Raw genomic sequence first — 909,397 nt, 5'->3', positions numbered from 1 at the left:
TGTTCCTTCACATTCTCCTCAAAATGTTCCTCAATATAACAACTGAGTTTGAACAAACACCCTATAGCAGAATTAACTGTACAAGCATGCATACACACACACACACACACACACACACACACACACACACACAGCCATATCAAATTCTACACATCCTAACCTATGTTTGCATCAATTTAGCGAACTTCCAATATGGAAACTCTACCACGGTAGAGTCAACAAGGTAAAATATTCCCACATTATAGTGTCAGATAACTGTCTAGAGTACTAAGAAATGCAGGATTTAAATTAATATCCAACACTCACAAAGTTTATTCATAATCACTTGAAGTATAAGGAATAAAAAAGGAAATAGAAGTTTTAAAAAAAAACATTATTTAACAAAATTAAGACCACGTGACTAAGCTCTCCTTGTGATCCAGGAGAAGACAGCGAGAGGTGGGGCTTCATGAAACTTATATCCTTCCTACATCAGCATGCAACGTGAGCAATAAAGTGGGGTGCTGGGAATCATAGTTCAAGGGTACAGAAATGAATTACACGGAGGTTAGGTCACATCACATGTGTGTCAAAGGCAAGATTTGAACCCGAGTAACCCTGGTTTCAAAGGCTCTCTCTAAGCACTAAGCCATCTTGCTTTTCCTCATATTATATATAATAAAAATTATCAGTTGTATATAGAGATTTATCCAGAAATCCATGAACTATGGAGTCAGAACACTCCAAAGGGCATCAGCAAAATCATAATTAGCCATTTTGGTGCCTTCCCAAAATACTCCTGAAAGAAAATGGACTTTTCAACTCAATTCTTTTGTTGTTTGCTTGTTTCTTTTTAAGTGATAAATTCAGTTGCGGAATAGACTCTGTGTGTCAAACAGCAGGAGAGAAGGACCAAACTAGGTTGAGTTCATGCATTGGTCCTATTTCTAGGGGAGCACCATCAGATAATATCCTATTTCAATTAATCAGAACAGAGAGATGGTGCAATGGATAGAGCTCTGGATCTGGAGTCAGGAAGACATCTTCAGGGGAGGGGGAGAGAGGAAGAGGGAGAGACAGACAAACACAGAGAGAAAGAAGAAGGAAAGGTGAAAGAAAAAGAAAAAGAAAAAAGAAGAGAGCAAATACATAGGGAGAGGGAAAGGGACTGGACTTCATTAGTGTCTGGGAACTCAAGTAATGAATATTAGCCAAGGAACATTTCTTCATCTAAGGCATCCTCTCTCTATAACCCCCATAATATCACTCATAACTATTCCTGTTAAATGTCTATTGTTCCTTTGGCTTCCTGTTAAATGTCACCAGCTTACAGCCAATTCATAAGATGTCATAAATTTTTAAAATGAACTCTCAGCTGACCTAGTTGATTGAACCACCACCAAGGAAGATGCATGTGTTTGAACTGTTCTAGATCAATCCTAGCTCTGAAGAACTTCAAGAAAGAGAAAGTCCACCATCATCCTCACTAACCTATGTTAGTGGTTAGCCATTCTCCTAGCTAGGATGAATGTCTCCCTTCCCATGACATATAAGCCCTTTTCTTCTTTTTATTGATAGTGAGAAAAATCACAGCTGGCGGTCCCTTGAATACTTAAAGACAAATATTAAGTCACTGTTGGGTCTTCTTTTGTCTATACTGAATAATAATAGTTCCCCTCACTTTTTCTCAGAGGTCCTATTTCTGTTCCTGAATAATTCTTTATGTTCTCTGAACTCTTTCCAATTTCTATACACTGCCCTTAAGAACTGAAGCCCCAAACTTAGACAAATACTCCAATGAACATAGGCAAAATATTTAGCTCTCATTCTGGTGTAACAGGCTCATTTGAGTAACAACTATATTTCCCAGGATACTCCTGATTTCCATAAGGGCCATTTGCTTGAAGCTGAAGGAAAAAAAAGAGAAAATGGAGACTCCTCCTCCCCTGGTTTCCTACAATGAATATTGGCAATAGCAATTTCATTGGTTATTGGATTATTCCATGTGGACCACAGGAATGAGAGACACTTTGACCTTTGGAATTTTGGTCAATGATTCTAGGGATAATAAAAAGTAAATAATCAGCTACACCCAAATTTCTTTGTTGGGAATAGAAGGAAAGGAAAGAGTGAGTGCCCCTTCAAATTTCCTCTAGTGTAATAATGCCAGTGGTACATAGGAGCATAGATTGGTAGCTGGAAAAGATCTTAAGAGGCCAGCAAATCCAGCATATGAGAAAACTGAGACCCATAGAGAGAAGGTGACTTACCCATGGTCATATAGATAGTAAGTAGCAAGGGCAAATGACTGGTGAAGTGGATAGAGTACTGGGCCCAGAGTTAGGAAGACTCATCTTCTTGAGTTCAAATCTTGCCTCAGACTCGCTGGGCAAGTCATTTATCCCTGCTTACCTCAGATTCCTCATCTGTAAAGTGAATTGGGGAGGAAATGGTCAACCACTCCAGTATCTTTGCCAAGAAAACCCCAAATGACTGAAAAAGACAACTGAAAAGCAAAGTTGGATTCCAAAGACCAGGACCAAAAGCAACAGAAGCAGGTGCTATTTGGACAAAGCTGGCTGGGCCAGGTATTTTCAATTATCTTTTGACCAGCTGGGCAGAGTAAGTGTTTACATAAGCTTTTCTTATAGTAAATGGAGGGCAGTATTGTTTTAGAGGCAGCTAGATGGTCCAGTGGAGAGAATACTGAACTTGGGAGTCAGAAAGTCCAGGGATCAAATCCAACTCTACACACTTAGTAACTCTGAGACCCCAACCAAGTCATTTCAACTTTGCTTCAGTTTCCTGATCTGTAAAGTAGGGATTATAATAGCTCCGACTTTCCAGGATTATTATGAGAATCAAATGAGTTTATATTTATACAATGCAACTATAGAGAACTTTAAAGATGATAGTTAAATTTTTTTATTGTATGTCTTTGCTATCTTATTAAATAGTTGAACCAGTCCAATGTACATTCATTGCCTAATCTGTTGATTGCTTATTTTATTATTATAACCATTGTTGTTGTCATCGTTATTATTATTTTGGAATGGGACCATGATTTAATCATGATTCATCATGACCAAAAAAGTTACATTTATTATTCCAGGGAGCTGACCCTCCGATGGGATGTGTTATTAGGCTGACCCTCAAAGTCTGTCCAGATGGATAAATCTCCTTACAGTTGACCCTCCACTGGCATAAACTTTGAGATCTCAGACTTACCTCTATTCCACACTGAGGTACCAAAGCAGGAACTTCTTGGAAGAGTATTTCTCCCATTTTTGGTCAAAACAGGGTGAGGTTTTTCAATATCTGGTCCACAAGAAAAAGAGAGCCTGAATTAAGAGAATATGCCCATTGTAGTGATTTTTGGCCCACCTACTCTGGGGACCCCTGAAGCATAGTAAAACCCTACAGCCCTATTACTATCAGGATCCTTCCCTACTATCTTAGGGTTGCATAATTAGGATATTAAGACCTGATCTTGTCTCCCTATCAGCAACCAATTTTACCTCCTCTAATGGGGAACCATCCCTGCCTTGGAGAGTTTAATCTGGAATCAGTGAGGCATAATTCTGTAAGGCTCAGAAGATCAGAGAATGCCCTAACACCATTTTTGGTCCCTATATAAGGTCCCCACCTAGCCAAATCTCTGATGTCACTCTCCACCTGAGGACACCCATTCCTGGTCACTTCATAGTTTTCCTTCTCCTAGCCAAGCTGTATCAGGTTGTCTGTGCTGAAATAACCTTCTTACCCTTTACCTATTTCCCACCTCCAGACAGTTTTTGTAGCACAGTCTTTGAGCCACTTAGATTTCTTGGCAAGGCCTGACCTCTGGCAGTTCCCTAAATTTACAAACAGGTAAAAATGGGTGTTTTAAACTCCCAGCTGGGAGAGCATTATCCTGAGATTCATCTCAGGGAATACAAGGGCGTAGAATACGAACTCCATGTCACCTTGAGCAAGTCTGTCTGCTTCAGTTTTCTCATCTGCAAAATGGGGGTGATAATAGTGCCTACCTCCCAAGGTTGTCATAGGGATAAAATGAGATATTTGCAGAGATCTTTGCAAAGTTTAAAGCACTATATAAATGCTAGCTATTATTACCACATAGTAAGTTCTTAATAAATGCTTGATTTTTTTGCCATTTATTCAAGAACGTCTTTCCTCTTTCCAGTTGGAATGCATCCTTGCCTTCTGGATAGTGCCAGGCTCTTCTAAAGATTAGCAAAATTGAAAATTGGTATCTGACCCATCCCCTCCAGTTTGACCCCTACCCTCTAGCCTCCTATTCATTCTTCGATCTACCTAAGAATATATATCAATCATCATTACCAAAAGACTTAAGATTACTGTTTTCAGCAACAGATTGTAGTGATGTATAGAGCTAGTCAAACCAAAAACTCTATTTTCTCATAGTTTTTCTGACTCTTTTTACTTTTGACTATGTGACATGAATTTATACAAAGTTCCTTGTTACAAATAAGCTCATGATAAAAGACCATAAAACAATTCCTCTTGGTGAATTTTAAGGCCTCTCTCACACTTTTTAATATGTGTATAATATCAGGATTCTAGGTCAGGATATCCTCCTTCCATGGCCACAGAATGTGGTCCCAAGGGAAACTCAAGTACTAGAAATACCAAACTGACCACACGGTGAGTTCACAGAAGTATTTACAATTGTTTTAGCACGGATCCCCTTTCCTAGGTTGATATTTGACAAAATCACCTAACAATTTCCTTTCAAATGGTGCGCTATATACTCAGTTGCTTTTAAGTAACAACTAACTTTCTATAGCTATTCAAAGAAAATGGCGCACTCACTCAGCTGCCTGCAAGAAAGCTCTGTAAACACTGCAAATTGGATAAATAACTATAAAAGAGGGAGCCTCTGCATTTCCTTTTAGGCTATTTTTCTCTGGCATGGTTTGATTCAGAAACTGAGGGATGTTCAAGTGATGCTACCTGTTGATCTCTAAGAGATGGTAAACACCTGATGCCTTTTCCAGATGCAGACAAAGACAGTGAAGGGTGACATCAACTACACACCACTTAGTTCTTCCCAATCTCCTGACATCCTTAGTTGATTAATAGCCCTGATCATCTTCTACATTTTGAGAAAAGAAAACATAGCTTGAAAACATCCATTTGAATGTAGCCTCACCCAATGGAATTGATTCTCCATTTTGAGTCAACATGTTATTTTAGAGGCAAGGATATGAGTCAAGTAAGAGGTCTATGTTGGATTTTTGCTGACACTCTGGAATTTACTAGGCATAACTGGAAATGTCAGAAAATGTTATTTGCTGTCTCTTAATACTGAATCAGATGCATGGAGCAAAAAAAATGTTTAATTGTATCATTTCCCTCGGCTTTCAGACTGGGTCTCAAAGTAAACTCTTCCCTAAGTACTTGTGTAGTTATTTCATTTTCAATATCCAGTCTGTCAAAAGGAAAACAAAATCTAAGCTCAAAGATCAGAGAATTCAGTTCATCTCTCTGAACTTCTCAAATGCCTCCAATGCGATTCTCTCTCTGAAATTTCACTCTGTTTCTCTATCAGTTTCTAAAGAATCCTTAATGCTAAAGACAAAAACTATTATGGTACATTTCATTAAAATGATGTCTTTTCTCCAAACACAAAATTATACCACTGAACTCAAGAATCTCTTAACTACAAAGGCTAAGGATTAGCTGGGGAAATATGTATTATGTGTGAAATTATATCAAAGCCAAAACGTAAAACTGAATGGAAAGTTTAGGAGAAGTTAGATGAAAGTGATGAAAAACGGATTGAAAGAGGCCTATCACAGGCAATAATATGCAAACTATTGAGCAAAATAGAGAGGAATGGAAATTTTTTTAAATGTAGAGAGGAAATGTGCATTTGTAATTGCTCATCTTCTCTCCATATTTATCAAGATCATATATTATATAATTGATGTTGCCTCCAAGAAGTCATCTAAACTTAAATGATCCCTCTAAACTTGCCTTTGGGAAGTGTTTTTGTTTTTAGCAGGATAACTCATTTAAGACTAAAAGGGTTCTTAAGAAGTCAAGGGTCCCCTTTCTTCCTGGGATCATTCCTAGTCTCTCAAGCAGATAGTCCCCAGAGAAGTTTGTCCAAGTTGTGTCCAGTTAGAATGCAGAATACAATCTCTTAAAGCAGAGATGGTTTTATTCTTGGAATCTGTGTACCCTTCTCAACATGGGTCAGACACTTAACAAGTATTTGTAACTTGGCTGATTGAAGTTCTCTAAGAGGAGGGAATGTTTCAATTGTATTTCTATCCCTAGTTCGAGTATAGTCAGCACAAAAGGTGTGCCATGAGCTCCATTGTTTTACAAAGAAAAAGTCATGGTACAATTTCATTAAACTGATGTCTTTTCTCCAAATAAAAAATTATGCAACTGAACTCAAAAACCTCCTAACTGCAGGATAACAAACTGAAGGGGTAAGTGGTAAAGCCTATATTTAAATCCAGGTTTTCTGACGCCAAATCAAGTGCTTTTTTTCTAATGCATCTTACTTGGCACAGTATTCTGCATACAGTAGATACTTAATAAATGTATGTTTAATGAATCAAAATGTGTGGCAGGACTATCTATGGCATATTAAAATATAAATAACTGGTTTCACTACTCTGAGCACTGAGTCTATTCAAGACTGTCTAAAAATCTCTCAACACTCTCCATTCTTTATCTAATTGATTCTCTATTGATTATTCCAATATATTTTGTTTATATATAGTTGGGGTCTCTTTAGCATGTTGCATGCTGTCTCTCCCATTAGACTACAAGCTCCTTGAAAGCAAGGACAATCTTTTAGCTTTGTTTATATCCCCAGCCCTTAGCAAAGCACCTGACATATGTTGTTGTTCAGTTGTTTTTCAGTCATGCCTGGCTCTTTGTGACCCTTTTAGGAGTTTTCTTGGCAAAAATATTGGAATTATTTGCCATTTCCTTCTACAGTGGATTAAGGCAAACATAAATTTAGTGACTTTGCCAGGATGACATAGCTAGTGAGTGTCTGAGGCCAGATTTGAACTCAGTCCTCTTGACTCCAGGCAAGTCCTCCATCCACTGAGCCACATGTCTGACATAGAGTAAGGGCTTAATAAATGTGCTTAACTAACTAACTAATTAACTACGATCTCCTATAACAATCCAATGGCATTCTTTCCTCAGATGTAATATAAAGCATTGTAGAAGAAATGGTTACATTATTGGTGAAGTTATTGAATATATATTGTTCAGAACCTAGGGATTACAGAATTTCAGAGTTGGAAGAAACATTAGAGCATCTTGGTGTGATTTGTAACTGAAAAAATAATACTCATTATCCCACTCCCAACAAATAGATCTTCATCCATTCCTTGGAGTCTTTCATTGAGGGGAAAGCCATTAGGCATCCCAAGCCATTTGGGGGAGAACTTAACTGTTAGTAACTCTTTTTTTTATAAGCCTAAATGGATTCTTTGCAACTTCCACAGAATTCTTTAGATGGATGGCCATTTGGTGAGTGTATTGTCGTGAGATTTGCTTGGTTTTTTAATTCCTCTCCTAAATACTAGTCTTTGAAATACTTCTTTCCATCTTAAACCTCTTCCCAATCCTTTTAAGCAGTCTTCATGTGGTATGGATTCAAGGATCTTTACCATCATGGTGTTTTAAATTCTCACAATGAGCAAATGTTTTATGTTTCCCCCCAATGCTTTAAATATAAAACATGCCAATAGGTTTTTTTAATGGTTAATAATGGAAATAATTAAGCAGAATAATGGAAAAAGTGCTTTATTTGAATTGGGAAACTTTAGCTTATAGCCTGCCTCTATGTGACATTGAACATTAGACATGTAACTATATCTTTCCTTCTTCCTGGACTTTCATTTCTTCATTTGTAAAAGGAATGAGTTGGACTAGATTTCCAATTATATCAATTCCTTTCCCCAATTGATGAATCAGTGATCTATGGATGTTGCTATATTTTGAACTGAAGCAACCCATTCAAGATACACTTAAAATGCCTTTAAGTAAATGAAATTTTTAAAGTTGGTCTTAATTTTTAGGTCATTAACATTATGGGGAGCAAAATAATTTTAAAACATATTTTCCTGACCCAAATATTCGTAGATATCCATATTACTGTATGGACTCACACATTGACCCTGTACAAGACCATGACTTCAAACACATAAATAATTGATATAATCATCACATGTAGAAAGATCACTAGTAGCTTTGACATGAAGGGCAAGGATCAAAGATGAGGAGCTCTGTTCAAAAATAAAGAATCATTTGATAGGAGCAAAGTCAACACTTTAAAAACCCTGAAATTTTACTTGCAATACTATGTAGATTGGTAGAATGCTGAGATGCAGGTGATGAATTAAAAATGAACTTTATGATATTATACTTAAATCTGGAGAAACATCATGAATTTTATCTGACTCCTTAAATATAGTTCCATGAATCCAAAGCACATTTGTGAGATCACAGTATCTTAAAAGTTGGAAGGAATTTGGAAACAGTTTAATCCAATACATATTCTAAAAAGAACTATCTCCAGAACATAACTAACAAGTGGTTATTTGGCCTTTTCTTGAAGTCCTACAATATCTGAAGAAGTGACTCATGTTTTCCCTTCATTAGCTCTTCTTGTTTCTAAACATGTAACTCTACTGCATTTCTCAGGATTCAGTGGATTCTTTACTACCATGCCTTGCATCCAAGGTGTCTCATCTTTGGTCCAGTGTCTTAATATCACCAGTCTGATCTACATCAATGAACGGGTACATGGAATGTTTAAAATCACCTATGGATGAAAGCTAAAAGAGAGATCCAGGAAAGAAAATATTATGTCTACTAACGAGGAAGCTGGAGATGGGGGCACAGGGAAAACTTAACAGTGTCTACTTTCAGAACATATTAATAAGTAAAACTTCTTTAACTACTAGACCAAAATTGTGTTTAAGAAAGGGTAAGATATAAAGAAAGGGGTTAAAACACCTTAATAAAGGGAAAGAAGTGAAGAAAAATAAAAAAACACTTTTTTCTCAATGTGAGAACTCCTGGATACAGCAGAAATGTTAAAGCACCAAGTATGTAAAATCAGGAAAGACTTGAGTAGATATTAATAGTATAAAATAGAAAAGAGAAGGAAAAAAGAAAATACAGAAAAGAGAAAATGTGCTTTGATTATATCTATGAAAAACTGAAATGTCATTGTTCCTGGACCTCTAAAGTCCTCTTAAAAGTCTAATATGTCAATATTCTAATGGATATGTGATCTCATTAATGTGGCTATTCACTGAGATTATACCAATTGCTAGCATTCCATGCCTGCCCAGCCTGTGTGACATCCTTACTTATCCTTCCATATCTTCTCAAAAATGAATCACTCAATATTCTTTTGGGCATATACTCTTGATACTGCAAATATTAAGGAAGCCTGAAAGATGTACATCTCATCCCTTACACCTATGTAACTAGCTCATGTTCTTTTGACTCTCCCTCTCTGTCTCTGTCCCTCTGTTTCTATCTCTCTGTCTCTCTCTGTGTCTCTGTGTCTCTGTGTCTGTTTCTCTCTCTCTCTCTCTCTCTCTCTCTCTCTCTCTCTCTCTCTCTCTCTCTCTCTCTCTCTCTCTCTCTCTAAAACACACACTCACATATACACACACAAACTAATTTCTTCCTTATTTTATAGTTTCTTCTCTTTTCCAGATACAATAATGTTACAATTCTAAGATTCTATAATAATTTATAATCCGAAAAAACATTCAGTATGAATGTTAGTGAGGAACATTAGGAATAGGCCTTTGAGAAGTAATTCATTTGACTATGATGATCAGAAAAGGAAGAAGGAAAGAGAAAAAAGATGAATAACTAGAAATAGAAAAGAGAGGAACAGGAAGAAAAGAGAGTGAAAGGGAGCAAGATAATGGGAAAATTTAACAAGAATAAATAGTAACAAAAGATTATGAAAAAGAATTAGAAATTAAAAAGGAGGTGAGACATAGGAGATGAGAAAGAATGAGAAAACATTTATGATGCTGTACTGCATCATTTGTTTGCGGTAATTGACAACTATGCAACTCATGTTGACAGGTCACTCATCCCTAGAATTAGCCACAGATGTGATGAATTTTCTTGACACCAACTCACAAAGATCAACAAATAGGAAGACTTGGGTTATATATAGCTATTTGAGGATACCAACCAGTGGAAGTAGTAAGCAAAGTAAAAGACGATGAATCCTTGAATTAAAGACTATCAGTGGGTAACTAACTCCCTAGCCATGCTGCACTTTATACTGTCATCTTTTTTACCTCAGGTACCCCCTTTTCCAGCTCTACCACCATCTAGCTGTGGAAGCAAGTGAAATTACTCCTTCAATTCATACCCAAAAGAGTGTATACTTCCCTCTGGCCCAAATCCCTATCTTTATGACTTCCCAAACTAAAACAACCCTCATTGGGTAATATTTCCCTATATGTGCTGCCTTTTTTATTAGAATATAAGCTCCATGAGGCAGAAACTATGATAGTTTGGAGGGTTTCTTTTGTATCACAAGAGCTTGTCACAATGTTTGGAATAATTTAGCAAATGCTTTTGTATTCATCTAGCCATTAATTTATTCATTCACAAAAGTCTTATCTTGACACTAAGGTGGAAATGTATGCCTATTTAAATGGAAGAAAAAAGGCATCAGGGGATGCCTTCTGCTCTTCTTTGCTGAAAGGCACAGAATTTTACCTCTGCTACTGGATTAACGCTGTTATTGAAGGGATATCTGTGCTCAAGTACTTTATAATAAATTAATAAATCTTTTGGATAGCAAAGTTGTTTGACAATGTTTGAGAAAATGTTGAAATGGAGAATAAAGAGAAATGTCATATGCCATTATAATCTTTTTTCTTCCACTCTTTTTTAACTTTAATATGATAGAAATTAGAATGGGAAGGAACCATAGAATATTAATTTAGCTTCCTCATTTGACAATGGAGGAGTTAAGACCCTGGGGTAAGTGACTTAATCAAGGTCACTCAGGTAATTAGGTTTAAATGAAATTTAAAACCAAGGTTCTCCTATTTCAAATACAGTTCACTTTCCATCCTACTACATTGTTTCTTCCCTTGACTCAAATAATGAAACTAAGGTTCATAGAAGTTAATTGCTGCATTCAAGTATATGTAGATTAGAATCAAATGAACCAAAGTTTGAACTTGTGTCTTTTCCAAATCTAGATTTGAAAAACCTTGTGTTTTTTGATGGTGACACAAAATGTTGACATTTTCCTCTAGTTTGAGAGTAATTTACAGTTCTTTCCCTAACTGGGCTGTTTGTGAGTTAGGAATGGAGGCAAGCAAATATATTTGAGGGGTTAATACTGCTTCATGACAGAGCAGGACCCATGAAAGTTTCCCTTGAAGCCCATTTCAACTTTTTTCCAACCATGCCTTTGCTTTTTGGCCTCAGAACTCAACTCTAGGCCAAATAGCACAAAAGCAGGAATTTTCCAATAAGAGTACAAAATAAATAGGAGCCAAATCAAGCATCTATTATATAGAATTTTTCACAGTAGTCATAACAACAATAACAAAAAAGTTTTCATGATCCCATTAGCAGGAAATAGTAACTACCTGTATCTATGAAAAACTTCCCTAACATGGAATTTATCTGAAATAACCAACATTGAAGATCCCATAATCAAAAGAATAAAACCTTACCCTCACTCCCTCTAACTTCAGAGCATATCATTGGAAATTTGTTGCTTCATGATGTTTTCATTATGCTATGGAAATCACATATAAGACAGACCAGGAATCAAGTGGAAACCTCTTCTGGAGTAAATTAATCAATAATATAAATTTTGAAGATGTTTAGAAGTTGAATCTAACCTTCATTCTACAGTTGAAGAAACTGAGGTTCAGAAAATTTTATTGATTTGTCTAGAGCAACCAAGTATCTCAGGATAAAAACCAAGAACAATATGAGTCTAGGCAACCAGTCTATTGGGTTCCAAACTAATATTCTTGATAACTTTTTGAGTGCTTGAAACTATAGAGGGCAAAAAGGGAGAGGACTACAGCTGTCATGGTTTACAAGGAAGGGAGAGTCCCTTCAATACTTCAGGAGCCAGTGAAGGGGACAGAAATGGAATAAAATCACATGGAGAGGAGATAGCATTTGCTAGAATGTGGTGAAGTGTGATGAAAGAATGATTCTAGTCTTGGTGAAGAGAAAGTAAAGGGCATCTTTCCAAGGGATTGTGACACTGGTCAGTGTTCATTTAGGGTTATTAGCAGATCCTGGACTTTCAGGTGTGAATTTCAATAGTATTACCTTTGTTATCACTAAATTTAGGGAGGGAATTTTGCCTTATGTCAAAACAATAACACTTCTCTCCCCTTCCAACCCCAATGAGTATCAAACTAACAATGTATTGTTATCAATAGAGCGTCATTTTGGCATGAGTACCAAAGTACATGGGCCCAATACAAGTAGATAGCCCATATCCTTGAAGGTAGAAAATTTTCAGGTTGCTAAGTAGCTAGTGTAAAATTTAAAATTAAATTTCAAATAATAAAAATATTATATTTTAGGAGGTTAATTAAATGATCATTAGAAATCAAGGAATAAAGAAGATACAAATAAAGGCCACCTGCCCATGGCTGGTTAGCCATTTTCAAATTCCCCACTAACCACCATTACTGCTGGTTGCATGCCCAAGAAAGAGGCAGAGTCTCAACCCCCACTGACTTTATCCTTGGTCCACAAGAAGTACAGAATGACAGGAAGTCAGTGGGCTCTCAGGGATATATAGTTCTTTTTTAGGGTAACAGATTTCCAATTATATACTAGGTAGCAAAATGGATAGAGTGCCAGTCTTGAAGTTAGGAAGAAATTTCCCAAGTTCAAGTCTAGCTTCAGAAATTAGCCCCATGATTTTGGAAAAAATCACTTAACCCTGTTTGTCTCCATTTCCATCTATAAATGAACTCGTAAAGTAATGGAAAACCATTTCATAGATTTGCCAAGAAAACCCCAAATGGGGTCACAAAAAGTCAGACACAACTGAAAAGTGACTGAACAACAACAACAAAGGCAAATAGATTTGAGTTGAAAGTAGGATGATCTCCCTCTCCCATTCCTCTTACAACCCAGAGAAAAATACCAGATCCCTAGTGCATTAGATGTCTGACACTAGAGTTACACAGAGTCCTTGGCTATCTTCTCTTGGCAGGCATCCTGATTTTTACCAGAAGATACCAGATGGTGATGATTTATGAAAAATGAGTTATGCTATTTTACTGAGGTTATATCACTTCAAGAGAGCTTTCTTTTCTCCCTTTTGTAATAGGGAATGCACACATCCCAGTGATACAAGGGAATATGCAACTATACTAACATCATTCCCAGAAGATAACATCATAGAGGGAAAGGCTTCTATCTCTACACAGTCAAACATGAATGAATATGAACAAAAACTTCAGGCTGATGATAGGGTAGAAACTATGAATTTTAGTAACATTTTCTCTCTTCTACAACATTACACTTTGTATTCTAAATAAGAAAATGTCATGTAAATGAAAATAGGTATGCTCAGGGGGTGGTATATATTTAGGTAACAAATAGGGTGAGAACTTTGGCTCTTTGAGTACTTTGGACTGACACATCCCCTAAACCATATTTATTCAATACTGCAAAGTTCACAAAGCACTTTTTTTCCATAAAAAACTCTTTGATATTATTATGCCAAATTATACATAACAACTAATGGTATTATCACTTAATTTTCTTTTTTTTGGGGGGGGGGCTTAATTACTATTGTCTAAATAACTACTCTAAGAAAGAAGAACAAAGGCTGGACAAACAGAATTGAGTGACTTCCCCAGGGTCACCCTGCTAAGAAGTAGATAAGACAGATTTAAACTCAGATCTTCCTGATTCTAGGCCTGGAAATCTATCCATTAAGCCACCTAGCTGCCCTTTCCCATTTTCCAAATGAGGAAAATGAGGCTAAGAGACTAAATAATTGGTTCAAGATAATATAGCTAGCAGGAGACAGAATTCTCTATATAATAAGAATCTGAGAATCTACTACTAAATTTTCCATGCACAGTCCTTTATGCCTACCTCCTTACTGAACTACAAGAAGACTTAGAAAGGAACCTCATCTAAAAAATCCTCTCTTGCCTATTTTGGGGGCCACATGATAGGTGTGTCACTCCAGTGCTTAATTCCAATTCAACAAGCACCAATTAAGATCCTACCATGTGCCAGCTACTCTGCAAGAAACAGATGCTCTCCAACAGCTTACAGCATCTGGGCATTCTTACAGTGGTCCTGGGCTGCTCATGACAGAATAAAATGCTGATGAGGGAGGGTGCCTTTATTTACAGAGGGACTTTCCCCTGAATGAGAACAAGTAATTTCCGATATATTCATTATCTCCTTTATCATTCACATGCCTGCACAGTGTAAATAAATGGTATGTGGCACTCTGGAGATGAAACTAAAAGCTACAACTCATCAGTCAAAGTCCAATTCCAATTCAACAAGCTTTTATTAAGTGGTGATTATGTGCTGGGCATTATTCAGGGCATTGGAGAGAAAAAGACATACGTAGAAGGAACTTGTGCCTTCTTTGAGATTATATTTACCTGTGGGACACAGGCATAAAGAGAAACGTTAACTACAAAATAGCCTGAAAGGAAAAAAAATACTTTATAAATAAAAGAATGGAGAAAGATTTCCCATAGGAAGAAGTTCCCAAGATGATTCTAGAAGGGTAGAAATGTGAAGAAGCAGAGATGAGGAGGAAATGTCTTCCAGGCATGAGCGACAAGCGAGGTAAAGTCTTAGAAATAAGAAATGGAACTCCGATTTCTGAGAACCAAGAGTAGTATAGCTTGATGGGCATATAGTGGGGGTAGATAAAAGAGGCAGGAAAGAATTAGTATAAAATAAATCTAGAAATGGATGTAGCAGACTGTGCACACCCCTAAATGGTAAGCTGAATGCTTTGTAATTTTTTTTCCTAGAAAAAGAAGTAGGAAACCATTGGAGATTTTTCAGTAGGGAGATCAAATGATCAGATTTGGGTCACAGGAAGATATTGAAGAGGAGAGTAAGAGAGACAGAGAGATAAAGAGACAAATAGAGAGAGAGAAACTGGAGACCAGGAGACAAAGAAGAAGGGCTATAAGTAAAATTAATATATCTTTTTACCAGTTATTATTTTTCATAAAGTTTATTAATAGGAAAGGGAGATCATCACAGATTTAAATCTCTTTCTTTACTCTTAAGTTCTCAAACCACATGTGCCTAGCCTCCAAGTATCTTCCTCTCTCTCACCTGTCTCTTCTCTCTCCCAGAGTCCAAGCCACAAGCCCCCAGTCAGTTCCTGCCCCCTTTCTTTTATTGATGTACCAGGAAGTAACTGTGATATTTTAAAAATGTGGATCAACCAGTTGGCCCTCCCAGAGGGGGAGGGAATGAACTTCCATAGACACAGGAAATGAAGGCTCTAGCAATGGTGGTAGCAGTATGAGAAAGACAGATTATGTTGCAGAAGTAGAATTAACAAAACTTGACAACTGACTAGATAGAAGGGGTGAAGGACATCTAAATGCCTTGGAAAGATGGTGTTACCATCAAGAACATAATTATGCAAGTTTAGATTTCTTTTTTTTACTTAGATGTTTGGTTTTAGAGATATTGAGTTTGAGATTCCTGTGGGACATTCAAACAGTGATATCTAGTATGGAGTTGGGGATGTGGGCCTGGAGCTCAGAGTCTTAATATATAATGTGTTTAATTTTGCAAAGTAAACATCAGTTATAAAATAAGTTTGGGCAAAAAATGAAACCTACCTCACCATTGACCTCATTTAGATAATTAGAAATAGATTTTCACAGGCAAAATTCCTCAGGATAACAAGTTCAATTTTTTTTTATGGGGATAATCTATGTAAACCCTATTACAAATTCTATGACTTCATTTCCACAGCAATCAAGTCCATGCTTTCTTGGGCATAATACTTGTAGTACTTCTGAAACATTCCCAGCACTTTATCATTCTGTTCCTATACTGGGATTTCTTCTTGGCTGTTTTCTTGTCTCTTCTCTCCTTTCCATTGATACACTCCTTGATAGCTTCATTGAGTCAACATTTACAATTCTCTGTAACTTAGTTCCCATACTCTTTTTTTTTCCATCATCAGTCTTTGAAATGTCTACTATCCCTTGATTATCATAAATGATACATTCTGCTAGTCTATTTAGCTAAGATGTGGTAGCCCTAAGCAGGAAAAGTCCTAAGTATGTGTTCTCACATTTTTAAAAAAGAATGGATTCTTTCAATAAATAATATTAATTTGAAATTCCATAAATGAATTTACTTCCTTCCAGGGAAAATATATTTTAAAACTACATGGGCATCCTTTTTGGATGACAATGAAATCTTGGAAAACTTGGTTCCATCATGGACTCATCAGGTGTTTGAGAAGGCTTCAATTATAGAATCAGAGGATTTGGAGATGGAAGAGTCATCTCCTTCCCATAAGTCCTCAGATGAGGAAATTGAGACTCCTTTAGGTTGTTTCTGATGCCAGAGGCAGAGGTCTCCCGACCACACCATGCAAAGCTATAGTGCCAAAAAGAAAAAAAGAGAGAGAAATGTATGGATCCTGGAGGCGATAAGGAGAAGTAGATGGATGCAAGTCTTTAAAGTGTTTTAAATGTTAGGATGTTGATCTGGAGACAGAGGGACAGGTTTGGGGTTATAGAGTCATAAACTTGGAGCTAGAAGGGATCTTTGAGGCCAGTAAGCGCAGCTCCCACATTTTGCAGATGAGTAAACTGAGCCTGAGAGAGGTTAAGTAATATACTCAGGGTCTTACAGCTAAGAGAGACCAATGGCAAGATTGGAACCTAGCCATTTCTGACTCAAAGTCTATCATTCTGTCCCTCGTGGAGCTGGTGATTGTGGTCAAAGTAGCCTTCATCATAAGCTGAACTGGAGAATGACAGATGGGGTGTAGGAAATGAGTTATGAGTAAAGGGGCTTCAGTGGTTATTTTTTTAAACCCTTACCTTCCATCTCAGCAGTAAAGACTCGGCAATGGGGTTACCCAGATATCCAACTAGGAAGTGTCTGAGGCCAGTTTTGAACTCAAGACCTCCCATCTCTAGGCCTGACTTTCAATCCACTGAGCCATACAGCTATCCCCAGCTTCAGTGGTTACTGAGAATGAGTGCACTGGAGAGAGAATGGGTCAAAATATGTTAGGTTGGGTGGCATGGGATCTCTAGCTGTGTACTGGGGCTTGATGTTATAAAGACTGTATAGAGAAAGAACTTCTGTAGGTTCAAATCTGGCCTCAGACACTTCCCAGCTGTGTGACCCTGGGCAAGTCACTTGACCTCCATTGCCTAGCCCTTACCACTCTTCTACCTTAGAGCCAATACACAGTATTGACTCCAAGATGGAAGGTAGGGGTTAAAAAAAAAGAAAAGAAAAAGAGCTTCTGGTGGCTTCCAACGCACACATATACATATACACAGACAGAAACACACATGCACACACAAATTGATATTAGTGCAGCTGTGATAAAAAATGTAAGATCAGATCTTTTCCCATATGATAGTCCTGACACCAGGCCTTTTGAGTTCCTTGTAGTTTCTTTTTAATTTTCTAGGGAAGCACACATAAATTAGGGCACAAAATATGATGATAACATTATGAAGTTGACTTGGAAATTGGCTTTTTTGAGAGGAGGTACAAAGAGTTTGAGCCTTATATAGTCCATCTTTCCCTTGTAGAGCCCAACTTTTCCTTAAGTTCATCACAATTACATTAAGACTGGAAGGAAAGCTTCTTGGTTTTAGAAATCTCTCCCTTAGTGTTGTCAGCAAACATTTATGCTCATTTTCTATTCAAGTCATTTACAAAAATATTAAGTATGCTTGACCCTCATGAAACATCATTTGGTCTGTCCTTCCTCCATCCACCTGACACTGAGTCATTCCTAACCATGTCAATGTTTACTCATTTCTGGTTGTCCTTGAAAGGTACTTGCAAATTTGTTTCTTGGTTATTTGTTCCTGTAATTTTCCCATTTGTAAAAATTAAGGTGAGAGACATTTAGTCTCTTGGTTCAACTCTTCTTTACCTCTATGCACTTTGAAAGATAGACAAACACTAGCTCTACTTGTTTCTTATTAGAATTTTAGCCATCCATCACAGGTCCTTCTGGGTAATTATTAGCAGATCCATAATCGCATTAGTCAGTTCCCCAATTATTCCAAGACTTAAATGATTGGGATCTAATTATATATTTTAAAATATATTAATACTATACTTATATTTAAAATGGCTTTTTGGAACACATAAAAGAATATAAGCTGATATGTATTCATCAAGACTAAAGAATTTGGGATTTGGAAGGACCTTGGAGGCCACCTGCTCCAGTCCTTACATAAAAGGACTCCCCTTCATGACATAATAGACAAGTGATTATACAGCCTCCTAGTACCTCCTGAGGTGTCCTATTCTTCTTTTGGACAGCTCTCATTGTTCAGAAGTTTTAATTATATCAAACCTAAATTTGCTTCTTTGCAACTTGTACCCATTGCTCCTGGCTCTGCCCTCCAGGCCAAACAGAACAAGTTTAATTGTTCCTCAATTTGACAGGCTTTCAAATGCTTGAAGACAGCTCTCACATCCCCCATTAATTTATGGGTTTTTTTTTTAAAGATTCTTAAAGCAGGCTCTCTTGAAGAGGCTGCATGCTTATGCTAGTACAAGCATTACTTCTCACAGTTTCTAATATGGTTCTCCCTAAGAAAGTACTTTGAGAGCAGGGATTTTATTTTTGCCTTTGTATCTTGGTGCCTAGTACAATTCCTGGAATGGAACAACAAAAGCTTAAAAAACCACTCCCTTCAGCTTCTAACGTCTTCCCCCTTTGGAAAAAAAACAATCAATAAAAAACTTTCCATTTATGTTTTATATCTACCTAATAAATGTTTTTATACATATATAATAGCTTATAATTGTCTATTTATTATCAAACACCCCCCATTAAAATGTATGCTCCTTGAGGAAAGGAACTTTTTTTTTTCTTTCTCTGTGTTATTGCCAGGGTTTAGCATAGAGCCTGGCACATGGTGAGTAATTTTTTTTAATCCTTACCTTCCACTTTAGAGCCAATACCATGTATTCTTTTCAAGGCAGAAGAGTGGTAAGGGCTTGACAATGGGAGTTAAGTGACTTGCCCAGGATCACACAGCTGGGAAGTATCTGAGACTAGATTTAAACCCAGGATCCCCCATCTCTAGACCTGGCTCTCAATCCATTGAGCTACCCAGCTGCCTCCATACTGAATACTTACTAATAAGTGCTGACTCTTAAGGGATCATGTTCCAAGCCTCCATATGGCCAGAATTGGCACTTATTTTAAGTGCCACTCTCTCTTGCTTTTCATGCTTAAGAAAGAAGCATAAAAAAGAGAAAGAAACTCAACATTTTTAAGCTTATTGTCTTATAAATGGTAAAGGCAGTGTGGTATAGAGGAAAGATTACTAGATTTTGAAGTCAGTGATCCGCTGTATAACCCTGGGCACATTACTTAACCTGGCTAAAGGTCAATTTGTTTATGCACAAAATATAATGATAGAACCAGATAAGGTGTACAGCCTCTCCCAAATCTAAATCCTGGGACCCTATGAGCTTTGGTGCCCATCTTGCCTCATATTAGGCTGATTAGATTAGCCACATGCCAAGTTACTAGGTCAATCCTATCTTACTCATCAAGTTCTATCCTACATATAAACTCCCCAGTCCTCAGTTTTCATTTATAAACAAGGAGAGGAGAGGGAGAAAAGGAAGGATGGAAGCCATGACCTGGGGGAAGCTAAAGGTGAAGGATGCCATCACTGATCATGATGACAACTCATGGGACTAGGCAACTATTCCACTGATGAGGAGAGGGCATCTCCCAACCAGAGAGGACCATGATCCATCTAAGTATGTATGATAGTGATCACCTTGATGACTGAAACCTCAGCAGTCCTATAATCAACAAAACCTGGGAATTTTAGAAGGGTAGTTCAAATGAAAGATTCCACAAGTGCCTGGTCAGAACACAGATTTCTCCCCAGGGCTATTATTCTCTCCCTTTGCCAAAGGAATTGCATCTTCCAAAACATGTGTTATGAAATCAAATGCACAGCATCTCCTATACCCCTAGTCTGAATTTTAATGCATTATCACTCCGCACACTGAGAAAACAAGTGACCATATGTACTGTACACCCAAGGAGTTGTAACTGTGAAGAACAATGGCTGTGAGTCAACAACAGAATTAAACTACTCCCTCTTGTGAGGCTCTTCTGAATATTTTAAGTGTTGCCCTGGAAGTGTGGGATTATGTGAAAGCATAAACATTAGCTTAATGTATTTTTTTTTTGCACAGAGCATGCTAGAATCTAAAAATCAGAATTGAAATGCAGAAAATAACTTTGGGATAAATTTGATTTTTTTTTCCATGTGTGATTAAAACATGATTGAAGAGGCACACTTTATGTATAATTAAAGTTGCTTTGTAATTAAGAGATTTAAGCATGTATAGAAAATGATACAGCTTACTTGGGAGACTTGACAAAGGCAGCTATTAACCACTCACTCTTCCAGTAAGCCTGTGACTCAAATGTTTTCCTATTCTAATGCTGATACAGGCCTTGGATTTTTTTAAAGCTGCCAATTTCCCCATTTTCAAAATGCTTATCCTTCCTTCCATGCAAAAGTAATAGAAAGGCAATCCTGGCATTCTGTGAACTACCCAAGGCAATAATGTAGAACACTGAAAACTGGCTTCAAAAAGCTCCAGGGAAAAGAAGACATTAGCCATTTATTGAGTAGAGAGACAGATTTCCGGATGGGAGTGGTGATACAGTAAAATACTGGTTACTCTTTGAGTCTAGAATGTGAATATTGGAATTAGATGTAGCTAAATCTTAAGAGGTCTCTGCCCACCCTTGCCCCCAACTGCTAGTGCCCTCCTTCCCTCCCCACATTACCTCGAATTCATTTTGTATATTAGACATATACATAACCACATGATTTCTCCCATTAGAATATAAACCCTAAAAAAGGAGAGACCATTAGTTTTATCTTTGCACCTCCAATGTTTAGTAAAGTGCCAAAGGCTTGTTCATGGATTATGGATTAATGGAGTACAATACAGCATTTGTCTTCCTTCATCTTTCATCCTTCTTCCCTTGGTGCTGCTTTCTCTCTCTCTCTCTTTTATCTAATATATCATATCTCTGTATCCTGATATTCTACAGCTTCCTCTTGAACCATCACCAAATCATTTTGCAAAAAGGATCCAATTAATCTAAAGAATATATCAGAGAATGTCAGCCTCTCTCTGTTGACCTGACCTTTCTTGCCTGATTTTTGGTTCAATTTGAGAGTTGTCTTTTAACAGCATCATATCTGCTGGTTCCTTTGAAGCTTATATTGGAATTGTATGTGCTCCATCTTGGTTCTTGCCAAGAATTCTAGTGCTGAGTTCCTTTCCTGAACACCTTGCCCTTGTATATTGATAGAGGAGATACTTCTCAGTGATCTACAGTAAGATGTACTCAAGAAGTCAGCAAAAGTAGGGGAATCAACTTATATCACCCTTTGCCCAATATGATATTCAACTTCTTTGGACAAAACTGGGTTGGCCCCTAAGCCCAATAACAGGCAAACAACTACTTGTCCAGGCCATACTTGAAGATTTCCAGCTTGGTAGAATCTATCAGAACTTTACTCAGACTCTCCATAACCCAGAGTCAGCTGCTTGCCAGAATACCCAATTATAAATATTGAGAGAAAAGAGTTGAAAGAATCCCCTATTCAAAAGCTATCAGTGGCTATCTATTTACTCTGAGATAAAATAAAAATTCATTATCATGTTACATAAATATTTCTACAAATGTGATTCCAATTGGTTTTTTCCAGTCTAAATTTCTAATTACTTTCTTTTTTAATCCATTAGACAATTTAACCAAATTAGACTTTTTGTGTCTACCCCTTGGTTGGTAGACATACCATATATTCTCTTGCTAGATGCAAACTAAGTTATTACCTCACTTCCTTGCATGGGATTCATTCCCTCTTCATTCTTTCATATATGTTTCAGAGTTCTTATGTTCCTTTTAAGTTTCAATCCACCTGCCACTCTCTCTGTGAAGCCTTCCCTGCTTATCTCATCTAAAAATATTCTCCTGTTCCTCAACTTTTTTGAAAAGAACTTTTTCTAAGTCTTTCCTTGGCCCATCATTGCTCTCCCTTGTTATTTACTTGACTGGTTCTGTATTATACTCTCTCATTGAGGAGAACAGAAACTTCATGAAAGGAGTAGCTGCACCATTTTTTTCTTTTTAATTCCAGCATTGAACACAGAACCTCACATACAGTACCACTTCATAAATATTTGTTGGATCAAATCTCATCAAAGCAGATGATAGAGGAGCGTGAATGGTCAATAATTGAACCTTCTCAGTAGCTACTCCAATGGGTCTCTACTTGGTGAAATTTTTAGGTGAGCAGTTTTTGAATGTAGGGTTTTCTGGTCTTTCTTAACTCTTCTAAGTGGCCAATGACTTACACATCTTCCCCCCCACACACACACCCCATCAAAAATTATCCATCAGGGAGTAAAAGACAGAGTCAGCATTGTTTCATACACAGCTGCACATTGTCCCCTCCCCCTCCCCACCTTCTTCACTTTTGTAATCATCTCTGCACCCACAGGGCCTATTAAAAACAAAAGAATGTTCTCTGGGGAAGAGAGTGTGGGTTGATACAGTGAATATTCAAAACCCTAGTGGGGAACCTGGAAATGCAGAGGTCCCCAGTCCTAGTTCTAGAGGCTTGGTTCCTGTCCAAGGTGCTGCTTTCTATTCTTGAGTCTCCATTCTGATCCCAGACAGATCTTTGTGTGAGAACCAAGTGTAGAACACTTTGATAAGATATAAGAATACCTGGTCATTATTCATGAATGTTTATTTCCAGTTCTTATTTCTCCAGTTACACACTCGCCCTCCTCCAATCCTTTTTTCTTCCTCTATGGTCTCTGCACTCATAAAGGGAAGAATAATTTCAGCACCTCTAGAGCTACTTAAGATTAAAGGAATCTATAACATGCCACACCACTGCTGCTAGTACGGAGTTATAATACTAGCAATAAACTCCCATAGAAGCTGATTCAAGCTTTAATAGAGAACCAATGTCAAAAAAGGCTGGAAGTGTTGCTGTGTTATTATCCATTTCATGGATACCAGCAGCAGTATCTGAGCTGCTATTAAAATTTAATTAACGATTTAGAAAACAAATTTACTTTTGATTATTTCAATCAACCTCCATGTTTTGAATAAGAGATGAAATACTTAAAATCCATATATGAGTGCATTTCGGATCTCTTGCCAAAAACAACAATAGGTATTTCCTCTGTCCAGAATGTTTAAAGAACTTTTTTTTAATTTTCACTACCATATTATGCTTTTAAAAGACTTACCACCAAAGGATTGAGCTTAAGAAGCAATTCAAATTCAAAATAATTTTATAGCCATCAGTCCTGAATTTGTTCAAATAAACCATCCCCCTCAAAAAAAAATTGGACTTGAAGTTGGATACTAAACACATATAGCTGGAACCCGAAGTAGCCAGGATCACGACAGTCACTAAAGAAGGATCAATGTTTAAAAAATCCAAAAGGCTTATTTTGTCTCTCAGAAGTTATTTCCTTTAATTAGTTATTTTCTCTTTGTGAGCAGTGATATCATGTACAATACAATAAGAATATAAAAAAGTTTACAGATATTTTTCAAGTTTATTTGAATCCAACAAAAATTCACATATAAATTTTAAGGATAACATTATGTAATAGTCATTTCATCTCTGCTCTCTAAGACAGAAGACCTGGAATCATATTTTTAGAACTAGAATGGATTTTATAGGTTATATAATTCAACATGTTTATTTGACAGATAGGGAAAATGAGGTAGAGAGAGGTTAAATGATTTATATAATATTACAAAAACACTAAAAATTAGAATCAAGATTAGAATACAACACGTCCTTTGTACCCAAACCCAGAACTCTTTCCTATATTCCACTTTTTTTCTAATACTGAATTCATTTTCTGGCTCCAGCACACACTTTCATTATATGTATATATACACACACACACATATATATAATATATATGTATATACGTATTTATATATGTGTGTGTTATATAAAACATATACATATATAAAGGTATGGGGTAAACAAGAAAGGCAGAGACATAGTGCCATGTGAATTGAAACTTAAAAAGTCATATATATGGAAGGATTGAAATTATATATATATATATATAAAATGGAAGTACATTTGTATGCATGTATATGCATATATGTTCATCTACACATGTATGATGTACCACATATACATGTGTCAACAAGATATAATAAATATATATGTCCAGATATATATCTACATAAAACTATGTAACAACAATATTTAACAGCTCTATAATATAATTGTACATGTCAACTGCATAATAACTGTATATGTAGTTGTTTAACCTCAGTTCTCTTATCTGTAAAAGCAGGATGATGACATTGATTGATGACATGATTGAACTATAAAGTTACAACATGGTTGTAAAGAGTTTTGGAAAACTTAAAGTGCTTCATGTACATGAGGGATAAACACTAAATCTTTCAAATCAAATAAATTCTGATTTAATGAGCATCAGATTCTACTAAATACAAGGCATTGCACTAGGTGCTAAGGGGGATGTAAACTCTTTTCATGTATTGATTTCTTCCACCCTCTCCAATAGAATGCAATCTTCTTGAGGATGAAGAATTCTTTTTGGTTCTTTCTATATATCTTCAAGACCCTACTCAGTGCCTTGCACATAGTAGATATTGAATAGAAGATGTGTTGGATTAAATTAATTTATCATGTTGTATGGGGAATATAATGTGTCAAATATAAGAACTCATTTCAAAGAATTTATCATCCAATTTGAGAAAAAAGAGAGAAAATAGAAATAACAAAAGATAGACAAATCAGTAAAATAACCAAATAAATTGTTCCAGAGTATTACAAGGTTAATAGTAATTACATATGTGTATATGAATATATATAAATGGATAATAGATATACATACATAACCACACACATACATGTAATATATATGTATACATATATATGCTATAAATTTTTGTATGCTATATGCATTGTGGACTGGCATACATTATATGTGCATATATACATCACATGTTTATACACACATATGTACCCATTGGCAAGTCCATATGGCCCACACAAGAGGTAAAAGAATTAAAAGGAGGGATAGGGAGGACATAGTGTTAGAATGATATAGCAAGTTTTCACAGAGGGGGATCTGAGTTGGGTCTCAAAGGTGAGATTGAGATAAGTAGAAGAATAAGCAAGGGATATTAAAGGAAGGGAGGAACTGCATAGCCAAAGCCTGGAGTCTGGAAAGCATAAATCATGATTATAGAATCAAAGAATTCAGAGTGTCAGTAAATAGATCAGAAAATAACTAGTTGGAAATGACTAGAAAAGTCGTAGGAGATTGATTGTAAAGGAACTTGAATGTCAACAAAGGAGTTAAGATTTTATACTTCAGGCAAGGGAACTTCAGAAGGATTTTGATCAGGGAAGTAGCATGATGAAACCAATGATTTAGGATGATTAGTCTGGTTGCAGTGCATAGGATAGATGACAGTTGGGAGAGAAGAGGCTTGGAAAAGAGGCTGTTGAAGAAATCCAAGTGAGGTGATAAGGACCTGAATTAGGGAGATTGCAAGAGAAATGAGGAGAAAGTGAATTTTAACAAATGATGTGAAGGAAGAATTCACATTACTTGATGACTGATTGGATATGATGCTCTAGTAAGAAGCCAAAGGTGATGATATTGTTAACAGAAATTGGAGTCATCAGTGAGGGTTGATTTGGGTGAAAAGAAGGAATAATAATAGTAAAAAATGGAAGTTGCTACATCCATTTTCTCCTGACTGTCTAGAAACATAATCATCAATATCCTTACCACTAATTCATCCCAAAAGATGCAAAATTAAAATAGCCCTTCCAAAATAAATACCTATTTTTGTGTATATTATAATCATTTTACTATGTAATTTTAGTTTAATTTTGTCTTTTTAGCAAACCATAATCATACTTCATATATATGAATATGTCATATATATGATTATATGTATAGCATGTTTCATTTTTAAGTATATTTTCAATGCCAAAGGAGATTCAAAATTTCTATCAGATAAAGGAGTCCTAATTGTATCTTCTCTGGAACCCTTTTTTAATAAGTTCCCTGTGATATTTCCCTTCTTAGATTCTAACACCATGCTACTCTTTTCATCTGCAAAAAAAAAAAAATTGAAATAGAAGATTCTCCAAAGGGCCAAGGAGAAATTGGGGATCACCCAATTGTCAACAAAGAGTCACCCTGCAGGTGTCAATGTGCTGTAATACATTAAAAAGAAATAGTTCTGCAGATGTGCTTTCCAGGATGTCATAAGAGAGATGCATGTATATTCCCAACTTGTAGCACATTGCTGGTCTCAAATAGATGCCTTTTTAATTCATTCATTCATGGATGTTTAAAAAAGGGGCAAGTTTATTACATCACGAGTGAAGATAATCAATATACAGACTATGTGTTTCACTGGTATTGTCATGATATCAAAAGAATGTGAAGACTTGTTGGAAGGACCTCCTGTGACAAACATGTGGGAGGACATAGATGAAAGTTGTAAGTGAAGAATAAGCATTGGTAAGCTATGGATCTGCACCAGAGGTGGGAATACATAGCTTGATGAGATAATAAAAGTAATGATAAAAGCAACAATTAGAATAAATAACAATGATAGAATACCTCAACATTTGCAAAGAACTTTTCATATGTTCTTTTTAAAGCTTGACTTTCCATCTTAAAAAATACTGTGCATTAATTCCAAGGTGAAGAGCAGTAAGGGCTAGGCAATGGAGGTTAAGTGACTTTTCCAGGGTCACATAGCTAGGAAGTGTCTGAGAACAGATTTGAACCCAGGACCTTCAGCCTGACTTTCAATCTACTGAGCCACCTAGCTACCCCCTCATATGTTCTTTCAACTGATCTTCACAACTGTCTTAGAAAGTAGCTATCCCTATTGTTTTCATTTTCAAGATAGGAAGACTGAGCAAAGTTCACAGAGTAGGTGAATTACTTAGAAATTATCTAAGGTATGATTTGAATTCAAAGTCAAGCAATCTATCTACTATCTGGTGCTCTATGTGCATGCTCCATAAGCAGAAAATCATTGGAGTTCTGGAGATATACATTAACAGTTGTTATTAATATGGTTGACCAAGCTAAGGACAATCATACAGATTTTCCAGGACAAAGTATTTTGAGAAAACAAAATATACTTTTTAGTGAGGCTTTACCCTACTCTACCCCCAAAATATCCCTTCAAAGACCATGTGTCCCATTTTCTGGTTTGGAGAATACAGTAATTGCTTAAAGAATCATAAGAGATTGGCCAACAAAGGGCATAAGTGACTCCTTTTTTTTTTAAATTACAGGCCTGAAGGGATCATAGGGCATTGGAGTTGGGTTTAAGAGTCATCCAGTCACTCCCCAAGTCCATTTCATAGATGATAAAAATGAAACCCACACAGGAGCAAAGATTTAAGTTGATGAAACTGTGCCAAGAGCAAATTAAACTGGGCAAAGGTAAAAGAACTTCCCCATTGTGTATATGTTGGAGGACAAAGTACAAGGGATAGTCTGACATGAATGAAAGAAAACATGGTGGCAAGATGTGAAGAGGACGTCCAGGAAATGGGGAAGAGGGTAATTATACTATATACTACATAATGAGAAAAATGGAATTGCCAATTAATTAATAAGCATTTATCAAGAGACTACTTTGGGCCAGGCATAAGCACTGAGGATACAAAGACAATATTCATGTGGTTGTTGCCCTCACGGAGATTATATTCTTTTGTAGGAAACAATACATACATGAAGAAGCACACAAAATATACCCAAAATAAATGCAAAGCAACAGAGACTTCTCTAACAGCTTGAACGAAATGAAAAGTCCTCATATTGTGGTGCTTAAACTGAATCTATAAGGACTCTAAGAGGCTAAGTGAAGGGGGGTGAATTTTAACAATATGAGGTACAAAGGAAAGAAGATGGGAGATAAAATGTCTTCTGTGAGGAATAGAAAGATCAGTTTAGCTGAATCAGCCTTAATGGAGGGGAATGATGTGTTGGAGAGGAAGAATATGCTGCACACTCCAGAAACAATCTATATAAGACCCCTCTCTACCTTGAAAGAATTTTGGGGTAAGAACACCTCTTTGATTTCCAGATTCAAAGGGAGAAAATAAAAATGAACACTATCTGGATACCTCTATTGAATCAACCAATGAAAGGCATACACTATGCATGAACAACATAACTGAGCAAGTTGGGAAGGAATAAAGTGTTTTGAGGCTTTGGATGAAGGCACTCAACAAAAATGGATTAATATTGGTTAAAAGACTATGATCCCAGGTATATCAGAGTAGGACATTCCACTGGAATATTTCAGCACCTGCTGTAGGAGTATTTGGAAAAAGCATATTCCTGGAAACTTTATCAGAAATATGGTGGGGTAGGGGTGGGAGGAGGGAGCCTGGGATAGGATAGAAATGTCACATTCTTCTTCCCAGTCCCATGGATTGTGTCATCAAAAAGATGGAGAGAGGACAAAGTAGATGTGTTGAGAGGAGTACTCTCCTCAGGACTCTACTAGGATCTTGACCTTTTGAGTCCGGCATGGAACTACTCATATCTCTGTGTAAGAGAGATGGAAAGGAATTCTAAGATCCAACCAAGACTGGAGTTTTCCCTTTGCCACATTCTCTCTAAACTTAAGTTCACTTTTCCTGGAGTCTTTATGGATTCATGGGACACTATATGCACAAACATCTCTAATGAAAAGCTAATTATCTAGGACTGACTATTCAATAGCAACTGGATAATCAATGGGGAGAACACCAGTGGGGGCTCATGAGTGACAGTAATTTTTTAAAAAATAACTTTAGAATTACACCTAAATTCTAAGGAAAGGAATAGCCTGCTATCCTCTGGGAGTTTAGACTGGTAATAGAAATAGGGTTTGGGAGAATGACCTAGAGCCTCTGCTACTCTATAATAAACCTGGAATGAGCTATGAAGGGCTTTAAACACCAACATGTAATTCAGTGCTTTCAAGCAAATATAAGAGAAAGAAAAATCAATGTCACTTTAAATGTTTCCTTTTCCCACTTCCTTGATTGCAGACAATCAGAAACAACTGGGTGCGAGAAGAGAGATTAGTCCCTGCAGGAAGCTGTTCCTCTGAATCATGAGAGATTTTATGATATCAATATATCTAGGAGTACTGAAAAGGTAGGTTGAGGTTTTATATTGAAGATACATAGCAGAAAGTTTCTGGAAATGGTTACTCACTCACTTTTTATTTATTTGTTTATTTGTTAAAGTAGAAGAGACCTATGATATTTACAAGTCTTTTGAAAGAAGCTCTTTCTGCTGGAGAGGAGACTGGGGGCCACAGAAATTAGATGATCTTATGAATTGGGCAGCAGAGTTGCACTGGTTCTGGAATCGAAAGATGTTGAATTTTCCATCCCATCTCTGCTCACCCTTCTTGAATGACACTGAGCAATTCACTGGGACACAGGTAAATCATTGCTAAATTGATGGGGTTGGATTAGATGCCCTAGAGCTATGATACTCAATATAAAACCCAATATATTTACTAAATCTATAATATTTACTAAACCCAATATACTTTATCTTTGAATGAATTAAAAAAGATTCCTTTTAAGCTTAATAATAGGATGATATAATTTTATAGGTGGAAGACACTTTTAAGGAATCTAGGGGAATTCACTTTAAAAAGGAGATTTTTATTGTTATTTTATGGGAACTTTTGTTTGCTCATGAAGTGAATTCATTTGTTAAAATAATAACCTGAAATATACTATTTGGGGGTCTCTTCATGGGGGACCACAAACAGTTGAAAAACATAATGTCACATGTCTAGAGAGTTCATTATTCATCAAAAATAATATTTCTGTTTTCTAACTGTTCAATAGCAGACACAATTATCAGATACAACACAGGAAGAAACCCTTTTGTCTATGGAATTTCACTACAAAAATTGTCAACTTATTACCACAAGGATTGATGACAGACTGGCCCAACCACAGAATTGCTCTCAATTTTATTTTGTAAGGAACAGTCTAAGGATGTCACTTAAAAAGAACAACTGCATTTTCCTTCCCTAACAGATATGTAACTAGGACAGGTGACTGGGGTTTTGGCCCCATGTGCCAAATTTAGAGGTCCCTACCAGCACTTGAAATTGAATTCAATTTAATAAACATTTATTAAGTGTCTACTATGTGCCACACATTGTGCTAAGCAATCCTTTAGCTGATTTAAAAAATAGAGGTCAGTCCCTTAGAAGTTTCCAAATTCACAACTAGATTAAGCTCTTCCTTCACCAGATCATCCACCACTCCCACTCCACTCCCTTAACACACACACACACAATTTGTCAGAAAGATATTAATTTAAATTCTTCCTCAGATATCTATTAGCTCTATGTCCCTGGACAATAAACCAACAAGTATTTATCAAATGCCAATTGTGTTAGGTACCATGCTAAGGTTAACCTCAGTCAGTCTCAGTTTCCTCATTTGCGCAAGGAGGAAGTTAGACTCCATGGCCTCCAAAGTCCCTATTCAGTAATTCTAAATCTTTATTCTTGTGATTTCTCTCCCACCCTTTCAAATGAACACAAAATTTGTACTGTTTGCCCCTATACAGTTTGTGACAAGATTCCTAAAGTCTTGAGACTTTACACCCAGTTCTATCTCTTTCTTTCTTAAATACTCAGCCTTTCTGTGTTAAAGATATATTCTACTCTAGTAATAAAGAGCAGACAAGAAAAGAAAATTTATTAAGCATTTACTACAAATAAGGCAAGATGCTAAGGACTAAGGATATGAATATGGGAGAGAGGGGGAAGCGAGGAAGGGAGAGAGAGAGTCTTTGTCTTCAAGGAGATTATATCCTTTTTTGTGAATTTCCCATTTAATTTTAATTTTAAAATATTTTTTCCATATTTACATGATTATTTTCTTCCCCTTCTTTCTTCCCTTCCCACTCCCAGAACCAACAAGCAATTTCACTGGTTGTACAAATGTTCTCACTTGATACTTATTTCCATATTATTCATTTTTGCTATAGACCAATTTTTTAAAGTCTAAACTCCAAATCACATCCCCATATATACATGTGATAAGTGATCTCCTGTTTTCCTTTTGCCTTTCCATTCCTATAGCTCTTTCTTGAAATCTGGTTAACATTCCATAAGTCCTTCAGGAATGTCCTGGATTGTTGCACTGCTACTAGTAGCAAAGTCCATTACATTAGATTGTTCCACAATGTTTTACTTTCTGTGTACAATGCTCTTCTGGTTCTGCTCATTTCACTTTGCATCAGTTCATTGAGGTTTTCCCAGTTCATATAAAAAGCCACCAGATCATTACTCCTTACAGCACACTAGCATTACATCACCATCAGATACCACAGTGTGTTCAGCCATTCCCCAATTGAAGGGCATCCCCTCCCTCATTTTCCAATGTTTTGCCACCACAAAGAGTGCAGCTATGAATATTCTTCTATAAGAATTTTTCCTTATTATCAAGGATATTATATTCTAATGGAGAAAGACAACACACAAAAGGAAGCTAACATGGGGGCAAGAAGGCACCTTAGTGGGTTCATGTGGGCAAAGTCTAGAGAGTTAGTTAGAAGCAAAGGTGGGAGAAAAATGAAACCTGGCAGACCTAGGATCTCCAATATGGAAAGCAAAAGCAAAATGTAAACATTTTAATCATGTTTTATCCCAGAGCTCTGTGTGTGTGTGTGTGTGTGTATGTGTGTGTCTGTTGGTTTGAAGAATGGTTTATGAATATAGGGGCTGAGGAGGGAGATAAGTCTGAGATGTGGCATTAAAAGGGAATAAGAGTTGAGTGGCAAATACAATCCTTTAAGGCCAATGAGCATTTTCATTACAGAGAATGACACCTACCCACTCCCAAGGTCTTTGATCTCCCCATTCTCACTCAAGATGGCAACAAGAAATTTAATAGTAACTTAATCTACCATTACACTTGGAAAAGATTTAGAGATAATCTCATTTGGCTCCCTTGTTTTATTGATGAGAAAATGAAGGCCCAAAGGCTTTCCAAAGAGAATTGTCCAGGCTCAGGGCACTAATAAAAGGTAGTTATATATGGCTCAAACCCAGGTTTTGTGACTAGAAGTAGAGAGTTTCAAGATTCCACTCAGTTCTATGTGTTATCTTGAAGTGTCCATCGCTAGCTTTTTCTCCACATCTTAATCACAGAATAAATGCTGGAAGAAACCTCAGATGTCATCCTGGAGCCAGCTCATACCAGCTTAAGAGAGATAAATTAGTAAAATTTTATTGTGAGTATTTATAATTTAGGAATAAGCAACACTCCAAATCTGGGTTTGATTAATTAATGTGTTGATTGTCTAAAGAAATTAATAGAGAAAATATTAGTAATGCAAATTAAACTTAAAAATGTGTTCTACATGCACTTTTTACAAATGTTGTCAGTATATGGGAAATATCATCTCCCTAGCCTGTGATATTTCAGATCACATTAGGTTTTATATTGCTTTGCTTTCATATGGCTCTGCTGATGAAGCTCATAGTATTCAAGTGCCCATACCTGTTGCAGATGAATTGCTCTCTGTTCACACCTCATTTTCTATGAGGGAAGCTGGATTTTGGAACTCACGTGTAGGACCTTGTTTTTTATCCCCATTAAGTTTTATCTTATTTGCTTTTGTCCACTATTCATACCTTTCACATTCCTCCAGGTCCTCTCTCTGTTATCCAGTGTGTTCAATATGCCTCTGAGATTTGTGGTGCCTTTATATTCTTCAAGGGTATAATTAATGCCTTTATGCAAATTATCAATAAAGATGTGGACCCCTAACCCGTTTGATGTAATCATATCTTCAATATATACTTTGCAGGGCACTGATGAAGCTAAAATAAGATGAATGTATGTGAAATGCTTTGTAAACTTTAAATCATTCTCTAAATGGTAGATACCTTGAGAAAAGGACAAAAAACTTCCAAGGTTTGTTACACCAATGATCCGATCTTGTGTCTTTCATATCCCCAACAGAACCAGGCATTCAGTGAATCCAAATTGATTGATTCACAGGAACTATAAAGATCATTTCTCTAATTATAGAGAAATTCTTATCACCAGGTTAAAAAAAGCTCATGTTACCATGGACCATCAAGATGATCTTCCAATTGTTATGCCATGTGGAATTATGAAATGTCATTTTCCTTGGCAATGAAGCTTCATTTATAGTCATACTGGTGCCAATACTGGGATCCCTCCTTGGTGATGATAACCAGTGTAACAAATAAGCACACAGGTTTCATTACTGTAGCCTAAATGAAGCAACATGGGGCAAAGGAAACGATGTTGCATTTGAAGAGTTCAAATCTCTCTACTCTCCATTTCTAACTCTGTGGCGTAAGGCAAGTCATTTTTCTACTTCTGATCCTCAGTGGCCCCTTCTATATAGCAAAATTAGATAAAATCATCTCAACATCCTTTAAAATACTCTGCATCCCCAGTCATTCCATTTAACAGCTTAAGAAACTGAGGCCCAAGGAGATAAATGACTAGCACAAAGTTATACAGCTAGCATGTGGCAAAACCAGGAGATAAAGCTGGATCCTATAGTTCTAAATATATTATGCTACCCTTCCCAAATCCTCATGGGAATGATCAAATATAAAGTTCACTATTTGGTGTCCAAGGCCCTTTCTTTATGATTTACCTCGTTTCTTTCTTTCCGATTATCTGCACCTTACCTGCTCCCACTTACTCTGAGATTTCATGACACTGGCCTCTTTTCTGGTCCTCAAAGAATGCAGTCCTTCTCCTGAGATGAAGCGTTTTCAATGGCTGTCTTCCATTCCTGAAATACTCTCCCTCTTCATCTCTATCTCTTGGCTTCCATGGTTTCCTTCACCATAACCGCTAAAATCCTACATTCTACAGGAAGCCTTTCCCAGTCCTCTTCTTCTCATACCTTCTCTGTGTTGATTATTTATTTATTCTGTGTTTAGCTTATTTACATTTTATTGTTTTTCTCAGTAAACTGTAAGCTCTTTGAGGGCAGGGATTGCCTTTTTTTCCCTTTTTCTATATCCCTACAGTTTACCTGGCACATAGTAGAGGTTTAACAAATCTTTATTGACTGGCCAAAATAACCACCAAGAAAAGCAAAAATGAGAGAAAATATAAGACAGGATCTTGATAAGATCATGTAGATTTTCAGGAGCAAAAATAGGCTTCAACTCAGCATCATTTGACTCTAAATCTACTCTTCCTTCTACTATATTATGACAGGTCATACATATCAAACCAATGCTATGGCTTCTTAAATAGAAACTACTTTAATGGAATGATAATAGTTTTTGCATCAGCAATTTTTATTCCTTCTATTAATAAGATTTCTCAAATGAATATATGTAAGCTTTTGAGAACATAATAAAACAGTATCATAGGCATAAAGAAGGGATTTTAGAGATCAAAAGATTTCAACATTCTCAGTTTATAGCTGAAGAAAGCTGAAACCCAAAGTCTAGAACTTGCCCAGAGTCACAATAGTAATAGTAGCAAGACCAAGATCTGAACCCCAAGTCCTTTGACTCAAAATCCAATGCTGTTTCTGGTATATGATGCTGTCTCTGATCCAAAGTACAGAGAAGGTAAGGGTGGGTGTCATGTAAGAGGAGATGGCTAAGACCTGAATTATGTTTCAAATAGCAAAGTTCCAATTTTACATAATCACTTATAATAACAGCAATAATAATAGTAATAATAAGCATGATGGTGGGGACTTAACATTTGCTCTCACCCTGCCAAATTTTTCCTTGATGGGTTCCTAAATGAAGGGTGGTCCTGATTAGAATTGAAAAGGGAATGAGTCTATTGGAATTCTCTGGAATTCTCCCCCTTCTTGTAGTCACCTCTTAGCTTCTTTCAAGCCTCAATTAAAATCTCAACTTTTATAAGAAGCCTTTCCTGATCTTTCTTAATGCTAATGATTTCAATTTGGGTTTATCTCCAATTTATTCTCTATATGTCTTTATAAAGATTTGTTTGCCTCTTGTCTCCCCTATTAGATTGTAAACTACTTGAGTGCATGAACTGTTTTTGCTTTGTTGTCTCCTAATACTTAGAACAATCAATATCACAAGCAAATGCTTAACAAATCCTTGAATTCTTGACTTAACCAAATGTTCAAGTGAACAAAGAGTTATGCAAAGAAAGTAATATGGACCTGATTTGAGGTCATCAGATGAAAAGGACAATAAAATTTGGGTGTGATGAATAGTGATAAAAATAAATTAGCATGGAAACAGCCTACTTTTTTATTCCCCCTCCCATTTTCTTATGATAAAGACATTAATAGAAAGGCAAAAGATTCTTTGAGCATAAGCTAGACCTTGAGGCAAACAGCGAATTAATATAATTTACAAATTCCATAGATAATAAAGGTTGACTTAGAAGATGGAGCTCTGAGACCAACTGAAAGGACCTTGAGATCTCAAGTCATCTTCCTCTCTGAGATATCAACCCTTGAGGAAATTTTTCATAAGTGAAAAAGTCCCAAGGGTAGTTAGCTGCTAGCTCCCTATAGTAATAGATTGGGAGGAAAAACAGTTTTCAATTTTTGGTTTACTTACCACCAAGAGAAGTGAGTGCCAGATGAGGAAAAGATTTATAGACTGGTAGGACATATCTCTTCAGGTTATTTTGATGGATTGGATTTTTATTCCTTTCAAATGTGATTAAAGAGAGGTATACATTATGTTTTTGTGAATAACACAAATTGAAATACAATTGGCACTAAATGAGGAACAGAATCCTTTAGGATGATTGTGTATGATCTCTTTGGATAAGTTCATAACCCAGAAAAGGGCCAGACTAAGAAGAAAGTGGTATCAAGCTTTCTGAGAGCCAGAGAGTTTGGTAATTAGCCTAGAATATTCTGTGAAATTGGGTGGCAAACAATGCCATGAGACCGAAGGCTTGACCAATAATAACTGCCCCAACTACTTAGAATAGTGTATCATTGGCCAGTCGTACTCCCCTTTGAAGATATATAAGGAAAAGGAATAATGGCCTTTTTAATAGTCATTTAAAATTGATTATGGACTTTGCAAACATTATCTAATTTGAGTCCCACAATAAGGCTAGGAAGTTTTATGGATGAAATAATTGAGGCTCATCAAAATTAAATGATGCCCCATGGCTACTCCACAAGTAAGTGACAGAGGCATAACTCTGAACTGGGGTCTTCTTGGAGTCCTGGACTAGAATTATATCTATTACGATGCCATAGTGTCTTCCATAGTGGAAGTTGACAAAAGAATTTTACTTATTTTTGATCAAGAAAACAGCCAGAGTGGCACCACTGAGTGGTGGTCCCTTTTGAAGTCAGTAACCCCTGGGTTCAAATCACACTTTAGACATACTCATTCTGAAACCATGGGCAAGACACTTAACCTTTTTTTTTTTTTTATTAAGGCACCAAGCAGAATCGAAGCAAAATTGCACTGAACTTAGAAATTGTTCAACTTGAGTACAACAGAATGGAAGCTTCTTAAGGCTAAAGACCATTTCCTTTTCCAAGGTAGAGCACATAAGAGTCATTTAAAATTCGTGTTGAATTGAACAGAAAAATTGTAACTCCGAATGACATCTCTTGGGTTAATTCCAAGTGTCCTAAAATATTGTCAAAATGGTAGCAACATGAAAACTCCCAAAGTAATGGCTACATTTCATGATTCATCATCACTCAAGGAATAAATATTCAGAGAGAACAAACTCCTCATTGAGTCAGCATGGTTTGGTTTTGTTGAAAATTTATTTTCTCTTCATCATTATATTTTGTTCAACACAGATAACCCACAGAGACACATGAAAAATTGTGCTGCTATTTGTAATGATACTTCCCTACAATAAATAATAGTCAATAATATTAAGTGGAACAACAATAGCACACAGTGTGAGGGACATTTTAAACAAAACACTAAAGTCTACTGATGGCCAACAATATCCTTTGGCTCCTGTTCCTGATTACTTTTAAAACTAATAAAAGTCAAGTTAAGGAGAATCTGGGCAAATACAGCTCTTCCTTGCCCAAAACCTGTCCAGATGAATTATTTTTGCAACCACTCTCAGGTGTTAGAAAAGGATTTTTAGAAGTTTTTTTTTTCTTTTAAAGGTGCTACACCTAAATAAAAATACTCTCCTTAATACCCTTACACTTATGCCTTCCCCCATGTACCTGATACTTTTTGATAGCTTTTTTTTTTTCCAACACACAACTGAATTTCTTCGGCAGGGTTGGAGTGAAGAATAACCATTTCCCAAAGGAAATTCAGCTGCTTGGAATAGAAGGTGGCGAGGTGGGAAGAAGCTATCAGAAAGTATCAAGTACATGTAATGTGGGGGGTGGGGAGGGAAGTGTATGGGGCAAGGGAGAGAGGTCACAGAGAGCATGAATGTTGTCAGCTTTTTCTACAGCCCAACTACCGATGAAAGATGGACTGCAGTTCCTGCTTAGGTTTAAGAGGATTGAACAGGCTAACAACAGATAGCTGGCTTAGAGAAAACATTGACTTCCTTTAATCAAAGCATGTAATCAGAAGGCTGGAGTGATGATTACCTTCTACTTTCCCCATGAATCACAGAACCAATCATCTGGATAGGTGCACTTGCATTTGGTCTCTGCCAAGGGCTTTGTAAACTTAACACTGATATACTTAAACATTTAATATTTTAAATACCTGGATGACCCTTACTCCTGAGCACTTTTTGAATAGTCTCTCTGTTCACTGGGTTACAATGCCTGCCTGAAATCCAGAGGCATTTTATAGGTTTTACACTCAAACACATGTACCTACACCTTTCATCGATGACATTTTTATGTCTAAGAAGCTTTTAATAATTGAGTGCAATTAATTTTTTGGAGAAATAGAGTAAGAGGCTATAATTTAGTTTCCCAGTATGACAACTCATTTCATTTTTGTGAGATTCAGTCTGCTATATTTTTAGTATACAAAAGAAGAAAAAATGAGTATTAGAAATCCATAACATGCAGTGCAATCTACAGACAGCTAAATGGATGCTTATTTCCCAAAAGTCCTGGGGATCATTAATGACAGGAAAGTACAAAGGGAGGATGGGGGCCCTCTAAAAGGCCAAGTAAGTGTTGATTATGTTTGGAGAACATCAAGGCCTTAAGAATAAGAGTCCTACACCGTGGAGCACGTCTCTAGTCTCTACCTTTAAAACACTGAAGACGTCACCCTATCCCGAATGAATGATTTCCAATTCAAAATCACAGCCTAAATGATTTTGAATTCACTGCAGGTGCCTTTTCATCATCACCCACAAGACCACAAGGCGTTCTGCTGAGGCAGGCAGGAGCCAGGACAGAATATTTTAAATGTTTGGATTACCTTCTAGTGCCGAAGGAGGCTCATTCATTGCTTAATAATACCTCCATTGCTCATAACAACGCTTCTAGGGAGTGTAATCTTTCCTTGGGCAGGGGAGGAAATGGGAATCCTTCCCACAGCAAATGTTCAGGGTTGTAGACTAACTTTCTTCTGCCTGTCAGATTGAGGGGAGATGGAGCAAGAGAGCAGAAGGGAAACAAGAATTGACCAGAATGCCAAGCCCTGGCTGCATGCAGCTTATTACAAGGCAAGAAGTAGGCTGTGGTGCAGAGGAAAATTTTATTCTGGAAGCTGCATTGTTTCCCCAGTCCGGCTCAGCCTAAACATCTCTCCAGTTTATTTTCCCTGCTCTCACAATACACATTGCTCTATTTTGTGACTCTCTTGTCTGGTTTTCCTGAGCAATGCTTGGCTATATCCCCCCCTTCCCCCGAAAGAACTCAAAATCTGCAATAGATAACTGGCTCTCCTCACATAGGAGATGGTGGGTGCTCCAGCAAGCTCATGGGCACTGACTCTTCCCCCCTACTCTCTCTCTCCCTCCCCTCTATTCTAACCCACTTAATCACCTCTTCTCCCACATAAACACAGTGCCCCTCTCTGCTCAATCAGACAAATACCAGCTCTTGGTTCCTTGTCAGGGAAGGATGCTAAAACATACTCCTCTTCTTCCACCTTTTCCTCCTCTTCCTCCTCCTCAGCAGCTTGTTCTCTTTCACACTGACATACAATGCTCTTTTCTTCCCTTGCACTAAGGAAAGGGTCAATTCACAGAAGGTGTGTATTGGGGAAAGAGGCAGAGATGAGTAGAGGAGAATCATTTGAGGATAGGGAGGGAGTCAGGAAGGTTAAGGTATTGAACTGAGATATGGAAAGAATTTAATAGATTCAGAGAAACAGCTGGGGGGCAGAGAGACAGAGACACAGAAATAGACATAGAGATAGAAAGGGATAGATAAAAAAGACAGAGACAAAGGCAGACTGAGAGAGAGAGAGAGAGAGAGAGAGAGAGAGAGAGAGAGAGAGAGAGAGAGAGAGAGAGAGAGAGAGAGAACAAGGCTGGATCAAGGCAAACCAATGAGGGACCACCAAGAACATGTAATTTGCAAACTGCCAAGGCAAAGATGATGGAGCAGCACCAAAGGCAGTGGGGGGTGGGAAGATGGGCTGGTAGAGGTGTGAGTCAGTGGATAAGAAGGTGAAGTCCCTAACCTCTTGGAATGACTTCAGGGACAGAAAACATGCCACTAGAAACTGCTTTTCAAAAAACAATTTTATTTGCAAAATAATAATAGACTTAAAAAAAAGAAAAGAGAGGTCCTATTTACTTTTCTAAGCCTTCCATTCAACTCCATTACTGAGAACTCTTTCTTAAATAACTTTCCAAAGAAATTAATTTGCTGTATTTACAGTAAATTTTATTTACTACCACCTAGCCATACCCTATTGCCTTAAAAAAATAAAAAAGGAAAAGGAAAGCTTCTATGTTTAATTAGCTACCGTTTTAAAGAAACTGTCCTATTCATTAAACTTGAATGCAGTTGTGTGTGTGTGTGTGTGTGTGTGTTTGTGTTGTGTGTGTGTGTAGGTGGGAGAGAGAGGTACAGAAAAGTGCTTAAAACATAAAGTTACCCAGAAAGCAAAGAAAAAAATATTTTCCCCAAACATTTCCGAAACCCCCTAAATAAGGAAACGCAACGGAGGGGAAAAATCTTTCTGGGCTGCAAGTAACGGGAAGCATCTTTAACTCCAAAGGATTCTATTTTGTTCCCCACTTCCATAATGTCCCCCACTAATAACCTCAGGAAAGAGGGAGAGAAGAAAGAGGAGTGAGCTAGGTTAGTGCTGACGGGAAAAGACAAGGAAGGCAAAGAGCAAGAGGGAAAGAAGTTCTAGGCAGCTGAAGGAGACCATCGGTGCCTAGGAGAGGGAGGAAAGGGGTGCCTTACCTTGCCACTCCACCAGCCCCGTGCGCCCCTGCTCTGCAGCCTCCCAGCACCTCGTACTTGGTGCTGCTTAACGGGGAGCTGAAAAAGGGCCGCCTCTTAGACCATTCTTCGGGCCCCTTCCCCTTGACAACGAATGCCAAAGCCTGATATTAACACTGTTCTCCTCGTTCTCCATTAGCTCCGAGCCATTCTGGATCCCAAGAAAACCAGGCGAAAAAGCTGCCCGTAGGCATGCCGAGGGGTACGGGGACGTTGGTGCTGTCGCTCAATAAATATCGAGGCAGATAGGCATACACAGATAGACAGAGAGCTGAGGAAGGAGAGAGCTGGGGCTGGGGAGCCACGATCTGGATAGAAATCCGGAGCCGGGAAGGACCCCAGATTGTCCCTGGCGACTGGAAACCGAAGGGGAGGAGTGGAAAACTTGGCAAGCACCAGGGATCCGAAAAGAGACCTGGTGCCAGAGACAGGATTCCCCCAGCAGATCGGGGGTTGGGGCGGAGGGGGTGCGAAACCAAGGCAAGCCAAACTCGCAATCCACCTAGCTCTCCCCCTCACTTGAGCCTGGCCACCGCTTTCCACACGCAAGAGGAGGCGGTGGGCGAGTTGAGAGCGCTGGCTGCCGGGCTGAAGCTCTCACTCGGGCTCTAGCAGGCAGCTTCGGCAAAGTGAGCAGTCGTCGGCTCAAAGGCAGCGGTAGCAAGGAGGCAAGAGCCAGGCTGCTGCTGCTGCTGCTGCTGGTAGTGGTGTTAGTGGTGGTGATGGTGATGGTGCTGGTGCCGCTGCTTCTGCTGCTGCTGCCGCTGCCACTGCTGCTGCTGCAGTTAGCGGACTTCTTCCACTGGCTTTCAGCTCCCTGCCTCCGCCGCTGCTGCTACCTGTAGACCGACACACTCACACACATACACACACACACACACACACACACACACGCACACACACACTCACACACTCACCCATAAGGGAGCACACTTACACGCGCGCGCGTGCGCGTAAACACGCACACGCATACATACACACAGGGGCTCACACACTCCAGGAGTAAGGCATAGCACAGAGCCTGGACTGGGCAAAAGCCTAGCGTAACCCCCTCCACCCCTGACCCCCCCCCCCCCCCAGGGATTGATCAACAACCCCCAGCCCTAGCCCAGAGCCGCAGCCCACACCCACACAGTGCTCCACCCCCCACACCCCGATGTCTGCCTAAACCCAGCTCTCCTTGGAGGGAAGAGGGTTGTGGAAGGCTGGAAAGCAAATCCAGGGACTGACTATACATTATACTCTGGTTGATGCTGCCGCCGCTTGCGGAGTTGGAGAAATAGTGGCTAAACTGGGAGAGGCCGGGCCTCCCTGGGAGTTCACGATTGATCCTCACTCCCTATCAAATCCCCCCGCTGCCTCGACTGGCCAGCAGCAGCAGCAGCAGCAGCAGCAGCAGCAGCCAGGAAGGCAGCGAGCCAGCACGGAGGGGTTAAGGGCCCTGAGCGTCACAGGTGACGTGTACCTAAAGACTGGGGGAAATCAATGCGTGGAAGGGCACAGACTCGGGTCCAGATCCTCCGAAAGGCCTTCTGTGCTGAAAGTTTCCTTTTCATGTTGTGTCCCTCTCTGCGTAGACCGTGCAGACCTAGGCAGAGTAACAACCACTTCCTGCTGAGACCCTGTAAAAAAATGCTCGAATACGGCCCTCCCACCACCAAACTCCCTCGTTTCGTTCCCCGTCTTCTAATTGGAGGTAGACTCAGCCCCTCACTCGATCATCCGTAGGGTGGATTCTGTGGGGGTAGGGGGGAAATACCATCCCTCTCCCTGGTCCCTCCCCCTCTTCTGCTCCTGGCTGGGGAGACCTGTGTCATCCCAGTTCCACCCCGCAGGATACTCGGAGCATTTGGGTGTACCCGCCCCTTTTACACCTGTCTGACTCTCCCCATCCAGCTTCAAGTCCAAGAGAGTTTCTGAGAGCAACTCTGAGGCAGCCCAAAAGAACTGAGTACAAGTAATTCGGTAAAGGCATGAGCAAGAAATAACTGACCTACATGTAGATAAATTTTCCTTTTTTTAAAAATTGCCTTAACATCATAAAAAAGAAAAAAAAAACACCTTCCTCAGCTCACCTGGACAGAGAATTCCCCCAGTGTTAGAACCCAGGATATCCCAATTCAGTCCAATTCAATCCAGCATCCATTTTTTAGATCTCTGTTCATTGCAGTACATGCCAGTCATGGGGGGAAGGGGGTAGTTTAGAAAGAAAGAAGGAAAGGGAAAAAAAAAAGGGAAAAGCTCTTGCCCTCAAAAAGGTGACATACTATTGCTATGGTGTATGAATATTAAAAGTGTAACCCTTATCAGCAGATAAATGTTCATTTCATTAAAAAAAAAAGAATTCTTACTAGCTCCAAGAAAGATATCTGGTAACATCTGTTACTTTTTAATAAATAGACATTTTAAAATAAATACATTTTTATAAACTTTAGCATGAAGACTCCCTTTCATTTTCCTTTAACTGATCAAATAATTAGAAATAGTTGTGGTACCATAGTTTTGCAAAACACTTCATTTATATAATCTCACCATATCCTACAACAACTTTGAAGAGATAGGTATCCAGTTATCATTATTGGTATTATTATTTTTTTAAACCCTTACCTTCCAACTTGGAATTAATACTGTGTATGGGCTCCAAGGCAGAAGAGTGGTAAGGGCTAGGCAATAGGGGTTAAGTGACTTGCCCAGGGTCACCCAGCTGGGAAGTGTCTGAAGCCAAATTTGAACCTAGGACCTCCCATCTCTAGTCCTGGCTCTCAATCCACTGACCTACTGAGCTGCCCCCCATTATTGATATTATTATGTATATTGTATTATGTATATTATTTCTCCAATTATTGATGAGGAAACCAAAACTTAGAGAAGTTAATGACTCCCCTAAGGGTCATACACAATGTCAGAGACTAACACTATCTCCCTAACTACAAGATCAAAAGACTATCCACTACACTAAGCATATTTCAGCTTTATTCTCAAGTAAAATATAATTGAATTCTACTAAAAATAAGTGGAATCCAGTGTATGATCTTCTTTAGTCAAAGAGGATTTGTCAGATTCCTGGGTATAATTTACAAAGAATATTGGGGGGGGGGATACAAAAATCTCCAAACAGGATTCTCTACTCTTTGTTAGAAGGAAATACTTGCAAATATCTTAAAAAAAAAAAAAGTAACATCAAGACCAACTTTTTGAAAGAGGAAAAATAATTAACATATTTTAAGAAGGGCATAAAATATGTGAAAGTTGGAGAGGTTTTTTTTTTCTCAATTTTAAGCTATAAAAACTTCCTTTCTTGATGTGATCATTTAAATTTATGTAGAGAAATGACACTGGAAACCTAAATTTTCAATTTTTCATTTTCAATCTGGTACTTATAGTATGTGAGATACTGTTTCAAATGAACTCTAGATTTCTAGCAAGATGACTAAATGAGAAGTTGCATATAAAGCCAAATCCCCCTCATTACCTCCAAACAAGTAGAAATGCATCAATAAATAAAAAAATATTTTTTTTAATGCAAGGAAGGGAGAAAAGACATCCCTGCAAGGAAATTCCCACAGAAAAAGCCAGTAGACTGTGATAGAAAATTAGAAAGCAAATAAAATCTCATTATACAATGAAGAAACACTTTGGGCTAACAGATTGCCAGGAGGAAACTCTATAAAAAGAGAATAATTCTTAAAAGATGACAACTTGGAAAAAAAAACCTGAAAGGCCACAAGTGCCCTGTGGGTGGTTAAAAGGCCTAGTAAAAGAAATTAAGAAAAAGATCAGGGAAGAAATTAGAGATCTTAATGATAAACATCTTGGAACTGAAATTGGAAATCCTTTGCAACATATTGGACACCCTGGGTGGGAAGGGGAGAAATAGAGGAAATGCAATAGAGGAAATGCAACAGGAGAATCCAATGATATAACAAGAATATTAGAATAAAGTTAGGAAATAGCAAAGTCAAAAGATCACATGAAACTTTTGTGATCAAATACAAGTGATCTGGAAATTTTGGATTTAGAGAATCCTATGAGTTCGAAGGATATGTAAAAACTCGGAATTTTTTTAGTTTGCATTTCTAATGTTATTAATGAGGTGGAACATTTTTTCAAGGTTTTTGGTCATTTGAATTTCTTATTTTGCAAACTATTTTTTTTTAAAGAATCACTGGACTCCCTGAAAACCATGAATTAAAACAAAGTCTATATTTCTAGTAAATCCTAAATGAAAACTGCCCAGATGTATTAGACCAAGTAGACAACTTGAATCTCACAATTGCCTCATAAAAGGAGCTCTTGAAAGGAAAAACATAGAGATTACAAAATCCAGAGTTTATATCTCAAAGAAAAATATAGCAGTCATCCTGAAAGAAGCAGTGCAAGTACCAAAGAACTGCAGTCAGGATGACATAAGATTTGGCAGCTTCTCCCATAAACAAGAGTAGATCCTGGAATATAATATTTCAAAAGGCAAAAAATAGAGTCCTGTCATGAAGAATAGCAACCTGAAAAACTGAATATAATCCCAAAGAGGAAAGAAATGGAATTTTAACAAACAAGAGTCACAGGCTTCTTATTAATATTTTAGGAATATATGTAGGAACTTTGAAGTACATACACATACACATTTGAGTTAAAATAACTCTATAAAGATTAAACTTCTATTATTTGAGCAACTGGAAAGAGTTATACAATGATTCTACAGCATAGATAATGTTCAAATTGGGAGAGAAGAAATGAATGTCTTCAAAACCTTAATATTTATTAAAGGTACTGAAACAAGTTGGATAAGGAAAACAGAGACACTAACTAAGACTGATTCCATTTAGAGGGTTTTAAGAAAGGAAAAGAAGGAAAAATAAAAGATAAAAATAAAAAACTATAAGAAAGAGGGAGTATATGAAAACATGAAGGAAGAGAAGTGGGCACAAAATAAGTAATACTTATTTGAAACGGGTAAAAAATGATTGAACATGCACAGTTTTGAATTAAAACTATCAGACTTCACAGTGAAACAAGCAAGGATAGTGAGGAGGGAAGTGAAAAGGAAGGATAATAACATGGAATGAACACCTTTAGGACACATAAATTTATTGATCAAGAAAGAAATTAAAGTGGGAAAAGGAGGGGGGAAAACTACAATGAAGAATAACTGAATAAGTTGTGGTAAATGAATGTAATAGAATATTATTGTACTATAAGAAAGATGGTAGAGTTGATTTCAGAGAATCATACATAGTACGAATGGATGCAGAGTAAAGTGAATTTTATCAGGACAATTACTTAAATGAGGATAACAACTTTGAAAAACTTAACAATTCTGACCAATGCATTTACCAATTATGTTTCAATATGACCTATGATAGCACATGCCTCTTAACACAAAGGTGATGAACTCAAGGTGCAGAAAAAGTCATACTTTTTGATAGATCCATTGCATGGTTTTATTTTATTTGATTATTTTTATTTTTTTTGTCTGTTTTTAATTTGGAGAAGTTCAGGGGAAGCAATAAAAATGGTAATGATAAGAAAGAGAACCACTGTAATTTTTTTAATGTACAGAATAAAGCAGAAGGAAGTTCAGAAGGAAGCACACATAAATAGGACAATTTTGAAAATAATATGTAGAATTTATTGTATAATTTTTAAAAGAGGAAGCAGTATGAAATGAATATTCATGGCTTAATAATGAATCTGTTTGTGCTCTTCTATGTGTATGAAAATGCTCTTTTTCAAAATTTAAAAGGGAAAAATTACTATTTGTTCTTAGCCTTTGACTAATTATGTATTGGGAGATAAGTCCGAAGGGTAATATATTTGAATCAGTTTGCTGTGCATCTTTAATATCAATTAGAGATGTATAATATAAAGAAAAACAATTTTCTTAATTTATTTCTTATATTTTGCACAATTAAAATTGGGTTTTGGTTATATATTATTTCTTTTGACCCTTTTCCAAATGAATGGCTCTGTAACAACAGATTTGAAAGGCATTTTCTTAAAATATCCTTTGAATTTTAAATAACATCAATTTAATATTTATTTTGCTTATCCTCTCAGGACTATGATGGCAGTCTTCAAAAATTATATTTCCACAACACATTTTAAAGTTTAATTTGCATTGTTAACATTTTTTCCATTGCTTTCTTAAGTCTAGAAATCAACACAACAATAAATCAGGTCCTTATTAATAGCATTTGCTGATTTCTGAAGCATAAATGCTTACACTTGAAATTTAATAATCAGGTTTCCTGATCTGGTTCAAGTTGGTTTCAACACATTCCTGATTATGATGCTGGTCTTAACCTATTTTTTCCCTAAAATATTCTTGAATCTGTTGAATAGTTCTTATAGAGAGCTGGTTCTTCCCTTTTACCTTGTGTTCTTTTATTAAACACTGACCTACTTTATTCAGTTTTTGGTATTGCTTATCTAGTTTGTTCCATTGCTTTACTGTTCAATGCCTTAACCATTACCATATAGTTTGAGAAGTTATTGCTTTATTTTTTAAATTAAAAGAAATTCAATCTCTATCTACACCCATTCATTCTTATTTGTAAAACATTTCTTGAAGTCCTGGACCTTTTGTTTCATAAAAACATTTGGTTATTATTTTGTTTTAGGATTTTCATATTATGAATTGAAAACTAAAAGGGAAACTATATGTTATTTAGTCTAAGACTTTAATTTTATAAATGAGAAAATATTCCCAGAGAAATTCAATGATTTGCCCATGATCACACAGGTAGTTGTGGCAAAGATGCTAACAGGTCTTTGATCTCAGGTCTTCTCACTTCAAATCAAGCACTGTTCTTACTATATGATGTTGTCTGAAAAACTCCTTGATAGTCTAATAGTATTAGTTTAAAACTGATTTAAGACTTTTTGAGCCAGCCTGTATTGGCTTAGCCTAAATAAGAATAAGAGATCTCTAATAATTTAGGTCTTTCTTCTTTAATTTATATGACAGTTTCATAGTTGGTATTATATAAGTTCTAACAGTATCATAATAAATTAATGTGTTGATATTATGTATATTTTGTAGTGAATTTAGTAGATTTTCCTAATATTTCCTCTTTATTTTTATTAATGTGAAATATAAATGTTAATCATTTGGGGGGGGCTAAAGTTTTACCATGAATGTTTTATAATTAAACCAATTAATTTCCTTGCTAATTCCTTATATTATTCTAAGTAAATAATATCATTTGGTAATTGGATAATTTTATTATAATCTCTCTGCTATTTCTATAATGACCCCTTCTCCTTGGCCTTTCACAGTGATTGTGTGAATTAAAAAGAAGTAATATAAAAGTTGTATCAAAGTAATCAGAGAAGTAGTACAGTATAGTATAAAGAGTACTGTTTTTGAAGTCAGAGAACTATGATTCAAATTCCAACTATTCCATTCATAATCACAGCATTAGATAAGCCATTTAAAATAATTAGAACCCAATTTCCTCATTTATTCAATGAGAAAGGGTAGACTGGAAGATTTCTGAGGTTCCATCCCATTCTCCCTGTGACTATGGATCCTATACATGATTGTGACAAACACTGACTAATTTCACAAGATAAATATTGCACCAAGTTCAGGTTATCATTGTTATCCTGGAATGTAAAAAAAAAAGGGGGGGAAATTAACAACACAGAAAGTGACACAAAATTATAAAACATCTAATAGAGTCACAGTAAATAGGTAAGGATGGATGGGTTGATATCTCCATTGCTGGAGAGAATACTCAGTGATAGGATCAGAGATCCATTGCATATGAGAATTTTGGATAATTCTTTTTATTTCCTCTCTGTTCATTGTGAGTCAGTCTTAAGACTGTTTTCATTTTTTCATTTAATCAATTTCTTCTCTAATTTCTCTAAAGATTGTATTTTTTTGCTTGTTTAGGGCTGTTGTTTTGTTGATTTTCTAATTATTAATCACAAGATCAGATTATTATTCTCATTTTTATATTCCATTAATATATGCCTTCAGAGACATAAATTTTCCTCGCTAGACTATTTTAGCCGCATCTCATAAATTACACTGTCTCATTGTTCTCACTCTCTTAAGAAAAATTAATTATTGCTTCTGTGATTTCTCCTTTGATCTAATCATTATTTAGAATGCCATTATTTAGATTCCATTTAGATCTATACATTTTACTCATGTTACTTTTATTGATTACTGTTCTTATATTCCCGAGGAATGTATTATTTCTCTTATAATTATTTAAAAATGCTCATAAAATGTTTAAAAGAAATTTACTCCATGTATCCTTTTAAAGAAAAATAAAGTATATTTGGAAAGTATATAAAATAGGAATACTATACTAAAATATAAACACATTTGAATAGATTTAAAGATAAAGGTGATTATCCAGTACTGATATCTGACCCTGTTGGAATGATGGTCCAAATATAGTATTCTTGGTTATATATACAAAAATAAATTCACTGGAGAATGAAATCAGAGGGTAAGAGGGGGGAATGTATTACTTCTTATAATTGGAATACCATCGGCAAGCATGTGAAACTCACTTTTAACTTTGGAAAAGAAATACTTCATTTTAAAAAAATAATTCAAATACAACTTTAATAAATTAGAAAGGAGATTTGAATAAGATAAGAAAGGGAAAGAGGGATGACTAATCAGGAGAGGGTTAGGCAGAATGAAATTGTTTCAAGTAAATCAAACTACATTAATTTTACCAATGATTCTAAAATGAAATAAGATGGGGACAGGCCAAGATTTGGGTTTTCATTTGAAGAAGGAGGAAGAAAAACAAGAAACATATTATTTACACTAGAGATGGAGGAAATACAGTGAAGAATGGCATTTCAGTCTGCACTCAGCCTCTGTGTGTTCCTTCTATGCTGAATATACTTTTTCAACATGAGTCCCTTGGAGTTGTACTTGATCCTTTGCCCTCTTAACAATACTTAAGTCATTTACAATTGATCATCATACATTATTTTTGTTCCTGTGTATAACCTTCTCCTGGTCCTGTTCACTTCATTTTGCTTTATTTCATATAATTGTTTTGTTATCATCTTGTTTTTCATATCTTATGACACAACATTACAATCATATACCACAACTTGTTCAGCCACTCCCCAACTGATGGACATCCTTTTAATTTCTAATTCTTTGCCACTATGAAAAAAAAAAAGCTGCTATTAGTTTCTTTTCCTTTTTCTCTGATCATCTTTGGATACAAACCTCATGATATTACTGGGCCAAAAGGAATATACAGTTTTTATAACTTTGAGTATAATTCCAAATTGCTCTCCAAAATGGCTAGATCAATTCACAGCTCCATCAAAAATATGTTGGTGTCTATTATTCACATCCCCTCAAATGTTTGTTAATTTGCCCTTTAATCATCTTAACAAATCTGATAGGTGTGAGATATCTCAGAGCTGTCTTGCTTTGCATTTCTCTAATCGACATGATTTTGTACAGTATAATTTTGATTTCTTCATCCACAAACTGTTCATATTTTTAGCCATTTATCAATTGGGTAATGGCTCATATTCTTATATATTTGGCAAAGTTCTCTATATATTTTAGATCTGGCCAAGAAATTATAAAACATTTGCCCCAATTATTGTTTTGCTCCTAATCTTGACTACATGAGATTTATTTATAGAAAAAACTGATTTTTAAAAAAGAAACTGAATTGAATGAAATCAACTCAGTATAGCATTAAAATATCAAAAATATCCAAAAAATCACTAGTTCTTGTGTATATCACTAACAAATCCCAGGAAGAATAGATAGGACTAGAAATTACATTTGAAATAATAACAAAAATGTGTTAAATGCCTGGGAACTAATTTCTAAATACATGCACAGGAGTTATTTCCATTCAACTAAAACTATTTTTTATAGAAATAAGAAGAAATCTACATAGTTAGGAGGATATTCATTATTCTTGTCAAGTCTTTGTCATTAAGGTAAAAAAATGAGGATAACACTGAAATTTCTATACAGATTTTATGCAGAACCATTCAAATGATCAAATATATACTTTACAGAATGAGAAAAATAATATTCATATGCAAGAATATGAGAAACATCATGGCATGATAAATTGAGTCAGTCTTGGATTGAGGATTTCCTAGGTTCAAGACCTGTCTCTGACACATGCTGGCTCTCTCAACCTGGGAAAGCACTATACCTTTAGGGGCTCCCAGGATATTGTGAAGGACCTTTAGTTGAAGATCTGTGTGAGGAGATGTTTTCTTGCCAAGATTGCCTTATATTGACTGTCACAATTTTGGATTAAAAAAAAATTCAGGAATAAAATCTCAAAGACAGCTAGGAGACATTAAAAAAAAGAGTGTAAAGGAGCTTATCTTATGCCTTGCCATGCTCAAATCATTGACGTGGGAAGTACCCTGCTTCCCAGTGTTCCCTCTAACATATGGGTGGGAGATAAACTCCTTTTTGGGGGGCTGCATAGTCAGAAGAGACTTTTTATTTAAAATTGGTCAGAATGAGATAATTGCTCTTTTTATCTTGTACACAGTTCATTTAGAGCATGGCTACTGTGAACTGAAGCAAGAAGGAGGACTTTTTTCCTCATCTTTCTTCTTCTCACCTGGTATCAAGAAATAGGCCTAGGAGTGTTTGTGTCTGTTTTAGAAATTTTGAGTATAAAAATTAAAATGTTTTGTGCAAATAAAATCAATGCAACTAGATTTTTTTTATTAAAGACTCTGATATATTCAAGCTTTGTTTAAACTGTGTTTTCTTCCATTAAATTTTTGTGTATGTGTATTGTGCACATATGCACGTGTGTGTTCTTCTGTTATCTATTTATGATGTGTAGCATTTAACTCTGGGGCAACTAAGTGGTGCAGTGGTTAAAGTGATGGGCCTGGAGTCAGGAAGACTGAGTTGAAATCCTGAATTCAAATCTGGCTTGAGACACTTACTGGCTGCATTACCCTGAGAAAGTCATTTAACCTTATTTGCTTCAGTTTCTCATACATCAAACTAACTAAAAAAGGAAATGGCAAACCATTCCAGTGTCTCTGCCCAAAAAATCTTAAATGAGATCACAGTGGACATAACTGAAAAAATAACAGCACCTAATCCTCTTTTTACCTTCTGAGAGTTTCTTAAAATGTATTACATGCTTTTTTTTAAAGGAAAATAAAAAACACAATGTTTGCATTCATGACTTTTTCTATCCCTTATAACAGGAAAACAAAATTTAATTTCTTCGTCTTTTCTTAATAACTGAGAGTACTTAACCTTATCTGTTTAGTCAATTTAAAATACCCTGGTCATCTCTAGATTCTTTTGCAAAAAATTAGTTGAATTCTGTCATTTTATTGAATGTCCAATTATTTGCTCTGGGCTTTGGCTCAGCATTGCAGCTGGGTATATGTTTAAGAGATAGCATCTACTCTCCTTCACTGTTTGGAATATCATATTCAAATCTTTAATTTCCTGTAAACAGAGTCATCATATGCTAATTTCATTATCTTTCCTTAGAATATAGAAGGATTGTTTCATTTTTTGTCTGAAAAATTTGGTCTTTGATTTTGTAATTCTGTAGTTTGACAATGACACTTATTAGTAAGTAAAACTTTGAGCTTCTTCCTTTTGGTGTTCTCTGACTACTAATTAAATGTGATTTATTATGTACTTATAATATTTCTGGATAATTTTTGGAATAAATTTTTTAAATGATTCATATTTTCCATTTATTCCATTTTATGAAAAATCTACAATATTGAGATTATCTCTTTACAATCCAATTTCAGGTTCATGATATTTATTTGGTAGAGTTAGAAAAAGTAATTCCAGAAGCAGGAGACTGGTGAAATATTATTTATTTCTGTTTTCTTCACTATAAGTATCCCCTTCTGGTGAATTATCTCAAATTTTCTCTTCTGGTCCTTGTTGTACTCCACCATTTTGAATCATTTAATGTTACATTGTAGGATGGTGAATAGAAAGTTATACTCTAAGTGACCTATCCCTTTTTTTCTTCTCAGAATGACTCCAGTATATAACTATAATGGAATATTATTGTGCTCTAAGAAACAATAACTATGAAAAATCCAGATAAATAAGAGAAGTCATATGAGCTTATGAAAAGTAAATACTTTTTCTTGGTGTAGGAAAGTAATTTAAATAATGACTACAACAATATAAATAATAAAGGCATAAAAACTCTGAATACTATGTAATTATATTTACAACATTCAAATACAAATGGGATTACCATGTCAGATAATATAGAACAGGGATTATTAACTTGATTCTATGATCTTTTTTAAAGATATTTTGATAATTATATATCCATATGTTAATTAATTTATTTTTAGTTACATATGTAAACCATTTTGGACAATTGTTTTCTGCCATTTTAGAATTCAGATTTTCTCCCCCCCACCTTCCCTCTGTCTTTGAGGTGCTTTTATTCAATACGCATTTCCATATTATTCATGCCATGACAGGAGACACTTCTCACACATATAATAAAACACTCATAAAGAAATAAATGGAAGATGAGACACTTTACTCTCCAATCAGACTCCAACAGTTCCTTCTTTGGCTGTGGATAGCATTTTCATCATGCATCCCTTGTGGATATCTTGGAAGCTTGCTTTGTTGATAATAGTTTAGTCTTTCCTAGTTAATCATTGTATAATATTTATGACCACATACATTGTTTCACCAATATATTTTCTATTATAATTCTGTATGTTGTATTTTATTTATTAAAAAAGTAGTCTGAAAACAGATTCATGACCTTGACCAAACTGCTAACGGGTTCCATGACAAACACACAAAAAATTAAAAACCTCTGGTATCAACTGAGAAGAGAAAAGAACCCAGGGTATTTAATTGTTGCTGTTCAATTGTTTAAGTTGTGTTTGACTCTTCTTGATCCTGTTAGGGGTTTTCTTGGCAAAGATACTGAAGTATTTTAACATTTCTTTTTCCAACTAATTTTAAAGATGAAAAACTGAGGCAAACTGTGTTAAATGATTTGTCCAGGTTCACATAGCTATGTGTTTGAAGCTGGGTTTAAATCAGGAAGACTAATCTTCCTGACTTTTGGCTTGGCACTGTACCACCAGCTACCTGGCCATATGAAGAGGAAGTATCAATTGTTAATGGGAATGATCTGGAAAAAGAGCCAACAAAGGAGATTTGGAAGACATTGTCACACAGGTAAGAAGAGAAATGGAAAAGATCAGTGTCACAAAATCCTAAACAGAGAATATTTAGATAAGAAATTGTTTGACAGTGTGAAAACCTTCTCTGCACAAACCTCCTTCTCCCCATCTCCAAGTCCTCTTAACTTGGGCTTTCTCTTCATTCTTTTCTTTAAAAAATTCATTTGCCATGAGCTCTCTTTTCCTCTTTTCTTTACCTCATAACCTCTTGACTTTATCCTCATAGTCTCTTCCTCTACTACAATTAGGATAAGGGTGTAATCCTTATTACCATAGTAACCTCCCTCAACAATGTCATTTGCCCTTGATTCCAAGGCTTCACATTTTCTTCAGCATGTATACCTCTCAAGTATTTCCTTTTCTCTAATTTTTCATTTCTTCCTAATGTCCATAACCTTTTCCAAGTCACTAACATTTTGAAAATAATTTCACTATACTATCCCCTCTAATTATCCCCACTTTAAAGCTCTTCTCTCTTTCTTAAACTCCTAGAAATCACCTCCACATACCTTTCTCTTATTCTCTTTTAGACCCTTTGTAATCTGATTTCTAATCTCATCATTAATCTGAGATTACTTTCTTCAAGATAAATGACTCCTTTATCAAATCCAGTGGTCTTTTCTTGGTAATTACTCTTCCCAAACACCACAGCAACTGGCATTGTTAACTGTATAAGTCCTTTGAAAGCATACACTTTTATCTTCATGTCTGTATTCCAAGTACCTCATAAAATAATTGACACACTGTAAATATTTGTGGATTATTTGAAAAATCACCATATTATAACTAAGAAGAAACGACCCTAGATTATCAGAACTACAGTAGCTGTCTCTAGTGCAAGCAATATGAAAAGCATGTGAGTACATCTATCACTTAAGCACCAAACTACCCAATTGTAGTAGTAAGACTCCAAAGATTAAAAGCTGGATGGTGAAATAAAGCATTATGGGATGCAAAGAAAATAACACTTTGATTCGATAGACCTAGGCTTTCAGGACTTATGGACTTATTTGACCATGGACCAGTCAATTTGCTTCTCTGAAACTCAGTGTCCTCATCTGTAAAATGATGACAATAATCATTGACCTACTCCCCCTGATTCCCAGGATGGTTCTTGAGTTAAGTGAGTTGAAACCCACAAGGTGCTATTGTAGAGAGAGAGATATTGGAAAGGCATGCAGCAAGACAGGAAACGGCTGAGTGAAGACCTGTCAGTCAAATGAGTGCATTCTGACTTGGACTGTTACCAGGAAAGGCAGTTGGGAGCCAGACCAACTATGGGGTTACCCGGTGGATACTGGTTGCCTTGTATCAGAGAAGGAAGAAGCTGGTTTTTTCTCTCTTGGACTTTGGAAAATCAAGCTAGAAGTGGCCTGGTGACTTTGATGGCAGAAGAAAGAAGGACAATAGTCCAGATATCTCTCTGACTTGCTTTGTTGATGATAGTGACTGAAATCCAGACTTATCAGACATTTCTATCAACATTCTCCAACCTGTAGTGTTAGGGAAATCCCCAACCCTCTTACCTCCATTCTCTATCTTTTCTTGTCTTCCTCAAATAAACCCCTTACTTAAGATAAAACAGAGAAAGACTATTTCATTTGAAACATTATAGCTCACCCTGAGTGATTTAGAAGAAGAAAAAGAAAAGGGGGGAGGGGAAGCTGAAGAGTCTGAAGTAGAGGGAGGCTGAGAAAGGGAGGAAACAGGAGGAAGGGAGGGTAAGCAAAAGAAGACAACTTTCTGATCTGTTAGCTATCAATTAACAATCAAATATAGTCCCTTATTATTATCTATTACACCATATAAATATGGGATAGCATAATGCCATTTCTAATGTCATTAATCCATGATGTATACAAGAATATAAACTATTATTTAAAAGATATATCCTCAGGAAAAGAATATACTATTTTAGTTCATGAATATGAATTACCATATTTTTTCATTTACCAAAACTTTAAATTATTAAAAATAACTTTAATGCTATATTTTGGTAGCATTTAATTTTTATTAATTTCTAATCTTCCTTTAAAGACTACTTAAAATTTTTGAGTAACTTTAATTATAGTCAGCTTTACCAAATAGAGTATATCATATTATTCAAAGGGAATATAGCATTGTGGATTGGCCTCAGAGACAGAAAGATGGATTCCAGTCCTTCCTTTCACAAATACAGGTTATATGATCATGAATGTCATTTTAAACCAACCCTTGGATCCCCTCTTAAGAGCTATGTAGCCCTAGACAGTCATTTAACCAGTCTTAAAACCAAAGGAATAGGAAGAGCTCAAAGATTATAAATTGTGGACAAATTAATGAGCTGCTCTGATAAATAAATATTTTTAAGGGAAAAAAATGTAGCATATTTCTCCAAAGTCAGATCAGTTATAGTTGTTTCCAATCAATGGACCAATCTATAAGTAATTGAAAGTTTACTAAACTGTTCTGTTTTATAAAAAATTTTTTTATTTATAAAAATATTTTGAATCATGACTTTGAGGAGCTTACAGTTGGTCCAGAAAAAGGAAACTTAAAATACATAAAAAGAAAATCATTAAGGGTAAAACTGATGGCACTAAATATAGTGGTAGAAGGAGATAGTATGTTGGCAGCCACAGCACAGAAGACAATCCACTTACAAGTGCAATTGAACTAGGCAAGCCATTTAAAGTCTTGACTTATGGTCAAGAGAAATGTACTTGTGCCCTTTTTGGGGCTGGGATCAATAACAGAGGCCCTTAGAAGAAGGATGCCATGACAACAGGTTCTGATGTTTGTAATAATTAAAATGAATTTGACAAAATATAAGAATTTAAAAATTGTGGTCACCATTTATAATAATTAAATATTGTCATGAGACTGTAATAGCTTTATTACAGCAAAATAGAAATAGTAAGAGAGGAAAATGTAGGAAGGAGGTAGAAAATATTGTCTAGCTAAAAATACCCTAAGTCTGGGTCTGAGTGCCTCCTGACCACAAATGTGAATCTGAATGCAAAACTCACTAGCCCACCAGAGTGTCTCCAGCCAGGCATTTCAAACCAAAGACCAATGCTGAAGAGGCTGAGTCACAAAGGGCAGTCTCTCATACCAAGGAGGCAAGGGTCTCAACTGATTAAGCATCCTTCTTCAACCCTAGTCTCCAACACAGGAAAACCAAATCTTCACCAGGATCCAAAGTCCAAATTAGGAAGCAGAAATCCAAAGTAGCAAAAGAACCTCACCAGAGCTCATGCCCCTGAGTCAAAAGACCTCACAGGAAGCCCAGGTCCCAGAGGCTCCTGCTTATATGCAGTTTTCTCCACCTATCAGCTCTCCTATTCACATCTCAGGAATCAATCATAGTCTCCCAATTTGCCTAGCATTGCCTGGGGGTAGAGGGGGAAGTGAATATGATCTTTTAGGGTATGAACTTCCTTTTCTAGTAAAAGGTTTTAACTAATAAAGGCAAGGGACTCCAGGTTCTTGACTGATTAACTTAAAATAGACAAAGAGAGTTTAAATTCTCTTTCACAAATTGGAACTGGAACAAGAAATGGGGTTGAGCCACACAATACAGATTGGGGGAGGACAAGGAAATACAATGGTCTTGGAAGAATCTAGAGTACAAGAGTCAGGAAAGATGCACCCTTGAGGATGGAGCACATCTCTTCTGAGATTTTGTGCTATAGGACAAAGTTTCACTATCTCCACTCCAATTATTATTCTGGCAGGCACCTTTGTTTCTCCCTTGCCTGTTGAAGAATGAAATATTTACTATAAATCAAGAATAATGTTAACCTCTAGGAATTGATTCAGAGTGAGAGGAGCAGAACCAGGAAAAACACTGTACACAGAGACTGATACACTGTGGTACAATCAAATGTAATGGACTTCTCCATTAGTGGCAATGCAGTGACCCTGAACAACTTGGAAGAACCTACAAGGAAAACCACTATCCACATCCAGAGGAAACATTGGGAGTAAAAACACAGAAGAAAAACAACTGCTTGAATACAGGGATCGAAGGGATGTGGTTGGGGATATAGACTCTAAATGAACATCCTAGTGCAAACAACAACATGGAAATAGGCTCTGATCAAGGACACATGTAATACCCAATGAAATTGTGTGTTGGCTGTCAGAAGGGTGGGTGGAGGAGAGGGAGGGAAATAAAGTGATTATTGTAACCAAAAAAATTAATTAATTAATTAAATTTACAAAAAAAAATAAATCTGTTAACAGAAATTATTATTCATTGTGCCATTTAGCTACTTATACCTATAATGCCTAATACATGTACATGCAATACATATATGAATATATAATTCCAATATGTAGGTACATAATATATGTAGTATAGATAGTACCAATTTTGAGAAATATATGGACCTTCCCACCTCCATTTTTATTTTAAATGTTTCTTACTCTGTTAAGAAATAGGGCTAGAGCCTTATTTAACAGCTTGTCATTCATTTATGTGCTTTTAACTGTGTCAGAAATTTAATTTTATTCTCAAGTATCATCTTCTTATCTTGCTATCCAGGTCCCAAATTCACCTTTCTTTTCTAGAATCCCTTCCTTTAATTATCATCAGTTAAAAAAAAATACTTGTCTCCCTAAGGTTTTCCATTTCCCCCCCCCCTTCCTTCAAGAACTTGATAATCTCTGGAAATATTCCCTGAGTTCCTTCTAGTAGTATCATTTGATTTCAGGAGTCACCAAGTGTGGGTAGTGGTCTTCAGTTTTAAGAGGTTTAAACTTAGTTTGGTTTTTAAGATGGTGAGAACAGAGTATGCTTGAGAAAAGGATGAGTTGGAGATACCAGAGAGAAGTGGGATAATTTAAAGTGTCAAATCCAAAGTAGATGGGAAGAGATGGGGTCTCAAGCTCAAGTAGAGTTTTATAGTCCAATTGTTGCTGCTATTGATTTGGTTTCTTTGTTAACCCCAAAAGTTACTGGAATAAGTTAAAGGAATCCAGGAAAAATGCCTCAGGAAAAATTCAATGCTTCTAGTAAATAGCTAATTAGTGACCTGGTCAGATTAAGAGGGGACCAAGCTTTAGTTCTGAACAGTTTCCCTCCCTGTGATGTATCACCATATCTGCTCAAAATGCCTTGTAGTAAATATATGTAAATATGATTTATGAGCTACATTAAAGTAACAAAATGCTTCCATATACAATATCAAGTGACTATTTTTTAATCATCTTCAGTTGAAAGAGAAAAACAGTTTTGTTTTTTTTTTACAATTGAAATAATAGTAGTACTATATCCTTTACAGTATGAGCAAATCAATATAAATATTTAACACAAAAGGAAACAAGTGTTAATTTAAGTATGCTCATATTCTGGGTAAAGATAATTTACTTTTTTATTTTTCTTTAAGTTCTCTCAATTTCATAAGGAAAAATGTTATTTTTGATATATAAAATAATTATTATCATCTTTAAATTAAGGCACCAGATTGCAATCTAAAGAAGGAGGTTGGTATTTAGTATCTTACAACAGGAAATCTGGTGGAAATATTATGTTGAAGAACTAATTGTTGAGAGTTATGGTATATTTCATTATTTAGTAATACAATATTTTTATTTGTGGAAGTTCCCCACCTCAATATAACTACCCAGCAAGGAGGTAAATGACCCTTTATTAATTTTTGCACACCAAGTGACTTTCAGGTACAAGGAGCAGGGTATCATCTTGAATAAGCCCTTTAATATTCTCTGCTTCAGCTGGGACTATGATTGGATTGAAAAAAGTCTCTCTATAGAAGTACCAAAAGCCAAGGAAATAAATACTACTTGCTTAATTTATCTAATATTTTAATCACAACAGTTTCAGGAGATCCACTGGGTTTAAGTACAGTCATTATCATTTTACGGATAAGGAAACTGAAACCAGTGAAATGAAATGTGTAGGCATGATAACCTAACTAATTTGGGTCCAAGCCAGAACTAAAACCCAGAACATCCACATTTCCCTAGAGTATCTCCTTGGAAACATATCTTCTGGAATCATACACTTTATTTACATTAAATCAGAGTAGAACCCATTAACTGGCAATTCTGCTACACCATTCTACTGAGCCATTAGATTTGTTAGTCTATTATGGTAGAAAATATCACCTCCATAAAGAGCCACAATGATTCTCTCCTATGATTATTTAAATTAATTATTGAAACAAAGAATTATGAAGGACAGTAAAGGATATTCTGAAAGCAATGTAAGCATGGAAACCAGAATATGTTAGTCATCTATCAAGAATGAAGGATGCTAGGTAGCACAGTGCACAGAGAGCCAGACCTGGAGTTGGGACAATTAAGTTCAAATCTGGCCTCAGAGACTATGTGACCCTGGCCAAATCACTCAACTTCCTTTGCTTAGCCCTTGATGCTCTTCGGTCTTAGAACTGATACTAAGACAGAAGGTAAGGATTTTTAAAAAATACAGGTTCATAATGGGCAATCTATGTGCCACTGGTATATCCTCATGATTTTCCGAGTATATGAAGAAGCTTCCAGAATTTTGAATGAATTTCTCCATGGATAACTTGTGGGAGAACGTGGGCTAGTCACCCAAGATGGGAAAGCATGGATAACTTGTGCTTTGAGGTTTTGAACTGTTAAAATTAAAATTAAATTAGTTTCTCTACTAAAGAAGTATATTTTTAGAGGTTTATTAAAGATTATTGGAATTAAGAAATAAAGAAAATACAAAATAAGAAATCACGTGCCTAGGCACAGAGTCCATTCACAGCCTTTCATCTTGCCTGCATGTGCTTAGAAGCGGAAGCTGAGAGAGAGCATGTAGGCGGTACAGTCAATTTAAATACCCATTTTGTTCTCAGCCCAGGTGAGGACCTCAGCTGAGATTTTAGGGAATTCTGGGAACTACCAAGGATTTATGGGAATTGAAGTCTGGGGTTCAAATCTCTATTTTTACAGAAGGGAATGCCAATAGCAATAGAATCGTAGACCCACTAGGATATTTGAGGAATGGAAAAGGTCACATTGATGGAACATTATATTAAATGATGTGAGTATGAATTCTAACTAATGCTCACTGTGTGACCATGAAGCAGTCATTTCTCCACTTACAACTTCATTTTCTTTCTACGTAAAAAGATGATAATGGTCTTAGCTTATCTCAGAAGGTTCTAACATTGTAACTAGTGATAGATAATACATACATATTTGGGGTGTATTCTTATTGCTACTGATGTCACTCTCAGCCTTCCATAACTGTTATCATATCAAATAATTTTAGAATTACCTACAACACAACATGGAGTTTTGAAGACTACCATTGTTAGTTACCTATGGCAGACATGTCATTATTGCAGAGTGGTTCCTATTGATAGTCATATCAGCTTCTAAAAAGAGAGTCAAAATGGTCCTTTGGAGGATACCCTTTCTTTCATTCCTATCCCCAGGGATTGCTCTCAATACAATAAAAGTTCTCAGTAAAAGGTTCAGTCTATCCTCCAGAAACTATCATTACATCAAACATCTACTTGATATTGGGGAGTGTAACACCTTCTGAGACATATTCATGAATATCCTTAAAATAAGTACACCTTAGGATATGTACAATTGAACTTTCTAATGTTATCTAAGCAATTGTTTCTTCTTTAACCCCAATGGGCTTTAAGAATTTAAAAAGAAAAATCTTTTGGTTTCAAGGTGCCTATTGAGATTATTTAGTGATTTCAATATTTAGTCTAAGCTTATCTAGTTGACTATTTAATGCAGTCACAATTTAAATAAATGTGTTACATAATAAATTCTAATATAGATATTAAGGATCTAAACTAAGGAAAATGCTATAAGAAAAATGAGCATATTCATTAATTAGGAGTTCATAATTGTTCAGTGAAAGCTGGATATTTGATACCATGTAATGGTTTGGGGTTTCTGGATAGCATACTTTCAATTCCAACCATTCTGGAGAGCAATTTGGAACTATGCCCAAACGGCGATAAAAGACTGTCTGCCCTTTCATCCAGCCATCGCACTACTGGGCTTGTACCCCAAAGAGATAATAAGGAAAAAGACTTGTACAAGAATATTCATAGCTGCGCTCTTTGTGGTGGCCAAAAATTGGAAAATTAGGGGATGCCCTTCAATTGGGGAATGAATGAACAAATTGTGGTATATGTTGGTGATGGAGTACTATTGTGCTCAAAGGAATAATAAAGTGGAGGAATTCCACGGAGACTGGAACAACCTCCAGGAAGTGATGCAGAGTGAGAGGAGCAGAACCAGGAGAACATTGTACACAGAGACTTATATACACTGTGGTACAATCAAAGGTGATGGACTTCTCCATTAGGGTCAATGCAATGTCCCTGAACAATCTGCAGGGATCTAAAAAACACTATACACAGCAGAGGATAAACTGTGGGAGTAAAAACACCAATGAAAAGCAATTACTTGACTACAGGGGGGAAGGGGATACAACTGAGGAGAGACTCTAAATGAACACTCTAGTGCAAATACCAACAACATGGAAATGGGTTCGAACCAAGAACACATGTGAAACCCAATGGAATTGTGCGCCGGCTATGGGAGAAGTGGTGGGAGGGGGGCAGGGGGAGGAAAAGATAATGATCATTGTTTCCAATGAATAATGTTTGTAAATGACCAAATAAAATAATGTTTAAAAAGTCAAAAAAAAAAAAGGAAGAAATCCAATCTCTACACATGGCCAACTTTCAAATATTTGAAGACAGCTATCATCCTCAGAGCAAAACCTCCCCCTTCTCTCCTCAGACCCCGCTATCTTTAAGGAAACCATCTAAGTCCCCTCCCCTCAGTTCTCACATCTACCAATCACTGTCAATGTCTCCCCTGTGCCAATGGTGGCTCTAGCTTAACCCAGGACCGCCCAGAGGTCTGTTTCCTTTGCACATGTCTGTTGTAGGTCATATTCTCAAATAATTAAATCTTGATCTATGTTGCAGCCCTTCCTAAATCCTGTTAGACTGAGTAGGGTGGAGATTGTAAGTTCCAAGACCTGGTTCTGTCATTCCAAGTATCTCTATTGTATCAATTCTAAAATCAATCATGACTCAAAGAACTTCCTGTTCTATGCTTAAGCATAGGTCAAAGCCCTTTCCATTGTTTAGCAAAAGGTTTCTGTCCTAAAGTAGTCTTAAGTAGGGAGGAGAAGGACCCTCCCATGCCAAGGGTTTTCACATTCCAATAGAGTTCTTACTATCAGTAGGAAATTTTTCAAGTATGAAATTTCCCAATGGGGAAATTTCCAACATTCATAAGTCTAAGAAATTTTAAGGTTTACACTTCCCAAAGTTATGACATGTTTACTATTCTGTGTTTGCCTAATTTTCTTACAGTTTCCTTCTTTATGTTCAAGTCATTCACCCATTTTGAATTTATCTTGGAGTAGGGTGTGAGGTGTTGATCTAAACCTAATCTTTCCCACACTGTCCTCCAATTTTCCCAGCAGTTTTTATGAAATAGTGGATTTTTGCCCCCAAAGCTGGGATCTTTAGGTTTGTCATATACTGTCTTGCTGAGGTCACTTATCCCGAGTCTGTTCCACTGATCCTCCTTTCTGTCTCTTAGCCAGTACCAAATTGTTTTGATGACCGCTGCTTTATAATATAGTCTGAGATCTGGGACTGCAAGGCACTCTTCCATTGTATTTTTTTTTCATTATTTCCCTGGATATCCTTGATCCTTTGTTCTTCCAAATGAACTTTGTTATGATTTTTTCTAGATAAGTAAAAAATTTTTTTGGAAGTTCCCTGGGTATGGCACTAAATAGATAGATGAGTTTGGGTAGGATGGTCATTTTTATCATATTGGCTCATCCTACCCATGAGCAGTTCATGCTTTTCCAATTGTTCAAGTCTAGTTTTAGTTGTGTGGAGAGTGTTTTGTAGTTGTGTTCATAAAGTTCCTGTGTTTGTCTCTGGAGATAGATTCCTAAGTATTTTATGTTGTCTAAGGTAATTTTGAATGGGAATTCTCTTTCTAGTTCTTGCTGCTGAGCTGTGTTGGAAATATATAGAAATGCTGATAACTTATGTGGGTTTATTTTGTATCTTGCAACTTTGCTAAAGTTGTTGATTATTTCAATTAGCTTTTTGGTTGAATCTCTAGGATTCTTTAAGTAGACCATCATGTAATCTGCAAAGAGTGATAACTTGGTCTCCTCATTGCCAATTTTAATGCCTTCAATTTCTTTTTCTTCTCTAATTGCTACTGCTAGTGTTTCTAGTACAATGTCAAATAATAGAGGTGATAATGGGCATCCTTGTTTCACTCCTGATCTTATTGGGAATGCATCTAGTTTATCCCCATTGCAGATGATATTAGCTGATGGTTTTAGATCTATACTGTTTATTATTTTTAGGAACGACCCTTCTATTCCTATGCTTTCTAGTGTTTTTAATAGGAATGGGTGTTGTATTTTATCAAAGGCTTTTTCTGCGTCTATTGAAATAATCATGTGATTTTTGTTGGTTTGCTTGTTGATGTGGTCAATTATGTGGATGGTTTTCCTAATATTGAACCAGCCCTGCATCCCTGGTATAAATCCTACTTGATCATGGTGGATGACTCTTCTGATCACTTGCTGGAGTCTTTTTGCTAGTATCCTATTTAAGATTTTTGCATCTATATTCATTAGGGAGATTGGTCTATAGTTTTCTTTCTCTGTTTTTGACCTGCCTGGTTTTGGAATCAGTACCATGTTTGTGTCATAAAAGGAATTTGGTAGAACTCCCTCTTTGCTTATTATGTCAAATAGTTTGTATAGTATTGGGATTAACTGTTCTCTGAATGTTTGATAGAATTCACTGGTGAATCCATCAGGCCCTGGGGATTTTTTCTTAGGAAGTTCTTTGATGGCCTATTGGATTTCTGTTTCTGGTATGGGATTATTTAAGAAATCTATTTCTTCTTCTGTTAGTCTAGGCAATTTGTATTTTTGTAGATATTCATCCATATCACCTAGGTTGGTAGATTTATTGCCATATAGTTGGGCAAAGTAATTTTTAATGATTGCCTTAATTTCCTCTTCATTGGAGGTGAGGTCCCCTTTTCATCCTTGATGCTGTTAATTTGCCTTTCTTCTTTCCTTTTTTTAATTAGATTGACAAGTACTTTGTCTATTTTGTCTGTTTTTTCCAAGTACCAGCTTCTAGTCTTGTTTATTAGCTCAATAGTTCTATCACTTTCGATTTTATTAATTTCTCCCTTAATTTTTAAGATCTCTAGTTTGGTTTTCTTCTGGGGGTTTTTAATTTGTTCTTTCTCAAGTTTTTTGATTTGCATTTCCAATTCATTGATCTCGGCCCTCCCTAATTTGTTAATATATGCACTCATGGATATGAATTTTCCTCTAAGTACTGCTTTGGCTGCATCCCGTAAGGTTTGAAAGGATGTCTCACCATTGTCATTTTCCTCAATAAAATTATTAATTGTTTCTTTGATTTCTTCTCTAACTAACCGATTTTGGAGTATCATATTATTTAATTTCCAATTAATTTTTGATTTGGCTCTCCATGTACCCTTTCCGATCAATATTTTTATTGCTTTATGATCTGAAAAGGTTGCATTTATTTTTTCTGCATTTGAGTGCCATGTTTCTGTGACCTAGTGTATGATCTATCTTTGTGCATGTGCCATGTGGTGCTGAGAAGAAGGTATATTCCTTTTTGTCCCTATTTATTTTTCTCCATATGTCTATTAACTCTAATTTTTCTAAGATTTCATTCACCTCTTTTACCTCTTTCTTGTTTATTTTTTGGTTTGATTTATCTAAATTTGATAGTGGTTGGTTTAAGTCTCCCACTACTATGGTTTTACTGTCTATTTCCTCCTTCAATTCTCCTAGTTTCTCCATTAAAAATTTGGATGCTATACCATTTGGTGCATACATGTTGATTAGTGATATTTCCTCATTGTCTATACTCCCTTTTAACAGAATATATTTACCTTCCCTATCCCTTTTGATCAAGTCTATTTTTGCTTTGGCTTTGTCCAATATCATGATTGCAACTCCTGCCTTCTTTCTATCAGTTGAGGCCCAAAAGGTCTTATTCCATCCTTTAATTCTAACCTTGTGAGTATCAACCTGCTTATATGTGTTTCTTGAAGACAACAAATGGTAAGGGTTTGAATTCTAATCCAATCTGCTATTTGTCTACGTTTTATGGGTGAGTTCATCCCATTCACGTTCAAAGTTATGATTGTCACTTGTGGATTCCCTGGCATTTTGATAACTTCCCCTAGTTCTGACCTTTCTTCTTTAGCTATATCCTTTTGAACCAGTGATTTACTTTAGGTCAGTCCCCCTAGTCCCCTCCCTTGATATGCTTCCCTTTCTAGCCCTTCCCTTTTTATGCTCCCTCTCCTCCCCCCTCCTCTTCCCTCCCTTTTTATACTCCCTCCCTCATCCCCCTCCTTGATTTTTATTTCTTTCTTACCCTGTTGGATAAGATAGAATTCAGGATCCCACTGGATCTAGATGTTCTTCCCTCTCAGATTTGATTTCACTGAGAGTAAGGTTTAAGTAATACCACTTCACGCTCTTCCTCTCCTTCTCATAAAGGAGTTCTTTCCCTCCCCTTCCCATGTGTTTCTTTGTATGGGAAAGATTATTCTATTTAGTGCCCCCCATTTCTTGAAGTAAATGTTAGTATTATCAACGATTCCCCCCTCCCTTTTTCTTTCTTTACCCCTCCTTTCACCAAATCTTCTTAATGCCCCAATATTTCCCTATGCATGATTCTTCTAACTACTCTTATGATGCATACAATTTTTGAGAGTTAAGCAATACATTTCCCCACATATTAATATATATATAATTTGATATAAATGTAGTCCTTATAGAAGAAAGTTTGACTTAAAGAAAAAGATAAGATTTATCTCCTTTTCCCTTTCTTTCATATTTACCTTTTCATGTTTTTCTTGCTTTCTGAGATTGGATGTCAAATTTTCCACTAAGTTCTGGTCTTTTCTTAGCAAATGCTTGAAAATCTTCTATTTTGTTGAATGCCCATACTTTCCCCTGGAAGTATATAGTCAGTTTTGCTGGGTAGTTGATTCTTGGTTGGAGACCCAGCTCTCTTGCCTTTCTAAATATTGTGTTCCATGCTTTGTGGTCTCTTAGTGTGTTAGCCGCTAAGTCCTGTGTGATCCTTATGGGAGCCCCCCTACATCTGAAGCTCCTCTTCTTGGCTTCTTGTAGGATTTTCTCCTTTTCTTGGAAGCTCTTGAATTTGGCGATTACATTCCTGGGGGTTGTCTTTTGCGGATTTAGTATAGAGGGTGTTCTATGAACCCTTTCTATTTCTATTTTGCCCCCTTGCTCCGGAACATGTGGGCAATTTTCTTCTATAATCTATAATATGTATTCCAGTGTTTTTCAAAGGAAAAGGGTTGTATTTTTTCAAAATATTTTTTCTGTATCTATTGAGCTGATCATCTTATTTTTCTTATTTTTGTTTTTTATATGGTTAATTATGTTGATAGCTTTCCTAATGATTCTTCTTTCATGTTTACCTTTTTAGGTTTCTCATGAGTCTTGTATTTGAAAATCAAATTTTCTAAACAGCTCTTGTATTTTAATCAAGTGTGCTTGAAAGAACTCTCTTTTATTGAATATCAATCTCCCCCCAAAATTTTTGCTGAATAGTTTATTCTTGGTTGGAACCCTAGCTTTATTGCCTTCTGGAACACATTCCAAGCTGTCATCCTTTAATGTAGAAGATGCTAAATCTTGTGTTATCCTGACTAAGGTTTCATGACATTTGAATTGTTTCTTTTTGGCTATTTCAATATTTTCAACTTGACCAGGGATCTCTAGAATTTGACTACAATACTCCTGAGAGTTTTCATTTTGAGATTGATTTTAGGAGGTGATTAGTGAATTCTTTTGATTTCTATTTTACCTCTACTTCCAGGATGCAAGGGCAGTTTCTTTTTTGATCATGCCTTTAAGGTATTCAATAATTCTTAAATTATCTCTCTTTCATCTATTTTCCAGATCAATTTTTTTCCAATGAGATATTTGACATTTTCCACTATTTCTCATTCTTTTTATTTTGTTTTTGTTTCTTTTTGTCTCATAATTATTAGATTCCACTTGCCTCATTCTAATTTTTAAAGAAATCTATTCTTCAGGGAATTGTTGTATTTCTTTTCCATTTGGTCAATTCTACGTTTTAGGAAGTTCTTCTCTTCAGTGGATGTTTGTGCTCTTGGAGAGTTATTAATCAAGGTATTATTTTCTGTGCTTCCTTTACCAAGTGGGTGAGTTTCTTCATATTTTTCTTGCATCAAACCCATTTTCCTTATTTTTCTTGTCTTTAATTTGATTTTTAATTTTTTATTATTAATAGCATTTATCCACAAGTGTCCCAACCCCTCTCCACCTCTCTATACACAGGAGACATTCTTCAGGAGACAAGCAGGTTCATACAAACTGTATTTTATGTTTCCACCTCTCAGTTCACTCTCTGGAGGTAACATTCAAAATTTATTCTTCAAGAATTAAATCTGTAGCTCTGCATGATATTCTCTTGGTTTTACTCATTTCACTGTTCATTATTCTATATTATTCTCTTTGAGTTTTATTAAAATTATATGGTTGTTATGATTTAAAAAATTTTTATGAGCTTCTCCTAGAATTCTTCTAGGGCCTATGACCAAGTCAAATATTTCTTCAAGTCTTTGCATATATGCATTTTTTTATTTTGTTTCATCTTCTGGGCTTTTATCTTAATCTTCCCTTTCACTATAATTACTTTCATGTAAACTACTGTCATGTTATTTTTTTGAGGCTTGTTCATTTTTTCACCATATTTCTTGACTTTAAACTTTATGTTAAAGTTTGACTCTACTCCTTGGGTTGAGGGGACACTCTCTCAAGATTCTGACCTTTCTTGTTGCTATTTTCAGAGCTAGTTATGTAATTATGACTGTAACTATGACTCCTATTCCCCTGTGTCTAGCCTCAAATACTGTCTTTGACCTTAAGACTGACACAAAACTGCATATGGGCAATGCAACAGGATCAGAACAGAGCACTAACAAAGGATCCCCCATTATTTGTTGACCAGTTGTCCAATGCTTTCCCTCACCATCTATGAGCTTAGAGCTCTGAAACAAATGACTGTTCCCTCTAATTATGTAACCTCCAAGTCCTGTTTCTGGCCCGGTGGTATGGCCTGCACTTTGCAGTATGCTCTGTGCTCCAGATCTACCTCACCATAATTCCAGTGGGACAGTCCTTTCTTATCATCCTCCTAAGTTGTATCAGGCAGGAAAATTATCCCATGAAACCATTTTTTTTCTTTTGGTTCTTGTACTCCAGATTACATTTTGAGATGTTATTTTAGAGTTATTTGAGGAAAATTTGAGAAAGTTCAACTGATTCTTCTCTACTCTGCCATCTTGGTTCTGCTTCCTCAATGTCTTCCTTAAACTATAGTACCTATAAATGGATCCAGCACTCGAGTTATATTCAAATAAGAGCAGAGTATAGAGAGTCTAATACCTGGAAGTTATGATGCTCCTAATGCATTCCATGTGTGCCTATTAGATTAGACTAACATACCATACATGGAGTTACATGATGTGTTTCATCAGATGATAAAAACTCTTTATCAAGTAGACCCATCTATCTAGATAAGCATGTGACTAATGTACAGGTCACTTCAATGACAGAGTGGCTGGATTAGATGTGAAATTTACAAATCCAGAGTATTCATATCTTAATATATATCCTCATATCAGAATAGATTTAGGCAGGATTCAAAATCAAGTCTAAAAACAACAATAATGATGGCAATAATAGAAAATATTTATATAATGCTTTAAAGTTTTTAAAGTACTTGAAATATATTATTTTGTTTGATGTTCACAATGACTCCAAAACACGTGCCATTATTCCCTCTATCTTATGAATGAGAAAGCTGAAGTTGACAGACAATAAATGATGTGGTCATATCCATACAGTGAGTGTCTGAGTCAGGATCCAAACTCAGTTCATCCCAATTCCAAGACCAACTGTGTCTCTGCTGTACCAAATTGTGCAAACCAGCATTCCAATTTGCAAGGAAGTCTCAGGTCAGCGGGTGTCATCATCAAGGAGAACATCAAGTCATCTCATGTTTCAATAGAGTTCTCTTACTGACTGAGATCTTTTCACAGAATCATAGCATCTTACATTTAGAAAGCACTTGAAAGGTCATCTAGTCCAGTCACTGCCTCTGGCTCATACTGAAAAGGGATCACTAACCCTCTGCTTAAACTCTCTATGAAGTCAGAACCCACTATCCTAACCCTATCACAAAAACCCAGTATGTTTTAGAATAGCTGTAATTGTTTGTTTCCCCTTTAATGTAGCTAGAACCTGTCAACACACATTTCATAAACCAAAGATTTAGTCCTGTAAGTGACTTCATAGCTCATTTACTTCTATTTCTGCTTCTGATATTAGGGAAAATTGATATACAGAAAGGTTGAGACTTGTTCAAGGGGTCACAAAGTTAGCAAATGGCAGAGATATGATTTGAATTCATGATATGATTCTATGGTTACATGGCTCCAAATTCAGAATATTTCTAATTCTTGTTCCCTTCAATCATGCTTCCTTCCATTTGTTTCTTCTGGATCTTCCCTATGCAACTAAGCAGAACTAAAACAAAGAAAGCCATTGTCCATCCAACAGCTCTTAAAATATTTGAGTGATGCTATTGAATTTTTCTCTCAGTGCCTTCCCTTTTAAAATTTAAGTAACTGCAGACAGCTAGACTGAGAGCCAAATCTGACCTCAGACACTTCCTAGCTATGTTACCCTGAGCAAGTCACTTAACCCCCATTGCCTAGGCCTTCCCATTCCTCTGCCTTGGAACCAATAAACAGTATTGATTCTAAGATGGAAGGTAAAAGTTATTTTAAATAAATAAAAATAAAATTTAAGTACCTAATGTCTCTTAAACTGAGCTTTGAATAATAGCACAGGCTCTAATCTCTTCAGGAACCTGGATTCTCAACTTGGAGTATTCTCTATTTTGTTTTGCCTAGTGTCCTTTCTAAAAATATGTCACCAAGAATTAAAGAAAAGTATTTCCAGATGGGTTCTGATCAGAATAGAGTGAGTCCATCACTACCCTCATGTTAGACACTCTCTTAATCTAATATTACATTAATCTTCTTTGGCTGATTTATTTGGATTTATCTTGATCAGTTTAGCATATCTGGTTTGTCCTGGTCTTGAGAAGTAATTGTTATACTTCTTGATGTCCAGAAAGAGAAATTTCAGCCCTCTTAGAAAGCAAGAGATCTATCTAATCCATCTATAAACCTTTAGAATGAACTATTTGAGTGTTCCTTCCAATAATTTGGATCACAACCCATTCATATCCACTTATCTTGTGTTCCACTTGTCCATGTTCTCTGAGTTTTCCATGGGGCATCCACCCAATGTTTGAGAGACTTTTCTTCCTTTGTTTTCATAATGAGAGCATCAGTGGCATTTATGCCCAAAATTTACCCCTTTTTATCAGCATATAACCACTTTGCCTTTTTTAATCTTCTATTTCCATGAGGACATCTTTCATTCTATGAAAAATCTCTCTGAAGTTTATTGTCTAGTATGTATTTCAACCTCACATCTACTCTATAAGCCCTCTGTTATAATGGTTTTCAATTCTTAAGAAATTGTACCAAAAAGTCAAACAAAATGCCAGTTGATTAAATTATTAAAAATATGGGTATAGGTTTCTGAAAAAGTCCGGAGTCATTAAAATAACTTTTTAACTTACTGAAGGTAATCCAGCCTTGTCTATTCCTCCTTTTTTGATTCTATGCTCAAATAATTGTTCATTTACCTTAATTGGCTCAGACACATATCTTGATGGAAAAGCTCTATAAATTGCTCATCTAAATATATGTCATAAAAGGTGGAATAGGTATCTTTAATTCTTATATCTGTCTAACAACCCTGTCACAAATCAAATAAGGTTAGTTAGGCATGACTTGTTGACAAGTCCATAAGGAGATTCTGGACCCATTGAGTCAAAAGCAGACAGAAAGGAAATATTTGCCAATCTGCCCCAAGACCCTGGCAAGGACCAATGTGACCTTGCAGGTCTACAAATCACTGTCTAATAACATCTGGCTTCTTAATTGGCTTAGATCCTTCTAACTAGCTAACTGAGAGCCAGGCATAGAAATGAGAGGTTCTAGATTTAAATCTGGCCTCAGACACTTCCTAGCTGTGTGACCTGGGACAAGTCATTTATCCCCCATTGTATACCCTTTACCATTCTTCTGCTTTGGAACCAATACACAGCATTGATTCTAATATGGAAGTTAAGGTTTTTTTTTTTTTAAAGATTGTCCTTGTATTGATAGCAGCACAAAATAAACACAAGTTGGCTATAGTGACAGGAAGAAAACTGTAGTATCAGAAAAAGCTTCATGTGAGAGGTGATTCAGCTTTAAGGGAAACAAGGAGTTCTGGGGTTTCCACAAGAACTAAAGTGCCTTTCATATATGAGGGAAAGACTGCAAAAGCCTGGAGAGATGAGATGAAATAGCAGGGTGACAGGATAAGGTGAACAGCTTAACTGGACCATAGAGTGGTGAAAAAGAGTAAATACCCTTGAATAAAAAACAAAGCAAAACAAAAATATATTTAGATATACTCTTGTTACAAGGTGCTTTCTTTCCAAGATGCAACCATTCTATAGGATAGGTGTGCACTCTAGATCATTCTCCTGCATTGGAAAATTGTATAACCTGTGGCTTTTTGCCCTTCAGAGATTTTGTGCTTTCTCTTTAAAATGTACCTTTGTGCCAAAGATGTACCATGAAGATTTTTAGCATTAAAATTTGTTGTTCAAAGTAAATGAACAATGTAAATTGATTTAACTTGCTTTGCATTGTGGTGACTGTTCTGTATGATACCATAAAACTTTAAATAACAAAAAAATCAATTTTCTCTATTTCAGTGAATCAGGGGTCAGAGAGTCCAAATCAATACTTAATACATCCATTGAAATATTCTGTTTATTGTATATGAATTGTATGTTATTTTAAATACCCTTTTGTTCTACCTTCTTAGGCCCAACAAAGGTCTCACATTGTGGTAAAAGTACTGATTTAGTTTCAGAATATCTGAATTTGGGCAAGTTGTTTTACCATTAGGACCAGTTTTCTCTAATGTAAAATTGGGGTCAAAAATGAACAAGTTGTTTTTATAGGTCAGATCCAGTTGGAAATCCATAGACAATGAGTGACTACATTTGGCCACAGATCAGGCTCTGGTAAACTTAGAGCATCCCATGTCATATGTTTCCATTGTCTTTCTCACATTAGAGATGAATGAAATTGAAGAATGACATGAACAAAGCCAGAAAGGTAGTGATGAGACTTGACTCTGGCTCCTCTAACTCCAGGGCCCAAGTTCTTTTCACTATATCATGAATTGTCATAAGAGCTCTAGAGGATATAAAAATTACTAAAGTAAGGACCCTGGCTCTAAGAACTGACAATTTATTAGGGAGGAGATATACAAACCAGAAAATAGCTGAAGACCATATATGGAGTACTACATAGAACAATGTAGATTCTAAAAAGAATTAAAGTTTAGAGAAGGCAAAAGTAAATGGAAGTTTGAATAATTTTGGTGAAAGACATTGGCTAGATAAAGAAGGATGAATAGGACTGACTGAGGAGACAGGAGGACATTATAGGATTTGTGAGAGACAGTAAGGAATCTGAGCAGATTAGAGTAAATGGAGAATAAATTTAGCAAATACTTCTACTAATAATAACAATATTGATAAAGCACTTGAAAGTTGGCTAAGTACTTCACAAAAATGATCTTATTTTATCCTCACAACAATCCTGGGAAGTAAGTGCTATCATTATAGCATTTTACAAATGAGGAAAAGGAGGCAGATAATGGTTAAGTGATTGCCGAGGGTCCCATAGCTAGCAAGCATATGAGGCTAAATTTGAATTCAGGCTTTCCCATCTTGACTAAATACTATATGCTTTATATCACATAGCTTTGAATTGTGGAATAAAGTTTAGATCTGATAGCAATAGGAACTTGTTATAGTTTTGTTTTGCTTTTTTCAGAAGAGTAATGTTTTAGTAAGAAAATTTAGTTTTAGTTAGAAGATGTTTTAGTAAGTTAAACTAGCTGCAAATATATATGATGTATTGGAAAAGAAAGAATAGGGAAAAAATGAGATGTATATATGGTTGGTACATGAGATGATGAATATCTTGATTAGGATGATGGCAATGAGATTGATGATTATCACAGAAGTACCATGGTTACAACCTATATGTCATCCCCATCTTCTTTTTCTGACTAATCCTTCCCCCAATATTTTGCCAAGGTGTGTTGATTTCACTTTTGGAATATGTCTTATACATACCCTCTTCTTTCTTCTTTTTTTCTTATTTATACCTGGTTTATTCTTTGATTTAATTGATTAACTTAATGTAGAATCCAGGTAAGCTTCACTCATACATAAATGAGGAAACTGAATCCAGGAAAAAGAAGGATTTCTTTTCACACACACCCCCCACCCCCAAAAGGACATATAGTGGCACTCAAACCTAGAGTTTAGGTCTTTTGGCTCTCATTCACTACTCTGCATAGTATGCTATTAGGTAAGCCACCCTGCAAAAATCTTTCCTGGGCCAGGAAAAGATAGATAGGTAGATGTTGATGATGATGATGATGTCAATGACAATGATGTCTTTGATGATGGTGGTGTGTTGATGATGAGGATGATGGTGTTGTTGTTGATGAGGATGATGGTATTGTTGTTGATGAAAATGATGGTGCTGTTGATGAGGATGAGGATGAGGATGTTGATGTTGATATTAATGATGATGACAATGGTGATCATGTTGATGATAATGATGTTATTCTTGATGATGATGTTGTTGATGATGTTGATGTTGTTGATGATGTTGATGATGATGATAATGATTGAATTTGGAGATAGAGGTTTTCCTTCCATTTGAACTTTTCTGACTCTTCCCACTGTATTGATTAAAATTTTCTTAGAGACTGTCTCCAACTTCTTTCACTATTCCATTTTACTGGTCTTCTCCCACCTTCCCCCATGCACTTCTTTATGAAATACAAAATTACCTCATTTGATTTCTTTTCCCATTTCTCTTTGTATATCCTCTTTTTTTTAAAACTTAGTTTTCATTTTTTGACATTTCATCCTATATAGTTTGTCATTGTTCCCTCTAAGTATACTTCTTCTAGCTACCCTGATGATAATAACAATTTTTAAACCCTTAACTTCCATCTTAGAATCAATGCTGGGTATTGGTTCTCAGGCAGAAGAGTGGTAAGGGCTAGGCAATGGGGGTTAAATGACTTGTCCAGGGTCACACAGCTAAGAAGTGTCTGAGGCCAGATTTGAACATAAGACCTCCTGTCTTTGGGCCAGACTCTCAATCCACTGAGCAACCCAGCTGCCCCTGATAATAAAAGTTTTTAATAATTACCAATATCATCTTTTCCTATAGGAATACAAATCATTTGAACTTGTTGGGTCCCTTAAAATGTTGTTTTTTATTTGTTTATTTGTTTTTTTCCCTTTTTTAATTACCTTTGGGTGATTCTCTTGAGTTCTATGTTTGGGTATCAAATTTTCTCTTTTAAGTCCAGTCTTTTCTTTATGAATGCTTGGAAATCTTCTATTTTATTAAATGACCATACCCTCCTCTGTAAGAATATAGTCAGTTTTGCTGGGTAGTTGATTTTTGATTGTCGACCCATTTCCTTTGCTTTCTGGAATACCATATTCTATGCCTTCAGGTCCTTCAGTGTGGATGCAGCCAGGTCCTGTGTTATCCTAACCTAACTGTGGTTCCATGATAACTGAGTGGTTTATTCTAAGCAGCTTGTAGTATCTTTTCCTTGATCTGGTAGTTCTTGAATTTAGCTATAACATTCCTGAGTATTGTCATTTGGGGATTAAATGCAGGAGGTGATCTGTGGGTTCTTTCAATGTTCACTTTTCTCTCTTGTTCAAGAATATCTGGGCACTTTTCTTGGATAATTTACTGTAGAATGATACCCAGGCTTTTTGTTTTGTCATGATTTCCAGCAGTCCAATAATTCTTAAATTGTCTCTTCTGGATCTATTTTCTAGGTCTGTAGTTTTATCAATGAGATATTTCCTATTTTCCTCAATTTTTTCATTCTTTTGATTTTGTTTTATAGACTCTTGCTTCCTTGGGAAGTCATTTGCTTCCAGTTGTTGGATTCTAATTTTTAAAAAAGTAAATTGTATCTCTGGCTTTTTGGTCATCCTTCTCCTTCTGGTCTGTTTTGCTTTGTAGGTCATCTTTCACTTTCTTTGTCTTGTTTTCAAGCTGATCAATTCTGACTTTCAAGACACAATTTTCATGTTTTAGTTCATGTGCCTCTGTTTCAGATGATTTATTTTGCTTTTCAAGTTCTTTCCCCAATTGTCTTCAGCTTCTCTTAATTGTCTTTTGAATTGGGTTTTGAGTTCTTCCAAAGCCTGAGTCCAATATGCTGGGGTTTCTGTGTTTTTGTTTGGTGTTCCTTGGTCCTCCTCTGTTCCATTTGCTCTTTGTTCATTACCTGGATAGAAGCTGTCAATTGTAATTTCTTATTTTTTTTCTGTTGTTTACTCATATTTTTTTCCTCTTTCTGCCATGTCATTGGCTTTATTATTGCTCCTCTGATTATTTGCTGGATCTGTGGTTTGGGGCTATTCTGTCCTGGATGGGCTTTTTCTCTGCCGTGATGATTGATTCGATTAGGCTAATAGAGTATTAATGAGTCCTGAGTTCAGTTCTTTCCCAGCTGGCAGCAGAAGCTCAAAGTCTAGGTAAACCCGTGAAGGCTGAAGGGAGCTGTGCTTCCCTCTCTGTTATCAAGGTATTCTGTCACCACTGTAGCCTTTGCCCTGTGATCTCAGTCAGCAGGATTCTTATGGAAGTGCTCAGTGCAGTGGGTATGGGAGGGGCGATGGAGATTGAGCTTTCCTACTCTCTGAAGGCTTCTTATCTGCCCTTTTGATAAACTAGATTAAGCTGAGGCAGAGCTGATCTGCAGAGCTGGATGTGCTCTGAGGCCAAAACCCTGGGAAGAGGAGGCCCAAGATGGAGAGTAGTGACTGTGACTAGGCTGTCCTCCCCTCTGGGCCTCTGCTCCAGTTATCTCCCAGCCAGCTATGGTTAGAGTACTGAGCTTGGCACAGCTGTGGCAGTAAGGCACTCCCCCCAGGCTTGAGCCTTCTTCCAAGATTCTGGTGACCACAAGAGACTCAACACAGTAGGTGGGGAAGGGGTCCTGGGACCTTCCTTCTTCCTTTTCTTTAAGTCTGAGAATTCAGCATTCTCTGTATACCTTTTAAGTAGAATTGAACAGGAGGGTCCCCCAGCTCTGTCCTGTTAATAGATTTGGTTTTCTGTCTTCTCAAAGCACTTTGTTTTTGATTGGTATGGAAGGGTTTTCACAGAGGTTTGGACTTTTGCTGCTTCTAAATGGCCATCTTGACTCCCCAGCAACTTCTTTTTGATGGAGCCATATTAGCCCTTTGGGACCATTTCTCTTTCTTTGTATCTACTAAATATCTCTTTAATAATATATTATTGAATTTTGCCAGGAAACTATTTCAAGTTCATTGGCTACTCTCTTCCATTTGGAAACTGAGACATTTGCCTTTTCTTTATTCTTAAGCACCTCTCTTATTCTCCATAATATTTTAAAAGTAATAATGACAGCAATTATATCTTCCCATTCTTTCAGGACACAAGGAAATAGTTAATTTAAATCTAATGATAAACTCAAGAATGATATTGAGAATTTCTCTTATTTTTTCTTAACTAATCTTGGGTTTTAATTCCTTATCAGTCATTTTTTTAAAATTTAAGCCCAAGGATTATTCTCCTGAACTAAGAAAATAATAAGAAGATAGTTGATAAAAATACTAGTCTCTTTATTACAAGAGAAAAATGGCTAAGATTTACTTTATTTCCATTGTCCATCATGATGCAGTCACCCCCACTTAGTGGCCTGCCCCCTAGGATTCACTAGATGGTGTTCTGGATCCAGAGTCAAGAAAACTTGAGTTCATATCAGGCCTCAAATACCAAGTGTTGACTATGTCAAGTGTATTACTAAGTATTAACACTAACACACTAACAAAACATGAAATAGCATTTGTAAAGCACTTAACACTGTGACTTGCGCATAGTAGGTGCTATATAAATGCTTATTCCATTCCCTTCATTGAGCTCCTTTCATCAATTTACCCCCCCCAAATCCTACATTTTAATTACTTTAAGTCTTACTCATGAGCTTTTAATTCACATTAAACATTAGCACCCTTGAAATTATTTTGACAAAAACCATGCCACATAGTTTTCTTTCATTTCTATCCTTGATTCTTTCTAATGCCATTTTAAAATTCTCTGTCCCTCCATACTATTTTCTTGAAACAACTCCCTCTTTTCCTTCTCATTTAGGATTTCTGCTTCTGTCTTTAGAATTTCATTCCCCTGTAGAAATTGAGGCCATTGCTGAGACAAGTTGTTCTGAGTTGAATGGTGCAGTGGTCCAGTTAGGTGGTACAGTGAATAGAGAATCAGGACTGGAGTCGGGGAGACCTGAATTCAAATTCAGCCTCAGATACTCACTAGCTGTGTGGCCCAAGACAAGTCATTTAATCTTTGTTTGACTCGGTTTCTTTGTCTGTACGTGGGTGATAATAGCATCTACCTTTCAGAGTTATAAGGATAAAATAATTGTAAAGCAATTAGCCCACATAATAAGCACTACATAAATGTTAGCTATTATTACTGTTGAGTCATCGAATTCAACAAGTAATATGCTATTGAGTAGAGTTCATGAGAAAGGCGAGTATCAATGACTTTCTTTTTAAACCCTTACCTTCCATCTTGGAATCAATACTGTGTTGGTTCCAAGGCAGAAGAGCCGTAAGGGCTAGTCAATGGGGATTAAGAGACTTGCCCAGGGTCACACAGATGGGAAGTGTCTGAGGCCAGATTTGAACCCAGGATCTCCTGTCTCTAGGCCTGGCTCTCAATCCACTGAAATACCCAGCTGCCCCCTCATCAATGACTTTCTAATTATTCCTTTGTGGTACAGATCTTTGACCAAATCATTCATTAGTTAGAGCCAAATCATGGCTAATAGACAAAGCAGAGAAATGCAGTTTGATGGACTACGTATATATATTATATATATATATATATATATATATATATATATATATATATATGTATATATATCCATTTCCAAGGCCAAATATTACCTTCTCCTTGTTTCAAATTCTTTTTGCCAGCAAATAAGGGAACACAATAATACTACTGGCTTTCTAAAGTCCTGCTTTTAGCTTCAATAGGAGATATTTTCACCATAAATGAAATGTAGGGCTTAAAATGCAGATATATTCATGAAATGCAAATATAATTGTTTATTCACTAATGATCTGTAATCAGGTCTCATAGGTTAGGTAAACAATTAGTTTGTTTATTTGAAGTAAAAAAAATGAGCATCATTCATTAATTTTCTAATTATTCTCTACTGCCATGTAGATTAGTCATGTTCTGTGGTTAGCTATTACCTATATCATTCAAATGTTAGCTATTTTTCTCACCAACTGCCTCCTCTGAATTTATAAGAGCATATTTTAAACACCCTCATATATGTCTGTGCATTTAAATGTGTGAAAAGCAATGTAAAAGAGTGGGAGAAGGAAAGTTTTCTGGACCATCAACAGTTAGAAATATAACAAAAAACAGGAGAATACTCATAATTATTTTATATAGAACTAAAGAAAGTTACTGGAAATCTTGTCCTGACCAACTACTTTAGAAAGGTGAACTATGATTTTAGAATAAAAGCAGTGGACAAATGTTTCTTTTAAAAGTCGAGTTAGCCCTTTGGGGGCTTGTATGTTTTTAGTTGAGTTCAGCCTAGATGGAAATCTTTCTGAAACATAGTTTTCTGCCTTCTAAAATATAGCACATACTATAACTGAATCTTTCTTTGAAAAATCAGAACTGTTACTATGGGCACAACTAATAGCCTGTTGAAGATGGTGATGATATGAAACACAGACCTGAAAAAGTCTTTATTACTAAATTTTGGGACATTTGCATTTAAAAAAATTTAACGAGTAAATGTTCGCAGCAGTCTGGACCTTTTTAGTAGCACATTCTGGTTGTCTTTTTGCAAAATTTATTCCTGACTCAAAAGCTAAAGTAACCATCTCCCAAGTGGTTTTCTTCCCCTCCAGAAATACATACTCTCCTTTGCTGTTGCTATCAGTATCCCTTGCCTTGTCAGTACCATTCAAAGCAGATGAATCCTGCATCACTAATACCAAGCACCCATGGCACCTCCCCAGCAGCTAATGTACACTCTTCTATCTCACTTAGAAAAAGTTTTTTGAAGAAGAGTGAAGGAGCAGAAGCTCTCCCAATTCCAAGTATTTTTGCAAGACTGTGAGGTAGGGTCTGCTCCAAAGTCTGAAATGTATAATTGTCATTAAAAATGATATCTTTGACATATCAAAGAATATTTATCACTAAACTCCTCTTTAATATTCTACTTTGTACTGAATTATAAGCATGCCCAGTGTTTAAAGAAAAATACCCTTAATAATAAGATGAAAGAAAAAATGTAGTGTTCAGCTTTCTCATGAAATCCATTTTGATGTAATATTTCTTATTCTGAATAGCACCTTGATTAATAGGTTTACTCAGTGTGACAATATCGAGAAACAGACAGATGATAGAAAAGATTTCCAGATAGACATAAACCCTGCATACTTGGGGTAAATGCTACAATTGTCTAGCAATGGAATAACATTGCTATCCTTGGGTGAACCTGTGTTTCAGAATATTTTCTCCCCTGAGGGTATAAAATGATGATAAAAATCAGTCAGGGGAAAAAAATGTATTTGTCCATCTGTGCCTTAGCCCAGTAACAGGTGTGAAGTGTCTGAAAGATGGAGGACAAGAGATTTTTCAATCAAGGAAGGCTTTATTTCATGGAAACCTAAATAACTGCCACATGCAAAAATAATCAACCCGTCTTTATTCTGCATAAAATTTAAGGAATTCAATTCACTGGTAACTGATAGACTATTGATGAACATTAACAAAATATACTCTAATTTCAGTAATGATTAGGCTATGCTAAGAAATTAGATTTTGGTGGGGGAAGAGTCCTAAAAATTCTTCTTTGTTATGACGATCTTCCCAGTTTCTTTATCCAATTAAATTAATTCTGCCACTACTCAATTTAAAATGCGGACAGAATCCACATTTATTTATTTAAAAGTATACCTTTTCAAAAACTATTTTAGAGAAGTTCTGGGTCATATGACCAACAAGATGATGAACCAGAGTTTTTCACTAATTCCAACAATTTCTCAAATCTTCCCCAAAAAGAAACTGTCCACCAAAGATAAAACAACTCAAACCATTTCCATGGTCTAGGGCACCAAGAATCTAAAAGAAAGTTTAAAAAATCCAACCCCCAGAATTGATGTCCACTGATGTTTTTGCTCAGAATCCCTCCTTAACTTCTCACGCACACTCCAGGGAGATTGCACTAACAAACCTAAGGACCTGATACATAAAAATCCACCTCTAAACCTCAGTTTCCCCTCTCTCTTTCCATTGATATAGAGATCCCATAGAGATCTGGACTCCAGACTATATAACTTTCCTCAAGCCCTGAAACCTGACTTGGTCACAACCCTTCATGGGGGCTTCAATCTGGAAGCACAATGCTGCAAAGCTCTGAACTGCCAGTAATCCTAAAATTTAGTACCAGAGAATCAGTCTCTGTCAATATCAGGGAAACAGATTCTGAACCTCAGGTGCTGGCAGGCTCTGAACTGCTAGGGTGGAGACAGAAAACTAAAAAAAAAAGAGGTAATGAGACAGGAGATTGTGTGTGGGAGGAGCTGTGCTGCACTCCATAAAGGCTGAAGGAAGAACACAGCATCTATCTGGGGCCAAGTTTTGACCACCTAAAAGTCAGCTAGGGAAGAGATCTAGGTTCCTGAACCATGAATGACACCATGAAGGAAAAGGCTAAGATTCTTTGAAATTCAGTCCCCAAACAATACACAATCAGAGGGGAGAGAGTCAGAACTGAACAATAAGGAAAATGACCAGGGGAAAAAAATGGAAGTACCAAAGATTCTAGGAAGAAGAAATCTCAAAGACCTTGAAGAAAAACATAAATCAAAAGGAAAAGAAGTAACTTCTGAAGGAAATATGACCTCTAGACATAGTAAATAAGTTGAGGCATTTATGAATAAATATTGCTGAAAATTTCAAGACAATTAGCGGTTACATTTAACAATTCAATTAAAAAACAAGTTCTGTGAGTCCTCAGGAAAAAGACCTTCAAATGCAAATGTAAAACACATTCAAATAATTCAAGACCATTCTATACTCACTTAAGTGAAAAAGGAGAAAACAAAATAGTGTGTTTTGAAGAGCATTGGAGCTCAGGGTGACCTATTCTACAAATCTGAATCTAATAGCACAGAAAAAAAAGATGGACCTTCAATAATAATGAATTTGAAACATTTACAGAAAGAACATCAGAACCAAAGAGATAATTTGCATCTCAAATACCCCAAACAACAGAAATGCAGTGAATAAATGCAGACATGAAAAGCAACAGAGAGATAACAGTAAGAGGCTTCTTTCTAAATGTATGCAAGGAGCCAAAGGTGAATACAGAAATCTAGGAGAGATAACAGTACATAAATGTTCACCCAATAAAAAAATTAGTTCTTTGGGTTACATTTTTGTCTTCCTATCCTCAACACCTAGCCCTGTCTGGTACACAGCTTGTGCTAAATAAATCTGTAAAGTCATTTCATGTTCTGGGAGTAATATTAGTTGGTCCCAACTACATCAAAAGCCTGACAATTCTTTTCTTGAAAAAATTACAGCTTTCCAAGTACTGTAATATAATAGCACCTTTTATTTCTTAATCCTAGATCCTATTTTTCAGCACACTTTTTTGCCATCTTTCCATAGCCTTATCCTTGTATTAAGATAATTGAGTATCAAAATATGGACAGCTGAGTGGTAGAGTGGGCCCCAAATCAGAAAAATAAGTTTTCCTGAATTCAAATCTGGCCTCAGACACTCACTAGCTATGTTACCTTGAGCAAGTCAGGTCACTTAACTATGTTTGCCTCAATTTACTCAGTATAATGAGCTGAAGAATGCAATGACAAACCACTTCAGTATCTAACAAGAAAAACCCAAATCGGGTCTCAAAGAGTCAGACAGGACTGAAACAACTGAACAACAATAACAATATTTGGAGGGTTTTATCAGATCCTTAATGGACTTCCTCTTCTTCCAAAGCAAACATTGTTGTATAAGCTGTAGCTATCTTCTTAGTAAGCCTTTCTTTTTATGTTCATTATAAGCCAAGCAAAATGAGATTGCCTTTAGGCACACAATGAAAATAAAGCTGCATAGATGGATCTTTGTTTTTCTCTCCAAGGAGAATCAGTCTCCCTCTTCCACTTAACTATAACATCAGTGTGTTTCCTATATGTCTTCTTCAAGAGAATGACAATACAGATACATTTAAGTTCTAATATTATGTCGATTTACTTGCCATTTTATAAAGATCTCAAATTTAAAGGACTGGCAGCTAATATTTATAGAGGCTGAATATCTGTCTGATTCTTAGCACATTTTTGCCCCGTTTCATCACTATTCCAATAGATTTGGAGGGGATCTAACTTAACTAAGAGCCATGTTTTTCTTGGTTCCATTGATTGCCATCACTAAAGACTACATCACCCAGTGGCCAACCTGATGGAGATGAGCCTTCCAACCTTAATTCTATTGTTCTTGGATAATGAGATAAATATATACTCTGAGGAGAAAAAATACATTCTTATTTTGTATATTTACTGGGTTCATTATTTGGAAATGCTATTTATAAATATATATACATATTGTGAGACATATAATGTATTATACAGACTTATACTTGTGACATGTACACATGTGTATATATACCATGTGCATATGTGTACATATCCACACTTGCATATATACATATATAATACAGATAGATATCACAAACCCTTCATGTCTTCCTATCCTCTCCTATCCTTTCCATGAGGCTTCAGCAATCTAGTAAAGGTAATAGAGGCTTTTGATAATCTAGGAAATATTGTTTACATTTTATATAACCAAGAAAAATGAATTATCCTTAATGTAAAGTTTTTAAAGACAAATGTGTTATATATAAGCGATATCATATTGCTTGACTTCTCGTTGGGGAGAGAAGGAGTAGGAGAGATAGAGAAAATTTTGGACTCAATTTTTAAAAACCAATGTTGATGATTTTTTAAAAAAATTAAATGTGTTCTTGGATCAATCATACTTCTAGACCCATTTAGGTTCATGGGATATAGAGATCTTGAAAATGACCTTACAGATCACCTAGTACAATGATCCCATCTTACAACAAACCAAACAAACAAACAAACAAAACTGAGGTCCAGAATAGTAACATGAGTTACTCAAAGTTTTCACATATCTGGTAAATAGGACAGCTGGAATCCAAATAAATGTCTCCCTAGTAGACCCTTAAGACATGGCAGAATTTAATTGAACCACTACAAAGTTTATAGTTAAACACTCCACTGCCAAAGACTACAATGAGCATTGAGTATATAAAATAAAGGCAAAAATTCAATCACATTCTAATGGTGAAATATAAAGATGTTATGAAGTGTGTGCAGCATGGGGGGGCCAATGGCAGAAACCAAGCCTGAGTTGTGGAGAGTTTGGGGCTAAATGAGTTTGGAAAGATAAATTTGAGATGATCATATCTCAAAGAAGGTGCCTTGCCTTTACAGGAACAAGAGGGATAAATTTGGCCAAAAAATGTAGAGACACTGAAAAGGAAAGGGAGAGCCAAAAATTAGGAGATAGGAAGAGAAATAAACTTTTTAATTGTACCTCCTATTAGATGTTCTGCTTTTGACAACTGGGACAAGGTGTAAAACTTAAAATTTCTTAGACTTATGAATGTTGGAAATTTCCCCATTTGGAAATTTCATACTGGAAAAAATTTCCTACTGATAGTAAGAACTCTATTGGAATGTGAAACCCCTTGGCATGGGAGGATCCTTCTCCTCCCTACTTAAGACTACTTTAGGACAGAAACCTTTTGCTAAACAATGGAAAGGGCTTTGACCTATGCTTAAGCATAGAACAGGAAGTTCTTTGAGTCATGATTGATTTTAGAATTGATACAATAGAGATACTTGGAATGACAGAACCAGGTCTTGGAACTTACAATCTCCACCCTACTTAGAGTAATAGGAGGAAGGGCTGCAGCATAGATCAAGATTTAATTATTTGAGAATATGACCTACAACAGACATGTGCAAAGGAAACAGACCTCTGGGCGGTCCTGGGTTAAGCTAGAGCCACCATTGGCACAGGGGAGACATCGACAGTGATTGGTAGATGTGAGAACTGAGGGGAGGGGACTTAGATGGTTTCCTTAAGATAGCGGGGTCTGAGGAGGTTTTGCTCTGAGCGAGGTGGCTCTGAAGGAGGCCTGAGGAGGTTGCTCTGTGGGAGGACCAGGAGAGAAGGCTGGCTCTGAAGGAGAATTCTCTGGAAACATTTCTTGAAAGGAGGCTCTCTTGAAGGTGGATCCTGAGGTTGGCATGAGAAGCCTTACTTAGAGAGATCTTGGGTGAGTGATAAAACCAACTGACTGATTTATTCATTCTTATTCCTTTCTTACTTTCTCTATTTTTCTATTGATTAATCAGTGTATTATAAATTAACTTTCTCTATAAAACCCAGTTGGCTTGGGTATATTCATAAATTGGGAATATATTCCCTGGCGACCATCTTATATTTATATAAAACCAAGACACAGTAGAAAACATATTTCAGTGGTCATAATTGATATATATATATATTTTGATTGATATATATTTCCCTTATATATATATATGTATATATATATATCTGATAAATATTTCCCTTGCTCCCAAACATTTTAATTATCACAAAGGAAAAAGGAGTAGATACAACAGTATAATAATCACTGCACAAACTTCTACTCTAAATCTTATTGAGAAATTGAAAAAATTAAATAATTATTTCAGCATTAGTGATCATTTTTCTAAAATATCTATTTCATGGCTCATAGAAAATAACTCTTACTATTAGAGGAAATAATTTAATTTTTGTATTTCTTATTAGGATTTAGATCAATAGTTATTAGATAAATTGAAAATATAATTTTAGATTATTTGCCTTGTAATATAACCAACAGAAAATCCTCTATCTAATTTTACAATTGTAATTTCATTGCGGTCATTAAAATTCCAAGCTACATAGCATCTTTGACCAATGTTTCTACTTCAGCCTTATTCATTCATGGCAGTCCCAGTAAAGTGAGCCCTATGACTTTGGCAATGACCAATTAATTCAATGAAATTAATTAAAAGAAATTAACAAATTATTTACAGAAAAATTAAAATAGCTCTTTGATGTAATTTCATTTCTATCAGACTGGCTAACATGGCAAAAAGGAAAATTATAAATGCTGGAAGGATGCATAAAAACTAGAACACCAATACATTTTTGGTGAATCTCTGAACTGATACAACCATTATGCCTCAAAGGTAATAAAATCATGCCTACCCTTTCATCCACCATACTAGGTCTGCATTCCAAAAAGATTAAAATGGGGGGAGGGGAGGATCTACTCATACAAAAATATTCATAACAGCCCTTTTTGTTGTGGCAAAGAATTGGAAACTGAAGGGATGTCCATCATTTGGGGCATAGCTAAACAAGTTGTGGTATATAATTATAATGGAATACTATTGTACCATGAGAAATGATGAGCAAGATTATCACAAGATCACCAGGAAAGATTTCTAAAAAGTAATGCAAAGTAAAGTGAGCAGAACTAGGAGAACTTTGTACACTGTAAAGACAATTGTATGTACTACTGTACAATGTACAATCAACAACAGTGAATGATTTAACTTTTATCAACCAGGCAAGGATCTAGGCCAACTTCAAGGGAGTCTTGATGAAAAAGGTTATGCACTAGCATAGAAGGAACTGCTGAAGTCCAAATGCAGCCCAGAATATAACATTCTTCACTTTGTTTCCTCTACATTTTTCTCTGATATAAGTAATATGTCTTATTTCACAATATGATGAGCACGGGAATATGTATTATACGATAACATATGTACAGTCCACGTCATATTACCTGTCTTCTTGGGAAGTGAGAGTGGGAGGGAGGGAAGGAACATCGGTTGCAAAATGTCAGAAAATGGTTATTAAAAATTTCATTGACATGTTTTTTGTTTCACAGCTTAGTAAATACATATACAATACATGTACATAATACATATATAATACACAAATTACAGATGAATAAAAAGATTTCTTTTTAAATATGACTCTTTGATAAATTGAATATTCATAAATGTTACAGGATGCCGCTAGGAAGAAGTCTGAGGGGTTTTTTTTCCTCTGCTCCCTAATCAATTGAATGTAATTTACTAAAAAACCATGAAGCAAATATTGCCCATATAAGTTATGAGTATCCTTATCCCAAGTCCCACCCTCACTGAAGAATCTCAAATCCCAGAAAAAGACTCCATCTTCTTTAGGTTCCAAGGGTAACTGATCACACACACACACACACACACACACACACACACACACAAAAATTATCAGCTGAGAATCACTTTGGTCATTTAGCCAATCAGCTAAGCTTAAACTCCTCTCCTGGCTCTGTTTCTGACTTCCCAGATTTTATCACCATGTTCAATTGCTACTAGTCCTGGAATATCCATTTTCCCCTTCAGCCTTTACACCCTTTATTGTGTCTCCACCATAATGGTCTACTTCATCCATTAATGAGTTCCTTGAGGAGAAATTTCTGTGCCATTGCTGAGAGGCATCCAAGATCACCAAACTTCATTCCATTCCTAGCTTCTTGAACCTTGATACCATGGCCCTTTCTTAGGTACCACCTACTTTCAGCTCCCTTTTGTCTTCCATCATTAAATTGCAAATTCCTTGAGGTTAGAGACTATCTTTCTTTTAGCTTATGTTTGTACTCTCAGAGCTTAGCACAGTGTCAGCTACATATTAAGTACTTAATAAACGTGTATTGCTTATCTTTCTTAAGATTTTAAAAAACATATTCCCTTAAGTGGTATTGCCTGAAGATATAGTACAGAATATCTCTTCGCCTCAAAGTGTGTGACCTACTTTCTCACCAGTATATAAAGAGTTTAAAGGAAAGTGGGCTCAAACTTGAAGAATGCATGTGCAATGGAGTGCCTTAGCTTCCAGTTGCTTTAAGTCCTTTTCCATTCACAGCAGGCTCAGTAAGTTCCCCTTAAGTATGGTGAATCAGAATCTAGTTTGTTCTTGGCTCTGACTATATATACTTCCATTGACCAAGTCTATAACCCATTTAATGTTCAATGATAGTCAGGTACATTCAATATCCAAGAGCACTCTGGGTTAAAACCAAGCTCTCCAAGTCTCTAAAGCTCTTTCTCTCCCTTTGCCTTAAAAAGACACAGACCTTATTCAAGTGGCACTAATAGTCTCATTGATTTGATCATTTGGGGTCAGTTTATTTTTCCAGAGCCTGGCTCAGTTCCACCTTCAGAGGAAAAAAAAATCTCTTCTTTCTTCCCACACCTGCTGCCTTTCAAAGAAGTTTGTCCATACACTGGTATAATTGTATTAAAAATATCCTCTTTGATTATAACAATAGATGATAGCCGTAGGGACTGGATCACTGATTTCATTGGGACAGTTAACTATTAGATGAGGAAAAACCCACTACTTGCCATTTCTGTAACTTGGCAAGGCGACAAGAGTATTGAAAGGTCAGGGGATTTGCTCGGGGTTCACATGGCCCAAATGTGTCAGAGGAAGAACTTGAAACCAGGTCTTCTTGGTTCCATGATTGGCTTACTGACCATCATAAAAGAGTTCCTCTTTAGAAAAGCAGAAATAAAAACAAACACAGTAAACACTTTATTTGTTCTGGGGACCTGTGGCTCCCTCTCAGAATAGGACTCAGAAAGATTTTGTCTGTAGGCAAGCCAAAGAGGGAGCTCAAAAAATCACAGCCAGTTCAGGCTATCCCTCTTGTCATTCTTAACCCAAACCATGTACATGTAACCAGCCCTCATTCTCTCTCTCTCTCTCTCTGCCTCTCTGTGTGTTTCTGTTTCTCTGTCTGTCTCTGTCTCTATGTATCTCTGTCTGTCTCGTTGTCTGTCCCTGTTGGTCTCTGTCTCTGTCTTTCTCTGTCTGTCTCCCTCTCTCTTTTCTCTCTCCCTCTCCCTCTCTCTCTGTCTCTTTCTCTGTCTCTGTCTGTCTGTTTCTATCTGTCTGTCTCTGTCTCTGTCTGTCTCTGTCTCTGTCTGTCTGTCTGTCTCTCTCTCTTTCTTTCTCCCCCTTTCCCTCCCCATCTGTCTGTCTCTCCTAGGGTGGGAGGAACACAGACTCTATTAAAGCATTATCACTGGATAGCAGCTGCTGGGCCAGAAGCCGGCTGCCTCCAGTGAAGAAATGGTCATTTCTTCTTCCACTTATTTCTCTGCTTCCCTGAAAATTGTGTATGGCAGCCCAGCTAGATTATTTTCCCTATCCAGATGCCAATCCCATCTGCTCTTTGACTCTTTTTTGAAGAAAAACTCAAAGTCTGCTGTCAACAGCGACACCTGCTGGTTACGTTTATATCATTTAGGGTAACTGAAGCAGGCAGGACTGTCCAATGTCAGCAGGGTGGATCCAATAGGATGGTGAGATGGTGCAGAGGTTTAGCTCTCTTCTTCTCCACCAACCCCATCCCTGCCTCCTCTTCTATAAGGAAAAAGTGAAGAATTCTCCAGGATCTATAATTACTCATCTTATGCGATATTACAATATAAATTCAGATGCACACTATGAGATATAACCCTGATTGTGATTCCTATTGTCGTTAAGTCCCTTTCTCAGATCAAGAAAAAGTTTACATTTATGTAGCACATCAAAGTTTAAAAAACACTTTCTTCACCGCATAAAACACAATAGGTAGTACAAGCATTATTATTCCAATTCTTCAAGTTAAAAAAGGTTCTAAAAGAAAAAGTGACCTTTACAAGTCAATAAATCTATCATCAAGCCGAGGCAGGATTTGAATTTAGATCTCTTAAATCATATCCAGAATTTTTAAATTTTATAGCATGTTGTTGCTATTCTTTGCAAAAGACATTATTGTGCCAGACTTTTTGCTTCAGTCTTTAGATCCTCAGTGAGCACTTCTTCCAGACCACAGACATATCTCACACAATGTATGTAGGCTGAGTTTTGGTTTGTTGTTGTTGGGGGGTTTTTTTGTTTTTGTTTTTGTTTTTTGCTAAAAGACCATTGGAAGCTTAAGAAAGAAGATGCATCAAATATGCCATTTTGTCTGATCCAACCAGATGTCTGGAGTTCGACCCAAGACTCTACCCAGATCCTAAAAATGATGCCAACATATTGAATGTAAAATCCCAGGTTCACCAAGCTTCAGTCATGGTGAAATGGAATGACTGAGGCTTGTACACAAAAACACCTCAGTTAAAATCACACCTCTGGGGGGCAGCTGGGTAGCTCAGTGTATTGAGAGTCATGCCTAGAGACTGGTGGTTTTGGCTTCAAATTTGACCTCAGACACTTCCTAGCTGTGTGACCCTGGGCAAGTCACTTAACCCCCATTGCCCTTACCACTCTTCTGCCTTGGAACCAATACACAGTATTAATTCCAAGTCGGAAGGTGAGGGTTTAAAAAAAAATCTCACTTCTGAAGCTTACTAACACTATGACCACCTCAAGTCACATGTTTTTTTTTTTCCTTCCCAGAAAAGGTAACTCCAAATTATTGATCTATTCAATCTATCTCAAGGGAAGGAGTTTCCACACTGAGAAAACAACAGCTCCTTGACATAGCTTGAAGTAACATGGCATAGTGGAGAGAGGGCTTTAAGAGACTCGGTCCAAGTCCCACTTTGATACTTCCTAGTTGTTTGACCAGGCACATATCATTTAACCTGAGCCTCAGGTTATAGACAGATTGTGGTCCTTGATAAACTGACTCTGACCTACACTAGTGACAGGTCTTACTTTGCCATTCGTTTGTTTTCTTTTTCTGGAAAGCAGTCTTGTAGACTGTCAGAGAAACTTAGAAATACACCAAGTTCACCTTGCTTTATGCTAGGAAAACCCAGATATAAAGTAAGTAATAATAAAGCAAACTGAGAAAGTCAGATAGTACGGTATAGCGGCACAACTTGAATGTACAGCCAGAGATACTGTATTCAGTTACTGCCTCTGTGAATTATTTTCTTTTATGCTCTTGGGCTAATCACTTCGCCTTGGGCTGGTCACTTCATTGGAGAGGTTATTCACCTCTCCAAATGTCAATTTTCCCCTCTGTAGAAGAAGAGAATTGAATCAAATGACACCTGAATTCTTTCCAACTCTAAATCTATAGCCCTTTGAATCAGTAACTTAATTCAATATGCCAGGAAGCCCAGTTTTCTTTTCTATATTTGCTGACCATATAGTGCTGGACCACAAGTCGCTTTCTTTTGTTTTTCAAGCAGTCATTGAGTAAATAGCAATAGAGCAGACTCTTTGGAAAATAGAGGAAAAAAATATGTATTATCTCATTCTAACAACTTTGATGTGGTGACACATGGAATAAAGGATGAGCAACAAGATGAAGATGTTGGCACACAGTGGAGGAAATCATCTTCAAAAGGAAAACCAAAGCCTATGAAAAATAACATGTGCAAATCCTCTCAATTCCCCATCCATTGCTGCAGCTCCCATCATTATTATTCACAATCACTATTCTCTCACAATTTGGAGACTAATCTTGCCAGTTGAATGTAATGTTTAATTTCTATGTCTATATCAGCCCTTTGTGAGACACATTATCTTCCTCCATACAAAAAAGCAACCTTATTTTTGTATAAAGTGTTGCCAAATGTCCTCAGTTATCTTTGAGATTCCCTTTCCCACAAATATTCTGGATTCTGCTGAACTCAGAGACATTTCTGAAAGAAAATCTCTGGTTAAAGAAAAAATGTAAATTAAAGAAAAATAATTTGGCTCTCTTTAAGCCATCTCAAGAAAGGGCACCATATTTTAAGATAGTAGTAGTAGTAGTAGTAGTAGTAGTAGTAGTAGTAGTAGTAGTAGTAGTAGTAGTAGCAGCAGCAGCAGTAGCAGCAACAGCAGCAGCAGCAGCAGCTAGCATTTATAGAATGTTTTAAAGTTTGTAAAACACTTTACAAATAATATCACATTTTATCCTCACAACAACATGGGGAGGTAGATGCTATCGTTATCCTCACTTTGGCTGGCAGAGGTTAAGTGAATTGCTCAGGATAATACAACCAGTAAATGTATGAAGGATTTGAATTCATATCTTCTTGACTCTACATCCAGCATTTTATTCACTGTACCTCTTGGCTGCCTTACGAAAAATAAATAAATTTCATGGTTATCTTATGATTTCTCAATGTTACACTATAGGGCTAGAAAGCAAAGACTCTCATTATCTATGAAAATAAACTAAGGGTCACTGAAAGGGAAAGAAAAAGGTGTATGATGGGCAAGAAACAGCTTCCACACATTAGCAGTGAACAACTGTATAAGAGCTACATTGTCCATAATAACACCAGAGAGCAAAGAACGCAGTCTAGTCACAGAAAAACCATGAGGTACCACCAACATACTATTTCTACTCTTATTTTAGATTGTTAAGAAATATCCAGAAGACCCCAGGTGTATTGGGTAGATCCCATCCTACCCACTGACCACCACTCCTGACAATAATAGATTTGTAGGAGTATGTGGAAAGGATTTGTCCAACATAAGAAAGCACAAATGGGTTATGATCTCTACCAGTGAAAGGAGTACCCATATCAAAGAGATCCCAGATTCTCCAGGTATCACAGGATTCCCTGGAGTCCCTTTCATTGGGACATGGTTACTGTGGGCACAGACATGTAGTGTCCATGTGCTTCATTCCTAGGGCAATTATTATTACTAGTTTCCAGATTGGGTATGATTGAGGAAAGGAAAAGAAGGAGAAGCTCACTCCCTTCAGAACTGTTGAGTTACCAAAGAATATAGCAGGTGAAAAGACAAAAAGAAATAACATTTGAAAAAGGAAAAAGTAAATTTGATTGCCAGCTCTAGTTTGGCACTGCATTCTTGTTCCTTGAAAATCCTGGGTTCAGTTGAGTGGACCAAGGATAGAAAATGGGGACATGATGTAAGGTGAAAGTGGTCTGGTTCCTCCAACTTGAGTCATCCTCTCCAGTTACATATAACCAAATGATCAAGAGTACAGTGCCAGTCACTGAATTCATCTCTTAGTGGGTGCCAAAAAGAAGCTTCAAACCACCCAGGTCACCTGGGAATGGATTTTAATCTCTGAAACCTAATTAGGAGTTGTCTTCTGTCATCCAAACAAAGGCTGACGGGCAGTTCTAGGCTCCATTTATGGAAATATTTGCCAAATTTCCCAACCCCAGGTCCACTGACTTGCAAGCACATTAAGTTGAACTCATCAAGGGAACTACTTTTAGCAACCTCTTACAAACAAATAAATGCAATTATTGAAAAGAAATCTAATTATTTATTTCAATTGAGCTGATTTATGGGATTGAATGAAATATCTTGATAAAACACCATTACTTAAAGGCCATAGAAACCTAATCATTAAATTTTATTCTTTCTTTCTTTCTTTAATTATATTATATATTATAATACAATTAATAAATAATTATTTAATTAAAATTAAATTCTAGACACTTTGGCAAGAGAGCTAATTTTTTTATTCTACATATTCTCCTAGTGAATAAATAGGTAATTCACCAGATCTATTTTAAGAAGCAGTTTGACATAATGGATAAAGAACTGGTGTTAGAGTTGGAAAGTCCTGGCTTCAAGTCTTGCCTTTGACACCTATTAGCTATGTGGCCCAGGACAAGTCATTAACCTTCTCAGTGCTTCATGGCATTTCTCTTTGAATATAAGTTGCAAAGTAGGTGCAATGGTACAGAGACTTTCCTTATCATAGGTTTCTTATAGCAATGAAATAGAATCACAAATTTGGTACAAAAACAATTCATATTATTTGATTTCTATTTCTTTGCATGGATGTTATAGGGTAAGAGTCAGTGAGCGGTAAACATGCTAGAGAGAAAAATTAGAAAGTGGAGGCCTTTCAGGGGAATATCATCTTTTTTGATGCACACAGGAAAGAAAATGTGATTGCTAAGGGCAAAATATTTCAATATTACTCATGGATGAATGGATAGCAGATTTCAACAATAACAATTATTTAAATAATTACCTTGAAAATATATTTTAAAGGAACAGAAATAAAGACTGCATGTTTAATGATTTTGGATAAAGAAAAGCCTGAGCCAGACCACATTCTTCTTGCAAAATCAAATAAAGAGATGTGTCACCACCACCAACAACAACAAAAAGAACTTTTGTTCTCACTGTTTAACAGAGGGGAACTCCATTGATGTATAAAATATTTAGGGAAACACAGCACAAGCATGAATCAAAATTACCAGGCTGATCATATTCTAAAAATCAACAGTTTTATTCAACTTTTCTTATATATTTGCCAGGCTGCTTATTTGATTTTTGGCAGTCATAAATCCTTTTTTTTTTTTTGCCACAGCTATATGTTGTTGGATAAAGTCTCCATCACACTGTTACCTGGCAATTCTCTTTTCAGTGCCGCCAAATGCATCAGCATATTGCTATCAAGAACTGGCATTTTAAAGGTCTGTATATTGCAAGTTGGCTTCCCCTTTTTAGTTCCTTAATCAGGAGAGGATTTGTCAGATGTGTTAGAATTACTCCAACACCCTGCCTGTTTTCTGATGGATTCTGGGGGTACTCGGTTTGGTCCAAAAGCCATCCTCAGTCTGAAAGAAATCAGTTTGAAGGATTCTTCATTGTGGGTCTAAGAATTTGATTTAGCTTAGGAGGTTCACATCACAAGAAACATGGCAGGTAACTTTGCTTATTTTCTGATGGATTCAGGGATGCTTGTTTTGACCTCTTTTAATGGTCAAAAGCCCTCCACAATCTGAAGTGTATTCATTTGAAAGATTCAAATTAGGTCTAGGAGTTTGGTTTATATTGGACCTCCCGGGCTCCTCTCAAGCCATTCAGTGAGATGATGAGAAATAACTAGTAAGAAGAATATAATGTGTGAAATCTGAAATAACTGAGGAAACAAAGGTTCAGGATTCTGAGCATATCAATTTATTAAGCAATGAATGCCAGTTCCATGCCAAATTGATATCAGGCATCCTCAGCTTGTCACTGGAGTCTAAGTACAGGGGGAGACAGATTTTTATGTGTCAAAAGAAAACAACTAACAGGATATAAACTAGGCTGTGAGATAAAGTAATCTGATTTCTAATTGAAGGGAAGATCAGGATCTTTCCCAATTGGAAGGTAGTGAATGAACAGGTTCAATTTCCTGAAATCAGAAAAAGGGGTGTCCCACTCTCCCCCAACCAAGTGTCTTTATTCAATCAAAGGAACAAGGAAATAATAATTGATTGATGAGCATGGATACCAGTCCTCAAATAAGGCATATGGGTTTGTTTGAGATGTAAAATTGTGAGAAAATTCCTTGCATCAATCTTCAGATCTGACTAGGTTTCTGGTCAGCATAACGTAGGTCCTTTTAAGGGTCTCTAAGCAAAAGGTAGAAGTGGTCCAGTTTCCCAGCCATACAGGGCCAGGTTCAAATAATAAACAATGGAAGATATCCCAATTCCCATAAATTAATAAAGGCTTCTTACAAGACAGAAATGGACTAAACCCATTATTGAATAGAAAGAGAAGTGAGCTATATTCAGAATTGAGTCACAAGATGGAATCAGTGGTGTTCATTCAATTCTCACAAGTCCCACATATACAAACAAAAAACTATTTGAATTCTTTATTTGATGCCTAGGTTCTGGAGATGAAGGCACTAGTTACTAGGACACCACCATGCTTTCTTGTCTTCCTTAATCTGTGGAGTCTGTACCAAAATGGAAATGACAAAGCAAACACATTACCTTGCTAAATTAATTTTTTCTTGGTGCTCCTTCAAATCAAGATCATGGATTTCTCCACATTAAATAGTCCTACCTGAATTGCTAACATTGAGACCTAAAATTTGTTGGAAAAATTTATTTTTCTATAAACTACAGAAGGATATGAAGGGCTACAAGAAAGAATATGCCATGGGGAAAGTAAGATACTCTGAATCAGTGCCCCAAATATTGGGGGGGTGTACTTTTTAAACCATGTAGCTTTCCTCCATTTTCTCTATTTCTGCTATATCCTTATCATCTAAGCAGTTGGGTGGTACAGTGTGTATGACATCAAGAAGACCTGATTGTAGATGCTTCCTAATTGTGTAATCTTAGGGAAGACATATAACTTATTGGGACCTCATTTTCTTCATTTGTCAAATGAGGGATTTAGACTCAATGACCTCCAAGGGCCCTTCCAGTTCTATTCTATTATGCTTTGAATTTCCATTCTGTCCTATTCCTTTATAATGTTTATAAATTTTTAAAAATACTATAGCATCTGGACAGGAAATACTGTACAACTTGGAACAGGCAATCAGGTTGCTAATGCTAATATGACTGGAGCTGGCCTTTGACCATCTGTGTATAACAATGCTATAACCACCAATGATTGATTCCTTCTTTTCTACTTGTCATGTGTTACACAGTCCCAGATGAAATGTGAGAGGCACACCAGGTACAAGATACAGAAAGTCCTTGAAAGATCATATATGTTTGTCTGGAGAAAGATTTGTACATGACATGCCCTTATCTGCAAACACAAGATGCCACTCAGAAATGCCAAGCCACTCTTTCTGCTACACGCTTTTGGAGTCTTGATTGCTAAAGAATTTCAGTAGCTGTAACTAAATGAGAATCTGGAAACTCAATAATCTCATTCTCCTACACTGAGAGAGAAATGTAGAAATTGGCCTCATCTTTCAATCGGTACAAGGTGCCAAATGGCTGCAAGAACCAGTTGTGGGGGAGAAAACAGTAGATTCCGGGCATTTTGCCTGAAGGGACACTTGGGTTAACCTTCATGGAGCTATTGCAAATGTGAATGTTTTTTCTTTCTTGTTATCTGGTTTCCAACCACGAAAGCTGTCCTTGAACTCTGGTCACATCTGTCTCATTCTTTCCCTTAATTCATGGTTATGGAGCCCTCGTGCTGTGCCCATCATTGCACCTTTGAACTGGCTGTTCCCACACCTGGAAAGTACATTCCCCTCATCTCTGCCTCTTCATTTCTCTGCCTTCTTTCAGTACTACCTTTGGCAGGAAGTCTTTGCTGTTCCCCCTTGCTGCTCATTTCCTCCTTTTTCATTTTACTTTCATATACTCTGTATCTAACTTTTTATGAATCCAGATAGTTCAGTGTTCTATCCCCCAATAAAATGAACAGTCTTTGAGAACAGAGAGTGGTCTGTGGATTGTGTCTGTCTGTATTTTGTCTTTGTTTGTACTCTCCTTCCCCAAATATGGTATGCCACTTGGTACTTGTTAAATACGAGTATTTAATGAATACTTAATATTTAATAAATACATGTTGGATGGATGGATGGAAGAGCCACAGAAGGTAAGTGGCTTTCACTGGTTAATCAGATAATCTATAATAAAAAAGAAAAGAAATGATGGGTCATAACTAAGTTCTTGAATGTTTATGCTTTTGTTTGGGTTTGTACTAGGGGAAAAATACAGAGTACAAGACAGTAAAAAAGCTTTCTCTAAAACCATTAACCAGAAAATGTTTGAAGGAACAAATGATGACTGAGTTCATTATAAATAATGGAGAGACTTGGGGAGACTATGGTATCTAAGAAAGCCCTTTAAGGTTTTTTAGTAATCCACCAAACCACTTTGGTGTTTTGGACCTGGCTGTTCAAAGAGTATATATAGCTCATTTATGATTTGCTCAACAGTCTTTTTAAGAGTTGCTGTGGCCAAAAATTTCATCCCACTGAGACCTAAAATTATCTGGACTATTATGTCCATCAGAAAACCCAAGACTGTCTAACCTGGTAGCATCTGACATAGATTTTGAACACCATGAAACAACCTCATATGTGATGAGGTATCAGAATTGATCTTTAGAGAAAAGATGAAATTCATAACATGATGTAAATTGCAAAAAACTTCCAATAGACATCTTGGTACAGTGAAAAGTGCCCTAATCTTGGACTCATGGAACCTGAGTTTGAATCCTATCTCTACTACTAGATGACATTGAAGAAGTTATTTAACATTTCTTTTGACATCTATAAAATGAGACGGTTAAGAATCAAAGTGCTTATCATCTCAGAAAGGGGTGAGGGGAGGAAGACAATTTGGATCATATAATTTCAGAAAATTATTAATATGTGTAATTGGGAAGATAAAATATATTTGAATTAAAAGGAGAGAGGTTTATAGTAGATGGCCTCTAAAGTGTCTTCTAGTTCACTTTCTCTGTCCCCTACCATTTTAAAAATATAATTTTATAGGTACATGTAACACTCTCTCTCTCTCTCTCTCAATAAAATGCAAGATCCTTGAGGATAGATTAGTTCATTTTTGTATTGTATCCCCAGCACATATAGTGTCTGGCACATACTAAGCTTTTAATAAGTGCTTGTTGAATGTTTGATTTGCAAAAGACCTATATTCAAATCCCCATTCTACCAAGATCTGAGCAAATAACTTAGCTTTTCTAGTCTCAGTTTCTTAATTTGTAAAAAAGGATGAGGAGGACTAGATTACCTCCACAGCATCTTTTTAAAAAAGTTTATTTAATTAATTAATTTAAAATATTTTTCATATTACATGATTCATACAACATACATGATTCATGTTCTTTCCCTCTCCTTCTCCCACCCCCCTTCTGTAGCCAATGAGCAATTCCACTGGGTTTTATATGTGGCATCTTAAATCTCTTAATTTCTGATCCTAAAGTCCACTACCACACATTGAAATCTCCATGTCAGAGTAGATACTCCCTTAAGTTCCTCTGACAAAAAGTAAAATCATAAAAATCATTTAAAAAATAATTCCCTGATAATCAATCCTCTGGTCCAATCAATGTACATTTCAGGATTTAGTTGGGTGGAATGTTTAACAATTAATTGATAAGTATTTATAAAATATCTGACATGTGCCAGGCACCATACTAGGTGCTCAGAACATAACAAAATAAAATAATCCCTAGCTTTAAGAAGCTCATGATGTGTCTCACAATTGAGACAATAAATACAATCTTTACTAGGCCAATACTCAAAATCCTTCCAACATGCCAGAGTTTGTACTTCGGTGGCATTGCCTTCAAAACCCATAATAGTTCCAACACCCTGCTTAAACATTAGACAAGGAGTTTAGGAAAAGTTCATTATTTCTTCTTGAAGAGGGGGAAGGGTGGGAAGGACACACATAACATATACCACAACAAAAACTGGAGCTCTTTTAACTGAACTGCAAATATAAGATCTGATAGCAACATATATGAGTAATTTGAATCTTTTGACCAATCCATAAAACACACTATGTTACTTGACTGAGACAGATTTCTTATATTGGTCAGCCAATCCAGTTGATAAGGTCTATTTGTATGGGTAGATGTATTTATATGTTGTTTTCCCCATCAGAAACCCTGTGAACCACTGGCTTTTCTCATATCTACACCCCTCTATGCACACACACACACACATCGCCACCACCAATAACAACAACAACAAAAACAACATCAACACAATCAACAACTCTTACATAAATCTGTAGTTTGTAAATATGCCATTAAAAAGAATAAAAATATGTTCTTGGTACAGTTTCTGATGATCTTTTACAGAACAGGTTTGTAAAAGTTTTAGTTGCTAGGGAAATATTGAAGTCATTCCTGCCCACTGCTAAACATTTCTTAAGTGTCAGCTGTGTGCCAGGCACTGTACTAAGCCCTAGAGATACACAAAGAGCCAAAAGATAGTCCTTGCCCTCAAGGAGCTTATAATATAATGGAAGAGATGACAGATGTGTACAGATAAACTATATGCAGGATAAATAAGACATAATTCAAAAAGAGAAGGTTCTAGAATTAAGTAGGGTTGGGCAAGACTTCCTTTAAGAAGATGGGGTTTTAGTTCAGACCTAATAGAAGCCAGGATGGTCAGTAGGCAGAGCTGAAAAAGAAGAGCATTCCAGACATGGGGGCACAGCCAGAGAAAATGCATAGAGTTGAGAGATAGAGTGTTTTGTTTGTGGAACAGTCAGTAGACCAATGTTCCTAGATTGAAGAATACATGGCAGGGAGTAAGGAGAAAGAAGGGTAGGAAGGGATTAGTGGGTTAAGTTATGAACGTCTTTGAATGCCAAACAGGATTTTGTATTTGAGCTTGGAAGTGATAGAGAGCCACTGGAATTTATTGAACATGGGGAGTGGAGAAATGAACATGATCAGACCTGCATTTAAAAAAAAGCACTGATGATAGAATGAAGAATAGAACTGGGAGAAATTTGAGGCAGGCAGACCTATCAGCAGGCTATTGCAATGGTCCAGGCTTGAGGAAAGAAGAGCTTGCACTAGCCAGGTAACACTGTCAGAGGAAAGAAGGAACCATATTTGAGAGATACTTAAAAGGTGACATCAAAGGAATAAAAAACAAGAAAGCATTCAACATGGTACCTGACAAATGATAAATGATTAATAAAATACTGGTTAATTATTTCAACCAATATTTAATTCAGAAAGCATTTGTTCATCTACTATGTGCAAGTCGCTGTCTCAGGTGCTGGAGACATAAAGCCAACATGAAAAATAATCCCTTTCCTCAAAGAATTTCCATTCTCCTTTACAACCATATTCTATATCGGTTTAAAATTATCATTCATTCACATTGATCTCATACCTTAACATATATGAAGTACCTTCCTCATAATAGCACTTAAAGGTATGTATAGCAATTATAATTATCCTATTTTTCAGATGATAAATCAAATTCAGAAAAGTTCAGGGACTTTTCCATGAACACCCTGCCTGCCAGTATCAAACATAGAGGCAAATCCATTTCCTCTTATTCCAATATCAATGTTTTTTTTTTCTAATAAGTAATACTCCCCTAATAATGAAGAATAATTTTTCTCTGCTTGAAAGTAAAATGCACTATTATATTCTGATTAGGGGAAAAAATTATGGTTTACTTTTGTTTTGCTCCCAGAGTCTATCTCTCTTTCTTTCTGTCTCATCCTCCTCCCCACTTGTATTGTAGGAGGGAGCTAAGCCAGATGAGTCCTGTGAGTAATAACTCTGGCTGGAGGCTGTGAAGGAGAGCAGTCACTGGAAAGATTTCTTTAGCTAAAGTCCCTAAAGGTGGTAGAAGCTGAGTGAGAGAGCCCAGGGGCATTTTGACAGCAAGAGCAAGAAACCACAAGGAAGGATTTTTGACTCTAAGCTAAGAATATAGGGTATGTAAGGAAGGAATTCTAATCAAAGGTTATATAGGAGACAAGAGAGAGACTAATCTGAGATTGATTAAAGTTTGGAGAGCAAATCTGTTATCAGAGGTAGTTCCAAAAGATTTGATCCCTGTGGACTTAATTCTAAGTGGAAGTCATCCATCATTTTCTTGGTGTCTGTTGTCAAAGATAATGAAATTATGTGATGGGGGAGATGTTGTCTCCCTAAATTCCTAGGTTTCATTAATTCATAGAGTCATGGGATAATAATGATAACATTTGTGCAATACTTAATGTTTGCAAAGTTTTTATGCATATTATTTAATTTTATGTAATCCTGGCAAGAATCTTATATGGAGGAACCTATTAATACCCTCATTCCTCTGAAGGAAAGTGAGGCTGAGATGGTTTGCCTGTGGTCAAACAGCTACTTTGTCTGAGGCAGGACATGAACTCAGGTCTTCCAGACACTATACCAATGCTTTCTTCAAAACACTTCCTAGTTAACTGGATCATAGATTTAGCACTGGTAGGGGTCTTAGAAATCAAGTGAAAAGTTAATTCATCCATTCAAAACATGTTTAGTTATTTGATATGTATAAAGGAGTGTTAAATGCTGGAAGAAATGAAAAATTTAGAGCAAATAAGGTTTTCCCTGCCTTCTTGGACCTTACAGCCCAATAAAGAAAAGAAACCAAAATAAAATTCTCTGCTTTCAAAGACAGATGTGAGACTCCTGCAACATTCAGTCTTGAGTGCTGTCATACAGTAAGAATCGACAAGGCAATAAATCACTAGGTCTGAAATTATATCCCCTATCATCATTTGTGGAAAACAGTGTGATATGATGGAAAGAACATGTTTGTAATATTTGGAGCTACAAAGCTCTTTAAAGATCATGTCTCCCAATCTCTTCATTTTGTTTTTAAGAAAATTTCTAAAATTAGAAAATATCTATTTTCTATCTTCATTCCAAACTGATAAAGGAAAAAGTCCTTATAATAAATATACATTGCCAAGTTAAACCAATATTGGCCATGTCTAAAAAATATATATCAGTCTGCACTTTGAGGCCATCCCCTCTCTGACAGGGGTGGGATATAATGTTTTATAATCAGCCCCCTAGAATTGTGGTTGGTCAACACCTTCACTTTTCAAAGTGGGATACTGAAGACCAGAGGGATTGATCTTACCTTACAGAGCTTGTGCTTTATTAACACAAAAACTGGAAGTTGAACCCTAATAATAAGATAATAGACAAAGTTGACAGAGACCTTCACAGTCACCTAGTTCAAGTTCTTGCTTTAAGTAAGGAAGACCTTCCTCAGAGCCTTATTCTAAAGAATCTTGGGAAAGAGCTATGTTACACAATTCATAACTAAACCAATAATCAAAAATTTCCCAAATTTTCTAGCAAATTATGATGTAATTTAACAAACATATATCATTTTTAAAAATCCTCTTCCAGACTTCCAGTCAAGATGGCATCTTAGAGAAAGCTAAAGTTCAGAGCTCCAGAAACCCTTCCTTACTGATCTCAAACTGAATGCTCCTAGGGCACCGAAATTCAAAAGAAACAACAGAATAGACCCCGGGGAACACTCCTCCTGGACCTGGATCAAAAGGTATGGTCCCCCAAAGGTCAGAACCTGAGATGGCTCTGATCTAAGGGGTAGGCAGAAGGAAGGTCCCAGGACCCATACCCCCCAACCCAGAGTGCTGAATCCGAGGCAGCAGCAGGAACCTCAGGGCAGGCAAAAGGGCCTCAGAAGCCTGCTATTCTGAATGCCACACCCTGGGAGCAGCCTGAGCCAGTCATGGGGGCACCCAGACAGCAGGGAAACAGAGAGAGACAGGAGGAGCCTGTAGCCCCCTGACCGGATCTTTCCATCTGAGTCTCACCAAAGGTCCCTGCCTCAGGACATACTCAGTCTGAGGTTAATCCTATCACCAGCCCTTGGAGCTCCAGGAAGCCACGGCCCCTCCCCCTCAGAATGCAGGCTCCTCTGGCCAGCAAAGGCATTGAAATACATCTGAGAGTGTCGAGCCAGGTACAGAGCATAGAAGTAAGGCAACAGAGAAGCATTGGGAGGGAACTGAGGAGGGTAGTAACACCAAAACACCAGCAATTCCTGGCTTCCTGGGGAAGACAGACAATTTGCCTGGGGCTAAAGCCACTGAACACCAGACAGATAACAGAAGAGCCAGCCCCCCTCACTCAGATAGAGATGGCAAAGAGCACAGAAGCAAAAAAGCCTCAAAAAAACAAGAAGGGGGCAACTTTGGACACATTTTATGGAGCAAAAATACAAAATACAGAGGAGATAGAAGAGGAAACACAAGCAAATGCTCCGAAACCTTCCAAAGGAAATGGAAACTCTCCACAAACTTTTGAAGAATTTGAATCAAAAATGATAAAAAAGATGGAAGCCTTCTGGCAGAAAAAGTGGGAATTAATGCAAAAGAATTTCATGCAACTACAAAACTGGTTTGACCAAACTGAAAAGGAAAACCAGGCTTTAAAGGTCAGAATTAGGCAACTGGAAGACAACGAGCAGGTAAAAGTGCAAGAATCAATAAAGCAAAGCCAAAAGATCAAGAAAATAGAAGAGAACATAAAATATCTCACTGACAAGGTGACAGACTTGGAAAACAGAGGAAGAAGAGATAATTTAAGAATAATTGGACTACCAGAAAATCCAGAAATAAACAGAAAACTCGACATCGTAATACAAGATATAATCAAAGAAAATTGCCCAGAGATTCTAGAACAAGGGGGCAATACAGCCACTGAAAGAGTTCACAGAACACCCTCTACACTAAATCCCCAAAAGACAACTTCCAGGAATGTAAATGCCAAATCCCAAAGCTTTCAAGCAAAAGAAAAAATCATACAAGAAGCCAGAAAAAGACAATTTAGATATGAAGGAATGCCAATCAGGGTCACACAAGACCTTGCAAGTTCCACTCTGAATGATCGTAAGGCATGGAACATGATTTTCAGAAAGGCAAGAGAGCTGGGTCTTCAACCAAGAATCAGCTATCCAGCAAAACTGACTATATACTTCCAAGGGAAAGTATGGGCATTCAACAAAGTAGAAGATTTGCAACTTTTTGCAAAGAAAAGACCAGAGCTCTGTGGAAAGTTCAATATCGAAAAACAAAGAGCATGGAATACCTGAAAAGGTAAATATGATGAAAAGGGAAAAGGAGAAAATTGTTATCTTTTCATTTATTCAAACTCTCTTCTATAAGGACTACATTTATATCAATCTCTATATATTAATATATGGGAAATGTAATGTGTAAATAGAGGGAAAAGAAAAATCAAATAGAATAATTTTTCTCACACAAAGATTTACATGGGAAGGGGAGGGGAAGAAAACTCCTATAAGAAGGAGAGGAAGAGAGTTTTTACTTAAACCTTACTCTCAGGGAAATCAACTCTGAGAGGGAAGAACATCCAGATCCATTGGGATCTTGAATTCTATCTTACCCAACAAGGGTAGGGTGAAGGGAAAACCAAGGGGGAGGGAAAACAAAAGGGGAGGGAAGGAGAAGGGGGAGGGGGAGGGAATAAAAAAGAGGGGCAAGAAAGGGGAACATATCATGGGAGGAGACAAGGGGGACTGATTTAAAGTAAATCACTGGATTAAAAGGTTAGAGCTAAAGAAGAAAGGTTAGAATTAGGGAAGGATATCAAAATGCCAGAGAATTCACAAGTCACAATCATAACTTTGAATGTGAATGCGATGAGTTCACCCATAAAATGTAGACGAATCACAGAATGGGTGAGAATCCAAAACCCTACCATATGTTGTCTTCAAGAAACACACATGAGGCGGTTAGACACCCACAAGGTCAGAATTAAAGGATGGAGTAAGACCTTCAGGGCCTCAACTGATAGAAAGAAGGCAGGAGTTGCATCATGTTATCTGATAAAGCCAAAGCAAAAACAGACCTGATTAAAAGGGATAGGGAAGGTAATTATATTTTGTTAAAAGAGACTTTAGATAATGAGGAAATATCACTAATCAACATGTATGCACCAAATAATATAGCACCCAAATTTCTAATGGAGAAACTAGGAGAATTGAAGGAAGAAATAGACAGTAAAACAATATTAGTGGGAGATTTGAACCAACCATTATCAAATTTAGATAAATCAAATCAAAAAATAAATAAGAAAGAGGTAAAAGAAGTGAGTAAAATCTTAGAAAAATTAGAGTTAATAGACATATGGAGAAAAATAAATAGGGACACAAAGGAATACACCTTCTCAGCACCACATGGCACATTAACAAAGATTGACCATACACTAGGTCACAGAAACATGGCATACAAATGTAGAAAAGCAGAAATAATAAATGCAGCCTTTTCAGATCACAAGGCAATAAAAATAATGATCAGTAATGGTATGTGGAAAACCAAATTAAAAATTAATTGGAAATTAAACAATATGATACTCCAAAATCGTTTAGTTAGAGAAGAAATCACAGAAACAATTAATAATTTCATCAAGGAAAATGACAATGGCGAGACATCCTTTCAAACCTTTTGGGATGCAGCCAAAGCAATAATCAGAGGTAAATTCATATCCCTGAGTGTATATATTAACAAACTAGGGAGAGCAGAAATCAACCAATTGGAAATGCAAATAAGAAACTCAAAAGTGATCAAATTAACCCCCCCAGCAGAAAACCAAACTAGAAATCCTAAAAATCAAGGGAGAAATTAATAAGATAGAAAGTGATAGAACTATTGATTTAATAAATAAGACAAGAAACTGGTATTTTGAAAAAACAAACAAAATAGACAAAGTACTGGTCAATCTAATTAAAAAAAAGGAAAGAAGAAACACAAATTAACAGCATCAAAGATGAAAAGGGGGACATTACCTCCAATGAAGAGGAAATCAAGGCAATCATTAAAAATTACTTTGCCCAATTATATGGCAATAAATACAGCAATCTAGGCAATATGGATGAATATATACAAAAATACAAACTGCCTAGACTAACAGAAGAAGAAATAGAATTTTTAAATAATCCCATATCAGAAAATGAAATCCAATAGGCCATCAAAGAACTCCCTAAGAAAAAATCCCCAGGGCCCGACAGATTCACACCTGAATTCTATCTATCTAAACATTCAGAGAATAGTTAATCCCAATACTATACAAACTATTTGACATAATAAGCAAAGAGGGAATTCTACCAAACTCCTTTTATGACACAAACATGGTACTGATTCCAAAGCCAGGCAGGTCAAAAATGGAGAAAGAAAATATAGACCAATCTCCTTAATGAATATAGATACAAAAATCTTAAATAGGATACTAGCAAAAAGACTCCAGCAAGTGATCAGAAGGGTCATCCACCATGATCAAGAAGGATTTATACCAGGGATGCAGGGCTGGTTCAATATTAGGAAATCCATCCACATAATAGACCATATCAATAAGCAAACCAACAAAAATCACATGATTATTTCAATAGATTCAGAAAAAGCCTTTGATAAAATACAACATCAATTCCTATTGAAAACACAAGAAAGCATAGGAATAGGAGGGTTGTTCCTAAAATTATAAACAATATATATCTAAAATCATCAGCTAATATCATCTGCAATGGGGATAAAGTAGATGCATTCCCAATAAGATCAGGAGTGAAACAAGGATGCCCATTATCACCTCTATTATTGGACATTGTACTAGAAACACTAGCAGTAGCAATTAGAGAAGAAAAAGAAATTGAAGGCATCAAAATGGGCAAGGGGGAGACTAAGCTATCGCTCTTTGCAGATGACATGATGGTCTACTTAAAGAATCCTAGAGATTCAACCAAAAAGCTAATTGAAATAATCAACAACTTTAGCAAAGTTGAAAGATACAAAATAAACCCGCATAAGTCATCAGCATTTCTATACATCTCCAACATATTTGAGCAGCAAAAACTAGAATGAGAAACCCCATTCAAAATCACCTTAGTCAAAATAAAATACCTAGGAATCTATCTCCCGAGGTAAACACAGGAACCATATGAACACAACTACAAAAGACACTCACACAACTAAAACTAGATTTGAGCAATTGGAAAAACATTAACTGCTCATGGGTAGGATGAGCCAATATAGTAAAAATGACCACCCTACTCAAATTTATCTATCTCTTTAGTTTCATACCCATAGAACTTACAAAAAATTTCTTTACTGATTTAGAAAAAACCATAACAAAGTTCATTTGGAATAACAAAGGATCAAGGATATCCAGGGAAATAATGAAAAAAAAAATACAAAGGAAGGGGGCATTGCAGTCCCAGGTCTCAAACTATATTACAAAGTAGCAGTCATCAAAACAATTTGGTACTGGCTAAGAGACAGAAAGGAGGATCAGTGGAATAGACTTGGGGCAAGTGACCTCAGCAAGACAATATATCATAAACCCAAAGATCCCAGCTTTTGGGTCAAAAATCCACTATTCGATAAAAACTGCTGGGAAAACCGGAAGACAGTGTGGGAGAGATTAGGATTAGATCAACACCTCACACCCTACTCCAAGATAAATTCAAAATGGGTGACTGACATGAACATAAAGAAGGGAACTAAGTAAATTAGGTAAACACAGAATAGTATACATGCCAAACCTTTGGGAAGGGAAAGACTTTAAAACCAAGCAAGACATAAAAAGAGTTACAAAATGTAAAATAAATAATTTTGACTACATCAAATTAAAAAGCTTTTGTACAAACAAAACCAATATATCTAAAATCAGAAGGAAAGCAACAAATTGGGAAGCAATCTTCATAAAAACCTCTGACAAAGGTTTAATTACTCAAATTTACAAAGAGCTAAATCAATTGTACAAAAAATCAAGCCATTCTCCAATTGATAAATGGGCAAGGGACATGAACCTGCAGTTTTCAGCCAAAGAAATCAAAACTATTAATAAGCACATGAAAAAGTGTTCTACATCTCTTATAATAATCAGAGAGATGCAAATCAAAACAACTCTGAGGTATCACCTCACACCTAGCAGATTGGCTAATATGACAGCAACGGAAAGTAATGAATGCTGGAGGGGATGTGGCAAAGTAGGGACATTAATTCATTGCTGGTGGAGTTGTGAACTGATCCAACCATTCTGGAGGGCAATTTGGAACTATGCCCAAAGGGCATAAAAAGACTGTCTGCCCTTTGATCCAGCCATAGCACTGCTAGGTTTGTACCCCAAAGAGATAACAAGTAAAAAGACTTGTACAAGAATATTCATAGCTGTGCTCTTTGTGGTGGCCAAAAACTGGAAAATGAGGGAATGCCCTTCAATTGGGGAATGGCTGAGCAAATTGTGGTATATGTTGGTGATGGAATACTATTGTGCTAAAATGAATAATAAAGTGGAGGAATTCCATGGATGCTATCTAGAAGCCTAAACATCTAGCGGTAATCCATTGTAGAAGACATACTAATAAAAGATTCAGTTGCTAAAGGAAATTATAGAGCTGATATAACTGCGAATTTTGCTGCCAGAAATGCCCCTGTATATATTATGAACTTATAAAATATAGAATCTGATGATCAAGAAAAAGTTTATGTAGACTCAGAAATACAAAAATGGAAAGAGAAGTCTGGAGCAAGAAAAGAACATGGTATATGGTTAACAGATACAGGAAAGCCACTGTTACCAAAAGACCTATTTGTGTCAAACCTTTCACACAAAAAGTCATTTTGGTACTCAAGTTGTAATTGACACTGTAAAGAGACAATGGGTTGCTCCTGGAATAAGTACTGTAGGAAATAAGATCTGCTCAAACTGTTCTGTTTGCCAAAAATTAAATCAAGGAGCATTCAGACATAAAGGTTTAGGTGGTTGACCTTTAGCATATTGTCCATTTGAAAGTCTGCAGATTGAGTACATCAGCATGCCAAAAGCTGGAAGGTACAAGTTTTGCTTGGTAATTGTTGATGGATTAACCAAATGGACTAAAGCTTTTCAGTCAAATAGAAATACAGCTAGCTTTGTGTATAAAGTGTTGATTAAGGAAATTATGCCTAGATTTGGAGTACCATTAACAATAGACTCTGATAAAGGATCCTATTTCACTCCAGACATCCAGAAAAGTCTATGAAAATCTAGGAATAACACCAAAATATCATGTGCCTTACCATGCACAAAGTTCATAGCAAGTGGAGCATGTAAATAAGGAAATAAAGACTACAGTGGGGAAGCTCTGTGCTGAAACTCATCTCAAATGGCCAGAGATTGTTTGCATAGCTTTGTTTTACTTACGTATGAAGCCAAGAGCAGATTTATATATATCATCCTATGAAATGCTCTTTGGACATGCTTTACTGCAAGCAAAAATTTATAAGACAGTCTATACATCTCTCTTGGGAGGAGACTGTCAACTTGCTTCTTACTTAAGAGCCTTTACAACAAAGACTAAAAGAATTACATGATATGGGAGTATTAATTCAAACTGGTCCTTTGGAGTATTCTCTTCATAATTATGAACCAGGAGATACGGTATATGTAAAAAATTTTGCTAAAACATCAGCAAAACAGGAAAGTTGGTTAGGTCCTTACACTATTACACTATTGTGTTAGTTTCTCCATCTTCAGTAAAAGTTTTGGGTCGAGATTCCTGGTATCATTGTTCACATATAAAATGAGCACATGGTATAAATAATGAAAATGTACAAATCATTGAAGAAGAAAATGAAGAAGAGATTGCAGAAAGATAAAATCATCAGTCAAATTGAGTCTGCAGTCAAAAAGATCAGTAAGGAGATGACCATTTCTGAAGAAGAGCATAGAAGAGGGCAATGCAGATGAAGAGGAGAATTCAGGAATTAATGGACATTGTTAAAAGACTGAAAACTTATAAATTTAAAAGATTGAAATTTACAATGAAGAGGAATATGGGATAAATGGACTAATAAATTGATACTTTGGGGTAATGTATTATAGTAAATAATAACATAGCATTTATTCTCATACAAACACAAATATATTTACTACTATGGAATTGCAAAAGGATATTCAAAGAGGAGGTGAGAAGAGAATGAAAGATCCAAAGTAGGGGTAAGTATGTTGCATACAACAGTAACATAACTCTTACATAACAGTAACACTTACATTAAAATAGCAAAACAACATGACATAACAAAAGTAACAATCTAATAAAACATAAACACAAAACATAAACATGGTTAGGATACATTGAATCACTACTTAAATGAGTGAAATGATGTATAGTTATGATACTAACAGTGTTATGATTAGCTATAGATATGTTATTTACTAACAAAATGTAGTTACATACTTAGATTTAATTTAGGTATAGAAATTTAGTTAGGAGAAGTATTTTAAAGATAGATTAGTTAGGTAAATTAAGTAAGATAAGATAAGAAAATTAGATGCTGACTTGTACTACATCATATATTACACAACACAAGCAACATATGACATCACATATCAAGCAAAATTGTAAATAAATATGTAAATATATATAAATAGGGTGTATAATAGGATTGTAAATTAATTGTATTATAGTGTATGTCTATATGTAAATAATGTGTAAATATGAAGTGTACATAAGTGTATATGTGCATATGTATAGCATACATGTATATATTGTATGTATGTATTATATATGTAAATTATGTACATAGCTTGCTAATATTTATTGTTACATGTATTTGCATAAGTGAGTTTAATGTTTGGTTTGATTTTCATTGTAAAACTTAGGCAATGTTGTGTTTATTGTGATTTTCAAAATTTTTTCTCTAAGTTTAATGTTAATGTACTTCAATAGTAATACAATGTTCTGTATTAGCTGATAAGAGTATTTTAAGTTTGATGTTTGCATGGAAGTTATGTTCATCTTTTGTTTGATGTTATTTGCTATTTTGATTTTGCTTCTGTTTGACTTTTGTACTTGTTCATTATTTATTTTCCTTTCCTTTTCCTTTTTTCCTTGTTAAAATCCCTAGAATACTTTAGTGTTAAACAGTTAGAGTAAGATAGTTGAGTGTAGATTGTTTGCTATTTTTGGTATATTTCTTAGTTTAGGTAACTGGTAAGCATTTTAGATTGTGCACAAATTCAAAAATAGTGTATCCAACATGATTTTTGGTTCATGCAAAAGGAGGGAATGTGACAAAGGATGAAAGGTTTGGAAAAACTGTTGCAAAAACTGAGAGATACAAACCTTAGAGAATGATTGACAGAAGCATATGATCAAGGGTCACATGGGAGCCTGAGGGATCTGAGAGAAGGTTCTATCTGCCCAACTGTCTTCTCTCCTGAAGAATTTGAGATTAAGGTTGGAAGAGGATTTTCTCCTGTGACCAACAGAGGAAAGAGGTTTTCTGGACCTGTTCTGCTGGCAGCATCAGTGAGAAGATCTCTAGACCTACTTGGACATCTACCAACTTGAGATCCTGGCCCTATTTGATTAGACTTCTGGTGTGAGACTTGGATATTGGGAAGTCAATGTTTAGCTTAGTAATATAGTTTAGTTAGTTATAGATATTAGCTTTTAAATTAAGTATAAGTTTATTCCTAACCCTTATTCCTTCCTACCCTTCCCAAACAATAAATAAGAATTTATTTATATATTTCCCTCTTGTTCTTTCCTCACCCCAAATCCTACCATAACAACCTTAGGATATTGCCCTCATCATCCCAGGAGCAATGCCCAACAATCAATAAATAGGCTGGGAAAATGAGCAAAAACAAAAGTAAATCTAATCATAGAAAGTTACTAGATGACAAGAAAGATCTAGTCACAAATTCAGAATATGAAAAAGTCATGAAAGCTAAATATTCAAAGAAGAATGGGAATTAGACCTAGATCCAAAAGAAATTCCAAGAAGAGCTAAAAAAGGATTTTAGAAATCAAATAATATAGGTAGAGGAAAATTGAGAAAAGAAATTAGAGTGCTATAAGAGAATCATGAAAAAAAATCAACAGCTTGATGAAAGGAGGCATAAAAATACTGAAGAAATTAATGCTTTAAAATAAAGAATAGGCCAAATGGTAAAAGAGGCACAAAAATTCACTGAAGAAAAGAATTATTTACATTCCTTCATAGGAAGATGCTATTTGTAATTCTTAAGAATGTTATCATTATTAGGGAACTTATAAGGAGCATATATAGACATAGGGCATGGGTGTGAGTTGACTATGATAAGATAAACTCCAAAAACTAAAGCTAAGGGGAGAAAAAGTAGGATACACAGGAAGTAAGGGTAAGGGTAAGGGTAAGGTAAAGTAAGGGTAATTTATCTTACTTAGAAGTGGTATGAAAGGAAGAGGTTTTATAGTAGAGGAGAAGATAATAAAAGGTAACAAAGACAATGAATAATATCAATACTAAACATATATGTCCCAAATGGCATAGCACACAAATTCTTTTTTTTTAATATTTTATTTGATCATTTCCAAGAATTATTCATTAAAGACAAAGATCATTTTCTTTTCCTCCCCCTACCCCCCATAGCCGACGCATGATTCCACTGGGTGTCACATGTGTTCTTGATTCGAACCCATTTCTATGTTGTCAATATTTACATTAGAGTTTCGTTTAGAGTCTCTCCTCTGTCATGTCCCCTCAACCACTGTAGTCAGGCAGTTGCTTTTCCTCGGTGTTTCTATTCCCACAGTTTGTCCTCTGCTTATGGATAGTGTTTGTTCTCCTATATCCCTGCAGATTGTTCAGGGACATTACACCGCCACCAATGGAGAAGTCCATTACATTTGATTATACCACAGTGTATTAGTCTCTGTGTACAATGTTCTCCTTGTTCTGCTCCTCTCGCTCTGCATCACTTCCTGGAGGTTGTTCCATTCTCCATGGAATTCCTCCACTTTATTATTCCTTTTAGCACAATAATATTCCATCACCAACATATACCACAATTTACTCAGCCATTCCCCAATTAATGGGCATCCCCTCGTTTTCCAGTTTTTGGCCACCACAAAAAGCACAGCTATGAATATTTTTGTACAAGTCTTTTTGTCCATTATCTCTTTGGGGTACAGACCCAGCAGTGCTATGGCTGGATCAAAGGGTAGATATTCTTTTGTCGCCCTTTGGGCATAGTTCCAAATTGCCCTCCAGAATGGTGGGATCAATTCACAACTCCACCAGCAATGAATTAATGTCCCTACTTTGCCACATCCCCTCCAGCATTCATTATTTTCCTTTGCTATCATGCTAGCCAGTCTGCTTGGTGTGAGGTGATGCCTCAGAGTTGTTTTGATTTGCATCTCTCTGATTATAAGAGATTTAGAACACTTCTTCATGTGCTTATTAAGTTTTGATTTCTTTATCTGAGAACTGCCTATCCATGTCCCTTGCCCATTTATCAATTGGAGAATGGCTTGATTTTTTGTACAATTGATTTAGCTCTTTATAAATCTGAGTAATTAAACCTTTGTCAGAGGTTTCTATGAAGATTTTTTCCCAATTTGTTGTTTCCCTTCTGATTTTAGTTACATTGGTTTTGTTTGTACAAAAGCTTTTTAATTGGATGTAGTCAAAATTATTTGTTTTACATTTTGTGATTTTTTTTATGTCTTGCTTGGTTTTAAAGCCTTTCCCCTCCCAAAAGTCTGACATGTATACTATTCTGTGTTTACCCAATTTACTTATGGTTTCCTTCTTTATGTTTAAGTCATTCACCCATTCTGAATTTATCTTGGTGTAGGGTGTGAGGTGTTGATCCAAACCTAGTCTCTCCCACACTGTCTTCTAATTTTCCCAGCAGTTTTTATCGAATAGTGGATTTTTGTCCCAAAAGCTGGGATCTTTGGGTTTATCGTATACTGTCTTGCTGAGGTCTCTTTCCCCCAGTCACACAAATTCTTAAAAGTCAGATGAGTTATAGAAGGAAATAATCAATAAAACTGTACTGATCAGGGAACTCAACTTTCCTTTCTCAAAATTAGATAAATTTAGCCAAAAAGATAAATGAAGAAGTTAAGAAAATGAATAAAATTTTTAAAAAGTTAGATATGATAGACCTCTGCAGAAAACTGAATGAGAATATAATGGAATATAACTTTTTCTCAGTGATTATGGTAACTATACAAAATTGGTCATGTACTAAATGATAAGAATTTCAAAACCAAATGCAGAAAAGCATAAATATTAAATGCATACTTTTGAGACTATAATGCAATAAAGATTATATTCAATAAAGGGCCATGGTCATGATTATATTCAATAAAGGGCCAAGTTTTTGCAAACCTTTCATCCTTTGTCACATTCCCTCCTTTTGCATGAAACAAAAATCATGTTGGAAACACTGTTTTTGAATTTGTGCACAATCTAAATTGCTTACCAGTTACCTAAACTAAGAAATATACCAAAAATAGCAAACAATCTACACTCAACTATCTTACTCTAACTGTTTAACACTAAAGTATTCTAGGGATTTTAACAAGGAAAAAAAGGAAAAGGAAAGGAAAATAAATAATGAACAAGTACAAAAGTCAAACAGAAGCAAAATCAAAATAACAAATAACATCAAACAAAAGATGAACATAACTTCCATGCAAACATCAAACTTAAAATACTCTTATCAGCTAATACAGAACATTGTATTACTATTGAAGTACATTAACATTAAACTTAGAGAAAAAATTTTGAAAATCACAATAAACACAACATTGCCTAAGTTTTACAATGAAAATCAAACCAAACATTAAACTCACTTATGCAAATACATGTAACAATAAATATTAGCGAGCTATGTACATAATTTACATATATATAGTACATACATATAATATATACATGTATGCTATACATATGCACATATATATACACTTATTCATGAGCATTTTTATTCAGACATTCTTTAAATAAGGATTAAGTGAAGGAAAGGTGATTCTCAGTGGTACAATCCCTTTCCAAACCTGAGATTCCCCAAGTTTGTGATGTTTTATGAAAAAAAAATTCATGATGGTTTCAAGAGCTCTGTAGTCTATCAATCTATGGCCTCAATATTCTCCAAATAGTAGTTGAATGTCAATAGCATATTTTGTATCATTCATATATATAAATTGGCTGACTCCTCACAGATGTAAAAAGAGAAAAGCTATACCACACTTAATGGAAAAGTTGCAGTTGAAAACACAGTAAGCTGTTCTTTTATATTTTTTTCATTCATAGGTATTGTCATAGCTGATATGAGCAATGAAAGCCTCCATAATTTAGGAACTAACTTTGCTTGTGTTGGTCACACCCATTTATATCTCAATAAGTGAATGGAGCTGTCTAAGAAACATAAAAGTCAAGTGACTTGCCTTAGATCACACAATTTGACAGTATCAAAGGCAAGATTTGAATTCATATCTGAATTCTGAAACCCTGAAAGACCAGCACTTTATTCATTATGTCATAATGCTCCTCAAATTTATTGTAAAACTTTACTCAAATACTCAAAACTGGCGTTGTTTACCATGGAGAAAATCCTCCCTTACTCATTACCACTGCTTTCTTACTAATCCAATGAGTCACCTTTCCTATGGATTTTTTTACTGGATTTCAAAAAATTCTAGATAAAGGGTAACAGTATCAGAGAATTTTAGAGTTAGAGATGATATCACAGATTTGTTATTTAGTCATTTCAGTCATGCCTAACTCTTCATAAACCCATTTGGAATTTATTTGTCAAGGAAACCACTAGAGTGGTTTGCCATTTTCTTCTCCAGCTTTTTTTAGTAGATGAGGAACTGAGGCAAACATGGTTAAATGACTTGCCCAGGGTCATGTAGCCAGTGTCTGAGGCCAGATTTGAACTCATAAAGATGAATCTTCCTTATTTCAAGCCCAGTGCTCTATACATTGCAGATATCACAAATCATCCAGTGCAAAAATCATTATTTGCCGATGTAGAAACTGAAGCCATGAGGTTGTGACTTGCTCAGTTATGTAGTAATTACAAGAGTCAAAATTTGAAGCCACATTTCCTAATTTCAAGCCATTTGCCCTTTCAACAATATTACATTGGACTGCAGACATAATGCTCAGAAACCATGGGAATAGAGTCTACTCATTTACAGCTGAATGAGGCAATTCCAATTTCTTTAAAGCAGCCCTTCACAACTTTGTTGGGTGAGGCTTTGTTGGCTCATCCTGAGATGAGCCTTAGAGAATGGTGCTTTTTCTGGTGTGTTCTCCTCTATCACTGAGACAACTGCCTATGGAGGGCATACCATTCTAAGGGTTATACTTCAAATCAAGGGACTTCTTTCCTTTTCACATTTTCATTATTTTCATTTGTTTGGTCTTTTATCTTTTCTTCAAAGTATCTACCAAATTAGCTTGCCCTTAAAGCACCTAACACTTTTTCTTCATGGCAAAACTTGATGCTTCTACAGAATAATGACTAAGAAATAATAATCTCTCTTTATTCCATTTTTGCTATTGTTTGTTTGTCATAAATATATGCCTGAATTCTGGAAAGTACTTCTCCTTAATTCAGGGGACAGCAGCTGGATCATATTTTCCTGGAATTTATTTTTATGGAATCCATTTGATTAAAATTTTGTAAAGAGATTCTGAGTATTCAAATTGAATCAGAAAATGTGTTAATAGATCATGTTTGGAATTACATATTGTTTTTCAGTATTCCAGTAGGTTCTACTTTCTTTTCAAATCTCTTCCTCTCTCTGAACATCACGCACGGAGAGACTGTAAAATGCTTAGTAAATGTTGAGGGGCAGACTGGTAAGACATAAAATCCGGATTCAAATATTAGTTTTGTTACTTATCTTTCTAGTCATGGACAATCAGCAAAGTGACCAAGAATGTACGAAGCTCTAACTATATACCAGGAGCTATGCTAAGAGCTGGAAATGCAAAGAAATAGCATTCTTTGTCATCAAGGAGCTTAGACTCCCATAGGAGAATTAGCATGCATACAAATTGATATGTACAAATTAATTAGAGGAGATGGAAAATGCCTCAGAGAGGAAGGCATTAACAGCTGGATGGGGAAGAGGAGACTGGAAAAGGACAAGTCAATGCACATATATGGGCTTTAATTACATCATCCATAAGATGAAAGAGTTGGATTAGATGACTTCTAAGCTCATTTCTAGCTCTCAATCTATGAAACTATGAAATAAATCCTTGTATTTCCAGTTACTGAGTCAAAATTAGGGCCATAGGAAGTGATTTCATAATCATTCTTCAACTACAGATAAAAAATTTTCACTGTTATTCAGTAGTTTCAACCATCTCCAATTCTCCATGATACCATTTAGAGTTTTCTTGAAAAAATACTGAAGTGATTTTTCCATTTTCTTCTCCAGCTCAGTCTTACAAGTGAGAAAACTGAGACAACAAGGTTAAATAACTTCCCCAGGGTCACATAGCTAGTAAAGGTTTGAGGCCAGATTTGAACTCATGTAGATGAGTTTTCTAACTCCAGACCTGATATTTTATCCACTGTCTCACCTAGGTGCCCATAGACAAATATACTCATCAAATTTATTGGAATCAATATAATACTTGGTAACATTTACATATCCATTAATTATTGCCAGATCCAAAAGTCTTTTTACATCACCTCATTCTTCTTGACATCTTTGTGGCATTTGATATTATGGACTACCGTCTCTTCTTTATACCCTGTGTTTATACACATTTTGATGGTCTTCTATTTCAGACTATTCTTTGAATCTTGTGATTTCTTTTTTCTCACTTTCCACTTAGATGTAGATATTGCTTAAGATTCTTCCCTGCACTTTTTCTTCTCACTCTACATCCCCTCCATTGATGATTTTATCCATTCCCATAGTTCCAATTATCACCTCATTACCAAGGACTCCTAATTTTCCTATGCTATCACTAAACCCTAGCCAGTGCTGTAATCTCATATCGCTAATGTAATATCTTTTGAAGATATCTGAATATCCTGATAAGATTTCAAATTCAGTGTGTACCTAAAAGTACATTAATTTCTCCATCTCTTGAAACTTGCCTATTATCCTAATTTCTTTGTTTCTGATAATATCACCACCATTAACCCAATATCCTTCAAGTCACCTTTGGCCCTCCCCTAACACATTCTTGTATTTTCTATGTTTCTGCTCATCTAATTTTCCAGTTTCATTCCCCATAGTTTAGTTTCATTTACCATCTTCTCTTCTGGAGTAGACTATTGCAATGGTTTCATAAATGATCTTCCTTTCTTCAGTCCCTCCTGTCTTTAATCTTATCCCCATTGCTACCTGAAAATTTTTCCTAAAATGCCACTGTGCTTACTACATTCCTCAATTCAATAATTTACAATGGTTTTCCATTGCTTATTTTTCATTTAAATTTATTTCATTACTTGTTTATTTTCTACATTAAAGTATTTATTATTTAACTTCCTATCCATGCCCCCCTCCCATTAAAATAAGCATCTCTTGACAAAAAGATATACTGAATAAATTATCAACTTTGGGCATTAAAGCCACACCCTCCACCCAACCATATGGATCCAAACTAAAACACTAGGTTCATCTCATACCACTCACGTTCATGAACTGTATGCTTCAGTCAAACTAGACTAGTACCTCTTCTCCATTATCAACTTGTCCTTTTGCATCTCTGTACCTTTGTGTGTGTTGAATATTCCTTTCTTGCACAGAATATACTTATTATGCACATTGGTCAGTATCCCTTCCTTTCTTCTAGGCCTTTCCTAGTCATCAGGTTCTCTATAGAGGGATTCCTGAGTTTTCCCAAAGGAAAAGGATTTCCCCTGTTCAAATATCTCATAGTCTTCTGGTATAGTAGAAAAGACATAGAATCCAGTTGGAAAACTTAGATTCAAAGCAAATCCCTGACACTTATTGTATGACCTTAGATTAGTCCCTTTAGTTTCCTCATCTGTAAAATGAAGTAGTTGGACTTAATGTATACTATATCCCTTTTTAGCTTGCCCTTTCCCTACCACGCCCCACAATTAGATCATAAGATTCTTGTGAGTTGGGAATTTATTTTCTATCTTGGGAATCACCACACTTAAGGAGAGAGGAATAGGAAGAATATTTATTGAACATTTAAGATAGGGTGCAGCGAGGTGGCTCAGTGGATTGAGAGTCAGGCCTAGAGACAGGAGGTCTTGGGTTCAAATATATCCGTAGATACTTCCTAACTTTTTGACCCTGGGCAAGTCACTTAATAACCAGTGCCTTGCTCTTACTTTTCTTCTGTCTTGGAATCAATACCCAGTATTGTGCATATTGGCAATTGGAAATACACCGTTCTAAGCACTTTTAAAATATCTCATTCCTTCCATATAGTAGGCCTCAATAAAATTCTTGAATTAGGAGTCATTACAATTTATCCCAACCATTAACTGCTCTAACAAAAGTAGCACATAGTATTCATTTTGAGAAAAATGTTCTTTTGTCCACTATCAAACATTTTTCATTGATCAACTGAACTATCTTCCTGATAACTTTTTTCAAAAGAATGTTTTATTATAAGCCTAGTAACTGTCAACTAAAACAAAGATTCAAATTAACAAGGTGAAAAATTATCTTCATATATATTCCATAAACTTCAAACTACTTGCAATTTATTTTTTGTAAATGTGTAAATTGACTTTTAACAAAATCTTTTTCAAACATTATCTATCCTTTCCCCTTCCAAACTCTTCTGTGTACATTATTGAATTTTCTGCTATTATTTTTATATATAGTCATAGTCAGTGTATATAATTTTCTGATACTTTCTTTACTCTGCATAACTTAATGTCATTTCATATTTCTTGGTATTTTTCCTATTTATCATTTTTATGGCACAATAATATGTCATTATATTGATATACAGTAATTTATTCAGCTATTCCCCTATCATTATATGTATGAGTTGTTTATAGGGATTTTTTTTGCTGTTATAAATAAAGGCAGCATAAATATTTTTGTACAGATAGGTCACAGGTTCCTAGGATATAGGGAGATAAGAGAACATCAAAATTAATCCAGATTCCTCATTTTGTAGTACAAGAAACTGAGGCTCAAGGCAATTAAATTAATTGCAAAACAATTAGCAAGTTGGTGTTGAATTTCAAACAGTTCTATTAAATCCAAATCCATTATACCTATCTCTTTCTTACTACAACCCCCTTTTAGTGCCATCTTTCATGTATAAACTTTAGAAGCCCTCAGTCAAAGGGTGAAAATTAATTTTGTTATTTCTCTTGTTTTTTGTCAATTTTCCAAAATAACTGAACTATTTCCTGGCTCACTAATAGTCTAATAGTAAACCTATGTTCCCTCAGCTCTACCAACATTGAATTTTTTGTTTTTAAATTTCAGTGCCAATTTGATGGTTGTAATATATCACTTCAGAACTATTTTAATGTGTATTTCTCTGATTATTAGAATTTTAAAGTGATTTTTCAGGTGGCCATTACCAAGCTTTATTCTTTCCTTCAGTAACTAATCATTATGAATTCAGCAGATCTGTGGCCACATATTACAGATTTCAGAGGTTAGTTTTTATTAAATGTATTTACAATATTTTCCCTTAATCTGTTTCTTTCCATTTGGGAGATTTTTAAAATCATTTTTGTGAGTTTATAAGCAGGTAAACCCTTGTTTGGGGACTTTAATACTATGCCTTATAGAGGATATAGCATCCATCAATACTTCATTTAGAAAACTAAGGGTATATTGAGTCTATGTATCTGTCAATGAAGTTACATTTCTTTGAGGATAAATAACTATTATTGTGAGATCATGGATCTAGAGCTAGTAGAGACCTGACAGATGATCTAGTCCAAATCTTTCTTCTTATGGTTGAGGAAACTGAGTCCCACAGAGGTTAGAGTATTTGCCCAAGAAAACACAGATGGGAAGCATCAGAGGTAGAATTTTAACCCAAGTCTCAGAATAAATTTTCTTTACCCTCTGGCACAATGACTCCTTAGATAAATTTCTTATGGTTTAAGGGATGAGTTGAGAAAGTTGGTTATAAACCAGAGCCACATATTTGTGTTGGGTATAGAAAATGTTATCTCTAACGCAGAGATCATCCCCTTTAACCATTTTTCAGAGACCCAGATAGAAGTGAGCTTAGAGACCACAAAGTAGGCTTTGGTACCTGGAGCATTGTACCTATACATCACCTAATACTGCCTTATATCATCAACAACAGCCAAGCAGAAATAGTGGTCAAGCCTTTCAAGTTCAAAGATGGCAGAAGCAATGGTAGTATATTAAGACTGCTAGATGAAGTCACAGAAAGAGAGTTGTACAGAGCCTATTGCAAATGCGCATGCACTCAAGCCCTTTGCTGCCAGAAAGGATGGAACCAAATGTGTAGACTCTAAGGAGGAAGCATTTCCTAGACAATGTTCAATTTCAGTGGTTTAGAGAAAATATAATTGAATTTGGAGTAGGGTCCTCCTCTGCCATTTTCTAGAAATAGGGCTTTGGGAAATTCACAACCTCTCTGCGCAGTTTCCTCCTCTATCAAGTGGAGAAAGAGGTTGGACAAGAAGAGGAAAAAATAGGTGTTAATTTCCCTTAAAATCTATGATTCATTAGAAAACAAGTCCCTTCACTAAGGTTCTGCTAGTGGAGTTGTGAACTAGTCCAACTGTACTCCACGAATCTAGCAATACCATTACTAGGTCTATATTTTTAAAAAGGAGAAGAGCTTATTTGTAAAAAAAAAATGTTTATAGCAGCAATTTTTTGTAGTGGCAAATAATTGAAAATTAAAGGGCTGTCAGTTGGAGAATGGTTGACCAAGTTGTGCTATATGTCTGTTATTATGCTATAAGAAATGATGAACACGGATCAACATCTCACACTCTACACCAAGATAAATTCAGAATCAGTGAATGACTTGAACATAAAGAAGGAAACTATAAGTAAATTATATGAGCACAGAATAGTATACATGTCAGACCGTTGGGAAGGGAAAGATTTTAAAATCAAGCAAGACTTAGAAAGAGTCACAAAATATAAAATAAATAATTTTGACTACATCAAATTAAAAAGGTTTTGTACAAACAAAACCAATGTAACTAAAATCAGAAGGGAAGCAACAAATTGGGAAACAATCTTCATAAAAACCTCTGACAAAGGTTTAGTTACTCAAGTTTACAAAGAGCTAAATTGATTGTACAAAAAATCAAGCTATTCTTCAATTGATAAATGGGCAAGGGACATGAATAGGCATTTTCAGATATAGAAATCAAAACTATTAATAAGCACATGAAGAAGTGCTCTAAATCTCTTATAATCAGAGAGATGCAAATCAACACAACTCTGAGGTATCACCTCACACCTAGCAGATTGGCTAACATGACAGCAAAGGAAAGTAATGAATGCTGGAGGGGATGTGGCAAAGTGGGGACACTAATTCATTGCTGGTGGAGTTGTGAATTGATCCCACCATTCTGGAGGGCAATTTGGAACTATGCCCAAAGGACGATAAAAGACTGTCTACCCTTTGATCCAGCCATAGCACTGCTGGGTTTGTACCCCAAAGAGATAACAAGTAAAAAGACTTGTACAAGAATATTCATAGCTGCGCTCTTTGTGGTGGCCAAAAATTGGAAAATGAGGGGATGCCCATCAATTGGAGAATGGCTGAACAAATTGTGGTATATGTTGGTGATGGAATACTATTGTGCTAAAATGAATAATAAAGTGGAGGAATTACATGGAGACTGGAACAACCTCCAGGAAGTGATGCAGAACAAAAGGAGGAGAACCAAGAAAACATTGTACACAGAGACTGATACACTGTGGTACCATCGAACGTAATGGACTTCTCCGTTAGTGTCAATGCAGTGATCCTGAACAATCTGCAGGGATCTAGGAGGAAAAACACTATCCAGAAGCAGAGGACAAACTGTGGGAGTAAAACCACCGAGGAAAAGCAACTGCATGACTACAGGGGTTGAGGGGACATGTCTGAGGAGAGACTCTAAATGAACATTCTAATGCAAATACCAACAACATGGAAATAGGTTCGAATCAAGGACACGTGATACCCAGTGGAATCGCGCATCAACTATGGGAGAGGTGGGGGGGGGGGAGGAAAAGAAAATGATCTTTGTTTCCAATGAATAATGTTTGGAAATGACCAAATAAAATAATGTTCAAAAAAAAGAAAGAAATGATGAGCAGCATGGTGGAACAAAAAAAAACCTTACACAAACTGATGCAAAATGAAGTAAGCAGAACTACAAGAACGTTGTACACAGAAACAGCAATATTATAAAGTGATCAATTATGAATTATTTAGTTGTTCTCAGCAACACAATGGTCCAAGACAATTCCAAAGATGGAATCTGAGTGATGGAGTCTGAATGCAAATTCAAATGTACTATTTTCCCATTTATTTTCTACATATATTTATATGAATCTTCTACAACATGGCAATTTGGAAATATATTTTGCATGCTTGCACATGTATAACCTAGATTAAATTGCTTAACATCTCAGCAAGGGGTAAGGGGAGGAGGGAAGGAGAGAATTTGGAATTAAACATTTTAGAAAATGAATGTTAAAATTTTATAATTGGGAAAAAATAAAATATAACAAAAAGGAAAATAGTCTCTCAAGGGAAGGAACTATTTCACATTTGTGCTTGTTTTCCTAGTACCCAACACATCACAGGTGCTTAATAAAACACCTTGATTGAATGATCTTGTGATCCTAGAAATCTGAAAGATGAATTCATTTATAAAAAAAAAAAAGATGGACTTCTGACAAAGAACCAGTTTCTTGTTAAGATGATAGGCCATGTGGCCTTAGAGCTGAAGAAACAGGTAAGAGTTGATTAAAAATGTAGATTTCTCCCTCTGCCACACTTCTTAAAATACAGATCTGGCCATGTGGTTCCCCTACTCAATCAGTCCTAGCAACCCTACACAACTTGTCTTTTAGCCCCATTGCACATGACTCCTCCCTTAAACACTCCTGACTCCATGACTGCACTGACTGTCCAACATGCCTGGTGTGTAATCTCATTAAGTCTCTTCATTTTAGGAGCAATTTGAGCCCTTTTTTTCTGAATGAAGTCTTTCCTGAACCCCTCCACCACCATCCTCAAGTGTTAGTGTCCTTCCACCCAAAATACCTTGTATTTAACTATTCTGTGCATATTTGCATTTATTCACCTCATTCTTGTACTATCTATATTTATATATAAACTTCTTGTCTCCATCATTGTAATGTAAGACTTTTGTGAGTAGGGATTGTTTTATTCTTTGTACTTCTATCACCTGTACTCAGCATAATGCCTTGTACTATGCTAAATAACTATTTGTTGATTCATTGATTTATTGATTGAAGGGAAAGTGGGACTCAGATAGTGAAGAGAATTTTATGAAATATTTATTTGCTCCTAGGAGTCCTTTGTATCATTTTGCATTTTCTATGGAATCCAATAATGGCTGTGCTATTTATAATACTCATTATTGCCTTTGGTTCTTACATTGGAACTACATACTCTTTTACCCACATTTTTGAAGAGATACACGTAAACTATATTCTGAGATTCCAAAAGGAAATTTTGGGGAGGGTCAAAATAAGCCTGTGGATTCTACTCCAAAGTTTGAAACCACTCCAAGTAAACCTAGGGTTTGGGTTTCTGGACTATGGATTAAAGATAAAATCCATTTTATTTCTGTCATTTCCTCCATTTATTCAATAGATCAGAATCTTGCTCTTCCCCATAAATGTTCCTTTTTTCTTCTTTTTTTTCCTTTTAACTATGTGATCATTAATGCTCTTAGAATTTATTGTTGTATATATTCTGTTGTGGATCAAGTCCCATTTTCTCTACAATGCTATCCAATTTTCCCAATGGCTGTTATTGAGTAATGATTCCTTACACCTAGTGTTCTGTAATCATAGAGAAGACTCCTCTATAGACTAATCTGTATGCCTTTGTTCTGAATTCTGGATTATCTATTATATTCTGTTGATGCCTTTTTATCCATTTTCACATAGGACCAGATAGCTTTGATAATGACTATTTTATAGTATAATTTTAGCTCTTGCAGTACAAGTCCCCTTCCCTCATTTTTTTCATAATTTCCCTTGATAGTCTTGCTTGCATTCTCCCACATAAAGGTATATTACACTGCTTTAATCTTTCGATGAATATGTGATCTCGAGAGTATTCACTTCTTCTACCTTTCCAAAACACAGCCAAATCATTCCTTCTCATCCAGTGTCGTCCTTGCCCTAGTCCTTTTTATTTTCACCAATTTTTATTTGAACTGATATATTTTGTTTCCTGAAATCTTTTTTTTCAATTTTCCCATGCTCTACCAACAGAGTTTTCTATATAACAGGGAACAAAAACACTAGGAAAAAGTTAAAACTAATCACCTCATCGGGTTAGTCTAACAGTAATATTGTTATTTATCCTTCATCTTTGAAGAGGCCCAATGGCATCATAAAAGGGATGTCTTCACTTGAGCATGAGCTGAATTACACTGCATATGTGTTGGCAGATAGGCTTTATCAGTTTAAGGGTAACTAACAGGACTTGGAACTGATTGGTGAATTAGAGGAATGTCTACCTTAGGCATGTGAAAATTCCTCTTGGTGGAAAGAGTAGATGGGAGCAATTTGTTCTAATGGCCATGGAGGCAGATGAAGCAAATGATGTGGAACACTTAGAGCTTGGTCAGACATCAAAGACACCAAAGTTATTCACTGTATCCTTGGCCATTGCCAGTCATCTTGACTTTTGTCACTAGATTTCAATGATTCTGGAAAAGAGTGTGAGGCAGATGCCTTGCCTCACTTAAATTCAGCTCATTCATGCACATACAAGGGCATTTTCATATGTGGCCATGACAGATGAGCAAAAAAAAAAGTCATTCATTATACCTAATACTGAACCATAGACATGATTTTCTAAGGTAGGAAGTGTTAAAAGGATTTTCTTAATCTCTAGCCCCTTAAGGAAACAGAGAGAAAGATTTTAAAAATTCCCTTAATTTAATTCTTACAGAAGCAACAGGTGATATAAACACAAGATAAAAGTATTTCTGAATGCTGATGAAGGTGAAAATATATTTCCTTACTAAAAAATCCTGGAGAACTTAAAACTGAAGTTTATTCAAGATATCAAGAACCCAAACACACACTGATAACACTGATGAACCAGTTTGTCTTGTATATATGTTATTCTACCAAGAGGCTCTCTGGGCATCAGACTCACTTTACTTTTGCCTTTTGAGAGTTTAGAGATAGTACTCACCTCATTTATCAAAGAGTTCGGTGTAAATTTATCTAATCAGTCTTAATATTCTAGTCTCAACACTCTTAGGAAAATGCCAACCCTTGTCTCTTCTCTGTTGTGTTTCAATTGAGGTTGTTTACAAAAGGAAGATGTGAAGTAGTCATCTTTCATTAATCATAATATTAGAAAAGAATAAAAAACAAAAATCCATCAAAGCAGTCAAGGCAGACCTACAAGTTCTCATCGAACAGGCAACTCAGTCCTTCTTGTCTGCAGGCAAACAGAAACCCAAGAGCTCAAAGAAACACAGCATAAGGCCTCAGATTCAAACTTCTCTCTCATGGTAATATTGGGAGGGAAAGGGATTAGTTACCCACAGAGTCCCTTGTCTATCCTAGGTACTAGAAAACCTGTGTAGAGCCCAACCAATTGCTTCTCCTCATATTCTTCAATTCTAGTCATTATTCTGTCTTCCTCTAGGGACCAATTATCTGTCCACTCTTGCCATGATTCTATTTTTAATATACTCTGTATACATTCCTCGCTAACCTCAAAGCCTGGTTTATGCCATTTAACTATATAAGTCCTATTTCATTTAAGTCTTATTTCAGGTGGACAAATAAGAGGCTTGATGGCTCCATACCAATACACCATTCTTGCTACCATCACTTCATTTGTGATGAGTTTGCTACTCTGTTACCAGAGAGCATCTTTGATCCTACCTTCAAACTGCTTCCTAGCATGACTTTCTCATTGGTTGCATAGTTGCAGGAGAGTGCTGCAGCTAGCAAAAGTTGACTTGGGAAAGCCAATTATTAGATTTTCAGTATGAGTATTTATTTATACCTTGGAAATCAGCAACTGCTATAAATTTATTTTTTAATTTATTTGTTTTATTGATTGTTTAGACATAAGAACGTGATGGAGAAAATGTTATTAATAAAAGCTAAACTTTAAAAATGTCTTGCATGTACATCCAATCATTTGTTTACCAGAAAATTCCTGGATGTATGGGTTCCCTAGTCATTTTTATGACTTGCTTAATGCTACTAGCATGACTCAAAGAGAACCAAACATAGAAAGAAACTAATCTTGTCTTTCTCCTTCTTTTATTTCTTCTCTTGAAAAAGCCTGAATGACAGAGATATGCATTGTTTATCACTACACTCCTACAGTATCTCTTTTAAGTCACTCCCATCCTTAATTTTTTCACCATAGTGTATACCGAAAGAAGAGTTTTTCTGTTGTTTATTATTAAGTGAAGAATAAGAAGGGAATAGGCAGTAAATACCCATTTCTTAATTTTAGAAAGGAGAGCATTTAAATGTCTAGAGTTGGAACAATTATAATGAACATAACTATCTTCTTATGTTTGTCTTTCCTTATAATTTGATGTTAATTATAACCTTTGTTCTAACAAGTTATTGATGTCCTAGCAGAAATAGAATGTAGAGATCATCAGATCCAACCTCTTAAATGAGAAAGTTCAAGTTAAGTAACTTTACACAGAAGTTATGGCTTTTCTAAAATCATGCAATGGCACATATACATGGCATAGACAGAATTCAAACTCTGTTTTTAAGACTTCAGATCCATTGGCACTGTATGACATTGCCTCCCATGAACTGTCACTCCTTCATGTAGTTCAGTACATTACTGTTCACAGTTAATATATTTATTAGCAATTATATTTTTAGGTAGGACATAATTTGCTTATTTCCTTTCCTTAAAGTTTTCTAATGCACTTCTGAATTGTTAAATAGAATTGTTTGACTTCTAGATCTCCCTAAACTAGCTTCAGCATAATCAATTTTCATTCATACTATATGTATATATATATATATGTTTTATCATTAGAATTTTCCTTTCAAGTAATATATAATTGGTTTGTATTTTAAAATCTATGATATGGTATTTGATTATTTTTATAGTGAAGTTAAATCCATTCACACTCAGTGTTATACTTCAAAATTTGTGAGCTCCTCAGTTTGTGTGCCACCTCTTTTTTTGAAACACAGTCCTTTTTTTCATGTATTTTTTTCCAGATTAAGTATGGATATGGTTTTGGTAATCATTTTCTGACATTTTTCAATCCATGTTCTCTCCCTTCTTCCTACATTTATTGCCTCCCTGAGACAACAGGTGATAGGATCTAGGTTGTAGATGTTCATCTCCACAGCTCAGGTCCTAGGGGTTGAGGTTAAATAGTCAATGAGATTGTATTTGTGAAGCTTTTGGCACAGTGCCTGACATATAGTAGTTACTCCTTAAATGTGTATCCCTTCTTTCCCCTATGGCTTAACTTTCTGGGCTTGCTTCAATGTTTCCTCTGGGGTTAGCAGTTCTGCTACATGATTCCAGAGCTAATAGAGGGAGAGAGAAATCTCCTGCCAATAAAAGAAGAGCAATTGCATCTTAAAAACTGGGCACTTCCATAGCTGGCTCTTTTTTCTGCTGCCAAAGGTCATACTTCTCTAAGTCATTTCTAGCCTCAAATTACTTATGGATGCATCTTATTTTCCTCAAAAATGCTACCAAAGGGGGCAACTGGGTAGCTCAGTGGATTGAGAGCCAGGCCTAGAGACGGGAGGTCCTAGTTCAAATCTGGCCTCAGCCTTCTTTCCCAGCTGCGTGATCCTGGGCAAGTCACTTGACCCCCATTGCCTAGCCCTTACCACTCTTCTGCCTTGGAGCCAATACACAGTATTGACTCCAAGATGGAAGGTAAGAGTAAAAAAAAAAATGCTACCAAGATCAGCCAATCACTAGCTACTTCTAAGTTCATCAAATGTAACTAAAGATAACCTTCACTCCTTATAAAGGGGTAATAATGTAAATCTTTTTTTGCCTTTTGTTTATATAGCACTAATATCTTGTTATCTCTATTATATCTCTCTCTTGCCTTCTCTAATTTCTTCAACCAGGTTGGAGAGAAATCAATTTATCAGGGGTGTCCTAATCCACTATTCCTCTAATGCATACACCATGTCCTAGCTTCTCTTTATATTCTAGTAATAGCAACCTTAATAATAACATTTGTATAGTGCTTTAAGTTTCTATATCTATAATTTTGAGAAATTCATTTGATGCTCATTATAATCCTGTGATGTAGGAGTTATATGACAAATGAGGAAAGTCAAGTTGAGAGAGATTAAATTACTTCCCCAAAGTCATAAGCTAGTAGGGGTTAAAGAATTGGAATGCAGATACCCCTGTTTTTAAGTTTAGCACTCCATACACTGTACCACCTAGAAGCCTCTATTATTATAGGAAAATCTCATAAATTATAATTTGTGCTTTTTGTATATAACATTTCCCCCTTTTGAAGGCTTGTAAAATTCTTTCTTTGGCATAATAGATTTGGAACTTTCCAATAATGTATCTGGGGGAGTTGAATTCATTTATTTTCTTGACAAAGAAGGCAGAGAATTTAGTTTTCTGGAAATTTTGCAATTTGGGGGGGAAATTTCATGGACATATTATTGTCTTCCCCGTTTCTGAGGCTTCAATTTTTTTCAAATCTCTTCTCCTTGAGCTCTTTTAGAGATACACATATTTTATTTCTGTTTCATCAAGTAGTATTGTTTTCAGGATTTATTTTACTATTTTACTCTAAAAATTGTTTTACCTTCTCTCTTAAAATCAATAATATGCATTGGTTCCAAAGCAGAAAAGCAGTAAGGGCAAGGCAAAGGGAGCTAAGTGACTTGCCCATGTTCACAAAGCTAGGTAGTATAAGAGGGCAGATTTGAATCCAGGACCTCACATCTCTAGGCCTGACTCTCAATCCACTGAGCACCTCTACTTTTAGTTTTCCTGTCATGATTCTAAATGATAACAATAACAATAATAATAATAATTATAATTTATGCAATATTTTAAAGTTTAAGGAACTTATAGAGTCCCCAAATTCCATAGCTAGAGCCAGCTACTTCTTTCTTTTTCTCTTTTTTTTAAACTCTTACCTTCCGTCTTGGAATCAATATTGTGTATTGGTCCCAAAGCAGAAGAGTGTTAAGGACTAGGCAATGGGGGTCAAGTGACTTGCCCAGGGTCACAAAGATGGGAAGTGTCTGAGTCCAGATTTTGAACCTAGGACCTCCCATGTCTAAGCCTGGCTCTCAATCCACTGAGCTACCCAGCTGCCCCCACTTCTTTATTTTTTCATTGTCTTTTTTTTTAATTCCATACTTTAAATTCTTCCAGTGTTATTTATTATCCATTTCAGTGTGGCCTTTATAATTTCTTGCTTTGTTTTTCATGCTTCTGTGAATATTATTTCTACACATTTTTCCTCTGGCTTTTTTGTCCCTGCTTCTTTTAATCCATGATATTTTCATAATTAATGCTATGGTTCTTTTTTGTCTCACTAATTTTAAGTCTTAATGTTTTTTCAAAGATTTCTGATAGCTTTCCTCTTTTGGGGTACCTTTATTTTCTTTGGGGAGGATATGGAGATGAACAAGGCAGGCTCTCACACATCTTCTCTTTCTTCCATACAACTAGAAGTGGACCTTCCCAGTTTCTTTGCATGCGGTCCTGAAATTTCTACAAAGTATGTCCAATTTTAACCAGAGTATATAATCCTTTTAGCATAGAGATTTTCAGAAACAATTGACCAAGTTGCTGTCATCCACATTAAAATCTCTGCTTTAGACAGAACAGTGCTAATACTTGGGAGTTTTTGAAAACTACATTGAAGTCTTTACTTCTTTAAATAACTTGTTCTTCAGTTTTTTGCCTACTTTTAAATTTAATATTTATATTTAACTATTTACAGAGCTTGTTATGATCAGCTCACATGCATATGTACTTTGTAGCTCAGTCAAGGTCAAATCAGAATCCTTCACCAACTGGCAACTGCAATTCTAATTTAAGAATCAAGTTTGAGGTGTGAATAAACCTTTTGAAAGTTGAATTTGCAAATCTAATATAATGCAGGGATAGATAAGTCATTGGTACATTCAATGTGAATTTATGCTTGCAGTGTCTTGTTTTAATATATATATATTTATGTGTGAATGTATATGTTTAAATATATGTATTTTTCCTACATGAAATGTCAATTTCATCAACTATAATTTTCTGTACTCTTCCCAAACTTCCTAACTGTAACCTGGGTTGTTCTCTCTCTCCTCTATATCCATTCGAATGACTACTGTCTCCCACCACCCATTGCCCACTTGTTAATTCATTAAAAATGAGAGTTTCCTGCTCCAATGTAGACCTCATTTCTTAGGTTTAATTACAATTTAGAAATGCCTTTAAAAAGAAAAAAAAAAGAATGCATGAGAATAGGAAGAGAGAGGGAGAGAAAAGAAATTAACAGTGAAGGTTGGAGGTCAAGAGATGGTTTTAGCTTAGAGCTTTTCTGGTTCAATGGAATATTAAAAGAGTAATTTTGGTATCTGGCATTTAGAGAAAGACTTTAGCTGACCCCTAGTGTCCCATGCAGTTCCAGCATCCTTAGGACTGAGGGAAGTTTCACAAATATGAATCAGATTTACCAATAATGGGGAGCAATAGGACTCTTATAATTTATACCTTTTGATCATACAAAGGAAATTATAAAGCACATCTAAAGACGTCAATGGATGGAATATGGGGAAATAGAAGGAAGGGAAAAGGGATTTGGAGGAAGAGATATGTCAACATGGAATCTAAAAACCCCAAACTTGTAGCCTAGTAAGATCGACTAGCTTGTAAATTGGAGACCCCAAAGCTTGTCCTTGTTCCTTGTTCCCATGAGAATCCACCCTGAAGGGTATCTCAGGTTAGCAGTTTCCTAAGGTAAAAACCAATCCATTTGAGGTGGAGGCTAAAAGTCCAAGCCCAGTGACTTCTTGCCTCCAGAAGCCACACTCCCAGTATATCGCACCCTCCTTTTGAGGATTAAACTCAGGGTCTTCAGCTTCGGAGACTGACACCCTGCCTACTGCACTAAAGAGTCACTCATCTTGGGCTTAACCTCCACCTCAAGTGCTTATTCTTTATTTTGGCCTATTCCAATATATCTATTTTTCTAAGATTCTAGGATTCTTCAAGACAGAATTCAAGGTGGAAGAGGATCAACTCTACCAGAGGCTGCCATTGGACCTGACATACCCAAGTACACAAGCTTGTGTGACTGCTCCTATTCATGATATGAGAAGGTTGAATCCTTCGTTATCTACACCAATTCAATTCATCTTTCCAGAGTGACCCTGGCTTTTAAGGAGATGGGTATCCAACTTTTTTTTCTTTCCTTGGTTCATGTAACACATGAATAATAAGTTTCCAATAATGAATCTATGTGGAATTCCTACCTTAAACCTATATAGATGAAAAAGAGTTTTTTTCAAATCATTCAAACACCTAAAATTCTTACTATCCCTGATATATGGTAAACCATATCTCCACATCCATGTTTTTGTATGAGTCATCTTCCATGGCTGAAATTCATTCCCTCCTCATTTCCATACCACAGGATCCTTAGTTTCCTTCAAGGCTAAGCTCAAGTGCCACATAAGACCTTTCCTGATCCATAGGGCCTGCCTAAAAAAAAAGACTTTGTATTTATTGGAAGTTAGTGCCCAACTACCATAAAAAAGACTTTCCTTTTGTATGTCATTAGTTTTTAATATCGTTTTCTTTTTAAATTTTGAGTTCCAGATTCTTGCCTTCCTTCCCACCCAATGAGCATGCAAACAATATGATATCAATTATATATGTGAAATAATACAAAACATCGTTCCGTACTAACCATATCACAAAAAGAAAAGAAAGTGAGAAATTATACATCATGGCACTCAGAATTTATCAGTTCTCTCTGAAGGTAGATAGTATTTTTTCATCACGAGTCCCTCAGAACTGTAAAGATTCATGTTAAAATTGCTATTTGCCACCAAAGAATGAACCAATAGAGTCTCAATGCAAATTGAGCATATTTTTCCTTTCTTTATTATTCTTAGGTTTCGTGGAGTTTTTTTAGTCTGTGTTTTCTTTTGTAACATGGCTAATATGAAAATGTTTTGCATGACTGCACATATATAATTTATATCAAATTGTTTGCCTTCTCAAGGAGGCAGGGAAGAAAGAAGGGAAAGCATTTAGAACTCTAAAATTTCAGAAAAAAAGGTAAAATTTCTTGTTTACATGTTATTTTAAAAGTAAAATTAAAATTAAATGATAAAAAAGAATTATCTTAGATCATTATTTTGATGAGCAGTCAAGTCTTTCATAGTTGATCATCATTACAACTCTACTGTTACTGTGCACAATGATGTACTGATTCATCTCGCTTCACTTTGCAATTAGTTCATACAAGTCATGCCTTGTTTTTTCTGAAACCATAACCTTTGTCATTTCTTACAAAATAATAGTATTCCATCACAATCGTATACCACAGTTTGTTCAGCTATTCCTCAATTGGTAAGCATTCCTTCAATGTCCCATTCTTTGCTTAAACAAAAAGAATATTTTTGCCCCTTCCATTGTCCTTTGATTTCTTTGGGACACAGGCCTAGTAGTGGTATAGTTCTTTGGGCATAACTCCAAATTGTTCTCCAGAATGTTTGGAATAGTTCACATCTCCATAAACATCCTATCCAGAATCTGTCATTTTCCTTTTCTGTCATATTAGCTAATCTGATATGTGTAATGTGGTACCTTAGAGTTGTTTTAATTTGTCTTTCTCTAATCAATAGTGATGAGGACATTTTTTTCATGCAACTATAGATAGTTTTGATTTCTTCCTATTTAAACTTCCTATTCACATCCTTTGACCATTTATCAATTGGGGAAGAACTCTTATTTTTATAAATTTGACTCAGTTCTCTATATATTTGAGAAATGATAGAGAAGCTTGCTGTAAATGTTTTTGGTATCATTTCATTGTCTCTGGTACCTTTTAGAAAAATGTCACTTCTATGATTATCTCTTTTAATTAGGACTATTTTGAATTTTGCTTTGTCTCAGATCATGTTTGCTACATATGCTATTCTTTTCACTTTATCTGAAGCATAATAGATTCTGCTCCAGCCCTTTACTTTAATGCCGTGTGTGTTTCTGTTTCAAGTATGTCTCTTATATGCAGTCTATTGTTGGATTCCGGTTTTTAATTCATTCTTTGATCAAATTCCATTTTATGGGCTATATCATTCCATTTATATTTACAGTTAATCCTAACTGTGTCTATTTCTCTCTGTTCTATTTTCTTCTTTCTCTTTCTTTTTATCCTGTCCTTCCTCAAATGACTATTTTACTTCTGACAACTGCGTGTCTTAATCCACCCTCCCTTTTATTACTCTCCCCCCTTATTTCTTATGTAGTCTTCCCTCTTTGAACCAATTCTAATGGTTCTTGGTCTTGGTCCCATGTCTTCTCCCCATTTTCCTTTCCACTGTAAAAGATCTTCCATTCATGCCTCTTTTATGTGAGGAAATTGTACCCATTCTACCTCTGCCTTCCCATTTCTCTCAGTGAATCTCTTCCCTTGTATCTATTTTGCATAGACCTCCATAACACTACTATAAGATACTCCTCCAACTTATAGTTGTCCTCAAGGATTCATTCCCTAAAGACGACTGATACTTCAAGTATAACTCCATGGTCTGAAGTGACAGCACCACAGTTCACATGTCCCCACCATTGCTCTTCCCCTTAACAATTAACCAATAAGTTTAACTATCTTATACCAGGCATTTACTAAGATGACAGTAAGAAAAGTTGCTACAAATTATTAGTCCCATAAACCTGTACAGTCTTCTACAAATATGCAATGTCCATGAGAAGTTACGAGCTCAAACTTAAAGAAAACTGATAATGAAGTGCATATGTTGGATATATATGAAGTAAAGGCAATTCACAACTCCTAATACTCCTATCTTTGGAGAGACCTCATGTTGAGCTCGCAGGGTCTTCTCCTCATGGACTAACTTGCAGTTACTAGTTTTTAAATTCCTTGAAACTGTACTCTCCCTCAGGTGACCATTTCTCCAGAGTTTATTTCTCATCCTACATTTATTAAAGCCTCCTGCAACATGACTAATCTGTTGCTCAGCCAATCAATCTCTTTCTTTCTTTAACAAATTGAAGAAGAGTTCACACCGCATTAAGGGAATGGACATGGACCTAATTTGTTTTCTATGAAAGCCTCATTTTATATGATATCAACTAAGGAGACTCTATCAACCTTCTACTTTATACACCACACACAGAAACACACACATCCACATCTATCCATCTTCCTATAGATCCACCTATAGAGAGACACAGTCTGATAGAGAGAGCTATATGTATGTATGTATGTATGTATGTATTGAAACTCATTTCATCTCCCTACTCTAACTCATAACTCAGACAGACCAAGAACTCTTGTCTGTTTATTTTGTTTTTTGTCTCTGAAATTTCTCCACCTCATACCGTGCCTGGTACATAGTAGATGTTTAATAAATGTTTGTGGAATGATTAATAGGACTGTTTATACAAAAGTGTGGTTTGCCAGGTATTATTACAAAGTCATGAAGAGGGTGAGTTTCTGTCACCAAACAACAGAGGGCTGCCTCTCTTTGGAATTACTGTTTGATGGTTTGCTATAGGCTAATATAGGTCACTTCCTTCTCACTTTTTCTATATGTTCTTTCCATTATAAAATACATACATACATATATATATGTATATATATACATATATATATATGTTTGTTTTTTTAAATGAGGGGGCAGCTAGATGGCTCAGTGGTTTGAGAGCCAGACCCAAAGACAGGAGGTCCTGGGTTCAAATTTGGCTTGAAACAATTCCTAGCTGTATGACTCTAGGAAAGTCACTTAACTGCTAACCTTTACCATTCCTCTGCCTTGGAATCAATACAAGATGGAAGGTGAAGCTTTAAAAAAACATAGAAAAAGAGTGATCAACAGAGAGTCCTTTTTATATTTCAAATGCAGAAATGCCAAGGGAAAAATTACAGCTGTCTAAAAGGGATGATTTTTTTTATAAACTTCTGTTACATGGCATACTAATAAACATTGGGGACAACAATGAGTTTGAAAATTACATAGATCCTGCCTTCATGAAGATGACAGTTTACTAAAAGGGCAGATACAAGGAGGAAGCAGAGATGTGGACAAGTGTGGGAAAGTCCTTTATATATAAACCCCTTACCTTCCACCTTAGAATCAATACTAAATATTGGTTCCAGTGCAGAAGAGTGGTAAGGGCTAGGCAATGGGGGTCAAGTGACTCACCCAGGGTCACACAGCCTGGAAATATTTGAGACCACATTTGAAACCAGCACTTCCCATCTCTAAGCCTGGCTCTCCATGCACTAAGCATCCAGCTGCCTCTCAAAGGTCAGGATGTATATCATGTGTGTGTATGTGTGTGTGTAGAAATATATATGTGTGTGTGTGTGTAGAAATATATATATATGTGTGTGTAGAAATATACATATATATTTCTACACACACACACACACATATCCCATTTCTCTCTACAACAAAAGAAAAAGAGCAGACCACAGGGGTAACTTTGAGCTTTGATTCCTCCTTCAGGTCTCCCCCTCAAAATAAATGATAGACAGGCAGATAGGTAGATAGGTAGATGAATAAATAGATAGGTAAATAGATAGATAGATGGATGGATGGATGGATGGATGGATGAATGGATGGATGGATGGATGGATGGATGGATGGATGGATGGATGGACGGATGGATGGATAGATAGATGGATAGATAGAGAGATGATAGAGAGACAGATAGATAGATAGATAGATAGATAGATAGATAGATAGATAGATAGATATTAGACTAGTAGAAAATGGCAGAAAGGAAGAGAAAGATATATAAACAGGTAGAGATGGAAAAATAGAGACAGATGATGAATATAGATATAGATAGAAATATAGAAATGCATAAAGAAAGATAGAGAAAGATAGATAGACAGACAGACAGATACACAGATAGATGGTTTTATATCCTGCACCTATTTTTTCTGTCATTTCTCTAATGAAGAATAATAAAGTAGAGCTCACATTGCCAAGTTGTATTTATCTTTCATCACTCCTCCATTTAAAAAATAATAAAGTAAAAATAAAAGTCTATGCCACCTGTTCAATTTGATTCAGAATGCTAGTCTATCTCTTATGGTACAACTCTTGCTTTTTTCTCTTTCTTTTTTTTATTATTTGATCTAAAAATCGTCTTTCTCCCAGCTGATTTATGTCAAATCCACTCCTGAGCAAAAGGCAATTTCTCCCACACTTGATAAGAATTCCAGCATAAACTAAAGTCCTATGAGGGAGAAGAATCTTTATTTAGATGCTGATATGGTAGGAGGCTATTTTTTAAATGGTTTTTAGGCAAGACCCAAGGACACAAAAAATATGAAAATTAGCTGCAAAACAAACAGACACCTCAAAAAACAAAAATAGTATTAAGCAAATCATAAGTCATCGGATCATAGATTGAAAGCAGGAAGAGACCTCAGAGACTATCTGATCCAGTCTCCACAGCTCACAAACAGAGAAAGCCCAGCAACATAGTGAATTGCCTAAGGTCACACAGAGAGTAAAAATCATTGGCAGAATGTGAACTGGGCTTCTGAAAGCAAAACCACTGCTTTTTCCACAGTGTCTGATTGAGGCAGGCAGCTATGAAACTAGAATAATGCTGAATGAAAGACTTTTCTTTTTAATTTCTAAACGTTAATAGTCAGGCTTACTATAATGGGCCAATAAATGATAGGGCTACAGCCTCAGGTTAGCAGTTTGGTAAAAAAATAAAGAAGTAAGTTTGGTGTGTTTGAATGTGTATATCTGTTTAAGGAAATATATAGCTATAGAAATACATGTATTATATCTATTGATCTAAAAGGTATAGACATTATATAATGTATAATATATAAATTACACATATATCTATTGATATTTTATACATCTAATATATCAATATATATTTTGATATATTAGATGGACATACACACAATGCTATAGATCACAGTTCATCCACATCTGCCAATCTTGCGAAATTCCTGTCCAGCATATTCTATAAATTGATCAGAGGTTCCATCCAACATGCTACCCACCCGTACATTTTGTTTTCTACTTTATGGATGCCACTTGAGTATTCAGTCTCTCTATTAATTCTCACTTTCTCCTAGTGACTAGCCTATTGTCTTTTTCCTGCCTTCTCTGATAAACACCTTTGGACCTCCCCCTACCCCGTAACAATCCTACATAAAATGCACCACTCCATAACCCTTTGAAACTCAATTTAATTTCTTAGAAAATTTTGAGGCACTGTGACTTGTATCATGTAGAATTTTGTCTGTTTTTAAAGATGGACATTTGCTTTAGGAAGAAGTTTGGGATCATTAATAGACCAGTACAATTTCCCCATAATCTGTTCTCCTGCTATTTTCTTCTAAGCCCAACTCATCATATATCTACAGTGTCTCTCCGATATCATTCTGGTGGAGGCATCTTGTGTACAAGCTAGTAGGGGCACAGTGGATAGAATACTATGGAGAGAGAGGAAAGAAGACCCAAGTTCAAACTCAACTTCAGACACCTACTAGCTCTGTGATCCTGGGCAAGTCACTTAACCTTTGTTTGCCTCATTCAATGGGAAAGGAAGTGATAAACCACTCTGATATCTTTAGAAAAAAAATCCCATGTAGGATCATAAAGAGTTAGACGTGACTGAGTGATTCAACAACCACCACAACAATGATCAATTTTTCTTAGGTTGTATTAGAGCAAAATTTTCATTCAAAATATTTGAAGATTGTTCACTTAACAAATGATCAAGGAATAGAATGTTTTTTTTTAAATGGAGACTTGCAAACCATCAACAATGTTATAAATCACTAGCAATAAAAGAAATGAAAAGTTAAAAGAATAACTCTGAGATCTCATCTCATCTCAAAGAATTATAGGTGAAAAAAATAGAACCAGTCTATTTTGGAAGGATTATAGAGAGGCACATTCACATGCTAATGCTGGAATCACTAGAGAAAACAATATGGAAGTAAGTTAGAAAAGTACTAAATTCCATACCATATGATCCAACCACTCCACTATTGGGCATATCCATCAGGTGAGTTCCAGACAGTGAAAAAACAATCCAAATGTGCTAATATAGTCATAGTAGTATTTTCTGTCATATCAAAAACAAAAAAAATCCTTCATATAGTGTTTATGCAAACTGACAGGGGAATGACTGAACAAATTGAGGTAAATAAACATTCTATTTTTTCCCATTAAATTATTAGGAATCTTACTTTGCCATTGGAAAATAGTATGAAGAATTCAGAGAAACATTAGACAATCCCCATGTACTGATTTTGAATAAATAATGTATGTAAATGAGCATGATACTAAAAGGCAGACAATTTTTTATTAGTAGTAATGACCAATCCTGGTTCTAAAGACCTGAAAAGGTAGCATATCTCTTGAAAGATGGTAAGGGATTATAGGTGGATTATGCTTCATATATTTGTTATGATTTAAATTATCTTAGACTGATTTTCACATGAGAATATAATTTTACTGATTATATCATTTTATTGGTTAGACCAGCATCATAACCAATAAACTAATATAGGTCTCCATGGCTCTGTCACAAACCAGGGACCACTTGAGCTGGGTTAGACAGCCTAATAAATAGATTTTTTAAAAGCTCATTATTCAGCTCCACCCTTGACCTTCCCAAGATATTTTTAATTGATGATAGCTGAATAAAAGGTAGTCAGTCAATCTATCTACCCTTTCCCATCCCAAAAGGTAGACAGGTCACATCCCACAGGAAAAGAATCCTTGTCTCTAAATTCCGCTAAAATGGAAGATACTCTTTGGGATTCCCAAGGACAAAGAAAAATGTAAAAAGTAGCAGACTGGATGTTATCTCTCACCCAGAACACTTACACAGAGATTAAATCTCCTTAAAATGTAGGAATAAATATGGTATATGAAAAATAAATTCTCATATACATTACCAGATGTTCCCTTTGTTTTGTCTTTGGTTAATTGCTTTTGCTTTATTATGAGCAAGGGTTTGGAATATGATATGTTGGAAAATGATAATGGAATAAAAAGAGTATTAATTATTGTGCTGTAAGAAATCATGAAAAGAATGATTTCAGAAAGACCTGGAAAGATCTACATGAAGTGATGCAGCGTGAAATAAACAGAACTATAAGAACATTATACACAGTAATAGCAATATTGTAGAATGATCAACTATGATAGACTTAGCAACTCTCAGCAATACAATCATGCAGGACAATTTGAGGGACTTATGGCAAAGGATGCTAGGCACCTCAAGAGAAAGAACTACTGGAGTCAGAATGCAGTTTTTTCACTTAAGTTTATTTGGGTTTTGGTTTGGGGGTTTAGGCTTTATATGATTATTCTCTTTCAAAAATGAACAATATTGGGGGCAGCTGAGTAGCTCAGTGGATTGTGAGCAAGGCCTAGAGACGGGAGGTCCTAGGTTCAAATCTGGCCTCAGATACTTCTCAGCTGTGTGACCCTGGGCAAGTCACTTAACCTCCATTGCCTAGTCCTTACCACTCTTCTGCCTTGGAACCAATACACAACACTGATTCCAAGACAGAAGGCAAGGGTTTAAAAAAAATGAACAATATGGAGACATGTTTTGCATGATAATACATGCATAACCCAGATTGAATTGGGAGGGGAAAAAAGAGAGGGAAACAATTTGAATCACATAACTTCAGAAAACTTATGTGGAAATTTGCTATTACATGTAATTAGGGAAATAAAATATCTTTATAAAATATAAAAAAGAAAACATTAAAAAGTATCAATAAAGCTTAAAAAAAAGGAAGGTTGTGAAAATATCATGGTCATACAGCTATAGATTTGAACTCAGGAACATGAGTCTTCCTGACTCTGGGACCAGCCCTCTATCCAATATGCCACCAGCTGCCCTGAATAAAAAGGAACAGGTAGACTTAAAATGTGCTGTTGAGGAAAAGGAACTCCTTGAGACAAGGACTATCTCATTTTTGTCTCTGAATCTACAACTTGTGTCTGGCACATGGTCAGCACTTTTAATAAAGGCTTAGTTAAATGAATTTAACTTATTAGATAAATGGAGAAGGGAAATGTCAATGATGATGCTATTTAAGATTGTGAACCTGGGTGACTTCAAGGATGCCAGTGCTCTCAAAAGAAATAAGGAAATTTCAAGGTTAGGTAGGTTTTAAAAGAAAGATAATGAATTTCATTTTAAACATGTTGATTTGGGGAAATCTATGCATTGGAGATATCAAACAAGTAGTTGGCAATGTTGGATTAGAGCTTTAGAGAGAGGGAAGTCATTTAACTGTCAGACTCAGTTTCCTCATCTGTAAAATGCAAATCATAAAACTCACTAATTTTCAAAGGGTTGTTATGATGAAAGAGATTTATTTACCCTAAAGCTTTATGGGAAAGGGTTAAAAAGAGGAATTGGACCCACTTACTCACTGACATAGGCAACTTATGGATGAAGAAACTCCTCCTAATGCTGGCTAACAACTTCTCTGCAATTTATAATATTAGAGATTTCACTAAGAGTTTAGAGGATTTGCCCAGGTCATAATTTGTATATGTTCCCAGGAAAGACTTGAAATCAGGTCTTTTTGGACCTAAAGCTGATCATTCACTGTCCCATTGTCTCTCTATAAAACATCATATAAATGTACAGTTTTAGTATTCTTAACAGAAATTGGCTTCTTGCAGTCTTCATGCAAAAACTAAATACCCAATATCTACCTGATATTAGTAGTATTGTGGCATAATTGAAATGGGCATGGTGAGTTTCATGGTGACCCCTAGTGAGGGTTGAACCATCCCAACTAAGAAACAGAGAGGGTCAAAGCTTCTGTGCTGATAAATGGTGGGGTTAGACCCATGAGAAGCTACTTTACTTCTAGCTTGGGTTACAGGAGACCCAGTCTTTAAAAAAATTATTATGCTGTAACAGACAGAATGCTTTATTTGGAGGTAGGATGACCTGGGTTCAATTCCCATCTTCTACACTTTCTGGTTGTGTGACCCTAAGCAAATGGTTTTATTTCTATAATCCTCAGAAAACTCATCTGTAAAATGAAAGGATTGGCTTAATGACCTCTGAGGTTCCTTACAGCTCTAAACCGTGAAATCCTATGATCTAAGAGAATAGCATGTATGCTTAGTGTCCTCTTAAGAAAGTACTTTACTTTCTACTTATGAACAAATTATACAATTTTCCATATCTACTGCTAGTATTATTTTATTGAATTTGTTCATAGCTTTAGAAAGAATCTCATAAATTGCTATTTAGGGTTTTAGATCACTCTTAACATATTTGCCATTGGAGGTTATCCAGGACTTTAAAAATGGATTTTAAATGTCTCTATTATAATCTTTATTATAAGCCAAGTATAAAATTAAAGCATAAAATTCAGAAAAGAATAGTATCAAAAATATCTTTCATTGTAGCCCTTTAGAAAAGAACTTCAGAACATACTCTTTAGGCTTCTTAGGAGAAGGAAATCTTTCTATAATACTTAATATTCATTGGTATCATATGATATTAGAGATCAAAAGAAATTGAACAATCTAATCAAATCACTTCACTTTTCAGATGAGGCAATATATCTAGAGAAGTCACATGGATTGTCTAAGGTCATATAGCTAATGCAAAATAAATTATTTAGTTATTTAAGGCATTGTGTAATTGAGTTTGATGGGCTTTGCAAAAATGAATGAATTAATGAATGAAAAAATTATTTGAGTGCTTTCTTTTTATTAAAAAACTATACAAGGTGCCAGAGGTACAAAAATAAAAGCAAAATGGCCCCCACTCCCAAACAGATTGCATTCTAACAGGAAGACAATATATATAGTAGTTCCATAATGAGGGTCTGGCAAATGTTCAGAGTGCCTCAGAAGGCATTTTTCCATATGGAAAAGGCTAGAGAACATGCCACTTGGGGAGTCACAGTGATGTGGAATACAAGCAGGGCTGTGCTGGAGCCAGGTCATACCAGCTTGCAAGTTTGGATAAGTCCATGGAGGTATTCACAAAGGCTTTAGCCATTTTTCTTTTGCCTCCTTCAGTGACTTCCTCACTCATAGTGCCAGCTGAAAGATATAGGTGTTAGAGGAAAATCCATGGATCCTCAATCCACGGCCTCTCTCTGTGTTTGTTTTTATCATACTAAGAAGAAGGGAGTTGACCAACTGTGACATTATGAGTTATAAAACATGTGTAAGGCACCTTGGCATCCTGGCATAGAGAGCCCGGAGGGTGCCTTAGTGACCTGAGGTTCTAGATTTCAAAGTCAGAGTAATATTGTTGTCCTAGAGAACAAAGAATCATTTTAGGAGGGTCCCTCAGGACCCCAACCCAGTAGTAACCCAGAAGAGATTCATTTTACAGAAATAATGCCTTTGGACTTGGTAAACTTGAAAAGATTATTATTTAGCAAGTGATTTAAGTTGTGCCTACTCTCTCCAGAGACTAAAGTGGTATTGGAGAGAGCTGTCAATGAGGTATTGGGGAAAATATTTATACTTTCCTCTTGCTATTATATCTTCAAAGTAAATATCCTTTTTAAAGCTGTGACATACTACTTTAGGGTGTAGTCATTAAAAATGAACAATGAGGAAAGCCCAAACCAATGATAAGGGTGAAAAAGAGAACCCTCTTTTGCCTCAATTGCCCTATTGACTCCAGGACAAAACAGAAAATCCAGATTTGAAGCCCTTCATATCCTGGCCCCTTCTTGCCTTCCCAGGCTTCTCACACCTTACTCCTCTTTGATCCAGTGACACTGGCCTCCTGGCTGTCCCACAGACAAAATCCTCCAACCTCAACTTGCTCTTGGCAAGTTCTCCAGCAGTCCTCCATGCCTAGAACACTCTCCCTCCTCTGTCCTGACTACAGACCTTTCTGTTTCTTTAATTCGCAAAAAAAAATCTTACCTTTTACTGGCAGCCTTCCCCAACCCCTCATAATTCTAGTGCCTTCCCTCTATTATCTCCTATTCATTCTGTAGTTAGCTTGTTTGTACATATTTGCTTTCTTGTTGTCTCCTCTATTAGATTAATTCCTTGGGAATTGTCTCTGCCCTCTTTTTGTGTTTCTTGCACTCAGCACAGTGCCAGGCACAGGAGAGGTTCCTAATACATGCTTATTGATGGATTAATTATTGGCAAATAAGCATTGTCTGTAAAGAAGCCATCCTTTTTTTTCATGATCTATAGAAAGGGAACAAATGAATTCTCTCTCCCTGTCAGTCTTTTTGTCTCTGTCTCTCTTCTTATTCTTCCCCACACCCTCTCTCTCTTACTCTCTCCCTATCTCTTTATCTCACTATCTCTATCTCTGTATGTCTGTCTCTATATTTGTCTGTCTGTCTCTTTTTCTCTACCTATCTCTGTCTCTCTCTCCCTCCTTTTTTTCTTTCTTGCTTTCTCTCCTCCCACTCTGTTCTATCCCTCTCTTCCTATTTTCCCTCCTTCTCTCTTCCCTCCTTCAGTCTTCTTCATCTTTTTACTTGATCCTTTTTCAAAAGTGCATCCTGGTAGTGGATGGGAAGCTATTTCTAATCTCCCTCATTCCCCAAGAATAGACTATAATGAATTTCATAAGCATGTGGCAGCTTGTATGTGTTGCTTTTGTGGCCTGAAAGAAGACATCTTGAGACCCTGGGGATCAGAAATAGTCCAGGTGAACCCAGAATTGGGAGGGGTCCCCAGAGCAGAGGTTACATTAAAATAAGAACAGGTAAAATGAAAAGAGACTGTGCTGAGGGGTATTTGGTAAGCTGCTGGTTTTGAAAAAAAGACAAAACAAAATGAAGAAAGCAGAAGAGAAATTAAATAAATACACATTTTAAAAGGAGGTTAATTTACTTGGAGAGTCTGTGAGTTAATTTCACTGATGTTAAAAATAACCATGCATAGTTCTTTATTAATTGTGTGCCAATTAATGGCAGATGTGGAGGTGGGTTTGGTAAAACTACAATTAATATTATTAGAATTTTTACTGTATTACATTGCTTCAGTGTTTGGGACACTGTAAAAGGGAAATGGATATCTTCTCTTGCTATTTCCCTGGTGTAAGGATATAATTTATATCTGTAGAGAGTCTCCTAGAGCACTGAAAAGTTAAATGATTTGCCCAGAGTCACTTTTATGTTAAAGGGGGCCCTAGAACTCAGGCTTAAGTTTAAGGCCAGTTTTCTCTCCCTCCTCTACCAGGCTACCTCTTAGAGAGCACTATAAACAAGTGATGAGGGACTGAAATGGAAATCAACTTCCCTCCCTCTTTTTTATAGAAGATTTCATCAATTCTCTGGGACTTAGTTTTCTCATCTGTAAATTGGAGGGATTTTTAAGATGCTTACCAATATCTCTTCCACTTCTAAATCTTATGATCCTATACCTTTATCTACAATAAAATCCCTGGGTCATCATTATCATCAGTATACTAGACATACCTGGGACATTATGATGAGAGGGGGAAAAAATCCAACTCTGGGCAGATTCATTTGTCAAGCTACCATGGGAGATCTCAGTGAATGTAAAGCAGGGATGACCAAATCTGGCTGCAGCTAGGAATGCCCATCATTTGGGAACTGGTTAAACATATTATAGTTTGTGAATGTGATGGAATACTCTTGTCCTATAAGAAATGATGAAGGGGGTAGTTTCAGAGAAACCTAGGAAGACTTGTATGGGCTCATAGGGAGTGAAGTGAGCAGAACCAGGAAGATATTATACAATAACAGTTATATTGTAAAGAAAATTACTTGGAAAGACTTTAGAATTCTGATTGTTGCAATGACTAGCTACAATTCTAAGGGCCTGGGGATGAAGCAAGATGATACTCACTCCATGACATAGGGTGATTCAAATTGCAGGTTGAGACATAAATTTTTGGACAGGAACAAATATCAGAATGTATTTTCCTTAAATATGCAAAGATTGTTTTGTTTGGGATCTAAGTATGTTAGATTTTCTTTTTACTTTTAAAGGACAGGAGCAGAGAGAAAATAAATAATTGAAAATAAGATAAAGTTGGAGAGCATAAAAAATTGTCTAGAACACTAATAAGTTGTTAAGGCCACAAATCACTTAACCTCAAAATTTTCTGCCTCTGAGGACAACTTTCTATCCACTATTCTACGGCGTCCTTCTAAGTAAAGCATATTTCCTCCATATTCAACCATTCCTCCAATAAGATCAGGTCCTGGTACAACAGATGGGAAACCACAGAGAAATCCACATATTCAAAAGATTATAGAGCAGAGCTAAAAGGTTCCTTTGAGACCATCTAGTCCAACTTCTCATCTTAAGATGAAGAAATTGTGAATTGCCCAAAGTCACACAGGTGGGGCTTGAAGCCAAGACCAATGGCTCCTAGTGTGGATTCCACTACATCAAACTGACTTATAGGATCACAGAAGTTCAGAATTGGAAGGGATCATAGAAGTCATTTTTCTTATGAGGAAATTGAGATTCAGGGAAGTTGAGTTACAACCCCAAAGTCACACAGGTGGTAAGTGGCAGAACCAGAACTCCAAATTTCAAACCCATCACTCTTTTCTGAAGCACCACACTGTTGCCTCTTCTCTAGGCCACATTTATGATTTCATCCATAGGGATATCCCCTCTAAAGTTTTTCCAGCTAGTTAGTTGGAAAAGCTAAGGCTTGGGTGTGAGGTTTACCACCATATCAAAAATTCATACTCCAAGATATCAACTTGTATCTCTAGAGAATAAGGTCAGTTACTGCTCCAATGTGACCACATTTAATAAAAAATCTGCTTCTACTGTTCTTCTTGATTAGCCAAGGCAATTATGTACTTTCTTCCTATCTAAAGAAAATTCTGCAATTGTCTCTGAACTCAGTATGGAATAATGGAACTCAATTTTCTTCATGGAAAGATAAAGGCCTGAACCTGTCTTTCTTAATCCTCAATGAATGTTCAAAACTTAAAACTATTTGTACTTAATGCAAAATGATTTTATTAGAAATAATTGAAGTAATTACTCCAAATGGATCTATCCTTCTCACAGCTTCAGATTTTTAACTTTATTGGTGAGGGTATTGTGTGTGTGTGTGTGTTTTCCTACTCTGCTTCCAATTCAAAATGCCATGAGACTTTTGGAAAAGGATACTATAAAAACTCATGTTGTCAAGGGCAGCCAGGTAACCCAGTGTATACACAACCAGGCCTAGAGATGGGAATTTCTGGGTTCAAATCTGACCTCAGACACTTCCTAGTTGTGTGATCCTGGGTAAGTCATTTAACAACACTGCCTAGACCTTATTACTCTTCTGCCTTGGAACCAATATGTAGTATTGCCTCTAAGACAGAAGGTAAGGGTTTAAAATAAATCTCAAGTTGTCCAAGTGTTCCTGAATGCTAAAAAACTAATGTGTATTTATATTAGTGATTCTGCTTTCTAAGATGATGAAAAGACTCATTTTCTGGGACCCTTAATCTTATAGTATCAACTTTCAATAGAGAGAATAGCATAAATAGCACTGAATTTGATGGTGGGCTCTTTCTCTCTGCTATCTCTACTTGATACCTGGGATCTTGAAGGAATCAGTAATTTAATTTCACTGGCTTTGTTTTCCTTTATTTGAGTTAGGAATAATATGATAGCCTTGAAGCCAATAACATCAAGGATTCTCTGTTTGGTTGCTTCTGTACAGGTAAACAGAAGAAGAAAAGTCACATCAACTGCCCAGCAGATATACCCATAACATTTTTAAAAGCAAAACTGAATTTTGACAGTAAATTTGCGAATCAAGACAACTATGACCTAATAAGACTGCAGGGCAGTTAGGTGACTCAGTGGACAGAGAGCTAGGCCCAGAGACAGGAGGTCCTGGGGTCCAATGTGACCCCTGAAACTTCCTAGCTTTGATCCTGTACAAGTCAACCCTAATTACCTATCAATTAGCACTTTTCTGCTTTGGAATTGATGTGTAGTTTGTAATAGATGTGGAATTAATATGACAGAAATACAGGATTAAAAAAAAAAGACTGAATCAGTCTCAGAGTTGGAAAAGACAAAAACAAACAAACAAACCAAAAAAAAAAAAAACAACCATTGAGTCTAATCTATGCTTTGCCCGAAGTCCCTCATGGCTGCTTAAAAAGCCTTCACATAACCATCTCTAGTAAATTATTTCCCAAAGCAACTTTTACCATTTGGGATCTCTCCATTTATTCAGAAGGTTTTACTGACATTGAGCCTAAATTTGCCTCTTTCAACTTCCTCTCATTGATGCTAATTCCATTATTGGACCAAGCAAAATAATGTTCATCCCTCTTCTACATGACAGCCCTGTGGATACTTGAAAACTGCTCTCAAAGTTCTCCTTCTTTTGGTCAAGCCACACATTCCATCTTCCTTCAAATGATCCTCATGTGGCATGATCTTAGAGTCCTTCATCACGCTTGTCATCCTCCCAAGGTGCTCTCCAACTGAGCAATATTGTTCCTAAGATGTGGTGCCCAGATCTGAAAACAAGACTCCAAGAATGGTCTGACCAGGCACAAGACATCCCATTTCTGGACACTAAACCAATCCATCCACCACTGCTTTAATACACCATAGCATTTTGGAATGCAAATGTGTGCTCAGACATATTACATTAGTTGGTTGGTTGATTAGTTGGCTGTTGTCTCATCACTGCTGATGTCTTTTGACTCAATTGAATGAGGAAGTTACCCAAAGTTGTCAGCCTCACTCTCTTCCAGTCATCCAAGTCCAGGGGCAAAACCAAAGTCGGAATGCCTGGAAATGGGCCAGGATGCAGTATGATAGGAAGCATAGTGTGGTAGAGAGAGATAGTCTTGCAGTGAGAAAGTCCTGCTTCTCACACAAACTTACTGTGGACCTTGGTTAAGTCCCTTAAGCTTTCAGTGCTCTAGGCCAGCGGTTCTCAACCTCTCCACGTGTAGCAATGAGACTACATAATGGATATCAGGCATTTACATTCCGAATCAGAACTGTAGCAAAATGACAGTTTGGAAGTAGCCACCATAATCATTTTTTGGTTTGGGGTCACCGCAACATGAGGAACTGTATTGCGGGGTCCCGGAATTAGAAAGGTTGAGAACCACTGCTCTAGGCAAACTCCAAGACTTCAGATTACAGAGGAGATGCCAATGTCATACCAATGTAAATTGCAAGTGTGCATCCAAAAAAAAGTGATGTATCCAGATAGAAGTAAGAACAGAGAATGAACCTGTTATTTATCCAGAATATGGAAGTCGTGATTCAGGAAATTCCCTCTATAAACACAAGTTAATTAGTTAACAATTCCCTGGAACTGATAGAGTTGCCTAGATCACTGGGAGGTTAACAGGCTTGCCAATTGTCAAACAGCAAATGGGTGTCAGAAACAGAACTTGAACCTAGCTTTTTGTAACTTTGAGGATAGCTTTTCCCACACTAGGAGGGCCTGCTTTTCATGAACTGGGCTAACACATATTGTTGGTGGTAAAATTATTCAGGAAAAGTGATATAAAGGACAACTTCCTCGAAATGTATTTTCCACACACATACACACATACAGAGGAGGTAAGCTGATCTTGCAATGAGAGTGAGATATGATTGATTGACAGACTATACACTCCATTGATATTTATACAATATAAAAAAGATCTAGAGCATCATTGGTGAACATTTTCAATATCACATGCCCAAAGTGGAGGAAATAGGCACTTCTAGAAGACTAAGTTAAAAATTATTGAACTAATGAAAAAATATCAAATATTTCCTATGTTAGTACATTGGGAATACAGATAGAACAAGAAGGCAGATTTTGATCTCAAAGATTTCTCATTATAATAGAGTGGGAAAATACACATAGGAAATTTAGCTGCAAGTCATATGGAAAGACCTAGGGGTCCTTTGAGTACAAAAGGAGCCACTGAAGCACACTTCCACTAGAGTGGCTTCCTTGGGTTACGACTGCAGGTGTGGTCTGGTAGAGAACCACTATACTAAGGGAGTTTGAGACTTATCAGTCCAGCACTAACAACTGGTCAATAGGTGTTGGTAATGGAAAAAATGACCTACCATTTCTCTATAAGAATTCCAACCCTAGGTAATGGTTTGGGGGGATTAGTTTTGAAGTAGAAGCAGTGATCTGAGGGAAGATGCTATTTCAGCGACTCTAGAACTTGACTGTCCATTGTTGGCAGTTTTTTGGCAGTTACAGACCCATCTTTCTTTTTAAACCCTTACCTTCTTTCTTAAAAATTAATACTAAGTGTTGATTCTAAGGCAGAACAGTGGTAAGGACTAGGCAATGGGGGTAAAGTGACTTGCCCAGGCCCATGTAACTAGAAAGTGTCTGAATCCAGACTTGAAGCCAGGTCCTCCTGGCTCTCTATCTAAGTGAAGATGTGTTGGTCTGAGCTCAGATATTTAGTAGCAGTATAACTTTGGCAAGCCACTTCCGCTCTCTAAGCCTTAGTTTCTTTGTCTGCAAAATGAAGGAGTTTGACTGTATGACATCTCAAGTTCCTTCTAGCTCTAGATCTTGAATCCTATGATACCATCACTTTGTAACCTCCAAACTGGAATCCAATTCTAAAGTTTGTGACTGAAACAGCATAAGGTATTTCGAGCAAATTATGGGAGGAGAATCTGTTGCTTGTTAAATTAAGAAGTGGGAAACTGAACTCACCAATAGGCTTAAGGACCAGTGCTGAAGTGGTGGGAATGACTAACTCCCCTTCTCTGAGATGTAAAGCAGCTAAGGTCAATGTTGGCCTACCTATAGGATAAGTCTAAGGGTACTTCACTGTTTACATACCTTTATTGTTCATTTCCATCCTTGAGATGGATATTCTAGGTAATATGGAAAATCATTATATCCACTTAAATTGACCAACCCTTAAGTCAGTGGTCCTTGAGTTGGACCATACACATGACTAAATCATGGGGACAAGTGGGTCCAATCCTGTGTAATCTACATATAAATAGGCTGTAAAAAAAACAACTAAAACCAGTTTTGACTCCTTACATCCTGATAGAACTCCTCAGGGGTAGGGGACTTTTAAATTTTGTCTTTGTATCCCTGGCATCTAGGATGGTACCTATAACCTAATAGGCATTCAGTCAATTCTTGTTGCATTGAATAAATGGACTGAATTGGCTCTGTGCAGAGCCATGAGAGCATTGGAAATCCAATATCTTGATTTGATAAAGATATCCATAGGGATACCTTCCCCCAACAAATCCTGGCAAAATTATCAAGACATCTCAAATGGAATTCAGCTGATGCCACCCAAATACTTATTAAATTCTCATCTTTTTTACAAACAACATACCCTCTCAAAAATGTGAATTATAATTGGTCCTAATCAGAAGCTTTGGGCTCTGATCAAGGACAATAATGAATGCTGATTTGGAAAAGCTATTGCCTTGGGTATTGCTTTGAAAAACGAAACCTAGAAATAGAAATCTGTATAAAGGCGATGGCACATTTCTGCCCAAATTCTGTTTTTTTTTTTGTTTTTTTTTTTTAATCCAGGATATTTCAGAAGTTCACCAAGAATCAGAATGTCAGAGATTTTCCTTTGCATCATGTCCCATTTCCAATCAGTGGCTGTGGCTTATTGATTTTATATCCACAACATCACTTAACCTATGTTTGCTCCTATCTACTCATGGACTGTCGACAAGCTAGTCCACATTGTCTTAAATTATTACCCAGACCACTTCAGTATCTTTCTGATGGTTCTCCTTGCTTCAAGACTTTCCCAGTGCCAATCCATATTCCATACATCTAAGCACTGATATGACCAGGCCACTTTCATGCTTAAAAAATTGCAGTGGCTCCCAATTTGCCTCTAGGAGTAAATACAAATCCCTGTGTGTGGTATTTTTAGTCTTTTACAATTTATCTCCAGCCTGTCTCTTTCTGTTTTTTGCACAGTAATCTAAAAATATTAGATCCTGGTCAAACCAACTTTCCTACTTTTTGTCATATGTAACATTCCATTTCCCATCTCCATGCATTTGTATTACTATTCTCCATGCCTGAAATGTATTGACTCCTTAATCTCTGCACCTCAAAATCTCTATTTCTTTTAAAGTTCAGCTTAAGTGCCACCTCCTACACAAAGCATCTTCTAATCTTCCTAGTTACCAATGCCTTCAGAACTGCTTTGTATTTGCCATAGGTTTATTTTGTTTTTGTTTCCCCTTATTATAGATTTGTTTCCTGAAGTATTATGTGAGTTCTTTGAAGAGCAACTTTAAGAGCTCTAAGCACCAAAATGAGAAAAAGGTTAGACAAGTGGTCAGAAAGAGATTATAGGGTACCCTTTGTGGGCATTGGGCACAGTTGGTACTAATTGGCAACTTTCTTGCTGATAAGCAGTTCTGAATCACAATTCTGAAATGGATAGGAGCACTTGGGAAATGTCATAAAGGAGCTGGAATCAGATCTAGTTCCTGGGCCAAAATGAGTGCTAGCACTTGAAGCTTTGCTTGCAACTATTTTCACTTTGTTGTCCTTTGAGTTTGTGCATTGGTCTTCCCCACCACTGTAATAGCTTTTTATGGTCATACTATTTTTTTAGTTGTTTGCTCATTTTTCTAGTCTATTTCTTTACTTTGTAGGTGAGGAGGCACTATGCTAAGCGTTAGGGATTTTGCTTCTGTTTTCAAAGCTAATTCTTAGGTTCTGTCAGTTTGGGGTGTTTCCAACGTAGTTGTCCTGGGAAAAGTGTGCTCACTGCTCTCTTTGTCTGTGCTCTGGTCTTTACCCAGGAATTTACTGGGCTTCCCTACAACAACAAATCCTTGTGTTCCTCTTGTCTCTGGAACTTCAAATTTCCCCCCTTTTATCCTATAATCAAAGCCTCAAATAAAAATGGTAGTTAGAACCAAGGGCAACAAGAATTCCCAGAAGAGGTACAGAAAGAGATAAGAGTGGTAGAGGGAAAATTGGAAAGAGAAATGAGAGTAATGTAATAAACCTTTAAGAAGGGAATTAACAGCTTGATTTTTTATAGCATAAAAACCCTGAAAAAAAACAAAACTCCTTTTAAAACATAATTGCCTAATGGTAAAAGAGACATAAAAATTCACTGAACAAAATAATTCTTATAAAAGGAGAATTGACAAGTGGAAAAAGAGATACAAAAGCTCACTAGAGAAAAAAAATTCTTTTAAGAATTGGGCAAATAGAAGCTAATGACTTCATGAGACTTAAAAAAACAATTAAAGTTAAAAGAATGAAAAAATAGAAGAAAATATGAAGTATATCATTCAAAAAAAATAACTGACTTGGAATAATAAAATCAGAGATTATTTAAGAATTATTAGAGTACCTAAAAGCCATGAACAAACAAACAAACAAAAAAGCTTATAGCATATATTTCAAGAAATTAACAGGGAAAACTGCCTTATATCTTAGATTCAGAGTTTAAAATAGAAATAAAAGAATCTGCCAATGATCTCCTGAAAGATATCCCAAAATGAAAACTCCCAAGGATTTTATAATTAAATTATAGTCCCCATGTCAAAAAGAATGTATTGTGAGCAGATAAAAACAATTCTCATGGAGCCTATCAGGATCACAAAAATGTTAAGGGAGCAGGAGCATTCACATATGATATTCTGGAAGGCAAAGGAGCTAGGATTGCAATCAAGAATAAATTACCCAGAAAAGCTGAGTATAATCCTTTCAGGGAGAAATGGATATTTAATGAAATAGAGAACTTCCAAGAATTCCTAATGAAAAGGCCAGAACTTAATAGAAAATCTGACATTCAAACACAATACTCAAGAGAATATTAAGAAAGATTAGGAAAGACTTCATGTAAATAAATCATCTAAGAGGGGAAATCTCCAGGAAGACTTTTTTTACCCTAAATTGCTTCTCTCCTGCCTTGAGTAATGGGTTCTAATTCTTGCAAATTTTAAAAAATTAGACCTGTTAACAGGGAGTATCTCATGAGTTAGTCAGGCAGTCAACAAGCAATTAATTTTAATTGCTTACACTATGCTATAAAGAAAGGGAAAAGCACAAAGAATACCCTCAAGAAGTTCACATTCTAATGACATAATGTAAAGATCCTGTGTGATGGGAGAAATACCCACTCTCTTCCCCTCCCCATGCATCACCTCCAACAAGGGAACATAAGGATTTAGATTATTTCTAGGTTTCATCAATGTAAGCAAAAGAACTCCTATACAAGCACTCAAATTATACACACACACACACACACACACACACACACACACACACACACACACACACATATATATATATATATATATATATATATATATATATATATATATATCTCAGATAAAGGACAGTCTTCATTTCCTCACTCATATAGGATGAGGAAAAAGCTACAAAGAACTCAGAAGAGCCCATTAAGTATGCAACACATTCAAATTTCCTCAAATATGCTTCCTATGGCAGCCCTAGGTAGAAATAACTATCTAGTCAGCCAGTATCATCTCAGCTGTTCTCAGAAGTAGCTAGCAGCTTCCTAGGGAAGTCTCTAAATCACTGGCATCACATCATCAGCACTTTCCTATGAACCTCATTGGGCTTCTTCCCCACCCCTCAAATCAATGTTATATGTCAAAGAACATAAGCTGCTTGTAAGCAGGGACTATTTCACATTGGCCTTTGAATCCACTGCACTTGGTTCATTTTTCTAGCACATTCTAGAATCTTAAACCTGTGAGTTGAGCTGAGATATAATCCACATCCATAATAAGCAAGATCTCTTCTGCTGAGGGAAAAAAATGATCATAGCATAAGGTTGCTACTCTTCACTCTCTGTCACAGTATGTCAAGCTCTGATATTTTTCCCATAGGATGACATCTCCTCCTCCCAAAAGCTTGCTACAGCAAAAGCACAATCACCCTTTAATCAACAACAAAGAATACAACCACTTCAGGTGCTTATCCAAGAATTCAATCATGAGTTGATGATCCAGCATTTAACCAAGGCTTACTTAAAATATTGTTTTTAAAGAGAGACACTAATGGATGTTAGCTATTCCTTCCTCTAGATTTTCTAGGTTCCAGACTCATATTACAGACACATATTAAGATGCACCATTAACCAACCATAATTCCAAAAGATTGAAAATAAGGATGCTACCTACCTCCTGCCAGAGAGGGGATGGACTTAGGATACAAAATGACTTTCTCAAAACAGGATATTCCCGAGTGCTCCAATCCAGCCACATTGAAGAGAGGGAACTTGCTCTCATATACTAGCTGACTCACCTTTTTCTGCCAAGCTGATTTGTTTTTCATTTCATTCCTGGAAACAACAAAATATGATCAAAGGACTACACTCTGCAGTACTTTTTGTTACTAAAAGTCCTACCATTTATTATACAATATAAGAGGGTAAAATAAGCCAACTTCTCTCCACTGAGAATCAAGACACTCAGATTTCCCAGTTGACTTCCGGTCAAGATGGCGGCTTAGAGAAAGCTAAAGTTCAGATCTCCGGAAACCCTTCCCTACCGAACTCAAACTATATGCTCTGAAGGCACCAAAATTCAAAACAAACAACAGCAAAGACCTCCGAAATCCTCCTCCTGGACCTGGACCTGGATCAAAAGGTACGGCCCCCCCAAAAGCCAGAACATGAGATCACTTGGACCTAAGGGGTAGGCAGAAGGAAGGTCCCAAGACCCATCCCCCCAAACCAGAGCTCTGAGTCCAAGGCAGCAGAGGGAACCTCAGAGCCTCAGGGCCAGCTATCCTGAAGGCCACTTCCTGAAAACAACCTGACCCAGTCGAGGGGGCACCCAGACAGCAGGGAAACAGAGAGAGATGGGGGAGTCTGTAACCCCCTGACCAGATCCTTCCATCAGAGTTTCACCAAAGGTCCCTGCCTCAGGGCATACTCAGTCCGAGGTTAATCCTATCAGGAGCCCTCAGGGCTCCAGGAAGCCACGCCCCAACTCAGAGAGCAGGGTCTCTGAAACAACAGTAACCCTCAGGGCTGGCAAAAGGGCCTAGGGAGCCGGCTATTCTGAAGGCCACATCCTGAAAACAACCTGACCCAGTCTTGGGGGCACCCAGACAGCAGGGAAACAGAAAGAGATGGGGGAAGCCTGCAGCCCCCTGGCTAGATCCTTCCATCCCAGTCTCAAGGTCCCTGCCTCAAAGCATACTCAGTTCCACCCAGAGAAAGTTAATCTTATCAGGAGCCCTCGGAGCTCCTGGAAGCCACGGCCCCTCCCTCCTCAGAGTGCTGGCTCTCCTGGGCTTATAAGGTACAGAAACAAACACTCTGAGGAAAGGGCCAAGCCAGGCTCAGAGCGTGGAAGTAAGGCAACAGAGAAGCAGCTGGAGGGAACTGAGGAGGGCAGTAACAGGGAAGCACCAACAATTCCTGGCTTCCCCAGGAAGACAGAACAACAACTGCATAGAATGGACAATCTGCCTAGGGCTAAAACCTCTGAACACCAGACAGAGATAAGAAAAGCTAGTCCTACCCGCTCAGATAGAGATGGCAAACTCCACAGGAGCACAAAAGCCCCCAAATTCCAAGAAAAACAAGAAGAAGGGGGTGACTTTGGAGACATTTTATGGAGCAAAAATACAAAATACAGAGGAGATGGAAGAGGAAACACAAGCAAATGCTCCGAAACCTTCCAAAGGAAATGGAAACTCTCCACAAACCCATGAAGAATTTGAATTGGAAAAGATCAAAAAGATGGAAGCCTTCTGGCAGGAAAAGTGGGAAATAATGCAAAAGAAATTCACACATCTACAAACCCACTTTGACCAAACTGAAAAGGAAAACCAGGCTTTAAAGGTCAGAATTAGGCAACTCAAAGAAAACGAGCAGGTAAAAGAGCAAGAATCAATAAAGCAAAGCCAAAATATCAAGAAATAAGAAGAGAACATAAAATATTTCACTGACAAGGTGACAGACTTGGAAAACAGAGGAAGAAGAGATAATTCAAGAATAATTGGACTTCCAGAAAAGACAGAAATAAACAGCAAACTCGACATCGTAATACAAGATATAATCAAAGAAAATTGCCCAGAGATTCTAGAACAAGGGGGCAATACAGCCACTGACAGAGCTCACAGAACACCCTCTACACTAAATCCCCAAAAGACAACTCCCAGGAATGTAATTGCCAAATTCCAAAGCTTTCAAACAAAAGAAAAATTCCTACAAGAAGCCAGAAAAAGACAATTTAGATATAAAGGAATGCCAATAAGGGTCAAACACAAGACCTTGCAAGTTCCACTCTGAATGATCGTAAGGCATGGAACATGATTTTCAGAAAGGCAAGAGAGCTGGGTCTTCAACCAAGAATCAGCTATCCAGCAAAACTGATTATACACTTCCAAGGGAAAGTATGGGTATTCAACAAAATAGAAGATTTCCAAGTTTTTGCAAAGAAAAGACCAGAGCTCTGTGGAAAGTTTGATATAAAAAAACAAAGAGCATGGAATACCTGAAAAGCTAAATATGATGGAAAGGGAAAAGGAGAAAAATGTTATCTTTTTCTTTTATTCAAACTCTCTCCTATAAGTGCTACATTTATATCAATCTATGTATACTAACATGTGGGGAAAATATAATGTGTAAATAGGGGGAAAAGAAAGACCAAATAGAATAATCTTTCTCACACAAAGATTCACATGGGAAGGGGAGGGGAAGAAAACTCCAATAAGAAGGAGAGGAAGAGAGTTTTTACTTAAACCTTACTCTCAGGGAAATCAACTCTGAGAGGGAAGAACATCCAGATCCATTGGGATCGTGAATTCTATCTTACCCAACAAGGGAAGGGAGAAGGGAAAACCAAGGGGGGAGGGGGGAGGGAACACAAAAAAATGGAGGGAAGAAGAGGGGGGAGGGGGAAACAAAAAGGGAGGGACTAGAAAGGGAAACATATCAAAGGAGTGGACAAGGGGGACTGATTTAAAGTAAATCACTGGATTAAAAGGTAGAGCTGAAGAAGAAAGGTTAGAATTAGGGAAGGATATCAAAATGGCAGGGAGTCCACCAGTGACAGTCATAACTTTGAATGTGAATGTGATGAACTCACCCATAAAACATAGACAAATAGCAGAATGGGTTAGAATCCAAAACCTTACCATATGTTGTCTTCAAGAAACACACATGAGGCAGGTAGACAACCACAAGGTCAGAATTAAAGGATGGAGTAAGACCTTCTGGGCCTCAACTGACAGAAAGAAGACAGGAGTTGCAATCATGACATTTGATAAAGCCAAAGCAAAAATAGACCTGATCAAAAGGGATAGGGAAGGTAATCATATTTTGTTAAAAGGGTCTTTAGATAATGAGGAAATATCACTAATCAACATATATGCACCAAATAATATAGCACCCAAATTTTTAATGGAGAAACTAGGAGAATTGAAGGAAGAAATAGACAGTAAAACCATATTAGTGGGAGACTTAAACCAACCATTATCAAATTTAGATAAATCAAATCAAAAAATAAATAAGAAAGAGGTAAAAGAAGTAAATGAAATCTTAGAAAAATTAGAATTAATAGACATATGGAGAAAAATAAATAGGGATAAAAAGGAATACACCTTCTTCTCAGTACCACATGGCACATTCACAAAGATTGACCATACATTAGGTCACAGAAACATGGCACACAAATGCAGAAAAGCAGAAATAATAAATGCAGCCTTTTCAGATCACAAGGCAATAAAAATAATGATCAGTAATGGTACATGGAAAACCAAATAAAAAACTAATTGGAAATTAAACAATATGATACTCCAAAATTGTTTAGTTAGAGAAGAAATCATAGAAATAATCAATAATTTCACCGAGGAAAATGACAATGGCGAGACATCCTTTCAAACATTTTGGGATGCAGCCAAAGCAGTAATCAGAGGTAAATTCATATCCCTGAGTGCATATATTAACAAACTAGGGAGAGCAGAGATCAATCAAATGGAAATGCAAATAAAAAAACTCAAAAGCAATCAAATTAAAAACCCCCAGCAGAAAACCAAACTAGAAATCCTAAAAATTAAGGGAGAAATTAATAAAATCAAAAGTGATAGAACTATTGATTTAATAAATAAGACAAGAAGCTGGTACTGTGAAAAAACAAACAAAATAGACAAAGTACTGGTCAATCTAATTTAAAAAAGGAAAGAAGAAAAGCAAATTAACAGCATCAAAGACAAAAAGGGGGACATTACCTCCAATGAAGAGGAAATTAAGGCAATCATTAAAATTTACTTTGCCCAATTATATGGCAATAAATACACCAATTTAGGTGATATGGATGAATATATACAAAAATACAAACTGCCTAGATTAAGAGAAGAAAAAATAGAATTCTTAAATAATCCCATATCAGAAAATGAAATCCAATAGGCCATCAAAGAACTCCCTAAGAAAAAATCCCCAGGGCCCGACGGATTCACAATTGAATTCTATCTATCTAAACATTCAGAGAACAGTTAATCCCAATACTATATAAACTATTTGACATAATAAGCAAAGAGGGAGTTCTACCAAATTCCTTTTATGACACAAACATGGTACTGATTCCAAAACCAGGCAGGTCAAAAACGGAGAAAGAAAATTATAGACCAATCTCCCTAATGAATATAGATGCAAAAATCTTAAATAGGATACTAGCAAAAATACTCCAGCAAGTGATCAGAAGAGTCAGCCACCATGATCAAGTAGGATTTATACCAGGGATGCAGGGCTGGTTCAATATTTGGAAAACCATCCACATAATTGACCACATCAACAAACAAACCAACAAGAATCACATGATTATCTCAATAGACGCAGAAAAAGCCTTTGATAAAATACAACACCCATTCCTATTAAAAACACTAGAAAGCATAGGAATAGAAGGGTCGTTCCTAAAAATAATAAACAGTATATATCTAAAACCATCAGCTAATATCATTTGCAATGGGGATAAACTAGATGCATTCCCAATAAGATCAGGAGTGAAACAAGGATGCCCATTATCACCTCTACTATTTGACATTGTACTAGAAACACTAGCAGTAGCAATTAGAGAAGGAAAAGAAATTGAAGGCATCAGAATAGGCAAGGAGGAGACCAAGTTATCACTCTTTGCGGATGACATGATGGTCTACTTAAAGCATCCTAGAAATTCAACCGAAAAGCTAATTGAAATAATCAACAACTTTAGCAAAGTTGCAGGATACAAAATAAACCCACATAAGTCATCAGCTTTTCTATATATCTCCAACACAGCTTAGCAGCAAAAACTAGAAAGAAAAATCCCATTCAAAACCACCTTAGACAAAATAAAATACCTAGGAATCTACCTCCTGAGACAAACACAGGAACTATATGAACACAACTACAAAACACTTTCCACACAACTAAAACTAGACTTGAGCAATTGGAAAAACATTAACTGCTCATGGATAGGATGAGCCAATATAATAAAAATGACCATCCTCCCCAAACTTATTTATCTATTTAGTGCCATACCCATGGAACTCCCAAAAAATGTCTTTATTGATTTAGAAAAAAAAACATAAAAAAGTTCATTTGGAATAACAAAAGATCAAGGATATCCAGGGAAATAATGAAAAAAAAATGCAAAAGAAGGTGACCTTGCAGTCCCAGACCTTAAACTATATTACAAAGCAGCAGTCATCAAAACAATTTGGTACTAGATAAGAGACAGAAAGGAGGATCAGTGGAATAGACTAGGGGCAAGAGACCTCAGCAAGACAGTATACGATAAACCCAAAGATCCCAGGTTTTGGGACAAAAATCCACTATTCGATAAAAACTGCTAGGAAAATTGGAAGACAGTGTGGGAGAGATTAGGAATTGATCAACACCTCACACCCTACACCAAGATAAATTCAAAATGGGTGAATGACTTAAACATAAAGAAGGAAACCATAAGTAAATTGGGTAAACACTGAATAGTATACATGTCAGGCCTTTGGGAAGGGAAAGACTTTAAAACCAAGAAAGACATAGAAAGAGCCACAAAATGTAAAATAAATAACTTTGACTACATCAAACTAAAAAGCTTTTGTACAAACAAAGCCAATGTAACTAAAATCAGAAGGGAAACAACAAATTGGGAAAAAATCTTCATAAAAACCTCTGACAAAGGTTTAATTACTCATATTTATAAAGAGCTAAATCAATTGTACAAAAATCCAAGCCATTCTCCAATTTACAAATGGGCAAGGGACATGGATAGGCAGTTTTCAGATAAAGAAATCAAAACTATTAATAAGCACATGAAGAAGTGTTCTAAATCTCTTATAATCAGAGAGATGCAAATCAAAACAACTCTGAGGTATCACCTCACACCTAGCAGATTGGCTAACATTATAGCAAAGGAAAGTAATGAATGCTGGAGGGGATGTGGCAAAGTAGGGACATTAATTCATTGCTGGTGGAGTTGTGAATTGATCCAACCATTCTGGAGGGCAATTTGGAACTATGCCCAAAGGACGATAAAAGAATATCTACCCTTTGATCCAGCCATAGCACTGCTGGGTCTGTACCCCAAAGAGATAATGGACAAAAAGACTTGTACAAAAATATTCATAGCTGCGCTCTTTGTGGTGGCCAAAAACTGGAAAACGACGGGATGCCCATCAATTGGGGAATGGCTGAATAAATTGTGGTATATGTTGGTGATGGAATACTATTGTGCTAAAAGGAATAATAAAGTGGAGGAGTTCCATAGAGCCTGGAACAACCTCCAGGAAGTGATGCAGAGCGAGAGGAGCAGAGCCAGGAGAACATTGTACACAGAGACTAATACACTGTGGTATAATCGAACGTAATGGACTTCTCCATTAGTGGCGGTGTAATGTCCCTGAACAATCTGCAGGGATCTAGGAGAAAAAACACTATTCATAAGCAGAGGACAAACTGTGGGAGTAGAAACACAGAGGAGAAGCAACTGCCCAACTACAGCGGTTGAGGGGACATGACAGAGGAGAGACTCTAAATGAACATTCTAATTCAATTACTAACAACATGACAATGGCTTCGAATCAAGAACACATGTGATACCCAATGGAATCACGTGTCAGCTATGGGGGGGGTGGGGGGGAGGAAAAGAAAATGATCTTTGTCTTTAATGAATAATGCTTGGAAATGATCAAATAAAATATTATTAAAAAAAAAACAGGATATTCCCAAGTATAAAACCTAATGTCTTTGCCTTAGGTACTGTTATTTGAGAAAACTCCTAGACTTTGATGACAGGTAAAAGATCTTATCCCCAGATGGACTTTTCTGTTGTCTTTTCTTACACAATGAGAACTATATAATCCAATGCATTTCCCCTTTTCTGATTTACTTCCAAGAAATGTAGAGCTCAATTCAGTGTTCTATTGCAGGAATAAGCTTATCCCAGATACATGGTAAAAACTCTCTTTTTGGTCTCTTTAGTTTTGTGTGTATGTGTGTGTGTGTATCTATGTGTGTGTATAATGTCCAGTTTTATACTGTGTTTAATTTTTTTAAGCTGTCAAATCTTTTCTCAATGTAACGGGGTAGAAATATGAAATTCATTAATTACCAAGTTCATCCCAGAATGGAATTGTGGATTTTATTGGACGTTATCTGAAAGTACTTTGAAACATTCCATTTGCTCCTGTAACCTATTTGTTGTTGTTCTTGGAGCAGAAAAAGGGAGGAATGGGATATGTGTAATGAAAAATACTAAGTTCTACCATCAATTTTTGCTGATTTGTAATTGTGAATTGCAAGAAAGAGACAGAGACTTGAAGAGTTGCATGGTAGATTAGATTTCGAGTCAAGAAGACCTAGGTTGAAATTTGGCCTCAGGCATATACCAGCTATGTAATCTTAGTAATGCCACTTAAAATTTGTTTGCCTTCATTTTCTCATCTGTAAAATGGGGATGGTATTACCTACCTCCCAGTGTTGTTGTGAGGATGAAATGAGATAATAATTATAAAGTACTTAACACAGTACTGGGCACATAGTAAGCACTATGTGTTATCTTTATCATCATTATCATTATCATTTTGTTTCTGACATTCACCAGTTGTGTGACCATGAGAAAGTCATTTAACTTACCAGTCTCAATATCCTCATCTGTATAATGAAGGGCTTAGGCTCTAAGTTCCTTTCTAGATAGACATTTAGAATCCCATGAACTAGAAAAGCTTCCTGTAGGAGGTGACCCCCTGAGAAGAACCAAGGAAAACAGGTAAGGATTTGGGAAGGGTAAATGAGGGGATTAAGTTCACTCCAGAGATTTGTTGTGTGCAGAAGTCAGAGGTTGAATGTTGTGCAACAGGTAACTGCAAAGATGCCACTTCGGAAACAACTTAAAAGATGGGAAGAGAAATATAGTTCGAAGTGAATCTGGAAATGTTGATAGGAACTATGTTTTGTTAGACTTTAAATGCCCAAATGGAGAGGTAGACATTGTCAAGAAGACAAGAGGGAGCCACCAAAAATTCTTGAGGAATGGAGTGACATGGTCAGATCATGAATGGTTATTTTGGCATCAGAATGCAGCAGGGACTAGGGACAGGAGAGACTAGAAACCATGATTTAAACTACTTATGGACATGTCTGCTACCTCAGATCCTAGAATATCATCACCTAAAAGTTATCAAGGACAAAACAAAGGAAAGAGATTTCTCTTTTTGACATTTCAAGATGATAAAAAAGGAAGATATGTTTGCAGTTTAGCTCCATGTTATTCAGAGCCTATTAAGAAAGATTAATAATGGCACTTGGTTTAATGCAATTTAGTTGATATTTTCAGGAATCCTTTGGTTAAGCTCCAAAAGATAATTTATTTTAAAGGGGAAAAAACATACAACAACAATAAAGAAAAATAACCCTCACCTCAAAGACACAGAGAATGACAAAAAGATAGTGGCAAAAATCATGTTTAAAACCTATGGAAACACATTTTATTCTCTAACAAAGGAAAAAATATAATTATACTCCATTTGCTAAAGCACTTTACAGATTATCATGTTCCTCCCCTACAACCACCCAGGCAGGTAAGAAATGAAGATTATGATTCCAGGACTCACAACAATGGAATCCCTTCCTCATTTGGGTTGTTACTTCAGGGGTCATAAATTTAGAGCTGGACCAGACCTGAGAGACCATCTATTCCAGTCCCCTCCACCACCTGTCCCCTCAAATAACAGAGGGAGCTAACAGGGGTTCAATGAGTTATCCAATATCACACAAGTAGAAAACTGCAGAGATAAAATTTGAACTCGGGCTGTGTGGCATTTCTGCCACTATTACCAGCAGGGTCAGTTGAGATAATATGCCACACTAGTCAGTGTCATGGAAATAACCATTGATATTATCTCTTTTTTATTTTTTTCATGCTTAATTTTGTATATTTTTCCAGTTTACATGTAGATAAAATTTCAATAATCAACTTAAGACATTTTGTGTTCCATGTTCTCTCCCTCCCTTTCTGAGATGGCAGAAAAATATAGGTTATACAGGTGGTATCATGTCATGCAGAATTCCATGTTGTGAAAGAAGACACATATCATTTATACTAGAGAAAAATTCCTAGAGGAAATAAAGTGAAGAATGTCATGCCTCAATCTGCAATAAGACTGTCACTTCCTTCTATGATGATAGATAGCTATTAATTATCCCTATTTTACCAAGAGGAAAATAAAGGTTCAGAAGAGTTATACAGATTGCCAGAAGTTCCCATAGCTGTGAAATTTAAGAACCGAGACTTACTTTCAAGAAACTTACAGTCCATGTCCAGTGTTGTTACTATAAAAATCTGTATAATTAGATAGAGTTGGAATGTGCATATTTTACATATTCTAAATGTCACATGATATGGTATATGGTATATCACATACAATATAGGGCATAGATTGAGACCCTCTGCCTAGGTTAGCCCACCAGGATGTGGCCACTACATATGCTACATCTTCTTGGAGCCTCAAGCAACAGTGGAGTGTCATGTGGACACCAAAGGTGGATTCGGAGCCCTGTAAAGGGCTCAACAAGCCCTCCTGCTAGCGATGCTAGTCCTCCTTGAACACTTCAAACACCTCAAAGCTACCAGTGAGTTAGGAGGATGCTTACCCCAAGCATGTGAAGATTTCCCTAGCAGAGTGGAAGGATGAGAAGAATTTGTTCCAAAGTCCATGAAGGTGGCTGAAGCTGGTGCTGGGAAGGAGTGAGAGTTCAGAAATCCAAGATTCCACGATCACTCGCTACACCCAGGGGCATCGCCAGTTATCCTGACTCTTTTCTTGCCATTGGACTTCAGTGCCTTTGGAAGAGAGAGGGAGCCTGGGAAACTGCCTTACTTCAACAGGATTCACATACAAGGCAAATTAACACCCCTGATGCCATTGGTCCTCTCCAAAAATGACAACAGCATATATACACCTATATATGGAAATACATATATATGCAAATTCAAATCTCTATATGTATATTTCCATATGGGTCTATCTACATATTTGCATATATACATCTGATTATATGCATATATACACGAGTGCTTCTATATGTAACTATAGATGTGTATGATTGAAAATCTGTTACCCTAAAAAAATAACTACATATCCCAAGAGCCCACTGACTTCCTGTCATTACATACTTCCTGTAGACAGAGGATAAAGGGTGTGGGTTTTGGAGGCTCCCTCTCTCTGATGTAGAATCAGCAGTGATGGTGGTGAGTGGGGATGGCTAAAAATGGCTAACCAGCCATGGAAATGTGGTCTTTATTTTGTATCTTATTTATTCCTTGATTTGTAATGATCATTAATAAATCTCTTAAAATATAATCTCCTTCATGCACAAGTGTTTTTGTGCACACTCATCTATATCACAGATGAAAGCGCACAAAGACAATCGTCATCCTCGGTTACCGAGAGACTACTACTATATTTATATATATATATATATATATATATACATATATATATGTGTGTGTGTGTGTGTGTATATAATATTATTATTGAGATTTAATTTTAACTTCTATAGATGTGAACATATGTGGTGATTTTATTGATCTAGGGAACCTTCAGTAATAAAAATACCTCTACCAATGCAAAGCAGCCCCTGCCATTATTAGAGAAAGATCTATATGAATCTCCTACATACAAGTGAGAAAATTGGGAAGACCATATGTTTCAGTGAGGTATCAAATTATGACCCTGGACATCCCTTCCAGCTTTAAATCGGAGGCAGTGCTGTATGCTTATTCCTTAGTTCTGTCCTTAAGCAGGCTAGATGATGACTGACTGAGACTATTGTGATGGTAGCTCAAGCAGATACTGTGTTAAAGCACATAAAACTCTGTTGTCAGATTTTTAGAGATGTCTTTCAGAGGTATTTACCCACCCACTCCCAATCTGTACTCTGCTGATTTCTCATATTTGTTTCTCTGGGTTGATGTTAATTTTCTAGTGGAGGGAAGGAATAAGAAGGGAATAAATCATATGTGTGAATGAAATAGCCTCAGTTATCTATACTTTTTCATGGGTCCAGATAGCAAACTCTTAGCCAACACTTAAAATATTCATAGGTTGGGACAGGTATGGTTTGAGCTAGGGAGCAAGAAAAGGTAACCAGTACTGTAGAATGGAAAGAACATTGGATTTGGAGACAGAAAATGTAGGTTCAAATAACTCCTCTATCCTTTATGACTTAAATTCACTGGTCCTCAGGTTCTTCACCTGGAAAATGAGAGTGTAGGACTTGACAGTCTCTAAAATCCTTTTTAGCTCTCAAACTATGAACCCATGACCTCAAGATCTGAAATTACTAAAGTACTCATGGCAGGTATGGGGCTCTGCAGATAGGAATATTTTGCAAGTGGGACATTTAAAAACTAACAAAGTTGATGCACAGAAGTCTTGGGTCAGTAATGCCAAGGAATTCCCAAAACTCTGATTCAGATTTTCTTCATGCTCTTGGCAAATTCACAATGGTTAGCATACTGGATTGTGAATAGAAAGATATAGGTTTAAATTCCATTATAGTCTCAGTTGATTTGTATAAAATGGGATAATGATACCTTGAGTTTCTGACTTCCCAGAGTTGTATGGATTATGTGAGTTCAGTCACATTACCATGTTTAAAGTGCTATGTAAATAATATTCATTTTGAGGATGACTGGAGAGCTCCCAACATAGGTGCATAAACCATCTATCAAGAAAGATTCATTTGACAGTACTTAATTTTAAGTTATCTGAAAATAATTCCAACTTAACACATTGTCAAAGAACCCAATAATAACATTAATAATAATACTATAATAGCAATAAGTCAGTATTTTGTTTACTAGAAGATTTCAAAAATAATTCACATGTAAGAGATCATTTGCTGTTCATAAGAACCCTGTGAGGTATTATTATGGCCAAGTTATTGTGGAGGAAGCTTAGTTCTCATAGAGGTTAAGTAACTTATCCATAGGCATGCTTCTAATAAGCATTAGAGTTAGATTTTAATCCAGGTCTTCCTGACTTTGGGATCCTACACAAGGCAACTCTATATAGCATCTTCTAAAATCTACCAACTTAACAAATTACCTAGTTGGTAAAAACTCACAAAAATAGAATCTTATTTTATGATCAAGTTTTTTAATAGATATTCTTTTTTTAAACCTTACCTTCCATTTTAGAATGATTACAGTGCAATGGTTCCAAGGTTGAAGGGTTAGGCAATGGGTGTTAAGTGACTTGCCCAAGGTCACACAGGTAGAAAGTGTTGGAATCCAAATTTGAACCCAGGACCTCCCATCTCTAGCTCTCAATCCCATGAGCCACCAAGCTGCAACCTGACAGAAAGAGAGAGAGGGGGGGGGGGGAGGGAGGGAGGGAAGGTGGGAGGGAGGAAAGAAGGAAGGAAGGAAGGAAGAAAGGAAGGAAGGAAGGAAGAGATTCTCCAGAACTAATAGAACAAGGCGGAAAGCATCAGTGTTCACAGATTTTCACTGACTTTCCACCATGCTCAGAATTCTTTTGTTTCTCATCATTGCCTCCTTACTTTCCTGGCTTCCTTAAGGTCTAGCTGAAGTTCCACCTTCTGTGGGAAGCCTTTTCTGATCCCCATTAATGCTAGGGCCTTCCCTCCAAGATGACCTCCAATTTATCTTATATGCATCTTGTTTATACATAGTTGTTTGCACATTGTCTCTCCAATTAGACTTCAAGTCAGAAAAAATTCTGCTCTTCTTGAGAGCAAAGATTGTTTTTTGCCATTTGTTGAATCCCTAGCTTAACACGGTGCCTGACATATAGTGGATCTTATTAAACACAATGATTTGACTTAGATTGCTGAACATGAAAATAAGCCATAAAAATGGTTCATCTGCACTAAAATGGAACTGTTACAGGTGTGGCCAGGGGACAGTGATAGATGTAGAAATTAAAACAAAGATGGAAGTTCTAAATCACCTTTAAAGTATGACAAAGAAGAAACAAGAAAATAATGTATATGTGAGGCAAGAACAATAGATAATGGAATCATTAACATTTTTAGCAAAAGAAGAAAATTTAGAGATTGTCAAGTTCAACCTTCATTTAACTTATTTCTTAAATAATTGAATCCTGATTTCCTCTCATAGAAAGCCTTCCTCCATTCCCACAATTATCACAGCCCTGGTCTTCTAATTATATTATTCTTATTTATCTGTTTACAAGTTGAGGACACCAGTAGAATATAAGCTCCTTGAGGGCAGAGACTGGTTTTGTTTTTGTTTGCTTTGTCTTGGTATTCCCAAAGCCTAGCACACACAGTCAGCACTTAATAAATGCTTCTTGGATAGAATTGGATCCAACTGAATTCTAAGCTCAATAACAACTCTGATAAAAAAGAAACAAACTAAAAATGAAATTGTCATGAATAAAGATATAAATTCTAATTGATTTTCTCCTCAGTTGTTAATGCTTCCCCTTTACAACTGCCTATCCTGCAACAATCTTATGTGTAACAGTTATCTACATGCTTTCTCCACCATTGGAGTAGATGTTCCCTGAGGGAGCACCTGTTTGGGTTTTGCTTTTGCTTTTGTCTTTCTTTGTATCAAAAATGCTTAGTGCATGCCTGGCATGTAATAAGTACTTAATCAATGATTATGTTACCTGCCTGGTTCTAATGAAAGTTTTTTTTTTAATTCCAAGAAAATAATAATTATAGTATTTTCTATATGTTAGCAACCCTGTCTGATCTCCCTCTGTACTTGCATGATGCTGTTGCTATTATTTGTACATAAAATCATTGTCAGTGTTTATGCTGTTTTTATTCTGCTTGCTTTTCTCTGAATCACTTCTTGTAAGTCTGGCCATATTTCTTGGTATTCTTCATATCTGTCATTTTTATGGTGCCATAATATTCCATTATATTGATACGCCACAATTTATTTAGCCTTTGCCCAATGATTAGACATATGGGCTGCTTCCAGTTTTTTGCTGTAACAAATGAGGCTGCAATGGCTATTTTTGTACAAATTGGCCCATTTTCCCATCCCACAACACTGTAGGGCTATAAGTCCTACTAGTGGGGTTACTGAATCAAAAGACAAGATCAGTCTTAAGCTCTAATTGACTATCATTTTTGATGCCATCAACTGTATTGACTTAGGATTCCACCAACACCACAATAGAATACATTTCCCCCCTCCATGCTACCGACAAGAGTTTCTTTCATTTTGAACTATTTTTGCCATTACACTGGTGTTACATCCCAAAGTCATTTCCATTTGTATTTGTCAGCTAGATAGTTGGAATAATGTTAAGGAATTACTGTTACTATAATAATAATAATAATAGCAACAATAATAATGGCTAACATTTATATAAAGCTTTAATATTTTCCCAGCACTTTACAAATACTATCTCATTTGATCTTCACAACAAGCCTGTGAGACAAGTGCTAGAATTGTCCCCATTTTACGGTTAATGTGTTAAGTGACTTGCCTGAGGCCAAAGGAGGTTAAATGACTTACCCAGGGTCACAGAGCTAATAATTATCTGAGACAGTGTTTGAGTTCAGGTATTCAAGACTGCAAGACCAGAACTCCATATATCCTTCATAGATAAGGAAAGTGAAATCCAGGGATTTGATTGAGATGGTGGAGACAGTTAGTAGCAGACCTCAGGAAAGTCACTTTCTAGAGAGAAAACAAATAACAAAATACCCTTTTATACTGGATACTTTATTATAAACAAATTAATAAAGGGATGAATCAAAATCATTGACTTGAGAATCACAGAGTAATAGAATTTGAGAACTTTGACAGACTCAGTCCACCTCATCCATGGAAGAAATCCCCATTATAACACCCCCTATTACTAGCCATCTAGATGCTGGCTGAAGATATCCAAAGGGAAACATTATCCAATCTCCAGATAGCCCATTCCACTTTAGCCAGTTCCAACCAGTACAAGATTTTTGCTGACACTGAATTAAAATTTATCTCTATCACTTTCCCCCCATTGCTCCTGATTCTTCCTCCAGAGTCATAAATACCTCTTTTGTCTCTCCTTGTCATGACAGCCTTTCATATACTTAAAGATGGCCATCATGCCCCCAACATCCAAGTCTTCTCTTCTCCATAAATATTCCCATTTATTTCACCTGATCCTCAAACTACTTGAACATTCTAGATATGTTCAACAATTGTGTACTATTTGAACTAACTACCCTTCCCCACTGTCACTGTTCAGAAATAGAGTTTAGTGCAAAGATGGAAGAGGCAAGAAATATAGCTTTCTGTGAAGAGTATTTGATTTCAGCGTTTTAATTATTACAAACCAAGGAGCTAATAGACATCATCATCAATTCTGCAAATTCGAACATACCTGGTCCATAATTAACAAAGACAACTAAAAACAAATTCAGTGAGACCATCGTCTAATATACACACACAAAATCAGCTAAAATTAGCTCATGTTTTCAACATCATTCCCTGATGAACTAAAAATACCATTTACCTTCGGTGTCCTTCACAGCCTGGGGAAATGAAAGAAAGCATTATTTAGAGAAATTGTAGAGGGAAGGATATCAAAAAGGAATGTCTAAATAAGTTTGGGCTACCTTGAAAAAGTAATGAAACTCTGGCATTTCCTCTTTGTATATGGTCAAAAAATAAAAATACCCAACCACCCCATCAAAACGGTTTAGAGAAATAATGTCTACAGACTGATGCCAGAACCCAATTCATTTCTCATCAACATTTTATCAGTGTAGATGATCAGCTTAAGAAAATTTTATTTCAATTGGTAAAATAGAGTTGAAAAGTGTTCCCAAATAATGTTAGAACACTGCAACACTCATTTCACTGGAGAGGCGTTGGGCATTGTTCACATTGATTTAGCATTCAAAGATTCTGATTCCAGGACTGATGAGTTGGAAAATAACTGTATTGATGAGATGATACTTCATCTTCAATGGATCTTTATTTCATTGGCTTGGTTACTGGCTTTACCCTGTCTTGATTGCAATATCCCTAATTATGTTGTCCTAAATGATGACCAGAAATCTTCACCAGTTAGTGACCATCTTTTAGAGAATTAAGAGAGTCTCACTACTCCAAGCTGGGTTAGTCATGCAATGTCAGACTCCTGGCCCATCACTGGGTCACACTCAAAGCCTCTCCAGCTTGTTAGAACCTTCCAGAGTTCATAATCCACTGACTTGAGTTACAAGCAACAAATTATTTCTATGTCAGAGGGAAGCACCAGAGTAGCACTTTAGAGGAGGAAGAAGGAGGAGAAAGAGGAAGAGTAGAAGAAGGAGGCAATACATGTATACATGTTAAGACCATAAGTTTAGAGCTCAATGCTACTTATATGCCAACCCTCCTATAGAGGAGAAAACTGAGGCACAAAGTAATAAGGTGATTTACCCAGCATCAGTAAGTGGTAGAATTGGAATTTGATTTTAAATTCAGTGTTTTTCCACTCTACTTTGTTCAAAAGACAATTGTAATTAATTTGGATATGGGGAAACCAAGTGTATATTTTCATTTGTTCCTCAGCACCAGCAAATTGTAAAGACAGAAGTTATGCTATTGTTTTGTGCTCATTCATTCCCCTTTATATAATAGTAGTATTTGTATAGCTCTTTCAGACTTGCAAAGTACTTTATGTGTGTTAAGCTATCGATCTTTACAACATCTCTGTGAAGTAAATAGTGTTATTACTCTCATTTTGCAAATGAGGAAACTAAGGCTGAGAGATCAGGTGACTTGACCATCTAGTTATATTAATATTAAGTGTCTGAGGGAGGATTTAAATTCGGATCTTTGTGACTCCAAGTTCAGTGATCTATCCATTGTGTCACCACCTGTATATCAAGGTGAAAGTATGAATTAATGTCATCCATCAACCAGCCCATCATTTAGTTGGTTCTTGCCTCAGGATCTTGCTTATTCAGGATGATATCCTTAAATGCTGTTAGTATATCAAAGTCATACTTTAATTGACTTAAAAGTTGGTATATGATACTTCTATTTATTCTTCTATTTCCATTTCTAATTTTCATATTTTGTTTTTTATTTCTGAGAGTTCCTGATGAGTGTCAAAACATCAAGATACTGAAGAACTGGGCAGTAAATTGGTACCCGGGATGTAATGGCATGCCTGATTCCCCATTGACCCACCAGGACTGCCATTTGTACCAGAAGAGAACCTTCCCAAGATTCTTCTCTGTAGGTGCAATTGAAGAAGAGAGGAATTGATTAAAAGTTCTCAAGGGGACTAAGGTTCCAGGAAGGAAATAGATTATTGGCACATGGCAAAAGATCGTAACAAGGTCATCCTTTTAGAGCTAATAGGATTCTTCAAAAATGCTTAGTCCACTTTTGGACTAAATGGCCCTTTTACCAGGATGAAATCTGGTATGTATTCCAGCTGTCTCAACCAAAGCTCACACAGTCATAACCTAGTGTGATACTTCTTCACTTAAGATTATAGATACAATGGAGATAGAGACAAAAGCAGCTGGGCAGCAGGCCATTTAAAAAGTGAAGAAAATGAAGCCTAGATGAGTAAAGAATGTGATAATCAGAGTGAAAACTAACTCCTCTGACTCCTAATCCGGAAGTATATCTATTGTCCAAGTGACAGAAGTAAAATTTGAACCCAGATCTTCTCTGCAAACCAAGTGGTACTCTATGGAGTCCTCCACATAAGAACTGAAAAAGGCAGTGGAGGAAGGGTGAGGGCTTGTGGTGAACTGAGTTACTTTGCCAGAGAAAATGAAGTATGGAAAGCAATAGGGGATTCTGGCAGCAGGTGGTGGCATTTGCCTGACACCTTTCCCCCTGTCTTATCATTTGAACGTGTGGGTGGGTGTTCACAGGTGTTTGTCTCACTCAGAGTTTGTGACTTGATTGCTCCCACACAACATCTCCCAGAGCCCAGCAAGAACAAGCAATGCAGGAAAGCTCCGAGATCAGTTGTAGTTTGGGCCTTTTTCCCTAAATCATCTCTAAATGAAAGATTTTTATGGCATCCTGAGCCCAAGGAAATGAAGCTGGAGGGAAGGATTGGATCATCAGCCAATAAGGACATTAGCCATTCTGATCAACTAAAAGGCAAATCACTCTGGGAAAATGTGTATCAATGGGGGTACCATCTACTCCTCTGTGCATTTACATATTTAGATAATAACTTACCTCTCCACAGAACGTAACAATTTACAAAATACTTAAACTTATACACATGTGCATATGTGCATATATGTATATGTGTTTGCCTATGCACATGCATCCTGGTATTGTCCTACATATACACTTGGTACCGACTTGTAAGGAACCAGATTGACCCAGAAGAGAAGCAGACAGAAAGGCAACCAAAAGGAAGGACAGAAATAGATCTATAAATTACATCAGCACAGGAAGGGGAACTTTGTGGGGTGAATGCTTTGTAGAAACAGCTTTAATAAGAGCCCATTTTCCCCAGGGACCAAGGTGGTACAACAAAGATCCTTCTTTTCAAACTTGGTTGCCCTCTTTAGGTTCTTCATGTCCAGACATGCCCTTTTGGGTACTGTCTTCCCTGCTTAGATTAGAAGCTCCTTGGGGGCAGCTACTTTATTTCTTTTTCATATTTGTATACCCAAAGCTTCTGTTACCCCTTAACAAATGTTTACTGATTGATCCTAGGTATTGGGGAGAAGTGTTTGTTCTTTTATAGAAGAAGAAGGAAGAGGAAGAGGAAGAGGTAGATAAGGAAGAAGAGGCAGAAGAAGAAGAGGAAGAAGGAAGAAGGGGAAGAGAAAGAAGAAGAAGAAAAGGAAGAAGGAAGAAGGGGAAGAGGAAGAGGAAGAAGAAGAACAACAACAACAAGAAAAGAATCATCCCACATCTAGTTAGTGTTTAAGATCAGTTTTAAATTTAGACCTTTCCAACTCCAGGTCCAGTGCTCTCTCCAGTGAACTACTTAAATGTCTCTAAGTGATAATGGAGTATTTATCACTACCAAGTTTAATCTAGAGTTACAAAGAAGTAAAGAAGCCCAACTCTCCTCTCCGTTTTATAGATTTAGATTTGGCCCAACCCTACTCCCCATTTTATAGATAGATAAACCGAGATCCAAAGGGGTTAAGTGAGTTGTCCAAGGTCATATAGGTAATAAAAAAGCAGAGGGACTCTAACTCAGGTCCCATGGCTCCCAGTTCAATGCCCTACCCACTGTGACATGAATTCAGTCCTAGCAATATGAGCAAGCATAGAAATATATCTAGAGATTCTGGTGTTTAAGGCAAATTTGATGGAATGAAGAATTATGGTTGGGAAGAAAATGTCTTATTAAAAATAAATGAACTAGATAAAGCAGGGCAGAGTGACATTTTCTCATAAGAAACTAAACTTCCATGAGGAAATCCAGAAACCAAGGTAGAGGGCATTTGCAATGAAGATAACAGAGTCAGAAAGGAAACTGATATTGTTATCACAATATACAACAAACTGCCTGAAAAAAAAAACAACTAAATGAAAGATTTGGGAAATATAACAAGCATGCCACAGGGGAATGATAGAGTAGTGCTTGAGAACTTCAATTAACCAAACCTCTCCCTCTCTCTGTCTCTCTCTCTGTCTCTCTGTCTCTCTCTGTCTGTCTGTCTCTCTCTCTGTCTCTCTCTCTCGCTCTTGCTCTCGCTCTCGCTCTCAATCTCTCTCAACTAATATGTCAATTTATTTTAATAATAAATTCATCCTTCAAAAGATAAAATCAATGAAGGAAATTTTCACTCTATAATTAATTATCAACAATAACAAGAAGTGATTCCTTGGTAGAAATAATAGTAAACTCAGAGAAAAAAGTAACTATATTAACTTAATGTTTGTGATAGAGAGGAGGAAAATGAGGCATAAAATGGCATATCATGTATTTGGATTTAGATGTCTATAGACCAGAATTCAAAGATTTTAGGCAAAAAGTAGACTGGATTTCCTTGGGTCTTAATTCCATCAAGGAAGTTATAAGGGAGGGATGGAAATCTCTCAAGAATGGAATTCTGCAAACAGAGAGAAACACAATGAGGAAAATGGAGAGTCATTTAAGGAAATGAATAAGAATATGCAGCAAATAAATCAACCAAAACAAAATTTTTAAGAGACATTTACACAAGATGAAAGCAATGTCAGATAACAGAAAATTGTAATAGAAAATTACAGCACAGTCCTGTAAGAATAATATGAAAAGTGCAAAGTTCAGATTTCCAGGAAAACTGAAGCAAACAAAAATTGTATTTTTTTCAACCTATCTTAAAGTAGAAAAGAAGGGTTGGGACCAAAGAAAGGACCAGATGCTCAAGATGAATTGAATATGATAATGAATGATAGAATGGCTCTATCTTTACTTTTGAGGAAGTTAGATTTCAAGGTGTATAAAAATTATATGTGGAATCAGGAAACACTGAGTCTCAGTATTGTCTCAGATATTCATTAGCTATGTATCCCTAGCTATGTCAATTAAAACTCTTCAGCCTTAGTTTCCTCATTTGTAAAAAAGTGATAATAATAGCATGAACATCACAAAGTTGTTTTGAGGATCCAAGAAGAAAATACATGCAAAAACTATTCAGATTTTAAGGTACTAAATAAATATGATGATGATGATGATGATGATGAAGATGATAGTTCAGTATTCTTGGCCAAAGAGAGAGAACTTTGGGAAGGAAATAACAAAATGAAAACTCCCTACCAAGGAATTGATAGTCTCTTCCTAGGACCTGATCAGTGAACATTCACTACATCTCACTGGGCTTAGTTGTGGAAACATGCCACCCTCTTGCCATATCACATTAGCCTTCCCTCCCACTGTCCAGGTCCTGCTCTAGGACTGCTCTAGGACAATCCATTTCTTCTCTGAAGGATGTGTCATTCGATTAGCCTATGACTTTACTTACCATTGTCTGGGACTACCCTCTCCATATTTCCTTCCCAGGCCAACCCTGTTCTATATTGTTGCCCTACCCATTGGAATGTAAATTCTTTGAGTTCAGGAACCTTATCTCTTTTTTATTTGTATAAGCTTAATAGATACTTGGATCTTTTTTCATTCATTCATTCACTTTCCAACATGGCTCAACCTGGCAGAATTTCTTCTATAGGGAACCCAGTCACTGACACCCAAAGTAAGTCTTAGATGGTGTGTGTGTGTGTGTGTTTATATGTGTATGTAGAATAGGATTTGACCCAAACCTGGAATTCAATTTGTTCAATGAAATCCTTGGTGTCAAACTCCCTCCAGTAAAGATCAGTACCTTATCTGTAATGTGTAGCTTTAGAGAGATAGATTGAGTGATTTGCCTATAGTTTCACAGCTTATATGTATTGAAAAAGGGAATTGAACTCCTTTCTGCCTGCCTCCAAGGCAATCTCTCTCTCTATTTTTTGCCATTCTTCTTCTGTGTACATATATGTAGAAGTGACTGTGTACAAAACTATAGTGCTTGTGTAGATACATATCAGTTTTTAATGATGAGACTGATGATCTTCCTTGTTTATGAGTGACTAAACAGACTCTATAGCCAAATTTTATATTTTATACAAGTCCTTTGGTTTGTAGGCAGCCTTCATGGAACTCAGTGCTGTTTGTAACTCTGGCTCCATGACTCATGGTCTCTTTGAAGCTGCTGCTCCAGAAGGGCCACTTCATTTATTAAGGATGAGGATTACCTCAAGTTATCTCCCACTCTTATTTCCCAGTAGTCCAAGGTCATTCTGCATCATTCTGAGTTGTGCTTTCAAGTTTCATTTCACTCAGTGCTTCTTTCAGTTAATGTCTTGTTAGACACGTGATATACTCACTGCCCAAACTGAGTTTGCTTTCAAACCATAGCCTAAAGATCCAGATCCATAACCTGACTTGTGTTTGACAAAAGTGTTTCTTTCCTCATTTCTCTTCAAATTGTTTTGGTAAAGCTTAGTTTGTTGGTCACAGTAGGCAGAAATGAATTTGTTAGTGGTACTATGAAGTCCTGCAAAGTTCCCACGACCCGTGACACAGGGTCATGACAACAAAGAATCCTCAGAAGGGTTCAGATGGCCATCACTGACTTTATTATATTATCATCCTTGTCCAAGCCCACTGGTATATGCTACAGCTTTAGACCACCAATTTCAGTATGCCTCACTTCCAAGGAATCTTCCCCGGGAAAAACAAAACATAAGAGAATATGCTATAAATGCCAAGATTATCCATCCACTGCATCCTAGGCCATGACCAGTCATCCTGACTTTTGTCCTGCCACTGGACTTTGATGACTTTGGAAGCGTGAATGAGAATAATTACTTTGTGAAATTCTGCCTCACTTAAATCCAATTTATTCAAAAGTCAAAACATTGCCATCTGATGTCATTGGTCCTCTTTGGAAATGATGGGCACACAACAACAACAGTTTATACTAGCAATGTCTCAGTATTGTTGTAAGCAATTATGTTGTAACAGCAAAAGAGGGATGTCCTAAAGATGTGAATTGTGACCTTTTTTTGCATATGCATGTCAAAAGAAAGAGGAAGAAAGCATCAAAGAATGTGAAAATCTTTATTGAGAAGTTGGGTTCATAAAACGTTATTTCTAATCTTATCCACTCTAAAAGATTATGTTTTTTAGAGCATCTGAATTGTTCTTCAAACTTTGACAGACCCTGAACTCAAAACCAGGTCAAACTGAACATGTTCTTGTTCACTAGATGCATGGGAAAACTTGCCTCACTTGAATGAAAATCTAATAAGACTAAGAAATTCCCATTGTCCTTAATCTTTTCTTAAATAATAAATTCAAGGAAGACAATCATTGTCTTCTTTACCACTATCTGCCAAAACCACTGAATCAGTATCTAAGCTGAGGTTATACTTAGAGAGAGACAGTGTGATGTTAGTAGTCTCTCGGTAACCAAGTATGACTATTGTCTTTGTGTGTTTTGTGCACAAAGATACTTGTGCGTGAAGGAGATTTAAGTGGAAAAGCCGATGCACAGAGACAGTCCCACTCTCTCGGCGTTGGAAGCCTGGGTCCAGTGGCACGAAAGGTCATTACATCTGGAGACTTCCTCAGCTGCATTGGATGGCCGTGTTGCCTTTTGTGCTCCAACACACCCTGAGCACTCCACAGTGCTTTGCTGCGTCGCCCTCTCAGCCGTTGAACCTTCTTATTGGTTTCTTCCACCTGTTCAGCCAAAGCAGTCTTCACATGCTGGGTGAGCAAAGCCCTGGTTCACCAGGGGTCCACGACGACCCGATGGCTACCCTCACAAGGTTTGGCCAGCCTGTCGAAGCCATTGCCCAGGGTGTGGCCGCTGCTGCATGCTAGCAGCTACTGGGAGCCACAGGTGAAAGCTGGGTGTCAAGTGGGGGTCAGAGGCTGGAGAGCTGCCCTAGGAGGTCATGACAAGCCCTCCATACCAAAGATATTACTCCTCCCTGAGCACCCCATACACCTATATATATATATACACCCTATATAGGGAAGTAGAAGGGGAACAGACTGTAGGGAGGGAAGCAGCACAAGGGAGGGAGAGGGTGGGGGTAGTTTTACAAAGACTGCCAAGAAAATAAGGGGGGAATAAGAAAGGAGGGACTAGAAAGGGAAGTAAAATAAGGGTGGGAACTAGGGGGACTGATTAAAAACAATGAATGAAAGACTCAGGTGTCCTGTAAGAGTAAGAACAGGAGTGAATGCTGAAAGCCAGGCCCCCTTCAGCCCCAGGTTCTGTCCCACTTGGATCCAGCAGAAACCCATCCATCTTCCCAGCTGCTCATTTACCAAACCAGCAATCTTGCAGCAGGCACTCCTGCCTGGTTCTCAGGGTCCCTCCTTGGGGACAAGTCTGCCCTCACCATCACGGGGCCCAGTCCAAGGACAAGGCTGACTCTTACTGCGCCCTGTGGTACAACAGTGCAGCTCAGGTTCATGGTGACAGCCTCAGATGGGAACAAAGACAAGGGAGGATCTGGGTTCCCATCTGGCCTCTGACATCTGCTAACTGTGTGACCCTGGATAAGTCACTTAACCCTGTTTGGCTCCATTTCTCCATCTGTCAAATGAGCTGGAGAAGGAAATGGCATACTAGCTGTGTGGATATAAAGGTGGCCTCAAAGTTAGGGAAACTTAGGTTCAAGTCAACCTCTCATGTGTTGTGACTCTGGGAAAGTCCTAACCTCTCAGTGTTCTAAGAAACCCTATAAGACAATAAGTTGCAGAGGAAGTGCTGGCCCAAGTCTAGGAGTTCTAGGAGTTCCCTATACCAAAAAAAAAAAAAAAAGCTTAAGTACAGCCTCTGGCCCCCATTCAAGTATATGTACCTATGTTACACACATATAACTCATGTATACTAGAGCCAATTTGGATGAGCAAGTGTTAAAATTCTGTGTAAAAATTTATACCTCAGAAATCAGCCAATGCTTCAAGCCAGAGCTCGATTTTGGTTTTGATTTTCTAGATTTAAGAAAATGATGGGGGAGATGTTAATAATGCTGATCATATTTAAAAGTATGATCTGCTGTGTTTTTCCCCAGAAATCTGATTATTAAATATTTACTAGTATACTGCTGCATATAGATGTACATGCTTGTGTGTATATACATGTATGTACATCAACATATTTATACATATATATATATATCCTTGCTCAATACCAATAAATATAGATATGAATGGTATCCATATTTTCCATAGAATATTATTACTCATACTCTAATAGGAAAAAGTTATGCATGTTGCAGAAAATACATGGAGAAATCACCAATCAAAAATTCATTTTTGATCATTTATTTTAAATTGCTTTAGGGACTGGTAAAGACCATTTGGAAAAAATAACTCCTAATAATTGCTTTAATTTCATCTTCATTTGGTGGTGAATTCACACTTTTCATTTTTCAAATGGGTAATTTGGTTTTCTTCTTTTCTTAATCAAATTAACCAATGGTTTATCTATTTTATAGGATTTCTTATAAAATCAGCTCCTAGTTTTATTCATTAGTTCAATGGTTTCTTTACTTTTGTTCATCTCTCCTTTGATTTTCATGATTTCCAACTTAGTGATTAATTGGGAATTTTTAATTTTTATAGTTTTTTTTTAGTTATATGTCCAATTCATTATTTAGTAATTTTTGACCATTCAGTAAAGAGACACCAACTACCCCTTAAATGTAAAATACCCAGCACTGTCACATCACTATTACCTGACCTACCCAGGAACAAAACTAAGGACTGAGGATGATGGGAGAAGGTGAATTATTAGGAACGTTAATAGTTGCCTGGGTGACCTTTTTCATATGTAACTAGGGCTAACAGATCTAACAAGAGAGCTGAAAATGTGTTGATTAGCCCTCAAATTATATTGGACTAATACTATCTCAAAAAAAAAAAAAGCAATGGCATTACCCGCTCCCTCATCAAGAAGAAACCAAAGTAACAAATGACATTGGTGGAAACAAGATAGAAAAGCAGAAGCCCTAGAAAAAGCCTAGGACCACTCCCAGGGATCTCTCAGAGTGGGAGTTGAATAGACAAAAATAAAGCACAATTGATTATTAGGAGATGAAATGGCGCATAGTCACCTTTCTCCTTTCAGAGTGCAAGTTGTCTAGGGAGTGCTACCATTCCCATTATCATTACAATCTGAAGGACATTAGAACCAATTAGGAAATGGACTTTCAGAGTGAATCTGTTCCTTAATTTCTTCCATTTTTTTACTTACGTCTTTAAGCATTATATATTTAATCATAAATATTTCCTTATGTCAGTAAGCTACTATGTTTAAATTAAATGATTGGGTCATGGTTGATACTTGATCTTTTGGTAATGCCCTGGATTGGCACTTAATCTGAATTTATAATCATGAATACCCAAAATACCCAAAACTGGAGCCAGTTTAGCAAAGACTTTCAAAATTGAAGGAATCTTGTGCTATCTTCCACAGCATATAGTGGCATTATTCTATGCTGTGATTGTGACTAGATTACTTATATTAATACAGTTAATTAGTAGCTACATCATACTAATGGGTGATATTAAATTTGTTTTAAAATAAAGCCCTTAGATATTTTTCACTTGGATTTTTGTCAATCTGGAGGACAGAATAGTTACTTAAGTTGTTGTTTAGTTTTTTTTTGTTTTTGTTTTTGTTTTGCCATGGAAAGAACAGTGAACCTGTCTCCATCATTTATTAGCCTCCTATGACTACATATATTCAGAGTAGATAGAAGGTAATCTCAGGGAAGGCATTCACATCTGGTAGAACTGGGAAAAGCTTCTTGTAGAAGGTATGTTGTTTTTTAAAAAAAATCTCTCACCTTTCATATTGGAATCAATAGTAAGCATTGAATCTTTTTTTCTTTAAATAATATTTTATTTGAACATTTCCAAGAATTATTCATTAGAGACAAAGATCATTTTCTTTTCCTCCCCACCCCCCCCCCATAGCCGGCTCGTGATTCCACTGGGTATCACATGTATTCTTGATTCGAACCCATTGCCATGTTGTTAATATTTGCATTAGAGTGTTTGTTTAGAGTCTCTCCTCTGTCATGTCCCCTCAACCTCTGTAGTCAGGCACTTGCTTTTCCTCGGTGTTTCTACTCCCACAGTTTGTCCTCTGCTTATGGATAGTGTTTTTCTCCTAGATCCCTGCAGATTGTTCAGGGACATTACACTGCCACTAATGGAGAAGTCCATTACATTCGATTATACCACAGTGTATCAGTCTCTGTGTACAATGTTCTCCTGGTTCTGCTCCTCTCGCTCTGCATCACTTCCTGGAGGTCGTTCCAGTCTCCACAGAATTCCTCCACTTTATTATTGCTTTTAGCACAGTAGTATTCTGTCACCAACATATACCACAATTTGCTCAGCCATTCCCCAATTGAATGGCATCCCCTCGATTTCCAATTTTTGGCCACCACAAAGAGTGCAGTTATGAATATTTTTGTACAAGACTTTTTCCTTATTATCTCTTTGGGATATAAACCCAGCAGTGCTATGGCTTGATCAAAGGGCAGACAGTCTTTTAGTGCCCTTTGGGCATAGTTCCAAAATACCCTCCAGAATCGTTGGATCAATTCACAACTCCACCAGCAATGAATTAATGTCCCTACTTTGCCACATCCCCTCCAGCATTCATTACTTTCCTTTGCTGTTATGTTAGCCAATCTGCTAGGTGTGAGGTGATACCTCAGAGTTGTTTTGATTTGCATCTCTCTGATTATAAGAGATTTAGAACACTTCTTCCTGTGCTTATTAATAGTTTTGATTTCTTTATCTGAGAACTGCCTATTCATGTCCCTTGCCCATTTATCAATTGGAGAATGGCTTGATTTTTTGTACAATTGATTTAGCTCTTTATAAATTTGGGTAATTAAACCTTTGTCAGAGGTTTCTATGAAGATTTTTCCCCAATTTGTTGTTTCCCTTCTGATTTTAGTTACATTGGTTTTGTTTGTACAAAAGCTTTTTAATTTGATGTAGTAGAAATTATTTATTTTACATTTTGTGATTCTTTCTATGTCTTGCTTGGTTTTAAAGTCTTTCCCCTCCCAAAGGTCTGATATGTATACTATTCTGTGTTTACCCAATTTACTTATGTTTTCCTTCTTTATGTTTAAGTAATTCACCCATTTTGAATGTATCTTGGTGTAGGGTGTGAGGTGTTGATCAATTCCTAATCTCTCCCACACTGTCTTCCAATTTTGATTTTTGACCCAAAAGCTGGAATCTTTGGGTTTATCATATACTGTCTTGCTGAGGTAACTTATCCCGAGTCTGTTCCATTGATCTTCCTTTCTTTCTCTTAGCCAGTACCAAATTGTTTTGATGACTGCTGCTTTGTAAATATAGTTTGAGGTCTGAGACTGCAAGGCCTCCATCATTTGTGTTTTTCTTCATTATTTCCCTGGATATCCTTGATCTTTTGTTATTCCAAATGAACTTTGTTATGGTTTTTTCTAAATCAGTAAAGAAATTTTTGGGGAGTTCAATGGGTATGGCACTAAATAGATAAATAAGTTTGGGTAGGATGGTCATTTTTATTATATTGGCTCGTCCTATCCATGAGCAATTAATGTTTTTCCAATTGCTCAAGTCTAGTTTTAGTTGTGTGGAAAGTGTTTTGTAGTTGTGTTCATATAGTTCCTGTGTTTGTCTCAGGAGATAGATTCCTAGGTATTTTATTTTGCCTAAGGTGATTTTGAATGGGATTTCTCTTTCTAGTTTTTGCTGCTGAGCTGTGTTGGAGATATAGAAAAATGCTGATGACTGATGCGGGTTTATTTTGTATCCTGCAACTTTGCTAAAGTTGTTGATTATTTCAATTAGCTTTTTGGTTGAATTTCTAGGATTCTTTAAGTAGACCATCATGTCATCTGCAAAGAGCGATAATTTGGTCTCCTCCTTGCCTATTCTGATGCCTTCAATTTCTTTTTCTTCTCTAATTGCTACTGCTAGTGTTTCTAGTACAATGTCAAATAGTAGAGGTGATAATGGGCATCCTTGTTTCACTCCTGATCTTATTGGGAATGCATCTAGTTTATCCCCATTGCAGATTATATTAGCTGTTGGTTTAAGATATATACTGTTTATTATTTTTAGGAACGACCCTTCTATTCCTATGCTTTCTAGTTTTTTTAATAGGAATGGGTGTTGTATTTTATCAAAGGCTTTTTCTGCATCTATTGAGATAATCATGTGGTTCTTGTTGGTTTGTTTGTTGATGTGGTCAATTATGTGGATGGTTTTCCTAATATTGAACCAGCCCTGCATCCCTGGGATAAATCCTACTTGATCATGGTGGATGACCCTTCTGATCACTTGCTGGAGTCTTTTTTGCTAGTATCCTATTTAAGATTTTTGCATCTATATTCATTAGGGAGATTGGCCTATAGTTTTCTTTCTCTGTTTTTGACCTGCCTGATTTTGGAATCAGTACAATGTTTGTATCATGAAAGGAGTTTGGTAGAACTCCCTCTTTGCTTATTATGTCAAATAGTTTGTATAGTATTGGGATTAACTGTTCTCTGAATGTTTACATAGATAGAATTCAATTGTGAATCCTTCGGGCCCTGGGGATTTTTTCTTAGGGAGTTCTTTGATGGCCTATTGGATTTCATTTTCTGATATGGGATTATTTAGGAATTCTATTTCTTCTTCTCTTAGTCTAGGCAGTTTGTATTTTTGTATATATTCATCCATATCACCTAAATTGGTGTATTTATTGCCATATAATTGGGCAAAGTAATTTTTAATGATTGCCTTAATATCCTCTTCATCGGAGGTGATGTCCCCCTTTTCATCTTTGATGCGGTTAATTTGCTTTTCTTCCTTCCTTTTTTAAATTAGATTGACCAGTACATTGTCTATTTTGTTTGTTTTTTCAAAATACCAGTTTCTTGTCTTATTTATTAAATCAATAGTTCTATCACTTTCTATTTTATTAATTTCTCCCTTAATTTTTAGGACTTCTAGTTTGGTTTATGTTCCCTCCCCTTCTATCCCCCTTGGTTTTCCCTTCTCCCAATCCTTGTTGGGTAAGATAGAATTCAAGATCCCAGTGGATCTGGATGTTCTTCCCTCTCAGAGTTGATTTCCCTGAGAGTAAGGTTTAAGTAAAAACTCTCTTCCTCTCCTTCTTATAGGAGTTTTCTTCCCTTCCCCTTCCCATGTGAATCTTTGTGTAAGAAAGATTATTCTATTTGTTCTTTCTTTTCCCCCTATTTACACATTATTCCCCACATATTAATATATATAGATTGATATAAATATAGTCCTTTTAGAAGAGAGTTTGAATAAAAGAAAAAGGTAACATTTTTCTCCTTTTCCCTTTCCATCATATTTACCTTTTCAGGTATTCCATTCTCTTTGTTTTTCGATATCGAACTTTCCACAGAGCTCTGGTCTTTTCTTTGCAAAAACTTGGAAATCTTCTATTTTGTTGAATGCCCATACTTTCCTTAGAAGTATATAATCAGTTTTGATGGGTAGGTGATTCTTGGTTGAGGGCCCAGCTCTCTTGCCTTTCTGAAAATCATGTTCTATGCCTTATGGTCATTAAGAATGGAACTTGCAAGGTCTTGTGTGACCCTGATTGGCATTCCTTTATATCTAAATTGTCTTTTTCTGGCTTCTTGTATGATTTTTTCTTTTGCTTGAAAGCTTTGGAATTTGGCAATGACATTCCTGGGAGTTGTCTTTTGGGGATTTAGTGTAGAGGGTGTTCTGTGAACTCTTTCAGTGCCTGTATTGCCCCCTTATTCTAGAATCTCTGGGCAATTTTCTTTGATTATCTCTTGTATTATGATGTCGAGTTTGCTGTTCATTTATGGCTTTTCTGGTAGTCCAATTATTCTTAAATTGTCTCTTTTCCCTCTATTTTCCAAGTCTATGACCTTGTCGGTGAGTTATTTTATGTTCTCTTCTAATTTTTTGGTCTTTTGGCTTTGCTTTATTAATTCTTGCTCTTTTACATGCACGTTGTCTTCCAGTTGGCTGATTCTGACCTTTAAAGCCTGGTTTTCCTTTTCAGTTCGGTCAAACTGGTTTTGTAGATGTGTGAATTTCTTTTGCATTGTTTCCCACTTTTCCTCCCAGAAGGTTTCCATCTTTTTGATCATTTCTGATTCAAATTTTTCATGGGTTTGTGGAGAGTTTCCGTTTCCTTTGGAAGGTTTCGGAGCATTTGCTTGCGTTTCCTCTTCTATCTCCTCTGTATTTTGTATTTTTGCTCCATAAAATGTGTCCAAAGTCGCCCCCTTCTTCTTGTTTTTCTTGGAGTTTTGGAGCTGTGCTGTTTTCCATCTCTATCTGAGTGGGGAGGTCTAGCTTTTCTTATCTCTGTCTGGTGTTCAGAGGCTTTAGCCCCAGGCGAATTGTCCATTCGCGGGTGTTACTGCTCTCAGTTCCCTCCCGATGCTTCTTAATTGCCTTACTTCAATTCCCTGAGCCCGGCTTGGCACTGTCCGCGAGGTATCTCAGAGCCTTTGTGGGCCAGAAGGGCCTGCACTCTGAGGGGAGAGAGGCCATGGCTTCCCAGTGCTCTGAGGGCTCCTGATAGGATTAGCTTCAGCTGAGTTGGACTGAGTGTGTCTTAAAGTGGGGACCTTCCCTGAGACTCAGACAGAAGGATCCAGCCAGGGGGCTACAGGCTCCCCTCTGTCTCTCTCTGTTTCCCTGCTGTCTGGGTCTCCCTACAACTGGCTCAGGTTGTTTTCAGGATGTGGCCTTCTGAATAGCCGGCCCTGAGGTCCTTTTCCCCGCCCTGAGGGTTACTGTTCTTTTAGAAGACCCTCCACTCTGAGGAGGGAGTGGCCGTGGCTTCCTGGAGCTCCAAGGGATCCTGATAGGATTAACTTCAGCTGGGTTGGACTGAGTGTGTCTTAATGCAGGGACCTTCCCTGAGACTCAGACAGAAGGATCCAGTCAGGGGGCTATAGGCTCCCCTCTGTCTCTCTCTGTTTCCCTGCTGTCTGGGTGACCCTGAGACTGGCTCAGGTTGTTTTCAGGATGTGGCTTTCTGAATAGCCGGCCCTGAGGTCAGTTTGCTGGCTCTTAGGTTCCCGCTGCTGCCTCGGACTCAGCGCTCTGGGTTGGGGCTATGGGTCCTGGTACCTTCCTTCTGCCTACCCCTTATACCCGAGTGACCTCGGGTTCTGGCTTTTGAGGGACCATACCTTTTGATCCAGGTCCAGGAGGAGGGTTCCCTGGATCTATCCTGTTGTTTGTTTTGAATTTCAGTGTCCTAGGAGCATACAGTTTGAGATCGGTTAGGAAGGGTTTCCAGAGATCTGAACTTTAGCTCTCTCTAAGCCACCATCTTGACCGGAAGTCTTTTAGTTATTTTTTTTTCAGTTTTGTCTGATTCTTTGTGGCCCCATTTTGGGTTTTGGGGGCCAAGATACTAGTTTGCCACTTCCTTCTCTAGTTCCTCAAGAGATAGGGAAACTGAGGCAAATAAGGTTAAGTGACTTGCCCAGGATCATACAGCTAAAACTGTCTGAGGCCTGATTTAAACTTAGGAAGATGAATCTTCCTAACTCTAGGTCCAGCATTCTGTCCACTATACCACCTACATATTTTTTATCCTAAATACTGAATTGTTTATTTTGCTATGATCCTGGTGGGATAAGAAAGGTGGAGTAGCTCTGAAATGGGAATAATGGGATGTTACCTTCTATCCCTGGGGCAGCAAAGGAGCAAGCAGAGATTCTAAGTGCCAAATGTAGGCTTTTGAAAGATGCCCAGATCTTCTGAAGGCTCTCTATTGTTTATTGGTTTTTCACTGAAACTCAATTTTCAGTTACTTCAGGATTCTTCTTGATATTAGATCATCATTTTGTCATTGTTCTCTCTTCACACTCCAGATTACTAAGAAGTAGTCATTTTTTTCTCCTTTCTTCCTCAGCTCTTCTCTGATGTCTTTGTGGAAGGACTGGCTGGTCTCAAGAAAGGTGCTGGTTGGAATCAAATGAGCTATACATGTATCAAGTGCTTTGCTCTAAGTATGAATCTTAAAATCCTTTTAATCTACAAATGATGATGATGATTTTTTCGGAAGGACAGAATATGTATTTTTAGCTTTAGGGATAGAGATGACAATTACAAAATCAATATATAAAAGTTATTTTATGTGTTTACATTTTACTGAGATGGAAATTTCCCCAAAAAATATATGCTTGCTAGTCTTCATTAAAGGTCTCACCCATTCTCTTTTCTCTTCAAGAAAGAAAAATTCCAAGAAAATAATGGCATTTTACATATCAAGACAGTCATTGGTAACATTGTCTTAAATGCTAAGGAGGACAGTCAGGGAGATGAAAAAGCAGATATGTAGAAGGACATATCTCAAGATTAAGAAAAGAAGAAAGCCAAAGAAGAGTAAACACCTCAAGAGGTATATGATGAATTACCAGGAATAATCTCTTCAAGAAGAGCATTAGAAGGCACTGAAAACTGTGAGAATTGAACAGCACAAACTATGAAATTGACTATATCTTAAAAGAGAGGAAATGACTAATTACCAGTGTGTCAGCCACTTCTGAATCAGCTATCTTTGTGTAGTTAGTTTATTGATTTTTAAAAATAAAAGCAAAAATCGATGTGAAACTGCTATACAAGATGAAGAAGATGGAATGTGCATGGAAGCACAATAGTTCTGACCTGGCTTTATTCAAATATGCTATTGACATAGGAAAATGGAAAATGGAAAAAATAAGAGAAATTAGCTCTGATTGTCATCATTTCCTTCTGAAGCTTAATTGTTATATAAGGGCAGACTCAGAAACCACCCTAACTGAGAAATGGTTCATCTACTTATAAAACAATAAAATAAAATGGTCTAGAGTATGACCAGTACTACTTCATAAAACACTGGAAAAACAATGGAAAGAAAACATAGTCTGAAACAACTTTAGTTTGAAAACCACCCAATTGAAACCATTCCAAGAAAACATAGGTAAAACTGAAATGACAACAATTAGATGAAAAAGGAAACAGATTTCTCTTCATTTCTTTAGTGATCTGTTTTCATCACAGATGACAATGGAATTACTACATATGGTTTCTGATATTTCCATCTCCAATATGGAATTTCCTCATAGATAGAATTTAAGAAAGTTATTAGCAAGAATAAAGTCAAGGATGTGATTTTAAATATTTAATAACCAAGTCATGGGGAGATAGTATTTGTTGGGGGCCGTCAAATTAATGCTGTCTGACATGGTTACAGGTGGAAACTGAGGACTGCAAAGTGACCTCCAGAAAAGATGAGACACCCACTCAACTCCTCGCCTTTATGTGACTTCTCCCACTAACATCCCTTACTATTGAAATTGCTATGATTATTGTTCTCTCCCTAGCTTCAGGAAAACAATATGAGAGCACAATATTTGCAGGATTAATACATATGTCCCACCTTAATCCCCCCAGGATATCATTAAAAGATCATATTTACAGAATTAAACCCCAAGATTCTCATGTATTCACTTAGGTGAAATACCCCCTGCCCCTTCTTCTTCCTAGACTTAAGCTTCTCCACCCCCACTGCTAGCCAGGGATGACAGGCATATTAATCATTCTTCAGGCACAGGCTGATATGACACTTCTCTGGTTTATTGTGTTTACTGAAGCCAAAGCAACATTACTAAGATACCTTAGTGAAACTTAGAAAAATGAAAGCTGGAAATTGGAAAACACCTAAATCTGGATTGTGTTAAATTTACCCTTTAACCCTGCACCTAGTAGCATTGTTTTGGTTAGATATCTCCTAAGTAATTCTGATTGATTATGTAAGTTGATTAAAAGCAACATTGATTTTCTTAGCTGGTCATTCCACAGGTCAGTGGGAACTGACCCCTAGTTACCATGCCTGTGACATTTATCTCTAGCAAGATTTGCTTTGTTGTAGCAACTTGGTATACAAGATGGTTATAGAATGTTAATTAAACAATTTGTTAAAAGTTAATGTGTGACATATCCAATTATCTGTAAGAGATCATGTATGTTGAAAAATAAGACCATGTGCCAGAAAAAATATGTAACCACTGACATATAAAATAAAGACAAACTGTGCCTAGTGAAATAGCTCCTTGTCACGCTTGTGCAACAGGTCTGAAACATGCAGCTGTCTCCCATTCCTTATTTGCCTTTGTCACCACACCTAATCAGAAGGAACCTCCAACTTTGTAGACTGCTGGATAGCCTTCAAAAAGTGTGCATACTGAATTTTCAAGTTTGATCTGCATTGTTAACATTTTCAACATCAATTGTTAAATCTATACAATCAATGGCACATCAAGCCATGCCATACATACTCATACTGAAAATTTAACAATAGGCTATTTTGCAGCAGCTATAGCTGGCTCCAGCACTCTCCTGCCTAAACAAGACCAATGACACACAAAAAAGAAAGAAATCTGGCCTTTACAGATCACATGTAGATCCAATTTTAATAATCATTTTCTGACATTTTTGATCCATGTTCTCTCTCTCCTTCCCTCTTCTCCAAGACAGTAGGTGTGATCCTGGTTATATACATACTATCATGTGACACATAACCCTATATTCACCATGTTATAAAAGAAAATACAAATTACTTATAGAAGAAAAAAATTAAAGACTAGTATGTTTCAGTCTGTACTCAGTGTTCATTGGTTCCTTCCATAGCAGTGGATAGCCATTTTTGTCATGAGTCCCTTGGAGTTGTTCAGAATCCTGGCATTGCTGGTAATAATTGTTCATAGTTGGTAATTGTATATTATTGCTGTTACTGTGTTCAGTATTCCCATGGTTCTAGTCAATTCATTTTGTATGACTTCAAGTAAGTCTTTCTAGGGTTGTGTGTGTGTGTATGTGACTGTCACTTCCTATGACTTGATAAGCTTCCATTACAATCATAAATCTCAACTAGTTCAACCATTCCCCAGTTGATGGACATACCTTCAGTATCTGGTTCTTTGCCACTAAAAAGAACTATTACAAATATTTTTTAAACCCTCACCTTCTGTCTTAGAGTCAATACAGTGTATTGGCTCCAAGGCATAAGAGTGGTAAGGACTAGGCAATGGAAGTTAAGTGACTTGCCCAGGGTAACGCAGCTGGGAAGTATCTGAGCTCAGATTTGAATCCAGGACCTCCCATATCTGGGTCTGGTTCTCAATCCACTGAGCCACCCAGCTGCCCCCTATTATAAATATTTTTGCACAGGTCCTTTTCCCTATTTGGATCTCTTTGGGATACAGACACAGTAGTAATAGTGCTAGATCAAAGAACACGCAGTTTTATGGCCCATGAGACATGGTTCCAAATTGCTTTCCACAATGGTTATATCAGTTTACATTTCCACTGATGATGTACTAGTGTTCCAATTCTCCCACATTCCTTTCAACATTTATCATTTTCCCTTTTTGTCATATTAGTCAATCTGATAGGTGGTATCTCAGAATTATTTTAATTTGCATTTCTCTAATTAATAGTAATTTAGGACATTTTTTCAGAAGACTAAATATAGTTTTAAGTACTTCATCTGAGACTTGGCTGTTCATAGCCTTTGACAATTTATTGATTGGGGGATGCTTTATCTTATTATAAATTTGACATTCTCTATATATTGGAGAAATTTGGCCTTTGTCATAGCACTTGGTATAAGGTTTTTTTTTCCAGTTTGTTGTTTCTTTTCTAATCTTCACTGCATTGGTTATGTTTGTGAAAAAAAAAAACCTTTCATTTAATGTAGTCACATTTAAATATTGTAATATCCTCTGTGTCATGCTTGCTCATAAATTCTTTGATTATCCATTGGACAGACATGTAAACTATTTTGTGTTCCTTTAATTTATTTATGGTTTCATCATTTATTTCTAAATCATGTATGCATTTTGACTTTACCTTGGTATATGGCATGAGGTGACAGTCTCTGTCTCATTTCTGCCATACTGTTTTCCATTTTCAGAGAACTAATTTTCAAGATATCTGAAGAAGAGAAAGATAGGAAATGATTAGAAAATTCATGGACGGTATTTTTTAATTTTATGTTTTTCCCAAGTGCATATGAAAATAATTTTGACATTCATTTTTTAGAGTTTTGTGATCCAAATTATCTCTCCTTCTTTCCTCAACTCCTTCTCTGAGAAGGAAAGCAATTTGATATATATTATACAGAGGCAGTCACACAAAACATATTTCTATATTAGCTATGCTGTGAAAGTGAATGGCAACAAAAAAAGCAAAGTTTTTAAAAGTATTCTTGATTTGCATTCAAATACCACCAGTTCTTTCAATAGAGATGGATAGCATTTTTCATCATAAGTCCTTCAGAATTGTTTTAGATCACATTCATTCACAGATGATCACCTTATAAGATTGCTGTAATGTGAACCATGTTCTACTGGTTCTGCTCACTTCATTTTGCATCAGTTAATATGTCTTTTTTTCCTGTTTTTTTTTTTTCTGAAGCCATCCTGCTCATCATTTTGAACAGCACAATAGTGTTCAATATAACTTGTTCAGCCATTCCTCAACTGATGAGCATCCCCTCAATTTCCAATTCTTTCCTACCACAAATAGATCTGCTATAAATGTTTTGTACGTATAGGTCCTTTTCCTTTTATTTCTTCAGGGCAAAGACCCAGAAAAGGTATTACTGAGACAAGATATGCTCAGTTTGATGGTCCTTTGAACATAGTTCATGGATGGTATTGTTATTCAAAAGGAGTGAATCATGACAAAATCAATAACTAATAGCCTAATCTGTCTGTTTTCTCATCTCTATAAATTCTATATGCATTGAAGACATCCTTAATTTTAAAAAATGAAATAAGAGAAAGGGCAAGCAAAAAGAGCAAATGATTTACAGAGTAGACTATTTTTAATAACATTGTTGATGAAAAGGTATAAAGAATTCAGGATCCTGATGTGTTTATTGTTGAGTTTTTTTAAGTGTTTTATTTGGTAGATCACAATATTAGCCTTAGAACCCATCCTCTAATGTGTTATTTATTAGATATTAAATAAATATTAAATATGTGACAATAAATACATTACAGAATTAATACATACAAATGAAGAGATAAATGGCATTTTCTTTTATTTCTCCAATTAAATTAACACTAATTCATTTATAATATACTTTAAAGTTTATAAAATGCTTTCCTACATCATTTAGCATGCTCCTAAAAACCCTGTGAGGTAGTTTCTGCAGGCTTTATTTTTCCCCCTTACAGGTGACAAAACTCAGGCTGGTTAGATTAAGTGACTGCTCATAAACGCCTAATGATCAAATGTTACATGATAAAGTCTATGTCAGTGCACTCCTGAATCCAGGACCAAAGCTTTTTTCCATTCTACAATACTATCTCAGAGATGATGGCCTCTGTATACTTCCCATAGCTCTCACTTTGGACTTCTCCCTTCCATTTTTCAAATTCAGCCTTGTTTTAAAATAATTAGTATAAATACTCAAACCCCCTATTAAACTGTAAACTCCTTGAAGGCAAGAGATATTGATTTGTGTCTTGGTATCTCCAGCTATTAGTGACTTGTGAATAGTAGGTTCTTAAAACTATCGTTGAATTGCGCATAGCTTTAAGTGCAAAACAAATCAAAAGTCCTCTCTATTGACAACATTAGCCTCCATTTTTATAAGCTCAAATATGTATTTCTGAACCAAGTTAATTCAATTTCCTGAATGATATGTGCATACTAGACAACACAATTTCACCTAAAACTACTTGTCTTTTCTAACCACTTCATTTGGGATTTCAACCATCATTTTGAAAAGAGCCTACAATCATTGCTATTATAATAGATAAATTTCTCTGAATAAGAGACTTGGATCAAATGTTCTTTTAGCTGATCACTTCCTCAAGGGACACAGAGAAGTACTCTAAATTTCTCTAATGAAGGGCTAAAATCCAAAGAACATAAAGAATTGGTTTAAATATGGAAGAATAAAAGCCATTTCCTAATAACACTATCTCAGGTGGATGGTAACTAATAGGCTTCAAATCCATTAGTGAGTTAGGGGGGAAGTCTACCCCAAAATGTATAAAGTTTTCCCCCAACAGAATGGATAGATCAGAACAAAAATTTGTTCCAAAGACCATGAAGGCAGCTGAAGCAGGCACTGTGGAGTGCTTAGAGCTTGATCAGATATGGAAGACATCAAGGTCATCCACTGCATCCTGGACCATCACCAGTAGAGTCTTGACTTCTGTCCTGCCACTGAACTTTGATAACTCTGGAAGAGAGTGAGGCTCAGATCTCTGAGCACCTGGGCTTCACTTAAATCCAACTTACTTGCCGGTAAAAATATCACCCTCATCATATTACTGGTCCTCTTCAAAAACAAGAGAGGAACAGCCACTACTAGGCACCCCCAAAGAGGAAAAATGTCTTCAGCTACAATTGTAGCAGAGAATTAGGAACAAAAGAGGTATCCAGCAATGAGCAATCCATCCTACACACTGTCACATGTCAATGCATGGAATCTTACTATGCCACAAGAAATGAGGTACATGATGAGAATCAGAGAAACTGAAAAAGATGTTTAAAAATAGATGTGGAGTTAAGTTAAATGGACAGCACAGCACATACAATAACAATAAATTATGTGGGAGAAAAACAACTTTAGGAGACCACAGAAGTCTGATTAAAAACAATACATAATAGTTACTTCAAAAGACTGACAATGAGACCTGTTTCCCAATTCTTATCAGGGAAGTGATTACCTAGAGAGATTCTGAATGAAATAGGCATTATCATTAGTATACCCACATTTATTTTTTTAAAAAGAAGCAATACATGACAGAAGTATACAGTTTCTTATATAATCCTGGGCAATTCACTTTAACCTCTAAGCCTCAGTTTCCTCATCTGTGAAAGGGGAATAATACTAGCACCTAATTCACAGGGTTTTTATCATTATAAAAATGAGATAACATACAAAGTGCTTTGCAAGCCTTAAGGTGCCATATAAATGCTAGTTATTATTACTATTATTATTATTATGTGGGAATATTTATGCTTTTTGATGATCATTAAGTTCACAATTATTTTTGGAAGGAATTTAGAATGGAGTTCTGGCCCTAGATTTAGATGATATAATTTCAGATCTTGACTCTGATACTCTCTTCCTGTGTGACGTTGGACAAGTCATCTAACTCTCTGAGCCTCATCTATAAAATGAGTTCTATTCCAGCTCTATATCTATGTTTCAATTGCCCTTAAATCCCAAGATCCAAAGTGATATCATACCATTCTTTAAAAAATCAACAAACACCTCCATTAATGTAGCCCTGGAAAGTAGCTTCTCTATTTTGCCTAAACACCCTAGCTGGAAGAGCCCTTTCTGTAAGGAGGATGTCTTAGGGCTAAACTCCCCATCAGCTCCATCCCCTCCTATTTCAAATCCCTAAAAGGTGTCACTTTATCCTGTAATGGTGCCTGCCCTACAGGGGGGAAAAGAGAGAAACCTAGAATTCAGAGATAGATTGTAGCCTAGAATTCCAACTTAACCCCTTTCATGGAAAAAACAGCATCTCAAAGTTGGAAGGGAACTTGGAAGCCATCAGGTCCAACCTCTATCCCCCCCCCCAAATCCCTTCTATAACATTTCCTAATAGGGGGTCATCCAGACTTCTTACTAATTGGGGAGCTGAGATTGGAGGCATGAAATGAGTTGGTCATTCAGGTGGCATCAGAATTTGAATTTGAATTGATTTGTCTTACTGCAAGTCCGGTACCTTTTTTACACTTATCATGCTGCTTAATAAATACAGTCTATCCTCTATATACAAAGAATTCCCTTCCTCTCTTTCACCCTCTTTTCTTCCTCAGGTTCTTTTTCTCCTTCAGAAGATCAGTGTCCTGGGGCAGCTGGGTAGCTCAATGGATTGAGAGCCAGACCCAGAGATGGGAGGTCCTGGGTTCAAATCTGACCTCAGATACTTCCCAGCTGTGTGACCCTGGGCAAGTCACTTAACCCCCATTGCCTAGCCCTTATCACTCTTCTGCCTTAGAACCAATACCCAGTATTGATTCTAAGATGGAAGGTAAGTGTTAAAAAAAAGATCAGTGTCCTATTGCTCTCTCACTTCATCTTTCTCCTATTACAATTTGCTCTAAAGAAAGGATATGATACTTGGGCAAGTAGGTGATGTAGTGAATTAAGAGCCAGCCCCAGAGAATAGAGGTCCTGGGTTCAACTATGACCTCAGACACTTCTTAGTTGTGTTACTCTGGGCAAGTCACTTAACCCTTGTTGCCCTGGCCCTTACTACTCTTCTGCCTTGGAGCAATATAGTATTGATTCTAAAATGAAAGGTAAGTGTTTAAAAAAGAAAGGATATGATGCAAGTTATTTACACTCTAGTGTGAATTGAAGTTTTAAAAAAAAGTTACCCCTTTCAAGACTGTTTGCATCGTGAACTTTGATTTTAGTGGCAAAAGCTTTTGTTCCTGTTAAACAAATTTCAGGTATCTCTGATAAGAGAGGAAAAGCACTGGAGGGTGGAGAAAAGAACCATCTCCCAGCATTACTAAAATTTTACTCTTAGTTATCTACTCCATTTCTGTCGATCAAAGATATTAACCTGAGTATATAACAAGGACTAATACTTGCAGCCAAAAATGAAGATTCTATTAGGATCTCCTTTCCTATAAACCCAAAATACATATGTAGAAAGACTATTAACTTAACTGAAAATTAATTTATGGTGAAAGTGGTACATAATGTTAAATACTTTCACTGAAGACAAATGATTCCCCCCCTATTCTCAGAGGGAGTATTTTACATCTGTTGTTGAGTTGTTGCCGAGATACCATGGCATCCTGGTGTTCGCTGTGATTTATAAAAGAAGAAAGAGGAAAAAAAATACATTGGTAAGCATCAGTCTGAATTGTCTCCTTGCAGTCTTGTGTTACTGGCATTTATTATTCATATATGTATTCCTTTAAGATACAAAATAAAAGGCTAACCTTTCTAGATGAATCTTTGATTTATGCCCATTTATACAACAATAATAGTTATAATAAATGGCTTGCTATGTGAAACCAAGGAACTTCTCTAAGGTGAGAACCTGGGAGTCCTTCCAAGTCTATGGATAGCAAAGCTTCCCTGAGGTATGGAAATGCCATATATTTGCACAAATTCATATATGGATCTAGAAACATTATCCATGCTAAAAACATTCCTCTACAACTGATGTATCCTTTATAACAAGAGCATGAGTCTTCCCTGGCAAGAAATACCAGGGAAACAATGAAAGAAAATCAAAGAAGAGTTTAATATCTGGGAAGGTCTCAGGAAGGAAGATATGCTGCGTGTTTCAGGAAGTTGAGGCTGGGGGAAGGAGCCTGGTCACCATTGGAATCACCTGTGTAAATGTTGGTGCATTGCTAATGAGCTCTTTGACATTTCTGGTGGTGCTTCCTGTTCTCCTTTCTTTTACCTATGGTGATGGAATGAAATAAACTCAAATACTACACTGAAATTCTTTCAACTACCAGCAGGTGCTAAGAAAAAAAAATAACATTTTCTTCCTAGTGGAAATTGCCTCTTGTAAAGGCTGAAATTGGCTGTTTTGTTCTCTAGATGCAACAGGCTGAGGGATTATCTGATATTCCTTTCTAAAGCCTTGCTCATTTTCAAGTCCCATTGTAAATTAGCAGCACATCTACCATCCTAGTTTGTTTATAGGACCCCAACGATGAAGTTGGGGTTGAAATTCCATTAATAAAGAAATCATATAGACTATGGTAGCTTTGTCACAAGGAATTTGTTTTTTGGATTTTTAAAAATCCAAAATTTGCTTGTGGTGGATAGTGGAAGTGATGGATTAAAACAAATACTTGTTACTTAAAAGTGAAATATCAAAATGGGATTGGGAAACATAGCTGGTGAGGAATTGAGGCATTAGAGAAGAAAGACCCTAGAACCCTGGGGGGGGGGCTCTGCCTGAGAGGGTAGAATCTGAATGTATATGCTACAAGTTCATATAAATCTTCATCTATTTTTCTGAATTCTTTACTTTTCACTGTTTCTCACATTATGGTAAAATTTCATTACATTTTTGTACCATAAAATAAAAGAAGGAAAAAGTGTGATTTGGCACTATGGGAGTGACTTTTCAGATCTATTTTCTTGTGACTGTAAGGAGTTAATCATGGGAGTTCCTTGACTAGCTACAAGATCATATTTGGTCTATGGGAGTGACTTTTCAGATCTATTTTCTTATGGCTCTATAAGGAGTTCATCCTTGACTAGCTACAAGATCTTAGATTTAGAGCTAGAAGGGACCTCAGAGATCATCCCTTCCAACTTTCTTCATTTTACAGATGAGGAAACTGGGTCTTAGAGAAATTCGTGTTGAACTTTTCCTCGGGACTTGGAGATTATTTTCTTATGGAGGTTAAAGACACATTATGGAGATGTCTAAAACCATCTTCTAGAATCTGATGAAGCAAAGTTTCCTGCTCAATTAGATGAGCTTCCATCATGGTCTGCTTCAGACTTTTTCTCATATCTTTCTAGCGTAAGGATAGTAAGATCAATAGCCTAACTTCTACCTCTCTGCATATTAGGATAGTTTTTCCTTAAAAGCTACTTTGAGCATCCTCAGCACTTGACTAGCATAGATGACTAAGGGCGTAGACTTACTGTCATTACTTCCTCGTTGCTAGAACACAAAACAACCACAGCAAGTTGTACTCTATCAATCTATTGCTAAGCTGGTGAAGAAAGGACAGCTCAGGTAAGTAACCTTCACTCAACTAAACCAATTCTAGGCTTGTTTAATGCCTTCCTCTTTGGCTAAGCAAATATTTTGTTAACTCTTGCATGACACATGAAAACCTAATTTTGTTCTAATATCAAACCTAAACAACCATAAAATTGGTCTAAGTCCCATTCCAACTCTAACAGAAGGAATGCATAGCCCTTGGTCCTTCCCAAAGGGTGACTCTCATAATTTCTTATAAATCAGTTGGCTCAGACTCCTGTAACATCAATTTTACCCTTCTACCCTTCCCTATTAGGTTTTTGTAATTTTTTAAACCCTTACCTTCCATCTTAGAATGAATACTGTGTATTGGTTCCAAGGCAGATGAGTGATAAGGGCTACACCATGGCGGTTAAGTGACTTGCTCAGGGTCTCATGGCTAGGAAGTGTCTGAGGTTAGATTTTAACCAAAGACCTTCCATTTCCAAGTCTAGCTCTCTATCCACTGTGCTACCTAGCTGCCTCCCTATTAACTTTTCTCTCCCCACCACCATTCACATTCTTCAAAGAATAAATAAGAACACAGAAGAGCTAAGAATGGGCCTGGATCCTGGGCAAGTTGGCTTTTGAGGGTAGAGTATAGGCAGAACAGCCTAGGAACCATTAATGGCTATCTTGCAGAGGCACGACCAAATGAACCCTTACCTAAATGATCTAAGAGCTCTGGATTCCAAGTTCTTGGCCTCAGCTTTTGACAGAGAAATGCAACCAATCCACCCAAGAGATGCCAACCATAGAGAGGTGAATTACTGGGCAAAATAGTGAGACTTTCTGAAGTCAAAACTTCAAATGGTGAAGAGGAAAATTATGGGCAACATAATCCTGAAATTCAGACATGTAGTACTACAAGGTGATTTCCTTGAGTTGATCTCTAGAAAGTCTCCTTTCAAAGGTGCTCTAAAGACAAGCCATGATAATATATTCTACGAAGCTGATCCTAACCATGAATAAAAAATAACATCTTCAAGAAAATAGACATTTAAATCATTCATGTAAAAACACAGAAACAAAGTATAGGTGAATAGAATATTATCAAAAAAAACAAGAGCAACACAAGAAATGAAAATAAGTACAATTAAAGAGAGAGCACTAAGGGATGGGGTTGATTTTCCAGTGTTTCTAGGGTATTCTTGAAAAGAAACAAATTGTATCCAAGGATAAAAGGGAGAACAATGAAGGTGCATCAAGCAACTAAAGAATTTAAAGAGCTAAAGATTTAAAGGGAGCTTAAAGAGTCAAGAAATAAGAAGGAATTGAATGACGCAGACTAAATCCTCAGTTCCTATATAAGAAAATTAATATATTGGAGGGGAACATGGTGTGGGAATATACTGGGAACTTACTAGATTGTGGTCAAGACACTTAGAGGAGCTGAATATGTATCCTCAGACAGCCTGGAGGTGAACAGAGAGGAGAGTATATTTTTCCCAGAATTTCAATTTTGTAGACGACAATGGGACAATAAGATAAGAGAATGGGGAAAGAAGACAACAGTTCTGGGTTGAATGGGAATTGGAGGTGTCAACTGGAATTTTTGGGAGCCCTGAATTTACCCAGGTCCATGAGAACTCACCCATTTGGGACTGAACAATGGACCTTAAAGTACTTAATTGTCCCAAGTCGGGTGGGGCTATTAGATCTAATCAAATGTTAAGTACCTTTTTGTCCAAGTAGTTTTGACATCGACATGGACAACAAGCTGTCTACCAAGGGACCACTCACTGGAAGCCCAACCGAGAAATGGAACCAACTCAGAGATGCGGTGATGGAAACATCAAAGGCAGTCCTAGGCCCCAAACAACACAACCACCAAGACTGGTTCGATGAGAACAACATTGCTATTGAAGACCTATTGAACAAAAAAGAACAAAGCCTTTATGGAGTGGCAAAATAACCCAAACTCTGCTCCTAAAAAGGACAGATTCAAGTCCCTCCAAGCCACGGCACAGTGTGAGATCAGGAAAATGCAAGACCGATGGTAGGGAAAAAAGGCAGAATAAATCCAGAGCTTTGCTGACACGAAAAACTATAAACAATTTTTCAGTGCCCTCAAGACTGTCTAAGGGCCATTAAAATCCTCCACTGCCCCCTTGCTATCCTCTGACAGTGACACTCTCATAAAAGACAAAAAAAGCATCAGCAACAGGTGGAAAGAACACTTCAGCCAGCTCTTCAACCTACCCTCCTCAGTGGACCAAAGGGCCCTTGACCAGATCCCCCAAAACCGCATCATCAAGCAACTTGACATCCCTCCTTCATTAGAAGAAGTCCAAAAAGCCATTAAACAAATGAGTGCAGGCAAGGCACCCGGTAAAGATGGGATCCCAACCGAAGTGTACAAGGCCTTAAAAGGAAAGGCACTTCAAGCATTCCATATAGTGCTGACCAGCATATGGGAAGAGGAAGATATGCCCCCAGAACTCAGAGATGCCTCTATCGTAGTCCTACACAAGAACAAAGGCGCACGAGCAGCCTGTGACAACTACAGAGGCATCTCACTACTCTCCACTGCTGGAAAGATCCTCGCCTGTGTTATACTCAACAGACTCCTGTCATCTGTTTCAGAGCATCTGCCTGAATCACAATGTGGCTTCTGACCAGATCACAGTACCATCAACATGGTCTTCACGGTGAGGCAAATGCAGGAAAAATGCCTTGAGCAGAACCTGAGTCTCTACATTATCTTCATAGACCTGACAAAGGTGTTCGACACAGTGAACAGGGACACATTGTGAGTGATCCTCAGCAAGCTCAGTTGCCCAGCAAAATTCGTCAAACTGATCCAGCTCTTTCATATCGACATGACAGGGGAAGTCCTATCTGGTGGGGAGACTTCCGATCTCTTCAACATCTCCAATGGTATGAAACAAGGCTGTGTCCTCGCTCTGGTACTATTCAACCTATTTTTCACCCAAGTATTACGACATGCTGTGATGGATCTAGACCTGGGCGTCTACATCAAATACCGACTGGATGGCTCACTACTCGACCTTCGCAGCCTGACTGCAAAAACAAAGACAACAGAGAGACTCATCCTGGAAGCTCTCTTTGCAGATGACTGTGCTCTCATGGCCCACCAAGAAAATCATCTTCAAACCATTGTGGACAGATTCTCCACCGCAACAAAACTGTTTGGCCTGACTATCAGCCTCAGCAAAACAGAGGTGCTGTTCCAACCCACACCAGGGAGGCCAACGAACCAGCCGTGCATTACAATCGACGGCACGCAGCTTTCTAATGTCAACACTTTCAAGTACATGGGCAGCACCATCGCCAACAATGGGTTCCTAGACCATGAGATCAATGCCAGGATCCAAAAGGCCAGCCAGGCACTTGGGTGGCTGCACTGCAAAGTCCTCCAACACAGCGGTGTAAGCACTGTGAAGAAGCTCAAAGTGTACAACGCAGTGGTCCTCAGCTCGCTCCTGTACAGTTGGGAGACATGGACACTGTACTGGAGGCACATGAAACAGCTGGAGCAATTCCACCAACTCTCTCCGGTCAATCATGAGGATCTGATGGCAGGACCGAATCACCAATCAGGAAATCCTCGACAGAGCCAACTCCACCAGCATCGAAGTCATGTTCCTTAAAACCCAGCTACGATGGTCTGGACACGTCATCCGCATGGACCCACCGTGAATACCAAGACAGGTATTCTATGGTGAACTGTCACCTGGACTCAGGAAACAAGGCCGACCAAAGAGAAGATTCAAGGATCAGCTAAAGTCCAACTTGAAGTGGGCTGGCATGACACCAAAGCAACTAGAACTTGCTGCCTCTGACAGAAGCAGCTGGTGAACCCACATTCACCATGGTGCCACCACCTTTGAAGATGAGCGACGTCGACGTCTTGCCACTGCGCGTGAATGCCGACACCAGGCCACAACCGCAACTCCCGTAACAACTGTCGTCCAATGCCCCATGTGCCACAAACTCTGCGCCTCAGCCTTTGGACTCCAAAGCCACATGAGGGTACATCAATAGATGATAATACACAAAGACAATTATCATTTTCGGCTTCGGAGAGACTACTACTAGTTTCTCCCTTTTATATCAAAGCCTGATTGCCCAGCCCCTGGACCTTTCCCTTTTGTATCCATTGTGATATATGCCTCTCCCTAATGATCCCATCTTGGTCTTGGACTTCTCATTTCCTTGTAGCCATGGTAATGCTAATCAATCATACATCCCTATCCTTAGTTCCCTAAATGGTATATTAAGTTCCCTAAATTCTATTATTCTTCAGAGAATCTTCTAGTTCATTGATCCTCCCAGAGATACTGACTCCAGAGCCCCAGGATTTTGACTCTGTGTAGTACTGAGTGCTTGGTTCTGTGTAGCAGCAGATTATTATGGACCTATCTCTTTCCTGATTAAAGACGGTTTTTATGACTACATTGGTGGTTCTACATTTTTTCAATATAACAAAGGAAATAAAAAATATTCCCAAGGGAGGGGAGAATATGTATCTGGCAAAAGGCTAGGGAGGTATATTAGATTTTATATAGGAGGAAATGAGCACAGTAGGAGACTACCTCCACTGAGAAACCTTTTTGTCCTTCTTAAGACATCTATAAACTCCAGAAGAGAAGATATATGGGTACTTGGGTGGCCAGCAATCAGACTATAGAAGGAACTTAAATCTATAATTAGGATATCCTAATCATAGAAACTTTTGATGATTATGACAAGAGCAAAAAGTAGTCCTAGACTTCATGATATGGCATGACAAAGTGACTCCCTTTATTACCACCGCCTTACTTAATTGATATTGTTTAGAGAGAGGTCCAACAGAAGGCACCACTTTAAAAAGCAAATTAATAAGTAAAATAATAACCATAGAATAGAAATGATAGATAGCATGAAATGAATGCATTAATAGGAATAAAGGAAGATTAAATTCAGTACAACAGAAGTTTTACCTCCTATTAAGGACATAAAATAAAAAAATGAACAAGAAAGAATATTGCACATAAATGAGATGATCAAATTTAAAGTAAACTAGAAAAGATAGAAATGAAGAGGAGATCAAAGTAAATGAAAATTTCTTGGATGGGAAAACATAAAATTAATTGAAGGAACAAAATGCTGACTTCAGAAGAAGGAAATAAAAATCAGTTCAAAAGAAAAAAATACAAGCTTAACAATCTTAACTTTAAATGTAAATGGAATAAATATTCCAATAAGGTGAAAGAGTGACAAAATGGATCATAAAATCCAACAATTAACTGCACACCAACCATTCATCTAAAAATAAAGACACATAATGAATAAAATAAGATTGGCTTAAGAAAATGTATCATTCCAATAAAGGAAGTTATAGCCATTTTTTTCACAAAAATAAAAACAGTTCTTCATTTCAAGAAAAAAAAGAAGGAAACTGCAAAAATCTTGAAGATACCACAGGCAACAATACCATTAAACATATATGCACCCAATGGCATAGTATCTAAATTCACACAAGTGACTGCTCTGAAGGCACAAACATTCTAAAAGAAAAGAAAGTGATTCATTAATTGATATATTAAACATACAAACAGAATAGATGGAAGGAAATCTTAATGTGGAAAATATAAGTAATTAAGGAGACTGGGGAAGGTCTTTTTGAGAATATAGCATTTTTGCTGAATTTTGAAAGAAGCTAGAAATTGAGAGGCAGAACTGAAGGAGAGCATTTAATGGTTGGGAAATAGCCAGTGTAAAGGCATGGAACTGAGATGCAGTAAGTCAATATATCTGGACAATAGAATACATAGAAGTAAGAAAAATGCATGAAAACTGGAAAAATAAGAGGATCATCCAAGTGAAGAAAAGCTTTACATGCCAAAGGGGATTGTATGTAATCCTAGAGGTAATAGAGTTCCACTGAAGTTTATTCAGAAGGGAGAATGATAGGGTCAGACCTGAACTTTAGGTTTTTGGACAAAGTTCTCGAGAACTAGATTGTTCTTTTTTTCCCTTTATATTCTCAGTGCCTGGTAAAGTGCCTTATTCATAAAAAGTGCTTTAAAATATTTGTTGAAATGTTAAGACTAAATATGGATTGTGATCTTAACCAATCACTGTCAAGGGAAATTTGTGGTGCAGGATGGACAAGCACTGAAAGGGATTATGATCTGTATCGTGAGTAGGAGTGCCCAAATCACTGAGACCACAGTTGTATCTAAGAAATAAAATATCCTATCACCAAGAAAAATGCTAAAGTGAATGAGAAAATTGGGTAAGTTTAGGAGAGAGAGAAAGAACGAACGAACTGAGGGTCTCATTCCCTCTCCTCAGAAAAAATAATCATCAGGGAACAAACAAGAGTGATAATTATTATTCATCTGAATGTGACACCTGCCTCAGTTATTTCTGTGGAGAATTGAAGAGGAGCCATTCAGGAAAGCAAACCATTTTTTTTGGTTAATTTTATTGGAGATGGAGAAAGTATAAGATGGGGGGAAATGGAATTTGATCATGAAGCCTGAAACTCCCAAGGCACTTATCTTAAAGAACACAGCTAGATTCAGAGCTATGACTAAGTCTTAAAAAGAAGGCAGTAAAATTTAGAGTGCACAACAAATGCAAATAATGATTTTAGGAAAGTTTCCAAAAATAATTCATTTTACTTTTTCTCAACTCTCTGGAGTCTCTCTACTTCTTCTAATTTGTCACATTACCCCTAGAAGACAATCTATCTTCACCCTGATCACTGTCCTTCCCCATTCTAATGTAAGTTCCCTTGGGATAAGGACTGTGTTGTTTGCCTCTGTTTGTAATCTTAGCCCTTTGCATAATTTCTGGTCCCTTTTTTAAATCCTGTCACATATACATTTTTCTTTTGAATTTTAATTATTTTCAATTAACAAATATTTCTCTTCTCTCATCACAAATATACCTCCATTCAAAAAGCAAAACATAAAAACAAAACACTCATTATAAATGTGTATTCAAGTAAGAAAAGTACCCACATCGGTCACATTGAAAAATAAATATTTCATTTTGTATATTGAGCTCATCACCTCCTGTTAGGACATGGGTAATATGCTTTATCATTATTCTTCTGCAATTGTAATTAGTCATTACTTTGATCAGAGTTCTTAAACTTTTCAGTTGCTTTTCTTTATAATATTATTATTACTATATAGCATGTTCTCTTGGTTTTGTTCCCTTCATCCTATATCACTTCCTACATCTCTTGAGGTTTGAATGCATCCCTTTCATTATTTCTTCTGGCACAAAAGTATTTCATTTCATTCATATATAATAATTTGCCCGGGCATCCTGACAATCTTACTGCAACAAAAAACTAATTAGTAAGAATAATTAGTAAAACTAGGAAGATACCATATGGTGAGCTTCCTCATGCATTGGCTCTTACCCTTAGTAAACTTTCTACTTCTTCTATGAGTGGCCTCTAAGCAGCAGGCTCTTGGTATTTTGAAGACCCTGCCACCCAAAAGCAGGGTCATTTCTGAGGTTTCTTCAAATGGGGTTTAGAGTCTTCCCACTCTGTGGCTGATCTGAGGGCACCACTTCAATACTCTATTCATCCTGTACATCTATGGACACCATTGTTTATAATGGGACCCTCTCTAGGAAAATTCTACCACCCCTATTCAGAGAAGGTAGCCTTACTTGGATATAGCTGTAACTCCATTATTTAGCAAGGTACTTGGAATATAGTAGGCATTTAATAAATCCTATCTCTCACTACATAGCTATCTAGAAATAGTCCATGTGTCTTAAGACCCATGCCTTACAAAATTCTAACCATAAACATTGGCATAAGAATGGATGGTTAAAAATGCAATCTTAGCCTTTAAATTTATTATGTGAAGACATTTAATCTCTATAGGTTTATAGTTCATCATCTGTAAAATGTGCTGTTTGATCAATTAGCTAAAAAAAGTTCAGATCTCTAATTCAAAGAGAAATGCACATTAAACAACTTATGAGTATTCACTTCCCACCCAGTAAACTGGCAAATATCTCCCTCCATAAAAAAAAAAACCCAACATGTTAAACTCTCCCAAAAAGAATGTGTTTGAGGAGCTGTAGTAAGTCAAGTACACTAATGCATTGTTGGTGGAGTGGTGAATTAGTCTAAATATTCTAGAAAAGAACTTGGAGTTAGGTGGGAAAAATAATTAAAATTTGTACTTTTTGGGTGGTACCATAACAGCTCATTATAAGATAGGAAAAGAGAGAGAAGTGTAATACATACTTTTTGTGGTAGCATAAATTTAGAAATGAAGCAGGTATCTATTGATTAGGGAATGGTAGAATCAACCATGTTATATAAATAAGGAGTCATGAAATCCCTTACCTTGGTGACTTCCATATGAAATTTTATAGAATTTATTCTGAATATATTTTATATGTACCTAGTTATCTCTCCATTAAATGGTGAGCTCCTTAAGAACAGGGACTGAGTTTTCTTTTGCTTTTTTTTTTGTTGTTTGTTTGTTTTTTGCTTTGTATCTCCAGAACTCGGGACAGTTCCTGACACATAATAGGCACTTAATAACTGTTGGCTGAATGTGAATGTAAGAGAATATTATTAAATAGTAAGAAATAAAGAATCTGAACATTTCAGATAAATATCACTTGACATGAATGAACTAAATCCAACCAGGAGATGGTACCCAATGACAGTAAAGAAAAAGAAAACAATTCAGAAAGGCAGACAAACTGAGTAATGACTAATCTTAGTCCTAGAGAGCAGATAACAAAACCTACTGCTCTTTCAGCAGAGAAGTAGGGATCTAAGAGCCAAAGTGCTCCATACAAGGTCTAACCTGGTCTCTGGTTGATTTGTTTTTCTTTGATTATCTTTTTTATTGCAATAGAGAGTTCAATGTGTGTATATGAGGTGAAGGCTGGCAAGGGTAGGAGGGGATTTAATATCTAGAAATGGCTGTCATATTGAAACAAAAGGCATAAAAAAAGTCAAATAATGGGTTGGATTTAGATGCCCTCTAATATTCCTTCCAGTTTAGAATCCTGTATTTATGATAATTTCTGATGATTACTACACTAAATCTTTGTGGGAACTATTTTTTAAGTTTTATTTCACACTATTTATAGCACAAAGGTGTGGAGGAGGAGAAGCACTCCAGCCATCTACAAAATAAATTAATTTTGTGCGAAGGTTTTTTCATTGAAACACTTCACTATGTAATTACCTCTATCTATGCTAGAAAAAGCTGCTCTCTGATTCTGATGGGCACTGATCTTATTGGAAATGTTAGCCTCTGTGATCAAGATATTTGCAACATGAAGGAAAAGCCACCATTTCCCACAGAGCATTTTCACACCTGAAAATTAGCCCAATTTGTTTTGCAAATCTGTGGTATGCAAATTGCAAAATCAATCACTAAGTAGAGACTTCTCAACAAAGAATTTTCCCTCTAATGAATCACAAGTTCCCTATGAAGGTCAGTCCCACAGATGCTCGTCAGCAAAAATACCAGGCTGTATAACAGTTTACATTGGGACTAGCTACTTGTCAAAATCAGAACAGTAAAAATTTTATTCAGTTCCAGCCATCAGTACTATGAGAACAATAGGGCTTTGCTCTGAAGGGCTGAGGCACAGAGGAGGAAACTGAGGCAGGGTGATCTGCCTAGGATTGTACAAGCAACACAGGTCAGAGATGATGTTTGAACCTAAGTCTTTCTGATTTGAGGTATTCTATCTATGCTATGAAAAAATATAATAAAATGAAAAATTTAACTTTTTGTTATATAACAATATGCATATTATTATATGTATATATAATGTATATAACAATAATATAATAATAAAGCACTTCGAGGTTACAAAACACTTTATGTATGTTATCTCTTTTGATCCAAGCTATAACCCTAGAAAGCAAGAGCTAACATCATTACTATTTTACAGAAGAGGAAACACATTCTGGGAAGACCAAGACCTAAGCTAGGATTTGAACTCAGTTATTCCCAAATCTGAATCCAATATGGCTTCCACTTAACCACCTTGGTGCTTATTGATCACATATTTTATTTTTTTAAACTCTTGCCTTCCGTATTGGAATCAATCCTGTGTATTGGCTCCAAGGCAGAATAGTGGTAAGGGCTAGGCAATGGGGGTCAAGTGACTTGCCCAGGGTCACACAGCTGGGAAGTGTCTGAGGCCAGATTTGTATCACATATTTTATTATGAGATGTTCTACTGGTGAGGAACAACTTGTTCAACTCCCATCTCTTATATCCTGGCTTAGTGATCCTCTTACTGCCCTCTTCACTCTCTCCCCTCAAATCTATAAATTGCAGAATTTGTTTCAATCTGCTTTATTAGAGGGAGTTCCCTCACTCAATTCCCTACACAAATGAGATACCTACAACTTGAATGATATTGGTCAATCATTTAAGAGCTCTATGCCTCAGTTTCCTCATCTGCAAAATGAGGGAGAAGTTCCTTTTCCATGTTAAGTCCTTTGATCTACGTTATCCTGTACGGTGTTCTGGAAAAAGTACAGGCGTATCTTGTCACTATCCCATTATATTAACATATTACAAAGGCCTGGCCCTGGAAAGACCTAGACAGAAGAACCTTTGTCTTTGTTGCCTCTCTACCTCCCCTTTCCACACCCAATCATTCCTATGATTCTCCATCCCATCTCTCCCAATGGCAGGTCTAGAATCTCTGCTGGTGCTTCCTCCTTAAGGGTTTTTATAATCGGCTTGCTAACATTTTCCTTACCCTCACTTCCAACTCTACTAAGGTATTACCTAATAATGATTTGGCAGTCACCCTGACCCATGGACATTTTCATTTTAATAGGGTACTCCTAGAGTCATAACCCAAAGGAATAAATCTCTAACCATTGAAGTCAGATCGATAGGTGGGGAGGGAAGGCACACAACAATATGAGGACAGAGAGAAGCCCGTGGGACCCCTTGTCAATTTTCCCTTGCCCACATGTCCTTCCAGGACAAATCATCTCACATGAGAGTGAGTTAAATAGTAAAAGAAGGAAAAAATCAAGACCAGGTACCATATTACAGAAGTTATTTCTTCATACCCTTCATAAATTTTATTACTCAAGTAATTTTGCTTCTCTATAAATGGGGAAAAGGTGAGACAATTTACATTTTATTTTTATTACTTCATTAAATATAACTGTGACTGTGTGAATTGTAAACTAAATGTGACATTCAGAAAGAGAGTATTTAGTGGAGCAAATGCACTGGTATTTCTCTCTTTACATTCATTATCACAGTACTAATATAACAAGCTATTTTGCTTTAATTTTAATATATTGTATTCATTTCCTTACAAAATGAGTGACAAGTTGGGGTCATATATTGTTCCTTTACCATAAAATTGCTTTATTCTTGAATACATAGGGCTCAGACAAAATATAGAGGTCTGTTATCAGGAATAAATCCATATTTCACACATTCACAATGACTACCCAAGCCCTAAGTTGAGGTTGTATGGAAACCTAGGGGTGAAAGGTTTATAACTTGGCTTTATAAATAGTCTGATACAAAGAGGCTAAGTGAAATAAATAGAAAGCTGGCCTTAAAACCAGGAAGACCTGGATTCAAGTTGAGCTTCTGAAACATAATGACTGTATTGCCTGGAGAAAAGAGAGTGATCCAAACTTTGACCCATGGGGATCAGAAATGGAAGATAGCTAGTGAAATGAGAAGACTCTAGAGAATGGCAGCTATGATGATCCCACCCACTTCCCTGGGGTATTCTAAATAGCTCTAGTCCTATAAATTTGATAGGAGATGCTGATCTACATTGGCAGAGGGAATTCCCACACCTGAAAGTCTTCTGTAACTAAAGAAATCATATCTCCATAGATATTCACTAAAAGTCGCAAATATAAATATCATAGACTATTCAACCTATCTGCAATAGAGAGAGTTAATGAAATCAAATTAGATGAAAAGAATTGAGTAACAAACCTTCCTACGTTATCATTTCAATTCAACAATGATCTTACCTTTCCTCCTGCTAACATAGGGGAATGATACAGGTGGTTGTTTGGAAACTGGAGTGGAGAAGGGATGGGAACAAAGAGGAAGATAGAAAGTTTAAAGAGATGAAAAGGAGGAATAATGACTTTCCTGTGAGGAGAATTCTTGAGCACAACCATAACCAGGGGTACAGTCATGCTGAGAGGGCATAGAAGAAACTATCTGCATGCTTGCCCAGGTTTACTTTATCTGACACAGTTAGGACCGCTGGGTCCTAACTGTATGTATTGCATGCCACTGATGGACCTCCCTGCCATGGGTCACCAATTCCAAGGTCTTTCCCCAAAATTTGTTCCCTACCCCAAATCCAAAAGAACTACATTTATTCTAGGTGCTGGAATTCCTGGTTTTAACTCTGCTCTTGATTTTGCATGAAAGAGAAAGAACAGAGAGACAGGGAATCCTAGAAGTTTTTCTTCACCTTGCCTGTTAACAGAGTTGAAGAAATGGCTATGCTACAGAACTGAGAAGTGCACTAACAGAGAAATAGCAAGAAGGTAGGAAGAAAAAGTTCACCTTCCTTCCCTATTTCTCAACTCTTAGCCCCTACAACTAGCAAGAATCAGGTTGGGTAAGAAGATAGAATTTGTTGGGGATCTCTTGTTTGGAATATGAGATTGTTGGGACTAATGTTGGCACATCCCCAGAGATCCTACTTAATGTACCTTCATTTTCAGAAAGAAAAATCTCTTCTGTGATTTTGTAAACTCGAGGTTGCTGATGGGAGTTGGTCTTGACTTATTGGGAAGAAAGAATAAGCCTAAGTTTTCTCATGTTTCCTAAGTCAGGACACACAATCCAAGAGAAGAGAGAACTTCCTTACCAATGGGTCAGGGTCTTTTGTTGGTCTCAAGGACTCAGGATGCCATACTAGGACTAGGGGAAAAAGAAGAATGTCAGAGTAAAAAAAAAACCAGTAAATTTAGTTAGGAAAGGAGAGATTCCTGTATATCTACAATCTAGGAGGAAGGAATCAGAGAGAAATTAAATATGTGCCAAAGAAAAGATGACCCGTGGAATCAAATCACTCCCAGCTCTGGGGTAGCCAGGATTGTAATATCTGATGCAAAACAAAAACACTCTTATAGGACTGACTGATGACCACCTTATCCTCTCTGAAATGGACAGCCTTCACTTCACTGAGCTGGGGATCAAAAGATACCGGTCCATGTATGTCAAGAAAACATATATCACTCCTGGTCTTCATTCTGGTTCTATTCTGACCTCAGGAAAGCCATTTCAAGTCAGGGCTGCAAGCACTAACTAAGCTCTTATGTGTTCCAGACACCATAGAAATCCACATCAACCCTTTCTGTCAACAAGCTTACAATCTAATGGGAGGAGAAAATGTGAAAACAGCTATATACATACATGATCTAAAAGGTTAAACCGGAAATAATTTCAGAAGGCATACATGTTAACATTAAAGGGAAGTCTCATTTGAGTCTATTTTTTCATCTGTGAAATGTGAGTTTGGACTAGATAAAAGATTCTTAACCTGGTCTCCATGAATTTGATTTTTAATATTTTGAAACATTTCAAATGTATTTATCTTATTTTAAGCATTTAAAAAAGTATCTTAAGAAGAGGTCTATGGGCTTCACCAGACTGTCCTGAGTCCCTAGCACAACACACATCAAGAACCCCTGGACTAACTGATGATCACTAAGGTCCCCTACAGATCTGAACATCTAGAATTCTAAGAGTTATTGTTCTACTTTGGGATATTACCAAAATTCTTAAGGAAGCTTCCCAACAATTCTTGGTCTTTTGAGGATTCTGGGTAGTGTTGAATTTCAAGCACCATTCCTTGCTTGGTCCTACCTTCTTGATTTCCATGATTAGTAAGTAGTTGTAATCAAAAAATTACTTTTGGAAGAGAACTTAAGAAGCCATCTAGAGCCACAGGGAAATTATCCACAGCCATCTGCCCTCTTTCAAAATTCTCTAAAGTGATGCTTCTCAGGGAGATTTTTGTGAGGCTATTCCAGGGAGGGGATTGACGACTCTTTAATAATTGGTCAAAATCTTCACATTCAGAATCTTTTTCTGGAGGTCGGGGCCCCTCTCTTCCTACTCATTGGCATCCCCCAGAATGCTCAGAGCAATGCTATGCCTGATGAATGTTCACTGAATTAATTAGTTATTGAAATCTGTTTAGAGGAACCTAGGGGTCAATAGAGGGCAGTTAAGTTCAGCACTGATTGATGACCAATTCCTAAGCTCTCTCTGCTAGATTTCTCTCTGACCAATTTAATAAGCATATATTAAATGATTACTAGGCACCAGACACTACTGCTAGATAGTAGGGATTTGTGGGGGAAGCCCGTCTTCTAGGAGCTCATATTTTACAGAGGGTGGGCATGTGGCATAATATATATACAAAGAAATAAATATATAAAGTGTTTTCTTTTTTTTAAATAATTGAGGGGACATTAACAACTGATTTGCTAAATTGAGTGCCATGAAAGCAAAATTAAGATCCCTATGAGACAGGGTTTCATCAAATAGTCTGCCAAGATTAAATGATACACTGAAATAGAGATTTAGTAGAGGGAACTTCCAATGTAAAAAGCTTCCTTTACCAATGTAGGTCAACACTTGCTCTGCAATTTACCATCTTGGAGAGGTATGGAGGTATGGTTATTTTGCAGGGTTCCACAGGCAGAACCTAAACCCAGATGTAAGAACATCTGTGTACCTACCATGTGCTTCTTCTAAGACATGAATTTGTATGTTTGTGTGTGTGTGTGTGTTTGTTCAAGTATATTCACTGAACATGAATTAAAAGGGGAAGTAAGGCAGCTAGGTGACTCAGTGGAGAGAGAGCCCTGCCTGGAGATGGGAGGTCCTGGGTTCAAATCTGGCCTCAGACATTTCCTAGCTATCTGACCCTCTGCAAATCACTTAAGCCCAGTTGTCTAGCCCATACCACTCTTCTGCCTTGGAATAAATACTTAGTATCAATAAGGGTTTAAAAAAGAAAAGAACAAATTTTTAAAAGAGAACCAATCACATACTAGAATTTAAATTTGGTAGATAGCTAGAATTTCAATTTTTATTCATATTATTTTAGACAAAAAATAAAAGGGTTTTTTTTTGAGTTGTATCAATGTTCAGGAATAATAAAGACAAGAGAAAACCTGGGGATGAGAAAGAACCAGACAGACATGAAGCAAGACCCAACAGACTTGCTCTGTTTTAGTTACCTGGAAGAGAGATTAGAATAGTTCTCTTTGACCCCAGAGAGCAGAAGTAGAAATAATTGGGCAAGGGTAGGGAGAGAGAAGTTTTAAAGAAGCAAATTTAAAACATATGTCAGGAAAAATCTGCTAACAAGGAGAGCTGGGCAGTCTCAAGGAAGTGGGTTGGTTTCTCCCCCACTGGAGGTCTTGAAAGAATTTGTGATGACCTCATATCAGAAATGCTATAGAGTGAGTTATTTTTCTGGTGTGGATTATTGTTAGATGAACATTTCTAACTTCCACACTCCTGTGATTAACCATTTCTTTTCCCAATTTTCTTATACATATATTGCTGGAATATGGGGTGTATTTGATTTGTTAGCAAACATTTTTTGTTAAAATAGTCCAGTAAACTGTGAAATTGTTATTGCTTATAAGTGCTCTTTGCCTAGATGCCTTGAGGTTCTATGTGCAACACAAGCTCATACCACCAAATCCCATTATAATTAGCAAGGCTGAATTTGACTATTCAACTGATGAGGTGGTTCCAAGAGAGGAAATTTTGGGAAACCACAAAAATGCTTCAGAAAGGCATGCCTACTTAGTATAAAAGAATTGTAATTAAGCTTCAGTCATCCTCTCCTACGGAGAAGAGAGAATTGTAGTCAAAATTGGTTGCTATTATGCTTACGTCTGTCAGAGGCACTTTGGGAATGATCATGGAGACACTATTTAGAGAAATGAAATCTGTGAGCAAACATTCCCTTGTGTTGAAAAGAGGGTCTCGTGAAGAAAGGCCAGTAACCTTACTGTTAATGGTTTGGCATTGATTCTGTGAGGCAAGTCTTTAGGGACAAGGAGGCAATTCCATTTGGATGACTTGAAGAAGACCCAAGGTTCATATGCATACAATCGCCCCAGGGCACTTCTTCACCAACACCACAAGGGATGAAGCCATTGGTTTTTAGTCTGTCAGTAGAATCAACCAATAAGGTTGACAAAAATTTTCAGCACTTACAGTGTTCCAGGCACTAAGTGCTAGGGATATAAAGAGAAGCAAAAAATAATGGCCCTTGACCTCAAGGAGTTCCCATGCTAATGGGAAAATGACATACAAGCAACTATGGATATATAAGATATACACAAGATAAATTGGGAAGGCACTAATATGGAGGACTGGAAATGGCTTCTTTCAAAAGGGAGGGTTTTAATGGAGACTTAAGGAAGGCAGAGAAGTTGTGAGGTGAAGACAAGGAGAGAAAGCATCACAGACATGGGGAACAAGCATTGTAAAGGCAAATGGCATATCATGTGTAAGGAAAAGTAGAAAGGACAATGTTTCTGGAAAATGGAATACACTGAGGAAAGTAAAGTATAAGAAGTCTAGAAAGCTAGGAATGATTCAGACTGTAAATAACCTTAAAAACAACAAAAAAGATATATTCTATTTGATACCAGGGGCAGAAAGAAGCCAATAGTGTTTATTGAGTTTGGGAAGGGGTGTGATAGAGTCCTACCTGCTCATTAGGAAAATCACTTTAGTAGATAAATGGAAGATGGATTGGAGTAGGGAGAGATTTGAGGCAGGCTGGCCCATCCCATTAATCTATTGCAGTAATCCAAGAGTAGGACGATGAAAGACCAAGATGGTGACAATAACAGAGAAGAGAAGGAGGCATATCTGAGAGATGTCCCAAAAGTGAAATTGACAGGTCTTAGTAACGAGTTAGATATGATGGGTGAGAGAGTGAAGAATTGAGAACGATACCTAGGTTACAAGCCTAGGAGACTGGGATGGTAGTGCTGTCCCCAAAGGTAATAGGGAAGTTGGAAAGAAGCAAGGTTTTGAAGGGCAAAGATAATGAGATCACATTCTTGTCTGAACATTTGTGTTGAATTTGTCATGTCTGAAAATCAGTGCTTTTCTAAAGTTCATACTCAAACTTCTCTACATCATGAGGGATCATACTCCTCAAAGCTATACTTCAAAACTGATTTTCTGTAACTGTCTACAACTACTTCTATTTTCAGTGGTCTTTGCCACTGAAGTTGTCTAGCTCCAATTCTTAATCTCCTAAATTAATAAAGTCACCTAAACATTTTTGTTTCAGAACACCCCTTCACCTAAGAGGAGAAATGAACAAACACAAATGGTGAAGCAACCAGAGCTACTATATCAAGGTGAGAGAGTCATCTCCATCCAGCTCTGAGGACCATTTCAAAAAACTCCTGCTTCAATTATAATCTTGAAGAGGAAAGTGTTGATAAAGAGATAGGCCTTTTCATTTGTATAGCTACTCAATTTAAGTCATTAGTCTTTCTTCTCCATAATTCTCCACAAGCCTTTTTGTCATTTTACAATACATATTCCTCAATCATCATCACTGAAAGCTGAATCATTCTCAAGTTTCCAAATGGTTGTTTGGACTAAATCAAAGCAGAAAATATTTGTGCATGTTACAAGGACTGTTATAAGGTGCCCCATAGCCCAATAACCCTTATTATATTAGCACAGTACCTGAATCATACAAGGTGCTTACCAAATCCTGTTAAATTGAATGGAATTGTCAAATCTCCATTTTTCATATGAGAAAACTGAGGTGAAAGTGTTTGAAGTTATTTCCTAAGGTCCTTCAACTACTGTCAGAGGAAAGATTTGAAGTTAATTTTTTTGATGCAAGAGCACAGAATTTTTAGAAGTTAAATAGACTTCTATTAAAATCTAATTCAAGAGTTTTTAACCAGGGCTCCACTCTCCCCACAAAGGTCTTTGGATAAATTTCCAAGGGTCTATTAATTTGGATGGCAAAATTACATCTTTATTTTCAATAATCTTTAGTTTTGTATGCTTATGGATTTTAAAAATATTATTGAGAAAAGGTCCATGGGCTACAACTGGCTATCACCATGTCCATGATTCCAAAATAAAAGCTAATAACCTTAGTCTAATCCAACCCACATCCTCAAACTGATCCCTTTATCACAAACAGATCCTACATATATATAATATATATTATGCATAATATATATATTATATATATATATAATACCAATAAATTTCATCGAATCTTTGAAAGACAGAGGGACTTGCCCAAATGAGAGTCAAAGGATATGAATAGTCAATTTTAAGAAGAAATCCAAGTAATCACCTGCCAAAAAATAATGTTCTATATCACTAATAATTAAAGAAATGTAAATTAAAGAAATCTGGAGTTCCACCTCATACCCCTCAGATCAGCAAGGTTAACAGAAGATGAAAAAATCCTGGAGAAGCTTTGAGAAGAGATGTAAATTAATGCAGTTTAGAACTGTGCTCTGAAAGCTTTTGAACTATGTATACTTTTTGACTCAGGCATATTACTACTATGCCTATACCTCAAAGAAGTCATTTGGGTAAAAGACTCAAATGTACAAAGATATTTATAGCAACTTTTGTGTGCTATCAAAGAAACTGAAGGCAAGCCAATCAATTAGGAAAGTGATGGAATACTTTTTTGTGCTGAAAGAAAATATTAAGGAGATGGTTTCAAAGAAACCTGGGAAGACTTGTATGAACTGAGGGAAAGCAAAGTGAAAAGAACCAGATAACAGTTTATTCAGTAGCAACAATATGAATGCAAACATCTTTGGAAGACTTGGGAATTCTGATCGGCATAATGAGCATCTGTGACTTCAGAGGACTCATAATGAAACAGAGACATTTTGGTATCATCCCAGCATTTGTACTTACTAGCTATAAAACCCTGAACAGATCATCTGCCTTCTTTTAGTCTCAATTTTACTATTGTAAAAATTGGAATAATAATGCATTCCCTATAGCTCATAAGATTTATTTGTGTTTTTCCAGTAAGATAAAATTTAAAAGAACTTTAAATTATAAATTGTTAAAAAAAAAACAAAGTAAAATGGCATCTTCATTGCCACCATTATTGTTATCATCCATCAGAGTTTTCTTGGTTGCTAAGAGAAAATCTTGGTTGTGAATTAGGGAAGCAAAGGGAAAATATGTTAAAGACTCCACACCCCCTCTATAACTGTCACCCCAAACCTACCTGATGCCTTCTCATTGAGAGAATAAATGAAGTCTGGCTTACTTCAAGGATTTCCTCCAGCAATATTCACATACTCAGGAACAGGAATGAAGAACACAGATGTTAGGAGCTTTTCAGGTTTGAGGGTTATCCATGCAAGAACAGTGGAATTTCAAAGGACAGATGATTCAATAGTAAAGGAGTGAGAATTTTTTAGATAGACGATCATAATATCAAAACTGATCAAGTTGAGAAGGGAGGTAAGAACACAACTGATAGGCTGAAAATAAGGAAGAATTGTCTAAAGTTGTAAGTATGGAAAGCAGGTATGGAAGGAATGGAGGAATTTGAAGAGAAAGGAAGGAAAGAAGGAAGGAAGGAAGGAAGGAAGGAAGGAAGGAAGGAAGGAAGGAAGGAAGGAAGGAAGGAAGGAAGGAAGGAAGGAAGGAAGGAAGGAAGGAAGGAAGGAAACATTTATTAAGTACTTAATATATGCCAAACACTGTGCAAAGCACTTTACAATGCCATTTGATTCTCTTAGAAATCCTGGGAGACAGGTGCTATTATTATTATCATCTTTTCACAGTTGAGCAAACTGAAGCAGACAGAGATTAAGTAGTCAGAGAACTAATAAGTAAGTATCTGAGATTAGATATGAATTCAGTTCTTCCTGATTCAAGGTTTAGCATTTCAGATTCTTTAAGAAAGAACTTTAACAAATAGTGACAATATAGTGGGAGTGAAGATCATACAAGTTGCGAAATTCATGGACCTATGAGTATAGAGCATCAGATCATTAATGTGGACACTGAGGTTTTCAAGAAAGATGTCAGGGAAAGGAAGAAAGACTTGGATAAAAAGTTTCCTAAAAATCATCAAGGTCAGGGGAAGATGTTAGGGAGATGTTATTAATTTCAAACAGTATCATAGATTTAAAGCTGAAAGGAAGCTTAGAGGTTATTCCACACTTCCTCCCTCATTTTTTATACAAGAGAAAACTGAAGCCCTGGGATGTTGGGTGACTTATCCAAGGTCACCAAGTAGTTGCAGAGCCAAGATGTGAACAAGTCCTCACAGTCTAAATTCAGTCATCATTTCACTATACCAATTGGCTCTCTACCCAATATTGGGAGTTTGAAGACTATGATACACACTGAGGAAAAAGGATACTGAGCAGGGAGGACATTTAGATGGAGCAGCTTGCAGATGCATGTAAAATATTAGTATAAAGGCATCTCAATAGCTTTACACCTCTCCAAAGAGTAAACTCCCCTCAATTTCCTTCATCATCCCAGGAAGTGGTGATGGGTGTGGTGGGGAGGGAGATTGTGTGGAGACTGTCAGATGCTTCAATGTATTCAGAAAGGATGAATTCTAATACCAATATTGGATTTAGAGAATAGCAGTTATTGTTTAACCTTTAAAAGAACAGTTTTAGTAGAGTGGTGGAGGTGGAAGCATATTGCAAAGGACATGAAATAATTAGGTGGCAAAAAGTTGTGACAGAAAGTGGGAACCACTCCCTACTGTAGTTTGGCAATGGGAGAGAGGGTAGACAATGGGAGGGTAGAATAAAGGGGTGGAATAATTGAGAGAAGATTTGCCTAGGACAAAAGAAACCTGGGAAATACAGAAGCAAAGAGGCACAGACTGAAGATGTTTGAAATATATGGAGAAGATTGAATTGAAATCCTTGGAATGGTGGGAAAGGATGGAATCAAAAGGTTCACCATGTACATGAATGAACAAGAACTATTGGAAGATACACCACCATGTTATTGCAAACAGGCAAAATCAATAATATAGACCAAGGAAGGCAAGTCTTGTTTTCTTTTCCAGATCTCTAGTCTGACTTTCTCTCCTAGAACCAGTAAAGGGACAGTACAGTTTTCATACCAAGGAGATTTTAATATCATAGATTTAGAGCTGGAAAGTCCAATCCTCATTTTTTTTAATGGAGGAAACTTGGGTATCAGAGAGGATAAGGGATTAGCCCAAAGCCATATACAAGTAATAGGCAATCAAGTCTTCTAATTAAAATTCTACCATATGGTATTACCTTACCAGTGATCACTGTATGTCCTGACATATTATATAACTCTTATTCCAATAAACTAATGACTAAAATAATAGATATCAAGTGATTATAATACAGATCAGTTCTTTGCTTATAAAAATATAAGTCAGTTAAATTCATCAAACATTTGTTAAGTATCTACTAATATGCCAGCACTGGGATCCGTGCTGGAGAAGAAAGAGGAATGAAAAAACTGTCCTTGCCCTCAAGAAACTTAATTCTACCTTTTCCAGTCATCTTGAATATTATAACCCTCCTCCACAGTTTAACCTTGTCATGTTAGCCTATTTACCCTTCAGAAAACACCATAAAGATCTCCATCTCCCATTTCCATGCTGTCTCCCATGCCTACAACACTCTCTCTCCTCCCTTTGTCAAAATGCTTGATTTCTTTGAAAACTCAACTCAAACTTTATCTTCTACATGAAGCTACATAGTATAGTGTCTGCACATAGTTATTCTTCATCCTTTGTTTTTGAAGAGAATCAGTGACATCATAGGGTGGTGTCTTGATTTGCATGTGAATTGCATTGAAGTGAGGTAGAGTTGTACAAAGTTATAAACCTCACTCAATCTTTCAGAGTCATCAAAGTCCAAAAATCAGAATGAATGGCAATGGCCCAAATGCAATGGATGGCCTTGGCAACTTTAACTTGTTCAAAGTAATCATTTGATGAATGTGTTGCTGGATAAATGTTCCCAGCCATTCATGCCCTTCCATACTTAAAATATCTTGTATTCATTGTGTATATATTAAGTAGATACATGTATAGACATGTGTTGCTTCTATATTTAGAATGTAAGCTCCTTGAGGACAGGGACTGTTTCCATTTGTGTCTTCATAACCCTTACATTTAGCACTTTGCCGTGCATATAATTGTGCTTAATGAAGGAGTATTGTCTGAGTTATAAATAAGGTTATTGATAAGTATATTTGAAATATAGATCTATATATGTATATATTTATAATTATGAAATTATTCAGGAGTGTGAGCTTGAAAGGATGCACTAACAAACTATAAGAGTCCCAGAGATCATCATTTGAAAGAGAAACTTTAATCTTCTCTAGAGCATATTCTACTCAAGGGCCAAGCAAGGACCACTATCTTCCAAGGAAATATACCAGAAAACTTGACTGAATTCTCATTAAAGCAGCTCCCAAAGAGCCCTTTGTTTCAAACTCATATCCTAGGGGCTCATTATGAACAGAATTACTTCTTGGAGAAGGGCAAGGCAAGAGAGGGAAAGGATTTATTCCTAAACTTTTTTGCCTAAATACATCACCCTCTATTTCACCTATTTCAATCTGGCCTGTCTTTATTTTAGCTACAGCAAAGCAGAATTATTAAAGATTTAAAAGTTTTTTTAAACTAACTACACAAAACAAAACCCCAAAAGACATTACCTATGGTGATTTACACAAAATAGCCCCCAAATCTTAAATTTCTAGGATGATGGCAGAGAAGTGCTTAATATGCTAAAGGAGTTTATGGGAGCAGATGCAATCTACTGATAAATGGGGATTATTGAGACAGAAACAAAAACTCTGACAGCAAAAAGGTGAATTTAGCCCAATCCTTCACTGGGAAACCAAAACATTAAAATACATATTCAGAGACACCATTAGAAAGCACACTCTCAATAGGCAAAATCACTGGTTGGACTGTCTATTATAGGGTTTTTCAAAAGAGCAAACGAGACAAATTTTAGAACCTATGAAAATGAATGTACTATCCCCAATTATAAATAAGGGGGCAAGAGTGCTGAACTGTGGTCATCAAGGTACTTGGTGTTGATATCCTCAGAAAGTTATTCCTCAGCACTCTTGCCACAAAGATTTTGAGCTAGTCTGGTTAACTTATATTTGGAGCATTATGTTCTATTCTGGTCACTATCATTTAAAAAAGAATGGAGGTTATTCAAAGGAATATAAAATGTAAGGTGCATTCAATCCAAACCAACATGGGAGAGATAATTGATAAATGGATATATGATATGAACAGGCAGTTTTCAGAAGGAAAAATCAAAGCTATCTAAAGTTGTAGTAATAAAAGTCCTAATCATTATTGATTAGAGAAAGATATATTAAAATAATGCTAAGGTACTACTTCACAGATATTAGATTGTGTGAATCTCAAAAATTCTCAGACCCTATTTCATAAGATTTGGTTAAGACCATTCCCCATTTTAAACAATGAAGGTACTTGATCAGGAATGTGGGAAATCTACTTCACCCATACTTAAGCATGCCTTAGGGGAAGATAAAGTTGTAAACTCCTTATTGAACAATGAAAAATACTTAACCCTTACTTATAATAAGGCTCTTAAGCTGTGCCTATTTTTAGATCTAATACAAAAGGGTGCTTTACCTATAAAGGTCAGGCAACTTGTAAACATGCAAGTGGCAAAGAGGTGAGAACTTACTCAGAGGTTTTAGTGTTCTCATATGTGAATTACTCAAAAGACTAGTCTATTCTGGTGTGAAATAAGAATGGTCAGTTCTTTGGAAAATGTATACTGTGATTGGTAGATGTGAGAACTTAGGGGAGGTGACATAGGAGAAAATTCTCTTTAAAAGGAGATGAGAAGCTGAGAGCAGGGGATTCTCTCTCATAGAACTCTCTCTGGAGATGGGGCTGGCCAAAGCTGAACTGGTGGGTCTCTGAACCCTAGAGTCTTGCTTGGACAAATCTTGTGGTGAGTTGATAAAAGACTGACTGATCTCTCTCTTAAAGCTTAAGCCTTAAGGCTGGCCTAAGCTGGTCTAGCCCTTTTCCTACTATTCCCTCTTACTCTTATTCTCTCCTTTTCATTAATTCCTTATTTGTATTAATTAAAATCTCCATAAAAACAGCTGACTTGGGTATATTTCATATTTGGGAATTTTTCCCTGGTGACCACTTTATTTTTAATATAAAAAACATATCTTTGCGGTCACAGTTTAAGGCAAACCCTCTTTTATCTGTTAGAGTTTATACCAACCACTACTTTAATTGTCACAATTGGCTAATATGACAAAAAAGGAAAATAACAAATGCTAGTGTGAATCTTAAAACTGCTCAAACTCTACCTTAAAACATTTGGTTAAGGTTATCCCCCATTTAAACAATGCAGGTACTTGGTCAGGAATGTATTGAGAACTTAACCTTACTCCACCCATATTTAACCATACCTTAAGGGGAAGATAAAGTTGCAAAACTCCTTACTGAACAATGAAAAAGTACTTAACCCATACTTATAGTGAGGCGAAAGCCCTTAAGCTAGGTATATTTTTAGATCTAATACAAAAGGGTGCTAAGTACCTATGAAGGTCAAATTAATCACTAAAAGGTCAGGCAACTTGCAAGGGGCAACCTTAGCAAAGAGATATGAAATACTCAAAAGTTTTAGTCTACCCAGAGAAGGTGATAACAAGATGTGAATTAAGAATGGTCAATCCTTTGGAAAACGTCTACTGTGATTGGTAGACTGTGAAAATTTAGGGGAGGTGTCATAAGAGAAAATCCTCTTTAAAAGGAGGTCAGAGGCCTCTGGACTTAGGTCAGCTTAGGAAGCTGAATTGGAGGTCTCTCAGTGGCTGAACTTAGTTGAGCTCAGGAACTGAACTGGAGCGTCTCTCTGAACACTAGAGTTTTGCTTGGAAAGATCTTGTGGTGAGTGATTAAAAGACTGACTTAGTTTCTCTCTTAAAGAAAAAGGCCTAGGCCATTGGCCTAGGCCCTAGCCTTTTCCTATTATTTCTTCTTACTCTGTCTCTCTCCCTTTCCTTAATTCCTTCATTTGTATTCATTAAAATCTCCATAAAACCCAGCTGACTTGGGTATTTCATATTTTGGGAATTTTTTCCCATGGCGACCACTTATTTGTGATATAAAATCAAGACACTAAAAATTATCTTTACAGTTTGGGTAATTCACAGTCTTGAAACCCACACTTTCATGGTCACAGTTTATGGCAACCACACTTCTGTCTGTAACACTAGATAGGATGGAGTTGTGAAACACTCCAACTATTCTGGAGAACCATTTGGAGCTAAAAAATTGTGCATACCCTATGAACCAGCAATACCACTCACAGGTCTGCATCCCAAATAAATAAAAAGGAAAGGGAAAAGACCCATATGTATGAAAATATTCTTTTTGTGGCCTCAAAGAATTGGAAATTAAAAAGATGTCTTTCAATTAAGGAATAGTTGAACAAGATTTAGCATATGATTGTGATGGAATGCTATTGTGTTATAAGAAATGATGAGCAGGACTTCCAGGTAAACATAGTGGAAGTCTAGACACAAGACTCATCCTTGCCTCAGTACCCATCAATATAGACTACCTCAAAAGACCAAAAAAAATTCATAACAACGAAGGGACTCTACAGTAGGGTGCAGCATTGAAGATACATGGGATTTGGGCATTTCCAGACTATAAGGGAGTGAAAAAGCTCCCACCAAAATCATCAGCTGATCTACCCCCCCCATCTATGGAGCCAAAGTTAAAGCCAGAATGTGCTAGAACCAGTGATTGAGAGAAGGGCACCTCTAGAGTGAGTGAGGGGCACTTCTAGGTCCTTGGCACCTGACTAAGACCACCAAAGACCTACCCCTGAGAGTAGCTACACCTGAAACCCCAGCAGGCCGAAGAGCCCAGACCATGGGCCCTCACGGGAACATAGCACAAAGAAGGGCAGCAAACAGCAGAAGCTGTGGAGATTTGAGAGCTTGCCTTAGGCAAAATCCTTGCTCCTTAGCTCCATACACAGAAAGCCTGCCCATCTCACTCAGATGTCTGACTAAAAAGGGAAGAAATAACCTCCACAGTGATGGCAAATTGTGCCCAGTAGAGACAACCTCCCTCCGAGAAAAACAGGAAGAATGGGTTGACCCTGGAAAATTTTTACAGAGAAAAAACCCAGGCTACAGTGGAAATACAGGAGGAAATTCAAATAAACCCAAAACCTTCCCCCCAAATGGAAATTGTCCACAAACTCTTAAAGAATTTAAATTGGAGCTTAGCAAAAAGATGGAAGCCTTCTGGCAAGAAAAGTGGGAAATAATTCAAAGAGAAAATAATAGTTTAAAGGAGAAGAACTCCCAATTGGAGAAATAGATGGAAGCCATGAAAAGAAGGTTAGACCAAACTGAAAAGGAAAACCAGTCTTTAAAGACCAGAGTTATGCAACTGGAAGACAATGATCTTGCAAAACAGCAAGAATTAATAAAGCAAAGTCAAAAGACTGACAAAACAGAAGAAAACATATAATATCTCACTGAGAAGATGACAGATCAGAAAAACAGAGCAAGGAGAGACAATTTGAGAATCACTGGTATCCCTGAAAATCCAGAAACAAGCAGAAATCTTGATATCATACAACAAGAAATCATCCAAGAAAACTGCCCTGATGTTCTTGAACAAGGGGGCAAAATAGACATTGAAAGAGTTCATAGAATAACCTCTACACTAAAGCCTCAAAAGACAACTCCCAGGAATGTAATTGCCAAAGTGAAGAGTGTTCAAGCTAAGGAGAAAATTCTACAAGAAGCCAAAAAGAAACAATTCAGATACCAAGGAGCAACAATCAGGATCACTAAAGACCTGGAAGCTTCCACACTAAAGGACCTCAAGGCTTGGAACATGATATTTAGAAAGGCAAGAAAATTGGGTCTTCAACCAAGGATCACCTATCCATCAAAACTTACTATATACTTCCAGGTGAAAATATGAGCATTCAACAAAACAGAAGATTTCCAAGTATTTGTAAAGAAAAGACCAGAACTAAGTGGAAATTTTGATATCCAAACACACAAAGATCAAGAGAAACATGAAAAAGTAAATAAGAAAGAGAGGGAAAAGGGGGTAACTTTTTTTATTCAAACTTTCTTCTTTAAGGGCCTCAATAAGATCAATATTAATATATGGGGAAATGTTATCTGTAACTCTCAAAAATTATATTCACTATTATAGTAATTAGAAGAATCATTCACAGTAAGAGATTTGGGTAATAAGTGCTATAAGATGATATACAAAAAAAGAAAAAGGGAGGGGGGAATCGAAGATGGCACATGAAGAAATAAAATAAATAGGATAATCTTTATCACACAAAGATATGCATGGGAAGGGGAGGGGAAGAATACTCTTATAAGAAGAAGAGGAAGAGAGTGCTAATAGGTAATACTTAAACCTTACTCTCAGTGAAATCAATTCTGAGAGGAAAGAGCGTCTAGATCCACTGGGATCTTGAATTCTATCTTAGCCTACAGAGAAAGTGAGAAGGGAAAACTAAGGGGGGAGAGGGAGGGAGTAAAAAAAGGGACAGAAAGAGGGGGGAGGGAACATAGACCCTAAAAAAACAAGAAGGGAACAAAAAGGGAGGTGTTAGAAAGGAAAGCATATCAAGGAAGGGGATTAGGGGGATTAATTAGATGTAAACCACTGTTTTAAAAGGATTTAGCAAAAGAAGAAAAGACATAACTAGGAGAAGATATCAAAATGCTGGGGAATACACAACTGAGGATCATAACTTTGAATGTGAATGGGATGAACTGATCCATAAAACAAAAAAAAAATAGGAGAGAGGATTAGAATCCAAAATCCTACCATATGTTGTCTACAAGAAACACACCTGAGGCAGGTAGATACACACAAGGTTAAAATCAAAGGTTGGAGCAAAACCTATTGAGCCTTAACTAATTAAAAGAAGCCAGGAGTTGCAATCATGATATCTGACAAAGTAAAAATCGATCTGATTAAAAGGGATAGGGAAGGTAAATACATCCTGATAAAAGGGAGTATAGACAATGAGGAAATATCAGTAATCAACATGTATGCACCAAATGGTATAACATGAAAATTTCTAAAGGAGAAACTAGTGGAATTTAAGGAGGAAATATATAGTAAAACTATACTAGTGGGAGACCTGAACCTACCACTATCAAATTTATATGAATCAAATCAAAAAATAAATAAGAAAGAGGTAAAAATGTGAATGCTATCTTAGAAAAATTAGAGTTAATAGATATATGGAGAAAACTATATAGAGACAAAAAGGAATATACCTTATTTTCAGCAGCACATGGTACATTCACAAAGATTCACCATGTACTAGGTCATAAAAACATGGCAAACAAATGCAGAAAAGCAGAAATAACAAATGCAACCTTTTCAGATCATAACACAACAAAAATAATGATCAGTAAGGGTACATGGAGAGCCAAATCAAAAATTAATTGGAAATTAAATATTATGATTTTCCAAAACCAGTTAGAGAACAAATCATAGAAACAATTAATAATTTCATTGAAGAAAATGACAATGATGAGACAGCCTTTCAAAATCTATGAGATGCAGCCAAAGCAATACTCAGGGGAAATTTTATATTCTTGAGTTCATATATTAACAAATTAGGGAGGACAGAGGTCCATGAATTGGACATGCAAATCAAAAAACTTGAAAGTGAACAAATTAAAAATTCCCAGAAGAAAACTAAATTAGAAATCCTAAAAATTTAGGGAAAAATTAATAAAATTGAAAGTGAAAGAACTATTGAACTAATCAATAAGACTAGAGGCTGGTAATTTGAAAAAACAAACAAAATAGACAAAGTACTAATCAATCTAATAAGAAAAAAAGAAGAAAACCAAATTAACAGTATCATAGATGAAAAGAGAGACCTCACCTCCAATAAAGAGGAAATTAAGACAATCATTAAAAACTATTTTGCCCCAATTATATGGCAATAAATATGCCAATCTAGGTGATATGGATGAATATTTACAAAAATATAAATAGCCTAGATTAACAGAAGAAGAAATAGAATTCTTAAATAATCCCATACCAGAAAAAGAAATTGAACAAGTCATCAAAGAACTCCCTAGGAAAAAAATCCCCAAGACCTAATGGATTCACAAGTGAATTCTATCAAACATTCAAAGAACAGTTAATCCCAATACTATACAAACTATATGACATAATAAGCAAAGAGGGAGTTCTACCAAATTCCTTTTATGACACAAATATGGTACTGATTCCAAAGCCAGGCAGGTCAAAAAGAGAAAGAAAACTATAGACCAATATCCTTAATGAACATAGATGCAAAAATCTTAAAGAAGTTACTAGCAAAAAGAATCCAGGAAGTCATCATGAGGGTTATTCACTATGATCAGGTGGGATTTATACCAGGAAAGCAATGATGGTTCAATAGTGGGAAAACCATCCACATAATTGACCATATCAACAAGCAAATCAACAAAAATCACATGATTATCTCAATAGATGAAGAAAAGCCTTTGATAAAATACAACACTCATCCCTATTGAAAACACTAGAAAGCATAGGAATAGAAGGGTCTTTCTTAAGAGTAACAAATACTATTTATCTAAAACCATCCGCCAACATCATCTGTAATGGGGATAAACTAGATGCATTCCCAATAAGATCAGGAGTTAAATAAGGAAGCCCGTTATCACCGCTATTATTTAATATTGTACTAGAAACACTAGCTGTAGCAATTAGAGAAGAAAAAGAAATTGAAGGTATTAAAATTGGCAATGAGGAGACTATAAAGAGTAGGCTATCACTCTTTGCAGATGATATGATGGTCTACTTAAAGAATCCTAGAGAATCAACCAAAAAGCTAGTGGAAATAATCAACAACTTTAGCAAAGTTGCAGGATACAAAATAAACCCATATAAGTCATCAGCATTTCTATATATCTCCAACACATCTCAGCAGCAAGAATTAGAAAAAGAAATTCCATTTAAAATCACCCTAGACAATATAAAATACTTAGGAATCTATATGCCAAGACAAACACAGGAACTATATGAATACATCTACAAAACACTTTCCACACAATTAAAACTAGATCTAAACAATTGGAAAAACATTAATTGCTCATGGGTAGGATGAGAAAACATAATAAAAATGACCATCCTACCCAAACTTATTTACCTATTTAGTGCCATACCAATCGAACTACCAAAAAACTTTTTACTGAATTAGAAAAAACCATAACAAAGTTCATTTGGAAGAACAAAAGATCAAAGATATCCAGAGAAATCATGAAAAAAAATGTGAAGGAAGGGGGCCTTGCAGTACCAGATCTCAAACTATATTATAAAGCAGTGGTCATCAAAACAATATGATACAGGCTAAGAGACAGAAGGGAGGATCAGTGGAATAGACTTGGAGTAAATGACCTCAGCAAGACAATCTATGATAAGCCCAAAGATCCCAGCTTTGGGGTCAAAAAGCCATGATTTGATAAAAACTGCTGAGAAAATTGAGAGACAGTATGGGAGAGATTAGGTTTGGATCAATACCTCACATCCTACACCAAGAAAAACTAAGAATGGGTAAATCATGAGTTGAACATCAAGAAGGAAACTATAACTAAATTATGTGAACACAGAATAGCATACATGTCAGACCTTTGGGTAAGAAAAGATTTTAAAACCAAGCAAGACTTAGAAAAAGTCACAAAATGTAAAATAAACAATTTTGATTACATCAAATTAAAAAGGTTTTGTACAAACAAAACCAATGTAACAAAAATTAGAAGGGAAATAACAAATTGGGAAACAATCTTCATAAGAAAAATCTCTGACAAAGGTTTAATTACCCAAATTTATAAAGAGCTAAATCAATTGTACAAAAAATCAAGCCATTCTCCAATTGATAAATGGGCAAGGGACATGAATAGGCAGTTCTCAGATAAAGAAATAAAAACTATTAATAAGCACATGAAGAAGTGTTCTAAATCTCTTATAATCAGAGAGATGCAAATCAAAACAACTCTGAGGTATCACCTCACACCTAGCAGATTGGCTAACATAACAGCAAAGGAAAGTAATGAATGCTGGAGGGGATGTAGCAAAGTGGGGACATTAATTCATTGCTGGTGGAGTTGTGAATTGATCCAACGATTCTGGAGGGCAATTTGGAACTGTGCCCAAAGGGCACTAAAAGACTGTCTGCCCTTTGATCAAGCCATAGCACTGCTGGGTTTATATCCCAAAGAGATAATAAGGAAAAAGTCTTGTACAAAAATATTCATAGCTGCGCTCTTTGTGGTGACAAAAAATTGGAAAATGAGGGGATGTCCTTCCATTGGGGAATGGCTGAACAAATTGTGGTATATGTTGGTGATGGAATACTATTGTGCTCAAAGGAATAATAAAGTGGAGGAATTCCATGGGAACTGGAACAACCTTTAGGAAGTGATGCAGAGCAAAAGGAGCAGAACTAGGAAAACATTGTACACAGAGACTGATACAATCAAATGTAATGGACTTCTCCATTAGTGGCAATGCAGTGATCACGAACAACCCAGAGGGATCTACGAGAAAACCCATTATCCACATTCAGAGGAAAAACTGTGGGAGTAAAAACATAGAAGAAAAACAACTGCTTGATTACATGAGTTGAGGGGATATGATTGGGGATATAGACCCTAAAGGAACATCCTAGTGCAAAGATCAACAGCATGGAAATAGGTTCTGATCAAGGACACATGTAATACCCAGTGGAATTGTGCATCGGCTATGGGAAGGTTTGGGGAAGGGGAGGGAGGAATAGAATATGATTTTGTAACCAAGGAATAATGTTTGAAATTGACCAAATAAAATAAAAAAATAAAAAGAAATGATGAACAGGATGCTTTCAGAAAATCCTGGAAGACCCACATGAATCAATGCAAAGTGAAATGAGAAGAACCAGGAGGGCACTGCACACAGTAATAGTAATAGTATAATGGGAATCAACTTTGAAAAAGAGCTACTGTGATCCTTAAAATGATCTGAAATATTTCCAAAGGAGTTATGATGAAAAATTCTATCCACCTCCAGAGAGAGAAGTGATAAACTGTAAGTGCAAATTGAAGTATACTTTTTCACTTTATTTTTCTCACACTTTTGTAATCCAGGTAATATAAAAATATGTTTTGCATGAATTCACATATATAATTTATGCCATATTGCTTACCTCCTCATTGGATAGAGAAGAGTCTAGAAGTAGGAAGAGAATTTGGACCTGAAAACTTTTTTAAAGTAATTTTTTTAAGACATGGGGGAGAGGAGGCACAAGGATAAAATTTTTTTAAAAGCCTCTGCTCTCAAAGAGCTTACATTCTCCTGGGGTGATACAACATGTAGTATAAAGATCCATGTGTATGTTTGTATAATCAGTTAAGGACAGTGAGAATACTAATTACAGAAAGAGGCAATTCATGAGATGATCTACAGATTTTAAGAGATGACTTCAAGGAGGGAGTGTATTCCAAGCATAATGATACCCTGTAGAAAAACATGGAGGTGGAAAATGTCATGTTGAATTGGAGCAGCAGCAAGTAGGGCATTTTGACTAGAGGGTAAAATAAGTGAGGGGGAATAATGTGAAAAAAGACTTGAAAGCCTAGCTGAAACCAGCCATGAAGGGCTTGAAATGCCAAACAGAGAGGAACAGTGGTACAATGCAAGAAGCGATGAACTTGAAGTCAAAGGACCTTGCTACAACCCACAACTTCTAGTTATTACTTATTTAACAAATCACTTAAGAGAGGTTAACTGAGTCTCAGTTTCTGCACCTATTAAATGAAGATTTTAGACTACTTGACCCTCAAGGTCATATTCTACTCTAGATTTATTCCTCCTAAGTTACCATTTTATCCTAGAGGCAATCGTGACCACTGAAGATTCTTCTCCAAAGGAAAACAAGATCAGACATGCTCTAAGATGATAATTTGGCAAGTGTGTAGAAAGTGCAGTGAAGAAGGAAATACAATAAGCTAGAAATCCTATTAAGTAGCCCAATACTGTTACAGCTGTCCAGTTTAGAGGAAATGAGAGATTAAATCACAATGATGGTCCTATGAGTGGAAAAGAAATAGATGAAAGGGATGCTGAGAAGATTAGATCAACAAGATCTGTCAAATAGTGAGCTGGAGGCACATGACATGAAAGAGTCAAAGATGACAATGATATTGTAAATCTCCTTGATTGGGAAGAGCATAGATCTTTAAACCAGACCAGAGAAGCTTAAATAATAGGTGAATTTGGATAAAAGATCTTAAATTTATACCATATGATTATTGATCAAAGATTCTGAATGCATATTTTAGAAAGACTGGGGAAGGTAATAACTGTCATTAAATTAAAATGTGTTCTACTTGACCCCAGAGAACTGAATTAGGAAGAATAAGGTCAATCAAAAAGAGAAACAATGTCATTTGGATGTAAGGGAAAACTTCCCAAGAATTAAAGTGGTCTAAAAAGGTCAATTGGCTACCTAGAGGGGCTAGAGCTACCACCTCAATGTAGTACTTCAAGCAATGACTGTATAACTACTTTTCAAGTATGATGTATAGATAATAAATTGTTAAAATCAACAATATGGTCACTGTTGTCCCTTTCCTCTCTTCACTGGAAAGATCTCTCTCTCTCTCTCTCTCTCTCTCTCTCTCTCTCTCTCTCTCTCTCTCTCTCTCTCTCTCTCTCTCTCTCTCTCTCTCTCTCTCTCTCTCTCTCTCTCTCTCTCCCCCCAAACATTTCCCTGATATTTATTTCTGGCCCATATTGTTACCCATGTGGTTCCTGTCTCTGTATCAATATACTAATCCAACTCTCTTACCCTACAACTGTATTTCACAGAGTAGAAAATAGAAATGTTTCATCCATTTAGTTTTCCCTATAGAGATTGTTAGGCTGATTTATTTTTAGTAATCTCAAAATGATAATTCTGAGAAATCAAAAATTGTGGGGGGGGGGCCAAAGGACAGTAGAAGGTACTCTAATTGGATGAAGGGGCTACAGAATATTTTTATTGAGGGCCTAGATATAATAAGGGGAAACTTGGTGACACATTGGGTAGAATACCAGGTCTGAAGTGAGGAAGACTCATCTTTCTGAGACTAAATCTGGCCTCAGACATTTACTAATTATATGACCCTGAAAAAGTCACTTAACCTTGCTCACTTCAGTTTCTTCATTTGTAAAATGAGCTGAAGAAGGAAATGGCAAACTACTCTAGTATTTTGCCAAGAAAATCCCAAATGGGGTCATGAAAAGTCAGACATTTTTGAAAAATAATTCAACAAAACATATTAAGGCACAAAAGGGAGACATTCAGGAAATACATGATCAGGAAAAATATGAAATGTGGATCACAAGGTTCAAAAAAATTTAAAAACCCTAAAGTATCTAAAACACATTAAGAGGTTCTTCTATGAAAAATCTATTGAGGATCATGGACATCATAACAAAAAAGGATGGGTAGGCATAGGTTGCAATCTGCCACAGTGGCAGGCATTTGCATGTGATTGAGATCTAGAATCCATTGAAATAATAAAATGTAAAAGATAGAATTTAATCTTCTTCTATCTGTTTGGACAGGTTATTGATATTTCTGTCAAGAAATTGTCAAATGGACCAGCCTTTGAGTTGTAATTTGTCTTTAAGTGCCAATAGTAATGTATTACTGTTCAGATAGTAAAGTAAGCTGGACAAACAAGCAATAAATCTAAATAGGGAAAATTTTCATTTCAGTGATGTGCCATCTGTGGAAACTACTCAAGTTTAAACTAGATGCTCTTCACCTTTTTTTATGTCATTGACCCTTTTGGCAGACTGATGGAGCCTATAAACTCTTTCTCAAAATACTGTTTTTAAAAGCATAAAACAAAACACATGAGTTTACAGAGAAAACTGATATTAAAATTTGGTCATCTAAATTTTTAAAAAATCTCCCAAGTGGATATGATTGGGATATAGACTCTAAATGATCACCCTAGTGAAATTATTACCAATAATATGGAAATGGGTCTTGAGATAACTAAAAACATAAAATCCAGTGAAATTAAGCATCAGTTCCAGGAGGAACTTGGAGGGAGAAGAGGGAAAGAACATGAATCTTGTAACCATAGAAAAATATTCTAAACTAATTAATTAAATTAAATTAAATATTTTTAAAATCCCCCAAGTTAAGAATTCCTACCTGAAAAGTAAAAAGTTAAGAACCCTTTTTGAAAGTAAAAATACATATAAAAATATATTGCCTTAATAGCTTTCTGCAGATCACTCTAATATTGTAGTGGATCTGGGATCTCTCCAGTGGAAGTCCCCCTTCCAATGAGAAAATAACACTGCCTACTCACACAATTATATGTTCCTCCAGTCCATGTAAAACTGCCATAAGGCAATCATGTTTTCTTTAGGTTACAGACGCAAAGACTTTAGATGAGGCAAATGAGACCAAGTCTCTCCAAAGACATAAGGGGGAACTAGGAGACAAGAACAGTCTAGATTGACTCAACAATCTGGAAGGCAAGCCTCTGACACAAAAGAAAATCTACCAACTCCTGTGTTTATGCTTATCTTCCTCATTCAGGACTGGACTGTTAAGCCCAATTGTTACATTTTTAAAAGCTACCACTACCTTGGCCTAATGAAATGTAATACTCTCTAAACCCTTTCTGCCTCATTCTTCTCTTAGTCTTACAGTCCCAGTTTGTAGTTATACAAATGACTTCATTTCTAAGAACCAGAGCAAGGGTAGGGTCCAAGGAGTGATCAGTCAGGAGTCTATGTCTTCTTCTATTCTTTATTGGAAGTTAATTCAGGCCAGAGTTTCATGAGTAATTTAGATGCCATTAATAAACCTTGCAGCTAGATTAGAGGTGGATTTGGTTGTATTTCTGTTCCCCGAAGGCCAAAAATGGACATCATGTTTTTAAAAATGGATTTCAAAAACTGGGTGATTTATTATTACATTAATGCCTCACTAAAGCACTAACTTCATGCCACAATGTTACTTTCTCAATGAACTTTCCTTTCCCAGCAGATCCTTTTTGGTACATTAATACTTAAATTCCTTTAGAGAAAATGGACAACCTTTGAGAGCAAAAATTGTTTCTTTCTTTTTTGTCTATAACATCAAAGTCTAACACAATGCCTGGCATATTAGGTGCTTAATAAATACATGTTGGTGAAGACACAAGACTGGCCAGTCTTATGTTGCATCCCACTTTATGTCAAATATGGATATTACTAAATTTCCAGCCTATGGAATTTCCCAGATGCTCAAACTTTCCCATTTGTTCACAATCATGCTGTGAACATGTCTATGTAGCATTCTAAAATATGACATTTGTTAAATGTTTTAAAAAATCCTATAGCAAATAGTTAAAAGGAGTAATCTTTCCCCAATAATCTTATAAGGTAAATACTAAAGGCATCATTATCTCTATTTTACTTATGAGTCTCCCCAAAGTCACAAAGAGAATGAGAACAGAGTTGAAAGGAACATTAAAAGTCATCTAGTTTTTCCCCTCTCACTTTCTAGTTGAGGAAACTGAGGGCCAGAGAAGAAACACATATTGAGCAAGATCATAGAAGTAGTTAATGGCAGAACCAGAATCCAAATGGAGTTCACATGACTATATATATATATATATATATATATATATATAAGCTCCATGTTCAATGTTTTAACCACTGCACTATACTATGGTATATACTGCACAATGAAAACTAAATTATATGTCAAGGTAATGATTGAGGTGAGATTCAAGCTCAAAACCCAAAGTTGTGAATCCTACTTTTAATTTTTACTGTGAAAAACAAGTTACTTCTCAAGGTCAATATAATTCCTGATAAACAGGAAATCTCCCCAATCTGGAGTTGAGCCAAAGAAAAAGCACTATGTAACCCCCAAAAAGGAATACAGGTAGAATTTCTTTTCAGGGACTCATTCTTACCAGGAAATCATTAGAGACAAATTGAAAAGGCTGTTTTTACCTTTGATGCTTCACAAACAAGTTCCTTTGATGCCAAGGCTGCATTTCATACCAAACAACTGCAATTAGCTTTGAGCACTGTTACAAACCAAGGAAAGCTGTTTACTGTATTGTTTACTCTATTCCTTTTAAATGCCTGAAAAACTGAGTCTATTCCCTTTCTAGAAGTGTTTATTAAATAAAGGGCTCATCATTGCAGCAGTCTGTCCAATATCTTAAACAGTCCTTTGAAGGGAATTCAAAAGTAACCTTTAATTCTGTCCTTTCTCTTGAAAGTAAACACAACTTCATTGCTCATGATACAGTGCTGGACAGCTCCTGATGACAACCGATAGACCAAGGAGATTAATCTTGCAGAATTGTAGGAAATTGAAAAAGGTTAAGGGGGGAAAAATTACTTCAAAGAGGATATGAATTGGATATACTTTAGGAGACTCCTGGAGAAATGACTGATGGGTCTTTAGAACAAAGTTTGTTGTAAAGACAAAGAATAACTCAAGGAGTCATATGAATCGCAAGAATGATCTATGGTACACTGACAGGACAAAGAACCCATCTGGCTTACTAGTCAGCTTTGCAGTGTTTTGCAAGCCCTTGAGTGTCCTCAATCAAAACAGCAATTGCCAAAGGCCACTGAAACCAAAGGCCAGACTCACTTACTTGACATAGCTATTAAGTGCACCAAATGACAACACTCTTATTTAATTTGGAATGATTTGTGGAAAAAACAAGGGGGAAAAAAAAGAAAATTTTAAAATACTATAGAACGCATTTTTAGTGAGAAAACTTGGGTTAAAATCCTGCTATTGTCATTTACTACTGTGTGATCTTGAGAAAGTTTCTTACCCTCTCTAGGCTTCAGTTTCTTCACCTATCAAATTAAATAGTTAGACTTAATGGCTACAAAGGTATCTTCCAGTTTTAATCTTATGATTCTAAGACCATGATGAGAAGACAAGATCCCAAAATATCAGCTATATCCAATAATTCTATAAGGTGAAGTAGTAGACAGAGTGACTTTGAATCAAGAAGATATGGGTGTAAATTCCACTTATGAGAACTACTGTATCAGCAAAAGTAAGTCACTTAACCTCAATGAGCCTCAGTTTCCTCATTCATAAAAAGGATATAGGAATAACTTTACTATTTTGCCTCACAGGGTTGTTATAAGACTCAAATTAAATAACTTGTAAAACCTTTTGCAGATTTTAAATGTTATATAGAGTATATTTGATATTCATAAAATTTCCCTTCAAAAGAAAAATCTGTAGGACTATTCTTTCAATAATTTGGCTCCCTCAAATCTGGACAAACATATTTCACTTCTTTCCCCTAAATGCCCTCTGGTATTACTTACTATTCCCTAAATTTGGCATTCCATCACTAACCTTTAGTTGTTTGAATAGGTTGAATCCTCTTTCTGGAATGTACTCCTTCCTCATTTCTACCTCAAAAATGTCTAGTCCCTTTTCAGGCTTAATTCAGGGTGCCATTTTTAATATATAAGATTTTTCTTGATCCCAGAAGTTATTAATGTCATTAGTGCTCTCCTTAAGTTTATATATGTGTGTGTATCTGTATACAGGCATATGAACACACAAAAACAGATTTCTACATATGGATAGAAAGATAATTTCTGTTGACATGTTCTATCCCCTCCAGGAGCATGTAAGCTTCTTGAGAACAAGAAGCTTTTTTTTGAGAGGGTAGTATCTTCAACACCTAACACAATATCCTACACATAGTTATTATAAATATCCATGAATATTTATTGGTGATTTGTTCTTTTCAAAATCTCCTATTGCATAGCTAAATGTAGTTTGTAGTACACTGTATGAAAGATCTGTTTATTACATCAAACAGCCTTTGAAGAAATTTCCATTTTTGCTTCTTTATTATATTAATATTACCCACAGTTTTGCCCAAGATTTGTTTTAATCATTATTTTTGCTTTCTGAATTCCTCATTATCTCATTATTCAGAAGAAAGATAGCTAGAGGAACACCTTGGGGAGGAACAGAAAATGTTGGCAGATAAAGTGAAAGTAGCATCTTTTGAAGGTTTCATCATTCCTAAAGATTTGATCATTATGGGAACAGGGGATCAGTAGTCAGAAAATTTGGAAGACTGAGTCCAGAAACTAAAAACAGGAATGGAAGCCATGGAATCCTAATATGGAAGTCAAACAAGTAAAAAAAATATTTATTAAACACTTATCATGTAGCAGGTCCTGTGCTAAGCACTGGGAATAGAAATATAAGCAGAAAAAAAATTCTTGCCCTTAAGGGGCTTGCATTCTAATGAAGGAGAGACAACACATAAAAGGGAGCTGAAAAGGCAGGGAATAGTAGGAAAGTGAGAGGAGAATCACCAAGGATTGGGGTCTAGAAGTAACTGATGTGATTTCAACTGTCCAAAGGCCATTTTTACCCTTTACCCTCTCATCTGCACCTCTTTTGACCCTCCAAATCTGGAACAACCATAGTTTCAAATTCAATTCAAACCCAAGATTCTTAAACACTACAATTCTTGGTGGATTAATCTTCACTGTAACTAGATCCCCACTTTGAAAAAGGTGAATGACATTCATCCAACCTTGCGCAATTAAGTTTTGTAAAGAAAGCAATTGGGACTCCTTTGACCAATGAATTGAAACCACCCAAGCAGCTGGACAGGCCTATGCCTCTTGACTTAAGAAGATGATGCACTTAGATTACCAGATCTGTCACTGCCTATCCTAGGACAAGATGTTTACCCTTCTTGAACCTCTTTTTCCCTCCTCATATGAAAAATGAGTGGGAATGGATACTAAGCTACCCTCTGGTTCTAGACTCATGATCCTGTAAATTTTTGGTTCTTAAATCTATTTTACTGAAGACTTTTAAATTTTGTGTTTGGTCATAGAGACTAAAGATTAGTGTCTTAGAATCAAATGCAGATTTAAATTTTTTTAATAGAGTAGTTAAGATTTACTATTGCTAACCTTCCTTTCCCTAAAAAAATAGCAACAATAAAACCAAAACAAGCAAATAAAAGTTTTATTTTCTTCCATAGAGGAAACATAACATGATTTATAAAGTTTAGTCTATCCCCTTATCCCCAAACATTCATCACTTCTCTGTATCGCTGATGGTGTGGTCAAGAAGTCAGGTCAACAAGCATTTATTAAATGCCTACAATGGGCCAGGCACCAGACTAAGCACTGGGGAAAACACTGTGTGGTGCAAAGAATACTAGATTTGGAGTAAAAGGTTTATAGATTCATAGAATCATTGGTCTCTTGGAGCTAGAAGGGACTTCTGAGGTCATCTAGTCCAAGCCTCTTATTTTACAAATGAGGAGTCAGGTGTAAATGATCCTGTGTTTGATTTCTTGAGCTACATCTTATTTGCTATGTGATCTTAGACAAAATTTCACAGAATCACAGAATTTGAGAGTTAGAGGGGACCTCAGTAGGCATAGGGACTCATCTAATTAGTCTTGGATTCTAACTTTGTAAAATAAAAGTTTTAAAGCCTGAATTACCACTTAATGGTCTTCAAACAGAAGCTAGATAACCATTGGTTGTATGTTAGAACAGCTGGATCCTTAACTCCCTTCCAACTCTAAGAGTTTGTGATGTTCTGAATATCCATTAAATATATTAGTATTGTCATTATAATTATAATTACTTGAATCAAGGTCCTCTGTCCCTAGAGGAAAAAGTAAAATATGAACCAATCTCAAGAAAACAAATTTTAACTGATGCATGGTGACACTGGTGTTTTGTTTTAGAGATCAAAACAACTACCCCACACCCACCATCTTGGTTGAAGCAGCCCCTTCCAACTTCTACTCAAGAGTCACTTAATTTCCTTCTCCTTTCTATATCTGAACTAGTAAAAATCTTTCATCTATCCCATTCTAAGCATTTTAAAGCCCCTTGGCATCTCTATCAAGAACTTTTTAATTTACTCTAAGTCATCCTTGGCTCTATTGACACAACACTGTTGCCAGCTCCTAACCTTTCAGCCTACTCAACCTCCTTCTGTACCACAAGAGACAGTATAGAACAGTGGAAAGAGACCGTGGACTTTGGAGTCAAAGAATCTCATTTTAAATCCCATCACTGCTATTGGCTGTTTGTGTGTAACAAGTCACCATGCTGCCCTAGGACTTAGTTTCCTCTTCTATAAAATGTGGAGATTTAATTAAAATGGTTTCTGAGATTATTTTCAGCTCTAGAGCAGTGATCCTCGGAATATCATGCCAGGAACCTACCTCTGACGATTTGTCACATCTATGATTCTCTATTTTTTTTTAATGAAAGGGAGTTGCTTTTCAAGAGCTGTAGCTTATGGCCAGAATGCTCTAGAGATGAGTGTTCATGAGCAAAATGAAGGACAGAAAATAAGAATAAGACATTTAATTTTATAAAGTGCGTGAATGAGAGACATAAATTCCTCGTGTAGCATCAGGTATGAGAATTATGAGATCTATGAGCCAAAATGTAAAAAATGAAATTTGACCTATGCATTCTCATCTTCTCCACTGCCAAGGCATACTAACTTCCATCCCATCCCTAGCCTGGTCCCCAAACAAATATATTTCAATAGTCTAGGCAAGAATTAATGGATTAAATTAGTGGTAAAGTGAATAGAGAGGGGATTATACAATGAGAAATGTTGTAGAGATAGAAACAAGATTGACAGCTAAGTATGTGGGGTGAGAGTTAGGAAGTAATAACACTAAAATTAAGATCATGGATGACTGGAAGGATGGTATTGCCCTCAACAGTAATTGGAATGTTAGAAGGAAAGATAGAATTTGAGGTGAAAGACAGAAAATTCTGTTTTAGATTTCTCGGTTTTGAGATGCTTATGAGAGATCTAGTTTAAAATGTACAATAAGTAGTTTATGATGTGAAACTAAAACTCATGTGGGAGATTAGGGCTGGATAATAGAACTGGAGGTCATATTCTTGAAGATGATAATTGAACCCAGGAGAGCTGATGAAGTTACCAAATGAAAGTATAGAGAGAAAAGAGAAGAGGGTCGTAGATAAAGAAATGAAGCACATAAATAAATATTCTCATTTGGCTTTCTGGATAATGGTAAAAACATGGGCATCACCAGAGTATTGCCATGTAGTGCTCATAAGAAGAACTAATGAGAATGTATTGGTTTTACATCTAACAAATATATTCAAAATGGCTTTAAGATCAAAAGAAAGAATAAGTAGAAAAATGACTATGACTACACTAAGCAGCTACCAACTAGGAAGAATAGCATTTGAGTTATTCCTGAGTTCATAGAAGATACAATTCAAGAAGTGGCAAACAGTAAAATATGTGGTCTCAAATGTCTGTACACAGATGACTAAAACTATAGCAAAAAAAAAAACAAAGACAAAAACAACCAAGAGATCCTGAAAAATGCAAATTTGGCTTTAGTTATGGAAAATTATTAGGATGAGAACAATAACTCGATATATGTTTCTGTCACTATGTGTATGTGTATGTGTGTGTGTGGTATTTTCTCATTCAAGAGAAATCTGAGAGATTAAAAATAAAGTAGGATAGTATTATATATTAAAAATATTTATATATATTTATATGCACCTGGATATTTCTAACTAGAGACAGCATTAAGCAGGGAAGCTCTGTCTGTCTTTGCCAAGGCCAATCAGAACCCATCCTCAAATGTCCCGACAACGTATCCTTTCTCTATTCCCATCTGGCCAGATATTGCTAGCCATCTCTACCACTGATAGAGGAAACTCAGAATCCTTCCTCTACTCTCTCTCTCTTAAGCTTATCTCCCCACTCCAATGGATATAGCCAGTCTGATATAGGGCATTTATGCCTTAGGAAAATATCACAATGACTCTCTAGATTCATGAGTCCTGCCACAGACCATAATGTTACATCCTTGGCATCTGAGTCTTTACATCCCCTTACAGTTGAATACTTCTATATTCAATGACTGCCCCAAACATAAAGTTCTTTGAGGGTATTGTTCATCTTCTTTTTCCATTCATGTCCCCGGTACTTAGCACCACATTTGGCATTAAAAAGCTTGATACATGCTCTTTAATTCATTCATTCATTTATGGGAATAAATATAGGACCCAGAAAAGCAAAGCATGCTAAATAGCAATGCATGAGAATTTATTTTTCACATACTGTATTAATTTCTATATATTAGGGGAAATTAGTATGTATTCCTCTGTCTGGGAGCTGGGTCAGAGACACCATTTTAGTCTGCTGCTTTTTGCATTTTCTTTATCCTTGGGAATGCCAAGTAATATCTTCCTTTTTAACAGAATTTGGTTAATAATAAATGAAGGGTGGGAGAATTTTTCCAGTGTACTTGCAAAACTTCACCTGTCAATTTGGGGTAGGACTGAGGTTCTGATGAACTACCTCTTAATTAGCTATCACAAGTTAAAGATGCCTTGGGATGATCAAGAGAGGGGCTGAATAATGAGCTCTTAAAAAAAAACCTATTTCTTGGGTTACCTGATGCAGCTCAGGTGGTCTCTGGTCCCCAAGAGAACCATGAAAACATATTTCACTTTATCAGTTATGATAATGACCTAACTAATAAACCTGATATAATCAACAAAGATACCCCAAAATCAGTCTCTCGAGATAATTTTAATCATAACAAAGGGAAGCAAAAGCAGAAGTAATCTTGTCTTCAGAGTACATAATTGAAAAAGTAAATGAAAAGTGCAGAAAAAATTGTCCCAAGATTGGCAGAGGAGTCAGAGGGTCTTTGATTATCTAGAGGTCTCTTTCTCTACTCAAAGGAGGATAGTAAATCCCTAACTTAATGATAATTTAATCCTTCAATGATGAAGAAACACCAACATGGATGAATTATTTTCCAGATCAAATTCTTACTACAGGAAAAAACTGATTTGAATGGTAGAAATAGTGGGTATTTTGAGGGATATGACCTCCAATTTAAAGTTTGTGGTATAAAAGGACAGAAAAACCAGGGTATAATCCAACATGAGCAGATTTTAATCATTCGAAAAAGGTAAGTTGGGTCATATAGACAAAAATCCTATAAAGGAATTCAGGGCAAAAAGGACAGAAAATTCTCAAGAATGAAATTCTGAAAACACAAAAGGAAATAATTTTTAATGAGAAAGGGGATTCCAAGGGGATAGGTGTGTTTGCACAGGGAGTTCACCAATCATCTTATAATAATTAAAAAAAAACTTTTGGAGAATACAGAGGCAAGGACAGGCAATACAGGACAAATTCAGACGTGCAATATGGTCTTGGAGAAATAGCATCACAAAAGTGAAAAAGGCTGGTGAGGAAAGGTTAGGACAATAAAAAGGATGGCTTGTTAAGCAACATCAGGGAAAAGGAGACCTGATATGGGATGGGGATTTTTCTAAGGAGGACCAGAATAACAATAACCACAGTAGAAGGAAAGGAGAACTGTTTAATTCTTAATTGCTTCTCTGGTCACTACAAAAGAAATGAACAAAAAGGAGAAAACAAAAAAAAATTATTGATGGGATATTGATATCTAAGAAAAGAAAAGAGATACTAAAAGAGCACTGAGCTGTCTGTGATGCAGTCAAGTCATCTACCTGGTTCAGACAGACAACATCCTTAGGTATCAGCAGGAAAATTGGTGAGTCAGAGAAATAAGAAAGATTATGGAAAACAATAGAGATATCATGAGATTAGAGAAGGACCATGCTATTTCCAAATTTTTTATAAAGTCTGCCTACAAAAAGCAATGAGTTTGACTTAGGTCAAGAAAAGCAACTAAGGTGGCAGAGTGAGTAAGGTAATCAAGAATTAATAAACTGTGTGTCTCTGGACAAGTCATTTATCCTCTGCCTTGGATTACTCTACCTGTAAATGGAGGGAGGGGAATTAATATCTACCTTCTTTTACAATACTATTTAAATGCTAGTTATTATTACTATTCTTATTCTATAAACATTCTAAAACTTATGTTTAACATAAAACTAGTGAATATTCAGAAAAATAAATGATGATTTCAAAGAACCAACATGGTTTCTGAATTATTCTCTAATTAGAGTCTGTAATCCAAGATATTTAAGGATTAAGACACATTCATATGACTAGACACCCTTTCTAATGGAGAAATGGGGGAAAGATATGAACAAATTCTTCTCAAAATAAGAATTGCAAACTATTAATAGTTACATATAAGAAATGAAAATCAAATCAACTTTGAGGTTTTCATCTTTTACCCAGGAAAGTGTGAAAGATGACCAAAAAAAAGAAAAATAGTTAATTTTGGAGCTGTCAGGGGAAATGGGTATAATGATACAGTGGAAATGAACCTATGACTTAGTTCAACTATACAGGTAAATAAATATTTTGGAATTGTATTTAAAGACTAAAATGAAAGATCAAGGATATCCAGGGAAATAATGAAAAAAAATACAAAGGAAGGGGGTCTTGCAGTCCCAGATCTCAGACTATATTACAAAGCAGCGGTCATCAAAACAATTTGGTACTGGCTAAGAGACAGAAAGGAGGATCAGTGGAATAGACTGGGGGCAAGCAACCTCAGCAAGACAGTATATGACAAACCCAAAGATCCCAGCTTTTGGGACAAAAATCCACTATTTCATAAAAACTGCTGGGAAAATTGGAGGACAGTGTGGGAAAGAGTAGGCTTAGATCAACACCTCACACCCTACACCAAGATAAATTCAAAATGGATGAATGACTTGAACATAAAGAAGGAAACTAGAAGAAAATTAGGCGAACACAGAATAGCATACATGTCAGACCTTTGGGAAGGGAAATACTTCAAAACCAAGCAAGAATTAGAAAGAGTTATAAAATGCAAAATAAATAATCTGGATTACATCAAATTAAAAAGGTTTTGCACAAACAAAACCAATGTAACAAAAATTAGAAGGGAAATAACAAATTGGGAAACAATCTTCATAAGAAAAACCTCTGACAAAGGTTTAATTACTCAAATTTATAAAGAACTAAATCAATTGTACAAAAAATCAAGCCATTCTCCAATTGACAAATGGGCAAGGGACATGAACAGGCAATTCTCAGCCAAAGAAATCAAAACTATTAATAAGCACATGAAAAAGTGTTCTAAATCTCTTATAATCAGAGAGATGCAAATCAAAACAACTCTGAGGTATCACCTCACACCTAGCAGATTGGCTAACATGACAGCTATGCAAAGTAATGAATGCTGGAGGGGACGTGGCAAAGTGGGGACATTAATTCATTGCTGGTGGAGTTGTGAACTGATCCAACCATTCTGGAGGGCAATTTGGAACTATGTCCAAAGGGCGATAAAAGACTGTCTGCCCTTTGATCCAGCCATAGCACTGCTGGGCTTGTACCCCAAAGAGATAATGGACAAAAAGACTTGTACAAGAATATTCATAGCTGCGCTCTTTGTGGTGGCCAAAAATTGGAAAATGAGGGGATGCCCTTCAATTGGGGAATGGCTGAACAAATTGTGGTATATGTTGGTGATGGAATACTATTGTGCTAAAAGGAATAATAAAGTGGAGGATTTCCATGGAGACTGGAACGACCTCCAGGAAGTGATGCAGAGTGAAAGGAGCAGAACCAGGAAAACATTGTACACAGAGACTGATACATTGTGGTACAATCGAAGGTGATGGACTTCTCCATTAGTATCAATGCAATTTCCCTGAACAATCTGCAGGGATCTAAAAAAAAAATACTACCCACAAGCAGAGGATAAACTGTGGGAGTAAAAACACCGATGAAAAGCAACTGCTTGACTACAGGGTTGGAGGAGATAAGACTGAGGAGAGACTCTAAATGAACACTATAATGCAAATTCCAACAACAGGGAAATGGGTTCGAGTCAAGAACACATGTGATAACCAGTGGAATCATGCGTCGGCTATGGGAGAGGGAAAGGCGGGGTGGGGGGGAAGGGGAGGGGAGGAAAAGAAAACGATCTTTGTTTCCAGTGAATAATGTATGAAAACGACCAAATAAAATAATGTTTAAGAAAAAGAAAAAAAAGACTAAAATGTCTATATCCTTGATCCAGAGATCACAACATTAGGTATATACCTCAAAGAGGTTAGGAATAAAAAGAAAGATCTCACAGATGTGAAAATATTTTAGCAATACTTTTTTTAGTAGTAATGAACAAGAAACAAAGTAGATATCCATTGATAGAGGAATGGCTGGATAAATTGAGGCAAATGAATACAATTAAATATTACTGCATGAAGAAATATTTATGAAAAATAAAAATATAGGAAAACATATGAAGAATATGAAGTAAACACACTAGAAAATCATTATACCCAATGATAACATTATAAATGTTAAACAATTTTAAAAAGGAAACTGATTGATCGAAAATTATTGACCAAGTGGCAAAAAAAGAAATGAAATTGCGTCTTTCTCTAAAGAAATAAAGAATTATGAATGTTGGCCAATGGCTATGATTTCAAACTTGACTGATATGTTGGATAGGTTTTCTGGACAGTTTTTTTCTGTCTTTTTAATCTTTTTAATGTAATGGATACATGAGACAGCCACTCACATGAGTATAAGGACACCTACTTATAGTCTAAGCTAGTTTACTCTAAGCTGTTCTTCCATTTTCAGTTATAGAATCCCAAAGAAAGACTTCCATGATATAGCTCACATAAATTTTCATCAGATTCTACAACTCTTCACTTTAGCTCCTAAGCCCCCACAAATGCAGTTCCATTTATACAAATCAGATACAATGAAGACACTTTTAAATCTTAAACATACCCATTTACCTAGTAAGGCAAAAGAACTAATAACGATTTCACAAGCACTGCTATATTAAAGCAAATGCTGAAATAATAAATATAACACAATTCACACATCTGAGTCACATTTTCCAAACAATGCACTCAATATAAAAGGAGAAGAGTGAGCACCAAAAAACAAACAAGCAAACAAACAAAAAAAAAAACCTAGCAAGGAAGCAAACAAAACTTGCAAATCCATTTGCTTGTGATAATTTACAATTATGGACTGCAGGCTTGAGATGTCAGTGGTCAGTTGAGAAATGTCTACATCATATGAGTTGACTTTTCTGCCAACTGCTTCTCTACTGGTTCTCACTACTTTCCATGCAGACAAATATACTTCTGTGCCTGAGTTGCATCACATTTACAAGCTCTTTCAACCTCTAATCACCTTTCAAGGGGCATTGGAAGAGGATTATGCTATTGAATTTCAGAACCATTCTCTTTAAGCCAGAGCATTGCTCAGCTCTTCAGAATGGTTATCTCTTACCACTACTGACCGGATTGGCAAGCAAGCTATTTCATTAACCAAGATTCTGTGTCATCCTATCAGAACAAAATTTACAGCAAACCAGCTCACCAAAGTGAGTCTCTTGACAACCCCAGGGAGCTCTTTTCATAGAACAAAGAAACTTCTAAATCTCTTTTCCCTTTTGACTTATCCCTCTCACACCTGAGAGGGAAGCAAAGAGCAACAGGTACCTCTAAATATTTCCAGCCCTGTTCCATGGCAATAAGAGCAAGCATGAGCTACAACTCCATTCTTTATTCAGACAATCAGGAAAGCATAGCCAAAGCCTTCTTATCAGCAGATCGCCTCCAAACTGGGTTCTTCAACCAGCTCCAAGATAAACGTTTTCCTTCAAAGTTCCCCAATCTATTGACCACAATAGCTTCTAATCTCCTATATCTCCAATGGCTTTAACCAGAGCATCCTAGTACATAGTAACTCGACTTTCAGTTATGAGGTTCAACTCACCACTTTTCCTCCACAAAACTGACAGTCCTAGTTTAATCATCCTGCAAACTCCAAAATGTATAAGATTTTTTTTCATTCCATGAATTTTACTCTCTTACAATATTAAAACAAATAAATGTAACTAAGCTAAGGGACCAAATAATGCTTTGCAGCTTTCTATTCTCACCCTGGTCCAACATCACATTTTATATCCATGAAAATGTTTCTTCATACTCAAAATTTAACAGTTTTTAATAAGTAGAAATTCTTTCTTTGCCTACCACCCTCTTAAGTTATCATATACAAATGTGGTATCACTCAATTTCTTTTACCAGGTGGTTTGAGTGTGTGTATAACATTTTTATATATAATGTATGTTGCATATATATGCATTTAAAAACATACTTTAGTTCATATCCTAAAACCTATTTCTTTATGTACATGTTTTAACACTTTTTATTGAACCAAAGTTCTTTTCTGTTCCTTTCAGGCATCAAAATCCTCATTTCTTTTTTTGTTTTAATCCTTACCTTCCTTCTTAGAATCAATAATGTGTATTGGTTCCAAGGCAGAAGAGAGGTAAGGGCTAGGCAATGGGGGTTAAATGGCTTGCCCAAGGTCACACAGCTGAGAATTGTCTGAGGCCAGATTTGACCCTAGGACCTCCTGTCTCTAGGCCTGGCTCTCCATCCACTGAGCTATCCAGCTGCCCCCCAAAATCCTAATTTCTGATATCTGACATCCTTTGCTAGTTGATTTATCTTTTCTTTGTAGAAAAAAAACTTTTTCTGTCCCTTTCATCAGAAATTTTTCCCTATGAAAGGGTAATATCATAAAGCTATTGTATCTTACAATCATGAGGAGTAGCTTGTCTTAAAGAAGTAAGGGAAGGAGATTTTAAATGAAGGTCATTTAAAAGATAAAAGATGTCAATAAAAATTTAGAATGAAAGTACCAGAATGGCTTCAGTAATAGATTTCAGACTAACCTTGTTTCAACTTTTGACAAGATTATTAAACTGGTAATTTGGAGGAATTCCTTTAAAAAATTTTTATTTGGATTTTTGACAAAGAATTTGGTAAAGTCTCTCATACCATTCTCATGGGTGGGGGAATGAGATATGGGCTATATATTATTCAATCTAGACACATGCAGGACTGGTTAAATGGTCAAGCCCAATAATTAGTCATTAATAACTAACTCTGTGTCAACAGGAGCTTTCCTGTAGCCTGCCCCAAAGAAATCTACTTGGTCCTAGCTGTTTAACACTTTCATCAATAATTTGAAAACAGTGTAGATGCCATGCTTATCCCAATCACAGATGACCCAAAGAAAGGAGGAATAACTAGAACAATGAATGATATCTAGGGTTCAAAAAAGGTTTCGCAGGATATAAGTTTAGACCAAATCAAACGAATTGAAATTCAAAGGTATAAAAATTAAATTTTATATTTGGGTTGCAAAAATATCCCTTATATGTGTTAGATGAGATGGAAAGAGAAAGAAGACATACCTAGAAAGCAATTTCTCTGGAAAAAATATGGATTCTAGTATAAGAAAACTTAATTTGAAATGTCAACCAAGAATGTTCTAGAAGAGGCCAGTTCCAGAGGGATGGAAAACTCAAGTGTGAAATTCTGAAGAAATAAAGGAAAGCAACTCCACTGAGGAGGCAAAATGGGAGTTGTCTGATAGAATCAATGTGAAGGCAACTCAACAAAAAACTTAGATTTGATTTTTTAAAGTATGTAAAGAATATGGAAATAAAAGCAGGTTATAGAGGATGAATATAAAAACAAAGCATGGTCTATTGTGAAAGGAATGTTGGGTCTGGAGTTAAGAAGACCTGAGTTTAAATTTGGCCTCAGATGTTTACTGGCTGTGTGTGCCCAAGCAAGTCACTTAACCTCTGTTTGCTAAGTTTCTTCACCTGTACCTATCTTCTAAGATTTCTGAGGATACAATATACTATTTGTAAAGTGCTTATCACAGTAATTTACATATATATACATGTTATTATTCTTATTATTATCAAAATACTATCAGAAATGCTAATGTTCAAAATGAACTGAAGCTTATAATGAAAAGCACACACACAAAAGAGTAATTTGGGCTATATTGGGGAAGAGGAAAACATTCAAAGTTAAGATAAGACCACTGTTTGGAATAGACAAGATGATAATAATGAATAATAGAGAGAAGGGAAAGCTACTCAATTCTTTTGCTCCCTACTTTCCTTGCCAAAGAAAATTATTTTAGAAATATAAATTACAGAATAAAAATGGCTAACATGGAGCCAATACCCCCCAATACTAAGAGAAATAAGAAAAAAAGCATCTAGTTGCTCTCAATAAATTCAAGTCAGTTGGCCAAGATGGATTTCTTCAATATTAAAAGAATAGGAAACTGCGGTTACCTAATATGTCCAATGATATCTGAAAGATGATAAAGCATCAGAAAGATACCACAGGAATGAGAAGGCAGAGCATCATCACATTCCTCAGTGCATTCTATGAAAAAATAATTAAATAGGTGATTACTAAATTTCTAGAAAAAGAGCTGGCATGAGAGTATCAAGAATAGTAATCCAGGGGCACATAGGTGACTCAGTAGATAAGGAGTCAGGACTGGAGATGGAAGGTCCTTGTTTCAAATTTTGCCATAGACATTTCCTAACTGTGTGATCCTAGGCAAGTTCCTTAACTGCAGTTGCTTAGCCCTTACTACTCTTGCCTTGGAGCCAATACTTGGTATTGATTCTAAGACAGAAAGTAAGGGTTTAAAAAAAAGAGAACATGTCATATAAGCTGACCTTTCTTTTTCGTTTTTGGCAGAATTTCTACACTAGTTGGGCATGGTAATGAAGTAAAAATAGTTTTCCTAGATTTTACTAAAGTATATGCTATCAAATTCAATACCTATATATCTCATACTTTCCTTGGAGAGACTAGAATGTAACACAATTTGATGGATTTGAAATCGATTGAAAGGATGGACTTAGGGGTATGCTGGAGAAAAACTTATACTGGTTAACTAGAACTAATTTAATTTGTTGTTAAATTTTGTTTAAAAATTGTTTGTTTTCAAATATAAATATATTAAAAAGTTGTTTAAATTTTCAGTGTGAGCGTTTACATCCTTGAATTCAGCAAATAACATAGTTCATGGCTCAATTTATTGTTTTGCTTACTTCTAAACAAGAAAGTGATAAATAGTAATAATGCAGATTATACTTAAAAATGTGTCATCCATACATTATTTTCAGGGAGCCCTTTGTTGAACATTTCTAGCATATCTATGGATGGATATAAGTTAACCACTTATTAATGGTTTGATTGCAACATGGTAGAACTTCCTGTGGAATTCTTCAAGTATCTATGCATGGCTCTATACAGTTTAACATTGTTATCAGTGACTAGATATGGAAGAAAGAAATGTTAAATCTACTAGTACATGGATGAAGGCTTAGATAATATTCTCATCAAAGGTAAATATGGCACAAAGCTGGGAGATATAGCTAACACAGTAATATAGATATAGCTAACAATTTATAAAACAAAATCAAGTTCCAAAAAGGTCTTGACAGACTAGAGCATTGGATGAAAGATGAACCTCAACACAGATCAGTGTGAAGTCTTATACGTGGGTTCAAAACACCAACTTTACAAGAATAGGATGTGAGGATTTACATAGCAGTTCAATTTTTGCAAAGTGATTTTCTTATGTTATCCTAGAGTAAATCTGAGGATTGTGGGGTATCATAATCTCAATATGAGTCCACCGTGTGTCATGACATCACAAAGGAAAGAATCATAACTGCTATGTCACATTGAGAATCCCTATTCCTTCTTCCTGGGACTACTTAAAATATACTTAATCTGAAAAGTATACATAATAGAAGCATATCATCCTGGCTCCTGAGTACATCATTTAATTTGGGTTTTGTTTACAACCAGAAAATATTTATTACTATTATGTTGAAAAATATATCATGTGGGTGATGATGATGAAAATCATCTTTTATTTGTCCCTTTCAATTTGTTCCTGGCTTTGAATTTTTGTTTTAATATCACTAACTTTCTCTCTAGAAGCTGTTTCTTTTTGAGGTCCTTCAGTTATAGAGAACCTTGTATTTGAAAAGCCACCTGTGTGTGTGTGTGTGTGTGTTAACCAATTAAAATATATTCAAATAGAGATTGGCAGTCTGTGTCAATTACTTGACTCTATATGGGTGTCTCTTTCAACTAAAATGGAAATATTTGACTCAAATTATTTTTCCCCTAAAATCATGATTTAATCTCACTGTAATATTTTAGGTAATTTTCATAATGCTTGAATGCTTGTCACAGTTTGTCGAGATACATATAGGAACCTTACAGCATATACAGAGGCAAAACTGAAGGGATACATTGAATTATGTATCATACAAGAGCAAGTGACAGATGGTATTATAAAGTTTGCTGAAACACTGGTATTTATACAATAAGAATTAGATAGATTTCTCTAGATAAATGAGGTTATTTGCAGGTATGACGCACCTAGCCCTCAAATAAGGGTTTATTTTCAGTTTGTGTGCCTCACACAGCTTATTTTAGAGGCTGCATCTGTCAGAAAGAAAATGACGTGATACAAAACTTCAAACACCATCCAAGGGAGCTGTGTGTGCATTGAAAAATGGGGAGATGCAAAGGGAGCAGAGCAGAAAGGCCTAGGACTCCTTTAGAATCAAAAAATAGAATAAAATAAAGATGAAGATAGCAAGGTTAACCAAACTCAGCAGAGTCTAGAGATGATGAGAGATGGAAGACTCTCAAAGGGGAAGAATGAGAAGTGATGGCTGTGGGTCAGTGAATAAAAGATCTTTGGGGCACAAAATATTCTTGCGTATTGAGAAAGTAGACTCTTCAAAGGAAAGAACATCAGGGAGAGAACAAGTCATCCAGAGAATTACAGCTGGACAGCCAGTGACATTGGTTGATCCCAGAACAATAAGAAGTCCATTGGATAATGTTGATGCTTGCTCCCAACCACAAAGCTCAAGTTAACTCATTGATTTTACAACGCGACTTTATTTTATTCTTCCCTCTTCTACTTTCATCTTTTAATGCCTTAATTATCTGTGACTGTTGCCAAACTTTCTTCATATTGACTTCACTGTCCACTTTCATAAGATTTTACAAATCAATTTAGATTTTAAAACAATGTCTTGGCCATCCTTTTCACCATTGGTCAATTAAGTCAAGCGATTATTAAGATACTTTTTAAGTTCATGACCAGTAGGTTGGCCCCTTGGTGATGAATTCTTTGGCCACTATAACTCATGAAACAATGATCAATTGAGTCCTTTAAAAAGTCAGGGAAAAGTCTAAAATTAATCCCCTAATACAGAAAGACACAATCTTTGAAGTTCAGTTCTATAAGCAACTTTATATGATGCAAATGTTTCTTTAAAGGTTACAGACCTGAGTTTTTTCTAGGTTTTCTCTTTAGAAATTATTTTATCTTGCTAAATATTGTGCATGTATATAGTCTTTCAAGATGTCATTTCAGTTTACTAGGTCTCCTTTTATCTGTATCTAAAGCATTTTACAAAACATAAATGGCATTTATACAAAACAAACTCCCCATCAATAATAATACTAATGAATCCCAAAGAAAAATTAAAGGAGTTTGCATTTTCTAGACTGCTTTTGGTTTTGCTTCTTGTTTTCAATATCTGCTACTTAAAATGTCTCTATTGTCTCTGCTCATACAAGTTTTAACTGCCATGGTAGGTTTTCTTTTCAAATGGTAATGGGATTATGTATCACAAGAAAAGGAAATTATTTTGCTTTTAAAAAAAACAATTAAAAGTGACAATTAAATTTAAAAATAATTGTTGAAAATCTGAAACAATTATCTATAACCATTCTGAAGTTATTTCCATTTTCTAAAAGTTTCAGGAGATGAGCTCATTAAGTTCTTGCACAATGAATGATGCTGAGAAAAATTACAGATATTATGGTACTTTTAACTTTCATACAAAGATTATTTAATTCCTGCTTTATTTGCAATGTTCCAATGCAGCTAACAGCAAGATGGTCTAACTCATCCCTCTTTTAGGCTTTGGCAACTGAAGATGATAAGACAGGCCTCAATAACTCAAATTTGATCTCATTTGTGCATATTATATTAAATAATTACTCTAATGGATGCACTGTCATTTGGAATGAATTTACCATATTGGTCTCTCTTTAGTGGACTTTGGCTCAAACTTTTTTTATTGGAAAGACCATAATTTGTATTGCATTTGTATAGTCCTTGTAACACCCTGTAGCAATTTTAAATGGAATTTCTCTTCTTCCCTTTTCCTATTGGGTTTTATTGCTGATGATTTGTGTGGATTCATTTCATATCCTGCAAGTTTACTAAAATAAGTGCTTGAATTGATTTTTGGTTTACTCTTTGGAATTCTTTAAATTTACCATTGTACCATCTCTAAAAAGTAATGATTTTTTTTCTGATTCTCTCAATTTCTTTTTCTTGTTCTATTGCTAGTCAGAATTAGTCAGTACTCTCAGCCCTGTCAAAAAGAAAAGGCGATAAAAATCATCCTGAATTTATTGAAAAGGATGCAAGTTTATCTAGGTTATCTATAAAAGCAGATATGATTTTAGACATATAGTACTTAGAACTTTAAATATAGGTCTGTTTAATCCTGTGTTTTCTAATGTTTCATTTTGTTGTTACTGTTACAAAAATGATTGTCATATGTTGTCAAAAGCTTTTTCCACATCACTTGATATAATTATATGACTGTTGATTTTGTTAATAATATGGTAAATTAAGTTTTCTTAAAGTTGAACCAATCCTAAAATTCTCAATATAAATTCAATCTAATCATAGCATGTAATCTTTGCTCTATATTGCTTTAGCCTTTGTGTTAATATTTTATTTAAAAATTTTATATTTATACTCATTTTACATTATGATGAATAAAATGAGTAAAAGGAGAATAATTCATACAATAGCAACCATGTTATAAAGGCAAATCATTTTCACAAGTATAAGAACTCTGACCAATACAATGGCTATTCATGATTACAGAGGAATGATGTCCAAAAATGTGATCCATTGCCTGACAGAGAAGTTGTGGATTCAGGGAACAGAATGAGACATACACATATATACATACGTATATAACAAAAATATAAGGTATATAACCAATAAGGAAATTTGTTTTTCTTTTTTTCATATTACATGTCAATATAATGTTCAACAATTGTTTTCTGCTATTTTGTTATCTATGTCCTCTCCCTTCCTTTCACCCCTACAACTTTCCCAAGATAGCAGATTATATGGTATATGTTGTACATGTGTTATTATACAATACATATTTCCATGTTCATCATGTCGTGAAAGAAGACACACATGATTTTCACTAGAGAAAAATTTGTGGAGGAAATAAATTTTGTTTTTCTTGACTATGCATGTTTTTTCAAAGACTCAGTTTCTCTTTATTTTCTGCAGTGGAATGAGGGGTGAGAGGGAAAGTGGATTTCAAGTAATTAAAAAATAGAGAGCTAGGTTCTAGAGATGTGGAAGTTCTAAATTAGATGACTGTACTTATTTTATTTAATTGTTTACTTTGTTACGAGAGACCTTTCAAGGAGTAATCTGTAGCTATTTGTATTATGAAAACAAAACACATTAATAAAACTTTTTAAAGAAAGGAAAAAGTAAATATGTTTATGTGGAAGTTGTACTCAAAAATACCTAATCATTTTGGTCATTGTTTTGTGTGGAAAGGGAGAAGGTAGAAAAGGGAAGTAGAGAGATGAGTTGTCACATTTGGTTGCAGAATAGGGGGGACACACATTCTACATTTTGGAAAATTCTCCAAGAGGTTTCCAAGAGAATTGAAAAGACTTGTCATGCCCAAAGTGTATCTCATCCCTCTTTCCTATATTTTCTGCACAGACAATAAATATGAGATTTTTCAAAGGTATGCCTTTTCTTTATTTTCAAATGGAAGAAGGTAACAAAGAGTCCATAGCCTTTTTCTCTTACCCAGTCATGGTTTTAGAAGACTAATTCCCCTTTCTTCTTTTCTTTTTTTTAAGTAATCATTTTTAAATGTATTTATTTTTCAGATCATGATGCAATAAAAGTAATAATAAGTAAGGGTATATGGAGAGCCAAATCAAAAATTAATTGGAAATTAAATAATATGATTCTCCATTAGTAGCAATGCAGTGATCCTGAACAACTTGGAGGGATCTATGAGAAAAAACACTATCCACATTCAGAGGAAAAACTGTGGGAGTAAAAACACCGAAGAAAAACAAATGCTTGATCACATGAGTGGATGGGGATATGATTGGGGATATAGACTCTAAATGAACATCCTAATGCAAACATCAACAACATGGAAATAGGTTCTGATCAAAGACACATGTAAAACCCAGTGGAATTGCGTGTCAGCTAAGGGAAGGTGTGGGGGAGTGGAGGGAAAGAATATGATTCTTCTAACCAAGGAATAATGTTCTAAATTGACTAATTAAATAAGATTTTCAAAAAAAGCAATTTCCTTATTTATTCCTTCTAACAGGATAATTGTTGGATTACAAAAAAATACACCATAATTTTCTGAAATCTACCTCATTGGAACAAGGGATAAATGGCCCAGGTAGTCAAACAGCCCTCACTCACAGCAAGACTTTATACTTTAGAACTTAGCCTGAGCAAATCTTCTCAGATAAGTTTTCCACAGAGGAGCCATTTGGAACAGGTAAGGACCTTCCTTTATTGGGGAAGGTTTGTAACATCCTGTGTACCCTACCAGAATCCATGGAAGTAGATAGAGTAGAAATCCATTTGGTCGTTTCATGGCAGGGAACTTTGTTGGCTCACAATTGTAATCTGAAAAGAAGTGATGAGCTGGAGGAAAGTCCTTTCAATTCAATGTGCCAGACTCTGTGCTAGGCTGAGATCTGAGGTGGGGAATGAAGTCAACTCGGCACTCAAAGATCTTACATTTTGTTAAGGCATTCTTTGAATATGCAAAAAAGTTGGAATAATTCAATGAAAATTTATTAAGCATCTACCAAGTACTTGGTGGGTTTGGGAAATACAGAAACAAAAATGAAGCAGATATGGCCATCAAGAAACTTAAATTCTATTGGGTGAACTCACTGGATTCAGAAGAATTTTTATTATTTGGCCTATTCAATTACATTCAAACAAAGATGTATTAAGCACCTACTGTATACAGGGAACAGTGCTCATCATTGGGAATACAAAGGCAAAAATAAAGCCATCCCTGACCTCAAGGACCTTTTTACAATTAACAATGGCCCCTGGTAACATTTTTTTTAATTAGTGCCACTATTTTAATTTTTTTTGTTCTTTTAATACTTCATTATGTTTTAAAATATATTATTAATCACAAATGTTTTCAACTCCAAAATAATCAGTCGTTAAATCTAGTGTTTACCTTCATCCCTCTTATTTTATTTTTATTCACATAGTCTATAATATAGCCAATGTTGATCTTGAATACTACTCCTGGATAGCAGTGATAGGTCAAAAATATGAACAACAACAATAATGAAAATTTGTATGGAACTTTAAGATTTATGAGGCACTTTACATATAGCTTATTCTTGTCATTTAAGGTAGTTATATTCTATAAGATCACTGTGAACACTGAATTAATGAACAATGAATGAATATTCCTAGGGGAAATAAAGCATTCAGTTCCTATGAGCCTTGGTGATTTACTTTAAACTGTTTATTTTAGCACTTCCCAAATCACCTGATAGGTGAATTTTCTGTTCCTTTTTCTGGATGGACTATTGGAAAATCAGCAATGAATAACAATAATTGTATATGGAACTTTCCATAACCCTAAGGTTTTGAAGGTTGGCCATATTCCAAGATGAAGTAACTCACAGGGTATGGATCTGTTTTAGATTCTTTCTTCTTTTATTTCAATCCCAAAAGGAGAACAGGAATAATGACATAACTGAGAGCCATGATAAATGTTGAGTAAGAGTACACTCTAGCACCCTGTTGGACTACAATCACCCAGCCATGTATCAAGGAGGGAAGGTCATGTTGGTGTCCTTAACACCTGCCTCTTCCTGTAATGAAGCAATGCAGTAGGAGTTGGGGTCTCTAAATCCACCTCCTTGGAGGCGGAATAGTGAAGTCAGAGGGGGCCTATATTAGACTGCACAAGAGGTTCCCCATTTCTTTGCCACATTCTTTGGCTCAGTTCCTTTGCCCTGCTCACTCTTTTGAGCATCTGTTTAGATTGCAGAGGGATTTTAGATTGTCTTGAGAGATTGATTAATAAATTAATTTAAAATTAAGAAAATTTGCCTCTTGAGAATTTCAAACATTACAAACTATGTTGGTAATTAATTTACATTGAACTCATGGCCAACAGTACTGTGACTTATGGCTAAATAAAACTTATCTACCAGACATTTTTCCCCATAAGGTCTCCTTGCACTTAGAAACACTACAGAGTACTTTAGCACTAAACTTTGGGGGTCATTTTGAAAGCAAAATCACCAACAAAAATCACAAAGACAGAAAAAATATGTCACTAAATAGATCACAAAAAGGACCCTTTTTTATTGTATGAGAGCTGAAATAAGAAGTCAGGGTATTGCCTTATTCAACCTTAGCTGGGATTATGGGTTTCCAAAACTCAAATTTTCATGATTCCGCATATGTCTCAAAAATGATTGTATTAATTTTGAGGTTATGAATACATTTTAATTGGGGCTTGGGATCATAAAGAAATTTTAGCGAGTAGGTAATTTTGTAAAGACAGAATCCACAATGAGGGTTAACTATATATTTATCTCATTAATCCTTCCAATAATGTTATGATATAGGTGTTGTTGTTATCCCCTTTTTACAGATAAGGAATTTTAAGAAAAATAACTGCAGAGGCATTTAAAAAGATCTATCATCTTTGGTTACTGTCTCTTTGCCTCTGCCCTGTTGGAGGATATCAATGACTGTTGATAGGAGTAGAGGCTGTTGCTATTACCTTGTGAGTTTAAAAGATCCAGAGCACTCATCAATATTACCAGAGCAAAGACATTGGTGTCTCCATTGTAAGAAGGAAGTGGAACTTCATTTCACATTCTAGCATTCCAGAGCAAGATGTATAATCAATATAGCCTCAATTCTTCAAGGAAGAAAAAGTGACCTTTGGGAGATCGTTTTGGGAGGACTTGCAGGTCCCTACTTGAATGAAGAATTTACCATCTAGTGATGCTACCTTTAAGACAAGAATTCAGTGAGACCAGTATCATGAAGGACCTGGAATAAACTGAATCCATTCTCCTAAGTGATGAAGATAATATAGGGGAGAATATGACAAAGTGTTGCCAGAAGGAGAGATGGCAATGTTTGCATTTTATTCTTTCAATATTTATCCATTACATATCCTTTTCTAAAAGCTACCTGATGTCAAGGGATTAAATGGAGCTAGGGGGATAGTCACTGGACCCCTAATAAATGAGGGAAACACAGCAAGTGGGAATTCAAATTAATGGCAATAAAGAAGGAAAACTACCCAGTTACTTAGTTACCCCCTTCCCAAGAATGCTAAGGGACAGTTTTAATACTGTGACTCTAGGAGAGGAAGATAAAGCATACATGCTACACAAACAAACAGAAAACAAAAACAGAGAGATATTACCTTTCTGACTCATAGTTTTGGTATGATTCCAGTGGTGAAAGAACCAACCTATCCATGGAGCCTTTTTCCTTGAAAGTGGACAAAGTGAACAGGTTTCCACATGAATGAAACAGCCCCTTATGGCAAGGTGATCCTGAAATTACATTGTTATCTCTTTCTTGGACACAAACAAATCTGACTATGTGAATAGGCTCTCCTTTTCCATTTTAGAGAGGGGGAAAAAACAGGTTTTTCATCCTTTAACAAGGCACAGATTCAGTGGAATCAACATCACAATCATCTGGCAAACAGCATTTTTCATCCTAGCTTCCTCTTAAATAAAAAAGATATAGTTGACTCTTTCCTGAATGATCTGGAGAGGGAAATGGCATTCTTGCTGTCAGTTACAGTTTCTCTAATTATTTAAAGAGTCAAACAAAATATCTACATTGATAAAAATGAACCAGGGGTCCCTTTTTGATCTCATGTTGACTTTAGAAATTGCTCCTATTTTGAAGGATTATTTCAGAGATTATTTTGATTAACCTGATCACATAAAAGCCATAAAACTATAACATGATTTCAAATAATTTGGAGGGAGTCTATTTGCTAAGATTATTGTGTCAAATTCAATGAAAATGTTGCTTCAGTTTTTGCTTTAAAATATTCATCATTTTCCCCATCTGTGAAAAACTTTTCACCTATTGGAATGAAAAGATGATCTGACAGTAGCATCTCCTTGCATTACTAGAGAAGATAATGATTTTCTTTTCAAATAGAATGAAATTTCTTATAGATTTAACATTGGGGTTCACACTGTGGGGGAGAAATTGCTTAACACTGGACTTCCCCAGGCCTTGTTAGTTTCTTTAACATCCTTTCCAGCCAGCTCTAAGTGAATGACAATGATGATAGTTGACTGAAGTCAGTTAATATTTAAAATATATCACCTAATTTTATCCTCAAAAAAACCTCATACTTTTATTATTCCCAGTTTGCAGATGGTGAAACTGAGGCTTGGTATTTAAATATTTGTCCAAAGGAACACTGTTGCTAATTTTCTAAATTAGGATTTAAACCACATCTTCTTGAGTCCATTTCAACCACTCTGTGTGTCTATCACCACTCCACACCTTAACAATTCCATGATGCCATGACCTTTTTGAAAATGTAGTTTTGTAAAGTGGCCAAATGAAGCCAAATGGAATATTTCACACACACACACACACACACACACACACACACACACACCTCCAGACTTCTTCTAATAGTCCTAAAATATTGTTTATGGTAATGATATCAGAGATGGAGTGGTTTAATCTTCTTGCTTTAAAGACCAATGAATGGAAGATTAAAGAGATGGAATGGTTTGCCCAATGTCAAAAACACTTGTTAACAGAAGCTCAAGTCTAGGCTACTTCTGGATATTTTCTGGGAAGTTCCCAAGTTGCCTTCCAACATAGTTGAATGTGAATGCATGTGTGTGTGTGAGAGAGAGAGAGAGAGACAGAGAGAGAGAGACAGACAGACAGACAGACAGACAGACCTTTCAGATTCTAGGTGGTACAGCAGATATACCTCTGGGTCTGGAATCATGAAGGCAGTAGTTCAAATCTGAATTCAAAAATTGATCAACTGTGTGATCATGGACAAATCACTTCACCTCTGCCTCAATTTCTTCATTCATCAAATAGGAATAATTATAGCACCTCCTTCTCAGGATTACAAGGATCAAATGAGATAATAATCATTAAGCATTTAAAATAGCATGGCCAGAACAGTGTAGGTAGTACATAAATGTCAATTTCTTTCCCCCAACCTTCCCTCTTCACATAGGCAGATCATTCTTCATATCTATCTCTAGAAAATCTCTAGGAATCCAAGGCACAGTCTATAAGAATGATGGGCTTGATTTGTTGAACATTTAACAATTTGCTTTCAAATAATATTGATAAAACTATCAATAAATGATGAATCATGCTATTGTTCCATAAAAATGACAAATAAGAAAATCATGAAAAACCTAGAAAGACTTATATAAAGTGATGCAAAGTGAAGTGAGCAGAACCAGGAGAATGTTGTACACAGTAACATGATTGATCAGTTTTGAACAACTTAACTATTAGCAGCAATTCAAGTATCTACGACAATTCCAAGGAAATGGTGGCAAAAAAATAGGCTATCCATCACTACAGGAAGAATTGACAAAGTCTGAATGCAGATGGAATCATACTATTCTTCACTTTCTTTCCTCTATGGATTTTTCTCTAGTATAAATGATGTTATATAATATAATGTTCTTTCACAACATAATGAATATTAAAATATATATTGCATGATAGTGCATGTACAACCTATATCATATTACCTAGTATTGGGGGAAGAGAGGAAGAGAGAGGAAAAGAAGAGAACATGGGTTGCAGAATGTCAGAAAAAAAATTATTTTAAATTCTATCAGCATGTACTCCGGAAAAATAAAAATTTAATTTTAAAAAATGATATAACATAGCCTAGAGGATTTTTTAGTTGGAAGGACTCTGGAGGACTTCTAGTAGTACAACAATATCCTCCCTCAAATTCCATTACAACATCCCAATGAAATCAAGAGGGTATCTCCAGCCTTCCAGTGACAGGGAATTCACTTTCTGTCAAGGTAGCCCAATACCTTTTTGGGATGGCTATCTTTGATTGTTAAGAAGTTGTGCTTCTCCCTCTGCCTTTGATCCTGATTTAGCCTCTTTGTAACTCTTTAAATCTCTAATTAGGTATTAGCTATCAATCACCTATGGCCACTGTTGAACATCAAGAAGCATTTATGAAATGCTTACTATGTACAATAGTCCACATTCTTCTATCATAGTAAATCTTCTTTCTTGTCACAGGATCAACAAAAATGACTCCCATTCTTCCTAGTGCTCACTATAATCTCTCACTATAGCCATGTTTTATCCTCTCCTTCACTCTCTTAAGCAAAATCTGGACAGCTAAGACAATGGAAAGTCACCATCTGCAGTCAGTTGTACACCACCTTCCTGTGATTTCCTCTTTATAAGGCATCTCCTTCTCCCTAGACAGATGGGCCATTATCTCCCTTCTCTCCAATGCTATTGCCTCCCCATAAATCAGCAGGCAGCAGAAACTCATGTGACAAATGGTTATTGCCATCCCCAAAGCCCAACTGTATCAAGTCATTGTTGCATCTAATTGTCACCATATTAAAAAAAAATCTAGAATCTCTGGTCTGTATCCCTCAGCTCTGCTGTCAACCAATTCAACATTCTATTTTCAGGGAGGATTTTTACAGTATTTCTGGTGAAAAAATTTTAATATAAATATTTTCTGTCTTCTTAATTTTGTACCACTTCTCCCCATCCTCATCCCCACCCCCATCTCTCTTTTTCAAACTCTGCTTTTCACACTGAAAAGCGTGTTTCAGCCTGGCACATAAAAACAATTCAACAGATGTTGTGCCCATCACTCTATGTTTTCTGTTTCTACACAAGAATAGAAAATTGGCTCAGCAAGAGAGTCCCTGTTGATCTCCACTTAACGCTGGTATCATCAATGCTTTCCTCAGAGTTTGCCTTGACATTCGTCAGCCCTGCTACAAGCCAGATGTCATAAAGACACTAAATTGTTTCATTCCATCTCACTTTTAAACATGTTCCATATCTGGTCAGGCCTTACAATAGCGATTTTTTTTCTTTTTCAGTGGAACTCTCTAAAAGCATTGCCACTCGATTATTTAATGGTATGTTTTTCTGTTTGTCCCCAATAACTGTCAGGTTTTTGTTTTCCTTTTTTGTGCCTGTACTGGGCATTCTAGTGTTCCAAAAGAAAACTCATGTTCCCTCAGAGAAAATACTTCTAGACTCATGGATTTCCCATATCAAGTATTTTGATATCAAAATATCAAAAATATTGAGCATTTTTAAAATTTAGAAATAGTAATATTTATTTAAAATGTATAAGTAATTTTTGTACATGTTTTGTATGTGTCAGTTCCCCCAGTAGAATGCAAACAGCTTGTGGGCAGGAGCTATTTGATTTTTATTGCTGTATCCTCAGAATCTCTCATAATTCCTGCACATAATAAGCACTTAATAAATATTTGGGGGATAATTGATCATAAAATGGCAGCAAGTCTTTTTCTTTTTTTTAATTTAGCTTAAGGTTGCTATAGGGTGCCAAGATATTTGTACTAAAATGGATGTCACCCAGATGTTTCACTTTATTTAAATAAATTATAGACTTTACAGATGTTTAAGTAAATTTTAATATTAATTGATAATTATTTATTAAGCACCTACCTGGTACCCTATGCCATGCTGAGCATTAATGAGAAAAGAAGCAGGATTCAAAAAAGGCTGAGAGATTGTCCTAGTCTTCAGAAAGCAAGCAATTTAGCTGGAGAGAGGAAAGGTATCATATAAAAAAAACTAGAGAATAGGGTACTTTGTGAAAAGACACAATATCTTATAGGCTCCACTTAAATAACAAGGGAGTCAGCACATTGTGATCCAATATCATATCCAAAGGATAATCTCCATTTAGAGATAAAACCAGCTTTCAGACTAAAGTGTTCTCAACAAGAACACAGCAGATTTAGGAGAAAAGATCCAACAATCTTAGTCTTTTCATGAGTTACATAGCCTGACTTTCTGATGTGAAACAAAAGAAACTTTCACAATGGGCATTTTCTTCTTCAACTTGAATTCCAAGGATTCCATGATGTCACTGATATAAATTCTCCTCCCAATGGGCAGCTCTCAACCCAGCCAGACCTTCTTTCTCAATTCCTTCAGAATCAACAGATTATAAACTCTTAGGGTAAGGACTGTCTTTTGCCTCTTTTGATTCTCCCCTTCAGTATAGTACCTGGCCCATAGTAGGTGCGTAATAAATGTTTATTGACTGACTGGAAGAGAATTTTAGAGTTAGAGTTATTTAATTTAGTATAGCAAATTTAGAATTTGGAGTCTGGAGTTAAAAGGGCTTGGGTTCAAATTTGGACACTTTCTAGCAAGTCATTTAACCCCATTTGCCTAGCCCTTGCCCTTCTGTCTTAGAGTTGTTACTAAGACAGAAAGTAAGGAGTGGGGGGGGGGGGGGAGAGAAGTCACCAAGAGCAGAATTAGGAATACATTGTGCATAATAACAGCAATACTGTACAAAGATCAACTGTGAATGACTTAGCTATTCTTAGCAATACAATGATCCAAGACAATCCCAAAGGACTCATCATAAAAAAATGTCATGTCATCAGAAAAAGAACTGATAGATTCTGTGTGTAGATTGAAGCACACCATTTTTCACTTTCTTTGCCTCATGAGTTTTTTAAGTGATATGTTTCTTCTTCCAAAATATGATGACTATGAAAATATGTAATTACAGGATAGCAGAAGTATGACCTATATCAAACTGATTTCCTTCTCAGAAAGGGAGGAAGAATGAGAGGGAAAGAGGGAAATCTGTGAGAAAACAAGAATTATTTTCTACATAGAATTGGGGAAAAATAGAACATTATTAATAAAAAAGATGTCACCAGGTTTAGTACCATCATTTGAAAGATAAAGAAACAAAGTCTTAGGTGAAGTATTTTTCCAAAGCCACCCATGTGACAAGTGGAAGAGACAAATTCTTCTGATTCTAAACTCAAAGAGGGGGAGCCAAAATGGCCAATCGGAGGTACCAACTCAGGGAAGAAATGGGCTCAAAGTTGATATGTATCAATTGGGGAATGGATGAATGTGGAACATGAATATAATGAAATATTATCGTGCCATCACAGAAATGATAATTATGATGAATACTGAGAAGTATGAACGGACTTGCATGAAATCAGGAGCATTTATGTCAGTTTTAAAGTTTGCATACCACTTCCTATATTATCTCACTGATGCAGAATGAAGTAAGCAAAGCCAATTCACAGTAGCTTACTGCTGTTGTTGTTCAGTTGTGTCTGACTCTTCATGAGCCCATTTGGGGTTTTCTTTCAGAAATATCGGATGATTCCTCCTTTCCTTCTCCAGCTCTTTTTGTAGATAAGAAAGCAGGCAAACAGCATTAAGTGATTTGTTAAGGATCACCCAGCTTGTAAATGTTCACAGACAGATTTGAACTCAGGAAGATGACTCTCCCTCTGACACCTGGAACTTTATCCATTGCACCATCTACCTAGATCCATGCACAATGACTATAATAATATAAACAAAAAAAAACTACAAAATGATAAAAAAAAGTGAATGTCTTCACTGATATAACATATCAGATTATTTGCCACCTCAGGTAGGTACGGGAGGAAAAGAGGGAGAGAATTTGAATCTTTAGAGTCAGAAAACAATTGTCAAGAATATCTTCCATATGTAATCAAAAGATGAAATGTAGAAAAAATATTTTTAAAGTGAATGGTACAAAATTATGAAGAACAAACATGGTACCAATGAAGAGACATGAGAAGTCACCTCATCCCAATACTTTGTGGAAGTGAGAGGGCCATGGACATAAAAAAATACATATGCCTTCACATCCTTTTGATGTATTCTATAATTTTATTCATTTTTCCTCCTCAGCTTTATAAATAATATTATCTGTTATGTGGTATGGTTCTCTGGATGGGAAAGGAAGAATTCAGGAGATAATTTAGTTGAAGCAAAAGCAAAAGATAGCAACAAAAATTTTATTTTAAAAATATTCTTTAGCCCACTTGGGTCCACAAAGGATCATACATACCATTGACCCTTGTTCCATCTACAACTTTAATTACTTGGTGTAAAAAAAGACTCGAATACAGGACTACAATCCCCACAAGCCTTTGCTCCACTTCTCCAAAAATGCTTTGTAATCTCACAGGAGTTCTGAGGTGGGCCAAGATAGAGGAAGGATTTAAGCTGGTGGCAAAGGGTTTTGGGCGCTCTTTTGGACTTCCATTTTGGAGCAGGCGCGTCTCTTGCGTGATGTGAGGTTATTTTGTCTAGGCCTCTGGCCTAGGCACATGTTTCTTACTTGTATATTCTTTAATCTTTAACCTTTAATAAACCTCTAAAAAATATCATACTCCTTGCAGAGAGAAACTAATTTCTACCTGCCTCAGTATCCCCATATTCCCTAAATTTTAATCTTTACAGATGGCAACCACTAGATTGAATGAGAACTTCTCAAATTTTTTAGCCTAGAGAATTTTTTTTAAGCCATGTATCTCCAAGATGCCTTTTAGAAAACCAGCTTGATCAGCTCCTGCCTGCGGCCCTCTCCTGCTCCTGCTTCTGCAGCCTCTCACCTGGTGCCCAAACTCCTGGCCCTGCTTATCTTTTTTTTACCCTCCTAAAGCTGTTGATCAGCTCCTGCCTGCCTGCCGCTGCCATCCTCTTCGGACAGCCACTTCTCCCGGCCCCACCCTGGCTGCCTGCTCCGCTCGGCCCTGCTTCTCTGCACTCTGGCTCTGGCCCCGGCCCAGCGGACTTTCTCTCGCTCACCTGGCCCACCTGATTCAACCAAGATTGTAATCACCTGATGACCTGCCTGCCCAACAAACCCAGATCCTTGGTGGGTAACAAAACGGGGGTGAGGGTGGGGGGTGTATTGGCTCCACGTGGGTGGCCTGGGCTCCACGTGGACTGGGGCAGGAGGAGGTATCAGAGCAGGGGAGAGAGAAAAGAGTGAGGAGAAGAAACAGATTTTTCAAACAGAAACTTAATAGCAATGGGCTGTTTAAAAGGATACCTTTTGACTCTTCTGGTAATTTCATTGATTTCACCTGCGTGTCAGAAGAAAGATTCAGCCCAAAGATTCAACTCTGGGGAGGCAAAAGGGTGACTCAACGGAATAATGGCCAGGCCTAAAGACATTTGGTCCTGGGTTAAAATCTGGCCTCAGATACTTCCCAGCTGTGGGGCTCTGAACAGGTCCTTTGAACCCCATTGCCTAGCCCTTACCACTCTGCCTTCTGACAATAGACATTTAAATGGATAAGAACACAAGGAACTTTGAAGAGACTAAAGGCTATATTCTAAGGCATTTCAGACTCCAATGGTTTATAAAAAATCTCTGTATTCTATGCATTTTTTGTTATGGTTTCACTTTGTGATTTTAAGTTCATATATTACTGGATTCAATATTATTCTGCTTGAACTGAAGGTTGATTGAATTTATTTTGAATGTACTTAGTTTTAAAAATTCTGTTGTTTTTCCCCTATAACTATTGAACAAATATTATTGTGAATAAGCCCGTATATGAAAAAACAGCCTTTTTCTATTTTGCTGAGGATAGATGGACTTCAGAACTGGTTATAATTATATTAACAACCTTGGAAATTTTAATGTTCTAAATACCTCAAATGATTTGATTTTAAGGGTTTTTTTAAATATGATTTTTGTAATTTTTTAAACAATCTCCAAGTAGCTGAAGTGAAATACGTTTTATAACCCCCAACCTTCCCGCATTTCTAAATATGTGAATGGAAGTTGGGCAGTTAATCTCAGGGCATTTGTATCCCTAAAAGCCTCCAAAAAAGGAACACTTCTTTATTTATGCTCTTCAGCTCACTATTTAACTTCCACCAGAATGATATATAGATTTCTTGATTATGTTCTTAGCCCAAGATGAGTTTTACTTTGTTTAAAAATATGTTTATTACAAAGGTTGAAAGATTGCTATGTTTGTAAAAATTGTGACAAATATCCATCAATTCATAAGCTTTTAAATGTCATACAACTTATGTGAAATATGAAAGTGTGTTTGTTTGCTATTGTAATTAATTGGGCTATTGAGAATTTTGGGGATTTTGGTAACTACATATTTGTACTACTGTATTTAAAAAAAAATGAAAAATTGTTAACCTTGTTCAATTCATTTGCCTTCTACACACAGTGGAGCATGGCCAGATATTAAGAGGAAATGGATCTCATTTTTTGTGAGAAAGCCTTGCATTTTATATTTTCTTAGCTGACAGAGTGTCAATGATTATAAGCTATATTTTTAAATTTTTAAAGCTCTTTTATTATTATATTTTTCTTGCATGTGCAATATATTTTTTCAGGTTTTTTATTATTTTTCTCTCCTTTTTATATTTGAAGCACATGTCACCAGCATTAAGATTTTCTTTAACTTTTTGACTTTTCAGTGCTACAAGTTTGAAATATATTTGCTAATTCATGCCCCAAAAGGCTTGTGACTATAAAAACGATGCCACTAATTATTTAAATAAATTATGGGACTTTGCTTAATGATTCTGTCTGATTCCAGGACAAGATACACACAAAAGAGCCATTGCACAGGGCCAAAGAAAAGCCAATCCAGGATGGATTGATGCACTTCTAGGCCAATACAAAGGTCTTGAACCTAGTGTGAAGACTCGAGGTTACTATGTTTAACATGTGTTAAGACATAGGCTTTCCTTGTGTCCACACTCACTCTGAAGATACTCACAGACGAGTATCCCCAAACTTGGCTCCTACTTGGCTTCTATGATCTGGTCCCTTTCTTTTCTGCCTTTCATAGTGTGGTACCTTTCTGTAGTCCTGGCTACTGACTGGATAAATGCATCATTGCTTAGATCATTTTAATTGGGCCCTGATTCAAGGACCTGTTATAGATTTATTTTTCTTTTACTTGGAATTTTTACACATAAGATTTTGATAGCCTATATTTTCATCCAGAAATTTTTCTTTTCTTTTTTATTTTTCTGATGTCTTTTTAATATCTCTTGCCAATTGATTCATATACCTCATACCTCAGCCATGCATCCCTAAGTGATCCTTTTTTTTTTAATCATCCTCTTAACGGGGGGAATGTAAAAAAATATCATTATTTAAATTGCAAAGTTTAAATTCCTTTTGAGAAGAATTTTAGGTAAAGAAGATGCTACCTCTCTGAATCCAGAACTGAATTGTTGGAGAAGCCACCATAAAGAAGCCTCCAGACCACAAGTTGCACAAAATTGAACTTTGGGTGTGGTTGATTGAACATTTATTTGTATCTGTACTTTCATGCCAAAGGGGACTGCCCCCTAACTGGCTTTTTGTCAATGCGTTCAGCAATTATTGGGTTTGTTTTTTTTCTATTATCATCAAATTATTGTAATCTTTAAATTTATTATGTTTTCATGATCCTTTGGAAAAAAAATTAATTTTTTTGCAAACAATCAAATGGAGAAATGTAAAAACTAGACTCGAATACAGGACTACAATCCCCACAAGCCTTTGCTCCACTTCCCCAAAAATGCTTTGTAATCTCACAGTAATTCTGAGGTGGGCCAAGATTGAGGAAGGATTTAAGCTGGTGGCAAAGGGTTTTGGGTGCTCTTTTGGACTTCCGTTTTGGAGCAGGAGCATCTCTTGTGTGATGTGAGGTTATTTTGTCTAGGCACATGTTTCTTACTTGTATATTCTTTAATCTTTAACCTTTAATAAACCTCTAAAAAAATCATACTCCTTGCAGAGAGAAACTAATTTCTACCTGCCTCAGTCTCCCCATATTCCCCTAATTTTAATCTTTATATTGGAGATGGTGGTGCTGGAAGACTGGTGATGATATAGCATTGCAGGAAGAAGGTTTATTCTTATAAAATGAACTTTTGTACCAAGTAGCAATATCAGATTATCTGAGGCACTATAGAGATTGCCATGAAAGCAATCTGGCCCACTTATTTCCTTATTTGATTCTGAACTAGATTCACTGTCTACCCACTGAGATATTATCTGTAAAAGCATTTAGCACACAGTATCTGGCATATAGTAGGTGTTTAATGAATGCCTCTTCCCTTGCCTTAATCTCATTTCATAGAGTCTATCCCAAATACATGCACAGCTGTAGTCATTCAATGGATTCCGGACCTCTACAACAACTCATAGTCTGGAAAATAATTTTAAGTCAGTGATTTTTCTTGTATGAATTATTAGATCAATTTTTTATTAATCATGTAGACATTGAGGAGACCCTCTAATGTCCTGGGATTTGAAGCAGTCAATACAAAGCCACATGAGAATAAAAGGATCAGAAGTTCTCAACTGTGGGAAATTGTTTAAGATTTCCTCCAGGAGAGGGGTAGTCTCTTTGTTGAGGATCTGCCTCCTTGCTTTATACTGTACTTTAGGTTATTATAAAAAGGAACTTTTGGGGTTGAGAAAGTAGAAGACCAGAGTTGACACTTTTTGTCCAACATCTTACATGGAGTAAATAGACAAGCCTGGATATAAATCCAATCCTTTTGACTCCAAATCCAGTGCTTGTCTCACTACATGGATGAGCATCACTCACAATGAAAAGGCATGAGGAGCTGGTGGAGTTAGAGCCAAAAGTCATCATGAAGTCGCAGGTTTACAAAGTATCACCATCTACCCAAGGGACAAAATAACACTTGGAACGATCTAAGTTATTATATGTAAAGGTAATAGAATAGTTCAAGAAAAGAGAAACTGTGAAATGTAATCAGTTCCATTCATTCACTCATTCAACAAAGATGTATTTATATTCTTATATTCTGACACTATGGTAGAAAATGGGGCCATGAAGGGGAAAAAAGAAACAACTTCAAGAAACATGCTCTAGGGGAGGAAGGGCAATATATACAAAGATAAACTCCATGTATGTACAAAGTGATTGCAAAGCACTTTCTGGGTAAAGAAAGACTCTAACTGAAGGAATCATTAAAGCCTTATTTCTCTGCTTTAAATCAATGAGAAATTGATGGTTAACAGCAAGAGAAATTAGAAACTCTCCTGAAAGAGGTAAAAACTTTCTAGAGAGGAAGTAAGCATTAAAACATTAGAGAAAGGCCTACAGACAGACATGGATGGGAGCTAGATAGGGATTTTTATTCTTCAGGAGAAATGATATTGAATCTATGGAGCTCTCCAGAAGCAAGGATTCAGACATAGCAAGCATTTCTGCATTTAAAAGCAGTAAAGAGTGCGACCCTACTTCTGAGGCTGCACAGCCCAAATGGAGCACTTGAGTGAAGTGAACTACGTGTGGATTTAGGCTTAGAAGTAGAATTGAGCCACTAACAACTTCAAATGCAATTAAGTGTCTCCCAGGTATAAGGGAGTGTTCTAGGCAGTGAGGATACAGAGAGAGATGAAGTGTTTCCCAGCCTCATGGAACTTATATTCTGCTGATATATATTCATGAACAGATGAATAAATACTAAATATATACAAATTTATTTCAAGTGGCACCCAAAGCACTAACAACTGAGGAGATCAGGAAAGGAAGTCCAAGTGTACAATGTAATAGTACTTCAGCTGAGTCTTGGGCAAATCTGAGATTCTACAACCAAAGGAACAATCCAGACACAGGGATCCACTTGGACAGTGATACAAAAGAGGGAAATTATATGTCTTATATTGGAGAAAAGAAGCAGGACATTTTGGCTCTCCTGTTCATAGTTTCAATTTCATTAGGTTTTTAATCAGAGGCCATCCTAGAATGTATTTGGAATTGGATAATAAAGGGAATGACAAGAAAGTTGAATATGGGAGAAAAAACAATGGGTAATTCATGATTCAGGCAAGTAGAATGAGCTCGATCTGACTCCCTCCTCTAAATCCAAGCAGCTACATCTTCCCATCAGGATTCTAAGGTACCCTGAAATGGTTGGGGTGATCTTCTTTGTTCCCACTGGCTTTGTACAAGGTGCCCAAGACTAGTGCCCTAGTTCCATTGAACTCATTAGCATCAATTTTATAGAGACTTCTACAAAGATATTTACCTTGATGACAGAGCCAGAATAAACCTACGAATACCATTATCCTTCCCTCTAAACATCTCAAGGATACAATTTCAACTCAGTCCTGGATAAATCTGGCCTGAGCAAGTTCAAATCCAGAGGTGACCTTCTCTCAAAATGTGTCCTCAACCCAATTTCCAAAATTCCTTCAAGAACATATCGATATTACAGACTACAAAGACCTAGCTAGTATGAGAGAAAGTCCTTTCAATCTTTTGAAACTCAGTATTAGAGGCTTTTAGCTCTTCTCCTGAAATGGAAAAAATAATCAAAGTCAAAGCCAAGGGTCAGGGCCCTTTAACAAGACCACATAGCCTGAGAGGAGAGAAAGTCCCAAGCCCTCTTCCCTTGTAAGTACTCTCACCAGACACCATGGGCAAAAGAGACACTGAGATCCCTAAGCGTGCTGAGATGAAGAGACTCAGCCAAGGCTTCTTCAGACCATTATGAAGATACTTCCATTCCAGCTGCCCACAGAAAACTGAAAGAGCCTCTTCCTAACCATGTGGTTAGCAGATGAGCACCATTTTCAGAATTCCTACTCTTGCATCACATTAACTCCAAGGAACTGCCATTATAGGGTATCATGATTCCCCTAGAAGCAGGAGTCTCAGCTTCTCCAAGCAGGAAATTTGCATCAGCCTAGCACAGTGAATGAAATGCCTCACACATGTGCTAGTCCCCAATACACAGACAAGTAGGAAATTAAAAAGCATATTCCCAAGGCTGGGGAAGTAACTAATGTGGTAGATTGTTAAAGACTGCTGGGAGGAAGGAATGGCAGGGGAATGGATCCCTAGACTCTAATTAAATCATATCTGAACACACCAAGAAGCTCAGAGTTAGGATGAAGTGCCAGCTACAAAAAGTTTGACCTCATTTTAAGCTCAATGTGATTGATTTTTAAAGATTTAATCACTTAGGTTTTAGGGTTTATACAGTCTGTCCCAGTGGGTTCCTTGGGTTAGATCATGGTGCTTTTGAGCCAAGGTTAGTTTTCTGGACCCCCAATAATTGTACAGGTACAAATTTGTCCCCAGCTAGTAACCCTTACAAATCATAAATAGATGGATCACATGGTATCACTACCACTAGAAAAGCAACTCCAAGATGTCCTAGACAGAACGTCTCTAATTGCATTGTTGTGCATAAAAGAAGGCACAATTCTCATTTGCGAATTACTTTTTAAAATTTCTTAACTAAGTTGCGTTTAATTAAATTTACATATATCATACTTATCAACTTGTTATTGTTTGAATATATTTGAGGCTGTAACATAAACTCTGAAATATTTTAAGAACTGTATTTTATTTGGGGAGAGAGTGGAGTCAAATGATGCAATAGACAGAAAACTGGTCCTGGAGTCAGGAAGACCTGAATTCAGATCCAGCCTTAGACACTTAATAACTGTGTGATACAACAAAGTTATATAATCCTGTTTGCCTTAGTTTCCTCATCTATAAAATGAGCTGAAGGAGGAAATAGCAAGCCACTCTAATATCTCTGCCAATAAAACCCCAAATGATTCAGATATAACTGAAATGACTGAATAACAAACAATATTTATATTTTATTTATAGCAATATTTTATTTGGAAAAATGTTGTCATGTGGAAAGAAAGACTGAAAATTTAAACCACAGAATTTATTCATATGTAACCTGGAAAAATCCATTTTGAATGATAAATGCTTTACTGTATTAATATCACAAGTAAAGTCAAATACAAGCTCTTTGAGAACAGGGACCGAGTTTGGGTTTTTTATTGTTTTTTGGTATCTTTAGCACTTGGGACAATGCCTGGCACATAGTAGGTACTTCATACATGTTATTATCAAGTTGTTTTTGTCAAGTTGCTAACTTGACAGCTTAAAATTCAAAATAAAACAGATGGTACATCAATATATAGATATATACAGAAACATGGATAGATATAGATATAGATATATATAAACATTATCTTTAATTGATCCCATTCATATTCTTAAGGAGACAGCATGTAGTAAATCTATGACTTGCCTGATGAATAAGTCTTCTTTCTTGTTTGACAGGTAATAAAAAGGGGCAGCTTCTTATATATTCTCAAAAAAGGGAAGGGAGCTTGTAACTAAAATTCACTGCTTCTCTCTTTTTCTTGCTTCAATAAACACATGTTACCATTTTAGCAAGACACATTTCTCTCTAACAAACTATATCATAAGCCAAATGAAACTGATGAACTCTGAAATATATTTCACTCTAAAAGTCAATCTCCTCAAACACCATTGCAGCTATTGCTTTGGTTTCTGGAAATAGGAGTTAACAAAACAGTATTTTGAAAATTAATTACTTTGTTCTTCATTTCTGATAAAAGCAAACAAGCATCTGGTTCTGGAAAATAAAAGTAAAAATCTTCCCTTAACCCTCCTGACTTCTTACATCCTGTCTTCAATTTTCTTGTCATTCACTGCCATACTTATCAAGTGAATGTTCTATATGTTTTTCTCTATTTCCCTACATAGTCCCTCCCTAGATCTGTCTTCCATCAGTGCTACTCTACTGACTCCTCCCATTCTCTCCTCATCCCAATTCATTCTCTATCCTGCCAAATAATTAATCTTCTCTAAACTCAACATTTGTCATATAACTCCTTTGCTCAAAAACCTTCAATGACTTTGTCTCCAAGACAAAGTTCAAATTCCTTAAATCTTACACTGAAGGTCTTCTACCATCTGGCTACAAGCTTGATTTCCAGCCTTTTCCCAGAATATCCCAATATTAATGTTCAGCATCAGTTTAATTTATTTTTAAACACTTACCTACCATCTTTGAATCAATACTGTGTACTGGTTCCAGGGAAGAAGAGTGGTAACAGCTAGGCAATGGCGATGAAGTGACTTGTCCAGGGTCACACAGCTAGGAAGTGACTAAGGCCATTTGAACCCAGGACCTCCCATCTCTAGGTCTGGCTCTCAATTCACTGAGCTACCCAGCTGCCCCTTGGTATCAGTTTAAATCAGTTTCCTCATGGCCCTTGGACAACACGATTTACCCTTTGCCTCCTCCATGCTGATGAAAATAATATTCTTCTTATATCCAAAGGATACCTAAATTAAGGTTTATCTCATCCAGGAAGCCTCTTTACACCAATATGACCTACCCACGGTAAATGATTAATTATAAAATGAGTTATATAAACATTTAGCTGTATGAATCTAGGTAGAAGGGCTTTTGTACATAACACATTTTGTAATTAGATAGATAATTTATTAAACAATTACTATCTGTCAGGTTAAGGATACAAGCAAAAAATAAAATTCTTACTCTCAAAGAGTTTATAACCTAACAAAGGGAGATAACATACAAAGAGAGTGCCAGGCACTGGAATAAGTCCTGAAGATGAAAAGACAAAAAAGAAAACTATCCTCATCCTAAACAAGATTAAATCCCACTAAGGTATTATAATATTCAATAGAAAGCATTTTTAAGTGCCTACCATGTGACAGTCACCTAAAACATACTAGATTTTAAAGATAAAGAATACCTGTGTTCAAATCTGGTCGCAGCCACTTAGAGCTGTGTGACCCTGAGCAATTCACTTAACCCTGATGGCCTCAGTTGCTTCAGCTATAAAATGAGTTGGAAAAGAAAATGGCAAACCACTCCATTATCTTTGCCAAGAAAACCCCAAATGGAGACATGAAAATCAGACACAACTGAAAAATAAAAGAACAAGGGATAAAAAGACAAAAATGCCATGATCCCTTCCCAGATTCCATTAAAGGAAGCAACATATGCATATATAAGTATATATGCCATCTGTATAAAATAAGGTAACTAAACCTGATAAGATGATGATGATGATGATGATGACATTTTCATAGTACTTCAATATTTACAATAGATTAAATCATTTTACTCCCAAACAATCTTTGCATTTAGGTGATTATATTCCCCTTATTTTACATGTGGAGAAACTGAGTCACAGAGAAGTTAGGCATCTTGGCATACATACAACTAGGGTGTGCCTAAGGCAGAATTCCAAACTCATATCTTCCAGACCCCAAGTCCTGTGTTCTAGTCACTGTGTCACCTGGCTGCCAGATTGTGGAGAAATTTAAATGTCAAACAGGGAGTTTACATTTGGTTTTCAGGGCAATGAGGAGCCACAAGAATTGCTTGAGAAGAACTTAGTAGTCAAATGTGTGCTTTAGGAATATTTCTTTACCAGCCAAGTGGAAGACAATTTAAAGAGACAAAGACAAATTAGGAGACTATATCAGTAGTCCAGTTGAGAGGCAATGAAGGTCTGCACTAAGATAATGGTGCTATTAGTACAAAGAAGAGATTGATCCAAGAAACGTTTTAATCATGGAATCAACAAGACTCGTAAATTGATCAGATAAGTGGGCTGAATGACATTGATAGTTAAGGAGAAAGCAAGGTTATAATTGAGTCACTAGAATCATCCTGGCACCTTTGAGAAAAGTATGAACCCAAGGAATACAGTGAATCATGAGAAGGGACAGAGGTGACACGAGCTGGGCTATGGAAGATTCTGATAGACAAGGATAAAGAAGGAACATTTTTCATCTATGATGGAAGCTTTGACTTTGGGGAATACACAAAATCACAAAATATTGAAGAAAATTGAAGAGTTAACACCAGGGAAAGAGTCAGAAGACCCATTTGGCTGGAACATAGAATTGGTTAAGAAGAATAGTATGAAATAATCATAGGAAAACAGAAAAGAGTCAAGTTGTAGAGGACCTTAAATGTCACACCATTAAGTTTTTGTTTTATTCTAAAGAAAATTGGGAACCACTGTTTAGTGTTATACAGGGAAGTGACACAATCAGCCTTGACCTTTAGGAAGATTACTTTGGCAGGATGTTTTGTAGAAAGTAAAAACTGTACAGAAAGGATAACAGAATTTGATTCATCTAGAGGTAATGAGGAACTGGACTAGAGACACTGCCATGAGAGTATAGAGAGAGATAAAGTCCTAATGAGGGTAGAATCAGTATGACTTGGCAATTGATTGGATATTGGGGACAAAAGAAAGGAAGAAATAAAAGGTAATTGAAGATTATGAACCTGGATGAATGGAAACATAGAGTCATTCCCAAAAGAAATAAGGAAATTTGGAAAGGGTACAAGTTTAAAGGGGAGGAAAATTAATTCAGTTTGAGATGCCTATCGAACAGCCAAGAGGTGATGTCTGATACATAACTGATACTGAGTGGAGAGAGATTATAATTTCTTTAAACTTTTATCTTCAGTCTTAAAATTAATACTAAGTATTGGTTCCAAGGCTGAGGTTTGTAAGGGCTAGACAATGGGGGTTAAGTGACTTGCCAGAGTAACATAGCCAGGAAGTATCTGAGACCAGATTTGAGCCCAGGACCTTTAATTTCTAGGCCTTCCTCTCAATCCATTTGAGCCACCTGGCTTCCCCTGGATTAAATTTATACTATTCATTAAAGTAAATATAATTGAATCTTTGGAAGCTAATGAGACCTCCAAGGCTAGGAATCGACTATAATAGGAATCATTCAGATTTGGGAGCAATAGGAGGGCAGTGGTCCAGCAAAAGAAAACGAGATGGTATAGTCAAAAATGTAGACATTATACTAGGAAAGAGCAATATCACTAGAGGAGAAATAGTTCAGGAGAAGAGAATAGTCAACAGTACCAAAAGCTTCAGGGAGTCCTAGAAGTATGAGGACTAAGAAAAGATTTTCTCCTTTAGCATTAAGAAACCATTGGTAATCTTTGACAAAGCTGATTAAATTTTATGATTACATCAGAAGCCAGGATGCCAGGGGATGAATTTTTGGTCCTCTATGTTTACATAGTATTTAATGCTTTTATGTGTGCCCTGACTAGCAAATAAGTTGCTAGAGGGCTAAAAGAGAACTTTATAAAACTTTCTTGTTTCCCACAGTTGATACAGGGTTTTCTTGGAGTTAGAAAGGCAGCTGTGATATAATTCAGAGAATAATATAATTGGATATTTTTGCCCTATTCTTACTCTGTTCAAATATTTTAACATAATTAATATATCTAATTTAAAATAGGTAGTACATTTTTCCTGGTCTACACTCACAATTTCTTCAGTATAAAGGAACTCTGACACAGAAATAAGGTTGTATTTGCATATTTCTTCTTTCAAGCCATATCTGTTCTCTGTAGCTTTGTAAAATTCATGTTTGTGTGTGGCTGTTCTTTTTGTTTAGATTGTTGTAGTCACCATACATGTTATTCCCTTGGCTCCATTTACTTCACTCTGCATCAGTTTATATCAATGTCTCTATGCTTCTCCTGTATTCAATGCATTTATCATTTCTTGAAGCATGGTAATACTCCATTACATTTATGTACCACAGTTTTGTTTCGCTGTTCTCCAATTGATGGGTAGGTACTTTGTTTCCAATTCTTTGCTATCACAAAAAAAGTGTTACAATCAATACAAGATATCCCAAAAGTCATAGTAAAGTTTAAGCCTCATAAAAAACTTTCTTCCCTTTCTCTTTCCTGGACTTTTATCCTGTGATTCTTAGCCCTTGCACTTATTTATTTAGTCCTCCTTTGGTCTCTGTATTTCTCAAGGAATCAATTTCTCAGGTATCTTTTTGGAATTCTCTTCTAAATAGTTTCTATGTTATTGTCTTGTAGATATAGTCCTCTGTCCTTTTTTCTATTGTGTCTCGCTCTTAGAAATATAAATCCTTGCAGGTTATAGAAAGGATAAAAATGCTACTCCATAGTAGGAATTTTCCCATGTTCCCAATTTGCAGTTCATTACTATCTTTCACTTTCACCATGATCGTTTTTGCTTGTATGAAATGAAATCTAAGTTCATGGCTTCTCATTCTTCAGGGGATCAATTGATCCTCCGGATATCTGGTTCACTCTCTCCTGAGACAGGATAACTGGATGAATGATCCAGATTTCTACAGATTATTCACATTGTAAGATCACTATTTCCATTTATAGAATGTATCTTACTCTATGGGAAGCTTCTTCAATGGAACTTATACACAACTGAAACGAGACTTTTTACTTTCCCCTATTTCCTCTATTTCAATTTTATGCTTTATCTTTTCACCATTCTCCTATAGGCACCCCTTTCCCTGAGAGACAACAAAAGTTATATTCCCTTCAATGTTAATTTTGACTCAATTAAGATAGTACACATATTCTCTATCTTCCTTCCTTCTACCTTTTATGAGTTTTCCCATTCTGAAATTTAGTCACTCACACAGACACATGGAGCAAAAAAAAATCAATTCCCCTCTAGGCAATGTTGTAGGTTTAGTCCATGACATTTTAAAACTGTTCATCCACCTTCATTTCTTCTATTTCAACTCTGATTTCATCCTAATCTCCTTTCATACTTTTAGACAAAAATCTATTAATAGCATCTTAATTGTTCTTTTTGTTATTGTTATCTGTGATTGTCATACACTTGTCTTGTATTGTTTGTGGTGTTTGATAAGCAAATTATTTGTTTAGTTCTGGTTTCATTTTTAGGAATGATTAAAACAACTCTTTTAATTGAATTCATATGATTTTTCATTAATTGTTAGGCTCAGATATTCCAGATATATTGTCTTTGGGTTGCACCTTCAATTCTTTTACTCTCTGATACATATTTTTCATTCCTTCTTATTTTATGGGGGAGTACAAAATAAATTCTATATTATTTAAATTTCTTTCCCTTTATATCTAGAAGTCCTTCTTCTGGTCACTTGGAATTTTTAAATTTAGCCACTATGGGTCTTGCAACTTATAGTATAAGATTCTTTCAATTGGCCCTTTGTTTTCTGTACATAGAAATTCTGGGCAGTTTTCTTGTATTATTTATTCATGGTTTTTGGCATGTCATTTTCTTACAGGAGAATGCTTAAGGTGTCTATAGATATCCTTTTAAATCAACAACTTTGTTAAATATAGAAATCATGTTTTCTTTTCATGTTATTAGTCTTTGCTTCTCTTCTTCTGGATTGTCCTTTTCCTTCAGTATAATTTCATTCCCAATCATAGCTCCTTTAACACACTGAAAGCTTTCCTTGTGTTCCTTGGATAACTCAGGGGCACCAAGTTTTTTGGACCATCCATCTCATCTCAAATTCTTGCTATATGAAATTCCCACTTCCTTATGGAATCAAATAGATCTTCAATAATATCATATATGCAACTTCTTGAATGCAAGTTACCATAAGGAACATGCTACAGCCTACTTATATCAACCATTGTGCTTTGGATCTTTTCTAGCTTTAATCCTTCGAAGATCTTAAAGTTTCATGGTTTTTAATCACAACAGCCCTAGAAATATCTTGGTGTTAAAGAGATGTACTCTTGTAACATCGAGCAGCTTGGGAACCACTGAAAGCACTATACACCTTGCTAGATGCAAATAATCAGTGACTGTGGAATAAAGAAATCTCTGAAGTTTCATTTCTCAAAGAGTATTGTGATTTTAATGTTCATTTGGGAAATATCTTTTCTGAGGATAGCCTTACAGACAGCACTTTGTTCTCCTGAGGCAAATGTTTTCTCCAAATCAATAAGCAATGAGCACAAAAGAATCTAAAGCAGATAATTGCTTTGCCATATCTGATATGGACTGTTAAAGAATATTATCTTAGAAAGCCTGCTTATTCCCAAATCATATTCATATAAAGGATACACTAGATATATGCCTAGACCATTCTCCCGAGGATTTTCTCAAGATGAGAAAGTAGATATTTGGTTGGCTGTATGCAAATAACTAATCAAGATGACTGCCATCTGACCAGTCATTTCCTATATTTCCATTTCATTTTTATGGTGTCATAAAATATTCAATAGTCTTCCTGAAGAAATTCCCAAAAGAGATTCTGGCATGAGAATGCTCAATAGCCTACAAGCCTTTTTTACTTCTGAAAGTTCCTGATCCCAAACTGTGGTTTTAGCATAGTTTAGGCTATAACTCCCTTGAACCTATTTTTTCATCGAAGTTACCAAGTGTCTTCCAAGTTCTCCACAGAATTTCTCTACTTCTTCATTCCCTGCAACAGATGCTTACACATCACCTCTAATTATCTTCCCATTCATGTTTGCTTATACTCATTGTAAAAAATGCAAAGTGCCAGAGACAAACAAGTATTAGGATATGAAATTTCTGAGTTTCTTTGAGGAATTTAATTTATGCTGAAAGCTTTCCTTCCATTTAATCTCTCTTTAATATTTCACAATCAATTAGAAAACAAGTATTTATTAAATACCTATAATGTGCCAAATACTGATCTAAGAACTAGAAAAATAGAGAGGTATCAACAGTTCCTGTCCTCACAGAGGGCACATTCCAATGGGGAAAACTACATGTAAAAACTAGAAACATAGAAGATGCCTAGTATACCTCCCTACAAGGCAGATGAAAAATAATCTTGGTGCAAAAGTACTAGCACTTGGAGGGGATTGAGAAAGAGTGCCTATAAAAGTGAGGATCTGAGCTGTCTTGAAAGAAGCCAGAAGGTAGAGGTGAGCAGAGGAAGCATTCCAGGTTTAGGGGATAGCCACTGCAAAGGTTTGTGGTGTTATGGTTGAGAAACTATAAGCCTTCCAGTGTAGCTGGATTGTGGAGGGTGCAAAAGAGAGAAGAATAAAAATAGAAGAAAACTAGAAAGGTAGAAAGAGGCTTAAAGGTTATAAAACACTTTGAAAACCAAACAGAGAGTGTTATATTTGATCCTGGATGTATTAGGAAGCCAATGAAGTTTATTACATATAGGGTGACATGGTCAGATTTGCCCCCCAGGAGTATCATTTTGATACCTGAGTGAAGGATAGACTAGAGTGGGAAGAGACTTAACGACAAGGAGACTAACCAATAGACTAATGCTGTAGATTAGCATGAGATGAGATGATAAGGGTCTGAATCAGATCAGCAATAGTGACATCAGAGAGAAAGGAGAGTAGGGAAGATACGCCATGAAAGGTAAATTGGCAAGCTTTGGCAATGGAGGGGATGCAGTGAGGAGCAAAGGGAGATGAGACAGTGAAGAGTCAAGGGGGAAACTAGGATGATGGGGGGACCAGAAAGGTGGTAGTGCTCCCAACAATAATAGGGAAATGGGAAAGAGAGGAGAGTTTATAAATGAGTTCACATTCATGTCCAAACATGTTGAATTTGTGATGTCTGATGCTGTTTTTCTGAAGTTCCTATTCAAACTTCACTCTACCATAAAGAATCACATTCTCTGTATCTGTGCTCCAATGACTGATTTCCTGCATATTCCTGAAGACATGTCCATTGTCTTGGGTCACTCCTTTTCTTTCTGGTATATATTATTCCATTATCTTCTGCAGTTTGGGATATGAATTGAATGGTCTTGTGTCATTTGAATTTATATTTGAAGTTTTTCTCCTGGTTACTGGAAGAATTTGTTGTTTGTGATCATAATTGTTTAACTACTTTGTATCTTGGAGTTTGCAGCAAGGTTGTATGTGTGTGCCTGTAAGTGTGTGTGTATGTATATGTCTGTGTTTCAGAGTCAAAGAGCATCTGGATTTTTTCAACTAGTACTTTGTTTTGAATATTCCCATGTTTTCTGCTATTATGTCTTATAGTATGGTATTCAGGATTTTGAACTTATCATGGTCTTCTGGGAAGCCTATAAAACTTATAAGTTTTAATAAGGTCTTTGAGATAATTAATATGTTTTCCTCAATAAATACTAATGTAAGATTAAAAATTAACATCCACATGCTCCCAAGAATTAATTTTCATAAAATTTATTAATAATATCTTGAAGTAAAGGAAGTGATAGCCTTAGTAAAGATGAGGATCCAAGACTGGGGGGGGGGAGACAGAGAGAGAGAGAGAAAGAAAGAGAGAGGGGGGGAAGAGCGCAGTGGAAAGAAGATTACAAAAAAGTGGGGTTGCAGCAAACTTATTTACAAAATGTGAGGATGCCATGTGGGGACAAAAGGAAAGGGATTCTGGGAGATGAAGTTCAAGAGTTTAAGATTTCTAATTACACACTAATTGACTAGCTGACTGTGCAGACATCATGGATTCTCTTTAACATTGTTGCTTTTTTGATTCACTTTTACCAAATAGTCATTCATATCAGTCTATTTCTATTTCCAGGCAATAGTTCCTTCTTTGCTTCTTTGGAGAGACTTGTCATACTTGTCAAGTTTTCATATTTTTCTAATTCATTCTGCTATGCAGACCATAAATTCTGACATTTGTTCTTCTTAGAATTATTTCAAGAATCTAATTTTTCTCTTGAATCATTAGAGACAATTCTTTAATGGTTCTGTTATCTTGAGGTGCCATAGATTTCTGTTTCATCATGTGCTAGTTCTATTTCCTTTGCCTTGCAAAATTTCTTTAAAGATATTTGTAGTTCCATAAATACCTTAGTAGCCAACTTCCCTTCTATTTAAATATCTTCCTTGTTGATTTATTTGCTTGTCCTCTAGATTTTTCACTGCTATCTTCCTCCTTTTTTTGTTGGTTTTAGTCTTTTTCCTTATATCCCCCCTATTGTTCATTTTCTGAATTCTTCCCTTTTGTCAATGGGTCTCTTGGGGCCTGGGTCTAAAAAGCTGACTCAGCTTCCTCCCTAGTTGGATTTTCATTGGCATAAATCCCTGCTTCAGGTAACTACTGGGGAAACAGAACTGGCTTCAGTTAGATGCCAATCCCTTTCCTTCAAGTTCCAAAGCAGCTCAGTACCCTCCTCTATTTCCCTCCATTTTTCAGTTCTCTGCTTAAAATGATGCTACCCTAGGTGAAAGAGTTGAGATTTGTTTATAGATACTGGAAATGTGGGCAGGGAGTAAGACTGACTGGCAAAGAATACAGCAGAAAAGAAATTCCTGTGTGTATTAAAAAGCACATGCTGGTGGGTTAGACTGTGTACCCTGACAAGCCACTAAGTGAAGAGAGAGAGGGGTGCTAAGAGATTTACATTCTCTGTTCAAAAATAATAGGATTATTGCTTCGTTAGACTTCTTTATGACTTGGCCCATGGAGGTAACTACATTTGGGAGTCAATAAAAACTGAAAACTATGTCTAGTCCTCCATCTTCTTGGTTATGTTATCTATTTGTCACTGTACTTCTTAAAAGGCTGATTACTACTGAGTCTGAATACAGAGATAGCTAGGACTATACACTTTGTTTTGAGGCTCAGATATTAAAACATATAAGCCATCCCATCATCACCACCAATAATAATAGTTGACATTTATGTATCAACTGTAAGAAGACTAACAAGACTCTAATTTTTGCAAAATGATATGCCTATATTATTTCATTCAGTCCTCAAAACAATTCCATGAAGTAGATATTAAGGTGTATTAATCCCTACCTTTCATATGAAGAAACTGAGACTCAAAAAGGGGACCTTTTCATAGTTACAGAGCTAGTAAATGTTCATGGTGGGATTCAAACCTGACATCTCCAGTAAAAAGTGATGCCAATCTTTATGAATTCTCCCATTTTGTCTCCATCTTTAATTGAAGTCCTTTCAGAACCCTCATCCATAATTCATTTTCATCTACTTTTTCTAGACAATTGTATGCAATCCCTCAAACCCTATATGTAATTCCACTCACTCTTAATAATAAATCATCAATGGACCAGATTCTCTACTGGGTCCTATCCAACCCTGGTCCATCAGCTTATACTGGACCCATGATAAATGAGAAAATATTCAGTCACTGTTTCTATATACTTTTCCCCTCATCATTCTTGTGAAAATCATCAATACAGAGACCAAGAGAATGGATTCCAAGATTAAGAATCTCCATGATTATTTGGCAAATAGAGGTTTATAGAAGTGGGAGACCAATTCTCTGTTTCAAGGAGAAGAGATTTACATGCACCAAAGGAAAACAAATGTAGCTCAAGTAGCCACTTAATCCTTATTCAAGCAGGATCTAATCAGGGTGAGGTGCCTGATCAAATTGCTACTATGATCTATCGAAGTTATGAATCTGACAATTCCCACAAGAGGAAGAAAAATAGACTATCAAAAGATATACAGGTACATGGATGCAGCACTGAAGCACTAGAAATATAGAACTGTCCATTCTATTTCAAGGTCTAGATCATATTAATATACTACTTGAGGCTTTATGATGTCAGTAGAAACCCCTGATGTAAAATAAATACGTATATACATGTACACATATATGCATATATTTATTCATTTATGTGTGAAGGCTTTGGTCTGAGGGTATCCCATTACAAGAAATCACACACAGAGCAAAGAGAAAAGAGTTCATAGCATAGTGCCAGAAATAATTAAGCAGTCAATGTTGATTTATAAGGAAGAAAAAAAAGTAACTACACACCTACGGTTTAAGGGAGAAAGGCAGAATAATAAGGAGTTTAACCATCTACGATATCTAAAAAGGTCACAATCATTAATATAGGAGAAGATGCATTTAGCTGAGTAAAAACAAGAGTAATAGATAAAATTAGAGGCCTTAAATTATAAAGTACCAGGAAATATTTTTTGGAATTGAGAAAAATAAGTGTACAGAATATTTGTGGATTGAAAGTCAATTACTTTTCCCATCTTCAGATATGCCAAATAAGTTAATTCTGACCAACAAACAAGAGGATTCTGACCAGAAAGTTTTTAGTATCAATTTCATGAAGCTAAAAGTAATACCTGGGTCCTCAAAGAAGTTCACATGCAAAATTCCCCTGTGCTATTAAGCCAACAAAATCCAGTTCAATGAACTCCAGGGCACAGCCAAAAAAAAATCTAATTTTCTGGTTTGCATTCTCTGTTATGAATAAGGAAGTTTAGCTTCTTGATTTGTCTTTGTTATATATGTATTTCATATGTATGCTCAGGGGTTCTAGGGTAATGAATACATTTAAAATTATTGAAGAGTAGAAACATAAATAAGTACAATTTTCCCCCCAAGGAAATTAGAGGTTGGGAACACTACCTCTTAACAAAGAAGAAAAAGTAAACTTGAGCAAAAATCTTCAAAACCTAAAGAACCATGAATTGAAACCTTACAGACTAGTTTTCTTCCAGTATTATTTCTATTTTTTTTAATCTTTTAATTCCTGGGGATGTTTATTGCAAAAGCAAGGAAAGCACCAATAATGAAAGCATGGCTATGGTTGACATGTTGACTTTTCTACTGCTGCAAAATCTCCAAGGTCAATTCTGACTCTGCCAAAAGGGGGAAGAATTCTTTTGCTATTGAACAACAATGGACTCTTTATTTTTGGCAAGTGCTTCTAGAGGAATTGGATTGAAGCTTGCCAGAATTCACGTTTAGTATAGCATCTTAAACCACGTACCACAATAAGCCTCAAATGGATGTATAGTATGAATTTAAAAGGTCATTTTTTAACAAATAGATAATGGAAAGAGCTTCCTTCCATAGTTATGTATGGCTAGAGAGAAAAATTTATAAACAAGACCTAGATGTGATCATTAAAGAAAAATGAGTAATTTGTATTACAAAAAAAATTTTAAGCCTTTGCAAGGGCTGGTGCATACCTATGATACCTGCAATTAGAAAGGCTGCATATCTCTTGAGCCTAGAAGTTCCAGTTAGAGTGGAAGAAACTTATTGGGTGTCCAAACTAAGTTTAGTATTAATATGGTGAACTCTAGGAGTAGAGAGGGTTATGAGGTTTCCTAGGAAACAGAGCAGGTAAAAACCTTCATACCATTCAGTAATGGGATCAGAGTCCAAGAAGTATGGGACACAGGAAAGTTGTGTGCAGGACCCAGCTATAGTCACCTTTCGAAGTTTCCCTTCAGCAATAATCAACTGGTTATTCCCTACCTTGGGGACCACAAATCTCACTCAATTCTATTTCTCTGGAGGTAAAAGAGAATATGCAGTATGCTCTAGTGAAGGGATATATCAGTGTCAGGCCTATAGCAATGCTAGCTAGTAAATAAAGGAAGGAATTACTAAAAAGAAGAAATGAATAGAAAAATTCCATAGAAAAACTAAGAGACTGTTAAAAACCAATAAAGAGAAATGAGCAAATCACTTCAAAACAGACAATGAACAATTACATCTCAGTAGAGGAAAAAAAGGCAAAATCCTCTGAAGAAGATAAATTCATTACAACAAATTTCATGAGGCCCACAGAAATTACAACCCTGCAATTCAAAATCTCCAGAATATTTCAGAAAAGCAATAAACAAATTAAAAGAGGAATCAAAGAAGCAAAGATAAATTACAGAAAGAAAGAAAGAAAGAAAGAAAGAAAGAAAGAAAGAAAGAAAGAAAGAAAGAAAGAAAGAAAGAAAGAAAGAAAGAAAGAAAGAAAGAAAGAAAGAAAGAAAAGAAAGAAAGAAAGAAAGAAAGAAAGAAAGAAAGAAAGAAAGAAGAAGAAAGGAGGGAGGGAGGGAGGGAGGGAGGGAAGGAGGGAAGGAAGGAAGGAGGGAAGGAAGGAAGGAAGGAAGGAAGGAAGGAAGGAAGGAAGGAAGGAAGGAAGGAAGGAAGGAAGGAAGGAAGGAAGGAAGGAAGGAAGGAAGGAAGGAAGGGAGAAAGAGAGAAAGAGAAAGGGAGAAAGGGAGGAAGGGAGGAAGGGAGGAAGGAAGGAAGGAAGGAAGGAAGGAAGGAAGGAAGGAAGGAAGGAAGGAAGGAAGGAAGGAAGGAAGGAAGTCAGAGTATATAAATTAGAACAAATGACAGAAATGGAAGGTTAGACTTCCCTGGTTTTGACTTTTTTCCTGTTGGTCTTTTGTAAAAGAGTGTCTAGGACTTCTGGTATTAGGTACTGAGACAAGTCAGTTACTGTTTTTGCAAATCTGCAATTCTGAGGCTGATTTTTGTCTCTGTCCATGGTCCTAATCACCTATAACCTTGCCCAAGTCTGAGAGGGGCACACTCTTCTTTTCATAAGTGTACATGGTATCTCCCAAGATAGAAAGTAAATTGCTTGAGAATAAGAATTACTTTATTTTTGTTGTTGTACATACAGCATCTAGCAGAGTGCCTGACACATAGGCAAATAATAAATGCCTATATTCTTTTTATAGTGTTTTTTTTTAATTTCCTAAGCACCCTAAAGAGAGAAATGCTACATCAGAAAATCACTTAACTTCTCCTGGGTGGTCTTCTCGACCAAGAAGATGGATGATGATATTATGAATATACCTTCAGGTTTTGTCAAGTGTGTCTGTCTTGTCTAGAAAGAAGATTGTCTTGCCTTGGAGAGAAAATTATAGGTGACTTGAAAATAGATACTTTTTTGTCCATACAAGAGACAAAGACAGAAAGTTTAAAGGCTACTCATAGCAATTACTTGATAAAAGCTGACTTTAATTAAATCAAGAATACTATTAGTTGTGCCAGGCAACATGCTAGGTGCTTGATATATAAAGGCAAAAATGAAACAGTTCTTGTCTTCAAGAAACTTAGATTCTAGGAGAGAAAATAACATATGTGTAAAATATATACAAAATACATACAAAAAATACAGTGTAATGTTGAGGGTAGTGGTGGAGAATTATAGGTATCAGGGCAGCCCCATATAGAAAATAGAATTTAATTGAATGAGCAAAGACGGGAAAATTGGTCATTTTAGCAAATATTTCTACTTTTAATTTCACTAGCAGTTGCCATAAAATGTAAGCTTCCTAAGGGTAGGTACTATTATCTTTGTAATGCCAATTGTATAATAAGCCTCCAGATTAACTTTATTTATAACATAATGCCTAATACAATGCCTGATACACAACTGACACTTAATAAAGGCCGGTGGATTGACTGGAAAAGAATAAGTAAGTGCTCTTATTCTCTTTTTAATACTGGTTTATCCCAAGAAATAGTGCAAAGATAATAAGATCCTAGTTTTAAAGCTGGAAGAAACCTTAGAGATCATCTGGCCCAATCCAATCATTTTACAAATGAGAAAACTGAGATCCAGAAATGAAAGAAGTTAACACATATGGACTAAGTGCCTGCTATATTCCAGGCACTATACTAAGTACTTTCCAAATATTATCTCATTGGATTTTCACCATAATTCTGGAAGGTAAATGTCATTATTATCCCCATTTTATAGTTTAGGAAACTAAGGCTAATGGAGGTTAAGTGAATTACCAGAATCACATAACCAGTGAGTATCTGACACTAGATTTTAATTCAGATCATCCTAATTCCAAATTCAGCACTGTGCCACCTATTTGCCTCTAAGAAAAATAATTTGCCTATGGTCAGTGTAAGGGAGGAGAAACCCAATTTGTGCAAAGAGCAATTTCTGACAGAAATCAGATGCAGAGAGAGAGCAGGGGAGGTGCAAGAAGAAAAAAACCTGAAAGTTCCAGGAGGGAATCTGAAGGAGAGAGCTCCAACTGATCACAACTCACTTTCAGCTGGGGGCCAGAAAGAGAAGAGGCAGGTCTCTCAGGCTAGGAAGAAGCTTGGGTCTCTCTGGAGATCAATTGTTTCCCTGTGAACCTCTGGATATCTCTCATTCAGCTCTCAACAACAAGTCATCAGTGACTAGTGTGGACAGGAACTTGACAAAAGTCATCCACTGAGATCCTCTTTTCAAGGATCGCATTCTCCATTACTCTCCCTAAATTGTTCCTGGATTCCAGTACTCAAGCTGGTTAGCTCAGGAGTAGGGACCAAGCCAGAAGCTGACCAGAAGAGGGGTCAAGGCCAAGAGCCTTGAACCTTGAGACTTGGGGGGAAAGCCAGTCTGCTAGAGGGGACAAGTCAATAGGACTTCCTGCTCACCCATTTCCCTTACCTGACCCCTTACATCTCCTTCCCTATGTGAAAACCCAAATAAATTGTTTACTACTTAGAATTAGGTCTGGCTAGTTTCTGATACTAGGAAAGGGGGCTGAAGATTTGAGGAGAACCATACCTCTCCCCAAAAAGAAGGGTTAGTCCAGGACCCCAGTGATCCAAACAACCAGACCCAAGGAGCAACCATCTCTCCTGGGCTGTGGAGTAATCCAAGGTTTGGGGGGGGGGATGGAAGTTGGTGTACCTGAAGGATCCAGAGGCAAAAGGGTCCATCCTGCCTCTCAAGAATAGCTGGGACTAAAAGGGTAGTGTGTCATCTTACCAAAGCTTTCCCCTCTAATTCTTATCTCCCATGTCCCAGAACCATTCTCTGAGGAGACATACTCCCTTCCTTCAGGTAGACAAGACATGTTTATCTTCCCCCAAAGGAAGAAAGGGGGAGGAAGATCCATATCTTCCCCCTCCCCATTCTCTCAACTCTCTCTGTCTCTCTGTCTCTGTCTCTCTCTCTGTCTCTGTCTCTCTTTGTCTCTGTCTCTCTGTTCTCTCTATCTCTCTGTCTGTGTGTGTGTGTGTGACCCCCCTTCTCTCTCTCCATTTCCCCTGTGTGTTCCCTTTCAGGCCATACATTACATCAGACAAGTGGCATAGCTAGGGTTTATACCCAAGTCCTCTGACTTCATGACCAGCATTACTTCTACACGGGGAGCTCCTTTCTTCCCTCATTACTCCTATAGCTCCCAATCCCTAGGACAACCATGTGGTGATTTTCCTCTTTTTTTATACCAAGATCATTTTCATGACTTCGGAGTAGTATTTCTTCACATTTAATTGGAAATTTTATCTCAGGCAGCTATACAGCAGAGCCCATTCTGAGAAAAATTGAGATGTCGGTCAAAATTGGCCATGGCGCTCTCCTATCTCTCTTCAGCACCTTTTTCTAACCCCTTAGAGGTAACACTCCACTCCCAAGTACCATCTTGTGTATACCCTGTTCTCCAAGGGCCAAGCTCCCATCCAGGTGTCATATAGGGAAAGCAATCAGATACACTACTCCCCAGGGACAACAATTTAATGTATCACATTAAATGATACACTGGAACCCCAAAGGAATGGCTCTGTAATGGTGCAAACACTAAAGAATGAAAATAAATCAAGACCGTATGAGCAAAACTCACACAAAATAAAAGAGGCTTCTGGAGGATAGCCTCTAACATGAATTCTTTAATACTGGGTTCTTGACAATTAATTAGTGCTCAACGATACAAATGTAGATGGATCAGTTAAGTAAAGAGACCACTGAGTCCCAGGCAGGAAAGGTGGACAACTGATGAATGAACTATTCATACTTGAGCTTGGGCAAATAGCTGGAATTTAATCTATTGAATGTCCCTAAGAATGAAGAAACAAAATTTAAGTTCCTTCTGTGCACACGCCAGGCAAGGCTCAGGTCTGAATTTATGTAATCAGCTTTCCTTGATGGCGCCCAGTACTGTGTTACAGCCTCATAAGCGAAATGGAGTGGAGAGGAGGCTCAGTGCCCATTACAGCCCGTAGTATGACCCTCCACAAGGCAAAAGAAAAGAAAATGATATGTTAGCCATCCTTCAGCTCTGAAAATGCCGCATCTAGAGGTTCTTGAGCTCAATCTGGGCATCTATGAAACAGCGCAATATTATTTCACTTACAAACTCTACTTCAAGCAGTTACTCACTATGGGATGTTCAGAATTCCAAATACAGAGGGAAAGGCAGGAACACTGAAGAAAGCAGCTTTCTTTTGTTTTCTTTTTCCAAACATCATCTAGCTCATCATTGTGGTTTGTTTTTTTTTTTAAGAAACTCTTTGAGGTTACAATGTGTTAAGTGGGGTGTCCAAGTGACAAAGCAAAAATAAACCAGATGCTTGACTTCCAGACTTCAGCTTTACACCCTCGAAACCATCTGGTTAAGAGGGAAGGAAGGGCAGGTTAATTGCGACAAAAAATTCTATCTCAGACGCTTTCTGGCTGTGACCCTAGTTGTTGTTCAGTTGTTTCTGTCATATGCAACTCTGTGACCCCATTTGGGGTTTTCTTGGCAAAGATACTGAAGTGATTTGCCCTTTTCTTCTACAGCTCATTTTATATAAGGAAACAGAAAAATACAGCTAAATTATTTGCTTAAGGTCACACAGCTGGAAGAGGCTGGTTTTGAACTCAGTTCTTCCTAATCCTGGGCTTTGAGCTCTACCCTCTATACTACCTAGCTAACCAAGTTAACGTGAACAAGTCAGTTAAGCTCTCAGCCTCAGTTTCTTTTCTGGTAAATTTGGAATAATAATATCTACCTCAAAATGGTTTTTGTAAGGATTGCATGAGATAACATGCAATATACTGTGCAAGCATTATATCAATGATGATTAGTGTTATTATTGATAATAATAAAATATTTTACTGGAATTTTTTCAAATACACTTACCATTGTTATAATTCTGTTAACACAAAATTGCAAATACCATTAGAGACCTCTAAGTGCAGTGTGTTAAACAAGAATATGTCTCCATAGAGAGGGAAAATAAAAGACAAAAATTAAATGTAAAAATTGAATAGACATGGAAATTGCAATCTTCCACTGGGAATCCAACAGGGCAGTGACCTGCCCTAGGGTACAAAGCATATGAGCAACAGAGCCAAAAAACGATGCAACTTTTTTTTTTCTTTCAGTCTTTTGGACATAAGAAAATGAGCCCATGGTGCAAATTGGTTGAATAAGTTAAATGAACACCAGCATGGGATAAAGGATAGAACTCTGGCATTGAAGTCAAGAAAGCCTGGTTTCAAATCTCACCTGTGACTAGAAGAGATGTAGCATGTCATATTGTATGTGAGTTAGGCAGAACTGGGTTCAAATCCTGACACTTATAAGTAGTATGATCCAGAACAGATAACAATCTTTTGTGCCTCAGTTTCCTCATTTGTAAAATGGGATAATTGATGGATTTGACAATCTCTAAAGATGGTGCCAGCTCTTAATCTATAATCTTTTCATTTTATAGCCCTGAGCCAGTCATCATTTATTAGTAGCTCTGGGAAATTTTCTAAGTGTATATTGCAAAGGAGTTGTGCACCTCTGTTGGAAGAGGGAGTCTCCCTTTCTTAGGCCCTCCATAACAATGGTGTCAAACTCAAAGAGAAAATGGGGGCCCCTAACTGTACATAAAACCCCCATGAGTTTCATATTGAGTGAGAAAACCATATAGCATCATTTATATTCTATTATATTTTTATTTCATTAAATATTTCCCAATTATATTTTAATCTGGGTTCAGCCACACTTGGGAGCACTGAAGACCCAATGAGCTGAGCTGAAGAAACCACTAGTCTAGTCCAAAAATATAATGAATAACCTAAACAACATATGTAAGTTTCTACTACAGCCATCATAGACACTGTCTTCTGGCTTCCCATCTTGGCTCAGTCTGCCTTATATAGTAATAGAGAAGATAAATAAGCCTTGTATTTTAGTTTTCTCATTAAGGACAGAGGAACATTTCTTAGGTCTGAGGCCAAAGGCCCAGAAAGGACATTAACCATGGATGACAAATGAGCAAAAAAGGAACATAATTTAGACTTTAAATAACATATCAGATGAAGAGTTTGATCAGAAGAGCCTGGTCAACGTAAAATCTGATAAGAAAATGATTATGGATCTGAGCTCTGGATGAAAGACTCTGGTCCAGCTATAGAAGAGTGAAAATCCCCAGAGAGGGAGTGATTACATTCCCAGATTAGGAAGGTTGGATTGATCCATGCTAACATAGCCCAGGCTCATTCTCTTTGCACTGAGAATCTATGGAAGATGACCAACCTCTAGGCAGCATGAAATAGCCAAAAAGGATCAAAGTTCAACACCGTTTGCTACTAATGTGACCTTGAAATAACTTCTCACTGCTTAGCACAAAGTATTTCATACAGCAGACACTTCTTAGATGTATGTTGAAGGGAAGAATGAATTAATATCTGCTGATATTCTTAAGAGAGAGGACTAGAACAACACTCTAGTCCCTTTCACTCCTCCAAAGCATCATGATACAGAACAGCGATTCTTAGGCTTCTTTTGTCAGTGTTCTAGAATCTTCTATCATCTCAAAAAGTGCATGCACCCCTTCTCAAAACCATGTTTCATTTTGGTTTTCCCTGAATTAATAATTGAAGAAAATGCCAAATTTTAGTTACAGTTGAGTAAAAATAAAGGTGTATTTTTCCCCAAACATGTTCATGAAGTTCCTGTAATCTATACAGGAAACCCTTGTTAAGAATCCTAGTCCTTCTCAATGTTGCTTAACTCTACCCTTTTTTCCTGGCGTCTATGAAGAATATTAAGTATGGTACAGCTCTGTACTATTCTGTTAGGGATGGGGATGGAAACTTACCCTCTAAGGAACTCCTAGGAAGGAAAACTCCCTCAGATAATGCAAGATGGCACCTTCTCTGAGATTTATAGTCTTAGAGAGATGGGAAAGGATGCTGGATGTAAGTTGGAGGACTTGGATTCAACCTTCCCAGTCTACCACTTAATAACTGTATGAATGGTCTTAAGGAAAATTACTTCCCACCTGGGTTTCCTTATCAGTAAAATGAAGGGAAAGAACTAGATGGCACAATGTCCAACACACAGAACATGCTTAATAAATGTTTAAAATGCTTATTGACTGACTGGTTGAGGTCCTTCTTTGTTCTAAATTTATTGTTATTAATTTTAAAATAAGTATTCTAGAGACAATACTCATTGTCTAAACCAATTGGACTCCAAGGATGATAAGGTACTAATGCAGAAGTAGTCTGACAAGATCAAACAGTAGTCCTCAGTCCTAGGGACTAGTGAATCAGTCAATACAACTTTATTAGGCACCTACTGGGTGCCAGGCACTGTGCTTGGGAATACACAGTAAAGCAAAAGACAGTCTCTGCCCTTGGGGAGCTCACAATCCATGAGTAACATTGTTAAGCCTACAAGCAGCCAATAGGGTGAAATACCTGGAATCCACATTATATGAAGATCATTTTAACAATAATAATATTCTAGAGCACTTCAAGGATTATAAAGCACTTTATAAATATTATCTCATTTTTAGTCTCACATCAACGCTGTGTGATAAGTACTCTTATTATCCCTATTTTACAGTTGAAGAAGGAAGACAAAGATTAAGTAACTTGCCTAGAGTCCCACAGATGGTTAGTGTCAGAGACCAGATTTTAACTCAGGTCTTCTCTACTCATGGTCCAGCTCTCTATACACTGATTGAAGAAAAAAGACTGAAGGGAGGCATGACAGCTGCCTTCAAATATTTGAAGATTTATACAAATGGAGGTAGGATTAGACTTGTTCCATCTTGATGATGGTTGTCCAGTAGGAATTTCAGACTGTCATTTTAACATTTAACATTTTAACATGGAGATATTTGGGGTCAGGGGAATGTTAATAGAAACCTGCCACATGGCATTCCACATGAACTTCCTATTTCCTCCATGCCATACATCTTAAACAGAAGCATGGGAGAAGTAGGAGAAACAAGTAGAAAGTGTGCTAAATTTGAAGACAGAAGAAAAAGGTTCATAGTCCCAATTCTGCCTATTATTACCATCTGGGTGACCCTGCATAAGCCACTTGAGTTTTAGGGTCCTCAATGTCATCATCTATAAAATGAAGGGGGTGGAACTCAAAGGTCCCTTAATTCCAGGTCCAAATTTTTGTTCCACTGAAGTACTTCAAGAAGACAGAGCTTCAGCAAAATGTCTTTTGTGGCATTCTCTCATTGACCTTGAGAGAGTTCAGAAGTGGAACCCAACATTTACAAAAAGCAATGTCCCAGAAGGACATCAGACTTTTTTTAAAGCATGAAACTGTAAGCAGTCTCAGAAGTAAAGGAAGGAAGACTAAAGAAGGAACTTGGTTGTGCTATAATTTGAATGATTTCCAAGTTATATTTTCATTAATTTCATTAATCTTTTAAAAGAGATGTTCTCACAGCATGAAGACAATTTTTTCTTTCTGTAATAAGCAGAAAATTTAAATGAAAGGGTAAAATGTAGCTCCCTATAATCCAAAAAGCATATCAATGATGGTTGGGGATTTCAATAGGCTATGGCCCATAATATTTTTCTGTTTACTATTTTAAATACATTTTAATAAGAACAATTAGACACTCCAACTAATAGTCTTTGGCTCTTTCTGCATAGAAGGGTTGAGGGGACAATATTTATACAAATTTATAAAGAGAAGTATCAAAATATAGTGTAGAAAAATCTGTCCTTAAATAAGCCAGGCAGACCTGAATTCAACACCTGTCTGACAAATACCAACTCTGTAGACTTGAGCAAGTAGCTTAATCTTTCAGAATTCTGGGCACCTAAGAGCCTCTGTTGCAGAGAAGAATTCCAATCTGCATTGGCAGAGTAGGTGTCCTAAAGCAGTGGAATAAAAGACATAGTCCTCATCCTCAACTCTGGAGAACATCAGACACGTATAACATAATTAATGTTCTTCATGGGCTCCATGAAAACAAAACATTACAAGAGACAATTAAGCTTATGACAACAATATGATGATATGGGCAAATAAAATTTGAGTTAAAATGGATTAAAAACAGATTTTAGCAATGTTGACTTGGGTGAGATTGATTAGATACCTAAAAATCCTGAGATTTTAAGACCTGACACTACAAGACATTGGAGGAACTCCAAAGCAGCAGAATGGGACTAAGAAGAGACTAGCTAGATAGTAAATGCAACAAGCCGGCCAGAAGCCGCTACAAATAAGGAATATCTACCAGATTTTGACTTTGAGGACAAGAACAGAAGCTGGAAGGATGTTTAGAGAAACTGAGGCAGACACATACAGATCAGACTGCAGGGAGGAACCGCACAGAAGAGCACCTGTTATCTCTTTGTAGGGATACAATGCAGAAAGATAAAAATAACCAGCAATACATGAATCAGGTATGAGGATAGAGATCAATTGAGAAATAACCTCTGACAGATTGAGAGCCTACACTCTGAGTGCAGTTTGCACTGGCCTGAGGACAGGTGAGAAGGAAGGAAAGATTAAAGAAAGAAGATCTTTAGAGAAAACAATGGGGCTCCATAGAGGGAGCGATTCTTTGGCATGAGGCCAAGTTCCAAGTAAGAGAAAGGAAAGGTATGAGAGGGCATTTCTGGAGGTTCCTCCTTTTTCATTAGGATAATGAGGTAAGAGGTATGTAATGCATATGCAACAGCACACAGTGGATTGCCATTGGTTCAAATATAAATTACGACAAGTTCCAGGCATGGAGTATTCTAACCAGGTGAAGACAAAAAATCCTGGATTCGAGCCAGAATGTTAAGAATGCTGAGATCAAAGGCCAAGACCTTTACTGCCCTGCGCAGGTCTGACCATGTGTTTCTTAATATAATTCCACAGATCAAACATCTACCTTATACATACACATGTGTGGACTGTTACAGTAAGTGTCCAATTGAAATAGAAACAGATCCCTGCTGGAGACACATTGACTTAGGAAACCATAGATTAATATTATCTGTGTTGCACTGTATTTTTATTTATTTTGTTAGATATTTCTATTTTACATTTTGATATGGTTCCTGCTATAGTTGAGAGTGGCCTACTATTCTTGACTCTTTGGGCCAGAGAACAAGAAATAAAGAATGACAACCTAGACAGAAGATGGAAAAAGGCTAACTCCCTTGAAATCCCTTCATTTCCAACTTAAGATGTAGCTGTAAATAAGAACTTTCAGATCAGTAGAAAAATTTCTAGTTACTAATCTCTTTTTTTTCCCTAGTTCTATCCATGTAGCCTACAGATATGCATAAATCTTTCCATCCTTAAAAGATACTCACTTTTCACCCTATGATCCTCTTAGGGCTATCAATAACTATCTCTCCTCCATTTCTTATTCCTGTGTAATCAGATTTCTGACCTCATCCATCTATTGAAATTGCTTTCTCCTAAACTACCAATGATTCCTTATTGTCATTTTCTCAACCCTCAGTTTCTTTGAACTCTGCAACATATAAAACTAGTGATTACCTTCTTTCCTGGATAGCCTTTCCTCTGAATTTTTGTGACACCAATTGTCTCTCTCTCTCTCTCTCTCTCTCTTCCTCTCTCTCTCTCTCTCTCTCTCTCTCTCTCTCTCTCTCTCTCTCTCTCTCTCTCTCTCTCTCTCTCTCTCTCATTGGGGGCCATCAAGCCACAATGTTTTGACATGGTCACTCGTAGAAAGTGACCACTTCACTGACTTGTTGTGTTTACTGAAGTCCAAGCAACGTATCTTAGATACCTTAGTGAAACATTAAAAAAATGAAAGCTGGATATTGGAAAATACTTAAATCTGGATTATGTTGATTTTACCCTTTGACCCCACACTTAGTAGCAGTGTTTTTGTTGGTTATCTCCTAAGTAATTCTGATTGATTATGTAAGTTGATTAAAAGCAACTATGATTTTCTTAGCAAGTCTGGTCATCTCACAGGTTAATGGGGGCTGACCCCTGGTTACCTTGCCTGTGACGAGAAAATATTTATCTTTAGCAAGCTTTGTTTTGTTGTAGGAATCTATAGCAACATGGTATGCAGGATGGTCAAAGAATGTTAATTAAATGATTTGTTAAAAGTTAATGTATGACATATCCAATTATCTGTAAGAAATCATGTATGTTAAAAAATGAGACTGTGTGCCAAGGAGATATGTCACCACTGAGGTATAAAAATAAAAACAACCATGTGCCATGCAGAACAGCTCCTTGTGACGTCTGTGCCATTCATTATTGGCCTTTGACATCACACCTAGTCAGAAGAACCCCCAACTTCGCAGACTGCTGGCCAGCTTGCAATACTCTTTCTCTCTCTCTCTCCCTCCCCCAATTTTATATCTGGAAATTCCTTCCTTGCTTTTCTCCTTTGCTAGATTATTATTCATGCTTTATCCCTAACTATATCTTTCCTCTCTGTGCTCTATTGTGATCTCCTCATTTCTCAAAGATTCAGCTAACATATCTATATTCTGTATATCCTGCCATACCTTTTCTCCTGAACATTAGGTCTATATTTTAAAGGGCCTATTGTACATTTAGGGGCAGCTAGCTGGACCAGTGGAGAGAGTTCCAGGCCTGGAGAAGATTCATCTTCTCAAGTTCAAATCTAGCCCACAGACATTAACTATGTGACTTTGGGCAAGTCACTTCACCATATTTAATTCAATTTCCTCATCTGTAAAAGGAGCTAAAGAAATAAATGGCATACAACTCCAGTATCTTTGCCAAAAATACCAAAATGGGGTGATAAAGGGCTAGAAATTATTGAAAAATGATTGAACTAATTATACATTTTGTACTGGAACTCTCTTAGGCAACTCAAACTCAACTAAATTAATTTTCTCCCCCCCTGAAACCAACCCCATTTCTGAACTTCCCTAACTTTTCCATATTTCATATTTTAAAACTTAGAATTATCCATGACTAGGCATATTTATTACAAGGGTTTGGTTTTTCTTTTTTTTTTAAGAAAGTCTGGGAAGGTAGAAAAGAGAAAATCTGTGCTTGTTAACAGAAAAAAATAAATTCAAAAATAGGAAAGTCCATACACAAAATGTAAGTTGGCCTAGAGAAGAAGCTAAATAAATAAAATAACATTCTTTCAGTAGTTCATAAGAACAATGAGTTAATAATATTCATGAGATGTGCATTTACTGGCCAAATTTCAGCCAAAACTTTTACTTATTTAGTGGGTGCAACTGAAAAAATATAAATCCTTTTTTTTTTAGTGAATACAGCCATTGGGGTACTTCTTTGATTTGTATCTTTGCGAGTTATTTTACTGAGTTAAAGTAGCCATTAGAACCAAGTCTCAAATATAAATAACCTAGAACTAGACTTTAAAATAATTTTGTCATTAAGTGCTAAACCAAGATTTTCAAAAATAGTTAAGCATATTCCATCCCATTGCTCTCATAAAACAGTATTAATGATAAAATTTAGTGAAAGTACAAAGATTTTATATACTATGGATAAAATGAAATTTTAAAATATTATTATTTCTATTTATATCATTCTTCATTCTTATTTTTGTGTGGGTTCCACAAATTACTTTCTATGATAGTATATGCATATAATTCATATATTAATAAACAAATTTAAAGTGTGCTTTATAAGTTTTTCCCAGGAGTGTTTGATTAAAAATAATTTAGAGGAAAAGCTCTAAAATTGTCCATACCCTTTGCCCCAGCAAATCTTCATCAGTAATGCAAAGAAATCAAAGAAAAGGGAAAAGGACCCATATCACAAAAATATTCACATGAGCTCTTTTTGTGGTGGCAAAGAATTGAAAACTGCGTCAATGCCCACCCACTGGGGGATGAATAAGTTGTATATGATTGTGATGGAATACTATTGGGCTATTATAAATAATGAGCAGAATGGATGCTTTCTGGAAAACCTAGGAAAACTCATACAAAGTATATCTAGCAGAACCAGGAGAACATTGTACACAGTGACAGCAATACTATAAGTATGATCGACTGTGAAAGACTTAGATCCTCAATACAATGATTCCAAATAATTCCAAAAGACCCATCATGAAAAATGTTATCCACCTCCAGAGACAGAACTGATCTATGAATGCAGATTGAAGTTAACTTTTTAAACTTTAGTTTTCGGGGTTGTTTAGTTATTTTTTTATTTTGCAATATTTATAATATGGGAAAATGTTCTGCATGACTTCTCATGCATAATCAATAAGAAATTGCCTGCTTTCTTAAAGAGGAGGGAAGGGATGAAATGAGGAAAAGAATCTGGAACTAATAAACATCTTTAAATGAATGCTGAATTTTTCTACATGTAATATGAAAATATTTAATGAAATAAAAATTTTAAGGGGAAATGGAAGGGAAAAATTTTGAAGGTCATTAGGTAAAAGGATAAAACTTAAGTACTCAACTTCAGCATTTCTGTAGTACCTACTATGTAGCAGGCATTGTGCTAAACATTTTAATTTTTAACAGATCTCATTTGATCTTCACAACAACTTTGGGAAATGTGTGCTATTATTCTGCCCATTTTACAGATGAGGAAACTAAGGAAGACAGAGGTTAAGTGTCTTGTCCAGGATCTCATAGCTAGTTAATATGTAAGGCAAATTTTGAATTAAGATCTTCTTAATTCCAGGTCTACTCTTCTGTCCACAGCATCACCTTGCTCTTTTTATATATTAATATTAGTATGTGTCATAATATTAATATTATATCATATATATTATGTATGTGTAGCACTCTTGTGTATTAATAATAATTTTCAGAAATAATATGCATCACTGAAACTTTGCAGATAGAGTCCTATATTTATGTTTAACATTCATTTTTATTCTTTTTTAAAATATTCTAAGTGATTTTTCAAAAATTCTAATTTTAAATTACATTTAAATTTTTAATTATTTTAGAGGAAAGAGGGCTTTATTGCCTGAGTAATTAAACCTCCAAATAAAAATTTTGAACAAATTTTGAATTTCCCAAATTTACATTAATTTAAAAATCATCTAAGTGGTAGTCAGAAAAACAAACTTTCCTCTCAAAGATGTCTGACATTGCAAATAGTATGAGCATCTCCTGATCTTACATCATGAGTTCTGGGCTCAGAATATATTCGATTTGGCATCAGAAGAAGGTTTCAGTGACAAGGTGTGCTAACAGAGTCACAGCTGGGAAGAACCTTCAAAGTTATTGAGCCCAATTCCCTGATTTTACAAATGAAGACACTGATGGGCAGAGAAGCTGGGGGTTTGCCTGGAATTTCAAAGCTCAGAAGCACTGAAGAGGGGTTTGAACACTGACTTGTGACTCTATGCCCTATCTACGTGGCCACACTGCTTTTGAGAGCATTTCCCTAGAACCCCACATAGATAGGAATAAGTCAGAGTCCCAAGTTACCAAGTCAAGTTTTAATGGGAAAGGAGCCTCTTGAGGCATCAAACCCTGATGAACCAGGATGCTTGCTTCTTGTCTCACTGGATGATGCTCTTGCCTTGATCTTCTTCCTATGGAATATTTCCTTGGTATAAAACCTTTCTCACCAATTAAAAGACCCCTCATCCTGTTCTCCTATCTGTCTCCTGATTTTCACAGTCTCAGCACCAATTTTTTTTTATAGCAACAAACACAAAGAATGGCCTTTAGTTTTAGATGGTCACATTCAGGGCACACATCTATCTAGATTATTGTCCATTTTCAATTGCTTGTGGGGATTTCTCTCCAAATTCTCTCCCCACCTCCATCTCTTCCCTCCTCCTTAAGAAGGCAAGCAATTTGATATCAATTGATATCTGAACTGAAATCATGCAAAACATCCGCTTCCATATTAGCTTTATTGCAATAGGGGTAATCGGGAGGCTTAGAAGTATAGTAGTTAAGGCAAAATGGTCTTAGTAATCAGAAAGTTCCAGACTTGAATTCTCACTCACTCTAGCTGTGTGACTCTAGGCAGCTCACTTAACCCTGTCTGCCTCAGTGCCTCATCTATAAAATGGGTTGGAGAAGGAAAAGGCAAGTCATTCCATTATCTTTGCAAGGAAAATGCTAAATGGGGTAAAGACTAATTGATTAAAATGTCCAGGTAACCAAACTTCAGGTAGGAAGACCTGAGTTCAAATACAGTCTCAGACACTTACTCATTGTGGACCCTGGTCAAGTCACTTAACCCTGTTGCCTCAGTTTCCTCATCTTTAAATGGGCTGGAGAAGGAAATGGCAAACCACTCCAGTATCTCTGCCATGAAAACCCCAAATTGAGTCAGGAAGAGTCAGACACAACTGTTTTGCCTCAGTTTCCTCATCTTTAAAATGAGCTGGAGAAGTAAAAGGCAAATCATTCCAATAACTTTGCCAAGAAAACCCCAAATGGGATCATGAAGAGTGAGACACGACTGAAACTACATCACATACTCCTATTTATTTGACTGTGCCGAATCACTAACATGCCTATCTGGGTAGGACAACCCTCAGGTTATGCTTTGTCTTGCATTTTTGACACTAAGTATTTGTTACCACAAGTAGCATTTATAAATAATACAAGACCTCCCAAGCTTTATCCCTGAGTTTTGGGCATTCCTCACTGATTAATGAATCTCCTTTCTCCCCCCTAAGCAGTTGTAATTATTTGGACTATTTGTCCCTTTTTTCCAAAGTAATACTTTAATCTCTTCAGAAAAATAGTGGCTGCTTACTCGACAGATCTACCCACCCAGCATTTCTTGAAAAGTGAGCACAAATGGCAGGAAAGCGAATTCAGAGCACAAGGTCAGCACATTCCCAACATGGGGGATCCAAAGGGTTCTAAAATAAAACATAAAATTGTAAGAAAATGGGTTTTTGATACATCTCTTTTTTTCCCATGGGTTCCTTAAATTGACTTTGTTGAGAATATACCAACCCTGTGATCTACCTGCTACTTTCTTAAGATGCAATGAGTAAATATTCCTAGTTTTGGCTATGGCATTAGCGCTAAAGAACTAGCAGAAGTTCCTATGGAGCAAAGGAAGCCATTGCCCTTTCTTTAGGAAAAGTATAGCTCTGGAAGTCAGTCGCCCAGAGAGAAGCCACACATAAGTCCTCTCCCCAGGCTGTGTGTGTATATGTGTCCTCTATATTCTACATTCTTAATGAATAATAATAATAGCTAACATGTCAGTAGCACTTTAAGTTTTTTAAAGTACTTTGCAGATATGATCTCATTTGATCTTCACAGTGATCCAATGAGATGAATGCTATCAATTGTTATTCCCATTTTCCAGATGAGGAAACAGTTGAGAAAAGTTAAATTATTTGCCCAAGTTCACACAGTGAGGACGTATCTCAGGCTGGATTTAAATTCAGGTCTTCCTGGCTCCACCCGGATCCAGTGGCCCATCTTCTATCCCAAGAAGCCAGCAACAATAAAACTTTCCATAGAATCTCTGATTTAGAGGTGGAAGAAAAGTTCAGCATTATAAAGTTAAAATTTTCTATTTAAAGATGAGAAAACTGAGACCCAGAGAAATTAATTCTTTAGAGGTGCAAGAAATGTTAAATATATAGTTCAAAAAGTTCAATTCCCCCATTTTACAGATGAGAAAAAATAAGAACCATAGAAGCTAACTCTTTAGAGGTGGAAGGAACTGTAAACATCTTATAGTTCAGTCTCCCCATATCACAGATGAGAAAACTGAGACCCAGAGAAGCTAACTCTTTAGAGATGGAGGGAACCTTAAGCATCTTATAGTTCAGTCTCCCCATATCACAGATGAGAAAACTGAGTCCTGAAAAGTTAGCTCACTTCCCCCCAAGGTCATGTGGGTAAAAATTCAAAATCAAGCCATTTTATATGATAATTTTTCTGACTTTATTTTTAGCATATGCCAAACATACTTTTCATTTCAAAGCCCTCCATCACATTTAAGGAAGAGACATATTTTGGGGCAGCCTAATTCTGACTGCAATCGTAAGTGCTTAATTCCATTAATATCTTGTGGGCTGACTCCCAAGTTAACACCAGGGAAGAAAACTCATTGAGACTGAACAGGAAGTGATACTTAGGGGAATAGGAGAAATAAGCATTTATATAGCCAATTACTGTGCTAAGCCAAGCTATCCCTTTTGGTGACTGGTAGGAGAAAAGTTCATACTGATCCCTAATTCAGAGCATTAAACCTGATTTATCATTGCTTATGTAACTTAAATATATATGGCAAACGACTGTCTAGAATCTAGACTCTAGATTATTAATGTGCCTCAGTTTACCCATCTACATCATTTCTCTCCATGACCTGAAAAAATATGGAAGGATTTTTTCCTAATTTTTCTCCATTCTCCTCAAGGTCAAGGATCACATTTTTGCCTCTCCTCATACCCTCATAGCTTAGCATATGGGAAACATTTAACAGATGTCTATTGACTCCTATATTAGAGCCTTTCTCTACAAGCTTGTCTTCCATCTACTCTGTATGCATGTTTCTATTTATATTATCTCCCCTTATAAAGTAAGCTTCTTGAAAGCAAGGGCCAACTATGATTTCTCTTTCTTAGTATCTCTAGATTTTAACAGAGCACCTAGCACATGGGTTTTGCTATTGTTGTTTCAATCATGTCTGATCCTCCATGACTCCATTTTGGAGTTTTCTTGGCAGAGATACTGGAGTGATTTGCCATTTCCTTCTCCAGCTCATTTTACAGATGAGGAAACTGAGGCAAGCAGGGTTCAGTGACTTGCTCAGGATCACACAGCCAGTTAAGTGTCTGAGGTCAGATTTAAACTCAGGTAGATGAATCTTCCTGACCTCAGACCTGACACTCTCTCATTCCCTGTGCCACCTAGTCACACCAGAACATGGTATAAATGCTTAATACAAGCTTTTTGATTAATTAGTGTAAATAAAATTCCAAGTCTACTCCTGCTGACCCTGGTTTAGAGCTAGTCCTAAAAGGAAAAAAAAATAGTGTCCTTACCTGCTTTCTATGGGATTCCTAAATCCTTGGGTGCCTCAAAATAACACCTCCTAGGATGGAAAAGCAAGTTCTATAGAAAAGAAAATTAGTATGGGCACCAAAAGACAAGCTTGAAGTGAATCATGCAAGCCCAAGTGAGAGATTTCTGCTGCGCAATTTGTAGAGGCAGAAAAAGATTGCTAAAACTCCTACATCTGCACTGGTGTTATGCCTTCTGCAGGTAGCACCACTCTTCTTCCTCTGGCCCTTCCCACTTGCAATGACCCTCATGACCATCTCCATTGAGGACAGACAGCTGCTTCCTCCTTCTAGTTTCCAGCTCCATCATATCTTGAGCTCCAAGTGATTAATCACAGGAGTTACTTTCCTTTTTCTTCTGAGTGGCATCTAAGTAAGGATTCCCCTGTGCCTCTTCAAATTTTCCTTCTTCGTTTTCATACTGAAGGCACTCATCACTGAGCACCTAGAGAGAAGAGACACATTCCTTAAGCCCCTCTGCCCTCTCTTCTAGGAAGAACACATCAGCCTCTGAGGACAGATAAGCCATTGCTTTGCTGTGGAGGAATACAAATCTTACACTCTCTAAGCAAGTCACTAGAAACAATTTTCTCTGCCTTCTTTACTTGCTAAAAGTGAGATCATTGGTCCTTTTGTTCCTTTTAAAAAAATCCTTACCTTCTGTCTTGGAATCAATACTGTGTATTGGTTCCAAGGCAGAAGAGTGGTAAGGGCTAGGCAATGGGGGTCAAGTGACTTGACCAGGGTCACATACCTGGGAAGAGTCTGAGGCCAGATTTGAACCTAGGACCTCCCCTCTCTAGGCAGGGCTCTCAATCCACTGAGCTACCCAACTGCCTCCCCCCTTTTGTTCCTTCTTAACAAATAATAACAATAGAAAGAGTGCTGAACTACTCTTAGGTGTCTTCATCCTCCATGGTTTGACTTTCCTTGGCAATAAGCCAGTGCCTTCTGACTTCCTGATCATCCTGTCAATGGTATCCAAGTTCCTTTTCTTCATCCTACTTCTTATGAACTTCTCATATTTATATTATCTAGAGAACTTCCCTTTCTGTTTCCTTCTTGAATTCTCTTCATTCTGCTCCTTCAGTTCAAGGATCATTGGTTCCCCTCTGCTTCCCACTGGATCTTGAGCTTCTAAAAGGCAGACAAAGAGTTTTGTCTATGTTTCTGCCTTCCTTCATATCTCCATCACTAAGCACAATGCCTGCCATATGGTAAGTGGTCAATAAATGATTGTTAACTTGGAATGGTCATCAAATCCATCTCCCTCATTTTAAAGTTAAGGAAACTGAGGCTGAGAGAAATTAATTGACTTGCCAAAGGTCACCCACTTAGAAAACGTCTGACATGGAATTTGAATTCAGGTCTTTCTGATGCCATGCTACTTTAGCTTTACTTCTTTTATCCCTATAGGAACATCCTTTCTACAGATGCTAGGTGGCTCAGTGGATAGAAAGCCAGACTTGGAGTGGGGAAGATTCATCATGATGAGTTTCAATCTGGCCTCAGACACTTAGTAGCAGTTGTGATCCTTGGAAAGTCATTTAATCCCATTTGGCTCAGTTTCCTTCTCTGTAAAGTGAGCTGGAAAGGGAAATCACAAACCACTCCAGTATCTTTGCCAAGAAAACCCCAAATGGTGTCAAGAAGAGTTGGACACAATCCAACAAAACGTTTTCTCCTCCTTCAACTTCTCAAGTACTCCCAAATTTTCCCTTCCCAAATTCAATATCTTACTTTCTCCACCAAAACTCTCCAATTATCATTCATTATAATACCTTCTCCTTCTTTTCTAGTCCATCTCATACATAATCATCTCTCACCAAAACTGGGCACAAAATGCAAAATATCACCCAATTTAAATCTTATGCACTTGGTACTTTTCATAAAATGTGTGAGCAAAGTTGGAAATTTTTAATTTATCTATTTTACAATAAGAACAAATCTGATCATAGATTTAGAACTGGACAGGGCATTTAAAGTCACTTAGTCTACCACCACCACCCCCACCCCACTAAGTCATTTTACAGGTAAGAAAACTATTGTCCAAAGAGGTTAAGAGACTTGCCTGGCCTTTCCCCTGCTTCTCTATCATCTACATGCCAGGTCATCATCTAAGTCCCTTTTATATGGTGCCTTCCTTCTCCTACCAAAACATAAGCTTCTTGAGATCAGGAACAGGTTTGGTTTTTGCTTATTTTTAGCTCCTCAATCCTCAGCAGAGTGCTAGACACCTAGTACACACTTAATAAACGTTTGATCTCCCTCTCTCCATTTTGCCAAAATGCCAGTAAGGAAGGCACAGTTCCAAGTTTCAAATCCTGATAATTACTGCAAATTCCAAATTGTTTCCAATATACTACACTGTCTCCTTCTTTACCAACAGCCACTAACAAGCACAATAGCCATCAATTAAAGACAAAGTGTACAAGAGGTCAAAAATATAAGCATCAACACGCCCAGAACATAACCTAAATTACAGATTATTAGCTAGTTTGTGTATTTCCAGTAATGCACCAGAAATCTATCACAGCTTAAAGATCAAGAAAAGAACTTCAAGTATTACCCAATTTGAACCTTTCTCAGTGATCCAAATTTCTACTTTTAGAAACCTCACTCTGTGAAAGCTTACTAAAAAACTAGCTCCATGTCCAAACCAAAGACATATTCAAGCTGTCTTTGCTTTAGTTATATGACTCACTAAACTGTTTTTTTTTCCATTTGTAACTGACCTTTCATATCCAAAACACCAAGCCCAAAGTCTGCAGGACTATTCAGGGATTAACCAGGTGACTTCTTGTGCCACTCCTAAAATGTCACAGGATTTATTTTTTTAATCATAGAAGTGTCATTACAACCTAGACCAAAAAAGAAAAAAGAAAGAAACCGTTTTCCCACCCCAATCTACATAGGTACACACCAACAACCCAAATTCTCTATTTATAAACTAGCATTTTAATGTCTGCTAAAGCTCTGCTAAAGGGTTTTTGAAATGAGGTTAGGAAAACTTTTTAAACCAAGGTAAGAAGCAGAGAAAGAACTAGATAGAGACCAAGTCTTTTTACTTCATTCTAGAGCTTTTCCAGTGCAAGGATAGCTTTAAATAATATTAATACAAATAATATTTGTAAAATATATTAATGTAATAAATAATATTGGTATCAAATATTTACATAGTATTTATATATTTATGTTATATATGTATATAAAATATTTCCATGTTGTTTTATAATATATTCAATGCACATAAGCATACAATTTATAAATAGATATAAAAATGTTGTTTAGATAATAGATTAAAATTATTATATAACACATAAACACTATATGCCCTTATATAAATAATATTTAAATATTTAATGATTGCAAAGCACTTTTCAAATATGAAATCATTTTGCCCTTAAAACAATCCTGGGAGGTAGGAGCTATTATTATCTCTCTTTTACAAAGTAGGTGACTGAGCCAGACAGAAGTCAAGTGGCTCAATCGGGGTCACACAGCTAGTAAGTGTTTGAGGCAAGATTAGAACTGACTCCATGTCCAGTGCTCTATCTGCTCTCCCATCTAGCAGCATGTTATAGAAGATATTATCTAGTCTGCACAATGAAAGGTGACATGTCCTTGTGAGGGATACTAACAACCAATGTATTTATAAGAAGACTGCAAGAGAAGGCTGGACCAAATCTCTGATCCATCAATCAATCATGAAATATTTATTAAGCATCTAGTATGTACCAGGGACTATGTAAACCACTGGAGATACAAAGACTGAAATTGGTCAATCCTTGGCTTCCAGTTCATATTCTATCATGGAAGACAATGTGTGCTTATACTATATAAGTATATATGTATGAAAAGTGTTATGATGATGATAGCTAACATTTATAAGGCTAGTTAGATAGCTCAGTTGATAGAATACTGGACCTAGAATAAGGAAACCTGAGTTAAAATCCTGCCTCAAACATTAATTAGCTGTATTACCCTGGGTAAGTCACTTAATCCTGTTTCCCTCAGTTCCCTCATCTGTAAAATGAGAATAATAAGAGCACCTATCTCCCAGGATTGTTCCAAGAATCAAATGGGATAATAATTGCCTGGAACATCCTAAGCACTATATAAATGTTAGATCTTAGATATTAATATCATTATTATTAAAAGAGCAAGGAAAATTTCTTGGAGATGAATTTTAGGTACTTTATGAGGAAATGTTGCAGTCATTTGAAAAAATATAACCACATTTTAAACTTGAAATAATGTGCTTCATCCTGTACCCCAAAAAGATACCAAACACATCTGTGATCCATTTCTTTCAATGATGCACACCATAGCCCCTCTGTCCTCGTCCATCCATCAAAGAAAATTACCTCCTTCTCAATCAAGGGTAAGCCCTTGGTGCTAGTCCTTTTTTGTGTGTGTGAAAACAGTAAAATGGGTCATCACAATGTAAGCTTCTCTCACCAAGTGGCCATCAGGCTGCTGCTAAACCTCTCTAGACAGAACAAAACAGGAACAAAACCTCTTGGAGTTGACAATGCCTCTTGCTAGGACTGCCCTGCGAGCATTTCCAGATCAGTAAAATATGGCAGAGCTTGTACTCCACTGGCATAGCCACTGAGAACCCAGGCTTACCTATGCACCCAAAGGAGGTATCCTGAGATAGAGATGTAAAAAAAGGTTAGAGGTTTTTAATAACAAACTCTTTTCACTCATCAAAAACAGTGGAGTATCATGCTCAACCCCTCACTTATCTCATGTGTCTAATTTATTGCCATCATAAGACCTCTTATAAATGTCCCCTTCCATCCATTCACACAGTTGCCCATCTATTCCAGGCCTTCATCATTTCTTAGAATATTACAAGAGCCTTCTAACTGTTCTCTCTGCCTCAAGTCTCTAGACTTCAAGCCATCCTCTACTCCACTGCTAAATGATTTCCCTAGAGCACATGTAGGTCTGACAATGTCACCCTTGCTGCTCAGGAGTCCTTATTACATCTAGGATTAAATAAAAAGTCCTCCCTTCTGCTTATTATAATCCCTGGCTGACTTCAAAATGCTATGACTATGGCCTTTGCAGAGAACAGCTGGATGGACAGCCCATGAAGGTTATCTTATCATAGGTGTGCGTGTGTATGTATGTGTATATATGTTAAATATATATATATGTATATATATATATACATATAGTGGAAACTTCAAAGAGATTACAACTTAGGATCAAAATTGAATAAGAGTAGAATAGAGGACTTGGGAAATTGTATGATTATCTTGATGATCCAAACTTCTTTTTATAGCAACAACCTATCTTTTCAATACTAAGAGTCTTCTGATGATGATTGGCAAAGGACCAAAGTTTAAAATGATCCAAAAGAACAATGGAGAGATACATAATGGACATAACCAGGTGCCACCCTATTACAATAGACAAATCAGGCATTAGAAGCAGTACAAAGAGTATTAGCAGAAAAATATATGACTGGGGAAAGAGATGGCAGGGAGAGTAAATAATAGCTGATGGATAGTGAATGTGCTCTATTGATATTCATGCAGTGTCAGGAAATATAAAGGAGAGATCCCTACCTCTCTGCTTTCCTCCTTTCCTCTTTCCTTCTCTCCTTCCTCCCTTCCAGCACCCCCATATTCCCATCACAGCACATTGGACGGAACCAATAGGGTGGAATTGCAAGAGGACATAGATGAGTCCCTCTTGATAAACAGGCATGGATGGGTAGAGACCTGCATCAATGAGAGAGAATGTAGATCCAGTGAACCACTACAGTGTCAAAGCAGTATAGTGTCAATATTCTCCATTTTGTTTTCTTGTAACCTCGAGGGGAGAATAAAATTTAAACAACTAAAGAGCCCTTTCTATGCTCTTAAGGATTACTGTTGCATATAATTAGCCTAAATCATGCCTCCTTTTCTCCAAAAGGAAGGAAGAAAATATTTCTAACCTTTCCTTTGTAGATTTTTTTTCTAATTCTGATACACTATAAATTGCTACATGACTTTGGAGGGGAAAACACTAAGAATTTTGATGAATAGCTAGTCACATAGAATGAGAAGGAGAAAGAATTCACTTTGGTCTCCATGAAAAACTATTCCATTAACTATGAAAAACACAAAACCATCTAGAGTAAATAAATACAAGGTAATTTTCTTTTAAAATACCTTATTTTTACCTTTTGCTTTTATTCCATTTCCAAATATGTCCTTCCTTCTTCTGCTGTCCAGGGAAACCCCTTTTTATAAAAAAAAAAGAAATGAAGATAAAATTTATCAAAACTAAACAACATAACAGCTTAGCAGTGTATGCAATATTCCACATTCATAATCCCCCCCCAAAAAAGGAGCAAGATGAATTTTCTCATCTTTTCTTCAAGAAAAAGATTGGCCACTATCATTAGAAAGCATTTCCATTTATATTGTTGCTGATTCCATGTCATCATTATGCATACCTTTTTCTGGTTTCTGAGAATTTAATTTTGAATCAGTTCATATTATTTCCCCTGCCTCTCTATATTCTTCACATTCATCGTTTCTATATGATGTAAGGTAAACCTATCCCTTCCATATTTCCAGAGGATTGTAAGCTCCTTGAGGCCAAGTTCTATTTTTCCTTTTTTCTTTATAGTTCTAATTCTTAGTACAACATCTCACATATAATTTGTGCCTACTAAAAGTTTATTGGATTTAGTTTTCACTGAGAAAACTTAAGGAGAGTGATACAGCTAACATGACCTCCATCTCATCTGAAAACCTGAAGAATCTTGTCACTGATGAGGCATCTCTCTGGTCTAGCTTGATCATGTCTCTTCCTTTTCACAAAGCTTACATAACTCACTGCAAATGACCTTACCCAAGAAAGTCTTCCTTGATGTCCTCCCTAATTAGTGTTTCCTATATTCCTAATGTCTTTGATTTTTGCTTTGGCCCATTCCCTTTTTTTCCTCATAAGAAAGAAGCTGTAGCACTTCTAGAGGCCACATCCTGCTGAAATTCAACCAGGCTGAGGGTAATCTATGAGTGAGTTAAGCAAGTGTCTACCACTCACATGTGAAGACTTCCCCCAAAGAATGGGAGAATGAGAACAATGTGTTCCATGAAGGCAGCCAAAGTAGGCTCTGTGGGATGCTTAGAACTTGGACAGATATTGAACATGGCAAGATCATCCTTCACTTCCTACTCCTCCTCTGACTCCTTCTTTTGCTCTCTTTAAACTTTTTTTATTTGTTGTAAGTATTTTTATAATAGGGCTTTATCTCCCAAAAAACATGAAATAAGTTTTGCAACATTCTGAACAAGTGTTTACTATAAAGAAGTGGGAAAAGGAAATCTATCATCCTACATCCTGGGCTATCATCAGTTGTCCCAACTTCCATCTTGTATTGGACTAACATGGCTCTGAAAGAGAGACTGAAGCTGAAAATAATTTAAAACTCTGCCTCACTTAAATCTACTTCACAATGGAGTCAAGACATCATCTCATAATGTCACTGGTCGTCTAAAAACGGATGAACAATTTATTTGCTGCTATTACATAGTAGCTCTTATACCGGTGCTGTCAAACAAATAGAAATGAGTTTTAAAAACTTACATATGAATCACTAAGGGCCACATATGAACTCTGAAAAACACAATTCACATTTTCTATGCTTTACAATATTTTTATTTATTTTGTTAATATTTCCCAACTACATTTTAATCTGCATAGTATTTGGGGAGGATATTATGAGCCATGTGTGACCCCCTAGTTAGGTACTCTAGTCACCTCCACTTTAACAATAGTAGAAAGGATCCTTGAGGAAAGAACTTTTCTATTTCTGTCTCTTCATCACAGTAACATATATAGTGGGTGTTTAACAAAGATTTATTTATTTTTCTTTTTGCTTCTTGCTAGCACTTCCATGTTTTTCATTCTCTACTCCAGAAAATCTTTTTACAGTTAAAAAGTTCCTATCCCATGATGTAATCCAAAATAAAGACCCTTTAGACTTCCTCTGATGAAGTCCTACCCAGATGTCTTATTTTCAGCACAAGGTCTAACAGACAGGTCCTTCCAGGTAGTGAAGACTGAGGATAACAGGGCCAGATTTTAGGACTGTGTTTTCTTGTTATTTAGTTGTTTTTCATTTGTATATGATCCTTCCTAATCCTATTTGGGATTTTCTTGGCAGATATACTTAAGTGATTTGCCATTTGTTTCTCCATCTCATTTTGTAGATGAGGAAACTGAGGCAAACAGTTAAGTAAATTGTCCAATGTCACACAGCTAGTGTCTGAGGCTGGATTTGAACTCAGGAAAATGTCTTCCTAAGATTTGCCATTTCCTTCTTCAGCTCATTTTACCAATGAAGAAACTAAAGCAAACAGAGTTAAGTGACTTGTCCAGGGTAACTGTCTTGAGCATTTCTGTTTCCTTAGCCTTTCGGGTGGATGGATGCCTTTTTTATAAGTAAAACTAATTTTGAAAATGAAAAAAAAATCTCAAAAGTCATTCTTGCCCTTGATACACCTATATGATATATGCAGATACCCATATAGTTATAATACATCATATCTTTACATATGTACTCTACAATACAGAGTCAGAGTTAAAGTGCCAGGAGCTACAGATTCATAGAATCCCTTTTGTGACTCCTTTATAGCAAACATTTGCTCAGAATGTAACAAAACTCAGTTCTTGTTTTTTAGAAGACAGAACCCCATTATAAAAATGCATATAGAAAAATAAAAGAAAATTAAAGGCAATAAAAGAACTTAAGGGAGGAGGAAGTGGAGAGGAGATAAATTCACCAGGATCTAGTAGCAACAGGCAGATCATAGCTTAAGTGGGCCAATGAGCTGACAAAGGCTCATAGTGCTCACAGCAGCCTTCCTTTGCAAGTGGCCTGACACTGGGTTCCCTACTCTCCAAGAAGTTAAAAAATTTCCACCTTCTTCTGAGTCTCTACCAAACTCCCCTTCCCATGATTCTTCATTTCTCCTTCCACATGAGAAAACTAAATTTCTCAGCAACTTCCATGTGAATAAAGGCTATAATCACATACCTACCTATACACATACAATATAACTTTGTCACTCACAAATATATGTCTCCATCATATACATACCTATATCATATGCACAGGTAAAAATATACAAGCAAATATAACACCTTTACTATGGCTTTTTCCCTGAAGAATTTTTTTTAACCCTTACCTTCTGTCTTAGAATTGATGCTGTGTATTGGTTCCAAGGCAAAAGAGTGGTAAAGCCTACACACTTGGGGTGGTGTCTTGCCCAAGATCACACCCTAGAAAGAGTCTGAGGCCAGATTTGAACCCAGGATCTTCGCTCTCTCCCTAGGTCTGGCTCTCTCCATCCACTGAGCCATCTCACTGCCCCTGCCCTGAAGAATTTTTAATGTCATTTTCCCCCTCCAAAAATCCCATAGGGAAAGCTGTATCTATGAATGAAAGAGTATGGATTGCATGTCAGTTGAGGACCACTCAGACAGCCCCATCAAGTCAAGACCCTTTCGCTGCACACACACACAGGTGAAGGGTTCAACACCTGTGCTCAATAATGATGCGGGGTGGGGGTCATCCGAATTGGCCTGCTAGAAAAGGGGGTCTCCTGTGTGTGCCTCATGTTTCACAGCGTTCTTAGATGAATTCTCAACCCACATTCTTGGCAGGGTCGTAAGGAGGTGAGCTTTTAGAGCTGCGGGGCACCCCCTCCCGCATCTCATAATCCTATTCGGCTTTCTTCATTGGTTTTCGGGGGTGGACTTCCGTTTGGATAACTTTCCCTTAAACCATGAACGCGGAACCCCGCAGCTAGACTATTCGAGGGCTACATCTTGGGCTGGAGGGCTTGAGGCGTCTAAGGGGGAAAACTTAATTCAGGGCTTAAACCTTGTGACCATTCCTATGCCTCAGCGGCCCAGTATGCCTCCGGTTCGGGAGCGCAGTCTCATCCCCTTCCCCAAAGCCAGAAGGGAGCAGGTGTACGCTACCACACTCAAGACTAGTTGGGACAGGAGCAGGAAGAGCCGGAAGTACAACCATATGGGGGGAGGGGAAAGGGAGGCGGGGCAAGGGACCGGGAGGCGCGAGGGGCCAATGGAATGTGATGTTTCAAAAAAGAAGCCGGCTCGTGGGAAGAACCCCAGGGCGAGGGCGTTTGCGCTGCGCTAGCGCTGGCGCGGCCCTAACTAAGGTGAAGGCCACGCAGAGCTACTGTGGAAGGGACACGGTACCCCCACCTTCTCCTGACCCCGCTCGGGAGAATCTGGACTACTTTGCTGGTAGGATACGAAAATGAACCTGGGCTGCTCAGCTTCAAAAATTGCCCCCTTCTGGGGGGAAGATGGGAAATAGCTGAGAAAGGAGAGGACTTTTGTCACATCCCCTCTTCCTTTCCCGTGACCATTCTGATCTCTCCCCTCCCCTTCATCCCCATCCTCACCTCTACTCTTGTTCCTATCCCCATCTCTCTCCTCATTTCTCCATGCCCATTTCCATCGCCATCCCCATGCCTAGCCTCCTCCCCATCCTCATCTCTGCTCTTGTTCCTATCCCCATCTCTCTCCTCATTTCTCCATGCCCATTTCCATGCCTAGCCACCTCCCTACCCTCATCCCTTGCCTCATTGCTCTCTCCATCATCAACCTCCCTACCTAGGAATGTTTCCCTAGCCTGGAGGGGGATGATTTAGATGTCTTCCTTAACTCCTCCCAATAGTTCACCCAATATATCTAATCTATTTCCAAGTCCTGTTGCTTTCACCTTTGCAACCTCATCCCCTGGTACACATTTATCACCCCATGTCCATACTACTTCAGTAACCTTCTGATTGGTCTCCTTGCCTCCAATTTCTCCCCATCCACTCAACTGCCAAACTGATCTTCCTAAAGTATGGACCTGACCTTGCCACCCTCCCACACTTAATAAACTCCAATGGCTCCCTGTTACTCCAGGATCAAATAAACTATCCTCTGTTTTCACTTTGAAAGTCCTTCCCAACATGACCTCTTCTACCTTCATAGATTTTTTTCTTAAATCTCATCTATATTCCCTGTGATGCAATGACTGGCTTCCTTGACTGCTAAAAATAATAATAGCTAGCAATTTTCATAGTGCTTTAAGTTTTGCAAAGCACTTTAAAATATTATTTCATTTTCTTCTCACATCATTCCTGGAAAAACAGGACTATTATTGTTCCCACTTACAGATAAGGAAATGGTGCTAAACAGATTAAATTAGTTTTCCAGGGTGAGATATCTCATTAACATCAGAGTCCTGAAGATTTGAACTCAGGTCTTTGTGTTCTAACTACCTTCCCACCTTGCTTTCTAACTATTCCTTGTGCATATCCCTATTCTCTGGCCTTTTCCAGGGCTAATCCCTATATGTGAAATGCTTTCTACCTTGTCTCCATTTCCCTGGCTTCTTTCAAGTCTTCTGATCCACATCCCACCTTCTGTAAGAGACCTTTTCCAGGTGCTTTCTTTTACTAACAACACCTCTTTGAGATCACCTTTAGTTAAAGCTCTATCTTGTGTGTACATCCTTGTTTGATGCCTCTCCTTTAAAAGTGAGCTTCATGAGAACAGGGATGATTTTTTTGCCCTCATTTGTGCCCCCAATACTTAAGATGGCACCTGGCACATAGTAGGTACTTAACAAATGCATTTCAACTTGATTTGACTCCAGAAAAAGCTAAAAACTCCTCTGTTTGGCTCAACTCCTGTTTGGCTTTTTTTTTCATAATCTGGCTATATCCTGCCTTTCCATATATATTCTTCCACAAATTCTACCTTCTAGACAAACTCTTCCTACATATGCAACAATCTATCTCTCATCTCTGTGCACAGGCTGCCTCTACTACCTGGAATGTGATATTCCCTTTTGCTACTCCTCTCCGTATCCCTAGTTTCCTTCAGAGCTCAGCTTTCCTTCAAAGAACCACCAACTCCAGAAAGCATAATCTGGTCCCTACTTATCTCCGTAATTACCTTCCTCCAGAAATTACTTTGTATGTATTTTGCATATATTTTGCATTTTATTTACTTATCTGTATGCACTCCTCCTTCCCTTAATAGAATGTCATCCCCTTGAAGGCAGGGATTATTTGTCTTTGCATTAAAACACTAGGGCACCTAAGTGGGGCACTTCATAAAATGTTGAACTTGGGGCCAAGAATTTACTAGCTTTGTGTGACCAAAAGCAAGTCACTTAATCTTTCTTTGTCTGTTTCCTCATCTGTAAAAAACAGGATGATAATGACCCCTATCACCCAGGGTGGTTGTAGAGATAAAATGACAGAATATTTGTAAAGCACACTAAAAACCTTAAAAGCATCCTATAAATGCTGGCTGTTATTATTTAGCACAGTGCCCAACACACAGTAGGACTTTAAATGCTTCTTAAATCGAATCAAGTTAATTAAGCTTTGACTTAGGATAGAAGACATTTAAGTAGTTACAAGATGTTTTATGTGATTACACATGTAAAATCTACATCAAATTGCTGACCAAGAGAGGGAGGGAGAGAATTCAAGACTCATAATTCTTTTTAAAATGTTCAAAACTGTTTTTACATGTAATCAGGGAAAAAATAAAATTTTAAAAAATAAGTAGATAGAAGGGAGACAAAGACAAGGAGATAAACGGAGAATGGAAAAGACTTGGCTTCTAATTAAAGTTGGAGCCATAGGATTGGAAAAGGTTAAGCAAGGAGTAAATAATGACTCCAGAATGACAAACCTGGGTTACTATCAGGTTAGTGGTGCCTTGATCAGACCAAGGAAAATTTGGAGGAGCGGGGAAGATTCATTTAGGAAATATTAGGAATTTCTTTGGTCTCGTGTATTAAATAAGAAAGCTATGGGCAGAGTGATTCAAAGCAGGGGAGTAGGGGAGGAGCCTGGGGCCATTTTGTAATCTGTATGATCTCAACCTCATTTTCCTCATGTGTAAGAAGAGAGGCTTAGCCTCAATGCCCTCCATAGTCTCTAACTCTCTAGACCTTAGAACATCTGTATAGTAGTGGTAGTCTTTCGGTGATCGAGAATGACTATTGTCTTTGTGCAGTTTCATCTACGGTGTACCCTCATGTGGCTTTGGAGTCCAAAGGCTGAGACGCAGAGTTTGTGGCACATGGGGCATGGGACGCCCATTGTTACAGAGGTGCGGTTGTGGCCTGGTGTCAGCGTTCACGCACAGCGGCAAGACATCGATGTCGCTCATCTTCAAAGGTGGTGGCGGCATGGTGAATGTGGGTTCGCCAGCTGCTTCTGTCAGAGGCAGCTTTCTAGTTGCTTTGGTGTAATGCCAGCCCACTTCAAGTTTGACTTTAGCTGATCCTTGAATCTTTTCTTTGGTCGGCCTTGTTTCCTGAGTCCAGCTGACAGTTCACCATAGAATACCTGTCTTGGTATTCGCTGTGGGTCCATGCGGATGACGTGTCCAGACCATCGTAGCTGGGTTTTAAGGACCAGGACTTCGATGCTGGTGGAGTTGGCTCCGTCAAGGACTTCTTGATTGGTGATTCGGTCCTGCCATCGGATCCTCATGATTGACCGGAGGGAGCGTTGGTGGAATTGCTCCAGCTGTTTCATGTGCTTCTGGTACAGTGTCCATGTCTCGCAGCCATACAGGAGCGAGCTGAGGACCACTGCGTTGTACACTTTGAGCTTCGTCACAGTGCTTACACCGCTGTGTTGGAGGACTTTGCAGCGCAGCCGCCCGAGTGCCTGGCTGGCCTTTTGGATCCTGGCATTGATCTCATGGTCTAGGAACCCATTGTTGGCGATGGTGCTGCCCATGTACTTGAAAGTGTTGACGTTAGAAAGCTGCGTGCTGTCGATTGTAATGCACGGCTGGTTCGTTGGCCTCCCTGGTGCAGGTTGGAACAGCACCTCTGTTTTGCTGAGGCTGATAGTCAGGCCAAACAGTTTTGTTGCGGTGGAGAACCTGTCCACAATAGTTTGGAGATGATTTTCTTGGTGGGCCATGAGAGCACAGTCATCTGCAAAGAGAGCTTCCAGGATGAGTCTCTTTTGTTGTCTTTGTTTTTGCAGTCAGGTGGCGAAGGTCGAGTAGTGAGCCATCCAGTCGGTATTTGATGTAGACGCCCAGGTCTAGATCCATCGCAGCATGTCATAATACCTGGGTGAAAAATAGGTTTAATAGTACTGGAGCGAGGACACAGCCTTGTTTCACGCCATTGGAGATGTTAAAGCGATCAGAAGTCTCTCCACCAGATAGGACTTCCCCTGTCATGTCGACATGAAAGAGCTGGATCAGTTTGACGAATTTTGCTGGGCAACCGAGCTTGCTGAGGATCACTCACAATGCATCCCTGTTCACTGTGTCGAACGCCTTTGTCAGGTCTATGAAGACAATGTAGAGACTCAGGTTCTGCTCAGGGCATTTTTCCTGCATTTGCCTCACCATGAAGACCATGTCGATGGTGCTGCGATCTGGTCGGAAGCCACATTGTGATTCAGGCAGGTTCTGCTCTGAAACAGATGACAGGAGTCTGTTGAGTATAACACGGGCGAGGATCTTTCCAGCAGTGGAGAGTAGTGAGATGCCTCTGTAGTTGTCACAGGCTGCTCGTGTGTGTTTGTTCTTGTATAGGACTACGATAGAGGCATCTCTGAGTTCTGGGGGCATGTCTTCCTCTTCCCTTATGCTGGTCAGCACTATGTGGAATGCCTGGAGCGCCTTTCCATTTAAGGCCTTGTACACCTCAGTTGGGATCCCGTCTTTACCGGGTGCCTTGCCTGATCTCATTTGTTTAATGGCTTTTTGGACTTCCTCTATTGAAGGAGGGACATCAAGTTGTTCAATGGAGTGGTTTTGGGGGATCTGATCAAGGGCGCTTTGGTCGACTGAAGAGGGTCGGTTGAGAAGCTGACTGAAGTGTTCTTTCCACCTGTTGCTGATGCCTTTTTTATCTTTTATGAGAGTGTCACTGTCAGAGGATAGCAAAGGAGTGGTGGTGGGTTTTAATGGCCCATAGACAGTCTTGAGGGCACTGAAAAATTGTTTGTAGTTTTTCATATCAGCAAAATGCTGGATTTCTTCTGCCTTTTTTTCCCACCATCAGTCTTGCATCTTCCTGATCTCACGCTGCGCCATGGCTTGGAGAGACTTGAATCTGTCCTTTTTAGGAGCAGAGTTTGGGTTATTTTGCCACTCCATAAAGGCTTTGTTCTTGCTCAATAGGGCTTCAATAGCAGTGTTGTTCTCGTCAAACCAGTCCTGGTGGTTGCGTTGTTTTGGGCCTAGGACTGCCTTTGATGTTTCCTTCACTGCATCTCTGAACTGGTTCCATTTCTCGGTTGAGATTCCAGTGAGTGGTCCCTTGGCAGACAGCTTATTTTCCAGGCAGGACTGGAATTTTGCAAATAATATGGATCTCTAAGATGACTCACGTTGTAAAATGCGCAAACTATCTGGGCCTGTTTTGGATGGCAAGGCGCAATGCACATTTGAAGAGTTACTCTAACCAATCTCTGGTCTGTCCAGCATTCAGCTCCTCTCATGGCTCTGGTGATCTTTACATCCTGGATGTCTCGCCGGCGTACAGTGATGTACTCAATGAGATGCCACTGTTTTGATCTTGGGTGCATCCACGTTGTTTTATATTTGTTCGCCATTCTGAACACAGTGTTCGTGATGGTGAGTTCGAACTCTGAGCATTTGCTGAGTACCAGTAGGCCATTGTTCATTTTGCCCACGCCGTGTTTGCCGAGCACTCCTTTCCATCTTTCATGGTCCTGGCCAACACGGGCGTTGAAGTCTCCCAATAGTATCAGCTTGTCATTTGTGGGCACTGAGTGCAGGAAGGCACTCAGGTCAGAGTAGAACTGCTCGATGGTCTCCTCTGTGCTGGTCAGTGTTGGGGCATATGCGCTGATGATTGTGGCATACCGGTCTTTGCTGAGAGGCAAACGGATCTTCATGAGCCTCTCACTGATGCCCACAGGCAAGTCTGGCAGCTGTTTGAGCAAACTGGTCTTGATGGCCAGGCCAACACCGTGAATTCTGTCTTCATTTGAGGCTCTGCCTTTCCAAAAGAAGGTGTATCCAGTGGTGGATTCGCTGAGTAGATCCCTCTTCTGGTAAGCGTATTTCGCTTAAGGCTGCGATGTCGATGTTATATCGCACCAGTTCTTTACCGATTAGAGCTGTTCTTCTCTCAGGTCTTGGGGTATTCTCACTATCAAGTAATGTCCTGATGTTCCATGCTCCTAGTAGGAGTTTCTTTGTATTTTTTCTTTGATTTCGACCGCTTAAAGGGGATGACCTGCCAGCCGCGGTGTGCTGACCGGGTGTTTGTAGGGCAGGCAATGTTTGGGACACCTTTTCTAGTCCCCTCCCTTGATTAGGGTGAGCAGTGCTGTCCTAGAGAGGGCTGCTCTGTCGCCCAGGATGCTGCCGAACGTCCCTGCTGCCCACAGGGCCGAACGACCACTGGTCCGTGGGCCGCCTACGTGCAGGATCGTGACTACAACTGCCAGTGGTCACCTACACCTGTTGCGTCGCCACTCCCCCATCACCACAGGTCTTGAAGAGGGTGGACGGGGTTAGGATAGATGAGTGTGCACAAAGATACTTGTGCATGAAAGAGATTTAAGTGGAAAAGCCAATGCACAGACACAGTCCCACTCTCTCAGTGTTGGAAGCCTGGGTCCAATGGCATGAAAAATTGTTACGTCTGGAGACTTCCTCAGCTGCATTGGATGGCCGTGTTGTCCTTTGTGCTCCAACACGCCCTAAACACTCCACAGTGCTTTGCTGCGTTGCCCTCTCAGCCGTTGAACCTTCTTATTGGTTTCTTCCATCTGTTCAGCCAAAGCAGTCTTCACATGCTGGGTGAGCAAAGCCCTGGTTCACCAGGGGTCAACGACCCGATGGCTACCCTTGCAAGGTTTGGCCAGCCTATCGAAGCCGTTGCCCAGGGTGTGGCTGCTGCCGCATGATAGCAGCTACTGGGAGCCACAAGTGAGAGCTGGGTGTCAGGTGGGGGTCAGAGGCTGGAGAACTGCCCTAGGAGGGCACGACAAGCCCTCCATACCAGAGATACTACCCCTCCCTGAGCACCCCATACACCTCAACATCTGTATAGTCATTAAGTAATTGTTGTTGTAAGTATTTTACTCATGTCTAACTCTTTCTGACCCTATTTGGGGTTTTCTTGGCAGGAATGCCAGAATGGTTTGCCATTTCTTTCTCAGGTTCATTTTACAGAGAAGGAAATGGAAGCAGACAGGTTTTAGTGACTTGTCCAAGGTCCTAGAGCTAGTAAATATCTGAGACCAGATTTGAACTCAGGAAGGATGAGTGTTCCTGATTCCATGCCTGGTGCTCTACCCATTATGTCATGCCTTAGAAGTATAATTTTACAGTCCCAAAATGGGTTCAGTCCCCACTCTGACACTAACCAATTACATGATAACAAGAAAAGTAAATCGACTTTTCTGTGCCCCCTTTCCTCCCCTATAAAATGAAGATGCCCATAGGTGCCCTACTCTCATCCCATGCCTTATGCCTGGCACCCAAGTAGGCAATTAATAAATGCTTCTTTACCAGACTCAACTTGAGAATGCTCTATAAATATGTGTCACTGCTACTTTCTAGGAGATGCACCTCTGGCAGAGCTTTCCTTTGTGTTGGCAAGAGGTCTAAGCCCTGAGAAACCTATCTGGAAGAGTTCTAAGTCCATTGTTTTTTTTTCCATTTCCCTATCTTAATCTGTAAAACATTTATAGGCCTTCATAATGTTCATGATAACTAGTAGTTTTGAAGCATCTCTCAAGTCAGTCAATAAACATTGAGTGCCTACCATGGGGGAATCTGGGTGGCTAAGTGGATAGAGCATCAGGCCTGGAGATGGGAGTTCCTGGGTTCAAATCTCACCTAACCCTGCACAAGTCACTTAACTCCCATTACTAGCCTTTACCAATCTTCTGCCTTGGAACCAATACATGGTAATGATTCCAAGACAAAAGGTAAGGGTTTGGAGGGTTTTTTAAGTGTCTACTATTTGCCAAGCATTGTGCTTAATGCTGGGGATACAAAAAGAAACAGACAGTTGATGCCCTGAAGGAGCTCACCATCTAATAGGGGAGACAAAAAGCAATTAATACAAATGAGCTCTAGATGGGCCAAAATAGGACATAATTAACAGAGGGGAAGCCTTAGAATTAGAGGAATTGGGGAAGACTTCTTGTAGAAGATGAGATTTTGTTTGGGACCTAAAGGAAGTTGTGGAAACAAAGAGCCGATGATAAAGGGAACATCTTTGGAATCATGGGGAACAGCCAGAGAAATAAAGATCATCACCAAATTTGCAAAAAGCCACCAAGTATTTGAAATATACACATGTGTCATAAGGGAGTTGAAATCAAGAAATATTGCCCTTATTAGTACCATAATTAATTAATAATTCTAATTGATCATTAGATTAATAATTAATACTAATAGTATCTTGGTTAATGATTCTATAATTTGTATCATTATAATTAAGTGTAGCTAATATATTTATGGTGACACATTGGAGAAGGAAAAAACTGCCCTAGTATCTTTCTCAAGAAAACCCCTACAGATGGGCAAGGGATATGGATAGGCAGTTCTCAGATAAAGAAATCAAAACTATTAATAAGCACATGAAGAAGGGTTCTAAATCTCTTATAATCAGAGAGATGCAAATCAAAACAACTCTGAGGTATCACCTCACACCTAGCAGATTGGCTAACATGACAGCAAAGAAAAGTAACGAATGCTGAAGGGGATGTGGCAAAGTAGGGACATTAATTCATTGCTGGTGGAGTTGTGAACTGATCCAACCATTCTGGAGGGCAATTTGGAACTATGCCCAAAGGGCGACAAAAGAATATCTACCCTTTGATCCAGCCATAGCACTGCTAGGTCTGTAACCCAAAGAGATAATGGACAAAAAGACTTGTACAAAAATATTCATAGCTGCGCTCTTTGTGGTGGCCAAAAACTGGAAAACGAGGGAATGGCTGAACAAACTGTGGTATATGTTGGTGATGGAATACTATTGTGCTAAAAGGAATAATAAAGTGGAGGAATTCCATGGAGACTGGAACAACCTCCAGGAAGTGATGCAGAGCGAGAGGAGCAGAACCAGGAGAACATTGTACACAGAGACTAATACACTGTGGTATAATCGAACGTAATGGACTTCTCCATTAGTGGCGGTGTAATGTCCCTGAACAACTTGCAGGGATCCAGGAGAAAATACACCATTCATAAGCAGAGGATAAACTGTGGGAGTAGAAACACCGAGGAGAAGCAACTGCCTGACTACAGCGGTTGAGGGGACATGACAGAGGAGAGACTCTAAAGGAAACCCTAATGCAAATATTAACAACCATAGCAATGGGTTCGAATCAAGAACACATGTAATACCCAGTGGAATCACCCGTCAACTACAGGGGGGGGGGCGGGGGGGAGGAAAAGAAAATGATCTTTGTCTTTAATGAATAATACTTGGAAATGATCAAATAAAATATTATAAAAAAAAGAAAAAGAAAACCCCTACAGAGTCAGGCAGAGTTGGACTATACTGATAAACAACAAAAGTAACAACATAATTGATAATAATTGACCTTTGCATAGCCTTACTTATATTATCTTATTTGATTCTCACAACAACCTCATGGGATAGCTATTATTATCATCATCATTTGAAAGTTGAGGGAACTGAGGCTCACCATATTTAAATATGCTGCCTAGAAATGGCTGGTAATTGTGCTAGATTCAAACGTGGATCTTTTAGAGTCCAAGAGCGCCATGCCATCCACTCTATTACTGCTGCTTCTCATAGATGCAAATGTGCTTTAGAATTATAAACAATCAAATTCAATTTTTAAAATGTGACTCTAGAATCACTTCAGGATTTCAGATCTCGGATATTTCAGCACTGAGCCAGTCTACAATGCCATCATTTCACCCACCATGCTCTGTCTTTGACATTAATGCAAGCTTTTCCCTGCCAGAAAGAGATTTAAAAATAAAATGGGTGGCTAAAGGCCTCCTCCACCTTCTCATGTTGGATCAATTCATGAGCAATTAAAGGAAAGGGGTGGAGGTGGAAAATATTGAAGCAAAAACCTTCTGCCCTCATAGACAGTATGTGTCCACCCAAGGCACCATGCCAGACAGACCATCGTTCTTCAGTTGGAAGGACCCTGGCCCCAGGCATAGTCCTTCCTTTTAATAACCTAAGCTGGCTTCAGTGAGGAGTGGGAGGGCCTCACGCTTCTTTAAGGAAAAAGGGATCCATTAAATGGTATTTCTGAGAATCACCAAATGACCCTCCAACCTCCTCTGAGCCCTCGGGCTGGGAATGGAATGACAACTTGCCATGGTGGGCTTCTTGTTTCATCAATTGAAATCTCAGGGTCAAGACACAACTGTCATGTCGAGGAATGTTTCCCAAGGGTACTTTTACCAACATGCCCTGGTCTGCTAAGCATCATTGCCATTTCCCCTAAGAGCCTGTGACTTTCCATCCGCTCCTCCCAAAAGGTCTTTCATAAGAGAGATAATTGTAAAAGGCACCACAAGAAAATCACTGTCTTTCCTTACTGTGATTAAGTAGGGGATAGAACAGATTGTTCTCGAAACTGCCCCAAGTTCATGGCTATTGAACTACAGGGAGGCAAAACTATTTGAAATACACTAAAAAAAAAAGAAAAGAAAAGGGAGAAAAACGAACATTGCAAACACACAGTTTCTAGCTTTAAATGTTTTAGTTTAAAAATTATTAAATTTTAGACGAAGGTTTTTTTTTGTTTTTTTTTAAACCCTTACCTTCCAACTTGGAGTCAATACTGTGTATTGGCAACTGGGAAGTGTCTGAGGTCAGATTTGAACCTAGGACCTCCCATCTCTAGGCCTAGCTATCAATCCACTGAGCTACCCAGCTGCCCCCCCCCAGAAGAGGGTTTTTTAAGGAGGTTTTTTAATTTCCAAATTCTCTGCTACCCTCAATCTTCCTCTATCTAACCCATTCTCCCTCCCTGAGATGGTAAGCAATCTGATCGTTCAATCATGTAAAACAGTTATCCATATTAGTCATTTTGTGGAAGAGATCTTAAAGTAAAGAAGAAAGTGAAATATAGTATTAAACCTCTGGTCTTAAAAGCAATTCTAATTAAAGATAAAATTCATCTCTATGTAGAAAATTTGCATGTAAATAGATGTTGTCTCAGCTCAGAATCAATTAAAAGGTCCCCACAGCAATACTGTAGTAGCAAAGTACAATGCAAATACCAAAATGACACATTTTTTAATCTTGTTATATAAATTCAGTAAAGAAGTGGAGAACAATAGAAGTAGAATGTTATATAACTTAAATGCTTGTCAGAGTTGGTCAATGCCCTCTGTTTTGGTTTTTGTTTAACTTTTTTCATTACAAGAGAGATTTTAATTTGGGGGTAGGGGTTATCAATAATAACTTTCTTGTAATCAGTGAATGAGGGAATTAAGGGTACTTCTATCAATTGTTCATTTACCTTCAATTTTATTAATTTCTTCTTTGATTTTTAGGATTTCCAATTTGGTCTTTATCTGAGGGTTATTTTAATTTGTTTCTTTTTTCTAGTTTTTTTAGTTGCATGCCCAATTCTTCAATCTCCCCTTTTTTTTTTTTTTTGGTCAATATGGACACTCAGGGATATATTTTCCCCCAGTACTGCTTTTGCAGTATCCCAAAAATTTTGACATCTTGTTTCCTCACTGTCATTCTCTTCAATGAAATTGTTAATTGTTTCTATGATTTTTTTTTGGATGCTTCTATTTGTAAAAAATAGATAAGGCTTCTTGGAAGTTCACAATCAAGTCTTATCTCTTAAAAGCCTTGCAAAATGGAGATAAGAGCAAAAGAGCAAAATAAGACCCAAGTCAAGCACCATGATTAGTAATCATTCTTAGGAGATTCATGTTGGAATGCTCCTCCTCTTGAAGTGAAAAGATGGTGGGCACATAATGGGGCATGCCCTCCCAAACATGGTTGATGTAGCAGATAATTTTACTTAATTCTATTTTGCTATTCTGTGTTATAGGAGAGGGTGCTAGAGTTGGGATAGAAGGTAAGGATATCTAATAAAGTATCTACTAGATATTGTTATAAGTACCTCAAAAATATTATCACACTTGATCTTCCCAATAACCTTAGGAAATAGAAACTATTATTAGCCCCATTTTACAGTTGAGATAACTAAGGCAAATAAAGGCCAAGTGATTTGCCCAGGGTCATATAATTAGCAAGTTTCTGAGGTTAGATTTGAATTCAAAACTTCCTCTCTCCAGATCCATTACTCTGTACATTATAATACCAGCAATCTGCTCATTAATAGGAAGTAATTATAGTATCAAAATAAAAATTAAGTAATAAAATCACTTTTTTTTTAAAAATGAAGACTTACTGAGCAGGAGATTAAAAGACGATATAGTGTGAGATGTTGGTCCAAATCCCTTTCCCACTAAATTGATAAACCATTTTCTGAAATATTCTTCTTGAACAATGAATACTTTCCTCAGTTTTTATTTTCCAAATAAAAGTCTGTCAATAAAGCTTTGTCTACATGGGGTTGGGTATCTAGCATCTATTGATCTGTTTCTCTATTTTTTCCTCAATAGAAGATAGTTTTGATGAAAATTGCTTTGTAATATATTTTGAAGTCTGGGAGCATGAGATTCTTTTTATCAGCTTTTCTATGTGCCCTTTAATATTCTGGTCTGTATTTCCATATAAAATTCATTATGACTTTGAATAGTTCTATAAAAGAAACCCCTTGGTGTTTTGATTAGTATTGCATTAAAGTAGATAAATTATTTGGAGAGTATTGTCACTTTTATTATATTAATTCAACTCGTCCATGAATATTGAGTATCCCTCCAGTCCTTTTTCTTGGTAATTATAGTTTTATGAAAGACTGAGCAGGGCATAGGGCTACTGTTAGTTTTGGAGTAAAGAAGACATGGGTTCAAAACCCATCTGTTACATATACTAGTTTTGTGACTCTGGGCAATTACCTTAACTTTCAATGGGCTTGACAATTCTTGAAGACTATAAATTACAGCGTAGTTTCTAATCAAAAGTAATAGAGTTTTTTCCACTGAGAATATACCTTATATCAAGAAACAGAAATATGTATGTATGTATGTATGTATGTATGGATGGATGGATGGATGGATGGATGAATGGATAGCTAAAGTTCTCTATCTACAAGTCCTTTGCATTCCTAAACCACCAAAATTTTATAATTTTGTTCTTATAAATTGGCTTCTTTTTTCAGTATTTATTACTAGTAAGTCTGAATGCAGATGACTTGTGTGCATTCTTTAAAACTTTGATTTTGCTGAACTTAACTATTATTTCCATTTTTTTGCTTGAGATAGTTGGATTTTATATCTAGCCGAATATGTCTTCTGTAGATAATTATATTTTAACATCTTTATTTCCCATCATAATCACACTAATATATGCTTTCTTGTCAAGTTGATATGTTTAAATGGCTAGAATCTCTCACTATTGTGTAAAATTTTAAATGTCACAAATGGGTATCCTACATTTGTTTGTGCTATTTTTCAGTTGTATTCAACTCTTTGTGACCCAATTTAGGATTTCATGGCAAAGGTGCTGGGGTAGTTTGCCATTTCCTTTTCCAGTTTATTTTACAGATGAAAAAAATAAGCAAAGAGGGTTAAGTGAGTTGCCCGGGGTCATCCAATAAGTGTCTGAGGCCAGATTTGAATTCAGGAAGATGAGTCCTTCTGACTCCAGCCCCAATTTTTTTAATGAGGTTTATTTAATATTTTCTGTATGTTTTTCCTATGTTGAAAAAAATGCTATATATGGAATACATTGTAATACCAGCTTTTGGCTTGTTAATAGGAAGTAATTATATTATGTCATTTTTAGCATTTTTAAAGTCTTTTTTAAATCAAAATATTTCTTGCACAAATTAATATATTTTTGCTTTTTGCTTCTCTTCTTCGATTTTTGAGTTGTTTTATTATATTAGTAAACTTTTTTTATATGGAACTATGCTTGCCTGCTATAAATGTCACTTAATCGTGATGAATAATTTTTATTACAACATTTTACTGGCTAACATTTTATTTCCTATTTTGCATATCCAATAGAAAAATTAGTCTGCAATTTACTTTTTGTGTTATATTTACAAGGTTTTAAAATCAATATCATATTGATTATGAAAGGTATTATGAAATCATCTTTCTCTGTATAAATAAGATATATATAGCTTTATATATTTTTATATATTTATAATTTTATATTTTAAAATGTTATATATTTATATAAACATAAGCTGTATTTATAAGGATTGTTCGGTTTTGGCTCTATTTTAAAGAATTCAATTGCAAGACAATTTGGAGGTCAGTTCTTTAGGATTTTTCAAGGAGCTGAGCTAGAACATTTCTTTTGTGATTTGTCATTTCTTTAATTTTAATTTTGTTTAAATGACTTTGTTTTCTTTTCTGCCACTTTTTGACAACTTAAATTTTATAAATAATCAGACATTTCCTTTAAATTCTCTCATTTTTGTAACACAATAGCATGTAGACTTCTCTAGTAATATTTCTCATTTATTTTATATTTGTTGTGACCTTTCCTTTTCAAGTCTGTTTCCCAATTTGTATTTTTGTATAATCTCTAAAATTAAATTTTCAAATACTATTTTTAACTAACCTGTTTTAATTGTTTTCACTCTTTTTAAACTTTCTTTTAGATTAAGGTCTTTTCTCTCCTTTTCTAGCTTGATGAAAGAGTAATTTATGTATGTTAACCTTTTCTTATAAAGATTAGCATCTAATGGTATAAATCTAAGAACTATTTAGAGTTTGAGGCATAGATTTTCATTTATGCTATTGTTGTTTTCATTAACTTTAAAGTATTCTTTTGTATTATACTTTTAATCATCACTTAAAATCTTACTTTTTTCTATTTCTATTTCATATTTTTGTTAAAGTTAGCTATTTAATTCTAATTTATTACATTCTAGAAAAATGGAATACATATAATTTCTACTTTTGATTTCTCTGGGATTCTTATATGATTTTTTTTGTTTATTCCATATGTACTTAAAAAGAGCATATATTGATTGCTATATTCCACTTACAATCAACTGATTACCATTTATTAATTGCCTACAATATCCTGGGGCTTTTGTTAAATACTGGGAATAAAAACACAAGCATGAAGTGGTCCTTGTCTTTGAGAAGTTTGCATATATTTACCAATGTTGATTAGTTTAATAAGCAGTTTAAATGGATGATTTCTTTATTATTAATCTTTTAATTTAGTTTTTCTTATTCTGATAATAGGAGTCTAAGGTCTTCTATTTTTGTCTTTTTCTGCTTGCATTTCTGATAATCGCACTTCAAAATTTTATTGTGAGTTTTTTTGCATCTAATTTACATTGACATTTATTACAAAAGTATTATGTATTTTATTTCACTATTAAGTAATATCCTGTTTCTCTTAACATGATTTTTAGTTTAAATTTATATTTCCACTGCTCCCTTTTTTGAACTAATAGTGGCATAACTATTTTAAATCAATCTGTTGATTTGTATCTAAGCATGACATTTTCCATTAAATGCCCTTACTGTTAACAACCTATTGATGGGTTTTATTTCATGATTCAATATGTAATTCATTTTTATTTTTATTTTATGGAAGAATTTATATCATTCACACTTAGAGGTTTAAGTAATTCTAAAGAAGATATAAGCTTCTTGAAAATAGAGACTATTTCATTTTTGCCTTTGTATTCCAATGGTCTAGTATCAACTGAAGTATAGAAAATATGTAATAAATAGTTGGTGATTGACTAAAAGAATAAACTTCATTTTTATTCTAACATTTTTCTCTAGTTATTCATGAAGCTATTCATGCCCAAATAGAATTAAATCTATCTTAATCTTTCTATCTACTTTAACTGTTAAATAGAAAAACTATTAAATAGAATATTAAATGAAACAAATTATATTTCTTTTATTAAAATATTAATTCTAATTCCTCAAGGTTTAATCCTTTTTAAATCATAGAAAGATGAATTTTGACTTTGAGACTACCAACTCTTTTCTCCTTTTCTCCATTCTTGTTTCCCCTTTTTATCCTTAATGCTACTCTTTCTCACCTATGTTAAATACCTTTTTATTGGTAAATTTTGATGTACTGGACCTTAATATTCTTTATCCTTTTATTTTTTAATACATTTGCACACTCAACATAATTTTTATTATATTTAGAAAATATGATATATCTTATTCTTACATTTATTTGTGCAAAGACAGAGACACAGAGAAGGAAGGAGTGTATATACAACATTGTATACCTGCTAAAGAGCTGGCCTTTAGGTTCAAGAAAACTTGTTCACAAAAGTAGTAGGAGATGATCTTATAACCTTGAAATGTACCTTGGCAATTCTTTAAAACCACGTTACTGAATAGTGACTTATATATACTTTTATTCAGGATATTTCCTCAGCAGAAGCTATATCACCACAGGTCTGGTGAAGATAAGTGATAGAGAAGAATTTCTGTGCTACAGATATACATATGTGCATATGAACACAGAGCTGCTAGATGGTGGAGTGGATAGGGTGCTGAGCTTGGAGTCAGGAAAACCTCAGTTCAAATCCTGCCTTAGACTCTTACTAGGTGGGTGACCTTGGTCAAGTCTCTTAAACTATGCTTGCCTTATTCATTTCCTCATTTGTAAAATAGAGCTAAAAAACACATCTATACAACCACACACACACACAAGAGTCACTAAGTGGCACAATGATAGAGTGCTGCACCTGGAGTCAGGAAGACTCATCTTCCTGAGTTCAAATATGGCCTCAGACATTTAGTAGACATTTAAGTCTCTTAATCCTGTTTGCCTGAGTTTCCCTATTTTTAAAATGAACTGGAGAAGGAAATGGCAAACTACTCTAGACTTTTGCCAAGAAAACCCCAAATGCAGTCAGGAAAAGTTGGATATGACTAAACAGAAACAACAAAAATGATCTAAGAATGCTATGAAGAAGTTTAGTAGAGACAGTTGCTGGGAGCTGTCAGGCCACAATGTCTTGACACAGTTACTTGTGGAAGCCAGGAGGTCACAAAGTGACTCCTTGGCAGGATGGAATTGCCCACTCAGCCCCCTTTGTATGACTTCTCTCATCAACATCCCTTACTAATGGAATTGACACGATTTTTGTCCTCTCTAGTCTCAGAAAAAGTAATATAAGAGCAAAATGCTTGCACGCTTTCCCCAAAAATAACACCAAAAGATCAGACTCAAAACCAAACCCAAAAGACCATCATGGGTTAACTTTTGCTTAGGTATATAATTCCCAGCAAGCCATGCCCAGATATCCCCTACTCCCATGATCCAAAACTTATTCTCCTAAGCCAGTACATAAATCATTAATAAGGAAAGGCCTGTACAAAATGCTTTGGTACAGCATTCTTCATCATGCCTCAGTGACTTGATTTTACCAACCAAAACCCTCCTTGAAAAACTCCCTAATAAGCCTTGAAAAATGATCAGCCTAATATTAAATCTGAATTGTGTTTTCAGTACCCCTTTGATCTCTCCATTTCATTACTATGATTGTTAATTGTCTTAAGGATTTCTGATTATCTATTTTTATTAAAAGTAACAAGTGATTTTCCTTGATTGTCTGTAAGCTCAAAGCTCCTCACAGGTTAATGAGAAGACTAAGCTACCTGGGACAAAATCATTTATCCTGTGTAAAACCTTTGTGTATCCTGTCAGAATCAGTAGTTACAATATAAAAGTATAGAATGATCTCAGAATGTTAATCAAATGATTTGTTAAAAATTGATGTATCACTTATCCAATTATCTTTAGTCGAACATGTATGTTGAATAATGTAGCTGTGTGCCAAGAAAATGGGTATAAAAATAAAGGCTAAACCTGGGCATAGTGAAGCAACCACTTCATGCAGAGCTTTGCCCCAGTCATGCGTGCATGCACGTGCACACATACACACACACACACACACACACACACACACACACACACACTCACAGCTGCCTTCCATCTCTCATTTCCACCTAACCCCTCCACCTGCTGAGGACCCCTGGAGCTGTGGGCTTGGCTGGATCCAAAGCTGTGGCAGGCAGTAGTAGGTTTTTATTGCTTTATAATCAGGTTTAAAATATAAATACCTTTGAGACATGATGCTCTGATTTGACAAAGACTAAAACATTAAAATAGAGCCCTTTTAACAATCAGTCAATCGGGTCCATCCTTTATCTGAAGCCTTTTCTAACCCCTCTTAATTCCAGTGCCTTCTCTCTATTAATTACTTCATATTTCTTGTCTATAGTTTGTTCTGTATATATTTGTTGACTTGTTGTCTCCATCATTAGACTGTAAACTCCTTGAGATCAGGGCTGTTCTTCTGTCCTTTTTTGTATTCCCAGCACTTTGCAGGCATTTTCAATAAATATTGATTGATTGATCGATGGATTGACTGTCAGAGGAAAAAGCATTAAAATTGAGTTCTTTTTAAAGAATCCTAGAGCTAGAGCTAAAAAGGACCTCAGAAGCTAACTACTCCATCCTCCTCATTTTCTACATGAAAAGACTGAGGCTCAGGAAGCTAAATAACTTTTCCCATATCATAGAGGTAGTAAGGGGCAGGAGATTTGAACCCAGGTCTTCTGACTCCATAACTAGTATGTGTATTTGTAACACATAGTTTCCTAGATATGATGTGTATGAGTTAAAACTAACCCAATGGCCTATTACAATCATAGGACTCTGAATCTGACAGGTAGAAGATTGATGTCTGGAATAAAGGTAACCCATTTAAAATTGTTTCAGGAAGACCCATAAACCGAAATTACAATTGCCAAGTAGAAATCAGAGTTCCTGATCTCAATTCCTTCTGAATATATGATTTAGTCATCCTGTCCTTCCTACTAAATCAGCCGCTTATGTCTTGCTATTTATTTTAGCTCTTCGATTAAAATTAAAGCATTCACAGTGTATTTTAACTGTAAGCAGCCCTGGGTGAAATCTAGATTGTTAAAATACAGATGGAGAAAATTCATACATCATTCTTTTTGAGGAAGCCATTTAAAAAAAAAGACCAAAAAAAACAAATCTTAGTTGATAATATCTTTCTTTCTTTTTCCCCCTAAGCTTAAGTCTCTATTGGACCCCCCCACTCCCAGACCTGAACTTAAATATTACTTTACTAGTGACAGGAGCTGTAACTTCAGGAGGTCTCTGATTCTCTTCTAAAATCTCTTTCATCAAGAAATTCCACCCTGTGGGTGTTCTTCTGATTTCACATGCACGAATGCTTCCATGCCCTCCCACCAGTTACCACTTAAATGCCTATTAGCCAGCATTACTTAAGCAAAAGAATTCAGTTTTGTCTTGAGAGATCATTGAGTTAAAGTTTGAGGATGCATTTGTATTGTAGCCTGTACCCAGAACTCTGTGAATTTTCACTGCCATCAACCTGCTCCCTCCTATTACCCTGAAATTACACTTTAGCCATCTGTAAAATAAGGGGGACCCCTTATTATGGACCCTGACCCCCCTCCCTCTTTCTCTCTCAATGTACTATAGAATCTTATGATTCCTCCAGTCCCTTGCCCCCTTGCCACCTTCAATTCCAGACTTCAGGGAATTTAGAGGAACAGAAAAGAGAGAAAGATTAGGAAATGGGCACTCTATCTGCTTAGAAGTTAGGGAGATGAATAAAAGACCATCTTCTCCACTCCAAAGAGAAGGACCCTAAAAAGCAATGGCCTGATGACTATTTTGTGCCCTTGGTTGATGGTCTGCTGATTGCAGCTGCATTTTAGCTGGGATTGGAGGTAGAAGTAAAGGAACTGTAATCATTTTTCCATCAGTATACCCCAAGGCCTAAACATGCTCTGCCAATAAGAGAGTGTAAGATGTGGACAAAGGACCCTGGGTGGAAAGCCAGAGGATCTTGGTTTGATTCCCAGCCTTGTCTCTTATCGGTGTGACTTTTGATCTCAGTTTCCTCATCTGTAAAATGCAGGAGGGTCAGATTATGTGGGCACCAAGGTCTGTTCTAACTCTGTGATCTTTTAAAGCAGGAATTCTTAGCCTTTATTTTTGTTTTTATAACACTTCGAGTGTTAAAATATTTACCAAAACTATACAGCTGTTAAGCTAAACAAATTCCATTTGCTTTTTAGAAGCCCAACACAAGGTAACTAGAGGGCAGAGTGGACAGAGCACTAGGCCTGGACCCAGGAAGATTTAATTTGAAATCCGGCCTTAGATGCCCTTAGATGCTTATTAGCTGTGTGCCCCTGGGTAACTCATTTAACCCTGTTTGCCTCAGTTTCCTCATCTGTAAAATGAACGCTAAAAGGAAGTGGCAAACCATTCCAGTATCTTTGTTAAGAAAACTCCAAATTGGGTCATAAAGAGTTGGATATGACTGAACAACAACAGCAGAACCGAATTGTCTAATAACAAGTAATAATATTCAAATAAATACTAATATAAATAATGATATATAGGGAACCCCAAGTCTTTTGTATATCATGAATACTTTCTCTGATTAATATTTTTATATGCACAAAATAACTAAGATTACCAAAGAAAGCAATTATGTTGAATTATGTTGAAGTTCAGAATTATATATTTATGGTTTTATTTTGGGGTTTCAGTTATGTGTGAGTGTGCTTTTACAACAATATGGAAGTGGGATTTACATAATAATAAACATTGTTAAATTAGACATTTAAAAAAAGAAATCTGTTTTTTAAGTTTCTGCCCCCTGAGTTTAAGAAACCCTGTTTTAAGGAGCTCTCTTCCTATACTTTAGTCATCTGTAAAATAAGGGGATGGGGGTTGGAGCAACTGAACCCCAAAGTCCCTTTTTTCTCTCGGTCTACTGTTGAATTTTATGATTCCCTCCAGATTATTATCCCTTTGCCACCTTCAGTTCCAGACTCTAGGAAATTAGAGGGTCAGAAGAGGAGGAAAGATTAGGAAGTGGGCAGTATATCTCCTTAGAAGTTCAGAAGCTAAAGAAAAGACCATCATCCAAGAGAAATCCAGAAGGCTCCTTCCCTTTACTACCCTTCCCCACAACTACTGATTTAGCATGACAGAGTTTCAGAACCGAGCTTCTCCTAGTAGTATTTCTCCCCCCAGATCAGTATAATATATTCTAAGCCCGGAGTGCCAAGTCCTCTGAGCACTTCAGCGCTAGAAGCATGGTCCTTCAGTCACCTCCATCACCTACACATCAAATGCCCAAACCAGAGCATCATCACTTCCAGCCCTGGTTCTTGCTTGTCATCTTTGTTTCCTGTTTGTTTTTTCACTTGAGGGGAGTTTCCACCCAGACACCTCCTGACTCATCTGGCTGCCAGTGAGTCAGCTTGCCTTCTTTTCACATCAGGACCTTTAGCTAATGCAGAGAGATAAACAACAGAATCCCAGAATCTCAGAGTTGGCAGGGGTCTTAAAGGTTAGTTAGTCTAACTCAGAGATGAATAGGAAAGAGAGTCAGTCCTGAAATGCAGCACCTAGTCTTTGGTGGGTGACATCTAGCAGAGGAGAACCCATCTCCTCCCATGGCAGCCCTTCTGATTTCAGAATAGCTCTAATTGTTAAGGAGTTGGGGGGTTTTTTCTTTCAATCAAGCCATCTCTATTGCTTCATCTTTTACTGGCTATTAATTCTGCCTTCTGGGGCCAAGCAGAAGATGTCAAATCCTTCTAAGGGACAGAACTTCAAATACTTGCAGACAGCTACATATCCCACAAAGTCTTTTCTTTCTAGGCTAATTATGGGAACATAAGAGTTTGGGACTAAGCAAAATTCTACACACTGTACATATTTGTTTTCTTTGGCATGTAGAAAGACTTTTTGAGGATGGGGTAATAATGGGCACATTAGTGAAGGAAGGAAGGAAGGAAGGAAGAAAGGAAGGAAGGAAGGGAGGAAGGAAGGAAGGGAGGGAGGAGAGAGGAAGAGGAGAAGGAAGGAAGGAAGGAAGGAAGGAAGGAAGGAAGGAAGGAAGGAAGGAAGGAAGGAAGGAAGGAAGATAAAGGAAGTGAAAAGGAAGGGAGGAGGGGAAAAAGGGAGACAGGACAAAGAGAGAAGGGAAGGCAGGAGGAAGGAAGAAGAGAAAAAGCATGTATTTGCCAAGCACAATGCTAAGCCCTGAGTACACAAAAGGAAATGGGAAACAGTCACTATCCTCAAGAAACCCATGTTCTATTTGGGGAGACAACACAATCAGGATGACTTCCTGGTTAGATGGCAGATGTTGAAGTTGCCTTATGAAACTGCAAGAATTCAATTCACCAGAGCATTTATTGTAGAGGCAAGAGGCAAAAAGCCAATGGACAGAAAGCTGATCTTGAATAAGGAAGAACTGTGTTCAGTCAAGTCTAAGGCCTATTAGCATTGTGACCCAGGGCAAAGTACTTAACCTTCCAATGCCCCCAATACCTAAAATTGTCCTTGCAGACAGCAAAGGGGTCATTCTGCGCTTGTAGAAGGATTCTCCTCACCAGGAGTTCCTTCTATGACTGATTTTTTTCAAGTACAGAGTACTGATGCTGAGACAAAATGAAAATACTCCCTGCTTTCAGTGTGTTCCCATCCTGACACCTGTCCATAATCTAAGTAAATAAAAGCTGTAGACCAAGTCATGTCTTGGAGGAAGGGATCAGGCAATGCTTTGTATAGGAGGCAGCCCCTGAATCCCAATCCTCAGACAGCTCTTGAATGCTCTACATACAAAGATAACACAGGGTATCCCCAAAAGTCCTGGTGCCATTTTAAGCTGGATAAGCTCCAAAAGTTTCTAATAGCTTTATTCAGCTTTAATAGCTTAAAGCTATACTAAAATCATTGGGAACACCCCATTTAGAGAGGTATAAGCTCATTTGTTTATTAGACCTGAATTTCAAACCCAAGAGTTTGCCAATTTTTCACGCCATTATTTGGCTCCACAATCTTCCAAGAACAAAGAGTAATTGGGAAATTATAAGCAAATGATTAATATTTAACCAGCTCTCAAACACTTCCAAAATCCATAAAACTTTAAATCTTCATTAAAGATAATTGAAAAATGTTTGAAAAAAAATCCAGAAAATGTTTCCAACATGTTTTGATCTTCCCCTCTCACTTTCTTACAGCGGTCCCTCCTCCCACACATAAATCCATTTGCGCCAGACAAACATTGTCACTGCTTAGCCTAGGAAAACTTTTAAAATGAAACCATAAAAAGATAGCACCCAAAAAGCATCAGTGAGGACTTTAAAAAAAATCTCTCTTTAATTGTCAATTACTCACCCAATACTTAATACTCTGCAGAGTGGCAGGATTATTAGCTCACGTCTATAAAGTCATTCACTTATAAATCATTCTCTTCACTTACCAGTGAGCAAGAGTAATACAGTAGACTTGGTGCCAGTGGGAGCTATGCAGAGCTAATGAGTATGCTGACTTACTTTCTAACCTTGAAAAGGTCAACTAGTCTGGTTAGGTTTATCTCATGCAAATTACAGGTAGCTAGGTGGCTCAGTGGATAGAATTCTGGGTCTGGAGGCAAGAAGACCAGACTTCAAATCCAATCTCAGAAGCCTAACAAGTCACTTAACCCTGGCCTGCCCCTGTATTCTCATCTGTAAAATGGTGATGTTTTACCCTCAACTGACCATGGTTATTGTGATGATGACATGAAATAATATTTTATTTACATAGTATTTACATAAGTACATATTTATTACATTACATATTGCATACATAAATTACATGATATTTACATAATTTGCAAATCTTAACACCCTCTTATAAATGCTAGCCATTATTATTATTATTATATAGATCAACTGTATGTTTACATAACTTCATTGTTCAAACAAATCGATCATTCAGTCAACAAGAATGTATTAAGCATTTACTATGTGCCAGTGTTTTAAGGTAGGGATAGAGTTGACCCCAAAACCTTGGATTCAAATTATGCTTCTGATCCATTCTGTCTGTGAGACCAGACTTTCTAGGGCTCTGTTTTAATTGCAGAAGAGGTGCTACATTGCATTGGTAAAAGGGGCTTCCTCACCTGGAGGTTCCCCCTACCAATGAAATGGCAATTCAGGCCTTATCTTTATTCCTACTTTTGATTCTAACATATGGCACAAAATGATAAAATAATTGCGCTCAAGGAGTTTACAGAGGAATATCTAATGACCAAAGGCAATACTGATTTAGAAAATAAAGTAACCCAATCCTAGCCCACAGTGGCTCATGAATCTAGTTAGAAGACACTTAAAAAAAGGTATTCAGTCCAATCCTATGAGGCCTATCTGAGACCCAGGACATAGAGGTGGTAAACTTCCCAGGTGGAGGTGAAACCAAAGCCCTTTGAATCCAAAACCAAAGTGCTTCCTCATTTGAGCAAAGATGGTGGAAGATGATGAATAGCATTGCGAAACACAACTGTGAGTAGTAGTGGAGGGAAGTGGGAAACAAGACTACAAAAGGGTGGGTAAAGTCTGGGCACCCCAAACCATCTGTAGTAAGACTAGAAAGATAATAGGTAAAAAAGGGATTGAGATTTCCAACATTCCTTCATTAATCTGGAGAATCACCACCATTGAATCCTAACACCCAAGTCCCCAAGGTGCTAAATGATAAGCAAAATGGCCTTTGAAAGTATGACAGTCTGGACCAAATACACAATGAGGAAATCTGTCCTAGAGGGGTACAATTTTGATAATATGGAAGGGTTAGTTCTTCAAGCATTTAACTCAGAGACTGAGCTGTGGTCAAGGTCTGTTTTTGGTTTGGATCTTTGTTTTGCTTAGTACAGAACACAGAAACAAATAGGTGTTTAATGGATGCTTGATGAAAGATGGTGCCTTTATTATCCTAAGAAAGTCATTTAACCTTGTGGAGCTGTCTCTCCAAAATGAGGGAGCTGAACCAACTGGCAGCTGAGATATTCTGTAGAGTATCTGGAGAATTCTGGAGGATATTAAGGCTCTAAATATCTGATTAGAAATAAATCATGGACAGTATTATTATTTCTTTTTAAAAGAGGTTACTAAAGGAGCACCAATAACTTCTAAACTACTTTTTAAACCCACCTTTCTTCCTCATGTAATTTTTACCAGAACTTCATCTATGCAGATGTTCAAGGTGACCCTGATGATACCATGAGAAGAGAACGGGCAGACTTTAACAGATATTTTTTGCTTTTGGAGATTTTTTTTCTTTTTCTTTTTCGTTTTCACAGTAGACCAGAGCTTCTTGGTAATGTAACTAAGAGGTAAGGGGAATATAAGACAAGTTCCTCTTAGTATTTGTTGACTACAAAGTCAACAAGCTACAAAGTCAACTACAAAGATGCATATGCTTAGTAAGTAAAACTGTAGCAGGATGTCCCTCATGCATACATTCAGATCATAACAAACTCCTTGACAGGAGCAATGAGAGTGTTTACTGAGCCTATGGCTCTAAATTTTAAGCAAGACATAAAAAAAATGAAACGTGTGAAGAGATACATGCTTGCCTATAATGATTGCCACCAACATGAAGGATATGGCGTCGAAAGGGAAGAGAATTCTAGGCAGTGCGGTCCATGAGATGTTCTTATTGGCCGATCATGTTAGGATGGCATTTTGTCATGTGCTTTCTCATCAGAGCCAGCAAGACTTGGATTCAAATCCTACCTCAGAAACCTAGTTTGGTGACCCTAGGCAAGTCCCTTAACTTCTCTGGGTCTCCTCTCCTCTGTAAAATGAGGAAGTTAGACTAAAGAAGGATCTCTTTGCCTTTGTTTCATCATGTACCCCTTTGACAAACTAGTGAAATAGATAAGATTCTTTTCAGAAGGGCATTTTTTAATAATTAAAAGAAATGCTAGACTATTCCGTTAAAAGTTAGTGACACTAAAGATGTAATATTTTTTCCCATACAGCTTCACAGATCTCCTGAAATCTTAACCTCAGGCTAGGAACTCTTAAACTAGATATTCTCTGACATTCCTTCCAACCTATAACCATGTGATCCAAGCTTAAATCAAACCTTAGAATATCCGAATTGCCACTGAGCCAAGAATGAGGAAATTTGTTGAGGCATGGTTAATAAAATTTCTGATCGAAGAACAGAGATATCAATAGACAAAACTGGTTTTGGAGTCAGGAAGACCTGAGTACAAATGTGATACTCAGACACTTAATAGTTATAGGACCCTGGGCAAGTCATGTAACCCTGATTGCCTCAGTTTTCTGTAAAAAGAGCTGGAGAAAGAAATGGCCAACCACTCCAGTATCTTTGCCAGGAAAACTCCATATGGGGTCACAAAGAGTGAGGCAACCGAAAAATGACTGAACAGCAATAGCAAATGAACAATTATAATATATAATATATAAAATAACAAATATCAAAAATTACATGACACTTAGTAGCTGTGTGACCCAGGGAAGCAGCTTCTGTTTCCTTATCTGTATATACTTTGGGCTACATGACCACCTCCATAGGTTCCTTTTAGCTCCAAATCTATAAGCCTCTGACTTTTCCAGGATCGGACAATTAAGGTATGTCACAGTGAAAGGGAACTTGAATCCAGGTCCTCTTGATTCTAAGACAAGTAATTGACATTTATGCTTCATTGAAATATTTCTTCAGATTATATGTATATATATATATATATATTAATTTAGCAAGTTGGAAAAAGGCCATTTGGGCAGACTCTTACAGACAATTGGCTAGGCAGTGTGCCACTCTTCCCAACTCCCAATATTTATGTATAATATTTATAGCATAAAATGAATCTCAAGAGCAATCAAAAAAAGGCAAAGGAGGGACCGCCTGACTTTCCTTTGTATTGGTGGGGAAGTCATGAATGGGAAGATTGTTTAAATGTGAAAGGGTTATCCAAAAGTCAATTCTCGAGGCCAATTTCTAGGGTCTCATATAAAGTCCATGAATTATTCATAGTCCAAGAATGTTTCTGGTAGGACCCTTTTTTTTCCCCCAGTATGTGTGGCAACAGTGTAAAAAGCAGATCAGCTGTCACTGTTTGGGAGTTGGTGTACCCTTAGTTAAAAATGGCAGCTCTCCTAGACACACAGTCCCCTGACGGTGCATGCTGTGATTTGCTTTTTAAACACATATAAATGTTTTGGCTGGAGAAACTCGTCTCCAGCTTGTGGTTCATGGAGAAAATGGCGTCAGTCAATAGTGTATCAATGTTGTGGGCAAGGTTTCAAGGCAAAATTATGGACCACCCCAGGAGAATCCTGAGGCCAGAGTTTGGTGTGTTAGACTCAACTCTTCCACATTAGTTGTTGTACCCTCCACAAGCAAAGCATTTAATTCTATTGTGGGTTTTCTTTTCCTTCTTTGAAAAATGGTGATAAAAATAACGACTCGCTCTTTATACTGAGAATTAAATAGTGTTTGTCAAGGAATGTGAAAGTCTTGGAATGAGATCCATATTGATGTAAGATGGAGAGGTGTTTCTGTTCTGGACAAATGTTGTATTCTCAGCAAGAGGAAAAAAATTAATATTTTTCTCCACACCTCTGTGTGGCAGAATGCCTTGAGTAAATCGAAGCTTGGACCAGCTTTCTGGAATTAGAGAAGAGTTTTTTGCCAGTGGTACAGAACAAGGTTTGAACTTTTCCTCAAGATAGTCATGAGTTTGGGGTTTTTTTTTTAATTTTTTAATGAAGGATATACCAAGTCAGGATCAGCCGTAACTGTTACTGACCCACTTTACAGTGTTAGCACACATGCCTAAAAAAAATCAGCATATTGCCAACAAAATTCCTGAGCTATGTAGGATGTACCAGTAGTTAACTGTGAAAACTTTTGTTGTTTTTTTTAAACTACTCTTGGATACGAGCCTCAGGTTGTTTTTAGCACTAGTTGGCAAAGCCTCCTCCTTCTTGCCTTCAGGCTGCCTCCTTGAGTCACATCATACCTCAGTGCTGAATTTCAGAGCATAGTTACCCCCAAATCATCACCTTCCTGGTCAGATATTTGATGATTAACAAAATGTGTTTTATGTGGTTTTTTTGTATGTATATATAGATATATACATAATCTATATGTATACGATCATTTTCAGTTATTTTTGACTTCATGATCCCATTTGAGATTTTCTTGGCAAAGACACAAGAATAGCTTGCCGTTTCTCTAACTCATCTTACAGATAAAGAAACTGAGGCAAACATATTCATCATATATTTGTTTTAACGTCTGAGTAGGTTAATCACACACACACACACACACACACTTGCACTCTTTTAGCTTATTCAGATCCTGAAAACATACCTCTGAGATGGGTAACGGAAGTATTTTTATACTCCCCTTTTCTAGCCGAGAAAACTGAGGATCAACGAGGTTGTGTCCAAAATGAGACCACACAGTTCAATAAGTGGCAGGACCAGGTTTCACAAATAAGTCCATTAACACTAACAGCCTTTGCTCGTTCTGTTATGTCACAGATGATTTCTTCTCTTTTTAGACCTAAATGACTGAGTGGTCCTCTATAATCTCCCTTTTAGAGGAAAAGACCCTGGAAAGAGAGAAATCTTTCTGACTCCAAAAATTTCAGCAGCTCAAAGTAAGCTTCTAGAGATCCCAAGAGGCAAATACCAACTGACTGGCTCAGTCAATTCTCACTTGTGTTGGTACTTGGAAGGAAAATGGATAGCAATGAGGTCACTTTCTGAAAGCACTCAGTTGGATAGAGCATCTCAAAGTAAGACAGTGCTGAGCTTAGGCTCAAGTAGAACAGGACTCAAATCCTGTCTCAGATAGCTTTCTCTGGTCTCAGCCTCAGTGTCCTCATCTGTAAAATAGGAATAATAATAGTGCCAACCTCAGTAAATTAGATATGTAATGTTTGCTTTACAAGCCTTAAACTTGTTTAAATGCTATCATATTATCTTCATTGTTATTTTTAAAGGGTTTTTTTTTCCATTATGGCCCCAACTAGCTAGAATTTCTCCCTGTTCCCACTTTGTTTGTCCCTCCTTTTTGGTACTTATTATACTAGAATGATTTTTGTCCTTCGTGCCTTCTAGATTTTACAGAATTAATATTGGACTACAATCTCCAGTCTACAGTCTACCATCTAGACTGATTTCATAGTCCTCCCTTTCACAGCATCCCAAGTCCAGATCAACATGCCTCCCAGCTATTTCCCAAACTTGGCATCCTTTTTCTTCATCAGTTGTCCTCCCTGCCTTACTATTTCTTCTTAGAATTACACTTAGCTTTTTATATAATCCAACACCCTCCCACCCCCACTCCCAAGGAAGGAGCAGCCCGGATGCTGCATACTGTTTGTGCAATGTGATTCAAGAGAATGATGATATGACCTTGTGATGGTGAAGGGCTGAGTTGGTGAGAGAGTTTTGAAGAGGGACACGCATGGTTCCAGACTCTCTTGGGAATAGACTTGTGATACATAGGAAAAGAAAGATAGACCTTAGAAAGCAGATATGTAGGGGAAGCCAGCATCTCAACCTAGTCTGATTTTCAGGTTGCTTCCCTAGAGAATCTGGGTTATTTCCCCTTGGGGGAGCTCAGGGTCTCTCTTGGTTGAGCAAGATCTCATCTCAGTTTAAAGAATTCACTCTCATGCATTATCTGACACTTTCTAATCTGTATAACTTCTCTGATTTCTACTCACTATGGATTTATTCATTATTCACTCTTTATAATGGTCTTTTGTGTAATTAGTGTTGGGTGGGAAGTACTAAAAAGCCTTTAGGTGTATTTCCTTCCCCCTATAAAAGATAGTGACTCAGAGTTTCCAGGCTAAAATCTGTGCCTCTAAATGAATGGGAGTTAGTGGAAGGTAGATATAATTCTAGTCTCTCAAAAGAAAACTGAGCAGCAAACCTCTGTATCCCTTCCACTTCCCTCCAAGTAGAAATCAGAGTTCGCTGGAGAGGAATAGGCAAGATTCAAGAGACATTGTTGCTTGCCAAAGTCACTTGTCTGCATATTTAAGACATCTAGTAAAGACATAGATTAACACATGGGCAACATATTCACCTCTATTTATGAATAAGTTGTCTTTTACATTAGAATATAAACTCCTAAAAGGAGGGGAACTGATTTCTCTGCTTGTATTTTTAGCACTTGGCAAATAATAATTGTCTAATATATTTATATGCATTGATTTTTTTATTAAAGAACATTTTGACTTTTTAAGAAAGTAAACAGGGATCAGGAAAAAAAGACTCACACATGAAGTTGTAGCAGTCAATCATTTTGTTACATTCGAAGTTTTATTCCTTATTAGCCAACAGGAAAGACATTTTAATGACATTAAAGGTTTAGAAATGTGAAAACACAAATAAAAACAAGGAGATCAATAATCTGGCAATTCTTTCGATTTGACTGAACAGAGATTTATCAAGCACCAATTGTATGTAGTAAAAAGAGGGGAAACTTCATTCGAATTCCAGTTCTGATACTTAGCTATCTTTATGACTGAGCACAGTAATTTATGTCTTTGGACATAATTTCTTTAGATATGAAATGAAGGAGTTAGACTAGGTGATCTTTTGGATTCTTCTAAAAAATTCACAGAACATAAAAGGACAGCCATGAAAGACCAAAGTTGGGAGATTACTGTTGGAATCCTTGAGGCACAAACTCTCAAGTAATACCAAAATACTAAGTACACTTTGCGGAATTTCTTACTTGTTGCTCTTTTAGAAAAAAAAATATTATCTGATACAACTTAATCACCTGCTTCCCATTTCAAGCAAAAATTTCACAAGGCTTAAGGAATGAACATGTTTCTTTGTGGCCAAGAAAAAATAGTGTATAGAACAGAACTTATATAAGATCACAATTACTATCTAGACGAAACATTCATCTAGAAGTATATAATGCCTCCATTCCTTTAATTCAGGTCTCCATCCCTGATACAGAGTTGGTTTGTGAAGTTTACTACTACTTTTTTCTCTTTCTTTCCCAAACACCCAAGAAAGTATAGACTTCCACACCCACCTCAATAACTCCCAAAGGTCTAGAAGTTTATCAGAATCACCTCAGTTTCCTTCTTAGCTGTCTCCTTGGGGCCAGATGGGTGCAATCACACGAATTAAATGTGGTTTTTCCTCTTGATATTAGGAGACTAGGTGATGTAGTTGATGGAACACTAGACTTAGAGTCAGGAAGTTTTGACTTCAAATCTCACCTCATGCACTTACTACCTCTGTGAATCTGGGAAAGTTACTTAACCTCTGTTTGCCTCAGTTTTCTCATCTGTAAAATGGAGATAACAGCACCTTCTAAGATTACTGTAAAGTTCGATGAACTTGTAAAGCTCTTAGCACAATGCCTGGCACATAGTAAGCACTTTAAAACATTAACTACTTTATTAATATTATAAATATCTGAACCAGAGTTCAAATCTGGCTTCAGATACTTAGTAACTGTGTAGCCCTGGGCAAATTAAACAACCTCTGTTTGCTTTAATCCATTGGAGAAGGAAATGGCAAACTATCCCAATATCTTTGTCAAGAAAACCCCATGGACGGTATTGACTTGCTATGGTCTATGAGGCATGAAGAGTCAAACATGACTGAATAACTGAATAACCCAGATTGGGAGCCTGACGAAGGGAAATGAAATTCCCCTAAAGAAAGAAAAATATTTTACAATATGCACTCCAGATGAACAAGACAAGGCTTATATCTAAAATCAAAAGCAATAACAAACACAGTATACCCTCTCTCCCTTTCCCCTCCCCAAGATATTTTAAATTCAGTGCCCCTTTTTTGCCCTGGGTTTCATCTATGAAGGGCCAGTGAACAATGTACTTAAAGATGAGTCACAAGATAGGTGCTTTAGACCTTTTTTCCCCAGATGAGTTGTGCAATTCTCAGCAAGCAAACCATTTAATCACATTATACTTGTTTTCTCTTTTGGAAAATGGGGCTAGAAATAACTACTGATCTGGTAGGTTGTGCGTTGTAAGAAAGTTGAAGCTCTTAGTATTAAGAGCCATATCAGCAGAAGATGGAATTGTATTTGTGTCCTGGACCAAAGTGGAATTCTTAGCAAGAAGAGAAATTAGTATTTTTCTCCATACCTCAGTGCATCAGAGCACCATAAGTAAATAGAAATTTGGGGCAGCTTTTAGTAGGTGGGAAAGAGCTTTCTGCAGAGATTCAGAGCAAAATTTGAACTTTTCCTCAAGATGCACAGAAATTTGGCAGGCTTGTTACCTTTATGTTAATGGAAGAAATGTGGCCAAAGGTCTTAGAAGAACACTGGCACAATACCTCTTCTAACTTCTGACACCTGCCAGAGTATATAAATGATTGTTTCAGCAATCATATTTGATGAAGGGTTTTAGAAGACACATTCATTAAGGATACCCTTGCTGTATCAGCAGAGACCACACTTGTAAAGATGTCACTTTATACCATAGTCACTATATAAAGGTTAGAAAATTTGTTATAAATTTATAAAATATTTTATAAAATTATTAAAAATTATGAAATCTTTTATTAGAAAATCTCTACTTCCTATCTACATGAATAACCTATACTTTATATCAGTTGTAAATTTGACTATTAGAATAAACTAAAACACTAAATTATTTTCCCTGTGGTTGTTAGCCCCTTCATTACCTAGCTACATATCTAGCCTGTAATTTTTACTCTACTCAAGCACCATCTCCTACTTTCTGATTCTTCTAACTGCTAGTATTTTCCCTCTCAAAATTACCTTGTAGTGATTTTTTTTTAATAGATTTCATTTCATTCAAGCATTTCAGTTGTATCTGACTCTTCCTGACCGCACCTGTGGTTTTCTTGGCAGAGATATTGGAATGATTTACCTTTACCTTCCCCGGTTATTTTTTCAGATGAGGAAATTGAGTAAAATAGGGTAAGGTGACTTGCCTAGGGTCATACAGCTGATAAGTGTCTGAGGCTGGATTTGAATTTAGGAAGATGAGTCGTCCTGACTCCAGACCTGGCACTCTATCCTCTATGCCACATCTTTGCCCCAATATATTTTATGCATAGCTACATATGTTCTATCTTCTCCCTTAATACAATGTAAACTCCTGAGGACAGGGACTGTTTCATGTTTCTATTTGTTATTCCTAGCACCTGTCACTGTCCTTGGCACATAGTCATTGCTTGATAAATACTTATTGACTAACTGAGTAATCATATCCACCCAAAAGAATGCAAATTCATTGAGGTCAGGAACTTTCTCATTTTTTGTTTCATATCCCTAAAAGCATCTATGATGAAGCAGAGCACATGGAAGGTTCTAAATGTATAGCAAATTGGGTCCAATTTGTAGTTTCTCTACCCATACTCCCATATTTTCACACCAAACCACCCCCAGCAAACTGTAAAAAAAGATATCCTGGTTCTTAATAAATCTTGCTGATTTTTATCAGATTCAGAAGAGAAAACTATTCAAATGGCAAAATGAAAGCCATGTGCTTCAGTTTTGAGGTGTTACCAGAATCATTACAAAAAGAAAAAGAAGAAAGCTGATTTTTATGGGCTGTTTGCTTTTGTTTGGGTTACTAGGAACATGCTAGCTATTGTTGGGGCATCGTCTCTGTATGGTACAGCCAACAGGATTTTAAACCCTATTTGATTTGTGGAATTGAACAGAATGTGCTTCTTGAGGGTCTGTGGGAATGATTCTACTGCCTGTCGAAAGAAAGAACAGCAGTTGGGGAACTTAGAGGAATTTTTTCTAGGTCTTCTCTGTTAATCGCAATTCTTAAGAAAAAGATGCTTTTTCCAGGTGCTGGTATCAGAACTACAACCCTATAGCCAATGCTAGTTGCCAGAACTCGCCATTGTGCCTCTGCTTGGACAGACCTGCTGCCCATCTCTGTTAAAATTTAATGACCACATCCATAGCTTCCCTGGAATTAATAGTATTTATGGTAAAATATTGTTACAATTATGCCTGAACCCTTGCTGAAAATCTTGCTGAACAGTTAAGGTCCCCTGTCTTTTCTCAACTAAGTCTGGTTAACATATTTACCATTAGTTAAAAATCTCTAGGGCAGCTAAGTGGTACAATGGGTAGAGCACAGTCTAAAGTCAGAAAGACCTGGGTCCAAACCAGACTCAGATACTTACCAGCAATATGACCCTGGGTAAGTCACTTATTTGTCTCAGTTTCCTCAACTGTGAAATGGAGATAACAGCACTTACCTCACCAGGTTTGTTGAGAGGATTAAATGAGATAGTATTTGAAAAGCACTTAAAATAGAGCCTGGCACATGGTAGGTGCTATATAAATGCTTATTCCTTTCCCTTCACTCCCACCCTCAATCTACCCAAAACACACACTGTCACCTTTCTTAAGGTAGCCTCAGATTGTGTTCCCTGCAGCTATCATGTCATTCCTCACTCCATTCTTTCCTATCCCCAGACTAAGCATCCCTGTCTCCTTCAGCTATCCTCAGAGGACAAGAACTTGAAGCCTTTCACTCTCCAGCAGCAGCTTCCGGGTGCTGTCCAAAGTACCCAAAAATGAGTGTAATACTCCAGATCTGGTCTGATCCAGGTAGAGGACAGATAAGACTCTCATTGTCCATCCTGAAACCTATGCTTCTTTCTGTCAGTCCAAGACTACAATAGCTTTCTTTTTTTTTGGGGGGGGGGGGGGGTAGAGAGGAGGAGGTGGATCACCCATAGCTGTTCAAAGGACAATGCATCCTTTAAAATAGAGATTTTTAATCTTTTTGTGTCTTGGACCCCTTGGGCAGTATGAGGAAGCCTATGGACTCCTCAGAATAATATTTTTAAATGCAGAAATCACATGCGATTCTAAAGCCAATATCTAGCATCTAGATAATGCTTTACAATTTGCAAAAGATTATAAACAAAAGCCAATTGTGTTGAAATACATTTTTCAAAAAAAATGTTTTCTTAGTTCCCAGATCCCATATTAAGAGCCCCTGAAAATGGCATATCCTCTAAAAAGGAAGCAAAGTTGGCTTCATAGTAGTTACAGATTTTTATTGGGGAGGGGAGGACCTGGTTTCATCAGAATAGGAGACTCTCTCTCCCAGTGCTGATCAGTAGCCTATCTATAACTTGGAGTCTTGGAGTATTGCCTGGTGGCAATAAGTTTAATGACTTATGGGCACATAGCTTGTAGGACTTGAATGCAGGACTGCTTGGGTCTAGGGCTAGTTGATTTTTTAAAAAAAGGAGAAAATGAATGTGGATAATTGTGATCAGCCGCCTGGGGAGGAAGCTTTTGGTAAGAACCTGCTCTATATGTCTTAGCGCTCATCCCAAGTCATGGGACTGAAGCAATTATAACACATTGCCTTTCCTGACAAGGAGGTACAAGCCCACGTGGACACATAAAAAAGACTCAAGCACACTGGGCCCTTTGCACAAAGCCAGGTGAAATGCTCAGCCCCCTAACAAGGAGGAAGTTTCTCTGAAGGAATGTCTCCCATAGCTACAGGAACTGAAAGTAGGTTAAAATTAGATTTTTCTTCTTTTTTTTAAGGAATGAAAACCATAGCAACCGTAATGTTGCATTTCTCCTATAGTACATTTAAAATGCTTCCTTTTCTCCTCTAACCGTCTATCCATGTTTGAGAAGCCTGTTTTGACAGCAAGTCCAATAAGCCAACTGGACTTCTCCATTGATCCACCATAAAACTTCTTATATCTTTCCAGTTGCAAGGCCCTGCCATCTGCCCCTCCCTCCCCCCAAACCCAGAGAGGCCCAGAGCTTGGTTGCACATGACAAACAAACCCTTCCTTGAAAACGCACTGAGTAAATTTAAAAGGATCGGAAATCACCTACTCTCTTCTTATGCCTTTCTCCATTAAAAATGTTTTGGGTTTTTAAAAAATGGTTTCTTAATAGCTGCAGGAGTATTTTTTTTCTTCTTATGGTATTGTTTCTAAGAAGAAACCAAAGTCACAATATGGCCTTCCAAACATAGAATGGTCATTTTTGCAGGCAACTATCAGCAAAAGTCCAAGATAATGATTTTCTAATAGCTTTTTCCCTAAGAGTGTTTTTTTTTTTATTGAGCTAATGATTAAAGTGGAGTTCAATGGTCAAAGTATGTCTCAGTAGCACTGACTAATGTCACATTAATCGAATTGATGGTTTACCTACCCACCCACCCCCAAAATAGCCTGAAATCGAATAGGTGCTGGATTCATTGGAAATTTTGAAGGACAAAGTGGGTCTTGCCCATGTCTAAAAAGTGAAATGCAAAAATGCTCCTGAAGATATAAACCACATTTGAACACCTCTGTTTATTTTCTGGAATTTTTTACGTCAGAATCCTTCCCTCCCTCAGTAAAAGATACAATTACATTGTGTCCAGAATTATTTAATAGTAAGCTTTAAGAGTTAAAAAAAAAGGAATAATTCTTCTACCCTGAAACTCTACTGAGGATTTTTCAGCCCCATCAGCTCTTGGCCAGTGATGTTCTTTTGGACAACAGAAGCCACTTATTTTGGTTTCATTCAGCATAACCTCTCCCTCCCTCCCTCCCTGCCTCCCTTCCTCTCTCTCCCTTTCTACTCCACTCCTTCCTTCTCTCTCTCTCTCTCTCTCTCTCTCTCTCTCTCTCTCTCTCTCTCTCTTTCTCTCTCTCTCTCTCTCTCTCTCGCTCTCTCTCACACACACACACACATATATATTCTCTTTTGCATTTTATATATTTTAAAGTATTGATATTTACTTAAAATATTTATTAAAAAGTTTAAACATCAATGTTTCTATATACAAAGAATAAAAGAAAGGATTATATATGAAACTGTCAACTTCCATTATGCAAAATTTGTTTATTGTTTTTCAAGTGTATATTAAATTTAACTCTATAGTAACAAATGGCCCTACTGATTTGGGATTCAAATTTCTTCTGCATCTATTTCTGCTGTCTCCTGTGTATTTAGTTGCTATTTCTTTCACTGATGGCCTTTTGTTTATTTGCTTTTTTCCCATCACTATGGGAGATCTACACACCTCATCCAGAAACAATGCTTGAGTTGATTTGATCATAGTCCATGGTTAAAAACCATGAGGGATGAGAGGAGGTCAGGAGAGGCTGGAGACAAGGCTGTCAGTAAGGAGATGAACTTAAAGGTATTCCTGGAGAGGTGGTCACCAGCCAGGAGATTCAGGGATCTGTTCAGTATATCTATAAATAAATGCATGCTGATACATGCAGAATGGATGGAAGGTAGCCTTAAAAGAAGGGTTCTTGAGCTTTTGTAGGTTGGGTGCCTTTGGCAGTTTCATATATCATATAATGTTATTAAATATTAAAATATTTCTCAGAAATGAATTTTTTAATAATTAAAAATATTAAATTTCAGTGAAAAGTTAGTGAAAATTAAAATACAATTTATTTCCCATCCAAGTTCACAAGCCCAGGTGAAAAACCTCCTGCCTTACATAGTGAGGCAATAACAGCTAGGGGGGATTGAGAAAGGCCTTCTGCAAAAGGTGATATTAGAGCTTTTTCCTTGAAGGAAAACAGATTCTGAGAAAGGATGCCACTCAAAACATAGCTCACGGTCGCTGGGAAGACACAGAGACAGGAGAGAGCATCATGTGTAATGAAACAAGTAGGCCACTTATGGCTAGTCCATATAGAGTGTAGGGGTGGAAGAGTAAAAGTCTAAGAAGACTAGAAAGGTAGGAAGGGGTCAGATTGAGAAGGGCTTTAAATGACAAAGGCTTTTATGTGAGATACTGGAAATAATAGGAAGCCACTATAATTTAATGGAGGAGATCTGTAACATGGTCAACTTTTGCTTTAGGAAAATTACTTTGGCAAGAAACTGTGTGGATGAATATTGAGGCTACTATAATATTTCAGGTAAGGGCTAAGCCAGAATTAGGGCCCTGGCTGTTTAAAGGGAGAGATGGGAGCATAAAGAAGAGATTTGTGAATGGAGAAATGAAAATTTTGGCAAATGGATAGGCAAATGGAGTGAAGAAGATATACTTTCTATCAGATTAAGGAGTAAAGGTTATGAGCCTGGGTGTCTAGAAGGGTCATGTTATCCTTAACAGAAATGGGGAATTTAAGAGAAGGGATAATAAGAGGAAAGAATGAATGAGTTCTATTTTGGCCATGTTGAATTTGAGCTTCCCAGGTCCCATCTGGAACAAAGTGTCCAATGGACATTTGGCAGTTCAGGACTATTGATCAGGAGAGAGACTAGAGATGAATATATAGATCTGGGAATCATAGAGCTGATTGAACCCAGGGTAGCTGATGAGATTTCCCAGAGTAGAGAGGTAAGAGAAGAGCACCAGGACACAACTTTAGAGGACTCTCACAATTAGTAGAAATGATATGCATAAAGACTCTACAAATGAGACTAAGAAAGCAAAGTCCCATAGGTAGGGAGAAAAAGATGAAGGAGCAGTGTAATAAAACCCAAAGAAGAGAGAGTACTCTGGAAGAAAGGGTGTCCAACAGAGGTCCAGAAGGATGAACACTCCAAAAAGCCATTAGATTTGGTGGTTAAGAAATCCTTGATAACTCTGGGGAAAGCATTGCCACTTGAATGATGGCATTGGACGTCAGATTACAGATTCTTTAGAAGAGAGTGACAAAGAACTCTGAAGTGCAGATTGAAGCATATTTTTTTTTACTTTTTCTTGCTTTTTCCCCCCAACATTCATGCCTATTCTGAAAATGTTTTTCATGATCATGAATATGGAGCGGAGGGAAGAATTTGGAATAGAAAAACTTTACTTACTTAGTGGCAAGATCACACCTCTTTTTAGCTTCCCAAAGGATGATGATTGAGAAGGAGGAGATGGAGGAGGAGGAAGAGGAGAGGGAGCACCCAGATTAGACGTTTTTTTCAGATACTTTACTCTGAAGGGGAAGAGATACAGAGGGAAAGAGTGATAGGACCTATTGAAGGCTTTTTTCAGATGTAAAAATGTTAGCAAGGCAACAGAGGATCCCATCAATAGCTAGAGGGGAAATTAGGGAGTGGAAATAATAGTGGAGGCAATCTACTGAGGAAGAGATGAAGGCAAGGGACCAAGGATTTACATTTAGGCCTTAGAAAGAAGAAGCACTACCTATTCTCTGTGGGTGTACATGTATTGTGGGGTGAGGGACACTATGTTATATAAGCCAATTGAGAAATCCAGAACTGACCTTTCAAAAGTCTTCACTCACATTGTTTTATGTGTTTTCGTGGTGTCTTACTTAGTGGGACACCAGGAGGTCAAAAAAAAATGAAAGAAGCTCAGTTTGGGGTTTTTTGTTTTTTGTTTTTTTTTTTACTTTCAGGTAAATTTGAGAGCTACCTACTCCATACCCCAAATCATAACATAGTACCATTAAAAAAGAATTATTTTTTGGAACAAATGTCCTTTATTTGGAAGCAGAATACAAGTTCATTTCTGAGCTCAGCTACTCGCCATCCATGTGACCTTGGACAATAGCTACCATTTATATTGTAGCTAGCTTTTAAAGATTTTCAAATGACTTTATATTTCATTTGATTCTCATTATGACCCCGGAAGGTTGGTCTTATTATCATGTCCATTTTACAGATGAAAAAACCACGGCTATGTGACATGTTTAGAGTCAGAGAACTAATTAGTGTTTGAGATAGTCTTTTACCTTTTTTTCCTGACTCCCAAGCCAACATTTCATCCACCATGACACCTAGCTGCCCACAAATTACTTTATCTCTCCAGCCAAGGAATACTGGATGAGATAACGTCTAAGGCATTGCCAATTCTGTATCTCTGATCTTTTGGACCCAATACATGGATCTTTTGCTGAAATGTAATGTACAGAAGGAGCTATGTAATTTAGTAGATTGAGAGCCATGCCTAGAGATAAGGAGATCCTGGGTTCAAATCTGGGCTCCAATTCTTTCTTCCTAGCTGGGTGAGTCACTTTACCCCTATTGCCCAGCCCTTAGTGTTCTTCTACCTTGAAAAGAAAAAGAAATGTAACATACAAAGAGAATAAATGTGGTGTATGTTACCTGAAAATTCACACTTATACAAGTGTGAGGTCTCCTTGGTCTATGAGCTGTCATAGCCATCTCTGCAACTCTGCCAGCAGTGTGTCATCATCTTGGCCCATATTCTGGTCCCAAACCCACAGAAGGCAGAAGAGAGACTTCAGAAATAAGATTACCAAGGGTATTGGTTTTATTAAAAATGGACTACATGGAATATGTCAGTGAACAATAGCTGTGTGCTGTGTTGACAGCTGTAACAATTGATCCCTCACCAAGACCAGACCCAACATCAGAGGCCTTAAAGGTGAACAGAATTCAGGGAATGAAATAAGGTTTACAAGAAATACAGACACAAATAGAAAAATGGCAGTGTCCAAAGCAAGACCCTATTAGGGGTGATGTTGGGAATGCTATACCTCTTCATACTGTAAATATACTGTAATAGCATGCCCCAAAGATTATTAAAATATTTCAGGGTTTTTCCCCAAAGCAATACAATTCCAATTTTTCTGAAACCACTAGTTAATGGGGAAATTTTTTTCTACAAATGATTTATCAGAATTATAGCAAGATGAAAGGGAGTTAATGGGTGATTATAGAAATACAAACAAAAAGAAAGATCATCAGGAAACCATTAAAGAACTATTCAAAAATAGTAATACTTAGTAGGGGCCACAAATTAGGTTATCTTTTTACTACCTTAGTAATTTTAGCATGTTTTTGAAGATAAACTAAGGAACTGCATTTCATGGTTTCATATAAGATTATAATTTTTTATTCTTTGTGCCTTAGAAGTTTTGTGATGGTGATGAATTACAAAATACATTTTCCACATTGCAATATGGAATGTTACACTTTATATAATCATGTGGTATTATATCCTATAACAATAATATAATATAACATCACAAAAATGAAATAAAATTGTGATAAAGACATGTTTTTTTTTAAAAATCAGAGCAAAACTAGCCATTAGAATTTCTGGGATACTTCTGTTTTAGTTATGCTCAGAGAACTTCCCTAGCCAGGTCACACATTTGCCCTACCACTCTTCTAGTGAGAGTGGGTAAAGTTAAAGGGGAAGGAAGATACTTATAGATATATTGTTCTTTGCTTTCCCTCATGTGCTCCAAGTTCTAGCAAGGCTGCATTCTTACTGTTCCCATGCACAATATTTCATTTCTTCTTTCTAATGTCTTTGCACAGGCTATCCCTCCTGCCAGACATGCACTCCCTACTCACCTCTGCCTCTCAGTATCCTTAATTTCCTTCAAAGTTCAGCCCATATGCCATTTCCTATACTCTTAAGACCATTTCTCTGACTCAGTTGTTCTACTCTATTTTACCCTGTGCTCACTGTGTAGCTCTCACATTTCAATAAATGTATATATCTGTGTAAAAGTCTCTTGTCAGTAGGATGTAAACACCTTGAGGCCAAAGACTTTCTTTTTGTCTTTTTGTCTTCATTTCCCTAGAATCTCATGTAATGCCCAGTGCACATCGGGCACTTAACAGATTGTGACGATTAAATGAAAGCAGACATTGATTGAAATGGTTAAACTATGCTAGTGTCTATAAAGTCTTGAAGGGTAGGAATGGTTTCTCCTTTTGGTGCATAGTAGGTGCTTAGCAAATGTTGGTTGAATTGGATTGAAAGAAGCTCTCCCACATCCAAGTTTTGGCTTTTTTGAAGGTTCATCATAAACTGACTTCAGGTTTCAGTGCCTCAAGCATTCAAAGACTACTCAAGAGTTCAGATTGGGTCAAGTGACTCACCCATTGCCACCTCAATCTCTCAGCTTTCTAAGTTGTGACATTTTTTTTCTAAAGGGCAGCAGCTCTTGTTTGGAACAGAGAAGAAACCAATGCACAAAGAAAGACAGAGACCTTTCATCTGACGTGGATGCGTCACTCATCTATTCTTTTCCTTTCTTTCTATTTTGGTCTGCCTTAACAAAAAGAATGTTGTGCAAGGAATCTAAAGACCTTTGTCCTAGAACTGGTTCTGTGATGCCTCTCTAACAGTGTGGTTCAATAATTTGACCTCTCTGGGCCAGTTTTCTGATCTGTCAAGTGAGGATTGGATAGTAGCAAGAACCAAATGAGATAAGGTCTCTGGTAGGGTTTCAAAAAAACTGTCAAAATAGTATTATGATTAATTGAACAGGGCCATTGTGTATCCCTAGCACCTGGCACATTACCTGGTACATAGTACATGTTGATTGATTGATCATTTGGCCCCAGAATACACTCATATTCTGAAATAAATATGGTGGCAGAGAAAATACATCAAAACTTCCATGTAAACAGTAGAAAGAACATGACTGTGGAGTCAGATGAACTCAAATCCCACCTCTGACACCACCTGGGTTAGGGTTAGGGCAGGTAAGTTAATTTGCCTGCACCTTAGTTTCTTCATCTATAAAATATTGTGTGCTTTATTTGAATTTGAATTTGAATTTGAATTTGAACATTGTGTGCTTTAAAAATGTGTACCATGGGGACTTCTTTGCTCTTCCCAGGCTTCCTTTGTCCTGCATCCAGGTGTTGCCCCCTGGTGTGGGTTTGTTTATAAATTTGCTGAAACCCACGTTGGGAGGTCTTTTGGGGGCTTTGGCTTTGGCCTGAACATGGTAGACTGCTGGGTCTCAAGATCTTTGCTCTGCTCACTCTGCTGAAGAAACCCCTTTCTCTCTCACTTCGTTGTTACGAAATCTTATAAAAATATAATAACAGGAACATCATACATTCATTTTTAGTCTTACAACATGAGTTCAAATCCTATCCTTAATACTTACTACCTGGATGACCTTGGGCAAGTCAACCTCCTCCATCTATAACATGAAGGGACTGTGTCAGATGGCCTCCTGATATATTTTCCATCTCTGGATCTCTGATCCTATGTCCTCAGGAATGAACTTTACCATTTTTTAAACCTTTGCTTTCTGCCTTAGAATTGATACTAAGTATTGGTACCAAGGCAGAAGAGAAGAATGGTAAGGGCTAGGCAATGGGGATTAAGTGACTTGCCCATGGTTACACAGCTAGGAAGTATATGAGACCAGATTTGAACTCAGGACCTCCGATCTCTAGGTCTGGCTCTCTATCCACTGATCCACTTGCCTGCCCCTGAACTTTCCCATTTTAAAAACAATTGTGATTATTTACAGAAGTGTTTTCTATCTAACAGTAACAACATTACTGTTTTAGTGTATGTATAGCCTACCAGATAACACAGCATTTCTACATATGCTCTGGTGCCCTGCACACTAATGTAAAGTTGAAGGTCAAGTTCCTTCCCTGTAGAGATAAATAAATAATAAATAAATAAGACAAAAAAGGGAGCCTGTTCTGAAAAAAAATGGTGTTTAAAGCTGTGTAAAATTAACATTTTCATTATTAATGGAAAAATGAGGGAGGAAAATCTGCTCCCCACATTTCTGGAAGCCTTTCATTGGCACCAGCTGTGGCTGAGAGAATTCTTTCTCCTCCAAAGCCTATTATGCAGGTGAGTGGTATACTTTATAATGAGTTCTAGGCCACCTGCCTTTTTGAGGAAATTAATATCAAGATGGATAGTTTGTCTTTTTTGTCCTCCCCGGATGTGCCTAAGACCGTCCCATTTGGTGCCTCTCTGTGCCCCATAAAAAGGAGCAGAGGATGATGTCGTTTGGCTCTGATTATTCTTTAAGATATTTTCTAAAATGTGTTTCTGAAAACAGCTTCTTGACTTTTTTTATTGAAACATATAAGTGCCCCAGGTAAAAGAATAAGTCGGCAAACGCTATACCCAGAGCTTTGCATCAAATGTGATTACCTATGATGAATAAAACAGTGGGCTTAAGTGGATGGTGGCAGTGGCTCAGATTCCTGAACAGTTTTAACCTCTCTTTAACAATTCTTCCTCCCCACCCCGCCAATTCCCCATAGGACCATTCGGGCCATCCGATGGATTCGGGGATCAACAGGAGTCTGGAGAATGCGGGGAACAGAACCTGCCATGATCAACTGGTTTCAAAGATGAACATGAGCAAGAAAATGGTGACTCTGACCAGCCCCCTCCACGCTCTGGAGGTGCCCCTGGAATTGAAGAAAAGCTGCCCCGAGAAGCTGGGGGAGATGGGGAGCGAGAGGGTCAAGTTGACAAAGACCCTGAAAGAGAAGCAGAGCGGCGAGCTGGACAGAGCCGGGCTCAAGAGGAGGACTGAGAGCGAGGAAAAACTAGCGCCCCCCAAGAAGGAGGTCCGGGTCACCGAGCTGGAGAGCCAGCTGATTGCCCTGCCTCTGCCTCACATCCCTTTGAAGAACATCATGGACGTGGAAATGAAGCTGGTCTACATCGACGAGGAAGACGTCACCTATGAGTTTGTGGAGTCGCTGGTTTCCACCAGCTCTCCGGCCACCTGTCGAGCGGCTGAAATGGTGGACTCTCTGAATGCGCCTCATTTCAGCTTCCTGCCGCAGATTGACAAGTGGCTCCAGGTCGCCCTCAAAGACGCCAGCACCTGCTACAGACAGAAGAAATACGCGGTCGCGGCGGGCCAGTTCAGAACAGCCCTGGAGGTAGGAAGCGGAAGGAACTTCCGGTTGCTGGTGGAGGGTGGGCTAGGGGAGGAGGAGGAGTTTGTGATGGCGCCCAAAGGTTCCGAGGTGGTGGAAAGGGACCGTGACGGAAGGTTGGGGTTGCCGGGACTGGCCAGATACAGCCTGCACGTGGACAAAACGTCATCATTCCGGAGAGGTACAAAGACCCAGGTTGATGTGCTCCCTCTGATGCGTGCTGACAACGGGGACACCCTAACTATGTGCCTCCAGACTTGGAGCTCAGAAGCCCTGAGTTTGACTTTGTTTCAAATAGTCCCGGAAATCACTAAACCTCTCCCAGCCTCAGTTTATGAATCTGTAAAATGAAAAGGTTGGACTTGTTGATTTCAGCGGTTCCTTCCAGCTCTACATCATTGGGCCACTGGATGGCATTCCCATACTTGGAGTTCCTGGAACCAGTGAAATCACAGGCCAGGCTAATTAAACAGCAGCCACCCCAATACCAGCTGCTGTTTATAACAGCTGCTGTGAGAGGCATGCAGATATAGACAGTTCGCCTCCCAGGCAGGAAGATGTGGCTTCAGTCTCCCCCTCATACCATCTGCCTTGGTGACCCTGGGCAAGTCACTTCCCTCTCAGTGTCCCAAGCAACTCTTAGAGATTATCAATGACATAGAAAGTGCCGATCTGTATTGATGAGGGATAGTTTCCTCACCCGGAGTTCCCTATATCAATGAAATCACAGATTTATCTACACACACCCAGAGTATACATGTTGTGTGTATATACAAGTGTGTGCATATCAATCGTATGTGTCTATTTCTATGCATGTACATGTGTATACATGTGTATATATACACAGTATAATTTTCCAGGGTCCCTTCTTTGCTTTGAAGTTTGCAAATATATATATATATGAATATATTCATGTGAACTATATGAGTATATATTTATTTATAAGTACATGTATGTACTATTTGTGTACATATCTACCCCTGTGTGTATGTACATGTGTATGTGTGTTCACATATGATAAAAGTCAGGAAAGCACTTTGGAAACCTTGAATCACTATATTTATTTGTTTGCAGTACAAACAACATCTATTTTTGAAGCAACATAAATATTGCTTATGTATATGAAGCAATATATAGAAATATACACACAATTATTCATATACATGAGAAAATGTATATTAAGTACTTTGCAAACATTAAAGCAAAGAACTTTTGAATGTTATACTGTATACATGTGTATATTTTATATATATGTACATACACATAAGTATACACATATACATCTGTGTGTATAGAAATGTCTGTATGTATAGGTATTCTAACTTTAAATCCAACCTCAGACACATATTAGCTGAATGGCCCTGGGAAAGTAACATCACCCCCTTTTGCCTCAGTTTCCTCATCTGTAAAATAAGCTGGAGAAGGAAATAGCCAATTTCTCCAATATTTTTACCAAGAAAACCCCAAATAGGGTCATGAAGAGTCAGACACTACTGAAGCTTCGGAACAACAAAATATGTATTCTAGTTGATCTCTAAAGCCCCTCCTCTTTGTAAAAAAAAGATTTTGTCTAGAGGGCACTGGATAATTCAAAAAATAGAGTCAGGCCTAGAACCAGGAGGACTTGGGTTCAAATCTGACTTCAAAACCTTCGTAGCTGTATAACCCTGGACAAGTCACTTAACTCCCATTACCTAGCTCTAACTGCTCTTCTGCCTTGGAACCAATACTTAGAATTAGTCCTAAGATAGAAGGTAAGGGTTTCAAAAAATAAAATAAAATAAAAAAGATTGTGTCTTCTCATCTTACCCAGGTTGGAATGCACAGGCTTGATCTCCCTACTGGAGCTTTATCCTGCTCCATTCCAAACCTAGGCTGCTTTGCTCCTCCCTAGTCCACCTGGTGATCCCATATTCCCACAGACTCCCTGCAATGATGCCAAATTTAGTATGGAGGCATCATCAGCTTATCCTACTGCATCTCAAAACTCTTAGTTTCAGCAGTTCCATGAGCTGGGACTACAACTGTGTACCACCATGACTAGCCCATGGTCCCCTCCATACCCTGAGATGTCCATGAAAATAATGCCAAATGTTTGAACCCCTCTTTTGTGACTTCCTCTGGCTCCATTCAGCAGAACATGAGTGGGAAAGGAGTCGAGTGATGGAAATTATCTGGGGTGCCATTTTGGCAAGATATGATTAGTAGTAGAGTGTTGAACTGGTTAAATTATCTGGGGTGCCATTTTGGCAAGATATGATTAGTAGTAGAGTGTTGAACTGGTTAAATGATCTGGGGTGCCATTTTGGCAAGATATGATTAGTAGTAGAGTGTTGAACTGGTTAAATTATCTGGGGTGCCATTTTGGCAAGATATGATTAGTAGTAGAGTGTTGAACTGGTTAAATTATCTGGGGTGCCATTTTGGCAAGATATGATTAGTAGTAGAGTGTTGAACTGGTTCGGTCAAGATCAGGAAAGCATGAGGCTGGGAAATCCCAAAGGGATGGAGGGATAGAATGGGAGTTCATAGTGAAGATAGAGAATAAGATTGGGGCAATGAGGCATAATAAGAGGTCAGATGATAAAGTGCAGTGACAAGATCAAAGAATTTCAGAGTTCTTAAATGTGGAAATAGAAAACTTTATGGGTAATAAGGAATAGAAAGATCTAGGCTATGCCATGTCTGTGGGCAGCAGACATGGAATGAAGGGATCAGCACTGCAGCATTCGTAAGCAGAATTTTGTACACACAATCTCACCTGCTCTACACAATGAGCTTTTGAGGTAGGTGTTACAGGCATCAGGCTATGGCTCATTGACTTACCTAGGGTCTCACACTCTGAGTGTTATAGGTCAAATTCAAATACAGGTCTTGCTGCCATCTCTATCCAAGTTCAGATCTCTAATCGCTCCATCAATCTCTTACTTCAAAAAGGCAAAAAGACATCCCTGTTGAGTAAGAGAAAATGTTTGTGACAATTCAAGCAAGGATTTCATGAGGATTTAAGCTTCTACTGTGTTATTCCAAGATCAGGAAAAGCAGCAAAAGACCCAAGTTCTTTAAGCTTTTTATCAGATTTATGCTTGGTTTTAGTTCACCAAGTGTGTAAATTAGAATTCTGATTAGAATCCTAGAAATATGCTAAATTACTTTCATGAATGCAGAATGAACCTGCTGAAACCTACAATCCTTAGAATGCCAGGGAAAGAGCTGGGCCCCAGAGACATGACAAAAACTGTACAGCTTGTGAATGGAAGCACCAGAACTTAAGTTTCCCACCTCCCAGCTGGGGCTCTTTCTATTGCCTCTCTACAATTACATCTAAAACTTGGAAAACGAATCTCATCCCCAGATTGTCATTGCCCAGGCACCTGACAATGAAAACATCTGCCCTGCCAGTGATGGTTCACCCAAAAACAGTAAACACAGAGTAAGTACATCAGAGGTTCATGTAGCCTGGACCCCTTTCACAGTCATTCCACTGATGCCTATAGACACCGTCTCAGACTCACGTTTTACAATGCATAAAATAAAATACCTAGGACCACAAAGGAAACCAGTTATACTGCAATACAATGATCAAAAACAATATTTTCAACAAAACAAGGTCATAGGCATCAGGTGCAGAACCCCTGGACAAGATACTTCTCTGTAGGTCTATCATTTCATCAGTTTGGATGTTCTCTAAAATGAGGCTCATCTCCATCCACCCATGCCTGTCCAGCCTCTTTTTCTCTAAGCTTATCTTTTTTCAATGGATAAAAAACAGTGCTATGACAAGTCACTATGTTTGTTTCTATTATTCTTTAATATTCCATGTTTTGTCAACTGTTAACAAGTGAGTTAAATAGCTGCTTTTATAATGGAATCAAAGTATTAGGATATAAGCTTGTCCTTTGTGGTCTCATGGAAGCATCCTTGGTATATCACTTTAGTACCAGATCAGACAAGAAGACTAAGCATGGACATATGATTCCTCTAGGTCACTATATTGCCAAAGCTTCACATTCGGTGTAGCTTGGACATTAGGATAATTTGACACAGTGGTAGCTATTTAAAGTCTTGTTTTTAATAGATGGATCTTTTGTCTAGACCATTTTAGACAGCAGCTCAGTCTGTGACCATGGTCTGATTTCAGTATGGTTCATTACCCCCTAGGGGTCTGTATTTGAAGTATGGTGACTTCTATTGTTTTGGTCTTGAAAGACAGTAAGCTTCTGACATTTTATTCTAACCACCATACCTTGCTAGGTATTCAGTAGGGGTGAGATTTTTGCAGGCTGCATTTATGTGCTACGTTGTTCCAACTGTTTCATCAGGTGAGCTACTTTATTTTTTATTTGTTTTAATTTATTACAAAGTGCAGGCTTCTTAAGAATAATCCATTTGTAATTACTAGTGACAATAGTCTGGCTTTGAAATGGCATCATAAAGTCCTGCATTTTCACAAGTTAATTGACACATCTGGGCAATTTGTGTTATGCTTCTTTGTCAGTGTGTTGGTGGACTCCACATGGATGATGCCCATGAAAGACCTTTTGAGTCCATTCTTAAATCCATTTCACAGGCTCCATCTGTAAGTAGTCCAATTTCAGTTATCTTAGACCAACTCAATGATGTGTGCCTTTACAGCTATTTGGTAAAATGATGTCTGTTGGCTCCAGAAATTTTTCTGGAAAGTTTCGATCTGTTGATTGTGTGCTCCAAAATTTTTAACCAATAATACTTTACCTCTTTTTTTGGAAATGTGGTGTCCACCTTTGTACAGCTGCCATAGGGTGATTACTCCTGTTTTTCATTGATATTGTCCTAGTTTTTGTAAGGATTCCTTCTAAATCTATTGAGCCCACATCACAATTTCAAGCACGTGCATTGACTGCTACTGCATAGGTATTAATTGCTTTAAATGTGTTCTTCAAACTTAGCTTTCATTTCAAGATGCCAGTGAGTCTCTCCATGCTAACATGTCTTACCTAGAAGACACCGAGGTGTTTTTAAGTAGCGCTGCTGTTGCCGCAATAGGACCTTCAGATTCAAGATTGAAGCCTTTAGTCTTTTACCTTTCCTTGAGGAACATGAAGAAGATTACACATATTGGATGAAAGTGATATTTTGATGTCATAAAAGAAAGACTATGAGATGAAGAATTTTTTTATATTTTTCAGTGGAATGATATAGCTTGTAGTCTTTCACTACATGATCATGATCATTAAGGTATTCTAGCTTGACTCCCTCTTTTTTGGAAGCCATATGTAATTTTATTAAGACAACATAATAATGGACTTATTTTTAGGTAAATCACACTGGAACTAGCCCCACTCCCTGAAAAAAATGCTACCCATTATATCATCTGTTGTTGATTGTACTGATGACATTTTAAAATAGAAAACAGTTTTCCATATGAACATGAACTACCCTAATGTTCTCCCTTTTGCATCTTTTAAATATATTTTATATAGGAAAATATATAAGCCATGTGAGGAATTGAGACAAAGGCATTGTGAGAATCCATATGGACAGTATAGGTGTTATAATGCTTTTGGGTAGATGGTTCAATGATTATTAAATTGACAAGTTGATTTTTACAGCATAGACACTTTTTGAAACAGTCTTAGCTTCCTAGGGTTTATTGGATTTTTTTAAACCCTTACCTTCCGTCTTGGAATCAATACAGTACATTGGTTCCAAGGCAGAAGAGTGGTAAAGGCTAGGCAATGGGGGTTAAGTGACTTGCCCAAGGTCACCCAGCTGGGAAGTGTCTGAGTCCAGATTTGAACTCAGGACCTCCCATCTCTAGGCTTGGCTCTCAATCCACTGAGCTACCCAGCTGCCCCCTTGGATTTTTTAAGTGGCACAACTATGCATTTTTTATTTTGTTTTTTAATAAAGAATAGAAGCTCCTAATCTGCCCATATTTGTAGGGTTTGTTGGTGTTCTCATCTTTTAGTAGTACTCAGATGATATTAAGAAAGGTGAGGTCAATTTTACATCTGCAAGGAAGCTGCTGAACCAAACATGAAACATTTTGAGTCAATAATTATGGATCTTATAAAGCCCCACTGTTTTCCAGTTTTGAAGAAAAGCTATTTTCAGTAACCTTCCTTGACATAACTATTCGACCATTCATGATATTAAGCTAACAACATGTAAGCTTTCTCTTTCTCATTTGATCTGACTTGTGTTCTTATTACATTGGGCTCTTACAACTTTGTAAATAGCCAGAAATTTTCAACATTCTCCATTCTTTGGGGGTTTTCCTATGCCTCCAATTTATTTCCTTCACAAGTCTCTGTTTTTGATGTTGAATCATTTGTTTTGTTCTTTTGCAGGTTTGACTTCACATAACCTTTTGACTTTGATCATTACTGTTATTATAAAGGTTTTTGTTATTTTATTATTTAACACTAAAAGGGAGAATATGAAGGTCATTCATTGTTGAGGTTAGTGCTCCAATTACTGAAATAAATTGGCCAGTTGAGGTGGCAACCATATTAGGCTAAGATTAGAAGAAGGATGCTTGCAAACTTTTAGAGCAAAACCAAGATTCCTGAAGGAAGAAACCAAAGATCATCAGCTCCCATGGATTTCAATTATCATCTCTATGCTGACGATTCTCAAGTCTTCTTATCTAGCTACACCCTCTCTGCTGGCCTCCAGCCCTGCATTTCCAACTGCCTTTTGGAGATCTCAAACTAAACGTCCCATAGACATCTTCAACGGAATAGGTCCAAAACTGAACTTACTATCTTCTCCCCTCTATTATGGTCTAGGGCACCACCACCTTTCAGTCACATAAATTCACAAACTAGGTATCATCTTTGATTTCTCCCTCTCTCTCTCACACACCCCCAATCCAATCTGTTGATTTCACCCCTGCAACATCTCTCACATAGACCTCCTTCTGTCCTATGACAGAGCTACTATCCTGGTACAGGCTCTCACCCCATCACCTCACATCTGGGCTATTGAAATGACCAGATGACAAGTCCTTCTTCCCTCCAGTCCATCTTCCACTTAGCTTGCAAAATAATCTTCCTAAAGTACAGATCTTGCTTTGTCATCTCTCTATTTCATAACCTCCAGTGGCTCCCTAACATCTGAGATCAATCATAAAACCTTCTCTTTTGTATTCAAAGTCCTTCCATAAGAACCCGCTATTCATACCTTACCACTTCCTCCCTGCATTCTGACCTCTCACATATTCTTCAGTCCAGTGACACTGGCCTCCCTGCTCTTTCCTCCCATAAAATACTCCATCTCCCATCGTTCAAAGATTTCATTTCTTCTAATAAGGGGCCAAGTAGCATAGTGGCTAGAATACTGGATTTGAAGTCAGGAAATCCTGAATTCTCATCCTATATCAGACAAAAAGGAGTTTTATGGCCCCAGAAGAGTTGGTGAATCTGTCATCTTCAGAATCATCATCTATAAAATGGGGAGAATAATAGCTTCTCTCCCACGGGGTTGTTATGTGATTTAAATACAATGAGATAATATACGTAAAGCTCATTTTAAACCTCAAAATGCCATATAACTGATGATGATGATATTAATGATAAAGAGGGGCTGCAAAGCTCTAAAAGCCTTCATCTTAATCCCAAATATTTTTCTTCAACTCCAAATTTTGATAGCTTTTGAGAGTTAGAAATAGAATAATTCACCTTTCCTACTACTTTCCATCCATTTAGAAATATTCTAAAACATCTCATACAAAAATAACTCCCCCACACCATCACACACATATATACATGAAAACACACACACACACACACACACGCACACACACACACACACACACACACACACAAACACACTCCCCTAATCTCAAAGCTCTGCTGCAGCTGCTGGTAAAGCTTTGGACACTAACACTAATTACTAGTAATTAACAAAGGTCATTATTTTAGGACCAAAACTTAGCTTAGACATCTGGCTTGTCTTTCCTCTGAACATTTGGGAGTCAAACCTTCCGACCTCACCTTGAATGTGTCTAATAAATCAAGGGTATGTACACCTGGGGCTCTTTTCAACATCACTCAACCTTCTTTTTCTCATATTTCCTCCAGTACCTTGACGATGCTGGGATTGCATCAATGTGGGCAGTTCCTCCAGTAATAATCTATCCATGCTTTCTCATCCATCCTTTAATGACTTTTGTCCACAGCCTCCTACAAATCCTCCACAGGTGGATGTCATTGGAGAATAAAATTGACTATCAAATATCTCTCTCCATGCCCACTTCAATAAGCATGTGCTGCCAACTTTGTCTGCTGACTATGCATCTTCTCCAGGGCCCTTTAGATAGCACTCAACATTCATTCTTCCTACATTTCTAGATTCTTTCTCTATCATTCTCTAGCAGGGAGATGTTGGAGGACCCTGGAAAATGCCTCCACCTCTACAGCCCCTTCCTCTGATTTGTCAGTGCCTTCTGAAATCTCCATTTTATGGAAGTGCCCATGCCAGCCACTTTTATCCTTTCATTCTCTCTAGGTATTACTCCTATTGTCCAGACTTCATTCTCTACCTTGCCCCTTCTCCTGTCCCCTACCTCCCAGATTTTCAACATCCTTTTATGTATTGTCTTCCAGGGATTGTCTTTCTTTTTCCATACAAATAGATTTATATTCTTAGAATTTAGCACCATGCCTGGCACATCATAAGTGGTTAATAAGTGTTTATTGACTGGACTGGGACATTTTGTGCCTTGAAGCCCTACAGAATTACTAGAAATTTATTATTAAAAAGATCAATCTTTATTTTGGGAATAAGCCTAGTGTCATTAGTAGTGCTAGTTTTCCCAAAAGTAAATCAGCCAACTCTTTCTGTCCTTCTACACCGAGAATTCCTGAGGCAGTATGCTATATCCTTGCCATCCTTAAGGTATTTTATTCCTCTTAACAAGGCCCAAAGTAGAACACTGAATCAAATGCCTTGATCTAAGATAGACCTACTGAGTCCAACCTCCTCATTTTACAGTTGACAAAACTGAGATTAAGTAATTTATCCAGTATCAATCAACTAGCATCTGAGGCTGGATTTGAACCTACATCTTCACTCCAAATCCAATACTTATCCATGATAAAGTAGGATTTATAAAGGGACTAAGGCAGAATCACATAATTGGAGCATTAGAAGCCATCTTACCCAACTCATATGTTATAAGAATATAATATCCCCAATAAATAGTTAATGAGCCATTCCCTTTTTAGGTAGTTTTAATAATAAACCACTAAACACTAATAGAATACTGATCATGAACTATCCTGCTCAATTTCACTTTCCTCGGTGCTGAGGGAGAGATGACCCTTGGTTCTCAAGGCCACCCCAAAGGAGCACATGCTCACTTGGTACTGGCTCACCTGGGGAGGCTTTAATGATGAACTTCTCTTGGTTGTCAGAAGAGAGCTAAGTTTGGAAAGGCTCATCAAAGAGTTGGTGCGGGGTGATAAAAGATACTCGCTGTAGCAGCTCATTCTGCTAAGTTGTGGAAGAGACTGCAATCTGCATCCAAAGGCATGCTTGAGCGATAACCATCCAAAGATGAGTTGGTGGGTGTTGCCAGCTCAGACAGGTGAGATCCCAGGAGATCCTACCACCTCACCTCCTCATATGTAAAATGAAGGGTTGGACCAATGACCTCTTGGGTCCTTTCTGGGTCTAGATCTATGATCTTATGAACCCAAGTGCTGAATTATTCTTCTGTGAAAGGCACTAAAGAAGAGACTGCCAAAGCCAGCATAGAGAGGATCAAGGGAGGGATACAAACTTTAAGAAGTTAAGAAAAGCGAAAGAAAAATGGGAGAGCCATGTTATAGGGGCTAGTGTAACAGAGGCAAGACAGTAAAAATAGGAAGAGGGGAGCAAGGCTTACACTAAAAGGGAGTCCCTATCCATTGCCCCTAAATTAAGCAAATGCTCATTCCTATTCAATGCAGGATCAGGAGGGAGAGTAAGAACAGATGGAGAGACAGAGACAGACAGACAGAGAGAACTATCTGTCATTTATTAAATGCTTACAATATGTTGGGCACAGCAACTAGGTGGCACAATGGATAGAGTGCCAGACCTAGAGTCAGGAAGACTCTTCTTCTTAAGTTCAAATCTAATCTCAAATAATTACTAGCTCTGTGACCCTGGACAAGTCACTTCACCCTGTTTGCCTCAGTTTCCTCATCTGTAAAATGAGCTGGAGAAGGAAATGAGAAACCACTGCAGTATCTTTGCCAAGAAAACCCCAAACGGGGTTATAAAGAGTTGGAAGTGACTCAACAACAGCAACAACAAATATGATAGGAACTGTGCTAATTTCTGGAAATACAAATACAAACAAGTGATGCAGTTCCTGCACTCAAGTTTATAATCTAATTGGGGAACACAACACATATGGGGGTACTGAAAAGGGGGGAAACAAAATTGAGAAGAGAAGGAGGTTAAGAATGGCCAGGCTTCTTTAAGTAGACCATCATATCATCCGCAAAGAGAGATAACTTGGTCTCCTCATTGCCAATTTTAATACCTTCAATTTCTTTTTCTTCTCTAATTGCTACTGCTAGTGTTTCTAATACAATGTCAAATAATAGAGGTGATAATGGGCATCCTTGTTTCATTGCTGATCTTATTGGGAAGGCTTCTAGTTTATCCCCATTGCAGATGATATTAGCTGATGGTTTTAGATATATACTGTTTATTATTTTTAGGAACGACCCTTCTATTCCTATGCTTTCTAGTGTATTTAATAGGAATGAGTGTTGTATTTTATCAAAGGCCTTTTCTGCGTCTGTTGATATAATCATGTGATTTTTGTTGGTTTGCTTGTTGATGTGGTCAATTATGTGGATGGTTTTCCTAATATTGAACCAGCCCTGCATCCCTGGTATGAATTCTACTTGATCAAAAGCTAGTTGAAATAAGCAACAACTTTAGCAAAGTTGCAGGATACAAAATAAACCCGCATAAGTCATCAGCATTTCTATACATTTCCAACACAGCTCAGCAGCAAGAACTAGAAAGAGAATTCCCATTCAAAATCACCTTAGACAAATTAAAATACTTAGGAATCTATCTCCCGAGACAAACACAGGAACTATATGGACACAACTACAAAACACCCTCCACACAATTAAAACTAGTCTTGAGCAATTGGAAAAACATTAATTACTCATGGATGGGACGAGCCAATATAATAAAAATGAACATCCTACCCAAACTTATTTATCTATTTAGTGCCATACCCATTGAACTTCCAAAAAAATTTTTACTGATTTAGAAAAAACCATAACAAAGTTCATTTTGAAGAATAAAGGATAATGGTTATCCAGGGAAATAATGAAAAAAATGCAAAAGAAGGTGGCCTTGCAGTCCCAGATCTCAAACTCTATTATAAAGCAGCAGTCATCAAAACAATTTGGTACTGGCTAAGAGACAGAAAGGAGAATCAGTGGAATAGACTTGGGGTAAGTGAGCTCAGCAAGACAGTATATAACAAACCCAAAGAGCCCAGCTTCTGGGACAAAAACCCACTATTTGACAAAAACTGCTGGGAAAACTGGAAGACAATGTGGGAGAGATTAGGTTTGGATCAACACCTCATACGCTACACCAAGATAAACTCAGAATGAGTGAATGACTTGAACATAAAGAAGGAAAATATAAGTAAATTAGGTGAACACAGAATAGTATACATCAGACCTTTGGGAAGGGAAAGACTTTAAAACCAAGCAAGACATAGAAAGAGTCACAAAATGTAAAATAAACAATTTTGATTACATCAAATTAAAAAGGTTTTGTACAAACAAAACCAATGTAACCAAAATGAGAAGGGAAGCAACAAATTGGGAAACAATCTTCATACAAACCTCAGACAAAGGTCTAATTACTCAAATTTACAAAGAGCTAAATCAATTGTACAAAAAATCAAGCCATTCTCCAATTGATAAATGGGCAAGGGACATGAACAGGCAGTTCTCAGCCAAAGAAATCAAAACTATTAATAAGCACATGAAAAAGTGCTCTACATCTCTTATAATCAGAGAGATGCAAATCAAAACAACTCTGAGGTATCACCTCACACATAGAACATTGGCTAACATGACAACAAAGGAAAGTAATGAATGCTGGAGGGGATGTGGCAAAGTTGGGACATTAATTCATTGCTGGTGGAGTTGTGAATTGATCCAACCATTCTGGAGGGCAATTTGGAACTATGTCCAAAGGGTGCTAAAAGAATGTCTACCCTTTGATCCAGCCATAGCACTGCTGGGTCTGTACCCCAAAGAGATAATGGACAAAAAGACTTGTACAAGAATATTCATAGCTGCGCTCTTTGTGGTGGCCAAAAACTGGAAAAAGAGGGGATGCCCATCAATTGGGGAATGGCTGAACAAATTGTGGTATATGTTGGTGATGGAATACTATTCTGCTAAAAGGAATAATAAAGTGGAGGAATTCCATGGGGACTGGAACAACCTCCAGGAAGTGATGTAGAGTGAAAGGAGCAGAACCAGGAGAACATTGTACACAGAGACTGATACTGTGGTACAATGGAACGTAATGGACTTCTCCATTATTGTCAATACAACGTCCCTGAACATTCTGCAGGGATCTAGAAGAAAAAATACTAGCCACAAGTAGAGGACAAATTGTGGGAGTAGAAACACTGAGGAAAAGCAACTGCTTGACTACAGCGGTTGAGGGGACATGACTGAAGAGAGACTCTAAATGAACACCCTAATGCAAATACCAACAACATGAAAATGGGTTCGAATCAAGGACACATGTGATACCCAGAGGAATCGCGTGTGGACTATGGGGGGGGGGGAAGGGGGAAGGAAAAGAAAATGATCTTTGTTTCCAATGAATAATGTGTGAAAATGACCAAATAAAATAATGTTTAAAAAAAAGAATGTAAAAGAAAAAAAAAGAATGGCCAGGACTCTTTGTAGAAGGGTGATCCCAAGGAAGAAGTCACCCATAAGACTTTGAACCAATTTAAATTAACCAATTAGAGGGATTTATAATTTTAATTCGTTTTCTTAATAATCATAATAGCCTGGAAACCAGGTTGAGGGTAACTGACAGGTCTCAGTACTTTTGGTAAGGGAGTAGTTTGTTTTCTCTAAGCACATGAGAATGGGCAGATGGGAGCAATTCATTCCCCCATCTGCAGAGTGCTTAGAGCTTGGTCAAATGAAGCGGTCAAGGTCATCCCACTGCATCCCAGGCATCACTAGTCATCCTGACTTCTGCCTCCCCACTGGACTTTGATGAGGATGGGAGAGAGAGTGAAGCTGATGACTGCACAACTCTGTCTTACTTTGATCCAATTCAAGGCGAGTCAAAACATCACCCTGGCAATGTTGCTGACCCTCTTCAAAAATGAAATATGATCAACAGCAACAGCAATAATAATATCATTCATCAAATGCCTTAGTGTTTTCAAAGCACTTAACAAATTTCATTTTCTCCTCACAACTCAGATAATTACTATTCTTATTCCTATTACACAGATGAGGAAACTGAGGCAGACAATGCTTAAATGATGGGCCTATGGGCACACAGTTAGTAAATATCTGAGGTAGAATTTGAATTCAGGTTTTCCTGACTCTAGGTCCAACACTATACCTACTATACTTCTTATACAGTAACCAAACATTCATTCTTTTTCTCTTTATATCATGTCTAAGTAGCTAAGTAATCCAAGAAATTGCTACAAGAGGTTAAGATTTAGTAGTTCATTCTAAAATCAGGTGGAGTCAAAACCTTAGACTCTGAAATATCATACACATGTGGGTCCTCGGCTTTCTATAATCCAGGAATTTCTATAAATCAGGAATTTATTTATAGATGATGTAAGAAAAAAGATTATTTTTCATTCCTTTAGATATTACTATAGAATGTGCAGTCTACTTGTTATTTCCATATCTAGGTTCAACCACTGCTCCATGACCCATTGAGAATTGTCAAGTCATATGAAAGTCATTATTTTCCTTAGAATTTTAACATCAGAAAGACCTTTAGAGATGAGTTGGTTGTGAGTCTTCCTCAACATCCCACCTCCTCACTTAAGCCCTAGTTTCTATCAGTTTCTAATTATTGGCATGGATCATAGATTTATGGTACCTTAAGGAACATGGAATCCACACCCCCTTATTTTACAGTTGGGCAAATTAAGGCAAGTGAGATGAAGTTACTTGTTCACCTTCCCACATATAATATAAATGGAAAAATCTAGATTTTAACTCAGTTCCTGTGACTAGAAATTTGACTATCTTTTCTTTGAACCATGTGACCTCCTGCATTTTAATGACAAGGAAACAAAGACCCAAGGATGACAAGTGTTTTGTCAGAAGACAAGGCAATAGCAAAACCCAAGTCTTCTGACTGCCATTTTTGACCCTGGAACCATGATAGCATTCTTCCCCTTTTTAATGTTCAAATTCTTCTTAGAGGAAAATAGTACTCTCTGTTAAACATAGCTTGATATCTAGGCTGCTATATATGCTTTCAGTTTTTAAACTATAACATTAATTTGCTCAGAAAATCATCATGTAGAGAAACCTAGACAATTATTTCATTTAGATATCTTTGTATATTGGAAAGCACAGACTGCTGCTCAAAGAACTGCTTTGTTACCAATAAAAAGGAGAAAGTGGTTAATTACCTTCTTAACTTTACTCCAAATGAGAACAAGTGAAATAATAAGTAATAGAAATAAAACTTGGTTGGTAAAGTTAGAGACCTAGAGTAAAATAATTCTTAGAATTCAGAGATGGAAAGCTGCATTTTATATGCCTACTTTTCCATTCTTTCCATTTATAAAATAAAAAGTATGCTCCTTGAAAGCAAAGGTATCTTTTGCAGGGTTTTTTCTTTGTACTCCAAGTGCCTAGCCATGTGCCTTGTGTTCTTGCAAAGCTGCCAAATCCAAAAAAAAAAAAACACATCAGTTTTCTTGGTCTTAGACTGATAGATTCAGAGAAGGAAAGAGTATTAGGTACTGTCTACCTAAAGTGTGTTATTAACTTTTTTTAGTGTCATCAACCCCATTGGCATTTTAAAATTTTTTCCTCAATTACATGTAAAAATAATTTTTAATCTTCAGTGAGTTTTTTTTAGTTTTGAGTCAAATTCTCTCCCTCCTTCTTTCCCTTCTGACATGACATGGATTTTACATGTGCGATCATGTAAAACATGTTTCCATGTCAGTTATTTTGTGGAAAAGAACTTGAACAAAAAATAAGTGAAATATGGTATTTTTTGTCTTCATTCAGACTCCATCAGTTCTTTCTCTGGAGGCAAATAGCATTTTTCTTTTTTTCTTTTTCCATTTCATTTATTTAATTTTTATAAAGAATTTATTTCCATTTATCTCAATCCTCTCTTCCCTCACCATACCACAGATGTAACTAAAAGATATATATATATATATATCATATATAAATTATATTTTCAAGTTTCTATCAGTTCTTTCTCTGGAGGTGGACATTTACAAGTTATTCTTCAAATTCTATATCTGTATATAATGTATATAGGTTCTAATCTATTTTACTCTTCATTATTTCATGTTAAGTCTTTCCATGTTTTTTTTAATTAACTTGTTCATCATTTCTTATGGTACAGTAGTATTCCATCACAATAATATATCACAATTATTTCAGTCATTTCCATTCCCCAATTGATGGACATTTTCCCAATTGCCAGTTCTTTACCATCACAAAGAGATTAATATTTTGGAATATATAGGTTCTTTCCCTTTTTCCCTAATCTCCTTGAGAAGGTGACCCAGCTACAGTATGGCTGGGTCTAAACATATACATAGTTTTAGAACTCTCTGGGCATAATTCCAAATGATTCTACAAAATGATTGGGTCAGTGCACAGTTCCATGAACAGTGTATTAGTATCCCTATTTTTCCACATTCCTTCCAACATTTTGCATTTTGCTCTTTTATCATTTTGACTATTCTGATAAGTGTGAGATGCTGTCACAGAATTATTTTGATTTGTATTTCCCTAATTAGGAGTACTTTAGAGCATTTTTCATATATCAATACGTGGTTTTGATTTCTTTAACCAAAATTGTCTGTTCATGTCTTTTGCCCTTTTATCACTTGGGGAATAGCTCTTATTCTTAAAATTTTGACAAGGTTCTCTATATATTATAGAGGTGAGACCTCTATGCAAGAAACTATCTATAAAATTTTTCCAGTTTTCTGCTTTCCTTCTAATCTTTGTTACATTAATTTTATTTGTACAAAACCTTTTGATTTTTGCATCAGAATTATCCATTTTACATCTCACAATGATCTCCATCTCTTTTTTACTCAATATTTACCATAAATCTGATAGGTAATATGTTCCCTGCTCTGCTAATTTGCTTATGATACCTCTTTTTATGTCTAGGTCAAACATCCATTTTGATCTTATCTTAGTGATTGGTGTAAGATAGTAGTTTTAACTAATTATTTGTCAAAGTGCTTTTGAGTTATCCTAGCAATTTTTTTGAAAATTTTACTTAGTTAGATGATATAGAATATTCTTCCATGGTTAAAAAACTCATGTTCTTTCCCTTCCCTCCCTCCATTCCCCTCCCGCAGTTCCACTGGGTTTAACCTGTGTCATTGATCAAGACCTATTTCCCTATTATTAATATTTGCACCAGGGTGATTGGGGATGCAGATTGAGTCTACATCCCCAATCATATCTACATTGACCCATGTGATCCAGCAGTTTTTTTTCTTCTGTGTTTCTTTTCCCACAGTTATTCCTCTGAAGGTGGATAGTGGTTTTTCTTGTAGATCCCCTCCAAGTTGTTCAGAGTCACTGCATTGCTGATAGTAGAGAAGTCCATTACATTCGATTGTATCACAGTGGATAATGTTCTCCTTGTTCTACATCCTTTCACTCTGCATCAATTCCTGGAGGTCTTTTCAGTTCACATGGAGTTCCTCCAGTTCATTATTCCTTTGAGCACAATCATATTCCATCATCAACATATACCACAATTTGTTCATCCATTCCCCAATTGGAGGGCATCCCCTCATTTTCCAATTTTTGCCACCACAAACAGTGCAGTTATGTCCTAGCAATGTTTACTAAAAAGTACCCCCAAGATTTGAATCTATTACTTTTGTCAAATACAACATTGGTATAATCTTTACTGTTCTTGTCTACTGTGTTCCACTCATTCACCTTTCTATTTCTTACTCAGTACCAAATAATTTTTATAAGATAGCATTTCTTCATAAGTCCATGAGAATTACCTTAAGTTACTATTGCTAAGAATATATGAGTCAGTTACAATTGTTCATCATACAATAATGCTGTTACTGTGTATAATGTTCTCCTAATTCTTCTTGCTTCACTTGGCACCAGTTCATGAAGGTTTTAATCAGGTTTTTCTGAATTCATTGTTTTTATCATTTCTTATACCACAATAGGATTCTGTTACAATCATATACCACAACTTGTTCAGTCATTCCCCAATGGATAGACATCCCATCCATTTCCAATTCTTTGTCGCCACAAAAAGGGCTGCTGTAAATATTTTTGAACAAAAAGGCCCTTTTCCCCTTTTTTGATCTCTTTAGGATACAGATCTAATAGCATTATTCTATGTATGCCTTATTAAAATATTTTTAAATTCATAAAACCCAATCACTTTGAATTAATTATCAAGATACTAAAAAAAGTTTATGGACCTTGTGTTAAGAATATCTAATCTAGTCCAATCCTATCATTTTTCAGATGAGGAAACCTCTAAAGTCCAAAAACATGAAGCAATTTGCCCCTTATCATACAACCAGTAAGTTTGAAAGATAGATCTCAAACCCAGGTCTTGTGATATCAAAGCCCAGGACTTTTGACTGCTTCCATGACTCATTGGATGACCCTTACCTCTCAACTGAAAAAATAAAAGTGATTATTAAAGGGGTTTTTGCCTTGGTGACATGTAGTAGAAACTGTCCCATATTTTAGCATTAATTTTCAGCTGTCATCTTCCCAAGAGAAAAGCAAGTAGATCTGCAGGAAGTCCTAAAAATTCATGATTCTTTGCATACCCATAAGTTTGTATATTCACACTGGTTCACCCTGGGTAGCTGACACCTCGTTGTCCCTTCATTTCTGGTCGCATGAGGGAAAATGCACCAATTAAACAGGAGTAGTCTTTTGTTTGAACATGTATGAATCCCTGCTCATACTTCATTCCATCGTGAGAAATGAGCTTATAATAGGGCTACGTTCTCTCTGTGCTTTGGTCCCAGGTGGAGGAGAGTACAATTTTCCTCTGACAAGCATCTCTGGAGTCTGTCCCTCTCACATGCTGAGGGTCTCTTGTGTAGCCAAGCACAATCTCCCATTAATGGCCTCCCTGGAACCTCATTACAGAGTCTTCTTTATAATAGGATGGGCTTTGATATATGGCAGCTGCATCTGGACTTTTATTGGAAGGCTTTTGTTTAATAAATTACAGAAAAGGTCTGATTATGAAACTTTTATAGTGAAACTCAAAGGCACAAAAAAACTGGATGTTCTTGAGAGCTAATGGGATATAATATAGCCATGATATTAAGTCAACAATATCATAAGAGATTACAATAAATAATATAAACTTAAGGCAGCATTTATATGGGCTCAATGTGCAGAGCTTGGGATATGGTAGCAATAGATTGTAGAAGCATGAGCCTGTGCTGGAAGAGACCTTAGAGGTCAACCTTCTTATCTGACATGTGAGAACATTGAGGCAAAGGGAAGTCAATTGACTTGTCACAGAACAGTCAATGGAAGATCCAAAATAAATATTCACGTCTTTAGACTCCAGATTCTTTGCTCTGTGCCATTCCATGTGTTAACAAATGACCAAAGTAGTGGATTCAGATGCAGGAGATCTGGATTCAAATCCCGATTCTTGTACTGATTAGCTATATGTATCTTGTAGGTACATGGTTGTTCACATATTGTCTTCCCCTTTACAGAATGAACTACATGAGAACAGGAGCTGTTTTTTATCTTTTCTCATGTCTCCAGCTCTTAGCACAATGCCTAGTACATAGTAATTGCTTATTAACTGATCAGTGCCTGACTTGTGACCTTGGACAAAATCAATGCACCTCCCTCTTCTATAGGAGAAGGTCACAGTCATTGGTTTCCATGATCCTTTCTAGCTCTAGACTGAGGATCCATTTTGATCTACCTTGGTTAAAGTGTACCAAGAATATAATGTTCATTTCTGAGCACTCTGTAGTTTAGGAATGATTGAGGTCATCCTATCTTGTCACTTCATTTTGCAAAAGAAGAAACAGAGACTAAGAAAAGAGAAATGATATCCCAAATGATAGTGGTCAGAAGTAGAATCTGAACTCAGGTCCTCTCATGGCAAATACAATATGCTTCCCATTGAACCACTATACCTATGGCATTAAGATCCCAAAGGTTTCTGAACCAAATCACAATCTAATAAAATGGGAGTCTGGATAAATTTTCAACTCAACCAAAAAGCATTTATTTACTCTCTGTGCTAGGGATATGATGACAAAAATGAAGAAATCCCTGCCTTCAGGGAGCTCTTATCGTCTAAGAATATACTCCAATAAATGACCTTTGGAATTACTTTGAAAAATGGTGGGAGAATCACATTTCATGTGGAAAAGAGGAACACAAAATCAGAGTAATTCCACTTAAAACTCTTATTTCCATGACTTTTCCCAAATCATCCTCCATGCCAGGAATTTAGTCTCTCCTTATCTCAATAGCATAAATCATTAGTTTTCTTGGAGGCTCAGTTCAAGTTCCATCAGGAATTCCTGATGTAGATAACTCTTTCTTTGGAGATATTCTAACCTCTAATTCTTCAGTGTTGTATCACCTCCCTGAGGGCAGAGGATGGCTTTGTTTTCTTTTGGTCTTGTGTCACAGGTACTAAGCCCAAATCCTGTGATGCAGTAGCCATTAAGTGCTTATTGAATTGAATGTGAGACTTCAAGAGATTTACTCAGAGAGGTACAGTGTAAAATGCACTTGCTGTACTTCCAAAGGGCGTGGGATCAAATCTCACCTCTAACCCTATGCAATATACTTAGCCTCTCCAAGCCTCAGTTTCCTAATCTGTAAAATAAGATGGTTGGACTAAAGTATATGATCTGTAAAGCCAGTTTCAACAGTGCTTGCCTACCATTTTCTTATTTGTTTCTTTCCCTTAATGACTAGCTATAATAGTATGCCAATAATCTCCAGACCAAACTGGTTATATTCATCAATGTTCTTTCCCAAGAGATTGACCTACAAGTGAAAATATTTTTCCCAAATATCATAAAGGCTTGAAGTAATCAGACTCTGTCTCACTTAGGCAAGTGCCTTCTCTTTGAAGGAAATAATAGCATTTCGAGAGCTTTAAAGAAGTCGGATGATTTTCTTTTATTCCTTGGATTTGTGTACTTGCAGTTTTCTCATGCTCATTAAAAAAGCAAATGATTTACCTTAATAATCACTTTGCCACCAAGACCAAGAAATAGAAAAGTGCTAGACACGGCTTATGATTAGAACCAGGAGAATCCTGCCTTTTCCTTTCTCAGCAAGATTTATTCCATGAGAGAGTCATGGACCCCACAAAAAAGGGAATGATAGATTTGCCAAAGACCTATTGGATCTGTTTCATGAGCAGGATGATTTCCATATTCCACAGATGGCCATTACTATGTTTGGTGCAAACTGTAAAGTAAATGTTAGTGTCACTTTTAAATGAAGTTTAAATGAAGTTTTGGAGATTAACTCACTATACAGTCATTGGATATTAACTTACTGTTCAATGATCCATTTAACCATGGCAAATTGAAGGAACAACCCCCCAGAGAATTCGCATTGCGAATATTTACAGTTTCTTATACATCCTAAAAGCTCCTTGAGTAACTAACTGACAAAAGGTTGGCATACTGATAATAATAAGCCATAACAATGAACATCTAGAGAGTGTTATAAAGAATAGGGTATGAGACTTTGACTCATGAGACCTTGGTCTAATTTTGCCTCTCACACTTTCTGGCTATGGGACCCTGGGGAAGTCATTTAACTTTCTAGCTCCCTATGCAACTCTAAGAATGGTAGGAGTAGTAGGGTTAGATTCCTTGTCAACAGTTGCCAGGGGGACCCGGTATGAGACCATAGCTATTAATGCTATTAATTACACAGCCATGATGTCAGACATACTGGAACTGAGATATTTTGGGTTACAGGTTAAACATTGCCAAACTAGAATCCATGACAGAGTTGTATACCTATCACTCTGTACCCCACATCTCCTCCCCAGCCAAAAAATTATCTCACACTTTTACAAAGATTTTTCTTTACTCTGATTTAGCACATGAACATGTTGGCCAATATATTCTCCTTTTGAACTCCTATGGTGCTTATTTGTATCATTCAATACTGCCTTATACGTATAATAAGGATCTTGTAAGTTACGTCTTTTAAGTATAGTACTTATATAATTTAATATATGTAATTTAATATGACTTTATACGTCTTGGATAATGGAAGTACCTATGCAGACCCCTGAGAGAGCATTTCTCCATGTAGCTAAGGAGTTATTCCTCAGAGAATTGTGAGCATGTATGAGGGAAGAACTATAAAGAGAAAGAGTGTGGAACATGTCTCTAATGGCATCTCCCCAGGTGGAGATGCATTCTCAGAAAGCTGATGGGCTTTGCACATGCACCAGACCCCCATTCTTATTGTTTAATGTATATCTGTCTTGTCTCGAAAATTAGATTGACTAAGATTCATGAAGACAAGTCCCATCATTTCCTCATCTGTGTCCTTCATGGTTCATCACACAAAGGAACCACCATATATTTCTTTCTTATGAAAGCAGCATTTTAGGAAGAGGATTTGGCAGAGGTTTAAAATTTAGAATAGAGATGAGAAGCCTTTGCAATAACCTCATGTAGGTGATGAAGACCTGAGCTTAGCTTAGGACAGTAAAAGTAGAAAAGTAGACTAAAGGATGAGTCAGAAACATGATCAGAATCCATTGCCTCCTTTAGGGAGGCTCCAGATATTCACAGATGTGTTTCTAAATCCAGTCTGCCTGATGTACAACTTAGAATGATTAGAAGAATTACACTGAGATATGGATAGGAACTCATACATCAAACCTCAGATTACTAGAATGGAACTCTGGACCAAGAGATGGCACCAGCTACATGTAGAAATAGTTTGATGGGAGTTCCAATTAATTCATTCAGTATTTATTTAGTGCCAGCTTTTTGCCAAGACCCATGCTAGGTGCTAGGGTTACAGATATAAACTGAAACAGTCTTGTTCCTCAAGATGCTCACATACACTGTAGGAGATAATAAGTGTGCATAGATAGATAGATAGATAGATAGATAGATAGATAGATAGATAGATATACACATATGTGTACATATATATGGGTTTATATAGAATAAATACAGGATAGTTTGGGGAAGAAGGACACCAGCAGCCAAGAAGAAGAAGAGATCAGAGAAGGATTTATATAGAAAGTGGTGATTGAGCCTACTTTTTTTAACCCTTATCTTCTATCTTAGAATTGATACTAAGTACTGATTCCAAGGCAGAAGAGTAGTAAAGGCTAAACAATTAGGGTTAAGTGGCTTTCTCAGGGTCACACAGCTAGGAAGTGTCTGCAGACAGATTTGAACCCAGGACCTCCCATCTCCAAGCCTAGCTTTTTATCCACTGAGCTGCCTAGCTTTCCCTTGAGCCTTATCCTAAAGGAAGTAAGAGATCCCAAGAGATAGAGGTTGGAAGAGTAGCCATTCTCATCTTGCAAGGCATGGAAATGGAAGATGGAGCATTGTGCATGAAGAACAGTGGAAAACCAATTTAACCTTAGAGTACACGAAAGTGACCAGTCTTTAAAGATGACAGAAAAGTATCTGGGACCAGGGTGAGAAGGATTTTCAAAGCCAAACCGAATTTCTATTTTATGAGGGTAGTAAGGAATTATTAGAGCTTCTTCAGTAGGAAAGTAACATAGAACTATTCATAAGGGAAATAATTTTGACCAAATGCATGATGAAGCTCATTGATTAAGGGAGTAAGATATCAAATTTCTCCCAGAACCTTGAGAGGAGCTCTCAAGATATGGGACTCTGGAGTAAGACCAGCTAATACAATTGAGACTCTACCAATCTCTTCCTTGCACACACTCTACTTCACAGAATAACAATTGTGCTCCATATTCCCTAAAGTCCAATATACCGGCAGCATTTCTATACCCCAGGACTTAAATAATCTATTGGAAGTTCCCATATAATTAACTTCCATTTACTCCTTCAATTTCTTGCAACAGTGTTAAATTTTCCCAAAGGAAGATTCTCCCATATTGAGTTCTTATATGTCTCTCTTCCTATGTTTTCCCATTGCACTGACTTTATTGGCTAAGGTCACTTGGGGAATATTTGAGCTTGTCACTCTGGAAAGCAACTATTTCCTTTCTCAAAATTCCTGAATGTTCTACTGGATGGTCTAAGGATCTGGTTCAATTTGAGTAATTCTTGCATTCTAATTGGGCACTGCATGGCATAAAAGCAATTGATTCATATAGAAGTTGGTGCTGAAGAAGGACCACCTTCTCAGGCTACCATCTTAAGTCTGAACTGTATTATCTGGCTTTGTTCCAGATTCCCAGGGATTGAAAGGAAGCTATTGTTGCTATTGTTCTTTTTTGTATGGGAAAGTGGAGTTGGAGGGGTTTTGTATAACACCTTGTTTCCTTCATCACTTGTTACATCTCCATTATTGATTCTGTTGAAATGCTTTTCCTTAAGTGTGGCTCTAACTGTGCCACTCCCATTCTCAGATTCTCAGTTGGTTAAGAAATATTGGGAGCTAATTCACAAGTCATTTATGAATGAGAATTCCAAGACTTGAAGTTTGGAGTGGTTTGTTTATTGTCTGTCATAGTGAATTAAAAAATTTACTCATAAAATATGCATTATCAGGAACAGATGAGTAAATGTACACACTATAATATGGAAAGGAGTCCTTCAGAATATGATTGCTTGATTGCAAAATGAGAATGTGGAAATATTTGCACCACAGGACTTTGGCTCAGCTTTGAAAACCTATCTGACACAGCTATTCAACTGATTACTCAAGAACTGGATATCTGGCCTGTGGTTGATCCAGCCTGAGATTTTATTTCCTCTTGTTGCTTTCTCTCTCTCTTTTTCTTTTTTTGCTATTAAGAACTTGTTTCTGAGTAGGATTCAGTCAAGATGGGAAAAAGAAAAAAAGAGAGGAAAAATAAATGGATTCATTGTATAACTCACTAACCTGTCTAGGATTTTTTTTCAACAGTGAGGATGATAATCCAATAGGCTAAAATGATTATTTGAATTATCCATAGGATTAAACACAGATAAACATACATACATATATCTTTGCCAAGCAGAAAGACCTAGCAACTAAACAAAGTCAGTTTAGGATGCAATTTTGTGTAAAACCTCATGGAGACATGCATGTGTAGAAAAATATTCATAACAACATTCACTGTGACAGGGCTGGAAACAAAATATGTGCAAAACAATTGGCAATATAAATTGTGTTTTATATGAAAGTAATGGAATATCAGTGTTCTGGATGGAGTAATGAATATGAAGAATTCACAGAAACATAGGAAGACTTGTCAAGTGATAGAGCTTTAAAATAAAATAAAAATGAAAAACAAAACCAAGATAAGTCTGCATAATGGCTACAACAGTGTGGATAAAGACAATACTATGACTGTAAAACCCAAGTCAAACATAATAAGCCATGTCAATGCCATCATCTCAGAGTTAAAGCAAATACCCTTTCTTTTAACAATCTATAAAATACCAAAGTGCCAAGTGATATATATGATGGTTGCAATCATGTCAATTGATGCTTTTTCTTGCTTGTGTTTGGCAGATGTGCTTCAGAAGTAGGGACAAAGTACATAAATTGTTTGGGTATTTGTTGGATTTATTTTGTGTCAAAAACAACCTATTTTTAAGCCTTATAAAGGAAAGTAGTGGAAGATGTGAGCAGCAGCGTCTCATAAAGCAGTGAGAATTAGTGGAGGGGAAAATAAGATTTAGACCCAAATACACCAAATCCTCCCAAAGACATGTAAAGATGAAACTTCAATGAAGATTACAAACTGATGGGAAATGGAACAGAACTGCCAGAATTTCTAAAATTATTTTCTTTATAAATGTCAAAAAGAGCCACCAAGTACAGATTTCTGGCATCATCATCCCCAGTGTTCCAAATGAGATAGGGGAAATGGCACTAACATGTGGGCCAGACAAAGTATGCAAAATAGAAATCAGACTTGATTTTGAGGGCATTGTGAGATTTGTTTCTAAGATAACTTAAAGAATAAAAATGTCTGAATAACTGGAGATCATTGATGACAGAGGTAGTTAGATAATAGATAAACATTGAGAGACAGAAACAGAAAGAGATAATGAACATTAAAAAGCTTATGTGCCAGTCACTGTGCTAAGCACATCTAATACAAACAAGACAAACTCTGTCCCCAAGGAGCTTAGGAAAGAAGACAACACATGTGAATACTCAAAAATGATAGCAGAGAGATGACTTGGAAGTGACAAAACAAAGTGAAAATTCCCCTCTTAGCTTAGAGCCCCAAGGATGAGATTCAGGCCTTCTGTGGGAGGGAGATGAGTACACCCCCAAAAGAAGGGACTTGAATGACCCACATGCTTACTTTCTCTTTTTGATAAAGTTCTAGCAAAATACGTTCTAGTCATTGTCAGTCATTTTAGCCATGTCCAACTCTTTGTGACCCTGTTTGGAGTTTTCTTGGCAAAGATATTGAAATGGTTTGCCATTTCCTTCTCTAGCTCATTTTTATAGATGAGGAAACTAAGGCAAACAGAATTAAAAGATTTGGCCAGAGTTGCACAGCTATTAAGTATCTGAACCAGATTTGAACTCAAGAAGACTCCTCTTCCTAACTCTAAGCTCGGTGCTCTAACTGCTAGACGTTTTAGTCAAATACCAAGATTATCCATAATGAAGATATCAGAAGAGAATAACTGAGTCTATAAATTGTACTATTGATTGAAAGGTGCAGTAATGGAAAATCCCAATAAATTTAATGTTTGATGATTATATTCTCTAAAATGTTACAGAGCAAAGACCTTCAAAAGTTCACCTCCAACAAGGTGTCTCTCCCATGGATATGTTGCACTCATACGAGATTCCTTAATGTTAACTCTAAAGGGAACTTTTTGGCAGAACTTCTATATAAAGAAAGTCTTAATAAAGGAAGATGCAGACTAATCAAAGACTTTGCTATACTAATGGAGGATGTCAGAGTTGAATCCAAATGGAAGAAAAGTTCCTTGTAGTCTGGCAAGCCCTCCAGTTTGCAGTTTATGCTGTACCATTTTATCAAATGGGGGTGGAATACTATGGAGTTTCCTAAATAGGAGTAATAAATCCCTGAGCACTCATAAGAGATCAACCTAACAATCTGAGGAAAGACCAAGTCAGTGTAGAATGCCTATTGTCCATGTTATGGTATAAAGATAAATAGAGGCAATGCATGAAACTAGTTGGTCCCTCGGTACATGTGGCTTGGGTGGGGACTACACCTGTGCAGTAAATTGGAACCAGAATTGAAGAATAGGAAGAGAGTGAAGTGGATGGCATTTGGGAAAATGGAGAGCAATTTAAATGTTCCACTTCATTTTTTTCAAATATCAGTATTCTTCTGGTGTTGATAAGTGTATACAATGCCTCTCAAAGCTTCAAAATTATAATTGACCCAAAGAGCAGTGGAGAGACATATGGTCAGTGAAATCTGGTGAAGCATATTATGAATGATAATTTGTGTCCCAGAAGTGGCATAAAGGATGGGGGCATCCAAGGGGCATGGGATCTGAAGAGGTGTGATAGGCTGGTCACATTGTGAGTAAAAGCAAGACTAACATGTGACGAGCCCAATGGAGTATAATGTACCCACATAAAAATTATGAGACTCTAGGAATTTGGGTTGATTCAGCACAAAAGATTTAAGAAAGACCATGGATAAGAATCCCTCCAAGATAGACAGGCAGGTAGAGATGGATGACAGTCTTCATTGTTGAAAGAGTCCACATCACTGAAGACATAGATTAATTATAATATTGAAATCATTATACATTTATGTTACTGTATACTAAAAGCCAGTTCAGTGGATTGATCAGTGTTTAAGGACTGGTTGATTTGAGCAGGATTCTAACAAAAACTTCTACTGTGGAGGTGAGCAAAACACAAAGCCTAAGAAGCCTGCCAAGTTGGAATGAGGCTATAGCCTGGTAATTGACTGTATGTCTTTCAGGACCAGCCTGGAAAGAGAATAATCACCAAACTATTGGCCAGGAGGCAAAGGATTTTTTAGCTAGAGCAGCTGATGAAATAGTCCACAAAGACACAGAGGATTTGTGATCTCTATTATGATGGGAATAACCACATTGTAGAAATTAGAAATTCTTGACATATTTGAGATCTATCCAGTGTAAGAATTCAGAAAACTCACTTTTAAAACTTCAGATTCCATTTTATTTAGTCAATTTAATAATCATTCACTAATGTACTATATAATGTACTATTTAAGCATTAATTCACATTAGAATTGGTAGATAACTTCTGTTGTCCATCTCATTTCCTAGAAATCACATTATATCAATAAAGAAAAAATTTGATATTTTGTCTGTTTGAGAACTCCTGCCATTGATTCAGATCACAAATTATAACTTATGGCCTTAGACACTTATGTGAAATTCAGAGAGCTCATTGTTAGTGGACATGAAGCTAGTAAGTTCAGGGATGAAATTTGAATCAAGGTCTTCCTAACTCCCAAGTCCAACATTCTATCCACTCTATAAATCAAGTATTATTTTGTAGCCTGGCTAAGACTTAGGAAGCCTCAAGAGGATTAAGACTTGAATGTCTACAGGCATACATTCCCCAGATTTATTGGTTTCTTGGCTTTTTGAAACCTGCAGAAACTTATGCCTAACATTTGGATGCGAACAAAGGGAGGAGCAGCTATTTTAGGTCTCTTTGTTTGTCCTACCTTGTAACAAAGAGCAGGGTAAGAACACACAGCCCAAAAATAGTAAGCAAGGGAGAAACAGTGTTAAAAATACAAAAGAATGGGCATAAGATGCTCATTGGACTGAGAGGGGGCTGGAGACATCCAGGAAGAACAGTTGGGCTAGATCAACAGTTCACTCCAAATCAGAGCTGTGCTGGCAGCTTTGAATAGTGTTATCAAATGCACACTAGGCTATAGCTTCTTACTCCTTCCTTTCCTGGGTATTGATAAGTAGAAAGTCTCACCAACATTTTAAAATCTCAACCCTTTGGTGTTTTATTGCCCTCAGACCAACTGGGAGAGTGGATGTGGAGGAAAGAAATAAAAAAATCAATGCTGTCTATAATATTATTGCAGCCTGATTCTTGGAGCAATATTTGTTCTTTGTATGTTTTGTTTCAATGGACTCCCCTCACTGGAGGTCTTCAAGCAAAGACTAGATGACTAAATGTCAAGTCTAATATAGAAGTGATTCTTTGGTGAAAAAATGGATCAGATGACTAGTGAGGTCCCTTCCAGTTCAGAAATTCTCTTAGTTCTTCAAAGCATTATTAGCAAAGTAAAAAACAAAGTCATTGCAATTTGACAAATTTTAAAAAATCTGTTTTTAAAAATATGCATTCAGAGAGTGTTAGGGGTACACATGTATTTTAATTCATTGTTAAAATCTTGATACTTTAAATATGGAAAGTGAAGAAATAACTTTATTACTTTACATTTAGACTTAACTGTAATATGTTAATAATTAGTGATTCTTTTCATAATTTGTTGTTTCTGCATAAGTATAATTGTGTATAAATGCACTTGTGTGTGCAAATCTTGTACTTTGAGCTATCTATGCCCATTACTTTGGATGATACCCAAAGTGTTGGCTTTGTGATAAGGATGATAATTATTTGTTGGCACTTGAGATTTTGTACAAAACAAATAAATGTTTTTAAAAATGATTTATATGATTAGCCAAAAATTAAATTAACAAGAATTCAATATTCACACTTCCTGATGCCTCCTCAAAGTGTGAAGTTTGAAAGCTGGTAATTTCATACCAGTTGGTTCTTTTGTTTTTATTTTTAACATTTTAAGTTTCATTCAGTAGTGAACGAACAAAAAGTAATTCAAATGGAGAGAGACAGAGATAGAGAGACAGAGGGTCAGAAAGAGAGAGATAATTGTCTTCATAAGAATTCTCTTAAGGGGGCAGCTGGGTAGCTCAGTGGATTGAGAGCCAAGCCTAGAGATGGGAGGTCCTAGGTTCAAATCTAGCCTCAGACACTTCCCAGCTGGGTGACCCTGGGCAAGTCACTTGACCCCCATTGCCTAGCCCTTACCACTCTTCTGCCTTGGAGCCAATACATAGTATTGACTCCAAGACGGAAGGTAAGGGTTTTAAAAAAAAAGAAATTCTTTTAGGTTGAGAGATGCCTAGACTATTTCCAGCCTTAAGGATCCTAAGCATTTATTAAATGCCTACAATGTGCAAGGCATTATACTAAGAGTAGAGGGCACAGAGAAAAGTAAACCAGTTCCTACCCTCAAGGAACTAATATTCTATTGCAGACAATATATACAGATATCGGCAAATGTAAGCTATATACAAAATAGATTTAAGGCAATGGGGAGATATCAGTGATGAGCAGGTGGTGATCAGGAGTTGTCTTCAAGGAAACTAGGAATTTTAAGAGGTAGAGGTGAGAAAGGAGTGTATTCCAGGCTTAGGGGAAAGTCAATACAAAGGAATGAGACTGGAGTTGAAACACCATGAATGAGAAAGATGGACAAGTTAGCAAGGCATAGAATATGTGAAAGCAGTAGTGTTTAAATATGGAAAAGTGTGTTAGAGATAGCTTGTGAAGGATTTTTAATACCAAATAGAGATTTATAGTTGATTGTATAATAGGGAGCCATTAAAGTTTGAGTAAGGGAGTGATATAGTCATAGTTACTCTTTCAGAATACCACCCAGCAACTATATAAAGGATGGCAAAGAATGGAAAGAGATTTGAGGCAGGGACCACCTGGAAGGCTATTACTATAGTGTAAGTAAGAGGTAACAAGAGTCCCGACCAGAAGCAGCTCCCCCCCAAAAAAAAAATTAAATTAAATTAAATAGTTGTATAATTATCCTAACTAGAGAGTTGCCCACCACCTAGTAAGGGGCTGGCTTTCATTTTATTTTTGGTGGATTGGTTTTTTTGTCATAGTTATCCTTAAAATTGATAATATGAACAATAACACCAGATGGTCCTAAGTATCTCTTCCATTTCCACAGTATTGATGACGGAGTGGAAGAAAAGGGTTAGGGATGCTAAAAGTCATACATTTTTCAAAACTGGCTACAAAAAGTAATTGTTGCTCTTCTTAATGAGAAAGTTTTGTTCAATGGCCAGTGGTTTAGCATATGAATGGAAAAGTCTTTATTTATCATTCACTCTGTGCCAAGTACTGTGTTAAATGCCAGGGATAGAAATACAAAATCATAGTCTCTACCATCAAGGAGCTTGCATTCTAATGGAAGAGAGGACAAGACATATAAAACCTGGGGAAGCATGTAGTTACATAGATAATGAGTGCTACCATCGTCCAATCAAGACACTCTTTCTAGAAGCAACAGACTGGATTGTTTAGATAGAGGTGAAGATTGAAAGTGGGAGGGAGAAGGGTATGTATGCAATAGTATGGCATGAAGATGGATATTTGGGGCTAATGGAGCCGGTTAGGTGTAGTAAACTCTTACACATTAGAGTCCTAGATTGAGAACTAAGATTCTGGTTGGGTAGATGCAGAGGCAGGGTTCAGGAATCTGGTGCTGGTTAGTTAGACCTGTTAAGTACTCACAGTCAACCTGGTCCCTAACCTCTTTCTGGACCTCCAGTCTCACTTCTCCAAATGGCTAGATATCTAGATATCTCATACAGGAAGTCCTGTAGATATCTTAAACTCAATGTGCCCATAAGTGAACTCATTATATATGAAAGATGGAATTGATTAAAATGGGTCAATTACAGGAAGAACTGAACTATAGCTATTCTAACATGCTCACTATAAATTAAATAAGATGTTAAAAAGATATTTCAGGGGGCAGCTGGGTAGCTCAGTGGATTGAGAACCAGGCCTAGAGATGGGAGGTCTTAGGTTCAAATCTAGCCTCGGCCACTTCCTAGCTGTGTGACCCTGGGCAAGTCACTTGACCCCCATTGCCCTTACCACTCTTTTGCCTTGGAGCCAATACACAGTATTGACTCCAAAATGGAAGCTAAGGGTTTAAAAAAAAAGATATTTCAACCAAGTTTAAGAGCTTGCAAATTCTCCTCAAAGAGACAAAAAATAGAGTTGGCTTCTCAAGCTCCAAGGTAACAAGATCATAATTTCATGGATCTTTGAAATTGGCTTGCCTCCCAATATTGGTTGTGAGTATAACAAAGACACTATGACAGAGATCATTGTAGCTGATGCTACAATCTATTAGCTACTGCTAATCTAAGAGATCTGAGTAAATAAATTCTCATACTAGCTTTATTTGGAGGAAATCTGAAGATGCCTCCTGAAATACCCTCGATGACTATGGACTAATCTAGTTAAGCCTGAATCTAGGAAAGGAAGAGTCCTTTTGAATTAGAGAAACTGTAAGATACAAAGAAAAGCTATCTTAAATACTTTGTAATACAAAAGACATCACTAAGGATGTGCATGATCAGAAAAGTGGGCCAGTCTTGTTGAGAAAATGGCAGGCAATAGATGGAAACTAATGTTACTCTATTAAGTGTTAGGGACAATAGTTACTATTTACTACTATGTAAACTCATTATTTTATGTTGCTAGAAGGCAGTGAGTACAGATGAGTATGTATAGCAAAAGATAAAAGCAATGAAAAGTTTCGTGCTTATGAGCTGATTTCAACCTCTATGTCTATATAACAGTCTGATGACAGTGACATGGGAAGCCATATCTCTTCATCATGCATCATTGTACCAGCAGGAAGCAAAAGACCCACAAGGAAAGGGTTTGCGGGCTTGTTCTTTGTCTCTAAACCCCAAAAATGTTTGAGGAGTCAGTTTTCAGCAGATAATTGTTTCCTCAGGATAATTCCAGTAATTCTCCCGTCATGGAAACAAAGTATATCCACTTTTAATTTGTGTTCAGTGATAAAATTGTATTAAAACCCAATTACCATGTTCACATGCTTTAGTAGTGCCAGAACGACATGAATGCCCATTTCTTAAGATGTAAGGTAAATGTCTCTAAAATGAAGTGTACATTCATATTTTGAAGAAATGGGATGGGATCTGTTTGCTGTAGTTAAGCTGTAACATTTAGGAGAAATTACTCTTGGCCTATAAAAATCAGAAAGCTCATTATAGTTAGTAACATACTTGCATCTAAGCATTATTTCTTTTATATGGGGAGATTGTAAAGTCAACAGGGACCACTTTGGCAATTTAGGAATTGTTTATTATTCAAGAATGTAACATATTAAGTTTATGTTGTTCCTAATGCACATAGAGAAACCAGTTCTATCTTATTGTCTTCTTTTTCCTTTTATTTCTTCCTTCCCTCCTTCTTTCCTCCCTCCCTCCTTCCCTTTTTACTTTCTTCTATCCATCCTCTTCTCTCCCCCTTTCCTTCCTTCTCTCCTTTATTCCTCCTTCCCCTACCATCCCTCATTTCCTTCCTTCCTTTTCATTTCCTTCCTTTCATTTTTTCTTCTTTTCTTTCTCCCTCCTTCCTTCCTACCTTCCACTCAGCACCTCCTACCTAGTAGTAGAGAATACAGGTGTATACCACCAGGTCCAGCCTTTTTCTTTAAATATTACAAGAAGACACAAGAATTAAATACCACCAGAGGGTAATTTCAGAGGGAGTGATTTTATCTCAGGTTTTAACAGGCTGTCTAAATGGTGATACTTAGATGAATTCTTGAACAGATTTTCTCCTAAAATGCATCACTATTATTTTTTATTCATTTTGATTCATTGGTGTGATCCTTTGATATTAAAAAATTAATGTAGAGGCAGCTAGAAGGCTCAGTGGATAGAGAGCCAGACCTGGAGACAGAAGGTCTTGGGTTCAAATCTGACCTCCAACATTATCAAATCACTTAGCCTAGCCCTTACCACCCCTCTGCCTTGGAACCAAGTACTTAGTTACCAAGAACTTAGTGACAAGTCTAAGATAAAAGATAAGAGGGTTTTTTTTAATAAAACAATGATAAAAATGTAACTTTTCTGCCAACTCTATGTTTATTTTGATGGGCAGTATTGCATAGTAGCCAGAGACCTGGGTTGGCAATTAGGAAAACCTGTGTTCAAATCCTGATGCTGATACAACCTGACATTATGACTATGAACAAGTCACTTTATCTTCAGTGCCCAAGGCACTCTCTGACATGATAAATTATGAAGAAATTGCTCTGAGGCAGGAATTACCCACTTCAATTAATTCACACCTCCATATTTTTTAAAATATTTTTATTCTGTAAGGATGGCCATCCTGAATTAGACCAACACTTCATCCAGCTCAGAATACTACATGACTTTGTCATCCAGAAGTTTCTTATGTGAGAAAATCATAGCCTTCTTCAATATAAATATGTATCCAGAACCTCTCTAATCACTAATCACCCAATATGGCGATACCCTCCATTAAGATACTTAAGCTCTTCATGGCCCTATTTATATTTTTAGCCTGCAAGACCTCTTGGGGAGAAAAGAAGGGAGCAAATATAATGAGTCTTCTAAATTCCTGCCTCTGGCAAATGAAGAATGTGATAAAAGGTATCATGAGAAAACTAATCATATGACAAAAGCAAGAAATAGCCAGTGGACAACCCAGATGTAACATTGGTATCTATGCAATGACAAGAAAATTAAAATAAGTCCCCCAACACATTTGGTCAACTTTCTGTGGCTGATTTATTGGGATACATGGACAAGAGTCATAAAGGAAGGACAAATATGAATGACTTTTGATCCCTGGATGAAATATCCACACTAACAGGATCACAGATATGTCATAGAATCAAAGGAAGAGAATGTAATAATTTTTCTGAAGATTATTTATTTCAAATGTCAAGGACATTAGGAATTAAGGTTTAAGTGAGTATTGATTCACATTCACCTCATCTAAATCTTTAAATGAGCATTCATTTGTTCAAAGAATCATTCACACATTCCTTCAGATCCATCCATCCATCCATTCATTGAGGCTCCATAAACCATCAGAAGTAACTATCACTTACATGCCATTCCCAAGTCAATGTATGCAATTAGATTATTGCTTCTCCATGAGAAATATGAAGCTTCTGGTTATACGTATGTGATGATCCACTGAGACCTATTCTCATTTTAACATTCCATCTATTATCCATCCTCCTTGTGACCTGGGTTTCTTTTTTTTTTTTAACCCTTATCTTTGGTTCTAGAATCAGTTCTTGCCACAGAAGAGTGGCAAGGACCAGGCAGTTGGGCTTAAGTGACTTGCCCAGAGTCACACAGCTAGGAAGTGTATACGGTCAGATTGGGACCCAGGTCCTCCCAACTCCATGCCTGGTATTGTATCCGCTGAGCTGTCTAGCTGCCCCAGCAACTGCTGCTTTCCACCATTCATTCTGGAGCTCATTGTTGGTTTCTTGGTGAGGCAGAATTATTCTGCATATGGTCCTTTTCACAGCACAATGAGGAGACATAGGCTTCTGCCACCATGATTTCCTGGAGCTTCACTCACAGCCCTTTTTCTTCCTTTTACTTTTGCTGTCACCTCCTGTTTTCTCCCCCTTCTGTCTTCCCTTTTTGTACAGAGAAAGTTTCATCATTCAGCTTGATGTCATGGTGGATTAGAATGCTGGACTTGGAGTCAGAAGAACCTGAATTCCTGTCCTGATTGTTTTTTAAGATATCTTATCATGCATTGATAAGCATTGGCTCCTGGAACTGAAGTCATTATGGACCACTGTGCCTCTCCAGCATCACTTTGTTCCAAGGCTATTATTCTACCAGTGTTTATAGGATCAAAGATTGAGAGCAGGAAGAAATATTGAATATAATCATTGATTATAACCCCCTTTAGATAACATATTAAATATAACCATTGAAGTATAACCTCTATGTAATATGTAATGTAATATATTGAATATAATCCCCTCACCTTATAGATAAAGAACTGAAACCAAGAGAGGTTAAGTAATTTCCCCGAGAGTCACATAACTGGTAATTATCTGAGATAGGGTTTGAACTCAGGTCTCTCTGACCGGAAGACCAGTACTCTGAAACCTTTTCAGGGACCATTGTAAACATATTCCAAAACTTCTGTGTTCTCCAAGCAATCTGCATATCCCCTGCTGCTCACCCAGTTTGTTATTTGTCTTTGTTCAGTCAGTTTGCACTTCTAGGATAATCAGCCTCAGATGCTTGCATCAGCTTGGTTTGGCATTTCCAGGATAGTGTTTGCAAATAAAACACCAGTGTGTGACATGCTCACCATTCATCTTGAGCCTGATTTTCCAATCGGGATACCAGAGCACTGCCCCACGGCAATGACAAATCATTTGAGGAGATTGAATTCCTTTGCTTCATCCCTTTGTGGATATTCACATGCCCTGGTTCTGTGGACCACTTGATTTCCATTCAATATCCATTGTTCATATCTTCAAAGATGCCAACACATGTTACAGTTATTTCACTGTATACAGAGCATGCTATTGCCACTGAGTGAGTTAATTTTTTCATAATTCACCATAGGGTAAACCAGATACAAATTCATAATCATTCACCTAGTTCTTGGAGCTGTTAGCTATGTCCAATCAGTCCACACTGAGAAGATACCCTGGCAATTTGTCCACTTGGGACCAGGTGAGTTCACTGGCTCATTTTCCATTCAAGAATATAAAAATTTATATAAAAGGGGACAACTGGGTAGCACAGTGAATAGACAGGCCTGGAGATAGGAGGTCCTAGGTTCGAATCTGATCTCAGACACTTCCTAGCAGTGTGACCCTGGTAGTAGTAGTAGTCTCTCAGTAACCACCCTGGGCAAGTCATTTAACTCCCATTGCCTAGCCCTTAGTGCCTTGGAAATAATACATAGTATTGATTTTAAGATGGAGGATAAGGTGTTGTTGTTGTTTTTTAAGAGTGTATGAAGGCCACATAGGTGGTATAGTGGATAGAGTGCCGAACTGGAAATCTGAAAGTTGAGTTCAAATACTGACTCAGACTCTTGCTGAGTTAACCTGGATCTTTCAGGCACTTCACCTCTTCTGGTCTCAGTTTCTCTACCTGTTAAATGAGGACAACAAAAGCACCTATCTCACAGGCTTGTTCTGAGGAACAAATGAGATAATGGATGCAAAGTGCTTTGCAAACCTTAAAGAAACACATAAATGTTGGCTGTTAGGATTTTGCTAAAGACCAGTGAGATAGTGACTTGTAGAATTTTTTCTCATCCTCCATTTTCATGAGCAAGACACATATCAATGTCTTGTGTGCCCCAGAAACCTGAATGCTTGCAGGGTAAAACCCAAGAACCTCTTGAGTGTGTTGGGTGTCACACTTCTACCCACCTTGGCAAGGAGTAGCAGATGAACTCTGCCATTCCCGGACAATTTCTACATTGCATTTATTTAATTATCCAGACTTCATGATGTGCAATGTACCTTTATATCAATATACAGCATTTTCTGTTTTGTACAGAAACTAGTGAAGTAGCCCTTCACACAGTGCTTGGTACATGGTAAAGATTTAATCATAATTTACTGATTTGTTGACCTGATAGAGACCATTAGAAAAAATTATTGCAGTTGACATTTATTTACTAGTATCCTTGCACTTTAGCAAAATACAGTGTATGAAGTCTTGGGTTCAGATCCTGACACCAACTGTCTGACCCTTGTGAAGTTACCATTCCCATTTAGTCTCTAAAGCAACCAAGAAGGTGCTCACCTGGGAGTTCCTTGTTCACAGGTTCAACCCCCATCCCTAACCTTACAGTTCTTCTTTGTCATGATGGGGTTCTGTGCCTTACCCCCAGGCCCTGTACTTCCTTTCCTTCTGCAATTGCTTACTGTTTTGTACCCTTACTTACTTGCCTTTCTTATACAGGGAAAGTTTTTTTTTTCACTCAGCTAGGTGGCAAAGTGGATCAGGGTGCTGTACTTGGAATTAAGAAGACCTAAGTTCAAATCCTGCCTTAGATACTTAGCTGCACAACATGGGCAAGTCTCTTAATTCTCTCTCTCTCCCTCCCTCTCTCTCTCTGTCTCTCTGTCTCTCTCTCTCTCTTTCTCTTTCTCTCTATCTCTCTTTTATTCTCTGTTTCTCTCTGTATCTCTCTGCCTCTATCTGTCTCTGTCTCTATCTCTCTGACTGTCTCCATGTCTCTATATCTGTCTGTCTCCCTCCCACCCTCTGTCTGTCTCTCTGTCTGTCTCTCTGTCACACATACTTTCTCTCTCTTTCTCTCTCTCTCTCTCTCTCTCTCTCTCTCTCTCTCTCTCTCTCTCTCTCTCTCTCTCTCTCTCTCTCTCTCTCTCTCTCTCTCTCTCTCCCCCCTCTCCCTCTCTCCACTTAGTTTCCTAACCTATAAAGTGGGCATGATAATAATAATACCTCCCAGATTTATTGTGGGAATCAAATGAGATAATATGTAAAGCACTTTGTAAACCTTGAAGTGCTTTTTTGATAGCACTCTCTTGGTTTCTGCCTTCTTGGCATCATTCCTTTCTCCTCTTGAAAATTAAGACCTTCCAACTACAATGTTTTCTCTAAGCCAGTGGCATGGAGATGTTTTCTGAAAATTTCCTTTGGACTTGTGAGGCTTTCTGTGTGATGCCTAGGATTACCATCTCTATAAGAAGGCACAGAGGGGCAGCTAGGTGGCTCAGTGAACAGAGAACAAGGCCTGAAGATAGGAGATCCTCAGTTCAAATATGGCCTCGGACACTTCCTAGTTGTGTGACTCTGGGCAAGTCACTTAATCCAAATTATGTAGCCCTTATGACTCTTCTAATATTAGTTCAATGACAGAAGTGGGTAGGTAGGATCTAAGCCCATTGAACTCTCTCCTCTAAACCTTCTAATGAGATCCTCATACTCATTGATTCTCTGTCCATTAAGAACATTTAAATTGGCACAATCCACCCATGATTTGGGGTCTTTGGTATAAAGATTTCTCACTCCTTGGCTGTGGCTTCTTGAAGTCAGCCATTTTCTGTTCTTATATGTGTCCTTGAAAACTTTCCTATCATTCTCTACACATTCTAATCCATCCCTACTTGCTGCTAAATTGACCTTCCTATAGCAGAGGTCTGACCATGTCACTCCCAATTCACCCACTAAACTCCAATGGCTCCCAATTACTTCCAGGATCAATATAAATTAATAAATTAAATAAATTTGGATCAATGAAAGCTCTTCACACAGAAGACACTTAATACACGTTTATTCCTCTTTTCTATAAGTCTGTTAGAAATAAAGTATGTTAGCCTTTATTTTAGTTAAGTAGAGTTTTTATGTGAGATGGAGACATTATATCAAAGAAAGTGAGTGTTATTATATATGACAATAAAAACTTTAATCACTATGTAAGTCTTTTTTTTCTTGATGCTTCTGTGGGATACTGATTCATTGGTAAGGATGTTAGAGAAGAATCTGTTTATCTTTTTTCTCTTTATATTTGACTTTTTTTCACCATTAACCATATGTAGTTTATGGGTTTTAGAGCAAGAAGGGATTCCATCTCCTGTAAAAATCCTATTGTTTTTATAGACAAGGAGACAAAGTCTCAGAGTTTATACAGCTAGCAAATCATTTAACTGGATTAAGACACAAGAGAGCCTTACCCTTATATAATTTTTATTCTATTCCCCCTTTCAGCTTCATCTTTCTAGAATAAGTATATGTTCTTTTTAGACTTCCTTTCTATGATTACTCCTCCATTTCCTCAATCATCTGCCTGTTAAGGGGTATGATAACAGAATAAATAACCCCTTTTGAGAAATATTTGTGTCCTTTAGGATCATTTGTAGAACTGTGGTGCCTGTATTTCCCCTTTAGCTCAAAAATATTTTCATTTTTTAAATAGCACACAGAGAGCGTAAAGTCCTACAGGGGGATTTGACTTTAAAAATTAATGATTCATTTATTTAAATTGTTGCTAGGCAAAGGCCCACTGGCGTGATTATGCCAGGATGGTGTTCTTAAGGCCACAATGACTCAGGGTGCAGAGTGAATTGAATTTATGATGTTAAATCCAAACGTAGCCCAAGCTTTGCTCCTTTGGAAACCAATTGAGTCAAACCTCAGCTTGGATGCTCTGAGTTGGCGGAGGTATGAGGTAATTGGTAGCTCTTCAACTTGGGTTTTTGTTAACTTATTTTTAGTAAATTTCTAAAGAACATAGGCTACATGTCAAGCAATAGGGTGACAGCTTGCTATCTTGGATCCATGTGTGGGTTTACAGATACAGAGCAGCTATGTGGTGTAGAGGGAAGCCAGCTGGACTTGGGGGTCAGGAAATGTGGGTCCAGCTGAACAAATATTTTATATAATAGAAATACAAACATACATATATAAATTTAATATTACCATATCATATATATATATATATATATATATGTTCATATAATTCATTCAACAAATACTGATTAAGCATACATAAGATGAAAAGTAACGGATAATGCAGAGTTAAAGATGATTAAGATAAAACCTCTGCCTTAAGGAACTTAAAATTTAATTGTGTCCATCATCATCATTACCAGCCTTGCTACCATCATCATATTTGTCCTCCGCCTCCACATTTTAATTATAGTTTATAGGCAGTTGGGTAGTCCAGTGGATAGAGTGACAGAACTGGGTTCAGGAAAGTTTGAATTCAAATCCTGCCTCAGACACTTACTGGCTGATTGGCCCTACACAACTAAATTAATCTCTTTTTGCCTCAGTTTCCCCACCTGTAAAATGAGGGTAATAACAGCACCTACCTTACAAGGTTGTCCTGAGAATCAAATGAGATGATATTTGTAAAGTAGTTTGTAAACCTTTAAAATGTTTATGTAAATGGTATATAAAAGCCATTCTCATTCATTATTATAGCAATTAGACCTAGGTTTTACTGGTATAGAGAGCTCCCAAATTTAAAAAAAATTCTCTGTGCCAATGCAATCTGGCACCTTCTCTGCAATGTATATAGCCTGGAGAGTTCCTAGAACACTAGAGGCCAAATGACTTGCCCAGAGTCACACAGGATGTGTCTGAGGCAAGACATAAATTCTCCCAGATATCTCAAGCCATGAGGCCAGCTATCTATCCATTCTGTCTTTCTGACTCTCCACTGCCATTTATATAACTCTTTAAAGTAAATAAAGAATTTTGTGCATATTACTGTATTTGGCACTCACAAGAATCCTGCAAACTCAGTACTATTATCCCCATTTTACATATGAAGACACTGAGCCTAATAGAGTTGAAGTGACTTTACCATGTTCACAAATAATAATAATAGCTAGCCCTTTCTATAGTGTTTTAAGGTTCACAAAACACTTTACAAATATTGTCTTACTAGAATCCTTAGAGGTAGGTGCTATTATTATCACCCATTTTATGGGTTGAATAATTTGAAGCAGACACCAGTGTCAGTAAGCAAGTGTCTAAGGTCAGATTTGAATTCAGGTCTGTCTTTTTGACTCCTGCCACAAATAATTATAACATGGTTTTCATGTGGCTTTAAATTCCTGAGGGTTTTTTAAATTTTGATGCATATTTTCTTTTGAATGACTTAGGATCTGAGTGCCTTTTCTCTGGATCAGTGAACCAAAAAATTAGTGTGATAGTTCTTTTTTATTTAAATTTATTTTTTGTTTGTTAAAATAAAATATCCAACAAACTCCCTCCCTCCATTTCTTACACCCATTAGAAAATGCATCATTGGACAAAAAGATTTATGTACATAAATAAAACTATATCTTGTTTATTTATCAGTTCTTTCTCTGGAGGTGAACCCACACAAGTCAGTATTTCTGTTGCTATATATAATTTTTTCTTCATTCTGCTCATTTTACTCTTTATAATTTCCTGTAGGTCTTCCCATGTTTTTCCATAATTAACCTGCTCATTATTTCTTATGGTTCAATAGTATTCTATCACAATCATATATCATAACTTAGTCAACAATTCTCCAATTGGTGGACATCCCATGAATTTCTAGTTTTTTACCACCACAAAAAAAACTGCTATAAATAATTTAGAATAAAGAATTTAAAATAGGTTCTCTTTCTTTTTTCCCTGACCACCTTTCGAAATAAACCTAATAGTGGTATTTCTGGGTCAAAAGATAAACATAATTTTATGACTCTTTGAGCATAATTCTGGATTGCTCTCCAAAATGATTGAATCAGTTTGCGGATCCACCAATAGTGTCCCCATTTTTCCACATCACCTCCAACATTTGTCATTTTGCCATTTTGTCATTTTAGCCAATCTGATAAGTGCAAGATATCTCAGAGTTGTAGTTTGCATTATGATTGAGTATTTTTTCATAGTCATATATAGCTTTTTTATTTATTCATCTAAAAATAGGTTGTTCATGTCTTTTGACCATTTATCAATTGGGGAATGGCTCATCTTCTTTTAAAATTCATTTGAAAGGTCAAGAATATCAAAAGAATTCATGGAAAAATGTAAAGGAAGGAGGTCCAGATTTTAAACTGGATAATAAAGCAATAATTATATAACCATTAATATAGGCTAAGAAGTAGTAAACTACATCAGTGGAACAGAATGGGCAAAAAAGAAATCGTTGTAAAAAATTATAGTAGCCTTGGGTTTAAGAAAAATAAATATCCAGACTTTGGGGTTAAGAATTCACTATTTGGTAAAAAAAAACTGTTGAGAAAACTGGAAAGGAGTCTGACAGAAACTAGATATAGACCAATATCTTACCAAATTTACCAAGTTTAGATCAAAAGGGATGCCTGTCCTAGGCATAAACAGAGATAACATAAGCAAATTAGAAGAACAAGGAATATATTACCTGTGAGATTTGTGAATGCAAGAATCAGTGGATAAAGAAGAGAGTATTGTGAGATGTAAAATGGATAATTTTGAATATATTAAATTAAAAAGGGATTGTACAAATAAAACTAATGTAGCCAAGATTAGAAGGAAAGTAGGTTGGGAGGTGGGAATTTTATAGACAATTTCTTAGAGGTCTTACATCTAAAATATATAGAGAATTCTGTCAATTTTTTAAAAAATATAAGCCGGGGGCAGCTGGGTAGCTCAGTGGATTGAGAACCAGGCCTAGAGATGGGAGGTCCTAGGTTCAAATCTGGCCTCAGCCACTTCCTAGCAGTGTGACCCTGGGCAAGTCACTTGATCCCCATTGCCTAACCCTTACCACTCTTCTTGACTCCAAGACGGAAGGTAAGGGTTTATTAAAAAAAAATATATATATATATATATATACATATATATATAAGCCAATTCTGAGGGTTTTAATATGATTTACTATCAATTGTGCAGAAGCTGTATAACTACTATACCATATTCTCTAAATTCATTTAATTCCCTTTTCCTGACTCCACACTTCTGAGCATTGGTCTTTAGGACCTTGGACAGAGGCTGACCAAGGGAGAAAAGTCCTATGGGAACCCAATTACATACTCTTAGGTTAGAAAGAATCTCAGAAGTCCTACATATATACCTGAATATAAACAACCCTTCTGCCAATGTACCTGAGCAGTGACCAGTGATCAGACCTTACTTGAAGACCTCAATAAAAAAAAGTTTGAGACATAGCAATGGCTAATAAAGATAAGATTTGAAGTCATATAAATAGATTTTATTTATATAAGTAATGCAGTCCTCTAGATTCATTTTTAATCACCAAAATTCCTAATTCCCAGAATTCCATCTTCTTAGTTTCCAAAGGTCCAAGCCCTAGTTTCATTTGAAGATCTCTAGATACTGATGTTTGGACTAAGGAATAGGACTTGAATGTGTATTTCCCTTTCTTCCCTAGTTGAAAAATGACAATTGAACCTCCCAAGACAAACACAGGAACTATATGAACACAACTACAAAACACTCGCCACACAACTAAAACTAGACTTGAACAAATGGAAAAACATTAACTGCTCATGGATAGGACGAGCCAATATAATAAAAATGACCATCCTACCCAAACTTATTTATCTATTTAGTGTCATACCCATTGAACTACCAAAATACTTCTTCACTGATTTAGAAAAAACCATAACAAAGTTCATTTGGAAGAACAAAAGATCAAGGATATCCAGGGAAATAATGAAAAAAACACATATGATGGGGGCCTTGCAGTCCCTGACCTAAAACTATATTACAAAGCAGCAGTCATCAAAACAATTTGGTACTGGCTAAGAAACAGAAAGGAAGATCAGTGGAATAGACTGGGGGAAAGCGACCTCAGCAAGACAGTATACGATAAACCCAAAGATCCCAGCTTTTGGGACAAAAATCCACTATTCGATAAAAACTGCTGGGAAAATTGGAAGACAGTGTGGGAGAGACTAGGAATAGATCAACACCTCACACCCTACACCAAGATAAATTCAAAATGGGTGAGTGACTTAAACATAAAGAAGGAAACCATAAGTAAATTGGGTAAACACAGAATAGTATACATGTCAGACCTTTGGGAGGGGAAAGGCTTTAAAACCAAGCAAGATATAGAAAGAATCACAAAATGTAAAATAAATAATTTTGACTACATCAAACTAAAAAGCTTTTGTACAAACAAAACCAATATAACTAAAATCAGAAGGGAAACAACAAATTGGGAAAAAATCTTCATAGAAACCTCTGACAAAGGTTTAATTACTCATATTTATAAAGAACTAAATCAATTGTACAAAAAATCAAGCCATTCTCCAATTGATAAATGGGCAAGGGAAATGGATAGGCAGTTCTCAGATAAAGAAATCAAAACTATTAACAAGCACATGAAGAAGTGTTCTACATCTCTTATAATCAGAGAGATGCAAATCAAAACAACTCTGAGGTATCACCTCACACCTAGCAGATTGGCTAACATAACAGCAAAGGAAAGTAATGAATGCTGGAGGGGATGTGGCAAAATAGGGACATTAATTCATTGCTGGTGGAGCTGTGAACTGATCCAACCATTCTGGAGGGCAATTTGGAACTATGCCCAAAGGGTGCTAAAAGAATATCTACCCTTTGACCCAGCCATAGCACTGCTGGGTCTGTACCCCAAAGAGATAATGGACACAAAGACTTGTACAAAAATATTCATAGCTGCGCTCTTTGTGGTGGCCCAAAACTGGAAAATGAGGGGATGCCCATCAATTGGGGAATGGCTGAACAAACTGTGGTATATGTTGGTGATGGAGTACTATTGTGCTAAAAGGAATAATAAAGTGGAGAAGTTCCATGGAGACTGGAACAACCTCCAGGAGGTGATGCAGAGCGAGAGGAGCAGAACCAGGAGAACATTGTACACAGAGACAAACACACTGTGGTATCATCGAACGTAATGGACTTCTCCATTGGTGGTGGTGTAATGTCCCTGAACAACTTGCAGGGACCCAGGAGAAAAGAACACCATTCATAAGCAAAGGATAAACTATGGGAGTGGAAACACCGAGAAAAAGCAACTGCCTGAATGCAGAGGTTGAGGGGACATGACAGAGGAGAGACTCTAAATGAACACTCTAATGCAAGTGCTGTCAACAAAGCAATGGGTTCAAATCAAGAGAACATCTAATGCCCAGTGGACTTACGCGTCGGCTGTGGGGGGTGGGGGGGGGAGGAAAAGAAAATGATCTATGTCTTTAACGAATAATGCTTGGAAATGATCAAATAAAATATATTAAAAAAAAAAAGAAAAATGACAATTGAGCTGCAATTGCCTTCTGACCTCACTTACTGTTAACTTTGATATCTTGGTGGCTTAGGGCTTAAGGCTTCCTTTTACCATGATCCCAATCCAAATTCAGACTTTGCTTCAATCACCTGGAGCCCAGAGATTCAATGCCCCATGAAATATGAAGGGAAGAAACCTTAGTTCTGTCCCCTTATTAGCACATTCTGAGAGGTATACTTATTTTCATGGCCACTTAATGTAGACAAATGTCTGGTGTATTGGACAGAACTCAGTCTGGCATCTCTAATTACGGAATAAGAATGAGCAAACTCATTAATTAAGGTCCTGTTTATAGTTAATAGTGAAGGGTAATCAGTTGTTAGGGTTACCTTGAGGAGAAATGGCCATTCTGTGAAAATATTTACAGAGAACTGGCCAGTGTTAAGAGATGTGGAAGGGCGAGCTACTCACATCCGCTTGTGAAATCCAAGCCCATTATCTCTTACTGGCAGGAAGCAATAACTCTCATCAACTTTGATCCCATTTCAAACAAACAAACAAGTGTGGTTAACAATGGAGGCATAAATATAACTGAAATGAATTGGCTAATAGGCTCTTTCCCTCTTTATGGATATTAACCTAAGATCTAACAACAGGCATATTTATTGTTTAAGGGTGAAGAAGACCAGAGGGACAATCTTATTAAACTGACTAATGTTAATGTTAAGAATAATGCCGGGGGTAGAATGGAATGTACACTGTGTTTTGTACATCAAGATACTATTACTAAAATCCATGAGACTTTTGAATTGTTCCATCCTAAGAGTGATGATAAATTTGGGGTCTTCGACAGTTCCCTGTCTCCTACTTTTTTAAGATAGGTGAGGGGAAGGACAGATCTCTGTGTCCACTGAAGGCAACAAGCTTATAGTCATCATTATTTAATTCAACCTCGTTTGGCACCTACATAAGTTTACATGTTATCTGTAAAATGAGGGTATTGAACCAGAGGAGCTTGAAGACTGCTTCCTGCTGAATCTCATTAATACCATTTTCTTTTTATCCAGACCTATGATTTTGTTGGCATAGGAAGCTTCGTCATCATTGGTACCATGTCCTCAACATAGCCTGCCTTGAGGAGAGACAGTTTCATCTTTGTCTTTGTAGCCCAAGAGCCTACCACAGTGCCTTACTCAGAGGTGGAAACTTGATAAAACTTGATAAATGCTTACTAATTGATGGAGTGATTAATTCTACCACCTGTTAATGCTTTCTCCAAATTCAACTGTAATATAATTCTTTGTCTTCTTTCTCCAGTTTTCCCTTTCACCCCCTATCTTATACGAGGTTCATTGGTGTTCATGCAACCACTTTAGTACCTGTGCAACCTTTGGAAAGTCATTAAATTACCTTAGACTCTAATTTCTTCAATTTTATTTTTAATTTCTTACCTTCTTAGAATTAAAAAAAAAAGTGACAACTCCTCCACAACTGGGGCTAAGTGACTTGCTCAGGATCACACATCTGGGAAATGTCTGAGGTCAAACTCCAGGCCTGGCACTCTATCCAGTTGCCCCATTTCCTTAACTTTAAAATGACCTGGATGAACTTGAACAAGGTCGCTTCTGGCTCATAATTTGTGTTGTACCATCCACTCCTACTCTCCTGCCTCCACGAATCCACAGGCAGGTGATTTTGCACTTATCACAATGCCTAGCATATAACAGGTGCTAAATAATGAGGGGTCCACTCTCGAGCCAAGAAGCCAGGGAAAAGAATGAATAATTCTGGAGCTCTTCAGCCTTCCTTTCATTTCAGTCTTTTCACGGGATCAGTTAGTATCTACTTACATCTCTCCCATCGACAACATGGGAGCATTTTGATGGCTTAAGTGATCTTTACAAACAACATCCAGTCCATGAAAAAATGCCAACCAGAACTATGATTACAATCCACAATTTAAAGCAATTCCTTTCAAGTGAAGAAGCTTAAAGCAGGAAGCCAGAGCTTATTCATGCTTCATGAAAGGTTAAAAGTGACAAGCCTGCAGGTGAGAAATAGCTCCATGCATGGAAGTTTACATGTTATCTGTAAAATGAGGGGATTGAACCAGAGGAGCTTGAAGGCTGCTTCCTCCTTTTAACATTTCCCCATGAGTCATAAAGCCATGGAATATCAGAGTTTGAAAGGGAGCTTGGCTGCCATGCTGTCCAACCTAGAGTAACATAAGAATCCTCACCACAATACTCTCAACAAGTGGTCACTGAGGTTTTTTACTTGAATCCTTTTAATAAGACAGAGCTCGCCCTCTCCCAAAGCTACCCATTATTCTTCTTGAGAGCCCTGACTTTTAGATAGATTTTCCTTACAATGACCCTAAACTTTCCACTTCACCAATTTCTCCCATCTCAAACAAAGCAGAAGTTTCATCTTTCTTCTAAGTTATAGACCTTTAAATACCTTAAAATAGGCACCGTTCCTTCCTCCCCACTCCCAAATAACCATATCTTCTCTTTCGTGTTCTAAAGATTTCCAGTTTTTTAGGTGATGATTATGTGGCCTGAATTTGAAACACTTCCCCATCCTGGTTGCCTTCTGCTTTAAACTATCAATGCCCTTCCTAAAGCATAGCACCCCTAATTGAGAACAATTCATTTATTTATTCATTCAGTTAGTAGGTATTAGGAGCCAACATGATCTAGGCATTGAGGATACAAAAACAGAAAACAAATTTGGATGTCATCTAGCCAGGGCAGATTAGGGTAGAATCAGTGTTGCCTATGGCCAGAAAAGAAGGTGGGCTAGTCACAAAATGAGTCAAAGACATGTCTGGTGGTAAAAATAGTACACTTAACTACCCAAAAAGGGGGGGGATTAAATTAAAACTTAGTTCACTTCACTTAAAATTTTATGAAAAAAATGAAGATGAATCGCCCTTAACATCATTGGGTTCCTCCAATGGAATAAATATCCACTTGTAAAATATTGAGTCATTCAAGGTGTGGAAATCAGCATCCTATGGTGGAAAAATCATTGGATTTCTAAGCAAAGAACCTGATTTTTAATCCTGGTTCTGCTATTGCCTACTTGTGTAACATTGAGAAAAGTCACTTAACCCTTCTGGACTTCATCTATAAAATAAGATTGTTCAGTCACGTCCAACTATACATGACCCCATTTGGAATTTTCTTGGCAAAGATACTGGAATGGTTTGCCATTTCCTTCTCCAACTCATTTTTATTGATGAACAAACTGGGGCAAACAGAGTTAAGTAACTTACCCAGAGCCACACAGCTAATGTCTGAGGCCAGATTTGAACTCTGGAAGATGAGTCTTTCTGACACCACACAAAGTACTCTCTGTACTATTGGTGCCACCTGACTGCCCTATAAAATAAGGAGATTAGAATGGAGTTCAGATTTTTTCCTTTGAACTCTAGGTTTGTAGGGACTACAAGCATCTGCTCTCTTTTTTATGTATAATACCTAATTATAGTAATTAGCTCATTAGAAGCCGATGGGCCACATTGTAGCCCCTCAGGTTCATGTGACTCTTTCCTCTGCTGCTAAGGGAGATTATTGTAAATTAAAAATTAGGAATACTATCACAATTCCTCTGAGGCCCCATTGGGATAAATTTAGGCAGAGGAATAGTTCTCTTTAAAATTACACTTATATTTATCTTTTGTTATTCCCTGTGTGTGTACAGTTGAGGCAAAATTCTTGTTACTGGAAATGTGGGTAAAAAAAAGCAGCAAAGGATCTTATGGTATCTGAAATCTAACAGATAATAGGTCGGCTGGATTGTTATTGGGAAGTCAAGTTGGGGAAAGAGCAGATCCATTCCTGAAACTTCCCTCGCTCCTTGAGGAGGTACTAAAACCAATTTTCTTCTCAGAGAGACCTGTAAGAGTGATGATACACTTCAGTCTCTCTTTGCCACAGGTCACTCCTGTTTTCTCTTTTTTGATATGTGTCCCATTCTTTCTGGATAAGTTCTTGGAACCACTTCCTCCTTCGATGCTTTGAGAACTTTGACAGCTCTCAGGACTACCTTTCCAGAACTGTGATATCTCTCCTTGATTCTGACTAGATTCTTGCCTTAAGACTGGATCTTCAGGTTATGAACAAGTCCTTCTCCCCACTTCAGACAGACTTCCTTTGGCATCTCTCTGAAATGTTACTTATTCAGTTAGGTGTCCAGAACTTGTTCACACCTACCAAACCCTGGAGATGTGTTTTCCCCTTGATAAATGTATCAGGGCTTAGTATTTTTATACATACTTTAAATTGTATGGGGATGATTCCATTGATTTATTCACTGAATTCAGAATTGGGTATTACAATGGCCACAAACAGATAGAGTTACTGTTTAATAGTGTATATTTGTCTCACACTGGAAAAACCATCTAACTAGGCAGTGTAAACCAGATTGAAGGTAACTTACAGGCTTACAACCTGTTAGTACTCTAGAGAGATGGCTACCCTAAGCATAAGAAGACTTCCTCTGGCAGAATTGGGTGGATGAGAACAATTGGTCCCAGTGGCCATGAAGGTGACTGAAGCAGATCTAATGAGACCTTAGAGCTTGGCAAGACATTGAAGAAGCCAAGGTCATCCATTGTATCCCAGACCATCACCAGTCTTCCTGTCTTTTGCCTTGCTGCTGGGACTTCAGTGACTGTGAAAGAGAGAGTGAGGTTGGTGATTTGGAACAACTCTATCTCACTTAAATCCAGTTCATGGTCAAGTCAAGACATCATTCCTTGTGATGTTGTTGACCTTCTCTGAAAACAAAGAATGAACAACAAAACTAACAATGATGTCTTATAAATTGTGGAAACTCAATAAACTTCACCTGTTATAGGCAAAAAAAAAAGAAGAAATGCTGCATGTTTAGCTACAGCTCTTATTGAGAACCACAAAAGTCAGGAATTCTACTGCTTGGGTTCTTTGGGACTTTAAAACAGTTAGCATCCTTCTGGGGAACAGCTGGGTGTTTCTTCCTGAAACAAAGCCTCCTCATGGTTTTTTTCCTCTCTCATGCAATCTCAGAGCCAGCCTCCCCCCAGAGCTTCTCCCAGGAATCAACTTCTCCTTTTCTTCTCGGGAGTGTTCTCTCACTCTCCATCCTGGCACCATCCTGCCTGCCATTTGGCAAGCCTTAGTCCCAGCTTTTCCTCACTAGTCTTGCTGAGCTTGGCCTTTTATATAGTAAAGGCTTGGCAAGGATACTACCTCAGTGGGTTTCAACCAAGGTACTTAGCTGAAAGGATGGAATGAGTCTATTCATTGGTTTTTAAAGAGCTATGCTTTTTTTTCAAATTAAAACAAAACAATTTGGGGCATATATAAAATTATATTCAAAAATGATCATCTACAGATCATTTAACATGGGTTTCTCTCTTTCCCTCTCTAACCATCTCCTTCCTATCTCTTTTACACACACATACACCCTCACCAATATACCTAGAATTCTTCCCCTAGAAAGCTTCTCAGAATTGATTTAACATACATTTCTCTTATTATTGATTTGAATTTGGAACATTTCTCTATACAGTTGTTCACAACTAACATTTCTTCTTTTGAAAACAGCCTATTCATATTTTTGTCCTTTCTTATTGAGAAATGGTTTCTTTTCCTACATATTTGTATCAATTCCTTTCATATCTTGGATATTCTACTTTTATCATAGAAAATTGCTACAAGTATTTTCTAGTTCATTATTTCCTTTCTAATTTTAACTGCATTGACTCTATTGAAAATCATGGTTCACGTTTGGAACATTATGTAAAACCCCCCTCATTTATGAAGAGAAAAATCACTAGACATTGCATTTCTTTTTGAGGGACAGAGTTTGCTGGAGAGCTTGCTTTGAGAGAGGATATTTGTGGTCCTACACATTGTGAGAACTGACCTTAGAATTCAGACATATTTAAAAAATAGCCTCTTCATAATATCCCTGATTTCTAATTTGCCTCCCTAGAGAGTTCAGGGTATTTCCCTTTGGGCAAGATCAGATTTTTCTCGTGTCATTTTCATTCCTTTAAAGAAGGATAGCCTAGTATATTCTAATCTGTATAACCTCTCTGATTTCTGTTTGACGTGCTCAGATAAATGAATTTAGTTTCTATCCATTATTTATGATGGTCTTTTGCTTACCTAGCTTTTTGATAGGAAAGGGGTCAAACCTTGCTATATGAGGTTTATCTCTTCCTTTTTAAGGGATAGTGGCCAGGGAAGCAAGTTAAACCTAAAATCATTGTCCTTGGACTATTTGAGGGAGGATAGAAAAGATATAGTACAGTATTCTAGTTCTAAAATAGCCATCTATATAGGTCTAGGCTGATATGATATCCCCCTTTGGGGAGAGCACAGCATCCAATCAAGTGACCCTTTCTCTTAATCCCATCTGGGCAAAAATCAAAGTATTGCTTGGAGATTTCAGTAATATCTTTTTATGTCTCTCTGTGAGCACATTTAGAAACATGTAGACATTCATGTAACCTATATGAGCAATTCAGAAACACACATGTATACACTATTCTGTTTTTACACAAACTTTTAAATTTAATCAAAATCATCTATGTTTGTCTTTTATGATCATCTCTATCCCTGATTTGGTCAGAAACTGCCCCTCTAGGATGTCCTTCAATTGGGGAATGGCTAAACAAATTGTGGTATCTGTTGGTAACCAAATACTATTGTGCTATAAGGAATAATGAATTGGAGGAATTCCATGTGAACTGAAACGACCTCCATGAATTGATGCAGAGTGAAGGGGGCAAAACATTGTACACAGAGACTGATACACTGTGGCACAATCTAATGTAATGGACTTCTCTACTAGCAGCAATGCAATGATCCAGAACAATTCTGAGAGACTTATGAGAAAGAACACTATCCACACCCAGAGGAAGAACTGTGGGAGCAGAAACGCAGAAGAAAAACAACTGCTTGATCACATGGCTTGATGGGATATGATTGGGGATGTAGATTCTAGATGATCACCCTAATGCAAATATCAATACTATGGAAATAGGTCTTGATCAATGACACATGTTGAATTGCTCATTAGCTAAGGAGTGGGGTGAGAGGAGGGAAGGGAAAGAACATAAATCATGTAACCATGGAAAAAGTCTCTTAATCAATAAAATTAAATAAATAAGAACTCCCCCTCTAATGATATGTCTGAAATATATCTTCTCCTTCAACTTGCCTAGGACCTCTTTTTTATGTGTATCATATATCGATTTGAGCTTTTTGAGATATCTGCTGTAAGATGGTACTCTAATCATTATTTTTTTTCTAACCACTGTCCAACATGCCCAACAAGATTTATTGTGTTGTTGTTGTTGTTCCCCCCAAATAGTGAGTCAAATCAGTATTTGTTGTCTTTGGTTTTGTTGAATAGTATGCTACCATGTTTGGTCTTGTAACTTACCTGTTCCATCAATGATAATATGGCTACAGTTCTTAAGTCTCAGTCTTATAGAGGCAGACTAGAATAACAAATGAATGTTTCAGTTGGTAAGACCTCTTTTCACATCCTGCCTCCCCAGGCAGGGTACCTGAGAGGCTTTTTCATCTAAAAAATAGAATATAACTCTCCAGTGTACTATAAGGATTAGATGAAGTGATAAATATAAAGCATTTCATCAACCATCAAGTGCCAGAAAACTGTTGGGTATTATTATTACAATGTTGATTTCTGTACGTAATTTTGTTTGTACCAAGGGGGATCCAGACCCTATTATTTGATTCCCATTAACTTATTTGGTAAAGTTTTCCAGATCCACTTTGAAAAGGGGTCTGAAGGTCATTAGCCACCTAAGAGCTAGAACTCAAGAGTTAACACATTGACTCAGGGCTATGATCCATCAAGCTCTGGCAATGTGAACAAGAGTCATTATGGACAACATCATTACCTTATTTAACATCAACCTTAAAGTTTAGAGATGTACATTTAAAGTATCATTATTTCCATTATAGCCCAACTGTCACTGATTTATCAGAACCATTCTTGAAGCTATTATTTTCAATTTGTACCACCCCTTAGATCAATGAGCTCTCTAAGTTCACCACTTGATATATAAGGTATACAACTTTTATTCCTTTTCCTCTAAGTTCCCCTCTTTCAAGAATTAAGGCATTCAATTAAGCAAACATTTATTAAGTCAGTCAATATACATTTAAGTACCTACTGTGTGCCTGTTTCTGTGCTAAGTGCTAGAGATACGAACAAAGGTAAAAGATATTTCTATGTTCAAGTAGCTCCCAGTAATAGCTTTGACAACTTGCAAAAAAATACACAATTAATAGATACAGGATAAAATAGAGACAATCCACAAAAGAAAGGCACTAACATTTAGGAGAATTGCAAAAGACAAATTTCAGAATGTGAGATTTTATCTGGAACTTGAGGAAAATCTGATGAGGACAGAGAGAACTGAGTAAAAATGCATGGAGTAGCAAGATTGTTAAGAGCCTACTAAGTGCCCGTGCTGTTTTAGCAACTGAACTCAATGTGTTGGGTGCCAGAACACCCCCACAGTCAGCAAATTTGGTAAACAAATCTCTGTACAGCCTAACTGTATATACAGTAGACTGTTTATTAGTCTAGTCATCCAGTGCCTGGTAGAAGAAAGTATATTGCAGGAGCTAGGAGCAGCTTCCTTGAAAATTCAGCTCAATTGATGCTTTCTCTGCTCCAACCATCTGCTGTGGATTCTCCCACCATCTACCAAAATTACCTTGTTTTACTGCATATTTATATGGAGAGGGAAAGAGAGGGAGAGAAAGAGAGAGGGAGATAGGTAAAGAGAGAGAGATAAAAGAGAGAAAGAGAGAGAGAGAGAGAGGGGGGGGGAGCATTTTCTTATCTCACCTAGCCAGATTCTCACCTAGCCAAATTCCTACCTTTAATATATTTATGTTGGGCAACAGCTACCCTTAGGTGGAACTTGAATGAAATAAAGGAAATCAGGAGGGAGAGATTAGGAATTAAGAATGAGCCTAGTGGTAGAACTACTGACCTAAAGAAAGCCATTAACCCAAATGGAGAAGCTCACATTACTTTTTTCCCTCTGAGTAAGAATACAAGTTTATTTTGAAGCTCTCTTCCTGGTCACTGCCAGACATTTGTTAGCTGCAGGGTTTATAGCATCTATTTTTTAAAGGACCATATTTTTAATTTTGTTCTTCCCATATAGGTTTGGCTAGAGGAGCCCTAGGGTCTATTCTTGTACAGCTTCCCCCTGTGAAAATTCTCCATCCTTATGCTCAAGCAGACTTGGGACTATTCCTGGCAATCACTCAAATCCTACCATAAAGCAGCTGGGGGCTGCCTCCTCTCTGGGTTCACTTCCAGATAGAATATTCCATTCCAGGCACCTGCCCCATAAAGCACTTCTATACTCAACAATTTCATAGTCATATTTTTTAAACATCAAGCACTTTTCTGTAGAACTCTTGTAATAATCATCTTAATTATTTTAACTTAATATGCCTGGCAATCATGAGTTCTGTTTGGGTAGGGGATAAGCAAAAAGGAGGGAATTTCATAGGGCTTTTAAGTGGGCATGAGACCTAAATTTCAGACTGATTTTTAATGGGAAGCCATATTCCATGAAATCTGTGTTCTCATTGATAATTCCATGTTGATTTCCTAAATGTATTAAGCAAGGATCCCTTAAAACAATTGTCTGATGGAGCCCAAACTATTTAATAAATACCAGTATGAGAAGTTTCATGGAATTGATTATTCAGTTATTCTAGTAACAAGAGTTTTGCAAAGAGATACTTGTGATGATGCTGTTTCCCAAACTCAGAGACTTTCCTACTAGCAGCACCCTATGTCTCCAGGGTCTTGGTGGGTTTTCCTTAACAACTCTCTCCCCCTTTCTTCATTGCTACCCATTACATTGCTACCCCTTGCTAGCCCACCTACCCATTACTAAAGCCTAGAAGAGTACATATAGTGCTGGACCTAGAAACAAACCCCATAAAACCTATATTCAAACTCAAATCAAATTCAAAATCAGACAGTTATTAGTTGTGTGACCATGAACAAATCTCATCTGACTTCTCGCAGCCTCAGAGTCCTCAACCATAAAAGATTAATAAGAGCACTTACCTCTCAGGGTTGTTGTGAAGATTGAAGGAGAGAATACATAAACACATAAAGTATAAATGTTAGCTATTATTTTTACAAAAACCCTTCCATTCTGACTGAATTGTCTGAATTAGTCTTTACAGGAGGATCGCAGATTTAGAATGAGCAGGAAAGTCTTCATATCTGACCCCTCCTCATTTTACAGATAATTAACTGAATAGTGAAGAGGTACCCAAGGGCCACATAGCTAGAAAGGTGTCATAGAGAGGCCACTAACTCAGGTCACTCAAACTCCACATCCAACATTCTGAAAGTCCTTAAAACATGGGACCTTTCTGCAACTATCTATAGTATGTCCTGAGAGATTCCATTCAATGTTGCAAAGGAAAGTGAACTGTACATCTTTCAGCTCTTATAGATTTTTATTTTATTCTGGGGCTTATTACCACCTTGCTACCAGACTCTATTTTATTTTCTTAATATGGCTATATTCCCTGCACAGAAAAGTATTCAAGAATCTCATTGACTCTGGCATTCCCTGGAGGTTGGCTAGTTGGTGCCAGTTGACATGATTCTTGCCATGAATCTTTGAATATCTCTCATTTGTCATTTCTTATTCAAATTGATTGTTGATTTCATCAATTTGAGATTCTCCTCCATCAATACATCACAATCCATCCATAGTGGGGCCATTCTGTGTGACCCTTGTCTGTGCCCACCCCAAAGTTGACCATATCTTATCCATTGAATGTGTCAGAGGGGCTCCCTGATTTCTTTCAATGGAATACCCCAACCCTCACCTTTCATTATTTGTTTTCTCCATGAAATCAGCCCATCTTTTATTCCTCTCATACAATTCCTAGATGACACCTTTTACTTCTCTTGAAACCACCTCCTTCTTATATCATATCATGCTTGCACCCATAATAGACCTCTCCATTACCTCTGTGTGATGAAATCTTGAATTCCAGTAGAGTTCCTGACCTCCATACCATAAGGCAACATCAGTAAAAAGTTTACACTGAAAAGACGTATCTTTGCTATTATGAGAAGAATGGGGCTAGTGTACGTGCTTGATGATTTTCAAAAACTATCTAGCCTATTCTTTTCATTTTTCATTCTGGACCCAGCTCATTGTCTATCTGTCTATTTTTTGTCTTGAATATAATTACTTTTGGACAAGCTCTATACAGAGTCCATTCAGAAGCCTTGGGAAATCTGGGAAGTAGACATTTTTCATCCTATTCTTTCCTTTGTGGATGGACAGGACAAACTCCTATGTCTGATTTTGGATATCTTCTTGGAGGCTTTTCAATAACTTGGATATTTTGAAGAAACCAAACAAATCATCTGACAGACCTTACCACTATCAGCAGGATATTCCTGTTCAACTTAGACAATGCTCCAGCTACCTCCTTCACAAGGTTTAAAGCTACTGGTAACCATACATCTCTCCTGATTTTTTTAATCAGAAAACCATTGAAGAGGATTATTTCTTCCTAGAAATCCTAAGTGATCTTGACATGCAAAAAAAGAAAGACCTCCTTATTAAAAAAATAAATTAAAAAAAGAAAATACCCTGAGTAGAATTTTGTTCTACCTATTTGAATGCTTTCATAATCAACAAACTCAATAAGATTTTATATCTCTATATGTTTCAGTCAATTCTGGAAAGATAAAGCTGTGGAGTCCCTTGTTCAAGCATTATTTACAAAAGCCTGCTTGTCCCTTATGAATAATCACATTGAGGGTGCCCCAAATTTAAATATAAATGATGCTCATAAAGATTTTGCATCAATGAGGAAGTAGGCATATTGATAAATCATTGTTATTAGTTCTTTGAATCACTTTTTTAGTATCCTCAAGGTCCAAGGTTTTTTTCAATGTTTGGGGTATCTCCCCCTCAGTGCCCACAAAATTTAATTTCTTTCATCCCTGATTTCCTCTACTTGATCTAGTCCAGGCTCTTTGTCCTCCTTCGTGACATTTCTACATTTTCAAGGACTGTGATGTTGGGGTCTAAGCATGGTAGTTCTACTATCCTCAATGAATAAAACAAATTGTAATTGATTTTGCAGATCTTTTCCATTTTCTTCCATTTTAATACCTTTGCTATTTTCATCCTTTAATGCCTTTGGAATAATTTTGCTTCACTAGATATTTATTTTAATAACATTTACTCTTCAATACTTCTCTGTGCTTTATGAGAGGACAATACTCAGAGTCACCCATCACCTTTCTTTGTAAGATGGGCACAAGTATTTGTAAGATTGATCATTATCTCCTTGTTTAGCAAACAATCCAAAAGTTTGCTGACAAAGATGTTTTCTGATATCTGATGGTCTCCAAATTGTGGAAATTATAGATGAGTAATCGGTATTGATGTCATTTTAATTGTCCTTTCTCTATTTTAATAGCTTACATATTTATTTCAGAGTTAAGTCAACATTATCATTATCAGCAAACCTTTATTAAGTATTTACTGTGTGCTGAGCACTCTATTAAGTAATGAGTTAAAAATATAGTCCTTTCCTTTAAAAAATTCACATTCTATTGGGAGAAGGGGTAAAGATACATGTAAATAGCTATGAAACAACAAGTAAAATACATGATAAATGGGAAATAATTTTCAGATGGAATCCTCTTAATTGTATGGCATATCTTTTTCTCATTCTTGTTTCCTATTGTTTGTTATGAATTCTGATCCTAGCTCTGACAAGTCAGTGATCTGACTGTGAACAGACAGCTGGCTCAGACATAGATCCTTCATCCATGATGTCTTTTCCTGTCTATTAAAATTTAGCCATTTTCATAGCAAAGGGAAGTAGTGAATGCTGGAGGAGATGTGACAAAGTTGGGACATTAATGCATTGCTGGTGGAGTTGTGAATTGATCCAAGCATTCTGGAGGGCAATTTGGAACTATGCCCAAAGGGCGCTAAAAGACTTTCTACCCTTTGATCCAGCCATAGCACTGCTGGGTTTGTACCCCAAAGAGATAATAAGGAAAAAGACTTGTACAAGAATATTCATAGCTGCACTCTTTGTGGTGGCAAAAAATTGGAAAATGAGGGGATGCCCTTTGATTGGGGAATGGCTGAACAAATTGTGGTATCTGATGGTGATGGAATACCATTGTGCTAAAATGTGAAAACTTAAAAATAATCTAATCATTTTCAAACTTTATGATATTTTTGTTCTTGCTCTGTCCAATGTTTCTTTTCTGAAAAAAGTATTCCTGAAATTAGAAGGATATGGCTTCTATAGGATCTACAAATCTTTCACACACACATACACCCCATTTCTTTTTCAGAATAGAATTTTATTAAATACTTAATCTTATTTTATTAAAATATAACATATAAATTTTGAAGACCTCCAAGAAGACCTTCCAGATCTAAAGCTAATATTATATAAGCTTTGTTTTATTCATGGGATGGGGGAGCACAGCTTTCCTCTATTTGGTCAGTCCTATAAAAATAGCTATTCAAAATACATTGGAAATGATTATTCAGCCATTATTTTCAAAAAGGACTGATTACATCATAGAGTCACCTTGAGTTGAGTGTGAATTGGATTTAAGTGAGGCAGAAATGCACAAAGTCCTCAGCCTCATACCCTCTTCCAGTTATCAAAGTCCAGTGGCAAGATAGAAGTAGGAAGCCTGGTGATGGCCCAGGATGCAGTAGATTACCTTGGCATATTCAAGGTCTGGCTGAACTCTAAGCACTCCATAGCACCTGCTTCAGCTGCCTTCATGGCTATGGGAACAAATAGTTCTCATCCATCCATTCCATGGGGAACCCTTCACACATTTGTGGTATACATCCCTTCATCTCACTGACAGATTTGAAACCTGTCTGTTATTCTCAGCCTGGTTTAGTTTTACTGGGGTGTGACTACCTCAGTTTCTTCACCTATATAATTGTCAAATCAACAAGCCTTTTAGTACTTGTCCCACAAGGATATTTTAAGTATCAAAGATAATATATGTAAAGTACTTTGAAAACCTGAAAGTGTCATCTAATTGTCAATAATTATTTTTATTAAATACTACATGGAATTGGCAAAAACATATCAAACAAGGAATTTCAAGGAAAAGTGGCATTATATTAAAATGTATGATGGGGTAAGAGTGAGGAATAATCTGTGTGCTCCTTTGGAGTCTTTTCCATGTCAGGAGAACCCAAGGAAGCCTTGTTGGGCTGGACCACTTGGGTGAGTTTGTGGTAAAAGATGGCCAGGACTGATACAAGAGACATTAACATGGACCATTGTGATTTGCAGTTTTTGAAAGAGTATCTTCATCCAAGAGATAATGGGTTTCTATGACAACATTTGTGTTTCATCATTTATAGCATCACGCTTTCCATAGGGTCCCTCTTTAACCCAGAAGTGACTTTAGATCATAATGAATTTTCGAGAGGCAGTGTAGAGTGATGGATAGAGAGGTGGTCTGAACATCATTATTAGAGCTGGAAGAAAGGACCACCTGAGCACAAGTATAGCCTCTGTACACACATATTGGCTATATGACCCCAGAAAAGTCACTTAACCCATCACTCCCCCACCCCAACAGCTTTCCAAGACTCTTACATTACAGGTCAAGTTCTGAGATGTGTTGCTGAAGGGAGCTTCTTAAATGGGAGTGCCCTACACCAGAGAAATCACAAACTTGGTCAATAAAATAACAATTCTCATAATTACCCTAATACTTTGTTCTTTGTTCTAGAAGTAAGATGATAGTATAGTACATTGAAGAAGACTTAAATCCAAATCTGACCTCAGACAGTTATTAGCTCCATGAACCTAGCTAGGCAAGTCACTTTAACCTCATCTGTGAAATGGGAATTATAATAGCACCTACCTCCCAGATTTGTTGTTGTGAGGAGCAAATGAGATCATATCTGTAAAACTTAGTTCATTCCTTATACTTAGTAGGAATTTAATAAATGCCAGTTCTCACCCTTGTAACACTCAGGAGAAATACAGAGTAGACTTTCCCCCTATCTATATCCATTTGTTGTCAAAGTTTTGGCTTCTTGAGAAATTTCAAAAGGCACTGAAGCCAGTCCTGAAGATGGGTTACATCTCTGACAAAGACATCTTCATCATCTAATACTGCTGGGCGCCTTTTACACAAGAGTGAATAATGGGTCTTATATCATTCAACCTCTTCTGATGCTGCTGTAATTAATGGGGCTATGTGAGATGATGGTGATGGTATGAAGGCTTCCTCCTGGAAAGAAATGGCCCCTAAGAAGACTGTGCCAATGATGGCGGGAAGGGAAAGGATTTGCAGCTGCTCATAGATTGTTTCAATGAAACTGCCACAGTGTTCTGGGCTGACAAGGAGCCTGGATGAAAGGTCTACAATCCTAATTAGTGAAGGAAAAAGTGATCATTCATCTGGCTTGTTCTGGTATCATTTCTTGGCAGTAACAAGAGAAAATGACTGAGACAATGTGTACAGCTGACAGACTGGAGATCAATGAGTAAAAAAACGATATTTTCTTATCATTCAACCTAGCTAATCAGCAGAACTCAGTAATGATAAGAAGATACATCTGTATCTCACTTTTAAGTTTATAAAGCTCTTCAAAGTTTGCAAAATACTTTCTGTATGTTATTTCATTGGGGCCTTAAAACCCAGCAAGGGAATTACTATAGGCATCGTTATCCCCATTTTAAAGATGCAGAAACAAGCTCAGAGTGGTCCTGGGGATCATAGATCAAGAATTTCAAGGGAAGTCAAAACAAACTCTTCTGATACTAACCCCTTCATCTTACAGATAAGAAAACTAAAAATCATAGCAGTTGTTACTTGTCCATGAACACAAGTTGGTAAAGGAAAGGAGCAAGATTTGCCTTATGAAAGGCAGGCTTTTTTCAGCTTTGTTGATCCCAGATCCAAAACTCAATCCATTATCCTATGCTGTCTTGACTGTTACATATACAGGTATAATTGGAAGGTTGACAAGCTTACAATTGGGATAGCTTATAGGCTATTCATCAAGAATGGTGTCAGTACCATCAACAGTAAGATGGTTTCTTCATGACTAGGAAAGAAGAAAGGGGGGAGGGAGAAAGGAAGGACCAAACGAACGAATGAACAAAGAAAGGAGTGAAGCAATAAAGGAAGGAACAAAGGAAGAAAGGAGGGAGAGAGAGGAAAGAATGAAAGAAAAGCACCTAGTGAATAAAAGCATTTGAGAAAAGATGAACTAAGTGTTCACAGATCTTCACCCACCCTTAATGCATCTTCCTCATGGTTCCCAAAAAGTACCATCAGTTTTGACAGCCTTCCCTTAAGCTTGAAATCTGCTGTTGTCTATAGAAATTATTAAAGGAATATCACCACCTAATCTCACCTTTAACATTAAAATATCTATAATAAATGATAAAAGTAAATACTTAAAGAATCCTGAATAGCTTCCTTCTATCCTACTCTTAATAGCAAACTTTTTTAAAGTTTCAATATTGACTGATCTATTTTCCCAATCTCCATAACATGATATATTCTTCTAACTTTTTATTACCTCTGAGTGACTATAAAATCTCAGCTGTTTAAAATTATTTTTTCAGCTTTATAGCATTCCATAAAAGTTTTAGGTGTAAAAAATATTTCCTACAGATCTAAAATTGTTCCAAACTCATCAATATTTAAAAAAATGTTGATCTCCATGGCATAACTCTGTGGCATTAATTTCAGGATCCATTTGCCTCCTTGCTAATTTTTTTCACTTTTCACCTAACTTAGATTTTACATACCATATAATTGTGTAGATAAAAATGACCCTAGAGTTCCATTTCTTTTTGTCTTAGAAATTAAAACCCTGTAATATAAAATTGTAAGCATTCCCTTCTAATCTCCTTTTAAAATCTGGTTGCATAAGCATCAATAAAAATGTTAAATACTGTATTCTAAAGGACATTGTAAGAAAATTGCACTTGGATCCACATAAGATATCACTGGAAATTTTTGTTTATTGTTCTTCAGTTGTGTCCAACTCTTCATGACCCCCTGGACCATAGCATGCCAAGCCCTTCAAAGTATCCTCCACCATTTCTTAAATTCTGCCCAAGTTCATGTTTATTGTTTCCATGACACTTTAATCCATCTCATCCTCTTACATCCCCTTTTCCTTTTGACTTCAAACTCTCCCAACATCAGGGTCTTTTCTGATGAGCCTTGTCTTCTCCATGCAACTTAAAGGCAGAATTTAAGCCTGAGTCGGATTGCTCATATCTGGAATGTGATTAAGTGGCCTCAAAGTACATCAACAAATTCCCCAGTGACTCACTTCTCACTCTGTTCTGGTTCCTTCAACAACATTTCTTTTACAAGTAGCAACAAATAGAGAATCTCTTTCATAAAGTTCCATAGAAAAGTGGATTGGACTTCAGAAGTCATTTGGACTAACCTTCTTTTACAGATGAGGTAATTTATCCCAAACATACTGAGAGTAATCCCAAGGTCATCAATAACTCTTTTCTCTATATTCTTAAAGAAGCTTACTCATTGGTCTCTCTGCCTTACATGTTTCTTCTTCTCAATGACCACAGACCATCTGGAGATAAAATTCAATATTCTTTTAATCCTATTGAGTGTAAGTGGTTAGCTAGAGTGGCTAGAGGGCTGAACATGAAATCAGGAAGACCTGAGTTCAAATCCAGCTTCAGAAACTTACTAGCACTTAACCTATGTCTTCCTCCATTTTCTCATTGGTAAAAAATGAAGATAAGAATGAAATGAGGTAATACTTATAAATCACTAAAAGTGATATGTAAATGTTTTCTATTTATATTACTCTGTTATTATGAGCCTAAACACAAATGGCCACATGATTTTGGAAAACACTTGGTCATCTTACCTTTCAGGGCTCTCTCGATGACTACATATATAGAAAGACAAGCAGGAAGGTAGTTATATATAAGTAACAATATCTGTTACAAAAGACAAAAAAAGGAGAGAAATCATATGAAAAACTTGACTGGATTTACTCCGAACTAATTCAGCATACATTGAGATATTTAGTAACTTTGATTCAAAGTTGATTTAAATTAAGAAACTATTTTTAAAAATATCTTTCAAGATCAAAGCATTTGAAAGAGATTAAAAAGTTGTAGACTACTTAAAAGTTGTTTAAGAAGGAAGTTCTAGGGCCCAGGACAGGGCAGGCAAACAAGCAAGCTTTAATAATATTAAATGTATCAAGAATTTCCATAGGTGCTGGGGACAGAGAAGAAGAGAGGCACTCCCTGACCTTATCCTAACATATATGCAGGAAACAGCTAGTTACTGATGAGGAAGTACTTTGAGAACTAATTGTTTGCTTGTAATTGAATCCTTATGTTGCAAAGGCCAATACGAATGATACTGTGCAATTGCAATAGCTTTTTCAATAAGCCTTCAACTATGAAAAATGAACCAAAGCCACAACATTAACATTTTTAGGGCAGTTTAATTAAATAGAATAGAGTCCCCAGCAAACAGACCAAAAGAAGACCCCATAAAACTGCATTTACTAATAAACACTTGATTTTCTTAATATTGCAGTTAAGGGCAACACCAGTTAAAAACTTCTATTTTAATAAATTTGCAACAGTTCTCCATATATTTGAGAAATGAGAACATACAATATTCTAATATTCTTTTCCAGCTCTCTGCTTTTATTCTAATTTTGGCTGCATTGGTTTTGAATGTGTAAAAATTTTTTAACCTTATGTAATTAAAATCATCCATTTTACCACCCATGTATCTGTTTCTCTCTCTTGTTTGGTCACAAACTCTTATCCTACTCACAGATCTGACAGTTCATTTTTTCCCATGCTACCCTAATTTGCTTGTATCACTCTTTATGTCTAAATGGTGCACTTATTTTGGACCTTATCTTAGCCTATGATTTGAGCTGTTAGTCTGTCTAGTTTCTACCAGTCTGTTTTCTATTTTTCCCAGAACTTTCTGTCAAACAGTGAGCTTCTGTCCCAAAAGCTGGAACCTTTGGGTTTATCAAACACTCGGTTACTATGGGCAATTGTTTCTGTGTATTGTGTACCTGATCATTTCATTGATCAATCACTTTCTCTTATCAAATACCATATTGTTTTGAAGATGAACTCTTTTTTGTAATTTTGTAACATCCCTTAAATATTTTTAAGGAGCTTTATCTACATCATCTCACTAAATAATCCTGTAAAATAGGTGACAGTATTATACTCATTTCACAGATTAGGAAACTGAGACTCAGGGGTCTCATAGTTAAAAAGTGTAAGATGCACACCCAGGTATCTCCTGGAGACTCTAGCCTTGCTCCCTTGTCCCTATAGTATGCTGTGTTCTAGGGCTAGCTGAGAAAATGAGTGTTTATTATTCACTTTTCCATGCTGATATAATTAGAACCAATCTTTATATGGCACTTTCCAGTTTACAGAGCATTTTATATAGACTCATTCACTTGATCCTCACAGTAACCCTGGAAGGGAGGCACTATTATTATCATCCTCAACCTATATATGAGGAAACTGAGACTGCGAAAATTTAACAAACTTGTCCAGGATCACAGAGCTAGTGAGTAGCTGAGTTTGGATTTGGAGTTGGATCTTCCTTACTCCTGATCCCAGGGTGCCACCCAGCCACATGTTGGCAATGTACATATTAATTTACTCAAATTCAGTGTCTCCCCAAATAAGAACTCCCATCCCCAAGCTCCATGGCCCAAGGCAGTTCTCGAATGACCCCATCAAGGAGAAACCAGATGGATCTGCATTCTGGGCAGCTACTTATCTGTTTGAAAGATGCCTCAGAAAAGACTGAAGTGGAGATGTTTAACAAATGGGACCAGGAATGATTAATCACATTTTACTGTCATTTGATAACTTGGCGCCCAGGGAGTCACCTCATTTCTCCAATTCCCATAAATTTAATGGAGGTCACATCATGGACTATTGGACTGAAAAGCACTGCCACCAAAAGCTCTGATGGTACTTTTATGTTCGCTGATGTGTAGACATAATTCTCTGCATCTTTGAGCTCCACACAGTATGTCTTTCCCAGGGAGACACTTGAGCAGATATATACGGTACCATGTACAAAGTTACAAGAGATGAACCCTCTGATTTATTCCTCTTACCTGTAACAAGATGATAGAAAATTTAAAACCAATGGGTGCTATTATGTAGTATAACACTTCTCTCCACCCCTGTTAGAGAAGGATAGAAAAGATATTTATTGAAACTGGAAGCTATTCCAAGACCCTCGCCGTCTGGAAATTTCAGTCTGAGTTCTAAAACTGGAATTTTAAAGACTCCTTATGAAGACCTGCCAGGGTTACGTCTCATAGGTTTCATGTGGTCTCGCTTTTTCCTAGTACTTTCATCTCTGCCATTTTTTTTAATTGTAGGAATTTTTTTCTGCATTTTCTTCACTTTGGATGTTAAATAAATTGCTCAAATTCCTTAAGTATTGGGTTTTTATTTCTTCCTACTTTATCTTCTATTTGTAAAGGAAGAAAATATTGATTGGTATTCATTATATATATTCATATACATATCTCTGTATATGATATATATGCACATGTTAAAGCTATGATGTAATCACTTCATTTTTATTGTTGTTTTGTTTGAGATCTCTTCTACAAAATGACTAATATGGAAAGATGTTTAACATGATTGCACATGTAAAATCTATATCAGATTGCTTACCTTTTCAGGGAAGTGGGGAGGGATAGATAATTAGGGAGGGAGAATGAGAAGGAAGGAGAAAATTTGGAACTCAAAAAAATTTCTTTAATGTTTAAAAATTTACATGTAATTTGGAAAAAATACCATATTTTTTAAAAGAAAGCTATGGCAGTGACTGGACATATATGCCCATCAAAATAAAGATATCCAATGTGGAATAAAAATAAAAAGCTGAATTCGGAGTCAGATGTGGGTTCAAATCCTACCTCTGACACATACTGGCTGTGTAACCCTAGATAAATTATTCAATCCCTCAATGCTATTGGCATCTCTTTGAGATGCTAAGTTGTAGAGAAGGTGGCAACCTGCCCTTACACAGAGTGTTTCTGTTTCCTCAGGACGTTTTCAATATCATTGAAATCACAAGCCCAAATCCCTCATCTTCCATAGAAATATAAGGTGACGAGCTAGAAGAAAAACCTTACAGATCAGTTCTAAATCATCCTATTATCTCTGGATGCCTTAGAGCTATTGTTTCTTATAGTCAAGTGTACAAGCAATTACTGAGCCCCTTCTATGGGCCAGGCACTGTGCTAAGGGCTGGGGGGGGGGGGGGCACAAAGTCAAAAGCCAATCCTACAGTCAAGGAGCCCAAAGTTTAATGAGGGTGATGATTTGCAAACAACCACGTACAAACAAAACATGGGCATGAAATTAAAGAGAATCAACAAAAGGGAGAAACTAGCATTAAGAGGGGGTCATGAAAGGCTTCTTACAATAAGTAAGGTTTTATCTGGAACTGGAGAGAAGTCAGGAAAAGGCAATAAAGAGATGGAGGTGGAAGAGAATCACGGGAATGGGGAATTCAGTGAAAACAGTCAGGAGAATGGGATATCTTGTTTGAGCACCAGCAAAGGCCAAAAAGAGTTAGACCTGACTATTTAAAAAATCATTGATAACTTTGGATGACGTGACTCTCAATTTTGAGTTAATATAAATGAGATTCTTAGCTGAGAGTATGGGTGAAAGGGAAACTATGGGAGATTGAGAAAGGGATGAAAAGTTTTGGTTATTGTGGTGAGTGAGATGGTGAATCAATTATGGAGGTATATATAGACTTGCAGCAGTGAGGTCCCAAAATCCTAGTCTCACCTTCCTACAGTCCTTCAATCAGCATTAAACTGCTTTCAGATTTTACTGTCTTCACCATTTTGCTGAGTATATGGTAAAAACTCAGATTGGTTGTGGAAAAAAGTACCCATGGAGACTATAATAATGTAAATTAAGACAATGCTAACAGATAGGTGAACTCATAGTAACAGCAACACCTGAATCATTGGATGAACCCTCTGTGAAAAATGCCTCCCTCCTTTCACTGGAAAAATGAAGATAATAATCCAGAGAAAGAACTGTGGGAGTAGAAACAGAGAAGAAAAACAACTGCTTGATCACATAAGTGGATGGGGATATGACTAGGGATGTAGACTCTAAACCATCATCCTAGTGCAAATATCAATTCTATGGAAATAGGTCTTGATCAGTGATACGTGTAAAACCCAGTGGAATTGTGTGTAGGCAATCAGAGGGGGGTGGGAGGAGGAGAGGGAAAGAACATGAATCATGTAACCATGGGAAATTTTTCTTAATAAATCAATTAAGTAAAATATAAAATATAAATAAATCAAAGCCTTAAAAGAGTAAAAAAAATGAAGATAATATTGCATACAACATCTAACATGATTAATTAGATAATAAATTAACAATTAATTTGTTTTTCTTTTTTTGGTTTTGGATGTTGTTTTTCCCCACTGGAGAGGGTATGATTGAGTGGCTAGAGTGCCCAGAAAATATCTGTGATATAAAAAGCAAAAAATATAAATAGAACATTTTAAAAAGAAATAAGCAACAAGACTAATGAAAATGTAATATTAATCATTCTTATTTTCTTTCTACTCTTGCTATTATTTTGTGGAAATTTTTGTTCATATGGAGAGTTCTAGAATGAATTGCTTCAGTGGGTCTGACACTCTTCTTAAACCTGGGGATTACTAGAAATAGTAGGTGCAATATTTTAGGGAGAGCATCAATAACTTGGTGATACAAAGGCAAAAATGAAAGTTATGCTCTTCAAGAACTTAAATCCTTTCTGGAGAGGGTCCCTTCCATCTCTCAAATACTGTGATTCTTTAAAATAGAACTTCCTCAAAGTGGGTAGGATGGGGATTTGCAGCAATAATAATTTTACTTTATTTTACAGAGACATAATAGAAAATGGAAGTCAGATTATTTTTTAATCTCTAAATCTTTGTAAGAAAAACACTGATGTCTTCAGATCTATAGGAAACAGTGAAAATCTAAAAAGGAACCTGAAAAAAGAATAATTTTCTTGAAATATTATTCAATTACTCATCAAAAAAATTCTGGAAATCACCAAAAAAATTTGACTTGGAAACAAAATTATTTGATTGGGAAATTGAATAACATGAATAATTTCTGAATTTTTTAATGAGAAATGACAAAAGGATCATATTCCCTTTTGACTTGACTTTTGTGACCTAATCATGTTTTATATCCTTCTGTAGAAATCCATCAGATATCATCTAATTCTACTTCTCATGAAATTAAGGGACCATCTGCCTCGCAGAAGTATAACTATCCTGCCTAATTTTTATTAAATTTTCTATTTCTCTCAACACTTTTTGTCAAACAGTAAGCTTTTGACCCAAAAGCTAGGACCTTTGGGTTTACCAAACCCCAGGTTACTATGGGCAATTTTATTTTTTAATTAACTAAAAACTACTTTTTCCTCCCTTCCACTTCCCACTTTATTAGAAATATTAGAAATGACAAATATGAATAGTTGAGACAAAAATTAAAATTCCTTCATTGATTGTGTACCAAAAATATCTATATCATTCAGCACCCTGAGTATATCACTTCTCTATTAGGCAATAGAAAACTCATCAGTGTTCTGGAATCATGAAGGGTCATTGTGCTGATCAGACTTCTTACAGCTTTCAAATTTGTTTGTTTTAACAATGTTGTTATTGTATAAATTGGTCTCTCCATTTCGTTCTTCATCAGTTCATACAAGTCCTCAAAATTGTTTTTGATATTGATGTCAAAGAATACCATTCTGGTTCTGTTTGTTTCAGCCTACATCAATTCATGCAAGTCTTTTCATGTCTCATTGAAATCACCTCTTATTTCTCGGAAGAAATCTTTTGTTTCATTGCTTTTGGATGTAGACTTTTCAGTGATATCATTGCTTCAAAGGACACACGCCATTCAAAATTGCTTTGCAGAGTGGTTGGACCCATTCATACTTCTGCCAATAATGCATCCAAATGTGCCTGGTTTTCCACAGTCTTTACAATTGTCATCTAACCTGTTTGCCATCTTTGCCAATCTGATGAGTATGAATTGAAACCACAAAACTGCTTTAATTTTAATTTCTCTAATGATTAGTGATTTAAAATATTTTTCCCATAACAATAATATTCATGGGATCATAAATCTAGAAACAACTAAAGAGCCCAACTAGTTTAACCTCCCCTCCCCTACATGATTTACAATCAAGAAAACTATATACATGTATGTGTGTATATAGTACAGATATATATATATAACATATATACAAGTGTACATGCATATATAAATATATGTATACATTTTGTGTATTTATATATGCAAAAAGACTACATGTGTGTTTTATACACAAACAGATGTGTGAATTTTTTTTTCTGCTTTTAAGTGTTTGGAAGGGTCCTTGACAGAAGAATTAGTTAGGCATGAATCCTGACACAGGTTCAGGGAGCATGACTATGGACAAATTATCTTGTTACTCTCTCTCAACCTCAGTTTCCTCATCTTTGAAGTGAGGATAACACCACGCTGCCTCCCTCACAATGATGCTGGCTGGGCAAATGCTTTAGAAACCCCAAGACCATTAGAAATAGGAGCTATCACCCATTCTTTGGGGCTGCTCATTTCTGTTGTTTAGTCTGTAGCTCTCAGTAAACTATAAAACCTTTTTTTTGTTTGGCAGCTTCTCAAAAGTCGGGTGCATAAAGCTATTTCACAATCCTTTGAGTTCCTCAAGTGAAAAATCATGACAATAAATGACACTTTTGTGGCACTTTAAAGCCGGCAAAATGATATACATCCATTATCTCGTTTGAGCTTTGCAACAGCCTTGGGAAGGCAGGTGCCATAGGTATTATTACCCCCAATTTGCAGATGAGAAAACTGAGCCTCAGAGCCACTCTTTTCCCCCCAAGATCAATCTGATGGCAAATATTAGGTCCGGGATTTAAAAGAGAGTTTCCTCTGTTAAAACAAAGCCCGAGTTTGTATATACCATTGAAAATGGAAAGAATGATGGATTTAGACTCAGGAGAGCTGATTTCCAGTTCCATCTCTGCTGCTTACTACCTACAGGAACTTAGACAAGTCTTTGGGCCTCCATTTCACCATCTGTAAAATGAGAAGGTTGAATTTTGTGATCTTTAAAGTCCTTTCTAGCTTTAACCACGTGACCCTGTGGCCATGCCATAATGGCAAGGTACAAGGATTCTCCATTTTTAAGAATATTTCAATTCAATCCAATAGACACTAAGTACCGGGCACTGTCTAAGCTCTGATTCAAAGGTAAAAGTTAGTTTAATGAGGAAGACTACATGCTGGCACATATATACAAAGCAAATGATAGGTAGGATCAATAGGAGATGATTAACAGAGGGAAGGCAATGGAATTAAGCAGGGTTGGGGAAGACTTCCTGGGGAAGATGGGATTTTTGTTGGGACTTATTAAAGGGAGCCAGAGAGGTCAAAAATTGGAGTAGAGGAGGGAGAGAATTCGAGTCATGAGGAACATGAGAAAATGATGGGATCCAAGAGTCAAAGAATCTTGTTCATGATCAGCCAAGAAGCCAGTGTGACTGGATGAAAGGATATATGGTAGGGGATGTAAGTTGTCCAAAGACTGGAACCGTAGGAGGGGGTAGGCTAGGAAGAGTTTATAAAGAACACGAGATGGCAATGTAGTTTCCTGTAACACATCTCTATTTGTTTATGAAAATTCTAATTGATGAAACAAAATCATTATTGAAATTCTGTTTGCTTTATGCCAGGACAAATTATACCACCAGGAAATAGTCTTATTTGTATTTCTCATTAGGCGGTGTTCTTGAGATTGATGTACAGTTCACACAAAGAATAACTCTATCTTCTGCCTAGAATACTGAAATTAGCACCATCTTATGATATTTTTTCTTCTAAATTCAGATTCTTTTCCAGACTTTATCTGTTCCATTAGATAGTGTAAAAACATGACAAAAACCCAACTGAGCACTTGCATCCTGTCCAAAATCAGGCTGTCCTTGTGTTTTTGCTTCTGTGATTTCTCCCCCTAATGTTTCTGTATGCCCATCTAGACTCCAAAACTACAGAGGATTTGTGACCTCATCAAGGTGCTCTCTTCTCAAATGATCAAATGAGATATTTGTAAAGTACTCAGCACCATGTCTAGCACATAGTAGACAATTTTGAGTTCATTCGTTCCAACGACGCAGAACAAGATCCAACCATACCTGCCCATCCTGTGGGTTGCTCGTCCATGTTGTGGCAGGGAAGTAGGGAGTGGGATAGATGACCCAACACGCCAAGAGCTTTTCCAGAGCCCCCTTGATATCCCAAGATAGCTATAGAGCTCCATCACTGTCAAAAGCATTTCCACCAGGAAGTCTTTCCTGATCCCCCTCCTTGCTAGTCTTTTCTCTTAATTCAAATTATCTTGTGTGTCTTTTATTTGTTTATAGGTTGTACCCATTCTAAGTAGAATATAAATATCTTGAAGGCAGAATCCAATCTTTGTGTCTCTAGTCCCTAGCACAGTTCCTCATGTGTTGTACTTAATAAAGTATTTAGTAAACTTAACTAATATTAATAACTTAATAAAGTGCTCAATAAACAGAATTAACTTATTAGTAACTTAATAAGATGTATAATAAACATGATTAGCTTACTAATAACTTAAAATACTTATTGGATGTTTCTTGGATTGGATTCTACAGAATATATATTTAACAAACATTTGATGGCTTGAGTAAAGATGCCAGGTTGGAAAAGGTGCTTCCACTCTAGAAGAGAGGAATATTTTGATACCTTCTCAGATGACACTAACTTCAAATGGCAGACACTGAGACCTTATGTGTGTTTAGGAGAATTCCCATTTTTATATCATTCTGTTAATATGCCCAAATCTGCATCTCTGTCTTATCAATTTAAGAGATTGGTAAATAGCCTTTCCATTAGCTGGACATGTTGCAGGTAGCTGTGCCTGTAGTCCTGGAGGTCAAGACAGAGTCTCATTTCTATCCTTCTATCTCCATCCCCTAGAATAATAACTTAAGCCCTTGTAGGTGCTTAATAATAACTAACATAGAGTTTTAAGATGTGCTTAATAATACTTGTTGAATTTAATTGAATACTATAATAGGTTTTTCAGTGTTTGATTGGAGTCTTTTAATGTAGCAACCCACCGTTCGGATTCTTGCTGTGATCAGCATGCTGGAAAGTAGGCTCAGCTGATGTTGGCTTTATAGATGTGTACTACCTTGTAGTAGAATAGAGTCTATACCAGATGTGACCACTGCTGCTTTGTGTCTTTGTCTGAATCATAAAATCACAGAATTTCAGAGCTGGAAGGGACCTAAGCAGCCTCTTACAACACATCATTGAAAACGAGAATCCCTCCTGTGACATACCCAAGAGTGGCCAGCCATTCTGTTTAAAGACTTCCAAAGACTGGAAACCCATGACCATCCGAAGAAATACACTCACAGCACAGCTCATTTTGTTAGGGGGTTTATTGTCATGCCAAGGCTTAATTTGCCTCCCAGTTCTTATATTCCTACCACCTTCTTCACACACACACACACACACACACATGCACACACATGCACACATGCACGCACACCTCTTAGAATGTAACTTCTTAAAGAAAACTGTCTAGGTTTCCTTGTCTTTCATTTTTTATCTCGAGTGCCCTGCACACCATAAGACCTTAATCAATATTTGTTAAATTAATTTGAACCTGTCTACCATTGCTCCTAGTCCTGGCCTCTGGGACCAAGCAGAAAGAAAATGTAATCCTTCTTCCAAATGAAAATCCTTCAAATATTTGGAGACAGCCACCTTGTCCTCCTCTGTTCCATGTGCTCTTCTTCAGGCGAATATCCTCAGTTTCTTCCAGTGATACCCAATTGGCATGAATTCCTGATGGCCCCTTTGCTGTTCATTCTCTGACTTACCAGCATTGTTCCTAAAATGAGGTTCCTAGGACTTCATACAATACTGCATGTGATATGATCAGGGCACGGTTCAATGGCACTGTCACCTCCTTATTCCTGAATGCCATGCCTCTCCTAATTCAGCCTCCTAAGATTACACCAGCTTCCCTGGTGACCAGATCACACTGAGATCTGTAGTTTCTCATCTGTGTTTGCTCTACTTCAAAATCCCATTTGTTCCTGAAATACCCAGATCAAGAAACAACACAGTGGATTAGAAAATCAACCCACAACGCTCTCTCTTTCACCATGCTAGAGCAGTAAGCGAGAGACCCCACAAATATTGATTCCATCCATTCTCTAGTTTGTCTATTGACCCATTTTAACAGGATGTTGAAAAACTAGAGTTGTCTTTCACTTCTGGGCTGCAGTTCATTTCCAAGGAGTTTTTGCTTCCATGTGTTGAGATTGATCATTTATATTCCTTGCCTGCCCTTGAAACTCTCAGCCTCGCAGAAGATTGCCAATGTAGGAAGATCACCCATTTATTCTTTACTTTCTTAAGGTGTGCTCAGACAGAGCTTCTATTATTATTAAAGCTGAAGGTCTACTTACTCCTGATATGAAGGATTGGGGCTCTCTGACAAAGCACTTACTCCTTTAGAAGCCTGAGCATACATCAGAGGCATTGGTCCCTGATGGGAGCTTGTTTGCAGACACTTGAGCATCTTACAGTAAAATGAGTACTGGGCAAGGAGAGCTTATTATGATGGATTTATCTTTATGAGATGACACTGCGTTGTGTGGGAGTCAAAAGACTCAAAAGTTACTTCATTTAAGAAGATAGAATTATTTTAATTAGACTTAGAAAAATTTTTTAACTCAGTAATAGAAAAATTAAAATAAAGCAGTTTCCATTGTTATCACTCTGGATTTCTACAAAAGAAAGTTTTAAGTATAATTGCATACCCAAAGTGCCTTTGGAGAAAATGGTCAGTATTACCACAGTAACTTGTGATCAGAGTTCTTAGATGGCCCTCACAACAGAGCACGTAGCACAGTGGGGCATTGAGGTTACTCCAATCTAAACCTCAGAACTCCTAGATTGCCCTAGTGACCACACCTCCAAGAGGTGAGCTGAGATTTTGTGTTGGGATCAGCACGACTTAAGAGATTCAGTAAAAGTATTACCTACCTAGGAATTTCACCCATTTATAAGACTCTAGCAGTGTGATGCAGAGGAAAGCATGAGGAATTTGAAGTCAAAGGAACTGGGTTTGAATCCTGATTTTGCTTCTACCTTTGTTGTTGTTGAGTTATTTTCAGTCATGCCCAATGTTTCATGACCTCATTTGGAATTTTCTTGGCAAAGATGCTAGAGTCGTTTGTCATTTCCTTCCCCACCTCATTTTACAGACAAGGAAACTGAGGCCAACAGGGTAAAGTGCATTGCCTAAGTCACACAACCAGGAATCAAGGTTGGATTTGAACTCAGGAAAATGAGTCTTCTTGACTCTAGGCCTGGCATGTTATGCACTGGGATACCCAGCTGCCCTTTCCTTTGCTATGTATATTTTAAAAATCAAAACTGATTGATGAGTTCTCTCCATCAATATAATAAATCCCTTCAGGCATCGTTTCCCCTCTCCTTATAGCAGTTGCTTTCTTATTGTCTTTACAACTTCATTCCTCGTTAAAAGGTGGGATTATACATGCAATAATTTTTGTAGTAGCAATGTCCTGGGGGCAAAAGGTAGATTTCCATTGATTGTGAAATGTCTAAACAAAATGTACATGACAGTAATAAAATATTACTGTGTCATAAGAAATGAAAAATATAGAAAAGCATGGGCAGACTTCTATGGACTGATACAAAGTGAACATGATACATGAAATGACCAAAGTAAGGTGAATGGAAGGAAAAGCAGTTGAAACTGAATTCTGTGAAATTATAATAGCCAAACACAGCCCAAAGAAGATACAGGAGAAAGGATCTATATTTCCATTCTTTGTATGGGACATTGAGTGTAGAATATTGTATATAAAGTTAGACTTTTTACAAATGTTGTTTGGCTTTGCTTAAGCATTTTTTGTCATTCTTTGTTAAAAAGAACTCTTGGAGTGGGGTGGGGGTACATTGGGAAATGTATGTGATACAAGAACAAAATATATGGTTTTTTATTTATTTTGAAAGTTTCTCATCCCTCTTGAGCACACTCTCTCCTTATAAACTTGTAGAACACTGGATCCTACCTATCTATCTGTCCTCAGTTTCTCTCTTTGTAAGATGAAGGGATTTGGTTAGATCTGTGTTTCTATGACTAGATGGCTTCCACTCCCCCCTTCTCAGAAACACTCTTCTTTATCACTTTTTTCTGGCACTCATCTACGTTCTTCATTGTACAACTGTTTCCACTCGGCATCCCTGCTGTGCTCTGATTTATTTTATCCAGAAAACATCTGAGAACAATTAAGGCTGTGTGAATGTGTTGATTTGTTTTTGCTTGACTGTACTTAGGTGTCACGAGGGAGGGTTCAATGGGGGAAGAGGGAGTTATCGTGAAATGGCAGTGATGGAATAAGAGAGGAGCATCCATAAAAACATTTTTAAAGGTGAGAGAGAGGGAGATATTAGAGATAGAAAACTAGAGGGGGAAAAGAAAGGGATGAAAGGAGGAGGGGAGAGGAAAAGAGAGAGATTGAAGGGAGGAGAGGAGAAAAGAAGGGAAGGGGGAAAGGGAGAAAGAAGAGGGAGAGAGATTAGAGAAAAAGAGAAAGGAATGAAGGGAGGGAGAGAGAGGGAGGGGAGAGGAGAGAGGAAGAAAGAGAAATAAAGAGAGATGTAGGGAGGTAAAGAGAGAGCAAAAGGGATAGAGGGAGATAGAGAGGGAGAGAGAAACAGAGAGAAGAGAGAGACCTCATTGGTTTGGAGTAAACAAACATGTTCAAGTCCCAACAATGTTCCTTACTAACTGTGTGTCCTTAAGCAACTCATTTACCTCTTCAGACCTCATTTGCCTCCTTTGTAAAATAAGAAGAATAATACTTGCCCTACCTACTTGACAGAATTGTTGTGAACAAATCACTTTGTAAACTGGAAACTACAATATAAATGTGAACAATAGAAATGCATTCATTTTGCCATTTCCAGTATTGTACCAGGGATAGGGAAAAGGAGGCAAAAGAGATCATCAGTTAGGTTAAGGGGATGTTTATCAATCTTTTATCAGTTGAGTGCATAGGAAGGACCCATCCATGTCCCAAATTGTATAGCCTCACTAGAGTTCCCAGATTTTATATGACTTAAATGTTTGAAGGGATAGTCAGTGTTCATGCCAAAATAATCAAAATGATAATGCTTCCTAAATTAAGTTAAAGATTTAGTGCCTAACCAGTCAAACTTTGAAAGGGATATTTTATATCTTAGCATGTAGCACAGTTATTGGCATGCAGTAAGTGATTAACAAATACTTCTTGGCTTGTTATCCTCATAAAGTTAGACCAAAATAATTACAAATTGGAGTAAAAAGTAAATGATCAGACTGGACAGTATCTAAGATGTCACTGAACATAGTCCCTACAATTTTACAAATAAGAAACCTGAGGTTGAGAGAGGTTAACTGCCTTTGCATGGCTAGACAGAAAACAGGTGCCTAAAATAGAATTCAAACTGAGGTTTTCTTGACTCCAAACACATACGCTAACCTCTGTACCACCTAGCTCTTCTAAGATTTCAGTGGAAATAATAAAAACAAGGAAAAACAAAGCCAAAATAACAATTCCAGACCTTAAATCATATTATAAATCAGTATCTATTTGGTACTTGCTAAAATTTTGTAAAATAAATCAGTGGAAATTTTTTGAAAAAGGAGAACCAAAAACAAAGACTAAAATACCTGGAATATCCTAATTAGTGCATGATAGATTCACTCTGTGTCCAGACAAGCTCCATCCATTCCCTCTTAAGCTTGCTGACCATTTGTATCCTGAAAAAAAACCCTCTAACACACACTCCACACACCCCAGACCTGGAATGTTAAATCTATACTGCCATTGCTACTAGAAAGAATGTGTCAGTGTGTCAATCTAACCCCTATGGCTCCTTATTTTTGTATCTGTGTCTAGGTTAGCCCACTAATTGGCACATAATAAGCATTGATGATTGTTTTTCATTAATTCATCCATCCACTTATTCATTCATTCATTCATGTAAGTAGCCCTTCCAGTAAATTAGGATGAATACCCCTCCTTCATATCTTCTCACCATGCACAGTTCCTATTCATGCCCTCCCATAAATTGTCCCTAGATGATGACCCTGGAGACTTTCCTCTAGTTCAAGAGATCTTGCATCTTTATTTTCACTAATCTCTTACTGAAACCTAGTATTTCTTCCAGGTATTTAAAATATTATTCTAAGAAGAGATCCATGAGCTTCATCAGACTGCCCAAAGGGTCCATGATACAAAAACAAACAAAGTTAAGGACCCCTGACCCAGGTGTTTCTATATTGTTTGATCTATTAGCCTCCCATCTCAAAACCAGCTACTCAAAGCAAAATGGGCAGGTGTTGGAACAAATCATGTCTCAATACTAAAGAAGATAGGCTAGGTCTGCATCCTAGCCCAGGCTTCTTTTCAACTTATACTAAGATGGAACTTGAATAAGCTAAATTTATGTCTTCCTAAAAGAAGAGGCAAAAAGAAAAAATCCTTTCCCCTCTGCAGATGACCCAACTTCATCATGTCTACACTCAGAGAGAACCTAGACAGCAGCTGAACCTATTCCCCAGTTATTGTCAGAAAGAACCTCTAAGTAGAGCCTGTACTCAAACCCATGGCTGTATTTGAGAGACGTCCTCCCGCATTTCAGTGGACAGTAGTAAATTGCCTTTCCAGCTGGTAAATTCACTTACCTATGCAGGGGTGTATTTTGATGGTCATTCACCCTAGAAGCCCATCAGGTGACATTTCTACTTACAGAAATAGAGCATCTCAGATGGATATTTCTAATCTCATCCAACACCAGTCCTCTCATTTACATCTATACTGAGTAGTTTTGAGAAACCTCCAGTGAGGGGGGACCCCACTAATGTCCAAGGCAGACCAATCCATTTTTAAACAGCTTGAATTATTGGGAAGATATTTCTTAGAGCAAATCTGAACTTGCCTCAGAGCCAGTCATTCTATAATAGACCATGTGGAAATTCTATGAGACCATTTTTTGTATCATCCCAATATTGTTTTTTATCAATATCCTTTATATCATCTTCATTTCCTAATATATCCCTGCATGATTCCCAATCCCAGGGTCCATCCCTCATAACAGAAGAAAAAAGCAAAACCAACCAACCCATCAATTGCTTCTGGCAGTATGTACATATGCCTCATTATCGATTGATGCTCTGGGCTTTTTCTGCCTGTCTCCCATTCCTGACATGTTCTCCCTCCTCAGTTCTGACTCACATCTGATCTCTTTGGCTTTCTTTAAGTCCCAAATAAAATCCCACCTTCTTCAGGAAGCCTGCTCCAACCCCTCTTAATTCCATGCCTTCCCTCTGTAATTTTTTTGTATTTATACTGTATATAGCTTGCTTTGTGGTTAGATTGTAAACTCCTTGAGAGTAGGGACTGCCTTTTACCTCTTTTTGCATTCCCAACATTTAGCAAAGTGCTTAGCACATAGTAGGTGTTTCATAAATGTTTATTGATTAATTTCATATTAGATAGAACTAAACTGTTATCAAATATTTATCCACATGCTTTGACAGATTTAAATTGAGTCCTTTTGTTTTTGTTCTAAAATATTATTAAAATATTTAAAATGGGAGTGAGCTGGTCCTTTGTCTAGATCAAAGGCTCTTAGAGTTTTATAGAAGAATAAATATTATCTCTTCTATCTAATGTACAACTTGACTGTGAAGTAACAGCATGGGTCCATGCCAATCATTCACACAAAAATTAATAACAATCTAACTATTTCCACTTAAGATGATATTTCAGATACATAGTCAGTCATAAGGACACATTAACTGGCCATTTGTTTATCTTCTATAAGTTCTACTCTTGTATTAAATTAGAGCATCTGAAAGCAATGTACCATTAGCTCAGCCTTCAAACAGAAATGTTTTCACTAATTACAATTTAATACTATTCCCACAATTCATTTGATAACAGTTCTGTTGTTTGCAAAATTATAGTTAATGATTTTAACCCTTTTTCCCTTCTTCCTACCAAAAAGAAATTTATTTCTTCTTTTTGAATATGCTAACATGTGTGGGTATATATATATACATATATATATATACACATATATATGCATATATGTTGTCTCTCTTGCTAGATTGTATGCTCATTGAATACAGGAGTTGTTTTGTTCTTGTCCTTATATCATTGATGCCTAGGATAGTGTCTGGTTCCCATCCCCTTGATAAATGCTTATGAACTGATTGGTTATTTAGTGTCACCTTTTGTTTTTATAGATAATGACTTGGATATATTTCCTGGAAAGGTTTATTCTTAAAATTTTAATTCAGTTCAATTCAAAAAGTATTTATTAAGGGACAAGTAGTGGCTCAGTGGATAAAGAACTAGACCTAGACATAGGAGATTCTGGGTTCAAATCTGGCCTCAGACACTTCTTAGCTGTGTGACCCTGGGCAAGTCACTTAACCCCTATTGCCTAATTCTTACCACTTTTCTGCCTTGGAACTAATACTTAGTATGATTCCAAGACAGACAGTGAGGGTTTAAAAAAAGTTTGTATTAATCATTTTTCATGTGCTAGGAATAGTACTAGATACTGAAGATTAAAAGAAAGAATTAAAATAGGCCAACCCTTGGTGAGCTTCTGTGCTACAGATGAAATTCTTTGTTTTATGTTCTTGTTTTGGTTTGGTGTTTTAGTACGGCTACCCTAAGAAATATGAAATAAAAAAGTAAAATGTGTTTTCCTTTTTACATTAACCATTAGGAAACTCAGCTAAATTCATGACCCTGAATACAATAACAATTTCATTTTGTGTTCATCTTGTTCTCTGCTCCTATTAACTGATTTTTCTTTGATTTTTGAATTGTCCAAATTTATTGTGAGGAACTGTTTCATTTTTGTAAGCTGTTTCATATCTATTTTGGAAGTTAGAATGTGTGAGAAATACAGGGACAGAAGGGGGAGAGAGATGGAGACAGAGGCAGAGAAAGAGACAGACACACAGACAGAGGAGAGACAGAGAGAGAGCGAGAGAGAGAGAGACAGACAGACAGACAGAGAGAGACAGACAGAGACAGACAGACAGAGACAGGGACAGAGAGGGAGAGAGACAGAAAGAAAGAGAGTAAGAGAGAGACAGAGAAAAAGAGACAGACAGACATTGACAGAGAGACAGAGACATATTTACAGAGAGATAGGGAGATACAGAAATAGGGACAGGGACAAAGAGGGAGAGAGACAGACATAGAGACAGATACAGAGATAGAGAGAGGGAGAGACAAAGAGAAAGACTAAGAGAGGGAGAGAGGGAAGAAGGATGGGAGGGAGAGAGAGAAAGAGAGAGAAGGAAAGGGATAGGGAGAAAGAGAGAGGGGAGTGAGGGAAGAAAAAGGAAGCATGTACTAAGAACAGTGTGATTCTCATAAGTTACTTAGTGGTTTATTAAATAAATTCATGAAATTTAAATTCAGTTAACATTTAGAATTATTTATTATATGTGATGGTTAAAAGCTAAATCGTTATCATTCTTCTGACGAGATCCCTAACAGAAGTTTTAGGTTCTGAGCATGAGAATCTGGTATTTGTGCCCCCCTTTTCTATGGGATGCCCCATTTATACTGATTGGTAAAGTTTAGTAGCTCAGAAACCAATCAAGAAGCTGTTGTTTGGGAATACCCAGGGGCCTCCGCTTGTACTGATAGCCAGGTTCTAGATGTGGAGGGATTTGCCAGGCATCTTCTGGTTAGAGTTTAATAACTGGCTCACACTTTGCAGTTGAATCTGCATTATTAATATTTCCTCCATTACTTTTCTTAAGCCTAGAAAATTAACAAGACAATAAATAAATCCCTGATTTATATCATTTGCTGATTTCTAAGACTTAAATGCTCACACTAAAAACTTATGGGTAAAGCTCATACGAGCTCGCTCCAGCACATCCCTGGCTGCACTGGATTGGGATCAAAAGATCTTAGTTCAGATTCTCCTAAACCACATATTAATGGTCTGACTTAGACTTGGAGTAAAACATTTTTTATGTACCTTTTGGGTACCAGGCATGATGCTAAATGCTGGTGATACACAAAAAATATAAAATAACAGTCCCTGCCCTCTGGAAGACCTTCAGATACTCTCTGTGTGATGCTTCTCTATGCCATAGTTTCCTTATCTGCAAAATGGAGGGGGATAAGGCAGAGGGTAGAAATGGGGGTTTGCAATCTGACCTCAGACACTTCTAGCTGTGTGACCCTGGGCAAGTCACTTAACCTCGATTGTCTAGTACTTGCCCCTCTTCTGTCTTACAATTGATATTAAGGCAGAAATTTAGAGTTGTTTTTTATTAAATGAGAGACATGAATTCCATCCAGTTTTGAATCTATGAGCCTTTTAACCTTGACCCCATTTTCTTTATCCATAAAAAGCGGAAGATAGATAAAATGACTTTACCTGCAAGACCTATTTTTCCCCTAAATTTTCCTAAATGTGAGAAACAAATTAAGACTCTATGCCTGATCAAACAAACTAAAGTTTGTTTTACTTTTAATTATAAAAAAATGGGAGCAGGACTAGAAGGCCAAACCCATTTTTATACCACTTCATTCAAAGTACCAGGAGTTTCCATCACATACAAGAATTTGAAATGAAGCTTTATTTTCTGAATTTTGTGTAGTATAAGGACTATTCCCAAGCTTAGACTCAAATGGGTTTCCCCCAGAGAAAATGTGTGGGTCATGATGAGTTGTGATGGGCAAAAAGGTCCTAATGGAAGCAGAGTCCCAAGACTTTTCATGAAATTAATTATACTGTGAAAGGGGACTCCAGCTTATTAGAGGGCTCCCTGATCTACCTGTGATAGGCTCCCTCATTGGAAAAAAATAGCTTTTGGATTTAGAGTTTGTTGTCTTTTCTTGTTGTTGTTTTTCCCCCAGAAGATGGAATCACCTGCTTTCTCTTAAATTTACATGTCCTGTTCAGCAGCCACCGGATTTCCTGGAATTTTTGTCAATAATTCCAGATATCTCAGCAATAATTTCTGACACCACAGCCTCTGCTCACTGATTCTAATAAGATTTCACTTTTTTTCTGCCAATGTCTTCCTCATGAATATGATTCAGGCTGAAATTAATCACTTATCACCTTAATGGTTCCTATGAGTTTACTTCCAATACCCCTTCTTGTATTAAATCAAACTGGATAGCATGTTAGATCATTATCCCGCCAGGCTTCCATAAAAATGCTGGCCTTTAAAAATGATTTATCTCTGATTATTTCTGATAAGATCTTTCCTTATTATATGTTTCATTTTTTTAAACTGGCATTTTTAGTAAACGGTGATGCTTTTAAATCTGTCAGGCAACGTAAAAATATGTTATACAGGAAACATTTGACAATAAGGAGCGTCATGTGTTGTATATTATGATTATTTAAGTGAATATGAATAGTTTTATTCAATTTATACAGACAAAATATGACCATTTTACATGCCCTGTTCAGGAGGAATGGATATATTTTTGCCTATTTTAAAAATATATATTTTTTTTTAAAACCTGACAATAGAAAATTGAAGGTGCTTTGATTTGGTTCCTTTTTAGCTTTGCAGTAAAGGAGCAGCTCTGGGAAAACCCTTTGAAGCATCTGCTGAAGACATCTCAAGTGTTGCTAGTTTTATTGAAACAAAACTTGTTACCTGTTATCTACGAATGAGGAAACCTGACCTTGCTTTGAATCATGCTCACAGGTAAGAAAGGACATGGATCCAAAAGTCATTACTACAAAAATGAGAGAGAGGCAAGTGAAGCTGGCTTCTCCTTCTTCCTGGGTCAATCTCAGTGCCCCGATATTAGAACTTGGCCCCAACCAGGCTGCTTCCAGGGACTTTTTCTATTTCCTTCACTAATCGAAACTTAGCTGTGTAGTTTTCCTTTCCCTCTGAACACTGTGCTGAGGTTTCATGAGCCGTGGTGGGTGTTAGATGCTATTCCTCATTAATAATTTGCTATATTGAGTTAAATAGTATACATTTTATCCCTTAAATATCTGAACCCAATTACAAAGCAAATTACTACAAACTACCTTTAGAAAATGGTGGGGACTTCCCAGAAGTAGGAAATTAACATTGTGATGAGAGAGAAACTTTTGGAAAGGAAAATCTTTTAAAAGTCCTCACATTGTCATCTACTTTCCCAATGTCTGGGTCTATATCAATTTTTAATTTATCAACTTGATTATTTTCATTTTTTGGCCAAAAAAGATCTCCCTTTTCCCCTAAAGGTATTGCTACTTTTGCTTTGTTTATTTATCTGTTTTCCCCAAAGATTTTATTGCTGTTGTTTTTACTCATCCCCTGATATGCATTATTTTCTCCAATGAACATATCATCCTCCTCAAATAGAAAATCCTTTATATGATGATTTTATATCTTTCAATAAGTCAAGAAACACGTATTAAGCACATACTATGTGCCAAAGTGATTCAAAGAAAGGTTGACAGTAGTCTTTGCTTTCAAGGAGCTCTAAGTCTTATTTCAGGTCTCTAAAGAATTATTTACCATATTATGAACCATTAATCTTGGAAAATTGACTGAATCCACCTCCGTTTCTGTTTCTCTCTTTGTCTCTGTCTCTCTCTGTCTCTTTGTCTCTCTGTCACTGTCTGTTTTTCTCTCTGTGTCTCTGTCTCTCCTCCTTTCCAAGGCACTGATAACTCCAATAAAAGGCACATCGATTTTACTGTCCCTACTTACTCCTCATTTGAGTGAAGCACTTGCATTATTTGCCTCCCAAACTTCCATCCTTGGATATATTCTCTCCCTGAGCCAGACAATGCCTTGGAGTATCTCTTTGATGAAAATTACAACACAAGGATAACCTACTCCATTTGACAAAACCTAAAACTAATCACTCAATCAATAAGCATTTATTAAGTTCCAACTGTATGCCATGCAGCAGGGATACAATGACAAAAAGCAAACAGACTTCCTTCAAGAAGCTTGCATTTTATCCAGAGAGACAATGTATTAATATATGTGTATGTATGATATTTATTTATGTCATTATATACAAATATAAATCCATATTTACACATAAATACAGATGAATATGTATAGAAATGTAATTTGTATATTTATATCTATATTTTATATAATTATTTAGTAAATCTATATTTTGTATAAGTATAATATATAAATACAAATCACATGCATATGTTAGGAAATGAGGGTACAGGGGAGCAGTAACAGCTGTAGAAGGAAGGGGGAGGAAGAAGTGAAGGCTATTATATAGAAGGTGGCATTTGAGCTGAGCTTTGAAGAAAATTAGGGAGTTGAAGTACTAGAGGGGAGGAAGGAGTACATTCCAGGACAGGAAACTCACTGGTGCAAAGATGCAGAGAAGGGAGTGTTTTGAAGAAAAACATCACGAAGATCAATGTGGTTGGACTGTGTGAAGGGAAGAAATTTCTAAGACTGGAAAGGCAAACTGGGGCCAACTTGTAAAAGTTTTAAATGCCAAACAAATATGGCAGAGAAAGAAACACACCTCTCAAGGCAGATTTCTGTCCCTTTTTTCCATGCCCAATGGAGCTGATCAGGAAAATTACTAATTTGTTGATTATGTCCCAGGTGGCACACCATAACTCCTGTATCATTATCCTTCTTAGCCTAACGATTCTCCAGTTCCCAAGAATTTTGGCTCTCCTGCCACTGGTCCATTGTGACTCAAGAATACAACGTCCCTCCAAATCCAAGAAGATGCTCTTGAAACACTGCCTGATAAACTACTCCCTTGTCCATTCTCCTGTCTCCCTTCCTAGTTCTTTGTTGAATAACAATTGCCTACAACTTATATCAATATGAAAACCTAACACCTGCTTTGCTAATAGCCTCAGGGAAACATAATTATCTGCCACATTAAGGCCCATTATATAAGTGGGCTCTCTGCCAACCCACCATAAGTAGTTTACAACCCTGCAGCCACCTAGCTGGGCCACCAAGCTAGGGAAAACCCAAGCTGGGTGTCTTCATTGCCATAAAAAAAGAGCTTGAAGTGGCTTTACGTTGGTGCCAGTGACATCTAAGCTCTAAAGTTACTTTGACAGCAGCTGCATTATTTGCAAAAAATATGTGCAAGCCATCCTGCTCTAATGGAATTTCTTCTAGGAAGCAAACCAACATTTTGTATTGAACATCCCATTTGATGAATTGGGTAACACCAGCTCTTACTGGAGAGAGCCACAAGTTCAAATATGCTGAAGGAAGTGACCACTTTGTACCTGTGGCTGTAGATTTCCTCTTGGGTTCTGAAGAAACAGCCTGTACCTCTGATGGGAAAGTAGTCCTAAGAGTCTTGGGGTTGAGAGTCCCTCCACCATCACCACCACCACGACCACTCATGTCTGCTCCTTTGAAGCAACTCCTATTTTGGACAAGTGGCCTGACAATCTCTTCTGCACGCTGTAGCTCCTCAACCATACCGCTCCTGAAGACCCAGAGAAGAAAGTTCTCCAAATGGTTCTACATGGGAAACAGATACAATTTTATCATTGAAAATAATACTAAAGAAGACACAATACTATCTTCTTTGCTACAGCAGCCTGAAGGCAATGGAATCTTTCCAACTGACTTTTTAGCTGAAACTTCTAATTTGGGGTGTCACCTCCATTAAAATGTGAGCTCCTTTGGGTTGGGGGTTGCCTCACCTTTCTGCTTGTACCCTGGTGCTTTTCAGTGTTTCATACTTGGCAAACACCAAACAATCGGTTTTTTGGATTTTTTGGTTTTTAGTTTCTTCATTCCTCTTCCTATTCAATTCAAGGCCCAGCTCGTCATCAGTGTTCTGTGACATCACATATATACTGAGGCATTTACTCCTTTTTTATATGTTCTGCAGTTTGTTTTTTCTTGTATATTTGGCTAGGTGAAAGGCATTGTGGTATAGTGGGTGGAGAACTGATTTTGAAGACAAGAAACCCCGAATTCAAATTCCTCCTCTGACACATGCTTGCTTTGTGACCCTACAAAAGTCATTTACCTCTCCACATCCTGGTCAATTATCTTACTGAGTTGAAGAGGAGGTACTGATCTGCATTGCTAGAAGAAATTTCCTCAAGCAGGAGTTCCCTGCACCTTTGAAACCCCAGCTTCCATCCCTGTCCCAGTTTTTGGCTACTGATCCCTCCCAAACATAGAAACTCATCATTGGAAGACCATGTATTTTATTCCATGGCTGTTCTCAACAAGTGGTCAGCTGCCTCAGTTCAAAGACCTCTAGGAAAGCAACAGAGCTTGGTACTAGCTAAATTTCTCTATCTGATGAAGATGGGAAGAATCAATGTCTTTACTTTGGTCTGGCCACCATTTTTAATGATGCTTAACCAGGTCAGGTTGGAGACACTATAGTCACTCAGTCTCATCTTTATCCCTTTTTGTTGAAATTTGGAATTGCTTTTGACCTCTAACTACTGGAAAATCTGACTACACATAGAATGCTTCCTTGTAAATTACTCCCCCATGAGTAGTTCTCCCCCCCATTAAAATGGAGTTATTTCAATTTGTGTATGTATGTGTGATGTTCAGTGTGCCCCACTCCCAGAATACTCTGCCTCTGTTCTTCCTATTAGAGGCAACTGAGTGATCCAGTGCACCAAACCTGGAATCAGGAGGACCTGGGTTCAAATCTAGCCTCAGACATTTCCTAGCTGTTAGACCCTTGCCCTTCTGACTTAGATTAGCTTTTAGAACAAAAGGCAAGGAGTTTTGTTTTGGTTTGGTTTTTTAAGATAGCAACTAGGTGACTCGGTGGCTAGAGAGCCAGTTTAAGAGACAGGACATCCTAGGTTCAAATCTGGTATCCAACATCTTCCTAGCTGCATGACCCTGGATAAATAACTTATCCCCCCATAAACTCCCTGATTGACTAGCCCTTACTATTCTCAACCTAAGAACCAAAAAATTGTATTGATTATAAGAAGAAGGTAAGGGTTAAAAAAAGAACATCTTCCTATTAGACATACATGGGATTTTTTGGAGTAGCTTACAGCATTTTGATCTCTTTCATTTCCTTATCCCTAAGTATATTCTCAAATATGATTTTTGCTCCCATCCCCACTTTGATAATGACTGATCATTTATTAAATTTTATTAACCCTTTAGTACAATACAAATACAAAAATGAGACAGCCCCTGCTCTCAAAGAGCTTCCAATCAAATATGCTAATACTTCCCATAATCATGATGATGGTGGCAATGGAAGAACTAACATTAATACTGTTTTAATGTCTGCAAAGTATTTTCCAAATACTATCGCATTTTATCCTCAACAACAAAGCTGGAAATTGGTATGATTATTATCCACATTCTGCAGATGAAGAAACTAAGGGAAAGAGAGAGAGTCGTCCCGATTCACACACCAGTAAGTATCCAAGAATGGATTTGAGCTTTAGTCTTCTGACTCCCAGACCAGGATTCTCCACCCATTGTATCACATAGCTTCCTAATGTAATTTGACTAACTTAGGAAGACTCTGCCAAACTTCACAGAACTTTTTTACTCCATTATATTTTACAGCAGATTCAATAACACTTAAACTATGCTTATCTTCATGGAAAACTTGGGATTCTGGATAGCAGAGTCTAACTGCTGTTGTCGTTGTATCTCCAGAATGTAGGACAGTGCTTGGAACAAATATTGTTGTTGTTCAGTAATGTCCAACTCTCTGTGATCTCATTTGGGGTTTTCTTGGCAAGGATACTGGAGTGGTTTGCCGTTTCCCTCTCCAGCTCATTTTACAGATAGGGAAACTGACACAAATAAGGTTAAGTGACTTACCCAATGTCACAGAGCTTGGAAGTGTCTGAAGTCAGATTTGAACCCAGTACATCCTGTTTCTAGACATGTCTCTCATTCCACTGAGCCACTTAACTGTTCCCTGTCATCAAATTTCTAATGAACATTTCCTTTTGTAGCCAGGCTGTTCCTTGGACTACAGACAGTATCACCAAAACAAAAATGGGAAATTCCTAGGAGAGACTCTGAAGTTTATGTAATTGTCATACTAGGCTGTTAAGAACCCAGCCTCACCTTCATGTCATGAGACATCTGCTTGTACATTAGCAAAGTATTTTTAAAAACACAAACATATAAAGAAAGACAAAGTAGTCCTAGAACAAGTTTGTGCAATTGTGAGGAGATTTAAGAAGGAGTTTCCAGGCTTCTCATATTTGGAAATTAGAAAAGGAATATTTAAATCCAAAATGTCTCATTGAGCCCTCCTTCTAGATCTTAAGAAAACTGCTGAGCAAAAGGATGTGTACTCTTTAGGGTGTCAAACTGATCCCCCACATTATTTGGTTCACTTCTTAGATTTCCTTTTCATTGCTGCTCAGAATTCATTTGGGCCTCTCTGTTTTTAATTGAATTGCCTATTCACTAAAGTCAAATATTCAATTCTTTTCATTATTAATGCACAAGGTGAAATCTGGGCTCGTCGTGGTACAGCATGGGAGGAGTCTATACATTTCATCAAATATTATGCAGTATACATATAACATAATACTAAAATATTTTGAGAGGCAGCCTTTGTACAAACAGAATTGGAAGCCTAATCAATAACTATTTCTCCAAAAAGAAAAATAAATTATTCTGGGCACTCAGTCTATAAATAGCTTAAAACTATTAGTTACCTGATGCATGCAGAATTTTATTTCCTATTGAGCTTTTGTATTATTACCATATTGTGATGGTTGATACTAATCACAGATCAAAATTAAAATATTCTCTTTCTGCATTTATTTGCATTTGTTGGAGCATTCTTTATTTAATTTTATGCAAATATTGGCTCTCCTGCATCTCTTTAGCAGTCTTATTACCCCCAAATCAGCTTAAAAATCATCATGAGTTCTATTGTCAGAAAAAATAAATAGACATACATGTGTGTGTTCTTTTGACTCAGAAGATGACTTTTACCATATACACAACAGATAAACCTTCAGACTTATGGTTTATACATTTATTAAATCACCCATTTTTAAAAGAAATCAGATTAGTTTTTCACTATTAAGCATAGTAGCAAGAAGTTACACAAAAAAGGATACTTTGAACTGATCATAGGGCCATAACTGTGATTTAAAAAAAAATAAATCAATTTTATCATTTTATAAACCAATAATATGGTTATATGAGTAGAAAGGAGGTATATCATTTTATAAACCATTTTATATCATTTTATAAACCCGCGTTGTGGCCACATGAGTAAAAAGGAGGTAACAAATGTGAGAGATGTTGTGGAGGCAGAACTTGGCCCCAAGTTGGATATGGTAGTAAAAAAAGAAGAATGAAGAAACAATAACAAACTCCTAGATTTGTCACCTTAATGACCTGGAGGATGACTGTGCCTGCCAAAGAAATAGGGAAGTTTGAAAGAGGAGGGGGGTTTGGGGGAGCACATGGCAGAGAGGGAAGAAACAGGTACCATTTTGGCTGACTGAGTTTGATTTTCCTGGAGAATGTCCAGGAGAAGCTAGATTGGTGACATCTACCTGAAGGTCAAGAAGAGAGATGAGAGTTAGATATATAGATCTCTGAGTCTTGTGAACAGAAATGATGGGAGAACCAATGGTGAACTCACCAGTGGTGTAGAGAACGAAGATAAGAGGGCCCAAGACGTAGCAGCTCATCATCCTACAAAGAAGAGGCAGATTTGGTTTGACATAAAAAATTCCCAACATTAAAGCAATGCCAACATGGAGTGTGTGGGTATACCTATAGATAGAGACATACATATACATAGATGGATACAGAGATATGTGCAAAGATCCATACATATACATAGATCCATATTGATAAATACATAGACGCATTGATATATTCATACATATATATGTCTATAAATATGGTTTTCCCTAAGGAGAGGGGAGCTGACCACTTTTTATCAGTGTTACCAAAAGGACTCTTTTTCAACCAGGAATAGGTTGAACTGGCCAGCCTCTGGGATTCTTGGACATATCTAGAGTCCATTGAAAATGTTTACATCCAAAATAGTAATAAATAATAATAGTAAAGCAATAAGTAAATAAAATAGTTAAATAATAATAGTTCACATTTCTATATTTATATTTATATGTGCCTTCTGTATGTAATTTCACACCATTCTCATAACAATCCTATGAGGTTGGTGCTATTATTACCGTCATTCTACAAATGAGGAAACCAAGGCTCAGGGTCAATTCAGAAAGCATTTATCAAATTCTTCCCATGTGCAGGCTCTGTGCTAAGCACTATAGTTTCGATGCCTTGCCCATAAATATAGAGCTAAGTGTCTGATAGGAGATTTGGACTCAGGACATGCCCAGTACCCTATTTATCATCTATATTGTACACTGATTTCATTATATTATACTTACATATTGGCATGATCTTTTTTCCATTTCTATGACATCTCATCAAAAATAGATGCCCTCCTCAAACCATGTGCTGTACATTCTTAGAACTAGTTAGCATATATGTAATACTTTTAAGGTTTCAGAGTACATTATATTTGTCATCTCATTTGATCCCTCCAACTCTATGAAGGAGGTGCTATTATTGTCCCCATTGAACAGATAAAGTAAACAGAGACTAAAAGACTGATAATCTTACAGGTTTCCTATTGGTGGGAGATTGTGGGGTATCCCTAGAGATATAGCCAAGTTCTGGATACTCCAATTCATTAGTGAGAATGGGAGTGAGAGTTCAAATAAGGATTCTCAAAGGGCACAAGGAATACAAGTGCTCAAGTCCTTTTGTAACAGATTGATTGACATTTGACTACTAAAATACATATGAATTCCACCATTACACAAAGTCATGTTTAAATATGTCAGTCATCTATTGTTTCAAATTCATAGCTAGTCTTATTTTGCTCAAACAAAACTATCATTTCTAATGCTAATTTTTTAAGTTTTGTTTTCAGGAGTGTCACCTGTTAGAAATTTATATATTAGTTGACAAATACCTTTTTTGGGTCATAGACACAAAACCCTAACTTAAAGGATGGGGCAGGAGCAAGTCACCAGGAGCCCCGGGTTCAGTTTGTCCTGGAGTCTATGGTGAGAAGCTACAAAGAGCAAATTTGGGCTAGAAACCAATTAAAACTTAGAGCTGTCCAAAAGAAGCATTGCTGACTTTGATTGACGATTGGTGCCAGATCCCTGAAAGAATATAAGGCAAGTCCCCCCCAGGTGTTAAAGCCTTCCCTCCCCCAGCCACTATGGCTATATTTTGCCTCTATCCTGAGTGGCATCAGGACATATGGGTTAGAGAACTAACCTTGACATCAAGAAGACCTGGGTTTGAGTTCTGCTTCAGAAACACACAGCTATATGACCCTAGGGAAATCATTTACCTTTTCAATGCTATAGATGACCCTTTCATACTGTAAATTTAAGAAGAAGGTGCTGGCCTCTATTGTTGTCAGAAATGCCCTATAGACGTGAAATCATAAGCCCTGTCCCTTTTGTTCTGTATTTATTTATCTGTGAACGTTTTATTCCCCTTAGTAGAACGTAAGACTAACACGGCCTGGGTTTGTCCCACGTCTCATTGCCTAGTATCAGTACCCTGATCAAGATGACTCTCCACTCCTCCCTGTGTCTCAAGATGATTCTTAGGATGAGAGAGAGAGAGAGAGAGAGAGAGAGACAGAGGCAAAGACAGACAGAGTCCGAGATAGAGAGAGAAGAGAGAGATACATACACACAGAGATAGACAGAGAGACAGAAACAGAGAGAGGAAGAGATAGAGACAGAGAGAGAGAGAGAGAGAAGATATGAGAGAGAGAGAGAGACAGAGAGAGAGAGAGAGAGACAGGGAGAGACAGAGAGAGACAGAGAGACAGAGAGAGACAGAGAGAGACAGAGAGAGAGAGAGAGAGAGAGAGAGAGAGAGAGAGAGAGAGAGAATGCATGAGAATGAGAGAGAAGGGGGGAGGGTGCATCTGCCTTTATATTTACCAAAATGTTCTCTGGGAGACAATAAATTATTTAATTTTTGCTTCCATTTCTATTAAAACCATAATAGTTGCCTCTGAATATTCCCTTGATACTTATATCTATGTAATTGTGTGCATTGAAGATTGAAAAGGACCTTTGAAGTCCTTAAGATCCCTTGTAATGCTGAGATCCTCTGACTCTTTGGGTCTCACAGGGTGGGGGTGCAGATATATATGTATATGTACCTACACACACACACACACACACATATATATATCTTTGAGGAGAAAAGGAATGGAGGAGAGAGGGAGGAAAAACTATAGAACTACAGGGTGTCTTGCATTTATTTGAAAGAGCTCCAGATGCCTGTTTGGAGTATTAGGTAAGAACCTGTCAATTATTAGCCAAGTCTACAAAAAAAATGGGAAAATCTTGCCAATTTAATGAATTGGGTAAATCCAAAGACTGTGAAATATTCATAATGTCAGTTTCCTGTCTCCTGCTGACTCACCCCAGGTAAAGAAAGTCTATAAAAGGATACTTTTATGGAAGGTGGCATTAAACACAAAGTATTTGTTTATAGGTGGATGAGGCTTAGTGCCCAGTTGAGAAATAGAAAGGGTCACATTTAAATGGTTTGGGCACAAGAAAAAAGAACAAAAGCAAGGGGCTGAGAAGTGTGAGAAGGTATTGACAGAGCAAGAGCAGCTAATGAAAAATAATGCTAACAACTAACATTTAAATAGGGGGTTTTACATTGGCAAAGGGTTTTTTATACATAATCCCACCTGCAGCTCACAATGACCCTATAGACCATGTACTACAGGATGCTAATTGCCATATTTCAGGTTAGGTCACTGAGGCTCAGAGAGGTAAACTTGCCAGTGGTCACTCAGCTAGTAAGTGTCAGAGGCAGGACTTGAATTCATGTTTTTAACTTTTTGGTATAGGTAGAAATTCCACCAGAGCTATCAGCCAAGAAATGATGGGAAACTCTCAAGAATTAAATTCTGCAAGCACAAAGAGAAGCAGTTCTGATAAGGAGGAAAAAATAGCAGTTATCTGGAGAATCTAATGTGGGTGCACTGAGAACCGACTAATCAACTTTGGTAGTTTTTTTTTTCAATAATATTATAGAATATAGAAACAATAACAGAGAAGAGATACAAATGTATGGCACAGTCCTATATGAATAATGTCAGACTGGCCAAAGCTCAGAGTGAGTTCCCACTGAAGCTGCTCACATCTCAGGGCCAAAGCCCTATAATCTCCTCAGGTTAATTGAAGAACTTCACTGTGAACACAGGCTGGTGAGGAAAGAAAAGTATGAGGAAAAAGCTCCTCTTCCTCCAAACCAGAAAAATCAAGAAATGATAGGATTGTGCCTTTGGATGGATGGGACAAAGGTAGCTGACACCAAAGAATAGATGCAAACTGCTTAGTGCTATTTCAGTACCAAGGAGAATGGCCTTTGGGTTGGAAAGGGATAAAGTAGCTAAGAAGGAGTTCATCCTCTTCAGAAATAAGGAACTAGAAAGAGAGTACCTGTTGCTGTTGTTATTATAGCACAGATGAACTACATCTGCAGGGCATTGAAAGAACCCCCTCCCACAGATGTGATTGCTGAGTCCACTGTTAGTTATAGGAAAGACAGACAGACAGACAGGGACATAGATAAATAGGCACATAGAAAGATAGAAAGAAAAAAAGAAAGATAATAGAATAGATGGAAAATTAGGATGGGTGGATAGACAGACAGACAGACAGATATAAACAGACAGATGGACAGAAACAACGATGGACAGACAGATAGGCAGGTAGAAAGAAAAGAAAAAAGATGATAGAATAGAAAGCAAGACTTGATCTTGCTATCTGCTTGAGGCAGATAGATAGATGCATAGATAGATACAGACAGAGACAGAAAAAAAAACAAATCTGATGGAATAGGCAGAAAGTAAGGATGGATACTGTAAACCTTAAAATTTCTTAGACTTATGAATGTTGGAAATTTCACCATTGGGAAATTTCATACTTGGAAAAAATTTCCTACTGATAGTAAGAACTCTATTGGAATGTGAAACCCCTTGGCATGGGAGGATCCTTCTCCTCCCTACTTAAGACTACTTTAGGACAGAAACCTTTTTCTAAACAATGGAAAGGGCTTTGACCTATGCTTAAGCATAGAACAGGAAGTTCTTTGAGTCATGATTGATTTTAGAATTGATACAATAGAGATACTTGGAATGACAGAACCAGGTCTTGGAAAATACAATCTCCACCCTACTTAGAGTAACAGGATTTAGGAAGGGCTACAGCAAGATCAAGATTTAATTATTTGAGAATATGACCTTCAGCAGATATGTGCAAAGCCACAGACCTCTGGGCGGTCCTGGGTTAAACTAGAGCCACCATTGGCACAGGGGAGACATGGACAGTGATTGGTAGATGTGAGAACTGAGGGGAGGGAACTTAGATGGTTTCCTAAAGATAGCAGGGTCTGAGGACAGAGGAGGAGAGTTTTTTGCTCTGGGAGGTGGCTCTGAAGGAGGACTGAGGAGGTTGCTCTGTTAGAGGAGAGGAGAGTTTTTTTGCTCTGAGAGGAGGAGGTTTTGCTCTGAAGGAGGCTGAGAGGAGAGAGGTCCTGGAGGGAGAGCTCCTGGAGAGGTCTTGAAGGAGGCTGTGGAAGGAGAACTCAGGAGGAGTCTGGAGGAGAAGGCTCTGGAAACATTTCTTGAAAGGAGGCTCTCTTGAAGGTGGAGCCTGAGGTTGGCATGAGAAGCCTTACCTAGAGAGATCTTGGGTGAGTGATAAAACCAACTGACTGATTTATTCATTCTTATTCCTTTCTTATTTTCTCTCTTTTTCTATTGATTAATCAGTGTATTATAAATTAAATTTCTCTATAAAACCCAGTTGGCTTGGGCATATTCATAAATTGGGAATATATTCCCTGGCGACCATCTTATATTTATATAAACCCAAGACACAGTAGAAAACATATTTCAGCGGTCATAATTGTTATATATTTCCCTTGCTCCCAAAACATTTTAATTATCACAGTTTATGGCTCCCACTCTCTCATCTACAACTATTTAACACTCAAAACTATTTTAAATCTAACAATACATAGGCAGATAAACAAATAGATACCTACATAGTTAGAAAAAGAAGAAATATAGAATAGACAGAAAGTAAGGAGAGAGACAGAGACAGACAGAGAGAGATAGACAGAGAGACAGACAGACAGAGATAGAGAGAGAGATACACAGGTAAACAGAGAGCTAATCTGAAATATTATGGAAAATTAAGAAGTGCCACAGAAATGGAGAAAGGCAAATTCTTGATTTTCAAAAAAGGGAAGAGAGTATTCTACATGCTATAAGCCACTGACCTTGACCTCAATTTCTGGAAATTTTTAAAAATGTACTTTACTGGGGCAGTTAGATAGCTCAGTGGATTGAGAGCCAGGCCTAGAGACGAGAGGTCCTAGGTTCATATCTGGCCTCAGACACTTCCTAGCTGTGTGACCCTGGGCAAGTCACTTGACCCCCATTGCCTAGCCCTTACCACTCTTCTGCCTTGGAGCCAATACACAGTATTGACTCCAAGACGGAAGGTAAGGATTTAAAAAAAAATTTTACAAATATTATCTAATTTGACTCTGAAAACAACCCTAAGGGTAGGTGCCCATTTTACAGATAAGGAAACTGGGGCAAATAGTTTAAATGACTCCCCAACAACACAGAGATAGTTAGTCTCTGAGGCTGGATTGAACTCAGCTCCCTCGACCCTAGGTTCCACACTCTTTCTGCTGATCCACATAGCTCTTGAGATGACATTTTTAAAAAAAGAAATGAGGATCACAAAGAATCAGTATGACTTCATTAAGGACAACTTCATGCAAAAAAAAAACCTTTGTTTCCTTTTGGGGGGAGCATAACCAAGCCAGTAGTTTGGGAGAATTTTATATAAATAATTTGTTTAGACTTTAGCAAAGATTTGAAGAAAGCAGCTTATTTGGTTCTCATGGAAAGTATGGAAAGATATAGCCCAGACAGTAGTACAATTTGATGGAGGCCAGTCAGGTAGCCAGCCTTCAAGATGGGTTCAAATGTGGATTTGGACTCTTTTATTTGTGTGACCTTGAGCAAGTCACTTGACCCCCATTGCCTAGCCCTTCTCAGTCTTCTGCCTTGGAACCAATACACAGTATTCATTCTAAGATGAAAGGTAAGGGTTTGTCTTTAGTGGGGTATGGAATCCACACTTGACACAATTCTGTTTGACATTTTTAATCAGTTGTTTGGAGGAGAGGATAGATGATCTATATATCCTGTTTAGAGATGACACAAAGCTGAAAGGGGCCCCCAAAATACCTGAGTAACACATTCAGAATCCATCAAGGTTCTAACACACTAGAACATTGGTTTGAACCTACTAAGGCAAAATCAGACAGTGGTAAATTTAATTTTTTACACTTAGACTAAAATAAATTAATTTCACAATAATATTTCTCTTTTATAGCATTTAACATATAAATATATAAACTACATATATAAAACCACATGTATATAAAAACTATATAAAACAATATGATTTATATATAAAGCTATACATAGTTATATATGTGTGTAATTATATTTTATACCTTTATTCAGTATTTATATAGCATTTTACAATTATCTCCTCTTCTCACCACAATTCTGGGAGGCAGGTATTATTCTCATCATCCTCGGTTTACATACGAAGAAACCGAGGCAGACAGCCGTTAAGCAGCTTGCCCAGGATGACACAGATAGTATGACTTCAAGTCCAACCCTCTGGATCTGTCCACACTTCACAAGAGAGACACGTCCAGGCAACCTCTTAGACGAAAGAGTCCTGGATGTTTTAGAGGACAACAAAAGCAATCACACTCCACCACATGGTACAAGTTGGAAATCTTGACCAGGTTCAGAGAGTTATGGTGGCTGGAAATTAGGAGATGATGGTAAAATCTCTGCCCTGGTCAGACCACATCTGGGACAATTTGTGCCAAGCTCTGAATAAAAAAAATATTGGTTTTTCCCACAGAGATAGATGCCTGGTCCATTAAAACAACTTAGTTGGAAATGAAAGCATGGACAAAGATGCTAGGCTTGGCTCACATCCTACAAGACTCAACCACATAGTCATCTTTAGTGTGTTGTCAATAATAACAATAGTAATAGCTAACAATATCAGTACTTGCTATGTACCAGACACCATGCTAGGAATTTTACAATAATTATCTCAATTGATCTTCACACCCCTGGGAAATAAGTCCTATTATTTTTCTCATTTTACAGTTGAACAAAATGAGGCAGACTCAGGTCAAGTGATTTGCCCACGGCCACATGGCTAGTCAGTATCTGGAGGCCAAATTTGAATTCAGGTCTTTCTAACTGTGAGAAAGTTTTGGAGACAATTAGGACAGAAAGTGGTAGATGGTGAGAATTGAGTGAATCACCCTGACTTTTATCTTGTGACTCAGTTCTGGACCTAGATGACTTCCTTTCTATTCAATTATGGGCTAGTCCAAATTCTATATTATAAGAAAAGTTTATTATTTTTTTATTTTATATTATATATTATTATAAGAAAAGAATATTAGTATTATTCAATTGTGGGACATCACATCACCCATGCAGCCTTAACTAGATTAAAATTTAATTGGATGATATTTAGCAAAATAAAATACAATATAATATAGAGCATGTGAATCTGTGGTTATCTCAATCAGGATGCTGCTTGCTGGAATACATGTCTGTTTGATTTTGATACCAGCTCTCCATTCCTAGCTGTCACTTGACTTTTGTTTTCCTCAATTTCCTTAACTGTAAAGTGGAGATAATAATAGGATGTTGCAGAGATCAAATGAAATAATAATTAAAAAGTAAGGAGCACATGCTTGGCACATAGTAAATGATATGTAAATGTTAGAAACATAACTCATTTGGCAATGGAATCATAGGATCCTAAAATTAGACAGATCTAGCAAGGTATAGGAAATGATTCATACAAGATTCAGTGGTAACCAGTAGGAAGAAATCTAGACAGACAAGCAGAGAGTAGGTGATGTGTAATCTGTAAATCATTGACTTGGCACTATAAAGGACTTTTTTAAAGGCCATCTGGTACAATCTAAAGAGGAAGGAAGGAAGGAAGGAAGGAAGGAAGGAAGGAAGGAAGGAAGGAAGGAAGGAAGGAAGGAAGGAAGGAAGGAAGGAAGGAAAGGAAAGGAAAGGAAAGGAAAGGAAAGGAAAGGAAAGGAAAGGAAAGGAAAGGAAAGGAAAGGAAAGGAAAGGAGGGAGAGAGGGAAGAAGAGAAAGGAAGGAAGGAAAGGAAGGAAGGAAGGAAGGAAGGGAGGGAGGGAGGGAGGGAGGGAGGGAGGGAAGAAGAGAAAGGAAGGAAAGAAAGAAAGAAAGAAAGAAAGAAAGAAAGAAAGAAAGAAAGAAAGAAAGAAAGAAAGAAAGAAAGAAAGAAAGAAAGAAAGAAAGAAAGAAAGAAAGAAAGAAAGAAAGAAAGAAAGAAAGAAAGAAAGAAAGAAAGAGAAAGAAAGAAAGATAAAGAAAGAATGTATTATTCTACAGAGAATGGAAATTGGAAAGCAAATACCCCTTGTATTCCAAAATTGAGTCTTGAACTTTTTGTAATTTTCATTTAAATTTTGTTAAAAGGCTTGGAACTATATTAGGTAATCTATCTTCCAATACACTGTTTAATATAGCACTGAATAAATGATGCAAGTTGTCCATGGAGAAGTGATCAACTAATAGCTCTGCTAGTAACTTTTTATTTTTCTTCATTAAAGTTACATAAACCAAAAATTGAGGGAGGGGTGGAGATGAGTGGCCCTGGGGATAGAGTGCTCAACCTGGAGTCAGGAAGACACTTCTTTCTGAATTAAAATCTGGCATCAGTTACTAGCTATGTGCCCCTTGGCAAGTTGCTTAACCCAGTATGCCTCAATTTCCTCATATATAAAATGATCTAGAGAACATGCCAAATCACACCAGTATCTTTGCCAAAGAAAACCTGAAATGGGGTCAAAATCCCATAGAGATCAAAGAAAATATAAAGGAGCTATATGTACAAAAATGTAAAAGGTCCCAATTAAATAAACTAATGATAGCAAGTTTACATTTGCACTCTTTAAAGTTGGAATTGCATAAAATTGTAGTCATTAATTCCAATGCAATAAAAATATACAGTGCCAGTTCAAATAATTTGACCACTTGAAGGGAATTCTTTAATTGTACCACTCAGTACCTGACCAAGTGATTTCAGTGGAAGAGGGTGTTTATTAACTCCAGAAGTGACAAAAGGTCGTATGTAGGAGGTGGCACTCAAAATTAGCTTAGAAAGAAATATGGTACATTCTAAATATGGAAGACACAGAGGCAGAAGATGGAGCATCAAATAGGCATGGGTAGTCTGGAGGAGAGCAAGGATTCAAACTGGAGTCTTGAGATCTCAAATCTTCTCATCCCTCCACTACAATGCCCTGATCTTCTAACTCCATGTTGGTAGCAGATAACAGGGACACAGATGATACCCAGAAAAATTGGACTAGCAAAGGAAGAGGGCAAGGAGTGAGACTTGGTAACAACTTGGGCACAGGAAAAAGAGAACAGAGAAATAGCTATGGGATAATTCTCAGTCACTTGAACACATGCCCAAGCTGGGGCCAGCAGGTAGTTAGGTGGACACTGAGAAACCCTGCCTAGAGGTTGGACAGGTCCCAGTGCCAGTGGGGGTAAGTGCCTTCAGCTGTGCAGGCTGAGGAGCTACAAGGGCAGGGAGGCAGGCTGGCAATTGAGGTCTATTTACAGTGGATTCCATTTGCCAGAAACATTTGGAGGACTGGCAACCTGATTGTACTCTCTGGCTGTGACCACTAATGGAAGGCCTGCAGAAAACGGCTAGCTCTAATGGGCTTCTTCCACAGCCAATTCAAATACTGACTTTGAACTTCCGAGTGCCAGTCACAACTTTAGAGTATAACAGGAATTCTTTACCTAGAGTCTGCAAACTTGAGTTTTAAAAATACATATATTTTGATAACTCTGTTTCAATATAAGTAGTTTTCTTTATAACCCTTTGAATTGTATTTTGTGAATTTAGAAAACATGATTCCAAGAAGAGGTCTAAAGACTTCACTTGACTTCCATGGAGGGCCATGACCTAGAAAGGGTTAAGGACCCTAGTTTAGGAGGAAGGGTGTCCTATATAAAGAAACAGCTAAAAACTTAATGCATGTATTTTATACTGAATTAGAAGGGCTATCCCAAAAAGAGACAGCGTCGTGTAATGGTAGGGAGAAGTCAGTAGAGAAGGGGAAAAAAAACGATCGAAATCCAGACTTTGATATTTACGTGAATTGTTAGATAAAACATGGCCCCTCTCTGAGCTAGTCTACAAAAGGATAGAGAAGGTACCCGCTTCCAGCTTGACATCCTAGGAACCCTCTCCCTAATCGGGCTCTTGGAACCATGAACCATTGTGCAATACTTTGGTGTTTCAGATTTAGAACAAAATGAATACAGTCGTAGTAAATGCAGTGATTTTTAGAACCTTTGAAGTAGATTTAGTGTTAAGAGAGGAAGGCACCAGATACCCCAATGTAGAGCCCAAACCCCCAAATGCCTAAACAATCTCTCCAAGAAATAAACTAGAAAAGCTCCTTTCTTGCCCCAGCAAGAATGAGTAAATGCACTATGACAGTGAATGAATGAATGAAACATTGAGCACTTTTGTGCATAGCATTGTTCTTAGAACGAAAAATACAAAAAAAAAAAGACAAGGCAATGCCTGTCCCGAATGTTTGGGGCACTTACATTCTGGTGGGGGAAACAACACACATGGAAGGTTTCAATTTCAAGTCAGAAGAAAAAGAGTCATTGAGAAAGCACAAAATCATCTCTTTTGTGTCACTTACAATGGTAAGATCCCATCGAGTTTCTCATAATGGACCATTTGGCTTTACCCAGGATTTTGGTGGCACGAGCTTTCTTCTCTTCATCTTGAGTAGCTGTGGTTGAACAGTACGAGCCACATTGAGGCTGTCGATTCAAAAGAAAATAATGGTACAACATTGCCCAAGCTCCAAGTCACCCAGAGTGCTCTATTTGTGGGTAGATGAACCCTATGAGTTTTGTGATGCCAGCATCTGAGTATTATTCTATCTGCATCTTCCCAAGCCTCATGATGTTCAAAGCAGCGACTTATACTTGTAGCAATCTCAGAATGGTGTTGTTTTTCCTTTGTGGGTTCCATTCAGTGCAATTTAATTGCTGTCATAGAAAGCAGCCATAAAGCAGGACCTATTTCATTGGATGCCACCCCACTCTGAAGAGTATCCCATCCCATCTGTAACTATGTAAAACAGTGGAAGAGTTCTAGGGTTAGAGCTGGGAGCACCTGGGTTGAAATCTGGCCTCAGAAACTTGCTAACTGGGTGGCCCCGGGGGAAATCGCATTAACTCCAGTTGACTAGCCTTGTCTTAGACGTAGAAAGTAACAGTTTTATAAAAAAGAATCCCAGAAGGTTAGAGTTAGAAGGGCACTCAGGCCATTTGATCCTAACTTTGAGCAAGATCATGCTTGGCAAGATACCTCATAAGTGGTCATGCACTTGAAGACCTCCATGGATGAAGAGGCAGCTGGGTGGTTCAATGGATACACAGCTAAGCCTGGAGACAGGTCCTGGGTTCAACTCGGACCTTAGGCATTTACTAGCTGTGTGACCCTGGGCAACTTGCCTAATCCTCACCACTTTTCTGCCTTGTAACCAATACACAGTACTGATTCTAAGTTGGAAGGTAAGGACTGGAAAAAAGGACTTCCATGGAGGAGAAACTCAACAACTTAACATGAATGGAGCCCATTCTACTTTTCAGATTGCTAGGAAACTTTTTTATTATCATGGAACTGACTTCTTTGCATCTTTCAGCCACCATTCCTGCTTCTTCCCTATGTTGCTAAGAATGAATCTAATCCCTTTTCCAGTTGATAGCCTTCAAACTCAACTCATATATTCTACTAGTCAGCCTTCTTTCTCCAGGCAGAACATACCAGTTACTTCAACCCATCTCCTATGGCACCATGTTGGTTTCCTCTCAAACTTCTCCAAAAACACATTGTTGTCTATAAGATGCATTTCTCCCTATCAGAGTTATTCGATATGTTGATTTTAATCCACTTCTGATTCTCTTTTCAAGAATTTTTTTATTTCCCATACTCATCACTCCATTAGAGTCAGGATAATGAGTTTTTCATCCACAACAGCTCTTAAAAAACTGTCCACACAGTTGTTTCAGGCATGTCCAACTTTTTATGACCCCTATTTGGGGTCTCCTTAGTGAAGATCCTGGGGGAGAGGAGGCTTGCCATTTCCTTATCCAGCTTATTTTGCCAGTGAGGGACTAAGGCAAACAGAGTCACACAGCTGGTAAGTGTCTAAGGCCAGATTTGAACTCAGAAAGATGAGTCTTCCTGACTCTAGCTTGGCACTCTATGTGCTGTACCACTCTATAACCCTAAAGGACTACATTGATGAATTATGAATTCTTGAAATAGAAAAGAAAAAATTTCAATAGGTTAGAACAAAGCAGGATTTATTGATTTTTCCCTGATCATTTCAGAGCACAGCCTTGCATTGCAGGCAGTGAGATGAAGGTGGTCTCTCTATCACCATCTTTGAGGGCTCTGCTTCCAGCTTTTCTAGTGGAGGGCTTCTCTCTAATATTTGGCTCATGAGTTCTGAAGAAAAGATAATAGGGCCAACACTGTATTATTCTTAAGGGAAGATGTCAAGGACAAAAAATGAAGATGTCAAAAGCTCAGCTGATATATGGTATTACTTAAAGACTGTTTGGTTGAAGAAACTGACCGAGTGATTTACTAAAGCCTTTTACTGGACCGTCTTTGGATTACAGTGTAGATGAAAAAATAAATGAAAATCCATTTCATTTTTGCTTCATTCTGACATTTGACGGATGGGGAAAATCAGGCAAGAACACAACTTTAATCTACAAAAATAATGTTTTCACTTTCAATTTCCCTAATTTGGGGAAAGTTTGCATAGATTTATGTATTATGTGGAATGCATAAACTAGACAGCTCCCCAGGAACATGACTCTCCATCTAGGCACACTAAAGCCTGCCATAAAGGAACCTATTTAAGGGTTTTGATTGTGCATAGGGATACTTTGTTCCAAGAATCCAAACAAGGGGAGGAAGACTTTACCCCCTTTAGGGATTTCATAAAACTCATGACTAGAAACTGAGGAGAAGTGAGCTCTCTGCCCTGTTGCTAGAAAAGTCCAGTCCCTGGTCAGGTGGCCCTGACCAGCTTGAAAGACTTTGAGCTGCCCACTGGTCAGAAGCTACTCAAGAAATGTGAACAGCTTATGGAAAATATCAGAAATATCCAGCCCTCTGAGGCTTCTCATCCTCTGGGATGTGCCCTGATCTCTGCAAACATTTCTGTTTCCCCATATGAGTGACAAGTTGAAGCTGTTTTGTTAACCAGCCTCCATTGTCTTAGCCTTTTTCCCTCAAGAACCAGATACTTTTAGGCTCTGCCTTGAAGGTCTTACTCTAGGATGCATCATCCCAGCATGAAAGGTTGGGTCTTTCTTCTAAAAGGCTGGACCATTTAAACACCAACTCTGTTGTCTAAGAACTGTCTATGGATGTTTTAGCCAGAAGAATGTTGGGTGGGAGTCAAGGGAGTAATAGGTGCTAGCAGAAGGAGCTCAGACTTAGGACTTGTGTTCAAATATCAATTTTGGTTTCTATGGCACCTTGACCACTTCCCTGAGCCTCACTTTCCTCATTTGTAAATAGGCTGATCTAGACCTTTGAGGTCCTTCTTTCTTCTGAGCAAAGGTTCTCCATCATTTTTGTTTCTATCTGGTCAATCTATGAGCTCCCTCTTAGTGTCATGATTTTGTCTTTCTAAAATATAATACAAAAAATTGCAAAGTTAACAAAAATATATTGATCAAAAATAAATTTTAAATATACTCATAGACCCCAGATGAAGAACCCCTGCTCTATATCTATAATCTGATTAACACAGTTAAGGCATCAAATGGTATCACAGGTAACACATGTTAGTGTTGAATGCATCCACACTAATGAAATGACAGATTCTTGAAATATTTAGGTGAAATGGATGGATGGATGGATGGATGGATGGATGGATGGATGGATGGATGGATGGGACAGAAATGTCAGAGACAATCCCAAAAATCCTATTTTTTTCTTCCACTCAACTTCTCGGACCAATGATGAATTTGTGTTGCCTCCATTTCCTCACTCTGCAACCTCTACAATCTATATTCCCATTTGGCATGAAATTCCAAGACCCCCAATCAGTCTAGAGAAACCCCAAGGCCGCATCCAGCTTTAAATCTATATCCCTTCAGTCCTATCTCTCCTTATGTCTTGTTGCTGCTTCTTCCTTCCATTGGCTATAATATGAACTTTGTTCACTTCTCAATTTTCAGCATTTTTTCTCTTTATAGTCTTTTTTCCAGACAAATTTATCTAATTTCGCAGTTTTAGCTCCTCCCTCTGTTAATAGAAAAATAATTTGGAAATCTATAATTCTCTCTGACCTCTCTTCCACTTCTAGTCTTATGTGTACAGCTGCCTTCATAGTATTAACAGCCAATACAAGATGTCTACACAATTCTTTATTTTGTACTAGGATTGGACAAAATGTCCCTTCTAGCTCTAAATCCTTATAATCCTATAACTTTTCTCCCAAACCAGCCTCCCTTGTCTAATTTCCCTATTTCTGATACCAATACCTTGATTCTTCCTTGTTCCAGAAGGACCTCAAACAAAAGCTTTACTTTTTTTTACTTTGGAGTCAGGGGTTGTCTTTTTTTTTTTTTTTGGTATTTAAAACACTTTTTTTCTTTTTTTTTCTTTTTTTTTAAATATATTTTATTTGATCATTTCCAAGCATTATTCGTTAAAGACATAGATCATTTTCTTTTCCTCCCCCCCCACCCCCCATAGCCGACGCATAAGTCCACTGGGCATTAGATGTTTTCTTGATTTGAACCCATTGCTTTGTTGATAGTATTTGCATTAGAGTGTTCATTTAGAGTCTATCCTCTGTCATGTCCCCTCAACCTCTGTATTCAGGCAGTTGCTTTTTCTCGGTGTTTCCACTCCCATAGTTTATCCTTTGCTTATGAATGGTGTTTTTTTCTCCTGGATCCCTGTAAGTTGTTCAGGGACATTACACCGCCACTAATGGAGAAGTCCATTACGTTCGATGATACCACAGTGTATTAGTCTCTGTGTACAATGTTCTCCTGGTTCTGCTCCTCTCGCTCTGCATCACTTCCTGGAGGTTGTTCCAGTCTCCATGGAACTTCTCCACTTTATTATTCCTTTTAGCACAATAGTACTCCATCACCAACATATACCACAGTTTGTTCAGCCATTCCCCAATTGATGGGCATCCCCTCATTTTCCAGTTTTGGGCCACCACAAAGAGCGCAGCTATGAATATTCTTGTACAAGTCTTTGTGTCCATTATCTCTTTGGGGTACAGACCCAGCAGTGCTATGGCTGGGTCAAAGGGTAGATATTCTTTTAGCACCCTTTGGGCATAGTTCCAAATTGCCCTCCAGAATGGTTGGATCAGTTCACAGCTCCACCAGCAATGAATTAATGTCCCTATTTTGCCACACCCCCTCCAGCATTCATTACTTTCCTTTGCTGTTATGTTAGCCAATCTGCTAGGTGTGAGGTGATACCTCAGAGTTGTTTTGATTTGCATCTCTCTGATTATAAGAGATGTAGAACACTTCTTCATGTGCTTGTTAATAGTTTTGATTTCTTTATCTGAGAACTGCCTATCCATTTCCCTTGCCCATTTATCAATTGGAGAATGGCTTGATTTTTTGTACAATTGATTTAGCTCATTATAAATATGAGTAATTAAACCTTTGTCAGAGGTTTCTATGAAGATTTTTTCCCAATTTGTTGTTTCCCTTCTGATTTTAGTTATATTGGTTTTGTTTGTACAAAAGCTTTTTAGTTTGATGTAGTCAAAATTATTTATTTTACATTTTGTGATTCTTTCTATATCTTGCTTGGTTTTAAAGCCTTTCCCCTCCCAAAGGTCTGACATGTATACTATTCTGTGTTTACCCAATTTACTTATGGTTTCCTTCTTTATGTTTAAGTCACTCACCCATTTTGAATTTATCTTGGTGTAGGGTGTGAGGTGTTGATCTATTCCTAGTCTCTCCCACACTGTCTTCCAATTTTCCCAGCAGTTTTTATCGAATAGTGGATTTTTGTCCCAAAAGCTGGGATCTTTGGGTTTATCGTATACTGTCTTGCTGAGGTCGTTTTCCCCCAGTCTATTCCACTGATCTTCCTTTCTGTTTCTTAGCCAGTACCAAATTGTTTTGATGACTGCTGCTTTGTAATATAGTTTTAGGTCAGGGACTGCAAGGCCCCCATCATATGTGTTTTTTTTCATTATTTCCCTGGATATCCTTGATCTTTTGTTCTTCCAAATGAACTTTGTTATGGTTTTTTCTAAATCAGTGAAGAAGTATTTTGGTAGTTCAATGGGTATGGCACTAAATAGATAAATAAGTTTGGGTAGGATGGTCATTTTTATTATATTGGCTCGTCCTATCCATGAGCAGTTAATGTTTTTCCATTTGTTCAAGTCTAGTTTTAGTTGTGTGGCGAGTGGTTTGTAGTTGTGTTCATATAGTTCCTGTGTTTGTCTTGGGAGGTAGATTCCTAGGTATTTTATTTTGTCTAAGGTGATTTTGAATGGGATTTCTCTTTCTAGTTCTTGCTGCTGAGCTGTGTTGGATATATATAGAAAAGCTGATGATTTATGTGGGTTTATTTTGTATCCTGCAACTTTGCTAAAGTTGTTGATGATTTCAATTAGCTTTTTGGTTGAATCTCTAGGATTCTTTAAGTAGACCATCATGTCATCCGCAAAGAGTGATAACTTGGTCTCCTCCTTGCCTATTTTGATGCCTTCAATTCCTTTATCTTCTCTAATTGCTACTGCTAGTGTTTCTAGTACAATGTCAAATAGTAGAGGTGATAATGGGCATCCTTGTTTCACTCCTGATCTTATTGGGAATGCATCTAGTTTATCCCCATTGCAGATGATATTAGCTGTTGGTTTTAGATATATACTGTTTATCATTTTTAGGAATGACCCTTCTATTCCTATGCTTTCTAGTGTTTTTAATAGGAATGGGTGTTGTATTTTATCAAAGGCTTTTTCTGCATCTATTGAAATAATCATGTGATTCTTGCTAGTTTGCTTGTTGATGTGGTCAATTATGTGGATGGTTTTCCTAATGTTGAACCAGCCCTGCATCCCTGGTATGAATCCTACTTGATCATGGTGAATGATCCTTCTGATCATTTGCTGGAGTCTTTTTGCTAGTATCCTATTTAAGATTTTTGCATCTATATTCATTAGGGAGATTGGCCTATAGTTTTCTTTCTCTGTTTTTGACCTGCCTGGTTTTGGAATCAGTACCATGTTTGTGTCGTAAAAGGAGTTTGGTAGAACTCCCTCTTTGCTTATTATGTCAAATAGTTTGTATAGTATTGGGATTAACTGTTCTCTGAATGTTTGATAGAATTCACAGGTGAATCCATCAGGCCCTGGGGACTTTTTCTTAGGAAGTTCTTTGATGGCTTGTTGGATTTCAATTTCTGATATGGGATTATTTAGGAATTCTATTTCCTCTTCTGTTAGTCTAGGCAGTTTGTATTTTTGTATATATTCATCCATTTCTCCTAAATTGGTGTATTTATTGCCATATAATTGGGCAAAGTAATTTCTAATGATTGCCTTAATTTCCTCCTCATTGGAGGTGCTGTCCCCCTTTTCATCTTTAATGCTGTGAATTTGCTTTTCTTCCTTCCTTTTTTTAACTAGATTGACCAGTACCTTGTCTATTTTGTTTGTTTTTTCAAAGTACCAGCTTCTTGTCTCATTTATTAAATCAATAGTTCTATCACTTTCGATTTTATTAATTTCTCCCTTAATTTTTAGGATTTCTAATTTGGTTTTCTGCTGGGGGTTTTTAATTTGATCGCTTTCCAGTTTTTTCATTTGCATTTCCAATTGATTGATCTCTGCTCTCCCTTGTTTGTTAATATAAGCATTCAGGGATATGAATTTACCTCTGATTACCGCTTTGGCTGCATCCCAAAAGGTTTGAAAGGATGTTTCACCATTGTCATTTTCCTTGATGAAATTATTAATTGTTTCTATGATTTCTTCTTTAACTAAACGGTTTTGGAGTATCATATTGTTTAATTTCCAATTGGTTTTAGATTTGGTTTTCCATGTACCATTACTAATCATTATTTTTATTGCCTTGTGATCTGAGAAGGCTGCATTCATTATTTCTGCTTTTCTGTATTTGTGTGCTATGTTTCTGTGACCTAATGTATGGTCAATTTTTGTGAATGTGCCATGTGGTGCTGAGAAGAAGGTGTATTCCTTTTTATCCCTATTTATTTTTCTCCATATGTCTATTAATTCTAATTTTTCTAAGATTTCATTCACTTCTTTTACCTCTTTCTTATTTATTTTTTGATTTGATTTATCTAAATTTGATAATGATTGGTTTAAGTCTCCCACTAGTATGGTTTTATTGTCTATTTCTTCCTTCAATTCTCCTAGTTTCTCCATTAGAAATTTGGGTGCTATATTATTTGGTGCATACATATTGATTAATGATATTTCCTCATTGTCTATAGTCCCTTTTAACAAAATATAATTACCTTCCCTATCCCTTTTGATCAGGTCTATTTTTGCATTGGCTTTATCAGATATCATGATTACCACTCCTGCCTTCTTTCTATCAGTTGAAGCCCAGAAGGTCTTACTCCATCCTTTAATTCTGACCTTGTGGGTGTCAACCCGCCTCATGTGTGTTTCTTGAAGACAACATATGGTAGGGTTTTGGATTCTAATCCATTCTCCTATTCGTCTACGTTTTATGGGTGAGTTCATCCCATTCACGTTCAAAGTTATGATTGTCATTTGTGGACTCCCTGGCATTTTGATTGCCTTCCCTAATTCTAACCTTTTCTTCTTCGGCTCTACCTTTTAGTCCAGTGATTTACTTTGAAACAGTCCCCCTTGTCCCCTCCCTTGATGTTTCCCTTTTTAGTCCCTCCCTTTTTGTTCCCTCCCCCTACCCCCTCTCTTTCCCTCCCTTTTTGTTCTCCCTCTCCCCCTCCCCCCCCCTTGGTTTTCCCTTCTCCTTACCCTTGTTGGGTAAGATAGAATTCAAGATCCCAATGGATCTGGATGTTTTTCCCTCTCAGAGCTGATTTCCCTGAGATTGAGGTTTAAGTAACCCCCCCCTCTCTTCCTCTCCTTCTTATAGGAGTTTTCTTCCCCTCCCCTTCCCATGTGAATCTTTGTGTGAGAATGATTATTCTATTTGGTCTTTCTTTACCCCCTATTTATACATTACATTTTCCCCACATGTTAGTATACATAGGTTGATATAAATGTAGTCCTTATAGAAGAGAGTTTGAGTAAAAGAAGAAGATAACATTTTCCCCTTTCCTTAATATTTACCTTTTCAGGTATTCCTTGCTCTTTGATTTTCGGTATCAAACTTTCCACAGAGCTCTGGTCTTTTCTTTGCAAAAAGTTGGAAGTCTTCTATTTTGTTGAATGCCCATACTTTCCCTTGGAAGTATATAGTCAGTTTTGCTGGGTAGCTGATTCTTGGTTGGAGACCCAGCTCTCTTGCCTTTCTGAAGATCATGTTCCATGCCTTACGATCATTCAGAGTAGAACTTGCAAGGTCTTGGGTGACCCTGATTGGCATTCCTTTATATCTAAATTGTCTTTTTCTGGCTTCCTGTAGGATTTTTTCTTTTGTTTGATAGCTTTGGAATTTGGCAATTACATTCCTGGGAGTTGTCTTTTGGGGGTTTAGTGTAGAAGGTGTTCTGTGAGCTCTGTCAGTGGCTGTATTGCCCCCTTGTTCTAGAATCTCTGGGCAATTTTCTTTGATTATATCTTGTATCACCATGTCCAGTTTGGTGTTTATTTCTGGCTTTTCTGGGAGTCCAATTATTCTTAAATTATCCCTTCTCCCCCTATTTTCCAGATCTATCACCTTGTCGGTGAGATATTTTATGTTCTCTTCTAATTTCTTGGTATTTTGGCTTTGCTTTATTGATTCTTGCTCTTTTACACGATCGTTGTCTTCCAGCTGCCTGATTCTGGCCTTTAAAGCCTGGTTTTCTTTTACAGTTTGGTCAAACTGGTTTTGTAGATGCGTGAATTTCTTTTGCATTATTTCCAACTTTTCCTCCCAGAAGGCTTCCATCTTTTTGGTCATTTCTGATTCAAATTCTTCATAGGTTTGTGGAGAGTTTCCATTTCCTTTGGAAGGTTTTGGAGCATTTTCTTTTATATTATCTTCTGTCTGCTCTGTATTTTGTATTTTGGCTCCATAGAATGTGTCCAAAGTCGCCCCTTTCTTCTTATTTTTCTTGGTATTTTGGGGCTTCTGTGGTTCTGTGGAGTTTGCCATTTCTGAATGTGGAGGATTAGTTTTTCTTGTCTCTGTCTGGTGTTCAGAGGCTTTAGTCCTGGGCAGATGGTTCTATGAGCTTTCCCTGGGTTAAACTGAATATGCCTCACTGGAACTGGAATGGAAGGGTCGGACCACGAGGCCACACTCTCCCCCCGGCTCGCTTTCCAGAAGTTGCCTTCAGAATCGCTGGCCGTGAGGCTGTTTCGTCGGCCTGCAGGGGGATGGGCTGCAGCTAGCCCAAGCTCCGAGGGCGAGGACTTTCACTGAGACTTGGATAGCAGGATCCAGCCCGTGAGGCTGTCTTGCCCGCCCTGAGGGTTGCTGTTGTTTCGACCAGCTCTCTGCAGCGGAAGCCCCAGGCAGTAACTTTCACCGGGACTGTAGAAGGCCCTGAGGGTTCTGCTCTCTGAGCCCCGGCGGGCTGCGGCTTCCGGGAGCCTTGGACTCTGCGCTCCTACCCCCGAGGTCTGAGGGATCTCGGGTTCTGGCTTTTAAGGGGAGCCGTACCTTTTGATCCAGGTCCAGGTCCAGGAGGAGGGTTCCCAGGGTCTGTGCTGTTGATCGTTTTGAATTTCGGCGCCTTAGGAGCTTATCGTTTGAGATCGGTCGGGAAGGGTTTTCAGGAGATCTGAGCTTTAGCTTTCTCTAAGCCGCCATCTTAACCGGAAGTCTCAGGGGTTGTCTTAATGTTTTCAATAGTGGGTATTCCTATCTCACCCAAGCAGGAGACATTCAAAGATTATTACCTTGGGAACTTTGACCATTATCTTGGTGCTGTGATTGTAGAGATAAACCAATATACCCACCTGAACAACAATTTGTCAAGAATGCCTTGGAAAGATTTACTGCTTTGTGCTGAGATTGTCCAATTAGTCATTATCTTAGAAGGTCCCTGCCAATAATGTCATCACTCCCAATATCATGGGTTTCAAAACCTCAGAGACATTTTTTACTGTGGCTCTCCCTAGTTTGGCACATCCAATGTGTCACCAAAGTCTCCAGGTTCTTCCTTTGTAACCTCTGGTATCCATCTATACCTTCAATATCCTCTGGGCCATTCCCTCATCACCACTCCCATTGAATTATTAAAATAACCTCCTAATTTGTCTCCTTTCTTCTACTCTCTCCTGATTCTAATCCATCCTGCATACTACTGGCAGAAAAATCATTTTTAAACAGTATTTTAATGCCACTTAAGAATGAAGACATGCCAATGAAGAGACAACACATCAAAACCTATGGGATATAGCCAAAGCAGTACTTTGAAAAAAATTTTTATCTCTGAGTACCTGTAACAACAAAATCAAGAGGGAGGAGATCAATTAATTGGGCTTGCAAATTAAAAAATTAGAAAAATAACAAATTAAAAGAATGAAGGTATGCTAAGCAGAGTGGCATACACCTGGTGACTGAGGCTAGATTTGCTTTAGTTCAGGAATTCTGAGTAGTAATTAATCAATCAATAAACATGCATTAAACATCCATTATGTGCAAGGCACCATGTTTAAGCTCTGGGGATACAAAAAGAGACAAAATATAGTCCTTGCCTTCAAGGAGCTTACAACCTAATTATCATAAAGGGTTAAACTTCATCAGATGGCTGAAATAAGGCCATCCCAAATATATCTAGCCCCTAAGAATAGGGTATCATCAGGCTGCCTAGGGAAGGTCAAACCAACCCAGGATAGAGACATGCCCATCAATGGCAGGATTGGGCCCATGAGTGACAACTGCATGTCTAGGCTAGATAAGATAGAAGAATGAAAGAGAAGACAAAAGAGAAATAAGAAGGAGGATAAGAATGAGATTAAGTTAAATTAAAGTTTGTAGCTTGTGTATCAGTATACAGTGTTGACCAATGCCCTAAATATTGGCTTGATCCCATTAGTTTGTTGCCTTGATGCCTTATGATGCAGTCAGTGAAGTCATTTGGAAGGGCACATTCATGAATAATAGTCTGAAATGATGTAGCCAAACTTTCATGGAATCTAGTGTTGCCAAGTATTATAAGAACATTGAAACTAAGACATTGACAAATGATGGTTGACACTGACTGCAGAGTGGTAACTCTAGTGTTTGTGAAGGCTACAATGGTATCATGAGATTTAATATCTTAACTTATAGTTCAGTTCCAGAGACATTATCAGATTTAACTTTGAACATATGCTCCTCACACCTATCCAACCAGAACTTCTCTAGGGCAAGGTCTGTGTGAAGATATTCATACTAACAGATTAAGTCTGAAAACTTGTTAATCTAACTGTAATATGTATGACTATTATATAATGATATATATAGTAAATTATGTATAGACAAATATCCTTTGTCCATTTGTTTTTGCTCATGTGAATGGTTACTCTAAACTCTTCAAGAGATGATAGATATTGTTCTACTATGCCCCCTTGTCATTGGATTCAACCAGCTTCATGTCATCCACTAACCAAAACATCCAGAGAACCTCAGTATCTATAAGTAATCTCTCTTCGCTGTAGCTTATGAGCAGGATCTCTTGGGCCATGGCTAACACTTTTGAATGAGTATGACTCAGTCAATCAACAAACACATATTAAATGCCTACTCTCCACAAGGCACTGTGCTAAGTGCTTTGCAAACATCTCATTAGAGCTTCCATTTAAGCTTCTCCTGACATTATTAATCAGGTGGTCTTCAAATAAGTTTATCTGCAATTATATCATACAGTATAAGGAGGACTTTTTCAGTTCACCAACATTTCTTCATTCCATAACCATTTGTTGAATACCTGCTCTAAATTCAGAATTGAAAATCATGAGAACTTCTGAGCCAGTGTCACTTTTTCAGCTCAAAGGAAAGAGAAAGATCTGGGGAAATATGTCTTTCTCTGACTTACAAAACAGAAATTTATTTAACTATGAAAATCCCAAAAGGCTGAGGTCAAAAGGAATAATAATAACCTTCCTAGATGACCATCCCCCATTGAGATCACAGATACAATCTAAGGATTGCCACGCAAACCCATAACACTTAGCATATGGCTAATCACTTAGTAGATCCTTAGTGTTTGTTAAATGACATTTTTTGATGAAGAGTTATGGTTGCTTTCCCCATTTTTGCAAAAACATGTTCCCATGCCAGTTTATAAATAGCTATTTAAGCTTTCTTAATAGTTATAGTAATTTCTCGATTTTAAAATATCAAGCCTGTTAATACTAGCTACCTCCTCTAAGACTCTCTTAATCGCTCATTTTCTCCCATCCACCCCCACCATGAATAAAATTGGACTTTCTATTCTTCTGGCACACTTGTAAAGGAAAGGCAATTCCAGTGAGCACTTGGATTTCTTCTCTTTTCAGTAAGCAGGTAGTTTTCATGCCCTCATTTTCGTTTTTTAGGACTAATCCTCCTTAATTTCTTGAGATGCGACCCCAGGGACCAAAAAGGACTGATTTACTAAGATTCCATTATATCACCATGTAGCTGCCTTGCTATTACATAATTTTCATAACCTTGTATTCCTTTTGACCTCAGTCCTTTGGGATTTTCATAGTTAAATAAATCTCTGCTTTCAAAGTCAGAGAAAGGCACACTTCCCCAGACCATTTTTCCTTCCTTCCCTCTGAAAAAAAATGATGCTGGACCAGAGGTCCTGTGACTTTCAACTCTGAGCACAGAGTAAGCCCTCAATAAATAGTTAGTGGAGGAAGAAAAGGACCATAGATTAAATAGGTCCTGCTGCTCTTGGGAAAATAAAGCAAAGGGAAAAGTTTGTCAGTAAATAACAAAATAAGTCCTGAATATGGAGACTCTGGCTATATAAGAATACAATTTGGTTTTTGATTAGTTCTATCCAAATGGGAATGTCCAACACCTTTTGTTGTTGCTCAGTCATTTCAGTTGTATCTAATTCTTTGTGACCCCATTTGGGGTTTTCTTGACATGAATACTGGAATAGTTTGCCATTTCCTTCTCCAATTCATTTTATAAATGAGGACACTGAAAACAGAGTTAAGTGTTGAGTCTGGATTTGAACACAGTTCTTTCTGATTACAGACCTGGCGCTCTATCTGCTATTCTCCTTCCACTATGTATTATATGTTCCTGTAATAGATATTCCTATAATGTACTTAGAGTTCAGAAGACCCAGATTTAGGTCATGCCTCTGACACTTAATAGCTACCTGATTTTGGTCAAGTTGGTTAATTCTTAGCCTTAGTTTCTCCACTGGTAAAATTGTAATACGTATTGTACCTTCCTCAGAGTATTGTTGTGAGGGCTGAAGGAAAAAATAGTTATAAAGTGCTTTGCAGACCTTAAAGTTTTCCATAAATATCAACAATTATGATCATTATAATTTCCATCCTCATTTTGTTCTGTCCCTCATTATGACCCTTCATCTTCTAAAAATTAATCAAATAAGGAATAGTGTATATGTTTCTTTTTTCAATTCTTTTCAATTAATAGCATTTATTTTCTCTCCTTCCTATGCCTCCCCCTCTCTAAACTGAAAAAAAAATAAAAAGAAAAATCTTATTAAAAATATGCATGACTTCCTTCCTACAGCCAAATTTCCACTCACCATTAGATATGGCTTCCAGACGCCTTACCAGGCAGTGAATAGACATTTATTAAATGCCTACTATATAATATTCATCTAGGCCAAGAATAGAGCCCTGTGGAAATGGCAGTTGACCTCCAAGTTAACAGAACTATTACTGAACAACAGTTGGGCATAGTTTTTCAACCATATATGATGTTTTCTAACATGACCTTCACACAGTTCATTATTTTATCCACAAGGATATCATGGGAGACATTTTTCATCTTCAGAAGATTTAATTGGTTAGCATTTGGCATTATTTAATCTCAGATTTTCATTTTAAAGGATAATTTAATTATTTTTAAAATAGCCTTTGATATTTTTTACATTCTCCATTGTTTGTAATATCCCCTTAGAAGCTTTGAAAATAAAAACAAAGTCTTTTTTTAAAAATCAATCAATCAAGTGTTTTTTGTGAATTTAAGGCATATTACATCTATGGAATTCCCCTGCTAACCCAACCAAAACAAGACAGACCTATTATCTTTAGGCAAGGGGCTTAAAGACGGGATATAGCCTTAGAGTAAGGATATATTCACAGGATAAAAGGGAGAATGCATGCCAAAGAATATATGCATGGGAAAATCCGGGTAAAATGAATGCCTGTGTTCTTAACAACACTGGAGCTTAGACCCAAGGGAGAATCTAGAGAGAAGAACACCTATGGTACTGAGTGTTAGTTCTGGATAGCGGATCAGGTCTGGGTAATCAATCAGGGCTTAAAGAATGAGGCAGATGGCACAGTGGAGAGAACCAGGCTTGCAGTTGGGATGTCCTGGGTTCAACTCTGGCCTCAGATACTTCCTGAGCAAGTCACTTAAGCTTGATTTCCTAGCCTTTGCCCTTCTGTCTTAGAGTTGTTACCAAGTCATAAAATAAGAGTTTTAAAAAGAGAGAGAATATTTAAGGGGACAGCTAGGTGACTTAGTGAATACAGAGCCAGTCCTAGTGACAGAAGGTCCTAGATTCAAATATGTCCTCTAACACTTATAGTTCTGTGACCCTGGGCAGGTTATATTACCTTTATTTCCTAGCCCTTAACTCTTCTTCTTCCTTAAAATCAATATATAGTATAAGAAGGAAGTTAAAGGTTAAAAAAAATTTTTTTTAAATATAAATCTGGCCGGAGTCTCAGATAACAAATCTGGGAAATAGTTCAGAAACTTGGATAGCCAGTCAGGAAGGACTAAACAAGTGAACAAGGAGATGGAATCCATGAAAAGTAGCTGTGTTAAAGCCATGGAACCTTAGGGTAAAGAAAGCAGTTTGATATAACTATCAAGTGTGTTTCATCTCAAAGGCAGGAAGAGTCTCAGAGTATCAGTCGTCCCCTCTAAGATGGAAACAAAGAGAAGCACCTGGCAGGAGAGAGCAGCCAGAGACTGGAGAGCAGAGCAATTCCTCTGACAGTAAATGAGGTTGATTCAGTATCATCTTCTTTCTAGTGAACCCATCATGGCTTGAGTTGATTTCCACATTCAGTACTTCTTTGTAGGCATCATTTCCATGTCAACATTTGCCATACAAAGTATCATATAACGTTGGTGAATTGTTTGAGATTTTGCTAAAGTAATCAGATGAGAGATTCATATAGTCCCTACAAAATTTCGGCATCAGGAATTTGCTCATGGAAGGGGCAGAAGGGATAGCTAAACAAGAACATGGAGCTCAGAAAATTGCTGCCATTGCAAGAGTTGGAATCAGGAATTTTCGCAGGAAGATTGGCTGTGTTTTAGAGGGACTATACATGGCAAAGCAGTTGAATTGACATTTATATTTGTCCAAGATACTTTATCACAAGAAGTGGGGACTAAATTTATAGTTATGAAGGATAAGACATGGGAGAAACAAAGCTAATGAAGCCAACAAGTAATGTTTCCCTCATTCTAAAAGAAAAAAGAATTTGTCATTAGAAGTCCATTTTGTAAGCATCAACTCACAAAAACTTTTTTAACCATCTATTTAGAGACTCAACCCAATGATACAGAACTTCTAAACAAAGAATATGCTTTAATCTGGGAACGTTTTGTGAGAGTTACTCAATTGAACTATTTCTATTTAACTATAAAGCTACAGTTTTCATCAGAAAAAAAATACATGCATAGATACATGGATGGATGGATGGATGGATGGATAGAAGGATGGATGGATGGATACAAGATGAAAGAATTTATTGTTCTGTCTGTGCCAGGCAATGTGCTAAGCTCTGGAAATACCAATTCAAACAAGCAAGACAGTCATTGCCCTCAGAGAGCTTATATTAGGGAACTCTACATAAAAAGATGCTAGAAAATGGAAGTGTGAGCAAGAGTTCAAGTTTCTAGTGGTTGTTGTGAAAGGACTCTGGGAACTGACTATCATGCAAGAATGGATTGTCTAAACTTGGTCTTAAATGTTGCACATGGGAAAAAAGAGAAAACAACCTAAACATAAAGAGAAATCCAGTCCCACAGAGGCTCAGTGACTTTTCCAAGCACCTAGGTTCCATCCCACTGTCTATCTTAGAACTGGGACAGGGCAAAGAAAAAAGAGGTCTATTGTGGCAAAATTATGCTGGAATCCAATATGCATTTGGAAACAATCAGTATAGATCCTGTTCTACAGCTGGTAGAAGGGCATTGTTAACTACCAGGGAATTACTGATTTTTTCCAAGGTTATCACCTAGCCAAAGAAGAGTCGATAATCTGAAAGAAATCAATGTTGCCATTGTAAGCTGTAACTATAGTCTGCCTAGGCAAATTTTGTGGAAAACCCCCTGTGCCAGTGGTTGCTGACTGCTCGTTAACTGCCTTGAATATCAGCCTCAATTGATGTGATTCTCATAGTCTGTGGGATCATAGATTTAGAGCTAAATGGGATCGTTGAAATCTACCCCATTCATTTTTTTTTCAAATGAGGAAATTGAAGCACTAAGAGTTTCAATGAGGTACCCAGGGTCATACAAACTGGCTTGGACTGGGGTCAGAGGTAAGATTGAAGGTCTTGATTTTAGTGCCAGTAATCATTGTAAAGTAGTATTATGGTTTGTTTTAAAAAAAGATTGCACAATATCATGAAACAATTATGTAATAATAGGTTTTTAATATATTTTGTTTACCATGTAGGAAACTGGCAAAACTTTAGAAAAATTAAATCTTTGAGTAATTCTTTCTGGAACTGGTTACTTTTTAGGAATGATTTGAAAAATCAGGGAGTCCTAGAACCAGAAAAGACATGTCATCTGCAAACTCCTCCTGTCTTTACAAATATATATATATATATATATACATATATACATATATATATATATATTCAAAATTCATTTAAGGGATTCCACCAATTTTTCACCAAATAGAAAATTCAAGTAGCAAAACTGGAAATAATTTCTTACTAGAGCTTATCCTAGAAAATCATCTCATCTTCAGGTAAGGGAATTCAATTCACTTCATTTGGGCAAATATTAGCATTTCTTGGATTGAATTGAGAGGGAATGTCATTAATGACTGAACAATCCCCCAACCTCAGGATATCCACCATCACAGTCTAATTAACAGATATCTCAAATATTCATGATCTCATCAGTGTGGGTACTCTACCTTCACTGATGCAGACACCAACCCCTCTCTACTTGCATAATCTTTCATCTTTACTTTGGCTAAAAAGAAATGTATTATCCTTCAGCCAACCCAGCGATTGGTGACTACATAAAACACCTTTATCTAATAAAAGATCTATCCAATACTCAATAACTATTTGGTTACTTAATCCTTTCATTTTAAGGCTGTAACTTCTCCCTTCTCTCAACTTTGTCATTAAGAGCTAACCACTTGCTTTTCCTAACAAACACTCCATCGATCTTCTAATAGAATTTCTTACCATCATGTTATCTGGGCTCAGTAGTACCAACACTAGTCCTAGAAAGGATGTATCAATCTACTCCCCTTTGATTCCACTCACCATCCTTATAACTTTCCAAACCAAAATACCCTTTCTTGGCCACCATTCATAAATACGGATTGTGACTCCCTACTAGAATATAAGTTTCTTGGAAACAGGAACTGCTTTTACTTTGCATTTGTAACCCCGTAATTAGCATAGCATATGCATATTAGCATATGCAAACAACATAGCCTTGCATGTAATAAGTGCTTTAAAAATGGTTTTTTCTCATACATTTATTCACTCCTGTTAACTTTACCACTATTTTTATTTTAGCAAAAATTCAGAATGGAAAAAAATCACTTTTGGGATTTGTCACAACCTATAATACTTACCACAATAACATATACTGTCTAAGGACTCCATAAATGATAGTTAGGATAAGAGAGAAAAGTAAGTAAATGCTATTCACAAAATAGAATGCATTACCTAGAATTTTCCAGAGCATTAGGAACAGATATGTTAATCATATCTTCTCAAAAGATGTTTTAAACATTTCTAGTTATTGGAGGGTAATGTGTGTGTCTGTGTGTGTGTGTGTACAATAAAGAAAGATAGGCTTCAGATGGTTAGTAAGGTAGGCAATGAAAATGACAGAATAATCCTATTTCTTTAATTCTGTTTTTCTGTTACAGTTAATGTATGCATAGTCTTTTAAAGCCCCTTGATTTCCAGTACTCTAATGATACGTCTCTTCTATGCAGAAAATTTGCCCTTTTTTCTCCCCTAAAATTAATAGTGCTATCTGGTTCTATTAATTTTATCTTAGTATGGAATAAATCCATGCTGTGCATTTTTTATTTTCCTTTTTTTTCAATGGGAAACACCAAAAGGTAGATTTTAAAAGGAGCAGAACTCAAAGTGAAGGGAAAATGATTAATGTCCTCAAGTGAGTAATTCTTGTATCTGTATAACTCTTCACCCACAGATGCAGCAAAATCTCATTAATTCAAACGCCATTAATTCAGAGTTCATGATAAGGGAGGGAGAGCACTATGTAGCAGAAAAACCCCAGACTAGGTGTCAAGAGTCCTAAGTCCATCACTTCCTAGTTAGGTAAATTTGGACAACTTGTCTTCCATCTTAGGACCCGTTTCCTTAATCTTTAAATCTAAGGGATTGAATGAAATGATTTGTCTGGAGCTTTTACATCAGTACCTCTTATCACAGGAAGGCAGTCGAGCCTAATGGATAAAGCCCTGTTTTTGAAGGCAGAGAGAACTGGGGTGCTGTTTATAGGACATAGCCATGGTGGAGAAGGCATCAGTCCTGGAGTGAGCCCTAGGTTTGGAGGGAGGCACAGGATCAGTGTTAAGTGAAAAAGGATGCTAAAGGGCATTGAATCCAACCCCATTATTTGGCTAAAAAAGAAATTGAGGCTTTGAGATGGTAAGCAACTTGTCTAAGGTGTAGATCTGAGATGAGAATCCAGGTTCTCTGACTCCCGATTACTTCTGCCATTGTATGCTGCCTTTATTGAAGGAATGCTCCAATCTGACCCATGTTTCTATTGTTATTTCCCATGATTTCCCTACAAACAGTCCAGGTTCAGAATTGGGTTCTTCTCTATCCTCTGCAGTCTTCCTTCGGCATTCCCTTTCTCCTATACTTTCACATAGGCCATTCCTCATGTCTAAAACATATTTCCTCCCCTCACTGATTGCTAGAATTCTCCTCTTCATTCAAAACTGATGGTCTCCCTCAGACCTTCTTTAAATCTTTCCTGAAACCTTCCTTTATAGCCAAAGGAGATTTTCTCTTCTTAAATCTCACCTGTTTCTCTGTTTGTATCTGTTCTATGCACGTGTCACATTATAAGTCATTTTCCTGTTCTGTTCTTGTTGTCTGTATATAATGAGGTGATCTCTGGCATTCCTTCTAGCTCAAAGGCTCTGTGATTCTTTCTCATTCAACAGAGCAAGACTTTTTAACCTTGTTTGAGTCATGGACCCTTTGGCAGGCTGGCAAATCTTTTCTCAGAATGTTTTTAATGCAGATAGTAAGATCCATAGAATTTCAAAGGAAACCAATTATATTGAAATACAGTTACCAAAACATTAGAGATAAAAACCAAGATAACAGACTCCACATTTAAAAACTTCTGCTATATAGATATGAGATGGAATTTTTCAATTACCTTCTGGAAATAACCAGTAAACCTCTCTTGTTCTCAGATGGAGACATGGAGAGAGTGTTGGGTCTGGAGTCAGAAAGACCTAATCTAATATAGCCTTGAATCATTACAGCTCTGAGATCCTGGCTAATTCGCCTATCTTCTAATTGCCTCAGTTTTCTCAAATGTAAAGTGGACCTTCCTCACAGAGTTGCTGTTAGGAACAAATGAGATATTTGTATAGCACTTGACACAATTCCTGGCACACAGTAGGCTCTTCCCTCCTTGCCTCCATCTACCCCCAGAAGTATGATGTCCAAAGCAAAGCTGATGATTCTACTGAGTGAGCTCTGTCCTGGTCAGACCAAGTATGAGATCTCAGGATCACACTGTTAGAGGTGTTGAGAGGATGGTCCTCCTCTGGTTCAATTTGGAATAAATGACCTCTGGAGTCTCTTCCAACTCTGTCTTTCTTATTTGAGGGTTCCTTTTAAGCATAGATTGATTGCTTCCTTCATTGTACTTCTCCCCTGTACATATGGAGCTAGAGTTTTCTTTTTTGAGATTTCAAAAAGGGTTCCCTACTAATCCTCATATGTTACTGGAATGGAAAAGACTCCCCTCTGTCTGCTTTTGCTAGGGTTGGATAAAGCTGGAAAAAGAAAGGAACCCTGCTCTCCCCCAGGGATTCTGAATTCAGAAGATTTCATCATCAGTTGCAGATTCAAGGATTGCAAGAACCAAATGATTCTCAGAACCTCTAAATTTGTCATCAAATGATGATGGTGGGAAGGACTTTAGAAATCACCTTCTTCCAGAGACACAAACTGAAACCCAGAGATTTGCCAAAAGTCACAAATGAGTCAGTGACAAAAGCCAAGTCTAGAACCCAGATGTCCCCAATTTCAGCCCAAGATTTGATCCTCTCCATTTTACAGTCCATCCAAAGGGAAAATGCCTTGATGATGTTTCTTGAATGAACATTTTCACCAAAATAGCAATTACTTCCTTTTTTGCTAGAATTTTGCAGCCAGCCATCTTTTCCTTTATTGATTGTAGGTAGTTGTCCCATAAATAATAATATGAAGTTGCTGCCAGATCCAAAAATATAAATGAATAAATTAGCACTAGGGCTTATGTTATATGCTAGCTAAGTGGAATGTAACTTCAGCTCAAAGACTTTACCAGTAATTGCTCTATCTGTAAAAATACTCAATGCTATAAATAAGATTGCTTTTTATGATGCAATCTTAATTGACTTTTCAATAATGCTTGTTCATTTGTCATAGCTGTCAAGGGAAAGGAGAATAAGGGTTCATTCATTAGTATATTTTTTTAAAATATATACTGTATAAAATTGAATGCATATGTGCCCATTCCCAAATCCTTCTGGTAATTATCTTTTTAAAGCCTAACAACATGCACATTTATCTTATCTCTTCAAGGAGCATTGTTTTAAATCCAGCCTATTTCCGGAATCATCTTCGTCAGGCAACAGTGTTTAGATGTCTGGAGAGATATTCGGAAGCAGCCCGGTATGTCTGATATAACTTTTGCAGAGATTTATTCCAAATGAAATTAATTTAATCTTGGGCTTCTGGGAATAACATATTATAACTTTCCATTTCTCTCATGGAATATGATTTTACCAGAATGATTGTCTTGTAAACGTCAAGCCCACAATCATGGACTATCTATTTCTTTAATTAAAGTGTTTCCGTGTGCATAGTTATTAGCAGAGACCAGAATTTCTAGTTGTGAGGTCACTTGCTGGCAAAGGGGCATTTTGGGTGGACATTGAACTCAAGCCTAGCTGTCCCTAATGAGCTCTTGTCTCTGAATTATCAACCATCCCTTTGGTCCTAAATACAGAATTAGAAACTCAGGACCCCTACTTGAGTAAGACGATCTTGGGAACCCTGTTTGTTTTGCATTTGGAGAAAGGGAGATGTTTTCCGTTGCCCTACCTACTGTAACCTAAACTAAGCAGGTAGCCATGTAGCTGTGGCACTACAAATACCTGGAGAAATTACCGACCCCTAAAATGAAGAACTGATGGTCCTGCTGAGCTCTGCCCTGGTCAGACCTGGTCTGGAGTCATATCCTCTGCTCTCATATCCACATCTCGGGAGCAATGGTGACAAACTGGAGTCTGGAGGACACATAAAATCATGGCCTGTGAGGTCATACAGAGTTAATTCTGGATGTCTAACTGGAAGAAAGCAGCATGTAGAGAGGACATGCCATCTCTTTTTAAGACATTATTCTATTTACCTTTATACTTTTCCCCCAATTTAAAAAGTCTACTTTTATTTTATGAATGAAAAAACTACATCATCAGGGTCTATCAATGATCCTATGATCCTACTTCTTACACATTCTGGTTGTGTGACCCTGAGCAAATCACAACCTCTCATTGCTCCAGAAGACTCTTCAAGACTTTAAGTTGGGAGTTCATCTTTTTTTTGGATCTGTGTCTTGGACACAGATTCTAGTGCATCTTTAGCATTCTAGTGAAACTAGTGAACCAATATTCAGAATCATGCATTTAGATGTATGGAATAAAATTCAAAGGATTGCAAAGAAAAAGTGATTTGAAATCATTATCCAAGGAAGCAGAGCTAAGATGGTGGCATAGTAGCAGTAGCGTTCTGAATCTCCTTCCAACCAATCATGACTAAGCATCTGAAAAGGATAGAAATGAAAACTGGATGAGTAAAGGGGCACTTCCACTGGACACACATGGAAAGTAGGCAGTGAGTTGAGATTCCCACGCTATAAGGGGGAAAAACTGTACTTATCAAAGAACAAGCTGATCACTCCTCCCCACACATCACCCACTGCACCAGAGTCAGAGTAAGGGCAGGGGAAATCTCTAAATTCTCAGGGACTGGCCAGAAGCACCACAGACTTACCCCTGAGGGTAGTGCAAGGCCTTGGCAGTGAGACTTGAGACTCGAGGCTGTAATGCATGGAGCTTGGGCAGACACAAGGCTGGCCACAGCCAAGGCTGCAGTGGCTGGAAAGATAGCATCAGGGAAAAACATTTTAAAATTACACTCAGAACATCACAGATCTACTGCCCCCTCCCTCAGGCTTCTGACTGGAAAGGGAAGATACTACCAAGGTAAAGCCTTGTGAAACGGAAGCTAAGAAAGCAATGACCATCAATATGTAGGAACCCCAATCCACTAGTGGCAAAAGGAAAAAGCAACATCAAAAAAAACAACTCTTGACCCTATAATTTCTGTGGAGAAAAAGAGCAAAATACAGAAGCAACAGCAGAAAGTGACAAACAAGCAAACACATCCAAACTTTCCCAAAAAATTGGAAATTAGTCACAAGTTTTTGCAGAACTCAAAAAGGAGTTCAAGAACCAAGTAAAACAAGATAGAAGAAAATGGGAAGAAAAGTGGAAAAAGAAATAAAAGTAATACAAAAAGAAAATAACAACTTAAAAGACAAAATTGCCCATATGGAAAAAGAGGCACAGAAATCAAATGAAGAAATGAAGTCCTCTATATAGTTATACTTACAAACTGGAGACCATAACTGACCTGTTGGAAGCCATGAAAGGCAGGATAGACCAAACCAAAAAGGGAAATCAAAAGATCATAGCTGAAAATCAGTCTTTAAAGACTATAATTAGGCAAGTAGAAGTTAACGATCTCATGAGACAGCAAGAATTAATAAAGCAAAATGAAAAGAAATGTAAAAAATAGAAGTAAACATGAAATCTCTCCTTGAAAAGACAAGTGACATGGAAAACAGATTCAGGAGAGATAGTTTGAGAATTACTGGTCTACCTGAAAGCCTGGAACAAAATAAAATCATTCTCAAATATATTAAAAATGTGCACTGACCCCAGGTCAAGAATTCTTCTATGAGGTTAAAAACAGGAGCCAGTCTTCACTGATAAGTAGTAGTTCCTTTCTGAGAGTTTGATGAACTCACAGGTCTAATCCAAAATTAAAAGGTATAACATAATACATTACACAAAATTCTTCTAATACCTCTTAGTTGAAGGGAGTTGTCCCTGAGTTATCCAAGCTGATGCCTGCATGATTCACACTGAGGCAGATTCTACTATTCTAAAAAGTCTTCAAGGAGAAACCCAGCAATGAACAGCAACTTGTCATCCCAGGACCTGCCAAGCTGAGATCGAAGACTCTTTACCAGTTTATCCACAAGGCTAATGGATTATGATCAGCTACAGCCATTCACGAAGGCTGACTCTCAGGTTGTAGGGAGTTTATCATCTGCACATGAAGAAATTTGAAGTATTAAATAATAATCTTCTTGAAAGTAGAGATTGTTTTATTTTTGTCTTTGTAGCTCCATCACTTACTACAGTGTCTAGTATGTAATGGGAATTTTATAAATGCTGATTGGTTGGTTGGTTGAATGACATCCTATATAGAGAATAAATAGTTTAAATAAATAAATAAATCTTGGAATGTGGGTTTTGATTTGGAGTTTTTCACATATTTTCCTCATCAATCCTGTCCAACTGTAAATATTCTGTCCAGAACAAACAAATCATTCCTAGCCTGGGGGAGGGGGAGGGCAGGTTATGGTAACTGCTTTGAGATGTTTGAATGGCTCTAACACAGAAGAGGAACTGACCTTGTTCTATTGGGTCTGAGAAAATCAGAAACATTGGATGGAGATTATAAAAAGACCAGTCAAGGCTTCATGTCAGGAGTAGCATCCTGCTTTCCAAAAGCAAAGTGGGACTGCCTTGGGAGGTGGTATGCTCCAACCTGCCCACCAGCCCACTAGAGGTCATTTCTTCTGTATATTGACCTTCCTTATTATTTTCATACAAGTATTTTTCCTTATCTCTTTGAGGTACAAACCTAGTAGTGGTATTGCTAGATCAAAGGGTATGCTTTCTTTTAAAGCCCTTTGAACATAATTCCAAATTGCCTTCCAGAATGGCTGGATTCATTCACAACTCTACCAGCAATGCATTAGTGTCCCAATTTTGCCACAACCCCTCCAACATTTATTATTTTCCTTTACTGTCATATTGGTCAATCTGTGAGGTGTGATGTGGTACCTCAGCATTGTTTTGATTTGCATTTCTCTAATTAAGAGAGATTTAGAACACTTTTCATGTGCTTATTGATAGTTTTAATTTATTTATCTGAAAATTGCCTCTTCATGTCCCTTGACCATTTGTCAATTGGGGAATGGCTTGATTTTTGGTACAACTGACTTCAGTCCTTATAAATTTGAGAAATGAAACCTTTGTCAGAGGTTTTGGTTATAAACATTTCTTCCCAATTTGTTGCTTCCCTTCTAATTTTGTTTGCATTGGTTTTGCTTGTACAGAAACTCTTTAATTTACTATAATCAAAATTATTCATTTTATAGTGTTCTCTATCTCCTGCTTGGTCTTAAATTCCTTTCCCATAGATCTGACAGGCATGCTATTCTTTGTTTGTGATTTCCCTTTTTATATTTAAGTCCATTATTAAGTCTGAATTATTCTTGGTATAGGGTGTGAGATGTTGATCTAGACCTGACTTCTCAGATACTATTTTCCAATTTTCCCAGCATCCTCCCTTATTAGAATGTAAGCTACTGGAAGACAAGGATGATCTTTATTTCTGCTTGTATTTGTATCCCCAGAATTTAGCACAATGCCTTGAAATTAGTAAGCATTTTAAGAATAATTATCCCTGAGCATTCTTCCAGAACATCTCTGCAGTCCTCTATATAAATTATACTTGCTCATAATCATGGGGCTAAAATGGACCTCACCCTACCAGTAGACTCATTTGGGGGAAATAATTCTCCCATTTCACCTTGATTATTGGTCAGTTGCCTCTCCCAAGGCTGTATTTCCACAAAATGAGGCACTGTGCCAAAACTCAAAGCCCTCTTTTAAGAGCTTTATTCATTTCTTCTTTAGCGCTCTTCTTTCTTCCTTTCTTCCCTTGCTTAATTTCTTTATTTATGACTTTTGTTTCAGCACAACTACCAAACATAAAAACTTCAAATAAACCACAAGTTATATTTCCTTAAAAGCATTAAATAAAATAACACATCCCAGTATTTGTAGCTAATAGTTTATGTAGCTATACACATCATTTATTGAAAAATGGGTCTTCAAAGAATGTAAGTTGATGACATCCAAAGGGTAACATGGGTGTTTCCACTGGAAATAGGTACAACACAATTATAAACCAGAAATTATGAAGGACTACAAAGGACATCATCAGAGGCACTTAGGAGAGAAAAATAAAAGACAGAGTAATCATGTTACAACTTGAGAGATAAGTGGTAGACAGTCTCTGTATTATAGTGCTAGATCAAAGAGTCAGGAGATTCAAAGAAGACCCCATTCACCTTGTGTGGGACCTCTCATGGTAAATTTATGAGAGGTTGTAAACAAGGGTCCCACTGGAAGGGCTAGCATAGAGAGGCTGCAACCTGCTTCACTGGATGAACTATCATCACCAGTGAAGCATACTAAAGTGTTTTTTATGCCATGTACCAAGACCTTGAACAAGGTAGTAGCAATAGCACCCAATATATTTAACCAGAGCTATATTACTTTGGAAAGCTATATTACTTTGGAAAGACAGGATAGCATAGTTCAGTGGGATAAAATTCAAATAAAAAGGGAGTCACTAAACCATATGTAGGGATTCTTATGAATGCATATTGACTTAGAAAATCACATATTAATATTATCTTTGTTGCATTGTATTTCTACTTTTTTGTATTTCCCAATTACATTTTAATCAGATTTGATTCGTTCTTGGGACTGTTGCAGACCAGAGGACACATATTTGACACCTCTGGTTTAGTGGACAAAAAGCTGGCCTCAAAGTCTTGGATACCTGGTTCCAAGTCTTGCCTCTGACAGGTTAGGTAAACCTGGATAAGTCAATTAATGTCCCAGTGCCCTGACCTACCTGCTGAGAAAATAATTGTCTGGCAGATACTGTCCTGCATTTTTAGAAGTAATTTTCTCTCCTGGGAGAGTTTCCTACACCAATAAATTCATCAATTCTGCCCCAATCCCTTTACCACCTTCTGCCAGTAGCAATGTTTTCATATAGCTTTAATCAGTATGTATTTGGCTCTTTGGGATTAGCTTTAGCCACTGTATCCCTTTTTGTGATTTTTCTCATGTTTATTTGAATTCCTCATAGGTGTCATTACGAATAATCTCCCAAAAGTTTTCTCCCCTCCAAAACCTTCCTTTTCAAGGTTAGTGTCAGCACTTTTAAGCTGGACAGCAGCATTGAGAGCATTACCTGTGATTTCTCAAACACTAATGCAATAGACATTAAGCATCTATTTGTATCTTCAGTCTTCCTGGCATTCAGCTTATTGATGCCAAATGAAGCAAGAGCATCATTCACCATTTTGAGAATTTATGCTTTAATACTAGAGGGAGGGATTGCTTCAAAGCCTACACATTCTTTGTCACTAGTAAGATGAAAATTCTGCAAAGGCCACCATTTTCTCCAAGCTCTCCTAAACATTTGACTTTTAGTAGAATTCCAGGCACAGGAAACATTAAAAATTATATCTCCATAATTTTTTATAATGAGGTTGAAAGCCCCATAAAGTGCCTGCATGATGGAACAAGTTGTGATGAAAGCTCTTCTCTTATAATATTTCTTATTCTGAATAAACCTCCTGGCCCAGACCTGAAGGAATAAGGTAGCCATAGCAAGCAGAAAGACCACAAAGCAATCCTAAAATATAACTCAGTGACGAGATGAACATTTATCAGGTTCATTGTAGAAGATACCTATCTGGAGAGGGAAATTTGACTAGATGTCTTCTATGATCTGTCTCATTTATAAGATTCTTTGATTCCATGATGCTAACAACTTCCTGAAAGGAAGCTCTATGGTTATCTAGCAGTATCATTGCCTTTTATTCCTTGAGGTTCTAAAATGATTTTTCAGTGAAGGGACACAATGACAACTGAACAGTTGGAAATTTTTTATTCACCCATGTGTTAGCTTGTACTCTAAATAACAGGGGAAGGCATAAGTAAAATGGGGAAACCCAGACTTTCACAAAGTTTACTGAAATTTAGAGGGTGCTGACAGCACCTGTTCCTTCAACAAGTAGAAATAACTGAGCTAATTATCTGGTTACCAAGAACCACTAGTTAAAATAGGAAACTACCAGATTCTATGCTTCTTCCCTAAGATACGATTCCTTCCTGGTTCACTTTTTCCTACTCTATTCCTCTGGTGGTCCATTGCCCCAGTAGTCCTCTCCCACATGTGATCTTCTTATATTATCCCCATGGTTGAAAATCTCTTCCCAAATTGTCCCTCCACTCCCTTCACCACACCCAAAATTGCTAATTGTAAAGTTCTGGTGGCAAATAAAAACTGTTGAAATCTCTAAGAAAATGAAAATGTTCATTTCATGAAAGCCCTGTGTTTGTATATGCAAGGGTAATCAACCTTATTATTATTCCTAAACCAAAGGGCTCTTGATTCATCAGTACCTGGTAGGTACAACATTGCCGGACATACAACATTGCCTTCTACATCTCTGCCTGTCCTTCCATGAAAATCAAGTGCCATTCCCCCCTGAAGCCTTTCCTGAGCCCTGACTGTCACCAGTTTTTCTTTTATCATCTTTTGCCTCCATGCTTTTTAATTCCCTCTCTAAAAGACTGCAAGTTCCTGTGTTACTCATCTTAGTATCCCTCAGGGTGCCTTGCACACAGTAAGGAGTCTGTAAATAGGCTGCCTATTTACAGCTATATGACTCAATGGATAAGAATAAGGGACTTGGGAGTCCTGTGCTCAGCCCACTTCAGGTGCTTACTATCATCTGGATAAGTCACTTAAGCTTTCTTAGCCTCAGTGTCTTCATCTGTAAAGTAAGCATAATAATAGCACCTACCTTATAAGTTTGTTATGAAGGAATTATGAAGTAAGATGTAGTATGCTTTGCAAATCTTGTTAACATCTCTAATGGTTATATACACATATAGATTCTTAGGAGTATTTTGAATGGAATAAAGTGGAATTTGAATGGGGGGGATATATTGATTCCAAAAGTAGTTATTTGATGCACAATTCTTCAGCAATGCCATGATTTGCTCACTATTTCTAGCAGTCCAGTAGCAATACCTGTTTTAAAGGCAGAAAGTACCCTTCTAAAACTGCACAAATATCAGATAACACTGACAGCTCCTAAAAGTTCCAACTGGAATTAGGCAAAGGCAAAGGGTAGAAGTTATAAAGGGCTTGAAAGTTGAGAAAAACTACTACTTCCTATTAATTAGAGTTGTCTTGTGTGTGACTTAAATACTATTAGGATTGCAAGAATCCAAGACAACTCCAAGGAACTCAAGACAAAAATCGCTATCCAGTGATGATACATGTATAACCCAAATTGAATCACTTGTTAGCTCTGGGAGGAGGGGAGAGGGCAGGAGGGAAGGAGATAATTTGGATTGTATATCTTTGGAAATTTTATTTAGAAATTTGTTATTACATCTGATTGGTAAAAAAAATAATTAAATAGAAAATCAAAAAAGGCTATTCACTTCCATAGAAGGAACTGATGGAATCTGAATGCAGATTGAAATATACCATTTTCACTTTATTTCCTTCATGAGTTTTTTTCTTATATGATGAACACAGAAATATGTATTGCCTGATAGCACATATATAACCTATATCAAAGTACTTGACATCTTGGGAAGAGGGGAGGGGAATGAGTGAGGAAGAGAAATTGGATCATAAAATGTCAGAAAAAATTGTTTCTACACACAATTGGGGAAAATACAATAAAATATTCCCCAGGGGGAGGGGCAGGGAGAAAAGTAAGAGTTGTCCAGAAGTGAAATGAGCTTCCTTAAGACAGGGTGGATTCCTTTTCCTCAGCCATCTTCAAGCCAAAGCATATTTAATGGTGTGTGTGTGTGTGTGTGTGTGTGTGTGTGTGTGTTATAATAGGTTTTATTTTTCAGGTGTGGATTATTCTAGATCCAGAGCTTCTTCTGAACCCCTTCTTGGAATTATGCAGAAAACAGAATCCATAGGATTATAAAGGAAAACCATTTATGTTGAAATACCATTATTAGAATATTTTTAAGATAATGTCAATTATCCTGGGTTAAAAATTTTTGGACTAGATGACCATTGAGATACCTGTCTCCCACTCATCACTATTTTGCCTAAGTTGCCACATCCAGTCTGGAGGGACCCTCGGCTTCGCAGTCCGCAGGTCAGCTTGTGAAATCCTGGACATATTCCAGGTGGAACACCTCTTTCAGGAAGACAATAGTGATGTGTCTCTCCTTTCCACCTGGCTTCTCAGTCTTCTGCTCTTTGTTGCTGCATTTGATCAAAAATAGCATGTTAATGTTCATATGGTCCTTGAGAAGTCAAAGGGACTTGTGCCACTGTCCTTCCATCACCAATATAGGAAGCCTTAATTTCACTGCAGCTTAGAACACTTCTCCATCCTTGTTCTCTGGCTTTGTTTATTCACTTCATGCTTTCCTTCTCTTGTTTTTTCATATGTTCATGCTTTATGCTTTTTCACATGTCCATGTGAAACCTGTGGCACAGAGTTTCAAAGAGAAACTGCCCCTCCTTGGCTGAGGCTTAACTTTATTTTATACCCTCATGATCACACATCTACTTGGCACACAGTTTCATTCTCAATATACATGTTTCCATAGAACCTGACAACAGGCACAAAGCCTAAGGAGATAGTCAACAAAATATTGTTGCTAAGTGCAGGGTCAGAGGGTAGAATCAACATGACCCAGATATAGGTTGAGGGATTCAGAGCACAGATTTGCCATAAGTTTTTATGCCTAGAAAAGAGGGTCCTATCTAAGTGGGTATATAAAAATCCTTAGGTTTAATTGTTTTAAGTGGGATCTCCTGGTAATATTCTGGAGGGACAGAGTGGGACATCTGTATTAACCCTGCAAGCATGTTGCTCCGATTTATTTTTCCTAGGGCTAAGCAAAAATAATAATCATAGCAATTCCAATAATAAGGGGTTGTTAATAAGGAAAGTCACTTAGGAGGGTTCCAGTGGATGTTTTCATCCTTCCTGGGGCTGCTTTGCAGTCCCTGGTTTCCACATATGACCATGTCAAACTGTATGGTCTTTGATGGCTCCCAGCAAGAGAGTACAGCAAATGCTAACACCTGTCACCCACATGACACTGTGCAAATCATTGAATCTCTCTTATCTGAAAAAAAAGAGAGTGATAATAGTATCTGTATCGCTGTTGTTTGAGGATCAAATTAGACAATATAAGAAATAAGACATATAAAGCATTTTACCAGGCTTAGAGTGCTAGTGTGTTACCTGTTGTTATTCATATTAATTAATGCCTTTGATTTTGAGTTATTTGTATCAAGTGGCTAACTTAAAAATAAAAACACCAGTCGGGGCTTGTGGTGTATTGTTTTGGGACTCAGACCTACAGAGTACCTCAAAAGGGAGAAAATCTTCTATAGCATCTGAATATGAGATGTGGAGAGAGTCCAGAAGAGATACATATATAGCAAAGGTCCTGATGACGTTAGAGATAGTAAACTTGTTCCCTTCTGGCAGAGAGGTGTTGGATTATTAGGACAGAATATTGTTTGCATTGTTAGATAACTAAGTTTCTGTGTTATTTGTTTTTGCTTAGTTATTTTCCATTTCCACAGAGGAGAGATCACTTTGAAGAATGACTGTGATATAAAGACAAAATTATTAACAAAATCCTTTTTATACAGTGTGAGTAATCATATATACTGAAGAGAATGGAGTAAGTACAGGCAAATTCAAATAAGAAATACCTAACTAAATTTGGCCTGGAGAAGATGGCTATAAATCAAGCTTTTATTTTAGACACTGAATCAAAATAGCAAATTAATATTACTCTATGTTTTAGCAAGCAAGCAAGTTTTCATTCAGCCTGATGAAGACATTCATAGCCCCTCAAAATGGCTCAGCTAAATGTGATCCTTACTGACAGCCCACACAAGAGAGGTGTGTTTCTTGAGACCCGGGAAATCACTTTTTGTCCTTGGCAGAAGTTACCCCTCTTCCCTAGAAATATTATGTACCTATAAGTCACAATCTTCCAGAAAGGATGGAAAAATCCAAGAAAGAATGGAGGTGTCTGGAAATCCAGCAACATCAAAAGATGGTGCTGCTGTAGATAAGCAATCACTTAACAAAAAGAAGCATGACAGCCACAAGCAAGAAGGAACTATGTCAGCCTTTTTGTGTGTCATGCAACTGTATGATTGTGAATGAGATTATTATGTATCTTGCAAGGGAGGAGAAACCTTCTGACAGGTAGACTCAAGACTAGTGATTCGGAAGAGATGATAGTAGTGTTTGGAGTTTATTTTAACTGAGCCCTGATTCGATTAGGAGACTAGAATTCATTCATCCTGCATGTTCACTGCTAAAAATACAATCCTGGAATATTTTTTATTAAACTAAGCTGTCATTTATATTTTCAAGAAGATATAATTGAATCTCATATGCTAATATCTGATCTCAAATGGCCAGCTGCTTTCTTTTTCTGATTCTGGAGACATCAAAGGCACTGCCAAGATGATCTTTATAAAGACTGTGAATAGTTGCATTTAGGGCTTGTAATATAGCTATAATAAACATCAGAGATGGAAATGTACCAGCCAGGGAGCTCTCATTTCCCCCCAAAGTCTGCAAGAACACTGTTGGAATTTTTGTTAGGGTTTCTGTTTTCCAGGAGCCCCATTGGAGAAGCAGCCAGAGTCATTTCATGAGACTTAACCTGACTTTCTCACTGCTCCATCTGAAAACCTGATTTTGTTAGCCAGGTGACAAAGTTTCCTCCCCAAACCTCCCCACTCACAGTTAATAATAACTTGCATAAGGGCAGAGAATACTTGGCACTTTTCTTTATTGAGGAGAGGAGGGGCTGGACTTGGGATTTCATCTGCGTGGTGAACTCCTGGTGTGGAAACCCTCTTCCAATTGATGCAGATTGGTACTTTATAGTCTTAAGTTCTTTTTCTTTTAAACCCTTACTTTCCTTCTATCTTAGAATTAATATTAAGAATCATTTCTCAGGCAGAAGAGCAGTAAGGGCAAGGCAATTGGGATTAAGTGACTTGCCAAGGGTCACACACCTAGAAAGTGTCTGAGGCTAGATTTGAACCCAGATCCTCCTCACTCCAAGCCTGGATCTTGATCCACTGTGCCTGCACAGTTTGCAAATGACAGAGTCAAAATTTGAATTCAGGATTCCCAGATTCCAAGGCCATCCCTTGATCTACTGAACTACATTCCCTTTCACAGAATAGACACCTAATAAGTGTCTGTTGAATTGTTAAATTGGAGCATGAGATTTGGAGGTGAGAGGGAGGGGTCAGGTTTATATTCATCATGAGGCACCTTGAGGAGCTAGTTGTCACTTCATGAATGTCTAATGTAATTAAAATCTAAATTAACTTTAATGTAGTTATGATAGGAGCTACATTTGTACTCTTTAGTCTGAGAAAGGTTAGATCTTTGGGGTGTACTCCACATTATAAGGAAAATATCGCAAGGATACATAAACTTCAAAAAGATTATTAGAGAGAATATAATTAAGTCTATTTTTAAAAATGAGCTCTGAGCAATGATACCTAAAGGTAACCTGGAGGAAGGGAGAGACGCTGAGAGTATAGTTAAGAAGACCTGGGTTTGAACCTTTCCTCCAAAATACCTAGTAGCCGTGTGACCTAAAGAAAGTCATTTCACTTCTCTGAGCCTCAATTTGCTCATCTGTGAAATGAGATTAATAGTACTTGTCTTGTTTTCCTCATAAGGTTGTTACAAAGATCAGACAGGATCATCTGTGTAAAGCACTCTACAAGCCTTAAAACATTTCATTATTGATTGTAATAAAGCACAGTTATTATTGTAAATATTGTTATAAAATTTTCCTCAAATTATCTCTATGGCTCATCCAAACCCTGAAGATCTAGAAGTCTAGGTAATTCTATAAAGGAAATTCTTTTATGGAGAGAAAAGAAGATATAAGGAAATAAATATTGATAAGCTTTATGGATTATAAATTTAGAGCCACAAGGAGCCTCAGAGGGCATCTGATCCATCTCCTCATTTTACAGATGAGGATGAGAGGAAGAGAAAGGCAGGCAGTCTAAGTGATTTCACTACAGTCACACAGGTAGAAGATAAAGAGCCTTTGAATCCAGATCATGAAATTAGTAGATCCCAAGTTGAATGGGATGCCAAAAGCCATCTAGTCTACCTCCCCCCTCCTTTTTTAATGTAAAACTATTTTTATTTTTCTTTCTAAATCAAATCCGTTTCACAGCAATGAAGATTAGTAACCAGTAAATGTCTCTCAAGGTACATAATGTAGTAGTACCAGAAACAGGGACATTATTTAGTTACTAGCTCCCTTACGTGACTTCCCCTCAAAGTCTCTCTCTCTCTCTCTCTCTCTCTCTCTCTCTCTCTCTCTCTCTCTCTCTCTCTCTCTCTCTCGCTCTCTCTCTCTCTCTCTCTCTCTCTCTCTCTCTCTCTCTCCCTCCCTATCTGTCCGTCCATCTCTGTGTGTGTTTTCTGTCTCTCTCTGTCTCTGTGTCTATCTGTATGTTTCTCTCTCTCTCCCTTTCTCCTGGAGCCTCATATCTTCTCTCTGGAGACTCAAAGCCAAAAGATCAGTATCTCGTTTATCTCAATCTCTCATCTGTTCCCACCCCTTATGAAAACTCAGAGCAATGAAGAATAATGAGTCTCCACCAATGGAGACTTATGCAAATGGATTTTGAGCAATGGTTTACATTCATATCCTCAGTACTTACCACAGTGTCTGGCACATTTAATAAATGTCTGTGGACTGGCTGTAGAAGGTGGCACAATTTGAGCACTGAAGAAATCTTGAAATTCTAAGAGATAGAATGAAAGTGGGAGATTTCATGCATGCCAGACCACTTTAGCAAACATACACAAGCATTAGGTAAAATTCTGAGTTAGAGGAACAACAAATTGAGTGGTTTATCTAGAACAGAGAGGGCAGTAAAGGAAAATAAGGTTAAATAAGTTGGACTGGAAAGGGATTTAAATGTCAGACTGGATCATTTATAATTTTCCCTACAGGCAGTAGGGAACCAGTGCAGCTTCTTGAGGAAAGTAGTGATGGAGTCAAACCTGGCAACTGAGGAATATCATTTTGGCAGTGTGAAGGACTTATTACAAAGAGAAAAGACTGGAAGCAGGGAGGTCAACCAGGAACACCCTGAAATAGTCCAGAAAAAGAGGTGATGAAGGTCATCCTGAAGAGGTAGTTGTACAAATAGAGGGAAGGGAACAAATAAAAGAGATTTTGTGAAGGTAGGATGAATAAGGCATGGCAACTGATTAGATACAGGGAGTAAGTGAAGGGAAGAATCATGAGGGTCCAAGAATGTCCACATGAACTATTGGAAGAATGGTGGAACCCTCGATAGAAATCAGGAAGTTTGGTGGGCTTAAGGGAGAAGATAATGAATCCCTATTATCAGTTTATATAGAAGAAGAAAAAAGACACTGTGTTAGCAGCCTTTTCTAATCACATACAAATTGAAAACTAACACTCCCCTTCTGTTCCCTAATGATGTCTCCCTATTCGTCCCTGTAGATCAACAATCTCTGTCACAAAAAGATGCTAGAAATATTAATAGTGTTCTACTTTAATGGGCTGACTTCATCTTCTTGTTCTTTTAACAAAGGAAATAGACAGCCCTTTAATGATGAACATTCAAATAGTCTAAAACACATTCAAGTTTAGCATTTTGTTATTTTGATAGATCAGTGATTTCATTGATGTCAGCCCTCCCTCTATTGGGTTGGGATTAAACCCATCTGTGCCTTCTCATCCTGGGCAGTGCTCTACTACAGCTTCCATAGAGAATCACCCCAATATACCCTTTCTCTGAGCTTGGCATCCTCTGTGGATACCAGGGCTGGCTCAGAGCAGCACCTACTGTCCTTCCCTCCCTAGATAAATGGTCAACCTCCTCTTCTGGTCTCCTCTTGAGCATTTCATACTACCTGTTTTAGAAGTTATCGTCCTCTATAAACTCCCAAAAGGAGTTTATTCTCTCTGACATTTGTCAGAATTTGTCTAAAATCCTTATAGGCTAACATAAATGTAAGGTAATGTTGTTACTAGCATTTAAACATATATTCATAATCAAATAAGATTATGGATTTTGACCTAGTGGAGATCAGAGGTCAACCACTTCATCTGACAGATGAGGAAACTGACACCCACAAGCAGTATCTAGATGGGTCAGTTCATAAAGACTATTGACTCTTCTTTAATTAACAATCTTGATTTCCATTTTTGGTGGTATTCTCACAGGTGTTTTTATCTTTACCTTATGTAAATATTTGTATTAGAATTAATGTATTAGATGTATTAGATCTAAAGTATTAGAATTAATACATTATTGGGTATTGGCTTTGGAATTGGGCATTAGAATTAATACATATTGGGTATAGAAATAATACAAGTATTGGGTCGAAGGCAGAAGAGCAGTAATTAAATGATTTTCCCAGGGTCACACAACTAAGAAGTTTCTAAGGTCCAATTTGAACCCAGGTCCTCCCAACTCCAGGCCAGATTCTCAATCCACTGAGCCACCTAGCTGCCCTTCACAAACTCTTTAACTTCCTAGCTCAGGCATAAATTGGTGCACAAGGGTTTTTCTCTAGGATTCCCATGTATTTTTAAACTAATCTGTTTGTCTCTGGTGAGTTCATCTTCCTAGCTTGGGACATCAAAGCTTCAAGAAACTCAATCTGAATCCCAACTGAACAGGTCCCATCAATTCTCCAGGCCTCAATTTCCCCATTGATAAAATGAGAGACTTGTACTGGATAACATTTTAGGTCCTTTCTGGATGAAAATTTATGTATTTTTGGACTTTAAAGCTATTAAATAGCTTTTATTTATATTTATGTTGTATTTAAATACCTCTTTCTAGTCCTAGTTTTTGTGTTAACTTGCTTACTTTAAGTTCTTCCTATGAAGTGATTGTTTCTTATTTTTAAGCATCTGTGAATTCTTCTTTAAAAAATTATTTATTCCAATTTAAATTTGGAAATATGTGCCATTACTCATACCTCTGGGTGCATTTACAAAATTTTTAGAATGCAATTAAAAACAACACAAACAGTATGCTGTGATGTTTTTTTCCAAAAAGCATCAGCAGTTATAACCAACCCAGAATACATGAAGCTCCCCTCCAGCAAGCACCTAAATAAACAGATGGGCATTGCACTGTGCCCCCAGTGGAAAGTGTTCAGGCTTCATAAAATCAATACAAGGAGCCGAGGTCATGGGTGCAGAACAGTCTCATGAAAACAAACCCATGGTTCCTGTGTGTCTGCCAAACAGGGAGAGGATCTCTGGACAATTTCTAGATTCTTAGTAAGTTGCCTCCAGCCCTTCTGCTTGGAGCAAAGGAACACTTTGTAGATATTCCCATTTCCATTTGAGTATATATGCACAGGCACGTGTGTATGTGTGTGCAGGCAGGTGTGTGTTAAGTAATAGACTGTGCATTTTTAGCTTATTGTCTCTAATGCTAAAATTCTAAGTGACAAGCCATCCAGCCACCCAGAGCAAGAGCATAGAATAAATATCAAAGTTAGAAGAGGCTTCAAAACCACCTCGTTCAATATAAATCTGGGCAGGAATCCCCTCTGCAAGACTGTTCAACAGACATTTATCAAGCTCCCACTGTGTGCCAGACAAGCCCAACATGAGGTCCAACCCTTATAGGAAGCCCTTCAGTGAGGAGCACACTCCTTCCTGAGGCAGCACATTCTACTGTTGGACAGCTCTCTTTGTTAGAAAGTTCTTCTTCCCTCAAGCCTTAATTTCCTTCTCTGCAACTTCTAACCATTACCTCCTAGGGCCAAAGTTGAATAGTTTTCTCACCAGATAAACTTTCATAAAGCTATCCCATTCCAACCAGAATCTTCAGTTCTCCCGACTAAATGTCCTTCATCCCCTTAGCTGGGCATCTAGTTGTCCCATTTTGGACACTCTTCAACTATCAGACAAGCTTTGGTTGGACCTAAATATTAGCATCAGGTATGAGTTTAGGCTACCGATAGGGCCTATCAGGAGTGCCTTCCACAGTCCCCAGCTGGTTCTAAGTATAGCCCAATGGCAACCAGATATGGAGCAGTCACAACTAGAATGCTCCAAACCAAGGATTGCTCAATTGGGTCAATTTTTATTTCAGTTTAATGGGTACATTGTGTCCGCATTTATGAAGTACTCAGTGCTTTGCTAGGCATCTAATAGTTGAAAAGCACAAAAGCATAAAATACCCAGGACAGGAGACAAAATCCAGGAAAGGGGCCAGTAATATATAACTGAGAGCCTCAAAGATGGATAAATCAATTTGCAGTGTGTGAGTAATAAGCAAGATGAAGTAGGCATCTGAAGCAAGGTTGCAAGTTAGTTCTCTCAGATATCTTTGGGCCTGGCTAGAACAAAACCAAAACAGAAATGTCATTCTGGAAGACTTTTCATTATGATGGGAAAGAAACAGGAAAAGCAAAGTGTGTGACAACTGTGCAATGCAGTGGATAGAGTGCCTGACCTGGAGTGAAGAATCATATCCAGCCTCAAACTCTCACTAACTATGTGACCTTGAGCACATCACTTCACCCTGTTTGCCTCAGTTTCCTCATCTGTAAGATGAGCTGGGAAAGGACATGGCAAACCACTCCAATTTCTTTGCCAAGAAAACCCTAAATGTGGTCACAGAGTCAGACATGACTGAAATGACTGAATAACAAGAAATGAGGAATCCAGGAACTAGAATGGGGAAGCATGGCAGAGGGCATTTGGGGGAAGACTAGTGAAACCAGAAATAGTATGAATGTTGTCATTATTACCTGTATTGAAAAAAAGAAATATGTGAGGAATTCAGGAAACATCACAAGCCTGACACAGTGTCATGATACAGGAGTTATGGGAAGCTTCAATCAAACATCTGGTAAAGCTATACCTTCCCAAAAATGGAACTAATGATTTCCCCTTATCCCCCCCCCTTCTCTTGTATTTTCATCATATTAGAATACTTCCAGTGTGAAAACTCCCTTCACACATGCAAATCACCAACATATCTCTAATATATAGGCTTGAAAAATTACATGGGAGATGAATTGGCACAGCTAGCTTTGCATTAGAGGCAAGGGGAGCTTGACTTCAAGGCCCTCTATCCATTCTATGACACTATCTTTTTTTTCATCCTTGCCTTCCATCTTGGAATTAATACTATGTATTGGGCTATTAAGGGCTAGGTGAGGGGGGTTAAGCAACTTATTCAAGGTGACACAATTAGGAAAGGATACTACCTTTCTAAAACTTTCTTCCATTATCTTAATGACAGTTTTAGGATGAATAACCAACAAAGGGAAATTGTATACTGGAATATATGGAAATGATGGGAACTTTGGGAGAAAGTCATCACTACTTCTAATTTGTGATTGAGAAGAAGAAGAAGCCTTGGCAATGCCTGGCATGTCCCTCCAGCTTTAGGAGAGCAGATTTCCAAGTTTAGTTCAGGATAATGAGCATCTCATGGTCTAGAATTCTATTCCATGGGAAGGTAACACAAGAATGAATTTCTGAAGACTTTTAAATGCCTCAACCAATTGTCACTATTTCTAGGTTTTTCCCATCCTGTACCCCAACCCCAGCTGCTAGTAGATTCCTCTCAAAGGTTACCTTATATCCTCCCACTTTTCTATGACTCTCTCACTCTGAAACATCCTTATGCCCTCATGGCCCCCTTTTCTCATTCTGGGAGTTCCTTCTAGAGTCTCTATTGAAGAGGAACCCCAACGGAGCCTTATTTCATTCCTTTCCTAGATCTACTTCTAACTCTCCAGACTTCACTACCTTCCCCTTTGGCTCTCTTTTTATTGTACCATCTACTCTATTAAAAAGTAAACTGTTCAGGGGAAGGCGCTGTCTTTTGGTTTGCTTGAATCTGTATTCCCAGTGCTTAGTTTAGTACCTGGAATACAATAAGTGCATAATAAATGCTTGTTGGGGCAATAGATAGAGTGTCAGGCTTGATATCTGGAGGATCGGGGTCAAATCTGGCCTCAGACACTTCTAGCTGTTTGATCCTGGGTAAGTCATATTACCCCAATCGCCTAGCCCCTACCTCTCTTCTGTCTTAGAATGGATACTAAGACAGAAGGTAAGCATTTTAAATAATAATAACAATAAATGCTTATAGACTGACTGGATGATTGACTTCTGTCTACTCTGCATGTACCCTGTATTCATCTTTTTATGTATATATTGTTTCCTCCTTTGAATAGAAGCTCCTATTTTTCCCCTTTTACTGTATCCTCCAGTGTGTAGTCCAATGACTGACATATTGTATGTCATGTTTGATTCACAGTTCAGTCTTTGTGCCACCTATTGAAAATAGCATTAATATAGCACCTACTGTGTACCAGGCACCATGCTAAGCATTTTACAAATATTAGCTCATTTGATCCTTATTAAAACAAACCTAGGAGGCAGACGCTATTACCATCCCCATTTTACAGTAGAGGAAATGGAAGCAGGCAGAGGTTAAGTGACTTGCCCAAGGTCATACAGGTAGTGTCCGAGACTAGACTGAAACATAGATCTTCCAGAATCTGAGTCCAGTACTCTATCCATAGCAGATTTACATAGCATTTACTATGTTCCAGGCTTTACTAAGTTCTTCTACAAATATTAGCTCATATGATTCACACAACAACCCTTTGAAATAAGTGCTATAATTATTTCCATTTTGCAGATGAGAAAACTGAGGCAAACAGGGTTAAGTGATTTGCTCAGGATCACATAACTAGTCAGTGTCTGAGCTCATATTTGAATTCAGGTTTTCCTGACTCTGAGCCCATTGTTCTATCCACTGAACCATCTAGCTGCCCCTGATTTCAAGTCACCAGACTCAGATAAACTACTGAGCCACTGTCAGTGAACTACTTTATAATAGGAGAAGAGCAGATATTACAATAATTTTCAATAAAAACCAGTCAACAAACATTAAGTTCCGACTGGATACTGGACACACAGAACCAAAAGCTAGAGATACCAAAAGGTGGAGGGAAAGAAAGACAGAAAGAAAAAGAGAGTGGCATAGAGAGAGACAGAAACAGAAATTAACAGAGAGACAGAGACAGAGAAAAAGAAAGGATTAAAGAGAAATAAGGAGGGGGTGAGAGAGACAGAGAGAGAGAGAGAGAGAGAGAGAGAGAGAGAGAGAGCTCTCAAAGAGCTCACAATCTAATAGGAGAGAAAATAAATGTATACAAACAATTTATTTACAAGATGCATTGGAGGTCATCTCAGAGGAAAGGTGCTAGCATTGCGGGAGTTAGGGAAAGGCTTCTTGCAGAAGGGAAGATTTTAAATGGAACTGGAAGAAAGCCAGGAACCAGAGATGAAGAGGAAGAGCATTCCAAGAATGGGTGGCAGCCAGTGAAAATGCCAAGAGTCAAGTCAGGAGATGGAGGAAAAGAAAAAGAATAGATAGAGTCTGTAAAGTATAAACCAATGAACTTGAATTCAATTCCTGGCAAAATCCTAGAACATATTAAAAGAATGGTTGGTGAACTTTAAAAAGAAGTGGTGGTTTTAGAGAGCTAGTTATGTCAGACTTGGATTTTTCCTTTTTAAAACAGATTACTAAATCAATAAATCAAAGGAAAGCTATCAATATAGATTTTAGCAAATCTTTAATAAAAACCTCTTATAATATCCTTGTAGAAAAAGAAGAAGAGATGTTTGTGTCAAATGATAACAGAGTTGAGTGTATTTGAACCAGGTTGAATGGCCAGACCCAAAGAGTACTCATGAAGGGTTCAACATGAACTCAGATCTATGTTTGGCTTTGCACTATTTACCATTTTATACATGTCTTAGAGAAATGAATATTTGACAGACTTATCAGATTTCTGGATGACAAAACTTGGAAGAATGGCTGACATACAAAAAGATCTTGACAAGCTATCACATTAGGTCAAGTCTAATGAGATTAAATTTTAAAGGGATAAATATCAAGTCTTAACTTGGATTTAAAATAGCAATTTTACAAGTAGAGAATAGCAAAGGGAACAGGACAGGTTAGATACAGTCTGTCAAAAATGGCTTAGTTTTAGAGGAATGCTGGCAGAGTATGAATCAACAGTGTGATGTGGCTTGCTAAGAAAGTGAATGCAATCTTTGCTTCATTGAAGGTATATTACAAATCTGGCCTCAGACACTTTCTAGCTGTGTGATCCTGGACAAGCCATTTAACCCCAGTTGCCTAGCCCTACCACTCCTCTGCCTTGGAAAGTAAAGATTTTTTTTAAAAAGCAGAAGAAAGAAAAAGAAAGATATATTGTACTCTCTGGAACTATGGAAGTAATAATCCTACTGTAACCCATCTTTGCTAGATTCCAGATGGAGTTAACAGTCTCCAATCAATTGCTAAGTCCTGTCATTTTCCTGGGCTAACCTCTTTCCTCATCTCCAGTCTCCTCTCAAAAACTGCCTTTTGGACATCTTGAACTAGATATTCTATAGAGATCTCAAAACACAACATATGCAAAATTGTATTATCAAGGCCACCACCTTCCTCCCAGTTACCAAAATGTCATCCTACACTCATTTATACTCACACCTACCTTTTCTACTTTCATATCTCTCCCAAAAGACCCCTTCTCTCTCTAACATGGCTCCCACTTTGGTGCAGTCCCTCATCACCGCACACCTGGACTATTGCCATAGTTGGATGGTAGGTGAGCATGCCCTAAATCTCTCCTTGCTGAAATCCGTTCTCCACTTACTGTCAAGTTGATCTACCTAACTCTCATGTCTAATTCTATCTAGTGCATTCCAGTGGCTATCTATTGTCTCCAGGATCAAACAAAATGCTTTGATTGGATTTTAAAGTCCATCATAACCCGGTCCCTTTTCTGCCTTTTCAGTTTCTCTGTGTGCATATGTCTGCCTCCGTCTCTGTCCCTTTGTCTGTCTCTGGTTCTGTTTCTCTGTGTCTATTTCTGTCTCTGTCTCTCTTTTTCTCTCTTTCACTCTCTCTCCCTCTCTCACCCCTCCCCATCTCTTTCTCTGAGATTATCTCCCATTTATCATATATATATATACACACACGCATATATATATATATATATATATACACACACGCATAAAGGAGATGCATATCCTTTGTTTATCTGCTTGTCCTGAAGACCTTCAAACGAAGCTAGATAGCCACTTGTTAGGGATTCCTGTTCAGGTGCTGCTTGGACCGGGTAGCCTCAGAGACCCTTTTCTCCTGTTCCAATCCATCCTCCTCAGAGCTGCCAAAGTGAGTTTTCCTAACGTGTAGGTCTGACCGTTACTCAATAAGCTCTAATGGTTACTTATGACCTCTTGGTTCCAATATAAACTTCTCAGTCTGGAATTGTAAAGTCTTTACATCCCCGCCCCTTTCCAAGTCTCCAGCCTTCTTGCTCATCATTCTGTGTACTCCACAGCCCAGCTAAAAGAGCCTACTTCCTGTTCTTTATGCAAGGTGGTCCATTATCCATCTCCATCCAGGCCTTTGAACTGGCTGGACCCCAAGTCTCAAATACTTCCCCACATCTCCATCTCTTAGAGCCCCAGGCTGCCTACAGGATACAGCTCAATTATCACCTACAGAGAGCCTTTCTCAGCACTATACATATATATACACATATAACCCTATGGTTGTATTCTATTTATTATGGCTAATATACCTAATTTTAGAGAGCTTCATGTCAGACGTGTATTTATTTTTCCCTTTTAAATGAGATTACTAGCTGAATAAATCATTATACATATACACACATACTATATGCTATATATAGCTACATGCTATATATAAACATATGTATGTGTATAATATGAAATGTGTGTATATATTAAATAAACACACATATATGCAATGTCTGTCTACATATGTATACACATGCATGTTATCTCTGTGTGTATGTATCTATATTTGTATGTGCTATATGTATATTTGTGTGTGTGTGTGTGTGTGTATATATACATATTTATTTTATGGAAATGTCTTCTCCTCCTGTTAGAATATAAACTTTTTGAGGGCAGGGACTGTTTTTGCCATGATTTTTTCCTTGTATCCCTAGTCCTTAGCCCACTGCCTGGCACAGAGTAAAGGCTTACAGAATTCTGATTGATTGATTGGTTGGTTGATTGATTGATTGACTCTTCCTCTGAGATTTGAAGCTAACCTTTAAGAAAGTGTCCCTACCATCAAAGAGTTTATCATCTATTGAGAGACGAAATCCCCTTGGATTTCGTTTACTTTAACAGGATTTTGAACCCGAGAGTCTTCTGAGAAAGTCTAGCCTGGTTTGGGACCAAGAGGAGTTAATTAGGTGGAAAGGCTGATCATTCAGAGTTGACAACTCCTGGCTGATACAATTGTGAGTGTAAAAGAATACCTTGTGCTAAGCATCCCTGAGCTGACACTAGAGCAAGTGAGAAATCCAAGCCAGGAAAAAGCCAGCTGTCCTTAGGTCCCAATCATGCTCTCCTTCAGCCTATTTCTGCCATGGGGCCCTTGCTTTGAACCAGAATCAGCACATCCTTCTGTCTGTGTAGAGGCAAAGAGAAAGAAGAAATGCAAAAAATATTAGAAGACATCATGTAATGCCAAATGGGTCAAGTTATACTGGGAGAATGTGCAGGGTGGTGTCAGCTTTGTGAAAATTATACCTGCTAGAAATCAAGACTATCCTTATTGTCAGATACAATGGATTTTATCCTTCTTGGTTGCTTCTGTTGACCTTGACTAAGAGTTCTTAAACTGGTGTCCTTGAACTTGAGGTCTTTTTTATGTTTTTCAATATAACTGGTTTATTTTACATATTTAATTTCACACATTATTCTGAGCGGGGTCCAAAGTTTCAACAGGAAGACGACAGGGTTCATAACACCAAAAAAAATTAAATTACATTGAGAACTTCTGTCCTAGAATCTCTCCTCAGATTTTCATGACTTTTCTCTCTCCTGTTTAGCTTCTTCTCATCTTCACCATAGACTGGTCAGTGATGTTATTTGAAAGGCATCAAGATACTGTTCAAAATCATCTGTCCCATAGCTCACTGCTTCTATCAAATGGCCACATTTAGTCTCTCCTAAGGGTGAGGGCATCAAAAGATGCTCCTAAAATACAAATTCAGAGTCTGGGAGGTTGAGTCACTTACTCCATTTCAAGTGTTCTTTTCATTCACTCTGCTTTCCCCCCAGTGGACAGAAAGAACTCAATTTGGAGCCTGAGCATTAGGGTTTAAGCCCTGGCTCTGTGACCCATTGTTGCTTTTGAATAAGTCAAGTGACCTCCCTTGAGACCTCAGTTTCCTCATCTTTAGAATGAGAGTGTAGACAAGCCATTCCCCATTAGCGACTAATGCCCTAGTTCTATTTAACTAGTTAATATCAATTAGCTTTTATGAGGAAATGTTTACTTCAAAGACACAGCATAATTACAAATATTTTTCTCTAACTTCTCAGCAGCACAGTCTTCCCTATACCGTCTCCATCCCTGGAAAAAGTGTGTGTCATGCATTAGTCCCACTAATTTCATATGTAATTGCTGGGGGAGCTGTTTTCTCTGCTCTCTCTGGGTTGTCATCTTTGGGAACTCGAAGCTGGAACATGCCACAGACTCCCTTCATTTTGGTGGTAAGGTGGTTGTCATTCAATCATTTTCAATTGTGTCCAACTTTTCATGACCCTATTTAGGGTTTTCTTGGAAAAGACATTGGAGTGGTTTGCCATTTCCTTCTACAACTCATTTTACAGAGGAGGAAACTGAGGTGAATAGAGTTAAGTGACTTGCCCAGGGTTATAGCTAGTATCAAGCCAGAGTGGAATTCAAGTCTTCCTGAATCCAAGACCAGAACTCTATCCACTCTACCATCTGGGGATTTTACTTATCTCTAATATAGAGAAAGCTAGACCTAAAGTCAAGAAGACCTGATTTCAAATCTTGCCTCAGACACTTGCTAGCTGTCTAATTCAAGGCAAGTCACTTCACCTCTGTCTGCCTCAGTTTTCTCAACTATAAAATGGGGATATCAATAGCACCTACCTGCCAGAATTATTGTGAGGATCCAATAAGGTGATATTTATAAAACCTCTGATATACCTTAATGAATTATAGAATCGCTTAGTCTCAATACTATTATTATTATTATTATTATTATTATTATTATTATCATTAAAGAACAAAAGCCAAGACAAAGAGTTAGGGCCAGTGTTCACAATCAGATGTTGGTCTCAGATTGGGAAGACTATAAGGAACAGAAATTAATTGTCCTTCTGCAGCAGTAGAAGGAGTTCCCCACACAGGTGATAGCATAGATTCTAGCCAAAGGAGATAAATATGGTGATGGAAAAAATAGTGCTGGGTATAGTGTCACAGCACCTGAGTTCAAATGTCAATTAGTGTCTCTTGCTACCTGTGTTTCATCCTTGGACAAATCCCTAAACTTCTTTTAGGACTCCATTCCCTTATAAAATGAGAGAGCTGAACTAGATGACTTCTTAGGTCCCTTCCAGCTCAAAATTTATAATTCCCTGATGCTCCAAATCTTTTGGCTCATGCCTAGAAGTCCCCTTGAGAACCTGTTCAAAAGTCTCCACCTGCTCATCCTTTTCTTAATTAACCTCCTTTTTCTCAAGTGCTACTTTAAGATAAAGAATTATCTTGTATTCAATTGTATTGCTTTAATTACAGATGTTGTGATAATATTGATTCCACTGTTTTCCCCTGAAAATGTAAGCTATTTCAGCTGTATTACTTTTCCATTTGGGCCCTCCTTTCCACTTAAAAACTGCTTCAGTTCAGACCCTCCTTTTTTCCCCTCTCAAATGCACAGTAATCGTGGCTTCTTAATAGTTACCCCTGCCTTCTACCTCTCTTCTCCCCCATTCAGCTGTCCTTCTACTGTTACCCAATAGGCCTGACCATTACACTCCCCTGATTAAAACCTTCTGGTACCTCTATTTCAGCCTACCAAGTCCAATATAAACTGCTGTGCCGACCATTTAAGACCCTCCCCAATCTACCTCCAATTTTATCTCACTCTGCCCCTTCTCACCCTGTTTGATCCAAACATCAACTCTCTGTTGCCCTTCTCCCTTAGCCCCATGCATTCTCATAGGCTGCCCCTTCCTTCTGATGGGTTCCTCCTAATCTAATAACCCACGTTATCCACTTTTGTCCTCATGACAATACTGAGAGATAGGGTCTACAATTATTCTCATGTTACAGAAAAGGAAACTGAGGCAGGCATAGGTTAAGGCAGAGGTCCTGATCAGTTGCCTCCCTTCCATCAAACCCTCTTCAGTGCCCTCTTGTTGAAATCTCTCCATCTTCCAATTTTCTTGAGTATTTGGTCCAAATCACCTTTGCCCCATCTCATTCTACATTGCATAACATTAATCTGATAACTAACAAATCTTTACAACATACATAAATAAATATTATAAATATATATAATCTAAAAACTAATAAAGTACATAATAGTCAGTTTAAAAATATCTTTTCATTATTACACAGCAAAGAACACTCTAGGCACTGCAGACACAAAAGCAAAAGTGAAAGTCTCTACCCTGGAGAAGCTTACGTTCTATTGGAAATACCAGGTACATACAAATAGGTATATATCAACTGGGTGGCACAGTGGATAGAGTGCCATGCCTAAAGAAAGGCAGGAAGACTCTTCTTCCTGAGTTTAAGTCTGGCCTCAGATACTATCTGACCCTGGGCAAGTTCACTTCACCCTGTTTGCCTCAATTTCTTCATCTGTAAAATAAGCTGGTGAAGGAAATGGCTGACCATTCCAGTCTTTGCCAAGAAAACTCCAAATGGGGTCATGGAAAGTCAGACACAACCCAAAAATAGCTAAACAACAACAAGAAAAAGTAAATATGTTTTTAAAATAAAATGTAATTTAGGGATGGAGGGACAGAGCAATTTGGAGTATCAGAAACAGTCTGATATAAGAGGTGGCATTTGAGTGGAGTTTCAAAATAGATGAAAAAATCTTTTTTTTACCAATTACATGTCTTACCAAATTTCCACACAAGTTTTCCTAAGTTATATGACAAAACTTGTCTCCCTCCCTCCCTTCTCTTCCCTTTCCTGATGCTGGCAGGCAATTCAATCTGGGTTATACATGTATTATCATGCAAAACATATTTCCACAGTGTTCATTTTTGTGAGTAAGTAATCTTTAAAACCAAAATCCCAAAACATAAACCCAAATTAACAATCAGAAAAGCCTACCCTTTCCAGATGAGGAATTCTAAGAAGGGAAAGTGAGGAGGGAGGGAGAGCATGCCAGGAATAGGGATAAGCCTGGGAAAACAAGTGGAAGTGGGAAATAAGATGCCATGAATAAGGAATAGCAAGAAAGTCATCTTGGCTGAAAATTGATGGCCAGGACTGTTATGATAGCATTTATAGAGAGCTTTAAGATTTACAAAGTAATTGACCCATCTTATCCACTTTTGTCTTCATGACAATACTGAGAGATTGGTTCTGCTATTATTCTCATTTTTTACAGAAAAGGAAACTGAGGCAGGCAGAGGTTAAGTGACTTGCCCAAGGTCAGATAACTAATAAGAGCCTGTGGCTGGATTTGAGCCCGGCTCTTCCTGACTCTGACCCCAGGGCTCTAAACATTATTCTACCTAGCCACAGAGTTTATAAATCTGCTGTGTCGATCATTCCATCCCAGCCCTTTGTATTTTGTATTTCAGGCAGGCTCAGGATCTGCTTGTTTGAACAGCAAAAAAGCAAAATTAAATTCAGGATTGCCTATTTTCATAGGCCGGTGGTCCTGGGGCTTTTATCACTTTCCGAGCCTGGGACCCGAATGGATACTCTTCCCTTTTTCCCTCGTCTGATAGGCCCCCTGCCGCGTTCTAATTCCATCCGTGCTTAGGGAGAGCTTTACGATCAAATCCAAGGTTACAGAAACACAGACGCTTGCTTCACTCTCCGAGGAAGAGGTGACGGCGACCTCTGCTGGTAGCCGGCGCGTCCTGAGGCTGCTCTCCCGTAAGGACCGGGGGCTGGAGCGGGAGGGGCGCTGCGTGTGTCCAACCCCCACGCCCATCCCCGCTCTCCCCGGAGAACCGGCCCCACACTGGCGCCAGCAACAAGAGCTCTTTGGAGCTTTTCCCGCAGCCTCGAATCCCGGTGCTCCTTCCGCTGGGACCCGACACCGGCCAGATACCCCAAACGCAGAGCGATGCGAGTGGCGTCCAACCCTCATTCATTTCTAGTAGTTTTCATTCTTTATGTGAGCCTCAGGTACGTCCATCTGAAGCTCTATCCAGGGGAAATGTCAACTCTGTATAGATTTTGGAGAGAGAGACAGAGACACACAGAGAGAAATACAGAGAGACCCCTAGATATAGATGGTTAGCTGTAGATATCTCTGTATCTCGATAGATAAAGAGATAGAGACATAGAGATATCTATCCATAAATATAGACACAGATGAGTATGGATGGATAGACAGACAGACAGATAGATAGATAGATAGATAGATAGATAGATAGATAGATAGATAGATAGATAGACAGACAGACAGGTAGATAGATAGATAGATAGACAGACAGACAGACAGACAGACAGACAGACAGACAGACAGACAGACAGACAGATAGATAGATAGATAGATAGATAGATAGATAGATAGACAGACAGACAGACAGACAGACAGGTAGATAGATAGATAGACAGACAGACAGACAGGTAGATAGATAGATAGATAGATAGATAGATAGATAGATAGATAGATAGATAGATAGACAGACAGACAGATAGATAAATAGATGGATAGACAGACAGATAGATAATTAGATAGATAGATAGATAGATAGATGGATAGATAGATAGATGGATGGATGATGGATGGATGGATGGATGGATGGATGGATAGATGGATGGATAGATGCAAACAAGTCTGAAGCCTCCCTTACCAGCATCTAGACTTCTTTTTATAGCATCTTGGATTTGCAGCTAGAAGGGATCTTTGAACCCCTATATATCTTCCCTGGTCATCCAACTTTTTTATCTATTGAAAGGGCAGTCACTGCTTCCTGAGTACACATTTCTTTTTGCACAGATGTAATAATTGGGGAATTTTTACTTTTTCAAGACTAAATCTACATGTCTGTTCCTATCATCCATTGTTGCTTACCCCCTGAAGCCAAGTGGGAACATGTCTCTTTGATGGGCAGCCCTTCATAATTTTCAGTGCCACCAGCATGGCCCCCTTGAGCCTTGGGAATCATCTAGTTTTCTTTAATGCCTTCCCACAGGGCTTTTCCTTCCTCTTGTCTTTACTAGCAATGTGAGTGTATTAATTTCCTCCTTAGCCGTAGGAACAACATGGACTTGATAACTGAAGCTAAGTTCTTGTTCCCACCATACAGAAAAGGCTTCCCCTTCATTCCAATGTTTTCTTAACAGTGACCTTCACCAAAGGAACCATTAATTGATTCCACATACTTGTCCCAGACTCACTCTTTGGCAGGTTTTAAACTCAGAAGCAGATGACCTGTTCCATCTCTTATCTAAAGGGCATGGTCAAGTCCCTACTATAGGCTGAGCTAAGGGGCAGTCAGGTATCTTCAACATGGTCTTTTTGGTGTCTCAGATAATAATAATGTTTATATAACACTTAAAAGTTTACAAAGTAAATTATGCCCAAAGGGCGATAAAAGAATGCCAACCTTTGATCCAGCCATAGCACTGCTGGGTCTGTACCCCAAAGAGATAATGGACAAAAAGACCTGTACAAGAATATTCATAGCTGCGCTCTTTGTGGTGGCCAAAAATTGGAAAATGAGGGGATGCCCATCAATTGGGGAATGGCTGAGCAAATTGTGGTATATGTTGGTGATGGAATACTATTGTGCTAAAAGGAATAATAAAGTGGAGGAATTCCATGGAGACTGGAACAACCTCCAGGAAGTGATGCAGAGCGAGAGGAGCAGAACCAGGAAAACATTGTACACAAAGACTGATACATTGTGGTACAATCGAAGGTGATGGACTTCTCCATTAGTATCAATGCAATTTCCCTGAACAATCTGCAGGGATCTAAAAAAAAATATTACCCACAAGCAGAGGATAAACTGTGGGAGTAAAAACACCTATGAAAAGCAACTGCTTGACTACAGGGTTGGAGGAGATAAGACTGAGGAGAGACTCTAAATGAACACTATAATGCAAATTCCAACAACAGGGAAATGGGTTCGAGTCAAGAACACATGTGACAACCAGTGGAATCATGCGTCGGCTATGGGAGAGGGAAAGGCGGGGGGGAAGAAAATGATTTTTGTTTCCAGTGAATAATGTATGAAAACGACCAAATAAAATAATGTTTAAAAAAAAAAGTTTACAAAGTAATTAACAAATATCTCATTTGATCCTCACAACAACCATGGGAAGTGGGTGCTATTTTCCATTTTACAGTTGAGGTAACTGAGGCAGACAGAGATGAAGTGATGTGCCCAGAGTCATATAGCTAGTAAATGTCCGAGGTCAGATTTGAATTCAGGTCCTTGTGACTTCAGACCTTACACTCTATCTACTGAACTGTGTAACTTCAACACAACTCCCAGGACAGCAGGGTTGCTATCCAACAAACCCAGGTTCCCTAGACTTCATTCCTGAGGAATCAGAAGAAATGGAAGATTTGCTCCTCTCCTCAGATACTAATGCTGAAGGTCTCTCACTAGGTGAGGAGCCAAAGCTTTCATAGCTGACCTTAGCTAACTAAGTAGTCTTGAGATATCTGGGAGAAATAGCATGTTAGAGAAAAAGCACTGACTGTAGTCAGGGGACACAGGTTCAAATCCAAGCACCATAGCTTATTACCAACAGTGACTTGAGATCTCTGAGCCTCAGTTTCTATAAAAAGGAGGTTGAATTAGATGACTTCTAAAGATCTTTTCAGTTCTAAATCTATGATTAAGTGATAATTTTGTGCCATTGTGATGATAAATACCTGGCTCAGAAAATAAAACACCTATTTCAGAAGGGTCCTCAGAGGCCATGTACCCCATTACCCAGCCCTTACTGCTTTTCTGCCTTGGAACTAATCTGAAAGTAAAGGTTTAAAAAAATTATCTCACTTGATCTTTGCAACAACCCTGAGAGGAAGGTGCTCTTATTATCATCCCCATTTTGCAATTAAGGAAATTGAGGCAGACAGAAGCTAAGTGGTTTGTCCAGAATCATATAGCTAATCAATGCCTGGAGGCAGGATTTAAAGTTAGCTACTCCTGACTCCATCCTCACTGCTCTTTTCATAATGCCACCTAGCTTCTTCAAATAGTATATGCTTAATAAATGATTCTTGATGAATTAATAGATTGAGTGAGTCTCCCCTGGTCTTTAGTACAGTGTCTTACATGTTGATGTTCAGATGACAGTGAGGATAGCATGCCCTGGTACCCTCTCCCCCCAACGATGACACCTATTTTCCCCTTGCTGGAAAAAAGAAATCCTGACCTCCTGATCTACAAGAAGCACTGTTTAGCCCTCTTCAACTAGATTTATGTTCTTTCTGATAGAGAGGCACCAATAAAATGTTTATTCAGGATCCTGCTGTAACATCAGGCCCCCATAGGATATCATCTTTGCTTTTTCAAATGTGTTATTTGTGTTTAAGCCTCTATGAATTTGATAATTCAGTTCTTATCTCCATTCCAGTTACACAAGCCACAATCTTTCATGTTTATATCTGCCTGAGAATAGCAGGCCCATATTTACTTCCAAAAGGCAATTACTTTTCCAACAAATCATAAGTCAATTAAAACTAGGAAGATGAGCGTGTATGATGCATTCAGGATGGGAAGCAAAGAGCTCTGCAGATGGATGACAGACATAGTTTGAGTCAGCTGGCCTTAGAGATCTGGGTTCAAATCTTAGCTGACTCATACTAGCTGTGTGAATGTGGACATGTTGGTCAATTTCACTGAGCCTCAGTTTCTTCATCTTTTAAATGGAAATGAAAAATATGTATTGTTGTGAGATTCAAATGAGATGGTGAATGCAAAGCTCTTTGCAGATTTTAAATGGATGTGTGTTGTTATTTAGAGACTAGCAGTCTATAGACTGAAAGGAAGGGAGCTACTGTAGTATGCAGTAAAAATCTGCTGCATAAATAAGAACACCACAAATTGGAAAGTGTAAAGTTACTCTGAGCCTAGTAAAAGTTTTCCCCCAGTTCTGGACTCTACCACTTACAAGCAATGAAGATGACTCGGTATTGAAAAGGAAAGCCCTATGAAGAGAGTTCAAAGGAACAAGGGGTCATTTAATTAACCCAGAAGAGGAGAAATTAATATCTGACTTCAAGGAAACAAAGCATTATCAGACAACAGTTCAGAACTAGCAGTTCTCCATCAACAGGGAAAGACAGAACAAAAAGAAATGCCGAGGGAGGGATAAAAAAAAACAAAAACAAGGATAGGTAAGAAAAGCAGAGAAATGTCCTTCTCTGGAGGTTTCTGAAAAAAATCCACTCTCATCTGTCTCCTCTGAAAGGTTTAAGTGTGATTGTGCCTAAAGGCAAGGCGTTGAACTGAAAGACTTCCCAAGGTTCCCTCTGGCCCTGCAGATCTGGACAGCTCCAAATAGGTGATGATTTCCTCTTTGTCTCTTTTGTCATCCCTTATGACTTTACACCACCAAGTGGCCAGTCTGGGGAGAGAGCAAGTATATTTTGGAAATGGATGGAGCAGAGAATCTGTCAGTTACATATAATCTTACATGGTGGACTTAGCGATGTACAACCTTTTAATAAAAAAAAAATGATAGTGTGCATGTGAGCTCAATGGAATCCTTTCATCATATTAATTTAGGAGATAATCCGCTTTGGGGGCTGATATCATGAGTGATGAGGCTTTAACTGTTTATGTTCCAGGTTTATGTTCCACAGTAAATTGAGCCTGTGTTATAATGGGGTTCTATTATGTAGCCTTTTGAATACAGCAATATGAGCTTTCATGTTTAATAGACCATAAGCTCATTAATTCTGAGATTAGAGACTTTAAAAGTCACCTAATTCAATCCTATCATTTTACAGAGAAAGAAACTGAGGTCCATTCTGTTAAGTTTAACGTGTGACCAAGCACCCCAAGTTCTAGATATACATAGACCAAGTCTAAACTTGGAAATTGACCAAAAACTCATAATTATTTGGTTCATTATGCTTCCACCCAGAATTCCCTCTTGGAAATCTTGAAATATACTAAATATAACTAGTATCTATATCTCAAGATGGAAGTAAAAAAAAATTCACAGGTCTCAAATAAGTATCAAGGTAACAAATGCATAAATCAAGAACAGAGCAGTGTTTGTTCCATCCCATAAAAATGTAGAATGTTGTTGTTTAATGTCATTTTTCAGTCATGTTTGGCTCTTTCTGGCCTCTTTTGGAGTTTTGTTGGCAAAGGTACTGAAATGGTTTGCTAATTCCTTCTCCAGTTCATTTTACAGATGAGAAAAACTGAGGCAGACAGGATTCACTGGCATCCCCAGGGTTTCCGTGCTAATAAGTGTCTGAGGCCATATTCGAATTCAGGAAGATGAGTCTTTCAAACTCCAGGCTTGGCATTCTATCCACTGTGCTGCCCAAAATGTAGAATACATGTAGAGAATTCACTGTAGCTCATGAGAATCAATAAATTCTACCTCCCTGAATGTCTTTTGCATCTCCAAATCTAGCAGCTCCAGATTTGATTCTGAAAACTACTTCCAAAATTCTATAAATTATATATATATATATATATATATATACATACATATATATATATATATATATATCCACCCATAATTAAATTTAATCCTCAGGAATGAAAGACTCGTAACTTTAGAGCTAGAAAAGACCTCAAAAGTCATCTAGTTAACCTCCCATACGCTTATTTTTATAGACTAAAAGGGATGGAATTATTTGCCCCAGGTCACATAAATACTAAATGAGAGAGGTGAGATTTAAGCTTTGGTCCTCTGTGTCCTGTGCCAAGAAGGTGGTGTTTCTAGCCCAGAATCCTATTCAACAATAAGAATCCTGGTCCTGGCAAATCATGGGATCATCATTGAATCAGTGCTCCAGAAGTGCCTTGAAGAAGGTCCTACTCCGCGGTGCTGAATGCTGCCCTCACTTCTCTGGTGCTTTGTAAGAGGGGCCTTGGTAGATCAGGAGTGTGGTCCACATACCTTCATCCCATTTGTGACTCCAGCCTCTACCCAATGGTAGAATCCCAATGGGAAAATTCATGCCTTCTTCCTTTCAGGACTATAAGCTGCCATCAAAGGCAGAATTTGTACCCAGATCCTCTGAGGGCAGAAAGTCCTCTTTCTGTGGTACCTGATATAATTCTGAAAAACAAAATGTGTCTCGAGCACCAGTCTTGTATAGTAAGCAGAAAAGAAACCTCAGCCCTTGATTAATATGACTACATAGGAGCAATGCTTCTTTGAAGATACGTGACAGTCAAATTGTTTCATTTATTGTCTGTCTTTGTTGTAAAGAGGGTTCTGGTACTGGTGGGGAGGTGTGGAGGCACTCAGAGTGTGATAGTGATGTTAAAAGCAACAACAACATCAATAAAAATCTATTTTAAAAAGATATTGTCAGAGAGTACCATGTTAAAATAATTCAAAATTAATTTTATAGATACTGCACATCAAAATAATGTCTTCCCAGACCCTCTCAGCATCAGCATTAGCAGCAGATTGCATGTCCTGAGCACTCTGTCTCAGGAACAGAGTGCTGAGCTGATACTCTTATGGACAAGTAAAATAAACAAGGTTTGTGGGGTTCCTCCCTCCCGGAAGAAGCTTTTGCTAAAGTGGATAATGTTGATAGGAAAAGACACTTTGAAGCTGGGTTGGACAACATCATCAGGCACTTAGGATATTGTCTAGTGAACCCCCGGGTCAGAGAGGGAGGGAGTGGAAGAGGAGGGTCAGGGCTTCTGGATGCATTAGTTAGAGAACCGGGGCCATGTTGGTGGCTCTTGGGAATTCAGTTGATGGGCAACCCCAGCCTCTGATCTTGTCAATTCCACATGGGATGGTGCTTTTCCTGGCCTCTTCTCATCTCCTCCTGTCGTCTCTCACCAACTAATCAAACAAGGGGCTCGCTGCCAGAGAACAGAGGGCCAGGGAAAGAGAAAGAGACCAGGAGATGAAATTAGGATCAGGGAAGTGTCTGGCAGGAGTGGTGTATTCCCTCCCCTGGAAGGAGAAATCATGGGCGCTGTAACTCGGTCCATCAACAAGTCCTCGTGGAAAGAGCCCTGAGCTCGACAACAGATTTTCATGGGAATTCGAGAAGAAGTTGGCTTGAGCCCTAGACTCCACCACTGTGTGACATAAATAAAGCAAGCCCCAGGGAGCCTCAGTTTCCTCAGTTACAAAGTCAGAAGAGTGATACTAACTGAATCACTACCAATCAGCCTCTGTTAGTCAAGTATCAGTTCTGTGCCTGGCATCTGTGCTCAAGGCTGAGCACACATGCCTGCCCTCAAGCATCTTCGTTTGACCATCAAATGAGAATAAAGTGTAACATTTAATAACATTTAAGTGTTATTATAAGCTTTATAAAAGCTATAAACATATGTATGTGTTTTTAATTTTTATATATTATATACAGTACAAATAAATAAAAATAATGCAACAATATACATTATACATATCCTTTTATAAGCTATAAGCTCGAATATAGGTACAATGGGAAAATCCAGCCAATCAGCAAGCATTTATTAAGCACCTACTGTGTTCTAGGTTATTGGAAGGTCCTAGAGATAGAAAGGCACAGAAACTCTCACTTCTTGCTAGAAGCTTACATTCTAATGGGGAAATAACCAGTATATATAAAATATATATAGCATAAATATAAAGTGAATAAATATCTATATTAATCATATATTAATATTCTACAATGTATAGTTATATATTCATATATGTAAAGCATTTATATACTAGTATATTATACATACTCTAGATATATTAATGTGTATATATACTATAGTTATACTAGTGTGTTATATATATGTATAAATCTATATATTAGTTATTATGTTTTATATATTAGTTAAATATAAGGAAGAGGCAGCTAGGTAGTAAAGTGGAGAGAGTGCCAGTCCTGGAGTCAGAAAGACTCATTTTCCTGAGTTCAAATCTGACCTCAGACATTTACAAGCTATATGACCTTGGACAAGTCACTTCATTCTGTTTGCCTCAATTTCCTCATCTACAAAATGAGCTGGAGAAGAAAATGGCAAACCACCCCAGTATCTTTTCCAATAAAACCTCAAATGGGGTCATGAAGAATGGGACATAACTAAAAATTACTAAAGAACAAAAAACATTAGGAAGCTTTGAGAGGGAAGCAACTGGGAAATTAGGAAGGGCTTAATAGAGGTGATACCTGAGTCTTGAAGAGAAGGGATTCTATGAATCTAAGGTGAGGAGGGAAAGTATTTTGGGCACAAAGTACAGCCATTGCAAAGACACAGAGATGGGGGAATAGGAGTGCTGTTTGTGAGGAAAAGAAAGCAGACTAATGGGACTGGATCCCAGCGTGCAAGGTGGGGAGCAATGTCCAAAGAGGTCAGAAAAAGAGTCCGGAACCTGCTTAGACACTAAAGTAAAGGTTTGTGTTTTATCTTCAAGGAAATGGGGAGTCCATGGCATTGTAATAGGGACATGGCAGGGTTAGATCTGTGCTTAAGTTTTCCACTTTGGAAATAGTATGTAGGATGGACTGGAAAGGGGAGAGGCTTGAGTCAAGAACACAAATTAGGAGGTTATTTGAATAATCAAGCCAACAGGTGATGAGGACTTAAATGAAGATGGTAGCTAGATGAGAAAATATTGGATGTAAGAGATGTGAAGGTAAATAGGAGTCCTCAACTGATTGGTTAAGTGGGGATGAAGGAGAGAGACATCAACAAAATCATTCCCTAAGCAAAAAAAATTTTTTTAGAATTTCTTTTTTTAATTTGATTCAACAAGCATTTTTTTAAGTACCTACTATATGTAGGTGGTAGCCTGGACTAGGTAATAGAATCTTTCCATGCCCTCTATTCTACTCAGAGGTAAGACATGTCCAAAAGTAATAAATATAAAATGTATTCAAAATAATAACATTTTTATTTCTACTGTGGCAGTGATCCCTAAAACTTTATTATCCTCAATTGCCTTTTCTCCTCTTTCATCTTGACAATTATTCCCATTTGATTTTTTCGTCATTTTGTTTTTGTTTGTTTGATTGATTGTACCTTTTCAACCACTTGAATTTACTAGTCTCCCTCTATAGCTCTAATTGCTGATACCGTGCTTCACAGTGTTCTTGTATCAGATGAACTAGGAGCACATAAACTGAGAACTGAAATTGTCTTTGGCTGGGACATTTGAATTCTGGCATCCTACTCCTGTCTGACAACAAGCAGCAATGACTAATTGTGCCAAGGACCCTTGTTCTGCCCTGGGTCTAATGATTTATTTATTTAACTGATTACTGGCATCTTCATTAGTGATTGTTTGTTGAACGAAAGAGTAAGCTGGTGGTCCAGAATTCCAGCTGACTACAGTAGCTACATAGGCAAAATGGTGGATAGAAATGGTAATATGGAACACCAACAATCAGTAAATTTATGAGATACTATTCTTTTAGAACAAATTTTCAACTCAACACATGAATTCCTTAAATACTTAATTTGATTAAGAGATTATACTAGAAGAAATAGGTTAAAGGCACCTACTCTTTTTCCTGTTTTTTTAAATGATAGTTTTAGTTTTCTATCACACTTACTTCTGAATATATCACTCCATTCATCCCGCCCCAAACCATTCCTTGTGCCAAAGATTTTTAAAGTTTTAACATGGAATCCATCGTACCAGAAATTTAATTTTTTAAAGTATAACTAACTAATATACTGACCACTTTTGACAGAATATGCAACGTGCCATTCCCATGACCCTCTACTTTCCTAACAAAAAGGAAACTAAATATTTTTATCTATTCACTAGGATCAAGTTTGACTATTGTGATTTTAATTAATTAATTAATTTTAATTAAGATAAATTTATTTTGTTGTTCCCTTTAAGATGGTGGAAGTAGTTTTGAATGCTGTTCTCCTAGCTCTATGGACCTAACTCATCATCAGTTTTTGCCAGTCTCCTCTCATATTCATCATCATAATATCCTCTTATTTTTATGTATCACAATTTGTTGAACTAATGAAATGCCAACTGAATTGATAATAATAACTAGCATTTATATAGTGCTTTCAGTCAGAACAACCCTGTGAGATAAATATTACTTTACCCATTTTACAAATGAGGAAACTGAGACCAAGAGAGGATAAAAGAGCTAATAAGTGTCTGAGGCAGGATTCAAACTCAGGTCTTCCTAATTCTAAGTTAGAATCTCCCTCTACTACATCATTGAGGAAAAAGTAGGTTGAATAGCATTTGAAAAAGCAGGCAGCAATTTCAGTGACCTACTAATCTTCTTTTCTGTATACCTTGAAGAAGAATTCTTCCAAATGATTCTGAGACTCTCCTGGCTCTGAAATGGACTTAGATTTCTTCTGTTACCTGTGGGATTTGCTCCACTCTTTCAGACATGTACAATCTCCCATACGTCATATCTGTCCCTACCCTCCCTTTCAAGAGTTTTTTATTTTGAAGTTTAAATGGATAGCTTCATTACTAACTAGTTCACTAAACCATCACATGGCAAAGGGGAGGGCAAATGTTTCATTCCCTTAATTCTAGGGCCAGTTCCAAAATGATCATTTTTCTTTCCACTTACATTTTTAAGTCTTTCCATCTTGGACAATTCTAATTTGGAACAACCCAAAATTTCTAATGATTTCAGTTCGGTAGCTGAGATCATAAGATCTTAGATTAGACCTTGAACTGGACTTGCACAGTCTAGTCAAATTCCCTTTCTTTACAAATGAGGAAAATGAGGCTAAAAGGGAGGGGTATCCCACTTAGTATCAGAATCAGGACTTGAACACTGGAGTTCTGGATCCAGAGTCATCTTCCTACGCACAACACCACGCAATCTCCAGCGGAGTTGTAGAGGAGCATATGGAGTCGCACTTCTGGTGTTAGGGCTTGCCAAGCTCTTGTCCAGGGCTGTTCATCCACCTTTTGTGACTCCAAGAAGCTGTAGCATGTGCAGCAACCAGCCCTTAATAGATGAGCCAAACCAGACTGAGGGTGACCATCTGTTGGTGAATTAAGGGAATGTCTACACCAAGCATGTGAAGGCTTCTCCCAATGGAATGAGTGAAGGAGAGCAAATTGTTCCATCGGCCATGAAGGCAGTTAAAGAAGCACTTGGAGCTTGGTCAGACCCAGAAGACTCCAAGGTCAAACGCTGCATTCCGGGCCATCACCAGCCATAACTGTTGTCTTGTCATCGGACGTCAATGACTCTGGAAGACTCAGTGAAGCTGAAGACTTAATGCAGCTCCGCCTCACTGAAATCCAGTGGGTGAACGAGTCAAGACATCACCCTGTGAGGTCCCTGGTCCTCTTCTAAAGGAAGGACAAACAAGGAAAACAGAGGAGTTGTTTCTGAGACACCCCTATTGAGGGAGGGAAGTTTTCAAAATCAATTTACAAGAATGTCAAGAAGCAACACATTTCTGCAGACCAAGATAAGGAAAACATGCAGGGGTACACATTGATAGCTCTACTTCAATAAATAAACTTTTGGCGCTCATGATTAGGTACACAGGATTATTATATGTTTAATTGGCTAACGTGACAATTTGGAATTACTTCCAGTCACATTTAATTGGATTTGGAGTCTCTAGAGAAAAGAAATAGAGAGGCCTAGCAAGAGAGGCAGCCATAAAAGCAAAGCGTTCTTCGGAATTACATTCAAACAACACATTAATATCCATTGCATGATCGTTGTAAATACTCCCCCTCTTCCCCACTCCCCCCCCTAGTAAGACGAATGCAATGGTTGTCACAAACAGCTTAGATACTAAAACAGATTCAATTAGAAACAAAGATGTTGGAATGGGGGAGGAGGGTTGTGAGGTTGGGTTTTTTTTCTTGGAAATTTCTAAGGAGGCTTAATTTAATCAAAGACAAACAAGTTTCGACTTCAGCAAAAAAGGGAGATATGCCTAAAAGCCTGCCTTACAGTTAGTTAGCCGTCTATGCTATTATGACTTTGAAAGCATTTCGGGGTTTGTAAAATGGAATTCAGTCCCCAAATACTCTCAAGTTTAATAAGAAACAACCAAAGCAGAGCCTTCTAAATATTTTGTATGCTGTATAAATAGAGGGAAATAAAACATGGAAGAGAAAAATACACTGCTGCAGAAAGTTATTACCAATATCAGTCAATAAGCAGTAAGCCCCTACTATGTGCCAGGCATTCTGCTTGAGTGCTAAAGATACAAGGAGAGGCCAAAATCCCTGCCCTCAAGATGATTGCAGTCTAATGAAGGAAAAAGCGTGCAAACAGAAAACATGGAAATAGATAGAAAACAAGCTATAGGGGGCAGCTGGGTAGCTCAGTGGATTGAGAGCCAGGCCTAGAGACAGGAGATCCTGGGTTCAAATCTGGCCTCAGACACTTCCCAGCTGTGTGACCCTGGGCAAGTCACTTGACCCCCATTGCCTAGCCCTTACCACTCTTCTGCCTTGGAGTCAATATTCAGTATTGATTCCAAGATGGAAGGTAAGGGTTTTAAAAAGAAAAAAGAAAAGAAAAGAAAAAAAGAAAACAAGCTATATTGAGGATAAATGGGAAATAATGAATGAGGAAGGCATTAGAATTAAGAGGGGTGGCAGAAGGCTTTATGACTTATTTAATCTGCTGGTAACACAAATGTTTACTTTTTATAATCTCTGTATTCAGTATTGTATTTTTAGTGATGGGTTTGACAGTTTTTCATTTCTTTTCTGAATCGTTTCTTTTTCATTGTTTTTGACATTCAGGAGTGCCATGATCGCTGACTATATGTACTGGCTGTCAGGAGGAAACGAGCAGTATGTCAGCAAACTCATCAAGTTGTACTGGCAGGTAAATCTACATGTCTGACCCTCCCCTAGGGGAGGTGCCTCCTCACTTCTAGAACCCTAGGGAAAGATGGACCCAAAAAAAAGTGGGGTCACCAGAAAGGTAGCCCCAGGTATGTCCACCATGAGAACCAACCCTCCCTTTGATCAAGCTGTGATGAAGGAAATCATTTTTCTGAAACAAATTTTAAAGGAAAAATTCAAGGTCATCAGCTTCTTGGCTCTGATATTAGTAAGATGCTGATGCCTTCAGTGGGATCCCAAGAATACGTGTTCCTGGGACCAACACTCACAGGGGGGTCGCATGACCTTTGAAGATCTGAATGTCTTTTCCTGTACTCTAATCACATAATTGCTGGCTAGGGAGGGTAGAGATGGGGATTTTAAGGAAACTCATAGAAAGGATGTAAAAATAATATATTTATTCTTGGGGTATTTATTTACTCGTTTCAGTTGTATGCTATTCATCAGGGCCATATCTAGGAATTTTTGTGCCTGGGGTAAGCAGTGTGAGACCTCACTTTGGAAGGCTGCCCCATGGTGGGGAAACAAGAGACCTCAAGACATCAGCCCAAAGCCCCTACGGAGAGGGTGAGGGAAGGAGTACAATTACATGACAAGGCATTGGAAAAACTTCACATAACCACAATTTGGCAACTTTTTATTTAAACTTTATTTATACTTTAAAACTAGGTGCTAAGCTAAATTGTTTCTATTCTGCTGGAGGACAGACAGAAAGTGTCCATTAGCCTCCTCTAATTTCAGGATGCTAGGACTAACCTGGACACTCCATCCTAGGTTCAATTCTATTAGACCCAATGTCAATGGTGATTTTATAATATGAAGAGCCCTTTGAACATCGAAGCATTTCACAGACCCTCCCCATCACACAATAGTTGTTATTAGCATCTGTCCATTGAAAAAATACAAAACTACATGCTGACAAAAAGCTACTGTGAATTCAGTAACACTTTTAAATGAAATTGCATTTTAGTGATAAAAAGAGCACCTGCATACATTTGAAAATGAATAATATATATACATGAGAAAGAGAATCACAGATTGTCTCAGAAAAGAAATTTCAGAAATTATCTGAACCAAGGATTCTTGGCATTTTTTGTGTCTTGGACCTCTAAACATAGACTTCTTCTCAAAATAATAGTATTCCATGCAGAATATAAAATATGTAGAATTACAAAGGAAATCAATTATATTGAAATAGCTATTAAAATATTCTAATAAGTTCATGGATTCCAGGTTAAGAATCCCTGATCTAATCCAACCCAAACCTGAACAGACTTCTTAATAATAATAATAATAATAATAATAGATACTATAAAGTCCATTAAGTGCAAAATAAGTTCACAAAGTACTTTGTATTCATTATTTCTCTTGATGGACTAACAACTCAGTAAAGGAGGTGTTTTTATTATCCCCATTTTATATATGAGGAAATTAAGACTCAGAAAGATCAAGAGACATGCCCAGAATCATTCTCTTAGTAAGTGGCAGAAGCAAGATTCGAAACCAGCTCTTCCAATCTCCAAGTTCATCATTCTCCTTACCATACTTGACAAATGGTCATCTAACTTTTGTTTAAAGACTTACAGTGAGAGAGAATCCATGACCTCCTGAAGCAATCTGTTCCATTTTTGGATGTCTTTTTGGTGGTACCCAGTGCCAAAACCTTTCCCCCAAACCTCAACCAAGTGTCCCAACACTATTCCCTCTACCACAGAACATGTCTTCAGTTACTTGAAGACAGATGCCAAGTTCCATTGGACCTTATAAGATAGAATTCCAAGACCCTTCACCATGCTGGGTATCCTGCTCAGGGTGCTTCCAAGATCGTCAATGTCCTTCCTGAAATATGACATCCAGAACTAAACCACTTCATCATTTAGTCTACAGAACACACACACACACATATATATATATATATATATATATATATATATGCATATAACCATATGTATGTACATATACACACATATATATGAGGACCAGAGATAGAAAATCAGTGTTCTGCACTAGTAGAGCAAAAACCCTCTCTAGCTATTTCCTGGGGAATATATCATCTATCTCCAAATAAATTTAACTTTGTTTGATCATTATCTACATTTAAGCATTCAAGCCATTTTTAGCTCAGGCAAAGGGAGATATTCTTGAATACACATCTATATGTCCATAATACATATACATAAGAATAAACTAGGTTTTCCTATTAGACTGTGAGCTCCTTGAGAGCAGGAACTGGTTTTAGTTTTTCTATCTATCTCTAGTATCTCAATATATCATTTGGAAAATAGTAAGCACTCAGTCAATGTTTATTGACTAACTGGAGTCCTAGATTCTTTCCTGGTCCTTCCTCCTTTTTTCCACTATTCCACGATTATTTCCTAGGATCCTTATTGTGCTGCCCATCTAGGCACTGACCTTAGAAAAATAACATGGTCCATGGTTCAGTGAAGAGACCCAAAGAGGAAGTTCAAGCCTTAACTCGGACACATATTGGCTGTATGAACTTGGGCAAGTCCCTTAACCTCCAAGTGCTGTAGGTAATTCTCAGACCATAAATGGCAGAGAAGATGCTGAACTCTATTGATAGAGGGAATTTCCACACTCAGTTATATATACCAATGAAGTCACAAGAGTAGTTCTGATCCCTGTATAGCACCTCATATTCATCATCTCCTTGATCCTCATAACACTATGTGAAGGAGACACTAAACTTATTATTATCCCCATTTTTCAGATGAGGAAACTGAGTCTTGGAAATTTTAAGTGACTTGTTTAAGATCACTTACATAGAAGTACCAGAGACTAGATCTGACAAAGGACTTACTGACTCTAAATAAAATATTATTTCCACTGCTTTCCACTGCCCTTATTCTGGAGATTTTCTCCCCTTTTCCCAACAAGTCTGGTTTTTCCTACACCACACATACACACACACACACACACACACACACACACACATATGTATATATATACTCCTCCTGCCTATTCCTAACCCCCACATAATTAGCTTTATTAAAACATGAAACTCCAGAGCTTCTGATTTTAGTATCCTCAAGCTTGGCAAAGAAGAAGAGGGAGAGAGGAGGAGGAGGAAGAGAAGAAAGAAACAGAAGAGAAGGAAGATGATGGTGGTGATGATGATGATGATTTTATAGCACTTTAAAGTTTGCAAAGTACTTTACTAATTCTATCACATTTTATCATCACATCAGCCCTATTATTGTTATTTCCACTTTATATATGAGGAAACCAAGACAAATGAAAGTAAAGTGAATCACCCAAGATCACACAGCTAATAAGGTTTGATTGAACTCAGGTCTTCCTAACTCTAAGTCCAGTGCTCTGTTCACAGTGCCACCTAGATGCCTGTTTAACCAATGTAATTTCCATGCCAGCTGGACACTTCCTTTCCTAAATAGTTTATGTAGCCCTCTATTGAAGTACTCTAGCTTTTCATTTGCTTATAGATTTCATGCCGGTCAGTAAAATTTGGCCAAACACATCAAGACAAATAGCTCATTCTATAAAAATGTCATGGAGTTTTTATGGGCTCCATGAAGCCAAAAGCATCTTGGGTTGGAAGGTCTTAGGCAAAACATATCAGACAGTAAACTGTTTGGAGGGCAATTTATCTATCACAGAAGGATGAAGGGATAATAATCAGCTCTTCTTGAATTTAAAACCATGACTATAAGGGACTTGGATGGTTAAACAACCAAATTTTTTCCATCTAAAAAGTGGTTTTTCATTGATTTTTTTAAAAAAGGGATGCCATGTTGATTTAAGCCTTTGGCGTGGACTGTCTGTATCTTATAAAGAAGGAGATTAGTATGGTAGCTAGCCAGTCTTGGAGATAGGATAGCCTAAGTTGAAAATCTGCCTCTGGTATAGACCGATGTTGTGACACTGGACAAATAGAAAGAGCACTACTGGAGATCAAAAGTCTTAAATTCAAATCCTACCTTTGGCCATTATTATCTGTATAATCTTGTATAAGTTACCTAACCTCGATTTCCTCATCTGTTTAAAAAAATGACCTCTGAGATTCCTTCACTCCTAGGTTCATATCAAAATTCACTTAACTTTTTAGTACAACAGGCAACTCTCTAAAACCCTAAATTAACAGAAAAGTTGCTAAGCTGCATAGGCTAAAGGGGTTTTCACACTAGAAGTACCCTATAGCAGGGAAATCACTCACCTGAACCAGAAATAAAGAATTAGTGACAAAGTTCTTTTAGTCTATTATCATCATCAACATTAATATTTTATTTTATTATTATTATTATTATTATTGGAAAACCCATTGGTCCTGGGTTCAGATTTCAGTTCATTCACTTACTGTCTTCTCGTCCGGACATAACTTCTTTGAGCAGAAGTTGCCTAACTTATAAGAAGGTCTCTATGAACTGTTTAAGACTATTGACCTCCTGACAAAGTTTATTTAAATTCAAATAAGAATTATAGCTGAAATTTACATGATATTTAAAGGATTTTTTAAAACTTCAAAAAATTTATAATTTGATAAATATTTATCAAATACCTACTATGGGCCAGACACTTTGCTCAGTGCTGCCAATTTTAAGACAAAAAAGAAACTGTCCCTGCCCTTTGAGAGCTTACATTTTACTTAACAGGTATCATCTCATTTGAGCCTCTGCCATTCCTGTGAGTTCCACCAGTATCATTATCTTATAAATTGGGAAACTGAAGTTTACAGGGATTAAGCCACTTCTCTATGGCCAAATAGACAGGCAGTGTCAAAGGTGAGATTTGAACCCAGTTCTCTCTAGACTGGGAATCCAAAGCTTTCCAGTGAACCCTTTCATCTCCATTTGTTCCAGCAAATTAATGCCTTCCACCTGCTTTCTCATCAAGCAAACCTTTTAAAATTTCTAGAATAATAAACTGATTGTATCCTCTTATGGCCTTATTAGGCTGAGGTTCAATGAGAGAGTAGAAAATGTAACCCTAAGAAATGGACCTGGGTTCTAGTCAGAGCTCTATTTTGGGCAAGATGTGTGGCCTTGATAAATCATTAATCCTCTCTGAACCTCACTATCTTAGTCTATAAAATCAGCATATTTTTCTAGGATCCTCTTTAAGCTCTAAAATTCTCCAGTTGCTATTTATGCCCATAAACCATAACATGATCCAGACATGTAACGGCCAGGATGAGCTCAAAGAACCATACCCTTTATATGAAACCCCATTACTAGGAACCCCTTTTTCTCAAGTCTATTATATATCTTGCTCCTGGTCCATATTATCTCATTGCTTAATCTGGACCATATTCCAACCAAAAAGCCAGAACAGTGTGTTGGGGGGGGGGGGTAAAATACCTGGTTACCAGGCTCACTATGTTTGTCCTTCTAGGCTCTCCAAATCTCATCTCCTTTTTGTTTCTTGCTTAATTTGAATTCCATGTGTGGTTTTCTGTAATCTATGGTGTACTGATGTTAAATAGTCCACAGGCAATAAAACACTTGCCCCTGGATATCTAATTTTAAAATAAGGAAGAAGGCAGTTGGTAAGAAGAAGAAAGAAAGAAAAAGACAAAGATCTGATGTTTAACATCTTCCATAGAAGAGTCATGGTGAAATAGACCTGACCCAAGTATTGGAGAGGTGAAAATATATTGATAATTCTGTTTGCCACAGTGATTAGAATTATTCGGGCTATTAAAACAAAAATAGTCTTAAAGATCAGGCAGGAGCAGGGAAAGGCACAAAAAAAAAAAAGATCAAAGACCCCCAACTGAAATTAGGAAAGGAAAGGATTAGATCCCCAGCCAAAGACTGGAGAAAGGTACCTCACCTCTGGAGTCCCTTGGCTCTGACTATCAGTTCATATCAATAGGAGGGAGCTAAAGTATACCCCTCTAGGAGTGTAGGTTCAGAATAAATGAGCAGGTAAGTCATTCAGCCATAGGTTGGAGGGACAAGACATAGTAGGGGCTGACCTGACCAGAACACATAACCTATAGCTTGCAAATGGTGGATGTAGTGCTCTACTTGGAGTTAGGAAGACCTGGGCTCAAATCCAGCCTCAGGCACTGAATAACTGTATGGCACTGGGTAATCAATAATAAACTTTTATTAAGCTTCTATTATGTACCAGGCATTGTGCTAAGTGCTGAAGGCAAAAAAAAAAAAGGTAAAAGACATAAATGCTGCCCTCAAGGAGCTCACAATCTAATAGGATAAATAACATGCAAAAAAAAAAGAAAAAAACAAGCTAGAGAAGACACAAAAATTAAGTGAAGTTGAAAAAGGTTTCTTGTAGAAGATAGGATTTTAGTTGGAACTTAATGAAAACTAGGGAAGTTGTCTATGATTTTAAAAATCTATAAAAGGCTTCCAGTACATTCATCAAGAGCTGAACTGGTGAAAGATCCAGCCAGAGGGCAAGTTCTTACCAATGGGACACAAGCTGCCTAGAATTGAGACCTGGAGGGAAATAGCTATGGAACCTCCAGAGAGAACTATAACAGGACCTTACTACCTACCAAGACAACCCATTGCATTTTGAAATTTTAATTGCTAAAGAGTTTTGGAAGAATTTTTTCCTCTTTCATCAAGTCTAAATCTCCCCACAAATATAATCCATCATACCTGGAATGATCTCAGTGAATCATATCTGGTTCCTTCAAGCCAATTTTCCTTGATCATCCTTGTTTCTCTACTTTCGGACATGCAATTTCTCCAGACCTGGAACTTGGATGGAAACCTCAGTTGAAACTGCCTGAGTTTTGCCTCAGACATCTACTAGCCCTATGATGCCAGTCAAGTTATTTAACCTCTATCAGACTCAGTTTCTCCTTTGAAAAAAATGGAATTAACAATAACATCTACCTCACAGAGCTGTTGTGAAAACCAAATGGGGCAACATGTTTGTAAAGTACTTTTTTTCCTTACAGTAAGATATATGCATGTGTAAATGTATATATTATATATATAATTTATTTTAATTATCTGTTTACTTATTCAGTTATATGTAAAAACAATGTTTGACATTTGTTTTCTGACATTTTAGGATTCAGATTTTCTCCCTCGCTCCTTCCCTTCCCTTCTCCCCAAGATCATAAATAATCTGCTACAGGTTATACCAATGCTTTCATACAATGCACATTTCCATATTGTTCTTGTCATGATAGAAGATTCACATAATTTAATATTGAGATAGATGCATATATATAAAACACATATATGTAATTATAATAATATGTAATGTCTTGGCTGTTGTTATTATTTATAAAATACATTTTTGAAACCCATTTTTTACTTTAAATTTATCCTTGTTAAATTTAATCTTATTAGTTTGTCCCAGTGTTCTTGCCTACTACTGGCTTTTTGAAGAATGTCATTTGCCCATTATATTACCTGTCTTCTTCTGCTTTGTGTCATCTGAAAATTGGATAAGCATGCCAGCTACACCTTAACCTAACTCAGTATAAAATATTTACTAGCCCAAGACCTGACATCAAACCATTAATGACCATCCCTAGGGCTCTGACCCCACCTTATACCAGCTCTCAACCATTCTAACTATATTGTCCAGCCCACCTCTCTCTGTCTTCTCCACAAGAATTGTATAAGAGACTCTGACGCTATGTTGATATGAAGGTACAGCCAGAGGAGAATTTAGAGAGATGAAAATAAACTAGTTCTTAATAGAAGGAAGATCAGGACAGTTATAAATGCCTGGTAGCTAATTGGGAACCAAAAGTAATCTGTGAGAACCTTTGTAAGCCATGAACCTTCTCGTTACGGCATACCATCCAACCTGCTATTGGCATTGATTACATGTCATAATAAATCCCTCTTAAATTCCCTAGAGATTGGTGTGCTGCCCTACTGGAAGAAGAAAAGGTATGGAAAGGAAAAAAACCTGCAGTCTGAAGTTTAAGGACCCTTTTAAGCTGAGAGAAGTTGAAGTCTGAAAGGGACACCATTATGTGATTGAGAATCAGTTACCATATTATCCCATGGTACCCCATCAGTGCTTCTTCTTATCACTCTCAACCATAGACTCATTGATCTAAAGTTGGAAGGAACTTTGGAATTCATCAATTTCAACCTTTCATGTTATTGATGAGAACACTTCTTCATATGTTTCTCTTAAGGTCTTGGTGTCTTCTGGTCTGTCATCTACATTCCTTTCCCTAGACACCACTCCCTAATATATGTTGTGTCCCCCATTAGAATATAAGCTTCTTGAGGGCAAGGACTAGCTCACCTTTGTATTTGTGTCCCCAGCACTTTTCACTGGCTTGGCAACTTGTAAGGCCTTAATAAATATTTTTTGCCCTACCCAAGCAAGCTTATAGAGAAGAATTCAGTCATTTTCTGGGATACAGGGTCATTTCATCATGGTTTGGGAGTACCAATATAGATCTGATGAGAAGCCCCTAAATATGATTCACTCTTCCCCCCAGAAAGTTAATGGATTTCTCCCTGGAAGCTTGTAAGTGGGACTGCATTCATTTAAACTGAGATTAGAAGAATTTAATTATCTGCCCAAGGTCAAAGTGGTAGTAAATGTCATAGTTTCAAAGCCAGGTCTTTTGGCATCACATTTGGCATGGAGGGAGAGAGGAAGGGAAGGAGGGAAAGGGAAGAAAAGAAGGAAGGAAGAAAGGAAGGAAGGAAGGAAGGAAGGAAGGAAGGAAGGAAGGAAGGAAGGAAGGAAGGAAGGAAGGAAGGAAGGAAGGAAGGAAGGAAGGAAGGAAGGAAGGAAGGAAGGAAGGAATAGGGGAGGGAAGGAGATGGGAAGGAAGGGAAAAGTGGAATAAAGTATTCCCTTCCATGACACCTCATTCTGGGACATGTTACAGTATGATGAATAAAAGTATTTGCACGTGGTATTCTATATTATCACTACCTCTTCAGGGTGAGAAGGAGAGAGAGCTGAAAATAACTTGTCATGTAGGGCAGTGCTTCCTTGCACACATGTCTTTGTAACCTAAGGAACTGCTTTTGATCCCATGCTGTCATTATCAGCCACCCTCCTCCTTCAGAACACCTCAAGACCTCCTCATAATTCTGAGGTAATTAGTGAGAGGCAGAGACAGAGACAGAGACCAAGACAGAGAGGAAGGGAGGGAGAGAGAGCAGGAAAGAGAGAAGACTAGAGTGGGATGGGAGAGGAAAGAGAGACAGAGAGATAAAAACAGAGGGAGGGAGGGAGATGGGGGACAGAGGGACACAGAGACAGAGGGAGAAAAGGAGAGGGAGGAAGAGACACAGAAACAGACAGAGAGCAGGAGAGAGAAGACAGAGAGGGGGGAAGAAAAAGGGAAAGAGAGAGAGACAAAGACATGGGGAGCTGGGGAGCTAGGGAGGGAGGGAGAAAGATGGAAGAAAGAGACAGACCCAGAGAGATGAGGAGGCAAAGAAACAGAGAAAGAAATAGAGCAGGAGAAAGAGAAGACAGGGAGGGAAAGACAGACAGACAGACAGACAGAGAGAAAGACAGGGAGGGAGAAAAGCAGGGGAAGAGAGAGGCACACAGAGAAACAGAGAAGGAGAGGGAGGGAGAGACAGAGACAGAGAGCAGGAGAAAGAGAAGCTTGTTGGTGGGAAGGGAAGTAAGGAGAGAGAGAGAGAGAGAGAGAGAGAGAGAGAGAGAGAGAGAGAGAGAGAGAGAGAGAGAGAGAGAGAGAGAGAGAGAGAGAGAGCTTCCTGGGAGGGTTAGAAATTAGTAATTTTGAAGCACTCAGTTGAAGATATTTATACATGACCTCTCTCATCCTACCCAAAATAAAGAAATATACTTAACTCTGAGAAAGGCTCCTGAGGAATCTGTTCTCCCCCTGAATCCTGATCAGATTTTAGCTCTATGCTGGCTTCTGAGCCCTGAGCACTTATTCATCCAAAAAAGGCTCATTGAGTGATTACTACAGGCTATTAGGTGAAGTGTGAGGAGACTAAGATGAATAAAACCCAGTTTCCTACCCTCAGAGGGTCTGTAGTCCAGCATAGGAGATGAGCAGACATGCACAGATGATTCTATAAATGTTGTAAATGTGTGAGAGCATGGATAGTGGTCTGTGAGGATTCCTACGAATAAAAGAAGGATTCTGACCCCCATCATTGGCTAAACTAACGTGTCTCATTGACCTCTGGTCAAGGCACAAGACATATATGGTCATAAAGTCTACCAAAGTGAATTTGAGCAAGTTTCTTAATGTTTCTAAGACTCAGTTTCCTCATCTATAAAATGAGATGTCACATATACATCACCACCAGCAATATTCCCAAGTGTGGGACTTCTCTAAGTGAATAAGACATCCTCTTATGTATGGTTGAGTGACTCCCAATTTGACAACCCTGCCTTGGACCATGCTCCAAGTGGATTCCCCACCCCACCTCTCTCTCTCTCTCTCTCTCTCTCTCTCTCTCTCTCTCTCTCTCTCTCTCTCTCTCTCTCTCTCTCTCTCTCTCTCTCTCTCTGTCTCTCTCTCTCTCTGTCTCTCTCTCTCTCCTTCTCTCTCTCTCCCTCTCCCTCTCTCTCTCTGTCTCTCTCTCTTCTCTTTCTGTCTCTGTTTCTCTCTCCTCTCTCTTTTCTTTCTCTGTCTCTTTGTCTCTGTCTCTCTGTCTCTGTCTATCTGTCTGTGTGTGTCTCTCTCTCCCCCCATCTCTCTGTCTCTCTGTCTCTCTCTGTCTCTGTCTCTCTCTCTCCTTTCTCTCTCTCTCTGTCTCTCTCTGTCTCTCTGTCTCTGTCTCTCCCCCCCCCCCTTCTCTTAGTTTGCTTCCTACTCAAAAGTGTAAAAAATGGGGTTCACTGGGGATTAATAAATAGAACTTATTTCAGGCTGGGTCCTTGAAAAATCAACCAAATCACAGAAGAGATAGGAAGAGACCTGTCTCTCAGATAATCAAGTCCAAAATAAAGACAGATTTTTCTCTGCAATATGGACATCCATTCTCAGCTTGACAGCTCCCATGAAAAAGACCCACCAGCCACTAACAGTTCCCAATCCACTTTTGGACAGCTACAAATACTGGGACTTTGGGGTGGGGTTCCCCTTATATTAAGGCTGTTTGCTTCTTTGCAACTTTAATCAATCAACAGACATTCATTTACTACCTACTATGTGCCAGGCATGCAAAGACAACTTCCCCCTGGAGGAATTCAAAGACAACTTCCCCCTGGAGGAATTTCCTTCTGGATTCAAGAAAAACAAATCTATTCCTCTTCCTTACGTCTTCCCTATTCTTCTATCACCTTGTCTTTTCCTTTCAAAATTAGAAATAATGGGAAGCTGCCAGGGGGTTCAGCCAGGCTTGGAGATGGCAGGTCCTGGGTTCAAATGTGACCTCAGACATCTGTATGACTCTGGGCAAGTCACTTAACCACCATTTCTTACCACTCTTCTGCCTTAAAAATGATCATTAGTAAGGGGGGGGGGGGTAAGAAAAACTAACTACAATGTGTTTTGTTTTAGATAAACTCTAAGCTCTGTGAGAATAGGAATTGTGTCTGGCACATAGTAGATACTTAATAAATGCTTATTGATTGATGGGTTGGTTGGTTTGCACAGAAAAGCCCTGGTATTTCTAATATCTGCATAATAATAAACATCATAAATGGCATTTCTAGCCCACTCTCTAGTTTGAACGTTTGCTCACTTGAGTGTCCTGTGAAGAACCCTATGAAAAAAGTCCTGGGAGATATTCTTATCCCCATGTTCACAGAAGAGTGAATTGGGACCCAGGTGAAGTGCTTTGCCCACCATCACCTAGCTCCACACTTCAAACAGGGTAACAGGCAACAAGGAAAACCAAACTGGCCAGTGGGCAGGCTGGACAAGTGTAACAGCGGACGGCAGCTCCCGTGGCGACAGACTGTCATCGGATCACTTACACTGATCTTCAGACCTTACATTTTCCCTCCTGTTGCATTCTTTTTGCTGCTTGATCTGGCAATGAAGTCTTTGTGATGAATCTTTCATTAATCATTCACATGGGAAGGAAAAAAAACATGTCACCTTAACCTCTATGTGGAGAATTCTCCAGCACGGAGAAGCAGGCAAGGGAGGTCAAGAGCGCGAAACATTTTATTATCGGTAGCAAAAACACCTAAGAGATAAAAAATGCTTTTTCTATAAAGGTTGGCTTCCTCGTGAAAAATGGTTCTCTTGGAAGGAACAGTGTAGAAAGATAAGCATAGAGGTCTTTGAGGATTTGTCCTTATGTCCCCTTGGGGGGCATTATCAGAGAAAGTGCACCCTCTATTAAGGAAAAGTTTGAGCATGCCATCATCCTTGGCTGTAGATGTAGGTGGGATGTAAGGGACAGCCAAGGCTCCACAGAAAACCAAAATTGGAAGGGATCATAGAGACCAGGTTAAGGTTGAACCCCTCCATTTTACAAATGGGAAATCTAAGACCCAGAGCAGTTGGGATCTGCCCAATGTCACACATGTAGTAACTGACCAGGGCTGGATTCGAATCCATATCTTCTGCCTCTAAGGCCCATGCTTTTTCCAGCTTGTTCCTGGCAGCTTTCTTAATTACTGCACCTGTGAAAGGAGGGCAATACTTTTGAGTCTGCCTTGTATCATAGAGCTTCATGAAAAAAAAAAGTCCTCTGTAAACTTGAAAACACCATGAAAAATGTGAGCCACTCTTATTATTAACTCCCTAATGTGTAACTTAACAGCTTAGAGTAGTAGGAATTGTTCCTCCGATAATTATCTATCAGTCTGAAGAACAGAGAGCAGGACCTTGAAAGAATGCAACTGAGGCAGATCAGTTTTAATGGGAGAAAAGTTGTCAGGGAATTATTAAAGACTCGACCTTCTTTCCAGGTTCAGCTCATTCGCCCATCCACCCAGCCAGTTTGTTTTGTTGTTTAGTCTTTACAAGGGGATATTTACTTCTTTTGGTATTGCTCCTCGTCTCCTCAAGGCCTCCCTCTCCCATGGTCCCTGGAGAGAATGGGCTCAATGCCAGCACACTTTCTGGAAAGCACCAGTCCTACCAAATGCAGGAGAAGTCCTTGTCTCGGTTGCCTCTGGGATGGGTCCTGAAGGTCTCCCGGGCATCAGTGTTGGACTCACTACCCCACCCTTCTTCATGAATTCCACTAGAGGATCTCGGGTAATTTCTCAAACTCCCAAGTCTCCACCTAATAAATGTGGAGGCAAAGAACCAAGATCCGTATTCTCCAGCCCTCACGTTGACCTGAGAGACCCCACTGGCACCCCCCACTCCCAGCATGGCCATTGACCCAACTCCAAAGAAGAGACATAACTCTGTAGGATCACGAGCTCCATAGGCTAGAACCTGCCTTTGGGGACCCTTCCTCAGTGTCCTGTAGAACGGGAATTGGTCTTGCCTCTGGGGAGGAGTGTTTAACTACAACCGAGGAGACTTCGATCCCCAGCCTGTGTGTTGCCACTGGAACATGTCAGTGAATCCCAACTTCCCACTTGCAGGAGCCGGTTAATCACACCTGTCCCTGACTCACAATAATTTTCCAAAGAGCCCCTCCACAAAGCCAGTTCCTGGCCTCCTGGGGTTCACTTTTCTGCCTTCTCTATTAGGTGGAGAATAATGTGTCTGGAAAGGATTTTTTTTTATTCACTTGCTACATGGGGAATTGTCCTTTAATCTAGCCAGTGTTAGAAAGCCCCGTGTAACAAATGTCCATATTTCTCAATTAGACAGCAAGCTAAAAAGAAAGGGTCCAAATGGAGCTGGGCAGCCTGGGAGAGCATTTTTTTATTAAAGCTTGAAAAAAATAAATGTGTTTTTGAGAAAAAAAAAACACAGTACAAATGGAGAAATGGATTTTTTCATCTAATTATTCATTCCTGTTTATATATTCTTTAATGATGTGTTTCCATGGTTACCATAGTTGCTAAATGCTGCTGCCTCTGGTTGCCTTTGCCTTGGAGCTATTTGAGGCACCGTGCCAGGGGGCGAGGTACAGTGTGGAATATGAGATGTTGCTGGGGCATGTCTTCATTCCAAGGCTGAGGGTGACCCTGAAAGGGTCTGCGGCCATTGTGCTGGTTTCAGATCTGAAAAATTCTGGAGTACGGCAGCTGATAGCACACATCCCCAGTAAAGACTGAATTGGCAAAGTCATTGAGGAGGTGATGTTTGCCTCGGATGTGTCTCTCATCATTTTTGCTCTCCAATACAGGCTGTCTGACCAGCCACCCTGGGCTGGGGTTCTCCCCTATCTCACCTCCTATTGATAATTGCTTCTTGGTCGCAGTTATGTGGCTCAGTGGATTGAGAGCCATATCTAGAGAGAGCAAGTCTTGGGTTCAACTGTGGCCTCAGACATGTCCTAGCTGGGTGACCCTGAGCAAGTCACTTAACCCCCATTGCCTAGCCCTTACTGCTCTTCTGCCTTGGAACCAATACACAGGATTGATTCAAAGATGGAAGGCAAGGATTTTCTTTTTTATAATAGCTTCTTGATAAGGCAGTGCTATACAGACTAGTGTGATTTTGAGCTACATATAACTACCACCTCATCCAAGGGTAACATGGATAATTCACATGGTGGTGCCGACTGGCTGAATGATTTTCAACATTCATCTATTTCAGTAATTCAATCTGGAGATTCGTTGTTCAGTCATTTTTCCAGTCCTGTCTCATTCTTCATGACCCCATTTGAGGTTTTTAGGCAAAAGTAATGGGGTGGTTTGCCATCTCCTTCTCCAGCTCAGATGAGGAAACTGAGGCAAACAAGATTAAGTGACTTGCCAAAGTCACATGGGCTAGCAAATGTCTGAGACCAGGTTTGAACTCATGAAGAAGGGTCTTCCTGAATCCATTCCTGACATTCTATCCACTGTGCCACCAGCTGCCCTCAATCTAGGGCTACTAATACAAAAAAAGAATAAGTTCCTTCCCTCCCTTCCCTTATATTCCTGCTAGATTCTTTCTAGCAATAGAAAGTATAGATATAAGACTTGTTAATGGAATTTTAGGCATCAGATAAATAGTGGTGGATATCATTTTGGGGAAAATGTTCCTGAGTTCTGACAACCTGGAACATGAGGGGAAATGGCTTGAAATCCTTGCCTTACTACTTATTGCCTGCATACCCTTGAAGTCAAAAAGACCAGGTCCCTCAACCCTTCTGCGCCTTGGTTTCCCCATCTGTAAAATGGAGATGATAATACTAGCACCTACCTCAAAGGATTATTGTAAGGATCAAATGAGACAACATGGAAAGTGTTATGTAAACTGTGAAAGGCTTACATAAATGATGGTTGTGATTATTAATTGCTTCATATATAAAATAGAGGTATCAGATGAAATGATCTCTTAGTCTCCTTCTACCTCCAAACCTCTGATTGTATGAAATCAAACTTGATAGGTAGCCACCCAGGCCACCTCTATGAAAGGTCCACCTGGTATGGATTGGTTAGGACATCAAGCCTCATTGAAAGCATTGTAACAAGGAGGCCATTCTCATCTGGTCTGCTCTTCCTTTTTATTCTCTAAAGAGCCCCATCAGATTTTCTTTCTTTACTATCCCTCCTTCTAGAAAAATAAAATTGAAATTTCTTTTTGTCTTTCCTTTCTTCTTCCACTAACGTCTTCTCTCTCAAGGAGACAATACAGTGTAGTGATGAGCATATTGGACTTGAAGTCATAAAGTCCTGAGCTAAAGTCACTGACCTCTCAGTCCAATCGGCTGATCTCCAAAAGCTAATCGCTAAAAGTTGCTGATCAGGATTGATGAATGGAGTTTCTCATGGAGGGAGTTCCTCATGCCAATGAAATTGCAGGCCCCACCTCTACCCCTTACCAGGAATATATATTTATATGTGTGTTCTTGTAGCTAGACTCTAACCTTTTTGGGGGGGAGAATCTCCCTCTTTGTATCCCTAGTAAGTTGCACAGTGCATAGCACATAGTAGGACCTTAATAAATGTTTGCATGCTTAGTTATTCTATTTCTCCATATTGACACCAATGTGGACCTTGGCTTGCCCCCAAAGGCACTTCATCCCTCTCTACCTTTGCTACCACTGACCACTCATCTGGAGTAGCGACATTGGTGAAATCATAGAGGTTTCAGAGTTCAAAACACTTGAACCACCATTTTGCTTGAAGGGTTTGGGGTTTAGCCAACCAATCCCTGGGTTGACACCATGGCCATTCTAAGAGGCTCTCGTGGGACTTTCTGACATGTGTCATTACTTCATCATTCTCTTAACACAAGGATGTTTGAGATTCCTTCTTTGTTTCATGCTTGCATTCAAAACCCAGAAATGTTATGAGCAAAACCAAATTTAGGGGTTTTATGGTCATCCTGTATATTGCCCATAGATTTTTATGAGTTATTGATTTATGGGCCTGCAGAGAAATTGAGGTCATTTTTTTTTATCAGTTGAGAGATGCAGAATAACTACTCTATGAAATTTTTTAAGCTGTGTTCGCCCAGGTATATAATAATCTTAAAGGCTCAAGGCTTTCAATGTTTTTATTTATATGTGGCCAATCTCCTCATGATTGAGGCCCAGTAATTAAAAAAAAGAAACACCCTTCTTTTCTTGGCCTTGCAAGGGTTTATTTTCTTCATCTCTGGGTCTAATTTTTTAAAAATGCCAACTCTCCTTGTCGTACTGTTCCTGCTGGCTGAATCATTTTTCAGTGATATTTCTCCACACACCCCCCAACCCTTCCAAATAATGAGACCTTGGCATTTCAAATGTCAGCCAGTAATAGGTGGCATGATTTAATTTTTCTCCAGCATCATAAAGCAAGTGGCAAGCTAACCTATTTTTAGCCAAGAAAACAAAAGTAGGCTTTAATATAGTACAATTTAAACTAAAGGGTCAGTGGCCCCTCAGACCTATAAAGTGATGGCTGATATCATAGGTGGTACAGCAAGCAGAGGTCCATTTATTCACTCCCTTGGAGAGTCTGTCCTGGACAGGACCCAGACATGTAGGCAAAATGCTACTGCAACACGAGATGGCCCAGCTGAGCCCACTGGCAGAACCACCACTAGGGGAGTGTTCTGCCCCCCCCCCTTAACGGGAAAGAAAAAGTCAAGAGGATGTCAGCAGACAGGAGTCATCAAGAATGGACCCCATCACCCTTATGACAGCTGGCCTTCTGAATAAGCCCCACCTCCAAATCAACCCCCAAGCCCCACTCCAGACCCCTTTGAAAATGGTCATCTTCTAGGCACCATGTGTTAAGGCTTTATGGATTCTCTCAGTTCACCCTAATATCATGCTAGCCTTGGAACCCAGGTTCCAATTCAAGCTCAGATTTATACCAGCCTGTGACCCTGAACAAGTTACTTAACTTCTCAGCCTCAGTTTTCTCAGTTGGAAAATGGGGCCAATAATTAGAGCAACTTCACTGAATAGTGAGAATCAAAAGAAATACTATATATAAGGTGCCATATAAGCCTCAGAGCACTATAAAAATTAGGACAGTTGTTATAATCTTAGAAGAGATGAATTAACATCTAGCTGAGAGCAAGAATGGAATACAGGATAGAGATAAATGGCAGGAAGAAGGGTCAGTGTCCCCCCCAAAAAGGACAGCTCACAATTTTGTCCCTGTCCATGGTACTTAGTAGCAAGTCTCCAGTGCCAATTGGATGGATCAAGGCCCACCAACTGAATTCAGACAATGATCATTCATTTCAATCCAGGACAGTGAAAATGAATGAGGATTGTGGGGATTTTTGTGTACCTGCTATATTAAAAGCACTGTGCCAAAGGGAAGGGGAGCTGCATAAGTTCTATCCAATTTATCAAGTATTTGTTAAGCATGTTCTCTATACCAAGCAAGAAGCGGTATAGTCTAGTGAATAAAGAGATCACAGGTATATTTTTAAGTATTCCTAAAAATTGGGATTTAAAGACAAAAATCAAAGCAAATAAGTATACAAAACTATTTCAGATTAGAGGTTTACAATAAGAGATTGAAGGTCTCAGAAGGCACCAGATTGAAGGCTAGAAATTCCAAAAGGTAGAAATTAGAGACAGTAAATGTCAGAGGTGAGATTCAAATCCATGTCTTCCAACTCCTGATCAAATGCGCTTCCAGTTTTATATCAATCAATCTTCACACAAAAACTCATGAGGTGACACCAACAAGACTTTTTCATCCCATTTGTGCTGAAGCTTAGATAGGTTAAGCAGCTTGCCCAAGCTCACCCAGCAAAGAGACAGAGGTGGGAGTTTATCCTGGCTCCAACCCCAGCACACTTTTCATCACACTACAATGATGGAGGGTGAGAAATGAAAGGAGATAACATTTGTCAAGTACTTAGCACAGTTCTCTGGCACACAGTTGGTGCCTTAATAATTTTTGAGTGGGATATGCATCCTTCTGGAAATATTACTAAGGCACCTATTGTGTGCCAGAGCATTGTGCTAAGTACTTGGCAAATGCTATCTCCTTCTATCTCACCCTCTGCTAATTTGAAGAGGGAAAATCTAAAGAGAGAGCACATACTTTCAGATAGGGGAAAGACTTAGGGAAGCAGAGAAGGTTGCCCAAAGTACATAGAACCTGAATCGGGTTACACGCTTCCCAAAGGTGGTGCATTGCATTTGATGAGACTTTCTGTAGTGCTTCTGTTCCATGGATGGAGGCTGACAGGGAGGCCAGAGTGTTTTTGCAGCATAAAAGATCCACCACTCTGAAGGAAGGTCCGCTCATCCAATGCATTCCCCAACGTCCTCACCTGTCTGTCCTGGCAGGTATGTTTACACCACCTTTCCTGGTGCCAGAGGTAGGAAGGACCCTATAGGATCAGGGAAAGCAAGCCCTGTATGCAGGGAGGTGTGGAGGGTTGAAACACAGAATGATCAAAAAGGCTTCCAAACTGTGTTGATGTTTACAATTGAACACACAGGCTGAGACTCGTTAGGAATGTCTGGCACCCCTCAGTTGTGTTCATGAAGTAATGCCAGGGAGGGTGGCTATCTTTTCTTTGCTTCTTTGCCCAGAATCTTTCAGAGGGAGCCAAATAAAAGCTCTGTGGCATCTTAAAAGATCTGAAGTCCACTGAAACCTACACTTGTAACTTTGTGGCTCCTATCAGCTGGGGGCTCTGTCTCTCCTAAGGGAAAAAATTGCACACTGATTTCAGAACCAGTGGCAGTCTTCTTTCTACTCATAAATGATGTATGCCCCTCCTTCCATTGGGCCAGCCCACATCCCCGAGCCCTCCAAACAGCCTTTTGCTTCAGCCTCCCTCCAAATAGCCTTTTATTTCATTGTTTCTGATGTTTCTCTTTGAGTCTGTCATTATCCCCCAAAAATTACAAAGTGCCTATTCTGTATCAGACGGGTCTGTGCTAGCCACTGGCTATACAAAGAAGTATTCCTCCCACATTGTGACTTTCCTTGTTGTAGTTTCTATATATAGGGGAGAAGCATAAGAAACTAAATGAGAAATTGGGGGGAGTTTTGTGGAAGCTGCAAATGACACATGAAGACCAGTAGATGACACACAAAAAAAAGTTTAGAGATTTAGGAATGCGTAAAATATATGGCTAGTAGTGTATAATAGCAACGTATTTATCTTTTAATACCACAAATACACATAATTTCTTCTTTAAATTAAAATGAGCAAAAAGTTAAAGTTTGCAAAAAGAATGTAAAAGCCTCCTGGTAATACAAAGGCTAGAAATGTAGAGATCGTAAAAGTTTAGTAACTCACAAGTGTATATAAAGTATGGTAAACGCCATATAAAAGAAACATTTAAAAATCAGACTTTTCTGCTACAAAGGGAGGGCCAAAATAACTTTACGTGGCTTTTCCAGATCTCAGCATATCCCTTAGCCCCCATTTTGTGGAAGGGATGACTGTGTATGTATAGTCAGTGCATTTTTAGACTGCGTTTTTTAGGCTGAAAGGTAACTTAGACAATGATTTCAGTACTCAATACAAATGCACTGAATGCAATAGCTTCTACATATCTACATTAAAAACAATTACAAGAAGAAATGGACAGTAAATAATAGTGATTTCATTGTTTTTTGTTGCTGTTCAGTAGTCTCAGTCATATTTGACTCTGTATGACCACATGGACCATACTGTCCATGGAGTTCTCTTGGCAAAGATACCAATGTAATTTGCTATTTCTTTCTCCATTGGCAAACAGGTTAAGTGACTTGCCCAAGGTCACACAACTAGGAAGTATCTGAGTCCAGATTCAAACTCAGGTCTTCCTGACTCCAAACCCACTGTGCCAGCTAAATGGTAGAATTGTTAATGAGTTGGACCAGTACAGACTAACCCTTGTCCTAGGTTTTAGAGAGTTGCCTAGTGCATTGAGAGATGCAATGATTCACAGTGTCACGCAAGTAGTATGTGCCAGGGGCAGGACTTCCTCACTCTGAGACCTGCTCTTCATCCTTTATGCCAACAAGATGGCATAGTAGAAGGAAACCATAGAGCTCAACTCTAGTCCACCATTAAACAACTGACTTCAGTGACAAACAGAATCTAGGACCTCTAAGCAAGAAATCTTCAGGAAGAAAGCCTTTTATGATAATCCCTTGGAATACCTTCCTCTAAGAAGGAAAAAAAGGGGGGGGGAGCTGGGTAGCCCAGCGGATTGAGATGAAAGCCAGGCCTAGAGACAGAAGGTCCTAGGTTCAAATCTTGCCTCAGACACTTCCTAGCTGTGTGCTCCTGGGCAAGTCATTTAACCCCCTTTGCCTAGCCCTTATTGATCTTTTGCCTTGGAGCCCATACATGGTATTGATTCTAAGATGGAAGGTAAGGGTTTAAAAAATAATAAGGGGGGTGGATTCTCAATGTGAAGATAAGTCTCTAGACAAGCCCCCTTATTGGCTTTTAGAGGGAAAAAAGTGGAGGATGAGCCATTATGAATAAAAAGTTCTTCCTTATTCTTCCTCCTCCCCTTCTAGGTGGAGGCCCCAATTATGGATCTATTCCATCAGAGAAGGGCAACCTTGGATTTAACTTCAGAGTAAAAAAAAAAGGCCCCTCCTTCCCTTGATATGTTTGGTGAAAGGGCTGTCTAAAGAAAGACTACCATAGCAAAGGAAAAGTCTCTAAATTGTTTGGATTCTTAGAAGAGGGAAGACATAGAACTCAATTCCTGAGCCATCAATAACAAAAAATGAGTAACAAATAATAAATAAAAAGGGCTTTTATGGTGCCAGGGATAACCAAGACACAAAGCTGGAAGAAAATAACAAGAAAAAAGAAAACAACTGCTTGATCACATGGGTCGATGGGGACATGATTGGGGATATAGACTCTAAACTTCACCCTAGGGCAAATATCAATAAAATGGAAATAGGTCTTGATCAATGACACATGTAAAACCCAGTGGAATTGTGAGTAGGTTATGGGAGGAGGGGTGGGGGAAGGCAAGGGAAAGAACATGAATCATGTAACCATGGGAAAATATTCTAAAATAATTAACTAAAATTTTCCAAATTTAAAAAAAAGAAAGAACAGATCAATGTAGATTCTAACAAAAAAATTTAAGAAAATCAACAAATTAAGAAATTCCAATTAAAAACCAGAAAAGAAGTCCTGACTATCAGAAATGAGATTATTAACAAAATAAAAGAAAATAAAACACAAAAGGATACCTATAGTCCAATATCTTTAATGAATAGTGATGCATATTACAAAGATTATACACTAAGACTAGGTTATATTTATACTAGGAATATAGATTTCGTTTAATATGACAAAGACCATAAGCCATATTAATAATAAAATCCAAAAATATTATTACTTTGTCAGTATGTAGAAAAAGCTTTTAAGAAAATATAACTATTTTTGTTTAAAGCAAAACATGAGAAAACTTTGGAATTAGTGACTTTTCCTTAAAATAATCACTAGTATATATTTTAAACCAAAAGCTACTTTTGTATTGCATATACTAGATTGTATATATACTATTACATAATATATATCCATATACTATTGTATACAAAGATAAGCTAGAAATTTTTCCCAAAAAATCCTTTCCTTAACCTTTCCAATAAAATCAGGCAACACTCCAAAGACAAACATCTTTGCAAGTTTTAAGAACTATTGACCCTCCTTGATTCCGAAGAATTGATAATGAACACACACACACACACACACACACACACACACACACACACACACACGCAAAATCAAAAGCCATCAACAAAATATCATCAGAAAGATTTACAACTAACAGAAGTCACAGACCTTCATATAATCTACTAGAGTTTTCAGTTGTTCACCCGTTGGCTTCAGTTTAGATGTTTCTGATTTTCTTTTCCTATAGTATAATATTGGTTCTATAGAACCAGTGAAGTAGCAGAATGAATAGATTTCTGGGCTTTGACCTGAGTTCAACTCCAGAATCAGAGTAGTTATGTGACCCTGAGAGAAGCATTTAGCTTACTGCAGCTTCCTCAACTGTAAAATGAGGATGGGGTTGTTGCGCAGATCACAGGAGAAATTCTTTGAAAGTGTTTAACACGATGCCTGGCACATAGTAAGCATTTACTAAGAACTTAAGTGTTATTTAATAATAAGTATTTAATCATAAAACACATTAAATTTTCAATTAAATTAAATTAAATTTTCAAAGAAACTAATGATATTTTTAAAGAATGGGAGAGGGTAAGTACCTCCTTCTTATGAACCGTAGAGGCAACCTGCATGTTGGAGGGATTATTCTTATTGTGAGATGATGGGAACAGACTTTCATATTTTCTTGTGTGTCTCTTGGTAGAGTAAAATGTACTATATATTTATTTTTAATATTTTATATATATATATATGTTATATATATATGGGGGAATGGGTCAAGGTGATTACTGGAAAGAGTCTTTCAGGATAATGGTAAGAGTACTGACTCTGGACTCAAAGGACTTGAGTTCAAATTGCTCCTACCTTGGGGACCCCATTTTCCTCATTGGTAAAATAAAGAGATTGGAAAAGATTGCCTGTGAAATCCCTTCCAGCCTTACATCAGTGAGTCTGTGATCTGCTTACAATATGGTGCCCACCCTATTATAACTGAACTAAGTTCACATACCAAAGTTATCTTGACACTAAAGTAACTAAATTTTCAAGGAAGATCTATATAGCAAATACTACTCTGTGGCGAGTGATCCTATCATTATACTTCAAGACATTGCAAATCATGAAAGCATTCTGGTTCATCAAGAAGAATGCTGAACTAAGACCTGGATCCTAATCTCTACTCTTGCTGCTACCTAATTACATGACTTTCAGCAAGTTAATTGGCCTCTCTATCCTCATATTTCCAATGTGTCATTAATCTAGATGATATAAATTAAGAGCTGAAAGAGATCTCTAAATTCCTCACTGGGTTCTCCAATGGAGTCTCCAAACCATAGCTCCTAATAGGATATTCAAATGTCACCTTCAAATCACCTCCATTTTGAATCTTCATATCAGGACAGGGTATCATAGAGAAGAAAGACAATATAGTATAGTTGATAAGGCACTGGATTTGGGGTCCAAATGTCCTGGGTTCAGAACCTTCCTCATATATTTACTAGCTGTGTGAGCCTGGGTGTGAGTTATTTAATCTCTGTGTGACTTATCTGTAAAAATAAGGGGTTGAATTCAATGATTTCTAAGGTCTCTTCCAGCAATCTGTCTATGATCCTATGAGCATAGGTACCCTCTGCTCCCTCCTCATTGTGGAATCCCTCTTCTGGCACACATCGGCTGTATATATATATATATATATATATACATATATATATATATATATATTTCTCTCTCTCCTCTCTCCTGTCTCTGTCTCTGTCTCTCTCTCTCTCCCCCCCCCTCTCTTTCTCCCCACCTCTCTCTCTCCTCCAGGCAAACTCCCTTAGTTTATAAATTGCAGAGATGTTCTATACCTGTGCTGGTAGAAAGGAGCCTCTATATGGAAATTCTGTATACCAGTGAAAGCCCAAGTTATTTCCCAGCCACCATGGAGGCCCTCATCATTCAATGGCCTATTCCTCTACTCCTACACCCCATATATGTCCCCTAAATGCCCTCAGGATTTGTCAGATCCAGTTTTTCCTGGTCATGTTCAGTATACACTTAGAGTACATTTTGCCCAGGTGTCAGGTAAGGTATAAACATGAAAAGTACTGAAGAATCTACATCACTTGATCCTAGATGTAGCCTCTGCCTAACAAGCAGGACTAGGAGACAAAAGGCAGAGAACTAAACAGAAGCTTGGCCCAGGAGGTGATGATGTTTTTGAAGAAAAAAAAAAGATGAATTCAGACATTCTTTGGTCCTTTCCAGAAAAAAAAATCAAATAAAAATAACATGATTACAACTGCCTGAAGATATTTATAACTTTCGCATCATTGGGCAGACAGATTTAATGGCAAAACTGCCAGATATTCCTTTACGTTAGAAAAATGTTGGGCATGGAGTGCAGACTGTTCAGCAGGATGCCCGTATTTCTGGAAGGAAACATTTCAGCATAAAAACAGTAATGGGCAAGAGAAGGGCTAACAGTTGCCTCGTACATCTATTACTCTGACATACTATTACATTAACAAAAATCATCAATAAAAAGTCAGCCCAGCAATTGTGGAAAGGATGCAGAGTGAAAGTGTACATGCCCACCACCCGACAAAGCCCCCAGAAGACTTTTGTCTTTTGTGTTAATTTTAGATGTCAAGATAATTAGATTTTCCAAATTAACTAACTTGCAGTGACTACAATTAAAGAATATGGTAGCAAAACTTACATTCTTCATTATGAAGAAATCAGTATGAATTTTTTAAATGCCTTTAATAATGAATTCCCTTAAATAGTTTTTTCTTTGACTTAAGTATAGCACACAAATCTTAGATTCAATTATATTAGACTATCGGCAGATCAAAGGATATCTCAGCTTTTAATTTCATTCAGTTATGCATTATTCATGAGATCTTAACCTCCAGTAACAAATAACAATAACAATAATAAAAATAGCTATTAGTGTTTATGTAGCTCTTTAAGGTTTGCAAAGGATTCTACAAATATATTTCATTTAACCTTTTTTATAACCCTTACCTTGGGTCTTAGAATCTATATTTGGCATGGATTCCAGGATAGAAAAATAGTAAGGGATAGGCAATTGAGGTTTAGTGACTTGTCCAGGATCTCACAACAAGGAAGTATCCAAAGTCAGGACCTGAACCCAGGACCCCTCATCTATAGGTCTGGCTCTCTATCCACTGAACCACCTATCTTTGTTTGTTTGTTTGTTTTTATCTTTACAACAACCATTCTGAGTTGATGCTATTATTATCACTATTTTACAGATGAGGAAACAAAGGCAGAAAGTTGAAGTAATTTGTCCCTAAGTCACTCAGATAGTATAAGTGTCTGAGGTTGGATATGACTCAGGTCTTCCTAACTCTAAGTCCATTACTTTGTCCTCGGCACAAGCTGCTGCTTTAAAATATTTAACATTTATATAATTATTAGACCCGAGTTCCCTCTTGTGTAAAATGAGGGAACTGGGTTCAACAGTCTCTGAGGTCACAAGCCCCCATCTCTAAAATTCCAAGTAAAGCAATGTGGTCCAGTGATATTTAAACCTAAGAGTCAGAAATTCCAAATTTAAGAGTGGAAAGAGATCTCTGTGACCATTCAGCCTAAGAGAATCTCCTCTACAACTTCCTCAATAAGTGTTCACCAACAGCAGCTATTGTTTGAAGACCTCTGTTGTGGGAAACCCACTGGAACCCACAGCAGCCCATTCCCCTTTAGGGCAGGAATCAGAGTGGTGATTTTCATTGATAGAAGGAAGTCCCAAGTGGGAAACTCCCTCTATTAATGCAGGTCAGCATCTTCTCTGAAACTCATCATCCTAAGCAGGTATTTGGACACTAAGAGACTCAATGATTGCCCTTGGATCAACCAGCCAGGATGCACCAGAAGTGAGATTTGAACCCTGGTCTTCCTGACATCAAGGCCAGGTCTGTCTCTCTATGCCCCCCCCCAGCCTTCAGCAACAGATGCTATATCTGGAATACCCCAAAGACCAAGAGACAGCAATGATTGCACAAAGCTTGCCACCCAAGGAAGGGAAAGAGAGAGACAGGCAGAGACAGAAAGAAGGAGCTAGATGAGAGAGAAATGTAACTATTTCAACATGAATTCCTTGGTCATCTTAAAGAATATAATAAAGATAAAGAATATCTAGTATTTATAGAGTGCTTTAATGATATCACATTTGGTCCCCACAATAACTCTGAGTAGGAATTGCTGTTACTCTACTGAAAAAGTCAGAGGTTAAGTGGCTTGCCTAGGCAGGATTTGATCTCAGATCTTCCTAACACCAAATCTAGCACTCTGTGACCTGCTTGCTCATATGCCTTGTTTTATTTGATGCATTTAAAAACAGTATTCTGAGAAAACATCCATAGATTTCACCAGACTAAACAAAAAAGATCCATAACAAAACAAGTTAAGAATCTCTTATCAATAAAGGGTAATATTGGCATTCTGGATGTCCCACTCTTGACACTCCTCAACTTATTACTGGCCTCCTCAAAATGGCGGTGCAAAACTGAGAGCAGTAGTTGAGTACGATCTCACCAGGTCGGAGTACCACAGGACACCAGAAACACAGACTAGATTTCAGCAACAATCTGCTTGTGCACACAATGGTGCAAGAGAAGGCCCGCTTCGTTCTTTTCCATTTCTATGCACATTAAGCAAGCAGTGGTCAGACCCATTCACCTTGTCCCTGGCAGACACTCGGTGCTTCGGAGTACAGGGAATGGTCTCTCTGTGGACGCCATCTTCATGAGCTAAGTAGGCTCGTGCATTTAGAGTTGGAAGAGAAGTTACAGATCCAACCCACTCATTGTATCGATAAGAAGACCGAGGCTCAGATGGGGTAAGAGACCGGTAACAAGTGACAGGGCTAAGATTTGAACCGAGGTCCTCTAACTCCAAATCTAGTGCTCATTCCACTGTACCACACATACCTGTGGTAGAAGAAGCACACCTGTCTAGAAAAGGTAGATTTGTCTTACTTAGTGGCTAGAGCATTGTACTCAGAGTCCGGAAGACCTGAGTTCAAATTTATCAAAGGCATTTACTCACTGTGTGACCTTGGACAAATCACTTAATTTGTGCCTCTGTTTCCTCATTTGCAAAATGAGGGAAATAATAGCAACTTATCAACCTGGATTGTTATGAAGATTAAGTGAGATAAGATCTGTAAAACACTTCACAAACCTTAAATCTCTATATACATACTAGTGATGATTACAATTATGATTAATACTGATTCAAAGAATTCATCAAAAATGTCCACATGTATAAAGCACCTACTGAATGCCCAGTACTGTGATAGATGTTGCCAGGGAAGCAAAACTCCCTGCCCTGAAAGAGTAGTCTAGTGGGAAATCATGACATAAAAACCTCAAGAATTCACAGTGCAGGATTCTTTAGGCTAACTTTTTAAAATCTGTATTGAAAACAGATGAGAAGAGAGGCAACAAGACACAAAACAGGACAAATGATGACATAACAGTGACCGAAACAAAAACAGTCTGGGGGTCACCTCAAGTCTGATCCATCCTAGTTTCCCTAAGTTGGGTCTTGACCCCTTTCTTTGTCCTGTCTCCCAATAAGTCATTCAAACCCCTTCTTATCACTCCCTCTCTTCTCTGACCAGCTCAGAGGTGCATCAGGGACCCAACCACACTGAGGCATTGAGAGATGCCTACATGTCCCCAGCTACTTAGATTTTTAATTCTCCCTAACTAGTTCTGAGATTCCAGTAGTATGTTATTCCTATTAATGATGCTAATGGCTAATGCCAGGTCTATGCATGGACAGTGCTGTATGTAGATTAAAAATTAATATCCCAAATACTCCAAGTATTATATTTAATAAGAGTCGTTAATTATACCTTGAAGCAAAAAGGAAAATAAAAGGCTAGAAAAACAGAGAGAGCTTACCCAGCCACGCACATGGAAAAAAGAGATAGTGAGAGGGAGGAGCCACACACACATAACAAACATAAACATGAAGATGAAAAAGAAAGGAATGCTGGGAGATGAAGTCCAAGGGTACAAGATTTTCCAATTACACAGCTGGAAGCTACTCTGAATATGAGATTTGAGAAACACTGAAACACCATCCCACCGGCCTGTCATGTTGTCTAAAATATCCACAGCTAGAGAATATCCTTTGAGTTATGCATTAGGGCTTAAGACCTCTGTTAAAATTAAATTATGCTGGAGGTCAGCTAGATGACTCAGTGGACAGAGAGCCAACCCTAGAGACATGGGATGTCCTGGATTCAGACCTGACCTCAGATATTTCCTAGCTGTGTGACCCTAGGCAAGGCACTTGACATCCATTGTCTAGCCCTTACTCTTCTTCTGCCCTAGAACCAATAGCTAGTATTGATTCTAAGGCAGAAGGTAAGAGGTTTTTTTAAAAAAGAAATAAAGGAATTGAAGGGGGCACTCAGAAAGGAACCTGTGTTTCCCAAAAGAGGAGGTGAGAGACCACTGACAAACTTGGTTTATTTTGTTTTGCAGAGATTACCTTGCTAGGAAACCAGAGGGAAGCCTTAATTACAAATCAGAAATTTCAATTTAGTTCCTCCTCAGAGTCTTTTCATTGACTGTCTAAAATAACAAAATATATTGATTACATATAGAAAAAGCTGATAAGCCAGAGTCTGGACCCCAAACATGATTTGTCCAGCTGTGTGGTCTCAGCTAAGTCACAAGTGGACCTGGAAAATAAGAAGGGCTCAAGTCCCATTTTTAAAGTGTTCTGGCTAAAAGATGCTGGGCAAATAGTAGAGCCTCTCTGGTCCTCATTTATAAAATTAAAGGGTTAGACTCAGTGACCTCTGAGGTCCCTTTGAGCTCTTGATCTGTGATTCTGTAACTAGATGACCTCTTAAGGACCATCCAGTTCTAAACCTGTGATCCTTGACCCTTAGTAACGGACTAGATGAATCCCCATGTAGTTTTAGAATTCTAAGATTCTATGACTCTATGAAATATTTGAAACTCCTTTAGTCCAGACTACATTTATCTAGAATACATACTCTTTTTTCAGTTGCATTGGACTTTTTAAAAAGTCCCTTTATTTAAAAAGACCCTTTATTCATAGGTAGTAGTAGCAGCAGTAGCAGTAGGAGGAGTGGCAGTATAGGTGGCTAAGTGTCTAACCCTAGATTCAGGAAAGCCCAAGTTCAAATTCCACATCAGAAACTAGCTGTGTGACCCAGAGCTAAATCATTTAACCACTCTTAGCCTCAGTTTCCTCAACTATAAAATGGGAATAAAAACACCACCTCCTGGCCACCATTTGGCTTCCTCACTCCAGGGACTGGTCATTCCATCCGTGTACATACTGCCTGCCCCTGACCCCAATATTTGTAGATTGCAAACCCTTCCACAGCTTTAATAAGTGATTTTCAAGAGCTGCTGTAACCAATATTGCATCATTCTGTGGCTACCTTGATGATGAGCCCGCCACTCTGAACTAGATAATATTAACACACCTCCCTGCCCCCAGTAGTATTAATGAGATTACAAGAAGAATGTTTCAACTACTTATGAAAATAATCTCTTTTCAAGCCTACTTGAACACTTTTGAAGCACCCATTTAATCTGTATTTGAGGTTCAAATTGTAAAATATTCTTCTCTATTCATTGTAGCAGGTCCTCTAAGGACCTCTCTACTGAGTAATGATATTGGCCTAATTTGAGCCACTATATCCACTTGAAAACAATTAAGCTGCATTTCTATTTCTTAAAAAGACTCAGGCTGGCTCCTCTTGCCCCAATTATTCCAAAGCAAAGAGTTTATACTCTTTGAATAACCAAATGAAAAACTAGGCTTCATGGTCACTAAAGCATCCACCAAATAGTCTACAGGGTAGCAGATACAGAACTTTAAGGAAAAGGCAAGGAATCCTGGAGAGCAAAGTGTCACTGCAAAGAATGAAGTACTCTATTCATCTTTGCTGATTTTCAATGAACTTCCTGGAGAACTGAGGATTTCTTCTCAGACCCAGCCCACGGGCCCTGCCTTTGATAGATCTTGACCAGAACCAGCTACCATCAATATAATGAGTGTCACTTTTGTATTGGTATCCCCCAGTCTTAGCACAGTGAGTGCTTCATAGATATAGAAAGATAAATGGAGAAGTGGATGGATAGACAGACAGGTAGATAGATAGATAGATAGATAGATAGATAGATAGATAGATAGATAGATAGATAGATAGATAGATAGATAGATGGATGGATGGATGGATGGATGGATGGATGGATGGATGGATGGATGGATGGATGGATGGATAGATAGATAGATAGATAGATAGATAGATAGATAGATAGATAGATAGATAGATAGATAGATAGGATAGGATAGGATAGCTAGGTGGGTGGTGGATACATAGGTAGGTAGGTAATATATTTTTATTTAAATATAATCTAATAAGGCTCTTATCTTTCTCAACTTCCTATACATCTCTGATAATTAAACCCTAACACTAGCCACTCAGCCTCCTAGAAATTCTTGGAGTTAGACCAACTGCCTAAGGTCAGTGAACATGCACATACTTAAGCCCTACCATCCCTTCCTGTTGCCTCAGCTGTAGTCACTGGGTATCCTTCTCTTCAAACCTCAAATCACAGACTCTCTGAATTGAAGTTTGAAGGTATCTCAGAGGCCACATGGCCCAACTCGTAATCCCCTCTATAACACCCTCTAACAAGTAGTCATCTGGCCACTGCTAGACCTTTCCTAATGAAGAACCCACCACTAATGTCATCCCATTCCCCTTTTTTAGGATCTTTTTCTTTCCATTTCCTAAGCCTAAAGCTGCCTCTCTTCCATTTTTAACCATTACTTTAAATTCTGCCTTCCTCTACTTCTTGTTGTTATTCAGTCATTTCAGTAGTGCTGACTCTTTGTGATCCCATTGGGTTTTTCTTGGCAAAAATACTGAAGTAGTTTGCCATTTCCTTCTCCAACTTATTTTACAAATAAGGAAACTAAGGCAAAGAAAATTAAATGACTTGCCCAGAGTCACACAGCTAGTAAATATCTAAAGTCAGATTTGAATTTGGGAATATGAATCTTCCTGACTTTTGGCCCAGTGCTCTATCCCCTGTACCACCTAACTACCCTAGCTGCCCTCTCCTCAACAGCCCTCAAATACTTAGCTATCAAATCTTCTCAAAGTCTTCTCTCCATGACAGACATTCCTAGTCCTGCCAGCTGATCACCAAATGGTCTATTCTCTAGTCTACAAGAGTTCATTTTCTAGTATTTCATCATTTACAAAGGAAGAGAGAATATACAAATTCAGAAATAATGCAATAGATTAAGGAATTGGAAGGGTTGAAGAATAAATCGGCCTGTTACCATCCTGAGTGATGCCTTTCTAAAGTAATATATAATTAATGCTCCCCAGGCTCTCCACATCTCTTACAGTTGTCAAAAGAAGGGGACCCCACATATTTCTTTGTATCAAATCACAAAACATTCCTTTATCATCTTCCTCCATTTTATTGTAAGCCTTGTCTTTTGCCAGCTGCTGCTCTCCATCTGGTCTCCTTCCTCTGCTATCCATCCAAACTCAAGGGGAGTCTTCAGTAGACAATAAATAAGGAGTCATTTATCTGGAATTTATTTTCATTTCTGAGGGGTTATCAAAAACCTAATATCTGCTCTCATCAGAAAAAAATATATGTATATGCCTTTGAGTTTTATTTTTATAGTATCAGGGTTTGATCTCTTTTTTTAGCTTTCAAAAACCTGGGGCCAAGGGTTGGAGGTTAGAGAGAGGTCTGCAGGTGAGAGGTCCTGGGTTCAAATATGGTCTCAGATACTTCTTAGCAATGTGACCATGGGTGAGTTACTTAACCCCCAAATGCCTAATCCTTATTATTCTTCTACCTTGGAACCAATACTTAGCATTGATTCTATGACAGAAGGTAAAGGTTTAAGAAAAATCCAGAACCAGACTTACCAGATATTACTTTGACAAATGTAGTCTCTGGCACCTAAATATCAAAACTACAGCAGGTAGGGCAACTAGGTGACTCAGCAAATGAGAGCCAGGCCTACATATGGGAAGTCTTGGATTCAAATGTGGCCTTCGATACTGTGTGACCCTGGACAAGCCACTTAACTGCAGTTGCCTAGTCCTTACTGCTCTTTTGCCTTGGAATCAGTACTTAGTATTAACTCTAAGATGGAAGATAAGAGGTTTTTTAAAATACCATGGCCACATCCTGCTATGATTCTGATAAAACATCGTAATCACGAGTGGAGAGTTTATATAGGAAAAAAAGGCCCAGTGTTGGAAGAGTTGATCATGCCATTGCTGCTGAGGCAGCCTCGAGTGGAGAAGCTAGGCTCAGACCACCAAAGTGGGTGGCCTCTCCAAAAAGGAGATATTCCTGCATTCTTCAGAGCTGTGTCCAGTGATTTTGTATTGGAGAGCCCCAGAAATCAAAAACAATCCTCAACCTGAAATAGTCTTTAGTGGGAGAAGCCTTCCTTATGCATGTCACTGATGACTTGAACTGTCGTAGAACCACAGGTCTCGAGTCAGAAGGGACCTGAAGGTCACAAAGTTCACCCTTCTAATTTTTCTGATGAGGAAGCACATCAAGGGTTTAAGGGATTTGAGTCAACACTATGTCAAGCATGTGGCCTTGGGTAAATCATTTTAACTCACTGGGCCTCAGTTTCCTTATCTGTGAAATAGCCTCCTGAGTCCCTTCCAGATCTTCTAAATCTATGATTCTGTGACCCGAGTTCCAATTCTACTATTGCTACCTATTACTTATATGACCTTAGGCAAGACTCTGGGCGCCATTTTCCTCATGAGAAAATGAGGGAGTTGTGCAGGATGGACTATTGTGTCCCTTCTACCTCTAAATCTATGATTATATATGATATCTATGAATAAAAGAGAGACATTGTTTGATGAAGGGGAGAATAGTCACAGCTAGGAAGCTTGGGGCTTCACAGGAACTAACCTAAAGTCCTCTCCTCCTAGACATTCAGATAGGTCATGGAGGCAACCATTTGGAAGCTAAGATCAATGCATCGTTGACTCTCCTCACTGTGTCCCATCTCTACCCGCTTCACCGCAGCTAGCTCAAAGTATTCCTCTTGGTGCCCTACATCACCTAGTTTGGCTTCCTGAATTCCCATCTTCCAAATCTCTCTGCCCTCTCAAGCCAGGACTCAGCTCTTGGCTGGGTGATCCTGACCTGAGTGCCCAAACCATACCAACTGAGCCCCCCAGTTTGCCAAATCATCCACATCTTCCTCTCCTCACATAGCTGATTATTTCTTTGCTTCTTTCAATGTAGACTTCAGAGACTTAGGAGAAAGATAATCCTGTCACCGATAATGGGCAACATCATTTCATATAGTAAAAAATTTGCCCAGCCATTCATTTGCACATAATTTCCCAGCCTCTACCTTCCAAATGACTTCCTGTTCACACAGCTAACTTACCAGAAAAACAAGCATGTCTAGGGCAGGTGCCAACATCTGGGAAGTGGCAAATGGTAGGTTTCACCTAACTTTCCAGCATAAAAATAGCTCCCCATTATCGAGATTCTGCTTTTGCTTCCCACCAGAAACTTGTTTATAAAAGGATGCACTGGTAATAACATTCTGTGATGGTGGTTCTGTTGCCCGCCTTCTTTCTCACTCAAAAACACAAATCTCTCTTTTTCTTTATGGATTATTGTCAGTCACAATTGTTGGACACGGAACCAAGATGGATTTTGGTAATGTCCTTTTATACCAGTTTCCATAATGAGAAATGACTATAGTCATTGCTGCTTCCTGGCCCACTTGGAGACTTTGAATGTGGGCAGAGGATATCAATTCCCTTTTAAAACCTGGAGCCATCTTCTTTTCAATCTATTATGAGGCAGTAATAGCCTTGCTCACAATAGGAAGCCTAGAGTGATGGTGAATGGCTTTGTAAGCATTGTGGAGATTGTTGCATAGGAAAAACTGTTTTAAAGGAATTTCATTGGCATAATATGTGAAGATCTTCCAGTGTGAAGAGTCCATCCAAACAAGCAGATTGATAATTTATCTCCAAAGTATGACCATTGAGACATTGTGACTCACCCATGGCCACACAACAAGCAGGACTCAGCGGAAGGACTTTAATCCAGAGCTTCCTAATTCCAAGGCCAACTCTCTATAAATGATGCCATGCTGCCTTTCATAATAATAAAAATAAGATAATGCAATAATTTAATAACAATAATAATACCAACAGTAATAATAATGTTAAGGCTTACAGAGTAACACATAAATAGCATGTCTTGAACATCACAAGTCCATGAGGTAAATGCTCCAAGTATTATTAAGATCCCATTTTGTGGATGAGGAAATTGAGGCTCATATATGTTAAATGACCTCAAAGCTATTAAGCGTGATGGTTGTTTAATCATTTTTCAGTCATGTCAAACTCTTCAAGACTCTATTTGGGGTTTTCTTGGCAAAGACTAGAGTGGGTTGCCATTTCCTTCTCCAGCTTATTTTACAGATGAGGAAACTGAAGCAAACAGAGGGAAGTGACTTGCCCAGGGTCATATAACTAATGTGTATGAGTCCAGATTTGAACTCAGAAAACTGAGTGTTCCTTACTCCAGGTCCCATCTAGTTGTCCTATTCATGTCAGGAACAGTATCTAAACCCAGGTCTTCTTGACTTTTGCTTGAGAACAAAAACATTCACATCAATGCTTCTGATTTAGAAAGAGGGACAGAAGAAAGACATCACTTTTCCCCAGATTCACATAAAAGGGAGGTGTCATTCGTCCCAAATCATCGTCAACATGTTTGCATATAACCACCAGAATTCCTATTTGAAGGTCACTTCTCCAGTGCCTGAACAATAACAGCCTGAGTAGGCAAATTCAAAGTCAAGATTAAGAATTAGAAGAAGGGAAAAAAACTCAAGAAAAAGATGGTACCTTGGAAGATAAAGTAGAATATATTTTTATTTGTACCATAATCTGAACTCAGTTTAGAGAAAGTTGGCTTACAATTTTTATTCTCCACTTAATTGGCTGTCTGAACATGAAACTATATTTCCCGAAACTAATTAGAATTTCTTCCTAATTAATATTCAAGACCCAAATATGTTATCTTAGCAGTGCGATACATTTCTTTTTTTTAAGTCATCCATGAAGGTAATTATATTTTTGCCTTCTTAAAGTAGGTACATTTTTTATTCATTCCGTACATGTTTCTGCTTCCTTTCCAGGCAATGATCGAAGAAGCCCTCACCAGAGCAGAATCCTTCTCGGTCATGTACACGCCATTTGCAACCAAAGTAAGGGCTGACAAAATAGAGAAAGTGAAAGAGGTTTTCTCAAAAACCCACCCTGCATATATGGAGTATGTGTACACAGGTAACAACCACCCTCCTGCTATTCATTTGTAAGTTATATTTATGGTTCTATTTAACTTTTTTATAGTTATATTTAACTCAATTTCTATGTATAATTATATTTAACTGTAAAATAAGAATGAGTCCTAATGATACAGTGCCTAGAGAGCCAGGCTCATAGTCTGAGGACCTGAAGAAGATCCTACCTCTGACACCTACTGTGTGACCTTGGGCAAGTCCTTAAACCTTTCAATGCCCCAGTCAATCCTCAAAGATTACAAATTAGATTGTTGTTGTTAAACCATTGCAGACATGTTTGACTCTCTGTGACCTGATATGGAATTTTCTTGGCAAAGATACTAGAGTAGTTTGCCCTTTCCCTCTCCAACTCATTATACAAATGAGGGAACAGAAGCAAACAGTTTGAAGTAACTTGCAGAGGAAGGTGCTCATCCACATTGGTAAATGGAGTTTCCTCCCTGGGAGTTCCCAACATAAATGAAATCAAAAGTCTGGACAGAAGAAATATACTATGTCCTCAGTATTATTTTGAATTTTAAGAATAAAAGCCAGAAAAAATAAGTAGTATAAATCCATCTGGTATATTAAAAAGGTGTCTGTTTGTTTGTTTTGAGGAGAGAAAGGTGTTTGGGGAAGGCATTTCTCACCAAAGGGAAGGGAGTAGTGAAAAAAAGGAAATAAGAAAATGTTCAAAACCAACCTTGTACGGAATGTTGTGGGTGCCAAGCTAAAGGGTATCAGAACTGGCACCCAATTCTTGATATGTGTATATGGGGAAAGAAAGCATTGTGAAGTCTAGAATGGAACACAGTCAACCAAGGGACTGTCAGGTTGTGCAAAAAGTGCCCACTTTCCCATGATGCAGCATTCTAAAGTTTGATTTTACTATTGTCCTACCTTCCGGGTTCTCTCTGGGCTTTCTCTTTACTCTCTCTTGGTTTCTGCTTTCCTCTTCTCACCACATTTGCCAACACTCTCAAGAATGTTGTGTTGGATGGTTGATTCTCAAATGGCATTCCAAGAGACCCCAGGAGAACCAAGAGGGTCCTAGTGCTCAGTTCTTTCCCATCATGCCTAGGAAAGAAGACCTCATTGCTTTAGAGTCATAGGACCTGGATTTAAATCCCCGCTCAGAGATTGGCTGTCACCCCTCTGCGACTTCGGTCAAGGTGCTTTGTGTCTCAGGCCTCTATCCACTACAGCCCCTCGATGAAATCCTATAATCCTGGAAGCAACGGCAATATCGACCAGCCAGTGCCCCAAGGTCGCGGCTCTGTAAGCATCACCTCATGGCACGTCCTGCTCATTGACCTTTGCCAAGGCCCTCACCCGGACATGGACAGCTCCTGACAGATGGAAGGGAGGTCGGGGCCAGTTTGTCAAGAAACCTCTCAGATCAAACTATTGAACTATTGAGTGTTCTCTGGACAAGGTGCTTAGACGTACCTCGTAAATCCAGCCGACAATAATGAATCCTGAATCTCAAAGGAACTGGGAAGTCTGTTTGGGGAGAACAAGAGAGAACAAAACTGCCCTTCTGACAGTTGTCGCTAATCTGATTAATTGGAGCCCTAGTTGAGAATAAGTCAAAGACTAGAGGACTAGTTCAGATTTCCCAGTTGTATAAGCCATACTAAATCATTAATAGTCTGGATTTGGGCATTTTATATTTCTTCTAGACTTCCTGAGCCTACCTGCTGCTGTTGTGAGAAGAATTTGGCACTTAGAAATCCAAAAAGTTGAGGGCAACAGGGTGGCTCAATGGATTGAGACTCAGGCCTAGAGATGGGAGGTCCTAGGTTCAAATCTGACCATAGACACTTCCTAGCTGTGTGACCCTGGGCAGGTCACTTGACCCCCATTGCCTAACCCTTACTACTCTTCTGCCTTGGAACCAAAATAGAGTATTGATTCCAAGATGGAAGGTAAGGGTTTAAAAAGAAATTTTAATAAAAGCCACTAGCATGATGTCTGGCATATAGTAAGTACCATAGAAGTGTTCTTCTTCCATCCCTTTCCTTTAAATGCATAAAACTAAATACATAAGTTTAGCTAGGACCCAATTATATTGAAAGACAGTTAACTTATTGTTAAACAAGTTCATGAACCCAAGTTTAGTTTCCTTGGATGAGGTGATTCCCTAATGTCCCATCCAACATCCATGGTTGTATGTACCATGATTTAAGTGGTATGGATAATCCCTTCACCAAGGCAGACCACAATTCCTCCACACCTTTCCTCTGAGCTACTCGATGAGTTACTATGGTCAAAAAATTAATAACCTTGTGGCAAACGTTATGGTCGTGAGCCTTTCTCCAATCTAGCCACTTCTGTTCCCAGATGGCAGATATACAGTTCTTCATGGCACCTATACTCAGACATTCCTACCTTCTACCAAAGCTTGAAGATCCACATTTTTCTATTCTTATTTTGTATATTATCTGTATATGAGAGGCAATGTAGCACAGTAGACAGCTGACCTTGTAGTAAGAAAGACCCGAGTTCAGGGCCAGCCTTTTACACGGGTTAGATAATAACTTCTCAGTGGCCCTGACAACTCCCTAGAACTATGTGTCTATCATCTATCTGCCTATCTGTCTGTATCTATTTATCTGTCCATCCATCCATCCATCCATCCATCCATCTATCCATCTCTATGTGTCTATCTATCTGTCTGTATCTATTTATCTATCCATCCATCCATCCATCTCTGTCTACCTATCTATGTGTCTATCTAACTGTTTATCTCTGCCTCTATCTTTATCTATGTCTATATATCCCCAAGAGACAGGGACAGATATAGATGTAGATATCAGAGCAGAACCAATCTGCATTAGTAAATGCAAGGCATTGCCTTACTAGATGCTTTCTTTACAAATGAAATCACAGCTCAGGTCTATTAAAACAGTTTATCTCCTTCTCTGTGTATATATCTTCTCTCCTTTAAAATGTAAGCTTTGAGAGCAGGAGCTATCTCATTATCCTCTTTTTTTATCCTCCATGCCTTACGTGGTGTCTGACACAAAGTGAATGCTTAATAATGCCTCTTTGATGATGAGTTAATAATCCATTCTAGAATTTTCATAGGATAAAGGAGTTATAGGTAGATAATCATAGAGACCATCAACTCTATTTTATATAAAAGAGTGGAACTAAAAGATTATGACTTCAAAATATCTAATATGCTTAAGGTTTGCAAAGTACTTGATATATGCCATTCCATATGCTCCTCACATGGACCCTGTGAGGTAAATGCTATTATTATCCCCATTTTACAGATGAGTCTCATGGAAATTTTTCTGCGACTTAGCCATTTGTGACTATTAGGGAGTCACATGGTTGGTTGTGGTCCTTCCTACTCAAAAAGGACCAAAATGAACAATGCTGCTGATATCTTTTGAGTTGAGCATAAATTGGATTTAAGCAAGGCAGAGTTGCTGCATTCTTTTTTCCAGAATCACTGAAGTCAAATGTCAAGAAAAAAGTCAAGACGACTGGCATAGCTCGGGATGCAATGATGGCCTTGGCTTCTACAATGTTTGGCCAAGCTCTAAGTGTTCCACAGCACCTGCTTCTAAACACCTTCGTGGCCATTGGAACAAATTGTTCTTATTTGTCCACTCCACCAGGGGAAGCCACCAGGGAAATGAGAATAATGATAATGGCCTGGCCAATGGTGGGTTCTGAGGTCTAGTGGGCACTCTCAACCTGATTAGCCAGTCCCCAAGATGGCCACTGCATCTGCTACAGCTTCTTGGAGCTGAATGAAAGTTTGGTTGGGTGTTGGGTGAAAGAAAGTTGGGTAAAAGTGGGTGAAAGTTGAGTTAAAAAGAAGACTCCAAAGGTGGATGAGCAGCCCTGAAAAGGGCTTGTCAAGCCTTCATGCCAGAAATTCTAGTCCTTCCTGAACACATTGTACACCCCACAGACTCAATAAATGTCAGTGGTAGAATTTGGATTTAGGTCCTCCTGATCCCAAGTCTAGTGCCATATGTCTATGCCTGTAATTTGCAGGCTTTTCTTTTTTATTCTCTCAGACATCTTTGAAACACCTAACCTCTTAGAATTTCCATAGAAATACACAGAAATAATCTCCTTCTTCCCCCAACTGTACTCACACATAGATGCCTAAAGATAAATATATCTGCATATGAAGTCACACATGGGCGACTGCACACACACACGCACAGACATTGAAGAAAGGTTTCTTCTGGGAAAGTACTGGCCATCTCAGGAGCCGCCAGAACCAAAAGAAATGGTCTTTAATTATAGCAGGAACAATGCATAAAGACAATTATATCTTCCAGCAGGCTGAAGCTGAAGGTTATAGAATCTCCATCTGTAGGGTTCTTGGACTGGCAAGCCCATCCACACTGACTTTTTTCCTGGAGATGTCATTGCAATCATTAAAACCTGAGTCTCACTGATACCTCCTATTCTCAATGGGGAGCAGATGGGGGCTGGCACATTTGTTAACATCTTGGAAAACCCCTGCCCATACCCAGGTCACCTTCTTCAAACTGAGATAGCACTGAGTTCACTACTTACTGCTTACACAACTAAGAAACATGCCCGGCTCTCTTCTGGCAAAGGAGGCAACCAATGGCAGTAGCCAGGAACCAGGCAGAGGTACTCTTAAAGAGCCATCCCCCACCCCAGAACATCTCACGTATGCATTACCTTTTCCCAAATGAATATTCACCAAAAGCATCCATTTTCAACTATATAAAAATACATTTTATTGAACATATCGGCTAAATTTATGGTTGTGTTAGTACTAAGAATACTTTTCCCTTCAAAAACTTTGCCTGGCAAATAATATACGTCAAATTGGGCAACCCATGTAAGGAATGTTTAGCTAATTTTATTCATCTTTTTCATAATATCTCAAATTTATTACAATATACAGAAATTCAAATTTTATTCTCACATTATCCAGAGTATTTAACAACCCATAAAAGAGTCGATGGAAAGAAAGTATCAGGAAAGAGATGGAATTTCATGGAGAAAACAATGTAGTCCGTTGAATTAGGATACATGGAAAGTGTAAAATGGTAAAGTCCCATAATATTTAGTGATTTACACATTTATAAATACTTTGTAGATCTAGTCCCCCCAGGATTCACAAATTGTAAGAAAAAAAAAAAACTAGTAGCTGGCGAATTCACAAATAAAATTTGTTTAAAAACAAAGGTAATGAAATATTGAAAAGTAAATAATAAATATTATTTTATTATATCATAATAGAGCACCTCTAAAATGCCAAAAAATGTTACCTTAGGTAAATTACTTACTATCTCCAAGTCTTAATTTCCTTATTTTTAGGTTGAGGGGATTAGGCAAGATGACTTGCAACATTCCTCCTAGTCCTAGATCCATGATCCTTTGGTACATATGTAAAGTTTTAGAGACAGGCAAACAATATTTAGAAAATATATCTTTTGTATTCTGGAAAATTGTGGTCTTTCGGGGAGGGTGGGGGTCACAGATTAGACCCACAGATGTCTCAATTCATATAAGAGCTCACTGTTATCATGAGTCTAAACTATATATTGTTTGGGGAGGAAAATTACTCATTGTAAAATAGAGCAGCCACTCATTTTTCTTGTTAAAAGAAAAGCTCAGCTTGATTCATGCTGGGTAGTCTGTGTACCTCAAATAAATAATAATTTTCTATGACCAGATTTTCTTTCTTTTCATTTATAAAGTTTTTGCCTGGGATTTTATTCATTTATTCCAGCAAAAAAAAAGAATGCAATTCTGCATATTTTTATACAGGCTTGACTGTATTTTAATAATAATAAAGTAATCTAATAAGCATTTGCTGACTTTTCTTGATGGAAATATCAAGATTTATTTATGAAATAAGTAAATATTCAGTAATGGATCAAGTCCTTAGCAATGCTTAATAGAAAAGTTTTCTGGTTCAGATATCAATTACTTCAACATTTAGGTGGATGAAATAAAAGTTTATCTTATCAGTCCAATTTAACTCCCAAAAGTAAATATGTACTACTAGAGAATGAATATATTGTTTTTAAATAGACCTATAAACACTGCTTTGCAGTTAAATAGATAGCTTTCAGTCATCATTCACTGGTTAAGATCATATGTCTTTATGTTATCTAAATTAATTAGTAGTCTTCCTTCTATTTCTTCATTCTAAATGCCACCTTGAAAAGTATTCAGAATAATGTACAGCCAAAACAAGAATTTCCAAGTTCAGGCTCCTTTTTTTATTCTTTATATCCAGGTTCCATTGTGTAAACAGCCTCGAAAGCACTGATAATATCCCTCCACATTGAGGAATAAATAGATTTGAGCAAAATTGCTATAAAGTGAATTATCATAATGCAGCTTCTATTTGTTCCATTTGAACCATTTGTGTAATGTGTACTATTTATACAAAAGATGAAAAAAAAATCCCTCAGTAGAAATAGTTAGTACTTTCCTAGACATGATTTTGTAGGGATGATGAGCATTCTCTTTCCACATCCTTAAAACCTAAACCCTTCTGATTCTGGGAAGTTTACTCGCTGTCCATCTTTAGCCTCTTGTTCTCTCCACATGAATGACAAAATTTACTCAATAATATCTCCTTAGAGTAGAGCCAAGATGGCAGAGTAAAGCAAGGAACTCACCTGAACTCTCCTAAATTCCCCTCCAAGAAAATCATTAAAATAACTCCTCAAACGCAGGAAGTGAGGTAGAACAGCCTCTGAAGTTCTCATCACTTCCTGTGGAGAAGGCTAGATGCCAGTTCAATCCTGGAACGCCAGCTGGGAGGAGGCCCACAGACAGCTTTCCTTCAGATTGGTCATGTGAATAAGGACTGACTCCCTTCTCTGCCTTGGCTCTCCAAGGCCTTAAACTCCTTCTTGGCTCAGCCTGAACCAGAGCAGTTGAGTTAACCTCCTTTCCTTCTCTCCCTCTGATAATTTCTTCCTCCTGTTGTAATTAAATCACCATAAACTCCAAATAATAATAATAATAATAACTCCTCAAAACAAGAACCAGCAAAAGGATAAGGCAAAGTAATTTAACAATTTTATAGACAAAGACAAGTTGGAAAATCAACAGGAAAGGTCTGTTTCAAAGGAATGAGAAGGTAATACAGTCCAGTATAGGACACACCAGCTCAGACCATGCACCAGCAACAGGTTCTACAGGTGACTGAATAGGCAACAGTAGCAGCAGTTTCTAGCACTCTCAGTCCACAGTTTGCAAGAGGGTCAGACAACTGATCAGAAGGAGATTGCAGGGAGCCTTTTGCTGGCACTGGGAGCAGGACTCTGTTGCCTTCTCCATTCATGGCTGTAGGTTACAGTCACTGAGTGAGGAAGAGTACTAGCAGGAGTGAGGAGCCTGGTCACAGTCTCAATATGGAAAAGAGTGTGGTAACCAGGAAAGTGTTAAATTTAAAATTGTGGTTGGACTCTGAAATATATTAATTAGGTGGTCACCAGGGATTTGATTTCTAAATCCCAAAATTAATTACTAAAGTAAATGGAATTTATGGTAGTTTATTTACAATATTTACAATAGAAGGAAGATATTAAGGAATGAGAGAAAACTCTGGCTTCTTCTTACCAATTAGAATTTCTAAGTCCCAGCCAGGGAAAAAGAGTCTCAAAAGAAGATGGGCCTTACCTGGAGACTTCACACCTCCAGAAAGGTGGGGTCACTAATTCAGCTTTTCACTCACCAATGGTAACAGTCTAAAAGAAGTCTGGGTGTTGGTCTTCCAGTTTCTCCTCCATCCTTCACTCCAATCCCAGGTCACTGACTGTCCTAATGTCCGTCTAACCTTCATCTCTGAGTGACTGATCCTTCACTCCAAGCCCGTGGTGACTGACTCTCTCCTTTTTCAGTCTTCTTTTCCTCTATTTAAAGACCTTTTGCTCTTGTGTCACCTCCTCTAAATTTTCACATCTACCAATCACAGCAGATGCTTTTCTCCAGGACTGACCACTCTTTAGTTCATACCTTCTCTGATTAGATTATATCTTTTTGGGTTACTTAAATCTTCTTTTGTTAAGTTCACCTTTTGTAGTTACTTAACACCTTTTTGTAGTTAAAATCTAAAAATAGATTGTAGCTTACAATTCTAGCTTCACTATAAAGAAAGAGCTAAGTACCTTCATTGTTACAATCAGGAGATTACAATTTTATCTTCACAATACAGAAAGAGCTAAGTATCTTCATTCTTACAATCTGGAGATATCTAAATCCAATCTTCACAAAAGCAATGACCACACTTCTCCTTTGATCATACACCTTGGAAAAAATATAGACCCCTCAGTAGTAGCTCTGAAAAGAGGAAAATGAAAAACCTGTAGCTTGGATCAGTGTCCTTCACACCCTGGAGTAGAGCCCAATTTTAACATAAATTACAAATGAAGAAATAATCTGGAAAAATAAACAAACAGCAAAAAATTAATCTATGTAAAATTATTATGGTGATAGGGAAGATCAAAGCAATCTAAGAAGGCTCATCAAAAGACCTACATGCAAAACCTCAAAGAAAAATGTGAATTGGTCTCAAGATCAAAAATTGATTCCTGGAACACCTCAAAAAAGATTTTTAAAATTAAATAAAATAGGTAGAGGGAAAATTAGAGAAAGAAATGAGGATAATGCAAGAGAATAATTTTTTTTAATTGTCAACATCTTGGTAAAGGAAGCACAAAAAATACCTGAAGAAAATAGAATTTTAAAAATAGAATAAGACAAATAATAAAAGAGGCACAAAAACTCACGGATGAAAAAGAACATCTTTTAAAAAGCAGCTTTGCCCAAATGGAAAAAAGAACAACAAAAATTCACTGATGAAAACAACTTCTTAAAAAGTCTAAATGGCCAAATATAAAAGGGGGTACAAAAAGCTCAATGAAGAAAATAATTCCTTATAAATTAGGATTGACAAGTGGAGACTAATGACTCCATAAGACATCACAAAATAATAAAACAAAGTCAAAAGAATGAAAAATCAAAGAAAATGTGAATTATCTCAATGGGAAAGAGATCCAGGAGAGAACATCTGTTAATTAGTTTACATGAAAGCCATGATCAAAAAAGGAGTCTAAACATCATCTTTCAAGAAATTATGAAGGAAAGTCAGGACATTAATGCATTGCTGGTGGAGTTGTGAATTAATCCAACCATTCTGGAGGGCAATTTGAAACTATGCCCAAAGGGTGCTAAAAGACTGTCTGCCCTTTGATCCAGCCATAGCACTGCTGGGTTTGTACCCAAAGAGATAATAAGGAAATAATAAGGAAAAAGACATGTACAAGAATATTCATAGCTATGCTCTTTGGGGTAGCCAAAAAAAATGGAAAATTAGGGGATGCCCTTCAATTGGGGAATGGCTGAATAAATTGTGGTATATGTTGATGATGAAATACTATTGTGCTCAAAGTAATAATAAACTGGAGGAATTCCATGGGAACTGGAATGACCTCCAGGAATTGATGCAGAGTGAAAGGAGCAGAACCAGGAGAACATTGTACATAGAGACTGATACACTGTGGTACAATAGAATGTAATGGACTTTTCCATTAGTGTCAATGGAATCCTGAACAACTTGGAGGGATATATGAGAAAAAACACTATCCACATTCAGAGGAAAAACTGTGGGATATGGTTGGGGAATGTCGATCCTAAATGAACATCCTAATGCAAACACCAACAACATGAAAATAGATTTTGATCAAGGACACATGTAATACCCAGTGAAATTGTGCATCAGCTATGGGAAGGGTGGGGGGAGGGGAAGGAGGGAAATAATATGATTCTTGTAACCAAGGAATAATGTTCTAAATTGACTAAGTAAATTAATTTAAATTTAAAAACAAATAAAATAAAAAAAATAAAGTCTGTGCAATAAGAGGACACTGGATACTACTGCTAAAACAAAATAAAATCAGTTAATATTCAATTATAAAAGAAAAAAGAAATTATGAAGGAAAATTTCCTTCTAGAATTGGAGGCTAAAAAAGAAGTTGAAGAAGTCTAATTAAGAGATGAGAAAGAGGGATGTACTAGAAGAAGGAGGAAGGGAGTAGAATGTTGTAAATTATCTGGTATAAAAGAGGTACAGAACTTTTACAGTGGAGGGGAAGATGGGAGGGGGGACGTTGGCAGACAATGCTTATAACTTACTCTCATCAGAATTGGCTCAAAGAAGGAATAGCATACTCAGTTGTGTATAGAAATCTATCTTACCCTACAGGGAAGAAGGAGGAAGGGGAGCACTAGTAGAAAAATAGGTAGTGGTCAAAAGCAATATGTTTTTGAGGAGTAACAGGGCATAAAGAAAGAAAGAAAAAAGATAAACAAAGGGAAAAGAAGAATAGAGAAAAATACACAGTAATCATAAATATGAATGTGAATGAAATGAACTAACCCATGGAATCAGACAGCAGAGTGGATTTAGACATAAAAAGGTTAACATTAGTTAATTAAGGAAGCATAGAATGCTTCTCTAGTCAGATCCATGGATAACGGAGGAGTGTATGGACCAAACAAGATATAGAAAATATTACAGGATATAAAATAGATTCTTTTGATTACATTAAGTTTAAGTTTTTGCACAAACAAAACTAATGCAGTGAATATTTTAATGAAAAAAGAAAACTGGGGGACATATTTTTGCAGTTTGTCTGATGAATGCTTCATTTCTCAAATAAGTGGAGAACTAAGTCAAATTATAATAATGTAAGTCATTCCCCAATTGGCAAATAATCAAAGGATATGAACATGCAGTTTTTAGGAAAAAGTTGTCCACAGCTTGGTAAAGAAATCAAAGCTATTTATATTCATATGAAAAATGTTCTAAACTACTATTGATTAGAGAAATGCAAATTAAAATAACTATAAGGTACAACTTCACATCTATCAAACTGACTAATATGACAAAAAAAAAGGAAATGACAAATGGTTAAAGGGAATATGGAAAAATAGGAACACTGATACACAGTTGGTGGAGCTGTAAACTGACCTAATCATCCTGAAGAACAATGTAGTCCAAAGAGCTATAAAACTGTGCATACTCTTTGACCACCCAGAAATACCATTAGTGTTATGTATCCCAAAGAGAATGAGAGAAAGAGGAAGGAAGGAAGGAAGGAAGGAAGGAAGGAAGGAAGGAAGGAAGGAAGGAAGGAAGGAAGGAAGGAAGGAAGGAAGGAAGGAAGGAAGGAAGGGAGGAAGCAAGCAAGCATAGGAGGGAGTAGGAGAGGGCAGGACTATAAAAAATATAGTAGCTCTTTTTGTTGTGGTAAAGAATAAAATTGATGGAATTCCCATCAATTGAGAAAAGCTGAACAAATTGTAATATATGATTGGGACAGATTACTATTGTTCTATAAGAAATAATGATCAGGGTGCTTTCAGAAAAACCTGAAAAGACATATATGAACTGATGCAAGGTGAAGTGAGCAGAACCAGAAGGATATTTTACACAAAAAACATAATGATTGATGATCAACTGTAAATGATTTAGTTATTCTCAGTAATACGATAGTTCGACAATTCTGAAGGATTTATGATGAAAAATGCTATCCACCTCCAGAGAAAGAAATTATGTAGACTGAATGCACATTGAAGCATTCTTGTTTTTAACTTTATTTTTCTTGGGTTGTTTTTTGGTTGGGTCTGTTTTTCTTTCACAATATATGGAAATGTGTTCTACATGACTGTACATTTATAGCCTATATCAAATTATTTGCCTTTTCAGTGAAGGAAGAAGAAATGAAAGGAGGGAGAAAATTCAAAACTCAAAAAATTTTTAATAAATGTAGAAATTTATTTTTACATATATTTGGAAAAAAATAATTTTATGCTAAAATGTCTCATATCACTCCTGATTTAAAAATCATTATTGACAGAGTAGCTTATTAAAACCTTAGGAGATTGGAATTGTTTCTAACTTTCATTCTTCTAAAGTCAAGGTTTTTCATGACTTGTAATTATATATATAGCATCAGTATTAAGATACTGGTGTTCAAGAAATAAACTTTCATATCATTAAGGTTTTTGAAGTCATCAAAAACACTATCAGGTTTCTCAAATGGCCAGCCTGGTCACCTCTTCCTACTTAGTTCTGCCGCCAGCTCCTTAACCATCAGTAAAAACTATCCAAAGTTGGCTTAGTGGTGAACTATTTGGGCTACTCATCCAGCTGAACATGAGTTTTTCATCCACTTTGTTTAACCATTGTGGATAATGAGAATAGTAACAGAGCAAGCAAACATTTGATAAATGCCTTGTACATAGTAGGCACTATGCTAAGTCCTTTACTAATATTATCTCAGTTTATTAGTCCAAACATTTTATACTTGTAGGTACAACTCCAACCTTATGGCAAAATGTAACATTTAAGAAATGCAGATTTGACACAACTTTTGGATATAATAATTTCAACATACTTAAAGATGTTGCTGATGAAATATCAAACTATGCCTCTTCATCAACTTGCAAACATTTGATCCTATTGTGATCCCCAGATCTATTCATGTAGATATTGGCTAATTGAAAACCACTGACCAAACATCATGTCACCAGGATTAGTCAGTCATCGAATAACTTAGCATTAGATTATCACTAAGAAGAATCATGACTTAAAGTCATACAGTAAACATGATTTAAGTTCCTACTACATGCCAGGTACTGTCCTACGCACTAGGAAAGGAGGAAAAGCAAAAGAGAATCCTTGCTAAAGGAACTTAGTCTAATGGAGAAGACAACAGGCAAACAAATATGTACAATCAAGGATACATTGTAGGGATAACTAGTTAGCACAGCGGATAAAGTACTGGGTCTGGAAATGGGAGGTTCTGGGTTCAGATCTAGCCTCACACACTTCCTAGCTGTGTGACTCTGGGCAAGTCACTTAACCCCAAATGTCTAGCCCTTACTGCTCTTCTGTTGTAGAACCAATAGTATCAATTCTAAGACAGAAATTGGAGGGTTTTTTTTTTTTTTAACCCTTACCTTCCGTCTTGGAGTCAATACTGTGTATTGGCTCCAAGGCAGAAGAGTGGTAAGGGCTAGGCAATGGGGGTCAAGTGACTTGCCCAGGGTCACACAGCTAGGAAGTGGCTGAGGTCAGATTTGAACCTAGGACCTCCCGTCTCTAGGCCTGGCTCTCAATCCACTGAGCTACCCAGCTGCCCCCTAAATTGGAGGTTTTTAAAAAACAAAATAGGATAAATTAGAGGTAATCAGCCGAAGGAGGAAATTAGTTTTATGGGAAATCAGCAAAGGACACCTCTGGAAGATGGGATTTTAGTCTGAGACTTAAAAGAAACCTGCAAAATAGGGGGAGAGGCATCCCAGGCATGAGGAGCAGCCAGGTAAAATGCTCAGTCAGGAGATGGTGTGTCTTGTTTGAATAGCAATAATGAGTCTAGTGTCAAAGGTGTAAAAAGTCTGGGAAGACAGAAAGGTGCCATATAATAGAGGATTTTTTAAATATTTTATTTTTCCCCAATTACATGCAAAACCCATTTTTACATTTGTTTTTATTTTGAACTCCAAATTCTCTCCCTTTTTCCCACCCTCACTCTCTCTGCCCTGCACGGGTAAGTAATCTGATATAGATTTTGTATGTATAACCATGTAAAACATTTTTCTACATTAATCATCTTCTGGAAGAGACTTAAACCCAAAAGAAGAAAAGAAACAAAGAAGAAATAAAGTGAAATATTGTATGTTTTGGTCTGCACTCAGACTCGGTGAGTTCTTTCTCTGAAAGCAGATGGTATTTTTCATCATGAGTCTGGGGAATTGTCCTGAATCACCATAATGCTGAGAATAATTAGGTCATTCACAGTTGTTTTTCAAAAATATTGCTGTTGGGACAACTAGGTGGCTCAGTGGATAGTGCCAGGCTTCAAAATGGGAAGCCCTGGGTTCAAATCTGGACTCAGACACTTTCTAGCTATAAGACCCTGGGCAAGACACATAACCCCAGTACCACTCTTCTGCCCTGAAACTGGTAACTAGTATCAATTCTTTTTTTTATCTGTCTTCAAGAATTTATTACGTATTTTCTAGATGCTGTGCAACAAATCTCTCCCACCTTCAGTACACCTTACACTTAGTCACCAAAGTGATTTTCCTAAAGTACAAGTGCAAACAAGTATCAATTCTAAAACAGATTAAAGGTTTAAAAAATATTGCTGTTACTATGTACAATTTTCTTCTAGTTTTGCTCACTTTGCATCAGTTCACTGAGATCTTTCCAGGTTTTTCTGATGTCATCTTGCTTGTCATTTCTCATAACACAATAGTATTCCATGATGATCTTATGCCATAATTTGTTCAACTGTTCTCCAACTGGTAGACAAGCCCTCAATTTAATGGAGGACTTTATGGGCACAACAGTGGCTTAACTCCTTCCTGCTACACCAAAGGCATAGGCAGCCACTTACATAGAAAGGCTTATGGAGTCCTTAAGCATTTTAAATGAAATATGAATTTCCTGTGTGCATTAATCACATGGGTTATTTGTCCATCTGGTTGACTTCTCGCAGAGGTCAAGAGGAAAAACTAAGTTCAAGGAGACCAGGTCCTACCTCCGCATAGATGTAGAGGTAAAAAGGACCTGAAACCCCTCCATTTCACTTGGACCCAGAGATGTTAAATAGCATTGGTTTGGTCACCCAGGAAATAAGACACAGAGGTACAATTTGAACTCGAGCCCTCTGCCTCCAGACCAAGGACTCCTGGTGCACCATGCCAGAAATCATCAAAGATGCTATAAGTTATTGTGATGAATGAGCCTTACTCCTCTTGTAAGGAAGATTTGTATTCATCTGCGCTCTTATAAAAGCGTAGTTCTAAAGTGATCATGGAAATCCTGGGGAATGTTTGCTTTGTTCTTGAGCTATTCTCTTTGCATAGCTTTTTCCAGAAACACCTTGAATGTGGAATTCAAGGCCAAGTGACACGTGTATTTAAAAGTGAAGATATTTCTTATTTATTGTAACAGGAACAATAACCAGCCATAGCAAAGTCACTGCCTCTCCCTCATTTCCTGCTGCTGGGAGTTTGTGGAGAATTTCCAAGTCATGGGGCATTGGCATTAGGGGGGAAAGAAGAGGGGCAGATAAGCCCAGAAAGGGGTAGGAGAAGGAATGATGACAGGATATTAGCATTAAAATGAGTGTGCCCTGAGCCACTTTCTGTGAAGCTGACCAGAAAAGAGAAGGCTAGAAAGCCTGCAGGGTTCCATCTCCCTCCCAGCCACCCCTTTCCAAAAGAAGTTTTCCTCTATAGCAAAATGTCAGGCCATTTTGTCATGGACAAAGGGCATGGAAATGGCATCGTCTGGAGAAGATCGAGAAAGGTGCCTAAACCTGCACAACAGGGGCAAATTTCAAAAAGAACTACAGGCAATATTTCCTTTTCCTCTTTTGAATAAATTCACCATGACCAGTTCATTCCAGCCTCCTCAGGAGCTGGAAAGGATACAATGAGCCCCCCATGTTTTAAACTCCTCATCCAAGCAGTCCATGTAACTTCATTGATATTTACAAGCAGGGAGTTCTGCCCGGCACCCAAAGTGTGCTGCTTCTGCTTCCTGGTTGGATGACCTCGGACAAGTGGCATCATCTTTCTGGGCATCATTCCTAAACTGTAAAACGGGAGATGGGGGACTGAAGGATCAGCAAGGTCCGTTCGGGCTCTTCATCTATAATACACAGATCCTTTGATCTCAGAGCACCGTATAGTTAGAAATTTGTGAACCCCTAAAACTACATTAGCCAAAATTCCTTTCTGTACTACCTGGAATCCTTTGGCCTTTTCCTGCGTCCTGGCATTTTGCATGATTGTATTTAAGTGGGCAGTAACTCCTCCCACGCTCTCCGCCGCACTGAGTTCAGGTAGCTTTTTTATTTTAGTTATTATTAATAAAACTTTAAAAATATAATACTTAGTTATTGAATATTAATTTTAAAATGCACAGCACAGACATAAGAATCATCTACAAAGGGAACAGCATGGACTCTGATTTTGCTTTCCTTATGTACATGATGGTTTCATTTTCCTCATCATTTGAATTATACATTTGGACTAAATAATCCTAAATCACTTCTGGCTAGATGCCACCAGGGTTCATAGAGCACTAAGCCTGGAGTCAGGAAGACAGGAGTTCAAATGTGGTGTCAGACACTTACGAGCTATGTGAGCCAAGTCATTTAACCCTGTTTGCCTCAGTTTCCCCATTTGTAAAAATGAAAATTCTAATAGCATCTTTGGAATAATTTTGAGAATAAAATGAGATTTTCTATTTGTAAAGCATTTTGACCACCTTAAGGCTTTACAGAAACTCTGGCTATCATTATTATCATTAAAAATTATGATCACATGACCTATGAAGTTCTATATTTTAACTTTCTTTCACACTTAACTAAGAGAACATGTCCATTAGATCATAAATGTACAACTATAAGGGATCTTAGAGGCTATTAATTCCAATTCCCTTATTTTGTAGATAGGGAACTGACATTCAAAGGCATCAAGTGGCTTTCCCAGAGTCACATGGCTAGTAAGTGCCTGGGTCACAATTTGAACTCCTGTCTTCTTGACACCAAATCCAGTCCACTACCACCTATTTGCCAAAGACTTAGATCAGGTTAAGGATTTAATGAATTATGGCATCTCAAGAATCTCTAAAGTTTTCTGTTCTTATAATCAATAACAACCCTTATCAAGTGGTCATTCATAATCTCAGATTATAAAATTTAATTTAATTTGGGCAATTCTTAGTGACATGGGCCATTAAATTTATAAGCTCATTAACTCTATGTTCTAACCAACTAAATTAGGCAGCAAGGTAACACAATGGATAGAGTGTTGAACCTGGAGCAAGAAAGTTTGTTATTGTTCAGTCATTTTTCAGTCATGTCTGATTCTTCATGAATTGGTTTGCCATTTCTTCCTGGTTCCCTTTAGAGATGAGAAAACTGAAGTAAACAGGGTTAAGTGACTTGCCCTGGATCACACAGCTAGGAAGTGTCTAGGGCTGGATTTGAACTCATTAAGATGAGTATTCCTAATTCCATGACTGGCACTCTATCCACTCTGCCAGCTAGCTTCCCAAGAAGTCAGTAAATCCTGAGTTCAGAGCATACCTCAGAGGATACTAGCTATGTCAGCATGCACAAATCACTTAACCATTCTGCCTCAGTTTTCCTCATCTGCAAAATGAGGATAAAGAGCTTTGCAAACTTTAGAACACTGTATAAATACTGGCTATTATTAAGAGACAGGTAATAGAGACAAGAAAGAATTCTGGATTTGGAAGATCAAAGAATCTGAGTTAAAAGCTTAAGCCTTTATCATCTTGGGCAAGTCACCTAATCTCTATGGGCTTCTAAAATGAGAGAGACAGATTAGATCATTTTTGAGTTCCCTTCAAGCTCTAAATTCATGATCCTATGACTTAGTCAATGAATGAGCATTTTCCAGCACCCACTTTATGGCAGACACCCAAGCCAAACTCTGAGGATACAAAGACAAAAAGAAAATAATACATGCCCTCAGGGAGCTTACATTCAAAGAGGAAGAATTTCTTAACCTTAGGTCTGTGAAAAACATTTTTTATCTTGATAACTATTTTCATATAATTGTTTCACTTTTGTGTTTTATGCATCTAAAAATGTGATTCTGGAAAAGAATCTAGAGGCTTCAACGGTCTCACAAAAGGGTCTACAACATAAAAAATGTGAAAGATGCCTGCCTCACTTGTGCTCCATGGTGCCATGGAATTGAACTTGGGTTTTCAAAGGCTATTCAAGTAGAATACAAACTTTGACAAATCCCAGAGTGATTTTATATGCAAGATTTGTGATTATTATTAGTCTGTTGTCCAATGGCCAGCCTAGCTAAGTTTGCTTTTTTTCTGTTAAAAGTTTTATTGAACAAAAGATAAAAATGGAAGTCAGGGTTTATGAAGAAAAGACAGTTTCCTGATGAAGGTTGCTAAGTAACCTTATTAACAGCAATTCTGACCATTACCAACTTGGTGATGATGGTGATGAAGTTTGTTTGTTTACCACAACCTCAACAACCACAACCACAATAGACTATCAAATCATACATTGTCTATGATTTGAGTTGAGTTTTAGAGAACCAGTAATAACAAAATCTCGCAGTCTTAAAATAGTCTATAAATGCATCATTCAGACCTTATCATAAGAGTTTAAAGCCAATAGAATTCAAAATTGAGTCTGGGATAAAGTGTTGAAGAAAATTTACAAGGAGGAAGCAAGCTTTTAATTGTGTCTTCAGAGTTGTTAGATGAGGAGAATAACAAAGCTCTCTGTCATTTTTCACTTCTCTTTGATACTTAAAAATATTAAAATTCTGAAATGGCATTTGCTCTTTATTTTCCTATAAACAATGTAAACATTTCTTCTCCAGATATTCTTTTTCAATTAAACAAATAAGTGCATCTTTCCATTTCAGGATGCTACTCAGTTCTTTCCTTTTCTTCAGGAAGGCTCAGAATTCCTCTAGTCCATTAAAGATACATTTTTTTCCTTTTAGAATTATTTTTAGTTTTGTCAGAGAAGTTATCATTGGAGCTTCTAAGTCTTTACCCTTCACCTCCCCTAATGGGAACAGATGCCAAGTCTTGTATAATCCTTATAGCAGATACTTGGTCTTAAAACTTTTCTGTCTGGCTGCTTATAGAATTTTTTTCATTAATTTGGAAGCTCTCTGTTTTGACTTTAATATTCCTCAGTTATCACTTTTTAATTTCTTTATAGAAGTGGCAAACAAATTCTTTCCATTTTCACTTTGCTTACTGGTTCTAAGAGGTCCAGGCAGTTTTCATTCATAATTTCTTGGTATGTGGAATCAAGACATTTTTGTCATGATTTGATTTAATTCTTTCATTATCTCTCCTTGATCTGTTTTCCAGGTCAGTTGTTTTTATATAACAATTCATGGATTTTCTTATATTATTTTCAATCTTTTAATATTATTGTCTTATTGAACTGTTTTCTTTCTGGCCCATTCTAATTTTCAAGGCAAAAGTCCAGGTGAGACACGATGAGGTTCTGAACCAGTGTTCTCACACTCATGCTCACAGACAGTGTGAGATTAATGAAAGGTTGTGGAGAGAGAATTGACAAAACTTTGTAACTGATTAAACTAGGAAGACAAGGGAAGTGAACATGTCAAGTATAAAGAATCTGAATGTAATGTTGAGGAGAAAGATGTTGCCCTTATCAGAAATGAAGAGCAAATTCAAATGAGAACACAAGTTCATTTTGGACATACTGAGTTGAGATACCTATAATCCATGCTGCTGCATATATCTAAGATTGAAGTTCAGAAAAGGGCCTAGGGACAAATATAAGGATTTGGAAGTCAACTGCACAGAGGTCATAGTTGAGGCCAATGGGTAGACAAGCAGGTCCCGAAGAGGAAAGAATCACAAAAGCCAAAGGAAGACAAAGCTGGAAAGGTTTTATATAGCAGAAGCTACAGACTGATCAAAGCTAACGAATCCTAGGACAATGCCTTAATATTTAAAATTGAAGAGATCGTTCCCAACCTTCTGGGGAACCATTTCAAGTCAAGTCAACAGACTGTGTGTCCATCACTATGCTAAATTCCAAGCATAAAAGGAAAAGCAAAAATTGCCCCTGCCCTCAAGGAGCTCACAAAAAAAAGAAGTCTTTCAGAGATCCTCTTCCTAAGCACTTATTCCAAAGGTCGGGGATAAAAATAAAGATTTCATATTAGCCAAAATATATACAGCAACACTTTGATCAACTGGGACCAAAGAAGATATCTATATTTGGGGAATGGATAAATATATTTTGGCATTCTTTGAATCCCCAACAGTTAACACTATAATTAGAGAGACTGTAAACAAACAAGAAAGCTATATTCAGGGGAAACTGGAAATAACAAACAGAAGGAAGGCATTAGAATTAAGAGAGGTTGAGAAAGACTTTCTGAGGAAGGTGTGATTTTAGTTGTTACTTTAAAGAAGCCATTAGGTAGAGAGTAGTAAGGAAATTATTCCAAACATCAGGGTTGGGAGTGGGTGTGTGCCCAGAGATCACTTTAATGGCTGAGTGAAAGTTCTAGCAAAGTAGGAAGAAACTTCAGACAGATAGAGCAATTAACCAGAAGAATATTGCAGTTCTCCAAACATGAGGTGGTGGTAAGGGCATGCACCAGAGTGGTGACCGTGTCTGAGGAGAGAAAGGGGTATTTACTAGAGATGTAACAAAGCAAGGATAGATAGGACTTGGCAACATATTGAATATAGGTAGGATCCAACAAATTGAATAGAGTGTTGACAGAGAGTAAGGAATTAAGGATGGCATCTAGGTTGAAAACCTGGGAAGATGATGGGATTCTCAAAAGTAATAGAGAAATTAAGAAGAAGTATGGTTTTGGAGAAAAAAAAGTGAGCTGTTTTGAACATGTTGCATTTGAGATTTAAAGAATAACAATATTAGAAGCCATATTTCAGGGGATTAAAAAAAATCAGGGTTAAGAAGTTGATTAGTGATGGATTAATGGCACAAAATGAGATAATTAATTGAAACTCAATTTGAAGATGACCTGAAGCTCAGATCTGAAAGTCATTTGTCCAGAGGTGGTTATTAAATCAATGGGAATAGATGAGGATAACCAAGGATGGAAGGGAGGAGACAAAGCCTAGAGGAAGATCATATTTAGGAACTAGCTAGTGATGCAGAGAAGAAACTCTCAGTGTAATAGGGAACCCATCAGAACATGTCATTGAAGACAAAGGAGAGAGAATATCAAAAAGAAAAGATTGGTCAATAGTTTCTAGTGGTACAGAGGACTCAAGGAGGACAAGAATTTAACAAAGAAGTGACAAAAGATAAGACAATAAAAGCTTACTCTGGCCTTTTCATAATTTCTGGCATTGGAAAGAAGGTAACCTTTTATTACTGTGAGGCAGAAACCTTTCATATAGGGTAGAAAACATTTTGAATGATTATATTTCTGCAGCATTTTTAATCTGCATAATATTTCCTCATTATTATTTTAAAAGCATCAACTTCTTTAATGGCAAAAATTTGAAACCATTTTATCCCAATAGCTGCAGGATGATTTCCTTTTTTCCAAACTGGGCAAATGGACTTCTCAAAATTAATGCAGGTAGGTTCATCTAAATAACATTTCAAATTCTGATTAATTGTAAAGGAATTCCATTATTAAATTTCTCCTTCCTCCCTTTTTTCTTCCCCTCCCCCACTCCTCATTTAATTTTTAAGTAGCCAAAGAGGAAAAGGCCTTTTTAAAATCAATTCTGATTTCCAACCCAGGAGCAGTACAGTCCATTTCATTTTAAAAGTGCTTTTTGGATGCAGGTAGAAGTTTATGAGCCTAAAACTGAGAACAATTAGCACTCAAATTAATGTGACATGAGAAACTCAACAGCTGGAAAACATTTCGTCATTTCTTACAGTGGACCCCCTGCTGTACAGAATGTTCAGACAAAGGCAATTTACTATGTGGGCAAATAGTAAGAGGAATAACACTGAGAAGAAGAAAAACGTCAGCCAAGTATGCTTGTACAGCTTCTCACCTCCTTAAATTCAGCAGGAGTCCCATGATCAAATGGACCCCACTGGATGAAGTGGGAGATCTAAAAGCATGTGAAATGCTCATTACTTTTACACAAGCACCTTTCATCACAAACCAATTAGAGTGCTGATGTTCATTTAGGTGAGCCACCATGGTCAGCACCAAGGAGAGATTCCTCTCACTCCTAGTTCTCCAAGGAAACAGAGGTCTGTGGCATCCCAAAATCACAGAGCATCCGAGTGGGAAGGGAAAGATCTCCATGGCCACCCATTCCTCCTCCTGAAAATACACACACACACACACACACACACACACACACACACACACACACGCTTGTGTGTGTGTGTATATGTCATATATATGTATATATGCAATTCCCAGCAAATGGACAATCCAACCTGTTGGAAGACCTCAGCAAGAAGAAACCAACTTCATCCTTAAGTAGCCCATTTTACTCTGAGACACTTCCAATTATTAGAAAGCTATTCCTGACACCAAGATGAAATTTGACTCTGACCCATTGTTCTGATTCTGCTTTCTGGGCACCAAAAAGAACATGTTTAATTAAGCCCATTTTGACTGATGGCTCTTCAAGTAGTTGAACACAGCTACTTCAACAAGCATTAAGTGCCCTCATGTGCCAAACTTTGTGTTCAGGGTATAAAAACAAGGAATGAAACAAACCCTCCTCATCAACACCTTGAACTTGAGATCTTCATCTGCCCTGCTATCCTTTGGCTGTCCTCCATCTTAATGATGCTCTTTGTAAAACATGGAACCCGGAACTAAGCAAAATCTCCAGATATGAACATATGAGAGAGACAAGATACAGAAATAGTATCAATGGCATCACTTCCTGATTCCTAGACACTCCCCCCCCCAAACTAACAATGCATAAAATAGAAGAGATTCTAAGCTTCCTTGTCACACACCAAGGACTAAATATTGCACTTACATTCCACTAAAGCTATTCATTTTTGGTTTAGGGTTGCTGGTTTATTTAGGGCGTAGGGCTCAGATAAATTGCTCTCTATAGATGACTAATATGGAAATATGATTTTTATGACTTCATATGTGTAATTGATATCATATTGCTTGCTTTCTCAGTTGGAAGGGAAGGGAGGGAGAGAATTTGGAACTCAAAAAAATTTTAATGAATGTTAAAAACAAATAATTTTTTAAAAAATAAGTCACTCTCTAATCATATTTCCCAAAAAGGTTTCATTTTTCAGCCAGAGTATAATTCTTTAGCTTTATTCCAAATAAATTCCATTTTGTGAGACTCAATCTATCACAATAATTTTAATGCTGATTCAATCAATAATTCATCAATCAATCAATAGCCATTTTTAAGTTCCTACTATGTGTCAGGCACATTGCTAAGGGCTGGGGAGACAAAGACAAAAATTAAAAGTATGCAAGGGAGATGTCCTCAAAGGTCTACCATGCAATTGGAGGAGATAATGGATGAAAAAAGAGTCTTTACAAAATATAAACAGAGTATATACAAAGTCAAGTCAAATATATTAAGTACCTGCTATGTGCCAAGCACTAGGGATACAAAAGGAAAAAAAAGGCCTTGAGCCCTCAGTGATCTCACAATATAATGAGAGAGATTCAAAACAACAAGAGAGAGATGGCAATCGCAGATGAAGCCAAAACCCAGAAACAGGAGATTGGAGTGTTGAGTACAAGGAATCACCAGAATGCCAATTTGCTTGGATTGTATTGTGTAAGAACAGGAATTTGTCCTTATTTGGCTATTTTCCAGTCATGTTCAACTCTTTGTGAATCCATTTGAGGTATTCTTGGCAAAGATACTGGAGTGGTTTGCCATTTCCTTCTCCAGCTCTTTTTAGAAAAAAAAAAAAAGAAAGAAAGAAACCAGGTTAAGTGCCTTGCTTAGAGTCACACCACTAGTAAGTGTCTAAGGCCAGATTTGAACTTAGAAAGATGACTCTTTTGATTCCAGGCCCAGCATTCCACCCTCTGCACCACCTAGCTACTTCTGGGAAGGGGAATAATGGGCAGTTATTCTGGAAAATGGGTTGTAGCGAACGTTTTGAAGAGCTTTAAATGCCTGGTAAGTTTACATTTGATACTAGAGGAAATAAAGAATTGCTAGAGCTTTTTGAGTAGGGAGTTGACCTACACAAATCTGTGCATTGGAAAAAGGAGAGACTTAAGTCAGTGATACCCATTAAAAAAGACAAGTCACTGTAATAATTGATCCCCATTTTAAAAAAAGACACTGTAATAATTGTCCAGGCAAAAAGTAAGGAGAGCCCAAACTAGCATGGGGGGCCAGATGAGGAAAAGATATTTGGGGTTAGGTGTGATAAATATTGGAAAAATACTGGGAAAAAAAAAAGATGTCGCTAACTCCCTTCCCACTTCAGGTCTTTCAAGGGTGATGTCCTGGAGAGCGCTTGTTGCAAAGCCAGTGATGGCTGAAACACAACAGAGTGTGGATGAGTTAATGACATTAGCTCAAATAGAAAGAAAATAGGGTATTTTCTATCTTTGAGACTTTGGAATTTAAAACTCAAATGGTTGTTGGAACAAACCACTTGATTAAGGTTCATGTTGGTACAGAAGAATTTGCAAGTCTTCAGTAGTCTTCCTCTTGAAACCAAGCCATTGGATCTATCCAGTTATCAAACCAATGAAGTCAAGAATAGTGAACTGTCTTATTTTTAGTTCCCTTTCCAGAAGAGGCCCTTGGATCTTTTCTGCAGACACACTGTGTTCAGTGGGAAGAGTGCTAGGCTTGGAGTTAGGAAGACGTCTTCCTGGACTCAAATCTGACCTTACAAGCTGTATGATGACCACTAGCTAGGCGAGTCGCTTCACCCTGTTGCCCTCACTTTCCTCATCTATAAAATGAGTTGGAGGAGTAAATACCAAACCCCTCCAGTGTCTCTGCTAAGAAAGCTTCAATAGGGTCACAACTGCAAAACAAAATGAATATTTGGGACACTAAAAGAAATCTGACCTTTAATAAGTAGCTGCCTATCTTATAGCTCTGGCATACGTCCGCAGATGATTTCATCGTTCCTCACTGATCTTCACACACTGAACTTGGGCAGGAATACAGCTGGATCTAGGACCAAGGTCAGCTTGCATTCTCTGGCCTCCGTTACCTTTCCATTTTGTAAAGGATCCATAGCATTCCTTGGAAGAGCATCCTGGAGTTTGAGTATTGGCTGAGGAAGTAGCCTTCAGGCTCACGGATTTATCAGAGGTCGGGACCATAAAGGTGAGCTAGGTAACCCCTTGAACAGTTTTCAGATGAGGGCACTGAGGCCTTCTTTATATACACAGATAGAGAATGGCAGAACTAGGATTCATCTGGCTCTGGATCCCGGGCTTCAATCAGGTTCTGTACTTCCCAACAGCCTATGCATGGCAAGTAACTCTGAGCTGATGCCCTCTGCAAGGGACCTGTGTGTGTGTCTGCATTAATTACATCCACCTTTAATTGGTTTCCTCTCACACGCTTACACTGAAATTTTCATCTATAACAGAATAAGGTTTGTGGGCTATTGTATTGTGTATAAGACTTCTTCCCTCGCTTTCCTGCCTGCTGAGATGGTTTGGGATTTCCCTGACTTCACCATGGGCTCCTCTTCCTCTCCTGCCCTGCATTCTCTTTCCCTAAAAGGAGGAAAAGCTCCCCTTGGACTGGATTGGCCTGGCTTGGCTGGCACAGCTCTCTGGCCACTAAATAAAAACGGACAGCCGCTCGTCATCCGGACTCTTTGGTCTGGAAATCGGTGGATCTCTGAAGAACTCGCCAGTCGTCACATCCTCCTCCACAGTCCATCCTGAGCATCAGAGTCATTTCTACAAGGGGGAAAGGGGGGCACAGCCTTACGCACATCCTTGCCATGTTAGGACGAAGTAAACCTACATCTCTAAACTACTCAATGACTCACACGCCTCCCTTTGTCCCAGGGTGAACCCTTAACTAAGATACTGCCGGCACTGGAGGCAACTCCAGTTGGGACACTGAGGTTTGTGGTATCTCACTGGGTCCACCACTAGTGCGGTCAAGCAGACATAGTGTTGTGCTCTTTGTGGGCAGGGACCAAGACATACAATGAGACGGAAAATGTCAATATACGAGTGACTAGCAGAGGGCTCTGTATGACAGATACTAAAAGCTCTTAAAGTCCTTTCCACAGCTAAATTATAGCATGAGACCTCAGTCTGTACCTAGCAATGATGCCCTCCCTGACCAGTCATTAGATTGCCTTTATTTGAAACATTTTGAAACCATTATGAGTCTCATTGCCTCACCAGAAAGCCCACTTAGTTTTTTCTTTGTGTGAGGTAATATTTACTGTCTGTAACTTGTACTTTTTTTTACTTACTTTTTTTTTTGATAGAGTACAAGCTCTCAGAGGGCAAGGATCCTCACACCTGGGTGCAGTTGGGTGCCTCAGTGGATGGAGAGTCAGGCACATAGATGGGAGGTCCTGGGTTCAAATCTGGCCTCAGACACTTCCTAGCTGGGTGACCCTGGGCAAGTCACTTAACCCCATTACCTATCCCTTTCCACTCTTCTGCCTTGGAACCAATACACAGTATTGATTCTAAGACTGAAGGTAAGAATTAAAAAAAAAATAAAAGAATCATCTCACCTCAGTATTGTATCCCCAGTGCTTGGCACATAACAGGGGCTTAATAAATTCTTGTTGATTGATTGATCTCAGGTGTGCCATCTGGGTCCAAACAAAGTAAGACTATATTTCACATTCCAGCCCTTCAGGTATGAGAGGCACTGAGGTGGCTGAGTGGATAGAGCACAGAACTTGGAACCAAAAACACTTAAGTCCTCCCTTCGACACCTAAGAACTCTGTGATGCTGAGGAGGTCACTTACCTTACCTGCCTCACCGATAAAATGGGGAAAAAATGGCACCTAGTTCCCAGAATTGTTGTGAGGATCATATGAAAAGCATGAAAAGTGCATCTTGAACCTAATAGTAAGGAACTGTAGGTTTAGAGAAAGGAAAAGAGATTTGGCCACAGATTGGATGTGAAGGTGATAAAGAGTGAGGAGTGAAGGAGTAAAAAGACCATAAGTAGAGCAATTGGAAGAAGATTAGATTTGAGAGAAAGGATCAAAAATTCTGTCTGACTTGCAATGGCTCTTGAAAATCCAAGTGGAGATTTCCAGGAGACAGTGGGTAATGAAGGCCTGGGGCTTACGGAGAGATAAAGGTTAGAAAGACAAACAGAGAGACAGATAGATATAGACAGACAAATGGATAGACAGATGGGATGGATGGACAGATGGGATGGATGGATGGATGGATGGATGGATGGATGGATGGATGGATGGATGGACAGGTAAGCAAGTGGGCTGATAATTGATAGAGATTGACCATTTATTAAGTCCTTAGTATTACCAGGCACTGTCATCTGAATATAATTGATAATTGAAGCCATAGAAGGTGAGAAAGTCAGAGAGAAGAACAGACAGACTATATGTGTGAATGTATCAGTATGTACATATATGGTACTTACAAGTATATTGTATTATCTCCCATGATGAAATTTATGTTTCTTAAACACAGAAACTTCCATTTTTGCATCCCAGAGCCCATCAAACTGTGAAGTACATAATGGGTGTTTATTGATTTAAAAGCTTATTGATATTAATTCCCTCAAACATCTGCAGCCATTCCCAAAAGAAATCACCACGTGTCTGAATGCCCTAATTCCTATCATCACGACCACTGGTTCATACCACCCAGGTAGAACACATGCCTGAGTTACGTCTCTGCTTCCTCTGATACCCAGGAGTCCTATAAATATCAGGACTAGGAACTTGGGATTGACAAAGTGTGGTAGAATGACTGTGCCTGATTTGAGATTGCTAGGGTGCAGGAATACAGGAGAATGATTTTTTTGCAAATTTAGTTGTTATAATTATTATATCCTGTAACCTATAATTATTATATCCTGCAAATTTAGTTATTATAATTATTATATCCTATAACCTATAATTATAATAGCCTATAACCTATAGAAAGGGACCCAAGGAGTTAACGATTTATGACCCTAAAATGTGGAAACAATTAGTCATCCTCATTATCATAATAGCTAACATTTATATAGTACCTACTATGTGCCAAGCATTGAGCTAAGCACTTTTTTAACAAATGTCATCTCATTTACACCTTGTGACATAGGTACTATTATTATTCTCATTTTATAGCCAAGGAAACTGAGGCAGACAGAGGTTATGTGACTTGCCCAAAGTCACAAAGTTAGTAACTGTCTGAAATCAGATTTGAGCTCACGTCTTCTTGACTCTAAACCTTGCACTCTACTTACGATACCAACAGCTATCTCTGGATGACCAGAGCTATTTTCAACTCACCATGTCTAAAACTGAATTCATCCTTCCCCATAAACCTTCCCTTCTTCTTAACTTCACAAGTACTTCCATTCTTCTATTATCTTATGTTCATAATCTAACCATTATGCTAGATTCCTCATTATCCTTCATCCCCATGTCCAATCAGTTGCCAAATATCTCATTTCTCTCCTCAAACTCCTTCTGTCCATTCACAACTACCACCTTAGTTTTAGAGTTCATCATCCCTGCCTAGATTATTATAACAACCTCCTAATTGTCTTCTGAGCCGCAAGTTCCCCACACTCTGGTATATGCAACATTTTGCTACCAAACAAATTTTACTTCAGACAATGTCACTTCCTACTAAACCAACACCAGTGCCTTGAAAATAAAAGATTAACTTCACTGTTTAGATTTGAAATCCCTACTGCATCTGATCCCAGCCCATCTTTCCAGCTTCACTGCATTCTGGAAAAAAGTGGTCTTCCCTCTGTGTTCATCTCTGGTCATGCCAGATGTCAAGAATACTCCCAAAATGCTTCTCTTCTCTTTGAGATGCCACTCAGGTACTGTGGTCCTTCCTCATTCCCTCCAAGTGCTAGCACCCTTTTTCCCAAACTACCTTGTATTTAAGTGCTTTGATATATTTGTTTTTATTCACCTCCTATTTATAACATATATCATTTAGATGTATTCACCATCTTCTCTGCTTGAATGTAAGCTCTTTGTAAGGAGGGACTGTCTCATTCTTTTTCCTTGCATCCTCGGAACTTAGCACAGTGCCTGGGACATACTAGGCACTTAATTTGTATTTATTGTTGGACTTGTTGATTAAAGAATCAAGAAGCTCTAGCTCGCCAATTCTGCCAACAAAAAAATCTAGACCTGAGTTATCTCAAGATACAGATGAAAGCAGGATGTTTTTGGAACACTCAAAAATTTGGATTGGTAAAGCAACAACAAGAATCTTGAGGGTTGGGCTCTCATTTATATACTCTTCAAACCCATTCACTGTGTGATCTTGGGCAAAACATGTAAACTCTCTGGGCTTTGGAGTCCAGGTCAATAAAATGGTGGTATGGGGAAAGTATGGATGAAAGTATTTTTTTAGATTCTTCCTAAATTTTCTCTTTTCTATTTTTTTTACAATGTAACTGAAATAAAGCTTTGTAGGGGAGGGAATGGTTCATTAGTTTAGAGAACCTCAGGAACATACACTTCCTGGCAACCAATGAGTTTGGAATCTATCAATGGCTACAATTCTTAAGGAATCACTCTAAAAGGTGGGCAGGTGGAGTTTCACTAGGCATAAGTGGCTCAAAGATCTGATCCCTTACATGTCCCCCAAAAATCTGACAATCACTGTCTTAGAGAGTTTGTCTAGTGCAATAAAAGGTTAAAGGACTTGACCAAGATCAAGAAACTAATGTCAGAGATAGATCTGTAACTTAGACCTTCCTTACTCAAAGGCCAGTCCTCTATCCATTATGCCATGCTGAATCCCAGGTTTAAATTATGGGCAGAAAAATAAGACTTTCATTAAATAAGTCAAGCACAATATGTTAATTCTTCATAATCTTATCAATTTGCACTATGACATGGGGTTTATAGCTGAAGTTCTTAACAATAGCCTCTCATGGGCCCTTTTCTTAGAATATTTTTTAATCTATAAAATAGAATATATTGGCCTCAGACACTTCCCAGCTGTGTGACCCTGGGCAAGTCACTTGACCCCCATTGCCTAGCCCTTACCACTCTTCTGCCTTGGAGCCAATACACAGTATTGACTCCAAGACGGAAGGTAAGAGTTTAAAAAAAAAATAGAATATATAGTATTGCAAAGAAAACAATGACATTGAAATACAGTTATCAATATATTTATAAAGACAAATTCAGAGTCCCAGGTTTCTAGTATAAACTTCTAGTTTATGGCATTAAATTATAGTATTAAATTACTCTAAGTATTAGAAATTTATTGAAATTTTTTATACTAGCAAATCTCAATATACTATTGAAATATTGCTATGGACAGCTTCCATTTAACATTTTAATATTTATAAAATTTATATAGACCTTCAAGGACTTCACGTGTTGCCTCAGACAGTTGACTGGTCATCATTCCCTCCCCAACAATATTTATTAACACTTGGGTTCAAAAACAAAGAAGATGGAAAATTTTTGGAAAAAATGTCAAGTAGGAAGCTACCCACATTTACAGGTAAATCAATTAGCATTTGGATTTTCATCTAATATTGTTCTCACATATTCTTGGTTGTCTATTCTATTGATTGATATCAATGAGAGTTTAATTCCAAATCAGCTTTCTCCTGTCATCCAATATGGCCCTAGACTTCCATTCCCTCTTCTAACCCTCCACTGTGTCTCAATACATGACATTGTAGGAATTCGTGGCAATATCAATACATAGTTAAAAAGAGTATAATATACTTGGTAGAGAGCTAGACTTTTTAAGTCAAGAAAACCCAAGTTCAAATCCCAGGCCTGAGATGACCTGTAACTAAAGAGTCCTTTGGCAGGTCACAACCTCTTTGGACCTCACTTTCATCATCTGCAAGATGGAGATCAAAATAGTACTGATCTTACAGGGATTTTGTGAGTAAGTAAGAAGATGGATAAACCTGCATTTTGTACACCTTAAAGCCCTATATATGTCTGCCTTGATTATAGATTTGGAGTTAGAAGGGATTGGGACATCTCTCTCAGAACAACAATGATTAATATTCTAAGTTGATGCTTTGAAATAATTTAAAGGGAAGGATCTCATAGACCCCAGATAATAATAAATTCTTGTTGTCCAGTCATGTCCAATTCTTTATGTTCCCATAAACCAAAGCTGTCTATGGGATTTTCTTGACAAACATACTGGAGTGGTTTGATATTTCCTTCTCCACTGGCTCCATTGGATCCTTTTGTCAGACAGCCAGAGGTTAAGTGACTGCCCAGGGTCACACAGCTAGGAAGTATCTGAGGCTGGATTTGAATTTGGGTTCTTGACTTCAAGTCCAGTGCTCAATCCACTGAACTATAAGCTGTCTCATTATTAATAACTGCTACTATTATATAGCACTCTATTTTTGCCAAGCACTTCACAAATATCTCAATTTATCCTCCCAACAACCTTAGGAAGTAGGTAGTATTAACATCCTTGTTTTACAGATGAGGAAACTAAAGCATACAGAGGGTAATTCGCATGCCCAAGGTCACACACTTAACAGTGTCTGAGGCATAATTTGAATTCTGATCTTCCTAACTCCAAGTCTGAAGCTCTATCCACTGCACCACCTGGCTGCTAATGGACTCCAACATTTAGAGGAAGAATTTGGCCTTTTATCCCTCCTTTACTTTTGGAATTTGGGACTAGAAGGAGACTAAGAGACCACTGAGTTCAAATCCCTTATTTTACAGATGAGGAAACTGAGGCCAATCAGGGTGAAGTATCTTGCCCATGGTTCCACAGGTTGTAAAAGGCAAGGTCCAGGGAATCTAAACCAGGTCCCTTGGCTCCAAAGTTTTCTTGCTCTAGTAGCCCAAGTCTATGACTTACTGGTTTTTGAATCCCAAAGGGCATAAGTGAACAAGAAAATATGGATGGACCTTGGAAGTCATTGATTGGTATCTACCCATTTGAACGAAGCTTAGAAAGAACAAGACACATTTATAATAACCTTTTCCCAAAACCCATTAATTGCCAATTCCCCACTGAGATGGTACCTGCTAACTGTCTGTTAGATCTTTCAGTCATGGCGGGTATGGGGTAGGGAAGGGCCCAAATGCATAAATGGCAGTTCTCCAAAGGACAACATCTCCTTTAGCTCTCTCCTCATCACTCTCTCACTGCCACGCACAGGGGGCAGAAATGCGACTGGTTTGGCTAGTAAAGATTTCATATCTATTAATATTAAGGTATTTTTTATAGCCTGGTAAAAGGAAAGAGAGTACTTTGAAATTGAAGGAATAGAAAACAGCATAAAAGTTTATTGTTACAATTTTTAGAGCACAAAACCCCCTTCAGCCCATTGACCAGGGAAGACGCAGCGAGACACATGGAAACCATGGGCAAGAGGATCCTGCCAATACTGGATGTCATCCGAAGCACTAAATTAAATGTAGGTATATGAGTGGGTTTTCTCATAGTCCAAATGCAAAAGAATACAAAGCCCCTAGATAGAAGAAAGATGTATGGTGTGTTACGAGAGTGGATTTCAGAAGCCTTTCTCCACAAATCCCATTTATTAAACAAAGCCGGTTTTAGCTAATGATTTTATTTATTTTACATTTTAAAAGATTACAACTGCTATGCTTCAAAGTCTCTAACATTTATTACATTAGCTGAAAGCTTAGGGAGCCCTTCCTTTCGTGCTTTCCTCCAATCTAATCCCAGATTGCCATGAATTTCTCATTTCAAACCAATAACAAAATTTTAGCAAGCACAATATTTTCACTGTTTCATTTATCGGTCTATTACAACCTAACCATCTCGTTACCTGCATGGGGAATTAGATGGCTTCTCAGGCCAATGCCTCCATACTGCCCTGATGGATTGGAGGCCACTTTTAAAACCTGGCAATTTATCTTTATATATCCTGAAAGTAAATTATCTAATCCAGCTTTGTGATCAAGGGAAATAGATGCTGGGTTTCTTTTATTTTTTTAAGCAACCCTAAAACACAAAGAGAGTCAGCATACTGTAATGCATAGTGAAGAAGACCTGGGTGTGAATTCTCCCTTGGTCATTTGATAACTGTGTGACCTTTGAAAGATCACATCACTTCTCCGTAAAAGGATGAGGTCAGTCCTAATCACCTGTAAAATCCCTTTCACCTCTAAATCTATGATTTTATGAGAATAATCTGGATTATTTAGCAGTTTTCAAATCATTGCACTGAGAGGACATCAAAGAAGTATCTCATTCATACATCCTAAAACCTACCGATTTCCCCTCTTTCAAGAATCTGATGGATGAACGAGTCAGAATTTCTTTCTTGGGACTGTTGTATTTAGCCCCAAATTTGATGTTCTTGCCTTGTGAGGGAACTGTCACCTTGCTTCTTTTCTGTCTTTCAAAGTTCTCTTTACAAATTTCCTTCACCAAAAGTTCTTATCACCCAGTCACCAGTCCTGTTACTTCTCAGATGTTGAGTACCCTGTGAGTTACCAGGTCCAGATTCTGACAGCCTGCCTAATAGTGCTTAGCAGTAGAGGTCTGAGAACAGAGGACCACCTCCAAGCCACAGTGAAGCATCAGAATGGAACTTTGGGAGTCACCCAAAACTTATCTTCTGAATCAGATTTCACATTTCTTCTTCTGAATGACATCTTCATGGTTTTGAAAAGGTCCCAAGCCCTCTAGTCTTTTCATTTTAAGTTAAATAACTCAAGGACAGCATACATTAAAAACAGAGTCCTCCCACCCACTATATCTAGTTCTGCTCCATTATCTAGTCTCATGAATTTTCCAAGCCCTCAGCATTGTCTCAGAGTTACTCCTATAGAAACACTATCTTGGGCACAACCAAACTATCCTTCTTACTTTTCCTCCATTTCTCATCTCTACACCTGTGTACAGGCTGATCCTCATTCCTGAAATGGTCTTTATCTTTACCTCTGCCTTTTCAATTTCCTTTTTTCACTAAAGATTCAATCTTAGGACCACTTTCTTTCCTGATCCTGTGGCTTCCCCCTCCTTATATTAATTTTGTTCATATTACAATTATAGCTCAATGAGGGTATATTGTAGCCCATCCCACAGAATAGGAAATCGTTGTGCCTCCAGCACATTTTATAAAGTAAACTGAGGCAAATGGTGGTTAAGTAACTTACTCAGGGTCACATTACATATCTGAAGATGGATTTGAACTCAAGTCTTTCTGACTCCAGGACCAATTCTCTATCCACTGTGCTACCAGGAGCCAGAAGACCTGTGACATTTTTTAAATGGTGCTGTATGTCATTGTGCAACCAATTAAGAAGCACAGATATAATGGAACTGACATGGTCTTTAGTTTAGCCTCAATACCCAAGTCCTCGGTGGATTGATCCTCAGTCATGCTTTGCTGACCCAACGTAAAATTCCATCATCCCCTTCTGTGAAAAACTATTCCTGGAAGATTCCTCAGGATCACAAATTCAGAGGTGAAAGGAACCACAAGGGTCATGTAGTATAACTCTCTCATTTTACAAATGAGGAAATTGAGGCCAATGGAGATTGTGACTTGCCAAAGGTCACATGGCTAGGAAGATAGTTGATCCTTGAACCTTTAACTCTAGAGCCCATGCTCCTTCCATCATCTGAAGAGTTTCCCAGAGTTGTCCATCCTTTAAGCAGATCTGGGATATCTTGAATACTGATGTTTCCTCCACCAATGAATCTTAGAACCCTTACCTGGAGCCTTCTCATCCTATTGGATTCTTGGTCATGTCACCGCTACTGAATGGAGACCTTCCACCCAATGTCTTTCTAGATATCCTGGGCTCCAAGGCAGTTCATAGGCAGTACCTCTTCTTCTAATTACCTAAACTAACCTGCATCCTTTTCCAGTCAATCATTTCCATTTATATTGCTTACTTTCCTTGTTGTGGTGAGATAACTATTGGGAATGTGCTGAATCCTACTGGTGCCCACCATGAGTTAACATAAAATAAAATGCTTTGTAACATAGAGAAAGATTAATTATTAATACTGGTAGTAGTAGTAGTAGTAGTAGTAGTAGTAGTAGTAGTAGTAGTAGTAGTAGTAGTAATCTTTCTACTGCCCTCTGGTTTACTTCTCACATTGATTCTTTATCACCTTCCAGGATTCATACTCACACAGTATCACCAAGAGAATATTTCAGCTTGAAAAATTCGATTTTTCACCAGGGCATAGCTTGAAACTGTTACATAATTTACCCAATGGAGTTAAGCCATCCCTCATCTTCCCCTTGTCCATCTTCAGTACCTATCCAAGAAATATGTACTCATTGGACTAGCCATCCATCTTTGTGTCAAATTTTGAAGAATAAGCATTATTTATCTGTTCAGTTTTTCCTGTATAGAGAGTTAGACCAGTTTAGTTTGAATTATCACAGGTCTCTTTGTGGAAGCCCAGCAGTGTTCTGGGACTTGATGTCATGGGCAACCATGAATACCTGGAGAACCACAATTATTCACATACTGAATCCCTCTTCTACTAAAATGTTAGGTAGGACATATTACACGACAGTGGCAAATGCCTCTGGTGAACATACATCTTTCTTTTAAATCTTGTTTGACATGAATAATCAGAAAGTCACTGAAGAGTTGTCAACCGTGCTTACATTCATTGAGGAATTTCGTATCATCTCAATATGTGTTTGACAACATATATGTTTAGAACACATATGAGCAATATATCTTAGAGTAGACAGTATTTTTAGCCTGAGTCAAATGTTTTTTTAAATCAATAAATAATGGATGCAGTAAAATTTTGTGTCTTTCAACTAATTACATGACTATAAAATATTACTTGTAAAAGTCTATCTCTTCCTTTCATTTCACTAGCAATGTCCTTATTATGTATTTAGATCATTCCTTTTTCCCCTAAATATGGGTCTCTCCATCTCACTGAGGCTAAAAGTTCAAAGGCTACTTGTGGACTCATTTCCACTCCAATCATCATGAGAGGTTTAACTACTTCATTTCCTCCCTGGGCCAATTCACCTCTTCTTAGAAATCTGGTGGCCTCGTGTTTGTGGAGAGCTCACTGTGTTAATTAATGCTGAACCCAATCAGCTTAGCCCACTACAGCTCAGAATGCCTAAGCTCAAGAGATCCCACCAGCGTCAGCCTCTCTGGTAGCAGGAATTAGCAAGCATGCATCACCACAGTTGGCTTTTTAGATCATTCTTGGGATTTCCAGCAGAGGAAAGAATATAAATGAAGCCTGGGCTCCTTTTGGACGAACGTGACCATTTGTGTCTTCTCCCCAAAGGCTAGGACAATCTCTTGTAACTAGTCAGTGCTTAATAAATATTTATCGGATTGAAGTAAATTGTTACAAAGATGAAGGAGTAGATATTGTTAGGTGACCTATGATTTTTCAATCTTTTGATATCCTTTCCTCCCTTGGACATCACAGTCTAGGAACTGATGCTTTTAAGAATAGGTTCTTAGGGAGGGAACTATTCATGCTCTTCCATGTAGACTTTCAGCATATTCTTTGTGTCATGAAAGAGGACTGAAAAAAAAAATAGATTTCTTTGTATCTTTGTTTCATTACCAAGTGACAAGGAATGATCAATCGAGTATGACCAAACTAGGAATATCATCTCTTCCATACATTCTCTAGTCCATAAGAAGAATGGAATCAGTTGGGGGAGAAGGGGTGCCCAGTAGTATCATTTCACGCTCTCCATTTCATTTTTGGAACACTGTATATTTCTTCTTTGGAATCACAAAAAGTTATGCTCTCACAAGATGTACTTTCCTGGGAACTGGCTTGAGGAATGCATGGTTAAGGGAAAACATTTCTAAATTCTTGTTCTTAACCTGAGCAATACCTCTTAATCACATGAGTGCCTTAAAAAAATTATATAATTCTCTCCCCCTAAAGTAAGATATTTTGTCTTTTCCAGTGGTAGGAATTGATTTGCTCAGATCGGTTTACACTAATAGATATAAACTCCCCTTTTACACCAGTGTTATGTGCTTTCAACATAGTCTTTCAGGATTATGAGCCAATTTATTGCCAGAGAATAGATCTAAACCAAATGGGCCAATAAGCATTGAACCCTTAACCTCAGCCTCATTTGCAGTAGGATACAGCTGACTAAACTAACCAGTTCATACAGTTAGAGAGCCAAGTAGCTAACCAGTCAACTAAATAAATGACCAAAGCCCTCAGTTTCCTATTTATAGAGACTCTTAGACATTCTGCCATCTCGAGGGCAAGTGTTTGACTTATTTTTTCAATGTTTTTTTTCCTGAAAGATGGTTATAAATTGCTTTGAACATTTGCATTTATTTCCCAGGGCCTCTAAACCCCCCAAAATATACAGTACACTGTACACTGTACAGATTCATAAACTTTTTTTACAGAGAGCCCCATCCAGAACTTATACCTTTATTCATTTTGACGACTTCCCTTAGTGGGAATACCTAAAGAGTGTTGAAATAGAACTAATTAAAACTTGAGCATCAATCATGGGACCAGACACAAGGCAGCGCCAGGGCTCTGGTTAATACAATAACTGGCTCCAGTTATATATATTTTATAGGTATTGTTACTTTTATATTATTATGCAAATGAAGATAAACATACAACTATCTAAATGACATGACCCTCCTCATCCATGCTGTCATCACACTGAAGATCTAATCAACTTGCTAGAACTTGTCATTATAAATATTAAGTTTGTAAAATATCTCTAGCCTTTCCTTATATGAAAGAAAGTTAAGTTTGGGCTACATAAAGCCATCATCTAACAGGAAATATTTTAAATTGACTGCTCCTGCTTTCAATTTTCTTCTCTCCAATAAACCCACTCATGTCTCAGTCCTTCCTCTATCAATTATATGGGAATAGACATTATTGCAATGTGATTTCCAACAGAGGAATATAAAATATAAGTTGAGCACCGTCTTCTATCAAAGCCTGGCAAATGACTTTGGCTCCAAGAACTTTTCCAAAACAGGTCAGTCACACCCTGCCTTTCTTGGAGTCTGATGCCATCTTGGCAGAAAGGAACCATTCAAATACCACTCCAGGGTAGCAAAGGTTTAGCTGACCCTAAAAATCTGCAAGAAACAGACCTGGGCATCAACAGCACATCTACTGCCCAAAGACCAGCCCAGCGAAGTTTGGAGAGGCTCATCCTGTGTCGACTGCAGGGAGACCTTTTTTTCCCAGAAATTCTTAAAGACCTTCTACTAAGTCTTAAAGAGTCTAAGATCTTCACTGAGTTCTGTTTCTTCCACTAAAGTCTCCCTTATGACACCTCATTACAGAATAGGTGACTGAGTACCCAAAGGCTGTACCTGGCAAGTCATGCTAAGCCTCAACTATAGTTCCAGATTGACAGAGAGGTGATGAACTGAGCATATATTTTTTTGAACATGGCCTGTGAGCAAATATTTTTACTTGATTACTCATATTTGTTTTTTAAAAAAAGGAGATTTTGTTGGGGGAGTCCTTTACTAGAGGAGGGCAGGCCAGGAAAAAAATGAAGATTTTTTTTCTAATTAAAGACTAAATTTTGTGGTTTGTTATTGTTATTATTTTAATTAGAGGTCAAAAACAGTCTGTGTCTATTGTCTGTGGCCTAACCCAACAAAGTTTATCATCAGGTAACCATAAGTTAAAATTTTCAGCCAGAGTAAATCCAGATCATTTACTAAGTCAAAGAGCTGTCGTGATCTGGGACACTGAAAGGAATATCTATAGCTATGAAATAACAGTTTGTGGTACATCCATCATATCTATAATAAAGTTGTTATTCAGTCATTTCCATTGTAGCCAACTCTTTGTGATCTCATTTGGAGTTTTCTTGGCAAAGATACTAGAGTGGTTTGCTATTTACTTCTCCAGCTCATTTTACATATGAGGAAACTGAGGCAAACTGGTTTAAGTGACTTGCCCAAGGTGACATGGCTAGGAAGTGTCTGAGGCTGAATTTGAACTCATGTTTTCCTGATTCTAGACATGATACTCTGTCCACTGAGCCACCCAGCTGCCTATGATAAAGACTCCACCTGGAATAAGTTACATATTATAAAACAAGTAGGTGGAGCTCTGAAGAATACTAGACTTGGAGTACTTAAAATAGAGAATTGAGTTCAAATCTCTCAGATTTTGGGTAAGTCACTTAGCCTTTGTCTGCCTCTGTTTCCTCATCTGTAAAAATGATAACAATATCACCTGCTTCCCCCAGGTATGAGGATCAAGTGAGATAATAGCTGTAAAGTACTTTACAAATCTTAAAACACTATATAAATGCTAACTATTGTTATTATTTAAAAACATCAGTAAAATGCCATTTATGCATAGGCATTGGGGTAGGAATTGGGAATACAAAGACAAAATTGGAACAGCCCTACTCTCAAGGAGACTGCCTTCTGCTGGGTGCCCCCTACATTAGGAGCTCTGTACTCAACCTGAGGGCATTTACCATGAAAAGACAGAGAAGAAAGAGACATAAATGAAATAAAGATAGTGGTTTCTGCTCACTTGAATCCTTATAGTTTCACTGGCATAAGGCAGAGATATAAGAAGCATGGAACAGTCAAAAAGCTGCAAAATGATGCGGCACACCTCAAAGAGACGAGTCATCAGTGAAGCTGGGTTGGTTAATTATGGGAAGCTTCCTAGCAAAAGTACATTTGAGGATGCTTCTTGAAGCATGTTGAAGGATGTTTGGGGAGAGATAGGACAAAAGGCATTTTGGGTGAGGGAGCAGGATTTCATATAGTCATCTTTCTCATAACCTTTAATGCTCTTCTCTTTGGCTCAGTGGAGAGAGCTCTAACTTTGGGATCAATGGAATTGAGTTCAAATCCTCTGCCAAGACACTTACCCTCTTTGGATTCCATTTCTGCCATTTGCAAAATGAGAGTTTTGGACCAGATGGCCTCTGAGATCCCTTCCAGATGTGGATTAAGCCAATGACCTGAATCCCAGCATGCAATCAATAACCCTCCTATAGTGCCCTGCCACTCATTCTAAATCCATACTTCAAGGATCTGTGCTGGTTGGGGCATTTCTTCCATATAATATGAATCATAATCCCTGTATAATTTAGTTAATATTTCTGTGATCTAAATAACTCACAACTGGGGAAATCCAAACTTAGCTGTATGATCCTTAGGCAAGAGACACACAAAATGGACCCAGGGACTTTTCACTTGGGCATTTGTGCTCTATTGACAGTAAATCTGGGTCCTGTCTGCTCCATAGTTGAGGCATTGAGCATTAGTGGAGGGAACAAAGGTGGCCATTAGTTGGACTTGGGAGGGAACCAAGTCCAACAACAATTATCTTTTCCCTTGAAAAGTCTGTCATTCAGAGCCTTCTGTTCTTGCCTCATCTGAGCCTTCTGTTTCTACTTGCTGAGCACCAAACACCTGTCCACCAGCAGCCTCCATCGACTGTCCCTTCCTGTCTTCATTTTTGGTCCTCTTTGTTCCCTGTGCAGGCTCATGAGACGGTCTTTTCATTACTTGCATTGCTTGGAGTCCACTTCAACTTCAAATACTATATTTATTGAACCAAACATGGGAGGGTTAAAATAAAAATTTGGAAGCAAAAAAAAAAAAGATGCCATATGTGAAGCTTCCTCCACAAGCTGATGTGCCCAAAAAATGACCTAACTAACCATGGCTTTTAATACCTCGTTAATTTTACTTTTTATTTTCTCCAAGTGGAGCATGAAAACTGTTTACATGGGCACATCTAAAAGGAGCAGCAATCTGTATTTATTTTATTTTTTGGACAATTAATGTGTCGAGATGTTATATCTGCAACAAATACATTCCCAACACTTTTATTATATGATACTTTCCCAGCGCATCATCCAGTGCCACTTATTCACCAATCACTTCATTGTAACCTCTATTAAACTGCCCTGATTCTGTGCCTGAAGCCTCTGTTAAATGTGCAAATGATTTCACCTTCAGTCTCACCTGAGTGACATCTGAGCTCCCACTATGGCCCCTTTATTGCTTTCCCTCTTGCTTCTTGGTAGCCCTTTGATCTTGACTGAAGTTCAGGGACTTCTCATCAGGAGGTTCAGTCCCCTCTGGACTTATTCTTACAAGCAGTAGGGGTTTAGACTAATTCCTGTGCTCTTCATTTTTTCTTTAAATGGGCCATGTAATATTTTTTCCCCTTGACACATCATTTCATTTAGGAGAATGAAGTCAGGAGCTGTCCTCTCTCAGTAGTACCTTGGGGGCAATTTCTTTGCATGTTATACAAACCAAACTAACAAAAACTATTGCTGCTCCCTTGGCATTATTGTTATTTTCCTGGTGCTTGGGCAAGTTACGTGGAGAGATTTCATTGTAGAGAAAGCTAGAGTTCCCTCCTTCCTTTGGAAATGATGATTGCCTGAACAACTTTCTTCCCACAGACCTGGCAACATACTTTATTTTTTAAGGAATCCAAAGGAAGTCATCTTCCTTCAATGAAATGTTTCTTCTTGGTCTCAGTCATCACCGTGGACCAGAATGCCATCGAGAGAGCTTCATACTTTAGGGATAAAGGCAGGCAGGTTGCTTCAACACCTCACAGAAGAAGGCATCACAAGACTATCATTTGCAGCTCTCAGGCCCTCTGGGTTTATAAATTTCCAGAAATCAAATAAATGATGAGCTGGAAAGAAACCATTTAGGTGCTTTCTCGTTTTTCATAGATAAGACAGCATTAGTTAAGATAATCAGGGGGTCTTTTTTAGTACAATTTATCATATAGATGATAGATTAATATAAACCTAAAGGGCACAGTGGATAGAGCACTAGCCCTGGAGATATGAAGATTAAAGTTCAAATTCTGCCTCAGACACTTTTATTCTACATAACCCTGGACAAGTCACTTAATAGCTCCATGCCTCAGTTTTTTTTACCTATGAAATAGGAATGACAATAATAGCATCTACTTCCTGGACTTCTTGTTAATATAAAATGAGATATTTGTAAAATATTTTGCAAACTTTAAAATGCTACCCAATTGTGTTTCCATAGAGGGAAATTAAGGTGATATAAAAACAATAAAAATAAGTTTCTTTTAAAAAAGATAATATTAGTATTTAAAAGATTGGAGAGTTATGCCCAGAAACAGATTGGGGTCTTTGAAAGCACTAAGAGATTTCCCAAATGTTACCATCTATCTATCTATTTATCTATCCATTTATCATTCTGTGTATCTCTGTTTCTGTTTGCCCTTTTATCTGTATTCCTATCTATATATATAGTTGTGGGCAGGTGTTATAGATACAGATATACATATATCTATTTATATTTATATATATGTGTGTGTATATATATATATATATAACTATTTTCTCATCACATAGAAGAATTAAGTCTGAGGGTTCTTCCATAAGGCTTGGGGTTTGTTTTTTTTTTAAGAATTTTATGTGATTACAAAGAAAAGAAATAACATACTTGAACTTTGTCCTCCAGAGTTTTCAGTCTCTGGAATAAACTGTGATGGCTGTTGTTTACAAGAATTCTTTTGCTTTGAGCCAGAACATAAACTCAAGCATCTTATGATGTGCATTCATCACTAGGGGAAATGTTTCTTCCTCTCCTATGAAATATTAAAAACACTATTGGAGTTTTTCTTCAAGGAGGGGGATTTCTTTTCTTGTATTAGGCTAAACAAGAGTTGGGCAGATCAAGCAGAGGCATGCCCCATGTTGAAAATCTGATAAACCAAAATCTCAGCCTACACCACAGATTCATTTGACGTTTGTGAGTCCTGTTATAGGAAGTCTCGTTTCCATTCAAAGTATTCTTGATGAGTGTGAGCTCCCCAGGGCACTCTAGTGTCTGGTTTCTATTTTATTAATTATCTGACAGAAACTGGGTTGGAATTGTTTGACAGAGAGCAGAGAAACACAATATCGTGCAAACAGTTACTGCCCAAAGTTAAAGAAAAAGATAATCATTTCTGAGATGGTCCTGAAACCAAAGATTTAGAGCTAAAAGGGACCACAGGGATCATCTACTCCAATCCCAATTCTTTTGTATTTTTACATCAGAGTTCCCATCTCTCCTAGGCACCAGTGATGCCTTTCCTTTCTGAAAGAACCTTCCATTTCCACTGCATATATCTTTTATGGGCATATTTTTCTGCCTATGTCTCTTCCATTAAAATATGAGCTTTTTGAGTTAGTAACAATGGTTTTTCTTTTTTATTCCCACTGCTTAGCACAGTGCCTGGTACATAGTAAGCACTGAAAAATGCTTGTTGACTCATCAGGTTAACATTCCTAAGTTTACCCTCTTAAAGAATTCTTCCAGGGTTCAATTTGAACTTACTCTAAGCACTTGATTAATAAAGCATTAATTTTGACCTCCTTTTCCATCCCATAACTTCACAATTCTTCAACTAATTTATTTCCCTTGATCTTCTCTACCCCACCTCAACTCCATAAAGAAATGGTCATACCCTTGATCATACCATTACCCAAAAATACATCACTTCCATGTTCGTGTATTATGAAATTCCTATATCAGATCACAATCTGTTGTCATTCCACCTGTCTCTCTTCCTCGCTAACCCAAAACCTGTTCTTTGACTTTACAGGACCTCCAATCCCTCACCCCATCACGTCTTTCCTAAGCTACCCTCCTTACAGTGTCTACAACTCTCCTCCCTTCTCCATCTTGACCCTTAGGTGAACAGGTTCATTTTCATTTTCTCTAGAGTCCCTGGCCCCTTATCCTATCAAAAATCTTGCCCTGCCAAACCTTAACCTTGGATTACTCACACCATGCTCCTACTCACATCCTATTGAATGTAGACAGAGAAAAATCACCGACTTGGACCAATATAAATTTATTACATAATTTCAATTGGGCAATCATTGTGATGAGACAGTCCCTTTATATCTCTCTAACTGACTCCCTATCACATTCTCTGCAGAGATGTTTCCAGATTTTTCTTTTGCTCCTTAAACTTCTCAAGATTCCTTTCTCTCTCCACTGAGAAACTTGCTTCATATTTCATTGAAAAAATGTTGCAGCCATTTACTAAGAGCTCCCTCCGAGTCTCCCTTCCTCATGTCCTATCACTCAGATGCCTCCCACCATTTTATCCTGTTGTCCCATAAGAAGTGACCCTTCTCTTTGCCAGTGCAAACCTATGTGTACAAGTGATCCTATCCATCTCATCTCTTCCAGAAGATTGTCCCATCTGTCGTCCCCACTCTCTTTAGTCCTCAGTCTCTCCCCACCTACTAGCTGTGTCCTTCCTGCCTCTAATCCGATGTTTTGCCAACCTATCCATGTCTCCCCCAGCCTCATAAAACCCTCACTTGGTCCATAATTCTTATATCTCTTCTCTTTTTTGTAGCTTGAGAAAGCCAACTCTATTACTTCCTTTCTTCTCTCTCCTTAGCTCCTTACAGTCTAGCCTCTGCTCTCATCATTCAACTGAAATTGCTCTCTCTAAAATTACCAATGATCACTTCATTGCCAAATCTAATGGCCTTTTCTCAATCCTCTTCCTCCTTGACCACTCTGCATCCTGTGACAGCGTCAATCATCCTCTTCCCTTTTCTAGTTGTTCATGGCATTATCCTCTCGTGGTTCTCCCATTATCTGCCTGACTACTCCCTCTCCATATTCTTGGCTGGATCTTCATCCAAGTCACACTTACGAATCATTAGTGTCCCCAGGGGTTCTGTCCTGGACCCTCTTCTCTTCTCCCTATTTTACTTCATCAATTTAACTCTCATCTCTATGCAGATGATTCTCAGATCCATTTGTCCAGTTCTATCCCCCCCCTGCTAAGCTTCAGTATCACATCTCCATCTGCATATTGAACATCTTGAATTTGATTTCTCATAGACAATTTAAATTCAATGTGTCCAAAACTACTCATTCTCTTTCCCAAAACCATCCCCTCTTCCTGCGGTTGAGAGTACCACTATCTTTCCAATCACCCAGGCTTAAAACCCAGACTAAGTCTACTCAACTCCTCCCTTTCACTAACTGCTCTGCTTTCTCTCACTGACCCCAATTTCCAATCAGTTAAGCAAGTCCTATCATTACTACCTTCAAAATATCTCTTATAAGGGGTAGCTGGGTGGCTCAGTGGATGGAGAGTCAGGCCCAGAGGTGGGAGGTCCTGGGTTCAAATCTGACCTCAGACACTTCCCAGCTGTGAGACGCTGGACAAGTCACTTGACCCCCATTGCCTAGCCCTTACCACTCTTCTGCCTTGGAGCCAATACACAGTATTGATTCCAAGTCAGAAGGTAAAGGTTTTTAAACTATAGCTATCTCATAATCACCCCTTTCTCTCCTCTAACATGACCACCATATTGGTAAAAGCCCTCATCATCTCACACTAGACTAGTATAACAGCCAACTCCCTCTCTCACATCTCTCCCCATTCAAGACTATCTTTACTCAGCCATTAAAATGATCTTCCTAAAATGTAGTTCTGGCCCACGTCACCTGCTATTCTATTAACTCTAGTGGCTCCCTATTACCTCCAGGATCAAATCTAAAATCTCCTATTTGGATTTTAAAGCCTCCACAAAGTGTACCTTTCCTACATTTCCAGTCTGAATACACCTTCTTCCTCCCTTCTGCCATATGCCTTGCCGTCCAGGGCTGGTCTCCTCGCTGTTCCTTGCCCAGAGCAATCTGTCTCCAGACAGGGCATTTTCACTCTCTCTCCCACACGTCCAGAGATGCCTTCCTCCTCACCTCTGCCTCCCAGATTCCCTGGATTCCTTCTGGTCTCAGATCGAGAACCAGCTCCTACCAGAAACCTTTCCCAGTGCCCCTCCGTCTTAGTGCCTTCCCTCTAAGATTACCAGCAGTTTGTCATATATGCATCTTGTCTGTTGTCTGCATGTTGCCTCCCCCATTAGACTGTGAGCTTCTTGAGAACAGGGACTGTCTTTTGCCTTTCTTTTTATCCCCGGGGCTTACTCCAGCGCCGGACACATAGTAGGTCATTTATGGATGCTGACTAGCTAAATGAAAGTAATCCAAAGCCACCCAGGAGGCAGAGCCAGGTTTTGAACCCCTGTATTGCTGTGCTGATCCACGACGCCATGCTGCCACCAAAATAATGTCGGTCCACTGGGCCAACAAAATGAAATTCCCCAAAAGCCAGCAGATCCAGACCTTCCTGAGGAATGGGGAGTCACACCAGAGATGCAATATGCATTCCTAGAGGATTTACTTACACTGACCGGATGGCAGATTCATTTGAGTGTTTGCATGTCTATCCCATAAAACCAAGATAGAGCAGTCAGTCTATTCTCCAACTGTTCATAAACGCTTCTCCTTCCTGTGGCTCCGAAAAGACACGAAGGCAGCTTTTAAAGAGGCGATGATGAGCACCTTTCTCATCAGTGCCTTCCTCTGTGTTCCAGTAGTGTGTCAACCCATGATCAACCTTAACTCATGCCCTAGGGAGAGGTCTATTTCCATGACTTCTGTTCTAAAACCTCTGCTTTTGCCGAGAGGCTAGGGGAGCTTCCGGGCATGCTCGGGCGTGATCGAGAAGTTGCAGTACGCCAGCCTGCTCAGCCGACTACAGAGAGTCAAGGAACAATCTCAAGTGATTAACCAAGCGATGGCTGACCTGGCCACCATCCCCTATCTCCAAGACATCAGTCAGCAGGATGCTGAGTTGGTGAGGATCTCTTTCAATATTTGCTTTGGGTTTTCATGGGCCATAAGTCAAGAGAGAGTGATGGTACACTGGGAAGAAAAATGTGGTCATATATATGTAGTCCTGGAACAGTTTAGCCATTCTTGCTCAAATATTCAATAAGCCCTTTGAGAACAAGGACTATTTCACTCTTTGTCTTTATACCCCGAGTGCCTAGCACAATGAAGAGCAGCATACAGGATCATATGATCATGGATTTAGAGGTTGAAGGGATTTTCCATCCAACTTCTTAATTATTCATATGAAAGCTGAGGCTCAAAGAGGTTCATGAGATGTAGAGTGGAAAGAGACCTTAGAATCCACCACGCTAAACCCCTCATTTGACAGATGACAGAACTAAGGTCCAGACCTTCCTATGGTCACAAAGGTAGTACGTGAAAGAGACAGGATTTGAACCCAGTTCTCTCTTGACTACAAATCACTATTTCCATTTCCAAACAATGCCTCCAAAGGCAAGGAATGGCAGAGATGTTCCAGGTTAGAGAGGACTATAGTTTGCCTCAGAAGGAATAGGGAAGAATAAGATTCTAGGTCTAGAGCTGAAAAGAACATGACTGTCGAGTCTGAGCCTCTCATTTTACAGATGAAGGACTGGACCTGTGATTTCATTGGTCTGAACTCCAGAGCCATAAATCTGCCTTTAACAATTCATTTCTGCACTTTCTCTGCAGTTTATCTTCTCAAAGAATTGCCTAGAGTCCTGGGAATTAAATGCCTTGATAAGGGTCACATACCTAGTATGTGTCATGGGTGAAATTAGAATCCAGATGTCCTTGGCTTCAAGACCAATTCTTTATCCATTATACCAAATTATCCATATTCAGGGTAAATTTAATTCCAAAGATTCCAAGAGATTGTGGCATGGTAAAAATGTGAGCTGAGTATAAAGTCAAAAGAGGAGAGAAGAAACTGTGAAATGCATGAGCAAGGAAGGAAGTATGAACAAATAGGACAGCTTTGAAAGGAGCATATTTTATATACTTTTTAAAGCAAGCTAGAGTATTTCTCAAAAAAAAGTAATATATTTAGTATACAACATTTAAAGTGGACACCACTTACATTTCTTAAATCATCACATTGCTAAATTACTATGATATGTGTGTGTATAATTTACATATAGTATAATAAAATTCTTTTTAAAAGCAAACTCTATGAAATATAGATTGATTCATCATTCCATTCATAATGCTATATATGTTCTATTTTGCATGTGAAAATGCTTGACTTTTTTCATTTTTAAATTTAAAAATGTTTTAATGCATGTTTAGAAGTTCAGGAGTAAGAGATACCTTCTATAGAGGTGACTTTCATTTGGACAATACTAAATATTTATATCACATTTATCTAATAAGAGTTCTAGTAACACTCTCTGAAGACCAGGAAGACTGGATTCTAGGGTTAATTTTTTCTCTACTACCATATGCTCAAGCCCCCATGATTGTGTTCTCTACAATTTATTAGGGGATAAGTAATAGCATCCAAGCTTAATTTAACCATTTAATACCATGTGGATTTTACAAATGGATATTTGCTTCAAAGATATAGTAAGGAAAAAGTACGAATATTCACACCGAAAACAATGAGAATATAGTCCCACCAATTCTATGTCCAAAGATGACATCACTGCCAGATGAGATCTTTTCCTGAACTGCTGTTCAGCCATTTTTCAGTTGTGTCTTATTCTTTGTGATCCCATTGTGGGGGTGGAATTCTTGGCAAAAATACCAGAGTGGTTTGCCATTTCCTCCTCCTGTTCATTTTATAGATGAAAACTGAGGCAGATAGGGTAAATGACTTGCACAGGGTCTTAAGCCCCTCTTTCCCTATCAGTGTACTTTCCCTGTTGAGATTTATGCTTCTACACCAAATTCTTTGTGTTTAAATGTACATGCAGGCTTGTTTTATCCTTTTTTGTTCATTTGGATAAGAAGATCATCTGATGATTGTCCCCTCTCTTCCTTCCTCCATGTTTGTAAAACCTTCCTGCAGAGCTAAATTTTGAAAAATAGTTGTATAATTTTTTCTACATTAATATATGTCTTGTACTCTCTTTTTTTATTTCCTCCCTTAAAATTATTAGAACATCACCAATATACACCCAGATTCTCTGTTACTCTTTTATAATGACTTCAATGACCTTCAAAGACATTAAGGTCCTACAGGGACAGGGGCATAAAATTGGAAAATGATGGGGTGTCCATCAATTGGAGAATGGCTGAACAAATTGTGGTATATGATGGTGATGAAATACCATTGTGCTATAAGAATTGATGATCTGGAGGCTTTCCATATGAACTGGGAGAACCTCAGTGATGCAGAGTGAAATGAGCAGAACCAGAAGAACACTGTACACAGAAAGTAAAACATTGTAGAAAAATCCTTGCTACTAGTACCAATGCAACAAGTCAGGACATTCCTGAAGGACTTATGTAAAAGAATGCTATGCACATTGGGAGAAAGAACTATGGGAGTAGAAATTCAAAAGCAAAACATATGACATCACTTATCACAAGTATATATGGGTATATTATTAGGGGTTTTGGCTTTAAACGATCACTCTAAAGCAAAAATGAATAATATGGAAATAGGTACCAAATGACAACATTTGTACAACCCAGTAGAACTGCTTGTCAGCTCTGAGAACAGGGAGAGAAGAGGGGAGGAAAAGAAAATGAATCATGTAAACATGGGGAAATATTCTAAAAAAGATAAATTTAAAAAAATTTTAAAGAAATTCTTTCTTCCAAGATCTCCTCTCATTTAAAGTGCATGCTGCCAGGTTTTGCATAATCTTGACTATGGTTAGGTTCATTGCTACTTGAATTCTTTCCTTCTGGTTGCTAGCAATGAAATTTCATTGATGAAGAATCTCTGGATTTTGTCTCTGATGTTCCTAAAATGAATGTTTTTATGGTTTCTTTCAAAGACTTATAATTTTTGTTTTCACTTTTCCCCCTAGATCAAATGGATCTGAGTAATTTTCTTTTATGAATTCTTGAATTATAGTGTCCCAACTCTTTTTTATCATGATTTTCAAGGAATCCAATGATTTTTTAAAATTACCTTTCCTTGTCCTTTTTTATGTATTACACATTTTTGTTTTTTAATTTGTATTTTTTGTATCACATGTTTTTGAAACAGATATTTTACATTTTCCTCTATTTTTTCAACACTTTGATTTTGTTCTAATATTTCATATTATCTAGTAGAGTCATTAATTTCTGTCCTAGTTAGTCTAGTTTTTAGAAAGTTCACTTTTTTGTAAGGTTTGTCATTTTCTGCTCTAAGTTACTTGTTCTTAATGCTAATGATTATCTACAATTTACTTTGAACCATATATTACTTGTTCATAGTTGTCAATACCACTAGATTACAAGCTCCTTGAGAGCAGTAACTATGTTTTTGCCTTTCTCTGTATCCCCAGTGCTTAGTGCCTGCAACAAAGAAGGCACTTAAATGCTTATTGAAAACTTGATTTCAGAGCCTTCATTTTATTTTTTAATCACTTAATTCATTTCTCCAGAGGTAGCTGGAGTGTGCAGTGGATAGACCACTAGCCCTAGATTCAAGAAGACCTGAATTCAAATCCAGACACAGACACTTACTGCATCTCACCTGTCTTCTTATGTTTTCTCAGCTGTAAAAATGGGAATAATAATAATAGTACCTACCTTTCAGATTTATGTGAGGATCAAATGAGATAATAAACTGTTTAGTACAGCACCTGGCACATAGTAGATGCTATATAAATGTTAATTATTACTATTATTATTATTATTTCTTCCAGGTATTCATGAATGAATACCTTTCTGAAAATCCATTTTTATTTTATTCTCTGCTTAAAGTTATTGTGGGTTTACTCCCTTCTTCTAGGTTAGATCTAGGGGTATATCTGAATCTAATTCTTTACAATTGTTGATATCTTCTGTTGGTACCTTTGCCCAACCTTAGTTCCTGAATTAGGGCTTTGTGTCATGGCCAGACTCCACCCCTTACCTTCTCCTTGGGTGGAACAGGCAGCCTATCTTAGTCTCCAACTGGGTCATCTGGGTTCCTGCACTGAATTTCAGTTCTAGAATATGTACAGCTCTGGAGGGAAGAGGGCAGGGGAAGAAAATAAACCATGGAAACATGGGAAAATATTTAAAAATAAAAATTAAATAAAAAAAGAAAGAAAAAAACTCCTCATCTCCCAATGATATATAGACAGTCGCTGTCTAGTTGGCTGTCCATTTTCCCTGGTACCCAACATTCAGAAAGACCAGCCTGAGCTTCTTAATTCAAACACCATTGAGAAGGGAGCTAGCCTTACTGGGACCCTGTGTCTGTGCCTGATCATACAAAATTATTCCCTTTTTACTACATTGCTTTGCAACCACATGTGGCAGTATGTGATTAGCCTTGTTCTTGGAAAATTAGAGGAGTTTTTGTCTCCTCTGCCTTTTGGTGGAGTCTAAAAAGATGGGCATAGGGGAGAGACAGAGAGAGAGAGAGAGAGAGAGAGAGAGAGAGAGAGAGAGAGAGAGAGAGAGAGAGAGAGAGAGAGAGAGAGAGAGAGAGAGAGAGAGAGAGAGAGAGAGAGAGAGAGAGAGAGAGAGAGAGAGAGAGAGAGAGAGAGAGAGAGAGAGAGAGAGAGAGGAGGAGGAGGAGGAGGAGGAGGAGAAGGAGAAGGAGAAGGAGAAGGAGAAGGAGGAGAAGAAGGAGAAGGAGAAGGAGAAGAAGAAGAAGAAGAAGAAGAAGAAGAAGAAGAAGAAGAAGAAGAAGAAGAAGAAGAAGAAGAAGAAGAAGAAGAAGAAGAAGAAGAAGAAGAAGAAGAAGAAGAAGAAGAAGAAGAAGAAGAAGAAGAAGTTAAGAAGAAGAAGAAGAAGAGAGGGAGGAGGGAGACAGAGACAAGAGAGACAAAGGAGAGAGATAGAAAGACAGAGAGGGACATTGAGGGAAGAAAGAGACAGAAACAGAGAGAGGGACAGAGAGTAGAGACAGACAGAGACATACAGAGAGACAAAGAGACAGAGAAAATCTTGTTCTTTTGAAACAAAAAGCCAAGGAAAGAACTTAAATGAGCTCCATCCTTTGAGAGGCAATAAAAACATCTCAATTTTACTGTTTTCCTCTGGTGAGCTTTTACATGATGCCGAGAATTATGATACATTAGCCTCGGGAGAAAATACTAAAAATCATCCATGTACTGCATAGCATTCCCCGAGAGAATTTGGTACAGCCTGTCGTTCTTTACAGCCCAAATCTGTTTTTACAAAACATCCACACTTCCTGCATTAAAGCCTATATGTTGAGGACAGATATTCTGGGGGAATTTTCTCAGCGTTCAATATTTTATATCCGTAATAATAGAGCGAGGCAGCGGCTGAGGCGGAGATATAAGGTGGCTACGCTTGCCCGTCTGACGGCTGAGTAATAAAATCATCAGCGTACAAATGATTTTTTAATTAGGTTTTAATCTGTGCATTTAGAGAAGTTATTTCTGTGTGAATCCCACCCTGATCGTCTTTATCTTCCCTCCACAGCTGCAGTCGCTAATGTCAGATGCTATGGACACCCTTGAAGGAAGAAGGAACGATAAAGAACGGGTGTGGAATAAAATACAGAAGGTAAATAAAGCTTCGCAGCCGTGGGCAGCAGAAAGAATGGCCTTCCCGGAGTCAATGTCCGTTTGGGGTCCGTCACATCTGGCGAGAAGGTGGAAAGACACACCTCTGGCTGCCCTGTCCAGCCTCTGCCCATCCCGGCATGGTGCGGCTGTATTTCTTTGATGCGCTCCCCAGGTCCCTTTTCCAGCCGACTGTGGCTCTCTGCTGCGGCTGCTTCATTATCATGGTCTGTTTTCACTATCTCCTTCTTCCATCCTGGTCATTATGCTTTTTTTTTCTTCGAAGGTTTTCTTTTAATAATGGTCCAATTCTTTTCTTTGTTGCATGAAGACAATGGCCAAGTTGCAGGGAACAAAAAAAAAAGGTAGAGGGAGCTTTTTATGGCCGGACTTTAATCTATTCATACACACATTGACATGCTATTTCATAATTGCCTCCAGACCCCAACAACGTGCCTAACCTCACCGCCCCATCTCTATAGAGGAGGTTCCTCCAGACAAGGCTATCTGGAGTCCAAACCTTCTCAGCTGAGACCACCTTCCGCCCCTTGTGTTTGCCTTTTCTCATCCTCCAGAAGATGAAGCCAGTGAAACGGGCTACAAAGAAGTCACTGGGGTTCTTGGGGCCAAGCTTGTGATTTCACTGGTTTAGGAAACTCCAGGTGAGGACTGGTGAAGATCAGCACCTGCCTTGTCACTTGGCCATACAGGGAGTGACCGCCTTGGGTGGTAGAGGTGTACCTTGAGCCTAAGATCGCCTTGATGGATGCCAGCTCTCAGCCCGCTACTCCACGCTTCCTCCTGTCACGGAGCTCCTTTTGTTCCTGGCGACTGGCCCCTGCTTTGGGATGGCGGCTGAGAGACTTGCCCAGGGTCACACGGCCAATATGGGTTAGAGGAGGGACTTGATCCCAGACAAAAAGACTATGGTGGGGACGGCTTAATGGTTCAGTGGATTGACTAAGGTGGCCTCAGACACTGCCTAGCTGCGTGACCCTGGGCAAGTCACTGAACCCCAAGCTGCTCTTCTGCCTTAGAACACAGTATTGATTCTAAGACAGAAGGTAGGGGTTAAAAAAAAAAAAGGTTATGCTATAACATAGCATGGTGTGATATGGTACAGTATGGAATGGCATCAACATGTACACAAAAATGTATATTATAAATATTTATAGTTGAATATACTATATTATGATTTATATTATGTTCAACTGTATTATACTACATCATCTCTAATTCAACTTATTTGTGTAGGATGATAAATTAATATTACATATAATACATATATGTACATATATGTTGTGTGCTTCATTCTTTGAATGTTGTCTCCCCCATTAGAATGTGAGCTCCTAGAGGCAAGGACTTGTATCTCTCTCTAACTCTTGCCCCAGTGTCTGGCACATAGTAAAAGTTTGATATATAAATGCTTCCTGACTGATCAACTAACACATCTAAGTACATATGCAATCTGTGTGTGTGTGTGTGTGTGTGTGTGTTTAAAAGATAATCTGTGAGTTTTTAGTGGTAGGAGATTTGTGGTAAGAGAAGGAGCTCCTTTCATGCATGAGACTTGCCCAGGGTCTTGGCCAATTGCCCAGCCAATATGGGTCAGAGGTAGGACTTGACCCTAGGTCTTCTTGACTCCAGGTTCAGGTCTATATCCACTCCAACACACTACTTCTAAAATTAGGTTCTATTCTGCCTGCTCCCGGCTGCTCAAGTGTCCCTCGTGCTCCATTAATTCTATTGTTCTAGTAGGCCATGGTCAGTCCCAGCTCACCAGGATCCTAGCACCTGCCCTGACCCTAGCTTCTGACTTCAGCCCAAATCTTGAGGGGTCTCTTCCTCCTGGAAGACAGAGGGGACTGTACCAAAGCTCTTAAAGATCAAAACCATGGAGGGGCTTTTCTTCATACAACTCTTTAGAAAATCCAATGCTCCAATGCTGTAGGTAGTGATCTCTCTGTTTCTCAGATCCTTAGCTAGAAAGAGTTTTCATCTCCAGAAGAGTCCTTGCCCCAGATGCCATGCTCTTTAGAACACAGAACATAGCCACCCCAGCTAACCAGGGCCATCCAGCTCAGTTCTGTACTTTGAACTGCATTTCCTTTTATTTCCATTGGCCTTGTCCAAGACTCTTTATCTATCTTAGGGCCATAAAATCCTTCTATATCCTTGTCTGGTCCCAAATGAAGATTCCTCAGACTCATTTCTGGAGAAATCTGGCACAACAACTCCTCAGAGCCATGCAAGGATTTAAGTCCTTGCAGGATGTTTGGGGAGCCAGTATAGCCAACCTACGGTACCATGCAATTGACTTCAAAGGAGCTAAAATGTGAAGCCAAGGGGACAAGGTCATTCTCTATCTCTTTCCTGGTCATAGTTTGGATGCTTCATAATTCTATCTACCAACCAAGCCTTTAGAGACTTTTAAGACCCCATTTTCTTTGCAACACCACCACCACCGCCCCAGGACCTTGGTTGATTTAAAAGGCACCTAAGTCATTTGCTAGACCTCTGAAAAACTGTTCAAACAGTAAGTCCTTAAATTCAGTGTGCCTTTAGGGAAAGCCAACTGTGTATAAGAGAATTAACAACTACAAAGTCTAATATGTAATCTGTCCCTACCCTCAAGAAGCTTACATTCAACTGGAAGGACATTCTATGCACGAAGGTAAGGAAATACAAAGATACACAAAATATAAAGAAAGAGTCATTTCAGTGGATAGAGCATGGACAGGATTAGGGAAGGTCTGAGTCTTGACAAGAGTTTTGGATTCCAAGAGGGGGAGCTCTCCATCCATGCACTGGACATGGAACATCGGATACAGAGCCCACTGTGCTGAATCCTAGAGTATATAAAAAGGAACACTGTAAAATCAGTTAAAAGGACTTACCCAATTACTGTGTTTTATTCTTCTTGAGTAAGAAAGGAACATGATCAATCCCGTGTTTTAGGAATATTAATTTGGCACCTATGAAGTACAGTGGGCAGAGTGCCAAGCTTGGAATCAGGAGGACTTGAGTTCAGATCCCACAGAACTGACACGTATTAACTGTGTGGCCCCTGTTCTACCCGCTTCCAGTGCTCAGTGACCTCAACTTCTTTCTCCCTCCCTTTTATCAAAATGGACACTCAGCAAAAAATGAACTATCTTGGCATGGTGAGATTCACACTGAATGTGTAGTTACAGGACCAGGCTTTCAATTCCTGCTCTGTTATTTACTGACTCGGGTAACTTTGGGCAAGTCATCTATCCAAATCTATCTTTCTTCCTACTGTTCTTCCAACATTACTCTTCCCTAGATTAGTTGTGGGTTTTGCCAGCAATTTAAAAATGGAACCTAAATGAGTTAGGCTAAACTCCAGTGGTGGGATTTAAGCCATCAGATTCAGGGGAAGGATTTGGAAATGAAATAGGACTTTCAGAGCAAGTCTGAAATCATAGCATCTCTCTGACATCACCCAACATGTCTACATATGAGACCATCCCTTCCTAGACAGGGTCCTCTGTTAAGTCCTCCAAGGCTAGGTTCTCCTTCTTCCCATGGGGGACAGAGTAGAATTCTGAGTTCCTACTTTGGGTCACAACTGGGGGAAACTGGAATAGATGGTCCATTCCCATTCACACTTCCCACCTTGCCTTTGCCAAACTAGACTACATCCCTGAAAATCAGGGGAAGGACCAAAGCAAAACAGGTGGAGAAGTCAGAGGCTCATGTGAGTTGACGAGGCCACCCCACCCCACATCTCACAAATAGGTGACTCATAAACCCAACTGGTAAGCAGCCCACCTTCCCAAGAACCCTGGCAAAGAGTGCAGGTTTCCAGAGATTTCTTTTCATGTCTTTAGGAAGACGCTACGGTTTAGAAGGAGCAGGGAGTCCAATTTCTCCCAAGGGCTTTTAATTTGCTTAATGTGAATCTACCAAGGATTCTCATATCACTTTCAGACAATTCCAGGAGCAAGTAAGTAATTTCCTCTTAGTGCAATAGAGTTCATTTGCATGTGCAAAAAGGGGGAAAAAAATTTTAAACCGTAATTGTACGAGCTATACTATGTGCTCATTTTAAACCTTCTTGAAGTTGGTATCAGCATCACTACCTCTGAGATCTGTTATTTGTAATAGAAACAGCTGTTGTACCTAATGAAAACACTTGAAATTTTCATTTGAAGCAGCAGAATTATAGCAGCACCTCCAAGTTGTGCGTAGTTAAAGGGTCTGTCAAAATTCTCATTACCTACCACAATTTTCAGGACTCTGCTTTGTTATAGGCCTATAAAAAACCTATCAGGAGGAAACTTGATTCATGAATGCTGACCTCCTAGATTCATCTCCGTTCCTTTGATGTTTGACAAGAGAGCAAGGGAGGGTGCTTGGAATTCAGATCTTTTTTTTTTTACCTGATTTATCCAAACTCTGGACATTTCTTGACTTCTCAGGATTTTCATTTCCTGCCAATTACCTATAAGGAAAAAAATTATTGGTTACTATTTCAAGAATACATGATTTTATTTAAAAAGAAATTAACTTTTAATCAGAATATCTAGAATACACCTTCTCATCTCTACCTCTTAGAAGCCTTGGCCTCCTTCAGAGAACAGCTCATGGACCACTTCTTAGATGATGCGTTTCCTGATCAGATATTACCTGTGTGAATTTGGGCAAGTCATTTCTGCTCTCCAGGCTTCAGTTTCCACATCTATTAAATGAGAGGTTTGGATGAGATTTCCTTTCCAACTCCGAGTCCACTAATCCATCCCATGGTCCTGTGGTCCTCACCTCCCAGATCATTTGTGATTTATGACTTATCTATATTGTTGGCATGTACTATGGAAGTGTTAGTGATAGTGATAATTATAGCTAGCATTTAGGAAAGCACTTTAAGGTTTGCAAAACATTTTCCCTATTTTGTCCTCTATGCTGATGATTCTCAACTCAATTTATCTAGTCCTAACCACTTTGTGAGCCCTAGAACTCACATCTCCATCTGCCTTTCAGATATCTCAAACTAGATATCCAAAAGACATCTTAAACTCAAAATGTTCAAAATTTATCTCATTATCTTCTCTTCTAAGCCCTCCCCCCTTCCAAACATTCCTATTATTGTCAATGGTGCCCTATTCTCTATTACTGGGTAACCTACGTGTCGTCCTCAATCCCAATCTCTCATATCAAATCTGTTGCCAAGAAGAATTAGTTTTCCCCGTCTCTCCTTATCTCTTCTGATCCTGCCCCACCTCTGGTGTAGGTCCTCATCATATCATAGCCTGGACTATTGCAATAGTTGCTGGTGGGTCTGTCTGCCTCCTGTCTCTCTCTAGTCTAATCCATCCTCCATTCAGCCACCAAAGTGATTTTCCTAAATCCTAAATCACAGATCCAATCATGTCACCTCCTACATACACACACTCAATAAACTCCAGGAGTCCCTTATTGCTTCCAGAATCAAATATAAAATCCTCTGTTTGGAGTTCAAAGCTCTTCATAACCACCCCCCACTTTTCCAGTCTTCCTACACTTTACACTCTGCCCACACACACACACACACACACACACACACAATGAAATCTTTGGTCAGTGATCCTGACCTCCATATTGTTCTAGAAACAAGATACTCCCATCTCTCAGCCCCAGGCATTTTTCTGGCTGTCCTCCATATCTGGACTGCTCTCTCTCCTCGCTTCCCCATCTTGATCACTTTTTTTTTTAATAACTCTTACTTCTTGTCTTAGACTCAATACGAAGCATCCATTCCAAGACAGGAGAGCAAGACAGGCTAGGCAATTGGGCATAAGTGACTTTTCCATGGTCACACAGCTAGGAAGTATCTGAGACTACATTTGAACTCAAGACCTTTCATCTCTAGGCCTGGCTTTCTATACACTGAGCCACTAGCTTCACTGAGTGACTTTTTTCAAGTCTCAACTAAAATCCCACCTTCTACAAGAAATCTTTCCCTATCCCTATGAATTATAGTGCCTTCCCTCTCAATTTTTTCCTTTTTATCCTTTTTTTTTGTTTTTATAGATTTATTTGCATGTTATCTCTCCCATTAAATTATGAACTTTACTGCCTTTTCCCTTTCTTTGCACCCACTGTGCTTAGTGTAGAGCTTAGCACGTAATAGGTGCTTAAAGGGCTTATTGATTAATTAACTGAATGATTGGTCCTTATAACAACCCTGGAAAGTAGGTGCTTTCATTATCCCTATTTTTCAGATGAGGAAACTGAGGCAGACAGAGGTCAAGTGATTTGCCAACGTCACAGAGCTAGTAAGTGTCTAAAGCCAGATCTAAACTTTACTAACCACAAGACTAAATCTCTATCCACAGAGAAACACAGAGACCAGCTCTGAGTCAAGGGGTTGGAGGAAGGAATAATTTTTCTCCTAGACATTTTCAGACCTTAGAAGAACACTCATTTGTGAAGATTGAAAAGCCATATAGATTCATATCAACTAGAGTCCAGAGGAGTTATTCTCATTCAGTCTATCCTCTGATATATCTTCTCTGTAATATGTCATTAGCCCCCTGATGTCATGGATTGCGCCTTGTAAGTTACCAAAGATGTCACATTAACTCCCTCTGCTCATGGGGCTGAAGCTGTATGGGAAACGTTATTAAATGAACTTCATCAATAAGAAAGAAAAGGAATTAAGGAGAATAAATGGCAATCAGGTTTTGAACAGGCTTAGAATATTTAGAAAAGTTATCCTGCTGTAAAGGGACTCCTGATTGCTCTGATTTGAAGAGCAGGGAGTCCACAGTAGAGGGGAACTATCCCAGTTCCTTAAGAATTCACCCATGGGGACCTCTCCAAAAAAGTTGTAGAAGGCAAGGCTAGCAAGGATGTCTGACCAATCTGAGCTGGATTGCTGAGTTTCTCTTGTACCTGTCCTCTTCTTTTTTATACCCTTAAAAAAATTCCAGGATTTTTCCTCTCTTGCCTTTTCATTTTGCTTCCTGATGGTGCATGATGCTGGCTGAGTCTGTAAGCACAATGAAGCCAAAATAATGGAAGAATAAATTATTCCACGTCATTCCATTGAACATCAAACCTGGAGCTGAACACATCACACTTATTTAACCCCTCCATGCCATTCATAGCAATCTAGAGATCCTAGAGAAACTAGAATTTTCCTCACTCCTTGCATTGTTGATGCTTTAGTGGCCTCTCTGCCAGAAGGTAGGAATAGGGCAAAATGAGTGAAAACAGAGTGAAGTATAGGTCCAAGCTGTGCCTTTCTCTACTCATTTGGTGACCAAGCTAGTTCGGGTCCTTATCTGTACTATGATGATGGCTCCTCAAGTCTTTCTCCAGTCCAGTCCACTTATCAAACAGCTGTGAAGTTATTTTCTGAAAGCATAGGTCTAGACATGCTAGTACTCTCCTGCTTAATAAACTTAGTGATTCCCAGTTACCTCTAGGATTAAATACAGATGCCTTGCTCTTCTGTTCAGTGAATTTAATGACTCCCAATTATTTCTAAGATTAAGTACAAACCCCTCGGTTTGTCATTTAAAGTCTTTAACAACTGATTTCCAACTTACCTTTTCAGATTTATCATACATTACTGCCCACATTCTGTGGTCCAGCAAAACTACCTTTCTTCGCCAATGGCATTCCCTCTACCATTTCCTTGGCTTTGCTGCCATGCCTGGGATGCATTCTCTTCCCACCTACAACTCTAAGAACCCCTAGCTTCCTTTAAATTTATTTTGTGTACATTTATTTTACATGTTTTATATATGAATGTGTTAACTCCCCATTAGAAGGTAAGCTTCTGAAGGGCAGAAACTATTTCATTTTTGATTCTGTATACCCATCGTCTAACACAGTGACTGGCACATAGCAGGCTCCCACTAAATACTTGGTCGCTGATTAATCAATATATATATAAAGTGGGTAGATAGATGAATAGCTCGGTGGGTGGATGAATGGAGGATGTTGGGTGGATGAAGAGATGGATGAATAGAAACTGAAGACTTATAAGAAACTCAAGTGGAGCAAGAATTCATATAACATGGAGGAAATGAGTGTAAACTTAGATTTGACTTCCTTCATTTCATTAGTTCATTCATCAAATTGGCATTTATGGCATGCCTACTGTGTGCCAGGCACTGTGCTCTATGCCAGAGATACAAAGATACAAAGGGGGCTTACCACATTCTACTGAGGGGAAACAACCTGGCATGTATGTATATCAGTCAATTAACAAAATATATTCAAAATAAAATCCAACTCATTCAATTCTTTTCTCCCAATAATCTATAGGAAGGTCTTTCATTTCTTTTTTTCTGAAAATCTAAGACTGAAAGTTGTTTTGCCATGCTTATGGTACATGATGATATTTTAAGATTCCATAACAAAAGAAAGGAACACAGTAAATGCTTCAAATAATTGTGAATATAGTCTGGTTATTTTCTCTTTTCTTGAAATTCCCTGTTATCTTCTCAACTTGGGAGGCACTGGACACTGCCATCTTTTTCAGATGATCCCTAAATGCCTCCCAGTTAATGCCTTCTATTAATTTAAGCTCCATATCTCTGTCTCAAGACGTGCAAATGGCTGTGTCGGTTCACTTTGGATAAAGGGGCTTGTGCACTCCCCCCCTTCCTCCCTCTCTCCTGGATGCCAGTATTGGACAGAGAGTCTGAAACTGTGTGTTTTGGTCCAGGCTCTACCACCAGTTAGCGATGGGATGTTGGCCAGTCATTTAACCTCACTCATCTCCATTTCTGCATCTGCAAAAAGGCAAGGATGGGCTAGTGTGATCTGCAAGGTTTCTCCAAACTCCAAAATCCTATGATTGTATGAAGTCCAGCCTCCCTGAGAGTCTTCTCTGATGTTGCTACATGGCATGGAGATGGCCAGGTCCTAGCAAGGTGGAAGGCGTCAAGAACAAGCCTGGTGATAGACGGGGTTGTGTCATTCTAATCCACAGAAAGTAAGCCACCAACTGATAGATTTTTTTGCCCATAGCAGTAAGAAAGGCAGTGTGGTGCAATGGAATGGCTGCTCCTGGGTTAACATCACAACTTGCCACCTTCTGTGTGACCTCGTCAACCCCTCACTCAACCTCTGTTTCATCATCTCTCTAAGGAGGTATTTGAGTTAGATGGCCTCCAAGTTCTATTTCTAGTAAGTGGGTGACACAGTGAATAGTGCACCCCGAACCTGGAGTCTCACTGTGTGACCTGGGCAAGTCACTTAACTTCTTTCTGCCTCCATTGTCTCATCTGTAAAATGATCTAGAGAAGGAAATGACAAACCCCTCCAATATCTTTACCAAGAAAACCCCAATGGGGAGTTCGAATCCAGGCTCAGACCCTAGCTGTGTGCTTGGTCAACTTATTTCACTTTGTCTCAGTTTCCTCATCTGCAAAGTGAGCTGGAGAAGGGAATGGCAAACTACGCCAGTATCTTTGCCAAGAAAATCTGAAATGGGATCACTAAGAGTCAGACAACTGAAATGGCCGGACAGCACCTCCATTCTTGTTATTGTTTGTTTGTTTTTATCAGGAGAGAAAGTATGCTTTAATGGCTAGAGGGGCTGTGTGACCATAGGCATGCAGTCAGACTCTGTGGCCTCCATATTCTCTTCCATTTTTAAATCTGTGAAATTTGAACCCAAGACATGGAAAGGTTGAGACCTTTTAGATGGAGAGAGTGTCCACGTTGATGAAATCAGAATTCTTTTGATCGTTGTTTAGCACTGCACCACAGGAAATCTGGGAATTCAGCCTGAGTGGGGACAAGAGGATGAAGCTCTAAGGGGAGGAAAGAATATTTAGGGCATCAAGTTGGCTGGTTCCCGTGTTCTTCTGCCAAAGGACATGGTGGTCAAACCACACGCCGTGTCCAGTCCACTCCACCTAAGAAGCATGGATCACGTATCGAACAGACGAGTGCTTAATGGCAGAATTTCTGAAGGGCAGAAAACATGTGCTTCCTAATACAGCATGCCTTGGCCATTAATGAAAGGTTTAATCGGGCAAAATGAGATGTTGCCATTTTGAAAGAAGAACAGAACAGCTCTTATCTCATGAGCTCCAATGAGCAGGAATGAGTGTCTTCAAGTTTTAACCAACATTCAGCTATAGCAGAGCTCATCCTAGCAATTGCAGCCTGGCTCCATTCTGCCACTTTAAAAATGGTCTGACCATCATCCACAACGGCCCTTGATTTTCATTGGCTCTCCCTGAAATTTCATTCGCTGATGAACTAAGAGAAGGGCCAGAATTTGAATGTTGAAGGGAACAAAGCAAGCAGGTGGAGAGTATAAAGGGGAGAGAAGAGAGTGGGAAAAAGTACAGAATGGGGTGGAGAGAGACAGACAGACAGAGACACACAGAGAGACAGAGAGAGGAGGGAGAGAAAAAGAGATGGGAGAGAGAGGGAAGGGGAGAAGGAGAAAGAGAGAGGGAGAGAAGAAGTGAGAGAGGGAGAGATAAAGGCAGAGAGAGAGAGAGAGAGAGAGAGACAGACAGACAGACAGACAGACAGAGAGAGAGAGAGAGTCAGAGACAGAGAGAGAGAGAGAGAGAAAGAGAGAGAGAGAGAGAGAGAGAGAGAGAGAGAGAGATTTTGTTCATTGGTACATTAACATTCGGTCCCACACCCCTCCAGGAAGTATTACAAGATGGATTACCCAGGTTAGCCTATCATTCACAGGCAGGACTTCTGGTAGGCTAAGGTGCAGGCCAAACTCATGATGGCAGACATTTGTCCCAGGAAATAAAGGCTTTTTTTAAATTCAGCAGCCATGTCACTCATTTGCAAGGAAGCTTTGCTAACAATCCAGCAGAATAGTCCTGTGTGCTTTGTTTTTTAAGGAGTCCCCATAGATTGAGAGCAGTTTGATCATGGAAATGGGCTTTCTCATTAGCATGGCTCAGCATTCCTGTAGAGCAGGGGTTCTTAAGCTGGGGCCCATGGACAGATTTCAGGGTAACTGTCAACTTGGAAGGGGAAAAAAATGCCATCTTCATCATCATGAATCTCTAACTGAAAATGAATGTTTCCTTCAATTTTTAAAAAATGATACATTCTGGGGGCAGCTGGGTAGCTCAGTGGATGGAGAGCCAGGCCTAGAGATGGGAGGTCCTGGGTTCAAATCTGGCCTCAGCCACTTCCTAGCTGGGTGACCCTGGGCAAGTCACTTGACCCCCACTGCCTAGCCCTTACCACTCTTCTGCCTTAGAACCAATACACAGTATTTATTCCAAGACAGAAGATGAGGGTTTAAAAAAAAAGAGATACATTCTGAGGAAGGGTCCATTGGCTCCATCAGATTGCCTGGGGAGTCCACAAAATTCAAGAAGCTAAGAACTCCTGGTCCAAAAGATGGACTCGATACACCCCTGTGCTTTAGAAGCTAAACAGATCCAAGTGTAGTATGAGCCATTTTTGTCTGGGAAACTTCAGTTGATCATGTTCCTAATCAGCTAATATGAGAAGAGGAACAGCCTTGAATTTAAAAGCCAGGGGGATTGCCTATCCCCTTCCCCTAAGAGGAATGGGGGCACACCCAGGGGAGTGGGAAGGCCAGAAGGGTATAGTGGAAAGTGTGATGAACTTAGAAAGTTGCAAGACTTGAGTTCAAGTCCTAGCCCTGCTGCTTACTAGCTGAGTGACCTTGGATAAGTCACTTTGTGTCTCTGTGCCTCAGTTTCCTTATCTGTAAAATAAAGAGTTATACATCCTGACTGGTGTTGTACTCCAGGTTTACATTTTTGGATATGGTAACAGTTGGCTTCCTTTTGCTTGATTATGCATTTGATTCAAGGTTTGTTTGATTTTTTTCTTTCTCTAGATTTTTAATGGGAAGTAGGTAGAGGAAAGGGGAAGTTAGCAATAGTAATACCAAGAAAGGAGGCTACTAAAGCATTTTTCAAATGCACAGAAGGAAACGGAAGGAAGTTTAGAAGAAAGTACAAATACGAAGGATACTTTGGAAAGGAAATGTGGAATTTGTTATGTACTTTTTCCCCAAAGCAAACTCTATGAAATAGAGATTCCTGGTTTCATATGCAATCACTTTGTGTTCTGTTATATATATATGGAAGTTCCCTCTTTTCTTTGGTGTTAAAGATCAGGATAAAAATAAAAACAAAGTAGAGTGGAAGTATTGGGCAAAATGTCTTCCCGGGACCCTGCCAACCCTGATCATATTAGGATCCTTACATTTATTAGTCACCAACTATGTGCCCAGCACTGTAGTAGGACTTGAGGGCACAGAAACAAAGAAAGACACTCTCCCATTCTCCACACAGTGGTCAAAGTAAAATTCCTAAAGTTCAGGTCTGACCTCATCACTCTTCTATTCAACAAACTCTCTTGACTATGGGTAAGTCACCTAAATATAGTTCCTTCATCTATAAAATTAAAGGATGAGATCCGACAGCCCCAAAGGTCCTGTGATCCTCTACTTTCTTCCAACTCAGGAATTCTTTTTTGGTGTCATGGACCCTTTGAGCAGTTTGGTGAAGCGAAGGCGCAGTCCATAGACAACAAGAAGATACAGGAATGACTCTCAAACACCATTTTTCCACCACTGTGCTGCCATTACTTTGGAAATGGAAGCTTCCGGAGTTTATACTGCTGACGTTGTTTTGGAGGACCTACAATCACCACCACACCACGATTTAGCCTTTTGTGAAAATCACCTCAATAATGACAAGAGATGAAACTGAAAGAAAGATCATGAAGAGATGGAGAACTGAGCCTTTCCAGGGTTTCTCAAAAGAATTGCCATCATCTCTAATGGCAGCAGAGCCACCACCTTTTGACTCTTTAATGTCTTATTCCCTGTTATACCAAATAGAGAAGTGGATATTACATTCAGGACAATGGAAGTTCCTACCTGTGTCAATTTGGGCAAATGACTTTACCTGCCTTGGCCTCAGGTTCTTCATCTGAAAAATGAGGGGGCTGGACTGGTTACTTCTACCATCACTCCCAACTCTAAATCTATGAGTCTGTGAGCTCAATTAGACCGAACAGACCAAATATACACAGAATAAATCCATGCTGTAGAGAGGACAAGCGATAACTGGAAATAACCTGTTCTGGCTTGTGAGAGACGATTGTTAAATTTTCAGTATGATCATTTGCATCCTGGAAACTGGCAAATGTTATAGGCCAAATCTTGAAATCTAAAAAAAGGAGAACCCTCTCTGAAGAACTACTTTGCTCCTATAGATCCCTTTCCTCTTCCTTTGGCATCTTTATTGTATAGGAATACAGCACGTTATTCCCCCAATCCTCCGGGTGTAGCTACACCCCATTTCCTCTACAGGTATGACATTCCTTTCAAACATAGCAGCAAAAATTGCCACTCTTGCCAAACTTGCTTGCTTTGCCAATCCAGTGTTCTTTAGACTGCCTCTCATCTCAGGGGAAACTAACCCCTGCAATTGCTTTTCTCATTCATTCCCATTCCTGAAAATTTGTAGTTTGGGAACCCCCCCCCCCCGCCAGATTACTCTAGCTGCTCCAACTTGGGTATACAGATCTTCAATAATTGAAATGTGCTTCCCTTCTGGGTTTGCTTTCTTGCTTTGCTAATCTCATCACATGCATTTGAGTATACAGAATTGGCACAGAATCAAATAAATTCCCAGCTTTTAATATAGTGTCATAGGCATGTCAAGAAAACAAAACAATACCCCTTTAGGAGATAAACAGTTCATAACAGTTCTCAATACAGCCTTGCAGTCATGAGATGGAAAAGAAATTAAAACCTAGCTTACCTTTTCCTCCACCCTGCTGGAGAATGGGTAAAAGCAAGGGAATAGATAAAGCAAATAAAACATGGGATTGAGGTGGACCTCAATTCCAGCATAACAGATGTAGGGCATCCTCCATTTCTTATAAATATCTTGCACTTTTAGGGAGCCTCATTGGTCATACAGAACAATAAAACAACTGGAGTACTTACACAAGACCTATGTGAATAAGGCAAGAAAGAAAAATAATGTGTTGAAGGAGATGTGAGAAAATGTGGATGCTAATACACTTAGTGGAGCTGTGAACTGGTCTAACCATTCTGGAGAGCAATTTCAAACTAGCACAAGGGTCATAGAAGTGTGGTGACCCAGTGATGCCACTACTGGGTCAGTATCCCAAAGAGATCAAAGATAATGGAAAAGATAATGCTTGTACAAGAATGTTTATAGCAGCTCTTTTTCTAGTGGCAAAGAAATGGAAACTAAAAGGATGTCCACCAACTGGGGAGTGGCTGAACAAATTATAGTATCTGATTTAATGGAATACTGTTGTGCCATAAGAAATGAAAGGAGAGAAGAGAGGGAGGAGAGAGAGAGTGAGAGTGTGAGAGAGACAGAGAGAGAGAGAAGAGAGAGGGGGGGAGAGGAAGGAAGGAAGGAAGGAAGGAAGGAAGGAAGGAAGGAAGGAAATTATTAACATGTAATCTGGAAAAATATTAATGAAATGGTTTTGAAAAAAAGACCTTAAGTGAAGCCAAAATTTGTTTGGAGCACCCTGGAAATCCCTCTCATTTCTCTGACCAGAAACAGTTTGACAAGTCCAAAAGTTTCCTACTGATTGACATTTCAAGAGGATCTCTTTTAGTTATGCCACAAATACCTTGGCAGTGACAGACATAGCTTAAATGAAATTTAACTCAGAAGCATCCTTCCAAGCCTTGCAATTACTGTAAGAAAGTATGGGGTCTCAATGCATTCCTGTTAGCCACCTTGTAAAAAAATTTTTTTTTTATTCTATCTCCCCTGCTAGACTGTAAGCTCTTTGAAGACAGGGAGAATGTCTTCTTGACTAGTGCCAAATACAGTGATTATCAGAGAGTAGGTGTATCATACACATGAAATGAATAAAAGGAACACATAAATGAAATGAATTAATGAGTGAATAAACACCTTTCTTTGACTCTTCTGGTTTCTCTCCTTTTTATCCCTTTGGGATAGAAAAGTGAAGCTACTACAACACAAACCAGAAATTACCTAATTCTTTTCAAATTTATCAACAATTCTTACATTTATTTTGCACAAAAAATCCCTTTAAGAATATATCTTTCCAGAGGGCAGTTTTAAAAGAGAAAAAAGAAAAGATCTCTTGATGGGAGGAAGCAGTCAAAAAAAAATTTTTAATCTCATTTTTGACTGAAGAATAAGCTTGCAATTCATCCTTGAAGTTAATCTTTTTCTATTACCAAAAGAGAAGCTTGGCTTTGCAGCCTAGCATTTTATAGCATTTATTTTATATATTAAAATATTTACAGTTCTTTATAATTCGGGAGAATAACAGAAGAGCAGTGCCTACCATTTGGTAGCTAAATGAACCATAGGACATCTTCCATTCTGCATTGAAAGTGGGATTAATATATAGTTCAGAGCAATTGACTGGGAGCTCATTCAATCATTTATAGTGTACTCATTATACCTTTCATCTTTTCAAGAAATACAAGAATGAAAGTGCCTCTACGTGGCCCTACAGGAAGACAGTGGTCTTTCATCATCCCCTTTATGATTCTTTTAAAAATGGCGCATGGGGAGGGAGGGACAAAGCCCGGGTTTTTCCACCCCCACACCCCACAAAAAAAAAAATCCTTCACCTCATCAAAACTTCAGGTTTCTATGTTCTTTCAGTAGCCATCTGCTAAAAGTGGGCTTTCTATCTGAAATAAGAATGAGGAGAGGAGGGAGCAGATTTCTCTGAATTCATGATAGCTTACATAGAATAGGATGATAGAAATGCAGATCAATTCGTTTCCACATTTATTAAGTGCCTATCAGCCAAAGAGCATTTATTAAGCACCTCCTGGGTGCCAGATCATGTCCTAAGCACTGGGGCTAGGAATACAAAAAATAATGGTAATAAAACAGTACTTGCCCATAGGTAGCTAATATTCTACTGGGGTTGCAACAGGTATGCCAATAACTAAATGCAAAGTATGCACTTTGTGATTCAAATTCCCAAGGGTCTGAGCACAGTCAGTGTGGGATGGGGATGCAGGCAAGGGAAGTGGAGGTCAGAAAAACTAGAAAAGGGGCTCTGGAATGGTGCTTTTTAAGAAGCTAGGGAGACTGTGAGGCAGAAGGAAGGAAGGAGATCATTCCAGGCATGGGCAGAGGGACAGACAAGGAAGATGAAATACCATGTACTGAGAACTTTTCCTGGAAGAGAGCATGCAAGTGACAGCTGCCATTAGATGAAGTTGATGTATTGGTTAGTTTTGCTGCATATTGGGGGAGGGGGGCGGTTCTTCCCTCTCTTCCCTTCTGTCTTTTTTATTCCCTCTTGTAAGGAACGAATCTCTGGAGAAAGACAGATCTATGCAGGATATGCCAAAAGACTTACTACAATTTCAAACTTTAATAGCTTATTACACTAAGACTTAGGGGGACAACTCATACTGTAATGTAAAAAAAAAATCTATATAGCAATTAAGATAAAAACTTGTAAGAAAAAACAAGAGAGAAGGAAAAAGAGATACTTCTGGATTTGAAGAGAGAGAATGTGGCTTCTGCTACCTAGAATCCCAATGACCTTGGTTAAATCATTGTCCCCCTCTACCAGGCTCTATTGCCTCATCTGTAAAGTCGGAGAGTCAGGCTCGATGATCCGCAAGACCAGTTACAGCTCTAAAAGTCCCATAATGATCTTGGTCTCAGACACTTCCTAGCTGTGTGGCCCTGGACAAGTCCTTTAATCCCATTTGCTTAGCCCTTACCCTTCTTAGAGTTGTTATTAAGGCAGAATGTAAAGTTGCTGTTTTGTTTTTTTTAAGTCCCATGATGCCTTTGAAATCTCATTTGATCATCAGGACCATCCTGTGAAATAGGAAATACAAGTTACCATTAGCTCCATTTTACAATCGATGGAACTGAGGCTCACTGATGTAGAGAATTTCGGGGGTGGCAGCCACCACCCCACACTGCCTCTTTTTCGGTACCTGGGTGGGTGCCAGAAAGAAGCCCTTGGTAGGTAGGCAGTGAGCCACCCCACTGAACATCAGAAAGAATGTTGTTTCTCTCATTGGTGGTTAATAAAGGAATCTTAAGGCACAGGGAATACTTGGAGACGAAGCCACGAGAGTGCATCCATCCCTCTCCAAGGCAACAAAAGCTGTTTCATAAAAAAATAAATAAATGAATTTTTAAAAGCTGCTTTGGCACCAGGCTTCCAGGATGTTGTGATAGCCTAGTAAAAACGACTCCGGTTCTGGGCTCCATGTATCAAAAGGCTTTTTATCCTCCTGCTATATGTGCATGTTCAATAAAGGGCTGGTAACACAGTTTAGCACAAAGGTATCTGCAGTCCCAAGAGCTGGAATGTCAATGCTCCCAGCACTCCGAGCGCCTCTGATGTCTTCTGGGCAATGACTTCCATTTGTCCTTTTATCACTGCAGCACCGATTAGTTTCCGTCTCTGTCGGGTGAGCAAGGAGAGAGACGCCCAAATCTAAGTGGAACGTGGCTCTATGGAGAACTGCCCCACTCCCACCAAATCGAATTCAGAACCAAATTTCGTTTTCGAAACAACTCCATCCATCCGCCCGCGAGGCGCTATGACGGACTTTTGACTAAGCTGAACAGTCCCAGTCCTGCTGAGGGATGGGCAGGAGAGGCAAGGACAAAATGTGGCACACAGAGAAGACGATTCAAAGCAGTTGGGAGTGAGGGAAGGAGAACACTCTGGACCAGATCCATCAGGAAAGTCTTGTGTAGGAGGTGGCACCTGAGCAGAACCCGGAAAGGAGCAAAGGATTCCATGACTCAGAGGTGATGAGGGAGGGAATTCCAGGTATAGGCGACAGCCAGTGCAAAGGAGAAGCCAGAGAGGAAAAGTTGTTTGCTAAGACCAACCAATAGACCATTTGGACTAGAGCATAGAAAGCATGTGGTGCAGTCATTTGGAATAAGTCTGGAAAGTAGGTTAAAGCCAAAGGTATTAAATGCCAAACAGTGGAGTTTGCATTTCATCCTAAGGGCAATAGGGAGCCACAAGCTTTGAGCCAGTTTCAAAGCAATATTAGTTAGAATTACAATTTGGTCCATTTGGAATCACAAATATTTCAAAGACTTAGAACAGGAAATTAAAGGTGTACTGAAGAGAGTCCAAACCAAAAGGCTATACTGTAAGTCTCACAACAGTTTAGCTAAAAAATCTATAGGATCATAGAATCACAGAATTCAAGTTGGAAGGAATATATTTATTGTCTAATTACCTATATTGAATTTCTTCTTCTTAGATTATTTTTAAATGGCACCTTATTAGAATTTCACCTTATTAGTCCCAGTGGGAATCTTACAAATGGGTAAAGAATTGTATCAGTTCTTTGCAGGCTATTGTTGATACTTTGCAATTTTTATATTTTGTCGGTGGGGAGAAATAAAGTCTGTCCTATACTTTATTTGCATTGTTATCTTGAGTGCTTGCACAGGAACTGGAGTCATTTTTACCCACATCTGTAGAGACCTAGATACAAGCTATATTTTGTGGTTCCCAGATGGGACAAAATGAGTCAAAGATAGTGATGTGGGATTCAACCTAGTCTGAGTAAATCCTAGGATGTTTGGTGAAGAGTTACACAACCTGTGTGATCTGGGTACATCACTCAGTTTCTCTGATTCTCAACTTCCTCTGTAGAATGGGCACAATAATCCCTCCCATGTAGGATTATCTTGAGAAGAGAATTCTGTAAACCTTAAAGTATGCCAGAAAAGTGAACAGCCCTTATCAGATCATGGACATCCTTTAGAAGATGATGGGGCTTGAACGTTACCTTTGGTTATTTATTCAGAGCGTTTGATAATCTGATTTTCTCAACAGTGGCTGCCCTTTTGCCCTGGATTCTCCAGGACACAATAGTGTCCTCATTTTTCTCCTCAAATAGCATATTAGCTCCTTGAAGGATGGAACTGTTTCATATGTTTGTTCTGTATCCAGAGTACCAGCACTGCACCTGGCACATAGTAGGTGCTTAATGAATGTTTGTTGGTTGATTAGTTGATTTACTCCTTAAAAAAAAGATCCCTGAGAAGCTGTGAGTCTACTTTAAACTAACAAGTTCTGGGTCAAACCCATTCTCCAGACAGACCTCCACTCATCATGTCTTCCTGCCATTTTCAGGGCGGGGAGGGGGTTCCCCTTCATAATCACTTTATCCTCCACCCAAGTCTCAGATGCCTCCTTGAAATACAGAGGTGAGCCTGGACTGTCACAGATTAGACCAACTGAGCTCAAATTCTAGCCAGTCTTACCATGCTAGAAAGATTTCCAGACCAGGCTCAGTGCCAGTCTGGTGCCTCTCATCAAACATCCAGCTGGGGTGAGTTCAGAGGGGCTCACCCCAGGCTGGGTAGCCGGGGATTCCATTTCTTCAGCCGTGACAACTCAGGATGAGCCTTGACAAAGCGGAGGAGGGCTGGCAGCCAGTATCAGCTAGGTGTGCTTCCATCAGGGAAATCAGGGATCCATGAAGTTTCGCCATTACATGGAAATTTCCATCATTTGCAATCTGCTCTTCTTGGATAATGTATATTTATATAGTCTTCAACCAGATTCTTTTATTAAAAAAAGGAAGTCCAGACATTTTAAAAACTTCAAGCGGTTCTTCTATACCATATTATAGGGGTTAAAATTAATTCTGGACCATTATCACCCTCTCCTTCCAAGTGTGTTACAGATTCAGTGTGTTACAGAGGAGAGTTCTCGGTTAGGAAGCAGAAAGATTTGAATTTGAATCCTGCCTAGCTCGAAACATTACTCAGATGATCATGGGCAAGTCACATAGACTCTCTTGGTCTCAGTTTCCTCATCAATGAAATGGAGATGGTGATACCTGTATTAATTACTTTGGAATTTCAAACCTAAAAGAATCTCAGAAGTCATCTTCCCCCAACTCATGCCTGAACAAAAATTCTCTCTACCACAGAATAACTGGCTTTTGGATTCCCTTTTAAAGCTTTTTTTTTTTAACCCTCACCTTCCATCTTAGAATCAATACTGGGTATTGGTTCTAAGGCAGAAGAGTGATAAGGGTTAGGCAATGGGGGTCAAGTGACTTGCCCAGGGTCACACAGCTGGGAAGTGTCTAAGGTCAAATTTGAACCCAGCACCTCCCATCTCTGGACCTGACTCTCAATCCACTGAGCCACCCAGCTGCCCCCTTTAAAGCTTTTAAAATGTTTACTTGAGCCTTACAGAAGGTTCCAGGAAGAAAGAAATAAAGCAATTATCACCAGTAAATTGCAAATGACAGAAATTATTGTATCGATGGATAAATGACTAGTGATTTTCCAGTGTCCAGTAAAGTCACCAGTGCCCGAATCAGGATTTGAACCTGAGGCTCTCAAACCTCAAATCTAACATTTTGTGTCTCATCTATAAAAATGCTTTGAGCTTAAAGCACTGAAATCATCCTTGTTGTCACCATCGTCAATGTCATTACAATCACATGACATGGGGCACTTCTCTGATCTGGAAAAGCTGCCTGCAGCAGGCTTGAAGCCTCACTCTGTGATGTGATGGGAGTAGGGCTAGAATTGGGATTTGGCTGACATGGGAGTTCACAGTGAAGGTGAATGGATAGTCTTAGAGAGGACCAAGAAGCCATATGACTTGGCCAGAGAAATTCAAGCAGTCAGAGGTAGGACTGAAACTGAAGTCATGCTCCCTCTCTTCAATATCCTAAACAAAATATAGTCAGGTTCCAATTCAGGGAAATAATCCCCTGAAGGGATTGTATGTATCCAGATTCACATTATTCAGAATTGCAATTATGTAAAAAAATGGCCATCGGTTCCAAAGGAAGTGGAAATATGTGGTATGAATTTGAGAAATGTAATCAGTTTACCAGATCCATTATTTGCATTAATGGGACCTAACTTTAGTCAACAGCATAGAGAACCCCCAGTAAAAAATTCCCTCTCTTCATACAAATCAACCCCTTCCCTGTAACACAGAGTTGCCTAGAGCAGAGTTGTCAAATTATTGTTGTTCAGTTGTGTCTGATTCTCTGTGACTCTGTTTGAGGTTTTCTTGGTAGAGATACTGGGGCGGTTTGCCATTTCCTTCTCCAGCTCATTTTACAGATGGGGAAACTGAGGCAGATGCAGTTAAGTGACTTGCCCAGAGTCATACAGTAAAAATACTGGAGTTTTTTTTACCATTTCCTTCTCCAGTTCATTTTACAGATGAGGAAACTGAGGCAGATGCAGTTAAGTGACTTGCCCAGAGTCATACAGTAAAAATACTGGAGTTTTTTTTACCATTTCCTTCTCCAGTTCATTTTACAGATGGGGAAACTGAGGCAGACACAGTTAAGTGACTTGCCCAGAGTCAGAGTAAAAATACTGGGGTGGTTTGCCATTTCCTCCTCCAGCTCATTTTATAGATGAGGAAACTGAGGCAGACACAGTTAAGTGACTTGCCCAGAGTCATACAGTAAAAATACTGGAGTTTTTTTTACCATTTCCTTCTCCAGTTCATTTTACAGATGAGGAAACTGAGGCAGACACAGTTAAGTGACTTGCCCAGAGTCATACAGTAAAAATACTGGAGTTTTTTTTACCGTTTCCTTCTCCAGTTCATTTTACAGATGGGGAAACTGAGGCAGACACAGTTAAGTGACTTGCCCAGAGTCAAAGTAAAAATACTGGGGTGGTTTGCCATTTCCTTCTCCAGCTCATTTTACAGATGGGGAAACTGAGGCAGACAGAGTTAAGTGACATTCCCAGAGTCACCCAGCAAAAATACTGAGGTGGCTTGCCATTTCCTTCTCCAGCTCATTTTACAGATGGGGAAGCTGAGGTAGACAGTTAAGTAAGTTGCCCAGGGACATAAAACTAGGAAGTATCTAAAGTCGGATTTGAACATGGAAAGATGAGTGTTCCTGACTCCAGTCTAGCGCTTTATCCATTGTGCCATCTTGCTGCCAAAATTGTCAAAATCTACACCCAAAATTACCCCAAGGTAGAGAATTAGGGCCAAAGGTAGAGGCTAGAACCAAATTAAAGTGTGATTGGGAACTGTTTGACAAAACAAATAACAATGCAATATGACAGTGTTCTTGTGTGGTGTTCTCAGGGAACCATTTCTATACTGACCTAGAGACACTCCAGGCAGAACCTGAACCCATTTCTTCCTGGCTCCAAGGCCCATTCTCTAGTCCCTGTATTACATTGCCTCCTATGAATAAAATGAAAATGGCAAGTATTTCAAGGACGGAAACTATATAAAGTCTGATAATCCTATCAGGCCCGTTGCTTAAGGCACTTTAGCATTTATTAAGTGCCTCCTGAATGCAAAACACTGGGCTAAACTCTTCAGGGTATCTGCAAAGATAAAGACAAGGTTGAAATCATAGGATGGAATGCATTGTATCAGCTCTGAGAAAAGCATTCTTCTTCCCTTGGCCTCCCTGAGCCATCATTTCAGGGCTGCCGTAACCCCTCCAAAAAAGTACAAATGGGCTCCTTAACAGAAGTCATTTTCCACATTTTTTCAAATGCCCATTAGCCAGGCTCCATCATGAAATCCCCAGCCTTCCCAGGTGAGTGCCACGGGAGCCCGCAGCTCATTGGCATAAGGGGAGAAGAGGCGAGCCTTCTCTTCGCCTTAGTTAATGAAAGCAACTGAGCCCGCCAGGCCAGCTCTTAATAAATACCATTTTCAGGAAAAGGGGGGGAAATGGAAATGGGGGGAGGTAGGAGCAGCAGCCACCCATGGATGGTTTAAAACAATTATTTTCCTCTCCTTGAAGAAAACTGTTTTCATTACATTAGGATCATAAGCAATTCAAAATTGTATTTGGGGCTAATTGCAAACATTTTAATTGTAAAGAGCTCTGATTTAAATGATACATTTTCTGTGCAAATAACATGAGTGACTAATCAACTGTGTACAGTCAGAATTGTGGCCGGGATGCTTGTTTTGATTGGGCTATTTGTCTGATTCTTCTGTGGCTTGGGATTTGAGTTGGAATTGGGTAATTATAAATGGAAGGAGTCCATAGAATAATGCTTCAGCCTCAGAAGAAAGGCACTCTATCTAATTATTTTGCTGTTCTTTTCAGGACATGGCAGAAAGCATGACCTGGGTCTGAGCCTCCTCGGGCCACTGTTGGTTTTGCAAAATTCTCCTTTTTTGCTTAATTAATTTGAATAGAGCTAATGGCGTGAGTATGTGTAGAATAACAATAATCATTATTATTATTATTATTATTAGAGCAGCAGCTAGGTGATGCCATGGATTGCATGCCAAGCTTAGAGCTGGGAATACCCGGGTTCAAATCTGGACTCAGACACTTAACCAGCTGTGTGACCCTGGGCAAAGTCAGTTAAACTTTATTTGCCTCAGTTTCCTCAATTGTGAAATGGGAGGGTTGTTGTGAGGATCAAATGAGAGAGTATTTATAAAAGGCCCATGACAGGCCCTCAATAAATGCTTGCTTTCTTCAGCAGCAGCCCAGAACAGGAGGGAACTCCCTGTTGAGAAAACTCCCTCTACCAAGGCAGGTAACACGTTCTCTGAAATGTATCTTCTTATAGAATTGCCTTGAGCAGTGGAGTCAATTCAGATGGAAACACTGATAGGGATTTCCATAGTCCACAGAGGGACTTTCAAAATGGCAACACATTAAAATCAGATGAGAATTAAGTTTTCATCTGATGGGGACCACACTGGAGAGTGTTGTGGGCAGCACACGCCAGCCTCAAGAAGTTAAAACACTTGCCCAGAGTCAAACAATTGAAGTCATAGGTAGGACCTGAACCCACATCTTTGTGGTTTCCTGCTGCCCACCATACCATGCTGCCTGATGAGAATAATAATAATAGATGTCATCTGTGTCGTGATTTCATGGTTGCAAAGCCCTTTAGGCACATAGATCATTGGATGCATTGAAGTAGATACTGATGGGGGAAGGGGTTCCAGACCTTTTGATTTCACAAAGATAGGGGAACTCCAGGTGTGGAATTCCCATTCACTGGAACAGATTGGCAACAAGGTTAAGGAAGGGACTTGCCAAGGATCACAAAGTAAATGTGTGAGGCAAAATCTGGTCCTAAATCTTTCTAATTCAAAAGTCCAGCCCTCTCCTTACCCCCCCCCCCCCATGAATGAATGCCCATGTGGACATGTAAATCTAGAGAGACGGCCCCAAATTGCTGAAACTCTAAGTTGAAATCCTCTCTCTTGGACACCCAGTGTCTGTGTGCTCCTAGGTAGGTCACCTAATAGCCCAGGACCCCAGTGAGCTCTTAAAATACTAAAATCTGCAGAATAGTTGCCAAGCAGTATTGATAACAAGCCTTTTGTTCACTGAGTTCCTCTTACCAGAGGTCTGGACCAAATTGTCTGTGTGGATATCTGTGCATGTATGTGTTTTTATATATACATATATATGTTATACACATAAATATACATATAGTATAATATAAAGATAAGTAGATTAAGAGATAGGGAAAGATCAATAGAGATAAAGATACATGAGACAAATAGAGCTACATGATATAGAATGACAGAGAGAGAAAGAGATAAGAGAAAGAAAATGAGATAGACTGCTAGAGAGAGATAGACTGCTAGAGAGAAATATAGAGAGATGATAGATAGATAAATGGATAGATGGATGGATAGATAGATAGATAGATAGATAGATAGATAGATAGATAGATGGATGGATGGATGGATAGATAGATAGATAGATAGATAGATAAATGGTTAGATAGATAGATAGATAGATAGATAGATAGATAGATAGATAGATAGATAGATAGATGAACAGATGGATGGATGGATGGATGGATGGATGGATATAAAGAAAGATAGATAGATAGATAGATAGATAGATAGATAGATAGATAAGTGGATGGATAGATAGTTAAATGGTTAGATAGATGGACAAACAGATGGATGGATGGATGGATGGATGGATAGATAGATAGATAGATAGATAGATAGATAGATAGATAGACAGAGACAGACAGAGACAGACAGAGACAGAGACAGAGAGACAGAGACAGAGAGACAGAGACAGAGACAGAGACAGAGAGACAGAGACAGAGACAGAGAGAGAGAGAGAGAGAGAGAGAGAGAGAGAGAGAGAGAGAGAGAGAGAGAGAGAGAACTCTCCATAGACCAAATCTCTACCATTGGCTCATTTTGCCCCCAGACTGGGAACCTGGAAAATATTTTCCCCTGAAAGCCTCAAAAAATATTCAAGGCTCTCATAGGAAACTCTTAATTGGGGCAAAATGATCCAAAGGCAGTGAATTGAGAGTCAAGTCTTCCCCACAAGATTTAACCCAGCCACACAAGCCCAAACTAGGGATGATGAGCCATGATTTCCATTAGCACTGCAACCCTGGGCATGTCAGTTAACCTCCCTAAAACTCCAATTCCTCATAGAGCAATAGAGATAAAAACCTGCCCAGGGCTATTGTGAGCTTGTAAGTCTTCTTGTGCTAAAGAAGTGGGAGCTGTCATTATTAGCCAGCCCACCCCAGAGACCAGGGCACCTCCAGAGAAGCCACATTTATTTGTATTGATGCATATACATAAGCAGGAAATATCTATAATGCCCTCATACATATGCATACTATTCCTCCTGAAGTCATTGTCTTCACAGCATAAAACTGATTTTGTTTTCTTTGAGAAAAGCCAAGGAGATTGCAAGTACCATCCATAACATATGGAGGACTCGGATGACTGCAATGTATCCATAATCCATTGTTCTTTTCTTTTTGACAAGCTGCATAATCCACTCACTATTTCTCCAAAGGCTAAATGGAGCCTTTAAAAAGCGGAATTCACAATTGGAAGATAGGAATTGTAAGTGCTTACATCTCCAATGAGCGAGCACAGGCACCTTGTTGATGTGTCTTGAGAAGGAAATACTCAGACCTAAGCTTGCTCTGGGAGGTGGGAGATGGGCTGTGGATGGGGAGTTGTTCTTTTGTGTTGCCCGCACATTAAGCACACACCTTTGCATGTCTGCCCCTTTATGTGATCCCATTGCTGCATAGATGAGCGGCAATCTATTTTACTTCCAAGTTTTTGCTGACAAACAGAATACCTACAAAGCTGTTGCTTATTTGAATAATCATGAGTTTATTTTGGAGCAAGACCGATGAAGGTTTTTTCCCCTTCTTCTTGGAATTGTTCTGCATTCTCTCCCTAGATTGGGGGGAGAGGGGAGTGGAGGGGGGGCTGTTATTTTTTTAAAAATGTATTTATTCAGAACTTCAATTTGATTTAATAGAAAAATGTTACTTATAGCGGCCATGTGGAATACTCATTTTCCCTCATGCAAACATGTACTGCATAAATGCCACAGCCTCTGTTTCCTCCAGCATTCTTTGAAGACAAGGAGGGAAACAAAAACTTGCCTGAGATTAATTTCTGGCTCGTGCTTTTCCTTTAAAATGGCTGTTTTTCATTGCCATTTAAAGAGGGCCGTGTGATCAATTCCCATTCCCAGCATGCATGACTGAATGAAGGTGCTCTAGCATGTCGGCTCCACACATGTAAAGTAATTGAACCCCAAAGGAAATGGGACAGAAATTCTTTGTTTTCAATTGTGCCTTTCCTTCTTTTCCTCTTTTGTTCCTTTCTTCTTTTCCTCTCGCTAGAGTTTTTTCCAGGAATGTGTTTAGAAATGCAAATGATTTGGGAAACCTAAGTAAATTAATTAAACCCCAAAGGAAATAGGACAGAATTTTTTTAGATTTTCAACTATGCCTTTCCTTCCCTCCTTTTCTTAAATTTTTCTTTCTCATTCTCTCCTTTCTTTCTGCTCACCAGAGCTTTTTCAAAAAGGTCCTTAGAAATGGAAATGATTTGGGAAACCCAGGAGGCCTCTTTTTTTTCTTTTTTAACATGGAACAACAAAGACATTTGTTTGTGTCTTTCAGGTTGGGCTAATTGAAGACTTTCTATACCAATTAGAGGATAGTTTCTTAAAAACCAAAAAACTGAGAACAGCCAGGAGGCAGAAAATGAAGATGAAGCGGCTGCAGAGTGTACAGCAATGCTAGAACCTGGAATCAGGAGCCCCTTCCTCCCGGCAGGCTCCCAACCACGACATCCCCAAGGAAGAGGTGCAGACATCCAGGCAGGGAGACTTTGACAGCTGGGAAGACAGAGGTCTGCCTTCGGATGAATGAGGTGGCTCTTCCCTCTGGCTCATCTTGAGCAAGGAGATTCCACACTTCATTAGTCTCAGCTGGCAGAAATAAATGTTCTCAGAAAGTTTGACTTAGGTCTTGTTCACATCTGTCTTGTTTATTTAAGTAGCTTGGAGAATAACCATGACCAGAGCTCTCTCACCCACTGTGCCCTTTCTAAAGTGTGGCGGACCTTCCCTAGTGTGCTCACAGAGCCCTGCAAGGCCCATAGAGTTAATCATTAAAAGGCACTCACATTCACATAGAGGATCACATATTTGGAAGGGACATTAAGGCCATCAAGACCCCCTTCTCCCCTCCCCCATTTTACTGATGCGAAAACTGAGCTACACAGAGGTTAAGTAAGCTATCTAGCATTTAAATAGCATTTTTGGTTTGTAAATACCTTTTATGTGTATTTTTCTCATTTAAGTGACTTGCCAGGGGTCGCCTAGCCAGTAAGATTTGAATGCAGGTCTTTTTTAACAGGACTTCCAGTGCTGTCTCTTATTATGCCCTGCTCCCCCCTCTTCATATATGAAAAGACAGCGCAGAAGCAAATTTAAGTTAATATCAACAATTATAATAGGCTATGTCATTTAGCAGCTAGAGCAAACCTCAAAGCCAGGGAAAACCTGGATTAAAAGTTCAGCCTCTGAAACATACTGGCTGGAAGACCCTGGAGAAGTCATTTCACTTCTCCATTCTCTAGAATCCAGACCCCTAAGGGGATCCATTCGAGAAGGTGGCAAGTTACATTAGCAGAGGAAGTTTCATCACCTCAAAGTTCCTCATGCCAAGAAAATCCCAGGTCTAATCCCTACCCATCCATGCCCATGTGAAAGCAATAGGGCATCATGGAAAGAACATAGGGCTTAGAGCCAGGAAAACCCAAGTTCAAGTCCTACCTCTGACTCTTAGATGATCCTGGGTGGTTCATTTTATTGGATCAGCCTCTTAGAGCAAGGACCAAGGACCTAGATTCTAAGGTCAGCTATGCCATTGACAGGTTGTGTGATCCCAAGCAAATCACTTGACCTGAAAAAAAAACTCAGTTTCCTCATCTGTTTCTTCTCAGGTTCCTTTGAATTATAACTCTATGACCTATTAAGACATAGACTTGTGGCATCTTCATAGGCAGGGTTCCTTCTCTCATCATACCAAAATCAGAGTCTGTTGGCATACTGCTTTGTGTTATTATTGGCCAGTCATTTTCAATTGCATCTGACCAATTGAGGTTTTCTTTTTTATTATAAAGATATTTTATGATATTTTATTTTACCAATTATATGTAATGACAAATTTCCACATACGTTTTCTGATGTTTTATGATCCAAATTGTCTCCTTCCTCCCCCACTCCTGGAGCTGGCAAAAAATTTGATCTGGGTTCTGCATGTATTATCTTGCAAGACACTTCCACATTGATCATTTTTATAAGAAAATAGGCACACAAAACCAAAAACTCATATTTGGGGTTTTCTTGGCAAAAGTCTACTGAGAGGGGTTTGCCCATTGTCACACAGATAGTAAATGGCAAATCTGGGATACAAGCTCAAATCCATCTCAAAATCTAGTACTTTTACTACTATAGCACATCAGTAATAGGTAATAGAAATGATACTGGTAAAAAAAATCAAAAATAGTGGGAATAACTAAGTTATAGACCTAGATATTATTCAGGACCAGCCATCAACTATCAAAATTAGTTTGGGAAGGAATAAATGATGTCCTGGAAAGTAAAAATAGTAAAATAGAGGGGTGAGTGGTAAGTCAATGACATATGCAAAAAAAACCTTTTGGAATACAACTATGAATCAATGTGGTGTGGTAGAGATTTGAAGAGAGAGAGGTTTTTCAGTGGGGATAGGGAATCTCAGTGAGTTGAAATCCAGGCCAAGAGATAGAGGTCCTAGGTTCAAATTTGGCCTCAGACACTTCTTCCCTGCATTGCCTAGCTCTCACCCCTCTTCTGCCTTGGAAACAATGCACAGTATTGATTCTAAAAGGGAAGGGAAGGTTTGTTTTTTTATTGAAAAATAAGTAAATGAATCAATGATATTATGCATAAAAATATATATGTAGAGAATATATGTTCTATCCATGACTGATGCTAATTGTGTGATCTTGGGTAAGTCAGTTCATTTCTGTGAATCTCAGATTCCTCAAGTGTAAGGAAAGATAATTAGACTAGATGATCCCTAAAGTCCCTTCTTGCTCTAACAAATGTTCTCTAATTATCTGGCTCCTCAGGGAGTTAATGAATAGACAAAAGGAATAAAATTGCTCGATTTATTCCACCATTTATTTATTCCACTGCCCTCAAGACCCACATACCAGCAGACAATTTCCTTCAGGACAAATCCTCTGTAATCCCAGCAGAAGACTAGCTTCTGAGAGACTCAAGCTTTCTGGGGTTATCGATTCTGGAGGTGGGAAGTGGGAGGGTGATGATGGCAACTTTTGTTAAACCAGCCCAAGTTATCAGAGCACACTTGCTCACTTCAAAAATGTCTGCATGGCCAAGGGATTACCAACAGATCAGCACCATCAACAAATTCCTCTACAATAAATACCTTGGACAGCTCCTTGGGCTTTGTTTCATTGGGCTTTCTGCCCTGAATTCAGACTAGTTATACTTCCTCGGACCTGTGTTCTCTGGGTCTATAAGCTGACTTCTCATTCTTAAACTCAAATATTATATAGTCCTAAAAGAAAATGAAGGGAGGGGAAGGAGCTATGAATGTGGAATATTGCCCTAACTTTCAAACTTGTTTTTTCTGTCAGTTGATCCATTTTGTTTCTTTATTTTTAATTCTGTATTCAAGGAATGATTCTTTGGGAATGTGACTGGGACAGGAAAGGGACATACTTGGAAAATGTAATATAAAAGCAAAATGTATCAATAAAAAGCTTTTTTAATAAAATAGTAAAGAAAGGAGCAGAAATCAAAATTCTGGGAAATACACAGCTAGTAATAATAACTCCAACCATTCTAGAGGGCAATTTGGAATATGCCCAAAGGGCGATTAAAGACTGTCTGCCCTTTGATCCAGCCGTAGCACTGCTGGGCTTGTACCCCAAAGAGATAATAAGGAAAAAAGACTTGTACAAGAATATTCATAGCTGCGCTCTTTGTGGTGGCCAAAAATTGGAAACGAGGGGATGCCCAGCAATTGGGGAATGGCTGAACAAATTGTGGTATATGTTGGTGATGGAATACAATATATTGTGCTAAAAGGAATAATAAAGTGGAGGAATTCCATGGAGACTGGAACAACCTCCAGGAAGTGATGCAGAGCGAGAGGAGCAGAACCAGGAGAACATTGTACAGAGACTGATACACTGTGGTACAATCGAAGGTAATGGACTTCTCTGTTAGTGGCAATGCAGTGTCCCTGAACAATCTGCAGGGATCTAAAAAACACTATCCACAAGCAGAAGATAAACTGGGAATAAAAACACCTATGAAACGCAACTGCTCGACTACAGGGGTTGAGAGGAAATGACTGAGGAGAGACTCTAAATGAACACTCTAGTGCAAATACCAGCAACATGGAAATGGGTTTGAATCAAGCACACATGTGATACCCAGTGGAATCGAGTATGGGTTATGGGAGAGGTGGGGGGGGGGGGAAGAAAATTATCTTTGTTTCCAATGAATAATGTTTGGAAATGACCAAATAAAAATTAAAAAATGAATAAAAAATTAAAAAAAAAATAAAAGGAAAAAAATCATGTCAGTAAGAAAGAAATGTGGGAGTCAGAATGCAGATGAAAACAGGATGGATTTTTCACTTGTTTATTTGGGTTTTTGTTTTGGGGGTTTGATTTTATATGATTATTCACTTACAGGAATGAACAATATGGAAAGAAAAAATAAATAAATTATAAAAATAAGTAAGCATTCACAAAAATAAAATAAAATAAAATAGTAAAGATTAATACTTCAATAGAGGTTTCCCCCTCTAAAAATTACCTTAAATAGCTTTTGTATTATATGAATATCATTTTATTATGTGGCTTTTAAATTTTACAGATCAACCTATGGGAAGCTAAATGACCTCATTTTTATATTTTTAAAGAAAGAAAAAAAGTTCAGCTTAACCATTGTTAGTCATAGAAAAAAGGATGATTTTAATTGATTCCTTTATGTTCCCCAGAAATCAAATCTACATTATACCTCATTTTAGCAATTGTTTATGCCCAAGTGGCTTCCAGAAAACAATTTTTCCCCTTTCATTTTTTCTTGGGATGAGAATGTTAACGTTAAACTGCTCACCTCCCCCTCTGTGAGGACTGTGGGACACGTGAATAAGTCACCTACTGTTATTGCTACCTTTTGAAATATTAATGATTTCTCTTAGATCTATAAAGATGATCTCTTTCTTCCCTGCTGGAGCACCAGCTTTAGGAATCTAAAAAGATGGTACCTACTATTGGTTTTGAACTTCAGGCTTTATTTCTTTTCTCCCATGGAATTCCTAGGTGTTGGCGAAATGACTTTGGTTTTAGACATTGGTTTCAGGATCTCAGAGCTGTCTATCCATTTACAAAGACATTGCCTAAAAGGCCTGTTGACATTCAAAAGCTGTCAAATGGCCTTATCTGTTCTTTGAAAAATTAGGGCTGCCTCATCTCACAATGCCTGAAGGTGATATTTGGAAATGGCATTTTTTTTCATCGTTATGAGCAATTTTTCCAAAGTGAAATGCTGGGGATATGTTTTGCCCTGGTTTGGGGACCAGTCAGAATGATATATAATGCAAACCAACAAACAAGCCAAGAAACAAAGCAGCCCTTTAGGAAGAACATTGGTCATAATGATAGCTTACATTAATTCATTTTACATCTGGACACGTGTTATCAGATTCCCACATCAGTCAGGTGTTGCAGTTGATAAAACAGGGAACCAGAAAGACTAAATGACTTGTTAAATTCACACAGGTAGGAAGAGAGCTGACAGTAGAACAACTCTCTTTGTTCAAATATTGGCCAACGGCAGCCTGGTTGAAATCCTCCTTTTGATGCTTACTGGCTATGAAACCAAGGGCAAACCATGGACCATGCTAGGTCTTTTCTACTCAGTGATAGATGGATTATAATATGCATCACATCTGCAAAAGAGAAAAAAGAAAACATTTAAATACAAAATAAAGTAAATGTGGGGAGAAATGAAGTCCAGGAAGGGAGGAATGGAGGGCCTTGTCCTCAGAAGATTCCCTACACTGATGAAACCACAGATTCAGCCCAAGTTCCTCAAAATATCTGCCAACAGGGAGGATGGGTGGTCCAAGGATAGATATGGAGACCACTATCCTGGGTCCCATGACAAAGGGTGTTTTCTAGGAAGGTCATGACCAGTGAGGTTCATAAATCAATAATTCCTATCAGGGATGAGCACCCTTCATTGCAGTCAACATGAGGAACTCTGCTCCTCTCATCTCTATGTCTTGAGCAATTCTCTTTCCCTCTTGGGGCCTCAGTTTCCTCATCTGTGACTAATGTTTTATCAAGCTCTAATACTGTGTGACTTTGTAGTTAAGGATAACCATCTACCTGGCATTTTGATTATAAAAGTTTTCAAATGTATTGAAAGAAAAAAAAAAAGCTTCCATCAAGATGATTTTTTAAAGCGTTGGTTACTTCCTCCCCAGCAATATTTACTTTTAACTTGCTAAGTACAAGTAAAATCTCATCATGGGTCTTGCCTCTGACTTTTCCTAGACTAGCTGATGATGGAGAAGGCAAGGACTGAGCCCTTGATGGGGAGGGAAGCCTCAGACCTTTATCCCCTCAAGAAACATGACCCAGGAGTACATAACCCAGTTGTGGTTCTATCTTCATTGGAGACACGATGGAGTGTCAAAAATTGTCTTTGCTTAGAGTTGAAGGAGGTGGGAGATGGCTCTGGCCTCGTGCATCTCAAAGTCAGAAAAACAAGAGCTCAAAGAACAAGCCCTTGACTAGACTTCCAGAAACCAGGCACTGAGAAGCAAAAGACTAAGGTCCAGCCTAGCAGTGGAGACACAGATTCACTTGTCCGTTCTGCTGCTTTGAAGAAGGAACTTGGCAGGGTGGATACCATGTAGAAATTCCTTTACGTTTGAGTCTACACACTTCCCCCAGGGACCAAGCTAGTATAAGGGTACCAGCTGGTATAGTGTCCCCTTCAAGATATTGAAGGAAAATATATTTCTATGCTTACTGCATTTATTTGGTAAATTTAGCTGCTAGGTGGCATAGTAGATAGAACATTGAACCTGGAATCAGGGAGACCTGAGTTCAAATTTGACCTCAGACACTTAGTGATATGACTCTAAGAATGTCACTTATCCTCAGTCTGCCTCAGTTTTCTGATTTGTAAAATAAGGATAACAATACCACCTTCCAAGGTCATAATGATGATAAAATTAGATATTTTTAAAGTAAAACCTTATTCACTTTGCATATTCTTTTAATATCCAAATACTAGTATTTGGGTATTAAATGTTCAAAGTGACACTTAATAAAAATCTAAGGGCTAAAAAAATGCAATTAAGACAGATTCCATGGAACATCCAAATTATTTGTTGAACTAGAATAAGGGCCAGCAAACGACTGTCAGCACTGGTATCTAAGAGCTAAGAATAGTTTTTATGAGGGCAGCTGGGTGGCTCAGTGAATTGAGAGCCAGGTCTAAAGACAAGAGATCTTGGGTTCCAGTCTGGCCTCAGATACTTCCTAGCTCTGTGACCTGGCAAATCAGTTGAATCTTATTGCCTAGCCCTTACCACTCTTCTGCTGTGGAACAATACACTGTGCTGATTCTAAGATGGAAGGCGAGGGTTTGAAAAAAGAATGGTTCTTACATTTTTAAATGAAGTTTTATAATGAATATCAACAGTTCCCAGGCAATGAGGTAATTTCTGTTCAGGCTCTCATCAGTTCTCTCCTGGAATACCATAATAACTCCTGGAAGAGTCTCTCAGGTTCTCCTGTTTCTCCAATCTAGTCTCCATAGAACCTTCCAAAGTATCTTCCTACAACCTTGTTCCTGTCCTGCTCAACATTCCATGACTGAAGGATAAGCTCCAAAGTCTTCAGCTTGGCTCTTGAAGCTCCCCATGATTAGCCAGGTATTTTCCTATCGGGATAAAGAGCACCGGAATCCTTTACGTAGTCACCTCCTCTGGAAAAGTGGATGCCATTCACCTTGGAATACAACAGTCATCCATCGGTCCAAAGAAGCCAAATGGAGTGCTTGGGAGGACTCTGTGGGTACCAGAGGCTGGAGTCCCTCGAGCTCTCTCTGTCTGCCTGACACAATGCCAGCGGTGCTCCCCTGCCCCACATCAGCGAAAGAGCCTAGACTGGCTGCACTGCAACAGATACTGGAATATCTGAGGTAGAGAGAAATCCAAGGAAGGAGGGGGAGAGTGGGAGATGCCAGGCACTGTGTTAAGTACTTTACAACAAGTATCTCATTTGATCCTCCCAGAAACCCGCAGAGGGATGGGTACCATTATTATATTTCTTTTTTTTTCCATTAGTGAAACAGAGGCAAATAGAATTCAAATGATTTATCCAGGGTCTCAAAGCTAGTGTCTGAGGCTAGGTTTGAACTCAAGTCTTCCTAACTCTAAATCCAGTACTCTATCCACTGGACCACCTAGCTGCTTGAGAGGGATGGAAAATTCCAATATTTGAAGGCAGAACAAACTTAGGAGTCATGGCTAGAAGCTCTGCCCTGTAAGCAAATATACTAGAATGTAAAGCATTCCAAGAAGTCACCTTGGAAGACCATATGCTTATTCTAAAAACGATATAATCCCAGCTGTGTGACCCTGGGCAAGTCACTTGACCCCCATTGCCTAGCCCTTACCACTCTTCTGCCTTGGAGCCAATACATAGTACTGACTCCAAGATGGAAGGTGAGGATTTAAACAAATAAATAAAAATAAAAATTATGTGAGTCATTGCTCCAAACTTATTTCTATAAATATTCCCTCTGGGAATTGTCTCCAGAGCCCAAGCATCTTAGTCTCCTTAGTAATGACAATTTTGTAATCATTTGGGAGTAGGATCCATTCTGGGCCTGTCCAAAAGTAAGTCAAAGTATGTTGATGGAGGGCCATGTAAGGATAAATTTTGGGTTGTGACTTAATCTAAATTAATTTTGGTCACCAGGGAATATCCCAAATAAAATACCCAAGTCAGCTTGGAAATGTATGGTGCTTTAATTAATATAGATGAAAGGAATTAAGAATTAAGAATTAATATAGATGAAAGGAATTAAGGAGAAGAGAGAGAGGAGGGTATAGGATTTCTCCCACCTGGCCTGTGCCAGGGGGAGTTCAAAGTCCTCTGCCAAAGAGGTCCCTGAAGAAGATTAGAGGCTTTCTAAAAGATAATGTTTGGAAAGTAAAGGAGGAAAGAATCAGCCTAAACTCTGAGAGAGCTCAGTAAGATGCCTCACCTGAACTAGCCTACTCAGCTTCCTCCTGTATGGTATCAAGGAAAACTCACCACTAAACTCGGACAATAGCAGCCACCACTCCAAGATGCCAGATCGCTCAACACGCTCTGCCAGCCACCTCTCTGCCACAAAAGAGGCCGGAGAGAGGAAGTGACGTGAAATATATAGACGGTTTTTACATCACTTTCCTGCATCTCATATGTACCAAAGGTAGCTTAAGCTTGACTTAGAACAGCCCAGGGGTCTGTCAGTTGTTTCTGATTTGTCATTTGCTAGCACATGTCTGTCATAAGCCATCCTCCTAAATACTTAATCCTTAAGTATGGGTGTAGACATTCCTGATTTTGTTAGACTAAGTAGGGTGGAGTAATCTAAAGTTCACAGCTACTAGAAGGTACAGTAGATGTCAGGCCATAAGTCAGCAAGACCTGGGAGTGAATCTAGCCTCAGAGACAGTAAAGTGACCCTGTCTCTAAACCTCAGTTTCCTCATCTGTAAAATAATGGGATTGTACCCGAAGCTCCTCTATAGCTAGAGACATTCCTTAACCCTATAGATAGGGCTCCCAAGATCCCCAAGTGGAAAGGGAGTTCAGCCGCCATCTAAGCCAACCCACACCTCCCAAAGAATCCCCTCTGTAACAAAAGTGTCAGAGAAAACACTTATTATACAGAATTGCTTTTGTAGAAAATTCATTTCCACCCTATCAGCCAAGCAGCACAACAGGACCCAGAAATCGTTTCATTAGACAGGACCTTTTGATGGAAGGCTTCTTGGGATGATGAGGTTCTGCCTCTCTTTACAAATAATGCAGTGACTTGTCAAGATCCCCTGTGCTGGAGACTCCTTATCTCCTCCCCCTCAAGCCCTCCTGGCCTTCCTTCCTTATAACTTTCCCCACTAGTTATTTTGTGTTGTTCTTCTCATACCCTCCCAGGACATCGTCCTGTGAAATATGATTTTATTACAGGCCTAAAACCCTTAAATCAAAGGGCAGTGAAAGTTGAGACCACTGGCAGGGCCAAATCTGGATGAATAGCGGCACTGAAACATCAAAACTGTGCATTGGGCTAGATATATCATGGTATGCCCAGTGGCTCTCGGGGCTCTTGGGACATGGCTACAAAGGCCTATTGTCCTGTGCTGACAGGCGGTGGATTCTTAAGATAGAATGTTATTAACACCTGGAAGCACCCACCTATTTCTGACAAGCCATGAGGAGAGGGGAAAGATCTGAAACATGGGGCCAAAGGAGCAGCTCCAAAATGTTGCAAAAGCAAATGTATTCTGCATTCTCCCTAATGAAGAGAAGCCTGACATGGACATCAAGACCTCATGGGAAAATCCAAGCATCAAATCCTCCCCATGAGTACGTTATCTCATAAAGGCCATGGCGATGCGGAAATTAAATAGGAAGCAGGCGATCTGGGTATAATCAATTGATCTAGGGCTAATACAGTATTAATTAATATGCACTGAATAATTCATGCTAATCAGTGGGCTCAAAGGTTTTATTTTGTCAAAGACACTGGGAGACCTAATTCCTTTTCCTTATGAGTACATGAAGTTCCCCAGCTATTTCTCCACCCAGAGCCCCTGGTGTGCCTCCGAGTCCTGGTGATATTACTGCTGTGAGGACTAATACTGTGCCAAAAGGTCTCTTTGGGGAATATCAAGCACTAAAATATAGCTAGACTCTATTCCGAGCGGATATCAGCTACTCAATAATAATAATGGGTCTCCTGCCAATAATCATACAAAGTTGGAGTCCTGAGCTCTTCAATGTGGATACTCAAGCAAAGAATGGGAGTCTAAGACTCTGGGTTCAAATCCTTAGCTCTTAAAGCCTTGGACAAGTCCCTTGATCTCTATGAACCTTAGTTTCCTCAACTGTAAAAAGGAAGGAGATTGGACTCGGTGCTCTCCAAGGTCCATCCAAGGTCTAATCCTACATGCAGAGGACTGTGATGATTTAATTCAATTCAATAAATATGTGTCAAGTGCCTATTCTGTGCCAGGCACTGGGGCTAAGCACTGGGGAGACAAATAAAAGAAAGTCCCTGCCTGAGCTTGCAATCCAACAGAGGAAGGCAACACACCAACAGACAGGTGGAGCAAGAAGGTATCGTTCTGTGGCATGGAGACCAGCAGAACTTCAGATGGAAAATGGGTGAGCTGGAAGTCTCATTCCTGCCCTCTCGGAAGGAAGATGGGTTGGAGTTTAGTACTTCACCCTCCGGCTTTCCAATCAGATAATAGATTCTCCTGTGGAAGGGACCTCTGAGGCCATGGAGTTCAATCCTCTCATCTGACAGCTGGGAAAGCTGAGGCTTAGGTAGCTTAAGTGACTTAAGGGTGGCAGAGTCAGGATTCCACTCTGGTCTTCTGACCCCCAATCCAGCATCCTGTCCGCCGAATCATCCTCCCACCACCCCCCGAGAACTGATACCTTCATGGCTACAGACTGAAGTTCTTCCACCCTTTTCCAAAAGCTGCACAAAGGATCCATGCATTGCCCCAGATGCCTTCTTATACTTCTTTTCCTATTCTAAGAGTAACCAGGTGGCACTGAAGATGCGTATCCAACATCTCTCACGCTCGTGCCACCTTCTCTTCATCACTGCTGTTAACTGAGTCTTTCAAACGACTCCTCTATGTGAGTTGATGCTTCAATTCACCTGGGGCTTTTTCCATGTAGGTATTCTCCCTCGTCATACAGGTGGCAACCCAGAGTGACATTTGTCCATGTCTTGTAAGTCTTCCACTGGAGGTCTCCCAAGATCCCATATCAAAACTTCAACATTTTTTAATTAAGCCAAGTAATTGTTATTAAATTGTATTGCAGAGGTCCTGCCATTCTGCCAGTAGATGATGCCACAAAGAACTGATGGAAGTAGGGGAAGGCAGGGAGCCAGGTGGCTCGGTGGGTTGACAGCCAAGCCTAAAGACAAGATGTCCAGGGTTCAAATGTGAACTCAAACCCTTCCTAGCTGTATGACCCTGGGTAAGTTAATCAACCCCCATTGCCTAGCCCTTACCACATTCTGTCTTGGAACTAATATTTAGTATTGATTCTAAGATGGAAGATAAGAGGTTTTTAAAAAAAGAATTAATGGGGAGAGGGTTTAAAGAGGACAATAATTTAAGTAAGTGGAATGATTATCAGTAGGAGACATGAATTGTCCATCATCTATAAAGAGGTAGCTTGGGGTCACAGATAAGGCACTGGACTTGGACTCAGGAAGACCTGGGTTCAAATCCTGGATCAGTCACTTGTTAGCAGTGTGACTGTTGACAAATCACTGAATTGGTCTGTGCCTCAGTTTCCTCATATAAAAAATAAAAGGCTGGAATTGATGGCCTCTAAGGTTCCTTCTAGATCCATGAGCCCATGATCCTGCCCATCACTGTGACTACATGAACCACCCCACTTCTTTCTCTGCTTTTTGGGTCATGCTTGTCTCTAAGCATACCCCTCCCTCCCTTACATCATTCTTCACCAATAATATATGCAGTCTCCTTGGACAGGAAAACTAATAGCATAAAGAACGTTTATTGTACAGACCCTGATATGCAGTTGGATAGACAATCCATTGGGATGCTTCTTCAACACATTTATCTTTAACAAACATCACCCAGACCCAGAATTGGACAGGAGGAAAAGAGTGGAATGGGTTGGCTCTGGGAAATCTTTAAAAGTCCAAAGCTTCTCCCTGAGATAAAGGCACCTCTCTCTAATCTTCTAATGCTTCATGGATTAGGGGCAGGATTTTTGAATCCAAGGCAAGGGTTCTTAACATGGAGCCATGCTGCTCATCACTGTCTGCTTTCATAAAAGTTATAGGGTCATAGATTAGTGTCGGAAGAACCCTTAAAGGCGGTCTCATCCAACGCCCTCACATTTTACACGTAAGAGAGGCATCCTACACCCCAACCCCAATTCATGTCACTAACCAGACACCCAATTCCTGACAGCCTTCCCTCAGATTTAAATTCAGATGCAGTCACACAAACTTATGATGAGGTGTAAAAAAGTATCTAATCGACTGAGAAGAAGGATAGACTTTGAGTCACTAGAAGATAGCAAATGACTCTTCCCAGGAAATAGGAAGAATTAGACATACTTCAGCATCGATGAGCATCGGAGAAGAGACTCGGGCAGGGAAGCAGGCAAGGGAGGGATTGGGTCTCTCTTCGCCTTGCCCACTTGGAACAGACAGGATTTGTGAACTTTAAAAGGTGAGACTTCCCGTTATGAGCCTTAGAAGCAACATCTCCCCAACATCAATGGCTGGTGGCATCCTCTGCAATGGCAGCTTGAGAACAAGGAGCTTGCAGCTGGACCGACGCAGCAGACTTGAGGACTCAGTAGAGAGCTCTTGTCTTAAAGCCCGTCCTCCACAAGAACCTCGTGTATGGGAGAGCACATCCCATTTGGGAGAAAAGTTTTCTACGGAGTGTTCCTGCTCTTTCATCTCAATAAATACTCCTTCCTAATTCATTCTTGCTGGCTGGTGAATGGGGTGCACATTGGATGGGAAATGATGAATATCAGTACTTGGAGACACCCAACCCTTAGGACCCTGCCAGAAGAAGCAATCAGCTCCTTTTGGGAGACAATCCAGTTATGTAAGTGGGTCTCACAGAGGATGTAGAGGAGAACGATAGACAGATGAGGAAACCGAGACCCGATCAAGGTCGCAGGGATAGAAGAGCCGGCACTCTGTCCACTCTCCCTGCCACCGAATGGCAGGTCATTATCTGGTTTCTCCGCTTTGTTGGATTTCGATTTTAGCTTCATTCTGGATCATTCTCTCTTTTTTAATAGGAATCAATTCCAATGGGAAGCCGAGGCTGCTGTGTCAACAACACTGATAGCTGGGAACACAGTGGTCTGTCTCTTCACTGACCATGATGGGAATCCAGGACAAATCAAGAAGCACCGAAGAATGTCAATGACCCCATCCTTGACCCAGGAAAAGACAAGAAATCCTCATCTTACTCCTGCAGGGATCTTTTCAAAGTAAACAAATTTGGAATCACAAAAATCAGAGGCATGAGTTCAGCCAGCACTGATGGTGTGACCCTTCCCTAATCATGGAGAACAGCTAGGGGTCTCCATGGACTGAGTGGAGTTCTTAGAGTTGGGAAGACAAGTTCAAATGCTGTTTCAGATGCATACTAGCAGTGGTGACTCTGGGCAAACCATTTAACTTATCTGTTCCTCAGTTTCCTCATCTGTAAGTATGGAGATAATAATAGCATTTCTCACAGTGTTATTGTGAAGTCAAATGAAATAACATCTGTAAAGTACTTTGCAAATCATATAAATGCTAGCTGTTACTATTCTCTAGTTCAAATTATACCCCCAAATAATCCCCATCAAAACACACCCAACAAGTTATGGCCTAGCTTTTGCTTGAAAAACTACCAATAAGGGGTCAGCTGGGTAGCTTAGTGAATTGAGAGTCAGGCCTAGAGACGGGAGGTCCTAGGTTCAAATCTGGCTTCAGACACTTCCCATCTGTGTGACCCTGGGCAAGTCACTTGACCCCCATTGCCTAGCCCTTACCACTCTTCTGCCTTGGAGCCAATACACAGCATTGACTCCAAAACAGAAGGTAAAGGTTTAAAAAAAAACTACCAATAAGGGGGAGTTCATGATCTCTAAAATCCATTCAGTCCACTTTTAGAAAGCATCAAATATTGAGAAACTTCTCACAATCCAGCCTAAGTTGTCCTCTTTGTATCTTCTACCCATGATTCTTGGTTCTGTCCTCTAGGGCCAAGCAGAATAAATGTAATCCCCCTTCCTAGGGATAGCCCTTCAGGGACAAGGAGAGAGAAGTAGGACATCTGTATTTAAATCAGGACCAGAATGACTCTAGAAAAACATTCTTCAAAAAGAAAAAAATGAAAATAGGAGAATTAGGATAAGAATTTGATTGAAAAAATTACACGCTGTTTGAATAATAAGGAGAATGAAAACATGCCATTCTCCTGTTCCCCCCTTTATTAATAAATCAAAATTCACCCAGATGCAATTGTTAAAAAATATGTAAGAACCTCTTAAATACAATTCCCATTTTTACTTGTCACTCTCCTTTTTAAACATGGGCATTTACATTAAAATGGTATCATATAAAAATGAAATTTTACTATATTTGAATTCTTTAAAATCATGAGACCCTCTGGAAAAAATCAGCCATAATATGGTTTTGACTGCAGATATTTTAAATGAAAGAAAATGCAAAATGTCAATGGATAGAAGGTAAAATTTGGTCTAGGTAAGGAGATTGAGCAAGCAGCTGAAACAGAGATACATGTCACGGTAGCTAGTGGAACCCCAGAATGAAGGATCTGATGGGAAAGGACAACTCCAGAATCAAACTGGTGGGATCTGTTTGGCTCCCAGACCTCCTTGGGCCAAATTCCCCCCACCAAAGCAGATCAACTAGTGTTTGCTCATCCAACATTTAAAAAGTTAGATAGGGCACTGAGCCATAAAGGGACCTGCTTGGAGCCCTCATAAAGGTTAATAATAATATTGACAATAATAATAACAATATCTAGTATTTATATTTTATTTATTAATGATGTTGTCCCAGCCCCTTGCAAATACTTCTTCACAATAATCCTTGAGAGATAATGTTATTATAACCCACTTTACAGATAAGATAACTGAGGCAGACAAAGGTGAAAAGTGACTTGCCCAGGGTCACTCAGTCTGCCTGACTCAGGCTCCAGCCCAGCACATATCTTTTCTAATGGAGTTTCCAGGGGGAACAGAGAAGCAGGACCTCCCCTGACTCTAGGAGAAATCTTCCAAGCACTTCATCAGGAGGGATTAGTCCAGTAGGAATCATAATTTCATGCACAGAATGGCCATGAAGCCCAGAGAATGATATAGGAAAAATGGGGTAACAGAAAGGGGAGACATATCCTCTCCACAGAGCATGGGAAGTGAACCAAGCCTCGAGGGTCGGCAGAACAAAGTTGCATTTATCAGGGTGCATTAGCATCCCCTTTCTAATCCTTTTTAAGGTGGGGGAAAAAAAAGAATGGATTTAAATTTAAAAGTTTCATGAAGTTGTAAGAGTAGAATTTGATACATAATATCTTATAAATGGATCCCCCCCCAAAGTTTATGTATCTCTGGCTTAAACACACACACACACACACACACACACACACACACACACACACACACACACCCCACATCCCTACCTCTTGCCGCCATCACTTCTCATGAGAATTTTGAAAGAGGAATAAAAAGTCCCAGAAACCAAAGGCAGGAACAGCCAGGTAGCAGGGTGAATAGCTGGAGGGAGTAGCCACTGAGCTGGGCTCTCAGGCTCCCCCAACATTTCCTGGCATGGGGACATTTACTTCTTCCCTGAGGAGCCCAGGATACAGAACACTAGCCTGGCAGTGAGGACAGTCCAAGTCTGAACCCCATCTCAGACACACAGTCTGTGTGATCTCTGACCAGTCATCGAGCTGCTCCCAAGCCAATGAGAATGTGTGTTCGCCTCTCCACAGACCTCCCTGTGCCATGACAGAATGTTGGTGCATGAGCGTGGCCAGAGAGCCGAAGCTGTCATGAGGACTGCCCCTTTGGGGGAGCCTGGCGGAAGGTTCCTTCCTCCAGAGCAGACACAGATATCCCGCCATTGCACCGCTGACTCAGAACTTCCTGGAGGCGATCCCGGTCCCTCAGGACTTTTCCTCTGGCTGGTCTCAAGAAAGAAGGATGTAGGCAGCGAGGTGGGCCGATAGACTAGAAGTCCTGGGTTCCAATATGACCTCAGTCACTTCCTAACCAATACGCATAATGGATTCTAAAACGGAAGAGAGTGGGTTTTTTTGTTGTTGTTTTTTTAAAGGAAGAACAGCTGAGCTACAAGAGGTCAGTGGAGTTGGGGGAGGCAAGCTGGTGAAGGGATGGACCTCCTTCACGTTTGTATTCTCTTTGGCCCTTTGGAAGATCCAGGAAGGTGTCTAAGCTCCTCCTCATTTCTGGGGCATCTGAGCATCCGCTGAATGTGGGCTGCCATCATGACAAAGGCGGGAGAGCAGGGGCTCTTTTTAAAGCCTCTTGGACTGCATTTAATGGGAGGCTACATCATCAAAGCAGAAACAGGCTCTATTCCACTTGGCCACAGCAGGACTGGCCACCAGGTAATCCTTTGACCCCAAGTAAGCCAAAGCACCAAGGCTCTCTAACAGAGCGATGAAGAGAAGCAGCAGAGCCCAGTTTAGTCAGAAGTCGTTTCCTCCTAATTCGAACTGCCCACAGGGGAATGACCGAATCCTTCGGGGAGTTCTTCAGGCAAAGGCAGGAGGGCTCCTTGTTGTGCTTCTTCCAATGCGGATTCCATTAGGGTCCGGTTTAGATGAGATAGCCATGAAGGTCCTTCCCTACTCTCACACTCTGTGATTTTGAAAAATTAATGGGAGCGAGAGAGAGGACCTTGAGTGAGCCACCAGACTGCCCAGTGAGGTGCCCCAATCCGATTCTGACTGAAATGAGATAATGAACCTAAGACACTTTCTTTACCTGAAAGAGCAACATCAGGTTAGTTTCTATTGTTGAGGCTATACATGTCCACTTTTATGGTGTCAAATAGCCATGAAGCCAAAAAGGAATGCAATGCCTGGGATGAGGTTAGATGGCTGAAGACTGAGGAAGAAAGGCAAGTTTCCCAAAGGACTCTGAAAGAATCTCATCCATTTGTCACTCATTCAAGGAAGATGGATTAAACACCTACTAGGGGCTACAAAGACAGAAGAAACAAAGCCATCCTTGTCCTCAATGAATTTACATACTTTTGATGAGTAAAGGAAGAGAATTGAACCCTGAAGTGTGAGGAAACACAAGTTATATGAAGATACTACAAGGTCCTTTAAGGGAAGAAAACAAGAGAAGAAACCTCATATAGATGGTAGTATATGAGCTAAATCTTGCCAAAAGTTAAAGCTAATAATAAAATAATAAAAATGTAAAATAAAATATAATATATTTAAAATATATAAAATTACATGTAAATCTATAATGTATTCTACATGTAAACTATAAAATGATGATGACGACGATGATGATGATAGTAGCTAGCACTTCTATAGCACTTTGAGGTCCACAGAGTGCTTTATGGAAAGAATGCATTCAAGGCATGAGGACAGCTTATACAAAGACACTGAGGTGGAAGATGAGTGTCCTACACAAGGAAAAACAAGTAGAGTAGATTTACAGGAATTTCAAATGTCTGAGAGGGAGTAATGTGAAATGAGTTTCAAAAGATCTTTTATTTTCCCTCAAGATTTGTACATAAGTAATGAAGTATATGGAAGAGCTGGGATTCAAACCCAGATCATCCAACTCCAAATCTAACAAGTCTACTGTGTAAAAGTTAAAATTAAATCTCAATAATAAAAATATTATATTTTAAGGGATTTATTAATGATCATTAGAAATCAAGGAGTAAAGAGGATACAAAATAAAGACCACATGCCCATGACTAATCAGCCAGTTCAAACACCTACCTTACCACCACCAAGCTTGGGACAGGAAGTAAATAGGCAGGACTCTCCATGTCCCCACCTAATATCCCCTGTCTACAGGAAGTACATAATGACAGGAAGTCAGTGAGCTCCTGGGAAATGTAGTTCTTTTTTAGGGTAACAGATTTTTCAGTTATACAACTGTGAGGACCAAATCAGAATTTATTTGTCCATTGAGGGTACAGTCAATATATTGGGTATAAAGGGCTCCCATTACCAATTCTCTATTATAAATCACTTTGCAAACATGAAGGGTTTTGTGTCCACAGAGTGTTGACAACCATGATTTCTTCCAAATTCCTCAAAGTCATCAGGCACCCTTTGGGCCATATAAATGAATTCCCCAAATATACCTCACCAGAGCAAGTTCAGGAAGCAGATAGGGCTCAAAAGTGCAAGGTCTGAATTAAGGTATGGGGATTAAAAAAATTCAAAATCGGTATATAACCCAGATCAAATTGCCTACCAGTTTGAGGGAGAGAGAGGAGAGATGAGAGGGAAGGAGACAATTTGGATCTTTTAACCTCAGAAAACATATTGAGGGGGGGGGGGGGCAGCTGGGTGACTCAGTGGATTGAAAGCCAGGCCTAGAGATGGGAGGTCCTAGGTTCAAATCTGGCTTCAGACACTTCCCATCTGTTTGACCCTGGGCAAGTCACTTGACCCCCATTGCCTAGCCCTTACCACTCTTCTGCCTTGGAACCAATACACAGTATTGATTCCAAGATAGAAGGTAAGGGTTTTAAAAAAAAAGAAAGCATATGTGGACATTTGTTATTACAAGTAATTGGGAATATAAGATAAGAAAGAACAACTATAAACTCTTCTTATTTGGGTTTTTAATTCCAAGCCTGTGAAGTAGCATCCAAAGAGGTCCCTGGATCATACCAGGGGGGGGGATAATAAATAATATAAACATGATAATAAATAATAATAGAAATAATAGAAAAATAATAAATAGGGGATATAATCTTTAAGGAACAAGAATGGCCTTCATTCAGACTATTTCCTATTATGATTATCATCATTGTCCTGAGAGCAGAGCCACATCCTGCCTTTCCTTATTCTTCTCACAATCCATCACATCAGAATGGGATGCCTCAGAACATGCAAGGGAAGACAGAAAATGCCCTAGACTCTGCTGACCTTTTCTACTTTCCACATAACGTGATTGGGCAGTCATCCCCCATTGTGTCCCGTTACCACCTCATTAACCTGCATGGACAAGGTGGACCAGACAGATGATTTGCCCCCAGAATACAAGAAAAGCAAAGAATGCCAGGCTGGCCGGCTTGTCCCAGTGCTCAGAAAGCTCACTGCAGGTATAGCTCCTTCTCACACCTGAGTCTGGAATTATAAGAAATGGCAAAGGACGAGATAGATGGGCGACATTTTTACAGTTGTCTCCTGCCGACGCTAGTTTGAGAGGAAAAAATAAGTCTTGAGAAAAGTTGATTTTTCCTTCATAGTTTGATGACTTTTAGGCATTATCAGCCAACTTCTTTGAGGTACATCTGAGCTCTGGAGGGCAGTGACTTTTTTTTTCTTTATGCTTAGTGCCTGACATTTACAATGCACTTAATAAGGGACCAAATCAATCAATCAACTGATGAATAAGTGTTCAGGGAACTCCAGAGGAAGAACGAAGACACGAGACATTAGAAAAAGCTCCTGAATGTCCAGGAGACATGAGTTCTGCTCTTCATTTCCACTTCTCAGTAGCCACGTGTCCTTGGATGAATCTACTTGGCTAGATGTTGCTTCTCCCTCTGTGACATGGAGGAATTAGATCAGAGCCTTTCAACGCCTTCCAACTTTCACATTTAATTATTTGAGCCACATGGATTTATTCTGGGTGTGAGAACGCCCTTCACAGATTCATAGAATTGGAGGGTTACTCATGGCCATCTAACTCAACCAGGTGTAAAAGGCATCTGCTTGAGGACCTCCAGCGAGGAGGATCTATTACATCTCCTACACTTCTAGATACTTCTGAGGTCAGGTCCTGCCCGAACCATATTCCCATGATCTGACATAATGCGCTGCACTTTGGAGACAATGAGAGTGCTGGACGGGGGTTTTTGTTCTAGTGACCTGGGACGCCCTGATGCAATCTTTAAAAGCCCTGAATTCGAAGTCACGGGTTTGGGACTTGAATGCTACCTAGTCGGTGTGACCTTGGCCAGATCATTCGACTTGTCCGAGTCTGAGTTTCCTCATACACAAAATTAAGGGGTGGAATATTGGCTTTGGAGTCAGGAAGAATTGAGGTCAGATCCCACCTCTGACGCTGAATTAGCTGTGTGACCCTGGACGAGTAACTTAACATCCTAAAGCCTCTGTTTCCTCACCTGTAACACGAGGGTTTGGGCCAGATGGTCTTTCGGGTCCCTTCCAGACCTCAATTTATGACCCTGTTTTCCTATGACAGAAAGATCTCCAGGGTCTGCTCAAACTCCAAGATCTTTGAGAGGAGGAATCATTTCATGCATATATTCATATCCATAATGACTAGCACAGTGCCTGGTGTGTCGTTTATTATTGTTCAGTCATTTTCAGTCGTGTCTGACTCTTCAAGACCCCATTTGGGGTTTTCTTGGCAAAGATACTAGAGTGGTTGGTCATTTCCTTCTCCAGCTCAGTTTGCAGAGGAGGAACTGAGGCAAGTGGAGTTAAGTGACTTGCCCAGGGTCACACAGCTAGGAAGTGTCTAAGATCAGATTTGAAATCAGAAAGATGAGTCTTCCTAGCTTCAAACCCAGCACTCAGTAGCCACTGTGCCACCTGCTGCCCCCCCGGCACATTTAACAAATACATTTGATGACACATTACATTAAATTGAATTGAATTAAGGTCCACAATTAGGCAGGAGTTTAGAGGTTTAGGGGTTGGAGTTCAAGAGTCATCTGGGGGAATGACTTCCACCGAAAGTGCCATGAGGTGTAAAGGTGAAAGGCTGTCTTCCAATATTTGAAAGGCTGCCATGTGGAGGAGGCATTGGCCGTGGAAAGCTTGACCTCAAAGGGCAAAATCAGAGGCAGTGGGTAAAAGCTACAAAGGCAATTGGGACTTTGGGGTAAGGGAAAACATTCTAGCAATTCAAGCCATTTAGCAGTGGAATGGGGGGATAGTGGCTTCCCCCTCCCCACAGCCTTCCAGAAAATCCGGATGCCCACTTGTCAAGTAGATTGAGAAGGGAGTCTTGGGCAGGTGAGAGCTGGCCCAGGTGCCCTCTGACATCCCCTTCATGCCTATGGTTCTATGAAGACCAAATTCTTTTATTTTTCCCTGTCCTGTACAATTTCTATCCGATAGTTTCTCAAACCCTCCTGGCTTCATCTGACTAATGCACTGGATGACTTCCATTGATTCCAATAATATCTTTTGTAAAAAACCTTACCTTCTATTTTAGATCAATACTATGTATGACTCTAAGGCAGAAGAGTGGTAAGGGCTGGACAATGGGGGTTAAGTGACGTACCCAGGATCACACAGCTAGGAAGTGTCTGAGGTCAGATTTGAACCTAGGACCTCCCCTCTCTAGGCTTACTTCTCCATCCAATGAGCCATCCAGCTTCCCCGTAATATCATAAGGGAGCTTCATCTTCTGTGACACTGGAATTTCCATCTTAATTCATCTTAGGTTGGACTGGAAATGGCATCCATTGAGATCCTTTTGTTTTTCTGAACATCATCTTCTAGGACATGGACAAAAAGTTTTGGGAAATGTCTCCCTGTTGACTAGCTGAAGGGATGTGCCACAGAGGGGATACTGAGCCGCTGCCTCTCCACGGTGCATGTCATCGAATATTGTGTCATTATGACATATGAGTGAGAGATGCTCTGTCTCAGTTCAACTTTCGAGGTTTCATTTTTCTCTTCCTGCCAAATGCTTTTGAAAAATCAACAAGTAATAAAAAAAAAAAGGAATTATATTCTCACCTCTCAGTGCGACACTAACGATTAGTCTGTGATTGATCCCCCCACCATCATCATTTCTCACATTTTCACTGATTCATGCAAAGAAGATTCTCATCAAGATGCGATCACGAGGTGAAAGCAGATGGATTGGTGACTCTTCCAAACGTCCCAGCTTTTGTCATGGACGCCACATCCTTCCAGTTGTCAACTCAGTGTTATCATGCATTCCTCATTCTCTCTTCCCAACACATCTCACTGGTTTCCATACCTTGTCATGTCTGTCTCTACAACATCTCTCCCATCTCCCATCCCTTTCTCTCTACCCACACAACCATCAGAGCAGTAAATTCTCACCACTTCTGACAGGCACTAATGCCTCCTAACTAGCCTCCCTGCTCCTGGTTTCGCCCCCTCTCTAATCTATCTTACATCTGCCTGCTAAAATTATTTTCCCAAAGCGGAGTTGCTCACTATATTACTCCCCTAATCAAGTACCTCTCATCCCTCCTTACCCTCTCCAGGAAAAAATAAAAATTCTTCTATTTGGTTCTTAAAACCCTTCTCACCCTCTCCACCACCTTCTTTCCCATCTCTATAGTCCTGCCAAAAATATTCTTCCTGCTATACCTGCTTGACCTCCTTCATGTAGCTGGCTATCAGGAAATGGCATAATAGATTTAGAAATGGAAGGGATATTAGAAGCTATCAAGTCCAATCTTCCCATTTTGCCTATGAGGAAACTGAGGCACAAAAATTAAATCACTTGGCCCAGAGTCATACATCTGATAAGTGCCTAAGGTGGGACATGAACCCAGTTCTTCTTGAGTCTAAGTCCAGTGCCTTATTCACTAAGTCATGCTGCCTCTCTCCAAAATTGTTGTATTATCCTAAAGAATTCTGATTCATGGATTGACTAATGAGAATCGGTGCAATGAAGGTATTTCTCTAGTGAAATCATTTGATTTATCCTTTTTTCCAAAGTTGCACAGCAAGTAACTAAGTAATGGAATACCTCAAAGGACCAATTTTGCATCTGTTGACACACTAGGGTGTTAAATAGCCAAAAGAAAATCACACATGCACATGCATGCACAAATACATTCATATATGTTAGCATCTTCAGGGGCATGCTATTTCTTATTCTACCAGAGTTGTTATTTTCTTCTCTTTCATTCATTTCTGGAGGCTAAAACCAGAATGCCCCTAGTGATTTCTTAACAAGTTGTAAGCTGTGAGGAGTCAAAAAAGCTTTTCCCCATGGATCTCCTTTCCCAGACGGGTTTTACCATAAAGGAGGCATCTCTATAGAAAACTGACCGTGAGTAGCAGATTTATAGGAACTCAAATGTCCCTCAGCTCTCCCCAAGACCAATCAATACTCACCTAGACTGACCTTACCTGCTACAGAGATATGTAGTCCAACAAGAAAATGGCAAGACTTTGTCGGGTACTGGGGGGAGAGAAGGGGGTGCTGCCTTTTCTAAAAGCATCTCCAGAAACTATTCAGAAAGATGCATGTATGTAACACTCTGCCTTCTAGCCAAAGAATCCCTTATTTTTAAAAAATTCTGTGCCTCCAAGCCTACCTGCATAATATTGGCAAGGGAAGGAGACCCATTGTGGTTGGAAAATTATTTACAGATTCTATTGTTTATTTTCCAAAAGATACCATTTTGAAGATGTTCTTGCTGAAGGTTTCAGCAAAATCCATCTTCTTTCCATCCAGTGCTTTTATACAGAAACTCCCTTCTTTTCTTGTTTATTATGAAGAGCTGAACCAATGAGATGCTCTCTAACTGTCAGATTTCTATCTGCCCTTGCTATCAATTTGGAATGATGGGTTGTTGGGGACATGAAAGTCAGAAATCTTTCTAGCATTATGTAGCATAAGGGGAGGATCATGTAAGTTATAGCTACATGGGGTCAGTCTACCAAGATAGTAGGCATTTGTGCCCTTATTTTTTCTCTTTCAAGATAGAAAAAGAATAGCTATGACTATAAAAGAGAATACAGTGTATTAGCTCTGGATGAACGCTTATTAAAATCTTCTGCTGGAGGGAGTCATTAGAGGTTAGGAGTCAAAGTGTTGGGTCAATGAGTTTCTAAGTGAGTGCTCTCTCTCTCTCTTTCTCTCTCTCTCCCTCCCTCCCCTCTTTTTCTCTCTCTCACCTTTCTCCCTCCTTCCTCTCTTATTTCTCTCTGTGTGTCTCTCTTTCTCTCTCCCCCTTTCTCTCCCTCTCTTCTCTCTCTCTCTCTCTCTCTCTCTCTCTCTCTCTCTCTCTCTCTCTCTCTCTCTCTCTCTCTCTCTCTCTCTCTTTCTTTCTCTTTCTTTCTCTCTCTCTCCTTTCTCTCTGTCTCTCCCTATCTCTGTCTTTCTATCTGTCTCTCTCTCTATTAACACTTCACAGTTTGGGACAGTCATAAAAGGAGGCTGAATTTGGAGTCAGAAAAGCTTGCTTGAAATCCAGGTTGTGCTATTTATTTCTAGGCGACCTTGGGGCAACTCCCTGAATTCCTTTGGCCTGGTGATTCATAGGTAAAATAAGAAGGTTAGACTACCATTCTAAATTCAACAAAGACTGCTAGTTTCTTAAAGCAGCAATTGTCCCACTTTTGCCTTTGTCTCCCCAGCCCCTAGCATTATGCCTGGCAGTTTTGTTATTGATGTTCAGTTGTGTCTGACTCTTGTGACCCAATGTGCCATGCTGTCAATGGGGTTTTCTTGTCAAATATACCAGAATGATTTGCCATTTCCTTATTCAGTGGATCAAGGAAAATAGAAGTTGTGACCTGCCCAGAGACACATAGAGTATCCAAAACCAGATCTGAACTTTAGTCTTTCCAATTCTAGATCCAGCGCTCTATCCACTGAGCCATGTAGGAGTAGATAGTCAGCATTTAATAAATGCCTATTGAGTGATCAATTGATATTGCCTTCTTTCCTTATCTAGCATTCCATTCCTGTGACTTCTATCCCTAAGGTAGACCATTAGTTCCTACTCACAAACTCACAGAACTTCAGAAATGGAAAGGATTTTAGAAATATAATTTCAATAGTACTTATATAGGACTTAAAGGTTTGAAAAACATTTTACAGATATTAACTCACTGATTTTCACAACCAACCTGGGAAAGAGGTACTATTACTATCCCCATTTTGCAGACAAGAAAACTAAAGCAAATCCAATAAAATCAAGTTTAATAAGAATGAATGCAAAGTCTTAACACATGAGCTTTAAAAAATCAATTTTTTTAAAAAAATCAATTTCAAAAATAGAGAAGGAAACGAGACCTTTATCAAGAGGTGTTAAGTAACCCAAAAAGATATAAATCTAACCAAAGAAGGTGAGAACTAAAGAATGGACAGTCTTGGACAAAATCTAACCAAAGAAGGTGAGAACTAAAGAATGGGCAGTCCTGGAGAAAAGCATCTGCTATGACTGGTAGACGTGAAAATTTAAAGGAGGTGACACAAAAGAAAAAGGTCTTAAATAGAGGGGGGAAAGACTGAAGATTTCATTAGGATTCAGACATTCAAATGAGTTCTGAGAGGGGAGTCATCAGGCTTGGAGTGAAGGATGGAGGAGCGACTGGAAGACCAACACCCAGACTTCTTTTAGACTGTTACCATTGGTGAGTGAAAAGCTGACTTAGTGACCCCACCTTTCTAGAGGCGTGAAGCATCCAGGAAAGGCCCAACTTCTTGAGACTCTCTTCCCCTGGCTGGGAGTTAGAAATTCTAACTGGTATAAGAAGAAGCCAGAGTTTTCTCTCTCTCTCTCATTCCTTAATATCTTCCTTCTATTGTAAATATCGTAAATAAACTACCATAAATTCCATTTACTTTAGTAATTCATTTTGGGATTTAGAAATTAAATCCCTGGTGACCACATAATTAATATATTTCAGAGTCCAACCACAATTTAATTTTAACAATACCTAATTTTTGCCACACTGTTTTCCAATTTCCCCAGCAGTTTTTGTCAAATAGTGAGTTCTTATCCCAAACAAAGACAGCTGGCCACCTCCAAAGAAAGAATTGATGGAGTCAGAATGCAGATGAAAGCATACAGCTTTTCAATTGTTTATTTTGGGTTGACATTTGGGGATTTTGGTTCTATAAGATTACTCACTTGCAAAAATTAACAATATGGAAACGTTTTACACAATAATACATGTATAACCCAGATCAAATTGGCTGCCAGCACCAGGAGGGGAAAAGGAAGAGAGGGAAGAAGATAAGTTCAATCATATAACTTAGGAAACTTATTTAGAATTTTGTTATAGCATGTAATTGGTAAATATATATATACATATATACATATATATATATATATATAAACAAATATAGAGAAGGTAGTTTAGACCAAAGGTGACAAATACATTGGTCCACCAACACCTCTCTATAGCCCAAATAATATTAAAATATAATTGGGAGATATTTAACAAAATATATAAAAAGCAGTAAAACATAGATAATGTCAATATATGGTTTTCTACACCAACATGCTTTCTGAAGGGATCCTTGTGTACAGTTTAGTGGTCCCCATTACTATTTGAGTTTGACACCATTGGTTTAGACAACTGGTTTAGTTTAGAGAAGTTGATTTGTCTAAAAAAGATGATAGACTCACAAGTCTCATATATCCTCACACTAATCAATAGACACTTTCTGATGCATTGACCATTAAGCCTATGAAGCATTATAGTCATGTGGAACAGTGAAAAGAGGGATGGACCAGCAGTGAGGAGAACCAGACACTGTCATTGATCTTTAAACAAATCACCTAATCTTGCCCAGCTTCATATTGCATCATAGGATGTACATAAAAATGCTCAGAATACCTGAACTGCCTTCCTCAATACTGAACATTTCTCCAACCAAATAATAATAATAATAAACTTCAGAATTTGGAAATTCCAATTCCAGAAAATGGAAATAATTATTCCTGGCCTGACTGCCTCACAGAGAGGGCAGTTGGAAGGCACCAAGGAGACAAAGTATGTGAATGAGCTTCACAGACTAAGAGTCTAAGACATACAGGAGACATATAAAAGAAGAGAAAGTGGGCTACATTTTCCTTTCCAGTTCCTTAATCCACCCCCCTCAGATGGATAAGTGCCATCGCAAATATGCATGTTCTTCTCCAGCTGTATTGTAGACTTAGAGACTGATGAGTGATCAAGGGGGCTTGCATCCAATTTGACCCCAAAGGGAGCAGCCTTTGATAGTCATGAAGCATTTATTAAATACCTGCTGTGAGCCAGGGACTGGGCTAAGTGAAGGGAATATGAGGAAAGACAAAAGATGATCCTTGGGAAGACAAGTGGCAATGACTCTGTTCCAACGAGCTACAGATGGGATAAAAGGAGATGGACATCAGAGGGAAGGCTTGGGAAAGGCTTCCTATACAAGGTAAGATTTGAGCCAGGCCTTGAAAGAAGCCAAGGAAGCCAGAGGCAGGAATGAAGAAGAAGAGCATTCCAAGCACAGAGGATAGCCAGAGAAAATGTGATTTGGAAGATCAACTATCTAGTGCAAGACACAGCAAGGAAGCATCATTTGATCACAGAGTGATTTGGGGGAAGAAGGATGGAAAGGGTGAGGAGACAGGAAAAATGAGGGGGGAACAGAGGGATGAGCAGGGAGGAAATCATGTTCAGACACCCCAGAGTGGGTTTTAGACTGGATCCTGGAGTTCCTGGAGTTTATTAAGTGGAGGGATGCCCCAGTCAGAGTTGCCTGCAATCACCGACTCCCTCCAGACTCTCCAAATCTCAGGGATGGAAGGGACCTCAGCAGCCAAGACGTGGTCTGGCTGACATGTGAACAACCTAATGGACAAGGGGTCACTCAGCCTTGGAAGAGCCCCTGATGCCCATCGGGCTGCCTATTCCACCTGTGAACAGCACTATGTTGGGGAATCATGGCTTATTGCAGTCTCTGAACTGCCTCCCCCCTCATGCTGCCCTCCGGCCTCAAGAAGAATAATCAAGCAAGCCATAAGCTTTATGAAGCCTTACAAGGTGCCAAGGGGCCAAGACTTTGGAGAGACCAAGAAGGGCAAAAACACAAAAACAGTCTCTGCCCACAATGAGCTTACATACAAATGAGGAAGACAACACTTAAATAAACAGGAATGCATATGACATATTTAGAGTAGGAAAAAGGTAACCTGAGAAGGGAAGGGCCAAGGGGACTGAGGGGAATGAGGTCTCCAAAAAGTGGCATTTGAAATAAATAGCAAAGGGGTGGTTAGGTGGCTCTCTGCATAGATGGTCAAGCTGGAAAATCCTCGGTTCAAATTTGGCTTCAGACACTTCCTGTGTGACTCTGGGCAAGTCACTGCTTAGCCCTTAGCACTCTTCTGCCTTGGAACCCACACAATATCAATTCTAAGACCGAAGGTAAGAGTTTTGTTTCTTTTTAATGAATATTTTAAAAAGCCTAGGATACCAAGGAGTGTCAGTGAGGAAAAGGAATATTCTAGGCATGAGACACATCAGGGCCCAACCATGCAGATGAGAGATGGATGGTTGGGTGAGAAGAACCACAAGTAATTCAATATGTCTAGACAGTAGAGTGGCTTGAGGGGAGTCATATGCAAGAAGACCAGAAAGGAAGGAAGTAGCCAGGTGGGAAAGAGCTGGTCATGCAAAATACACAATATTTTTGATATCAGAGACACAGCGAACTATTGGGTTTGGAGAGGGAGCACGAGGGATGTGAGGATTGCATGACCAGACCTTTGGTGTCTAGATAGAGGCTGTATTGGAGTCAGGGATGACTTACAGGAGGGAACCCAAGTGGAGAGCTATTGTAATGGTCCAGGCAAGAGTTGATAGTGGCCATAACTAAGGCAAGACCAATTTGAATGGAGAAAGGGGAAGTTATGTGAGGGAGGGGGGACTTACTCATTCTAGATCTCAGTAGTCTTGTATACTAGTGGGAGATCAAAAGGAACCAAAGTTTTCACAGATATTTGAGAGAGAGGGAACAGATAACACCAATTCTCTCCCCCTCCCCCCCAGACAGAGCTGTTTGAACAATGGAGTCAGATCTGACTAGAGCTGAAGGATAAGAGAAAATCCCCTTCGGTCTCTTTCTTCTTTAGTTGATGTATTTGTAATCCCCCTTATAGTACATTGAAGATGTCTGAGTCTTCAGTAAAGTAAAAATAGCTATTTATTGGATAAGGGGTTAGGGTATAAATGAGGAGAGAGGAAACAGGAAGTCCCGGACTTATCCCCCTCCTATAGATGTCTTCAGGGGCTTGAGGCACAAGTCTGGGGACTAAGTCCCAGACTATCTTAATGTCTTTGAAGATTAGTTTTGAATGAGTCTTTTGAAGGATAGGCTATTGTCTTCCCTGAAGGAAAAAAGTCTCTATCCCATCACTGTAACACAGATGAATGGTCTGGATCTTTTCCTGCACAACAAGAGATTTAGTAGATGGTAGCTTTGTAGGCTCAGTGAAGATTTTGCTCCTTCCCTCTTCAGTTCAGAGAGAAAAGAACCAGCAGCCTCTAACTGCTCCTCCTTTTTTCAGCTGGAATGTTCCATTCCCATTCCCCAATGGCAGCAGAGTTCTATCTCATTTTTTTTTTTCATGAGGTAGCTTTGAAAAATCCAATCTTTTCATTCTTTTTAGCATTTCTCTCTTCCACTCTTGTTAGGATGGAGAGACGTACACGTCGTCTCTTCCATCACAGTGTAAGTTCCCTGAGGGCCTGCCTCAACATGGTGCCTGGGACACCGCAAGCATTTAATATAGGTTGGTTGACTGACTACAGGAATTGGGTCTTCATGGGAGTTGCCGCAGGACCTGGCTAAAACCTACTGCAAACTGCCCTCTCAGACCCATCCCTTAACAGGCAAATTAGGGAACCAAAGGCAAAACTATAACCGTCTCCACCCAGGAAGGTGCTGGGAGGGGGGTCTCGCCCGGCCTTAGGATAGTCTGAAGAACCAGGTACCAGAAGAAAGGGGCAGAGGACCCGCAGAGGAGCCTGGCACAGAGGAACCCAGAAGACCCATCTCTCCTAGCGCCCAACTCTTCAGGAACTGAACTCTCAATTCGGACCCCATAAGGCCAGCAGATCCCAAGGCATCTGGGGGGCTTCTGAAACGCAGCTTCTTTGCTGTTCTACTTCTCCAATGAAATAGGGACTCAAAGGTGTACACAATTGCTTGGCCCAAAGATCCATTTCTAACTCATTTATGGGAGTTGGCCTTGAGCCCACTGCTTATGAATGCACATAAACACACCTTTTATTACCCAATAATGCTTTCCCTTTTGCAACTTTTTATAGGCCATAAAAAATTGGGGTTTGTACTTCACTTTCTTTTTCTAGCACAAGGAAGCATAGACACGGGGCCTTCCAAATGGCGCCTTCGCTTTCTTACTCCTTCAACCAAGAGCATCTGTCAAGGGGGCGTTTGAAGCTTCACCATCAGCAACTCAAGATATTAATTTTGCTCCGCTCAAATGGGCTCGCCAGTCAGCCTGGGTGGCGGCATTCCCCTTTACGATCCCTTCTTCCCTCTCTCGTCAGCAGATGCAATGCAGCAAAAATCTATTGCAGCTCTGAGTACCTCCGGAATGGTTCCCCCCCAGAGTGTCTCCAACCCAGAGGGCCAGCACTTCCGGAGGCTGCCTTGGAAATGGGGTTTTCCAGCAAAGTATAAGTGCCTTGGCCTCTTGCCTCTGGTTCTCTGGCAGAACCTCCCCCATCAGACCTTCCCTCATCCTCCCAGTTGTTAGTGATTCCTGCCTCCCCCAAAATTCCTTTGTATTTATTTTGCATCTGTTATGAGGCTCAGGGCAGAGCTAATAAATATTTGACCCAGGTGCCATGAAAATCTGAGTTCCGATCCAATTTCCAACACATACTATGTGACCTTAAGTCACTTAACGGTGGGACAGCTGGGCAATATAATGGATTAAATGGCAAGCCTGAAGTGGGAGGACCTGGGTTCAAATCTCACCTCAGATACTTCCTAGCTGTGTGATCTTGGGCAAGTCACTTAATTCCAGTTGCCTAACACTTACCATTCTTTCATCTCAGAATCAATAGACAGAAAATAAAGGTTTCACTTTTTTTAAGGCACTTAACTAGTACCGCAGGCAAAATTTGCAGAGAAATTACTCATCTGCATCGATCAAGGGAATTTCTTCAATCAAGAATCCTCTAGAACAAAGAAATCACAGGTTGAAACCCTATAGCCCTGTATTTTCTTTCTATTTATCTAAGTATTTAAAGTATTTAAGTATATCTATTTATTTAAGTATTTTCCCCAAGTAGAATGTAAGCTCACTGAGGGTAAGGACTTACCAATTTTATAGACCATAAAAAAATTAGGGTTTGTGCTTTATTTCTTTATTTTCTTTTCCCAGCAAAAGGAAACACAGACACTCAGCCTTCCAAAGCACCTCAAAAAGCACCTGATGTGGTCTGACGATCTTTGAATACCAGACAGAGTTTATATTTGAACCTGGAGATTATAAGGAGCCATAAGAGTTTATTGAATGGGGCAGATACCAGGAAGGGGCTAGATACTTCTGGGAGGATTAGAAGTTCAATTTTCATTCTGGTCCTTTTTTTTAGGGAAGAAAGCCTACCTTATAGGGCAGTCTGGGTGTTCAGGTTATCTCCAAGTTGGAAAAAGCGGAAGGAGAAGTCAACCAAATCAGCCTTCTTCCAAATGAGGGTTCCATTATCAGCAATGCAAGGTTCCAAGACAAGCCCAAGGAATCCATGATGAAAAAGGCTCTCCACTCCCATAGTAGAAACTGACAGAGTCTGAATGCAGATTGAAGCTCGCTATTCTTCACTTTATTTCCTCCATGAATTTTTCTCTAGTATAAATGATACCTGTCTTCTTTCACAACCCAACGAACATGGAAATATTCATCCTATGATAGCACATGTGCAACATATATTACTTGCTCTCTTGGGGGAAAGGGAGAGGTAGAAAGGAAGGAGAAAACATGGGTCACAAAATGTCAGAAAATGATTATTAAAAATTCCACCAATATGTAAAAAAATAAAAATAAAAACAAAATGGAGGTCCTAGGAATAAAACAAAATGGAGGTCCTAGGAATAAAACAAAATGGAGGTCCTAGGAATAAAACAAAATGGAGGTCCTAGGAATAAAACAAAATGGAGGTTCTAGGAATAACTCACCAATAGGAAAAGGGGACTAATGGGCAGAGGAAGATGGCGAAAAACCCACAGTTCTCTAACATCATCCCAAAGGGGCACAGGAGGAAAAAGTATCAGAATTAGAGGTAGAAGACACTTCAAAGATGAGGAAAGAAGCCCAGAGGGATCTGGTTCTCTCCTTGTTCTCAGACCCAAAGATTAGTCAGCCAGTCAGCCAAAGAGCATTTATTAAATGCCTACTATGTTCCAGGAACTCTGCTAAGTGCTGGAGATACAAAGAAGGAAAAAAACGAGGTATTCCAAGAAGTCAGCCCGTAATTGTTAAATACCTTCTCTAGACCCAGCTCCAAAAATACAAATCCAATAAACAAAGCGATCTGGGTCTCTTAACTCCCAGTTCACTGCTTTTTCTCATCCTAATACATTTCCTCTTGGAAGAATTTACCCAATTAGAAGTTCAAAACTGGAAAGGATATAGTCAGTGTAAGGAAAGCATTTATTAAATGCTGCCTAAGCCTCAGTCCCTGAGAGACCAAAAAAGGGACAAAAGCAGGGGATAGCGTTTCCGAATATCCTGTGCTGATGGCAGAGAGGAGACACAGAGAAGGAGGGAAGATGGGAGCCCTGAAGGATGCCAGGAAAGCTCTTGGCACAGACAGGGTTTAAGCTTAGTCTTGAAGGAAGAAGGCAGGAGGCAGAGAAGTGGAGGGAAAATGTTGCAAGCATGGAGGACAGCCAGTGACCACCAGAGAAGGGATAAAGGAAGCACCAACTGAACTAGTTTCAATTTTAGATGGAGGCAAAGAGAGGCTTCTTGAGGAAGGTCAGAACTAAGCTGAGTCCTGAAGAGGTTAAGAATGTCCCACTGAAACCCCCTGGTTTGTCCCAATAGCCATGACTTGATCCTGTCGCTTCTTTATTGTAAAAACTGGTTCCTTAATGCCTCTGGGATAAAAAAAAAAGCAGCAAAATGGCTCAGTGGATGGACCAAAAGGCAAGAAAGCCTGATTTCAAACCCTGCCTTGACTGTGTGGCCTTGGGCAAGTCACTTTCCCAGCTCATTTTCCTCAAATAGGGATAAGAATAGCATCTATATCACAGGGTTGTTGTGAGAATCAAGCAAGATGAAATTTATAAAATGTTTTACAAGCCCTTAAGTTATATAATAATTAGCTATTATAAATAATAATATGAATACTGATCACTATCAATAATAGCTAGCATTTATGTAGTACTTTAAAGTTTGTAAAGAATTTTATGAATATCTCATTTAATCATCACAACAACCCTTTTCCTCATGTCTTCTACTAAAGTTACATACAATTAAATATTTTTTTCCTTTTCTGCAGTAATATAAGTTTAATATTATATATACAATATATATATATATACTTGCTATAATATCAATACATACCCCAAAGCTTTAAACTGTGGGAACCTGCCATTAATTGATAAAAAAATGTTATAGGACTATGACTAATGTTTGTGTCTGATTCCAGGAAATAGGATAAAAATAAGGAGCACAGACTTAACCTGAATAGTGCCAAAAGAGCACACAGGAAATACTAATGTGGACTCAATGTTGCAACGCTTGACATACATTAATTCGTAGGACTTCCTTGTATCTGCACCCTTTGTGAAGTACTCATACAAGTACCAAAATTTGACTATCATGCTGGCTCCCTATATCCTTGAGAATGAAAAAAGTCAGACCAGGGAATGACTCTTCCCTATCAAAATAGAATTCTAGTTCCTTTCCTTCTTATAGTATGGCAGCTTCCTGTAGTCTTGGCTGCAACTGGGTAAGTGAAATATTACTGCATTCTGTCCTACAGATTTGTGGGATAGAAATTACTTTAAATTGAACCTGTACAAGGTCCCATTATGAATTTATTCTTGCTTATTCAACATTTTATATACATAGATTTTGGTATTTTGATTCTGATTTTGAATTTTATTTTTTCTTTCTCCCAAAAGTTTAACTTTCTTCCATATTTTTCCCTTTACATATTTTTTGTTTTTTGTTTTGTTTTTGAAATCTTTTAATAACTGACTCATACACCCCCATAACTCAACAATGCATCCTGAGTTGAACTGGATTTTTTTTTAACATCCACTTCAAGGGGGGATTGTATTTTAATAAAAATCCAAGATTTTGAAAATTTTTCGTGTTTGAGAAAGATCTTCAAGGAAGAAGCTTGCTAATTCCCAAATCCAGAGAATGAACTGTTGCAGAAAGATGCCAGAAAACCTACATTATTACATCAAGATCAAGAATGAACCTTGGGGTGTGGTTGATTGAACTGAAGGATGCTTGAACATTTATTTTGAATGTACACTCTTATGCCAAAGGGGACTGACCCCTAATTGACTTTTGTAAATGCACCCAGCAAAACATTGGTTCTCTCTCTCTCTCTCTCTCTCTCTCACTCTCTCTCTCTCTCTCTCTCTCTCTCTCTCTCTCTCCTACTCCCCCCTTACCTTTAACTATTGTAATTTCATAGCTCCTTTGTTTACAAGACCCATCGGGGAGAGACTAGTCTTCCTTGGGCCTCAGGGGACATTGTGAATTTTAGAACTATTCCACCCTAATCAGACCATTCTTTAGAAGATCTGATTTAGCTACTTCTTGATCAATAACAGCGGAGATGCTTGGAATAACAGAATCAGGTCTTCCACATTCTCCACCCTACTCAGTTTAACAAGATTTTGAAAGGTCTGCATCTAACTCAAGATTTAATTATCTGAGGAGATGGCCTTCAACGCACATATGCAAAAAAAAAGGACAGACCTCTGGGCTGTCCTAAGTCCTCATTGGTACAGATGAGACGCAGAAAAGTGATGTAAAAACATCCATATAAGGCACGTCAGTTTCTGCCTCTTTCTCTTTCCCTGGAGAGATGACTCTGGCTGGCAGCATGCTAAGTGTTCCGACATCTTGGAGTGTTGGATGGTGAGTTTTCCCTGGAGCTGATTTCAGGTTCAGGCATCTTAGCTAAGCCTCTTTGGAGGTCAAGCTGATTCTTTCCTCCTTCACACTCAAACCCTTACTTTCTAGATCTCCTATCTTCCTGCCTGGTATTAACCTGTTCTTTCCTCCTTCTTCTTAAAATCTTCTCTGCTATATGAATTAAATCACCATAAAATTTGGCAGCTAACTTAGATATTTTATTATTTGGGATTCACCCTTTACAGCCCATTCCTTACAGGTACATTCTCCTTGAACCTTAAGGAATCTTTTCAAGCATAACTCTTCCTCTCCCATGTGCATGCGCCTTCCTCTATCCCTTCCTCTTACTACTGTAAGAAAACAAGGACTGTAGCATTTTTGTGCCTAGCACAGAGCCTTACCTTCCACAGGCTTTTTCTGAATATTTGTGGAGCTAAATTGTCATCTATTTAGCTATCTAAATCTCCTGAAGATCTATTTTTATTTTCAGCTTTTTTCCCCTTTATATTTCCAGTCTTGCTTTTAGTCACGTGAGATGAGCATGAGAATAACAAAGAAATCAATCCCTAGCAACAGAGGGAAAAAAATCTGAGCACCTCTGAGAAGACCACATTGAAATCTTACCTGTTTCTTACTGTGCAGCCTTTGGCCAGCCCCTCATACTTTCTGTCTCACCTCTGTCCTTCTGATGATGGATATAATCATCTTCAGATGGGCACATTAAAGGTTAATTAGAGTTTAAAGCTTTCCTAGTGCTTGGAATATGGAGGTGGTTATACAAATGTTAGGGCTCATTATAGATTCAGATAAGATTCCTTGATTCACCTGAATTTTTTTTCTCCCAACTCCAATCCCTTGGTATTTTGTAAGCTCTTGCAATGTGCAATATTTCAAATAAAAATGAACAGCTCCAATAACAGAGGAAAGGCTACAAGCAGCATTTAGAGAATCGTTATGGTGCCGCTGGAGACAAATCTGCCATTAGGGTGGGTAGAGTTCCAGATTTGTGTCAAACAATGACTCCCTTTACTTTGGGTGATTTGGGGTGGTCAGCTCCAGGCCATGGAATTCCCAAGACAGGTTCATTCTGGTGATGCCTCCTGCGTCCCACAGTGCCCTTCCATCAGGGATGCTGGAGTGGTTTTCAATGGGGTTCAAGCTCATGGCCCCAAAGAGCTGTCCCAGCCATAGCTCCAGGACCCAGGGTGAACACATGTCGTGCCTGCTCCATACAGTCATCAGGGCCAAATGTCTTCTCATCATCTTCTCCAGATCTTGCAGGGCAATGAGGATGAAGCAAATTTGATTCCATTTAATGAATTAAGATTCCAGTCCAGCACAAGAAGATGCACTAAATGTCACTTCTTATAGCATGTATTATTCTCTCAGGAAAAGGGGGTTGGGCTTCTTAGCATGTCCATGCTTAGGAACTACGGGACACACTCTGAACCCCCAAATGAGATCCAGGGGTCCCTGGGGAGTTTCTAACAGTAACAACTTCAAGAAGAAGTCTGCCATGTCTACAATGCACCGTCATTTAATCCCAAATTTCCCTCAAAGCACTACTCTACTACTCAGATGCTACTCCTGCTCAAGGCCATTCCAATTCCCACCCCCACCTCCCCCTCCTCTGCCCTTTTTCCTCTGTCTCTGTTTTTTTTTTCTTTTCTGTCTCTGTCTTTCTCTGACTTTGTGTCTCTGCTGTCTTTCTCTTTTTGCATTTCTTTGTCTCTTTCTCTGTTTCTTCATCTTACTGTCTCTCACGTTCTGTCTTTCTGTCTCTTTCTCCCTCTCTCCATCTCCCCCTCCTCTGCCCTTTTTCTTCTGTCTCTTGTTTTTTCTTTCTTTTCTGTCTCTCTTTCTCTGGATTTGTGTGTCTGCTGTCTTTCTCTTTTTGCATTTCTCTTTGTCTCTGTCTCTTTCTGATTCTCTCACTCTCTATCTCTGTCTCTGTCTCTCTCTCTCTCTCTGTCTCCCCCTCCTCTGCCCTTTTTCTTCTGTCTCTTGTTGTTTCTTTCTTTTCTGTCTCTGTCTTTCTCTATCTCTGCTGTCTTTCTCTTTTTGCATTTCTCTTTGTCTCTTTCTCTTTCTTTCTTCATCTTACTCTTTCTCTCACTCTGTCTCTGTTTCTCTCCCTCTCCTACCCTCTGTCTTTCTCTCTGTCTCTCTGTTTTTCTTTCTTTTCTGTCTTTCTTTTTGTGTCTTTCTTTTTGCGTTTCTCTTTATCTCTTTCTGATTCTTCATCTTACTCTGTCTCTCTGTTTCTTTGTCTCTCTCTCTGTCTCTGTCTCTCTGTCTCTGTCTCTCTCTGTGTGTTACTTTTCAATTATTTATCTGTATACAAAGTGTATTTCTATTTCCTTTCTCCAGTAGAAAACAAGGTCTTTAAGGAAAGCGATTACTTCACTTTTGTCTTCAAATTTCCAGTTGTCAAGTATAACACCTTACATTAATGTTTGTCAAGTGGAACTGAATTGAGGGAACTTTTCCAGATAATTAGAAGTCTAAAATTAGACTAGACTGGTTCTGAAGTCAGCTAGGCATCCCAGTAGGTAGACATAGGGCTTAAAGTCAGGAAGATCCAAGTTAAAACACTGACTTAGACATCTGAGAAGTGAACCTGGGCAAGTCATGTCCCCTTTCTGTGCCTTTGTTTCCTCATTTGTAAAATAAGGGCATGGGACTCAATGACTCCTACGGTCCCTCCCAATCTATAACCCTGAAGATCTTTTTTCCCACTTTTTTTATTAGTTACTTAGTAACCACTGCCACCAACCAAAAGCATTTACATAAACAAATACAATTAAGTACAAAACCACAAACTCCACATTGTTTACAATTTGTTTAAAATATGTAAATTATATGTGTGTGCTAATATAAACATCCTCTGCTTTGGAGTTCCCTTTGGATTTGTTTTACTTTGATCCTTTTTTCTCTTCATTTTGTGGCCTTTTTAAACACAATCATGGTATATATTATTCTTACTCTTTTCATCTCTTATTTTCATCCCTTATTTTCTTTATATTTCCAACTCTAATAACATAATACAATCCATTATATTCAAATATCGCAATCTATTCAGTCATTTCTCCTAATCATGGCATTTGAGCAATTTCCAGTTATTCTGTCATTACAAAGCTTCCATGAATATTTTCGCACATACAGGGCTTTTTACCCTCTCAGTAATGCCCTGAGTAATCTTAGTAATGGGATCCCTAGGTCAATGAGCATAGACAATTTTATATCTCCTACTATATATTTCAGTCTTGTTTCGTGTGTAGTTTCTCCAGCTATGTATCATTTAATTTTTCTAACTTTCTATTCATTTTCTTAACTTTTCTTATTTATTTTTTGGTTAGATTTATCTAGTTCTAAGAAAGGAAAATTAAATACCTTCACTATTATTATTTTATCTGTTTCCATCTGCATCTCACTTAGTTTTTCTTTTAATAATCTGGATACTGTAACATTTGGTGCACACAGATCCAATACTGATGATTCTTCATTATTCATGGTACTCCCTAACGTAATATAACTACCCTGTTCGCCCCTTCCAAGTATGTACATTTTGTCCTCAGTTCTTTCAGAGATCATGACTACTACCCTTGCCTGAAGAGGCAGCTCCCAAATCCCTTCTTTCCTAATCCCAGGAGTTCCTATCCCTCCCCCTCCTGACATATGCCAGGAACTGATAACATCTCAGCCCTAGGAGTTCCTGTTCACTCCCTCCACCCCAGGAATTCCTATGCACTCCCTCTACCACAAAAGTGTATAAAAAGCCTTCAAGCCTCAGACTCAGGGCCAGCCATTTTTTGTGCTATGCCCAAACTGCAGTTTGTGAATAAATCCCTCCTGTGTGTTACATTGTTGGTTATTGTTTCATCTTTGGGATCAGTAACTGGGTACTTCATGACTTCTCTGGTTCAGCTGAACCATTATATTCTATTCCAGTTACCTTCACTTCATGTGTGTCTCTCATTTTCAGTGTGTTTCTTATACATTGTCAAGTTCTGATTTTTGATCCTTTCTGCTCTCCATTTTCTTTCCATGGATAAATTTATTCTATTTATATTCACTGTTATAGTTCCAGCTGTGCATCTCTATGGACTCTGTTCCTCCTCACTGTCTCCCTCTCCCTTTCTTTCCACCCCTATCCCTCCTCCTCCCGTGTCAAATTTCCTTTGACCAATATCCTTCAAATTCACACTCCTTTCCCCAAATTGTCCCTTATCCTCTCCCCTCACCCTCCTAGCTCCAAACTGGCCCACCTTTCCAAAGGTCTCTCCCTTATCCTTTTCCCCTTGGCTTTTCATTCTTATTCTATCCATTTTCTCAAAAATCTCTTCCTTATCCCCATAACCATGGCATCCTACTTCCTGATATAAATTTTATTCTAAAAATCTCTCCCCTATATTTTCCTGAGTCCCTCCCCTATACTCTCACCTTACCCCCCCACACCCCTTATTACATACACCCCTCTGGGTATTCCTCCCTTCCTTCCCTTTACTTATCCCTTTGTCCTTCTTTCTCTTAACCCATTCTTTCTTATTTCCTCAGTCACCCAAGGGGACTCCCAATCCCTGTCTTATGCCATCTCCCTTCCCTCTTGTTTCTCTGCACATTAAGATTTTTATCTTTATACTTCCTTAAGTAGTTCTTTTTTATCCTGGGTCTGATAAAATTAAGGTTCTAGTACTCCCGTCCCTCCACCCCTTCCTCCCCTTCATTGTATTTCATTCATTCATTCTTCCTCCATATGAGATAAGCATTCTACCCTACCTTCTCCTGGTCTATTCCACTAACATTTTGGCTCATTCCATTCCATTCACCTCAACCTCAAGTCTTCCATTAATATATTCCCCTTCAGAATATCCAGGCAATGATACCATTCCTAGGGGCCATTAATGACATTTTCCCATATAAGAAAAAACAGTTTGATCTTTTGGGTTGCTTATGATTAGTCTTTCATTATTACCTTTATGTGTTTTTTATAGGTCAAATTTTCTGCTGAGTTCTGGGTTTTTCTGCAGGAATAGCTGAAACTCCTTTAGTTTATTAAATATCCATTTTTACCTTTTTATAATTAGGCTCATCTTTGCTGGGTATTATTCTTGGTTGTAAGCCTAGTTCTTTTGCTCTACAAAATGCTGTGTTCCATTTCATACATTCTTTTAATGTTGTAGCTGCAAAGACTTCTGTTATTCTGATTGTAACTCCACCATATTTTTTTTTTGCTTATAGTATTTTCTCCTTAACCTGGAAGCTAAAGAACTTAGAAATGATGTTCCAGTGCATTTTTATCTTTGGGTCTCTTTAAAGTGGTGATCAGTGGATTTTTTTTTATATTTCTATTTTATCTTCTGATTCTAAAATTTTGGCGCAGTTTTTCTTGACAATTTCTTGGGTGCCTAACTTTTTTTTTTAATCATAACTTTCCAGAAGTCTAACTATTCTTTTTTTTCTAAACCCTTACCTTCTGTCTTGGAATCAATAATGTGTATTGGCTCCATGGCAGAAAAGTGGTAAGGGCTAGGCAATGGGAGTCAAGTGACTTGCCCAGGGTCACACAGCTGGGAAGTATCTAAGGCTAGATTTGAACCTAGGCCTGGCTCTCAATCCACTGAGCTACCCAGCTGCCCCCAGTCCAACTATTCTTACATTGTCTCTCCTTGATCTATTTTCCAGGTCATTTGTTTTTATGATAAGATGTTTCATATTTTCTTGAATTCTTTCATTCTTTTGATTTTGTTTCATAATTTTTTTTCTTAAAAAAGTATTAGCTTCCCCATGTCCAAATCTAGTTCTTGATACATTATTTTCTCCTATGAGTTTCTGGATCTCTTTTTCCATTAGGTTGGTCTTCCTTTTATAATTTTCTTGCTTTTCTTGTATTACTCTTATTTTTTTCTAATTTTTCCTCAACCTCTCTCATTTGTTGTTGTTGGGTTTTTTTTTTTTTTTGAGATCTTTTTAAAGTTCTTCCAAAGGTTCTTTTTGAGTTTGTGGTCATTTATTGTATTTCTTTGTTGTTTTTAGATGTTTTTACTTCACTGTGCTCTGAGTTTAAGTCAACGTTTTCTCTGATCCCATAAAAGCTATCAATAGTTGGGTTCTTTCTCTTCTGTTAGGTCATTTTTATTTTTATTTTTTATTTTAGTGGCCAGGTCAATAAACTTAATGATTGGCTTTTTGCTAGAGCCCCAGGGTTCCTACTGTTTTGGGATCTGTTCCTCAGATTTCAGAATTTTTTTATATGTTTATTTTTTCCTGGGTCCCATTTAGTTATTACAGCTTTTATAGTCCAGGGTCAGTTGTACTTCCAGTCTTCCACTCATTCCCCAGTCCATGATTGACCTCAGATGCTCTGACCAGAGCCCATGGACAGTTCTGCCACTGCAACTTCAAGCAGCCAATCTGCCTCCCCCTGTGGCAGCAATCAGGGGCTCAACTCTCCTGGGAGTAGCCACAGTTAATGGGCCCCAAACTCTAAGCACCCATACTCACCAGTGTGTATTCCTTACTCCTCGCCTACTGTCCAAGATAGAGCAGATTTCTAGTCCATGTTCCTGGATCCCCAAAGTCCCTCCCTTGTTAGCTATGAGGTACCTGTAGACTCTGTAGTGTCCCCTCCTTCAATCCCCAGCTATGGGGCAAGAGGGGGTCTCCAGGGCTGAGGCCACAATGGACACAGCTACTCCAGGGCCCTCTGCCTTCTAATTCTAGTGGTATCTCAGTGATGAGAGCATTGGAGATCAGCATACAAAGAAACATCGCTAATCCTACCCCAAGGGCTACCATCTTGATTTCAGTGTTTGCTCTGTTCCTATCTCCAGGGCCTACAGTGTTAGGATGGAGGCCAGGGAAGTCAGAAATCTTCCTCCCTAGTTATCCCTCATTATTCAACATTACTCCTGACTCCTGTCTATTTTTGCCAATTTTAGCACTGATTCTGTGGAGTTATTTTTGGTTGTGTGTTAGGGGTATTCAGAGGACAAAGGAATCCTCAAGCCCTATTTCACCATCTTCCCACAATTGGTCCTGAAGGTCATCAAGAAAAAAGTGAATGTATTCTGCTGTAGATGGATTCTTGGTCAAGTGTAGGTTGGCAATTGGCCTACTTTCCAACTTTGAGTCTGTAAATCCCCAAATTGAAAAATCAACCAATTAATAAACATTTATTAAACACCTATTCTGTGCCAAGCACTGTGCTAAGTGCTAAGAAAGTGACTCTGCCTTTAGTTTTTTTTATTTCTACCCAAGGCCCCATGCAAACTCAGTCACATTGTGTGTGTGTGTGTGTGTGTGTGTGTGTGTGTGTGTATTCTCTCTTTAAGATGTGTATACCCATGTTAAGACATGAATATCCCATGGGATATCTAAAAATGGCTGGAAGGCAGCATAAACAAATATCTCTGGCATGTGGCCCAACTCTCTCCAAGGGAGACTGAGATTCCTGCTTTGAAGGGAACAGCAGAAAGGCTGTGACTAAGCATTCTTTTCTAGTTATAGTCTCCAACAGGGGTGCCAAACAAGAAAGTTACCTATCTTCTTTAAATATTGCTTGTCTAGGAATGCAGTATATTCAAAGCAAAAGCTGCTTCTCCAGTGGTTAGCCCTTGGCTTTAAAGGAAGAGGGTAGTCCTTAGTTTACATGTACCAACCTGACCCCTTCCCACCAAATGCCCAGATTACACAAAAGACCATCACAAAAAGTGAATAGCAAATAAGTCCATTTATCCAAGCAATCAGTAAACAGAAACTGGACAAGTTCTACAGATTAGAATATACCAGATAATGCACAAGAGTGAATAGAATTTAGATGGAAGTGTGGTTGAGATTCCCCTTTCTTTGTGCTTTCCAATGCTTGGCAGTGCCTGGTTTCCTTCAAGGGATAGCTAAAATCCCACCTCTATAAGAATCTTTTCTGATCTTCCTTCATGACAGTAACCTTTGTTGTGATTATTTCCAATTCATCCATCTTGTTTGTACAGAATTGTTTGCATATTGTCTCCTCTATTAAGATGTGGGCTCCTTAAAAGAAATGAGTAGGATTCTGGTTTTTGTTTATTTTAGTTTGGTGTTTTTCTTTCTTTTTATCACCAGTGCTTTGGATAGTACTTGACATGGGCATTGTGTCCCCAGAAACTCAGGCAAATTATTATCAGGGAAACTCTCTTGCTCCCTTACATCCTCGTGACTCTGAGCCTAAAAACATCCAATGACCCCTTTAGGGTCCTGAGATGATTGTCCTCCTTTGATCATCCTCTAGATTTGAGATGAACAGAGAGATGCATCTCCAGGCTACACCTTGATCCTATCAGGCTACATCTCAGACATCTGTTTGTTCCTTAAAACTAAGGAATCTTTATGTCCCCAAGCAGATGATCACCCCACCTCACCAAATGCCTGGGTGACTAACACTCTCTGTTGTAAAAAGTACAAAAACCCCAGAACTGATGTCATCTGGGGGAACAGCTTTTCCATTGATGCTCTCCTCCCAGGGAACTGCTCCCCATCTTGCTGTCCCACCTTTCTATCCTCCTGGCCATTCTCAATATTACTTCCTAAATTAATAAATTTCTCTTTTTGTTTTTAAGCTAAGTTTTGGAGACTTGCATTCTTGCAAAAGGTATCCTTCCTGAACCCCAGGGGTGCACCTCTTCACCCCCATAACAGTACCCAGCAAACAGTAGGTGTTTCATAAATGCTTTTTTACTTTACTTGGTACATAACAGGTATTTAATAAATGCCCATTAAACGGCTGGTGATAACAATTTTTAACCAAAAGAGGGAGAAGGAATGAAGGGAGGAATGAGCTGGACTGAGGCTGGAAGCTTAAAAACAGCCAGTGTTTACCTGAGTATCTCTTCTGTGGAGAGTAATGAAGAACTAAGGAGATCTTAGCATCTTCTACGTCATTCCTTACTGCTGCCTTCTCTAAGAGATCTCTCCTTTTCCACTCCACCCCAACAGATCATCTTCCTGAGGAATTTAAATCCAGTTAACAGGAGCCCCACATGCCAGGCTCTGGAGCTGTCCAGCCTTTCCAACTTGGTTCTCTCATACAACAGATTCTCTGAGGAAGAGGGAACACAGCCACAGAATCCTAGGATGGACCTCTCCAAGTACATTAGTTTGGCATCCAGACATTCAATGCATTGAGTAATAGAAGACTCATACTTGCCTTTGTAGATTTACTGACTAATGACAACAGTAATAATGATAGCTAATAAACATGTGAGGTGGATGAAGAACTTTACACATATTATCTCATCTTATTAGACTGTTACATAATTTCTTCACCTTGTTCAAGTACCTTTGGGAAGGGTAGGTCTTTTACTTTTTTTCCCCAATCTGCAACTTTCTCTCTTTCTATGATGGGCTGTGAAGATTGGATTTGGCTCTCCCCTGATTGTAACAATGAAGGTACTTAGCTCTTCCTTGATTGTGAAGATTAAATTGTAATCCCCTGTCTATTTTTTAGATTTAATCCCAAAAAATGTAAGCACAGTACTTAAAGTTGAGTGGGAAGATCTGCCCATGTTAGATCTAATCACCAAAGGTGTAAATATCCCACTTAATCATGAAGTGGGAGGTCTATGACCCATGTGTGCAATAGTGGGTAACAAATTAGAATTGACTAACTTCTTTCTTGGCAGTCCTAGAGCAGAGCATCAGCTGTGATTGGTAGACATGGAATTAGGGGAAGTGACGCAAGAGAAAAGGTCTTTAAAAGAGAGACAGGAACCTGAACGAGGTTGTTGGTTGTTGTTCTTCTGGGAGTTTGAAAGAGACACACTTGGAGTGGAGCCTCCTGTAAGAAGGCATAGAGGCGAAAGATAAAAAACAAAGACCAGTTCTTGCTTCCAAGAAGCTTCCAGTCTAATAGGGGGACACAATGTATATTTCCATTTTGAGACAGGGTCTGTATTGGTCTCTCTGAACTCTCTTCCTGCCCTATTCCTGACATGCATCAAAACTACATCCCCATACTGGGTACCTTCATCCTGACCTTCCCTCCCCACCTATATACTTTTCAGCTCCCTTTCATGCTGTCTTCTCCAATTAGAATGCAAATTCCTAGAGTCAGAGCTAGAGAGAGAAGATCCTGGGTTCAAATCTGGCCTCAGATACTTACCAGCTGTGTGACCTTGGGCAACTCACTTACCCTTGTTTGTCTCAGTTCCCTCATCTATAAAATGAGTTAGAGAAGGAAATGGCAAACCACTACAATAACTTTGCTAAGAAAACCCCAAATGGGGGTCATGAATTCAGGCAAGACTGAAACAATTGAACAACAACCTAATTTTACCATTTCAATGTTTAAAGGAAGAGGGTAGTCCTTTCAATGTTGCCTAATTCTCCTCTCAAGCTAGAGGCTCATTTTTCAGATGAGGAAACTGAGTTCCAGAGGAAGTTCCAGTGACTTTCCATAAAGTGCCAGAGGCAGGATTTGAACTTGGTTCTTTTGATTACAGAATCAAGCTCTTTTGTATAAATGGAGATTTTGAACCTTTGGACTTCATTCCCTAGAAGTCCCTTAGTATTTCCCAAAATTCCATTTTCCTGCATCCCCACATTTTTGCATGGTTGTATTTAAGTGGCAGTAACTCCTCCCATGTTCTCTCTTAGACCTGCAACCAGGCTGAAGTCAGGCAATTTGTTTAGTTATTATTAATAAAATTTTAATAAAATATAATAGTTATTGATTATTAATTTTAAAACCCACATTTTGGCAACCACAAAGGGATTACAAATTCTCAAAAATTTTTGAGCAGATAGCCTTACTGTAAAGATAGTAAGTTTGCCCCGTTGCTGCCCACCATAAGGGTCCAGTGGTAGGGTATGCCTGTGCTCCTGCCCTGCCCTACTGCCTGTCGATGCCTGCTCTTTCTCCTGTCCATCTGCTTGGCCAGCATTCCTCACCACTCTCTACCCAGCTTGGAGCCTCCTCCTCTTGTGGAGACCAGACCCACCACAAGAGCCTGCCAATCCCAGCCATTTTTTTCCACAGAAGGTGACATATAAAAATCTTTCCACCCCAATCCCTTTCCACACTCCACATGTGTGTTTCTTGCCTGCCATAGCCATTTTTTCAACATGGAGAAAAGAACCCCACACCTTCTAATTTTCCAGCATTTTTTTAAAGCCTATCCTGGACTCCTAGTTTAGAAGGCTGTTACTAAAGGTTTTTCACAGTGAGAGCAGTTAGTTCCAAATCAGTAGATTTAAAGACATGTTTTGGAGAATAAGCCTGTTTTTCCCCCTTCTATCTCTTGACGCAAAACATCAAGGAGAAGCATTTTTTCTCTCATATACAAATATGCTATTGTTTTCCCTCAAAGTTTTGTTTCTTTCTGTTTACTCTTTAAACAAACCCCATTCAGCCTCTTTCAGGAAAATTGCTATTACTAAGCATGCTCGAAACTCTGAAACAGCAGTTTGAGTTGGTAGAGCTAAAAAGGGCAGTTTGGGTCTGCTTAATTTTTTTCCTGAGACTTTTTATTTTCATTGGAGATTTCCCACATTATTTCCTTCTCCTCAAGAATATGCCACAAGCTAGGCTCCTTATGCTACAAACCAACCTGAAATATTTTGACAAAGTTCTAAAAGTCCTAACTGCTCTCAACATGCAGAGTGGAGATTCTGCCTGTGCTTCTATGAGGAAATTCAGAGCTCTGACAAACAAAATCTAAATGGATAATAAATATTGGAGGAGACGGAAACTTTAAAAGAGATATGAGAGCTTACTGCTAACATTTTTTGTTTATTCTCCTCCTATAATAGTGAATAAGTATATTGGGATAGGTGAAAAGGATTTTGCCTGCACTGCCTGTCTACACCTTCTCATTGGTTTATATTATTGTATTTACTAATTGCTTTAAGGTTTAAATTTTTTTAAGTTTATCTATTTTAATCTAGTCAATACCTTTCTGTAATACTGAATCATTTTAAGCTACTACGTTTTGCCATTATTGATCTTTAATTTGTACCTTTACCTCTGCTGAAGAACAAAATATCACTGTATAAGCCCATGAACATCTTGTCTAAAACCCTTGTCACTAGATCCATTGAAGATCACATGTTGCCTTTGTTAATTGTCACAAAGATGATGTCAACATGGAAATCTAGAGATCCCCAGTTTTAGTTTAAGGGTAGAAACCCCAGGTTTTGACCTCCTCACAGGAGAGGTTTCCCCCTGAGGGAAGGTCCCACTCAGGACCTTCAGCTTGCAAGACTAATGCGCTACCTACTGCACCAAAGCTGAAGTGGATGTCTATTGTCTGGTGAAGTGGGACCTTCCCTCAGGAGGAAACCTCTGCTGTGACAAGGTCAAAAGCTGGGGTTCCTACCCTTAAACTAAAACTGGGGGTTTCTATAATTCCACATTGACAGTGATGATGGATGGATTTCAACAAAACTAGTTAAATTGTGTGCAACCTTTGGAGAATTTAATGAGCTAATAATTTAAATGGTAATTCTAAGGGGTCTTCAGAAATAATTTTAGTAACTAGTAGTTTCTGAATGGATGAGATATATATTTATATATATATATATATATATACATATATATATATATAAAATAAAGAATGTTAGAATGTTGTATGAAAAGTAGAGAAACAAAGAAATGTTCCTACAGAGGTGTTTCTATGAATCAGGAAGCTGAAAAAAAAAAAAAGAGCTCCTGCAAAACTCTTCAGTTTAATTTACTTCTACCAGAACAATATACACTTCTTGGTGATGTTCTAGACCCAAATAAGTTTTACTTTTTTTTTAAACTTTTTTTAAACTTTGGTTTTTATTGCATGTGCAATAGAGTATCCGAGTTTCATTTTTTCTCTCCTTTTTGTATTTGAAACATATATCAAAGTATTGAGAAGATTTTTCTTTAATTTTTTTTATTTTGCAATAATATAATTTTAGATACATTTGTTCTCTAATATTAATGCATACCCAAAAAGCTTTAGACTATAAAAATGATGCCATTTGTTGTTTAAAAAAATTTTATGGGACTTTGCTTAATGATTTTGTCCGATTCCAGGATAAGAGAATATAAAAAGAGCCATTGCACAGTGCCAAAGAAGCACAAAGCTAAACTGCATAGTGCCAATCAAGCATAAGGTCAAAGAGACCAAACAGGCCCAATGGGATTGATGAAAATTTTGAGCCAAGACAAGAGGGCTCAAACTTGTTTGGGGTTTGAGGTTGTGGCTTTTTAACATGTTAAAACGTGTAAAAGGCAGGTCTTCCTTGGCCCACATTCTACCAAGTATCTCAAATCTGGCTCCTACCTGGCTCTTATAATCTAGTCCCTTTTCTGTCTTTCATGGTGTGGCAAATTTTCAATAGTCCTGACTACTGATTGGGTAAATGCATCATTGCTTAGATCATTTTAATTGGACCCTGATTCAAGGACCTGTTATAGATTTGTTTTTCCTTTACTTAGATTTTCTTAGACATAAGACTTACATTTTGTATTTCATCTACAAGTTATTTTCTCTTTTATTTGGATTTTTTCACGTTTTTTTTATTTTCTTTTGTAAGTTGATTCATATACCTCATAACTCAGCCATGCATCCCTGAGTGATCCCTATGTTTGTTATTATTCACCTCAGGGGGCCAAGTTATTGTTTGTGAACTTTGATTTAAATTTGAGCAATTTTAGGATAAAAAACGTGCTACCTCCCAGAATCCAGAATGCGCCATAAAGATAGATGCCTGTAGAGACCACATGCTGCACCAGAAGATCCGGAATGAACTTTGGGATGTGAATTGAACTATGGGGGGTTGAAATGCTTTTGTTTTGAATGTATACTCTTATGCTAAAGGGGACTGCCCCCAAATTGGCTTTTTGTCAATCTAGTAATCATTGGTTTTGTTCTCTTTTCCTTTTATCCACAAATTATTGCAATTTTTAAGTTGATTATGTTTCCATGATCCTTTTGGGGAAACTGGTTTCCCAACAGGATCACAGGGGAAGTATGTCTAAATGGAAATTTTGAGCCTTTGGACTTTATTCCCCAGAAGTCCCTTAGTATTTCCCAAAATTCCATTTTCCTGTGTCCCCACATTTTGCATGATGGTATTTAAGTGGTGGTAACTCCTCCTGCTTCCTCTCTTGGACCTGCGACCGGGCTGACGTCAGACAGTTTTTTTGTTTTAGTTATTATTAATAAAATGTTATACAATATAATAATTAGTTATTAATTATTGATTTTAAAACCCACACTTTCCCATATACTACTCTTGAATCCAAGTCATCTAATTTAAACTCCAGTCCTCTCTCCATATGGCTGTAATGAATTAATCACATAATACTTTGTATTCTAGATCCTTGGATCTCCCCCAGTACCTAAGAGGATGTGCTGCATGCAGTAGGTATTTAATAAGTTATTGTCTCATTGGGTTAACATATTAATTCCCTCAAGTATTCCCTGGATCATTTCACCAATACTTGTGCCACTGCCAAGCCTGCCTAACAAATGCAGCCCCTTCCAATAGTAGCACTAACGTGACAGGGGATGGAGATGATGGCAGCAAGGTCCTCCCTGGACACTGATACCTCAGCCCGGTGAGCCCTTCTCTCTTCTTCCCTCTCGGAGCAGGTACTGTGGGGATCCAGTATCTTTTTTTAAAATCAACATGGCGCCAGTATCAGATTATTTTTATCAAATTGTTTCCATCAGCTCTGTCTGGAATCTTCATTGTTCCTGTAGGGTTGGGGGAAGGGGATCGATTTCAACCAGAGGAAAAGTTCTCTTAGATTTTATCTTGGGTATCGCTTAGCCTTTGTTACCTACTAAGAAATAGTGAGGGATCAAGGACTGGAAGCCAGAAGCAACTTTAGAGGCCATCACATCCAGATCCAGCATTGGCTGTTTTTAAACTCAGTGGTAACCATGGATGGTTTGCCATCAGAAGGAAAACCTGTCGTTCTTTTGTAAGCCAAATGGCATCTCTTGATTTCTAGGGAAATTGTGAATGGCCAGATAATGCAGTTGATAGAATAAATTGACTTCTCATAGCAAGGCCTGCAGGGCTAATGCTGTGTTATTAGTCTTTGTGCTAGCTAAATCCCCGTGCATCCTAATGAAAATTCACAAACTAGCATTAACTCTAAGACCTCTGGCCTTTAAAATCCACAGAAACCCTCCTCACTGGCCCCCAGGTCCTTAAGTGCTCATGAGCCGCAGGAGCTCATGCTGTCAGCAAGCCTGACTGGAACTGCTTCCCTTGGTTCCGGACTCGTTGTCTTGTTTCCCATCATAAGCTGCTCCTGAGGCAGCAGAGCACACACTACTCAGCTGATGGTTTCTGAGATGATGGATGAGTCTGGCAAAAGATGGGAACCAAAATGGTGGCCCAAGAGGGATCTTTGAGCTTGGAATGGAAAACCTGGGTTAGAGCCCCAACCAACACATCTTCCCTATGTCATCTTGGACAAGTCATTTTCCTTTGTGGCCTCATTTTCTTCCTCTGTAAAATGAGAGGCTTGGACTGCCCTTCCAACATCAGAACTGGCACCTACGCAAAGAGCCTCACTAGTCTTGTAGCATTCTCAGTGCTGATTCTAAGACGGAAGGTGAGGGTTTAAAAAAGAGAGAAGTGATTGAAATAAAGTAGGTGAGAGGTAGCGTGGCTCGGTCAAGTCTGATTCTTCATGACTTCAGTTGGGGCTTTCTTGGCAGAGACACTGGAGGGGTTCGCCACTTCCTTCTCCAGCTCATTTTACAGATGGGGACACTGAAATAGTTCAATGACTTGGCCAGAGTCTCACAGCTAGGATCTGAGGATAGCTCAGGAAGATGAGTCTCCATGACTCCAGGTTTGGGGCTCTCTCCACTGCACCACCAAGGGATCCTGTTACTTGTGTGCCCGGCACATCCTCCCTGATAAGATGAGACCAGGGCTCTCCTTCAGCCCAAATCGTCTAACTCATTGTGTGGATACTCACTCCCATTTCACCTTCTTTGGGTCTCAACTTCCTTTTTGAATGCCAACATGGGCTCTGCCTGCTTTGTCTGCTAGAAGGAGACTTCGACGATGAATTTCCCTCTTCCAGACAACCATAAGGGGAGTGTCTCTAAGATGGAGCTAATTGGGAGAGGTCAGAGTTTTGTGTCTTTTTCCATCATCTTTCCTGAAAGTAATAGCTCAGGCTGCTAAGGCAGGGCTTCCAGTAATGTTGTGACAGTCCCAGAAATGCTTATTCATTTGTGACGTGAGGTCATTCCTGGAACTCTCGCCTGGACAGAGTAGCCTGTTGGAGTCACTGGACACGTGGAAAAGGCCTGGAGTCACCCTGGCTCTCCCTGGAAGAACAGAGATGAGCAGAACACTGTCCAGCTGCTCAAAGGCTGGGATGTTGGAGCCTCCAACACTCATGGCGCCCAATGACCAACAACCTAAAACGGGTGGGCATTTCTTCCAAGTGGCCAACTTCTTAAAGAAGTAGCCCTATTTCATCTACTGCTCTAATCCCCTGATTCGGAATCCAACCTAATTCAAGGGGATGAGCTTTAATTAGGAGAAGAAACACCTTGCTTAGGAGATGGCACCAGAGCGATGCCTTGAAAGAAGGCGGAGAGAAGGGAAGCTCTTTTGGCATGGAGCTTAGCCTGAACAAAGACATGGAAACAAAGAATGCAGAGGACACCATGACATCAAACCAGAAACCTTGATGGGAGCCATATTGTAGAGGGCTTTCAATGTCAGGCTTTTGTCCTAAAGGTGCTAGGGAGCCACAGAAGATTTCAGAGTTGTTGAGCAACCTGGTACAGTAATGGCTACTGAGGGAAACTAGTTTCCTTAAGCTATTTGGGCCTCAGTTTCTTCAATGGTAAAAGATACCATTAGACTAGATGACCTCATAAAGTTCTCTTCCATCTTGAATTCCTGCGATCCTTCTACATGTCTACTGATGAGACTATCAAAATAATTTTTTGTTGTTCACTCACGTCCAAGTGTTCATGACCCCATTTGGGGTTTTCTTGGCAAAGATACTGGAGTGGTTTGCCATTTCCTTCTCCAACTCATTTTACAGATGAATAAACTGAGGCAAAAGGGATTAAGTGACTTACCTAAGATCACATGGCTGATAAGTATCTGAGTCTGTATTTGAACCCAGGTCTTCCTGAGTTTATATAGAGTCTTCTATGCTGTGGAGCAACATTATGTTACATTGACCAGCATGCTGATTTTAGTCCCAGTTCCATATTACCTTAGACTCGTCTTCTGGTTGGGCTTAATTGTCTTCATGTGTAATGAAGGCCAAGAATGCACCTCTACAAATCTACCGCCAAATGAATAATTAAGAGAAATGACTTTAAACCACTTGACCGATACCAAATGCCATGCCAGGGGATAATAGTGCTCCTCGAGGATCTGCTCCCCTGCCAGTGTCAAGGCTGGAAATACCCACAAAGGTCTCAAGGTTGCCAACCCTTCCTGTCCCGTTATGGCTCTTAATCGTCTCATGAAAGGCTTCTGTTGACACAAAGTTGTCTTGGATCAGTTAAATCCTAAGAGCTCATTAGATGAAACCCAGATAAGTAGGATGGCAAAAGGAAATCAATCCTCCTTTCTGTGACTGCTGGGACTCACAGCTTTCCCAGGGAGACGATGAAAACGTCTCATTTTGAGCATAAAGTCTGGAAGATCGCCGCGTCTTTCAGGTCCACTAGCTGACTGCTGGGGGAAGCCAGAGGAAGATGGGAGCAGCGGGGAGCAGCCAAAGCATTACTCCGCATGGCCAAAATGCCCTCTTTATTGGGGGCGCTGCAAAAATTTGGCCATGAAATGGCCATTTCTCCATCTCTTAGGCTAAAGGTCCCTCCTGAATGTGGGCCTCTCGCAGGGACAAGAGCATCAGCACCAAGCCCGTAGATAGACAGCTTTTGCCCAGGATCAAGGGTGTCCCTTTTCAGAGGGGGCAAGGGACGAGTCAGGAGGTTCGGGGAACTGAATTCTACCATTTAATTAGCAATCAACCACGACCTGCCAGTCATAGCAACTGTACCTTGTGAACCGTTGAGTCGCAGCAAAATGGCAAATAACGAGACGGGGCCCATTCAAGCTTTGTCGGTCCTCACATTTCCAGGGTTTTGAGCCTGAGAACAAACAGGACGTGTGCAAGGCCTTTTTAATATATTCCATGTTTTAATTAGCAATCAGGGTTGATTTGTCAGCCATACCAACTATAATGTACAAAGCATTGAGACACAGAGAAAAGGCGCATTTAGGAAATCAATTATGCTTCTATTTACATTCCCTCAAGGCGGAGGCACTGCAGAAACTGCTGAAATATTATCTTTGTCACCTCAGAGGAACAGACAGCAAGGATGAGGTTGCAATCCAATCTAGTCCATAAATCACTGACTGTTTAGGTAAGGGTACAATGGCTGCATATTTATGAGAATCCTGATGGGAAGAGTCTGTCCAAGGCACCGGGAAGTGCAGCGAGGCTCTGCCATTTTGAAGGACGCCATGAAGAACGAGCCCAAGGAGGACAGAAGGTTGGGTCCTCTTTGCCAACAGTTACCAGGCAAGATCGGAGACTCGTGCGACGTTTCTAAGGGATAGAACTCTTGGTGGCAGATGATAGCAAAGGGACATTTCTTCATCTCCATCCATGGGCCCATCAGGATAACATCCTTTTCACTGGCCCTTCCCAATGCCTAGAACCTTCTTGCTCTTCATCTTTGCCTCCTGGCCTCCCTGAAGCTTTCTTTGTCTTCTGGAGCAAGTCTTTCCTAACCTCCTTCACCTCAGCGCCTTCCTCCTAAAATACCTTCCGATTTATCCTGCCTAGGTCTTGTTTGCACACGGGTGCTGGCATGCTGGTCCCTCGGTTACACGGTGAACATTTAAAGAGCGGGGATTTGTTTTTCTGCCCTTTTTTTTGGGCATTCCCAGGGCTTACCCTGTGCAGAGCACAGAGTCCATTTGTCCTCCATTTCCAAAGATGGCTTCTTGGGGTGGCATCTTGCCTCTAATGTGATCTGGATTTAGTGAGGTAGAGTTGCACAAAGCCATCAATCTCACTCCATCTTCTAGACTCATCAGAGTCCAGTGGCAGGACAAGTCAGGAGAACCATTGAGGGCACGAGACACAGTGAGGCATCCTCAACCTCTGGCCAAGCTCTAAGCACTTCACAGCTCTGGCTCCGGCAGCCTTCCTAGCCATTGGAACAAATTGTTCTCGTCTATGGCTTCCATCAGAGAATGTCTTCACCTGCTTGGGGAAGAGCTCCCCTAACTCACCAATGGGTGGGAGGCCTGCTGGATGCCTTTAATCTTAATTAATAATTAAATCATATATAATAATTAATAAAGTAGCCTCTCTACTGGGGTGTAACCTACGTGCATTCCACAACTTCTTGGAGCCCCAGGGAGAGCTGGGTGGCAGGTAGACACCAAATGTGGATGAACAGCACTGAAGAAGACTCAGAAAGCCCTGACTCCGGGGGTGCTGTCCTCCCTGGACCCCCCAGATACATCCTGGGTACTTAATAGAAGCTAGCTCACTGACAGACCGGTCCCATAATAAAGAGCTTGTTTGTTCTTGTCCACCATCCACCTCCCCGCCTTGTTGAGAACTGACTTCAAAGCCAAGGAAGACCTAGTTTCAAATCTTGCCTTTGGCCCGGACTGGCTCTGTAACCCTGGGCAAGTCACTTCATCTTGCGGGGAGCCTAGGCAACTCTGAATTCAGAAAAGGCGGTGGCCCACATTTTTAGAGGGACTTGTCTCCCCTAGAAGTTCCATATACCAAAGACATGACAAGTCCATTCTCTCCCGACTTGACCCGTATTTTATAAATATATTTTACTGAGCGGGTAGAAGTGTAAATCTAGAGTTAGGCCAAACCTGGACAACTGGTCTAAATCCCTTGTTTTACAAACAGAGAAACTGAGGTACAAAAAGATTAAACGACCTTCCCAATGTGCTTGAATAGTGAGCAGCGGAGGTGGCTCCGCCGAAGAGCCGTAATCCTGTTTTATTATTTATTACTCAGCACCGCAAGGACAGGGATAATGTCTTCTTCCATCTTTATATCTCACCCGATACCTGACACAGCGCTCTGCCCGAAGCACTTAATAAATGTTTGCTGAATGAATGCAAACCTTTTAGGGGTTTTGGAGTCCAGAGAATTGAACTTGCAAACAAGCGCACTTCCTTCTCCTGCCGTCCAGTTTCAAAGCATCTGCATCCACCGAGTCCTGCTCTATCGCTGCGATTTTTAAAAATCTTTTTCTTTTCTTTTGAAATGCCGACAGATCCCGCAGTTGCCGGGCTAAATGAGTCAGGCTGGAGAACGATTCTGCGCTTGTTCTTCTGGCCTCCTCCATTGCCACCTGAGCGTCCGACCCTGCCGCGGTAACAATGGCTGCACACGGAGGGATAACTTCAGACCTTCCGGGAACAGCGGCGGGTCCCGTCCTTGACGCCTCCGCGCTGCGGGCTCTGTTCAGCTGTGGCTCTGGGCTCTCTGCTTAATTTTACTCACCTCTTTTGTCCTTTTCTCTCATACAAATTTGAGAGATAAAACTGGAGAGAGGAGGAAGAAGAGAAAAGGAGGGGGCTCTGGGGCCGAGGGGGGCGTGGGCTCCACCAAGCCCCAGGCTTGTCAGCTCTCCCGCCTCGAGAAAACTGTAGAGAGGAATTGCCTGCTCTCGCGCCTATTGGGCGAGAGCCGAGGAGGAGCTGCTGCCCGTGCCAGCCCCGGTACTCTGTCTGCTCTCCAAGTAGGATCCGCTTCTCATGAACTGACATTTGAGGGCCCCCCCCCCCGCCCTGAGGTCTTCCTCCCTCTGAATGGAGGGGCTGGCTGAGGGCACACGGGGTAGCCACAACCCTTCTTCAGGGGGCTTCTGGGATTAGTGAGCCAGCAGGAGCCTGCAGGCGGGTGCTCAGGTGATTCTAAAAGCGCCATCCTTCCAGGGAACGCTGTCTTTACAGCCATTGGGGGGGGCGGGAGAGGGGAGGGGGCAGGAGAAAAAGTAGCGAAAATAACTCCTCTTTGAATGGGTTCCACCACTGCTTTGGTGGTGGTAGAGTGTCACTGATGGAACCGAAGAGCTCTTTCCCTGCTCCAAACTTGTATCCAAAGAAATTGGGTAAAAAATGAACTGTGTTCATTGGATTGGCTCAGGCTTGGAGGGCGGGAGGGCTGTGCTCCAGGCCATACGCTAGTGTAAACCAGGAAGAGGCTCCGGGAAGCAGTGTTGTCCGGGCACATCATCAGGCGTTCCCCTTCCTCTGGTCTCTTCTCGGGCTGTCCAAGGGCGCATCTCCGAGGTGTCTCCCCAGGACCACTCTAGGAGGTCCTCTGAGGTCCTCCCTGAGGAGGGATGAGCCACTGGATTTACTCATCCAGAAAATGAGCCAGTACTGGCCTGGTGCCCCAGAGAGGCCGAACGGAGGAACAATTAGTGAAGTTTCTCACTCCTCAGGAGAAACTTATATATACTTTATCCGCCAAGCAAATTAAGGACAGGCCCAAAGCACCAAGACCTTGAAGGAACGAGTGAGGCTGGAGAGGAAGAGAGGATTTTAGCAATAAGGAAAGTCCACAGAGCCTCCTGATACTCTTCTCCTGGGTCCGGGCCTTGTTGCTGGCCAACCCACCATGGCCTCCAGCCTTGAAAAGCAGAGCTCCCGCTGATCAATCCTTTCTAAGGCTGAAAATGATGGAGATCCGGGTCCTTTTGTCCTCGTGGCTGAGAAGGCGTGAAGCCTGTTGGATCGTTCAGTGGTCTTGCTAAAGAACCGGCAGGCCGGGTCCCGGCACTCAGCGGACCTTGCTGTGCTGTGACATCCCCTCAGACTTCTGTGGCTCAGAAGGAACGCTGGACTGGAAAGCGACAGACCCGGGTTCTGGCTCAGATTGGCACAAGTGAGCGATGGGACTGGATCCCTCCGGGCCTCGGGTCCATCCCCTAGAAAAGGAGAGGGATCCACAGTGTAAACTCTAGTGTTCTAGCCCAGGACGCTGTGAAGGTCTGCCAGCATCTCAGCGTTGTGTGGTGCCCCACAGCTAGGGTAGGAGTCAAAGGGATCCCAGTTCAAACATTGTCTCGGGCTTGTTACCAGAGGGATCTCGTGCCTTTACATTTGGGCCCTCAGTTTACCCATCTGTAATGAAGAGGACTGGACTTCGTGCCCTCTAGGAACGCCACTTCCTTTGTCCACGTGCCGCAGGCACCTCTAATAATATACGTGACTTCAGTAATAGTCTCTTTGTGACCCCAGTTTGAGGTTTTCTTGGCAAAGATACTGCAGTGGTTGGCCACGCCCTTCTCCAGCTCACTTTACAGATGAGGAAACTGAGGCTAACAGGGTGGAGTGACTTGTCCAGGGTCACACAGCTAGGAAGTATCTGAACGCAGGAGGGTGAGTGTTCCCGACTATCCACTGGGCCATCAGACGCCTCACGGAAACACTCAGCAGTCGCTATGGTTTGTGCAAGTCTCTTCCCGGAGCGGAACTCGGCACGGCACATCGCAGGCAGGTTCCGGGCAGCTCGGACAGCACCGGGTCTGCTACAGGGACCTCGATGGGTCTTGCTGACTCCGGGCCCAACGCCACCAGCGGCCCAACGTCTATGATAACCAGGACGAGGGCCTCGTCCGCATGGCCGGAGGAACGAACGGGGCAGCGGATCCGTGGCCGATGGTCGGGCTCAGCCCAGACGAGCCGCTTCCAGCCTGACCTGGAAAAGGTCCAAACCCTGAGCTGAAGCGAAAGCGGGGCGGTGCGGTCCCGATGACAAAGCCAGGGAGCCCGGCCCGGGCTGGAGCATCACCGGCCGCTCAGACCCTGCTCACAGCCATCATGTAAAGCCACCAGACGGAGGAGGCACGATTTCAAAAGGAATCATTTCTAACCAAAACTATCCTTTTTTCCCGGTTTCACAGAACCCAGATGAAAAACTGATCAAATCTCATTTTACAGAAGAAGCAAACGAGGTCTAAACAGTTAAGTGACTTGTCCAAAGTAGTTAAGTAACTCTTGCCTTCCACCTTAGAATCAATGCCGTCAATTGGTTCCAAGGCAGAAGAGTGGTCAGGATTAAGCAGAAGAGCTTAATGACTTGTGCAGGGTCACCCGGCTAGAAAGGGTCTAAGGTCATTTGAACCCAAGACCTCCCATCTCTCAGTCTGGCTTTATCCCAAGCCACCCTACAGATCCCCTTCCTCTCTCCCCCACCACTCCCCCAAGTCAGGATTTGATCCCATCCCTTAAGACTGTTCTGAATAACTTTTCCGTTGGGTTTCTCCAGCATTAAACACAGCACCATACACAACGCATGTGGGTGCTTAATGAATGTTGAATGAATGAAACCAAGGAAGATTTAGAACCATTTGTCAATGGGCCAACACACAACAGGACCAAGAACCGGACCTCAGCAGTCCACGATCTCCAAATCAAGACGTGGATCAGTTTATTGCCGCCACGAAGCTTCCTTAACAACTTTTCCGTCCTCGGCTAGGGGGGACGCTTTCCCTCTTCAAATTGCCTTTTAGTCTTTCCTTATATTCATGTACATGCTATTATTCTCTCCAGTAAATCGTATTCAGAGTCAGAGACTGTTCTGTTTGTTGCTCTATTCTCAATGCCTAAACAGTGTGCACCTGTTTGTTGAATTTACATGCAGGGCTACATCTAAGTAAAAAATAAAGACTATTTTTATTCAGTTATTTTTGTGATCCTGTTGAGGGTTTTCTTGCTAGCAACACTGGAACCATTTGCCATTTCCTTCTCCAGCTTATTTTACAAATGAGGAAACTGAGGCAAACTGGGTTAAGTGACTTGCCCAGGGTCACACAGCCAGGAAGGGTTTTCGGCCAATGTCAGTCCAACAAATATTTAGCTTACTGTCTGCCAGTCACAATTCCTGAATGGAGGAGCTCCAGTTGGGAAGTAGATCCCATAAGAAAGATATAAAAGTTTAACTGGCCACAGATGCTAAGGTGGCTTCTAAAAAGAGCTAATGAAATCTCAGGAGGCGTTAATACCACAACAGAGCGTGAGATCACTAAGAGGAAGCTGGGCTCCAAGTGACTGGAAAACCAAAAGCCAATCCTAGAGAATGGATTAAGAAATACATGGTCCTTCGTGAAAGAAAGGCGGGGAGCTACTCAGTCAGAATGGTGTAAAAATTGTGAAGATGCCGTTGTTAAATACGAGGTTTTAAAAAATTGTTTCTCCCTGTTGAAAGGGAAGATTCCTTGTCCCCACTCCCTGTCCCCAGAGATGACTGATATAACATGTTTTTAGTCATCTTAAAAATTGTGAAATAAAAATTATTGAAAATCATCATGCAGACAAAGAACTAAAAGAAAGGGAAAGAAAAAAGAAGTGTTTCCTAAAGTTTATTAGGGCAGCAAAGCAGTGCCTTGGACAGAGCACTGAGCTCGGAATCAAGAAGACATCTTCCTGAGTTCAAAGCTGGCCTCAGATACTTACTGTGTAACCCTGGACAAGCCAATTAACCCTATTTACCTCAGTTTCCTCATCTGTAAAATTAGCTGGAGAAGGAATGGCCAACTGCTCCAATGTCTTTGCCAAAAAACAAACAAACAAAACGGGGATGTGAAGAGTCAGACACAACTGATAGGACTGACCATCACATCACAGTCCTTGCCTTCAAGGAGCTTTCTGTCTAGTTGGGGGACTCCCTGCATTTACAAGTAATTATTGTACACCTTCACGCATGGGGGAACTGGGGAGCATCTGCACAAAAGATGGTTTGGGGAAAAGAGGTCACAGGCGGGAGGTTCACGAGGAATGCTGTGCCGACGTAGAGGCTTTGACTGATGGAAATAAAGATGGGAGCCAGAACAAGATGGCGGTGTCGAGCTGCAATTGAAGGCCTTGCTCCCTGCCTGATGCCCATGTCCCTTAGAAGAAGGAGGAGGGAGACAGTTGGTCACTTCAAGACTCAGCAGCAGGGATCATGGATGCCAAGGATCGACGGAGAGTAGAACCAAGGTAGGGAGGAGCAAATCTGAAGATTCTGACCTTCTCTCTTGCTGTGAGTCTTCTCGTTAGCTCTGATCTAGGTTCTAGGAGAATGCAGGACCCACCAGGAAGGAAAGGGGAGGGCAGGGGAGGGCGGAAATCAAGGACAATAGTGGCCCCAGGGCTGTCTGAGCTGGTCAGAACATACCTGCACTGTGCAGCGCTGAGGTATACTTGGAGAAGGGACTTACACCAACAGGAGGGTTTCCAGAGAGTCAATGAGAGCTCTGGTGGCCCAGAAGAAAGAGACGGGCTTGGAATCGGGAATCAGGAATCAGGAAACATCTTCCTGAGTTCAAATCCAGCTTCAGACACTTACCAGCTTCTGCACAAGTCACTTAACCCTGTTTGCCTCTGTTTTCTCATCTGTCAAATGAGTGGAAGAAGGCAATGGCAAACCACTCCCAAGAAACTCACCAAAGGGTTGGACACGATGGAAAAAACCGAACTGACAACCTTGTCACACAGTTCAAGGAACTAGAATGTGTTTATGCAGAAGAAGAAAAAAAGAAAAGGAGAAATAACTATTTTTAACTCTGAAGAGTCAGCCCATAGAAAAGGCAGCAGAGTTGCTCTGCGCCGCCCCCAAGGGCAAAACTAAGGAGACAGACTTATGACTCAACAGAAGAAAACCGTGTTCACAATTAAAGCTATCCAGCAAAGGGGCTTTTTCTCAATAGCCTCTGAGCTCTCCATCACCGCAATGTTCCAGCAGAAAGGGGAGGATCGTGTCCACAAGATAGGGGAGAAGGAACTCGATGGCCTGCAACATTCTACCTCTGAAGGCTGGGGGGGGATTGTGAGGGGGACCCAACAGAACCCAGAAACGTGAATCCACGCCATTTTTCAGTCTAGTCACCCCCTAAGCTCGACAGTTATTCCACTGATCGACGTGCTTTTTTATCCTATCTGACAAGAAACTAGAGAGTCGAATGAGCCGATGACTTCTCACATTTTGAATCTCTGTACGAGCCCTGAACTTACACCCTTCACTGGGTTTTTCAAGTGGCCGGAACATGTGAAAACAGCGAGGCTCGGGATCCAGGGGACAGGCAGAGGATGCTCAGGTCCCAAATCCGGGCTCCTAGCGCACCCTTGCATGGCTCTGGCCACCCAGAGGCTGTCACTGCCCCCTTCCTTCCTCCAGCTTCACCCATGATGCCCTAAGTCTTACACATAGCAGATGCTTAGTGCTTATTGAATGAGTGATGAAACCAGGGAAATCTGATGGAAGAAAAGCAGCCCTAAACAGCAGTGGTGGACGTGCGTGAGCCACAAATGAGTTTTCAGTAGGAAGCATCTGGCACTAGAAATGCACCAAATGGACAGGGTGTGCCGGGCTTAGAGCTGGTAAGAACTAGGTCTGAACCCCTCCTCGGACACCTAGCTATGTGGCCATGGGCAAACCACCTCATGTTTCCAAGCCTCAGTTTGCTCATCTGCATAATGGGCGAAATAACGCCTCGGGCCCCCCTCCCAGGGTGACTGTGGGGAAATGTATGTCAATTGCTTTTGTTGTAGAGTATGTATGTGTGTCATTTAACACCCAAATGCTTACACACATGCGCATGCTGCTGTGTTTCTATATTTAATTTTGTAACAGAGATTATATATCCTTTTTCTGACTCTAAAGAGAGACGTGGGGACCTGGGATTCCATCAGTGGCAGGCCCACCCATGGTGGAAAATCAGCACCTCGGACCCTAGGCAATAGTCAGCACATGGCAGAAGCAGGCCTTAGACTCGTAATTTACTTAATGCCTCCTCGGAGTGAGAATGGAGTGACGATCCCACGCCGAGAGCTCTGGGCCAGGAGGGAGTCCGCCATTTTTTTTAAGTGCCAACATGGCAGCTCTACACGGGATGTCCGAGTACTTCATGTTCAGATTTCAAGTAATGAGAAGATAATGGCGCAGACTTCAGTTCTCCAAGTACAACACATCCAAGCTTGCCGCCATAAGAGGCTAATAGGACTCCAGTACCATCATGCTTATACGAATGGATGTGAGTGCTGTGAGTTCTGTGCCGTCAGAAGATCGCAATTCAGAACTTCAGGGATCCGTGATTTGACCCAAGTGGGAATTCCCTCCACTGACAGGATCGCTATGCAGTCTAGTCCATAGATAAGACCGGCCTTGGATGAAACATCTCCCGTCACCAGACTAGGGAAGAACCTCTCCAAAACGCAGACAGCCTAAAGACACAGTCCGATACGTGGGCCCCGACACGGCACATTCCCCACTGGATAGAACCTGCCTAAGCTTGTGGTCCTTTGACGCAGGCTTCGCGATCTCGAGGTCGCCTCTACACCACAAAGACGCATCGCAAGACTTTAATGGACCCACACACAGATCTGGGGAAGTTGGCTTTGGCTACTGATTACCCAGTTTCCAATGTACGAGAGTCCAAAACAGTGTCCTGGCACCCAAACGAAACCAAACAGAAGGAATACGTGAGCTTTCATTGCTTCAAGTTCACAAATTCAATCATCGATTACTGTATTAAGGATATGCCAATGAATGAATGAATGAATGAATGAATGAATGAATGAATGAATGAATGAAAAGCGATCATTAAGTGCTTGCTATGTGCCAAGCTCCACGCACTAAGGTTACCAATGTCAGTCCCTGTTCTCAAGGAGCTTGAATTCTAACAGGAAAGACAATACGTATTGGAGAATGGTAACCAGGAAAAAAGCCAAGTCTAGGAAGAAACAAATGGGTGGCGCCATAAAGGAGTATAAAGGCCTGATTCCAAGAGCAAGCGATGAAAGGGGAGTGGCAGGGGGAGAGAGCGAGAGAGCAAAGGAGCAAGAGAGAGAGACAGAGAGAGAGAGAAGTCCTGAGTGAACATGAGGATCGCAGGGAGCACCGCGCGGGGTGGCTTAGATCCTTCCAGTCCTGGTTTCAAGCCGAAGTCAAGGAATCCCAGCATTTCAGAGCTAAACGGAACCTCAGAGATCAAGTACAGGCCAACAGAGAGCTCCAGCTGACAACATTTTGGAAAAGAATCTGTTGTACTTGCATCATTCAATTAGGAAAAACCACTGTCCTGAGTTCTTTCTCCTCTAATTTTTTGTTTCATTTTACTTATCTGTATTTCATCGAGGCTGTCTAGTTTTAAAGGAACACGTGGCATTTTCACATTTCATACTATTTGGATGGCTCTGACGTCAAAATCTCACTTCTAAAATTGCAATCATTAGGCATGAAAGAATGAAACAAAGCATGTGGACAGAGGCTCGCTGAGAAAACAAAGCTGATTGCCTTTCTGCCTAATCCTGCCCAACACAACTCTTTTTTTTTTTTTTAAATCTAACAGCCTCAGTCCTTCCCACACTTTCTAGAATGACAGCAAAGATGACTTCAGTGCCTGGGGGCAAGGAGGGTGCAGAACTAGGGTTTTGCCATTTTCCATTTTTGTGAATTTTATAAAATCCTCTAAAGCCAGTTTAGGTTACATTTGTGATGAATCTCTCAGGTCCAAGTCTAGGGCCTCACGTTCTAGAGACGGCTAGTCCAGTTTCTTTCACGGCTAAAGTGCAAGACCTCGAATCAGAAAGACCCAAGTTCAAATCCTGCTAGCCATGAGGTAGCTGCGGGACTCTGGGCAAGTCAGCTGCTTTCTTCTGTGCTTCCTTTCAGATTTCTTCTCCTGAAGCTTGTTTAAAATAGCTGCAGTAGATCCACGTTTTCCCAAAGAAGCCGGGCCCCAAAGGCTGCTTTAGAAGCACCGAGAATCGCGTTATTTCCTTCCAGTGCTAAAACATGAGTCACCCCCCACACGCCGGTTTGGTTTCCCAGTTAAGGACTCTCTGCCAGCTTCTCCGCTTTCAGAGCGCCTGCTTGCTTTGACCCACTTCTGCAGCCTGGAGACGGTAATTACGTGCTGGCTGCTTGGAACACTACTGGCTTTTCAATACCCAGGCTCCTTGTGTTAATGACTCACCTGGAGAAATAGTCATTTACTCAGTCAAACCCAATATAAACCTGCAGGTGTAGAGGGGAGGGGGGATTTGCCATGAAAAAAGAACCACCCAAGAGGCAAGTTTTTAGAGGAACTTTCAGTTCTGAATCGTAGGGCCGGGGAGAAGGTGCCTTCCGCCCTCCAGCAGCCAGCCTTCCATCACAGCTGCTGCCGCTTCCCGTCTGCACGAGCATCACTTCCGTGCCAGACTGTGAGCTTCATGGCGGCCCATCTTGGTCTTAGCCTTCCTTGTCCTATGGGCCAGGCACACGAAGGGGTCTTTGTTCTACACTTGCGGCCAATCTGAAGGCGCGGGAAGAAAGAGCGTGCAGGAGGGCGGACCCGAGCCATTCTGCTAGTGTTTACAACTAATGTCGGAGGCCAGTGATGGCAAACCTTTTGGAGTGACGCCCAAACTGGGCATGTGAGCCCCCCCCTACCCCAAACAGGGGAGGAAGCCTTCCCATTGGGCGGCTGGGCAGAGGGGCGGGTGAAGGGAAGAAGGGAGGAAGCGCTCCCATTGGACTGCTGCGCAGGGCAGGTCACGTGGCAAATGTCCTCAGGCCAGTGGAGAGGGGGAGGGAAGCAGCCCTTTGGAGCAGGCAGGCTTAGGGATTAGTCCCGAAACCCCAGGTTGGAACGCCACCCCTGACACTTTGTTCATTGGCCCCCTGACTGACTGAGGTTGGTTCCTCCTTCCCATAAACTGCAAACACTACCATTCCCCGCCCCCAAGGACTGGGCCCAATGGGGTGAGATAACGGTTTTGTAAAGCCCTCCACAAATGCCCCCCCCTTATTATTTGATTATTGTTACTCAAACCAGATCAAGTACCTTCTTTCTACAGCCTCCAACCCAAAGGAGGGGACGATGGATCATTTGGATGACATGAAACGGAAAAGCTTCCGCACAAGTAGGATAAGAAGAGAAACCGTCAACCGGGGAGGATTTCTTGTCCATGCATCTTCCAAGGGGTTGGTATAAAATACGCGTCTCCTAGGCTTCTCTTCGTTCTAGAATGCACAGAAATGTTTCTAGACCTGCGCACATATACAGATGGGGGACAGGGGAGCCAGAGACAGGCAGCTCAGTCCAAAAGCCGGATATGCACAGTTCTCAAAAGGGCTGCAAGTTATTCACGACTCTAGGAAACATCGTTCTATATCCTCAGGAAGCGACAAGGGAAACAACTCTCGACTTTCACTTCATCTTCACTGAATGGGCCAAGATGACAAAAGATTATTCCTGTCAATGGTGGAGAGGTTTGGGGAAAACTAGCAAACTAACATATGGCTGGAGCTGAGAACTGGCTCAGCCATTGGGAAAGCCATTGGGAATGATGCTAAGAAAATGGCTAAAATGTCCATCTCCTTTGACCCAGAGATTCCATCGCTAGGCCTAGACCCCAAGGAGGTCATTGATGAGAAGCAAATCCCCAGAGATCAAAATTATTTTAGTGGCTTTTTTGTAGTGCAAAAAAATGGAACTGAAGTCGATGCCTAACATTTGGAGAAGAGCTAAACAATTGGTGGTACGGGAATTCAATGGAATATTTCCTTGCTGTAAGAAAAAACAAATATAATAATTACAGAAGCATGAAAAGTCTTATGTAAACAGTCAAAATGAAATAGAATAAATATGTGAGTGTATGTACATATACACACACATCTATAACCAGGTCCGTATAAATAAAAGCCATGAAACAACTGAAAAATGAATGTTGCAGAATTACAAAGAACAGGCTTGGCCCCAAAGATTAAATATGGGAAGACATCTCCACAATTCCTTTGAAGAACTAAGGTATGTTCGTTCAGGAGAGAATGTTGCCTATATTACCAGATCTTTTCAATTAGTTGTTTTGCTTATTTAACAGGAAAACTAAGAATTCAAAGGAAATGGCTAATTATCAACAAAAGCCCAAATTAAAAAAAATATAAGAAATCTACTCAATGTCAAAAATAAATAATTTTCTCTTTACAAATTCTTTTAAAAATATTTTTCCTTTTTCTTTATATTTTTGGAAAATAATATATGGATGACTTTCTAAGAGTAGAAAAGGAAGAGAGAAGTGGGAAATTTGAGTGATGGGAAAAAACAAGATATCAATAAAACAAATTTTTTAAGGAACATGTTACAAAATTACAAAGCGTACACTTGGCCCCAAAGACGAGATATGAGAAGACACTTTCCTTGATTCCCTTAATGAGATGGGAAGGCAGAGGGGGGAAGGATCAAGGGTGTGGAATGATGCATAGGATGCCAATTTTTTTTAATGTATTAATTGGTTTTCCTGAAATTTTATCTCTTCCTGTTTTTCTTTTTTCCTTTAAAAGAAAATCCTTTGTTATAAAAGATGGCTCTCTGGGAGCCAAGAAGGGGAGGAATACTAGGGAAAATCTAGGTGATGTGAAAACAAAAGAGATAATAAAAACCCATTTCAAAACATACAGAATAAAAATGAGGAGATGGGACAAAATGTATTATGCTTCAGGCAATTTGAAAAAGTAGGAATTGCATCATAATTTCAGATATAGCAACAATAAAAATTGTCAAAAGAAACCAACAGGGAAATTATACTATAGAACTGGTCCAATTATTCTGAAAAATGCCTTGAAATTACATACAGAAAGGCGCTAAACTGTCCAAAGCCTATATCTTAGTAATATCACTACCAGCTGTCTGCCAAGGAGACCAAAGACAATCCAAAGTAATTGTAGCAACAAAGACCTAGAAACAAAATGGATGCCCATCATTTGAGCAACGGTTGAACAAATTGTGATGTATTAATTTGATAGCATGTAATTCTATCACCAGAAATAATGAATCTGGAAAATTCCAAAAGGCTTGGGCAGCCACGTGTGAGCTGAAGTGGAAGGAAATAAACGAAATCAGGAGAGGAATTTATATGATGACCACAATAATGTGAATGACATTGAAAGACTTCAAAACTCTAATTGTAAGCAACTATGATTTCGGCAAGCTGATAGGAAAGCTTGCCTTCTGCCCCTTGGCAGCAAGATGAGATAAGACTACTTTTTCAGACTTGGACAGTGAATGAATAACATTCTACTTGAGCACTTACTGTGGGCAAAGCACCTAACTAAGCTCTGGGGATACACAGAGATAAGAAACCTATGAGCAATGCATTCATTTGTTTTGCTTATAAGGGAGGATTCTAGTAAGGGGAGAAAGGAAGACAATGAGACTTGGCAATGATGTTTTACATCACGGAAAAGAATATCATTAAAACATTTAAAAACAAAAAATACAAGAAACTATACTTTGGATAAGTCATACACACTGAAAAAATGTCCCTGTTCCAAATGCTCCAATGGATCTATAATTTCATCAATGTTAATCGTTCCTCTGAATGCAGATCTCAATCCAGCCATGATTATCCTTTCTGTGAAATCCTTGTCCTTGTTTTCCCAAAGGTTATCCACAAGGTATCCACCCCACCAGCTGGGGTCCTTCCTATGCATTAAATGACAGAATCTAAGTTCCCAAATAAATTGCTAATAGACATTGAGAGTAACAGAATAATTATAGGAAATTTTAATATTCCTAACTTAGAGCTAGATAGATTCAGTAGAAAGGTAAACAAGGGGAAAAAACCAAAATTATCTAATTATCTAAATTATCTGTTGGGGGGTAGGGGAAAAAGAGGATAGATTTGAAAGATCTGTGGGGAATTTTGAATTAAATAATATAAGTATTTCTCAGCATCATAAAGAACTTTAATGAAAACTGATCATGTGCTAAAACAAAGAAATTTTAAATGAATATAAATATGGAAAAATAATAAACACCCCTTGTAATCTACAACACAATAAAAATTGGAATGGATAAAAGAAACTTGAACGAAAAATACAGAAATAAATGGAAACTACATAATGAGTGGCTTTAGGAATAAATGATGAAAATAATGATTATACTGAAGGGAATGATAAGGCAACATATCAAAATTCCAGTGATGGAGTTAAAGCAATCCTCAGAGGAAAATGTCTTTCTCAGAAGACACATTTTAACAAAATGGAAGAAATAGAAGATTGGGGAAGTACATATGAATTCTTCTTAACTAGAAAATAACAAAAAACCATCAACAAATAGAGACACAAAAAGAAATCCTGGAAGTTACGGAAATGAAGGTAAAATAAAAATTACCAGAGTAAAAAATTAATCAGTTAAATATAAAACTAAAGGGAACTAATGAGACATTACAAATGATAATACCTATATAGTAGAAAAACTTAGAATTCAAAGGAAATGATTATCAAAAAACTAAAAAGTATCCAAAATTTTAAAAATAAGAAATATGTACCCGATATCAGAAAGAGAAATCAATGAACTAAGAAAAAAGTGCATCCCAGATGGATTTACAAAAAAAAAAAAAAAGCAAATATGCTACAAATATTATTTTCACTAATTGAGAAAGAAATTTAACTGAATCTCTTTTAGGAAACAAATATGATCCTAAAGACCAAATCATGGAAGATTAAAGAGAAAGAGAACAACAGACCGAACAATTTCATTCATGATTATTGGTGCGGGGGGAAAAAAAAGTAAATCTCTTGGGGAAGACTACAACAATATATCCACTCACTATGACCAACTTGGGTTTATGTCCATAAGGAAAGGACTATGTCAAGGAGAATAGTATGAAATAAATCTGGAAAAGGAAGGTGGCAACCTACCGTGGACAGCTGGGAAAAATAAGCGAAAGGATTTAGACCATCATTGGGTGGCTAGGAGGGAGCCATTGAATACGGTGGAGCAGAGAAGTGACATTACTAGGTCTAAACAGAAGAAAGATTCATTTGGCAATGGTTTGTGGAGTAGAAGAAGGAAGGACCGGAAAACAAGCTCCGGAGGAGTAAGAATTTCATTTTTGACCCAAGCGGTGTCTTGCACCTGGCAAGAAAATGGTTGTTGAATTAAAGTAGGAAAACCCGTGGTGTTTTTCCTAAGAGTAGGCCAAAGAGGAAGGAACGAGGGAAGCAACACGGGGAAGACAAAGAGATGGAGCCCAGAAAAATTCCAGAGGCTGAATAGACGGCCTTGCCGTGGATTGGCTAAGAGAGAAAACACAAGGCGGTTAGGCCAGAAAGCTTTTACTTCATTGGAAGTCAGCCTCCCCGCATCCCGGCTCTGATACGTGCTGCCTGCGGGAAATTGGGCCACTAGTTCACTTTTCATCTGAAAAATGAGGTTGGGCTAGACAGCCCCCGAGGTCCCTTCTGACTCCCTTTTACGTGTCCTATTTAGAGTAGGGAAGAGTCACATGACAATTTCAGACAACTGGAGCTGAGATGGATGGCACCGCCCTGATGGAAATGGGCGGGGCAGGAGAGGATGATGGGAAATGATAGCGAGCGGGATTCCAGACAGGCGCAATCTGAGATGCCGGCGGGCCGCCCACATGGACGTGTCCCAGAGACAGACGCCTGCTTGGCTGAGTAGTAGTGAGGGCCGAGCCAGATGAGACCGTTGGCTTAGGAGGCAGTCAGCCGCACCAAGGGGAGGGCTGCTAGAGGTGGAACGCGGCCACAGCCAACACAGCACAGCCAGAGGCTGAACCAGCCGGAAGTGTAAGTGGGAAAGGTTGAACAAATTAAATAGGCGTCATTTCTTAAGTGAATCTGTGGCCTGCTGGGGCCCGTTTTGATGGGAGTTTGGCACCCCTGGTGGAGGGGGCGGGAACGCTCTCTTCTCCGGGCTGTGATGTCACACGTTCACTCCTGGCCAAAGGCCTCTCTTCACTCCCCCGCACCGTGTGGGCTTGGAGAAGCTTTGAAAGCATGTCTTCATTTCGTTTGACGGGACGGTAGAGGAAGTCCCGGTAATACGCGCTAAGAGGAGAGGAGAGGTGCGACAGTTTGTGCGCAGGCGTGAGAAGGGAGACTTCTCTAGAAAACGCCGCTGCTGCCTGGAGTCATCCCTCCGCAGGGGCCCCGAGCGCCCATGGAGCCGCCTGGAGGGCCAAAGGACCCCTGGGAGGAAGCTCCTGGCGGGCGGACGTTTCCGGATCCAAGGACCGCTGGGCAAAGTGACGCGGGTATGAAGGAGCCCTACGAAGAGGCGGGGTCAGAATGAATCGTGTCTTCCCTCCGGCGGAGCGCTCGGCTGAGAAGCCTTTGTTCATCCTAACCCATGCCAGGCTTGGGCCCTGCCAGCAAGGAGCTCACACCCGAACGGAAGCGGAGGGCGAAGAGAAGCCGAGGACGGCGCCTCTGGGAAGGCTGGAGACAAACGAGGACAGCTTGTCCTGGGGGGAGCCTGGAAGCAGAGCACGAATCCCACCTCTTGGCACACACAGTGTGGCCACAAGTTGTTTGACTGCATTGATAAGCCATCTCTCCCCCTTGGGAGCAATCACAGGTTCTCTCCATCCCAACCCCCCATCCAGACACAGCTGGTAGAGATCACGTTCCTTCAAGCCCAGCTAGTGGTCAGTCCCGGGACTGTTCAGTGATTTGCCCTTAAGGAGCTTCCATTTGAATGGAGAGAAAACAGGCAAATGTCAGAATTCATAAAACATGTCAACAGAAGCCCATCTCACAGACCTGGGACCAGGTCCTGGGTTTGAATTTGGACTCACACTTCCAGCTGCATGCACTTGGGCCAGTCACTTTAAGGCCCCCTGCTTCTTCTGCCTTGGAACAAATACCAAGGACAGATTCTAAGCTGGAAGATCAGGCTTTTAAAAAAGCAGCAGCTGATCTCAGAGGGAGGCACGGGAAAGGCACACAGGGTGGGGGGTTCTCAGGGCCGCCTTTAGATCATCTGCTGGTCTGGCCTGTCCCTGAGGGTTCAAGAGAACAGCTTTCTTTCAGACCACACCCAGGATGGCTTTACAGAAGCACGTTGTTTCCCAGAGGGTGTCCCCACAGCCCCCTGCTGTGCTGCAGACAATGCTAGGCTGAGCATCCCCCTCTGAGGGTGACGGATCCTGGCACATGCCTGCATCAAGTGCAGGAGGAAGCTGCTCACTCTCTGCTTAGGAGTGAGAGGAGGCGGCCCCGGAGGCATCCTGACCCCTGAAAAAGCCTTCAAGGAACCTTGAAGAGTTCCCTTGCAGAGGGCTGATGGGGCACAAGGTGGGGGTGCAGAACGGACCACGAGCAGGCCTCCCATGCAGGCCTCCCATCCATCCTCGTGGACACCTTCAGAGGCTGAGGTTTGTGACAAGGAAATCACTTTTAAAAGACTGATATATATTAATTTAAGGTCACCAAGGAATCAGCTATGTAATTCCTAAATGAAAACTTAAGTCAGCCGTCAATCTTTTATGGAGTTTAATTACAATAGGAGGAAGTAATTAGAGATAGAGAGAGAGAAAAGGGAGAGAAGGGAATAGGACTTAAATACCCCTTCTGTTTAGGCTGGGCCAAAAGGCCCAAGCCCTTAGATAGCTGGGGCAATGAAAGGAGATCAGTCCCTATTACTCATGTGACCAAAAATGGAGAAACAGTCTCAGAGGCCCCCACCTTCAGCTTTCTTCATCGCAAGCTTCTCAGAGCACACCGCAACCACTCCGACAAACTCCTCAACCCTCACACCAGTCTTCAGACCCCCCTATCCTTAAGGCAACCATCCAAGTTCCCTCCCCTCAGTCCTCACATCTACCAATCACCTGTCCATCAATCCCCTGTGCCAATGGAGGCTCTCGCTTAACCCAGGACCACCCAGAGGTCTCTGGCTTTGCACATGTCTGTTGAAGGTCATATTTTCAAATAATTAAATCTTTGATCCTTTGCTACAGCCCTTCCTAAATCCTGTTAACCTGAGTAGGGTAGAGATTGGAATCATTAAATTTTGATCTAGGCTGCAGCCCTTACTCAATCCTGTTAGGACTGAATAGGGTGGAGATTGATTCCAAGTATCTCCATTGTATCAATTCTAAAATCAATCACGACTCAAAGAAATTCCTGTTCTATGCTTAAGCATAGGTCAAAGTCCTTTCCATTGTTCAGCAAAAGGTTTCTGTCTTAAGAAGGGAGGAGAAGGAACCTCCCATGCCAATGGGGTTCACATTCCAATAGTCAAGACCCACTATCAATAGGAAATTTTTCAAGTATGAAATTTCCCAATGGTGAAATTTCCAACATTTATAAGTCTAAGAAATTTTAAGGTTTACAGGTTCCAAGAGGCCTAGTGGCCCCGCAAGCTACCTGCCCAGTGGCTACATCCGGCACCAGCTCTCTAACCTGCCTTAGAAAGTTTCACGTGATAGTCTTCTCCCCAGTACCCTGCAGTTAGCAGCCTGGAATGTCCCCCATGCCATCCACTGGTCCTACCTCGTAGGCTCTGAGCGACTACACAGAGGCAAGAAGACAAGAAGTTATACGTGTCTGTCTCTGGAGCGCTTAAGATAGCTGCACAGCACACTCTTGTCAATATCTTCGTTTTTCCTCCTTAAAAATCATCAGACGAGCAGGTGGCTGTGACATGGGCCACGCGAGGCAGTAGGCAGGAAAGCAGACTTCCAGGTGCTGACCAGGTCCAGCCCAAGAACAAACATCCCTTAGTCTTTCTTGCTAACAGGCCTTGCTATAATCAATGAGAATTCCAGGGAAAAGAAGGCACAAGAAGACTTAAACTTCTCGTTTAGCCAATTTCAGTTAGTTTTCCTAGCAACTGACTTGTCCTGTGATATGTGCTTAACTTTGCTTCCAAGTATATGTGTCCAACTATTTAAAAACAAGATCGTTCTCCTTGTACCCCCTCCCAGGTGCATTGTGGAATTCTATAAATAAAAAATGTTCACTATTAAATAAAGGAAACTTAAAATTTAAAACCTTAAAAAGATTAAAATAACCTTTTAATAAATCATTTTATCAACAGTCTTTATCATCTCATTTATCATTTGTGGAATTGAGTGGTCTTAAAACAAGTTTTCAAAGAGCAAGGGCCATCATGTTTCCTCTTCTTAGTGTCAAAACAATCTTTGAAGAGACTAACTTATTTTAAGAGTTGATTGAATCAAGCATTCCAGTGCTGGGCATGCCTTTGACACATTCCAACTATATTTTAGAATAGCCTGAATTAAAAATAAACTAAAAATATATTTAGGGATTATATTCCATCTCTTAGATCAGAAAATGATTAAAAAGTTTCAAGATAGTCAGATTAAGACCTAAAAATAAAAGCTTATTGACACTCAATAAAATACGGTCTGTTTAAATACTCTATGAATTTGGAGTTTCCCAAAAGTTTGATAATAGGATCATGACCCAAGCCACATAGCCTTAATATTGGCCACAAATTTCAGTGCAGACAGTGCTCTGTCATCACTTTCTTCTACAATAAAAAATCATTCTAAGGAAATGATGAAGACAACAAATGTATGGATTGTGGTTGTCGTGTGATCTAGAAAGCCTTTGATTTGTTCTTTAGTTATTTTTGTGAAATAGCTAAATTTATAAAATTAACTCATTCCTATAATTTAAAAATGTTTTCAGATACAAGAATGTTGAGATAAGTAAAGACCTATAGCAGATTCATTTTGAAATCTTAAAAGATTCTGAAGTTTGTCATCATTTTTTCAAGTCAGAAGAGTAAACACTGGGGTTTTTCTACATGTTTATTTACATAGTTCTTAGTTTTAAAAACACATCAGAAAAGGGCCATTTAGTATCCTCAAAAGCAGCACTCTAGTTACATATACAACATACAACAACTGTATGTAGTCAATTAAATTCTTACAACAGAAACCTGAGAATCATTAAATGGCATCAATGTGTTTATACTAGTCCCTCAACAGGTAAGAAAAGGAGACAAATATCCAGAAGGAAAACGTGATTCTTTCAAAATATTCACTATAAGGAAAAAACAAGACTATATTGTTAAAATTTAGGATAAAAAAAAATTTTACAGTAAATAAATGAATTTAATTTTACAACTGATTCAGAACCACAATTTGAGTTTCACAATGAAATGTCCAAATATATACATGCATATTTTAAAAGCAGATAAGCGAACTTAATACCAGCTTTCAAAATAATTTTGTTTAAAGGTATAAATATATTATCGGCATAATTTTTTCGTAGCCTTGTGCTTCAAAGTGAATTGTTGCAAACTATAAAACTAAATTTAAAAAGTTTTCCAGTTGCTAAATGGACGATAAAACATCTGAACTCTGAAGTAACTACGTGTACCCACTGACCTATTTTTGTGCAAATTATACAATATTTTCAAAGCCATGTCCTCACTATAATCTATAAAAGGATTTTGATCATTTCTATCTATTATACATCATATGGGGCAAATTAACTTTTTCCTCATGTGCCAGATTTGGAAATACACAATAATAATAAACTATACAACAGAGAGGTTTACTGTACTTGACGCAGTGTGGGGAAGCAAACGTAGGTGTCTGCAGAGTCAGCCGCCAGAAGTTATTTATTCAGTGAGAATCCTGACAATGTCACTTGATCTCCACACTGAACAAAGCATTTAAATACAAAGATATATTTCATAAGACCATTAATGGGCATTTTACAACAGTTTATACCAAAATTTTTTCATCCCACAATAAAATCATTTATTGTCAAAGGATCAAAATTACTGCTATTAGAAATAACTTAAACTATTGGCACGGAAAGAGAAGTTAAAAAAAATAAATTACATCTAAACCAATAAAGTTCTTCACTTAAGTTTTTACTTGTAATTTGGCAACGAACTCCTTTTAAAAATCCAAATGGTTTAATTTAGTGTTACCTAACTTCCTCCCCGTTTCTACCAAGTGCTAATGACAGTACTATTTAAGTCAGTTTCTTGTCTCAAGAATAAGCTGCTTGTCAGTCACTGTATTAAGACATCATAGAAGATGAATAACTTCATATCAAATGAGTTGTAGATCGGCTTAAAGTATGACTCCTCTTTTCAAAGAAGGCTGGAAGGCTAACAAGGGAAGGAGACGGAATACCCTGTAAAGACAAAAGAACAAGTTTGAGAATACACTCGGCATCCTCAGAAAGGCAGCCATCTGGTGCTGAACTCTCCCAGCTCATCATCAGGATTACTACTTTGTTTAAGAGGGCCTTTTCCATACCGATTGAACACTCACCACCAGAGCATCAGTAAGACAACTTAACATGAGATAAAAAAGAAAGAAAAAATTGGAATAAAAACCACTTGCAGTTTATCGGAAAGGGCTTCTCCTTTTTGGCTGTAGGGGTAAAAGGGCGGGGTGGGGGGAGGGAATAATCCATACAACCAAGGCAGGCATAGGCACCTGACATAGGTACAGGACTATGAAGATATCGGTGGGGATTATCTACCGTCCCCAGAAGTCACTGTCACAAGTTAAAGCTAAAACAAACCAACAAACAAAAACAAACCAAGGGCTAAATTAAATGGCCTTTTCTATTTGGGGGCCTTCTCTTTTGAACAAGCATTGGATGAAATGATATACTAGTAGTAGTATAAAACTCTTTTAATATTTGAAATTAATGGTGTAGCATGCCTTTGTAGAAAATTAGTTAAACACTTTGGAAATGAACTTTCACAGTAGAAAGACAATCTTGAAGTTGAAATGAGGAGCACATTCACTAGCATTTTTTAACTATACCAAGGAGGTGGCAACTGGATGGCTCAGTGGATTGAAAGCCAGGCCTACAGATGAGAGGTCCTGGGTTCAAATGTGGATTCAGACCCTTCCTAGTTGTGTGACCCTGAGCAAGTCACTTGACCCACATTGTCCAGCCCTTACTGCTCTTCTGCTTTAGAACCAGTACATAGTAGTATTGATTCTAAGATGCAAGGTAAGGGTTTAAAACACACACACACACACACACACACACACACACACACACACACACACACACACACACACACACATACACACACACACAGTTTAAGTTTAAGGCATATTTCTAAAGCAACAGATGCATGTGTATCCAGTCTCTATAAGTTCCTAAACAATCAATTTAAAAGATAACAGAGATTTGAATAGGCATCAATGGAATTCAGTAATTAAGAAGCTGAATAGAAAGAGAGGAGAGACAGCAGTGGATTGGAGAATGAGGTTTAAATAATGATTTCCTCGGTAACAACATTTGTCAAATAGTGAAGTCATCTAAATTTCCTGCTTCAAAGATCAAAATCGGGTTATAGTCAAATCTGACAACTATACTCCAACACCACACATGGCCATGAAAGAAGCTCCAGAGTAGGCAGTAATCTTAATAAAAATTAAAAAACTACCATTTAAGACAATAAAAAAGAAAATGCAAACAGCTGAATGACTCATTCATATTTAACTACATTTTTGTTTAATCCTCATCAAGTAGCAAAATAATATGATTAGTTTGAGCACCAAGTAAGGTGGGAAAGGCCATGAGTTAATCAATGGTGAAGTTAAAACTCAAGTATCTAAGAGGAGAGCTTAAATTTTCTTTAGGTAAGCCTTAAAAGTACTCCACTGAGCCAAAGCTTAATGCCACAATGGGGATGGGAATCAAATTCTACATGTAAATCTCTTCTTCATGACCCTTAATAGTCTTCCTTAAAGTTCCAATTTTCTTTAACATTAGGAAATCTCCAAAAGGCACAAACTTCACTGTGCTTTAAAGTCTATGAGAATAACGCCAAATGACACTCACAGACCTAATGTGAGTAATGACTGAGGGGTGCGAGGCACTCAGCCTCCATAAAATGTTAACTAGGAAATTCTACAAAGCCTCTCTCCCCAAAACACCACCATCATTCAAGAGAAGGAAAATAAGTGTTCTATTTTTTAAGAAGCATAAATTCCAAGCCGCCACCCCCCAATCAATACAAATTATAACTAATTTTAAGGGTTTAGAACTCACTTCTATCAGTTTTGCCCCAAGTCTTTCTAAATATTAAGAGTGACTCAGAAAGCAACTTAGGGTCAATAGGTAGTTGGAGATTTTTGCTATCAGCGATATAAGTTTGGGAATTAGAATAAAACAAAGGTTGAAGGAAAAGCTTTGAGAGTGTCCTTCAGTAGAGTCTAACATTGAATGTGGATGGGTTAATAGATCCAATTATACTATATTTGGAAATGGAACTGGTCACCTCTAAAAAGATGATGAGGAAAGCTGTTAGTACAAAAGCAAGTAATAAAGATAAGGACAGCAAAATCATAGATTCTCCTTGCATGAATGTATTGGAAAATTTTAACTATTATATTAAAATGATTTTATATTAGCCAGATGTGTCTGACAATCCTAAGACCAGGCTTTGCATCCAAGAAGCATCGGGGCAGCTCGGCAGCTCAGTGGATTGGGAGTCAGGTCCAGAAGTAAAGACCTGGGTTCAAATCTGGCTGCAGGCACTTCCCAGCTGTGTGACCTTGGGCAAGTCACTTAACCCCCATTGCCCAGCCCTTACCACTCTTCTGCCTTAGAACTGATACTCTGTAGATGGGAGCTAGAAGGTAAGAAGGTATGGGGGGGGGGGGGGGTGTAAAAGAAGGCAGACGTCCTGTCAGAAGCCCTGGTTCTCATTTTGGAATTCGAGGTCTGGGAAAAGTGAAGTTTCCAATACTCACAGGATTCACAAGAGAGTGACTGACACCCACCTGGGCCCAGCAGCTCCAGTATCCGGTCCCATGATCTGAAGCAGCTCCTCGGGGATCCCCGGTCAGGTGACTGCTCCCCCCTCCCCCCCAGCAGGCTCAGCTGTGACTTACTGCCAGTGAGGATGTGCTGCTCAGGCGGCCGCCCAGGTACGTGTCGCCCCCAGCGCAGGGGCTCCTCCCCTCCACGCTGCTCTGCGAGCTCATCAGGGCCCTCCGAAACGCCCTCCGCGGAGTCTTGGTAAAGGAGAACGCCCGGGTCACCTAGGCACACAGGAACAGTGACGGGGCCGATCCAAACCTGTTGGCACTCTAGAATGCCCCACAGAGGAAAGGCCCCAAATGCAGGCTCTTCCGGGGGTGGGGATGGGGGTGCTGAGGGAGAAGCGGCCTGTGCCGGGCCCTTCCCCAGAGTCTCCTCCCAGCTTTGCCCCGGAGGGCCCTGGGAACAAGCCCTGAGAGAGCCCGCCTCTTCCTGCCAAAGTGCCTGAAGGAGGGAACTGCAGGGGCATCTTCACACACCACGTTAAAGGGCTACACAGAATCTCGAAACGTCCTTCCAATGTACAAATGAAATTAAAGTTTTCGCTGAAGAGAAAGACCCACCGGAAGGGCCCAGGAAACAGTATCAGGAAATGGCTTATTGTAACCAGGCTCAATCCAAAGACCCTTCCTAAAGGCCATTTCTCAGAATATGGAAAAAAGACTTTGGTTACATCAAATCTGTCCTGGAAACAGTATTGCATTTCGGGCAAGACAGTGCAAGAAACGTGTTGGGAGGATAATTGTTCATTTTATTGCATACTTACCCTTTTAGAAGTCTTTTTAATTGCCCTGGAAGCCCTACTCAATGTACTGTCCATATCTTTTGTATTTACTTCAAAAGATTCTGGATCTGCAGTATAAATAAGGTTTTCCTGTTGAGAAATAATACTTGTTAATAATTTTTTAAAGCCAACAAAATTTTCTAGAACATTACTTATGTACAAAATTAGACAGAATTGGAAAATTAACAACCACCATAACAATTTCTATTTTGAAATTTATTTAACTAGATAAGAAAAGATTTAACACATTGGTAGAGTTGTGAATTAATCCCATCTCTTGCGAAAATAAATTCAGGATTGTTTGGAAAATGGCCAAACTGTCCTTGTTCCTCAAGGTCAATAGGACTAGAAAAATAGCAGAATATTATTCAATGTTAAAAACTAACAAATTTAAGGACTGCAGAGAAATTTGAGAGGAACCATCCAAACAGAGAGAGAGTAAAGTGAATGAGAATAGCATAATGGAAAATACCACTGAAAGACATCAATGCAATGAATAATTGTGACTATAAGACTGCTTTTTAAATAGCTCCTTCTTGGCAGGGAAGGATGGGCAGAATAAAGAAGGGTTCTCTCTTAGAGGGGGTACTGGTAAATGTCAACAATGGCTTTTTTCCTTTTTAAAACATCAGTGAAGGCAGCAGCTGGGTGGCTCAGTAGATTGAGAATGAAGCCTAGAGATGGGAGGTCCTAGGTTCAAATCTGGCCTCAGACACTTCCTAGCTGTGTGACCCTGGGCAAGTCACTTGACCCCTGTTGTCTAGCCCTCACCACTCTTCTGCCTTAGAACCAATACACAGTAATGGTTCCAAGCTGGAAGGGAAGGGTTTATTTTTTTTTAAATCAATGTAACATTTTTATGCAGTAGAGGAATTTGCAATAAATGGATAAAGAGTTGCAATGCCTACTTAAAGAGAGTTGATGGAATCCTAGCTTCAATTTCATTTAAAATATTTATCAAGGTACTGGACTAGATGCTAAAGATACAAAAATGAAAGATAGCCCTGGCCCTGGAGGAATTTCAAAGCTAGTAAGGAGAAATAAAATGTCACAAACAATTATAATGCAAATTAAACTATGAAATCCACTGGGGTCAGTAAGAGTGGCAGGCGATGGGAGAAGGGACCAGTTCTGTGCATGGAATGAAGGCTTCAGCAAGCTGGCCTACAGGATCTTAACAGAGAGAAATGTCCAAGTCTGTGCCAGGCCCGGGGTGTGCGATAGGTGCAAATACAGTGATGGGGAGAGATGGGGAAGAATGAAATCAAGAAACAATGTGGCACAGCAGATAGGAAGGGAAGGAGTGGGAAGAGAAGGAACTTTAAAAGGTTTTTATTTCATTTGTCAGAAATGGAGTCAGGAGGACCGGGGTTCAAATGTGCCCTCAGACACTTCCTCACTAACCCTTTCCATTCTGCATCCTTGGAAGTGATGCATCTATTGATTCTGAGGGTTACAGAGGCTGTGCTGACACTGGTATGACAGATGGAGCGTCTTCCTCCCTTGGCTGCAGTTTGTAAGAAACAAAGACCCCCCCCCCCCATCTGCTCGTTTTATGGCCGCTTCTCTGCCCCCCAGGACCAGAGCTGACCAAACGAGAGAAAAGTGACCAGAGAGGGCCTTGGCACGCTGGAAGGGCCTGGTAGGGGCCGCCAAGTCTAAATTCACAAATGCACCATTTCGGAATCTGTCTCCTGCCAGCTTCTACGAGGCTGCCCAGTCGCATCGTCAGATGTCTGGCGCCATCTTGTGGCGAATTGCCAAACTCCCCCAGACACTTCCCACGCTTTTCCTGCATTTCTTTCTTTCCTTCTTCAGCATTAAGGAGCAAAAGGAGCAGCGGAGCCCGCCCTGCCTCTAATGCTCAGAGCCCCTGGCTTGTGCCCTGTGGCTTCTCCCCGGGAGCCGGCCTGAAGGGGCAGCCGCCTGGCTCGGCTGTTTCAGAGGACACAGAAAGCCGGACACCCAACACCCCGTCTGCCGGGTCGAGGCTCTGCCTCTCTGGAATGCCGGCCTCCCCTCTCCTCTCAGGCGTGTCAGCTGAGCTCCTGGGCGGCAGGCCAGGCCCTGGGCCGGCCTCTCTCCAGGCCTGTCCTGCCCTTCAGGCCCCAGCCTCTACCAAGGCTTTCTGGGCGAGGACGCCGGAATCAAGCACACTGAGGCACAGGCGGGCTCGGTGCCGGGCCGGGTCACGTCTGAACTCTTCGGGACACCAGGCCCGGGCTTGAACCCCTGGACCACCCAGCCCCAGGGAAGCCTCCCCTATGCCAGCCGGGAGATGCTCTCTCTCTCCCAGGAATGGGACCAGCGTTCAGACAAGGGCCCTGGGAAGCCGCAGCTGTCAGGATCCACATTTCCAACCTCAAATGGGTGGAGAGTTGACGTGAGCTCACAGGGACCCTGGGCTGAGCACACAAACCAGGATTTGAATTCAGGTCTGGCCCTCGGTTTTCTATGCCCCCTGGAGGCAGGAAGAATGAATGAAGCAGAAAGGAGGGGCTGTGGGAAGGGGCCAGGAGAGGAGGGCGAGATCCGGCCACGTGACAAAGGCAGCCCAGATCGGGGTCTTCCCGGGAACTGTGGAGGCTCTTTCATGCCCGGATCAGAAATAGTCACTTTCTTCCAGAGGCCCCGAGCGGCACAAACGGGAGCTGCTGCCTGAAGGGGGGCGGGGACGGGGGGAGTGCCAGGGCCGGGGTCCTACGGGGAGGGCACTGGGAACGGGAAAGAGGGGCCGGCAGGACACCTGCAGAGAGGACGCTCAGATCGGCCATGGTGGAGGATTCTCCAAGAAGACGTGGCCATTGCCAGCAGAGGAGCTGAGAAGACACCTCCTAAGCAGCTCTGGGCGGCTGTCAGCCTACCAACTTCTCCCCAGTTCATGTTGCAGCAAACTGAGGCAGCAGAGGTGACTTATCCAGGGCCACCCAGCTAGTGAATGTCTGAGGTCGCATTCGAACGCCGGCCCAAAGGCTCCTTCACCAAGACAGCACAGGGAAAGCCACCCTAAGCCTGGCCCAGAGACATGATCCTGGTGATCTGCCCTCGTGGTCTGATAAAAGTGGAGCAGCGACAGCAAGCGACTTCTTGGCTTGTCGTAATGACAGCTTCTCCTTCAAGGAATGGAAGAACCAAAAAGAGGAAATTTGAGGCCCACTTTGACGCTTACAAACACAGAAAAACTCCATCTTACGATATGGCAGAAGATAAAAAAGTTGGGAATAGAATGCTGGGACCCCCAGAGATCGAGAGAACGGACTTCAAAGGCTTCCCAAAAAGGACAGGTGGTATCCCAGGGACTCACTCCACTGGGGAAAAGAAAGTCAGTCCAAGAGGAAAAGGCAACTCTCAATTATGAAATTCTGAGAAAACTAAGAAAAAACTCCAAGGAAGAAAAAAGGGGAATTTATCTCAAAAGGCCAATATAGATGGATAGGAAATGCATCCACTTCAAGTTTTTTTTTTTTTTAGTCACCTACAGAAGACAGAAGCAAGGTCAGGTTGCAGGATGAATACGAAAGCATGCCAAAGTTCTGTAAGAAGAGCGTCAAGAGCACTGAAGCATCAAGGAAGCCAAAGTTGCAGAAGTCCCCCGCGCCCCAAGCAATATTGTCGAAAAAGGAGATTGAAGCAAGGCTCAAAGTAGATAAGACAGCAATAAAACCAAAAACAGAAAGAAGGAAAAATTATCCAATTCTTATTTGACACAATATTCTCTGCAGAGGAGGATGTCTTGAGTAGGAATCTAAAAAAGAAATGAATACCCCAAATATGCAGTAGTAATAACCAATAGGATCCCTACTTCTGCATGATGAGCTCAAATCATCTGCTCCATACAGATTCTAAGAAATGACAGGCAGCAGAAGCACATCTGTACGAACAGAGGATCATACACTTAGAGCTTCAAGGGACAGACATTTGGTCCAGCTTTGACAGATTAGGAAACAGAGTCTCAGGAAAGCTACTGAACCTCTCCATGGTCAAATGTGTAGGAAGCAATAGAGGCCAGAGTCAAATTCAGGCTGGATTAACCTAAAGCAAATGCCATTCCACTATATCACTTGCCTGTAACATTAGGATAGTACAGATACCACAGATTTGAAGGACAAATGACACAATTTTCAAAAAAGGGAAGAGAATGGGATCCTCAAGCTCCAAATCAGTAAGTTTGACTTTGAATCAGGAAAAATCCTAGAGTGGTTCATTAAGGGATTTAGAAAATGAAGTATTTAAAATACCCGAGGATCTACTTTCCAAGACAAACACAGGAATTATATGAACACAATTACAAAACATATTTCACACCAATAAAGTCAAATCTATACAACTGGAAAAATATTAATTGCTCATGGGTAGGCTGAGCTAAAATACTAAAAATGACAATTCTAACTACCTTATTCAGTGCCATATCAATCAAACTACCAAATAATTATTTTATATAACTAGAAAAAATAATAAAATTTATCTGGAAGAATAAAAGGTCAAGAATATCAAGGGAGCTAATGAAAAAAAAAGGTGAAGGAAGATGGTTCGGCAGATCTCATACTGGACAAACAAGAGGAATCATCAAAACAATCTGGTACTGGCTAAGAAATAGAATGGTGGATTAATGGAATAGATCAGATACACAATATACAGGGGTAAATGATTGTAGCAATCTAGTGTTTGATAAACCCAAAGGATAAGAACTCACTCTTTGATAAAAACTGCTGGGAAAACTGGAAAACAGTAGACAAAGTTTGATACCATAAGTAGATTAGGCAAAGATAGAAGAGTTTACCTGTCAGATCTAGGGAAAAGGTAAGAATTTATAACCAAACAACAAATAGAGAACATTACAAGATGTAAAATACTAAGTTTTTTTTATTAAACTAAAAAATGTTTGTACAAACAAAACCAATGTAAACAAGATTAGAAGGGAAACAACTGAGGGGGAAAAATGCAGCAAATTTCTCTGATAAAGGTCTCAATTCTCAAATATAGAGAATAGTCAAATTTATAAGAATACAAGTCATTCCTCAACTGACAAATGGTCAAAGATAAACACAAGCAGATCTTTAGATGAAGAAATCAAAGAAATCAATTAGCACATGAAAAAATGTCCTAAATTGCTCTTTATTAGAGAAATGCAAATAAAAAGAACTCTGAAGGTATCACTTCACACCTATCAGACTGGCCAATATGAAAATAAAGGAAAGCAATAAATGTTGAAGGGATATAGCAAAATTGGGACACTTATGCCCCATTGTTGTGAACTACTCCAATCATTCTGGGGGGACAATTTGGAACTATGCCTAAAGGCCTATCAACCTGGGCATACTCTTTGATCCTCTAATACCCCCAAATCTATACCCCAAAGAGATCAAAAAAAGAGGGGGAAGGACCTACTTGTATAAAAATATTTATAGGTGCTCTTTTTTGTGGTGGCAAAGGATTAGAAATCGAGGGAGTTTCTATCAATTGGGGAATGGCTGAACAAATTGTGGTATATGATGGTGATATAATACTATTGTGATATAAGAAATGATGAGCATATATGAGCATAAGAAACGATAAAAGCTGGAAAGAACTACATGAACTGATGCAAAGTGAAATACACTGAACCAAGAGAATTGTACAAAGTAACAGTAATATTGTTAATCAAATGGGAAAGACTTAGCTACTCTCAGCAATACAATGATCCAGGACAATTCTGAAGGATTTAGGATAAAGAATGGAGTTGGAATGCAGATCAAAGCCTACTATTTTTCTCTTAAAATAATGACCAACATGCAAGTATGTTCTACATGATACTATGTGTATAATCCAGATCAAATTGCTAACCATCTCTCGGAGAGGAGAGGGAAAAGGAACAAGATAATTTGGATCCTATAATTTTGGAAAATGTATGCTGATAACTATTACATGTAATTGGGAAAGTAAAATGTCTTTTAAAAAAGGGGAAAAAATGAAGTATTGATCACAAAGAACCAGCAAGACTTTATGAAGAAATGGTAAAGCCAAAATAATTTTATTTTTTTGATCGTGGTAATAATGTACAGGGAGTTTATCTAGTTTTTTAACAAGTCATGCGATAGTTTCTCATGGTACATTTGTGAAAAAATGTGAAAAATGTTTGGTAGATGGTAATGTAATTAGGTGAGTTTGCAGTGGTTGAATTCTTGGCCCAAATGGTCATTAATGGTTAATAAACTTTGTAAAGCAAAAACTAAAGAAAAGAAGACTTTCTAATGAGGTAAGATTTGCCAAATGCATTTATTTGTTTTTACTGCATCAAGTCCTTGAATATTACAAAGACTCCTCAGTGAAACTCATAAACCCATGTATTTAAAAAAAAACCCAAAACGGATCTAATTAACAACCCTGGGAAAAGGATTAAAAATTCACATTGCTCAGCTTATGATACACAGATGAACAGGAAAACTGCTGAGTGTGTATAGCACTACTTATTTCTTGAATGGATGATGAATCCAAAATTGAATAGGAAGAGGTAAACCTGAATGACAGCTAGGAAATTTATCAGCGTTCTAAATGATCCTAAACAGCTCTTAGTCTCGAAAGTCTATCTCTAACGCTAGTAGTCTAATACCAATGGCAATGTGGCTGTGAATCATTCACTGAATACCATAATCTCATGGTATTATGGTATCATGGTATTATGAATAAAAATCATGAATAAAACCAAAAGAGCAATAGACAAATGCATAGTGGGTACAAGTAAATTGTGGCACATAAGCAATGATGATGAACACAAGAAGTCATATTAAAAGAAGTAACATGACCAGAAAAATGAAGGGACAATAACGTTTATGCAATGGAACAGAATTTGCAATTATACAGAAAAGGGCACTGTCTGTACCTTTTGACCTAGGCATTATTACTGGGCATAGACCCCAAGAAAGCCAATAACCAAAAAAAAGGACCATATTCATCAAAATTCTTTATATGCATGAGAAGAATGGCTAAACAAAGTGTACTCTATGAACATAAAATTATTATTCCACAATAGATAACAACTCTTGAGTTGAGTTTAGAGAAACATGGAGAAATGCATAGAAGCTCATGTAGAAAAAAATTAAGAAAAAATTACTAATACAAACAAAAAGAATAAAGATGCTACTGACCATGTTTATTCTAGTGACCAACCTTGCTTCCAAAGTAAAAAAGAAGAAATAAGTCTCTGGTAAATGCCTTCATATGTGAAATGTTGCCTATACTGTCTAATAATCATATGAATTTTACTCAAATTTCTATTTTTCACAAGGAAGACTCAGGGGGTGAAAAGAGACCTTTTTGTTAAGGCATAAAAGCTGAGCCAGAAGACTAAATGACAGATAACTAACAAACTGCAAAAATTGTACACTTATCCCTAATCTCTTAAAGACACCAAGAGGGATTCAAAGCCATGAGAGAGACAACCTAGAGAAGTACACAGTAGGAAGAGGTACGGAAGGGCCACTATTCACCTCAGCAGAAGACACCCACATACATACAGAGGCTCAAAGGAGGACAGTTCTGGTCTCACATTAGTCTGACATCAAGAATGAAATGTATGTACAGTTCTGAAGGGAAGTCTAAGGGACAACAGGTTCTGCAGAAGTGGTCGTCCTCGAGAGGGGAGAGGAAGGAGAGGTAGACAACAAGAATCATGTAACCATGGAAAAAATTAAAAAAGAAAATAAAACACGTGCAGCAGCAGCAATAACAGTCTACCAATAAATAGCAATGATCACAGAATGTTTCCATATGAAGTCATGTAGATTATACAAACATATGTATATAGATGTACCTAGGATCACATGTTGTGGATCACAGGCTCACAGGATCTAGAACTGGAAGCAATTCTAGAGACTATTTAATTTAACCCCCTAATTTTAGAGATGACAAAAATGAAGTCCATAAGGAAAGGATCAAGGTCACCAAGGTACTAAGTAGCAGATGGACTTAAAACTAAAAATATTTCATATTAACAAGTGTACTAGGGCTCTACTCTGTCTAATTAACTAATTACCCTGTTTCACATATCAATAGCTATAATTAAACAATTTCTGCCAAGTCTCAATATCTGCTCCTGATTATCAATTATTCTCTCTGCAACCTATCAGTCTCACAGAAGTGATATGAAGGGCTCTGAATTCTCTAGAAGAGCCCATCAAATGTGACTTGGTGGATGTAGTAGTCTTCATTTATGTGAGGGACTAGTGAGGGGAAAGCTACAGAGTATTCAAGGCATAAAGGATCTTGGATACTACTTCAATACAACTCATTCATTTCACAAATGACAAAACTGAGATCCACACTAGTTTTATGCAACTTCCCCCAAGGATTCATGGACAAGGAGAAAAAAGTTAGAATTCCAACCCTTTCTACTACGCTCTACTGACTTGGGAATTAGAAGCAGAAAGATGGAGTGTCCATCCCATAAGATTCTGCAGATTCAGCCACTCTTCCTGGTAAAAGAACACCCTGCACTAGTTTCCATCACAACATAAAAACACGTCTCCTGTATGCTTTAAGCTTCACAAGAAATTCCAATAATCTTGGATAGCACAACAATGGATTCGACTAAACAATTTTCACTGACACCCAAACGTAAGAACTTACAGCATCTGCTTTACAAATGGTGTTGGCCACATGTCGGCACAGCATCTTCAGCCAGGTGTCTTTGGGAAGGTCCTCTGATGTCATTTGGAAACTGAGTAACACATTGGCCTGTTCTGTTGGTGGCCGCACGAGCAGGGCAAAAGCATTATGGCAATCTAGAGTGCCCAGAAAGACCATCGACAAGAGTTAGTGTTACTCTTGAAAGCACACCAAAAACATGCAAGTTCAGAACCAGAATATTAATGTTAATTTAGAAATTAAGAAAGTTTTGACATACTAAATGGAAACACCAGAACCAAATGGATTTGAACATTTCTTAGTATTTTGTATGGTACTTTGTCAAAAAGATAAAATTATGCTTTTCTTTTACTTAAATTTCATCAATCTCTAAAATTTTACATTAGCAACTTTTCTATTATGACAAAGCTATGTTAGGCATACTCAACAGTAACATAATCTATCTGCAAAAACCCCAAGAAATAAAAAGCGTAGACACTAATATTTCTGTTCTAAAACTTAGTGAGAGATGTGAAAAGTCTACATTTCAATATCAGTGACTTTACAGTCAGTATGAACCCATAAAAGATTGATGTCATTACCTAGAACACCTATTATTTAGGAAACAATGATGCAATTTTTAATTGTTGGTCACCACCGTTTACTTGTAAACTATCTCTAGTGAGTTTCATGCAGCACTATTATCCGTCCCTATCAGTGGAACGCGTTAAATGAGGGAGTATGACGATGCCCAGATAGGTGGTGCCCTTCACCCTTGTGAAGGGGACTTCTTACACTCCTCCCTTCAGTGCCTGGACCAGATGCAGTCACTTTCCCAAGTGAACCGAAATGTCCCCAAAAGCTTGCAGGTTATTCATAGGAAGCAGAGCCAGTAACTAAACAGACTAGGGCCAAGAACACCAAGAGGGCAATAAACCAAGCATCTCATCCCTCAGATGACATGGACACTATGGGTAGAATATACATAGAGAAATCACCTGGTGATTTCTGTTGGGTCTTGATGGGATAAGAACAACATCATTAGTGCCTTGGAGGCACTGATTTGACAAGTAACTATTTTAAAAGTTCTTTGGCTGTTCAAGTATAAAGACTTCCTACATATGCTCATAGCACTGAGTGCTGATTACTTATCTCATGTAAACAGCAGTTTCATAAGCAATTTCTGTAACCTCAACTGCCAAATGTTTACAAATAGGATTTATCATCTGTTAATATTAAAATAACTGGAAGATTCTAATCTAAGTCTCTATACAAACTATTTATAAGACATAATTATTGTAGATTGCCAAATACACAAACCTTCAGTCTCTTTTATATCTAGCACCTTCTTGATTTGAGAAAGAGGCATTAGATGAATGTGTTTAAGAGCGGCTGGAGGTCTGGTATGGCCATGAGGACTCTTGAATGTACCAATAACCTTGTGCCGTTTCCTTGCTATCTGTTTAAGGAAAAAAATCACAATTCAGATAAATAAATAAAATGTTAAGATTGTTTTCTTCCACCAATGATTTAAACAAAATGATTTCTCATATAACAAGATGTGAGTAATATATCTGCAAAAGTAATATGAATTGAGAATTTGCATTACTGGAATAATCAGAGTGTAATTATGTTATAAAAACACTGATGTTTACATAAAGATAACAAGCCATAAGATGAGTAGGGGAAAGGAAATTCCCAGGACAAGTAACCACAAAACAGAAGAGAATGGACATCTGAACTGATATTAAAACTGGAAAGGAACTTAAGCTTGGCATTAAGAGAATGACAGTGAAGATGAGTGGATCTATATCAAGGCATTGTGAACCAAAAAGGGGGAGAAGTTAATTAGCTCTAGCATAAAAAACTGAAGCAAGGAAGGAAAGACTAATCATCCAAAACCAAAGCCCAGAGGACCTCTAAATAAAAGAGAAGAACCTCAGAGACCAATCACACTTTAAGCAACATCAAGCTGAGTAAAGAAAGGCCTATAATCCAAGCTATATTTTACCAAGGGATCAAGAGATTGTGGAGAGCAGATAACAAAGAAACAGTGCTGCCAACAAAAGTCCTTGTCTTCTTTCTTAACAAAATACACATCAGAGTATATACCCACGGTATATCTGTAGGCAACACCTTCCAACCTCTTACACTGCTGTTTGAAATAAGCTTTATCTGCAATGATTAATTTCAAGAAAATGAGTGAAAGAAACTGCTTAAGTTGCTCATGGAAATGCTCTTTACCAATTTCTTTAAATGTGTGCCTCTTGAGGGAAGGCATCTATCTACTCCTAAAACTGTATTCCTCCTGAGGTCAGCTCACCAGTCATAACTAAGATCTAGAGTTAAGAAAGCCAACTCTAACTTTGCAATTGAAAGCTTGTTCTCAACTATTCACTGCAGTCCCAGCCACCAGCATTATAATGATGCCCCATTTACCTCCAGGCAGTCATTGAAGAGAAAGAGAGTTACTTGTTCTCCTCTGTCACAGGGATATTCACCCAAAGATATCGTTTCAACTCTCTGCACCAAGCTTCGGTGAGAAGACAAAAGGTTAGCCTGCATGAAACAAAGAGATAAATACCCAATATTTAGAGTTGGGTCATATAAAAAGAATTTTTAAAACACTTGATAATAGTTTGTACGTGGAGAAATAAGAAGTTTCGGTCACAACTGAAAAGTAAAACATTTTAAGAAATAGGTAGTTACCAAACAAGAACACTTACTGGGCATCCATCTACTTCATAAACAACATCAAAAATCTGCTTTTGGGCTTCTGTTTTCCTTTTATCTTCATTAATGTGTCTACAAAGTACACAAAAAAATTAAAGGTGAGAAAAAAAACCTGATTCCTACAGTAGCAGCCTATGCAAGAATAAAGTGTTAAAAATGTATGTCTATTTACAATAGAGAATGTATCTGCAAAGATGTGCAAACTGAACAACTTACACCAGTTCCAGAGGTAACTTACCTTACAAAAAATCTCTTAGGTGAATCTTTCAAGGAAGTCAACTGTCACCCAATTCAAACAAACCAACACAATTCAGGGACACCACAAGTTTTGTGAGATATGTACCCAAGTATAAATTACTTCTAAAGGGCAACATATTCCAAAGACCATGAGACTACAACCTCTTCATAATTTTGAGATTTCCTAAATTTAGTTTGCTCAAAGGAACAGTCTACCTATATAAATTCCAGATGACAATGAGTAGTATTAATATTTCATTTAAGAAATTTACTAATTCACCCTCTATAAAATAAAAAATATTGTTATTAAATATATATATATATATAGCATAATCGTGCTAATTGCAGATGATCCTATTATCAGAAAAATTTATCTTTTCATCTTTATGGATCAATTGTTTAAAATGCCTAACTGGTGAATGAAGACCATCCCATCATCTCCCCACTCCAAAAAGAGGTGCCTCCTCTCAATACTTTTTATCTGCTACCAATTCAGTCACCTTCTTATGATAAACACAAATGATTAAAGAGCAATAGCCTAGGAACCACAAAATTCTAAGTTTGTTATAGATTGTCACATATTTTTTCAATCTCAGTTCACCTGTGAAAGTGAAAAATCTCTAATTATTTTGTCAGATAATGGTTCACTGATATTTCTCAGCTTCCACAAGCTCCATATCAAATAGCAAAACCTTCCTATTTCCAGATGACTCTTGAAGCTTAAGTTTCATTAAATACTAGTTGGAAAATCATAAGAAAAATATGAGTTAGGAAGGAAAAGATGTTTGTGCACATATACCTTTTTGCTTCAGGATGAATAAGTTAAGTCATTTTAGTGCACTTGATCAAAAGCAAATTCTACAAGGTAGGAGAGATAGAGAGAGAAAAGACATGTCTACAACATTTTGAAATTTCTAAAACACTTAAAATTCTTTTGCATGGAACCAAAATTTTTTTAGGACTGAGGTGATAATATGCAATTGTCTAGTAAATGTATTCTGGAATAATTTAACATTGTTTCAACATGTTAATAGTATTAGAAAATAGGTAAAATTGTGCTGTAACACAAATTAATACATTAGTTAATAATATACTACTATTAATTTACTTAGCTGTTCAATCAATGCCATTTAAACTTTAAGCAATACTCAAAAAATTAAAATGAACTTACGTCATTACTTCCTTTAATGATCCAATAGCTCTCTCTAGTGTATTCTTGTCAGGATTATCATCTGAAGTATGTTTCTTAAGATCTTTAATAAAAAAGTTGCTTTACTATAATGAAAGATCTTCATGAACATAAAGGTGAGAAAATAATATGCCTAATGACTACAACAATGTGAATGGAACAAACCACCAAAAAAAAAGTGAATGTTGAGAAATTACAAACAAGAATGGCTCCAGAGAAGTGATAAGAAGGCATTACCACTCATCTCTTCCCAAAGCTGGGAGGCCTAAAGTAGACCACTAAACTATTTAACAACCTTTTCCAATATATAATATATGTATAATGTTTATTACATTTCCCCACCTTCCTTTTTCTAAAATGAAAATGTAAAATCTGCTTATAATGCAGAAAACTATTTAAGATGGTATGACATCATAGGAAAATCTAGGTTAGGATAAAGGAAAAAGGAAGAATAGAGAAAAAAAAGGTTCCTTCAAATGCATTTATCAAACAATTATGCAACTATGACCCAAGAATATTTTTTCTTTAACGAAACACAGTATATTTATCTTTTTTGGTGACTCTAAATTTAGTATGCATATATTAAATGAATTCAGTTCTCAGTGTGCCAGTTTCTGGACTGCCTAGGTTCTTATACTTGTCACATTCCCTCTTCCAAAATACTGAAAGAAGAAACTTGTCCTGTATTTTTACTTGGGATTTGCACACATGTGTGTTAGATACATATTTGTATATGTGTATCTCATGTGATCACTTCTGTGGTTCCACCTTCAGCAGTCCTAAAAGATCTCAAAAGCAAAGTTTTTGCACTAAAAGGTCTTTACACTACAGATATTTCTCACCCGTAAACATACACAATCTCAATCTTACACTCCTCCTCTATCCTGGAACTAAAGAGAAATATAAATAACCTTACCACTTCTAGGTGAAGATACTAAAAGGGTACGACTAAATCTAAAAATGTTAGCAATTTTTCTTTTGCTTGAAAATCTAATTCTCTAAAAATAATGAAAATATATATCACAAAAGTACCATTTAGAAGTAAAGCCACACTAGGTAACCGCTGCACAGGTCGAATAAGTAGTTCAGCAAGACTCTGACGCCCACATTCTGGTTTAGCTTGGTTTATCTAGAAATACGTGACATTTTTCTATAATTATTATAAAATAGAAAATAGTGATGTCAGTCAGTTACTAAGCATTTATTAAGCCTGTGTGCCAGCAGTGAGGACACAAAGAAAGCCTTAAAAGACTAACTGCCTTAGAAAAGCTCACCATGTTTTGGCAGAGACAACAAGCCAAATATAAACCAACAAACTATCCACAGGATAAATTAAAAATAATTAACAAAGAGAAGGCACTAGAATGAAGATTGAGAAAGATGGTGGAGTTTTTTAGCTAGGGTTTAAAGAAAGTCAGGGAAGCTGGACAGCTAACAAGCAAAGAAAATGCCTGGATTTAAGAGATTAACATATCTTGGGTGGAAACTCAAGGTTTAAGTATTAGAGAGATGTTACAATGGTGAAATCAACAGACCCAGAAACAGGTTGGGCATGGGGCATGTAAAATACTAAGGCACGGGTCCCCAAACTGTGGCCCCCTGAGTCCATGTATCTGGCCCCCACCTCACTTCCGGAAGGGGCATCTCTTTCATTGGTGATCAGTGAGAGGAGCACTATATGTGGCAGCACCACAAAGCGTGGCATCGCTCACGTACAGCACTACTTCCAGTGACATAATCCTTTGTGTGGTACCTTAGAACGAGGCGCTGCACAATGGAAGACATCAGCATGATGAGCAGCAATCAGGGAGAGGGGATTCTGCACTGTGTAGACTGCTGCCCAGTTAGGGTTAGGTTTTTATAGTCTGGCCCTCCAACGGTCTGAGGGACAGTGAACTGGCCTCCTATGTAAAAAGTTTGGGGACCCCTGCACTAAGGAACTGATGAACACACTTGGTTGCAAACACAGGAAACTGAGAGGAAAATAACAGGGCAGTTTTAGGGGAAACTGAGTCCAGCTTTGGCAATTCAGTGCAAAAGTTAAATGTAATAACAACCCAGCATTACTTAAATTGGTCTGATTATACCTAAAGGAACTTTTGCCCTTTTGTAAGGCAAATCTAATATATCAAATAGATTGCCAATAGGAAAGGAGTCAATACCTCAAAGAAGAAATCACTTTAATAACCTTCTATCAGGTCGAGGTCTTGACTTCCTTCAATAGCATGGCCTACACTTTCAAAATTGTTTTTAAGGACTATGAAAAATCTTAAGTCTCCATACAATGTCACAGAATCAGTTGTGCTGATATTTCTGACCCCAGGAAGTTTGAGAATCTTTGAGTTGGGAGAAAGCACAAAGATCATCTAGCCTAATCTCTCACTGACCGACTACAGACATACCCCTTAGTACAACTGTTACGTTTCTACTTTTACTGGCACAGACAAGCCACAGAGGAGCCAGCTCCACCTGCCACAAGGAGACAGGTATCTTCATTGACTTTACAAATGACTCACTTGTGCTGGCTCAGCTTCTAGACCTTTAATTTCCTTGGAAGAATGAGCTTCCTGCACGGAAAATATATAGACCAGTACCTGGCCTGCACCAATCCCTTCTGGTCACGCTACTGGAATGTGTCTAAAGCTGCCCTTGGCCAGCACTCTGTCTCCTATACCAGGTCTGTCTACACCTCAGCTCCTCCTCTTTCCCCTACCCATCACCACTGTAAGCTATTAAAAATATGTGCAGATAGAGAGAATTCTTATTAGAGCTATGCTTCATTCTTATTAGAAATGTTTTTTAAGAAACTTGTTCAAAATAATATGCAGTATATTCATGAGATAAAAATTTTTCAAAATATCACTTACCTTTAAGAAAGCATGAAATCTTGGTTTCTGTTTTTCACACTTAACAATTGTTTCCTTACTCATTTCAAAGAAGTTTACAAAAGGGGGATAAATTTTCACCAAATCTTTTGACTGAGGAAGAGAAAACCCAAAATAATGAATGTTTTAATTTTTTCTCTATACCCTATTAAATTACTTATCAATTTCAATTAATCAAAAAAGTTCCAACTTAAGAAATAGATTCCTAAATTAATTAGTAACATCTTCATATTATCTAACTTAACATTTGAGATTTATGTATTTGTTCACTTTTCAAGAGGGTTTGCAATGTGACAGTTGGAGACACAATGAAAACACATGAAAATGCATCTTTCCCTTTAGCTATATACTAAGGCGCTAAGACTTTGACTGAACAAGGGCATAGGTTTTGTGATGCCAATACAGAATTTCTGAAAGGTTGAAAAAGTTGCAGGAAGATACACAATTGAATAAATATTTTGCTATATATGAGATCTTTGCCAAAAATGGCTGATGTGAATGAAACCCCAAGGGTTATCTTGATCCACATTTCTCTTATTATCAGTGATTTAGAACATAGTGAGAAAGAAAACCTGTAAAAAGTAGGTAACGAACTTTTTTAAAGAAAGCACTTACCCAGCTGCGTGACCCTGGGCAAGTCACTTAACCCTCATTGCCTAGCCTTACCCCTCTTCTGCCTTGGAGCCAATACACAGTGTTGACTCCAAGACGGGAGGTAAGGGTTTAAAAAATAAATAAATTTTAAAAAAATAAAGAAAGCACTTAGAAAGTGTTCAGACTGAGGATATTTATACATTTCAATGACACTGAATGGCTGTGCTTCAGTGAAGTACAATTATTGATGTTCATAATGATGGCCTTTTTTATTCATACAAGGTATCCCAAAAAGTCTTGGTGCAGCTGTAAGCTATTTAAGGCTGTAAAGCTATGAGCTTTAATAGGTTACAAACGCACTAAGACTTTAGGAACATCCAGTATAACATAGGAGTGGAGAGAGTCCCAGGCCTGAAGTCAGGAAGACCTGGTTCAAATCTCTTGTCTTTTTATTTTTTTAATCTTACCTTCCATTTTAGAATCAATACTGTGTATTGGTTCCAAGGCAGAAAAGTGGTACAAGCCAGGCAATGAGGGGATAAGTGACTTGCCCAGGGTCACACAGCTAGGAATTAGACTAGAATCTAGGACCTCCTGTCTCTAAGCCTGGCTCTCAATCTGTTGAACCACCTGGCTGCCCTTGCCTTTCTTCTGTCGTAAAGTCGTTACTAAGATAGAAAAAAAAATTTTAATTTTAATTAAAAAAAACAAAAACAAAAACAAAAACATTTTCCTCAAGTGGCATATAAATAATTTCCAATGCTTTGGGAGGCTTCTCTAATATGGAAAATTCACTATGTGCAATGTATGATCATACAGTGTCAAACAAGATTTTAGTAAAGACTCACATATTTCAGAAAGATGTCACCAATACTTTTGCTTTCATCCCAATTGATAATGAGATCTTCAAGATCCTCCTGAAATATAAATTGGAGCATAAGATTAAAGCAAACAATCTAATTTAACTTGCCTCTACATATACATTTGACAGATTCAATGATCTAGATCTGAAAGGACCTAGAGCTCATCTTTTCAAGATATTCTGAATGTTTTTTAAATTCATAAAATATATAGGATTATAAAAGAAACAAATGATATTGTAACATAGTTGTCAATAATTTAAAAGACTAATTTACAGACCCCAGGTTAAGAACCCTTGTGATTTAGTCCAGCCCCCCTCAGTTCTGGAGATAAAGAAACTGAGACCCAAGTTATTCCCATGGCCCGCCCAAAGTCACACAGACAGGGAGTGCTATTTCCACTATACCACACTGCTTTTCTCTCCCTCTCCCTCTTTCTCTCTCTCTCTCTCTCCCCATCTCTCTCCCTCTCTCCCTCCACCTCACACCTATTAGATTGGCTGATAAAAATGAAGGAAAATGATAAATGTTGGAGGGGATGTGGCAAAATCAGGACACTTATACATTGCTTGTAGAATTGTGAACTGATTCAATATTTCTGGAGGGCAATTTGGTACTATGCTCAAAGGGCTATAAAACTGCATACCCTTTGATCCTACTACATAACTAGACCTGTATACTAAAGGAATCATAAAAAAGGAGAAAGGACCTGCTTGTTCAAAAATATTTATAGCAGCTCTTTTTGCAGTGGCAAAGAATTGGAAATTGAGGCAGTGTACATCAATTGGGGAATGGCTGAAAAAGTTATGGTATGTGATGGTGATGGAATATGTTGTGCTGTAAGAAATGATGAACAGGATGATTTCAGAAAGAACTGGAAAGACCTCCATGAACTAATGCAGAGCAAAATAAACAGAACCAGGAGAACATTGTACACAGCAACAGGAATATTGTGGAATCATCAGATGTGATATATAGCAATACAATGATCTGGAACAATTCTGAAGGACTTAAGACAGAGAATGCTATCCACCTCCAAAGAAAGAACTCTTAGAGTCAGAACACAGATCAAAACATACTTATTTTTCACTTCAGTTTATTTGGTTTCTTATTTTGGGATTTGATTTTATATGAGTATTCTCTTACAACAATGAACAATGGAAATATGGTTTGCATGATAATAAATGTATAAACCAGATTAAATTGCTTACCATCTCTCAGAAGAGGTAGAGAAGGGAGATGGGGAGACACTGTGGATCTTATAACTTCAGAAAAACTTATGTGAAGATTATTACATGTAATTAGTAAAACAAAATATCTTTATAAAACAAAAAAACAAAAATCTTCCGAACTCAATACTTAAATATCTTTTCTTACTAAACCTTTTTTCTAGTTATTTTTAATTGGCTTCTGTCCCACTACAGAAACAAGAGAATTTCTCTTATGATGTGTTAGCCCCATACTAATATTTTTCAATAACTCTCAGGTCACTGAATAGCTAATGAGCACTAGAGAGAAAATGTTTCTATGCTAGAAAGTATTTTACACTTCAGTATTTCCAATTTTTACAACTTCATTCACAGGGGGATTCCTTCCATGGATACAGATCAAATCTGTTATATGGTTGTGCAGGATGGCCCAAATTACTGTGACAGGATATAGCCAAGATGGTAGAGGAAGAAGCTACAGGCTCTCATTCTCCCCACAACTTAAGACTCTAAAAGGAAGTTTGGAACAAGAAGTGAAAGAAAAAAGCAAAGGAAAACTAGTCATTCATCTTTCCAGATGGATATCACAAACTCAATCGGCAAAGTGACCAGAGCAAGGGGCAATTTTCCTGGATTCAGTACCCAGAGCACTGAGTGGGTCAGTAATATGCTGTGACTCAAGATGTGATCATAACTCTTAAAGCTGGGCCAACATTTAAGGATCAGTCATAGAAGATCACTCAGCTTCAGGCCCAAACCCAGGAAAGGAGGGAGAGATCTTCCAAAAAGGGCAAAGACCAGAAGAAGCACCCCTCTAAGCTAAGCCTATTACAAAGATTCCCAGATCTGACCACAGACTCAGTACTGGATCAGAATTTCCAGTAGACCAGCAATGATGAATGCCAAATTACTCAAAGCAAATCACTAAAAAAATGACTAATCAAAAAAAGCTCATGAGCTATGATGAGGTTAGGAACATCCAAGACACAAACTCAGAACAAATTCCTTAACACCTAAAAGCAAAGCCTCAGTGAAAAACAACTTGCCCACAAGATTAATTATAATTCCTTAAAGTGGGATGGCCAGACTGCACAGTGAATAGAGCCCTAGGCCTGGAGTCAGAAGAACCTGGGTTTAAAACTGTCCTCAGATACTTCCTAACTGTGTGGCCCTGGGCGAGTCATTTAACTGCACTTCTGTCTAAGAAGCTGTTAATAAGAGTTTTAAAAAAGGGGGGAAATGATGTCAGAATTTTTTAAATGTATTATAAGGGAGAGCTTTATAAAAAGAATTGCCAGCATTGCACAACAGGTATAAAACTTTACCAAGGTAAAATTTTGTAAAAATTAGAATGGACAAAACAGAAGAGAATTAATATCTCAGTGAGTCAACAAGAAATTTTAAAGTAAAAAAAAAAAGAAAAAGAAAAATGGAAGGAAATGTCATTTCTCTCATATCAAAACTAACTGGCCTGGAAAACACCAGAAAGATAAATTAAGAATCATAGCACTATCTGAAAATGATTTAAAAAAAAATAAAAAATAAAACCCAAGTCTGGAAATAATTTCATGAAATCATAAGAATTGCCTAGTTCTCTTAGAAACCAGAAGGTAAAGTGAAAATATAAAGAATCCTCAAGTCATCTCATAAAGAAACTTCAAAATGAAAACTCACAACACAACTAAATCCAGAGTTTTCTAAATATAAGAAAAAAAGTACTGAAGCAACCAGAAAAAAATTCAAGTACAAAGGAATCAGTCAGGATCACACAAGATTTAGTAGCTACTACTATAAAGGAACAGAGAGAGAACAAGAATAGGATGTTCCAAAAAATAAAAAGATAAAGATTTATAAGTAAAAATAACATCCAACAAAATTGAGTATAATACTCAGGAGGAAAAAATAGATCTTTAAAAAGAGGATTTCCAACATTCCTGATGAAAAGGTAGGAATTGAGTAGAAACACTGATATACAAACATGAGAATAAAGAAAAACACAAAGAGATATATAACAAGTGAGCAGTTCTTTATGTTTTGATGACTTTGAAAAGAGAAGACCTGGAAGGGAAAAAAAAGGATATACTAGGAAAGGAAAGGTAAAGAAATGGGGGAGTGGGGGGGATTATCTTACATTTTCAGAGAGCGAAGGTAAAAAGTCTAAGGAAAAGGTGGAGGGATGGGTTGTCAAATGAACATCCATTTGAATAAAAACAGAATGAGATAAACAGAAATCAGGAGAATTACTTTTACCATAAGAACAATATTGTAAAAACAATTTTGAAACATTTAAGAACTCTGATCACCTCAATAATAAGCCAAAGAATGGATGATGATGCTCACCTCATGACAGAAAGGTGATGAATTATAGAAAGAAGAGGAAGACATGCATTTTTTGATATGGGCAGTTAGGAGAGGTGGGAGAGAAAAAGTGTGGATATACGTGAATTAAAGTAATTTTTTAAAAATTGTTAGTAAAACTCCATAACTAACCTAGTTCATGGACAATGGACATAAATCTGTAATCCTCTCCACAAAAACAATATGCAATACATAACCTAACCAAGATGACATGGTAAAAGTTAGCACAAAGACATTTAGGATTATTGGACCCAGAAGTAGAAGGAGTGGTCAGCTAGTCCATCTCATTTTATGGAGACATAAACTGAGGCCCAAAGAGGTAGAACAAACTTCCCATGGTCCCTCCCATAGAGCTGGGTTCAAAGCCTTGGTTCTCTCACTCCAAATGCAATGTTTCTACCATATCACACTGTTTCCTCATCCTTGGACAAAATTCAAAGTAGAGTATTATTATAGCAAGTAAATTCAAAGGCTTTCATGCTATAAGACTAAGAAGAAGTTACTTCTAGTACAGAAGTTAATTAAAAGAAGAATATCAAATTACTAAAACATTAGGAATTGAGATTTTGAAACAACTCAAAATTGTCTCTAAAAAAAAATTGAGACATCTTTCATTTATGTACAGCCTAAGACCATTGGATATCTGAAGTATCACAGCCAAGTTAGAGAGGGGAAAAAATGATTCAATCTGTCAGATATTTTCCAATATAAACTTAAAAGCTGAGAATACAGCTTAGATATTTAGAAAAAAGTTTAAAATGTAGAAAAGGACTGCCACTTCCAGAAGTAGACATTTTTAAATACAAAATATTGATACTTCAGTTCCTTTAGAAAATACAATGAATTATTCCTGGCACAAATTAGATATTTAACAAAGAATGGTGACTGAGAGACTAAGATTTCTATTGTCCAAACATGAAACACATCCATGAAGGTTTTTGTCCTGTTCAGGTCTAACAATGTTTTGATTCTCTCTGATTCCTACTTCAATAAATTTCTGTTGCCTCCAGGCTCTTTGTTCAGTTTTTAAGGCTTTTTACAAGCCTAGCCCAGCATGCCTTTCCAACCTCAGTATAGGTTAATCTCCTTTCTGCAGTCTCATTTTCTGTCAAATTGGCCTTCTGGCTGCTTCTCACCCCAATCTCTTTCCTTTGCATGGTGGTCCTCCATGTTATCTCACCTTTGCTTCCTTGAATCTATTTCCTTCAAAATTCTGTTCCAGTGATGCCTCCCATACAGTTTTTCTTGATTTCTAGAGTTGATAATACTCACTCCCCCAATTTACCATGTATTTTCTTAAAACACTTCTGTATATACATGTTATCTCCCCTGATACTGAAGGATGAAATGATTCATTTCCATCTTTGTATCCCCAACACACAGCATAGAGGCCAGCACCTCGTTGCAGCTTTAAAAATGCCTGCTAAATAACTTCATTAGCAAAGTTCCTTCATGTGAAATAAAAGCTTTTGTGAAAGACTGTTTGAATCAAGAAAAAAGCTTAATATACCATAAAAGAAAGCAAGAGATTAAAAGCAAATAAGGAGTAGCGAGGGTAGTACAGTGGATAGGAGCACTAGGCCTAGAATTGGGAGGACCTGGCCTTGGACACTTTCTAGCTGTAGGACTCTGGGTAAGTCACTTGACCCCAATTGCTTATCCCTTTACCACTCTTCTACTTTAGAATTAATACTTAGTAGTGGTGCTAAGAGAGAAGGTAAGGCTTTTTATAAAAATCAGTCAATAAACTCCCTTGTTACTACACATATTTCATAGATATCAGGGTGGCAAAAATGTTCTATCATTGTCCTACAGAGGACTGGAACAATGAGGATAAAAAGTCCTTGAATCCTATACAAGCTAAAACATCACCTTCCCTTGAACATAAAAGACTGAGGTAGAAGAAAAGGGGAGAGCAGAGGGTGTCCAGTATTCTGGTCATTTTCCTAAATACCACCAAAAACACCCTTGCTACAGATTCCAGAAAACTGCCCAGGGCACCCAACCAGCTAATACTGCAACAACTGTATGTCTGTCACCTGAGGCATCTTCTACAGTTCGAGATGGGACACAGTCCTGCAAGCAAGTGAACAACCACACCTTGCAAAACAACAGAAGCTCTAGTGGCTATCTCCCCTTTGTTGCAAGTAAGACAAACAGCAAGTACTCAAAATATTAGGGAGCTAATCAAAGATGCAAACCTAGATAAGATGTAAAACATGGATAAACTCACTACATTTACTAAGTACCATTTTTAAAACTCTCCCAAGATAACCGAAGTCTCTGAAGTCTAGAACAGGAAAAATATAGTAATCATCTTTGATAACCCTGTTTTTTTTAAAAACTGGGCAATGTACTTCAAAAATATTAAGAGTAAAAAAAGTATCAGCACAAAAATATCATAAGGGACTAAATTTAAATTGCCTGTCTGATAAACATGATTTTAACAATGAAGTACTAAGGCAGAAAGTCAGGCTTAGAGATGGGAGGGTGCTGGGTTCAACTATGGATTCAGACACTTCCTAGCTGGCCTTTCCCATTCTTCTGCCTTGGAATCATAGATACTTTAATATCCATTCTAAGACAGAAGGTAACAGTTATAAAAGAAAATGGCCTATATTCTAAAGAAGTTTGAACTCATAGTGATAAAATATCAAGAAAAAAGAAACAAGAAGCCATTAACCTAATAGCATCTTATACAAAACGATAACGTTTGTTTTGGTATTTGGTCTAGTCTGATTATGGCATATAGCAAAGTAGTGATGAGAAACTCCTCTAAAAATAGAAATCAGTAACTATTCTGCTGTTCCTGCTCTTATCCAATTCCTTGGCTCACTGAAAAGTTCGGTGACTCGTCCAAAGTCATACAGCAAGTATGGGTCAAAGGCATGATTTGACCCAAGTCTTGTTGATCAAGGATGGCTCTCTATCCACTATACCACATGACTATAGGGAATAAAGACGGTATAATCCATCAGTTTGGAAGGGATTTCTCTTTCTCTACACCAGATTCTTGTTTTCCATAATAACAGTAACAGTGAAACAAATTCAGCTTTAACCTAAGGAACAGTTTCCTAACAATCAGAAGCAGCCAAAAATGGAAAGGGCTGCCTCAGTGAGTGATGAGTTTTCCAGTAAAATTTTGAAGACCACTTTTCAGGTCAGTCTAAGAGAGCCAGTTGTTCAGGTGTAGGTTGTCTGAGTCACTCATTCCAACTTGAGGATTGTGATTGTTTGGAAAAGTGTTCAATGGAAAAAAGCTGAAGCTTGTTCTTAGTCCCAAGGAGAAAAACCAGCAGTGAGCAGTGAGACATGCCAAAGGACAGGGAATTCAGCTGGATTTAAAGAAAAACTTGCTAAGCCTTAGAGCCATCATCCTCAAATGGAACGTGCTTCATGGGAAGGTAGATAGGTTCTTGTTCACTACAAGTCTCCAAGGCATGACTGAAGGACTCCATGGTTGAGGACATTCTGACCTCTGAGGTCCCTTCCAAATCAGATTCAGTAATTTGAAGGGGTGACCTACATTCAGACCAATTCAATAAAAAGAAATTACTATTCTCTTTTTTTGTCAAACTCCTGAAGAGTGATGCGCACACACTTCACTTCCTTAACATTTATCCCCTCCTACAGCCATAGCACTGCTGGGTCTGTACCCCAAAGAGATAATAAGGAAAAAGACTTGTACAAGAATATTCAGAGCTGCGCTCTTTGTAGTGACCAAAAATTGGAAAACGAGGGGATGCCCATCAATTGGGGAATGGCTGAACAAACTGTGGTATATGTTGGTGATGGAATACTATTGTGCTAAAAGGAATAATAAAGTGGAGGAGTTCCATGGAGACTGGAACAACCTCCAGGAAGTGATGCAGAGCAAGAGGAGCAGAACCAGGAGACACTGTACACAGAGACTGATACACTGTGGTATAATCGAATATAATGGACTTCTCCATTAGTGTCAATGCAATGTCCCTGAACAATCTGCAGGAATCTAGGAGAAAAAACACTATGCACAAGCAGAGGACAAACTGTGGGGTTAAAAAAAACAAGGAAAAGCAACTACTTGACTATAGGGGTGGAAGGGACATGTCTGAGGAGAGACTCTAAATGAACACCCTAATGCAAATACTCACAACACGGAAATGGGTTCGAATCAAGAACACATGTGATACCCAGTGGAAATAAAATAGAACTACCTATATCCTTATACATTTTACAGGATTATAATATTAAAAATATTAACAAGCAATAAGTATTTATTAAGTGCTATTACATGCCAAGTACTACTCTAGGCACTAGCGGAGGATGCAACCACAGTGGGAATAAAATATGGAAGAGGAATTACCAAATGTCAAAACTAGAGGGAACATTAAAGAATCATATAGATGGAGAACAGAAGACTACAGGCTAAATGGCCTTCCCAAGATCACACAGCTATTAAGGAATTAAAGTGAAATAAGAGACCACGGCTCCTGCCTTCTAATCCAGTGTTCTTTTTATTAAACTTTGACAAATTGCCAGGGTAGGTTCTTCCCTTTCTTGCAGGCCCAAACTTAAGCTTGGGGATCAAGAAATTAAAGATTCCTTCAATATGCCTTCAAGTTCTATAGATTGAACTCATATTTAAGAACTAGAAATTATATTATCAAGGCTCACCGTCCATGTCATTTCCATTAACTTCATTTTTACTTATTAATTTATATTATTTACATAATTTACATTATCGTTTTAAATGTACACTGATTTCATGAAGCAATTATATTTCTTTAGAAAATATTCTATACTTCATACTGTTTTCCCAGTTATATTACATTATAGTTTTGTTTTGTTTTTTAAACCCTTACCTTCCTCTTCAGAATCAAAATACTATGTAAGGATTCCAAGGCATAAAAGAACTATAAGGGTGAGGCAATAGTGGTTAAGTGACTTGCCCAGAGTCACACAGCTAGGAAACATCTGAGGTCATATTTGAACCCAGAGCCTCCAATCTCTAGGCCTGGCTCCCAATCCATTGAATCATCTAGCTGTTCCCATGAGTCTTGTGATTTTAAGGAACGTTCCTTTGAGGGAAAATGCTGGTGAACTTTTAAATCTTCACTAAAGGAAGAACTAAGAAGAAATGAGTCTAAATAACATTAAGAATTCTAGCCTAAATAAAAAGCTTTAGAAGAAAATAACAATGATGTCTATGGAGGTTATAAATATTTGATTAGAGACAATGCCATGAAAGAAAAAGAAAGGAAAATGGAGTGTGTACATATTTGTTTCCCTAAAGAGAAATTAGAAAATAGAAGGGCATCTAGGTGGCTCAGAGGATAGAGTGCTGGGCCTAGAGTCAGGAAAACGCCCAATTCAAATCTGGCAATATTTCTAGTGCAAGTCATTGAATAAATCAGCAAAACAAATGTACAAAAAAACAGCAACAACAAAGGTAAAGGAAGGAGAAACAAAACAGTAGCACAAGCACACAGCAGGAGTGTGGTTCCAGGAAACACTAAAATTTCATCAAAAGGAAAAGAAAGGAAGCAAGAGAATTTTAGGAATAAAATGTCGCTACTCAAACTAAAGCACCAAAAGGAAATATTTCCAAGTGTATACACAATTATAATCCTCCTAAAGACCTTAAAATAAAAGACTAAATATACTATCTGTTCTATAGAAGCTTACTTTTATTTTGGTATGTACATCGAAGATATCAGGAATGCTACCAAAGATGGCCTTAATCTCTTCTGGAGCAAGGATGGGTCCTCCACGCTGTCCTTCCTCTTCCAATGGAATTTGAAATAACTAAGGAGAGGAAGAAAGGAAGAAATTATAGATTTAAGAGCTTAAGAAAAATAGCATATTTATATGTATGCCAAGTAGGGGTAAGAAAATAAAAGATAACATGCCACCCTAACCTCTGCAAAATGAAAATTCAAGAATTTTTTCCCCTTTATGATATTTTCAAATATACGTACAGTCTTTATCAGAAAACATATTTTAGCCTGATAGTATATCAAATTGAGAGTTAATCACAATTCCAGCATTAAAAAGGTATCATATAATCATACATTCAAGTTGTTAGCTGAGTATGCAAACTTATCCAAAGAAAAAAGCACATCCCCAAAAAGAGAAAGGGTAAATTTAGAATCACTTCAAAAGTGTGTTTCCTGCAATGGTTAGGTTTTTGCTGACTAGGAGAGCTAAGTGGTGCAATGGATAATGTCATCAAGCCTGGGGTCAGAAAGACTTTTCTTCCCGAGTTCAAATCTGACATCACTTACTACTAGCTAGATGACTCTGTGCAAGTCACTTAATCCTGTTTGCCCCAGTTTCATCATTCATAAAGTGAGCTGGAAGACACAGGAAATCACTAGTATCTTTGCCAAGAAATCCCCAAATAGGCTTATAAAGTCATATACAACAAAAAATGGCTGAACAACCTAGTTTTGCTGAATTGTTTTTTCTCTGACTTTTTAAATTTTGTGTTTTAAGGGATGGCTTTTTGGTTGGGAAGAAAATACTGGAGAAAAAAAGATTATGTAAAGCAAAACATTATCAAGAAAAATATAAATAACTTCTGGAAATTTACTTCTAAAATATTTAATATTTATATTTGCCTGGTTTTGAACATCTTTTTGCCCTTCTGACAGCTAGCTGTTTACAGCAAACTCACTCAAAATATTAAAGGAAAGTTTTTGAGTTCAAAATTAATTAACAACCATAGCGTACTTCTCTGATGATAGACTAATTATAACAAATGTAACTACTGGTTCATGCAATAGTCTAGCTACTCAACCGGACCTTTAGGACATCTATAGTAGAACTACAACTGAAGACTCATAAAGATAGAAATTCTAAACTTCAATGTGAAGCAAAAATTACAACTCATTCAATATAGTTTAAATCTACTGTTATAGTGAAAAATCTCCTGCAAATAGGTAATTTACACTGAGGGTTTTGTGATTGCCCAGAGTCACAGAACTAGTGAATTATTGAGGCAGGATTTGAATTCAAGTCTTCTAATCTATAAGCAGTACCACACAGCATAGTAAAATTTAACTAATTCTCTTCTAGCTTTTTATCATGGTCTAACAGAATATATACATCATAAATCATTTTGCCTATAAATATAAATATTCCAATAGGTAGAACAGGAAACAAGAAAATCCTGTATAGCAAAGTATCTCTATGGCCCCTGGGTTTAACCAATTTCGTTGTCTCCAAATGGCATAAATATTCATTTTACACACACTAGAGAGCAGTGATGTTTATGGCTGAGTCACCAGATGCTTCTTCAGCTGCCTGATGAGCAAGACCTGAAGGCTGCTACAAAAGCTCTTCAGTCTCCATATTTAGGAAGCTCTAATAGAAACAGTGAGTTGGAAAAGATGTCCAAAACGGAGAATAGTATACCTGAGAACCCAATCATGCTTCTCCCGCCACCCCAGAAAACCAAGGAAACTTCTAAAAAGAGAAGTCGTTCCTCTGCCCTCCCAGAGGCCTCCTCAATCGGAGAAGAGTCTCATTAAATGCACCACAAGAACAGAAGTCCTTTCCAACCATGAGCATAATCTTTCAAGTCTACCACTGTGCTGACTGCTTTCAGAAGAAGGTTGTAGTCACTAGTTCAAAGTCTGGCCCTACGCATTTTAGTGTTGTGGGTACTGGTGCTCATTTCTGAATGAGGAATAAGTTTTTATCCCACACAAGTGTCATATTTATAAGGTTCCTTCTTCACATTTTTTCTGAATTTTGTATTAGGAACACTCAAAACAAACCAATCCCGCAAATTTGGACTTACCTGAATAATTGTTGCCAAGATATCTACATAATTACTTTCAGTCTGATATAGTTCTTTTGCCACCTGCCACCTTGCTGACTGCTTTGGAGGAACAGGAGTGGAATTTTTGGAAGGTTTAGTACAAGATTTTGGTGTTTCTAAAGAGAAGAGAATTTTAAAAATTTCTAAATACAAAATATTTCAATAAAGCAAATGAACACAATTAACATTAGTTTCAAAACAAGTTAGTCTTACAAACATAGCAAAATCATTACCTTAGGTGTGAATAGTGCTTTAAAATCCGAAATTGTCATTTTTTTGTTTGATTCTCATCACCTCATGAGGTAATAAAAATTCCCATTTTAGTAGGAAAATGAAGAAAAAGGTTAAGTAACATTAAAAAAAGAAAACCACAAAGAGGGCCATGCCTTAGAAATCAGTTGCTTTAGTGTTAATCTAGCACTATTTCCTCACCACCGAGTCCCAATACAAACTGGTTTCTGGGTCAAAAGTATCTTTTTAGAAATTTGGAAATTTCATGATCTTAAAGTTTCTTTAAAATCCATGTATCAGCACATTTGGCAAGTTTTTCCTCAATCACTATTCTTTGACTGAAATAATAGGCAGCAAGACTTTTAAAGATAAATTCTTTATTTTTAAAACTACCCTCTATGGGATCCAACTGCTAATCATAACTTTATAAAAATTTTTACCTTTTAACAGTCAATTCAAATTCTTTTGGAAGCAAAGTTTTTTTGTTTTTTTTTTAAGGAAAAACTTGCTAATTTTTTTCCATAAACAAAGATTTTTACAAGTATTTCCTGTAAAATAAACCTATTTACTGTATATATTTATTACTAACAAGTCTTGCTGGAAACCTAATCAAAACGCTTTGAAAAGAGTAAACCCCACAAAGATTGACCATGTACTAGAGCATAAAAACATGGCAAACAAATGCAGAAAAGCAGAAATAATAAATGCAAACTTTTCAGATCATAATGCAACAAAAATAATAATCAGTAAGGGTACATGGAGAGCAAAATCAAAAATTAATTGAAAATTAAATAATATGATTCTCAAAAATCAGTTAATTAGAGAATAAATCATAGAAACAATTAATGATTTCATTGAAGAAAATGACAATGATGAGACATCCTTTCAAACTCTATGGGATCCAGCCAAAGCAGTACTCAGAGGGAAATTTATATCCTTGAGTTCATATATTAAGAAATTAGGGAGGGCAGAGGTCAATAAATTGGACATGCAAATCAAAAAACTTGAAAGTGAACAAATCAAAAATCCCCAGATGAAAACGAAATTAAAGATACTAAAAATTAAGGGAGAAATTAATAAAATCAAAAGTGAAAGAACTATTGAACTAATAAATAAGACTAGAAGCTGGTATTTTGAAAAAACAGACAAAATAGACAAAGAACTGGTCAATCTAATAAAAAAAAAGTAAAGAAGAAAACCAAATTAACAGTATCATAGATGAAAAGGGAGACCTCATCTCCAATGAAGAGGAAATTAAGGCAATCATTAAAAACTATTTTGCCCAATTATATGGCAAAAATATGCTAATCTAGGTGATATGGATAAATATTTACAAAAATATAAATTGCCTAGATTAACAGAAGAAGTAGAATGAATTCTTAAATAATCCCATTTCAGAAAAAGAAATTGAACAAGCCATCAAAGAACTCCCTAAGGAAAAATCACCAGGACCTGATGGATTCACAAATGAATTCTATCAAACATTCAAAGAACTAATCCCAATATTATAAAAACTATTTGACAGAATAAGCAAAGAAGGAGTTCTACCAAATTCCTTTTATGACACAAATATAGTACTGATTCCAAAGCCAGGCAGGTCAAAAACAGAGAAAGAAAACTATAGGCCAATCTCCTTAATGAACATAGATGCAAAAACCTTAAAAAGAATACTAGCAAAAAGACTCCATCAAGTCATCACGAGGGTTATTCACTATGACCAGGAAGGATTCATACTAGGAATGCAAGGATGGTTCAATATTAGGAAAACTGTCCACATAATTGACCATATCAACAAGCAAACCAACAAAAATCACATGATTATCTCAACAGATGCAGAAAAAGCCTTTGACAAAATAGAACACTCATTCCTATTGAAAACAATAGAAAGTATAGGAATAGAAGGGTCTTTTGTAAAGATAATAAAACATTATTTATCTAAAACCATCAGCAAACTTCATCTGCAATGGGGATAAACTAGAAGCCCTTCCCAATAAGATCAGGAGTGAAATAAGGATGCCCATTATCACCTCTATTATTTAACATTGTACTAGAAACACCAGCAGTAGCAATTAGAGAAGAAAAAGAAATTGAAGGTATTAAAATAGGCAATAAGAAGACCAAACTATCATTCTTTGCAGATGATATGATGGCCTACTTAAAAAATACTAGAGAATCAACTAAAAAGCTAGTGGAAATAATCAACAACTTTAGCAAAGTTGCAGGATACAAAATAAACCCACATAAGTCATCAGCTTTTCTATATATCTCCAACACATCTCAACAGCAAGAATTAGAAAAAGAAATTCCATTTAAAATCACCCTAGACCATATAAAATACTTGGGAATCTATCTGCCAAGACAAACAGGAACTATATGAACACAACTACAAAACACTTTCAACACAATTAAAACTAGATCTAAACAATTGGAAAAACATTAACTGCTCATGGGTAGGACAAGCTAACATAATAAAAATGACCATTCTACCCAAACTTATTAACTACCAAAAAACTTTTTTACTGAATTAGAAAAAACCATAACAAAGTTCATTTGGAAGAACAAAACATCAAGGATATCCCGGGAAATAATGAAAAAAATGCAAAGGAGGGTGGTCTTGCAGTACCAGATCTCAAACTATACTATAAAGCAGCGGTCATCAAAACAATATGGTACTGGCTAAGAGACAGAAAGGAGGATCAGTGGAATAGACTTGGGGTAAGTGACCTCAGCAAGACAGTCTATGATGAGCCCAAAGATCCCAGCTTTGGGGACAAAAATCCACTATTTGATAAAAACAGCTGGGAAAATTGGAAGACAGTATAGGAGAGATTAGGTTGGGATCAACATCTCACACCCTACACCACCAAGATAAACTCAGAATGGGCGAATGACTTGAACATAAAGAAGGAAACTACAAGTAAATTAGGTGAACACAGAATAGTATATATGTCAGATCTTTGGGAAAGGAAAGATTTTAAAATCAAGCAAGAGTTAGAAAAAAAATAATAAAATGTAAAACAAATAATTTTGATAACATCAAATTTAAAAGGTTTTGTACAAACAAAACCAATGCAACCAAAATTAGAAGGGAAACAATCTTCATAACAAAAACCTCTGACAAAGATCTAATTACTCAAATTTATAAGGAGCTAAATCAATTGTACAAAAAAAAAATCAAGCCATTCTCCAATTGATAAATGGGCAAGGGACATGAATAGACAATTTTCAGTTAAAGAAATCAAAACTATAGGGGGCAGCTGAGTAGTTCAGTGGATTGAGAGCCAAGCCTAGAGAGGGGAGGTCCTAGGTTCAAATCTGGCCTCAGACACTTCCCAGCTGTGTGACCCTGGGCAAGTCACTTGACCCCCATTGCTAGCCCTTACCACTCTTCTGCCTTGGAACCAATACACAGTATTGATTCCAAGATGGAAGGTAAGGGTTTAAAAAAAAAGAAATGAAAAAAAATCAAAACTATTGAGTACATGAAAAAGTGTTCTAAATCTCTTATAATCAGAGAGATGCAAATCAAAACAACTCTGAAGTATCACCTCACACCTAGCAGATTGACTAACATGACAGCAAAGAAAAGTAATGAATGCTGGAGGGGATGTGGCAAAGTAGGGACATTAATTCATTGCTGGTGGAGTTGTGAATTGATCCAACCATTCTGGAGGGCAATTTGGAACTATGCCCAAAGGGCGACAAAAGACTGTCTGCCCTTTGATCCAGCCATAGCACTGCTGGGTCTGTACCCCAAAGAGATAATAAGGAAAAAGACTTGTACAAAAATATTCATAGCTACGCTCTTTGTGGTGGCCAAAAATTGGAACATGAGGGGATGTCCTTCCATTGGGGAATGGCTGAACAAATTGTGGTATATGTTGGTGATGGAATACTATTGTGCTCAAAGGAATAATGAACTGGAGACATTCCATGGGAACTGGAACAACCTCTAGGAAGTAATGCAGAGCGAAAGGAACAGAACCAGGAGAACATTGTACACAGAGACTAATACACTGTGGTACAATCGAATGTAATGGACTTCTCCATTAGTTGCAATGCAGTGATCCTGAACAACCCGGAAGAACACTATTCACATTCGGAAGAAAAATTGTGGGAGTAAAAAAACATCTGCTTGATTACATGGGTCGAAGGGATATGGTTGGGTACGATGTAGACTCTAAATGAACATCCTAGTGCAAACTTCAACAACATGGAAATAGGTTCTGATCAAGGACACATGTAATACCCAGTGGAATTGCACATGGGAATATGATTCTCGTAACCAAGAAATAATGTTCTAAATTGACTAAATTAAATTTAATTAAAAAAAAAGAAATGAAGAGTAAACCCTCAAGAATTATTTAATGAGACTGGGGGGGAGAGGGAGAGAGAGAGAGAGAGAGAGAGAGAGAGAGAAGAAGAGAGAAGGGAGGAAGGAAGAATCCTTCATTCCACATATCCAAAAAAGCCCCCCCCCCCCCCCAAGGTCCTATGTAGGATGCAGAGGATTGTTTAGGCATGGTCCCTTTTCCAACATAACTTACAAAATAGAGCAAAAGAGGTGGGTTGCCCGTGCCTCAGCAATCAAATTCAAACACCTCCTTTTAGAGATGGGAAATCTGAGACCTGGTGCAGCCATTCCCAGCATTGCCCAAAGCTGGAAGACCAGGTCCTCAGGATCTGAAATAGGAGGCAAGCAGTATGGTCCTCATTTTACATTCAGTTGAAGATGAGGCAATTTGGCCAAGTTCACTCTAGGAGATCTGAGACTCAGATCTCCAGTATCCAAAAGCAAATGCTCCTATGCTACCTACATAAGTACTGCTGTGGGGAAATGCCTCTAGGAGGCAGCTAGGTGGCTCAGTAGATAGGAGCCAGGCCTAAAAAACAAGAGGTCCTGAGTTCAAATCTGGCCTAAGACACTTACTAGCTGTGTGACCCTGGGCAACTCACTTAACCTTGTTTGCTTTGCCTCTGCCATTCTAAATTGTGACTAAGACAAAAAGGGTTTTAAAAAAAGGAAAAAAAGAAAAATTTCCAGCCTCAGAATCACAGCTCAGTCACTTCACCTCAGAGGGCAGATTTCCTCACACTGGCATCTTGTCCTCACCAAGGAGAAAAGTTCTTGCAAATCTCAAAAGTTGTATAGTGTATACACACAGAGAGAGGGGAGTGGGGGGATGGGGGGGGTATCAGAGAGAGAGAGACAGAGACAGAGAGAAAGGGAGGGAGAGAACTAATTTGGAGTTTTTTTTGTTTTGTTTTTTGATTTTTTTTTTGCTGTAGTGAGATTTCTACTCAAGAATAATGGTAGATAAGGTTGGAAAAGAAGCCAAGTTAAATCTGTAGACTTGATTCTCCAGGAATTCCTCATTTCCTCAAGATTTCTGGCCAGTCAAAAATTAGTATTTCATCTCAATCCTCCCTTAAAAATCAGAATTCTACCTTAAGAAGGTAAATCTAGTGGCACTAAGATGAGTTAAGTGGAGAACAGACTAGAGACAGGAAAAAACCAATCAGAAAGAGATCAAAGGGGTGAGGTGAGGAGGGTCTGCACTAAGGTGGCAGCTCTGTGAGTGAAGAGAAGGGGATGTACATAAGAGGCCTGAAGGTCAACAGACTGCATATGGGAGTTTAATACCAGAAAAAGTGGGGAATGGAAGCAGAGGATGAGGGGTTTTCTACCAGGGCAAAAGGCAGATTCAAGCACCAGGATTGGGAAAAGAAAGGGTAGCAGTGTTAGCAACAGCAAGAATTATATTTTATTGAAGGTGTATGTGTTTGTGTGTAGCAGTGATAATGAACAGTGAACTCAGTAGAATCAGGAGAACACTATACAGCAGCATTTCAAACACTTTATTTCATTGATCACCATGACTGCTACAGGTAGTAAATGGCCTCCTTTTAAAGATCAGGAAAATGAGGTTCCAAAAAGATTTGCCCAATATCACATCACTGGCACTAAATGCAGAAGTCCTATGTGCTACCTCACAAGACAGATGGGAAGGTGCTAATTGAAAGGAACAGATAAAGGTACAGAAGATAATCAGCAGAACAAAGTATAAGATGGTATTTCCCAAATAATGAGTATGAAGACTTTTCTAATACCAAAAAATTTCATAAATCCCTTTTAAAAAGACCCAAAAGTTATTAGGAATTCAGTGGTGATATGATTATTACTCTATTAAAATACAAAAGAAGTGCTAGAGTTAGCCATCCTTCTCCCTATAGGATTTGCTTAGGGTCATTAGAATCCCAAAGAATAGCTCAAAATATTCCAATTTTCTTTTGAATATTTCTGCCAAAACACCTATTAGAAATTGGTAGAGAAACATATCCTGGGTAAGTGTTGAATTTATCTAATTAGAAGTTAAAACTCTGAGCATAACAATTTTTTTTTAATATCACAAAAATTTAAGAGCCATTCCCCAATTGATAAATGGACAAAAGATAAAAACAGACAACTTTCAGATGAAGATATCAAAGCCATATATTGGTATGTGAAAAAATGTCCTAAATCACTATTGATGAAAAAAATGCAAAGCAAAACAACTCTGGGATTATCACCTCACACCCACCAGACTGGCTAAAATGACAAATGTTGGAGGGAATGTATGAAAATGAAGACATTAATACACTGAATTAATACACATACTAAGAGTGTAATGAAATTGTGTGCGTCCAATACTATTGCTAGGTCTGTTTCCCAACGAGATATGGGAAAGAGGAAAAGAACCAATATGTTCCAAAATGTTCATAGCAGCTCTCTTTGCGGTGACAAAGAACTGGAAACTATGGGGATGCCTATCAATTGGGAAATGACTAAACAAATTATGGCATATAATTGTGATGGAATGCTACACTGCCATAAGAAATGATAAGCAGACTGATTTTTAAAAACTTGTAAAGAACTACATGAGATAATGAACAGTGAACTGAGTAGAACCAGGAGATTATATGCAGCCCCAGAATTAAAGCTGGAATTATGAATGCTACCTCCAGAAAGTGAACAGAAAGGTGAGCCAATAAAGACTTAAATTACACGTATGTGTTGATCTCCCTGACTATATCTTCTGTGATTCGGATAAGGTGGAGAGGGACTGGGTCACCTGTGATTTGTTATGTAGATATGAACAAAAGTGAGCTAAATATATAGGATATTTGTGATTTAATTTGTTTGCAATCTTCTTTTTCTTATATGGAAATGCTTGTTTGGTTTGGTTTTATAAAATGGGGGGGGGGATATTTTTTAATCACTCAACTTATAAGTATTCTCAAAGATATAACAATATAGCTTATTTCTTGATATTCGAACTATTTTAAATGCATGAAAATTCAGTTTATCAGTCAAAGCCAAAGTAATTCTTCCAACAAAAACAAATTTGACACTTTACGAAAGTTGACAAACAACTCGTGTCTTCAGAGAAAAAGAAAAAGAAAATCACAAATATTTTCCCTGAAAGGGGGTAAAGAAAAATTGTTTTCCTTTCAAGCGTAAATGAGGAATCAACAATGTAAAGTCATTATTTACCAAATGTATTATTCACACTACTTATTTTGGGAAATACAAGCAAGATAAAAATGACAGTGCTTTGTACACAGAACATGTACACTCTGATGAGGAGCTCACCAAAGTTGAAGAGTAGAAATACCATCAAGAGAGCCCAGGAACAGGATTAGCCTAGGAAACAAGAATTGCTCTTCCATCAAAAGAAAAAAAAATGAAACAATGAAGACAGAAGTATTTGGTGGCAGCAGGAAAGTACACTGGTTCTATTTTGATGCTTCTGGGTTCTCTAAGGATACTCCAATGGACCACAATCTTAGTTAGGCAGATCCTATAAATCTGGCAATACTGAAAAGTATGAGTATGGGTGTCTAGGATTTGGCCTAGTTAGTTTAGAGACATTTCTCACCAACATAAAAGCTGACAGACTTCTCTGCCACAATTCTCAAAGGTATAGTGATATTATAGCCAACAGGGGTAGAAAGAATCAATAGAATTATAGGCTCTTCAAGTATTTAATAAAGAAAATAAAGATATTACACAAATGGAAGGGAGAGACAAGATGTAAATGGTGACAGCAAATAGCCTCTGTTTTTAGAAAATGGGAGGGAAAAGTTATCTAATATCTTCAACAACGTACATTTGAATTGTGCTCTGATGTTTCTAAAGGGTTATATGTAATAAGAGTAAAGGAATTAGAAGTAAAATTGTTAACCTTGATGAATGAGGGAAAGGTTTGCAAAAGAAGCTGTAGGGAAATCAATAGGAAACCAAGACACAAATAAAAAGTCTACCCAAAAGCAGCTAGGTCCTCTGTTACAATGAACTTAATATGACAACACAGTTTAACAACCTTTACAAAGAACCAAAACCCAAGCTTTGGGAGAATAAACAGCTGGGGGGGGGGGGGATATATGATTATTAGACATCTGATGTCTAATAGAAGTAAAAGCCAGAATGGAGACCATTATTTCCTCTTTTCCTGGCCCCTCTTAGATTCAGCCACTTTACTTACTTTTATTATACCACAACCTTTAATAGACATGGTTAGGTAAGACCATGTGGGTTTCTCATTCTCTCAGTTTTCTGGAATGTATTTACAAGTATGTCACTCACTTAGAGAAAGAAAATTATGCAAGCTACTGTTCTTTTTCCTTTTTTTTCTTGAGGAAGGATAGTATAGAGATGGTAGCAACAACATCTGGTTTTCAGATTAAAAATTCTAACTGCCTCACTGATTTAGTATATACTTTTTTCTAGGAGTCTATTTTGGAAAAAGAATTATCTAAAGTTTTGTTGATTGTCTTCCTTTATTTCTCCTTTTCCTTTCATATATAACTACTACCCTTAATGATCTCCTCAAAACTGGGAGGCTAACTTGTTTACATTTTTCACTGACAATCACTTTCTTAAATAATCTGAAAATAAGTTTCCTTATTTAACAAAGCAAAGTTACAGATAAAGAAACCTTTTAGTCTTTCCCTATTTAACTATGACTCCATCTAAATCACTAATGGTTCCTCCCATGTCCTTTTGTGGGCTATTCTTTCCCTTCAGGGATGTTTCTTGAAATTTCATAATTCTACCTTCTCATTATCTCTCCCTAGATATCATGTTGACTCTTTTGGTTTCATCCAAGATCTTCAAGAGAATGATTCCCAAATCTCATTTTAGTCAGTTATACCTGCCAGTCCATTTTTCAGACTGAGTACTATGTCCATTTAAACATTCTGCTATCATCACTAATTATTTCCTGCTTTCGGAACCAAACATTTCTTCTTCCCAGAACCAACCTCTATCACCCAACTTTTCCATTCACATCTGTATGTAGAGTATCATGGTTCAAGGGCTAGAAATCATTGATGCTTTCTTTTTCACTCCTTTCAACAGTCTTTTAGTACCTTCTTCTCTTCCTTCTCATTAAGATCTAACATCCATTACTTCCTTTCCAATACTACTACTTGCTCTTCTTACAATTAGCATTAATCTCCTGAATGTCTACTTTATCCTCTTTAATTATCTCACTTCACTTGCAGAAAGACCTAACTTGCAGAAAGATAAAGTAAATGAAGTCTTGTCTGGTTTTCAAGGCCTTCTGGAACATGGCTTCAACTAATCTTTCCAGTCTTTCATTTCCTACTTCTCTTAAAACCTCACAATTCTTCCAAATAAAGCTACTAATTCTCCTGATACATGTTTTATACTTTCCCCCATCTTAAATCCAATCCATCCTTGGAATTCCAGCTTAAGTTCTACCTCTTCAAAGAACAATTCATCAAAATGTCCTTCTTTGATTACATTGCATAACCACAGTCCATTTTCTATTTTGCTAATTAATCACATATTTTGCAATATCTTAATTATAAGATAATCAAAGAAAGGTTTTTTTAAAATGACTACAACAGTAATATGTAGATAGACTGACCCATAAACTAACAAGATTATAAATGATTAAATTGAATTTATGAAAATGTATTTTACCTCCATAATTACTACTGGACTCTGGTGTATTGGAGATATCCAATAGTGATCCTATTGAAAGGGAATGCTCAGCTGATGGGCGTTTACGAGGGGGGAATGGTGATATATCAGTTTCTCTTGCCAGCTGAGCAAGCGTCTCTTTTAAACGACGTCTCTTACGATTGCTGTTTGGTGTACTCAAAGAAAGGAGTGACACTGATTTTTTGAGTTCAGGAGTATTAGCCTAAAATTAAACATAAATGTTCTGTATTAACAATTAAGGCATGAAAAAAATATATATGCATATGCATACATTAACCAGACTGAGAAAAATAGCCCAATTTGTACAATTTTCAAATCCTGAACACCTTGGGAGCATTATAAATTTCAACAGTAAAAAAAGCATTGTAATTGTCTAACAGTAACCTTCTGAGTAATATTTCAAAGTGTTTTTCAATTTTATGTTAGAAACAGGAACTTAATCATAGGAAGGTTCTTCATTTAGATTTTACAATTATGAATTTATTGATGAGCATGTTTTCATTTATGCCTGAAGGAAAAATACAATATTGTGTCTAATTTAAATTTATTTTCTGTGAATGCTAAGACATTTTTTGCATATAGGTTCATATATCACAGAATACTTATCCTTGAAGTTAGAATTATAAAAAAACTCTAAGAATTAAGAAGTGCTATACTTATGCCACTTACTGCATGTTCTCTCCAAATGAAAGAAGAAATAATTTTTATACCTTTTCATATAAATACATAGATTCTCCAGCTCTGGCATCCATCTGAATACTGCCCCAGAACCACTGAAAAGAGCCAAGGACAAAAAAATCAACACAGAATATTTGAAATCTATATAATAGAATAAAATAATTTGAGTACATAAAAATATCTTATACAATAAAATATAATGCATCCAGAAATAGGTAAAAATCATTATATCCAACCCTTGTTTTTTTTTAAAAGTCTGTTATCTAAGTAAAATATATAAGACTATATATAAATTTATCAGACCATGTCATTCTTCAAAGGATATGAAAAATGGCCCACCATTAAAAAATGTGGGCCAAATGTCTAACAATTAGGAAATGGATTTTTTTTATTTTAAAGTTATAGGAACCTTGAGTCTCTACTTGATACCCAGACTGACAGACGAGAAAATCCAAACAAAATTATTGGCATAGCTGGAGTTTTAAAAGAGAGAGAGTACAATATTACATTGTTGATGAAGTTATCAACTTATGTCCAAGTTATCTGCAGAGAAATTTAGATTTTTGTATTAGAAAGTATTTTGGGCTAATAATAATTAACAGCTAGCATTTAGCTCTGACAAATTAAAAGCATTTCTACAAGTTATCTTAGTCACTACAACAAGGAGAGGTAGGTGCTACCATTATTCTTATTTTACAGATGAGCAAACCAAGGCAGATTAAGTGATTTGCCTGAGTCAGTGTCTGAGACAAGATTTTATCCCGGGTCTTCCTGAGCCCCCCCCCCCACACACACACACACACTCTATATCATCTACCTGTTTGCTAACTCTTGACCCACTTGTCCCACAGCTAGGTCTATTCCCCAAAGTTAACAATAGGAAAAGAAATATACAAAAATAATTCTTAGTCATTGAATTAATAATTGAACTATTTGTTCAAGAAAGAATGAAAAAGCATTTGAACAGCACTTTCTGTGTGCAAGGCACTATACTGCTGAGGATACAAAGAGGAAAACAGGACATTGCCTCCAACGTGGGACCAGCTTAGTGTATACACACTGAAGACCATGGCTGCTTTCAAGGAACTCACATTCACATTTTTGCTTCAGGTCGGAAGATTAAGGTTAAGGTACAGCAGTAAAGCAGATGGAAATGCATCTTTTGCATTATTTCAACTGATAAAATCATATGTGTTTCTTACACTGACTCATGTGACAGTGGCAAATACTATGGTCTTCAGTGACTGTGACTGCTGAGCACATGCACAGACAGGATGCTCCCTGGTTGCTCCTGGCCTCCCTGCCTCTTGGTGGCAGTTGGCTGGCAGTTGGTGCTGGTGGGCCCTGTTCTTCACAATGAGGACTATGGGGGTAAGGCTGGAAGAAGGGTCAGCTGCTATTCCTAAGCTGAATGGGGTTCCCTTGCCCATTAGTAGCAGCTGGTCAGCAGATGCTCCTGATAGGTCCGTCCCCTTGCCAAAAAGTTTATCCTATCACTCCCTGACGAGAATGCCAGGCATTGGCCTAAAAGCTGGACCAACCATAAAAATGGGAAACAAACTCTATATCTAATAAGAGGGGAAAGACTAAACAAGTTATGTTATGAAAAGGTCAGAAAGTTTGTATCAGATGAAACGATAGTAATACAGAATGTGAGAGGTTCAAAATAATTGAAGAGAACCAAAAGAGGATGAAACTCAAATTCAGGAAAATCTGGATTCAAGTATTTCCTACAACCCCTTAAAAGCTGTGTGACCCATGTCATTCAACTCTGCACTGTAGCAGGCTACTGCTTTGGAGTATATGGAGCCTGTCTTTTATCACTGAACTTCTGGGGGTAGGTGCCTAGCATAATAATCTTTCAATCAAAAGGTATGGACATTTTAGTCCCTTTTTTAGCATAATGTTCAAGTTGCTATCCAGAAGGATTAGACCATCGTACTGCTCCATCAGTGTGCCCCATCTTTCCACAGCTCTTTCACCACAGATTATTCCCATCTTTCATCAGGACCTTTGTCCATTTGCTGGTTATGATATAAAACCTCAGGGTGGTTCTGATTTTCATTTCATCATTAATGATTTAGGGCATTCCTTCAAATAACAACTGTGTTTTGATTCAAACTATGTATTGGGGAAAGGTTTTTTGGCCTCATCGTTTATAATATTTGGTACAAAAATTTTTTTCCCAGTCCGTTACTTCCTTTCTTGTCCTAGTTGTAGTATTTTTTTTAATAGTATAGAACTGAAAACAAACCATCAGTTAAGAAAGAATCATATGAATGTTGTGGAAAGTGAAGTAAAAAGACAAGAGAAGTATAAACAATGATCCCAACAACAGTAACAGGATGACAAAACAATCTGACACAGGTAAATTATGTTGCCAAGTTTGGTCCCAAAAGAAGAGATCTGAAAAAGTATTTCCTCCTCTGTGGAGTGTAGGGAATATAGGTATGGAACAGCGCATGAAATCATTATACAACTTTCCTCAGTATCTTGGCTAGTTAGCTATTTTTCCAAGGAAATGGGGAGAGGGGAGGGGGACAAGCACAAAGAAATGAGGACACAGTTGCTTTTTTATACTGTTTGGAATTTCATACACCTCTTGCAATAGGGTCAGACAAAGAAATTAAAATAACAAATATGGAAAAATTCAAATGTGGAAAGACTTAGGTGAAATTACAAAAAAAGAATTAAAATCACTCCAGAGGTAAAGACAACACTAAATCCATGTTATAAACATAGGCAAAGGATGATGAAAACTAGTGCAGGGTGGCTCCTACCAGGGAAAAGCTCACACGCATACCTTTTGAGCAGGGGGCCTTTCAAACATCATTAACAACTTTCAAATTTCAAAGAAGGGTACAATCACTTACAATTTTGTTTTTCATTCCTGTTTGATTTTCTCTTGCACCAATGTATCCATTTTCTAAATAACAATTTGCCCGTGGAAGTTGAAATAATCTTTTGCTACACTTCAATGAATTCTCCATCCAGGGGTCTTCTAGAGCAGTTCCCTGCAGGCTAGGTGCTCCCCTCTGGGGTAGTTCTTTAGCTGGAGTCTGTGAATTTTTTCTTGTTTGTTTGAATAATGATTTCTCTTAAATTGTCATACATGTGCTTCACATATTTAAGAACATTGTTCTGAGGAGTGTTCAGTCTTCCTCCAGGTTTAAGAACCCTTGTATCAGGGTCTGGTTTGGTCTTGTGAACAGATCTTTCTTGGGTGCCAACACAGCACTGGAACTATCTAGCTATTTATTCCTCACTCTGGGCACAATACAAACTTTACCTTACTCAGGATATAGCTAGATATTTCTTAGAAGGTTTAACAAGTACAAGATTTACATACCTCTTGTTTTACAACATAAAGTTTCTTTGAAGGTTCAAATGGAAGCTCTTTTATTGCATTTTCTTCAACTATAAGATGGGTGCACTGTTCATCTCCAACAGGCAAACAGTGACCTCCTAAAGTTAAAGGTAAGAGACAGCAATGACCAGAACATTTCTTTCCCAATCCAAACATTTTAAAATTTGAAGAATGGAAAAAAAAAAGACTGGATAAGGGGAGAAAATTAATTTCTTAGGATTCATTCCCATAATGGTATCAATACTATCACCTTGCATTTCAGTCATTTCTTCCATATTAGCCCTCTCCTCATCTGAGAATCCCAGAAAACTCAGCATGCAATCTTGAAATGGAGGAACTTTAAATTCATTTCCAAATTCATCAGCTGCAGCACAGAAATCCCTAAATTAAAAAAAAAAATCAATAAGCATTCCTTAAACATGTGCTCTCTGCCAGGCTCCATGCTAAGAACTGGGGAAACAAAAACAAAAAAGAAACCATTCATGCTCTCAGGGTACTTATATGAGGAGGAGGAGATAAAAACAAGCATGAAGACAGAAGAAACCAAGAAAGGTTTCATGTATAAGGTGGTGCTTAGCGGGGCTTTGTAGGGGAAAAAAAAAAAGCTTCAAAGCATGCAAAAGGCATAGGTAATAGAAGAAATGGGATGGCTAGAAGGAACATGATGAACATGAGGTAGGAAAGGTAGACTGGGTAGAAGCAGTCAGCACAATCGAGGCAATAGGGAGATCACGAAGTTATGAATGTGGACAATGGCTGTCTGATCAGAGCTATAGAAGATGAACCAGAGTCAGGATAAGTCCTGAGGAAGAGATCAATCAGGAAAGGACTGCAATGGTCTAAGCAAGAAGTGATGGTCTTGACCTTGAGTAGTGACTATGCAAGTAGTTAGAAAAGAATCTGTATGAGGAATCCTATAGTTAGAAATGTCAGCATTTGCCACCTAAAGGGGCATGTGGAATGGAAGGCACTAGGGAGGGCTATGGATGGCTTGACCTGGATGGTAAACCAGGGAAAATTGCAGGATGGTAGTGTTTCTGAGAAAAAAACATTTTGGAAGAGGAGTGGCTTTGGGAAGAAAGAGGAGTTAAGCCTCTGTTCACAAATATTAATTAGATCAAATGTACAAAACTAATTGCTCAGAGGTTCTGGAATATAAACACCAGTCATAGAAAATATTTCATTTCTGGGGCAGCGAAGTGGCACAGCAGACAGAGCACCAGACCTGGAGCTGGGAGGATCTGGATTCAAATCAGGCCTCAGTGACCCTAGGCAAGTCACTTAACCCCATTTGCCTAGCCTTTGCCAAGTTGTTACTAAGACAGAAAGTATGGGTTAAAAAAAAAAATACGATGTGCATCTCACTCTAAAGTAGAATTTAAATATAGTAACTTATTTTGCTATGAATGATCTCTTTAAAAATCCCTGAAGATATTGCATCTTTTGGGGAATGACTGAACAAGTTGTGTTATATAATTATAATGGAATGCTAAATAATGAGGATTTCAGGAAAACTGAGAAAGCCTTCAATGAACTGAATGAAGCCCTAGTGAAATAAGCAGAACCTGCAACACAATGCATGAATAACTGTGAATGACTTAGCTATACTCAGTCCCAAAGAGCTTAGGATGAAAAATGCCATCCATCTCCAGAAAAAAGAATTGATGGAGTCTGAATACAGATTGAAGCAGACCACTCCTCATTTTATTTTAAAACGTGTCTCTTCCACAACAAAGAATATAGAAATGTTTTGTACAATAGCACATGTATAACCCACAACAAATTGCTCACCAACTCAGGGAAAAGGGAGGAAAATAGAGAATGTGGAACTCAATGTCAGGAAAAAAAATTATTCTTACAGGTAAATAGGGAATAAAACATTTTTTAAAATCCAATCTCTGCTGTGAAATCTTTTATATGAATTCCAAAAGATGCTAAAATCTGTAAACACTTTCAAAACCAAAAACTTCATCCTTCCTTCTCTCTATTTTCTTACCACCAACCTCCATCCTACTAGAGGTTCCTATTATTATTTTTCTTTTCTTTTTTTTTAATCTTTTTTTTTAATTTGGTCATTTCCAAACACTATTCATTGGAAACAAAGATCATTTTCTTTTCTTCCCTCCCCACCCTCCCACCACCTCTCCCATAGCCCACACGCGATTCCACTGGGTATCACATGTGTTCTTGATTCAAACCCATTTCCATGTTGTTGGTATTTGCATTAGAGTGTTCATTTAGAGTCTTTCCTCAATCATGTCCCCTCAACCCCTGTAGTCAAGCAGTTGCTTTTCCTCCGTGCCTATTATTATTTTTCTGATAGTTCTTCTCACCTCTACTCCTCCTTCCTTCAATTCATCTTTCCTACTGGTGCCCAAAGAAAACTTTGTTTGCTCTAGTTTTGGTCCTATTTCCTCTATCTTCATAAAATCTTTGATATCTCCCTATGGCTACCAAAGTAAAACTGGAAATCCTTTGCCCAGCATTCAAGGTCTGCCACTATCTGACTTACTCGTCATATAACTTACTAAAACAATTTACGTAGTGAGGGTATGCCTAAAATGGAAGCAGAAATAAAAAGGGGACATATGAGAGACTACCAAGCTACAAATTATAGCACTTGGTAAATGATTCAATATGGAGATGAAAACAAGCCCCCGAAATTCATCGTATTCAAAATTCCCAAGATGACTGATGAGACAGCAGTACTATATAATGGATTCTATATAATGGATTCTCAATTGCAAGAACTTTTCTATCCAAGCCAATTCCTTGGATTGTAATCTCTTAATTTTTCCATGAAACCTTAAATTACTTTGCTTAGAGAATAAGACCTACATTTAACTTCATGTACTGAACTCCAGTTATAGTTATAGAAGAAATTTAAATAGTTAAATAAAATACCTACTGTTCATTTCTCCTTTCCCAGGCCTTAAAAATCCATTCTGGCTTCATAATAGGAGTTCCTAGACTAACAGCGACCTAAAATAAACAAATAAAATCATTACTAACAATTATGAGTCAATAATTAAAGAACATTCATCTTCTATAGCTCCAACTTTAATTGCTATAAGAAAAATCAAATCAGTTTCTACAAATTCATAATATTGTTCATATCATTTTGAGATAAGGTATATGGGGTGAAAATTACTTCAAGAAAAATATAAAGATTTATATTATAAAAGAATTTGATATTCAAAAAACTCTAAATAATTCAATTTTTTTCTTGCCGTGGAAATTAGTGAACAGAAAGGACCCCCACCAAAATGGGTATGTTGGCAAAGTTTATTGTCTAGATCTGCCTACTTCCTTCATCTCCAGTCATGTCCAGAAAAAGAAGGCCTCTTAGATCCTGTCCCACCCATAACGCCTTAGAGACTTTTTCCATTATTCTCTCCAAGGGGTCAAAATTCTACTAGAAATTCCATACATATCAAAACTACCTTTCAGGACCATCAAGTTGGCCCAGTAGATTAAGAGTCAAGCCTTGAGTCTAGAGGTCCTGGGTTCAAATGTGACCTCAGACACTTCCTAGCTATATGACCCTGGACAAGTCATTAACCTCCTTTGGCTAGCCCTTACTACCACTTTTCTGTCTTGGATTGGTTCTAAGATAGAAGGTAAGGGTTAAAAAACAACAACCACAACAACTGCCTTTCAAGGACTTGAAACAATAAGAAAAAGGAAGGGTCCTAGCAATCATATTCTATAAAACCAATATTTTACTTCCTCAGGAGACAACACTAAATTCATGTAATTATTTCTTCCTTGTAAACAGCAGAAAATATAAACAAGAAACATTTCACATTAATAGAAAACCTGATCACATATTAACCTAATTTCTCATTTGTTACCCACAACCAAAATGCCATCTCAGTCAGACAAAATTAGACTCAATTTTCTACATTCATTATATCCCTTGGCAATGGTTAAGTCTCTCAAATATAAATACGCCTTTTTCACAAATGAAGATACAATCATTTCAAGAGGTCCAAGTGTTCACCATCACACCTTGGACTGGTACAACAGTCTCACAATAAATTGTACCACCTTCACCCCCCCCACCAAAACCACAAGAACATCATTCCCAGTGCTCAGTCCTACTTGTCATGCCTTCTCAAGGACTTCCTTCTCAGCAAACACAGATACGGATACTATCTAATATTTCTTTTATATATAACATAGTTCTAGATACATGGTAGGTGTTTTAACTTTTCCAAACTGTTCTACTCTACAAGGCTTCAAGTTTTTTTATATCTTAGTGTCAAAAGCAATAAGCCGGCAAAAAGAATGCAGCCTCCCTCAAAATTCTAATTCTGCTAATGACTGCTGGGTACCTATAAACAACCTATGATCTACCCATCTTAGTAACACTCTGCTAACATTTTGCATATCAATGTAATAATTGTTCCTTATAAATCCCCACAATCCTTTTCAATCCATTAAATATTTGTTAAGCACCACCTATTTTGAAAAATGTATCATGGCTCAGCATTGGGGGTACAAAGATGAAAAAAACCCTTCCTCCAGAGGAGTTTGTAATCAAGAGGGAGGGTGAGGGTTAGGGTTACATAGCGATAAAGAAGTATAACAGGAGGTAGGATGTGATAAGAGCAGGAGAGGTCCAACCAACTGCACAAAGAAAATCTGAAGTATGAAGCTCAGGAAGTATGAAGGACTTCAGGAAACAGACAGCAACTATATATAGTAAATACTTTTCTGTTACAAATCTCCGATTCAACTGGCATGGGTACTCCCTTCCATCATTAGAAATCACAATCTTACTAACACTTTTCACTAAGCCATCTTTGGGAGTGGTTGTGGCTAAACACAAACAAGGAACTGCTTCAAACTCTACTAGGTTCCTCTTAAAATCAGTCTACCCCTGGATCAATACCTGAAGTCTGTCCATCATGGTAGGATCTTATTGGAGTTTGGGCTCCAGTGGAATTACATTCAAGAAATCAGAGTTCTCACCACCCAATAATAAGCCAGAAAAGGGTAAAGTCACTCACTCTATAACAAGTTAATGATGGTAAATTAGGCATGAAAAAAAAATCAATAAAACCATCCTGTTTCTCTGCACGGTTAAAAGTTTAGTTAGGGGCTCTCCTTTACTGGGGAAAAATTCCCCAAATAATTTGTTTTACAGTACAAGTAAGCCTACATTCAGGTAACTTAAAAAAACAAAACTCCTTTAGTCCTATAAAATACTTTGAGAAGAAGCCCACACAACTGTGTCACACAACTACAACACAGCTATCAGTTATATGAAAGTTAGACACACATGACACCAAATCATACATACCCTAAATTTTTCTCCTTGTGTACAATTTGCCACCAAATGTGTAACTTTAGAATTGAAGTCCTTACGAATAGTTCCACCCATGTGATGAGCCAAAGTCACCAATTTGACCTCAGGAGAAAAAGACGAAATTATGCATTACTATCAGAGTAAACTTGTTTTAAAATAAAATATTTTTTACAAGATTTTTCAAGATAACATAAATTTTTATTACACAGATTTTAATAACAATAAAATGTGTTTTGATTGCTTAATAAACTCAAAAGCATTACTCTTAGAAAAGAGGTTTCATTTGAGCCTAAGTTAAGCAATTGTTTTAACTGTTCTATTTATATTAAGTACTTTTTCTACAATGAACACATGTTCATTGAATACATGTTGCACCAAATTTCAGTTTTTCCCCTTCAGTGTCTACATTTTGTCAAACTGACTTCCCTTCATCCCCCTCAAAAAAAAAAAATTGAGATATTAAGTTCTTTTTTACTTATAATATTTCATAAGTAAGGTAAATCACTGAAGTCTAAGATAGCACACTATTTTAAGGCTGTCTATTCAACACTGATTAAGTAAGTATAAACTGGAAAATGTCAAACAATTTGTTTTTTAACACTCAGACATATTAAAATCTCTATATATAATTGCTGAATTTTAAATTCAGCAATTATATATATTATATATATAAAATATATATCATATATAAATTTAAAAAAAAGTTTTATCCATACTCTAATATAATCTCTTCAAAACTGCTCTAGTTAAGATTTTAAAAATTAGTTAGTCAATGCTATTTTTTCCTTCAATCATCTTTTAAATGACAATTGTATCAATAAGACTCCCAGTGCAGTTATATGCACCAGAGAGAAACCCTCTGAATGATGTCTGTTTAAAGAGACTTACAAGTTCTTCTTTCTTCCTGAATCCTGTAAAACATAACACCAGATTCAACATGCTTGCACAGTACAGCGGGCGACACGAAAACGGCAAAGGCTGAAAGATAATCAGAGATTTTGAGTTTTCAAGTCATTAAGTCCAACTCTTTCATTTTATAAATGAAACAAGTAAAACTGAATAGGTTAAGTGATTTGTCTAGCACCACAGAACCCAGTGTCTCTATTCACAGCACCACAATTTACTGTATCATAGATTCATATTTAAAGACATCACCAGATTTTTTTCTCGTGTAACACTGGTTCCTACTTGACTTAATTTTGCCTTATCTCTTAGTAAAAAAATAAATGTAATCACTCAGGAACACAAACAAATGAACAATCAAACTATTTTTAAAAGATTCCCAAATCAAGCTTTCCTGCATCTTCAAATATTGGTCTCTCTTCAGTTTTCTCTCTGGAACAAAAACCATTCACTAAGAACATGCATTCCTAAATCAACTTGGGATCAGTTTATATATAACCTAACAATATTACTCTTAAATTTCAAAGATAGATTTGTTATGTTCAGTTCAATCCAAATTGTATATTACACAAATGAAATAGTTTGCAAACGAAACTGTAGTAAACATTTCCACTCCTTGAGTTTTTGTCATTAGTTGTTAAAAATGAGCCAAAGAAACTTAATAACATTAGATAGAGATTTTAATATTCTTTTGCAATTAAAGGGGAGAAAAGCATTTTATTAAAATATATCCATTTTGAAAATGAAAAAAAAAATGAAACGAATTAAGCAATTTATCCAATACTGAGTTGGTCATAGAGGTGAAAACAGAATCCAAAACCCCTGATTCCCATTATGAAGTTTTTTTCTCCATAGAATTTATCAAAAATTCATCAGTATTGCTGACTTCATTATTTAAAAGAATTTAATTGTCCACTAAAAAAATTTACTTTGGGATCACATCAAGAGCTTTAATTAAAGGGCAACTGTCAGACAGTAAACACAGCATTGAATAAGATAATTCTAAAGGGAACAAGAAAATATAAAAAACAAAATAAGAAAATCAACTTTTTAATGCTCTACAGAACTAAGGCAAAATAAGAGGAATGTGGGGGAAAAGGCAACTTGATGGTAGAATACTGAGAATCTTCATTACAGTGTGAGGAGTTTCCTTTATTAGTGAAATCACCAGTCCAGTCATTATTTCTATAAATTTAGTTTTATAGTTACAAGACTAGCCAGTAATGAGATTTATTGGCCCCAAGGTTTTCATTATGTAAATAGAAGACACTGATCACAACATTGCAGATGCTATGACAACAACGATGACTATGATGATGATGATGATGAAATAGGTGATTTTCTGAGGGCCTCAGAATAAAAACATATTTTATCATAAGGGACACCCACAGCACAATCACTATTCTTCTAATTCCTACTACAACCATACAGTGCCAGAAAAAATGAATCAACAACCTGGTGGGTGGGTACTGAAATCACAAAATGGAAGAGCCAGAATATCCCCATACAGTCCCCTAGCCTAGACCAACAACCTTAGTGTACAAGTGATGTGGAAAATGTGGCCCCAGAACATCAAGGGACCAGCCCTAGATCACAGTTATTTAATAGAACAAGAACCCGAGTGGAATAAACTCTCAAGCAAGTACTCTTTCTTTCTCTGTATTCTTCTTTTGATCAGTCCTGTAATTTTGTTGGCATAGGAAATTCCTAAGACAAAAATTTCCTTTACTGATTAAAATAAGCAATTCCTACTTAATGTAGTGTTAGAAATTGAGTAGTATTCCCAGGGTCCCACAGCCACCTAAAGAGAGGCAGAGCCTAAGTCTTTCTCCTTCAGAAGGCTGGCCCCCCACTAGTTATGCACTCTCCTCACAACACTAGTATAATATAATACAGCAGATTTAATGCAAATTCACAAAACTTAATACTTACAGCACTCATAAACAAATAATTCCAAAACTGAAACATTAAAATTAGTTTGTACTATTTCTTACCTCTCCTTTTTGTGCACAATTCAGCACAATTGGGGGTCCAAGAACTCTACAATCAGCCTTATATAAGTTATTGAAGATAGCATCTTGAAAGTCCATGACCACAAATATATTTTCAAATTCTGCTGAATCTGAATCTTCGAATTCCTCCATTGATTCGATCATGAGATAGGGTACTTTTATTTCCTTGATTTTTTAAAGATATAATATTAGAAATATGAATCATTTTATATGTATATATATATACACACAATTAGTTAATAAAATAACTATTATACATTAAATTATCATTTATTCATCCATAAACATTTAAGATGTAAATAATCAATACTGAATTATTTAATTACTCAAAATGTTTTAAAGTGAACATGTCTGAGTCTAAATATTGTTATTACCTTACAAACCTCCAATTAGTTCTAGACTGAAATACAGAAATAGAAACTGATTAAGCACCAAATAAATTACTTAGAACATTAAGAGAAAATAGTACAAAATGAGGAACAACAAATTTAAAAGATGTTGATTATTTCCATTGCATCTATTATATTCTTTTGTGCTGACCTACAAAAAGTTTTTATATAAGCAACCTTTTGTGAAGAATAATTTCTTTTAAAAATCTTGTAGATGTCAATACTATAAGGATCTATCATTGTCAGTGGTGGCAATAGACACTCTTTTTTTTAAAACCCTGTGTATTGGCTCCAAGGCAGAAGAGTGGTAAGAGCTAAGCAATGGGGGTTAAGTGACTTGCCCAGGGTCACACAGATGGGAAGTGTCTGAGGCCAGAGTTGCAATAGCTGAAAAATCCAACACCCTACAAGCCAAGTTGGGGATGAGCATTTCTGAACTTAACTGAATTTGTCTTGGGAAAACAGGAAGTAACCAAAATTGACACCTGGGGCTCTCAAGTTGGAATATGGGTTCTATCATTTGAGCCTCACAATAGCCTGGTTAGATGGTTTATGGAAATTACACATATAGATGAAGTAATTGAGACTAATGATCTACCCAGATCACAGAACTAATAAGTATCATCAGTGGGTTTTGAATTCAGATGTTTCAAATCCCAAGTTCACTATTCAAACTCCAATGCCTTCTAGCCTAATGGGACTTTTAGAGTCCGCTTTCCATCACTCTTTGGGGACCCAGAGCCACTTTAGTGAAGCAAAGGAAGACATGCAGTATCATGAAAAGTCACAAAGTCACAAAAAAAGTCACAAAATAAAATCTAACTAAAAAAATAAACATTCTAATTAATATTATATATTAGGAACAAAGGAAATGAGAGAACTATCAGAAAAGATTGTTCTTTATCTAAAAAGAACCCCGTGTGAACTACAATAACTATACAATATGAAAGGAAAAGGGCAGAAAGAAATGAAAAGATAACCAAAAAGGATACAAAGGGAAAGTACCTGAACTGTCACGAACACATCATATGTTAGTTTTTTTCCCTAAAATCTACTTATATGTGGGTTTAGTTGATTAGTTAATGTTTAATAAATATATTATTTTAAATGAACATATAATGAATAGATATATAAAAAACAAGTAATCTAGCAAATACTCACTTGCCACTATTATAGAGTATGAACAAGTTTTCATAGACAAGTGAGAAAGGAATAGTCTTCCTTTCCCTATCCATATATTTTTAAATGAAGTTTTTTTTTTCCTTTTTTAAAAACATCTTTGGGGAGTGGGAGGTGGGGAGGCAGCTGGGTAGCTCAGTGAATTGAGAGCCAGGTCTAGATACAAGAGATCCAAAGTTCAAATTCAGCCTCAGACACTTTCCAGCTATGTGACCCTGAGCAAGTCACTTGACCCCCATTGCCTAGCCCTGACCACTCTTCTGCCTTGGAACCAATACACAGTATTGATTCCAAAATGGAAGGGTTTAAAATAAATAAATAAATTCAATTAAATTAAAACATCTTTGGGTTAGTAAATTTTGGTGACTTAGAAGCTATTACTGTATGAATGGGCTGGAAAAATATTTGAACAGCTAGTCTAGAAAATTAGATATACTTTCATTTGCTCATCTATCATACGCCCAGTATCTGGCAAAGACTTAAAAGCCGCTTTCACCAAGATTTCAAAACTTTAGAGTGAATATAAAATTAATGGAAGAAGCTAGTTCAAAGGAAATTATGAGATGTCTTCTGAAATGTACTCCAATATCCAAATTTTGCAATAGCAAATTACTTTATAAAAGATACTTCATCAAATATACCATATGCTATAGTGTGAGGCTTTATAAACTGCCAGTTACAAAATGAAGTATGAAATGAGCATCCCATATCTTCTATTCAACTAGCTTCAGGTTGTGCATCACATCTACCTCAGTGCCAAATTTAGGTCCCGTTATCCCAGATTGCAGTACAGTAACCTAATCAGAGGAAGTACAGCATGCCACATGCAATCAAGACACCTGACGTACCATGTTAATAATACTTTTTATTAACTTTTCACCCGTTTTTCCGGAGCAACTTTCTTTTATCTTTATAACTGGGACTTCCATTATTTTAATGGTCTGTGGAAGAGAGACTTGGACATGAGATGAAAGAACTACCAAACTGTGGGCACACATGCTAATTTACAGAAAAAACAAAAAACAAAAAAACATGCAACTACGACAGTACCAAGCTATAGCTCATACCTTTAAGGCCCTTATAAGTTCTTCTTGTTTTCCAGCTTCTTGAACCAATATAACTCGAGTTTCAATCTGAGGCATTTCTTCTGTTAAAGGGTAAAAAAATACATAATTACAACACATCAGATAGCAATAATGATTCTAAAGGTTTCCATCCTTACTGTGACAGTCTAATATGTCTTCAGTTCACTCAAGAAGCAGCATATAATCCTTTGAAATGTCTTCAAGCCAAATTAAGTTTTAATTAATGGGGGGGAGGGGCACAAAAACTGCCAAAAATCCCTGCAGAAGACAGAAAACATTCTCCAAGACAAAATTCACATTTATGACATTAGCAATCACAAATCCATATACAGAACAGAACCACACAGATACCAAAAGGTTATATTATCAATATACTAGAACTATTTTCAATTAAAACTAGCCTATTTAGCAAATACTGAAGTTACAGAATTTCAGAGTTGTTGTTTCTCACAGGAAGATACTTCCTATCTCCTGACTCCAGACATCTTTATTGTCTCCCATGCCTGGAATTCTTTCTGTCCTAATTTCCCTAGTTTCCTTTAAATCCCAATTAAAATCTTCCCTTTTACAAGAAGCCTATGATAATATGTTCCTTCTACTGATCATCATCAATTTATTCTGCTGTAGCTACTTGCATGCTGTCTCTCCAGGTAGCCTTGCTCCTTGAGATCAGGGATTGTTGTTCTAAGTTTGAGGGTACTTTTGTTTTTTGGTTTACTTTGTATCCCCAGTCCTTAGCACAGTACCTGGCTTCTGGAAGGCATTTAATAAATGTTTTTTAATCAATTAACTGAGCTGAAATATCATCCATCCCAACTAGTGCCTGAACAAGGAATTTCCTAATACCACCAAGAGGCATCAAGTCTTTGGAGACCTCCATGGAGGTGAATCCATTACCTAGCTCTCTAAGCAGCCCATTATTTTCTTTAGTTCTAATAAGATCAAGTCTAAATCTGTCTCTTTTCAACCTCTGATCAATTTCTTGGTTCTGTCCTCCAGAACCAAACCTAACAAACTCTCTAACCCTTTTCCACATACATTTAATACAGTATTCTGCTATGCTACTTTTTTATTCTCCAAGCTAAATATCTTCAGTTGCTTCAGTCAATCCTCATATGGTAAGATGTTGTAGGCATTCATCGCCTTTGTTGCTCCCCCCTTGATAATTCTCTAGTCTATCAATATCCTTCCCAAAAATGTGGTGCCCAGAAGTGAATACAACACTCCAGAAGTGGCCTGACCAAGGTAAGGTATAGCAATACCATCAACTTCCTAGAGCTAGACTTCATGCCACACCTCTTAAAATTGTCCAAGATGAAATTAAATTTTTGTACATCACTTAACAACATTTGGGGAATCCACTTGGGGAAAAAGTATGGGTTAAAGTGTGATGGTTGTTGTTCTTTTTATTTAAAGGACCAAAATGATTATCAATATGTCTTCTGACTCATACATAAACTGGATTTAAGTGAGACAGTTATACCAAGTCATCAGCCTCACTCCCTCCCCCAGAGTCATCAAAGTCCAGTGGCAAGACAAAAGACAGGACAACTGGAGATGGCTCAGTATGCAGTAGATGTCCATGGCATCTTCTATGTCTGACCAAGCTCTAAGCACTCTATAGCACCTACTTCTGCTGCCTTTGTGACCACTGAACAATTGTTCTAATCTGACCCTTCTACTGGGGGAAGTCTTCACGTGCCAGGGGTAGACACAGTCACTGAAAGGTCTGAGGCCTGTCTGTTACCTTCAACCTGGCTTAGCCTGCCTGACAAGATAGTTTTACCGGAGTGTAGTCACTGTGCATGCTACAGCTTCCTGAAGCCAGAAGTGATTGCCAGGTGGCAGGTGGACATCAAAAGTAGATAAGCAACCCTGAAAATGGCTCAGCAAGACCTGGCATCAGAAGTGGTAGTCTAAATACCCTATACAGCAAGATCTTCTAAACAGAAGGCCAGGTAGACCCACTTTATGCTCTACTGAATTCTCAAGTATATTGTTCCATCAAAAGCCCACGGTACTTGAACAATAACAAATTCTAAGTATGGTCTAGGTCACTGATTTTCCTAGAACTAGATCAGGGTCAATAAACATTTCCTGATAAGAGAGCATATTTGTTGGTTCTTTTAAAGAATAAAAAATGTTTCCATAGACAAGTTTTCTTATTAGCAACACAAAACATCTGTTAAGTCCTTAGAATTTTAGCAGCCAGGAATGTATATACCCTCACTTAAGGATTAAGTGTGGGGGCAGAAGGTCTATGACCCACATGTGCTAGCAAGTGACAAATCAGAAACAACTAACTGACCCCATGGGTCATCCAAAGCCAAGTTTAAGCCACCATTGGTACATGTGAGACACAGGAAGTGACGTAAAGAACTGTCTTTATATTTGACGTCACTTCCTGTAAGAGGGACTTGGCAGTGGAACTTGACTGTGGAGGAGCTTGAGTGTGAGAAGTCAGACTGCTTCCCTTAGACTTATCACATGGTAAGTGCAAGGCTTACTCCCCTCCCCTTTCCTTGGCTTTTCTGGAGGCATGAGCCTCTGGAGAGACCCATCCCTTGGGACTCCTTTTGCCTTGGCTTTCTGGAGACACCAGCCTCTGAAGAGGCCCCTCATCTTGGAGAAGGCCTCATGGCTGGAAGCCATGCTAGATTTAATCCTCTGCCCCTCCCCCCCACCCCCTATCCCCCTCCCCCAGCTAGGGCCTCTGAACTCCTGCCTGGTATCTCTCTCTTTCTTCCTTAATATCTTCACTCTACTATAAATAAACCACCATAAAATTTCATTCTGACTTGAGTATTTCATTGGGATTTAGAATTTAAAACCCTGGTGACCAACTAAAAATATTAAATTATCCACTTTTGAAAACACTTTAAAAGATGAACTTTTTTGATAATTACCTTCAGCAGATCCAATAAATTCATTTTCTTTAGAAATTTCGGAAACTTTAGAATCAAAAATGGAGGTATCTGCCAAGAGACTCTTTCCAGCAGTAGATACTAATATACTATTGTCAGCCATTATTGATTCTTCTTAACTTTTCTATCTAAAAAAGAAAAAAAAAGATTTAAGTTCAGAAGAGCAAAAATTATTTTCAACCAGTCAAATTTAGGCATTGTCTTAGGTTTAATTTGTTTCTACTTAGAACTTCTTAAAAAGAAATAATTTGATTGCATCTTTTTTTTTAACCCTAACCCTCTAGAATCGATAGTATCAGTTCAAAGACATAAAAGAGTAGTAAGGGCTAGGCAATTGGAGTTAAGTAACTTGCCTAGCTAGGGTCACACAGACATATTTGAAGCAACATTTGAACCCAGGACACCTTCTGTCTCCAGGTCTAGATGTCTTATAACTGAGCCACCTAGCTGCCCCCAATTTAATTACTTCTTAAGAATCTTCAATATCTGTTGTATACAATCTATATCCAAGGGACTGAGTTACAAGATCAATACTGAAATTTATTGTATTCCTTACTTTTAAAAATTCACTATAAAAGCATCAGAACCAAAAGTTACATAACTAAGTGCAACAAAAAGTCAAGAATCAAAGATGTTTCCTTCATAACCCAACATCAAGAAAGAAAATGCATAAATATTAAGACACTCGGACACTGCATTCTCCCCATTCTCAATAATGTATAATTTAATTCCCAATAATCAAATGTGCTGACACTGACCACTCCTCTTCCTGATGCTAATGTATAAAGCTTAATAGTTTCATTTAATCACAGAGAACAGAGAACTAGCTGGTCTTTTGAGTCTGGAATTTCAGGTTCAATTCCCTCCTCTGATACATACTAGCTGTATGTATCAACATACAACTAAGCAAGTCATTTAACTTTGTAGTACCATGACTCAGGGGTGTATGGGGTGCTCAGGGAGGGGTAGCATCTATGGTATGGAGGGCTTGTCGTGCCCTCCTAGGGCAGCTCTCCAGCCTCTGACCCTCACCTGACACCCAGCTCTCACTTGTGGCTCCCAGTAGCTGCTAGCATGAGGCAGCGGCCACACCCTGGACAATGGCTTATACAGGCCAGCCAAACCTTGTGAGGGTAGCCATAGGGTCGTCGTGGACCCCTGGTGAACCAGGGCTTTGCTCACCCAGCATGTGAAGTCTGCTTCGGCGGAACAGACGGAAGAAACCAACAAGAAGGTTCAACGGCTGAGAGGGCGACGCAGCAAAGCACTGCGGAGTGCTCAGGGCGTGTTGGAGCACAAAGGACAACACGGCCATCCAATGCAGCTGAGGAAGTCTCCAGGTGTAACGACTTTTTGTGCCACTGGACCCAGGCTTCCAACGCCGAGAGAGTGGGACTGTCTCTGTGCATCGACTTTTCCATTTAAATCTCCTTCATGCACAAGTGTCTTTGTGTACACTCATCTATACACCATAGATGAAAATGCACAAAGACAATCGTCATCCTCGGTTACCGAGAGACTACTAACACACCATGACTCAGGACATGAATTGCAGATAATTGTTGATAAAGAACGTTCCCTCAACCAGTAAAATGATTAAGTTCAGTTCCTATTCTTTGTATCCTCAGTTTTAGTTATAATATAGAAGTTATAAGGATAAATTAGACAAATCATAGACAAATCTAAATCATAGATTTAGAACTGAAAATCACTTCAAAAGTCTCACGGTCCCAGGCTCCTCACTTTAGATAAGACACTAAAGTCTAGAGAAGTGAAGGGGTAAACAGTATTAACTCTTCCCTTAGTAATAGCTAGAATAGGTAAGACTGAAACCAATCTTCTGACACCAAAGCCAGTGCTCTCTCCATTATGCCAAATTATAATCTTTCCCAAACTAAAGAGCCTATGTACTGTCCCTCAACGTTAATTATCACAGAAGACACAACCACAACCAAGAGTCCAGGAGTCATCAATGATGGGCTTAAAGAGTTTCTCGAAATCATGAGCCATCTTTCTCCCAAACTAGCACATGATGAAAAGTATGCCTTACCTTTGCATTAGGACACCAATAAAATGAGAGACAAGTATGAGAACCAATTCAAGATTGAAAAAATATCCAAACATTAATAGCCATATTGTTGGTTCATATACATGCTATGAGCAGAGTCCTGAACATTCACTCACAAATGTACTTTGATTCACAAATAACCCTCATAAGATTTCCTAGTTCGTCTCCTATTAGGGTCCAAGACCCGAATGAATGGAGGTCCACTCTACAAGGTTAAACTTCAGAGAACTCTACACTGGACATGAATAATGGTGACACTCGAGGTGGTTGAGGGACTCACAATTACACAAGTATTTTTCACTTTTAAAACAAGTATTCTCTATGCCCAAAGGGCGCTAAAAAGCTGTCTGCCCTTTGATCCAGCCATAGCACTGCTGAGTTTGTACCCCAAAGAGACAATAAGGAAAAAGACTTGTACAAGAATATTCATAGATGCGCTCTTTGTGGGGCAAAAAAGTGGAAAATGAGGGGATGCCCTTCAATTGGGGAATGGCTGAACAAATCTGTTGGTGATGTAATACTATTGTGCTAAAAGGAATAATGAACTGGAGGGATTCCATGTGAACTGGAATGACCTCCAGGAATTGAAACAGAGTGAAAGGAGCAGATCCAGGAGAACACTGTACGCAGAGACGGATACACTGTGGCACAATCAAACATAATGGACTTCTCTACTACAGCAATGCAATGATCCAGGACAATTTGGAGGGACTTATGAGAAAGAACACTATCCACATTCAGAGGAAGAACTGTGGGAGTAAAAACACAGAAGAAAAAGAACTGCTTGATGACACGGGTCAATGAGGATATGATTGGGGATGTGGACTCTACAATCACCATAGTGCAAATATTAATAATATGGAAGGGGGCAGCTGGGTAGCTCAGTGGATTGAGAGTCAGGCCTAGAGATGGGAGGTCCTAGGTTCAAATCTGACCTCAGACACTTCCCAGCTGTGTGACCCTGGGCAAGTCACTTGACCCCCATTGCCTAGCCCTTACCACACTTCTGCCTTGGAGCCAATACACAGTATTAATTCCAAAGCAGAAGGTAAGGGTTTAAAAAAAAAAAGTACTCTTTTAAATGAGTATCCCTCAGGGGTAGCTGAGTGCCTCAGTATATTGAAAGCCAGCCTAGAGACAGGAGGTCCTGGGTTCAAATCAGACCTCAGACACTTCCCACCTGTGCGACCCTAGGCAAGTCACTCTAAGAAGGAAGGTAAGAGTTTAATGTAAATATGTAGAACAGATTCTTGGTAATGGAAAGAATTAATTGAACACTTATTCGGATAACAATCTCATCCTCAGTCTAAAGTACCAAAAAGTTAAGTGACTTTCCCAAGTTTCACAAAACCAGTACATTTTAACAGAATTGGAGCTTAAAACTCCAGAGTTTTAATGGATAGAGTGCCAGGCCTGAAGTCAGGAAGACCTACCTAAGATAACTCCTCTCTGTGCGACCCTGAGCAAGTCACTTAACCCTGTATGCTTTGGTTACTTCATATGTAAGATGAGCTGGAGAAGGAAATGGTAAACCACTCCGGTACCTTTGCCAACAAAACCCCAAAAGGGATCCAGGAGAGTCAGACAAAACTGAAAAACAACTGAACAACAAACGGCATGAAGTCACATTTAAGACTGGCTGGAAATCAGTCCCTCCAAAATAAGGATAAGAACCCCCCTAAATGAAGATGGATCCCAGTGCTGTCTTGAGCCCTCTTCTCTCTATTACTCACTCTTGGTGACCTCACCTCAGGTGAGTACAATTCTCTCTATGTAGATTATACACATCCTTTGAACATGTTCCACTCTCTAATAACACAGCTACCATTCTAGTTCAAGTTCTCCTCTATTCACCACTCACCCTGAACTACAGTAATAGTTTAATCCAGCAGGTCTCAAACTTTTTAGTCTCTTTATGCTCTTAAAAATTATAAAGGGAGGGGGCAGCTGGGTAGCACAGTGGATTGAGAGTCAGGCCTAGAGATAGGAGGTCCTAGGTTCAAATCTGGCCTCAGACACTTCCCAGCTGTGAGACCCTGGGCAAGTCACTTAACCCCTATTGCCTAGCCTTTACCACTCTTCTGCCGTAGAAACAATATCCAGTATTGATTCTAAGAAGGAAGGTAAGGGCTTTAAATACATAAATAAATGAATGAATAAAATTATGAAGGATCCCAAAGAGGATTGTGGTTTAAATCTATCTGTACTGACAAAAATCTGTTGGAAATTAAAACTGATAAAATCCTAAAATATTTACTAATTCACTAATAGCAACCACTACATGCTAATATAAGTATTTTTTATGAAAAATAACTATTTCCCCCAAATTTTATTGAGAAAAGTGGGGTTGTTTTAATGATTTCTGCAAATCTCTTTAATATTGGGTTTAATAGAAGACAACTAGATTCTCATATCTTTTTCTGCATTTAGCCCATTGTGATTTTTTTTTGGTTGAAGTATATGAAGAAATTACATATTATCTATTATAACTTTGAAAACAGTTTGGACTTCTCAAAACCAGATCCATGGACCACAATAAGAACTGCTGGCCTGTCTTCCTACCAGTCAATTCTCTATATAGCAGCCAAAGTGATTTCCTAAAATCTAGTTCTAACCACATCACCCTCCTGCTCAATAAACTCCAATGTCTCCCTATTCTAGTGTCAAACACAACTTTTTTAGTTTTGGCTCCAACCAATACCTTTTCCAGGTAAACTCTTTGGTCCATCCACACTGGCTTGTTACAGTCCTTCACTGGGTATTTCCTATGTGTGTGCATTTGCACTGTCTGCCCCCATGTCTAGGACTCTTTTCTCACTTCCACCTCTGAAATTTCCTTTAAGTTTGTTAAGTTGAGTTTCCTTTAAGACTTAAAACTCAAGCAATCATGTTTACACGACAGCTTAGTGGATTCTCCTCTATCAAACTGTGTATTCCTTTCCAAAACTTTCCTTACATTCATTTTGTATATTTTATGCATGTACTAATTATGTATATATGCTTTCTCCCTTGATAGAACATAAACTTCTTGAGGGCAGAAGCTTATCTCACTTATCTTTATATTCCCAGTATCTCATCCTAGTGCCTGGTACCCGATATATGCTTCGCAAATGCTTGCTGGTTGATACTGTTCCCTCTACAGAATATGAACACCAGAAGGGCAGAGATCATTTCATTTTGTCTTTAAATTGACAGGGACAAACTTAGTAAATTCTCTGACTGATTTAAATCCAGACCTCTCCTGACAGTTAAAATTTTACCTGAAAACTTTAACACATGGGATTTTTTTTCCTTTTTAGATGAAGCAGGAAAATCATGCTGCTAAGCGAAACATTTAGCTATCTCTCCTGAAAAGGTTTGAAAAAAGGCAAGTTTGCACAGGTTGGTGCTTGGCATCAGTCTACAAACAATCTCTATTTCAATGGTAAGACTTGAAGACAGAAAGGGAGGATTTGCAACAAGATGAAAAATAGCTTCTCAAATGAGCTTCAGTCGTGTCTTCTTCATGCTTAGGTGTCTCATTTTTTTCAAAAAGTGAATTCTGTGTAAGTGCATAAAGTTCTCGTTTTTCCCAGTTTACATATTGTTGCTATGTTCATTCTTGTTACCAAATTAACATTCCTAATGACTTTTAGTAATAGTTTCTAAGTTTTTCCCAAAAAGACATCCAATAATTGACAGGATGTCAAATGTAATAAAACACTTGTTTCCTGATGGTCTTTACTTGGTCTGAGACTCATTCATACAAACATGTTATTAAGCATCTATGAACACAGCTTTATACTTATTAAACAAACTCTTAAGTTCTAATAGTAATCTTTAATCAACTGAGGATTAGGTGAGAAGTGTTTACTAATCTCAAGAAAAAACAACCTTAATGATGGAAGAAGCCAATTTATGTGAGAGGAACTATTAAGAACACCCTTTCAGGAGGCTACAACACCTAAGAAGACAATGAGCAATCAATATCTATAAGAACGACATTTATAGAGTTCTCACCTCAGAATTTTTAATGGAGCTCTAAAGAAAACAAAATGTTACTTAAGAGAAATTTTTCTAAGGAAAATTTTCTTGACCAACTTTTTAAGGCAACATAGACCATTTAAATCATCTTCTACCTTTCCCCCACCCTCCCCAGGTCTACCCCACCCTGAATGCTATTCTAAATTCTAGTAAAGAAAAAAAAATTTTTTTTAACATTTTGGACATACTGTACACTTCTTAGTCTCTTTAAACCCACTAAGAAAAATATAAACTTAAAAGAATATGAAAAAGAATTCTCTTAAAACTAATCCCCAATTGTAAAAGACTTAATCAGATCTTTCAAGCTATTCCAAAAGCATTCTGATTCATGAATTTCCATCAAATTTTGAAGAGAAGTGACAGGATTATGGATGATTTACTAAACCACAAACATGAACCAAATGTTCTTTACGGAGGAGAGGATTAAAATAAACCAAAAATATCATTTATATTCATTCAACAAAGAACTTAAGAGGCTACAATGGTTGGCACAGAACTAGGTATTTGGGATACAAAATATAAAGAACTGTTCTGGAGGAACTTCCATTCTATTTCATTGTGGTATACAGTATTCTTTTCTAACTTATATAATGTTCCCCATAAATTCTCAGTTGAATAAACCCTCACTACTAAGTCAGATTAAAGATAAAAAAGCTGAAAATCACTTTCTGGGCCAAATAAAAAGTGTTATAAAAGAAAAAGCACTCTTCTTGAGATTTCACTTAGCAATTAATTAACTTCCAAGTAAAGGACTGAAATCAGAATGCTTGAGCCAGGTAACAGTCAGGGACAGAATAATTACAATCTATCCTAGTTGTGTTGCTTCTGGTTAGACTAACTGAAATTGGCTAATAATAGTAATAACTTACATTTCTACAGTGTTCTAAAATTTATTACATACTTCAGGACCTGGAAGGAACCTCAGAAGCTGATATCCAAACTGACAAGAGCACATTGTACATACTTCACAAGCAGATCATCCAAGTCTTTGCTTGGGGTCCCTCAATCAGGCAGAATTGCCTAGGCAGTGGTCCACTTCATTTTGGCAAATATCTAATTGGTCCAAAGGTTTTACTTTTCCTTACCTGCTCCTAATCTTAGACATGCCTAAACTCTCTAATCGGTCATCAGCCTTTTGAAATGCTTATAAGCAGCCACTAAGTTCTGCCGAAGTATGATCCAAGCTAAAGATCTCTACTTCCTTCAATTCATTTTCATGTATTCCCCACTACCTAGCCCTGGGAACTCCAAAGCTCAATTTTGTGGTTCAGTGTAAACAGAAAATCTGGCCTTGCCCCCTGGGGCAAATCATGTTGTCACCACAGACCAGGACAGCTCAAGACTGGCCTCTGTGCCTAAAACCACAGCCCAAGAATGTATGAGCTTTCACAATTAATCTGACTGGGGTCCGGAAATTAGTATGTTACTATTCACTAATAATTAGTATTGCCAGTAATATTAGTACTTAATATTATTAGTGAGCAACTAGGTACAAATGACATAAAACTATATACTCCAGTACAGTTGTTATGTACATTTCATTGAGGCTCAGAGAGATCCCACAACCAATAAAGAGCTGGGAATGGAATCCAGGTAGCCCAGGTTCGATTACCTCTAGGCAGACAGCAATATACAACCCTTGGTTGGGTGGCTCAGTGGATAACAAGTCAAGCCTAAAGATGAGAGGTTCTCGCTTCAAATGTGGTCTCAGACACTTCCTAGCAGTGTGACCCTGGGCAATTCATTTAACCCCCACTGCCTAGCCCTTACCGCTCTTCAGACGCCGAGCCAATACACAGGATTGGTTCTAATACGGAAGGCATGGGTTTAAAAAAAAATCCACCCCTTATCTCCTAATGAAGATTTCATCCTAAATATGTTATGCGCTCACTAAGTGTATAGTAGGCACTTAATAAGTACTTGTTGACTTGATCCGATAGGGAAAATCTCCTTCCCAAAAAGGTGAGTGTGGGTATAAGGGTAGGGAGGGTTGTTCATAGGGGGGCGGACACCTGGAGAGGCCGTGCTGCAAGAGCCTATTGCAGGCTACACCCTGCTCGCCAAAGGTCAGCTGTGAAGGGGCTTACCTACTTAAGACCGGGTTGAGCCTCTCCACCTCCCGTGGCCTCGGTCTTACAATCTCAAAAGAGCGCCCACGCTCTGCCCCACTCCTAGCCCCGGCAGCCCCACATCCCCGCCAGCGTCTCCCAAAGGCCTGGAGCATCAAGAGAGGGAAGCGGAGAACCCAAGTCAGAGCCGAGCACCTACCCTTACCAGGAGAGGAGGGCGGCGCCCCGTGGTCCCAACTCTCCCGTGCCCCCCTCCCCAGGGTCCCTGACCCCGCGCCAGCCCGAGGCCGGGGCGCGGGACACTGAGAGGCTCGGGCCGGTTCCTCCCGCAACTCCCCGCACCACCGGCCCGGGCCCCAGGGCACCTGAGTTGCCGCAGCACCCACTTTCTCACCCGCTGTCACAGCCGCCTCCAAAAACATCCGCCATTCCCCGCCGGTCGCGGCCGCCGCCAATTCAAAAAGTGAGCGGCTCCCAGTAAGAGCCGCACCCATTGGCCCGGAAGAGGCGCACGTGTTGTCAACCTTCTTCCCATTGGCCCAGACGACCGAGACGGGCCGCTGGCCTATGATTGGTTTTCTTTGCTCCACCTGTTTCATTCCTCCCTCCTTCCTTCCTTCGTTCCGCTGCCGCGGACGCCGGCTGATTGGCTGTGCGTGCTTTTCAAATCGGCCCAACGGCTCCGCACGTCAGAACCTCGAGAGAGAAAATTGCCCGGATGTGACCACCCCCTGCCTTAGGGCAGCAGGTGCCCTGGCTGCGGAGGAGGCTGCGGCTGCCCACATCCCACTTCCGGGAGACTGGGCCGGGGGAAATCTGCGCCGGCGCAGAGAGATATGGTACCTGTAAGAGTCTGTGGCTCTTTGTGCCGGGGTCGTAGCTTCGGGCGGTGAGGGCCCCCCACTGCCAAACACTCCTGTGACATGGGAGGACTGGCCAGCGCCGAGCTGTGCCATGTCTCATAGGTTCAAGAGCCAGAGAACGCGTTTACAACCAAGCTGGAGGAAGGTGTGGGGCGAGGGGTGCCTAGAACGGCAGGGCAGCTGGAATGTGGGCCCCCGAGCGTCTGAGCACAGAAAACTTGGGGGCCTGGAACCTCAGAGCATCAAGACCTGCAGAATGTAGGGCCCAGAACTTTAGAGAGAACCGAAGGACTAAGCATCAAAGACCTGCAGAACCCAGAATGTAGGGTCCAGAACATCTAAGCAGAAATGCCCAGGATGTGAGCACAGAATGTTGGTTAGGAGGATATTGTATGGTGGACCTTTGGAGAGATTTGGAGCAGCTGAACTCAGACCCTTTCAGCTTTGTGATTCCATGATTGGAGCCTCAAAACAAAATCAATTTGATGAGTATATAGAGTGGAATGAATACTAGAGATAGGAAACTAGATTGGAAGGTTATTGCAACAGACCCAGGGAAGAAGCATAGCCGGCGTAAGTGTTCCTGTGGATGTATGGAAGGAGATCAAGATAAAAAGTTGATAAGTAGGTAAAACCCAAAAAGAACCTTGTTATTGATGGGAGGTGAGGGAGAGGGAGGAGTAGATGAAAACAGAGTTTTACAACAGAATAATTTGTGGAGAATAGTGATGCCATGAATGGAAATAGAGAAGTCAGAGGAGGAGCAGATTTGGTGAGAAAGATGAACTTAGTTTTAGACATGTTAGGTTTAGGGTACTCATTGGGAGATATCCAACAACCAATTGAAAATAGAATTAAGATGCTATCCACAGCCAAAGAAGGAACTGTTGGGATCTGAAGGCAGATCAAAGCATGCCATCTTCTACTGTATTTCCTTCATGAGACTTCTATTGTATTTGTGATACAATACATAGTCTTCTATCATGTCATGAGCCTTATGGAAGTATATATTACATGAAAGTACAAGTATAGCCTATATCAGACAATTTACCACCTCTAGGAGTGGGGAGAGGGTAGAGAGGGGAAAAAAATCTGAATTCTAAAATGTCAAAAAACAATTGTCAAAAATTATTTCTACATGTAACTGAAAAAAAATTGTTTTAATTTGAAAAAATAAGAAAATACAATTAAGGTGGTTTGTTCCCCTCCCCCCAGATGTTTACAAGGACTAGTTACAGGTGATGAGATTAAAATAAAGGGATCAACCCTAATCTTCAACACCAACACATCTGTATCTGTAATTCACTGAATCTGAGGAAATGTCAAGTTTTAGATTTATATCTTGATCTAAATACTGAGTCAACCTTCCTAAATACTCACTGACTTATTGCAGTTGGCTTCATCAATGTCATTTGTAAACTAAAGACCCTTCCTTTGCAATAAAACTTTTTGGCACCTTCTTACTAAAGAAGTCTGATTTTTTTCCATTATGGGATATTTACAGTATCTTATTGTAAAATCTGGGTTAAGTGTTTGGTCATAGGCTATATGTCAGTGTTAATATACTTCTACATTTCTAGCCTTTGTGTATCATCTGCTGGCTTTCACATTCTTTTCACAAACTAACTTTTTACTTATTTTAACTTTTTAAAAAATTGTGTTTATTTATGGTATTAAAAGATAAAATATGTTGATATTAAATAATACTATAAATATATTTTGTGCATTTCTGAGTTTCTAAGCTTTTTCTGTATTGTCTGCTGGCCTTTGTGTATACTGTGACTTTCACAAAACTCTCCCAAAATTCTCATTTAACTTCTTATATTAACTCACTGTTATATTGAAACCAAGATGAGTAAAGTCATGATGTGGAAGGGATCCTTTAAACATAACTTTTATATACCCTAGGAAACAAAAAAAAATTTATGTGACTCATTGAGATACTTACTTTACTGCAGTAGTCTGAAACCAAAACCAAAATATCTCCAAGATATACCTATACTATGCTAAACATTTTATAATTATTACCTTATATGATCTTCAGAACCATCCCCCCCCCCCAATAGGTACTGCTATTATGCCCATTTAGTTGAAAAAACTGAGGCAAACATTAAATGACTTGTCCAGGATTACACAAGTAGTATCTGAAGCAGAATTTTAACTCAATTCTTCCTGATTCCAGGTCCAGCAATTTACCTGCTGCAACACCTGACCACCCACAGACATTGCCATTATTATAATTATTTTAAAAACTCATCTTCGGTCCTGAAATCAGTTCTAAGAAGAACGGTACAGGGTAGACAACTGAGATTAAGAGACTTACCCTGGATCACACACCTAAGAAGTGTCAGGCCAAATTTGAACCCAAGTCCTCCTGACTCCAGGCCTAGCACTCTATCCCATGAAATGCCTAGCTGCCCCTTATTGTCATTATTCTAAGAGCATTCAGTTTAGAGGGGCTTTTTGGTATTGTTTAATAAGGCGAGATATGCAATTTAAGATCCTGGCACCTTTAACAATGTGTTTTTGTTTTTCACATTGTTTTTAATTTTGCCTTTGAGACCCTAGTGTTTTGCTATTATTAGGCACTTTAATAAATGCATTTTGGAATGGATGCTAGTAGAACTCCAATTCAGCTCAAAAAGATCTTAAGGTCCATCCAGACCTATAGGATAACTGATGAGGAAAAGGAAAAACCAAATACCTGGACATGGCTGCTTACACCCTTAGGATGAGCTCAGAGTAAATCTTCCAGGACTTCCAAGACCACCAGGATTTACCATGTGCCCAGCCATTGCTTCCTTAAGTTCTCTAGACTCCTATCAAGTCACCTACCCTATGCTCTCCATACCCATGGGCACTGTGAGCTAGCCTACTGATGATATCCCCTGAGAACCCTTGAGTCTTGCATCTGCCCTACAGCTGAACTCTTCTAGACATGCTATCTCTCAAGGACTCTGTCTTTTCTTTTTTTCTTTCTATTTGTATACCCAGGGCTTTGCACAAGTATTTAGCATATAGCAAATGCTTAGTAAAAAATCATTCATTAGGGGGCAGCTGGGTAGCTCAGTGTGTTGAGAGCTAGACCTAGAGACGGGAGGTCCTAGGTTCAAATCTGGCCTCAGACCCTTCCCAGCTGTGTGACCCTGGGCAAGTCACTTGACCCCCATTGCCTAGCCCTTACCACTCTTCTGCCTTGGAGCCAATACACAGTATTGACTCCAAGACGGAAGGTAAGGGTTTAAAAAAAAAAATCATTCATTCATTGGCAGAAAGGTATACCTTTACCCTCAGAATCTGTCAGGAGTATTCCCTAGAAAAGATGGCGGAAAGGGGGTGTTCCAGTTCAGAAGAGCAACCTCACCCCTGAATTCACACACCATTGCTAAATATATATTTGGTATTTACTTATCTGCTCCCAGTGGACTGGAAGTTTTTGAGGGTAGAGACTGTTAACAATGACTTACAAACAGTATATGCTGAATTAATGCAAGTTGAATTGAATTAATGTAATTTTTCAGCATATGCTTAGATATAAAATTACTGGGTTTTTTAAAAATTAAACAAGATAAACTTCAAGTGATTTCTCTCCTCTAATCACCAACATAAACCATTACTATATACTTTTTATTAAATGCCTACTCTCTGATTCCTCTGCTAAGTACTATATAGAGATTTAGCAAAACCCAATCCTACTTCCTAATGAAGGGATTCAACCAGAATCACACAGCTAATAAGTTTCTATGGTAGGATCTGAACCCAGGTCTTGATTCCAAGTCCAGTGACGGCCTTTTGGCCATAAACCCTTTCACCAGGTGTTACTGTTTAGGTTTTCATAGCTTTAAGCCCTGAAAGGGACCTCAGAAATTATTTCATCAAAGTCTCTCATTTACAGAGGAGAAAACTTGAAGCCAGAGAGATTAAGGGTCCTGCCAATGTCACATAGATAAGAAATGGCGGAACAAGGATGAAACTAGGTCTTCAGAGTCCAAATCTACTCTTCTTCAATGAGCCATGCTGATATTGTCTAACTTGGGAACAAGGTGGGTTTGTTAATTCCTTCTCCAGTAAGATTGTGGTGAAGTCTACACAGCTACAGTTAGCTGAAGCTGACTGACCCAAGCTGTTCGCTGTCTGCTTCCCTATGATGTGTTTATATGGTTATGCCATAGGACACTAGAAATTCTGCATTTTCTCAAGCTCTTAAGAATCAGTTATTAGGGGGCAGCTAGGTAGCTCAGTGAATAGAGTACCAGATCTGGAGTCAGGAGGTCCTGGGTTCAAATGTGACCTCAAACACTTCCTAGCTGTATGACCCTAGACAAGTCACTTAACCCCAAATGCCTAGCCCTTACCTCTCTTCTGCCTTGGAAGCCTAACACTTAATATTAATTTTAAGATAGATAATAAGGATTAAAAAAATTTTTTTTACATCAGACTATTAATTTCATGGCTCATGGTATGTTGACTGACCAGTGATAATGACTGATACAGTGAACTTCAGGAGAAACCAAATGTTAAAACTTTCTGCCCCATGTCCACACCAATGCCAACAGCTTGCTTATGTAAAAAATAGACTCAAATACAGTACTACAATCCCCACGAGCCTTTGCTCCACTTCCCCAGAATGCCTTGTAATCTCACCTGGGCTGAGATGGAGAAGGTATTTAAGCTGATTCAAAGGCTTTTGAGGGCTCTCTCTCCGACTCTTGGACTTGCATTTTGGGGCAGGCCTGCTTTTTTTCATAATGTAGGTGAGGTTGTGTCTAGGCCTCTCTATGGCCTGGACACGTGTTTCTTATCCTGTATTTTCTTTAATCCTTAATCTTCAATAAACCTCTAAAAAAAATATAATACTCCTTGCAGAGAGAAACTAATTTCTACCTGCCTCAGTCTCCCCATATTTCCCTAAATTTTAATCTTTACAGTTTGGCTTAACCACTTCGGGGAAACGAAATATCTCAATCTTCTGATTTCTTTTCTGATCTTTAGTTCAACTTTTAATATCTAGTACCTAGAAAAAAAATTTTTTTGAGCCATATCTCTGGCCAAGGTTTTCTACCCTCGCAAAGCTGCTACAGGCTCTGGACCTGCTGCCCACCCCACCTGGCTCGGCCCAGTCCTTCCTGCCTGCAGCCCACAGCCCCGATCGTCCTCACCTGGTACCTGGTCCTGGCCTTGCCCACCCCCGCAGCCGCTCCAGCTCCTGGCCTCTCACCGGCCGCTGCCTGCCTATTTCTGCGCCCCAGACCCTGGAGCACAACCCCAGTTGACTCATCACCCAGATCCTTGGAGCAGATCGCTCAGGACTCATTTCGACCAGCTGGTAACAGTATTGGCCACGTGGGCGGAGGGGAGAGATGAGAGGGAAAGGAGACCGGTTATTTTCCCTTAAGCTAAGCCTCCAAGCAAACGGGGTGTATTGGCTCCACGTGGGTGGACTGGGGCAGGAGGAGGGATCATATCAGGGGAGAGGGGAAAGAGAGAAAAGGGAGAGGAGAAGAAATAGATTTTTCAAACAGAAACTTAAAAAGCAATGGGCTGTTTAAAAGGAGTTTTGACTGTTCTGGTAATTTCATTGATTTTACCTGCCTGTCAGGGAGCAGACTCAGCCCAAAGATTCAACTTTAACTTTGGGGAGGAAAATGGGTGGCCCAGCGACCTGATAGCCAGACATAAAGACATTGGGTCCTGGGTTAAAATCTGGCCTCAGATACTTCCCAGCTATGGGGCCCTGGACAGGTCCCTTGAAACCCATTGCCTAGCCCTTACTGCTCTGCCTGTAAATAGACATTTAAATACATAATTAAAAACAAAAAAAAAAAACCCCAAGGAACTTTGAAGAGACTAAAGGCTCTATTCTAAAGCATTTCAGACTCCAATGGTTTATAAAAATCTCTGTATTCTATTGCATTTTTTGTTATGGTTTAACTTTGTGATTTTAAGTTCATATATTACTGGATTCAGTATTATTCTGCTTGAACTGAAGGTTGATTGAATTTATTTTGAATGTACTGAGTTTTGAAATTCTGTTGTTTTCCCCCTATAACTATTGAACAAATATTATTGTGAATAAGCCCATATATGAAAAAACAGCTTTTTTCTATTTTGCTGAGGATAGATGGACTTCAGAACTGGTTATAATTGTATTAACAACCTTTGGAATTTTAATGTGCTAAATACCTCAAATGATTTGATTTTAAGGGTTTTTTAAATATGATTTTTGGAATTTTTTTTAACAATCTGGTTATTTTTGCCTGCCCCTACCATGAGGTAAGGCCCATTAGCTGAAGTGAAATACATTTTATAAACCCCAACCTTCCCACATGTGAATGGAAGTTGGGCAGTTAATTTCAGGGCATTTGTACCCTTAAAAAGCCTCCAAAAGGAGCACCCCTTTATTTATACTCTTCAGCTCACTACTTTACTTGCACCAGAATGATATATAGATTTCTTGATTATGTTCTTAACCCTAGATGAGTTTTACTTTGTTTAAAAATATATATATATGTTTATTACCAAGGTTGAAAGATTGCTGTTTGTAAAAATTGTGACAAATGTCCATCAATTCATAGGTTTTAAAAATGTCATACAGCAACTTATGTGAAATATGAAAGTGTGTTTGTTTGCTATTGTAATTAATTGGGCTATTGAGAATTTTGGGGATTTTGGTAACTACATATTTGTACTACTGTATTTTTAAAAAATGAAAAATTGTTAACCTTGTTCAATTCATTTGTCTTCTACTCACAGTGATCATGGCCAGATATTAAGAGGAAATGGATCTCATTTTTTGGTGAAAAAGCCTTGTATTTTATATTTTCTTAGCTGACACAGAGTGTCAATGATTATAAGCTATATTTTTGAATTTTTTAAAGCTCTTTTATTATTATATTTTTCTTGCATGTGCAATATACTTTTTCAGTTTTTTTATTATTTTTTCTCTCCTTTTTATATTTGAAGCACATGTCACCAGCATTAAATTTTTCTTTAACTTTTTGACTTTTCAGTGCTACAAGTTTGAAATACATTTGCTAATGCATGCCCTAAAAGGCTTGTGACTATAAAAACGATGCCACTAATTATTTAAATAAATTATGGGACTTTGCTTAATGATTCTGTCTGATTCCAGGACAAGATATACACAAAAGAGCCATTGCACAGAGCCAAAGAAAAGCCAATCTAGGATGGATCGATGCACTTCTAGGCCAATACAAAGGTCTTGAACCTAGTGTGAAGACTCGAGGTTACTATGTTTAACATGTGTTAAGACATAGGCTTTCCTTGTATCCACACTCACTCTGAAGATACTCACAGACGAGTATCCCCAAACTTGGCCCCTACTTGGCTTCTATAATCTGGTCCTTTTCTTTTCTGCCTCTCATAGTGTGGTACCTTTCTGTAGTCCTGGCTACTGACTGGGTAAATGCATCATTGCTTAGATCATTTTGATTGGGCCCTGATTCAAGGACCTGTTATAGATTTATTTTTCTTTTACTTGGAATTTTTACACATAAGACTTTGATAGTCTATATTTTCATCCAGAAATTTTTCTTTTCTTTTGGATTTTCTGATGTCTTTTTAATATCTCTTGCCAATTGATTCATATACCTCATACCTCAGCCATGCATCCCTAACTGATTCTGTATCTTTCAATCACCCACAACACGGGGAAATGTAAAAAATATTATTGTGTAAATTGCAAAGTTTAAATTCCTTTTGAGAAGAATTTTAGGTAAAGAAGATGCTACCTCTCTGAATCCAGAACTAAACTGTTGGAGAAGCCACCATGAAGAAGCCTCCAGACCACAAGTTGCACAAAATTGAACTTTGGGTGTGGTTGATTGAACATTTATTTGTATGTATACTTTTATGCCAAAGGGGACTGCCCCCTAACGGCTTTTTGTCAATGCGTCCAGCAATTATTGTTTTTATTTTTTTCTCTTATCCTCACATTATTGTAATCTTTTAAGTTTATTATGTTTTTATGATCCTTTTGGGGAAAAATTAATTTTTCCAAAAATGATCACACAGAGAAATGTAAAAAATAGACTCGAATACAGTACTACAATCCCCACGAGCCTTTGCTCCACTTCCCCAGAATGCCTTGTAATCTCACCTGGGCCAAGATCAAGAAGGTATTTAAGCTGATTCAAAGGCTTTTGAGGGCTCTCTTGGTGCTTGGACTTCCTTTTGGGGCAGGCCTGCTTTTTTTCATAATGTAGGTGAGGTTGTGTCTAGACCTCTCTATGGCCTGGACATGTGTCTCTTATCCTGTATTTTCTTTAATCCTTAATCTTCAATAAACCTCTAAAAAAAATATAATACTCCTTGCAGAGAGAAACTAATTTCTACCTGCCTCAGTCTCCCCATACTTCCCTAAATTTTAATCTTTACACTTATCAACTCATTCTGGTGAACTATTTCTCTTCTCTAAGATGCATCTCTTCTCACAAACTATCTTACCTAGAGGTGAGTAGGTCAGGGAGAAAATAGAGTACGTGCATTGAGGCTGGTGGCAAATTATTTGAGTTTAAGAATCAATTTTCTTCTTGGTAGATTTGCTCATTTGAGGCAAATAACTAAGCCTAAAGTCAAGATCATTTCTTTTTCTTCAAAAGTTGAAAGTATGTTTCTAGCTGTGTGACCCTGGGCAAGTCACTTAACCCCAATTGCCTATGTTGAAGAAGATTGAGGGTTCGAGTCCCTTCGTGGTCACCAAACTGTTGTGGTGAAAATCACCTTTAAAGGTTGTTAAAATATTAATTTATGGTCGCCAGGGAAATCAGCTATGTAATTCCCTAAATGAAACACTCAAGTCAGAATGGAGTTTATGGTGGTTTAATCACAATGGGAGTAAGAAAAGGGAGAGGGAGAGAAGGAGAGAGGAGGAAAGGGAAAGAGGTTAACTCAACCTTCTGACAGAGTCAGAGGGAGTTTTTAGGCCTGGAAGGCCAAGGTAAAGTTCTTGACTCACATGACCGATCTGAAAGAAGCTGTCTGTGGGCTTCCTCTCTGCTCAAGCTCCTCGGAGGAACTGCCTCTCGCCCTGTCCACAGGAAGTGAGCGAATTCCAGAAGCTGTTCCCTACCTCATTTCCTGTGCCTCACAAGTGCCAATGGTGGCTCTAGCTTGACCTAGGACTGCCCAGAGGTCTGTCCTTTTTGCACATGTCTGTTGAGGGCCATATTCTCAAATAATTAAATCTTGAGCTTTTTGCTGTAGCTCTTCCTAATCTCTACCTGAGTAGGGTGGAGATTGCAGTTTCCAAGACCTGACTCTGGTACTCCAAATATCTCCATTGTCATTGATCAGGAAATAGCTAAATCCCATCCTCCAAAGAATGGTCTGAACAGGGTGGAGTAGTTTTGAAATTCACACCTAGCCCTTACCACTCCTCTGCCTTGGAACCAATACCCAATATTGATTCTAAGATGGAAGGTAAGGGTTAAAAAAAAAAAAAACTGAAGGTATGGGGGCATGCCGCTAGGTGGTTTAGTGGATTGAGAGTCAGGCCCAGAGATGGGAGGTCCTGGATTCAAATCTGACCTCAGACACTTCTCAGCTGTGTGACCCTGGGCAACTCACAACCCCCAGGGTTAAAAAAAAAAAGTTGAAGATATCTATCTCATCTATCATTTATCTATTGATAAATCAATATACAGATATAACCAAAAGATGATGCTACCTATCTAGCTATCTCATCTATCATCTATTGTTCCATTACTCAATATACAGATATAACAGACACTTGTTTCAGTGGGCTATGGATTAGTTCACTAAAGTATAATTAGATAAAAGTATAAATATAGGGGACATCTAGGAGGCTCAGTGGCTTGAGAGCCAAGCCTAAGGACAAGAGGTCCTGGATTCAAATTTGACCGCAAATACTTTTAGCTGTGTGTCCCTGGGCAAGTCATTTACCCCCCCCCCCACATTGCCTACCCCTTACTGCTCTTCTGCATTAGAACCAATACACAGTACTGATTTTAAGACAGAAGGTAAAGGTTTAAAAAATAAGATATAAATATACATGCATAATTTCTAGGAAAGCTTAACACCAGGAGCCAATTTATTCAACTCAGCTTAAAAAAAATCAACTAAGTTAAAATTTATATTAAATTGGCTATTTGGTGCCTAAAACTAACTGATTTGTTTGTTTGTTTTCACTTTATAACTGATTAATTTGAAGCTTATTATGTGTTGTTCAACCATATTGAAGCTTTTGTGAGCCTGGGGACCAGACCATGCTTGGCAAAGATACTAGAATATTTTGCCATTTTCTTCTCCAGTGACTAAAGGCAAACAAATGTGATTTCCCTTGGGTCACACAACTATGAAGTGTTTGACTTGAACCCAGTTCTTCCTGACTCTAGGCCCAGAACTCTTTCCACTGAACAAAGCTAAAGCGACCCAGAAATAACCTTGTGTAGAAAGAGAACATAGAACTCTATGCCAGAGTGTGGTAGAGATGGAATGGAGCCAAGGGATGAAGAGAGGGAATAGATTGGGTTTTCCCTCTCTCTTTCCCTGGTAAACCCCACTCGGGTTGCCTTCAGATCACAGGTTACTGTTCCCTCCGAGACTTGGATGAAATAAAGTACAGGACAGACAGGCTTTGGCTGCCTGACCCTCTGGGGTCAATTGTGAAAGCAGTCCTGACTGCTAGTTGTCCTAGCTATGATATCAAATTCAAGGCTGTCTAGAGAAATTTAGAGGCATCTCCTTGTGGTGAGTAGCTTTCTGGCAAAGTCCTAGTCACTCTGGTTTGTCTTCACTGGATCCTAAGGTCTGGCTTCACAGGAGGAGGCTCCAGGCTCAGAGGTGAGCTCAGATCTACCTCCCTGGAGGGCTTCCCAAGCAGAAGTGAGTTCAGCTGTTTGGATCTTCTCAGTTTTTCTGTTCCTTCTCCAGAATTCTCGCTCCTTCCTGCCCTTCCTCTGGTCGAGTTGGTCTTCCAGCATGATGAGTCTGCTTTCCTCTTACATTATCAAACATCTTTTAGATCTGAAAATTATTAAATCCATTAAATTCTTTATTCCACACACAAGGAAACAAGTCCAAAGCCATTGAGTGACTTACCCAAGCACCTGGCTAGTTCTTGGCAGAGCTTGGAATGCAACTGAAATCCCTTCCCTCAAGGGGAGACAAATATTTCTGACTTCATAGCACAATGACTGGCTTTAGAGTTCCTAGAAGGCAATATTATCCCACTCTTTGTGCCTCACTTAACTGTACATAAAGGAGGTCATCAACCAAAATTCAAGTTATTGGCTGATTGATGAAATAATTTAATTTATAAATATGGTAGTGTAAATCTTGAAATCTCTCAGACTTGTGAATGTTAAAAATTTCCCCATCGGGGAATTCTTAATTGGAACAAATTCCCTACTGAGAAACATTCCCCATTTTGATGTGAGAACTCGCCAGGATCAGAAATGGGAGGACCTCTACTCCACCCGTACTTAAGACTGCTTTAGGAGAGAAAACTCCTTGCTAAACAATGAAAGTACTTGGATCCATGCTTATGGTGGGGCGAGGAGTTCTTTGAGCCAGGCCTGTTTTTAGAATTGATACAATGGGATGCTAGGTACCTAAAAGGGTCGGGCAAGTTTTTCTCTTGATGAGATTAGTTGACTCAGCTGTGTTTTCTCTTGTTCAGACTTACTGAGGAGATTGGTCGACACAGCAGCATTTTTTCTGATTCAGACTTACTGAGGAGATTGGTCGACTTAGCAGGAATTTAGATGGGCAGTCCTTTGGAAAGTGTCTATAGTGATTGGTAGATGTAGGGACTTAGGGGAGGTGACATGGAAGAAAAACCCCTATATAAGAAAAAGCAGAATCTCTTGAGAGATAGATCCTTTTGGAGGATCTCTGATGAGGATCGCTTGGGAAGAATCTCTTGAGAGAGGCTCTGGAGAAGGGAAGCTCTTGGAGGACAATCTCTATGGAGGTCTTGCTGGAGCTCCTCTAAGGGGACTCTGTCCCTCTGGAGGCTCTGGAGAGAGGCCCTTTGGAACAGTCTCTGGCTGGAAGGCTCTTTGGTGAAGTCAGCTGAGATGGAGCTGGCCTGGTGTCACTAGAATATTTGTTTAGACAGACCTTGTGGTGAGTGTTAAAAAACTGACTGATTTCGCTCAAGACTCAGGTCTAGGCCATATTGGCATGAGGCCCTTCATACTTATTCCTTTCTTACTCTCTCTCTCTCTCTCTTTGATTACTCATTGTATTGTTAATTAAAATCTCTATAAAACCCAATTGACTTGGGTATTTGAATAATTGGGAATATTTCCCTGGCGACCACCTTATATTTGATTTAAAAACCAAGACACTGTAGTCAAACATATTTCTGCGGTCAAATTTACTCACCCTTTCTTATATCTATCACAATTTATATCTTCCACCATTTTTTTCTAATATTTTATTTGATCATTTCCAAGCATTATTCATTAAAGACATAGATCATTTTCTTTTCCTCCCCCCCACCCCCCATAGCCGACGCGTAAATCCACTGGGCATTACATGTTTTCTTGATTTGAACCCATTGCTATGTTGATAATATTTGCATTAGAGTGTTCATTTAGAGTCTCTCCTCTGTCATGTCCCCTCAACCTCTGTATTCAGGCAGTTGCTTTTCCTCGGTGTTTCCACTCCCATAGTTTATCCTTTGCTTATGAATAGTGTTTTTTTCTCCTAGATCCCTGCAAATTGTTCAGGGACATTACACCGCCACTAATGGAGAAGTCCATTACGTTCGATTATACCACAGTGTATTAGTCTCTGTGTACAATGTTCTCCTGGTTCTGCTCCTCTCGCTCTGCATCACTTCCTGGAGGTTGTTCCAGTCTCCATAGAATTCCTCCACTTTATTATTCCTTTTAGCACAATAGTATTCCATCACCAACATATACCACAATTTGTTCAGCCATTCCCCAATTGATGGGCATCCTGTCATTTTCCAGTTTTTGGCCACCACAAAGAGCGCAGCTATGAATATTCTTGTACAAGTCTTTTTGTCCATTATCTCTTTGGGGTACAGACCCAGCAGTGCTATGGCTGGATCAAAGGGTAGATATTCTTTTGTCGCCCTTTGGGCATAGTTCCAAATTGCCCTTCAGAATGGTTGGATCAGTTCACAACTCCACCAGCAATGAATTAATGTCCCTACTTTGCCACATCCCCTCCAGCATTCATTACTTTCCTTTGCTGTTATGTTAGCCAATCTGCTAGGTGTGAGGTGATACCTCAGAGTTATTTTTATTTGCATCTCTCTGATTATAAGAGATTTAGAACACTTCTTCATGTGCTTATTAATAGTTTTGATTTCTTTATCTGAGAACTGCCTATCCATGTCCCTTGCCCATTTATCAATTGGAGAATGGCTTGATTTTTTGTACAATTGATTTAGCTCTTTATAAATATGAGTAATTAAACCTTTGTCAGAGGTTTCTATGAAGATTTTTTCCCAATTTGTTGTTTCCCTTCTGATTTTAGTTACATTGGTTTTGTTTGTACAAAAGCTTTTTAATTTGATGTAGTCAAAATTATTTATTTTACATTTTGTGATTCTTTCTATGTCTTGCTTGGTTTTAAAGCCTTTCCCCTCCCAAAGGTCTGACATGTATACTATTCTGTGTTTACCCAATTTACTTATGGTTTCCTTCTTTATGTTTAAGTCACTCACCCATTTTGAATTTATCTTGGTGTAGGGTGTGAGATGTTGATCTATTCCTAGTCTCTCACACACTGTCTTCCAATTTTCCCAGCAGTTTTTATCGAATAGTGGATTTTGTCCCAAAAGCTGGGATCTTTGGGTTTATCGTATACTGTCTTGCTGAGGTCGCTTTCCCCCAGTCTATTCCACTGATCTTCCTTTCTGTTTCTTAGCCAGTACCAAATTGTTTTGATGACTGCTGCTTTGTAATGTAGTTTAAGGTCAGGGATTGCAAGGCCCCATCATATGTGTTTTTTTTTTTTCATTATTTCCCTGGATATCCTTGATCTTTTGTTGTTCCAAATGAATTTTGTTATGTTTTTTTCTAAATCAATGAAGAAGTATTTTGGTAGTTCAATGGGTATGGCAATAAATAGATAAGTTTGGGTAGGGTGGTCATTTTTATTATATTGGCTCGTCCTATCCATGAGCAGTTAATGTTTTTCCACTTGCTCAAGTCTAGTTTTAGTTGTGTGGAGAGTGTTTTGTAGTTGTGAATTGCCCAGAATAACACTACATCTAGCACTACCTGTTATTGGAACAGTGACATGAGTCAGAGAAGAGATATCTCAGTGGCTTTCAGGCCCTTCCTCAGTATCTCTGCATGTTTATGACATTGAAAAATCCCAGGGAAAACAATTGGATCCAAAGAAAGGACCCTCAGCGGAGGAGTTCATGGTACAATGTAATGGAATATGGTATGTCCAAGAGCCTTTAAATGGTCTGAAAGGTCTGCATGCACACCATCTCATTTAAGCTTCAATACCACCCTCTGAAGCCAGTTTTCTCCCCTAAAGCAGTCTTAAGTATGGGTGGAGTAGAGGTCCTCCCATTTCTGTTCCAATTAAGAATTCCCTGATGGGGAAATTTTTAACATTCACAAGTCTGAGAGATTTCAAGATTTACAGTCATAAACCACTGTTATTTCATATGAAACACAGTCAGATGAGTCTTTGAAATATGTCAAAGAGATAGAGGGCAATAGGGTGCTATAAGATGTCATTTCTAAGAGACTTCAGTTGAACAAAATCTGAGGTCGATGGCCATCACTGACAGCCTAACAGGCCAGTATCAGAAAGACATCTAGGGGTGCCTGGCATTTTGCTAAGCCCAGGAAAACCATTTATAACTTACCCATTAATTGTCTTTATCTGAATACTGGATGGATCCTGTCTCTTCCTATACTGAGTTTCATCACAAGGACACACCGTTGAGACCTCATGGCTAAGAAGAAAGACAACCCAGCTAGGTTCATACATCAAGTCTAACTAACAAATAGCACCAAGATAAGGGGTTTTATTTCTCATCTTACAAAATACAAAACTCAAGAGAAATATGAAAAAGTAAACAAGATTAGGAGAAGAATTTCCTTCAGACTGATCCTGGCTGATGGCCATAGCCAAGGACTCAAGATAAGTCTGAAGGGATTAGTATAGGGATATCCTTAATACCTCTTTCCTATACCTTTGCCTTACTTGTCTCAGTAATGTGAGATTTAAAATGGTTGAGGTCTTAAACTGTAGTGATTAAAATAGTGGAAGATATAAATTGTGATAGATATAAGAGAGGGTGAGTAAATTTGACCGCAGAAATATGTTTCACTACAGTGTCTTGGGTTTTAAAATCAAATATAAGGTGGTCGCCAGGGAAATATTCCCAATTATTCAAATACCCAAGTCAACTGGGTTTTATAGGGATTTTAATTAACAATACAATGAGTAATCAAAGAAAGAGAGAGAGAGAGTAAGAAAGGAATAAGTATGAAGGGCCTCAAGCCAATATGGCCTAGACCTGAGTCTTAAAAGAGAAATCAGTCAGTTTTTTAACACTCACCACAAGGTCTGACTAAACAAGGATTCTAGTAACACCAGGCCAGCTCCATCTCAGCGGTCCTCATCAGAGATCCTCCAAAAGGCTTTCTCCAAAAGGATATATCTCAAGAGATTCTGCTTTTTCTTATATAGGGGTTTTTCTCCCATGTCACCTCCCCTAAGTCCCTACATCTACCAAACACTGTAGACGCTTTCCAAAGGACTGCCCATCTAAATTCCTGCTAAGTCGATTGGCTAACATTACAGCAAAGGAAAGTAATGAATGCTGGAGGGGATGTGGCAAAGTAGGGACATTAATTCATTGCTGGTGGAGTTGTGAATTGATCCAACCATTCTGGAGGGCAATTTGGAACTATGCCCAAAGGGCGACAAAAGAATATCTACCCTTTGACCCAGCCATAGCACTGCTGGGTCTGTACCCCAAAGAGATAATGGACAAAAAGACTTGTACAAAAATATTCATAGCTGTGCTCTTTGTGGTGGCCCAAAACTGGAAAACGAGGGGATGCCCATCAATTGGGGAATGGCTGAACAAACTGTGGTATATGTTGGTGATGGAATACTATTGTGCTAAAAGGAATAATAAAGTGGAGAAGTTCCATGGAGACTGGAACAACCTCCAGGAAGTGATGCAGAGCGAGAGGAGCAGAACCAGGAGAACATTGTACACAGAGACTAATACACTGTGGTATAATCAAACGTAATGGACTTCTCCATTAGTGGCGGTGTAATGTCCCTGAACAACTTGCAGGGATCCAGGAGAAAAAAAAAACACCATTCATAAGCAAAGGATAAACTATGGGAGTGGAAACACCGAGGAAAAGCAACTGCCTGAATACAGAGGTTGAGGGGACATGACAGAGGACAGACTCTAAATGAACACTCTATTGCAAATACTATCAACAAAGCAATGGGTTCAAATCAAGAAAACATCTAATGCCCAGTGGACTTACGCGTCGGCTATGGGGGGTGGGGGGGAGGAAAAGAAAATGATCTTTAACGAATAATGCTTGGAAATGATCAAATAAAATATATTAAAAAAAATAAATAAATAAATTCCTGCTAAGTCGACCAATCTCCTCAGTAAGTTTGAACAAGAGAAAACACAGCTGAGTCAACTAATCTCATCAAGAGAAAACTTGCCCGACCCTTTTAGGTACCTAGCATCTCATTGTATCAATTCTAAAAACAGGCCTGGCTCAAAGAACATTCACAAGTCTGAGAGATTTCAAGTTTTACAGTCATAAACCACTGTTATTTCATATGAAACACAGTCAGATGAGTCTTTGAAATATGTCAAAGAGATAGAGGGAGATAGGGTGCTTTAGGATGTCATTTCTAAGAGACTTCGGTTGAAACCATTTATAACTTACCCATTAATTGTCTTTATCTGAATACTGGATGGATCCTGTCTCTCCCTGTACTGAGTTTCATCACAAGGACACACTGTTGAGACCCTATGGTTAAGAAGAAAGACAACCCAGCTAGGTTCATACATCAAGTCTAGCTAACAAATAGCACCAAGATAAGGGGTTTTATTTCTCATCTTGCAAAATACAAAATTCAAGAGAAATATGAAAAAGTAAACAAGAAAGAGGGGAAAAAAATTTTAAGGACCTCAGTAAGGTCAAATTGTTTATATTCCTATGTGGAAAAATTATATTTGTAACTCTCAAAAATTGTTTTCACTATCATAGTGGAAGAATTATTCATAGAGGTTGGGATACTAAGTGGTTTAAGATGATATGTAAAAAAGGGTGGGGAATACAAGATGGCACCAAGAGAAACTTGAAGGAAGAAGAAAAATAGGATAAACTGTATCACATTAAGAGGTTCATGGGAGGAGGAGGGGAAGAATACTATTATGAAAAGGAGAGGAAGAGAGTGGTAATAGGTTATATTTAAACCTTACTCTCAATGGAATGAATTCTGAGAGGGAAGAGCATCTGGATCCATTGGCGTATACAATTCTATCTTACCCTATGGGGAAGTAGAGAGGGAAAAACCAAGAGGGTGGGGAGTGGGGCAGGAAGTACCAAAAGGGGGGGAAAAAGGGGGAGGAAATTTGATAATGTCAATGTATGTATCTAGTATGTATCTGATCTGTGTGTGCACTGATTTATCCTAACTGAATATATAACTTAACAGTTTGGATTCGTGTCTTTGTATGTCTAAGGCCTAGCAGAGCTTTGCAAAAAAAAAAAAGCTTAAAATATGTTTGCAGAATTCTATTGAATTGCATACTGCTGTTCTGGGACACTGTCCTGGGCAAATTCTCCTCAAAAGTCTTTTGGAGCTGCCCTTTGGCACCCTAGCTCTGATGCTGGTCTCTCTCTCTCTCTCTCTCTCTCTCTCTTCTCTCTCTCTCTCTCTCTCTCTCTCTCTCTCTCTCTCTCTCTCTCTCTCTCTCTCTCTCTCTCTCTCTCTCTCTCTCTCTCTCCTTCCTTCCCTTTCTCTTTCTCTCTTTGCCTTTCTCTTCCTCCTTCCCTTCCCCCCCTCTCTCCCTGTCTGTCTTTGCCTTTCTCCTTCCTTCCCTCCTTCCTTCCCTCTCTCTTTTCCTCTCCCTCTGTCTGGCTGTCTCTTTGCCTCTCTCTCCCTCCTTCCTTCTCTCTCTTTCTCCCTCCTTCCTTCTCTCTCTCTCTCTCTCTCTCTCTCTCTCTCTCTCTCTCTCTCTCTCTCTCTCTCTCTCTCTCTCTCTCTCTCTCTCTCTCTCTCTCTCTCTCCCCTCCCTCCCTTTCTCCCTCTCTCTTCCTCTCTCTCCCCCCTCCCCGTGAAATTACTAGGGGCCTTATCTTACCCTTTTGTGTTTTTCTTCGAGCCAATTAGCTAACATGACCCCCTAATCTCAGCTATTTGCAGAGAGGGCTAGAGTGGAAACTTGATTCAGTATCTCCCTGGCTACTGGTTCATTTTAAACCGGCACTTTGGAGATAAAAACTCGGTGCTTCGACATTTCAAGCTCAGTGAGATACAGAGTGATGGAAGCTCAGACTGGGAGAGAGAAATGTCATTCTGACGCGGAGCCCTTCTCACATTACCCCAGGAAGGTGGCTAGCTCCTTCTCTAAAGAGGACAGAGGAAAAAACCAAGATCCATCTGCCAAAGAACACCTGCATCCTCTAAAGAGAGTCCGGCTCTTCTCTTATCGCCTGGTCCTAGGAAGAGATAAAGCCCCCGGTCTTTATCGCCACCTGCACTTGGAACACGGAGCAGGAAGCGGAACTGCATTTCTGGTGTCGAATTTAGGCTACAACAGGCCACTTAGCAGAAAAACTCTGCCCCGCCCCCTTGGGCAGATCCTCCGTTTGGGTTGAATAGGGAGTCTGCTTCAGCCTAAGTCACAGCAGCCGGGAGCTGGGACTGGATTTAGGCCAATGACTCAATCACGTGTTTATTAAGAATTGGACTACTAGGTGTCAGGAATTGTGCTGCGCTCTGGGGACAGAAGTAGAAAGAAGGAAGCAAGAGGCCAAAAGCTAACTTTCAGGGGAGCAGACCGCGAGCATATCTTTTTAGCCTAAAGTGAATACATGCAAATATATGCCAAAGGGTTACCAGCGGTCTGGGAGATGGAGAAAGGGAAGATGATATTTAAACTGCTTGTCAAATGAAGAGAGAGACTCTATGAGGCGGAGATGGAATAGGTACCCAGAGGCCAGCTAGGTGGCTCTGTGGATGAGAGAAGCTGGGCTCCCATTTGGCCTCAGACACTTCCTAGCTGTGTGACCCTGGGCAAGTCACTTAGCCTCCACTGACTAGTCCTTACCGCTCTCCAGCCTTAAAACCAAAACTAAGGCAGAAGATAAGGATTTTTTTTAAAAAAAAAATGTAAACAGGGGGCTTTATATTTTATTCTAGAGGCAATAGGAAGCCTTTGGAGGTGATTGAGCAGAGAAGTCCCAAATGGTCAGATCTGCAGAGAAGGCTAAAAAGGAAACTTTTTTTTTCCTTAAGGAAAGTTATTTTGGCAACAGGAAGTGTAGAGGATAAACTGGAATGTGAGACCAATCGTATTGGTAATAAACAGTAATAATCCTGTGTATTGGTTCCAAGGCAAAAGAGCAGTAAGGGCCAGGCAATGGGGGTCAAATGACTTACCCAGGGTCACACAGCTAGGAAGTATCTGAGGTCAGATTTTAACCCAAAACCTTCAGTCTCTGGGCCTGGCTTTCAAACCACTGAGCAACCCAGCTGCCTCCCCCTTCATGCTTTGAGATCAACAGGTTCTACCTAAGCCCCTGTTACTTTGGTCAAATAACAAACATCTCCCACTCCTGCCCAATCTCATTCCATTCCCTCATCCCCTTGTCTCAGAGTCCCTGTTGTCAAAAAGATATATAAAGGGGGCAGCTGGGTAGCTCAGTGGATTGAGAGCCCAGAGATGGGAGATCCTGGGTTCAAATCTGGCCTCAGACACTTCCCAGCTGGGTGACCCTAGGCAAGCCTTTACCACTCTTCTGCCTTAGAACCAATACACAGTATTGATTCTAAGATGGAAGGTGAGGGTTTAAAAAAAAAAAAAGATATATAAAGCCCAGAATCCATCTCCTTTGGGAGGCAGTACTCCACCTATGCTGTCTTCCCAGCCAAATTCAACATGAATACCAACTTTTTTCTTTTTTTCTTTGAAAAATTTTATTTAATTAATTTAGAATATTTTCCCATGGTTACAAGAATCATGTTCTTTCCCTCCCCTTCCCTCACCCCCTCCTGTAGCTAATGAGCAATTCCACTGGTTTTTATGTGTGTCTTTGATCAAGACCTATTTCCATATTTTTGACATCTGCATTAGGGTGATCATGAATACCAAGTTAATAAAGTTCTCTTTTTGTGTCTAAGCTAAGTTATAGAGTGCTGCATTCTTGCAAAGGGTGCCTGCCTCAAACACAGGGGTTCGCCTCATGTCCCCCCACAACATTAGTACTATTCTAAATTATGACTATGCAAAATTGGTTCCAGCCCAATGAAAATACGCAGTGGGAATTAGAGACTCACACACCAATTGAAATCAAGGTTTGGTCTAGAGGAGAGGCAATCAGGGCTTGTCAGAATCCAGTGGAGAAAAAGGTGGCATAAAAGAGACAGTGAAGGAAGAATCCTCAAGATATGGTGGAGTTTTTTTAGTAGTTATATTATAATAGTTTCTCATGTTTCTATTTTAATTCTCCATATTTTGCTAAAGAGATCATCATTTTTCTAATCTGTTTTATTCCATTTTTAACCAACATCAACTAAAATGAGCCCAGAAGCAGAGAGTTATATATAACATTGCCAGTCTCTATCATGTACAGCTTATTTTTCTTTTAAGCATATAATACATTCAACATATTACTGTATAGCTGTATGACCCTGGACAAGTCACTTAACAGTCCTTACTGCTCTTCTGCCTTGGAACCAATATCCAGTATTGAATCTAAAACAGAAGGTGAGGATTTAAAAAACAAAAGACAACATATTACTGTAAGGGCAGGAATCCATTGGATCTTATTACTTTACCCCTTTTAGTTTCGATTACCTTAATGGCATGCGAACAACTCCATTAATCAATCAATCAATCAATCACAGATTTTAGAGAAAATGCAAAAAATTTAATCTAGATCATTCTAGGTACTCCTGAAAGACTTGAAATGATAGTACACAATGAATGATGTATAAGGAGTCAATCCAGAACTGAGGGATCTGGCAACTGGCTTTCTAAGGATTAGTGCGCATCCTGTTGTGACGTTATTGTATACATTGCTCTCTTAATTCCTCTCACTTCACTCTGCATCCCTTTGTACATCTTAGGGCAGCTAGGTACAAAGAGCTCTGGTCCTGGACTCATTTTCCTGAATTCAAATCCATCCTCAGACACTTACTAGCTGTGTGACCCTGGGCAAGTCACTTCAACCTGTTTGTCCAAGTCACCTCATTTGTAAAAAGATCTGCAGAAAGAAATGTCAAATCACTCCAGTATCTTTGCCAAAAAACCCCCAATAAAACCCACATGGGTCATACAGAGTAGGATGTGCCTGAAATGGCTGAACAACAACAATATATCTCCCCAGAAAAAACAGCAAGATTTGGCAAATGATTGGATATGTGCGGTGAAGAAGAATGAGAAGCTGAGGATAATGAGAAGGTTCCAGACTCAGGAGACTAACAGGATGGAAATACCTTCATCATAAAAAGGGAAGGTTAGAACACTAGAGGGTTTGGGGGACGGAGGGAAGTCATGAGTTCAGTTTTAGACATGTTAAATTTGAAATACCTCTGGCTATGCAGTTTGCAATATCCAATCGGTGATTGGTGCTATAGAACTGATGCTCTGGTGAGAAAAATGGAACTGGATATATACTATGTGGATGTGTGTATGTATATGTGCATATGTATATATATAAATATGTATCTATATGTAAATATAATGAAGGTGGATTATGTGTGGTATCCTGTGTATGTATGCATATGGATAGTATATATAGGTATATATAAAATTGGAGCATGATATATATTTTATTATACATATATTATTATGTGTTATTTTATTATTTATATAATTATGTTTGTTTATATGACATAAAATTATATCATGTAATATAATATATATTACACATCCTACTCTAAATTTACACAGTCCCCAATTTACATGCATATGTGTATATAATATCCATATGTTATATATGTTTAATCTATAAATTACCTGCCTAGAGATTATAGGTCAAACCCTTGGAATCTGAGAAAGAATGAAAAGAAAAAAGAGAGAAGAGCCTAGGGTAGAACTCAGGGGAACATCCTAGTAAAGGGGTGTGATCTCAAAGGAGATAGAGAAATATCTAAAGTAGGTGTAATATAACTGTACTATATTACATAAGTTCTGTTACGAGAGAATCTCTAGAAATTGAAGAGTGGTCAAGAGTGTAAAATGAAGCAGATAGGACAAGGATGAGAAGGACAAGAATGGAAAATGGATCCGATTTGGTAATTAAGAGATTGCTAGTAACTGTAGAAATCATTTTCAATTGAATGATAAGTAGGGAGCCAGACCAGATTGCAGTGTTGAGGAGAGTGAGAGGAAGTCGAAGCAACAGATGTTGATAGCTTTTTCAAGGAGTTCAAATGAAAAGGGAAGAGATAAAGAACTATAGTTTAAACAGATGCTAGGATCTTGGGAAGGGTTTTTAGTTTAGTTTGTTTTCAAATGGGAGAGATTTGGGCAAACACAAAAGCAACCCACTATTCCTGCAGTGGCAAGAATACCAGATTTGGAATCAGAGGGCATGAGTTCAAATACTCATAAAATAGTATCAATTTGGGGAAGGGGCTAAAGTGCTGGACTCAGGATTAGAAATCTGGAAGATCTGGGTTCAAGTAATGTCTCTAGCTATGTTAGGATAGGATTTGGGGTAAGGGAAACACAAGAGGAAAACATATAAAAATAAATCTGCTTTATTGTTTGGGAAGGGAAAGGAATAAGGGCATAGGGATATACTTATTCTTAAAAACTAACTAAACTATATTAACTATGTTATTAAACTAATAAGAGCATTGGACTATACAGCTTCCAAAATGTCTTTTAACTCTAAATCTATGGTTATGACTAGATGACTTTTAAGATCTCTTCTAACTCTAATCCTGTGAAATTTCAGAGGGTGGCTGAGTTAACATTTTTTTTTTCCATCATGAGACTATCTCAGGGGCATTTTTAAAAAAACCCTTAGCTTCTTACTAAGATATTCTAAGATAGAAGAGCAGCAAGAACTAGGCAATTGAGGTTAAGTGATTTGTCCAGGGTCATTCAACTAGGAAAAAACCGGAGGCCAGATTTAGTGGCATTCTTTTTAGGTGCCTATAAGGGATCTTTCCTTATTGTGCCTGTTTGTTTTAATTGTTTTTTTTTTTACTTTTGATTATTCTGCTTAATCTTCCTTTTTTCATTAGCAAAAGTTTCAAATCATTTTGAAAGTGAGGCCAAAATAAATTCCAAGTAAATAACAAGTATCCACTGCTTCTGGTGACTCTGAAGCATCAGTACTCGAGGGCCTGGCACAAGTTCAAAAGATACCACGCCTACCTTGAGGTTGTCCGGAGAAAGTAGGGGAAAGGTAAATCAGGCGTAGGTCAAGAAGTCCCTGCCTTCCACTGAAATCCAGTGAATCAGAAACTCCCAACAGTGGCATGGTGACTTGAGAGGAAGGGAGCAGAGTGATGAGGAAGCAAGCAGAAATGATGATGCAACTGAAGCTGGGTTGGAAATGGAAACTGACTAGATGTTGAGGGTCAGCATCCCTGCCCCCACCAGCTCTTTGTAATGCAGCCTTGGAGCTAGAAGGGGCCTTTGACACAATAGTCCATCCTTCTCATTCAATTCACTGCTCCAGGCTCCTGTGCTGTAACCATTGGAAGGGAATCAGTCCCTTCTTCAACATACCTGATGGGAGTCCAAAAATTATTTATTAAATCCCACTAAATGCTAAATTGAATTGGAGTTGATTAACACATGTTTATTACACATCTTCTATAGGACAGGCATTGTGCTGAGCCCTGGGGTTAGTGACAAAGACAGAAGTCAAACAGTTCCTGCCCTTGAAGAATTTACAATCTAGCCAGGGCATAGCCTACATGCATATGTATGTATGTATACATGCATGTGTCTTTGTGTGTACACACGCACATATGTGTGTCTAGATAATTTACAAAATGAGTATAAAACCCTTTTGGAAGGGAATGCATTAGCAGATGTGGGGATCAGGAATCACTTCCTGTAGAAAAGGGCACTTGAGCAACTCTTTAAGAAAACTAGAAGTTATAAGAAGTGGAATTATGGAAGATTACATGCCCAACTGGGGAGATGGTAAATGCAAAGGCAGGAGATGGGAGAACCATGCATGAAGAATAGTAAAATAGAAGGGTGGGTGGAGCTAAGTGACTCGGGTGAATAGAGAGCCTTGCCTGGATACAGGAGGTTCTGGGTTCAAGTCTAACCTCCGATAATTTCTAGTTGTGGGTCCCTGGGCAACTCACTTTACCTCAATTAACTAGTTCTTACTGCTCTTCTGCTTTGGGATCCCAATACTTGATATAGATTCTAAAACAGAAGGGAAGGATTAAAAAAAAAAGAAACAAACATTAAGCACTTTCTCTGTGCCAGACTCTGCTGAGTGTTTTAGAAATATCTCACTTGATCCTCCTGGGCTTTGGATGTAATTAGTTTCCCCATTTAAGGAAACTAAGGCAAACAGTTAATGAATAGTTTGGGTGGGCCAGAGTTCATAAAGGGGTATAATGTATAATCAGGCTGGAAAGGAATGACCAGTTATGACCAGATTGAAGGGCTTTACCTACCCGATAAAAAGTTAATATTTCATCCTAGAAGCAATAGTGAACCATACAAAGGCTTTTAGTGAGGGAAGTGACATGGACAGGATTGCAATATGGGGAAGTCATTTTGATAGCTTTGTGGAAGATGGATTGAAGTGCCAGGTGCTAGGATTAGAAAGACAGAAATGAAAAAGTCCCTGCCTTCAAAGAGGGAACCAAATCTAAAAAAAACAAAAACAAACAAACAACAAAAATCCTTGTCTTCTGTCTTAGCAGCAATTCTTTTTTAAATTAAAATTTTTTTTAATAATTTGTTTTTCCTTTTACATGTAATGACAATTTTCAACATACATTTCCCAAAATTATAAGATCCAAATTGTCTTCTTCCTTTCCCTCCCTCTTTCAAGAGATGGTATGCAATTTGATCTGGGTTATACTGAGCAAAACTTACTTCCGTATTTTTCATTTTTTGTAAGAGAATACTCATATAAAGTCAACCCCCCAAAAAACATAAAGTGAAAAATCATTATGTTTTGATCTGCATTCCAACGGTCTTTCTTTGGAGGTGGAGACCATTCTTTGTCAAAAGTCCTTCAGAATTGTCCTGTATCATTGTATTGCTGAGAGTAGCTAGGTCTGTCACTGCTGAGCATCCCACAATGTTGCTTTTATTTTTTTACAAAGGTCTCCAGGTTCTGCTTATTTCACTCTGCATCAGTTTATCATCAAGCATCAGCTTTTTTCTGAAATCATCCTGCTTATTATTTCCTAGAGTACAATAGTATTCCATCACCATGATATACCACAATTTGTTCAGCCATTCCCTACCTGATGGGCATGCTCTCAATTTCCAGTTCTTTGCCACCACAAAAAGAGCCACTATAAATATTTTTAAACAAGTAGGTCCTTCTCCTCCCCATCCCTTTAAAAAATCTTTTTGGGATACAGATAAACTAGTGGTATTATGGACTCAAAGGGAATGCAGTTTTATAACCCTCTGGACATAGACCCCAACAGCCCTCCAAAATGGCTGGAGTAGTTCACAACTCCACTAACAATGTATTAGTGTCCCAATTTTGCTACACCCCCTCCAACATTTATCACTTTTCTTCATGTCATATTGGTCAGTCTGATAGGGGTGAGGTCCCCAGAGTTGTTTTAATTTGCATTTCTCTAATCAAAAAATGATTTAGAACATTTTTCATAACATTATTGCCTTTGATTTCTTGATCCAAAAACTCCTTGTTAATATCTTTTGACCATCTGTCAATTGGGGAATGACTTGTATCCTATAAATTTGATTTCAGTTCTCTATGTATTTGAGAAGTGAGACCTTAATCAGATATATTTCCTGTAAAAAATTTTTCCCAGTCTTATTTGAGCCCAGGTCCTCCCCTTCCATACACGGTGCTGCCTAGCTACCCCACAAATTAAACTTAAATGTCTAGATCAAAAAGGCAGTGGAAAGATCACTGGCTATGGAGACAGAGAACTTGCTTTCTGTCTCTGATGCTTCATAGCTGCACACCTTGGGCAAGCCCCATAACTAGCACCCACGCCTCTCTTTGGTCATCAGTAAACGGAGGGGACTGAACTAAATGGCCACTGACATCCCTTTCAGCTCTAAATCTATAATACTAATGTCATTTCAGTCTCAAAAGCCCATCAAATGGGCCCGAGAATCCAGTACCTTCATTATCCTAATTTAGGATTGAGCCACACAGACCGTATTCGAGAGCCAGGAACAACTCGCTATGGGGGTTGCTGTTATGGCTCATTTAAGAGCTATCCCTCGCTTATTGAATTAACCCTATAGCCAGTTTTGGAGCCTGACACTGAAGTGCGTTGTTCCTCTGATTTACCAGACCAAGGACTGGCAATCCCTGATCCCCATTCTTTCCCAGCACCAAAGCACACACTAGCCGTGGCAACAGAGGAGCCTGGGTTCTAATTCTCTTGGGCGGCCGTTGGCTAACCGTAATGAGCTTTGCGTTTTGCGTTCCTTCCATGAGGGGCCCGTCGGATTGGCGAGGCCCGGGATCTTTCTTTTCCCTGCCTTGGGGGCCAAAGTAAAGCCAGAGCCACCTGCCCCGGAGGAAGGAGGCACATCACTGCTGCCCAGCACAGAGGTGGTAGCCAGGCCTAGCCCGCACCGGGGGTGAGGAGTGTAGTACCCTGCGCTGTCCTCCAGAGTCCGCTGCGTCCAGCAGAGCGAGCCCCCCCCCCCCCCCCTCCCCCTCCGCCGCCTCTGCCAGCCGCGGCGCGCACTGACAGTTTGCAAGGACACCCCGAAGGCGGCGCATCAGCGCGCGGACTTCCTTCAGGCGCTGCCGCTGATTGGCTCCCGGAGGTTTTAAGAAACCCAGGGAAGAACGCTGTAACCTTGCAGAAACTTGCTGCTGCTGCCGCCGGGCTCTCGGCTGCGCGCTCGGGTTTCTCCCCTCCTCTCCTTTGCCCACTCACCCACCGCCTCCCTCCTCCGCCGCCGTGGCTATGGGACAGCCGACCCCGAGTAGGCTGCGGCGCTTCTGGGTGGTGTCCACCATCCTGGTCAGCCTGCTCGCCTACTACATGTACATCCCCTTGCCCGCCGACATCTCTGATCCCTGGAAGCTGATGCTCCTGGATGCCACCTTCAGGAGCGCGCAGCAGCTGGTAAGCCCGAGCCCCTCTCCCTACCGCTTGGCCTGCATAGCTCCCTTTCAGCTCCAGCTTAGAGAAGCGTCCCCAGGGCGCACTCCAGCGGGGAGCTTTGGCTAGCAGAGGTGGCTGGGGCCCCGGCCGCGTTTGCTCTCTCCTCGTAACCCAATGCGCCGCCTCCTCCAGTCGGGTGTTGTTTGTTTTTGAGCTGCTAGCTAGTTTTCTGTTTCCCGAGCAGTTTCTCTTGCCAGAAGATGGATTTCTTGAATAGAGGTTCAGCCAAGGATAGGGGTGTTTGTCTCTGAGTCCCCCTCCCAGCAGTCTAGGGGGGGCGCCCGAAATTGCTAGTCACTATCTGCTGGGGCCCTCGGGCCCTCTGTCTACCCTAAAACGGAACTGGTTCTAAATGCAACTTCTCAGCAAATGATGGCTTTGCGAGGGCTGTTGGTGACTTGAGGTACCCAAGGTCACACAGGTAGTCGCTGTCAAGATGGGAGGAAGGCCTATCTGGAGCATCAACCACACATCCCTCATTTTCTGTGTTTGGTTTGGTTCTTAGCAAAGACATTGGCTTCAGGGAGTTGGGGGTAGGGCCGGGGGTGGGGAGAGCATGTAGCCAGTATCTGCATGCATGCTCTCTCTGGGTTTGGTTTGTCCACTGATATTTCCGTGCTTGGCTGATCAGAGGGTAAAATCTGCCTCCCTTGTTCCATAGCTTGGAGTTACCCTGGAAGGGCTTATCTCACTAATGCATTCTGGGTGTGTTTCCTGTGCCCATGGGCAGGAGGATATAGCTATCCCTCCTCTTCCCTGAGACAAGAGAAGGTGCTTGCCCAGTATGCCACAGAGATTAGCAGGAGCATTACACCTGAGGCACTAATCAGGCCTTTGGAAGACTCCAATCCCCAACAGCTCCAGCAGCATCAAATAATCCTCCATCCTTTTTGCTCCCACCTGCTAGACAATGTCCTCGGGTTTTGCAGGAATTAAAATAAGAGGGAAGAAAAAAATAGTAAACATCCCTCATCTTTCTTTGAAATTCCAACTTTCAGTTGCTTATTAAGGGCCCTTCCCACTCAAATCAGAGAAACCAGTGCATGGATGAAATGCCTACTTCCCACTGAGTGTCCTTCATTCTGTATTTCTCCCTTCACTTGATTGGCCTGCATTCTATTTTTGGTTCTCTTCTCCACTCCAGAATCTTGCCATCCTTTCCATACTTACTGATCTCTGTGGCATTAGCATGGTAGCATATCGCCCTATTTGTAATACTTGAGTCCTTCTCAGGTCTGAAGCTACTAAGGAATTGGTGATGTTTAAAGAATAAAGAGGAGAGAGCATGATAACTTTCAGTTTATTTGAAAGGCTGTCCTATTATAGAAGTGGTTTTCCTGTTTGGTCCCAGAGGGCAGAATGGGTAAATGTGACCATGAGGCAAAATGAATCTTGGTGATTTGAAGAAACTTTCTAGCATGGAGGCCTGGCCAAAATGGGAATCAGGAGGTCGGGAAATGGCCCTCACTGTGGAGGTCTTCAAGTAAGGGTTGCTGGCCACTTGTCAGCTGGGTTATAGCCAAAGGCTCTTTGGGGAGGGATAATGGAAATCTGGAGATTTGGCACTGATGACAGGCCAAGTAATTATCAGGCTCGAAGTTTCAACTTGGCAAACAGGCATTTTCAGATCTTTCTTGGTCCCTCCTCTTTAAGTTAAGTGAGTCAGGAATGATGAGAGGATCATTCAGTAAAATGTTTCTGGCATTCAGTGACTACTCAGGTTCCTGTTCAGTTCTGCATGTTTTTTAAGTTCCTCTCTGCCTATGCCAGGCACTGTGCTAGACCCTGAGGAAACAGACAAAAATAAATGTCTGCCCTCCAGAAGTTACTGGGAAAACTACTGGGAGGGATACCTTGTGTGTAAGCAGATAAGTAAATACAAAGTCATTTAAGGAGGGAAGACCTTTGAACTTCTGGTCTAAACAGGGTTTCTGGTGAAACCCTGAGAAACTAATGTAAGGGGGGGCCTAACGTCAATCAGTTTGTCAGTTGCTGCCTTTTCTACTTGAAGAGGACCGGAATGACATCATTGCTGATGCTTTTGGCTCATACATAAATTGGATTTAAATGAGGCAGAGTTGTACCAAGTCATCAACCTCATTCTATTCTAGTCACCTAAGTCTAGTGGCAAACCAAAAGTCAGGATGACTGCTGATGGCTTGGGAAGCAGTGAATGACCTTTGATGTCCAACCAAGCCAAAAGAAGCTCCACAGCTTCAACCACCTTCCTGGCCATTGGAACAAATTGTTCTCATTGTCCCCTTCCATTAGGGGAAACCTTTGGATGCCTGCAGTGGATGATATCTCCCTTCCAAGTCACTGCTGGGTTTGAGGCTAGCACACCTATCTGCCCAGACAGTTTGTAGAGGGGTGGCCACTGCACATGCTACAGCTTCTTGGAGCCACAGATGAGAGCGGGGTGGTGAGTGGACACTGAAGGACGATGAGCAGCCCTGAAAATAAAGGATTTGGCAAGTTCTCAAACCAAAGATACTAGTTTGCTCTGAATTCCCTGTACAGCCCATGAGGTCAATCAGGCAATAAATGGCAGAGACAGGATCCTCTGTCCTCTGAATCCAAAGTCTGCTTTTCCCCACTAAATAGTTACAGCAACAGTGAATAAAATAAATATCAATTAGTAGTTAATTGACAAATTAACTAATAATTAAATAATAAATGAAACAATACTGAATTTAAAAAAAGCAAAGGGGAAGGAGCTATAAGCAGCCCATGAAATATTGCTATTAACGATTGTTAGCAATTCTTAGCTTTCCCTCCAAAATATTCTCCAATAGGAGAGTTCAGATATGGAGAAAAAACAAGTTCTGTTCAAGTAACCCCCCTTTTCCTTTTTAGATTATAAATCCCTCAAGGGCAAAACTTTGGTCCTTGTATGCCATGGTCAAGCCTAGTGACCTGTACCTGTTAGACGAAAGCAAATATTTGTTGATGATGAGGTTTAAGATAACTCAAGTTAACTAGTCTAAGTTCTTGACACTATGTCTCCAGAGGATTTAGATTCCTCTTCCCTTCCTCTCCCACCAGGGAAAATATGTGTCTTCCACTTGTCACCCTGCTCCAGGCTGCCTTCTAGGAAGAATGATCCTCTTTTTCTCTTACTAACCATCTGATTTCTGAAATCAATCAGAAAAGCTATTTAAACCCTGGGAAGCAGAACTCTATCCAGCACAGTAATTTTCTTTTTCTTTTTAATAATATTTTCTTTTCCTCCAGATACATGTAAAAACAATTTTTAACAATAAAATTTTTTTTTGAGTTCCAAATTCCCTCCCTCCTTCCTATCCTCTTCCCTCCCTGAGATGGTAAGCAATCTGATCCAGATTTTACATGCAGCATTTCAGTTTTCAAGAAATGATTCCACCTGTGAATCACAAATGATCTAACAGCTGTTCCTTAAAGTGCGTGCCTGACTTCAGGTGGGCTATAGATAAATGGCATTTTGTTGAAGTTTGGAAACAGAAGAATACAAAAAGTTTACAGTGTTTTATATAAATGTGAAATAATCTATGGGACTGTCAGTGTGGTGTCGAGTGGAAGGTTTATGACTCATTTAAGAATGCTGGATAGGCTCTAATTATTATTTTTAAATAAAGGGTAAATGAAGCAACTACTTGCCCTACGTCTTGGGAAGGTAGAAGGACAGCCCCTTGTCATTAAATGTGCTTGGTGATGCTCTTCCTTTTAGTGAATGTCTCACCTCTTAGGCCTTCCCTTTCTTTTTCTTTCTTTCTTTCTTTCTTTCTTTCTTTCTTTCTTTCTTTCTTTCTTTCTTTCTTTCTTTCTTTCTTTCTTTCTTTCTTTCTTTCTTTCTTTCTTCCTTTCCTTCTTTCCTTTCTTTCTTTCCTTCTTTCCTTTCCTTCTTTCCTTCTTTCCTTCTTTCTTTCTTTCTTTCTTTCCTTCTTTCTTTCTTTCTTTCTTTCTTTCTTTCTTTCTTTCCTTCTTTCCTTCTTTCCTTCTTTCCTTCTTTCCTTCTTTCCTTCTTTCCTTCTTTCCTTCTTTCCTTCTTTCCTTCTTTCCTTCTTTCTTTCTTTCTTTCTTTCTTTCTTTCTTTCTTTCTTTCTTTCTTTCTTTCTTTCTTTCTTTCTTTCTTTCTTTCTTTCTTTCTTTCTTTCTTTCTTTCTTTCTTTCTTTCTTTCTTTCTTTCTTTCTTTCTTTCTTTCTTTCTTTCTTTCTTTCTTTCTTTCCCTTCCCTCCTTTCTTCTGTCTCTTCCTGAGAGGGCTGATGCAATAGATGATGGTGCTTTTCTTGAGAAGAGTTCTAGGTGTCTCACAAATCTTGAGGTTTAATCTGCCCCCTCCCCAGAGTTGGGGGGAGATCAGAGTACCTGCAGCTGCCAGCTACCAAAATGCCCTTGATATCACAAAAGTATCCATGGAATCTTTTCTCAGGTTATTCCTTTGCAACTCTGAAAATTCTTCCCATCAAAATGTCAACAAACTGATATGATAAACTAATACATACTGATCAAGGACAAAGACCCAAAATGTGAAACTTTGGGAAGAAGCCTCTTAGAAGCCCTTTTCTATCAAACCACATTAGTTTATCAGATTACTTCATTTTTAAAAACCCTTACCAATAAAGTGGAGGAGTTCCATGGAGACTGGAACAACCTCCAGGAAGTGATGCAGAGCGAGAGGAGCAGAACCAGGAGAACATTGTACACAGAGACTAATACACTGTGGTATAATCGAACGTAATGGACTTCTCCATTAGTGGCGGTGTAATGTCCCTGAACAACTTGCAGGGATCCAGGAGAAAAAAACACCATTCATAAGCAAAGGATAAACTATGGGAGTGGAAACACCGAGAAAAAGCAACTGCCTGAATACAGAGGTTGAGGGGACATGACAGAGGATAGACTCTAAATGAACACTCTAATGCAAATACTATCAACAAAGCAATGGGTTCAAATCAAGAAAACATGTAATGCCCAGTGGATTTACGCGTCGGCTATGGGGGGTGGGGGGGAGGAAAAGAAAATGATCTATGTCTTTAACGAATAATGCTTGGAAATGATCAAATAAAATATATTAAAAAAAAAACCCTTACCTTTTCTCTTAGAATCAATACTGGGTCTTGGTTCCAAGGCAGAAGAGTGGTACAGGCTTGGCAATGGGGGTTAAGTGATTACTTCATTTTTTCTAAGATTCCAGGCTAGACAAGTAGCCCTACCCATGCTAATGTCCTGAAATCTTAAAATGGTGAAAGAAATAAGGGAAGGATGAGGGGCAGGGATAGGCTATGGGAGTAGTAGGATGGGGAATGAACTCTGGAATGGGCAGCAGAAGATAATTTAGTGTCCGAAGAGAGGCAACCCAGACTTCACAAACTCTTGCCCAGGGTTGAAAGACTTGTCTCACCTCCACTTCCTCTGGAGCAGGATGGAGTTGAGGTTAGATGATTAAACAAAATGAAAGTAAAGAACAGTCAGATTACTTTATAGAACCTCATGTCACAGCTATGATAGTATCATGGTTAGGTGACTCAATGCATATTAGAGCATTGGATTTAGAGATGAGAAGATCTGAGTTCATATCCTGCCTCTGGCATTAACTCTGTGATCCTGGGTGGGTCACTTAATCTCTATCTGCTTCCATTTCCTCATCTATAAAATGTAGTTAATAATAGTACCTACTTACCAAGATTGTTGAGAGGATAAAACGAGGTCATATTTATAAAGCAGTTTGTAAACATAAATATGTTAGATAAAAAGGTAACTGAAGCAGGCGCTGTGGAATGCCTAGAACTCTGTTGGACACTGATGGTGCCAAGGCCATCCACTACAATCCGATTCAGCAACAGTCCTCTTGACTTTTGTCTTGCCATTGGAATTCCAGTTCTCTGGAAGAGAGAGTGAGGCTGATGCCTTTGTGAAACTCTGCCTCCCTTAAATCCAGCTCACAAGCAAGCCAAAACATCACCCTGATAGGTCTTTGGTCTTCTTCAAAACTGAAGGATGAACAACAAGTTCTGTTGGATTACAGATTTAGAACTAGAAGGGACCTTAGAAGGCACCCACTCTGACAGCCCTCCTCTCTATCTTTTCTCTTAAAAAAAAATTATGACCTTGACCAACAGCAACATACATGAAAATTTCCTTTGATAAGAACAGAAAAAGAATGTTTTATAGAGTGGTGCTAATTTCTATTATAGACAACTTGATTTTTTAAAAAGATGAGATAGGGGTGGGGCAGCTGGGTAGCTCAGTGGCTTGAGTCAGGCCCAGAGACAGGAGGTCCTGGGTTCAAATATGATCTCAAACACTTCCTAGCTGTGTGACCGTGGACAAGTCATTTAACCCCCACTGCCTAGCCCTTACCATTCTTTTGCCTTGGAACCAATATACAGTATTGATTCTAAGGTGGAAGGTAAGGGTTTAATTAAAAAAAAAAAAGATAAGATGGGGAGAGGAGTAGGTACATAGCACTTTCTATCCCATTGGTACTAGAAATTCCTCTATCAGTGTTAATTGGTACTTCCTTTGCACCTTAGTCACAGACCACATGCAACCCACAACAATGGGCCCCTGAACTCAAAATGATTGAGTAATATTTAACAAGATAAATAAAAATATGATAAATATCCTTATGTTGTTTAGTGGTTCAGTCAAGTTTGACTCAATGTGACCCCAGTGATATTGTCCAAGGGGGTTAGGTTTAGGGTTAGGGTTAGCACACTGGAGTGGTTTGCCATTTCCTTCTTGAGTATGTCCCTATTTTACAAATGAGGAAGTGAGGTAAATAAAAGGTAAATGACTTGCCCCAAGACACACTATTAATAGGTTTCTGAGTCTGGATTTGAACTCATCTCTTTCTGACTTCAGGCTTTCCCAACCTAATATCATTAATGCCTTAAGAGTTTTGAACAAAAATTGGTTCAATTTCACCCCAGAAATTGCTTAAGCACTGAGTATTGCTGGTACCAGAGGTACTAAGACAAAGGGAAAACAGTTCCAGACTTTAAGGAGCTTCCACTGGAGGGGATAAAACATTTACCAGCTAAGTAAACAATATCATTTGAGAAAGAAAGAACAGGGACAAATGGTGGGGAAATGGGAATCTGGAAGCCTGCCTGGTCACATCCAGGGGAGAAGCATTTAACAAATGTTACTAAGTGCCAACTCTGTGCAAAGTGCTGGGAATGCAGATACAATCTAGAAGACAGACAGTGCCTGCCCTCAAGGAGCTTACTCTCTAACTGAGGAAGACAACCCCTAAAAAGGGGCTGGACATGTGTATGAAGCACTGGCTGAATGTGAGTCCTGACTTCAATATTTAATGTGTAGCTTTGAGAAAACCATATCATAATCTCTCTTTCCAGAGAAAGAACTGTGGGAGTAGAAACCCAGAAGAAAAACAACTGCTTGATCATATGGGTCGATGGGGATATGATTGGGGATGTAGACTCTAAAAGATCACCCTGGTGCAAATATTAATAATATGGAAATAGATCTTGATCAATGACACGTAAAAGCCTATGGAACTGCTCACTGGCTATGGGAAGGGTTTAGGGGAGGGAAAGAACATGAATCTTATAACAATGGAAAAATATTCTAAATTAATTAAATAAAAATTTTCAATTAAAAAAAGAATCTCTCTTACACCTTAAGGTGCTATGAGAGAGGGGAGCCCCTCTTAGCAAGAGAGGAGGAGGACTAGAGGTTCACAATGAAACATACTTGTTTTCAGACATGCTGACCCATGGATCTTTTTTTCCTGAATGTATTTATTTCAAGCGGGAGGAGGAAGATTTTATTATTAGAAAAGGATTGGTGCAGTGGATTGGTTTTTAATGTTTTTAAAAAAATACATATACCCTAAGAGGAAAATGTGATTTTGGATCATTTTTTAGCCTGACTTCTTTTTTTTTAAACTCTTACCTTTATACTGTGTATTGGTTCCAATTTAAAAGGCCAGTAAGGGCTAGGCAATGGGGTTTAAGTGACTTGTCCAGAGTCATACAGCTAGAAAATGTTTGATGTCAGATTTGAACCCAGGAACTCCTGCTTCTAGGCCTGGCTCTCTATACACTGAGAAAACTAGCTTCCTTCTGTCCTGACTTTAAACATGAACCTTCAAGGCTGGTCTAATGTGCTGTGTGGCTGTAATAGATTTTATGAACAGTGACAACAAGGATTCTAGGAAAAGAGTCTCAGCCTTTGATTTGGTCCATTACATTTGTTGCTCTTGTTCAGTCTTGTCCGACTCTACACAACTCCATGGAATAAGTATTGGTGGCAAAGATACTGGGGTGGTTTGCCATTCTTTCTCCAGTATACCCCCACTTTACAGATGAGGAATTGAGGCAAACAGGAGTGAAGTGACTTGCCAGGGGTCACACACACAGATTTGAACTCAGAGCTTCCCAGCTCCAGTCAGAGTGCTCTATCTATTACACCATCTAGCTGCCCAGGTCCTTTACATATAAGTGAGTAGTTAGACAATGCTTCTCTTTCTCCACTCTCTTCAGGGCCTCTCTGCCACTTGTGGCTTATTCTAGTTCACTCCTGAAAACAATCAAACTATACTAGAGTTACTACTTTTACTTATTAGGGTTTCAAGAAGTATCTGGAATATCTCTTCTCCATCTTTCTACCCATTAATGTCATTGGAACCCATGTCTAACTCATTGGGACCCCATTTAGGATTTTCTTGGCAAAGGTTCTGGGGTGGTTTGCCATTTCTTTCTCCAGATCATTTAACAGATGAGGAAACTGAGACCAGCAGGGTAAAGTGACTTGACCAGGGTCACACAGATAGTAAAGATCCAAGGCCAGATTTGAACTCTGGAAGAAAAGCTTTTCTGGCCACAGGCCTCTAGCTCTATCCACTCTACCACCTAGCTGCCTTTTCTTTCTTCCCCTTCTTGGCATTTTAGTTTCCCTTCAGGTAATCCTGTGTATATCCCTATAGATACTTAGAGCCTTGGAGTTGAAAGGGAATTTAGAGATCATTATTTGCCTCCCACCTAACACGGGAATTTCCTCTACTCATTCTTTGACATGTTCATCCAACTTTGGCTACTTCCTGAGATCACGGGAGAACCTTCTTTAAAAAAAAATGTTTATTTATTATAAAGCTCTGATAGTTACTTATGTCTTTTATACTCTTGTGCATTAAAATTTAAAATAAAACATCTCAAAAGAAAAAAATGCATCATTTTAATAAAGTTGCCTTTGTATCATTAAAAAAAAAGATATCTTTGAAGCTAGAACCTCTGGGTTCTAGAAGCTCCCAGGGTAATTCAATTTGATAATCTGTCAAATATTTGTATATTGCTATCAGATCCTTTTGGGGGATGAAATTTACATGGTTCCTTCACTCCTCTTGGTTGTCTCTCATCTCTAGGCCCTTCACCATTTTGGCCAGATCACTCTTCCCACCATGTTGTGGAGAAGGACTGTCCAAGCCTTGGGCTTTTCTGTGTTGCTGTGTGGAGCAGAATGTTGGTGTAATGAAGCATGCCTTACAGCCTTACAGTTTTTATATACTGTATTGTTTTAAGTTGGCAAAGTTTTTCTCAGGGAGCCTAGGTTTCCCCTTCTGTACAAAAGAAAGGGAACATGAGATCATAGACCTCAAGCGAAAATGGACCTGAGAGGTCACTGCATCCAACTGTCCCCATTTTATAGATGAGGAAACTGAGGCAACTGAAGCCTAGGGAAGTGATTTGTCTAAGCTCTATAAGTATCAGTACTGGAATTTGAACCATAGCCTTCTGCCTCTCTGAAATCAGTTTTCTAGGTGTTGGAATAGCCTTTTTCATGGCTAAAATCTGATTACCTAAGAACCAAATATTGCAACACAACCCCTTTGGATTGCCTGTAGACTTGAACCCAACATGGACAAGTCAACTGTAAACTCTGTCTTAATATTGCCAGAGGCAATGCCATCTTATGGGTGCCATGACAAATGATGATACATGATCCAGTAGAACATAGAAAAATCAAGGGAGAGTATAATAAGTATAATGAAATCTGCTGTTAATAAGAGCTGACATGTACATATATGGGACCTTGAGGTTTGCAAAGCAATTTCTATGTTTTATTTTATCAGATCCTCTTTTGTGGCTCCCCCATATGTAGAGGATCTGGGTTCAAATTCTTTCTCTGCTGCTTCATCTCAGTGTCACCTTCATCTCAGTGGGCATATAACTTAAACTGATATAATTCCTGGCACTTTGTAGGCTCTCATGTTCTTGTCAATTGCTTGATTTTTGATTGAAGGAAAGAATCTGGACAAGCTAGATTTAAATTCAGCCTTAAGATATTTTCTAATGGTGTGACTGTGCAAGTTACTTAATTTCCTTGCGTCTCTGTTTCTTCATAGTTCAAAAGAGGAAGATGCTCTGGGATGACCTCTAAAATTAGGTAGTTAGCTTCATTGAACACTTGAGTCTCCTTCCCATTCTTCAGTTCATGACCCTGTGCTCTCAGGAATTTCTTTTGGCTTCAGCTCTCTCGTCTGAAAAATGAGTGTTCTGTTCTTTGACTTCTGATGCCTCTTCCATCTCTAAATCGATGGTCCTGTGAGACCTTAGTTTACTCTTTTACTCAACTATTAAATCGAGAGGGTAGAACTTGATCTCCAAGATCCCTTCCAGTTCTAACTCTCTGATCCTATAATCCTCTCACTATTCAGTGAGGTCAGTACAATAGGCATTATTACCCCCATTATATGGGTAAGGAAATTGACTCTCCCAACCTGATGCAGCAGTATCCTGGGTGACTCATGACATGATTGCTCCACAGTCATCTCATTGCCCCTCAGTAAAATAACAGATAAAGTGCTCTGGAAACACACGCTCTAAAATCCAAGTCTTGTGGCCTCCACCTGAAATGATTAGCAGAATTGACCACATTTCTGTGCATTCATGCCAAGTTTTATTTTTTAAAACTCTAGGGGGCAGCTGGGTAGCTCAGTGGATTGAGAGCCAGGCCTAGAGACAGGAGGTCCTAGGTTCAAATTTGGCCTCAGACACTTCCCAGCTGTGTGACCCTGGGCAAGTCACTTGACCCCCCATTGCCTAGCCCTGACCACTCTTCTGCCTTGGAGCCAATACACAGTATTGATTCCAAGGCAGAAGGTAAGTTAAGTTTTTTTGTTTGTTTGTTTGTTTTTTTAAACCCTTACCTTCTGCCTTGGAATCAATACTGTGTATTGGCTCCAAGGCAGAAGAGTGGTCAGGGCTAGGCAATGGGGGGTCAAGTGACTTGCCCAGGGTCACACAGCTGGGAAGTGTCTGAGGCCAAATTTGAACCCAGGATCTCCCATCTCTAAGTTTGCATGCCAAGTTTTATTTATTTATTTATATTTATATATATATTTTTAAACCCTTACCTTCTGTCTTGGAGTCAATACTGTGTATTGGCTCCAAGGCAGAAGAGTGGTCAGGGCTAGGCAATGGGGGTCAAGTGACTTGCCCAGGGTCACATAGCTGGGAAGTGTCTGAGGTCAGATTTGAACCTAGGACCTCCCATCTCTAGGCCTGCATGCCAAGTTTTAGAGAAGCTATTATTGAGCCCATCCTTTAAAACCCCTTGGCTAAAAGTCAGCCCTTTGAATGGATATACACAGATGTTCCAAAAACTCAGCTTAGCAGTAATTCCAAATTCACCTTGTCTGTTGGACTTCTCAGTGCCATGTCAGGCTTCTTCTGATGTAGAATAATACCAGGTGATTTGTCATGTGTAAATTGGGTGCTATAGTTAGTAACTTGGCATATAAATAGTGTGTGTGTGTGTGTGTGTGTGTGTGTGTGCGCGCGCATGCATTCTTGGGGAAGAACTGTCTGTCCTCCCCAGAGCACACACATTGCAGCATAAATTCGGTGTGGGGCCCCTGGGCTCTCTGTGTTGAAGGACCATGTGACCTCATCTTTCCTTTAGTACCTGAAGCTACAATTGCATAATTCTGAGATTTTTATCGCTGCTTACTTAACAAGGGAGAAAAAGTTATTTCACTTTGACAGTTTGCTACCAGAGCCATCATCACAGCTTGGAAAGTGATTTTCATTTCTTTTGAAAGTGATTTTCTATCTGATTGTTGGAGTGAGTTATCTCCTTTGGAACAAGGTCATTGAACTTTCCCCCACTTCTGGCTGGGACCTCAGCCCGCAGGCTGGCACTTCAAGGTGAAATATTTCTGCTCTTAACTCCCGACCTCCTCTTCTCCCCTGCCCATTCTCCAAGGGTAGAAACCAAATGATAAATGGAATGGAATAACTCTGATGACATCCCTAAGACAAGAGATTAGTTACAGCTTATGTCCAAGGTTTCTGCGATTAACCAAATCCCTTCAAGAAAAAAGGCTTTCAAAGAGCATTATCAATAGCAGATACAAGTTAGCAAATTATTTCCTGCCTTACTGAAACTTCTTAAGACTCAAAGACTTGCTTAACAAAAAAAAATCATAAAACAATAACATCACATTTATACTCAGGGCCAATCACAGTAACCTAGCACATAGTAGGTGCTTAATAAATGCTGATTGATTGATTGAGTCTTGTCCAGACAACTTTTGGGGATGATGGAGCAGCAATTCTGGCTATTTTGTATTTGTATCTTGGATCTGTATTCTTTGATCACCCCAGGGCATGATTTAGACTTTCTTTTTGGTGTTTCTGTGGCCGAATCCTCCTGTTTTTTTTTTTTTTTAACCCTTACCTTCTGTCTTGGAGTCAATATTGTGCATTGGCTCCAAGGCAGAAGAGTGGTAAGGGCTAGGCAATGGGGGTCAAGTGACTTGCCCAGGGTCACACAGCTGAGAAGTGTCTGAGGCCAGATTTGAACCTAGGACCTCCCGTCTCTAGGCCTGGTTCTGATTCCACTGAGCTACCCAGCTGCCCCCCCCCCCAATCCTCCTGGTTTAAATGGTTTTACTGTAGAATTTTATATATATAAATACTATAGAATGTTATAAGGATTTAAAGGAGATATTGTCATTGAAATAGATGCAGTCATTAAACCTTCACCATTTCTGGTTTGCTTTCCCTGGGCACTGCCTAAGGTGAAATATTTTTATCCTTACTTGCTGGTCTCCAACCTCAACTCTCTGACTTTTGAAAAGGGTTACAGAAATACACATAAACAATGGTGGAAAACATTTAATATTTATAAACTCTTATCCTTGAAGAAATCATTTGCTAGCTCTTTAGGGCAGGGTAACCACTTTAGCTTTGCCTGTGTGCCTACCAAAACCAGTTCCACCATCATGTTCTTTAGCCAAATTTGTTAAAGCTTGTGAGTTTTTAAAGTTTTAGTTAAACTCTTATTTCTGGGGACTGAAAAATGAATAAATTGTTACCCTTTTCTCAAAAGCTCCATTCACGTTCTCTTGGTTTTTAAAAGTCTAGAGAATTAACTCATTTTCTACATAATTAAACTGTAGGAAGAAGTGGATGTGGCCATTTATTGTGAAAAAGTATTTCTTCCTTTTAAAATGTAAAGTTTGAATTTTCAGCCTTAGTTTCCTCATGGAGTAAAATGAAAGGATTACAATAGGTCATCTTTAAGGTCCCTTCCCCCCTTCAACCCCTAAATCTATGAACTATGAAGGAATAGTATAATCTGTATGGAGTTTGAACATTTCATTCAGGGAACAATGCGTGTAAGTTATGTTCTAGAAAAGAATGCATCTGGAGATAGTAATATATGAAGAATGTGTGTGTGTGTGTGTGTGTGTGTGTGTGTGTGTGTGTGTGTATAGAGAATGGGTGGAGCATGCTTTTTTAACTGGAAATTCACTCTCTGTGACTCACTATATCTGACACCCTTTCCTTAGCCTTTCTTCTTTCTTTGATAGTTCTGTTCCTTTGATTTAAATCTGAAGTTTTGCTGTATGTTGAGATTTTCAAATGAGCAACAGAGGACAGCTAGGTGACTGAGTGGAGAGAGAGCCAGGCTTGAAGACAGGGGGCCTGGGTTCAAATGTGGCCTCAGATACTCCCTCACTGTGTGACTCTGGGCAAGTCATGTAACCCCAATAGCCTAGCCTTTATCACTCTTCTGCCTTGAAACTGATGCTTAGTATCACTTCTAAGAGAGAAGGTAAGGGTTAAAAAAATAAAATTAGCAATCAGGATTCAAAATTGTCAACTAGTTTAGAAATTAATTATTTCTAATGTGACAGTAAATGTGTTTGGACCAGACCACTGATTTCATGGCTGTAGGTTGTTTCAGGTGAAAAAATATCACTTATTAATACAAGTAGTTGTTCAGTCAGTTGTGTTCATCTCTTTGTGACTCCATTTGGGGTTTTCTTGGCAATGATTTGTCATTTCTTTCTTAAACTTATTTTACAGACAAGTAAGCTGAAACAAACAAGATTAAGGGACTTATCCAGGGTCACACAGCTGGTGTCTAAAGACCAACTTTGAACTAAGACTTGACTCCAGGCCCGACACTCTATCCACTGTGCCACCTAGCAGCACTAATGCAAAAAGACACTTATTCTAACTTCTAGTCTTGGAGAATTGCCCATCACACAGCCAGTATGCTTTAGAGGCAAGGCTAGAACCCAAGTCTGGCAACTTCAAATCCAACCCTTTCTGCGTGGTACTGTGTCTGCGTCCCATTTAATGTCATCCTAGAATTTAATTTTATTTAGGCTGAAAAGAAATTCTAGTTATTTTAGGAGTTCTGTACTTTTTCATTGTGGAAAGAAGGGGTCCAGGTTCAGATATTTTGGTCAGAAAAGTGGAACGAATAGTGTAGCAGGCAATATCACGTTCTGTACATCCCATGCTTAGGGAATGAGTGATTAGGAACAAGAGGTCAAGACACTTGGCTGGTCCATAGCCAACTGAATACCTACTTGTCATTGCAGATAGAGGCCTCCTGCCTTGAACTTTTGGACAGTTTTAGATATCTCCCTTTTCCCCCAGTTTCCACTTCTGTCCTGACTTTTTCAGCAAAACCTTCACTTCTTTAATATGGAAATAGGTTTTGATCAATGACATACGTAAAACCCAGTGGAATTTCGTGTCGGCTATAGGACAGGGTGGGGGAGGAGAGGGAGGGAAAGAACATAAATCATGGAATCATGGGAAAATAATCTAAATAATTAAATAAAAATTTCTGAAAAAAATAAAACCTTCATTTCTGGATCCTAGAGTTTAGTTACCATAAAGCCGTTCTCACATATTAGCCTTGAGTTGAAGTATCATTTCAGTACAGTATTTATTTCATTGTAATGACAGCCATTAAAATATATCAGTGATGGAACAACCTCCAGGAAGTGATGCAGAGTGAAAGGAGCAGAACCAGGAGAACATCATACACAGAGACTGATACACGGTGGTACAATCGAAGGTGATGGACTTCTCCATTAGTGGCGATGCAGTGATCCTGAACAATCTGCAGGGATCTAAAAAACACTATCCACAATCAGAGGATAAACTGTGGGAGTAAAAACACCGAGGAAAAGCAACTGCTTTACTACAGGGGTTGAGGGGATATGACTGAGGAGGGACTCTAAATGAACACTCTAATGCAAATACCAACAACATGGAAATGGGTTCAAACCAAGAACACATGTGAAACCCAGTGCAATCATGCATCGGCTATGGGAGAGGTGGTGGGAGGGGGGTGGGGTGGGAGGAAAAGATAATGATCATTGTTTCCAATGAATAATGTTTGTAAATAACCAAATAAAACAATGTTTAAAAAGTCAAATATATATATATATCAGTGATGTCTCAACTTAGGAATCACACTGAGAAATGTTTGAGTGTTTTTTTTGGCAGTTGAAAGCAGGATTAGTCTTTTTTTTTCATCTTTTTTGTTTTTAATGTCATCCACATTTCCTATTGTATCCATCACGGTCATCTTTTACAACAAAGAATGAAAAAGAAGAAAAGAAAGGCCAAAAAAAAAAGGCTATCCTGCAGTATTCTATACTCATAGTCTTCTACAGAGAAGGGAAGAAGGTGCTCCCCTCCCCTAATACTTTTCTTTCTGGCCAAGTTTGATCTTTGCAATTTCAGTGCATTTGCTTTTTTGTTGTTTTTCTTTTCATTTATACTGTTGAGTTATTGTGAGTTGCTTTTCCTGGTTCTGATCATTTCACTTTGAATCAGGATATATAAATCCTTCCATGCTTCTCTTGTTATATATGTGGCAGCCTCTCTATGACTCAAAGGAAGGCCAAAACATCTAGTATCTCTCTCCCTCACTCCCTTCATGAGAAAATTTAACTCCTGTCAGGAGGGGCAGCAGTAAATTGGGACCAGAAGTTTGTCCACTCAGTTATCCTCAGAGAGGGGGAATATTAGGCTAAAGTTATATCTATCTGCTCCTTTAAATATTGCTAATCTAGGGGAAGATTATACTTTAGGACTCCTACTAAATTCTGTTTCTTCATTAATAGGGAAAGGTGGTCCCAGGCTTTTGATTCAAGATTTCCCTCCTTTCCTACCAGATACCAGTTCCAAAATGAATTCACTTAGCAATAGCGAGGAAATCCATTTATCTAAATGGGTAACAAAAATAAAATTAGAAAAGGTTGAGGAGAGTATGCATCAGACCAGACAGATTAAATGAGTGCTCTCTTTGGGAGCAAGGGAAGTCAGTTCAACTAAGAGACTGTGTGTGTCTTAGATCTCATTTAATGGGGGGAAAAAGTCCCTGAAATCTCTAACGTGGCAAGGTAGGCATTAGGGATATGATAAAGACTTCTAGTTCCTCTTCTGTTGGCTTCTTCCCAGAATCTTTCTCCTTTCAGGGGGCTGAGAAAGGTTGGCATTTTGGACTTCTCTCTCAAAGCTGGAAGCGAAAAGAACTCAAAGGGCCTGAAGAGCCTAGGCCAGTGATGCTGAACCTATGGCATGGATGCCAAAGATGGCACACAGAGCCCTCTCTGTAGGCACATGGCTGTCCTCCCCACCTCCAGAATTCATTACTAAAAAAGCAGAGGGACTTGGGTAGAGTTCCCTTTCCCCTCTCCACTGTGCCTGATGCCATTTTTTCACATCATCCAACCCTCTGTCCAGTAGCCCAATGGGAGCACTTTCTCCCTCCCTGTGTGGGGTAAAAGGAGGCGGATTGTTTCTGGCACTCAGTGTGTGTGTGGGAGGTATATGGCACTTGGTCTGGGGGGTGGAGGTGGAGCCCAGAACTCTATCTCTAAAAGGTTCACTATCATTGACCTAGACTTTCCTTCTCTTCCACTTTCACCAACTCTGCCCACACAGGGCATTCTTCTCCACCAATAAGGAGAAAGTTGCATAACAATGGACTTTAGGTTTTGGTTTATACTCTATATGGATTTTAATATTTTTTTACAGTATAATAATATTCCCTTACATATATGTGTTTATAATTTGTAGCCATTCCTTAATCAATGGGCATGTATTTCATTCCCATTTCTTTGCTTCCACAAAAAATGATTGAATCTTAATGAAGCCTTGTAGAATACAGTTAAGGTCCACCCTCACCCCTTCTATTCTTATGCAAGGGGGAAAAAAAAATCTAGCTGGGCTTTCCCATTTTCAGCCAAAAAGTATTTGGAGGTTTTTTGCCCAACTTCCTTTCTTCACTTTGGCCAAACAGTATTTTTTTTTTCAAGTGATTTTATTCACCTTCTTTACTTTGGGTCACTCCTCTTCTCTGTGAGTTTCTACTTTTGGCCCCTACTCCTTAGAATCCTCATTATCAATAAATACTGTCAAGTAAAACAAAAGAGCATATTGCTAGCTCTGTCTCTGTCTCTCTCCTGCCCCAGGCCAAAAAATCTGAGGAAACACCCCAAATCTTACAATCCAGATTTCATTAAAAATAAAACAACAGCATCAAAGTGAAATGGCAAAATTGTTTTCTGTGATCTGATCTATGGAGTTTGTGTGTGTGTGTGTGTGTGTGTGTGTGTGTGTGTGTGTGTGTGTGAGATACATCTTACCATAGATCCTATAGGACCTCCCATCTCTAGGCCTGGCTCTCAATCCATTGAGCTACCCAGCTGCCCCCAAATCTTTAATATCTTAATTAAAATCTTAATATCTAAGATCTTAAATCTTTATAACTCCAGTGAATCTGTGAATCTTTTGTGGACCTTTCCAAACATACTGGTCTTAGCTCATCTATGCCTGTCCATTCTATATAAATTACTTCCATATCCACACTGTGGAGGTCTTTCCAATGTGCTGGGAGTAATCCTTTAGATCTCTTGACACTCCAGAGATATCAAAGGGCTCTGGCCATAAGACTTATCTCTCTTTTTTCTTCTTCTCCCCTCCTCATAGAATTTCCTTGACATCCTTCATGCCACTTCTGTTGTAATTCCTCACTGGTGCACATATTGTCCAAAAAGAGACTGCTGGAATCACTGAACCACAGTAATCTTGGGAGTCTTGCTATAAATAAGTAGAAGTGAAAAGAAGCTAAGGTTGCAAACTACCAATCACTGTAGGAATGTGAGCTGTTCTTTCTGTTACACTATTGAGGAAATGAGAACATTTGACACACTATGTTGCATCCTTTGTTAATTTTTATAAGCATTTGTTAATATGTATCTGGCACTAAAGACACAAAGTATCTCAGATATTCAATTCTTTAAAAAATTGTTATCTTTTGTTTTTTTTTATATCACCTATATTTCCCAATGTAGCTACCCCCCTAGGCTCTACAAAGCCTCCCCTTGCCCCATATAACGAGGAAGGGGAAAAAAGGGGAAAAGCATTTCATCAAACTAGCCAGAACATTGAAAAGGGAGTGGACACCCTCTGCAGAGAAAGAAGGGGAGATGCTTTCTCATATCTCTCCTTTGCATCAAAGTATCCTTAAATAACATTATACTTACATAACATTAGGTTTTCATTATTTTTCTGAGTTTGTTCCATTTATACTGTTATGTTTCTGTAGGCATTGTTTTATTACTTCAGTTTACTTGTATTCTTTCATATAAATCTAGAGAGATTATCTTCTTTCTGGGATTACCAATATGAGCCAGGTAAATAAATAGAAAATATATACAGGGGCAATGTAGAATAAGAAGAGGGCTGAGAGAGAGAGAGAGAGAGAGAGAGAGAGAGAGAGAGAGAGAGAGAGAGAGAGAGAGGATAAACAGGTGGTTCAAGTAAGGGGGGAGAGCTGAGGCATGGGGGTTGGCCTTTGCAAAGGAATAGAGGTAAAAGATATAGGATATGGTGTGTAGGGAGTACCAAGTAGACCAGCCCGGTTAGAAGAGAAAGTGTGAGTACCTAATAAGAAACAAACCCCAAAAGGTAAGCTAAAAAAAAAAAAATAAGATTATACCTTATCTTTTGTCTTAGAATTGATACTAATTTTAAGACAGACATTCTACAGGGTAGAGACAATTAGGGTTAAGTGACTTGTTCATGGTCACATAGGTAGGAAGTGTGAGTTCAAATTGGAACCCAGAACCTTCCATGTCCAGGCCTGTCTATCTATCGAGCCACCTCACTGTTCCTTATCTCTTTATTTCTTAGCCAGTACCAGATTATTTTGATGAGTATTGCTAGTCTACATTCCTTCACATTATAGAAAAAAAAAATTCATTGATTCCCTTAATATTCTGGGCCTTTTGTCCTCCTTGGTGAATTTTAAAATCATTTAAAAATTATTTATTAAACCAAAAGAATGAACAAATTGGGGGTAAATCTGAAGGTTCCTGTTTGCAATGGGGAAATGCTGAAATAGAAAAAAAAGAAATACTTGAAACTCTGCTCTTGAGTGTAGTGAGTTGGAAGGCTCCCAAATTTTAAATGATTTTAAATGAATTTTTAAGTTGCTCCATAAAATAATTTTTGGTAGATTGATTGGTATGGAACCGAATAAATACATTCATTTAGGTAGAATTGTCATTTTATTATATTGGCTTGGACTATCCATGAACAATTATTATTTCTCCAATTGTTTAGATTTGCTTGTACTGGCCTTCTAATTGCTTTGCTTATATCCTCTCTCTTTACTCCACAATCCATCCAGAGATTTCCCGAAAGTACAAGTATGATCATATCATATTAACTCCCCTTTCCACCGATTCCTTAAACTCCAATGGCTCCCTACTACCTCCAAGATCAAATATACAATCCTATTTGCTTTTTTAAAGCCCTTCACGCCCTGGTCTCTTTCTGTCTTTCCGGTCTTTATATACTTAATTCCCTTTTGTGTACTTGATAATCTTTATAATCATTCCCAGTGTCTCACATCCACCTCTTAAGAGCTTTCCCTTTCTGGTTACTTTCTATCTATTCTTATGTGTACTCAGCTGTTGGGCTGTCGTCTCTTGCTTTAGAATAGACACTCCCAGTACCTTTGTGCCTTCCGGTGAACCCCAGCCACCCCCCTCCCCCCCAGACCCCCTACCCAGCTTAGTCCAGTACCTGAAACATTGTTAAGAACTTAATAAATGTTGTCTACTTAAAGCCCTTCAAAATGAGGGCGCCATATTCCAAGCTGTGAACTAAAGTTACAATAACTGAACAGCTTCTAACTGGCCAGCATTTAGTTTGCTGCCTGAGAATGCATTTTAAGCATAATTAGTTGTTTTTTGTTGTTGTTGTTTGTTTTTAAAGCTGCCTGGACTGGGAAAGCTGGAAGGGACTGCTCTCTAAATCGCCCTGGGCCAGAGAGGCTTGTGAAAGAAAGGGCTGGAGTCTGGGGAGAATCTGATCTTTTTTGCTTTGTTATTGCACCTCTTCCCTGCCCCTAAGACATCAAAGACCTGGAAGGGCCAAAGGAGGTGCTGAAAGGCGGTCTCTGAAGCTGTGCGTTGGGAGTAGGAGGGGAAGAAAGGGCAATTACTTTTCTTTGCTTGGATGAGGGGACTTGGGCCCGCTCCCAGTTATGTCTGCCTCAAGGGCTTTTGTTAACCCCAGCTGGGGGAAGGTTGCCCATTGGAATGGCTGCCCTCCTGGAGAAACCAAAGAATGAATGAACAAATTGGGGGTAAATCTGAAGGTCACTGTTTGCCTTGGGAAAATGTTGAAATAGAAAAAAGGAAAGGAAGTACTTAAGAAGAACTATGCTCTTGAGAGAATTGAATTGGAAAGCTCCCCAACCTGGGATTGCCTAGACATTCTAGGAAAGGTTGTCCTAAAGTATTAAGAAGTTGCATGGGGCCAGTGGGCAAAAAGGTTTTAGAATTGTCCCTTTGAAGGCTGATTTGTGGAAGCTGATCGTTCTTAAGACTATATGTGAACCTATTAAGGGAGGCAGCATTGTGTAGGAGAAAGAGGGCTGCTTCTAGAGCCCAAGGTTTAAATCCCCCTGTGCACTTGAGCAAGTCCCTCTACTCTGTCTGGCCTCAGTTTCTTCATTGTTAAAATAAAGCAGTTATGACAATACAACGATCCAGGACAATTCGGAGGGATTTATGACAAAGACCTCCAGAGAAAAGAACTGTTGGAGCCAGAATGGAGATGAAAGCATATGATTTTTCAATTGTTTATTTGGGTTTGTGTTTGGGGGTTGTGGTTTTATAAGAATCCTCACTTACCAAAATGAACAATGTGGAAATGTTTTACATGACACGTAAAATCCAGATCCAAATCCCTGCCAGCTCCCGGAGGACGAAGGGGAAGAAAGGGAAGGGAGATAAGTTTGACTATATATCTTAGGAAAACTTGTGTGGAAATTTGTTATAATGTGTAATTGGTAATAAACAAACAAATAAAGAATTAAACAATTGAAACAAAACAAAGCAGTTAAACTAGACAGACTCTGGAATCCTTTCTATCTCTAGCTTATTGATCCTGGAACTCTATGCTGACAACCCTCCATAAGATTATCTTGGCTCAGTTCAATGACCCTACAATCTCTTTTCTTCCCTTCTGCACTTAACACACCCCATTTCTTCTCATTTTTCTTCCTTCTCTTCCTTTTTCCCTCCCCCTTTTATACCTTTATTTTAGATCTGAGCTGTAGTTTTATTGGTATTGGAAACTCCCAAGAAGGAGGATCCCTTGTGCAAATCAGGATTTTCTTCTATAGCAGTAGGAAGAGTTGTCCAGGCCCGTGGATGTTGTTTTCCTAAAGAGATTTAAGAATGGATACCCAAGGTCTAAGTGCAAGCTTGGGGAAGAATTAGAAAGAGCAGATTTGTTTTTCTTGAACTGGGGCTACAGGTTGGGGTGGGACAAGAATGAGACTTATTCTTTTGGGTGAGGCTAATGGCTAGCTTGAAATTAATGATTAATCATAGGGAGACTAGATGATTCTTGGGGTAGGTGACATGTTTCTATGAGTGTGTGTGTGTGTGTGTGTGTTTAACCAGGTTTGGGAAAAATGAATAGGGTAGGAATAAAATTCATTGGATTTATAGCTGGCAGGGACTTCAGTCATCATCCAGTCCAACCCTCTAATTTATAGATAACTGAGAAGTAAACTGGCCTGCTTGGAGTCACATAGATAGTAAGTGGTAGAATAATGGTATTAAAGGATGATGTTTTGTTTTGAGTGGCACCCTGATATCCAGAAAGGTGCTTTGCAATTTCCTTAAGGCAAATTCCTTGGCAAAATTCTTCCCACCACAATGAGGATCTTTGAACAAGTATAGGAGTACTAGATGTCATTAGATAGGAAGAGAAGATGGGCTAGTCATGTGACTAGGACAAGGTGTCCACCAGTTACCCACTGGTCTCTTTATAATGTCAGGGAAAGGTGAAGAGACTTTCAACACATTGGGTGGACACCCTGGATGACTTATTGATCACAGATCCATTCAGAGTATGGAATAAATACTAATGGGTGTTTTTGGTCTTGTAGTTTCTTTTGGAGATAACAGCTAGATAGCTCAATGGGTAGAGCCCTTGGCCTGAAGTTGGGAAGTTCAAATCCAGCCCGATACTCATTAGCTGTATTATCCTGGGGAGGTCTCTTAACCTCTGTTTGCCTGGAAATGTCAGACCACTCCAGTATTTCTGCAAAGAAAACCCCATGGACAGACAGTATGGTCCACAGGGTCATGAAGAGTAAGACAGGACTAAACAACAACAATATTTTCTTTTTGGGTGATGTGAAAAGATTGTAACTTGAAAAGAGGATAGGGTCCCTAGCCAGTATATGAGGATGAGGGAGATCATATCTAAACAATGGCATTGTACTGAATTTGGAGTCAGAAGATTTGTATTCACATCTTGGTTTTGCCACTGACTTGCTGCTGATGTTGAATAAGTCATGTCACCTCTGTGTGCCTCAGTTTCCTCATCTACACAATGGAGAGGGAAGAATTTTCACCAGATGGTCTGGCTTAAGGTTAGATGAAGAATGGGGAGGGGGGAGGAAGAAGAAAAGAAGGGAAGAAGGGAGATAACAAGCATTTATTGACAGCTCTAGGTCAAGCACTTTACAAATATCTCATCTGGGACTCTCAGCAATCCTGGGAGGTAGATGCTATTATTATCCTCATTTTTTCAGTTGAGGAACTTGGTGCAGGTGTGAAGTGATCCAGGGTCACATAATTATTAATTTGAACTTGGAAATTCCTTACTCCAGGCCTAGCACTCAATCCACTGTGCCACCCAGCTAGCCCTGCCTGCATATTTTATTTTTTTCAATGTTTTATCTTTATGACAAATTTCCCCAGAAGTTTTCCAAAGTTACATGATCTGCCTGCATATTTTCAAGTAGCCAGCACTGATACGCAGGCTGTCTTTGCTTCTAAGTGTTCTTCTTGCCATCATGCAAAACATACATTTATAAAGCACGTACCATGGCCTCAACACTTTTACATACTGGAGAACACACGATAATAAAAGCTCTTTAGCTTAGAGTCTGAAGTAGGAAGGACTCACGGATGAATAATTATAATGCAAAAGGCATTAAGCGATGGGCATGAAGTTTCTGACAAGCTAATAAGGTCACATTCCAAGAAGTTACTTGACGTTTTGAATGTTGAGTGAGCAGATGCACAGGAATGAAATGAAAGCATCTGCATTCTGGTAGCAAGGGATCTTTCTGGGCCCAGGGCTTGCGTGCCAACCACTCCCACCATTGTGTCCCAGATCTGGAGACCAAGGGAGCTTTGTTCATGCTGTGGAATGAAAGCAGTTATCCCCCCTTTTCTTTCTCTTTGGGCGTATTTCCCATACTCCTTTATTTTGCCTGTAAAAAAAAAAAAAAGAAGAAGAGCAGTGTATGGTAGGCTCAATACCAGTATGGCAGGTCTTGCAGATTCCTGTAAGTTTAGCAGCATGACATAGAGGATAGAGACCTGGCCTGCCCACATTTACCAGACTCTGGGCAAGTCACTTAAACGCTCTTTTCCTCAGTTTGCTTACCTGTAAATAGGGCTGTTGGACTTGTTGACTCTTAAGATGCCTCCCAGGTCTGAAATCTAAGGTCCTGTGATCTGTGATCCTGGTTGCCCAGTTTTAGAAGCTGATTTCGGGAAGGGAAGTTCATTCAGGAGCCCTGGCTATTGTGGTTTGTCTTGAGAGATGGTAAATTCCTTGAGGGCAGAGACTATTTCACTTCTGGCTTTATGCCCCAAGTGTCTGACATGTAGGAGCTAAATTAATGTTGATTGGTTGACATGTATGTACATTTATCCCTTTAGAATGTAAGCTTAAGGACGACAAGTAACCCATCCACATCATGAAGTTGTTTGGGGCACTGTCCCCTCCCTGATCTGAAAGGCTATGTGGTCCTCCTTTCATACTACAGAAGTCTGATTTGTTTCTATTTCTTTTATGAGGTGTTTATAATATCTTATTGTAAAATTAGAGGCAAGTATTTGGTCATAGGTTATATGTAGGTCAGCGTTAACATTTCTAGCCTTTGTATGTTGTCTGTTGGCTTTTTAAAAAAAAATAAAAACCCTTTCCTTCCATCTTGGAATCAATACTGTGTATTGGCTCCAAGGCAGAAGAGTGGTAAGGGCTAGGCAATGGGGGTTAAGTGACCTGCCCAGGGTCACACAGCTGGGAAGTGTCTGAGGCCAGATTTGAACCTAGGACCTCCCATCTCTAGGCATGGCTCTCAATCCACTGAGCTACCCATCTGCCCCCCTCTGTTGGCTTTTGAGTTTTTTTGGTTTTGCTGGCTTTAACTTTTTATAAATTTTAACTGTTTTTAAACCAATTTTAACTTTAAAAAAGAAGTTGTGAATATTTATGGTATTAAAAGAGAAAATATGTTGATATTCTACAATGCTGCACATTTTCTGAGTTTCTAAACTTTTCTGTGTTTTCTGCTCACCCTCGATTCCTTGAACTCCCCCCCCCCATTCCCATTTAATTTTTTATGCCTATCCTTGATATATTGAAACCTTGATGGAAAGTCAAGGTGTAAAAGGGATACCTGGATTTCATTTTGTACTTTGTATTCAGAGTGCATAACACTATGCCGAGCACAGAGAAAGTGCTTAATTAATGCATTGGTTTGATGAATTGCCATTTCACTCATGGAGGAGGAATCCATACACACCTCCAGAATGATTCCCCTCCCCATCCCCAGAAGTGAAGGGTAATCTACAAGTCTCCAGGGGATTTCTAGAAGAATCTGGATAAGAATCTACAGAATGGGCATGCATGAATGAATAGCAATCTCCATACTATTTATATTGGGGAAGTTCTGGATCTGATGGAGTATTAGAGTCTCTATTTCATATAGTTCCTTCCCTGAGTAATAAAAATGAAAACAATCAATATGTAGATGTAGATAGTGCTTTTAAGGTTTTTTAACATCCTTTATAAACTTTATCTCATTTCATCTTCACAACCCTGGGAAGTAGGTGCTATTAGTATGTCTATTTTACAGATGAAGAAACTGAGGTTGAGAGAGGTTAAGTGACTTCCTAGGATCACAAAGCCAGGAAATGTCTAAGGCAGGATTTAAACTTAGATCTTTATGACTCTAGGTTGAGCATTCTATCCTCTGTGGCAGGCGAAGCCTTACCGCACTGTTTTATCACAGTATAGTTTGAGGACTTTGGGATGTTGAAGGTTATGCCAATGGTATTTAAGGCCAGGCAGGTCCAGCCAAATTGGAATGCCACAATTAAAGGCTCAATGGGTCGTGTCTGCTGCCTTGAGGACCAACCTAGGCATAGAAAGCTTCACCATCATGTTAGAGGGATTGATACTTATCTTTAAATCTTGGTAAGTCTCCAGGACCATATAATTGAGTTGTAGATGGCTTGGGATCTTCAGGCTATCCCACAATGATAAAATCAAAACAACCTGAGGGGTTGGAGAATTGAAATATGGCCCCCATGCCCATCTGACTTAACATTGCAATAATATTTAGAAAAGGCAGTGTTCAGTGTTCAGATGTGCAAGATTTATTTCGGATTTAGAAGCAGTCTTGCATAATGCATTTCAAAAGTCAGATAAAGGACAGGGAAGGGCAGCACACCCTCCCTTTCTATTTGCTGAAGTTGGGAGGAGTTTTGCTTTTTTTGAGTTTTATAATTGTATATCACCTCTGACTAGAATTCATAAAGCTAAATTCACTAAAACATTGACTAGAATTCATCAAACTGCATTTACTTAGAGCTCTAGACCCTGTCAGACAGCCCAGACTAGCCATGGGACACTGGGCAAGTCACTGAATTTCTCTCGGTTTCTTTTCCTCATCTGTAAAATGATGGGCGTGGGTTCAGTCAACTCTTAAGGTACCAACCAATGGGAAGTCAAGTGATGACACATATATAGTATCATCAAACTTTGGGATTGAGAGCTGGAAGGGACCTTAAAAGCCATCACTTCACCTCTGGTCAACAGCAGGGTGGGCTTCTCCTTTGGGAATGCAGCTAAGTACTATAACACTTAGAGCTTCTTTCCTGAGTATGTAGAGTATATAAGCAGGGAAGGGAGGATGATGGGATTTTTTTTAACCCTAAGAGTGAATCCCTATAGAACTGTAATGGCAAACCTTTTAGAGATGAAATGCCTGGCCCTGACCCCATTCCCCCCCCCCCCAAGACCTATGGCCCCCTCCCCATACCATGCCCTATCCCTCCCTCTATTGAATGTTGGGTACACCCTGCCCCCACCCTTACCTCACACAGGGGAGGGAGGAAACACTTTCATTGGGCTGCTCTGCAAAGAGGTGGGGGAAAGGAGAAATGTCCTCAGCAAGTGTAGAGTGGAGGAGGGGAGTGGCTGGAGTGCCTCTCTAACTCTGCTGCCTGTGATCCGGCCACTTTACCTACTATGCACTCCCATTGGGCTGCTGGGCAGAGGGGCAGGTGATGTGAAAAAAAAATGTCATCAGGCACAATGGAGAAAAGGAGGGGAGCAGCTCTACCCCAGTTCCTCTGCCTTTCTAGTAATGAACTCTGGCAGAGTAGGAGGAGAGGGCAGCTTGAATGCCCATAGACAGTGCTCCTGTGCCATAGGTTCACCATCACTGCTGTAAAAGAACCTAAAGATTACAAATGTAAATTCATTAAGCTGGATGTAAATGAGTGATGAGCTATATTAAGCTTGGCAATAGAGTGGAGAATTATGGGAGATGGTTAGGATTTACATAGGGGAAACATATACTTTAGGACAGTCAAGTCAAATTAACAAGTATTTATTAAGCACCTACTATGTGCCAGGCACAGTGTCAAGCTCTGGAATAAAAGGAAAGGCTAAAAGTATCCCTGACCTCAAGGAGCTCATAGTCAAATGGGAGAGACAACATACAAATGACTGCGTAAGTGAGATCTATATAGGATAAGTTAGAGATGATCAATAAAAGGAAGGCACATACATTAAGGAGGACCAGGAAAGGCTTTTTGCAGAAGGTTAGATTTTAGTTGAGAATTGAAGAAATTGAGGGAGACTATGCGGTCAGTTAGGTGGCACAGTTAATAGAGTGTCATGTCTGAAATCAGGAAGACTCATCTTCACAAATTCAAATGCAGCTTTAGACTCTTAGTACTAGTGTGAGCCTGGGAAAGTTACTTAATTCCATTGACCTTGGTTTTTTCATCTGTAAAATAGAGAAGAAAATGGCAAACCACCTCAGTATCTATGTCAAGAAAACCCTAAGAAGAAAACAACTGAACAAAAAAAAAAAGAGGAAGTTATGACATGGTGGCAAGAAGGGAAAGAATACCAGTCATTGGAGAGAGCCAGAGAGAATGTCTGATGTTAGCAGTGTGTAGTGTTTTGTGCAAGGAATAGCAAGGAAGCCACAGTCACTCTGCTGAAAGGGTGTAAGGTCATGATGGTGAACCAAAGATGTCACACAGAGACCTCTTTGTGAGCATGTACTGCCTGTCAGAGTTAGTGACTAAAAAGGCAAAGGAACTCTGAGGAGCTGATCCCTTCCCCCTCTCCACAACACCTCCCAGTCCCTCTGCCCAGCAACCCAGTTGAAGATCTTCCCTTTCTCCCTCCCCTGTGTGGGATAAGGTGGTGAGCTGGGGACAGGATGGGGGAGGAAGGGGATAGGTGTGGCACGCAGTCTCTAAAATGTTTGCCATCACTGGAAGGTGTAAGAAGGCTAGAAAGGCAGAAGGGGCTAAGCATGAAGGGAAAATCTTTCTAATAGATGCTGTTCCCAAGAGGAATGTGCCACCTTGGGAGGTCGTAGTGAGCTCTTCCTCATGAGAGGTTTTCATGCAAAGCCTGGATCACCACTTGTTAAGTATCTTGTCAAGGACATTCCTGTAGAATGAGACCAGCTGGTCTCTGAGGTCCTGTTTCACACTGAGGTTCTGCAATTTGGGGTCAATGGTGAACTGATTACACCTGGGATCTGGTTAGAATCATGGAGTCTGTCCTTTTTGCTAATAACAGTCAGACTGATGTATCCCTATTTAAACTATATTAAATAGATACAAGATGATTCTGGAAGGAGGGAATCAGGGATGTTGAGCCATGAAGGGAAACTGGGGGAAACACTACACACTGCTAACATCAGACATTCTCTCTGGCTCTCTCCAATGACTGGTATTCTTTCCCTTCTTGCCACCATGTCATAACTTCCTCTTTTTTTTTTGTTCAGTTGTTTTCTTCTTAGGGTTTTCTTGACATAGATACTGAGGTGGTTTGCCATTTTCTTCTCTATTTTACAGATGAAAAACTAGGGATTCTGAGAGATGGAGGTGAGGAGGTGAGAGCATTCTAGGTATGGGAGACCCAGTTGGTGAACACATTGTTGTATAGGAATGAAATGAAAGGTTTCTTTTTTTTTTTTAAAGAAGAAATGAATTCAGAGAGTCTTGGAATGATCTACATGAACCCATAGAGGGTAAAGTAAGCAGAGCCAAGAAAATAATTTGTAGTATGACTACCAGCAATGTAAACAGAAAGAATAGTCATCCCCAATCAAAAGCAAACACTGAAAAATTCTGATAAACAAGCATGGCTTGAAAGGAGAGGAGTGAAAAGACCCCTCCACCACAATTTTTGTAACTACATTGAACTGGAATTTTTTTGAATTACAAAATGCTGATTTCCCTTCTTCCCTCCTTTTTTTGGTCATTAAAAATATCTGTAATATGGGATCACCCTCTGGGAAGGAGGGAGAGAATGGCTGGGGGAAATTGTGATGAGAAAAAACTGATATTGAAAAAAACCAACCACTTAGTTTTAAAAATAGCATTAAAAAACTTAGTTTTTAAAAATATGAGTGATGGAATGCTTCATAGGAAAAGGCAGGCAGCCAAAAAAAAAAAAAGATTCAGTCTGGTTAGACCACAGTGTTTTTGGAGGGCAATGCCACTAGTCTGGAAAGGTGGATCAGAGTTTAAGTGGTTGTTTTATGGATTACTCCCTGGGTGACTTTGGGCAAGTTGCTTCCCCATCCCCTCTGTTTTTCCTTTATAAAATGAGGGTCTTGGCCAGAAAGACCTTTGAGTTCTGTCCAGTTCTACTCAACAGTCTTGTGATTCCTACCTTGTAGAACTGCAAAAAAAACAGTTCACTGTTGATCCCAAGTCACAGTTCTTTCCCTAAGTTTCCAAGGTTCTCTAGTGGGGAAAGGAAAGAAACAAAAACTACCTAAAGTGAGGGACGTCTGGTCCGTAGTGTTGGCCTCACTAGGAGAATTTCTGCTTGGAGGTTGTGGAGGACCAATGATTCTTGGGTCTGACCTGTACCACCTGATGGTAATGACTTCTGTAGGGCAAGGTAGAGGAAACTCTTCCTAGGACCAGTTAGAAGCAGGGGAATAAATATTACCGATGTACAGTCCCCTGAAGGAGGTTTATACTCATTTGGGCTCTGGTGGGTGGGGCTTCTTGGAAAGCAACTGATGAGGGTAATACCCTTGGCTAAAGGAAGTGAAAAGCAACTCCTGTTCAATTGCCCTCACCAGACCAAGGTATGTGTATCAGATGACCATAAAAAACATAAAGATAGACTTCATTTGAACTCAGGCCAGTTAGTAGCTTGCGATGGGTGGGTGGGAGGAGAAGGGTGTTAACTGGGTTTCTAATATCTAATTGGCTCAGGTAGGATCCTCCTTCAACTATGGGTTGTAAATGACTTTTCCAGGTTTTGATGCTTCCCTCTGGGGCATAGGGAATCTGGTGATGTAGTGACTAGTGACCAAGTTCTCTTTGGCTTCAGTGGACAGAAATAATGAGTTAAGGTTAGGGTTGGGGCCATGCCTGGGGAGATAGGGAAGAGTCAGTGTGGGGCTCATAGGGCTCAGGACAAGAGGTTTCAATGAGAAACACTGATTGAGCAGGGATAGTCTTGATTTCAGGAACTGGACAGGAAGTTGGTTTGGAGGATTCTCACAGCCATTTCAGCTTTTGCTGCTACTAAGGCGCCATCTTGGCTTTGCCTCTCTGGACAGGGAGTTGAGCTCATATAAGACTTCTCTTTCTCTCTTGACACTTGTGCGGGGGGGGGGGGGGGAGGGGGAAACCAAACCACAAATAGTAATGCTTACATTTAGGGCTCTAGAAATTTTCTCTTTCTCGAAAAGACCTGTGTTATGTACTATCTGAAATTTTGCCAATTAGTGACTACTTCAGAATTTTTTGCATCATAGTATTTTAGTAATGGCAATAAGCTTTGTAGCCATTGAACCATGATGCAATATTATGGGGAAAAACCTCTGGATTTGGAGTCTCGGGGCCCCAGGTTCAAAATTTACCTGCCATTTACTGTCATTTACCCTGCCTGGGCCTCACTTTGAGGGTTAGAATAGATGGGCTCCAAGGTCCCATCCAATTCTGAAATTCCATGATTTCATGATTCCTTCTGTACCTCTCTAAATGTATATAAGGCTACATAAGTACAGAATGTACAGTTAAGGACCTGTGATTCCATTGTTAGAGGGAACTCCCAGGTAAGGAAACATTCTCTATCAATGCAGACCAGCACCTTCCCTGAAACTTTTAATCCTGAAATGCACATGCATATCTATAAGCATCAAGATGCTGGGTCACTTGTCTAAGGGCACTGTATAATAATTCACATTATTTGTATCTGTGTCTAATTATTATACCATGTGCAATGAGGACATGCTCCTTTCCCCTATAATTATTGGATGTTGCATTAAAAACAAACAAATCAGGGGCAGCTAGGTCACTCATTTCATCATAGATGAGAGGTTCTGGCTTCGATTCTGGCCTCACACATTTCCTAGCTGTGTGACCCTGGGCAAGTCACTTAACCCTCATTGCTATCTCTTACTGTTCTCTTGCCTTGGAATCAATACTTTTTATAGATTCTAAGATGGAAAATAAGGGTTAAAAAATAAAAAAAATAGTTGCTTCCTAAAGAGAACTAAAGCTTTTTTCTTTTGAGGATTTTGGAAGCTCATGGTTCACTCATGATATTCTGGGGATATTGATTTCAAAACCAGATTTGGGAATTACTGAGGACATCTATCCTGTCCAAGTCTTGTGTTCCCCAGTGCAGAGCTCTCTCTGCACAGCATGGATTCCATCAATATCTGGTAAATGGGCAAATGAAGAGCAGGATTTGAAGGAAGATCTCCAGTTTCTCTTCAGTATGATCTCATCCAGATGTTTACTATCTCATGGTCATCTTGTCCTAAAGAGGGAGTAGTTTCATTTTTAGTTTGGGGGACTTTAGTGTAGGATTTTTTGCAACTCTCTTCCAGGGTACCCGTACAAACTCTTCTCCCCCATCAATCACTCCCAGTCCACCCTCATCGGATCGAATTCTCGGATGTATGGAGCCCCCATAGGTAAGAAGAGGATTGGTTATATGAATATATAGGATTGGCCACTTCATTGATCTTACTTCCTCTCCTCCTGGGAAGACTTGAATGCTCCTAGAGGCATATGTCTTTGTTCCCTAGTTCATTTGGTCAGTCTTTTTTTTTTCTTCCTATTTGACACTTATTTTGTAAGTGGAATGAACTACCTGATCTCAATCTGAGACACACAGAGAAGAGAGGGGAGTTGGATCTTCCTCTCAGATCTTCTCTTATTATTTCTACCTCTTCTTTCCTCTTTCTCTTCTCTTTCCCCTTCCCTCATCCATGCTAGTGCTTTTCTTATGGACTTTTATTTTTTTAATTGAGAAGAGTTCCTAGACATGTTTCTTCCTAAAACATGTCAGACCAATGACTAGAAACTGCTGTAGAGTTTCAATTCATAATCCTTTGATTTAAAAAAAAAAGTATCCTTTCCCCCCTGAAAGTTCTAGACATTGCATTTTTTAAAAGAAAAAGTCATCAAGCTAGTCATTTCATACAGGGAACTAAAGGCTTTGCTTCAGTGGAAGTTGGTGTACCCTTGGCTCACTGGAGATCCCCCAGGATGCTGATTACAAAACCAGAATTGGAAATTACCCATCTCCCATCAGCAATTTTAGTCAATAATTAAGTAGGCTTCTTCAGAGTGTTAAATTTAGCTTCAATCAACTGAATATGGGATGATAGATAGTAAATAAAGCCTTACTAAATATTTTATATGCCAGACATGGTGCCTAGCGCCGGGGATATCCATGCAAACAAACCACACAGTTCTCTGCCCGTCAGTGAGGGAAAAGCCAAAAGGTTTAAACTGGGGAAGGGATCTGAGGGATTAAATAAGGAAACGGATGATCTACCCAGGGTCACACTTAGTGGGTGAGGCAAGATTCATTTTTAGGCCCCCATCCTCCATATCTAGGACTCAGAAATCACAGACATATTCGTACATGCCACACAGACTCCCTCCTATTTCAATAATAGCCTTGCAGTATATTATCCAAAGTAGTTCTGACTTTCCTTTTGAAGTTCTGATTTTCAACTTATGACTTTTTAAAAAAATAAACCTGTGACTTCAGTGTTATGAGGAGATTCGGGGTGGGGGGACTCCTTCTGCCACTAAAGATCAGCTCTTCTCCAACTTGTGATCTCGAGTTGCTATGGACAGCTAGTGTGTATCAGAAATGGGTCTGGAACGCAGGTCTTTCTGACATCAAAGTGAGCTCTGTGTCCATTCTGTCTGACCCAGCATATGAAATGTTCATTGATTGACCTTCAAAACCAAATCTCATTAAAGTTTCTCTACTAAAAGGCAGAAAAACAGAACCACAGAAATATAGAAAAGTTTAAAATTCCTTATTTTTATTTACTGTTGGCACCACCACATCCATTCACAGGGCTCTGTGTATTATCCATTGTAAAGGACAGACAAAACTACAATAGAGATAGATCAAAGACCTTAGGCGTGTCCATCTCCATGACTTGACATTGCTGCCCTCTTTGCAAACTGTAGTTATGACAGGCATGAATGAGAATTTCCTACTAAAACTTTTTACTTACCTTTTCCTACTTAAACCTTAAAGCTTTTCTGCATTTAAATAAAGTTATTGCAGTCAAGCAATAACTTTTCTGCCATGAGATCCTTGTTCTTTCTGTGGTTGATTTTCTTTTTAGCCCCTAACTTTCCATCTTAGAATCAATACTGTATATTGGTTCTAGGACAGAAGAGTAGTGAGGACTAGACAATGGGGGTTAAGGGACTTGCTCAGAGTCATAGAACTAGGAAGTGTCTGAGGCCACATTTGAACCCAGGACCTCCCATCTCTAGGCTTGGCTCACAATGTACTGAGCCACCTAGTAGCACAACTCTGATAGGATGGCAAACAGCATTTATTATTATCCCCATTTTACAGCTGAAGAAACTGACACAAACAGAGGTTATTATCCTCATTTTACAGTTGAAGAAACTGAGGCAAACAGAGGTTATTATCCTCACTTTACAGCTGAAGAAACTGACACAAACAGAGGTTATTATCCTCATTTTACAGTTGAAGAAACTGAGGCAAACAGAGGTTATTATCCTCACTTTACAGCTGAAGAAACTGACACAAACAGAGGTTATTATCCTCATTTTACAGTTGAAGAAACTGAGGCAAACAGAGGTTATTATCCCCATTTTACAGCTGAAGAAACTGACACAAACAGAGGTTATTATCCTCATTTTACAGTTGAAGAAACTGAGGCAAACAGAGGTTATTATCCCCATTTTACTGTTGAAAAAGCTGAGGAAAATGGAGGTCATTAGTATCCTCATTTCATAATAGAAGAAACTGAGGCAAACAGAGATTAAGTGACTTGTCCAGTGTTACATAGCTAGGAAGTATCTTGACTCCATGCCCAGTGTTTGATACATTGCACCACCTCACTGCACCTGTTTTTTGTTTTTCTTTTTGTTTTCCTGCAAACCCTTTACAAATACAAAGTAGTTTCCGAGGTGGAAGAATTAGGAAGGTCTCCTGTAGGGAACTGGCACATGAGCTGAGCCTTAAGGAAAGTTAGGAGAGGTCCTTCCAGAGAGGTAAATAAGGTAGAAGTGAGTCCCAGAAAGCTCAAACCCTTTATTTCTCCTCCCTTTCCCAGCCTACATCTTTGAAAAAGTTAACACCCAATGTTTTTGCTATGATAGATTTTTTAACATTTATAATTTTAGAAATATTTTTATTTATTTATTTTTACCAATTTTATCTCCCTCCTTTCCTCCCCTTCCCTCTCCTGGTGCTGGCAGGTGATTCTATGGTAATTTTTACAGTTCTAACACATTGGAATGACTGTTTCAAAGTAACTAGTAACTTTCCTAATGACTCCTCACTCTCTCTTCTTCAAGAAACTGGAACCCTTTTCTGATGAATTTTTAGAAATTTCTGCTACTATTGACACCTTTCTTTTTTGTTTTCCCCATGCCTTTTTAAAAAATTACCTGTAGAAACTATTTTTTAATAATTGTTTTCTGACCTTTTACAATACAAATTCCCTCTCTCCCTTCCCCAGACAATAAACAAGCTGGTATAAGTTATTAGTATTTTCAGATAATACAAATTTATCTATTCCTTATGTTGCAAAATAATACATTTAACATGCAAAATACATACATTTAACATGCAAGAAAAAAAACTCAGGAAGAAATAATGTGAGAAATAGTATGGTTTGATCTGTCTTCATACTCTGACGGTTCCTTCTATGACTGTGGATAACATTTTCTATCATGAGTCTCAGGGCTTGGATCCTTGCATTGCTGATATTTTGGTCCTTTACAGTTGATCATCGTAGAATATTTCTTTCATGCCATGCAGTATTCTTATGGTTCTGCTCACTTCACTTTGCATCCGTTCATATAAGTCATTCCAAGTTTTTCTGAAATCATCCTGTTCATCATTACTTATGATGAAGTAATATTTCATCACAATCATATACCACAACTTGTTCCGCCATTCTCCAGTTGATGGACATCCCTTCAATTTCCAATTCTTTGCTGCCACAAAAAGAGCTGCTATAAATATTTTTGCACTAATAGGTCCTTTTCCCTTACTTTTGACCTCTTTGGGATTTAGACCTAGTAGTAGTATTCATAGCCACCACTTTTATCACCAGATTCATAACTATAATGATGTGGACTGTCTATTGTAATTTGATTGCTGCTATTCATTATAATCTCCAAATTGCTAATTCCCAGTGCCAATAGTTATCAAATATCCTCCTTTCTAGCCATCACATCCTCCAACACTTTCATATCTATTTCCTTGGTTTCCACATTTTTGCCTTAAGACAACCACCCTAACAACTTCTTACTATTGGAGCCTGCAAAATGTCCATAGTTACCACCTTCTCTGTTAAATCTATTAGGTCCACCATCTCCACCTCCATAACTGCCTCTGCTTTCATCACAGTAACCATTTCTTCCACCAGAGTTTCCATTCTAACCAAAATTTTCTCAGTCTTTTCTGGAGCTTCTTCTGCAACATAAAATTGCTGGATTCCCCCATCCACCACCCCTTTGTGAGTCAGTTAGTTTCCTAAATTATGTATTTTTTGTTTCTTGTTTGATTTTTTGTTTGTTGTTGTTCAATTGTTTTCTTTTGAGATTTTCCTGGCAAAGATCCTGGAGTGGTTTGCCATTTCCTTCTCCAGTTGTTTTTATAGATGTGGAAACTGACTCAAATAGGTTTAAGTGACTTGCACAGGTTTATACAGCTAGTAAGTGTCTGAGGCCAGATTTGTACTCAGGAAGAAGAGTCTTCCTGACTCCAGGCCTCTTACTCTATCCACTGTACTGACAAAAAAAGTCTGATAGGTGTGTCTGGGCAACTTCTGTTTTGAAAACTGGACTTCAGCTTGGGTCAGAGTAGACTTTCAGGGAAGAGAGTCTTAATGCCATTTTCTATATTGTTTCCTTGACTTGAAACTATCAGAGTTGGACAGTTGAATGGCTCAGTGGATAGAGTACAAGGCCTGGAGTCAGAAGGGCCTGGGTTCAAATCTGTCCTCAGATACTTCTTAGCTATGTGATCCTGGTCAAGTCCCTTAACTCTGCTTGCTTCACCCTGGTCCTTCTTTCTTAGAGTTGTTACTAAGATATAAAGCAAGAGTTTAGCAAAAAATGTCAGTGGTTCCCTTTTGCCTTCTAAATCTCCTGTCATCAGTGTCCACAGCTCTCCTCAATGTGGCAGCTTTATTTCTTTCTTCTCCATTCCTACATTCTACATCTTGACCAAGCTAGCTTACTCTTTATCCTTCATTCTTGTCCTGTCCACTTCTTGCCTGAGTAACTTTGCTTCGATTAACCCCCAGTCTTGACAACGGACTCTTTCCTCATCTCTTTCTGAAGTTGATTTCTTTCTTCAAACTTTTGATCAGAAGCTCTCTTTGATCTCTTCAAGGAAAGTGGCCTTTTCACCCCCTAATTCATCTAGGACTTGTCTCCTGGGACTTCTTTACCTTTGTCATTTTACCTTGTATCCCTCCTTCTATAGGGAGTCTTCCCCAATCCCTCCCAATTCCAGTGCCTTCCCTCTCTTAATTCCTGTTTATTGTGTATATAGCTTGTATTTGCTTGTTGTTTTCCCCATTAGATTGTAAGCTTGTTGAGGGTAAGGACTGTCTTTTGCCTTTCTTTTGACTGATAAGTTTATATAATATTTATTTGTGTATACCCCCATCTCTGCCCCTTCATTCAACTATAAAGTCTTTAAGGGCAATGATTTGTAATAAAAAAAATCTTTGTTATTCCAAGTATACATAGTTCCCAGCATATTAGGCAAATCAATAAATCTATGCCTATAAAGCTTTTGTTTATGAGAATTGCATTCTTGTGAAAGGCAAAAATTTGACATTATATAATTAGGTAATGATTAACATTTAGACTTGACATCAGATATGTATGTACTAGCTGTGTGACCCTGGGAAAGTCACTTCACTCTATTTGCCTCAGTTTCCTCATCTGTAAAGTGAATGGGATAAGAAAATGGCAAACCATTCTGGTTTTTTTGCCAAGAAATGGGGTCATGAAGAGCCAGATGTGACTGAAATGACTAAACAATAAATGATTAACATTCTGCTGTAGTGTTAATAAACAATGTCAAAATATTTTTTGTCTACCTTTGGTGCTTTAGTTGGTGGATATGTGTCATATTAGGCAGTGTGGGTCTTGTGGGTAGACCGTTGGATTTTGAAGTTAAGGAAGACCTAAATTTGAATCCTGCTTCAGACACTCACTACCAGTATGGCTCTGGACAAGCCAATTAACTTCTCTGAAGGAAGATAATTATAGCTACTATCCCAGAAGGTTGCTGCAAACCTCAGATGAGATAATGGAAGAACACATGCTACATAAATGGAAGTTATTATTATCTCTACCTTAGGCTAATGGAATCTGGGCATCAGATATTGGAAGGGTGTGTGTGTGTGTGACTTATGTATACATAGAAGTCTTGCAGATACTGCCAGCTTAAAGGCAGTGGACAGAGTATGTTACATTTAGAGTCAGGAAGAACTGAATTGAGTATGAAGTTCTGTTTCATACTCTTATTTAGCTGTGTGACCAAAGGCAAGTAAGACACATAACTCCTCAGCAGCCTTAATATCCTCCCCTGTAAAATGGGCATAATCTTAGCACCTCCTTCACAGGGTTAATGTGACAATCATCTGAAATGACATATGTAAAGTCTGTGCAGTCCTTAACGCACTATATAGATGCTAGCTCAGCCCCATTTCTCCATAGACACTCACTTAGTAAATATGGATTCAGTAAGTCCAGGTGTTGGCGAGCTTTGGATGAAATAGGCATAAGCACTTTTTAGAAATAACAATTAACTATTTAATTTTGAGTATTTTCCCATAATTTCGTGATTTTCCCCACCTCTCTTCCTTCCCCCTTCCCAGAGCTGACAAGCAGTTCCATTGGGTTATCCATGTATCATTGTTCAAAACTTATTTCCACGTTATTCATATTTGCATCAGAGTGATCTTTTAACACCAAAACCATAGTCCTATCCCCATTGAACCACGTGATCAATCATGTTTTTCTTCTGCATTTCTGCTCCCACAGTTCTTTCTCTGGATGTGGAGAACGTTCTTTCTTCTAAGTTCCTTTGCATTGGCTTGGATCATTGCATTGCTCCTAGTAAAGAAGTCCATTACATTTGATTGGGCACAAGCACTTTTCTTGAATTTTCTGCCTTGCTTTTCAGAGTCATCTGATCCAGTATGTGGGCCTCAGCCATCATCTCCTCGCCCTGAATTTCATCATCGTTTCTTTCGGCAGGAAAAGCGCCTGGTCATCTACAAATGTTCAGATCACTGATACCAATTTTGATGGTGTCGAAGTTAGAGTTTTTGAAGGCTTCCCAAAGACTAAAGACCCATTGAAGAGTGGTGTGCTTTACATTCATGGAGGAGGATGGGCCCTGGCAAGCGCAAGTATGTTTTGGAAGCCTCTAGTGGCTTTGGGTGGAGTTTGGTGTTTTGTTGGTTTGAGTGTTTTTTGTTTCTGTTTTTTAAAAGTAGAGCCTGTAGGCTATGTTGAGGTATTTCCCATTCCTTAAGCACTGTAATGGTGAACCCCTTGATAGTACCTGAAAACCATTTCCCCCCAAATAAAACAAATCACAATAAGCCAATCATTTAATAATCATCTTTACCATTATGCTTCTCACCAAATGTTTCCTTCACCCCCTTTAAAAAACCCCAACAAAACAAACTATCCTATATTTTGAGAGTATCATGATTCAGGGGAAAGACTCTTAGATTTGCACTCAGTGGGGTTTGGATCTTGACTCTACAACTAATAAATTTGTGTGACTTTGGGTAAGTCACCTGACTTCTCTGACCTCAGTTTTCTCCTCTGCAAAATGAGGGGAATGAACGCCAAATCCTCAGCCTAGGATTCATGCCTTTCCCAAAACCTTTCTTCATCTTTAAAAAAGGGGTTGGATTGGTTGACTTCTTAGGCTCCTTCCAACTTGAAATCTATATCCTTTCTATGGTTCCTTCTGCACAGCCCCATCCTGAGCCCAGTAGACTTGGAAGTAGAGAAAGGCTGCTGGACAGCCTCTTCTGGTGTGAACCCTGGGCAAGCCACTTAACTCTGTTTGCCTCAGTTTCCTTATCTGTCAAATAAACTGGAGAAGGATATGGCCAACCACTCCAGTATCTTTGCCAAGAAAACTCCAAATGAGGTCTCTAAGAATCAGACATGACTGAAAGGACCCACTAACAATGATGAATAAATATAGCATAAACGAAAAGTGACTCAATAGCAGTATGTACACAATAGTTCAATAGAAGATAGGATGGAAGGGGAAGAAACAAGCAAGGCTTCTTGCAGAGGGTGGTGCCTGAGCTGCTTCATAAAGGGAGAGAGAGTTAGTGGGCGTCAAATGAGACAGTCATTGGAAAGCACTTAGCACAGTGCCTGGCACATGGTGGGTGCCATAGACATGAGAGCAATTATGACAAAAAAGATGGATGCGTTCCAGGCATGGTGGATGGCCTGGGCAAAGGTGGCTAGTCAGAAAGTCCGGTGATGTGGGAGGTGGAACACCAAGGAAGACAGTGTATCCAAAACCTCCAACAAAAAAATGACACTGACTCGGCCCTGGCAAAGGCCACTGGGTGAAGCATGGAGCTGGGAGGCAGGGGCAGGGTTGAATGTAGGCTTCCTAGCCTCATAGAAGAAACATTAGCCAACAAACATTTATTAAATACTTATTATGCTCCATACTTAGTAGGCTAAGCTGTGGGGATACAAAGAAAAGGTAAGGCAGTCCTTGACCTTGAGGACCTCAGACTGCAATGGGGAAGACAGTCCAAATAACTAGGTACAAAGATTTGGACCAGGATTTAGGAAGACCTTAGATGCTTGGTAGCTCTGTGACACTAGACAAATCACTTAACCTCTGTCTGCCTCAGTTTCTTCATCTGTTGTTCAGTCATGTCCAACTCATCATGACCCCATTTGGAGTTTTCTTGGCAGATACTTGAGTGCTTTGCCTTTTCCTTCTCCAGCTTGTTTTACAAATGAGGAAACTGAGGCAAACAGGTAAGTGACTTATCCCAGGGTCACACAGCTAGTAAGTATCTGAGGTCAGATTTGAACTGAGGTCTTCTGATTCCAGAGCCAGCAGCATACCCATCATGCCATTTAGTTGCCTTTCATATCTATAAATTGGGAATAAAATAGCAACAAGCTTTTAGGATTGTGGGGAGGAAAAACTGTTACCTTCTATCTTAGAACTGCTATTAAGTATTGGTTCCAAGACAGAAGAGTGGCAAGGGCTAGGCAACTGGGGTTAAGCCTTGCCTAAGTCACACTGCTAGGAAGTGTCTGAGGCCACATTTAACCCCGGGACTTCCCCTCTCTAGGCTTGACTTTCTATCCACTGAGCCACCTGCTCTTTTATTATGATTGAAGAGCCGTTGATGACTTAAAATATGGTCGATCTCTCATCGCTCTTTCTGTCTTCTCCAGGAATTAGCTATTACGATGAACTCTGTTCAGCAATGGCGGAGGAGCTGAATGCCGTCATCGTCTCCGTGGAGTAAGTATTTAGCCACATGAATGGAGCCTTTGAGTTCATTACCTCCAACCCTGCTCCCTCCCAGCTTACAGGAGGAAACAAAGAGAAGTCAAGGGATGCCCTCAAGTCACAGCAAGAGCAAAAGGTTGTTTCTTTCCTTATCAGAAAAATTCTGATACTACTGTATCAGAGCTGGAAGGAACCTTAGAGGTTGTTTCATCAAGCCAGCTTATTTTACAGGGGAGTAAACTTAAAATGAAATTTAAATGGAAGAAGAAGAAGCCAAAAGCCCATTCCAAAGGAAATCCAATGTCACCTGGAAGACTTTGTATTTTAATCCAGTCCAGGGATTCGTAAGCTCTTTTGTGTCCTGGACCCCTTTAGTCAATCAGTCAGTCAATCAGTCATTCAACCAGCATTTGTTACCTACCTACTATGAGCCAGGCCCTGTCTGGGGGAAGCCCCTAGGATTCTTTTAGAATAATGTTTTTAAGGGCTTACATAAAACATATAGGATTACTAAGGAAACTGATTATATTGAAATGCTGATGTAAAAAAAAATAAAATCAGGTGCAGACCCCAGTTTAAGAATAGCTGGTCTAAAGGCGAGAGGGAATCGCTCAGCTTCCCTGTTACTTTGAAAATGGGAAAAGTCCAATATAAAATGACCGACCCGGGACTTCAGGGAGTTGCAGATTCTTTACTGCAAAATCCCTTGCAGGCTCTGCCGATTCCTTTGCTAATTCCCATCCCAGTGGCTAGGGAGGGCCCATCCAGAAGAACAAGGAGGCCTTACTCCCGATTTCTATTTCATAATTCAGACCCTGATTATGTTTGTACAAGGTTATAGATAAAATAGCTTCGAGGGAAACTTACTAGTTTGTCCTTTTTTCTTTCCTCTGAGGCTCTTTGTAACAATTTTTTTTTTTAAGAAAGGAAGGAGGCAGTGAGGCTTGGATGATCTGGGGGTGGTGCTGGCCTTTGTCGATAATGAGTCTCGACATCTAGAAAATTCCAGCTCTTCTCCTATAGCTAAGATGTGGCAAACTCTCGTTCTGCTGGGCTATTCTTATTTTCCTTATCCTAGGCACTGTTGGTTTTTCTCAAGCTTCTTGGACTCTCATTAGCCCCCCTGATTTGATGTCTAGTAGCTTTAATTGTCCATCCTCTCCCTGCCATCTGGTAAGCTGCATTTCAAATTATTCACCAACAGTCTGGGCTGCTTTTTTAAAAACATAGAATTTGTGGACAATTTCCCCCTTTTAAAAAAAGCAATATTCTTTTTGCTTCCTTTACCTAAAACTGTTACATAGCATTCTTTCTTTTTTTTTCCTTTTTAAAACCCTTATCTTCTATTTTAGAATCAATACTGGGTATTGGCTCCAAGGCAGAAGAATGGCAAGGGCTATGCAGAGGGGTCAAGTGACTTGCCCAGGGTCACACAGCTGGGAAGTGTCTGAGGCCAGATTTGAACCTAGGACTAGAACCTAGGTCTCTAGGCCTGGCTCTCAATCCACTGAGCCACCCAGCTTCCCCCCTCCCCCTTTTTTCCTTTTTAAAACCCTTACCTTCCATCTTAGATTCAATACTTATTATTGGTTCCAAGGCAGAAGAGTGGTAAGGACTAGGCATTCAGGGTAAAGTGACTTGCCCAGGGTTGCTCAACTAGGAAGGGTCTGAGGCCAGATTTGAACCCAGGACCTCCTCTTTCCAAGCCTGGCTCTATCCATTGGGCTACCTGCTACCCTGATTCCTTTATATTCTAATAAATTACTGAAGACCTCATCTCCTGCCAATGAGCTTTTGTTTATGTGGGTTTTGTGATATTAGTATCTGCCATGTTAGAAACAAAGACATCTGAGTGTTATTAAAACAGTTTTGATTCGAAGAGATCCAAGTGCCCTCAAGGAGTCTCCAGACCAGATGGGGAAAAAATAGCCATTTTATGTAACTTTTGCTGAAATAACTGAAACCACAGGCCCTGCCCTGCTCTGCTAGGTTCTAGAGACAGAAAAAAGTAAGGAAAAAAGGCTCTGCTCTGAAGGCGCTTACATTCAACCAAGTTGATACAAGTGTACTACAAACAAGTAAATATAAAATATACTCAAAATTGGGCAAAGTAAGGGCAGCTGGGTGGTTCAGTGGATAGAGAACCAGGCCCAGAGATGGGAGGTCCTGGGTTCAAATCTGGTCTCAGATACTTCCTAGCTGTGTGACCCTGGGCAAGTCACTTGACCCCCATTGCCTAGCCCTTACTTCTTTTTTGCCTTGGAACCAATACATAGATCCCAAGACAGAAGCAAGAGTCATCCTGCCCCTCCCCAAATAGTTAGAGATCACACTGTCTTGACACCTGGGAGATTCAGGATATATCTTCTGGGGGAGGTGTGCTTGGAGGAAGCTACTGGAAATCAGAAACGAGAAGGGTACATCTTAGATGTAGGGCAGCTAAGTGACCGACACAGTAGCTAGAGCTTTGAGCCTGGAGTCAGAAAAAGCTGAGTTCAAATTGAGCCTTAGCCTGGGCAAGTTACTTAAGTGCTATCTACCTCAGTTTCCTCAATTGTAAAATGGGAGTAATGGCATTTACCTCCCAGGATTTGTTGTAAGGATCCAATGAGATCATATTCATAAACTGTTTTACAAATGTTAAATACACACATGTGAAAGAAGCTTCTAGGATTTCTGTGAATCAGAATATTATGGAGATGCTGGCTATTATCATTATTGTGCCCATTGTTAGGCAAAAACAGGGAGAAAAGAAAATGGCCATATACAACCAGTGATGTAAGAATTACCTTTTAATTGTTGACTAAAATATATGAAAATTATAAATAATATGGTAGTTGCCAATTCAAAGTATTACTGCTCAAAGTCAAAATGACCTTTAATAGCTTTTATTTACAAAAGAGGTGGAAGGAGTGAAAGCAGAGAAATAAAAAAGTATAGAGAAGATATTAGCCTATCTAACTAAATATTGCTCCAGTGCTCTATTCAGCCAGGACTTTTTGACCTTCAGCCTGAATTAAACTCTCTCCAGAAGACATGAAGGGAAAGCCAACTATCCACTCATCCAAGTTCCCTCCATTTGGCAGGTCAAGACAATGACTTTTTTTTTTAAATTTTTTTTGGTTACAATAATCACATTACTTCCCTCCCTCCCCTCCCACCACCCCTCCCATAGCCGACGCGTGATTCCTCTGGGTATCACATGTGTCCTTGATCAGAACCTATTTCCATGTTGTTGATGTTTGCACTAGGATGTTCATTTAGTCTACATCCCCAACCATATCCCCTCGACCCATGTATGCAAGCAGTTGTTTTTCTTCGATGTTTTTACTCCCACAATGTTTCCTCTTGATGTGGAGAGTGATTTTTCTTGTAGATTCCTCCAATTTGTTCAGGGTCACTGCATTGCCACTAATGGAGAAGTCCATTACATTCGGTTGTACCACAGTGTATCAGTCTCTGTGTACAATGTTTTCCTGGTTCTGCTCCTCTCACTCTGCATCGATTCCTGGAGGTTGTTCCAGTTCACATGGAATTCCTCCACTTTATTATTCCTTTTAGCACAATAGTATTCCATCACCAACATATACCACAATTTGTTCAGCCATTCCCCAATTGAAGGGCATCCCCTCATTTTCCAAGTTTTTGCCACCACAAAGAGCGCAGCTATGAATATTCTTGTACAAGTCTTTTTCCTTATTCTCTCTTTGGGGTACAAACCCAGCAGTGCTATGGCTGGATCAAAGGGCAGACAGTCTTTTATCGCCCTTTGGGCATAGTTCCAAATTGGTTTCCAGAATGGTTGGATCAATTCACAACTCCACCAGCAATGCATTAATGTCCCCACTTTGCCACATCCCCTCCAGCATTCATTACTTTCCTTTGCTGTCATGTTAGCCAATCTGCTAGGTGTGAGATGATACCTCAAAGTTGTTTTGATTTGCATTTCTCTGATTATCAGAGATTTAGAACACTTTTTCATGTGCTTATTAATAGTTTTGATTTCTTTAACTGAAAATTGCCTATTCATGTCCCTTGCCCATTTATCAATTGGAGAATGTCTTGATTTTTTTGTATAATTGGTTTAGCTCTTTATAAATTTGAGTAATAAGACTTTTGTCAGAGGTTTTTGTAATGAAGATTGCTTCCCAATTTGTTACTTCCCTTCTAATTTTGGATGCATTAGTTTTGTTTGTACAAAACCTTTTTTATTTGATGTAATCAAAATTATTGATTTTACATTTTGTGATTTTTTCTAGCTCTTTCTTGGTTTTAAAGTCTTTCCCTTCCCAAAGATCTGACAAGTATACTATTCTGTGTTCACCTAATTTGATCATAATTTCCTTCTTTATATTCAGGTCAATCACCCATTCTGAGTTTATCTTGGTGTAGGGTGTGAAATGTTGCTAACATCTCATCACATCCAAACCTAATCTCTCCCATACTGTCAAGACAATGACTCTTGAGCTGAAGGTGGTGATTCCTGAGCTGACTTTCTTCCTTGAGCAAATGTTCTTCTTGAATCCAACTTCCTTCTTGGAATCTACTTTTTTAGCCCCAGAAATTCAGGGCCTTTTATAGTGGCTTCTTGTTTTTGCCCCTCTTCACAGGGGCTAATTGTAGTTTCCAAATTGTCTAGCCCTGCCCAAGGGCAGAGTCTATGGGATCCACTTCTCACCTTCTGAAGGTTAAGTTCTCACCTTCTGGAGAGATGAATACTCATCCTGGCTGATTGAGTTTCAGAGGGTATGAATTCACTAAGTGATTTTGCAGCTCCTCCACCTAGTTTGAGCTTGTGTTGATTCAATCAAAAGGTAGACCAAGGAGAGTTAATCCTGTCTTCACAATCTAGTGAGGGACTTAAGTTAGGGTTAATTCAGGATAGACAATAGAGTAAAGAATTCTCTGACAGTGGCTAGCAAGGCACTTTGACTGGGACAGAAAGAGAGGAATGTGTGAAGGAGAGGAATCTGAAATTAGAGTATGTGAGAAAGCAGGAAGCAGATTGTGGTGGGCTAGAAATGCCAACCAGAGGATTTTGCTTTCATTTTAGAAATGCTTTTTCTTGTTTGGAAGGAGTTGTGCCCAACCATTAGAGACAGACAGCCTGTCTAGAACAGCAGGATTGTTTCTTCTCAAAGTAGCTTTGTTTTCCATTTTTATCACCTTGATTTCCAAATAAGTCCTTTCCCTATCCCTTATCTAGAAAGCCATCTAATCCCTAGATTCTTGCTGCCTGGTGTGACCTTGACTATGCCATTTCCCTTTTTGGCTTCACTAGCCTCCTCTGTAAAATATGTAAAACATGAGAGCTGCTCTAGTTAGCCTGTTGGGTACCATCCAGCCCCAAAGATCTCATCTCTTGTAACACATAGTAGCTTTATTTTATTTCTTTAAAAACTCTTACCTTCTGTCTTCCAATCAATACTGTGTGTTGATTCCAAGGCAGAAGAGCAGGAAGGGCTAGGCAATGAAGGTTAAGTGACTTGCCCAGGGTCACCCAGCTAGGAAGTATCTGAGGTCATATTTGAACCCAGGACCTCCCATCTCTGGGTCTGATTTTCAATCCACTGAGCCACCCAGCTACCCCAGCAACTTTATTTTTAAAGAATGGCCCACCAGAATTCTTCTGGCTTCCTGGAAGAATGCAGCCCTCAGGGCAGATTACAGAACAACCACCTTGATCCCTTTTCTGTTTTTGTTATTGGGCATCACAGCCTTCAGATCCTTCCAGACAGCTGTTAGCTGGAAGTTCCCTCGTCTCCCTGGTCATTTCTGATGTCTTTGCTTCCTCGGTTCACTTCAGTCCCTGGGAACTGGGAAGTGTCTGGTTTCACTGGCTCCCTCCACCTACCACCTAAAGCAGGATGACAGTGAATGGATGCTCTCTGTGTTGGGAGCCTGAAAGAAGATCCGGGAGGGGAAGGACTCCGAGCCTTTACAGTGCCAGACACTTCTTACCTTTCAAACTGCTCTGCGGGGAAGCTGTTCTTCCTCAGGAAACCTGGACTGTCATGAAGAGCCTGATGGAACAGGAGAAAGCACACGAGCTTCTTTTCTTTCCTTTCTTTTATTCCTCTGCCACCCACAATTTAAACCAGTGGACGTTTTCTTTGAAGCTTTTTTTTTTAACCGTTATCTTCTGCCTAGAATCAACACTAAGCATCGTTCCAAGGCAGAAGAGGGGGAAAGGCTAGGCACTGGGGGTTAAGTGACTTACCAGGGTCACCCAGTTAGGAAATGTCTGAGGTCACATTTGAACCCAGGACTTCTGGTCTCTAGGCTTGACTTTCTATACACTGAGCCTCCTCATTGCCTCTCAGTGGACCTTTTCCCAGAAGATTTAGCCTTAGGAATGGATTTTTCTTAAAACTGGAAGAGAGAAACAGGGTTAAGTCAGGCGGCGAAAAGTCACTGATGTTTTTCATGGCCAAATAGGCATTTATTTCCCCAAAATGAGTTGGATGGTTATTAATAAGCTTGTATGTCACATGGAGAATTGAGAATTCGCCACTGAAGAGCCTCCTTGCAAAGGACGGGGGCAAATCTGATACATCATTACAATGGCGCCACCTGGTGGCTGTGATGCACCATAAAAAACCCCTTAGAATCAATAGTGGGGAATGGAATGGGGAATGGAGATTAAGTGATTTGCCCAGGGTCACGTAGCTATAGCTAAGAAGCCTCTTAGGACTCTCATCTCTGAGCCTGGCTCTCAAACCATCTAGCCACCCAGCTGCCCTCTTGTAATGACCATTTTCAGACGGCTTGCTTCTCATTTGAAGAAATGAGTGTATTTTAATGAGGGTTAATTGTTAACAAATGAAAAGGAGATGGGATCTGGTGGCCCAACACCTGGAACTCAGGTGATAATTATTGTTGGTATTGGGGGGCAGCTGGGTAGCTCAGTGGATTGAGAGCCAGGCCTAGAGACAGGAGGTCCTAGGTTCAAATCTGGCCTCAGACACTTCCCAGCTGTGTGACCCTGGACAAGTCACTTGACCCCCACTGCCTAGTCCTTACCACTCTTCTGCCTTGTAACCAATACACAGTACTGATTCCAAGACGGAAGGTAAGGGTTTAAAAAAATAATTGCTGGCATTTTTTTTCATTTTTTTATTGTCGTGCAAAGCATACTTCCTTATTGGTCATTGTTGTAAGAGCAAACACACACATAACCCAAACCCCCAAATAAAACCATAAATACACTGATGGCATTCCCCATCATAAGTCTTTCAGGATTGTCCCAGACTGCCCTGCTGAGAGTAGCCAAGTTTTCCCCGATAATCATCACCCGTATTGCTGTTAGTGAGCACAGTGTTCTCCTGGTTCTTCTTATTTCACTCTGCATCAGTTCCTGCAGTTCTTTCCAACTTTTTCTGAAATCATCCTGCTCATCACCATCATAAGCCACAATTTGTCCAGCCATTCCCCCATGGATAGACATCCCATCCATTTCCAATTTTTTGTCACCACAAAAAGGGCTGCTATAAATATTTTTGCACAGGTAGGTCCTTTCCCCTTTTTTATCATCTTTTTGGGAGACAGACCCAGGAGCAGTATTACTGGATCAAAGGGAATGCACAGTTTTATAGCCCGCTGGGTATGGTTCCAAATTGCCCTCCAGAATGGTTGGAGCAGTTCATAACTCCACCTGGCAATTATATAGTGCTTTTCACAGTCTTTTGCATGTTGTCTCCCCTTAGACTGCGAGCTCTCTGAGAGTAGAGACTGCCGCCTCCTGCCCTTTTCAGCTGTAACTCCAGAACTTTGAATAGTGCTTCATACATAGCAGATGCTTAGGAAATAGACTGACTGACTTCAAGGTTTGCCAAGTGCTTTACAGATATTATTTCATTTTATCCTCCCAATGATTCTGGGAATTAGGTGCTATATTATCTTCATTTTTTCAGAGGAAAATAGGGCCAGAGAGAGATGAAGGGAGCTGTCCAAGGTCACACAGGTAGTAATAAGTGATAAACATAGGATTAAAACCCAGGTTATACATTTATAGATCTTGAGCTGGACATTCCCTCAGAAACCATCTAGCTCAGCTTCATTTTATACAGATGAGCAAACTGAGGCCCAGAGACATCAAAAGAAGTGCTCACAGCCATCCAGGATCTCTGAGTGATATTGTTGAGATTTGAATCCAGGTCTTCTGGCTCCAAATCTAATGTTCTTTTTTTTTTAACCCACCTTCCACCTTAGAATCAATACTTTGTATTGGTTCCAAGGCAGAAGAGTGGTAAGGGCTAGCAATGGGGGTTAAGGTACTTGCCCAGGGTCACACAGCTAGGAAGTATCTGAGGCCAGATTTGATCCTAGGATCTCCTGTCACTCTATTCACTGAGCCACCCATCTGCTCCCTCTAATGTTCTTTCCACTGATTTATTTTTCAATTAAAGCACTCTGAGAATCATTTTGTTACCTGATTTTAGGAAAACCTTGTCTGCTGTTAGAGCTATCCCAAATGGAATGACTACAGCCAAAGCTAGTGGGGTCTCTCTGTCCCCTTCCCATGAGCAGTTTCCAAGCTAAGGCTGGATGATCTGTTGTTAGGGATGATGTAGGAGCCTTTCCTATTCAAGCATGATTTGGGTTATGGAGATACTGGCCTCTTTTAGCTCTGAGTGCCTAATTGTATTTTGATAAGGGTTCAGGATACTTGAAAGACCTGGACAGGAGACAGGCATTGAAGGGGTTTCCTTTTGAACTTTTTCTTTCAAAATGTCTTAATGAAAAGGAGGCCACATCCATGTTGTTTCTTTTGTTCATGCCCTTTCCCAAACAATTACTTGATTCCTTAGCTTGTGTTCTAGTAACACACCCAGAAATCTAATTTGCACTTAGGATCTGGGGATGGAGAATAACGATTTTTCATAATCATTATGGAAACAATTGGCTTGTTTTGGGGAACATGCTCCCTGGAATATGGTAACCAGAACTGTGGGGATTCAGCCCTTATAAACCATGAACGAGACCGTGTGTGTGTGGTGTGTGTATGTGTGTGTGTGTGTGTGTGAGAGAGAGAGAGAGACAGAGAGACACAGAAAGACAGACACACATACCCACAGAGAGAGCGAGAGAGAGCCTCTGTCATCTCTATTTTTTTTTTTTGTAAAATGAAGGTGTTGTGGCACTTTCCCTACAACCTAAAAATTCTTGATCCTAAGACTCATATTTCTATCATTGTTGCCTCAAAGATTGGACTTTTTCAGGTTGCTGAAAGTTCACAGAGATAGTATCGGTATCCTTGACTGTATAGGGAAGGAATCTGATGATGGTGTGTGGAATTTCTATGAGTATCTCCAAAGTAAAGTGCCACTGGTATGTTTAAACAGATCTGAATCCTGATGCCCTTGTTCCAATGACTAGTATGGCCACATATTAAAAATATGTTTAATGCTTGTTGAACTGGTCCAGTGGTGAAGTTACTGCCTTTCTGGGTTAAGGATCAGGATAGAACAGATCAACTTAGACTAAAATACAATATGTTCAGTTAGAGGAAATTACAAGAAATATTGGTAATTTTAGGTCATGAAGTTGTCTAATAAAAATATTGCTTTCAATAGATCTAAATGACTAGATCTAACACAGAGTGATTAAATTTTTGTTTTTGGCAGTTCCAGGATGTATAGTTGTCAGTATAGTTAAGAAATTACTTAGGGAGGAGCCATCTAGGTAGCTCAATGAAAGAGATGAGAAGCAGGGCTAGAGATGAGAGGTCCTGGGTTCAAATCTTGCCTCAGATACATCCTAGCTATGTGACCCTGGGCAAGTCTCTTAACCCCCATTGTCTAGCCCTTACCACTCTTCTGCCTTGGAACCAATACAAAGTATTGATTCTAAGGTGGAAGGTAAGGGTTTAAAAAAATGACATTAGATTTGGAGCTAAAAGAAGACCTGGATTCAAATCTCAACAATATCACTTAGTGATCCTGGATGGCTGTGAGCACTTCTTTTGATGTATCTGGGCCTTGGTTTCCTCATCTGTATAAAATGAAAGAACTGGGCTAGATGGCTTCTTAGGAAATGTCCAACTCAATATCTATGAATGTATGACCTGGGTTCTAATCCTATCTTTACCTGTGTGACCTTGGACAGCTCCCTTCATCTCTCTTTGGTCCTGATTTCCTCTGGAAAATGAAGATAATAATAGCACCTACTTCCCAGAGTCATTGTCAGTATGGTTAAGAAATTACCTAGGTTAAAAAATTACCTAATCCAGAAATTATCTAAGTACTGGTTTCCGGAAACGAATCCCAATAATGCATTAATACATTCCTTTTTTTTTTTTAACTCTTGTCTTATCAATTTTTTTTAAGACCTTACCTTCTGTCTTGGAATCAATCCTGTGTATTGGTTCCAAGGCAGAAGAGCGGTAAGGGTTAGGCAATGGGGGTTAAGTGACTTGCCCAGGATCACACAGCTAGGAAGTGTCTAAGGTCAGATTTGAACCTAGGACCTCCCATCTCTAGGTCTGGCTCTCAATCCAGTGAGCCACCCAGCTGCTCCCACCCCCACCCCCACCCCCCATGTCAATTTCTAAGACAGAAGAATAGCAAGGGCTGGGTAATTGGTCTTACAGTGACTTGTCTGGTATCACATAGCTAGGAAGTGTCTGAGTCCAGATTTGACCTCAAGTCCTTTCAATTTCAGGCCTAGTGTTCTATCGTCTGTGCTTTACCTTCTGTCTTACCATCAGTTCTAAGTCGGAAGAGTACCAAGGGCTAGACAATGGAGGTTAAGTGACTTTTCCAGGGTCATATAGCAAGGAAGTATCTGAGACCGGATTTGAAACTCAAGTTCTCCCAACTCCAGACTTGGAGTTCTATCCACTGTGCCAAGTAGCTGCCTCTATCAATGCATTCTTTTTATTTTTTTTATTTTTATGTATTTTCTTTAGTTAATTTAGAACATTATTCCCTGCTTACAAGAATCATGTTCTTTTCCTCCCTTCCCCTTCACCCCCCTCCTGTAGCTGATGCACAATTCCACTGGTTTTTACGTGTCCTTGATCAGAACCTATTTCCATGCTGTTGGTGTTTGCATTAGGATGATCATTTAGTCTACACCCCCAATCATATCCCCCCCGACCCATGTAATCAAGCAGTTGTTTTTCTTCTGTGTTTCTACTCCCACAGTTTTTCCTCTGAATGTGGATAGTGTTCTTTCCCTGGGTTGTTCAGGATCACTGCATTATCAATGCTTTCTTAATGAATAATTGAAATGCTAGCTGTGTGACCTTTGGGCTCCCTTTCCCTTTGTGGGTCTCAGTTTCCTTGCCTACAAAATGAGGGAGTAGACTAGATGACCTCCAAAGCCTGTCCCAGCTCTAAATCCGTGATCCCAAAGCTTGATGTACATACAGCAAGGGAAGCTGTATGAGTTTATGCTTTTTGTTATAATGATTTGTTGCTCTAGACTTAGAGGACATTCCCCAAATGAATCAGATTGGCCAGTGAATGAGTAAAGCAGGATATTTTTCCCTTTTTATTTTTTGGCATCATGGACCCCCTTGGGAGGCTGGTGAAACCTATGGACACCTCAGAACATTGTTTTTAAATTTATAAAATAAAACATACAGGATTAGCAAGGAAAGTGGTTATTCTTAAATTTATTAGAATATCTACAAGTTTATCGATTCTAGTTGAATAATCCCTAACTTAAAGGCTTAGACCTTTCTTATGATGCTTTAAGCTTACACAAGGGAAAACCTAAGAAGCAGATTTAGACATCCCTGGGGGCAGCAGCCAGCATCTTCCAATCAGGTCTGGGATGCAGCCTAAACAGGGTAGCTAGATGATACAGGCAGGATGAAGACTTCTCAATAATTTCAGTCAGAGCTGTGGGTTTTATAGAGAAAGGTAGGGATCTTGGCCAGACTCTCTGGTTTCCCATCATTGAAGATACAAGCAAGGAAATGATGGAAATTGGTCAGGGAGGCCCCAGCTAGAAGGCATGGACTATGGAAGTTTCCAGGTGGAACAAGGTTTATAGTTATTTTTAGAAAATGTTGGAGAAGTTGTGAGTATATCTAGAAGAGAAGCTGCCTACCCCATGAGAGACAAGGCCTCCTCTTCTGCCCCAATAGAACAATTTTTTTAATCCCTTACCTTCCACCTTAGAATCAGTACTATGTATGATTCTAAGGCAGAAGAGCAGTAAGAGCTAGGCAGTGGGGGTTAAGTGACTTGCCCAGGGTCACACAGTCAGGAAGCATCTGAGGTCAAATTTGAACCTAGGACTTCCTGTTTCTAGGCCTGGCTCTCAATCCACTGAGCTACCCAGCTGCCCCCTCAGACAGTTTTTTGACCTACAAACCTTCCCATCTCCAGGTAGCCATTGATGAGTTTCAAAACGAATCTTCCTGACATCTCCCTGCACATCAGTCTCTTTCAGGAACAGAAGTGATGCCATGATCTTTAAATATAGAGATTTTTTTTGTTTCCACAGATACAGACTGGTCCCAAAGGTTCATTTTCCTGAACAGCTCTATGATATAGATCGGGCAGCCAGGTACTTCCTACAGCCTGAGGTCCTGGAGAAGTATTCTGTCGACCCAGCAAGAATAGCCATTTCTGGAGACAGTGCTGGTGGGAATTTGGCTGCAGCTCTGGGTCAGGAGGTAAGGTGGCTAGGAGGGAGTAGCTGCCTTTTTTGTCTGTTTGTTTGTTTTTAATTTTTTCTCTCTTTTGGTTTGTGGCTTCCTTGGCCAAAGTCTATTCCTTGGGAGGTGGGGTTGGAAGGATCTGTCCAAGGTGCTTCCCCCATGACCTACAGAGGAACACTGAGAAGATTTTTAGGAAGTCCTGTGGACCAAGTTCAGGAACTTTGGAGTCAGGTTCCACCTTCGATTTTTATCTATGTTCCTTTAGGCAGCTTGTCTTATGGGCCTTAATTTCCTCATCTGTAAAATGAGGAGTTCAAACTAAGTGGCCTCTGAAGGCCTTTTCAGATCCAAATTTAAGATGCCATGACTGCTCCTCCTCCTCCTCCTCCTCATCCTCCTCCTCCTCCTCCTCCTTTCTGAATGAGCAGAATTTGTCACACTGGCATTGAGATAGCTATATGGTGCAGCAGACAGAGAACCAGGAAGAATTGAGTTCAAATCCCTCTGCAGATGCTTACTAGCTATATGATCTTGGCCAAGTCATTTAACCACTATCTGCTTCAGTTTCTGCAATTGTGGGCAGCTAGGTGGTACAATGGATAGTGTGCTGGGCTTGAGTCAGGAAGGCTCATCTTTTTTACTTAAAATACAGTTTAGATACTCTCTTGCTGTGTGACCCTGGGCAAGTTGCTTAACCTTGTTTGCCTCAGTTTCCACATTTGTCAAATAAGCTAGAGAAGGAAATAACAAATCACTCCAGTATCTCTGTCAAGAAAATCCCAAATGGGGTCACACAGAGTCAGACGTGACTGAAATGACTGAACAACAACAAAAACATGACTTACCACACCATTGTTGTGAGGATGAAAGGAGATAATATTTATAGTGTCTTATAATGCCTTAAAATGCCATATAAATGCTAGCAACAATAATAGTAATTATGTTGTGTTTTAAAGTTTACATAGTACTTTCCAGAGCCTCATAATAACTCTGTATTGCATCCATTTGAGTATTTTATGGATGAAGCAGGTACGAGAGGTTCCAGAGACTTGGCTATGGCCACCCAACTAGGAGGCAATGGGAATGAGATGAAACCTCACATCTTCTTGACTCCAGACTGGGTGCTCTAGCCATTAAGCCACCCAGCTGCCCAACTGGGAAGCAAAGGAGATGGAATCTAACCTCAGCTGTCTTTCACATGTTTATTAATGTGAAATTCATGGGAAGATAGATTGGAGGATTTATTTTAATGTGTCCCTTTTCCAAATGAAGATAAATAGTGTACCTGGTTGTAGTTCTTAGGAATCAAAGGTATGATGGGCTTTGACAATAGTCGAGATGAACCAGATTTTTTGCTTTTTTTTCTGTCTTATTCATAGATAGGTTCTAGTTAGGTAGCACAGTGGATAGCACTCAGGAATACCTGAATTCAAATCTAACCTTAGACACTTGATGTGTGATCTTGGACCAGGCACTTAACCTCTGTCTACCTCATTTTCCTCAACAGGAAAATGGGAATGATAATAGTATTTATAATAAGATTATAATAATAAATGTCCATACTTTTAATCTGCATTATTAATTTCACTATAATTTCTTAGATCTAGAAAATCAACAAAACAATAACTCAAACCCTGCTGATTTCTGAGGTGTAAACCCTAACACTGAAAATTGAATGATCAGCTCTCCTGAGCCAATACTGTATAAGCCAAATCTCGCACATCATCACATAAGCCATTTTATTAATTTAATTTTATTTTTTAAAAACATCCCCTGGTTACATGATTCTTATTGTCTCCCTCTCCTCTTCCCTCCCCCCTCCCAGAGTTGACAAGCAATTCCACTGGGCTATAAATATATTATCACTCAAATCCTATTTCCATATTAATCATTTTTGTAATAGAGTCATCTTTTAAAACCAAACCCCCAAATCACTAAAAGCCCTTAAAAAAACCTCTTACATTCTATATTTAGAATCAAAATTATATATTGGTTCCAAGGTAGAAGAACACTAAGGACTAGGCATAGGGGGTTAAGTGACTTGTCCAGGCTCACACAGGATGTATCTGAGGCCAAATTTGAACCCAGGATCTTCTGTCTGTAGGGCTAAATCTCAATCTGCTGAGCCCCAGCTTTTTAACCATAAGTCTTTTATTTTATTTATTATTATTATTTTTTAAAAAACCCTTACCTTCCATCTTGGAATTAATACTGTGTATTGGTTCCAAGGCAGAAGAGTGGTAAGGGCTAGGAAGTGGGGGTCAAGTGACTTGCCCAGGGTCACACAGCTAGGAAGTGTCTGAGGCCAGATTTGAACCTCAGACCTCCCATCTCTAAGCCTGGCTCTCCATCCACTGAGCCACCCAGCTTCTTCACCATAAGTCTTTTAATTGAAAATTGATAAAAAAAATCATATCTCCATAGTTAGAAGGGACTTCAGTCACTGTCTGTTCCATCCGTCAGTCTTGCCCAAGATCACTTAGGTCGTGTTTGAAGAAGTGTGTTTTGAACTAGGGTTCTCTGACTGCAGGGCCAGCGAAACGCCTTTCCTTTCCTGCCAGCTGTCTCCTTTTTCATGCTCTCTGGAAGGTAATATAGACAGGGAAGAGGGGGGGAAAGCTGTTTAGCAAAGCCAGATAATGCAGCAACCCAGAATGTTAGTACATGTAAGTTCTGTACCCATAGTCCTCCACCTCTGCAAGGAATAGTGGGAGCAGGTACCTTCCAACACTCTTCTCCACTTCCTCCTCCTCCCTCTATCCCCTCGATACATGGATGTGTTTCTCCTTTGTGTTGCAAGAGGGTGACAGGCTGCCCACATTTGCCTCTTCTTTGAGTAGACGTATTCTTCCACCTCTGGAGAAAGAGCAAAACCGATCCTTGGGTTGAAGGAGCCTGATACGTAGAGGGTTAGGAACAGGGATTGTGAGGTGTACATTTTTGATGGGTTTAAAACAAAATCCCTCTAGTACCTCATGCAATGGTATTTTATTTATTTTATTTTATTTATTTATTTTATTTTATTTATTTTAAACCTTCTTATACCTTTTTTTCTTCTATCTTAGAATCAATACTGGATATCAGTTCCAAGGCAGTAGAACAGTAAGGGCTAGGCAATTGGAGTTAAGTGACTTATCCAGGGTCACACAGTTAGGAAGTGTCTGAGGCCAAATTTTATGCTTTATTTTATTTTGAACCTTTTAAAACCTTTATCTTCTATCTTAGAATCAATAGTGAATATCAATTCCAAGGCAATAGAACAGTAGGGGCTAGGCAGTTGGTTAAGTGACTTGTCCAGGGGCACCCAGCTAGGAAATGTCTAAGGCCAAATGTAATGCCATGGTTTTAAGTGTAAAATGCTGTTGAGAAGGTACACTGGTATGGTGGATGGAGAAGCCACAAGGTGTGAGTTCTCGTCTAGCTCTACATAATCATCATCATGGCTAGTATTCATAGAGTATTTTAAGGCTTGTGAAGTGTTTCCCCTATGCTATCTCTTTTGATCATCACAATAATTTTGATTTGTTTCTGTTTTTTTTTTTTGAAAATTTTATTTAGTCAATTTAGAACATTATTCCTTGGTTACAAGAATCATATTCTTTCCCTCCCTCCCTTCCCCCTCCCCTTCCTGTAGCTGATGTGCAATTCCACTGGGTATTACATGTGTCCTTTATCAGAACCTATTTCCATACTGTTGATATTTGTACCAGTATGATCATTTAGAGTCTACATCCCCAGCCATATCCCCTCAACCCATGTATTCAAGCAGTTGTTTTCCTTCTGTGTTTCCGCTCCCACAGTTCTTCCTCCGGAGGAGGAGAGCATCTTTCTCATCAGTCCCTCAGGATTGTCCTGGGTCATTGCTTTGCTACTCCTAGAGAAGTCCATTACATTCAATTGCACCACAGTGTATCTATCTCTGCATCACAATAACGTTGTGGAGTGGGTGCTCTTATCATCACTTTACAAATAAGGAAACTGAGGCTAGGAGAGACTAAACAACCTGTCCAGGTTACACAGTTAGTAAGACCCTGAGGCAAGGTTTGAACTCAGTTCTTTCTCGCTCTCCAATTCATTGCTTATATGTCTCCTCCAAGTCATGTGCCCCTGGGCAAGCCTCTTAATTTTCCCGTGTGCTGCTCACTCTCTAGGACTGTAAGTCTACTATACTATGCTGTGAGAAGATATTAACCTGCTTTGGTGCAGGGAATTTCCTCAGCTGAGAGTTCTCCATAGCAGTGAAATACCAGTGCAGTCCCTCATTCATATTGATTGGCTTAACTCAGTCTTAGAGTAGTTCCAGTTCTCATTGGGCTATGTATGGTATATGTGAATGACAAACAGATTTCCCTTCTTTCCCTACAGTTTAGCAAAGACGCCACCTTGAGGAACAAAATCAAGCTCCAAGCTTTGATCTACCCGGTCCTCCAAGCTCTTGACTTCAACACCCCCTCCTACCAGCAGAATGCCAACTCCCCCATCCTGCCCCGCCACGTCATGGTCAGATACTGGATCGACTATTTAAAAGGGAACCAGGATTTTGTCCAGGCCATGTTGGTCAACAACCACACCTCCTCGGACATGGAGATGGCTGCCACTCTCAGGGCCCGGCTCAACTGGCTTTCCCTCTTGCCCAAATCCATCACCAAGAACTACAGACCCGTCATGAAGAAGGTGGGCAATTCTCAGATCGTCCAAGAGCTCCCCCAGCTCCTGGATGCTCGCTCAGCCCCGCTGATCGCAGACCAAGAGATCCTTCAGAACCTGCCAAAGACTTATATCTTGACCTGTGAGCACGATGTCCTCAGGGACGATGGCATCATGTATGTCAAGCGCTTGGAGAGTGCCGGTGTGGAGGTGACCCATGACCACTTTAAGGATGCCTTCCACGGCTGCATGATTTTTACTTCCTGGCCCACCAATTTCTCGGTGGGAGTTCGGACTAGGGACAGCTACATTAAGTGGCTGAAGCAAAACCTGTGAAGAGAGACGCATCCCAGAGAGGGCATGTGAACCCCTTTTGACCAATTGCAATCACTAGGGATCACTGAGCACTTTCTTACTTACCCCAGGCGACCACCAGGCCATGGTGCTTCTAGTCAGGGAGAGGCCAAGTGATAAATTTTGATGAGCTTGACTAATCTCTATCAGTATAGAAGATTTGAATCGGTTCCCAAACTGGGCTAAGCAGCCTCCTGGGCCACTCAGATGGCTGCTGAGGTCCCAAACTACCAAAGGATTCTGGGAAAGCATATTCTTCCCCTGGAAGTGACTCTTTGTACTAGAAGACCTTCTACAGAGGAAAACATGTGGGTCCTGTTTGATGAATTTTATGTAAATTTGGTTCCCTTTTGCAAATAACTTATTTATAAATCAGTCAATTACTTAAAGGTCTAAAATACACCCTTCTGTCCCGTCCCTGCCCATGGAATGCCTTTGTTCCTCTTTTGCACAGATGGTCTTTCTCCTAGGGACATGGGCTTCATTCCTCCTAAGCGTCTTTTGTAAAGGATGATAATCCACTCATCCTTTGGGATTATAGTCTTTCTTTAAAGTTCGCTTTTAACCACTGCTGTTAGAGAACAAATTACTAATGTGTTAGTATGATTTACACTGGATTTTGTACATAGTTAAGAGTTTTAGTTTTCATGTGGCATTAGAGTACATGCAATCTCTGTGGGGTAAGGGGGGTGGAGAGGGATTTGGGGGTAAATGTATTTCTTTTGAGAATGAACTTTCTATAGATAATAAATGGAAAAGACCTATCCACTGAAAGATTATATTTAATATTGAAGTATAAATAACCTTCAAGAAGACATGTGTGATGTGCCAGTAGGTAAGAGGGCACACTTACTCCCAGGCTCAAGTTATGGCATAAACCCTGAGAGCTCTTATAATCTACTTTTGAAGCTTTTCAGCTCATCCATTTATGATGTGACTGATTTTTTTGATGGGGAACATTGTGACGCGTGAGTCATTTGATTGATTTTTTTGTGTGTGTTTGCCATTCTCCAAGGTGATGTCACACTATCATTTCCATCTGGCCCCTTTTCTCAGCTTCTCGAGGGCCATGACCATGGACCATTCATGCACCCAACACGTCAGGAAATTGATCTGATCAGATCGAAGTTCCATGAGAAGTTGTCCTGGTGTTTTCGATGAATACATACATGCAAGTTTAAAAGTTCCAAACCAAAGTTCCACTTTTTGCACAACTTCGAATGTTTGTCACTTAGTAATCTGGGCTTATCTTGACTTGGGTGAATGGGAGAATACGACTGTATCTTCTCTTCTGGGCACAGAGGGTACAATCGATCTTGTTTGACTCTTCTCCCTGCAGTATTTTTCTTCTGTCCCAGGGAGCACTGCTGAGCACAAAGAAAACATTTTGGAAAACTTTTCTAAGCCCATGATGGACCATCTCAAATAGGTCATTCTCTCCAGTAGAATTATCTCCCCATCCACTATGGCAGCCATCGCTCTCTGTATCTGTGGACCATACCCATAGCCTCCTGGGGACCTACTTGAGGTGCACAAAGGCATTGTATATATAGCTGAGGAATAGAAGCTGTATTCCCCTAGAAATAAAGACTAGCTATCCTTCCCTTTTATCACTTGTGACAGCCAGCTCCCTACCATAGGTCAGAGCCACCAAAGAGGGGCTATGGGATATGAGGCTACACACACACACACACACACACACACACACACACACACACACACACAGAGTCAATATCATCCTTTTTAAAAAAAATTGTATTTGATGAGCCAGAGGCCAAAGCATTTCATGTTAGAAAAGTAACTGTAATAATAAATAAAAGATACATAAAGATATGTATCATTTATAGATACGTATCTATAAAAGAACTCCACTATCAATAAGATGGACGTTGCTTTTTTGCCCTTTCCTTCATGGTTCCTGCTCCTGCCAGCTTTATTTCACATAAATAGAGGCTGTTGTCATTGTTCTACCAAAGATTTGCTCTGTAGAAAATTGGGATTTTAATTCTGGCCATGTAATAAATAAGCCACCCCTTATAAAATCCAGTTCTTTTAAAAATGCAATTCCAAGACCAAGTTAGAGTCATACAGTAATATGTTGTAACCATTTAAAATGATTTTTGCTGCTAAGATTAGGAATATCTGAAAGATACTACATATTTCTTAAAGAGCTTCTAAAAACGACAATTTCTGGAATTATGAAGAAGATTCCCTTGGGGGAATTGAGTGATCAGATTCAGATGGTAGACCTCTCACAGAAATTCTCTCATTTCACTAAAAATAGATGATTAAAAACATATGAGTTGCCAGTCTTCTTTCTTATTTATATAGAACTATGGACTTGAACTATGCCAGGAAAGCTGGGTTTATCCTGATTTTCCCCCAACTCCTACTAGAACAAAATTCATTGACTTGTAGAATTAGAATGGAAGAGACCTTAAAGGTCTATTTCACAAATGAGAAAATTGAAGCATCAAGATTTTTTTTTTCTTAAAAGTGTTTACTTGCCTGAAGTCACAGTTTCTTGGAATGATGTTAGTGATCATGGATACAATAAAAGCTATAAGAATGATCAGCTCAAAAACTTGGAAGAATTTTTATGGGGGGGGGTTCTTCAGTGGTCATTTTAGACTTTTAAAGACGTTTTATTTGGAATTTTTAAAGTTTTGCACATTGTTTCAGTGTCAGGGCCTCTATTTGTTTTTCTGTTTTATAAAAACGTGTTTTATTAAAAAATAACTGTTCTTTCCTGATAGTGGTGTTGATGTGAAATATGAAGAAAAAGGCTTTGGGAGTTAAGTAGTACAAAAAATGATTAATTCACTTTTACATTTTAACTTTTATTTGTGAAGAATTGAAGAGTAGGCTGGATGTCCTTTGTTTGGGGGAATCTGCATGACTTTTGACTTTTTGTTCATTTGTTTAGTTCCAACCCCCAGAAAAGAGAATAAAGAAAAAAATTACAAAGCAAAAATACCCTGAGTAATGTGTGTTTATAAAATGAAAATTTAGTAAACTCAGAAGGATCTGCATCATTTGAAAACAAAAATGTTGTACTCTTTGCTAACCCCTGGCACGCAAGGTTACTGAACATTATCCATGCTTTCGTCCCTCTTCTTGGGGCCATTTCCCTAACAAAGGTAGAATTGGTCTTGTAGTGGGAAGCTGCAGAAACCAAAGCCATATCCAAATGGACATTAGGGAAGACCAGTTTCCTTTAAACTATGGGTAGGTGTGTCACCTTTTGTATCATGACCAAGATAATGAATGTGAAGTTCTTTTAAAATGCTATCTAAATATCAGTTATTATCATAGCCACCAAGAACCCAAAGTTATCTCCACACCCTAGCAGTAAGGCACTGTAGTAGAACTTCAGTGGTTTTGTTATTATCATTGTTCTGAGTGGCAGGGGAAACTTCCTCTCCTGGTACACCAGGGCGATTCCTTAGTAACACCATTGAAGGATCGATTTGGAACTAAGCATCCTTCTCATTTGATGAAAGCATTATTATTTAGAGTTGCAAAGAAAGAGCCACTAATGGATGCCATGGAGAAGAGCCCAACCAAAGCTTTTGCTCAATTGCACAAGAATGAATATTTTTATAATCTTTTTAAGGGCACAGAAAAATGATAAGTACAAGGTAAGGAGATTAATAATAAAGAATATACAAAGTTGAAAATTAATATGAAATGAAGATGCAGTGAGGGAACATTTGGAGAAAAGGATGAAATTAATAGAAAGTTGGTTACAGAAAATTAAGCAGTCATTCTCATGGTTCTTTTGAAGCCAACAAGGTTTCTCAGGGGGAAACACTTTTCTCATAGCCCTTTAGAGTCAAAATGACTGAACTACCCATCATGCTCTGCAGTAGTGTCAAGGCAGAATCATAACAAAAGATAGGATTGGAGAACTGGTTCCATGTTAAAGTTGTAGTGACTTGCCCGGCACATAGAGAAGCAACGGGACTTGTCTATGCTTACAAAGCTAGTGTAAGGGTTAAATTAGGAGTTTTGACAAAAAGAGAGCAGCTTTTAATAACTTAGATTTTAATGAGAATATAGTAGAGTTGTAAATTCATATTATCTCTAAGTCAGAGTAAAGAAAACTTCTGGCAGCTTTTAACAATTAACAATTTAGTTTTAGCAATTGATGCAGAGTGAGAGGAGCAGAACCAGGAGAACATTGTACACAGAGACTGATACACTGTGGTACAAGAGAGAGTAATTGACTTCTCCATTAGTGGCGGTGTAATGACCCTGAACAACTTGGAGGAATCTACAAGAAAAACCACTATTCACATTCAGAGGAAACCCTGCAGGAGTAGAAACACAGAAGAAAAACAACTGCTTGATTACATGGATTGAGGAAGATATGATTGGGGATGTAGACTCTAAATGAACATCCTAGTGCAAACACCAACAATATGGAAATAGGTTCTGATCAAGGACACATGTAATACCCAATGAAGGGAAGGGTGAGTGGAGGGGAGGGAGGGAAATAATGTGATTCTTGTAACCAAGGAATAATGTTCTAAATTGACTAAATAAACTAATTCAAATGGGAAAAAACAATTTTGTTTTTATTAAAATAGAGATAGTAAAAGAATATAGTAAAGGAGAGAAATATAGGAAAGAGGTAGAGAAAGAAATTGTCTAGTACCTAATTAGCTACTCTATAATTGCCTATAGAGAAAGTTCAGCTCAGTTCAGCAGGCAGTATCCCAACCACCAACTAACAACCAACCACCAACCACCAATTAATCAACCCACACCACCAACAACCAACAACCAACCAGCAACTAATCACCAACCCACACAACCAACAACCAATCCATACAACCAATTAGCAACTACCACTCACCTCCCAACCCAAAAAAAGTCCTTGAGCTGGCCTTTTATAACCCCTTCTTACCTTCCTTCCTTTCTCTCTGGTTTCTGCTTCCTTTCACTATGGGCTGGTATAGCTTTACACATCTCTGTGGTAAAAGGACCTCCAGGTCCCCAGTTAAATTAGAGAAAGGGAAAACAAATTCCCTTTTACACCAGTATATATCATAACAAGATGTGAATCAAGGTCCGTGATTCCAGGGCCATTTCACCTGGGCAGTGGCTTTATATTTTGCTTAATTATGTAGTTTGTCAGAGACAAGGAATCTCATAAAATTCTATAACTTGGCACCACATTCTACAGGCTGCTGTTACTCTGCCATCTTATAATTAACTGAAACACTGATGGGTGATCTTGATAACAATAACATTTACATGACACTTTGTATATAGGTTACCTCATTTGATCTGAGAACTTTGTGCAGGAGTTAGTAATAGTCCTATTTTACAGGTAGGGAAACTGAGACATGTGACTTGCTGAAAGTCACATAGCCAGCCTATAGATACCATACAAAGGATTTAAACCCATCTATTTGGAAAATAGCTTGGAGCAATCATGCTTTGCCACTTTTAAAGACCTTTCTTTGTGTCACTTCCTGTTCCTTTCTCCACTTTAGGGGACCAATTGTAGTCTTTAAATTTGCTTAGGACTGCTCAGGGGGCAGTCATTGCTTCTAGAGGTACGAACCCTTTTAGTAAGTAGTTTGTGGACTTCCCCTACTTTACGGTTAAGTAGGGATGTATTTACTTTTGTTGATTAAATTTAAAAGTAGGCAAGGGGAGATTGAATACCATCTTCACAATCCTTACTATCCATACAGGAAAAACCAAATGGATGAAGCATGTCCATTGTTCAGACAGTGATGTGCAGATGGATTGGACAACCTTTGGAGCTCAAGCATCAATGTCTTTGAAATACTCCCAAAATAAACATCTAGTATTTCTGTAGTGCCAAATGATGCAGTGGAGAGTGTCCTAGACCTAGTCAGGAAGACCTGAGGTGAAATCTAGCCCCAGACACTTGATATTTAACCCCAGACAAGGTGTAGCCTCCACATATCTCATGTTCTTCACCTGTAGATTGAGATAATCTTAGCATTTACTGTACATGATTGTTGTGAAGAACAGATGAGATAATATTTTTAAAGTGCTTTGCAAACCTAGAAGCACTAAATAAATGGTATAGTTAAATAGCATGAGGAAAATAGACTGAGAAACTGCAAAATTTCTTTGAGTGATTCCAAGCTTCTCTCTGAATCAAAGGCCTGTCTTTATTAAAATTTTATTAAACCAATACCAAGATTCTTAAAAAAAAATTCTTACTTTCTTTCTGAGAATCAATCCTCGGAATCCATTCCAAGGCAGAAGAATGGTAAAGGGCTAGGCAATGGGAGTTAAGTGACTTGCCCAGGGTCACACAGCTGGGAAGTGTCTGAGGCCAGATTTGAACCCAGGACCTCCTGTCTGTGGGCCTGGTTCTCAATCCACTGAGTCACCCAGCTGCCCCCCAATACAAATATTCCTAAAGATAATCAACTCTGAGAGACTTAGGAACTCTGATCAACAAAAATCCCAGAGTATTGATATTGAAGTTTTAATATGTGACAAGACTGGTGATGGATTCAGGGTGCAGAATGAGACATACATTTCTGAACATGGAAGATGTAGGAATATGTTTTGTTTGACTATAAATATTTGAGCTTTGTTTCCTTTTTCCCCTAAGAAAGGGAGGTGGGAGAGAGAGAAAACAGATTTTTGTTAACTAAATTTAAAAAATATATATTCTTCTGATGTTAATATGGTTTTAAATAATGGAATATTGTAGTCACCAAGGAATTTAAGTTGAATATCATCTGAAGGCTAAAGATAAGGAGCATGGTGGGAGAGAACAGGTTGCAAACATTATAAGCAAGGAATTATGAAGGAGACATAAAAGGTGTCCTTAAGAAAATGTGTAATCAAAAAAGGTGGTTTTGTCAAGTGGCAAGAATACCTGAGAACCTATGGACATCCATGTGCTGTATTGGAATGTCAAGAGGGAGTGAAGAATGCATTAGAGCACAGGGTGGACACTACAATGAACTTATGCAAGATCACAGACAAGAATCCCATTGGGATGTGCAAGTATCAGAAGGAAAGAAAGAAAGAAAGAAAGAAAGAAAGAAAGAAAGAAAGAAAGAAAGAAAGAAAGAAAGAAAGAAAGAAAGAAAGAAAGAAAGAGAGAGAGAGAAAGAAAAAAGAAAGGAAGGAAGGAAGGAAGGAAGGAAGGAAGGAGGGAGGGGAAAAGGAGGGAAAAATGAAGGAAGGAAGAGAGGGGGGAGGGAGGAAGCAAGCAAAGTAGGTCTGAATCATCATCTACATCAACGAAGGGGAAAAGCACAACAAAGAGATCACTAATCCACGTGAATATCTGAATATAACTGAATCAGGGCTTCCTACATGGGAAGCAAAAATTATCTCTGAATTTTTTTCCTCTGGACTACAGGTATGTCCTACTTGGGGGGGAAAACCGTCCAAAAGTATTTAATACATATGTATGGCAGCAGTGGTAGTCTACCCACTTTTCACTGATCCCAGAAACGGGAAATCAGTCTCCAAGGTAGGCAAAGACAAAGTATGGTCGTCTCCTGGCTACCAAGGCTGGAATACTACTCAGAGTGTAATATCTACGTAAGCCACCAGATGGTGTTCCAAACCCTGAGCTGTTCTCCCAAGCCCTTTGGTGAAGGTTAGGAAAGAACCTTGTGCAAGTCAAGGTCCACAGACTCTTTACACTTATTCATTGGTCTCTTGTCTGATTTCCTTGCCTTGTAGCCTCTCTCTTGTGTCAAAGCCCAGGTTCCAAGTTGTCTGGTGAAGGGTATTTTTGCATCTGCAATTTCATTAGTGTTGGAAACTTTGGGGTAGATGGTGGTAGGGAGGGACCCCTTTATCAATGCAGAATAACAACATCTCTGCAATTTACTGTCTTAGAGACTTGCTTGAGAGATTGAGGTGTCCAGGCTCACCCAGTCAGTACATATCAGAGACAATACTTGGTCTTCTCTCCTTCCCTCCTTCTCTCTCTCTCTCTCTCTCTCTCTCTCTCTCTCTCTCTCTCTCTCTCTCTCTCTCTCCTCTCTCTGTTTCTCTCCTCTTTCTTCTTCTTCTTCTTCTTCTTCTTCTTCTTCTTCTTCTTCTTCTTCTTCTTCTTCTTCTTCTTCTTCTTCTTCTTCTTCTTCTTCTTCTTCTTCTTCTTCTTCTTCTCTTCTTCTTCTTCTTCTTCTTCTTCTTCTTCTTCTTTTCTTCTTCTTCTTCTTCTTCTTCTTCTTCTTCTTCTTCTTCTTCTTCTTCTTCTTCTTCTTCTTCTTCTTCTTTTTTTCTTCTTCTTCTTCTTCCCTCAGGTACTCACTAGCTGTGTGGCCCTGGACAAGTCACTTAACCTCTGTTTGCTTTAATACACTGAGGAAGAAAATGGCAAACTACTCTAGTATCTTTGCCAAGAAAATCCCACATAGGATCAAGCAGAGTCAGGTATGACTTAATGACTGAACACATTGAATATGAAAATTTCTGATAATAAATAATAGCTTTCTTGGCACACTTCCATACCTCATTCCATGGAGATTTTCATCTCTTGTCCAGTTTTGCGAGATTCAAAAGCACTCCACATCTCATTACAGATTAGAGTATATTTACTGGCTGTGTGCTTTATTGCTGCCTAGGTGGCACAGTGAGTGTTGTTTTGGACTTGAAATCAGGAAAACTTGAGTTCAAACCTTGCCTCAGATGCTCATTAGCTGTGTGTCCCTAGGCAAATAATTTACCCCCTACTTGCCTCAGTTTCCTTATTTGTAAAATGAGGATAATAATGACACCTACATCACAGGGTGGTAATTGTGAGGTCCAAATCAGAAAATATTTGTAAAACAATTTACAAGCCTTGAAATGCTATGCTACATAAAGTCTTTTTTTTTAAACAACAACCAAATCCTTATCTTTTGTCTTAGAATTGATAAGGCAGAAGAGTGATAAGGGCTAGACAGCTGGAGTTAAGTGACTTGCCCAGGATCACACAGCTAAGAAGTATTTGAGGTCAGATTTGAACCCATGTCCTCCAGACTGATTCTAGACCTGTCACCCTATCCACTGTGCTCTCTAGTTATCCCTTGAATAAAGTCTTATTTTTGTTGTTATTATTATTAATAATTTACTGAATTTCAAAGAAGTAAAAGATATAGATTAAAGATCCTAAATGGCAGCTAATTGGCTGCCTAGTGAGATCAGCAACTCAGTGTCCCCCTTACCCATTTTTTCGTTGCGATGGATTCCCAGATGCATTGATGGGAGGTGGGAAGAACCAACCCTCAGTGTTTTCATGTTCAAAGAGGGAGGGTAGAATTCTGGACTTATCCCATGAAGCCATGTGTACTGGCAGGTGGCAATCATCTACCCAACTGCTTTGCTTTCTGACAGATCCTCAGAGAAGTCTGTGCTCTGATAAGTTGGCAGGATAGTTAATAGAGTCTCTACTCAAATCTCATCAGAACCTCTGATCTTCTGATTGCCTTTGAATGGGGGGCAGGGCCATTGGTTTCAGGGACTCTATTTAAAGGGGAGGTGCAGGCTAATTTTTCTCTCCACTAGCTACAATATTTTTGGACTTCTCTGGAACTCTCCATCCTACCCCTGCACAGGAGAAGAAGAAAGAATGGAGGTACCTTCTCCCTCCTCTCCTTTTGTGTGTTGTGTTCATTAGATTATAAACTTCTCCAGGGTAGGGATTGTCTTTGTTTTTATTTCTATTTGTATCCCCAGAAACTTATCACAGTGACTGCTTGGCACATGGTAGGTGTTTACTACCAGGTTATTGACTGACTCTTAGAAGTAGTCATCAGTATTGCCCAGGTATAAAGGCAAAGCTCTCTAAAAAAACTGGAAGTTCCCTGTCTAGTAAGCATTTTTTTAGGTTTGTTTCCTACAAAGAAGCCAAATTTCTGGAATAGGGAGATTGACCAGTGAAAGCCCAACCTTGAAGGCATTTGCAAAGCATAGGCTTTGATTGGAAGTGACCCAGATGGAGGCGGCTTGGGGAGTCTCTTTCCAGGCATGTGTAATGGAAGGAACCTTTCTCTTTTCACTTCCGAATCTGTATCCTCTGTTTCCTCTCTACTTAGTATGGGGCAATGAAAGGCTTTTAAATTAGCTGCTGAGCAGTAATGGCATGTATATCCCAAAGATGGAAACAAATGGACTCTTTACCTGGCTGGGGACCATGTGTGGACACATGGCACTTTGGTGCATTCATCTCTTCATTTATCTAAAACCAACAAAGAATAAACAAGACACGGAAGAAACAGGGATGCCACGTGTTCCTGGACACATGGCACCCAACCAGGTGGTGAGACTCAGCAGTTTTTGTTTCACGTGTTGCCAGGGAAGGGGGAGAACTGTTAGTTCTAGCCCTTGGAATGGACACAGTTCTTCACTCACCAGTTGATTAAAAGGCTTTCTATCACCAAGAAGGAAACAGTTAAAAGATAACTGCTTACCAAGGGCTTTTCTATCACACTTGCCCAGAAACCAGCTCATCAAGACTCCACATGAGTTGGTACCAGGAATATCCTCTTGTTTATGCTGTAAGGACTGAGCTCACTGGTCACTGACCAGTCTCTCTACTATATCTTCCTTCCTTCCTTCCTTCCTTCCTTCCTTCCTTCCTTCCTTCCTTCCTTCCTTCCTTCCTTCCTTCCTTCCTTCCTTCCTTCCTTCCTTCCTTCCTTCCTTGGAATCAATACCTTGGTATCAATATTGATTCCAAGGCAGAGGAGTGGTAAGGGCTAGGCAATAGGGGCTAGGCAATAGGGGTAAGTGACTTGCCTAGGGTCACACAGCTGGGAAGTGTCTGAGGTCAGATTTGAACCCAGGCCATCCTGTCTCTAGACCTGGCTCTCAATCCACTGAGCTACCCAGCTGCCCCTGACTACATCTCTTTCTAATGTCCAACTGAAGTACAATACATAGACAACTGCTTTTAATTTAAAATACCTTTTGTGATCCAATTCCTCACTGCCTATGACTTGTTCCCTCATGATGGGAATTGTGCAAGGGAACATGGCTTAAGACTTGGAATCTTGGAAGTCATCCACTGCAAACTCAGCATTTTGCATTCAAGGAAATAGAGGCCAAGAAAGAGTGAATAACTTGGGTTTTCATAGGTAATAAATTGCAAAATTGGAATTTGAATACAAATATTCTGACTCCAATTCCAATTGTCCACTTTCCTGAAAAGAAAAAAAAATCTTGGCCTTACAAAGGTTAACATGTGAAAGATTTTTTTTTTCTCTGTTTTGTTCCAAAATTTCCTCAATTCTCTTTTTATCCTAGAGAAATTCCACTGGTATTTGTCGTTTTCATTCATTGGTTTCAAACTACCAAATGCTACTGGTCACATTATATTAGAAGCCATGAACAGATGATCTCTGAGATTCATCCCTTCTTAAACAGATTCAGTTTTGATGATTTGACTTAAAAGACAATAAGACAAAAACTGAAACATCGTGGGACGATCAAATGTAATAGACTCTGCTACTAATGGCAATGCAGTGATCAAGAACAACCCCATGGAATTTATGAGAAAGAATGCTATCAACATCTAGAGGAAGAACTATGGGAGTAGAAACGCAGAAGGAAAACATGATGTCACTCGGGCATATCGGTATGTGAATTGGGATTGTGGTTTTTAAAAGATTACTGTACGACAAATGTGAATAATATGGAAATAGGTTCTGAGTATTAAGACATGTATAAATTAGTGGAATTGTTGTCAATTCTGGGAAGAGGGAGGGAAGAGGGGAGGGAGAGAACATGAATTATGTAACCATGGAAAAATATTCTAAAAAAATAAATTAAATAATGTGAACCCTCCCCCCTCCCCCAACAGTTAATAAGAATGGAGGGTTTTGTATATGATGTGAACTTGGAGCTGACCAGAAACAAAAACTCACATTTCTATGCTGTCTAAAAAATGGTAACCCTATCATCTTAGCTTAGTCTTCATCCTTCTCAGTCTCTCTTTTAACTGATTCCTCCTGGATAATTTCTCTTTTCCCTGGGTTTTCTTTATCCTCTTCTCTCTTGGCTTTCCATTTACCTATCTGGCCACTTTACTGAAACATCATCCAGGTCTTGCCTTATTCTGTCCTAGGAATGATAGTTTTCTCTTTAAACCCTCTTTTAGCCACCTCATCACTCTCATGGATTATCTCCCTTATGGAAATGCCTTCCAGACCTGAATATCCAGGCCTCACCTCTCCTGAGTTCCATTGTCCCACTGCCAACTGTCTATAGGATGTCTCTACCATACGTGCCTGTCCAACGCTCATGGCCTTTCCAGCTGCCCCTTCCTAGCTTCTGTATTTCTGTGGGGTAGTGCTCTATCTTACCCAGTTACTAGATTCACAATCTTGGAGTCATCTTCAATAATTCTCTCTTCCTCTTCCTCATCTTTAGATCCATTAAGTTTCCAAGTCTTAGGGATTGAAAGTATTTGAATCTATCTGTCTATTGTTTCTCTTCAGCAGAATATAAGCTCCTTGAGGACAGGGACTATTTTAATTTTTTTTCATTGACTCACCATTGCCCAGCACAATGACTGACACAAAGTAGGTTCTGAATAAGTACTGATTAAAAAAACAAACTCTTACCTTCTACCTTAGAATCAATACTATATATTGGCTTCAAGTCAAAAGAGTGGTAAAGGCATGACAATTGGGGTTAAGCAACTTGCCCAGGGTCATACAGCTAGGAAGTATCTGAGGCCAGATTTGAAGCCAGGGTCTTTCATCTCTAGGTCTGGCTCCAATCCACTGAGCAACTTAGCTGTCCCCATAAGTGTTGATTTTTGAGATAAATAGTATAAATATTATTATCACCACTTTACAGATGAGGAAACTGAGATTCAGAGAAATTAAGTGAAGTCCAACTGAATAAGTGTTAGACCTAGGATTTATTTCTAGTCATCTCCTGAATTCAAATTCTATCCAGCACTCTTTTCACTATACACTGCCTCAAATATTTCCTCTTTGACTCATACTATTTCTTGCAAGTCTCCCATGATCAACTTAGTCATTTCTGTTAGGCACTGCTTCTTTCTAAATGGAAATACTGGAGGGATACGTTGTTACTGACCATGCATTACAATGGATTAGAATTAAGGAACCATAGGGATGAGATTTAGAGGAGGAAGAAAACTTAAAGGTCAACTAGTCCAATCCCTCCATCTTAACAGATGTGGAAAAACAGGTCTAGGAAAGCTCTATGATTTGCTCCAGGGTATATGTTAGGGAGCAAAGCTGAGATTTGAATCTAGGTTCACTGATTATAAGTCAGGATTTTTCCACCACAAGAACTTCCTCCCAATTACTTGTTAGCAATTAATTTATTATAAAGAGAGAACCAAGGCACTGAGAGCCACAGGGAAGATGGTAATAATAGAAGGGGGAAACTGTAAAAGATAGATTTTCCTGAGGGTGTCTATTGATTCTTCTAGATGACTAATGGATCAAGGTTTTGCCTATTCTTCCTCCCTATACCTCCCTTTTCCTCCCTCTTCAATCTCTTTTCCTCCCCTTTTCCCTTTCCCTTTCTTCTATGAGCTATGAGATTTCAGAGTAAACACTCTTTTCTCTTCTCTAACTCAAGTAAGGGTTTATTTTGGGGAAGACAGGACAAGGATAGAGGATAAGGTAAGAGGGATGGGGTTTCCCTATTCTCTATACAGGGAGCCTTGGTTTGGAGGATAATGAAGAAATGGCAATCAGTCACTAGCATAGACAGTCAGAGAGATAGGAGAACGTCTTTCTATCTTCTTCTTCTCTGTCAATCAGCCAGGTAACCTCAAGTCCAGAGACACAAATAGTTTCTTCTCTACCATCAGCCACAAGTAGCCCAAAAGTTTGGTCCAAAAGCCTCCCAGCCCAGTTCAGAAAGCCTCTCAGCCCAGCTCTGAATCAGTCCAGCCTTGGCTTAACTCCAACTGCTTCTCCTGGTAACATTCCAATGGAATTGTCACTTGACTGACAGCTCTTCTGTCCTCAACTTTCTGTCTTGCATACATGCCTCCTCCACAAAACATCCTGGAGAAGCAGAACTGAAAGCAATGAGCAATTTTATTTTGATGTGATGGGAAGAAGAGGCTTCATGGATACAGTTCTGAACTTGAAGCTAGAGGAACACAGGTTTAGAATCCTCCTGCACTACTTATTAGCTTCTTGACTCTGGCAAAGCCCCCTAATCTCTTTTTAGCCTCAGTTTCCTCATCTGTAAAATAGGGATATTTATAATAGCTTCTATTTCACAAGGTTGTTTTGAGGATCAAATGAAATAATACATAGAGTGTGATTTATAAACCTTTAAGTCTTATATACATGTTAACTATTATTTATTATAATATGCTTAATGCTTATTCATGCTTATTAATTGATATATTTATATTATTTATATATTTATATAATATATAAAATATCATTACATTAATATAATATTATTATATGATACAATAACATTAATATTATATTTATATAATAGTATTTATATATACTTAACAATAAATGCTTATTTCCTTCCTGTTTTTCTCTGTCATTTAATAACTGGATGAACTTGGGCAAGGTTCTTGAAGTTTCTTTCTGTGTCTGCAAAGGGAGAGAGTTTTAATATAGGTTCAAAGTTAAATCCAAGGCTCTTGGTCCATCGATTCCTTTTTTCCTTCCCCATAGTGCTGTCTATTCCTTTATAGCAAACACTCATCCAGGATGTAATAAAAATCAGAACAATATGCCCACTGAATGCTTAAAAAGAGAGATTTGGAATTGGAAGGACTCATAGAGGAAGTCTCTTACAAGTCTTTCATTTCATAGATGAGGAAACTGAGGCAGAGAGAGAGTGAAAGTGACCTATCCGAGGCAATTACACAGTGACAGAAAGGATTTGAACTTGGATCCTCTGACTTCAGCCTAGGACTTTTCACAACACAATCCTGCCTCACAGTATTCTATTGAGAAAAGTGCTTGTGAACCAGAGAACACTTCTACTGTTCTTATTATTCCTTAGCTCTAGTAAGAATTGTCTGTGGCAAGGACTGTGGGAGTAGAAATGCAGAAGAAAACAGATGACTTATCACTTATTTATATGGTATAGGATTTGGGGTTTTAATTTTAAAAGATCACCTATTACAAAAATGAATAGTATGGAAATAGGACTTGAGGACATAATATATGTATTATCCAGTGGAATTGCTTGTCAGCTCTGGGAAGAGGGAGGAAAGAGGGGAGGGAGAGAACAAGAATCACGCCACCATGGGAAAAAAATTAAAAAATAATTATATTAAAAAACAAAAGAATTGTCTATGGCGTCCAGGATGGATCTCAGAAATTTATCTATACCAATCACCTTGGCAAAGGCATAGTCACCTGAGTTATTAATCCAACCTTTTCCCAGAGTGAGTGAGTAGAATTGTGTGTGTGTGCATGTGCAAGTATGTATGTATATATGTACAGAGATGACTCTGTGTATGTCTGTGTGTTTGAATGTCTGGATGAGAGAAAGAGAGAGTGAGAGAGAGAGAGAGAGAGAAAGGAAGAGAAAGAGGAAGAGAGAGAGAAAGAGAAAGACAGACAGACAGACAGAGAGGGAGGGAAACAGAGAGAGAGAGAGAGAGAGAGAGAGAGAGAGAGAGAGAGAGAGAGAGAGAGAGAGGAGAGACAGACAGACAGACAAACAGAGAGAGAGAGAGAGAAAGAGAATGACAGACAGACAGACAGAGAGGGAGGGAAACAGAGAGAGAGAGAGAGAGAGAGAGGGAGAGAGAGACAGACAGACAGACAAACAGAGAGAGAGAGAGAGAGAGAGAGGAAGAGAGAGAGAAAGAGAAAGACAGACAGACAGACAGACAGAGAGGGAGGGAGACAGGCAGACAGAGAGAGAGACAGAGAGAGAGACATAGAGAGAGAGAGAGGGAGAGAGAGAGAAGAGAAGAGAGACAGACACAGAGAGAGAGACACAGAGAGAGAGAGAGAGAGAGAGAGAGAGAGAGAGAGAGAGAGAGAGAGAGAGAGAGAGAGAGAAGAGAAGAGAAGAGAGACAGACAGAGAGAATAAGAGAAGGACGGGGAATGTAGTTAGTGATGCCCTGTGTGTATCTGAACTCAAACCCTGTCTCATCAGGTCTCCTGTGTGACCTTGGGCAGGCTATTTAGCCTCTCTATGTCTCATTTTCCTCACCTGTAAAATGAAGGAACTGAGCTAAGTGACTTCTAAGGGTTCCTTTCAGTCCCTGATCCCTGCTCTTAGGATTCTATATGCTTAAATGATTGGCATTAACATCACAGGGGAGGAGATATGACAGTCTTCCCTGAAATTGAGTTAGGGCTTTTTTTTTTTTTCAGAAACCCTGAATGTCTCCCCCTCCTCCTGCTTTTGACTTACAGATTATACAATTAGTCACAATCCAGAACACTTTGTTGTTTGTAAATAGAAACAAGGGATTCTTTCCTTTTCCTGTCCTTGCTAGCCATGTCTAGGGAAACGTGACTGATTTAAGGACAAGTCAGGTCAACTTGAAAATCTAAACATATAAAAAGAATTCTGTTGGAGTAAAAAGGACATAATGGTAAACACTTAATTCTGCTGTTTGGCTCAGTGGTCTGAGAGTCTGGGGTACAGTGTCAAGGAGGTCATGTGTTGGTGATCTTATTTGATTCATTTTACATTGTTATTACAGTTTTAAAAATTAAACTTATTATTTTGTTTGCTGCATTAAAATTTCCATGTATCTTGATTGTACTTGTAAAATCTATATCAGATTGTTTACTGTCTCAGGGGAGGGCAGGGAGGGTAAGAAGAAGGGAGAGAATTTAGAACTCAAAACCTAAAAAAAGAAAAAAGAGCATGTTAAAAAATGTTTTTATATGCAATAGGGGAAAAAAAATCAAATATTATTTTATTTTATCTTTTTTAAAACCCTCACCTTCCATCTTAGAATCAGTACTGTGCATTGGCTCCAAGGCAGAAGAGTGGTAAGGGCTAGGCAATGGGAGTCAAGTGACTTGCCCAGGGTCACACAGCTGGGAAGTGTCTAAGCCCAGGTTTGAACCCAGGACTTCCCATCTCTAGATCTGGCTCTATCCACTGAGCTACCCAGCTGCCCCCCCCACCCCAATATTATTTTAGGATTGTTCAAAAACCCAATCAGTTCAAAATAAGAGGCCTCCTGGAAATTTTTCAAAAATTCTACTCCCACAGTTTTTTCTCCGAATGTGTATATTTTCTTAAAAAATATTCAAAAAGAACATGTTAAAATTGTTTTTATATGTAATAGGGGGAAAATCAAATATTATTTTATTTTATCTTTTTTCCCCCATTCTCTCCTTGAATATTTTTTGAAAAAAAATTTTAAACCCTTACCTTCCATCTTGAAATCAATACTATGTATTGGTCCCAAGGCAGAAGAGTGGTAAGGACTAGGTAATGTAACCAAGGGGCTAGAAAAGATGTTTTAAAAATGATCTTTTCTCCCTTAATTGGGGAATGGCTGAGCAAATTGTGGTGTAAAAATTAAAATAAATCTCAAATAATAAAAATATTATATTTTAGGAGATTTATTAATGCTCATTAGAAATCAAGGAATGAAGAGGATACAAAATAAAGATCATGTTCCCATGGCTAATCAGCCAGTTCAATAATTGTAAAGTGCTTAGCACAATGCCTAACATCTAGTAAGTGCTATATAAATATTAGCTAAATGTTAGATCCCTTGCAGGGTTGTTGTAAGGATCATATGAGGTAATATTGGTAAAGAGCTTAGTATGGTGCCTACAGAAAGTAGATAATAAATGCTTCTTTCTCTTTCTTTCTCTTTTCCTTCTTTCCTTTGTTCCTTCCTTTGTTTTCTCTCTGTCTTCTTTCAATCCCTCTCCTTTTCACTTCACTTACTCTTTCTACTCTTTCTGTCTTTATCTTCCTTTATTTCTCTGACTCTATTCCCTCTCCTTATCTCTCATCTCCCCAATTACTCTTTCTCCTTCCCCCCATTTCTACTTCTTCTTCCCTCCTCTTTTTCCCCTCCCTCCTTTCCTTCTTTCATCTATCACTTTCATGGCGACACTTTGAGGTCAGTTGAGGAAAAGGAGCACTGCTCATAGCTCTGCCCACTGATCTGACTGATCAATAGTATAAGTGTAAACTTCACCTAGAGCAGTGATGGTGAACCTTTTAAAGGGCTGGATGATGTGAGAAGTGTCCTCAGGAATCTGTAGAGAGGGGGAGGGGAGCATCCCAGGCTCACATCTCTCTGGCTTTCTAATAATGAACTCTGGCCAACTCTGTGTTGGGGTGACAGAGAACATGCCCACAAAGGGGGTTCTGAGTGCCCCCTATGGCATGTGTGCCTTAAGTTTGCCACCACTGACCTACAGGTAACTTGATTGATGTTATGCTCCACTGGTCTTAACCTTCTTTAATGTAAGAGGTTTCATCAATAAACCAAACTTCTGTATCCTCTGGGAGGATGGATAGACAAGAGCCTCAGTATGCTAGGGACATGGATCATAGCTTAATTCTAGACATATCTTCCCCAGTAGTTTAGTTGACCATCAACTATTGAAGCTCACTCATCCCTCTAGGCTTAGGCTTTGCTTGGCTCCAAATGCACCCCTTTCATTTTACAGTACTTGTCCTGCCTTGTGGGACTCGGGTTCAGTCAGAAGTCATTAGAATATAGGGATATCAGGTCTTAATATGATGGGAATATTTCTGGTCAGTGTCTCTGTCTTGGCCATGGTCCAGGCTAAAAATGGCTTCTCAAAGGGGGTGTAATTAGCCATTGCCCCAACAAATGTGTGGGTGCAGAACCCTAAAGGGCCCTGACTGCCAGCTTCATCTTTCTGCTATTGACTCTAATAGATTGCTATCGAAACTGTTGATACCTGGAGTTCTCTAGCATGGGTGGGTGGACAGGGGTCCAAGTGAAAGGGCTTGTTGGACAACCTTTTGGTCAGCTTTCAATGCAGCTTATTGCTGTCATCCTCACCTACACTATGCAGCATAAGTAAAAAATAGAGGGGCTCTAGAGATGCAGAAAATGTTCAGTTCTTTCATTTGGCCACTTTATCTGGATTTTAGCATATGTTCCGTGATCCCCTGGGAGAAGAGTTAGCCTGAAGAACACACTTCATCACTATTCCTGTTTGCCCATATTGAAAGGGGTGAATTGAAAAAAGAGGACAGATGTCTGAGACGTGTCTTTTTTCCTTCCTGGGAGGGAGATTATGACTGGGGGTTTTGATTTGGCATAGCATAAATTCTCTGAACTTGCTCCTTTTCTTCATCCTCTGAGTTTCTTAGGGTTCCCATGTGATTATTTCTTTTTCTTTTTCTTTTTAAACCCTTACCTTCCATCTTGGAATCAATACTGTGTATTGGTTCTAAGGCAGAAGAGTGGTAATGGCTAAACAATGGGGGTTAAGTGACTTGCCCAGGGTCACACAGCTGGGAAGTACCTTGTGATCCTTTCTAAAGCTGACCTACCTCCTCTACCCTGGGTTCCTCCCCATCTCAATTATTTTGGTTTAGCTCACTTATCTTGTCTCATCAGCTGGATTACCTTCTACATGGTTTCCCAGTATCAAGACTGCCTCAGAAGTGACTCTGTCTCCCCATGGTTCTTTCATAGGATGCTACTAGGAGCCTTATGTATCTCTCCATCACCACATACCTTTTCTGGAGTGAATTTCTTGGAGAAGTTCCTCTCCTTCCCTCCAAGAGCTATCTCTTAAAGGGCTCCCATCTCTTTCTTCAAAAGGGGGCAACTGAGTTGTACAGTGGTTAGAGTACTAGGTTTGGAATCAGGAATAATCATGTTCATGAGTTCAAATCTGCCCTGAGACATTTAGTAGCTATTGTATTAGTGAGGAAATCAAGAAGGAACCAAAGTGTTGGGAAAAGGGGACTAGATATAAGGTAGCACCACTTCTTCCTCCCCTTCCCCCAATCAGAGCTGTTAAACTATGGAGTCAGGTCTGTCTAGAGCTGAAAGGGTAAGTGAAAATCCCCTCCAGTCTCCTTCTTCTTTAGATGATGTAAATTGTACTTCCCCTCCTAACACATTGAATATGATTAAGCCTTTAGGAAAAATCAAAAATCTATTTATTTGGGTAAAAGTGTTGAAGTATAATGAGGGTAGAGGAAAACAGGAAGTTCCTAGCTATTTCCCTTCTGCAGATAGTTTCAGGGGTTTGAATCAGGGAGTCTTCTTTAGAAATAGGGTCTTGGTTTCCCCTGAGGGAAAAGTCTCTATCCTAAAGACATCACTGAGGAATGGACAGGATCTTCTGTTTCTCCGGCAAAAGGATTAAGGGATGTACGTAGTCTTCACAGTAAGGGTTAGTTCTCTCTCCCTGATGGCAGCTGGGTTCTATCTCATCTCTTCCTGAGACAGTTTTTTCAAATCCAGTCTTTTCCAATCTTTTTGGCATTTACCTCTTAAACACTACGAGACCCTGCACAAGTCACTGAACTCTATTTGTCCAAGTATCCTCATCTGTAAAATGAGCTGGAGAAGGTAATGGCAAAGAGTCCCATTATCTTAGCTGCGTGACCCTATGCAAGTGACAACCCTGTTTGTCTCAATTTTCTCATCTGTAAAATGATTTGGAGAAGGTGATGAAAAATCACTCAGTTATCTTTGCCAAGAAAATTCCAGATGGGGTTAGGAAGAGTTCTGACCTGACTTAGATCACTCAATAACAACAAATGCAAGGCTGTATAGAGATAGCAGCTTTCTTTCCATTAAAGGGTTTTATATGGACATTTGACTTTTACTTATTTATTTACTCATTCACTCATTTATTTATTTATTTATTCATTCATTTATTTAATCTTTATTTTATTCTAATAACAAATTTACACATAAGTTTTCCAAAGTTACATGATTCATGTTATCTCCCTTACTCCTTCCCTTGCCACTCCCAGAGTTGGCGAACAATTCCCCTGGGTTATAAATATATTACCACTCAAAACATAGGAAATTTGACTTTTAAACTTAACTCCGAGAGGAAAATGAAATTTCTGGACTCATGACCCTTTGAACATAACTCAGAGACAAAGAAACATGGCTTAGGCAATTACAAAATAGATCCCATTTTAGAATGGAATCAAAGAGAAAATTAATATTTTATTTTCTGTTTCTTTCAGTCAAGTAATCAACAAATATTTATTAAGTTACCTATTTTGTGCCCAGATATGTCCTAGGCTCTGGGGATACAAAGATTGAAAGGGATAACAAAAGTGCTAGAAATACAAAGATAAACTGGAAATATTCCCTGCCTTCAAGCAATTGCGTTCTCTGGAGTGGGCTGCCATAATAGGTATATGAAAAATAAACACAAGGTAATTGTGTGGGTAGATGGTAGGAGTTGGGGAGCATCAGCTTCATGTTGATGGGGTCTCTGGAACTAAGACTTCAAGGAAATCAGGGGCTCTGAGACACAAAAGGAGAAGAGGGAATATCTTCTAGGCACAGCTATGGGTAAAAGTGAGAATGTTTGACTGAATGACCTTAGTCACTTATGGATTTATGACTCTATGAATTAACAAAAAGAAGGGTCACTTAGCTAAAAATCTTTGAAATTTACATCCTGAACTCAGATACTTATAAACATAGGGATTTTCCAGGCTGATTTCTCCCCTATTAATTATGGCATTGAACTATTTTGATTTCTGTTAGGGGAAGTTATATTTTGGAAAGACCAAAAAAACAGACAACAATAAAGATAGATTTAAAAAATGTGCTTACCCAATGTCATGAGGGTAGCTGGCCTCGGCTCCCAGCTTTGATCATTTTCATTTTCTCTCTGGTTTTTCTACTATTTCCCTGAAGTTTCTTTAAACTAATGGACAATTTGTGTACACTGAGCCTAATCCTGGGGTTGGGAAGGAGATGGATGAGAGTGGAGGTGACAGGAGTCACTCTTTGACCTTTGGGATTACTTATGGTTAGTCTTTCATTACCTTTGCATATTTCTTAGAGATCAAGTTTTCCCCTGAGTTCTGATTTTCCCCCCAGAAATTGTTAAAACCCCTTTAGTTCATTAAATATTCATTTTTAATCTTTTATAATTATGTTTGTCTTTGCTGTATTTAATTCTGGTCTATAAGTCTAGTTCCTTTGTCTATGAAATGCTGTATTCCATGTGTTGAGATATTTTCAATATGTGGCTGCTAAGTCTTGCTAAGACTGTGAGTTCAACATGATTTACATTTTTTTCCTTGTTGCTTTGTATTATTTTCTCCTTAACTTGGGAGTTACACAACATAGCTATGATATTCCTGTGCATTTTCATCTTTGAGTTTTTTTGCAGTGGTGATTTATGGATTTCTATTTTACCCTCTGGTTCTAAGACTTCTGGGCAATTCTTTATGATTTCTTTGAGTATGGTATCTAAAATCTCCTTTTTAAAATTGTAACTTTCCAGAAGTCCACCTATTCTTATGTTGTTTCTCCTTGATCTGTTTTCTAGGTCAATTTTTTTGGGTGTTGTTTCATATTTTTTCTTACTTGATTCTTTTGATTAAAAAAAATATTTCTTGTTGTCTTAGGAAATCATTAGTTTCCCCTTGTCCAATTCTAATTTTTAATAAATTATTTTCTTCCATGAGTCTTCCATGCATGTCTTTTTCCAGTTGGGTAATCTTTTTCAAATTGGGTGATCTTTCTTTAATGATTTTCTTGTATTGCTCTTATTTTTTTCCTAATTTTTCCTCAACCTCTCTTATTTGGTTTTTGTGGTCTTTTTAAAGCTTTTCTAAAAGTTCTTTTTGAGCTGGTGGATATTTACTTTTTTTTTTTTTTGCTGTTTTTGAAGTCGATGTTTTCACTCCACTGTCCTGAGTTTGAGCCAAGGTCTTCTATGTCCCCATAAAAGCTGTCAATAGTTGGGCTCTTTCTCCTCTGCTTGCTTAATTTTTATTATTTACTTTAATTTTAGCAGCCAGGCCAATAGACATAATTATTGGCCTTTAGCTTCAAATTCCATGCTGCCTCCATTGAATCCTCCTGGTTCCTCATCACCATACTTTATACTTCTTGAAGGTCAAGATTTGAAGGTATTTTAAAGATCATTTAGGTCAGTCCTGTAATTTTGTAGAGGGGCAAACTGAGGCCACTGGGAGGAAGACCAAGATTAGAATCCAATTCTCTTAAATTCTGATCTAGCAATCTTTCCACTACACCATATTAGCTACCCAATGATTTTAGTAAATGGTTTTATTTTGTTCCATAAAGAACAGAGTAACCAATTTCAAGGAAGAGCAGAGTGGACAAAAGTCTAGTCTGACTGCTCAATCAGTTGGCTTTTAGTGACTTTTGAGGACAATAGTTAATGGAAGGCTTTCACAAGCCCTTCCAACTTTACTCCGATCTACTCTACTCCACTCCACAAGCTTCACAATCCAGTGACAATGACCTCCTTGTCGTTCCTCACACAAGACACCCCTTCTCCTAACTCCAGACATTTCACTGGCTCTCTCTGATACCTACAATTCTCTCTCTGACTTCCTTGTGTAATAGGAGATTTTGGAAAGGCAACTGGATTACAAGGAAAGTGTGATACACGTAAAACCCAGTGGAATTGCGCATCAGCTATGGGAAGGAGAGACAGAGGGGAGGGAAATAATATGATTCTTGTAACCAAGGAATAATGTTCTAAATTGACTAATTAAATAAAATTAAAAAAAAAAACTAAACAAGGAAAGTGTGATAGAATGCTATGAAGCAAGACTGACAGGGGTTAAGCCTGTTAGAAACTTCGAAGGGAAGGGATGCTGGGATTGCCAATGGCCAGTCAGGGGAGTTGTGCCTTGACTCTGGAGAGACAACCAGCTCCAACACCCCTGCTCCAATTCTTTGGAAAGTGGAAACCATTCCTGTATGAGAATTTGACAAGAGCCTGAAACCATCTTAGACTTATAACTCTCCTGTGATTCTGTGAAGAGCCAGATCCGAGAGGGAGCTGATCGGACTCATCAATTTGCTTTTGGGGGTCATCCCCAGAGGGAGCCTGGATCGCTCCTGAGAGCCCGTCTCCCTTTCTATTAGAACTATAATTTAGAGACCCATTCCTAAGTCAATTTAGCCTAGGTTTAGTTAAGAATAGAAGGATTTTGTTAGGCAGAATGGAAAGTCAGCCTAGCCTTGGCTTCGGTCGAAGACTGAAGAGACTTGCCATCCAAGTTGGTGGGAAAACAAGCTAGATTTTATTGGCTGTAGGGAATAAACCTGAACCCACTTCCCTCATCCCATACCCAGTTGTCAATGTGATTAAACCTTCTTATCTCTGAGAACCAATCAGACTGGCTACTCACTGGTCCAAGGTCAGAGAGGGCAGCCATTTTTGCTCTCTGGACTTGAGGAGACTGCCCTGTCAGACCAGGGTATGTAGAATCCTGGTTGCCCATGTATACCAGCTCAACAGGGGCACTTGTTTCCTTTAAGTCTTAGCCAACATTCTACCTTTGGCAAGAAACCTTTCCTGATTCATCTTAAAGATAGTGCCTTCCTTCAGGTACTGTTGTTTAGTCATTTCAGTCATGTCTGACTTTTTGTGACCTTATTTAGGGTTGTTTTTTTTTTTTTTGTGAAGATACTGAAGTAGTTTGCCATTTCCTTCTCCAACTCATTTGATAGATGAGGAAACTGAGGTAAACAAGGTGAAGTGACTTGCTCAGGGTCACACAGAGAGTAAGTTCAGAGGCCAGATTTGACAAGTCTTCCTGACTTCAGGGCTAGTGCTCTGTGCACAATGGTACCACCAATTGCTCTAACATTCCGTAAATCTTCTTTGTGCCCAGTTGTTTATGTCTTGGTGACTCCTCCATTAGGCTATGAGCTCTGTAATAATTAAAATTATGAGGCTGATTATGAGCTTAATAACATTATTAAATCAAAGTAATAGTAGTAGTAAAGAGAGGGTAAAGTAGGAAAGAGGTAGAGAGATACTTAGCTTTCAATCTATTGGCTGCCATGATTAGCCTGTAGCTAAACTATGACAAGGGTTCCTTCAGCTCTCCATGCTCCAGTCAGAAGACCCAGACCCACTCCTGATCTGACCTTATAAACCCTCTTCTCCACCCACTAACTTTCACATGTCACATCTCAGGAACCAACCATAGTTTCTTAATTTGCCTGGGCCATCCAGGGGGCGGTGCCTGTGGAATCAGTTTCCCATCTTGTTGGTTTCTTGGCTCTTTAACTTCCTTTCTCTGAGGGCTTATCTATACCTGAATTTGCTCAGTGGTCTTTGACCTTCAGGTCCCTGAGAGATGACGTTAAAAAAAGCAACATGATGGAGAGAGAAATTTGCTTCAGACAGCAACTTGAGAGCAGACACTAACTTTTGAATTTCTTTGTAACCTTCACACTTAATGAAATGCCTGGAACATGGTATGCACTTAATAAACATTTGTTGACTTTATTAGATAGAGAACTGGAAGGGAATTTCATAATTTTCTGATCCAGTTATTTTATTAGACAAATGAGGAAACCAAGGCCCATTTAGATTAAATGACTTACCTACAGTCACAATGGCAGGAAGAAACAATGAAGATATCAATCTCTGACTTCCTGACTCCCCTAGTTTCTAGTAAACTTCCCCTCTTTAAATTTACTTTTTATTTTCTATGTACTTATTGTTATTACTTTTATACAAATCTATTTATATATATTCTATATACAAATGTATTTATATATCATTTATATACAAATATATAATTAGTCTTATCATATATGATATAATATAGAACATCCAATAAAATAATTATATATTATTATTTATGTATGAATATATTATATATTATACTTTATATTACATACCAAAAATTTGTCCAATCTATGAAAAAACCCCAACAAAATACAACTGAGACAGAGCTCTGAGTCTAGAACTATTTATTAAAGGAACCTAGCCTCCTTTGATGAATAGGACTTTAGCTATTCCCCACCATCTAAAAAGTTCCCTTTCCCCCCTTTTTTTCAGGGTACAAGCTTTATAGTGCTCGATACTCAGTTGATACAAAGCAAAATACAAGATACAAAATCTCAGTGGGTGACAGACTTCTAATTGGCCCCTCCAGAAAACTATCGGGAAGTCTCGAGACAGTTGCCTCCATCTGGGTGGTTATGGGCTGGGAGAGGCAAAGATCATGCTACTGACCAGGTAGTCACAGTCTGGATGCCTCCTCATGCTGGACAAAAGGGTGGACAGACACTTAAAATCCTGGGAGCTTCCCCCATTCTCTCCCATGTAGGACTTGGTGGTTAGGCTCTGGGTAGGTTATTGGGTTCTTCTTTGGCCTTCATCCTTTACTTATCAGGCCCAACGTGTGGAGTTAGCATTTTGTGGTTTATTGAGTGCACTTCTTACTGTTAGTAAATATACTTATTACTGTTATGTCAAAGTTTAACGTCTAATATAAAAAAGATTAAGAATCTCTTTGACTTGAGCTAATTCTCCCTAAATGTAATATGTATTAATATTAGTGAATTAAACCAACTGATTAAATATGTATAGATGGATAGATATAAAAGAAATAATTGCTTTCCCCAGGAAATGACACTAGACTAAATACTGATTAGAAACAAAAATAGGGGACAAATAATTTTATTTCTCAAAATATACAAATTGCACAAATATATTTCTATACAAATATGTATTCATGTATTGTATAATATATCTTACATATTTTATTTATACACAAAACACCTCAAAGCATGACTTAATGAATGGAGAGCTCCCCTTGGAGGCAGGGTGACCTTGGTTATAGTTCCACCTTTGCCATATCCTGCCCCTGGGTCCATAGGCAAGAGTTTCCTCATCTCTAGGCAGCTCTCTAAGATTATAAGGTGCAGAAAATGTGCCAGCTTGCATCGGAGGAGGGAATTTCCCCACTTGGGAATTCTCTAGACCAATGAAATCCCAGGTCTGGTTCACCCCTTTGTCTCCCTGATGGAGAAGGTGTACTTTCATCTTTGCCTCCCCAGGGCTTAGACAGCACTTGGCAACCAATAGGAGCCTATTTATTAATTGATTCTGACTACAGATCCAGCAATCTTTCCTCTGAAGTAAATTTGAATTGCTACCTCCCCATAATGCTGATGAACTTTGAATAACTTTGATTAATTAAATAGAAGAAGACAGGAGGCCTTCCTGAAGGCTCAGAAGGTGCCATTTATTTGTTCAGGAGACCGACAGTTCTGATTGGCCAAAGTATTGACCGCATAAAAGCAAACAGATAAGGCTAGATGAAGAGGGTGCTGCTGGGTTTGCTAGAGGGCTTGATAACATCAACTGGAGCAGTGGAGAGAGCATTGGGAGTCAGGAAGACCTGAGTTTAAACCAAACTCAGACACTTAGTGGTTGTGTATCTCTGAGCAAGGCTCTTAGCCTTCGTTGGCCTCAGTTTTCTTATCTGTCAGATGGGGTCCTAGTAAGAGCAGCCTCCCAGGGTTATAGTGATGATCAAATGAGTTTAAGAATATAAAGCACTTTAGAACACTATAAACACTTCAAACACCAGCTTTTCAATCATTATGCAATTTGGAGGTACTTAAGATTTTTGAATATGAAGACCAGATCTGGAGAGAAGAAAGATGATTCTGGCAGCAAATATGAAGAATGGGTTGGAAGAAGGAGAAGGGGCAGGTGGAAGCAGCAGCAAGATCTTCTGCGCTCTTATTCTAAGTATTGAAATAGCCCTTCCCTTTTAGCTTGAATCCTATGATCCCATATTCTGTCTTCTTTCACACACTCAATGTCCATTTCACTGAGGAGGGTGGAATTATTTAACTAAATGTAGTTTGGAACTGTGCTGGGTATTACATGCCAATTCCCTCCCATGTTTCATTTCCCAGAATCCACGACCACTTATTTGAATTCTAAACCTAGAGTTAAGTTTCATTTTCCTTTTACTTTGAGGCACGTCATGGAGCTGTTTACAGGATATCAGTGCCAGGAGGTGTTTTAGATTTTATCTTATTCTATCCTTCAGGTAGGGGTAGAGCTGGGCTCCTGACCGCCACGCACTCAAAACAAACTATGAAATGTCTTAGAAAGCTCAAAAAGAATGAAAAAATGTGCCTGGAAAAGGGTTTTTGTCTTCTTCCTCCAGGCACTGTGGATTTTGGATCCTGGATCTAGAATTGAAAGGGACATCAGAGGTCACTGAATCCAACCTCTTCATTAGATAGATTTCATACTCCCTTGCCCAGAGATTTTGCTGTGTCCCCAGCACTTAGCAGAGTGCCTGGCACATAGAAGGTACTTGATAAATATCTATTGACTGACAGGCATTGCCTCTCAGGGTTCTGAGGCATAGCTAATTAGGAGACAGTAACTCACCCAATTGCAGTTTCCAAAACACTAGACTCAGTCATCTGACTGAGAGCATCAGGATTTGGAAGGAGCTTCCAGATCTCCTAGTCTGATCTCCATCATTTTATAAGTAAGGAAACTGAGGCCAGTTTCAGAGATAGAGACATGTCCAAGGTCCCACAGATAGTAGTAGATCTGAAAATCAGGGCTCTTCCCAACTTCTTTTTTTCATTCTAGTGTCCAGCCTCTGGGAATTAACTTATCTGAATTAATTTGGTTTCTCAAAAGGAAAAAGTTAGGGGGCAGCTGGGTGGCTCAGTGGATTGAGACAAAACCTAGAGACAGGAGGTCCTAGGTTCAAATCTAGCCTCAGACACTTCCCAGCTGTGTACCCTGGGCAAGTCACTTGACCCCCATTGTCTAGCCCTTACCACTCTTCTGCCTTGGAGCCAATACACAGTATTGACTCCAAGATGGAAGGTAAGGGTTTAAAAAAAAAAAGGAAAAAGTTTATAGTTAATCCTTCCAGGGTTCAGTGGCATCATAAATTAAGTGAAGAATCATAGATTAAGGAAGACCTGAATTCTATTTCTGCCTTAAATATTTGCTAGGTGTGTGACCCTGGGCACATTTACCTGGGTGAGTGTGACCTAAGAGGCCAATGATGGCCTCCATGATTTCATGATAGTGTTTTAACAGTGAGAAACTGAAGAAGACCGACCCTTTCATCTCATTGATGCATGGCTGTACATATGGCGGAGGAATCTATCCCCAGGAATATCAAATAGGAAAAATTCCCAGCTGTCAATGAAGTCACTCAACCTGCTTGCTTCAGTTTCCTCATCTGTTATAAAAGTAAGGCGTCCATGAATAGATTTTTATTTTCACACCGTCTCCCGATTCCCAGTTATTATGGGAGCCATATGAGGTAATACTTGTAAAGAACCTGGCATATAGTAGGTGCTTAATAAATGCTTGTTTCCTTCCTTCTTACTTGTTCCTGTCCTGTCCTCTCCTGTCCTCTCCTGTCCTGTTCTCTCCTCTCCTATCCTGTCCTGTCCTGTCCTGTCCTGTCCTGTCCTGTCCTGTCCTGTCCTCTCCTGTCCTGTCCTGTCCTCTCCTGTCCTGTCCTGTCCTATCCTGTCCTGTCCTGTCCTGTTCTCTCCTCTCCTATCCTGTCCTGTCCTGTCCTGTCCTGTCCTGTCCTCTCCTGTCCTGTCCTCTCCTGTCCTGTCCTGTCCTATCCTGTCCTGTCCTGTCCACTCCTGTCCTGTCCTGTCCTGTCCTGTTCTCTCCTGTCCTGTCCTCTCTCCTGTCCTGTCCTGTCCTGTCCTGTCCACTCCTGTCCTGTCCTGTCCTATCCTCTCCTGTCCTGTCCACTCCTGTCCTGTCCTGTCCTGTCCTGTCCTATCCTGTCCTGTCCTGTCCACTCCTGTCCTGTCCTGTCCTGTCCTGTCCTCTCCTGTCCTGTCCTGTCCTCTCCTGTCCTGTCCTGTCCTGTCCTCTCCTGTTCTGTCCTGTCCTGTCCTATCCTGTCCTGTCCTGTCCTCTCCTGTCCTGTCCTGTCCTGTCCTGTCCTGTCCTATCCTCTCCTGTCCTGTCCACTCCTGTCCTGTCCTGTCCTGTCCTATCCTGTCCTGTCCTGTCCTGTCCTCTCCTGTCCTGTCCTGTCCTGTCCTATCCTGTCCTGTCCTGTCCACTCCTGTCCTGTCCTGTCCTGTCCACTCCTGTCCTGTCCTGTCCTGTCCACTCCTGTCCTGTCCTGTCCTCTCCTGTCCTGTCCTGTCCTGTCCTGTCCTCTCCTGTCCTGTCCTGTCCTGTCCTGTCCTCTCCTGTCCTCTCCTGTCCTGTCCTCTCCTGTCCTCTCCTGTCCTGTCCTCTCCTGTCCTCTCCTGTCCTGTCCTCTCCTGTCCTGTCCTGTCCTATCCTGTCCTGTACTGTCCTGTCCTGTCCTGTCCTCTCCTGTCCTGTCCTGTCCTCTCCTGTCCTGTCCTCTCCTGTCCTGTCCTCTCCTGTCCTGTCCTGTCCTCTCCTGTCCTGTCCTGTCCTGTCCTGTCCTGTCCTGTCCTGTCCTGTTCTCTCCTGTCCTGTCCTCTCTCCTGTCCTGTCCTGTCCTGTCCTGTCCTGTCCTCTCCTTTCCTGTCCTGTCCTATCCTGTCCTGTCCTGTCCTCTCCTGTCCTGTCCTGTCCTGTCCTGTCCTGTCCTGTTCTCTCCTGTCCTGTCCTGTCCTGTCCTGTCCTCTCCTGTCCTGTCCTGTCCTATCCTCTCCTGTTCTGTCCTGTCCTGTCCTGTCCTGTCCTGTCCTATCCTGTCCTGTCCTGTCCTGTCCTGTCCTATCCTGTCCTGTCCTGTCCTCTCCTGTCCTGTCTTGTCCTGTCCTGTCCTGTCCTGTCCTCTCCTCTCCTCTCCTGTCCTGTCCTGTCCTCTCCTGTTCTGTCCTGTCCTGTCCTGTCCTGTCCTGTCCTGTTCTCTCCTGTCCTGTTCTCTCCTGTTCTCTCCTGTCCTGTCCTGTCCTGTCCTGTCCTGTCCTGTCCTGTTTTCTCCTGTCCTGTCCTGTCCTGTCCTGTCCTGTTTTCTCCTGTCCTGTCCTGTCCTGTCCTGTCCTGTCCTGTCCTGTCCTCTCCTCTCCTGTCCTGTCCTGTCCTGTCCTCTCCTGTTCTGTCCTGTCCTGTCCTGTCCTGTCCTGTCCTGTCCTGTTCTCTCCTGTCCTGTTCTCTCCTGTTCTCTCCTGTCCTGTCCTGTCCTGTCCTGTCCTGTCCTGTCCTGTCCTGTCCTGTCCTGTTTTCTCCTGTCCTGTCCTGTCCTGTCCTGTCCTGTCCTCTCCTCTCCTCTCCTGTCCTGTCCTCTCCTGTTCTGTCCTGTCCTGTCCTGTCCTGTCCTGTTCTCTCCTGTCCTGTTCTCTCCTGTTCTCTCCTGTCCTGTCCTGTCCTGTCCTGTCCTGTCCTGTCCTGTTTTCTCCTGTCCTGTCCTGTCCTGTCCTGTCCTGTCCTGTCCTGTCCTGTTTTCTCCTGTCCTGTCCTGTCCTGTCCTGTCCTGTCCTGTCCTGTTTTCTCCTGTCCTGTCCTGTTTTCTCCTGTCCTGTCCTGTCCTGTCCTGTCCTGTCCTGTCCTGTCCTGTCCTGTCCTGTCCTCTCCTGTCCTGTCCTGTCCTGTCCTCTCCTGTTCTGTCCTGTCCTGTCCTGTCCTGTCCTGTCCTGTCCTGTCCTGTCCTCTCCTGTCTTGTCCTGTCCTGTCCTGTCCTGTCCTGTCCTCTCCTGTCTTGTCCTGTCCTCTCCTGTCCTATCCTGTCCTGTCCTGTCCTCTCCTGTCCTGTCCTGTCCTGTCCTGTCCTGTCCTGTCCTGTTCTCTCCTGTCCTGTCCTGTCCTCTCCTGTCTTGTCCTGTCCTCTCCTGTCCTGTCCTGTCCTCTCCTGTCTTGTCCTGTCCTCTCCTGTCCTGTCCTGTCCTGTCCTGTCCTCTCCTGTCCTCTCCTGTCTTGTCCTGTCCTCTCCTGTCCTCTCCTGTCCTGTCCTGTCCTCTCCTGTCCTCTCCTGTCCTGTCCTGTCCTCTCCTGTCCTCTCCTGTCCTGTCCTGTCCTCTCCTGTCCTCTCCTGTCCTGTCCTGTCCTCTCCTGTCCTCTCCTTTCCTTTCTGTCTTAGATCAGTACTATATACTGTATATATAAGTATATATACATATATATACTTATATCAATACTATATATTATTTTTAAGGTAGAAAAATGGTAAGGGTTAGACAATGGGGGTTAAGTGACTTGCCCAGGGTCACACAGCTAGGAAGTGTTTGAGGCCAGATTTGAACCTAGCACCTCCTGTCTCTAGGCCTGGCTCTCAAACCACTGCGGCACCCAGCTGCCCCCTTTTTAACTTGTTTCTACATCAATTTCGGGACCCAAGGTCACAAAACTAAAGAAATAAGATGGATTTTGTAGAACAGTTCCTTTCATTTCTTTTTTCCAACTCAAATGGAGCCAATAGAATACTTTGAAACTGAAAACTAACTTAGCTCTAGTTGAATTCTGTTAAGGTGTGGAGAAAAGACTCAGTTCACAAAAGAGTGGACTGAACGAATTTGAGGAAATGAAAGTGAACTCGAGCGAGCTGGGGTACCCAGGAACTGACTCATATCAGTCTGAGAGAGCCAGTTGGTAAAATCTTCAGCGTGAGCAAGAACACTTTGGAATTCACCGAATGCCACGAATCAAAGTGGATTTGTTGTCTTAGTCAGTGTCTAGACTTAAGTAAGGGTGGAAGTCTTCATAATGCAGATTAAGCTTCCAAGGATATCATGCGGATTGGGTTTTTTCCCCCAGAGTGAACATTTCCCAGCATTCCACTGGGTGAGTGTGTCCCAAGAGGCCAGGGATGTCCCAAGAGGCCAGATCATAACTCCAGAGTAATGGTAGAGCCATAAAAAACTGAAGATCAACCCTTTCAGCTCATTGATGCAGGGCTGTACGTATGGTGGAGGAGTTTGTCCCCAGGAACATCAGATAGGAAAAAGTCCCAGCTGTCAAAGGTAGGAATCAATGAGAGTAAGTTGTTGGAAAAGGTTTTATTGAAACCTCATTTTTTATATTTCAATTGTTTCCAGATATGCACTCCCAGCTCCATGGAATCTTCCCTTCTAATGAAGAAAAAGAGTCAAATAAAATTAAGATACCACTAAGGTCATTTTGGCTCAGAGCTGGAGTGAGGAAGATGAGTTCAAATCCTGCCTCAGATACTTCTTTTTTTCCCCCCTAAACTATTACCTTCTATTTTAGTATCAATTCTAAAACAGAAGATTAGCAAGGATGAGGTTAAGTGACTTGCCCAGGGTCACACAGTGAAGAAGTACCTGAGATTAGATTTGAACTCAGGTCTTCCTGACTCCAGGTCTGGTTCTCTACCCACTGTGCCACCTAGCTACCTAATGTATAAGTCTCTGGTGTTGATTTTGGTGGCAAGGACTAATCTTCCATTGGCAGCTATGTTGGGTGGTTCAGTGGATAGTGTGCAAGACCTGGAGATGGGAGGTCCTGGTTTTGAATCTGGCCTCAGATACTTCATAGTTGTGTGACCCTGGACAAGTCACTTAACGTCAATTACCTAACCCTTACTGCTTTTCTGCCTTGGAATTGTATTAATTCTAAAGAGAAAGGTAAGGGTCTATTTTTTTTTTTTAAGAGGGAGGTCATCTCAGGTTTTTTCTTTCACTTTTTTTTACTTTTACCATTTTACTTTCATTTCTCTACACGCACAGAATTGAAAGTTTCAGGGACCTTGAAAGACAATTGAGTGTATTTTCTGAAAGAGAACAGTCCCAAGCTGAGGTCATTTCCATAGAATGACCACCGAAAGATAAAAAGGGCAGTCAGGAAGGAAGGACGAATGCACCTGGGTCATGCAGACACCCATGTTAGGGATGAAGGGAATTGTTTATACCTTCTGCTGCGTCCATCTGTATGTAGGAGGATGTGGGGAGGAGGCCAGGGGAATTCACTGTAAATGGAGCAGCTGAACAATGTTGGTAAGGCCCAGCTCTGGCCCGAGAGATGTCGACTGGACCTCCCACTGCTGCCATCCACTGCGGCCACCCAATAGGTGCAGTTACTTGCAACCCATTAAGTTTCAAATCAGTTTCCTTTAGAGACAAACTAGTCCATCACCCTCATTTTACAGGGAAAGCCCGGCTGCTTCCCTAAAAATGACCCAACTACTAGGAACTACTCACTCACCTCTCTAGTCTCTGGTCCCAATGGATTTCTCACCATCCCATTCTCTTTGAGCCTCTGTTTTTGCATCTTTAAAGTTAGGGAGTGAATGAACCCTGTGATCTCTTAGTCCTTTCCAGCTCTCTCTGTGATGACTTCTCATTCTCATTCTTTTTAATACAAACCAACCAACCTTGCTGGTCTTAGAATTGATACTAAATATTGATTCTAAGACAGAGCAGAGATAAGAGCTAGGAAAAAGGAGTTAAGTGACTTGCCCAGGGTCATTCAGCTAGAAAGTGTCTTACTCTCATTCTTGCAAATTGGGTAAAATGGAAAGAATGAAGTTCAAGGTCCACAGTTTGAATCCTGACTTTTCTGCCTGATCCCATGTGACCCAACCTTTTTGTGCCTCAGTTTCCCCACTAGTAAAATGGGGACAATAAGAGCACCTACCTCCCCGGAGTTTTATGGAGATCCATTGAGATAATATATATGAAGCATTTAGCAAACTTTAAAAGCCTTATATGAGTATTACTTATTATTCCTCTTCCCCAATCCATGCTTCCTTGTTTTAGTGCCCGTCAGGCAAAGAAATACCACAGAGAGAGGGAAGTTGTTTTGGCCCTTTCTACGTTTCATTCGCCACCTCTATTCCAATCTGTGAGAAAGCAGAGGACAAAGTTACCCCCCCACAACATATTGGCCTCAGTTTCTTAGATGTAGATTCCTTCTGCGCCCTTTTAACCAACATGAAATCGGCTTAGGGCAAATCTATCCATGGGATGTGGTTGGTTCTGGCTTTCCTGACCCAGATCCTAGGTCATCTAGGAGCAAGAAATGTGCCACCCACACGGAATCCAGGCCTCTCAGACTGCATTTGTGGCCAAGACCACCTGAGCCACCCAACCCCAATGACATCTCGACCAGACCCATTTCCCTCGTACCCTTGTGGCATGTTCTTGCTGCGTTGGGTGAGACCATGCCTTTAAATGTTCTCTGACTTGGGAGTGCCCCACTTTATCCCAACGTGGAACCTCAGCCAAGAAGGTCCTGGCATTAGAGCTGTGCCTGCCACAGAGAGCAGAATGGTAGAGTGCGAAGAGCTCTGGTCCAGCAATTCAACAAAAAAAAACGCAGAAATGCAGAAGAAAACCAACTGCTTGCTTACATGGTTTGATGGGGACATGATTGGGGATGTAGACTCTAAACGATCACCCTGGTGCAATTATCAACAACATGGAAATCGATCTTGATAAATGACACCATTTTTCTATTCTGGCATAGCCCAGTTTCTCCTCTGGAGAAAACTAAAGCTCTGCATCCCAGCACCCAGGAGTCTTGAATTTAGATGCAGAGGATTGGAGATTTCCTGCTGAAAGAGACTCTATTATAGGCTATCTGGCCTGACCCCCTTATCTTACAGATGATGAGCCTGAGGTCTAGAGAGGTTTTACCCCAGGTCATGTAAGCGCTCGCCGAGTGATGGACACTGGATGTGAATCCTCATCCTCTGATTGCTGGACCAGAGCTCTTCGCACTCTATCATTCTGCTCTCTGTGGCAGGCACAGCTCTAATGCCAGGACCTTCTTGGCTGAGGTTCCACGTTGGGATAAAGTGGGACACTCCCAAGTCAGAGAACATTTAAAGGCATGGTCTCACCCAACGCAGCAAGAACATGCCACAAGGGTACGGGGGAAATGGGTCTGGTCGAGATGTCATTGGGGTTGGGTGGCTCAGGTGGTCTTGGCCACAAATGCAGTCTGAGAGGCCTAGATTCCGTGTGGGTGGCACATTTCTTGCTCCTAGATGACCTAGGATCTGGATCAGGAAAGCCAGAACCAACCACATCCCATGGATAGATTTGCCCTAAGCCGACTTCATGTTGGTTGAAAGGGCGCAGAAGGAATCTACATCTAAGAAACTGAGGCCAATATGTTGTGGGGGGGTAACTTTGTCCTCTGCTTTCTCACAGATTGGAATAGAGGCGGCAAATGAAACGTAGAAAGGGCCAAAAGAACTTCCCTCTCTCTGTGGTATTTCTTTGCCTGACGGGCACTAAAACAAGGAAGCATGGATTGGGGAAGAGGAATAATAAGTAATACTCATATAAGGCTTTTAAAGTTTGCTAAATGCTTCATATATATTATCTCAATGGATCTTCATAAAACTCCTGGGAGGTAGGTGCTCTTATTGTCCCCATTTTACTGGTGGGGAAACCGAGGCACCAAAAGGTTGGATAACTTGTCCATGGTACCATAGGAATCAGGCAGAAAAGTTGGGATTCAAACTCTGGACCTTGAACTTCATTCTTTCCATTTTACCCAATTCGCAAGAATTTTACATATTTTAAGGAGAGGGAAAAGAAAACTATCAAAATTACTAATAAGGGAAGAAGACGATTGCTAAAGGAATGTAACTTTCTTGAGAAAAATTATTCAGCACATTTTCTTTAATCAACCACAAATAAAAAGATGGTGAAGAAGTGGTGGGTGGATGTGAACTCTTTGACATTGGTGGGAATTAGAGATAGCCAGCTGTGTTCTCCTTTTGATTGGGAAATCTCCATCATCTGAAAAAGGAAGGTTATGGCCAAACTGCTAGCTTGGAAGATAGGGAGAGGAAGGTTTCAGGAGAGGTATTATTCAGTAAAAGATAAAATGATGAAGTTGGATCCTTACTTGGGGCAGATTTGTTTTATTTGTTAATTGTTTCAAATTCTTACCTTCCATCTTAGAATTGGTTCTAAGGCAGAAGAGTGGTAAGGGCTTAGCAATACAGGTTAAGTGACTTACCCAGGATCACACAGCCAGGAAGTGCCTGAGTCCTGATTTGAACCCAGGACCTTCTACCTCTGGCCCTATCTCTCAATCCACTGAACCATCTAGCAGCTCTCAGCTTGGGATATATTATTAAAACTCTTTGAATCTCAGTTTCCACATCAGAAAATGAGGATGATAATAGCATTTAGCTCTCTATTGAAAGGGGAGCAACATGGTGAAGTATATAGAGTGCTGGGCCTGGAGTCAGGAAAACTCATCTTCTTGAATTCAAATCTAGCCTCAGATATTTACTAGCTGTGTGACTTGGGCAAGTCACTTAACTCCTATTTGTCTCATCCCCCATCTTACAATATGCTGGAGAAGGAAATGGCAAACCAGTCCCATTTTCTTTGCCAAGAAAGCCCTAAATGGATCATAAAAGGTCAATATAACTGACTAAAGAAGATTGTCATGAATCTGAAATGAGATCACGTCTGAAAAGTCCTTAGAGTATTAGACAATCATGAACTTTGATCAAAACAACTCTGAGGTATCACCTCACACCTAGCAGATTGGCCAACATGGCAGCAAAGGAAAGTCATGAATGCTGGAGGGGATGTGGCAAAGTAGGGACATTAATTCATTGCTGGTGGAGTTGTGAATTGATCCAACCATTCTGGAGGGCAATTTGGAACTATGCCCAAAGGGTGATAAAAGACTGTCTGCCCTTTGATCCAGCCATAGCACTGCTGGGTTTGTATCCCAAAGAGATAATAAGGAAAAAGACTTGTACAAGAATATTCGTAGCTGCCCTCTTTGTGGTGACAAAAAATTGGAAAATGAGGGGATGCCCTTCAATTGGGGAATGGCTGAACAAATTGTGGTATATGTTGGTGATGGAATACTATTGTGCTCAAAGGAATAATAAAGTGGAGGAATTCCATGGGAACTGGAATGACCTTCAGGAACTGATGCAGAGTGAGAGGAACAGAACCAGGAGAACATTATATATAGACACTGATACACTGTGGTACAATCAAATGTAATGGACTTCTTTTCTATCAGCAATGCAATGATCCAGGACAATTCTGAGGAACTTATGAGAAAGAACACTATCCACATTCAGAGGAAGAACTGTAGGAGCAGAAACACAAGAAAAACAACTGCTTGATCACATGGGTCAAAGGGATATAATTGGGGATGTAGACTCTAAACGATCACCCTGGTGCAATTATCAACAACATGGAAATAGATCTTGATAAATGACACATGTAAAACCAAGCGGAATTACACACCAGCTACGTGAGAGGGTGAGAGGAGGGAAGGGAAAGAACAATGAATCATTCAACCATGGAAAAACATTCTAAATTAATTAATTAAATAAAATATTTCAAATCACACATACACACACAAAACCCAACCACAAACTTTGAATAATGGGAGATGATGGTGAGGACCAAGGTATACTGGTAAATGTTTAACAGTTGACTCTCAGATTAAGACAACTCGCTTCTAAGCTTAATCTGCATTAACATTCATTCTTTCCATCACTTTCTTCTATCTATACAATCCACAGAATAATATATGAAGTCTCATAGCAATCATCAACAAACTAATAGCAATTGGCTGTAGCCCAGCCTTGGTTAAAATTATTGTTTTAGAGTAGAGTTCCCCAAATGGCTGATCTTATCTCCTAGCAAGGAAGCAGTACATGCCAGGAAGCAAGGATGACCCCATTTGCTTTTCTGAAGATCTCCTTGGACTTTGGATAAATGGTACAAATTCCAATATGCATTTGATAGGTTTCCATTTCTATTACCTGCTTTGCCTCAGGACTCCACCCTCCAATTGTTGCTCTTCACTGAGTTAAGCAGCACATAGAAGCTAGGTCCAACTTGACCCAGCCTCTAGGTGGCATTTATAACCTTCACTATTCCTGCGTGCCTACCTCAGTTCAGATTCGCATTCCCAGGTTGGCTCCAGACCCACTTGACTTCTGGGGAGAGAGAGGCAAGGAAGGTCTTGTTAACCCAGCTTGTGTCATAGTACCATACCCTGCTTCTCTTGTGCCTTTTGTTACTTGCTTTTTGCTTTTTTCCTATTTTTCCTCTATTTTCTTCAGTTATCTCTGTCCCAAGAATATGCCCTGAAACTCCAACTCCTTATTCCATCTTAGTTTCAGTCTACTGACCTACTATCCCTATGGCATTGGCTATATTAATAGGTAGGAGAGATCTCTTCTCATTTGAGGGTACTATCTTTCTAAAAGGGCTCTAGTATAATTATCCTGGCTCAGAGGCAGATAGTTAGCTCAATGGCTTAAGAGCCAGGCCTAGTGGTGGGAGTTCCTGGGTTCAAATCTAGCCTCACACATTTCTTGGCTATGTGACCCTGGGCAAGTCATCTAATGCCCACTTCCTAACCTCTACTGTTCTTCTGCTTTTGGAACTAATATACTGTATCAATGTTAAGACAGAAGGTAAGATTAAAAAAAATATTATCTTGGCTCACTTTACCTATTTTGTTCCAATCTCAAAGTCTATAAGCACTTCCTTTCTTTGAAGAGATGGAGATCCAATGAGGAAGGGGGTAGCAAGTGTCCACTTGGATAGAGCCCACTATTGAGAAACAGTGTCTGGTTTTTAGAAATACCACAAGAAGGTGGACTCTTCAGAGAGCCTGGACAAACTTCTCTTCTTAGGAAACAAGAAGTTGTTGATAATAGGGGCTTCAAACTGAAGCAACACAGGGTATATTTAAAGAGATTAAGCATTCCCTCCTCATCTCTGCCTGATAGGACCATAGATTTAGAACTGAAAATGGGACATTAGAGGACAGTCCCCTCATTTTACAGATGATGAAACTGAGACATAAGAGGTCATGAAGTGATTTGCCCAGGGTCACACTGCTAGGAATCATCTGAGATGAGATTTGAACCTGGGTCTTTCTGACTCTAAGTCTAGTGGTCAATCTGCCATACCAACTGCTACCTAAGAAATCTTTAGCTTCTTTAAAACAGCTTAAATTATACCTTCTACAAGGAGCTTTTTCTTATTCCTCCAGCTGCTAGTATCTTCCATCCCTAAAGACTACCTTGTTTAAATATATTTATTCTGTACACACACACACATTAAGTCATTTCTGTTTGTTTCCCTTGTTAAACTGGTTCCTTATTATAAATACTTCCCCTCTGCTCTGTGAAGTTGTATCCAAGGGTATGTAATTCTTTGTTTCTTTCTTTGTTTCTTTGTTTCCTTCTTTCTTTGTTTCCTTGTTTCTTTGTTTCTTTCTTTGTTTCTTCCTTCCTTCCTTCCTTCCTTCCTTCCTTCCTTCCTTCCTTCCTTCCTTCCTTCCTTCCTTCCTTCCTTCCTTCCTTCCTTCCTTCCTTCCTTCCTTCCTTCCTTCCTTCCTTCTTCCTTCC

At 38.4% G+C, this 909,397-nt stretch overlaps 4 protein-coding genes and 4 long non-coding RNA genes across 22 annotated transcripts in view; 3 read left to right on the top strand and 5 right to left on the bottom strand.

The window, feature by feature from the left end:
* Window positions 1-41,762, bottom strand: part of NLGN1 (neuroligin 1) — a 1,017,320-nt gene extending 975,558 nt beyond the window's left edge. For all 6 annotated transcript variants that reach the window (XM_056806783.1, XM_056806784.1, XM_007501938.3 and 3 more), the window contains exon 1: window positions 40,693-41,762. The gene's annotated coding sequence lies outside the window, so the exon portion shown is untranslated. The remainder of the gene's footprint in view (window positions 1-40,692) is intronic.
* Window positions 41,763-155,163: 113,401 nt separating this feature from the next.
* Window positions 155,164-316,121, bottom strand: LOC107649775 (uncharacterized). Its single transcript, XR_001624000.2, has 5 exons — window positions 315,298-316,121; window positions 312,279-312,338; window positions 311,677-311,832; window positions 192,699-192,782; window positions 155,164-156,141 (listed from the first exon to the last, which is right to left on the bottom strand). It is a non-coding gene; the product is annotated as an uncharacterized LOC107649775 (long non-coding RNA).
* A 90-nt stretch (window positions 316,122-316,211) lies between these two features.
* SPATA16 (spermatogenesis associated 16) lies at window positions 316,212-638,990 on the top strand. Of its 3 annotated transcripts, XM_001365003.4 has the most exons (11): window positions 316,212-316,387; window positions 360,087-360,719; window positions 443,571-443,716; window positions 483,611-483,700; window positions 524,264-524,348; window positions 559,617-559,764; window positions 589,807-589,953; window positions 591,750-591,862; window positions 605,926-606,090; window positions 611,655-611,738; window positions 638,644-638,990. In XM_001365003.4, exons 2-11 carry the CDS (start codon window positions 360,105-360,107, stop codon window positions 638,764-638,766), a joined length of 1,716 nt encoding a protein of 571 aa, XP_001365040.1. In that variant the 5' UTR covers window positions 316,212-316,387; window positions 360,087-360,104; the 3' UTR covers window positions 638,767-638,990. The 3 variants fall into 3 exon arrangements, with proteins under 3 accessions (XP_001365040.1, XP_007502007.1, XP_007502009.1); XM_007501945.3 differs by lacking the exon at window positions 483,611-483,700 and having other exon boundaries at window positions 316,224-316,387; XM_007501947.3 differs by lacking the exons at window positions 611,655-611,738; window positions 638,644-638,990 and having other exon boundaries at window positions 316,224-316,387; window positions 605,921-606,084.
* Window positions 638,991-642,918: 3,928 nt separating this feature from the next.
* LOC103097338 (uncharacterized) lies at window positions 642,919-703,905 on the bottom strand. Of its 2 annotated transcripts, none has more exons than XR_008914250.1 (3): window positions 703,777-703,905; window positions 691,971-692,061; window positions 642,919-644,010 (listed from the first exon to the last, which is right to left on the bottom strand). It is a non-coding gene; the product is annotated as an uncharacterized LOC103097338 (long non-coding RNA). The 2 variants fall into 2 exon arrangements; XR_001624366.2 differs by lacking the exons at window positions 642,919-644,010; window positions 691,971-692,061 and adding exons at window positions 681,665-681,982; window positions 682,808-682,933 and having other exon boundaries at window positions 703,777-703,897.
* On the top strand, window positions 703,154-704,923 carry LOC130455944 (uncharacterized). Of its 2 annotated transcripts, none has more exons than XR_008914252.1 (2): window positions 703,154-703,366; window positions 703,790-704,923. It is a non-coding gene; the product is annotated as an uncharacterized LOC130455944 (long non-coding RNA). The 2 variants fall into 2 exon arrangements; XR_008914251.1 differs by lacking the exon at window positions 703,154-703,366 and adding an exon at window positions 703,461-703,626.
* Window positions 704,924-713,325: 8,402 nt separating this feature from the next.
* ECT2 (epithelial cell transforming 2) lies at window positions 713,326-782,583 on the bottom strand. 5 transcript variants are annotated; one of them, XM_007501943.2, is made up of 25 exons: window positions 782,436-782,583; window positions 773,864-774,009; window positions 770,940-771,019; window positions 770,721-770,813; window positions 768,287-768,469; window positions 766,278-766,367; window positions 765,384-765,491; window positions 762,984-763,057; window positions 760,326-760,456; window positions 760,058-760,173; window positions 756,741-756,803; window positions 756,010-756,232; window positions 745,767-745,903; window positions 743,648-743,767; window positions 734,403-734,471; window positions 732,943-733,053; window positions 731,108-731,204; window positions 730,058-730,139; window positions 728,643-728,721; window positions 728,356-728,475; window positions 727,237-727,375; window positions 725,920-726,074; window positions 717,298-717,405; window positions 716,603-716,752; window positions 713,326-713,870 (listed from the first exon to the last, which is right to left on the bottom strand). In XM_007501943.2, exons 2-25 carry the CDS (start codon window positions 773,982-773,984, stop codon window positions 713,781-713,783), a joined length of 2,739 nt encoding a protein of 912 aa, XP_007502005.1. In that variant the 5' UTR covers window positions 773,985-774,009; window positions 782,436-782,583; the 3' UTR covers window positions 713,326-713,780. The 5 variants fall into 5 exon arrangements, with proteins under 5 accessions (XP_007502005.1, XP_007502006.1, XP_003341918.1 ...); XM_007501944.3 differs by having other exon boundaries at window positions 782,428-782,524; XM_003341870.4 differs by lacking the exon at window positions 782,436-782,583 and adding an exon at window positions 782,407-782,428.
* A 9,099-nt stretch (window positions 782,584-791,682) lies between these two features.
* On the bottom strand, window positions 791,683-806,620 carry LOC130455760 (uncharacterized). The gene is made up of 3 exons (XR_008913863.1): window positions 806,504-806,620; window positions 799,827-799,910; window positions 791,683-793,911 (listed from the first exon to the last, which is right to left on the bottom strand). It is a non-coding gene; the product is annotated as an uncharacterized LOC130455760 (long non-coding RNA).
* A 3,212-nt stretch (window positions 806,621-809,832) lies between these two features.
* NCEH1 (neutral cholesterol ester hydrolase 1) lies at window positions 809,833-872,211 on the top strand. 2 transcript variants are annotated; one of them, XM_001363402.4, is made up of 5 exons: window positions 809,833-810,405; window positions 849,284-849,512; window positions 851,563-851,632; window positions 864,080-864,251; window positions 868,602-872,211. In XM_001363402.4, the coding sequence occupies exons 1-5, from the start codon at window positions 810,244-810,246 to the stop codon at window positions 869,217-869,219; spliced, it is 1,251 nt and encodes a 416-aa protein (XP_001363439.2). In that variant the 5' UTR covers window positions 809,833-810,243; the 3' UTR covers window positions 869,220-872,211. The 2 variants fall into 2 exon arrangements, with proteins under 2 accessions (XP_001363439.2, XP_056663839.1); XM_056807861.1 differs by lacking the exon at window positions 809,833-810,405 and adding an exon at window positions 842,140-842,531.
* Window positions 872,212-909,397: the final 37,186 nt, after the last annotated feature.

Source organism: Monodelphis domestica, chromosome 8 (genome assembly GCF_027887165.1).
Source record: "Monodelphis domestica isolate mMonDom1 chromosome 8, mMonDom1.pri, whole genome shotgun sequence".
Classification (NCBI taxonomy): domain Eukaryota; kingdom Metazoa; phylum Chordata; class Mammalia; order Didelphimorphia; family Didelphidae; genus Monodelphis; species Monodelphis domestica.
This window is presented reverse-complemented; position numbering and strand designations above follow the sequence as displayed.

Excerpts from the sequence above, each read along its gene's own strand:
- SPATA16 (XM_001365003.4), top strand. The coding sequence starts at position 360,105 with ATGGATTCGGGGATCAACAGGAGTCTGGAGAATGCGGGGAACAGAACC. Across the intron at positions 524,349-559,616 it reads TCATCAAGTTGTACTGGCAG|GCAATGATCGAAGAAGCCCT; the intron begins GTAAATCTACAT and ends CTTCCTTTCCAG. Across the intron at positions 591,863-605,925 it reads TCCGAAGCACTAAATTAAAT|GGGAGCTTCCGGGCATGCTC; the intron begins GTAGGTATATGA and ends CCGAGAGGCTAG.
- ECT2 (XM_007501943.2), bottom strand. The coding sequence starts at position 773,984 with ATGGCTGACAATAGTATATTAGTATCTACTGCTGGAAAGAGTCTCTTG. Across the intron at positions 763,058-765,383 it reads CACAAGGAGAAAAATTTAGG|GTCGCTGTTAGTCTAGGAAC; the intron begins GTATGTATGATT and ends TGTTTATTTTAG. Across the intron at positions 734,472-743,647 it reads ATGTACATACCAAAATAAAA|GAGGATCTTGAAGATCTCAT; the intron begins GTAAGCTTCTAT and ends TTTATATTTCAG.
- NCEH1 (XM_001363402.4), top strand. The coding sequence starts at position 810,244 with ATGGGACAGCCGACCCCGAGTAGGCTGCGGCGCTTCTGGGTGGTGTCC. Across the intron at positions 849,513-851,562 it reads ATGGGCCCTGGCAAGCGCAA|GAATTAGCTATTACGATGAA; the intron begins GTATGTTTTGGA and ends TGTCTTCTCCAG. Across the intron at positions 851,633-864,079 it reads GCCGTCATCGTCTCCGTGGA|ATACAGACTGGTCCCAAAGG; the intron begins GTAAGTATTTAG and ends TTGTTTCCACAG.